The sequence below is a fragment of the Orcinus orca genome, chromosome 2, assembly GCF_937001465.1.
Source record: "Orcinus orca chromosome 2, mOrcOrc1.1, whole genome shotgun sequence".
NCBI classification, from domain to species: domain Eukaryota; kingdom Metazoa; phylum Chordata; class Mammalia; order Artiodactyla; family Delphinidae; genus Orcinus; species Orcinus orca.
In genome coordinates this window covers 7,356,547-8,509,979 of record NC_064560.1, presented here as the reverse complement: position 1 = coordinate 8,509,979, position 1,153,433 = coordinate 7,356,547, and the positions used below count along the sequence as shown (strand labels likewise).

At 44.4% G+C, this 1,153,433-nt stretch overlaps 4 protein-coding genes, 5 long non-coding RNA genes, 1 other non-coding gene and 1 pseudogene across 33 annotated transcripts; 5 read left to right on the top strand and 6 right to left on the bottom strand.

The window, feature by feature from the left end:
- The first annotated feature begins 7,158 nt into the window (after positions 1 to 7,158).
- On the top strand, positions 7,159 to 65,614 carry LOC117196118 (uncharacterized). Of its 2 annotated transcripts, XR_007475389.1 has the most exons (4): positions 7,159 to 8,693; positions 39,023 to 39,171; positions 57,166 to 57,248; positions 62,088 to 65,614. It is a non-coding gene; the product is annotated as an uncharacterized LOC117196118 (long non-coding RNA). The 2 variants fall into 2 exon arrangements; XR_007475388.1 differs by having other exon boundaries at positions 57,166 to 65,614.
- Positions 23,018 to 29,749, top strand: LOC125963424 (uncharacterized). The gene is made up of 3 exons (XR_007475390.1): positions 23,018 to 23,066; positions 25,680 to 25,737; positions 29,318 to 29,749. It is a non-coding gene; the product is annotated as an uncharacterized LOC125963424 (long non-coding RNA).
- An 11,335-nt stretch (positions 65,615 to 76,949) lies between the features above and the next one.
- BEND7 (BEN domain containing 7) lies at positions 76,950 to 153,867 on the bottom strand. Of its 8 annotated transcripts, none has more exons than XM_049705610.1 (9): positions 153,668 to 153,867; positions 151,439 to 151,522; positions 129,340 to 129,639; positions 126,471 to 126,593; positions 122,278 to 122,543; positions 111,603 to 111,828; positions 91,436 to 91,555; positions 82,815 to 82,868; positions 76,950 to 77,447 (listed from the first exon to the last, which is right to left on the bottom strand). In XM_049705610.1, exons 1-9 carry the CDS (start codon positions 153,726 to 153,728, stop codon positions 77,419 to 77,421), a joined length of 1,263 nt encoding a protein of 420 aa, XP_049561567.1. In that variant the 5' UTR covers positions 153,729 to 153,867; the 3' UTR covers positions 76,950 to 77,418. The 8 variants fall into 8 exon arrangements, with proteins under 8 accessions (XP_049561567.1, XP_049561568.1, XP_004278630.2 ...); XM_049705611.1 differs by lacking the exon at positions 76,950 to 77,447 and adding an exon at positions 78,982 to 81,123; XM_004278582.3 differs by lacking the exon at positions 76,950 to 77,447 and adding an exon at positions 78,982 to 79,304.
- On the bottom strand, positions 110,798 to 110,870 carry TRNAG-CCC (transfer RNA glycine (anticodon CCC)). The gene has a single exon. It is a non-coding gene; the product is annotated as a tRNA-Gly (tRNA).
- An 18,010-nt stretch (positions 153,868 to 171,877) lies between the features above and the next one.
- Positions 171,878 to 172,519, bottom strand: LOC101277217 (ADP-ribosylation factor-like protein 6-interacting protein 1; annotated as a pseudogene).
- A 27,706-nt stretch (positions 172,520 to 200,225) lies between these two features.
- Positions 200,226 to 252,856, top strand: PRPF18 (pre-mRNA processing factor 18). Of its 3 annotated transcripts, XM_033403431.2 has the most exons (11): positions 200,226 to 200,431; positions 214,689 to 214,766; positions 214,881 to 214,907; positions 217,457 to 217,561; positions 219,494 to 219,607; positions 226,694 to 226,840; positions 228,234 to 228,302; positions 229,698 to 229,838; positions 229,969 to 230,040; positions 232,241 to 232,396; positions 250,483 to 252,856. In XM_033403431.2, the coding sequence occupies exons 1-11, from the start codon at positions 200,366 to 200,368 to the stop codon at positions 250,561 to 250,563; spliced, it is 1,056 nt and encodes a 351-aa protein (XP_033259322.1). In that variant the 5' UTR covers positions 200,226 to 200,365; the 3' UTR covers positions 250,564 to 252,856. The 3 variants fall into 3 exon arrangements, with proteins under 3 accessions (XP_033259322.1, XP_033259323.1, XP_004278631.1); XM_004278583.3 differs by lacking the exon at positions 214,881 to 214,907 and having other exon boundaries at positions 200,228 to 200,431; XM_033403432.2 differs by lacking the exons at positions 214,689 to 214,766; positions 214,881 to 214,907 and having other exon boundaries at positions 250,483 to 251,084.
- Positions 252,857 to 265,219: 12,363 nt separating this feature from the next.
- Positions 265,220 to 903,824, bottom strand: FRMD4A (FERM domain containing 4A). 8 transcript variants are annotated; one of them, XM_049705588.1, is made up of 25 exons: positions 903,720 to 903,824; positions 886,833 to 886,957; positions 463,512 to 463,577; positions 410,967 to 411,061; positions 398,823 to 398,915; positions 387,188 to 387,272; positions 371,665 to 371,721; positions 370,747 to 370,769; positions 358,882 to 358,965; positions 354,049 to 354,114; positions 353,757 to 353,814; positions 349,010 to 349,096; positions 325,777 to 325,853; positions 320,589 to 320,727; positions 313,813 to 313,954; positions 298,520 to 298,653; positions 293,400 to 293,522; positions 289,327 to 289,555; positions 286,867 to 286,923; positions 285,268 to 285,505; positions 284,295 to 284,462; positions 281,577 to 282,445; positions 279,166 to 279,262; positions 276,803 to 276,874; positions 265,220 to 266,570 (listed from the first exon to the last, which is right to left on the bottom strand). In XM_049705588.1, the coding sequence occupies exons 1-24, from the start codon at positions 903,778 to 903,780 to the stop codon at positions 276,805 to 276,807; spliced, it is 3,243 nt and encodes a 1,080-aa protein (XP_049561545.1). In that variant the 5' UTR covers positions 903,781 to 903,824; the 3' UTR covers positions 265,220 to 266,570; positions 276,803 to 276,804. The 8 variants fall into 8 exon arrangements, with proteins under 8 accessions (XP_049561545.1, XP_033259317.1, XP_033259318.1 ...); XM_033403426.2 differs by lacking the exon at positions 276,803 to 276,874 and having other exon boundaries at positions 903,720 to 903,823; XM_033403427.2 differs by lacking the exons at positions 276,803 to 276,874; positions 903,720 to 903,824 and adding an exon at positions 887,389 to 887,694.
- LOC105748453 (uncharacterized) lies at positions 266,567 to 276,046 on the top strand. The gene is made up of 3 exons (XR_007475387.1): positions 266,567 to 268,537; positions 269,499 to 269,606; positions 272,822 to 276,046. It is a non-coding gene; the product is annotated as an uncharacterized LOC105748453 (long non-coding RNA).
- Positions 903,825 to 1,029,643: 125,819 nt separating the features above from the next.
- LOC117196120 (uncharacterized) lies at positions 1,029,644 to 1,040,339 on the bottom strand. Its single transcript, XR_004476182.2, has 2 exons — positions 1,031,813 to 1,040,339; positions 1,029,644 to 1,031,284 (listed from the first exon to the last, which is right to left on the bottom strand). It is a non-coding gene; the product is annotated as an uncharacterized LOC117196120 (long non-coding RNA).
- Positions 1,040,340 to 1,045,411: 5,072 nt separating this feature from the next.
- Positions 1,045,412 to 1,132,604, bottom strand: FAM107B (family with sequence similarity 107 member B). Of its 7 annotated transcripts, none has more exons than XM_049706554.1 (4): positions 1,132,426 to 1,132,604; positions 1,057,871 to 1,058,050; positions 1,049,377 to 1,049,527; positions 1,045,412 to 1,048,415 (listed from the first exon to the last, which is right to left on the bottom strand). In XM_049706554.1, the coding sequence occupies exons 2-4, from the start codon at positions 1,057,996 to 1,057,998 to the stop codon at positions 1,048,299 to 1,048,301; spliced, it is 396 nt and encodes a 131-aa protein (XP_049562511.1). In that variant the 5' UTR covers positions 1,057,999 to 1,058,050; positions 1,132,426 to 1,132,604; the 3' UTR covers positions 1,045,412 to 1,048,298. The 7 variants fall into 7 exon arrangements, with proteins under 7 accessions (XP_049562511.1, XP_049562507.1, XP_033259326.1 ...); XM_049706550.1 differs by having other exon boundaries at positions 1,057,871 to 1,058,054; positions 1,132,426 to 1,132,603; XM_033403435.2 differs by lacking the exon at positions 1,132,426 to 1,132,604 and adding an exon at positions 1,085,317 to 1,085,509 and having other exon boundaries at positions 1,057,871 to 1,058,054.
- Positions 1,085,977 to 1,091,142, top strand: LOC125963635 (uncharacterized). The gene is made up of 3 exons (XR_007475857.1): positions 1,085,977 to 1,086,085; positions 1,088,430 to 1,088,532; positions 1,091,018 to 1,091,142. It is a non-coding gene; the product is annotated as an uncharacterized LOC125963635 (long non-coding RNA).
- Positions 1,132,605 to 1,153,433: the final 20,829 nt, after the last annotated feature.

Sequence of the window (1,153,433 nt, the reverse complement as noted above, 5' to 3'; positions counted from 1 at the left end):
ACAGGTGCATAAAGCAAAGCAAAGGAGACTAAAGAGGTAGGAATGAGGAAGGGTAGCTGGTAGAACAAGGTCCTGGAAGGAGGGGAGAGGCGAGGCGTTCTGGCAGCTGGATGGAGACAGGAGAGGAAGCAGGTACGGATGCTCCGGTAGCTAAGTTTAGTGGGTGGATTGTACAGTGTTTGTTCTGCTTTCCTCATGGGCTGTCAGTTCCACGCAGGCAAGGACCATGGCTGTGGGTTCAACACAGTGACAACAGTTAACACTTCAAATCGCTTGCTGTGTGCACGCCAGGCAGGCTTCTGAGAGCGCGGCATAGACAAATTCACTTAATCTTCATAACAACCGGATGAAGTAGGTACCATTATTATCCATTTACAGGTGAGGAAATAGAGGCACAGAGACGGTGAGTAACTTGTCCAAAGTCACAGTGGCAGAAAGTGGAGGGCTTGGATTTGAACCGGGGCCATCTGTCTCCCAAGTCCACACTCAAAGATGCAGGCACTCACTAAGTAGTTGTCAAGTGACTGAGAACGCACTTGACATGCTCCGCCCGCAAATCGCAGGATGGTTTACCCTCCTGCAGCTACCTTCCCCCTCCCCCAAGTGGGGTGTTGTCCATCTGCACTGTCCTCTCACACAAATGAGGGCTGACCAGAAGGGTCACAGTCTGCTGGACCAGGGTTGAGGTCACACAGATGCTTGAGATATTATCCCTTACGCTCCACCTCGAGGCAGGGACTCCAAATGTTCGGTTCCATTAGGATGACACCTTCTGGACACCTTGCTCTCCCTTCTCCCTCCTTCTCAGCCCAGGCCAGACTAGGATCCACTAGGCCATCCGTTGCTCCCCAGCAGGGTACAGGAGTGTTCCTTCCACACCGCCCATCACCCCCTGCAGGCCTGGCTTTGCAGCCCTAGAACTGTCTGCTAGCAGGGCTTAAGGCCTGGGGGCGAGTGTCAGAACCCCGATGAAAGGTAGGTTTCTGTGGGGGGCGAAGGGGGGCAGAAATTCAGATCCAGAAGCAGGAGTCCCGGAGGTAATAAATTCAGAGGCTGGAAAGGAAAGATGGGGCCTTGGCAGCTCTCATGAGAAAGCAAAGTAGCGTCTGTGCCTGGAACCACTCACTGTCGACCCCCTCACAGGCAGCATCGTCCTGGTGGGCAGGTTCTAGAACGGAACAAGATCCCTAAGGCAGATTTTAGCTGCATCCTGATCTTTTGGGGGCATTCTCTGTTTTCCCCTAGGCCTCTATCTAGGCTTATTCTTTTTTTTTTTGTGCGCGAGTTTGTGGGCTTTCTCTAGTTGTGGTGATCGTGAGCTACTCTTTGTTGCCGTGCGCGAGCTTCTCATTGCAGTGGCTTCTTTTGTTGCAGAGCATGGGCTCTAAGCGCGCGGGCTTCAGTAGTTGTGTCACACAGGCTCAGTAGTTGTGGCGCACGGGCTCTAGAGCGCAGGCTTAGTAGTTGTGGCGCACGGGCTTAGTTGCTCCGCGGCACGTGGGATCTTCCCGGACCAGGGCTCAAACCTGGGACCCCTGAATTGGGAGGTGGGTTCTTAACCCGTGTCCTACCAAGGAAGTCCCTAGTAACTACACATCTTTCTAGATCAATCTAACTCTCTCAAGGGCTAAGGCTGCAGATCCCTGTCTATATAAGAGAAACTGGCTCTTTTTTCACACTATGAAATTTTCCAGTGATCCAAATCCCAGTAAAAATGGTAACAGCTTAAAGGCCAATCAATTTTTTTTTTCTTGAGTGACATAAACACGCTTTCTCCCTGTTTTTAAATGTCATTCCTCTTATTTCACCATTCTTTTTTTTTTAACATTTATTTGGCTGTGAAGGATCTTTGTTGCTGCATGCAGGATCTCTCTTTTTTTTTTAGTTGTGGCATATGGGATCTTTATTACCTCATGCACGATCTTTTTTTCTTTTTAGTTGCAGCGTGGCATCTTTAGTTGTGGCATGCAGGATCTAGTTCCCTGACCAGGGATCAAACCCAGCCCCCTGCATTGGGAGCGTGGAGCCCTAGCCACTGGACACCAGGGAAGTCCCTCATTCCATCATTCTTGCCTGAAAAGTCAGGTGAACAATAAGCCTTATCTTTGAGCAGCTATTAGTTTGCAGGCGCTGTGCTCAGTGTTGGGACTCTGTGAACAGGTCAAGATCCCAATCAATGAAAGAGAATTGCTGTAATACCAAGTGCTAAGTCAAGGTCTCAGCGATTTCTTTTTTCTTCTTTATTTTTTTTTTTTTGGAGAGGAAGGGCAGGGGGAGATCTATGAACCTTCTGAAATTACATGCAAAATTGTACCTACTTGTGCATTTCTGGGAAGAGAGTTCCTAGCTTTTATCAGCTCCCCGGAGGGGTCTGTGACCCCCCAAACTGAGTAATATGGTGGCAAGTGCTGGGGGAGAACAGAATCTGAATTGAGAGGAGCAATTGGAAATATAGGGAGTGCATTATTATTCCATTAGTTCATTAATGCTACAGTCATTACAATAATCATTTATTTTCTTCAGTGGTCTTTTACAATCTTTGGTAAAAACCATAGCTTTTTTGGCAAGAAAAAAAGGTCACAAGAAATTCGAGTCATGGTGTTTGAAGTGAATCGGTTATTTCAAAAGGAAGGAAGCTCGTTGGAGTAGACCCCATAGTTAAGAAGTCCCCTGCAGGCCCCCTGGAGGGTCTCCCCTCTCCCCACCAAGCCTGGGGCTCCCCCTGAGACCCACTTCCTGCAGCACCTCGCATGCATGGCTCTGAGTGTGATCGGCCGAGGAGGGTACTCTCCACTGAAATACAATTAACAATATGATGCTCTCCGAAATTCTGGCTCTGCACCACCCGAAATTTAGCCACATTCCACAAGATCCCACTATGCTGCGGTGTTGTCCCTGGTGAATCCCATTTTTCTTAAGCACAAAAGTGATTAATTTGGTGCTATAAAGTGAAGATTTCATTGTTTGCACCCCGAGAGTAGCAAAGGCCACAAAATTAATTAAGTTTTCCCTTTGTCTCTGATACATGAGCGATAATACGGAGGGAAGTAAAACCAGTTTATTTTCTTTAACTGCATTTTCACATTCCCTCTCTCTTCCTGTCTCCACTGATTAAAATGAGTGAGGTTTTGCACATAATTTCCAAAAATTCATAGATTACTGCCCCCCCCCGCCCCGCTCCCCCTAAGTCCTGAGACCTTGAGAGCCATCCACACCTGATTCATTTTCCAGTTTTTCCCTCCACCATTCCATTCCCTCTTCCATTAAGGAAAGCTGCTCTTGCCTTCTAGCCAGAGATCCTATCCCAGCCATTTCCAGCTTCCTGCCCTTCAGGGCTTGGTTCTGCAATATAATAAATGAAGGGTCTTGGTTACTTGGTTCGGGTGCATTTCTTCCCGCTTTTCTGAATTACATGTAATTGGCTCTCCCCTGCCCCCTAGTGTCTAAGTCATATTGTAATGAATGATGAGTGTTAGAAGCCCAATTCTCCCTAGTATTTGGTGGGGGAGGAGAAAAGAGAGGAAGAATGAGGAAGGGGAGAAGCAGAGAACACAGGTAGAGATGACATGTCTGTGCAGATATAAGATTCAGGCTTCCTGTCTATTTCCGGCTCTCACAATTGGTTAAACAAAAATTGGCTCCAGAACCAAGCCCTAAGTGGACCAGAGTTCACTGTTCTGCCAGCAGAGGAGCAGCTATTTATTCACATTCTTTGTTCCCCATACTTAATCCATGGCTGACTTCGCCCTTTGCTCCCCAATACACCATCTCCCTTAATTATCTCCTCTGCTGTGAGGCTGCTTGGGAAGAGAATTACAGATTGAGTTCATCCTACCCGAGGGTTCCTGTCCTTGTCTGGCACTCGCTCTGTGTTGCAACGTGTGAGGCTTGTGCTGGACACGGCTCAGAGGTGGACCCGGCCTCGGGGCCTCCAGACACGAAACTAGACATACAGGATACAAGTGAGGAATAATAAATAAATAACGGCAGAGGCAGAAATCGGTTTTAGTTTAAGTTTCTCAGGGCGCCCACATCTGGAATGCAGGGACCATGTCTGGTTTTGGATGTGGTTCAGGTTTGGCCCTCCTTGGCTTGAGTTTCTCTGAGCTGAGCCAGTCTACCTGGCTGCGGTGGTACTGTTTTCTTCAAAGAGAGTGAGCAGACATGTTTCCATTTCCATGCTTGGTGACCGGGTCCAAACAACACGTGAGTGGTTGTAGTGGATGAGCCTTAAGATCCTTTTCTACCTGGAGGTTCTGTGATTCATTTAAAATGGGTGTGCAACCCTGACAATTTGTTGGTGGTGATTTCCTCTGCTGGGTCTGGCTTCCTGTTGATTCTTCTTTACCGAATATTGCCAAATCCATTCATTATTTTCCTCCACCGGTTCTTCCTAAGTTCATATTTCAGTTGCCTGAATGACTTGCAATGGCCTCTGCTATGGACTGAATGTTTGTATCCCCCTAAAATTCATATGGTGCAGCCCTAACCCTCAATGTGATGGTATCAGGAGATGGGGACTTTGGGAGGTAATTAGGTTTAGATTCGGTCATGTGTGTGGGGCCCCTATGATGGGATTAGTCCCCTTATAAGAAGAGAAAGAGACCAGAGCCTTCCCGCTCTGTGATGTGAAGATATAGCAAGAAGGTGGCCATCTACAAGTAGGAAGAGGGTTCTCCCCAGATGCTGAATCTGCCAGTACTGTGATCTTGGACTTCCCAGCATCCAGAACTGAGAGAAATAGATATTTGTAGTTTAAGTCACCCAGTCTATTGTATTTTGTTATAGTATCCCAAACTAAGACAGTCCCCAAACTGATGTCTCTGCTTCCACACTGTGGTCCCAACCCTCATACACATTAAAATGCATGTTAAAATGCATAGATTTAATAAATTAATGCTTTCCCACACATACTCACACACAAAAAAATCAACACTTATCAAAGAAATTATAAGAGTTTCTCTTTATGTCCTCAGAACAAGAAGGTGCTCTTAAATAAGTTGCAAAAAGCATCAAGTAAAAAGAAAAAAAAATGATAAATTTGGCTGTATTGAAATTAACACTTATGTGGAATAAAAAAGATACTTACACCAAGAGGCAAGCCACAGACTGGGAGTAGATATTTGTAACTCATAATAACAAAGGAACACTTTCTAACGTATGTAAAGAACTCCTATGAATCAACAAGAAAAAACAAACCAATAGAAAAAGTGGTAAAGATATGAACAGGGAATTCAGAAAAGGGGACATTTGTGTTGCTAATAAATACGTGAAAAGATGTTCAACCTAACCAGAAATCAGGCGAATGCCGATGAAGGGCTTCCCTGGTGGTCCAGTGGTTAAGAATCCGCCTTCCAATTCAAGGGACATGGGTTCAATCCCTGTGGGGAACTAAGATCCCACATGCTATGGGGCAACTAAGCCCACGCACCACAACTACTGAGCTCAGGCACCTCGACTAGAGAGAGCCCACGTGCCGCAAACTACAGGGCCCACGCTCCCTGAAACCCGTGCGCCACAACTAGAGAGAGAAAACCTGTGCGCCACAACTAGAGAGAAGCCCAGGCTCTGCAACAAAGAGACTGCGTGCCACAACGAAAAATCCTGAGTGCCAAAACTAAGACACGACGCAGCCAAAAAAATAAAATAAATATTTTTAAAAAACTGCATGCGTAGCTTGGTTTCACTTAAAAAAAAAAAGGAATGCAAATGAAAATGTGACACCATTTTATATCCACCAGATTGGCAAAAATTAAAAGTCCAGTGAGACCAAACGTTGTCAGGAATGTGGGGAAATTGGGGTTGTCTTATGCTAATGGCAGGAATAGAAATTAGTAAAGCCATTTTGGGGATGGATTGAATGCTCTCTAGTAAAGATGGATATATCCTCTGATTCTTATTAATTCCTCTCCTAGGGGGATGTATGTACAAAGAAAGAGTCATATATCAGGATATTTGTAATAGCTGCAAGTTGGAAATAATTTAAATTTCCATCAAAAAGGAGGTGGGATAATAAAGGTTGCACAGTCCTATAATGGAACGCTATTATAGCAGTTACAATGATAGAACAAGTCAATGTATCCAGTTGAAGGACCGTGAAAACATGATGTTAAGGGAATTAGTGTTTGATGGGTATGGAGTTTTAATTCAGGAAGAGGAAAAAGTTCCAGAGATGGATGGGTTGGTGATATTTGCACAACAAAATGAATGTAGTTAATGCCATTGAACTGTATACTTAAAATGGTAAATTTTAAGTTATATCTATTTTACCACAATTTAAGGGGAAAAAAACCCCCATAATGAACAGAATTAGGCGCACCATGAAATGCATTGTATGATGTGCTCGTGACATTTAAAAATATTAAAGAATCATAACTAACTAAATAAAGCATTAAACATATTGAATATGTATATATATGATCAATTCATAAAGATGTGAAGGAATCACTGAATGCAAGATAGGCTTACCTGCTGGGAGGGAGAGGAGGAAAGTCTGAGATCGTAGCTGTGGTAGAACTCTATCTGTGACATTTTATTAAAAACAAAAAATCTAAGAAAACTCATTAAATGTTAAAACAAAATAGGTGTTACACCCATCTCGACATTGTTCCATCTGAAGACGGGGGCGGTCTCTCCGTCTGTGATCGGGCTTTTATGTGTCACGTGCTCTCTGGCCTTGCATCTGTTCAGGACCAGCTCTTAGCCTTATATTTCTGGAGGTCCTTTTATGTCTCAGGCACATTGCTAGGCGCTGGGAACTCCATGATGAACAGCACAGGCATGGGTGCTACTCTTAGCATTTTCCTCCCAGGGATGTTCTTGCACAACGGTTTTCAGAGAGAGGCCCCTGGATTAGCAGTATCAGCCTCGCCTCAGAACTTAGTGGAAATGCAACTTTGGGGGCACCACCCCAGACCTGTTAACTCAGGTGCTATGGGGGTGGGGCCCCATATGGGGTGCGGCCCCATATGGGGTGCTTTCACGAGCCCTCCAGGCGATGCTGGTGCACGCTCAAATTTGGAAATCATTGCTCTTATATAAAGAAGAGAATGCTATCTCCTTTGTACACCCCATCTGAGGTGGAGGTGGGCAGGGGGTGTCCCTCCAAAAGTTGCCCGTGTCCCAAAGTGTTCCAGAGGTGAAGAAAATGCCCTTTCATCACGGTCGCATACACCACCCCGGTTCTGGTGCCCGCTGCCCTGGGGCGCTTGGGACTCCCTCCCCTGTCCCCTCCCCACGCTCAGCCTTGGGGCTTGCCTGGTTTCCTAGTCAGACTCAGCCTCCACGGACCCTCCCTCGAAGCTGCTCACACCAGGTCCTCTGTCTACGTACGTCCAAACTCCTGGGGCTGACCGAGTTCAAGTCATTTTCCCAGAAGTACTACAGCGCCCAAGGGCAAGTTGGAAGCAGTTGGATACCTTGGTACCGGAGTGTCTGTGCTCCACGGGCCCACGGACACTCCATCCCAGCTCCTGCCTGGTCAAGATATCCGACTCCTCTCCTTAGTTTCACATTTAAGACCCTCAGTGACTTGACCCCATGTGCCTTTCTCTCTCTCCCTCCTGAAAGAAGACTCTGGAAAAAACAGCACTTTTCCTTTCTCATAGAAGATATTCACACTTTCCTGTCTCAGAGGCTTATATTTTCTTTTATTTTATTTGGATTTCTTCTGTCTGGAGTAGACTCTTTCCATAAATGACAACTCCACTCTCCCCACTTCAACCCCCATACGTGCTTACCATTTCAGAGCAGCCTCAAATGCCATTTCCTCCCTCTCTAGCTGAAGACGATTGCTTCTTCCTTTGTGCTCTCCTAGTCCAAGGCTTTATCGGCTTCTGTAACCTGCCATTTCTCTCTCCCGTTTCATTTTGTATTCCAGTGTTTTATGTATTTGTCTTATTAAGTCATGAACTTAACTTATTGTCTTATTCAGACATCTGAGTCGAGACGATTCCTTTAAAGGATGCTGAGCACACTTTCAAGCTCAGGTGATATCAATAAGGGTATTGTTCCAAAGTGTCTAAGACGTGGTCTTCTGTCCTCAAATTACTGGAGGACTAGAGGGGGAGCCAGATACCTTGTTTATGCAAGGCGACAGAGTTCAGGACAGGGTGATGTGTTTGCCTGGAGGAGAGAGACACTGATTCTGCCTGTGAAGGCGTTGGAAGCGGGATGGGTTGACGAAGTTCTGCCTGGAAGCTGTCAGAGTGAGGAGATCTCATTACAAGAAAGTGTAAGACGATGGGAGGCTGAAACAGGGCAAAGATGTCCTCTCCATTTTCGAGGAGAAGAGACAGAAAGGCATAGATGGCAAAGAAGAGGGGTAAGTACAGTTTCACAGAAACCAAGGGAAGAGTATGTTTCTGTAGGAATGGAGTTAGAATCAGCACCAAAAGTTAAGTAGAGAGATGCCTTTGATACAAGGTCATCCTTACTGCCAGACTTTTTCTGCGGTACACGGGCCTCTCACTGCTGTGGCCTCTCCCGTTGCAGAGCACAGGCTCCGGACGCGCAGGCTCAGCGGCCATGGCTCACGGGCCCAGCCACTCCGCGGCATGTGGGATCCTCGCGGACTGGGGCACGAACCCGTGTCCCCTGTATTGGCAGGCGGACTCTCAACCACTGCGCCACCAAGGAAGCCCTACTGCCAGACTTTGCAGGAACTACAGGAGGGACCTAACCTGAGAACAAAGGTAATTGCCTTGCAGGATCTCCCGTGGAAACTGAAGGCACCTCTTTGAATTTAAGGTTTGGTTGCTATTTGAACTTCATTATTTGCAGGGTTTAGAGTGGTGTTTTTTCAATCTACGGACTGTAGGTATATTTAAGATATACATTTTTCCCTTTAGAAAGAGTATAGTAATTAAGTTGAGAAGCGCTGAATTACAATTTTCCTCGCGGTGTGTTTTGCGCAGTCTCAGTCTGGCCAGTAGGAGGCAGCATAACCTCATGCTCTGAGTCAGGATCCTTGTTGCTGGAGTCGGCTCTGGCCCAGGGAAGGCGGCTTCCCTCCGTTCTGTGCTTCCGTTTCCTTCTTTACCTCCTGAAAAAGGTAGGAATTAACTAATAGCCAAACATTTTCAAAACGTTAAATGATCTGGGGGTGCTGGGTAGAAATCACAGCTGACTCCCAATCCCTCTCTGACTTGGCCCTGAAATCTGAAAAGCTCAAAGCTTTTCACAAGGGAGTCTTGTTCCTATTTCTGCAAACGGAAACTCTGGTATGTAAATTCACAAAAGACAAGGATGTCCAGTATGTAGATGTAAGTAAACTAAAATAAACATCACAGCAAACTTCCACCTGTAGGTATGAAAAAGTGGAAAAGCAAGGGTTTTTCTGGCCGTTTCCATTTCCATTTTGTTACTTTAATGCTCTAAAATTGTTTAAAACAATTATATTACTTTTGAATATATTAAAGCAGTTATTTGTCTATTGCAAACACTGTATATTACTATCTGAAAGAGCTGAAATATTAGGTCTGATGTATTATATTTGCAAGTCCCTCCACTTCCCAGAGGCAGCAAAGCATAGTGGAGACGCATACCAGCCCCTCCCTCCAGCTGTGTGACCTCAGAGAGGTGGTCCAACCTCTCTGATCTTCCCAGCACCTATGAAATTGGACAGGTCATAATAGTACCAACTGGGTAAGCTTGTTGGTGGACATGAAACAAGAGCCTGGCACATAGTGGACATTCAGTAGATATTTCAGGAAATTATTAGTGGCTGGATATTTGGTCCCTAATCTAGAATATGACGTGAGGCATTGGATTGGGTACCTTCCAAATATCAGGTTCTATGGGATATGGTGAAATGATAAAATGTACTTTCATTTTGGTTTTGTTAAAACCACCCTCAAGTTGAACACTTACAGAAAAGTTACTCTGCTGGTTTTTTTTTTTTTTTTTTTTTGCGGTACGCGGGCCTCTCACTGTTATGGCCTCTCCCATTGCGGAGCACAAGCTCCGGACGCGCAGGCTCAGCGGCCATGGCTCATGGGCCCAGCCGCTCCGCGGCATGTGGGATCCTCCCAGACCGAGGCACGAACCCGCGTTCCCTGCATTGGCAGGTGTACTCTCAACCACTGCGCCACCAGGGAAGCCCTACTCTGCCGCTCTTGACCGTGTTAAAGCGGTCAGGATCACGCGCTACATCCTCAAAAGGCCTCAACTGCTTTTTCTGTCCCCATAAATGAATTTCTTTGGGAGGTGCACTTCTGGGCTGAGCACTGCAGCTACTGTCATTCACTAAACAGGATTCCAAGCCACTCATGGGAATTAATGGACATGATTATGTTTGGGGGACCTGTGAAGGAGAATCAGTATATAACTAGAACAAGAGCCATGTGAAAAATGGTTGTGTGGTCATATGTGTTTGGAAACCCTGCATACTACAGTCTCCTCCTAGAGATTCACCATGGGCTGCCATGGATTAAAAGCTCCAGGCAGCTCTGTCCAATAGAAATGGCATATGAGCCGCAGGTGCAACTTAAAATTTTCTAGCAGCCACGTGAAAAAAGGAAAAAAGGAACAGATGAAATCGATTTTAATAATATATTTTATTGAACCCCATTTACCCAAAATAGTACCATTTCAACCTGTAACCAATATTTTAAAAGAATTTAAATTATCTCAGTCTTTGATAGATGACATGTATTTTAACACCTAGCGCACTTCTCAGTTGGGATTAGTCACGTCTCAGTTGGGATTAGTCACGTCTCAAGTGCTCTGGGACCACACGGAGCTAGCAGTTACGTTATAGTATGACTCAGGCTCAGAGAATCCGTGCTTGGAGGGAACCCCAATAGAACCTGAAAAGGCCCCAAGAAGTTACAGGGAAAATAATGGAAAAGAATAGAAGGCGCATTTAGGTTACCTTAAAAGCCAAGATCTTAGAAGAGAGACTGTCCAGAAAAGGCTTAAATGACAACAACTTAAGTTAGGGTTAAAAACTGACCAATCTCAGCATTTTTCTTAAAACCCCTGGCGGAGATGGGCAGAGGCACCTACGGTCCAGATGAGGAGGTGGTATGGTCTTGTGTTTACTGACCGCTCTGAATTCTCCTTTAATCTTGTGCTCCTCTGCTTCTGGGTGTCTATAGGTGGAGGCTGGACGGTGTTGCGTGATTTTTTAAACATCTTCAAATCACGTACGTTAGCAGCAGCCCCTTCTCAAACTCTTCAGCAAGAGGCAATTTTTGTTCCCCGTCTCATCCCACTTTTGTGCTCCCAACCTTTTCACTGTGTCTGCGAGCTTCACTCCCCATCCTGACTCCCCCGACTTCGTCTCATCTTTGGGCCAGCTCTCTTCCCCCAGACAGAAGAAGCCACAGACTTGAAATATTTGGTCCCCTCCTGACCTGTTGTGAAATACTTCCTCTCACGTGCCTCTTAAAAAAAAAAACGTTTTATGATCCCGCGTATTCATCCACGTGGTTCTTTATCAGTGCCGCATAATTGTACCATGAACCGCAGCCATAAGTTAAAGACCTTCTCTAAACTCTCAGTGATTGCCCTGGACCGTAGTGTAGGAGGCAAGATGGCAGAAGTTTAATCAGAGACTAGGAGTCTTTCAGGAGAACATCCAGCCTACCTCAGGACTCATCCAAAGGCTGCTTGCTTTTCCCTCCCAAGCTTTTCGCTTGATCCAAGGTCTGTTAACAATTTGAAAGTCAAATCCCCCTCTCGGGTTACGGAATGGGTATCTCCTTTTGTCGTGAAAGGGGGTGTGTAATTATTCCGTCCAGGTTCAGACACCTGATCCCAGCTGGTAGATCCCCCAAGGACACTCCTTCAGCACTAAGCTCCCAAGTTACCTTCTCAAGTGGGCAGTGCCACGAAACCAAAGCGGCCATCCGATTGCCCCTCCTGGAAGGCAGCAAACATCTGCTGGGCTCCAAGGACCGTGTTTTATGTAAACACACCCAGCTCACTCCATCATCTGGAGACGTGTGTGGAGAGACAGGCAGTTGAGCTGGGACCACATGCTTTCGATAATCTTTTGGCAAAGTGAGTGTTTCCCGAAGCCAGGATTTGTCATTATCCTTTCTCTTTCTTAGCTGTGAGAAAAATAGATACATTTTTTGTTGGTTGCACTTTTTGAAAGTGACTTGTCTGTTTTTTGGTGCCCGAAATGACTTCCCAGGCTATGAATGTCGATTTTGGTTACTTTCCCTCCCGTGGTTGAGGTTGCTTTCCTTCTACAGTGGGAGAGGAAAGATGGGCAGGAAAGATGACCTAAAATGACCAAGACAGATTGTAGTTTAGGGCAGAGGGCCCATTCCCCTGTCTGGGCCTGTCTACACCTCCAGCCTGGGCGCCTGCAACTTCCTGCTGCTTCACCCGTATCCTCCCAGCTAACGTTTGCTCTCAGGAGCTGATGAAGGTGATTTATACCTTAGCTTTAGGGTTTTTTTGTTGTTGTTATAATACATATATCATAAAATCCACTCCTTTTAAGTGGTTTGTTAGTATATTCCAACAGTGTACAACTATTACCGCTAATTCCAGAACATCTTCATCATCCCTAAAAGAAACTCTGTGTTGAACAGTCATTCCCCTCACCCCCAGCACCAAGCTACCTTCTGTCTCTAGAGATAGGCGTCTTCTGGACATTTCCTATGAAAGGAACCCTACAGTATGCGAGTTTTGTGTCTGGCTCCTTTCACTTAGAAGAACGTTTTCAAGGTTCGTCTATGGTGCAGCATGAATCAGTACTTCATTCCTTTTTATGGCTGAAGAATATTCTGTGTTCCTCCCTTGGTTTATCCGCTCCTCCGTGGATGGACATTTGTGTTGTTTCCACCTTGCGGCTAATACGAATAATACTGTCGTGAACATTCCTGTACAGGTTTTTGTGTGGATATAAATGTTTTCATTCCTCTCGGTTATATCCTTTGGAGTGGAATTGCTGGGTCGTGTGGGAACTATGGTTGACTTTTTGAGAGACTGCCCACTGTTCTCCAAGTTGGCTGCGCCGTTTCACACTCCACCAGCAATATCCGAGGGAGCCACTTGTCCACATCCGCAGCAATGCTGGTCACCGTCTGCCTTTACGCTCGTGGTCATAAGTGTGGATGTGAAGTCCTATCTCATTGTGGTTTTTTTTTTTTTTTTTTTTCCGTACGCGGGCCTCTCACTGTTGTGGCCTCTCCCGTTGCGGAGCACAGGCTCCGGACGCGCAGGCCCAGCGGCCATGGCTCACGGGCCCAGCCGCTCCGCGGCATGTGGGATCCTCCCGGACCGGGGCACGAACCCGTGTCCCCTGCATCGGCAGGTGGACTCTCAACCACCGCGCCACCAGGGAAGCCCTCTCATTGTGGTTTTGATTTGCATTCCCCTGATGACTAATGACGTTGAGCATCTTCTCATGTGTTTATTGGCCATTTGTCTGTCTTTGGAGAAATGTCTCTTCAACTCCTCTGCCCATTTTTCAATTGGGTTGTCTTTTCATTGTTGAGCTATAAGAGTTCTTTATGTATCCTGGATACTAGACCCTTACCAGGTATAAGAGTTGCAAATATTTTCTCCCATTTTGCGGATCATCGTTTTACTTTCTGGACAGCTTCCTTGAGAGCAAAAAAAATTTAATCTTCATGAAACCTGATGTATCTATTTTTTATTTGGTGCCTGTGTTTAGGATATTTTTATGCTACATCACCTCTTTGAGTGTACTTTTGTTTTAAATTTTAACTTTAGTTATAGAATGACCGTCTTTGCCTTTGGTTAAAATAACGTAAGCCTAAGGATCAAGTAGGCAAGAATTTTGAGGGGCAGGGAGATCACTCAAACTACCTGCGTGTTAGAAAGCTTAATATTGAGATAGGTAACTCAGTGTGTGTGTGTGTGTGTGTGTGTGTTTGTGTGTGTGCGCGCGCGTGCGCACGCACAGAACAGCATTGCTTGAGGGCCTGACAGATGACGCAGGACTGAAGTGAAAGTTGACTTACAGACTAGGATTGAAACTGAGCGTGAAAACACCACCTCTCACACGTGTGTGGTTCACCCCAATTCCAGTTCTTCTCAGGCCGAGCTGGAGATGATGCCTCAGGGTCTCCTGCCCCGCCGCCATTTATCATGTTATCCTTCTGCCTGTAATACTCACATCACCATCTTCATCCTCCCAGACCCGTCTCAAACGCAGCCCCTACAGAGGGGCACTGGAGCCTGGACCCTCGGTCAGACTGTGTTTACACTTTTTATTTGCACACTTATCATACTGTTTTGCCCGCTCCTGTGCTCACACCCTCCTTGAGAATCTCCAGTTGGAGGAGGCTGGGGTCTTCTTCCCCTCCGCATTTGGGGGGGGGGCGGGTATTGGGCCTTGAACACTGGGTTCTCGGTTAGCACTTGTGGCCTTGACCTGAACAACCTCTGCTGACTGGTTCTCAGAGCCACTTTATCTAACATAAACTTTTGTCGGGTATGCCTTTCATCTTCATAGTCTTCTAGTTATTATTATTTTTCTTTTTTGGCTGTGCCACGGCACTCGGGATCTCAGTTCCCTGACCTGGGATGGAACCTGTGCCCCCTGCAGTGGAAGCGCGGAGTCCTAACCACTGGACCGCCAGGGAAGTTCCTCTTCTAGTTATTTTAAAAACATGCACACAGAAAACCCTTTTAAGGCGTATGGCAAGAGTTTCAGATCATACACCACTTAGACCCATTAAAGAATTAATACAAAAATTAAAGTTCAAGATCAGGTGGGCTTCCCTGGTGGCACAGTGGTTAAGAAGCCACCTGCCAATGCAGGGGACACGGGTTCGAGCCCTGGTCTGGGAAGATCCCACATGCCGCGGAGCAACTAAGCCCGTGCGCCACAGCTACTGAAGCCCACGTGCTGCAACTACTGAAGCCCGCGCGCCTAGAGCCCGTGCTCCACAACAAGAGAAGCCACTGCAATGAGAAGCCGGCACACCACAATGAAGAGTAGCCCCTGCTCGCCGCAACTCGAGGAAGCCTGTGCACAGCAACGAAGACCCAACGCAGGCAAAAAAAAAAAAAAAAAAAAAAGATCAGTATCAGGTGAGTTCTTACTCCCTGTGTCTGCCTGTCTGTCTCTCTATATATATAATTTTACTTTTAATCAAAGTAAAATTCATATAATGTAAATTACCTACTTTACAGTGAACAATTCTGTGTCATTTAGTACATTCTCAATGTTATGCAAACGCCACCTCTACCTAATTTCAAAACATTTCCATCACTCCTCAAAGAAACCCCACTCCCAATCACTCCCCATTCCCTCCTCCACCAGCCCCTGGCAACCACCTGTCTGTGGGCCCTTTCGGTGGATTCCCCGATTCTGGACATTTCCTATAGATAGAATCATGCAATCAATGACCTTTTGTTTTTGTTTTTGTTTTTTTTTGCGGTACGCGGGCCTCTCACTGTTGTGGCCTCTCCCGTTGCGGAGCACAGGCTCCGGACGCGCAGGCTCAGCGGCCATGGCTCATGGGTCCAGCTGCTCCGCGGCATGTGGGATCCTCCCGGACCGGGGCACGAACCCTCATCCCCTGCATCGGCAGGCGGGCTCTCAACCACTGCGCCACCAGGGAAGCTCCCTAGCATAGTATTTTGAGGTTCACCCATGTTGCAGGTTGCCTCAGTACTTCATGCCTTTTCGTAGCTGAGTAATATTCCATTGTGTTGCCCTCCTAATTTTTTAAAACAAAGTTCAGATTAATTACCTATATCCATAAACGAGTAGACCAGCAGTCTCTCCCAGCCCCTCCCAGTGTTATGTGACCACAGCCTGATGGGCGGAATATTACACTAACAGGATTGGACCTCTTCATCACTGTGGTCAAAGCTGACTAATTAATCAGATAATGTAGGCATTCCAATTTAATTCCACTCAAATAACATCATGAAATTGGGGCACTAGGAAGGATTAGTGGCAGAAGAAAATAAATATGAGTGAAGCTTCTGAACAGACTTGATTCCGGCTGGAGGCATGTCCCACCCTGCTGGTCCACCAACCTGTCACCATCATCAAACTCACAGCCTGCATGCTCTTCCAGTGGGGAAAACACTCCCTGCCCTAGAGCTATTCGGACTCTGAAAAGCTATGATTCTGTAGGTCCTTACGTTGTTTCTGCCCCAAAGGGCTCACATTTCTTGATATTGGAATGTTTAGGGAGAAGAATTGGGAAGAATCAGGGGGACCATGAGCTCAGGAGCACCCCCTGGAGGCAATGAGGACAGGGTTTGAATTCCGTGGAACTCTCGCGGCTAAAGCAGGAGATGGTCACAAGAGCAAGCTTGTGGATGAACCACAGGGCACAGAGATCTGGGGCACGGGATGTGGGTTCTAACTATGGCTGCAAACGTTGAGCTTCCTTTCGGTCTCTCCTTGCTTCCGTGTCTTTCATTCTTCTGCTCGGGGATAGTGGGAGAAATCAGGGAGAAGAAACCAACGGGTCCCCACTATGAAAGTTAAGGAGCAGAATATACTTTGTTTTTCCAACAGTTTCAGTGGCGGCTACATGAATGAGCTGGAGAGGGAAGAACAGTGAGATTACAGCACTGCACAAGGTAACTGAATCGAGTCATTTGGAGATTGGATCAGAGAAGGAAAAGCATTCATCTCTCAAAGCTGCAGTGTATTCAACTGAAAAATGGGAATGCTAATCAGAAAGCACTGCTCTCTGTAAGGTGCCAGCAGAAAATGTCAGCACGGCTGCACTTATTGGAGGAACCATTGAAGGGTATCAGGAGGTCCCCCCCGCCAAATATGCCACTTTGGCATAAGGATTATTTTGAGCTGAAGGCAACTGAGAATCAACAGATGCAGGAAGAATTCTCTGGCCTCCCCTTATCTACCTACAGCTGGGCATAAATTTCCCTTGGTGACAAGAGTCCCTCTCTCCTGTACCCGGAGGAGGAGAACGGCTCATATCACCAGAGAAAGAGAATCAGCACCGAGATGAGTCTGCATAAACAGACTTTACTGAAATAACCCTTATCTTCCATTAGCTCTTCCATGTACATCCTAGTCACTTCCCCACAATTTATTGTGCCTTGAAGCCCAAACCCCCTTTCCTTTGTTAAAATGATATATAAGCCCCCGAGTCTAATCACCTCTTTGAGTTTTAGTTCTTCTCTTTTTAATAATTATTTATTTTAGCTTCGCTTGGTCTTAGTTGCGGCAGGCAGGCAGCATCTAGTTCCCTGACCAGGGATCGAACCCGGGCCCCCTGCATGGGGACTGCAGAGAAGTCCCGAGTTTTAGTTCTTTTCTATAAATCCCCATGCATGTAAAATATTATTAAAAATTGTATGCCTTTTCTCCAATTATTTTGTCTTTTGTTAGTGTAGTTTGCAGGCCCCCAGTGACAGAGTTTAAGAGGATAGAGGAAAGGTTTTTCCTCCCTGACACCATGTGTCCTGCAAGATGGGCAGATGACACAGAGGAGGGCCGCGGTTTTGCCGTTAGAGGTGAGGGGACTCCTCGCAATTTGATTCAATGCCTTGGCATCGTGGGATTCTGCCACAGCTATTTTTGTGGTGACTGTCCACCAGGATTGCTTGGTAAATACCTGTTGACCGACTGGCTGACGGTATGCTAACGGCAATTCGCAGAGAACGGCTGTCTTCTGATGAGTTTTAGTCCCAGACCCAGACTAGAAAAGCGATAGAAGCCGCCAGATGTTAAGGTGAGACTTGGGAGAAGAGACGAAAAACTGCTTTACTGAGAAGAGTCAGAGGCACGAAGTGATACTGAGTTTCTTGTTTTCCATGAGGAGAAAGGACTTAACACAAATCGTTGGCTGATTTGAGAGGAACTGATCACCCAGTCATTCAGAAAGGGCGTTTTGTCATCTGAACAACATTCCAAGGCAGGAATTTTGTTTAGAGAATTGAGAGTACAAAGTCTTTGACTGTAATCCCAGGAGACACATTGGTGAAATTTAGTTCCCTAGAATAAGTGGTGCTAAGCCTTCAGAGGAAGACAATACATGACACATCTTAAAAAGTATTTGGGGATTGATATGGGAGCCTGTGATTTAATTTTCCAGAGGCACAGCCCCAAGCAGGACAAGAAACAAATGCCTTTTACGCCTAGAACGAGAAATAACGTGGTTACAAAAGATGCTAGTCTGAGATGGCTAATAAGCCACGACCATGAAATATGCCAGGACAATGAAATGAAATACACAGCAATGAAATACCAAGTGAAATACTGGGCCGGATTGGGGAGTGGACAGAGGAATGTTGCACGTGGCAGAGAGATGATGGAATGATCCTTCCACCTTTGAGAGCAGAGCAAGGTTATATGATTATGAAGAACCCGGGCAGTAAACCTGCAAACACAGGTTGAAGGAGCCCTTGAACACAGGACTCCTGAAACTGACCAGCTCAGGTGTGCAGACTGCAGGGAACTCCTTCCACGACGAGGTGGTACCTGTGGGACTGATGGACGATTCAGTTTGCCCAGCATCAGAATAAAAGAGGTGGGTAGGGGAAGCACATCGAGGTAGCTCCCACAGTGGAGACCAGAGAGCAGAGAAAAAGGAAAAAAGATCACTGGGTTCTGAGTCCAGACATGAAAGGAAAAGTTAGGTCAACTAAAACAAAGGAGAGAACAGGGGAAACAAAAAATGCGGTATGGCCTGGCATTGTGGTCAAAAGCTAGAAACGACGGTGGAAACCAGTCCTTCTTATTCTCCATGGGCAAAAAGAATAAGCCAGGCCAAGGGCAGATAAAGGAATCCGAGGCTGACTGCCAAAGACCGGAGGTAAAAGACGCAAGCAAGAAGAGTTCAGAAGTTCAGGAAAATAAAAGAGGATTATCATTCAAGGGTTCTGTGAACCAGAGAAAAGGTGAAATGACAGGAAGCTCTGGGAGTGGCTGGGGGGGTGGGGACAGAGGGAGTGGGGGAGGGGAGAGGAGCAGTCACTTGGGTGAACTCCACCGTGTGTGGATGGGAGTCTAAGTGCACTGATGCAGGCGGGCCGGCTTTCTTCTCGCAGAGCACCTAATGGACCAAGTAAACCCCCCCCGAAAGACAGGACTAGATCTGATGGTGGAGGACTGATTCTGGGCTGGCTCCGTTTTTACATTCTTGGAGAGAAAATTCCTACTGCCTTGGCATTTCAATCTTTTAAAAAAGTTTAAGTTTTTCTATTTCGTTGTTTTAATTTAGTTATTTATTTTTGGCTGCATTGGGTCTTTGTTGCTGCATGCGGGCTTTCTCTAGTTGCGGCAAGCAGGGGCTACTCTTCGTTGAGGTGCGTGGGCTTCTCATTACAGTGGCTTCTCTTGTTGCAGAGCATGGGCTCAAGGCACACGGGCTCAGTAGTTGTGGCACTCGGGCTCAGTAGTTGTGGCTCGCGGGCTCAGTAGTTGTGGCACTCGGGCGCAGTAGTTGTGGCACGTGGGCTCAGTAGTTGTGGCCTTCAGGCTCAGTAGTTGTGGCTCGCGGGCTCTAGAGCGCAGGCTCAGTAGTTGTGGCGCACGGGCTTAGTTGCTCCATGGCATGTGTGATCTTCCTGGACCAGGGCTCGAACCCATGTCCCCTGCAATGGCAGGCAGATTCTTAACCACTGTGCAACCAGGGAAGCCCAAGTGTTTCTATTTTAAATAAAACCATGCCAGATTTGAAAAAGCACTCAGAGGGCTGCTTGTAACAAAGGAAGACAGAGGAGTGGGGCATCAGTGGGGATGTCCAGGGTTCCCCCTTTCCAGGGAATGGAGGATGATAGAAGATAATGAAACAGATGTAGAGGTAATAATTGCGGTGAGGGGCTTCCCTGGTGGCGCAGTGGTTGAGAGTCTGCCTGCCGATGCAGGGGACACAGGTTCGTGCCCTGGTCCGGGAAGATCCCACATGCCGCGGAGCGGCTAGGCTCGTGAGCCATGGCCGCTGAGCCTGCGTGTCCAGAGCCTGTGCTCCGCAATGGGAGAGGCCACAACAGTGAGAGGCCTGCGTACCGCAAAAAAAAAAAAAAAAAAGTGCAGTGAAGGCAGGATAAATTAGAGAACTAAAATACTGCCCAGAATAGGATACAAATCTACAGGAAAATATTGACAGCAAGGAAGAAAGAAATCTCTGTAAATGATGGAGATGAGAGAAAAAATGAAGACATACAAGAATAAAATCCAAAGGGGAAAGGCAAGACAGGTTCTGTTGAAAGCCGGAAGCATGAAGGATCATTGAGGGAAGTGAAGGGAGTCAAAATGTTGGTAAAAATTAGGATAAATAAAACTAATGGGGCTTCCCTGGTGGCGCAGTGGTTAAGAATCCACCTGCCAACGCAGGAGACACGGGTTCGAGCCCTGGTCTGGGAGGATCCCACATGCCGTGGAGCAGCTAAGCCCGTGCGCCACAACTACCAAGCCTGTGCTCTAGAGGCGGCGAGCCACAACTACTGAGCCCACGTGCCACAACTACTGAAGCCCGTGCGTCTAGAGCCCGTGCTCTGCAGCAAGAGAAGCCATTGCTATGAGAAGCCCGCGCACCACAACAAAGAGTAGCCCCCGCTCAGCGCAACTAGAGAAAGCCTGCGTGCAGCAACAAAGACCCAATGCAGACAAATATAAAAATAAATAAATTAAAAAAAAAAACTAATGAACAGAATTTTCAAAAGTTATAATTTTTTAAAATTTATTTTTTTCAAGTATAGTTGATTTACAATGTTGTATTAATTTCTGCTGTATAGCAAAGTGATTCAGTTATACATATATATTCTTTTTCATACTCTTTTCCATTATGTTTTATCACAGGATATTGAATAGAGTTCCCTGTGCTATACAGTAGGACCTTGTTGTCTATCCATTCTCTATGTAATAGTTTGCATCTGCTAACCCCAAACTCCCAATCCATCCCTCCACCGCACCCTCTCCCCCTTGGCGACCACAAGACTGTTCTCTATGTCTGTGAGTCTGTTTCTGTTTCGTAGATAAGTTCAGTTGTGTCATATTTTAGATTCTACATATAAGTGGTATCATATGGTATTTGTCTTTCTCTTTCTGACTTACTTCACTTAGTATGATAATCTTTAAGTCCATCCAAGCAAATGGCATCATTTCATTCTTTTTTATGGCTGAGTGATTGTCCGTTGTGTGTGTGTATATATACACCCCATCTTCTTTATCCATTCATCTGTAGATGGACATTTAGGTTGTTTCCATGTCCTGGCTATTGTGAATAGTGCTGCTATGAACATTGGGGTGCATGTATCTTTTCAAATGATGGTTTTCTCCGGATATACGCCCAGGAGTGAGATTGCTGGATCACATGGTAGCTCTATTTTTTATTTACTTGGCTGTGCCAGGTCTTAGTTGCAGCATGCAGGATCTTCATTGTGGCATGTGGGCTCTTTTAGTTGCAGCATTCGGGCTCTTGTTTGCAGCATGCATGTGGGATCTAGTTCTCCGACCAGGGATCGAACCCAAGCCCCCTGCATCGGGAGCACAGAGTCTTAACCACTGGACCACCATGGAAGTCCCTGGTAGCTCTAATTTTAGTTTTTTGAGGAACCTCCATAATGTTCTCCATAGTGGCTGCACCAATTTACATTCCCACCAGTGTAGGAGGGTCCCTTGAAAAGTTATAATTTTTAGTGTACTCAGACGTTTAGAAACTTTGTTAAAATGATGCAGATGGGACAGAATACTTAGATTTTTAAAGACCAAAATTAGAGCATAAAGAATGTGTTCTTGTTTGGCTAGACTGTTGGTTTAAAAAAATGATTTTCAATATATTTGGTCATAGGGTTTTGTGCACTCTTGGAAATTTGAAATGACTGCAAAAAGGGAATTCAAAAATCATTTTGTGAAAATGGTATATTTTCTCTATTTCTTCCTTTCAGTCTCTTTCTGTACACAAACTTGAATATTCTTTTTCCTAAACATTGGCAGACATCATGATACTTCAGTATGCATTTCCTGTTAGTAAGAACATACTCTTACCTGCCCACGAAAACTCTATCACACCAAAACTTTTTTTAAAATTCACACCTAAGAAAACAAATAATAATTCCATAATATCTAATAGGCAGTCATATTTAAATATCAGCAATGCCAACAATAATTAAGCTCTTGTTTTTTTGTTTTTCTAAAGAAGAATCCAATTAAGTTTCACCCATCGCGTTTGGTTGTTTTGTCTCTTGAGCATCTAATCTTTTTAGCCCAAACTCATCATTTCTGACAGGAGAAAAATACTGTTGAGATGAGGTGATTTGCCCAAGGCTGATGCACAGAGCATATGCTCCATTTCACTTAAGTAGGATTTTGTAGTAAGATAGCTTTAAATTTTAAAGTAATTTTAAAATGATGAGTATCAAAGATGTCATCATCATGCAGGAATTGCTTCTCCTCTCTTAGCAACACTGAACCTTCAGGACAAGTCACATATTGTCTTGGACATTTGCATTTGTTAGCTTAGTTAACATGTCACAAACCCCACGATGATGACTCAGAGACGCTGTCCTGTCACACAGCAGAAGCTCAGAGCTGTTGCCATTCTGAGCTGGGTCTGGAGGCTGGCAGAAGACCTGGACGGATCTGCTGAGCCTTAATACCACTTTTCTGCTCTGACTCTCCAGGGCAGCAACACATGCCGCCTCTGAGTATATTTCGAGACTGCAGTGGGCCCTCTGTACCCACGGGTTCCGCATTCGCGGATTCAACCAATCGCGGATTGAAAATACTCGGGGAAAAAATAAGAAAGTTCTGAAAAGCCAAACTTGAATTTGCTGGGCACTGACAACTATTTACATAAAATTTACATTGTGTTAAATATTATAAGTAATCCAGGGATGGTTTAAAGTATACAAAGGATTGTATGGTAGATTATAGGCAAATACTGTGCTATCATTTTATATCAGGGAGTTGAGCATCCTCGGATTTTGGTATCTGCGGAGGTCCTGGAACCAGTCTCCCGCTGATGCCGGGTGGGGGGGTGACTGTATATTTGTAAACTGTATGTAACTTTTCGATTGAAGTCATAAAAATAAATGGCGCCCTCTCCCCAGCGAATTGCCTGCCAGTATTCTCAATAGCGGGCGCTGGAGAGTCAATCAGATGCCTCTTTGGAGAAAGGAAAAGTGGCGAGCAAGGCAAGGTGAAATATTCAGCCTTTGATGCTTTGGCCAACACAAACTAATGGGGCTCCTAGGACTCATTTTGGCAGTAAAGGGTGACTGCAGAACACTTAGTAACAGTAAGAGGAAGAACAGGTGATACATGAATGTATCATACATGCTGCTAAATGAACCTGGATTGAAAGTAAGATTAATGAAAGTGGATCTTTCTCTTGCTGCTTCTGTTTTTTTTTTCTTGGTAAACTATATGAAGATGCCAAGGTAGATACCTTGGTTTATTTGCCTTTGATTTCCCTGGACTTCATGCATAGTTTGGAATATACATTGGTATTCAGATACTACATTAATTAAGCAAATATTTCCTGAATACATCTGTGTGCCGGGTGCTGTGCTGGTCCTGCCCCGAGATAAGAAACAGGCAATTTCCATCCTGCTTGGTAAGCTTGATGGACGATAGGGTAAGGGCTTAGTGTCGCAGGCTTGGGAGGGACAGGAGGCTTCCAGGAGGAGGTGCCACTTAAGTCGAGACTGAAGGTCGAGTAGTGATTCAAGTAGGCTGAACTGAATGGGTAAATTTTCTTTGAAGCAGCTTAAAGCCACAGGGAGCAGGAAACTATTAGCACAGATCTTTCTTGTTTGAAATGGCAACCAACTGGTGAGAGTGGTAGCCTGTGTGTAGGAAACCAAGGGACGGGGACAAGGACATATATACCCTTTTACACCTTTTATTTTTATTTATTTATTTTTAAAATTTATTTATTTTTGGCTGTGTTGGGTCTTCATTGCTGTGCGCGGACTTTCTCTAGTTGCGGCGAGCAGGGGCTACTCTGCATAGCGGTGCGCAGGTTTCTCATTGCAGTTGGTGGCTTCTCTTGTTGCGGAGCACGGGCTCTAGGCTCACGGGCTTCAGTAGTTGCAGCACGCAGGCTCAGTAGTTGTGGCTCGCGGGCTCTAGAGCGCATGCTCAGTAGTTGTGGCGCACGGGCTTAGTTTCTCCATGGCATGTGGGATCTTCCCGGACCAGGGCTCGAACCTGGGACCCCTGCATTGGCAGGTGGATTCTTAACCACTGCACCACCAGGAAAGTCCCTTACACCTTTTAAATTGTCTACTAATTTGTTTGAGTAATTAAAATGATTTTTTCATACTTCTTGGCACCCCTTTGAGAAAATTTTAAAAAGGAAAACAATGAATTTATGTTCTAGATGGAAGATCACTGCAGGGAACAGAACAGGGAAGGACATAAATGCATCCCCCTTCAATTGAGCAAAATTTGAGGATGCTGTAAACTTGACAGTGGTCTAAGGGAAGGGGCTGTGATTTCCAATGTGTGAGCGTGTTGTGGGCTTATCCAGCGTCCAAAGACAGGAGACCAGGATGGTGAAGCTGTTAAGAGGCAGGGAATGAATGTGAATGGGTTCATTAAAATCTTGGCAATTTTTTTTTAAAAAGGAAACCTCTAGAAACAGAAACAGGGAAACAATCTGGGAAAAGAAGAGAAAAGAAGACTATAGGAAATATGGCAAATGCATCCCCTAAGCAATTAATCCATTTCTTTTGATCCTTTGTTTTATATAATTGCTGCATTTCACAATGAGAAGCAGACAAAGGGCAGTTTTGATGAGGAATGTTTGTACAGGTGACGAAGCAAATACATTTACAAGAGGGTTAGTATTATCGTGCGAGAGTGTTCAGGTGCGAATTTATTTTATTTTACTTTTTTATTGAGGTATAATTGATTTACAATGTCAAGTTAGTTTCAGGTGTACAGCAAAGTGATTCAGTTATATACATATTCAATAATATATGTATGCTCTTTTTCAGATTCTTCTCCCTTGTCGTTATTACAAAATACTGAGTACAGTTCCCTGTGCTATACACACTTCTGCTATATACACTTGTTGGTTATCTATTTTATATATAATAGTGTGTATATGTTGATCCCAAACTCCTAATTTATCCCTCCCCGCCCTTTCCCCTTATGGTAACCATACGTTTGCTTTCTATGACTGTGGGTCTATTTCTGTTTTGTATATGAGTTCATTTGTATCATTTTTTTGAATTCCACATATAAGCGATATCATATTATATTTGTCTTTCTCTGGCTTACTTCACTTAGTATGATAATCTCTAGGTCCGTCCATGTTGCCGCAAATGGGAGATGTGAATTTTTTAATGGAGCGATTTGTTTTTACTTTTTGAAATTTGTGTTAGGGCAGCATGTTAAAGAAAATGTAAGTCTTCTAAACCCAGTGCAAACCACGAAGTTTGCGGGGAGGGTACACGTGTTGGGTCAGGAAGGCTGCATTTGAGTCCTGGCTCTGTCACTCACTAGCTCTGGAACTTTAGAGATATTATTCAGTTTCTCCACATTGCGTCTCTATCCGTGGTATCGAGGTATTAACCCATGTGAGAGGGTTGTTTTGAAGGTTGACGATGAAGTGGTGGCTCAGAACACCATCCTCATGTTATTTCCACTGGGCAGGATGGCCAGAGTCCTGGGAGACCACCCAGCTCCTGGGTGGGGAGGTGATTGCTCCATAGTTCTGGAAAAAAGACGTACGAAGTGCAGGCAACCCACTGATCAGCGAGAAATTCCTGATGGCTTACTGGGCTGTTCACTTTCTCTGCAGCCTCCCACAGGAAAAGAGTCGGACCTCCGTAATAGGAACCAGAGAGCCCCAGACCCAGGTAAGTCACAGTTCGTTGAAACAGAGCAGTGGAACAGTTAAGGGAGGAAAGAGGGAAAATCCTCAAGAGAAAAGCAGACATGTCAAGAGGCTTTTACGGATTTGGGGGAGAGGGAAATTGGCAAAGGACGTTTCTGTGTCTGTGGAGGAGGGGCAAAGCATATTCTAGGTCTAGGTGGGAGATGACAAAAAGCAGAGGAAACACAAAACTATCAAATGTCTGCGGTAATGTTTTCGAGCAACTAGAGCAAGACGTGGGTGAATGAGAGGTCAAAAAAGGATTGTATGAGCATATTTTTAAAAAAATACATACAAGAACGGGACTTCCCTGGAGGTCCAGTAGTTGAGACTTCACCTTCCAGTGAAGGGGGTGCGGGTTGGATCCCTGGTTGCGGGGCTAAGATCCCGCATGCCTCGTGGCCAAAAAACCAAAACATGAAACAGAAGCAAGGGCCTCCCTGGTGGCGCAGTGGTTAAGAATCCGCCTGCCAATGCACGGGACACGGGTTCAAGCCCTGGTCCGGGAAGATTCCCACATGCTGCGGAGCAACTAGGCCCGTGTGCCACAACTACTGAGCCTGTGCTCTGGAGGCCACGAACCGCAACTACTGAGCCCACGTGCCATAACTACTGAAGCCCACGCACCTAGAGCCCGAGCTCTACAACAAGAGAAGACACCACAATGAGAAGCCCGCGCACCGCAACAAAGAGTAGCCCCTGCTCACTGCAACTAGAGAAAGCCCGCACACAGCAACGAAGACCCAACACAGCCAAAAATAAATAAGTAAATAAAATTTATATTAAAAAAAAACAGAAGCAATATTGTAACAAATTCAGTAAAGGCTTTAAAAATAGTCCACATCAAAAAAAAATCTTAAAAAAATACATACAAGAACACAAAGTTGGATTTATATTGTTTCAATGCCTTCATCAAATAAGTGACAATAAATATATCTTTTAATGTTATACAAACAATTTACAGGTGCTCTACAATGGGTTTGGGCCCTGTTAGAAATATTTGGAGGGAACAGCCCAGGTAAAAATATTCACATGGAATTTGTACTTATATGTGTCTTGGAAGGGCCCTTAGCCCCTGTGGACCATCCCTGCTGGTTATTTGTACTGGCTCCTCCTACTGTCCTGTTGGACCTGATAATTCATATTTGCAAAACACTTTTGAAAAAAAATATCAATACATACAAGACAACTAGAGAAAATCACGTAAGGAAGTCACTTTCCGGGTCAAGGATCCGTAGGCGCTCCCCTTGTCTTGATGTTCAAGGCCTTCTATAACCTGGACCCAAACGTACTTGTCCAGTCTTGACGCCAACTACAATAAATAAATAAGTCATGTATCAAACCCTTGTTGACTTGCTGTCGGGGTCTGGGTACCGAAGGGAGGAAGCCCCCACTGCCCTGTCATCTCACAGGGAATGCCATCCTCTGCGGGTAAGCCAGGCTGCCTCCAGAAAAAAAGAGAGCTGCATCCTCCCTTCTGTTAAGAGGTGAGAAGAAAGAGAATAGCTCAGAGGAGCACAAGTGACGAAGGCATTCCAGAAACTGCTCCCCTGGTGAAGGACCTGGGATTCTTCCTGTTGCCTTGGAAGTTTCCTCAAGCTTCTTCCCCATCTAAGTCCTACCTTCCTTCTCTGGCCACTCAACACATCTGGCCAACAGCCCTCCCCTCAAGGAGTTTGTAAGCTGGTAGAAGAGATTAAACAAGGACTTAGTAACTATGACAGCGGCCAGCATGTGGCAGAAGGAGTGCAAAATGCTACTGGAGAGAGGAGGAGGGTGGAAGAGGAGGGAAAGAAGGTACTAGAATGACTTTGAGAAGGAGGTAACATCGGAGATGGAAAAGCATGGATAGAATGTGGAGAGGTGGTCAAGTTGAAGAAGCGTTGGTTGAGAACCTTGCACGGCTGGATTTGGTACTTTCTTGGGTGTTAGTTTTCAGGTGACAAACCCAGAGAGAGTGATTTGGGCCATCCCGTGAAGAGCCGTTATTGGCAGGCTGAGAAATGCGTACCTAACATAGTAGCCAGTAGGGATCCATTGGAGGTCTTTGAGCAGCAGAGGGACACAGAACCGCGTGATCTCCGGGCTCAAAGGAACTTAAAGGCCTTTGGTTCCATCCAAAGCTTGACATCTCTGACTGTCAAGTCTAGACTTGGCCACTAGATTCTCCTCGTTGTGAGGGTTTAATGAGATGACACTTGTAAAATGCTTAGCTCAGGGTTTGCCAGAGAGTAAAGCTCAATACATCTTGACTGCTGTTGTCAACATCACCATACATTGGGTTACAATTTAGGAATGTTTTCCTTAAGCCTTCTTCCACATTTGTCTTGTAAGACTTTGAAGACAGCTATCCCATTCCTATTTGAGCTTTTTCTTCTCTAGACCGAATATTCTTGGTTTCCTCCACCACTCCACATTCCTTTACCTGCCTGACTGTCTCCAGTTCTTATAAAATGTGTTACATAGGACTTCCCTGGTGGCTCTGTGGTTAAGAATCTGCCTGCCAATGCAGGGGACACGGGTTCAAGCCCTGGTCCGGGAAGATCCCACATGCCTCAGAGCAACTAAGCCCGCAAGCCACAACTACTGAGCCCATGTGACACAACTATTGAGCCTGCGCTCTGGAACCTGCAAGCCGCAACTACTGAAGCCCACGCACCTAGAGCCCTTGCTCCGCAACAAGAGAAGCCACAGCAATGAGAAGCCCGCTCACCGCAATGAAGAGTAGCCTCCGCTGGCCTCAACCAGAGAAAGCCCGCGCACAGCAACGAAGACCCAACACAGCCAAACAAACAAACAAACAAACAAATAAGTAAATGCGGTACATGGAACCCAGTTGTCTGATCACAACTGACCAGGGCAGACCCTTCCCTTCTCTCATTCTACGGAAGATGCCTGAAGTGGAAAAATAATTTAAGATTTTTTTGGGAGTCACACTCAATATAATACTGGCACTCATCACACTGAACTGATGAACATAGTACTGATTTCAACTCCTAAGCCATTCCCGAAGGCACTACTGCTAAGCTATAACCTTTTCTATTCTCTCCTTGTACTTGGTCCCTGCAAAAGACCTCAGATTGCTTTATGATTGTTTCCTCTTATTGTCAGGAAAAATTGTGAAAGGCCTTGAAACGGGCAAAAAGATTACTGAGTTTCCATTCAGTGGATTGCTGGGCATCATCGAGCAGATTCTTCTGGGTTGTCTGGCTTTACGGGGGTCTGTGTCTTTCATTGTTTTTCACAGAACTGTTTTGCAAATATACATTGTAGAAAACACATAGTAGTGATGCAAAAAATTCTTGTCCAGAAAGAGAAAAATGAATTTTGTCTGGTGGGCATGCAATTGATTTCCACCCCGTGAAAGAGGCTGCGAGTCTTGCATCGATTAGCAAATTTATTTCAACATTTCTGATTGCTTCTATACTTGTCCGTTCTTTGGATTCCCCTTGGAGCCAGTTGTAATGTTTTACTGCCTTCATGGTTAGTTAATGAGTTAATTAATGGACACATGTTCATTTTATATTAGTATGAGAACCCTTATTCTTAAAATTATTTTTCAGCACTGATTTTCTTATCCCTTCACAAATTGGAAAGGCATGAAAAGGGCAGAAATGAAGACTGATCAAGCAATAGAGACCTCATTTTAAATTGACATGGATTGCAATTGCCAAGATATGGAAGCAACCTAAGTGTCTATCAACAGATGAATGGATAAAGAAGATGTGGTACACACACACACACACACACACACACACACACACACACGATGGAATACTACTCAGCCATAAAAAGAATGAAATTCTGCTATTTGCTGCAATGTGGATGGTCATAGAAAATATTATCCATAGTGAAATGTCAGAGAAAGACAAATACTGTACGTTATTACTTATATGTGGAATCTAAAAAATAAAACAAACTAGTGAACATAACAAAAAAGAAACATTCACAGATATAGTGGTTACCGACTATGCAGACCGAAGCTATGGTTATCAGTGGGGACAGGGATGGAGGGGGTCACGATAGGTGTAGGGGATTAAGAGGTACAAACTACTATGTATAGAATAAATAAGCCACAAGGATATATTGTACAGCACAGGGAATATAGCCAATATTTTATAAGAACTGTAAATGGAGTGTAAGCTATAACATTTTTGAATCTCTGTGTTGTACACCTGAAACTGACATCATATTGTAAATCAACTATACCTCAATTTTTTTTAAATTATAAGTTTTTTAAAAAAGAAAAGAGATTGACATGGGTCTACCAACCCATATCTTTTGTTAAAGTTGTTCAACAAGTTATTAATCCACTGAACCATACCAACGTGCCTCTACTTACAAACAAGCTGTTCATAAGTCCATTTGTGCATAAATTCCACGTGATTAAGAGGGGTTAAAACTGCTGTCCCAGGACTTCCCTGGCGGTCCATTGGTTAAGACTTCACCTTCCAATGCAGGGGCTGCGGGTTCGATCCCTGGTCAGGGAGCTAAGATCCCACATGCCTCAGGGCCAAAAAACCAAAACATAGAACAGAAGCAATATTGTAACAAATTCAGTAAAGACTTAAAAAAACCCAAACAAACAGCTTCCTTTAAAAAACAAAAAAACTGCGGTCCCCAGGTGTATTCCCTCTAATGATGGATGCAGGTCTGACTTTGATAATTTTTAGATCAGTCATAGATTTCCTATTCCTTGCTCATTTACATTCGAATGGATACCCTTTGCCAAAATAGACCAGTTTTACCTGCACTAAAAGTCCTTAATGATCTTGTTGGAGAGTATTGAGTAGGAGAACTGTATTGCTTTGGAGAAGGGGAGTTCGGGGGTTGGTTAGTGGAAACAGAATGCGTTAAGTGAATGAAGTTAAGGTCTGTTACCAGCCTGCAGAAATAGTGCAGAAACAGCTAGGAGAACAAAGGTGGCTGCCATGATGACATTTTGGTCTCGAAGACAGTGAGACAGCCAAGATGCAGGTGGACAGAATGGAAGAGAGGCACTTCCTCATGCTAATGATATTAAAATGATAAGTAAACATGAATCTGGTCCTAAGGAAGCCCGTGTCTAGTGGATGCACCTTGGGAGAAGGACAGGAGGGTTTTGAGAGGATGCTCTTGAGCAGACAGAGGACGAGATCCTGGACAGGAAAGGACTGAGTTAGGAGAATGAGAGCTGGTGAAGAGGCCTGGGTGCTGGAGACCTTCTTGGGTATTACAGACTGGTATCCCGGTGTTGGTTCGGGTCTAAGGACATGATAAACCAGGATTATGGCTCCACAGTGCCTCGCCTTGGCCATCGCTACACTAAAGGTAAACTTAGAAGGAGCAGGATAAGTGAGGCAACAAATTGCAGTCACTTTGCAGGACATTGCTTAGCACTTACTGTATTCAGATTCACCACTCAGTGGAAGTGGCCATGCCCACTGCACCACAGTTGACGGTTGGTAGAGCCCCATCGTTGAGCTTTCACTCTGGACCAGCTCTGTTTGCATCGATGTGAGGTCTTCTGCTAAAATGCTTCTGGGTTATATCCACATCACTCAACCTTCTGTCCAAGGATGAGAGGCTTATTAAATGACTTGCTCAAGTCCTGACCCAGTATATTTAGTACTTTTTCTAATTTACTGGTTTAGCCATAGAAGGAAATTAATCTTAGACAACACCTTAGAAAGATTATGCCTTAGAAAGATTAATTTGTCATCAGTGTGTAGGCTGTATCAGGAGGGTGCATAGAGAGGTGAGCATGGAATTTGAAGGAGACCACGCTTGCCAGTCGTTGTACAGATGACAGTGATAGTTGACAGTGTAAGATGCTACAGAGAGGATGAGGTGAGTGAAGGCTTTCAGACAGAGCAGGTGGAAGGTCACTGACGGTCCTGGAATCAAGGTAGAAACCACATTACAGGAAGTTAAGGAAAGAGTGAGTGGGGGGGAGATATTTACAACAGGTGTAAACTTCTCTATCAATCAGATCGATATGAAGATGAGGGAAGAGACGAGATGGGTAGCATGAGTGGGAAGGAGGATTATTTGGGGGACTGGGTAGTTCGAGAACAGTCATAAAAAGAGAGGAAGGAATGAATGTATCTGGAAAAACTGAAGGTAAGAGTAGAGAGAGCAGATAACCATGGAGCAGAATCCTAGCGATGCTGGGAGGGGACATCATTAAGGTCACAAGTACAAGGAAGGAGGAACCAGGGGAAGGAAGGAGGATGTTTGCTCCTGAGAAGAGAAGAATAGGTGGAGAGTCAGGAAGACGTTGACGTAAAGCGAAGGTGTGTTGAAATAGGTCACTTCAGATGCTCTCAGATGTTTTAAGGCAAAGCAGATCTGAGGATGAGGAATAGAGGGAGCTGGAGAGTCCAGTAACCACCTGTTCAGATGCCTTAATTTTGCACTTGCTCCTTGATGCCCTCACGCCCTTGACCTTCCATTGCGTCCAGCCTGCTCAACCTTACCTCCTGGGCAACCCGATCACCTGTTCAAGTGTATCCGTGCGCACACCAGCAGCTGCATGAAGCTAAGGGGGAAAGCACATGAGCTGAGTGCACCTTTCAAAGGCCGTCAGCCCTGGCTGGAACAGTGACGTCATCCGTTCCCCAGAGCTGCTGCTCTGAAACTCCCCCGAGAGGAAGGAATGTGTAGGTGAGTCCATCGGGCTCTACTTTTCAGACCATAAGTATTTCAGATATTCTCTTTGGGGCTCTTGGTAATAGAATGGTTTTTAAAATTAACAAAACTAATGCTTTATAAACATAATTTATGTATATAGGTGTTTTAGAAAAAAAGATTAAAAGCTGATTTGTTTTTCTTTTTTTTGTTGTTGTTTTTTTAAAATTAATTTTATTGGAGTATAGTTGGTGTACAATGTTGTGTTAGTTTCTGCCATTCAGCAAAGTGAATCAGTTATACATATACATACATCAATTCTTTTTTAGATTCTTTTCCCATATAGGCCATTACAGAGTATTGATTAGAGTTCCCTGTGCTATACAGTAGGTCCTTATTAGTTATCTATTTTATATATCATAGTGTGTATATGTCAATCCCAATCTCCCAATTTATCTCTCCCCCTCTTTCCCCCCAGTAACCATGTTTGTTTTCTACATCTGTGAGTCCATTTCTGTTTTATAAATAAGTTCATTTGTACCATTTTTTTAGATTCTACATATAAGTGATATCATATGGTATTTGTCTTTCTCTTTCTGACGTACTTCACTTAGTATGACAATCTCTAGGTCCATGCATGTTGTTGCAAATGGCATTTTTTCGTTCCTTTTTATGGCTGAGTAACATTCCATTGTGTATATGTATCACATCTTTTTTTTTAATAAACATGGTTCTTTTTTTTTTTTTTTTTTTTTTTTTTTGCGGTACGCGGGCCTCTCACTGTTGTGGCCTCTCCCGTTGCGGAGCACAGGCTCCGGACGCGCAGGCTCAGCGGCCATGGCTCACCGGCCCAGCCACTCTGCGGCATGTGGGATCTTCCCGGACCGGGGCACGAACCCGTGTCCCCTGCATCGGCAGGCGGACCCTCAACCACTGCGCCACCAGGGAAGCCCCAGACATGGTTCTTTTTTTAAATCAATTAATTAATTTTGGCTCTGTTGGGTCTTAGTTGCAGGCATACAGGATCTTCCTTGAGGCATGAGGGATTTTTTCGTTGTGGCGCATGGGCTCTTCGTTGTGGCACTTGGGCTTCTCTCGTTGTGGCCTGCGGGCCTCTCTCTGGTTGTGGCATGTGGGTTTTCTCTTCTCTAGTTGAGGTGGGCTCAGTAGTTGTGGCGCACAGGCTTAGGTGCCCCGTGGCACATGGGATCTTAGTTCCCTGACCAGGGATCGAACTCACGTCCTCTGCATTAGAAGGCAGATTTTTTACCATTGGACCACGAGGGAAGTCCCATGTACCACATCTTCTTTATCCATTCATCTGTCGGTGGACACTTAGGTCGCTTCCATGTCCTGGCTATTGTAAATAGGGCTGCCGTGAACGTTGGGATGCACGTGTCTTTTCGACTGTTTCTCATTTAACAAATATTTATTGAGCACTGTCCTTGGTGCACAGGGATGCAGATTCCCTGCCTTCATGGGCTTCATGTTCTACTGAGGTAGTCAGGCAACAAGCAACAACCACAACAACAGTAATAGTAATAATAATATAACAGGACTCTGAACCAAATTAAGGCAGAGTAAGAGTATAGAGGGTGTTAGCGCAGGGACAGTGGTATCTCAGGATGCTAAGATTACAGATAATTTGCCTTTTTTCTTCGTGTTTTTCTCTATTTTCCAAATTGTTTACAATAAACATGCATTCCTTCTGTAATTAGAAAAAAATAAAAGCGATTTGGAGAAATGTTCTGTTAAGTGGCAGTGACAGATTATCAGCCTTCTGTTCACTTTCTCCCTTGCTCTTTTTTGACAAAGGTCTTTGTTGTTTACTGATCTTCTGTGTATGACTTGTGATTTTCCTGGGGAGAACAGGAAGAAAGAAAGGGCAGGTGGATTTACCGGCATTTCTTTATTTACCTCAGCCTGTAAGCAAAGTGCAAGAAACCAAACACTGATCAGGTCACTCTTGGGAGGAAGTGAGTTGGCAGAGCGCTAAATGCAGCCCTGGGCATCTGCCGTCCCACCTGGTTGCCCCTCCTCCTTGGTTCTGTGTCCATTGCTGCAGTTAAAGGGCACCGCGGCAACTGGCAGAAACCCACTACCTCCACCATGAGCCACAGGTCCCTGGGGACGATGGTTGAGTCCATAACTCTGGCTGTGACACCCCCGCCAGCAGAGCCTTTGTACCCACCCGGTGCCACCACGTGAAGGACATCCGCAGCCCCTGGCTTGGAGCTCAGGTGCCGGAGCCGGCTGCACCTGCCTGAGACTTGATTAGCCATTATCAAGTTCATGGAGCAAAGTCATGTAAGGGTGATAAATGGATAAGAAGCAGCTTGGGAATTCCGCAGAGAATCTTAGGGATTGAACCAACTGTAGGCTGGTGTTTTTAGAGAAAAACCACCAGGATATGCCTAGGAATCAAGATGCTGGTGTTAGGAGAGAGAGTGGAGAGATGCAGGGCTGGGTATGACCGTTCTGTAGGTGCTGTGAAGTTAATCCTATTATATCTCTAGGTGTCTCTTACTAGGATGTAGATGTCCTTGGGACACGCTGGTTTTTCCTGATCTTTTCGGATACTCTCCAGAACTTCATCTCCCCTCCTAGTGGTTTATCAAAAAGAAAGCTTTTCATTCCATAATTAGAGATAAGGATGAAAATGTAAGTTCTGTGCTCTCGGCGCCAAGCTTAAGAAGACCTGGTCCCAGCCCTCAAGGGAACAGCGTGATAAGAGGCCAGGCCGGGTGCTACAGGAGTGTAAAGAAGGGGCAAGAAGACGTGGGAGCAGTGAACACAGAATTTGGTCTCTAAATCCAGTCCCCCTTGGGTCACACAGCTCGAATTTTCATAAATCACACAATTCACATATGCATGAATTTTCAGGGTTGTTTTTGTAGAAATATTTTTCTTTGGGATGTCGTTAATTGAATCCATTCCACAGCTTATCTTTTCAGGAAAGGGGACCACGGTCTGACAGCCCGGGTCGCTCGAAGAATCCCAGTCTGATCTATCGCACGTTGGTTAAACTCAGTGGGCCCTTCAGGCCAGTTCATCAGCCCTTCTACCCAAACTGTAGGGTGCTTTGGTGTGGAACTTTAAAAGTCACGTGGATCAACTAAACTGAATCCATGTATCATGTGAGTGAACTATAATAATATAATAAGGTTTTACATCCGTGATTAGTCTCCTATTGCTGCTGTAACAAATTACCACAAACCTAGTGGCTTAAAGCAACACAATTTATTATTTTACTATTCTGGAGGCCAGAAGTCCCGTAAGGGTTTTAGAAGGCTGAAATCAAGATGTTGGAAGCGCCAGAGAGAATCTGTTTTCTTACCTTTTTCTGGAGGCTGCCATCATTCCTTGGCTCACGGCCCTACTCCTTTGTCTTCAAAGCACGTCACTCCAATCTCTGCTTACGTCCTTGCATCTCTTTTCTCTGACCTTGACCCTCTTGCCTCCCTCTTTATTTTTATTGTTGTAAAATATATATAACATAAAATTCGGCATTAACCCTTTTTTTAAGTGTACAATTCAGTGGCATTAATTACAACCACAATGTAGTACAACAGTCCCACTCTTTCCAAAACCCTTCCTCGCCCAAGCAGAAACCCTTTACATGTTAAGCAATAACTCCCCGTTCCCTCCTGCCGGCTGGAGTCCATTTGCTATTTCTACGAGTTGCCTATTCTACATATTTCATGTAAATGGAGTCATGCAGTGTTTATCCTTTTGTATTTGTTCTTCTCACTTAATGTAATGTTTTTGATATTCATCCATGTTGTAGGATATTTTAGAACTCCATTCCTTTTGTGGCTGAATAATATTGCATTGAATGCATACACCACATTTTGTTTATCTGTTCATCAGTTGAGGGACACTTGGCTTGTTTCCACTTTTTCCATGTTGTGAATAATGCTGCAATGAACATTGGAGTATGTTTAAGTTCCTGTTTTCACTTCTTTCAGTTGTATACCTAAGAGCAGAATTGTGGGATTATATGAAGATGCTACGTTTAGATTTGGAGGAGCTGCCAAACTGTTTTCCATGGTAACTGCACCATTTTACATTCCCACCAGCAATGTGCATGGGTTCCAATTTCTCCACATCTTCACCAACATTTGTTATTGTCTGTCTTTATGATTATAGTTATCTTCATGCATGTGAGGTGGTTTCTTGTTGTAGTTTTGATTTCTTTAATGACTAATGATGTTGAGCATCCTTTCATGTGCTCGTTGGCCAATTGTATATCTTCTTAGGAGAAATGTCTATTTAAATCTTTGGCCCATTTTTAGTTGGGCTGTTTGTCCTTTTGTCATTGAGTTGTAGGAGTTCTTTATGTATTCTGGATATTAATCCCTTATCAGACATACAATTTGCAGATATTTTCTCCCACCGTCGTTTCACTCTCTTGGTAGCATCCTTTGATGCCCAAAAGTTTTGCCTCCCTCTTATAAGGATCCTGTGATTACACCTAATAATCCAAGATAATCTCACTATCTCAAGATCCTTAATTTAATCACACCTGCAAAGTCTGTCCCTTTTGCCACGTAAGGTAATGTATTCACAGGGTCTGAGGCTAGGAGGTGGACATCTTTGGGGGAGCCAATATTCCGTCTACCACGATTCATTTCAAAATGTCTACAAAGTCAGAAATTGTGAATGTATTTGTGCAAAAAGATGTAAGCAAGCAACTGTGAAAGAAAGCAACCTGCCTCGTGTGCAGCTGTCATTTAGGGCTTCTGCCCTGAATCCCCCTTTCACCCTGTGCTGGGTTACTTAACTTCTCTGGGCTACTGAACTTCTCTGTTCATTCTTCAGATGAGACCAATTGTCCTTCCTCTTTTCCTCCTGTGGGTCTTAAGGGTGAGCGATGAGTAGACCCAGTTGGGGCTTTTTTGTCATCTGCATGAACAGAAGTCCTAAATATAGAAGTCACTTTAGGGAACATCAAGAAAACTGGAGCACAGTGAGTGCCTAAATGCAAGCCAACAAATAAGGTTTATGTTTGGATCTGTATCAGAAGGAAAAATAACAGACCTAAGAAGATTAATGAGACCATGTCTCGGAAAACCTTTGAGCTCTTTGGAGGAAAAGTGCTTTGTAAATGCAAGCATTTCTACACCCCTCCTCACCTTTTTTTCCCCACGAGCGGCTGCGGTGCTTTTTATTCCTCGTACCTATCACAGCAGCCTGTAATTATTGGAAGTAATAATTGTGCTTGTGTGGAAAGGTGGCAGAGGGCAAAGATACCTTGGTAAGAACATAGGACCAAATGCTGGATTAACATCAGGGGAGGGCCTGACCCACGAAGTCACAGAATCTGAAAAGACAGCTCTTTTCCTATGTTTCCAAAGCCTTCAAAATAAGTGTATGTACATTAGATAGAGTAATTTCACTAATAGGAATCTAGCCTAAAGAAATGCTCAGAAACACAGGCTGGGATATAAACCAAAGATGTTTGTCATCATTATTTGTAATTGAGAAAGACTGGAAACAACCTAAATGTTGCTTCCAACAGTTAGAAATAAGTAAATGACGTCATGAAACACCACGTAGTATTATGCAGCCGTTCAACACGTCGATGAATAATTTTTAACAATGTTAGGAAAGGAGTCTGATCAAGTGTAACAGAAAAAAGCAAGACTGATTTCAATATGAACTGTGTTCTCAGAAACGTAAGGTACTGATAGGTAGGAAAAAGGAAAACAGAAAACAAGGAATGCACTAGATGTTGCCACCTGTTATTTCTGCTTGGTGGAATTCTGGTTGTGAGTCCAGTGACCCAGGGAGGCTGGGTTCTTTTGCTTACTGGGTTGCCGTTTCCTGGGGATGAGGCTAACATGTTGGGTTGTTTTTTGATATTTGCGTTGCTTTGAGGAAGGATCAGAGAACTGAAGTATTAAAACAAAATTTAGGAGAAAACCATAGCTAACGAGTGCTGAGATTTACTGCTATAGGTGTTGTTTTTGTTAAAGGTGGTGAGAATGGAAATGAAGATAACAAAACATAGTTTCTCTGCCTCCTTGCTATAAATTTAGCTATTTCCGATAAGTTAAACAAAACATCTTTGATGGGCCTTGTGCTAACGCTGGATTCAGCAGAACCTCCTCGGTCATTTCCATACTGTATGGGCTGAATTGTGTCCCCCCCTCCTCCAAATTCATGTATTGAAGCCCTAACCCCCAAAATTTCAGAATGTGACTGTATTTGGAGATAGGGCCTTTAAAGAGGTAATTTAGGCAAAATTGGGAAATATGGATGGGCCCTAATCCAATACAACTGGTGTCCTTATAAGAAGAGGAGATTAGGACTCAGACACCTATAGATTGAATGTTTGTGTCCCCCCAAAATTCATATGCTAAATCCTAGCCCCCAGTGAGATGGTATTTGGAGGTGGGGTCTTTGGGGGTGATTAGGTCATGAGGGTGGAGCCCTCATGAATGGATTAGTGCCCTTATAAAAGAGACCCCAGAGAGCTCCATCACCCCTTCTACCATGTGAGGACACAAGGGAAATGGCTGTCTATGACCCAGGAAGTGGGCCGCATCAGACACCAAATCTATCCTCATCTTGATCTTGGACTTCCAGCCTCCAGAACTGTGAGCAATGCATTTCTGCTATATACAAACCACCTAGTTTGTGGTATTTTGTTACAGCCGCCCAAACAGACCAAGACAGACTCATACAGATGGAAGACAATGTGAGGACACAGAGAGAAGGCAGCTGTCTACAAGCCAAGGAGAGAGGCCTCTGCAGTAACTGACCCTGCCCACACCTTGAACTTGGACTTCCAGCCTCCAGAACTGTGAGAAAATACATTTCTATTGTTTAAGCCCCTCAGTCTGTGGTATATTGTTATGGCAGCTCTAGCAGACGAATACACATACATATATATTTAAATGTGTTTATGTCAAGTGTTGAGGATCCCAAACACCGCAAGACAGCAATAGTTATGGAGCAGTTAGCGTTAGGAAGATGGGTGTGTGCTGGGGTGGTGCGTGGAGATGAGTATGTGCTTAAAGCTTGTATTGGGTTGGCCAAAATTTCATCTTTAACATCTATGGAAAAACCCAAACAAACTTTTTGGCCAACCCAATATTTAGTAATGAAGGAAGGAGGTGCTGATTTTTTAAAAACTGGAACTTAAAATAAGTTGCCCTCCTCAAAGTTGGGACCAGAGAAAGGAACCCTGTTTCATTCTCTTTCTGTTGGTGTGAATGTCACTAGGGCAGGGCCCCCTAACCAGGAGGAGCCTTGGCCGTGCTCACCCAGAACATCTGACCCAGGTCGCATAGCTGAGGTCAGAGTCCTTCCCACCTCAGAAAGGGCCCTGAGGGGCATCCCTGGTGGTGCAGTGGTTAAGAACCCGCCTGCCAATGCAGGGGACACGGGTTTGAGCCCTGGTCCGGGAAGATCCCACAGGCTGCGGAGCGGCTGGGCCCGTGAGCCACAACTACTGAGCCTGCGCTCTAGAGCCTGCGAGCCACAGCTACTGACTAGAGCCCGTGTTCCGCAACGAGAAGCCACCGCAATGAGAAGCCCACACAATGGGAAGCCCACGCACCGCAACGAAGAGTAGCCCCCGCTCGCTGCAACTAGAGAAAGCCCAGGTACGGCAATGAAGACCCAACGCAGCCAAAAATAAACAAAAACAAGTAAATTTAAAAAGGGGGGTGCTGAGAGGTAGGAATACTTCAAAGGCAACGGCGATGGGTCAACTTAAATGCCACCCGGAAGGGAGGTTTAGGAAGCGGGCTGCCTGCTCACTGCTCTGGGGCCTGGGCCTCCCTGCATCTAAAGGATGCATTCAGATCTGGGGATTCTGCCTCGATCAATCTAAGGTCGCTCACCCTCTTCCAACCGCCCAGGACTTGAGCCAGAAGGACACTTTGCATCCTTGTTGTCTGGCCCTTCCTGCTCTCCGTCCACTTCAGTGACCCAGGCCTGCCCAGCGCCGACACTGGCCCCTGGGGTCCTGACAGTCTGGGATGTGTTTCTGAGTGAGGGAATCCCCACGAGTGGTTTGCACCTTCCCTCTGCCAGCCAGCTCTAACTTTGCTTCATAAATAAGAACTTCTGTATACCGTGGTCCAGTCACCGTGTTTCCCCAGCTGCAGGCCTGGAGTTTCCACGGCTTTGGTACTGCTTCTGCTTGAGAGGTTTAATTGACAACATAATGAAGCAACTTAAATACAGCCCAGTAACTGCCTCTCTCCAAAGCCAAGGAACTGCACATCTCCTCCCCAAGCCTACCTGTCCTGGGATTGGGGCCCTGACCTGGCCTCCTGGGCTGGCTGAGTCCACGCTGTATCCTCCTAAGGACCAGGAAAGGGGCCATGGGTGATCCTGGCCTTTTCACATGCAGCAGGAGACCCTCTGGTACGTGTTTCCTGGGCATATCTCTGGTCATAGAACAGTTTCCTCAGAGATGATACAGTGGTCATCCCTGGATGGTTTCTCTTCACTTCTGCAGTGCCAGGCTCCGTGCTGGGTGATGTTGGAATACGGTGAAAGGCCAGGACCTAGCTGCCTGTGGGCTGTAAATTCAGTCTTTCATTTTAAAAATTAGTGTTTTATTGTGAAACGTGTATTCTTATAGCATATGACATAATCTCTGTTGGCAGGTAGTACAGTATGTTAAAAAAAAAAAAAAAAAAAAAAACTTAGGCTCTGGAACCAGACCGCTTGAGTCTAAATCCTACCCCAGCCAGTTAGAAGCTGTGTGAGCTTAGGTTTGTTCCTTAACATCTCTGGTCACTAGTTTCCATGTTTGTAAAATGGGATAGATAATGTCAGACCTACCTCAAAGACTGTTGTGAAGGGTTATATGAGTTTTAAACAAGGAAAGCACTTAGATCAGTGCTGGGCATAGAGAAAGCATTCAGTAAATAATAATAAGTTCTTTTTTATTGTGGTAAAATGTACATAACATAAAATGTACTATCTTAATCATTTCTAAGTACACAGTTCAGTGGCACTAAGGGCATTCACATTGTGCAGCCGTCACCACCATCCACCTCCAGAACTCCTTCATCTTGCAAAACTGAAACTGCACCCATTAAGCAGTAACTCCCCATCTCCCTCTTCTCCCAGCCCCTGGTAACCACCATTCGTTCTATGAATTTGACTGTTCTAGGTTCCCCATATAATTGGAATCACACAGTATTGTCCTTTTGTGACTGGTTTCTTTTACTTAGCGTCATGACCTCAAGATTCATCCATGTTGTAGCCTGTGTCAGAATTTCCTTCCTTTTTAAGGCTGAATAATATCACTTCTACGTCTACACCACGTTCTGTTTATTCATTCGTCTATAAATGGACATATGAATTGTTTCCACGTTTCTGCTACTGTGAATAATGCTGCTGTGAACATGGGTGTACAAGTAGCTGTTGGGGTCCCTGCTGTCACTTCTTTTGGGTACATACCCAGAAGTGGAATTGCTGGATTCTATGGTAATTCTGTGCTTAATGGTTTTAGGACCAACCCTACTGTTTTTCACAACAGCTGCACCATCATTCTCATGGTTTTAAACACTATCTACAGGCTGATGAATTCCAGCTTTCTATCTATAACTTCATACTTTTCCTGAGCTGTAGGTAGACTACGCAATTGCCCACTTGGCCTTTCCAATTAGATGTCTCACAGGCATCTCGAGATTAAACACGTCCCAAATTGCACTTCTTACCCCACCCTACTCTTCCCCATTTTGGTAAGTGACACTAATTAAAAATCTGGCTGTTCAAAATGCAAACCTTTAAGCGGGACCAGCTACATAATTTGTCAGACCTGGTGCTAAATGAAGATGGGGGGGAAGCCAAATCCCCCTTCTTACAGTTCTGTGCCCCAGCCCCCAGTGGACCGGCCGCCGTGGGGGATCGCAGCCTCCGTGCTGGGATGTGCCCAGTACCTGGAACCATGGTGGCCGAGAGCCACCCTGAGGTCCCCGCCAACCCTGGGTGGGGACGGCTGTTGGCACTGACTACACCCCGATGAAGCTGGCCGTGAATCCTTCAATGAATCCTTTTTTAAAAAATATCTTTATTGGAGTATAATTGCTTTACAATGGTGTGTTAGTTTCTGCTTTGTAACAAAGTGAATCAGCTATACATATACATATATCCCCATATCCCCTCCCTCTTGTGTCTCCCTCCCTATCCCACCCCTCTAGGTGGACACAAAGCCCTGAGCTGATCTCCCTGTGCTATGCGGGTTGTTGTTTCTTAAAGGTAACTTGGTGATATTTTATTTATTTATTTTTATAAATTTCTTTATTTTATTTATTTATTTTTGGCTGCATTTGGTCTTCATTGCTGCACGCGGGCATTCTCTAGCTGAGGCGAGCAGGGGCTACTCTTCGTTGTAGTGTGCGGGCTTCTCATTGTGGTGGCTTCTCTTGTTGCGGAGCACAGGCTCTAGGCACGCGGGCTCAGTAGTTGGGGCACATGGGCTCAGCAGTTGTGGCTCGTGGGCTCTAGAGTGCAGGCTCAGTAGTTGGGGCTCACGGGCTTAGTTGCTCCGCAGCATGTGGGATCTACCCAGACCAGGGCTCGAACCCGTGTCCCCTGCATTGGCAGGAGGATTCTTAACCACTTTGCCACCAGGGAAGTTCCTGCCCTGTGCCACATCTTCTTTATCCATTCATCCGATGATGGACACTTAGGTTGCTTCCATGTCTTGGCTATTGTAAATAGAGCTGCAATGAACATTGTGGTACATGTCTCTTTCTGAATTATGGTTTTCTCAGGGTATATGCCCAGCAGTGGGATCACTGGATCATATGGTAACTTTATTTTTAGTTTTTTGAGGAACCTCCATACTGTTCTCCACAGTGGCTGTATCAATTTCCATTCCCACCAACAGTGCAAGAGGGTTCCCTTTTCTCCACACCCTCTCCAGGATTTATTGCTTGTAGATTTTTTTATGATGGCCGTTCTAACTGGTGTGAGGTGATACCTCACTTCAATGAATTCTTGATTCCTTTTTTCTCCTCACCCTCCAAGTTCACTTTATCAGCAAGAGCTATGAGTTCCACCTCTAAAATCAGTCTCAGCTCTTTACTTCTCTATCTCTCCTTCCATGATGAGCACCCAAGCCGCCATCCCCTCTCTCTACTATTAAAAATCACCCACCTGGTCTCCTTCACTCACCCTTGCCCCTTCTCCCACATTCCACACAAGAGCCAGAGTAACTGTTTCCAAAAATAAACGAGTCCGTGTTTACTGCCCGGTTTTAAAACATTCGTGGGCTCCTCTCCAAGGCGCACAAAGGCGGGTGGTTTCATAGCCCTGCCCTCTCTTCTTTTCTTCTCCGGGTGTGGTGTCCTGCTTTCTACACCATGAAGATGCCAAGCCTGTAATGGCCTAAGGGCAGGGTTTCTCCACCGGCGCCTCTGACATTTTGGATAATCCTTTGCATGGGGGTTTGTCCCCTGCGCTGTAGTTCAGCAGCATCCCTGACTGACCTCTAACCCCTAGATGCCAGTGGCACTGCCCCTCCACCACCTTGTGAGGACAGTATGTCCCCGGACATTAGCAAATGTTCCCCAGGGGCCACCCCCTCCCTATTCCTCAGAACCTTCCTTGGAGCCTCAGAGCCCTGGCTCTCCCCCTGGCTGGACTGTAGCCTCCACACACCTTCCTCCACCTTCACACTTGCAGCATCTTCTCGTCCTTCGGAGAGCAATTTAAATGTCACTTTCCCTGATCAACCAATACTGTACAGAGTAGTCTCTCACTCCCACTGTCTGTTTTAAATTGTTGTCTAAATACTCACCGGTCTCTGGTATCTCTTTTGTTTAATTATTTGTTGACTTTCTGTTCCCACCTCCAGCCCCTACCAGGATGCAGGCTCCTTGAGGGTGGTCATGTCCATCGTTTCATTGACACCTGGAATGGAACCTGGCACATAGTAGATGCTTAGTACATCTTTGCTGAAGGAACGAATTCACAACGCTTTGATTTTTTTTATTTTTTTAAATTGAAGCATAGTTGATTTACAATGTTGTGTTAGTTTCAGGTGTACAGCAAAATGATTCAGTTACACACACACACACACACACACACACACACACACACACATATATATATAAATATATATATACTTTTTCATGTCCTTTTCCATTATGGTTTATTACAGGATTCTGAATATAGTTCCCTGTGCTGTACAGTAGGACCTTATTGTTTACCTGTTTTATATATAGTAGTATATATTTGCTTATCCCAAACCCTGATTTATCCTCCCCCCGCTTTCCCCTTTGGTAACCATAAGTTTGTTTTCTATGTCTGTGAGTCTGTTTTTGTTTTGTAAGTAAGTTCATTTGTGTCATAGTTCAGATTCCACATATAAGTGATATCATATGATATTTGTCTTTCTCTGTCTGACTTACTTCACTTAGTGTGATCATCTCTAGGTCCATCTATGTTGCTGCAAATGGCATGATTTCATTCTTTTTATGGCTGAGTAATATTCCATTGCATATATGTACCACATCTTCTTTACCCATTCCTCTGTCGATGGACATTTAGGATGTTTCCATGACCTGGCTATTGTAAACAGTGCTGCTATGAACATTGGGGCGCATGTATCTTTTCGAATTAGAGTTTTGTCTGGGTATATGCCCAGGAGTGGGATAGCTGGATCGTATGGCAACTCTATTTTTAGTTTTTTAAGGAACCTCCATACTGTTCTCCATAGTGGCTGCGCCAATTTACATTCCCAACAACAGTGCAGGAGGGTTCCCTTTTCTCCACATTCTCTCCAGCATTTATTATTTTTAATGATGACTATTCTGACCAGTGTGAAGTGATACCTCATTGTAGTTTTGATTTGAGTTTCTCTAATACCTAGCAATATTGAGCATCTTTTCATGTGCCTATTGGGCATCTGTATGTCTTCTTTGGAGAAATGTCTACTTAGGTCTTCTGCCCATTTTTCGATTGTGTTGTTTGTTTTTTTCTTATTGACTTGTATGAGCTGTTTGTATATTTTGGAAATTAAACCCTCATGAATTCACAACACTTTGAAACCCGTGTTTGTTTCTGTGTACTTGTCAGGCCGTTTTCATTTCTTTCCAGTTCTTTCTCTTCTTTCCTTTTTATAGCCTCTACTTTCCCTTTAGGGTCCCCATTTCTGCTCTATTGTCTTTTTTTCCTTCTCTTCCTCTTAGCACAGGTGATAGTTCCCACATTAATCTGATTCAACATCTTTCATAACAGAAACACAGGCTAGTCAAACACGACACAGATAAATTCTCAGTGAAGTTGAACTAAGCAACAGGATCTCATGGTCAATGTCATTGGACTTCACATAGCAGGAGGGTCTCCCGGACACAGAAGATCCCAGGAGTTGCCTGGAACTAGAGAGGACAGCCCTGGGGGGAATCCCAGGGGCCGCTTGCTCAGTCTCTTGTCCTTCCTTCACTCTGAGTGTTGACTTCACTCTTCCCTCTTGTTACAGCCCAGATCCCTGTGCCTTTTGTTCATCTGGTGAGACATTATTGCCATCAATACTTCCATAGGCTTTATTGAAGAAACCAGGCAGATTGAGCTAACATGTCTTTATCCCAAACTCAAACAAACCACTGGGGAAAGGATTCCTTGGCTCAACTTGGGAACGAGACTGTTGAGTGTCTCCAATGTGCCAGGCACCTCTGGGTGATGAGGATACAGTGGACAACACAACAGACACAATTCTTTTTTTTAAAAAATTAATTAATTAATTTATTTATTTTTTGCTGCATGGGGTCTTCGTTGCTGCCTGCGGGCTTTCTCTAGTTGCAGCGAGCGGGGGATACTTTTCGTTGTGTTGTGCGGGCTTCTCATTGCGGTGGCTTCTCTTTGTTGCGGAACACGAGCTCTAGGCACGTGGGCTTCAGTAGTTGTGGCATGTGGGCTCAGTAGTTGTGGCTCGTAGTCTCTAGAGCACGGGCTCAGTAGTTGTGGCGCACGGGCTAGTTGCTCCGCGGCATGTGGGATCTTCCCAGATCAGGGTTCGAACCCGTGTCCCCTGCATTGACAGGTGGCTTCTTAACCACTGTGCCACCAGGGAAGTCCCAACAGACACAATTCTGATGTCATGGAACTAACATTCTCTGACACTGCACTTGCCATATGTTTATTACTAAATGCCTATCAAGAACCAGGCTCTAACCTTATACCAAGGATACAGTGGGTAAAACACACAAACATAACAGCATATGGTGATAGGTTAATTCATTTAGTCAATAGTCTGCATTTCTATATGAACCTACAGGAGGGGGGACTTGATTTGGTTTGAGAAACTGGGGAAATTTTTTTTTAATGTGATTTAAATGAACCTTATTTTTTTACAACAGTTCGAGATTTGCAGAGATATCGTGAATGTAGTTCAGAGAGTTCCCATCTATCCCAAACCCGTTTTCTCCCATTATGAACATCTTATATTACTGTAGCGCATTTGTCACCAGTAATGAGCCTATACTGATACATTATTATTAACAGAAGTCCATACTTTGTTCAGATTTCCTTAGTTTGTACCTGATGTTCTTTTTCGTTCTAGGATCCCACATTGTAATCATCATGTCTACTTAGGCTCCTCTTGGCTGTGACAGTGTCTTGGATTTTTATTGTTTTTGATGACCTTGACAGTTTTGAGGACAGCTAGTTAGGTATATTGTAGGTTGCACCTGTACTGGAGTTTTCCTCATAATTAGACTGGGGTTATGGCTTCTGGGAGGAAGACGACAGAGATAAAGCGCCGTTTCCATCATGTCATATCAAGGGTACATCCTGTCCACATGACATCACTGTTGATGTTGACCTTGACCTTTGGGCTGACATAGTTTGCATCAGGTTTCTCCAATGTGAAGGTCTTTCCCTCCCCCTTTACATACTGTAAAGCAGCTGCATTTTAGGGGGGAGGGTTGGTATGCTCCACCTCCTTGAAAATGTGTTTTGTTTTTCATGGCTTTACTGACGTACAGTTTACATGCCACAGAATTCATCCATTTTAAGTGAACAGTTTGACGCGTTTTACTAAATTGATATAGTTGTGCCTGAGGAAAATGGTCTTGGAGCTGACAGCCAAAGGATGAGGAGGATTTAAATAGGCCAAGACGGGGCTTCCCTGGTGGCGCAGTGGTTGGGAGTCCGCCTGCCGATGCAGGGGACACGGGTTCGTGCCCCGGTCCGGGAAGATCCCACGTGCCGCGGAGCGGCTGGGCCCGTGAGCCATGGCCGCTGAGCCTGCGCGGCCGGAGCCTGTGCTCCGCAACGGGAGAGGCTACAACAGTGAGAGGCCCGCGTACCGCAAAAAAAAACGCACAAAAACAATAAATAGGCCAAGGCAGGGAAGGACTGTTCTAAGCAGAGGTCACAGCATGCGCTAGCCCCTTAGGGGAGGAACCTGGGGGAGTCCTGAATCACCTAGGAAGCGTAGACTGTGTCACGCTCCTTCCCTGAAAATGCTTTGTAAATATTTTCCCCAGAACACTTAAAAGTCAACAGCATTTTATTGCCTGAGTTTGTAAATTCCAGTTCTGTGAAACACGTGTCTGTCTAGAACAACTCCATCCCTGTTGGTTTATCCAAGGTTTTACTGTAACGATGAGTAAATATTAGGATAGTAAAATTCAGAATGGTCCCTGTGCCTACTCTTAAATCTCCCAGTTGCTGGATACCTACTGACGTCTTAGGATCCACAACCAGAGACCAAGGCAAGTGGTATTTAAAATGTGCACAGGGTTACTGAGAAGCTGGGGTAACCAGTTATGAAGCCACGCGCCATAAGATGGGGAGGAAAGGAAGAGAAATATAGACTTGAAAACGTTAGTGGGATAAGGTGGATTTGGAGCACTCATGTTGGAAGGAAGGAAGATATACAGGGAAATGCAGAGATTATTAGGGATATGTTGAGACTGACCAGGCGCCCAATTTTCCTCCTCATTAGTTATGCATAGCTCCCATCGCCAGGGTTAGGGTCCTGCTGAGGCAGACCTTTCTCATTAATGACCCAGTGGAATAAAAGGTTCAGGGGAGCCCCCAGGTGTCCCCGGAGGGAGGGATTGGGTCTGCCCAGTGCTTAAGTTTGTTCTGCAGTTTAATACAACAGTGGCCTAAAAGCAGAGGAGCCCAGTTAGGGCCAAGCAGCAAAGTGCGCCAACGTTGAGAGGGTGGTGGGAAGAAACACTGACAACTGAAAAAATTAAAAGCAGAAAGTACTTGTCAGAGAATTCAGCCAAGTGAGGACAAAGGACAGCGCCCAAACATGAAAAGTTGGGTGTTTACAGGTGTACTTTGGAATGTTGCGAGTTTGGTTCCAGAACCCTGCAATAAAGCGAATATCAATAGATTGAGTTGCACACAGTTTTTGGTTTCCCAGTGTATGCAAAAGTTATGTTCACACTCTACTGTAGTCTGTTAAGTGTGCTATAGCATTGTGTCTAAAAAAATACTGTACGTACCTTAATGAAAAAACACTCTCTTGCTAAAAGTTACTAACCATCATCTGAGCCTTCAGCAAGCTGTGGTAGTAACATCACAGATCACGGATCACAGATCAGCATGACAAATATAATAATAATGAAAAAGTTTGAAATTTGCAAGAATCGCCAAAATGTGACTCAGAGACACAGAGCGAGCAAACGCTGTTGGGAAAATGGCAGCGATAGACTTGCTCGATGCAGGGTTGCCACAGACCTTCAGTTTGTAAAGAATGCAGTATCTGCAAAGCACAATGAAGTGAAGCACAATAAAAGGAGGTCTGCCTGTCCACAAACATCCAAAAGAAAAAGAATATTGAAGAAGGATTCATCGGCAAATGTTTGGTCATTAAAACCAGAAATCACTTTAGGCATTTCAAACAGAGAGGGATTTAATATAGGGAATTGAGTCATAAAACTGGTGGAAGGGCTGGGAGAGCAAAAAGGCAGAAGGTGGTATTACCCAGGGGTCAGAAATGCAGGGAGTTGGGGACACATTCCAGGCAGTTAATTCTGGATGATGAAAGCTGTTTATCACCCAGTGTTCTAAGAACAGCTCTGTAGCTTTTCTGATCTTTGTGCCTCCCTTAGGTATGGGTTAGATTATAATCCCAAGACTTAATTTTTTTTTCACATCTTTATTGGAGTATAATTGCTTTACAATGTTGTGTTAGTTTCTGCTGTACAGCAAAGTGAATCAGCTATACGTATACATATATCCTTATGTGCCCTCCCTCTTGAGCCTCCCTCCCACCCTCTCTTTCCCACCCCTCTAGGTGGTCACAAAGCATCGAGCTGATCTCCCTGTGCTATGCAGCAGCTTCCCACTAGCCATCCATTTTACATTTGGTAGTGGATATATGTCAGTGCTACTCTCTCACTTCGTCAAAGCTTCTCCTTGCCCCCTGTGTCCTCAAGCCCATTCTCTATGTCTGTGTCTTTATTCCTGCCCTGCCACTAGGTTCATCAGTACCATTTTTTTTAGATTCCATATATATGTGTTAGCATACGGTATTTGTTTTTCTCTTTCTGACTTTACTCTGTATGACAGACTCTAGGTCCATCCACCTCATTACAAATAACTCAATTTCATTCCTTTTTATGGCGGAGTAATATTCCATTGTATATATGTGCCACATCTTCTTTATCCATTCATCTGTCGATGGACATTTAGGTTGCTTCCATGTCCTGGCCGTTGTAAATACTGCTGCAGTGAACATTGTGGTACATGTATCTTTCTGAATTATGGTTTTCTCAGTGTATATGCCCAGTAGTGGGATTCCAAGGCTTAATTTTATGGCCTATATGACATGCAGAGCCCTGTAGGGGCTCAAGGCCACGGCAGTGATCTTGTAGTAATGGACAGACTGTGAAAGCTTGTCCATGGCGTCTTAAACTTTGGCGAGCAGGCCATTCATACGGCTGGGCTCCCTTGGTTTTGCCTTCCTCTGATTCAGCCCAGGGTTTGTTTGCTCTGCGTGATGGGCTGACATTTATGTAAATCAAGGGATGGTATGTGTGCCTTTTCCTCCTTAGTGTGTTCCAGGGGGAGGAGGGCATCTGTGCTCCAGGTGTGAGTTTGATGTACCTAATAGCCTGATCTTATGGCAGGGTTGGTGAACATTTTTGTGGACAGTCAGGGTTCCGTGAGTTTTTGAAGGAAGCAGTTTGGGAGGAGCTCAATGGTGACTTTGCAGAAAGATGGAGCGAGGGGGCTGTTTTGGTTTCTAGAACACTGTGATGGTCTCTCTCAGGGGCCGGCATACTGCGGCTCCTTCCTCAGGCTCCTCCTTCGTCCTCCCGCCACCCCGTGTTGTCCCTTCCTCCTTTGCTCTCTTGGGTCAGTCCTCCCTGCCTGTGGTAGGAACAGGGATCCCAGCCGTTCCCCAGCTGATCTTCTCATTGACAATAGCCCTGTTGACAGAGGCTGTGGTGCTAAGTGACAAGTCTTCCTGTTCTGAGGCCCCTGCTTGCTACTCTAGAGCAGGTTGATGGGTCAGTTTCCACAGACTGACACGTGTCTCTTCTTTGGTATTTACTCTTCACTTAAGTGGGAAGATTCTGTATCAAAAACCAAATGTTTCCACTGAATTCTATCCCTAAGAGCTTTCCAATCTCCCTAAAGTAGGGTCAAGTTCGCCAACCTAAGTTTGTCCTGAGCTTGGCTGGGTATCCCACTTGTTCTCCCCCCAGTAAGCACTGGGCTGTTCTAATCAAATTACTCAGTAGGACTCTGCCCCCAACCCCATCCTCTCTGTCGCCACATATAGCTCCCTCCTTCACACTCTGCCACTGATAAAAGCTGTCTCAGCAGGGAGGGTCTTACTACAATGGTCTCCCAGCATCTCCTAATCCCACCCTGCCCAGGGAAGGTGACATTCTGGGCAGCTTCTTAAGGAATATGATCAGAAAGGCTGCGATTACCTCTCCTGCATATGATCCCCAGGAATGCCCAGAGTCAAGAGTCCAGCCAAGCTGATCAAAGGGACACAATTTCTCCCATGCACTGTGATTGGCGGTTTGCAAAGCATTTACTTTTTTTTTTTTTTTTTTTTTTTTGCGGTATGCGGGCCTCTCACTGTTGTGGCCTCTCCTGTTGCGGAGCACAGTCTCCGGACGCGCAGGCTCAGCGGCCATGGCTCACGGGCCCAGCCGCTCGGCGGCATGTGGGATCCTCCCGGACCGGAGCACTAACCCGTGTCCCCTGCATCAGCAGGCGGACTCTCAACCACTGCGCCACCAGGGAAGCCCTCATTATAGTTTTGATTTGCATTTCTTGAATAATTAGCAATGTGGAGCATCTTTTCATGTGCCTGTTGGCCATGTGTATGTCTTCTTTGGAGAAATGTCTGTTTAGGAATTCTGCCCATTTTTTGATTGGGTTGTTTGTTTGTTTGTTGTTGAGTTGTATGAACTGTTTGTATATTTTGGATATTAAGCCCTTGTCAGTTGCATCATTTGCAAATATTTTCTCCCATTCCATAGGTTGTCTTTTTGTTTTGTTTATGGTTTGCTTTGCTGTACAAAAGCTTGTAAGTTTGAATAGGTCCCATTTGTTTATTTTTGTTTTTATATCTATGGCCTTGGGAGAGACTGACCTAAGAAAACACTGGTACAATTTATGTCAGATAATGTTTTGCCTATGTTCTCTTCTAAGAGTTTTATGGTGTCCTGTCCGCGGGCCTCTCACTGCTGTGGCCTCTCCTGTTGCGGAGCACAGGCTCCGGACGCGCAGGCTCAGCGGCCATGGCTCACGGGCCCAGCCGCTCCGTGGCATGTGGGATCTTCGCGGACCAGGGCACGAACCCGTGTCCCCTGCATCGGCAGGCGGACTCTCAACCACTGCGCCACCAGGGAAGCCCCTTTAAGCCATTTTGAGTTTATTTTTGTGCATGGTGTGAGGGGACTGTTCCAACTTTATTGATTTACATGCAGCTGTCCAGCTTCCCCAACACTACTTGCTGAAGTGACTGTGTTTTTTCCACTGTATATTCTTGCTGAAGGGCAAGCTTTAGCACAGCAGGGCCACACATCATCCTCCTGAATGCTCCTCACAGCATTAGGAGTGTTCAGAAACGTACACAATGGCCCAACATGGGGAGGATGGGGCGTGTGATTCAGGCTTCTCTCCTCTTTAGGGAGAACGGGCATTAGCAGGTGGGCTGTCTTGATGTCCAGGGCCTTGAAGAGAAGCCTCAACCTGAATGCTGACCCCTGAGCGGCAGGAGACAGGACTGGGGGGAGGAACCTTCCTGGGACCTTCAGGCCTTGAGAGGTTGGGGCAGTGCCTAGCCTAGCAGGGAACCACAGTTAGACTTGGAGAAAGAAGTGTGTGCCACGTGGTTGTGAGAGGACACACATACCCGTGAGATCCCCCCATGAGATGTCCCAGAAATGATGACAGAGGCTTTTGGGGTGGCCGGGGAGTCCTGCAATGGTAGACAGGGTCGGAGCTAGAGAACTACTTCATATAATTTTACTGTGTAATGTCTTGTTTGGGGTCTGTCCTGGGCCAACAAGCAGCGCTCCCACCCGCCTATTGAGTGAATGCCCAGAGGTGGAACGGCTTGAGGCCACCAATGAGAGAAGCAGCCACAGGTGGCCTCAGGGCTTGGAAAGCTCACCGTGTGAGCACCCGTGTGTGGCTTGGCTCACGAGAAGGGCATCCTCTCTGCTCAGTAAACCCCAGATTAAGGGCTGATCATCTAAGGTACGCGAGGCAAAGGCGGCAGGCAACCTTCATTAGGTTTCCCGGGCTAGGGCCATGCCTGGTTCACCTTTTTATTACCTTCTCACCTCTCATTGGTGCCTAATCTATGTTATCTGTAGACTCTGACTGAATCGGATGACAAGCCAGAGCTCCTTCTTGGCCACACTCTACCACCCTCTCTCATCCCTCATCTTTATCCCTCCAGAGTGCCCCCGGGGGAACTCTAGTAGGTCCCACCTAATGGATCCAGAGTGAGAGGAAGCCCAGAGAAGTGAGGGATATAGTTTGCATGGAGGCAAAAACAGAAGGAATGGAGGGAGTGTGCTCAGTGAATGCCAGGAAATGGGGGAGGTGGCTGGTCACCTAATTACCAGCTAGATTACAGCTCCCTCTGTCTCCCTGCGAATCCCCGTGGCTCCCTCTGTATCCCTGGCTGCGCACGTCTGCCCTGTGAACGGCACCACAGGGTCAAAGTAGCATGACTGAGGTCAGAAGGAGGAGGCAAAACATCCCATGAGCAGTGTCACCTCCAGGACCGACACTGGCAAGTCTCCTGAGCTCTGCATCTGGACGTGATATTAGGAGGCCAGCGAGGGCGTGGCGGGTAGCAGGAAGGTGAGGGCTTGCGGTGTTTACCATCCTTGTTTGAGCACAAGAAGATTCTGGAGGCTGGGCACTTTGAGGAGGTCTTCAGTGACCCAGAGGCAGCGCTCAGTCTCCAGAATGCGGCGTGACTCCTACATTTGGGGGTCTCTGTCCTCAGGCAGAGCTGGCTTCCCACAGAGCCCCGTGCTCAGAAGAGCCCTGCACGTGGCTAATGCTCTGCTGCTGCCATCTTATTTAATCACTTTTCTACCATGGCAAAGTATATATGTCCCAGTGTTGTACGATAATTAGAAATAAAACACACCCACACATTTCATAAAATTTGTCATTTTAAAGTATACTATTGGGACTTCCCTGGCAGTCCAGTGGTTAAGAATCCGCCTGCCAATGCAGGGGACATGGGTTCGAGCCCTGGTCAGGGAAGATCCCACATGCCACGGAGCAGCTAAGCCCATGCACCACAACTACTGAGCCTGCACTCTAGAGCCCACAAACCACAACTACTGAGCCTGTGTGCCACAACTACTGAAGCCCACATGCCTAGAGCCCGTGAGCCACAACTACTGAGCCCACGTGCCGCAACTACTGAAGCCCATGCGTTCTAGGGCCAGCATGCCATAACCACTGAGCCTGCGTGCTGCAACTACTGGAGCCTATGCGCCTAGAACCCGTGCTCCGCAACAAGAGAAGCCCCTGCGATGAGAAGCCCGCGCACTGCCACAGAGAGTAGCCCCGGCTCACTGCAACTAGAGAAAGCCCACGTGCAACAATGAAGACTGAGCACAGCCAAAACTAAATAAAATAAATAAATAAAAAATTTAAAAGTATACTATTGAGTGATATTAATTACAGTCACAGTTTAGTACAACCATCACCACTATCTATTTCCAAACCTTTTTCCTTACTCCAAATAGAACATCTAAACCCATTAAGCGATCACCCTCCCTTTCCCTCTCCCGTCAGCCCCTGATAACCTCGAAGGCATTTTCTGTCTCTATGAATGTGCCTGTTCTGGGTATTTCATGTAAGTGGAATCATACAATATTTATCCTTTTACGTTAAGATTATTTCTTGGGACTTCCCTGGTGGCGCAGTGGTTAAGAATCCGCCTGCCAGTGCAGGGGACACGGGTTCGAGCCCTGGTCTGGGAAGATCCCACGTGCCGCGGAGCAACTGAGCCCGTGCGCCACAACTACTGAGCCTGCGCTCTAGAGCCCGCGAGTCACAACTACTGAGCCCACATGCCACAACTACTGAAGCCCACGTGCCTAGAGCCCGCGTGCTCCGCAACAAGAGAAGCCACTGCAATGAGAAGCCTGTGCACCACAACGAAGAGCGGCCCCCGCTCACTGCATTTTCATTTTGCACTGGGCTCTGTAAGTTATGTTGCTGGTCCTGCCTTTCAGGGCTATTGTCAGATACTGAAGTCTAAGGCATACTTGAATCACCTCTCCCTTGGATGGTTTAGCATGTGTCACCCCTATTTAACCAGAAATTAGCCACCACACCTACCCTAGAGCCCACTTAGGTTTGCTGTACTCCTGTGGGCAAACATGGTTTTGACTTCTCTGTATATGTCACAGTGCAGAAGGAGAGTGGTTTACTCAAGGTCACTGGCTCAAGGAAAGCATCCATGTCCACAGAGCTTACTTACGTCTGCGTTAATGTGACCTGTACCACGCAGTCTTCACCAGCATGACTTGATTCCGCTGTCTTTACCAATGTGATTTGAGCATTGTGGAAACGCTTGCCCAGGAAGATAAAAGCTGCAAATAATTTTATTATTTTAGGAACTTCCCCCAAACCCACTTAAAACTGCTTAGCCTTTCAATAGATAACATCGAATGACTGTTAACACACCTTGCTGTTTCCACAATCCTGAACTATTACATCAGGAGACTTAACACAGTCCTTATGATTCCCACACTGAAAGACCCACCTTCGACCAGCTGAATATCCTGACTTCACCTGCCTGACTCAGAGACGCTGTCAAGACTGCCAGGTAGTGACCTCTCTTACTGCTGGGAGCTTTGCTTTATCAACAGGCTGTCTTGGTGGTATTTTATGGGAGCCTGTATTCAGTAAGCTACGATTTTACTTTCTGCACAGTGCAGTTGTTCCAACCCTATTTGATCCAATGTACACCCACCCATCCCTCTATTCACTGATTTATTCACTTATTCAACACATGTTTATTGAGTGCCTACTATATGTTAGGCACCCTTAGACACTAGCTCCATGATGACTGAGACAGATGTGGCCCTTGTTTTTGCAGAGCTCACCCTCTGCTTCATCCTTCTGTCATGTTCCTGCTGCTAGAGAAAGAGGAGATTAAGAGCCACTTTCAACTTGAATTTACTTAAAAATGGAGTTTTCTGCAGCAAACAAGTTCAGTACCTGAGGGCCTGCGAATTTAACCAGCAAAAAGACAGATTAACAGGAGAAAAAGAAGATGAATTTGATTAATATTTTACATGCACAGAGTTCACAGAAAAAAAGTGAAACTCAAAGAGGTAGACTCAATTTGGGCATTTATATCTCATCTTCTTCAACAAAGGAAAGGAGGTTTAAGCTTCTAGAGACGATACATTGTGGAGAAGTGACTAGGAAATATAAGGAGGAAACTAATGGAAGATAATGGTTTTCGTTTGTTTTGTTTTTAAAAAATTTTTGGACATCCCGAGGGGCTTGTGGGATCTTAGTTCCCTGACCACAGATTGAACCCATGACCCCTGCAGTGGAAGCGTGGAGCCCTAACCACTGGACCGTCAGGGAATTCTTGTGGGTTATTTGAATAAGGTCTGTTTCTGCAGATTCATCTCAGTGACAACTCTGTCTTGGTGATAAGAGTCTCTCTCCTCTTTCTAGTACAGGAGAGGGGGAAGCCTTCACCAAGGGAATTTTATGCCCTGCTTTTAGGCAGAAAAGGGGAGGAAGAACTCATCCTGTGTCTTGTTCATTCTCACTTGCCTTCAGTTTAAAATAATCCTTACGCCACAGTGGCATATTTGGGGATGGTACATCCTGGTCCCTTCAACTTGACCTTTAGAAGGCCAGGCACCAAGATGGTCTTAGGATGAGTTTGTCACTCCCAATGATTACCTACCTCGTCAGGCCTGTGTTTCCTTACCTCTAAGGTGAGTCTTGTGTCCTGGTGCCACCCTGTGCAGCCAGTGCAGGGACAGAGCCCAGGGCTGGGAAACCATAAGGTGGCCCGAGTCCCCCAGCACAGCCCTTTCAAACCCAGCTCCCAGTTGGTGAAATGACCCAGCGGCCCATCCCAGGGGAACCCCCAGAGGGATGTTTCCAGGATATGTGATCAGCCTGGTAAGGAAGGGGCCCTATTAGAAGGTATGACGGACCAAACCGGTTTGTAAAGCAGCCCCAGCCACTTGGGGGTGGGGAGTGGACTGTTATGTGTCTAGATGAACGCGAATCCGGACGCTCAAACCGTTCTCTCGATGTTTGGTTTGCTTTTAACTTGAGATGGGCTTTCACTTTTCTTCCCTTTTTATCTTTTCTGCAGCCGGTGCTCGAGATGCTCCAGCCCAGCCTGTTTATCTTGTGAGCTGCGGCAGCTCCGTCCCCGTGTGATTACATCTTTCCTCGGTAATGGGGTTTTGACTGGCCTTTTGTATAATGCCAAGCCACCATGGGACTGGAATATTCTCCCCTTATTTTTATCGGGCGCTTTTATTTCCTGAGCTGTTTTGTTAAGTGTGCCTGTTTCTGGTTTTGCTCCTGGTCAGGAAAGGGGCCCAGGATTCAGGGAGAAGATCAGATGCCCTGGTGTGTGAACTGGTCTTTCAAAGAACGAAGCAGGAGTTGATCACCTGCTGAAGCTCAGGGCCAATGCGGAGCTGCCTCCCAAGAGGCCAATCAATTTCAATTAAGGAGATTAAAAGCCCCGAGCGCAGGGAGGGCTGGTCACGGGCTTCTGAATGCCTTGCTTCTCCAGCAGCCTGAGAGCAGGCCATGGGCCCCAGAAGCGCTGGACGGTGTCCTATGGGCCAGTGTCAAGATGGCAGTGAGGGGTCAAATGCAAAAGGAGAAGCTGGCTGAAGGGGCTCGTGATTCTTCAGGGGCCCTAGTGGCATTTGGGGCAGGACGGACCTGTCAGTGTCCTCAGCCCCATCAAGTATCCAGTGTCCCTAGTCACTGAGCTGTCCCAACTCAACCCAGCCCAATCCCCACCCCCGCTTCCTGGTGGGACCACCCTGGGCTCCCGGCAGCTGCCTCTGATCTGCTGTGTAGGTGAAGGGCAGGCCTTCTGCGGCTTCCGGGTGGAGAGCTGGTTCTCCTCGTCTGGACCCTCCTTCTCCACTGGGCATCCCAGAGGCTCTGTGTCTGCTACCTTTCCGAGCTGCTCGGGCATCCTAGAGGCCACACCCCCGAGGGGTAAGGGCAGAGGCCAGAGTGGGACGTCTGGTGGAGGAGAGGGGCTTTGGCATCACACAGACCCAGGGCTGAGCCCGCCTCTGCCCCTTACTGGCTCTGCGTTGGCCCTGAGTCAGCACGTGACCAGCCTGTGCTTTTTTTTTAAAAAACCAGTGGACACCCCAGGGCATCCAATCTGTGCCCAGGCAACCAAGTGAGCCTCACTTTCCATGTTTATAAAAGGGAGCTCTCCACCCCGGGCTCACAGGAAGAACGGCCTGTACCTACAGTGTCTGATGTCCCCAAGCCCCCTCTGATTGTGGTGGCCCAGGGTAGACAGGGGACCGGAGGCAAAAATTACACTCAGCTCCCCAGACCTGGAGATTTTTGTTCAGAAGCCAATAAATCAACAGCATCGCGAGGATTCGATGCACGTGCTTTGTACGCTGTAAGCGCTAGGTAGGGGTCGAAGGGCGGGGGCGGGAGAACTGGGGCCGTGGGAAGAGAGTGCACAGGATGCAGGGGAGGAAGGAGGAAGGAACCTCCAGGAGGGGGAGCGGCCTGAGGCTGATGGGAACCACGGTGTCTGTTAGGCAGGAAAGAGAAGCCAGGTCCAGCTTCGCGGGCAGCAGCAACTACAGAGACAAGCACAGACTTTGCTGGGAAGCCCAGGAGGCTGAAGCCGCCGTCCCCCCGGCCCTCGGCGGTGAGGTTCCCTCGAAGGACTGGCTGTTCGTCCGGGGGGGTCTCTTCCTTCTATCGGCTGCTTACCCTTCTGGCTACTTTCCTATTAACAAGACAGCCTGGGGAAGGAAGGGGGTGGGGAGGGAGGCTCATTTCAGGCCATTTGGCTTCTTGTTTAATCTAAAGGACAGGATGGCCACTGTAGAAAGTGACCTTATCAAGAAGGATGGGGTCACAGAGCTCCAAACCCTTGTGGGGAGCCAGGTACAGGGCGGGTCACAGACTTACCCAAGGTCACCCTCGTTAACAGCAGGGCCAGTCTCCTGCTGTCCTGCTACACCCCCAGCCTCCCGGGCCTGCTTTCATCCCTGACCTACTTCTCCCAGGATAATTGAGAAATGAGTGATGGGAGCTGCAGGCTTCTGCTTGCTGTCGAGAGCTGGGTGGCTGTTCATAAACTTTTAAAGCATCTGGACCTTTCTCTAACACAACAACAAAAATCAGTCTCAGGCACGTTGCGTTATATAAAAATGGTCTTATTCTTGATACAAATTTATTTCACAAATGCAGAAAAGTGGAACGTACCATTTATACCGAAGAGGAGGAAATGATTGCTATAAGGAGATTTAAGGTTACTAAGAATGGGGTAGGAGAGTTTCCAAAAGGAATCCCACCTCGAGGTGGGACTGGCTTTGTGGGAGGGATGGGATTATGACCCCCAGCCCTTCCTTCCTGAGATGGAGACCTGAGGGATGGCACGAGGGCAGGTTGTGGCCCCCAAGTTAGGCAGTAGGAAGGGGATGGCGTGTGATGTGTCCTAGGACCTGCCTTCAAACCCAGCACCTTGTAGGGACAGATTTGTGTCCTGGGGAACTGGCTTTGTCATGTCATGTCATGGGAACCCTGCCAATTTTGTTAAGGACCCGAGGGAGGAAATGCTGCCAGTAAAGGAAGCACCAGACGGCAGGAGGCTCAGCCTCAGCAACAGGGCCTTGGGTTGTCAGTAGCAGAGCCAGAGTCTGTCCGTTCGGGTTGCTATAGCAAAATACCACAGACTGGGGGGCTTAAACAACACACATTTATTTCTCACACTTATGGAGGCTGGAAGTCTGAGATCAAGGTGCCAGCAGACTTGGTTCCTGGTAAGGCCTCTCCTCCTGGCTTGCAGACGGCCACCTTCTTGCTGTGTCCTCACAGGGCGGAGAGAGAACACTCTGGTGTCTCTTCCTCTTAAAAGGGCTCCAATTCCATCATGGGGGCCTCACCCTCATGACCTCATCTAAACCTAATTTCCGCCCAGAGGCCCCACCCCCTTATACCATCATACTGGGGGTCAGGGCTTCAACATGTGGATTTTGGGGGGGGACACAGACATTCAGCCCATAACACCTGGGCTCCATGCCTCCCCATCATCTCTTTGTCTCCCTATTCATTTATGCTGGCCTCTGAGCAGTGCTTCTCAAGGTGTCCATGGTAAGGAACCAGTTTTTTTTTTTTTTTCTTTTGGCCGCCCCCCTCAGTTTTCAGAATCCTACTTCCCCGACCAGGGATTGAACCAAGGGCCATGGCAGTGAAAGTGCCGAGTCCTAACCACTGGACCGCCAGGGAAGTCCCAAGGACCAGTTTCGTTATTTGCAATGAAGTATGATGTGTGCTGAGAAAAATGAGATGATTGTATGAAATACAAGCTCATTTTTTTTTTTATGATTGGGTTCCATGCCCTAGCATTGCTGTTGAATTGGCATGAATGCCCCTGAATGCTCCTGCTTGCTTTCTGTCTCCATCTCATTCTGGAGCAGGGACCGAACCTTTGAGGGCCTCCTGCTGCAGACCACCCTTTCAGTGGCGCTGTTTAGAGCTCCATAGAAAGTACGCCATCAGCCATGGAGAGGTGTTATCTGAAGCTTCCAGAGACAAACTGTCATGAGCCCCAGCTCAGCAAGGTCCTCACTGGGCCTTTTCACCTTTGTTATCTTGGGATGTGTGGGGTCTGTAAGGAGGATGGTAATCTGGTTGCCTCTCTCTCAATGGCATTCTGAGGTAGCAGAAGCACAGGCCTGAGTCAGAGAGCGGAAGGCAAATCTACCTCCCCCACTTGTGAGCTGTGTGAATTTGGGGTGAGTGATTAACTGGTATGTGCCTCAGTTTCTCCATCTAGCAAATGGAGGTGATGGTAGCTTCCCCTCAGGGAGCTTCCCCTCAGGGAGGTGAAGATTAAGTGAGACGTGCCTGAACTAGGCACGGTGCCCCATCCCTCTCTCTTCCTCCTTCCTCTGAAGAAGGGCCCCAGTGGAGAGGTAGGACTCTGCCCCAGGGGAGAGAGGCATGCACTTGACAAGAGCAAAGGGTCGTCTTTCACAAAAATCACAGGATGTCCAAAAAGAGGGTCTGAGTCAGCACAACTGGGAATCCAGACAGGAATGAAGATTTCCCTGGAGAAAATTTCCCCAGCAAGAGCACTGGAGCAAGAAAGGTCGGATGTCAGCTCAACCTCAGACCGGTTGACCAGATAGCTCAAATTTCAAATCCTGCATTCAGATTTTCTGGGGGATGATGCTCTGACCAGAGAGGAGACTGACCTCCGTGGTATCTAACATAAATACGACGCATGTGAGCACCAAACAGCTGGTATGTCTGTGGTTTCTGGGTTTCGCTCAGTAAGCCTCCAAAGCCCGATCTTGGGGCATTGAGATGAATGTCACGAGACCCGGGGCCTGACACTCATCAGCAGCAGAGTGGCAGCAGAGGGCCCTGTATTCGTTTGCTCAGGCTGCTGTAACGAAGTCCTGCAGACTAGGCCGCTTAAACAACAGAAATTTCTTGTCTCACATCTGGTGGCTAGAAATCTGAGATCAAGGTGTGGGCAGAGTTGGCTCCTGCTGAGGGCTGTGACAGAAGGGTCTGTTCCAGGCTTCTCTCCTTGGCCTGTGGTTGGCTGTCTTCCCCCTGTGTCTTCACGTCGTCTTCCCGCTGTACGTGTCTTGTGTCCCAATTTCCCCTTCTTATAAGGACACCAGTCACATTGGATTAGGGCCCGCCCTAGTCATGTCACTTTAAATTAATTACCTCCTTAAAGGCCCTATCTCCACCTACAGTCACATTCTGAGGTCCTGGGGGTGTATGGATTCAACGTATGAATTCTGGGGCCAATTCGGCCCGTTAGAGCCCTTGAACCAACTGGTCTCAATTTCACCAGCAGAGAGATAATGGGTGCGCCTGTGGTTTTCCAGATTTCTCCTGATTTTAAGCAGATTCAGGTTCAGCCCAGAATTGTGCATCAACCTGCCACATGCAGCTGAATGTGTGACTTAGGCCATGTCATCTTTCCAGGTTAAAATTTATTTATAAAGCACAGATAATGAAAATAACATCTATTTATCTCCCTAGGTGTTCTGAGCCTTAAGTTACAGATGCAGGGGTGATGCGTTACAAAACCAAACAAATCAGTCCTTAGGACAGGCGACTCAGGCAAATAAACCGTCACCACCGCAACAAAAGAAGCTTTCAAACCCACAAGACAAGACAAGATTGTAACGCCTTCCTAACAACATTGCTTTATTGACGCAAGGCAAGGAAAACGACATTAAATTCTATTGCTTCTCTTTGAGATCTAATAATATGCTTTATTCAGATCTTATTCACATCCCTCTTCTTCCACGGGTCTATCTCAGGAGCTGACATTGGCCAGTTACAAAACAGAATTGGTTCTGCTGTCATTGGAAGTCACAGAGGCGAACGTGTTTTCGAACACAAAATCTACCATGCTTTCTTTGGGAAATAAGGCACAGCTGGAAAAAAAAATCTCACTGCAAAACAAAATTGAAAGCATGGCTAACTTGAGATTTATTTGATTAGTCTTTCTCTGGGCTAATCAGTTTTAGAACCCATTCCTATTGGCACCAATGCGCCGATAAAATATCCAGCAGGAGAGAAGTATCACATCACTCAGAGAAACAAGGTTGTTCTTTTTTTTTTTTTTCCGGCGCCGGGGCCCCTCCAGAGCCGGCAGCCTCAGTGAGGCCGCCCTCCCCTCGGCCTCCGGGGCACTTCCGTGGCGGCGGAGGGAAGAGACCCCGAGCTGCGGGAGTTCCAGCTCTGCGGAAACGCGGGCTCCGTTCTGGGCGCAGGGGGTGGGACCCGCTTGTTCATTTTTTAAAAAAGCATTGAATCAATGTTTACACTGCTGAGTCAAGTTATTTATACATATGCTATAGGTTTTGCATCTCCAGAATATGTTTGCATTAAGAGTATGATAAATTGTACCTGACTTACTTGTGAAAAATCATCTTGAGAAAGGTTTCTTTTTCCCTGGGAAAATATGGAAATGACACATGGTGTGTACAGCCAGAAACACTCAGCAGAAGGAGAGGCGGGTTTTTAGCTGTCACAATGGATGGTTAAGAATTTCGGATTTGGGTCAGTGTCATTACGCTCAAGTCACTTCACCTCGAAACCTCATTCTTCATCTCCAGAATATGTTCCAAACTCAATGTTTTCTGTAACTATTCAATAGGATAATACGTGCACAGAGTTCGACATTAACCCTCCCAGAGGCCAATAAGAATCCAATAAATGCCAACTTCTCTATCATATTCTTACAGAAGAATGCTTGCCTGCTTTACCTTTCGTCTGTGGAAAAATCACAAAAAGGATTAAGTTTGTTGAAAAGAAAGGTGGGTCTTGGGCCCCCTTAGCACACGTTTTCTCCATCCTTTCTAAAAAGTGATGCTAACAAGCGAACAGGTGTTATAGGGAGAAGGTGGAGTAACCAGAACATTCCTACGTTGCTGGTGGGAATGTTAAAGAGTGTAGACCTTTTGGAAAACTCTTTGGTGGTGCCTCAAAAGTTAAACAGATATGGCCCAACAGTTCCACTCCTAGGTATATACTCAGGAGAATTGAAAACATGCATTCATACAAAAACTGGTTCATAAATGTTCACCGCAGGATTATTTGCCGTAGTGGAAAGGTGGAAATACACAGCTCAAGTGTCTAGCAACTAATGAATGGATAAACAACATATGGGACAGCCATGCCAGGGAATTTTATTTGGCAACAAGGGACAGTGAGGTACGGACACAAGCTACAACATGGATAAACCCTGAAAACATGATGCTGATGGAAAGAAACCAGTCGCAAAAGGCTACATACAGCATGATTTCATTCATACGGAACATGCAGAATAAACAGCTCTATAGAGACAGAAAGTAATTCGTGGTTGCCTAGGGCTGGGAGGGAGGGCAGGAATGGGGAGCGACCGCTAATGGACACAGGGTTTCTTTTTGGAAGGATGAAAATTTTCTGCAATTAGAGAGTGATGATGGTCATACAACTTTGTGAATATTCTCAGGACACTGAACTGTACCTTCTAAAATGGTAAATTTTATGCTTTATGAATTGTAACTGGAAAAAAAAATCAATGAATGCTTAATGTGGAAAATAAGAAAACAAGGAAACAAAAATTGTCATTGTAGCATCCAGAGATAAGCACTGCAAATGCTTTGATGTAGATCCTTCCAGACTGATGCAAATATATACATTTAAAAAATAAAATAAAATGGGATCATACCAAACATACTGTTGAGTGAAAGGTGTTTTTTTTTTTTTTGTATTACTGTTACTTTTCCCCTCGATATTAAGAAACTGCCTCTCTAAACATAGGCGGCATCCACCTCAGAGTCTTCTCAAATGTCTTGCCTTTCCACTTTCCTCGGCCAAGCCGTGCTTCTTCTCTTTCCAAAGCTCTTCTTAGGACTTTTCAAGCGAATCTATTCGCCTTGGATCACCAGAGTGCTTTCAGTTGCTTCCTGTCACAGCTTGACCTGTTACAAGCTATTTCATTCATATCCATGATTTCAGTGGAATTGTTCCCTAAACCCATATTTCTACCTTGACCTCTATTCCATACACTAGTCCTGCATCTCCAAATGCCTACTGGAAATTCCCACTTGAACATTCATCACTGACATTATCATAAGACTAAACTCGAACTCATTATATTTTTCAATGCCCCAGCCAGGCACAGCGGAAGATTTGAATTTTGAAGTGGACGTTCATGTCCACACTTGACCTTTCTCATTCAAGTCAAGCTTTTTAGAAGCCCTGGAAACCTACTCTGGCTAACTTAGAAAAGGTAGGTATGGAGGGAGATGGGGTAGCTCACACAATAGGCAGGGGGGAAGGCCGGGGAACCAGATTTGGAAAAAGGGCAGGAAAATGGCATTCCGGGGGCTGCACGGCAGTGACCACAGCCAGGTCGGCCCCCGAGCGAGGTCTGGGCCGGTGCCTGCTGCTGGTACAGGCATCCCTGCTGCTGCTGCCGGGCATGCTAATGGTCCCGCGTCACACTAGCAATTGCTCAGAGTGAAGAGAGCAGTCAGATATGGGACAGTGTAAAGAAAAACAAGTGCCTATCCACATAGTCTTGGTTTCCTTAAACCAAGAAAAATGGAGATCATTTTCCTAACTACCTCATGGGGTTGTAAGAAGGTCAGCTGGTATTTTGGAAGACACTTTGTAAACCACGAGCCCATCCACAAGTGTTTCTACTAAGAAGTGAGGTTTTCCTTCCAATCTCTGTTCTGTTCCTGACGGCGTACCTCTCCTCCCCCTCAGGGTTTCCATATCCCCTCATGGCCCCCATATCCCCTCACTGCCTCCTCTTGGCTGAAAAAAATGCACAACATGAGAATGGTGAGTTAAGTTTTATTTGGGGCAAAATGAGAACGATAGTCCGGGAGACGGGATTTCAGACAGCTCTGAGAAACCGCTCCAAAGAGCTGGGGGGGAAGGTCAGTATATATGTGATTTTGGTAAAGGGAGTACATGCAGTCAAGCACATTTTTTTTGTAGAAGGTTTCTGCTAGTCTCGTGAAGGTTACTGCTAGTCATGAGGTGCAGACGTCACCATGAAGGATTTTAGTGCTTTTCTAGATATGAGGAGATGCAAGAATTGGGCTCAGAAAATCTTCACCTGAAAATACCTATCTGAAGATCTGTTCTGCCAGTTTTCTCCAGAGCACAGAGTGCCTCATTTCTGATCTTCACCCTGAGCTCCCTTCAGGGGGTGTTGAAGGTCAGCAGCTGCAGTGGCTCGTAATTGAATCCTTGTAGAGGTAGATGGCAAGTACCAATTTGTAGGTGACACTCCAGATCCCCTCACGGGCCCCACGTCTAAGCCATGCTTATTATTCCTTCTTCTTCCCACCTGTCCCTTCCCATCATCATTGGCCCATAGCATTCAGCTGCAACAATGGAAACCGCTCATTCCCAAGCTTGATGATACATTGGACTCACCTGGGGCAGTATTTCTGCTTCAGAGGAGCTGTGAGATCTCCCAAGCCATATTCTCAACAAGCTACTGAGGAGATCACAGCGGGAGCAGACCCACCAACCCACCAACTGAAATCTACAAACTGAGTTTGTTACATGGAGCATTAGTCCTCTGAAAAAGGGTTCTATATTGAAATGTCTGTAAAACGTAGCCTCCAGAGATTCACAATTGAAGAGGTCCTGCAGGTGAGATACCTGTGAAACTGTCCAATCCAGAATGTCTAAGACCTATGAGCTTGTGAGAGCTTCAGAGGTGTCTCTTGTTATGCTAATGAGGTAACTTTTGGAAGCACCTGAGGATGGGGGGGGCTGGTTGCCACGCAGCCAACCCTGTGATTGGAGGGTTGCACCTTTGAGTCCCACCCCTTCACCCAGTGGAGAGGGGCTGATGGCCAATGATGCAATCACTTATGCCTACGTAAGGAAGCCTCCGTAAAAAATCAAAAGGATGGGGTTCTGAGAGCTTCTGGGTTGGTGAACACATGGAGCTGCTGCAACAGTGGTGCCTGGAGAGGACATGGAACCTCCCAGCCCCTTCCCACTGCCCTGTGCTGTGCATCTCTTCCGTCTGGCCGTTCCTGAGTTACAGCCTCTCGTAATAAACCGGTGATCCGGTAAGTAAAATGTTTCTCTGAGTTCTGTGAGCTGCTCTAGCAAAGTACTCAAACCTGAGAAGGTTGTAGCAACCTCTGATTTATAGCCAGTTGGTCAGAAGCATAGATGGTAACCTGGACTCGTGCCTGGAGTCTGAGTGGTAGTCACCTAGGACTGAGTCCCTCGCCTGTGGGATCTGATGCTGTCTGGGTAGGCACTGTGGGAACGGAGCTGAATTGTAGGACACCCAGCTGGTGTCCCGAGAATCGCTTGTTGGTGTGGGATCCCCTCCCCACATTGGATTTGGTACTAGAACTCATTCAGTCCCATAACATCTGTTAAAATTCTACCAAGAGAATATTCTGAGAAATACACTAACACTTTGGGGAAACCCTGGCCTATGGAATCAATTTGGAATTCCTTGCTCTGGTTTCCAAGGTTTGTGACCACCTGGCTGCAAGCTTCATTTCCTCCCGTGCCTCTATATATACAGTCAGCCAGGGGATTGGTTCCAGGACCCCCGTGGATACCCAAATCCTCAGATGCTCAAGTCCCCTATATAAAATGGCCTAGTATTTGCATATACCTCATCTAATACAATTAATACCTAATACAATGTAAATAGTTGCCAGGCATGGGGCAAATTCAAGTTTTGCTTTTTGGAACTTTCTGGAATTTTTTTTCCCCGAATATTTTCTACTGGTGGTTAGAGGAACTGCGTATCCAGAGCCCCTGGAGCTTGTCCTGCCTCTGCAGTTGTGCTGGGTTGATGTCCTGCCTCCTCAACTACCCCCTAAAAGCAGTTACCAGGTGCTAGGTACTTTTAGTCCCCTTTCCTGGTGCAGGGCCCTCTGAGGTAGGGGCCTGGTAAATAGCTGTCGGTTTGCTGAGTGTTTTGGGATTTGTGGGTTTGGTTTCTTCTCAGCTGGTGCTTCCCCACCTCCTGGACATCCTGTTTGTGCGGCTCGGGGTCACCCTGGAGGGCGGAGTGCCGGTCAGGGCTGCTGAGCGGCTGACATGACTGTCTAGGGCAACCATGGAAGGGACGGAGGGGAGGTCCGGGGGGAGGAACACAGCTGCCGAGAGGGTCTTGGGAGGGAGTGACCGGCTGAGTATGTGGCCCAAGGAGGTGAGAGTTCTGGGGTTAGTCCCTGCCCTCTAGGGGCCTCAATCCAGCAGCCAAAAAAGAGGGGGCTGGGTCTGAACTTTTCCCTACGCTTGTCCCGCCTCCACCAGTCACTGGGGAACTGGCACTTCCGGTTGCTTCTGTAGTGCCTTCCCGTTCTCTCCAATGAGAATGCAAGGGGCAGTGATGGTATCACAGGGAAAGCTTTGAATCTGCTCTGACGCACTAAGGGAGCGAATTCACATTGTTATCCGTAGTCACAAGTTACTGGTCATCCATTGTCGTGCTCTGAGGTTGGGGCCTTGCCATACTGCCCAGGTCTCCTAGGACTGTGGCTTCCAAACTTGCCTGTGCGTCTGGTTGGCCTGTAGGCCGTGTTCAAAGGCACCGGGCCTCACCCAGGAGCTGCGAGGTCAGCAGGTCCGGGGCGGGGCTGGAGGTTTTGCAGCTCTAACAAGTTCCCAGGTGATGCTGATGCTGCCGGTCTGGGGAATCACACTCTGAGAACAATTGATTTGGGGCATCACGCCCTTCCGGCTTCCCCAGCCCTGCCACCTGAAGCAAATGTCTCCCCACCGAAGTGAGGGGCTATCAGTGGCTTTCATTATGCTGGGGATAGTCTGACCTCCATTTCAGTCTGTCTCCTCTAATTCTTTGGTGGACGGATGGACAGTGGAGAGGGGGAGGAAATTAGGGATAAAAAGATAGCCGAGCTTAGTAAATGGTAGAGCCAGTATTTAAACCGTGGTCATTCTGATTACAAAACTCCCTCTGTTGACCACTTTGCTATGTGCTTTTGGAAACCTTTTAACAAAGAACCTGTTGTCAGGTTAAGACACTAGCTACTTCCCCGGCTCTTTCTGACAGTGTGTTGGGGATATTTCCAACGAGATGATTCAATTAAAACACTTAAAACAAGGCCTGACATAGAACAAACATCCAAGACATGTACGCAGACGTACGTCCTGTAGCACAGAGATTAGAAGCATGGGCTCTAGGTCAGAATGCCTGCGTTTGAATCCTGGCTCTGCCACTTATTAGCTCTTTGGGCAAGTTAGTTAAGCTCTCTGTAACCCAGTCTCCGCATCTGTAAAATGGGGAGGATAATAGTAGTACTTCCAGGCTTAGAACGGAGATCCACTGAATTCTTATCTGTAAAATACTTAGGACAGTGTTATCATTTCTGGTTCAATGCTTTTGTGCAAACTAAAGTATAAAGGGCATGGTAAAGGCAACTCAGACAGCCCTGGACTTTCAATGGGGTTATTCTGAACACTTTACTGAATGTCTAGATGAATGCGACCTGGAGTCACACTCCCTGGACTCAAGTCTTGGCTAAAAATGACTCCTTAGTGAACTGGAACAAACAGCCTCACGTTTTTCATCTGTTCAATTGGGATAACCGCAGTAGTTCCTTAACAGGATGGCTTTGTGGACTACATGAATTAAACTGGACTTTAAAGCATTAGAACAGTGCCTGGCCTGGACTCTGTGTCCAATACGTGTCGGCTGGTATTCACAGAGAGTGGGCAGTACCTGTGGGCCTGACAGCCTTCAATCTGTTTTCCAAAGCACGTCTCCAGTTAGGTCCCTGTCACCTTGCACAGAGGGATAAGCATGTGAGTGAAGACTGTCGTAGTCTTGCTGCCTGTGTCTCAGTTTCATTTGTTATAGGAACCCACCCGTTTGCTTTTTCTTAGGTAGCCATTCTCCCCAAATCCCAAAGGCCCTGGCGGAATTGTTTTTTGAACTGATGTGTCAAATGCACTTAGACCTCAGATGGGTTTCTTATCTTGCAACTAATACATTTTTTATAAATCATCAGCTCTGGTTTCCTTTCAAGCTGCAGAGAGGATATCCTTTTCCTGTTAAGCTGCAGAATGATTTTTCCCCCCTTCAAAGTAAAGCATTAACTTCCAGAGCCCTGTAAATCAGTTCAAATGTACATATTATTAGAGTAACAAGCTGAAGTTTTTGGAGCTTATATGATACTTTGGAAGCCTGTATTACAAGACCTTACATCGATATTTCAGGCATTCCTAACAGTATCCAAACAGTGTGCATGATGTACAAATACAAAGACCACTGAGCCTTTTCTTCCTTTACCTTTATTTTTTTCATTTTAGAAAATGATAAGTGTTCATTTTAGAAAACTTACACAAATAATTTTTTAAAATCACGTATTATTCTACCACCCAGAGCTAACAACTCTTAACAACTTCTATTCTTTTTTTCTGTGCATGTGTATAAATATTTCTTTACTGAATGTGATCAGGGCAATGGGTGATACATCGTCTGTAACTTTTTAAAGGTGTAGGAGGTTGTTGATGTAGGTATAGTTTTGGACATGCTGCAATTTGTCTGTAGTTACACACAATGACCATTAAACTAACTTTTTTTTTTTTTTTTTTTTTTTTTTTGCGGTATGCGGGCCTCTCACTGTGTGGCCTCTCCCTTTGTGGAGCACAGGCTCCGGACACACAGGCTCAGCGGCCATGGCTCACGGGCCCAGCCACTCCGCGGCATGTGGGATCTTCCCGGATGGGGACACAAACCCGTGTCCCCTGCATCGGCAGGAGGACTCTCAACCACTGCGCCACCAGGGAAGCCCCATTAAACTAACTTTATAAAAATAAATGAGTTTCTGAAATTAAAAAAGTATGATCAGAGGGGCCTGCGTGTCCGGAGCCTGTGCGCCGCAAAGGGAGAGGCCACAACAGTGAGAGGCCCGCGTACTGCAAAAAAAAAAAAAAAAAAAGTATGATCAGGCTGAACATGCTATTTAATAGCAAATATATTGTGAACATTTCTCCATGCTATAAACATTTTTTTACATTACTAAAATGTTTAAAAAATAATTTCTCTTTTTATTGCAAAAGCAACACATATTCATTACAGGAAAATTAATTGAGGTAAAAAACAGGAAGAAAAATTTGAAGTACCCATAATCTCACTATTCACACGTAGCCATCAATAGTTGGGTGCATGTCCTCTTAGACTTTTTTTTGAGTTCAATTATTAAAAAAACCAAAAGATCCTAAAGTACCTATTGTTCTGTGACCTGCCTTTTTCAATCAATTGACTGGTGATCTCTGTGTACACCACTGAAAATGGCTCTGCGGTATCCTTTTTTTTTTTATTTTCTTGAAGTATAGTTGTGTTAATTTCTGCTGTACAGCAAAGTGATTCAGTTATACACACACACATATATATATATGCATTCTTTTTCATATTCTTTCCATTATGGTTTATCACAGGATATTGAATATAGTTCCCTGTGCTCTACAGTACGACTTGTTGTTCATCCATTCTACGTATAATAGTTTGCATCTGCTAATCCCAAACTCCCAGTCCATCCCTTCCCCACCTCTCTCCCCCTTGGCAACCACAAGTCTGTTCTCTATGTCCGTGATTCTGTTTCTGATTTGTAAATAAGTTCATTTGTATCATATTTTAGATTTCACATATAAATGATATCATATGGTATTTGTCTTTCTCTTTTTGACTGACTTGGTATGGTAATCTCTAGGTCCATCCATGTTGCTGCAAATGGCATTATTTCATTCTTTTTTATGACTGAGTAGTATTCCATTGTATATATTACCACATCTTCTTTACCCATTCATCTGCCGATGGACGTTTAGGTTGTTTCCATGTCTTGGCTCTTGTGAATAGTGCTGCTATGAACATAGGAGTGCATGTATCTTTTTGAGTTATAGTGTTGTCTGGATATATGCCCAGGAGTGGGATTGCTGGATCATATGGCAACTCTTTTTAGTTTTTTGAGGAACCTCCATACTGTTCTCCATAGTGGCTGCACCAATTTACATTCCCATCAACAGTGTAGGAGGGTTCCCTTTTCTCCACACCTTCTCCAGCATTTGTTATTTGTAGATTTGTTAATGATGGCCATTCTGACTGGTGTGAGGTGGTACCTCATTGTAGTTTTGATTTGCATTTCTCTAATAATTAGTGATGTTGAGCAGCTTTTCATGTGCGTGTTGGCCAACTGTATGTCTTTGGAGAAATGTCTATTTAGGTCTTCTTCCCATTTTTCAGTTGGGTTGTTTTCTTGTTGTTGAGTTGTATTTTGCAAATTAAGCCCTCGTTTGTCACATCATCTGCAAATATTTTCTCCCATTTCGTAGGTTGTCTTTTCATTTTGTTTATGGTTCCTTTTGCTGTGCAAAAGCTTGCAAGTTTGATTAGGTCCCATTTGTTTATTTTCGCCTCTATTTCTACTGCCTTGGGAGACTGACCTAAGAAAACATTGGTACGATTTATGTCAGAGAATGTTTTGCCTGTGTTCTCTTCTAGGAGTTTTATGGTGTTGTATCTTATATTTAAGTCTTAATTCAGAAAATGGCTGTACAGTATTCTGATTTAAGGATGTATTACGGTTTAAACTATTGTTGACATGTAAATCATTTTAATTTTTAAAAATATTAAACAATGTGGTGATGAACACCCTGTAGCTTGATCTTTGGACAAATCTTTATTTCTTCCAGATAAATTCCTTCAAGTAAAGTTGCTGGGTCAAAAGGTTTAAACAAATTTAATATTTATTGGCAAACTGCCCTCAGAAATATTGTACCAGTTAACATGCCTATTAGTAGTAACTAACAGTTCCCTTCATCATAAAAAAACACTGGTGCTACCTTTCTTTCAATATTTTCCAACTGAATAACTGAAATTTTCTTACTACTGTTTTAATTTGCATTTCTTGGTTTAATTTTAGCATTTTAATGTTTATTGGACATTTGATTTATAAGAGTTGGATATATGATAGGTATCTTCTTTCTTAAAAGATTTATCCTGCAAATGTTTTTCTCATTTTGTCACTTGCTGTTTACCTTTGTAAAACTTTTGAAGTATGATTTAAAATTTTTAATTAATTTTTACTTGATCATTTCTTCCTATGGCATCACGTTTGAGAAATCCTTTCTCTCCTCAAGCTTATATAAATATTAATTACAAAATTTCTAGTATTTTTATATAATTTATATAATATATAAAATTTATATATTATATAATATAAAAATTTATATAATATATAATTTATATAATTTTATTATTTTCTAGCATTTTTATTATTTAAATCCTTGAAATATCTGGAATTAATTGTCACACAGAGAGTAAGGTAAGAGGGTCCAACTTAACTATAATTTCTTAACAGCTTTATTGAGCTATAATTCACATACTATAAAACTTGCCCTTTTAAATTATACAACTCAGTGGTTTTTAATATATTCAGAGTTGCACAGCCATCACCACTATCTGATTTTAGAACACAGTTGTCATTCCAAAGGGAAACCCTGCACCCATTAGCAGTCACTTCCCATTACCGCTCCCCATCCCGGCCCTGGGCAACCGCTAATTACTTTCTGTCTCTATGGACTTGCCTAATCTGGACGTTTCATATAAGTGGAATCATAGTACATGTGGCCTTTGTATCTAGTTTCTTTCACTTAGCATAATGTTCTCAAGGTTCATCCATGTTAGCATGTATCAGTACCTCATTTTCTTTAATTGCCGAATAATATTCCACTGCGTGGATATACCACATTTTGTTTATCCATTCATCAGTTGATGGGCACTCAAGTTTCCAACTTTTGGCTACTATGAATAAGGCTGCTCTGAACATTTGTGTACAAGTCTTTGTGAGCTCAGATGTTTTCAGTTCTCTTGAAGTTCCCCTCCACTCTTATTCCCCTTCCCATAGTCTTCATTATAGATTTAGGCTGGTGAGCCAGCTTTGACCACATGGATGAGGATTTCTCCCAGGGGTGGCAGAACCATAAGGTGGATGTAACTGGGTTTCCAGATGACCACATGGAGCAGAGCTGCCTACCACCGCCCTGGACCACCCACCCACTACTAGGCTGTTATGAGTTCTTCTACCGGAATGTGCAGTTGGTCCACCACTTCATTGAACCAATTTAGGATGCTCAAATTTCCTTTGTAAGATTGAGTTTTTGCTCCATATTCACATCCAGGGCCCTCCACGTTTTGAATCTGGGTGGCACCTTGGTGGAGAGTATGCACACCTGGAGTTCAGGAGAGCTTGTTTCCGATCAGCTCTTTTTTTTTTTTTTTTTTGCGGTACGCGGGCCTCTCACTGCTGTGGCCTCTCCCGTTGTGGAGCACAGGCTCCGGACGCGCAGGCTCAGCGGCCATGGCTCACGGGCCCAGCCGCTCCGTGGCACGTGGGATCTTCCCGGGCTGGGGCACGAACCCATGTCCCTTGCATCGGCAGGTGGACTCTCAACCCCTGCGCCGCCAGGGAAGCCCCAGCTCTTCTTTTTAACACACTCACAATCAGCTTCATTTTTGGAAGGCATTTTAAAGGAATTAGCTGAAGGAGCTTAGTTTCAAAGTTTAGGTTTAAAATGTCCTTCAATTTCTCAGCATTAACAGATAAAAATGGCAAAAAAGTAAAACGCAATTAAAAAGGCCCTTAAGTGTCAAGTCTATTTGGAACATCAGTGCGTGTAAAGCACCGTGTGCTGTGGGTTATCCCACACGGGAGCCATTTCTAGACTGGTCTTCGGCTTTTCCGTTAGGACTCTTGACATTTGTTTAATTTCACTGATAACAAAACGGAAATAAATAATAAACACATATATAATATATATATTTGAGGGGAAATGATCAATAGCGTGCTTTGAGAGGTCACAAAATGCAAAAGGAGTTGGTTTGTGTAAATTCAAAGCTTTGCTCTGAATCATTAGAGTTACCGGATTCTCATGGAATGCACCCAGTATCTCTCTGGCAGATTTATGGACACGGTTTCGCCAACATTTCTGAGGAGTGTCGACATAGGGACAAAGGAGGTCCACGTGATCTAAGGCTACGAGACACGGAAGAGGGAGAGGGTAATGTCTGTCCTAGTTCACCTCTGCTGGGGATGATGGGGAGTCGGGGCTCCTAAAAACATGTTTTCCCCAAGGAAACATCTTTAATCTTTAAGTGGCCTTAAAGATAAGATCCCTGACATCACGATGCTTAGATTCCAGAGAAAAACCAGATAGTAAACACATAAATAAGCAAAGAGGGGCTTCCCTGGTGGCGCAGTGGTTGAGAGTCCGCCTGCCGATGCAGGGGACACGGGTTCGTGCCCCGGTCCAGGAAGATCCCACATGCCGTGGAGCGGCTGGGCCTGTGAGCCATGGCCGCTGAGCCTGCGCGTCCGGAGCCTGTGCTCCGCAGCGGGAGAGGCCACAACAGTGAGAGGGCCCCGTACCGCAAAAAAAAAAAAAAAAAAAAAAGACAATTTCAGAGTGTGGTAAGTGACCCGAAGGGACGAAAAGACTGTGGCTTGATGGAGACTGAGGGCTACATGTGAGCTCTGTGATGATGCCGTTTAGTTCACACTTGAATTATGCGGAATGAATGGGGCTTCAAATCTTGATCGACTCTAGCTTGGGATAAAGCTACCCAGTTTCAGTTCCCTCCTGTCGTTCAGGAACTCAACAGGCCTTATGTTGCTGGTGTTTCCCCGGGGCTCACAGCTGTGCTCCTGGACCCGAGAACAGTACCAGGCAGACCCAGAATGTTCAGTGACCACTCGGTGAAGGAAGGGATGGAGGAGCCCGTGTGCACCTGAACTTGTCCGTCATCTTTCTCCAAGTCGCCCCTCCCCGCCGTCTTCCCAGTCTCGGGAGCGCCAATAACACCAGCACGATTCTCCAGCCAGAGACCTGGGTGTCGGCTTCCACATCTCCTCCCTCCTCCACCCCGAGCTAGTGCATCTCCAAGTCTTGTTGGTCCTCCTGTGCTTCAGCACGTGGGGCTTTGTCCTCTTGGGTCCTCTTCATTCATCTCTAGCTATTCCCTCGGCTTCTTAATGGGACTCCCTACTCTAGGCTGGGCCCCCTCCAGTTAACGTCCCAGACTTCAGCCAGACCGATCAAGAGAGCCTATGACTCTGATTGGACCTCTTACTCAGAATGCTTCAGCGGCCCCTACGCGCTCCCAGCTTCTCGGGATGGTCCATAAGGCCTGGCGTGGATAGCACCAGGCCGACAGACCTCCCCAGCGTCAGCCCTCGTCCCTTGCATCGCAACCCCGGCTGTGCTAAACCGACGCAGCATCTACCGACAGTGGGTGTTCAGTAGATGCTTGAGCTGGACTCGGGGTGCAGCTGGGAAATGAGTCAGCCGCCGTCCCCCTGTCACTTGGTTTTAAGGCTGGGCCTGTAGGAGGGGAAACAACTGAGGCAGGTGCGTGCGCTCTTATTCTACGAGAATGCAAATGGCGCCCCTTCTGCGGGTAAGACCGGGTCCCCTCCCACTGGATGAGAAAAGCCCTTCAGGGTGTTAGCCAGGCGACATACGAGGCACAGATCCTTGCCAGCGAGTGGAAGCAAGGGCATCCCGGGGGCCTGGGGCCAAATCATGTGATGTGGCAATAATGCAATAATACAAATAATTTCCCCACACCAAGGGCCGCACCAAGCCCTGGGGGGATTACAACAGGAGGGGCAGGCTGGTGCCAGGCCCCCAGCTTCCAAGGGCTGCGCGCGTGGAAGACTCTAGCTGGCAGTAGTTTAGATTTTCTCTCTTTGTAAGCAGTTCACCCTGTCACCTTCTCTCCTGCAGTCCGGCTGCTTTCTCACCCGCGACTACTGCACTCCTCCCAGCTGTAGACTGGCTCAGCGCCAATGCCTCCACAGAAGGAGGGCCCAAGACGCAGACCCCGAGCCAAAGCCCCGACAGAGCTGGCCGGCCAGCCCGGGGTGCCTTTGGAGGCAGGAGGGGGCAAGTCCCCACGAGGAGTAGCGCCCCCCTGTGCTCAGAGAGGAGAATAAAGCAATTAGGTTTGAACAGCCACTTTGCGTTAGAGAAGATTGATTTGTCCTTCTGATGTGTTGTTTCCATAGAAGCAGGGCTTAGCCTTTTAAGTGATGCTTATGAAGCTACCTAATTTAGTTAAAATTAGGCTTCAAGCATATCACTACTTCTCAAGTGTTACTGTGGGACCTGCCACTGATCTAACTTCCAGGCGGAGCCTGTGACTTAATGCATTCCAAGACACTCTTTCTGGTGGCAATCTGGTTCGTTTGTTTAATTTTTAAAATTAACTTCATACGGAGAGAAAACTTTCTGCATAAGATCACCAGAGTACTAATAAATACCTTTTAATTAATGGCTAGCATTGTCTCCACTTCATAAAGGCAGGAGGGCTGGCACACAGGCAGGAGACAGGCGCGTTCAATTAAAGTAATTTATTGTATTCTTCCAGAACAGACATAAAGGGCGTCTTGGAAATTGATATCACAGCACGTGTTATACACCATTTTCACAACTAGCCTTGTGTTGAATATTTTTTAAAGAACATAGTAATCTTAAAAAAAATCTAAATATTTACATATTAATAAAACATACATACAGAAGATTGAGACCTTATCCATAGGTATGGAATAATTTTTTTTTTGCTAAGAAAACCTATAAAAAGGATTTCTGAATAAAGTCTGAACAGTAGTCGCAGTTAAGTAAACACAGTTTTAATTTATAAAATATGATTTCACGGTTGCAGTTTTATGCTGTGTATTTCCAATCTGTGAATCCATTGCACATATCCGAGAGCCGAACAATCCCCACCCACCCCTCAAGTAGTGAAAAATTCGAGCTCTCGCCCAGGCTTGGCAGGAAGTGCTTTGAAGGTTCATGGTGTATATTTAACAGATTCCACAGCTGTAAGGTAAATGTTTCTACTTTTATTTGCAATGTATTCATCTTACTGTAACAGAGTTGAAAGGTCACTAATTAATCTTTTCAATTCCCTTGAGAAAGGCTTCCTTCTGAGAGGCAGAAGACAACTTTTACAACATATCTTGCAGAAAAACAAAAGCCTGGGTTCACAATGCTTCATTAGACTCCTTGACGAACAGAGAGGCTGGTGTCAGGGAAGGGGTTACTAACTGGCCTGAAATCGAAAAGGCTAGGTAAACCTGTGATGGAAACCATTGATCTGAACCTTCCTTGAGGCTCCGAAAAGAAGATAAAAGACACACGTGTATGAGATGTAGCTGTCTAGCAGGTGGATTGATTCCATAAGCCACGCCTAGACCAGCTTTGTCACATCACAGGAATGCCTCCTATGGTCTTGGGTTGATTAGCTGGTCTTTAGTGGGTACTGCCTCCCCCTAGAGCTCCCCTCCTAGCCCAGGGTTAGCTACCCCGAGTGACGTGATGGTACAGGTACCTGGGATGGGGTAGTCAGGAACTGAGGTTCCCAGCTTGGCTAGCCCATTGATGGCTTGTTGCCCGGCGCTGGGCATCCGTGATCCTCATTCCTCCTTAGCTGCCTCACCACAAACCGAGGGAGTGGGACTAACGGTAACTCTGAGCTCTTACACTCTCCGATTTGATAAAATAAGTGCCAGGGACGTGTGTTAAATGGTAGCACAGCGTTTCCCCTCCCCACGCCCCGGGGGTCTGGTGTTTCTACTGTCCAAAGTTCTTTCAAGCCAACTTTTGGCCTTTGGGTCAAGTGCCAAAACTTCACGGTAATTTGCTTTATACAATAAATGAAGTGTAAATGCAATGCCTCCAAATAAACAGGCATTTTGAATTCACCACCTTACTAGAGAAAGGAATCTGGAGGCAAATATCTCTGTGAAACAAATACCCACATGCCCAAAATATTTCTTTAAAATGAATCCACATTTTCACTTGTTGGTTTTATATAAAGCGGGGGGCAAGTGTACCAGAGCCATGTGAAGTATATAAGATCAAGTACATTTGTGGCCAGTTGCCACATGATGCCACAACCCTGGACCACTCAGCTAAAACCATCTGTTAAAATAGTTGTCAGGTGTCATGTGGATAGCTGGTTACTTTGAGCTTCTCACCTTTTAATTAGTTATTTTGTCACTGTGTTGACACAGCCTACGTGAAAGATTTTTCTTTCCTAAGAATTTACGTATCGTTTGCACTTATCAGTGACAAATGATTATTCTGGGGAGAAAATGATGCCACAAATGATTTCATCTAATAGATCAGAGCTGTCCTGTCTCCCAAAACAACTTTTCCATCTTCTAAGCTGTTGAAGATTCTAATTAAGTTTGGCCTTCAACACTGCTTCCTTGGTCCGGAAAGAGCCATTCTCCTCTATACTGCAACTAAGCAATTTACATTAAAATAAATACACTTCAAAACTCTATACCATATTCACACTGAAAAAGAAAAAAAAAAAAAACAGGGAAAATAAAACTGCTTCTTTTTCATGGACATTGAACCAACCCAGTGATATGCTGGACATTTAAAGGCTGAGAATTCAACTCTGAAGATGATTTTTAAAAATCTTAGACCAAATTGGGGGCTTGATTATCACACATTACAAAGAAAGAATATGAAAACTATTCAAACGTGACGGGTCAGCTTCACAGAACGCCCACACTTTGCAGTAACCTGAAATGCTAGTGGATCTTTGAGGAAATTCCAATGGAGGAGATGCGTGCGCTAAGAAGTGTCGCTAAAGGGAAGTCTAGGCAGTGAAAGCTGTCTCTGTGTCTTCCGTGTTTTCTCTCCTGGTGTCAAATATATGACCTACAACAGAGACAAGAAAGTGAAGGGGGGCCGCTTCTCTAAGGAAGGGTTGTACGCTTGTCTATGACATGGCCAGACGCAGGACCTCATTGGTAAGGTGTCTGTGTTTCACCTCTAAATCAGTATTTTTTAGCCAAGGCTTTAGGTGTGCCGAATGAGTAATTTTAGTCATTAGAAATCTGTAATGATGATTTTTACAGGAAAACCCATGAATGTGGGTTCCTATTAGAGTATGTTCATATCTATCATCCAGGAGTAGAAAATGGCTAAATAAAATACAATATGGCCTGTAAGATGGAATATAGTGCAGCTATTAAAATAATGTGTGTGGAGATTTGTAATAAAATGGGAAACGCTTGTTAGGTGGTAAAACCAAACAGAACAAAACTTTAGGAAACAAAATTGGATGGATTTGACCTCCATTATATAAATTAAAAAAATATAGAGAAAAGTCTGGGAAAAAACACCCAACAATAATGGTTGTCTCTGGGTGGTAAAAGTAATTTGCATTTTCTTCCTTACACTTTTCTGTATTAATTTCTAAAATGTGTGCAAAAGAAGGCCAATTTATGAGCAAAAAATGCTAAGCCTAGGTGCGCTCTGCACTGTTCTATTTCAAATCCAGAAGCCTCCTTTAAATTTCAGTACTGTTTTGATTTTATTCTCTGTACTCTTTCCCCCCCAAAATTGTTCCCTTATGGTGGTTTTTCTCCTTTATCAGAGCTCTGTCTCCACCCCTGGGCTGTAGTAGCCTCTGCCTCTGGTCTGAGGGTGGGATTTGTTCACCAGAACCTAACTCAGTGCTGACTCCTGGCATCGCTCAAAAACGCTTACTGACAGGGTCGAGGGAAAAGAAATTAAGAAAATATGTTTTTCCACTCGAAAAATCTGTATCCATTTTTGTTAAAGCTAGACAAACAGAAGTTTGCTTAAGTGTTAACGGACTGAGATAAATGTCATCTGACACCTGACTGTAACCGTGGCCTGGTCGGTTCTGGTTCATCGAAACACTTGGGGATTTATTCCCCCGTCCCACCCCTTCCCAACACGCATGAATTTGGGAGGAGAAAAAAGACCTTAATAAGGTAATAAAGGCACTGTTAAATCTTTAAAAAGGACCAACGGTTGCCAGCTCAGACAGACCAGATGAGGAAGGTCTGGCCAGTGAGTCTCCAATCCAGGGAAGAAGCTGCATGGACGAGAAAGGTGGAGCTCATCCCTCGGACGGTCTCATTAAGGAGACACGTAAAAGGGGGGAGGACTAAGTCGTGGTGCTGTGTTCAGAGAAGCCCCAGACTGGGCTTTTATGTGAGGGGCACTCCAGAGACATGCCAGTCTAATCAAGATTGTTTAATTCCATTACTGCAAAATTTGGGCACCAATCCGTGACGTCTCTTCCCATTTTCCAGGTGATAAGTGGTATTATTTATCATGCTGTTTAGTGATTTGTATCAAATATCTATCAGGAGTCTAGTGAAAAAAACTGCAGGAGGGGTCCTACTATTTTCCTCCTTAGGGCCTCATGGCCTTGGGTAGGGTCTTCTTGGGAAGAACCTGAGAGCTGAAGCTGCAGCGGACTTCAGGCTGACTTACGCCAGACACTCTAACTGTGAAGACGGGGTGACACTGAGATGGAATCCTAGAGGGATTAGGACATCCATCACCTCTTAGGATCTTTAGGAAACATGCAGAGAAGGTGTAAGAAAGCTACGCGGTGGACTGGCTGGGAGCTGAGAGGCCTGGGCTCCGGCCAGGCCACCAACCAGCTGTGAGACCTTGAGAAAGTCATTTAGTGTTTCTGGGCCTCAGGCTTTTTTACCTGTAAAATAAAAGGACTGGATAAAAAGAAGGGACGGGACTAGATGATCTCTAACACGCCTTCTTTCTCAGATTCCTGGAAATTCTTTTCACTTCCATGAGGTGGTTCTACCATCCTGTATGTCAATGTTCTCATCTGAAACATCTCTCTGCCTCCATCTTCAGACAGGAAAAGGCAAAGGTATTATTTCAAGGGAGTGGTTTTCCAATAATAATACTTCTTAAAAGCCCACTGTGTCAGATGGTGGCCAGGACGGGCAGTGCAAATGTCCTGGGGTCATGGGGGCTGATGGGGGAGGAACCCTGGAAAGTACAACTAGAACAGCAAGGTGTTCCTCCAGAGGGCCTCCCGAAAGGGCACAGTTTCCTCATTAGTAGCAATGCTTCATGCCTCTACCTGGAGTGGGTGGTCAGAACAAGGTTGATAGGAGTTGTCCTGATACTCAGAGGAGCACAGGTTGGGAAGGAACAATAGAGATCATGCATTTCAGTTCTCTTGGTTCATAAGTGTGGAAACATAGCCAAACAAGAACTCCCCTTTCTGTAATTTCTATAATGACTATATACAGTGAGAACGTGATAGAAGCCGGTTGCTCTTGCCCTCTGCAGTCATTTCATTATTTATCCATCGATCTGTTGCTTAGCTACTCAGTGACAGAGAAAGCACCGTATCATTTGCGTGTCCGAGTTTTCTGGCTGCTCTGAAGTTCGCTAACGTACATTTCTGCTATACCGTGAACTCAGGGTAAGTGCTGTCTGTGAACACGGGCCTCGCCGAGTTCCTACACAGACTCACGACTCCTCTCATCCTTGCTAGACCTAACTTAAAACTTACCACCCCAAATGGAGAGAAAACACTGAGTTGAGCTTTTTCATTTACAGGGTTTTTTTTTGCGGGGGGGGTGGGGGCGGTGTGTCTGGGTTTGGTTGTTAGAGAACCTTCAGGTATTTTGAGGGAAGTGAATAAAGAGTCTTGAGACCAACTGAGGGTTGGTCACATGGCTCACTGATCAGACACCTGTCCCTCGGGCTCTCGGGTGAGAACCGATGCAGAGGGAGGAGCCCGGGGTCGGAAGGATTACTTGAGAGTCAAATAAGAAGTTGGAATTAAGTCTATGGCTTAACCCTGCAGCAGGTGTGGCAGTGAGATGGTGTATTCAGCTGATCGGGTTACAGCGTGAGGAATGTGCCACCCAGGCTAGATGGATCGAGCACATTCAATCTGTCACTTAAAACACAGTATTCATCGGGTGCCCATTATAGGAAGCGCAATGACACTGCCTCGCAAAGGTTTTTGCGAGGGAGGTGAGTGAGGCCAGAGCGCATGTGAATTTCATCATAAAATGGATGATCCCTGATCTAAACAGAAATGTCATTTCATGTTAAAATATTTTTTTTAATGTCCCAGGGCTTGGGGAGGCAAAACGTTGTGACACTAAGTTCTTAGGACTTGCTGTTCTGAGGTTATCAGGCAGATGAAACAGAATGTGAAAAAACGGTAGCTTTTCATATTCAATGTGCAAAATCTCTCTGAATGCAGGGCATTGAGCTCCTCTGATTACTAGGGGTTGGGCCTCTTACAGAAGCAGTTTGCTCAAGCATCTGCCTCTCTGATGTTAAAAACATTTTCCATGCAAATATTCTCACGGGCTGTATTTTCCAGCAGGTGATGAAAAGGGAAATGTGTTTTACCTGTTGGGGGTAGAGAAACGCAGTCCAGCCGTTCATCACCGTCAGCTGCCTCTGCTGGTTACAAACATGAAACACAAATGTCATTAGTTTCAGGGAGCTCATTCATTCTGCCGAATAAGGTAATACAATTTAAAAGCTCCAGCGCACATGATAGTTTTCACCTTTCTTTTCCCTTCTCAGCTTCAGCCAGTTCACATTAGAGATTTTAGCACCATGATTTAAATATTTTTAAAATGATGATATAAAATCCATTTTCCTCTATTAACATTTTTTATATCTCAGGAAACTTATTCTATCAGTCATTGATGATTTCAGTTCATTTGCGCTTATTTATATAGGCTTAAGTATCCACCCAGAATCTGGCGTGAATTGTTTAAACAGGATCGTCGAAGGCATGGAGGTCAGGGAATTCCTATGGTAGAATTTTACTTGTCATCCTCAGAGCCATTCTAGTGGGGCAGGCTTAGGACAGCTTGGGAACGAACCTTTCTTTGGAGATGACTGGAAATTCAATCTGAAATCGGCATTAATTTAGTCATGAATAAAATCAGAAGGAGTAAGCATTTCTTCAAATGATTTGTCCCTTCTGTGCTTTAAAATGCAAAACTTTGCTCTTCTCTGATATATTTCAATCTCCTGAAGAGTTTTCCAAAGGTAGATCCTTCCGTCACAGAAAACCTTCCAGCAAGTACAAAAAAGAAGGTGCCCGTACGTTTCCTGATAAGTGTTGGGCTTGTCAGTTTCCCCAACGTGCTGTGGACAGGCCAGAACATTCCACGGCTGCTGGGATAATTCTGGCCCTGCTCCCTCTGTCCCAGGGCTGCCGCCCCCTGGGAAGTTTCCTGCACATGTGTCCGTGAGGCCAGTCAGGTGAGGGCTGCCCCGTGTAACACGTTGTAATGCTGAGTTGCTGGGAAGCAAACTAATGGTGTGTTCTTGTTTTGACTGCCATGGCTTTAAACGCAATCAGGGTTCAGAGATGGATGGAGACGTTCAGAGATTTCCCCTGGTTCACCCCTCCACCATCCTGCCCTCAGACTGCCCCACGACGGCCACGGTGAAAGACCCTCACCTGCTAAATCCACCACAAAAACACCGAGACAGAGTAGTCAAGACAAGTTTTGGCTGGAGAGAAGCAGCAGCCATGATCCAGCAATCCCACTCCTGGGCATACACCCTGAGAAAACCATAAAAGACACGTGCACCCCAATGTTCACTGCAGCACTATTTACAATGGCCAGGTCACGGAAGCAACCTAAATGCCCATTGACAGACGAATGGATAAAGAAGATGTGGCACATATATACAATGGAATATTACTCAGCCATAAAAGGGAATGAAATTGGGTTATTTGTAGAGACATGGATGGACCTAGAGACTGTCATACAGACTTACTGTCATACATACATACACTGACTTACAGTGAAGTAAGTCAGAAAGAGAAAAACAAATATCGCACATTAACGCATATAGGTGGGATCTAGAAAAATGGTACAGATGAACCGGTTTGCAAGGCAGAAATAGAGACACAGATGTAGAGAACAAATGGTACGAATTGGGAGATTGGGATTGACATATATACACTAGTATGCATAAAATAGATAACTAATTAGAACCTGCTGTATAAAAAAAATAAAATTCAAAAAACAGCAACCACTAAAAATTATGTTGTAGATGAATGTTTAATACTGCATAAAGCATTCCAGTCAAGTGATGGGATAAATGGTAAGGTTAGAATTCTATAAATAGGTTTATGGACAAAACACAGGACATACTAAAATGTTAAGTGTTTCTCTCTGGATGAAAAGCTTATGGGTATTTAAAATTTTGTTCTTTGAGTTTTTACATTTTTCTTATATATTTAAAAAATAACAAACATGTTATTTTTATATTTAGAAGATATTATTCTCTTCTGATTGGCTTAAGTGAACTTGAATAGGAAGATGAAGTACACCGTAGTTCTTTCATTGGGATTTATTTATTTATTTTCACTGTTCAAGGTTTATTTATTGTTTTAGTTGGTGTAACACTTAGATAGCTGGCTGCATTATTTCCGACGATTTTTCTTTTTTATATCACATGCCAGTGTACACTATTCTGATACATATAGTACATAAAATAAGATTCTTTAGAACAGTTATGCACGGGACATGCAATACTGGATTTATCATCAATCCCAGGATGTGATTCATTGGAGAAAAAAAAGCTGGACTAGGCATCTCGGCTAAAGGAACCAGAAGATTTAAAAGATTCTTCAGTAATAATAATAATAATAGCTATGATAGGCATCACCATTTACTGAATACCACCTCCTGAGCAGTTATTATATGCATTGTGTCAGCTGACCCTTGGCAACCCCTACAAGGCAGGTCTATCTTATGCCCATTTTAAGAAATGAGGCAACGGAGACAAACAGATGTTAAGACGTACCAAGGGTTTGACTCAGGTTAATGCCCGGGCTTGACCTCTTCGCTCGCTATGTATAGTCCAAATATAAATCACAGGCATCACTATAAGCTGCAATTGTAAAACTTCAAGTTTTAGTTCATTTGACACTTTAGTAACTTTCTCTACCTTCCATGAAAAGCAGCTTTTCATTTAGTGATGACAAAAATCAGTTCTGGGTGTAAGTCGATCTTCCCTTTGTAATTCAGCTCTCCTCACTTTAAAAAAAAACAGGCCTGTGCAATTATGTGCTTTACTAAGAACCAAACATACACAACCCCAAATCTGTAAAGGATTATGTATAAATGAGTAGCTGCCCGCTGCACAAACAGGGCCAAGTGTTGTGGATTAAGAACATGACTGTTAACTTAAATGTGATTCTAACATCTGTCTGTAACAACAAGCTCACAATCTTTCTTCTCTGGTGACGGGCAAGTTGTGAAATTCGGGAAAGATGAAGCAAGTCCAATAAAATTTTAATAGCAGTGACAGCTTTGCTCTTAGATCCAGCACAAATTTAAAAATTGCGATTTTTGCACTGAGGAAATGATCTAATGAAAATGATAAAAATGCACACCAGAAAAGGAATCATTTCAGTTATCGAAAAAAAATGCATTACATGTGGTGAGAGCCCCAAATGAATCTCTATTTGGATTCGCAGAACCACCTTTCAGACGTGTGACGGGCACTTCCTTTTTCTGGAGGCTTCGCCGGCTGCCTTTAGCAGCGAATTGATTACTTGCCCAGGTAGAGTCCGTACCTTATTCCAGGAAGTGAGCCAGATATGATGAATAAGACTGAAGCTGTGGAATATCCATGAGACGCCGTATTGTCATTTAGACCGAAAAGGAGACAAAAAAAGAGCAAGCAATAGCACTGTCCCCGGCCCCTCAGTTCTCATCCGCATGACGACAGTAACGCGTGCGGCTCCAGTTCCGGTTTGCTGGGATCCCACTTCTGTGCCGCTTGGGGAGAAAGAGGTGGGACAGGATTTGACACAATTGGGAGACGAAGCCTATTTGGCAGGTCACTGTGGGTGTGCTGTCATCTTGCTCCTGTGTGGTCTGTGTGTCAGGGTTAGCTTTGTCCTTCAGCCACCCTCCCCTTCTCAGACGCTGATGGAACCTGCTAGACAGGCTGGGGAAACCTGCCAAGGTGCCAACCACAACTCTCTAGGCAGAGAATCTAAACCCGGTGTCAGAGTGGAAGCATCCTCGATCAAATGAGAGGACGACTCCAGAACAGGGTACCCGATCATCTGAGCGGGTGAGATGCCCCACAGGAGGCGGGGGGGAGACTGCACCCCATTCTGGGTACCCGATCATCTGAGCGGGTGAGACGCTCCACAGGAGGCGGGGGGGGGACTGCACCCCATTCTGGGTACACGATCATCTGAGCGGGCGAGACGCTCCACAGGAGGCGGGGGGGAGACTGCACCCCATTCTGTACCCACAGGCACACAAATTACTGATCCAAACCCTGAGATGGTTAAGAAACGTGCTCACTGGCCAGTCTATTTGGGGGAAAGAGAGACAGGAACGTGGAGGAAGGTCCCCACTGTGTGCATGTGTATGCTGTGGGGAAGGGAGTGGAGACCAGAACTTATGATAATAACCGGTCTCAGCATCTGACCACAGAAAAAAAAAAAGGTGTGTTTATGTATAAAATACATACAGAAGGGGAACAACATTGCAACAGAACTTGCTCTTCTAGTCATGTGGCCTCTGGCAGCAGAGCTGCTCCTGTGTCTCTGAGAACAGTCTTCTCCAATATACTCAGTATACGCCCAACACTCCGCTCCCTACGTGTATGTCTTCCACCTTCAAAGGTGGCTCTTCAGGGCTTCCCTGGTGGCGCAGTGGTTGAGAGTCCACCTGCCGATGCAGGGGACATGGGTTCGTGCCCCGGTCTGGGACGATCCCACATGCCGCGGAGCGGCTGGGCCCGTGAGCCATGGCCACTGAGCCTGCGCATCCGTCCGGAGCCTGTGCTCCGCAACGGGAGAGGCCACAACAGTGAGAGGCCCGCGTACCGCAAAAAAAAAAAAAAAAAAGGTGACTCTTCAAATGGAAACTTTTCAGCTCCTTTAGAGACTGTTATTCACTCTCCTCAGCTAGAGGCACAGGTTCTGGGACACCAAGCCCTCTTCCTGCTTCCTCTGGGTTGTCTCCAAAGCTCCTCAATCAGTAACATCCGGATCCTGAATTTATGCCGTCCTTTTCCCTCAAGCTCCCAAGGAGCTCAGGACGGAGCTCCACGTCCTGCCGCCACCCCCTGTGTTGCAGGAAGAGGTCCTAGGTAGAGGAAGCAAGTGCAGATTTGCTAGAAGCTAGTGGTGCAGCTGGGGCCAAGGCGCGGGGACCACAGGGCAGCTGGTGGATGGATCCTGGCCACTCTGACCCTTTGCCTTTCCTTTGGACTGAGTATTACATTTCAGTCTCTTCACTATGACAAATCTTAGATCTCTCTGATACTGTATTTAGTGTCTTTGTTTTTTGGGTTTGACAACTTGGTCTGAATAGCAACAGGTAGGTACAAGTTCTCACATACTCAGAACCATCAGGGTTGCTAACGCAGAACCTAGGCAACATAAGACCAACTTAATACTTAACTAGCAAGGACACCGCTCAGCTTATACTTGAAAGTAAAGCTGAGGAGACACGCACCCAGCAGGACTCCAGTGCTTGCTTAATGAGGGGTTACTCACGGGTGCTGGAGCCTGAAATCTAAGTGCTTTCCCTGGAGCCTGAAATCTAAGGGGGCAGAGTCACAAAGGGGCCTTTGTGAGGTGTCTCCAGGCAGAGGCAGGGGACCTTTAGCCTAAGAAGAGTTAAGAGAGCCGCCAGCAGGAGGGTGATCTTCCCAGGTGTTTCTCAGTGAAGCCACCCAGAGTGAGGTCTGGGCGCCTTGACCCGAGACTCTGAACCTTTGGGGGAGCTGGGAGAAGAGGCGATCAGGAGTGAAGAGGCCTCAGAGGACGGGGACAGAGAAGTGAGAGAAAGGGCCTGAGGACGAAGGACGGGGCACCCAGGGATGGCCAGGCGAGTGGCGTACCCAGCACGTGGCCACCCCGCGGGTTCTGGGGATGGGGGATGAGGAAGCCTCTGAACCTCCAGTCAGAAACTGCTGGAATATTCTCCAGGATCTCACGTGACCGCGATGAACTGAGACCTTTTTGCTGTGGACAGCTGTCCCTTCATTCCCATTCGCTGGTCCATTCAACAGATATCCTGGCGTGTCCACACTGTGTCACACAGTGTTCTCAATGCTTAGGACAGAAACATGCAGCCTCTGCTCCTAAGGATCTCGGGGAGGAAACGGGTGTGTCCCTGTCACTATTCAGGTGGCAGAAGATCAAAGTGCCGAGGCCGCCTGTGAGATGCTGCGTGCTTCCAGGCGGAGGGGAAGCCTGGGTGTGGGAGGCCCGCCGACTTCAGACGGGGTGGGGCGGGGCAGGGTCTGGTGTGGCCCAGGGGCGCACCGGGCGATGGCAGGAGGTGAAGGACCGTGCGCGCTGTGCTGGGGGGTATGTAGAAGGGTTTTTATCTGGGCGGACAGGAAGCCAGAAGTATTTAATCTGGGGCGGGGCATGACCGGACCTCATTAGCAGAGGCTCAGGGAGTGGAGGCTCGGGTCCCAGGACGTGGCCGAGCCTGGAGCTGCACACTGGGGAGCCCCCGATGATGGGACAGAGCAAGTCACGTGGGAGGACGCACAACGGGAACGAGAAGAAGCACCAAAGATGGAAACCAGGACCCGGGTTTAGGAGACAGGCAGAGGAGAAAGAGGTGGGGAAGGAGACCCAAGGCACTGACAGGGAAATTGGAGGAGAAACAAGGAGAATGAAATCACAGAGCCTGGAGGAAGACAGTTTCAAGAAGGATGTGATTTGAAAGGGTAACAATCAATACGGAGGTCAACTCTGAGTGTTAATATAAACAAGTGAAATCTGATGATCCGGAGGAGTGAGGTCAGGGGCAAAATGCCCTGGATTCTAAAGTGAACTGGGTGGGGAGGCAGACTCAGGGAATGCAGGCCCTTTTGGAAGAAATCTGACCAACAGTGTCAGAGGAGAAAGGAACTTTGTTTGCTTTGTTTGCTTTGTTTTGGTTTTGGTTAGCAAAGGGAAGGAGGATAAGGTCGTGGGCATTTCTTGAGCATTATTACATGTCAGCTGTCTATCGGTGGCAATACTTACATTATCTAATTTTAACTCTGAAAACACCCGGAGGTATGTATCAGCCTCGTTATATAAATGGAGAAACCGAGGCTCAGAGAGGTTGAGTAATTAGTCCAGGTTCCCAGGAAATTGTAAATGGCAGATCAGAGCCAGGAAAGCAGACCTGTTCTCTCCACTGCACCACGCTGTGTTGATTTGCGATGATTTGGGGGTGCAGAAGACAGCAGTGAAAACTGGGAGACCCAGGGGGAGGATAAGCACATGATTTACTGCCCAAGACTGAAAGCCTTTGAGAGTGAAAGGGGCATCACTGATAATCATGCCGGGACAACAGGAGCAAAGCGGCTGCCCCAGCACAGCAGGCTGGCTGGTCCCCTGACCGAGGACACGACGTGTGGCTGCCTCAGTGACCTCCATGCCGCCAAGCATGGCTGCGCGCAAAGACATCTTCCGAGAGGTACACTAGCTTCACTGATAAAGACGTTCATGTACAACCCGCGTCTGGAGCCTCAGGACAGCTCTGAGGCAGGCTGTACGTCTATGTCCAGTTCGTGATGGGGACCCGAGATGAGAAGTATGGAGTGACTTGTCCAAGGTCCAGAGCTGGTGAAGAGCGGACGTGAGCCTTGGAAACCAGATCTACTGACTCTGATGCGACTTGTTACCTAATGCAATAATCCATTTGGTTACCAGTTAAAAATCTTAGTAGTCCATTGCTCTTTATAAAAAGAGCATCAGTTAAGTGTAAAAGAAGTCAAAAGGTTAAAAAAGGAGGGAGGGGAGATTTTTAATAAAAAAAAACCTCATCCAGTTATAGCTGGATAGGGTAGCGTCTTGCTAGCTACTTTTATAGAACTGTAAGGTTTTTCACCCTGAAAAACCACTCGGTCCCTCGGTGCTCTGCGTCTTGTTGAGTCAAGGCACTCCCAGCCTGAGCCCGGAGCTCTCCTCCCCGGGGCTGGTGGCTGGGCTCTTCCGCAGGCTTGGTCACGGTTACTCCTACTCACAGTGAAAGTTCAAGTAAGAGGCTGTGTTACAGACAGTCTCACAAGTTTGTACTGCTGTTCTATGGACCCCCAGAGTGCGACATTCAAGCATCTGAAACCTGTCTCCCAAACTCTCACACCACAGCCACAGAAGCACAGAAGGCTCTTAGCAGGCCAGGGGGCCTGAGGTTTGATCGGTTGTTTTTTGTTTTGTTTTTTAAAAATAATATCTAGAGGCTTGTGGCCTCCTAGGGGTGGTTATTCCTACATAATGGCAGAAAACTGACCTCAAAAGGATTCTTCATTGGTAAATTGTCCCACCGTCACTTTGGGGAGAACGAGATTTCAAATGACCATCTCTAAATAGTCATAATTCACCTGGTGTTCACCTTTCCTGGAAGAATGATCCCAGAACCACCAAGCCCAGATTGAAAGAAAAAAAAGAAAAAAGTAAATATCTGACTTAAAAATCTCTTTCTACTTTACATGGTGTTTCTGGTAAGATGATTATTGTGTGTGTGTGTGTGTGTGTGTGTGTGTGTGTGTGTGTTTTAATTTATAATTTATTTTATTCACTCAGTACAGTAAGAACACCTTTCCATGCAATTAAATATATTTCCACAGAATCTTCTTTTTTTTTAACCTTAAGCAACTAGTACTTTTTATGAGGTCATGGAGGTCCAAACAAATAAAAATCAATAGGCAGTAGAAACAAATCACAAAAGAGAGACCTCATTTCATACATAAGACCACCAGTGAGATTAGCAATCTTTTTCATTTGTACTATTTAAAGTAAATGGCCTGACGTAATTTTCACTGTTTAATCTTAAGGTGAATTTCAAAATCATTTGACTAAGATTTTAAGATACAAAACCAAAGCACATTATATAAAGCTTCTCCTTTAAAAGACAAAAGACAATGAAGTAGCTGAGAGCAAAGAACTGTACTTTGTATCATCTAAAAACTCGATAAAGCACTTCTGCAATTATTTTCTTGCAGCTGATTCATACCTGAGCCTCTTTTTAACCTTCTTCTGGCCAGTTTGATTTGATCCTGTAGAATCTGAACCCAGTCTCTTGGGCCAGGAAGTTTATCCACGTGATTAGCAGTGCAGTATTTTTCTGTGAAGACTGAAAGAAAATGTGAAATATTGTTAAATATTTTAACAAAGAAAATATGCAGATCTGAAAAAGGAATATAACCCCAAGAAGGAAAAAAAAAAAAAGAGTGTACTTCTAAAAGATGTCAGTTCTGCAGTGGATATTCTCAAAATCCATATGGCGTTCCTTTGGTGAAGATGGAGCTTGGCAGGGTCCATCCTACATACCATGTCCTGTGCTTCCAAATGAAACTGGTTACAGATATTAAGTAGTTCTACGGAAACTGCTCTTTCTAATGGCTCCACGTCCATGTGTATGTGTCTTACGGGCAGAGCAGAAAATGCTTCCTAGGGGTCCATTGGCCCCATGACAGAATTCTGCAAGTGTATCAACATATTTCACTTTTCTGCTAACTCAAAATCAAATGGAAAATTACGCAAAAAGATGATGGTCTCGTGGTGATTCCTGCTGAGTCGATCGGCACTCAAAATAGAGGCAGTGCAGTTGGGTGTTAGTGAAAGTTCCAATCCTACTTTGAGTCAACCTCTTGCATCTTGTACTAGCAGCTCCTAGGAAAGAGCTCCCTAATAAGCACAAAGGAAACTGGAGTCACGTGCTATGACAGTTATCTCAGTAAAGCCGCACAGCGTGTGATGGTGCACGCAGCGCTACGGTTGCCATTTCTACTTCACACATCGTTCCTGAGCACTTTTCAACCTGCTCCCCTCAAGGTCAAGGCCTGCTATGCGGTCACGTTGCACTGCCTCCTTGGTAGTTAAAACATTGATAATTTTAACATTTTGAAGGTTTCTTTTAAAAAGAAAGGACAGAGGAAAATGTTGACAGATTCAACTACACAAAGCTGTAACATTTCTATTGAATAAAAAATAAACATTTCATTTGAATGAGCAGAGCTAGCTGCACTAAATCTACCACGATAGGAAGAGCTCATCCCAAATGAAAGAGCAACTTCAAGCCTCCACCGATAAATGGAAAAAGTACACTTAGCAAAACATGTTCAAATAATTTGTAAGCCCCCAAGTTGCAAAACACTTTATACCTACTAAATTAGAAAAACAATTACGCTAATACTTAAGATGGATAACATTCTGTGAATTTGACGCATTCAAGTATGACTGTTGGCATAAATTGGCAAAACCCTTTTGGGAAATAAGATGGTTCTATATAATGAGACATGAAACTGTTCTTCCTTGGGACTGGTAATCCTATTCCTAGAAATGTATCCTAAGGAAATAGTAATATGGAAGAAGGGAAAAAAGTCATCAACAGTCATCCCCTGGTCTCTGTGGGGCATGGGCCCCAGGACCCCCATGGTACCAAAATCCACGGATGCTCGAGTTCCGTATATACAATGTGTATTATATGCATACAAACTATGCACATCCTCCTGTATACTTTGAATCATTTCTGGATGACTTATTATACCTAATACCACGTCGATGCTATGTCAGTAGGTGCCTGCACTTGGCAAATTGAAGTGTCGCTTTTGGGAACTTCCTGGAATTCTTTTTCAAATACTTTTGATTGGCAGCTGGTTATACCTACAGGTGTGGTATATCCACAGGTATACTACAGGTGTGGTATCCAGGCCTGTGGATCCGAGGGGCCTAGTGTACAAACATCAACAATCCAATTGTGCAGGAAGAGATGCAGGGCAGCAAGGGGCGGGTGGACGTGAGGGGGTGGGAGCACGGGATGCCTTTCAGGAATCGACACCATTGCGGGAATCGGGGCCAGCGCTAGTGAAGATGAAGGGGTGACGGGGAACAGATCAGGAACTAGCAGTGCTGGAGAATCCCATGACCCGGTGAATACAGGAGGAAGGTGTGTGAGGGGAGCTGCGAGATGCATCAGGTGTGGCTTGGAACACGTTGAGTTCGGGGTGTTTGCGGAGTCCTCACATGGGGACAGCTGGCGGGTATTTCAACATAGAAGCCTTTGGTTCAGGGAAGGGGTCCTGGAGGAAGATGCAGGTTCGAGGGGCACAAACATATATGTGGTCATTAAAACGACAAGAGAAAAATCAGTGACCAGGGAGAAGTTTTCGAGTGAACAGAGCACTGGCCAAGCACAGAGAGGACCCCCGGGTCTGAAGGGAGGTTGAGGCACGGGAGACCAGGAAGGAGCCGGAAGCGTGGTCTTATGCAGGCGCAAGTGGTGGGACCCACAGCCCCGAGTGCAGACGAAGGGCCAGGAAAGAGGTGAGGAAAGAGTCCCTGGAGGCCGTCGTCAAGGGCGTGGGGAGGGTGGCCACAGATGACAGTCTCCAAACGCCAGGCCTGGCGGTGGGCTTGGGGGGAGGAAGGATGGGGATGGGGGAGGCGGCCAGTGGGGATCCAGGGAGGATGGGGGGACAGTCTAAGGAACCATGTACCAGAGGAACTGGGGGAGGGTCGGCATTCGGGAGAGGGATGGGGGGTTACCCTCGACCGGGACCAGGAGGAAAGCTTCCTCCTCTGAACCCAGAGGAGGGGAAGACAGGGGTGGACTTAGAAGGGATCAAGGTGGGTCCTCATCGCTCCTGACGCCTCAATGAACTCAGTGGTGAAGGGCGTGGAGAATGCGGGAACGTCTGGAAGTGCCCAGAGGAGAACAGGAACAGGAAGGCAGCAGACGAGAGCGCAGGATGCCGAGTAGGAGCGGGGCTGCGTGCTTGTGGCGGCAGCGGCCATAGGGCGGGTGTTTTCTCCAGGGCACCTGGCAGCTCCTCGTCTGGGGTGGAGACACCCGATGGGAGGGCTGGTGTACGGTTAGGAGTTCGCCGGACAGGTTTGGCAGAAGGACAGGATATAAAGCATTGAAGGTGGTGGTGAAGATGCCCCCTGGGATGAAATTACAGCTTTCTTCACCCACCCTTCCTTTCCACCCATATCTGGGAAGCACGTGAAGCCAGAAAATGGCTTAGACTCGGGCAAATCTATGGAGACCAGGGAATGGATATATCAGTGGGGTTGGCAAGGAGATGCCGGGGAAAAGGGGCAACTGAGAATATAATGGTGGAGCGTCAAATGTTGGCAGCGAGCAGGACGTGTGGTCAACGGTGTGGGGTTGAAGTGTAGTGGAGATGAAAGCCAGTGAGGATGAGGTCTGGACACTCTAGCTAGGGGGTCACGGGATCTCTCATGTGGATGGTGAAGTTATCCAAGATGGCAGCAGGACCTGGGAGTGAGGGGAAGGAAGATGCAGAGGTGTGCTGATGGAAAGGCTCCATCCTAGCCCCAACTGAGAAGAGGAGGAGAGATAAGGAGGAGGGAGGGTTAAGGTCCAGGGAGAATATCAACCAGGCTGCCCAATCTACGATACATGGGGCACGCGAGTAAGCAGTCTCCACCTGGGAGAGATGCAGAGGGGACAGCATCCCCGGGGTAGGGGTGCTTCTGAATCTCCTGTACCAGATTATAGACAGGGGTCTTCGGGGGTCTTTATTTTCTCTCCCTAAAAGCACCTACTGCAGTGCCCTAGACTAAGAACGCCATAAACATTTGAAGAGTAAACATATTTTCTACTTTTGTTTCTAATGGAAGTAAATACAATAGCTCAGATATTTAGGCTAATTGGGGGAGAAAGGCCTATCTGAATTAGTAGGAAGTCTTAATAGCATATATTTAAAGAAACAAGGTTTTATTACATTCAAATGCCCACAGTGACACTTCTTAATCAGAGGGCTGCCAAAAAGTTCTTGAAATCGTGTTTTAACGAACAAAAGACAATATTTGTATTTGGCACCCTATTCGATTATAGGAAAATGTATACCACAGAAATGATTGAATACACCGTCTTAGCAGGTAAACCTCTCCCTCCTTCCTTGTAATGTTATTTATGTAATTAATTTCCATAGCAACCCCTCTCTTCTTAGATTGGGAAATGCATGCATTCAAATTAGCCCACATTAGGAAGCACAGATTCGAAATTAACAAAACAGATTTGAATTATGCCAACATCGAAGTGATTCCCGGCAACCACGTATGTCAACGACTAAGTCCAGGAGAAACAGAGGGAAGGTCTCCCACTGTGTAGGGGGCTTCCAAGCGGATCTTTCTCACCATTTTAAGCTCAAGTGTTCTGCCGCTCGTTCAAAAGGTGACAATTTCTGGTTATTGTTTTCTCCTTGCAGTGAAAAGTTATCTGGTTTCAATCATAAGAAGCCAGGGAAATCTCTGCCTCCTGGGTCTCCCTCTGCTTGCAAAGCATTGGGCTTTCCGAAAAATACCTCTACAAACAAATATTTCCATCGGGCATATTATTGACATTCTGGTTCATGGCTTACACTCAAACTTAAAAGAAAACTTTTAACTAGAATCTACCTACAGAGGACGAAATCCTATTCTTTCTGTTGCATGCGCAGATGAGTCCTGAGAACAGGGCCAAAGGACAGTCATTGTATTGATCTGAGAACACTCCATATGCTATGTGGATAGAGGTACCGGGTAAGCAGAACATATTTTTTGCTATGTGAATCTATAGCTAAAGGTCAAGCTATTATCCTGGTAATAGTTCCATTAGGAGTAATGATGTGAAAAGAGGTACTGCATTTATGAGCTGGGTTTCCTACTATGTTAATAGTGGGTCATTAAGAATCAGAGTAGAACAGTTTGCATTTACCCTTAGAATGCAGTAGGTCCTAAAAAGAAATTTCCCTCTCCTCCTGTTTTAATATATTAAGGGGAAGCAAGGGATAATTTTAAACACGTCCGAATAATCTGAACAAGTGGATTAAGGCCAACAATTAAACTAAATAAAAGAGTGGAAGCATCTACTCTGCTTACATACTTTGAGGTCCCAAGGCACAAAAGAGTATGTGAGGTCACCAGGGAAATGACAAATGTTCAGTTTGATCTGTACGTGAATAAGGACTTTTCTCAGATGCTTGCATTCATTCGAGCCATGCCCTTTAACTGTGTATCAATAATGAATAAGCTAGTGGTGGCTGAGTGGATCCTTCCCTGGGAACGTGGCATCTAATATAATCATCAGTGAACACGGCGGTGTGTAGCGTGTCTGAATGTGATGAGCTGGGAACAGAGCAGATCGGCTGCATTCCCCAAACAGCTGTCTGTTCACACGATAGTTCCTAGAGGACTCTTCATGAGGCTTTTTCTGGCTTTCTGCACTGAGAAAAGCAGGATATGGTACGGATGTTTAAAGAAAGCCACTGGATCACACAGACAATTTAAGAAGCAGGAGAAGACTTATAGAGTTTTAATTTCACTGTGAAATCCTCTAACTGGGTTAAAACTCCGGCCAGCTGTGAGAGCCCAGCTTCTGATTTGTTGACTCAGTGTTAACTTCTGGTCAGACAGACAAGCGGAAATCAAGACTTAACATCAAGCAGAACTGAAAGTGGGGTCCTCGTTAGATCTGCCAAACTGCCTGAGGCTGTGCGGGCCCGGGTCAAGGGTGAGAAAGGGAACCCGAGCGGACAAGGTTTCCCTTCGGGCTGTGCCCACCTCCTCCCATCAAGTGAGGATAAAAGCCAGTGCCCCTCCCACATTTCCCTCTTCCCTTCGACTCTTTCCAAGCTATGATTTGAAACCTCCCACGTGCTAAGTACCATCTATCTATCTCATTTAATCTTGGCAAGAACCCGGTGGCACAGGTATTGTGATCCCATTGGACAGATGACAAGCTCAAAGTTCGGGCAAGTTAAATGACCGGCCCGAGATGGCACAGCTAATAGGGATTATTTTCCACATAAATTAATTAAGTTTTAATTTAGCGTTGTATATGAGCACACAGATTCTGTAAAAGAATGATGACCGGATTCTCCATAGAGGCAAACTGACAGCTCAGATAATGCTTCCATGTGAGAGCTGTGAATGCTGCTCTACTTTGAACCACACGAAGCAGAAGTGTGGCAGCCAACGGGGGAGGGAGACCCAGGCAGGTCTGTGAGATCATGGTCCCCCCATATTAAGGGGCCCAGGTGGCCTTGGTATGGAAGGGAGAGGGACACGGACTCCGGTAGCTTGGGTGTATAGTGAGGGTGAAATAAGGACATCTGCAGAACAAAGACTGAAAGACTATGTCACACAGACCGGCATTCAAAGAATTACTAAAGGCTGTATGTACCTGAGGAAAAAGAAACCAAACGTGAAAGGAAAGATGGGGGTGGAGGGGAAGAAAGGGAGGGCATGACCTGTAGGATATTACGAATTACTGCGATGCCAAACTAATGAAAACGGTGTAGTACTGGCTCAGAGGCAGATAAAAGACCAAGTGTAAACATGGAAAAGGGGAGCTTAGCCTATGAAAGAGGTGGAATTACAATTCACGTTAAAAAAAAAAAAAGAAGTATGGTGTTAAAACGACTAACGACCCATAGAGAAAAACACATTCAATCGCTCCCTCACATTTTAGGCAAAAGTAAATTCCAGGTGGATAAAAGACCTGAATATGAAAGAGAAAACGTTAAAACTTTGTTGGAAAAAGAAAAAGAGAATGTCATTACATAATCAGGGCAGGGAGAATTTCTTTAAAAGGGCACAAGAAATGCACAAAGCATAAAGTAATCTATCTGACTGTTAAATCTAAACTTTGGTATGATAAAGGACTTCACCGGCAAAGTTTCTACAAGTCGGAAAGTGAGGAAAAATATTTTTAATACCTGTAACAGAGGAAAGAATGCATGTAAGTCAATAAGGAAACAAAAACCTAATGGGAAAATAGGAAAAGGATGGAAATTCACAGAGCAAAATAACCAAGTAGTCATAAATATGAAATGACGCTCAACCTTGTTAATTATCAGGGAACCCACCACTGAGGTGTCATTTGAGACCAATCAGACTGGCAAAGAGTAAAATTTGTTAACACCAGATGTTGGCAAGAATGAGGAAAGATGGGATTTCGTATCCATTGCTGGTGGATGTCTAAGTGACACTGTTGGCTTTAGAGAGCCATTGGGCAACACCTAGTGGTGCTGACGATGCTTCTACCCCGAGACTCAATTCCACTGCCCACTGCACGTCGTCCTCCACGGGAAATCGTGAGCAAGGAGAACCAACTAACTTCACTGTGTCTTAACAGAAGGCTGGGGAAAGAAAGTGCTTTATTTACACAGTGGTGAGCAGTTAAAACAAATGCGCTAGTTTTATAAGTGTGCTGATATGAGTAAACTTGAGAAACAAAGACACAGGCTTGCAAAAAGTAGAGCCTGAGGCCGTGTATAACATATAGACTCACAAATTCGCAAAACGGTAGTAAATGTGAGGTATGGATACACACTTACGCAGTAAAGTAAAAACAGCGTGAACAGGGAAGATTCACGGCAACTTCACGTTACGCTGCAGCAGCGGGGAGAAAGAGTCTGGTGAGGAACATTCTGATTCTTAAACTAAAGGAGCGGGGTGGTGGGGAGGGTATGAAGTAACATCTGTTTTCAATCTCAGTGGTAAGACGGAGAGAAAAGGAATCGCGGAAAATGTCTTCAACACATTCAAGATGAAGATGAATACCATTATTTCCACTTCTGACCTCAAGACTACTTACTGCTAAGGGGGACAAATGCTGTTCTTCAATCAGTCTATGAAGAAATCAGACAGTGTCTCCTAGGATGAGGGCATGGAAATGCCAATGCTGACTTGTCTCAAGCACACTCCTTACACACACTCTCTCAGGATGAGCACCAAAAGCTTTCCTTAAAAGAGAACCGGAAGACTCGGTGATCGGCCTGCTGGGAGGAACAGGTGAAGGCAAGAATCCATCACCCTGCAGGTCTCAGCTGAAATGCGACCTTCTCAGGCAAGGTCTCCCTGAGTTCGTTAACCAGTGGTTTTTAAATAATACCATCTAGTGATCGCCTAGACTATAAACTCAACAAGGGCAGAGATCACAGCTCTCTCGTTCATGGCTGGCACATAACAGGCAGCATAAATGTATGGTTTGTGGAAGAATAAATCTGAGAAACTCTTTCTCTGGTCTTTGACTTAACTTGAAAGAACTGAAGGAAGAGTTTCTTCAGTAAATAGCCATTGGTCTTGAAATACACGGAGTCCTGGAATTCATTTCAGGTTTGATTTAACAATAAGGCTTACAGTGGTTCGTCAATGAATGCACCTAAATATGAAGTCTCCAGATTAGAAGTAAAGATAAGGAGATACAGTCATGCAAACAATAATGTGTTTATTGATGAGATCGGAATATCCTACTGAACTGCATATGCAGGAGACTGCAAGGCGATCGGCTGTCCCAGCAGGGTGATAGCTACAGTAACAACCACCCAGTACTTCGTCCCTTGCTGCTGATCCTTGCACGGGGCTGTAACTTCCAGTTGGTTGTTGTAATGAAAAGCAATCTAGTTATCCATAAAACTGATTCCCAGTCGTATTTAATTATGAGAATTTGGACAAAATTCACTGACCCATAGTATTTCTGAACTGGAAGAGACTTGAAAAATTAGCCAAGCCACACTCTTTTATTTTCAAGAGAAGGTAGTGTTTCAAGACCTTACGTGGCAGGGTTGGGAGTAAACCTACGTCCCACGATGCTCCTTTCACTGTCTCCAAACTTGCTGGGACTTGGAGGTTTCAACAGTCTTGTGGAATCACAGTGATTCTCAAAGATTTGAGGCCAGAGTAGTCTGGAGGAAGAGAACAGTATTCTCTGTCTCCCTTTATTTAGTTTTTGCTACAATGGGGTCTCTGTCTAAGAGGAAGTGCCTTTAATGGTGTCTTACATTAAACAAAGTTAATTTTAATTTACTTTTATTTAAGAAAGCCCTCAGCAGACCTAGCCTGCAACACAACTAGTGGGAAGTACAACACTTTCCTTCGGCTTGCAGTGCTGTAACACGTTTGTTTCACGTGCTTGGTGTATTTTAAGGGGATGTATTATATCTGCTAAATATTAAGATCTGGTTGATAACGAACTTTGGTAAAATGGTATTTTACTCTTTACCCCTTTTTTTTAGCAAAGAGAACTATTTCAAGATCATAGATTTATAGAAATTCTACTTGGAAGGCATCTTGGAAATAGTATAACTCATTTATTTCATAGATCTGGAACTGAGAGCCTCAAGTGAAACAAAATTTAAAAGGTCGAGAATCCTCAGTTCAGACAGTTGGTCAGTGGCACAAAAGCCCGTGTCCGCCAAGTGCCCAAGCACAGCTTCATAGAATGCTTCTATGTTTATCTGTTCTTTATAGAAATGCATGAGGAGAAAGTGCTGAGTTTTTCTCTGAGTTCTTAAAGCTAGGGTTTCTTGGCACATGAACTTTCGAAGTCATTCCATGAGGTCCTGAGTTCGCCCACTAGCCAGTAACAGCCACAGGACCAGAATGAGTTATGACACATTTGGGAAGTTCGAGGACCATCTTATCCCTCACAACCACCTAAATTCAGAGATGGCCAAGGTGGGAAGAATAAGAATGATGAGCCGGGAGAGCGGTGGGGGTGATGCGGGCCTTGCCCATGGGGCTCAGGTCATCAGAGCAACACACTTGCCCCATCCCTGCCTGCATCTACCTGCGGCTGATGTCGCAGAGTGAACATTGGGGTGAAGATGCTGGGCATTAGGACAGGGCTGATGCCTCAGATTTTGTTTCCTGTTCTTTTTTAACAGTGACAACTCCCTTCTAATTGAGATCAGCTTGAAGGAAGTTTGGGGCTTATGTTGAGGCGGACAATTAAAAAGTTCTCAAACTTTTCCTTGATACTCTCTTTGAGGCATCAAGGATGCCTCCTTGATACTCTCTTTGAGGCCATCAGGATGGATGCTAGAAAAACACAGGGATGGATAAGTGTACAGATATAGCAAGGAGTCTTGAGATGGAAAAGACAGAAAATGGCACATTTAGCCTGCTTACGGATTCCATTTTGGGGTTTATTTAAAATCAAAATCCCACAAGAAACTTATTATACTTTACCTTTTGGAGATGATTACTCTCTGGCATGAATGAAAGTGCGAGAAACTACACTTCCTGTATTGCGTGTCGTGGAGACGGCTCTTTGACATTTAACAATAATCCACGCTTTCAGAGCCCCCGTGGAATACAAATTAGGTTTTATATTCAGGGTCGCCTTGATGGTTTTGACTGACACGATTTAGACCCTTCTTGAGTGCTCTGCACCACTTGATTTGTCTGTTGCTGTTTTTCTTCTATCTTCAAACTTATATTCTGCCTTCTCGAATTTCAGCTGCCCTCTTCCAACTGGTCATAGAGAAGTTGTGTGCTTATCCTGTTATTCATGCCTTGTATACATCCAATCGGGTGGAGTTGTGGTTTTTTTTTAAAAATACATTTATTTATGTAATTTATTCTTTTGGCTGCGTTGGGTCTTCGTTGCTACACACAGGTTTTCTCTGGTTGCGGCGAGCAGGGGCTACTCTTCCTTGCAGTGCGCGGGCTTCTCATTGCGGTGGCTTCTCTTGTTGCGGAGCATGGCCTCTAGGCGCGCGGGCTCAGTAGTTGTGGCTCACGGGCTCTAGAGCGCAGACTCGGTAGTTATGGCGCACTGGCTTAGCTGCTCCGTGGCATGTGGGATCTTCCCGGACCAGGGCTCGAACCCGTGTCCCCTCCATTGGTAGGCGGATTCTTAACCACTGCGCCACCAGGGAAGTCCTGGAGTTGCGTTTTGATTTTTAAGAAACCACCTTTTTCAGTGAGGATGAATTGACTGCCTGATTCCCTCCATCCCTCTTTCTTTCCTTCCTGCATTTATTGATCGTTAATTGTGTTTCACATGCCACGGAATATGCAAAGCAAATATTCCCCATGTAAGATTTGCTCCCTAGGAACTTACAGTCTTGTTGGAAAGATAAGATGTCTAAACACAAGTAGGATGACCATAGATCCTGATTTGCCCAGGATAGTTCACAATGTCTGTTTTCCTGGTGAAATGATTAACAGCACCATTTTCACTCTCAAAAGAGTCCCGGTTTGGGCAATAAATGATGCAGTCATCCTTCACATAAACCACGAGTAGCAAAGCGAAGGGTCAGGATGTATTGCTAAGCGGTCTAAAGGTAACATGTGCTATAGGAATTTAGAGAAAGGAGAAGTCAATGGAGGCTCGGGCATCAGGAGAAAAGTCTCATGGGAGAGATGATGAGACTTGGGCCGGACCAAGAATGAGCTGGATTTGTCTACGAAGAGAGGAAGAGCCTGCAGCCCTGGGGAACACAGCACAACTCAAAGTCCAAAATGAGTATGTGATGCTTGAGGAACAGTGTCAGTACTGGGCTGTGTCGCCGGGTAGAAGCCCAGGGAAATGTGGCTGGGAGGAGAGGAAAATCAGGTTACGGGAAGTCTGGGTAAGGCCAGGGTTTGCACTTGATTTCATGGGCAAAGAAGCGGTAGGAAAAATGTCATGAACTCTTGTCTTACAGAAGAAGAAATGAGGGTCAGGGAGGATATTTCAAGAGTGTTTCTGCCAAACTTCAGGGACAAGGTGATGGACAGCTTGACTAGGATGGTGTCAGAGAAGCCAGAGGCTGGTGAATGGGAGAGAAGGGACAAAAAGAACTGACGGGACCGGGTCGTGAAGTGGGATTAGTAGCAGAAGGAAAAAAAAAAAAAAAGGCATTGACGGTGATTCTGAACTTTCAAACTTGAAAAGTAGGAGAATGTTGATGCCTCTGTGAAAATTAATGTGTCTGCTACATCAATACCTATTTACATTTCTATCTCCCCTGACCTCTGTTCTCTACTTGTACCAGTTACTCCCCATACTAACACTTTCAGCTCACTGAGAACAGGGAGTGGATCCTACCCAGAGCCTGGTATACAACAGAGGCACTCAGTAAAGGAATGAATGAATGAATGAATGAATAGCTTGTATAAAAAAATGTGTCTGCTAGGGGGTGTTAGTGTTAGAAGCCCCAGGCCACCTTTCAGGTGATGCACGTGTGGGTAAGAAGGACCACCCCTGACTTTAGAAAGAGGCCAGGCCAGGCCCCCATGCCCGGTGGTTAGGCTGGATGTCCTGCGTGCCTTGATGCCTGCTGTCAACCGTCTCTCTTGCTCCTGGCTTGTGTCCACATTTCTACTTAGGATTTGCCTGCACTTAGTTGTAGATGGCTAAGCTGCCTCCACACGGGGGGAGATGAAGAGGTTGGGGGAGACATGTACATAACATAACCGACACTGGATGTGCTCTGTGATCAAAGGGACAGGGTGGATGCAGGAGCACCAGGGTTCTGAGAAATCCCAGGAGCTGATGATGGAGAAGTGTGAAAATCTAACCAAGAGCTGGAAGCACCAGAAAGAAGAACCTGGAAACACAGTCAGCGTAACAGAAGGCTTGACTCAAGGAGCAGTCGGTGAGAAAACCCGACTCATTCCAAAAGGCAGCGTCTCTCTCTTCTAAGGATGCTTTTAACCGGACAGATGCAGCCAGGCTTGCTCTTATACAAAGATGTCTTCAAGGCAGCCACAATAGATGACAGCTTTCAGTTCAATTTGAAATAAAGGTCTATGGATTTTGAGGCATTTTCTTAATGGAAGCTGACACAGATCCTTAGTTTTTTTTTGTGGGCTTACCATCAGTCCCTGGTACTACGGTGACAGCAACTATTCCACGATCATCTGCATAAACCCCTCTAGGGCAGCGATCCAAGCAAATGTCAACTCCCGAGTCTCTCAGATTTCTGCAGCATACCTTGTATGAGAGAGTCAATAACTCTTCGTGGAAATGAATTAAAATAATTGTCAGATCACTAGCACCAACGACAGGTCCAGGAGAAAAGCTACGAGGAATTATGCAATTTAACCAATTTTGGACTCATTATCCAATTCTGCTTCCCAGCAGTGGGAAAGAAAAGAGGAGAGATGGGGCATTACCTGAAGATGCTGGTGAGCGTTTCAGATTGGCCACACAATTCAGGGGTCTAAAGGAAAAAGAGATGGGCTACACAGAAAACACTGCCCCTTCCTTGGGACCTCTGACTTGCCTCTGCCAGAAAACTGTCATGATAAATAAACAGATCGGCAACGTCCACCAGGGGAAGGGTGTCCACAACATTGCAAAACACAGTCATGCTATAGGGGCCCTGCTTGTGCGACAGAAACTCATCTCTTTTGACAGGAGGCTGTTTATGTAATGAAATGCAGGCTGGGTGAGAATTCAGTCACCGGGACTTAGAACTGAGTCCCTGCGAGTTAATCCACAATGGGTTGCCATCCGTGGTGTGATGGGCTGAAGACAGATCAACAAAAGCCATTTCTTAACAAACGTCTCCATGTTTCCCTTTGCTCCTCATGCGGATAGAGTTGTCATTTTGAGGAAGGGGAGGTTCCTTTTCCGAGCTTACGGAAGACCAGTGACAAAGCAGGGACAGTCTTGCCACTCTCTCTGGCCCCAACCCGAAGGATTCTGGTTCATTAAGTCTGGGATGGAGCCGAGGCAGCTTTAAGAAGCACAGCCCCGGTTAAAAACCCCTGGGGCAAACTGTGTTTGAGTCCATTGCAATGGCATTTATATACATGAAGTTAAACGCTTAAAGGTGAACGGGTTGGTGAGGACTCAAGGCCCAACGCTTAGAATAGACTTTAAACAGTTCTGGAGGCGAAAGGCTTTCTTACTTACTTCACTGAAGCTGCATTGAAATTATTCTGTAAGTTAACCTCTTCCGTTCTCTTTGCATCTGGGACACTGCTCATCCTTCAAGGTCTGGTTCTGATGTCACCTGTTCCGTGAGCCCTTGTCTTACTGGGACTTCCAGCCTCTGTGCTTTCTCCCTCCGTGAATGATGGGCACTTGACGTTTATTCTGTTCTACCTCGGAGACGGTTCTAGGTCCTGGCTCACCGTGTACGTGTGTGTCACTCCGCTGGACTGCACGCTCCTGAAGGTCAGGGGCCACGCCTCACTAGTCTCCGTCACCCGTTCCTGCCTCACAGCGGGTGCGTGGTAAGCGCGAGTGTGGTTAACAGCAACGCCATGCCTGCTGATGATTTCTGCGTTTGTGAGGTCCATGAAAATACCGCCAACGTTTTGGTGCTCTCGTGACTTCTCCAGTCTCGGAAAAGCGGCAAAGACCAGTGGGTCTTTTGTATCGCACTGTTTGCTGCGGAAGTTGGCTGGCTCAGCGCTTCAAATACGCCGTCGGGGAGCCGGGCCGAGTGCTTGCCAAAAACGGAGATGACATTTTCTGTAGCGATGATAAAGCTTCACGGAAAAGTACGCATCTGTTTATTGCTCCACCTGCTAGACTCGCGCAGAAGTCTGGCGGTGCTGTTCGTCCACTTTGGTACACGAGGCAGTTAACCACTCAAGTCCTGGGAGGCACTGCGGGCTCGTCTGAAACCAGGGCCCTTGTGTAACAACACAACAGGGAAGAATCAGTTTAAGCCCCGGAGAGTCATCGGATGAGAGCCGCTGACACACGTTATCTTCTCATTTGCTCCAGGAGAGATGCAGGGCAGCCTACAGAAAAGGGGGTGCTCTTAGCAACAGAGGAAGGCGAACGTGTGCCGGAGGGCTGTGCAGCCAGTACAGATCGTGACCGATCGAACCGGCGGTTAGCATCGGAGCTGGGATGGCACTGCTCTTCCCAGGGCGGTCTGGAAACAGCCTGCCCCAGTCACCTGCAGGGGCCTGTTCAAAATCCAGATTCCTGGGATTACCCTACACCTACTGAATTAATCTCCGAGGATGGGACCCAGAAATCTGGGAATTTTGAACCAATGCCTCAGGTAATTCTGGTGCACACTGAAATATGAGACCAGCTATGGAAGGGGCTGAACACACAGGGCTCTGCGTATGGAATGACCGACATTCAACATCACCCACCTGTCACTGGACCTCCATAAAAAGAGGGAGAATGCAAACAACAACAACTAGGTAATAGTTACAGACAAGCTATGAATCTGATGTCATTAAACAGTCGTTATAGATTATTTTGTTGTCATATATTATGCAGGTCTATCCTGTTTTAAGCTGATCTGATGTGTAAAAATCTGAACAGATTAGTTAACAAATGAATATTCATTTTCCAAAAGGATTTCTTGAATGAAAGCATTTATCAACTGGTTCCAATGGCCAAACACTTCAACTAGAATTGAATTTACATACAACGCTGGAAGACTGCTTCACGCAGGGCAACCTGCACACGCTTTCTTTGTGGTCCTGTGCACCGGAAGAGTCTCTTTCCCTAGGGAAGCGATCACACTTCTATCTTTCCCTCTACTACGACGGGACTGATTCTCACTGTCTTCAAAGGAAGACCTGCCCTTGAAGCTAATAAATAAACTGGAGGACAGCTAAGCTTTACCTAGAAATTCATTCTGAATACAACACAACAACTGAGCGGTCATTTAAGATCATTAGTATGGCCACCTTCCCAGTGGAAGTTATAAGGAATCCAAAGTGCTAAATTTTAAGATAGAAATTTAAAGCTGAGACCCCTTTCTTTCTTTTCATATAGTCCTCGTAGAAGGTATGAAGTAATGGCTCTGGAGTGAGAGAGGCCTGGGGTTAAATCTTGGCGCTCCCACTTACTAGTTGTTTCCTTTAAGTTTACTTAATTTCTCATAGCCTCAGTTTCCTCTCCCATAAATGGAACTAAAATCATCAACATCGTAGGGGTATTCGAGTCCAAGCTGATGTTCTAGCCTTGTCCTTACAGGGAGTTCTCAGAACACACAGAAGTTACTATCAATAAATAAAAAATCAGATGTAGATTCCACTCCCAAACATATTAAAGTCTATTTGAGATCAGATAGAAAACAGCTATTCACTTTTTGGGAATAAATCCAAGGAAATGAGTGATGATATACAATAAAAATGGAAAATAAAGGAGTTCCAAAATGGCAAATATAGACCCTACGTGTCTCTAGAGTTGCTGGAATAGGAGGAGAGGTTTTGGTGGTCTGTTCAGCAGAGCCTAGGAAAGGGTGAGGTCACATGAAGTGTCAGAAGCATAGTCGAGTGTCTGGAGCACCACCACCCAAGGAGGGTTCCCGCCCAGGGTTGCTCTGATCCCCGCGGGCCATCCCGGCCGGTCAGCAGCACTGATGCTCCCCGACAGCAGCAGTGCAGTTTGTGCTACATGGAGTGAACGAAGGGCAGTAGAGTGGTTCTTGCACTCGATAAGGAGACGTCGTTTCCTTTGAATGCAAGAGGATTCAAAAACCTAGTGTAGTTTGATAGTAATAAAACTTTCTCCGTTAATCACTATGAAGCTGAATTAAAAACCATAACCCGGGTTCTAAAAATGGCTTTACTGCAGCTACACTTTCTGAAGAGCATTCAGAGGTGCAATGATTACGTCAATATCGGATAACTCTCACTAGGTCACCCTGTGTGGTCTCCTGGGCATAGGACACCAAGAACTAGGTGGTCTTTGGCAGGTAAAGCATAAAGGGAGGAGAGTACACCTGGGTCCTGACCTCCCTTCTGCATCCTGGCTGTAAAATCATTTCCAAATTAAATCTAGGATACTGAACTATCCTTAGCCCCAAAACCTAAGACTCCACTCAATAAGATCCTAAGTTGCTTCTTCCCAGAGTTAAATTCAAAGTGCTCAGGTGAAAGTTTCTAATTAAGGATCCTTTCATCATCAACACCTTGGGTCATACCTATAAATGAATTTTTAGTGAATTACCAATAAGTGGTACCTATCATAAAACAGATGAGGCTGAGAAAAGAAAAGCATGATCTCTACAAAGAGGCTTGTACATATTTTTCAAGATACTGTACTATGGGGACTATTGATTATAACTACGAAGAGATATGTTAACAATCCCACGATACACTCTGCTTTTTAAGTCCATTTCTGTTCCTGTTCGTGAGCATTTTACAGGTTTTCCTTGTTTCCCATTCTTGTCTTAACCAACTTCATCACTTTGTTTGAAACAAAATCCAGCCTCCACTGTTGTTTTTACTGAAGGTTTCATAAAATCAACCAGTCTATGTATATTCCTAGGTTGTAGAACTTTTCAAATTAATACAGTATTGGTGCACTGTCCCATAAAGGATGGAGGAAGAAACACTGAGTATTTAGTATTTGCAAAATCTTTTCAAAATATGTGGTAGACAGCAGTAGTAACATGAGTAGTCTTCTTGCCATTGTTATGTAGAAAGAAACAATTTTATCGCTTTGCCAGATTACTCAGATTCGAAAGACTTGGTTAGGGAAGTCAGTTTCTTTTTTTAACTCTAATAATAGCATGAAAAACTGAGTATAATAATTCAATAAGACCGTCAATTAGGAGTTGCTCAGACTTCCTGGGTCTCTCCCATGTATACATGGTATTAAATTTTGTGTGATTTTTCTCTTGTTAAAGAAAAGAAAAAAACCTTCAATGAATAGCTACTTCCAAAAATCGCTTTATAGTATAGTGTGTGGGTTAATAAACGTTTAGCGAGTCAAAGTACGGCATGAAAAGAAAAAAAATATTAGGGAATTAAGAGAATTGTATTCAAATTTATATTCAGTTTTGGTTTCCATTTTTTTTTTTTGTTTGTTTCATTGGCACTTTATTAAGTGGTAGAAATTTACAGCAAGATTTTGACATCAATCCTTCCAAATTAGGTGAGAGAAGACCTGCGGATGGATGTTTAGTACTAGGCCCATTATGTCAATAAATTAAGGGCAAAGTCAAGAGGAAAAATAAAAACCTATGTCCATTCACTCACCCAACGTGTATTTATGGAAACCTGGCTGTGTGTAGAGCTCTCAGTGAAGTGCAACAGGTAATAAAAAAGAGGAAGACAAAGCTTCTTCTCGAGGCGCTTGTAAGAAATTGTCAGAATAAATCAGGTAGGAACGTTGGCTGATCAGTATGAACAGGGTGTCTTCGTAAGAGAGACAAACCTGACGCCATATTCATACTCTGAATGAGGATTGTAGGAACGTACGTGGTACCCTCTGAAGCGTGGGATGATGGAGGCCTTTCAGCTGTCTATGCTTTTTTATGGTTTGGATTTTTTACAAGCATGTGTTATTTTTGTAATCAAGGAAAAAAAGTCAAAATTGAAATACTTCTATGAATCAACACGGCAGGTAAACAAGTGAAGATACAATATCTCTGGCCTTAGGTTGTTGGTGCCTTATGGGTGGATTTCTGTCTGTTTTAAAGTTATTTTGTTGTTCTAAAAGAATTTTTTAATGCCAGGTTTAATTCAACAATAAAAGAAGAGTATGAACAGTGTAAGTTCTTTGGTTTGAATAACCTGCTTTAGTATGCATTAGGGGCAGAAGAGCCCTCGTTGCCATTTTTATTTCTAGCTAAAGGGGAGGGCTGTGAAGATGATCAAGGGATGTTTGCTATTTCTGTGTCTCATATACTTTTTCAAACTACTGTACGACGTCCAGTCTAGATTGAAACTGGTAGCATAAAACCCGTATCAGTCTGCTTGTAATGATAGATTTCATTATCATCTATGATTAGGGTAACTCTTCTGTCATTAAGATGGAACACAGTCATTCATGATTCCCTAATTTCCAAACCCTTTCATACTGTTAATATACTGCCCTGGAAAAAAAGAAAATGAAAACAATCCCTGGCTACATTTCAGCATGTTTAAAAGCTTCAGCATGAAAAGCATCGGCAGCCTTGCCCTTCATGTTGCCAGAAATCCCAGCCACACATATTAAATCCAAATGGGACCCTTCTTCACTTCAGCAAGTCCTAGTTACATCATTGACTCTTTGTCAAATTCTGTAATCTTGTTTTTAGTGTCGCTTCAGGCTGAATCATTCTTTTCAGAAATGGCACAGATTGTGATATCTCTGTAGCTTACTTAATACAACTCAGCTGTCACTTTAAGTGAAAAAACTCTGTTGGAGGATGAGAAGTTTTCTGTTAATGAAGGCTCATGTCCTTCTGGCCGTGAACAAAGGCTGCCTGGTACTTGCTAACTCCATTTAAAAATCGTATTATTTTGCAAAGTTAATTGTGGGATTCCAAGTACCCTCTAAGTGCTGTTGAATTCGTTTACTCATTTTGCACGGTGGGGGGACCAGGGGTTGGGCGGCAGCGCTCTGTGTGTCAGTCCACAGCCAGACAACACGGCAACCCCGGGCGGGGAGAGACATCCCGAGCGGTGATTCTGGTGTAACTGAGGCCTGATCCGAAATTTCATTTTCATGGCAGTTGTATTTATATTTGCAAATTCATTTACATTCTTTCTGAAAGTCACATCTAAATACTTCTGTTACCTAAAATTACATTTATCAGAGTCCTAAGTAAGGGCATTTTATTTTATTTATTTATTTTTTTAAACATTTATTTATTTATTTTTGCTGTGTGCCGGGTCTTAGTTGCGGCATGCAGGATCTTTTTTTTTTTTAGTTGCATTATGTGGGATCTAGTTCCCTGACCAGGGATCGAACCTGGGCCCCCTGCGTTGGGAGCGCAGAGTCTTACCAACTGGACCACCAGGGAAGTCCCAAGGACATTTTTAAAGTAAGAAATAAATGAGAAGGAAAATTAAATTTAAAATATGCAGTACATCTAGGATGTGGACCTGGTTGTAAATGAGGACCTACACATACGTGCGCCTGCGTGGCTATCGTAACGCAGTGGGATTCAGACACGCCTTCACACGTGTTAATGGGGAGACCCAGGGACTTGTTTGCATGTAACTGGCACGACTCCATGTCACAAAACCAGAAGGAGCAGAGTAGGGTCTGGCTTCACATTGGGATCACTTCCATTTAAAGTATATTTAGAAGCAGTGACCTAGTAAAGCAACTTCTGAACTTTGGAGAGAACTCTTCTACCTTCTTTTCAAAAGAGCATCACAGCTTTATTCTTACTTACAACTAAAAATCTAAGTAGAAATCCTGTTTTGATGAAGTTCTTAGAAATGACTGAAAGGAAAAAGTACTTTCATTTTCAAAGTTAGTTAAGGAACAACTTTTCAGTTCTGCAGCACATCAGACTGGCTCTTAAATTCTGATTTTAACAAATTAACATCACCTTGAAATAGCAAATTCTAGTCGTATTTGGGGCGGAGAGTTAGGGAGCTCATACCCAAAAGCCAGGCCAGCGGGCAGATGGCCAGCGGCAAGTTAAATTCGCCTCTAGTTCATTTACTACACTTTAAGCTGCATCTTTATGGAATGAAGGCAAAGCTTAACAAAGACCCCGTAAAATGAAATGATGCAGACCAACCTTTTATTGCACCCACAATATTTTGGTCTAGTCCTTTCCGGTTGTCATTGAGTCCTCTTTTCCTCTTCCCATTGGGTAAGGAGTTAGCCAAAGTCTTGTCATCAAAAAATGCACACACCAGTTTTCTAAACAGAAGGCTTCCTGAGCGAGTGTAGTTTGACAGTATAGAGTCCAGCTGAGATTTAGGCATAAACACATCGAAGCCTTCAGCAAGTTGCACTTCTGGCTACCAAAAGAACATAAATATGTCATTAAAAGCAAGATTGGAAGCAACCAACTGTGGGCATACGTGCAACAAAAAAACATCACTAGCTCTTGCAATGGCCATATACTCTGCAAAGCACACAGCCTCGGCTTTGTGTGACAGTGTTTGCGACTTACAAAACCAATTACTAGTGACCGTTCACCAAATGAGATGCTCTAATTCCAATATCAAGTCTTGTCAAAAGCAGTGGAAAGGAGTACGCTGGAAAAGCATTCTCGGCCTTAGAGAAAGTTAAGAGAAAGCTGGATAATTCCCAAAGCATTTAACTCTAGAGCTACCCAGGGGACTTGACACTCTTGGGTGAAACGTCTTCATTTTGTAAAGGAGGGAACACAGGCCCAAAGAGATCACAACAAAAATGACTTAAAACTAATTTAGACGCACTCGGTGCCTTACTATTTACAGATCACTTTCTCCTGCGTTAAATAATTTGACCTTATTTGCCTAAGGACACAAACACGAGGCTACCCTCTAGGTCCCATGCTCTTGGCACTAGGCCAGCGGTTTTAAGCTGTGGAGCTTTTTTTTTTTTTTTTCCTCCAGTGAAAACTTAGGTCAACTAATACATCAACAACAATGCTGAGCAGGTGCCCTGATCCCTGCTTTTGGGAGGAAAATCTGAAGCCCTATCCCAGAGCACCAATGGAAAACCAGTGTGCCAATCACAGTGTTTCCCTGCTGGGGGTTTCCTGACTGGGATGCTGGATCAGAAGGCCGATAAGGGCCCTTTCGACTTGGACTCTACCACATAAGCTCAGACACTGATAATACATTCTCTATGTACATGCCATGGACGTTTACAACCCACCTTCCCATCTTTCAACCCAGCTCACACCATTTCCTTTTCAAAGCCTTTCCTAACTGTTTCTTTCCCGAGGAGGCGGTTATGCATGCTTTGTCACTGCTATTTATTGGACATACTTATATGACTGTGTTTACTAGACCGTATTATAATTATTGATTAGATCACGGCCCTTCCTGTTGCCTGGAACTCAGTCTTTGTTATCTCTAGGGCCTGGCACATTGTAGGCACTCAGTAAATTCTTGTTAAATAGATAAAAGTTCATCAGTCATTATCTAAACTACTAAGTCATTTACTGTTGATTGTAACACGACGACTTTAAAATAATAACTTTAAGGTGAAGAAGAGCAGTTGGTAAACTTTTGTTAGAAAAAAAGTCAGAAGGAATCTTCACTTAGGATGTATCATAAAAGCTTTTTCTTAGATACCATATTTAAAACTTTGCAAAGCTGATACTACTTTAGATTTTCTAAGTCATATTAGAAGTGTGAGGATTTGGGACTAGTTTTTCTCCTGGGGAGTAGGAATTATTTTTGTTTGTCCTGCGGTCAGAGTAAAGGGCTCAGAGAAGGGCTTAAATGAATCAGATGACGTGGGGACGACCCTCCCAAAGGGAATTCTCAACTGGATTTTCCAGAAAGTCATCTCACTTCTCCGCTCTACTTTGCCATTTGGCTTTTGGTCTCTGAATGCTTGGTAAATATCACTATGAACACAGTGCTGCCGGATGGTTTCCTGACTTTCGCACCTCAGTGCTGGTGAAGGTCTGCAGAGGCTGCAGTGCCCCCAACTCCTGGGACAGAAGCTGTACACTCGGCACTCAATGCACGTTGGCTGAATGATTCGATGTAGCAATGTTAGGATTGAGAGAATTCTACCATCAAAATCGAAGATGACGTCTCATTTATAATCAGAATTTGATTTTGCACATCCTATCGCTGACTTTAGACCTTTAATGGTAAATGAACTGATCACAGATTTTTGCTAAGCACTCCATTAACAACAACAAAAAAAAGGACCGCAGTCTACTTCATAGAAACAGCAACTCACAGCTATTTGAGGACCCGGGCTGGGGGGTACGGTAGCCCTTAAATTTGCAAGAGAGAAAAGGGAAAGATACCATACCATCTTCTCTCGTTCAGGTATCTCTGCTGGATTCTGGTACCCCCAAGCAGCTGTTTAAAATTCAGCCATCTTGTAGGACTTGGACCCGGTTTGAGAGACTCTGACCTAAACTAGCCACCAGGCAGAACTAGCCACTTCTTTCTTCACATATGCAGAGTATTTTCTACGAACTACGTTTCTGGCACTTTTCACACTGCATTTACTTAGTCGGGAGTTTGTGTTTCTCATCAGAATGTGTACTGTCTTTTGCATTCAGAGTGCCAAACACCCAACTAGCGCCTGATAGATTTTTCTCAGCATCAACAAAACACTATGTAAGAATTCATTCAAAATGACTAGTATTGATTTCGAGGTCTTTTATCCCCACATAAAGGAAGCATGTGTGGAGTCTGCCCTGCCCGGGTCCGGCACGCCAGTCTTCTCCCCGCAGGGCCCACGCTAGCTCAGGGAGCAGGCTACCTAGAGAACACTGCCCTGGCTCAATCAATCGATATTTACTCAGCATCCTCCGTGTGGAAGGAGTTTAAGGTCAGGCTCACTAGACGAGACACGTTCACAAACCCCCAGCATACAAAGTGGAGAACGATAAGTGCTACAAGAGGGGTACAGACCGTTAGGCAGCGTTTGGCTGGTGAAGGGGGAAGGGGTTTTGGTTAGGAGGCCAGGATAGCATTTTATCAGGGCCCTGGAGGTAGGATTTAGGAGAGAGATGCAGTCGCTCTTTCTGGCATCTGCTGCAACCCCTAAAACTAAGTCTCTGGAGGTCTCTGTGGAGCCGAGAGACTGCCTGTGGGGTCAGAGTAGCATTTTGATTTCTGAGATGCTCTCCCGATGCAGAAGCTGTCGATGCTTCGTGTTCCACTTTCTACTGCCAGACGGTTGTTGTTATTTTGGAGCGCTCCTTCCAGATCAAGGAACATGAACTGGCCCAGCTACGCGTCCCTTACAAAGGAGTCCGTTTTATTAGGTGGAGGCCAGCAGCAGAGGCCAAGGTGACTGGTCTCTGCCCCTCCCTGCTCCTCGCACGCTTTCTTTCATGCAAGTTTCTTAGCTGGTTGTCGGTGTGCACTAAGGGGCCACAACGCAATGAACCAATTCCTTTAAAAAAAAAAAAAAAAAAAAAAAAAAGAGGGGAGCTTTACGTCCTGAGATATGAAGAAAAGATACAAGGTTGATTAATCTCAAATTTTTACTCTGAAACCTTTTTATTTCTCCCACTTTAGAAATATAATGGCAGGTGGATTACAGCCGTGTAATGATCCACAACTTTGCACTTATATTTAAAAACAGGTTAAAACTCTTTAATTGTATGCTTGAATCTCTTCTTTTTGTTTACTGTCTAGTCGAAGCGAGATCTCTCTGCTTACTGACGATGGCTATGATAGAAACCACCACTATTCCAAATGAGTATCGTTTTAAAAGCTACACTTCCTTTGACAGAATTACTATTTGATACTCGAGTGAGGACAGACAGCTAATACACTAATTTACAGATTCTATTGATTACTGAAGTAATATGATCTTTAAATGATGACATCCAAAGTATGGGGCAGGATTTACGACAGTTGGAGTCACCATTTTAAGAGTTAAGAGTCTGAGTTCCCGCTATAAGTTTGGATTTCCATGTATGTCTTGCCGAGTTTCAGTACCTCAGCCACTTAGCACAGTTATGCACCAAATGTTGAATTTTCCTACCCAGTGGTGTTTCATCTTACACCCAGTGAAGTTCGGGAGGCAAAAACTGCATGTAGTCATGAGGACTCTTGAAAATGTTCTTGGACCCAGGCCTGTGGACACACTAACCATCTTGCTTCTCTCTGCATTTCAACTGTGGTCTCCCTTTGCTTAGAAGTAGTTGGGGTCAAGGTCTAGTTTGGCTGGGGGGATCCCATAACACCTGGTAGACTAAAAGATTTTCCCCTAAGTCTCTCTGAACATATCATGTGACTCCTCTATATAATCTAAAGAAAAAATGTAAAACTATATTAAGGCAATCATAACAAATTAATCACACAGGGAATATTTCTGATATTGGCTGTTTTATATAAGGTATTGTCAGTAGCAAATTACAGTAAGACACGTAAAAAGCTACATGTGGTCATTGGTTAAAAGAGTAAAAGGAAGTGCGTGAATGTTCATATTGGGCATTAGCCCCAGGTTTTTAATTGCAAACTGGTGAATTATACACAATAGTTCTTACACTTGACTTGCCACCTAGTCAAGTTTCAGACTGGCTCAAGACTGAAACCTACAAGGAAACTATGGATGAAAAGGCAGGATTTGGACTGAAAACACATAACAAAATTTTTAAGAATGTTTAAAAGCTATAAATTCAACCTTTCTGTTCATAGTATTATCATACACAATGATCCTTTTTTCTCACAGTATTTATTTAGCAGTGTACTAGATGTACTTCTACAAAAATGAGCTTTAGTTTATGAAATTAAAAAAACACACAGAACCCCTTCATAACTGATTGTATTTTGCTCGCAAATGCAATCTGCTTCTGTTTGAGAAAAACTGAAATTGTTCCCTATAACTCAGGTCTGCTCCAGGTAGATTTAGCAAGTATTACCATTACTGTTTATTAAATGCCACTCCAAGATCATGGCCAATAAGCTGGGCAGCCCCAAGAACCCACTGGATTGGAAGGCGGGCCTGCTCTCGTTGGTCCAGCTGGCACAGCTCAAAACAGCGTGGCCTGGGGACGTGGCAGAACCGAGAACCACTGCATCGAGGGGGCAGAGGCCCCATGGTGGGTGGACCCATTTTGTAAAAAGGCAAGTAAAAAATGCTCAGGCAAGAGTTCCATCCCAAAGTAGGCGTGATCTCTAGACTAGCACATACTGGACGTTGAATAGGATGATAATTACAGGAAGTCATTAAAGAGTCAATTCTGGATTTTTATTCGACAAAATTTTGGTAGAACTAAGAATTTCACAGGGGGGAGTTCCCTCGCGGTCCATGGTTAGGACGCGGTGCTTTCACTGCCGGGGCCCTGGGTTTGGTCCTGGTCGGGGAACTAAGATCCCGCAAGCCTCGTGGCATGGCCAAAAAAATAAATGAAAATTAATTAATTAACGAATTAATGAATTTTTAAAAAGACAATACAGTTTGGCTCCTTGAACACGCCTCCATGCACTTGCATAATGAGACACTGTCAAGTCATTCAGGGGTGTTTTCAGCACCGTCCTTTCTCAGGTGGCAAATTAATGGCTGAGGACTTGGGCTTGATTTATGCTCAAGCTATTTGAGCCAGAATGTTTAACACATGAGACTTCAGCCACTGCAGTCTAGCTGCTTGCATCACAACTCCAGTGAAACTGCTCCTCGGGGAAGATGTCCACCACTGAGGGCCAGTCCTTAACCCTCTGGGCAGAGGCCGGCTCCACCTTGACAGCCTGCTAGCCTTACGTCCTACTACCCTGTGATGACTGTTTATGTGTTTTCCTCATATGGTATACTTGAAGGGCGAGGACTCCTTCATTTCAGTAGCCCTGGAAAATGGCGCTACGATTAGCGTGTCTTCGCTACTTACTATAGCCCAAGCCCTAGGCTAACGCGCATTACGTGGGTTTTCTAATTTAATTCTCATCATCCTATGAAGCGGCCACTTTCCTGATCCCCAGTCTGCAGATGCAAAAACTAAGGTTTAGAGAGATTAGGTAACTTGTTTAAGGTTATCCGGCTAATAAGTGGTGAAGCAAGGATGTGAACCCAGGCAGTCTGCACTAGAACTTAAACTCTCAAGCATATGACTGCCTTAACTTCAGTGTGTCGATGAATAAATTAAAAAATCACTTGCTTGACTGATTTGCTTTACCAGGTCCCAGTGGATTACTTTATTTATTGGGCGAAGAAGAAATTAAGAAAACAGATTCTGAATTCAGGAGCTATTTATGTTGAAAGCACCAATGCATTTTAAATTATTTGTTTTAAGAATGACATAAACATTAACAAAATGATCTTAATTTGATGGGTATCCACAGCTGTATCTTCTGATAACTGCTGTGTTGCCTAGGATTACTGGAAAGTATTCATAGTAACGACACCAAACAGAAAAACACTTCCTATGTTTTTTAAAAAACATTTTGAAATATTTTAAAAAAAACTGATGTTAGTGTTTCACCGTGGCCAAAGAACAAGCCAAACGAGAAGCAACAACAAGGAAATAAACCTGAGCCACGTATATCTGCCCTGAAAACCCAATAAATCCAACCAGGTAGGGAGAAACAGTGACTGCAAAATATTCCCAACTGTCTGGTCTGAGTACTGGCAGAATCCTGGGTTGGGAACTCCTAAAGAAAGAATTAAATATTGTGTTTAAATATGAAATTTGGTTTGGGGTTTCTGCTTTTGCTTCTGTGTAGTTCAGGTTTCAATTTTATTTAATGTGCTAACTTAAAATGGGTCAAGTAATCCTGCCCCCAAAGAGGGGCAGGATTTCTGGCCACTCTCTTTTTAAAAACACTATTAGCTCCTGTGTATTTGTTCGTGTCTATGTACACATAAGTTTACTTAACAAACGTATATTTATCCCTATAAAGGTACTTAGCTAGGACTGCTAAGGTTTAAAAAAGACCCAGTATTTACTGAGTGCTTAAAACATACCAGGTACTATATTCTAAGTGCTTTACATAGGTGTCTTCATTTAACTCTTCCAGCCAGCCCCGTCGCTGAGGTTAGCACTGTCATCATTCCCATTTTATGGAGAGAAAACTGAGGGAGGCGAGGGTGGGTGCACTTGCTCGGGGTCACACAGCCGGGCTTGTAGCCTGGGCATCCTGACCTCAGAGGCTGCACCCTTAACCATGAAGGTCTCCCCCAGAGACTTCCAAGTAAACAGCACACACAGCCGTAGTCTAACCTTCCAGGTCTCCTTTGTGTCACAATCGTCTCATGAACAGTTAGTGAGCGGCGGTCACGTTCAAGAACAGGGCTAGAGCAGGGGCCCAAGTCTGGCACTCAGTGGGTGAGGGCACACTCAGCCCTGGTCTGGGAACCAGCTCCACCTTTCTGGCTTTGTGGGCTTGAGCAGGCTGCTTAAGCCCTTTATGCCACCGTCTCCTCATCTATAAATTGAGGATAATACTAGTACCTCAAAGAGTAAGGATGAAATTTGAAAAATTATTTGGCAGCGGATAGCACACAAACGCTACTGCTACTATTAATGCTATTATTATTATTATTTTAAAATGTATTCCCTGCCCTTGAGAAGCCAAGGGGGAAGGAGAGGAAATCACGTAAATAATTACAAACTGGTATAGCAAGTCCTATAAAGGATTGTTGAAATCATACTGGTGCTTTGGGCGGGGGGATGTGTGCACAGTGAGGAATAACAGGGAAAGAACAAGAAAATAGGAGTTAAATTGAGGAGAGCGTTCTGATTAACGCCAAGTCCTAGACCCAGAGTTTTAAAAGGTGATTTTGTATATTGTGCTTAACACAAACGGAGACGTTTGGCCATATGCTGAGTACCTTTTATGTGCCAGGCACCGCAGGAGGATTTCCCTATGTGCCCCAGGTCATTTAGTGCTGACAGCACTCCGAGGTGCTGGGCTGTAGCTGGTTTTGATTAGGGCTCCCTGTTTCTCTGCACTGAGCAGGGATACCCGTCAGGGGTCAGAGGGTTGGCAGTCCACCTGCAGTGATCTACAGCCCCTCACGTCTGTGCCTAGATACACAAATTTGTATTGGGGTGACTCTAAAAGTCACAGCATAAAAAAAGATAATGCATTGTGAACTTTAAACAATTTACAGTCATTTTTTTTTTTACATTTAAAAAACAATAAAGCACAGGTTTTATGTGTCCTTTTTTCATTGCTTCCCGCTCTCATCTTTCTCCTGTGCTCCAAACGTCTAATGACCTTTTGAGGACACTCGGCTTCTTTTTACTTCCCATCCAGCACTGAAGGCCTGCTTCTTCTCCGTCCTCCCTGTCTCAGTTAAGGAAATCAGTAGCATCTAGTAACCAACCTCGTTTTCCGGGATAGAAATGTGGGGCTTACTTCTCCTGAGCCACCAGGTCCTCTGTGTGGGCACCCCCGGGGGCCTCTCATTTCTCTGTCCCTGCAGGCTCACTGCTCACGTACAGATGCTCCCCATCTCTTGCCTGGCCGCCTGGAATTACCTTCTTCCTGCTCTCTTTGCCTCTAGTCTCTTTTCTATATTCATCAATCATCCACAGTGCTGTTCCGGATTCCATTCTAAACACAGGTATGATTATTCCTCTACTTGAAATCTGCAATGGCTCCCTAGTGCCCACAAGATAAAAAAGGCCCAAGGGCCTCGGCAGGACACATCAGGGCTTTCACTGTCTGACTCGATCCCATGTTTATATCATCATCTGCTATCAGTGCAGGCCACACAGCTGCTCTAACTACAATGGACCACACGCCCAGTCCTATAACTCTGGACTTAATCGTCCCAACACTGGGTACTTTTCAGAGCCCATCTTCAGATACACAATGCCCATCTTCTTATATATAATCCAGTTATATTACCTTTTCTCCAATTGATTTTATAGAATAATTCCTACAAGATTATGGTCTATTTTCTGTTTTCTCCTCTGGACTTGCACCAAAGTTTAAAAGGCTCACGGCTAAGAAATAATAGAAGACGAGAAGGGCACCTAGATTCAGATGCCTTAGCACTGATGGTCTCATCGCCTAAAGGGCCAGCCTCATTCATGCCATCAAGACTATCCGGGGACACAATTTCTGATGACGGGACTCACTGTGTGGTCCTCTAGGTGCAGTGACAATTTCCGTGGAATAGATGAATCAAAGGGCATATCAGTTGGGTGATGTAAAGATAATATCTATGTACGCTTTTGCTTTTCTTTAGAAGCATGTTATTCTCCAAAGACAGTCAGCACCTAACTGAGTTTACATGGACAATTCTGAACGTGCCTTATTAAATTTAATACCTCTTGTTAGCAAAAATCATCATGAATAAAAAGCAAATTATTTTTTGGTATTTAAATTACAATACTGGTATTCGTAAAGATAAGAAAAATTCTATTCTATTTCACTAATGTACATAAAGCCTTTAACAGACCTTTCTCAAGTTATCTCTGAAGTACATTTAGATCTTAAAAATTTTTTAAAAAGGAGCAAGTTCAGTTATTCGCATTAGATCGACTCACGCAGGAGACGATTTTCACAACTCAGATGACTGCTCCTGATACATTAATGCCTATCACAGAAAAGAAGGCCTAAAACATTCAAGAAAAATGTAAAAGTATTATGAAAACTGCTTCAGACTGAAGGTACTTTGTGTTGTGGAATCATTTACCTCTGCTTCCAAATGTGTGATCCATGTGGGCTTTGAAACCAGGGCCTCGGCTGCAGTAACAATGGGGTAGGATTAAATGAGCCAGCTGGTCCAGGGTAGAATGCTGTCGTCATTAATGATTTTTTAAAACTAAGTTTTTAGTCTAGAAGAACTTCTTAACAATTGTGTGTGTGTTCGTGGGTAAAGAAACAAATAAACGGGAACCCCTCACGCCAAGGATTGGATAAAAGGTCAAATGATTTTCTAGTCTAACCAAGTCACGAGATGATTCTTTTTGTTGCCTCCCGTTTATAAAGACCTGTGCTAGCAGACCGTCTGTCTGCAGCTTGAAAGGAACTGATTTAAAATAGCAATTTATTTCTTATTTAAAGTTGAAGAGGTGGGGCCAAACTCTCATCCTATATAGGCCTGTGAGAGTTCTCAGCGAGATTCTCATCCTATGCCATCTGGTAATGATAGCTCACCCATCCTTGTTTATTTTAGGAACTCTCCCAACGAGTTGGGGTTCACGGCATCCGTGTACTCAGATCAAGGTACTGCAAGGAGGGTACGCCGTGGCCGATAGAGCACATTACTGAAGAAGTTCATTTATGGCCGTGTGACTATAAAATGGTAAGTCAGACGAATGTCTCAGATGTCATTCAGCATCTTGGGCTGCGACGACCTTCTAGCGATGATATTTAAATAGAAAAACCTTTGCAGACTGTTAACCTATCATTACACAGACTCAGTGGCACGGCACTGCGACTTACTTAGCAGTGTGGCTTGCATCTATAAAACAGAAGTAGCACCACTGCTCTTTTTTTTATTATTAGTTTGCGTTTCTAGAAAGGTGTGACCTTACCTGTAGGGTTCTGTTCATTTATGCCCATCTACAAAGGATTCAATTATGTTCTTTTAGCTCACTGCGCTGAGGAAATTGAAAACGGCTGCTTCAAAGTTAAAAATGTTAACGAAATTAGTGAGCAGAACTTCATCATCCTTCTCCTTTCGGAGAGAATGCAAACATGTTTAAGGAAATAAGGCCTAAGATTTTCAGAAGAGAAAATCCTGGGCAAGGGAATTACTAAGAGTTTTCCTTTCCTCTTTCCCACGTGTATTCTGCAAGTTTCCCTGGTTTTCTTGGGCAGAACTAGTTAAGGGCAAAGTTACACATTAGCGTCAGCAGCCAGAAAACATCAACTTACATCAGAGGCTGGTGATTCGAGTACGATGCCAAATCCTAGGATGTGGTTCTCCCTGGGGGAGGTGTGCTCGGCCGAGGGGAGACTGGGATTCTCGGGGGCCGCCACCGCCTTCTTCTCGGCTTCTGACGCACTGGGCTTCTGTTTCACAGTGAGAGATTCCACAGTCTTCAGGGGCACTTTTTTCTTTTTATTTCTCTTGCGCGAGACGGCAGTTCGCTGGGAGCAGATAAGGGAAATTGGGGGTTGTTGTCTGTTCTGGGTTCCAACTGTGAACAACAAACAAAAACATGGTACAGGCACTTGTCTCTAACTCAGGAGTATGTACTTGCTTCATAAACTGAGGCTGAAGTGGGTTCACTCAAGGACGAAGCACGCTGAAATCAACCTCACGCTGGACCTGAAGATAACCAAATGCAGCCTTAAAGGTCTACAGGCAGAAAAACCCAAGAGAATACTCTGCTCCAAATGCTGGTGGGTAATCGACAGGAGGAAGGGATGATGAGCTCTGAAAAAACACTGAAGCATGACTTTACGCATCCCATGACACTCTTGTATAACTGAGAACTCCGGAAATTAAATTGCGGTGTGGACGTTCATGCTTTCTGGCAAGCCAGTCTCAGGAATATTCCAGTTGTCACTTGAGGTTAAACTGATCAGTAGCCAGCAACCTGCAGGTGCCAAAACTGACAAAGGCTGAGCAAGGACGGTCACTGGGGCAAAGCTGATCAAAAGCGTCATTCAGGAATGACCAGTAAGCATGTGGGCCAGGCCTGCTGGTCAACTTCAGGTCCAGTTACTCCGGCCTCACACACCAACTATCTCCACACACTGCTCTCCTGGGTTCCGACCAGGCTGCTCCTCTCTGCCTCAGTTTCATGTAGCTGAAAAAGAGGAAGGCTATAATTCTGTATGAGGAGAGCCAATCAGTAAGACCCAGAAACAGTCTGAGTTCCAAAGACGAAAAGCACCCAGCAAGAACTGGGTGCTGATGCTGCCTAGGTACTTAAGGGAACCAAGGATGCTAATTACAGTTCTCATTGGTGCCCTTCGAGAAGTAACGTTTATTAACCATTTAAAAATACTCTGGGGGCTTCCCTGGTGGCACAGTGGTTAGGAATCCACCTGCCAATGCAGGGGACACAGGTTCGAGCCCTGGTCTGGGAAGATCCCCCATGCCACGGAGCAACTAAGCCCGTGTGCTACAACCACTGAGCCTGCGCTCTAGAGCCCGCGAGCCACAACTACTGAAGCCCGAGTGCTGCAACTACTGAAGACCTCGAGCTGCAGGGCCTGCGTGCCGCAACTACTGAAGCCCGCGCACCTAGACCCCGTGCTCCGCAACAAGAGAAGCCACTGCAATGAGAGGCACGCGCACCGCAACGAAGAGTAGCCCCCGCTCACCGCAGCTAGAGAAAGCTCGCGCGCAGCAACGAAGACCCAACGCAGCCAAATACATAAATAAATAAATAAAAATACTCTGATGCAAAGTTTAGTAGGAAAATATGGCATTACTACTTAAATCTTCATGTGTTGATATGGTTTGATAAATACAACCACAGGACATAGCTGCTTTTTTTTTTTTTTTTTTTTACAGAAGTACACCTCTAAAAATAAGCCAAATGAAAATCTAAAGATCTTTACGTGCACACCATATGGATCCTTTCCTATCAGGTTGGAAATAAAGAATATCTGTAGTCTGAACTTGATATCTGCATCTCTAGGCTGGACAGAAATTTATAAATAAGTATTAGAAACAAACTTCTTGCACTGTAAAATGAGCAGAGAAGTTTCTGGACCGCCCATGCAGTAATTAGTCTAGCTCACCGGTTCTCGACCTCGGCTACATGTTAGAATCACCCTGGAGCTTTAAAAAAAAAAAAAAAAGCCAGTGCCTCAGCCTCACCCCAGATTAATTTGAATTGGAATTTCTAGGGGTGATGCCTGGGCATCAGGATTTTTTTAAAGCTCCTCAAGTGATCCTACTATGCAAGCCGGACAGGAACTTTTCTCTGTTTGGTCCAGATTTTCACCCGAGGCGGCTGGGTCTCCATCCCGAAAGTCAGATGGACAACCGAAGCAATTATCTACAGTCTAGGACTCCAGCCTCACTTTCCAAAATTAAAAGCAAAATGATTTAAGTTTAAAGAACACAGGTACTGTCTAAGTTTTTCTCCTCCTTCCGCAAGTCTGGACAGAGCAGCCGTAGTCTGTTGTATCCAGATCTTATCGCTTGATCTTAATCCTGGCTTTCTCCCTGAAGTAAAGGTGAAACTTTCTAAATAGAATTTAAATCTACGTTTTATAGGCAATAAACCTTAAGTAAATCTACGCACTCAACACAAATTCTTAAGTTTAAGGAAAGGAGAGTAATTTATTCAGTTTATCCTTTGGGTTCTCCTACAGCTTTGGAGTCGCTTACCACCCTAATCTGCAGAGGTTCAGAAAAGAAAACAGGGTGACATAGCGGCATTTACTTAATAGATCCTAAAAAGGCTTCAGTCAAGGATTTAAAGGGTTGCAATTTGTAGTTTGCCATTTCAGGAGTAAGGAGCTTAAGTAACAAAATAAATCATTACAGTTTCCTACGCACATTTTCTTAAGTGCTAACAAATTCTTCCATTGAGGAAAGAATCTGTACCGGATGAAGTAACCTTTCTTTCTGAGCTCCTCATTTAGCAGATGTTAGCCTTTACCAGGTTAATAAGAACACAGATTATCCTGGTGGAACAAGGTGAGTTAAATGCTTACTGGCCTGACCAAAATGCTTATTTTTTTTTCCCTTGGGATAAGACCAAATCCAGCACATAAAATTAGATGTCGCTTCTCAGAAAGCCTTTGGCCCATTTTACTTTCACGTGATCTTGGGTGACTGATACGTTTTAGTATGAAGCTTTTTACATCAAACCACATCATTGAATATTAAAATTTTACTAGAATTCACTAAACGGCACCAGGTACAGTTTCTGAACAGTGACCTTTCTGAATACCTTTACAGAGAAAAGGGGGTTAGGGATGATAGTCATAAAAGACAGTGCTATCTTCCTGCTCAAGGAGCAGCTTTTCCTGACAAGGGGGAGGGCTTAATAAAATGATTTGTTACTTTCTGTGCCTGTCACACAAATGTCCTTTTTTTCTCCCCTAATTGTGGAGACTAGAAAACACATCCACTACAATAAGGACCTAGACTTCTAGACCTCTATGAAATGCTACAGGTCTTCATAACAACGCTAACGAAATAGCTGAGGCTCGGATCATGCCTTACAGAGTTCATTTCCATTTACTATCTCATTCCATTTTCACAACAACCCTGTGAGTTAGATATTAATACTCCAGTTACAGATGAGAAATCTGAGGTTCAGAGAAGTTAAACAAGCTAGGACAGGAGAAACTGGGACTCTGACCCCAAACTGCAAGTTCACTGCTCTTCTGTTCTTCAACTTGTCCAACAGGGGCGAGAACAAAAAAAGCGTCATGTAAATAAAAAGACAAAACAGGAGGTGTCTCTGAGTTTCTCTGACCTGAATGTTAAGGAGAAAAGCCACAGGCAGGGCCCGAGGGCCAACGTTTCTTGTCAGCTGATGCTCTGGAATCTTCACCGGCGGAGCCCACGCTTCCTAAGGGCTCCTTCGTGCGCACAAAAATGCGTGGCTCCCCACCTGTCACACGGAGCCCAGTGCAGGGGGCGCGCGCGCGCGTGCGCGTGTGTGTGTGTGGAACTCGTGCAGGAGTGGGAGTGTGTGAGATGCATGCAGCCCCCAAACCGAGCCCCTCAGGAGGGAAGATGAGCCGTTCTCACCTCCTTCCCTGACGTGAACCTCCTTGTTGATTCCCATTAGGAAAATGAGCCCGAGCAGCTCTGCCCACTTTCGGGTATAATTGTTTCAAAGTTTAATTAGCTGACATTTGTGAAGTGTGGGGAGTCGGGGTGAAGTATCCGGAGCACATGTACCAGCCATAAAGCATTTGTTAGAGTTGCTAATGGGAAGATGGGTTGCAGAAAAAGTGGAGAAAATGGCTAATTGAAGAAGCATGTCATCCAGTATACTCCAGTAAAAATGTTTTTTAAAAAAACTAAAAAAAAAAAAAAAGATAGCAAGGAGGGAAGCAGAGAGTAATCAAAGCACCATGAACATCCTGACTGTCACGTATGCATTCAAAACCCGAGGCCTCCATCCGAGGCCTGATCTCCGTACCTGCCTGAATCTGCATCAGTTTCCGCATGGCCTTGAGCTCCTGGAGAATGGCCTGCAACGTCGACTGGCAGTTACAAGTACAGCAGTTTGATCCAACTGACGAATTCACCACTGGAAGTTCTCCTGAGCACGAAAGAAAAGAATGACGGACGCCAAGCAACAGCAAGATTATAAACAACCAAAAAAGAAGGAAGGGACCGTGACAGGCTTCTGAAGCCTGTGCAGTTAACTGTGAAGTCGTGCCTGAGGAACATGTACCCAGTAATTTGGACAGCCTAAATTTTGGGGTCTGACTTCGTCTAATTATCCAGGCTTCTCTACTGTCAGGTGCGTGCTGTGTCTCGGGTGGCAGAGCCTGCGTGAACGGACACACACAATTCACTGTCACAGCAGGCCTCCCTACTGACACCCCCGTTCATCTCAGATAACAATTCCAGAAAAATTCACTAGAAACACGCTCATGCTATTGCACAAAAAACTAGCTCTGAGAACAGTGTTACCAACAAAAACAAAAACAAAAACAAAACCTGGTAGTTGGATATGTCCTGAGGGTTCATATTGAGAATTAAATGTGTCTGTTTAAAAAATAGTTTTAGCATTAATCATGTTATTCCAAAAGTTAAGAACGGTCAACACATTAAACTTTCACTCTGGGTGTGGTATGTCTGGGATGGAGAAAGCGGGGGCAGGAGGGTCTGGGAGGATCCATTTGAACTTGAGGGTTTAGAGGGTGCTGGGGTGTTAGATTTTCTCCAGCTACATAAAGGAGATCCTTCTACATCTTTTTTCCGTTCCCATTTCTTTAATTGCACTTTAGTCTCTTTCCCACTGTTTAAATTTAGTATCTTTTCCTTCATGAAACTATCCTGTTTCCCTTACATGTAAACAAATATCTTCCTATTATCCCTGTAATAAAACGGGACATTTGGAAAAACACGCTTTCAGCGCAGTTCTCCCAGTCTCAGTATCCAACCCTGCTACCTTTACGTGGAGCAGGGTAAGAGACTGCTATCACTTCGGTTTTTCCACAGGTGGAAGAGGGAAGCTCTAAGGTTTTGGTCCAGTGATATCTTTTAGTATACGTTAAATGTAATTTACATCCTGCAATATGCATTATTTGTGGATATACTTAATCTTTGGAACAGCGTAATTATTTACATTCAGAGTTGTAGCACATTGAGATGTTACAACTTTAAAAGTGCAGATAATTCCAACGAGACGCCAAATGCATTCCTATCGAAACTATGCAAGCAATCAACACAAAAAGATCTATTTTTAAACGAATATGGGGGAATTCATGTTTTCAACTTTTACCGTTACTAATATTTTCCAAAGTAAATCCACTATCCTTGTTGTATCCTGGAAAACAGAACATTGTTCACCCGACGCTCATTGATGCGGGGCTTACTAACGTCATACATACCTAAGGCTATTTTAGTTCTCTCATCGTTTCTCCCATGGCAGTAGAGTTAGGAGGACGTTGTAGAATATTCCTAGTCACTATTCCAAGTCTATCTTTATCATTTTTAGAGGACAAAACCAACCCTTTTCAGCTTGTTATAAATCATTTTCTAATTTTAAAGAGAACTGCCCTTTTATTTTATGAAGGAGCCTTAAAAGAGCCATCTCCTTCTAACCTGGAAGCATGCCAGCATGTGAATCTGATATTGGCTTATGTAAAATTAAGAGAGAGAGAAGACACCCATACATCTTTTGGGGTCCCTCCCTGTCTCATCAGCAGTGGCTCAGAATGGCTCTTCATACCTCTGAACTGGTTCTTGCAAATTGTGTTTAAAAAGAAAAATAAAATCACAGTAGTTCTCTTTTTCTTGAAGGATGATGTATGGGAAAAAAAAAATCCTTAACTTTTCAAGGAAACTGAAAACGCATTCTTCCTTTCTTCTTGTTCTCTGTGTGAAAACTACAGTTCTGCACATCTGTACATAATTTATAGAACGAGTAACATCTCATGTCACTGGAGGGAAAATTAACGTGAATGGAGAAATCATCAAGTTTTTCCTTATGCTTTGAAAAAAAGTTTGCCATTTGATTTTTTTTTCTTAACAATTAGGAATTTAAAATAGATAACTAATAAGAACCTACTGTCTAGCACAGGGAACTCTACTCAATACTCTGTGGTGACCTATATGGGAAAAGAAACTAAAACAGAGGGGATATATATGTATGTGTATAGCTGATTCGCTTTGCTGTATACCTGAAACTAACACAACATTATAAATCACCTAGACTCCAATAAAAATTACTAAAAAAAAATTAGGAATTTAAATTAAGGAAATTTTACTTTAAAGGAATAATTTTCAACCTGAATGAAGCAGGTTGTAAAATATGGCTCAACAGGTTCAGTAGCTTGAATGTGAGGTTGAAGTGAAGGTGTCACCTGGGGGCGGGGTCATCAGTCCTGCCTTTATCTGACTCTTCCGATAATGAAGAAAGCACAAGCCTAGGCCAGGGGACGTATTAATACGCCACGTGACCAGGAAGCTTCTTTTAATGACAGAGCGGGAGGAGCTCTTTCTGCCCTAACTGTTCAGTCTTTTGTGACAATAGTATCGTTATCTCTGCAAATGATGGCTTTAAACCTCTTAAAGGGCTAAAATCTCTACCAAGAAACTATCCCTTCTAATGGAGAACCCCCAGGTTTTCCTGCATCTCAATTCTGGTTTTTGATGCTCTTCAACTTCTTCCCTTATGTCTTCCCGGTCTTTTAAGATAACTCAGCTAAGGCGGGTGGGTGATTAAGGGAGGGTTTAATATGTTGAACTCAAAGAACATGCTGAATATTTAGACCGAAAACACACGTTGGGGCAACGGCCCCGGAAGCGTTGTGGGCATCTGATGACAGCCATACCATTGGAGCTCCCGGCGGCGTGGGACTGGCTCTGGAAGGTTCTGGAGCGGGTACCATACTGCCCTGAGAACCGCCCGCTCTGGGCTGGTAGCTCGTTCCATGCACCCCGGGAAGACGGGTGCAGGCTCGGTAGGGCCTCCACAGGGTTCAAACGCGGAGGCCACATCGAATCCAGATCCTGGGGTTCTTCTTTCAACTTCTCCCCCTCCTTGCCCACACGCTGGTAGATCCTCCCAGCGCTGTCATTCAGTAATCTTCTCATTCCTGTAATTTGTTTTTTAATTTCCATGCTTTCGTCTCCTAATGGAAATGGGGCCAGAGATATCACTGTAAATTAGCGAAAGAAAAAATAATCCACCACCAAACCAAACCAAACCAAACCAAACCAAACCAAAACAAAGGCCACCCCTTCTTCCTTCTTTGGAAATGGGAATGATTACCGACTCCAGGTGCAAGCCTCTCTTTTAAGAATCTTCCTTCCTCAGAGGATTTTTTTTTCTTTTTTGAACCAAAGTATCTGTATTGCACTGAGGGTACTTAATAAATATTACTTAAACATGATTCAAATTATACAGCTATAAAATATTTTCTATAAATAATAACATTAGAGGATGCCTAGATGTATTAGGAGCTATTTCAAACATACTATCCTCTTAAATTGTCATCAGCCAGTATCTTTACAAAGATTAAGGGAAGTAGTTTTTTTTTTTTTCTCTCTAATCTGGGTGTTAAAATAAAAGTCTAATGCCAGGGTATGTATACACACTCATACAGTCACTCTACTAAATGCCTGCGATTTCAACTACAAGAAAAGGAAAAGGCCCACAGAAGTGTCTATTAGGAAAAACACAGCTCTTGCAGATAAATCTGGCACATTTAATACAATCACGTTTTAATGCACTCAGCATCACATTAGCCAGGTTTCTCTGTAGCACTAACTGCACAATGAATGTAGGTATTTTGTGTTGTCTAGTTAGATATTTAGCTAATCAATATATGAAGACATTACTGAATATAAGGCAACTTTTATATACTGTTTTCAAATAAGTATCTTCAATTTTTAAAATAATAAAAATATTAACTGTCCACCATCTAACATGAGCAAACACAGAAGGAACACAGGTTTCCAAATTTACAATTCTGCTCTCTGTGGGCATGTGCTTGAGAGGAGAAATATTTTAATTTGTAATAAAACTCTTTTCACTTCAAACACCTGCGACAATGACAATATAGAAACAATAAATCATGTTCCAGATTTTATGAGAATGAATGACCAAGCACAATTTAAGTCATGCAGAGTCAGCAGAATTTACGAGTTTCTCAAGATGTCTGGGGAACAGGGTGTGTCTGGAAGAGGTCCCAGAGGAATTCTGAAAGATCAATCTGTATGCCAGTGTGGTTGGTGTTAGTTTCAGCATCCAAAGCTAAACCTTCCTGGCTAGGTTAGCAGCGCAGTTTCGGCAAGAAGGAGCTTCCTGCCTGCAGGGTTTTTGTTCTTGGTCTTCTAGATCAAGGACGTTGCACATGCGTCCACCTGCAGCACGCTGATCTTAGCTGGCGCTGGCCGGTGGCTGCCACTGCCCTCCCTCCTGGATCCCTGGCGAGAGCTGCACCGGCCAAGCCAGATGAAGACAGGCGCACGGCCTGGCTCCTGGGTCACTGCCTGCTGCACATGAACCGTGACACATCACAGCAAAAGGGATGCTCTCTTTCCAAAGGCTCCACCTCTGCTGCGGGGACTGAATTCTATGATAAAGTGCTGTCTTGGGCGGGGAAAGAAGTCATGAGGATCCTGGAACTTTCTAAGAGCAAATCTGCTTTGTCATGACCTTAGTTTCACGGCCCTAGAAGTTGTAGCTCTGAAAATTACAAGACTGAAACTACAGTGTGAATTCTGCACACTTGGTCTTTTCACGTGGAAGTCCAGGTTCCTCGGTGGAGGAAGGAAGGCACAAGCATCAAGGGGGATCCTGGCTGTGGGCTGACGTTTAGAAACGCTTCTTCTAAAATCAAAACTAAAACCAAACCACAACAACAGTCAGGACCGAGGAGGAAGGAAACAGGGGTCTGTGAAGGAGGGCAGCGGAGCTGGCTGACGTCCTGAGAAGACAGCGCACGGTCTGTCTGACTGCGGGGCGTCCGAAAGCACGGAACGTAGCAAAGTGCAACAACTGCCCAAGTCAAGGAGAGGAAAGTTGAGAGATGTGGGAAAGGCTGGAAACGGGCTGGTTGCGGGGAGCTTCTTAGAGGACACACGCTGGGCGTCCCCAGGGGACAATGGGTAACTGAACTGTCCTTCCTTTAGCCAGAGAAGTCGGGAGCAGCCCTGACCATACCGCCTGGGGAAAGATCTCCTGGAACCGGATCACAGGCTGGCTGGCGATGATGCGCTCTGCAGAGAGGGGGAGAGTATCCTCGCACAAGCACATTTGGGAGGGATGGAGCAGAGGGCCGGGGGCCGGGGAGACTTGAAGACTGAAGGTGTGGACAACAGAAAAAGCTGAGCTGCCTGCACGCACTGGGATGGAATGGGTGCGGACTGCAGGCAAGCAGGGGCACCGCAGAGGCTCAGACCACGGACGCCGGTGTGTGGGTCAGGGGACAGGCCGGGGCTGGTGCTCCCCAGACCTGGACTCGCTTCCCAACTGCGCTGACCTGCTACTTGATACAAGACAAGCCACCTGCCTTTCTCTACTTCAGCTTCCTGAACCGTAAAATGAAGTCTGAACCAGACCTTGCTGGGCATAACCTAGGGAGACACAGGCCAGTCTAGGAGGGATGCAGGTTTTTCCGTTACCAAGATGTTCACAGGGCACCAAACGCCTCTAAAAGTCCTTCTCAGAAAAAGTGGGCTTGGGCTTCCCTGGTGGCGCAGTGGTTGAGAGTCCGCCTGCCGATGCAGGGGACACGGGTTCGTGCCCTGGTCCGGGAGGATCCCACATGCCGCAGAGCGGCTGGGCCCGTGAGCCATGGCCGCTGAGCCTGTGCGTCCGGAGCCTGTGCTCCGCAACGGGAGAGGCCACAGCAGTGAGAGGCCCGCGTACTGCAAAAAAAAAAAGAAAGAAAGAAAGAAAAAGTGGGCTTATTCTGACTGTCACAGTGAAGCCGAGTTCTCTGATTCCAAAACAAAAACAAAAAAGGGCAGGAAGTATTAAGAGATTGAGATTCGAAGCACTAGTTGACCTCTCTTTGTCTTTCCAGTTTTAAGGCAATGTCTTCTCCACGTATAAATGTCAGGAAAAGGAAGCTCTAAAGAAGCAGGATTCCCTAAATCAGCACTTTCCTGATTCCTTTCCAAACCTAACTATGCCTTCACTGATGTTTACCCGCAAGGGGCTGCATCTTTTTAGAAAAGACAAAACAGTAAGAAATCTTACTAACATGGGTCCATGCTATGTGGCTGCCTTATGGGTAAAACAGCCTTAAATGAAAAACGTTTTGAGCGCTTACTGACTAGACTCCTTTGGACAAGGTCTACAAAAGATAGTAGGCTGGATTCTACCCTTTGCTGAACCTCAAGACTCTACAAGATCACTTTCCTTTATGTAAAGAATTTATATAATACATACAGAGTCTTGCAACACACAAGTCACCATACAGGATCTCCTTTAACTTGGCCAGGAGAGAAAGATATACTACGCAGAACACGATTATTCATGGTTTGGGGTATTAAAGGAAAAAAAGACGGTAATGCCCAAACACAGAGTGAGCTGACGTACGTAAACATTGTGTGTCCGTTTCTATGTGCCTTCTTTTCACGAGGAGCAGTCACCATATCTTGGCCCTAAAAATTAACCGGTGTTGACATGCAGTAGGCATTCCATATACCTTTCTTAAGTAAATGAAAGAAATGTTCTATCAAAAGCAGAGTGAAGTCCAGTAGAATTAAATGTGATCCTAAGGTTATACACAAACAATATATTAATAGGATGGACTGAAAAAGTACCAGAAATAAATCATTCCATAAATATTTATCAAGCATCTCCTGGGCCCCAGAGATACAAAAATCGTCTTGTCCAAATTGAAAGGTACTCCCCCTCCAAACCTCTCAACATCTTCTACCCAAATCCCTTTATACTGGTTTGTTGTTCTAAGAAATGGTCCTGATTCTCCCCAGCCTGCTGGCCTTACGCCTCTTTTAACTCTGTGCCCCCGGAACTCCAGGTAGCAGATTGCCCCACGATCTGCAGATGCCTCTGCTTCCTTGCTAGAGATAAAAATCAGCTCTTCTCTGAGGTCCCTGCCTCCCTGCAGCCCCTCATGAAAATTATTCACCTCCCATTCCCTCAGGGCTGGGGACGGTGCCCCCCCCCCCCACCGCAAACATCACTCTTCTGGCCCCAGACAGAAGCTCACTGTTGTCTGAGTTGATGCCACAGCTGTATCACCTCCCACCCTTCTTCCTGAACAGCAGTCTGTGTGCCGGGAGTTTAAGGCTCATAAAGAGAAGTGGCAGGTGATGAAGTGGAAATGTACAGTGAGGTCATCCCAGTAAGGTACCAGGTTATGGAAGAAAAATTTTGCGCTGGAGATAACTGGGTAGTTATCTCTGGGTAGTTTAAAATTCATTACCTGTTTTAACATAAGGATGGTAAATAACCAGACCTTTCCTTTAGAAAGACAAATCTGGCAAAACTATGGTGAAAGTGGTGTGGGCAGGGGAAACCAGCCAGCGGGTTGTTGCTAAAGGCTATGTGAGTGACCGTGCCAGTCTGTACCAGTACTGGGGGATGGGACTGGAGAGATAAGATGGAAAGAGAGACATTTAAGAAGGTTCCCCAGAGAGACTTGGTGATTCACTGGATGTGGGGATGGGGGCGGGATGTGAAGGAGGATCAATTAAAGATAACTCCAAGGTTTCTAGTTTGGGGGACTGGATGGATGCTAACACCAGTCAGAGAATTAGAAGGGTGCAGCGAAGTGGCGATACAATGAGGCTAGTTTTGACAAAGGCAGCTTAGGTAATCGGCAGGCAGTTGGAAATGTACATGAAGCTGACGATGAAGCAATGCTCCTGAACTATTCCCGTAGTAGCAGCAGTGAATATTACTACTAGTGGTAGCTGGCCTTCTAGACTAAGTCAGCCCCTGGGGTTCACCAACAATTCAGGGGGTGGAAGGTCATTGTATTCGGAGATACCAGATTTCCTATTAATCTAACAACGACGCAGAGAGCTCAAAACCCTCATTTCAACATTAAAAGAGCTATCACCTCATTTGTGTCCAAGCTGGGGAAGTGAGGCCATCTATGCCTCCTGGACTCCCCGTCCCCGTGGCAGGCAGCGGTCACAGCGGTCAGGACCGCGTCATCTCCAGCTCCTCACGTGCCCTGACCCACCGTCAAGTCCATCCCCAGGGTGCCACTGGGTAACTCACCTCTACCAAAGGCCCAACAGGCACTTAAAGCACGGAGGGACAGTCACCACTGCATCCAGTATGGGTCGACTCCTACTATGGTATCATGTCCAGTTTTTGGTTTGTTTGTTGGTTGGTTGGTTTTTTGGGGCCTCGGGGCTTGTGGGATCTCAGTTCCCTGACCAGGGATTGAATCCGGGCCACGGCAGTGAAAGCCTGGAATCCTAACCACTAGGCCACCAGGGAACTCCCATCATGTCCAGGTTTTGCGCTCTTTTAAAGAGCCTGTTGAGAAACTTGAGGAGAGCGTGCAAGTCAACGAAAAAGATGAAAGGAACAAGGAAAGGTTAAAGAAGTCAGGTAGTTTCTCTGAGAGATAAATGGCTATTGAGTGACTTAATTATCTTCAAATACACTACGAGTTATTACTGACATTGTTCTTTTTGTTTTTGTTGTTTTTGTTTTTGTTTTTTTTTGCGGTACGCGGGCCTCTCACTGCCGTGGCCTCTCCCGCTGCGGAGCACAGGCTCCGGACGCGCAGGCTCAGCGGCCATGGCTCACGGGCCCAGCCGCTCCGCGGCATGTGGGATCCTCCCGGACCGGGGCACGAACCCGTGTCCCCTGCATCGGCAGGCGGACTCCCAACCACTGCGCCACCAGGGAAGCCCGACATTGTTCTTTATCCACGAGGAAAAAGTAGACTCAAATTGTAGCTTCCAGGGAGGAGGCTGGGCGACATTATGGTCTAAAGAGCTGACCCTTCCAGTTCTAGAAACAGAGGAGGGGCATCTCAGAAGATGTGCAGGAGTGACAGTAAGAACTCCTTCTGTTTGGGATGTTGAAGAAGTTCTGGAAACGGTGGTGATGGCTGCGTGTCACTGTGGATATACGTTTCAAAAAAAAAAAAGCTTTAAAACTCCTTGCATTTTCCAGGTAACGATATGTTAAATAGAAAAACGCTGAGTTTATCAGTGAGAAATACTAAGATGACCAGGATTTATACTGAACGCTGCAAATAACTCTTCTCAAACACGAGTAGAAGTTGGCATGGAGCCATGTTGCAGAAAAGGCTGAACTACAACCTGTCAAATGACAACAGTGAGAGAAACAGCAGGAAAGAGGAGGCAGGGTCCATCAGGCCCAGGCCACGGCTCTCTTCACCACATGGCTTGACAGGTGAGCCAAAGAGGCAGGCATCTGGGGCACACTCTGCGCTCTGAGCAGACCTGGGGTTGGCATCCTCACTCCAAACCCGTGTTGGCTTGCAGATGCCAGCAGGGTCACAACTGGCCGTCCCCAGGGACCACAGCCATGTTTACCAGGGACACGCAAGCCTGGGGTTCTAACTCGGCAAGAACGGTCTGAGAAGCCCTACAGAACAGAGCGGTGGTTACCAAGTGAGCCCTTCCCTCCCCAGCAATCTGAAGTGGAACCCCCCAAAATAAAGAGGAAGCGAGCTCTACTGAAGAGAACGTGCCGGAACCCGCAGTCCTGAAACAGCCTTTGGAGTCCATTCTAGGACACAACGGGGTCTAAACGCCACTGACAAAAGCTCTGAACAGGAGGCGTTAACCCGCCTGCGTGCTGCCACGTGCTGGAGGACCCTCCCTCCCGTTCAGCTGAAGTTTTAGGTGGAAAATAATTAAGCCGCTCAGCACGTACATGGCGTTTTCACTGAAAGGACAACGAGGTTCCTTTCAAATCTATTTAGATAATACCAGTTTCGTTCATCCATTCAATAAGCATTTACTGTACTACTACTAAATATGAGATACTGTGGGAGCAGAGAGAGAAAAAGAAAAAAAATACAAGATACGGTCTCTCCCCTGCAGGAGTTTACAGCCTAGCACGGGACCCAAATGGATGCACAATGATTCTAAGGACCCAGGGCCTCTCTCCTAACACGTGGGCAGGCGCACCAGGGCTGGAGGCCAGAGCTCTTTTTAATCAAGGCTGAGGAGGTGACGCCAGGACAGGTCCCAAGACAGAATGCCATGGGTCCAGGCTGGAAAACAGGCCTTCAAAGCAGAAAGGGCAAGAAGGGCTTAAGATGGGCAAGAAGGGCCAGGGGAGCAGAGAAATGCCAGGAAATGAATCAAAATGGACTGTCACACTGCTTCTCAAACGTGTCCCTCAAAGAACATCTACAGAGGAGAATAAACTTCTATGAGAAGAAGAGAGTGCGATGATACCACTATAGCTACCCAACCAGTTCAGAGAGTTTATCTACTTCCCTCTCCCCCAAGTGTTCTTATAACATGGAAAACTTTGATTTTACAGTAAATACAACATGGCCTCCCAATACAACGTTGCTTCATCAGACATGGACTGTAATTCCAGCCACATTAAGTGGGTAGGTCAGAAGCCACCACTTCAAGTAATGTTCAGGAATACTCAAGCCAAAGAGCTAAACTCCCAAATACACGGGAGAGGTCTTATAAGTCAATGAAGAAAAGGACACGTACTGACAATGGAAAATGGGCACAGGACGTGAACGTGCAATTCACACGAGAAATAAATAGTTCAAATCTCTTAAGGTCCCTAATTATTAATGTAATGGAAGTTAAATAATGTGAAATTCTTTATCTATTAATTTGGCAAAAACTATAGATTCATAAAGCCCATTTTGGGTGAAGGTGTAGGATTACGGTCCCCTCTCATAGGCTGTTGTTGGGGGATCTTTTTGGAGGGAATTCGGCAATTCCATTCACAGGCATTTATCCTACAGAAACGTTCAGACAAGTACCCATGACACAAGTACAAGGACATTCACAGTAGCATCATTTTGCTAGGGAGACACTGGGAACCACCCAGACATCAATCAGTGAGCGTTAGATAAGTGAATTATGGCATATCAGTACAATGAGATTACAGTATATCTTTACATGTCTGTAAAGAATGAAATGGACCTTTTATAGTCATTTGGAAGTAAGTGAAGGATAAACCAGAAACTCCACGACGTCTGAGACCATGATTACTTCCTCCACCACTGTATAATCAGGGCCTAACTCCTTGGCTCAAACTAGACACTCAACCTGTGTGGAACAGATGGAGATTTGGTTAAGCAAAACAAAAGTTACAAAACGTTATACAGGATGATTCAATTTTCCTTTTTATAACACACACACGTGTACTTTTTACACACACATGTTGTTAACAGTGGTTATCGGGACTTCTCTGGTGCCGCAGTGGATAATACTCTGCGCTTCCAATGCAGGGTTTGATCCCTGGTCAGGGAACTAAATCCCACATGCATGCCACAACTAAGAGTTCACATGCCACAACTAAGAAGCCTGTGTGCCGCAACTAAGGAGCTGGCGAGCCGCAACTAAAGGAGCCTGCCTACCGCTGCAACTAAGACCTGGTGCAACCAAAACAAAAAAAACAATGGTTATCGCTGGAGAGTGGGACTGGGACAGGATTTTTTACTTTATACCTTGTTTTCAACTTTATACGTTAAAACTTTCAAAGTGGTTTTGGAATGAATATGTATTACTTTTTTGTAAGAAAAAAATAATCTGGAAGAATTATGTACCATCTTCTCCCTGTGGGAATGTAAAGCTGGGTATAAGGCAACTGGTAGAGGCAGCTTTGGACATAAAAAAATCTTCTCTAAGTCACTCAGGAAAGATGAAGCTGGGCAGGAAGGGGAAGTAGGTGGCCAGAGACGGCAGCAAAAGAAGGTCAAGGAAGGAGGGGCCAGGGTGGGGCATATTTTGCAACCCCTGGGATATAGGCCTAAGATGACTTTCTTCTGGAGCTCATTACAAGCCATGTATTTTTTTTTAATTTAATTAATTAATTAATTAATTAATTTTTGGCTGTGTTGGGTCTTCGTTTCTGTGCGAGGGCTTTCTCTAGTTGCGACGAGCGGGGGCCACTCTCCATCGCGGTGCGCGGGCCTCTCACTGTCAGGGCCTCTCTTGTTGCGGAGCACAGGCTCCAGACGCGCAGGCTCAGTAGTGTGGCTCACGGGCCTAGTTGCTCCGCGGCATGTGGGACCTTCCCAGACCAGGGCTCGAACCCGTGTCCCCTGCATTGGCTGGCAGATTCTCAACCACTGAGCCACCAGGGAAGCCCAAGCACGTATTTTTTTAAAGGAATTTGGACGTACTCGGGGGAAAAGTGTTAAAGCTACCATTTATGGAGCACTTAGTATGCACCAGGCCCTCTGGCGAGCATGCTGCCTACACTTAGTCCTGATCACAAAGCTAAGAGGTTCGGATGTTATGAATACATCTTACCCAGGAGAAAACAGAGACTTTGAGTTTAGAAATTAGAGACCCACCACACTCCAAGGTCCAGGAGCCTCACTGCTCTATTAAGACGCTCGGGAAACGAACTAGCTGGATGGCAGGAAGGGCTCCATCCACAAAACAGTCCCTCTGCGTGGCATCCAGGAAGCTGTTGTGACCTGCGCTGGGCGCTGTTTGAAGTAGTCAGCACCTTAACCCCCTACTTATCTTAATACGCATGGTGGAAACAATGAAACCTTTGGACCAAGCTATGTTTATGGAGTCCAACTTAGTTGTACTGTTTCAAACTAAAAGAAGGCGGCTCAGACGTGTCCTATAAATTCAAAACATGGTTCATGTGAGTCCTGTTGGTTCTACAAAAGCCAAATATTTTAACTTGGAAAAAGGAGAAGAAGAATTTTTTTGTGTTCATGGTTCTGTGAAACATAAAGCAAAAGTCTTCGAAGGCTGACAGTACACACAGGAAAAATATAACAAGATTGTAGATCAAGGGCTGCTTCCATTTTCCCAGAGTAGCATAACCAAAATCTTGCCTTCATTCAATATGAGAGAAAATGTTCATAATTTACTGTCTGGAAAGAGACAATCCTTTTCAAAATAATCTGAAATCTTGACCCTCTGCTCTACTGTACAGAAAACTCAAAAAGAATGCTAGTACAGAAGTACACATCCCCCCTCCTGACTGAGATATTAATTCACATATTTACACCGTGGGTCAGTTAAGGATGAACAAGATTAAGGACTGGCGGTATTATATTTCTTCAGTCATTTAAAGTTTTAAAAATATTCCAACTTAAATACACATGCTGTCATACAGTTTCATCTTCAATGTAAATAATGTTAATGATGATGAAAACGGATCACATTCACAGCACCTTTCTCTTCCAAGAATCTCAAGAAACTCTGATGACTTTGGGCCCAAAGGCACCTGGAGGTTGGCAGTGGTCACCTTCCCTGCGTGAGGCCAAGGGGAAATCTCCAGGGGTGAGGCAACCACAACTTAAATCAGAGGCTTCCAAACTTTTTTGATTGTGACTCACAGCAAGAAAACCAAAGTTTCACAAATGTATCCTTCCTGCACGCAAGACACTCCGATATTTTCTATTTCTCTTCTTCTTCTTGTTCCTGTTGGTGACAATCTGCTAAATTGACTTGACCACGCACTTACAGGTCACGGCCACTGCCTTAAATGCCAAGTTTCCCCGGGGCCTTTCCGCACACTTCCTGGATCCCCCAGCCTCTCTCTGGTTCCAGCGACCATCTGTCTGCGGGAGCCCCGATCCCACTTCGGGGCTCCAGGCCACATATCCAGTTGCCCACTGGACGGCTCCACTTGCACATTTCAAGAGCAACCTTAACATCACATCCAAAAATGTATTTTATGATGACGATCCCCGAGCCTTAATAAATAGCACCAACCCGCTGTCCAAGCCAGAAACCTGGGCCTCATTTCCCATCCCTCCCCTCTCACAGCCAATTAATCACCGAGTCCTGCTTATTATAACTTCTAGATTGCTCTTCAGTCCTTCCACTCGCCTCCCATTACCACCTGATGGGGCTACGGCCAAAAGCCCTCAGCACTGCTCCCCGCCCAGCCACGTCCATCCTGAAGCCAGGGTGATCTTTCAGAAATGCAAACCGCATCACGTCGTGGCCTGCCTCGGTGGGATGCCGGCCACCTGGGGATGGGGCCCAGCGCTCGCGCTGGGGGGCTCGTCCAGCCTTGGCTACTGCCACGTCTCGCCTTGTTCTAGATGGCGGCTCTGGGGTCTGACACACAGTAGAATCACCTGGACAACTGTGACAAAATACCAGCGCCCAGGCCTCGCTTCAGGACAGTTAAATCCGAATCCCATTAGCGACTGTCCTGGACGGCCAGAGGGCTCCCTGCGTCACGGGGCCCTGTCATTTCCTGGCCGACTCACAGCCTCGGCCCCATCCCCATACTTACTCTTCAGGTCTTTCTCTGCTTAAATGTCCTCTTCTCAAGGGTCACATCCCTTAACTCCCCAGGTGAGGTCCCCTGGTTCTGTGTTCCTGTCACACCCTAGTGGGCTGTCAAATCTCCTAGCCTGGCACCAGGGGCTGCTCAATAAAGACCTACCAATGGATACAGGAATGGGTTAATTCTAGTATCAGCTATGCTGGGACGCTACTGTTGAGGAAAGCTGCGGAAAAAGAAACCCCAAAACACTACTGATGTACAAGGCGTCAACCAACATCTGTGACGGAAGTTCTCCCTGTTTCCGTGGGGCGTGGGGTTTGCAAGATGAGGCCACTTGGTGCCTAGAGTCAATCGTGTCTTTTAGGCAAGCTCTCCCAAGGGAACGCGTCTCATCCTCAGCGCCTTCCTAGTTTATCGAAGACGACAGACAGGGCACCGTTTCCCCCATTTCACAAAGGATAAGACTGAGTTACCCAAAATGACCAAAGGGAACCAGAGGAAGGTGGATTAGGTCTGGGCCCCTCACGGCTGCACTGCTCCGGCTATCAGGGCGGAGTTAAACAGCTCACAGGGCTCTCTGGAGCCCCCATTCCCACAGCAAGCGCTGTTCCACCGTATTTCACACGATGCTTATTAAGGTGCCCATTAAAGTCTTGCTGGTAATTGAAAAAATTATATACGTGTGAGGAGGGTGAGTTAATGTTCACAGAAGAACCTTTACTTTTGCACCTCCTGACTTCTTCCTTTCAAGATGTGCCTTAGGGCTTCCCTGGTGGCGCAGTGGTTGAGAGTCCGCCTGCCGATGCAGGGGACACGGGTTCATGCCCCGGTCCGGGAAGATCCCACATGCCGCGGAGCGGCTGGGCCCGTGAGCCATGGCCGCTGAGCCCGCGTGTCTGGAGCCTGTGCTCCGCAACGGGAGAGGCCACAACAGTGAGAGGCCCGCGTACCGCAAAAAAAAAAAAAAGATGTGCCTTAACCTTGCGTTTCTGTGGGGTTCTTTATACTTTATGTGTGGGTGTCAAGTCACGTTTGAGATATAATTCCTTTAGCCATACAAGCAACTTCGTAGGCTATTATGTTGCATCAACTTTTTCTATAAAAATAGATTGTTCAGGATATTATTCCTGGAACAGAAAAAAATTCTTGGAATTACGGAGTAACTTACATACCACTGTTCCAAGAACACATTACTTATTTTATCATGACAAAGTCAAGTTATTAATCTTCTGGCTTCCATTTCGACAATGAGAAATTCTGTGAGATGCACAGCAGACACCTGCATTACATTTCAGTTCAACTTTATATCATCCATAAACATCTCTGTTTTGGACACCTCGTCCAAACAAATGCTCACAGAATACTCTATGTAGCATTCCATTTTTTGAAACTATAAAAGTCCCTTGCTGTTAATTACAGAGACAAACGTCTCATCACACATTTGGTTACCAGATAGCATAATCAGTTTTCTCCATTAACCTTTCAGATATAAAATTTGATTTCCAAGTTAAAAAAAAAAAAAAATTGTAAAACCCTTGGAATTCAAATAACACAGTGTATATCTGTACACGCTCGGAAAAAAATACAACACCAAGAAAACCATTTAATGGATTCTTATTTACAAGGATACTGATTGTCTGGAATCTCGAAAGAAAATCTGTCTAAACTTCTTAATGGTTTTAAACTATATGATCAAATATGCCGGCAATAAGCTGTCCTTTGTGCGGAAAGGAGGCACAGTAACCTGACCTTGAATGGAATGTGCCCTTTGATCTCTCTCTTCTCGGGATGGTGATGCAGCTGAACTGGTCCATCACAGCCTCTGTCATTTGTTATCCCCCTTCATACGGGCATCTGAGAGAGAACGGCGAGGGAAGGGCATCCAGTCGATGGCAATGCAATAGTTTTTCTCCACTCAGAGCTGAAGGACCCCACACCCCTGGCCTGCTAAGGACCGCGCTCTGGCCCGCATGTGCTGGGGGCAGTCCTGATCATCACAATGACTGGGTGAGATGCTCCCGACCCGCCAGCATTCAGAGGGTGAGACCTAGACCTCCTTCCACGCACAGGACAGTCCTGCCCAAGAAAACCGTCTCGGCTCAACACACTGTCCCACTCGGATCAGCTAATAACTGGCGGCGAACTACGTTTTAACATGTCTTAACAGGGTCCTCATTCATTTATCCAAAATTAGCGATCGAGAGTCTACTTGGTGCCAGGTATCGTGTACTGGGAACACAGGAAGCTTGAAGTCTCGCCCTGCAGGAATTCAAGCTGAGACTCAAGGGGTCAACAGAGGATCTCATGGGCAAGGCAGTTAGTAGAGGTGGTTGTAGGCTGGGAGCAGCAGAGCAGATGCCAAGCCCACGGCATTGCAATATCCCAGGGGCACCTTCACACCGTGCAGCTTAAGCCTGCGAGGTCCTGGGGGCGGGGGCTGGGATACACACAAGGGCGTCCTATTCCCAAGTTAAACTTTAAAAGGGGGGCCTGGGGACTTCCCTGGCGGTCCAGTGGTTAAGACTCCTCACTTCCACTGCAGGGGGCGCAGGTTCGATCCCTGGTCCAGGAACTAAGATCCCACAAGTCGTGTGGCTCGGCCAAAAATAAAGAAAGAAAAGGGGGCCTGCTGTTAACCTAGTAAGAAAGGGGAAAAAAATGTGTAATGAAAAGTAACTGTTCCATTGTCAGTGTTGGTGTATGTTACTCCTGCCATGTGAGGTCCAGGTAGCTACTAAGGAGGATGTGTAGATTTTCACCTCGTGCAGCCAGGATGGGAGCTGGGAGGTAAAAGAGGTGAATGATAAAGCTTCAAGATGGCTGATCTCGCTACTTTATTTTTAATTTGAAATCGGGCTCTTGGCACACTCGCCAAGCATCCTTGGATGTTTGTGATGTGACCAGTGTGGTGCTGGGCGTTGGGGACACAGAGATGACCGTGAGGGAGTTTCCAACCCGGGAGGGCGAGACAGAAGTAAACTGGCAGTGCCTTTGCTTTGGTAGAGATGCTGTGGAAGGAGAGGGGAGGGGGAAATCAGAGAAGACTGCCTGGAGGAAGTCAACTTGGAGCCTTTAGGGATAAGACAGCCAAGCAAAGCGAAGGGAGCATGGTGCAGGTGCGGGGTTGCCAGCAGAGGAGGTGGTCCGTGCAGCCACCAAGGCGAAGAGGTAAAGAGGGGAAGTGAGGCCGCTGCAGGAATGGGAAGTGGTTTGGTGGGAAGGGCAGTGTCAGGAATAAGCTTGAGGCAGGCAGGTGGCAGCTCGTGCAGGGTCTTATCTGTCATCTGGGTCCTAATCTGAAAGCCACAGACAACCGGAGGTTCAGGCAAGGGGGCGACTCTCCAGGGGCCCTCCATGCGCCCCCTGCCTCAGTCACCATAGGTCCCGGCGTGCATCCTGCTACTGCACTAACATTCCTTCCCAGGTAGTGTTCTCTCCAAGAATCTGTTACTTTCAAGAATAACAGACTTGTTGCATAAACGTCCTAGATCTATTTTCAACTTTGAGATGCAAAACCCACTGTTCCGGAGTCTTTCTTTCACCTTATGGATGGCCGGGCTCTTTTCCTCCAAAAGGAAACATCCATATTCCCATGGGAACCAGGGAAGCTAAACTGTTAAGACACCTTCTTAGATTCTGTCCCTCATGAAGATTTCTCTGTTTCAGCGATGCGGTCGTGATCGTTACTGGAAAAGCCAACTCTCATAAGCCATCACACGTTTCACTTATACGGCGGTTGCTGACCCACACCGAGCTCTTATGAGAAACAGAAAGACAGGTGCGTGCAGTTGTGCGATGGGGTTGGGGCAGGGTTCCCAAACGGGCCATTCACCAAGGTCTGCTGCTACTTAATGCACGGATTTTCTTAAATCCAGGTAGGAAAACGTACTGCAGGTGGAGAACCAGACAATCAGTTCTAAACATGGGCTTACAAACAGGACAGGACAGTCTTCAGCCCCTTTATAAAGGTGTGCCAAAATCACAGCGGAGTTCGGAGCCAGCAGAACGTATGTTATTTTTCAGTTTGGGTTTGCAACATGCCGCTGCTTTCATATGCGAGCTCCTCTCCTTTTTGGACTTTTCTAGATTTGAAAAAAATATTATATTTCGAGTTGTCTCTTACCCATCAACAACAGAAATCCCCAATTTCTACGCTAGCTTAGTACATGACCAAAGCTTCTTCAGTTAAATGAGGCATATCTCTGGTTCGCTAACTGTCTCTAAAATCTCAAGACGGTAGTATATTTTATTTATTTATTTATTTATTTATTTTTGGCTGCGTTGGGTCTTTTTTGCTGTGCACGGGCTTTCTCTAGTTGCGTCGAGCGGGGGCTACTCTTTGCTGTGGTGCACGGGCTTCTCATTGCCGTGGCTTCTCTTGTTGCGGAGCACCAGCTCTAGGCGTGCGGGCTTCAGTAGTTGAGGCACGGGGGCTCAGTAGTTGTGGCTTGCAGGCTCTAGAGCGCAGGCTCAGTAGTTGCGGCGCACGGGCTTAGTTGCTCCTCGTCATGTGGGATCTTCCCGGACCAGGGATTGAACCCCTGTCCCCTGCATTGGCAGGCGGATTCTTAACCACTGCGCCACCAGGGAAGCCCACGGTAGAATATTTTAAAGCAAATCTTCAGAGTCCTACGCAACCGTATCCAGTATACTCATGCAATGAGATAACGCAGACTTGAGTACCGATAATTTGGGTACCTACTGTGATCAAACAAAATGCTGTGCTAAGTGGTCTAAAGGATTCAAGACAGAATCCAGGTCCCACTTGCTCTGTGATCCTCCAATGTACATGAGGAGAGATGGGGCAAAAACGACCACAATTCAACGTGGGAAGTGTTTGGGGTGACCTGGAGCACAGCAAAGGCACATACAAAAATGAGGAACTACTAGGCAGTCCATGGTAAGTGCTGTGGGAGAGCGGTGTTCCTGTTTAGTGCTGAGGTGTCCAAGAAGAAAGCATAACCTCTAAGTCAGAGGAGAAGGGAGAAGGGGGTAAAAATAAGAATACAGCATTTTCTAGTTTGAAAAAGTGTTTCACCGTATAGGACGTCCTGTGTGCTGTCAGGGCATCTGATGAGGGGCTCAGGACCACCACCAGTATTGCATTGTGGAAGATAAAGGAAACCCTCCAGAGTCTTGTCCGAGGTGTGCTGAACTGTTAACCTGAGATTCAAGCTGGGGTTTTCCGACCTTGGTGGATGTTAAACAAACCTTAGTTCCTCTCTTCCTAAATGGGTCCCGGGCTTCCCCGTGCCCAAGCCTCTGGCCGCCCCCTTTCCTTCTACCTGTGGTGGGGCCCCCTTTCTCACCTGGAAGTCCTACTTTGCTGGGGGTGGGCAATTGGGTTCCAGGGCGGTAAGTTACATCAAAGTCGAAGTTGGTGATGCAGTTTAGGGGCAGACTGTGGATACTCAAGACTCAGTTAAGGGATTTCACCTTGACCCTAGAATCCACGAGAAGGCACTTAAGTCTCTGAGCAGGGGAGAGAATAATGAATTACATACTAAGATCAGCTCGTGTGGGCAGAAGGGGACGGGGAGGACAGGCCGCTCTGGCTTAAGGAAAAGAGGACAGAACTAGATGTCAAAGCACCCGATTTAAAGCGGGGCCAGCTACTAATTCCTGTGTGACCTCAGGCAGGTCACTGTCATCTCTGAGCTCAGCTTCCCATTTGTCTAAGGGACATAACACCTACCTCATGGTGTGGTTATGATATGAACTCAGTGATTAATGGAAGTATGAGACAGGCCTAGCAGCAAATGCTCCAGAACTTCAGGCAATAAAGTAAGTGCTCTCCAAGGACAACTAAGTCTGCACCCACAGCTGCAGAAGCACAGGTACTTATGTGCACTTACACTGAAAGAAGCCATCAGTGTTTAGGTCTCCTCAAGAGGCTCTCAAATCGGACTTTGCTTGCTCTTGTTTTTGAAGCCATTTTTGGACCCACGGTAGAACCAGGTACACTTTCAGCGCCGCAGGAATTCTCGGAAACCATCTGGACGAGAGGCTGTTACACAGTGGTGAGGGCACCCTGACAGTTCTGCAGAGGCTGGCAGAGGAGGGCAGGACATGGGACAAGGTGCTCTGGGCTTCTTCCGCCTGCTCCTGGCTGCCCCACTCCCCTTCCACTTCTGTACATATTGGGGTCCCAGCCAGGAGTTCATTTGAACGAGCCTTTCCCGTGCTTAAGGGCATGGTTTTGGAGACAGACAGACCCTGGTTTGTATCCTGGTTCTGTCACTGAGTTGCTTTGTGAAATCCTCAAATTCCTCGTCTGTGAAGTGGAAATAATCATATCTTTTATGGGACAAATAATGGGGTAACAAAGTTCTTAGCATGGGGACTCCCGGGGAGGTCCAGTAGTTAGGACTTGGTGCTTTCACTGCCGCCGTGGTCCCAGGTTCAATCCCTGACCAGGGAACTAAGATCCCGCAAGCCGTGCAGTGCGGCCAAAAAAACCAAAGCTCTTAGCATGGTACCCGACACACAGCAAACTCGATGAATGACACCTACTCTTGTTGGCTGCATTTCCAACCCAAAGAGAATTTCGAGACTCTGGGGACCCTGGTAGAGGCCGCTGTCATCAAGAAAGCCATTGAAAAGAGATTCAAAGTATCAGAGACCTACACCCTGCTCGCTTGGCTTGGCAGCCGCACCCTGAGCTTCAGCTTCTGAAAGTTGTGTCACAGACTTTATATTAAAAAGAACAACTAGCTAGACCAGGGCCCGACGCGTATTTGGAGTGCAAGAAATATCTGAATGAATAAATGGACCAGACACCTGAAAAACAGACATGTTTCCTATTTATCTATTACAATAGTAAATCTAGAACAAAATCCAAATATAAAAGATTTGATGGAATGTTTGTATTATAGTTATGAAGAGTAAGTTCATTGTCGCATTAAAATACTTCCTAAAAGTGCCCTGCTGCCGGCTGAGGCCTCTCCGATGATCCCTGGGATTTGCCTGGCTCAACCAGGCGGAGGCAAAAGATCTTTGGATAGGAGACCTGGGTTTACTCCAGGTTCTGCTCCTTAGGAGCAAGTCACTTGAGCTTCAGTTTCTTCCTCTGGGGAATGGGAATAACAACACCGCCCAGGCTACCGCACGGGTCCACCGTAAAGTCGTGGGACGACAGATGCGCCCGCGCTGTCCAAACGACAAAGTGCACCTGGCCCTTAAAGTCCGATGACAGCGATGCTCGGCTCTCTACCGAGACTCACATCACCCCTCCCACCTGGAATCTTCTCCAACTCCCCTCTGCCTACCCAAATCCTCCCCTGGTTCGAGATCTCCCCCTTCCAGAGCTTTCCACCCGACCCTGACTGTGACCCTTCCCTCCCAGCTCTGCTTTTGCTCATCGCCCTGAAGGTTCACGTCTGCGATTTATCATGCACACACGCTGTGCGTGCTGTGGGGTGTTTCCAGCTCAGGGGGACCTGCGTGGGGTCCCGGCTGTGGCGCTTGTCCCTTGGGAGACCCGTGGCAGCCCACCTGACACCTCTCAGTCTCATCTACAAAACAGGGATGGCGATAACGCTCACAGATTTGCTCTGAGGAGTAAATGAGATCCTTCACGTCAAGTACTGGACTCAATGCCGGGCACAGAGCAAGCACTCAGACAACCGCAGCTGTTACGGGTGACCGAATTTCGCTCCTTCGCTGTGTCCTGAATTTGTCCTATCACCCCAACTGGATTTTAATCCTTGAGAGCAGGGTCCCTGTCCTATCCACTTCTTTGGTTTCCCCTGACCCCACTGCCACTCTAGAAAAGTGCTGAGTTCGTCATGTATTCTCAAAAAAACACCTGTTGAATTGATCAAAACGAATTAAGTTGTTTTTCTCCAAAATAGTGACCCCATCTTTATAGTGGCCCATCACGGCCAACCTGACAAAGCCAATGTCCGCAGGGTAAAGTAACCTCTTCGGATCCTGTTATCAAGTTAAAAATGTGTGAGGAACGCCCAAAGCGCTCAGGCAAGCCATTCACACCATTGAGCTATCCTACCTCGCTGGATGTGCTGCCTGAATCAACAGCCTGAAAATATTCTAGGAAACGGATTTGAGGTGGGAACCTCTGCCAGATTCTGGAGCGTTCTCTTCCCCTGACACATGAACTGTAATCTTATAGGCGCAGATAGTATCCAAGATGACACATATGTACGTGTGAACACAGAAAATCCCATACAGCATCCCGAGGGCCATGTGTGAGGAATGCGTTATAGGTGAAACAGTTCTGCTATTTTGCTAACAGACTCCCTTGGATGTCACGGACCTCACGCAGAATGCTACGCCATAATGAGTAATATTATGGGTAGACTCAAGCCATTTACGAAACAAACATGATTCACATTTGTGAATAAGAACTATTAGCTAAATAAAAGTCCACTTTATTACACTGTCAACAACAGAATTCTGATTCTCATATGCTATCAGTAACTATTCTCAATTACTCTAGATATCAGGTTTGTGTCATCGTTTGCTCTTCCACTTTTTTTCTTTTCCAAACTGACCTGAAGATCACAAAAGAGAAATGTTCTTTGGGAACCATATCACACTTTTCCCAGAATGAGCAGAAGACTGAGAATAACCCAGGCATTTTATGCTGGTCCATCTTTTGTCTCTTGATGTCAAAGGCCTCCCTGACCAACAACTGAGAAACTTATCCCAAGCCTGGCCTTTCACTGATGTTCTCTTATCTTCCTGGACTCGAGCTAGGAAAAACGAAGCCAGCCCTGCCCCGTGGAGAGTTTACCTTTTACCGAATTCCGAGCGCTAGCATCTTCCCGCTCTGCATCCTTCACTCTCTCGTACCCAGAATCCACCTACTGTATAGCGCCCTCACCATTTTTCAAGTAGGGAGCAGAAAGGGGGGAAAAGCCTGCTTTGTTGGAGATGAACGAAACCAAGGATGTGATGTTCTTTTTTATGATAAATGTACGTTTTTCTACCAATAGGCAAGTTCTTCATTTCAAATGGTTAGATCGGGTGGTGCTTTGATATATAGAATTTCCAACCGATCGAGTTTAGGGAACTGAAAATACAGGATTCTGAGTAAGCTGAAGGAACTGAAGAGAGTACAATCCAGGAATATCCTCCTGCTGGGTCTTAGCGTTTCGCTTGACTGTGAACGTTTTGGGTTCTAGACCTCTGAACAGTAAACAGGTGCTAAGAACAGTGCTGGCCTCAGTCATGCTCTCTGCCTGGATGGAAAGATTCGCGTGCCTCTGGTGCTCACTTGTGGAAGAAATGCCATTATTTCCCTCCTCTTTTACCTCTACTCATTATCTGTTTGACTCCTTGGTCCTTTGCAACCCACCCTTTCTCTTCCTCAAAGCAAAAGAGTGAGAACGCCCCACTGCCTGGCTTCCTCGTTGTTTTAATTGGCAGTACATTGGGTCTGAGCACACATCCTGCTTCCTTAAGAACCTATCAACTCTCCCCAGAGATACGGCCATTCTGGCCCTTGCTTTCAATGGCTCTTGCCAGGACAGTCTCCCGTGTTGTTTCCTCGTGTGCGGCACCTGGCTCTCACCCTGCCCCTGGGGCTCGAGGAGGTATTGGGGACGGGCAAGGTGAAGGCCAAGCGCCATGATGTACCCTCCACTCTAACCTCACGGGTACTTCATTCTTTGTGGCAAAATCCTAAATCGTTTAATTTTGGGCTCATGGTCTGCAAATAACAAACTGCACAGGCAAGGCCCCTCAGGTACAGTATGTGCACCAAAAACCACACTTGGAGAGAGGGGCATCATCTTGGGGGACCTACTTATCCATCACGCAGCTACTCTTGTTGGATGGCCTCCAAGATGCTGCTTGGCTCTGCCTGGCCCTGGGGTGAGCTGGGAAGGAGGGTGGGGAGAGCAAAGTGTGGCTCTTCTCTCTGACCACCGATGCTGGTGTGAAATGAAAACAAAGCCAGACAGATGAGAAGCGGCTCCGTGATCGCTAGTCCTATCAAGAGGTGGTTCGGCGGACAATCACACTTTTCTCTTCCTTCCGCTTTTTGGCTGGAGAGTTAATTTAATTTTGTCGTGGCAGGATTAGCAACCAGGCCACAGAGGTGAAGGGACATTATCGTCAGACAGCATATTAATCCTCTGTCCCACCCAAGGCAGAGGCAGAACCAAACAAATAGCAGCTTCTTGGAAATTGAATTTCTGTTACCCAGATGTCAAAGATGTAATACCCCAATTACACAAACTACTGCCGGTGAAGCATGCCAGTGAATATGCAATGTAAATGGGGCGAACGCAGAGCCACAGAACTGCACGGTCAGCACCTGGCTCTGGGTGTGAGTGATAATTAGCACTGTGTGTAGACACTAATAAACATTTATGTCTGAAATTACAACTTTTAGCAATGTTAATAAGGGATATATTGGCAATCCGTACAATAAAAGGTCTTGAAAAGAATGTCAGACATGAAGCAATGGCAGACATTTCCCATTCTGGCACAATCTTTTTTTTGTTTTTTTTTTCCTTCTCTCTAATTGCAAATGGCCATGCTGTCTTGCTGAGAAATTCATTGACATGAGAACCTACCTAAAAAAATGGGTTGTGTCTCTTTGGCCTTCCCATTAACATCGGTGCTGAATTCTGAGATCTTACAGACCTCATGGTGATAATCTGGGGTAAGAAGACAACGAAAAATTAGAATTCTAATGACCTACAAGATGTGAATCAGCAAGAAAGGCTAGCATCTCATTATATATAGTAGGTATAAGCTATACTTTAATTTATAAATATAATTTTCGAGAACTCAGTTAATCACAGAATTTGTAGTCATGGTCATCCCTACAACTTCGCTTACTCTGGAGAAGTACACAGACTTGACATTATTACTTTGACTTTAGAAAACGTTTCTGCTTGATCACACAGTTTTCGCAGGAAATTTGGCCCACGGATGCCAATTACATACGAGGCTTCTTTTCTTCCAAATGACAAGTATGTTTGCAAGGAATAGAAAGAAGCTTGCCCAATCAGAGGCCAGGGGAAGATGCCAAATTTATCTCTACAACCCATTTTCATGAGTAGATGAATAGTATGCTTTCGAGTTACCTGGTACTCTCAGTTTACCCAGAAAAACCCCAGGCTTTGAGCAGCTTACAGGCAAGCACACATGAAAAATACTGAGTTGTTATTTCAAGTATAGTATAATTTGGATAAGAAAGTGAGTCTTGCGTTCAGCTACTGCACTTTAATATGCAACCGTTTACGTTCTAAAAATGCACCTGCAGAGCAGAGAGAAAAATCAGACCCATAATTTTTTTTAAAAAAAGGAAAAAAACAAACTTGCTATGTCAGTCAAACTTTAAGACACAGTATTTTACAAGCTTCTCTATAGAGGCTACTGTGCTTTGGCAGTTGTCTGTTTCTAAAAAGTAGGATCGCTTAGGTAAGAAACTAGACTAGGTCCCTTGTTAACAGCGATTCCCTTTTTGGGGCCTTAGACCTCCCAGGACAAGGTCTACAAAACTCCTCTCACTTTTAAGATAAAGTAGTAGGTTTCCTGAGGTCATAAATAAGAAAGCAGCCTACATTCCAGAATGAATCAGATAGACCAACAGGCCAGTCAAATATGGAGGGACTTTTAAAGTACAAATGACTGAGCAATCAACACTGCTGGGGGAACAAAATGTACGTAGAGACAAGGAAAAGCCAAATATTTTGAATACGTAAAACTACTTCAGGCTTTTTTCATTAAACAGTATCCGAACTCAACAGGAGGAAACAGGAGTAGATCTCCAAAATGTCTATAATCAAACCATTTTCAGAGTAACCCAAAGCAGGCTTTACTGAATCTGCATCATAGTTAGCTCAGCTTAGCTGGAAATTGCAATCGCCCTCTAATTTTCATCAGCTTACATGGGACTTCTCCAGGTTGGTAACACAATCGCCTTGCTCTCTGCTCTGATGCCCATGCTAGATAAAACAACAGAGGACCAAAGTGGACAGGTTCTCTGGTTTGGTTCTGACTTCAAGCTGATTCAAAGGCGATACTTAAACAGGAGCATTCTAAACTCAATATTGGGACTTGTGACATGATGGGGAGAAAAAAGTCACCTGCCTCTAAGGTAACACAATGCATTTCGATTTTTTTTTTACATCTGCCCTTAAGTTCTCATCGTTTTTCGAAGTCACATCAGGAAAAACAGAGACTCTTAACGCTGGATTTTTTTTTTTTTTTAATAATACTTACCTGATGGATAAGTGATCTATTCCAAAACACCTTTCCAGGCCAAATAACGTACCCAGAAAAGACGCTGAATGTCAACAATTCTTATTTGGGCTTGGACACCTAATGAGCGTCTTTCTCCATCTTCCAAACGCCACCAGCACCCTTCTTCCTCCTCTTTGGGGGTTGGAAAACACACCGACCCCCAACCCACCACAAGCACTGGTCCGGGTTGGTGTTCGCACCGCCTGATGGAGAGGCGTCCTCCCCCACCCCGCCGCCGAGCCGCAGGAGTGGAATACCAAAGAAGGCTCTCCGCGCCCCAAGTGTCATTGTTTGCTAATTTCCTGATGTGCCCTCCGACTTGTTTACGCGGAATCACATCCTGCCTCCCCCCGGCACAACTTTCCTCGCCGCCCGGCTGCCGCAGCCCCCCCTCGGGAGGGGACCGGGGGGTCCCGGGAGCCCCGGCCCCGCGGGAGTTGGCTGCGCGGCCCGGGCGACGGGCAAGGGGCCGGGGGCTGTTTACGCGGCGCCAAGTCCTCGCTCCGCCGCCCGCACGCCCCCCGCCCGGCCCGGCCCGGCCAGCCGCTTACCTCGGCTCACCAGTTTGAAGCTCTGGGATTTCCTGCTCCGCTTCCTCTCCGAGAACTCCATGGTGCGGCGGGCAGGCGGGCGGGCAGGGCAGGGGCTGCGGCCGGGAGCGGCCAGCCGGCCGGGCGGAGGGACGGAGGGAGCGGCGGCCGAGGCGGCGGCGGCGGCGCTGGCTCTTGTCACCCGGCAGCGGGAGCGCGGGGACCTAGGTCCGTCTCTTGGATCCGCAGGGGGGAGGCACAGGCAAGGGAAAAACCACTCGAGCCCGCCGGGGGCTGCGGCCGGCGGGGCCCGGCGGGAGGCGCTCTCCCGGGAGAAGTTGCCCCCTCCTGGCCGCCGCTCAGCGCGCCCCCCGACCCCGGCTCATCCCCGCTGCCGGGCGAGAAGCCGCCGGAGCCGAACTTTCCGTTGGGGAGCGAGTAGTTGGGGGCGGGGAGGGCGGGCCGGGGCTGCCGGCGCCCTGGGCGCTCGCCGCGGGTCGGCCTGGGCGCAGCTCCGGACGCGGCGGCGGCGGCGGCAGCGGCAGCGGCAGCGGCGAGCGCGGCCCCGGGGACGCGGCGGGCGGGCTGAGGGCGGCGGCGGCGGCGGCGGCGGCGGGGTGCCAGCCGGGTCGGGGCGCTGACCGCCCCCGCGGGAGGAGGGGCGCCGGGAGGAGGAGGCGGCGCCGCCGGGACCCCGGGGCCACCTGCTGGCGGAGCGCGGCTGCCGCCATCCCCGGGGACCCGGGCCGCCGCCACCCACCGGCCTGGCCTCGAGGAGGAGCCGGAGGCCGCGGCGCGGCGCTTTCGGCCCGGCCGGCCGGCCCTCCGGTCCCCCCAGGACCGAGGGCCCTGCCCGGCGCGGGGGTCCGGACGCCGGCGCCGCGGGGGTCGGCGAGTCGGGGCGCGGCTGCCCGGGGGGCCCGGCTCCGGGCCCCGAGCTCGCCTGCGTCTCCTCGCCGCTCCCCGGGGCCGATCTCGTTCTCAACAGCCCTGGGTGTCGGGGACCCTCCTGGCCAGCCCACTCCTCGCCTTGGGATTCCGGGTGTGCGAGGGCCAGACTCACTGGTTTCAGGCAAGTTTTAGGGGGAAAAAAAAAATCAACCGAAACCCAAAAACTTACCCATCTGCGCTCTGCAAGGAAAAGAGATTTTAGAATTGACTGATGAGCCGAGTATGGAAAAGAGTGAGCTTCAGTTCTTTACCCCAATACGAGGAGGGTTGTAGGAAGATCGGGAGTTATGTTCAAGGAGAGAACTTGAAATGGGGGCTTTGGGGAGGGCGGAAGGGGTGAGCGGTGCGACGTCAGGGGGTGCCCGAGCGCTCTGCTGACTCTTAGGGAAGAAATGGCCAAGGCAGGTGCAGAGAGCTCTGCCTTCTGGTGTGACAATGCCAGAATAATTGGAGGAAACCGAAAGCTTGTATTAGTTTTATACAATATTCTTTTCTAGGGAGCTAAGAGCACACCATTGCTTTCTCACAACAACTTTATTGTGGGAATGGAAGAGAATTCTATACCACCTGGGACTGGCGGGACAGAAATGTGATCTGACAAGCTTAAGAGTACCGCCACCAAACTGATCATCTCTAGACCAGAACACAAAGAGAGTAAAGAGGTGGACAACCCATCCAGCACTGTGACAAGTTCAGGTGGCCTCAAAAGAGTAGAGAGGAATAAGGGGAAAGGGTATGTTGATAAGTGTGGTAACAGGTTCCACTGCGAGTCTCGTTCAAATGAGGAGACAGCAACCTGAGTAAACATATACACACCAGGAAATTAAATCAAGGAACAAGGTAACCCGGCAACGAGTGGAAGCAGAGCCTGGTATGCCTTCTGAGGTCTTATGTTAGGTGGCCTGTATGTGGCAAGTGGGGAGGCTGGTTATACCTGGCATGGAGGTGAGAGAGAGGACCATTCACCGAGTGCGCTAAAGCAAACCCTTAAATAAGAGGTTCTTTACTTTTTTGGTCACTGTCTCCTTGGAGATTATGTTCAGAGCTCAGGGCCTTTTCCAAGAAAATATGTGCAGGACAAAATTTTGTATAGATTTTTTGGAGTTCTAAAAGGTGGCAGAAGGGATTAACGTGATAACAAGGGTTGATCAACTACCCTATTTGGTTCTCTACCATTTTTCCCCCTCTTTCTTTAAAACCAAACACCTAAAGATGTTTTGAAGATTTCTAAAGAAACAAAGCATATGAGGCTGCTCCCTGGGCTGGGACCCTTTCTTTCTTTTTTTGTAATGCCTTTAAAAAGGTTATTCCAGGAATTCCCTGGTGGCACAGTGGTTAATAATCCACCTGTCAAGGCAGGGGACACGGGTTCGAGCCCTGGTCCGGGAAGATCCCACATGCCGTGGAGCAACTAAGCCCGTGTGCCACAGCTACTGAGCCCGCGCTCTAGAGCCCGCGAGCCACAACTACTGAGCCCGCGCACTACAGCTACTGAAGCCCGCGTGTCTAGATCCCGTGCTCCGCAACAAGAGAAGCCCCCGCAATGAGAAGCCCACGCACCGCAACGAGGAGTAGCCCCCGCTCACTGCAACTAGAGAAAGCTGGCACACAGCAACAAAGACCCAACGCAGCCAAAGATAAACAAATAAAATAAATAAAAACAAACAAACAAAAATGTTATTCCAGAAGCCACAAGGCTGAGCACTGTACTGATGGAGGAACATTTAGGATCGTTCATGCCTTGGAGCATACAATGAGATTTTTATTATGCTCAAGCTATGATAAAATCATTGAAGGTGACACACCAGGAAGCACATCCCTAGGGGGATATTAAAACTTAGCATTTTCAGTTCAAGTGGGAATATGAATTCCATTTGCTTAAGAAAATAATTTTGATACAGTTAAGAAAAAATGTTTCATTGTGATAATGTTTTAAAATAATGATCGTTCTCCTTGACTTTTTTCCACCCTCATGACCTCTTCCAAATCTAATTACCTCCCAAAGGCCCCACCTCTCAATACCATCACATTTGTGGGCTAGGGCTTCAACATAAGAGTTCGGGGACAGGGGACACAGTTCAGTTTGTAGCAGTATTGTTTTTGGTTAATTGAATATACTTTTTGTGTCGGGGTGTTCTGGATAGTCCTGTAGGAGACGTACTAAGGTCACGTCTCTGTTTCAGTAGTTCAAGTTTCCCCAAAGGTTTTAGAACCGCAGGTTTACATATTATTAAAGCTCAGGGAAAACTGGTCAAATATTCCATGACTTCAGGTAGGCCAAATATCTTATCATATGACCATTCTAAAACTCAGTTGAGTATAAGGATTAAATGTAGGTTTTAATCTCTGACCTAAGACAGGTAATTTGGCCAGAGAACATTTAAGCAATCTTAACCCTAATTTTTAATTTTTAAAACTCCATTTCTGAAAACTCTGTCCTGAGAGGAATAGCATTATGAAGATCTCCATCTTTATTCACAGCCCTGCTGTCCAACAGCAATACAATGCAAGCAATACATGGAATTTAAAGTTTTGTAGTAGCCACATTTTTAAAAAGTAAAAATAAACAGGTTAAATTTATTTGAATAATATATCTTATTTAACCCAGTATATTAGACATACTATCATTTTGACATGTAATCAATATAAACATATCAATGAGATAGTTTACATTCTTTTTCTGTGTACACTCTCTTGAAAAGGGTGTGTATTTTACACTTAGAGGACAAACCAATTCAGATTAGCCAAATTCAAGTGCTTGACAGCTACATACGGCCAGTGCTACCACATGAGGCGGCTCAGATGCAGAGGAATTATATGATTCCAACCATGCTGTGTACATAGATATGACTACACCTGGTTATTGTTTAACCCTCACAAAGAAGCAGATAAGCAGGATGGTATTAGGGCTCGAGCCTGTTTATAAATCTTTGACTGGAGTCTCTGGACTTGAAAATCCTGTAAGTAGATTCTGAATCCTTCAGGAAGATTTAATAAGTATTAACTTTTCATTTTATGATGATCGCCCTTCAGAAGGGTCATAGAATAAGAGGCGGCCCTCCTGGAGCCTCAGTTTATCAATTTGTTGCTGGCATAACTCAAGTTTCCACTTTCATTTACTTTATGAGTTTAGCGACTGTAACTTAAAAGACAGGAGGTAATATCTGTAAGAGATTACTTAAGTGAAAATGAGATCTTGGAATGTGTCACCCAAAATGTTACCTTATATTTATATGAGGCTTCTCTTATAGGAACTCAAGAATACTTACACATTATCTAATGCTCTTAATTGCTATAGGAGGTTGGTAGATATTAATATTCCAATTTTGCAAATGAGGACAATCAGTTTTCATAAGACCATTTTTTAGTGAAACTCGAATGCCATACCGGTTTCCTGACTCTTAAATGTGATACGTTAACCTTACTACCTTTCTGCCATTTCTTTAAGATAAAAATTTAATGTTCTTTTTTTATTAAGATCTAACTTATATACAGTAAAGAACATGCCTCTTAAGTGTACACCTCAATCAATTTCTTTTGCTTCCGTCTACATCCGTATAACTGCCCTCCCTCCAGGTTAAGATCTAGAACACTTCCAGCACACCGGTCAGCTCCTCTGTGGGAGCTGCTCCCCTCCCAGCAGATACCCCTTACAAGGACGCCGCAAGTCTAACCTCTATCACTAGAGCTTGGTTTCATGTGTTCTTGAACTTCATAAAAATGGCATCATACAGGGTTTCCCTGGTGGCGCAGTGGTTGGGAGTCCGCCTGCCGATGCAGGGGACACGGGTTCGTGCCTCGGTCCGCGAAGATCCCACATGCCGCGGAGCGGCTGGGCCCGTGAGCCGTGGCCGCTGAGCCTGCGCGTCTGGAGCCTGTGCTCCGCAATGGGAGAGGCCACAACAGTGAGAGGCCCGTGTACTGCAAAAAAAAAAAAAAAAAATGGCATCGTACAGTGTGTACCATCTTGTGTCAGGCTTCTTTTGTTCAACATTAGGTCTGCGAGGTTCACTTCTGTTGTTGGGTACAGTAGGAGTTCATTCTTTTTCTTTGCTCTATATTAGTTCATTATATAAACATACTGCAAAGTTTTATCCATTCTACTCTTGATGGATATTCTTGTACATTTCAGTTTGTGTCTTTTGGTGGATATAAGCACATGTTATCTTGTGTATATGTTCATGAGTGGAATTTCTGAATTATGTGTGTGTGTGTGTGTGTGTGTGTATGTATATGTTTGCCTTTAGTAGGTACTGTAAAATAGTTTTCCTAAGTAGTTGTACCAATTTGCACTCTCACCAGCAGTGTATGAGAGTGCTAGCTGTCCCTTATCTTCACCAACACTTGGTATTATCAGGGTGTAGTGGTATACCATTGTCTCATTGGTTTTTTTTTTTTTTTTTTTTTTGTGGTATGCGGGCCTCTCACTGTTGTGGCCTCTCCCGTTGCGGAGCACAGGCTCCGGACGTGCAGGTTCAGTGGCCATGGCTCACAGGCCCAGCCGCTCCACGGCATGTGGGATCTTCCCAGACCGGGGCACGAACCCGTGTCCCCTGCATCGGCAGGCGGATTCTCAACCACTGCGCCACCAGGGAAGCCAAGCCCTCTCATTGGGATTTTAACTTGCAGTGACATTAAGCACATTTTCATGTGCTTGTCGGTCGTTTGGATATCCTTTTCTGTGATGGGCCTGTTCAAGACTTTTGGCCGTTTAAAACTTTTTGAGTTGTTGGTCTTTTTCATTAATTTGAAGGAGTTCTTTCTAGATTCTGGATATAAATCCTTTGTAGAATATTTATATTACAAATGTCTTCTAATCTGTAGCTTGTATTTTCATTCTGAATGTTCTTAACATTCTGAAATTTAATGAAAGTAGGTTTACAGTTGACCCTTGAACAACTCAGGGGTTAGGGGCGCTGACCCTTGGCGCAGTCAAAAATCTGAATGTAACTTATAGTCTGCTTTCTGTATATGCAGTTCCTCCTTATCTGTGTTTCCTCTACATCAGAGGTTCTGCAACCGAGGATTTAACCAACTGCGGGTCATGCAGTACTGTAACACTTATTACTGGAAAAAATCCAAGTACAGTATAAGTGGAGCCGTGCTGTTAAAATCAGTGTTGCTCAAGGATCAACCGTATAGATCTTTTTATATCACATTAAGAAATTATTTTCTAGGGAATTCCCCCGTGGTCCAGTGGTAAGGACTCCATACTTTCACTGCTGAGGGTGTGGGTTCGATCCCAGGTTGGGGAACTAAGATCCTGCAAGCTGCGTGGCACGGCCAAAAAAAAAAAGGAAAAGAAAAAGAAATTATTTTCTATATGCATGCTTTTCTTTTAAACTTGAATTTGTCAATCTATTAGTTTCCTGAGGCTGCTGTAACAAATTACCACAAACTTGGTGGCTTAAAATTGTGGTAATTTGTTCTCTCACAGTTCTAGGGGCCGGAAGTCAGAAATCCATCCCACTGGGTCAAAATTCAGGTGGCAGCAGGGCTGTGCTCCCTCCAGAGGCTCTGGAGGGGAACTTTTCTTGGCCTCTTTCTGGAGGCTAAGCTTCTGGAGGCTGCAGGCATTCCTTCACTTGTGGCCGCATCCCTGCAGTCTCTGCCTCTGTCTTCATGACACCTTCTCTGTGTGTGTGAAGTCTCACTCTGCCTGTCTCTCTGTTTTTTAAATAAATTTATTTATTATTTTATTTTATTTTTGGCTGCGTTGGGTCTTCGTTGCTGCGCGTGGGCTTTCTCTAGTTGTGGTGATCGGGGGGCTACTCTTCGTTGTGGTTCGCGGGCTTCTCATTGCAGTGGCTTCTCTTGTTGCTAGAGCACAGGCTCTAGGTGCGCGGGGTTCAGTAGTTGCAGCACGCGGGCTCGGTAGTTGTGGCTCACGGGATCTAGAGTGCAGGCTCAGTAGCTGTGGTGCACGGGCTTAGTTGCTCCACGGCATGTGGGATCTTCCCGGACCAGGGCTCGAACCGTGTCCCCTGCATTGGCAGGTGGATTCTCAGCCACTGCGCCACCAGGGAAGCCCTCTGCCTGTCTCTTATAAGGACTCTTATGATGGCATTTAGAGCCGCCCTGATTCTCCAGAGTAATCTCTGTGCCTCAGGATCCTCAACCACATCTGCAAAGACCCTTTTTCCATATAAGGTCATACGCAGAGGCTCCAAGAATTAGGACGTGGGTCTTTTTGGTCTCCTTGTCAGATTGACTCCAGAGCAACTAAACTTCAAGACAAGACGGTGGTATTATAGACAAAGTTCTGGCTGGGAGTTGGGAGACCTTAGTACAACTACCCATGTAAATTTTTAATGTCTCCAGGCCTCAGTTTCTATATCTACAGGAATAATAACACATGGCTTATTCCCTCTACAAAGTTGTTTGGGTAAAATCCTGCGTGTGAAAGTGATGTGAAATATTGAAATCCACGGTCATGGTTTTAGTCTGGGCCGTACTTGAGGAGGTGCAGTTGAGCACCTTACTTCTGTATCACAATTCTCATCTTTGCCATTGAATGAAATTCCTAGGTAAGTAAATTCTTCCTGTGGCACTAGTGGTGCCCAGGCCATAGGGGAAGTTAACCTGGATTTTCTCCCAAATGTTTGAGACAACATAGCATTGAAGTTTGGAGTGTGTCCTCTGGTATCAGACCTCCTGGCTTTGAAGTCCAGCTTGATCGCTTCCTAGTGGCACCATCTTGGCCAGTTCGGGGTGTGATATAATACAGCATCCTCCCAGCTCTATATCGGGACAATTTAATGTGAAGAACTCCTAACCAGTAGAAGGAGCTTAGCTCCTAAACGGGATAAAAAGCATCCAAGGGGTACAGAGGTTGCAGCCACTGCGTCTTGGCTGAAGGAGAGGAGACAATAAAGGGACTTAGGATGAAGGGAGGGGCCCACTCCCACCTCCACCTCCATCCCCCTAAGCCACCCCCAACCCCAAGGCTGGGAGTCACTCCCTTTCCGAGAAGCTGTGGCTACCTCGTGAACACGTAGCCTGCTAGTGGGGAGAGACGTTCCCGAAGGTGGACCAGAGCTGGTCTGCAGAAACAGCTCCCAGTGAGGACACTGTGGCCCGAAGTGCAGCTGGACTCCTCCAAGCTAGCCACCGGGCTCCCACCTGAATACCTACTATGGAGGGTCTTCCTGGGGCTGTGGCCTTGCAGTGTCTCTCTGGCGCCCTCTGTTGACAGCCTCACATTCCGCCAGCCTCCCGCTCACAGAAGGGTGGGTTTGGAGCTGAGAGACAATACATTGATAACTGGCAGTTACTTATTGATACTAATCCTCTTAGAATGCCTTATGGTAAGAACTGAAAACTGGGGGTAAGAACTATACCCCCCCCCACAGAATTATTGTAAAAAGTAAATGAATTAAAGCATGTAAGTGCTCACGGGGACTTCCCTAGTGGTCCAGTAGGTAAGACTCCGTGCTCCCAAAGCAGGGGGCCTGGGTTTGATCCCTGGTCGGGGAACTAGATCCCGCATGCATGCCGCAACTAAGAGTCCACATGCTGCAACTAAGAATCCTCATGCCGCAACTAAGAAAATCCCGCATGCCACAGTGAAGATCCTGCATGCCGCAACTAAGACCCAGTGCAGCCAAAAAGAAAGCATGTAAGCGCTCAGGTAGGGGGCTAACACGGTGTAGGTCAGCTGTTCCAACTGGCTCTTATTTATTACCTCATCCCATGCCCATGTCATGAGCTGATATCAAGAGAAAAATGGGACACTGCCTCTGCCTTTATGAGCGTCATCTTTAGGACCTTCATTAGATGGTCAGATGTTAGATGCTTCCCAGGTATATTCTGAGGACTAATACTATCTCAAAGCCTACCTTTAGGAAATTAAAGAACTTTTTCCCATTCTATATTGGTTTGCAGGGGGAGGGTTAGCTCTTTTTAGCAGAGAAGTACGCATGGTATCTTTCTATTTGATTCCTTAACTAGAGAAATCAGTGCCAAATAAATGAATTTGTTCAACCAACATTTATTAACTTCTACTATGTCTCAGGCATGGCATAAGTGATAAATACTATGAAGAGTAATAAAACTGGGAACAAGAATGAACTTGATCCTTTTTCTCAAGTCCCACTACCTAAAAAGAAGTGTGTGTGTGTGTGTGTGTGTGTGTGTGTGTTTTGGTGCCAGTTCCATGTGTATCCTGTGATTCTGTATCAGTTGTGGAAACCAGAAACCCCAGGATCCCAGGAGAGCCTGTGCTGGGAATATTTTCATTTCCACCTAGAGATTTCGGTTAAATTTGAGTTAGGTTCTCATTTTTAAATCTTCCCTTCATATTATAAACATGTTCTCTTCTTCAGTCAACTCAGACTCATTGTACCAAGTTGCACAAATACTCAGAGGGCCGTAAAGTCCTCTCCTGATTGGCAATAGCATTAATTCTCTTCACTGCTAGATTGGTGGTGATTACGTCTGGTGAGTTGCTAAACAGTCTTTCTCACCTGTATGTCAACATCTCCTTAAATCTGAGTAGGTCCTCTGTGTTAAATTCACCTTTTAAAATTCTTCCTCTTTTAAATATTCATGGAAATGGCCAGTCTCCATCCTATGAAATAAAAGTAGAAGTTTTAGACTAATTTTCCATTCAATTCCCCCATTCCAAAGACCTCAGAAACAGGTCTGAAAATTATAGGAACCACAAATTTGAAAAGTGTTAGTTTGATATGTCTGAAATTAATGCTTTAATTTATTCACAGTATGTCTTCACACATCGCTGTTCTCTGTAATTTATACCATATACAGTCTACTCAAGTTAATGTGTGAAGCATGGTTAAATTATGCCTAAAAGGGAATATGAAAACTATCTACAATATGGTGACGGGGAAAGGGTCTAAGTAGGAGTAATGGGGCAAAAATGAAATGAGACAAATTGAAACAGAAATCTCAGAATAACTGTCAGGTATCAAAGATGTGCCTAACTGGAATAAGTTCTTCAGAAGAAGACTTTGGAACTTTTAGAGCAAGTCTACTGGAAATGGATTAGACAAAGTTCTAGAAAATATTTCCATAAAGAACACTTAATTGTACACGGGGCCCAATAACGTGGGCTATGTAATCTATTGGGCTTTCGTGTGTTTCACATCTTCGGTTTTCAGTCTTTAGTTAATTATGTCAAAGAAGGTTTGGGATAAAGATCAAATGAACAAATTCTATAGAAAGAGAGGCGTATTTTGTTAATACGATTTCTTATGTTCTTTTCCCCAATGTGTGTAACATGCTGACAGGACTTTCATTCATTTTCTGTTGGCTAATTTAATGCTGGTCAAAGTTTGGTAAAGCCACAGCCATACCTCCGGAGGCTGCAGTCTGTTCTCCACTCCCCTGGCAGAGTGGCTTCGGTCTTTTTCTGAAGGAGTCTGGGTGAGAACTGTGAAGGCAGAATGGTCTCTGTGATTCAGTCTTGTTTGGTTTTGGAGATTAATAATACAATGCTAATTACTGTTTGCAAATGTTAGCAATTTGGAGATTACACTCATTAATTCACTGAAACCCCTATCTATGCGCAAAGCACTTGCTTCTAGGTTTTAGGCCCTTAGGAAATACAGATCTGAGAGACTTCTCCTGCCTTCGGTGAGTTTACAGTTTGGGGCCGTCACTTCTAAAACGCTGAATGAAACATAGGAAATGGAATTCAGATGGTGAGTGATTGTGGATGGGGAGAGAGGACGTGCTGGAGGAGGCCTCCAGGTTGGCGAGTATGGGTTCATTTCCCTCTGTGATGCTTAATGGACTTGTTTTAGGCTTCTCCAGAGAAACAGAACCAATAGAAGAGCTATAGATATATAGATATACGAATACATATACATACTGTGAAAATTAATGAAGGGAACTTCACTGAAATGGAGTTGGGAGGCAGAACAGTGATCACACGCATACCGCTTGAGGTCAATACAGATGCCAATAGTAAGAGACCTACTTTGTATCTCCAGCACGAAGTGACACTACTTTAATACGGCCAGTAGGAGGAAGAAAAATTTTCTCTCTGTCTGGCAACAGCTCAGCCAATTAGAGACTGTTACAACTCAGCCAATGAAAAGCCACTATACTTCCAACTCCCAGTTTCCTCCAATGGACTCTTTGCTTGTAAGAGCCCCTCCCAACTCTCCCTTCTCCTCTATAAAAAGTTTCCTCTCCTGTGTTTTACCAGACTTGCAGGTGGTTCGCCATAGTTGCGTACCGTGAATGGCAACTCTTTGCTGCCCCAGTATAAACCCATTTTCCTGGTAAAATAATTGGCCGCTTTATTGTTTTCGGTTAACAGTAGACATTCAGATTATACAGATATACAGATATACAGACATACAGATAAAGAGATTTATGTGAGGAATTGGCACGTGTGATTACGAAGGCTGAGAAGTCCCATGAAATGCATCTGCAAGCTGGAGACCCAGGAAAGTTGGTGGTGTAATTCCAGTCTGAGTCTGAGGGCCTGAGAGCCATAGGAACTGATGGTGCAAATCCCAGTCCAAGGTCAGGAGAAGGTCAGTGTCCCGTCTCAAGCAGGCAGGTAGCAAGCAAAAGGGGCAAATTTCTCCGTCCTCTGCCTTTTTCTATTCAAGGTTCTACCGATGCCCTTAATGGATTGGATGATGCCCACCCACACTGGGGAGGGGGATCTACTCTACTGAGTCCACTGATTCAACTTCTAGTCTCATCCAGAAACACTCCCACAGATATACCCAGAAATAACGTTCAATCTGGGGACCCGATGCCCTAGTCAAGTTGACACATAAAATTAACCATCATGACTCTGAAGTCATATTTCAGCAGAATAGCATCCTTTCAAACGGAGCGCTGAACGTGCGAAGTCGTTTTTGGACTTCTTCGGAGGAGACATAAACAGCACTGTCATCTGTTACTGCCTGTGCCTTCACTCTGAAGCCTCTTCCTAGTTCCCTGATCTGTTCTCAGGGAAGCTCTGCTTTTGCTCAGGCTGAATCTTACCATTGACTCAAACTCACCTGGGAGCCCCCATCCTATTCAGGCAACAGGGGATAGTTGTACGAGCAGGAAGCTGCTTCGCACTCATTGCTTTCCATAGCTACTGCTGCCCCTAATCTTGTACGGGCTCTGTTGCATCCTTGCTGGGGGACCAAACAGGCTCATTTCACCTGTGAAATCCTTTGTAGTTAAAACCTTTTTTTTTCTTTTTTCTTTTTCTTTTTTTTTGCGGTACGCGGGCCTCTCACTGATGTGGCCTCTCCCGTTGCGGAGCACAGGCTCCAGACGCGCAGGCTCAGCGGCCATGGCTCACGGGCCCAGCCGCTCCGTGGCAATGTGGGATCTTCCTGGACCGGGGCACGGACCCGCATCCCCTGCATCGGCAGGTGGACTCTCAACCACTGCGCCACCAGGGAAGCCCTGTCGTTAAAAACCTTTGCTCAAGAATGCTTTGATGAGATCTGTATCTAGTGGAGGTAATGTAGCAATAGTTTTTAAAACAGCAAAGCAAAACAAATAAATTAGATATCTGCTATGAAACTTGGGTAATTTGGTGATTCTTCTGGTTTTATAATTTGATTATTAGTAATCAATAATCTATATAGATACATCATAAAATTCTAATAATTTTACTAATTTAACTGAAATAGTGTATAACTGTGTAAAAATATATTCCATAGTTGCTTCTAAAATAATGATTTAGCCCTATGAGCTGAGACTGCAGTAGTTTCATTTTCTGAAGAATTAGGGTGAAATGTCTTTTTTTTTCCTTCTTTTATGAGAATGATCAGGATTGAAGATAAGAAAGTGCGAATTAGCCAGATTAGACTGTATTTTATCACTCCAAATTTTCACTTTTCTACTCAATTGTATTAGTGTTTTTCAAGGAAAAACAAATCATGGGTTTTTTGAACACTTTGGCCGATGACTACCCTCAACCGTCTTTAAGTTTTCCGGGTCGGTGTAGTTCTATTTCATCGTAGCATCTTTGATCTGCCTCATGTCAGTTTGGCAATGTTGATTTCCTTCCGATTTTTAAACATTCCTATAAGCTCTTTGCTTTGAAATTCCTAGCTCCCTTTCCTGGAGCTGAGAAGAGACTTTGAGCTCATCTGTACTTGCTGACAAGTACATTTTCATGTGGCTACCACACCATATATTCGAAGGACCAGCTGACTTGGTCTCTGTCTGTAGGACACCAATAAAACATTTCCAGCTACTTAAGCATCTTAATGCTGCAGACTCCCTCTGTCTGATCTTGACGTTTTCAGAGACTGCTTTTTTGATATTTTGATGTTTCAGGTATGTTTTCTTGTGGGCAACTCAAGAGGCAGTGTATGCCTAGGAATTCCCACTTTGAAGCCTAAGGTTTTCACTCTTGGTTGGTTATCATAAATTAGGGTTACCAGAGCTAGGTAGCAGCAAACAATCAAACAGAAGCACCCAGTTAAATTTGAATTTCACATAAAGAATGAATAATTTCTTAGTATGCCCCCAATATTGACGGGATAGACTTATAGTTTATTTTTAAAATCATTCATTCTTTACGTGAAATTCACATTTAACTGGGTGGCCTATATTTTATTTGGCAACCCTATCATTAACAGGAATTTCCGTTCCGGCAGCTTCCCTACACTTTAATCTCCAGAACTTCACCCAGGGTTCAGAGGCCAGAGAGAAGGGGAGGGGATGGGGATGTAGGAGGGCTCTTGGGACTTTCTGGAGCTTTAAACACCATCTTAGGCCTAGAAAAGTGGTGCTGAGGTACCCGGAAAAGGAAGAGGTCCTCAGGAATGAGGTAGCCCCAGATGTGAGAAACCTCCTCGTAGGACTGCTTTACCCAGCCATTGAAATCAATACCAATTTAACCAGCTTCCAGCAGGACTGCAGCAATATTTATCAGTGAGTATGTTCCCTCAATTGTTCACCTGGGCGCTATAGCCGGGCCATGTTGTACCTGATGATGTCCTAACAGTATATCTGGTTAAGGTTGCCCATGATGCTGTGTAGTGAAACGTAATTCTGCCTGTAAGTTGTTGGTATGACAAGAGAAAAAAATACTTGAGGATTCACAGCCTCTCCCGCTTCTCACCTTGGCAAGGAGAATCCTGTCTTCACTGGCACTGTGTCTCTGGTCCCGGGTTGCCCTGCACCAGGTTCATGGGAGAGGGAGCTGCTGAGGACAGTTCCACCGATCTCAGAAAGTGACAAAAGGAGAAAGGAACAGGTTCAGAAGATGAGAGCGGTAATGCAGAAAAGGAAGAAGGCGATGTGTGTGTGTTTGTGTGTGTGTGTGTGTGTGTGTGTGTGTGTGTGTGTGGAAGGGGGGGATATGAGACAGAGGGGGAGAGGGGAGTTTGGAGGGGAAATGTAGAGAAAGAAGGGAGTCTGGAGGCACTGTTCCTGTGAAGATTTCAGAGAGGAGAAAGAAAGAAAGAGGATTTTCAAGAAATTTTGCTGGGGTTGGTAAGATCTGTCCCCTTTTGGCATTTTCTGAGACACTGTGGTTAATATTTATATTTATCTAATGACCTTTTGCTGTCACAGTGATGTTTCCTTGGGATGTGAATTATCCTCGGGTACACCTACATACAACCTAGCTTATGCTGTTCATACAAAGTGAAGAGGGGGAAAAGCGGGGCAGTAAGAATCCACCAAACTCTGATCAAACAGATGTTGCGCAGCAAAACTGTAAAACTAGTGCCTCGTCTGTTCCATCTTTATAAGATTCCCTGGGAGCACTAAAACAGTTATTCTCAACAGGAACATTAAAAAAATAAATTGACATCATCTTTTCATGTCTTCATGACACTGTGGATTTCCTCTTTACCTCCTTTCCTCCCTTTCCCCTCATATAGATAAATATATGTGTGACATGATGTGTGACCATGAGATAAACATTTTTGTCATGCAAAGTAGAACTTACACTCCAAATTAATGGAATTTTTTCCCCGAAGTTGTCGACGTGGATGTTGAAATCTTTGCATTTATGCATCATTGCGTTGCATTTGAACATTGCCTTGTTCAAAAACACTGGGGTCTCTGTTTTGGAATTACCTTCAGAGTTTACGTCAAATTATTTTGATTGTTCTCAGTAATGGAAAATCTTCATCCTTAAAGACGCATTTGACTTTTGGAAACAGCCAAAGACAATTTGGAACATACTGTGATGGGTAAAGTATGTAATCATAACAGGTAACACTTTTGGATAAAAACAAAGTAGCAACATTAATGAGACTTTTTGTATAGCTCCTCAACTGAAAATAATTATAAAAATAAGTCATTCTAAATGATTTTTGAGCAATGGATTGAGTTAAATGAAAGTATAGTCCCCCACAAAACTATTTTAAAATAACTGTTTGTTTGGGACTGTGTTTATTCATTTGTTTATTGACCCATTCATTCAAAATTCGTTCAATAAACATGCCTCGTGGACCTACCTAATCTTAGACGTTGGTTTTGAGAATACTAAGATAAAAAGACTCAGTTCTTGTTCTTAGAAACTTGTAATTCCATTGGAAAATTGATATATAAATGCACAGTTAGAGTATACATATCTGAAACCTTTGATGGGTTTTGGAATTAAGAATATTTCACATTTTTGTGAAGATGGGATTCCAGTGACTACGGCTGCGGAACAATTACCCCAAAACTTAGTGCCCTAAAGCAACAAAAATGTTTATTTTTCTCATATATCTGCATTTTGTGCAGGGCGTGGTGGTACCATCTTGTCTTTGTTCCATTCGGCCAACAGTTGGGGCACCTGAATGCCAAGGGCAGTCAACATCCAAAGGCATCACTCACTCACACATCTGCCAGTTGATGCTGGCTGGTGGTTGAGACCTTAGCTGGGGCTGTGGGCAAGTGGTCTTACCATGTGGCTGGGCTTCCTCATGATATGGTGGCTGGGTTCCAAGGGAAGAATTCTGAGAGAGAGGAGAACTGGCAGAAGGCATATCATCTCTAATGACTCTGCCTTGGAAGTCAATGGGTGTCATTCACTGCTTTTACTCATCAAGTCCATATTAATATTACTCTCATTTTCAAGGGGAGAGGAAATAGAACTCACCTCTTGATGAGTAGTGAAAGTTCTAGAACTTGTGGCACGAGAAATATTGCAGTAGCCATTTTTGGAATGGGCCTCAGGTATATATGCTACATGTTACATAGGAACGCCAGTAGGGTCTGAGGCTTCACTCTAATGAAACTCATTAATATTTCTGCAACAAAATTAGAATCCATTGAGGTTATAAATACAAATAGTTCAGTTTTTGCCATCCAATGAGTTACCAAAAAATATTTTCATTTTCATAGATTTTTCTGGATTTCAGACTTCCCAGTAAGTGACTTTTGATCTGTAATCTAACTGGTGCTGATGGAGGCTATAGGTATTCATGACAGACTGGGAAGAAAAGATTGCAGAAGGACTGTGGGGGAGGGTAGTGCTAAGAAATCTTCACACAAGAGGTAGCTGTAAAAGGAGTTAGTTAGGAAGGACCTTCCAAACCAAAGAACCAGTGTATGCAAAGGAATGGAAGTCTGAGAGAACATGGCGTGTGTGAAGAAAAGTAAAATTTTCAGAATAGCTGGAATATGTACATGAGAGTGTTAGGGGCCAAATCATGAAGAGTCTTGGATGCCATATTATAGAATTCGGACTTCATCTGGTAGAGACAGTGTGAGTCCGATTAAGGATTTTTTGTAACTTTTAATTTTATATTGGAGTATAGCTGGTTAACAATGTTGTGATCGTTTCAGGTGCACAGCAAAGCGACTCAACCATACACATACATGTATCCATTCTCCCCCAGACTCCCCTCCCATCCAGGCTGCCACATAACATTGAGCAGAGTCCCCTGTGCTATACAGTAGGTCCTTGCTTGTTATCCCGATTAAGGATTTTTTTGGGGGGGGTGGGGGGATTCCAGCTTTTTTATTTTTCCCCTTTTACACAAAACAAAGTAGAAGAAATAATACAGGATTAAAACTGCAAAAGTAGTTAATTGGTAGAGCACACATACACACAAAAATCCAGATAGGAAGACAAGTTTATTTACAGTGAGGAAACACATGTAAATCATGGTAGTTTGTATACGAAACATTAAAAAAGAAAAGCCAAACATGTGCTCCCTGGGTGCCACTGTTTACAGCAATATTGAAGGGGAGAAAACAGCACTTATCTAGGGACAGATATACCACAAGGTCCAGATTTTACAACATCCGTGCAATCAATTCACAAAACTGTATTATAGCTAGTTCATCAGTTTAAGAATTGTTCCCAAATATGTCACGCTTCCAGCCCTCAGAGGTTCATTCTTACAGATTTCAACCACTCCATCTATGGGGACAAAAAGCGGCCAGTGTTACCATAAAAGGAGAATCTTGAGGCTTACCTTTAAAGGCTTATTCTGGTCTTGAAAAACTAGTAGGATTTTCTACTGAACTAAACACGGGATGAGTTTTGTTCTTTATTGGCTGGTCTTGGAGGGAAGGCCATAGACATGACTCTTAACTTCTCATGTACTTTAGTTTCAGTTAGCTGAAAATCTGAAATTAAAAGTATGCTAAAAATCCTAAATACCATCTCGTGTAAGCCTGCTACTAAAAAGTCTTTAAGGATGTACTAAGTTCAAGTTTAAGTGCAAGGGAACAAGAGTTCTAAGCCTGTCAGATTCCCCATTTGGGAGGAAGGATCAATGTTTCCAACAAATTGCTAAATTCTGCACAAGGGAGAAGCCAACACATACTAGGCCATGGAATTAGGTTCATTTTATTCCACGAGGATTCTTCTCCCACGGTATCAAGACAGAATGAGGAGTGAATCTTAATCGGTCTCTTCATCAGAAGTGGTAAACTTGGTTTGTATATTCATGAAGCCAGACAGTTGTTTAAGCAGACTGTGGAAGCAGACAGTAGAACCAGCTTCCTGTAGTCACAGACCACTCTCTTGTATCCAGCTACAGCAAAGATCAACTTGAACGGTTATCCCAAGCCACTGTTAACTGTACTAAAGGATGACGTTCACCACTGTATTGTTTTAAAAATAAGAGTTCAGTTAACCCTGGGTGAGAAAAACCTAGACAGGTGGTGATGACGAATGAGTTGTGTCCATATAAGGCCAGCGGATGAGAGCACACCCATGAAGACGCTGGGCATACAGCCTTACTTGGCAAGTCGGAATTTCTACTGACTAAGGGCAGAATGAGGGACAGCAAAGAGCTACTTCTGTAACGTGTTAGTATCCAGACAGCATAACAGACACTGTCCCCAAGGACAACGTATACGCCGTTAATCACACTGGATAAAGCAGATGCATTATTCATTTTTCTTTTCTTTTTGTTTGAGAAGCTTGTTTATCTCTCTTTTGGCCATTCCACTGTCCTTCAAAATGATTCCATGTTGGTTTAGTCCAGGAAGCAAGAGGAAGAAAGTCACTATCAGGTGTGTGAGAAGGAGCTTGTGGACTTGCTGTCCCACCCAAGCAACCACAGCAAGAGAAATGATCATGGTCATAAAGTACATTTTAGGCTTTTCTTCCTTTAGCGTAAAGAGGCGTTTCCAGCAGCCCACAGCTCTGTGTCGTTTTTACTAGATTGCTGCAAATTTCATGGAATCTCTGCTGTTGCTCAGTGGTCCATTTATTCGAGCCAAAAATTCTAGGCGCTAGAATGGGAACAAGGTAGTCAGCCAAGCACAGAAACATAACAAAACAGGAAACACCTGACAGAACGGATGGATCTAGATAGTAGATAGTCAGAAACTCCAAAGAGACCACACCCATTATGGCAGGTGGAAACCAGGCCTTTTCCCATCGGAGGACTTTATCTGCCATCAGCATCGCTTCTCTCCATCCTTGCAGCTGCTCTTCCAGACTTGCAGTCCCCGCGGCCGGCAGGTTGGTGCTGCGATTATCTCCTTCCTCCATCGTTCCCAAGGTGCCCCCTCAGCGAGAGCAAGACACCCCCCAAACTGGCTTTCCTCAGAGCCACTTGCGACAACCCTAGTGAGAGCAGGATTTTTAAAAATATTTATTTAGGCTGCACCAGGTCTTAGTTGTGGCATGCGGACTTCTTAGTTGCGGCATGCAGGCTCTTAGTTGTGGCATGCAGACTCTTAGTTGTGGCATGCATGCGGGATCTAGTTCCCTGACCAGGGATCGAACCCCCGCCACCTGCATTGGGAGCGCAGAGTCTTACCCACTGGACCACCAGGGAAGTCCCTTGATTAAGGATTTTAAGCAGAAGAGGGATGTGATCATATTTGCCCCGAGGAATGATTATTTTGGTGACAGGTAGTAGATCAAGGGGGATGAGAATGGAATTCACTTAGGAAGCTCCTCAGCGGGCAGCTGGAATTGATGATCGCCTGAAATAAGAGCAAGGATGAACGGTTGCATTTAGCTGCCGTTTCTTTTTGTTCTATAGATCAGAGTAAATCGAGAAAAGCACAATGTGGAGATGGATATGAGATGTCAGACTGTCCCTTTTCTAATTCAATTTTTTGTCCAAGTACATATATCCTCTTTGTGATGTGAAATAGCATAAGGCATAGAATAAAAACCAATGTGCTCTGTACGACATCTCATTACCCCTGGTCTTGTTCTATCAAGGCTCCCATTTTCACTCCTGTAAATGGTTTCTTCTGGGATTTACCTCCATGATCTAAGTAATGTGTTACATCTGTTACAATTAACAGAAAAAAAAACAATTGAACATGACTTAAATAATAACATTTATTCTCACATAAAGGAAATTCAGATTGGACAAGCTTCACACAGATGCTGTCTGCCTGCATCTCAACTGGCTCCTCTCGTGATCATAAGATCGAGTCTTTGGTTCCAAGAGTCACATGGAAAAAAAATCCAGTGGAAAACGAAGAGAGACTGTTCTTACTGTGAGTCTTTGTTTTCTTTAGTTTATCAGCAAATAAATCTTTATCAGAAGCTCTCCAGCTCCCTTTGCCTCCTGCGCCGCTGATTTGGCACACGTGCTGGATTACCCGTTGTTGACTTGGCCTTGTCACCACCCCTTCTAAGGTCTCCTTTGCTCTGAAGAGGAGAAGGCAGGAGCGACATTTGCTAGAATCCCCTTGAGCGTACGGTTCCAGACTAGAGCATGTGGACAGGAGGCACCCTTGAGTCAGAGCGATGGAGAGGCCGTTATTCTCCGTCTGTTTTAGCCAGAACGGTGAGCGGATGTGATACTCGGAGAAACTTCAAGGTGAGTTTTGAGCGCTTCAAGTTGAGAAGGTCAGTTGTGATTTATCTGACCACCGCTCCCTTAGGCCTTTTTTCTGGGTAAACCACCAGTTCCCTGTATTAGAACCGTTTATATCTAGCCTGCAAAGAGTAGCTTCTAGTTTCCTGACTGAGAGATGACCCTTCCTAAACATATCATTGAAGCAGGGGAAATGAATTACAGCACTGGCATAGACAAATCAGGATTTGCCCCCAGAGTTACATGGGAGGAGGATGGACATTTTAATACAATTTCTGTTCTACTAACAAAGAAAACTGGGATGGGGAAGGGGGTGTGATTCCAGCATGGAGCAAAATAGTAATACTGGGAAATTCGGCTCCTGGTAGTGGGGGATTAGCTTGGTTGGTTTCCCACAGATGACAATGATAAAATCTGGGTGAAAATATTAAAAATGAACTCTCTGAAGACTAATTGTCCAAATTCAAGAAAAAGGAGAGGAAATATAGAAGAAAAATAAATAGATCCTCAGAGAGCTGTAGGACAATACCAAGCAGTCAAATCCACGTAACGAGAGTGCCAGATGGAGTAAAGAGAGAAGAGGGAAGAAAAAATATTTCAAGAAATCATGGCTGAAAACCTCCAACTTTAGAAACACTAACTTATGGATCCAAGGAGATCAGTGAACCACAAGCAGAAGAAATACAAAGAAAACTACACTAGACCCATGACACACTGCTGAAATCTGAAGAGAAAGGAGCCAGGAGAAAATAAAACCTATACATTACATAAAGAGAAACAATAACACAAATGATGGCAGACTTCTCATCGGAAACAATGGAGGCCAGAAGAACGTGATGCACACCCAGATTCCCTCAGTGAAAAACTTGTTGCCCCAGCTGCGAGGAGCGCTGTTAGCAGACAGCCTTCCGTTGTCAGCCTCTTTCAGGCTTTGCCTCAGCTGTAGAGAGCTGCCTCGCTCAAGGTCATGTCCCTTCCTGGAATGCCTACAGCCAGTGACTGATCAATGCAGGAGTATAAAGAACTGACCATCTTGGTGAAATACAAGACAATCCAAAGAGCCATCCCTGCTCCAGATCTCCCCCAGAGGGTCAGCTGAGGCTGTTATAGGGCGTGCATCACAGCCCAACTTTTCCTTTTCGCTACTCTTGCTTCCTTCCCCTTTGCAAGCTTTTGATACCAAGGAAACTCCTTAGTAAACAAACTGCTGGATAAGCTCCATTTCAGAGTCTGTCTCCCAGGGAGCCCAACCCTTGACAGCAATTGAATAATGTCCTTAAGTACTGAAATAAATAAAACTGTTAACCCAGAATTTTATGTGTAGCAAAGTTATCTTTCAAAAAACGAAGGCAAATAAGGATATTTTCAGATTGGGACTTCCCTGGCAGTCCAGTGATTAAGACTCTGAACTTCTAATGCAGGGGGAGTGGGTTCGATCCCTGGTTGGGGAACTAAGATCCCACGTGCCACGCGGTGCAGCAAAAAAAAAAAAAAAAAAAAAAGATATTTTCAGATAAAAGTTGAGACTATGTATCCCCAGCAGACTTGTATATCTAGTATTTCTTATAGCAGTACTAAAGGGAATTTTTCAGGTGGAAGGGGAATGACACCAGATGGTAACTTGGATTCAGTGGATGCAATAAAGAGCACAGGAAATGGTAAGTATTTGGGTAAATATAAGGGTATGTACATATTTTCTTTTGTTTTCTTAACTTCTTGAAAAGTCATATGACTGCGTACTGCAAATTATAACTGTGTTGTCTGCTACATTTTATGTAAAGTAGTACAATATAAACCCTAAGTAGATTGTGACAAGTTGAAGACGTATACTGAAATCTTTAGAGCAAGTACTAGAAATAATGTAAGCTATATGGCTAAAAAGCCATCAGAGAAGTCAAAGTAGAATACTATAAAATGTTCAGATAACCCAAAAGAGGGCAGGAAAAGAGGTACAGAGGAACAGAGAATGAATACGACAAATAGAAAACAAATAGCAGAAAGTATATTAATGATAGTGGGTATTATGTTTCTTATGGTCAGAAAAGGGAGTTTACAAATATAAAAGCAGGAAACTAGAATGAACCAGTAGTATTGGAATTCATGTGAATCAATGGCTTTCAATATACATAAGTAAACACATAAATATAGATGTAATATGTGTATGTATGTACATATATACCTGTATATATGTCCATGAATATATGTATATATGTGGATATATATATCCGTAGACACACGCACCCATATAATTTCTAGCTCTGATCACAGACAAGGCTCAAAAGCATCAACATCCTAATGGCAATGAGCACATATAAAGGCCTAAACTTGACTTCTGAAAAACATTCTCAACCAAAAGAATCAAGGCTTTTTGAATACATGAATGATCTGAGGACTGGGGTAGGGAATGTACAAGATGAGCCTGGAACATTTTGTGCCAGAAAATAAGTAAATCTCCAAAGAATGGTGGTGATCCGTCAAAGGACAGAGAATCCAGCTTGGATGGGCTCCCACTGGCAAAATCTGGGACAGTATGACATCAAAATAAATAATAGTAATGAATTAGAAGCCATTGAATAAAACAAGAATCCATAAATCCACATTTGAAATAAATAAATATGTGAATGAGTTGAAAGTTAGATGAGGAACAGATATTTACATAGTCTGAAATTACCTACTCATAAAGCACTTATTAATTACAAAGGGAAAAAGTAACTTTACAGTGGAGAAGCATGGCAGACATCATCTTAATCAGATGAGCAGAGATAGCATCTCTAGTAATGGGACAAATGGAAGTCAAAGCCACCTGACGGGATGCAATGAGAAAAACACACACAACATCACTTCTGCAATCCTCGTGTCAAGGATTCATTAGCTGAATCTAACTGAGGGACGTTCTACAGAATAACTATTCTGTAATCTTCAGAATTGTCAAGGTCACGAAAATCAAGGAAAGAGTGAGGAACTGTTCTAGACTGAAGGACACTCAAGAGATGTGACAAACAAATGCAATGTACGTATGTGAATGTTATTGGGACAATTGGTAAAATTTAAATGGGGTAAAAGGATTAAATAGTAGTAATGTAATAATGCAAACTTGCTGATTTTGTCGAAGGTGTTGTGATTAAGCGGGAAGATATCCTTTTCTGTAGAAAATACTGTTTGGGAGTAAAGAACATGATATTGGCAACTACTCTCAACTGGTTCAAGTGGGCTAATGTACTTTGTACTTTACCTGCAACTTTTCTTAAGTTTGAGATTGTTTCCAAAATAAATAAATACCCATTTCTGAAAATAAAATAAAACCTGTGAGATACCATTCTAATGGCTAAAATATATTTAAAAAAAATTGATGACGGAAAATGTTGAGAGGAGGGTGTGAAGCAACCAGAGCCCTCAGAAATTGCTGAGAGTAAAATGTAAAATTATAAAATCACTTTGGAAAAGGTTTGATCATTTCCCTCCTAGGTATATACCCAAGAGAAACGAAACTGTATATCCACTCAAAGACTTGGATGAGAATATTTGTGGCAGCTCTCTTCATAATAGCCCAACTCTGGAGAAAAAAAAATCTATCTGTAGGAAGATGTATTAAAAATTATGATATACAGTGTAATACTGCTCAGTAATCAAAAGGAATGTACTACTTGTACATGCAGCATTATGGGTGAATTTCACAGGCAGTATGCTGAGTGAACAAAGCTGGAATACATACGATTTGATTCCATTTATATGAGGTTTTAGAACAGACAAAACAGATCTATGGCGGAAAAAATCAGAACAGTCATGTAGAAGGGCAAAAGACCTAAAATATCCAAAGCAATCTTGAAAAAGAACAACACTGGAGGTGTTCCTCAATTGCCTGGTGATCATGGGCTGTCCTTTTGCATTTAAAAGTAAGGTATTTAACCGTATGACCCAGCAATCCAACTATTGGGCATATATCCTGAGAAAACCATAATTCAAAAAGACACATGCACCTCAGTGTTCACTGCAGTACTATTTACAATAGCCAGGGCATGGAAGCAACCTAAGTGTCCATTGACAGATGAACAGGGAACTAAAATCCCTCGTGCCACGTGGTGTGGCCAAAAAAAAAAGACAAAAAAAGACTAAAACGTGATACATGAAAGAAAAAATTGATAAGTTGGACTTCATTAAAATTTTTAAAACTTCTGCAAGGGACACTGTTCAGAGAAAGAAATGGCCACAAGTTGGAGAAAATCTTTGCAAAACACATATCTGTTAAAGGACTGATATTCGCAAGATATAAAGAACTTTTAAAACTCAACCATAAGAAAACAATTCAATTTGTTTTAATGGGAAAAAGATCTGAACAGACACCTCACCAAAGAAGATATACAAGTGGCAAATAATTATATGAAAAGGTGCTCAACATCATTCGTTATTAAGGAATCACAGATTAAAACAACAATAAAATATCACTACGTACCTATTAGAATGGCTAAAATCCAAAACACGGACACACCAGATGCTAGTGAGGGTGCAGAGCAACAGTAACTAATTCATTGTTGGTGAGAATACAGCCACTTTGGAAGACATTTTAGTAGTTTTTCTTATTTGTTTGTTTTTATAAACCCAAACATAATCTTACCATATGATCCAGCGGTCATGCTCCTTGGTATTTACCCGAATGAGTTGAAAACTTAATGTCCTTATGAAAACCTGCCCACAAATGTTTTCAGCAGCTTTATTCATAATTGTCAAAACCTGGAAGCTCTTCAGTCAGTGAATGGATAAACAGGCTGTGCTACATTCATACTATGGAATATTCAGTGATGAAAAGAAATGAGCTATTAAGCCAATGAAAAAACATAGAGGAAACTTAACTTCATATTGCTAAGTGAAAGGAGCCAATCAGAACAATGCACCCTGTATGATTTCAACAGTATGACATTGTGGAAAAGGCAAAATTATGGAAACAATAATAAGACCAGTGGTTTCCAGGGGTTAGGGGAGGGAGAGAGGGATGAATCGGTGAAGCCCAAGGGATTTTTAGGGCAGTGAAATTATTGTGTATGATAGTGTAATTGTGTATACACGTCATTATACATTTGTCAAAACCCGTAGAATGTACAACACAAAGGCTACCCAGAAGGTTAACTTTAGTTAATCATAATGTATCAATATAGGCTCATCGATTGTAACAAACGTGCCATACTAATGCAAGATGCTGAGAGTAAGGAAAGCTTGGTTGGAGGATTAACGGGGTACATGGGAACTCTGCACTGTCTGCTCATTTTTCTGTAGCCTAAAACCGCTCTTAAAGAATAAATTCTATTAATTTAAAAACTAAAGAAAAATAGAAGAAATTTAAAAAGTCAATTCCATGAGGAAAGCATTGTAGTGAAATGTCTTTATCTTGACCAGGGTGGTGTTTACACACGTGTATACATTAATCAAATCTCATTTAATTGTACACTTAAAATCTATACATTTAGCTGCATGTAAATTTTATCTCAAAAATAAAAAATCAACTCTGTATTATCATCTGTGCTTAATTTGGCTACAGTCAACTAAATATATGATGCAATACAGGAAAGTTTTAAGGAACCAGGACTCAGCTGTGAAAAAGTGTTGCTGACCTTGAAGAGTCCCCGCCGTGTTCTCGAGCTTCATGAGTAGGCGGAGAATGGCTCTCAAATGCGTTCCTTCGTATGGCTGGTCTTTCAGGTTGACTAACACGCAGAGGGAAGAATCCTAGTTCCAGGTTTCATTCCTCTAACGGTGGCTTTTTTTGATGCCGCGTTGTATCTTTCCTTTACGAGCTGGTCAGAAGGACAGTGCCATCACAGGTGTGAGCCCACATGTGAAAGAGATCTTGGTAGAGAAGCGTCGTTGGGAGCTCGTTCTTGAGGGAGTTGGGGGGACTGGACAGGCAGAGAGGTTTGAGATTCACAGCATCAGGGGTGGCCGCGAGTGAAAGCTAGTGAATGGGAAAGAGGCAGAGCTGACCTGACTCGAGTGAAGGCTTGTGTTCAGGCGCCACGAGGACTAAGTTCTTAAACATAAGAATGAGAAATTTGGGTTTGGTCACACCATCTAGGAAGAGGTGGGAGAAGGTACATTTGTCTTTATCTCTCTCCCAAGCCCAGGGGTTCAGCGACCCCGATTTGCTTCATGGCTGTGATGGTTATTTTTGTGTGTCAACTTGGCTAGGCTGCGGTACCCAGTTGTTTGGTCAAAAACCAGTTTAGATGTTGCTTTTTCAATATGACCAATCATTTAAATCAGTAGACTTTGAGTAATGCGGATTACCCTCCATAACGGGGTTTGAGGGTGGTCATCCAATCGGATGAAGGCCTTAAGAGAAAATGACTGAGGTTCCCCAAAGAGGGAGGAATTCTATCTCCAGGATTTCTTGGGACACAAGACTGCAGCATCACCTCTTCCCTGGGTCCAGCCTGCTGGCCCATGGCCCACCTGCAGAGTTTGGAGTTGCCGGTTCCCACAACTGCATGCGCCAATTCCTTAAAATAAATTTCTCTCTCTCTCTCTCCATATATATATATATATATATATATATATATATATATATATATAGCCTATTGGTTCTGTTTCTCTGGAGAACCCTGACTAATACAATGGCTAATAGTGCACTACCTGCTCCGAATTTCTCTTGCCTTCTTTCTGCCCTCAACCTAAATCAGCTTTCGGCTAATTCCTAATTTGTGGAGAAATAGATGATTTACACTAGAGTGTTGTTTATGTGAAACTGATAGGGCATTATATATCTTTTTAACCATATAATGTCTTCTAACCAAAGAGAAAAAGGAGTGCTGAGAGGCTGGTGGGCTGCTGCAGACATGTGCATTTTATTATACACACGTAGACGTGTGTTTTCCTTATTTTGTCTTTGGTGGAGGATCTTTCTGGATGTCAGTCTCTGCCACCTACAGATACTGGGTGCCCGCACCCACAGGCTAAGTCTTCACAGTCTCTGAGTCATAGGTTTTCTCTGTCTATGGGTAATTGATTAAGAACCGGGCCCACTAGTTCCGGGTGTCGTCTGCCGCTGTCAACCACACATCTAATGTAGTGACTCCCTGAAAACCTGATTGCTTACAAGCCTGCCTGCTGCTTGTAGGTACAGACCTTCCTGTTGCTCCCCACGAAATCCTAGGTTATGCTGCCGGGCTTCTGTCCTGCTCCTTGTTTGCACTCTAGTAATTGGTTATTCTGGAACTATGGCACAAACCTAGACGTACTGGGCTCTGATGCCCTGTCTAGCTTTTGCTGGCTTCTGCGCCCAGTGTGGGTGACACTGCTCCATCCACTGGATCAACTTCCTGTGGACTCTGATTTCCGGTCCATCCTGACCACGTGCATTACCACTGCTCAGTAAGCATTAAGGCTTGGCCCTTCCTTACCGGATGAGCCCTCCTGGGTGGATCCAACTTGAACTGGACCCAAGAATTTCTTGCTCCAGAGACACTGTGACACGCATCTTGGGACCCGACACTGTTCCTGGCTTGGTGTATTCTAAATCTAGTCCCACTGGCTCCAGTTTATTTCCTGGGTCCTGCTGATTAGCCATTGGGGCCCCAATCTACTTCCAATTTGGTCTGTAAAGGTTATAATAGAATAGTCAAATTAGACCACGTGGTGGAAGGCAGGCAGGGAAGGATATCTTAAGTAAGAGAGTGACATGATGAAAGTGGCATTTTAGGATGATTAATCTCTTAGTGTTATGCAGGGTAGATCAGAAGCTGGGGACACTGGCTAGCACATCAATTCATTAATGGAGCTGTGTGGTGCTTAAGATCTGGACTAGAGTGGTAGTAAATATAAAAAGTAATGAATCTAGGGCTTCCCTGGTGGTGCAGTGGTTGAGAGCCCCTCTGCTGATGCAGGGGACACGGGTTCGTGCCCCGGTCCGGGAAGATCCCACATGTCGCGGAGCGGCTGGGCCCATGAGCCATGGCCGCTGAGCCTGCGCGTCTGGAGCCTGTGCTCCGCAACGGGAGACGCCACAACAGTGAGAGGCCCGCGTACCGCAAAAAAAGAAGTAATGAATCTAAAATATTTTATGCAAATAAAATGCCATTTGCATAAAGATGTTCACTGCAGAATAATTTATAATAGCAAAAACTTGCAATGACCTAAATATCCAACAGCAGAGGAATGATTTAAATTAATTTTAGTTATAGCCCACTTAATGAAATATTATATAACTAGGTAAACTTATGAAGATTATTACTCTAGATGGAAAAGTGCATATGATATAATATTGTTTTAAGAAGATATGAAATAATATGCACAGAATTATTACAAGTCTATAAATATGCATATAAAATATGTATATAAATTGTATCAAATGGTAACAGTGATTGTGTAATAGAGTTGGAATTACATGTGATTTTATTTTCTCTATTTTCCAAATTTCTATAATATGGTTGTGTTTGTTTTAAAGGTACTGTAATTCTTCCTATTTAGACTCTTTCTTTGATTTAAATGATTCTTTTGATTAATTTATTGCTGTCCCGATGTTTCCTAGGCCCTAGAATGAGCCTTGAGTGAGTATAAACATAGCCATTTTGAGAGTGTCATCAATTCACCATCAGAAGCAGGTTTGGCCCTTGATAAAAAGAAATAAAAACAAACAAGCAACAACAGCGAAAACATCTTTTTCTAGGCAGCCCAGCAAAGACTCACTGAAAACCTCCACATTGGATTTAGATGGATTCTAGCATAGCTGGGCTCCAGTGCCTTTCTGGAACACCAGGTGCCCATAATTTGTACTCACTTTCCCTTCCCTTTTGGCTGTGATGGGAACTAATGTTGAAATCAACAAGCCCTGACCGTCATCTGACTGACGTGGCCTTCAGCTGTGCTTTATTGTCCCCCAGTACTGTCCTCTGCCTTGAGGCAGTGCTAACTTAGTTGGTAAGATCATGGACTTTGAAACAAGGCCAACCTGGGTTCAAGTTCTGGGTCCTCTGCTCAGAGCTATGTGACCGGGCGAGTCACTTGATCATGCCGTGTCTCTGTCTGCCCAGGTGGTGATGTTATTCACCTTATGGGATTGGAGGATGGTTGTAACAAGGCCAAGGAAGAGCTTCTGATAGAGCTGTCGCTTACTGTCACCAAGTTATGCTGAGGGTAGAGGACCCCCAAGTGGATCCTCTACCCCCCATTTGGGGGAGGACAGGGCAGGACTGTGCTCAAGGACCCTATGTCTTGTGATTTAGTCTGAAACATTGTCTGCATTAATGACTCTCCTGGGACAGTTTGGAACTCACCATCTTCAGCACCCAGATATTCTCATGCAGCTACAGGATTTATCGTGGACAACAATTTTCAGAGGAGCTTGGAAAGTGGCACTCTTTGTGCACCTTAATGACGGCAAAGATGAACAAGATAAGTGAGTAGTCCAGAAACAACGGCTCTCTGAACTCATGTCCCCTGAATACACCCTTTTGTGGTATTTATGGTTTTACTACCACCTCTTCCTGGTATCAGCCAGAACCTCTGTGAGCCCAGCTCCTGGTCAATTCTGTACAGGAGCTCAGACTGCTCAGAAACACCAGTAGGACTCCCTCAGCATTATAAGGGACACTACAATCCAAGGCCATGGTCAATAAGCAGCAGATAGCAAGGGGAATGATTCCGATGGGAGATCTCCTGGCTCTCCTTCCACCGTCCTCCCCGTCTGTACTTGCCGGGGAGTCTGTTACAAAGTTCGGAATTACAAAGTTCATAGCTCCGATTGCCTTCCGTTTTCAGTTCCCCCTGTACCTGCTAGTCCACACGTTTTAGCACCTGTCCTCTATTACACGCTCTAAAGACTCACCCCAGCAACCTTACCTGAGGCCCAGATAAATGATTAGTGAGGTTGATGTAGCCACAGCCTTCGAGACCTGTTCCAACGCTGGTCCCGTGGGAGGGGCACAGACTGAAGGATGGCCACGGGCTACTCACACACACCCAAGACAGCAGCTCCAACCTCCATCAAGAAAACCCAGATGGGCAGCTCTGGGCCTATCCTGCCTGGTAGGATGGACCTATTGGAGGAAATTAATCTGACCCTGTGTCCGTAAGCTGGCTAGCTACCCCTAGCACACGAGTCCAATCCTCACGAATGCCTGCGCTGATACATTGTGCACAGGCTGGGCCGATGAATGTTGATTTCATGATTGCACTCGGCTTCATGAACATATTTCTGATCCCTCTGGCTCTTGATCCCTTGCCCCTCCTCCTATTTATGGCTTTATACTTGTCCCTCCAATCTCATGCTTGATGCTGTCCTTTCAGCATGGACTTTCGATTTCTCTTCACAACAGTAACGTGCATTTACCCCTAAGATTACCTCTGCTTCCACCTCTCTGGGTCAGCACTTCTGCCTGGTTCAGCCCAGCCCCCATAATTCCTGGCATTACCTCCTTATTCCCCCTGTTGATAGGAATCACATATAAGAATAACGTATCTGTCTACCGTCTAAGGACTATAGCTTCATAGCAATTTTCACCTCTTATGCCACCAAGTCCCAATGTGGTAACACTGAGGAAGAAGGTCTATAACGAGCCGAGTGAGAAAGCATCTAAGGGCTATAAGACTGACAGGGTACAGCAGAAAGAGGTGTGGAGTGCTGTTCACACTCGAAGCTGTAAATAGTCCATTCATTAACTGGCTCACGGACTCTGATCTCTGCACTTCGTTACCTATGTTTCCTCTCTATCTGTCCCTGACTCTAACCTATCTCCTCTTGGCTGGATCCATGAACTTGCTGGCTATTCTTCTTGGCTTACCTCTTCCACTTGGCGTTTCAACAATGGCCCATACCCTCACCCACTGCTTGTCCCCCACCTTGCCTATCCAGTATGCATGAATGGGTGATCTGGTCTTCCCCACTGCTACCCTTTCTTTTGTTTCAAGGTCGAGCTCTCATGGAATGCCTCGCCAACACTGGCCAGAAGTGATGCTCCGGAACAGCCCAGCTCTGTCCCTCAGGCAACTAAGACTTTTGAATAGGGCTAATACCCCTTGTGGGGAACTTAGAAGAAAGGCGGTTAAGTGGTAGGGAGAGGGAATGAGGCAAAGAGTCAGCAGGAAGTGGAAAAGGGTGAAACTGTAAGGGAAGAACCATGGAGGGAGAGGAAGAATTGTAAAGCCATTCTGGTGATTTTGGGGTGGGGGGAAACATTTGGAAGAATGAGTATGAATGGTGAATGGAATTCTATGAAAACGAAATTAAGTGTGTGGATGTGAAAGCTGAAAATAGGAAAAGAAAATAGGTGTATTAGTCAGAGGGGAGGTGCAAGGCGGGGGTGAAAGCTGGGGAGATGGCATACAGGGCCATTCTACGGTGAAATTATAAGGTGGGCAACTAAAACAATTAGTGAAGTTCTGCCATTAAAGGGCACTGTCATAGTTCTTGTCTTCAAGAAAGGTATATTCTAAAAGTTGGCTTAAATACGTACACAAATATCTATACAGTAAGGTGGACTATTAACCTCAACAAGTATAAGTAAAGGGTGATGGGGATACAAAAAAAGGGTGATGGGGATGCCATGACAGTCAACACTCAGTGCTGTGCCTTGTGTGCAGGTCGTGCTCAACAAAACCATGTCAGGTGAGAAGTTGGCATCAGAAAGTGTATTGTTGCACGTGTGTGATTTTTAAATTGCGTCACTGACACTTAATTCACTACTAGTGATTCTCAACATTGGATCACATTAGAATCACCTGGGAAGCTTTTAGAATGACAAATGTCCAGACTCCGCACTCAGAGATTCTGATGTAACTGGTCTGGGATAAGGCCTGAGCATTAGTATTTTTCAAAAGCTCCCAGATGATTCTACTGAGCAGCCAGGGTTGAGAAACCTCTGGTCCAAAAGTATGTTTTTCCTTTTGAAAGGCTAAGGGTCTTAGAATCAAGGGGAGAAATGCAAATTTGGGAAGTAGGAAGTACAAATTATAGATCTAGCACTAGTGCCCATTAATAAATCTTGGATAATTTCCTTTCTTCAGTACAATAAAAAATGGTATATAAACTCAGAGTAACATATTAAGTTCTGTCTCTTAGCTCTCTTAGGAATTCTGAGACCTAAATTCATGAATTCTTCAGTAGGAAATTACTATATAAATATATTTATTGCTAAAAATCTTTATCAATCAAAAGAAAATAATTTCTAATTTTAAAAAATTGAGGTGTAATTGACATATATTAGTTTTGGAGTAGTATGTTATTTTTGATAACAAAACCTATTATGAGTAGGGTCTACTCATAATAATAAATTTGTGCATTTTCACATATAAAATTTCATTTGTTTCTTTTTTTAAAGCAGATTTATCACAATTTATTGTAAGTCTAGAAACTTTATATATATATATATATTTTTTTTTTTTTGGCTGCATTGGGTCTTCGTTGCTGCGTGTGGACTTTCTCTAGCTGTGGAGAGTGGAGGCTACCCTTCTCTGCTATGCACGGGCTTCTCATTGCGGTGGCTTCTTTTGTTGAGGAGCACGGGCTCTAAGCACGTGGGCTTCAGTAGTTGCAGCACGTGGGTTCAGTAGTTGCGGCACACCAGCTCTAGAGCACAGGCTCAGTAATTGTGGCACACGGGCTTAGTTGCTCTGCAGCATGTGGGATCTTCCTGGACCAGGGATCAAACCCGTGTCCCCTGCATTGGCAGGCAGATTCTTAACCACTGCACCACCAGGGAAGTTCAAAATTTCATTTGTTTCTCTCAAAAATCTGTGCCAGTGTAGTATTGTCTTCATTTTGCAAATGACTGTCTTACAATCACAGCTCCTTAAGTGACAAAGCCACTTTCTATTTCTCTTTTTTTCAGCCTTTTGTGTTTTTCTATATCATTGTTGGCATGCTAACAGCAGGGACATCCTGTGATGAGTCAATAGTATTGGTTTTAATATAAAGAGTAAAAACTCTGGCTGTATTTTCAACTAATTGCTTAACTGGCAGGATGATGGAACAGAAATAAAATATATTGAGGAGGGTAAGTTAGACTTATGAGGACCTGGCATTTGCTACAGGCAATTTCTAAGCAGATTAAAAAGACGTAAAGAACAGTAACAAAATACAATAAACTATTCAGCTCCTAGCATCATAACTGCTAAGTATGTTTGTTGAAAGAATGAGTGAATGAATGAATTGGATGTAGTTTTAAATATTTATGGAAATGACTATGATGATACATAAAATTATTGAATACTTACCATATGGCAGGCACTGTTTTTAGTCCTCACATATGTTTTTTTTTTTTTTTTTTTGCAGTACGCGGGCCTCTCACTGTTGTGGCCTCTCCCGTTGCGGAGCAACAGGCTCCGGACGCGCAGGCTCAGCGGCCATGGCTCACGGGCGCAGCCGCTCCGCGGCATCACATATGTTTTTTATATGTCTTTTTTCAAAATTAATTAATTTATTTATTTTTGGCTGCGTTGGGTCTTTGTTGCTGCGCGTGGGCTTTCTCTGGTTGCAGTGAGCGGGGACTATCCTTCGTTGCAGTGCTCGGGCTTCTCATTGCGGTGGCTTCTCTTGTTGCAGAGCACGGGCTCTAGGCGCACGGGCTTCAGTAGTTGTGGCACGTGGGCTCAGTAGTTGTGGCTTGCAGGCTCTAGAGCGCAGGCTCAGTAGTTGTGGCGCACGGGCTTAGTTGCTCTGTGTCATGTGGGGTCTTCCCAGACCAGGGCTCGAACCCGTGTCCCCTGCATTGGCAGGTGGATTCTTAACCACTGCACCACCAGGGAAGTCCCTTTATATGTCTTTTTAATCAATGTACTCATTCTTTTAGGTTGGTACTATTATTACCCCTCATTTTACAGTTGAAGAAACTGACGTTCAGAAAGATAAGTCATTATAGTGGAGAGGTCCTGTCCTCTAGTCCACTAGTAGCACTGTGGCCCGTTCCTTAGTCGCCTAATTTCATAGTGCAGTTGGCCAACCATGCTCTAACTCCAGCAAGCCAGGCCCAAACCCATCTATGTGTCTTCTCTGTGGCGCCATCTGCTGGAGATGGAGCCTGCTCTTGTTACCTTTCCCTAGCACTGTCTCTTCCAGCAATTTCTCTTACTGACTTCTTCTTTTTTTTTTTTTTTTTTTCCGGTACGCGGGCCTCTCGCTGTTGTGGCCTCTTCCCTTTGCGGAGCACAGCCTCCGGACCCGCAGGCTCAGTGGCCATGGCTCACGCGCCTAGCCGTTCCGCGGCACGTGGGATCTTCCCGGACCGGGGCACGAACCCGTGTCCCCTGCATCGGCAGGCGGACTCTCAACCACTGTGCCACCAGGGAAGCCCTCTTAGTGACTTCTTGCTACAGAGTCTGTTGGCACGACTTGCCAGGGTACCTCCTCAGCTTTAACCAGGGACAGGAATAGGTGGGGACAGGGCTGTTAATTTCAAACATAACAGGGAGACTCTGGCCCAGGGCAAGGGTTCCAGTCCTCTAGATTCAGATTTTGCTCCCATCTCTGCTGTCTTACCCCTGTAAGCCACAGCAATAGCCTGTGTATCCTCTGTCCAGCCATCCTGCAGTTTATTGACTCCGGGGATGCCGTCAGTTCTAAGGTGTACCATGTATCGCTAAGGAAAAGAAAAACATAGCCAATGACAATTGCATGATGTCATCAACTGAAAGATGCATCCCTGTGTCAGAGAAGTTAAAATGTGAAAAAAAAAAAGAGCATCTCAAGATGGATGAAATAGAGCATATAATTGTGTTTTGATAGATTTTTCTAACACTTGGGGGCTGTTCATGCCAGCTTTCTCATGATCATTGCTACTGCCAACTTGCAATGTTTTGTCCCTCCTTCTGGGTGCTATGAACTGTAGCAGCTGCGGTCACAAATGGTGCCCTCCCCCCAAAACTAGTGGAGTGTGTATATTTTGGGTGTGGTGGTTAGCACGAAGAAGAGAGTGGTAGGGGTGATAAGGAACGGATGCAGTTGGAGGACTATGGAATATATGAGATGATAGGAAGTTTAGGGAGTGTCTAGAAGTGTCTTTTTTTTTTTTTTGTAACCACTTCATGATATATTGAACCACTTCGTAATATAGAAATAGTTCCATTCCCTGCCCCCCCACAAAAGCTCCTTCCCGCCCCTTTGGAGTCAATTGCTAGCCCAACCTCTGCTTCTGGCAATCACTAATCTGCCTTCGATCACTATAGTTTTAATTTTTAAAGAATTCATAAAAATGGAATCGTACAGTATATGGTATTTTGTGTTTGGAATATTTCACTTAGCACAATGTTTTTGTGTGTGTGTGTGTGGTATGCGGGCCTCTCACTGTTGTGGCCTCTCCCGTTGTGGACCACAGGCTCCAGATGCGCAGGCTCAGCGGCCATGGCTCACGGGCCCAGCCACTCCACGGCATGTGGGATCTTCCCGGACCGGGGCACGAACCCGTGTCCCCTGCATCGGCAGGCGCATTCTCAACAACTGCGCCACCAGGGAAGCCCTAGCACAATGTTTTGAGACTTTTTCATGTTGTTGCATGTCTCAGCTGTTCATTCTTTTTTATTGCAGAATAGTTATTATTCCTTTGAAAAGGTTATACCACAATTTGTTTATTCATTTATTAGTTGATATACATTCAGGTTGTTTATCCAAGCCAATGGGGAACCATTCAATATGATATTAGCTGTAGGTTTTCTGTAAATGCTCTTTCCTAGTTTGTTGTCTTGGTGTGGATGTTGGATTTTGTCAAATGTTTTTTCTCTGTCAATTAAGGTAGCCATATGCCTTTTCTTCTTTAACCTAATATGGTAGATTGCATTCATTGATTTTTAGATGTTGAAGGATCCTTGCATTCCACTTTATTATGGTATATAATTCTTTTTATACATTGTTGGATTCAATTTGCTAAATATTTTGCTAAATATTAAGGAATTTTGTGTCTAAGTTCATAAGAGGTGTTGGTTAGTAGTTTTCTTTTTCTGTATTGTCTTTGTCTGGTTTTGGTATCAGGGGAACGTTGGCCTCATACAATAAGTTGGGAAGTCTTCCCTCCTTTTCCATTTTCTGGAAGCAATTGTCCAAAGGATGTGTTAATGCTATTTTAAATATTTGGTAATTTCTTCAATGACTCTATCAGGGCCTGGACAGTTCTGTTTCCATCCCACAAATTTTTATACCCTGCGTTTTCATTTTCATTCAGTTCAAAATACTTTCTAATTTCCCTTGTGATTTATTCTTTGATCCTATGGGTTATTTTTAAGTGTGTTGTTTAGTTTCCAATATTTGAGGATTTTTCTAGATATTTTTCTGTTATGGATTTGTAGCTTAGTTTATTTGTTTTCGGAGAATATACATTGTATGGTTTTAATTCTTTTAAATTTACTGGGACTTGTTTAATGTCCCAGAATGTGATCTGTCTTAGTGCATGTTCCAAATGCACTTTAAAACAGTGTGTGTGCATTCTGAAGTTTGGGTGGAGTGTTATATACATTTTAATTAAGTCAGGTTAGATGACAGTGATCTATCCTTATTGATCTTCTGTCTACTTATTCCACCAATTTGCTGATAGTGGTGTGTGGAAATCTCTACCTATAATTGTGACTTGCTTACTTCTCCTTTCAGTTCTAACAGTTTTTGCTTCATGTATTTTGACACTGTGTTATTAGGTCCATACACATTTAGGACTGTTATGTCTCTTGATACATTGACAACTTTATCATTTTGAAATATGCCTCTTTTTCCCTAGTAATATTCCTTATTCTGAAATTTACTTTCTTTGATATTAATATAGCTGCTCCCAATTTCTTTTTATTAATGGCTGCATGCATATATCATTTCCCATCCTTTTACTTTTAACTTATTTTTTTTTTAACTTAAAGTGGGATTCTTGTAGACATACACAGTTTTTTAAAAAATCTAGTGTGATAATCTCTGCTTTTCAATTATGCTATTTAGGCAATTTACATTTAATGCAATTATTAATTAAATAGTAAATTACCTTTCTTAAAAACATAGTTAATTTCTTTTAAGAGACTAAAAAGTAGAAAAAATCTTTTATATATTGTATACACGTTTAGCATTTCCACACTCTTCTTTTTCCTTTTGTATCATTTTTCTTCCAGCTGAAGAACTTTCTTTAACATTTCTTATAGTGCGGTTTGCTGATTTACTCTCTCAATTTTATTTGCAAAAAAAAAAAAAAGTCTCCTGGCTTGCATCATTTCTAATAGGAAGTCTGTAGTCAATCTTTTCTTTGTTCCTCTTTATATAATGACTTTTCTTCCATTTCTCTCTCCATTATGTTTGTTTTCCTCTACATTTTTGAGCATCTGGGGCATATTTATAATAGCTGGTTTAGAAACTTTCCTATTTCATCATCTCTGTCATTTCTAGGTTTATTTCTATTGATGGATATTCCTCTTGGTTGTGGATTATATCTACTGCATGCCTGAAAATTTTGTTTGCATTTCACGACACTGGATTTTTATATTGTTAGGTGCTGGATTTTGTTGTACTCCTTCAGAAATATTGGCCTTTGACCTGACACACAGTTCAGTTAGTTGGAATCTGATTGACCCTTTTGAGGCCGGCTCAAAAGGGTGAGTCAGAGCAGCCTGAAATCTAAGATCATTTAGATCATCACTACGTAGGTGATTCCTTTCTGAAGACTCTATTCTATGCCTCGTGTATGCCTATCCCTGTGTGAGTTCTGCACATAGTGTGGCTTCTGCTTTATGGTGGTTCTTCAGCAGCCTTGGGAGTTTCACCTAAACATATGCAGATTAGGATTCAGCCAATGATTTGAAGGACCCCCTCTGCAGATCTCTTGAGATCTCCCCCTCAATACGTCTCTTCTCCCTGGCATTCTGCCCTACAAATGTAGCTTCCTTAGACTCCCAGAACTCTTTTCCTCAAGTCAGTGAGACAACTGGGTTCTGCTTGCCTTTGTGCTGTATCCTGGAAACTACCTCCAGGTAGTAGCCCAGGGCTAGGGCTCACCTCATTGGTTTCCCAAAGTCTGATGGTGAGCTTTAGGAAAAGCATGTGTGGTGTTTGAACTGCAAGCTGAACTAGCTTCATTTTTTTTTTTTTTTTTTTTTGGTGGGATATTACTTTTACTTAAAAGAATAACCAATAGACAGAATATGGTTATTCAGACTTGGGCATTAGGAGATATTTTCTTGCAAAATAACAAAGTGAGCCTGCCACTTAAAGGAAGCAATTGACAATATTTGTTGCTAGTGATAAAATATGAGATTTCAGTAAAAACTAGCATTTTACAATTAGCAAATGGTATCTGGCACCATGAGCTTAATATACCCCCTATAATTAAAAGACTTTTAAAATTTTTTATTAAAGTGTAGTTGATTTACAATGTTGTGTTAATTTTTGCTGTACAGCAAAGTGACTCAGTTATACATATATGTATTCTTTTTCATATTCTTTTCCATTATGGTTTATCACAGGATATTGAATAGTATTCCCTGTGCTATACAGTAGGACCTTGTTGTTTATCCATCCTGTATATAATAGTTTGCATCTACTAATCCCAAACTCCCAATCCTTCCCCCAGCCCTTGGCAATCACAAGTCTGTTTCTATGTCTGTGAGTCTGTTTCTGTTTCATGGATACGTTCATTTGTGTCGTATTTTAGATTCCACATATAAGTGATATCATATTGTATTTGTCTTTCTTTTACTGACTTACCTCACTTAGTATGATAATCTCTAGATTATCTAGGTCCATCCATGGTGCTGCAAATAGCATTATTTCATTCTTTTTAATGGCTGAGTAGTATTCCATTGTGTGTGTGTGTATATATATAAATATATATATATATATCAATCTATGTCTGTGTCTATGTCTATATCTATACCACATCTTCTTTATCCATTCATCTGTGGATAGAAATTTAGGTTTTTTTCTATGTCTTGGCTATTGTGAATAGTGCCGCTATGAACACTGGGGCGCATGTATCTTTTTGAATTATAGTTTTGTCTGGATATATGCCCAGGAGTGGGATTGATGGGTCATATGGCAACTCTATTTTTAGTTTTTTGAGGAAGCTCCATTCTGTTCCATAGTGGCTGCACAAATTTACATTCCCACCAACAATAAAAGGCTTTTCTAAGGAGACGGAAGGGGTGATATTAATAAATGTGATTTTAAAAATATTATGTAATATAGTATGTCAATGTTTGGAAGACCTTCATAAATCAGTGAACTAATATTTTCCAAATGACCAATGCATGGTGTTACAAAATCATGCACAAGTAAAGATACATTTAAAGTTCAAGATATACCTGAAACTAACACAACATTGTAAATCAACTATACTCCAATAAAAATTTTTTTTTCAATAAAAATTTTTAAAAAATAACAAATAAAGTCCAAGACAGACTGATGGATTTTAATGTAACAGAGTAGGAAAAGTTTATCGATACGATTTCAGATTCCACACTGCAACTAACTTTTACAAAACTACCGTTTGTCGTGTTTGGATATAGTATCAAAGAAGAAAGCCCACAACTATCTGATTAAGATACTCGTATTTTCCAGCTCCATAGCTGTGTGAAGCTAGACTTTCTTCACATACTTTAAACTTTTTTTTTTTTTTTGGCCGCGCCGTGAGGTTTGTGGGATCTTAGTTCCCCGACTAAGGATCGAACCCGTGATCCCTGCAGTAGAAGTGCGGAATCCTAACCACTGGACCGCCAGGGAATTCCCCTTTTCAGATACTTTAAACAAAATAACATATTACAGCAGATTGAATGCAGAAGCAGATGTGAGAATCTGGATTTCTTTTATTTAGGCTAGACATTAAATAGATTTGCAATCGTGTAAATGAATACCACTCTTCTCCCTAAAGTTTTTGAAAACGTCATGTTTCCACAAAAATGTGTTATTTCTATTAAGTTGTAATGTGTTTGCTATTGTTATTTTAAAATGAATTAATAATTTAAGATACTTTGTTTTAATTTTTAGTATGATAAATATTGATGGTTATAATTCACATAAACAAAGCCTTTCTGAAATCTGTAAGAATTTTTATGAATAGAAAGGGGTTCTGAGCCCAGAAAGTTTGGGTTATCTGTTCTTTAAAGATTACGTGGATCTCAGCAGTGAAAACATCTGAATCTGGTGCCTTTTAAAATGGGAGATCTACAATCACCTTTTCTATCTTGCTGCAGTTATTGCTTATTTCAGTTTTCTACCTTTTGTTGAACAATTTTGGTAGCTTAAATTTCTGTTAGGAAATCATTCATATGTTTTGGGGTTTCAAATTTATTTCCATTGAGTTGCAGGTAGGATTTCTCATATTTCCTTAAATGCTTTTTTTTATCCTTGGTTATTTTTCCATTCTTATTCCTAACCTTGATTTTTTTTCTCCTGACTCACTCTTTTAATTAATTAATTATTTAAAAATTTTTAATCAATTTATTATTTATTTTAAAAAATTGAAGTATAATTGGTTTACAATAATATGTTAGTTTCAGGCATACAACATAGTGATTCAATATTTTTATATTTTTATAGATTATACTCCACTTAAAGTTATTATAACATATCAGCTATATTCCCTATGCTGTACAATATATCCCTGTAACTTTATTTTATACCTTTTAGTTTGTACCTCTTAATCCCCTTCCCCATCTTGCCCCTCCCTCTTTCCCTCTCCCCACTGGTTTTTTCTCTGTGTCTGTGAGTCTGTTCCTGTTTTGTTATATTCATTTGTTTGTTTTAGTTTTCAGATTCCACATATAAGTGAAAACATACAGTGTTTGTCTTTCTCTGTCTTATTTCATTCAGCACAATACCCTTTACGTCCATCCATGTTGTTGCAAATGGCGCTGGACTCACTCTTTATTCCATTCATTTTACATACCCCACTAATAAAACAGTATGAAAGCTTTGGGACAAAGAGAATGGAAGGGATGACCAGAGCAGACAAGAAATGTCAAGGAAGAAGGAAAGGGGACTGATGTGGTATATGGTCTGTCCCTCTCATCACTGGGAAAGTCCAAGAGAAAGAGATGTCAGTGGGGATTGTCCGCTGGTCTCTCAACCAGGGTCACTGCTGTTCACAAACGTACCAGGATCCAAGCTCTGCTTCTCAACTTTGAGCATCCTTAAATTCAGTTTCGCTAGTGTCACCAGCTCTGGAGTAACTAGCTAACGTTATTCACAGAAATGACTGATGTAAAAACTAGCATGCCGATTTAATAGTCTCCTAACAACTGAACCACAGGACCTGTGTCTACCGGTCAAAGCATTTCTTCTCTTTGCAGACGCGTGTTTGTGGTTTCCTAGAGACCGATCTTGGAGATGCATTTGTAAGGAAGTGAGGAAGGTAGGATTTGGCAGAGGGAGAAGCTGGACTGCAAGGAAGTGTCAACTGAGATCTGCTGTGGTCCTTGGGGGGCTGGGAGCTAAAATGACCCTTTAGAGTTGCCCTAAGTTGAGGCAATGGAGCTGGGCCTTGACATCTCCAGTCGGTCACTGGTGGTGGGCACCCCCTTGGGAGGGGCTGTAACCTTGGCTGAGGTAGGTCCCTGCGCCCTGGGTCTGTACCCGTGAGGGAGGCAGCTGTGTGTCCCCAGCTCCTGGCAGATGGGGGATGGGTGCCTTGGCCCTGAACAGAGTGTCTGTTCACTCTGTTCACAACAAACACGTTTGTTGTGAAATGCATCCTGGATTCAGAAACAGTAAAATGTGAAAAAAGTACACCTTAAAAAGGTAAATTCAGTAGTGTTTTTGGCATGGAGGTGGAAGCTAGACTCCTGGAAGACCAAAGTAGAGAACTGGAAATCCAGAGGCCGAGGCCTCTCCATTGTCTGTCAGTCATGATTCTTCTTGCAAACCTGTTTTACTTTTTGTCCTTGATATTCAAACTTTCTCTGCTGAATAGTTTAGCAAAGCCCACGTGGGAAGTGGGTAATGGCCAGTGCTGTGCTGGTAAATGTTTAAAAACTGGCCCCTGAAGGAAAAGAAGTAGGCACAGATATTCGTATAATTTTTACTGCTATAAAGGATATGGAGGACAATTTATAGGCAGTAATGAATGATACTGTACTCTTTATTGTAGATTCCATATAGCCAATTGATTCTCATAGAATGCTTTCATTGATTTTTTTAGAACTCTTGTGTTCCCAGCCAACCTATAGTAATAATTGATGAATGCGTCCAGCTTTGACATGAATCCTTACTTAAATTAATGAATAAAACAAAAGTGAAACAACAAAGATGCACGTCAGAACCTCACATGTTTGTCAGTGATGTAAGAGACTTTGTTGAATCACATAATAGTTTTCAAATCCTGGAAGAATATCTCCTCAGATCTTCGTCTTCTTTACTATGTAATGGCTATAGACACGATGCTTTAAATTTCATTTTTATCAGTGGTTCTCAAATGGGGAGAGATTTTGCCTGTCAGGGGACATTTGGCAGTGTCCAGAGACATTTTTGGTTGTCACAACTATAGAAGGGGTGTTACCAGCATCTACTGGGTAGGGTTAGCAACATTTCTCCTCCAGAAAAGAATTATCTGGCCCAAGGTTGAGAAACATTTATTAACATTTTTAACGTTTTCCCCATAACTTTTTAAAGCTTAGACAATCAACAAAACAATAAATCAAGTCCAGATTGGTAGCATTTGCCAATTTCTGTGGTGTAAATATTCCCATTATGGCTAATTTCAAGCTACCAACATGAGGTCCTCAACTGTGGCGTCAGGGAAAGACATGCAGTTATATATATTCAACGTTATATTATATTTCTACCACAACGGTGCAACAGTCATAACTAACTCCAAGAGCATAAATAATAGTAAGATGCAGTAATATAATTAGTAAGTAATAGATTCTGTGTATTTATTACCATTGTTTATAACATAATGTATTTAATTGTTAATAAACATTTAACTTTTAACCGTGGCTATGCTTAACAGCTGACTCCAAAATTCTTAAAAATAGAGCAGTGGGCTCTTGCAGGTCAGAATGGACTGGTCTGGCTCAAGCATGCCACTGGAACGGTTTCCACCACTCTCCAGGTCACACCTTCTGCACTTGCAAAGACTGACTCAATTCCAGTGTCAATTTTCTAGGGCACAGACTTTGGCCCGGATGAGGTCAGCTACCAGCCCACGGTGTGACCACACAAAAGCAGGCCTGTGAATATGGCTGGATCCAAATGGAGCCTGCATCTTCTATTTAGGAAATTTGTAGAAGCACCACTGTGAGTGGGCAGGCACCCTGAGAGGCCCCATAACAGTGCTGCAGACACTGACACAGCTTCCTGCCCCGTCCTGTTTATCAGGACTTCGTGCAAACCTACGTTCTGACTCATCTGCCCCCCGAGATTCCAAAATAATATATTAGATCAGTAGTTCTCAAAGTGTGGTCCCTGGATCCACAGCAAACGCCTCACTTGGGAACTTGTTCAAAAAGCAAATACTTGGGCTGCTCCACTGACCTTTTCTGGGGGATGGAGACCCCCAGACCGGGTTTCAAAAACTCCTCTGGGTTATTCAGAGGCATGTTGAAGACGGAGGGCTACTGTATGAGATTTAAAAAAAAATTTTTTTTTTTTGTTTGTTTTGGCCACGCTGCTTGGCTTGCAGGATCTTAGTTCCATGACCAGGGGTTGAACCCTGGCCCTGGCAGTGAAAGTGCCAAGTCCTAACCACTGGACCACCAGGGTACTCCCTATATGAGATTGTATGGCTTTCAAAAAAGAAGTTACATTCTATCCTTTAGGACAGCAACAAAACAAACCCAGATGGTCCTGAGTAAATTTGGTATTTCCTCCATTCTCCAGAAATGACAGATACTCTCTTAGGATGGGTTACTTCAACAGAAGAATAAGCTCATCAATCATATATATATATTGATTTTTACTATTTCTTCTTTTAATTCCTGTGAATACCTTAAATAGCCCCATACATGCTACTAAATTGTATTTATCTTTTATAATTTAACTTTTAGCTGGTAACGTCCTCAAGGGTAGGATGTATTTGGTTTAAGCCACAGAACTTAATATACCACAGAGCTCATAGAAGACATTTAAATATTGATTGAATAAGTATGAAGGTTAAAACAAATTCTCTTTTTTTTTTGTCTGATCCTTTGTTTTCCTTTACTGGCGCTATTTAAAATTTATCATACATAATTTCTAAAGTAGTAGTGCTGAAATTTTATAAAGAATTTCAATAATAATTAAATAAAACAGAAAATGACTGCTCTCTGGATTTTTTTTCCAGATTATGGAATTTGTATAATTATAGTATAAAGAAGAAGAATCACCAGGGTTTCCATTGACAGGTAACAATCTGATATTTGGATGTGTTTCCTTCCAATCATTTTTCTAGGTTTATATGCTTTTCTTACCAAATGGAGACTGTATGCTATTTTTCTAGTTTTGTTATCCTACTTTTTTATTAAACATTATGTCATGAGCATTCTCATATCACTGAATTTTTTTTGAACATATTATTCAATTGTACGTCTGAACTATGACTTACCTAACCATTCCCCCATTTACGACATTTGGATTGTTTCCAACATATCCCTTTTTACATAACTGTTGTGATGGAAGGGGTTGCATATTTGAAAAACGAATACGAGTCCTTAGAATCAGGATTGAGTGTTTCTAAGCTCACCTGGTCATCTTTTTTCCCCTTTTATATTGAAAAGCTTCCTTATCAGTTTTCTTGTTCAAGCACACAACTCTCCTATTCTTCCATTTCAGGCCCTTATCAGGATTTAAAGCACATGTTTACATAAACATCAAAATCAATGAACGTCTGAAATTTAAAAGGAGTCTTTTTACAGAAGTGACTATCTTCCCTGGTTTACATGAATTATATCTCCCATCCGGCCAGCTGTTCCTTCTTCTCTGTAAACTTCCATTACTGTTACAATCACCTGTGTCAACTCTTCAGGTTTTTGTGTCATAATTTCTAAACCCTAAATCAGGAAAAAGCTAATAAATTGTTATTTGCTTATTGAATTATAGGTGACTCAGGAAACAGAAATCCATGTAAGAATGTTACCATGTTTATTCGTTGAAGGAGTTTTTTTTTTTTCCAGTAAAAGCTTTCAAAAGCCCTAAAAATTAGCAAAGCATCTTAGCTCAAAGAGTGAATTAACTTCCTATGTTAATTTATTTCTGGCAAAAGTCAGATATCTTTCAGATGAAATATAACCCAACGCACATGTATACAATAAAAATACTTTGTAAATCGAAACAAACCTCTTTTATTTTGCTAAACCATGTCACCCATTAAGAACCGACTGAACTGAATAATATTTCTTTCCTTTTTGGGTAGGGAAAAGTAATGTGTCAAATATAGTTCAGTAATGACTGAACTAGAAATTTAAAAACAGCTTCAATGGCATAGAACCAAAAATAAATGCATTGTAAACAGTTTTTAGGTCTTTTTAAAGAATAAATTTATTTATTTATTTGTTTATTTTTGGCTGCGTTGGGTCTTAGCTGCTGCGCGCGGGCTTTCTCTAGCTGCTGGGAGGGGGAGAGGGGCTACTCTTCATTGCGGTGCGCGGGCTTCTCATTGTAGTGGCTTCTCTTGTTGCGGAGCACAGGCTCTAGGCCCGTGGGCTTCAGTAGTTGTGCCTCATGGGCTCTAGAGCACAGGCTCAATAGTTGTGGCACACAGGGTTTGTTGCTCTGCAGCATGTGTGATTTTCCCGGACCAGGGCTTGAACTGGTGTTCTCTGCACTTGCAGGCAGATTCTTAACCGCTGTGCCACCAGGGAAGCCCCAGTTTTTAGGTCTTTTAAAAATTAAAATCTCTGATATAATTTTTTCACCAATTTAATATTGCTTCTTGGGTTGGACTTAAAAAATGAAAATCTCTGATTACATCTCCAATCATCTCACTGAAAATCTTGATTGCTGAACACGTGACCAAAGAGATCATCTCAGTTTCCTGGAGTAAATGTTCAACTATCACCAAGATATGTAAGCAATCTAGAACTCAGGGAGGAGAGACAACTCTACTTCTGAAATGACTTAAATGGATGTAATTGCCTAAGTTTACTGGAAGTTTCACAGGCTAGCAATGAACACTATACTTTTGAGCTAGTATTATTGTCCAGGGTTTTCTCACTCCAGCACATTGATTTTGGCACGCAGGTAACTTCAGGAACTCCGACGTGGACTTCTCGTATAATAAGTAAAGATCTGGCATTAATGAACATAATTGAGGTGTTTTGCTAAGAAGCTTTCGCACCTGACCTAGCAGGTACAAGTAGGTATAATAACTTTTTTCTCCTTTTAAAATTGAAGTATAGTTGACATAGGTATATAACTTATTAAACAATGCAGCATCCATTTAGAAGACTCGTGTTTCAGCCCACGTTTGTTCACGTATCTACGGATGGGAAACTACAAGCGCGCTGCCGGAGGGCGCCGCCAGGGGCGCTAAGCCTCAGCGGCTTCGTCAACAACAGGCGTCCTGGGGCGCTCTTTCCTCTCGCTCACCTCAGCTTCCGCCGGAAGCGGCTCTGTCAGTTGTTGCCCTTCGGTATTTAGGCTCGCTATGTGTAGTGGGTTCTCGGCGGCTGGCTGGATGAAAAGGCTTGGTCCAGGTAGTCGGAGAGAGAAGAAAACTCGAGCTTCATCCTGGGCAGCGAGATGGACATTCTGAAATCGGAGATCCTCCGGAAGCGGCAGCTGGTGGAGGACAGGAACCTGTTGGTGGTGAGGATCCTTGGGGTCGTGGGGCGTTGGCGACGGAGGAGCTGAGCGTTTGCGTGGGGGAGGGGAGTCTGGGGGAGGGGAACGGTACTGAAAGGGTCCTTGCCGGATGGGGTTTAGCCAGAGCCCCGCCGCTACCCCGGAGCGGCTCCCTCTAGACCGCTGTGCCCTTGTCAGTCACTTGGGAGCCTTTGGGATGGAGGTGTGGGAATTGCAGGAAAACCCGAGATTTTGGCGATTTCCCCTACCCGCCGCCTCACCTGTCCCTTATCCCCGTTCCCATCTGCCGGTATTCTTCGGACGTGCCCCAGTTTTTCTGGCCGTTCACTTCTGTCGTTTTAGGAAGGGTTTGTGTTTTATGTATACTTCCTGTTTTGTCACACAGGATATTACAAAGATGTGGTTCAGGACCAAGACTTAATAAAGTTAATAATTTTACTACTTTATCAAGGAGATAGTTAAGTGAAACTGCCGCCCCTCCCCCATTAGTGCTGAGCATTGAAGAATCAGTGACAGCTGGTAGTTTAGTGCTATTGTCTTGATTCTTGTGAAGCATTGCTTTTCACCCTTCGTATAAATGGGAACAGAGTGAACAGGCAAATAATACCTTAGTACTGAAAATAGTTCTGACCTCACGGACCCTCTCAAAGAGTCTCAAGGACTCCAGGGATCTTGTGGACCACACTTTGAGAACAGTCTGACTTAGGTCTTTGGATGTCGTGTATGATTGATGTTTATGATGTAGTGCAAGTAAGTTGGGATTGTTAGCTTGGCAGATGGCAGCTTTCATAATCATTGAAACTTTAAAAACAATTAACAAAGTGGAGCTAATTAAATAGAATGTTATTTAGCAAATGCGCGGGAAGCTGGGGAGAGAGCTTGTCCATAGCTGTAACTTGATATTTTCATCTGTAACTCAGGGGCCTTTTTCTTTTGATGAGTGGTTTCGGAGTATTTGAAAAAGCTAATTTAGATGTTGAAATGCATAGTGGGTGTTAGAGCCAGGTGTTGAAATTTAAAGTGCTTTAGAGGGAGAATTGAATCACGAAGAGCTCAGCTCACTCTCAGGGCTTACAGTGCTGTTAGCATAATCAGGTTCTTTGTCATGGATATAGACCAGCCTTTAAAAATGATCAATTACAAAAACACTGATTCTACATAATTGTTCTTAATTTATCATCACATATAAACTGTTTTTCTGGGATGTCTTTCATTTTGTAATTTGATAGTAGATTTAATTACTCAGATAACCCTGGCCAGAAGGTAAGATTGATTTCCCAATTAATACCAGCAAAGGAAATACATGAAATGGGGATTAAAATACTGAAAGTCATAGTTCTGGTAATATTAATAGTAATCTGCAAAGCATTATGCAGAATGCTTCATATCTCATACCTCATATAATTTGTACAGCAGTCCCATAAAATTACTGCTACTCCCATTTATAGATGAGGAAATTGAAGCTAAAAGAAGTTAGATTGATTTACAGAATCGCACAGCTAGCAAGAGATAGAGTCTGAATTTGAATCCATCTCTCCCACTCTAAAGCTTGCTCTCTTCACCACTAGACAGGCTGTTTATTTATCTCCACCCTGTGAACATAGAACTAGTTTTGATAGGGTTGACCTAACGATTAAATTACTTAAAATTAAATTAACATGTGAAAAGCACCCTAGTATGCTTTCTCATTTGAGCTTTATAACAGCTCTGCTTGGTGCATAGGGCAGTTAGGATGCTCTTTCCACGGATGACGAAGCCATCTTTTTTTTCACTGCCCTAGCCACAGTAAGAAATAAATCTGTATTTTCATCAGATACATATGAAAAAAGTTTCATGCAACATTTCTTGTCTTAACTACATGTGATTCTATCATATGTTTCACTGTTTTAATCCATCCTGTTTCATTTTGAAAAACAATTCTGGTTGGGGGTCAGTGAGTCCTTTTCATTATCCTTTTCTGTAGCTGGGGAACACCTGTTTCTGTTGTATTGTTTTTCCAGAAGCGCCACCTCCTCTTTGGTCATTTGTAGTGATATCCCAGCTTTTTTTTTTTTTTTTAAGCTTTATTGAACTATAGTTGATTTGCAATGTAGTGTTTAATTTCTGCTGTGATTTCTACAGCAAAGTGATTCAGTTATACATATATATTCTTTTTCATTATGGTTTATCACAGGGTGTTGAATATAGTTCCCTGTGCTATACAGTAGGACCTTGTTGTTTATCCATCCTATCGATAGCATGGTGTCCCAGCTTTTTATTGTTAGTCTGAGAGTTGGATAGTAAACACTCAGCTTGTGAGAGCCCCTTTGTTAACCTCCTGTCACCTGTGCTAAGTGCTCTACGTGATGTAACTGCTTGGAGGTAAGTGTGGTGTCTGTATTGCTAGAATGCCAGCGCTTTGGCGCCCCGGTGTTGGTGAGTCTTCATTGAACTGCAAAGCCTCATTTATGTGGAAAGCCAGGCTACTGCAGGACTCAGTGGGGCTTAATTAGCAGTTTTATTAGTTGCAGTTTTGAGCATGGACTTTGTGTAGAATTTTAGCTTTGTTTTTTTCTCCAAAATTTTTTGAATATTTCCTATATTCAAGATACTACGCTGTGTGCCACAGAGGATTTTTTTTAAAAAGTAATGCTTGGTCCTTTTCTTTAAGGAACCTACTTTCAGTTTTACAGAGAAAAGAGAAGCCATCAGGCAAGAAATTCCTCACCTTTCCCCTGTTAAAGTGGATGAGATATTGGCTGTATGTTGGGTCAAACCTACCACTTACATGTTGGAGCCCAGCTCTCATCTTTTGTAGCATCATCAGAATCTGCATAGCACTTGTCTCCTTTCTTTCTGTGTCTTCAGTCTCTACTGGCTTATCTCCAGCAGCACTGAGACATACACATCTCTCCCATCTTTTTTTTTTTTTTTTTTTTTTAAAACACAGCTGTCCTTTTTCTTTACAGCCAAGCTTCTTCTTATTTCCTACTCACTCCTTAACCTGATTTCTACCTGACAGTTGCACTGAATCCATCCTAATCAGGGGCCGCAGTGATTTCCATGCTTTCTTAACCTCAGCAGCATTTGCACTCGGCTAGTCCACTTTCTTTTTTTTTTTTTTTTTTGCGGTACGCGGGCCTCTCACTGCTGTGGCCTCTCCCGTTGTGGAGCACAGGCTCTGGATGCGCAGGCTCAGCGGCCATGGCTCACAGGCCTAGCCGCTCCGCAGCATGTGGGATCTTCCCGAACCGGGGCATGAACCCGTGTCCTCTGCATCGGCAGGCGGACTCTCAACCACTGCGCCATCAGGGAAGCCCTGGTCCACTTTATTCAGTCTTCCCTTGACGTCTCTTACCCCACAGCGTCCTGTTTTTCCTTCTTCTCAGGCTGCTTATTCCTGATCTCCTTTACAGGCTTCTTCTTTTTTTGTTTTTTTATTGTTTAGTTTTTATCCCTTAAATGTTGGTTTTCCTTAAAGTTCAGGCCTAGGCTACTTTCTCTTCACACGGAAAATTCTCTTACATTAATTTCATATTCACCTCTAGATTTCAGTTGCCACCTGTAACGGGTTCTTAAGTGGAGCCTTTGGATGGACTTCAGAGTATCCATCAGTTCCTTGAAATATTATAAAAAATTTAGCATGTATGTATACATGTGACCCCTCTTCCCCTCCTCCTGTTGATGATATTATTAAAGGGATATTTGGGGCTTCCCTGGTGGCGCAGTGGTTAAGAATCCACTTGCCAGTGAAGGGGACACGGGTTCGAGCCCTGGTCCGGGAAGATCCTACATGCCACGGAGCAACTAAGCCCGTGTGCCGCAGCTACTGAGCCTGCGCTCTAGAGCCTGCACGCCACAACTACTGAGCCCACGCGCCACAACTACTGAAGCCCGCGTGCCTAGAGCCCGTGCTCCGCAACAAGAGAAGCCACTGCAGTGAGAAGCCCGCGCACCACAACGAGGAGTAGCCCCCTCTCACTGCAACTAGAGTAAGCTGGCACGCAGCAATGAAGACCCAACGCAGCCAAAAATAAATAAATAAATTTATAAAAAAAATAAAGCGATCTTTGACAAAAAGGTCAAGAACCAGTCATTTCTGGGCTGGTGAAAATCTCTGTGCCCATTTATCCCTACCACCAATCAGCTGTTCCAGTTCTAAACCTGTTTCATTTATTCAGGCCTTTGAACTTGCCTTTCTTCACCCTTGTTCCTTGCTTTGCTTGCACGGTCTTCTGTAATCCTCTCCAGTGCCTCTTTCTTTAGTAGTCATTTAGGAGCCTTTCATGTTTTTTTGGTATAGTCAGAAAACAGTGTGGTAGGGAGTTTGTCATGTTGATACCATGTTTTGACATCTGCAAAGAAGATTTATTTTCCTCAGCATTTCACTGTGAAAAAATTTAAATGTACCGAAAACTCAAAAGAATTATACAGTGAACACCCATATGCCTACCATCTAGATATTGCGATTAAACCTGCGATTAATATTTTAATATATTTGTTTTATCATGTAACTGTCCATCTCTCCATCATTGTATATCCATTCATCAATCCATCTAGCAATGCAGAAAGTACTTTTACCTCAGAATAGTAAAACAGGCAGAACATTTTAGGGTAGTGGAAGGCTGCTTCTCCACAATTTGACGAGAGGCACCCACAAGCTAAGTCATTACTGTTTCACATCTCACAGATGAACCATAAAAGGCTGGGAAACCACTTGAAATGGCCAGAGGTGAGGCGGCTCTTCTGGAACAGCAAATCCATAGACAAATGTTTTCCAGCTGCAGACAGGGTCATGAAGACAATGTACTGATCTTTATGCATTTCAGATTAATTTACAGACATTGATACACGTTACCCCTAAAATGTAATGTAACATAATTGCCAAAATATAATTTGGCGTGTATATCATTGACTAGTGTTCAGTGTTTGTTTATACTTTCTTTGGTGTGTCAGCAAAATTTTATGTATGAAGAAATACACAAATCATAAGTGTACCTACCATTCAGTGAATTGTGACAAATGCATATGCCTGTGTATCCCAGTCTGTATCAAGATACAGATACTACCCTCGTTCCACCTTCCAGTCAGCCCCTCCCCCAAGACTACACTGCTGTACTGATTTCTTTCCACGGTCCCTTGGTTTTGCCAGCCCTATAACTTCACGTAAATGGGATCATACTATGTACTTATATGACCCACTTTGTTTAATGAGAATAATGTTTTGAATTTTATTCATGTTGTTGCATGTATCAGTTGTTTACTCCTTTTATTGCTGAGAAGTATTCCGTTATACAAATAGACCCAGTTTGTTAATCTGTTCTTCTGATAATGGGCAGCTGGGCTGTTTCCAGGATTTAGCAATTATGAGTAAATCTGCTGTGGACCCTTTTGTGCAAGTCTCGTGTTTTCATTGCTCTTAGGAAAATGCTAGGGAGTGGAATTGCTATGTCATGGTGTACATTATGGGTTTAGTTTTATAGAAATCCACCAGACCTTTTTCCAAAGTGGTTGGACCGTGTCACACCTTCACTAGCAAAGTAAAAGGGTTCAGATCTTTACATTGTGTCAACAGTTTGTGTTGTCAGTCTTTAATTTCAGCCATTCTGGTGTATGTAATAAGCCAACTTACCAATTTTTCATGGTGATTGTTGACCGTATCCTATCTAGGCATATAAAATAGTATAACCTGTTGGAAAACAGTTTGGTAATGTCTTAAGAAGAAAACATAGGCCTGCTACGTGAACGAGCTATTCCACTCCTAGACATTTACGCAGGAGAGTAAGATATTCTTTTTTTAAATTAATTAATTATTGGCTGCTTTGGGTCTTCATTGCTGCACGCAGGCTTTCTCTAGTTGTGGCGAGCGGGGGCTACTCTTCGTTGCGGTGCTTGGGCTTCTCATTGCGGTGGCTTCTCGTTGTGGAGCACAGGCTCTAGGTGCGCGGGCTTCAGTATTTGTGGCACGCGGGCTTCAGTAGTTGTGGCTCGTGGGCTCTAGAGCGCAGGCTCAGTAGTTGTGGCTCATGGGCTCTAGAGTGCAGGCTCAGTAGTTGTGGCTCGCAGGCTCTAGAGCACAGGCTCAGTAGTTGTAACGCACAGGCTTAGTTTCTCCACGGTACGTGGGATCTTCCCGGACCAGGGATCGAACCCATATCTCCTGCATTGGCAGGCGGATTCTTAACCACTGCACCACCAGAGAAGCCCAAGATACTCTTATTATAAGAGCTAAAAGCTTTATGGTTTCATGTTTTATAAAAAACAGTTAAAATTTTTTTTGAATCAGTTTCTTTGTATGATGGGAGGTAGGGGTGTGGTTTATTGTTTTCCATGTGATTATCCATTTGTTCCAGCACCATTTATTGAAAATATTTTTCTTTTCCCTTTGGTTGCTTTTGGCATCATCAAAAATCAGTAATAGTTTAACTGTGGCTCCGTTCTGGGTGCTCTGCTCCCTTGTCCTAATCTGTTTGTTGATCCTTATGCGTGTGCCACACTGTCTCGATTGCTGTCGAATTCTGGTGAGTTGTAATGTCAGGCAGTGTAAATGCTACCACTATTTAATTTAATTTTATTTTTATTGAAGTATAGTTGCTGTACAATATTATGTAAGTTACAGGTATACAGTACAGTGATTCACAATTTTTGAAGGCTGTATTCCATTTATAGTTATTATAAAGTAATGGCTCTATTCCCTGTGTTGTACAATACATCCTTGTAGCTTATTTTATACCTAATAGTTTGTACCTCTTACTCCCCTCCCACTATATTGCCCTCCCCCTTCTCCTCTCTCCACTGGTAACCACTAGTTTGTTCTCTATTATATCTGTGAGTCTGTTTTTTTTTAAAATATTCACTAGTTTGTTGTACTTTTTAGATTCCACATACAAGTGATATCATACGGTAGTTGTCTTTGTCTGTTTCACTTAGCAAATGCCCTCCAAGTCCATCCATGTTGCTGCAAATGGCAAAATTTTATTCTTTTTTATGGCTGAGTAGTATTTCATTGTGTATATATACCACATCTTCTTTATCCATTCATTTGTTGATGGACACTTTGGTTGCTTCCATATTGTGCTATTTATTTTTTAAGCAGCTTTATTGAGGTATAATTGACACACAGGAAACCGCACATATTTAAAGTGTACAGTTCGGTGAGTTTTGCCATGTTTACACCTGGATGCTGTCACCACAGTGAAGAGAGTGCACATGTTCATCTCACCCCAGTGTTTCCTTGTGCCCCTTTGTGATCCTGCTTTCCTGCCCCACCTGTGCCCTACCCACCCTGTCCACAGGCTACCACCGGTCTGCCTTCTGTTACTTTACATTAGTTTGCATTTTGTAGAGTTTTATGTAAACAGGATTTTTCAGTATGTTCCTCTCTTACCTGCTTTCTTTCAATCAGCCTAATAATTTTTTTTTTTTTTTTTTTTTTTGCGGCACGCGGGCCTCTCACTGTTGTGGCCTCTCCCGTTGCGGAGCACAGGCTCCGGACGCGCAGGCTTAGCGGCCACGGCTCATGGACCCAGCCGCTCCGCGGCATGTGGGATCTTCCCGGACCGGGGCTCGAACCCGCGTGCCCTGCATCGGCAGGCGGACTCTCAACCACTGCACCACCAGGGAAGCCCCCAGCCTAATAATTTTGAGATTCATTTATGCATTTGTCTGTATCAAGACTGCATTATTTTTGTTACTGAGCAGTATTCCACCATTGTATGGATATACCTCAATTTGTTTATTCATTAGCCTGTTGATGAGCATTCAGATTATTTCCATTTTTTTGGCTATTATGATAAAGCTGCTGTGAACATTGGTGTACAGGTTTCTGTATGGACATATACTTTCATTCTCTTGAGTAAATGCCTAGGAGTGGAGTGGTTGGATCATACAGTAAGTGTCTGTTTAACTTTATTTTCTTAAAGACTTTGTAAGATTGGTGTTATTTCTTTCATACATTTTTACATAATTTTATATGTAATGATATAAATATATATGATTATGAAGTACATAGAATTCACCTGTGCAGGGGAGATTTTGGTATAGTTTTCTATTTTGGATGGCATCATTGAGAATACATACTGCCTAGCTAACAGGATCCCTTGACAGTTGACAGTTCTTTCACTTTGAAAATCATTGTGTCTCTTTAAATTGTGTTTGAGTGCCCAACCATTAGGTTTATTACCTCAGACTCTTTAAGGCTTATTTCCATTCTTCAACCAGAAACGGACCCTGCCATGTGGTTCGTGATCTCACACGTATTGCTCTGCTTTGGATGTCCAGGCTGTGTATTTGTTAGCTCTCCAGTGTCTTTTTGTAGAACTCTTGATGATGTTTGTGTTTCATTTATATAAACACTAAAAACCTTAATCTGATTGAAGGAATGATGATTCTAATTAATGAAATGGTGACAGTCATGTTGCCTGTGGTTTTTAAATTTTGACTCTCCCTTATTAGTGTGGGCCACCGTTTCTGGTGATGTGGTAGAAAGACTTGTACTCTTTAGACCCGCGAATCTCAGGTTTATAATCCAGACAGTACAGCTTGGACAATGTCCAAGAATAACATGTATGAAGCACCACACAGGAATTAGGTTCTGTCTTTAAAAGGAGAAGTGCTCTTTATCTATACCCTTTTCAACTCATTTCTAAAATCTGCAGGAGTGAGAGGCCCAAAGGAAAGGTCAGGTGCTTTAGGAGAGAGCCCAAATAAATGTACTGTCAGTTCACATGGTGTCTTAAAATCCTTACCAGCCACTTTCAGACTTGTGTTTGTAGAGTTCTGTTGTATATTCTGTCGTTAATTCAGCAAACTTAGAGTTCAGAATCTTTGAGTATAGCCAGAAAGGAAACTAAATTTGTGAAATGAGTAAACAAGTCCTAAAGTCTCATTGGGGCTCCATTACTAGAGAGCTCCTTAACTTTGGGCAAGTTCTCTACCCTGTCTGACTTACCTATAAAGGGGGGTGTATTATTAATGCTTACATCCTACAATTTCAATTCTGTCATAAATGTATCCACCATACTTTGTATTTCAAAGTATGTTTTCAGTGTGCTTTATAAAATAATGTTTTATAATTAGAAGTCACTGCTTAACTTGCTTTTCTTATATAAACTGCTCTTGTTTCTAAACAAAAGTGTGCAGAGTGACATCTGAAACATGGTAGGGAACCTTTTTTTTTTTTGCGGTACGTGGGCCTCTCACTGTTACGGCCTCTCCCGTTGCGGAGCACAGGCTCCGGATGCGCAGGCTCAGCGGCCATGGCTCACAGGCCCATCCGCTCCGCGGCATGTGGGATCTTCCTGGACCGGGGCACGAACCCATGTCCCCTGCATCGGCAGGTGGACTCTAAACCACTGCGCCACCAGGGAAACCCCACCCTTTTGTTTTTGACAACCTTTTGTTGCCCTGAAGTGAGGGGTCACATAGTGTGAAGCAAAATGTTTATATTTTTCTCACTAGGACTCTTTAAAATGAAAAGCAAATTAATTTTCAAAAATTAAATGTATTGTTAATAGGTAATGCATTCAAATGATTCAAAATTCAAAACATACTAAAGGGTGTACAATAAAAAGTTTCCTTTTTACCCATGTCCCTCAGCTGTACAGTTCACCTCCTCCAAAGCAGCTAACATTATCAATTTTGGGGTCTCCTAGAGTTATTTCATGCATATAAAAGCAAATGTGAAGAAGCAAATATCTTTTCTCCTTTTTGAATACAAACGGTAGCATACTAGATTCACTCTTCTGCACTTGCTTTTTTCATTTATAAAAATATAGAAACCACTTAATTAAAAAAAAAAACCCTCCTTTAACAGAAACCGAGGAAACCCTGAAATTGAAACAGTAAAGAACTATAGTAACCAATATGAAAGTTACTGGAAAACAGTAAATACTAAAACAATAATTAGGGCAAATAGTGCATTAATAAATTATTTATTTGTTCTAATGTTCTAATTGTTCTAAATGTTCTAATAAATTGGAAAATCAAAGTGAAATAAGTGACAAAAAAACAAGAAATAGAAAATCTGAACAAACCAGTAGGTAAGGAAGAACAAGAAAGTTGTCTGACAGCCAAGGGAAGAAAGCAATTGAAGAAGGAGGGAATTAGCAGTTGACTTGAAGATCCTTTAGTTTTGCACCTTGGAAGTTAGTTATGACCTCAGGGGATTTTTCAATGGAGCATTAAGAATGGACTCCCAGTTGTTGGGCAGCTGCAAAGAGAACTGGAGGTGAGGAAATGGAGACCGAATAGAGAAATGTTTTATTGTCCTGCTGTAATTGGTACTTAGCATGATACCCAGCACAGAGTAACGAATTTTTCCTTTAAGGTTGCAGAGTCTTGAACATATGTAAGTGATGATCATTTGTGCCAATAGAGAAGGAAAAGGTGAAGATGCAGAAAATAGATAACTGACTATGAGAAAGGCAGGAGAAATTGAGATCTGGAAGACAGCTGGAAGGGGTTGGCCTTAGACAGGGCGAGGGTTTCCTCTTCCATTCTGAGATGCAGAAGGGATTGGTGCTGGGAGGAATTCGGAGTTCTTGTTTGCTGGCTTCCCTTTTCTCTGTAGAGTGACTTAGTCATTTGCTGGAAATAAGGGGAGAAGTAAAGGGCTTAGAGGTTTGAGAGAATGGAGAATGAATAATGATCAGTGTAGACAATAGGAGAGAAAGATGGGTAAATACATCAGGATCAGTGGGCAGCATTGGGACGCAAGTGGTTTCCCAGCATTTAAGAGCTAGGTGCAGGCGTGGACAGTGCCAGCAAGTGGACTCCTGTAGGACAGAACACTTGTCGGTCTCAGGACCCCTTTACATTCTTAATTACTGATAGCTCCAGAGAGCTTTGTTTATGTAGAATGTATTTATTGATAATTACTCTATTAGAAATTAAAACTGGGATATTGAAAATGTATATTTATATTCTCTGTACAAGTACAGTAAAAAATCCATCATGTTAGCGTAAATAATACATTTTTACGAAAACTGTGTTTTCCAAAACAAATGAAATTTAGTGAGAAGAATGGCATGTTTTACATTTTGCAAATCTCTTTAATCTCTGGTATATAAGAAGACAGTTGAATTCTCCTGTTTCTTTTTTCAACCTGTTGCAATATGTTGTTTTTGTTCAAGTACGTGAAGAAAATTCATCCTGAAACAGAGGTAGTTGGAAAAGGGAGTATTTTAATAGCCTTTTCAGTAATTGTGGATGTTTTTCTTTGATACTACACCAAAACTGGGTAAGTGGTAAGTTTCTTAAAGATTAGCTAAGAGCTTAGATTCTGACACATATCAATAGACTTTTCGTGTACTAAAATCCATTGACCTGTTTTGCTCTAGATCTATTCTGATTTATCCTGGTCATAGATCTTTTGCCTGTGCATGATTTTGTGAACTCTTGCCTTTGTTAACATCATGAGTTTTTTCAACTTTGCTGAGTTATGCAGATCTTCTAAATGTTGATGTGTTTCATTAGACAATATTTAAAAAATTACATTTGTTAATGTCACCACTGATTTCATCAGAAAAGCCTTTAAGTATTGGGAAGCCATCCAGTTCACAGTGAGGGATACCACTTTTCTACCCTTCTGATTTTCGCTTGACAGGTGGAATTTTATCATAGGCAACAAATACTATCATTGTTTTCCTTTAGGTGACAGGTTTGCTTTGTTCAGTTTTGAGAAACTGTTTGCCAGATATGCAGGTCTGAATAATCAACCAGTTTGCTTTTCTTTGAGAGGACTGTCGTACGCCATTATATAGTGGAAGTGCTTCATATATTTCATTTCATTTCGTCATACCAAATATTAAAAGGCCATGTGGTCCAGGGATGAGATTTAGTAAAATTGTACTTTATCAAGATATTCTTAAGAGAAACTGGCTTTTTTATTTTCCTGCAAGTGCATGGTGGTGAAGAATACAATGACCACTGGTACATAAACTTAGCCTTCATTTATGCTAAGGTTCCAGTAGTTTTCGTCACCATTGCTTTTGTACCATCAGTGCAGGTCTGAGCACAGTGAAAAAGGGGTGGGCACATATATCTTAGTATTATTATGAAAATAAATTTTACCTAGTGGAACCTCTGAAAAGGTCTTAGGGACCCCCCAGAAGTCCACATTTTGAGAATTGATGTTCAAGGCGTAAGGTTTTGTTAGGTGTGTTCAATGGAATTGAGAGACGGTAGTAAAAGATACCATAGTTAAAGATTGGACCATGGTCTCTGGCCTGGAGAGTCCTTTTACTTTCTTCCTACGTATCAGCTCATTCTGAGAGGCCGCCAGTACGTTTGTCAACGCACTTATTTGAAATATGACCAGTACATGCTACATAGTCAAAAGGAACAATTTATGATGCTGAAATGAGTTTTGGGAGTGAAGAACTGTAACTTGAATACTAGATCAGCACAAAGGATTTAAGGACCAGTGTTCTTAATCCTGCTTCTGTTAACCCATGAGGCTCACTGAGTTCTGGGAAAGTCACCTGAACTTTCTAATTCTCAGGTTTCTCACCTCCACAGTGGGATTAGTATTATTTGCGCCCACATTTCTTAGAGTAGTTGTGATGTTCAGGTGATACCATCAGTTCTGTACGCCAGGTAACATCTTCATCTTTATACCTGTAAAGCTGTGCTTGGGGTACAGCAGAAAAGTCAGTAAATATTTATTGAGTTAATGAATGAACTTAAAAAAACTGTTATGAGCTGTTAGTTTTAAACATACACACCAATAGAGTTGTATAATGAATTCCTGTCTTTCCTCAACACACATAACTCTAGAAAATAAGACCATGTTTTTATAGAATTAAGATCACCACCAACAAAATTAAAATTGGGTCCTTAATACCATCAAATACTCCTCTCGCATTTGAATACCCCCAATTGAATTAAAATTAATACATATATATGTTTTTACAGTTGGTTTTTTCAGATCAAATCCACACAAAGTCCACTCATTACATTTGTTTATTATGACTCTTAGTTTCTTTTCATTGCAGACATTTTCCAGGTCCCCCACTTTTTTTTATGCATCAACTTGTTGGAGAAACTGGGACTAGTTTTGTAAAATGTGCTCGTGTTTGATTGCTTCCCAGTGGTGTTTTGAGCTTTTTCCTCTATTCCTTACATTTCTAGGAAGCTGGAAGTTAATTGTTTGATTAGATTCCGATTTAGATTTTTAGGGAGAACACTTCTAAGTGGTCTGCTGTGTACTTCCGATGTGTTTCACATAGGACGTACGTGGTATTGATGCCAAACTTGAGCAGTGGGTTCAAGTGCGGCAGCCTTATCTTTCCGTTGTTCATCATCACACTTTCTTGTCAGGGTTTTAGCATCCATTGATGATCACTGCCTGAGTGAGTGAGCTTTGGAACTGTGAGGTGCTAACTACATGTGTAGAGGTATTATTGAGGTACTGTTTCGGTAACTACTGGTAAAGTAGGGCAGTATCTTTATTTGAGCTAAGTTATCAATGATATAATATCTAAGAAGCAGATAGTAACAAGCCTACAAATTAGGGACTGTATTTTTTACATTATAATTGATGTAAAATGTTTCATTAGTTGAGGTGTTCAACATAGTGATTTGATAGTTTTATAGATTACAAAATGATCAGGGGACTGCATTTTTAACAGGATAATTTTATGCATAGCATGGAAAGAACTAACCGTTTTTTTTTCCACCTGCCACACTAGATTTAGAGTTTGTCTCTTAACAGCATGTCATATTAAAACAAATACCTTTGAACCATCTTTTTACTAAAGAGACTCTTCAAAACCATTCTGTCTCAATTATTATAAAAACTTGTTTAATACTAATACAGTTGATCATTACAGTAAGATTCCAGATGACAAAAAAGAATTTGGACACACCCTTGGAGCTCTCTTCGTAATGAGATTTAACATGTCAGCTGAAGCTACCATAATTTTGGTTTGGTTGGTTCTGTTAGGAGAAAATAATTAAAGTGTCTCATTTTACGTGGTTCGTAATGAATCCATTTGTAGAAATTGAATTCAGACACTGAGAAACTAAATAAAAACAATGTGAACATTTGGAAAATGTGGGTGGTTTCTTCTTTGTGCTGTTGGATATGTCCGTCAAACTGATGCTGCAAGAGAAATACCTCATGTTTAGAACAGGGGCTGAGCACAGGTGGTGTGTTCAGGAAATAAGTATAATCTCCGTGAACGAAAAAACTTTACAGTTCTTGAAAAACTTGCAAGGTTGTTGACCAAGGGACATGAAATTTTACCCAAAGACATTAACTTACTTCTTTCTTCAATAGGAAAATAAAAAATATTTCAAGCGTAGTGAACTTGCAAAAAAAGAAGAGGAAGCATATTTTGAAAGATGTGGCTACAAGGTATGAATGCCTGCTTTTATGTTAAATTGATGTTTCTGAGTTTAAATTTATACAGCTGTTGTTAAAGTGTCAAAACGATTGATCTCTGTTCAATTTATTAATGTTATACATTAGCCTATAAATGAGAAGCCATCTGGAGAGGTATGAGTTTTTGTTTTTCTTTCCTTTTTCTTTTTTTTTAATCTTGAATTCAGGAAAATACATGCATGACTTTTGGCTTGGAATGGTTTGGCTTTTTGTGGACAGCATGAAGTGGCTTGAGATCAAAGCTTGATTTTTTTTCTTTTTAATTAAGTCCTGGATCTGATACTGCCTCATTTTCATCACCATCACCACCACTCCTCTCCTCACCTCTCCCAATAAAAGTCCAGTTTTAAAGGATTCAAAAGATTTTATTCATTCAACAGCAGTGGCATTAGCAGTGGTATTTTCCCTGCTTTCTCCTGAATATTTTAAGCCATTGTTTTTACGTTTGCAATGTTAATAATCCCTTTTGGCCCTAAGTACCTCTGCCTGAGATACAGTGTCATTTTGTGTAATAAGGTATCACATTTCAAACACTGCTTAGTCTATTGGATAGAAAATGTGATCTTGAAATATTTGTTAGAAATAAATGAGTTATCTGGAAGACTTTGTATACTTTAGAAGCATGACTAAAATTATCTTTGAGATTACCGGTTAATAATATATTGGGGTTTTTATTGGGAGGGGTTAAAGGTAACGAGGTGAAGTTGTGTTTAAATTATTTTATAAGAAGGCTAAATCTAGTTGAATAATTTTTTAAACAAAGTTCAGAGGTTCTATTGAAATAATTTTGACAAATCATAAATTTGAAATCGACTTTTTGCTTGTGAAACATCAATATAAAATAATACTCTTGTGCACGTAATGGAGAAAGTTCTGGAAATTAATTTTATCTGGCAGAGCATTTCTAGAAAGAAGCATGAGGAATGCAAATGGTATGTATATGCGTTTGCTTTCTTTCGGTACTTTTGGGAGAGGGCAAGTGTTGAAAATGTATTTCTGATAGGTTTCTAAAATATGAAAGTTTATATTTTGATATTTTCCATAGGTACATTGATTTCATTTGCTTCTAGTTTAGGAAATTAAGATACGTTTTATGTAAATAACCATCGAATAGATAGATATTCAGAAAGAAGAATTCTCATCTTTTGTTTGCCCAGCATTATCTAAACTCACACTTGAACTAGAATAAGAATCACTTAACCATGCGTTTTAGTCTGCTGACTTGTTGCTTTCCCAGATCCCTGAATTTGATTGTTTTCAACTTTTTGATAAGGTAGGAAAATAATTTAAACAGTGACGATTTTGCTTTGTTTAGATTGCTTCCGTGATAATGGCAGTACTTTCTTGCTTATATAGAGGAAAGCAGTGAAGCAAAATCATTACTGTAAAGGTGCTGCTTGTAACCTTGAGTCCAGCTGACAGAATGTCTTAGATCTTTTCCTTAAAGTTATTCACTGCCATTCTATAATTGAAAATGCTTTTTATCCTGAGATTTTGGGAGCAATATCTGTTTTTATGCTTAAAAAGAAAGCACAGGGTTTTCGATATAAAGCCTTTTAATATTTCCTTCTTGGTAGTAATGAAAATACAGCATGTGTTTCTTTTATTCTTTTATAAAAACCAGTTACCGTTTTTTTTAAAGGCTTGATGCTAATTTGGTCTGTGAAAATATGAAAGTTTAGTTTTTTTACCTAAATTTTCTGTTACCACTGTTAACACTGATTAACATAATCTTTAATCTATAGAATCATAAATTATATCATTTTAACCATGTAGCCTTTCTTAACTGAATGTGAGTTTTTCCTTAATGTTGATCTTTTTTGTTTTTTGATCTTCTTTTGGCACCTTAGATTTGTCTTATGGTTCAGATGGAAAACCATGTTTCAGTATCTTTTTTACAGACCACACGGTGGGGCTTATAAATTGCTGAACTCAATTTTCGTAAACTGTGACTTGGGCAGCAGACTCAAGAAAATATATAAAGAAATTTTTTTCTCTGCAGGTTCATATGAGCAAGAATGTCCACTCTGTTCTTTCTGTACTATGAGTAGAGAGGTGCTGGTTTTCATTATTTTCCCACAAGATTCACAGCTCAGTTTGTGGGCAAGTTCTGTGTAGCATCGGAAAGTTTTCTGCATGTCCAGCAGTGATTCCTGTGCACTTGGAAAAACACCTTTCAAAAATCAGGAGAGGAAAATCAGGAGAGGAAAGAGCTGGAGCTTGAGGCTTCACAGGTTTTTGTTAGAGAGCAGTTCCTTTCTTTGGTCTTCATTTTAAACCCAGAGCAAGGATCAGATAACCCTGTAAGATGATTTTCTCAAAGAGGAGAAGCAAGCTGATTGTTCTAAGAAGAAAGTAAAAATCATGGAGTCTAGGGAGAAAATGAGTCTAAATTTCAGCCTTTTAAAGTTTTTGACTGTGGAAACCATTATACTTCTGTAGCAAGAATGCTGTCTCCTGGGTGCATGGTCTCTGCTTGGGTGTCCTGAGCTCTCACAAGCATGTACATCGATTATGAGCTCTTTGCTCAGAGGAACATTTAGAAAACCTTCAATATTTAAAACATGTTTAATTTCGGTGAATACCTAATGTATAGAATGATAAATGTTAAACCATGTTATATTTTAAAAGGAGAATTTCGTTTCTTTTGGCTATTAATGTAGATACAGCCAAAAGAGGAGGACGAGAAACCATTAACTTCATCGAATCCAGTATTAGAACTTGAACTGGCAGAAGAAAAATTACCCATGACTCTTTCTAGGCAAGAGGTAAGTTTTTATATGAATGTTTTGTGGGAAAAAAACTCCACAGCATTTGCATTTAGTTCTTTCCCATAACTTTTGTCATTATCTCCCGTATAAAATGACTTAACTGGCCAGCTGCACAGTATTCTAGTTCAATTTTCTTTATGAGGTTCTAAATTAATCTCTGCTTTTCTAGGTATGGTTGTCTAATATCTTATGTCTTAAGTTGTTTTTAAAGAATGTATCATTCTGAACTTTAAAAACTAAACACATTCTAAGTATAATTAAATGCATATATTCTAAATAATTATACTTGATAAGTTGTCTAAATTATTTAAAATAATATAAATTATGTATTAAAAGAAAGAGTTTTGTAACTTACTTCCTCTTAATACATCTTTCTAAGTCAAAATACAGAGATCTGTATGATCCTTTATGACTGCATAATTTCCCATAATATTTTAAAAACTACTTTATTATTTTTAAAATCAATTCTGTGCTAATGGTCGTTTAGGTTGCCTCAGCATTTCCCTATTTTAGATCATACTAAGATGAACACCCTCATACAGATGTCATTGCATGTGTAATAATATAGGATTACTTTGCTTTGGAAAATTTTCTAGAAACATGATTTCTGGAGTCTGTTCTAATGACTAAAGACTATATACATGTCTAAGGCTTTGGATACATATTACCAGAGAGCCCTGCAGACTTGTTATAGCAGTTCATACTCTGAGCTATAGTATTTGCCCATACCCTGGTCAATATCAACTATTATTTTCCTTCAGCAATAACACCAACAACAAAATTTTAAAGATATTCCTGTGAAAAAAGAATTCGGACTGTGCACAAGGTACACAACGAAATTAACTTTGAGCAAAAGGAAACTCTCAGAGGAAAGGAGGGCTGACTCCAGAAGCTGTGTGTGAAAATTAGATGAAGGACTTTTGAATACTTGGCCTGAAACGAAGAATATTTGAGATTTTTAAAAAGATCCATTGACCACAGTTCTAATTTTGAAAAAGCATTGAATATTCTCTGTCGTTTCATAAAGAAGAACTGAGATAATTAAGAGAGGTAGCTTTTCATTTATTTTGAGAAGCATAACATATCTGTCCAAAAATGGGATGGGCTGTTTCATGAAGAGGTGTGATTTTTGTCATTTGTCAGACAGGGACCAGACGAAGGTGTTTTTGAGGTCATTTCTGCATGGATTGGAGATAGCACTAGACGACCTCTTAAGTTTTTTTAATACCGAATTTCATTTAATCCAGTGGGAGCCCTGCTAGTGGTTTCTAAGTGTGATACTATTTATGTTCCCAGATAAAGTTCTTGGTATTTTTAAAATTATAACTTATTTTCTTAATTATAATTCTTGTTTGTCCTTTTTATGAAATACCACATGTATACAAAGAGTGTGTAAAACATGTGCGACATAGTGGATAATTACAAAACACACACTCGTGTAACGATGGCCGAAGTCAAGGAGGAGTATTATCAGGCCCTCAAAAGCCCTGCACGTCCCCCTCCCTCCAGTTGTAACTCACTTTCTCTTCTGAGGGACTAGTTTTTGGTTTTAATGTAGTACTGCAGTGCCGACTCATGGCTATCTATAGTCACTGACTTATCGCTGACTCCAGGCTTGGTTTTATTTTATTTTTTTCTCTTTATAAATGTTATCACTCCCTCCCATCGTAATGTTTTTCTTATGTATTCTACTACACAGATTGGTCCTTTCTGAAACACTCGCCAAATGACCTAAACCATTAGGGTTATTTAAGGTGTGACAATAATTCAGTATATCTGTTAGTGGAAACTAAAGAAAAAGAAATATAACTTACTTTCTGCATCTACTTTTCACTTACCAAAATAAGTGTTTGGTCTCCTAAAATAGGAATTACTATTACTAATGACATAGGGAATTACTATTGTTGTTTGATATATTTTTTTAAATAGGTTATCAGGAGATTAAGAGAAAGAGGAGAACCAATCAGACTCTTTGGAGAAACTGATTATGATGCTTTTCAACGTTTAAGAAAAATAGAGATCCTTACACCAGAAGTTAACAAGGTAAGAAGTCAGAACAAAGGTAGAAGAATGTCGTTGTACCATATAAATGAGAATAGTATGGACTTCGACAGAGTTCAACTAATTGCATTACTATAGAGAAAAAAGGAAAAATAAAGTTGCCAGATTACTGCTGCTGAATGTAAGTTTTCTTTTTTTTTAAATTTTGTGTGTGCGTGAGTTTATTTTTTTTTACTTATTATTTTTCAGTATTTATTTATTTATTTGTTTTTGGCCTCATCAGGTCTTACTTGCGGCACTCGAGATCTAGTTGTGGTGCGCGGGCTCAGTAGTTGCGTCGTGCGGGCTTAGTTGCCCGCGGCATGTGGGAATCTTAGTTCCCCTGCCAGGGATCAAACCTGTGTCCCCTGCATTGGAAGGTGGATTCTTAACTCCTGGACCACCAGGGAAGTCCCAAGTTTTCTTTAATTTTCTTTTAAAAAGCACACATCTTGGGTATGCAGTTTAGTGCATTTTGACAAATACATGCAAGTGTGTGGCCACTACCCTTATGAAGATATAGAGTATTTTCATCACACACACATGGAAGTTCCCCAGCACTCCTCCTTGGCCAGTCCCCGGGTTCTACTTCCTCCACTCCTGGGCAGCCACCTTGTTAAATTCTATCCCCACCAGTGAATTTAGAGGATGTGTGTCTGGCTTCTTTTGCTCAGTGTGATATTTTGTATATTTGTCCATGTTATTGTGGATGTTGGTAGTTTGTTCCTTTACATTGCTGATGATATTCAGCTGTATGAATATATCAGAATATGTTTCTAGCTTTGGGCTGTTATGAATAAAACTGCTGTGAACATTCTTACACAGATCTTTTTTGGATCTGTGTTATTCCTCTTGGGTAAATATGTTTTTATCTCTCTGGTAAATACTTAGAAGTGGAATTGCTGTATAGTAAGAGTAAATGTGTGTTCAGCTTTTTAGGAAATGCCAAATATTTCCAGTGTCTCATCAGTGTTTGTTATTGTTAGTCTTTTAAATTTTAACCATTTTCTTGTATTCTGGTAGTATCTCATTGTGGTTCTATTCACAGTTCCCTGATAACTAAAGATTATGAGCATCTTTTCATAGACTTATTGGCCATATCTTTCTCTATGCAGTGTGTCTTTTGTTCATGTTTCAGTTGGGTTGTTGGTCTTTTTATTTTTGAGTTGTAGGCGTTCTTTATGTGTATTCTGGATTCTTTGTCAGATATACAGATCATGTTTTGTGTCTGTTCTTTCCTAGTCTAGGCCTTAACTGTTCTCTTAATGGTGCCTTTTCATGGGCAGGACTTCCAAATTTTGATGAACTTCGCTTTATGGTTATTGCTTTTGGTGTTTTGCTTAAGAAATCTTTGCTTACCCTAAGGTCTTAAAGAGATGGTATTTTCTTCTAAAACTTTAATAATTTTAGCTTTACTTTTAGGACTCTAATCTTGTTTTATGGCTCAGCTTATGGTCTGTCTTGGCGAATATTCCATGGACTCTTGAAAAGAGTATGTTTTATGCTTTGGATAAATGTCAGTTACAGTGGTGGTGTTCAGATCTTCTGTGGCCTTATTAACTTGCTCTTTCAGTGAGAGACAGGTGTGGTTATCTGTGGCTGTGTAACAATCCACCCCAAAACTTACAGCTTAAAACAATTCATTATTATAAAATCTTTCTCAGTCATCTATGATGGTAACAAACCACCCTGAAACCTAGTAACCTAAGGTAATTTATCATTCTCCCTCACAGGTCTGTGGTTCGATTGGGCTAAGTAAGCTGGGCAGTTTTTTGCTTGGGGTCTTGGCATGTGATACAGTCAGGTGAGGGCTGTGGCTGAGGTCATCTGAAGGCTCCTTGGACTGGCCTTCTAACTTAGAATGCTGCCTTAAAGGTGCAGCTGCTTTGTAGCAGGTGTCAGCATTTCCTGCCTTTTTAAGGCTGAGTAATACTCCATTGTATATATGGACCCCATTTTGTTTATCCATTCACCCTCGATGGACATGTAGGTTGCTTCTACCTTTTGGCTATTGTGAATAATCCTGCTATGGACACAAGTATATAAATATCTGTTCGAGTCCCTGTTTTCACTTCTTTTGCATATATTCCCAGAAGTGGAATTGCTAGATCATACGGTGATTCTGTGTCTAACTTTTTTTTTTTTTTTTTTGCGGTACGCGGGCCTCCCACCTCTGTGGCCTCTCCTGCCGCGGAGCACAGGCTGCGGATGCGCAGGCCCAGTGGCCATGGCTTACGGGCCCAGCCGCTCCGCCACATGTGGGATCCTCCCGGACCAGGGCACAAACCTGTGTCCCCTGCATCGGCAGGCGGACTCTCAACCACTGCGCCACCAGGGAAAACCTAACTTTTTTTTTAAAGCATAATGAATTTAAAAATTTTTCTTCATTTATATTATTAATGTGCACATCAATTTGTTTTTCTTTATTTTCAGTCCTATCTGAACTTTCCTAACTTAAATTCTTGGAAAGAGTAAGTGGTTTTGTAATGCTTCATTTCACTGATATTTTTTCTCTTCTATCTCGAGTCATTTTCCTTATCAAAAGATAGTTTAAAATGGTAATGTGCTCCCTAACACCATACACAAAAATAAGCTCAAAATGGATTAAAGACCTAAATGTAAGGCCAGAAACTATCCAACTCTTAGAGGAAAACATAGGCAGAACACTCTATGACATAAATCACAGCAAGGTCCTTTTTGACCCACCTCCTAGAGAAATGGAAATAAAAACAAAAGTAAACAAATGGGACCTAATGAAACTTAAAAGCTTTTGCACAGCAAAGGAAACCACAAAGAAGACAAAAAGACAACCCTCAGAATGGGAGAAAATATTTGCAAATGAAGCAACTGACAAAGGATTAATCTCCAAAATTTACAAGCAGCTCATGCAGCTTAATAACAAAAAAACAAACAACCCAATCCAAAAATGGGCAGAAGACCTAAATAGACATTTCTCCAAAGAAGATATACAGAGTGCCAACAAACACATGAAAGAATGCTCAACATCACTAATCATTAGAGAAATGCAAATCAAAACGACAATGAGATATCATCTCACACCAGTCAGAATGGCCATCATCAAAAAATCTAGAAACAATAAATGCTGGAGAGGGTGTGGAGAAAAGGGAGCCCTCTTACACTGTTGGTGGGAATGTAAATTGATACAGCCACTGTGGAGAACAGTATGGAGGTTCCTTAAAAAGCTACAAATAGAACTACCATATGACCCAGCAATCCCACTACTGGGCATATACCCTGAGAAAACCATAATTCAAAAAGAGTCATGTACCAAAATGTTCATTGCAGCTCTATTTACAATAGCCCAGAGATGGAAACAACCTAAGTGTCCATCATCGGATGAATGGATAAAGAAGATGTGGCACATATATACAATGGAATATTACTCAGCCATAAAAAGAGACGAAATTGAGCTATTTGTAATGAGGTGGATAGACCTAGAGTCTGTCATACAGAGTGAAGTAAGTCAGAAAGAGAGAGACAAATACCGTATGCTAACACATATATATGGAATTTAAGAAAAAAAAAATATCATGAAAAACCTAGGGGTGAAACAGGAATAAAGACACAGACTTACTAGAGAATGGACTTGAGGCTATGGGGAGGGGGAAGGGTAAACAGTGACAAAGCGATAAAGAGGCATGGACATATATACACTACCAAACGTAAGGTAGATAGCTAGTGGGAAGCAGCCGCATAGCACAGGGAGATCAGCTCGGTGCTTTGTGACCGCCTGGAGGGGTGGGATAGGGAGGGTGGGAGGGAGGGAGACGCAAGCGGGAAGAGATATGGGAACATATGTGTATATATAACTGATTCATTTTGTTGTGAAGCTGAAACTAACATACCATTGTAAAGCAATTATACTCCAATAAAGATGTTTAAAAAAAAAAATGGTAATGTGAAATATTCAATTTTTGTTACCTGATTTAATTTTTCTACTGCTCATTTCATTACTTGAAAAATCTCCTAGCTTTTAATATTAATTTATTACAACCTGCTGTATTCTAATCTTATTCAAGCCTGTCCCAAATACTAGAGTTTCTTATGTACTTTTTAAAAACTGGGGTATAATTGACATATAACATTAATTTCAGGTGTACAGCATAATGATTTTATATGATCACCACAATAATCTAGTTAATATTCATCACCATACAGAGTTACAACAAAATTTTTTTTTCTTGTGATGAGGACTTTTTTTTAGAGATCTACTCTCTGAGTAACTTTGAAATATGCAATACAGTATTATTACCTTTAGTCACTATGCTGTACATTATATCCCTGTGATTTTATTTATTTTAGAAATAACTGGAGCAGTCTAAAAGTTCATAAATTTGAACACATTCTGAAGCTCTACATTTTTACTCCCCTCCCTCCACATTTTATTTTTCTGATACCACATTTTCCATCTTTTTGTCTTGTGTAGCCCTTAACTAATTGTTGTAGTTAGAGTTGTTTTTACTACTTTTGTCTTTTAATCTTCATACTAGCTTTATGAGTGATTAATTCACTACTTTTACTATATATTTACCTTTACCAGTGAGATACATACTTTCATATGTTTTCTTGTTATTAATTAGTGCCGTTTCTTGCCAGCTTAAAGAAGTCCCTTTAACATTTCTTATAAGGCTGGTTTAGTGATGATGAACTCCTTTAGCTTTTGCTTCTCTGGAAACTGTTGCTCCTTCAATTCTGAATGATAACTTTGCTGGGTAGAGTGTTCTTGGAAGTTTGTTCTTTTAGCACTTTGAATATATTGTGCCACTCCCTCCTGGTCTGCAAAGTTTCTGCTGAAAAAAATCTCCTGATAGTCTTATGGGGGAGCGGGGTTCCCTTGTACAAAACAAACTGTTTTTCTCTTGCTGCTTTTGAGATGCTCTCCTTCTTTAACTTTTTTTTTTTAATTGAAGTATAGTTGTTTTACAGTATTGTGTTAATTTCAGGTATAGAGCATAGTCATTCAGGTTTTTGCAGATTATATTCCATTATAGGTTATTACAAGATATTGGGTATAATTCCCTGTGCTATACAGTATATCCTTGTTGCTTATCTATTTTAAATATAATAGTTTGTATCTGTTACTCCCATACCCCTAATTTGTCCCTCTCTCCTTTCCTTCCCCCCTTGGTAATAACCACAAGTTTGTTTTCGATATCTGTCTGTTTCTGTTTTGCATATACTTTCATTTGTATTATTTTTTAGTTTCCACATATGGGTGACATCACACAGTATTTGTCTTTCTCTGACTTATTTCACTAAGCATAATACTCTCCAGGTCCATCCATGTTGTTGCAAATGGCAGAATTTCATTCTTTTTTTATGGCTGAGTAATATTCCAGTGTGTGTGTGCATGTGTGTGTGTGTGTGTGTGTGTGTGTCACATCTTCTTAATCCAGTCACCTGTTGGGCACTTGGGTTGCTTCCATGTCTTGGCTATCATAAATAGTGCTGCTGTGACCATTGGGGTGCATGTATCTTTTCGAATTTAGTATTTTCACTTTTTCTGGGTATATACCCAGGAGTGGGATTGCTGGATCATATGGTAGTTCTGTTTTTAGTTTAAGGAACCTGAATACTGTTTTCCATAGTGGCTCTCTCAATTTTCATTCCTACAAACAGTGTATGAGGGTTCCCTTTTCTCAACATCCTCTGCAACTTTTGTTTTGTAGACTTTTCAATGATGGCCATTCTGACAGGTGTGAGGTGATACCTCATTGTGGTTTTGATTTGCATTTCTCTAATAATTAGTGATGTGGAGCATCTTTTCATGTGTCTGTTAGCCATCTGCATGTCTTCTTTGGAGAAATGTCTGTTCAGGTCTTCTGACCATGTTTGGATTGGGTTGTTTTTTGATATTGAGTTGTATGAGCTGTTTGTATATTTTGGATATTAACCCCTTGTGGGTCACATCATTTATAAATATTTTCTCCCATTCAGTAGGTTGTCTTTTTGTGTTGATGGTTTCCTTGCTGTGCAAAAGCTTTCAAGTGTAATCACGTCCCATTTGTTTGGTTTTGCTTTTATTTCTTTTGCCTTAAAGACTGATTAAAGAGAGTATTGCTAAGATTTATGTCAAAGACTGCTCCGCCTGTGTTGTATTGTAGGAGTTGTCTTTAACTTTGGACATTATAATGTATCTTGGTGTGGGTATGTTTAACTTTTTCAGATATTGCCGTACCATTTTCCACAGCAGCTGTACCATTTCACATTTCCAGCAGTGCACTAGGGTCTGTTTCTCCATATCCTAGCCAAGTTGTTAGTTTCTGTTTTCTGTTGATAATATTCATCCTAATGGCTGTGAAGTGGCATCTCTCTGTGGTTTGATTTGCATTTCCTTAAGGACTAGTGATGTTGAGCACCTTTTCATTTATGTACTGGCCGTTTGTATGTCATCTGTTAAAGTCCTTTGCCCATTTTAAATCAGGTTGTTTTCTGTTTTGTTAGGTAACTCTAAGAGTTTTATAGTTTTAGCTCTTACATTTGGGTCTTTGATCCATTTTGAGTTAATTTTTGAATGTGGTATATGCCGAGGGTCTAGCTTTAAGGCTTCCAGTTTTACCAAGTGGTCACAAACTGGAAGTGAATAGAATGTGGAATTTGCTGGTTTGTTAGAAACATAGTGAAATCCTAGGATATGGTTGAGACCCTGGTTTTATACTGTTGACATTTCCAAATGTTTTGGGAGTTCAAAGTATCAGTAGTTGCAGTTGTTAGACATTTTCAGTGAACCAGGAGAATGGGTTGGGGACCAGTGGAGACCTGGTCACTTTCACTAGGGCCTCATTAGAAAATTACAGCATTAACGCCTATTCTTATTTGGATTTGTCACTCGTATGTTCTATTTTTCTGACCATCAGATTACCTATTGTATGTACATTCTTTTAAATTTAAATATGTTCATAAGAATTGACTTTGCATGGATGGTGGTGATAGCTGTATAATAAATTGAAATATTATTTGAGTTTCTTTGTGGAGAAAAAAGTGGATTATACTCATTATTAGAGAAAAAATCAGAAGTGAAACATCAGTGAAATTTCATACCAGATGTAACTTTTTACCTTTCCTCAGGGATTGAGGAATGATCTGAAGGCAGCTTTGGATAAGATTGATCAGCAGTACCTGAATGAAATTGTGGGTGGCCAAGAACCTGGAGAGGAAGACACCCAGAATGATTTGAAAGTTCATGAAGAAAACACCACAATTGAAGAGTTAGAGGTGACCCCTCTGCCACCTTCCCTGGTTCCCCGTCACGCCTTTCATTCCCTGCGGCAGATGGTTGGGCTCCTCAGACTCTTCAGTGTACAGCGTGCTGGCGTCTTTGGTCACTACAAAGGCCCTTCTTCTGTTTCGTGCCTTGTGTTTATTCACTCGCTTTTTCTCGTTTTCTATACGCATTCGCCTACTTCCTGCCTTCAAAAGTATTCATTCTGATGTGTTTGATGTGTATCCTTTGATTTGTTGATGGTCTTGTAGAACCAGTAGTGTTTTGTCGGCATGTGTTTTGGTATACACATAAATGATATTTTACTGTGAAATTCTTCATTCTGTTCACTTTTTTCCCACTTAGAACTATGTTAAGTTCCATCCTTGATACCTTAGGTACATCTAAACCTTTGATTTTAACTGTTAACGTAGCATTTCATACACTGTGGCATTCACTGCCTTTTACTTTTTGTTCGCCATAATGACAGACAGTGAGATTGCTCCCAGCTCCCTGTTACCACAGACAGCTTTGTGACAAACAGTCTTGCACATGACCCCTCTGGAGCAGAAGCAGGATTGCTTCTGATATATGTTTAACTTGTCTGAGTACTGCCAAATTGCTCTCTGTAATGGGTTTGCCAGTCTCCACCCTCCACCAGCAGTGTGTGAGTGTCTTGTATCCCTGCATCCCTGCCAACACCTGGCAGTATCTTGCTTTCTTATTTTTGCCAGTGTGTTGAATGTGGAGTGATATATGTAATCTTATTTAAAAGTTGTATTATCTAAATATCTAGCATGAGCAAAAATAATGACTTAGTTTAAAGTTCTTAATGGTTAATAAAACATAGTTATTTTTTCTGTCACCTTTTGTTCCTGGCTCTTAACCCACATTGCATGCTGTGAGTGAGACTGTAGTTAAGGAAGATGTCCTTTTAATTATACCTCGACCCCCTAAATTTTACTGCAATAATTGGTGTGAGCAACCAGTTCTGGACATTTTTTTCTTTTTTCCTTCGTTTCAAACAGCTTTGGAGATAGTCACATACTATACAATTTATCCATTTAATGTGTACAATTCAGTGGTTTTTAGTATATTCACAGGTTGCTACAACCATCATCACAATCTAAGTTTAGAGCATTTTGTTCCCCTAAAAATAAACCTTGTTCATGTTCATTAGCAGTCATTCCCTTTACTCCCTCTTTGAGTCATAAAAGATAACATGCTCTCTAAATTTAAATGGCCAATTGCCTTTTTTTTAAATCTATCTAGAAATTCCATCAGGGTTTTAAATCAAAATTGGACCATACGTATATGTAATAAAGAGCCATGCTTAGTCTGGTGTTGATAATGTATGTATTCCGCTGTTGCTCTTGACTAATGAACAGAAGCACTCTTTTTCTTCAGGCACTGGGAGAGTCTTTAGGAAAAGGTGATGATCATAAAGACATGGACATCATTACCAAATTCCTGAAGGTATGTACTTTTTGGCTAGGAAAGGAGGACATGTTTTCTTTAGTTAAGAACTGGTCTTACTTTCTGTTTTTTGGGTTTTTTTTTGGGGTTTTCATTTTTGAATTGTTTAAGAGTTACAGACTGGAAAGGGAAATCCTCACTAAACATTTCTGCACGTACGGTGTTTATGATATTGCTATGTGCTTGGATATAGAGGTTAAACAAAGAAAATGTATATTTACTTTCTTCATAGCACTTGTAAAGCTGACTTATTAATGTAAATACACCGAAAAGAATCATAGCAGTGGAATGAACAAGAAGTTCTAAGGATTAAAAATTTGTTTTTAAACACTCTGGGAAGGAGTGCAATAAGGAGAAGCTTTTCTGAGAGATGATGACACTAAGGAAGGGAAGGAGGTGGGAAGACGTTGACAGGGAAAAAGGCAAACACTCGAGCAGCCTTTCAGAGACTTGCGATTTAGCTCATTCATCCTTCCCGGAATTCCTCTTTCAGTGGTTTAGGTAGCGTATGTGCAAATCCCAGATTCCTTTTAACATTTATTCACACATTATTTGTGTTCAGAACAAGAGATGTAAATGCAAGAAATGCTTTTACTTGTGTTTACAGTTTAAATACAGCATAATTAGTCATCAAGATTCTCAATCTGTTGAGGATTTGGCATGGAATTAGCTAGGGCGTGGTGGGATCTAGCATGAACTAGAATTTCCTCTTTGAGTGACAGCCTCTCCCTATGTAGGACATGCATAGGTAACACCGCTAGGGGAGTATGGCTTCCTCAGCCCTCAGTGTTTACCTGCCTCTGGGAAGGATGCTCTTTGTGCAGTTTAACTCAGGGGTACCTGGGTAGTTTTCTGGGGCAGGGTGGGGGCTGGTCATAGTTTCTTTTATTTTCGTTCAGTTTTTTCCTTCCTTCTCCTTTGGTCAGGCACTTTAGAGGGAATTTTTAATTGAATTGTGGTCTCTACTGCAAAAGTAGAAAGTCCAAATACTACAACATCATCCCTGGAAGATTGATTAAATATCACAGCACATATGGCCTTATGGCTGATGAGTCTAGGTAGGTTGAATTTTGTGTAATAGAAATACAGGTAAAAGTTTATTTCTGTCAAGCAGTTGCTGGTGAAATTTGATAGCTCTTTCAGGGGAAATGGATCGCATCTGAGCTGGGAGAGGTGTAGAATAGGGAAGTCTGTGACTTGCCAAAGGTACTACATTAAAACATACGTGACGCAGTAAGCAGAGATAGTTCATTAGTTACATATTGGTTGATGTTTTAATCAGTCAAGACATTTACTCTAAGGATGAGTGTATACCATTTTGTGCATCAGAGAACTTTTAAGCTTACAGAACCACTGGGTGGCATTGTAGTCTAAATTTACCCTTTTTTCCCACAGTTTCTTCTTGGTGTTTGGGCTAAGGAGCTGAATGCCAGAGAGGATTATGTGAAGCGCAGCGTACAGGGTAAACTCAACAGTGCTACTCAGAAACAGACCGAGTCCTATCTCAGACCCCTTTTCAGAAAGCTACGGAAAAGGGTGAGGTTTCACGAAAAATGCTTTTGTTAACTGATTTTTAAAAAATAGAATATATAAAGTTAGAATAAATGCAGTCTGTAACTGCACACTGTAGCTTCCAAAATTTAGTTATGCTTTTTTTCTTTTCCAGAATCTTCCTGCTGATATTAAAGAATCCATAACAGATATCATTAAATTCATGTTGCAGAGGGAATATGTGAAGGTACATTACCATGCTGTGCATCAGAATTATGTTTATGAGCATACGTAGGTTGTGTACATAATATGTTCATCTCGTGTGGGAGTATTTTAATAGAAGATTTAAGAATAAATGTGAAATGAATTAGTAGTAAAAAAAACTTTCATTTTCTAATATATTAGCTTTATTGTTAGGCATGAATAATAAAGTTTAAGACTGCACTGTAATTTTTAGTCATTTTTAAGGAAGGTGTAAAGATTCTTCACAAACTGGATATAGGCAGCCGTTCATTTCATGAATGGGATTGAATTTCAAAGTTTTTAGATTGTTGATTATGGCTTGGAACAAGTTTTCCCGTAGAAGCAATGTTACGTAGATTAGTTTCCCAGGCCAGCTATAAAAACCTACTTAATCCATAATATAGCTGAACCATTGTACTGATGATACAGTGGAATTTAACTGCCCTTTATGCTGTTTTCTCTGAGAAAATGTTCTAAGTAAGGCTGCCAGAATTCCTCTCTCCCATTTCAGTACTGCAACAATAGCAAAGCCCAGGAGGGGAGACTTCCCCTGCTGCAGTGTCTTTATTCCTGAGTGGACTCTGGGACCAGGTGGCAGAGGACAGAGCTCTGGGGTCCATGTGCTTCCTGGGTAGAGTTTCGAAAGGAGGTGGAAGGCCATCAGTCCGTGTGGCGAACAAGAAGAGAAGGGCCTCTTGCACCACTAATGGGATTGGAAGTGCACCCCTGCTCGTGGGCCATCAGCCGAGTTTGAGGAGGGAGGCTTCCAGCGGCTGTGCCTCCCAAGAGAGGAGTGGAGGGTTCCGTGCAGCATCTCCAGTGACAGTTCCAGAGCCTCGATGGGGCTCTGCCAGAAAAGTGGGCATGCGTTGCTTATTCCTGTGCTCTGAGTGTCTGTCCTCAGAAGGGACTGTGGGTGATCCTGGGTGACTGGAGATCTCCTTGATGAGAGCCTCATGCTAATGGGCTAAAGTAGTGTTTTTAGTCCCTCTAGATGAGAGCCTGTTGGTTAGTCAGAGAAAGTGTTTCTGCTTTATAGCTATGAGTTTTATTTTTGGATAGTTTCTCTTGCCTGGAGCTTAGCAGGGATGATTGCATTGGGATGGATGGATAAGGTCACCATCAGTGCAGAAGGAACTCACAGCACTTGCCTGCTAGAGGCGATGCCTTCCCTCTTGATACTTTTCTCATTCTCGTATATGAGAAGCTGGTGAAAGTTTATTTTATATAAAGTACAGAAAGAACTAAAACTTAATATTAGGACACTCTTCTTTAGAAATTTGGGGAAACTGAATATTGGAAATTTTATCAGTTAATATACAGTATTAAACTTTACACACACGAGTATCAGGGATTTAAAAAAATGTGTATATGCGGTTTTAAAATTCAGTATATCAGTCTCATAGTTGTTTGATTTTTAAATGAAGATCTCTTTGAGGCCTGGCTGTGTAAGCCTCTCTGAAACCGTTGGGGTCTTTTAGAGTTTACTTGCTTTCTGTTTTGTCCCCCACCCCAGCCCAGGCAGCCAGGCTTGGTTTAGAAAAAGAGCCATTTTTCTTCATTGCTTTCTCTCTTCTCATTTTGTCGCTTTTAAGGTTCTTGGCAGGTGGGAGGTTTGGGGGGCCAAAGTGAAGTGATCTCATCCTTTAGCTATTTGGCTCGAGGGCCAGTATTTAATCTCTGTTTACACATCTGCTATGGACCCGATGTGATGGTCCCAGCACACAGAGCCCACACTGCTTTCAGAGGTCTGCACTGCTGTGCAGGGAGTAGTTGTAGTTTCAGGTTGGATTATGAAAAACTAGTTAGCCTCTGTCTTCTCTGTGACCACCTAGGGAGAAGACTAGGTCTAACGGAAACTCAGACTAGAGTTTTTGTCAGTGCATCAAATTACCTGCCTGGTAATTCCAGATCTGAAATGTATTAACTTCCAGTGCACCAAGGCTGCAAAGGAATGTTTTGTCTTTTTAATCCCTGGGTTAGCGTTGGTTTCTGTTTTTCCACAGACATATGTGGTCCTGGGTAAGCAGTCAGTCACCCCATATTTTAATTTCTTTTGTTTGGATAATGGGAATGATAATATTTTCAACACGCCCAAGAGATGGATGAAAATTTCATCACGAAGGGCTGTGAAATACTAAATGAAAATTTGGACCAGCAGACTATTTCTCCTTTCCTGATCTCTTCTTCAACTCTCTTTTTAGGCTAATGATGCTTATCTTCAGATGGCCATTGGAAATGCCCCTTGGCCCATTGGTGTCACTATGGTTGGCATCCATGCCAGAACCGGTAGGGAAAAGATTTTTTCCAAGCACGTTGCACATGTTTTAAATGATGAGACACAGCGGAAGTATATTCAGGTAAGCAGTTTGGAGGGAAAAGTGCTCTGGAGGTTAACATTCCCCGGTTCTCAAGCTAAGTTTTGAGAGGAGGAGAATTATAGTGATTGGGTATAGCATGATAGGATGCAAGTCCACTCCTTATGTAAATAGTACTTGTATTTAAGACACCTTCCACTGTACTATAAAATAGAAACCTTTTAGGTTTCATATATGATGTAAGACAGGGTGAAATGTTGTGCTTTAATTACCTGAGTAGTGAAATAAAACTATTGCTGTTCGCTTTGGGAGTTTACTAAAGAATGACGAATTTAGAGTATTTTGCAATAATTCACATTTTGTTACTTTCAAGGTAGATTAACATCTAGGCTAAAAAGGTATAAACGGTAAAAATTTAGCTAGTAAATATTTTTAAATAATTTGTAACAACACTTCGGTACACAGATTTAAAATATTTATAGTTTATTTTCTTAAAGTTATACATGCCTCACATAAACCTGGTTACACTGCTGTTGGGTGAATCTTTTCTTTTTAGTGGGAAAAAACCCTCAACTGTAATCTAGCTTTTGCCAAGGTGTCAAAAACCCCAGGTTGTGTCTGTATAATGACTTTTGCTGGATATTAACTCTAAAGCTTGAAGATGAAACTCTGAAAGTTTACTTAAAGTGTAAGATTCACTTAAAATGCCGAAAGTGCTTTCAGAATTTGTGCCAGACAACAGTCACTATCATGTTCATGGATTATCTTTTTATTTCATTTCAATTCCAAGTGCTAAAGGTTATTTTGTGTCATGCTTTGTACCTTATTCATATATATTAGCATTTTAAAATATGATTTCAACCTGACCCCCTAATGTGAACTGTAGAACTTATAGAGTTCAAATATACTTGTGGGAATTCAAAATATTTCCATTTTCTTTTTTTTGTTTTTTTTTGCGGTATGCGGGCCACACAGGCTCAGCGGCCATGGCTCACGGGCCCAGCCGCTCCGCGGCACATGGGATCCCCCCAGACTGGGGCATGAACCCGTGTCCCCTGCATCGGCAGGCGGACTCTCAACCACTGCGCCATCAGGGAAGCCCCTCCATTTTCTTAATAACCACCATTGACCATATCGAAGGCAAAAAGCTTTTAGTTGGGGAAAAAAGTGGTTTGGCTTTAACAATAGAAAACAGTTACCAGTGATTAAATTTATTAATTGTGTTCTGCTATACCATGGCCAAAGCTATAGTGTGTATAAGAGTTCATATAATTAGATAAATTGTCTTAAAGACAGCATCTTCTTTAGACAATGGTATGATTACCATCATTTTATAAACTGAGTTTTCTTTTTAAAAATATGCCTAGTATTTTAAAGACTTCTGGTTCATTTTGGAAGCTATACAGTGACCTATCCTCCCTCCATTGTTCTTCCTTTTTAACTCTTCTCTTCCCCTTAAAATGTTTTTCCCCCCTTTTCCCCAAGATGATTAGAGAAAATTGGCAAACATACTGTATCTGAACTTTAGGAAGGTGTTTGACCTAAATCCAATAATATTCTTGTGTACAGATGTAAATATGGTCAAATGATCAGGTGGACTCAGCTTGTTGAGTGAGAGAAGCCATGCATACTAAATAATGGATCCGTGTCTGTTTGGGTGCATGCTAGGGACATGCCATGGGGCACTTAGTGACCTCAGTACTGTCCTGTTCAACAATTTTAATGACCAATTTGGATGACTGTACTGAGAGGTATATGTATCAGATTTACAGACAGTAAGAAACAGAAGGAATAGGGTGTGTGTTCAGGTGGAGAAGAAATTTGCATTCCAGAAGTTCTTGACAGACTGAAGAAAAAAGCAGATTCTAAAAATATAATATTTAGCAATGATGACCATAAAGAAATTTGGAAGTCTAATAACTCAGTTAGACTTCTAACAAGTCAAGTTAGACTTGAGCGTACAGTTTGAGCACTGTATATGAGGAAGAATTAGGGAATTTAAGTACAATAACAGTAGTACAGTATGGCTACTGGAAAGCCTAATGATAGCTTATGCTACATTATTAGATGTAATAATTTAGTATAAGTTCCACAAGGCAAGAGCATAGTTCACTGTCATATCCGCAGAGTCTGGAATAGTACTCATGGTGGGTGCTCAGTAAATATTTGTCGAATGAATGAATACTCCAGAGGACGAGAGGTGCAAGTCTTGCTTTTTTTTCTTTCTAGTGCTTGAGAAAGGAGACTCTTGGTGGGGGTCTGGGTAACTATAGATAATGAGAGAACTTTCCAGTGGAAGAGGGATTAAACTTGTCCCATACAGTTAAGGACCAGGTAAGGTATAGGAATGAAGGCATATTTCTAATCAGTGTAAGGAAAGGATTCTTTCTTTTTTTAATCTTTTTGTTTTGAAACAATGAGAGACTGGTAAGAGGTTGCAAAAATAGTACAAAGAAGCTTTTTTTTTTTTTTTTGGCAGTACGCGGGCCTCTCACTGTTGGCGGCCTCTCCCGTTGCGGAGCACAGGCTCCGGACGCACAGGCTCAGTGGCCATGGCTCACGGGCCCAGCCGCTCCACGGCATGTGGGATCTTCCCAGACCGGGGCACAAACCCGTGTCCCCTGCATCGGCAGGCGGACTCTCAACCGCTGTGCCACCAGTGAAGCCCCAAAGAAGCTTTTTAACAGGCAGAATTGCCCCAAAATAGGAGTAGGGCTGCTTTAGAAGATATGGGGGAGATCCCTACCACTTGATATGTGCAAGCATCCAGTTAACTTGCCCTTTCTGGTCTGTTGATTTCTCTGGTACTTCTCTGCCATTTTCCCTAGAGGCCATCGCTTAAACCTGAGGTTGCAAACTCACATACCCAGGATAGTTGGGTAACAGGTGAGCTGAGTGTTAAGAAGCCTCTGACCCTCGGTCTCTCTTTTCTTTTCCTACTTTTCATGTAGCCACAGATGGAAGTAGTATTTTCATTTTCCTCTCAACTCTGTGATAAGAACGGTGGACAGTTGATTACCAATGTTGTGTTAGTTCAGCTGTACTCCAGTATAAAATAAAAACTTTAAAAAGTGGATAGCGCAAGCACAGTGTGAAGTGTCAGCTGAGTCTTAGCCTCCAGCGTTACGGGAGTCACTTCAGCTCATTGTTGCCTTGTAGGAGTATGGTTCTAGTGTTGTTCCATCTTCCTTTATTTTTTAGTGAGATACTAGAATCCTTAATTTTTTAAAAAAGCGTATGCTCCTGTTTTTAAAATATTGGCAATAACAGAAACAAAAAAATTAGCATTGTGTGAGGCCAAATAAAGTACCAGTTTTTGATCTGTCTTAAAATAAACCCATAGTACAGCTCAAGGCACAATGAAGCCACCCCCATGTTAGCGTTTTACGAAATTCTTGATTACAATTAACTGAGTGATTTCCTAAGCTGTCTTTCAAATCTTTCTCCTCTTATTTTGGTATTTGGGTGAGGTTGAGTTGAATTATTCCTACAAAGAGACAGTTTAAATATATTATTTGAAGTTTAAGTCAGGAAGTGACACACTTAAAGGATCAGGTAGTAAATATTTTAGGGTTTGGGCTTCATAGGTCTCTGCTACAGCTCTTCAACCCTGCAGTGAAAGCAGCCAGTGGCCGTGTTCCAGGAAAACTGCATTTATAAAAGGGGCGAGTGGCCCGTGGGCCGTAGTTTGCTGACCCCTGGTAAATGTATAAACCCAAACCTTTTCTACGTTAAGATATTTGCTGAGGAGGTAATAGTGAAAGTCATTTAATAGGGTAATTTTTCTTTTTCTTCTTTTAATTTTTTTAACATCTTTATTGGAGTATAATTGCTTTACAATGGTGTATTAGTTTCTGCTGTACAGCAAAGTGAATCAGCTATATGTATACATATATCCCCATATCTCCTTCCACTTGCGTCTCCCTCCCACCCTCCCTATCCCACCCTTCTAGGTGGTCACAAAGCACCAAGCTGATCTCACTGTGCTATGCGGCTGCTTCCCACTAGCTGTCTGTTTTACATTTGGTAGTGTATATATGTCCATGCCACTCTCTCACTTCTTCCCAGCTTACTCTTCCCCTCCCCGTGTCCTCAAGTCCATTCTCTACGTCTGTGTTTTTCTGTGTCTTTATTCCTTTCCTGCCCCTACATTCTTCAGAACCATTTTTTTTTTGATTCCAAATATATGTGTTAGCATACGGTATTTATTTTTCTCTTTCTGACTTACTTCACTCTGTATGACAGACTCTAGGTCCATCCACCTCACTACAAATAACTCAATTTTGTTTCTTTTTATGGCTGAGTAATATTCCATTGTATATATGTGCCACATCTTCTTTATCCATTCATCTGTCGATGGACACTTAGGTTGCTTCCATCTCCTGGCTATTGTAAATAGGGCTGCAGTGAACATTTTGGTACATGACTCTTTTTGAATTATGGTTTTCTCAGGGTATATGCCCAGTAGTAGGATAGCTGGGTCATTTGGTAGTTCTATTTTTAGTTTTTTAAGGAATCTCCATACTGTTCTCCATAGTGGCTGTATCAATTTACATTCCCACCAACAGTGCAAGAGGGTTCCCTTTTCTCCACACCCTCTCCAGCATTTATTGTTTGTAGATTTTTTGATGATGGCCATTCTGACCGGTGTGAGGTGATATCTCATTGTAGTTTTGGTTTCCATTTCTCTAATGATTAGTGATGTTTAGTATCCTTTCATGTGTTTGTTGGCAATCTGTATATCTTCTTTGGAGAAATGTCTATTTAGGTCTTCTGCCCATTTTTGGATTGAGTTGTTTGCTTTTTTGATATTGAGCTGCATGAGCTGCTTGTATATTTTGGAGATTAATCCTTTGTCAGTTGCTTCATTTGCAAATATTTTCTCCCGTCCTGAGGGTTGTCTTTTGGTCTTGTTTATAGTTTCCTTTGCTGTGCAAAAGCTTTTAAGTTTCATTAGGTCCCATTTGTTTTTATTTCCATTACTCTAGGAGGTGGGTCAAAAAGGATCTTGCTGTGGTTTATGTCATAGAGCATTCTGCATACGTTTTCCTCTAAGTTTTATAGTGTCTGGCCTTATGTTTAGGTCTTTAATCCATTTTGAGTTTATTTTTGTGTATGGTGTTAGGGAGTGTTGTAATTTCATTCTTTTACATGTAGCTGTCCAGTTTTCCCAGCACCACTTATTGAAGAGGCTGTCTTTTCTCCATTGTATATTCTTGCCTCCTTTATCAAAGATAAGGTGACCATATGTGTGTGGGTTTATCTTTGGGCTTTCTGTCCTGTTCCATTGATCTATATTTCTGTTTTTGTGCCAGTACCATACTTTCTTGATTACTGCAGCTTTGTAATATAGTCTGAAGTCCAGAAGCCTGATTCCTCCAGCTCCGTTTTTCTTTCTCAAGATTGCTTTGGCTATTCGGGGTCTTTTATGTTTCCATACAAATTTTGAAATTTTTTATTCTAGTTCTGTGAAAAATGCCAGTGATAGTTTGATAGGGATTGCACTGAATCTGTAGATTGCTTTGGGTAGTATAGTCATTTTCACAATGTTGATTCTTCCAATCCAGGAACATGGTATATCTCTCCATCTATTTGCATCATCTTTAATTTCTTTCATCAGTGTCTTATAGTTTTCTGCATACAGGTCTTTTGTCTCCTTAGGTAGGTTTATTCCTAGGTATTTTATTCTTTTTGTTGCAGTGGTAAATGGGAGTGTTTCCCTAACTTTTCTTTCAGATTTTTCATCATTAGTGTATAGGAATGCAGGAGATTTCTGTGCATTAATTTTGTATCATGCTACTTTACCAGATTCATTGATTAGCTCTAGTAGTTTTCTGGTAGCATCTTTAGGATTCTCTGTGTATAGTATCATGTCATCTGGAAACAGTGACAGTTTTACTTCTTCTTTTCCAGTTTGGATTCCTTTTATTTCTTTTTCTTCTCTGATTGCTGTGGCTAAAACTTCCAAAACTATGTTGAATAAAATTTTTCTTTTTAAATTGAGATATAATAAACCTTAGTAAACAGTGGAGCCTGTAAAGTGTACGAATCTTAATTGTACAGTTCAGTGATTCTTCATATATATGTGATATTTATCAAGACATAAAATGAGGTCTGGATCGTAGGAGATTTCAAGCAGCACCCCTGAAGTTTCCCTCATTCCTTTTCCCAGCCTAATTCCTCCTCCCATCAGAAATAACCATGGTTTTGACATGTGTCATTATTGGTTAATTTTGCCAGTTCTTGGACATCATTTAAATGAAACCTTGCAATATGTAATTATTTTCTTTTATGTAGAAATATTGGTGAGAAGTAACTGTTTTCTGAAATATGGTAAAAACAATTCAGCGGGCTCTTCACTGTAACATGATTTCATCTTTGGGTTTTATGCAAACCTCTATAGAATTTAAACTGTGAAGGTTGTTTGAAGTGTTCTCTTTCTCACAAAAATTAAACACACCACAGGGAGGGTTTGCTCACCATGTAGATCCAAGAGAAGTTGTATAGCTTATTGGTAGCCTCAAATCTAGGGCGAGATGGAAATTGTTGGTAGGAACTTCAAGGACTTTGGTCGGTCTGCCGATGCAGATGTAGCCTTTGGCCCAGATTTGGATAAAGCTTCTTCTGCACAGATTAAAGGCAGTTCTTGATTATTTAGAGTCTTTATAATTCAGTCATTTCAAGACATCTCTTGAAAAGGTTCATATCTTGGGTGTTCTTTACTTGTTGGTAAAGAAGAGCAGGAAGAAAAGCTGAAATGGACATCACGTGGTGATTTGCCCTCCAGATCCACTCCATCCTTCCTCACTGTGTTCTGTGCCCTGGAAACCTGGCTTTCATGAACAACATGGACAGGCTCTCTTGCCCTCTGACTTCTGAACGGGGCAGGCGATGAGAGGGACTGGAAGGCATTCTGTAGGTGGGAGAAGAACGAGTTTGGGGTATTTATTTCCCTGGCTTCCTCCCTGTAGAGTCACTACATCCTTCCACCCAAGGCCACAGCCGTCTCCATACTGTTAGTTACCCTCTCTGGGTTTCTGGTAACCAGTCTTCTCCCTTGCCCCCTTAGAAAACAGGCTAGCCACAGCTTTGCAGTGTTGTCAGCTCACGGGTCCCGGTCTTGCCCACGCCTTTGTAAAGTCCTTGGGACTGCTACCGTCAAATTACCCAGTTTGAGTATGCCCTTTGTTTCCTGTGGATACCCTCCCTGATTCCTATAGATTAGTCTGTCTGTGTGCTGTGTTACAACACAGGTTTCTTTGGGGATTAGAAGATTAAGGAGTAATATTCATTCCAAATAATTTTCCTCAAGCGTTCACTGTTCCAAAAGGCAAAATGTCCCATAATCTTCTCTGGCAAGTTGTGTTCAATGACCTTAAGTTTGTAAACTCCCTGGTTAAAAACATCATTCCAGCATCTTATGTCAGATATTTATATCTGCATTTCAGATTTCGGCATATTTCACCTGTACTAGAATTTGTCAAATTTAGTTGTTCATGGAACATTTGTAAATTTATAATATGTTGGTGAATTGCTGAAAATGGTATAACAGAAACATTACTGCAGTGAGTGATCACAACGTGATCCATGTGTTGTATGCACATGTCATGGTTAGCTGGTAAACACTCCCTATGCATCAGATTGTGTGTCACACATTTGTGGGTCAAGCGGCCTTATGCTACCTCCTGGCATTCTTGGCTCTGATAAACCATTTCTTAAAGGCAAGTTGTCTTGGTAACAAACTGTTTACCCATTTAATAACTTCCTGGCATATTAAAAGAAATTTTTAGAGAAAAATAGTGCTATCATTTCTCTTTCACATACATTACCTTTTAATATTACAGAACGCCATTGGGTAGAAGCACACTGTGGGGAATGCTGGTCTAAACTGTGCCATGTTGCTTTTTAGCTGGCAGCTAAATAGACGTTTAACTTGGGGTGTTAACTCTGTATTTCTCAACCACATGCTTAAAAAGAAAAGTCAAATCACCGTGCAGCGTGAAGGCCTTGTCAGGCAAATAAAATCTTCGCTCAGATCGGCCATTTGCCATACATTTTTACCTAACTTCGTTAAGTACGTGAGTGCTGTTTTCAAAATGGAATAATCACTTGTAATTTGTTCCTTTCTGTGAAGTGATGAACCTTTGAACTGGAAATAATGTTCTTTTATATATCAAACATTCAGACAAGTAAAAATTGAGAGCACCTCTCTATTTCTTACCATACACTCCAGAAGAAGATTTAGTCCCAAACTATTTTTTCTTTAATTTTCCACTAAGTCCTACAGATCCTGAATACTTTAATACATTTAATACTTGCACTGGGACTCTTCATTAGAAGCAGCATGAGATGGCCTTCATCTGCCATCATCCCAAGTAGCTAGATCCAGATCGGGTATTAAAAAGTCTAGAATGAGTAATTCAGATCAACTCAATGTTAATCATATACTTGTAAGAAAAGAATTCCTGTGGGCAGTTCTTAAAGGCTTGGCCTTTTTATGCATGGCTGTGAATGTTAGTTGCTATTGTAGAAATTAACTTTTCATCATTAAGTACACATTTTTTGAAAATCACATTTCGAGTCAAATATGTATTCCTTTAGTCTGAAGTTAGGATTAATTAGTAACTTAAATATCTCATGGTAATTCGTTCCTTTATTGGAACCTTGGCAGTTTGTTGATGGAATTTAAATAGCTGCATGGAAAATGTTCTCAACTTATCCCTGTTCTTCATGTTCCTAGGCTGCACCACTAAACGCATCTGTGCTTTCGTTTTCAAGACTTTGTTCTTACAGGGTACACTAGTGACAGGAACAGAAATAATTGATAAAATGTCTTCCGTATACTTCAGTAAGGAGATTACTTAAAAACAAAAAAAGTCTCCCTCAAGTGCTATTAACTAATGATAGTTTATAAAATAAAAGGCGAATCTAGCTAAAAGGGTATGATTGTAATTTGGTTTTTTTTTTTTTTTTTTGCGCGGGCCTCTCACTGTCGTGGCCTCTCTTGTTGTGGAGCACAGGCTCCAGACGCTCAGGCTCAGTAGTTGTGGCTCACGGGCCCAGTTGCTCCACAGCATGTGGGATCCTCCCAGACCAGGGCTCGAACCCGTGTCCTCCGCATTGGCAGGCAGATTCTCAACCGCTGTGCCACCAGGGAAGCCCTGGTTTGGTTTTAAAAAGCATTTGCTTTCTGCAATGATAAAAAATTGCTGTTTTTTTGAGTTGATGCAAGTTGATTGTTTTAATGGTTCATTGATTTATCTGGATATAAACAACTCTATTCAGGATTTGTATCCTATATCACATACTGTGATACACCAAACTGTATATGTAATTGATATTTTTATGCCTTATCTAGAATATGCTGTAATGCTTGCAATTAGGTTATTTAAAAATTGTGGTGAAATATATATGGCATAAATTTTACCATCTTAACCATTTAAAGAAAATCTTTATTCAGCTCTACCATCTTAACCATTTTTAAGTGTACAGTTCATCAGTTAAGACTTTTAAATGCAGAATGTTTTCCTAGAAACAGTATTGATTTAAAAAAAATCAGTTTTAGTTAAATATTGTATGGGGAGAAAGTCATTAAGGAGCCATTAATGAGGACTCTGTAGAATCTGGAAAGGCTCAGGACATGGGACTTTTAGGTACTTCTAAAAGACTGGACCAGGGACTTCCCTGGCAGTCCAGTAAGACTCCACCTTCCAATGCAGGGGGTGCAGATTTGATCCCTGGTTGGGGAGTTAAGATTCCACATGCCTCGTGGCCAAAAAATCCAAAACATAAAACAGAAGCAGTATTGTAACAAATTCAGTAAAGACTTTAAAAAATGGTCCACATCAAAAAAATCTTAAAAAAAAAAAAAGAAGACTGGACCATGGGATGGGACTGAAAATGAAGGAGTGGTTGAGAATTAAGATAAGTAGTCCAGAGATTCCTTCTACCCTGTGCAAGTGGGCCCTCCTGCCTTTCTCCCTTATAGCAGAAAACAGGTTAACTTTCTGAGGGATTTGTAGCCTCAGGCAGGGTGAGATGCCCTACTCAAAACAGGCAACTCAAGTGAGGGTCTGTGTGTTGACAGATGAGACCTCTGGTTCCTTTTCTCCACTGGTCCCTCTGATGCTGGCAGCCAGGCTGTTATCCCACCTCAGGAGACAGGAGGGTTCTTCTCTGTGAACTGACCCAAGAGAAAAGATGCGCAGTTACTAACAATTAGTATTCTGCTAATGAAAAAACTAACTTGCTGCCATATTGTCCTAAGATGAAGCTCCATTGATGAGCCCTGCCCATTCGGTGAGTTTCCTTTAGCTCCTTATTGCCTTACTCATAAATATGCATGTTCACCTAGGATCATCAGACATTCAGGGAAAGTTTCCAACATGAAAGACAGAGACCAAAAAACACATGGAAAAAAAGGAGTTGAGAGAAACTGAATTATAGCATAGGGAACAGAAAAAACCCCTTTGATTAAAAAATTAATATCCTTAGATAAGGTTGTAACTATGAAATAACAATAGCTACAAAAAAAGAATTAAAACAAGCTTTCAGAAGTTAAACATTATAGCAGAAATTTAAAAATTAGATAAAAGGGTTATAAGATAAAGTTGAGGAAATATCAGAACTATGAAAGATACGAGAACAAAAGAGTCAGTCTATAAGGTCTGCAACTATTCAAATTCCAGGAAAAAGAGAACAGAGAAATTGGAGGGTAGGAAATAAAGAATTAATGCAGGCCAGAGCTGAAAGGACATGCATTTCTAGAATGAAAAAAGAGCTCACTGAATTCATAGCAAATGAATAGGAAGGATCTCACATCAAGGCTCAATATAATCAAATATTGGAGGCCAAGGATAAAGAGATTTTCAGTGCTTCTGGAGAAAAGAAACAGGTCACTTATGAAGACTCAGGAATTAAAATGCCCTCATACTTCTCATTAATGGTTCTGGACGCTGGAAGACAGTGGAGCAATGCCTTTGTATTAGTAAGGGAAAAAGTCTCCAACTCAGAATTCTATTCCCACATGAACAGTCAAGTGTGAGTATAGGTTAAAGATATTTTCAGACAGGAAAAGTCTCAAAAGTGTGACCCATCTTGTGTCACATACCCATTCTCTAGAATCATTATTATTGTAGCTAACACTTATATGGTGTTTACTGTGTGCTCACTGCAGCAATTTAGCACATATATATTCTCTCTCTCTCTTCTCTCTCTCACATATGTAGTAAGAGGATGATACTATGATTTCTTTGTTTTACAAGTGGGGAAACAGGCATGGAAAAGTAATTTCCCAGGGTCCCACAGCTAGTAAATGGTGGAATTGGGATTTGAACTTGCATAGTCTTAACTCCACTGTTATATTGCTAATACTTGAGGATGTGCTCCACCAAAATGAGGGACGCAAACAAAGATCCAGCACAGGAGCAGGGCAAAAGGAATTCCCAGGTTGAAGGTGAAGGGATGCTCTAGGATTGTAGCAGTACAAAGAGGTCTGGAATTCAGTTGATCTAGATTGGAACAGATAAGACAGAGGGCTCCAGGAAAAAAATGGAACAGATGTACTACCTGATGTGTTTGGTCATATTGAGAGTAGTCTCACTGTTGGAGAATGAATTGATATCTACACAGAAAAGCAAAAAGATGGGGAAGAATACCTAAGAAAAAGGATATTGGCTCTGTTTTGGACAATATTTATGTAGACATGAGGTATATCCTAAACATCGTGCTCACTGAGGACTGTGACTTGGGGGAGGAGAGGGAGAGAAAGGCGCGTGTGTGCATAGGTGGGGCCAATGCACGTAGTGTAAGAGATGAAATCTTCACCTTTCATAGGAGGTAGAAAAATAAAAAGTGGAAAAAAATCAAGCACTGTCAGTGTGTAGTATCTAGAAATACGGCAGTAAATACCAGAAGAAACGCCTAAGAGATTTGGAGTGGTTGCCTTTGGGGTGATGGAATTAGGGATTGGAAAGGGTGAGGCAGGGGACTGCTATTATTTGATAGAAGAACTGTGTGATTTAAAAAATATATACAATAACATGCACACAAAACATGGGATTACCCTTGGCTTTTCTCTGTCTCAGCCCATGTCCTGTCAGCAAACCATGATTGTCCCATGTTCAGCTTACATCTGGGGTGATCCCTTCTTACCACCTGCACTGCCACCGTCTGGGTCTGGCCCCTGCCTGTCTTCTCTGGATGACTGCAGGGTCTCCTCTCTGTGCTTTTTTCCTTGCCCCTCTTCTGTTCAGTCTGTGTGGCACCCAGAGGGATCCAGTTAAAATACAAACCAGACTGTGATGCTCTCTTGCTCAGAGCCCTACAGTGGCTCCCTAGTTCAGGGAGAGCCAGAGCCCTTCCGGCCACTTCCCACATCCACACATGCCTCTTGCCTGCCTGACCTTCTCCATAGCACTTGCCACCATCCAACACATTAGATATTTACATATTCATTTTGTTTCTTGTCCGTTTTACATATTTTGTTTCTCGTCTGTCTTCCTTTATTAGCGTATATTCTCAATGAGGGTGAGGATTTTTTCTCTTTTTTTCCCCCTGCTCTATTCCCAGAGCCTAGAGCAGTGCTTGACACGTAGTAGGCACTGAATAAGGATTTATTAAATAAATGTATTGCTTTTATAAAAGTGAAAATTATATTTAAAAATACTACTTGTTTTTAAAAAGCTATTTGCAATAAGCTAAGCTAAGCAGCTCCTTGTCTTACTGGTTTAAGTATCCCCAGGCAATTTGAAACTAAAATCCTGAGGGACCTAACTGAAAAGTTTTGTCTCCATTTGGAAAATACTCATATGTTATCATCAGGTTATGCCCCTTTAAAACTCTGTGCTGGGTGCTGTCAGTCCTTATGGCAAAAATTTACTGTAACGTTCCATGGTAACTGTTTATGATGGAGACTGTTGAGTTTCACAACTGTTTGACAGCTAAGATTTCAGACAGGGTACTCTTTTTTTTTTTTTTGCGGTACGCGGGCCTCTCACTGCTGTGGCCTATCCTGTTGCAGAGCACAGGCTCTGGATGCACAGGCTCAGTGACCATGGCTCACGGGCCCAGCCGCTCCGCGGCATGTGGGATCTTCCCGGACCAGGGCACGAACCCGTGTCCCCTGCATCGGCAGGCGGACTCTCAACCACTGCACCACCAGGGAAGCCCCAGACAGGGTACTCTTAATATTCATTTTTTAAGCGTAGAATCTGTTCAGTGAGTGTAGATAAGCATCACAGATATCTTCAATAAGGCACAAACACCTAAAATTCTAATTCCTACAGTGTAAGGAAAATGACCCCCAGCGTCTTAGCATCTGTTTGCCTTTCATTGGCTCATAATAATTCTTGCTGTGTTTTGCTGCAGATTAAAGCTGTTTAGTCTTTCATTGGACTGTTCCCTTTCCTAGCTTTGCCTCTCTTCTCACCTCTTCCTTCAGGAGACTTAGGATCCTTTTAATGATATCACATACATGTCCATGGCTGCAGCTCCAGTTCTGTAGCCACAGGATTAGAATTCACAGCAGGAGAAGCTGGACTGTGAGAGGGAAGGGTCTTTGTCCTAAAGCAACACCCGATTAGGCGCAGCTAGCAGCAGCAGCGCCAGCAGAACGAGGAGCACAGCAGGCTCCCGGGCTTCCTTCGCACTTCCTGGCGAAAGTCTTCCTTCGTGGAGACCAGCTGAAGGATAACCTCCCTCCACACTCCCACTCCTTAAATAGCATAATATGGACAGTCTTTGAACCCACAAAGGACTTGACGTGAAATGTTTGAAAATCATGTTTCTCTGATGTTGACTCTCTTAGATTATAGCTCACTTCGTAGAAGTAATTTATATTTGTGTTATCTGCTTACTGTGGGACCAAAGAGCTTTGGCAGGCTTTTTACCTCATTGTTTTGTTTGTTTTTGGTGATTTTACTTAGCTTAAGTGTTGTTTGAATATGAAGGTAATTACAGAGTAAGAGTTCTAGATCTTTGGTGATGTTTTCGCTACCTGTTAACATTAGTATGTATTTTGAGGGAGTTTACCCTTCCTGCTCGGACTTCTAGATGCACTTTTCTGTCACTAGATTGTATAATTCCAGCAACATACTCTGCTTTTCCCACTGGGTCATGAAACTCTTTCTTCTTTTAAGACCACATGATATTTCATTGTATCATTTTTAGGAAAGAAAATGAATTTGGGGGGAATACTAGTTAAGTACCAGGTAATGTGCTATATATTTTTTCATATCTAATATAGACCTGAACATAGTCAACCTTTGGCCTCTGATGGCATTTCATTGTTCTTACTGTGTTAGGAACTGGGTCGTTTCAGTTTTTGTGAATGCAAGGTGAGAAACCTTAAAATGATTTGTGCCAAAAATTGCTTTGGAGATCATTAAAATTAAGTGCTGCTGTTACTGGTTGTCGTTTTTAATAACTTATCAATATTGCTATAGATGTCTAGATTTCAGTAAGACATCTGACAAAGTGTCTCCTTGTAAACAAGGACATTTGTAGGCTGGTAGATAAAAGAGTAAATAGGATTCAATGCTAGTTGTAAAACTTGCAGAATTGTTCTGGAGAGATCTATAGTGGCACATCGCAGGTTTCTGCCCTTGTCCCTGGCCTGTTTGTGAACTTGGATAATGACTTAGAGGCATGTTTGCTTGCTGGTGGATGAGAAAGCTAAGAAGAATAACTGAAAATAAAATGCCCACTAAAGATTTTAAAAGATCACAGACTGAAGGATGAGTTGAAAGGGACTGATTGAATCTTTCTTAATTGTGACAGTTCTTATCATCAGTTAAAAATATCCCTATGAAGTTATAGACTGGATGAGAACTGGCCAAATTGTAGACGAGATAGAAAGCACCTGAAATTTGTGACATCATGGGAATTTGCGTATTGCATTTGTCTATAAAGAACCGAAGGCCATGGTAACAGATGCCAAAGGTACAGAACGAAGGCGGTGTAGTAGTGCTAAGACTACATTTTGCAGAACTGGCCAGGTCGTGCTTGTGCTATTTTTTATGATTATAGTACAATTTTTTTATTGTGTAATATTTGGTACGTAAAAAAGAACACATGTGATATGTAAGTTATGAAGCAAAGAATAAGATAAATGTGTAAAGGCCTTAATCCCAGCTTAAGAACTAGAACTTTCTGAAGATCATAGAATCTGTATTTTCCTCCTGTACCCCAGAAGTAACCATTATCCACAATTTGTCATTTCCTTGCTTTTTCAAAAATAATCCCACCGTGTTATGTGTGTATTTCTTAGCAATATATTATTTTTAAGTTGTTTTTGAGTTGTATTAAAATGGTATAATAGTAGAAGAATCAATATTGTTAAAATGACCATACTACCCAAGGCAATCTACAGATTCAATGCAATCCCTATCAAACTACCAATGGCATTTTTCACGGAACTAGAACAACTAATCTTAAAATCTGTATGGAAACACACAAGACCCCAAATGGCCAAAACGATCTTGAGAAAGAACAGAGCTGGAGGAATTATGCTCCCTGACTTTCATCAGAACATTATGATACTGGCACAAAAACAGACACATAGATCAATGGAACAGGATAGAAAACCCAGAAATAAACCCATGGCTTATGGTCAATTAATTGAGGACAAAGGAAGCAAGAATATACAGTGCAGAAAAGACAGTCTCTTCAATAAGTGGTGCTGGGAAAACTGAACAGCTACATGTGAAAGAATGAAATTAGAACATTCTCTAACACCATATACAAGACTTAAATTCAAAATGGATTAAAGACCTAAGTGTAAGACCAAATACTGTAAAACTCCTAGCGGAAAACAGGCAAAACACTCTGACATAAATTGAAGCAATATTTTTTGAATCTGTCTTAGAGTAATGGAAACAAAACAAAAATAAACAAATGGGATCTAATTAAACTTATAAGCTTTTGTAGAGTAAAGGAAACCATTGTCAAAACTAAAAGACAACCTACTGAATGAGAGAGAATATTTGCAAATGATATGACTAATAAAGGATTCATACCCAACGTATATAAACAGCCCATTACAGCTCGACAAATAGCCCACTTAAAAAATGGGCAGGGCTTCCCTGGTGGCGCAGTGGTTGAGAGTCCGCCTGCCGATGCAGGGGACACGGGTTTGTGCCCCGGTCCGGGAAGATCCCACATGCCGCGGAGCGGCTAGGCCCGTGAGCCATGGCCGCTGAACCTGCACGTCTGGAGCCTGTGCTCCACAACGGGAGAGGCCACAACAGTGAGAGGCCCGCGTACCGCAAAAAAAAAAAAAAAGGCAGAAGAACTGAATTGGCATTTTTCCAAAGAGGAAATGCAGATGGCCAACAGGCACATGAAAATATGCTCAACGTGGCTAATCATCAGGGAAATGCAAATCAAAACAACAATGAGATACCACCTCACACCTGTCAGAATGGCCATCATTAAAAAGTCTACAGATAACATGCTGGCAGGGATGAGGAGAAAAGGGAACTGTTGTACACTGTTGGTGGGAATGTGAATTGGTGCAGCCTCTGTGGAGAGCATTAAGGAGGTGTCTTAAAAAACTAAAAATAGAACTACCATGTAACCCCGCAATTCTACTCCTGAGTATATATCCAGAAAACCCCCAAAACACTAATTTAAAAAGATACATGTACCCTAATGATCATAGCAGAACTATTTACAGTAGCCAAGACATGGAAACAGCCTAAGTGTCCATCAGTAGACGAATGGATAGAAGAGGTGGTCCATATACACAGTGGAGTACTGCTCAGCCATGAAGAGTGAAACTTTGCCCTTAGCAGCCGCAGGGACAGACTTTGTGGGCGTTATGCCCAAGTGACACAAGTCAGAGAGAGACAGTGACGTCATTGACATGTGAAGTCTAAAAGATGCAGCAGACTAGTGAACATAACAAAAAGAAGCAGACTCACAGACACAGGGAACAAACCAGTGGTTACCAGTTGGGAGGCGGGGGGAGAAAGGTAATATAGGGGAGGGGGAGGTACAAAGTGTTGGGTGTAAGACAGGCTCAGGGATGTACTGTACAACACGGGGAAGACAGCCAATATTTTGTAATAACTGTAAATGGAAAGTAACCTGTAAAAATTATATATAATAAAAAAAGTTTTAAATGGTGTAATACTGTATATAACATTTTGCCACTTGCTTTTTTTTTTTGGCTGCGTTGGGTCTTCGTTGCTGCCTGTGGGCTTTCTCTAGTTGCTGCGAGCGGGGGCAGCTCTTCGTTGGCCATGTGCGGGCTTCTCACTACGGTGGCTTCTCTTGTTGCAGAGCACAGGCTCTAGGTGCACGGGCTTCAGTAGTTGTGGCTCGTGGGCTCTAGAGCGCAGGTTCAGTAGTTGTGGTGCATGGGCTTAGTTGCTACGCGGCGTGTGGGATCTTCCTGGACCAGGGCTTGAACCCGTGTCCCCTGCATTGACGGGCGGATTCTTAACCACTGCACCACCAGGGAAGCCCCTTGCCACTTGCTTTTTACATTTAACGTTCTAAGATTCATGTATATCCATTGTTCTCAACCAGAGTTTCTCATCTGGACCGTAGAACACAGAAGATGATTTGAGTGCCCGTTTTCTCATTTCTCCCATTTCTCTCATTTCTCCCATTTCTCTCATTTCTCATTTCTCCCATTTCTCTCATTTCTCCCATTTCTCTCATTTCTCCCAAGGATGGGACACATGTAGCACCCTTTTAGGGTACATCAGAGAGGAGCTGTCTCATTACATATAATGGATGCTTTAGGCTAGCCAGCAGGGCTTAATTCTCTATTGGAACCTGGTGGAGAAAGGCTAAATTGTAGCTCTAGGTAATTCTTTTTTACTGATGTAGTATGTTCCATTTGTGAGCATAGTAAAGCTTATTCACATATTCTCCTATGATGGACATTTGGGTTGTTTCTGGTACTTTTGATGTTATTGTTTTTGTGAACAAGCTATGACCATCTTGTACCTTTCTCTGAGTGCACACGATTAAATCTTTCAGTGTACATCTGAGTGGTGTTGCAGGGGACTGCTGCATTTTAGCGGGGACGTTGGTAAACTGGAGTGAGTACAGAGGAGGGTGATCGAGAATAGTTTAACCATATCATAACCAACCATTATTTATTTTTATTTTCTTAGGGATTGAAGAGGTTAATGACCATTTGCCAGAAGCACTTTCCTACAGATCCATCGAAATGTGTGGAGTACAATGCACTATGAGATCTGTGTGCGGCCCGTGAATATCACAAGAAACTTAAGGAAGCCTGGCGTGGACTTGCGGAATTGCCAACAGCATGAGGGAGGCAGAAAAAGGAATTTGTGGTCTCTGAGTTCTGCCTAATGCAACTCTTGGTTTTAAGAACTGTGTTGGCTCTCATGTCCCATCTGACTGCCAAGTGATTTTTGTGTCTTGCTTTTATTTTAAATAGTCGAAAAATTAAGTTCTAAAGACTTTTCCCCATAATTTAAATGTGTAGACAATAGTCACAGGACAGGGTTTAAAATAACTTTTCCCTTCTAGACCTGAAAGTTGCAGTTAGAGGATTAAAAAGGAACATTTGAGGATGGACTTAATTATTTCTGTAAAATATGGTAATTTTCACGTTGCCTCTTATGAAGTGTTTATAGAAAAATATTTTTATATTTTTCAACAAAAACATGGAACCATTTAATGAAACTTGATAGTCCTTAAATGTTGCTGAACTTTTGCCATCTTGCAATAGATTTGAATGTAAATATTACTACTGTTACGTGTTATTTTTCTTGCATTTCAAAGCTTGCTTTTATCTTTTAAATTGTGTAAATTTTAGTATTGGTCATCTCTCGGGACAGATACAATTAACAGGAAATAGAAGTTTGGAACACAAAGTTTGGAACACAAAGATTTGAACCAACAGAAGTTCAAATTCAGTAACCCCAGTGCATCCAGGTTCAAGGTGGGGAAATGGATTGTCAAGCCAAGAACGGGGATGTTTTGCTGCCACTGGTTCTTCCTAGAATAGGACTGCCCGTGAGCGTCATCCTCCCGAGACGGGTGGTGGACGGCTGTCCCAGCTCCATCCCGCCCAGCAGAAGAGGAAGTTGCCAGGACCCTTGGCCGCTGCCCAAGACAGTAGGTCCTGGGTCCGATTTTGCACAAACGAGGACTTCTTTTGACTCTTGCACAGTGTCGCCCCCAGATAATTGCGACGAATCACTGCGCTTTAGAGGTTGCGAGGACTCAAGGGATAGAGGCAGGTGGGGAAATAGAAAGCTGCCTGAGCAGGTGGATTGGCACTGCCGGCTAGAGGGAGGAGTGGGCTCCAAAGTCAGCACTAACTCACCTCATACTGCAGCTCCCCACCTGTGCACGTAAGGGTGTGAGTATGTATGTACGACCGTGAGCACGTCGCTTCAGCCCTCTAAGCCTCAGCTTCCTTATCTGCAAAAGGTGGTGATACTTGTACGTACCTCATGGCATCACTGTTGTATTTACGTAAAAGAAAACGCTTAGCACGCTGCCTGGCAAGTAAGAGCTCAGTAAACAGCAGTTGTGGCCTTGTTGTTAGAGTGAAGACAAAGTAGCTTTCCCCAACCTGCCGTCAGGGTCATTGTGGGCTCACGTGACGAGAACAGTGGTGGTGGCAGCAGCGTGCTAGCAGCGTCGGCAGTGCTCGTAGGAGCATCTATGAAGCATTTACTGTGTCCAGGCTCTATAGCTGCTCACACTTTGAGCCAGTTCTGAGTTTAGAAGGATCGAGAATGTGGTGGGGCTGGAGTCAGCTGCGCGGGTGCAGGTGGGCTCACAGTCACTTCTCCTGGCCCCTCTTGGGAAGCCTCGAAAGCCAGTTCTGGCCACTTGTGGGGTCTGTGGCTGTGCCTGACTGATCGTGTCCGCCGGTCATGTGTGCGATGGTGGCGGAGGCCTGCTGTCCTGAATTGAATCAGGGTTCCTTGCCTACTTCAGAAACCGTTTCTTCTTATGAAATTACAACCGAAGAGAGCTTACCAGAGCAAATAAGAGACAGACGTTCATAAGATATGACAACAGTCCAGACTTCTCTTATGTAGTCTTGATGTATAGGACTTGTTTATAAATATTGTTGAACGAACACCCCCCCAGGTCACTTCTTTTTTAATTCCCAGTCAGCATGGCAGTCAGCTAATTTTGTGTTGTCTTCCCATTTGCTGTTAGTTAATATTCCACCACAAAGAAGAAACTGCGTCATGTGACACCAGTATCTTCTAAAACTGATCAGTGTGGATAGATGGTTGGAAAAAAGAGTTGTACTGTATTCTGCAGTGCTGTGAATGTCGGTCATTCTGGGCTTAGGTTGAAAGACGTAGATCTTGTGGAAAAGTCTTCCGTTTCCCTGAAGTGAAAGATCTTCAGAGGATTGCAGATATCATGGGGGTGTGTTAAAAAAATGACCTCTCGCAGTCTCCAAATCATGAAAATTTTAGTTCACCAGATGCTGCATATTTCTATTTTTTAGCTATTTCTAAAACAATAAAGGCCTGTCTTTTAAAATCAGTCACAGTCCTGAACTAAGTATATTTTTCCCTTTCTATCTCCCACCTGCTCAGACTCCTTTCCAAAGGAGTCGTGTCTTTCTGGATTCATATTTAGTGAAACACTGGTTTCCCCCCAGAAGTAAATACTGCTTTTCTTAGGAGTGTTCTTGCCAGCTACAAAGACCGAGCAGTATTTTTCAGCACCGCAGCACGGGGCTGCGGCAGTCTGGAGGTCACGGCTGTGATTCTAGCCTTTGGGGAAAACTAGGAAAAGAAGGCTGAGGCCAGAGACAATTGACACACAGCGGGGAGAGAGAAGGGATGGTCCTGGTCCTGTAGGAAGGAGGAGGAGTCCCGAGAGACCAGAGCCAGGAAGGCAGCTGCCACTAGCAGCAGCATTTAGGGTGCGCTGCGACTCTAAACTCTAAGGAAGAACTTGGAGGAATAGAAAATCGGGTTGATAGCGGTGTGACTTCTTAACGTTAAGTGTTTCCTTCTGGTGGTCTCCTGACCCAGTCTAGCCCTTTAGATTGTCCCGGGATTTGACACCAGTAAATACTCTAGCAATACAATTGTCTTTTTAGATGAAAGAGTGGTAGCTTTGAACTCGGGGGATTCCTATCACTGGCTCCTTTGCAGCCCTGCAATAACCCCCTTTAGTGCTTCTGGACCTAGAAGGGTAGTAGAGCTAAGTGGGGCAGATTCAGTGAAAGGGGAGCTCGGGTTGAGCTGCGGCCGTTTCCTTTGTGCAAATATCTCAAAGAGCATAACTTGGTGGGTCATGCCTCCCTCCTCCCGCCCTCGTGCGTGGAGCCCCTGGAAGAATGTCTGTCCCATAGAAATTCATGGTATGGAGTCACATTGGGAGGCTTCAGCTGAAAGCACCTTCTCATGGCAGGTGTATGTAAGAGTTGCCAGCTGTCGAGAGTCAGGAGCCAGCTCCAGTCCCCGGAGGGTCGCTGTGGGAACACCATCACGGCAACTGGTTTTCATCACACACTCTGCAGTTGGATTGGCTGAGTTTTAACTACGCAGTAGTCCTGGAATGGTTAACAGTAACCTTAAAATCTTTTGAAATTTAAAAATAAGTTCTGGTGGTGTGGACCAACTGGGGGAGTGCAGTGTGGGCGGCGGCAGCTGTGGTGTGCGCCGAGCCCATTCAGGATTCTGGGACCGCGCTCATTTAGAAAAAGTGTTTTTTACATTTACCAGAACAGTTTATCGTGAAAGCATTGGTTATTGTTTTTCCACGAACTCTTACGCAGCTTGTCCAGACTACTCCCTGTGTTGATGGTAATGGTTACTCTGTTTAACTAGGCCACTTCCTTTTGTTTAGTCTGTCCTCTCTGTCCTTAAGCGCCAGCTTTGAAATAATTGTCAGCCTTCTCACAGCATTCAAGGTGAACACACTGCTTTGACCACGGACGGCAGCTAAGAAGGTTTGAGCTGCTTCCTGAGCGTCGTTGGTGATCACACATGCAGTCACCGAGCTTTCTGCCACCACAGTCCAGTCACTGGCTCTCCTTGCCCTCTGCACGCCCAGATTTTACAGCTTGCCGAAACCAAATTGCCTTTGCTCTCCAACTGCCCTTCCCCTGAGGCTTAGGAGACACCATAAACCATGAGTGTTGTCGTCGGAGCCTGGTTTCGAGATTCTGCCATCCTGTGAAGTGGGAGGATTAAAGTTGTAGCTTTGAAACGTTTTGACCACAACTCACAGACAACAGTAACAAGTGTGTGGAGACCCAGTATTCCTTGCGTATATGCATATGTAACAGAAGCACTGACCATACCATGTGCGGTACGTTCTTATGTTTTCTTTTCTGTTGTGTTTCTTATTTAAAAAAAAAACATGCTGGTTGTGACCCTCTCAAGTGGCTCACAGCTCATTAATATGTTGTGACCAGCAGTTTGAAAACCACAGATTAAAAGGAGTTATCAGTTATGGAATGAAATGACCTGGTGGATAAATTCAGGGCAACAGGACTCTACTTCTTTTTTATTGTTTTAATACAAAGAGAGAGAACACTTAGCTCTCAAGGTTAATGTGAAATTTAGCAGATGATAAAACCTCAAGTACTTCAAATGTTAAATACTTTTGAAGTAATAATTCTTATTCAAATGGGGAGACTTGGCCATAGAAGAAGCACCAGGACAAGCCTCATACAATCCTTCTGTAAGAAATGTGGCAGTAAAGATGGGTACAGCCTTGGGCTGGCTGTACACTGTGTACAGCAAGAATACATAAGATACTGTAAAGTAAGTAAGAGGTTGTTTAAAAGCATGAGTTAAGGTTGGGGCAGAGATAGCAGGAGGCAGGTATTATTAACCAGTTACCCGTTGAAGGTTTGTTTAGCCCTTTGAAGACTACTTCCTGAGAGGGCTAGATTACATTTCCTTTATTGTAAATTTTTTTATTGAAATGTAACATATACAGAAAAGTGCATAAATCAGAAGAGTGCCATATCATAACTTTTTTCAAAGTGAACATCTCCCAAAGGAACTAGCATCCCAGTCAGGAAAGATAATGTTATTAATGCCCCAGAAATCTCTTCGTGCCTCATTCTAGTCAGAGCCACGGTCCTGATTTTCATCAGGACATTTTCATCACCCCAAAGAGAAACCTGGTACCCATTAGTAGCCATTCCCTGAATGAGTTAGTTGGCTTGTTTTGTTTTCTTTTTTTTTTGTTCTCTCTTCTTTTTGCGGTACGCGGGCCTGTCACTGTTGTGGCCTCTCCCGTTGCGGAGCACAAGCTCCGGACGTGCAGGCTCAGCGGCCATGGCTCACGGGCCCAGCCGCTCCGCGGCATGTGGGATCTTCCTGGACCGGGCCACAAACCCATGTCCCCTGCATCGGCAGGCGGACTCTCAACCACTGCGCCACCAGGGGAGCCCCTGTTTTCTTTTTGAATTTTATTTTATTTGTTTTTTATACAGCAGGTTCTTATTATCTATTTTATACATATTAGTGTATACATGTCAATCCCAATCCCCCAATTCATCCCACCACCACCACCCCGGCCTGCCCCGCCACTTTCCCCCCTTGGTGTCCATACGTTTGTTCTCTACATCTGTGTCTCAATTTCTGCCCTGCAAACCGGTTCATCTGTACCATTTTTCTAGGTTCCACATATATGCTTTAATATATGATATTTTTTTTTCTCTTTCTGTCTGACTTCACTCTGTATGACAGTCTCTAGGTCCATCCACGTCTCTACAAAGATCAATGGAACAGGATAGAAAGCCCAGAGATAAACCCATGCACCTATGGTCAACTAATCTATGACAAAGGAGGCAAGAATATACAATGGAGAAAAGACAGTCTCTTCAGTAAGTGGTGTTGGGAAAACTGGACAGCTACATGTAAAAGAATGAAATTAGAACATTCCCTAACACCATGCACAAAAATAAACTCAAAATGTATTAGACTGGACACTATAAAACTCCTAGAGGAAAACATAGGAAGAACACTCTTTGACATAAATCACAGCAAGATCTTTTTTGATCCATCTCCTAGAGAAATGGAAATAAAAACAAAAGTAAACAAATGGGACCTAATGAAACTTAAAAGCTTTTGCACAGCAAAGGAAACCGTAAACAAGACGCAAAGACAACCCTCAGAGTGGGAGAAAATATTTGCAAACGAAGCAACTGACAAAGGATTAATCTCCAAAATATATACAAGCAGCTCATGCAGCTCAATATCAAAAAAACAACCCAAGCAAAAAATGGGCAGAAGATCTAAATAGACATTTCTCCAAAGAAGACATACACATGGCCAAGAAGCATATGAAGAGCTGCTCGACATCACTAATTATTAGAGAAATGCAAATCAAAACTACCATGAGGTATCACCTCACAACAGTTAGAATGGGCATCATCAGAAAATCTACAAACAATGCTGGAAAGGGTGTGGAGAAAAGGGAACCCTCTTGCACTGTTGGTGGGAATGTAAATTGATACAGCCACTATGGAGAACAGTATAGAGGTTCCTTAAAAAACAAAAAATAGAACTACCATATGACCCAGCAATGCCACTCCTGGGCATATACCCAGAGAAAACCATAATTCAGAAAGACACATGCACTTCAGTGTTCACTGTAGCACTATTTACAATAGCCAGGTCATGGAAGCAACCTAAATGCCCATCGACGGACAAATGGAAAAAGAGGATGTGGTACGTAGATACAATAGTTCTTTATATAGTCTGGCTATGAGTCGTATGTTAGATATATGTATTACAAATACTCCCACCCTGTGGCTTGCCTTTATGCAGGGTTTTCTATGCATAGGGGAAATAATCTTGTAACTAGCTCAGGCATAACCTTTGTCAGCTATCTTTGCCAGATAGATTTTATAAAAAATCATGTGAATCTTAAATAACATAACCTTTTCATAGTGGCGTGCCTGAGTGTGGGATTTGAGAGAAGAGGAAGTCGTGTGAGTTTTTGTACTTTTGTCAAACTATAGTTTTATGAGATTACTGTTTCATTACGACTTGGTTTGTATTTTTCTTCTTTAGGTCTGCAAGTTTATGGGCCGTATATGTGTGGTGTGGACACTGCCAGCTGCTTACCCTGTTTTCATTCTCCTGTCCTTTGCCAACAGAGCCCTACTTTGTGCAGAGCTGCAGTGAGCACAGTAAAAGCTACTTGCTCTCCTGGGACCCTTTAAAGTTAGAGTTGGTTTTGTGATAGGTTCTGCCAATAAATATGGATAGAAGTCTTTTGGGTGGGACTTCCAGGAAACCTGTTGCTTTTCTAAAAAAGAAAAAAAAAAAAAGAGACGTAGTATAGACTTAGTTAACAAAAATGTTGCCCTTTCTTCTTTCCTAAAAAGTGGTCATGATGCTTCAGTGCTTTGCAGCCATCCTGCAGTCTTGATGGTGGGAGACCCATGCTAGAGATGGTGGAGTCAGTTCTTTAATGGCATCGTGGGCATCATTGTGCAAACCTTGAACCACTGTATTAGTCAGGGTTCTCCAGAGAAACAGACCTACAAGGAAATTGTATATATGGAATTGATTCCTTTGATTATGGAGGCTGAGAGGTCCCATGATCTGCTGTCTGCAAACAGGAGAGCCAGTGGTGTAAATTCCAGTCTGAAACCAAAGGCTGGAGATCCAGGAGAGCCTATGGGAAGTCCCACTTTGAGGGAGGGAGAGGACCAGCGTTCCAGCTCCACGTCAGGCAGAGAGAGCAGCTTCTCCCTTACCCCACCTCTTGTTCTGTTCAGGCCCTCGACAGATTGGATGAGGCCCGTCCACACTGGAGAGCAATCTTTTACTCAGTCCACCGATTCAGATGTTCATCTCCACAAACACCCTCACAGGTACACCCAGAGTAATGTTTAACCAGACATCTGGGCACCCGACTCGCAGTCAAGTTGACCCATAAAATTAACCATCACAGCTGCCTTCCTCTGGGCCTCACGTTCTGTGAGGACAGTATTGGGTAAGCTCCTGCCGTTGTGTTTCCATATACTCTGCAGAATTCAGTCCCTAAGCAATATACATGTTACTCAGATGTCTCAGCTTTCAGAACCATTGAGGCGTGTAGCAAGTGTGTCCCGGTGCCCTGAGGTCCCGTCTGCCCCAACGGGAGCAAGACCTGACTCTGCCACGTCCACGTCCTACTATGTATGATACACGTAAGTGTAACAGTGTTAACGGGAATGAGCTCTGGATATCGGCACCAGGTCATTTCAACTGCAGAAAAGCCATGAACCAAACGGACGTTAAAGGCAGTTCAGAGACAGCCAGGCTTCAGAGCAGACAGAGGTCTGGCCTGTGGTGGAGATTCTTGTCACTCCGTTGGACAGGCATCTAGCTCTTGTTCTCTCGTGTTGCTGCCAGATCTCCATTAGCCTTAGAAATGACTTTGAGAGGAATACACTCCCGAATACCTCTACGGATGAGAAAGGTGTTTGAGAAAATGCACGATTGTGCTTTCATTTGGGGGGAAAGTATCTTTTTTTCAAAATTAATTAATTTGTTTTTGGCTGCGTTGGGTCTTCGTTGCTGCGCGTGGGCTTTCTCTAGTTGTGGCGAGCGGGGGCGGCTTCTCGTTGTGGTGTGCGGGCTTCTCATTGCGGTGTCTTTTCGTTGCAGAGCACGGGTTCTAGGCACATGGGCTTCAGTAGTTGTGCACACGGGCTCAGTAGTTGTGGCTCGTGGGCTCTAGAGCGCAGGCTCAGTAGTTGTGGTGCACGGGCTTAGTTGCTCCGCGGCATGTGGGATCTTCCTGGACCAGGGCTGGAACCCGTGTCCCCTGCATCGGCAGGTGGATTCTTAACCACTGCGCCACCCGGGAAGTCCCGGGGGAAAGTATCTTGATATGCTTCTACCTGTTATCACCACGGTCCCTTCTAGAACAGTAACTCACATTATGCTAACGTGGGCTGAAAGGGTACATGTGTTTTTTGCAAAATTATAAAAAATTGTGCTTGCCTCTCCCGTGGCACCTGCCACACCCTGCTTCGGGATGAGACCCTGCTAACCACCTTTCTCCTTTGGTGACTGGCTTTCTGTTGGGTTCTACCGATGGTGGGCCACAAGGGAGATGGGAACCCCGAGGAGGGAAGAAGGGGCCTGTTCCTCGATGTTTGCTTCCTGTCCCTGACGGTGGTGGCCCAGCTGCGGGTCGCAGCCCAGCAGTGACAGTTCATTCCTGGAGGAGGTGGTCCTGGCCTGCAGGATTGCCACACTTTCATAGAACCAGCTTTGCCTCGAAAATTGCAGCGCCGTCAGCCCGGTGCCCCTTTCAGACATTTGTATCCCGGCTCCGTGAGGTCCTGCCAAGTCCCGAGGCACCGGTACCAGCTGCGCGGTGTCCACGCCTCAGAGGTTTGACTCCCAGCTCCGCTTCTAGGTTTTCAAAGTCCCTTCTCTGTTCCCCAGCCCTGAGGGTGCTGGCTGCTTCCCTTGGTTATCATCTCTGTCACCTCTTCAGTATCCTGTTAACAACCCTTGATATTCAACCCTTTGTTAAAATAACTGGCATGGTCTTGGCCTCCTGATTGAACAGGCAGCCGGATTTGCAGTTCCTGCGTGAGGGGGAATGAGGCCGGGTCCTCTCCCGGCACCCCCAGCTCAGATTGGCTTCCCACTGGCACGTGTGGCCTTTGCTCCTAGATCCTGGGATTCACCCCAAGCGTGGAGAACTAAGACGATGGAGAAACGGGTATCTCACCTCCTGTCCGGTCGTGCAGTCCTGTCTCCTTCATTCCCACTCTGCTCTTCCTCAGTCTCTTCAAGACCTTCTGTCCACTCAGTCTTCTGCTCTCTGCTACTGCATCGTCACCTTCTTGGCTTTGCTTTGCTGTGTAGTCCATCTAGATCCCATTGTCACCACTTCACTTAATCACCAGGACCGTCTACTCTCCTGCCCTGTTGCCCTCCGGCCACACTGCACTACACAGCCTGGGCCTGGCACGTTCCATCTGTCCCCTCCCGCGCCCACTAGCAGGTGCCACTGGAGGGAGTTCACATGCCAAGCATCGGGTGTCACCTGGGCCCCAAGTGATGCCTGGAGGGCGTTCTCCACCTCCTCTCCTCTCGGGGCTGTTCTCACCTGTGACTCTGCTCCAGCCCGACCCTGCCCTCCTTTCCTGTCTCACCTGGAGGATGGCCTCACCTGTCTTTTCTCACACTGGGTTGAGTATGGAGGCAAAGCTTCAGGTCTGTTTCCCACACTCACCACCTGTTCTTACCTTACTTGGAGGAGAAGGGGTTGCTCCTCCTGTCATGGGCTAGATCTTCCGCTGACCGACCTTGCTTACCCAATACTGTCCTCATGACACGTCTTCTAATGTGCCATGTTAATTTGCTTTCATTTTCCCCCGCCTCCTTCTACTCCCAGGAGGATATATATCTTCTAAGGGCAGGGATTTCACATCCATGTGGTTGACCATGAGATGAGAAAGAAAGTCATCATGGTTGATTCCGAGGGTTTTGGCCTGAGCCCTGGAAGATTGGAGTTGCCTCTAACTCAGCTGAGGAAGGTCATTAATGGAGCAGGTTTGGAGGGAACGTCAGAGATTCAGTCTGGATGTGTTAGCACATTAGACATCCATGTGGAGCTGTTGAGTGGGCTGGAGGATTGTACCAGTTTTAGAGCTGAGGTCAGGGTACTGGGAGAAACACAGGTGTCCTCAGCATAAGACACTTAGAACCATGGACAAGATGAGAGCTACAGGAAGTGACTGTGGATGGTAAAGAGGAGGCCTTGAACTGAGCTCTGGGGCACTCTGGCACCCAGACCTCGGGCAGATGAAGAAAACCCTCAAGGAGATTGGCAGGAGGAGCCCTGACTGTGATAAGGAGGAAAACCTGGAGGACACGCTGTCCTGGATTCCAGTGGCAAGAGTGTTTCCATGAAGGACGTGACAGGGACCAGCTGTGCCCATTGCTACTGGTAAGTCACATAGCACGCGAACAGAGGATTAACCATCGGATTTGGCCTTGTGGGGAGGCATCCTTGACCTTGACAAGAGAGGTTTTGGTAGAGTGGGAGGAATGGAAGCATGATTGGAGGGGGTTTGATAGAAAATGGATGAATGAGTGAAGAACAAAAGGAACCTACTCTTCTGTGGGGATAAAAATGTATGGACAGAAAAATGGGGTTTTCTGATTTAAAAAAAAAATCTTGGTGCAATTGCACACACGGGCCCTATCGGCTAACCTGCCCACTGTTTATACTCCTGAATTGCAGCCCAGGTCCTTCAGCTGTTACCTGAACAGATAGTGACTGTGCTGGGGGTGTGATTTTGTGCAAGGCAGAGAGGTTATACCACTGCACGTCCTTTCACCTTTTCTCTGCCATCTCTGACCAGGCAGCTCCTTGAATGAGAGATGAGTGAGGGATCCCATTTACACACTTGCTGACCTCTTATCCATGGGGCTCATTTTACTCTCTTCCTTCTATCTGTTTAATGCTGGTGACCTCATTTCCCCTTATGTCGTGGTCGTGTGCCTGTTTGTTTAGTCCACGAGAATGTAAGGTTTTGAGGACCTGGACCCATCACACAATATGGAGTGAATGACTGGCTTCAACAGTGGGCCCCTGCCTGCTTGCTAGCCCACATCAGGGGCTCTCTGATATTCCTCTTTTTAGAGAGAATTTTGTGTCTGAGCCTTTTTGAACTGGTATTCTGGGAGTAAGTAAGGAGAGGCCTGGCTGTTTCTAGTGCTTTCTACGGCAATCAGGTATTTACTGTGTTCCCTAATAACCAAAATAATGACTGTTTGGAATTGCCTTGTTGACACAACGTAAGGGGAGTGCTCGTGTGTGTGCGTGCGTGCGTGCGTGTGTGTGTGTGTGTGTGTGTGTGTGTGTGTGTGTATGGGTGGTGAAAGGTAGGAGGGAGTGGGAAAGAAACGGGAATGTCCCAGCGTCCTGTGGGCCAGCTGCTTTCACGTGATAGAGCTTAAAAGGATATAGATTTCTTTCCTGAGCGGCGACATATTTACATGGAAAAGGCTTAACAGAAGATCCTATTTGTTTGCAATCAGTGTTGATCACCTCGGTACAGAGGCCCTCGCTGCTTTGCCAAGGACAGGCTTAGGAAGTATAAGATGCTGTCCTGATGGGCCTGCTTCCAGATGTGCTTCAGGTTCTCAATGGCTTGTTTCCATTTTTGGCAGGGGTTAACCCACACTGGTGGCAAATGCTTCAGCAAGGCTTTCCATCCCGGGATGCTCTTGGCTGCCAGATTTCTAGTTTCATGCTAGTGAAGAGATGCAGTGTGGGTTAGGGGGCCAGGGATGTAGTTGCAGCAAAATCTCCGCTAAAGTAAGCCAGTCCCCGATTTGCCCATCAGTGTGGGCTTTTTGTACCTGCAGGCCCAGCGGGCTGTTGCTTTGGTGATAGGATTTAGAGGGTGGGTGACAAGAGTTTGAGCTGTGGTACGAACAGCAGTGGTAGTAAAGAGCCTGAGCTTCCTGCCTGTCTCCACAGTTGGCCCTTTTTGTCCTACACAGAACCAGGGACCACAGGGGACAGAGACTAAGGACAACGACCTCCAGAGCCCAGATGCCCTCGGTGTTTCTTCCACGTGGCACTGTCCTGTGGGAACAGTACCCAGCCTAGCACATACTGCACACAGGTAACTATTGGTCATGAGCAGTGATACAGATACTAAAATAGCATCCTAACAAGGGCTGACCTCTCATCTCAAATCCTTTTTGTAGTAGGAGGAATACGTAACAATATATTTGTATAATTAAAAAAGGAAACTAGAATAAGAGGGAATTAGCCTCTACTAAACAAACCAAGCTTGTCTACATGATGGAGTAAGCCACTGAGAATATCGTCTATATAGACTGACTTTAAAAAAGGAGCCCGATGGGGCACAGGCAACTGAATGAGAGATCCCTGGAGCATGCGTGTTTATCACTTAGAAACAAACAGAATGTCCAAGAGGCAACTGAGATCTTTTCATTTTGAAAATGCTTTAATAAGTGTTGACAACACTGTTTTGCAAAATGTAAAGGTACTATACAAATTCTTAATACAAAAAGAATAAATTAAAAGCAGATTTCTTTTTAATTCTGCAACTTTGTCTACAACATACATCTTTGTCATTGATTACAGTTGAACAGAATCCAGTAAAGTCATTTTACATGCTCTACAAATCAGTTTCAGGAGCAACCTAATCCTTTCTTCCCCATTATTAAACTAGAGTCCATTTTACACGACTTGTAATAAACTATTGACATTAATGTATATGTAAAACTTTACACCTAGTTAATTAAGCAGTAACTGGTCATCTGATAGCACCTGGATGGGGTTTGCTATAGGTAGAACTAAACTAATACCGAATGAAAACAACTTGGAATTTGAACGGTTTCAACACTCACCTGCATATGATCAAATTAAAAAAACCCACCTGTCTCACAACAAAGTCTGACGTAGGTGTTTTCACCAGCCTTCTGGCTAAACAGGCAGTTTCTTATACGTATCCAGACTCCTATAGGGGCTTTATATCAGACCAGGGGTTTCATATTTCATCTTAATTTGCTTTAAAGAAATAGGGGTATATAAGGAGCTTGCCAGTGCTTGTGTACAGTAATTATATCATTTCCCACCACACTGATCATTAACCACATCAGTCTCAAAGGACCAGCATTTTTATGTACATCCTGTAGGAACTGAACGCAGCTCAACAGTAAAACCTGTTTTACTCAATCTCCGTCTTTACTACCAGACCATCATACTGTTTGCCTGAACTGTAGTTCTGCCCCGCTATCCTGCCTCCTTTCCTTTCTGCCCCCCGAATCCCACACCCAAGTGTTTAGAAAGAATTTTCGTCTCTCAGTCTTTGTAACCCAACTGGGCTAAAAATTTATCCGACTGACTTCCGACTTGATTTCAAACTACTATCCCTGTTGTATCATCCGCAGTATGTAACCTTGTCACCTCATCTATTTCCCTTTTGACTTTTCCTCTGGGACAGAGTTCAGTTTGATTATTCATGCATCTTCTTTTGGGAGAAAGAATCTGGCCCAATATGGAATGTTTCCGAATGGGGAAAGAAAAACCTGCTGTTTGTAGCTCTGACCATCAAAATAAGAGCAACACCCCTCCCCGTGTCAATCCCCAGAATCATTTAATATCATCATAACCAATTTTATTTACCCTGCAGGGTTTACCCCTAAAGCGATCTGTGAATATTAATCCCTTCCGCAAGCTGATATCACCAACCCAGCCGTGCACAGAGCCAGGGAACCCCGGCCCTGAACCGTCCAGCCTGGCCCCAGCCTGCTGTGAGCCCCCAGAGGAACCCCACAGTGCTCTTCAAGCTGCAGCAGGGGGAGCACTGTGGGTATTTACTGATATTTCATTTTAACCAATGGTAAGTGTCCATTCTTACCCTCCGGGTCTGGTAGAGTCTATTGTTTATTCTTGGATTACATATACATAAAAAACAAAGCTTTTTCTTGTTACGCTAAAGCTAACTTCAACTCTGCTTGCCCACAAATCTACCCCACCCCAGCTCCTGTCTCTGGCTGTCCACTGCCTTTCCAGTAGGAAGTCATTACAAGTGAGAAAAGAAATTCCCCCCCCCCCGCCCCGCCACTTGCGCCAATAAGCACAGCATCCCACCTCTGTGGAGACCGTGTTTGTGCCATTTGAAATAACCCAACTACGAGTGTGCACTTGTTAGTATTATAAAAGTATTTTTGAGGCCTTTGAAGATTGATGGCTTTCCAGTTGTGTGTTAAGCATAGCTCAAAACACATGTAAACGTGCAGCTCCCACACACCTTTCTTCTCTCTTCCTTTTTTGGTCCCTGCAGACCATCGGGACACATCAAGGTAGCTGATGTCGTAGGCATATGGGCCCCCTGGGAGCTGATACATTTTTTCAACCCTGCTCTGCCTGCCAGCTAGCTAGTAGACATGTGAGTACAGTCTTCCTACCTAAGGGCATAGTTGGGTTCTTGCAAGAAGTGACACGTTGGTAACCGGGTGCCATTGGATCTGAACTCTTTGTCACACAAGTGCTAACAAACAGAAAATGGGCTACGACAGTTAAACACTTGAATGGATCGCAATGTGCTTTTTCCCTTGGCTTCCCATAAAAGATCAAATGAAACACCTTGTGAGAAAAAAACAGGATACACTTTTACTGGTTGTTTTAATGAGAGAGAACCACTTTTGGCAACCATCACCTTACGTTTCCTACAAATCCCCAAAGGAAAGCAGCTTTGTGTCTTGGGCTGAACCCCCCATGCAGGCTGGGGCTAAGCGGACACTCCGCTACTCCCCGTGGGTCTGTTCTCCTTGGGGTCCAGACTCATGGAGATCCAAGTCAGCAATGCCAGCCAGGGGTCCCCCGACGTGACCATCACATTGGGTTAGTTTTCAGGCTCTCGATGGAGAGGGAGGTGGAATGTTAAGGGAGAGGGGTGAGGGGCACACGTTACAGATGGTTGACTTTCACGTGTGGGATGCAGTAGCAGTTGAGGATTTAAAAGAGATTTCATTGCAGAAAGAACGTCTTCCTCTTGGCCCCTCTTAATTTTTTGTGTGTTTTTAGTTTTTAATTTTTTAAAATCTTTGGCAGCATAACTGACTGTGATCCGTGGATGCATCTCTGACGTGTCCAGCTTCTGTTTCTGTTCTTCCTGCTCCCGCAACAGTCACTCCTCCCAGGAAGTATTTCAGCTGTCCGCTGAATACTCCCACGGGGCATGGTCTTCACCGAGTGCTTGGTGGGCCTCCAGGTGGGCCCCAGCTTTCACAGTCTTTCTGGATCACCCTGTACTTAAGTCCCCTCTCCTGGTTTCCACCAATGCCACTAGTCCACAGGAGTCCAGGCCAGCCAGCTTCCCTGATGGTTCCTGGCCAGGGGGCTGTCACGGCAGGGGGGAGCCACCAAGGTGCCATTGAGGATTGGTGCCTGGCTCTCTGGGCAAGGGAGCCAGGGGACACACAGTGGGACCGGAACCTTCCAGAATGTCTCCCCAGTCAGGTTTTTGGAGGGTGAGGGGGACGCGGAGACAGGAGAAGAAAAGTGCTGAGGGCCGAAGCTGGTGCAGGTGACACTGCGTCTGGGTAAGGCAAATGAGAGGCAGTGAGGTGATCTCAGAATGGCGTTGAGGCGGCCAGATTGAGGCCGGCTGGCTCACACGAGGGTCCCGGGCTTGGCTTTTTCTTGCCCGTACCACTGGACATCAGCTAGTTCTGGATAGAGGGAGGGATCCAGGAAACAGCTATCATTGTAGCTCCTGCAGGGAGTCCAAGGGCGAGAGGAGACAGTTAGGGGGGAACGTCACTTGGCAGTCTGCGTTCAGAAGTACGTGTCCATAGGGGCCGATAATGATCACTCGTCTTCCCCGTTCATAAGGAACCAGGCCTGCGGCAGTGCTGAGCGCACAGCAGGCTCGCGCAGACTGGAGAACATTCACACCCAGGGGACCTAAGCCTTGTACGTGTGTGGAGGGAAACGGAGCTAACACTTAATGCAGTGGTCCTCGGGCTCGGCTGCATGTGGGACTCACCCGGGAACCCCCAAAACACCCACCGTGGAGATGCAGGTTTAATTGGTCTGGGCTGTGCTTGAGTGTCCGGAGCTTTCAGATCCCCCCACATGACTCTCCCATGCGGCCAAGGCCCAGAACCCCTCCGGCTGGAGGCCTCAGGATTCTTTGTTTTCTCAGAACACTTGCTTGCTTTGTCCTCCCTGAGATCCCAGGTGTAACCAGCGTCCACCAGATTTTTATTCTGTCCTGGAAGCACATGCGAAATGGCAGGTTTCCCTGTAGGGAAACTGAGGTGATATTTTGAATGGAGTCTTAGTGCTGTTTATTTGAAATAACATGTATTGTTGTGTGATTATCAAAAAAAGTATTGAAAGTATATAGAAAAGTGTATAGAAAAGACTTTGTAAAAAACAGACTTGCAGCTGTGCGTCACGACGCAGGTTGGGCACAGTCGTCCCTTGGTATCTGCAGGGAATTGGGTCCAAGAGCCCCCCCTGGATACCAAAGTCCGAGGATGAGCAAGTCCCTGATACAAACTGGTGCAGTACAGTTGGCCCTTCGTATCGGTGGGTTCCTCATCAGTGGATCGGAGGGCCAGCCGACTGTATTTGTTGGGAAAAACCTGAGTATAAGTGGACCTGTGCAGCTCCAATCTGTGTTGTTCAAGGGTCAGCTGTGGTCTTTGCATATCAAGAAGCAATCACATGGATATGCTGATGCCCATGATCGTTACTAGGCATCATTATTAGGGAAAACGGCCCCTCCCCACTGATCCTAAACTAGCTCTTTGAGGGCTAAAGATCACACTTTATCTCACTGAATCTAGGAATGGGCTGGAATTTGCCCAGGAGGTGCCCAGACGCTGGTTAATCAGCCATGCGGCCTGAGGAGATGGGGTCCTACCTTCCTCTCCCTGCCCTGCGGGCCGCACGCAGCCCGACATGGGCATGGCTGACCTCGGGGCCCTGTGCAGGAACAGCTGCAGAGAGGCCTGGATTACCACCTGTGCTCTTCCTTTGTTTTGAGCTTCTACTCCTAGTAACTTCTGAGTGTTCATTGGTGCTGATTCCTAAAGGGATGAAACCTGTAGGCCTTTAACCACAGCCTTCGGTTTTTGGAATAGCATTCCTGTGAGGGACACGGGTCTGTGCCTCTGAGTTAGTAGGTGTGGGTTTGTTCAAGCTGGGTTTTCAAGTTTGGCCTCCCCAGAGCACACGCCGTTTTGGGGGTAGAAATACCTATCTGGAAACAGCATCAGGACTTTCCATAAATGTCAGAAGATGATTTCCTCCCCTGCCGCTGATCTCCCCATGCCCTGTGCTACGGTTATGGCTGGGGACGGGTGGCAGGAAGAGACTCAAAGGAAAGCAGGTTTCAAGAGCGTCTTCAGGACAACCTCGTGAACCAGTTTATGACTGAGAATAAGCCATCATCGCCATTTTTCTGTTTGATTCGCTGATTTCTCTAGGAACAAGTGGATGAAGGCATTCTGGATTTCGTGAAGGTTTCTCATCTGGCTTTTAAAAAACCCATCAACGCTGGAAAACCCAAGGCCTCTGTGAGCATACCATGGCCTTTAAAGAGAGTCCTGTGCCTGGAACCCCTGAAATATATACTGGGGTTAATACACTTAAAGGTGGCTTCAGAAGCAAAGTAACATCGAGGCCCTAATTCCGGAACTGGCCCTGCCCGTCTGTCACTGTCTTCCGGTGGTAAGTAGCTGATTCCGTCCTACCCACCCTGCAAACTCTCTCTCCACCCTGATAAAACTGACCTGTGCCATCGTGCCTGAGGGATTGAGAGTCTTTTCGTGGCAAAAGGTGGTTGGACCCCACGGTGGACATACGCTGTTCATTGGGGGACAGTCCCTCCCTAACTCTGCGTCGTCCTGGTGGTGGTTTCCACCAGGGTGTCTGCCCTACCCTCACTGAGGGTGGCCAAGTGGCCCAGGGCGGGGCCAGTTAGAGTCCTCTAACCCGTCACTGGTCAGAGATGGGCAAATGCCCGAGCAAGGCCAAGCAGCTTTCACACTACAGGGCTGTCCACTTCCTCCCGAGGATGTGACCGCCAGGAACAGGAAGTAGAGGCAGAGATGGAGAGAGCACGCAAGCTCCGTGCTGCCCGCAGCCACGAGGCTGGTGCGACCATGCAAAACCCGCTAGTTTGTAAAAGAACAGTAGAATCCAAATCCTGTTTCTGGAAGCTGGACTCAATGAAGGTTACGTGCTCAGTGTGGAGAAGACACTTAAGGTTTTTCATTCACCTAAGCTCCAAAGAGCCTTGCTTTTCTTTTTTCCTTCTGGTAAGAATTATCTCCCTGAAGTTTGCGTTTCTAAGAGCTGGCCTAGGTAAGAGTTCCTGGAGGAGACCAGGTGGAATATTCACAACTCAAAAAGCACAGGAAAAGAATGGGAGTTCCTCCAAGAAGGACTTTACTTTCCTAAATCCAGTCTTTTACAATGTCTGCAAGCCTTTTGAGGTGAAGAAGGGATGTTTGGGGATTGATAAGAAAAAGGATAGGTAGGCTTTGAATTGCTTCTAGAGCTGCATTTCTGTTCTTGTAAGGACTAGGTTTGTAAGACAAGGACAGTTTCTAATTCCATAAGGAACTGGGTTGCAACTTGATGAATGAAGCCAACAAGATCTTTAAACTTGAACTTGTTTTTTGGACAGGGGTGGCAGCCATGGGATCCGAAGGCGACTTCTGATTTCAGGCTCCCTCCTTGTGGTTGGTCTGTCCGACTTGATTCAGGACTTGGGCAAGGACACATTGTCCTTCTGGTGAGTACCCTTTTGGTTTCTGAATTAGAATGCACTTGGTTCACATTCAAACGTGTAGTTTTCCTGAGAGCAAAACTAAAACAAAAATTGGAGGGCATGGGTCAAACACCTAACGAGAGACAACTGTCTCCAAAGCCCAAGGCTCCCGGGTAAGGATAGGGTGGTCACAGCCAAGCAAGGGTCACAACAGGTCACTGGCCACCTGCAGGAAAAGTCCATGTAATGAGACCCCTGGTCACGGGCAAAGCTGTCCACCAGGACAAAGAAGTATCCTGTGAAAGGTAAACTGTCAAACAAAACCCAAGTCCCAGCCCTAAGCTCACGCCTTAGGCTATAGAGAATATTTTCTTCATTCTAGGAAAAACTCCGCAAATGGGATCCCACTCATCTAAATGCTTTAAGGGTGCCCCCCACCCCGGCCTTAGGAACCACCCACAGCACTTCTGTGTTAAAAATTTTTTTGGTCTGTCTGCATACACAAGGACCAATCTTACTGAAGACAAACTAAAATGGCAATGGTCACCATGAGGAATGTTCCAGTTAGCCAAGATTGTTCACTTCAGAAGTGCACCTGAAAGCAAGGGCTCCCAAATCAAACAGGTGGAATGGGATACCTATTTTAATTGGCGTGAGGAAGCCTCCAGAAGGCTTCAAACTTCCCAAATAGCGTCACTGAAAGATTCATTGCAAAAGGATAATAAAACAAAGATACAAGAGATGCCCAAAATGAGACTGTAAGACTGATGTTAACTCCTACTCTCCCCTCTCTCCACCTTGCCTCATTATACTCTCCTCCGTCTGCACTGTCTCCCCACTTTGAAGAGACTGCGTGACTGTAAACAAGGTCATCAAGTTGGTGGCCTTACGAACACCCCCTATCTGCCCTCAAAGAAGGACCCCCATTTGGGCTCTCCCAGGGTTGATGGGACTCCATGGATTCTCCTGTAACTGCTACCAGTTATTCCCTTCAACAGCCAAGGGGAAACTAAAATTAATGGAAAACCTTGCCAAATTCTGGTAGATTAGTGGAGCTATACTCTCTAAACCCCAGTTGTTCCAGAGCCTGCAGATGGGATCCTGGTAAATCTGGCAGAAGCTGGAAGGGGTGAGAATTCTGACCAGAGTCAGCTCTCCTGAATCTCTGTTTGCAGTGCCCAGTTGAGAGAAAGGTAAAACGTTCATGTCCCTTCCTTTCCAAATCCAGACCCATTGGTTGATCTTTTCTCTCCCAGGGACAGCTGTTGCCTTCTTGTTTGTCTCATTTTGTGTCCTGAGAACTTGGCTCGGCGACCGTCAGGTTGGGCAGATATAACAGAAGTGTAAGTTGCACCTTACATTGGTGGCTTAGTGCCAGCCCTCAGGGGAACTAAGTCTTTCCTTCTTTTGGTCATCTTTGGGAGTGGCTCTGGAGCTTGGGAGAGTGGTGTCCTTTGCACCCTCATTGGGAATGCCTCTTGCATCCATGGGGTCTTTCAATAGGGCCAGGAATATTTACTGTTTGTCCCCCTGACAAGATATTTAAAAGGATTGTTTAAGTAGCTCTATGGTCAGAAGTTGGCCAAACTGCTGGACGCTGATATACAGAGCCCGTTAGGAACTTTTTAAAGGCTTTGTCCCCTAAGTCAAAATGAAGCTATGTACCCAGAGGGAAAGAAAAACATTCCAAAGACAAAGCTCTAAATCTAGAGCGTCGGAATCTCTTGAATTCCATCTTAGTTGAAGATCTTCTCTCTGATCTAAAGAAGCAAATAGAAGATAATGTAGTTGGATGGGCTACGATGTCATTCACGTTGCAACCCAATTCCCCGACTGTCCTTGTCTTACAGACCTAGTCTTTACAAGCACAGAGATGCAGCTCTAGAGGCAGTTCAAAGCTCACCTGTCCTTTCTGTCAATCCCCAGACATCCCTTCTTCATCTCAACAGGCTTGCAGACATTGTAAAATACCTGGATTTAAGAAAGGAAAGTCCTTCCTGGACGAAGTTCCATTTTTCTTCCTGTGCCTTTGAGTTGTGAATGTTCCACCTGGTCTCCTCCGAGAATTCTTACCTAGGCCGGCTCTTAGAAACACAAACTTCAGGCAGGTAATTCTCATCAGAAGGAAAAAAAGATGGGGAAGGCTATTTGGAGCTTAGGTGAATGAAAAACCTTAAGTAAGTGTCTTCTCCACAAATAGTAATGAAAAGCGTTAGCCATCTGAGCAGGTAACCCTACCTTACTCCAACTTCCAGAAACAGGATTTGGATAAAAGTGTTCTTCTATAAACTAGTAAGTTTTGCATTATTGTACCTGTCTCATAGGTAAAATTTTAAAACAAAAGCTTTACGATCTCTGCATCTGTCTGTATGTTTATCTATGTACATTGTATGTTTGTAATGTTTTTCTACCTCTGGTATTGCCAAAATTAGTTTGCAAAAGAGCATATTTAATTGGCTTAAAGCAAAATAAGCGATTATCAAATTAAGTATTCTAAAACTCTGAAATACAGAAACTTAACCCAAATGTTTTTCAAGTTCGCATGATCTAGGAAAAATGTTTAGTAAACAAAAGCTAACTTAAGTTTGTTGGTTTAATTAAAGTAGGTATGTTAAATATAGTGCATATGTACAACTTTTATTCTACCTGGGTTTATTAGTCAAATAAGTTCACGTTAATCTCTGTTACAAAATTTGTCACCAAGGAAGAGAACTTAAGATGTTGGCTAGCTGTTTAATGCCTCGAGAAATTTTCATGACTAATTTAAACAGAATTGTTAAGAACACATGAACAAATTTCTCACTGGGTAGAAGCTTTTTCCTGTTGATAAGCAACTGCCTCTTTTGTAGCAAAGAAATTACTTCAAAACGTCATCCCTATATGGGGCACCCCCATCATTTCTGCATAGTGACTGAGGAACTCATTTTACTGGCCAGGTGATCCGAGAACCCTGGAGAGTCCTTCTTAGGCTATACAGGCTGCATTCAGGACTCGGAGAAAAGACTAATGACATCATTAAAACCCAATTAGGAAAATTTCCTGAGACTTTGACCAAGGTGCTGTCACTGGTCTTTTTGCATCTAAGGTCCTTGCCTTTTGAAAAACCTAAGCTCACTCCCGAGGAAACAGTACCTGGCAGACCCATGCATCTGCTTCAGTCTCCATACTGTGACCCTCAAATTGCCCAACAGGACCTGTTAAAAAAATGGCTAGTCATCTATTCTCTATTCCTCCTACAGGTTAAAAAGCGTATTACAGCCTGACACTGACACCCCTCATGACCTACTTCCTGGAGAATACAGCCGCTGGAAAAGACCCCAACTAAAGGACTCCTGCTTCCCTCCTTGGAAAGGATCTTTTCTGGTACTGCTCGCCAGTTCCTGCACAGCTAAATTTGAAGGCATCCGGCCCACCTGAAAGGAGTAACAGGACCAGAATGAACCAGCAAAGCCACAGGTGATCTCACACTTAAGATCTCCCGGCACCAGAAGCAGACGACCTCGGACATAGATGGACAGCTATCCCAAGACAACGGGCCAGGCCTGTGTAACTTAACTTGATTTCCGCCACTGTTCTCTTTACTGTGGAAATCATGATAAGGGAAGTTAACCAGACTCCTCCACTTATCTGTTTTCTCTCCGGGTTGCCCGTGTCTTCCAGACAATTGCCAAGGGAGGTAACCTTTCAGACGCTGTATTTGTCATTTAAAACTCCGATCTGTCTGTAAGGTTGGAGACTCCCCGGTCCTTCCTGTAACCTGATTTTTCTTCTGTCATCCTTGGTGCCACCTTAAGCAACAGCTGAAGTCCCTTCGATGTCAGCTACAGTGTTAAACTTTTGCAGCCCGGTTTCCCAGTGCCTTATTTTTACCTTTCTCCGATCATAACTCTCCTTGCCCCGTCTGACAAATGCCTTGTAAACCGTAGTACATTTGTGCCCCCATGTTCTAAATCAGATGTCAGAGGATTTGTCTCTTACCTTCTGAGAGATGTTACACTGCTTAGGTTCATTGTTCAGTTACATGGGAAGCGTTGCCAACTAAGTGATGATAAATCTTCTTGGGTTATTTGTATGTTAATAACACTTAATTATTAATATAATTAAGTGTTCTAGAAATTGTGTGAAATTCCTAAAAATCTGATATGTCTTGGTATAATGTTATCAGTCATAATTCTGGTTATCTTAAAATATTGTCTGTCAATCACAGAAATAACCAAATTTCCTTGTCAATTCCATTATAATGAACTCTCATCAGATCTTTAGCACTGGGCATTTTTAAGTTCTTTTGTCACTGACAGTTATTGTTTTACTGTGACGCTTTTGCAAAAGTGAGATTCATGGCAAGGAACCTACCAAGAACTCTTGACCACCACATGGCTGCCACATCACAAGGGGCCAAACCTTGGGTACGTATTTCACACCTGATGAAGGCTCCACCTGCCTTCCGGTCCCGTGCAAAAAAGCTGCAGCCCTCAAACCAATCAAACCGACTAGGCACCATCGAGACAGACGGACTGCTTCCTCCCAACATGTCAGAGCAAGAGCGTGTCTGCCTTTCCATTCTGCCTTCCCTCTCTGACCATCCTTTTCCTAATTCTCACGCTGTGAAGGCTTTTATGATTCTTGCTGTCCATCTTTTTTGCTTTGCTCTGGCTTGGAAAGATAAGCCACTGTTCACATATCTAAGGCCGTTGCAAAGCGGGCTAAATCTAACCTCAAAGACTCTGAATTATCAAGATGCCAGTGATTACACTGTTCGGTCCATCACAGACTGCTCCCTGATTTCCAATGCCTCCGTTTCTCTGGACCAAACAGCCAGCCCACCTTTCTGTTGTGTCCCACTCCCTAACCCTGGGGATCTACTTCCTTGTCTCTGGTTAACACCCCGGGGAACCCTGCAACCAGGCTCTGTACAAAGAAAGGGACGCGAGGCAAGGGAAAGAGAATAAAACCACCTGTGCTGTCTACAGACCCTTCAGGTGTACTGGCCTCCACGGCTGTCACCTTTTGGGGCCCGAGCCACAGATGGAAACGGGAATTACCGGGAAGCATTCAGTGGTTCAAAATCTGCTTCCTTTGGTGCAGCCCTACTCCGCCGGCCAGGAGCTGATACAAATGAGGCCACGACCAGGAATCTCTCCTTACCTCTTGAAGGTTCCAGAATCTGCTGGTAAAGCAACAGCTGCCCAATGAAAATCCCTAGACTCTCTGGCCAGAGTTGTTCTTGAAAACAAGAGAAGCCTCTGGTTGATTATCCTTCAGCTGAACAAGGAGATGCCTGTGCTGTGCCCAGCACCGCCTGCTGCACCTGGATCAACACTGCTGGGGAAGGTGAGACTCAGCCACGTGAGACTACTGAACAAACCAGTCACTTTCTCAGGCCAACAAACCAGCCCACAGGATCTTTCTTTGGGGATTATTCTGCCTATAATACTACAGCAGTCGCCGTAGTGTGCTGTATTCTCGCAAAAGCTTTAAATGCAACTTTGCAGCCGCTAGCTACCAAGCAAATGATCTCCCTCAGAACAGAACATCCGAAAAGGAACGAAGAGAATGACCGACTGAAAGACCATGAACCCAGTGCCGTGACCTGTGAAGACCACACAGATTCAGCAAAAAAAACCCGGTAAGAACTCCAAAGCCATAGCTGGGAGTAGCGCTAATGCCTTAAACTTGGATCACTTCTCTTAATTAGGCTCAGAGTCTGATGAAAGGGGGTAATTGTTAAAAACAAGACAGCAGACCCAAAATGAAGTCGCTTAGGCTAGGTTCCATATCACCAAACCGAGACTTAACTTTATAGTTTCAGCTCCCCCAGAAAGGAATCTTTAACCAGTCAAATCGGGACTCGCCGGATCAGCACGTCTGCCCAACAGACCCCTGCCGTCCCCTAACGGAGAGCGACTGGGCTACAACCAACCCGCTTTTTCAGCTGGTGTAACTTCCTCGTTCCCGCTCCTTTCTGCCTGCATGTCTTCCGTTTTGTACAGCTCCTTTCTATCTGCCTGATTCATGAATCACTGAAATAAAGCCAGTAGGCTCTTTCAAATATACTCAGTCGAATTCTTTTAACACCATCTTCCTCTCAAAGGCTCAGCCCCTGTTTTCCGAATCCCCCATCTGCCAGCTCAGGGCACTTGCAGTAAAAATTGTTCCACGTCTCCCCCCTTTGGGTCAGGATCTTGTCCTACCCTACTTTTCAGGCTGAAGTCTCCCTCTTTCTCTACAGCAAAATGACACTCTGCTGTTCCCCAGACACCCCTGCTTGTTTCTGCATCTGTGCTGCTTTCGCCCTTGAACTGGCCTCCACCCTTCGAGACCCCCTCCTCGCACCCCAGGCCTTGGAAGGGATCCCTCTCCCTTTGGAAACCTTTTAGCATTTTGTTTAAAGTCTCAGGGTATTTAATACATAAGTGCTGCAAGAATCATTTTTTGATTGAATAAACTTACCACTTTTTTTTTTAGCCACTTCTGAATGGTATCTTTTTTAGTTAACCCTTGAAATGCTCTTAATTTCAATACCTTGTCTCCCCCTGAGGACAGGAACCAGACCAGGTGTTCGTGTTTTTATGCCCGCTGTAGCAGGGCTTTGCAAATTCCAGCGTGCATTTGATTCACCCAGGGACCCTGTTAAAATGCAGATTCGAATTCAGTATGTCCAGGAGTCTACCTCCTAACAGGCTCCTGGGTGATGAGGAGGATGCCGCTCGTCGGTGGATCACAGTTTGGAAAGCAGGGCCCTACGGCACTTGGGAGAGTGCACAGCCGTCACTCAAGAACACTGGGATGACATCGTGGGTGACCAGGTGGTTCTGGATGAGCTCAGTCTGCCCTTGGCGCCTTGAGATACAAACTGCATGCTGCTGTTCTTTTCAACCAACGTTGAGTACTGAAAGCACCCGTAAAAGCTTCTACCAGTATCTGCATGTACGAAGAGCCTGGGAAAGGCTAAAACATACTCTGTGGTCTTTTCTGGGCAGTAGCAGTGGGGATATCTAACACACACACACCTGATGTAAAAACATACATCTAAACATCGACTTCCACATGTATCTAGAAATAAGACATGAAAATAACGGCTTCCACACCACTCAGATGTTTCCTTCTGGAAATTATGATACATACGGCCAAAGGCAACACAGATGCAGCACATCTGAGACCACAGACTCATGAACAGTGAAGGGGGAAGGCTGTAAGAACGAAACATGCCCTTACGATACCTCTATTCATCAGTACTTTGGTGAGTTGGAGACTCAGACCCATCCATAATGGGCGAGTTTTCTGTTGCTTCTCTGAACAAAGGAAAGCAGAAGGAAGAGAAGAGAGGTCAGGTTAAAGAGAGGAGCTGACACAGACACGATGAGTAGCTTATTAATGCACTGGAAAGCCCAGCTGACTGCACCCAAGCGCTAGTGACACATAACACAGGCCGTGCACAGCCTTCAGCCCCCTCGCGGGCGTCACAGACCTCTTTAGTTTTGTTAGGAAGGCAGCCAGGCTTTGGCACTTTTGACCCATTTCTTATTATCACATCACAGAGAACAGGTATTGTTCGTTAATGATAATTCAACTCAATCTGATAAAAGAGTTTAAGGACCAGAATTCCTTTTTGTTTCAAATTGGTCTCGAATCCTCACTAGCTGTGTGTGATCAAACATGGGCATGTTCCCAGATCCACTCCAGGGCAAAGGCAGGTGAGGGGTGCTCATAAGTTCCAAAGCCTGCTGTCCGTCAAGTAACAGTCATGTACTGAGATCAGGTGAGACTGGGTGTGATCCAGAAAATTTGGAGGAGCCAGAAAGACAGCCTGAAATCGGAAGGTCCTTATCCGGGGTGACATGGGTTAGCCAGTGGAGGTACCATAGACAGAAGACCTGTCATTCTTTCTATGAATCTATCTATCTTCTTGAAACTCTTGGGCCCTAAGCCCTGCAGCAGCTACCTGACCACACGAGCTAGAGCTGGGGTGTGGATGGTACGTAAGGCAGTGTTAGAAGGGTGTGTAATAAGGACAGGGGTACCTGCTGCCCAACAGACCAGGCAGTGGGAGTGGACAGAGAACGCTGGCAGTTGGGACCGCAGGGTTTGTTAATTCAAGAGCGTAAGGGGCAGCGTGCTGTGGGTCGGTGATGGGTCATCAAACCTAAGTGCCTCAGCATCCCCTGGAGGGCGCTAACACACAGACCGCCGGGCGCCACCCCGAGTTTCTGATTCAGTGGGTCACGGATGGGCCCGACAAGTGCATTTGTAATAGGACCCCAGGTGACGCTTATGCTGCTGGTCTGGGGTACCACATTTTAAGAACCACTGGCTTGGTGGCAAAAGACGAGGCTTCGGGGTGGGCCCACGGAGTGCAGGGCTGAAATTCCAGCACCGTCCAGCTGTGCGACATTGGGAAGACACTGATTTTTCTCTGAGCCTCATCTATAAAACTAAAAAAATCTGGGCAGGATTGCAGTGAGGATTGCAGTGAGGATTATATGAGCTCAGATATGTTAGCAGAAGCTTCCAGCCTTTGAGTACACAGCAATCACTCAATAAATGCGAGCTCCCCTTTTGTCAAATACTAAGGCTGAATTAAAGCCTGGTTTAAAATCGCTAGAGATAAATCTGCAGCAACAAAACGTGTCTGCCGAGAACAGAGCCTGAAAGGAGGAGCCGGTTCGGGTCCTGTAGTTTCCCTCTGGTGTAACTCACAGCTGTCAGAGTTTCCCAGACATCCCCACGGATGCCCCAGCAAACGAGAAGCTGAATAAAGCTGGATAAAGGGACCTCTTATTCCTTTAGCCAATGGATAATGATAGAATGGAACATCCACTTAAAGTCCACGTCTTAGGAGCAATGGAAGAGGCAGGGATGGTGAGGGGAGCAGGAGGCAGGTCGCGTTTATCTGCCGGACTCTTCTGTACATGAAAACATCCTAAGTGCCCATGAGGTTTACTGTGCTATGTGGTGTTCTCTGCCTACATTTAAAGCTGAAAAAGGAGCCGAGTTTTGGTTTCCTCATTTACCGTGGGCCACCTCTTCAGGGTCTCAAGGTACCCGATGGTTCTGAACAAGGGCTTGGCCGGGACTGAGACAGAATCTGAGCCTTCTGCTTTTTCTTCCTTAAGAAGCATCCTGACACCAAGACAGTGGACACACTGCCAAGCATGCCGAGCAGCAGGCTGGGGCTCAGGCCGGGGGTGGGTGTGGGTGGGTTCCTGAATCTCTCCTTGGCTGGCCTGGGGTGATTGCAACCCAAGTCCAGTGCTGTCTGGAATTCTGGCCACAGAAGCACACTGGGCTCCCTCCACATTTTCAGGACCATCACCAACTTTGAAGGAGAGTAGAGAGAATTCACCCGAATAAAGGGACGGCGCCGGAAAGGAGGGGGTGGAAGGTAACAGCAGTGCCTGGGGCTTCTCCGGAGAGGAAGAAGTTCCCAGCACTGTACATCGTTCCCGGTTTCCCAGTACCTCACTCTCCTGCCGATAAACCCTGTCACTAGGATCTTACACCTGCTATGCTCTAACTGACGAAGAACGCGGAGGATCACTGCTAACCAGGAAGGGAGGGTCGGAGGTCTGAAGGGGGAACTCACCCGGTCCGCCAGGTTAGGATGTGGTGAGGGCTGCCGGGGGGCGTCGCTCCAACTTCACTGGACGGCGTTGAGCTTCTCTGGCTTTGAGGTAAGGCAGCTGCGTGTAGGTGGCGCGGAAGACACAGGTCAGACACGGGGCAGTAAAGGAGCTTCTTTCCAGAGATGCTGCCTGTGGCCCCGTGGCAGGGTCCCGTGGGAAAACGTCCACCCCTCTCCTCTCCCCACGTTTGGCCAATGACGTTTTCTCCCCCCAGCTGTGCAGCTCCATTCTGAGTCAAGCTCGCTTGGGGTCCTAGGTCCCCGCTTTGCCACTGGGAAGTGGCCACAGGGATGGCGACAGTCCCCACTGTCCTCGGAGGGGGGCCTGGGCTGGCCTAGCACAGGGAGGACCTGTTTCTCTGCACAGGGCGTTTCCAGATACGGCCCCAATGTTAAAACTGTTCTTTATTACGAACAGAGAACCTCCAGAAAGGTTCTCTGAGCTTGTGGTCTCTGCCGTTTTAGGCTTGTAATTTACCATGTCAGGACCCTTCAAATGGGGCAGGGCTTTTCAAAGCTCATCCAAACCCGACCACGTGGAGCTTATTGATGTGGGCAGGATTTGTTTAGTTGGGAAAACTCAGGAGGAAGTAGATCCTACTTAAATGCATCCCTCTGCTTCCTTGGGAATGCAATCTTTTTCATTAGGATGCTTAGTCTAAAATACGTTCCAAAAGATTTACCGAATCTCTTAAGGTAAAGCAGATCTACTAGACAAGTGCTACAGTTTCAACAGAACATAAATACTCCTGACCTGTCCAACCTCAGCTTCTCCTAATAGGGTTACAGGGGACCATGGTCTTTAAACGATATACATAATACATTCATTATTCTCAAAATCCTCCTAGGAAGTTGATGGCATAATTCACTGGGCTGATTTTACAGATGACAGAGGAATCTGGAGAAGGTTCTCGGACCTTGAAGTCCACGGTTCTCTCACGCTTGCGTGAACCATATTTATTCCTGTCTCTGCAACTTGACATTTGGCAATGACATAATAAACGAGTCACTGGAAGTCTGGGGAGAAGTTGCAGAAGCCCCGTGAGCTGGCACACCCGGGCAGCCGGCCGGTCCTTCCTTTTCGCCCTGTTCTCCCCAGGCCCCAAGAATCTCCTTCAGTCCCCCAAAGAGGAACCCGCCCCCCCGCCCCATTTTCTGTCTATAAGATCACTCTCTCTTCCCTGGATTTCTGCCCGCCCTTAACCTTCTTTCCAGTCGCAAGTCAAATCCTGACTTGGACTTCCTTCCATTTGCTGCTCTCATTTTATCCTGATACTTTAAAAATCATTTTTCATTATGTCTCAAAATCCTCTCCCACTTACTTTCCTACAGTCAGTGTGATGCAGTCTCTTTTTAATTGGCTTTTATCAGGCCGATTCATGATCGGGCAGCATCCCATCTACCAACTAGAAGGGCGCTCCGATCAAGTCTCCTCAGCGCACAATCTCCCCTCTTTGTGGGTGCTAAGATATATAAATGAGTTAGCGTCTGCTGGAGCCGAAAACCCCGCAGGGACGTGGAGACTGCTGGACACTTTTTTTTTTTTTAATCATCGTTATTCTTTCCTGGAGACGGAGTGGGAAGGGGATTAACTTAAGGGAGAGAACGGTTTCTTCCATGTTTCACTTGATTCGGTACTGCTTGACGCCCTGAGTACAAGGATATGCGGTAACCCTTCCTCTGATGAAAACTTTAAGATGTAACAACGGGGCATCAGAAGCACTTTACGAACATTACTTTGGTCAGAACATAACATCAGTGAAACGAGATCTCGAGGAGCAGTCTCGAGTTTTCCGGGAAGTCACCAGGGGAAGTCACAGGCAGAGCTCGCCACTTCATTCTGTAGCCGGTCTGCGCCACCTGGGGGAGACACTGGCCAAATCTCAGGGCTTCAAGTGTTCCTCTCCCCTGCAAGGGTACCGCTCAGGTCTCTAACCCACTGCTGCCTCTCACCTACTACTGTCGCCCCCTTCACCAGGGTAAAGGCGCACCTTTGACTGGATAAACCCTGAAAGACACGGACTTCACCCACTGCTTGGATCTCCGTCCTTACAAGGACAAGTGGCTGCGGGGATGGTCTGCACCCCTACTCAGGAAGCTGATATGGGAGACGGCTGTGCGCGCGGTCCGCTGGGCTGGGGCGGGGCTTAGGATGCGCTGCCCCGCCCCTTCCCAGGTCTTCCTCACGCGGCAAAACCTAGGCTCGAGTGGGAGGGGGGAGGAAGGAGGGGAAGGAAGGTCTCACACACCTGACAGCTAGGTTTCTAGAATTAACCATCTCTTCTTCCTGCCTGCTCTAAGAAAACCTTCAATCCCCACCAGTTCACCTCCATACCGACCAGGTGCGCGCCGAGCCGTCCGCCCCTCCTCACCTGACGTGGCCTTGCACATCTGGGGCATCCTGGTGACCCTGCTGTGCGCCACGAAGGTGCTCTGGGAGGAGGCGCTGTACTGGGAGCCGCCGTCCGAGGAGGCGGAGCTGGCGTGCGACAGGCGGCTGTGCTCCTTGTGCGAGGCGCTCGAGCGCTGGTACCACTGGCGCAGCTCGTCCGAGACGGCGGCGCGGCCCGCGCCCTTGTCGTGGGCGCCGCCGTCGCGGCCCAGCGACGGAGTCCGCAGGATCTGCGAGCGCGACGGCGTCAGGCGGCCCGCGTCGCCCTCGTCGCCGCCGCGCCAGCTCTCCCGGAACAGGCCGCCGGCCGTGTACGAGTTGGAGGTCTTGAACTGCGCCTTGACGCTGTAGTGGCCCTCCTGGTCGCTCTCCAGGCTGCGCACCACCACGGGCGTGGCGCCGCCCTCCACGTACATCGGGTACTCCTTGATGCGGTACTGCGAGCTGGGCTGGCTCTGGCTGTGCAGGTAGACGCCGTGGCCGTGGCCGCCGCCGCGCGCCGCCAGGTTGGGCATGCTGCCCGAGTTCGCCGCGCCCAGCGCGCCCGCCGCCCGTTGCCGCTGCCGCTGCCGCGCGCGCGCCTTGGACGGCGAGTCCTCGGCCAGCGTGGAGTAGTTGGCGTTCATCTGCGCCGGGTAGTAGTGCTCCGAGCTCGAGTGGCTGGTGCACGACGAGCAGTCGTCCATGGGGTCCGAGCCGTTGCTGCTGCGAGTCCGTGGCGTGTAGAAGTCGGGGCTCCCCGTGTCGTTCTCCGAGCCCAGGAGCTTGCCCTGGGACTCCAAGCTGGAGCTCCGGTGCCGAAAGTGCAGGGCGAGGCTGTGCAGCCGCGTGGGGCTGAGGTCCACCGACCTGCGGGGAGACCACGGCGCGCTGGGTCTGGGGGCGCCTGGGGGAGGGACTGGCGGCTCTGCGATGCTCCGATCGTCGGACTCGGAAAGAGCGCGAGGCCGCAAGGCCCAGAGCCTCCCGCAAACGCGCATCTAGGAGAGCGAGTCTAAGGGCGGGGACCCTGGGGATCCAGGTGCTTCCCATCCCTCCCAGGTGAAGACCAGCCGGGAGCGGATGCTGATCCCCGGAGGAGAGCCGGGCCTCCGCCGTGATTTGCGATTCCGAATGGGCGATGGGGACAAAGTGCCCACGTAAGGGCTTCTGAAAAAAGTATGCCAATAGCCAGGTGTTTTTTTTTTTCTTTTAAAGGTGGAAAGAGGTTCTATAGACACAGCGAACCAAGATCATCCCCGTTCTGGTATTATGTTAAGCCAGATGAAATGCCCATTTTTGTAGGTCAAGAAACAGCCCGGCAGAAGCAATCATGGTTCCACCCAGTACTGTTATGAGTACTGGACAGATTTCCATTTCCCCATGAACACTTGTCTAAAACGGAAGGTTGGTGGCACACGGAACCCTTAAAAATGACGGATGCAAATACTTACCACTCCACTCCTTTGTTTACAATCCATTCTGCTCACTGGAGCCACACGATAAATGTCCATCAGTATGGCAGCGGGCAGAGTACAAGGACTCCACAGAAATTCACCGTGGCTGGGTTGCCCAAGTACAGGAAGAGGCGATTCCCAGGGCTGTCACTCAGGGTAGACTGCGAAGTCCCCACTGTGTGGCCCTCCTTGACTCGGGCCTCAGTTTCCTCTCTGGTCCCACCCCGCTCCATCACTTTGTTCTGGCCACACCGGCCTCCTGGAACATGCTGAGTGCAGGCCTGTGTCTGGGGCCTTGACCCTGCTGTTCCCTGAATATCCTTAGAGCTTGCTACCCCCCTCCATCCGGGTCTCTGCTCAAATGTCACCCTATTAGATAAGCCTTCGCCGATGCTCTCCTTTAAATGGTCTCTCCCTTCACTCACTTGCCCTGTTCATTTTCCTTCTCAGTTCTTATCACCACTGACTTATTTCTTTACTGTGACTCTCTTCCTACTAAAACGTCAGTCTGATGAGGGCACGGCATGGTCTGTTTTGTCCACGGCTCTATGCCCAAGAATAGTACCTGGTACATATAGGCACTTGATAAATATCTGTTGCATGAATGAGTGAATGAGAGAATGAATGGACAAGAGACTCTTGCCTGGAGAGCTCAGTCGTACCCTACATAAATGGTTCACCACTTACAGAAGATCACACCATCTGTCCTTTGAGCTGCAGTCCCTACGGACTTTAAAGTTTTAGAGAACATGGAGTGATGGCTTTGGTTTTGCCTCTGTTTAGGAGAGGAAGGTGTGATTCACCGAAGCCTCACGTTTGCCTGTTCCTTTTGCTCTTGAATGAATTTACACCTTGGGGCGTTAAAGGAAGTCCAGGATACATGAGGACTGTCCAGTAAAGATCACCCCACCAGGGCGAGGTTGTTCTGGCCCTGGTGCTCTTCCCTGCTAACCTGGGGAGCCGTTCCGGCCTCCACTTCTGCGGCTTAGGAAAGCTCCTTCCATGCCCACTGTCTCCAGGGGATTATCCGTCCGACTCCCGGTACCCACTGGGCGTGGACAGTGGGATATAATGTGTCTCTTGGCTCCCACGGGCTTCCGGCTGCCAGCTCAGTTCTTGATTCTGCTTCGCTTAAAGAAGAACCTACCTCGCTGGTTCAGTCCTGACTCCAGCTCTCGGCTTATCTGGGCCAGCGTGGGTCCAACAATGCCAAAATTCTACAAAGGCAGGTGTGGTCTAGGGAGGGAGATGGGTGGACTCACCTCGTGGAATGCACGTAGTGGGGACTCCGGACTCGGAGGTCGGGTGTGGACGGCATGCTGCACTGCGAGTTCCAGGGCGGGAGGCTGCGGATGGGGCTGGTCTGCAGGGAGCTGCCTCCCCCTCCCGCTTCAGCGCAGCTCCCCGTGCTGGGGAAGCGCTTGTGGCTACTGCAAAGCAGAGGAGGCCACGCTGGTCACTGCCAGACAGAGCTGCACCTTCTCGCAGGTCGCTGACTATGTATGGCCTTGGGCCTTCAATCTCGGTGTCAGGAAGCTTGCCCGGGACTCCCCCAGAAGTGGGTGAGTCCTTTTCCCTGACGCCCAGAGCCATGTGCGATGAAGACCCTCACCAGCCTTCTCCGGGACAGGCAGTGTGACTGTTCTGCGAAGCCCCTCCCCTGAACCACAGTTTCTGTTTTCTAAGAGACAGATATTTACCTGTCTGGGTACCCACCGGGAGCTTTATAGGACGTAATGAAAGGAAAGGAGAAGAACAGAGCAGCAGTCCAAAAACGCCTTCGCAAACCCCTCTCTCCCACGTCAGCTGAGTAATGAGCTGCTGATACACAGCTAAGGTTACAGCTGTCCGGCTCCAGAATTCTCTTGGCTGATAATTCAGGATTCTGAGCCACTCTGGGATTCTTAACGAGTGGACTCTCTCATTTGCCACTTCGGAGTACTGCTGCCTAAGATTTCCTAATTCATTAATTCCCATGGAATCTAACGACATTCAAGCCAGCGGCCAACGCGTGGATTGGGAGCCCAGACCCCCGTTTCCCTGGGAAGGACGAATCTGCACCTCGAGCATGTCAGCAGCAGAGGGCGCTGTGGCGCAGCCCTGCTGAAAGGCAGCGCCAGGGAGGCGCACCCAGGGCGGTGGGGATCGGTGGCTTGCGGATGCTACTTAGGACAGCCCTGGGAGTCTGTCCAAGCGTGGACAGTGGCCTCGTGTGGCCTTCCCGGCCCAGCTCACCTGGAGTGACTGTGGGAGGAACGCTTCTTGACCTTCTCGTAAGGCTCATCTAATGAGGACTCGCTCCACATTTTGGGCTTTATGGGCGACTTGTCATAGTCGTTGCGGTGATAGTGCATCTGCCTGAGTCCCTCCAGGGACTGCGGAGGGGGCGGCCGGTTGTGCGACGGTGGCCGAGGAGGGAGCCCTTTGTGAGGGGACTGTAAGGGGGACAGTGTGCTGGTGACCTGAGAGTCTTCTGCACAAAGAGGAAAGAGAGGAAGTGAGCAAGGGTCATCCTTCCCGCCTACCCCAGCTCTGCCCAGACATCAGCTGTCAGCGGGCACGTGCTACAATTTCACTTTTTTACCCTCAGATCAGTAAGGAAAGAGCCCCTGGCAGGAGCAAGCCTGCGATGGGAGTTGGGGCCCACGTGAAGCAACAATGCCCCTTGGGAGGTCGGGGGTCTGACACACGGGGAGGAAACTGATCACAGGCGATGCATCGACCTCAGCTAATGACAATCTATACCTCCCCCGTTACAGAGGAGTCTCCCTCAAACGCTCCCGTTTCCTCCCCTGCAGAGACTGGAGTCCACAGAGGCCACAGGCTGGATCTCTGATATTCAAATCATGCCCCCTGCTCCCCTGCAGGCCTGTCCTTTCCTCCCACCAGTGTAATGAATTAAAATATGACAATCTGATGGCAAATAGCGGGGCCGAGACAACTGGGTAAATACCCCGCCAGCCGTTCCCCACATCAACGTCAGTGATTATTATCCTTGCAGTTATTATGATGGCTAGGAGCCACGCAGATCTTTCATGTTCTCTGTCTGAATCGCCACTCACACTGCCTGCCTGAGGTTTCCCTAAAGGGCAAAAAACGTAACTGCCACTCAATAGATCTCCACGTCATTAATGCCTTGACCTCCCCAGGTTGGGTTTAAATCCATGGGAACCTTCTCAGAGATGCTTCTGGGTTTGGAATCCCTTCTTCCCCGATGTGTGGTGGTGGTGATGGGCTGGGGGGAGGGGACGGGTCACGTCTGTTTTTGTAAGAATTTCCCAGGAAAAGATTCTGAGTTTTTAGAGGTCAATGGGAGATAAGGTTTTAGAGGTCAATGGGAGATAAGAAGACAGTTTCCTAGGCCTGAGCAGGTGTCTAAAGGGACATCTCCCCTTCACTTTCACTGTTTCTCGGGAAGGTGCGGAGGCGTGTTTGCTTCTGCCTACCCCCAGGCTCTGCTAGCAGGTTTCAATCTTTGTGACCCAAACCAATGGCCACCTCTTTCCTCCAGAAATTATAAATACTCCAAAGGAAACTACGCGTGGTGTTTAAATTGTCTGTTAAAATGTGGTTTTGGCCACTAAAAATGTAGAACACCATTCACGATCACCTTAAATCTTACCTCCGGGCCACAGGACATAATAAAATTCCAACAGACTGTGTTTCTGTAGCTCCCACCCTCTCTCAGCCAAACAGACGACCAGGGGGAAATGAAAGAATCACAGGGAACCCGGCACCGTGTTGGTCTGGCTCCTGGCTTTCCACTGGGCTGTCCCAGACTACACACAGCTTAATCCCAGTTCCGAGTTCTCAAGCAGGAAACAGACAACCTACCATCTTCTAGAACTAGGGCATCTGACAGGGAACTGTCTTCACTGGCAATATTTCCATCTGAGAAGACAAAAAGCAAAAGTCTATGAGGTGAGCACATCCCTTAGACAAAGCCCTATCTGTGAAAAGAGTGGGTTTCCCGCCATCCCATACCCTCCTCTCTCAGAAAAAATAACCATGAGACACAATCAAAATGCTGTTGGGCATTTCTTTTGACAGTCCTGTGGTGGGTCATGACTCACCCCCCATCCCTGACACTGCAATGTGCCCGGTCTTTGTTTCATTGGCGACAGCAACGCTCAGCAGTTTCATATCCAATATAAAGGCCACATGGCCTGGCCGAGCCACGTCATCGTCCCAGCCCATCTCAGGGCGTGTTCTGACTCAACCCGAGGAGGTGAACTGCCGTTTGTTCTACACGAGCGGAACTAGGGCGAGGAGCTTGGCTTGGCTCCTGTGGCAGTAAATGGCTTCTCAAAAAACTTCTTGAATCGTCAGCAGAGAAAACAAGCTTCTAAATAAATACAGCTTCTCTCTCCAAAGCCTATTCTCATAGACACTATGCAATTAACCATGAGAACACACCCAGATGGAGACACAAAGGGAATCCTCCCCCTGTAACAGCTGGGGAAACTGAGGGACGTCTAGGGAGGCGTGGTTTGTCTGAGGCTGCGCTGCTCTCCTGGCTAAGTCAGCAAAAGGTGCCGGGTCTTTAGATTCCAAGCTTAATGTTTTCTCTCTTCAAATAACAAACCAGGCTAAGGCGAGGAAGAACATGAATCACTCCTCCAATTGAAGTGGGCGCGTCGTGTGATGAAATGTTATTTCAAGGAGGCAGCAAAATGGGGAAGGTACATCCTTGAGCGGTTAAAAACGAACGGCTGCGGGCATAGATGGGACCAAGCTGGTCAGATAGTGATTTACAAACAGACTCTGCCGGCCATCCTCATCAAATGGCCGGCAAACCACGCTCTTTTGTGGTCGACCAGCAGGACCTCCGTCCCTCCGGTGCCCTTCCCAGGCTCTGTCAGCCTTGCTGACGTTTCCACAGGGCTGGGACCACCCCCCCCCCAAGTCCCTTCAAGGGGGCAGAAGGAGGTCCCAAGAGGCATTAGACAGAGGAGGGCTGGCTGAATGCAGCTCTGTTAGGGAAAGTGACAAAGTCTTGGCCAGTGACAAAGGGGCGAGGTGGGGAAGAATAGTTATTCCAAATTACCTAGAGCAGAAGGATTTTTTTTTATGATCCCTCTCACTTTTAACTAGGAATTCGCCTTATTCATATCGCTTGATGAACTGTGAACAATTAGGAGACACGACCTTGACTAGCATCTTGGAGTCACCAGTAAATCATCCCTCCCCCAGGATGCCCATTTTTAGGTTGCAGCAAAATATATCAATATATGTAACGGTGGTAAAATACACATAATGTACAATTGACCATTTTAGCCATTTTTACTGTACAGTTTGGTGGCATTAAGTACATTCACATCATTGTGCAGCCGTCACCTCCATCCACCTCCAGAACTTCTGTCATCTTCCCAAACTGAAACTCCGTCCCCATGAAGCAGTAACTCCCTGTTCCCCTCTCCCAGCACCCCCTGGTAACCTCTCTTCTACTTTCTGTCTTCCTGGAGCAAAAATATTTTAAATGTGTATAAACTATGAAAGAAGACTTGATATATATTTTAAAGAATTTGGTAAACAATAAGCTGTATTCAGGGAACTATATTAAATTATCCTGTAATAACCTATAAGCTTATAACCTATAAGCACCTGAAAAAGAATACATGTATCTATTCTCTTGGGAATCACTTTGCTGTACACCTGAAACTAACACAGCGTGATACAACACAACTATACTTCTATTAAAAGAAGAAGAATTTGCTGACTTAAAAAAAAAAAAAGGATCATAATAGTTGGAGAGACTTGACGGTTGGTGGTGATTTCTGGGGTATTTCCTACTCGTGTTCACTGAATATAATCCCCACCCACCCCTAAACCCTTCTGATCAGAGTTTGGGGCTCTAGACCACCAGAGGGGGGCAGTCCAGTCCTCCCTAGCTTAAGCATTGGGACAGGAGCCCCTGGAGACAGAGGAGGGCTGCGGGGATGCTGGCCTCAGGGTACCTGAGCCACCCACCTTTCCTTCCAGACCTGGGTAGGGTGACCAGGTCTCCGAGGACCTGGGAGCCTGGGCTGGCCCCGGACTCAGCTCCCGGTGAGGGTTGAGAGGAGCGTTCTCCCAAGAGGCCATCAAGAGGAACAATGATCATTTGATTTGTGTCATCCCTTCTTTCTAGTTTCATTTTATGGATGGAAAAATTAAGGCACAGGGTAGTTAAGCAGCTTGCAAGGTCGCTCAGGGGGCTGGGCTTTCGGTTCATGCCTTGGCCGAAGACCCAGTCCTCTGAGGGTCGGTGGAGGGAGGGCGGCACCCACAGTGGGGAGTGGGCTTGGCACTGACCTTCGATGATCAGCGAGGCCCGCTGGGTGGGTTTCTTCCCAGACTTGACGCGGTTCTCGTTGATTGCGCTTTCAATCTCCTGCAGCTTCTTCAGTGCATTCAGGTAAGAGGTCTTCCTCTGCTTCTTCAGTTTTTTGCTGACGTTAGGGTCACTGGCCAGGCGGCGGGCAGCCTCCGTAATCTGGGACTGAATGGCAAACTCCCGCTCCAAGCGTTCCAGCTCGGCCTCCTGTGAGAAGCAGACCACACGTAGGGGTATGCCGAGCGGGGTGACACCCGTCTTCCTGCCCCGCGCTAGGCCAGCAGCCTCCGTCCCTGGAGGCCAATCCGGCCCCGCCCCGTGGCGGCCCGCCCCTCCGGTCCGCGGCAGCCTGGACCCTGGACACGCCCACTTTTGAGACCCTCGGCCCCTGTTCCATCCTGGAGACACGCACCGTCCCTGAGAAGCGGGGAGCTTCCTTGTTGCAGGCCTGGGGGTCACTAGGGTTCATTTCCAAGGTCTCCAGCAAGGCTCTCAAAGACTCAGCCTTCCTGGAGATCCAGAGCCCACTGGGTTGGTGTTTCCTTCCCATTTGGGGCAGAGGGGGCAGCGCTATTTTCAGAGTGGCCTCTGTCGCGCTTTGCTGTGGGTTTGCTAACAGGGGGCTCCCATGGGTGCCCCCCTGCACACAGGCCCTCTGCCTCTCGCATTTTTTTTTTTTTTTTGCGGTACGCGGGCCTCTTACTGTTGTGGCCTCTCCCGTTGCGGAGCACAGGCTCCGGACGCGCAGGCTCAGCGGCCATGGCTCACGGGCCCAGCCGCTCCGCGGCACGTGGGAACCCCCGGACCAGGGCACGAACCCGTGTCCCCTGCATCGGCAGGCGGACTCTCAACCACTGAGCCACCAGGGAAGCCCTGCCTCTCGCATTTTCAGCCCTTCATGCTGGGCCTTGCCCGCACTCACTCACGCGGCCTCTGGAAGCTCTTTTCGCAAGCTCCGGCTGTCTGCTCACGCCTGCCTCTACGTAAAACTTCCACTGGTGACCAGCGGCCGCGCCCCAAGTATGGACGGCCGGTGGTGGAGCTGGGTCCCCTGCTCCTTGGACCACTCTTAGGCACTCCCTCCTCTCCTGTGTGCCTCCCTCCCTCCTCTACCCCTCACTTTGGCAGAAAGGAGCCCATGGATGAACGTTCCCTCAAAGGGAGTTTTGGACCCGGCAGAAATGCAGCTGCGGCTGCCAGAAGATGCCTGGTGGACCCAAAGGATGAAAGCAGGGCCAGCGTGTGGCTGTGGCTTCTCTGCGGCTCAGCTGGTGCCTTTTTCAAACGCCGACCAGCGAGGCCAGCGGAGCCCAACCACGCATCTTGCTCTGGGGGGATCCACGGTCTGGCTAAAGCCCGAAAGGAGCGGATTTAACCGCGGAGGAACAGATCACCAAGTTCGCTGGGGCCAAGAGACCTTCCGAATTACAGGCCGATACAACAGCCTCGCCTCTCAGCCCCACGTGCCAGGCTGGGTGCCTCCGTCCGGTACAAAACTCTGAGGTGGACTTCACCTCCTCTTGAGCACTGAAGGGAGGGGGCCTAGGGGTGAGAGGGGAGCATTAAAGGAACCATTATTAACATTAAGGGTCTAATAAACTCCCCAGTGCCCGCAAATGCCCGCTGCGTTTCTTCCCTGGAGAAGAGTGGCGAGGTGGACTCCTGCCCGGGGCCTTGAGACACACAAGTCACCAAGGACAAAGCCTCGCAGCTGCTCGCGGGCTGTCAGGGCAGCCCTGGCCCAAGACGCCGACCCGGGGTTCTGTGGGAGCCCAGGACACACGATTGCTACTTAAACCGAGCCAAGGACGAGGCTGGCAGCCCAGCTGCGCAGATGGCTGCCTGCCGTGTGAACAAGGACGTCAAGGGCATCCCGAGGAGAAAGGCATTTCCCAGCGGTGTCTGAGAGACAGGTGAGGAGACAGGGATGCAGTGGGATTCTCAGGGAGCGTAGGTCATCTTTTACTATAAAGTGTGAAGGAGGCGGAGGCACCACGAGTAGGTGTGATGGGACCTTGGGAAGAACACGGGGTGCAGGCGGGTGGCGCTCATACATGGGGGTTCTCCCCCGGATCCTTTAGTGCAGGTGTCTGCCCAGCACAAGAGGACTGGAAGCTTCCAGGCAATTTGGATGACAGCTGGGTTTGAAAAACACTCCACCAGATGGTTTCCTAAGTCCCACCAGCCTGCACCCCAGTTCTGACCCCGGTAAAGTCCCAGGCCCAGCCCCAGCCCAGCACGCCTTCTCCAACACCTCCTCATGTTTACTGAGCGTCCAGCAGGTGTCAGCGCCGAGTTGAATATTTTCCGACCACTGGCTCGCTTAATCCCAGCAACAGCCAAAGAAATGAGGGTTCCGAACTTCATTTTACAGAAGAGGAGAAAAGCGCCTCCAGAGCTGGGTGAAGCATTCTGGCGCGTCCAACAGAGCTCCCAGCACCCGGAGATGGGGACCTGCTATCACAGATCTCAGGAGACCGAGCCACCCCTTCCGCTGTCTCCAGGGCACATGTGTTCCCCTCTCAACGCAGCCGCATGCTCACCACCCACTGCACGTGTCATGTGAGAACATCGGTTCCTCTCACTTTATAAAAAGACTAAGTACGCACAGAATTCCTGTCTCCACTGGCTTCGATTCCTGCCCTTTTAAGCCCTCTGTTCGATGGCATTGTAATGAGTAACTGTATTCAGAATAAATTTGGAAAGACATTTCCTGGACGTGCCCCCAGGGCCTGAGGTGTGCCTGGCCTTGAATTTCTCTTGGTTTGAGACTGGATCACTTATTAACCAGCTGGAGACCCAAGGCTCCCCTGCCCCTAGATCTGAACTCTCCAGTCCCAGCCCCCACCGAGGTTTAGTCCAAAGAGGGTAAAGTGAGGGGTGCTTTGGGAAGGCGCAGCATCTTGCTCAGGCTTGGGCAGTGATTTTAGCAGCCCGGTGGGGTTAGGACCACCGAGGCCAGGCCCGACTGTCTTTCCCCAGCCAGCGGCATCTCTGCACCTGCTGGCGTGCCCTCAGTGTTCTTTCTTCTTTGGTCGTTTTCTGTCATAGATCAGACAGTACGCTTGGCTCTCAGTGACAAAGAGCTGGGAGAAGGACACGTGAGTGTTATGGACTCTTCTTCCATTAACTTTGCTGCTTGCGACAGGCCTGTCGACGTAGACACACAGCCGCCACAGAAATCAAAATGCTCACACATTAACGCAAGGTGGCCAATCCAACCAATGGGAGCCGCATACTGACCAAGCAGCGAACTTAAGGTAAACGGAGAGCAGCTCAGGAGGAGAGAGGAAATGGCATCCGGTAGAATGGAAACATCCTCATAGAACCCTGAAACATCCTCATAGAATCCCGAAACATCCTCATAGAATCCCGAAACATCCTCGTAGAACCCCGAAACATCCTCGCAGAACCCCGAAACATCCTCACAGAATCCCGAAACATCCTCACAGAACCCCGAAACATCCTCGTAGAACCCCGAAACATCCTCGTAGAACCCCGAAACATCCTCGCAGAACCCCGAAACATCCTCACAGAATCCCGAAACATCCTCACAGAACCCCGAAACATCCTCGTAGAACCCCGAAACATCCTCGTAGAACCCGAAAACATCCTCACAGAATCCCGAAACATCCTCACAGAATCCCGAAACATCCTCACAGAATCCCGAAACATCCTCGTAGAATCCCGAAACATCCTCGTAGAACCCCGAAACATCCTCGTAGGATCCCGAAACATCCTCACAGATTCCCGAAACATCCTCACAGAATCCCGAAACATCCTCGTAGAATCCCGAAACATCCTCACAGAATCCCGAAACATCCTCACAGAACCCCGAAACATCCTTGTAGAACCCCGAAACATCCTCGTAGAATCCCGAAACATCCTCGTAGAACCCCGAAACATCCTCGTAGGATGCCGAAACATCCTCATAGGATCCCGAAACATCCTCACAGAACCCCGAAACATCGTTATAGAATCCCGAGGCGCCCTCACAAACGGGAAAGTGAGGCGGGTGTTAGAGAAGCCAGCCACAGAGAGAAGCACGTACCTCTCCTTTGGGCAGGATTTTCTGCTCGTCCAGTTTGAAGGCTGTCCCGATTCTTCTTCGAACAATGGGTGGTTCCTCTCCTGGATCCAGGGGATACTCCACGGGCAGTTTTCCCGTCAGCTCCTGCGGAAGTGTGACAGCACGAGGGGACAAGGAGTCAGAGTGGGGTACACGACTGGCTTCTAGGACATACACACACACTGCAAAGCACAGATTCAATGCACAGATTCGAAACCATAATCTTACGCAATACAATTTCATTTCTCCAAAAACGTAGGAGAATATAGTCCTTCCTTTCCAGAACAGAGGCACTTGGAAAAGATTTTCCCCAAAGTAAATTCCTGTCGGGTAAATAAAATCGCTACTGATTTTCATCATAAAAACCCAAATTTCATTCACTTGTTAATTTCACACGTGTCTGGCATGTCTACCACGAACCTGTTGAGGCCACACAGCCAGTAAGAGCAGAGGCAACACGAGATCTCTGGTCTTTCCGGCTCCAAACTGTGCTTATTTCACTGCACCAAATATCTGAGTTTAAAATGGGTCTTTCAAATGAGTTTTCTTAGGAAGTGTGGTATCTATATGGCAAATTCCAGAAAAGGGCATTATAATATAATCTAGAAACTGAGAATGAGTAATAATTATTCTACTCTGGCCAGATGCTCAGGGAACAGGCTGAGTTGAAAAGACATTAAATGTGTACAAATACGAGTTTCAGTCGAAACAAAATATAATCCATATTACTGACAAGGCCACTTAAAAAAAATCTGCTGTATGTGCATTTGGGGCTCTGGAAATCTAACTGTTTTGAGTATAACGGCAGTGAATTTAGTTGACAGACCACCGTGGTGACGATGGTCCCGGGCAGTTGCTGAAAGGTCTGTGGGATGATTCAGCGTTAGAATTAGGCTTTATATGAGCAGCTTATGTCTGGGCTCAATAGAGATAAAATCTGAGTCAGCAGCTAATCCACGTGGTAGAGCCCAGGCGTCCAATGCAAGGAGTCACTTCCAGGGACCAGAAAACCCTGGGAGACCCACTGCCTGCCTCCAAGGGACCAGTGGCCCTTCCAGGCAGAGCTCAGCCCTGGTCTCTAGTCCCAAATCAACACAGATGTTGCACAAAGACCCAAGGCAGGCTCTTCTTGGGAACATCCATCGCCCATGCAGAAAGCAGCTTCTGTGCCGGGCAGCCTCGTAAGGGCAGGAAAGCCCTGATCATCGGATTCCACGGGCAGTCCGACCTTCTAACAGGAGGAGTGACATGGCTTCCCTGTGCCACTGCTGTGTGTACACATTGGCGTGTGTGTCTGTACACACTGGGGCATGTGTGTGTCGGGGGGGTACACCCGGCACGTACCAGCACACCCACTCGCTGCGATCCTGGGCCTCTTTCCTCCTGGGTTCAGGCCACTGGAAAAAGACCTCTTGGACTTTTTATTCCTCATTGTAAGCATTTCAGAGCATAGTGGCCAACTCTTTGAGTATGAAGTGCTCTGCAGTTTTCTTCCCTGTTTTTTTTCTTCTTTTTCTAAACGCGGTTCGAATGTCTCCCAAGTAGTTGTGTGTTTATTCTGCAACATTTTATTTGCTTCCCTAAAAGTCTGCCTATAAATAACATATTGAGGATTTTATACTACTAGGACTTTCTTTTTTACTTTGAAACTTATAAAAAGCAGGGGAAAGTTGTTAAAATGGCCATTGATTTATAACTCCAAAGAGCCTGTGGTTTTCTAACACAACATTGCAAATCAACTATAGTCTAATATAAAATAAAAATTTTTTTAAATCTATGAAAAATTTAAATGCTGTCTCTAAGTTTGTGAATTGAAGCTACTACAACGTAAAAGAAATCCTGAACAGCTGCATTAGTAATTACTGCAAATTGAGAATCTGTATTGTCCCAGCAAGAGTACCAGACCTCCCTAGAATAATGAAATAAAACTTTAAAGAAGAAGAAGAAGAAAAAAAAGTCTGTGGTTTTAAAACAAAATATCTTTTTCAAAAATGAAGCTACTGATTTTCCACCATCTGCTTGGAGGTATTTGAGTCCAGGCCTTGATTCTCCATATTTAATCTGACATCATGTGTAACGAGAGCCGCCTGGGGAAGGAGGAATTTAACACACTCTTGGGGAGGGCTCGGCCTGGTTCCCTTTCTCTTCTTATGTTGGTTATATTTTGCCAGACGCTCCCACAGCACCTCCTTCTGGCTGCCCCACACCCCAGGGGACAAAAAGTACTGCTGGATACCCTTAGCTGAGGGCGGGGTGTGTGACACAGAAAGAGCAGGACAGAGTCAGGACAGAAGTTCTCCTGTCCCCTAACCTCAGAGGAGTCAGGAGAATGTGGCCGGCTTCTCGTGAAGTTTCTTCTGCTGCTCAAGTTCTGTTTTCTGTGTCCAGGAGCTTTGTTTTCGTTATTTTGCTTTTATTTTTACGAGAGGCACAGAGACCTTCACTAGACGTGTTAACCTTGCCCGGACATGTTTCGCCAGTTTTCTGATGCTGAATCCCTGCTGTGTTTAGGGATGCTGCCTTTATTAAAAACACAACAAGGCTTGACAAATTATTAAATGCAGGCACCCACACCCATGTTTTCTCAATCCTTCCAGCGTATTCTTTACAAAAAGACTGCTGATATTAACAGTATCTCAGAGCACATCCCCCAGCCGGGACAACTGCTTCCCCAAGATTTGCAAAGGATTTGCGCTAATGTGGGTCTGCTTTGAGCGGCTCCGGTTTGAATCAATCCAGAGCATAATTAAGCCAAACCGAACTGTAATATGGTCTCATTCTGTGGCCCCTTGTTTCATCCTTCCTGGGGCAAGGCATTAGGACTGGGGGGAGGGGAGCAGGGCTCTTCAACTTAGTCTGGGAACCTCTTTCCGCTTCCCTTTCTGAACTGTTGACCAACGGAGCTCCTTGTAATGTTATATACAGAACACTCTCTCTCCTGAGGGCTCCCACCCCATGGTGTGTGTGTGCAAGCACATGCACACGTGTGTGCATACACACATACGCACAATAACGCGAGATGCATTACAAAATCAAGTCTTCAAACATGATAACAAGGAGTTGTGGAATAAGCAGAAGGTGGTGGAAACAGATGCTCAAATAAATAGAGACAGTGACCTGCCACAGTCTCTAAATCCCAATGAGACATGAGCCTTGTGTATATATACACTTGAGGAAGCATTGCTTTGCCTAAAATTAAAGGATTTTTTTAGATGACTAGGCTAGGATTTCATTTACAAATAGCTCATGTGGCCCAATATCCAAAAAACAAACGATCCAGTCAAAAAATGGGCAGAACACCTAAACAGACATTTCTCCAAAGAAGACATACAGATGGCCAAAAAGCACATGAAAAGACACTCAACATCGCAGAGAGAAATGCAAATCAGAACTACGAGAGGGACTTCCCTGGTGGTGCAGTGGTTAAGAATCTGCCTGCCAATACAGGGGACACGGGTTCGATCCCCGGTCTGGGACAATCCCACGTGCCGCGGAGCAACTAAGCCCGTGCACCACAGCTACTGAAGCCTGTGAGCTCTAGGGCCCGTGAGCCACAACTACTGAAGCCTGTGAGCCACAACTACTGAAGCCTGTGAGCTCTAGGGCCCATGAGCCACAACTACTGGGCCCACACGCCACAACTACTGAAGCCCACGCGCCTAGAGCCTGTGCTCCGCAACAAAAGAAACCACCGCAATGAGAAGCACGAGCACCGCAACGAAGAGTAGCCCCCGCTCGCTGCAACTAGAGAAAGCCCTCAAGCAGCAATGAAGACCCAAGACAGCCAAAAATAAATAAATAAATAAATAAATTTATATTAAAAAAAAAACTACAATGAGATATCGCCTCACACCAGTCAGGATGGCCATCATCAAAAAATCTACAAACAATAAATGCTGGAGAGGGTGTGAAGCATGTAATTCCTACTGTTGGTGGGAATGTAAATTGGTACAGCTGCTATGGAGAACAGTACTAAGGTTCCTTAAAAAAACAAAAATAGAATTACCATACAATCTAGCAATCCCACTCCTGGGCATATATCTGGAGAAAAACTTGGTTCAAAAGTATACATGCACCCCAATGTTCACTGCAGCATTATCTACAATAGCCAGGACACGGAAGCAACCTAAATGCCCACCAACAGATGAACGGATAAAGAAGATGTGGTACATATATACAATGGACTATTACTCAGCCATTAAAAAGCATGAAATAATGCCATTTGCAGCAACATGGATGGACCTGAAGATTATCGTACTAAGTGAAGTAAGTCAGGCAGAGAAAGACAAATACCATATATTGCTTATATGAGGACTCTAAAAAATATAATACAAATGAACTTATTTACAAAACAGAAACAGACTCACAGACTTAGAGAATGGACTTATGGTTACCGGGGGGAAAGGTTGGGGGGACGGATTGGAAGTTTGGATTGAAATATACACACTGCTATATTTAAACAGAAAAGCAAGAAGGACCTACTGTAAGAACAAAACAAACAAACAAACAACAGCTAAAGGAAAAAATGCATCAGCTACCAAAAAAAAAAAAAGTGAAACATTCACCAGATCATGAGTTTTGAAGGGGATTTTATATCAAGTGAAATCCTGACTTCCTTGTTGATCCCCAAAGGTACTCCTCACTATGATTTCCAGAGATAAATCTGAAATACACTCAAGAGAAACAAAAGCCACCACAAGGATAAACTCGGGCACAAGATCTTAGGAAGCTGGCAAAGCATTCCATCCAGCGTGGGAACTATCATATGAGGAAATGCTTTATAAACTACGGGGCACCATGCAAATGTTGCTGTTTACAATTGTTATTATGACGGTTATTACTACTTGTCATTTGGCCCCTAGGGGGGTCCCTTTTGGGATTCTGCCAGGACCCACTTTCACTGCCGTCAGAGTGTTTTCATTATGGTCCAAGACTCCCGTTTCTGACGGGGCTTATCCCGGGGGCTGGGGGTCGTCAACAGAAGAGGGCTGACTCCCCTCTTATGCCCTTTATGACGCCTACCCTTGCCTTTTATAAATACGTGAGGACAGACGAGGGCGCAGACAACACAGAGTCCCACAGGACGAACCAGTGATGCTTACGGCTTCTCGGAGGCAGAGTCTCTTCAGCTCTTCCAGCCGCTGGCGAAGCGTCTCCTCCAGAGCTTCCTGCCTGGATTTCAAGGCTGCCAGCATGTCTTTCTTGGCCGACTGCGAGCTATCTGATTCCTGAGAACCTGTCAATTAACAGTGGGGTTACTAGGCCAGCTGACGAGGGGACGCACATCTGGACCACAAAGGAACTGAACCGGAGCCCACGCTGTGACTGTGGGATTTACCCCAGGAATCAAGAGAGTGTGAAATAAAACAGGTGCTCCGAGCTCCGAGCGTGAGGAGCGGATTCTCAGCACTTGGGTAATTTACAGCTGGTCAGAAGGACAGGCGGGGAAATTTACACGCCTCTTCTTTGATTAGCTTAAGATATGTCACACACCCATTTTAATTTCACTAGCAAATTTTAATAGACTTTTTATACCATGAAGGGGAAAGTCAAGTTTAAGCCAGCCATTTTAATACAAAGTTTTAATCTTTTCTCTTTAAAAACGCTTATTTTTGCTTAGTACAAAGATAACGCATGTTTGTCATAAAAATTTTGAAAACGTAGACACGTATGAAAAGAACCCATAAGCTAGTCACCCAGAGATAACCACTGTCTTGCATTTTCTTTTAGCCCTTTTACCTAAGCACATATATTTTAAAAATAACATTACATTTGTATTGTAGTTTTTGAACTCGAGACTGTGTCATGAGCACATTCCCTCCTAATAAAAGTTATACATATTTTTATATGCAGCACAGAACTATCTGCTTGATGATTCAAATAGCAGACTGCTAGATAGGAAACCTTTGTGGAAGGCAAACTGTAAACCAAACAAAAGGAAAATACGCTGAAATGCCAACTGGAGAGATTTAGGGTAGACCAGAGAATCATTTCTGAGCTGCAATGTTTACATTCTGAAATAGGTTTCCTGCGGTGAAGCTATGATGCCTTTTCTACCTGGATGGCTAGACAAGGCGCCTTGGCTCCCTGAGAAAGGAAAAGCCGACTAGTGCTTGCTTGTCGTGTCCATGGAGAGCGGGAGTCTTAGAAATGGATGGGCGTTATTGGGTGTGCCTTCAAGGGCTCACATCACGCCATCTGCAACAGCATCAAACGACAGCGAATACTTAGGTATTCATCTAATGGAAGATGGACAAGATCTCTACAATGGAAAGTATAATGCTCGGCTGAGAAAAACGAAAGACCTCAAGCAAGACAGAGAGGTAGTCTGGTCATGGATTGGAAGCCAGACGTTGTCATGATGTCAATTCTTCAGGAACTAAATCAGAGAATCATTGCAATACCAGTAAAAATTCTAGCGGGATTTGTTGGAGGGAGGGGTAGGAACGGTATTTCCTTAGGAGACATTTCGGCACAATTCAGGGAATGAATGACAGATTTGACAATGATCCAGTCAGAATTCCCAGAGTCGACTGTTCTGTTTCTTCCAGTGGTTAAAGAAGGCATCTCAGAATCACAAGACTAGAAAGGACTTCTATGCTTTGGTATCAAAAACTCTGTGATGGGGACTTCCCTGGTGCTCCAGTGGTTAAGACTCCACCTTCCCAACGTAGGGGGCCGGGGTTCGATCCCTGGTCAGGGAACTAGATCCCGCATGCCACAACTAAAGAGCCCGCGTGCTGCAACAAAGATCCCCCAGGTGGCAACAGAGTTCCCGCATGCCACAACTAAGACCTGGTGCAGTCAAATAGATAATATAAAAAAAATACAACAAATCATCCCCATCAATATAAGATTTGACTCTTATTTAGGCTCTGAGCAGGAATCCCCATATTCCCTCAATTACCAGGCACCTAAGTTCTTATAACCCTAATCTTCAAGAATTCTCAGTGTTTACGTACAATACATTTTGACTCGTTCTAGCTTGAAATAGAGGATCTCCATCACTGTGGGAATGTACCATCTTTATGCCTCCACAGTAGCTAATAAATATTAGCTTGAATAAACGAATAAATGTTGTCAATCGTATGGGTGGATGCTATAATTAAGTTGTATCTCATCTCCGTAAAGAAATCTAGTACCTGTAGGTTGTTTCTTTATAGAGTCGACCTTCCAAACTTTTAATCATTTTTGTAGCGCTTTTCTGGGTTTCGTCCTGCTTCAATCATGTGTTTCCAAATTCAACAGCAAACTCAAACGAGAGCTTGACCCTCACGAAGCCTCCATTACCTCATGGTTCTCATACTAAATCCACATGGTGTCATACTCACGTGACACGTGGTTGGACATTATTGCAGGCTCCCCTTTTTGAAATGCTTCAGGTTATCTACCCCCATGTCAATTACCCTGAGCTTATTAGTCCTGAACTATCTCCAGTCCACATTCATCTAAGGTAACACAGCTAAATCATTCTGAATCTTAATCTTGTTCCCTGAGTCACAGTCACAGGTGAAGACGCAGGAAAATTTAACGAGCTACGCTCTATTATTCCATCATCTAAAGGATTAATAAGAAGGTAAAATAATACTGGAAGGAAGTCAGACTTTAGATTTGAAAAACAGACCTGGGGAAACTTGGGTCCAAGAAGATGAAAGGATTTCTAGCACCAATGAAAAATTCATTGTTTTCCTTCTCACCCCTGCCTAACCTCTCAACAGGAGATGGTGATTTATGAAGTCAAATCGAAGAATGAACTCTATTCAAGAATGGCAAAAATCACAACATTAAATTCTGGGTGGTAAAGCCCAGAATTTTTGGATGATCTGATCTCTAGTTATGGATTAGTTAAGCTTTGGTCTTGAGCTCATTAGCACTCCCTAAATTATGATTACTTATAATAATTAGCCTAAATACCAAACCCATATATAAGACAGAATGACGGCTCAAGAGGCCTTCTCCGTATCTGGCACCACTAATGCTGGCTGGCTCTGCTTCACACCTTTATTCCTTTGCGGTACGCGGGCCTCTCACTGTTGTGGCCTCTCCCGTTGCGGAGCACAGGCTCCGGACGCGCAGGCTCAGCGGCCATGGCTCACGGGCCCAGCTGCTCCGCGGCATGTGCTGTAAAGACTAATAGATCACGCACATTCGGCATTTAGCTCGTGCCTGGGACAGGTAAACCCTCCGTATCTAGGGTAGACTTAACTGGAGTGAGTGCGCACACCCACACGGGGACATACCGGCTAGAATTAGAAAGAGAGAAATGACTGAAATGACTTCCGCGCCATTACTCAAGGGGCCATTTGCCAAAGAAGAGAAGCTCTGTGCAACGCAGCTACCACTCGGGCTCCAAAGCTCATCTTTAGAAGGAGCGACAGAGGTCTAGGCACTGTTTTCAAATTTCGTTTCTTGAGCTCCTGAGTTTGCATTTATGCCTTTGGTGCGCCTGTGGATGAGGCTGGGACGGAGTCGAGGGGTTCGGCAGGTTCTGGGCCCCCCACTCCACCCTCAAGCTAGGGCAGCTCTGCCGTGGGGTTCTGGTCACAATGCATTTGAAAAAGAGGTTCCCGGTGCCTCTGTTTCTGTAAAGGAAATGCACCGTCTGGGCAAGCGTGCCGAGTTCTTAGAGCTGCTCTCTCTTGGAGCTTGTCGGATCTGAAGCCGTCGGGGTGTTACCTGCAACCAGGCCAACGTGGCAACCCTGGGGGGCGGCAGCTGAGTGCCCAGGGACAAGATGACATCACCAACAGCACAAAGCACTGACGGAAATGCAAGAGCATCAGAAGGAGGAGCCCCAGGTGCTCCGAGATGCTGATGTTCTCACCCTCTAGACGTCCCCTGAATGGCACGCGTGACATCTAAAAGGAAGGCCAGCCAGAGAGGCAGAGAGTCACTCTTCATCCTCTCAAGTGACAGAACAGAATGAATCCAGGGAGAAACGCCGTCAGAAGAGCCTCAGGGGCGCAGGGCAACGAGAGTCTTGCAAACTAAAGGTTTGTGAGCACATCTAAAATGATTCTAGACACAGAAATAATTTCCAGTCAGCACCTACACTTGATGAATGGTATAGAAGCTCTCAGTTACGATGATTTGTCCATTTCCGGTTACGTGAACACACACGTGCCTTTTCACAGGCAACCCCACTCCAAGGTTATACGTTTAGCCCCTTAGAAATTTACAAGATGGAAATCCACTATCTTTTAGAGGAGCAGTGAAGGATAAAAGACACCTGGATTTCCAACACGTCAGCTGTTAATTGGTGTCAGATCTCGGGTTGTTAACCTCTCAGAGCCACGATGTCCCCAACTAGAAAATGACCAATTAACTAACCCCCAAGATTCCTCCAAACTCGAAGAATCTAGTACTGAAATAAACAGCTTACTGAGGCTTACCCTCTCACCTCTAGCAGTCATCTTTGCAATTTTTACAAAAGGACCCTTACATACGCACCATCTTTCTCCTCTTTTCTTTCCCATCTCCGCCTCCAGAACAGATAAGCATCCCTCCAACTCTGGTCCTTCTCCCAGCTATGGCTATAGTTTGCTTCAAATCAAAAGGAAATGTCTAATTATCGACCGGCACCTAAAGGACTGACCTCTGCATCTTATCAACAGGCCAAAGCAAATTATCTGTAAACCTGAATACTAAGTAAGAGTTTAATCTGAGCTTTGTTCGGGATTAATGAAGTATGAAGAAGACGGATGGATGCTCTCTACCGGAGCCAGAAGAGTGAGATTTCAAAACGTAGAGAGTGACAGAGCAGTAGCCAAGCGCTAGTCAGAAAGGACTGTCCAAGCATAATCAACTGGTACACGAACCCAAGGAAAAACAGGAGTGATCTGAATGCTTCTGAAAGATCTAAGTAGCGAGTAAATACTTTGTTGTTGGTGGTGGTCAAACTTTCAAGTAGCACCAAGTTTGTAGGAAAGAGTGATGTGAATACACCTCGGGAAATGTCAACTGGTCTGGCAGCTTCCGGAGACAGAAGTCTACCATCTAGTAGTTTAGAGCTAACAAGTCAGGGCTTGTGTCCAGCTCTGTGCCATACTAGCTGTGAGGACTCGGCAATGTCACGTGACCGCTCTAAATCTTTTACCTCCCTTCTCATATGGGAATGAAAACAGGACTTCTGGGTTTCCCTGGTGGTTCAGTGGTTAAGAATCCACCTGCCAATGCAGGGGACACGGGTTCGAGCCCTGGTCCGGGAAGATCCCACATGCTGCGGAGCAACTAAGCCCGTGAGCCACAACTACTGAGCCCACGGGCTGCAACTACCGAAGCTCGCGCACCTAGAGCCCGTGCTCCGCAACAAAAGAAGCCACCGCAATGAGAAGCCCGCGCACCGCAACGAAGAGTAGCCCCCACTCGCCGCAACTAGAGAAAGCCCACGCGCAGCAACGAAGACCCAACGCAGCCAAAAATAAACAAATAAATAAACAAATTTAAAAAGCAGGACTTCTTCAAAAGTTGGGAGAATCAAATGAAATTGATTTGCACTAGCTTGCAAGATGCTTAGAACAGCACGTAATAGGCACTACATGAGTATTTGTGGTTATTCGTATTCAGGAGTGTCCCCTGGCCTTTGTTAGGAGCCGGCACCCCAATTCTGGGGAGCCTCATGATGTAAAAGAGGAAGAACAGTGAACAGGCAAGAGGCTGGAAGGCTGGGGGAAGGTGCACATGCAGGGAACTCGGGAGAAGAAGGGAAGGGAGGGGATTTTTACAGAGCTCCCGATAGGAGCTTCCCACACGTTCTACTTCATTTCATCCTCACGGAAACATTATCCCCATTTTCATAGAAGAGGTCATTGGGATGCTAGGAGGCACAACTGGGATTCCAACTTGGCGCTTTGGTCTGCTGCATCCCTAGAATGGAAGCACCATGAGGGCAGGAACTGGGTCTGGCTGTAATCAACACGGTTCGTGTGCCAGCCTACCTGCCTCTCCAGCCTAGACCCTTTCTGCGGGACCGCGCGGAGGAACACGTAGGCAGAAAGGAGGGGCCCACAGGTCCTTCAAATGCGCCAAGGAAGCCACAGAAGTCTCTGAAGCACCTTCTGTGTGCAAGGTGGGGCGGGGGAGACAGGGAACTGGACGTGGGTCCAGCCCTCAGAGAGCCTCGCGTCCGGCCGTGAAAAGCTGTCCAGTGGGAGGAAGGAGGACGTGAGCCGCACACTTGACGGGCAGAGGCGGCAGCTGCCGCATCCCAGGCCAATGAGGCAATGAACCTGCGGGGCTGATGAGATCTGAGGCTTAGTCGCCCTGTGGTCCAGTGCCGGGAGGGTCAGCATCAGATGAGCTCTCTGGAAAGCTTTTCATCCTGCTTACTGCTCAGTCAACATCTCTCTGAATGAGCCCTGATTGAACATGTCTTTTGCTTTTGGCTATCTGATGATCATTTTTCAATCCACATCCTTTAGAGAAATAGGTCACTCCTCAGCTGGCTGAGAGGAGGAGAAAAAGGTCTGACCCCAAAGAAGACAATTCCAATCCAAACACAGCCGGGAGTGTCTGATGCACTGAAGATCAGAAAGGCACTTTCAGGGGGTCTTTGGAAATCTCCCGAGTGAACTCCCGGATGCTAGGGATGTTGTTGGACGGAGATATTCCTGCCACCTCTGGAGAAACCGCCTCTTGGACTTTCTCGTGCTTCAGCTAGGGAACTCCAGGTGTCCCCGGGTGGGCAGCTGGTGCCCTGGGAAAGGATGCGTGGGGAGGGCCGGCCCACACAAACAGCAGCTCCCCTCCCAGCCAGCAGACATGGGGAAGGATGTCCTCATCGGGCTGAGACGGAGAATGTGCTCCAATCTTTCAAAAGACTCTGGGCTACCCTGCACCGGATATGAGAACGCATCCTCTTAAACAGAATATTGTTGGGAACCGGGGCTCATCTGTTTTTACACAGATGGAATTCTGATGACCAGCCCCGCTGATCTCAGGAGACAGAAGGGGTTCTTTCCTCTCTGAAAGCAGGGGAAATTTGAAACAAACAGTACCCCAAAGAAGAAAGAAATCTGTTGTCCTAAAAGTAAGGGAAGGAAATGACAATCTGTCTGTTTAGACTTTTATGAAAAAAAAAAAAAAAAAAAGAAAGTAGGCATATTCCCAGCAGATCTACAAAAGCTGTAAGGAAAAGTTTTGGCAGACACCCCAGGAATAAATACAAGGAAAAGGTCTGAACCCTTTATGATGAAGAGATATTTATTTGCCTTACAAATCCTCAATTATGAATTCCTTACAGAAAAGATGTCCTAAGAGAACACGGGAAATAAAGCCACCCGGCAGATTTCAGGATAACTGCGTGTGATCTCTGGAGAGCGTCTCAGGGAATGAAATGTGATTTTTTCACATGAAAAGTGCACGCCTGGAGAACTTTTCATTAGGGTCGGGTATTTTAAAAATAAAACAGTGCATGTACAAGAGCAGCGAAATGGGAGCAATTTGAAAATAAACACCATGTGGTGGCAGCGAAGAGTGTCTGGGACTCAGACAAAAAAAGAAAAGTGCTCAGTGGCGCTTTCACCAAAGGGTGAAGGGTACAAAGATAATTAAAGAGAGAAATGTTCGGGGTTGGGGGAGAGGGAGGGAGGGAGAGAAGTGAGCCAATGACTTAAAAAATTAGCAGCATCTGGTAAACTACCTAGTTGAAACTACTGTTATGAGTTAATTTATACGGTTTCCATTCCTTATATTGTGAAATAGGGGGGCTTATCCTTCTGGCTCCAAGATTCTGTGATTCGACTGTAATATTGAGAAGGCTGGTCTCCATAAATGGGAAGAGAGCAAAAGCTATGGGAGGGGATGGTGATATTTCTTTTTCAGTTCTTAAAATTCCATCAAAGTCGTTCACTTAGGTTACAGATTATCATTCTGCCCCGGTTTTCTTTAGCAGGCAAATATTCCTTTACACGGGAGGGTGTAACTATATCAGTATAAATGGTTTATTAGGGTTTTTTTTTTTTTTTTTTTACCCCCAGTGAGAGAGCAGAAAGGGACAACCGTGCTGTCTTCTCACAATTTTGACTCAGGCCTGTCCTGCTCAAGCCACGGCCAGAAACATCCATTCCACAGAAAGAGATTTCGCAGCCCTCACCAGTTACACAGTCCCGTATAAACACACCCTGGCAGAAGGCGAGCCCTCTGGCAGCGCTGCTGGCTAAGCCCATCTGCAGGGCACCGAGCCTGGGACCAACACTAACGGTCCCTGGAATGCTGGGCATCGTTAGACTTAAGAAGAGACAGGCAGTGGATAAAGGAACCTTTAAAAGGCTGGAGAGAAACAGAGGGAAGAGGTAGAAGGAGAGCCAAAAAGAAGGATGAAAACGGCACTCCCCTGGCGGTCCAGTGGTTAAGACTCCATGCCTCTAATGCAGGGGGCGTGGGTTCGATCCCTGCTTGGGGAACTAAGATCACACATGCTGGGCCGCAAAAAACTGACCAAGTTCCATCGACAGACGAATGGATAAAGAAGAAGTGGTACACATATACAATGGAATCTCACTCAGCCATAAAAAGGAACGGAATTGGGTCATTTGTAGAGACGTGGATGGATCCAGAGACTGTCATACAGAGTGAAGTAAGTCAGAAAGAGAAAAACAAATATCGTATATTAACTCATATTTGTGGGATCTAGAAAAATGGTACAGATGAACCGGTTTGCAGGGCAGAGGTGGAGACACAGATGTAGAGAACAAACGTATGGACACCAAGGGGGGAAAGTGGTGGTGGGGGTGGTGGGATGAATTGGGAGATTGGGATTGACATGTATACACTAATATGTATAAAACAGGTAACTAATGAGAAGCTGCTGTATAGCACAGGGAACTCCACTTTGCTGTACAGTAGAAACTAATACAACATTGTAAAACAACTATACCCCAGTTAAAAAAACATTGACATAAAGTAACTGCAAAACATAAAGGAAATAAATTGGAACTGTAGGAATAAAATCTATATTTAAAAAAAAAGAAAAAAAGGATGAAGATGAAAAGAAGAAGAAAAAAGCCCCCAAACATCATGGGATTGGTACCAACTTCAGGCCGTGTATTTTACGCTGAATACAGCCCTGACCATGAAGCTGGCAGACCCCTATCAGATCAGTACTCTGGAAGGGGAGACGGCAGACAGCTGGCACCCTCATTATTATGTTAGTTATTAATAAACTGCCCAACAATGGCAGGAAGTGCTGGCATTCAGAGAGGGCGAACGTGTGAAGAGTTGAGTCATGGACATGGATGGGTCCCAGGCAGAGCAGGCCCTACACTCAGTACAACATGTTTTTCTCCAGAGCGGAAAGGGTCAGACAGAGCTGGGGGATCCCAGCAGACTGCAGGGTTTTGTTATATTTCGTTTTTTTTAACCAAATATCCATCACCACATTCTTTGCAATCCTGCTCTTGACAATGAAGATGACTCAACTGCCGTATCATTAATCCCACAGCCCAATTCCTATTTATAGGCACGACATGCCATTTTGTTTCTGGAGACAGCGGGTGGCTTCTGGCCCTGTATTTCCACTCAAAAAGGCAGCGTCAGTCTCATTGTTCTATTCCTCTAAGAAAGGATGTGCAGTAACATTTTTTCGTTTGGGGGCAGTTAACGCACAACCCACATGGGCCTGCATAACACAGGGTGTCTTCTAAGCAAGTCTGTGCCGTTTTTCTTTAAATCGACTGAGAGCAGAAACACACCTCCCTGAGCCCCTACCCTCCTACTGAAACCAGAACTGTTCTGGGATGGCAAATTCCAGAAGCAATGCTGGGACAATCCTACACTTTTTCTCGCTTTCAGAGGAGCTATGGAAAGGCCATGTGTGTTCAGCATGCAGTTGTTTGGTTTTTTCTTTTGTCATTCCAGTTTTTTCCCTTTCCCATCTGTTGCTGAGATTTCAAGAAATGGGGGTAAGGAAGAGAGGAATAAACCCTTTAAAGTTCCCACAAAAAGGATTTCGGATGCTTTTTCTGAATTCTGAAAACATCACCATCACCAAATGTTTTGAATTCACAGTTGTCCTCTCAAACTCTATCTGAACCCTGGAAAATCTGGAGGTTCTCCTAGGGCATAGTGACTACAACGTCCCCTGCTTGTCACCACCCCGCCTCTCCCACCCCGCAGTGGTCAGGCAACAGGCTGGCTGGTTACCCAGAGGTGCAGAGCTTGTGAGGAGACCAAGATGGGGGCGGGGGTGGGGCTCTGCCGGCCTGGAACGGGGGCTGCGCCCTGAGCTGCCTCAACGTCCCTTCCTCCAGGGGATGCTCTGGGACAAGGGTCCTCACCTCCTTTCAAAGCCTGCCCGCCGGAGCCCCTTCACGAATGGATTTGGGACGTGGGTTCCATAACCTTCCTAGGGTCTGAATCTCATGCAGTGCAATTTTGGGAGGTGAGGGCTTGATCCCTTTTAATCTGACACAGCTTAGAAGGCTCAGCACCTCTAAGGGTCTCTAGTAGGACTACAGGTCTCCCACGGGACAGCCCCGGGTTACCGCCAAAGAACTCAGAGGGTCTTGGCCCCGAGCCTTAGTAAATCATTTCAACTCTGCAGACCTTTTCTTTTTGAGATGTTAGCCCCTGGCTCAGGTCATTAATAAGTGTGGACTTCTGACTTCTTTAATGATATCAATAACATTTCTTAATTTCTTTAGCATCTGAGACCTCAGATAGCTTTAAAATGACTGAAGTCCACTATTTCGTAATGATGTACCCTTTTTAAATAGGAAAATCACCTTCTGGAAATATTTTATCTCTGTTTTACTTCAATAAATAGTACGCAAACTCTTTGAGGAGAGAAGCTGTAACTTTTAAAATGCTACGCATAGCCCCTAGCAAAGTTCGGGAGCTAGAAAAAATGTTTATACGGTAGCAATATCACAGTGTGGTTACACGGCTCAGTTACGGCACAATTTGGGTACAGACAAGGGTGGAAGGATAAAGGAAAGATAATGAGGAAGGACGGCATTTGCAGGAGGGGCCTGATCTGACAAGATTAACCTTTGAAGGTCTGATACCATCATGACAAAAGCCATACAGTACAATTTGAGGGAAAATGTTAGTGGCAGGTTTATGAGCGATCTTGGCAAGGACCGAGATAGCACACACTCTGGGAATGTAGAAGGTTCTTAAAATGCAGCACATGCAGGATTCTTACTAGTATCCTTCAAAATTTAATTTTAACAATCGTGTATCATTGACATCAGTCGTGGTGATGATTTTTTAAAATCTGACACCACAAGTAGAGGCACCAAAAGTAAAAATAAGCAAATGGGACTACAGCAAACTAAAAAGCTTCTGCACAACAAAGGAAACCATCAACAAAAAGAAAAGGCAACCTACTGAATGGGAGAAGATATTCGCAAACCATATATCTGATAAAGGACCAATATCCAAAAAATATAAAGAACTTATACAACTCAACAACAAAAAACAAATCCAATTAAAAAACGGGCAGAGGATGTGAACATTTTCCCAAGAAGACATACAAATGGCCAACAGGTACATGAAAAGATACCCAACATCATTAATCATCAGGGAAAGGCAAATCAAAGCCACAATGGGAAATCACCTCACATCTGTTAGAATGGCCATCATCAAAAAGAACATAACAACTGTTGGCGAGGATGTGGAAAAAAGGGAACCCTCATACCCTGTTGGTGGGAATGCAAGTTGGTGCAGTCACTATGTCAAACAGTCTGGAGGTTCCTCAAAAAACTAATAATAGAGCTACCATATGACCCAGCAATTTCACTTCTGGGTATTTATCTGAAGAAATGAAACAGTAACTGGAAAAGATATCTGCACCCTCATGTTCACAGCAGCATTATTCACAATAGCCATGACATGGAAACAATCTAAGTGTCCACCAGTGGATGAATGCATAAAGAAACTGTAACTATAACACACACACAACGGAATATTATTCAGCCTTAACAAAAAGAATGAAATCTTGCCATTTGCGATATAAATGGACCCCAAGGGCATTATGCTAAGTGAAGTATATCAGAGAAAGACAAATACCATTTGATCTCACTGATACATAGACTCTAAAAACAAACGAACTAAAACCAAAAAACCCTGAGCTCATAGATAGAAAGAACAGACTGGCGGGTGTCAGAGACAAGGGGTGAGGGTGGGTGGAATAGGTAAAGCGAGTCAAAAGGTACAAATTTCCAGTCAGTAAATAAATGAGTCATGGGGAAATCATGTAAAAAATTAAAAAAATCGTGTATTGAACACCTACTGAGTGATAGGCACAGGGCTAGAGGTAGCAAAAAGAACTCTCAAGTGATGATCAGTTTCTCAAAATGCGTTCCAGGACTATTTATCAGACACCATCTTTTCTTAGCACGCGGCAGTAGGTGAAGGAGAGACAATAATTGATCCAATAAGATACTAGGTTATTTGTATCCTATTTCCTGAGTGCGAGGTAGACCACAGGGTCTGGAAAGTGTCATAAAAAGAGTGCTTAAGCCAAGGCCACCCCGAAAGAGCGACGCCCTCTCCTTCTGTGGGAGCCCATCACTAAGAGGCCTTCTCCACACGCGCTCAGGCAGGACGCACTGGAGGAGGAAAAGCATGGGTGGGAGGCTAGCCTAGATTTCCGTCTGGTGGGGGATGGGACACCGTCCCGTCCAGGTGGGACTGCGAGGCCTCAGGTGAAGGCATCTTCTCCTGCACATGAAAAGTCAGAGGGGGCAGCAATCACAGACCTGGTGGCAGTGATGGCCAGATCGACAGGTCCTAGAAGTTCCCCGAGTTGACTGATGGAACACTTCCTGTGCAAGGTCTCTCCTTCCACTGACCCGTGGCCTTTCCTAAGCCAGAGGGGGGGAGACCTCCCCACGGAGCCTCAGCAGTTAAGGACCATTCTTCAGCATCTAACTTGCAGGGCTGGGCTGAGTTCGAAATGCTCCCTGGCCTGGTCACGGCTCACACCTCTCCACCTCCTTCCCCATCTGCCCAGCTTTCCTCTTGCTTAGCTGAGCAGCAGAAGGTGGGCAGGCAAAAGGCTCAGGGTCTCGGTCCTAAGGATGGGGCCACCGCGGAAGTGGGGCAGGCAGGGGGCCTCGGCTACCTGCATCGATGCCCAAACAGCTTTGCCCGGGGTCCTCGTCACTAAGTTATCAGACATGAAAAAACTGCTCTAATATCCTGAGATAAAGACGCATATATCAGGTGTGGGAGTGGATTCAGCAGGAAAGTTTTCTTTTGATTCATCTCCTAGCCCACGGGATTGATTATTAATGTCAAGCTGTTGGCGGTAACAGAGAGGAATTGCTATCCAGTCTTGAAGATGCCTGGATCTCGGTATCTCAATTTCTTTCTTTTTTTTTTTTTTTTTTGGCCGTGCCGCCAAAAAAACTGGGGATCCCAGTTGCTGCACCAGGGATCGAACCCGTACTCCCTGCAGTGGAAGCGCAGAGTCTTAACCACTGGGCCGCCAGGGAAGTCCCTGGATCTCATTTCTGATGGTTGAATGATGTCAGCTCCACGTTAGATGCTTTGGGGATCCTGTTCACCACCTCCGCTCTACCTGCTATTACGTTTGTACCCTTGGCGGCTGCCAGAGACAAAGGGCCCGAGCAGATGGACCAGGACACAGGTGTAAAAGTGGGGAGACCGAGGTTCCTCGCAAGAAGAGTGGCTCTCAAAGTGTGGTCCCCAGACCAGCATCAACATCACCGGAGAGCTTGTCAGAATTTGCTAGAAATGCTAATTCCCAGGCTCACCCCAGACCTACAGATCAGATACTCCGGGGCCGGAGCCCAGCTATCTGCGTTTGAACGAACCCTCCAAGGGGTTCCGATGCACTTGGAGGGCAGGGAACCCCTGAGCTGGAAGAATCTATTCTCCTGGGTATAACATGCCATATTCAGAACGAACGTAGATTTCCAAGGGGATATGAAACCACGGCAGGGATGCACCGCTCACTGAGGCTGAAGGAAGAGGCGGGCTCATCTGTGGCTGGATGAGGAGGACAGTGGACAGATTAAATCCAGGCTCAGATCTGAGACTCTGGGCTTTAATGGGGGCTGGGATGTCTAGGGGACAATCACAGGGCTGACTCTGGCCCTGCCCTTCATCATTCTGCAGGCAATAGGACGTGGCTGGAATTCGGGGCAGGGGTCTTGGACTTTGTATGGCGTTCTCTTTACTACAGCACTGTCCACGGTCTTCACTGTAAGCCTCTAAGCCTCAGAAACAATGATTACTTGGCCCATTGTATCGATGGAAACTTTTTAAGGACCCAGGACAGCGAGAGGTTTACGGTGAACCTTAACGGTTACCTGGCAGAGGCAGAAACGACTTTGTGGAGCCTGAAACCTACAGAATTTTGGTGGCTCCATTTAAGAAAAAGAATGCAAAATGTATTACGTTCACAGGTTTTATAAAACGCCTGGCCCGTGCACACATGACCTGGGTCCTCCCAGGACCTTAGAAAGGCCTGTCCATCTTCACCCTCGCCCTTCAGGTCTGAAGGTCTTCCCTGGCTGTGACTGGACTCCACCAGCCCAGAAGCTAACTAGGCAGCTTTCGGCTTTCCCCCCCTCCTGTCTTTTTCCTTTATTTTATTTTGTTACCGTCTGCAGTCACCACGTGTACAGAGCTGACCCGAGAAGATGAGGTAGGGCAAAGACTTCCTGTTTTACTCTCTGGCTCAGAGGCAAGGAAATGTGTACTGGCTCCAAGAATAATCAGGCCTTGACCACGTGGCCTGGGGAGTGAACTGCGTTATACTTTTCTAACATTTCCAGACAATTTTTGCCTCCCTCTCGCTCCCTGCCCAACTCAAAACTGCCCCCCTTCCTGTCACTCCAGCCAATGGCATCCCTCCTCCTGAAGTCCAGCCCCATCTCAAACCTCGGGGCATTTCTGCCCCTCCCAACACCGCAAGACAAATGACTGGCCCAGGCCCCCCGCAGAAACAGACGGCAACCAGATCCCCTGAGCCTCCCTTTCAAAGCGCACTCTGCGACAGGTCTCTCCTTTTCAAACGATCAAGGGTGTTCTGTACTTTGGAAAGCCTCGAGAAGCCCCCCTGGGAACAGAATGTAGGTCACTCAGCAAGCACCGCGAGCCTGACCTTCAGCCCCTCCTCGCAGAACTCTCCTTGAGTGGCACACGGGCAGCCCGCGCCCGCCCTGCGTCCTTGGAGCCGGCATTCCTGCCGCTCAGCCACCAGCCCTGGGAAGGCTCTGGAGGCCGCTCGAAGGCACTTAGGTGGCCTTCCCACACCGGGAGGTTCTACTGCCGCTCCTCCCCCGCCCCTGCTTCCACGCGGTGATAGTCTCGGCCGTTTCCTCGGACCCCCGCTGGGCCGCAAACCTTGCTCAGGACGAGAGAGCCAGCGGCTCCGCCCTGCCCCCTCGGAGCGCCCCAGCCCCCGGGGGCCGCCACCCACCTGAGGACAGCAGGCTGCCACTGCTGCCGCTGATGATCTTGCCCTTGCTGCCCATGCTGGCCAGCTTCGACGTCTTCAGCGTCCCCGTCTCCGTCAGGTCGATGGCGATTTCGCTCAGGCTGCGGGCGGCATGGATCTTCGACTAGAAGGACCACCGGGTTGGGCAGGTTAGACGGGGGCCGCTCCCCTCCGGACAGCGATCGCTCGCTCGCCCGCCCGCCTGTCTTTCTGAGATCTAGCAAACGGCCTCACGGCCAGCCAACTGCCTCATTTTTCTGTCTGTGTCCCCAGGGCCCATCGCTCATCCCCTGAAGCTTCCCAGGTGGGAGCAGATAAGGCTCCAGAGGTGACACCGCGAGGAATTTTCGAAGCCTGTCATCCCACAGGCTGCATGTACAGGGCTTACAAGTGTGGACTTCCGAGTCAGCTAGGCCTCGGTGGAGTCCTGATTTGGGGAAGGACTTAACCTCACGAAGCCTCATGACTCGCAAGCATAACACAGGGAAAGCACCACCTACCGCTCAAGGTTTTGTTAGGGTCAAAAGAAGTAAGGCAAGTGAAGGCATCCCTCCACCCCCAGTTCCCTCCCCTCCCCTCCCCCCTGCCTCCTACATAGCTCTCAATGAATAGTAGCAATTTTACTTGCTACTGTGATTTTGTGCTTAAAAGGAGGAAAAAAATAACTTTCAGCTTTGTGAATGATTTAAAGGATGTCTGAAGCAAATTTATGAAGTTCCAGTAAATTCTAAGGTGGTTTAAACTCTTAAATGATTAGCCACGGAGCCACGAAAACTCAGAGGGTTGGGAAGCGATCACACTGTCAGCCTGCAAGCGTGGCGTGTAAGGGCTTCTGCAACAAATGCTCATCTGGACGCTCGGTGCCCACCAAGGGGGCACCTGACACGGTGCTTTGCTTCTATTTTGGTACCTAAACATAGGAGCCGAAGTCTTCAGATTACGGTTAAAAGTCCACTCCATTTATGCTACAAATTAACTGGCCCACTTTGTCGAACAGTAACAGCAAGTTAGAGCAATTAGAAAAGGACTCTGCATTCATGATTACGTTCCTAAAATCAACTGTTTGCAGTGAAGCTTTCTGCTCTAGTTCCCACCTTGGGAGGTAGAGGTGGGTTTGCGTGTGCCCTGCACGTGTTGGACTTTTTTTTTTTTTTTTCCGTTTTCAAGAAATCAATTTGTGACAATGCTTCAGGAAGTGGCTTCCGCTGCACTGCGGACTTTTGGAAAACAACTATAAATCCTAGTATAACCTGTACATGTGCTGATTTTTTTTTTTTTTTTTTTTTTTGCGGTACGCGGGCCTCTCACTGTTGTGGCCTCTCCCGTTGCGGAGCACAGGCTCCGGACGCGCAGGCTCAGCGGCCATGGCTCATGGGCCCAGCCGCTCTGCGGCATGTGGGATCTTCCCGGACCGGGGCACGAACCCGTGTCCCCTGAATCGGCAGGCGGACTCTCAACCACTGTGCCACCAGGGAAGCCCCATGTGCTGATCTTTCTGTGGCCACTGGTGATTAGGCAGGGGTGCACGCATGGAGCCAGCGGAGGGTCCCAACTGAGGTTTGGATGCGTGTTCACTGGTGTGAGACTAGGTCTGTCCACCACACAGGAGAAGCCACAGAGGACGGGCACGCAGCGGTCCAGCAGGGTCTGTCTGAACCCAGAGGCCTTGCCCTTCCTCTGGCCTCCGTGTTGATGCCAGAATTGGTGAAAGACCATGACTTCTGACCGCCAAGTACTTTCCTCACGTGAATGAGATGAGAGTCTGAGGGGCAGAGGAAATGCTGAGACTTTCTGCTTGTTTTGTTCACCGGGTCTGACCCATTTTCGTTCTCACCCTCTTCTATCTCACTGGTCCTTCCTTGCCTGATGTCTCCTCTCTGACCTCAACTTCTGTCCCTGCATTCAGAACTAGGCTGCCTTCCTGGGGTGAGGGCTTCCTTGCTCATAACACAATCCCAGCTGCCAGCGCCTCGCAGGGTTTTCTGGCTTGTAGCAGAAGGCAGGAGCGCCTCTGCTTCACTTCGACACAGCGTATCAGTTGCATCCACCTGGCTGAGTTTTATCCTCTGAGCAAAGCACAACCCATCGCTTCCTCTCTTTCAACACTGTTCTTCTACCAAGGCCCAGGCTCTACCAACAGAAGCCCACGCTTGCAGTTCTGCAAGAATAACTCATGAAGACACACACCACTGCAGCCTGGTGAAGGACCTGGGCTCTGAAATCAGAAAGATCTGGACTGAAATCTTGGCGCTTCCCAGAGAATCACAGTTTGACCTTGATTTTCAACCTCTCTGATACTGAGATCCCCGTTTGTCAAATGGAGCTGTTAAAACCCACACCACGGAGGTGTGATATCAGGACGAAATCAGATGCTAGACATCTAGGCCAGTGACACTGGAATAGGAATAGGGTATAAATCAGGGCCTGGCAGGAATTTGCTAGGTGAGGTTCAATGAATGACTCAACTGGAGATTTGGGGAGATCTCATTAATCTCAAGGAAGACCTGTCCCCACCCCACCTCCAGCCCCGCCCCACCAATCTCGGAGGCAGGAAACAAAATACAGAAAAAGGACAACAGACACACTTCCCAAGGGAGACTAGATTCTTAGAAGCTTTAGGAAATTACTGGCTTCTCTCTAGAATGGAAATATCACAGTGACTGAACAGACCAGGTGGGGAGAGAGCACTAAGAGATGAATTGATGGCGAGATTCTCTCCCTATAAAGTCTAGTCTTTGTGCCCAAGCAAAAGAGCCTCCAAAGTTTTGGATGTTTTGCTCTGAGGGTCTTGCTGTTCTAAGTATTATTATGGGTATTCCGTAAGCAAGGTTTAATTGGCCCTGACATGCTTTCACTTGGCTTTTGATCTAGATGGAATGAAGAATAGCAAACTGGATCAGGGAAAAAAAAAAAAAAAGATTAAGAAGAAGGAAAGATGTTTGGACTGGGGGCCAACTCAAGTTCTCAATCTGAATTCAGAGGAACAGTGACCCAACAATTTAAGCTTTCAAGTATTTTCCCCCGAACTCTGCAAGGTATTCCTTGGCTCTGGGGTACATACGTTGGCAGGATCTAGCTGACAACATTTCTGATCTTTGGGGTCAGCAGATATAATTTACCAAATGTGACTGATGCCAGCACAGCCTCTCATTCTGAATGAGCTGCCAGAAAGGGACCAATACCGCCTCTTTCCGCTGTCTTTGGTGATGGAGGGTGGGCGGGCAGGCGGGTGTGTGTGTGTGAGAGAGAGCAAGAGAGAGTGAGAGAGAGCGAGAGAGTGAGAGAGACAGAGAGAGAGCGAGAGAGAGCGAGAGACAGAGAGACAGGTTTTCTAAGTGATTTACACTAGGACCCTGAAAGAAGAAAATGACCAAGCGCCAGGGGAAGGGCACTAGGTTTCTCAGCTACCCACCCCCGCTGGCTCCAACCACTAGATTGCACTTGTTTCTGGGGTTCATGAGCACCCCTCGGGAGGCCTGGGCTTTGCTGAAGCACTTCAGAGAAAGGAATGGTTGACACGGCCTGATACAGTAGAGTGTGGAGCAATGGCCAGTATGCCAGCCAACACGGGCTGTTCAGAAATATTTGGAAACACTCCATTCCAGGCCTGCCAGCCATCACTCACCCTGAACCATCCTGCCCACTGGAGATGGGTCACATCACTGTTGTCTGAAGAACATTCCAGAAATGAAAGGTGTTGTAACACTACTCCTAAGGTGAATTTTATCATCTGATTTAATTGGGGGGAACTTGTAGAGAATTTAAACTTTACACACAGGTGTCGGCCAGGGAATGGTATGTTGCATTAGTAATGATAATAGTGAGAGATAGCACACATCTCCTAAAGCAACTTCACCAACACTGTGTCACTGGACTGATCAGTGATTCTGGTCAGGAATTTCCTTTGCTGTGCTCTAACTGTGAAAAGCAAGCAGGAGCAAGGAAAGACTTGCCTGGGGTCACAGAACCAGAAGGCAGAGTCCTTGGACCTCCCCATGGGGGAACCCATTCCTCACCAGTCACCGTAGGCTGAGCAACTGATTCCAATAAGAAATACATGGGCGGGCTTCCCTGGTGGCGCAGTGGTTGGGAATCTGCCTGCTAATGCAGGGGACACAGGTTCGAGCCCCGGTCTGGGAGGATCCCACATGCCGCGGAGCAACTAGGCCTGTGAGCCACAACTACTGAGCCTGTGCGTCCGGAGCCTGTGCTCCGCAACAAGAGAGGCCGCGATAGTCAGAGACCCCCGCTTGCCACAACTAGAGAAAGCCCTCGCACAGAAACGAAGACCCAACACAGCAAAAATAAATAAAAATAAATTATTAAACTCCTACCCCCAACATCTTCTTTAAAAAAAAAAAAAAAAGAAAAGAAATACATGGGCTCCGGGCACTGTGAGTATCCAGAGCTTATCTGGGGCAAATTCTCCTGCTCCTGGGGGTAGGGGCATGTCCTTCAGTCCCCCAGGGGTGGCTGAGCTGAAAGCTCCCTATTGCTGCGAGCATTTGGTCTGGTCTCTTGAGAGATACTTCTTGTTAATAAGTGATCTATGATAGTTACTTTTTGAGGTTTCCTTGTTACATCCATGGGTTGACCTGTAAGCCTGCTGAATAAGGCTTCTCCAGCTGCACAGGAAGACCATCTCTGAGAACAGGGTTGCGGAGCCCTAAGGATGGGCCTCCTGCCTCACCCCATAGATCCTCTAATGTGAAAAGCCAGCAGAGGGAGGAAGAGTTCTAACAGCGAATACACCACCCTTAGGCTGAGACAGCCTTTTTCTCTTCCCCATTCAAAATCAGTGTGTGTAGTGTCTGCCCGCAAGAGGAATTGGCAGTGGGGTTCAGGTGGGCTGTCAGACTCTCTACCCCTCGTCACGCACTGCCAAACGATACGGAGGACAGAATCAATGGTCTCAGGTTTTGACCTCCAACTCCTGCCACTGGAGGGCAAAACACTGACACCCACCCACTGTCTCAATCTAAAGCATGAGTCAAAAGGTTCTGGCCTCGTTTCTTTGGATCGAATCGGGCCTCAGGTTCCTGTGCCAATGCCCACCATCACCAGGAGTGATGCAGAATACTCTCATTATTCCTGGCAACAAAAATATTCCACCCTGTGCCCATCCACCCCCCAAAAATCACCAAACAGGGGGAAGGAAGAAGACTTAGGAGAAAAGAAAATGTGTTATAAAGGAGAACGTGACTCCTACATGGGAAAGGCCGTGACTGAAACTGAATCATGACTTGAGGGATCGTTTGCTTCCTGTCCTATTTTCTTACATCTTTCTCTTACCTCCCGCTCAATCCCAACTCTCTCCTCCCAATCCTCCCAAGCCAGGGAAGGAGCAACTCCACTCAGAAGGAATATAAGGCAAAACAGGAAGCCACAGGATCCAAAAGGGCACCAATCCAATAAGTCTTGGGCCCAGTAAGCCCAGGGTCCTGCCACTTCCTCCTCTCTCTAGGACGCACGGGATGGGAGAAAACCTCCCACAGGTGGTGGTACTGACTACACCGGGGGCCAAGGTCGATCTCCCTCTGCAGTTCTGTATTCCACTCCCCACCTGTCCCAAGCCAGCAGGAGCCTTAGAAAGATGCAGAGCCCATCTTGATACGGCTCTTCACCTGAGGGATAATGAATGGGCGTGGCTTGTGCGGGGAAGGCAAGGGAAGCACCGCAGACAAGGCTGGAGGAAGAGGGGGCGGAGGGTTGATATGAGCTGTGTGCGAACCAAGGAGACGTCATTTCCCCCCCCCACCACGGTGTGTGTGTGTGTGTGTGTGTGTGTGTGTGTGTGTGTGTGTGTGTGTGTGTGTGTGTGTGTGTGTGTGTGTGTGTGTGTGTGTGTGTGTGTGTGTGTGTGTGTGTGTGTGTGTGTGTGTGTGTGTGTGTGTGTGTGTGTGTGAACTGGGGCTGGGTCAAACCTCCCTTGGAGGATGACTGTTTACTATGGCCTGAGGCTCCAGGTCTACCTTAGGGAAACAGACTTGTTGCCTTTTTTTTTTATTATAATGTTTCCGGTTTTGCAATTTTAAGAAATGGAGTTGGCAGTTGGAAAAGCCTGGAGGGTTTTCACAGCAATTATCCTCAACCGGTAGGTGGTGTCTATTAGTTGCAAATGGTTCCTTTTTTTTTTTTTCCCCTCAAAAGGAAAACAGGGTTTCCCTGGTGGCGCAGTGGTTGAGAGTCCACCTGCTGATGTAGGGGACGCGGGTTCGTGCCCCGGTCTGGGAGGATCCCGCATGCCGCGGAGCGGCTGGGCCCATGAGCCATGACTGCTGAGCCTGCGCGTCCGGAGCCTGTGCTCCGCAACGGGAGGGGCCACAGCAGTGAGAGGCCTGCATACCACAAAAAAACAAAAACAAAAAAACCCAAAAAAACCCAATATGCCACTTTTTACACCCCCAGAAGGACTGCTTACTTCCAGGAGAGATTCCTGAGGTTCAAAAGCACGGGGGAATTCCTCAAAAGGCCCTACTTGGCTGCAGCAAACGGTCTGAGTGGCTCTGACCGTGGTTGACCAAGTTGCCAAGGACACGTTGTTCTCTTCAAGAGCTGACCTCAGGAGCTGCCTCCTATAGTCCTAAAAGGCCAGTCTCACCTGTGCACATCTCAGAGCAAGGGATGCAGGGCCTCTCCAGCCATCCAACTCCTAATCCCCCAGCTACGAGATCCAGACAAGGGCCCTCGTCTGCTCACAGCTCAGTGAAAGGTCTGGTCTTGTCATAGGCCCTCCCAGTCCCAGGAAAGGGACTTACCTTACTCTGCTTTCTGTCCAGATAGAACTGGTGTTGGCTAATGGCCATAGCCCAGATGGACTTGATCAGTGCCGGACACGCGTACCACGTGTGCACTGCGATGCCGCTGTGTCCAAACGTCCTCCTTGTCACTGAGGCCCTGGGAGAGCAAGAATCAGAAGGGTCAAACACGTTTACAACGAGGGCCTATGATACTCAGTCAACAGCTTTTACCGAAAACCCACTGGGTCCTAAGAGCTCCGGCATAAAGGTGACAGATGAGCATGCGTGCACGCACACACAAAACTGGCTGGCAAAGGCCATCTTTTCATTTTATTCTCTAAATAAACGTTGATTCTATCTAAGGTACAGAACGTGATGATCTGATGTACTGATACACATACACAGTGAAGTGATCACGGCAGTCAAACTAAAGAACATTTCCTCTCCTCACATAGGTACCACCGTGTGTGCATGTGTGTGTGTGTGTGTGTGTGTGTGTGTGTGATGCAAGCACCTGAAATCCACTCTTAGCCGATTTCCAGTATATAATACAGTGTTATTCACTACAGTCACCAGGCTGTACATTACATCTCTAGGCTTATTCATCCTATAGAACTACCACTTTGTGTACCCTTCGACCAGCATCTCTCTCCATTTCCCCTACTTCCGCGTCCCTGGGAACGACTGTTCTACTCTCTGCCTCTGTGACTCTTTTAGATTCCACCTGTAAGTAAGATCATGCAGTTCTTGTCTTTCTGTGTCTGCTTTATCTCACGTCATAATACCCTCCAGGTCCATCCATGTCGTTGTAAATGGCAGGATGTTGTTTTTTTAAGGCTGAATGATATTCCGTTGTGAATATACACAATTTCTTTATCTGTTCATCCATCAGTGGACACTTAGGTTGTTTCCATATCTTGGCTACCGTGAACCATGCTAATCTTTTAATTTACTGGCTCCTTAGGGTTCAGAATTTGGCCAAGCCTCTGCCTTGTCTGGAATAAGACAGGTCATTCTAGGTCACGGGACGGTCTTTTCTGATCTTCAGCTCCTGGCACTGGGCCAAGACAAACTTCACAGACAGGAAGAGCCTTTGACAATGTCCTTTATTAACCAGGCAAAGCTGCCTACGGTGGACGAGTAAATTCTCTTCTAACTGCCACAGCATCTAAGGCAATCAGAACTGCTTACATTACTCGCACGCAATCTTCCTCGCAAGTTGGTTATCAATTTCAAATATATTCAGAGGGCGGGTGGGGTATAAAGCATCAGGAGAGGAAAGGCAGAAAGAAATGAGCCCGGCCAATGCCGACCCACTACCCACGTCCACGTACACGTCTGTAGGAGATGTGGAGGACGTATGCACAGAGCAGAGAGGCAGTCAGACTTTAAACCGAAGGTGGGAAAGAATGGTCCCAACATAATTCATCACATTAACGGAATCAAGGGGAAAAAGAGTTATATGATTATGTTCTCAGTGAAGTATACTTTATAGGATGGGTACATGATTTTGCAAGTGAAATCTGAGAATGTGTTGCCATACATGTGTGTGCAGGTGCGTATGTGTGTAGGGCAAGGTGATGGGACAGTGGGGTGAGGTTGGGGGTATCTTATGTGCACATCAGAAGAACAATGTGTGTTCAAGATTGAGCTATTTGGATGAAACTTGGGGTAGTCAGGACTTGTGAATAATCATATTATTTTCATGGCAAGTTTTCCCTTGAAGGAGATTAGAAGCTGCTCCGATCACCTTCCCCCGGGGGCTCAAGATTTAACAGTACGTGTTCTCCAGACCCACTTCTAAGGAGGAATTCAAATCTGGTGGTTAGTTAATACTACCGATTCTAAGCAGAGTATTCTTCTTCCCTTTGGTTATAACTAAAGTTAAGAGAAAATGCCGGCTCACAAAGGAACACACAATTGAAAATAATGGAAAAGGAGCCGGCAAGAGAGTAAGGAGGAAACCCCCATGGTCTCTGCACGCGTAAAATGAAACTCATCTGAATACTCACTCTGGCCTCCATGGCAATGGCTGATCCTGGGAGTAAACTCATTTTTTTTTTCTCCCAGAAAAGGTGAATTGGAAAGGAAAAGTAACTTGAAATGTATTTCAGGGGCGGTAGTGAGAGCAGTGCCAGGCTAGGTGTATTTTTCAGGTAAGGCGGGGGAGGGGAGGGAAGAGGCTGGCTGGTCAGGGAGTTCCCAGGAGCACCTAAATCAGATGGTCTCAGAGTGTTTCTCCTGCCCGATTATGAATTTCTCTCTTCTCTACACTGTTTGCTTCAAGCTCTTCCCACCCCACCGCCTCCTTCTGCTTCGCCAAGCCCAGAGAACCGCAGAAACAACGCTGGGTATCCATTAGGACACCGGTCCAGGAGAGCAAATCTGGAAGCATCTTCTGGGACAGCCGAGCCATGCCCTGTCCTCGCAGTGTCCCAGGACGTCCATCTTCAGGACACGATTCTGCACCACACTTGCCATCCTGTAACGTTGCTCCTGGCTTCCTTCCTGGTTTGGGGGAGGGGATGACCCCTGAACCATCCCAACACAGTACAGTTGATTAGATGACTCTTCTGTGTTCAAATAAACAAGGCAACAGCAGCAGGACGCCATGTTTAACTGGAGCAGGGCCAGGAGGCCATAGAGGAGTGCTTACTGCAGCGCCAGGCGGGGCTCCAACCCCCCAGGAGACACGGGCTTGGCCACTAAACTAAGTAGCTGACCTGGAACAATCCCCTTTGCCTGCCCTGTTGAGCATTTGGAAAAGGTACCTTTAAAGGCATTGTCAACCTGGGTCTCCACCGCTGCCATCAAGGAAGCCACGTCTCTGGCCTCTCCTCGTCTCCCCTCTCCTCTCCCTGCGTGTCTCTAGGCTGACAGAGGACTGCCTTCCAGGGGACGTGCTCACGTCCTGTGCTCAGACTGCCTCTGGCGCCTGCACTTCTCTCTTAGGCCCACCTGCCCGACATCTGTAACCCCCTGAGGGCCCACCTTGAGCTTTACATCCTTAGCTAAGATTTCTCCTTCTCAAGAAGCCTCCCCAGACCAGCACCTATAGGCTGTGCTATCTGGTACTTGGCACCCGCTGTCTGTGTATAGCATGGCGGTAAGTCACATAAGCTCTGGAGCCAGACTCCCTGGGCTCATATCCTGTCTTTACCCCTTAACTGGCTTTTTGTAACCTGCAGCCGGTGACTCTGCTTCTTCTGTGCCTGTTTCCCAAGTAGAACAGGAATACTAGTACCTATTTTCTGGGGTTATAGCGAGGACCCAATGAGATAACTGTCCAAGTGTTTAGAACAGTGACTGTGCATAGTAAACAATAAACATCAAGTTCCTTCTTCTGTCGCTCCAATTGTGCTATAAGTTCTTTCAGGGCTTCCTTCTATACCCCAGGACACGTAACTGTGCCTGGACATAGGAGCTACTCAGCAAATGTGAGACTGACCACTTTCATTTAATAGGCTAAAAGCCCACATGATAGTAACATGAGGTTTGGACTCCTTCCAATATCCCTGGGTCTTGGGAAAGGGAAGGGAATTTAGAATTACATCACGAATAGGACAATAGACCCCGACACAGAAAGAACACGACGAGTACACACACACACACACACACACACACACACACACACCCGCCGCCCACTCACTCAAGGATGCGTCCAAGGTACCTCTGCATTAGCAGAATTCCCAACAGAGCACAGGCCCGGAGAGTTTGTCTCTAGTCCTACGCTCAGCCTCTTAGACCATCCAATCTCCAGTCTTTATTTTGTCAATCAGCTGCTTTCTGCATCTGACCCATTGTGGCAACATTCATTCTGGGACATTACTTTCAGCATCTCTTGCCCCCCTGCCTGGCCTGAAACAATGCATTCCTGCTCTGCAGAGACAGGGTCTCTGGATCCTGAGCCCCTTCATCACAGGACCCTGAAGAATGCTGCACAGGCTGTTATACTGCCAACGCTATCATCACCTGACCACGAGACACGAATCTCTAAGACGTTCTCCGCCTGCCTGCTGCACGGTAACCATGGGGTGTCGGGGGGAGTTCTCACCCTACACGGGAGTTCTGTTTCAAGCAGATTACGTGGCCAGGCAAACGGCACAGCAGTCCTCCTGGGTTATCACTGACCGCAGGAACGGACATCACCCCACAAGCCTCACCCTCTGATGGGGCAAAATCTTATTCTCACGCTGAGAGCTTTCTGGGAGGCACCTCAGCTTGTTTGAGCGCCCAGAAGCCATGTGTGTGAGGAACTGATGCCAACAACCCCTCTTTCCCGAACCAGGGCTGGGGTATGGACAGCACCCAACATCCACATCTACTCCTCCACAGGGCCTGATCTTTTCACTGTCTTCCCAGGGCTACCTTCTTGTTCTAAATCTGCTTTTGGACCTATTGAAAGCGATTTATTCTCGAGCATTAGGTCTGTTTTTAGGGAATTTTGCTGCCGCTTCTGGGCTGCCTGTAACTCTAGGACTAGCAGACAAAGGGAGGAAAAGCCACGGTACATGCTGCCCCGAGAACCTTCCACGCAGGGCTTGCTGCATTCCAAAATGGGACCCTATTGTTTGGCATTGGACTTGGAGAGCATTGACTTTGACATGAGAGCTCCCTGGGATACAATGTGAGGTGGAGAGGAAAAGACTTGTATTTCTTTCACATCTACCCACCACGGCGAACACCCTAAGATTACAGCTCACGGAATGAAACAACTTAGCACAACCCTTTCAGCTGTAGGTTCCTTCTGTGCTCACTCTTCAACCTGAAACGTTCTCAGAAGCTCTGACAAGCCATCCTTCAGGCTCTTCTCTGGCAAAAACTTTCTAGAAGGACTCAGACCACGGCTCACTTTAATTTGGTGATGGTTCTGAAGTGCTACAAATCTTTCCTAAAATGCCCTGGCTTGTAAGACAATTCCACACGTCCGAGCAAGTAATACGTGTAGCCAGATGAGATGACCGTGGAACTGCTAATTTCACACACACGCGCACACACACACACATACAAACCCACTGTATTTCCCAACACACAGAACCAAACAAAGCTCTACTGTCTTATTTGAACTCTATTCTCCCAATCAACCGCCCTCTTCCCCCCCCCCCCCCGCAAATGAACATGAACAGTGACAGCACAGAAACAGTAATGTAAGTAACATGCCGGCGAGGCCACACGCTCCCAGAAGAAAAGGGCTTGTCTAGCTTACCTGCGTGGGTCATGAACTTCCACAGAAAACTTCTTCTCTCTGAAATACAGGTTTTCCAACTGCCTCCATTGGAATATCTGGACAGAAAACAATGCAGTTGAAGTTCAGGAGTGGGCGGGTCACGGCTGTAGTCCTCCCTCTGCCGCTGAGCTTACAGCTCGCAGTTTCCTTATCAAAGCTCAAACAGTACAGTTGTTTGCACCTCCCATGCCTCTTGCTCGACACACACACACACGCACACGCGCACACACGCACACACACACGCTGCTCTTCAGTTCAAAACCCCAGCAATGTGGCTGTGGATTTTCCTGCAGGCTTCTCAACGGGAACAAAACAAGTTCTTTTCAAGTGGTTCCCCGGCTCTGCTTGGCCTTTGTTGAATTCTCCAAGACAGTTCCCAGCTCTGCAGACTTTTCCCTCCAAGGAGAGGGGGAGGTGGGGGGAGAGGAGGGCGGGCTGACGCAGGGAGGGAGCAGTAGCCATCTGCCTGCGGTGCTGAACCGAGCTTCCTGCCTCCAGTGCCGAACTGGGAAGGCGGTCACATTCCCAGCCTCCCCTCGGGACTCTACTTCCTGCCCATGGATGTGTAAGAGCCCAACTCGCCCTGGTGATCTGGGGCGGCTGGGGAAGCTTCCCCGAGAAGGGCGGGGGGCGGCTAGCACTCTATTTGGGGGCAGGCAACTCAAGATAATAATGTGAGCCCGTCAAGCCCGGCTTCTTTCTGCAGCACAAAGAATGCCAGGAGTCCTGGGGCCGGCAGGACGCGCTGCACCCCGGAGCTCGCTGCGCTCAGGGAGGCAGAGAGTGAAATGAAGGCAGTTCTGAACAGTGGGAGCTAAACAGAGTTCCTGGCACTGCCTGATGGGCCCCTCTGGCCCTGGTGGACATTCCTCCTGGGACGAGGGAGCCTGTTAACTAAGAGGTTTGGGAGTAATCAAGGCTGCAGCATTACTCTGGAAGGGGGTCCTTTCATTGGACGAAAAAGGAAGTTACTTAAACTCTCTGAGAAATGTCAAAAGAGGTTCAAGTTATGCCCGTAACATTCATATTTATATTTGATGCATATTGTAGTCCCTTCTGTAGACTGAGAATTTGAGTTTATTGAGCCCAAAGAAGGGTCAGAGTTTCATCCTGGGAGAGGCTGATTCCTCCCCTGATCCCCCCTTTCTTCACCCACTCAGTTAAGGCAAATGCTTTTTAGGGTCTCATCCTAGACCCGGCATCCTCTCAGCTGGGGCCCCTGACTCTCTCTGATCTGCTCACATTTTCTCCTTCAAGATGACAATTTCTGTGTCCCATCCATCCGGCCCTGCTCTACCCAGGACACGGCTCCTCGAGGCTTGGCCAGAGGACTTCACCCCTTTGTCAAACTGGGCTAGAATAAAAACTGTTTCTAGAATGGCTGCGTGCTTCTCACAACCTGCTCTGCAGAATTTTACAATTATTTTGTCTGACTAATAGGGAGGAGGACATGGTTTTTTTCTGATTCCAGAGCTACCTCTTTTGTTCCCAGCTCAGAGTACATTTTGATCTGAAGTCCAAGGAAAACTGTACTTCTTTTTCTCCTTTCAGGTCAGTTCCAAGGAAAGCAAGTCCTACATGAGCTCAGATAGCCTTGTGTCAGATCACAGATGAAATGCCACCTGTGTACTCGGTTACTTGAGTCCCAGGTCTGAGTCTTATGCCCTTATCTGATGCTCTGCTCTGCTAAATCCCTCAGTGAAATGTGAAAATTTCCTCTCTGACCCCCCCATTGTTAGATATATACAGATGGTTCACCTGAACTTAGCTACAGACACAAAAGCACCGGAACTCACAGCTCCTTAACTTATAACCTGGAAGTAGTACACAGAACAACGTGGCCAGACACATGCTCTGGACTCTGCATCCATTTGAATCCTGACTCCCCTATATCCAAACTGTGTGACCTTAGGCAAGTGACAGCATTTCCTTTAGCCTCAGTTTTCCCATCCGTAAAATGGCAATAATGCTCCTCTAAGGTAGAGGCAACAGATTCTGGGCACGGTACCTGTACAAAGTAAATGCTCAATGAACTCAGATCTCAGTGCAATTCCTAGTTGTTCTTACCTCTCCCAAATCCTGGCGAATAAAGGAGATTAACTCCAGAACAACTGAAATAATTCTTAAGTTTTTTTTTTGTTTTTTAAACTCAAGCCCTGTTGTCAGGGTTTAAGACAATAAAGGTTGATGATCTTCATCCTGGAAATCTTCAAGGAAGTGTACAGACTTAGTGCCCTGACCCCCACACCCCCTTTCCTCTGAAGAGAGGGCTGAGTGGTAGATGGCTCGTCCCTGAGCCAGACCCGCAGCCCCTGTGCTGCACCCACCTGCCCAGGTAAGGCAGAGCCCTGGCCAGGACCCGCTTCACAGGTGTGTGACCTGAGGGGCCCGTGCTCAGTTTTAACGTTCTGCTGTCTCCATCTTGAAATTCTCAATAAGACTGATCAACGGGCCCTGCATTTTCATTCTGTCCCGGTCCTGCAGATTATGTCACTGGTCCTGACCGGTGCTAATGCCATGGGCACTGTCCTGGGCTGGGCAGCACTTGGGGGAAGGTGCATCTGATGGGCAGATCTCCACAAGCTTTCTCTTTGTGGGTGTGCTTGTGAGCACCTCCCTTGGGCCTTGGGTTGGAAGCCCCACCCCCCCACCCCACCTGGTGAAAAACCCCAAAGCCCAACACTCAGGGGGTTGGTTCCCTGGCAACTCCTTCCTCTCCGACTTTTTGCAAAACAGAATACACGCCGGGGGTCTTCCCCGGAAATGCTCCCCCATGCTGCTGGTGTGGAGAGCCTCAAGTCTGCCAAGGGCCGAAACAAAACCATGTGGTCTCTGCTGCGGCCCTTCCACCTGCTGCCACCGCCCAGATCCCTGCTCTCGGCACTGAACCCTGACGGCCTGGCTCCTGGCATCTCCCCAGGAGGATGTACTGTCTGTAGACATTTCCAGCAGGGGGTAGAGCAGTGGCTTTGCCTCATGTTTGCTCTAGGCAGGGATTTTTTTTTTTTCAAATGAAATATTGGGAAGGGAGGGAGGGAAGGAAGGCAGTTTTCCAGGACAGGAAGGTCCCAGGAACCCAAAAGGAGGTGCTCATGAGGGAACAATGGCCTTGTCCTTTGCCCCCCCACTTAGGGGAGACAGGAGGTGCTGGGGAACCGGGGGAAGAAGGCAGCTGGACGCCCCCATGCACCAAGCTGGGCTGATGGTGGGCACAGGGACCCTACCTACCAAACCCTCCCCTCTGACGCTGACAAGCAGATATAGAGCAGACGCCTGACCGGGTCTCCCTTTATGAACAGGGTACACTGGGCTCCGATGTGCTGCTCTGGGGACGGCCCCTGATCATCTGTGTCACCTCGGGGGAGCCTCCCGGGCTCAGTACAGCCATCATAACCCGGCCACCAGCTAAAGACACCCCATAAAGACTCACCGGACACACAATGATGGTTACAACTGGGCTAGAGCCCTTAGGATTTTGCCTAATTTCTATGGCCAGTTCTGCCCAAGGAGGTACCTGAAAGCTTAAACACACGGTCTAGCAGTAATCAAAGGGTTTATTAATACCTATGAAAAAGGCCTTTCTCATGCACTTCATCTGGGCATCTTTAAAAAGCAGATGTCTCGGGCTTCCCTGGTGGCGCAGTGGTTGGGAGTCCGCCTGCCGATGGCAGGGGACACAGGTTCGTGCCCCGGTCCGGGAGGATCCCACATGCCGCGGAGCGGCTGGGCCCGTGAGCCACGGCCGCTGAGCCTGTGCGCTCGGAGCCTGTGCTCCGCAATGGGAGAGGCCACAGCAGTGAGAGGCCCGCATACCGCAAAAAAAAAAAAAAAAGATGTCTCTTCTTTGATCTTTTAGTATCCTCCCCCAAGAAGACCAAGTGGGAAATTTTCTTCTTGGGGAAAACGACGCCCAGAGAAATTAGAGGAAAATGCCTAAGGCCACACAGCAAGTCAGTGAAGGAACCAGAAATAGGAATCAAGGGCACCTGGCCCATTACTCTAACCTCTAACTATGCTCCTTTCCCTATAGGTCCCCCAGTTAGTGGGAACAGCTCTTACTCACTAAAGGATGGTTAACTTTATGAGTGGAATGATTTTTACAAACAAGCAGCAATGTGACTCGAAGTAGGAAGTACAAAGCCACATCTTTTCTGTCCTACACACCGGATTTTCTTTCCTTTACAGGCTGTAAACGATAATACGTATCACTCCTTTCTTGTCTTAGAGACCTGGGTTCTTCTGGTTTTCCATACAGAGATGCCTCAGTACCCGTAGCTTTCCATCAGGGACTGACAAACAACAAGAATCATGATTAAGAACAGCCTTAATAACTTGGCCTTGCCTGGAAAACAGAAACAGAGAGAAACCATCCAGAAGCGGTTTCGAGAGTGCGCCTGTCGCCATGGTTGGGACCATGGCTGGTCCTGGACGTGGATTCGTGGCTTCTAACCCAGATGTGTGATTCCCAAGCGATCACAGGCCCTCCACTTCCCCTTTCCGGGCCCCAATGTCATAACGTATAAAAGACGAGATGGGAGATATTTATCCATGGAAAGCAGACAAGACTGGCTAATAAATAGAGCCTTTGAGCCCTGAGTGCAGCAGGACGCACTAAAAACTTAATGCACTAAACTAAACTAAAACTAAAAACGCACTAAAAACTAAAACTTAATGAGCAGGGCCAGGTTACTGGATCCTATTAGCTGGTCTGCCAGATTCCCACATCCTGTGTACGCTGAAGGTCAGGGCCAAGGAGGACTCATGTCCTGTTCTTTCTGAGCGGGTGAGGGCACAGCGGGGACAGGCAGAGGGGCCTTGGATCCCTGACACTTCCTCCACAGCCAGTGTTTACTGGGTGCTAGCACAGCACGTGGGGCGATGGGTGAGCTCTCGGAGCGAGGCGGAAATAAAGGCTTGAGAGGAAGCCCGCTCTAGTGGCTCTGATTCTTGACCAGGACTTGGGGGAGCCTCGTCTTCCTCCTGTCTCTGAGGCTGAGTCACCAAGCCTCTTAATGACCCCTCTCTGAGTAACTTCCTGCTGCTTCTAGAGGGACCATTATACTGAATCCCGGCGGCCATCTGGCCAGTCCCCACCTCCCACAGGTAAAGCAAGCCCGGGGTGGGGGGCAGAGGTTAAATAAGTAGCTGGTGCCGGGCCCCCTCTTGGGACTTCTGTCCTGGGCTCTTTCTAACACACCAGGAGGACCCGACGATGAACAAGAACAGAGTTGTTTCGAGCCGATGTTTAAGGGATCACTTCTCCAAAGGCTCTTGGCTGTCTGCCTTCCAAACACCAGCAAGGAGTTCTCTCGTAAGAAGAATCGGACTCACAGCCAGGAATAACCTCCGAACTCAGGAAGAAACACACCAACTAAAAAAACCCACTTCCTGATTTCATTTCTGCTCTGTTCACCCTCTGGAAGTAGGGCTGTCACTCACTCATCTCCAGGTGGATTTATACAATTTGGCAAATAAAAATGAGCTGCCACACATCGTGAGGGATACAGGACAAAAGGAATCACTCAACCCCAACAGGGTGGACTTGAATTAAAATGGGAGCACGACACAGAAACCCCAAGCCTGCACGGTCAGAGAATTTTATCAGGTGTCCCCTGATGAGGCTTTACGGTCACGCAAGAACTAGTTCTAGGGAACAACAGAAGCGGCGCTGTTTTTAGTGGGTTAACAGCATATGTCAGAGGTTTTTATATCGGTTGCCTGGATATTCAATACATTTTACCTTATGCTCAAAAAAGAGAGAAACAAGGCCCTGGGGGTTTAGGTAACAACCAATCCCCATTCCCCTTCCAAATATTCAAGTTGTAACATATACTTTACATGTACCTATGCTAATAGGACAGAGGAAGGGCATGACGCCTCACATATGTTTATATGTGTAAGGCGCCTACAACCTAGTTGGGAGGATGCGACATACACAGAGCAGACTGTATCCATGATATAGGAACTAACTTCATGATGGAGTTTAAAACCATCTCTGGTTTCTGTATCAGGCTTTTAAAACTCCAGGGAGGCACCCCACCAGCTTATGAAGACAGGTCTCGTGCTTCTGTTTCAGAATCAATATTCATGACCATCGCTGAGAGTCTCCTGGGTTTCGGTTCATCGTTTTTGGGGATGAGAACCCTGACTTGGAAATCAGGAGGCCTCGGTGATAGTCCTGACTTTGTAAGTCGCTCTTTACCTTGGCTTCCTTTTCCGCAAAAGGAGGGGCATGTGTGTGGGCATTCCTGCATCCTAAGCACGGGTTGAAGGTCAGCATTGTAAATCCTTAGAATGCCACCCTGCTACTCTTTGGAATTTAAAAATAAAGTAAGCTTGTGTTAAACATTTCCTACTTATGGGAGACAGTACAGAATACCGTTGTCCCGCGGCATCCTCAGGAGCTTGGTTCCAGAACCTTCCTCGAATACTGAAATCTGAGGATGCGCAAGTCCCTTATATAAAATGGAGTGGTGTTTGCATATACCCCACACGCACCCTCCCGTACACTTAAATCATCCCTAGGTCACTTACAACACCAAACACAATGTAAATGCTATGTAAACAGTTGCTGGCACGCAGCAAATTCAAGTTTTGCTTTTTGGAACTTTCTGGAATTTAAAAATTATTTCTGAATATTTTCGATTTGCAGTTGGTTGAATCCACAGATGTGGAACCCGCAGATAAAGGAGCAGACTGTTCTCCTGACTAAAAGCATGGTTTTCCAAGTCACACTGTCTACCGCTTACTGGCTGTGTATCCTTGGCAATGAAATTCCTCTGTCTTTCTTTTGTCGTCTTCGCAATACAACTCCAAACAACACCAGTTTTACTTTCATAGGGCTGCTGTATTGATGAACTCATACATACGAAGTGCTTCAAGTGGAGCCCAGTATGTAGTTAGCACTCAAGTCAGCCATCATTCACACGCTACTCCACACGTAAAAGAGTTCGGTTTACTTTGAACACGTAGCCCGAAGTACAGGTTTGTGCTTTTTTTTTTTTTAAAGGTGGCTAATACGGTTCCATGGGCATTTTAAAAAATGGTTTTTGTTCCTTGGGTTTTTCACGATGCAAGTGTAAGCCTAATCGAGCTTCTTCATCCACTGGAGTTGGTGTTTGACGTATTCTCTTCGGATTCTTTGCTTCCAATCCTTATCCGGTCAATTCCTGGGTCCACCACACCTTTGACCAGAGTCAGTTTGGACCACTTTCCTGCTATGACGTTTATTGGCCACTCGCCTTGTGGGAACTTAGTGCCCTGACAAGGGATCAAACCAGTGCCCCCTGCGGTGGTAGCGCGGAGTCCTAACCACTGGACCGCCAGGGAATTTCCCCCGCTATGACTTTTAATCTCGCAACATTCACCCTGAGAGGAACGTACTCTCCTATGATACAGCTCAGCAGTGCACTGAACGGGCCAGACTGGGATCCAAAGCAGAGCCTCCAAGACAGGCAATCTACGTCCAAAGATTATTAGCTCACAAAGTGATCCTAACACTGTCCTCAGGACCTGCGTTGAAGGAGGGCTCCCTGGCTTCCATTTTCTTCCAAGAGGGCCACATAACCCAGCAAAGAAAACAATAGCTAATTTTTCTGCACAGCCAGACCTAATGGAATCAAGATGTTCTTCCGGCCGGCTGCCTACCCCTCAGTGTCAGACCACAGGAGCTCTCAATTGATTGGTTAACTCCGTGACAGATGCCCAGAGTGCTGGGCCCTGACCCTTTAATGGATGGCCTCTTTTTAACCCATCAAAAACCTTTTAGCTTCCTTTGGCTTCAGAGTCGTTACTAGGGGAAGACAGAGGGAAAGAAGACCACAGATATTTAACAGGCCTACGGAGAAAACAGGCCATTTTATTTGTCCCCAGTGGACGCAATTTCCTTTTAATTTTCTCCCTAGGGGGGTATCTCTCTCTATCATTTTCTTGTGTGTATTTTGGCTTTTCTTGGGGAAGGACCTGACCATAAAGCTTTGGCAAATGTAAAATCTTTCAAGAGAAGCTGAGAGTGCTTTTCCTTTCTTATCCTTGGCCTCCTGATGGAATTTCTTCCCTCCTCCGTGTGCCTCTGGGGGTTGGATGCGGGTTAGTATCCAAAGGGAGAAGCTGGCCCGGGATGCACGTTACCTGAGTTCAGCTTCGGTTTTTCTCGCAATGAGCATGGTGGCCCAGTTTGGTGTGGCTTCACTTCTCTGGGCTCCAGCCTTCCCTTAAAAAAAAAACTTCAAGGCTAATCACACCTGTGAAGACTTCAGTGACTGGGATGCTTCAGAGAAGGAATTAATCTGAGAAGCAGTTGGTCCGTCTCGGGTGGGGAATTATGATGGGCCATTCCACTTGCAATGGCAAAGATCTCTTCTTGGATTGCTCGAAGGGTTTTTGTTTTGACTACTTTGGAGGACTTTGGGGAAACCTGTATTTTTCTATATTTTTTTTTGGGGGGGGAGAGGAGTTGGCAGTTATCAGTTGTCTTACACCTGGTGGCCCCGCCCAGAGGTGCGGCATCACAGTGAGACCCTGATGGGGGCTGGCTGAATCCGTGAGAGATGGGGTCGAATGCGGAAGAATGGGTTGGCAATGAGCTCTACATAAATAAAGGTAAACAATCATAACGAAACCCCTGCTTAATCAAGCTTAAAAAAAAAAAGAAATGACAATACTCTTACACTGTGGTATCTGGGAAACAAAAGTTAAAAAAAAAATTAGTCAACTAGCAAGGGCTCTATGGGAATCATTATTTAAGAGCAGCTTGTGTGCCCTTTAAACTACCCAGTGCTTCAAGCGTTGGCTCATCCTCCTGGGGAGGGGAAGGTCTTGCAGATCCTGGTTGCTGTGGGTACCAGGAGAGGGGCAGACCACTGCTGCGGAGACAGCAGGTGTGAACGCCAGGCTCTCCTGGTTGGAAGTGCCTCGGGGGTGTGGAGGACGGAGAGGCACGGGGCCGGGGCCGGGGCCGGGAGGCTGGCTTTGCGAGCCATGCTGCTGCCGAGACCACGTGCGCTCTAGCCGGCTGCTCTGTGATGGTGCCGCAGCCGGCAGGGGCAGGGAGGCCGGTGTCAAGCCGCCATCTCTGCAGCTGGCACCCTGGTTGACTTCGGTCATCTCTCTCCCTCGGGTTCCTCTTACTAAGCAGTTCTGTATCTGCTCCACAGTTTAGCCTTCCCAGAAAGAAGAAACATGAGGGGATGTTTTCTTAGAGATAAGGACAGAAATTCTAGAATTTCTGTCTTCCCAGGAGGACTGCTCCTATTTCAAGCTCTGCCCTTGTTCCATTTTCCTAGAGGAATCCTGAAGTGGGCAGGTCACTGTGGGGAAGTGTGAATTGGGGGGAGAAGGGGTGGGGGCAGAGGAGGAACTGGATACTTCCCAGCAGCCTGCCCTAAACCACTTTCTTTTCATGACTGCTGTCCCCATCCCCCACCCCTCCGACTTAACAGCCCTAACCTGGGCTGCTTCTCCCAGAGATTCACGTACTACCCTCTGCCGAGCAATTCGCATCCTGCGTCACAAACGTCTTTTTTACTCAGTTATCTTTCCTACCTGACTCTAGGCTTGTTGAGGGTATTTTCCTGGCACCTAGCACAATGCCTGAGGCATATTAGACATTCAGTAATTGTTGAGTGAATAAGTGCATGAACGAAAAGCTCTTTGAGGTAGGTATTATGGAAACCAAAGTTCAGAGAGGTTAAGTTACTTTCTCCAAGTCACACAGATGATAAATGGTGGGAGATGGTATTTGAACCCCTAGGTGCTCAAAATTCAGGTAACTTCCATGCCATGAGGAACCACCGGCCCTTGAACCTGCACATCTTGTTAATACCTTTCTAAACTGCACGGGATATGGCCACAGGGAAGTGGCAGTGAGGGCCAGCCCAAGAGCTGCAACCCAGGAACCACAGCCCTTGCTTCTTCTGGTAGTTCTGTCTGAATTCAACTCTCCTCCAAAGTGAATGGGGGAAGTTACGGTCTCCAGGAGCTCAGGGGCTCGAGCTGGAATCCTAGTACAGACCTGGAGTGACTCTGCATGCCCATTCTGCTGAGAAACTGCCTCGACTGGCTTAGGGCTCTTTGACAGGCATGATCGGAGCAGGACCCTCCTGGTAGAGTCCCCCAGCCCTACCTGCAGGCGCTGGGAGTGAGAGCTTGACACCGTTCTGGCTGTGCTAGGGTTTAGTATTAAATAGGTTCACACTTCGGGAAGATCAGTTCAGCCCGGGTTTCCCCTCTGAATCATGCTCATTAAAAAAAAAAAAAAAAAATCTCACAGAGCTCCATCAGTATCATATGGCTCAGCAGAAACAAGCCGAGATTCCCTGAGACAAAGCAAAGGTTACTGGATGCAACAAGCAGGGTTTCTCAGCCTAACATTTCCTGCTTCTAAGTAAGAAAAGGCGTCCAGATGAACTAGAATAGTGCAATGGTCTGTGTCCTCCTGCAATTCATTTTCCACATATAGTTACTAGTAGCAATTTGGGTACTTCTGCTCCAAGAGACAGTCTAGATGGATTGGTAGGGAAATTTTATGCTTTTTTTCCCCCCAATCAACAAATCTAAGCCGTAAGAAGCTCTCATGCCTCCCTCCTCCCTCCCTTTCTTTACAGACGTCTGGCCTTTCACGTGGAGCTTTCTCCAACCTTCCTTATGGGAGCTACACTATCCCATCTCTGAGGCCACTACACACATATACAGGGAGATGACCTCAAAATTAGTGGGAGCTTCCAACAAGCGAGTAGGTATTCTGCTCTGCTGCTTTTGCTCATTTAACCAGTATTTATCATCCACCACGGGTCAGGCACTGTACCGCCAGCAGGCGTGCGCTAGAGAAGAAACAGAAGCCTCTGCACATTTTGGGGAGGGGACAGGGAGGCAAATAAGAGAACTGGACAGCGAGGAAGTCAGAGGGTAGCAGGTGCTGGGGAGGCTAAGACAGGGGCTGTCACTGTTTATCAAGCGGTCGGGGAGCCTTCACTGACGTGACAGCTGAGTGGATACCAGAAGGAAACTGGGGCAAAGCCGTACACTCACGTGAGGGAACACAAGAAGTGCAGAAACCCAAAGCACCATTTGTGTGTGTGTGCGCGCGTGTGTGTGCTTGCTATGTTAGTGCAGAAAACGCTGACGTTACCAGGGAATGATGGAATCTTATTTAACCTTAAAGAGGAATGAAGGTCTGATTCATGCCACAACATGGATGAACCTTGAATACATTATTCTAAATCGAAGAAGCCGAGCACAAAAGGCCACAAATTCTATGATTCCATTTATACGAAATGTCTGGAATAGGCAAGACCAGAGAGGAAAGTAGGTGCGTGGGGCTTGGGGAGAAATGGGGAGTAGTCAAGAGCTCCCTTGAGGCCTTTCCACTGTTTTGACTGGTAAAAATCCTTCTCTGCATTAACCATAAATCAGAAGATGCTTTGGTTAAAACTCAGTAAAACTAACTACTTAAAAGGAGCCAGCAGTCCAGGCTAAAGCCCCCTAACCCCAGGGCTGCCCCTTCTCCGTAAGCAGCCCCCCACTGCCCCTGGTCGCATGGTCCTCCTATAGACCTCTCCTCTCGGGTCCCCTGGGGTGGGCTCTGTGGGAGCCAACTGACCGCTTTGGGCTGTCATGGCCGAGGCACCTCTGGGAGGCGGGGGGTGTTCTCCACCACCACCATGTGAGCAACCTGGCCAGGGACCGGGTTTCAGATGGTTTTTGAACCCTCACAGCTCCAAGCATCAGCTCAATATGTATCAGTAAAGATATCTACATGTGCACGCCCGTGCATGGGCCATTCACTCAGCTGTGGTTCCTGACCCTTGTTACAGACAGGGCTGGGGGCTGGTTTATGGTCCGGGAGGCCTGGAGAGACGGGCATCTGGAGCTCCCCTGGCTCTTTGACCTCCTAATAAAAGGCCAGAACAGGGGCACCCATCACAAGGAGGCTGGGTCTGCTCTGGGTCCGCCCACGGACCACCCTCAGTGCCAGTGTACGCTTTCCAGGAAGGTTCTTAGGATTGGCGAGGAATCTTTCAAATCCCCATGAAGCATCAGAAACACCTGTTGCGAATGCCAGAAGGACCTGGGTGCCGGGATCTCTGGGGTTGCCCCAGTTCTTAACTCAGCACAGTTGGTCAGGAGTTATGCCATCAGTGGGTGATGCCACCACTGCAGAGCCAGAGCCACAGGATATGATAGTGACGTACTGGCTGAGACTTCACGGTGATCAATCTCATTAAAGTGAGTAGTGAGCAGACCACCCAGTAAGACAGGCAAGAACCAAACAAACAAAAGGGCCAAGAGCCCGTTTCACGGGTCACCACCCTGGTTCGAGAGGTCACCCTGTGCCCTGGTTTGCTTGGGGCAGCCTGGGTTTGCCTGACGCTGGGGTGTCATCATTAACCAGTGCCCTCTTCCATTCTCAAGTGTCCTGGTTTGGATATTAAAACCCTATGGTCACAAAAATAAATATAGTCTATGATTCCAGTTATATGAGATCCCTAGAGGAATCAAATCCATAGAGAGGGAAGTAGAATGCTGGTTGCCAGGCGCTAAGGCTGGGGAATCATTGTTTCACAGAGACAGCTTCAGTTTTGCACAAAGAAAACGTTCTGGAGATGGGTTGCACAACAGTGGGAATGTACCTAAGACTTAACCACTTACCAATGGTTCCAATGGTAAATTTTATGTTATGCATACTTTCACAATTAGACTTTTTTTTTTTTACATTTAAAAAGCATTACTGTTTACGTGACTCTGAAACCTCTCACCCTCCATTGGGGTATGAAGTGTTTAGGAAGGTGGAAACTGAGGGAGAATTTGAGAGGGAGAGAGGTGTGCTGTCAGCTCCCTGACCCAGAGTGGGGGACTTGGAGGATGCCTTCTGCTAATCTAGTGAGAAAAGGTTCACTAGGGTCGCCTGGAGAGCTTGACAGGTGTCTCCTGAAGTTAAGGGCCACCTAAGACTGCCCCTGGCTCCTGTTGACATCTAAGTCACAAGAAGTGGGCTGCTAGCTGCCCGCAGAGGAGCTGACGGGGAGAGAGAGGAAGTCCAGCTGGGAGAGGGGGCAGGATTTACCTTTAGACCAAGTTTGGAATTTTGGTTGTTATCAAGGACCGGACACGCATTTCTTAATAAAATTAACTTTGCTGCTTAAAGTGACTGCATGACTCCGTATTACCTGGGAGTGATCAGAGAAGTCATGGGCTGTCTGCGTTTCCATCTAGGGAAGAACGCTTTTAAAAGAACAGTGGGAGATGGAAGAAATGGGCCTTTTTGAGTCCCAGGTGATCGATGTTCTTGTTAACCTGGCCAAGTCTTTGGTTTTTAAGCCAGAGAAAACCCATCAACACTTAAGCTACTACTGGCCCAGGCTCACTGGAGTGGGCGAGGATACTGGAGGCGCCTCTACTCAGGACTGGGATCCAGCAACAGCGCTGGGTTTTGATTTGAATCTTCAGGTTGCACCCAGGGTCGATGGGGCGCCCCAAGGAGCGGGAGTCTGTTTCTGCGAGTTATTTAGAAGCTCGTCAGTCTCAAGGGGGGTGCTGGCCTGGCTGACTGGGTGTTTATTTGCATGTGATAAATACAGACTGTTGAGTTTGACCCCTACTCTCCCCCAGTCAACGTGGCTGTTCATATGGCCATCCTAGGGCTGTCCACACGAGGACGAGCCCCGGGACACCTCACACCCCACACAAGCGACAGAGGCCTCAGCTGGGGGGGCGGGGCTGGAAACTATTTTTGTTTTTTTTGTTTTTTTTTTTTGCGGTACGCGGGCCTCTCACTGCTGTGGCCTCTCCCGTTGTGGAGCACAGGCTCCGGACGCGCAGGCTCAGCGGCCATGGCTCATGGGCCCAGCCGCTCCACGGCATGTGGGATCCTCCCAGACCAGGGCACGAACCCGCGTCCTCTGCATCGGCAGGCGGACTCTCAACCACTGCGCCACCACGGAAGCCCCTGGAAACTATTTTTGGTTGTCTGCTCAGATCTAGCTGCCACTTTGGCTGACGCGAACAACAGTCAAAGACAGACAGGGATTTACCCACTTAGAAACTGGCATTTTCTCCCTCTACCATTTTCTTCTGGGAAAGTGTTGCTTTTCACTCTTCCTTTTAGGAAGGACTCCCTCCTGGCTTTACAATGAGCTTGCCCCTTGCTTCATTCCCCTCCCCTGTTTCTCCTTTCCTGCTTCTCTCAACCTCAAGATTCCCCAGCACCTGTATCATTGCCTTGTTGATGAGGAAACAGACCTAGCGATGCGACTCAGCTTGCAGACCTGGAGCTAAAACTGAGGGGTCTTGACCACCAGGCCAGATATCTTCCCACCAGATATAACAGTAGGAGGTGGGCGCAGGAAAAGAGCATCCAAAGGGTGATGCCGGTCTGGCGATTAACCCTTGCAAGCAGAGAACATTTGGGTGAATTCTTCAGAGTATAGTGTACCCCCTCTAAGAGCTACCTCCAAACATGTCAGCCCAGGAGAGAGCTGGACCTGCCTCTTAAAGGGAGAATTGCATTTCTCTCCTCTCGTACCTCCCCAGAGAAATGACTCTCACGTTATAGCTTCTAAGGATTATCCACCTGGATGGAGACATGCTTCTATTTTCTGCTCACAGGCATCATTTTCGAAAGGGCCAGTCTGACACCAGCACGAGTATTATGGAGACAGTTTCAACAAGGATACAAGCTGGTGTCCTTGGAGGGCTGGCTTACTCAGAACCCGGCTTGGAAACGGCCTCCAGAAGAACCTGTGGGAACCAAGGGACCCTGGGTTCCCAGATCCAGTGACCAAGGAAAAAAAATCAATCCTCTTAACAAAGGGATGCTGTTTGCTCTTTGTGGTGGTCCTGCCTCTTGTGTTCAGCATAAAAGAGACTGCAGCCATATTTGCTATGTCAAGGGCAACAGCGCTTTTATCTTGGGGAACAGGCAACTCTTTGAGATGTAAACATGTTCAAGATGAAGATAATTAGACTATTTCTCGTGTTTTAGAGTCTCCATTTCACAGACATAAAAACAGAGGCCCAGAGAGGCTAAATAAGTTGTTTATCACAACTCTGCACACCCTGGGAGTGAGTGAGTAGCCCTCAAATTCCTCCTTGGTTGAGATTTTGAGATTTGTTTTGGGCCTTTAAGTGGATATGGAGGCCACTGGCTGGTAAAACATCTTTTTTTAAAGGCTTAACTGTTACAAGAAGGAATTTGATTTTAACTCAGACTACACTATCTTAACAACAAAACAACAAAGTAGGATCACAAAGAAAGTTCCCGTTACCTGTGTGTGGAGCAGTGATCCTCAAACTCTGTAGCCTGTCTTCAAATCACCTCAAGGGCTTGTGAAAACACACATTGCCGAGTCCCGGCCTCTGAATTTCTGAGTCTGGACGTCTCGGGTGTGGACCTGGAGTTTGCAGATCTAACGTGCTCCCAGACCACGGAGCGGCTGCTGGTCCGAGGGCCACACTGGGGGGAACCACTGCAGGAAAAGCTACTGCATCGACCAGCCTCTCCTTCAGGACTGAAGGATTTACCTCTCTCAGGGAATTGCCCTCAGCTGTGGAGAGCTGGCTTGCCCAAGGTCACAGCCCCACGCCTGTGGCTCACCTGTATCTAATGATTGGTTGACGCTGGGCTAAGGCGATGGGTCTGATGCTTGACCGCCCATTGTTGCAGCTTCACAGCTTTCCCTAAGGTTGTATCACAGCTCAGCTTCTCCCTCTGCTCACTGCTGTTAATTCCAGACCACTTCCCAATACACTTCCTTGCGAGAATCCCTAACTGCTTCCCAGGGGATGCAACACTCGGAGTCCCTTAAAGTCACCTCCTTGGCAAGGCCACCCCTGACCATCCCCCTCTTCCTTACTGATTGGTTATCTTCGTAGAATTCAATACTCTGACACTCTACGTTATAGATTTACCTAATGCTATCGTTTGACCGTCTTTCCCACTAGACTCTAAGGTCTTTGAGGGCAGGGACCCGTCTCTTTTGTTCACTGTAACACCTGCAGGGCCTCAAGCAGGGCCTTGGCTTACAATAGGCAGTTGGTAATTCTCCTACGGGGTCCGTTTTATTGGAGAGGATTTCACATTCAACACCTCCTACTGGAGTTCTAAAGCCCTAGCTCAGCGCTTTCAGGGGGCTGCAATTCTTGGATGGGAGGAGACACTGGGATTCCTGTTCCAAAGAGAGAGAACTCAGCCTTGCCTAATACATGTGCTTTGAGAAGAGGATGTCTATTGTCTACTGATGCTTTGAGAAGAGCGTCTCAGTCTTCCTAGAATACAGCTGCTTTTTTCTTTCTTGGGGAGTTATTTTAAGATGGCAGACGCTGGCGACTCTCTCTGCCGCCCTCCCCTGCCCTGCACCCTAGCACCCCTCCAGCAGGCCTGCCCCTCAGCTTTGAGGCTGGTTCCCCTTGGTGACCCATGGCCAGGGCCTGTCACCCACAGGCATGGAACCCTTCCCGGTCCGCTCAGCGCTAAGTGAGGTCTGAAGGAGGCAACAGAGAAGCCCTTTGATCTGACGATGAAAAAGCAAAGGCTGCAAAATGCTAAAAGTAGTCCATGGAGCCCTTCCTCCTCGGAGAGCCCAGGGTGCGGTTTCCCAGGGGAATACAGATAACGGAATGAGGGAGGCACCCGCCCAGGGCCTGCCGAGGCAGAGGGCCCAGCAGCCCGAGGATGAGTCAAGTGCATCCAAACAGAAGCTGAAAAATAAGTTGGCAAAGCACTTAATGGCGTGCTTATCACGCTGAATAATTCAGCAGGCTGACTGCGCTGGGAGTCGGTTCACAGTTAATGGAGTATTTCCTGTAAATATTATTTTCTCTTCCTGTTTCATCATCTCATCCAGTTCAAAAATCTTTACTAATCTGGGGAGGTGACAGGAATGCATCAATTCTCTGAGCTAATGCCCCCAGTTCTGAAATACTCTTAGCTGCTCTGGGGAAAGGGGCGACCATCTACCCTGGTTCCTTCTCCTAATGTCTCAGAGGGGAGCCCTCTGTGCTCGTAATTGCCACCTAAGTGAACATAAAAGCGCTCCTAATTGCACATCAAATAAATAAGTAAATGCTGTCTGCTGAATACGTAACAAAGACCAGCACTGCCATCCTTCCCCCCCCCGGAGAGATTTCATTAAATATAGGCTGGCGAATGGGCTGCAGCTGTAAATGATGATTTACAGATATTCAATACACCTTCTAGGGAGGTTTCTTTGGAGTTACGTGTTTCACACCGTTCGTTCTTGAATGCGTACATTCTCTGACACAGCCTGCAGGACGGATCTTTATCCTAACTCTTCCCGGCACCCCATTCGGAAAGCGTTTTCTGTTGTAAATGATAATGTTTTCTCATGATTCGATGGCTGGTCTGGCCACAGGTCTGGAAAGTGCAAATTCCAGCAGGCGGACAGAGAAAGCAGCTCAGCTTGGCACTGCTGGGGGTTGAGTCTTGAGTGTGGGAGAGGCTAATCGCCCAAAGCCTTTGCTCCTGGTGCCACAAAGAAGAGGCAGATTGTCCCAGAGATCAGAGCTTTCGGACGTTCCCGGGCTCTGATCTAAGGAATGCAAGGCCCTCCTCTAAAAGAGGGAGCCCTTTGTGATCGATTACGTCCAGCTTTATCTATCTCTGCCCCACCTGATCCCGGTTCTGCAGGAGTTAATAAGCAACGCCTTTTCAGTACATATCATTTGATTTTCACTCAAATGTGCTCGGGGAAGAAGAAACACTCTTGCTTGTACTAACACAATGATCTGAGACCGATGGCGCAGCTGATCTGCGGCGTCCCCACGGACGGTCACTTTATGTAGCTGGCTTTTGCTCTGCTTTGATGCGTGGGTGTCTTTCCTTGGCCATAAATGCAACCTAAGACGAAGCTTGGGATTTACTTCAAGTTCCCACATGCTGGTCTGACAACGTTTCATGATTCCCTGAAGCCAACAGGACAGTTCCTGGTGGAATAAAGGACCTCTCACCTGCGAAGAGCTCCGTTCCTACACACGCAAACACACGCTAAAAGGGAATGTGATACCCAGGTGAAAACAGGGTAAGATCGTCTATGTAGCTGCAAGGTTTTTCTTTCTTCTTTTCACCACTGTGACCCTCTTTGCACGTTTCTCACCATTGTTAAACCCAGACAGTTAGACATGTAAATACTGCCATTCCTGTACTCTTGATACCTCACTCACAAACGGTGCCTAAAATTATCACCCCAGCGTCATGGGGAAGAAGAGAGGCATGTTTTGCAGTGTGATCAGTATTTTAGTAGGAACAAGAGAGCAGAAGTGGGGAGGCAGGCAGAGTGAGAGGGAAACCATCACTGGGTGAAGGAGGGAAATAGGAGGATTTAGTGAGAGTTGATAGGGGGATAGTTAATAACATAAAAATTCTGCAATCTGTCCTTGGATACTGTGTGGGATTCTGTCTGATCTTTTAAAAGAGCTCATCTACACAAGCAAGGGCCACTATCCTGGTGTATGTGCACGTACTGTATGTTTTAACTGTTTTTAGCCCTATGTGTGGGTGTTTTAGGGATTTGGGGGGCTATTCTTGCACACATCATTCCGAAATACTTCTGAAATAGGCCTTGAGCTTCTGAACATACACAAAAGCCAAAACACCCTCTTTGGGTGTCCACACGTGTCTCGCTGTTCCCGACACATGTGCCCTGAGAGCAAAGAAGCTGGTTTTTTTTCCTCTAACATCAGCAGCTTGCCTTTTTGGGCTGTGCTTCTGCAAGGCCAGGCATCGGTTTAGAAGATCCAGGTAGCAGATAGGGGTGCGTGATTGGGAGGGGCCTAGAATGTTCTCCCTACTCCATGGGTGAGGGACCCTGTGCTTTACTCCATCTCCCCCAAAGCCCCCAGGGCTTCAGAGTGAGGACTAAGCAATTTAGGGCAGACTCTGCCACCAGAGTGGCAAACTGCACCCCAACCGGGGAACTTGGAACAGCGACGGCGCCACCCATTTCTGGACAGTCGTCAGCGACCCACCCCTCCTTTTCTGGTGGTCCACGTGGAAGAACTTGAGTGCGTTCTCATAGGAGGCTGCTGAGCGCCGCTTGCTGTGTGCCTTATTTGCTGATGCTCTTGTAGCTGTGGAGGCCAGACAATACCTCCAGGTCCCCTGACGGCAAGGGAGCAGCTCACCCCGCCCCTGCCTCTACTTGAATGTTGGCTCTTAGCATGGTGGTACCATGTGACACAGCTGCTGTAACTGGGTCAGAGTGTCAGGGAGGCCTGTGCCTGGGCTGGAGGTGCAGCTGTTGCTACAAAAGGGCCTTCAGGTGCCCAGAACTGGGCGTCACTCCCAGTTTCCCGAGCATTGCCGGGGTTCCGGGTTCCAAGCTCTGCCTGGCCCCTTTTGCAAGGGTGTGGTGTCGCCTGGAGGGTCACCCATCACTCGGGGCCGGCCCGGACTTGAGCCCTGTGTCCAACTCCTAGAGTGCAGAGGCCCTGCCGGACACACCTGCTGCGCCTGGCTGACCCTCCCCGAGTCCGAGTTCGGAAAGGAGGCCCGCGGCGGTGTTTCTCAACTCTGGCCGCACATCGGAATCAGCTGGGAGGCTTTCTAAACGGTCAGCGGCCGGGTCAGAGATGGAGGAGGGTGGGACCAGGGGAGACTGGGGCATCTCTTCATCCTGACAGTTTCACGTGAGTTTCTGATTTTTAGCTGAAGACAGACTGCGGCACGCGTATGGGGATGTGCACCAGTGGTCACTACCACGTGCCTGCGTCTCTTTAGGTTCACAGGTCCGGAGCCAGGGAGCATGCCCCGTGCACTCAGGGACTCACAGGGGCCTTACACGAAACAGGGACGGCTTTTTATGAAGGTGACGACACTGGCAGAGCAGAAAGAACAGACGCCCTGCATCCTTCCCCCTGCAGCTGGGACCCTTTACCTACAGCTCAGATTAAGTCTTTAGGGCCCATGGCAGGTCTCAGCAGAGGTGGATACCCCTTGGGCTAATGAAACTTTGGGTCTCTTCCCCTCGTGGGTCCCTCCCCTCCCCTCCCTCCGTCCTTCCTTCCTTCCTTTATTCTGCGCCAGGCGGCTTGTGGGATCTTAGTACCCCGACCAGGGATTGAACCCCAGCCCTCGGCAGTGAAAGCTGTATGTCCTAACCACTGGACCACCAGGGAATTCCCGTCATAGGCTTTTCAAAAGCCCGTTCTTAATTTTATATGTAGATTGCACATTCATTTCCTAAAGACGGCTCCCCAAGTTACAGAAGGGTCAGGGTGTCCCGGTCCCAGCCCTGCCCTTCTGCCTCACAGGGAATGTCACGATGGGGAACTGAAATCCACTCACAGCTACTGTAATTTTTCCAGTGTGCCGAGTGCCTCTCCCGTTCCTCTCTCTGTTCAGTCTCTGGTTCAAAATTCTTGATACTGTCGAGCTCCAACTGAATACCCACTGCCTATTTGCCACCACTCCCTGGACGTCCCATCAGCCCAAAACTCGGCATGTCCTAAACTGAACTTCTCTCCCCTTCTCTTATATCCCAGGCTTTGGTCAATCAGGAAGTTGTTGTAGATTCTCCTGCTGCTCCAACTTCCACCCTGTCGCTTCCCGCCATTGTTCAGTCACATCACCTTCTAGACATCTCACTTCCAAGTCCCCTTCTCTATCCCCGGTACGGACAGCCACCCCCGAGCCATGCCACCAGCTCTGGCCTAATGTAATGATGTCCCGGTTTGCAAGTCTTGCCCCGTATCACTCCACTCATCCTCCGCCAGGTACCAGAACGATGTTTCTCTGACTACGAAGGTCTGATGTGGTCACGCCTCTGTCTCGAAGATGAAATCCTCATAGCAAACCCTGAGGATTCTGTTTGCTGGGGCCCCATCAGCCTGCTCTCTGGCTCCTCTCCCAGGACGTCCAGCCCCAGCGGTGCTGTGTGCTTCTCCATCACGCCACGCTGTTCTCCTTCACGGTGCCTGCGTGCACACCTGTGTGCACCCTCACCCCGTTAGTCCATCTGCAAAACCTCTGTCCACCTTTAACACTCAGCTCCTACTTTGCTGTCTGTGAAGACGTTTCTCCTTAAGCCCAGATGATGACCCTCTCCTTTAATTCACCACCAACCCTCACACAGGCCTCTCTTATCTGTAATATGCAATCACCACACCCCTGTCCCTGATACCCTGTGCAGGTCCTGAAGACCTGATGTGTGTCTTAATTATCTCAGCACCTGGTGGTCTGCCTTGCATATAACAGGTATGCAATAAACATTTTCGAATGAATGACTAATGACTCTGATGGCTTGGTTGTCTCTCAATTAGCAATAGACTTGAGAATCCCAACTACTTCCTTAGAGGTCACAGAAGCGTGCGTTATTTTAAAGAGCAACTCAGTTTGAATAGAGGCAATATCGGAATAAATGTGTTGACCTTTTAACATTTTTAATCCACTGACCTGCATAAATTCAACCAATGAGAGTCAATTCTCTTATTCAAAGGCTGATTATTCACATGTTGCACTTCCTACTTTTCCATATTTTGAAGTCCGTTTTGGAGACTGACAAGAATAGTTACCATTTATTAAGCCCTTGCGCTGTGTCACACCCTGCGTTTTGCATATATCACATACATCAAGCGCTACCTCATTACCTCTAAAATCTTCATTAGCACCTCAATTAGAGAAACAAAGCGAGCTTAAACATATTAATAAGTGAAACTGAACACATACCGATACGTGTAAGCACGTTTTTCAAAAACATTCAGAGGGAGAGAAGAATTCAACTGTGGGATTTTAATGAACTCCACTGTAGACCCCAATCGTCCAAGCTGGCCTTGGTCGCCACCAGTGTGGGCAACCAAGAGCTGGATACATTGTAACCAGGACTGGGTTAAATGATCCAGGAGTATCCTTGGCTCTTGCAGCAGAAAAAAATGGCCAAGCAAGTTGGAGAGGGGACAGTGGATGTAAGAAGGAAGGAAGGAGTCAAGAGAGAAGAAAAAGCACAGAAACTTACAAAGGTCATAAGGGAAAGAGGCAGAGAGGAAACAGAAAGAGAGCGTGGAAGAAGTACAGATCCAGTGACTGAGAAAAACAAAGAGGGAGAAAATAAGAACGCAGAGTCCGAATCACGTCCTACAGCAGGAAACTGGAGGGGTTTTGGAAACAGTCACGAAACAATGGTCCCCGAAACAGCCAGATTCCTACTGAACTGTCCCCAGGAAAGAATCCCTCCATCATATGCTCAAGATCTTTTCACAGAACTCAACTGAGTGACTGATCAACTGAGTGAAAATCCTCCTCAACACAGGGCCATTTTTTTTTCTATCAATTTACTAAAGAAACTGGCTGAAGGCAGATGTTAACTGGGTAGACTACAATAAGCTCGGATATGTAGTGTGGATTTCAATCCTGTTCGTGGATAAAGAAGCTTGGAAGGCATTATGCAATAACATAATGAACCTATATTGCTCTCTCCCTCCGAAAGCAAGTGTGGTTTTGATAAACTTTTAATATGTATTTCAGGGTCTGAACCACATACCGTCTCCCCATTTTTCTCTGCCGGAGGAGCTGAATGACAGCTCTCACCTCAGAGATATTTTTCCATTATAATTTTTCAATTTGTTCTGGTCTAAAAAATGTGTGGAAACGAAAACAGAGAAAATTCAAGCTCTGTGTCCTCTTCAAACATTCTGTTTTGGCTTCACTGTAAGTTTGCAGACTCCTTTCTGCTTCCCTTTCTTTTTTGGCAAATGACCTTATTTCTTCCAGATTTCTGATCGCTTCTAATATGCCAGAAAATATCTACTGGATTCGGCCTCTTTTGGGCCTATTCTTTTAGTTCCCCTCGTCCAAAAAACAAGAAACAGAAAAACAAAAACAAACCTTTGGGAAAACTCAGATTAGCCTTGGGATGCAAGAGACATGCTCCCCCATGTTCTCAAGCACACAGCACCCCAGGAAATGAAGGAACAGGACAGCCTCTCAAAGCCCTCTGGTCCATCTGCCCTGGGTGAGCTGATCTAGTCTTCTTACCTTAAATAATTTTAACAGCTTCCATTTCCTTAGTGATGGGGAAGAAAAATACTTCCCCAGGGAACACAGGCTGGATGACTGCGGAGGAGTTTGCATACACCCAAAATGAGCAGGAGACCGGGGGGCCCAGAGGCCCTGAGGCTGCACGGGGTAACATTTTTCGTCACTTCTCTGCCTGTGTCTCCCTCCACCTGAGTGCCATCCTCCCACAAAGGAGAGCACGCTTACCTTCCTGGGCTTGACTTTATCGTGGTAGTCATACTGAAAGATGCCTTTGTAGCTCAGTCCCAGCCACCACGGTATCCCCTGCTTGTCCTAGAACATCAAAAGGAGTACAGGTAAGCATGGGACCAGACAAGAGAGAAAGGAACCAAGAGATCTCCTGGTTCACCTGAAGACAAAGGGAAATGCAAATTCCTTGAAGTGGACGGAGCCCACCTCGCTGTGCCTTACCTTAATGGGTGTGCCCTGTCATCAAAGGATGCTTAGTAAAGTGACTTAGTAAGTGCCCTGGGTTGGGGACCCAGCTCTGCTCCTAACCAGCTGGGGTCCTTTCCCCGTTTCTGAGTAAGAAGCAGACGCCTTGTTCTTTGTTCTCCTTCTAAGACTTTAGGTTTTCAGAGCTGGGCCCCTCACCTACCAACAGGGAAAAATCTGAGAGATGCTGAACATTCTGACAGAACGACCTTCTGGGCCGAGAAACTGTCATCGACTGTCAGAGCTGGAAGGAACCATAGAGACTATGGAAGCTGACTCCTCTGAAAATTTTGTCTTAAAACATTTTATTTTTTTTTAGAGCACTTTTAGGTTCACAGCAAAATTGAGAGGAAGGTACAGGAGTTTCCCATGTACTCCCATCCCTACACATGTGTAGCCTCTCCTGTGAAGAACATCCTGCACCAGAGTGGTACCTGTGTTGCCAATGAGGAACCGACGCTCACCCGTCCTAACCACCCAAAGTCCATAGTTTACCTTAGGGTCCACTCTTGCTGGTGTATGTTCTATGCGTTTGGACAAACGTATAAGGGCACGTATCCATCACATACCTAGTGTCACACAGAGTATTTTCATGGCTCTAAAAACCCTCTGTGCTCTGCCTATACATCCCAGCTTCCGGCAACCGCTTTCGCCTTTTCCAGGATGTCACAGAGTTGGAATATCCAATACGCAGCCTTTCCAGATTGGCTTCTTTCACTTAGTAATACGCATTCAAGACTCCTCTAATTTTATTTTATTTTTAAATTTTGTAGCTCATACATGCGTATTTATTTGATTCCTACCAGAACAGTGGAAATGCTCTCAAAACTAGCTCGTTTTCTATATCACTGTTTTCCCCCTATTTGAATAAATTTATTTATTTTAAAAGTTTTATTGGAGTACAGTTGATTGACAATGTTGTGTTAGTTTTCGGGGTACAGCAAAGTGAATCAGTTATACATATACATATATCCACTTTTTTTTTTTGTAGCTTCTTTTCCCATATAGGCCGTTACAGAGGATTGAGCAGAGTTCCCTGTGCTATACAGCAGGTTCTTATTAAGGACTCCTCTAATTTAATAGACAAAGGAATCATGCAAAGGTTGCGTCCTGCTCTACTCAAGACCCTCCCCTTCCCCCCAGCAGGCCAATGGCAGTGCAGGGTAGGCAGGTGCTCATAAGGTGTGCGTCCTGTTCACCTCATGAAGACAGTGGCTATCTGGCAGGACTGGGGTAGCAAAATCGAAGCTTAGACACTCTGGGAACTGAATTAAAAACACCAACACCATCTTTATTCCTCTAACAGAGACCTCTGGCTCCCCAGATTGTAAGTTGTAAATCTACATTCAAGACTGTTAATTAGAAGCTCCCAAATGCTAGGCATTGACAGTGGGCATATCAGCCTTTCCCTGGATTTGTCCTAATTGCCACATGCGTGAATGATCTAACACACCCCATGGTGGATGTCTTGAAAACTCACAGTTGGCTTCAGCATTTTCAAATATATGTGGGGCAAGAGTTAGTTCAAGGTAAGCACCAAGGTAAAGGGCAGAAGAAACATTTTGAATTTTTAGGAAAGTTTCTGAATTTCTTTAAAGGTATAAAACCCCTGTCTCTGGAAAGCGCCCGGGTGACTGCAATGGTTTCAGAGAACAGGACAAGAGGAGAGATGAAGGCGACTGCAATTGCAGTTTGTCGAGGTAAGAGCTCTCATCACACCATGAGATGCGGCATTGTGAAATTTACAAGGCCACCAAACAGTGAGTCTCGATATAGTTAATTAGGCTCTTTCTCCAAATAGATAGGAGAGCAATCACTCATGTCTGGAGAATCCAAAAGCCAAACACACAGGCACACTTGGCACTTGGAAAATCACAAGGTCTGCTTCTGGCCTCTAACAAGCTGCAAAGGAGTCTATTTCTAAGGTTTGATTGGAAGGCAGAAAGCATGCATATCAGAGGTTGCCCTTCTGTCAAGTTTTAGGGCTGAGGAGGAAATGGAACGCAGGTTTAAGCAAGTAAAAGACCAGATGAGGTTTTATCTCAAAGCCTTCCCATCTGGCTGTCTCAAGCCATCTCAACAGTCTTCCAGCATCTAGAAAACTTCCGTGGGGTAGCTGGAGAAGCCAATTTCATAATCTCTGTTTTTTTTTTTTTTTTTTTTTTTTTGCGGTACGTGGGCCTCTCACTGTTGCGGCCTCTCCCGTTGCGGAGCACAGGCTCCGGACGCACAGGCTCAGCAGCCATGGCTCACGGGCGCAGCCGCTCCGCGGCATGCGGGATCTTCCCGGACAGGGGCACAAATCCGTGTCCCCTGCATCAGCAGGCGGACTCTCAACCACTGCGCCACCAGGGAAGCCCTCATAATCTCTACTTTAATTACGAGCGACGGAGGTGAGGTCAAGCTAAGAACAAACAGCCAATCAGAGAATGGAATGGAGTCGGGGATTCTCGCGTTCCTGGCTCCCATTCCCGAATGCAGACCCCTTTGCTAAACATCACCGTCGAATATCTCCACAACTCAGGGAAAGACTCGCAGTTTGATTTCTGTGACACGCCTCTTGTAATAATGTCAGGACTACTGCTGGACCCTTCTGTTTCCTTTTCGGTAGCAAGATGGCAGAATGGACACGGGCTCCAAACTCTCACTAGCAGTGTAAGAGTTGAACCCTGGCAGCCAGAAAGGGGGATTCTGAGCCTCTTTTCATGATCAATTCCATTTCCTTTTGGGGAGCTGACTGCCCTGTGGCTTCAGTGGCCACATCCCAGGGCAGAGCCAGCTGTACGGGGGGTAAGTCTTCTTAGAGGATCCATCCTTCTCATGTGGGACAGAAGATAACCCAGGAGGCCAGGTCACACTTCTCATGACAGACTATAGCTTAGGCTTAAGCAGGGCAGGGATGGCTGCGATGCTTCTAGGAGGTCTGTGCGTCATGCTGAAGAGGGATGAATAGCTTCCATTGGTGGGAAGCGTGCTGGAAGGACATCAGGAAGAACTGAACCACTGCAGGCTCTGAGAGATCTTGGGCTGAGCTGCTGGGTGGGACTGGAGTCCCCGTACATGCCTCATAACGGAGCTCCACAAATATCATTCTGCCACTTGTTCCTGTCACGGAAATGTGTACATCCAACTACTCAACTCAATTCTCAATAATGGTACTTGGTAAATATTTACTGGGTATCTACTAAGTGCCAGGCACTCCACTGGGTTCTGGGGAAATATAACAGAGTGCAACAGTCTTTGCCATCAAAAGGCTGCAGTTTAGAGGAAGATATGGGCCATTACGTTAAAATGCGTACCAAGGACGCGCAAAGTGCCGTGCAAACTGCCGTGGGCGACACAACAGTGAATGAAACACGTTGTTATGTTCTGGTCTAAAGGAATTAAAGATATAGTCGGGGGCTTCCCTGGTGGCACAGCGGTTAATAATCCGTCTGCCAATGCGGGGGACACGGGTTCGAGCCCTGGTCCGGGAAGATCCCACATGCCGCAGAGCAACTAAGCCCATGCGCCACAACTACTGAGCCCATGCGCCACAACTACTGAAGCCTGCGCGCCTAGAGCCCGTGCTCTGCAACAAGAGAAGCCACCGCAATGAGAAGCCCGCGCACCGCAACGAAGAGTAGCCCCCGCTCGCCGCAACTAGAGAAAGCCCGTGTGCAGCAATGAAGACCCAACGCAGCCAAAACTAAATAAATTAAAAATAAATAAATAAATAAAACTCCACCTGAAAATATTTTTTAAAAAAATATATATAGTTGGGTGGAAACACGGGGTAGGAAACTGGTGGAAGAGCATGGAATCTTGCGTTGGTTGGTGGGACTGCCTTGAGTTCAGAAGTGTTTTCTGCTCTTTTTGTCTGGACTTTGGGCAATGACTTTGATAAACTTCACATTGGGGTAAACGAAGGAAAGGAAGTTATCCTTTCTCAGGATAGAAAAGGGTGCATGAGGACATCATTACCTATTATTTCGAAGAGGAGATCCCAGTCTGGGGCATTATGGATAAAACGCAAGAGAATTTAGAAGGGGGCCTGTGTTAACATTGGACTTACTCCTTCTTTAAGAAGACAGAGCCTGTTGATTTGTCAGCCCCTATAGTCCCACTTCTCCTATTAAGTTGCCTACGTGGCATTTGACCACCAAGAAAAACACAGTTGATTCTGCTTAAAGTTTTTGTTCTTTGTGCTTAGATGGAATTTTCCTGAGAGGCTCTGCAGTCCCGATCTCCAGGATTCTTCTGAGAATGAAGAAGTAGGCATTTACCACACCCACTCCACAAAAAGGCAAGTGAGTTTTGCAGAGAACCCAAATCAAGTCTCACTACACTGCGGGGGGAGGGGGGGAAGTTCCATTGTCCCAACGCCCCCTAGCATGCGATCTTCCTGTCCAAGTCCTCCCCACTCCCCCAAAAATCTTCAGTAAGATTAAAAAGAAAAAAAAAATGAGAACTTTTTTTTAGGGCATGGTGGCAACTTTCACCAAATGAGTTCACTTACCTTCACTGCGTAATAGTGAACCCCGTAGGTTGGGAGAGACTCCACGATGCTCATGTAGCTGGGAAGACAACACAACACACACACCTGGTTATTCGGCAGAAGTGGAATCGTACACATATTGGTGTGTGTGTGCACGTGATAAAGTTCTCAGAGTCATCATTTACGTGAAAGATACATGGAACCACCTGCCCCCAGAGCTACGTCTCTCCCAGCAGAACTGAACAGCCCTGACATACACGATGTGAACACACACATACGGCCTCAGCAGCACTGTGGGTTGGGGGGCACTTACTTGACGATGGCTTGGCCTCTGGTCTGGCCGTTCAGTTTCTTGTAGTGCTCGATGACCCGGTCCTCGCTAGAACGAAAGGAAAGGAGTCTCTGTCTCAGTCCCCAGGGCGACGGCCCCGCTCCCCGCTCACGGAGAGATCTGTGAGCTCCAGCATCCTCATGAGAAACTCCAAGGAGCCAAGAGCTCCTGGAAAAATGATCTGTCCTGAAAGCAGCATGTCCGGACGCAGCCCAAGTGAGATGCCTAGGGCTAAGGATGTACCCAAAGCTTCTGCTTCCTCCTCAGAGGACTCGCATTCTCTTTGTCTTGGGCTTATCATCAGTAAAAGGAAAGCCCGGGCTTTGGGGGTTGGCTCCTCGTAAGAAACGAGACTGTGGGAGCAGAGGATGAAGTGGGGAGCGTGTGGGCCAGCAGGCAGGGACACGGGACAGGAGACAGGAAGAGGGCTACTGGCCGGAGGTGCGCGTGGACGCTCTGGCCGACCTCCCTCGGGTCCCTCTCCCCTTCCTCCGCTCTTGCATCCCGTCGGCACAGGGCCTCCGGGGTGGGGCGGGCAGGCGTGGACTCTGACAGGATGCCCACGGCCTCCCCACCCCGAGTTAGCAGGCAGGCTTGAGGGCGTCCAAGGAGGAGGGGAAAGTTCTGGAATCTGGGGCCGGTTAACACAGACCGTGAAGCAACAAAAGGCCCAGAGGTGCGCTGGCGAGATAAGGAGGAGGCAGAAATCAGAGGGGCACCCCGGTACCTTCTGAAACCTCAGTTCTAACACAGCAAGAGGCCAGCTCGCTCCTTGAGGGGCAATGCAGGCCACACCCTCCTGCGACGGGGCGGACGGCGGCAGGGGCCCCCTGGGAAGCGACCCTGAGCCCCGCGGCCTTTGGAAGCTCAGGAGCAACCTTGGGAATCACATCCCACCTGCTGAGGGGTCAAGGCCAAAGGCCTGGCCTCTGGGAACGGGCCGCATGGCCTTCCACCTCACACCTCGGCCTCACCTTCCTCCCCGCTGGCCCGTGGACTCCATGACAAGGAGGCGACCCCAGGGACGAACACTCGAGACCTCCTTGGTTGACCTTTACGAGCTATTATTCATTTAGTCCCCCGGAACTGATCGAAAGCCTTCTTTCACCCCCTCTTTCTTTGTCAGCGAGGCCACTTCTGGGGGAGGGTCACACATTCTATGTGTTCATCATCTAGTGCTTGGGGGTCATTTAGTTACCTTCTAGTTACTCTCCCAAGCTTCCGCGAATCTCCCTTCACTTGAGTATTCTGAAATCTGACGCACGTAAGGCCGGCCCCTCACAGGAAAGCGTCTTCTCTAATGCCCCGGATGGGGGACGGCTGCCTAGGAGGGGCCTTGGTCTAGTTGAGGGTCATGTCTATGGGGTCCGGGCACCTCTGTTCAGAAAGGGGCAGCCGCAGCTGTGTTTCTCCTTGGCTCCCACACACCACGGAAGTTCTATGCGGAGGGGGACAAAGCCCTCTCCTGACAGGATTCTCCAGAAGCGTCCTCTCTGGGGGCGACACCAGCCTCCCAGAGCATCAGAGTCGTGTCAGGCCATTTTGGGGTTACCCTTCCAGCTTCCTCCCCAGACAGCCACTGAATCAACAGCTGGGTTGCCACACGACATGGCACCTGGGGAGGTGGACTTCTAGGTCCGGGGTCCAGCCACGCAGCATAGCTACAGGCCTGCTTCCTTGGTACAGAGCTGCAAAGAGGGTCCCTGGCTCCCTGGGCTGAGGAGGGAAGACGGAACTTAACACAGGGCCGTGGCTGTGAACGTGCGCACGGCGCGGGGACGAACACCAGCCATGTCAGCGACACCTGCTGGCCGCTGCTCAGCTGTTCACAAACGGACTGGTCCGAGCCTGGGGGTCTCACCGTGCCTGACAGCTGTGGGGATCGGTCGCCCTGCCTCACCTGGTTTCTCCTGCTGTCTGAGACCCACCGCGAGGCCACAGTATCTTCCTTCTTCCTCGGCTTTTCCCACCTCTTCTGCCCCAGTGGAAACTCCATAGGCTGGCGTGTGACAAGAGCCGCCTGAGACCCACCCCAGCCCTAGCCCTGTTCCCGCCCCTCTCCAGGCTTTGACAGATGACTCACACGCACCAACTACGCCAGATGCTTGGGGCGGACTAGACGGGATTATCCTCAGAGACCCATGAGGCAGAGGAAACGGGAGCCCAAAACACATTTGGAGGACATGGCGTTCCATGAAGGAAAAAGGCAAATGACCGAGGCTGACCGCGCCCCAGGCATGGGATGGCTGGTCCATCTCTGCAGACAAGGAGCCCTGAAACAAGGCGATGGCCACAGGGCTCCCTGTCTCGGAGGAGCCGTCGGCCCGTGAGGGGAAGATGTCCCTTCACAGCTTGTATGGGCGGTACAAGTGGTCCCGCATTTGCAGTAGAGGCGCTCAAGAGAATCCAGGTCGGGGCCCTGATGCTGCCTTGTTCTGTGGCCCTGGGCACTTTGTGCCTCGGATGCCTCCCCGACAGAGAAATCACGTGGGGTGAGAAGTCCAAGCTTGTTGAACGCTTGGGGGAAATGAGCAGAAAGGATTATGATGTGATGACTCAGCATTATTATGCACCGTTCCCCTACTTCCTAATTGCACTCTGTGCCTTTTTATTTCCTCTCTTAATTACAGTCTGAATTTGGTTGATATGGTTAGTCCCATTTTAGAGATGGGAAATCGAGGCAGCAGAGAAGTCACATGAGCGTCCTGGCCTATCATGACCCCACAGTTCAGAGGCTTGGCTGGGATTCTAAAACCCACCGCTTTACTCACTAGGCTGTAATGCCTTCCCTGACTAGTGGTGGATGGGCTCCCAGTGGCTTCTTTTGGCCTGAAGGTTGTGCACTGCATCTGTGAATGTGTGTGTGTGTGTATATACTTTTTTTTTTAAGCAATGCATCATCAGAATGGTTCATGCTACTGGCTTGTTTGTGTATAAGCTGAGATGTAGAGCAGCTGAGGGTACCAGCTTCAAAACCATCCCTCCCTCGGTCCTGCCATCTTCCCAGTGCATTTAGACAGTGACATGGGCACCTCTGGGTCTAAATGAGGCCCGGGGAAAGCGCTGGCCTGGTCACAGAGAGAGAGGGCTGTTCTGACAGGACAGCTACGGATGTAGATGAGGATGAAGCTGTTCATGACGACAAAAGAGAAAGCATAAGCACGAAGGAAGGAGTTTCTGTGTTGGTGATAATGTTTGCATACAGAGCAGACTGTGGAGGTAACAGAACAAAATCCAGAGGGAGAAAGAGGAGAGGCAAGGAGGTGTTCATAGCTCTGAAATGAGCACAGGGTGTAAAAAACGTTTGGAAACAAACACGTGAGATAATTGAGGGAGGGATTAGGCTGAAAGCAACTCTGATTCCAGACAACCCAGCAACATTACAGCCCCCGCTGGCAACTACATTTCACAAGGTAAGATCTACCAGCTTCTCGAGTTACTTCCTTGCATCTCCCTCACCATTGGTTTCCTGAAAATGAACCGCTGGGAGGATAGAGAAGGTAAGGCCCAGGGAGCATAAGGAATTGGGGAGAGGGCAATTGGGTTCCACGAACAAGGCAACAGGAGTGCCATCTGGGGGTGTTCGTATGTGCACGCTGCCAGGTTGGAAGTCTGGAAATTGACACGTGCAAAGTCTTTGCACATTAAACCAATTTTGTTCTTTGGGGGCAAATTAGAAGGATCTAAAGCCACTATTTATGGACACCTGTGTAACCAAAAAAAAGAATGGCAACAAAACAGTTCAGAGAGATGAAACTGGGGATGCCAGCACACGGGTGGGAGCTCTCAGCCTCAGGGTTCAGCTCTTTTGTTTCCCGTCCAGCTGCCCCATCACCACTTGGTCTCTTGGCAAGAAATGATTTAGGTACTGGAGTTTCATCCTGCTAATGCCCTCTGCAGCAAGACGCACCCCATCCCAGCCAAAGGAATCCCTTAAAGCCACCCGGATGACTGAACAACTAGTCTGTCGACCGGAAAGGTGTCTGGACAGGATGAAATGTTAGTAAACTGGCAACTTCATAAAGCATATTACAGAAGTGCTTAAAAGTCATATGTTATAATTCAATAAGATTGACTTGTTCTGCGATTTTTGTTTTATCTTATTACTGTTTTTTAAATAAAAGCCGTCACAGTGCTTTTTGTCAAGGAGTCAGAAGGATGACTGGGGGAGTGGCATTTTGCTTTCAAGGGACAGTGGTCAGGGCTCGCTAGCCCAGCAGTATTTCAACACACTGCCCGGCAATGCAAACCCCGCTCCACTGTGACCCGAACCACAACCTGGGAACCGAAGTGCCCGATTCATTCAGAGTCAGTAATTCAGGGCCCGACAGATGAACTATGGTGTAATGTTACACGGAAGCTAAATCAGGAGATATTAAACATTGTGGGAAAGTAAAAGAATCAATCTCTCTCTTCTGCAAAGAAAAAAACCCCTGTCCTCCTCCCACACCTCAAAACCCCACACATCCTGTCATCAAATGACAAGGATTCCAAAGCGAAACTCTAGCAGCTCAGGAAAGACTCTGCAAGGAGGCAAACCATCTAGAGGGAAATTTTAGAAGGTTTTTTTGTTTTTTAAAGAAAGAAAATAGGGAAAAGAGGTCTCACACATTTCGTGTTATTTAAATAAATGCAGAAAACAGTTTCATGAAGACTCAAGCCACTCGATACAGTTTGCAGTCGCTGTCTGATTGGGGTCCAGGCGGACCCGTGGTGGCGGGGAGGGTGGACAGTTGCCAGGAGCCCCCGGTGTCCCTAGAAGGGGCTCCCTCCTGGAGGGGGCATGCTTGGGGCATGCAGGGAAAGGGGGCTTACCAGTAAGCCAGGGAGGGGTGCTCCTTCAGAGCCTGCGTGGGAAGTGCTGGTAGTTTCTTCAAGTCCGTCCTCACCACTTCATTGCTGGAAGACAGGGCAGACAGGGAGCATGGCAGAAACATGCTCAGCCTTGGAGAAAACCACAGCACCATGCGAGGCGACCCGGCGCAGCCTTGTCCTCAGACCCCACATCTGTTCCCCTTTAGTGAAAAGCGGTGCTTTCTTTGTACTTATTTACTTAGCAGAGATGCAAAAGAACACACAGCACGCAGAGCCCGGCGGCCTTTCCTTGTAGAGGGCAGGGCCGAGCAGAGCCATCTCAGATGCCTGTGGGTTCCTTTCAAGCCCTGCATGCCAAGGGGGCACCGATGAGTGTCCCCGGGCAGCAGGAATGTGGGCAGAAGGGTCACCAGTTTCCCCACGGGGGGACCTTAGGGAGGTCTTGAGGGCCCCACCGTGGGCTTTGAGAATGGACAGCTCGACTGTTTTTCTCCTTAAGCTGTTTCCCTCACTAACCCACAGGCCAGTTTTCTTTGCCTGGATTGAGCACATGCTAGAAACTGTTGTCCAAAATATGACAAATGCATAACATTTGCTTTTTAAAAAAATTGTTTTGATTGAAGTATAGTTGATTTACAATGTTGTGTTAGTTTCAGGTGTACAGCAAAATGATTCAGTTACATATATATATATTTTTTTCTTTTCCACATTCTTTTCCTTTATAGGTTATTGCAAAATATTGAGTAGAGTTCCTTGTGCTATACAGTAGGTCCTTGGTTATCTATTTCGTATATAGTAGTGTGTATCCGTTAATCCCCAGCTCCTAATTTATCCGCCCCCCTTTCCCCTTTGGTAACCATAACTTTTTCTTCTATGTCTGGGTCTATTTCTGTTTTGTATATAAGTTCATCTGTCATTTGCTTTTGACATGATCCAGAAACAACTCAGAAAGTGTTAAGTGGATTATCAGGCGCTAGGAGGAGGTCTTACACGTCCGGTCCCTGGACCAGAAATTCTTCCTTCCCTTCAGACTCGCATGATCCCAGGTCTGGGGGATACTTTAAATTCCCCTAATTTAACCAGGGGGCTTCAGAAGCTTGACGCCCCTGTGGGCGCTCAGCAGACCCGCACCCCTGCTGGGACAGGGACATCTGGGTGTTGGCCCCCAATGTCTACCTCCAGAGCCAGCCAGCAGAACCCACTTGGGATGTGTAAAGGTGTCTCCCTGTGCTGGTCCACCAGGGCACCTCACGGCCCTTGCTGTGAAGCCTGCATTTACACACAGTTCTAACCCAGGCTATGGGAGCAGCTTCCGTTCTGCTTATGCAAATCAAGGCAGATACTGACCACCGGGACCTTGGGCGGTAGCATCTAAAAAGCAACGAGACAGGAGCTCACAGGTCAATACAAAGGAAGGAGGGAACACCACAGTCACACGCCTTTCTGTGGGCCCCCGCCCAGCCTGAAACACTGTCTCCAGCTAGGATCCAGCAGCTACCCTTTGGATGCCCAGTGCCAGTGGGCAAAACCATTTCCATACTTCAAGTTCATGTACCTGGTGACCAAGAAACACATGGATGTGACCTTATAGCTGCTCCCAGAAAGGGGATTTTTCAAGTGGACTAAGAAACAGTGACAGTGAAGTTTGTGAATCTTGGCTTTGGACAACCAGCCAGAAGGAAAATCTCAACTTGTAACTGTTGAAATCAATAAATCTATTTTATTTTATTTTATTTTTGTGGTACGCGGGCCTCTCACTGCTGTGGCCTCTCCCGTTGCGGAGCACAGGCTCCGGACGTGCAGGCTCAGTGGCCATGGCTCACGGGCCCAGCCGCTCCGCGGCATGTGGGATCCTCCCGGACCGGGGCACGAACCCGTGTCCCCTGCATCGGCAGGCGGACTCCCAACCACTGCGCCACCAGGGAAGCCCGAAATCAATAAATCTAAGTCCTTGAATGGTTATCACGTAGGTGGCAAGGGTTTATTGATTAATTATCAATAAGTTGAATGTATTTATGGAGCCCCTGCTATAGGGAGACATAAAAAAAGGATAAGTCATAGTCCTCATTCAAAAGGTGCTCACAATTCAGTGCAGGGAGTGAGAGGTGCGAATTAAAAGAGAACTGACTACATGGGCAGTACTGGATCATGTCCATTCAAACAACAGACTAAAGTTTGGAGGAAAGGAAGGCCCCTGTGGGCTCTGTTGTGAAAGCAGACTTTGGGGCAGGGCCCACATGGAGAAAAGGACAGGAATCTTATTTTTCTTCTCAGTGGAATACAGTAGAGCATGGAGGCCAGGAACTGAAGAGATCAATTAGAACGGGTGGTATGGGAGGGTTAAGCAGACCAAATAAATGGCAGATGAGGCATAGGATTCTGAGGACCTTCCATGCCAGGCTGGTAGAGTTCAAGTTTAGCCAGGAGGCAGGGGTCAGCACTGGAGCTTTTCACACAGGTCACCTCCTTGTGTTTAGGAAAATTCAATTCCCAAGCAGAGTTTGGAATGTTTACTTGCATGTTATTAAGGCATAAAGGAATAGTCAGGGCCCCGAACACCCAAGAGCCTACAGTGATGAGTTTCTGGGTCTTATCTTCCCTGTTTATGAACTATAAGCTCCCTGAGAACAGGGATTTGTTTCACGGACTCATCGGTGCCTAGGGTGGCACCTTACAGGTTGAACATTTATCGAATGGAACTGTGAGAAAGACAATTAAGTTGAAGCACGAGTGTGGGTTTAACTCCCACTCATCACATCTAAAGTATATTTGGGGAAGGAAGGAACTAAAGGAGGAAGAGATTGTCTTACCCACTAAACACTCATTTGTTGGCAAACAAGCATCCCCGATGAGAGTCCCAGGTCTGACTTCCTGGCTGGAGATGCAGTGGCTTTTTTTTTAGCGCTCCCCCAGGGCCAGGTGACACAGACAAACACAACAAGAAATCACGAAGGCGTGAAGCCCGTCCAAATCCATTACATTCTGGAAGGGATCCAGGGCTCTTAAGCCGTCCCAAAGGACAACTATGTAGAAATGTCCTATTTGCCTTTCTGCTGTCTGTAAACATCTGTAATGACTTAGAGGGGGCCAGCCCTGTCAGATGATCTGGCCATACCCTGGCTGCAAATCACAACGCTGCCTTAATGGGAGACCTGGTCACTCTATCTCCAGAGACTTGGGAAGCTGAAACTGAAAGAATGTGCTAGAAGTTCCCAGCTTCCTCTCTCAAGATTTTCTACTTGGACGTTTCCCCCAGAGTCAGGACAAATGATAAATGCCAACTTATGAAATACCCTAAAACAGTTCCTTGTTCCAAACAGCGGTCAGTTTCCATTTCTAGCAAAAGAAAAAAGGTCTCTAGGAAAATCACTTGCTAAACTGAGAGTAAAACTGAAGTCTTCTTATTTTTAATATTAACCAGATTTTATTCACAACTTTTAGGTAGTGATTAATGCTGCCAGCAAAAACTTGGTCTCTCAATGACGCGTTAAGTCTTTGACTTGGGTTTTTTTTGCTTTGTTTTTTGTTTTTAAGATGATGGATCGTGGTTCTACTGTCTACCTTGCTCATAAAACATGGGAAGTTTGAATGATCTACTGTGGAAAACTAAGGTTTTGAGCAATATGCGTCAACGAGGGGATCCGTCACAAATAACAGCAAGAACAAATTTAACCAAGACACAATAGAGTGAAGAAAGCAAAGATGAAATTTGATAGGACGATTAGCAAAATCCACAAGGTGCTTGTTTTCCTTTAAAAAATGACAAAACGCTTTTTCAGAAGATTCCCTTTGGGTTAAATGAGATGTCCATAACTTGCAGGACAAACCTGGGGCAGACAGAACTGGTTTCGTGTGGAAGAATTCTTCCTGAAACCAGTGGTTTTGAGGTGTCCTGGTACTAAAACACTAGAGCACTAAAGCCAGAAAGTTACACTAGCGTCACAAAAAAGGACTAACACAAAACTCAGAGACAGTAACATCATGTTAGTATCCTACTAACTCCTCCGTATTTCATGAGTGTATCATGAAGGTCAAGTTCTCCAGAGAGAGGGATTTCGTAAGTTAAAGAGAGTATTACGGGTCCTCATTACCCGCAATTCCAAAAATCTGAAAATCTCTAAGATATAAAGCCTTCTCACCCACTTGGTGGTGAACCTAATGTTCGACCTTTCTCTCTCTCTTCCACTTGGTGTGAATATCCATATTCTGGTGCAGAAGCGTGAACAGACTGGATTCCAGGAGCTGCCTCAGACGCTGCCGTGGGTGTTATGGTATACTCCGCATTACCCATCTAAAACCCACAAAGTTCTGGGTTCAGAAACACTGGACCCTAAAGTTTCAGAGATGCATTGTGGATCTGTATTACTTTATTCAATGGTACAATACATCTAGAAAACTCTGAGACAGATGGATAAGGAGAGCTGTAGATTTTCTCTTCTTTGCTTATCTTAATAACCATGTAGGAAACAATTTCTCTCCTTCCCTTCCCTTCTTCTTCTTTTTTTTAACCAAGTTGAACTTCATGTGCTAGCAAAGAAAATGGGGACACTTGGCTATCTCCTCCCTACCACATACTCTCCTTCAGGGGTACAGGGAGGCTCACAGAACTGGTGGCTGAGGACGATGCTTGTGAGGGTTCTCTTGTAGTTGTGTGACCATTTGCAGACACCAGGGAAGCACCTGCGGGTCCCTCTGAGATTCTTCCAGCAGAGGATTCTGGATTCTGGGCATGTATCATGGATAAATATGCCACACTAATTTGCCACCTGTACAGAGGGGCAAAGTTACCAACATTCATGAATTATGTGCCTTTATTTCTGATGGTAATGGCTAATTTATCTAAGTAAAGATTTCTTTCTTGATTAGTGAGTTTGGTTTTCTAGGATGACAGAAAACATTTTTTGCGTTTCTAACATAGTTGTAAACTTGTAAAAATTCAAAACAAATTTTTTATAAGCCTACAATTTGAGACAATAATTCTACTCAAAAAGCTGTTTAATTTTCTATGTTATCCTTTTGAGTCAAAATCTTAATTCTGAAAAACTGACATAATGTCATGGCCATGAACCTTTTTGTTATTACCAAGGTCAACTCAAAATATGATATTGATATTAAAGAAATATTTAGCAAATGAGACAAGCTGTCATAATACAAAATTGCCTCCTTTACGGTATATCTAAACAATTCCCATAGGATTGGAAGAATATTCTCCTGCAAAATACCCTATCTGAATACTTTTCTATGCTTGGAAACTGTGAATTACACACTTGAAAAGCTCAGTAAAATGGACTTTTGTGCACAAAACAAAGCTTTCTGTAATAACATTTCCACTTGAACATTTTGTTTCAAAATTTCAGATTCTGTTCCTTTCAAAAGGTCTTGCTGGCATGAAAGATTCCAGCTGCTTCTCCCTCTAAGTCCTTTAGAAGTCATGGGAAAATATCACACACCCCATTCTCTCTCTCTCTCTCTCTCTCTTTTTTAAATAAAATAACATACAAGAATTATATAACTTTAAGTTCTTCCCACAAAAACTCTCCTTTGGGCTGCATGTATTTCAAGCTTAACAGATGACTTTTTTTCTAGTCATTTTCCAATAGGGAAATTTGCAAGTTTGGGTATTAAAGGTACTATTAGGTTATGTAAGTTGTATTCCAAATGTTGACTCTTCCAAACACAGCTGTCTGAGTATTTTTTTTTTTTTACTAATTATCTCAAAGTCTCAGCAAATTGATTTCTCTTAGTATATAACCCCATCAGCTGTTTTCTTTCAAGAGGCCAATTAAAACATTGTAGGAAAATATACCGCAAATGATCAAATGCTCTCATACTGCTTTAACACTGAGCTCGCTATGACTTGCAGTAGTAAAACGACTTAGGTGAGTGCAAAGTAATGATGTTAGTAGATTCATAATTGTGATTTTTTTTTTTTTTTTTTTTTGCGATACGCAGGCCTCTCACTGCTGTGGCCTCTCCTGTTGCGGAGCATAGGCTCCGGACGCACAGCCTCAGTGGCCATAGCTCATAGCGGGCCCAGCCGCTCCGCAGCATGTGGGATCTTCCCGGACCGGGGCACGAACCCGTGTCCCCTGCGTCGGCAGGCGGACTCTCAACCACTGTGCCACCAGGGAAGCCCAGAATTGTGATTTACAGACCACTGCCTGAGATTAATCAACTTTCAACGCTGTCTCTTAGCAGGGCAAGAAAATAATGTCATCTTTTTAAAGACAGTAATCTGTACAAATGTTTATGTTACCAAAAAAAGTCTTTTAGAAGAAAATCAGCCCTTTATCTTCTTTTCCTGTTGATCTTCTAAAATTCTTCCTTTAACCTATGACTGCCTAAAAGGCATCATCTAGTCTGACAAAAAAACAAAACAACAAAAGCCTACAAATAGGGAATTTTCAGATACCAGTAAACCAAGTTTCACTTGCAGTAATTCACAAATGCTCTTAAGAAAGGCAGACGAGATTTCATACAAAGAACAAAAAAATCAAGAGGGTACTTTTGTTTTTCCCACAGAAATTTCATTTTATCTTTCTGGCTTAGTGAACACATGGTTCCATGGTTTACAGAAGAGGAAATATTAAAAAGTCTTCACTTTTTTTTTTTTTTTGCTTCTAGCTGCTCTTCTAGAGACCTAAGACCAGGCAGTCCGAGGAAGCTGAAAGGAATTTTTCAGGACAAATAAATACTCCAACTCCTTTTCTAAAATGGAGGTAAAACTCAATTTCCCTGCTACTCATTTCTATTGATGGAGTAACGTGTTGCTCTATTTCTAAAGCATTATTATTATTATTATTGAGAAGCAGAATTGGAACCCTGTAGGTTGATAAATCAGGGTCACAGTAAGACCCTTACTGACCCTGGAACTCTGATAAGCAGATATTCTCCCACTGGCACCAGCCTTTAACTTTGTACGGACGTCACAGAAACTGACCCCTCTGTATTCAATCACAGCGTTGCTTTTTTGACGTTGGTTGCTGTGTTTCCTTGGAATAGACAACCTGCAGATGGAGGGCAGCCTCCCATCACCTCTAAAGCACATGATGAACTTTGCCTAACAGGTAAGCAAAATGTGACCCACAGAACTTTACATGGGATTTCCTTAATATCAGCCCTTTTCAGGTGCTGTTTGCTTACTGGTCCTTATAAGTCTTTTAATGATCAGCATCAATATATCTGGTTTTCTGGAACAAAGATATTTCCAGGTCCCAACAGACGGCCTGGGGTAACCAAGCTTTACCGGTCTGGTTTCAATAAATCCTGTTAGCAAAAAATTCTACAGAACAGATGTTTTTTTACTAGTCCCTGTTAATCTGCAGATGATTCTTTATATCAAAGGCAGTATGATTTGGGAATGTATTTATGTGTCTCAGCATAAACTATTTTTAATCAATTCACCGATTTGGTAAAATGTTGTTAAAATGATTATTTTCCCTCCTTTTTTTTTTTTTTGGTGGCCCCCTTTCAGAAAGGCTGACAGAAAGTAAAAAGTGAGGCTATTCTCAAAATCAGAGTATGAAGATTAGCCACTAAGGTTTTCAGTTAAGGTCCCCTTAGGGAAAAAAAGCAAAAAAATCAAATTCTTTAAATAATACCTTGCTCAGTGCAGTGTATTAATAAGTCTTCTATTACATTAAATTAGAATGTGACTATACAGTTTGAATGTCCTGTTCAGTTGACTAAATTAGGTGTTCCCTGAATTGACCTTTTTAAAGACAAGAGTATTATTTTTCTATGGTAACTGAATGTTTGAAAGAATTTTTTTTGACATCTTAATTGGAGTATAATTGCTCTACAATGTTGTGTTAGTTTCTGCCGTATAACAAAAGTGAATAAGCTATATGTATACATATATCCCCATATCTCCTCCCTCTTGCGTGTCCCTCCCACCCTCCTTCTCCCACCCCTCTAGGTGGACACAAAGCACCGAGCTGATCTCCCTGTGCTATGCAGCTGCTTCCCACTAGCTATCTATTTTACAAGGAATTTTTTTTTTAATAAGAAAAATCAGTGCTCGGCACTTAAACCACTGCAGAGTTTATGATGAATAAAGTATGTATAAAATCCTAGAAAATGTGTATTAGCTGACTAATGCTCAGGAGTGATTATCAAAGGAGAACTTTTTGTTTTTAGAACTGTTTTGACCCTTTTCAACCTAATATTTGCTTATATAGCTGCCATGATGAACAGTTCTTAGGCTATTCAATTGTTTTAAACAGAAATGCCAACTCCACTGATTTCCTCATTGTTGATGGACATTCATTTTTTTTTTACATACATATGTACCAGGAAATGAAATACGATCACTACATGCTTTGCTAAGGAAAACAATACAAGGGAAAAAATATTTTTAGATAAAACGATTTCCTCAACCTTTCACGATATCTTACAAATTTGTCTATGCTAGAATATGAACATGGGTGACATATATTTCTTCCTATCATGGACAATACTTCCTATCTATACCTCACTCATTTTCTTTCAGCAACACTGAACCCAAGATTTCATTGTCAAGCTCAGTAAGACAAGGAAGTGAACATTTCCATTCACTGGAAAGAAAAGGGGGTTACATGAGAATAATCCTTCAAGCTCAATAAGACAAGGAAGTGAACATTTCCATTCACTGGAAAGAAAAGGGGGTTACGTAAGAATAAGCCTTCAGGGGTCTGCTGAGCACAAAAGAGTCCAAAAGGAGAAACAGAACAGCTTGTGAGTTTCATGAGAAACAGCAGTTATGGCTCTGGGTTGACCTTCCATAGCTCTCGTTCTATTAAAGTAATATCAGCACTTTCGACTTCTCCCTTTTGTAAAAAGAACCCTTTTCCTCTTGTACATCAAGGAACTTGCTCCCCTAAGATGTAGATTTTTTTTGGCCCAACTGAGTGGCTTGCGGGATCTTAGTTCCCTGACCAGGGATTGAACCCGGGCCACAGCAGTGAAAGTGCTGAGTCCTAAGCACTGGACCGCCAGGGAATTCCCATAATATAGAGATTTTTAATACTCATTCCACATCAATGTAATCTGCATCTATTCACTGAAATGTAAACATACAGGATAATAGCATCCTGGGCAAAGTAGCTTTTTAGGAAGGCAGAAATTCAGGATCATCAGGCTATGAAAGAGTTACTTTGCCTTTTGTGTGCGACCATTAATTTCAAAGGTTATTTGATCCTCTAGGTTCTAGAAGATCTCAGAATTAAGCCCTGGACCACGTGCTATATGAAACGCTTCCCCGGTGCTCTAAGTTGACATCTCCTGTTACGAATGCTGCTCAGGAAAATGTACTGTGTTTACAGGGTGTGTGTATAAGTCAAAGCCATTCAGTTAAATACGATTAAGGTTATAGAGTCCGGCATTCATTAATAGAGCAAAAACAACTTTCTACAATACTAAACTATGAGGATGGGACATCTAAAATGCCTGATGTTTGGCCACCAAACCAAATGTTATGGGGATTTTCCCAGATGTGGATGGGACGAGGTAAAAATCCAGGATTACTTCTCTTGTTCCGAAACTCCGGGCCACTCAAGCATACGAACCGTGGGCTTGTACAGCGAACGGTGTTTATCAGGGAATCCCAACTTCTGTGACGTGAGTTTTACGCTGGGAGATAAACTGACCTTTTGGATAAGGTGTCTGACCTCTCCCCTCCCCTGACGGCTATTTCTCACCCCAGACGGCTGCTGTTATAAACAAACTGTGAGGGAACACTTTGACAAATGAAGCCAAACCAGGATCCTTTGTTTCTCTGCAGCCAACAAGCTGGGATTCCACGAGCTCCTGAGGGGGCCATGAGTTACTGGAGGCCAGGCCTGCCCTTCCTCCCCACTGACCATCCCTGTAGCCCCACGTTCCCAGGATCTGCGGGGCCAGATGTCGCTGTTCTCAGCTCACATTCCATCCTGTCAGGGGACTCTCAGAAATAAATAATATTTACAGCAGAGTTCAGAGCCCGTGAAAGAAGAGGCAGGGAAAAGTATCTTCAGAGTAAGTAGACCGGACAATGGAATCCACTGGATCTGTGGTTATTAATCCATTTTTTCATGGGACTTTAGAGCCTTTTGTAAATAGATATGAACCTGCACTTACCAAGAGCCTCAAGTCCAATACCAAATGAAAGGCATAAAAAACTAACAAAGAAAAAACAGAACAAAGTATAGTTTCTAGATCCCGAAAATGTTGCACTCAATCCATTCGGTCAACAGTTATTGGCCACCTACAAGGTCTCCTGCTAAGGCTATAAATAAACCTTCATCGCCCCCCCAGAAAAAGGACTACCTCTGTTTCATAGCAAGAACTTGGGAAACCTAAATAAAAGGGGCCTGGAGGTCTCCTTCTACAAATAATCAAACTGAGCTGAAGGGACTATATTTTAGGATCAGGGGTCAGCCCACTACAACCCACTGGCCAACCCTGCTTGTTTTTATGTGGCCTGTGAGCTAAGCATGGTTGGGAAAAAAATCTTAAGAAAAAAGTCTTAAACGGTTGGGGAAAAAAAAATCAAAAGAAGAAGATTATTTTGTGGTACATGAAAATGTATATGATATTCAAATTTCTGAATTTATAAATAAAGTTTTATTGGAACACCGACATACTCATTTGCTTACCTACTGTCTCTGGCTGCTTTTGCACTTAGAAAGGGAGGGGTGAGTAGTTGCAACAGAGACTGCATGGCCTGCAAAACCCAAGTATTTACTGTCTGGTTCTTTATAGAAAGTGTTTGCTGACCCTTGTTTTAGATTGTCAAAGAATTTTTTTGGTTTTGCTGAGATATCTGAGTGAGAAAATATACCTCTGCCTTTGCTAGAAAGCCTGAGAAATGCATGGCGAGCAGAGAGAAGGCAGCTAAGACCTGAAAAACCAGTCAGCATGAAGTTGAGAAGCTGGACAAGTAGAGGGAGACCACCAGGTGAAGTAGTTTAGGCGGCATCAGATCCCCCAAAGCAGGAGAAAACACCCAAGTTCCTTCACGGAGCAGAGGTATAACCTGCATTTCTCTTTCATACCAAGTTTGCTAATTTCCTAATGATGGGCCAGGATCCCATGCCCTGATGCTGTTCTTGTACATGTGGTTGAGTCTTCATATCTCTAGACCTTGATTCTAAAGAATGAGCTATACTGGACTTCCCTCAGGGGAGTTCAATAAAACAGAATCCCAGGAATGATGTCTGTCTTTGAGCAGACAGTCCTGTTGGTGGATGGCTACAACCCCTACTCTGTCTCCAGTAATGATCAGGAGAGACTGGCACTTCAGCCCTACTGGTCAACGGGCCACGCTTAATGAAATGAATGACGAGGTTGAAGTTTGTGGATCTATACAGGGTTATTAAAGCAGGGCACATTTTTCCCCGTGGTTAAGTCTGTTTATGTTCTCTCCCTAACAAAACATCTGGAAAAGGAAAGACAGTAGAAGTGGGATATTTATATTGTAACACTTTCATGAAAGACATCTTCCTGTGGGCTAGGATTTTGTACCTTCAGGGTTGGAACTAAAACAGAGGAAAAAAAAGATGTTTGCGTCCATGGGGTTCTCTCTATCACTATAGTTCATACCACAGTGATAATTCAAGGCTCCACGAAGACACCTGGGCGACCTGACACACCTCAATACAATGGCCATGTGTGACAGTGGGTTCTAACCTCAGCCTCTTAGTAACTTTCGTTTGGTGCAGAATATCCTCCTATTACTGGGCTTTCTCTGCCTGATGTATCTATTTCCGTTGACAAGTTGGGAACTGGATTTCAACATTAAGATATAATATTAATAAATTGCTCTCCTACGAAGAAAAGACAGAATAGTTTCTTTTAATAGAGATGCAACAGAATACATTTTTAAGCCAAAAACTCTCGTAAACTCACCTAGAAAAGTCTCCCTTTGCCTCCTGTAGAAGAAGAAAATTCAACATCAGTGACACATTCTGATCCCACGTTACAGATTTTAAAATACATTGTAATGAAGTCCTCTACTGAATCAGTCCGACTGACTGCTGTTTTGTCCTATCAGCTATAGTAATATAATTAAGGAAGGACACGTGTATTTACCACTTGAATATGAGACAATTAAACTTCAGAAAGTTATATACAAAGAAAGTGATTCATAAGGACAAAGGGAAAGTTTCCATTTCTAAGCCCTGATCTAACTTTTTCCAGTTTAAAGATTCTGAACCTGGATGTCTGTCTGGATAGCACTGTCTACGTGTCCATGTCTTGTGTTATTTGTTGTTTTATCTTGCATTGTGGGCTTTTGGAGGCAGGGACCATGGAATCTGTAATGCATTAGCATAATGCCTAGAACATAGTAGTTGCTCACTAAGTCCTGCTGAAGGAATAAATTAATGACATCATTTTAGCTCATCTTGCCAGTGTTTCTAATACTCAGTAGGCCTCTTTTTCACATAAGCTAAGGATCTTTTCCTTGTCTTTCATGACAGTGATTCTCCTGGCAATTAATTCCTGCTTTTTACTTGGCTTTCTCCAGTGACCTGAAGAAAAGGGGGTCACTGGATGGTCTCAGTTTCCCCCAATCTCAGGTTATACACACAATTTTCCTTTGCAGAGAAATACAGTCTTAACATTTTGGAGAAGGACAGAGAATAGAGAAGACTCTATTTGCTGCCATGGGTGTAGTTTCCCCAGTAGCTCTTTCCTGCTTGTGGCTAAAAATAACTAAGAAGTCAAAGAGCTAGTGGATATAGCAAGTGCCACGCATGGTAAGTCTTATTCCTCTTTCTTCTGTGTGTGGCCCTGGCATACAAAGGCGAGAGGGAGACGACTTACCTGTAAAATATACGAGGCTAATTCAAACACCACTTCACTGTCAACGTCAATCAGCTCCTGAAAGGAAAACCAAGGAAGATAAGTTTGGTCCTTTAATGATGGTTTCTTTATGATCTCTCCCCAAAGAGGATGGGTATTTCTTTTCTAAGGTGTTCCCTAAAATCTCAAGCACTCATAGAATATCTTCTCTGAATTACTCGGACCCGAATGCTCCCTGACATGCTTTTTACAGCTCTTAGAATGAATCCAGTGGTCCTGGGTCTACACAGTTGCCTCCAGGGCTTCATCTTTGTCTACATGAGAAATTAAGGGATGGGCCAGTCCCTGGCTTTTTACAAATCTGTCAACCTGATTAATCAGCAGAGTAAGGTTACTTGATAACCACATGCATTTTTCTTTCTAAACTCTACTTAGGAACCAGGAATAAGGCTTTACTGAAGAAAAGGTTACAGTGGGATTGTGACTCTCTTAAAATTAAATAAAATGAAAAATAGAATTCCCCAATTGCACCAGCCACATCTCTTTCATGTACTCAATACTTCGAGGCAGCTGTTGGCTACCATGATGTCAGAGCACATGCAGGGCGCTGCGCTCATTGTAGAAAGTTCTACTGGTCCGCACTGTTAGAGAGTCCAAGTTTAAAAATGCTCTGTTCCACAGACTGCCAACAAACACATGAAAGAATGCTCAACATCATTAATCATTAGAGAAATGCAAATCAAAACTACAATGAGATATCATCTCACACCTGTCAGAATGGCCATCATCAAAAAATCTAGAAACAATAAATGCTGGAGAGGGTGTGGAGAAAAGGGAACCCTCCTGCACTGTTGGTGGGAATGTATATTGGTACAGCCACACTGGAGAACAGTATGGAGGTTCCTTAAAAAACTACAAATAGAACTACCATATGACCCAGCAATCCCACTACTGGGCATATACCCTGAGAAAACCATAATTCAAAAAGAGTCATGTACCAAAATGTTCACTGCAGCTCTATTTACAATAGCCAGGACATGGAAGCAACCTAAGTGTCCATCAACAGATGAATGGATAAAGAAGATGTGGCACATATATACAATGGAATATTACTCATCCATGAAAAGAAACTAAACTGAGTTACTTGTAGTGAGGTGGATGGACCTAGAGTCTCTCATACAGAATGAAGTAAGTCAGAAAGAGAGAGACAAATACCGTATGCTAACACATATATACGGAATCTAAGACAAAAAAATGTCATGAAGAACCTAGGGGTAAGACAGGAATAAAGACACAGACCTACTAGAGAATGGACTTGAGGATATGGGGAGGGGGAAGGGTAAGCTGGGACAAAGTGAGAGAGTGGCATGGACATATATACACTACCAAACGTAAAATAGATAGCTAGTGGGAAGCAGCCGCATAGCACAGGGAGATCAAGATCAGCTCGGTGCTCTGTGACCACCTAGAGGGGTGGGATAGGGAGGGTGGGAGGGAGGGAGAAGCAAGAGGGAAGAGATATGGGAACATATGTATATGTATAACTGATTCACTTTGTTATAAAGCAGAAACTAACACACCATTGTAAAGCAATTATACTCCAATAGAGATGTTAAAAAGCAAAACAAAACAAAACTCTGTTCTCTAGTTCTTCCCCCAAATATTTAATCGTGATCTATGGACATGGTCTTAAAAGGACATAAGCCCCTCTTAGGTTTTTAAAAAAATCCTATGTATATATATTTCAAAATGTATATAGTCCATATCTCCTTGTATCTAACAGCTTGACTGAGGTATAATAGATACAGAAAGAAATTGCACACTTAGTATATATAATGTGTTACTTCAGACATATGCAAACACCTGTGATACCATCACCATGTTCAAGGTAATAAACATCCATCACCTCCCAAAGTTTCCTTGTGTCACTCTGTGTGTTCTTCTCGGGGGGAGGTAAGAACACTTAATGTGAGATCTACCCTCCTAACAAGATTTTAAGTGCACAACACTGTATTTGATATACAGTTCAGGTCTTAGAGACAAAGGAAAGCCTGGAGTCCACCAGCACGCAAGAATAATAACCAAATTAACTGACGTTGTACTTCTGTTATCAAGTACAAGTAGAAATGCCTACCTTCCTTTTCTCTCCTTAATACCCCTAGATCCTACAGTGAGGGACTGGAGCACAAAGAACTAGCGCTAGCACCGACTTAGACCTCAGCTAGCCCAGCCACCCGCTTTCATCGAGAACAGAAACCAAAAACCATCAAGGGACTCCCCCAGAGTCACAAGGCTTTAGTGGCTGTGATGGGGCTGGGAAGCACCCCCAAGTTCTTGTCCGGCATCTGACCTTCTGGAGGGCATGCTCTCCCCCAAATCAATCAGGTCACAGTCTCAGCTAACATGGTCTCAGGACCACAGGTAGCATCAAAGTTAGCTAAAACAAGGGTTACTTTTTTTTCGAAGTATAAACCAAACTCTGATTCACAGATTTTCTAATTATTTTTGTGTGCTCCAGAAGTGGCCCCCGTGATTCAAAACAATGCATTGAAGCAAGCCTGTGTATTTCAAGGGAAGGATATCCTGCAGGCTCTTTCGAGCTCAGGAATTTCAAATATGGATAATAATGTTTGCTACCGAACCACCTCGCAGCGTGGGCTAAGAGAACTAACGAGAGACATGGAAGGATGGGGGACAACAATTCTTTATGTTTAACCGGCTGAAGGAGCTTTACGGACACTGTAATTGATACAGACTGTTAGTGCTGGAGTGTGGAGGAATGCTTGGAATTGCAGTCCTGGGATTACCAGGTCCCATCAGAATGTAAATCATTTAACAGTGGACAAATGATTTAACAGAAACACCGTACAGGGTTTCCACAGTGGATCACTTCTACTCGCACTGTGTGCCCTTCCATTCCCACCAGCCGACTTCCTGAAAGTCGCTGGTGTGTACTTGTCAGCGTACTCCGTCAAACATTTACGCCGAGGTTGCAGGCAACGGTCAACGGTGGCTAATACTTAACATCCCAGGAGAGGCCAACTCAAAGCCAACCATGGGGAACAACCCTGTTAAGTGCGAACATTGTTTTTAGTTCATTACTTGACTCATCTGCTAAAGGGAAATATCTATATCTTTGGGAAAGAGGGCAGGAGTGGGGAAGGCGGAGGGCGGTCGTTTTCTATTTGATTTTATTTTGCACAGTCCGTTCTGCAGTTCCAGGAGAGGCTGTGAGACGCTAATCGCATGGCAGCATTAACTGTAATGTACGTACCATTATTCAGAATCAAGCTACCAAAGATGTCCATTTAAACATCGAACCTGATTTATACGAGTTCTCTCTCACCGACCATATGTGTCCTCAGGGTAAGTGGGAACTAGTGCCTCTAACTGGGGTGAATTTCCACTTTCTCTGACCTTGACCATCTCCCAGTGAAGATATTAAAAACACTGAGAGCCAGAACGTGACCGGTAAGAGGGAAAAGGATTGAAGAATGAGGTGGCCCAGACGTCCCCACTCTTGCAAAATGTGACGGGAAAGAGAGCTGCAGTATTCCTTCTCACCGTTTCCATTTAGTATTTATTGAGTTCAAGAATCATGGCATCATCTGTCCTCAGAGGAATCAGTACAGAGTCTAAATGGTGTTTATAAGACCCAATCTAGGAACGGGGATGGGGGTGGGGGAAGAGATGCTCCCTAATGGCGAACATGCTTTCCTACCTCGCAGCCGCTGCCTGATTCCCTGATGTCTCCTGTTTATAATACCTTCCCCCGTTTATACCTCGTCCTCCCAGGTGATTTTATCCCCTGCGATGGAACAGAGCTCTAGATTTCCTGCCCACACCACACACCTCCCGTTGTACCTCAAACCCTGAGAGCTGAGCCCCCGTGGGGAGAAGTGGACAGATGTTTCCAGGGATCCGCCTACCATATAACATTCCAACGATCACTGCACCTTTTTCTCATCTGGCTTCTCTCAAATGCAGAGGTGGCTCTGTTCAAGTGTTTCTGCTCAAGCAGAGCAAATAAACCGAACGATCACGAAGAGTTCCTGCAAAAATCCCACACTTTCCTGGGGCAATGGGTTTTCCCCTGACCGAGGGGGAAATGCAGAAAGATGGGGATCAGAAGGCCCTTCAAGGAAGATGTACGGGTGTTGCCCACCGGCATCACCCACAGGCTGGATGGGGGACACTCCTCTGTGCCCCCAGTGCCCTGAGAGCCATTTGAGGAGGGGTGTTGGCAGGGTTGTCTGCCGAGCTGGAGGCTTCCTTGGGAATCTAGGGTGGTCTGGTGGGCATGGAGTCATTTCCTCCTGAGACTCACTGGTAACAGGGGGATGCTGATGGGAGGGTCAGTGATGTCACGGAGGTCACGTGTCCTTTGGACATCTGTCTTACTTACTACTGAACCACGTGTGCCGCTTTCTTTTGCCACGCGGTATGGACAGACAAAACGTGACTCTCTGCAGGGTGTGCGTGTGTGTGTGTGTGTGTGTGTGTGTGTTCAGACAGGGCTGTGGAGGATGGCATTCTGCATTGTTCTACAAGTTGCCGAATGAGGAGGCCTGAGGTCATCTATCCGCAGCCTCACGGTTAACAATATGCTCAAAAAGATTTCCATTCTGAGGGTCTCTGAGTGTTCCAAAGAGAGAGCCCCATGAGAATCCCCAGTGACAGGTGTAAGGACGGTCTCCAAAAGTCCTGAGAGCTGGAGGAACTCGTCACGACCCCCTTGCTCCAAGGGCCCTGGTGGTGATATTCAGACTCAACGGAGAATCTTAATGAAAAGCCTTCCTCCTTGGTCAGAAATTCCAGCTTTCATGGAAGATTCGTGAGAGCTTTATAACAGAAAAGATGATGAGCAACCACATGGTAGGTTGAAAAGATTTCAATGAGAATGACCTTTGCCAAGTCCAAGCAGAACGACCTGCAGGGCTGCCCCATGGTTTTTCTGGTAAATCCTCACCCACTGTAACCATCTTTCTTTGTACCCGCAAAACGCCCGAAGAGGATGGTTTCTTGCCATCTCTTTGAGACTATTTCTACCCTGGGGCATTGAATAAATACATCCCTGGACCTCTTTGAGTTTCATCTTCCTTGTCAGTAGAATGGGGAGAACAATTTCTTTTCCAATTATTGTATTGAGTCTGGTGAGGCGGAAATGTAGAGGTGATTTGGAAACTCTGAGACTCACTACAAATATCGGGTCTGCATTATTTATTTTCACTTACTGGCATTTCTGAATCATCTGAACTCCACAATTTTGTCTGTTCTTCAGCATTTTTTTTAGCATTTATTGGAATCTTTTCTATTTTTTTTACATTTTATTTTATTTTTTAAAAAACTTCTTATTCGACTATAAGAATTTACAATGTTGTGTTAACTTCTGCTGTACAGAACAGTTATACATATACATATATCCACTCTTTTTTAGAGTCTTTTCCCATATAGCTCATTACAGAGTTTTGAATAGAGTTCCCTGTGCTATACAGGAGGTCCTTGTTGCTTATCTATTTTATATATAGTGGTGTGTATATGTCAATCCCAATCTCCCAATTTATCCCTCTCCCCTTTTCTCCCCCTGAGTAACCATTAAGTTTATTTTCTACGTATGCGACTTTATTTCTGTTTTGCAAATAAGTTCGTTTGTATCCTTATTTTAGATTCCACGGATAAGTGGTATCATATGGTATTCGTCTTTGTCCGACTTACTTCACTTAGTATGATCATCTCCAGGTCCATCCATGTTGCTGCACATGGCATTATTTCATTCTTTTTTATGGCTGAGTACTATTCCATTGTATACATGTACCACATCTTCTTTATCCATTCATCTGTTGATGGACATTTACGTTGCTTCCATGTCTTGGCTATTGTACATAGTGCTGTAATGAACATAGGGGTGCATGTGTCTTCTTTTTTTTGTTTTGGCTGCGTTGGGTCTTCGCTGCTGCACGCAGGCTCTCTCTAGTTGCGGCGAGCAGGGGCTACTCTTCGTTGCAGTGCACAGGCTTCTCACTGAGGTGGCTTCTCTTGTTGTGGAGCACGGGCTCTAGGCGCACAGGCTGTAGTAGTTGTGGCTCCGGGGCTCTAGAGCACAGGCTCAGTAGTTGTGGCTCACAGGCTTAGTTGCTCCGCAGCATGTGGGATCTTCCCAGAACAGGGCTTGAACCCGTGTCCCCAGCACTGGCAGGCGTATTCCTAACCACTGTGCCACCAGGGAAGTCCATGTATCTTTTTTTTTTTGTGGTACGCAGGCCTCTCACTGTTGTGGCCTCTCCCGTTGCAGAGCACAGGCTCCGGATGCGCAGGCTCAGCGGCCATGGCTCACGGGCCCAGCTGCTCCGCGGCATGTGGGATCTTCCCGGACCGGGGCACGAACCCGTGTCCCCCGCATTGGCAGGCGGACTCTCAACCACTGCGCCACCAGGGAAGCCCCCATGTATCTTTTTGAAAAAGAGTTTTCTCTGGATATATGCCCAGGAGTGGGATTGCTGGATCATATGGTAGTTCTACTTTTAGTTTTTTAAGGAACCTCCATACTGTTCTCTATAATGGCTGTTGGACTTGCTAGTAAGACTTATTTTTTAAGGAGGTGGGCAGCACTGTGTGTGTGTCTACATGTGTGTTTATCGGTCACCACGTATATCATCCCAGTGGGTCCTGACACCCACATTCAGCCTCGTTGAGCCCACGTGACGCCCTGTTTCACTGCACAACCTACAGTGGCTATGGGAAGGCGCCCCCAGGCCATCAGGGGCTGACGGGGGGGATAAGACTGATGTGATCTTGCACAATTCCTCTCTGAGCCCTCTGCCAGTTTCTCATCAGTCAAGTCCCTTCATGTTTGTCTGGGGCACTCTCTCACTCGGTGGCCCGGGTATTTCTCCCGCTGTCCACTGCATACAGTCCATTTCACGATCCTGAGGGATCTCTCCTGTAGAGGTCACGGGCACAGCCCAGATGATGGGTCTGCGTATGTTTATTTCTAGAGAGTTGAAGATGGAAGTCCCTCTCTGTCCTCCTTCCCTTCCTCTCTCTATCACGTGAGCACATACACCAAGCTGGCAACCCTCCATCTAAGAGATAATGACCAGGATTCTGTGAGTCTGAGACAAATGTTTATGTTGGTTCCTTTGTCCTGTGGGACTTGATTCTGGGCTTTTGTTTCTCTCATCTTCAGATGAGATATCCTCTGCTCATTAGCAAATCTCTTGGAAGATCTTGGATAAAGGTTGCTTATTTTAATTTCAGCAAGAGTGATGGTATTTAGACCAAAGTAGCAAACTTGGCCCAGGGATGACTGTTTGAACTTCAATCATATGTGATGCTCTTAGTTCAATGGGGACATCTAGGCACAGAAGGCTGGACCAGACCCCCCAGCGCACAGAAAGGAGGAATTTTAAGTTTGTTTTTCTGACATGATCTGCTCTCAGTGGGTACATGTAGGCTCCAAACTTGGTAATTTCCTAGGAAATATGCAAATCCTTTCTCCCTGGGATTGGAAACGAAGCCATTAAAAACAATTTACTGAGCATTGACTATGCGCCTTGTTTAGTGAGAGGTCAGTGGAAGGTGATCATCAAAATTCACTCAGAAAAATGCTGGTGCCAACTTCTCCTCCAAACCAGAAGACATACGTCTGTGCGTCTTCAGATGGTGGCCACGCGCCCTGCTTCTTTGGTTATCATTTCGGACAAGATAAATTCTGAGATCAAGCATTTAAATGTGATGGATGTATATAAGGAGTGGATGGTCAACCCCTTCCGTTCAAACGTGAGATTCATAACAGGGCAGCTAGTTATGTTGACCAGTCCCTCACTTCACCCAACTTAAATCATCTAAGGATCAAATTGCTCCTCTTAGGAACTGAATAGCAGTGGAAGGTCCTTCAGTGTAGGGGCCTCTTTTCTTTCATTCATTCATTTATGGCTGCATTGGGTCTTTGTGGCTGTGCGCGGGCTTTCTCTAGTTGCGGCGCTACTCTTCGTTGCAGTGCGCGGGCTTCTCATTGTGGTGGCTTCTCTTGTTGTGGAGCATGGGCTCTAGGCGCAGGGGCTTCAGTAGTTGTGGTGTGCGGGCTTAGTTGCTCTGCGGCATGTGGGATTGTCCCGGACCAGGGCTTGAACCCGTGTCCGCTGCATTGGCAGGTGGATTCCTAACCACTGAACCACCAGGGAAGTTCCGGGAGCCTCTTTTCTTATCTCTCGGAAGGTATGCCTCTGAAGATGACAGGAAGCTGGATTTCAGAATTCTATATTTCCCTTACAACTTTAAGATCTATCATCTAAGGGAATCCTTCTTTTTAAAAATTAAAAAAAACATTTTGACATTTTATGACCTAGCACATGTTGTCTGCAGAGCTTTTGAAAATTATTGTGGTGACTAATTTTGACAGCAAGCTCACTTTGCCAGTGGAGAACTCCGAGCAGGCAGGATTCAATCCTGAAGGTGGTGAAAGTGCTGAGATTAGAGTCCACGTCCACCCCAGCACTCCCTCTAGTGTAGCAAGTCCACTGCCCCCCACGGGGCTGACTGATGGGCCTTCTCCAGTTGACAGAGGAAGCCACATCCCAAGAGAGAGACGACCAGATGGAAAACTTGGCAGGAGAGCTCTGCTCTCCTGGGTCACTTCCTAGGAAGCACACATCATCCTAGGCTCACTTCCCATGGGAGTTTTCCTCGGAACTAAACACACATTTCTCAATGAGTTTCGTCCATCCCTTGGTCATAAGTTTCCTTTCCATCACCCCCTGTCCCCTGAATGAGTCGAAACACAACAGAAATGCTGGTGAAGGAAGTGGCCATGTCGGGTGTCGATGACCTCTTTTTTGTGGTACGTTGGGCCTCTCACCGCTGTGGCCTCTCCTGTTGCGGAGCACAGGCTCCAGATGCGCAGGCTCAGTGGCCATGGCTCACGGGCCCAGCCGCTCCGCGGCATGTGGAATCTTCCCAGACCAGGGCACGAACCCACGTCCCCCGCATAGGCAGGCGGACTCTCAACCACTGCGCCACCAGGGAAGTCCCGATGACCCCTTTTGACACGTCTTCCTGCTTCACTGAAAGGAGACGAGTAGAGCCCCGCTCGTTCCTGACCAGATTCTAACTTTCTGCATCTTGTACAGATTATGACTGTAATTTCCTGCTCTTTTGGTAGAAAATAGGGGGATTGTAAAGTAAGGAGAAGTGAGAGAGAAATCCACTGCAGTTCTGCTTTCTGTCTCCTGGTGAAGAGTGGAAAGTGAGAGCTGGCATTCGTGGTTTGGGGAAAATGACAAAACAAACGAACAGAGCAAAACACCTTTCCTCGCTTTTGTGCTGTTGAAGAGATCAGAGGTCTGCTCTCTGGAGAAGATGATGTGTAGGAAGCTAGGATGAAGCAGACCGAGAGCTCAGGGATTCAAAAGGGGGCCTACACCCTAATGGAGGTCACTCCGTCCCCAAGGCCCTGAAGCGGGAGGAGACATCCCAGGAGGGAAGTAAGACATTACATCCTCTGGAGACAATGAAGAGCCATGAGAAAAGACACGAAGCACTGATACTTAGGGTTCCCACTGAAAGAAACAGCTTGCCACTGGGACACTCCACAGGGACAGCCACAGAGGACCATCCCCACCTGGGCACTGGGAGCTTTTGAGTGCCTCACTCTTAAATATGGATGGAAAGCCTCCTACATGAAAGACAGAGACCAAAATAAATAAACAGAGAAAAAAAAAAGAACTGGAAAGAAACACAAAGGAAACAGAACGTGCATGATAATTAATATTGTTGGAGTGATAAGAGGATATTAGGCTCAAAGACAATAACAGGATTACATGTACATAAAGAAAAATCAGGGCTTCCCTGGTGGCGCAGTGGTTGGGAGTCCGCCTGCCGATGCAGGGGACACGGGTTCGTGCCCCGGTCTGGGAGGATCCCACATGCCGCGGAGCGGCTGGGCCCGTGAGCCATGGCCGCTGGGCCTGCGCGTCCGGAGCCTGTGCTCCGCAGCGGGAGAGGCCACAACGGTGAGAGGCCTGCGTACGGCAAAAAAAAAAAAAAAAAAGAAGGAAGTCTGGGAAATTCAAAACGTGATGGCAAAGGTTAAAAAATCAATAGGGGAGATTCAAGATAATATTGAGGAAATCTTCTAGAAAGTAGAACAAAATGACGAAGATGGAAAATAGGAGAGACCAGGTATCAAAGCAGGAGGCTGTGCCCGGCCTCAGATTAACAGGAGCTCCAGAAGGAGAGCACAGAGGAAACAGAGAGACGTCACTAAAGAAACAATACGAAAAACCTCCCAGAGCTGAAGAATACGAACGTCCAGACTAAAAGTGCTCGCTGAATACACACCACAGTGGGCTTACAAAGACCTACTTTAGGGCGTACCATCCTGCAACTTCAGATGAAGAGGAATAAAGAAGAAATCCTAAGAGATCCCGTGGGTGGTCATGGAGGTGGGGGGAGTCCACATACAGCGTATGGACTGCAGACTTCACCAGAGCAAGCAACTCTCGAAGACTCTGAGGCAGCACCTTTGATATTCCGAGAGAAGTCATTCTGTATTTCCACATCCAGTCAAACCATTAACCAGATATAAAAGTAGAGCAAAGGCTTTTGCAGATATGCAAGGACCCAAACATTTTGCTTCTCATATACGCTTTCTCTGGGTTACTGCAGGATGTTCTCCAGTGAAACAATGTTGTAAAACAAAACACAGGAAGACTCGGGATCCAGGAAGCAGAGCACCCAGTCCAGAGCTGGGGTGAAGGGAAGACGGGACAGGAAAGGGGCATCTTGGGCTGAGGGCTATGAATGAGGCCATGTCCAGACAGGAACAGAAGGACAGAGGACTCTAAAAGGGAGGTGCCTGGAAAAACAACAAAGGCAGCAGCAACAAAACCCAAGCTAAAGAGAGGAATGGATGAATTATCTGATGCAGATGCCAATTAACGTCGGTAGACATTTGGGAATCTGTAGCTTCTGGAAAAAAAAAATGATGGATACATAGAAACTAAAACAAGTAACAGCAAGGCAATTATTATTACCTTTAGGTAAAATAACTGGTTGTCTAAAAACGGAATCACAACCTTAGGATGCTACTTGGATTAGTCATAATAATGTCATGCTGATGGGTATGGCTTTGGCCCAGAACTGTGCTATCACCATACTGGGAAAATGGGAAAAGGAAAGTGTGGGTGGTTGCATAGGAGACCTCAATCCTCACCTACCTTACGAGGAATTCAGTACATCGAAGATGGATAAATCAAGGAATAACACCCTGTGCCCATTATTTACAAACAGAGAGAGGCAAATACCAGAAGAAACAGCTAAAATTGCTGCAGGAAGCGGCAGGAGTTGCGGGGGGGGGGGGGGCGGGAGGGGGGAGGGGGGCTCTTTCTCATAAACAGCCTCCTAGAGCCATGCGGCTTCTAAACCACAGCATATATTACTTAGATAAAAATAAATGTGAACGCGTTAAAAAAGCGAATGAAATAAGGACTTGGAGGAAGCAGGAATAAACAGCTTATGGTATCTGAACAACTTAGATTCTAGTACGCTGTAGGAATCGCTCCCCAAGACACAGGGAGGGCGCTGGGTCAGCTGGTATCAGCATCACCTACCAGTTACGTGTCTGGAACCACTCTCAGGTCCATCAAGGCCTCCAAAGCGCCAGAGGGCAGTGTGGGCAGCACGCAGAAAATCGCGGCCAAGGTGCGCTCAGCTCTGATTCCAAGTGAGCAATTCTATCTCAGCGGGAGCTAATAACGTGCCTGGTGGGGTGCTAACCACCTTCATGTCTATCTCGCTTAATCTCCCCAAGAAGGTGGTGGGTTGGGTCTTTTAATATCCTTGTTCAACCAAAGAAGAAAATTAAGCTTGGAGACGTCACAGAAGGTGTCCACATTTATTGCAGTCGCTAAGAGGCAGAGGTAGGAAGGGAACCCAAGTCTGTGAGCCACGGAGTCTAAACCCGTAATCACAGTCATTCTGCTCCCGGGCCTTCCGCCATCTTTACATATTTACCACTGCGCCAAGCCTGTTCCACCACTTCTGGTTCCTTGTCTTTCACTAAGTTACTAAATCTCTCCAGCATCGGTTTCCTCCCTCAGTAAAGCTGGTGATTCCATCCCACTCATGAGCCTCAAAAAATGTAAGACAAGTGAAAAAATTTGTATAGACTCTAAGTGTCAACTTATGCAGATGAAAACATTATTTTTGATGATGGGAAGGAGACGGGTGGCCTTGTGACGCGATTCTGTCCCCTACGTAACCTTCAGAAGAGCCAACTCGGACTCACTGACGCAAGTCACTAAGCTCCAGGACAGATGCTGAGAAGAGACAGCTGGGGTTCTAGAAGGGCACACACCACCCAGGTCAGCAGGCAGGCTGATGGCTGTGGGCACCTGGACCCTAAATGTGGCTGGCTCCGAATGCATCACCTCTTTAGTTCTGGGGATTTCTTTTTTACAATTTCCCATTCATCCCAGAGTCCTCTGTGATCATTATGTTCAGAAGCACTGAAATCTTCACCTTCAGCTCAGCATCTGTGACTAGACTGAACCGAACAACTCCGAGAGAAACCATGTCTGCTCCCTTAACCCAGGGGTCTGTATAAGCACAGTTTGGGGCAACTTTTTACTTGCTGGGGTTGAGGGCGATTTCATCCCAGTCAGCGACTTCCCAGGCATCTACTGCCCAAGTCTGCCCCCTGGTGGACAGTCCTCACTTTTCATTCCTGAATTCTTCCAAAGTGCTTTCACATGGATTAAACAAACACCATCAGAGACGCTTGCCACCTACGAGGTACGTAAGACTGGTATTATTATTTCCACTTTATAATGAGAAAATGAGGGTTTAGAGAGAGGAAGAAATTTGCAAGTCCCTGGAACTACATGCAGCGTCTTTGTTCTTCCATTCAGCAAAACCCCCAAATACTGTAGTCTGAGCGCTCTTGGGCTTGAGCCCAGGTTAAGTCTTGGTTCACCAGCTGTTACCAGGCGAGGTTCTTTCACAGAACTGAATCTGATCACTACCACGCCCTCCACGATTCTGAACATTTGCATTCAGTGGAGCTATTCTGTGCAGTGATGTGCTGAAGAGCTTCCAGAAGGAGAAGTGATGGCCGACAGACCGCTTCACCTGTGTGTGTGCTTTAATGTGTAGTCAGGTGTTGCAATCCCTCCAAACTAGGTTTAGTTAAACAGGAAAATACAGGCAGCGGGATCTCCTCTGAATACAGCCATTGACCATGTTACAACAGGTGTACTCGGCTTTGAAGTTCTCTAAGGAGAGTCTGCCCTCCAGGGCACAGTGCAGCCCAGCGGGTGAGATCTGTGATCTGGAATCAGGCTGCCAACTTCAGCCCTGACTGACTCTGCCATTCAGTGGATATGCAACCCCGGGTGAATCTCATAACCACCCTGTGCCTCATCTTTTTCACGGGGAAAACTAAGATAAAGAAGAGTCTTCATCTCAGAGATGGTGCAAAGATGCAGCCACACAACCTACAGAAGGCGCTCGGCACCAAGCCCACCACGGCGCCACGGGCGTTAAGTACCAGCGGTCCTTCTCCCTGGTCATTAATGAGCTGACCTAAGGCTGCACTCCTGAGACAGAAGGGGGCGTGTTGGAGGGCGGGTGCAGAGTGGGCGTTCACTTTAAATACATTCTGTTAGTTAGGATTCTCAACCCAGGGCGGGGAGCGGTATTCTGCAAGCCCCTCTCCCCCGGGACGGAGTGTGTGCTGGATTCTGTGGGCGTTTTGGGTTATCCAGTGAAAGGAAACACTACAAGCATATGGGGGAACTGGATGCAAGGGACTGTCCCACTCAATTAAGAACTGTCGCTTGAATAGACGTGTCCGTGAAGAAGATGTACAAATGGCCAGAGAGCAGACGAAAAGATGCTCAACGTCGCTAATCGTCAGGGAAAAGCAAACCCAAACCATAGTGAGATACCACCTAATACCACTAGGGTGGCTAGTATTTATTTGTTTGTTTTTTGGCTGCACGGTGCAACTCGCAGGATCCTAATTCCCCGACCAGGGATTGAACCAGTGCCCTCAGCAGGGAAAGCGCAGAGTCCTAACCGCTGGACTGCCAGGGAATTCCTAGCCTGGCTGTTATTAAAAAAAAAAACAACCCCAGAAAATAACAAGTGTGGGTAAGGATGTGCAGAATGGAATCTTCACACACTGTTGGTGGGAATATAAAATGGTGCAGTCGTTATGGAAAGCAGTATGGCAGCTCCTCAAAGAATGAAAAATAGAATTATGATCTGATCCAGCAATTCCATTTCTGGGTATTCACCCAAAACAACTGAAGGCAGGGACTTGAACAGGTATTTATAAACCCACGTTCACAGCAGCATTATTCACTACAGCCAAAAGGTGGAAGCTACGCAAGGGTCCATGGACTGGTGGGTGAATAAACAAAACGTAGTAACTGCATACAATGGAATATTAGCCATAAAAAGGAAGGAACTTCTGCTATCGGCTACAACATGGATGGACCTCGAGGACATTATGCTAAGTCAAATAAGCCAATCACAACAGGACAAATACTGCGTGATTCCACTCACATGAGGTACCCAGAGTAGTCAAGTTCATAAAGACAGAAAATAGAATGGAGGTTGCCAGGGGCTGGCGGTGGGGAGTTACTGTTTAAGGGGTACAGAGTTTCAGTTCTGTATGATGAAGAGTTCTGTGGATGGATGTGATGATGGCTGTAAAACAAGGTAAACGTACTTAACGCCACTGAACTGTACACTTACCAATGGAGACCATGGTAACTTTTATCACAGTAAAAAAACTGTCCCACCCCATAGAGAACAGACTTGTGGTTGCCAAGGGGGAGGGGGGTAGGGGAGGGGTGGAGTAAGAGCTTGGGATGAGCAGATGCAAATGAGTATCTATAGGATGGATAAACAACAAGGTCCTACTGTACAGCACAGGGAACTGTATTCAATATCCTGTGATACACCATCATGGAAGAGAATATGAAAAAGAATGTGTATATATATATATATATATATATATATATATATATATATATATATAACTGAATCACTTTGCTGTACAGCAAAAATTAACACATTGTAAATCAACTATACTTCAATAAAAAAAATAAAAAATTGTCTCACCCAAAGTGCCAAGAGCATCCTTTTGAGAGATACTTCCAGAACATCCCAAAATGATCAAATATACATGCATTTGGTTATAAGAGGTTCATTTATAATTGTGAGACCTAGTGCATTTGTCACATTGGTCTGGGTTTCCCTCTTTTGGCCACAGTTGCCAAGTTCAGGAGCACCCTAAAGTCAAGCTAAGGAACACCTCCAAGGAGCTAAAACACAGTGATGGGGTTGGAAGTCGTCACGTATGAACACCTGATAGCTTTAGCTCCACGGAGTTCTCATTTATTTATAGTCATTAATTTATAAATTACTTCTACTAATCAATAAAATTGCATTAGGGGCAGCAAGTTGGGATTCCCAGCTTCAAAGGAGACTTTCAGATTTCAACGGAAAACTCTGAACAGGAAGAGGAAGTTCTTACCTTGTAGATACAGGACTTGGCGTTCAGGAAGAAGAGCTCTATGGTGGCATTGTCCTTTAGGTATGAGATGCTCTCTATATAGAACCTGGAAGAGAAAAACTGCCAGTGAACTACAGAAGCATCGACCAATCAGGCAGAAAATCATGTGTTCTCCGAGTTACATGATTTGACTTGAGGATACGGACGCCCAATCCAACAGGAACAAAAGAAAACGGCATCATCTATTGCTTCCACGATTCCTTTTTGAGAGAAAACAGTGCTTTTCAAGTTCGTTTACCGTGGGTTAGGACCATCATGACTGACAGCCCTTCTCATAGCAAAGAGCCAGCCTGCCATCAACCTCTAAGAGTACACTTGAACTTGACCATTTACTTCCTTTTTCATTACCTGCTTTCCAATTTTTTATAATGTCATTTGTTTCCATTGCATTACTTTTTGTCCTCATCACTGTTGAGCTGGAGTTTTAAAAGATAATTTCTTCTGCTTAATCGAAAGAAGGGCCCTATTTCTCCTTGAGATGGTTACAACAGGTCTTCGTGACGACGGCAAGGTGGGGTTTGACGTCTGCACATCCAGAGAGCTGTGGCTGGCGTTCTTAAAGCCGTGATATTCATGCACATGAAGCCAAATGAGAATTGGATTTTTTATCCAGATGAAACTTATGGATTTTTGTCAAGACAACACATGCTGAAATTATTTAAGTTTAATTCAATGATCCTTTATACATCGACTCTGGAGTTTATTCAATTCCTGAATTAGGGAAGGCACTTGTACTTGTCTAAGGCTCAGCTGCACTGAGGGAGCTGTGATGAGAGGGGAGAAGGAAATGATTGGCACGCAGAGCCTTGGAGGGGAAGAGGTTCTGAGTGGGGTGGCAACACCTGGAGGGCACTGGGACCTGCCTCGTGGAAACTGGGGGCCCCAAGAGGGGGCAGGAGGTGAAATGAGAAGAAACAAGTGCTATGATCATCCAGAACAGCGTTAAGATGTGATGGAAAGAATCCTGGGGAGGAAGCCGAGAACCCAGTGATCTGGGCCCAGCGCTGTGTGATTCAGGGCAAGTCCCATAACCTTGCTGGGCTTCCGCTTGCCAGTCTGTAAAAGACAGCAGGACGTGGTCAGCAGTTCCCCACCTAAGAAGTCTGCTGCTTTCAAATACTGGAACCTAATTCAGATTAAAACAACAACGACGACAGCAAAACCAACACACCAACACTGTAAGGCAAACAAAATGTGTGTGTAGGCTTGGGCGAGCCCGTGGCCCCCCAGTTTGCAGCCTCTTGTCTACAGACTAAGTAAACAACATCTTTGACCATTTTACAGATGTGTGCAGAGGCTGTCGTGATGAATACAACACAGATTCATTTAAATTTGTAATTGAATCCAGAGTCATCTTCAGAGATTAGTAGATATTTTCAATCCACGGATACTAGTCTGACAATTACCATCATGGAGGGTCTACAAAATTTTTGGAAATTACGATATAGTCTTTATTCATGCAAAGCCTGGGAATGAGGTGGCTGGTTGATCTCTACCACCACCCCCTTCCCTACCAAAAAAAAAAAAAAAAGGAAAAAAAACAGGCACCTGCCTCCGGCTTTTGGAGCAAGTATTCTAGGTCATGGAGGTCTCCATAAAGGGCCTGAGTGGTCTCAGAGGAACTGTAAAGCTGTACTACCTTCACTCCCCTAGTAATGGAGACTTGAAATATAGACGCAAATTCTACGTCTCAAAGCAAAACACAGTTTTCCCTTGGTATCCACAGGGGATTGGTTCCAGGACCCACCTCTCCCCCAGGATATCAAAATCCTCAGATGCTCAAGCCCCTGATATAAAATGGTGCAGCAGGGCTTCCCTGGTGGCGCAGGGTTAAGAATCCACCTGCCGATGCAGGGGACACAGGTTCGAGCCCTGGTCCTGGAAGATCCCACATGCCATGGAGCAACTAAACTCGTGTGCCACAACTACTGAGCTTGCGCTCTAGAGCCCGCGAGCCACAACTACTGAGCCCACATGCTACAACTACTGAAGCCCGCAGGCCTAGAGCCTGTGCTCCGCAACAAGAGAAGCCACCGCAGTGAGAAGCCCGCGCACCGCAATGAAGAGTAGCCCGCGCACCGCAATGAAGAGTAGCCCCTGCTCGCCGCAACTAGAGAAAGCCCGCGCACAGCAACGAAGACCCAACGCAGCCAAAAATAAATAAATAAACTAAAACAAACAAACGAAATTTTAAAAAGTAAATAAAATGGTGCAGTACAGTCGGTACATATCCGTGGGTTTCACATCTGATCCGTGGATATGGAGAACCGACTGTAAGTTACATTTGATGTAATTAAAAAGCCTACATCCGTTGTAAACTTTCTGGCAAGGGGTAGTCAGAATAGCAAAACCAGAAGAAGGGAAGGAAGGCAGACAGATGCAAGGGAAGGGAAAGGAAGCAGAGGAGGGGAGGGGGAGAGGGTGACAGAGGCTCAGGACAGGGCTCCAGGTGGGTCAGAGCAAAGCCAGCTCAGCTGGGCGACCTGCAGGCGTGGCCTATTACAGATCAATCTTGCTCCTGTGCCTGTGTCCGAGCTATTCCTCTCACTTCCGGAGCCATCCTCCTGCACACCCCAGCTCACCCCTGCTCCCTTCAGACTCACTCAGCGTCACCACAAGTTTTCGCTGACTCTGCGGACGGTCCCCACAGCAGACCTCCTCTCCTGGGCTCCGGTGACGACCTCTGCTTACTGTGTGGCCCCATGGTGCCGTGATTTTCTGTTCCCTGAGATGCCTTCTTAGTAGGCTGCTAACTCCTTGAGGCCTGGGACCAAATCTCATTCATTTTTGCATGCCCAGCACTAATCCAGAGCCTGGCACCAACGCTTAAGGTTCTACGAATGAAAGATGCTTTCAACTGTTCTCCGCTCCACACACCGTTGGTGGGAGTTCTTAGTGGACAGTGAAATGGGCGATGAAGACAGTGCAGGAGGGAGAAAAAATAATAAATGATTTCCCAGCCCGTTTATGATTGGGGGTCTTATACTCCACACCCAGCCCCTGTCCCTCTGCCCCTTCTTTCACCGTGGACATGGAAAGCTGCCCACGCAGGGCTGCTGATGACTTTCAGTCCTAGAGCCAGAAGAACAGCAGAGGCTTCTAGAGTCTGCCAGTCAGCGACCTTGGCTCCGGAATAATAATTCTGAGTCGAAAGCTGTTGGGTCTGAAATAACTTCATTTTTTCAAAACAGTGCCGTACATCTTGATCCCATTTGCTTTAATTCTTGAGAATTAAGGAGCGAAGACATTCTGCCCCCCGGCCCCCCATTTTCTCCTCAACAGCATATGAAGAAAAAAAAGTAACACTTCCCTTTCCAACTCTCTAATAATGGAAAACTGAAATGAGATGGCAAATTCTATGCCTTTTGAGATAGTATTTGTTCCCTGGCTGCACAAGAGACAGGAAGGTGGAGGAAATAACAAGCATATTCTGAGATGGACGGGAAAAAAAATCACCTCCTTTTGAAAGAAACTGGAAAGCAGTTTCCTGTTAACCTTTAGCACCAAGAAACAGCCTGGGAAACCCTGTGAGTTCCAGGCCTGTCATATTATTGTTCTGTAACCCCGGAGATATATATATATATATATATTTTTTTTTTTTTGGCAGTACGCAGGCCTCTCACTGTTGCAGCCTCTCCCGCTGCGGAGCACAGGCTCCGGACGCGCAGGCTCTGCGGCCATGGCTCACGGGCCCAGCCGCTCCGCGGCATGTGGGATCTTCCCGGACCGGGGCTCGAACCCGCGTCCCCTCCATTGGCAGGCGGACTCTCAACCGCTGCGCCACCAGGGAAGCCCAACCCTGTATATTTAATTCATCCTGAACTTTCCTTCTGCGCTAGGAAGCTAGTGAGTCAAAAGTGCCCAGAGAAAAACAGACCTCAGCCATCTCAATCCCACACCGAGGCCCAGCGCGCTCTACCGGAGAACACACTTAGGGAAACGGGGAAGGTTGACGGTGTGTGTTCAAAGTCTTGACGCCAGTTCTGTTCCTTTGGATTTTCCTGAGAGCCTGGTCAAAGGTCCTCCTTTTGGGCAGTAGGTGGCGATGTTGCATTTGCTTACCTACCAGCGCAGAGGGCTTCCTCAAAGACAGGGTTCACAAAGAAAATTCCAGGTCTCTGGGTAAACCTAAGGAAATGAATGACGTCTCGTAGCTTCAGAGGGTCTGTGTGGACAATTCCAAGTCTGATTCTGTATTAACTATGCGTTTTGGATGCTTTGACGTCTGGGGCCTTGCTGACCCTGGAGGGACAGCCCCTCCCAGGCTTAGCCAATTCCTAAAGATGGTAAAGGGTTCACCCGTGAGCATACCTTTTGCAGGCAGACCAGCCAATCCAGCGCCTACATACACTTCCTCGCCTCCCCTATGGGGATTTCACATTCCAGGCTGCTATGCACCTGCCTTAATCATCCCAGGGCCAGCAACTGGATAACCTGGGACAGTTATAACGTGCCCCAAAGCCTGCTGAAATTATTCAAGCTAGCCAATCCTAAACCTGCTTACCCTGCCTCACCCATTCTTTCCTGCAGAAATCACAATAAACGCTGGTGCCCACAGGTCCCCAGCTCCCTCTGCCTCCTGGCCAAGCCTGGTGCTTCCCCATGTGGCCCTGCCTGGCATGGGGTACCCCCTCCTCTTGGGAACCGAGTAGCAATCTCTCTTTTCAATGGCAGTCATCTCCTGACCTGTTGGCCCCAAGTGCCTGAACACAAATAAAACCTCCAATTTAAAACAGGCTCTTCAGCATATTTAGTAGAACTGAATCTTTTTTTTATTGGCCACACCGCACAGCTTGTGGGATCTTAGTTACCTGAACAGGGATTGAACCCGGGCCCTGAGCAGTGAAAGCGTGAAACCCTAACCACTGGACTGCCAGGGAATTCCCAGTAGAACTGAATCTTAGGGCTTCTTCTTCTTTTTTTTAATATTTATTTATTTGGCTGTGCTGGGTCTTAGTTGTGGCATGAAGGACCTTTAGTTGAGGCATGTGGGATCTTTAGTTGTGGCACGTGGGATCTTTAGTTGTGGCATGCGGGTTCTCTGAGTTGCAGCATGTGGGCTCTTAGTTGTGGCATGTGGGATCTAGTTCCCTGACCAGGGATCGAACCTGGGTCCCCTGCATTGGGAGCACGGAATCTTAACCACTGGACCACCAGGGAAGTCCCTTAGGGCTTCTTTTTGAGTCAAAGGAAACGGTGCTCTAGGCCAAGGGCAAACCTGGCTCAGTACCGTGACTGATGCCACACCCAACCTGACCCAGGTGATGCTAACCTGAGGATATATTATCAGAAGGTCTAAGTGGGCATGAATATGTGCTATGCTCGTACATGTTTGAGCATGTTAAATATGAAGGCTCTGAAGCCTTGGGGAGTCTGGTCCCCTTTAATGTGTAGAAGTCTCAGGGGGCGGAGATTGAACACCATCCAGCAAGATGACGTCAGCTAGGTTTCCCCCCCTGGGCCCCCTCTCTCCTCCGCCCTCTCACATCCACCCCTTGGCACTTGGGAATCACTGACTATTTACATCAAGTGTTAATTAAATGGCCCAGTGATTTCATTTTGTAATGAACACAAATGTCACATTTGGAAGGTCTGCTTTTGGTAGCAAAAAGGAGCGATCGTAATGAGAAGGATAATTAACACTGCTGTGAGTTTCTGCGGCCAAATCTCTCTGATGTTGAGAATTTCAACAGCGCTGAAAATCCTAACTGGGACACCCAGTTGAGATCTAGCAAGTTCTGGTTAGCAGGCACCTCGTTTTAGATCCATGCCATCCCTGTTACCGTGAGTGACAGGAAACAGCGCTGGCTGTCTTAATGAGCGAGCAAAGACACCAACAGTCGGGTCACGAACTCAACTGCAAAATCCCCTCTCCCGGATTAAAGCTTCTGGGCATCTCCTCTCTCTTTTTTTTTCTTTTCTGTAGCTCACTTTTGTTTATTGTTTGTGAAACTCTAAGTTTGAGGAGACACATCTAATCTCTATTTATTTTCCTACAAACAGTGTCGATGACCAGAGCTCCGAGGACATGGATGGAGAATACACAACGAAAGGAACAGCCCAGACGTGGAGGAATCATCCTGAGCATACACTTGTATCTACAAAAAAAAAAAGGACAGAGGGGCTCCCTTGGGTGGGTGGGCATATTTTCCTTCTATGTTTTCTCGACCTATTTCTTAAGCTTGCCTGGTGGACACTACCAGAGGGTCGCTGTTCTCAGTGTCGGGAGCTTGCCTCTCAGCATTAAACAAGGGTCTCGTCGTTGACTTCGATCTTGGTCACACACTGATCGCTGGGCTGCTTGTAATGGATGTGTGTGAGGGGGCAGGAATGGGGGAGAGACGAGGCTGGGTGGTCATGCACAAGTCAGGTCACAAGGGACATGAGGAGGGCGGCCTTAGCATGCTAATGGAAAGCCAGGAACACCATGAGTGGGGGATCAGATAAGAATTCTAGAAAGGTGCTCAGTGCAACACATAGGATAGAATGGAAGGGGCCAAGACCAGAAGCAGAGATGAACAAGGAGATTTTCAGGACCAGGAGAGGCTTATGAAGGTCCTAATTATAGCCAGGGAGGGTGTGTATGGACAGTAAGGGATGGAGCTCTTAAAGACATGAAAACAAGAGGAATTCATGAATAAGAGGCCAGAGAAGGGAGCAGGTGGGAGACAGCAGATGACGTCAAAGGCGACTTTCAAGTTCCTGGCTTGAGGGGCTGCATGGGTGGTGGTGTCCATCGCAGAGATAAGGAGGTGTCAGGGAAAGAAGAGCGAGCTGGGGGCAGAAAGATGATGACATTATTTGATTCAGACAGGGGAGGGCAGAGAAGCGCCTGTGGAATTTGGTGCCCAGAGACCTCCAGTGACCATGGGGGTGATGGGACCAGAAGCTGGACCCCCAGAGACTGAGGGATCAATGGGACATGGGAAAGGGGGCAGCAAGTCCATCCTTCTGAACCTTTGCTGTGAACAGAAGGGGGAACAGGGGTGGTAGCTGTAGGAGGAGACAAGTCAGGGAGGGTAGTTTCTTTTCTGAGGGTGGGAGCATCATGGAGGGGCGTGGAGGGGAGGGGTCAGTGGAGAAGCAGCTTAAGATAGAGGAAAAGAGAGGGAAAACTAGAGGGAGTGAGCTCCCTGAGGTGGTGGGAGGGGCTGGAACTGGAGGGCAGGTGGACCCACCAGCCTCGGAAGATCGGATGAGGGAGGGGTGTGTGTGTGTGTGTGTTTGTGTGTGTGTGTGTGTGTGTGTGTGTGTGTGTGTGTGTAAGAGACAGAGACCCTGGAAGCTGGGGATGGTGCATGTTCACCTGTTCACTTTTATCTTCCTACCTCTTCAAATGGTACCTACAACGTAGCAAGTGCCGATGAATGTCCATGAATCAACAACCGAATCCATCGATAATGGTGAGTACGTAGCATGGCGTTCGCAAGTGAGAAAGCTGTTGACACCTCACAGTTGAAATGAGAGTGGCTTTTGGCTCTTAAGGCAGCAGTGACGCAGCTCAGGGTGACAAAAAGGGGCTGGTGGGACCGAGGCGTGTACTTTGTAGAAGAGGAGAGAGCACAGGGCAGGGCAGAACGCTTTCCCACTGGACGTCCCCCTTGTCAGGAGATGGCAAGTCTTTCTCAGGTGGGACTAACAGCACGCATCTCAGCTTCTGGAAAGCCTGCTTTGCCACTGAGGATGCCCCTTCCTCCACCAAGGTGCTTTCCAATAGGGTCGCCAAGCTTTGGGACTACAGGTTGCTTTGTCCCCCGCAGGGGGCGCTCTGTCATGGTGCTGAGTTGGGTAGCTCCAGAGGAGCAAGGTCAGGCCTGGGAGGGCTGCTCTCCACAACACCTCTTGCCCAGAGATGGGGGCATCTGTCCTTTGCAGATGGACGCTGCTGCTGCAGATGTGGCCAAGCGTGGAGCCAAGATGGGCCAAGGGCAGCGATCTCAACTCGGGTCCTCTGGCCCTACTGCACAGGCAGCAACGGCAGGCTCTCTGGTTACCAATTTTTGTGTTTTTTTTTTGCGGTACGCGGGCCTCTCACCGTTGTGGCCTCTCCCGTTGCGAAGCACAGGCTCCGGACGCGCAGGCTCAGCGGCCATGGCTCACGGGCCCAGACGCTCTGCGGCATGTGGGATCTTCCCGGACCGGGGCACGAACCCATGTCCCCTCATAGGCAGGTGGACTCTCAACCACTGCGCCTCCAGGGAAGCCCTGGTTAGCAATCTTGATGTCACTTTTCACTTGTGAAATGGAGGCTGCATGGTATAAGGGGTAGGGCCCCACCATTGGGGTCAGATCTGGCTGAACAGATACAATAACTTACCAGCCACACCTGGGGGCAGAATCTACCTAAACATCTTGGGCTCCCATCTCCTTATCTTGATTAGGAAAAATAATACCTGTTTCACGGATTGTTGTGAAGATAATTCATCCGTAATAATGGACAGTTCCCCCTCTTCTCTGACCTTTTTCCTTTTTCGGTAATTATTAAGACCCTGAGGCCACTGTGACCATGCCTGGTCATCTGACTGATGAGAATTGCAGGGACCAAGTCCCTTCGAGGGTAAATAACGGGTCAGCGAAGGCAGGTTCTTAGCCCTCCATCCTGTCATTCTGAGACTGTCCTGCAGCCAGCTTCACACCCTCCCAGGAGGAAATGCTCATTTCCTGGCTTAGAGAATGAAGCAAAATTCTGTGAGTTCCAATTCACGTTATTTAATATATTTGGGTCTTATTTTTCCTAATTGGTTGAATGGAAGCCATAATTCTGCCCTCATTCTCACAGATGTTTTGAATATGCATCGCAGTGAAAGAATATATAAATGCCAATTAACAAGCTATGCTGGGTGGTAGCCCAAACGCAGATCCCCGGTGACACAGGGTTAAGCCGTCCACTCCATGGATTCTTAAACCTTGGCTTAAGGCTGCTGACCTTTTCCATGGTCTCTTTTATCAGGTGGTTCCACTTTGCTTTTATTCTCCTATATAACTGTACACGTGTTATATAGATGTAACATATAGATGTTTAAAGGTAAGAAGAAAGGCAATGAGGGGCTGGAGAGGGGCTTCAGGGATGCATGGGTGATGGACAGCTGGGTTCTTGTTTAGAAAGGTCAGCGTGTACGCACAGGGAAAGAGCCCAGCTGGTCAGAAGCTCTTTTGGAGACTCCAGCATATTCCAGGGTCTGGGTCTTTTATGAAGATAATCTCCTACCACTCCGCTGTAGAAAATAGCCTATAGGCATCCTGAGAAAGGCACCGAATTATAAATTGGGAATTCTTCCCAGGTTGAAAACCAAGGTACAAGTGCGGAATTCACCCCTGTGGGAGAACCTGCTTCCTCTCTGGGAGAAGACAAATTATCCGTATTTTGATACCATGCTGTTCAGCCGGCTGCAAAGTGGGGACTCGGGAGAGCAGGGGTTCCGGGAACCGGGATCTTCCGTGGCCAGTGCCAGGGAGACACCCACGCCGGGAGGCGGTCATAAAAATTCAGGTGACAGAAGATGAGGGCCTGAGTTCATGTAATGAAGAGGAGGGGGCAGGGCAGAGAGAGATTTCATAAGTAGCAGCAGAGAATTAATGCCCGTAAGAATTTGAGGGACAGGAAAGGGGGACAGATTTTAGGATTTAAGCCTATATAACTGAATGGATAATGACGTCAGATTCGACGGTACCACACGTTTGGGGAGGTGGGGGGTGGCTGGGAAGATGATGAATTTGGCTTTGGACCTGTTGAGTTTGATGTACGCAGGTGGCCAAGAGGTCAATGGGAATAGAAACCTGGGGCTCTCCAGAAAGATCCGCTTGCAGGATGAGCTAGAGAAAGCTCTGCCTTGTATTTCTGTGAGATGTCCATCCCTAAATGTGAATTCGGAGAGTTTTTCCTAATGAGCATTTGGGGAGGTGCTTGCTTTGGCTAACTAGGAAAATGCATGTCCCTGGGTCTTCAGTCACCCCGTCCCCAGTTCTACTGTTAGGCTGGTTCTACCTTGGCAGTTCTCTGTGTATCTGGTTCCACGGAGAGACATTGGCTTGCAGTGATGTGGACCCATCTGCACGCAGAACCTCGGCCACAAACACTTCAACCCAGCAATCTCACAGCGTTCCAAGCTTTTCTCCAAGGCTCGTTCCCCAAACCCACACATAACTCAACTCATAACAGACACTTGAAGAAAAACAGCTAATATGCAACCAGCCCAGTGTTTTCTCTTCTTGGCTAACGTTCGCAAAAAGCATCACGGAGGAGGGGGGCCTGATCCATGGCAAGTGTAGGCACCCATCTCCCACTGCGGGTTAATGACCTGCTTAAATGCAACCGAGTCTCCCCTGATGCCGCCACCCCTCCCGGTGCCACTGTTCCTCTTTGCTGTATAGGATGACTTTTCCATTTATCTGAGAAAACGTAGTCGCCATTAAAGAGAAGATGACACTGAAATCGTGCCCATCAGGGATGGAAATGGCGACGATTAGCTCTGATATGTTTGCAGCTGTTAAATCAAAAAGGGATTAAATGCAAGTTTAAATGTACTCAGCCAGCTGAGATAATGACACATACTCCCGCCTGTGAAAGGGACCCTTTACCTCTGATTTTTGCCTTTCGCCGTATCAGGACGGCTACGCTTCAAACTGTATTCTTGGCTGTCCTTTTCAGGAGGAACTGAATTGTGAAGCATTGGTGTCCTGCTCTTGAATTTCTGTTCACATGTTTAAAAAGTGCTGGGTCTATGCATTGAGTGGAAGGGTTAGTGTCCAGTGGAAGGCTGAGACATTTGAACCCAAGTATGTCTGCAGCTGTGTAGACAGAAACAGCCTGGTGGCTCCACAGACTGGGCGCTCAGGGAGCCGCTAGACCTGGGGGCTCAGATTCTGGCTTTGCTACGCATGATTTGTACTTTGCCCTTGAACCCATGACATGATCCCCCTCTGGCTTCACACAACCTTTTGCAAACCCAAGTGGTCAGCCTGGTTGACTTCATAAGACTATTGCAAATATTAACTATAAGAATCATACAGTCACGAAATAAAACTTCTTACAGTACGTTAACGAACAGAAGATGACTATTGTTTCTGATATATTATTACACCATAGCCTCCCTTAGTGGGAAACGCGTTAATCTGTGATTTGCTGCTGGGTTTCAACTATTCCTACCTGGGATAAAACAGGCAAGTTTCAAGAGACCAAGCAGCACTTGTGACGGAAGGAAAGAACACGCAGACTTTTGCTACGTAGCTTCGAAGGCCACCAAAAGAAACCACGGATTTGTGTTATTCTCAGAGACTTAGTTTCCTTTGAGATATATGCCCTCCTTCCCCCGCAAAAAAGCAAAAAAAAAAAAGGGTTTTATTTTCATTCCACACAAGCATCCTATTGTCAGAGCACAAACACATGTGTCCACGCACACACGCCGACATGCCTTACACACTCACGCCCTGTGTTTACATCTGCTGGGAATGAAGCTATACCACAACCTCTATTCCTGGCAATGAACCAAGACAAACTTGACTTCCCTTTTCTTTGATCGCTCTACCCTCCCAGACTTTTCTGACAAAGGAGGGGGGAAAAAAAAAAAACGAAAGGATGGATACCCAATGTACATACCTGACACAAAAGTATAAAACCACTGGTCCCGACTTTTTGGGGAAGTCGTGTTCCAAGACTCTTCGATCTAGTTGAAGCCAGTTTAAGTGTCCCCTGAGGAAAAGAGAGACCAGTGGGTTAGGGCTTTGGGTTTTGCCGGAGTTTCTTGGGACAAAGGTATATGTGCTGCAAAACATGCGTGACCACAGATAAACGTGGCCCTCTGCCTCACTCTTAAGTGCTCAGTATTTGCAGAACCCAAGGGAATTATCGGGGGAATACTGCGTCAGTGGGAGGTACTGCATGATAGTCAAAGTCGGGGGTTTGAGACCCCCAGTCCATTTCCACAATGGCACTAAAGTGAAAAGGCAATCATACTCTCTTTCTTCTCCCGAATTCCCTAACCACCACACTCCTGACTGCCTTTTCTCCTGAAGGCCTCCAAACACACTATAGAAACATGTTAGCAATCTTCACAACATCTTGCTGGAAGCAGATGGGGTGCAAAGTGAATCAGAGACAGTTTCTTAAAAAATGAAATGTACACCGACCATACCACCCAGCCACTCCACTCCTAGGTATTTACCCAAGAGAAATGAAAGGTGTCCACGCAAAGACTTTTACACACAGATGTTCACTTTATTTGTAATAGCTCCAAACGTGAAACAACCCCAATTTTTACCAACGGGGGAATGGACCAATTATGATATAGTTATAGAATGGAATACTACCCAGTCATAAAAACAATCAGCTATTAATACACACAGCAACAAAGATGAATCTCAAAATAATTATGCTGAGTGAAAGAAGCCCCACAATAGAGAGTACAGACTGTATGAATCCGTTTATAGAAAACTTTAGAAAGTACAAACTCATCTGCAGTGACAGAAAGCAGACAGGTGGCTGCCTGGGGGTGGGTGATGGGGGGGAAACACAGGGAGGACGAGGAAACTTTTAGTTGTGATGGAGATGTTCATTATCTTGATGGCGGTGATGGTTTCATGGGTGTAGACGTATGTCAATACTTATGAAATTGTACACTTTGTGTAGTTTATTGCATGTCAACTTTACCTCATTAAAGCTGTTTAAAAGTGAACCACGGAAATATCTGATGACGTATAAACGGGGTCACTTCTGCATTTATTTCTCCCCTCCCTCTCTCCCTGCCTCCTTCCATAAACATTAATTGACCACCTTCTTCAAATAAGGGTCTGGAGATGTAGCAGTAAGTGAAATCAACACAGTCCCTATTCCCCTGATGCTTATATTCTTGTTAGGAGACAGACACTCAGCAACTATTTCCACAATTATGTAATTACTAATAGTATTAGGATGATGAGTTATGAGAACCTGTAAGAACCTGATCTAGTCCTGAGACCTGAGAAGTACTGCTTGGTGTTTGATTGAGATTTGAAGAATGACAAGAGGAAAGCAAAGAGGAAGGGGAAACCACTTTCCAAGTAGAGAGGCCAGCATGTGCAAACGCCCTGGGGTGGGAAGAAACCTTGGTGTCATGAGAGTAGAAAGGGATGAGGCTGGAGAGTGGTGACCAAGGCCTTGGAGTCAAGTTGAGGAGGTTGGTCTTTGAAGGGCAAGGCAGGACCACAGAACAAGTACGAGCAGAGGAATCTACCCTTGTCCTTCTCCTCTCCTCTCCTTCCCCAATCTCGGTCCATCATCCTGGAGGTCTCAGAGTCCTATAACCGCCTTGCCTTAGTAATGAGCTCATGCTGAACAGACACAACCGCACAACGCTTCCTCAGGGCCTGATGCTGAGCGACACTGATGTTTATAACATATAAACCTGTGTGAAAGGCTGGCACTTTCTAAACAAAAGCTGTGGCACCACTGTATTAAAACGTTTGCTCCTCGAAGCCTCCAAAAATGAAAGCTAGAGAACATTCTAGAGGCTTCCATCTCCATTCTGAGATGTCATTCAAACTGCACCTTTTGCACAAAAAAGCAAATCCCCTCTTCAATGAAGCCTACACCTGTGGCTCCAGGGTTGAGGATGAGAGCTGCTTTGGAAGAGTGTCCGCCTGAGGAACCTGGCCTCTTTCTCCTCCAAGAATTTTCACCTAGACAAAAATGTTTTCCTATTAACTTTATGTTTCATGCTTGGTGACTCTTCTCTGAGTACAGTAAGGGTAAGAAAAGAATGAAAAAAGAAGTCTTCTAAGCAAAACGACTGGGCCAACATCTTCCAGAAAGGCGGGATAAATTCTCGTCCTGAATGCTGACAGTGCCCCTCGGGGATCATGTTGTTTCAAACCTCTGCACCTTAGCTCATGCTGTACCCTCTGTCTAGAATGCCTTTCCTCTCCTTCACTGCACAGCGAAGTCTGGCCCATCCTTCAAGACCCAGCTCTCCTATGTCTCCTCCAGAAAACCTTCCCCGACACCCCTACCTCACACCACACACCACACCAGCCTGGGCTGTGGGTCCTCCTCTGGACTCACACGGCACCCATCCCAGGCACACCTCTGCTGTGGCACTTCCCCAAGTCTACGGGACTTATTCTGTGTACACACTTTTCCTCAACAGACTTTTTATATCTGGAAAACACAGAGAGATCTATCCTATAAGGTAACAGCATGTGCATTTTTGATTGATTGGAAGGTAAGACAAACAGACCTCATTATCGGGGAGTAATAAGCCATAGCCCCTCCTTTCCAGCCTCTGAAAATGTCCCAGATCTCCTAGGATTCTCTCTCTGTGCTCAGCCTCTTGCAAACACGCCATATGCACACTCACCCCAGGACTTTGATCATGCGGTTTCTCCTCATTGGAACAGTGTCTCCAGCCTCTTTATCTGAATGATAGCCATTGTTCAAGGCTGAATTCAAGCCTTACTTTTAGTGGAGTCTTCCTTGACTGCCTACGTCTGGGGTTTCTTTCAAACAACTCCAGAGCTTCTGGTTTGTGTCATCTGCAAGGCATTTAGCACTGCCTTGTGCAATTAGTTATTTAAAAAACATGACCTGTCTCTCCAACTAAGTTGTAAGTTTTCAACATAAAAAAAAAAAAAAAATCATCCCCAGATCTTAGCCCAGCACTTGGCAAATACTACGGACTCAAAAGTACTTGCTCGTTGATCGGATGACTACCTCCAAAAGCAGATGATTTGTGCCCTGATCTTAATTTATAAAAGTGACTGAGTGGCAACACAGAGAGGTCAATGCCACTGAAGGGAAAGTTTAATGTTCCTCACAGTTTCCTGGAAATGAGAAGCACCTACAGCATGCAGGGCCATGAGGAGAAGCACAGTGTTGGTCATAAGGCAGAAAGGAATATGGGGAAGACATAGGCCAGAGGCTTTTTTAGGGTTTTTGTGGAAAAGGCAGGGGGAACAGTTTAGGATTGGCTAGTTTGAACAATCCTGGCGGACCCTGAGGCATAAGAGCTGTCCCTGGTTCTCTGGTAACTGGCCAGGGGTGATTAAGGACAGGGAGAACGTGGGCTTGGGATGTGAGAGTTACAAAAAGAAGTGATTAAGGACAGGGAGAATGTGGGCTTGGGATGTGAGAGTTACAAAAAGAAGTGATTCAGAGTGTGGCCTCAGGGTCACGGGGGGGGGGATGGAAACAACTTTGGCTGTTAGTTTGGCCCTGTAATGAATGATGCCAAATAAATACAGAATATGCAAAAACTCGGAAGAGAAATCCATTCAATGACCATGCAGATTTAAATTTTCACCTTTTGCCTTGCAATAATTCTTGATAGAGGGTCTGGTGAGATAACCTCTTAAGGATCCTTTCAAGAGAGACAGACTAGCATGGTGCACAGTGGTTTTCCGCTGGTCCCAAACTCAAGGAATAAGGAGGAACCGAGAGATGGAATGCTTCACCTGTGCTCTCAAGATCAGTCAATGGGCCAGGCTTGAGAACTCCTCACCCCACCCCAAGGGCACAGCATTTCTGACCACTCAGACCACTGGGGGTTTGACTTGGCTTCTGGGGGCCATAATTCGCTTGGTGGAGAGCCTGAAAATGGGGACCTTTGGCTTGAAGAGACACAGACATGCACATCACTTGGATACCACTCTACTGGGTTTGCTCACTGCCCATCTTCTTCATCCACGTTGTCAGAGGACAAATAGGCACGTGGATCCCCCCTCCCTAGGTAATTTCATTCCCTACGCTAAACTTTTTAAAAGAACAGCACTCTAGGGATGAATTCCTTGGTCCCCAGCCATACATTAGTTTAGCACTGATCAGGCCATGAAACGACTAGAAAGTAAGAAAATGGTCAGAAAGAACAAGGAGGCCAGAACTTCCCCTAAACCGAATAGTTGGCCTTGGAAGAAAAATGAATTTCCTTCCCCCATGTCCCCTACTTGGATTCCTCAACCCCAGTTCTGTGTGGGATGGCATGGCACACACACACACACACACACGCACACACAGGCAGGGTTCCAATATCTGCGGGGAGGTGGGCTTCCTCCCGGGACCCTCAGGTGGAAGGAAGTCACTCCTTCCACTTTATGTGCCTGTACAAACATCTCTCCACTGAAGGTGCTACAAAGGGAAAGACTGAAGGACCAGTGATAACTGCCCAATATTGAGGCAAAAGCTAAGAGATGGATTAAAAACCCCAGTTCTGAGGCCACCCCTTTCCACTTGTTAAAATATTTTCTGCGGATTGCGTTGGGTTCAAAGTCACATTTCCTACACCCAACGGTATCAAGGATTCCTCACCGTCTGGGATTTTTTTCTTTCATATGTAACACCTCACATTCCTGACATCAGGTCTCTTCCTCAAACCTCTTTTCTTTCTTTTTTTTTCCTTTAAGCTAGGATGGGATGGGAAGCAAAGAGTAAAAGAAGCATTTTCTCTATACAGTTTAACTAAGAGATCCTCGATAGCTTGGATTTCATTATCTCACTGATTTTTCATTTGAGAATGCACATCGCTGCATTTGCCAATAACAAAGCAAAAAAAAAAAAAAAGTCCCAGCAGACCCTCAGGGTATTTTTGTTATTGCTTGACTGATAACTGTCTTTAAAGCTGAGCGAGATAACACCCCCCATTTGGTTTACGGTGGCAATAGGTCAAACTGTTAGGTCAGTAATAAATACGCAGTTGCTTCCAGGCAACAGAAATTGGATGCATTTATTTAACAGATTGCTTTTAGCTTCTAACATATAATACAAATAGATTTTTGGTCCAAGCATTGGCACCTTCAACAGAGATGGCCTTAAGGACAGCTTTCTTTGCAGAAAGTCACTGGAGGGTGGAGGTGTGTGATAAGTCTATCTGAACCCATCACTTTTTGGACCCCAGGGGAGAATGAGACTCTGTGCCTTGAGAGGTTTTTATTGTAGACAGCCGATTCGTATGGAATGAGCTTCCAAAGAAAGTTTAAGCAAGAGGATGAAATTCTTACAGATGTCACTGGATGGAGAGAGGGGTTGGGGAGTTCTTCAAAAGGAAGAAGATTTTGCTCTTCGGTGTCTGTGAATCAGAAGTACGTGTGCTCAGCAAGAACAGCTCAGGGATACTGATTTAGCTAGAATCCCTCAAATAATGGCTTTCAAGTATTGATACGTTGAGTGTATGAGTGAGAGAGAGAGAGCCTGCAAGAGTGATACACGCACACAGATAAAGGTAAGGAATGTACTGGAGAGCCCGGATGACTAAATCATGGGCTCTTTTGTCCATCTGAATTTATGTCTTTAATTTTTTATTATATGGAGGAATTGTTTGCTCCACTATGTCCTCTGAAGGCTATCCCCAATCTTCTTTTCTAGTACCTTCTACACTCTATCTTGATATTTACCTCCTAAACTAAAAATACAAGCTCTCCAAGGAGTCAAAGGCCAGCTACTTCTGTATCTCCAGGCGTAACAGTGGATGCTAAATAAACATTTGCTAAGAAGTGAATACACTGGCCTCAGATAAGCCCCACAGATCAATATTGCTGTTGGTGCCATGACTGCCCTCCACGTATAGACACCGCTCCTGCCTTAACTAAACAGTCTCCATATTCGATGAGAATTCGCCCCGTCCAGGATCCGAGTGCCCCCGTGCCACTCGCTTCGGAAAGGAAAAGGTCAGGAGAAAGCCAGGATCTCTAAGGCCCCCTCTGGTTGCCTCATTCTTTTTTATTTCTCTTAGCTGCACACAGGAAGAGTTCTGCTAAAGCCCCTTTCCAGTTACTGAACAGAAGTTTCTGTTGTTTTCCGCAGCATCCGAGGGTCTACGCAGGCTGCCTCCGAGGGGGTAACGAATGCTGAATGCTGCGTTCCCAGAAGCAGCTATTACAACCCAGGCACCGAGGTTGTAGCCATTGATTTTCTCCTTAGTCTCGTGGTACAGAGCATTTAATGAACGGAAATCCCAAACCTATTTCTAAATAAATGACATTCCCAGGGCTGCATCTTGTGGAGGTTTCTTCTGCAATTGGAAAATTGCTTTTCTACTTTTTTTTAAATTGTACATCAGCTGTGACTGGGAAATGCTCATCAACTAGACCCTTTTCAGATGTCTCAGTCAATGCCAGTCCTGGGATGCAGGACCCAAGGACACTGGAGGACAGAGGACTCTCCCCATTGTCCTGTCATTGGGTCTACGGATGTATTTCCAGCGTGTTGGGGGCATTTTGGACCTTAATTATCCAGATAAATCCCACTCCTTAAACAGTACCTATCCAATTAATTAAGAGACAGCATGTTGTTAAAAAAAGGAGAAAGCCTTAATTGGTTCTTAAACTTAGATTCTGTCTTCAGAGTATCCGTGAACCCTCTAAAACTTAAGCACTAATTATTTTGTGTGTAAACATTTGTGGAGGTGAGGGAATGTAACTGAAATTTCACAGGGGTCTGTGATTAAGTAAGAGGTTAAGAACTGCTCATTTTCTTAATTGGTATGTGAAAATACATTCTAGCTGTATGTGGCTTTGAAAATGTGCAATAATGGCTAACTGAGTTTCTTAACCTTTTCCCTCAACTTCCTAAGTACTTCTTAAAGTATTTTTACATGGATACTCATTTACAGCATTTGACAAACAATCCTTAACATTTACAAGAAGAGATTCAAATTTAAATATTTTACATAATCATGACCTCAGCTTGGGGTGTGTTTGACAACTTCTGCTGAAGAGTCTAAAAGTTGTTTAGTTATTGCTTTTGATGATGGGATTCTCTGTCAAAAAATTTTTTTTAATTTTAAAAATTAAAAACTTGGGTGTTACAGGTGTTTGTCTAGGTCTCAACTCCTTGAATTGCACACTTTAAATATGTGTAGCTTAGTATGTCAATTACACCTCAATATAGTTTTTTGTAAAGACACCAAAACAGAGGAAATAAAAATTATGACTGAGACTAGATCATATAACCAAGAATAGGGCTGTATGGATTTAAATTGTACAATCAGAACCATGAGTTCTGAAAAAAAAAAATCAACTTCGTGGTTGAAACAGCAGTGGAAATGTTTCGAAAATAACATGTAAAAATAACTTTCCTTAAATGATGGACACCAGTGTTTGATAAATGAAAATCTTGATTACTCTATTTGCACTCAAGGAAACATTAAATCTGAACTTCTGAGCTGGTTTGCAAACAGGTTTCCAGAGTCTGGAGTGGGGGAGGGTTTATAACTTTGCAGGTTCCTGGTGTGTGTCCTGATGGGTCCCAAACATTTAAAGTTCCAGTGAACTCAGCTTCTCTTCCTGCATCTGGAGGGAGGGAGCAGAGGTAATTTACACCAACATTACCCTTTCTCTAGAACAGGGGTTTTCAAACTTGGCTGCATTTGAGAATCATTTGGGGAGCTTTCAAAAATCTTAATGCTCAGGCCACACTCAGACCAATTAAATCAGAATTTCTGAGGGCAGGGCCCAGACACCAGCATTTTATAAGGTGTCCTAGGTGACTTCAATGCAGAGTCAAGGTTGAGGGTCATGTCTGTAGCAAAACGTTAATAATTATTTTAAGATCAAATTTATACTAGGCTCTTTACTTGGCCTCAGAATGTTTTAAAGACCACCAAAACGTCATTGTTTGCATGTATCGCCACAATTCAGATATTCACAGATAATCATCTACAGACACACCTCAGAGATATTGGGGGTTTGCTTCCAGACCACCGAGATAAAGTGAATGTTGCAATAAAGTGACTCACACTAAGTTTTTGGTCTCCTAGTGCACATAAAAGTTATGTTTACACTATACTGTAGTCTATTAAGTGTGCAATAGCATTATGTCTAAAAAAACAAAGGTACCTACCTTAATTAAATATACTTTACGGCTAAAAAGTGCTAACTATCATCTGAGCCTTCCGCAAGTTGTAATCTTTTTGCAAAAGTGACACCAAAGATCACTGATCACAGAAAACCATAACAAACACAGTAATAATGAAAAAGTTCGAAGTATTGTGAGAATTACCAAAACGTGACACAGAGACACGAAATGAGCAAATGATGTTAGAAAAATGACACCGACAGACTTGCTCGATGCAGGGTTGCCACAGACCTTCAATTTGTAAAATACACGGTATCTGTGAAGTACAATAAAGGAAAGCGTAATAAAATGAGGTCTGCCTGTATATCTCTTTTTATTTGTGCAGAATTATTAAAAATAAAAGGGGCTAAACGCACTTGAATCCAGGAATAGAAAAAGACATTCATGGGAAACTGATGAAATTTGAATCAAGTCTGTAGTTCAGGTATTAATATAGTATCAATGTTAATTTCTTCATTTTGATATCACATGGTGTGTAGAATATTAACATTGGGGAAGCTGGGTGAGGGGTATAGGAGAACTCTCTTTGTTCTGTAAATCTAATTATTTCAAAATAAAAAGTTTTAAAAATTGAATTAAGAAAGAGAAGGCGGAGCTAGTATTAATCCCACACAATTGTTGATTAACTAACAATAGGAAACATCTCTGCGCACTGAGTCTTGCATTGTGGCCTTGGACACACTATTAATGAACACAACTTAGGGGTGAGGACACCCGTACTTAGAGAATCTTCCAATTTTGTCTACATTCTCCTCTATATTTCTTTTCTCCAGGCCTGTCCAGATCCTACAAAATTGTCATCAACAGCAGTTCATATTGAAAGACTCACTGACCTATGACACATATGGCCTACGTGCCATATATTCTACTATTAGGAATGATAACACTGCTGGGAATACCTAACACTGGTGCAGTATTTTATAGTTTATAGCACTTTCTAAGTTAGTCTTGTTTTGATTTGCACTGGGAAAAAAGGCAAATGCATGGACTACACCATGGGTCGCAATAAAGGATGAAAGTTCCACGCATTTTATTATAAAATACGCAGTGTAGCACCCGCAGAAATCACACGCGCGCGTGCACACACACACAATACACATGCACAATTTGAAAACACAGTTATTAAATGATCTTGTGTTAGTGACTAGTGGTGCCCAGTGTGAGGGCTGGGGGGCGGGGCCACAGGGCAAGCCTAGTGGTTAATGCCCTGTGATCACCACCCTAGACCAAGCCTGCCCCCTGCACAGGCACCGTTCTGTGGTGACAGTTTTCATTCATTCCTTTCCCAGCAGGAAAAGGAGAAAAGGTCAGATGACCAAAGAGGCCAATAGCCAACGCCTCTGGCCCCAGGTGTTGTCAGCCCATGACTGACCACGTCCTGAGTCACCGCCACCGCCCTCTCCTCTTTGTTCTGTCTCCTTATCCTAGTCCCTTGGAGGCCCGGTTCCTGATTTCCTCGGGGTCCCTGACACTCACCATTTCCCGGTGAGTCAGGCCCATCTGCCACCTCTTTTCCAGGAACCGTCTGCCAGCTGCAAAGCCCTGTCCACTGATCTCGGCTGGCCGCCTGCCGCTCCTACACCCCCCAGAGGAACGCTCCCGCCCAGGCTCGGGGTGAAGAGGTTGGTGGTGGCCACTCTTCCCCTGGACGGTGCCAGAAGATGGTTCATAATCTCTTCATCACTGCCCCCCAGAGGGTCCTCCAGCTGCCAGTTCCACCAGGCCAGGGGGAAGGGACCCTTCCCTCCAGCCTGGACTCTCTCTCTCCGCCCTCCACCCCGGACACACACAAGCCTTCCCTGCCGGCCCAGGGAACCAGAAGCGCCAAGAAAGACCCGGAGCGGTCAGGCTCCATTCCATGGGACAGGCGGACGGGGCTGTGTGGTTTTCCTGCTTGCGTCTCTCCCGGGAGAAGAGCCACTTTCTCCCTGACGTTCACTTCCTTCTGGCTGGTACCATCAGGGCTGTGGTCTAAAGCCTTCAGCAAGCGTACTCCTTGCTCCTTGGCCCAGGACAACAAGCTCATTCTCTGACGCTTGTTTATTCAAAAGCGAAGTCTAGTTGGGACTCCTCTCGAGTTCACTGGCTCTTTCAGAAGAGGAAACGTGCTTGGGAAATGTGAACCGTGTGATGAATTGAAACTGTGGTTTCTTTCTAATTAGTGAAAACACATCTGAGTGGCAATCGGGGGAGTTTACAGTGATTCTCAGGAGAAAGGGTAGAAAACATCTGCCTTTGCGGAAGTAGTTGCTCTCGACGCATGTTTGTCTTAAAGCATGTCTTAAAATTACTCTGCCGGCTTCTTCCCATCCCAGCCCTCCAGTTCACAGACCCGGTTACTTGATCCCACCCACAGGCACAGAGAACCTTCTAGACCAGAAGCAACCACTCCTGCCTTCCTTCTGGCTCCGTTCCCTGAGGCTCCAGGGTCGGGGAGTAACCTGTTCCTTCCAGTTTTCTTTTTTTTTTTTTAATTTAATTCGTTTCTGGCTGTACCACATGGCATGCGGGATCTTAGTTCCCTGACCAGGGATCGAACCAGCGCCCCCTGCAGTGGAAGCGCGGAGTCTTAACCGCTGGACCGCCAAGGAAGTCGCCCTCCTGGCTTTCTTGAGGCAGGTGTGACTGCTCCCAACGCTGCTCCCCGATCACACCATCACCTGAAAGGTTGCTAATTTAGAGGGTGACCACCTGTCCAGTTTGCTCACGACAGTACTGATTTACACCCCCTTTTACTCACAGGGTCCCGATCTAGATCATAAATGCTACGGCCACCCTGTCCACGTGCAGCTCCCGGAGGGTCTTCACGCAGATACACCTGATCATCTCTCCTACTGACCAACGTGGATGCCCCTGTCCTTGCTCTGAGCCCATCCTGCCTTGATGGTTCCATCTGACTGATGGGGCATAGCCTCCCTGAGCTGTCCTGTCCAGCCGCTAACCGAAGCCTGATCTATTAGTATTGTAGGAAGTCACCTCTGTAACTCGAAGGATTTGGAGGAGTGTGTGTGCATGCGTGTGTATGTGTACACACAGAGGAAAGAAAATTGTGAGACATTTGCTTAGAACAGCTTTTTTTTTTTTTTTTGCGGTACGTGGGTCTCTCACTGTTGTGGCCTCTCCCGTTGAGGAGCACAGGCTCCGCACGTGCAGGCTCAGCGGCCATGGCTCACGGGCCCAGCCGCTCCACAGCATGTGGGATCTTCCCGGACCGGGGCACGAACCCGTGTCCCCTGCATCGGCAGGCGGACTCTCAACCACTGCGCCACCAGGGAAGCCCAGAACAGCTTATTTTTATCCAGGAATCTGTGCAGGTGTTCACTGCAGTCTTTTGCAAACAGTTTATTAAGAAGGAAATTGAAATTTTAGTAAAGATATTCCTTCCTTGTGTTGCAAAACACCGCTGTATAGAGCCAAACGGAAAGATCACTGAACGCAAATGTACTTCTCAACAGATGAACAATCTGAATTTTCGAATTTTATATTCTATTTCAGCGTTGACAGTGAAACTGCACAGATACTTTTCATTTTGAACTTATCATTGCATTGACTTCCTGTTATTGTTATTCCAACACTGGAGAGAAATGTTTCATTTCCAGAAGTTTTCATTTAACTCTAATAGAAAACAAACCCAGACAAATCCACTTTTTAAAAAATAAACATTTCGGTTCTGAACGCGTATTGGCTTGATTATAAGAACTGGTTTACCTCATAATTTCATAATATGAGCATCACTCTAATTATAACCTTTGGCCGTTCCAGGCATGATCACAAGGCCTTTGAAATTCAGATGATGAACTTGGACTGACCCTGAACCACAAGACCCAAGTGGCCCGCAGCTGCCTTCACCGTGGACAGCTGAGACGCTACGACTTCAGGTTCTGTATTTTCCCTTCAGGTTCTCCAAGCACATGGGGCACTTACGTCTCATCTGTGAAGGCGATTCCAAAGTATTCCTTCTCCTTCAGGTTGAAGTGAGATGCCACGAGGTCAAGCAGCTCCTTGGCCAAAAGCTTGGGCTGGAGGGAGAACAAAATGGAAAAAGGGTAAGTGATGAGAGATTACTTTTCCTAAAACATGCAATCTCAGGTTTACATAATTTTTTGGAAGGAATGTCCCAAAGCTCAAGAACATCCATACAAATGATTTTTATAAAACCCAAAGGAGTAGACAATGAGGACAGGGTCACCAATGGACTGAGACCTTCGGCCTTGTTTCCTGGTAGTTTGTTCTATCAACAAATGGTACTTGCTCACCAAGACAGCTGGCAAACCCCGTGGCTTCCTTCCCCACACAGGAGAACATTCTTCAGTGAACTGACAGGAAGATGTCTTATTAAAAATATATATGTACACGTACATATGTAGTAAATATATGTTATGATGTATATCAAATATATATTGTATAACACATGTTATATAATACTATATTAACACTATAATTAATATGTTGTAGAATATGATTATATATATATTTCACATGCACTTATATAGTATTTGCTACGTGCCAGGCCCTGTTCCAAGCACTTTACAAACACCAGCTTCTTTAACTCTCATCACAACCCTGTGAGATGGTTCTATTATTAACTCCATTGTATGGGGAGGAAACAGGTGCCCCAAAATTGATCATCTCTGTGTAAGTGTTGGGGCTGTGATTTGAGTCCTGGCTCCAGAGACTGCCCTCGACCACTCTCTATGCTCCCATAATTTATTTTATTTTTATTTTTATTTTTTTATGGTACGTGGGCCTCTCACTGCTGTGGCGTCTCCCGTTGCGGAGCACAGGCTCCGGACGCGCAGGCCCAGTGGCCATGGCTCACGGGCCCAGCCACTCCGCGGCATGTGGGATCCTCCCGGACCGGGGTACGAACCCGCGTCCCCTGCATCGGCAGGCGGACTCCCAACCACTGCACCACCAGGGAAGCCCTATGCTCCCATAATTTAAAATCCAAACAACAGAAGTACCTCCCTGCAAGAAATGTTAACATTAAGGCCAAAGGGCCTTGGGAATAGTATTTAAGAATAAACTGAAATTTTGCCTTTCCAAAGGAGAAGAGTTTTACCCAAGAATGTTTTTATCATGAACTCTTTCCTAAAAATTTCTGCCAATCCAAAGGAGTGTGCCAGAGCCTTAGATGTGAAATCACTGTGGCTGCTTGTATTGTCGATACATCAATCACTCTGGTCTATCACTGTTGAGATGACCACACACCACCAGGCTCAGAGGTCAGGGAGGAGGGAAAGGCTGATGATGGAGACACGGGGCCAAAAGGGAACAGTTATTTCTAAATTGCCTCCCGGTTCAGGTATTTGCGATGCACTGCCTTAACGGTGACTGTTCTGTTCCACGCATACTCCAAGCTCAGAGCAGAAACAGATTCGAGAAGAGAAAATGTGTGTGCGTGTACATGTATGTGCATTGATGCACATTAGGATACCCTTCCTGAGTATATTTCCTGTTCTGCTCGTTACTCTGTTGCTTTTCTCTATTAAGAAGGTGGATAAGACAATAAATCAAGAGTTATATGACTGTTTTAGAACTACCATATGATCCAGCAATTCCATTTCTGGGTATTTATACGAAAGAAATAAAAACACTAACTCGGGGGCTTCCCTGGTGGTGCGGTGGTCAAGAATCCGCCTGCCAATGCAGGGGACACGGGTTCAAGCCCTGGTCTGGGAAGATCCCACATGCTGCAAAGCAACTAAGCCTGTGTGCCACAACTACTGAGCCTGCGCTCTAGAGCCCACGAGCCACAACTACTGAGCCTGCGCTCTAGAGCCCACGAGCCACAACTACTGAGCCTGCGCTGTAGAACCCACGAGCCACAACTACTGAAGCCCGTGCGCCTAGAGCCTGTGCTCCGCAACAAGAGAAGCCACCGCAATGAGAAGCCCGCGCATGGCAACAAAGAGTAGCCCCCGCTCGCCGCAACTAGAGAAAAGCCCACGCAGAGCAACAAAGACCCAACGCAGCCAAAAATAAAAAACGAAAACAAACAAAAAAAACACTAACTTGAAAAGAAGTGCACCCCCATACTCACTGCAGCACTGTTTACAAAAGTCTAGACGTGGAAACAATCTACGTGTCCATCAATGGATGAACGGATAAAGAAGATGTGGTATACATACCCAATGGAATACTATTCCGCCATAAAAAAGAAGGAAATCTTATCATTCACAACAACATGGATAGACCTTGCGGGTACTTTGCTAAGTGATATAAGTCAGACAGAGAAAGACAAACACTGTGTGGTCTTACTTATATGTGGAATCTAAAAAATAAAATTAAAAAATACCTCATAGACACAGAGAACAAATTGGTGGTTGCCAGAGGAGGGGGTAGGGGTGGGTGAAACAGGTGAAGGTGGCAAAAAAAAAAAAAGAGAGAGAGAGTTACATCACAGTTTAGTTTCTTAATTCACTTTTTTTTGGTGCCACTATGGACTATACTGTGTCCCCTCCTCCCAAATTCACGTGTTGAAGCCCTAAGCTCCAATGTGATGGTATTTGGAGGGTGGGGCCTTTGAGAGGTAATTAGGGTTAGACGAGGTCATGTGGGCAGGCCCTCAGGATGGGATTAGTGTCCTTATAAGAAGAGATCCCAGCGAGCTTGCTTGCGTTTTCTCTCCACCAGGTGAGGACACAGTGAGAAGGCTGCCAACTACAAGTCAGGAAGAGAGCCCTCACAGAGCCCGACCAGGCTGGCACCCAGACCTCGAACTTTCAGCCTCCAGAACTGTGAGAAAATCAGTGTCTTCTCTTTTTTTTTGGTTGCACTGCACGGCACGTGGGATCTTAGTTCCCTGACCAGAGACTGAACCCATGCCCCCTGCAGTGGAGGCACGGAGTCCTAAACATTGGACAGCCAGGGAAGTCCCCCAAATCAGCGTCTTTTGTTTAAGCCCCCCAGTCTGTGGTATTTTGTAACGGCAGCCCAGGCAGACTAAGACGGGTGTACTTCCTTTTAATTCAACAAACATTTACTGTCTAATGTGTGTAGGGCACTAGCCAATCCTACAGGAGATACAAAAATGCACAGCACATAGTACTTGTCCATAGGACCTTCAACTTTCATCAGGGCATAGAGTAAGAGCTAGTGTTCATTTTAAAAAGCCAAAGCAGATGGTTCCCTCTTTGCTGCCTCATCCTGAGCTCCCAGGATGGCAGCCTCCGGGCCTCAATCACCATCAATTTACCAATGAAAACTGCCAGAAATGATGGGAGTGGGTTTGAAGCGAGGGCAGAGCTTCCCCCCCCAGAAGACATGATTAAATCAACAGGAAAATCCATCTTGATAAATCAATGTCATCTAATATTCTATACTCCCGTTCACACTAAAATGTGAAGAAGTGAAAAAGTAACCGTTAGGGAATTCAAGACTGTATGTAAGACCCTCCTTCATAAATAACACAGGGGAAGGCAGGGGAATAAATGTGGCACATCTCAGAGCATCACCGATAAATGACAAAGTATCAGTCCAAGGTGAGGGGGCTCTTGAAGCCTCAGACTGTTTGCCGTGGTCGTGTTGCTGACATCACCGCCGTCCCCATAAGGTACCCGGCTGCCCAGATACGAAGCATTTGATGTAGAGGTTGTGACCAAATGTAAGGTAACGTGGCTGATTTTTACACTGTGATGTACTGTAACTCATCCATCCAAATGTCTGCGTTCCCTTCACAGCAGTCACAGCGTTTCTATAATCTGCTGTTTCTTTAAACATTTTGATAATCTTTGGGGTTGCCTTCGAAGCTTGTATCACATGTATGGGAGCATCCTCACTAGTGCTAAGTCTTCTTGTGCTCAGAACGGGCTTGACTTCTCACAGGTCACGTGAAGTCAAGTCCGATGAATGGTGACAGAGGTGGTGGAGGTCAGGAGCACATTGGATCAAGCTGGTTTTATAAAATGAGGCATGATTATAAAGTCGATGAATGGTGACAGAGGTGGTGGAGGTCAGGAGCACATTGGATCAAGCTGGTTTTATAAAATGAGGCATGATTATAAAGTCGTTATTTGTGGGTTCTTAGGGGTGATGGTGAGGTTTCCAGCCTAAACTTGGAAACGACAGAATAAGATTTCCTTCTCTTTGAGAGTTAAACTTGAAAGACAACATCCCAATGGAATTGACCAGCGACACATAAATTGACCCAGGAAGAGAAAAGAATTACTGTTAGGGTCAGAATAATAGTACATCTATCACATGACTAAATATAGTAATTGTTCCATAGAAGGGGCCGGGTGAATGGCCGGTGGGTGTGGGGTGGCGGATGGAGGGGAGTCTGGGAAAAGGAAATGAGCTGGGGAAACAAATGCAGTCTTAGCCAATAGGCCTTAAATATTTGAGTCCCAGTGGTAAGGCTTCCTCTCTGGCAGACATGGAGGCATGACCTTAGCCAGTCATCTGAAACACTCATATTACCTTCTTCCAATCTCATACCTTCCAAAGAACTTACTGAGGTTATTATTGCCACGTCCTACATAAGCCACTGAGTAGCCTCCTATATGACTGCATTATCTTCCAAAATAAGAGACTGTCATTCCTCTGCCAGTGATGATGCTGAGATTTGGAGACATCAGGCGGGCTGTCGCACAGCAAAGCCAGGCTTCCAGATGAAGTCAGACTGGCCTCACAGGTCACATGTACTACCCTTCTGCCACCCCACCTCTACTGACTCTACTTCCTGGGTGAGAGGTCAAGGATCATGAGCCCTGAGGGCCCTATCTGGGTGAGGGTTATGTTGCTCACTTGAAACCAGAACACTGACATTTTATACATCAATACTGATTTATACATCAGGTACTTTGAACTTGGTTAATGTGAGTCTTCCCCCGAGGATGAACAATCGGGTTTCTGCACTGCAGAGCTAGGGGACTGGCTTGACATGTTGAAAAATTGACCAGAATAATGGATGTCACCTTAGGAGCCTTGTTGACACTGACTTTTGGCTTCTCCATGGTGACACATCCCTATGATTTAGTCTGTCACCACAATCCTTTTTACATTGGAATTTCTACAGTAAAAAACCAAATGTTCTTGGGGACGCATACACTGAACGCAGCTAAAAGGATCTGAGTGATAGCATCCCTCAAATAAACTTTATCATCTCAACCTAACTTCAAGGACAGGATCCATTTGGATGCATATCTTTGGTCAAAAAATAAAAAAAAGGTTAGTCCCATTACTTCATACAACAGTAATTATAGATCCTATGCACCACCCTCAATAAAGAAAAGCCCACATTAATTACCCACAATATATACATGGGGAAATAAAGGCATTGAAGGGGGAGGTAACAGATGCCAGAAGATGTTGAGGTTAGAACTCCTGAATATTAAGTCCCATTATAAGGTACACTCTTTCTTCCGCGGTCATGGTGGCTGGCAGTGCCCCAGCAAGTGGCTGCTCCATTAATGAGAGCGAGCTCTCCCATCCACCTGATGGACGCGTAGCATGAGTGAGAAATAAACCTCGTTGCTAAGTAACCTTGACATGGGTGGTTGTTTGTCATCACAGCATAACCTAATCTATCCTGATTGGTTCAGGCACCAAAACTTTAATTCCCTGTATGGTAGGTTTAAAACCATTTAAGGCATCAGCCTGTGATTTCCTGATCTTGCAAACTAAGACAATATCCCACGTTGACGCGATGGTGATTAATGAACTACATTTCTTAAACTCATTTGGTGAAGGTTGCTGGGTAGAAAGCTTTATGCTGTTATGTACTTTGAAGGCATGTTTACAGAATCTGCTGATTACAATTTGCCAATTACTTTGTTGTAAACATTTGTGGAGCTTTGCAGGATCGGGCTGGGAGTGAGGCCAGAAAGGCAGCCTGTAGCCCAGTCAAGTTCTACAGGACAAACCGGGCCGGGGCCTCAGTGCCAATGTGGGCAAGGCAAGCCCTGTGCGTCTTGGGTTAGAAACAGCCTGTGCTGGGTCATTGGTGCCACCCCGGCCCTCCGAGGTCAAGACATTTAAGACTGACTTTCTCTCAGCCTGTAATGAACTTTGTTCACTCAATAGCTTTTCTTTTTCTATCTCAGATTCTTTTTCCAATGTGCCCTTCTAAGCTTTTATTCCTCCTTATATCTGACAACTAGAATCTATAAACGTCTGACTCTACCACACAGATCTAAGTTCCCAAGGGTCCTGAACTGTTCCAGTGGGAAGCCATGCACATACCAGCATGTACAGGGTTCTGGAACGGGCCCCATCTACGCTGCCTTCCGAGGTGGGACATGATTGGATTGTAACGATCAAAAGAACACTTCACACGAATGTACGGTTGTACAGCGCTCTGGGCACATCCCTTCGCCGATGATCTTTCTAGTGAACTCGTGAGCTGTCCAGGCAGTCTGGGGAGAGCCACCTGCTGACCAGGTGGTACCCAAGCTCCTCTCCAGTTTCCCACAGAATACTTTTATTATCACTCACATATTCTACTTTCCACTTAATATAGATCCATCCCAGAGAGATGCTCTTGGACAAACTGTATAAGTTCTCAGAGCCTCAGCACCCCAGTGTTCTCCTCTATAAAGTGATGAACTAGATGGATGAATCGAACTCCTGCCTTAAATTTGATTCTTTATTCATTAAACTTATTATTAAATGTAGTTTCTTCCTTCTCTAAAACCTTCCCAACCTTCTCAAGGGTCTAGTCACTCATTCTAGAAAACTTTGCAACCATTCTGGATCCTCCCTGGATCTCTTAAATCTGTCAGTTAACACAGCCATCTTTCTTATATAATCTCTGGCAAGTCACTTGACCTCTCTGTACCTCAGTTTCCTCAGCTGCAAAATGGGGATGATGACCATGCTACATCACAGGGCTGCTATGAGGATTTAATGAATTAATATTGACCTGCATAAGGTGCTTAGAGCAAGCGTCTGGCACAAAGCGAATGTTCTATGTGTTCATTATTATTTCAGACCCTCATTATCTCACCTATGAATTATTATAATAATCTCCTAAATGGTATCAAGTTATATATGTCAGTCTGGTATTTAAGGCCACTCTTTTTTTTTTTATTTTGCGGTATGTGGGCCTCTCACTGTTGTGGCCTCTCCCGTTGCAGAGCACAGGCTCCGGACGCGCAGGCTCAGCGGCCATGGCTCACAGGCGCAGCTGCTCCGCGGCATGCGGGATCCTCCCGGACCGGGGCACGAACCTGCGTCCCCCGCATCGGCAGACGGACTCTCAACCACTGCGCCACCAGGGAAGCCCTAAGGCCACTCTTTGAATCTAGTTCCTATCCAACCTCACTTTTGCCCGATTCCCTCCAAAAGTACTCATTTCTCTCCAATCTATTTGTATCAGAGTGAAGAAAACACCAATCTCGTTTCTATTTCCAAAACTTTGCCCACAACATCCTCTCCCCCCATTTGAATTTTATCTTGCTCAAGGTCCACTTCTTCCAGGAAGCCGTCCCTGATCATCCTACCTCCAAACAGTCTCTTTCTCCTCTGAACTCCTATAGCATTTACCACAGGGACTTGGTTCACGCTTGGCATGCATGCTCTTGTGTTGTGATAAATTTATTTTAATTAAAACATTTTTACAAGTATGGTAAAACACACATAACATAAAATTGACCATCTTAAGCACTTTTCAGTATACAGTTCAATATTGTTAAGTATATTCACATTGTTGTGCAACCAATCTCTAGAATATTTCCTCTTGCAAAATAGAAACTCTGTACCCATTAAACAACAGCTCGCCATTCCCCTTCCCCCCAGCCCCTGGCAACCACCATTCTGCTTTTTTTCCCTATGAATTTGACTATTCCAGGTACCTCATCGAAGTGCAATTATACAGCGTTTGTCTTTTTGTGACTGGCTTATTTCATTTAGCATAACATCCTCACGGTTCACTCACATCGTAGCAGGCGTCAGAATTTCCCTCCTTTTTAGGGCTGAATAATATTCCACTGTGCGGATAAACCACATTTTGTTTATTTATTGATCCATCAACGGACACCTGGGTTGCTTTCCTGTTTGGGCTTCTGTGAATAATGCTGCTATGAACATGGTGAATTTTCTGTGACATGACTTGCTGTGTCCTGCAACGGGCTGAACGGTTGCCCCCAAAAAGTTCTGTCCACATCCTACATGCTGGAGCCTGTGAACATGACCTCTCATTACAAAAATGTGATTACGATCCTTGAGAGGAAAAGGGTCTCCTGCAGTATCCAGGTGGACCTCAAGTGCAATCACATGGGTCCTTCTAAGAGAGAGACTGAGGGAGTTTTGACAGAGACGGACACACACTAGAGGACCGTGTGAAGACAGAAGCAGAGATTGGAGCAATGAAGCTGCATGTCAGGGGAGGCTGGCAGCCACCAGAAACCAGAAGAGGCAAAGAATGGATTTTCCTCTCGAGCTTCCAGAGGAAGCTTGGCTCTGCTGACAGCTTGATTTTAACTTCTGCCTTCCAGAACTGTGAGAGAATATGTTTCTGTTATTTTAAGCCCCCAAGTTTGTGGTCATTTGTTACGGCAGCCTCAGGACACGAATACACGCCCTCAGGCAGAAGCCCCGCAGTGCCTAGCAGGTCCTAATAGCAGGAAACCCCAAATTTGCTGGTTGTTTGAGACATAAAATGGGATCTCAGCAGAAAGCCCTTTACTAGTACTTTATAATGCCATTGACTTTCTGGGCAAGGAAGCCACACACACAAGTCCAGGTGGAGCAGCCTTTGTATCAGAACTGACGCTGGGTCAGTCACTGGCAGCGTGGGCTTCAACTCAGCGACTTCTCCCCTCAAGCCCTTTTCTGTCATCCGCCACTCCCTTGGGGGCAGCTCACAGATTCAAAATCAATGGAATGGCCACTTCTGAATTAATTGCATTAAAAAAATTAAAACATCACACGGCTCCCATCTGTGCTCTGGGAGGAATCACGGCCGAAAGACTGACCCTCTCACCGCTCCCTCCTCCCCAAGGCGGATCTGGACGATTCGCTTCTGGCTGCAGTGCCCACAGTGACCGCCAGGCTGCCGGGGACAGCTCCGCAGCTGGGCCACACCCTCCCGCTCCGACGGCACCGCCAGCCCCATCCCAGGAAACGGTGATTCCCGGCCCCGGAGGAGTGGCCGCGTCAGTGGAGGTGGCAGGGAGTCCAGTGCTGAGAGTGGGGAAGAAAGCGTGGTCAGTGTGCCCTTTCTCTCCAACCTTTCTGAAAACCGAGAGAGAAGGAGAGAGGGGGGTGAAGACGGGCAGCTCGGAATCAACGATGCCTGAGCCTGCGGCCTCTTTGAAGCCCTGCCTGTTATTGTGTTTCCCAGAGCAGCTGGGAGCCTGGCTCCCGCCCTCCCTCCCCCCACCCCGCTTCCCCCTCCCCTCCCCCTCCCCCTGGGGGCTCAGCATTAAGCAGCCGAGCGCTCATTGGCTGTTCGTTCGTCCTGGGGAGGGGGCGCCGGTGATCGCGAGAAAGCGTGAGGTCATCGCGCACACAGACGCGAGTCTGGCCGAGCTCCCCCTCCCCGTCACCCCCTTGACGCGCCGGTTGATTAGCTGGGGAGGCTGGCTTCCTTCCTACCCCGTCTGAGCAGCCCCTGGGTTCCGTGGCTGGGGGCAAAGGGGGCACTGCTTCCTTTACATAGGGTTATTTGCTCTTCTGGGCTCCCAGGCGCCTGGGATAGGCAGGGGTGGGGGGCGTGTACAGCTCAGCGGGTCCTGCCAGAGGGAGCATCTCTCCAGCTGGGAGGTCCCCATCCAGTACGAACCCCAGCTCCTTAGTGGACAGAAGACGAATGCTTTACCTCCGGCTCAGGAGGGACCAGCAGCAGAGTATCTCAGCAAAGCTGGCTCCAGACACAGCCAGTACTAACGGTTTCCATTTACTGGGTGCAGCCTCTGTCCCAGCGCAGAACTGAGTCAATCCTTACCCAGCAGGCAGATGCCAGGACTACCCCCATTGGATACAGAAGGAGCCGAAGCACAGAGAAAGCAGTAACTTGCCAAAGGCACACAGCTAGTAACCCGCAGATTTAACTCAACAGTCAGGTGGGTATAAGTCACCCAGGGACGCTGGATTATATAAAGAGCCAGAGACTGGTTACCCAACCCACTTAACTGACAGGGCAGGAAACTAACGTTCAAGGGGTCGAGAAGCATGTCCACGGACAAGGGAGGTCACCTTAGTGACCAGCACGTGTGGGGATGGGACCCAAGCGCCTGACCAGTCCTTTGCTGGTCCACTTAAGTAGGTGGTTTCAGAAAAGGCTGCAACGATCTGAAACAGGAAGGAAAGAAAACCAAAGGGCATCAATCACATGTGGGTCCTGGCAGGCAAAAAGCATTCACTGCACACACCATGTTAAGGACCAGGTTTCCTGGCTCCTCCCCAGCTTCCCGTCCTGCTGCTGCTGCTGCCCCCCTGGCCCCAGCACCATCACATCCTACAGGCCTCCCCCTGCCAGGTTCTGGGCTCCATGCTTCACTTACTCGATCTTATTTCATCTTCAAAGCAAAGCAGCCCTGCAACGTTGTACCGATGAGGACACGGGGGCTTACAGCAGTTACTGTGCTCAAGGTCACAACCCCCCAAGCGCACAGGGCAGACGAGGGGCTTGAGTCTGGACTGACTCTAAAGCTTTGGTTTTAAATGCCGGGTACAGATCCAGCAAGTCGCAAACAGCACAGACAGGAGGGGTCTGAAGCTGTATTTTCGAAGCGCAATAGAATTCTGCCAGACAATATGTTCCCGGAGGGCAGGGATCAGGTTTGATCAATATCTATAGCCCAGCCCCCGAGCACAGTGCCCGACACACAGGTTTTTTTAATTGGTAGATGGTTCTAGACTGAAGGGTCATTGTTTGATTGTTACACCAGCCTAGCTGGAAAGCTGACCACGGGGAGGATGAAACCCACACGCCCTCTCAAGGCTGGTTGGAAGCACAGAGCTGCTAGGCAGAGATCGCGGTACCCCGTGGAGAAGGATGGGTCCAGATGCCATATACCCAGATGCAAAAGAGCCCCTGGGTTTCAATGGGGTCACATACCTCCAGGCACCCACGAAGGAAGCTGTGACATATACTTTGCGAAAGTTACTTGTACACCCAGGAAAAGATGTGTTGTGTCTGTATTCCTTTCAACAGACTCTGCCCTTTAACCCAGCATCAGGGACTAACCCTGCTTGTTTCCAAGTTGCTTGTCCCCACGCTTTATACCATTCCTATATATTATTCTCTATACGATACTAATGTATTCCCTTGTTCTCATCCTCTTATTTCCACATGGTTTCTTCCACATTTTGCTGAGATTCACCCTGGTCCCAGCATGGGGGAAAGTTGGGGTTGAAATCAGTCTGGGAAGCCAGCCTTTCTCATCCATGCATTTGAATGATACCCAATGGGAAGGCTTTGACAGGCGCACATAATTATTACTCCTCCAGAAATGCAAAGTGCTTCTGCCAGCTGGCTGGGGAGCCTGCTTTATTCAGGATCTGCTCCCCTTGGGACTCTGGGCAGGTGGGCAGGTGTTCATTAGGGAGCGCCTGCTGATTAACATAGTAACCCCCAGACTCCAGCCTGCTCGGGGCAATGTCACAAGAACTGCTCATCCAGGCTCCCCTCGGCGGCCTCTCTGCATTCATGAAATGATAACGGTTTCAGTGAGGCGAAAACACAAAAAGATGTGCAGTACTCAACTTGCCTTTACCAAGGTCAGGCTGACAAGTCTGCAGCCCCAATTCGGAGACACTGGAAGAAAATGGGGGATGCTAAGGTTCTTGGGATTCATCGTCCCCAGTCGTCGTGTTTACCCCTTCTATTATTTTTTTCTTTAACTCAAAGCCTGCCCTGCATTCTGGGTTATGACCCTATCTTGTTCTACAGTGAGTAGTAAATTACTATTTTGGATGTAAACCACCCGTACATTCACTGGGAGGTGAATCCTGGAGGAAGTTCCCCAGGATCAAACTGGCCAATTGGTCACCCTTCCAGTGTGACAAATGGAACCCAGACCAATTCCAACTTGAGGTCTTCACGACATTGCACACTGAAGTATTCCCTTTTCCTGATGTTCAGGGAAGAGTGAAGAAGGGCATCATTCCAGAGCACAGGACATCGGAGTTTTGAAATTAGCTCTGTGTGGTCCATTGGAAGCCACGGAGTCTTAGGCAAGGCTCAACCATTCCCATCAGTTGTGTAGTCAGCGGTAGCTAGGAGCTCTTAGGAGTTTCATTAGTAAAGGGATGATACGGCAATAGGGCAGAGAGGAAGCGTTAGGGTAGAGCCATTTTCCGGGACAGGTAGGCTGACTGCTACCTTTCATGTAATATACAGAAGGGTGGCACCTACAGTCCTTTGCCAAGGGCATGGCTGATGTTCAAAGAATGTGGCTTCCTCACCCACATACTGGAAATAGAAAGTGTGCCTTCTAGTACGAGGATGGGGAGAGTGGAGATTTGTGAGGGATTAAAAAAAATATATATATATATACAGCTGTGATTGATCCATCTATATATGCTGTGATGGAACTTAAAACGTAAGCACCCCTTTCATGCAATCGGGGCAGTGGATTTGTAGTCAGACCACAGGGCTTGGAAACCCAATTCTATTCCATGTATAAATAAAGCATTTATTTTCACTTAGAAACACTGGGACAATAACATCTACTTCATGAGTTGCTGTGAGGAGTCAATACATGATCATTTATAAAGTACCGGGTGCACGAAAGATGCTGAATAAAGGCAGATGCCCCTTTTCTCCTTCTGTCAGTAACTCCCCATACAAATGACTTATCCTCTCATCACTCTGACAAGGACCTGCTCTGATCGCAATCTAAATCCTCTTCTGAGTGAACTGTCATATCCTTTATCCCAGGAACCATGAATAAATCATCGCTAGGCAGTAAGGAGAACAGAAAGCAGACAACTTCCCTTGGAAGTGAACTTGTTTGGGTAGACATTCCCTAAATAGCACCCCGTCTCTGCTCCCAGTGTCTGCTCAGTGATGCTCGCCTCCATTCACTCGAGTGATTTACTTCCTCATATCGGTCCCTGCCTCCTGCTTCTTTAGGGTTAAAACGACGTTTACTGGCCAGAGGAGAAACAAGTCTCTCTCCTGCTCCAGGGATGTATGGAGACACGGCGCTGGCTTTCTGATGTTTGGAAGTTCCCCAAGTCTCCTCCCTGCGGACCCTTCCCCCATCACTCTTGCAAATTGTTGGCAGGTACATGCTAGAGAGAGTGCGCTCTGCCCGAAGATGATGTCATTTTCAATATAATTAAAAAGGCACTCTTGCCGGGGTGGGAGAGAGATGAGAAAGTGCACAGGCACTGGTGTCCCAGGAAATGAAGGAGGGGAGGTCAACTTTTGTCTGAGAAATATTTATTCCTGAAGAGCCATTTCACTGAAGTCAGACAACAAGGCAGAAAGCACTGCAGCCCCTCCCATGTGCCGCGCTAATTAAGTGGATGAGAACAGATGATGTGCCGCGGGGTCCAAAGAAAAACTGTGCGCTTGTGATACCCTCATTCTCAGATCGAAAATATTATTTTATTATTTGCCTACATTCACCCCCCCGCCCCTATTTCCAGATGGTTCGGAGGAGGCTTACAAAATTTTAAATGGTATGTAATAGGGGGATTAAAACACGAAATAAGACAGAGTCCATTGAAGAGGCTCAAACACATGAAATAAACGAGTTCCTGTTGCTGACTAGGTTACACTGTCTTTGTCCACCGACCCAAGACACAGGCTGAGTTAACACGCGCAGGCAAGCCTTTTCCTGGGAGTACATCCAAGAAGGAGTTTATCGTTTGGTTCCACACGTGAGGGACAGCAGAGAGCATGTCTTCAACATGGTCCCTGGGAAGGACAGAAATGCAGCTCCCACGAACCGTTTCGTAGTTTAGCCCCTATGCACCACCCTCTCCGCCTGGAGCAGGTTTTAAAGCTGTCTCCTGAAGCCCGTTGGGATATTCTGGGAGAGGCCTTATGTTAGATTTATTTACACAGGCGAATTTGGCCAGAAATTTTGGAGGCGCTATTTTATTAGGTTCTTAACACATGCTCACGTCAGCCATTGGGCAGCTTGGCACTGACGTCTTGTCTTGATTCTGAAGCCAAGCCACAGAAGAGACAGGCAGTCAGTCCCAATTCTGGTGAAGCGCACCGGCCTCCTTGCCGACTGTCAAGGCGAGAGGCGACATCCAAAACATCACGCTGGGAAAAAGCGAAGCCTGGTGAGCTGAGTCAAGTGCCCTCGGACCCGGGCGGGATGAAGTGGAGGTGCCGGTACAGGCGGCCAGGAGGTGGGGAATGGTCTGGATCTGCATCTCCCCTTGGGCAGGTCTGCAAGCCCACCCTGAGGAGACCCCCAAGCCAGGCGGGTGGGTGGGAGAGTGGGAGGGAGCTCCCGCCTGTGTCTGGGGGCCCTGTGCTTTTCCTTACTGCTGGGCTCTTCCGCTGCACATCTGTTCCTGTGGCCTCTGGGCCCCTTCCTTTCTCTGCTGCCCCCAACTACCTTTTTTGCTTTGGCTGCTAGGTGTGGCATGTGGGATCTTAGCTCCCCGACCAGGGATCCAACCTGTGCCCTCTGCAGTGAAAGAGTGGAGTCTTAACCACTGGACCCCCAGGGAAGTACGCCCAACTACCTTTTTTTTTTTTTTTTTGGCGGTACGCGGGCCTCTCACTGCTGTGGCCTCTCCCGTTGAGGAGCACAGGCTCCAGACGCGCAGGCTCAGCGGCCATGGCTCAGGGGCCCAGCCGCTCCGCGGCATGTGGGATCTTCTCGGACCGGGGTACGAACCCGTGTCTCCTGCATCGGCAGGCGGACTCTCAACCACTGCACCACCAGGGAAGCCCCCAACTACCTTTTTAATTCAAGACCCCGCACGTAGCCCCTCTGCGGAGAGAGCTGCCTTGACCTCACACCCTCTCTCCGGTTCCCACCCAGGCTGCCCCAGTAGCGCCACGTGAGTCACGCACACGGGGTCCATCAGCCTCCCCGAATGCTCTGGTCCCAGGACGTACGCATCTGTGCTCAGAGTTTATTCCTCTTCAAGAATGACCATGTCTGGAAAGCAGGTACAGCATCGCCTGTATCTTTGTTTCCACAGATCCTGACCCAGATGGTCAGTGTTCAATGATGGCCCGGGTTGATCAGTGAATGAGTGGATGGATGAATCCATCCATCAATCAGTGAATAGTGAGGGGGAGGAATGATCGGAGCAAGGGATGCCTTTATCCTGATAAACACCAGTGTTCCCCCTGCGTTCCGTTCCCAGGTCCAGGTCCTTCTCAGTCTTCACACGGGCCTTGAGTGAGCTCGTCTCTCCTCGTTCTAGGTCCCACCAGATTCAAGTGCCTTCCAAAGCCGGCAAGGACGTCTGTCTCAGGAGGCGTCAGGGAGCCATCCTCAGCTGCCGGGATCTCTGTACGTGTTCCGTGATGCTCTTCCAGAGGAGGGTCTGGCTGGGGGCTCACGTCTTCTCTCGGTGTGTTATCCTGTGAGCCCCAACTGAGGAAGTGGGGGGGGGCTGCCAGTGGGGATAAAGGAAAGCCAGGACAAAGGTGTGCATCCCAGGCTTTGCCCTTGTCACCTGCCTGTCTCTTCGAGTCAAAAACCATTTCATCAAAATAAATCCGGGGCCTGGCAGGGCCCTGTGCGACACTGAATTGTTAGACTTGCAGGGAGATGACTCACACGCAGCCAAAGACCCTCAGCGCCCCGCCCGAGCGTGGCTGGGGATGGCGTCAAGCGATGACTCATCTGGGGGCTTGACCTGGGGCCTTTGCAGACTCCCTTCACCCACTCTCTCTCTTAAGGCCCTCCATTTCCCTTTGTAGAGTCGGGTCAATACGCTTTACATTCTTAATAGCGTGTCAGTCTGGAGAGAGAAATCATCGCAGGCTGTGACCCTGTGGCAGTGGTGTCACTGGTTGCTAGGCAGGGTGTCCTTTGGGGAGGGAGCTGTCACTCCTGGTCCCCCTTTCCTCCACTTGTGCGACAAAGGGTCAGACTCTGGCCCAGGTCACAGGCACAAAAAGAGATTTTGTTCTGTGCTGCTGCCTTGCCAGGTCTCTCTGAAGGCTTCCTATCGAAGAAGACAAGGATTCAAGACGGCAGTAACATTACAATGAGCAGGGGAAAAAAATAATGAAAATAAGACGATTCCCTCGCAGAGCTTCGCCAAAGTCAGGGTGTAGTAGGAAGAGCCCTGGGCCAAGAGCAGAGACCCTTGTTCTTGTACTGACTCTCCTGGCCACGGGGTTCTTGGTTCTAGGTGCAGAGAAGTTGGGAGATGTAGCCAACTTCCTACCGCTCCGTTTCACCTATGCTCACCTCCGCAGAGCCAGCACGAGGCTCCACGTGAATGCAACCCCAGCACGGCCACTGAACCCTCCATAAGAGGCTAAAAGGAAAGTCTGACCCTCTACGTTCATGTTCAATGTCATCCAGAGAGAGAGAGAGCGTGTGTGTGTGTGTGTGTACAGCACACGTGTGCTCAGTATCGTAACTTCTGATTTTTAAAAATTACACCAGACCTAAGTCTTCCCACGAGACACTTCTCAGTTGGACAAAGAGGCAGAGAGAGAGAGGTGGGACCCCCACTTCCAGTCTCTGCTGCGTCTTCAGGCCGAAGTTTTCTGGTCCCCAAGTAGTGCTCCTCTGGATGAGGTCAACTTCACAGGCTGCCCTCTGGAGGCCTGGGCTTCTAACTGTGGCCTTAAGAACCCAGAATCATCGTCAGGAAACAGGAAGGCTTTGAAGTCAGAGACCTGGATTGGACCATGGCTCACAAACTGCTGTGGGGTCATGGCCAAGGAGCTTAATTTCTCAGAGAAATCAGTCTTTTTCTGTAAAATGGGTGTAATTCCACTGACCTTATGAATGTCCTGAAAATGAAATAAGAGAGTATGTGTAAAATGTAATTCAGTTTTTTTTTTTAATTTATTCTTATTTTATTTATTTTTGGCTGCATTGGGTCTTCGTTGCTGCACGCGGGCTTTCTCTAGTTGCGGTGAGCGGGGGCTACTCTTCGTTGTGGTGCGCGGGCTTCTCATTGCGGTGGCTTTTCTTGTTGCAGAGCACGGGCTCTAGGCTGCGGGCTTCAGTAGACACGCGGCCTCGGCAGTTGTGGTTCGTGGGCTCTAGAGCACAGGCTCCGTAGTTGTGGCTCGCGGGCTTAGTTGCTCCGCGGCATGTGGGATCTTCCCGGACCAGGGCTCGAACCCGTGTCCCCTGCATTGGCAGGCGGATTCTTAACCACTGCACCACCAGGGAAGCCCCTGTAATTCAGTTTTTGACGTATGATTATTACTTCATGCTCGTTAATTTCTTCCCCACTTTCTCTGCAACTCCCCCTCCAGGCCCACACCTCCATCAACATCCTGGTCTCATGTTGCCTTCCTTGGGGAGGACTTCCTGTGAGGCGTCATCCCTGGGGAACATCTGGCCTTCACTGGGGGCGGGGCTGAGTTACTCCGGGATGAGCCTCAATCCGGGTTGACTCATCCGTCCATCAGAACTCATCAAGCCCAACCCCTCAGGACCGTTTTAGCAGAGCCAGAGAAAGATCTCGTGGTACTTCATCTTCAGGGCTTTCACTTTCTTTGTCAGAGAGTGGAGGGAAAAATAAAACAGAGCAAAAGCAAAAACTAAACCCACTCTAATGCGTGTGAGGTGGGCTGTGGTGATACCTTAGATCAGGAGGACCAAGTTGCCCCATTTGGGTCCCTGGAGATGGAAACTAATGCTGCGTTTGCCGCGTACACTGACTACGGTCGGCCCTCTGTATCTGCAGGGGATCAGTTCCAGGACCCCCTGAGGAGACCGAAATCTGTGGATGCTCAAGTCCCTTAGTCGGTCCTACGGATCCGTGGGTTCCGCATCTGTGGAGTCAACAACCAGGATCATGTACTATATTTACAACCCGTGGTTGGTTGAATTGGCGGATGCAGAACCACGGATAGGGAGGGCCAACTGTACTGTCCTTTAGCATCTCTTACAAGATACATTCTAGGCTGACGTTTCGAACTGCTTGATGGAAGTGTCCTCCTGCTGAACCAACAGCAACAGTGAAATCAAGGGCTCTCCACTGTACTCTAAAAATGCATTCCTCCAAACGAGAGGTTCTAGAATGGGAAGCGGGAGGTCTGTGCGGAAATGTCAGCTGGGATGTTCTACGTTAGCAATAACCAGCCCTGGCGGCATGTAAGGACCACCTGGGAAGTCAAAGAAGCCACTGCCGCCTGGGTCCCACCCTAAAGAGGTGGGGCTTAATTGATCTGAGGGGGTGGGGAGGCCCAGGAATCATCGATTCTAACGTGCAGCTGGGACTGAGCTGCTCTGAAGGAAGCAGTAGTGTGTTGGGGGTGAGATTCTTTGTGATGTTATCAGAATTCCAACAACTTTTAGTTTATAGGCCGCCTTCCCATAGATGTTTCCCCTGGATGCCGTGCAGAATTTATGGAGCACCCATCGTGTGCTGGGCAGTGTGCAAGGTGTGAGCGTCCACGATGGGAAGCCACAGTCCCCGACCTGAAGGAGCTCACAGCGAAGCAGCCACAACTACACATCGTTCACCTGCCTCACGCCACGGGCTTCAGAGCCCTGATTCAGAAGCCATTCACCATCTACGGGGTCTCAGGCAAACTAAATGAACCTCTCATTAAAAAAACAGTATCTCATCCACATATTGTGGGGATCAGAAGCCTTAGAACAGGTAAAGCCTTAGAACGGTGCCTGGCATCTAGTCAGGTGTTCAGTAATATACACATCATTGCAGTTAATCTTCTCAACAACCTTATGAAGCAAGTATTATTGTTAACATTATCCCTACAGGAAAGGTCACACAGCTATTACGCGCCATAGCTGGGCTTCAAACTCAGGCGGTCTGACTCTAGACCCTCTGCATTGAACCATGAGACCGTAACTCCCCGCTTCTGATGCTGCTTGTGGGGAAGAAAGAATTAAACAAAACCCCCAAACCAACCCACTACATGTAACACAATATGAAAGGGTTATAAAAGAAGCAGGGCCTGGCATGACTCAATCAAACTTGGACGAATGGTAACACATCTGAAGGTGTGTGAGACCCACAGAGGATGGACCGTGAAGGAAGATAATAGATCTTTGGGCCTCGTCACAAAGTTGGGATTTGATTCTCCAGGCTAAGGGGGGTTATGTGATCAGATGTGACCATTACAGTCAGGAACTGAAGAAAAGGTAAAGCGCCCCCCCCCCCATCCCGTATGTCTGGAGAGACCAAGGCTAGACAGATCACCCCAGATCACAGAGCTAGCAAGGGGGAGAGTCCGCATTTAAACTGGGGGTGGACCGCCTGCTGAGTTGCCTTAAGCGCAGAGAGCTACCACTGCCTGTCCACGGGAAATGTTTAAACATCTCTACTTCCATTCGGAAGAGAAACTGTAACTTCATGCCCTTTAGGCTACCCTAAACGTCCCGGCATTCTGCCTGGGTGATCAGTAGGCTGGGTGGTATCCTACAGCCAAGGTCTCAACATGCAGCCGGGAGCAGAACATTCCAGAAACGCCAGAGGGCACCACCCTGAGCAGGTCTGTCCAGGAACCTTCTGTGCTTCCCGGAGGGACAGTGAGTGTGGGCGGAAGAGGCAAAAAAAGGGAGCAGCCTCTGACCCTAGCTGCAGGGACCTCCCCGCTTCTGGAAGCTTCTCCTGGCTACTCTCCTTTCCCGGGAATTGTTCAGTTGCAGGAGTGGCAGTGCTGTCATCTGTGTTTCCCATCTTTCTCCAGGGAGCACCCTCAGGGCAGCGGGCTAACTCTGGCCTCTTTCAGGGGGCAGGTCTAAGCAAAGATGGTCTGAACCCTCACCATGGGGTCTCAGAGCCTCTGAAGAACTCTCCCCTCCTCCCTTCCCCCTGAGTATCCAGTGGGTCAGAGAACGCTAAGCAGGGTTACTCTTTAATCCCATGTGTGCTTGGGAAAGCGTGCTGTACAGGTGGTGTTAAGCTCCTCTTTCTTTCTTTCTCCTAAAGAGGCTATGATGTGAAATTCTATGAGGAGAGAATTAGCAAAGACATTAAGAATTCCCTCACTGAGAAGGTTTTTCAAGGTCCTACTGTAGAGCACAGGGAACTATATTCAATATCTTGTGATAAACCATGAAGGAAAAGAATACGGAAAAGAATATATATATAACTAAGTCACTGTGTTGTACAGCAGAAATTAACAACATTGTAAATCAACTATACTTCAATCAAATTTCTTTTTTTAAAGAAGGTTTTGATCACCAACATGCTTTCCGAGAAGGTGGCAAGGTATCAAGGACAGGTTTTTTTTAAATTGTGGTAAAACATACATAATACAAGATTTGCCATCTTAACCATTTTTAAGTATATAGTTCCGTAGCATTGAGGACATTCGCTTTGTTATGCAACCGATCCCTAGAACTCTTTTCATTTTGCAAAACTGAAACTCTAGCCCCGTGAAACAAGGCATCAAGTATATTGTGAAGGCAAGGGTTATTTTCAAAATTGAGTGGGTATGGCCTCAAAAGAGGGAAGGAGAAGAAGTACATAAACTTACAGCCCTTTAACACCTTTAACACCTTTAATTCAGAATTCTATCATTTATCCCATTTCTATTGCCTGATCTTTCACTCCGGTGTTTCGTGAATACAACATATTAAAAATGTTAAGATACAAAGATAATAAACGTGAAAGTCTAGTTGTACAGAAAACACACTAATTCCCTAAGAATCCAACCCTAAGAGTATCTTTGTTTGTAGCCCCACCATAACTTTTCCAACAAGGGATACACACATTTCATACTGTTTAAACTGAATCTGAAAACTATGGAACTTTAAAATCATTCTATTTCAAAAGAGAAGTCCTGAAAGGAAACTCTTAGTGATTTGAGATGCTGCTCAGGTCCTCGTGGCCTGAACTGGGGTGTGTGTCCTCTATGTGTCACTCAAAGCAGCACACTCTGTTCTCCACGCATTACAGATGCCATTTACAGTTCATTTTTAATCAACACAGGACTGTGCAAAAGGTCTGCCTCTCAACTTATCTTTACCCGTTGCTTTTTTTAATATTTTTTTTAGTATTTATTTTATTTATTATTATTTATTTTTGGCTGCGTTGGGTCCTCATTGCTGTGCGCAGGCTTTCTCTTGTTGTGGTGAGCGGGGGCTACTCTTCATTGTGGTGCACGGCCTTCTCATTGCGGTGGCTTCTCTTGTTGCGGAGCACGGGCTCCAGGCGCACAGGCTTCAGTAGTTGTGGCGTGAGGGCTCAGTAGTTGTGGCGCAAGGGCCCAGTTGCTCTGTGGCATGTGGGATCTTCCTGGATCACGGCTCGAACCCGTGTCCCCTGCTTTGTCAGATGGATTCCCAACCACCGCGCCACCAGGGAAGCCCTACCCGTTTCTTTCTGAATAAATCACAACCGTGACATTGAACAGCAAGCCACAGGAACAGTCAAACTTAGAACCTCCACGGAGCCAGGACACAGCATGACACAGAACGGGAAGGGCACATGGCATGCTGGGAATTGGGCCAGGTTAGATACATCATTTGGATTAAGTTTGTTTACAAAGCTCTCGACCATAAGCAAAGCTATACGGCCTGTTCATGTACTGCACTCAACCATGAGGAAAGATGCCCATGACCCTAAGCTTGGGGCATGACCTTTTGCATTTGGACTGCAAATAATTGCCTTTGTGTGAAAGTCAGAGGCATAAGTAAGAGGGGCATGTCTGAAATGAAACTTTCATAACTCAACATTTTAAAAGTAACAGAACCCTGGCCATCTTTACTTGTTTTCGTTTCTTGTCTACACACTGGGAAGATGACAGGGAACTTTCTCAGGAGCTGAAGGCCTGATACACATCCTACCCCTCGCCACTGGTGCCCTCCTTCAGCATTTGTGGCAGGTTCAGTTCCTGTTGAAATGCCCCGTTCCTGAGACTCTTTCTGCCCAGTCTTCCTGCCTTGGAGCAGATGAAGAAGTGAAACCCTCCACCCATGCTGAGTGTGCCCTAGAAATTAGTGCGCCCAGTTTCCAGTCCCCACCAGCTTGCCAAGGCCAGGACAGCATCCTGTGTTGCACTCATGACCCAGAATACCCCAGCTTAGAGTCTGGGGTAAAGACGTGGAGAAGTAAAAAAAAAAAAAAAACTGCTTGCCTTTGCTTTTTACAGAACACTTAAAATTCCTTACGTGGTTTTCAGAGAGCCCAAGAGCATCGCGTGACGAGCTGATGGCCGGGCCACCCAGGGTCCACATTATGCAGTCTCATGACCAACAACAGCTTCATCAGGAAGGGACACTGAGTATCTGGGGGTCTCTGGTGGGCTCAGGAAAGATGCACTTGTTGGCTGTGCTTACAGACCTAGCTAGACTTTTTGATGGTTTTACAGATGCATGCACACACCAAAACGATCAAACTGTACACTTTAAATATATGCAGTTTGATGTATGTCAATTATGTCTCAATAAAGCTGTTAAAGATACTTAGAAACTTTTTTTCTTTTCAAAAGAAAGATGGCACATGATTCAAACAGTAAAAGGCATCCACAGTGAAAAGTATGTAAAAGCAAGTCCCTCCCCCCAGCGCCGGCCCCCAGGGAGTTTTTAGACAGATGCTCTGGTCACACACAGAAGTGGGTTCAGAAGCCAAGCCCGCAGTGGACACACATAACGAGGAAAGATGTTCTCTTCCCTGAGGACACGTAAGCTGGTCTGAAAAATACCAAGTATTGTGGGAGGAGAGCCAGTTCTCTTAAGAAACCAGTCTCTGGACACAAATTAGTTTAGTCTTCCCTAAAATATAACTCTGCCTGCACACATGAGCTCAATCCCCTGTCCTCTTCTCCAGGAGGAAAAAAAATGGGGAGGAATCAAACTCCTTACCCCCAAGCCTCCTCTGAGCTCCTCTAAGCATTAATGTTTGAATCGTCACAGACAACCAGGATTTGAAAGCCTGACATTAGAAAGCTTTTGAACAGATCGACGTCATCCATCAGGGCATATGGAAGACTAAATTGACGTGCCTGAAATTTCTCGTCCAGAGAATAGTCTTCAGGGTTACAAAGGACATCAATGGAAAAAGGAATGAGGCCCATGTGGGATCTTCCCGGACCGGGGCATGAACCCCTGTCCCCTGCATCAGCAGGCGGACTCCCAACCACTGAGCCACCAGGGAAGCCCCAAGTGGCTTTTTAAGCCAATAGGTCTAACATTTCTCCTCTTGACTATACAGATCTCACTCTTACCTCTGGAATTTTTCTCTGGTGAGTTTCTTCCTTAGTCCCATTTGGGCAAAGGGACACCCAATCAGATCCTTCCCTGTGAAGCCCATGTACATAGACAAGTGATCACCACACCACCATCTGCGCAAGATCAAAAAGTCCGGCTGCCAAAGGAGGGCCTGAGACAGACGTCATCACAGCAGACTAGAAAGAAATATACTTTTCTTTCCTTCTTTTAATTTTTACTTTATATTAGAGTATAGTTGATTTACAATACTGTGTTAGTTTCATGTATACAGCAAAGTGATTCAGTGATACATATATCTATTCTTTTTCAGATTCTTTTCTCATATAGGTTATTACAGAATATTGAGTAGAGTTCCCTGTGCTATACAGTAGTTGATTATCTATTTTACATGTAGTAGTGCGTATATGTTAATCCCAAACTCCTAATTTCTCCCTCCCCCAACCTTTCCCCTTTGGTAACCCTAAGTCTGTGAGTCTGTTTCTGTGTTTTTAAATAAGTTCATTTGTATCATTTTTTAGATTCTACACGTAAGGGATATCATATGACGTTGGTCTTCCTCTGTCTGACCTACTTCACTCAGTGCGATCATCTCTAGGTCCATCCGTACTGCTGCACATGTTTTTCTTTCCTTTTCAAAATACCTCCATTCAGCATGACAGCATACAGGATGGTTAAGAGAGGGCTCTGATATCAGGCAAACTGGGGTCTGAGCCCAGTTCCTTCACTCCTGGAGCTGTGCAAACTTCGGCAATTTATTCAAGTCTGTGACTTGTTTCCTCAACCGTAGGGTGGAGATAAGAACAGTTTCTCCCAGAGTTGTCATGAAAATCGGCCAAAACATACAAATATATTTAGAAGTGTGCATGGCATGTGAATATTCATGATTGTTATATATTTTTAGGTACTTTTTTATATACAGTTACATACTCTTTATATATCCTTATTATTTTTATTCACTGATTCAACAAATATCTAGAGAGCACCTACGATGGGCCTGGCATTACGTAGCTCAGCACGGAATTTTGTCTTTAAGGAATGGACATCATTCTTTCTCGGAAGAAACTCTTGGGACATTCATCCAACACTGTGGTGGCACCAGGTTCCTAAAGCACTCAAAACATTCTTGTCATCTTGTCATGATCTTGGTAGCTTTCCCGAGAAGGAAAAAGAGGTGGTACAGACATCAGTACTTTTTGTCAGGAAAATTGAGGCACAGAGAGGCTGAGTGGCTTGCTCAGAGCTGATCCACTGGGCCCCGGTGGGGTTGAGATGGGACACGTCTGGACGTGGAGTTTGATGTAGCACTTTGCAGAGTGTTGTGATGCAGACCCTGGTCCCTCTGGCCCTCACTAAGCTGGACCACCCAAAAGGAGTTTACGGTCTAAGATGGAGGGATTTTCATGGGGAGGGAGGCCTTGGAAGACTAGCTGACCAGGTGCCTTCACTGCAGGCTTCCTCAATGGTTTAAACAGGCAAATGTGCCCATATCTCAGATGGAAAGGTACTATGAGGCATTTCCCAAACTTCCTTGACACGGGACCCTCCCCTCACGGAGAACCTTCTGGGCTTCGTATTCCAGGGAGCACGTTTTGGGGAATGCTGGTTCAGAGAATGGTTTCCTTAGAAGGGTGACTTTTTGAGAAAACCATCCCAAATTAGAAATACAAGTTTAAACCAACCAAACTGCCTCCTTTCTCTCTCCCTGAATATGGTCACTAAGCTGGAAACTTCTCTCAAAGCACACTGGGCCGAGGCCAGCAAGGTTCAAGGGCCCCAACACTCAGGTTCTGGAGTCCCAGCTGGGCTCTGAATCACCGCTTCTCCCATGACACGGGCCAGGAAGTCAAGAATTCCAGCCAAGACTCCTGACCTTGTTCAATGAAACTGTTTAGAGCCTTCCATGGATCACAGAAAGTCGGCGGTGGGGAACATACAACTGTTACAAAGGATCAGAGGGTCATATTTTCAGCCACAGTCTGTTGGAACGAGCAGCTTTTGAGTTTTTATCCTCTTGGGCAATATGATTCTTCAAAGCTAATCTTGCCTCTGTGCTGGCATCATATAGATGCTCAGCCTGGGCTCCGACTCTGATGGTATAACCCTGCACTCACCGACAAGAAACTCAAAAGTGAGCTGCTTACGTGCCCTCCTGTTTCCTTCTCGTCAAAGCCCGATTCCACTCCTCTTCGGCAAGGTGACCGTCAATCCACGTGACTCCGCTTACACCCAACCCCTGGGCATCTTCCGTTCACTCCCTCCCTCTCTTCCTTCTGTTTCATGTTCTGACAACATGAGAACAGCCAGGAATCTGTCTCTGGCCTCCATGGTAACCTACCCAGTGAACACCTTTGAAGAGGGTGGAGAAGCAAAGCAGGCTTAACTCCCTCAGAAATCATCCCTCCTGTGAAAGACATGGCATAACTTTTCTTCTGTAGTCATTCCTCTATTCCAAACGTCATGGGAAAGAGACTCTGGATTCCCGTGCTCCATTTACGGTCTCCTTTCGGAAATTCATTTCTTCCTGACGCACTCCTTGGTTTAACGCATTGCTTACCCTCTGAATCGTTTTCTATGTATCTGACTGCACTGGCATGATATTCTTTAGATTGTAAGCTCCCGGGAGGTGGGGACATTGCCTAGTTCCCATTATTATCTGGTCTAAAAATACTGACCATGACCATGACATTGAAGAAAAGCCAGCTGATGAAGAATAAGATAAACACAATGACGGACATAACTTTAGGGCCTGGCTGGAAAAATAGCCATTTCTGAAGACATTTTCAGGAGGTCACCTCAAAATGGTAAAATATTTAGTCATCTAACTGAACAGAAGATGAAGGAAATTATATTTATGAGGAAATACTTTTTGAATGACCCTCCTTGGTAATCATCTCAGCGAATAGGATTCCTGCCATGAAATGCCCACTATGATGACTCTGAGGAACGCTGTAGAGGTTTTCATTGAGGTCCTGGTTCATTTGGCTTTAGGACACAATGAGCATTCTTCTCTCTTTTCTTTCTTCTTTAAGCTTTTTGAACACAGAGAACTTTAAAAAAAAATTCATTTTACTGAAGTATAGTTGATTTACACTGTTGTATTAATTTCCACAGTACAGAAAAGTGATTCAGTTATACATATACATGTGTATAACATATCTATAGTTTTCATATTCTTTTCCATTATGGTTTATCAAGGATACTGAATATAGTTCCGTGTGCTATACAGTAGGACCTTGTTGTGTATCCATTCTCTATGTAATAGTTAGCACCTACTAATCCCAAACCCCCAATCCATCCCTCCCTCACCACCCCCGCCCCTTGGCAACCACAAGTCTGTTCTCTATGTCTGTGAGTCTGTTTCTGTTTCACAGATAAGTTCATTTGTGTCTTATTTTAGATTCCACATATAAGTGACATCATACAGTATTTGCCTTTTTCTTTCTTACTTCGCTTAGAATGATAATCTCCAGGTTCATCCGTGTTGCTGCAAATGGCATTATTTCACTCCTTTTTATGGATGAGTAATATTCCAGGGCATACACAAACACACACACACACACACACACACACACACACACACACACACACCATCTTCTTTATCCATTCATCTGTCGATGGACACTGAGGTTGCTGAACACTGAGAATTTCAGATTAAGCCTCATGTACTTTTCCAGAATGCCCTGTGGTCATGTCAAAGATGGCTGCTTCAGTGGTCATCCAACCCAGACTCACATCACTGCTCAATGCACACAGTCACCTGGATCAGGAGAGGAAGGAGTCTTACCAGCTGACGCCCATGTTTCACGGTGACTGAGATGAGGAAGTAGTGGACACCTACCACCAGAGCGCTGACTTGGGTCTGAGTTGGCATGTGCTTACCCAGCTCTGACTCCCTCTGGAAAGCACTGAGTCTGAGGGCAACAGCGGCCTTCAGAGCCGGAACCGAGAGAAGCAGCCCCATGACACACCCACTCCCCAGGGGGGAGAAACCAGAGACTCCCCCCAGGGAGCATGCCAGGGCAACCCTATAACAATGATGGTGTGAGGCCCACGTTCCCTAGGACGCCAGTGGTGAGCAGCTCTGCACACCTTTCTGCCTCACAACCGCCCTTCGAAGGACGGATCGTCATCCGCTTTTATTTTCTTTTACTTACTTTCTTGAAAACAAAAAAAAGGCAGATTTAGATGCTAAGACTTAAAGTGGTCATTAGCTCAAGATTACTCTTATGGACTGAGCTGTGTCCCCCTGCCCCCCCACAAATGCATATGCTGAAGCCTTCACCTCCAGTGTGGCTGTGTTTGGAGATAGGGTCTTTAAAGAGGTAATTAAATTTGAGTGAGATCATAAGGGTGGGACCCTAATCCAATAGGACTGGTGACCTTTTAAGAACAGGGACACGCACCAGGGATGTGTGTACAGGAAAAGACCATGTGAGGACAGCAAGAAGGCGGCCATCTGCAAGCCAAGGAGAGAGACGTCAGGAGAAACGAAACCTGCCAACATCTTCATTTTGGACTTCCAGCCTCTAGAACTGTGAGAGAATTAATTTCTGTTGTTTAAGCTACCCAGTCTGTGGTACTTCATTATGGCAGCCCAAACTGACTGAGTCACACAGTTAAAAAGTGGTCTGGTGTCAAAGTTCATGCTTGGGCGCAGTAGAGAGTTCATGTACTAACTCTGGTCTTGTTTCAACAATCTCAGGCCAAGCCTTCAGATCTTGGATGCCTGCATCATTAGCTATTGTTGCACAATAAAGAATCTGATTGGCTTTTGTCCCTGGCTCCTGGGAGGGAGACTCTAAATCCTTGGGATTTCCCCAGTAAGGGAGTATCTTTGATATTCATGAGCCCCTTGGAATCATGAATCGCCATTCACCTGAGTTTGTGCTACTGAGAGGTCTTGGGTAGGGGCTGGTCACCAGAAAGACCAACCTTGTCATTAGAGGACTGGGCTGGTCACCAGCCCAACCTCCCAAACTCCAGGGAGGGGACAGGGGCTGGGGATTAGGTTCAGTCTCATGACCAACAATTCAATCATGCTTACGTAACTGTTGGTGGGAATGTAAATTGATTCAGCCACTACGGAAAACAGTATGGAGGTTCCAACAAAAAATAAAAATACAACTACCATATGATCCAGCAATCCCACTTCTGGGTGTATATACAAAGGAAATGAAAACAGGATCTCAGGAGATAACTGCACTCCCATGTTCACTTCAGTATTACAACAGCCAAGACGTGGAAACAATTTAAGTGTCTGCCAACAGATGAGTGGATAAAGATGTGATATTCAAACACACACACACACACACACACACACACACAAACATGATGGAATATTATTCAGCTGTAAAAAAAGAATGAGATCTTGCATTTGCAATGGCATGGATGGACCTTGAGGGTATTATGCTAAGTGAGATAAGCTAGACAGAGAAAGACAAATACTGCATAATCTCACTTACACATGGAATCTAAAAAAGCTGAACTCATAGAAATAGTAGAATAGTGGTTACCAGGCGCTGGGGGTGGAGGAATTGGGGAGATGTTATGTTTAAAGGTACAAACTGCAACTAGTAGATAAGTATTGGGCTGGCCAAAAAGTTCGTTCAGTTTTTTCGGTACGATGGCTCTAGTAGCACTTAGTTGTCTTTAACCTCATTCGAAACAGTTTTGTTAGACTGTACTGTGACAGCTGTCATATCAGCGTGCATTTAAAAAAACTTATCAAAATTGGTGAATCTTTGTGTAGCCATATTAATATTGCAGATGGAAGAAAAAAGCAACATTATCGGCATATTATGTTTTATTATTTCAAGAGAGGTAAAAATGCAACTGAAACACAAAAAAAGATTTGTGCAGTGTATGGAGAAGGTGCTGTGACTGATCGAACGTGTCAAAAGTGGTTTGTGAAGTTTCGGGCTGGAGTTTTCCCGCTGTACGATGCTCCATGGTCGGGTAGACCAGTCGAAGTTGATAGTGATCAAATTGAGACATTAATTGAGAACAATCAACGTTATACCACGCGGGAGACAGCCGACATACTCAACATATCCAAATCAAGCATGGAAAATCACTTGCACCAGCTGGTTATGTGAATCGCTTTGAGGTTTGGGTTCCACATAAGTTAATCAAAAAAAACCTTCTTGACCATATTTCTGCATGCGATTCTTTACTGAAATGTAATGAAAATGTTCTGTTTTTAAAACAAATTGTGATGGGCGATGAAGAGTGGATACTGTACAATAATGTGGAACAGAAGAGATCGTGGGGCAAGCGAAATGAATCACCACTAACCACACCAAAGGCCGGTCTTCAGCCAAAGGTGATGTTGTATATACGGTGGAATTGGAAGGGAGTCCTCTATTATGAGCTCCTTCCGGAAAATCAAATGATTAATTTCAACAAGTACTGCTCCCAATTAGACCAACTGAAAGCAGCACTTGACGAAAAGCGTCTGGAATTAGTCAACAGAAAACGCATAATCTTCCATCAGGACAATGCAAGACCACCTGTTTCTTTGATGACCAGGCAAAAACTCTTACAGCTTGGCTGGGAAGTTCTAATTTGTCCGCCGTATTCACCAGACATTGCAACTTCAGATTTCCATTTACTTTGGTCTTTACAAAATTCTCTTAACGGAAAAAATTTCAGTTCCCTGGAAGACTGTAGAAGGCACCTGGAACAGTTCTTTGCTCAAAAAGATAAAAGGTTTTGGGAAGATGGCATTATGAAGTTGCCCGAAAAATGGCAGAAGGTAGTGGAGCAAAAGGGTGAATACGTTGTTCAATAAAGTTCTTGGTGAAAATGAAAAATGTGTCTTTTATTTTTACTTAAAAACCGAAGAAGCTTTTTGGCCATCCCAATAAGTCCTGGAGATCTAATGCACAGCATAGAGATTACAGTCAACGATACTGTACTATAAACTTCAAAGTTGCTAAGAGACCAGATCGTTAATGGTACCCATATTGCAATACACAAATGTATCAAATCAACACACTGTACACCTTAAACTTAAACAATGTTATACGTTAATCATATCTCAATAAAAAATGAAGAACTATCAGGCCTCTGTAGTGAAACCCCAATAAAGCTCTGGACAGTGATGCTCGGTGGAGCTTCCTGCTAGGTGAACACGTGGTTGCCCCGAGAGAGTGATGCGTCCTGATTCCACAGGGAGAGGGCACAGAAATTCTGCATATGGGACCCCCCAGACCTCATCCCATGTGACTCTTCATTGGCGGCTCCTGATTTGTATCCCTTATAATAAAACTCCATAATCCTAAGTATCATGCTTTCCTGAGTTTCATGAGTCACGCTGGTGAATTGCTGAACCTCGGAGGTTGACGGGAAGCCCCACATTTACAGCCAGCTGGTCAGAAGTGCAGGGGGCCTGTGGACCCCCCGGGCTTGTGGCGGGTCTCTGAAGGGCGGGTGGTCTGGTTGGGGATGGGTGGAGTCTGCACTAACTCCCAGTGGTTGGTGCCAGAAACGCACTGCGCCGTTGCAGCCTCCTTCCTCCCATCCATCCACTCCCTCGCCATGTGACCCTGTGTTGCCTTGTGAATGTCACAACCTGAGGCTTGGTCAGTCACAGATCGGCTATTATTACGCAGCTGAGCGCTTGAAGGCAGAGGTGTTTAGAGGCTAAAGAACAACCAAGCTCAAGGTTGGTTGGATTTTAGGAATGAAAATGATTATCCAATAATGATTTAGTGAGCCTGTCCCCACTCCTATGTTCCTCTCTCTTTTTTGGTATATCTAGTCCCTACGTTTGGATTCATTGAAAAAGAATTTAGTTGCCCCTTGGTCACGATAATTAAATGAGGACAGAGGTCCTAAATTGAAGAATCGAGACGTTTTTGCTTTGAAAGCTATTCATTCATTCGTTCATTCGTTCAAGAGCGTGGAGTCAACTTTTGGACGAAAGCAACCACCATTTATGGGACACCCGTGACTAGGGTGCTTGGTTTCGTTCTTTCTTTCTTTTTAATTAATCAATTAATTTTTTTTGGCAGTGTCGTGTGGCATGCAAAATCCTAGTTCCCTGACCAGGGATCGAACCCGTGCCCCCTGCAGTGGGAGCACGGAGTCTTAACCACTGTAGTGCCAGGGAAGCCCCGGTTTCATTATCTCTAATTCTCATCACAATCCTGCAAAGTAGTTATTACAATTCCCATTTTAGCAACAAGAAAGCTGAGGTTCACACAGGTAAATGTTTCCCAAGCCCACACACCATCCACATGGGAAGAGGGAGTCAGGACTCAAACCGGGATCTGACTTTATCCAGAGTACAAGCTTTATCACATCAATGGCTCCTGGAGCCCTGGTCCAAATGCTTACATACATTAATCTTATCTCCCTTGTTTCATCACTGATCCTGGTCCATTTCACCAAGGGTCAGTGGTGAAACAAGGAAAATAAGATTAATGTATGTAAACGTTTCATAAAGTGAAATGCATCCTGCTTAAAAGACTGCTCTTTATTCTGCTTTTATATCCTTTTTGGTATGTTTTTCTTTTTTTATTAAATAAATGAATGTTAACGTAGTCAGCAATATTTTTTAATACCCTTACTTGGCAAAAAGAGAAAACATTCCAGCCCTACTTTCATCTTTATATTTTATAGTCCCTTAAATCCCAAAGTCTGGGAACCACAGCACCACACTGGCCCTAACTGTGAGCCCCAGAGGGAAGCTCCAGAAAGGTGTACAGATCTGGACTTTCCTCTACGTTAGATTCTTACTGCCTTAATATACAGTGTGCCGGGTGAGCACGCAGGCTCCAGAGGCTGGCTGCATGGAACCAGATTATGGCTCCATCACTGGACCCCACTCCCAGAGTCTCTGATTCAGTGCATCCCGAGTGGAGCTGGAGAGTCTGCATTTCTAGAATGCTGCCAAGTGATGCCAGTGCTGCCCATCGAGGACAACAGTTTGAGAAGCGCTGGTTTAAGCCCATCCCATCATTTCTAGTCCCTTTGTCAGGGACTGGTTCAGATACGGGAATGTGAACCAACTAAAGTCTGGGGTGGGTAGGGAAGTAGGGGACAGGGGAGGCTCTTCCTCCACGATAAAAGAGTTACAAGAGGAGAAGCTCCCTTCCTGCTTTGGACCGTGGCTGCGTGAAGACGTGGCACTTGGAGTTGCTGCAGCCGGCTCACGACCACTTGAGTCAGGGAGCCTGAGAACTTCTGGAGAAGGAACTGCACTTAATCTCATTGAGGGCAAAGTGAAGCGGAACAGAAAGATGATTGTTTCTGTTCTTATGAATACAATCTGGTGAGAGCGCTGCTTGTTGAACTCAGGGTTCCATGGAAGTGCTACGCCCTAAGATACATACACTGTGTGTGTGTGTGTGTGTGTGTGTGTGCACGCGTGTGTGACAAAGCCAACTGAACGGTGCAGGCATTTCGATATCACAGTATTCATTAGTTCATGTATCATTTTACTAACCTCCGAAAGGCGGGTGAGAAGGCAGTGATGTACCCACACCTCTCTGACTCTGTCACAGGTATGTTGTTAAATGAAATGGAGAACTGGGGCCATTTGGAGGATTATTAAAGTCCAACATACCTTTGTATGAGTCTACTGATACTCTTTCTGCTATTTTAAAAATCACTGGCTCTATTACAAAAGTAAGGAAAGCTAATAAAAGATTTTTATAATAGCGACATATGACTAGCTTTAATCTCGTAATGCATCCTGAGATCAACAGTTTAAAATGGAAGAATCATTGTAGTTAGACTGGGAATTTGGGATTGACATGTACACACTGCTGTATTTAAAACAGGTAACAAACAAGGACCTACTGTAGAGCACAGGGAATTCTGCTCGCTCCTCTGTAATAACCTAAATGGGAAAAGAATTTGAAAAAGAATAGATACATATTATATGTATAACTGAGTCACTCTGCTGTACACCTGAAACTAACATAATGTTGTTAATCAACTATACTCTAAGATAAAATAAAGATTAAAAAAAGAATCACTGTACTGACCCAAGCCACTGGTAAAGGACTCCGCGTGAGATTTTAAAATCTTCCCCCCAAGAAAAAGGTTGCGACCAGTTTTGAACTGGCAGCTAGGCGTTTCCGGAGCCAGGCAGTTCTCCTGGGAATGATCTCAGATGGCTGGGATTCCACCAGGCCTACTTCTGCACATGTTCTTCTGAGCCTTGCAGAGTCGCGAAGAACGCATTTGAATGCCCAAAAATGTCCATCCCACTCTGGGCTACAAAATCTGGCAAGCGCACCGCACTCTCCGGGAAGGATACAGCCCTCAGTGGGAAATAACAGTTAATGCGTGAACGTGTGGAAACTTGAGACTGTGAATCATGAGCTGGGAAACCAATCACTAACTCGTTCGTGAGGCGTAGTGTATGCCTTCGGTTTTTACACTCCCACATGTCACAGCCGTTTATATATAATTATGCTTCAAGATCATTTTAAATGTAAAGTATTATGGATAGGGACATTTATAAGACACCAGGCTGCAACCATCAAAATCATTTTTTTCCTATTTTATCCCCCAGAATGACGAGTGATGAGCATGCTTTGACATAATTGGAAGTCACAACTGAATTCACTCAGCTAGATGCTTGTCAGTACTCGGCATGGTTACATGTCCACTGATATCCTGCCTGTCCTCTACGACCTTGTCATATGAGCTGTATATGACATTGGAAGGATTAGAAGTGATAACCAGTGTTCATAAAAAGATCGGGGGACAATGTGCTGGGAAGCCTAAAAGGTTAAGCGATTAAGACATTTTTGATCAACACTCAACCCCATCACTTGTCAAATGAATTTGCACTGAACTCTAGAAATACTCCATAAAGCCTTGTACAGAGTCATAAGGAAGACCAATTACTTCCTAGGCATAATAACACCACAAATTACGTAGCATTTCCCCAAAGGCCGAGGTAGTTAACATTCCCATTTTACAGAAAGGTAGCAAAGCAAGTGGCTTGCCCGGGGTTACCATAGTTACTAAGTGGTCCAGCCTGGGCATCTGATGGCCCGTGATGTGCCAGGAAGTCTTCTGAGCATGTTGCATGTTCTAATTCATTGAATCCTAATCATAACTCTATGAGACGGGTTCTAGTATCAATTTACAGAGGAAATTATAGCAGGAGGACTGGAGGCAGTTATGATTCCCAGGTTACTATTAAGGAAACTGAAGCTTAAAGAGGCTGGACGATTGACCAACGTGATGGAGCTACTGACTGTTAAGCTGGTAACTTCAGCACCTTGACTGTTTTGAATTCCAGCCAGGTTTTGAAGCCAGGCCATCTGGCCCCAGAGCCCGTACGTTCAGTGTACTGGTGACAAGCGGCCCTTCCTCAGGGCCAGACGGCCTGATTTTGAATCAGATATCTACTCTTTCCCTGCTGTGCCACCCTGAATAAATTACTTAACTGCTCTGTGCCGAAATTTCCTCATCTGAACCATGGGAAGAATAATGGAGCTAATTATCATCTGATGATTCAGCTTATAGGAAACACTTAGAACAGTCTGGTACAGAAAGAAGTACTCAATTAGCTCATGTGATGATGAATCTCTAAGCTATAAAACTTCCCAAAGCATTTAAAAATTGGCTTACGCAATTAAACCTGAAGTCACATTGAACTGTTCAGGTACGTGTTCATTTGCATAAAGCAAAGGTCACTTATATTTTCCATCTGCTGGTTTCTATCTAGAATACTGATTTCCAAACCCCAAGGGGTCTGCGGAGACCCCCTCAGGGGAATCCTTATCAGGCGTAAGGAACAAGCCGGAGAGGTTCAGACTTCCTCCATTTGGATGATTTTGGACAAAGGATTTTGGAACGAAAAGCAGCTTGAGAACCATTGGTCTAAAAGACTAGACTCAGGTCACGTGGCTGCGCCTGTCTAACACTATACATACAACTGCTTGCGATGGTAAAGTTTAGGACCCCAGCTCTGCTGGCCTAAGGGTAGCACCTACGACACCACAGGGCACACCCAGTGGAAGAGGCAGTTTGGGGCAAAATGACACCCTTCATCTCTTTAATACACTGCTCTTGACAAAGTCAGGTTATGCAGGGAAGTAAGAGTCCGACAGAAGAATTCAAACAGGATGGACGACTGAAGGCTTCTGGGCAGAGATATGTGACAAAGCAGTAGTTCAGAAAGAATAACCTGGGTGTGATGTGCAGGACAAACTGGGATGGAATTACGGAGGTGAGCAAGGAGGCTACGACAGGACCAGAGCAAACAGAGGGTGACAAGGAGCATGCTGGCGATGGCAAATCCACAAGGGTGACGGCAGAACTGGAGAAGGAAGGTATTTCCTTAAGAGGGAAAAACGCAGCAAGACTTTAGGAAGGGAAAAGCGTTGAGGAATAAGGCAAAAAAGGAGGCTGGGTTCCTAAGCTTGGTTGCCTTGGAGAACGGTGGGCTCACCTTTAAAGCAGGTGCAAGGAAAAGATGACCTGGATTTCAAGAGGAGCGTGGAAGGTGCTGGGGCTGGTCTGTGGAGCTGGAGCTGCCACTTAGATGATCACGTCCACACAGAGCAGTGTTTCACTGCACATCAGTTTATTGCACTTTGCAGATATTCTGTTTTTGTTTTGTTTTGTTTTTTACAAACTGAAGGTCTGTGGCAACCCTGAATTGAGCAAGTCTATCAGACCCATTTTTCCAACAGTATTCGCTCACTTCATGTCTCCATGTCGCATTTTGGTAATTCTCATGATATTTCAAAATTTTTCATTATTCATTGTATTTATCTTTGACGTCACTCTTGTAACTGCAGATGTGGTGGAAACCCCAAGAGAACTAGAATTAGAAGTGGAGGCTGGGGGCTTCCCTAGTGGCGCAGTGGTTGAGAGTCCGCCTGCCGATGCAGGGGACATGGGTTCATGCCCCGGTCCGGGAAGATTCCACATGCCGCGGAGCGGCTGGGCCCGTGAGCCATGGCCGCTGAGCCTGCGCGTCCGGAGCCTGTGCTCCGCAACGGGAGAGGCCACAGCAGTGAGAGGCCCGCGTACCGCAAAAAAAGAAAAAAAAAAAGAAGTGGAGCCTGAAGATGTGACTGAATTGCTGCAATCTCGTGATAAAACTTTAATGGATGAGGAGGTGCTTCTTATGGATGAGCAAAGAAAGTGGTTTCTTAAGATGGAAGCTACTCCTGGTGAAGATGCCGTGAAGGTGGTCGAGATGACAATAAAGGATTTAGAATATGACGTAAGCCTAGTTGATAAAGCAGCGGCAGGGTTTGAGAAGACTGTCTCCAATTTTGAACGAAGTGCTACTGTGGGTGACATGCCATCAAACAGCATTGTATGCTCCAGAGAAACAGTTCGTGAAGGAAGAGTCAACTAACTGATGTGACAAGATTCACTGCTGTCTTATTTTAAGAAATGGCCACAGCTGCCCTGGTCTTCAGCTACCACCACCTTGATCAGTCAGCAAGACCTTTCCACCAGCAGAGATTATGACTTGTTGAAGGCTCAGGTGAGGGTTAGCATTTTTTAGCAATAAAGTATTTTTTATTGAAGTATAGTTGCTTTACAGTGTTGTATTTGCAGTAAAGTGTGTTTAAATGAAACTAGGTACATCATTTTTTTAGACAATGCTATTGTACACAATAGACTAGTGTAAATGTAATTTTTAAAATTGAAGTATAGCTGATTTATAATATTATATTAGCTTCAGGCGTACAACATAGTGATTCGATGTTTTTATAGAGGGGCTATCATCAAAAAGACAACAAATGATAAATGTTGGCGAGGGTGTGGAGAAGAGTGAACGCTGGTACCACTGCTGGTGGGAACGCCATTTGGTGCAGTCACTATGGAGAACAGTATAGAGGTTCCTCAAAAAACTAAAAATGGAGCTACCATAGGATCCAGCAGTCCCACTCCGGGGTATGTATCTGAAGAAAATGAAATCACTAAGTTGAAAAGATATATGCACCCCAGTGTTCATAGCAGCAGTATTTACAATTGCCAAGATAAGGGAAGCAACTCAAGTGACCATCAACAGATGAATGGATAAAAAAATCACGATACACACACACACACACACACACACACACACACACACACACACACAGGAATATTACTCAGCCATAAAAAAAGAATGAAATTCTGCCATTTGCAACAACATGGATGGACCTGGAGAGTATTATGCTTAGTGAAGTAAGTCAGACAGAGAAAGACAAATACCGTGCGATATCACTTACATGTGGAATCTAAAATATGATACAAATGAACTTATCTATGAAACAGAAACAGACTCACAGACATAGACAACAGACTTGTGGTTGTCAAGGGGGAGAGGGTGTGGTGGAGGGATGGAGTGAGAGTTTGGGGTTAGTAGATGTGAGCATTTATATAGAGAATGGATAGACAACAAGGTCCTACTGTACAGCACAGAGAACTATATTCAGTAACCTGTAATAAACCATAATGGAAAAGAATATATATCTATGCATAACTGAATCACTTTGCTGTACAGTAGAAATTAACACATTGTAAATCAACTATACTTCAATAAGATAAATTTTAAAAAAAGAAGTCACGACACACACACACACACACACACACACACACACACATACACACAAAGTAATATTACTCAGCCATAAAAAAGAATGAAAAAAGTTTTGCAACAACACGGATGGACCTGGAGGGTACTATGCCTAGTGCAGTAAGTCAGACAGAGAAAGACGAAACACTGTGCAACCTGCTTTCTTGCAGTCCCTGGAACGAAACCTGCAATATCTCCGCAGTCTGCCTGTACCTAGGAGGTGGCTGAGGTGTGAGATGGGGGCTTTGGAAAGACTTGGAAATCTTCTGTGTTGTTTGACAGCTAAATTGTTAGGTCTTTGCTGGGCAAGTGAGGAAACTGGACAGCAGAGAGATTCAAGGGCTCTGAGGCAGGGCCACAGCGGAGGAAGAGGCAGGGGAAAGCACAGAGCAGCTGAGATGTCCCCAGACCTCCGATTCCTTCTCCACCACCTCTGATACGGATCACACCGTGTTTCCCAGGAGAGGCGATCGCTTCCCCCATCTCCCTCCCTTCCGTCCATCTCTGGGCCAGATGGGACAAGTTGCAGCAAAGGCTGCCAGAATGCATAGCTCTGTCCCCCGAATCCTCCTGCACCCTCTCCTTATTATGGAGGACAGGGTGCCCTTGGTATCACTGCACAGAGAAAGGGGGGCTGTCGCAGTCACTGGGGAGCAAGTCGTGAGAACATGCAGCCCGTTTAGAATTAAGAACACCCACCCCTGGATGTGTAAAAAGTCGTACAGCCCGAATAATCATTTCTCACCTCTAGACGTGACCTCCTGCCCCAGAGGGAGGCACGCTGAGATCTGCATAGCGTAGGGAAAGATGAATAATAGAGATTCACCAAATGCGCAAGTACTTGAAACGAGCCATGTGCCAAAAGTCAACCTGTGAGTTAGCGGCGGAAAAACAAAACAACACCCAGATTTGTTAACACCCCGATTCCCGTGAAGCCACCCTTCCCAGGTGGCCAGCCCTCTCTCCATCTCCACACTCTCTTGGGGAGTGCGGTGAGGGTGAGGGCAGTGGGTACGCATGTGCGTGGGTTTTATAAACACAATTATTCACATTTTGCTGACCTGCACCGTGTGTTAAGCTCGTCTTTATCACTCGCCTTTCTCATCCCTCTTGAGCAGAGATGCTAAACCAGCAGCCCACAGTTCCCACCCGTCTCCCAAGGCTCCTTTCTGCCAACACTGCCTGGTGCTACCTTAGAGAGTTGGTGGAAACGAGTTTGTAAAGGGATCAAAGAAACAAATAACTCAGCAGTAACACACACACACAAAACAAAGCCGCAATGTCAACTTTCCAGAGGCTCGTTCCTGGGAGGGGAGGAGATGCACTGTCTTCCTCTCTTAGAAGTTCCTTTCTCGTCCTCCACACAATCCCATAAAGCTGTCCTTTCGGCATAACAAAGTCAGCCAAATATTGGCCGTTTCAATCGTTCCAAGCAGTACAAGGCTGGTTAAAATTAACATCAAGGGAGAACGGGGCACAGAAACGGAGGGGTGGGCATGGAAGGAGGGTAAGGTAGGGGAGGGGGGCAACGAAGGGGATACCGCTAGGCAACCAGAGCCTGGACCCCAACTGCCTGGGTGATGGCTTCCCCTCCTCGCCCTGTGGCCGGCTGAGCTGTCTGCTCCTGGAGCTGTGTGCGCGTGTATGTTGGGATGCGTGTCTGGGTGGGGTCCCTGGATGACTGCATCAATCTGCCGTATCCTGACCCTCCTCTGTCACAGCCCCGCCAGGAGACTGGGATTCTCCTTTGTTGTCGAGCACAGCAGAGTTCACCAACTTTTCCAGAAAGGTCCTTGATGCAGAAGGGAGGAGGTACAGGTCCCTCCCTCTTCTTGCCAAAGGCGGAAACTCGTGAGCTGCTTGTGGCTCCCAAGGGTGTACTTTAAGGACTATTTCTTGTTTCTCCAAGCCACTAAATGAGTTTTTGATTCCATGTAGAGTGACCGTTCTGTACCATTATGTTCGCCACCTCTAATCTATACTTTAACATCTATTTGCTTCACCATGTGCCTTTAAGATTACATATTACCAGCCACCCCCAGGGGCTGGAAAGACATCTGTCTGGCTCCTTTGGGGGAGTGCCCAGCTTTGCAGCGAGAAGCTTGACAAATGGTGACGGTGATCACGGTGACGTCTGAGGTCAGCCCAAAGCAGTGCTGCTTCACTCCCCCTCTGGCTCGTTTTATGAGGTGGGCTGGTGGCCTGGGAGGTCCCGGACAGAAGGTTCATCACAGCCCGGGCCCTCGGTCTGCTCCCAGCTTCTGCACAGGGCTTCCCACCACTGGCTGAGACTGTACCTCCTGGTGACTTCAGACCAGACAGGAGCAGATGGCCGAGGCAGCTCACGCTTCAGCAGATGGGCCAGCGGGTGGAGCAGACCACCCTTCTCGGTGGAGAAGATACAGAATCAACTCTGTATATTTCTTCTCTTGGCAAAGTGCGTTCTGGGGGAATTCCTGGCTTCCTTGGTAGAGAACAATCCTTTGTATTTTTACAGAAGAACGTGATAAACACGGAAGTAGCTGAGGATGGGGGGGTGAGCGTATCTGCCTGTGTATGTGGGTATGTGCGCACATGCAGAGAACCCAGAGCTGTTCACTTATTCCACGCAGCACTAACTGAGCTCCAGGTTTTCTAAAAAAGTCATATCCAGCTTGTATTTTTTAAGCCCATTATAGGTAAGAATATTTACTCTGCCTTCAGTGCTGCTTTATTCAGAGCTCATATTAACTTACTTAACCTTTAAGCCAGTATCACTAGCATCTTTGTCAGGCAGAGAAAAGTGATGACAAGGCAAGAATTATTTAATCTGCTGCTGCCTAAGTGTCTTCCACACCTGATACCCTCAGGCTTCAACACGATGCAGAAACTCTTCGTCATGTGTCAAATCTGTACATCTTCACTATATCGATTAGAAACTGAGTTCAAACAGACGAAATGACCCAGGGAAGCCTCGACCTGAGATGAGGTTTTAAGTCTTTAATTCCGGTAATTTATGAAGCTGGTGTTGGGGCCAACATGGCAGCCACATTATACACGAACTACCTCACATCTCAGATATTTATCGTATATACTTCTTACTTGTGCAGTGAAAGAGAACAGGTTGAAACATCAGAGGATCAATGTTCCAGCTGCATATACTACTCTGTGACCTTGAGCAAGTTAATCGACCTTTCTGAATTTCTGTTTCCTCACCTGAGTTAGCACAGTTAATGTGGAGATTAAATGAGATACGCTCCAGAGAAACTCTACTGTGAAGAACTGTAAAGTCCCAGCATTATTGTGGAGGACATCCAGTAGGAAATCTGGATAACCTTAAGTCTATTAGGGTCATAATTTTTTCTCTTACTTAAATGATCTACTCTTAATCCTTCAAAGATTGCTGAAAAACTGGAGAAATGGGGAGGAGTCAAGACGGTGGTGTGGGAAGACATGGAGTTCAGGTCTCCCTACAACTAGGGCACCTGCCAGACGCTGGTGGGGGACCTCGACACCCAAGGAGACGGAAGGAAGCCCCAAGCGAACCTGCAGGACATGGGGGGACTGAGCGGGGAGGAGAAGTGGAGGCCGGACAGGACCAGAGCCCCTGAGGGGTGGCTGAGAGGGGGGAGGGGTTCCCAAGCCTGGAGAGACCCTCAGGGGCTCAGATCAGGGGAGAGTGCGCCCAGCGTATCCCCACCCAATCGGCCGGGGAAGTCTGCCTGGCTCTCGGGCCAGGTCCTAGGCCCTCAGTGGTCCCCTCTGGGCTGCAGTGGTCCTGGGGGCATAGGCAGGAGGCCGGGGGAGAACAGGAGGGGCAGGTGGGAGGGGCCCTCCAGGAGAGGAGCAGAGGGCGTTTGCCCCACCCACTCAGGCCGGGGAAGACTGCTGGGCTCCCAGGCTGGGTGCCCTGCCCTCCAACCCTGCCCCCACAGGCCACATGGGACCTGGGGACATAGGAGGGAGGTGGGGGTTGGGGGGTGGAGGAGAGCAGGAGAGGCAGTTGGGAGGGGCCCTCCAGGACAGGAGGAGGGGGAGAGGAGTGGAGGGCCTTTCCTGCCGTCTGAGACCAGAGGCAGGAGGCAAGCCTGGGCCACTCTGGTCCATTGAGCCTAAGCTCCACCCTCCACACCCGCCCAGGGCCTTTTCCAGTCCTGTGGGTTGTAAGCATAGGCCCCACCCACCACCCCTGCTTAGGCCCCGCCCTCCACAGCCAAGGTCTTTTCCACCTTTGTTTTTTTAACTATTATGGTTCTGTTTTACCTTCCGGTTGTTGATTCTTATATTCTTTCTAACATATCTGTTAGTTTCCTAGTCTAATTTTATTTTCTACTTTGTTATTGTTCTCTTTTTTTTTTTCTTTTTTTTTTTTGCTGCCCTCTGTGGCTGGCGGGATCTTGTTTCACGAGCCAGGGGTCAGGCCAAAGCTCCTGCGGTGGGAGCTCTGAGTCCGAACCACTGGACTAACAGCGAACCTCAGACCCCAGGGAATATTCATCGGAGTGAGGTCTCCCGGAGGTCCTCATCTCGGCACCAAGACCTAGCTCTACCCAACAGCCTACAAACTCCAGTGTTGGAAGCCTCAGGCCAAACAACCAGTAAGACAGGAACACAATCCCACTCATCAAAAAAAAAAAAAAAAAAAAAGGAGACAGCAAAAAAATACGTCAGATGAAGGAGCAACGTAAAATCCTACAAGACCAAATAAATGAAGAGGAACTAGGCAATCTACCTGAAAAAGAATTTAGAGTAATGATAGTAAAGATGATCCAGAATCTCAGAAACAGAATGGAGGCGCGGATTGAGAAAATACAAGAAATGTTTAACAAAGATCTAGAACTAAAGAACAAACAAACAGAGATGAACAACAAAATAACTGAAATGAGAAATATACTAGAAGAATCAATAACAGAATAACTGAGGCAGAAGAACAAATAAGTGAGCTGGAAGACAAAATGGTGGAAATAACTACCGAGGAACAGAATACAGAAAAAAGAATGAAAAGAATTGAAGACAATCTCAGAGACGTCTGAGACAACACTAAACGTACCAACATCCGTATTATAGGGGTCCCAGAAGGAGAAGAGAAAAAGAAAGGGTCTGAGAAAATATTTGAAGAGATTATTAACTTCCCTAACATGGGAAAGGAGATAGTCACCCAAGTCCAGGAAAAACAGAGAGTCCCATACAGGGTAAACCCTAGGAGAAACACACGAAGACACATATTAATCAAACTAATAAAAATTAAATTCAAAGAAAAAATACTAAAAGCAGCAAGAGAAAAACAAAAAATAGGTAAAAAGGAATCCCCATAAGGTTATCAGCTGACTTTTCAGCAGAAACTCTGCAGACCAGAGGGAGCGGCAGGATATACTTAAAGTGATGAAAGAGAAAAACCTACAACCAACATTACTCTAGCCAGCAAGGATCTCACTCAGATTCAATGGAGAAATCAAAAGCTTTACAGACAAGCAAAAGCTAAGAGAATTCAGCACCACCAAACCAGCTTTACAGCAAATGCTAAAGACACTTCTTTAGGTGGGAAACACAAGAGAAGAAGAAGACCCACAAAAACAAACCAAAAACAATTAAGAAAATGGTAATAGGAACATACATAGCAATAATAACCTTGAATGTAAATGGATTAAATGCCCTAACCAAAAGACACAGCCTGGCTAAATGGATACAAAAACAAGACCCATATATATGCTGTCTACAAGAGACCCACTTCAGACCTAGGAACACATAGAGACTGAAAGTGAGGGGATGGAAAAAGATATTCCATGCAAATGGAAATCAAAAGAAAGCTGGAGTAGCAGCTTTAAAATAAAGACTGTTACAAGAGACAAGGAAGGACACTACATAATGATCAAGAGATCAATCCAAGAAGATATAATAATTATAAATGTTTACACATGCAACGTAGGAGCACCTCAATACATAAGGCAAATGCTAACAACCATGAAAGGGGAAATCAACAGTAACACAATAATATAGTAGGGGAATTTAACACGCCACTTACACCAATGGACAGATCATCCAAACAGAAAATAAATAAGGAAACACAAGCTTTAAATGACACAACAGACCAAATAGTTTTAATTGACATTTATAGAACATTCCACCCGAAAGTGGCAGAATGTATTTTCTTCTCAAGTGCACGTGGGACATTCTCCAGGACAGATCACATCTTGGGTCACAAATCAAGCCCTGGAAAATTTAAGAAAATTGAAATTGTATCAAGCATCTTTTCTGACCACAATGCTATGAGATTGGAAATCAATTAGAGGAAAAAACCTGTAAAAAACACAAATACATGGAGGCTAAACAGTGTGCTACTAAATAACCAAGAGATCACTGAAGAAATCAAAGAAGAAATAAAAAGTACACAGAAACAAATGACAATGAAAACACGATGACCCAAAATCTATGGGACGCAGCAAAAGCAGTTCTAAGAGGGAAGTTTATAGCAATTCAATCTCACCTCAAGAAACAAGAAATATCTCAAATAAACAATCTAACCCTATACCTAAAGCAACTAGAGAAAGAAGAATAAAGAAAACCCAAAATCAGTAGAAGGAAAGAAATCATAAAGATCAGAACAGATATAAATGAAATAGAAACAAAGAAAACCATAGCAAAGATCAATAAAGCTAAAAGCTGGTTCTTTGAGAAGATAAACAAAATTGATAAACCTTAGCCAGACTCATCAAGAAAAAAAGGGAGAGGACGCAAATCAATAAAATTAGAAATGAAAAAGGAGAAATCACAACTGACACCACAGAAATACAAAGGATTATAAGAGACTACTACAAACAACTATATGTCAATAAAATGGACAACCACGAAGAAATGGAAAAATTCTTGGATACGTACACTTTTCTAAGACTGAACCAGGAAGAATTAGAAAATATAAACAGACCTATCACAGGTAATGAAATTGAAACTGCAATTAAAAATCTTCCAACAAACAAAAGTCCAGGACCAGATGGCTTCACAGGCGAATACTATCAAACTTTAGTGAAGAGCTAACACCAATCCTTCTCAAACTCTTCCAAAAAACTGCAGAGGGAGAAACACTCCTAAATTCACTCTATGAAGTCACCATCACCCTGATACCAAAATCAGAAAAAGATATCACAAAAAAAGAAAATTATAGACCAATATCACTGATGAACATAGATGCAAAAATCCTGAACAAAAAATACTAGCAAACAGAATCCAACAGCACATTAAAAGGATCATACACCATGATCAAGTGGGATTTATCCCAGGGATGCAAGGATTCGTCAATATACGCAAATCAATCAATGTGATACACCACATTAACAAATTAAGGAATAAAAACCATATGATCATCTCTATAAGTGCAGAAAAAGCTTTCGACAAAATTCAACAATCATTTATGATAAAAACTCTCCAGAAAATGGGCATAAAGGGAAACTACCTCAACATAATAAAGGCCATATATGACAAACCCACAGCCAACATCATACTCAATGGTGAAAAACTGAAAGTATTTCCTCTAAGATCAGGAAAAAGATAAGGATGTCCACTCTTGCCACTCTTATTCAACAAAATTTTGGAAGTCCTAGCCATGGAAATCAGAGAAGGAAAAGAAATAAAGGAATACAAATTGGAAAAGAAGAAGTAAAAATTTCACTGTTTGCAGATGGCATTATACTATATATAGAAAATCCTAAAGATGCTACCAGAAAACTACTAGAACTAAACAATGAATTCGGTAAGGCTGCAGGATACAAAATTAATGCACAGAAATCTCTGGCATTCCTATATACTAACAACGAAAAATCAGAAAGAGAAATTAAGGAAACAATCCCACTTACCATCGCAACAAAAAGAATAAAATACCTAGGAATAAACCTACCAAAGGAGGCGAAAGACTTGTACTCAGAAAACTATAAAACACTGATCAAAGAAATCAAAGATGACATAAACAGATGGAGAAATATACCATGTTCTTGGATTGGAAGAATCAATATTGTGACAATGACTATACTACCCAAAGCAATCTACAGATTCAATGCAATTCCTATCAAACTACCAGTGGCATTCTTCACAGGATTAGAACAAAAAATATTACAATTTTTATGGAAACCCAAAAGACCCCGAATAGCTAAAGCAATCTTGAGAAAGAAAAATGGAGCTGGAGGAATCAGGCTCCCCAACTTCAAACTGCACTACAAAGCTACAGTAATCAAGACAGTAAGGTACTGGCACAAAAACAGAAATATCAATCAATGCAACGGGATAGAAAGCCCAGAGATAAACCCACACACATATGGGCACCTAATTTACAACAAAGGACGCAAGACCATACAATGGAGAAGAGACAGCCTCTTCAATAAGTGGTGCTGCGAAAACTGGAGAGCTACATGTAAAAGAATGAAATTAGAACACTCCCTAACACCATACACAAAAATAAACTAAAAATGGATTAAAGACCTAAATGTAAGACCAGACACTATAAAACTCTTAGAGGAAAACATAGGAAAACCAATCTTTGACATAAGCCACAGCAAGATCTTTTTTGACCCACCTCCTAGAGTAATGAAAATAAAAATAAAAATAAACAAATAGGACCTTAAAACCTGAACAAATGAAATTAAAAGCTTTTGCACAGCAAAGGAAACCATAAACAAGATGAAAAGACAACCCTCAGAATGGGGGAAAATATTTGCAAATGAAACAACGGACAAAGGATTAATCTCCAAAACATACAAACAGCTCATGGAACTCAATATCAAAAAAACAAATAATCCAATTAAAAAATAGGTGGAAGAGCTAAATAGAAATTTCACCAAAGAAGACATACAGATGGCCAAGAGGCACATGAAAAGATGCTCAACATCACTAATTATTAGAGAAATACAAATCACGACTACGATGAGGTATTACCTCACACCGGTCAGAACGGCCATTATCAAAAAATCTAGAAACAATAAATGTTGGAAAGGGTGTGGTGAAAAGGGAACCCTCCTGCACTGTTGGTGGGAATGTAAATTGATACAACCACTATGGAGAACAGTATGGAGGTTCCTTAAAAAACTAAAAATAGAACTACCATACGACCCAGCAATCCCACTACTGGGCATATACCCTGATAAAGCCATAATTCAAAAAGAGACATGTACCACAATGTTCACTGCAGCACTATTTACAATAGCCAGGACATGGAACCAACCTAAATGTCCATTGACAGATGAATGGATAAAGATGTGGCACATATATACAATGGAATATTACTCGCCATAAAAAGAAATGAAATTGAGTTATTTGTAGTGAGATGGATGGACCTAGAGTCTGTCATACAGAGTGAAGTAAGTCAGAAGGAAAAACAAATACCGTATGCTAATGCATATGTATGGAATCCTAAAAAAACAAAAATGGTACTGATGAACCTAATGTCAGGGCAGGAATAAAGAGGAAGACACAGAGAATGGACTTGAGGACATGGAGAGGGGAAATGGTTAACTGGAACGAAGTGAGAGAGTGGCATGGACATATATACACTACCAAATGTAAAACAGATAGCTAGTGGGAAGTAGCTGCACAGGGAGATCGGCTCGGTGCTTTGTGACCACCTAGAGGGGTGGGATAGGGAGGGTGGGAGGGAGACGCAAGAGGGATGGGATAGGGGGATATATGTATGCATATGGTTGATTCACTTTGTTGTACAACAGAAACTAACACAGTACTGTGAAGCAATTATACTCCAATGAAGATCTATTTAAAAAAAAAAAAGATCGCTGTCCAACAGAAATATCATGGGAGGCCAATAGGAAATTGTAACGTTTTTAGTAGCCAAATGAAACAAGGAACAAGAAATAGGTGAGATTAATTTTAATTATGTATTTTCTTTCACCTCACCCCAAATATTATCATTTCAACATGGAATCATCGATATAAAAATCATTAATAAGATATTTTCCTTTTATTTAAAAAAATATGAAGCTTCAAAATCTGGTGCATATTTCACACTCACAGCCCATCTTGACTGGGACTGGCCACATTTCAAGGGCTCCAATGTACTCTGCAGTGTAGCTTTAAATCTCTCCTGATGTTTCCGTCCCACTGGTTTTCTCAAGATTAGGGACACCATGTAACTGAGAACAATAGTTTAGCTACTCTCTTTAATTCTCTTGAAAAACACTGACTTGTTGAAGTTTGTTCCGTTTCTCAGAATCACAGGACACTTTGTTCCTCTATTTTAATGAAGTAGACAGTTATAAATGTGCTGCCAATGGCCACTTAGAGATGGGGTTAGAGAGACACGGTAATCCTAGGATCTGCCCCGCATCACAGCTCCCACTGTGGCAGAGTTGCGGGGATGGAGAGGACTCTGATTTGCTCTATCATCAAAGGGAAGAAATTCTGCCAACAGAGCATAATACCCACTCATCTAAAGTGCTGGGAAAGGGCTTTAAAAAACAGGTCTGTTTTTCTTGCACTGGCCTTTCTTCCTGGAGGACAGGATCTCATATAGTATCATAAGCCTCAAGAGACCCTAATAAGGAAGGACCACACCTCAGGCATTCCAATCTAGCGAAAATCTATTCTATTTTTAAAAAACCCAAGAGAAAGGGCCCAGAATCTTCCCATTTATGGCTTCCAGTTCTCCACCAACCGACCCTCACTGTCAGGAAATTCTTCTCCATCTTAATGCAATGACTCTTACTAAGGCTAAAGCACATTTCCCTTTCTTTGCTTCCAAAATGCTCCCTTAAACACGCATTCAGGTCAGAAAAAAAGTGAAGAAAGTCATTTTAAAGGAATAACTGTACGCAGAGCAGACGTGAAGAGTTCAGTTTAATACAAAACATGCATGACGCCCTCTTGTCTGGTTATGGAAGCGTCAAGAAGAGGTTGATTGAGAGACGTACATGATGGCGGCCTCTCTCATTTTGATGCGGGCTTTTTCGAGTACACTTCTAATTGGTTGAAACAGTTTTGGGCAACAGCGCAAATGCCACTGTCTCTGGGTTGGATGGGAGTGTGATGCAGCTGAACGAAGTCCAAACGGATGAGCAAAGCTGAAGGCTTGACTTGTTACCGAACGACATCTTTGTGTCGTAGCATCGTTCCAGCTGTCCTTAAGTGCAATTTAAGGACTTAGGGAGGTACATGGTAATGTCACGGTGTCAGGGACCTGCCTGTGGATTTAGGGATAAGCCTTTCAAATATTAAATTCCCGTACGTGCACTCCTGACCTTTGCTCTTTCCCCTGTACAGGTAATGTGGGATTTACTCAAGGTCAACAGGAATTAGGATGTGCAGATTCCACTACGTAATCTCAAACGGCTTTATAATAAGCCTTCGATGTTGGGATTATCGCCATTGTGCTCTGTAACCCAGAGAAGGGAAATGCTTCCATTCAGAGTGGCCAGGTCTGCACCGGTGCAGGAAATAATCTCTGTGGTTGTCTAGTTACAGTAGGTTCTTATTAGTTACCTATTTTATATATAGTAGTGTGTATATGTCAATCCCAATCTCCCAATTTATCCCTCCTCACCTCCCTTTCATCCTTGGTAACCATACATTTGTTTTCTACATCTGTAACTCTATTTCTGTTTCGTAAATAAGTTCATTTGTACCAGTTTTTTAGATTCCACATACAAGCAATGTCATATATTTGTCTTTCTCTGTCTGACTTACTTCACTCAGTGTGACAATCTCTAGGTCCATCCATGTCGCTGCAAATGGCATTATTTTGTTCTTTTTTATGGTCGAGTAGTATTCCATTGTATATATGCACCACATCTTTTTTTTATCCATTCCTCCATCGATGGACAATTAGGCTGCTTCCATGTTTTCTTTTTTTTTTTGGTTCTCTGCAGAGCAATTGGTTCTGTGGTCCTTTGGGGAGGTACTTCCACGGTTATCTTAGGATTTGCCCATTCTTTCATTCCACAAGGATCTATTTAGTGACCTATGTGCCAGGCACTGGGCTGAGTGCTGGGGACACACAGTGATCATGACACAGACCCAGCCCTCAAATTGTTGGTGGCTCTGGGAAACGCTGAGAAGTAAACAGGCAATGGCAGTGAGTTGTGATGAATTGTGACAGCAAGAGGGAAACCTCAGGGGGAAGGGTGACAGCTAATGTCACTGAGCAGGACCCCAGGGGCCTTCCCAGACAGACACCCCATGGCCTCCGCCTGCCTCTTGTTTATAGAAGAACTTTAGCCTCCTAGGCCTTCCCCAAGTTCCAAAGAGCAAATTTAATCAGAGAAGTGAGAAAATGCAAAAACAAAGGAAAACAGTCAAGTCAGAGAAAATAATAATCGTTTAGCCATTAAACAAAATCAAGGACTCAAGGGTCACAGATAATATTCTGAACCATATCCTTTGAGCTGTTTTGGAGGTACTAAGCCCCTCACCAGGTGGAAGAAGTTAAGTGTACGCTGACCACAGGCACACAGACCCCAGACTGGTTGGAACCAGAAGGTTGATGATGTTGACTCCCGATTACCTCTCCACCAACCAATCAGAAGAATGTCCATGAGCTGATCACACACCCCGCAACCCTCTTCCTCATCCTGTCTTTAAAAAGCGTTCCCTGAAAGCAGTTGGGAGTTCAGGCCTTGTGAATATTAGCTTCCCAAACTCCTTGCTTGGTGCCTGCAATAAATGCTGCACTTCCCTTCACCACAACTTGGTATCAGCAGTCAGCTTTACTGCATGCAGGATAGTAGACCCAAGTCTGGTTTGGTAACAGTAAGACCCAGACCTGGGAGGGGCAGGGGGGCCAGGGAAAGCCTTGGTGGGGAAAGTGTCTTCTAAGCTGTGAACTGAAAGTTTAACAGAAACCATCCAGGGACAGAGGTGAGGGTATGGGAAGCAGTGTTCTAGGAAGAGGGAATAACATTTGAAGCATGTTCTAAAAAGGGATGGGAAGAGTATAAACTTCTCTTGTTTAGCCTAATTCAACATTTTCTTGATGGTCAAGGGTTGAGGATGACCTTTCCAAAACTGCTGCACATCAGTAATTACATCTCTTTTCTGTGACTCGAGTCCACTTCAGATGCCCCCAATCATACTTTCCCAGGGCAGGCTGGCCGACGGACTGTCATTTCACTGCCACTTGAGGTCTTATTTCCTGTTTAAGAGAGCGGCTGCTTTCTAAGAGTTGGTATAAAAAAAGCAACTAAAACACACCAGACCGCTCACCTCTAAGCATCTGAAGATGCTTCTTAACAATTTAAAGCTCCAAATGCTTTGTTAGTTAGTGACGCTGCTAACTGAAGAGACCTTGCTCACTTTGCAGTCCTGTCCACTGCCCCACCCTCCAAATCCAAGCGGAAGTTTTAACTCTTAATATGAATGTGATCCTCTGAATCTAATCTAACAAGGACGTAATCCAAAATGTGAAAGAACCCTACACAGGTAGATAAATTAATCACAGCATTTACTTGTAATTGTGGAAAAATTGTAAAGAAACCTTCAATGGACCCAAACGGGTAAATGATTTGATACTAATGGAATATCCATTTCTGGAATTTATGCAGCTATGAACAAAGATGACAACTTACAGTAACTTGGAAAAGGCTGATGAAAGACATTAAGTGAAAAAAAAATACAGAGAATTAGTCACACATTATGATTACAACCATGTAAGAAATACAAAGATGAAAAAAAGCTGGAAAGAAATCTGCTAAAGTGAGAATAGTAGTCAAACTAGTATGTTATGGTTTTGAGCTTCTTCCCACGGTTTCTCTCTTCCCTACACTGCATTTGTAATACCTTTATAATTGAAATCTTATTAAAAGTATTCACTCTTTAAGTTGGCAGTCTGAACATTTTCAAATCCCAGCAGCAAGTACAAGTAAGAGATCTGAGTGTCTGGGCATCATTTCAACCTCCTGATGTACTGTAGCTCCTTCAGGGCAAAATATGAGGGAGGATGAGGGGCACTGCCCTGAGAATTTTTATAGACATTAGAGAATATCAAGCAAATCGAGTTAGAAAAGCTGGAAGCAAGCAACAGATTTAGAGTGAAGTTCTTTAAATCAAGTTTGGCAACGTCATTCTTTAGGGCTTTGAGGAAAACAATGATACATATTTTTTGAAGCTGAACAAAACCAGGGTCTATGATTCTAATTCCTGCTCTGACTTCTCTGCCACTGATATGTTCTTAGTTTGGGGATAAATGGATTGATTTCCTGTGTGTTAACTGACGTATAGATGGTCAACAGCGATGGCAGTGATGACCTATGGGAGGGGATCGGGGGTTACTGAGCCCTTAGAGGGAAGACAGAGCCAGGAGATTGTTTTTCTTTCTTCACATCTATGAAGGCGTAACTTGAAAACAACAAACTGTTTTCTATCCCCTCTGAGCCAGGAAGATGACAAAATCAGTCTTAATTGTAGCAAGAGTTCTCTAGGTTATATTATAGTTAACTCCTTCCATGTAGAAAGATTAGTTAATGGCAGTTGTGGAATTTCCTTTTCTAGAGGTTTGTAACAATAGGTTAGATCTACATCTGGCCTCGAATGCCTTAGGCGTGGCGCACAAAGACACAGAATGAGCAAAAATAGCACTCACACACACACACAGATACCACCGTGTGCCCCAGTCCTCACTCGCAGATTTTAACAGAGGTTTTAACACAGTTTATATTCTCACCCACCCTTCAGCTGAATCAAAGTCTGAACTGCATCAGTCACAGAAGAGACTTAGAAAGTTGGCCAAAAGTCATTTACCTGTACTAGGAGTTCCAGCTTCCGGTCATCAAGAAGATGTACTTGACATCGACGGCCTTCCGTCATCTAAGAAAAAAGACAAATGATGGTCACCAAGAGCCTAGCGGCCTTTCACAGGTTAGAGCGTCCCCAATGCTGATGTCACCAGGCACGTTCCTCTGGGCAAAGCTTCCCCTGGGAGTTGGAGCCATATGAGGCCAAGATGCGGCAGGATTGGGTCATTCATTCATTCAACAGTATTTATTGAGCATATTCTGTGTGCCAAGCACTATTCTGAGAGCTGGGTGTACAGCAGCACACAAGACTAGGTCCCTGCCCTCATGGAGCTTACATTCTAACGGGGGAGATGTAAAATAAACTAGCAAATGCGTATATACCATAATATCAGGTGGTGACAAGTGTTCTTCATTCTTGAGTCATTCTTCCATTCAATAATTTTATCACCGTGCATGAGGGACACAGTTCAGTATCTGGTCTCTGCACCTCTCGACTTATCCCCCTAACTGATCAAAGGGAGCAGACGACCACCCCGCTGCCAACTGCATTTGATTTCTGTGTTACTCATCCCCTCTCCTCATTTATGACTCTACTCCGTACAGAGCTTTCACTTATGTTACAGGAACCCTGGAGATAAGTGCTCACAGCTGAACTTGACCCCTGACCCTTGTACCTTTCACCACTAACATATCTGTGTAATAGGAAGAGCATCTTGGCAGGAACTGGAAGACCCGAGTCAAATCTTAGCCCCGCTGATTATTGGCTGCAGGACTTTGAACAAGCCTCTGTTCATCTCTGCACCCCAATCTCAGACACAAAAGCGAGTGGGCAGGCCCAATGCGGGTGCTGGTGAGTGTTTAACAGTTGGCTTTCTGGAAGGAGAGAGTTTTACTTTGTAGCATTTGCTGGAGCCCTGGTATCACCCTCAAAGGAAGTCCTCTAAAGAGCAAGCCTTCTGGTAGCTGTCACAGCTGGCCACCACTCTAACCAAAAGGTGTCTTGCCGCTCCAAGTATCTTCACCATCTCCGATTTCAAGCTACTGTCAGGACAACACTGAGTGTTTCTAACAGACAGATATAACACATGCCACCTGCAGACAGAATGCTGCTGGGAGAGGGCATGCCCCGTCCCCATACCTTCCCTACGCATCTCTTCTACCTGGCTGTTCCTGAGTTTTGTCCTTTTATAATAAACCAGTAATCTAGTAAGTTAAAAACAAAACAAAACAAAAACCGATACACACTACCTCAAGAGTGTAGATGCTAGCAAAGGACAGTAAAATAATTAGGAAGCGGATTGATTTATGTAGTTATTATAGTATTTATTACCCTTGCTTTTAATATAATTCATTTAACTGTAAGTTTATATAATTTAGTGTTAATAATGCCTATGTTTTACAAGCGGAGCACAAAATTCCTGAAAATATAACAACTGGTGCTCATGAGCTGCCCCGGTACAGCTGCCAGGACCAGAAGACCCAAGGACTCCTTTCGGTCCTTGGATTTTTATATGACTGTAGCCCCCACTGAAGCCACCTTCTTCCTCCCCAGCTACCAGCCACTTCATGCAGATCCAAAGGAAGGATGCACATGGGCTGATTCCGGCCCTGCCTCACGACGTGGGCATCAGAGTCCCTTCCTGGAAGCGCCTTCTCCAGGAAACACGCAGAAGGTGGCCTCTTCTCTTGTTGCCCAACCCCGCTCATTCCCTGACCATCGGCACGTGCAAAGCTGCTGTGTCCTCCTATGAGAGAATTCTTTCTCCTTCCCCTGAAGAAGGCAACGAAGCCATATTATTATTCATGCTTCCATCAAGTCATACTATCACTCACAGTGATTCATAAGAATATGATTCAGCTGTAAAAAAGAGGAAATCTTGCTAGTGGTGACAACATGGATGGACGTGGAGGGCATTATGCTCAGTGAAGTAAGTCAGACAGAAGAAGACAAATACTGTGTGATGTCACTTATATGTGGAATCTAAGACAAACGAAACCAAAAAACCATGAGCCCCTAGATACAGAGAACACGCTGGTGGTTGCCAAAGACAGGGGATGGACGTGGGGGGCGGGTGTGAATGGGGGAAGGCGGTCAAAAAGTACAAGCTTCCAGTTAAAATAAATAAGACTTGGGAATGTATCGTACAGCATGCTAACTACAATGAATAATACTGTGTCATATATTTGAGAGTTGCTAAGACAGCAGATATTAAAAGTTCTCATCACAAGAAAAAAATCTTGTAACATATATGGGGACAGATGTTAGCTAGACTTACTGTGGTGGTCATGTCACAATATATACGGATATAGAATCATTATGTTGCATGCCTTAATATAATCTTATAAGTCAACTATATCTCAATTTAAAAAAAGAAAACAACTTTTACAAAATAAATAAACTTTGCTGGAAAAAAAAATCCATTGGCTTCATCTCAATCATTCACCCCTCTAAGTTCAAAGAAAACTACTATAATTATAAATTACACAAAAATATATGCTTCCATACCAAAATGTATGAATTATTCTTTTAACAGAAAAGTGCACCCAGGGCTTCCGTCTGGGTGCACCCAGGCAGGCCGTCTGCCAATGCAGGCGACACGGGTTCGAGCCCTGGTCCAGGAAAATCCCACATGCCGCGGAGCAACTAAGCCCATGCGCCACAACTACTGAGCCTGCGCCCTAGAGCCCGCGAGCCACAACTACTGCAGCCCGCATGCCACAACTACTGAAGCCCGAGCGCCTAGACCCCATGCTCCGCAACAAGAGAAGCCCCCGCAATGAGAAGCCCGTGCACTGCAACGACGAGTAGTCCCCACTCACCGCAACTAAAGAAAGCCCACGCACAGCAACGAAGACCCAACGCAGCCAAAAAAAAAAAAGAAAGAAAAGGGTACCCAAAATGTTCAAGTTTCAATAGGGCAGCTGACAGCAACTGTACAAGTACTCTGGATAACATTTTAGATATTCAGCACTTGAGTTCTCATTAGGAAGAACTCAAGATCAACAGAGAGGGAGTTCTAGAAAGGAGAGTGCTACAACCATCTGGCATATTATTTTGGAATTCCTTCAAAAACATTTATTAAGAATTTGAGAAAATTCTCTGAAGGGTGGGGACAATTTTAAGGAAGTTTTAGAAAGCAATTCTGCTTGTCCTGTGCATATTTAAAGCACAAAGTTTTGAACTTCCTTTTACTGTCAAAGGTTAAGGGTATAAACATGTTCTTGAGTTACTTATTCACGTTCTAATAAGCTATATAAAAACCAAGGAAAATTGGTATCCAAGACATTACTGTATCAAATAAAGTTCTAATAACAGTCATAAAGAAGAGGTAGCCTATCATTTTCTCAAAATATTTCCAAGCATGCCAAGTGTGACGTGACCCCGAGTTCATACCCATACCTAAAAGTGTATCGTGAGAGTCTCATTTTCATCTGAAACATACAATTCCCATTCCCTTGATCTCACCTCATCTGCTCAGCAGTTTAAAGAAGTAGCTATGCATCCAGATGTTAAGATCTACCCAAGGAGCTTCCAATTCATTCTTCTCTTCAACAAAATCTCATTACTAAGCCCTGAGGAATTTATAAGCACACTCCCTAGTCTAATAGGAAATTTACAAGCTGCCTCCCTTTTGGAAGGCAAACCGTCCCCGAGAAAAGTCAGCACAGAGAAGTGAGTCTAAACCGAGACTCAGCTCTGAATCATCACGTCTTTGAAAGCACAACTTTCTTTTGACAGCACAGCTGTGGCTTTTTTTTTCTCAAAAGGGAGACCTGTCTATTGTTCTACACGGATGGGAGATCGGAGCAGCCTGTTCTCGTCATCAGTTCAGAAGAAGTTTGCCGTCCTGGGTGTGTACGGAGAAAGAGTGGTTGGACATCTGTAGCTCTGTCTGGCTTCCAGGGCACAGTGAAATTTTCTTTTGAATACGAACAATTGTAAACAAATATTCCTTTCCTTGTTCTTGTTTTCAGCTGCTCAGGCACAACTGAAGGGCTGGCATCATCCTCAAAGGAAATGCTTTTGGAGAACAAGGCTTCTTGCAGATGTCAGCTGGCTACCGCTCCAGCCATAAATCGACTTGTTACGATACAATTCCATACCAAGCAGAAGCCCGCCAAGTGCACTGTGACCCCAAAGGATACACAGAAAAGTGTTATTTTGAAAGTGAGGTGTCCACCCCATTTATCCAACTCTGCTGTTAAGACACACACCGAATCACGAAAACTACATTTAAACATGGAAATGCCTTTGTAACACGAGCTTAAGGGAACACAGTAGAATATGAGACGTGCACTATTAAAGGCAGCCAATAAAATTGTCATGAACATGTACGGGAACGAAGAGGCAAAAATAAGACAGTGGATGTGCTAGGTTAATAGGCTTATGGGTGGTCCCCTATCCCCACCCCTACCCAAATATGACTTCACGTCTTTTTTCTTTTTCAGTTAAAAAATGTAGAAAAGAAACTTAATCTAGAAAAATGAAGGACACTTTGAGGTCAGCCATAGGAAATGGAGCTTGAGAAGCTTCGTTCTCAGAAAATTCTTCTTAGATTGCCTACATTTTAACATATCAAATCAAATGAATTAATTTACAAATGAGAATTATGATTGTCACAGATGTTAGAAATCTCAAGACCGGAAGTCTCACACCTTCTCTCCCTGCAGGAGGAATTCATGGGAGACCGACTGAGACCAGAAAGGATTCAGGGAGCACAGGATCTGAAAGGCGGGGTGTTTGAGGGCCTCCATCTACCAGAGCCTAACATATTCCTGATGGCGGAAGGGGGTTCTGTCCAAGTATGACAGAGGAGTCCCCTCTGCAGGGCATCACCGAAAAACAAATAACTACCTAACTAGCAATGACAAACTCCCCCAAAGGGCGATTCTGAAGAGCTTTACATGGAGGGGTACAGGGTTCAGCATGTGAAAATATGTTTTATTAGGAATGTTTTCTCTTCAAATTCAAAACTAAGTAAACCCCATTCCAATATGCTTCTCGTTATCACCTTTTTCTCTACACATCACCCCCTCCTCTCTCTCCCTCTTTGAGTCACTTCTTGGATGTCCGCTCTCCCCTTTTTTTGCCCCTTGTCAAATGTGTTATCTACTATGGTATATACATGAAGAGGAAGTACTCTGAAGAAATAACCCTAGTTCCCCTGTTCATAACATTTTCAGAGAAAACTAATGCAATTGTGCAAATGACAACAGGGTAACAGATAATAAACTTAGAAAAACATACGACTTCAAACAATAAAAACTGAAGTACATTCAATTAACGCATGTTACCATAATATTTCCTGAGACTAATTTATACTGGAACTGTTATCATTAAGACACTGGGGGCTGAGGTGAGGGTAGGGAGGGAAGGAGAGCCAGGTTCCTAGTTACCACGTGCCTACTTGTTCATAGCTCTGCACAAGTTACCAAGCTGTGATTCAGATTCACTTTAGAGACAATACCTCATGGACAATAAAATAAGAAATATTAAAGACATTGGAATTGCACAAAACCAAGAATTCCCATTTCCAAAACACACTTTGGAGAGTTGTCAGTACTCCCCCAAACAACCCGAAATCTGACCCTTTAAAACGTTATCATCAAAGAGAAAATTCCGATTTCTGAAGTGTCCAAGCCAAGGCCCAAACCTAGAGACGTAAGTCTTAGAGCACGTCCTGTGAGCACGGTCCATGAAGCCACGGAGTGTCCCGAGGATGCCAGAAGTATGACAGCAGCACCTCACAATCCGCCCTCTGACCCAGGCCATTCTGTGGCTCGGAAGGAAATTCCAGAGACATGACTACAAGTTCCCAGGGAAACTCACTGCTGGGGCTTCTGCTGTTTGGGTCACCTCAATGTGTCACATCCCTCTCTCCACTTCAGTCTCCTCTGCAGATAAATGAGGACCCAAGGACTCACCTAAGTACCAGAAAGTCACAGGATACCAGAATCGCAGTAATTATGAAGCTGTCACATCCGGGAGACGAATAAATGCAACACATTCACAGTGGCCTCAAGAAAGTCAACCCCACAGTAAATGACTACACAGATAGAAAGGATTTCAGGCAAATTAAAAGTTGTTAAAAATATTCATCCATCTGCTGCTCACACCTAACCTGTACCACGGACATACCAGATATAATATAATAAGTTATTATAATGTATATTTCAAACATTATAATAAAAGTGCGTGAGGGTCAACAGGGAGGGGATATGGGGATATATGTATACATATAGCTGATTCACTTTGTTATACAGCAGAAACTAACACACCATTGTAAAGCAATTATACTCCAGTAAAGATGTTAAAAAAAAAAAGTGCATGAGGGGCCTCTGCTTATAACCTTTAAAAAAAGTTAAAGGTATACTGTCCATTTTTACTATGGTTTTTCCCTCTGTCTGATTTATCTCAAGCTTGTTACCTTTTTTTGGTCTCTAAGTGACATCATATTAAAATAAAGATCCTCATGGAAAGAAAGGAGATATCAAGAATTAGACAGCAGAAGTCTGATTCAGAGAGAATGACTTGGTCCCAGCTTTGCTCCACGACCTCTGGCAAGTTATTTCACCTCTGTCTTTATTATGAGTCTCCTGGGTTCAGAAGAAGGACACACACAGGCATATTCTTGAGGTTCTTGGCTGCCGAATACAGTCAGAACTGATAAAACCCAGATGAAAGTGATTAAATGCGTGGCCCTATTATAAACAAATTTACATGGCAATGGAACGTAATATAAGAACTGAAGGGACTTCCCTGGTGGCGCAGTAGATAAGACTCCGTGCTCCCAATGCAGGGGGCCCGGGTTTGATCCCAGGTTAGGGAACTAGATCCCACGTGCATGCCGCAACTAAGAGTTCGCATGCCACAACTAAGGAGCCCGTGAGCCACAACTAAGGAGCCCGCCTGCTGCAAATGAGACCTGGCACAAGCAAATAAATAACTAAATGAATAAATATTAAAAAAAAAAAAAGAATGGGAACAGCCTTGCATTCTTCAAAGCCTGACCCTCTGCAAGTGTGCACTTGATGAGGTCATGAGTGCAGCCAGTGTCTCACTGGAGGATCTTTGGAAAGCAGACTGTGGTGGCTGCTGCCCGGGTCTCTGCCTCCAGCGAAAGGAAACTGGGTTTTCTCTGGTGACACAAGAAGAGGAGTCGTAGTGTTGTGTGGGTACTAAGGGCTTGGGGACAGCAGAGGGCCGTGTGGGCAGGTGTGTCACAGGGAAGATCAAATCTGATTCCATATGGGATCTGTCTCTTTTTCTTTAAGCTTCGTATCCTATTGTTTTTCCTGAAAGTTAATCACTGAAGGAATGTTGCCTACAGCCTGCAGTGCACAGGATACCCCATTCTCAAGGCTCTAACCTTTAAAGGTATAACTTTTCCATTCATAAGAGATAAAAAGTTACAGAACAGAAAATAACACGTCTTTTTTTTCCAAATCCATTAATTGCATTATTTTTTGAATTTTATTTTATTTTTTTATATAGCAGGTTCTTATTAGTTATCTATTTTATATATATTAGTGTATACATGTCAATCCCAATCTCTCAGTTCATCCCACCACCCCCCTGTCCCCCGCCCCGCTTTCCCCCCTGGCGTCCATACGTTTGTTCTCTACATCTGTGTCTCTATTTCTGCCCTGCAAACCAGTTCATTTGTACCATTTTTCTAGGTTCCACATATATGCATTAATATACGATATTTGTTTTTCTCTTTCTGACTTACTTCACTCTGTATGACAGTCTCTAGATCCATCCACGTCTCTACAAATGACCCAATTTCGTTCTTTTTATGGCTGAGTAATATTCCATTGTATATATTACCACACCTTCTTTATCCATTCGTCTGTCGATGGGCATTTAGGTTGCTTCCATGCCCTGGCTATTGTAAATAGTGTTGCAATGAACATTGGGGTGCATGTGTCCTTTTGAATTATGGTTTTCTCTCGGTATATGCCCAGGAGTGGGATTGCTGGGTCATAATAACATTCGTCTTGTTGGAGGTTTATAGGAACACTGTGACCAGACCTATGGGGACAGCTGCAAGAATAAAGGATTCCGACAACAAGAAGTCTGCAACAACCAACCACACCCTTTCCCCTTTTAGTATAAAAGAAGCCTGAATTCTAACCTGGGCAAGCTGGTTCTCTGGGACACGAGTGCATCATCTTCTCGACCTGATGGCTTTCTGAATAAAGCCGCTATCCGTTGCCCCAACAACTCATCTCTTGACTTACTGGCCTGTCACGCAGCAAACAGCATGAGCTTGGACCCGGTAACAGGTGGACCGTTTTAGTCCCTGCCTCTGCCACCCTGCAGACCACTGCTGTGTGCGATCAAGCCACAAGTCCTACTGGACCATCATTTCAATCCTCTCCAGATGGGACTGCAGGGGAGAGGGTAAAAAAACATTAATAATTGGTCTCTGGGCCTAAAGTTGAGAAGAAAGGGATAGACTCAGATAGGTCGGAGGAGAGGACAGCCAGGGAGCTCCACTGATGGGCTCATGTGACCCCAGTGGAGAGGAACTCCTACCCAGAGCTCCTCTGTGGGATGTGGGGAAGAGGGGACTCTTTTCCCCTTCCAACAAGACACTGCAATCTGAGGACAAGCTATAGACATGGAGTCAGACAGGCGCGTCTCAGATACAGAAGGTCAAGGCCCAAGTGGGGAATTTCAGCCCAGGGCCAGAGTGTGACAGATGATGGCTCTCCCCCATCTGAGAGCCAACCCTCTGATTAAATGGTCAGGAGGAAAGGGACACTGCGAGAGCCACATGCAGGGGCCCTGGTTATGCACCACGGACACCACCTTGGCGACCACAGAGCAGTGAAGCCACTGCAGTTCCGTTAACGGAAGTTAACGGAAGTGCAGGTGAGGCCTCCAGCCCCTGGAAGGCAGCAGAGCTTTCTGAATTACATTCTGACCATCTGGACACTGAAAGAACGATAACCTGAGTGTCCTTTCTCCTGCCACCGCCAGAGCATCTTCCGAAGACAGGATCTTCTTGACCACCATTTTGAGTATATCAGCAAGATCTCCATCCATTATTCTACCCCAAATACACATATTAACCCAGATTCACCTCATTCACAGCACATCTACAGGCAAGCTTTGGCTTTCTACCCAGGCCTAGGGTCCCACAATACCTTGGTTCTGCAACCAGAAGAACTAAGGTCTCTGAAGATCCAAGGAGACTCCATGCTACCTGACGTTCCCTGATTGTTGTTCTTATTATTTGGAGAAGGATGGGCAAAGGGAATAGAGCTTTCTCATAGGTGAAGGGGAGTTCGGGGTTTCGACCAGCGAGGGAGTCTCAGGAAGCCCGGATAGAGCCCGGCTGGAAACAGAAGGTGGGAATGTCTAGCCAGCAGAATCCTGAGCAGATCTGGACGGAAGGCCTCAGGGAATAACGGCCCGAGGAGGAGATTCCTGACGTGGTTATAAAGCATCCCTCGTTGACTAGCACCGTGGCTACCATTGTGAGAGATGAGTATCTGAACGCTGGATAAGGAGCCCTCTGAGATCCGGCCTCACCTCACCACATCTGGTGTTTTCAAATACGCTCCTTCCCCAGGCTCCACCCCTGCAATTCCAAGACCAGCCCAAGTCCAGGACTCACCTGCCCTGGACTTATAAGTTCTGTTTCCCTGAGGGCCACCCTTACCTCAGGGCCTGGCCCATGCTGTCTCTTTTGCCTGGAAACACCTTCTCTTCCTTCATGTATACAAAGGACCATCCCTGCCTGCGGGCAACAGGCCACCACCAAGCCAGGGGCTGGAGACACAGCAGTGACCAAAGGAAGCACCATCTTGATTCTCAGAGGTCACTGGCTTGAGGGGAAGATGGACATGACTTTCACTCATTCTTGCAGACTCAGCTGTGCTGATACACATGCTTTCTCCTCCCCGTGGGGGGATTTTCCCACCCCTGGCCGGCAGCTACAATGCCAGGCCTGTAGCCTTTCCTCCTGTTGTCCCCAGGTCACTGCACCGGGGTTTACAGAGGATGGAAGGAGGGCTCTGGGGCCTGACCACCTGGGTTCGTGTCTTATCCCAGCTTCACTGGGGGCGAGCTGGGTGTAATCCCCCACAAGCACTTTGCCAATTTGTGCCTCACTCCCCAGTCTATGAAATGGAGACCATCATCGTGCCAACCTCGTGGAGCTGCTGAAAGGAATAACTAAGTTAACACACATAGAGTGTGCGTGGCACTGAGTAGGCTCAATATCACCTTTAGAAGTCTCTAGTCAAGGGGCTTCCCTGGTGGCTCAGTGGTTGAGAATCCACCTGCCAATGCAGGGGACACAGGTTCGAGTCCTGGTCCGGGAAGATCCCACATGCTGTGGAGCAACTAAGCCCATGCACCACAACTACTCAGCCTGCGCTCTAGAGCCTGCGAGCCACAACTACTGAACCTGCGTGCCGCAACTACTGAAGCCCGCACCTCCTAGAGCCAATGCGCCACAACTACTGAGCCCACCTGCTGCAACTACTGAAGCCCGCGTGCCTAGAGCCCGTGCTCCACAACAAGAGAAGCCACCGCAATGAGAAGCCTGTACACCGCAACAAAGAGTAGCCCCTGCTCGCCGCAACTAGAGAAAGCCCGCGCACAGCAATGGAGACCCAACACAGCCAAAAAAAAAAGAGTCTCTAGTCAGGGAAGGTGACGCTCCCCTGAGCAGCAGTGTCAGGAAGATGAGAGACTACGTGTCCTGCCCTGCAGGGTGGAACCCGGTTTTCATCAGCTGCTGCCACTCCCCCACCTCCACACCTGCAGGACGGCCTGGGTGAGGCTGCAGCTTTCGGCCACTCATGCCAGGCTGTCTGCCGCTGTGGCCGGATGGGAGAGGACAATGGCCTGGGCGGGCAACATCTGGGTGGCTGTCCCCAGCGCTGAGCAAGTACCAGGTCTTCACAGAGCAGAGTCCACGGGGCCGTGGCCCTAGGTAAAAGGCCTACTCCACCCAGACAGAGCACCTGGAGGTCCAGCCCTCCCCCAAACAGCCATGGCTGCCTGTCATCCCACGCCCCCTGCCAGCATCCACAGAGAGCTGATGGAAGGCACGCCGGAGCCGGACGAGGAACGGAGGTTTAGGGGTGTCAGCATCACGCGTAAGATGACAATGGTGCAGACCACAAGAACCGCCAGGCCACGTACACAGTCTGTTACTGGAGGAGGAGATGAAGGCCTCTTGCTGGCAGGGAGGCGTCGCCTGTTTCTCCTGGCAGATTCAGGGTGTTACTCTTACTGAAAACCGTTCACAACACAGGTGTCTGTGCAGAGATCCTTCAAGGCTGGCTGAGAAGGTATAAACTCTGAAGAAACAAAACATACAAAGAAGCAGCAAGAACCCTTCTAAACCATCCAACATCCCGCTGTTCTCCTTGAAGGGAGGAAAGAAGAAAGAAAATGACACCTGGGCTTTGGCACATGGAGCTCTGGCTTCAGTATCTCAGTGACAGGGTTTTGGTTGGAATGGAGATGCTTTTTCCAAAGGAAAAGGAAAAGTCCAAAAAAAAGATAAGGTTGACTCTGTGGATCGAAAAGAATATTTTTTGTATGAGATCGAAACTTTAACACATAAACTTTAAAGATAAAAATAGCATAATAAAAATAAAATTGAATGAGAAAGTGAAGACCGTGACATCCAAAGAACACAAAGTATCTGCACAGAGGATTCCCAAAGGTGACCAGATTGTAGTATAATATATACAACGTGTCGGGGGCATAGAGTACATTACACGTATTCTGTATCGACACATAGATGAGAAAGTGTCACAAGTTTAGAGGAACAGAGGTGGCACTGAAACTTGAGATTTTAAATAAGGAAAGACTAAGGACAATGAAAGAGCCTTTAAAGATACGTTCCAGGGCTTCCCTGGTGGCGCAGTGGTTGAGAGTCCGCCTGCCGATGCAGGGGACGTGGGTTCGTGCCCTGGTCCGGGAGGATCCCACGTGTCGCGGAGCGGCTGGGCCCGTGAACCATGGCCGCTGAGCCTGCGCGTCCGGAGCCTGTGCTCCGCAACGGGAGAAGGCACAACAGTGAGAGGCCCGCGTGCCGCAAAGAAAAAAAGCAAAAAACAAAAAAACAGAAAACGATACGTTCCAAGCAAGAAGAGCAAGGAAAGGAGTTTCCATTGTTTGGTGCTAATGGATTTTTGTTAAAAGATGAGCTGCTGGACCACTCAGTTTAATCTTCTCAACCAAGTAAGGGAAACAGTAGGACTAACGACTAAAAGAATATAAACTAACTGCACCTCTTTCCCTGGAAAAAATCTCAGGTGGTTCATACAGTTAAATATTAAAAATAGAAGGTTTATCAGGTCTTTCTAAGCATGAAAGCAATGGATGAGCCAAAAGGGAAAAATGTATAGATCTGATTACATTTTTAAATAATTTTACTCCATAAATCACCGTCAGCAAAAAGACAAAGCAAATGCAAAGGTGGGGGGAGGAGGAAAACAGCTATAATGAAGGGTTACTATGTTAAAGCTAAAATTCTTTAATTCGTAGATGACTACAAGTTAAGTAGAAGACTACTAACAGCCTACAGGAAATAAAACTAAGATGCAAATGGCTAAAAAGGTCATCTTCTTTGACAGTCATTTCTCCTCTAGAAAAGATCTATCCATCTTTCTAGCAATCCAGAGAGTAATCTAGTGACCGCCCCTCATGAAATAAGAGCAATGGGTTTAAAGGATTATACATAGTGTGTATTCATTCTGCAAATGTTTATGGTACATAGTTATGTGCCTAGCATTTTATTAGATAGATAATGATGAACACAATTTTGTTCCTATACTTAACAAGCTTCTATGTCCAACAGAAGAAATACCCAAGTTAACAGGAGATTACAGTGTAATCTGTGTGACCGTGGGGTGAGTATAAGATGCAATGAGGCAGAGGGTCGGGGAGACCCTCACTCATACCTGGAGGATGGGTGAGTGCTCAGGTGAGGAAGTGATATCTGAAGACAGGACATCCAGCAGAGACAAGCTGACGTAAGAAGAGCTGGATGGGAGAGAACGTGGCATGTTCTGGAAACATCAGTCAGGCAGTAGAGCTGGGGCACAGGGTGGTGGGTTGGTGTGGAGCAATGAGAAATACAGCTGGAGAACCCTACTTATGACAACGGGTAGAAGGAACAACGTATATCAGTGGTCTGAGGATGGCTAAATCGTTGATGAAATAGTTAAGTATCCACTGGACAACGTTTCCTAATCAATTTAATCCTAACTGGTGTAAAAATGAGGGGAACCTGGAAAGAGGGTTCTAATTGCAGGTGTTGAGGCTCACTGCCTTAGAAAACACACAAGCAGTTGGTAAATTATAAAGAGATACTAAACATAAGCCCTCAGTATCCATATTACCCCCCAGCGATTTGTAACCAGACACAGAAAGTGTGCTGACCAAATGTGTAGATGACAAGAGGCTTGTTTAGATTGTAGCTTCCACGTCTACAAGCTGGGGGTCATATTGTTTACGGTTCCAGGTCCTGTTCTTAGTTCACGTGTTAGAAGTACAGCATCGTGAATAATGAAATCAAGAGGTCTCCTACACTCTACTACGATTAAACTATTTCTAGAAATTTGTGTTTAATTCTGGGTACCATATTTTAGGTAGGACATGAAAGAAAGTGGGGCAAGATCAAAGAAGGGCAATCAGACTGGGTAAAGATATGGAAACCATGTCTTCTCAGGGCTGACGGAAAAGCTGCATGCTGGCTTCAGTGACAGGGACCCTGTAATCTATCCCCTATGCAAGACACCTTTGTGAGTGAAAAGGGAGGCTATCATGGATTCCACGGGGGCACTAGGTATAAACTGGACTGTCCTGGGAAGGCCTGGACGTGGGGACTTGCTAATTTGATGATCTAAGGCTAATGTGATGATTAGGTTTGATAACTGAATGAGAAGGGAGAACTTTGCTTTGGCGGGCAGAAATGGAATCAATGAGTAGAAGTTTCAAAAGACACATCAGATTTCAACAGAAGGGAGAACTTTCTAACAAGCACCACTGTTCAAGATGGAACAAGTTGCCCTCCCACCACTGCAAGTAATCAGGAAGGGCCAGAGACTGTCAGCCTGCGATGCTGTAGAAAGGTTTACTGGACTCTGGGGGAAGGTGGATGGACACATTCTAAGGTATGAGCCACGGATATACGTGCACACCTATAAACAAGAATTGCCCCCAGAATAGATTCATTCTAATAACTCACGTATTTACTTATAATGCTTCCTGCTACAGTATTACACGTACTTTGATGAAACAAATAGTTACCACATCCACTGACTGCTTCAGAAGACTTTAAGAAAATCACACTACAGATGGTAGGCACAAACATATTATTCTGCTTTTTCCCTTACCAATTTCCTTTGTATAAATGTGCAATCAAAAGTCCTCTATTTAGGGACTTCCCTGGTGGCGCAGTGGTTAAGAATCCGCCTGCCAATGCAGGGGACACGGGTTTGATCCCTGGTCCGGGAAGATCCCGCATGGCGCGAAGCAACTAAGCCCGTGTGCCACAACTACTGAGCCTGCATGCCACAACTACTGAAGCCTGTGTGCCTAGAGCCTGTGCTCCGCAACAAGAGAAGCCACTGCAATGAGAAGCCAATGAAGAGTAGCCCCCACTTGCCACAACTAGAGAAAGCCTGCGTGCAGCAACAAAGACTCAACACAGCCAAACGAATAAATAAATAAATTTATTTTTTAAAAAAGTTATCTATTTAAAAACACAATGCTCATTGCAGCACTATTTACAATAGCCAGGACATGGAAGCAATCTAAATGTCCATCAACAGAGGAATGGATAAAGAAGATGTGGTACATATATACAATGGAATATTACTCAGCCATAAAAAAATGAAATAATGCCATTTGCAGCAGCATGGATGGACCCAGAGATTGTCATACTGAGTGAAGTAAGTCAGAGAAAGACAAATATCATATGATATCACTTATATGTGGAATCTAAAAAAAGGGTACAAATGAACTTATCTACAAAACAGAAATAGAGTTACAGATGTAGAAAACAAACTTATGGTTGCCAGGGGGTAAAGGTGGGGGAGGGATGAATCGGAGATTGGGATTGACATATACACACTACTATACATAAAATAGATAACTAATAAGGACCTACTGGATAGCACAGGGAACTCTACTCAACACTCCGTAATGGCCTATATGGAAAAAGAATCTAAAAAAGAGTGGATATACGAATGTGTATAACTGATCCACTTTGCTGTACACCTGAAACTAACACAACACTGTAAATCAACTCTACTCCAATAAAAGTTAAAAGAAAAAACACACACACACGAAACTGCAATGCTGTGTGGGGTGGTTATGTTTCTGTAGTTGGTTTGCTCTTCATGTAATAGACAACCAAGAACCAAGGACATTTTCCTGGTAATATGAATCTGCCTGTTTTATTCCAGTGTCTGATTCAATCTGTCATTTTAAATTAATTTTTTGTTTTTGCTTATGTTGTGCTCAGTGGGATGAGAAAACACTATTTATAGCCATGGGTCTTATTAAGCAATAGGTTACCACATTTTTATTGTAAATTATTTTGTTGACCTTAAATTATATATATATATATGTGTGTGTGTGTGTGTGTGTGTGTGTATATATATATATATATATATATATATATATATGATTGAAATAGAATGACATGACTGTCATAAAGGCACTCAATAAATATTTGTACATGCATTAATAAATATGCATTCAAATAACATATATCCTTATATATCATTTCAAGGGTAATTCCAAACTACAGGTACTATAGAACTTGATTTGCATTTAGTGAGCTATGTTTTAATTTGCCTATTCTGTAGAAACATACCCTTAAACCCAGGCTCAGAAACACATGCATTCTTTGTGGTTTATATCATCTGTGTGATGACATGGCACATGAGCAGAATTATCAACAGTCTGCCATCAGTGATAGCTGGGGAGCCTTGCCACACAGATAAGAGAATTTGGGACTGGGCTGTCCCTCCCACAAACAACCCCCTTTGTGTATTATACAGTCAAACTCTCCACTACCCCAAGGGATGTGAGGGGCAGAAAAGAGAATTTTAGACATCCCCAAGCTCCTGGAGTTCCATCCTTGGGTCTTGGTGACTCTGAAGCAAGGTGGGACAGAACAGATGCCTAAGACGGTGGATTGGTCCCCAGGCCACCTGCTTTCACAGAACCTGCATGAGATACAAAGCGGCCACATGCCACTCGTGCCTGAGTCCAGGGGCCCAGGGCGCAGATGCCACATCTTCCAGGCTTGGAAGGAAGTGCTCCAGTCCAAGAGCTGATGATCCTTCTAAGACTCACGGTTAAATCAGATCGTGTTTCCAATGGCATCACAGCACAGCGGACCTGGGGCACATGGGTGCCCTTGATCTGGAAAGCCACAGCCCTGCAGGATGGTCCCAGCTCCAGGAGGTGGGAGCAAGCCCTTGACCCTCCCCAGCCCAAGGCCCCTAATAAAAAAGCTCTCCAGGGAGCGCTTGGGAACCTGGACTGCTTGCATTGAGGGAAATTTTCACAGCTACCTTAGACGTCGGCACAGGGCAGTCCGTCTGGGCTGGAGGCTGCCGCCTGGATGTTTACATAACCGAGTTCTCTGGAAAGGATTCGGCTGGAGTGTCGCTGGCAGGGACTGCTCACTCTTGCACGAGCTGTGCTGGCAGATCTCACCCTCCATTCATCTTTGAGGTTTCAACGCTGGCCGGCTGCCCGGGGCGCCACCGCAGAGGCTTCCTGAAGACCTGCTCCCAGGTCTCCTGCTTCTGCTGTGGCAGCGTCATGGACAGGACGGGACCCCTTGTTTCCCAGCACCATTTACAAATAGGGGTGGGGCATCAGACTAGGAAAGGAAGGGAAATGGGGGGGGGAGGGAGAGGATTCCAAAACCAAAGGAAGGCTCCCCCCCTCCTTTTCACCCCAGGATGCCTCTCGGTGGCAAGGCTGTCACTGGGTGTAACGCAGTGCTGTAACATGCAATGGCCACGGCAAACGGGAGATCTAAAAACATCCAGGGTGCATCTCACTGAGAGCAGTTACAGAAATAAAGACATGATCCTGGATCTGTTAGTCAAACCAAAAATTCTAATTGGACACAGAACAATTTCTCCAAGCTTTCGGCAGGAGGTAATTATTCTGTTGCCTACACAAAGGAAAAAAGGAGGAAACAGAGCCTACTGTTTGGGCTGTTTCCACACAAGAAGGAACGAGAGAAGTTTCTGCTTGTATCGGAACTGATTAAAAGATGGCAGGGTTCCTGATCTTTCCTCTTTCCTGATTTAACCAGGAACGCGGGTGTCAAATGGTTTACACATGTCATTCCAAAGCCTTTGGAACCGAACTTGAGTGTATTTTCAGCATACGCTGGAGAAAAGACCTGGAAATGAGTGTGTGATGAGATCACTTTTTAGGGAAAGGCAGAATCTTAAATATGAACAAATACATGAGGCAGGGATTTCATCTTATATCCTTCATAGTGTCCAGCGTGGAGCATGAAACACACAAAACTCTTGGGAAGTATGATTGATTGAAAATACGGAGTTACAATTCTTGACTGTGGTGACGGTTTCACAGGTGTGGATATATGTCAAAGCTCATCAAATGGTACACTTTAAACACGTGCTGCTCACTGTGTGTCAATGATACATCACTAAATCCATTTAAAATATGAGAGAGTCACTCTTTTCACGCATCAAAAAAGGGACAGACCATCAGGATGATCTGAAAGGTCCAATTTGTTTTTGTTGTTGCTGTTACTTTCCTGAATTTTATTATAGCCATGTCTGGTGTACACACACCATACACTTGGCACCTAAGGAATGTTCGTTGAGTGAATAAGTGACCGAAGAGTGCAATGTATGGAGACGTACATCTCAGCAGAGTTCTTCACACTTTGAGGAGAAATTACTTCATTTTCTATATCTTATATTTTTAAAATTTGAAGTGTGAATTGGATTTACGGTGTTTCTCAGATGTTGTCATATCCAGGACTGAGCCACAAAGTCTTTAAATATCAATTCTACCTGGCTAAGTCCCACTTCGTGTCTCTGCCTGGAATTTCTCCTTCCCCAGGCCTGTATATGACATATGTGAAGCTGCCCATTCAGCGTCTCCTTCTGGATAGCTGTTAAATATGTCAAACTCAAAGAGAATGACTGACCTACCTTCTTCTGCAAACCATCTCCACCCGCAGCTCTCACCTCTCAGCTAACAGCCATTCCAGCTCTGCATCACCACGTTCTGTCCTCTCACATCCCACTTCCAACTCACCAGAAAATCTCCAAGTATCCAGACCCTGGACCCTTTTCATCACCTTCACTTTATCACTTGCCCCATGCCTGCAATGGCCAGCCAAGTGGCACCCCTGCCCTTCCCTCTGCCTGTCTTGCAGTCTGGTCCCCACACAGCACCCAAACCATCCCTGTGCAGCCCAAGTGGGATCAGGGTGCCGCCCATGTCCACACTCTCCAGTAGTAAGTCCCATTTCCCCCAGTGCAGAAGCCTTCAAGGCCCCGCGTGATTCCTACCTTTATAACCCCTCACTCACTCTGCTGTTCCGCCCTCATCTCCTTGCTGTTCCCTACAGGTCACTCTTCTGCCCGGGGCCTGTGATGAGCTCCTTCCTCTGTCTGGAATGTTCCCCCCAGACACCCACATGACTCCCCTCTTCACTTCCTTCAAAGCTTTGCTCACAGATCACCTTTTCATAACGTCTCCTCCGACTTCTGAATTTAAAATAGCAACCTTGCCATACTTCCCAGCCTCTGCTTTATTTTTCTTACAGCCATTACAACCTTCTAGCACACTATATAATTTACTTATTTATTATGTGTCTTGCCTGCCTCTTCCTCGTAGAGTACAAGCTCCATGAGGGCAAGAAGTTTGGTTCGTTTTGTTTGCTGACACATTCCTGGGACAGAAGAGGCACATGAGTAAGTGCATGAGTCAGAATGACTGGCTGACTCACCAAGTGACTGAATGAAGGAATAAATGAAGGAACTGCACGCGCAGGCACGCTCTGCCATTCTGCCAGCTGGGGTGCAAGGCTCACCCTCGTATAAAGGATGCTAGCTGTGCTGCACCATCCTTGTTGTCTTACTGTTTACTCTTTGGCACAGACACGTGCAGACAGAGAAGGGCTGGCTGACAGACAGGTAAGGACACGGGCTCAAGCAGGAAAAAAAAAAACAAAACAGTTCCAGCTACATGCAAGCAGGGAAAGAAATGAGACACCACGATATGTGACAAATAATCACTCATTCATGTTTCTGAGCACCGACCAGGTGCCGAGCATAATATAAGGTGCTTCAGATCAGAAAACTAAGTGCACCCACTATGGAGAACAGTACGGAGCTTCAAAAAACTAAAAATAGAACTACTATATGATTCTGCAATCCCACTCCCGGGCATATATCCGGGGAAAACTCTAATTCGAAAAGATACGTGCACCTCGATGTTCATATTAGCACTATTTACAATAGCCAAGACATGGAAGCAACCCAAATGTCCAATGTTCATAGCAGCACTATTTACCATAGCTGACTCACCAACTGGAAGCAACCCAAATGTCCACTGACAGATGAATGGATAAAGAAGACGTGGTATATATATATAAAGTGGAATATTACTCAGCCACGAAAAGGAATGAAATAATGCCATTGGCAGCAACATGGATGGACCTAGAGATTATCATACTAAGTGAAGCAAGCCAGACAGAGAAAGACAAATACCTTACGATATCACTTCTATGTGGAATCTTAAAAAAAATGATACAAATGAACTTATTTACAAAATAGAAACAGACTCAAAGACAAAGAAAACAAACTTACCGTTACCAAAGGGGAAAGGGAAGGGGGGATAAATTAGGAGATTGGGATTAACAGATACAAACTAGTAAACATAAAAGAGATAAACAACAAGGTCTTACTTGTTGGGAACTATATTCAATATATATATTCAATATCTTATAATGACCTATCATGGAAAAGAATGAGAAAAAAAATGTGTATATGCATATATACATATCTGAATCGCTTTGCTGTACACCAGAAACTAATACAATATTGCAATCAACTATAATTAAATTAAAAAAATAAAGACATGCTCCTTCCCTTAGAAGCTACAGTGAGAGACATACACATTAACGGGTCATTCGAATTTGAGATCAAACTGGAACAGCAACCTGGTGAGATTCCTGTGGGAGAACAGAGGAGGATGACTCGCTCCACTTGGAGGGACAGGAGGAGGTAACTCTGCAGGCTGGAATTGAAGAACGAGCAGGGGTGCCGGCAGACAAGGGACAGGACGGGCCTCTTAATCTGAAGGGTGAGTATTTGCAAGAAGCTGACGTCCAGCAAAGGTCAAATGTGCATGGGGAAAGGCAAGAGTGTGTGGTGGTGTATGCACAACAGACTGAGTATCTGTGTCCCCCCCGCAGAATCCATATGCTAAATCCTAACTCCCAATATGATGGTATCAGGAGGTGGGATATTCGGGAGGTGATGAGGTCATGAGGGTGGAGCCCACATGAGTGGGATTAGTGCCCTTAGAAAAGGGGCTCCAGAGAGCTCCGTTGCCCCATCTCACTGTTTGGAGACACAGTGAGAAGGCACCATTCGTGAACCAGGAAGAGGGTCCTCAGAAGATACCAAATCTGCTGGTGTCTTGACTCCCCAGCCCCCGGAAGAGTGAGAGATAAACGTCTGTTATTTATAAGCCACCAAGTATTTTGTTACGGTTGCCTGAACAGACCAAGACAGTGTATGAAGGAGAGTGCGAGAGAAGAAGTTCAAGAAATAAGAAGCTACCAGGTTGTGGTGAGGCCTTTTATTCCATGTTAAGGGCTGTGGTCTCCAGGGGCGGCAAGGAGAGGTAGAGAGAGGGGATGCCTGTGTGTGTGCTTGCGGGTGCGCGCGCGCGCGCGCGCGCGTGTGTGTGTGTGCGGTAGGATGGTGGTAAAGGGGTAAGTGGTGATCATTTTACAATAACTCAGAAAAGAAAGAGGAAACCTTGAATCATGGCAGTGGCAGTCAGCACCTCACCCCAAAAGAACTTGGGAAGAAAACATAGTAATAAGACTTTGGAGAAATTGATGGTAAAAGGCCAGAAGAGTTTGATGCTAGTAATGTAGCAAAGAGGAAGAGGGAGGAGACACGGTGAGTCATTTATCACAGGACAATGATTTTTAAGCCTTAGGAGGAAGAGGAACAGGGTAATCAGAAAACCACAGGTGGAACTAGTAAAAACAAAGGGAAACTCAGCAAAGCACTGGCTGACCCTGGGCTACTAGCAGAATGAGGTTCCTTTGGGGACTTGTATTTACTGAACATTGATAACTAGCCAAACAAAGACTCAGCTGTTTCAAAGCCAGTCTGACTGGCAATCTCACCAGGGAGGGTCTGATGGGAAAGGGCAGGCAAATGCTGTGCTATTTCATCATCACCTTCTAGGCAACAGAGAAAGCTGCAGTAACACGAGCTTCCCCGCTCTCACCTTTCCACAAACAAGAAGCAAGGATGCTCACACATTAACTGTTTTCTATTTCCAATATACAACCCAAAGTCACAGTACAAAATTTATAGTTTTTAGATTTTTTTCAGTTTGGTTTTGTTCGTTCTTTAGGAGTGTGATCAGTCCTACCGGCAAGACAAAAAGAACTTAGTCCTTTAAAACAACCAAAGGACTGTGGTTTGGGATATTATCCTTGGATATTATTATCAAGATATATTTGAGTATCTTTCCAAGATATCTGTTTCTAAAGGGCACAAAATCTGCACTGATAAAGTTATAACCTTAGGAACAGGAGGGCAGGGAAACTAAACTGTCGTGCACGAGCGAAACCACATATTCCACAATAAAGATGGAACCACAAACAAATACCAGTTTACAATTTCTGCATAAAATGACAGACACACTCCACCCTGTCTAGGCAAACGAAGCCTATAAGCTGTCCCTGAAGATCCACCTAAAATATATCCTTGTTCTGGATGTGGCTATTATGTTCTATAAATACTTTGCTGTTTTTACATTTGTTTAGTGCTTTTATTCTGCTGCCCGTGTGTGTGCCTGTTTAATCCGTCTCCAGAAGATGGACCATCTCTCATTCTAATTTATTTAACACTTTGAAGGTTATTACGTGCTTAGATAATTTTTGATGAATATTCTGCAAATTGGCATGTTGATTTCTCCTACTGTGAGGAAACCCTCCCAGTATTTTCAGAGCGGTCAGATGGTGCGTGCAATTAATAAAACGCACACAAACATCTGGTACACTCAGGTTCTAGGCTTATTTCTTCCATTCACTCGGTGCGTTAAGTACTTGGGTGAAATATAAATAAGAAAATTGGAGGTGAAAATTTTTCTAATTGTTGACCATGAATGGAAAATAACCAAAAATTTTATATACTGATTGGATTGTTGCCTTTGTTGTTAAGAAATAGATGGCATAAACAGGCACATGAAAAGATGCTCCACAGCGCTGATTATGAGAGAAATGCAAATCAAAACTACAATGAGGGGACTTGCCTGGTGGTGCAGTGGTTAAGAATCCGCCTGCTAATGCAGGGGACACGGGTTAGAGCCCTGGTCCGGGAAAATCCCACATGCCGCGGAGCAACTAAGCCCGTGTGCCGCAACTACTGAGCCTGCGCTCTAGAGTCCGTGAGCCACAACTACTGAGCCCACGTGCCACAACTACTGAAGCCCGTGTGCCTAGAGCCCATGCTCTGCAACAAGAGAAGCCACTGCAATGAGAAGCCCGTGTACCGCAACGGAGAGTAGCTCCCGCTCGCCACAACTAGAGGAAGCCCACGCGCAGCAACAAAGACCCAACTCACCCAAAAATAAAATAAACAAAATAAATAAACTTATTAAAAAAAAAACCCAAAAACTACAATGAGATATCACCTCACGCCAGTCAGAATGGCCATTATAAAAAAATCTACAAACAATAAATGCTGGAGAGGGTGTGGAGAAAAGGGAACCCTCTTGCACTGCTGGTGGGAATGTAAATGGATACAGCCGCTGTGGAGAACAGTATGGAGGTTCCTTAAAAAACTACACATAGCACTACCATATGACCCAGCAATCCCACTCCTGGGCATATATCTGGAGAAAAACTTCATTCAAAAGTATACATGCACTCCAGTGTTCACTGCAGCACTATTTACAATAGGCAGGACATGGAAGCAACCTAAATGTCCACCGACAGATGAATGGATAAAGAAGATGTGGTGTGTGTGTGTGTGTGTGTGTGTGTGTGTATATATATATATATATATATACACACACACACACACACACAATGGAATATTACTCAGCTATAAAAAAGAATGAAATAATGCCATTTGCAGCAACATGGATGGACCTAGAGATTATCATACTAAGTGAAGTAAGTCAGACAAAGACAAATATTATATGCTATCACTGATGTGGAATCTAAAAAATAATACAAATAAATCTATTTATGAAACTGAAATGGCTCACAGATGTAGAAAACAAACTTATGGTTACCAAAGGGGAAAGGGAGGCGGGAGGGACAAATTAGGAATATGTAATTAACAAACTACGCTACATAAAATAGATAAGCAACAAGGATTTACTATATAATAAAGGGAATAATATTCAGTACCTTATAATAACCTATATTGGAAAATCATCTGAAAAAATACGTATATAACTGAATCACTTTGCTGTACACCTGAAACACAATATTTTAAATGAACTATACCTCACTTAAAAGAAAAAGGATGGCATAACCATTGACTGACATACCCTTGTTTCTACTGGAGGATTTTTTCAAAATAAAAGCCCTAAGAGCTTTCTGATCAATCCTGAAAACTGAAGAATTTCAGAAAGGTAGGGTGATAGAATCCATGAGTGCAAAGGCAAATCTGGTCATACTTCTTCTCTTCCTTCCCCTCCCCCAACCAATCCTCCCCAGTTTAATGTTCATGGGCTCACTCAAGACTCACGGACGCAGCAGGATGCCGCCCATTCTCGGTAAGCCTCCTCCATCCCAATAAGGAAAGGATCACTAGGGTGATGTCTTTACCTGCAGAATCCTTTCTGGAAGGCTCGTTGTTACAGAGTATCAGAGCTAATGTTTTTCGGGTTTTTTTCTTACGCTACTTTCTATTTATAAAATTCACTCCAGGATCGTAGGTAAGGAGGTGACATTATTTCAGCAATACCTCCACCTCCACGGCCAGTGGCCTTCTTACACCCCTTGTGTTTTAAACCTCCTGCAGTTAGTACTGTTGGGTCTTCCAGGGACATAAGCAAGCCAAGCACGGAGGGGAGAGTGCAAAGACAAAATTTCTGATTCTAGAAGAGGCTCCCTTATTTTTTTTGTGCTGGGTGCTTCATGGATATCATCTCATTGGCTCCACTGAATAAAACTTTTCTGATAAATAAGAAAACCGAGGCTCAGAGAGATTCAGTAATTTACCCAAGGCCTCACAGCCAGGAAGGGGCAGAGCCAGAAGTCCAAGCCCGGGGGACATGACACCACAGCCCTACCCGCTCTGTGCGCCAAACCACGTGGTCAGGGACTCTAGTCTTGGCCCTGCAACGGGGACCCCGGCGAGGTCCCTGAACGTCTGTGAGCATCTCCTCATTTGTAAAAATGATCTCTGTGCCCTCTTTTACTCCAAAAATTCCATCCGAGATGTCTAACTTGCTGGAGAATCCCCAAATTTCGTATGTGCGTGGTCCACAGCCTCTGCTCAACATTTAGTGTGACTGCAGCCCTTGATGCTTTGCTCTTATCCGTGGTCTCTGCTCTCCTGCCAAGACCTGCCGGCTACATCTGTGCTACTGGTCACTCTGTAGTTACTCTGTTACAAAACACTCAACCACCCCAATAAAAGGGGATTGAGAAGGCAGAACACTGCCCTGCATTGTGCTCCGCTCCCATCGTTCTTATCCTCACCACCCTCCCCTCTTTTCTGCTCTCTCTCTGAGCAACAGAGAAATAAGTATCCAATGCCTCTTGGGGGTAACCAGAGGCAGCAGAGAAATCGGTAAGCCCGCAGTGCACTACCCACTGTTTGTAGGTGTGTCGCCCAGCCCCAGGTGACTCCACACTATTAGGGTTTCCTAGTTTGGGTTTGTCCCAACTATACACTTTTTCACAGGCATGCGGGGAGAGCATAATCGTGCATTTTATGGGTATGAGTGGCACAGCCTGGCAATTCTCCGATTATTATTTCCATTTGTTGTCATGCATTATCAATCTACTTCCCCATTACGTGCCATGTTTTTCATGCATTCCTCGTACAGCAAGGACAAAGAAAGGCAAAAGCCCTGCAAAGAAGCCCGTATCACCAGAAGAACAGGCTAACTCTGATGGAAATTGTGGAGTTAGAGCCCAAGGTTGACAGGATAGCTTTTGGCTAATTCGGAGTGAAAACTATCGTCAAAAAGTTTGGTATTTGGCATGAGTACCAAGACGGGCAAGGTATTGCTAAAGGGGAATGAGGGGCCACACCACAGAACAGACTTACAAAAAAAGTTAGATACAGAAGGACCTAAGAGGACATTTTTCTTTAGACCACTGGGTTTTCCAGGTTTCTGAAGATGCTGAAATAGATCAGCATTGCGGTTGGTGTGAAGAGTCACTGGGTGATTTTTCTTATTCAGATAGGATCTATTGAGTGCCCACCATGAGCAGGGGGTAAAGGTAGTGAGCCTTCGGTGAACAGAAAGTGCGCAGTAACTACGGATCGGCAAATAATCACTAATACGATGGCGCGTGTGGAGGTAGTCAGAGTTTGGGGAGAAGGATGTAGGTGTGCAAATGTTCTTGACGACCCACAACTCACGTCTTCTTGTACTACATCAAGGAATGGCCAGAGCTTCAGTTTTAAAACAGAATACCAGAAACCACCGCATACGATGGAGATCAGGCTTTGTAACAAGTCGGCTCCTATCAGCTCCATCTCCGAACTGGCGTTAGAGATGCTCGATCATCTACAGAGGGGTTACCCATTCAGTTCAAACGGAACCTACAAGCCCATTTTTTTCTTGATTATTTGGTAGTCATAAGATCACTGAACTGAACCAGATCCCTTCAATCCCTTCCAACAATCATGGCCTTTATTCTGAGCAGTAATTTCCATCTTGAAGGAGAAAAGTGTTTCTCTTTTGCGGAAAAAAATACCTGATTTCTACTGATAAAGTTAGGAATTGAACACACGCCCTCCGCCCACAAACACACATACTGACTCAACAGCACCCAAAATAAGCATTAATACAACGCACTAAATGGTAGCAAGAGCTCTGATCATCTTCTGAGAAAGTAAGAGAGGCATAAGGATAGATACTTTTAGGATAATGCGGCTAATGGTAGAGCTGGTAGCCTCGAAAGTAAGGGTGTGTCTAAATTATTCCTTATAAGAGAGAGACATGCTGATCCCACAGGATAGGGGAAAGAGTGGCAGCTGATGGATTTAGGGAACCAAAAGGAAAGTGCTGTGGAGAGAATTTCTGATAAGCTGGATTTATGCTGATTCGGAAAACTTGCAAAAGAGAGTAGCAAAACCAGCAGGCTTTGTGTGCAGTGGTGACCCTGGAGCCCAGAGTTCCAAGAGCTATTGTACCAGCTCTTGAGATTAAATGTCCTGGAAAAAGCAAAAACAAAAATGGAAAATACGGCCAATACACTTCAGTCTGATTACGGCTAGAATAAACAGCATAAGATAAAATACTCAAATCTCATCCTTCCCCAACAGGTTCGTCTTTTAGTGGCCACTTTTTCCCAGATTCTTTAAGTCTTCGATTTTGCTTATGGTAGGAAAAGTTCAAGTATCTATGCATCTTACATAACTGATGGAATGATCCTTTCAGTTCCTTTTCTCCCATCAACTCCTACCTTTTAGGAGACATCCAATATCTACTTTTGTTCCTTTAACTACCTATTCAGAGAGCAATGGACGTCAAAGAATCAGAAATGGACGAGATGGAGAGAACAGATAACCAGTGTCCGGGGAGCTCAAGAGGAATGTAGTTTTTGAAATTTAGATCGAAGATCTTTATCGCATGGCTTCTCTCCCCATGAGGTCTCAGAGATCCTTTCTAATAGAGATGCTGGAAATTTTCACAATGAATAAACCCAAATAGAGAATTTCTGCCACAAAGGTTACTGACACATCAGCTGATATCCAAAAATAAATAAGATAAATAAATAAATAAATAAATAAAAGACAGGAATGAAAGCCATAGGTGAATCTAGACTTATACTTTCTGATACTGTGTAGAATGTGGTTTAAACTAACTTCAAAACCTATTTTAACTGTTAGCATGTCTTTCTCACTTTACCTAGTTTAAATGGAAATTCTCCAGAAGCTACACTGTTCCTTTTTTTTAAAAAAAGTACTGACATATGCAAAAATTTCTCAGAACAAAGCTTGAACTCTGAATGTGCCCCATCGTATTTTCAGTCATTCAGTGTGTCAGGCTAAATGCAACCCTTATAACTGATAAGTATACGACAAACGAATAAAACTCTAGGTCTTTTACTGATACACACACACTAGCATTAATAACGTGAGCACGAGTGGTATATTTATGCAGTAAAGTCAGTAATGATCTTCTTTGGAGGCAGTCACACTCAACCCCACATTTACTCAATATAAAGGTACCCTGACAGGTCCCCTCAATTTCCTGGACCTTTCATCTCATCACTGCCTCTCCCATCACAAATCGATCACACTTTCTCATCAGCTCATCGAGGCTGACTCAAGGACCCCTTTCTTTTACAACTCTGGCATTCTCACTAGTCCACAGAGCCTTTTGCCAAGTTCCAGAACACAAGCAAGGATTCATTCTTTTTGTTTTTTTTTTTGCCGCGCCGTGTAGCATGCAGGATCTTAGCGCCCCAACCAGGGATCGAACCCGTGCCCCCGGGGCAGTGAAGCAGGAAGTCTTAACCACTGGACGGCCAGGGAAGTCCCAAGGACTCATTCTCGGTTTATTCTTTGACCTCAGACTGTAACTGGGCCATTACAATAAGGCTGAGCACCACCCACATCTGGGAGGCAGATCTCATGGATTATGAAGTCAGTGACTCACTGAACCTCAAGGGGTTTCGGTTTCTCCCATGACAAGATAATGCTAATAGTACTTACCACCTGCTAGGCTGTCAGGGGACTTGGCAACAATGTCTACAAATTACAAAGAGGCCCTGCGCCATAAATAACAAGTCTCATTAATAAAATTAGTTCAAGTGCCAGAAAGAATATTACCAACAACAGTGGCAGATCACACTTGGTCAGAATAAAAGTGGGTGGAGGAATCAAAAAATGGGCAGAAGATCTAAATAGACATTTCTCCAAAGAAGACATACAGATGGCCAACAGGCACATGAAAAGATGCTCCACAACGCTAATTATTAAAGAAATGCAAATCAAAACTACAATGAGGTATCACCTCACACCGGTCAGAATGGCCATCGTCAGAGTCTACAAATAACAAATGCTGGAGAGGGTGTGGAGAAAAGGAACCCTCCTGCACTGTTCGTGGGAACGTAAACTGGTGCAGCCACTATAGAGAACAGTATGGAGGTTCCTTAAAAAACTAAAAATAGAGCTGCCATATGACCCAGCAATCCCCCTCCTGGGCATCTATCTGGAGAAAAACATGGTTCGAAAGGATACATGCACCCCAGTGTTCATTACAGCGCTGTTTACAATAGCCAGGACATGGAAGCAACCTAAATGTCCATTGACAGATGAATGGACAAAGAAGATGTGGTACATATATACAATGGAATATTACTCAGCTATTAAAAAGAATGAAATAATGCCATCTGCAGCCACATGGATGGACCTGGAGATTATCATACTAAGTGAAGTAAGTCAGACAGAGGAAAACAAATATCATATGATATCACTTATATGCAGAATCTAAAAAAAAAAAAAGATACAAGTGAACTTATTTACAAAACAGAAACAGACTCACAAACAGAGAAAACAAACTTATGGTTACCAAAGGGGAAAGGCGGGGAAGGAATAAATTAGGAGTTTGGGGTTAACAGATACACACTACTACGTATGAAATAGATAATCATCACAGACCTACTGTATAGCACAGGCAACTATATTCAATATCTTGTAATAACCTATAATGGAAAAGAATCTAAAAATGAATATATATATGTATACACACATATGTATTAATCACTTTTCTGTACACTAACATGACTGAAACTAACATGACATTGTAAATCAACTATATTTCAAGAAAAAAAAATTTTTAAGTGGGTGGAGGGATTTTCTGATCCTCATTTCAACTAACACTATTCCCTTTTAACACAAGAAGAGTTTAATGTTGTTGTTGTTGCTTTTTCTAAAAGGTTACTGCTACCCGCACAGTTCACATCAAGCATCACTTTTTTCCAAGTTATTTGGAGGCAACACTGTATTCACTAGCAGGACAATATAGTGTTGATTTCAAAGCAAGTCCAAATATTGCTTCCAATCAAATTCACTGCAGCTATTTAACCTCTGGGACCAAAGAGATTCAAGTCTATCTGCTGCGGGACCCTCCCATTCCTGGTGTACCTTAAATAAACCCAGATTTCATTCACAGCAGAAGGGACCCCTCAGCCAACAGAAGAGGCTCATCCTCTAACCCTCTGGGTTGCAAGAGATGAACACGTTGAGAATCAAAATCAGATTTCTGCTGATCTGAAGGTTTCGTCTTCCCACCATGTCCAAGTCAGACTCCAAAAGGGGGCCAAACGCTAGGAATGAACTTGAAGCAATTTAAAAACCAGAAACAAAACAATGAAAGGTGTCCTCCCATCCCCCCCCCACCCCCCATCAACCTCCCACTTTGTTGCACATTGGAAAAATGGCACACAGAGCTAAGTTCTACTAAGTGTAAGGAACAGATTTTGCATCCAACTCCTGAGACGCTTCCCCCAGGGTCAGCGGTGGCTTCCCTGGATGAAGTCATAAGTCTGCCCCTGGCTCTTGGACTGGTGCTTTCCCGAACATCACAGTCATGCTTTCAGAAAAGGACCAGACTTACAGTGCCGAGGTGCTAGGGGTATGTGAGAAGCTGTTGACAACCCACTCAGGTAAATGCAGATCAAATCAGCCTGACCAGGTGTCTCAATACAGCTGGGGCTACTCCAACACTGAATAATCCATCCCCACCGAAGAGCTCGGATTTAGAAACGTGGTTGGCTTAGGTGTTCTGAAAATCCCTTTCATCAGAGGCTGTGAGGATTCAAACTGAGAGAAGCCAGAACAGCGGTAACAACGTCTACTGGGATGTTCCATTCATAGGGGAGAAAGCCTCCTCCATCCACGGTGAGGTCTGGGGATCGCCCTTCTCAGCAAGCAGAGCTTCCGGGGGGACTGGCATGGCTGCACCATTCAGAATGAGTGTGTCTATTAAGAAGCCACCGCCAGACCTATTATTAGAACAGCCATCCCTTGGAAATTTCGCAGAATTTGCTTGAATCTACTGAGCAGTTACTCTCCTAACGAGGTACTGGAGAAAGGCACCGAGTTCCCGACTACACACGGGCAGCCCAGACGGCTTTCAAAGTACAGGACCGGTTCATCTTTTCTAAACGCAATATGCGCCCACGTTTGGGCAGTTGCCTGCAAGACAGAAACCCTGCGTTTGGGGGGTTCGTCCTGAAGGGGGTTCCCTCCTCTCCTCCTCCCGCGGTCTCCCTGCATTAAACTTGCTGCAGCCATTTGGAGTGTGAAAGAGCAATCCATTTTAGCAGTCCTAGGCAGCCGGCGATCTGCAGCCTGCCTCCTGAACCCACCCAAAGAACAGGACTTCCCTGTCACTTCCAGAAAAACGGTTAGAAAAAAAAGAACAAAATCACGCCCGGGTCTGCCCGCAGCAAGGTCCTTTCCTTTCTCCCCGGGTAGACCTAGCCAGTGTGAGGTCGAGATGCCAAAGAAAGTGGGTGTGGGGAGAGGGGGTAGCACGAGGGAGTAGAGTCTGTGCCGCACGTGGGGTGTGCACTGGAACAATGTCACATCTGCGGCATTAAATGCTCTACGTCCTCAGTAAAGCAGAAGTGTCATGTCCCTCTCACCGGCCCAGAAACGGACCCAGAAGTGCTGCAGAATCCACCGCCTGCCCGCAGTCGCGGCTGGGAAACAAAGACACATTACCTTTTATTCGTGGTGCTTCCCAGAGAGCCGAGGAACTTCAGGTTTGCAGCGGCGGATCCACCGAAACGGGCGTCCCATGCGCCCCGGGTGCGCAGGCCCGGGGCCTAGCCGGCGGCATCCGCGCCCGGCGCCTCCGCCTCCGCCGCGCGGCGCCCGCAGCCGCCCCGCCGGTCCCCGCGCGCCCCCGCCGCCGCCGCCCCACCGCCCCTGCGGGTCCCCAGTCAGCCCATCGCCCGCTCGCGCCGCTCACGCCGAGCCTGGCCGCGCGCCAGGGCGCACCGCCGCCGGCCCGCCCCTCGCCCGCGCGCGCCGAACACCGTGCCGCCGCGCCCGGCCCTCCGCATCGCGGTCGGCCCCGCGCGGCGCCCCCGGGCACGGCGAGCGCGCTCGGGGCCGCCGGCGGCCGGGGGCTAGGCCGGCTCCGGCGAGTCCCGCGCGGCCGAGCGCGCCGCCGCCACCCGCGCGCGCCACGGGGCACCCCCGAGAGCCGGCCTAGCCCCCGGACAACAATGAACGCGCCGGCCCGGCCCGGCCCCTGCGCAGCCCGCGAGCCCCCGGTTCCCGCTCCGCCGCACACGCAATCTGGACCAAGTTAGGTCCCGAATCAGCCGCCGAGCCGCAGAGGCTGCGCGGAGCCAGAGGCGTGCGCGAGAGGAGCGGGGAGTCGGAGCCCGAGGACCGCCCGCGCACCCGGCGCCGTCCCCGACAAACCCACCGAAACCCGCCGCGGGAGGCCCTCTCCCACCCTGGGAGCCGGAGGAAGAGGCTACCTTGGCTGAACTTGGCGGAAGGTGCAGCTCTTATCCCTCGATCTAGTCCAGTTTTCTTGCATTAATCTCCCCTCAACTCTTTGGAAATGGAAGTTCCTGTGAGATAACCCAGTCGTGGGGCTATTGTCAGGATTCGCAACAATTACTGCGGAGGGGAGACTCCCATTTCCAGAGCCTGGGGGAGGAAGACGGCCTGACACGTTCTCTTTCCAAAAAAGAGAAACACACTGGGAGACTATCCCGAGGAGAACAATAACTCAATTCACATTGTATGTCTAAATGTTTATTACTTCAGGAGCTCAATTTGCCTTAGACACTTCTTTTTCCTCCTTTTTCATGAATTGTCAAAACACGGGTGATGAAATAAAGGGAGAAGCAGGCGGGAGCAGCCGCTTAGCGAAGGTGGAAAAGCCAGCTTGTCTCAGAGGTAAAATCTTTCCCTAGAACTCACTCGTCACTTGAATCGCCAATATCCATCCACCCGTCCATCCACCCATCCACCCGTCCATCCACCCATCCATCCGTCCATCCACCCATCCGTCCATCCATCCATCCATCCTTCAAGGGAGGGACTGTTTCCCCTTTTACCGTAGTTTGAAGGAGACCCAGGTATACTGATACCATTATTTCCAGGACATTGGCAGGAGTGAAAACTTACAAACTTTATAATAAAAAGAAATCTCACACATCCTGTCTTCCAACTGATCTTTCCAGACACAGCCTGTGTGTTCTCTGATGATCTCTGGTGAACATTTTTGACAGTTCAAGAGGCCTCACAATCCACAGAAGGGAAACATCTAACTTTTCCTCCAAGTCAGTGTTGGAGGAAAAGATGAACGCCTGTGAGGACTACCCACCTTATTTCAGACGGTGGTGATCACATGCTCCTGGCTGGGGGACTTGATTATCTGAATCTGAGGAATGGGAAGCTGAATGGGAGGTTTCTGTATTTTTGAAGTCCTTGAGGATTGTTCTCATGCCAAGCCCGGTTCTTTCATGTTGCAATTGAAGCCCATCTCCTCGCGTTCTGAGGCCTTTACAGGGATTATTATTTCTTTGGAAGCAGATTATTTCCAGTGCTGCTTTGTTTTGACTGCAACACCCAACAGGTAGTGATCGAGGAAATGTTCAAACCTTTCTCTTCCGATAGTTTGCATCCTTAGAATAGTCTTTGGATTCCATCTACATCCACCTCCTGCCTTTCCACCTTGGCCGCTGGAATTCTCAATATGTCCTGAATCAAGCTGACCAACTGGTAAAGCCCCTTTCCAGGTTCCCTGTCTTACGAAACGGCATCCTTCCTCTCCCCACCGGGATAGAGAGATCTTTCATCTCCTTCCTTTGACTCATTCCTCACTGTCAAATTATCACCAAGCCTATCCTCATAAATAGATCTGGAAAGTTCCTTGGGAGCAGCCCCTTGTCTGACTTGTTCCGACAGTGCCTGGTGCCCATTGCTTAATCTTTGTTGCATGAGTAGGCCCTGTTCCTAGCCTCGGTCAGTGTACATCACCTTTCACCGCCATGTCTCTAGCAACCTCCTGACTGGACCCCAGTCTTGTCTCTCAAATGCATTCACCACACCACCTGGAGTCACTCTCCTGAAACTCACACCTGATCATAGGATTTCTTTGCTTAAACCCATTCAAGGTTTCCCTGGCTCTTAGGCATAAAGTCCTCGCTTCTTTAGATGGCTGGGATGTCCCGAGCATCAGGTCCTCCTTATCCATCCAGCCTTGTCTGCGGCCACCAGTCCCTTCAGCTCCATAACCCTATTCCAGGTCCCCTGTGTTCCTGGTTCTCACTGGTCCCCTTGTCCCCCAGCAGCCCATGACTGCAGAAGCCACTCGAATCATGTCACATCTCTGCTTACAACTATCCGGGCTTCTCACTGCTCCTGAAGCACCCTCCCCATCGTCATCACGTGTTATTCTCCGAGTCCCTCTCTATGCTTTGCCACCAGGCCACTTCTCTGCCCATGAATGACTCTTTCCTTCCCTTGGCTTTTGCGTGTCTTGTTTCTCCTGCCTGGAATGCTCACCGCCCGCCCTCGCCCCGCCCACTCTTTGTATAGCTGGCTCCTTGCCATCCTTCAGGTTTCAGCTCAAACCCTGCCTCCTAAGTAACCTTCCCTGATCAGCACGTGGGAAGTGACCTCCCCAGCTGCTCTTTGTATCATTAGCCTGTTTATTTCCTTCTTAACTATGATCGGTATTCACAGCTGCGTGTGAAAGTCACAGACTGATGTCAGACTTCCAGAGCCTGGCTCTTGCCTCAGCCACCTCCTCACTGTACAACCTTGGGCAAGTATCTTAACCTCTCTGCGCCTCAGTTTTCTCACCTATGAAATGGGGATCGTAATACTACCTACCTCATAGCGTTGTTATAAGGATTAAATGAATCAATATATGTGAAAAACTTAGAACAGGACCTGGCAATATAAGCGTATACATGTGAGGGCCTTTATGTGTTTTATTGTCACTCTGTCCCCATGGCCTGGGCTAGTCCCCGACACAGGCTCTCTTTACCCCCTAAGCCTTTTGTGTTTGGAGCCCAAACTGAGAATGGATACAAATTTAGGGAAGAAAAACTACATTTGAAGAATTTAAGTACTGAGAGAAATAGGCCATGGTAAAGCTTGATGAATGAGATAAAAATTCAAACTTAAATCATCTGGAAGTTAATGAAAATATGAAGGAAATATATTCTCTGTTTCACCAGCAGTGATCCTTGGAGTTCATGGATGACAAGCTTTGCCAGTCAGAATTCTGTAATGGTCTGTTTTCCGAAGAGGCCAATTCTACCACTGACAATTCAGGCAGTTTCTTGCAAAGACATAAAGAATCAAAGGCTCTTTGCAAAGTGTTGGACCATCGGTCAGCCCTAGCATGTAGTTGTGATGAAAGAATAGAGCATGTTTCCATTTTCAGCTCGAGTGTGATGCTTTTTGAAAAATCTAACTGAAAAAAGAAACGTGGAAGGCTGGTTTCTGGACATATGCCTTTGTGTTTTGCTTTTACTGCTGGAGAAGATTCAGAAAGAAGGAGACATACTTTTCCTTTGGTTCTTCCAGAGGGCAAGCAGGACTTTGAGACCTGATTACCTCGGGTTCTCACAAAGAGTTAGGGAGCTTTGTACTGAAAGGAGCTAAAGTCTCCAAGAGAGGAGAGGTGCTCTGAAGCTTGAAAAATGGGGAATGGAGAAAAGCATGGAGAGAGGCAGTAGCACCCCCGGAGGAAGGAAAGGGGGGCCACCTGCAATTGGAGAGACCCATCCTCCATGTCTACAGAGCGCCTCAAGAGGGCGCCGGTCATCTGCCGGGGCAGCCTGAGGACAATGGAGGAAGGTACCAAACGCCAAGAGGTGTGTCTTAGGCACAGCAAAGGATCTTGGGGTTCTGCCAGGAGGGATGGCGTCTTTGGCTTTAAAATGGACCTCAAGTTCTTGGGTACGTGAGCATCTCAGTGGCATCTATGCTGGATCAATGACAAGAGACCCTTTTCCTGTCATGACGTATTGATAGAATGTGAGTTGGTGGAGAGGAAAGAATGAGTGAATTTCTGCCACCTTGGTGAGTGAGGACATAGATTGAACTGGGTTTAGAGGAGTAAACTAATGTGACTGTTTTACACCCAAAGTTGCAGAGCAAAAATTAGACCCACTTCACTGATAGAAAGTATCTGGTTCTTAACTCTGGGGTCTGCAGTCACAGCTTTCCTAACAAGCTCGGGGCAGTACACGGAGCACTTAGGAGAAGATGCCTCAGCTTGGGTCTTAGCCAGAGAACCACTGCTGCTGGAGAAGGATGACCCACTCATTCCTTTGTGGATCTGCCCCGCTGAGGACAGACCCCAGCGTGGGCTGGATCTGAGTCTGGGCTACACAATCCTTTGCTAAGAACCAATAACATGGGACAGCCCTGGAATCCTGCTCTGAAGGCGCAGTGTGACCTTGAACAAGTCTCTTCATTTTTTGGTGCCCGTTTCTTCACCTTTCAAACTGGCCTGAGAATCATCTCTCTCTCTCTAGCCTTATGAAGATCATGGATTCAACACATATTAAATATTTTTAAAACCACACAACTGATGACAGTTGATAACTAACATTATTACGAGTACATATTCTGTGCCAGACACAGTGCTAAGAACTTTCCAAAACATTCATTGATCATCACAAGATTCCTATGAGGTGGAAGTTATTTTTTCTCTCTCTTCTATGGAGGAGGAACCTGGGGTCTAAAAAGGTGAAGTAACGAACTGAGGGGACTCTGTTCATCAGATTTGAACCCAGAGTCATCCTTTTGTGACCTGAGCTCTTATCTCGCAAGCTTGACTACCTCATACTAATACAAATGAAATATATTGGCAATCATAGTGAGCATGGCCACGCACTTACTTTATATATACTATTAATTACGGATTGAGCCACAGTTGGAGTTGGGTAGCATCTATAGGAGGTGATAGTATGTTGTACTGTTACATTCGTTTCTAAGCCGCACCAAACAGACATTGATTTACATTCCGTTCATATGTTTCCGGAAAATAATACTGTCATCTTTTCCTTCTACTTTCACCAGATGTTGAGGATAGAGTAAGACTCCTTTGGGGCAGGTTAAAGTCCTTGACTGGTTTTAAGTGAACCCTATTATATTTTTATACCCAATCCTTTTCTCTCCTCACTCCCAGGTCAATTAAAGGCCAATCCTGAGCCACTTCAATCAAAAAGAAAGAATTCCATCTCCTCTCCTGGCCAGAGAGCAAGCACTTAAGACCGCGGTCCCTGGGGTATACGAAGAAACCATCTAATAACTGTCTTTTAGTTCGTTATTTTTTTAAATAGCAATGTCATTTTTTAATAGCTATGTTTTATAATCTTGTTATGTTCTCATTACGTGAAATTGTTGCTTATTATTTTTTCCTGGTTGGGAATCCTGATTTAGACTGTCTCAACTCAGGGCAGTAAAAACCCAGGGCAAGTAAGTAATTGTGAAACACAAACAAGAATCAATCAAAACATCACAAGCTAATTAATGTCATTTGGAGCCCCTGGGAGCAGCTGTATTATGGTGAGTACCATACTATAAAATCGGTGTACGTTAGAAGTACACTCAAGGACACAGGTTAACACTTTCACCAAACCCTTTCTGTTTATTTGCCTTGAAATATATATTAACCGTAGTTAAGACTTACTTGGCACCTACCAGCTGCCAGATACTGCTTGTGCACTTTATATGCAATAACTCATTTAATCTTCTCAACAGCCCTGGGAGGTTGGTGCTATTATTAGCCCCATTTGGAAGGAAGGGAATACGTCAGGGAGAGGGTTTATAACCCACCTCAGGTCCTACAGATGAAAAGTAGGCAACAGCCAGTTATCAAACTTGGGCGGTCTGAGTTCCGAGTTGAGATTATTAACCCTCACTCAACTCACCGTCCATTGGTCCAGTATTTGGAGGTACTGCATCCCTTATTACCTAACACAGTGCCTATCAGCTGGGACTCAATACTCATTGTTTATTCGTGGGCCCATCACCTTGTTAGGAAAGGGAGTTAAAACAGAAATATTTGTGAAATTGAATAGAAAAAAAGTTTCAGCAAGCATTCCTTTTTCGGTTGGAACTTATAATAGAGAGAAGGCTTCTGTGCAGGTGACATCAATTACTCAATCTCTCAAGCAAGCAATAAGAATGTATTGGAACCATGAGCCAGTTTAGGAGGAAGGCCCCCAGGATTTAAGAGAACAGAGGCACCTGTACCCCAGGGAGAAAAGGCAAGTCAGTTTCCTGGAGTTGAGATGGGGCTGAAAACTGTCATCGAGTGATGACTTGTGATGTGATGACATTTTTCCTGCCACCAAATAAAGATCAACCCACCCCAAATCATAATGGCAAAGAATCTGCTATAACTCACCTTATAAATAAGGTGGGTTCAGTGAAGCAAGTTTCTAAGGTTCTGACTCAAATAGGCAGTTGGTTAGGCTGTTTGCTGAGATACGGATTGGATATGCAAGATTAGAACTCAGAAAGAGATAGCTGGGTGGAAAAGAAAAAGGTTGGCGACGCCTGTACATAGAGGGCACTTAAACCTATGGAAATTGACGAGGTTGTCCAGGAAAGATACTGTCGGGGGAAAAGAGGGCTCAGGACCTAGCTCTCAGGCAGACTTAAGCCAGCATCGGAATCACCTGGAAGCCTTGTCAAAATGGGGCTTCCCTGGTGGCGCAGTGGTTGAGAGTCCGCCTGCCGATGCAGGGGACGTGGGTTTGTGCCCCGGTCCGGGAAGATCCCACATGCCGCGGAGCGGCTGCGCGCGTGAGCCATGGCCGCTGAGCCTGCGCGTCCGGAGCCTGTGCTCCGCAACGGGAGAGGCCACAACAGCGAGAGGCCCGCGTACCGCAAAAAAACAAACAAACAAACAAAAACAGATCAATGGGTCTCACCTCCCCCAGGCCCCCCCGAGTTTCTGATTCATAAGTCTGGGCTGCGGTGCAAGAATCTGAATTTCTAATAAGTTCCTGGGATGCTGATGCTGCCGGTCTCCGAGCATCTCTATTCTGCCAGAGGTCTTCGCTCTGTTCCTGGCACCCTGGCCTCCCTGCCGTTGTCCAGACTCATCAGACTCTCTCTAGCCCAGGACCTTTGCACCTCCCTGTGCCTGGAATGCACCTCTCCAGCTATCAGCCCAATCAAGCCCAAACTTTTTTCAGGTCCCTGCTCAAATATCACCTTCTTAGAGAGATCCTTTCTGACCACCTTTTTTTTTCCAGTAGCAAGAAATGGTAGCAAGTTTTGTTTCTTTTTCATAGCTGTCACTCAATTCTTCAAATGCCAAATTCACTGTGATCTATGACCATTTTTTCTTTTTTTTTTTTTGCAGTACACGGGCCTCTCACTGTTGTGGCCTCTCCCATTGCGGAGCAGAGGCTCCGGACGCGCAGGCTCAGCGGCCATGGCTCACGGGCGCAGCCGCTCTGCGGCATGTGGGATCTTCCCGGACCGGGGCACGAACCCGTGTCCCCTGCATCGGCAGGCGGACTCTCAACCACTGCACCACCAGGGAAGCCCTATGACCATCTTTCTTAAAAAAGCAACTCCTCCCACTTGCCCTCCTGCTTCTGCCCCTCACCCTCATCCCTTCTCTGGTTTATTTTTCTCCGTTTCCCTTATCACCTTCTAACAGACTATACAACTTATTTGTTTGTATGTTTTGTTCATTACCTGTCTCGCCCAGGAGAGCAGGGATTTATGTCTGTTTTCTTTTTTGCTGACTCTCTTGAGCCTAGAATAGTCCCTGGCACATATTAGACGTTCAATGAGTATTCATTGAAGGATGAATTAAATGAAGGAATAAACAGTCTTGCCTGTGGAATTGTGGTTTTAAGAATTTAATTCTGATGGAAACCCTTCATAACTGGTTGCCTCCATATCAAAAATGAATATGACCATGTTGTTCCATTCTGACAAAAAAAAAAATCTCCTCTTCTACCCGGGATAAAGCCAAAAATCCTTGGATATTCTCCAGTAGGCACTGGTTGGGGCTGAGACATGGCAGGGAACAGACTCTGACGTGGTCCCCGTCCCCCTGTTGCCTACAACCTGGTTACAACCCTCTCCTGCTCTGAAATAGCCCATGCATCTCTCTACCCATTTGTAGCACTTTACTGTAACCATTTCTGCATTTGTCTATATGCCTCACTCAATTTCCTCCAAGGCAGGAATCGTGGTGGTGCTTTGTTTTTGCTTTGATTTTATTCGAAGTCCTCGAAGTTTGTTCATCTGCACACAGTATATTTAATGCTGCTTTATCACTTTCTCTTGGCCAAGCGTTATGATCACTACCCAATAAATTTTTAGAGTGAAATCCATTCAGCTAATAAAAAACAGGAGAAGCGTCTGGGATGGTAGGAAACAGCATTTGACCGGTGTTTATATGCAATTCCGTATAATTGTTTTAATAAAGGCGGCCTAAATTATAGTCAATCTGAAACTATCAATGAGCTCTGTCGCTCATAACTGAGCCGGGGCGAGTCGCGTGGTGCGTGCACCGCCAGTGGTGTGGAACCTTCTGCAGTGCGTTCTGCAGATTTCTAAAGGCGTTTGTGGAGGCCTGATAAAGACACTTAATAATCCCGCAGCTGTAATTTCTATCTTGAAATGGATGTTTTTCCATCTCTCCCCTCAGTCTCTACCTAGTAAACTCTAAATCGTTTTGGTGTTGGCTTTCAGAAACATAAGGTTCTTTCTTGGTATATATTCTTCTATTCATATTTTATATTCTTCTCTAATGGGGTCTTGGGAAGATCTTCACAGGTCTTTTCTTGGATTTCACCCTCTTTTTCACTGTCTCAAAAGTGCAAAATATAGCAAATAAACACTACCTGAATAGCTGATCCTAAGCAGAGGTGAGGATGCTTGAGGACTGTTTTGATCTTGAGTCCTCAGTAGAAGAGGGGATACAGCGGAGAGAAAGGAAAGTATCTTTAGAATCTTCAGAGGATGACTTCTGTGCTATTTGCAAAGAAAATTCCCTTGGAAATGGGTTCTAACCTAAACTGGGATAGGATGATGATGATAATGGCTAGTATTTATTGAGTGGCACCAGGCACATGACGTGAATCATGTTTAATTCCTGCAGCAACGCTGCAAGTAGGTATTATTAATTTCTATTTATAGATCCAGAAATTGAGACTCAGAAACATTAAGTAACTTGCCGAAAGTCCATACCCAGAAAGAGGCAGATTTGAATCCGAGTCTGTATTCAATTCCTCCAAAACTAGAGGACTGTATTTTTGACTAATTGTGTAACAGGTTATTTTAGTTTCTGTTCTGTGGAAAGTGGAAAGCATTCCAACAAAGGGTTTTAATGTAGTTTTTTTTTTTAAGCCTCCAAAATGCGAGGCTTAATTTTGAGCAAAAGCAGAAGTTGGTCAACCAAGGGCTCACAGCGAGAAGTCTCAGGATTGGTTTCTGGTGGAGTGGATGGATGGCAAGGGAGCTCCCGGAAGGGATGGAAAGCAGGGAACACCAAAGATGATAGGATCTAGGTGACGGGTTTGCCGATCCCTGCCCCGAGCTGCCTCTGGTCATCAAAATCATCCCCACCCAAGCAGCGCTCTGCAGACACCAGGAGGTAGTCCCCACCGGCAAGTCCAGTGACAGGACGTAGCTGACTCGGCGCTGCCCCGAGCTGGCTAACCCCGGCATAACCCCTGGTGTGTACTTTTGCCAACAGTTATCTGGCAGATGCTCTCTGCTCTCTGCTTTCTCTGTTAGCGCCTCTGATTCTGTTCCTCGTCCCTGTACAGCTTTGAACAGGTCAACCGAAGTCTTCAGGCAGGACCTTCCTTATCTGTCTACACAGCAGGCTGAAACCAGTATTAGGATGCACTTTCCTGACCCAAGACACTGAGAGACACAGCAAAGTGGTTAGGAGTGCAGGCTATGGCACTGGACTTCCTGGGTTTGAACCACAGGTCAGCCACTTACTAGTTGTTGTACTAGTCATACTAGCAATCTTAGGCTAAAGGGTTCTACACTTCTTTCAGCCTCGGTTTCCTGAGGGTTGCTATGAGGATCGCATTGCAAAACGGATAGTTTTGGGCACAGAACACATGCTTAATAAAACACATGCTATTAGTATTCTTATTTGCATTACCTGTGTCAACTAAGGGCATGAAATCTGGCAGCTTTTGTCCACGTACAATACCCCCTTGGCTGCTGTGTTAGATGTTGATATTTGGTTTAAGCCCTGTACCTAAGTGTTGTGAGCTTTAATGAGATGCCAGGTGACGTAATTCCTGTAAATAAATCATAGGAAATACCCTGATCCTAAAGAATAGTGTCCTGAATTCCATCCCTTTCTTCTGAGTGTCCCGCGTGCCCTGTCCTTGTAGGGAGCGTTCACCCTGATCATCTGCAATTAACTTAAAAGGGGATTCAGGTCCATTTAGGACGCCTACAACTTCATTCAGCCACTGAGGGCACATTGGAGAGAACTAGAAAATGAGCCTGACTTTTTAAAGTCTGTTCAATCTCCAGTTCAATGGGAAAACCAAGGTGGATCGCAGATTAGACAAAACTAAATGCCCTAACCCTTCATTCCTCGGACACTTACAGTGCCTGTCCAGCTGTGTCCGTAAGCATTGTTCATAGAAGCGCTCTGAGGCGCCTCTGCTGGACAGATGCGGAAATGGGCAATAAGGAGTTCGTGGCCTGCCCAAGGGCTCCCTGTGAATTTGTGGGACGTTCAGAATTAAAACAGGTAGCCTTTCCTGAGCACTGCTCACCAATACTGTCCCCTCCCAGTATGTATGCAGGGCAGTCACAAGACCAGATATGCACACACTCCTAAGTTCCTTACCACTGTAGTGAGTCCCTCATAATACAAAAGTACCTAAAATTCTTTTCTTGTTAAATTTTGATGGGCCTCTTTAAAAAATATTTTAAAAAATGAAACCTAAGCATTTAGAAAAGTACAGAAAATAGACTGCTGAATACCATTAAGACTGAACATTTTGCCTTATTTGCTCTAGACTTTATTTTAATTGAGATATAATTGACATATGACATTGTGTGTGTTTACAGAACACAAGGTGCTGATTTGGTACATATATACTTTACAGTTTGGCTCCTGCTGTAACACTGCTATCACATCACATAATTATTTCTTTTTTGTGCTGAGAATAACTAAGATCTAGTCTCTTAGCAACTTTGAAGTTTAGAGTACAGTGTTGTTGGCTGTAATCACTATGCCATGCATTAGCTCTCCGGGACTAATTCATACTCTAGTTGTGAGTCCGTACCCTTAAAACAAATCTCCCCAATTCTCCCATCCCCCAGTCCCTGGTAACCACTATTCTACTCTCTGTTTCTATTCCTATCAGCTCTTTTAGATTCCACGTATAAGGGATATTATATAGTATTTGTCTTTCTCTGTCTGACTTATCTCACTGACCATAATGTCCTCAAGGTCCATCCATGATGTTGCAAATGGTAGACTGTTTTTATTGAGAGAGAGAAACAGAGACAGAGAGACAAGAGACAGAAAGGGGGGGGGAGAGAGAGAGAGAGAGAGCGCGAGCTCTCGTCCTTTCTCCTTCCCTCCCCAGAGGCTGAGACTCTTCTAAAGTTTCTGAATATCATTCCCATATTCCCATGTTTGTTTTATCCTTTGACTACATACAAACATAGCCATAAGCATATACTATTATATATGCACACATATACGTACTGTAAATATATACTATTATGTGTGCTTTTAAACCTTACACAAATGCACCAGAACAGGTCTATCTTTTCACAATTCATTTTTCATTCAATAGAATGTTTTTGAGACTTGTCCGTGTTGACACATTTAGACCTCGTCCATCCATTTGAAACCACTGTGCAAATAGCCCACAGGTCATTTATCTTTCTCCTACTGAGGGATTAGTGACTTCTAAGTTTTCACAAATACAGTTGGCCACAGGGCCTTTGCTCTTACTCTTTCCCCTGCCTGCCATGCTTACTTCTCAGTTATTCCTTCATTCAAGAACATTCTTATAATGTCTACTTAATTTGCTTCCTTATTCCTTCAGGTTTTTACTCAATTGTCACTAGGATGGCCAGATAAAATGTAGGATGTTCAGTTAAATCTGAATTTCAGATAAACGATGAATAAACGTGTAGTGTAAGCATGTCCCAAATACTGTATGGGATAGGCTTATACTTAGAAAATTCACTGATGATCTGAAATTCAAATTTAGGGGGGTGTCTTGTATTTTTATTTGCTAAACTAGCAACCCCAATTGTCATGTGCTCAATGAGGCCATTCCTGTCATCCTCTTCAAGTTTTTAACCCCTTCCCAACACTTCCTATTCTTTTTCTCTGTTTTATTTCCCCTCATAACACTTATCACGAATTCACCTGCCATATATTTTCCTAATTTATTTTGCTTATTTTCTGTCATCCTTCCTAAGCTCTTTGAAGGCAAGATTTTTGTTTGTTGTGTCCCCTGCTATATCCATAATACCTGAAATAGTATGTGAGGCATAGTATGTGTTCAATAAATATTTGCTGAATGAAATAATGCAGAGACTATCTTTGTGTACGTCTCCTGAGTATATGTCTGAGAATTTCAGTAAGATAAACACTTGGAAATGGAATTGTTTTTTGTAGGATGTCTATCTTTACTAGCTATTTGTCATTGCTATTCAAAGTGGTTGAACTAATTTCCATTCCCATCAGCGATGTGTAGAAGTCCCCATTTCCCCACTATCTTCTCTTCCTTCCTTCCTTCTTTCTTTCCCTCCCTCCCTCCCTCTCTCCCTCTTTCTCTTTCCTTCCTTCCTTCCTTTCTTCTTTCTTTCCCTCCCTCCCTCTTTCCCTCTTTCTTTCTTTCTTTCCTTCCTTCCTTTCTTCTTTCTTTCCCTCCCTTTAGAAATACACTAATTTAAAATTTTTGTAGCAATAGTTGAAACCAGCATGAAAACATATGATACTCACTAGTGAATTACAATCAATGAATTCATAAAAAACAGTAACTGTTAATCGAAAAGGTTCCAGATGTTTTTCAGTGCTTATTTAAAATATGAGTTAATTACTACAGATGCATTCCTAAGCCACCGTACCTCTTGTGTAAGAAAACAAACAAACATTGCTCCAACCCATTACTGTTTCAGTGACACCGAAAAGGTCATTATACACATTTTGAAGAAAAGCCACCTTATTATTTTTTCAACTAAAAAGGAGGAAGTCTTATCTGAGAGCCATAAAATGAAAACCTCCACAAAAATTGCATGGAATGTTCTTTGGGATCAGATTCAGAATTTTCAGAAACTTGAAACCCATATCAAAAGAGGAAATGTGACACAGTCCTTTGTTACAGATATGGTCAATCTCTTTAATGTCCAAAAGAAGAACTTAAGTTATAAGTTTTAAAAGCTGTGTGTTGGGAGTTCCCTGGTGGTCCAGTGGTTAGGACTTGGTGCTTTCACTGCCAGGGACCAGGTTCAGTCCCTGCTCGGGGAACTCATATCTCGCAAGCCACACAGCATGGCCCAAAAGAAAAAAGAAAAGGCTGTGTGATCAAAGAATATAACGAAATGGCACATTTTAATGTGCTCTTAATACATTCTTGAACAGTCATAAAATAGGTTGTGATCTTTTGCAAAAATGGCCACAATCCCTCCCTGAATCTAGGCTCCTTATAATGATTGTGAAGGGATGTGTAGAGGTGAAGTCTGTTTTCCCTCCTCTTGAATTTGGACTGTGCTTCTGACTGGCCTTGGCCAGTAAAATGCAGAAGCAACAATGTGCCTGTTCAGAAATTAGCCCTCAAAAGGTCTTTCGTGCTTGTACTTGATCTCTGGGAACACTGCCTTCCTGTCCTAGGGACAAGCCTGGAAGACATGAGACCTAGTGGATCAAAGCTGAGTCAGCTGAGTTGGCCCAGATGAACTCCTAAAGAGGTGAGAGAGCTCAGCTGAGATCGGCGAAGCTGCCTGCTTGACTGGGCCACCGAGCACAGGTGCATGAGGAAGACCGGAAGAACTGCCCTGCTGAGCCCAGCCCAGACTGCTGACGTACACGATCACAGGCTGACTAAAGGCAGGTTGTTTGAAGCCGCTACATTTTGCAATGATTTGTGACACAGCAATGGTTACTGATGCACAGGCTCACTTGGTTCCTCACCCTACAGAAAGCAGAGCTGTTAATTTCTTCAGTTTCTTTCCTTTTGCTATATTTATGCTGATGAAATGGGTAAATATATCTTAATTTGCAAAGGGCTTGATGGCCAAATAACATAATTTTTTTTCAACAAGATCTGTGAATGTTGCATTAAGCATAACAGCTGCTGGAACCAGTAAACGATCACGTACCCAGCTTGGTACCCGTCTGTGACGGACACACAGCTGCGTCACACCATGCTGCCCTGCGTCTGCACCAGCAGTCACTGCGGCATTCACCAGGAACACTCGACTCTTAAGCCTCTGGGAGTTTCAAGGCAAAAATCTAGTAGTTTGAAAACTTGTCATTTTAAGGAAATTGTAAGAAAAGTGCCTCTGAAATTGGACTTTTTGAAAAATAGCATTCTAAGCATATCTTTTCCCTCAGCCAGAGGAAACGGCCAGCTGGAATTTTCAAACTCAGAGATGAATTGTTAGTTTTCTTCATGGAAAGCAAATAAAAACAGACAAACAAACAAATACCCCCCACCCCCCGCGACTACAACCTTTAAAGGGAATCCTTATACATCGCTGGTGGGAATGTGAGTTGGTGCAGCCACTGTGGAAAACAGTATGGAGGTGTCTCAAAAAACGAACAATAGAACTATCGTATGACCCAGCAATTCCTCGTTTGAGTGTATGTCCGCCAAAAAAAAAAACCACTCATTTGAAAAGATACATGTACCCCAATATTCATAGCAGCATTACTTACTGTTGCCAAGATACAGAAGCAACCTAAGTGTCAATCAACAGATGAATGGATACAGAAGATGTGGTACTCAGTCATAAAAAAGGACGAAATTTTGCCATTTGCAGCAACATGGATGGACTTGAAGGGCATCATGCTAAGTAAAATAAGTTAGACAGAGAAAGACAAATACTGCATGATATCACCTATTTGTGGAATCTAAAACTACAACAAACTAGTGAATATAACAAAAAAGAAGCAGACTCACAGATACAGAGAACAAACTAGTGGTTACCAGTGGTGGAGGGGGCAATATGAGGGTGGGGAAAGTTGGAGGCACGGACTACTGGGTGTAAGATGGGCTCAAGGATGTATTGTACAACACGGGGAATATAGCCAATATTTTGTAATAACTGTAAATGGAGCGTAACCTTTAAAAATTGTATAAAAAATTTAAAATTTTTTCAAAAATTTAAAAATCCAAACAAAGTTACTAATGTTGAAGAATAGCTCACAACGTTTTTTTCAAGGCTGACCTTTCACAGTTAAACAGTGGTAAGCAAAGCTATGAATATTTTTTCTGAAAATGGATGAGCACTTCCATAAAAAGAAGGTTCCGGAAATGAATGCAAGGAGTTGATGGGCAACAGTCTTATGTAACTCTAAGTTCGTTCATATTATGAAAACCCCTAAAGAAAAGCACCCTCAGTCATCTTACTTCACTGAAAGTCTGAGGTCCCTGAGGATTGAAAAGAGATTGGCTAACGGACCAGAGACCCTCCCCGTTCACCATATGCAAGAGGAAGCATTTCTGACATTTCCATCTGCAGAAGTCTAAAAATGCTCCACAGTTTGGTCGCATCCCTGGGAACCTCTAGCGATTATGCTGGTGGAGCATGAAAGCAGGGAGAGAAATGTGGCTCTTCCTACCGACATATTTATGGATGTCTGAGTCCTCAAAATACTGAAGCACCAAAACAGAGAAGAGAAACTCTCTGGACACGGAAACAGACATTTTTAGCTTTCTTCAGTTTTCTTGAACGCAGCTCCGTTTTCCAAAATGAATAGCAAAATCCAAATCCTTTCACTTTGGGGTTTCGCTTTATTTTTCCTCATAGTAACGAACTGACATTCAACAAAGGAACCTTTGATGTTATAAAAATAATGCAAAATTGACAAGGAATGTATGATAAACAACGAGACTAAGAAGAGGCAGCCTACCGAAACAGGTGTTGGTGAGGTTGGGGGGAGAAACTGGAACCCTCACACACTGCTGGTGGGAATGCAAAATGGTGCCGCTGTTTTGGAAAAGAGAAGTTCCTCAAAATTTTAGGAATATACCCAAGAGAAATGAAAACGTACATCAGAAAAACTTGTACATGAATTTTCATAGCAACGTTAGGCATAAGAGGCAAAAGTAGAAACAACCAAAGTGTCCATCAACTGATGAATGGATAAACAGAGTGTGGTGTACCCATACAATGGAGTATTAGTCAGCTACCAAAAGGAGTTACGTCCTGAAACAAGTTACAACACGGATAAACCTTGAACCCACTGTGCTAAGTGAAAGAGGTCAGTTACAAAAGACCATGCAGCGTCTGATTCCACTGACATGAACTACCTGAAATAGACAAGTCTATCTATAGAGAAAGTAAATTAGTGGTTGCCTAGGGTTGAGGGGGTGGGACAGTTGTGGCGTGTGTGGGGGGGTGATGGTTAAGGGGTGCAGGATTTCTTTCGGGGAATGAGGAAAATGTTCTAAAACTCATTGTCCGGGTGGTTGCATTACTCTGTGAATTTGTTGAAAATCACTGAATCGTACACTGTAATGGGTGAACCATGTGGTACGGGGATCATGAGCATTCTGCTTTCATTAGGGCCACTGTGCCCAGGCTCTGCAACATGTCTTTGCTCTTCTCTGCTGTTAGGGTCCTTGGTGCTGGAGGACCCTATAATCATAACAAGAATTCAGGAGACATTTAAGTAGAGCTCTAGATAAATCCTCTCCAGGACATGATCCCCATTCATTCATCTAACAAACATTTGTTGAGATCCTACAACAGGCCAGGTGCTATTTTTAGTCCTAAGGATATAGTTAGTGAACAAAAGAGACCCCCCACCCCCACCCCCAGAGTCCCTGTCCCCGCACTCATGAAGCTGGCATTCCTGCAGGAGAGCCAGGCAACAAACGGATAAGTAAATAAGTCCAAAGTCTGTAAGATGCGAACGGTCCGTGGCCGGGGAGGGAGGTAGATGCTGTGGAAGCCGATTGCAGGGAGAGCGGGCAGAGCCTCCAAAAGGCGACTGTCACGAGCGGGTGAAGAAGTCTGAAGGGAGATGAGGCTGTAGACCCAACACCTCTCCACCGCCTTGGGGCATCTTTGCATCCTGGGAAGGGGACGGCCATGGACAAGATGCAGGACCTATCGAGTGACTCAGCTGCGGCCCTTGCTGTGCCCAAAAAGGGGAAGGCGCCAGTGGACACCTCCATTTGTAAGGGCGTCAGGAGCTGGCGCTAAGCCCTAGCCTCGTTTCCGTTTCGCTAGGGCTGATCAGCAGAGTATACTTTAGTTTCAGTGGAACGTTTTACAAAGTTTCTCGTATGTACTTGAATTCTAGAATTGTAACGTGAGGTCTGGAAACATTCAAATAGGGGTATACTGGGGGGAGGGATAGATTGGGAGTTTGGGATTGACAAGTACACACTGCTATATTTAAAACAGATACCCAGCAAGGACCTACTGTACAGCAGAGGGAACTCTGCTCAATATTCTGTAATAACCTAAATGGGAAAGGAATTTGAACAAGAATACATATATGTATATGTGTATAACTCAATCACCTTGCTGTATACCTGAAACTAACAACATTGTTAACCAATTATGACCCAATATAAAATAAAAATTGAAAGCAAAATAAAATAAAAATGAAAACAAAACAAAACATATAGGGGTATATCCTTACCATGGGTAGGTTCATAGCTTATAAAATAACCATACACAAAGAATGTCAATTAATGAAATCATATAGTAGATACTAAGTAACTGTATTCAATATGCCTGTAATAAGTACTGACAGTAATACCATTATCAACAGTATGCCCAATTAATATTGTTGATTAATATCAATAATCAATGGCATTCAATATTATTAAGAAGAGTAATAGTTGTAGTCTAATAAGAGTTTCATTCGTCTCTGGTTGTGTAGCAGAGAGCCTTGTTCCTGGTTATGTACCGATAACTATTTTTAGTAATCCCTTGGCTGAAATTATGAAGAATTCTTATCAAATTTTCAAAATGACAAACACTTAAAAAAGAGAGATAAAAAGCAAGATTCAAAAAGGTCTGAGAAGAGAGAATGATGGAATTAACAGCGGGAATCGTGGGTTTAACCAAACTAGCTGCATAAACTTAGGATGAAAAACAGCAATTAATATTTTTAAAATCCTAATTTTATTGACAACATGCTTAATTAGGAACCTGGAGTGTCATGGGGTGGGCTCGAAATCTAGTGCAATATTAGTAGACAAAATAAATCACAGTGTTCTTGACAAGGGCGTTCACAGGACCAATTCAGAACATATGAGAATTACTGTGTGTAATTTCATGGGCTACATTTTAAGATGAATGCTTGCAAATTTAACTCTGTCAAGATGAGTGTAATTAAGGATGGGGAACTTTCAGGGCCAACTTCAGTGACTGAAGGGAACAGTGGTGTTTAGTCCCTGAAAGAACAGCTCTGGTGGAGGGAAGGTGGGAGCCAGCTACCTGGAGAGTTGATCTTGGGGAGATTCAGTGTGTTAAGTGCTGGTGCAAGACACTAGGACCCCTGCCGGGGTGGAGGGGGCTTTAAGAGTGCAGGCTTTACCGTGACTGTGTAATTCAGATGTGCTAACCAATGGGGTGGCTTCCCTGTGATACAGTGGGTGGGTGTCCCGTCACCAGGAGTGTCCCTGCAGAGGCCGGGCACCACCTGCGATCCTGCAGGGGTGGGAACCCCTCCCAGGGTGGGCAGATGGACTCCCGACCCTGAGGTTCTCCTGACTCTCAGAGTTGGGGAGCAAGTACCACCAACAAAGAGTTCCAGTTGACTGGTTGGCTCAGGCACTGTGGCTTCCCAACACTAGTAATTTGTATTTAGAGAACAAATGTAACATTGTCTGAATTTAAGCACCCCTGAAGCCTTGACTTTGAGAAGTAAACGCTATCTGGAATGGTGCTGACTGCAGGTCAATTAGAAATGCAAAATCTCTCCAAGATAGAAGCCTGCTTTTCATTTGTTGAGCCCCTCATCCTCCATGGCTGCCTGACCTGGCTTGGCTTGGAATCCTCTAGAAGGTTTCATCTTATCCCCTCTCCCCTGTGGACAATTTCAGGGAACCCCTCTCAGCTCTGTCATCTGAACCACACACTCCAATCTGCCTGGTCCCTGCTGTAGACTCTTTGCTCTGGTTTGGCTTTCTGCCTCCTCTCTTGGGTTTTCTGGATTGTTCCTCACTTCTTGGGGCTGCCTTCGTCCAGCTCCTGGACCTCACTGCTCCTCTGACTCCTTTGGCTGCTCTTGGGTTTCAGCCCTGTCTACCCCCTCTGGCTTTGGGGGTTCGTAGCCCAAGTCAAGGTCTTCATTGCCCTAGAGGGAAGGCCAACAGGTGTATAATTGGCACTCAGTAGCCCCACTATCATGCCATTTATTGACTCTCTACTTATGTGCCAGACACATAACAGTCTGTATTTCACTTAGTCCCTATTGTGACATTTCAGAGCAGGTGTTATGCCCACTTTACAGAAGAAGAACCTGAGGCTCAGAGGCTAACTTGCCCAAGGTTAGTCAGTGAGAAGTGGAACTGGAATTGAAACCTCTCCATCTGCTTCTCACATCTATATTTTTCTCTAGTTACGAGTCAGCACCTTACTAAAATGATGCCAGGTTTTCAGTAAACGTTTGTTGATTACTGCTTTTTTATTCATTCACTTGTTTTTAGGGGATGAAGAAAAACATTCTACTCATTTTCCAAAAAACAGGCCACGATCTTAGGATTTTACCTAAATAGGGGTTGAGCACATTTAAAATGAAAGCTCTGTGTATGACAAATTTGCTTTGAGATTTTATACTTGGATAATTCTAAATGGGAAAAGAATCATCTCTGAGGGTCTACTGAAGTTTTGGCTCTCAAAACTTAACTGAAATTATAAATGAAATTTGTAAAAATTCAGTATAGCAGGGATAAGTCATACTATCTGATAAAGACTCTCATCACCAAGAAGTGGCTTGAGTTTGATGAATAACAAGTCAGGCGATGGCCCAGATGACAAATGTGTGCAGCACCAGTGTGGCAGCTCCTAGCTAGGGCATAATTCAAGATTTATAAGTCCAGGGCTTCCCTGGTGGCGCAGTGGCTGAGAGTCCGCCTGCCGATGCAGGGGACACGGGTTCGTGCCCCGGTCCGGGAAGATCCCACATGCCGCGGAGCGGCTGGGCCCGTGAGCCATGGCCGCTGGGCCTGCGCGTCCGGAGCCTGTGCTCCGCAACGGGAGAGGCCACAACAGTGAGAGGCCCGCGCACCGCAAAAGCAAACAAACAAACAAAAAAGATTTATAAGTACAGGATGGATGAGGAGGGTTATGTCCAGATTGTTGGGAAATCCTTCAATTTTACCCAATTCCCCTCTTTTTTTGTATCTTAATACTGTGCAGATTTTTTTAAAAAATAATAAGCATGCACTGTACTTTTAATCCCCTTAGGGAAGAAAAGAAACCCCAAACCCAGAAACTGTAAATATCAAACTTATGTAAATATCAAACTTCATGAGTCAGCAACTCCGAGCAGAACACAGACACAGCATCACCGTCTTCCTTAATTCCCCTGTCGGCAGGAGCAACACAGACGGACACTGCGTATCACCAGGCAGAGGGGACAGGAGATCCGGGCCAGCACCAGGCGCCACTGCTCACTGTTTCATCAGCTTCTGACCCTCAGTTTTATCATCAATAAAATGGGGGATAAATCAAGAAAAACATGGGAGAGAGCACAGTAAACCCTAAAGCACTCTCTACGGAAAGTGGTTGCTGTTACTTTCGTCCACAGACTTTCCAGTGGGGAGAATTCACCTCATCTGCTATTAAAAATTTACAAAACAGAGTCACAGATGTAGAAAGCAGACTTGACGGTTACCAGGGGTAAGGGCAGGGGGATAAGTTGGGAGATTGGGACTGACATATACACGCTACTCTGTATAAAATAGATAACTAATAAGGACCTACTGTACAGCACAGGGAACTCTACTCAATTCTCTGTAATGGCCTATTGGGAAAAGAATCTGAAAAAGAATAGACGTACATACATATATGTATAACTGATTCACTTTGCTGTACACCGGAACCTAACACAACACTGTAAATCAACTCTACTCTAATAAAACTTTAAAAAATAATTTAAAAAGGAGATCCTTGATCTAAAATTGCCCACAACGCGTTCTCCCCCCCATTACTGATCTGTTTTTCTCCTTTGTGCTTATCACTTCCTAACATATGTTTGATGACTTGTCCATTGTCTGTTTCCCCATCTTTGATGATTTCCATGATGGCATGGTTTTCATCCATTTTGTTCTGTGTTGTATCTCAGAGCCTTGAACAGTACCTGACACCCACTAGGCTCAGTAAATTCTTGTTGAATGAATAAATGTCAAATGATATTTCTAGTCTCAGTGATCCCCTCCTAGCCCCCAGCTCTAAGACTGTGAATAAGCAGTCACAAACTCATCGATTTAGGAACACCGTTTTGGAAGGAGGTTTTGAAAGTGGTTTATTCATCTATTTATTCATTCACTTAGCTGATGTTTATTGAGTGTCTACTATGTGCAGTGCTCTGGGCTAGGTAATGAAGGAACCATGCCAAGTGTGAGGCATGAATGTCAATCAAGAATATTGCAAAACAAAGCAAAATGGACTTTGTAAAAAAAAAATTCAAATACATATTTAAATGACAAATGTCCCCCTAATCCCCAGGGTCCATTCTATTTGGTAACTTTACAGCTCATTTATAGATATCTTGCTTTTGGTGGCTTCTTTTTAGATTTAGGAGGTTTCTCATAATTTCCAAAGTGGCATCTGGTTGGATGCTGAGGGGGAGATACTGTACTCTTTGGTTTCTTCCACACTTGCTTTGAAAATGTTTGCAATTACTATAGATATGTGGGATTTTCTACACAAAAATATAGGTAGAATTTATTTTTATGATATTAGATATTGACTAACATTCTTTTCTATGTACACATAGGAATATATGACGTTCTTTAAAAACCTCTGCCTCTCTCACTCATTTTTTTTTTAAGATCCTTTGATGTGGACCATTTTTAAAGTCTTCATTGAATTTGTTACTATATTGCTTCTGTATTATGTTTTGGCTTTTTGGCCCCGAGGTATGCAGGATCTTAGCCCCCTGGCCAGGGATCAAACCCGCCCCCCGTGCAATGGAAGGTGAAGTCTTAACCACTGGACCGGCAGGGAAGTCCCCTCTTACTCGCTTTTCTTAATATATATATATATATATATTTTATAAATGTATTTATTTTATTTTTGGCTGAGTTGGGTCTTCGTTGCTGTGCATGGGCTTTCTCTAGTTGTGTCGAGCGGGGGCTACTCTTTGTTATGGTGTGCAGGCTTCTCATTGCAGTGGCTTCTTTTGCTGCGGAGCATGGGCTCTAGGCGCGCGGGCTTCAGTAGTTGTGGTGCGTGGGCTCAGTAGTTGTGGCTCACAGGCTCTAGAGCGTAGGCTCAGTAGTTGTGGAGCACGGGCTTAGTTGCTCCGCGGCATGTGGGTTCTTCCCGGACCAGGGCTCGAACATGTGTCCCCTGCACTGGCAGGCAGATTCTTAACCACTGCTCCACCAGGGAAGGCCCCTCCTCACTCATTTTTAATGCAAAAGTTAATACCTATTTTACGATAAAAAGGAAATAAAAATTTCCAAGCAAAGCAAAACTTGAACTTCAGTTCAGCTTACTGCCAACCTCCATTATGAAGGCTGTTGAAGTTTGACTTAACAGAAGCAGGAGAAAGTTTTGAGTGTTTGTTTGTTTTTAAATTAAAGTATAGCTGATTTACAATGTTGTGTTAGTTTCATGTGTACAGCAAAGTGATTCAGTTATACACATACACACACATATATATATATTTTTCAGATTCTTTTCCATTATAGGTTATTACAAGATATTGAGTATAGTTCTCTGTTCTATACAGTAGGTCCTTGTTGCTTATCTGTTGTATATATAGTAGTGTGTATCTGTTAATCCCAAACTCTTAATTTATCCCTCCCACCCCCCTTTCCCCTTTGGTAACCATAAGATTGTTTTCTGTGTCTGTGAGTCTATTTCTGTTTTGTAAATAAGTTCATTTGTATCATTTTTTAGATTCCACATACGAGTGATATCATAAGATATTTGTCTTTCTCTGCCTGACTTGCTTCACTTAGTATAATCTCTAGGTCCATCCTTGTTAGATGAGTGGGTTTACAAGATCACATTAATGAATAAGGTTGATGTGCCAAAAAAAAAAACCTTTTCCCTTAGTGGAAAAGGTTAAAAAGGAAATCCCTGTTCTAACGTGATGATTTTTAAATGAGCCAGTTGTCTGGTACTCTGTTTACACTGCAGTTGGGTATCGTTTTACTTAGGAAGTGGCTCATTCATCATTGTACCAATGGGTTAATAAGCAACTAGATGCCTGTATTTTCCAATTATGTGCCCCACTTTACTTCTGCACAGTAACAGTGTAAACAGTTTGAAAGGAAGCATGGAGAAGGAAAGAAAACTCAGAAAGAGCTAGAGACCTTCAGAAATATGTTGGTGGTATGCGTATCTCAAAGAATAACACATTATTGCTGGAGTTAAGAGTGTAGAAAATGCTTCCAATGACATATATACATATACAATCAAAAGTGCCAATAAATGCAGAAGTAGCAATTAAGTGGAAGAATACCTATTTCGAAATCCTAAGTAATTCTTTAAAACTTTGGATTGAAATTATGCCCCTACACGAACATCTGACCATCAAAGAGGTCCCTGATAACTCCAGAACCTCTCCCCCCATAGACCCAAATCTCTCCTATCAGAAAGGGAGCAGGGTTTGTAAATTGGTAAAGAGTTTACATCAATGGGAGAAAGCCTTCAAGTGTAAAGCAATTCCAGAGTCACAGCAAATCTTTCTGAAACCAGTTAGATGAAGAAAAATAACGTCAGGCATTTTAGCATTCCTCTAACACCTAGGCACTACTTTGGTGGAAGCAAAACTATGTAGCTACTGACACAATGTTACCCATTCCAGACAACACTGCAATACTGTTCTCAATGTCATGATGAGGTTCTTTAACTGAACACCTGCATCGCCTCCCTCACATCCCACCTGCCCTTACTTACATCTACCCAGTTATTTAGACCCAATTATTTAGTATATTGACCTAGTTTGTCCAGAATTCAGACTTTCAAGGTGATTTGTAGGAATTCTTTCTAGGATGTAAGAACCTACAGTACAATATACCCTTTGGTTGCATCCAAATTTGGACATACTATCAGAACTTGAATTTTAATACTGTGGATGTGTATTGGAAAACCACTGTATCTAAGAATATTTCCCTGACAGTACTAGGAAGTCAGAAATTAAACACTGGTTCTCCCATGGGAGCATTCTGTTTTAGGCAACTGCCCTTCACTATTATTTTACACATATTATGTTTATTAGGGCCTGAGAGCCAACTTTTATATTTAATGCATCATTTTCTTTTTCTTTTAAAAATTCTTCTGCAGCTCTTAGAATGGGATCAGTTCAGTACAGGTGCTTCAACAGCAGAATAATAACAAACATATAATAAATTCTTACTGTGGGCAGGCACCGTGCCAAGCACTCTATTTATCTTAATTCACGTAACCCTTGTAATCCCCATTTCACAGATAATGAAGAGTCACAGAGCTAGTGAGAGCCGAAATGAAATTCAAACTGTGGGGTTCCAGTGTCCTTACATCATTCCACATTGTTTCTCTAGCAAGCTTCGCCTCCTTATATGTTAAGAATTTAGAAATTTTGTATGGTGGATGCTATAGACTGAATTGTGTCCCCCATCAAATCCATATATTGGAGCTTTAACCCTCAGTGTGATGGTATTAGGAGGTGGGACTTTTGGGAGGTGATTAGGGCTGAATGAGGTCATGAGATTGGGATTAGTGTCCTTACAAGAAGAGGAAGAGACACCAGAGCTTCCTTTCTGCCATGTGAGGACACAGTGAGGAGGTGGCCGTCTGCAAGCCAGTAAGAGAGCCCTCTCCAGACAACAAGTCTGCTGGCACCTTGATCTTGGATTTCCCAGCCTCCAGAACCGTAAGAAATGAATGTCTGTTGTTTAATCCACCTCGTCTATGGTATATATATATATATATATATATATATATATATATATATATATATATATTTTTATAGCAGCCTGAACTAAGATACGGCAATTCATCTGTCCATCTGTCTATCCGCCTACCCCTGATGTTGACATACGCAGTGAAGAATAAAAAGTTAAGGAACTATGAAAGTAAGCAGATGGACAGTGATCTTTAAGATCAAAGTCAGTGCACGTATTATAACAGCAATTAAAGGCATTTAGAGAGCCAGAAAATTTGTTTGAGAATATGTGGCCCAACCCCTTTATTTTATAGAAGAAAGTGGAACCCAGAGAGGTTAAGTGACTTGTCAAAGTCACATAGAAGTTAGAACAAGGTTGTTTATTTTGAGGGATTTAGAGAAGATTGATTTCTATCTATAAGGTAAGTGGAGTCTACTCTAAAAATAAAAAGCTCTCATCCTCCTCCCAGCTTGACTCAGAGTAGTAGGTACAATTCTTGTTTTATTATTCTAATGACAAGATCACACTGCTTCTGGCTAGAAAAAGCCAAAATACGAGACACAATTAGAATCAGATGATGCCATTTAAAAATAATTTGGAAACCGACAAGTGCAGTGCTTTGTCATTTTTTCCCTCTCTCTCTAGGATATGGTCAGTAGAACTGAATCATTACAATGAAGCATGTCAACTATTTCTGCCATGCCTGTCTATTTATGACTTCTTCAGACTACAGTAATTGTCAGCAATAAATAGACTATATTCAAACAGCAGGCTTGATTTGCTATTCAGTATTATAACCAACTGTGAGGAGTTCATTCTTTAGTTAAATTATACTTGTAAGAACTGAGAAAATGGGATGAAAAAAAAATGCACTCCATCCATAATGATAACCCAGGGTCATCATGTATTTTCCTGAAAGAAATAACAAGGAACACACTTGGACACAGAAGAAATCATGTAGTAGAAGACTCTAGAGTGGGAGGTCTATGGGAGCTAGGCTTTCCAAGGGCAATTTTATATAAAAAAAGTCCATCTCTTTGAATTTTATAAACTTGCACACACGTTCCCTCGAAGGGGGTACTTAAGTAAATCAGGCCTCCCTGTTCGTCTCAGGGGATACTGTAGTGTACATGCACACGTACAGCTTTCTTCCGGTGTTTACAAAATCCGAGGCCAAGTTAAAAGGCCAAGGACGCAACACACCCAGCCACCAGACAGGTGTTCCTGAGTGTGGACTTTTCTGCTTCCAAACTACTGGCATCACAATTTCAGATTAAGGCTCTGCCGGCTGGGCTCTTATTCTGATGAAAGAAAAGATAACGCTGTTTCAGCTCACACGTCCACACACATACCCATATAGAGACCACTATACACGCAAATCCAAACCAGGTGAAAAGTACAGCATCATGTGTCCCATACAGAGCTTTTGTTCTGATCAGCAAATGGCTAACCTGCTTAGACCACAAGACGTCACCAACTTTTTTTTTTTTTTTAAAAGGCAGCTCTATCACATGGATACCTCATACTGAGTTCAAGGTCTGCTAAAAATCAGATTTTTCTTTCACCTGAACTTTCGTAACAAGGTCAGCCTTATCTATCGTATGCATAAGCAGTTGATTTTTAATATATTTCATCTCATTGGTTCAGATCCGTCCTTACAGACTGCTGAAGAATTCACTGATCCAAAGAAATTTTACTAAATCCCTACCTCGGAAGGTGACTAAGGCACCATCCTGTTTTCAAGGATGGCTCAGTGTTGAAGAGGAGAGAGAGGGCTAAACCTGCAAATCCCAGAACGTGATGACTGACGTGGGTGCGGGGTTAAGGGAATGTCCCCCGAGAGGATCTACCCATCAGGACAGGGGGCGCTGGGGCTAGGGGTACGGGGCCGAGACAGGCTGCTACTGAGCTGGGTTTTAAAAGTTAAGAAGAAATGTTTTAAGATCTTGATTCTATTATTTTCCCTATCTTGTACTGTTTGCAAGTCTCATGAACATGCTTTCTGTGCTGGCCAGTCAGGGGATGCTTAAACAAAGTGGACTTTAGAACCTGGCCTCCGGGAGCCTATTGTCCAAGCAGCAGTTGGAACAATTCTTTAAAATCATAAGCCAGAGCACATTCTGCCTCAGCTCAAATTCCTCCAATACCTCCCATCTAATTCAGAGTAAAACCTAAAGTGTATACCCCAGCCCAGAAAAGAAATCAACATTATTCGGAATACCTTTTCCCAACTCCCACTCATGTCTTCCCACTTTCCTTCTCTCTCCCTCCCTTTATTCCAGTCCCTGGACAAGCCATGCTCCCTCCTCCAGACCACTGCATTTACTGCTCCCTCTTCCTGGAACTCTCTTTCCCCAGATAGAGTCTCGTGGTTTATAAAGGACTTCTCTCAAAGGGAAGCCATACTGATCGTCCAATCTAAACCACATCCTTTCCCCTGCTACCCCGCTTTGTCCTCCTAGACTGCCTCACTTTTCTTGATGGCATTGCCCATCACTGGACACAGTACAGGTTTGTTTATTTTCTGCCTACCCTGTTCCACGCAAAGGGACTCCCATGACAGTGGGGTTGGGTGTGTTTTGGTCTCTGCTTTATGCCCAGTATTTAGAGGAGTATTTGGCATATCACAGCCATCTGTTGAAAGAAGGACTTCATAGAGAATCTGATTGGAGTGTTTCTTCATTGAATGTTGACTGCATGTCTGTCTGTGACACCACTGGAGAGACCCTGCAGTTACTTGGAGAGACCACTAGGATGGCTGGGACTGGTCACATCACTGGTCAGGATTTAGATTCAATCACTGTACCAAGGATGGGGCTTGAACTTGACCACTGGGCTGAGAGAGAGAGATGCAGACATCATATGAAGGAGTTCCTCTAATCGCAGTTTTTTAGTCAGCCGAAAGCACTTGCATGTTTATTTTTGTGTAAAAAATTCATCCTCGCAATGGACAGTGTGCTATATGACTCTTTTTGAATCATGGTTTTCTCAGGATATAGCACAGGGAGATCAGCTCGGTGCTTTGTGACCACCTAGAGGGGTGGCATAGGGAGGGTGGGAGGGAGACGCAAGAGGGAGGGGATATGGGGATACACGTATGCATATAGCTGATTCACTTTGTTATACAGCAGAAACTAACACATTGTAAAGCAATTATACTCCAATAAAGATGTTAAAAAAAAATTCAGCCTCGCTGATCTGATCACTTCCCACTTACAGCTCCTGTTTATTCAGACCATTTCCCGAAGAAAGTTAATTTTGGCAAGAGGGGGATGTCAATGCTTTTTAATCTCACCCTTTCTCTCTTCATTAAAACCCATTTTTAGTGTAACACTATGAAATTTTCCATTGTACTGTAAGGTGTTTGTTATTTGTTTTTTTTTGTTTGTCTGTCTGTTTTAGTATAAAGGGTTTTTATTTAGGTAATCTCACGTTACCAATCAGTAAATGTATTTGACTGATTGAATATGGTAAGTGGTAAAAATTTGCTGCTCAAGGAAATCAACTTTGCACTTCTTCCTTTTAGGCATCTGGTTCAAAAAAGAAATTCTTGGCTACAGAGATCTGAAGACCAGAGTGAAGAATATATTCAGCTTTGACCTGTTTCTGCTTTGGTGTATTGGGCATTAACTGAGAGCTATGTGAAGAAATGGAAGAGCAGAGAAAGCAAGCTGGGTATCTGGAAACATTTCCCAACCTGTGAATACATATCCCCAGAGAGCTGGTGAAAGCCTCCTTGTTGGAGTCATTTGCAGCCAGGCTGGTCTGAGATGTAGGGAATACTTGAGATGTAGGGAATAATCCTGCCTGGACCCCTTAAGGTGCAGGGGAAGGCAGGCTAAAGATGATCTAACAGGCTGTTCTCTTTTGGAGTGGGTATTGATTAAGGGCAAGGCAATACCCAAAGCAGCTCCTGTCTATAGTAAAAAACAACAGCAGTGCCCATGACCAGCCAGCAATTTAGAAGCCAAAGGTAAAGGTCAGAAACTTGGCTATTCATTTGCAGGCTTCTTAATGCCACCTCCTCCAAACACCAGCGTAAAGCACAATATTTCCTTTGTGGCCCCCAGTTGCTGTTGAAACAGTTTTGACTGGAGCAGTAAGAGAGGACGCTTCCTCACTCAGAGCTCCCTGAGTACGCTGATCTTCATGTGGCCTCCTCGATTTAGACAATTTCCTTACATAGACAAATAAGAAAAATGGGCTTGAGGTGAGAATGTAAAGGATACACAGAATAAAGGGAAGAAAGACATCCAGAGGCACCACTGAGCACCTGATACTTTCAGAACAGAGAAATAAATAGCCACTGCAGGGTCGCTCGGGAATTTCTATGTTTATTCCTACTTATCGAATCCCCCACCTTTCCAAAGAAGATAGCCTGGTTAAGTTCTTTCCAGTCCAAAGACTTCAAAATAAATCTCTATTTATGATTTCTATTTAGAATGAAGCCCAAGGTCATTCATTCATTCTTCTCTCCCCTAGCATGTAAAATCATCTATTTAGAAAGACCAATTCCATAATAATGGAAATGTTTCCTAGAACCTAAATGTCTTAGTCCGTTCAGGATGCTATATAACAAGTACCATGGACTGGGTAGCTTGTAAAAAACAGAAAGACCTTTCTCAGAGTTCTGGAGGCTGGAAGTCCCAGATCAGGGTGCCAGCATTGTTGGGAACTTGTGAGAAACTTCTGGGTTACAGGTTGCCAACTTCCCTCTGTGTTCTCACATGGTGGAATGGCTCGGGATCTCTCTGGGTTCCCTTTTATAAGGGCACTAATCCTATTCATGGGGGCTTCCCCCTCATGACCTAAGCACCTCTCAGAGGCCTCACTTCCTAACACCATCACATTGGGGGTTAGGTTTTGACATATGAATACTGAGGGAACAGAAACATTCAGACCATAGCACTAGACTTATCCTAAATTCATGTCTGCCCATGAATTTCTGCTTGAAGACTGATTTGTACAGCATCCTGAATCATACACAGGTATCCGATTTTTCTCACACCACTGAAGAAGTAAAAAATCTGAATTTCAGGGCTTCCCTGATGGCGCAGTGGTTGAGAGTCCGCCTGCCGATGCAGGGGACACGGGTTCGTGACCCGGTCTGGGAAGATCCCACATGCCGCGGAGCGGCTGGGCCCGTGAGCCATGGCCGCTGAGCCTGTGCGTCCGGAGCCTGTGCTCCGCAACGGGAGAGGCCACAACAGTGAGAGGCCCGCGTACCGCAAAAAAAAAAAAAAAAGCCAAGGAATACCCTCGGTAGCAGGAAAGGATCAGGAAAAGAGTCTAGTTATTTCCATTAGGCTGGCTCTTAAAAGTGAAGCTAACATGACCATGAATGCAAAGACTCTATAAATTCTGTGTATGTGGAGAGACGGTCAGCACAGAAGAGGTGCTGTAATTTCATAACAACATACGAAAAGTGAACACAATTTGATCTTTAAATTCTAAAGTAGTTGGCAGCATTAGAAGTCCAAGAAGTTTAAGTTTTTTGGAACATGTACATTAAGCTGGAGATCCTAAGAAGTGAAATTGATTTTTTTTCCTAGTATCATTTTGAGAGTCCATTTTCACAATTCAACTGAATTGCATTTGGGATTCAAAATGATCACTCAATGATCTATTTTAAAAAGTAGAAATTCAGCCAGAAGAAAAAGGATGGTTCTACTTAACACATCTTTAGCAAATTTCACAACTGACCCTGTTTTCCTCTTCTACTTAAAAAAAAAAAAATCCTGAACTGTGAATTTGAGTCAATGAAAATCCAACTATTTGCAAGTATTTGGATAGGCATTTGTGTCTTGGGTTGAGGCAAATGATCTAAGGCATTTTTTTGTTTAACCTGTGGAATTAAAAGATTAAGACTCTTTCTAGAAGACTAGCAGGTGGGTTTTTTACTTTAGTGGCTCCATTTCACTTCATTTTCTATTCAGTGATAAGTGGAGATTATATATTTTCTTTAATAGCCCATTGTGTGATTTCACACGAGCTCTGAGGCTGGCTGGAGGCTGCCCAGAGGATGTGTGGCAGTGTGGCGGGGCAAGGGATGGGAACTTCCGGGAATGGCCCATCACTGCTCAGTCCACCCCAGGGCTAGAGGACCAAGTGCGCACTCAGCCACTCAGAAGGCCCAGGGGGTGTAAATTACGGGGCACTTTCTCCAATTCCCTTCCCTCTTCCTTCCACCTTAACGGATATGTGTAACAGAATAACGCGAAGCAGGAGGCCTACTTGGAATAGTGTTATGTGGAGTTTTTATGTGGCCACGCCTCCAGTTCGCTCCAAATATGATTGAGCATTTGGTCGTGTATTAGAAATTGACCTGAAATTAACTGGACATGCTTGATATCCTTTTCTTCCTGTGCCAAGCCATCCCGTTAGCCTCACGTTTTATTTCCTAATTATGTGTAGGAGTGTTTGGCTTGCCCAGCAAGCTACACATTATTTGTGGGATGGCAGCCTGCGGCAATTTTTTATTTTTAAATTAAGTTACCGCTTGACGTACAAAATGTCAATTTTCCTCGTCCTATAGTAACGGTGACAGCTCCATGGTTCACAATTTGTCCAGCCCATTCCTTTCCATATGGAATAATTAGGAGGCAGTCTGGAAGACTTCCTTATATGTTCTCCAGGACGAAGTCTTGCTGAAGACCTTCCTGAGCGCCAGGTGCAGTCCCCTTGGCATCAAGCCTGCCCGTGTCTTGGGTTTCCTGTTCACAAGAGTGATGCACCTTTAAGGCTTCCAATGGTCAGATCTGGAGCAGGGAAGTGTTGTTGCTTCCAGAGGGAAAGCCAGTTTCTGGAGATGACAAACAAGGTCATCCATGGAAGGAGAACCCTGAACTGCAGGAACACACGGCACGTAGCCTAATTCTATCACCAGAATAAAAAGAGGGGAGGAGACAAGAGCTCCCGAAGCTGGAGGTCTAGTTTCTGATATTGTCCCAAATGGGAACTTATGCCCACTTTTTACAATCTTTGGTATTTAAATTCTCAGCCGGCAAAATGACAGTAAGGTGCAGTGGTAAAGAGGCAAGATCTGGGGTCAGCCTCTGGGGGTCTGGGTCTTGGCCGTGCTACTTCCCAGCTCTTTGACAGGGCGAATTAAATTAAACCTTCGGTTAGTGCCTCAGTTAGCTCATCTCTTAAATGGGGACCACAACTGCCTTATAAGGTTGTTGTGGAGATTAAATGAGATACTCTATGAAAATCACACAGACCAGAGCCTGGTACATAATCAGCATGCAATAAATATTAGCCAAAATGATTATAATAATTACTATTCTGGGCCAGGACAGAGTGTGAGAATTAACCTTTTTCTCCAAGAAAAAGACTTTGAATTTCCATCAAGAAGAGTTGCGTGTAATGATGTGGAATTTCAAACTTAGTCAGAAGGCAGAGATGATCTTACGGGGGCACAGAGCTATGCGTGGTGGGAGCACTTCTGGCTGAAATCCCAAGGGCTAACTTCACGGGGCAGATTCGACGCGGCCTCTGTCACTCATGGCAGGCTGCTGTGATCAAAGGCAGCTCTCTGGATATGGTGGCTTGTGCGGTTGGCTGAGAACCTTGTGCAGCTGAGAACCTCTAACAGAGAGGTGTTGAGTGAGCAGAGGGTAGTTCCTGCCACCACCCAACTTCCCCGCTGAGTGTTTGATAATGCTGGTCTCCGCTAGATAAGCCACAGGAGTTTCCTGTCCTGTGTGAGCCTTCCAAGGAATCAGGGAGGACGCCATCAGCTCCAGAGGCCAGTTGCGGCCCGTGGAGGCTGGTAAACAGCTTCTGGATAGTTTTGCAGGGAGGCACGGTTTGTTCCTATGGGGTACAAGAGGATTCTCTCTAATCAACTGTAAAATCCAGTCAGAAGCAGAGCCTCCCTGCTAGATAGTCCCCAAAGGGTGGGGGCGGGGGGGAAGAGACAGATAAAGGGATGTCAGCTTTAGGGAAAAATGTGGTCGGAGGGAGAGAACGCTTAATTATGGAACATCACAGGGCAGAGTTAAGAATAATAAGGTAAACGGGCCTTTTAATTACCATTGAATCCCAGAGCCTAGCATGTTTAGTCTTTGTCTAAATGATACTGGTCCTGGGAAGTCTTTCTAACATTTTAATCTTAGACCCAAAGCGTGATGCAGCTGTGTAGAAGTCAAGGGGGGAGAGAAGTTTTGAGATAATTCAGTCTTTCAATATGCGGCCAGGAAAGAGGAGACCCTGGAGAGCCTGGGCCGTTGCTCAAGGTCCCACAGCTAAACTGAAACCAAGGGAGGTCCAGGATGCAGGTCACTTGATGCCCCCACCAAGGCTCAGGCCACTGCACTCCCTCCTTCAGGGCTGGGATGGCTCCAGGCAGGGCTGACCAAATCCAGTCTCCGTCCAGCCTTGATGCATTTCTGCACCCCAGGACCTGCTGACTGATGAATCCCACCTCCCATTTCAGAGGTTTCACCGCGTTATTCCTCAGAAGGGACTTTCCTGACCCCCGTGTGCTGGCTGCTCGCCCCTCAACCCCCATCACCCCCAATCACCACGCATCTCCCACTCGAGCATAATTGTCTGTTTTTGAGAAAAAAAAAAAAGCAGTTACAAAGGAACGAAAGGATACAGAATTAAGAAACAATAAGGCAAACAGCCTCTTTTGCCCACAGAACTGTAGAGAAGCAGATCCTAACCAAAACATACGGTCCCCTCGGAAAACCTTTTCTCCTGGTTCTCCCACAACTAACTCTAAGTTTTGCAAAAGCTGTGACCAGTCACTCTCTTTCGCCTGTGGTGTCCCTCCCCTGGTACACAGAAGGTGCTCCACAAATGTTTGTTTAATGAAAATTGAATGAATGCATTAGTTTTAACTGATGACAAATCAACCATGTCCTTCCTATGTCTTTTCTTCTTTAAGCTAAACATCTCCATTTTTTTTTTTTCTGTTGCTCAAAAGACATGGTTTCCAGACTCTTCATCACCTGAAAACCTCTTCTAAGCAAACTACAGGTTCTCAAAGTTCTGTTTAGATGGTGACTCAGCAGAGGCTACACCGCACTCTGGATGGGGAGGGCTGGCCAGTCTGATTAATTTCTCGCACTCTCTGGTCCCATGATTCCGTGAATGAGGTTTAAGGTTGCATGGGCTCCCTTAACCGCTGGCAACACCCTTGGCTCATCTTGAACTTATACTCATTCAAGCCCATCGTGTATTTTCAGAAGGGACATTCTCAAAGAACTTTCAGTTTATCTGAAGAAATTACGAACACATATAAAATGATAGTGGATAACACATTGCAATATCTAGGCATGTGAATACTCAAGTAATTGATTTTATTCACTGTAATTAAAAGAACACTTCTGGGGCTTCCCTGGTGGTGCAGTGGTTGAAGATCTGCCTGCCAATGCAGGGGACACGGGTTCGAGCCCTGGTCTGGGAAGATCCCACGTGCCGCGGAGCAACTGGGCCCGTGAGCCACAACTACTGAGCCTGCGTGTCTGGAGCCTGTGCTCCGCAACAAGAGAGGCCGTGATAGAGAGAGGCCCGCACACCGCGATGAAGAGTGGCCCCCGCTTGCCGCAACTAGAGAAAGCCCTCGCACAGAAACGAAGACCCAACACGGTCCAAAATAAATAAATAAATAAAAATTAAAAAAATTTTTTAAAAAAAGAACACTTCTGCCTGCCTTTAGAAGAGTGAATGGTGTCTAAATTATATACAAGACAGAAGTTACACTCCAAACATGACAGGAAGGAATCAATACAGACAATAGCAGTAGGGGAACAGGATGTTTTAAAAGGTTGGATTTGTCTATGTTTAAAAGTTTCCCTTTCAGAAAAAAAAAAAGGTTCCTTTTCAGTTTTTCAAGGTAAGGAGAAGTTTCATTGTTTTTGTTGATGTTTTAGATGATCATGGCCAATGTGTGTTGCCTACCTCCCGCTTTTCTTTCCGGGGGTAACTCGGGGCAAAGAAAGAAAGGACCTGGCATCCCCAGGGACGCGGGCAACAGATGAGGGGGAGGCAGGTGGTGAGACAGACATGGATGAGAAACTCACTTCTGTGAACCATCAGGAGAGCTGAACTCTGGGAACAAAATATAGAAACATCACCCATGTAAGTGTGTGGGGAAATATAGCATCCCTGACAGCTCAATAACTGTTATGCAGAAAACAGCAAGAGCCGGCATCACCCAAGGTTGTAAAGTAACATCAAAACTGTTATGAATGAATATCTAAAAGGTGTGAGCCAAGAAAGCACTACAGGACTTGGCAAGCACCTGTATGCGGGGTTAATTAAATTTTCACACTTTGGAAAAAATATATGAGTTCTATGCCTAAAAAACATTGATGATGACAGCATCCGGGGTGGGGGAAAATATGGAAGGAGGTCTTGAAGAGAGCTAAAAGGAGTTCAGTTAGGGATGCATTAATCTGATTTCTTATATCCAAATCGAAGGACTGAGAGAACAAGGAACAGATCCTAGTAAGTAGACGATCCAGCCTCCGATTGTGCTGGTCAGCAGGACGGAGGGAGCTATTCGTTTCAACACGTGGACATCAGAATTTGGAGAAAAGTTGGAATCCTTCCCCCAACAAATATCTGGGGATCCACTTTATTCATTTAATTGCTGGAGAGACAGGCTTACTTTCAGAGCTGCAAAAACAGGGTTCTCAAAGTGTTCTTGCCATCCATTAAAAAGTCACAAATAGTAAATGCTGGAGAGGGTGTGGAGAAAAGGGAACCCTTCTACACTGCTGGTGGGAATGTAAATTGGTGCAGCCACTATGGAAAACAGTATGGAGATTCCTTAAAAAACTAAAACTAGAGCTACCATATGATCCTGCAATTCCACTCCTGGGCATATATCTGGAGAAACCCATAACGTTTGTTGCAGCACTATTTACAATAGCCAAGACGTGGAAGCAACCTAAATGTCTGTCGACAGATGAATGGATAAAGAAGATCTGGTATACGTATACAATGGAATACTACTCAGCCATAAAAAAGAATGACATAATGCCCTTTGCAGCAAAATGGATGGACCTAGAGATTATCATACTAAATGAAGTCAGACAAAGACAAATATCATATGATATAGCTTATATGTAGACTCTGAAAAAATGATACAAATGAACTTATTTCAAAACCAGGAACAGATTCACATACATAGAAAACAAACTGATGCTTACCAAAGGGGAAAGGGAGGGGAGGGATAAGTTAGGAGTTTGAGATTAACATGTTCACACTACTGCATATAAAATAGATAACCAACAAGGTCCTGCTGTATAGCACAGGGAACTATACTCAATATCTTGTGATAACCTTTAAGGGAAAAGAATATGAAAAAGACTATATATATATGTATATGTATATGACTGAATCACTTTGTTGTACACCTGAAATTAACACAACACTGTAAATCAACTATACTTCAATTAAAAAAATGCTTTTTAAAATTGGAGAAGTTGACTGTCCTTTCATATTCATTAACCAAAGCACAGAGGAAAACAAACTTTGCAGATAATCCCAGTTACATCTGGTTAGTAAATATTGATGCTTCCTCAGAGTATAAGCTTTGTCTCTACACATCTGCTGAAATAAAATGATCTGTCTCTTTTCTGTCAGTCACTTGCAGAATGTTTTTACACGTACAGCATTAGACTAGTACAGCATTAGACTAGGCTAAGTAGTATTTTGGCTTTCTTGCAGAGAAACTAAAAATGGACCACATGATAATTACCTTGTAAAAAATTCGAGGACTTCCCTGGTGGTCCAGTGGTTAAGAATCCGCCTGCCAATGAAGGGGACACGGGTTCGAGTCCTGGTCTGGGAAGAACCCACATGCCGCGGAGCAACTAAGCCCATGAGCCACAACTACTGAGCCTGTGCTCTAGAGCCTGTGAGCCACAACTGCTGAGCCCACGCGCCATAACTACTGAGCTCGCGCACCACAACTACTGAAGCCCACGCCCCTAAAGCCCGTGCTCTGCAACAAGAGAAGCCACCGCAGTGAGAAGCCCATGTACTGCAACAAAGTGGCCCACACCCGCTGCAACTAGAGAAAGCCTGCACGCAGCAACGAAGACTCAACGCAGCCAAAAAAATAATAATAGTAAATAACAAAAATAAATTAATTCTAAAAAAATTTTTTTAAATTCGATATCAAGTTATGACAAGAACTATGTAGATTTAAGACTAGAACAGCAGCCCTCATTCTGGAAATGATGCCCACGGATGGATGGTATTCCAGAAAGTCCCCGGATGATATGCGTGCAATGGGTTGTGAGAATATCTTTATATAAAGTGTGCCTATGTTTCAGGAAAAGGGTCAAAACAAGTGGATCATCTCTGGTATGAGTCGTTCAGAGGGGACGTGAAGCAAATACCATCGGTAGAGAACAGCCACTGGGAGTCCTGTCCTGAGAATCCCATGTGCTCGGGGCTACGCTGGGCTCTTTGCACTTTGTCACCCTGTTGCCATCTCGCACCAGACACGGTCCCTTAGGTTCCCTTCCTTCTTACAGACTGGAAATGGAGGCTTAGGAAGTCACACGAATTCCCTGAAGATACGCATCTTTTAAGTGGAAAAACGGACTTGATCACAGTCTGTCTGCCCCTCAAGTCCAAGTGCCCTGCACCAGCTTGTCCTGTCCAGGACGCCCCTCTCTCCTCTGCTCCCTTTGACCGTTCCCCCCACCCCCCAGCAAGATTTGCATAAATAAAGGAAGATGTGTTTGTACAAAAAGAGGTTCTATAGATTCTCCTTTTTCCAAGCCAGGGGGTCAGTCAGACATTGCAAACAAGATATAAGGAAATGGATATAATTCCTACCCTGACCTGCTGGTTCACAAATAACTGTAAGACAGACATGGACATCCAGGAAAGCTTCCTGGAGGGATCAGCATATGAGCTTAGGGGAAAGTCAAGAGCTTCAGCCTGTTTCAGGCTGGATAGTAGAGTCACAGTTTTAAATCACCAAGGGGTGGTGGAGAGGCAAGAACGGCCCAGGGCTAGAATCTGAGCACCCCACTGGGTTACTGGACCCAGTCTCTTACTGTGGGTGGGGTGAGAACGGCCCTTCATTGTCACTGAGGCGGAGAACCAAGGATGCCCAGGTTGCTTTGAGTCCTAAAGATCTACCAGTCTATGTTCGACTTTGATAAAAAAGAAAAACACATTCTGTTGTTACGCTTTCATCGCTCATGCCGTAGACTCATGTGTTAACTAAGCTTTTCCCCTTAAATAAATTGTTTTGACATTTCTTTGTGCTGCCTCTGATCCATTTAATAAATGCAGCTGAAGCCTCTTCTGCCAATGGCTAGACAGGCAGCGGCAGCGACCTTGGCTGGGCTAGCCCAGGGAGCCTTCGCTCCTCAGCAAGATGGAAAGCCTCCTGACAGCAAACGAGAGGTTGAAAAAGGCCTCCGGGGGTGACAGTTTTGCAATCCTTTTGGCGGGTAACCCCCTTTATCCCTGGAAAGCATGAAATGCTTGCCATCCCCAGAAGCTATGCCTCTTTGGAGAGAGGAAACAGGAGCTCTCATTTTGCTAATAGCAAAGCTCAGGTGAATTGTTAAGGGACTTCTGATGACAGAGGTGCTTCCAGCAAGATCTGGAATAATTGACCCCATGGAGAATGTACTTAGTGAAGCAGAAAGGGGAGGTGAAACAATAGTTAGCAGATAAACGGAAAGACAACTTGAGGTTTCTGTGCTGATAGCTAAGAACTCCTTCAACAGTGGAAGCCAAAATCCCTCCCACTGCAACCCAGTGACAAGCCTCTCAAAGCATCCTACGTACACTTCGGGCGCCGTTACTTTAAATGTGGACACTTCGGGCGGCGTTACTTTAAATGCGGTAGTGGAGAAGGACGGCTGTCTTTTTGCTTTAGCCCTACTTCAAATTGAGCAGCAAATTGTCAGGTTCTTTCACACGCTGCTATTTGTGAACTGCAGTAGTGATCTTCATTATCATTTGTGAGAGGCTACGCTGAGGCCCTTGGGGCATCGGTGCTCATAAATTAATATTTATGGTGAAGATTAATAAAATCTAAATAAAAGAACGGGGACTTAAAATTAAAATTTAAAAAGCTCTTCAATCTGTAAATCCATTTCCAGTGAAGGGGATGGAGGGGCAGTTGGTAACACGTGTGTTCCGAAACATTTACCAGCAGGCAAATCTCTTAATTGTAACCATTATATTCTGTTATGAATGATCCACTAATCTCTCCATTTCTTTCTCCACTGTTTCTCATTTAAGCATACTCTTGGTGTCTTTTTTTTTTTTTTTTGAATGCCTAGTTCTTCAGTTAAAGAAGGAAAAAACCTCTTGCAAAATAATCTGCTTTTCCTTTGTATTCTTGTATACTCAACATCTTTTCTGTTGCATATAAAAGAAAGTAAACAGGAGGTTTAAAAAAGGACTTTAAGGAAATTCTATTCTATTTATGTGCCCTGACCTAAACCATCCCCTACCTACTAGTCTTCTAATAGAATTTTTAAAGACCTTCAAAGAGTCCTGCTATCGGATATATGTCATAATTAATGACCCTCAATATGAGAAAGTTTTTCTGGTGTTCAGAATCACTCCTGTTGTGGTATTTTTTTTTTAATAAATTTATTTATTTTATTTATTTATTTTTGGCTGCACTGGGTGTTCGTTGCTGCGTGTGGGCTTTCTCTAGTTGTAGTGAGCGGGGTCTACTGTTAGTTGTGGTGTGTGGGCTTCTCACTGCAGTGGCTTCTCTTGTTGCAGAGCACGGGCTCTAGGCGTGTGGGCTTCGGTAGTTGTGGCTCGTGGGCTCTAGAGTGCAGGCTCAGTAGTTGTGGCACACGGGCTTAGTTGCTCCGCGGCATGTGGGATCTTCCCGGGCCAGGGCTCAAACCCGTGTCCCCTGCATTGGCAGGCGGATTCTTAACCACTGTGCCACCAGGGAAGCCCTGGAGACATTTTTGATTGCTACAGCTTGAGAGCTACTACTGACATCTGGTGGGTAGGGACCAGTGACGCTGCTGAAGACCTTAAAATGCACAGGACGGCACCTGCTACAGAGAATGGTTTGGACTGAAACGTCCACAGTGTCCGGGTTGGCAAATCCTGGATTTGGAGGAAGTGGGGCTACATGGGAAGGAGAGACCCCCTGAAACAGCTGCAGGAAATTCAACTCCGGTATTGACTGTGCAGTTTAAATGTTTCACAGTCTTGCGGGATTAATCAATGCAGAGTGAGATGAGAGACAGAAACCAGCCTGGAGATCATTTGAGGTTTTGAAAATTCTTACCCACATGACTTTCGTTATACTTTGGACCTAGTCCTTATTTTATTGTCGGATTACCAGCCCAATTTGCCTCTATTTTTCATCAGGTAAAAGTTACAGTTCATTATTTGGGAATTCTAATTTTTCAGGAAACATTTTGGCTCGGCCAGCTTCACTGTCAGCCTCTTGACATACTTCCCTGGCAGAACGTGTGGGATTTATCTGCAATAGAAACTTCTGGCTGGTTAGTCCCTGGCTCTGACCTTAGAAACTGCCACATTTGGTGGTGGGGGGTGGATTAGACTTTCCCAACATTAACAAGAGAACTTGAATGTTTTTGTCCCTCCAGAAAAATGTCTATGTGTCAAATGTCAACGATATAAAAGTATTCTTAACTTCATAGCAGGCGTGACTAAATATAGAATGGAACAAAACCTTCCAATGGGTTTCTGGAGCCAAGAACAATAACGATCTACCGTGCTGCAGAGTGAGTGTCTTGCCCGACAACTTCTAAATGTGTTACATGTCTTTTCAACAGGATGGCCACGAGGGGAGTCGGTACAGAGCCTACGTTAAAACAGATTTCCCTTCCTGGCAGCAAAAAGATTTTCCCATCTCATCACCAAGGTTGGAAAATAAGGTTCCATGTCCTAACAGGCCGTTGGAATACTTTGTAAAACTTCAGTGGGATCCACTCTTGTAAGGCTTACCAAGGTATTCACGTCCAATGCGTTGGCAAAGCAACAGTGCAGCTCTTTGATAGAAATAAATACCGGAAAACAACTCGATACTTGTTGAAGTCCTGTACCACAAGCCATGTGGTCCTATGGTTAGAAAGAGAGAACTATTACTGCCGCCCTTGTTTTGCTTGGTGAGCCTGAAGGAGTTAGGAGCAATATCCTTCCTTCCCTGTGGGTCTGACACTGTTTCAGGCAGAGCCGTGTCATCTGAGGTCAAGATCCTGGGTTGACTCGTCCCATGGGCAGCCCGTTTCTTTAAGGCCTGTGGCCAAAGCCAGCCCTGTATCCTTCCCTAGTGTCCACTTATGAGTATGAGACCGCTGTAGTTGGGAGGGGCAAGAACGTAGGATTACTCTTGGTCTACTTCCAAGAAAGGACATCCTTCAACGTTGTGTTGATTTCATATAAAAAAGTCAGGCGCGTTTACATTTCATAGGATGCCATATATGTAATTTCTTGTTCCATTAAAATAAAACTATGTCCTCGTGTCAAAATTAGATTTCTGCATCATGTCCATCTATTACCCTGGGAAGACTTCTCTTTCTCAATCTCGAGGTTATGAGTCTGGAGCAGAAAGGGCTCCATTTCTGCTTCTTCACACCCTGTTAATTCTCTTAACCTGGTGGATTCTGAAGGGATCGAGGAATGGGGGGTGATGTGGATAGTGTTGGGAAGAGAACACTGCCAGGGGAAGGGTCTGGTTGATGCCCTAGGAAAACAGCTACAAGATGGGGCTTATCCATTTTGCCTCGCCAGACAACCTGACCCTGTTGTCTTATCCACAGGCTAGTGGAAAGTTGCAGCCCAGCAGTGTCCTTAGGGCTGCTCAGTCCTACCCTCCAGTAAGCTGTAGGCCAGAGTTGTTAGTGTGTCAGTGATTACACCACCAGTCAGAGGCCAGGATAGGACCAGTTCTCTACGGTGCCACTGACAACAAAGTAAGAAAGTGGGATGGGTGGATTCTAGTGAACCCATGAGGAGGATGGAGAAAGACACCAAGAATTCAACATTCCAGTGTCCAAGGACCATGTGTTGAAAGAGTCCAGTTAAATTCAGTTCAAAGTGCCAGAGGACAAGAAAACGCATAGCCCTGCTTTCCCAAAACAGGGCACACTCATACTAAGGCTCAGAAAAACAAAGTGACATATACACACGACTACATATAAAATAGGTAAACAGCAAGGCCCTACTGTATAGCACAGGGAACAATACTCAATATCTTGTAATAATCTATAATGGAAAAGAATCTGAAAAAGAATATATGTATACACACACATATATGTAGATATGTAACTGGATCACTCTGCTATACACTTGAAATTAACACAACATTGTACATCAACTATACTTCAATAAAAAACAAGAAAAACAAAGTGAAACTAAACTGAACTAAATTAAAAGGTGAGGGAAGAATCTCAGGTGGTAGGTGACCTAGGGGAACTTTTCTGCTACCTAGAGGCTCAGGCTGGTAGAACTGGAGTTAGGATTTGTACTTGCGCTTTCAGAGAAGGCGGCCGCGACCTCATGAATGCCCCTGGAATGGAGAGAACCTCTCCTGCAATCTCAGTAGGATCAATCTTGCCCCGGTACAGAATCTCCCTGCTTCTGGGCGGTGCCCACAGGAGGAGAACCAAGTGGCAAAGGGTGATCCCAGAAGAGGCTTGAGGTCTCCTGGAGTGGTGACTCCAGCTTGCTCCCCAGGGGGTCCCTGAGGACACTAGACCCTGTTCCAAGCCTATTAGTAGAGACTGGAGGGATCACTGGACATGCAGGTTAGGGGCCAGCACACCCAGCTCGTACCCGTAACCCCTCGTTCAGGTGAGTTTGAGGGGCAGGCGCCAAAGGCAGGTGCCCAGCATCTCCAGGCCAGCGCAGCGACCTCCGTTCTGGGCGGTGGTACATTTTCACTGCAGTCTCTCTGGGATGGAGGAGTCCTAGCCTTTCTGAGGATGGTTACCTGCTCTGAAAACTGCTCTGTGACAGGGTAAATGACTCAGAAAGGTTCTGACTCAGCCACAAATGAAACCAGGGAAGGCTCATTAAAGGCACTAATGAGCTCTCCCTTTCACCGCCACCCCCCAGTGCTATCGTGCTATCTTGGCTTCTCCAATGCTGTCTCACTGCAATGCTGTGTCCCTGTGCCCTTCACAGGAGAGCGGACTTGCTGAGGCTGAACTCTGTGAACCCAGGATGCCTTCAAGTCTGAAAGTCACGTCCACCTTGAAGGCATCTGAAAGAGATCAGGGGCTCCCTGCAGGCTACCTAGGCTTCACCAGGGAAGGAGGGAGGATGGTTGAAGGCACACCTGGGTTTCCATGATTGGAACAGTGTACAGGACATTACAGCACTATAGACTGCACGTTTGTGCTCCCCTCCCCCCATTCATATCTTGAAACCTAATCCCAATGTGATGGTATTTGGAGGTGGGGCTTTTGGGTGGAGCCCTCGTGAATGGGATTAGTGCCCTCCTAAAAGAGACCCCAGAGAACTCCCTTGCCCCTTCCACCATGCGAGGACACAGCAAGAAGATGACCATCTATGAACCAGGAACGGGGGCTCACAAGACCCCGAATCTGCTTGCACCTTGATCTTGGACTTCCCAGACCGTGAGAAATAAATTTCTATTGTTATTAAGTCTCCAGTGTTTTGTTACAACAACCTGAAATGGCTAAGACATTCGGCTTGATTTTTTCTGACTGTGATGCTTAGAAAAAATGTGGATGAATTTTACAGAGGTCCCTCAATTTTCTGCAAAAACAGAAAAACTTCTTCCCATAGAAAATGAATGGGTTAAAAAAAAAAAGATGTAACTTTCGCTTTTATTTGCCTTGAGAGAAGCAGATATATTGTGGTTTCTGTCATAAAATGTCTGATCTTACACAGAGTTGGGGAGGGGGTATTTCGTGAATTATAAAACACTGTTAAGTCATCCTAAAACTATCGGTTATATATTTCATTTTGTGAATTTCTATGGCATTTGCAAAGAACTGAGCTTTTTCACATGGCAAAACGTCCAGCATGAGGACACAAAAGCCAACTCCAACTCTTGATCAAAACAGATAATGTGATGAAAAACAGACCTAAATCCCAAAGTAATGTTTTTGGTTGTAATCATAAAGCCAATAATTTTTATTCTTTTTAAAACATACCAAAGCCGAATAGCTATTATGCCTTTCCAAATACCTGATATGGCAGTAGGTTGATGTCTGTGGGTTAAACTGCTGTTGAAAGTCTGACTCAGAGGGGCCTGGAGCAGGGGTCCTGCTAAGTAAGGTGGGAAGGCAGGCAAACTCACATGGCCGTGAAAGGGATAAGGTCATGTATCACTGGGACATCAGGAAGAACTTTCTATGTTTCTTCCATGTTGAGGCAACAGAATGAAAGACTTGGAGAAACCAGGAGAGGCCATCTGTCTAGGACCCCCTTCCACAGCAGGTGAATATTGAAACCATCCGGGAGGTCTGCTTATTTCGTGAGGCTCTTTTATGAGCTGGGGAACCACACACCCATTAGCAGTGTGTGACAGAGCACACCACTCTTTGATCTGCTTAACCTTCAAGGTGTTTTCCCTGCCATTGGACAGAAAACTCCCCTCTTTATAAGTTCGTAGTGATTTTTGGAGACCAGTGCTGTCTCAGCTGCTGACTGTTCTGGAAGCTTCTTTTGTGACATGGGAAGGCTTGATAAATACCTCCTGGTGCTGTGACCTCTCTGCCTGTACCCACAGCAACATGAAGAGAGAGACCTTAGCCCTCCAATCAGGAACATGGAGTCTTTGCGAGAGCCAGGCTGCTGGGGACAGTCCTGTGGTGTGGCCCTCATTGAGGGAGGTGGAGCCACGTTTAGGTGATGTCGCCTGGCCAGGGATCAGCACTGACTCTACTGGAGCATCTCTGTTATTACAGTCCCTTCATGCCTCTCTACCAGCATCGGTGCTGTAAGAGTAACAGCTGCGAAATATACCTGAGCTGGAGGGAAGCTGGGCAAAGCCAAGCCCAGACCCAACAGGCAAGATGTAGAGTAAATACACAAGGGGATTAAAAAAAAAAAAAAGATGTTTCCTGGGTGTGGCAGATGAAAACTGCCAAGTCCATGTTTTAAATATTTTCTGATCAGTAAAATTGTAATCTGTTACCTTGGGATTGAGGTCTGTGTGGTTAGGTCCCTCCTAAATATGGGTCTGGCCGCTTGGTTTGGTCCTACAAGCTTCTTTTTTTTTTTTTTTAAAGCAATGGTGAATTTTTCATAAGTTCCTTTCTTTCCTTTCCCTCCTACAACAGACCTGGGAAAGGAACTTAAAACCAGAACGCTATCAAATCCTTTATGAAACATTTGGGGCTAATTACCCTCGCTGGAAGTCTCAGGATTTTTTTTTTTTCCTTTGCCTCTCTCTCTCCTTTTTTTTTTTCATTTTAATGGAACACAGTTCAAGTCTCATAAATGCTTAAATATGTAGTTGTAAAGTTTGAGATGTCTCATGGGCACCGCTGTCTGCAAATCTGCCAGGCAGGGCTCTGGGGAGGTTCAAATTCAAACCGGTTTCCGCCTCTGGAAGAGTACGTTATACAAACTGGGCTGGGAGAATTTTCATGCTCGATGTGACAAGTAGTTCAATAAAGCGTGCTCTATTATATATCCAGGGTCAGCCCTAGAAATCCTGCCACCTCCACAGTTAATCAGTGCAGGGGTCTATGCATTTAGCTGCTGCTTCTCTCTCCTTATCCCGTTATCAGCAGCAACTAAGTCCATTTTTTTGCTGACTTCTCCAGTCTGCGAGGAAGAAGCCAGACCAGGCCAGGTTAGATGCATCAGTTTTACGTTCCTTTGGCTGAAACCAGAGCCATAAATCAGAGCCCGAGCGTTATTCGCACATCCTTAGGTTTTGCCTTCCCCACTCTCAGAGCGATACACCAAGTGGTTTAGGGAGGTAAAAATAGCACTGCCCAGGTGTGGAATAATTTTGGGTCCCACAACGATGAGTTGGGATCCAAACGGGCAAAGGAAGGGATCCGATCTGCTTTTAACTCTGTTTGGTGGTAGCCCTAACCTGACCCAGCATGCCTGGCCATGAGGAGGCTGGGATAGCCAGTGAAATCAGAGGCACACGTGGATGCTTCCTGAAGCTCAGAGCTAGAAGAACAAACTCAGCTGGACTTTTCAGGCAAGTCCTTCCCTGAGCTCAAGGAACACGTTTGATGGGTTGAAGGTCTAAGGCTGGAACCAGGAAGCTGAGATGCGCTGGTTACCCAGAATCCCCTGCTCTACCTCTTCCTTCTCAGAAGCCAGCTGATGCCAGAGGTGTCTTAGGACAGGGGAAAATTTTTCTCATCTTTGCAAAGATTCCAGGTGCTCTGGTGTAACAGTCACTTGTCTGTTTCCCTCATTTCCCCAAAGTCACATAAATGTGTCTTTTATTCAGGGAATGCATTCCGTCTCCCCTGGGTCCCTCCACAGACTCTAGTGGCCGCTGACTCACTTTTTAATGGAACTTTACCATGGGAATAGAATCCAGTCTTTTTTCTCATCTTTTCTTTTACATCCTCCAACTTGCACTTCTTTACTTTTACTACCCTTCTCCTGGCTGAGCTATAAAGTGATCAGTTAAAAATCAGCATGTATCTTTTTAAAAAAAGATACAAATGAACTTATTTCCAAAACAGAAAGAAACTCACAGACATAGAAAACAAACATACGGTTACCAAAGGGGAAAGGGGGTTGGTAGGAGGGATACATTAGGAGGTTGGGACTAACATATGCACAATACTGTATATAAAATAGATAATAGATAACCAACAAGGACCTATTGTATAGCACAGGGAACTACACTCAGTATTTTGTAGTAACCTATAAGGGAAAAGAATCTAAAAAAGAATCACTGAATCACTGTGCTGTACACATGAAACGAACATGACATTGTAAATCAACTACACTTCAATTAGAAAAAAAACAGACAAAAAAAGAGAGATCATTTTGGTTTCTTTCCCCTCTCCCGCCCAGTATCAGCATGGACAGCCTATAATGATTATAGGAAAACAACCAGCAAAAGCCAAACTATGGGACAATAAAAAGATCGGGTTCTTTGGGTGGGGGTGGGGATGAATAGGCAGAGCATAGATTTAGGGCATTGAAAATACTCTTATGATATTATAATGATGGATACACATCATTACACGTTTGCCTAAACCCATAGCACGTATAACACCAGGAGTGAACCCTACGATGAACTATGCATTGGGGGTGATTCCAGTGTGTCAGTGCTAGTTGATCTTTGGCAAAAACTGCGCCGTTCTGGTGAATGATGACACCCAGGGTAAAGAAGTTGTTGACCCTGTTAAGGGGGGATTTGTGAGAGGAACTTTCGTCATGTTCTAAATGAGAGGTTTTCTGCTTGCAGTTTCTAGAATTTACTTTTTCTAGGTAGAGCTTTGCTTACTTACACAGCAAGGTAGTGTAATTAATTCACACATGAATTAATACATGACTTCAAGGGGACTTTTCTTTTTGTACTCACCACCCTGATTTGGGAAATACAGCATGGGTCCTAGCAGCTCATGTCCGGGGCCAGATTTCATCAAAAGGAACACAATGTAGACCAGAATCGATACTGCCAAGATTTTTCAAAAGCTTCAAACATACTTAAATTTTGTAAGACATTTTATGATTCACAAAGCAATTTCACAAACCAGTGATCTTCACTCAACTCTACTGGGTAGATTTTATAAATCCTTACTTTTGTAGACAAGGACACTGAGTTCCAGAGTGGGTGACAGTTAATAACTGCTACCACGCCCATAACTGAACCTACATGTGATACTGTGATTTATCAGAAATCTATATTTGGTCTTCAACCCTGTTCCTGGCACAGAGCTCCTAAAACCCTCGGATATCCTCAGTGATAAGGTGTCTTTTGCTATTCATAACAAGCCCCTTCAGCCACATCTGAGTTTATATTAATGGAGTGACTTTCGGAAAGCCCCTAAGGACGGGGGTGGGGGGGGTGGGGGGCTGGTTGCCAGGGGAAACCACTGTGTGATTAGAGGGTTGCGACCTCCAGGAAGGGGAAAGGGCCTGGAGGTTGAATCAATCACCAATGGCCAATGATTGAATCAACGATGCCTACTTATTGAAGCCTCCATAAAAATACCAGAGCACAGGGTTCAGACAGCTTCCGGGTTGGTAAACACGGGGAGGTGCCGGGAGCGTGGTGCCCACAGAGCGCATGGAAAGTTTTCCCGCCTTCCCACATACCTTGCCCTATGCATCTCTTCCACCTGGCTGTTCCTGAGTTATATCCTTTTATGACCAACTAGTTATCTAGCAAGTTAACTGCTTTCCTGAGTTCTGTAAGCCACTCTAGCAAATTAATAGAACTTGAGGAGGGTGGTGGGAACCTCTGACCTCCAGTAGGTCAATGCACAGGTGACAGCCCGCACTTGCGACTGGCATCTGAAAAGGGTTGAGGGGGAGTCCTGTGGGGCTGAACTCTTAACCTGTGGGATCTGATGCTATCTCCAGGTAGCTTCTCGATCTCAGAATTGCGTTAAATTGAGGGACATCCAGCTGGTCTCGCAGAATTGCCTGATGTGTGGAAAACCCACACTTCTGGAGTCAGGAGTGAAGCAGTCTCGCAGCAGAGTACTGAGAGTAGAGGGGCAACGTGAGTGTTTTCCCTTTATACTCGGTTTTCCAACTCCAAGCTGCACCCTACGCCACTGAGATTTCTCAGTGTCTTGTTTCAGAAGCGATGGGGGGGAGAACAGACATTCACATCTGTGTATCTTTCTCTTTGGAACGCACGAAATGAGATGCTAGTCATTTTCCATGTCATCAAGAGTCAATACTTCTTATGACGGATCACAGAATCTCAGAAAATGTTTCTTTAATTAGCAGTGTTACTGACTTCGCAACATGTAGCCGATTTCCCCAGGAAAGAGTCTCCTGGGTTAATGCAGTGTGACCTGATCCTATGTGAGGAATTCTCCTCCACCCACAGCTGGTTCTATGGAGATGAAAAACAGGCACACACCCTAAAATCCTGCCCCAGATGAGTGGCTCTGGGGGATGCTGAATCGCCAGCCAGGAGGACGCAACAAAAAGGGGGCACGCTTGCCTTAGCTGTTCTGGCTGAGTTTTACTGATGCTTCAGTGTGATGTTATTTCTGGCATCGTCTAGATTAGTGACTCAAAGACTGGTTTTAACTTGGGGAAGTCTGCATCTGAGCAGATTTCATTCTGTCTTCTCTTATCTCCTTCACTGAAATTCAACTAATTTAGTACTGTGCTGATCTAGTGGCAGAGACGCTAGAAAAATAAGTAAGATCTGACCTTCTCACTTGAGATGCCTCCTGTATGAGATGTGAGACATTCTGTAAACAATGCTGTTTGAAGGCATAATGGTATAACAATAATAAAGCAACCTAGGGATGCCGAAATTTAATATTTCATGGAGGAGTCTACCCTTCCATCCGACCTTTCTTCTGCTCTGTCCTTTGCTCACCGTACCCTAGCCATCCTGTCTTCTTTCTCTTCCTAGAACAGGTCAAGTTTGTTTCTGCCTCAGGACTTTTGCACTTGCCCTTCCCTCTGCCGTCTGTTCTTTGCTTGCCTGGTTCTTTTTCATCATTTGGGGCTCAGCTCAGATGCCAGGTCAGGAAGTCCTTCCTGATGACCTTATCCTGCTTATTTGTTTAGTTACCATCTTTCTCGCCCAATAGCATGTAAGCTTCCCATAGATATCCTTGAGAGTCAAGAAGAAACTATGCCGTGAACACGCAGCACTAAAAAAAGACTGAGATCCAAAGTGAGAGAATAAAACAAGCCTGAGAATTGATCTTTGGTTTATCCATTAGATGGAATGAGCAGCGAGAGAAACTGGCAATGCAAGCTGAGAAGGAAGAGGAGGATAGCACAGGGTGGAAGCCAAGGGTGCTGAGTGCCTCCAGGGAAAAGGGGATGAAAGCCACAGACACGTTAAGGAGGATGGGAACCTGGCATTGGATGCAACAGGTAGCCAGTGGTGATGTTTGCGAGAAACAGGACAGGAGGGGCAGAGGCCAAGATCACAAGGGCTTAAGAAGTGGTTGGCGAGGATGCAGGGACTCGAGGAACAGTGAGCGCCACCTGATGGCTGGCAGAGGAGGGAGGACAGAGATCGTGTGCTATCTTGGAATCGTAGCGGCTTGAGAGGATGTACTTCTGAGGTTAGGTGGGGAGATCTCAGTTTGAGTGTGAACCAGGAGGAAGCCAAACCAGTGTTCAGGAAACACTGAAGATGAAAGAAGCAGAGGAGAGTTTATAGAGGCGAGGTCCTTCTGAAAGGGGTGAGAGAAGAAGGAGAAAAAGAGTACAAACGAAGGGCTTCCGCCAGCCACGTTTGGGGGTGGGGAATGTCATCCTCATCCGTGGGAAAACATTAGGGATGGTCAGGTACTATGACCTAAAATTTTACAGACAAGTGATAGGTGAGAATAGCTGTTCTCTTTGCTTTTCCATGTTTTGGAGTTAAGATGTTCTTTAACATTTTCATCTTAAATTAGAAGCGGCTCACTTTAGAACCAATTAAATCTGGCTTAATTTAACATCTCTTAGACGAAGCAAGATTTTTTTCCCCCACAACGTATATAGTTACCCACCCCTCTTCTTATGCTGTTTGTTTTCTGATTTTTCAGGTAATACGTGCTCTCCGTAAAAAAAAAAAAAAAAAAAAAAAAGAATTGGAAAACACAGAAAAGTGGCAGGAAGTAAAAATGTATCTGTAATTCCGCTACCCAGAAATAACTGTTATATTACAGCATGGTGGCTTAAGAGCGTGAATTCCAGGAACATCTGCCATGGTTCAAATTTGGTTCTATTACTTCTTACAGAGGGACCCTCGCAAATTACATAAACTTTAAAGCTTTGGTGTCTTCATATGTAAAATGAAGATGGTGGGGGCTTCCCTGGCGGCACAGTGGTTGAGAATCTGCCTGCTAATGCAGGGGACACGGGTTCGAGCCCTGGTCTGGGAAGATCCCACATGCCGCGGAGCAACTAGGTCCATGAGCCACAACTACTGAGCCTGCGCGTCTGGAGCCTGTGCTCCGCAACAAGAGAGGCCGCGATACTGAGAGGCCCGCGCATCGTGAGGAAGAGTGGCCCCCGCTTGCCACAACTAGAGAAAGCCCTCGCACAGAAACAAAGACCCAACACAGCCCAAAATAAATAAATAAATTTTTTAAAAAAGAATATCCTTAAAAAAAAAAATGAAGATGATGGTAACAGCCACTGCCTAGCAGCACTGTGGTGAGGACTGAATTACATGAAGATAAAATTATGGCTGAGAACACATCGCCTCGTACCTGACATATGGGAAGTACGGATATCCCAATTTTGCGATAACAGCGTTTTTCACCTGACTTTTCCATAGAGATGTTCTCTTTGGGAAGTGGGAATTTCTGTGCCTGAAGAGTTGTATATCCTATTTTTGTTCCCACATAACATTACCTTGTGAACATTTTCCTATAACATGTGCAACATTTCCCTTTTTATTCTAAAGTGAGCTATGGCATGTTTCCTCAAAGAAATGAAAGAACTACGTATTGTCACTACCCTGGCAGGATCAACTATTTTTACCCTTTGTAAAACCTCAGAACTCAGCCTAGCATAATCAGACAAGAAGTTCACTTTGCAAAGAATCACCACAGGGCAGCTGCCCATCCTCATTCTTTCTTTACAAAAAACAAATCGGGAGCAAAAATGAATGACCTAGCGCTGTGCTAGGAGGTCGGCGCAGAAACAGACCCAGATGTGTGCAGTCTTCACTTCTCTACCAAGTCCTCACTGCTCTTCTCTGGGCTGGGCTATGTTTGTACAGAAATAAACAAAAGGAGCGACCTCTTTCTGATCAGTTTCCTACGGTGCCCAGTGGCTCTGGCTGTTCAGGTAATGGGAAGGCGACTCCAAGTGAGCATCGCGGTCCCTGCACCCTCAGAGCTTGCCCAGACACAGGTGTCACGGTCCCATGGCAGGACACCCCCATCCCCTCCTGCTGGCAGCCTGTGTGATTGGCTGGGGTCATCAGCCAAGCTCCTCCAAGGTCACACCTGGAGTATATCACAGACCCGCACACTGGGGTCAGAAACCCCACACCAAACCCTCCCAGAGTGCCCGTGTGAAATGCAGGGTCTCCACGCTATCTTGACTCTGTTGTTACCCTTTTAATTGGTGATATTTTAGGTCGCAGGTAGGCTAGAAATAATCAGCACATTGTCTTTAAAAGCAATTCGCATTTTCTCCTAATAAAGGACCTTGACTTTGATTCTTTTAGCCATCGACGTGACTTTCTTTCTTGGACTGGCTCCATTTTTCAAACGTCACAGGATCTTAGCAAAGCATACGTCATACTCAGTTGTGTAAGGCAGTCATTCTACCCAATTGGAATAATTCTGCTCCTAAATGCTATTTAATCATTCTTCTGACCCAAGCTCCTGAGGTGTGAACGCACGAAGAAGAATCTGGTGGCTGGTGAGGCTGAAATACCTCAGGGGTGGAGAAAGCTCTCTCTGGCTCCAGGCACCTCTGTTCCCAGATGAGTGGTACTATTAGCCCATGGGCTTTCATGTGGGGCTAGGAGCTAACCCTTGAAGTCTGGCATGACAATTCCTTCCTTAATTAAAAACACATTGTAAAAAACAAAAACAAAAACACATTGTAATAGCAGCGGTGTTGCCTGATGGCAGGCTTACTTGCCGACATGGACCCAGTGCCCTGCTGAGGTCTACTTTGTTTTAGAATTTCTAGTGTATTAAAGGCCCTCCAGAAAAACCGTGCTCCATACGTGGAGATACCCAGCCTTCCAGAAAGGCACAACTGGGGGAAAGGTGGGTATTGATTAGTAATCAGTGCTGGGAGAAGAACATAGTTCTTATATATAACACAGTTCGTCAAAAGTATATTTCTATGTTTTTCAGGCTCTCCCACTCTTGGTTTGAAATTGGTAATGCATGTGAAAATTGTCAAGGTGGTTTTTATTTTAAGCCTTTTCACACTTATCTCTATAGCTGCTGCAAAGGGCCTTCCTAGCAAAGCTAGACTTCCATGAGTGCTTTAGTGACAAATGACGGATTAATAACAGAATGACTACCCTTTACTGAGCATCTCGTGTGTGTATACAGTACGCTGAGTGCTTTAGGTAGGCTATCTTATCCTCAAAACAATCTTAACAAGAAACTGATTTGCACCCCCATTCTACAGAAGAGGAAACCGAAGCTCATCACAACTAAGGAGCCTGCCAAGTTCATGCAACAGGTAGATGGTGGACCTGTATTTGATGGAGACAGGTAATCTGGACCTGTATCAGTTTGACACCGAAGTCCCTGCTCATCTCAGATACGCCACGATGCTAATCTCAAATTACAAGTGGCTCTCCTATATTTACTGCAGCATTATTTACAATAGCTAAGACACGGAAACAAACTAAGTTTCTGTAGTGATGGATACATAGAGAACTTGTGGTGTAAATACACAACGGAATCTTATTCACCCATAAAAAGAAGGAAATCCAGCCATTTGTGGCAACGTGGGTGGACCTTGAGGGTGTCAGACAGAGAAAGACAAATAATGTATGATGTCTCTTATGTGTGGAACCTAAAAAACACAACAAAAACACCCCCACAAACTCATAGAAAAAGAGATCATATTTGTGGTTTCCAGAGCCAGGGCTGGGAGCTGGGAGGAACTGGATGCAGGCGGTCAAAAGGTACAAACTTCAGTTACAAGATAAATAATACTAGGGATGTAATTTAATGCACAGCGTGATGACTGTAGTTAACACTGCTGTATGGTGATGAAAGCTGTTAAAAGAGTAAACCCCAAGAGTTCTCATCACAAGGGAAAAAGAGTTTTTTTCTTTTTGGGAGGTATCTATTCAAGATGATGGATGTTCACGAAACTTACTGTGGTAATCACTTAACAATATGTGTAAGTCAAATCATTAGGCTATATGTCTTAAACTGCTATATGCCAGTTATATCTCAAGAAAACTGGAAAAAAAAACCTACTAGCTGAAAAACTAAGAAAATAATCGTGGCTGTATGGCTGTGTATTTTTCTCAGTGGCACAGAAAATGGATTGAGCGGTGAGTTTTAAGAGTCAAATGAATTGACGTGCATTCCTGAGCATCAATAATGATTTGGAGAACAGTACAGGGTTGGAGGAGAAAAACAAAACGAATGGACTCCTTCCGAGTCTTGGCCCTCAGCAAGCGCCTGGGAGGGGCAGAAGCAGGAGATCTGGAGCATTTTTGAAAACAGATTCACAACGAGTTCCGCATTCAGCTCTGAGCCTCCCTCCAGCCGCCACACCGGGTACTTCCTCAGTTCCTGAGAACTGAGTGTCTTGTCCAGAACATTCTTGTTAAACAACTGGCTAAGAAAGTCATGGAGAGCATCAGTAGGCCCTGAACCACAGGGTAACCCAAACGGTTGGTGAATAACAGGATCGGCGCTCTCTCCGGAGGTTGTTCTCTGCCTCTGTACAGATGCGGGTGGGAAGGGAAGTGTGTCTCGAAGGGTAAAGATTCAACGAATAGGCAGGTACTTCTGAGAGGCTCTACTGCCTGACTGTTGCTGTTTATTAATCTTTCCACTTCTCTTTGGCTTCTACTTTATCATAAGCAGAGTCTAAAGAAAAAGGAGGGAGTGTAAACCCTCCTTTGCTGGGGAGAGCACGGTGTCTCACATTCAGAATCTAGCTGGAAATTGGGAATCCTTGGTGCTATTTCTAGCTGTGATAGTAATTCATGGGGTTGAGCAAATCACTAGTTTTTTCCTGCTTTCAGTTCCCCCTTCCATTCAGTCCTGTTCTGGTCCTTGTATCTCTTTGGCCCCCAGCTCTCCCTCTCTCCCTCTGTACTATAAGCCCCACTTAGAAAGTGGATCATATATGGAAACTGTGAATACATCCGACGTTGTTTCTCTCACACCTTTTCCCATACTTGCAATGATTTTTCTACCTGGGAACCTTCCCTTCACCTATAGCCTTGCTAAATCCTGTCTGGTCTTTGTCTTCCTCCCTGAGTCCGGCTCTGAGCCCTGGTCCCTTCTTTCTCTGAAATCTAACAGGATTTGTTGTCTGAACTTCTCACTTGGCATCTATCGCCTACTGCCACACATCCCTAGTTATCTTTTTACTACTTACCTGACTGATTTACCTGGCTGCTTTGAAACTTGTAGCAAATACCTTAACCTAGCCTTTTGTTTTTCTCTCAGTATTAGCACACTGACTGGCACGGGACTGAGTCAATGTTTGTTGATTGAAATGTAAAACAGCAATGTTAACAACGGCAATGGCCACCTTTTATTGAATGCTTCCTGCCCACCAGATTGATGCTAAGAGCTTTATGTCAATATCTCACTCATGACGACACAATTTTGAGGTCTTATTTATCCCCATTTTACAGTGGAGGAAACTGCACCTCAGTAACGATCGCACAGCTATTACATGTTGGAACTGAGATTCAGCCCTAGAGCTACAGGGTTCCATCAGTGCCATGCTACCCTGCCCCAAGCAGGAACTATGTGATGACTGACTAAAACAACAATGAAACAAGGCAGGGACATTTCCACTTATGGTTAACGTGGCTGTAGACGGGTGACCGTGAAACTGAAACAGAAGCAAGGAGATAATGCAAGGATTCCATGAAAACAGCTTTGCAGTTAGCGGTTTCTCATATGGGACCTCCCCAGTGCCTTGTACTTCAAACTCTGAACTCTGAAGTCAAACTGACTGGGCTTGAATCTTGGCTCCACAGTTCACCAGCTGTTTGACCTTGGGTGAGTGACATTAAGCTCCTGGCGACTCAGTTTCCTCGGGTATAAACGTGGACAATCATGGAACCCTCTTATATTGTTGCCTTGAAGATTAAATATATACATGTGAAAGGCACATTTGTGGAGCCTTAAATAAATGTCAGCTATTATTATCAAGAATCTCTAGGACTTCCCTGGTGGCACAGTGGTTGAGAATCCACCTGCCAATGCAGGGGACACAGGTTCAATCCCTGGTCTGGGAAGATCCACATGCTGAGGAGCAACGAAGCCCGTGCACCACAACTACTGAGCCCATGTGCCGCAAATACTGAGCCCCGCATGCTGCAGCCCATGCTCCTAGAGGTCGTGCTCCACAATGAAAGTGTAGCCCTTGCTCGCCGCAACTAGAGAAAGTCCACACACAGCAACGAAGACCCAACGCAGCCAGGAAAAAAAAAAAAAGAACCTCTAACTTAGACCAAAGTAACAGAATCTAGGCTGAAAGGCACAAATGGTTGTGTATTTCACTAGATTTCAGGCAATGGGAAAGAGCTCTGTTTTTATCCTTCAATCCTGAACACAACAAGGAAACTGCCGGTAGGGAGTTTTAGAAGAGAGAGACAGGCCACCCAAGGACTGTATCTCAAGGATTACCACATATGCCAATGCCACGCTGACCTGAAACTCATCACTCAAATGGCTGTAGGAACCAAGAGTGGCAACAGGAGGGACCTCCTGGTGGTAGACGATTAATGCTGCAGTATGTGAATAGGGGTTTTCTACAATCACTAAACATCTGGCCTCTGATTGTTTCTTACGAACTGTGTGACCTTGAACTGGGTGACCTAACCTCCCTTTTCTTACCTATAAAGTGGGATAATCATTGTAGGATCATGGAGAAAATTAATGTATATGTAAAGCGCTTGGAACAGAACTCAACAAACACCTTCAATTTATTTTACTTTTATTGTTATCACCAGTCTAGACACATAGTTTCCTTGGGTGGTTGAGATGTAGCCTCAACAGAAGAGAAGAGATTACTCTTGACTAAGTTAACAAGATTCCCCAGCACTTCAAGTATTTCATTCTACTAAGTGGCTTAAATAAGGGAATTTTATTAGACAGCATGGGCTGGAATTCTCACAGTCTCTTCTCCGAAACCCCCTCCTTGGTAATCAGATAATGTCTATCCGCATTCTTCAAAAGCTGGGATTTTTTTTTTTTTTACGATTTGATCTCAATACCCTGCAGAGACCTTTTAGAGGAAGGCCAGGTTGTGACACACAGCTGAGCCAATTTTTTTGCAAGGGTTTAGCTACGGCTTCATGGGCACGGGAGGAAACGAAACATAACCTCAGGTGTTAAAGGAGGTCAAACCCGCCTCATGGGGGTCCTCCATGCCTGCCTCTGAGCATACAGTGAGGGCTGGCACTTGTGCCCTTCCGCTGCCAAGCCTGGATCACAGCCCTCAAACGAGGTGTCAGCTGCAATTTGGCGCCCAGGGCTGAAGAGCGACAAGCACATCCTCTTGCTCCAAAAATGCTGGGGGGCGGGGCGTGCCCTGTGCTCTGGGCTTGGCCAAGGGAGAAAGCAAACTGCAGGTTATCTGGCCCAGACCAGCAGACACTGTGCAAAAGCCTCAGTGGCCACCCTGAAACAGGGAAATCACAAACCAAATGCTCGCCCAGGGAAGCACCAACAAAGCTGCCTGGTGTGGGAGAGGCAGTCCCCACACTTGGATCCTGGCTCCACAGGGAGGAGAGAACAGAGGGCCCTTCAGATTTCTAGGAACCACCAATCTTGGGACTTTCATTCAGCACTAGGTCTCCAGAGGCCACCACTACCTAAGACACCAAAATTGCCTACTTAGATCTTGGGTCATAGCTTGTTTATTTCCTGACACAATTGCCGGTCAAAAGACTTCCTTAAATTTCCCCTAGAAACTTAAAGGACGCTCATGAAGAATACTCTTGTACAAATTTGGAAACTGAGTATTTTTTTCTTCTTTCAGAAGTTAAAGAATATTGTTTTATATCCCCATTCATTTCTCAGAGGAGAGGATACGAAAGGCTCTGGTACCTTTAAATTTGTTTTCATTTTGTAGCCAATGAATAAATTAATAATAATGGCTTAACATCTATTGTGCTGGTACTATTTATCAGGCCTGGTCTAAGTATTTTATATATAATGCCTCATTCAATCCTAAAGATGACCGTAAGTGGTAGAGTTATTTCTGTTTCCGGATAAGAAGATTTGGTCTGGGGACTGGGATTTTATACTGAATTCACTGACTCAGGGCACAAGCCCTAAACCCTTTGTGATAGGCAGACCAGCTGCCCATCCACCGGATCTTCCCAGCATCCCTAACGGTTGGGGGTTGGCCATGTGACCACCTTCTGGCCAATGGGATGTGAGTATAAGGGAAGAGTTCTATTTCTAGGTCTGACCTAGAAAAACTCTCAGGGGTGCTTCCCTTCCGTGTTCCTCTTTACTAAATAAATAGGTCACTGAGACCCTAGAGGAGGGATGAGTCACAAGTTGACCCTGAACGATCCTGGGGAAGGCCGTCTAGCAACCAGAACATGTTGGACTTATTATGAGTGAGAACTAAGAGAGAATTGCTGTTGTGATAAGTCACTGAGATTCCCAAGGTATCTACTGCAGAAGCCCAACTTACTTTAATTCATGCACCCTTTGAGAAAAATGAATCCACTGTCCACAGTTAAAACGTTATTGTTAGTGGACCCTTAGGGCAGAACTGCCACCTAGTTCTACAATGTAAGTTTTCTCTCAAAATACAGGGTGTGCAACCATAATAAAGAGATTCTCCTCCAACTTAGGAAGATGATAAAGAGACCCCAGGCCCTGCTTCCATCTTCCAAAGAAGGTTAGCATGACGTGAAAATAATCAGATTGCACAATCATCATTTATTAGGAACCCATCTGGTGTGGGGATGAGCTCATACCCTTGAGAATAAAGGAAATTTCCAGCTGAGGCTGGAGGGTGAGGCTTCCAGAACAGGCCAGCTGTTTTCAGAAGGTCCAGTGCTAGGTTAGGACAAGGCTCGTGAAGCGCGACCAGTGATGCTATGGACACCATTATTGTAAATGATATAAATCACGTTACACTTATTACATAAGGATGCATGATGGTTAGCCTAACAAATTCAGTCTAATTGTCTTCCTTTTTTCTGCAGCAGCTTTGGGCTGGTACATTGTGTTATTTCTGCCCATCCCCTTTGTCTAGTTAACCCTCACTTGTCTTTAAGATTTCTGCTCATCTATTGCCTTCTCAGGAAGCCTTCCCTGATGTCTCAGAACGAGTAAGTTCTCCTGTTAAACCCTCTTAGGCTATTGGGTACCTGGTCCTCAAAGCACTGACTTCCAGTTTTAATTTCCCGTGAGTTTGCATAATTATTATGTTAGCACTGTTGAGTGAATGACTGTCAGAACTCTACCAGTGGAACATAATCTCTATACAAATATGGAATCATGTTTGGTTTTGTTCACCATCCTATCTCTAGAACTCAGCACAATAGCTGGCACTTAGCAGGTGTTCTTTAATTATTTGTTAGATGAATGAACAAACACCTGAGTGAATGAATGAATGAATGAATCTTCGTTTAGTGAGGAAACTGAGGTAGAAATATGTCGTACCCCGATTTATTAGTATAGCTACAAAATATAATTTAGAATATTTGATTTCTGTAGCTACTGCTGCCCATCTTCTCCCAAATCACTCTGTAGAAAGAGATGCCTTAAAATCAGCTGACCCTTGCATAGGTGATCAGCACCCCAGAACAAATGTTGATAACATAGATGCAGAAGTCCTACCTGACAAGAGGCCAGCCACTAACTTCTCCGAGCCTTGAGGTGGTACTCTCATTTATAACCCCTCTCACTGGTGTCAAGAGTCAAAAATAACAGAATGCACTTGACAGTACTCTGCAAACTATAAAAAGATGCATGTATGTTTTTCTTGAAGTTAGAAAGTGTGAAAAATTGTCTCTCAATTGATGGGATTTTGAAAAGACACCACTTTGTGAAGAATAGGGCATTCTGAGGAGATTAGGCGAAGACTTGCCATTTAGTTAAATAATCATTTCTAGGCAATGGCAGAGAAATTAGATCCCCCAGTCTCCATCAGCCCCAGCCCAAAAGACCCCTAAACAAACATACAATTTAACCAAAAACCTGGCTACTCTCCTTCTGATGGGATTACTGTCTCCAAAGCCCCACCTGAGTAGAAGTTTAGAAGCCCTCACTATTCAGAGGTAGTGTGTGATACTGGTCAAAAGAAAAACTTCTGAGTTGACTTCCACGATGCTTTCATAGCAAATTAGCATACGTTGGGAGGGACTGGCCCGAAGTGAGTTGCTTGATGTAGTGACTGACAGCTAATTTTAAACCTTGAAAGTATTATTTTCTCACTGGAACCAAGGAAAGTGCTTTCAAGAAGGATGAAAACATACCCCATGTCAGACTCAAAACTATTTTCTGAACAAAGTAAAGACTGAGCTCCTGCTTTGTTTGTAAATATGTTGTTAGAAGATTCAAGAATGAGTTCTTCAAACTCAAGAGTTTTGAATGGTCCTATTGCAAAGACGTGATTCTTTGTCAACGTAAGAAAATGCTGTTGCAAACACAGGGTGTGTAACATTCAAGCACATCTGCAGAAACGCAAACACACCATCCTTCACTGACAGGCACCAACAGCCATAATGCGCGGCAGAAAAGGCTGAAGCAAACAAATGCACAAACGTGACAAAAGGTAGAAAGGAACGGGATAAATTTGCTAATTGTTCTTCTTGGTGCAAGTCTATTTTTTTTCCGCTATAACCATAACACATGTTACAGATCATCAGAGAAAAGGCTCAGCCCTGTACCATATGTGGGCACTAAATAATATGAAAAGCACAGCCCTTGGAAAACATACATTGCCGGAATGAAATGATGAAAGAGGAACAGCAAAAATAGCAAATTGAGCATCAAAGCCCAGCTTTGCACATGTGGGAATGTTTTTTGAAATCAGGCATCATCCATCGGTCCCAGGCTGGTTGTATTAGTTGCTTTAGAAGATGCAAATGAATCATTGCAAACCCAATCCCCTTTTAGAGGAATTGTTCATCATTAGGAGAATTTACCACTGATATCATTATAAGTCATCATGCAGACAGTTGATAAAGTTGCAGTTTCAAAATGATTCCTATTTCTAGAACCTCTCAGTTTCAGAAACACAATTCCTACTAAGAAGTAAATGCACGACTCATTCTCTGTGACTATAAACCCCATCCTGGGGTTACATCCTGGGGTTACAGCAACCTCCTCTGTTGGCTCACCTACTGTCGTTTTTTTGTTTTTGTTTTTGTTTTCTGGCAGCGTTTGTGGGAAATGCAGTACATACAGGTCAATGTAGGCCTGGTTCTGTGGCCACAGATAGTGTCAGAACATTGGGTCAGAACCACTCTATATAATTAAAAAAAGGACTCTTCCCAAATTCCTGACACTTGGTTGTCACTCTAGCCACTGGTCTGTATTTTCTTCTAGAAGAAGCAGTGATGGCTGGACCACGGATGATTTTTAAAACCATGTAAGAAACCACACTTCTCGGAAGAAGATGGGAACGTACACTGGGACATTTTCCCTCTCCTAGTTTCTTCCCTACACCTTGTATCTTAAAGTCAGGAAGAGCAGGTAAGTTTCCTCTTTGGGCTTTGTTCAGCAGGTTTCAGAAAGTAAAAAACAGAAAGAAAGTTGACAACTCTCATGAAGGGTACTGTTTCTACAAATAGACCAAAAATGAAAAAATTGAAAAAATGAATGACATCCAACTGAAAAAAGAAATAATCTAAAACAGGCTCCATATGCCTTACATATGTGGTCTCCATCTTTGGGGCCAGAAGCAATTCATGGCACAGCGATAATTCAGGTTACTGGTCTTATTTATCTTAGTTTTCCCATAGTTCATACTGGTGATAAGGGGTGGGGTGGTAGGATACAAAGGTAGATTCCTCATGATGCGAATGAAGCTTAAACTTCAGGGCCCGTCACTTCTTGGGGTCTTTTCCAGGTCTTTGGGATGATACCTAGTAATATGTGTACGTAGCCCTATTTGCATAAGGGAGCTATTTTAATTGCCGTCAGTTATGACTACTGTCTCTTTCTGCACTGACCTACCCTCTGTTAAGCTTCCCATCTTGATCACGTAGCACTGGAATGGCCACAGGTATTTTTTGGAATTGAGCTCAGGGAAAGTTGAGTTGGGATACGTGTAGTTTGGGTTTAGAGGGATATATATATATATGAAGTTCACAGTCATTTCCACCTATCTATGAACATATGGAAATGGATGATACCATTGAAGGAATGGTTTCCAGCCTTACTCCTCACCCTTAAGTGCTGACTTACCTTCTGTTGTCCATGAAGGTACAGGGCCCGGAGTCTTACCCAGATATTACTACATCTTACAGCACCTGGCTATGGAAGTGTGTGGCCTCCACATAGGAGAAATCAGGTTTATAATGCAAGGAGCCAATATGCAGCAGCATGGATGGACCTAGAGATTATCGTACGAAGTGAAGGAAGCCAGACAGAAAGACAAATATCATATTATATTGCTTATATATGGACTCTAAAAAATATGATACTAATGAACTTATTTACAAAACAGAAATAGACTCACAGACATAGAAAACAAATTTATGGTTACCAAAAGGGAAGGGGGGTAGGGATAAATTAGGAGTTTGGGATTGAAATATACACACTACTATACATAAAATAGGTAACCAATAAGGACCTACTGCATAGCACAGGGAACTCTACTCAGTATCTTGTAATAACCTATAACGGAAGAGAATATTAAAAAGAATATCTATTTGTATATATGTGTATAACTGAATCACTTTGCTGTACAACTGAAACGAACACAACATTGTAAATCAATTATATTTCAATAAAAAGTATGTATATATAAATGCAGGGAGCCAGAACCTAGTCTGCGGAAAAATCTTCCATTCAACAGACCAGCAAAATTATAAGTAGAGAGTTTGGTTCTCATAGCCCCCAGTCAAAAGTGAAAGTGTTGTCTCTGTCAGGAGTGTACATAATATAAAAAGGCAATTGTAAAAGCATCATGTAATTTTTTCTTTATCAAAGGAAACAGAACATAACTGAATTTTTCCAGAATTCCTTTGTTTAGAGCTCTCGTTTACTGTAGTTTTACTATAAACAGTATGTTTGATAATAGACCATGCATAGAAGAAACTTGAGAGAAGGATTTCCAAATTTGACAGTCCTACAAATGTGCCCAGTATTTCCAAAGACAAGTTGTGAATCTGAACAAGACCTTTCTCAACTAACAGTAATAAAAACACAGATTTTGATCAGCCATGTTAGAGGGAAGACCAACTTCTCCTTCTCTTCCCTCGCTACAGAAAATATTACAAAGTCATTGCCTCGTGAAGAACAGACGGAAGAGTAGGCAGCTGAAGTACGTAGGAAAAAATGTATACTAGAGATGTATTTGGCAGTTAATTAATAAATCTGTTACTGTTTTGGACTTCATGATGCTTATGGTATTTGTCACCTTTCTTCTGTTTGTAACATGTTGTGATTTTCCTTCCACACCTAAGTTTGTATAATTTTCTATTATTTTTCTTTTAAAACATCCTCACCCCCAATTATATAACATTCAGGCTCCATGATTAACCCTTGTGAGAAAGAAGTCCTGAGGAAGAGTCACTTCGGGAAGACAAAAGTCCCTGCAGAGAAGAGACCTGCGTTGCCTGACATGCTCCAGCAGAGCTACAGCCATTGTTTTGAGACTGGGATGGGGATCTGGAAATGAGGAAGGTTTCCCTCCAGAGCCACACTTGAGTCCTGCTCTAGAGAAAGCCACTGCTGCACTAAGGGTCAAATCATACCCTTTTCACAGTTTTGACCATGGGTGATCACGTTTATTCTTGTAATAATGAAAGCCACTAACACTTACTGAGTGCTTCTTATGTGCCAAGCCATGGGTTTCTTTTGAACTGAGTTAATCCTCATGATAACCTCGTCAAACCATTATTTGTGACCCTCATTCTTAGATGTCACATAATCCCTTTTGCCCTCTATTAGCGCTTCCTACTAATCTCATGAATCGCATGAAGTAAGTCAGAAAGAGAAAGACAAATACCGTACGCTAACACATACATATATGGAATCTAAAAAAAAAAAATGGTTCTGAAGAACCTAGGGACAGGACAGCAATAAAGACGCAGATGTAGAGAATGGACTTGAGGACACGGGGAAGGGGTAGGGTAAGCTGGGACCAAGTGAGAGAGTGGCATGGACATATATACACTACCAAATGTAAAACAGATAGCGAGTGGGAAGCAGCTGCATGGCACAGGGAGATCAGCTCGGTGCTTTGTGACCATCTAGAGGGGTGGGATAGGGAGGGTGGGAGGGAGATGCAAGAGGGAGGAGATATGGGGATATATGTATATGTATAGCCAATTCACTTTGTTATACAGCAGAAACTAACACAGCAATGTAAAGCAATTATACTCCAATAAAGATGTTAAAATATATATATATATATATATATATATATATATATATATATTTTTTTTTTTTAAAGTAGCCCCCACAGTGACTCAGACGTGGCCTCTTGGGGTTTTTGTAAGCATCTGCTTACTATCTGACAGTGGAATAAGCCTCCTTCAGCTCAGAGGCTCTCCAGCTGGACTGCACAATAGAATCACCTAGAAAGCTTTAGAAACATACATATGTAGGCACCAGATCAATTAAATCAGAATCCCTAGGAGTCAGACCTGGGCATGGGTTGCTTTAAAAGCTCCCCAATTGAATCAAAAGTCCAGCCAGGGACTGACAGCCATCACTTCAGCCAATGGAGAAACTGTAAACCATGAAAACATTGCTATGAAATAATAGAAAAAAATATATATGGTTCTCTGTCCCCCGTTTCTGGCACAGAGCTCCTCAAACTCTTATAATTTCCTAAGAGCACTAGGGGCATCTTTGGTTCTACTGTTTGGTCTTTGACTCTGGTTCCTGACACAGAGCTCCTAAATGCCTTAGAATTTCCTGGATGACAGGAATGTCTTTTGTTCTAATGAGGTGACTCTTGCTGGGCTCCTGGATGGCTTCAGAATGGGGACTGGTCACCAGAAAGATCAAGCCATGACTAGAAACTTGGAACTTTCAGCCCCACTCCCATCCTCTGGGAAGAGGAGAGGTGCTGGAGACTGAGTTAAAGACTGATCATGCCTATGCGATGGAGCTTCCACAAAAATCCCCAAAATACGGGGTTCAAAAAGCTTCTGGGTTGGTGAACATGTCCACGTGCTGGGATAATGGTGCCTGCCAATTCCATGGGGACGGAAGCCCCTGCACTCAGGACCTTCCCAGACCTTTGCCCTCCGAATCTCTTCATCTGGCTGTTCATCTGTATCCTTTCTCATCTCCTTTATCATGTAATAAACTGATAAATGTGTTTCCCTGAGTTCTGTGAGCTGTTCTAGCAAATGATCAAATCCAAGGAGGGGATCATGGGAACCTCCAATTTGTAGCCAAGTCGGCCAGAAGTTGTGGGTAAACTGAAGACTTGTGACTGGTGTCTGAAGTGTGGGGGAAGTCCTTAGCCTGAGCCCTTAACCTGAACTCGTGCTAACTCCAGGCAGTTAGTGTCGGAATTGCTTGGTGTGGAAAACCTACCCATCTGGCGTCAGAAGCACTGTGAGTATAAAGCAGAGTGAGAGTAAAGGAAAACAGAGGGTTTTTCCTTAGACAATTGCCTAAACGAAATACATAAAAACGGCCATTAATCACCTTACCACTAGTAAATAAAGGCACTTTGATGAACTTTTCCCAAGATAAAAAGCGGTAAGAATACAGTACATTAAAAAAAATAATAAAAAGCTAAAAATAGAACTACCATATGATCCAGCAATTCCAATCCTGGGTATATATTCAAAGAAAATGAAAACACTCTTGTGAATAGGTAATGCACCCCAATGTTCATAGCAGCACTGTTTACAGTAGCCAAGATTTAGAAGCAACTATCATCAAAAAAGAACACAAATAACGAACATTGGAGAAGATGTAGAGAAAAGGGAACCCTCGTACACTGCTGGTGGGAATGTAAATTGGTGCAGCCACTGTGGAAAACAATATGGAAGTTTCTCAAAAAACTAAAAATAGAATTACCATATGACCCGGCAATTCCACTCCTCGGTATATATCCAAAAAACAAAACGAAACAAAACACTAATTCAAAAAGATACGTGCACCCCAATGTTCATAGCAACATTATTTACAATTGCCAAGATATGGAAGCAACCTAAGTGTCCATCAACAGATGAATGGATAAAGAAGATGTGGTACGTATATACAATGGACTACTACTCAGACAAAAAAAGAATGAAATAATGCCATTTGCAACAATGTGGATGGACTTAAAGGGCATTATGCTAAGTGAAATAAGTCGGACAGGGAAAGGCCAATACTGCATGATCACTTATATGCAGAATCTAAAAAACACAACAAACTACTGAATATAACAAAAAAGAAGCAGACTCACAGATATAGAGAACAACCAAATGGTTACCAGTGGGGAGAAGGAAGGGGGGAGGGGCAATAGAGGGGTGGGGGAGTAACAGGTACAAACTATCAGGTATAAAGTAAGCTTCAAGGATGTATTGTACAACACAGGAAATATAGCCAATATTTTATAATAACTATAAATGGAATATAACCTTTAAAAATTATGAATCACTATATCACCTGTAATTTATATAATATTGTACAGCAACAATACTTCAATAAAACAACAATAACATTTCCCATTTGTATATACTTTAGTATTATATTTACAGCACACTTTCACAAATATGCCCTGATTTATCCCTTATACTGCTATGAAGCTATACTCTATAATTGAGAAAACAAAGGCTCTGAGAGAATAAAAGACTTTCTGAAAAGTCTTCCCTGAGCAAAATTAGTTTCTCCCTTGAAAACTCGATTTGTTTTCTTGACTCTTCCCCAGGAGGCTGTGAGCCTCCTGTGAGGATGGGCTGGTATTTTGTACGTGTCCCATTAAACCAACCCTGCTTGGTTGGTGTCTGAAGTGTGGGTGAAGTCCTTAACCTGAGCCCTTAACCTGAACTTGTGCTAACTCCAGGCACTTAGTGTCAGAATTGCTTGGTGTGGAAAACCTACCCATCTGGCAGGTAAAAGGTCTGGGAGCAGGTAAAGCTGCCCAGGAGACGGTAAGTCTCATCTGGGACTCCTTCAGTTCACCCAGGCCCAGTGCAGCTGCCTTTTGCTTTCAGCTTCCCTTCCTTCTCCAAGTCCCTTAGCCCGGCTCTGCAGACAGCTAAGTGGTCAACCTGGCCTCTTAGGTCAGTGAACTAGTTTAGACCTGTCATCCTGACTTTCCCCTCCACAAATGCTTTCCAGACCCCCCTGTGGGAATTCACTGCTGGCTGCAGACAGGCTGTGTGGGTCATAGGCATCTGCCCTCTGGCCACCCTGGCTTGTCTGACCAGCGCAGCTTGGCCAGAGACAACCATGGTCAAGCATGAGGTGTGATTAGCCTTTGAGTCCCAATTGCCTACCAAGGGCCAGGCACACAACTGTCATTCAGTAAGTGTCTGATGCAGCGAGTTGAGGTTGAAGCAGGAAGAAAATGTTTTCCAGGCCTGGTGTCCAATACAACAAACACTTGTAACACGAAGGGAGGTTCCTAAAAAAGTCCCCCTGAGGTGGGGCTAGGCCACCCTGCTCACTGGATTTCGAATCTTGATGTTTATGTAACTTGATGAAACATAAGAGAGGACAAATAGGAGATAAAAAGAAAGTGGGAGACAGATGTAAGAAGCCAGGACCCCCAAACTCATTCATAATCAGCAACAAATAAGACAGACTCATCTGGACTCAGGAATTACCCCCAAACACCAAGCTGTTGGAGAATTGACTCTAAAACCGAGGTTTCAAAAAAAAAAAAAAAAAAAAGGACCAACGAACCATGTTAGTTACTGCTTGAATCTCCCATCTGGGAGATTTTTTTCCAGAAGTCTTTCAGATTCACAATTCGTCATGGGAAATATTGTGTAGACTTTCCAGATTGTTGTCAAATTTGAGAAGACTTCTCTCAAGTTTCTTTTATATATGATCTATTACAGACATAGTTGCTGTTTACAGTAAAACCATGGGTATGAGCCCTTCAGACACAAGAATTCTGAAAAAAAAAAATAAAAACAACCCTTCCTGCAAGCCACTTGAAAAGTCTTCATCCCACCTGCCCGTGGGCAGAAGAAGGAATGGGGGCTCTGGGAGGACTCTGCCCCTCTGTAAAATCAACTCAGGGGCTCCTGGGTGTGTTTTCCAAGGAGCCATCCCTTCAATGCAAGTCTGGACATTCCATGAGGAGGGCTTGGGGGGAAGGGTGGCTACACGGTCCCGGGTTGTTTAGCCATTACGGTTCATTAAGGGATTCTACACCACCAAATGATGCCTAAAACTACAAAGGCCAGCCGTGCCTGCTTGCTTTAAAGCAGTTTTGGAAGCAAAGAGAGAGGACCCAAGCCACTCAAGTTAAATGAGCGAAATAAACTGCGTTATAAGAAAGCATCAATGAAGGAAGAGCTAGCGACACCTTCCTTCAAGAACCAGGCAGGGGCACAGCTACCCCTCTGCTCCTCTGCCTTCACCCCCCTCGGTAAGGCTGGGCTGTCAGGACTGAAACGCCCATGGCCGGCAGGGACCTGGCTTCATGCCACCAGTCTGGATGGGAAAGCAGACTCTCTTGTCTCTCCCTTTTTAAGAGCTCTGCATCCCCAGCCAACTGATTCAGAAGGGCCGCCCTCCTGCAGAAAACGTTCCCTCTTTCTCACATTTTGTGTGGGGATGTCTGACTAGGGGAACCACCAGAGGGGAGGGAGGTGAGGATGGGCCACACACACACACGCACACGCACACGCACACACTCTCTCTCTCTGAGAAAACAGCATCTCTTGTGAGAGGGGCATGAACTTGTGGAAAGGGCCTCCTCGTAGTTCGCTTGCGTGGAAATCACAGGGCTCTGCCAGTTACCAGCTGGGTAACTCTGAACAACTTACGTCCCTCCCTGACTTTCAATAACCTCATCTCCAAAAGGTGCCATAAATGCCTAGTTTATCAGGTTGTTTGGAAACTGAGTTCGATCCTGCCTACGACACGCCTCTCCCAGCGCCTGGCACCTAGGAGACGGCAGCTGAAGCGAACCCCTCCCTTTATTTACTGGACATACTACACAAGTGACAACAGCTGACGACCCTTCCCCACCATCCCCTATGGGTTTCTCATGCTGCAAAGAAACAGAAGAGGAGCATCGGGTCCCACCTGGTAGACAGCCCTGGAGATGCACCATGGTTTCAGCATCAGCTGCAGGACCCGCAGGTTCCCCCCTCGGCACGTCCTCAGCACCCGGCAAGTCAGGCCCCATACCAGCCGGTCCCAGCCACTCAGCAGGTCCTCGGAGCCCTGCGGCCCCGCAGCCATGCCAGCCCAGGCCCCGCCTCTGCCCCTCTGGTCCCAGGACCCACACGCAGGGCTGTGTTCTTTTCCTAACGCCAAGTTCAAATGTCACTGAGATGTCATCAGGCCGGGAAAATGCAACCCAAATAACTCTGCCTTCTCCTGGTCCTTCATCCTCACCCCCAGCTTCCCTCCCCACCACCCTCATTAATCTTCTGGGACTGTTTTCCTTCAAGGATGAGCAAACGGCTCTTAAATGCAAATGTTTTCTCGCTGCCTCTGTGAAGTCCCCAGGGACTAGGGAAAGATAAGCCTCCCCCACTGTGGACAGGCACTCGGTGGACCTCGGTGGACCCCCAGCCGACTGTCGGCGCAGATCAGAACAGAATTTAAAGAAGAACGTGAACCCAGAGTCATCACTGTGCGCTCCTGGTTCCGGGATTCCATCCAGGGTGAGAAACAAAGGGGATGGAGTTTCAGCCTCTCTGCCAACATTCCCAAGGCATTCCATCTAGGCTCTTAACTCTTTAAAACTTTGAGAACCGGAGTTTCTGCACCGCAAGCCCAAAGGCCAGTTTGGGTGGGGTTTTTGTTTTTTTTTAAATCAACACTGGGAAAAACTGCTATTTCTGTGGGCAATTTGTAAAAAGCCAGGCATTTACTTTGGGAACCTCCCAAGTTTAGGAAGAAAAGGGCAGTAAGAAAACTTATCTATTAGATGTGATATCCACATCTGCGAGTCTGGAGGGAAGCAGTTAAAGGGGGTAAAGGTAGCCTACATCCTTTTCCCCACGAAGGGTCATTGTCTATAAATGCTCTGTGAGTTTATCACGTATTAGATAAGCCCTGTGGCGACCTTAATCCAAGGAAGGAGCTCCAGTTAAACAAGGTACAGCTATTTGAGATGTCAATCAAGTTATTTTGAGTTTTGATTATTTTTGATTATTGTTATTATTATTTTATTTATTATGATTATTTTGATTATTTTAAACCATGTTTCAGAAGGGCATCTGCTTCCTAATTCAATAGCTTATAGACCAAAAGACGAGATGCCCAAGTCAGAAGAGGAGGGAAGAGGTAGGAGAAGATTCCATCATAACGCAACCTGTACAGTAAAGAGAAGGGCGTGTTTAAGTCTCAACATCATTTTGAGTGCATGGTAGTCACTGAGGCATATCTGCCTTCGGCACATTCTTTATATTGATTGATTGATTGATTATCTTGTCTCTTCAACTCAAACCTTTAATGTCGTCAGGAAACTAGGAGAACATAACTCACAGAACTCATAACTCACTACCTTCTAGAATGTCCTGACGTCAGACATAACGGTTTGAATTCGGCCCTACCACTTACTGCGTGAGGTCAGACAAATTAACTTCTCCGACTTAGTAGTTCTTTATCCATAGTGATGGAAATCATACCAACCTCACAGGGCTGTTGTGAGGGTTAAGTCAGGGGATATTCTTTTTTTCTTTTTTTAAAGATTATTTTGATGTGGACCATTTTTAAAGTCTTTATTGAATTTGTTACAATATCGCTTCTGCTTTATGTTTTGACTTTTTTTGGCCACGACGCATGTGGGATCTTAGCTCCCCGACCAGCGGTCGAACCCACACCCCCTCCATTGGAAGGCAAAGTCTTAACCACTGGACCGCCAGGGAAGTCCCTATCAGGGGATATTCTTAAAGTGGATAACGCAGGGTGTGGCATGTACACTAGTTTAATTTTTTGGAGCGTTTCCCATGATCAGGTAATTCTAGGATATTATCTATCACTGATAGTATAAAACTCTTGAGATCATTTCCAAATCTGTGTTTCTCTAAGTCACCTTCTTAGAATCCCTTCTTTTCCTTTTGCTGTGGATCCATGTATTCATTCATGTAATGAATATGTGAAGACCATTTTCATTTAAACTCTTCTTGGATGAGTTTTATCATTTTTCCCTGAGTCATGGCTCCAGGGTAAAACTGCATGATTTCATTCCTGTGTATTATTCCTTCATTTTCACACACCCCGTAATAAAAGGCAGCGGGGGTTACAAAGGAATCTTGTCTTTCTACAAAGACATCAGCAGAGATAGTTTTACTAAAGAAGAAAGAAAGAAAGAAAAAGAAAGAAAGGAAGAAAGGTGGGCTTCCCTGGTGGTGCAGCAGTTGAGAGTCTGCCTGCCGATGCAGGGGACACGGGTTCATGCCCCAGTCTGGGAAGATCCCACATGCCGCGGAGCGGCGGGGCCCGTGAGCCATGGCCGCTGAGCCTGCGTGTCCGGAGCCTGTGCTCCGCAACGGGAGAGGCCACAACGCTGAGAGGCCCGCGTACCAAAAAAAAAAAAAAAAAAAAAGAAAGAAAGGAAGAAAGGTAAATTAAAAAAACAAATAGTATATGGACAGTGATTGTTCCATTAACATTAGCTAACTGCCTTGGTATTTTCAAGAAAAAACAAAGGCAGGCTGTATCATAGTTAGCGTTGTCTATGTCCCCAAGCTCACACTCGCCATCCTCTGGGGATTTTGGCTGTGAACCAGGCTCTTATCCAGAGCATGTAATTATGGGATGGATAGGGATAATTTGAAAGCCACTGCTTTAATCTATGATTAAATAATGTGACTTTAAAACTTAAAAAAAAGTTAAATATATATTTAGCTTATGGTCTGGGAATCTCTGAAGTCTAAATGTGCCATCATAAAGCTTTTCTAAAACATGCCTGAATATAAACATATTAACTCCTGAGAAGAGCAAGACCTACTCAAACTGCCCTGAGGGCTTTACCGCACATGGGGACAGCCATGCCCTCTGCGGAGGCTGGCTCTGGAGCCTGCAGTCTGAGCCTGGTCGTGTCAACAGATGTCTTCGAGCCCGTGGAGGCACAGGTGACAAGGACGGGTCACGCCCAAGTGCATGTGGAGGATGCTCCCCAGTTTTGCTGGCCCCGTCTCTTCAGTCATGTCTGTTTCTGCCCTAGACCTTCGGTTACTAATTCAGACTTTCACAGGGCAGCTTCCCCGATGGCATCTGAGGCTATGCATGCAAACAGCACTGCTACCATTGACCGTGATGCCCTGTGCTTTTAAAGGGATTTATGATGCTCAAGCAATTAGATACAGATGTGTGTATCTCTGTGTGTCTGTGTGTGCATCTGTGTGTACATGTGTCTCTGTGTGTGCACCTTCAGGTTGCAGAGAAGGAAATCAGAGCGACCTGTCCAGGCCATTGAATATTGCGATGGTGTTGGGACATGATACCAGGGCTCACCAGGCCAACAAATGACCTGGATTTGTCTTACTGACTCCCAACTCCTTTAAATCATTTTCTTTATTCTTTCCTCAAAAATAATAGAAAATTGGGGTTTTCTAGGTGATTTACCATTTAGACAGTTGATCACTAAACCTAAGGAGTAATGAATCGGTGACCTGCTGGGTATCTATAGGGAGAGGAGCACCGTGAGATGCCCAGGAGACATCGTCCAGATCCACCCTGCATCTCCCCTGCTTTCAGGAACGTTTTTGCTAATGTTTGGGGTGAAGAGTCTAAGTGCTGAGTTAGTTGGCAGGACTGGGTCAGCTGCTGCCTGTTTGCCTACCGTTTGCCCTGGGTTGTGGGGGGGACATCACAGGGAGAACTGAAGTCCTGGTTCTGTGGTTCCACGTTTGGGAAGGGAACCGAGGCTGGGGGCTCTAACCCAGGTGCTAATCCTGGGGAGAGGCAAGCCTGGTGAATCCAGGAGTTCGTGCCCAGGTCAAAGGCAGGAGAGGTGGGTGGGGCCTCGCAGGGCACGGGGAGCGGGGGGAGGCTTGGCAGGACCCTACCTGGGCCCCCCTCTCTCAGCTGCTCTACCCTTGGTCCAGCTCCCTCCAGCTCCGTGCCTTTGGATTTTTCATCCCTGCTCCCAGACTTTCCTCACTGTTTTTGTAAAGACAGAGGAATTTTTAAAAAAGCAATAAATGCCTTTGGTTGACTCCAGGGATGTTTTCAGACATAATTACTGCTTTGAGAAGAACTTGGAAAAACTCTTAAGTTGGAAGTAATGCGTAGTGTCACTAAGAACAAAATTAGCAAATACACAAAGACAGGAAATGGCACACATGCGGAGAAGTCTATTTAGAGCAACGATAGAAATATGTTCAGAAAGGCAATCTAATTAACCCATCTTAATTATTCACTGATTATTTACTGACATCTATTTTAGAAAATGTCAGCCATAAGATTGACTGGAGAACTCCCATACTCTATGTCAGGTTAAATTCAGCTACTGGGAGGCATAAATAGCATTTTTTAAAAGATTCTCTTAGATGCGTTATGTCAGCAGTCCCCAAACTTTCTGGCACCAGGGACCAGTTTCGTGGAAGACAATTTTTCCACAGAAGGCGGGGGACGGTTCAGGCGGTAATGGGAGCAATGGGGAGCGATGGGGGGCGGCAGATGAAGCTTCGCCCCTCCATGGCCGCTCCACTCCTGCTGTGCGGCCCGGTTCCTAACAGGCTGCAGACCAGTAGTGGTCTGCGGCCCGGGGGTTGGGGACCCCTGTGTTATGTTATCCTTTGCTGATAGAACCTGAACGGAAAGGGCACTTTCTCCAACATCAAGGCCCGGTCCAGTTGAGACCCAATGCCAAGACGTTTCAGCCAGAATTAAGGCCTACTAGAAGCCACATCTGTTCTTTTGGAAGACCTAGAGGATAAACAGGCAACGTATTCCAAAGTGAGCCTGAGAAGCTGCCGGAAAACAAACGAATCCACAACAGTGAGCGGAAAAGCAGGGGTGTGCTCAGAAACACCTGTCAACCCTATCTTTAGCTTTTGTAGAAAGCAGATTTCTTTTGGGTTTTGTGTACAGTTAACATTTCTGAGTCACAGACCTTTCCAGCCTTAGCTACTAACTCACGTTTTAATTCTATATCCCCTCCCCGCCATGACTTCCAACACAGGATCAAACTTGGGTTGAAGTCTATTGCACATAGAGTTCTTTCCATCCACTGAATGCTTTTGTTATTCAATCTCCATGTGTAACCAAAAATGCCAGTTTGGGCAGAACTGGAAACTTTACTTGTTAAATGAAGGTGGCCCATCATTCTTTGTTAGTATTCTTTAATAAAGAACACATGATTGAGATATAATTTATATACCATACACTTTACTCATTTAGAGTATACAATTTAATGGATTTTAGTGTATTCACTGGGTTGTACAACCATGACCACGACCTCATTTTAGAACATTTTCATCACCCTAAATGAAACCACATACCTCTCAGCTACCCGTTTTTCTCCCTCCTTCCTCCAGCCACCTGCAAACACTAATTTACCTTCTGTCTCTATAGATTTGCCTATGCTGGACGTTTTACATAAATGTGATCTCTGTGCCTGGCTCTTCTTACAGAGCATAATGTTCTCAAGGTTCATTCATGTTGTAGCCTGTATCAGCACTTCATGTCTTTCTCTTACTGAATAAAATTCCATTGTGTAGAGATAACACATTTTGTTTAACCATTCATCCATTGGTGGGCATTTGGGTTGTTTATTCTTTGGGGCTATTAGGAATAATGCTGCTATGGACATTCATGTACAAGTTTTTGTGTGGAGGTATATTTTCCATCTCTCTTGGAGAGCTACCTAGAAGTGGCACTGCTGGATCACATGATATCTCCATGTTTAACCTTTTGAGGAATTGTCAAGCTGTCTTCCCAAGCTGCCGCACCATTTTACATTCCCACCAGCAGTGTCTGAGGATTTTAATTTCTCCATATCCTTGTCAACCTTGTTAGTGTCTGTCCTTTTGATTATAACCATCCTAGTGGTTATGAAGTGGTAGCGATCTTACTTTCCTGGTTGGGTTCTAAGATATGGCTTTGGGTAGAGTGGGGCATGAGCGGCCAGCAGGCAGTGCTGCCTTTTGAGGGCTGGCCTGCTGTCTTCCCTGACTTAGCCCCAAGCATGCAGATGGACTTTGGGGAAGCAGAGGCAGAAGGCACAGAAGAGCCCAGAATTTCCGCTCCCCCTCCTCTCCTTCTGACACCCTCACGCCCACCATCGGGATCAAAAGTCCAAACGCTTTTGCAAGTTCCCATTTGTCACTTTATAATCCCAGTGCCAGCTCTTTGGGAAAAGGATATTTAGAAATAGCACTTGTCTGGTGAAGTGAGTGGGAGACATGCAAAACCCAAACCCAAACAATCTCTTGAAATCCCGAGGCGTTTCAGAACTGCTCACTAGCTCACTGAAGCCCATATTTGGGTCTGGAAAACATCCCAGCTCCGACAAAGAGTCATCAGTGCGTCATCATTCCTCAACCTGGGATCCCAAAAGACCCGTTGATATAAATGCTGGGGAGCGCACTCTGATCATTTGGGGGTAGGAGAATAATTTTTAAAAAATGCTCGGCTGTGTACATAAAAATATTTTGGGTCCCTGGGAAAGTAGCAGAGAGGCAGGAGCTGCCCTCTGGCTTAAGCGCTCCAGAGCTGCACGCCAAGAGCTATGTTTAGAAATATTTCCCGCAAGTGCTACAAACCATTATACAAGGGATCCTAGGGCCATAAGAGTGATGTCATCCTATCAATTACCCTGGTTATGAAAGTCAGTTCTCATATACATGCCAGGCCCCAGTAGAAATAAAATCAGGGCTGCCTGAATCAAATCAGTCCAGACCCTGAAGAGAAAGTAAATCCCCCCCAGCTCTTCTCTTTCTTAATCTCCTGTTACTTGGTTTCCATGGGACTCAGTGGCCAAGGATGATTTTTGAGCATATATTTTGCAAGCCTGTGTTTATGCGATCATGGCCTTATATGAAAAAAAATAGATGCCTTGTTTTGTTTCGGGGTTGTGAGCACTTGGAAGGGCAACGGTCTGGGGCCTGTCGGGAGTGAAGTTGTAAAGGTGGGAGGAGGACCTGCCCTCCGTTGAGAACCATCTTTTTTTCCTTCTCATGGAGGGAGATTAAGATGAATTAACTGCTCAGAGGAGAGCTGTTGAGAGATAACTTTCCCTCCAAGTGGGAACCAAGATATTAGAAGACTTGTGTCTAGAAGCTGTGAAAAGGTTTAAGGATAACTCAGTGAAGAAGAAGTTAATGTTTCTCCTCCAGACATAAAGGAAGGCAAGTAGAATTGGTAAGAGGTGAATCAGGAGGGGAACACTTACTTTTTTTACCTATAGCTTAAATTCCTTTTAACCCTTGCCCCAACTGCGGGCCTGATGTTCTTACGTCTTCTGTTGTTCGTAACATATTAGAAGGTTTGAAGAAATTTGTTACTCATTTCTCTAAAATTCCTTCTAACGTAGCAAACCTACTTTTTTTTTTTTTTAAATCCTCAGCGTCTTGAGCTTAATAGAAATGTAATGACAAAGAATGAATGAAAATGTGTACTTTATAGAAAAGCATAGGCTTGTGGCTTTTCCTGCTGCTCTCGGGTGACATGTCTTCATAAAGTCTACCCTGGAATAGTTTAAGATCCGTAATAGGAGTTTCCGTTCTTCTTGCTTTGCTTTCTCAAAGAGCAGACATGCAGGATTAGCCCTACATCCCCTTTCTTACTTGGCTGTGAAGACATGACGCACTATGACAATGGCAATGCTGGAGGCTTGCTGGATGGGGATGGAATGGCCTTGCTAATGGACGTGTGGTCAATGCCACTTTTGTAGGTCAGATGCCATTTTGGTGAGATAATGACTTTGGGAAGCCATTCTCTAATGCTACCTTTTCCCCTTGCTTTCTTGGAATGCTTTTCCCAAGGGGAGGAAGCAAGTGGAGAAATAAAGGATGTCTGCCATCCGAAGAACCCAGCTGGGAGACTATCTCCTGACCATCACATTGGCCCACCCCAGAGCTCTTCACCCTTAGTACCACCAAGTCCAGAAGTCCTGCAGCTATGCCTGGTTCCACAGACTGTATTCCAACATGGTTGTGTCGATAAATCTGTTTTATTCTAGTCCATCACATTTTCGAGAGTTAATAAAATTCCTCTCATGAAACAATCTCCATAGTAATGACAGAAAACCCCAAAACACATAAAACAAAACCAAAAGCAACCATGCGTTCTTTAGTTGAGTTTGTCAAAGGGGACTGGAACAGTCCATGAACTGGACGTTTGTATTACAAATTCAAGGCGAACCAAGAAGCAAATCCTTTGATATATACAAAATTAGGCCTGTTTTAGGATAAGCTTGTTAATGTAGTGAGTTACCTAAACTACCACTGAAGAGTTTAATACTGTACATTCTCATGAAGATCTCTTATGGATAAAAATATTTGGAGTGCTGCTTTTTGGAACCATTTAAATTAGCCTGATTATGGGTAGCATGGTCTGTTCTGAATCATGGCTGACCAAGGATAATAGAGATAGCTTAGGATTTAGCAACAGAGGTGGAAAACCAAGAACTATATTGGGGTTGGAGATCTAGGCAAATTATGGCTAGGAAATCATGTCAGTGGTCACAGATATCCAGAGTCACCCAGAGTTTAAAGGTCAAGGTAAATCAGTGAACTCAAAGCGGGCAGTCAAAATATCTGTGAACAATGAATTTAGAGTTCAGGTCAACCAGAAGGCCGGAAACTAGGTGGGCTGAGAGCAAACAGACCAAAAGATATAAGGAAAGACAAGCCAGGGGTTCACGGCTGGATGCAAGGTTGGAGGGAAAGCATGGCTGGCTGAACCCTCCTCCATCTGCCTGTGCCAGGGAATTTCACATCCTTCCCTTTACAGCAGTGGTCAAGCTCCTAGAGGGGCCTAATGAACTGCAGGTAGAAGCAGCTGAGTTGGGACCTGCCAAAATACAAGTGCACAGACAAGGAGGAAGTAAGGCTCCAGCAGGTACCCGTATCAGCCATCTAAAGGTCCTCTCATTTAGATCTCTCCTATGTCTTCCCAATTTCTGACAGAGGCCAAGCGGCCCATGTAAGTGAAACATTTACTTAACCCAAGGCTCACTGTGTCTCCTAATTTGCAAGAGGTCCTTTCCCTCAATTGGCAACCCTAAAATTGCACAGGAAGGAGGGCCACGGAAACAGGAGATGGAAAGAAATGTAATGTCCTTTAATGATGCAAGTGGAAAAATGTAATTATACCCACCCAGGCCATGAAAGCATCTGAAAACCTATAAGGAAAACTAGCTGAGACTTTATTGTTTGATTTGTTACGAAAGGTAAAATGAATTCTTCCCTTTTTTCAAATGAAGTCTCTATGTGGCATAATTTGAGGTAAATTTCTGCGAGAGAGAAAGGAAATTGGATCAGGGGACTGGTTATTTCCCCCTTGATGCAGAAACAAAGGTGATGATTTAAGATTTGGCTGTAAGGAGACACTTAGGAGCTAAGTGCCTTCTGTTCCTGTCTCTTAATAAACCCAGGAAGACGCCCTCATTGTACCACAGCTGGGAGCAGGCTTCTTGTTAATTAAGCACGGGTAATGGGCAGGTCTGAGATCTCCTTCATGAGTTTGGCCTTGATTAAGTGGCCTGAGGCACTGTCTCGAGGGAATACTCTACCTTCTCCACCAAAACTCGGGCTGCATTTCAAAATGTGAAAAACAGAGCAGCCTATGTGGCAGGGATTTTATGAAACTGAATGTGTGTTCAGAGCCCAAGCCAGGATGACAACCCCTCCCGATTTCCTTTGTGAGGTGTGGAAGTATTTACCTGTTGGGTTTCATACCCTCCAACCCTGTGGGTTTCAGATGTTGATCTTTTTTAAAAAAAAACTGTGGTAAAATATACATAAACATAAAATTTACCATTTTGACCACTTTTAAGTATACATACAGCTCAATGGTATTAAGTACATTCACACTGTTGTGCAATCATCACCACCATCCATCTTTAGAATGCAAAACTGAAGTTCTGCGCCTATCGTACAATTCCCCCCAGCACCTGGCGACCACGATTCTACTTTCTGTCTCTCTGAATTTGCCTGTTCGAGGTACCTCATGCAAGCGGAATCACATAGTATTTGTTCTTTCGTGACTGGGCTTATTTCATTTAGCATAATGTTTTCAAGGTTCATCCATGTTGTAACCTATGTTAGAATTTGCTTCCTTTTTAAGGGTGAATAATGTTCCACTGCATGTGTATACCACATTTTGTTTACCCTTTCATCTGTTGATGGACACTTGGGTTGCTTCTACCTTGTGGCTTTTGTGAATAATGCTGCTATGACATGGAAGCAACGTAAATGTCCATTGACGGATGAATGGATAGAGAAGATGTGGTGTGTGTGTGTGTGCGCGCGCGCGCGTGTGTGTGTGTGTATATATATATACACACACACACACACACACGCGCGCGCACACACACACACAATGGAATACTACTCAGCCATAAAAAAGAATGAAATAATGCCATTTTCAGCAACATGGATAGATCTAGAGATTCTCATATTAAGTGAAGTAAGTCAAAGACAAACACCGTATGATATCTCTTATATGTGGAACCTAAAAAAGTGATACAAATGAACTTATTTTCAAAAGAGAAATTGACATAGAAAACAAAATTATAGTTACCAAAGGGGATAACAGGGGGCTGGGTGAGAGATAAATTAGGACTTTGGGATTAACATATACACACTACTATACATAAAATAGGCAAATAACAAGGACCTACTGTATAGCACAGGGAACTATACTCAATATCTTATAATAATCTATAATGGAAAAGAATCTGAAAAAGAATACATACACGTACATACATATATATACATATATATACACATATACACATATATACACATATACACACACACACACACACACACACACACACACACACATATATATATATATATATATGAAACCGAATCACTTTGCGGTACACTTGAAACTATTACAACATTGTAAATTAACTATACCTCAATAAAAAAATAAATAAAAAATAATGCTGCTGTGAACATGGGTGTACACATAGCTGAGTCTCTGTTTTCATTTCTTTTGGGTCTATAGCCAGAAATGGAATGCTGGATCTTCTGATGATTCTATGTTTAATTTTTGAAGGAACTGACATACCCCTAGATAGTAATCTTTTCCACTCACTGCTTCTGCTCTGTCCTGTTCCTGGGTTGCTCCTGAGACAGCCTGGGACCTTCCCTGCAGGCAGACACACAACTGCTGACCTCTAGGACTTGTTTATGTAAATGGGCTCTGCCCAGGTGGCCCTCAGGTGAACCTGTGCTACTTTGCATGCACCTGCCTCAGCTGCCCTGACCTTTACTACGTCTGTTTGATTTGCATTCTCATTCCCAGGCTGGAACCAGAGTCTGGCTCTGAAGCCCAGTGCAGGTGGCACCTGGCGTGGCCCTCACAGTTGCCTCCTCCTGGACCCTCAGCGTGAACCACTCTGCTCATCGTGACCCAAGGGACCTTAGCCATGAGGTGGGCTAGTTCCTCCACTGAAGGCCAAGGGCAAGAAAAGGAAGTTGGGAATGGGCGGTGCCCTCTGAGCAGATCGCACTGGCCTAGGGTATTTTAGCTTCAGGCTGATGCAGGCTGTGACCCCATTGAAATTACCCTGAACATAGGTTGGCTTCTGGTGGTGGGTTTGAGTTAGACTCAGCATCAGAATGTGGACAGATGCAGGAGACGGACTGGGATCCTTTCTGATCTGAAGTAGGGGCCCCAGCTAGAGCAGGGTTAGCAAGACGGCAGCCCCTCAGGCTCCAGCTTCCGAGGGAAAGCAGTTGCAGAGCCGGGTCACGGGCACAAGCCCACTGGTTTGGCTTGGGTTTAGGGGGTAACAACTCCAACCCGGGGACTTGAGGGTCCCGGGCACCACCTAAGCCATTGGGTACCAGGCTTCAGAGCCGGTAGATGCTTCCTGCGAGTGTGATTAGCCTCCTGGAACTTGGCCAGACTTGACCTGTGCTGATTTAGGAATGGGCTGTTGGCAGCTTTCACATTTGTACCTGGAAGGTCTAGCAAGGTGGGGTCTGACAACCACCAAGTGGCTCCAAATGAAACTCCCCCAGCCCCACTGTGGCCACCGTTCACAGGGACGCCACCACTGGCTTTGGACATCTCCCTTGCCTGGAATGTCAAGTCTGCAGGGCCTGCCTGGATCCTGCCCTATGGACTGCAGCCTCCCTCTCCCCAGGCATCAGCATTTCAGCCAAGTTAGCAACCCTCCCTTACCTGGTCCCTCCATGGACCACTGGTTGCCAACCCTAGCTGGCCCATTAGAGTCAGCCAGGAAGCTTTTATGAAATGCATTTACCTGGGCCCCATCCCTAGAGATTCTGACTTTATGAGTCTGGGGGAGGGAGTCGGTATTACTACTCTTAAAAAAAATACCCTAGTCATTCTAACGTACAGCCATAGAAAAGAACCATGGCCACAGACCAACACTGAGTTCCCTGCGTCTTGAAGATGAGTTCCTTTCACTCATAATATTACCTAAGAGCTCAGGTCAGTGTTCTCACGCTTTAGCTTGCATTAAAATATCTGGAGGATGTGTTCAAACACAGACCTCCAGGCTTCACCCCAGAGTTTTTGACTCAGTAGATCAGGTGTAGGGCCCCGGGGATTTGAATTGCTAACATGTTCCCAGGTGAGACTGAAACTCTAGCCCTGGGATTACACTTTCCGAGAGCCACTGATCGAGGCCCATGACACCCCTTGATTCTTGGATTTAGGGCGATGGGGAGAAATGGAAATGAGTCAGTCACAGTTTTTACTGTTTACAATTTCATTCTTGGACATTCTTTTCAGAAGAACTACCACTTACCTCTGAGTGTCATGGTAGGGGCTAGTAAACGAACTTTTCCCCATTTGGGGAATGGAAAATCAACACTTAAGGACCTTCCACCCAATGATTCCTTGCCCACCACTGCCCCCCCCACCGACCCCCCGAAATAATTCAGTAGTTAAAAGAAATATTTTGTTAAAAGGCATCCAAGTTTTCTTCCCACCACAAGGACCTGCTCGTTGACTTGAAAAGCCTGACTCTTAGTAATGCACGTTTATTTCTAAATTAAAACGGTTTCTCACTGATGTGATATTTCAGGACTTGAGTTCCCTAAAGGCAGCCAAACCGAGATCCTGAATCACTTACTCCTTTGTCTCTGTGGCCGGGAGGGCAGAACATTTCGGAGGTTACAATCTGCCCTCAACAACGGGCGTTTAGACTCTTGTTTTAGACATGAGTGACTCATCTCTGGGTCATTTTCATGTCTCTATCTCCCCTCTCCCCTCTCCCTTAACCATGAGGAAACTGCAGGCGAAACACTCTTCTTTATCTCAATGCACAAAGGCCACAAATGGTGCGGATCTGGAGACCTGACTTCCTGTTATTAAGGAGGACATCCTACAATTTCACGGAGCGGGATTTCCAAACAAAGCAGAAAGTCGAACGATTTCAGAGTTTGCTCCCCACCTACAATTAACTAGGTCACAGCTGTAAAGGAAGAGGGAAAAAACATTAAATCACTCCAAGGCAGGAGCACTTGATATCATCCGTGGCCGAGAAATAAACACTTCATTTTATTTTTTAAAAGGAAGAGCAATACATCTAACAGAAACATGTACATTTGAGATGTGACAGAAAGTGGAAAAAAAGAATCTGATCGGACAATAGGCCAGGGCTGGTGTCTCAGGCCTAATTATTTTATTTAATATTTGTACGAAAACTGAGAGGGAAATGGAAATGATCTCCTTCATATATATGAACCATGATCTGCCCTTAATCTGTGCAGAGGACTTCTTAGGATTATGCATAACCCATAAAGATTCCCATTTGGTCATGCAGGGGTTAAAGACTTTTGAAGCACCAGAATTGTTTCAGGTCTGTTGGACTTCCAAATTTGGCAAATGTAAAATTCTCATAGTGGACTCTCTGACCTTGATTGGACATCAAGGCGGGAGGGGCTATTTCCGAGTGGATTAGATATTTAAGAACCCACAGTATCCCAGGAAGGAATACTTTTCAGAAAGGAACATCTCAATGTGCTGTGTCCCTTTCTTTTGCTCTTACGACCCCCTGGCACCATGCGGATTTCACTGCTCATTGAGTGGGCAAGATCGGTGTGAATGTCACTAACCCACTGACCAAAGATAACTCCTTTCTTTCCTGCATCTCAATATGAGAAAATCTATTCCAAGAAGCCCGTCTAAAATACGGTTCCTCATTCACAGATACGGGTATTACACACACACACCAATTCATGGATGTGCTATGGAGTAAAACCTGTGAGAGACCCAGCTGAGGTGTCTACACAAAACCAAGGGCTTCCCTGATGACATAGTTGAGTCTCTTACACGTTACGTTTCAAAGCACTGTTTCACTTAGAAAATGACTCTATTCAAGAAGGTTCTTTTGTTGGGATTGATTTCTAGTGTAATTCCATCATCAGTAAATGGTATAATAGAAAAAAAAAAAAATGGGTTAGTGACATTCACACTGATCTTGACCAAACATTTGTATAAAATAGTCATGGTAAAGATGATAGATTGCTAGATGGATAGACAGACAGACACGGATTGACAGAGGACAGATAGATGACATGTGAAACAAAGATGGGGAAACAAATCTATGTCCACGTACATCAGTTAGGACACGAGGTACTGAAAATGTCCTCTGTAGACATGTTAGTGCATCCGCACTATTTGGGAGCCTATTAGAAATGCAGGCTCCCAGACCCTACCCCAGAGCTGCTGAATCAGAATCTGCCTTTGACAAGATCCCCAGATGATTCCTTTGTCCATTGATGTTGGAGCAGTGCTGCTTTAGAGCAGAACAGCCTAGAAGGGTGATCTTCTATAACTGGAAATCTTTGCCCAAATGAAACTGTGGGTGGAAACACAAATATCTTAGAAGCGGAACTCCTCTGGCTGAGTCAGGGGTGAGTTATCTAAGGCTTCTCGGCCCCCTAGTGGCACCTCCCACCTGCACCAGCAGTTACTTCTACTTCTTTGGGGGAAGCAAGGATGCCTAATGTTTGTATCCTAACACCTACTGTCCCAGAAGACACAGGCCAGCACTTCCTGAACAACATCTAAGCCCTGGCATGTTACGGATACTCAGGCAGTATTAGGTCACTGCTAACAAGTGATTCTGAAGCAAGATTACGTGCAGAAGCACCAAAGGACATAGGAAAAATCAAAGAGAGCAGGCTGATAGCACACTTAATATGCGAGAAAGACGAGGCAAAGAGAAACAAAAGTGGCCCTATAGTCAGAGCTACCAGACAAAATACAGGACACCCAGCTGAATTTGAATTTCAGATAAACAACGTGAGACAGACCTACCACTAAAGCACTATTTGTTTGCTGTTAATCTGAAACTCAAATGTAACTGCGCATCTGTATTCTCATTTGCTGAATCTAGCAACCCTCATTCCTTCCTCGAGGACACTCTTCTCTGAAGCTCGGGCCCTCCTTCCAGATTAGACCCCAATCAGATTCCCTCCGGAGAGGTCTCTGCCTGGATTCAAACCCCGGACCTGCCAGTGCTGGCGGTTGTGGGACCCTGGGCAAATGATTTCATCTCTCTCTGTTCTGTCTCCTTCCTCTGTAAAGTGGGGATGCACACGGAAGCCTGCCTCATGGGACTGTTTGGGGGTTAAAGGAGAAATTATCTGTAAGGCACAAAGTAGGAGCTCATTGAATAAATGTACATTGTTGTCTATCTGGTCAAGATCTCGTGGGTTTCAGCAACTGCCTTTCTGTCTGAATTGGCTCCTGGTTATTTTCTCGAAGACCTGAGATCAATCTGCAGAGGGAAGAGAGGGGAGAAGAGGACGTGGTGCCTGAAAAACCGCAGGAGGATGCTTTCCTCTCCTTTCTGAGGGGCCTGGCCTGGTGCGACCATCTAGTCCCTGCATTTCTGCCCCCTCTCTCCCTGGGGGCCGAGTTGGGGGACGTACTAGGGAAGGGGGGAAGAAAATGTGTCACTTGATATTTGCTCCTTGACCCCGGCTGACCCCGTTAATTGACTGCAGGATGGAAGGAAGTGCGCTCAGGAGACCTTCCTTTGCCAGAGCTTCTTGGCCGGATGTCTTAGCCATCAGGGAGCGATATCTTGCTTCCTTGACAGTCAGCTGAGCAGTGGGCATTCTGATAGCCCGGCAAGGTGGACAAGCCCCAGGACAGTGACATCTTATATTTCAAGGTCAGAAATTCTCAAAAAGCTGCTGAGTACCGGAGCCAGCATTTGGGATGTGTTACTTCTTCCTCTCGGAGTAAACCTGACCACTGAAGCCTCATCACCTCCCAGCTTTTGTTTTCATCTTTGTTCCCAGGAACGCCAAGATCAGAGACTAGATTCTGGTAATGAACTGTTCTTAAACATTAAACAAATAAAACAAGAAAGCCAAGGTATCGGGGGTGGGGTGGGGCGCAAGTCCCCCCACCACCCAAAGAGGAGACATTGGAGCCAGGTTTCACGGCGGATACTGAGCCAGCGTCCCTCATGGAAATCAAACAATTCTCCCGAAACTGCGATCTGAATGCTGCGGTTTCCCTGAAACTGTGTTCTGGGGTTTCCTCCTCTGCTTGGCACTGACCCAGCACCTGCAGCAGCAAAGCTTTCCCAGGAAGCTATTGTTATTTGTGCATCTGATCATTTACAGCAGAGCACGCTGACAGCAAAATTTAGAAAGGAAGAGAAAAAAGAAGCGGAGGGTGAAAAGGACAAAACGGAGGCTTCCAGCGTCCCGGTGGGAACTTAAAAGCAGAAACACCTCTCTTTTCGGCCCTCAGCACAAGTTAGGACTCTACAGAAGAACCATCCTCAGGCAGAGCTGCAGCCTGTATGGAAGGTGGGCGTCAGACACGGAGATTCAGAATGAGGATGTGCACCTCTGCTCCTCCCCTGGGGATACCGTCTAGAGTGTATTCTCTGATCTTCCCCAGAGCATCCCTCCAGCTGCCACCAAGGAGCTGCACTAAGTTGCTGAGTCCACACAGTACACAATGGAAGGGCTCTGTTTTTCAGGACCAGACATTCCAAACGAATTCATTTCCTTCTGGGAAAAAGCACTGCCTTGTTCGGAGCACGAAGTTCCCAGGGCTCGGCTTACCTGGCAGCATTTTGGACACACCTGTTGGGACCATTAGCCCTGCCAAGAGAAGGGAAGCAGGATGCTTTGTTCTACTTTTACTCCCAGTCGACTCTCTTCCCACTGTGTTGGTTTCCCTTACGGAATCTAACCCAAACAGAAGGGAAAGTTACAGGACTCCACGCTGCTTGGCAGGGAGCAAAATAAATGCACATAAATAGACAGCAGACCCTTTCACAACACGGTTTGGACTGTGTGGGCCCCCTTATATGTGGACTTTTTTCAGTAGTCATATTACAGTACTACACAACCTGCGGATGATGGAATCCACAGATGTGGAATCTTAGAGGCGGAGGAATTGTGAATAGAAAGGAACCGCAGATCTGGATGACTAACTATAAATTACACGTGGATTTTCCACTGTGCCAAGAATTGGCTCCCCTAACCCCTGGATTGTTCAAGAGTCAGCTGTATATATGGAATATAAGGGTAAACTAGGAAATTAAGGACACTGTGAGATAGAAAAAAAGAAAAGGACAAAAATGAGTTAAAAGGATGAGATAATGTGAAAAGGCAGCTAGAACAAGCAAGTTGGGCCCCAACTTTAGCTCTGAGTTTCCTGGCGGCAAAGGTAAAAAAGGTAATAGAGAGGACTCACATACGTCTTATTAGCTCCAAAAGGAACGAACAGGATGGACTTTATAGAAGGAATACTGAAAAGCACAAGGAACATTATTTCTGTCATTTTGAAAAAGGCTCAGAAGCATTTTTACCGACATTTCTTCTGTTGGCTTTCTAAGCAGGGTGGCACCTTACTCACTCTCTGCCTGTCCACAGCCCGGGCTGTGCCCAGACATTGCCCTCGGCTCTGTAAGCGGATCAGAGATTCCTCCAGACTCTTCCTCCTACCTTTGCTCTGAACCTACTTCTTCTCCTCTAATTTCTCTGGTCTCCATCGACCATGTCATTCCAGATTTCTCCAGCTGAAGCCAACCCTTTCGCACTCAGGACCCATTAACCTATCCATGGGGCTTGTTTTAGGGATTCCTGCCACCGGCAAACTCTCATTCCTTGCCTTGGTTTTATATTCTATAAATCCTGCCCACCCCACTCCATGGCCCGCCCAAGTCCTAGCTCTCTTGGCCCGAGTTCAGGCCCAGAATGGGGTGCTGCATGATTAAAGAGAAGGATATCAGCCTTCAATAAGGACGAGTTAAATCTTAACTCAATAAAAGAATCTCAGCCGGCAGCTGAGAACATATGGTCCAGGAATATTGATATTTGATTATTTAACTTCATAAGAATAAAGTAAAAAGGATTGGTAATGAATAGCTACCACATCCCTTGATCTGCCTCTCTTAGGTGTCAGATGTCCCTAGGAAGGCTTTGGTTAAGTGCTGGAGGGCAGGCATTTCACAGTGGCCTCCTCCAGCAAGAGGTAGAAATGAAGATATTCTGAGATTAAAACTAAAGAGATACATCTCTGCTGTGGGTCCAAGTGAGAGCTGCCACTCAGAAGGGATAGTTGAGAAGCATGCCTTGTATCGTCCCCCCATTGGAGCACCACTCTACCTTGACATCCTGGTAAGATCAAGAATTCCTGTGGGTCGAGCCAATGCTTTCATCAGCAAAGGAACTGTGAATCCATTCAAGCTCTTGCTCAAGGACTTGGCCGAGACCCCAGAATTCTCCTCCATCGAGCATGAAAGAGATGATTGAAAATGAAAAAATTTTTAGTTCCGTTGTTACCGGCCAAACACCTGGATCATAAAAGGACCTCATTTTGGCTCTTGTGCAATGTCTGGTTTGGGGTAAGACCACACACTGCTGGTCTGTAAATATGTGTTAGTAGCTAAGTAAACCTCGAGGTGATGGAGCAATTGCTTCATTGGATGAAACTGTTTGATACGGTCCACTTTGATACCGGAGAACATTTGCCAAAAGCAAAAGAATGTGCTGACACTTAGATGCCCTATCAGGTCACAGTTAGATCGTAGGTTCAGTAACTTCTTCAGTGCTGTTCCTCTTCCTGGGTAACAAGCCACGCACTCAGCAAACAGGATGCTGTCTTCCTATTCCCTATAGCTGGAGGACATGCATTCAATTTATTTCAATGTATTTTAAAATTTGCATTTGATCTATCAGAAGAGTTTTCTTTAAAATTCTGATTTAGCAGTAGGATTAGGATGCCAGCTGGAGGGCCTGAGGATCTACAACAAGATTCATTTTTGTATCGCGATGTCTCCCTTTTATGATATTCAAGACTGGGAAGAGAGAATACATAGATATTTGGGGTGGAACCGTGCTCATTTCATTGTAGAAGTTGAACACTGGCATCTTGTGGGCCAAATGTAGCCTGTAAACATGCTTTCTTTGGCATGCGGTGTTTTTCTTTAAGCTTGGATTTGTTGCCAGCATATAAAAATTGAGATATTTCATCTCTTTCTCACACACACATATATATATTTTCTTACTTATAAGAAAATTGCGTAAAGATGTCCCTTTGAAAAATCAGAAGATGCAGGAACACCAGTCCCAGTTTCCCCGTGGTGAAGCTGAGTAGTAGGTGTTCATTTGCTAAGATACGAGATCTCCAGTTTGCAAGGTACAGCTTTCCTTCCTGACCTCCATGTATTTGACCTGCTTGACTCCTGTAGTCATCTGAGTTATAATGCCTGTGTAGGGCCCGATTTTATAAGGATGACGAGCATGAATAGAGGCAGCCCAGGATTAAGATGAAGGATGAGGTCCTAAGGGTACCACAGGAGATGGATATTAACTCTTGAAAACAGCCAATTTCTGATGGGTGAGTCTCGGAAGGAGAAAGAAGAGTGTTGCCCTGCACAGGCCCTATTCTAAGACACGCGATATGTGTTTCTCTCATGCCACCTTAAGGCCATTTGACTGAAGGAAAAAGGAAGTCACAGAGTCCCGGAGAGACTTCATTTGCTGTTGGGCTCTTCAGAGGGAACCTCAAAACACACGTCCAGGGATTGTGCTAGAAATAAGGACTATTAAGATGATTAAGAACGGACTCTGGGGCTTCCCTGGTGGCGCAGTGGTTAAGAATCCGCCTGCCAATGCAGGGGACATGGGTTCGAGCCCTGGTCCGGGAAGATCCCACATGCCGCGGAGCAACTAAGCCCGTGTGCCACAACTACCGAGCCTGCACTCTAGAGCCTGTGAGCCACAACTACTGAGCCTGCATGCCACAACTACTGAAGCCCGCAAGCCACAACTACTGAAGCCCGCAAGCCACAACTACTGAAGCCCGCATGCCTAGAGCCTGTGCTCCGCAACAAGAGAAGCCACTGCAATGAGAAGCCCGCACACCACAACGAAGAGTAGCCCCCGCTCACCGCAACTAGAGAAAGCCCGTGTGCAGCAATAAAGACCCAACGCAGACAAAAATAAATACATAAAATAAACATAAAAAAAAAAAAGGACTCTGGCCAAGCCAAATGCTGCAGGATTTTGGTATTCACCACACCCCGCCCCCCTGCCCCCAGGTGATGGAATGGGATGGTGTGTGGCCTGGGGACCCTGGCTCCTGTTCCCTGGGAGAGGCCCTCAGGAGGAGGACAGAGCTGCCATCCGGGGGCCCTGGTGTGAGCATATCATTCTATGCTGCTGATTTCGAATCAACGAGTACCCCTTGTGTGTTTCCAGAGGAGTTTTTTCTTTCTGTTGTAGCCCCTCTCCCTAAATGCTCTGATGCTTGAAAACCCAAAGCTGGGACACAGCAGCATGGGGGGGGGTGTGTGTTCCCCTTCCTCATTCTTCCCTTAGGTTGACATTTTAACGAGAAGGATTGTAAAACCTGGCGCCCGCATTGCTGCCTACGTGGATGGACCTGGCTGTGCAACACGGCAGTGCAGGCGAGGAGATGAAGAGCTTTCTCGGGGCACTGGGCTCTGAGCTCGTCCATACCCAGACACACCTGATTCTGCTTGGAAAATGAAATAGCCTAATTCTCCAACATCAGCCTGGAATCGCGGGAGGGACTCACAACACGTCTGCTTTTAAAGCTTCCCTTTCACTAGTCCGAATTTGACGTTCCTAAAAGGAAGATGAAAGGGGGTGGGGAAGGGAGCTATGCAAGTGCTGACTGGGTGGATATTCTCAGTTGTCCCAGGTGGAAACCCTTTGATTGACGGGATTCACATAAAGGGCTATGTTCCCATTACTAAAGGCTGTTACCGTCCTTCAGCCCAACTGGCAGATAAGACCAAGATTTTCTTCTGTAAGAAACACCACGAAAACCCAGTGATTCAGAACCTGATGTCAAAGCCGTGATTTCTTGCAGTTCGATCCAAATCCATTTGCTTTTACAGACCAGGTCTAAACCCCAACATTCAGGGTTCAAATCAGGACCTGCTGGTTTCAGGCATTTCGTAGCTGGCTCAGCCCTAAATTATACTTTCTAAATCTATTCTGGGACTCGGGTGGGTTATGAAGCTCTGACACACAATAGCAGCAACCCATTTTTAAAATATTTTCAGAAGCGAAACAGAACAAAACAAAGCAAAAGAAAAGAGGTTTTCTTCAGAGAGATCTCAGGAAAGCTAAGGCGGAGCGGTGGGGTACTGGCTTTTGACGCAGGTGATCAACGTAAGATGTTGAAGTCTGTCTTTCATCTTCTCTCTTGCCTTTTTCTTTCCGCTGGACTAGCTCTAAGGGACTGATTGCAGTTTTATTTTTCTGACACAGTGGTTTAAGTTGAGGGGGGCTGTTTAAAACAGGAGCACTGAGTTTCTAGGATGCTGTAGGGAAGAAGATTTGCTACTGGCCTTGGTTGTCATAACTTTCACCCATTATTCCTTATCCTGGTGTCTACTTGCTCGTTCCAGGACTGACCTCAGGCTGAGTAAGAATCGTCCTGAGAGTTTCTTCCTTTTCCTGTCTCCATTATTTCCCCCTCCCTATGCTGTGCTCCTTTCTCTACCTCACTGGTGCCTTTTTTTTTTTTTCTTTTCTGGAAAGCTATACTTCCGGTACCATTCTCAAATTTTAGTCCATGTTATAACCCTCAGAGGTTCAGATTCAGTATGTTTGGGGAGAGACTCTGCATCTATGGGTTTAGAGAACACACGGGTGATTCTTCTTATTTTTTTAACGTCTTTACTGGAGTATAATTGCTTTACAATGGTGTGTTAGTTTCCGCTTTATGACAAAGTGATCCCGGGTGATTCTGACGCACACAGCTTGCACACAAGCTCTTTCATGACACAGCGATCAGATGATTTCTTAGTCCGTATCGCACTTGATTACCAGCAGCATTGGACAGTCCAACGTTCCCTTCTGAGAATTTCTCTTCAATTCTCTTTGCACCTCACTGGACGCACTTATTTGTCTTTCTTTGCTGGTTCCTCCTCCTGGAAATGATCTCTAAACTTGGGTCCAGCCCTGTGATATTTCTTTGTGCCACCAGCCAGGTAACATCACCTAGTCTTGTGGCTATTAACACTATCCTCCAAGGGTATACCAGAAAATGTTCAACCATTGACTCCCCAGAAAAAAAAAAGCCCTGATTTGTAATGTTTGCCAGTTTCCACGGTGTAAATTCTCCCATCACTGCGCATTTCAACCTGCCCACATGTGGTCACTGCATGTGGCGTTAGGAAGAGATGTACACGGTCAGCTCTTCAGAGCCTGGGATAAGTCAGCTCTGTCATCCCCCTGGTTACCGTCCACATTTATATCTCCAGTCCAGACTCTTGCCTAAACACCAAACGTGTTTTTAACATCCTCCGTTTGCATTTTTAACTATCATCTCAAGTTTAACACATCCAAGCAGAACCCCTCATCTCCCCGGCCCTGCTGTCATCACCCCAAGTGGGTCCCGCAGTGCTCCCCATCTCTGCAGTGCTCCCCATCTCAGCGGCAACTCCACTCTCCAGCTGCTCAGGATGGGGATTCCCCTTCTTGGTTCCTCTTTCCCTATCACCCAATCCATCAGCCAATCCTGTCAATTCTACACTGCAGACCAATCCAGGATCCATTCATTTCTCACCACCTCCAGAGTTAGCACTTCTCATCAGGATTCTTACACTCATGACCTAATGAGTCGCCTGCTTCCATGCCTCGTTGCCTATCAGCCTAGTAGCTGCAGGGACTCCTTTAAAACCTGTCAGCTGAGGTCATCCTTCTTTCCCCAAACCACTCATCTCCTTCTGTCCTGCTCAGAGTAAAACCCCGAAGTCCTCCTTATCATGGCCTGAGCAGCCCTCTGTCACACGGGCCCCTAACGCTTCCCTGTCCGCTGCTCCTCGCCGCTTACCCCCGGCCCGCCCCCCTTTACTCCTCAGATCCATCAGGTGTGCTCTTGCCTCACACCCGTGCATGTGAAGCGTCCTCTGCCCGGCGTGTTCTCCCCCCAGATGGCTGCACATGCCCTGCTCCCTTTTACTTCTTCAAGCCTCACCTCCGATACCACTTTAACAGAGAGCCACATCGTAGGAAATGCAGCCCACCCTCCTCTCCTCCCTCCTTCTCCTGCTGTGTATTTCCCTAAAGGCCTTAGCACCCAGTACAGTCATCCCTGGGTATCTGCGGGGGATTAGTTTCAAGACCCTCGCAGAGACCCAGGTCCACGGATGCTCAAGTCTCCTCTATAAAGTGGCACGGTACACAGTACTTCAACCTCCTGTATCTGCAGGTTCCACGCCAGCGTAAAAGGGAGGCCCACCGCAGCATGAAAGCAGAGATTCTGTTACAGCCCCTGGGCCTACAACACTGCCTGGCATGCAGTAGGTATTAAATAAAAATCTGTAGAATTAAAAAATAGAGTGCTGGGTCCTAGATATTAGATTCTCTGGGGTATTTATCTTCTGAGACTGATTTTTTTAAATTGAAGTTGAACCATGTTTTCTAGAAATGATTAATATACTTTTAAAAGCCTCATTGGCTTTCCTGATTAATGTTCCAATAGAGGGACGGGAAGAACCATTTGGAAGCAACCTATCCATGTGGAAATGTGACCTTGGCACGTTTGAGAAAACTCAGCAGGCAGTGGAGGAAAATGATCAGGGGCGTATTTATGGACTATCTTGAAATATACACACAGATTCTGACTGGGAAGGAAAACGGCTGCCCACATACTCAGAAGGGTTAATTGTGTAGAAGGTTTCAAGAAGTTTTTCTTTCTTTTTCCCACTCTTTTTTAGATTCTTTTCTCATATAGGTCATTACTGAGTATTGAGTAGAACAAGAAGTTTTTCATGAGCAAGTTCTCTACCAAGAAGACCTAGCATCCTAAACTGAGTCACTTTGTTAGAACTGATAGTGACACAAATATTTATCGGCATAAGAAATGCAGGCACTTCGCAACCCTATTCTTTGAGTGACAATTCTGTTTGAGTTTATGACCATAAAAACATTCTTTTCATTCATCTATTCGCATTCATTCAATAAATGTATAATCACGCTATATATGTGCTAGGCATGGCTCTAGGCTCTGGGACTTAGTAGAAAAACTGATCAAGTCCTTTGAAGCAGTTAGTAATTGAGTGACCAGGAAGGGAAAAGAAAAAAGAATGAAAAATCCACAGATGTGATTCATCCACTCCCAGATTAGAAAACATAGATCCCCCCGCATGGCAGAGTTTCTCCTGTACTGCTTCCTACACATAAGATGCTATCGTTCTCAGAGGCGCACTGATAAATCAGTACAAATAAAAGTGGATTGTTTTCAACTATGTGTTCAAAGAAACTCTTATATCACACAGGTGGATGGCATTCACTCTGCTAGAGCAATTTATAAGAGATCTGCTTTCAAAATACCTACAGAGAGGGTCCTGCGAATACAGGATTGATTTTATGAACGTGGCTGCAAGATGGTGGGTTGAAATACACCCGGAAGGGGCTTTGTCCCTGCTCCAGTGGAGAAGAACTTTGCTAGATTAGCTGGATTGGGTGTTTCTGATCTCAAATTATCTAAAAGGAAGTCCTGTATGGTACTAGCCACTATGACTTCAGAAGGCTGTGTTCAACTATCCGGAAAGTGACCTCAAAGTGTTGGACACTTCATAGGATGTCCCAGGTATATGAACACACTTTCAAAAGATGAAGTTTTTTTTTTCCTATTGAGAATGCCACTCTTGACTAAAAATCCAACACAACTGACTCCTTTATTTCCTTTTTATGTGAAGACACCAGAAAGCACAGGAATTAGCTAATTTCTTTAAGCTAGCATCTTGCCCAGACAATCCATCTTGGCAACAGTCTCCCCTTGGGGCAGTGGTTGTCAATGTGGCCACACAGTAGAATCAGTGGGCGCTTAACTACTGATGATGCCTGGGTCCCTTCTCCAGAGATGCTGACATTCATTGGTTTGGGGTACAGCTTGGGTGTTGGGATTTTTAAAGCTTCCCAGGTGCTTCCAGAGTGAAGCCAAGGTTGAGAAGCACTGCTGTAGGATGAGTGATGTCATCTGACCCAAGACATTAAAGAGAGTCCTAAGAAGGATGCAGGACCTGGGGATGAGTAGTCTAAAGAGGGAAGCCATCACCTAGTTTCATGCTGAGCTTGAGAGCTGTAGTTCGGGGCAGGATGGTGAGGTTCCTGGGAGTCTTGACCATTTCAAGAGAGATTTCCAGTCCTGCTTTCCCCACCAGCCTGAGGAATGAGAACCCTGGAGTGGTACCCAGTAGAGGGACAGCCTTTCCATTATGCCATCTCATTCTGGCCAGGATGAGAAGTCATTGGTTTAACTTGACATGAGCTGCTGTGAGAAATAAAATAAAGGTTGGTGCACCAATCTGGGGGTCACTTAAAATCACACGGGACTAATCAATGTGGAGAACACGGCCTTCAATGCAGCCCGTGAACCTGAGAATTGGAGTCCCTGATATAGTGCGTGTTCTTTCTCCTCCAGAGAGGTGTATATTTATAGAAAGGATAAAACCTATGCAGGATGAGGGGGTTGGATAATAATATGTGTGGATAAATACACTGATCTGTCTGAACCGTTTCTGGGCTGTCTGCTTTCCATGGTAATACACATCCACTAAAAGCCGTCTGCTGTATGTGTTTCTGGTAAAGTCTCACACTTCCCTGCATGAATACATCAGAATGTAAGCACCACACACTCCACGACAGAGACTCTGTTGTATTCTGAATTTCTAAGTTATGCAGCTTAGCAGCTGTGATAATGTAACGGTTTGCAAAATAATAGACAGGCCACACGTCAACCTGGAATAACACGTCAAATAATGAATAATGTGGGTGCAAAAAGGTTTAATTTACACTGTGTTAAAAATACTGCTCCAGAAATACCACACCAATTCAGTCTTTCCAGGACAAAAAAAAACCCAAACCAAACCAAAACAAAAACCCCTTTTACTTAGATATTTAAGTAACTGTGGTAAAAGAGAATGCTTTCTTATTTATTTTTTTCAAGAAAAGTGTCCAATTCCTATTACTCTGTGAAGAGACATATAATGAATCTGATTCGTTGTTCACATACACACATTGTTCCCCTTCAAGATATGTCTCAGATTTCAGAATAAACAGGAGAAAAGCATTTGTCTCCTCAGTCTGTATTAACATGTAAGTGTGGACACATTTTCCACCAGCAAAACTGGGGCTGGTGGTCATTTAACATAAGATGTGAGGCTGTTCCTGTTTATGTTTTCATTCTGATCCTCTTCCCAGATTTTCTCCCTGAGGGAAGTTTCTAGCAACTTTCAGATTTCAATCATTCTCTCATCTAACGAATGTTTCGCCCTCCTGCTAGGAACCAGGGGCCGAAATGTGTTCCCTGCCCTCAAGGAGCTTGTCATCATGGGTGTGGAGGAAACAGGCAGCAGGCAGATTCAATGCAGTGTCATTTGTGTTATTGTAAGGGAGATACAGAGAGCTTTGAGAGCCTGAAGGAAGGAAGAGCCGTTATTCATACTTGGGGAGGGGGTGGGTACCTGGAAAGGCTTCCGACAGGATGTTATCTTTAGGCAGAAGTGTGTGAATCGGAAGTCAAGGAGGCGGAGGGAGGATGCAGTGTGTGTCAAGCCTACAGAAGCACAAGCAAAGGCCCTGTGGCAAGGGACAGCATGGTAGTTTGGAGGAACTGCAGATGTGTTCAGTATGGCTGGAGTGTACGATACCTGGGGGAAAGGATGGGGAAAGACCAGCTGGAGAGGGTAGCAGCGTCCCGATTACGGAGGGCCTTATAATTATGTTTAGACATTTGTACTTATCTTGAGGCAGGGATTTTAAGTAGACAAGTGGAAGATGATGGAGGCCTGAACCAAGAAATGGGAAGGAGGAGTTAGACGTGATTAGATGGCGGACCCCAGGGAAAGAGAAGAGGCAGGGAAGAGGCCTGGGTTCTCACGTGGGTGCTTAGACGGCTGGTGGTGTGGAAGGAATTGGAGCAGGACTGTGGGTAAGATCATGAATTCCACCTTGAACATGCTGAATATGAGGGATTGAGAGCCTCAAGAGAAGAGAGACGTCCGGTCCACCCTGGGTCATCCGGACCCAGGATACGTGGGTCTGGATGACAGAGAGGATAAATCAGTGGGGAGGTGGGCATCCTTAATAAACACACACACTAAAACAGTGTGTGCTGGGCCACATACAGCTTGGCCCGCTTACTCCCAGGTTTTTGACCTATAACGGTAATCTCCAATGTGAAACAATTTCCTCATATTGTAGGGTCATAGAAACTTAATACAACATTCTCCCCATCGCTAAAGCAAAATCCCCCCTAAAAGGTCCACCTTTGCTCTCTCCTTAACTCATTTATATGTTATGTTCTTACATTCTTAGAATTTTCCCTGAAGTTCATTTTTACCTTACCAGCTCGAGAAGGAAAAGACCCTACTGAAGTACCTGGGCTTGAGTAAGTTTACTTACTTGGCACTGGTGTACAATGAATTTGAAACACTCTATTTTTTATGTCTTACATAAAATTGGGGGTTCAAGGGATGTTATCACCAGGAAATACTTCTGTCTTGGCTTTATTGGGTGAATATCCCTTAAAGGACATCTTTGGGTGACAGTAAGTGTGACTAAGAATGTATGTAAAAGGCTACTGGTTATTAAAAATACAAGCCAAGTGTTCCTCTACTCAAAGTCAAACTTCAAAAATATGCCTATCAAATGGAAATTGGTGCAGCCACTATGGAAAACAGTATGGAGGTTCCTCAGAAAATTAAAAATAGAACTACCATATGATCCAGCTATTCCACTCCTGGGCATTTATCTGGACAAAACTATAATTTGAAAAGATACGTGCACCCCTATGTTCATAGCACTATTTACAATAGTCAAGACATGGAAACAACTTAAATGTCCATCGACAGATGAATGGGTAAAGAAGATGTGGTACATATATACAATGGAATACTACTCAGCCATAAAAAAGAATGAAATAATGCCATTTGCAGGAACATGGATGGACCTGGAGATTATCACACTAAGTGAAGTAAGTCAGAAAAAGAAAGACAAATACCATATAATATCACTTATACGTGGAATCTAAAATATGACACAAATGAACCTATCTATGAAACAGAAACAGATACACAGACATAGAGGACAGACTTGTGGTTGCCAAGGGGTGGGGTGGGAGAGGGATGGATTGGGAGTTTGGGATTAGCAGACGCAAACTCTTATATAGAAAATGGATAAACAACAAGGTCCTACTGTATAGCACAGGGAACTATATTCAATACCCTGTGATAAACCATAATGGAAAAGAATATGGAAAAAATATCTATTTTTAATATAAAAAGTTATATATATAAAAATATATAACTGAGTCACTTTGCTGTACAGTAGAAATGAACACAGCACTGTAAATCAACTATACTTCAATAAAATAAATTTTAAAAATATGCCCGTCATTAATGATTACCTTCTCTCTGCACGCCATGTATCATGGTAGGGCCTTACACACATCACCTCTAAGCCTTAATAACCGTCCTCAAGGATAGACAGTGCAGATGAATAAACCAGGCTGAGAAAGCCCGAGTCACTGCCAAAGTCACACAACTAGTGGGCAGTGAGGCTCTTGTTTCCTGGGACAGTGTGGCTGCAAGCCCCACCCTTTCCACCCCACTTGGCTGCCTCCTGTTGCACCTGAATCACCTTCATTACTTATTCTGGAGCTGGATTAGAGCCCTATTGTATTGACTTATAACAGTTTCATTTATATAAACCTCAGATCTCCTTTCTCCAAACATGGCATCTTAGATTTCTTTTTCTGCCGTGCCTAGTATGGTGATGGGTTGGTTGATGGTTGTCTGTGAAAACATATGAACAAGAACCAGGCTTGGTCAACCAGCCTGAGTATGTTGTAATCAGGATTTGACGGCTGTCTAAGCAGCAGAGTTAGAAAGGTGCATTTCTGTTTTTTCTGCTCAACTTCCAGGCAGTTGGAAAACAGAAGCCATTGCTTAATCCTGGACACGTAAGGGCCCATGACTGTCAGTGTGCTAGGTCATGAGTTCTTCTCTTTGGTCGTCAGCATCTCTGCCTTTGGTAAGTTTCCTTTCCTGTGAAGTACTAGTGACAGGTTGGCTATAACCCATTTCTCAGGGCCAGGCTGCAATGTTGAAGCTCCCTCAGGGAGCAAAGGTGATGAAACAACTGGCTCAATGGCAGGGATGTAAGATACCAGGTCTCTAGTTTGAGGTCCTGCTCTGTCCTTGACTGTATGTCCCCGGACAGAAGATTAAACCTCCACATGCCTTGGTTTCCCTGTTCATACAGGACAAGGGTAATAATCCCCATTCTCTGTGCCTCATTAGCAGCTCACGATCGTAAAGGGAGGTAACAGATAAGAAAGTGCATTGGGGCGAAGGTGTTATAGAAATGCGAGGTCTTACCATCATTAAATATCACGAGACCATAGGAATCACTCGGATGTCTGGCGCACTCTAGGCTGCAGACGTAACTGAGAAAACTGTTGCTGCTTTTAATTCAGGGAGTCCTAAGAAAAGAACGCTGCTTCTCAGTGTCTGCCCTGAAAGCAGATGACATTTCTCACCTTTCCTGCCCCCCATTTTATATAAATAGATGACGCTGATTGTGAAAGTTGTCATAAAACCAGCGATGGCACAAAATATCCAATTGAAATCGACATGACGTCACATGTTCCAATTAGTCTCACTCTTCCCCATGGTGGAGGCTGAGAGGGTAGCCTCATAGGAACGCAAGGGGCCTCTTCTTGTGAGTGATGCTGTCTCAGCCCCACCACTTCACAGCTGGCAATGAAGATTAACAGGACATCTGATGCTCCAGCGATGGACGTGCTTCTCTTAAGGGCCTAGACGTTTTCAGATCAGACTCCTAAGACACTGGTGTGTGCCCAAGGACAGGACATAGGTCTGTGTCTTGAATGTGAGTATACACCAGCACATACAACAACAGACAGGTTCTGTATCTGACACTGTGCTCATATACTGTCAGTTCTTCTTAAACGAATAACGGAAATGGTACGTGAATACATCTGGATTTATGAAACATACATGATTCATGAAACAGCCATCTGGAGATTCTAATGGTTAAATAGGTTACTCTGGACTATTTGTGCAAATGTGCAGGGTAATTCTCTCCTTAGTTTTGTCACGTGGTGCAACTCCAGTACGGGCAACTCACATTTCCAAGGGAGTTTTTGTGAACCGAACGTATTATATAAACTTAGTTACCATACAGGAAAAAAAAAATTTCACCGGAACCTAAAATCACATTCAAGATAAGCTACATTTGTAAACATAATGATCAATTTGCAAATTTTGCTCTAACAGTTGGTCCTATACTGTAAAACTCTTGGTATAAAAGGGAGCACGCGTTAGCCCTGAATACATTTTAGCTGATGACCCTGACATGGAGCCCAAGAAATATGTCTCAGAAGAAAGACCTACACACGGCCAGAATAGGAAGAGAAGTTTCTTCCATTACTACTCAAATGGCAGAACAAAATGTAACTCATCAGACGTCAGGAGGTCAACCCCACCTGGAAACCTCGATAGTTTTAAAGCCCCTCGTGGTTTTAAAGCTTGACTCACGTTCTCCGTAAATTTAAAAATCACCGAGTAGTCAGTATACAAACCAGAAAGAGTCGCTTGAATTAAATGCCTTCCCCTTTATAAGACGCGGCAGGTCGCTCATCTATCACGACAGCAGGTTTGTGAGGCTCTCTGCCTTATTGATTTTAGATTACACCTTAACCTAAAATGTCTAAGCAGACATCCACAGCCCACAGAGGGATCCGCCACCATGCAAACAGGGGCTTTGGGGGTTTCTGAGACCCGCAAACCATTCCACCCCTGCGTGAGTACAGGCGCTGTCCCCACGTGAATGAGCCCAACGTCCTGAGGACGATCAGATTGGCATTAACTACCGTCATCCCCCAAACTACATTAGTCACTCCGGAGGAGGACAAATCCCTGTTATTGTTTTACAGCACCTTCTCTGCCAGGTGCTACCGTAAAGTAAGTATGTTTTCAGAAAATGAACAGAGAGCCACAATCCATAATGGTAAAAAACCCCAAATGACAGCAAGGTATTTGAAACAGTACAACCACAACTAAACAACAGAGGGGATTTTAATCAACCAGGTGCATCATTGAAACCCTCAAAGCGTCACAGCCCCTTGTCATCATCACCTCCTTTGCAGACACTGTTACTCAGCAGAGGAAAGGAAATTGGCAGCCCTGCTGCACCAGTGAATCTGTTTCACTAAACGGAGAGGAAAACAGGTTTTGCAGCCCGAAGCTTTTCTCAGCGAGCACTCTCATCGTCCATGCTCTTTCCAGAGGGCAGAGTCCCTACCCCAATCTTTTCTCTTATGTTTCATCTCTAACAGTCCCAACCCCCATGCACAGCCGACCAACATTTGTTTCAAATTTCTCATCATTATCTACAAAGAAAAAAAATTACATATGCCATAGTATTCTCCAGTCGCAGGAATTTGAATTTTTCAGGAAAACATGACTACCAGAAGGGATGCTATGTACGACGAAAAGAAACCTCTCCCTTTCTTTGGAGCAACTGCTCAGGGGAAGAACAAACAGCCCGCCACGTCGCTTACCCTCTCCACGCTGCGTCTTCTCAGAGATCCATAAGGAATTTTCAGTAAAAGTCTCTGGGATCTATTCGGAGCCACTGCAGCCTGAACCACCATGGTGTAGAGCCGTGGGTGAGTGTGTGTGTGTGTGTGTGTGTGTGTGTGTGTGTGTGCACGCGCGCGCGTGTTCCCAGCCAAGGGAGAGACGGAGGCGTCCTCAAAACTGGGAAACTCCTGGAGGTTTCCCAAATATCAAATAACTGAAAGAGTTTTTTTTCTTCCGACCGATGAGCCAAGATGTGGTGTGTCAGGAGGTGGGGGGATGGGGAAAGAAGAAAAAGAGCCCAAGTTCTGCAACTTCAGCGCGTCTCCCGCAGCGCAGCCCAGCTTCCTCCTGTCTGCCCCTGCCTGTCAGTCAGTCCCTCGGTGAGTCTGCACGTCGTAGGGGTGGGCAAATGACGCTTCTGGGGAGAGTGATCCAGAAATGTCAACTTTGCTTCTCGTGGCTGCAGACGGTAACCAGGTCAGTTGTCTAATCGAAGCCCTATCAGACGTATTATTCATTCCATCACGTGACTCCAAAGCCCCTTGGCCATACAGTAGGTCACATGCTCACCTTAAAAAGACTATTTGGAATATTACCATCTGGTGTAGAGATTAATGTGCAATCCTGCATTCTGATTTCACTCTCTTCTGGACACAGGAAAAATATTTGAAGGGCAGTGACATAACACAGTGGGGACTTGGTGGGGAAACGCTCTTCGCAGTCATAAATTATAAGTATGACCCTGAGCATCAGACAGGCATATTTTTTCCTTCCTGCTTTCCAACGGATAGAAAATAAATGTAGGCATACAGTTAATTATATATATGAATGGCGTCGACAAAGAGGAAGTGTGAGGGAAGAAAGGAGAAAATGTTTGTATCCCATGGTTCAGATGAATCAAATCAAATATACCAGACAGACTTGCATTTGGCATCTCCTCATTTAAATGTTTGTGTTACAGAGCATTGATTTTTATGTGTGCCAATAAACATGAAGAAATTATGTTTGATTTTACAAGGCTCTGAAAAGGACTGTCTATGCTCAGATTCACCCATCGCATTTGTCTATTCTTCTCTAATCAGATGGTATAATTCCACACTGGACAAGCTTCTCAGACTGCTGGTACACATGCTCTAAAAATTTAAGTGTCCTGTAAGGTTTTGTTTCCGATATATCGCTCACTTGTGCAACTGCTCCCATCTCTACTCCTCCCTAAATCTGCTTGTTTCTACAGCAGAGAAAATTACTCAAAAGAGAAAACAAGTAAGGGGCTTCCAGGGTTGGAGGTAGTTTAGTTTTTTTCTTTTTAACGTATTTCTGCCTCCGCTGCTTTGCTCTGTTCTGGGGTTTTATGAAAGGGATGCCATTTCCTTTGTAAAAAAATCCCATGCTTTTGGGTGTTTGCCTAATATCACTCTTATGCTTTGGGAACCAGCTTTTATTTATTCTCTACAGACCCGTTTATTGAAAACAACGGAAAAGAAAGTTCTGTTTATTCTAAGAGTCTGATGGGAAGTGGGCGTTGGGGGGGGGGGCAGAGGAAAAAAAGTGGAATTCTACACTGCTCGAAAATGAATCAGGAAAAAGACGCTTAGAAGCAGGGTGCTCCTTGCGGTGGGGTGGGAGGATGGAGACGTGGGTCTGGGCACCCAACTCAGACACACATTAAGAGGCAGTTAAAGAAAGCATCAAGTTGATGTGGGAAATTCCAAATATACAACAATCGGGCTTTGTTCGTAATGGGTTCCATATGTGCCGTTGAGAGTTGTGAAAGGGTGAGAGGGAAGGGGTGAGACAGGGGAAGATGGAAATTTCTCCAGCATGACCTGCAGAGTCTTTGGCGAGGTGGCTTAGGCTTGCAGACCCTGCTTCCTCTTTCTCACTTCCTTTCTGCACTGCCCCGTGGAAATACGTCTGGAATGCTACCCAATAGCTTGGCCAGATCGATAGACTCTCTTTCCTTTATAAAACCCCGTTCGATTCCATAATGGTTTTGAACAAAGGATAGGCACATTTTCTAAACCCTTATCTGTCCAAAGCTCTAGGATTCTGTTTGCAAGTGCAGTTCGAGAGGGGGCCGTGGGTCAGATCAACTGAGAAGTCACCGTCTCTTTCCTGACCCAGGCCAGGGCAAAGCCCCTGGGAGCTGGATTTATTTATATTTGACTAAATGCAACTTCCTGTTTCCCAGGGGTATTAATGAGTGTTTCGCTGAAGAGCTCAAGGCTTCGTGGCATAGTTCAGATCATAAGGGACACTTTGATGAACTAAGTGCAAATAAAACAAAAACATATGCCTTTGATTAAAGTTAAAATACATATAGAAGAGAATGTTAATGGAAACAAAAATAACCGTTGGCCAGACTCCCACACATTTGAGCCCCACTCATTCTACCCCCATTCCCTACCCTGGGGGTGTGGAGACCAGGATCATTTCTCATATCAGCACTGGCGCCTCCTCCCAGCTAATAGAGAGCCCTCCCCAGTCCCCATAGAGTAGGTGGACACCTCCTCAGAGAGGTTTGAAGGCTCTCAAAGTTCAGCTTGTGCAAAACAATCTTTCTGATGGTCTTGCTGTGGGTGTTTGAGATTTACACATTTTAAATTGATTATTGAGTCTAAACTATTTCCAGAAGACCACTGTTACACTGTTACAATACAAATATGTTTCTTGGGAGGGGACATGCACCCATACCTAAGCGGATATGACCACTTTAGGAGAGGCGAGGGTAACTTAGGCTTACTGAGTACCCAGCAGTTGCCAGGCAACATGGCGGAAGGTCACCGAGGGCTGACTCCATGGCGGAATTAGTTCCATTATCCATGTTTTACAAGTGATGAAACCGCGGCCCGGAGAGGGTTAGTAAGTTGACCAAGGTAGCACAGTTAGAACTGTCAGAGCTAAGACGAAAGCCAAAGTCAATCTGGGTGACCTCGGGGCCTGACTTGGTCCCTTGTACTCTCACCTGCCACTGAGGACTTTATCAGATGACAGCACTTTGGAAATTTAGAAAGGAGATGTGTCCATGGGGCCCATCAGGTAAATGGAAAGACCACTGTCTTTGAAAAAGAGAGAACTGCAATACAGGAAATGGCGTTATATTGAGCAGCTGCTAGAGCCTCCGGAACCGCCGCTTTGACGTCCCTGGAGCTAAGCCCTCGGAGTGGAGTGCGGCCAGTCCTCTCCACCCGTGGGTTCTGCAACCATAGATTCAACCATGGATAGAGGTTTTGATCCGTTGTTGGGGGAACCTGCAGACGTGGAACCTGCAGATACAGAGGGCCAACTATCAGGGACACGAGCATCCACAGGTGTTGGCATCGGCAGGGGTGCTGGAACCAAGCCCCTGGGGAGAGCAGCGAGGGAGTGTATTACTTAAAGAGAGAATGTTTTTACCAGGGTGGTGGATGACAGGGTTCCCTGTGCATCAAGGGAATAGCCTAATGGGCACGGGACAGGCCGGGAGGATGCTGCCGGGTCGGGGTGTCAATGAAGGCTGCTGGGAGGTGACGTGGGGAAGACGCACCTCTCTTCTCGAGTCCCTGAAGCTGCTGCTTCTGATGACTCTGGCAGGCCAGCACCCACTCAAGGCTGGTGGAGCTTTTTCTTTAAAGATTTTTTTTTTAACGTGGACCATTTTTAAAGTCTTCATTGAATTTGCTACAATATTGCTTCCGTTTTACGTTTCGGTTTTTTGGCCACGAGACACGCGGCATCTTAGCTCCCCAACCGGGGATCGAACCCACACCCCCTACATTGGAAGGCGAAGTCTTTAACCAATGGACCGCCAGGGAAGTCCCTGGTGAAGCTTTGTATTTGTTCGTTTTGAATATTTCCTTCCAGTCTCAGTGAAAGTGTTCACATTCGAACCCTGGAATGAAAATGCATAGGAGTCGATGGAGCCGTGCTTCAGGAAAATCAATGGTCTTCACACACCAAAGCAAGCTGTATCCAATCAAATGGTCAGGGATAGCAGGAGGGGAAAGAGGGGGCTGGGGATGATGGCCGGTCAGGGGCAAAGCCTCTGCTGACGCCAGTGCTGGTGGGAAGGAGAGGGAAGGTTCCACGGGGTGACGTGTGCACGGGTGCGAGCGCTGACCCCCATGTCGGACGGCTGACCGTGCTGGCGCCTGCTAGGCAGCCCTGCGGAAGGCGGGTGACCTCCTGGGAGGACGCTGGCAACAGAAATGGGGACCGGTCATCGCACCCTCCTGCCCAGAGTGAGCCTGGCCTACCAGAACCAAATGCTCATTCCAGCTGCTGGCCCAGGGCCCGCAGCGACCATCGGGGAGGCTAATCTTTTCGGCCCTTGGCGGGTCCACGTGGATGCCTGTCTCACCGCAGACTAACTCACCCGCACCAGTCAGCTCACTCGCACTGCTTGATTTTGTTCATTCGGCAGAACGTGAGAAGGGGTCAAAGGACACAGAGGTGTCGGCTGGGGGAGGTGACTGAGGGCACGCTGAAGGAGAGGGGGAGGGCTACCATAATGAAGCTCCAGGGTCAGAGGGCAGCCTGAGGTCCCTGTGAGCCTGGGGTCAGGGTCAAAGGGCAGAGAGCTGAGAAGTGTTGGGAGGCTGAGCTGAAGCGCCCTTCGGGAAAGAAGGACAGAATCAATCTGAAGAACGCCATCTCTGGCCTTTCTGTTCATTTTCACTCTTTCTCTGGTGAAAGGCGGAATATGGCTTATATTAGGGAAATGAAGACAACAGAAAGCGGACAGATGAGATGCTTCTCCTGAAGTCCATCTCGAGCCACTATTTCTTGTCAGTTAGGCAGGATGTGAAAGGGCTCTTTCTCGGTTTTATTGGCGGTTTCAAGGCAGCAGGGGCCAGCTTCGCCTACCCCTGCTCCAGGGCTTGCGAGGGAGGGTGTGAAGCCCTCAGGTGACCTCGCCCTGCAGGCTGTCCGGGCAGGGGGAAGAGGCAGAAGGGGGGGCCGCTGGCCCCTCACCTCAGGCCCGGGGAGAGGGGCTGTGAGGCGCCCGCGGGGAGGGATACGGGGAAAGGGACCCAGTGGAGCCGCCGCCGCCGGCAGCAAAGGGAGGGGAAGTTAAGTCCCATCCCATCCCATCCCATCGCCTTGGTTCATCCTAGGTGCTCAGTGTGCTGTGTGGAGGGCGGCTGACAGAGGCTGGGGGCGAAGACTTTACATGGCCAGCTGGGAGAGAGTAGAATATTGTGATCTATAATCAAAAATATACATTTGGTCTTAGCCTGCTTTCCCGGCACAGAGCTCTTAAAACCCTTGGAATTTCCTAACAGGTGCCTTTTGTTATGTTCACGGGTGACTTTTAGCAAGTCCCTAGGACACCTAAGGATGGGGCTTGGTTCAGAGGAACCAAGCCTGTGATTGGAGGGCTGGAACTTTCAGTCCTACCCCACTGACCTCTGGGGAGGGGAGAGGGGCTGGAGGTTGAATCAGTCTCCAGTGACTGATGATGTAATCAATGATGTAATCAATGATGTAATGAAGCCTCCCTAAGGATCCCAAGAGTCTGGGGGTTGGAGAGCTTCTGGGTTGGAGATTTGGGGGAGACTGGTGCACTCACACCTTGCTCTATGCTTCTCTTCCATCTGGCTGTTCCTGAGTTATATGCATTAATAATCAACTGGTAATTTAGTAACTAAAATGTTTCTGAGTTCTGGGAGTTACTCTAGCAAAGGAATCAAAGCCCCCAAAGGGGGTCTGATTTGTAGCCATCTGGTCAGAAGCTCAGGTGATGACCTGGACTTACAGCTGGCGTCTGAAGTCGGGGCAGGGAGGTCTTGTAGGACTGAGCCCTCAACCTGTGGGATCCAATGCCGTCTTTGGGTAGACAGTGTCAGAACTGAGCTGAACTGTAAGACAGCCGGCTGGTGCTGGAGAACCGTCGGTGTGGGGACCACTAACCCCCGACACACTGGTACTGGGGTCGAGGATGTTAAGAGGTATCACCTGTGCCCGGGAACCCCAGTGAGAAATCCCCAGCAGTGAGAAAGGGGTCAGGGCAGGGTCTTCAAGGAACCCACAGGAACCCTGCAAGGACAAGATTGGGTTTAAATACCTGCCAGTCCCAGAGAGAGACTTTCCTGCCCTGACCTCTCCTACCTTCCCCACACCCGGCATCACCCCACACCAGCCCTGAGCTGGAGCCTTGAATGACATTTGGAGTTTTTAACGACTGTCATGTAAAACGGATGAGAGAGTAAATAGGCAGAGATTGACCCAAACACACACGTGAAGACAACACATTCCTAACCAATTTGGAAAATTCCTCCAGCAGGAGGGAGGGAAGCTCTGTCTTTCTTCAACATTCCAGCACCATTTCCATTAGCTCCTAACTCGTCTAACCTGCGTGATTCATGTCACGTCTTATTAGAGTAAGCTGTGACTGAGGCTATGCAAACAGAAATACTGCTGACAGCCATAATTTTCTGTTTGAAAATGGCTGGAATTTAGGCCAAACACGAAACCCAATATCCCTAAGGACAGAACGTGGAGTCACCAGACCTCACGTGCCCAGGCCCCACGGGATTACTGACAGGTCCCCGTGCAGGACACTTTAGGTTTCTCTTGCTTGGAACTAAGGTTTGCACTGATGCTATGCACGGTTGGTATTATCCATCTTTGGACAGACGTTCCCTCCTGCTACAGCATTTGGAAGAAACAGTAGGTAGCACTGTAGGGAGCTTGGTAGGCAGATGAATTTTTCCTTCCCCATTTCTCCCTCTCTCTCTGTTTCAAGCTTCCTTTGCCTAGTTGGGCCCTGTCCTGGGCTTCACTGAACAGTTCTCCTCCATGACCAGCCTGGCAAAGAAAATAAATGAAGCTTAATCTGAATCCTTCAGTGTGACCCCCAGTTATCCTTGCTGGGAAAAGGTTTGGTGGATGAGGGTGAGTTTACTATTCTGGTTCTGAGATGATGCTGTCTGTGGTCTTGTATTCCATACCACGCTCCACACTGGCCTTGTCCTTGTCTAAACCAACGCTGTCATTTCTTTTCATTGCCTGGGCTGCACATCCTTCATTCAACAATTATTTGACTGAGTGTCTAATGACATAATGGCAACCCCCTTACCCAGCACATTCTATTACAGGCGCTCTTCTGAAGGTTTTTAAAAGTACGGGCATTCGTTTAATTCTCACAATACCTTATCAAATAGATAATCTTGTTTTCCCTGGATGAAGAAACCGAGGCAGGGAGCCTTGAAGTCACCTGTCCGAGGTCCCCTGTAAGCGGCCTCACAGTCCGTGAACTGTTACCCTCTCCTAGATAGCTACTGTGTATCAGGTGCTGGGCCAAGAACTGAGGACACAAGAGAACTTTTGCTTATTGGAAGACTTTTTTGTTCCTGAAACTCAGCTCCTCTCTGCGATGGGGAAGTGAAAGGACACTGGCCTTATACCTGAGTTGGCACCTGAAAGGTTACTGCACACCTGCCTACCCCACAGGAGGAAATGAAATCATGTTTGTGAAAGTTCTTTGTAAATCACACACACGTGCACACACACACACACACACACACACACACACACACAGAGTTTTCCTGTTAACTCTGTCACCACAACAGCCTTCCTGGATCTCACCATCTACCTCTCCCCCTCTTCATACATAGCCTGCTATGATGGCCATGTTTCATCCGTCTGAATTGCCTAAAGGTCATGCAGCTAGGCCCTGTTTTTTGGGGGGGGAGGGGTAAAGAGGTTTCTTCTCAGACCTTTGAAAACTCCCTCTTGAGGATGTTTCATTTGAGTAGAGAATTTAGCCCAGAATAAGACCCTCTATCCCCATCAACTCAAAAACACACATCCCATACAAAGGAAACCAGATCTCACCCTCTTCCAGGATAGGGAAGAAGATGTAGCCTGTGCTGATGGAAACCTTGTGTACTAACCAGGCATCCAAGAATCTCCTTCAATCTTTATGGCAATGATCAAGCCAAAGAGAATGTCAAGTGGAAAATATTAATGGCCTATGAGGTAGATCCGTCCATATTCTGTCTTAGCAAGCCTTGCTTCACGGACATCAAATAACAGGTTAATCGGCATGGTGGCAGGATTATTCAACTATTCACCCATGGAAAGAGGGAACAGGCAGACCTCCTGACGGCAAGCAGCTGATGGATCTTACTGCTCCTTAGGAAGGTTCTTCACATGTGGCCTGGGTATGATTTGCCCCCATCAGAGCTTCACTTGCCCTTCCCAGCATGAGGCTAAGTCAGGCAACCAATGGCTGCAGCCTGGGATGATGGCTCTTCTGCATGGTGGTAATGGCTTATCGCATGTGCTATTAGGAGTGATGTCGTGGCCAGGTCCTGAGGAATCAATAAGATTGCTGGGATGCCTGTGTGATTAAGCAGTAAAGAGCCTGACCTGTGTGGGGCTGGCAGTGTAGATTGGCTTTCGAGGCCATTTGCAAAGCCCTCTTTCATGTGCTATCGGTTGTGGATGGATTTTGATAACTAGCATTGATTTGCTATATTTATGAAGTGCTGTTTGCACTGGTTAAACTGTGTAATTGCACCTAGAATGGACAAATAAATAATGTCCTTATCTGTGGTATTGACTACCCAGGATTAGCTTAATATATATATGTAGTACACTTCCAAACAGTCAATGGATGTTGACTTTTGATTTTTTTTTTTTTTAGCTCTCAAATTTCAGTTAAGCATTGGGTGGTAAATGACCAACTCTTAAATCTGCTTCTAATTTCCATGCTTCCTTTTTCCAGGAGGAGAAATTTAACATGTAATTTTCTTCAATAGGAGAATGGTTCATCTCGGTTTAACTGATCCCTCTGATGCTGCAAAAAAGGGTGGTTTTCATTCTGGCCATCAGATTGCTTTCTTTCCTGTGCCCAGGAACATGTCATTTACAAGGGTAACTGCCCATTTGCCCAGGGGTCTATGGAATGAGCCACATGGTCTGTATTTTCCCAAGGAGAGGAAAGAAGGCATTGGAATCTGCTAGGAAGATGGGTGTCCAGGAGTCTCATATAGTAGGAATATGCCTTATCTTAAGTGTGCCCTAGAGGGGTCCCATAAGTCAAAATGCCAAAGGGTTTCCCAATATCAGATCATGGCCAAAATGGGCAAAATTCCTTCAATGGGCAAATCCTTAGATGTAAATTAGGATAGGTAAGGGATTCTGTTACTCTTTGCCTGGGGTACTCCATTCTATTTGAACTTTAAACCTCGGTAACATGAATACAGATAAGAAGACTACTGTGAAACTTGAATGAGGCAGTGGAATCACATGTGTAACAACGAGGACAGTCAGAAATGACAATGAGACCAGATTCTGACTTTCATACTACAGAAGAATGTATTTTACATCTTATTCTATTTGCAAGAGGGATTCATTAAAAGTTACGTTTTGAAAGGAAGTGATACTATCTTCCTGAATATTTTGAACTTGAGTGATAACGGATGAAGTGTAGAATGGAGAACCAAGGTGTATAGAGACAAGAAGAGCGGTTACAATGTCACTGCAATTGTCCAAACGAGTGATGATCAAGTCCAGAACTAGGATAGTGGTGAGAGGTTGAATACAAGATGTTGGCGAGTTATAAATGCTGGAAGGAAGAACAGTGTTCCTGTTTACTGAGGGACTAGAGGAAGGATGGTCCTATTTAGTTAAGATAAGTACACAGGAGAAGGGGGAGGTTTGGAGAGATGATAACGTGTAGCTCTGGATGGACAGAATTTCTGGTGCCTGAACATTTTGACCTGGAACTGAAGAAGGGAGTCAAGCCTGGACATGTAGGTCTGGATTTCAAGAGCAGACAAATAACCACTAGACACGTTATTAGTCAAGTGTGAGGGCAGACATTCAAGAACACAAAAATTTACTTCTCAGGCACCTTTTCTTAGGACCTTACTGGAAGACAATCTCCAGCAAAAGAAAGCTAAACCTACAAAGAGGGGAACATGAGTTCCAAGAAAAGGAGAGCAGATCACGGGACTGGTGCAAAGGGAGCTCCCAGAGTACTGGAAAAAAGGAGCCTCAAGAAGACAGTGGTACAAGAGACGTACAGAGCTAGTCCAGTTGGTGCGGGAGGATGGAGGGAGCCAGGAAGGATGCCTCAAAAAAAGAAAGAAAAAAGGAATAGGTTGAGGGTCTAATGAGTTTCCCAAATTGAGAGGAGAGACACAGCTCTACTGAAGATCGTAGAGAAAAATGCTTGATGGGTAGAACAGAATATTAAGTAAGCGAACATTGAAACAAGGCAACTGTTAATTCCTGGAAAAACATAAAGTTGGAAAATCCAGGATATACAATGATACTATACAACTGTCCTCAGCTGTAAACAATATCTTGGTAGTCACAATAAAACTGAATTTTGATTTAAACTGTGATATAGATATATTGAAAAGATAGTAGAGAAGAGATATGTGTGTGCCGGTAGGGATGTGGAGTACAATGGAAGTAAATTTTAAGCCTCATCTTTCAGGGTGGCAGCATAACATACCAAAAATTGAGTAATTAAGAAATCACAGTATAGGGACTTCCTTGGTGGTGTGATGGTTAAGAATCCACCTACCAATGCAGGGGACATGGGTTCAAGCTCTGGTCTGGGAAGGTCCCACATGCCTTGGAACGACTAAGCCCGTGCACCACAAGTACTGAGCCTGTACTCTAGAGTCTGCGCGCCACAACTACTGAGCCCATGTGCCGCAACTACTGAAGCCCGTGAGCCTAGAGCCCGTGCTCCGCAACAAGAGAAGCCACCGCAGTGAGAAGCCTGTGCGCAGAAACGAAGACCCAATGCAGCCAGAAATAAATAAATAAATTTATTAAAAAAAAAAAAAAGAAACCACAGTATAAACAGATGACTGAGAAATCTGAAGCAACAGTTGAAAGTCTATGACTGCCCCTGGGGAGGGACTCAAGAGATGGAAAGAAGGGAAGTGGAGGCTAGTGTTTTTCTTTGTAAGTTTTCTAGTACTCTTCAACTTTAAAATGTTGAAGTTTTATAAGTTTTTAGTTACTTTGTAAGTTTTCTTTGTAAGTTTTCTAGTACTCTTCAACTTTAAAGTTTTCTAGTACTCTTTATAAGTTTATAAGTTTTCTAGTACTTTATAATTTTCTTTATAAGTTTTCTAGTACTCTTCAACTTGAAAGTTTTCTAGTACTCTTTATAAGTTTTTGTTTTCTAGTACTTTATAAGTTTTCTAGTACTCTTCAACTTTAAAATGTTATGAAAATTGCCACATACACATATGATTTTGATAAAAACGAGAAATTGTAAAGAGAAGGAGCAATGTTCAAGGCAGTTTGAGCCAGATGAGGCCCTGGGAGCAATGGGTGGCAATCAGAAGGGCACCGACGGCCTTGAGAAGGTGTGCATGGAATGCAGAGAGCAGACACCAGGCTGTGGAAGGAGACCTGGGTTGCCTGGCCTCTTTCTGAATGGACAGATCTGAGTCCAGATACTGGGTTACTTAATCCAACAAGTAAAGGTTTCAGGAGACCTGCTTCGTTTCGTCTGGTTTCTTTTCCTTCAGTGTATGTTACAGGGCTCTCCGTCCACAGACCTGCTATTGAAATAGCTGCTGAACGCCTAGCCTTTAAACTATACCTCGGAAAGGAGCACCTTAAATCCTTTGAAAAAAGAAAAAAGATGAGGCTACACAGACAAAAGGAGAAAGACAAATACATCAGCAAGGGCACTGCCATCAGTTCTGGAACCAGTCCTGAAGGGTCATTCATGCTTTTGACTCATCACACCTTCTTTTTTTTTGTCTACGCCACGTGGCATGTGGAATCTTAGTTCCCTGACCAGGGATCAAAACGGTGCCCCCTGCAGTGGAAGCGCCGAGTCTTAACCCCTGGACCGCCAGGGAAGTCCCGATGTCACCTTTTGAGCTCTTTACTTCAGTGTGGTGTTGTGTGTGTTCGTGTGTGTGCACGAACACATGTACACACACGTGTGTGTGTTATTTTCTCTTGTGAACCCGGCAGCACCTCAGCTACAAGGGCCCCAGACTGGTGACAACTAATTACAAAACACCAGGCCTGATGTGTTCCTTTTATCTCATCTTGCAGAAGCCTTGCGTTCCCACGAAACCCCCAGCGGCCCTTCATAATCCTGGAAAGGAAGTGTCAATATGGAAACAGCTGTTCTTGAGATAGTGAGATGACAGTCTAATGAGCTATGGAGGAAACCCAAGGCTAATGGCACTCGAAAGCAAATATTCTTTCTAGACAATTAGACGCACGTGAGAATGCCTGTAGTCCCTAGGAAGGCGGAGAGGGGGGACACTGGGCTGTAGATGTCACGTCCCCTCATTCTTACATGGGTTTTTATCCTCCTAAGCCCTATGGGATGTCGAACACTCCCTGGCTCTCTTCTGGGAGGTGGAGACCCAGGTCCCCTTGCTAAATGGCCCCACCAGAAGAGCCCAGCTGGAGAGCAGAAGCCAAGCGCAGCCCGTGCCCAGTGCCCCTGCCGGCTGCTGCATGAGTTCAGGACCGGGTACCTCCTGCCACTTTGGAAGCAGGCGGGAGAAACGGCCACAGGCAGATCTGGTTGAGGCAGGGAGCCAGTGCTGTGCCTTGACAGAACCCAAATCCCTGATCATTCAAAGGGGAAGGTTAGGTGGTGAGAGTGAGAGAGAGCTTTAAGGGCGAAGAAATGGGAAATTACTTTTTATGGTTAGGGACTTAAAGCCAATCAATGCCTTTTCCAGGGGAAGCCATAGGGAAGAAGAAGACTAACTTGCCCAGTGCCTCCTCTGCATCAGGCATGGCCCTGGGCACTTGCTCTAAATGAACTCTCTAAACTTCACTGTGATCCTGTAACCTGGGTAGTATTACCTACACTTTATTGACAAGGAAATCAGAGCTCAGGAAGATTAAATGCCTGCCAACCTGGGGTTGAGACCTCAAGTCCGTGTGATGTTGAAACTCATTCTCAGTATTCTTTAGGGATGTGTATGTGGAGACACATCAGAGCATTCTGTTCTTAAGAAGAAGAAAATATTTCACCAGATCCTAAACAGTTGAGGTTGTATCAGAGTATAACCTACTTGGGGGAAGGGAAATGCCAACTCCAGCTCCCTTCTCCACCCATCCTGTCTCACCTAAAGGAGGGAAAATCCCTGAGAAGTACTGTAAAGTTCACAGTCCAAGGGCACAGGCTCCTAAAAGACTGAGACCTCATGTAGGAGTGTTGAATGCCCCATCGCTGGCCTCACCACCACGTTACTAAAAGCCTATTCCCCACAGGTCTCTTTACACAGTACATCATGTCCACCATGGAGTTACAAGGCATCCTCAGAGGCGAGAAACAGTTTGAAGAGACTGAACAAGCATCAGAGCCAGAGTCAGCTAGGGCAGGAATGTTGGAATTAAATCAGACCAGGAACTAACAAACAGACAAACAATAACAACCACAACAAAAACAGTGATTTTTATCCTAAGGGCCTTAATGGAAAAAGCTGACTATATAAAGGTACAGACAGATAACAAAAACAGAGAGATGGAAATTCTAAGAAAGAATCAAAAAGAAACTCTAGGGATCAAAAACACTGTGACAGCAATGAAGAACTGCCTTTGATGGTTTCAGCAGTAGACTGGACACTGCTGAGGAAAGAATCTCTGAGCTTGAGGATATGACAACAGAAACTCCTAAAACTGAAAATCAAAGAGAAAAAAGACTGGAAAAAAAAACCCCAAAACAGAATAGAATACCCAAGAACTGTGGGACAACTACAAAATGTGTAACATATGCATAATGGGAATAGGAGAAGAAAGAGAGGAAAAAACCCAGAAGCAACGTGTGAAGAAATAATGACTGAGAATTTCCCCCAATTCAGTGTCAGTCACAAAACCACAGATCTAGACAGCTCAGAGAATACCAAACCAGATAAATCCCCCCCCTTACCTAAAAAACCCCCAAACCAACCCCCCCACCACAAAACCACACACACAATCACACACCCCACAAGAAACCAAACTACACCTAGGCGTGTCAGAGTCAAACTTCAGAAGATCAAAGATAAATATCTTTTTTTTAAAAAAAATTATTTTTCATATTCTTTTCCGTTATGGTTTAATTATAGGATATTGAATATAGTTCCCTGTGCTCTACAGTAGGACCTTGCTGTTTATCCATCCTATATATAATAGTTTGCATCTGATAATCCCAAATTCCCAGTCCTTCCCTCTCCCACCCTCCCTCCCCCTTGGCAACCACAAATCTGTTCTCTATGTCTCCTGAGTCTGTTTCTGTTTCATAGATAAGTTCATTTGTGTCATATTTTAGATTCCACATATAAGTGATATCATATGATATTTGTTTTTCTGGTTTACTTCACTTATGATAATCTCTAGGTCCATCCATGTTGCTACAAATGGCATAATTTCATTCTTCTTTATGGCTGAGTAGTATTCCATTGTATATATGTACCACATCTTCTTTATCCATTCGTCTGTTAATGGACATTTAGGTTGCTTCCATGTCTTGGCTATTGTAAATAGTGATGGTATGAACATAGGGGTGCATGTATGATAAAGAAAAAAACTTGAGAGAAGCCAGAGGGTAGATGGATTCACTCATGAATTCTACCAAACATTTATAGAAGAAAGTACACCAATTCTCCACAATCTTTTCCAGAAGATGGAAGCAGAGAGAAGACTTCCTAAATCATTCTATGAAACCATCATTGCTCTAATAGCAAAACCAGACAAAGATATTGCTAGAAAAGAAAACTACAGACTGATATCTCTCATGAACATAAATATAAAAATACTCAACAAAGTATTACCAAATTGAATACAACAGGTATAAAAAGAATTATATACCATGCCCAAGTGGCATTTATCCCAGGTATACAAGGCTGTTTCAACATTCAAAAATTAACTAAAAACAACATTAACTAAATTAACTAAACTAAACAAAATTAACTAAAAACAACATTCTATTGTTGTTTCAACATTCAATTAACTAAAAAAAAAACAACATTCATCATATCAAAAAGCTAGAGAAGAAAAATCACATGATCATATCAGTATATGCAGAGAAGGATTTAGACAAAATCCAACACCCATTCATGATAAAAACTGTCAGTAAACTAGGACTAGAGGTAAACTTCCTTAACTTGATAAAGAATACCCTCAAAAACCTACAACTAACATCATACTTAGTGGTGAGAAACTTGAAGTTTTCCCAGTAAGACCAAGAACAAGCCAAGGTTGTCCTTCTCATCATTCCTTTCAACATCTTACTGAAAAAGTCCTGGCTAATACAGTAAGACAAGAAAAAGAAGTAAAAGTTATATAGATTTGGAAAGAAGAAATAAATCTATCTTTGTTCACAAATGACATGATTGTCCATGTAGAACATCTGAAAGAACAGACAAAAATACTCCTGGAACTAATAAGTGATTATAGGAAGGTTAAAAGATACAAAGTTAATATACAAAAGTCAATTGCTTTCCTATATACCAGCAATGGAAAAGTGGAATTTAAAATTAAAAATACATTACCATTTACATTAGCACCCCCCAAGATGAAAAATTTAGGTATAATTGTAACAAAATATGTACAAGATCTATATGAGTGAAATGAGAAAACTCTCATGAGAGGTAGCAAAGAAGAAATAAATAAATGGAGAAATATTCCATGTCCATGGATAGGAAGGCTCAATATTGTCAAAATGTCAGTTCTTCGCAACTTGATCTATATGTTTAATATAATCTCAATCAAAATCCCAGCAAGTTATTTTATGGATATCAACAAACTGATTGTGAAATTTATATGGAGAGGCAAAAGACCCAGATTAGTTGGTGGAAAAAAAACAGAGTCAGAGAGCTGACACTACCTAACTTCAAGACTTACTAGAAAATTACACTAATTAGGGCAGTATGGCATTGGTACAAGAATAGATAAATAGAACAATGTAACAGAATAGACAGCCCAGAAATGGACCTACATAAATAAAGCCAACTGTTCTTTGGTAAAGGAGCAAAGGTAATAGAATGGAGCAAAGGCAATCTTTTCAACAAGTGGCGTTGGAACAACTGGATATCCACATGCAAGAAAATGAATCTAGGCACAGACCTTATACTCTTCACAAAAATTAACTCAAGATGGATTACGGACTTAGATGTAAAACATGAAACTATAAAACTCCAAGAAGATAATATAGGAGAAAACCTAGGTGACCCTGGATATGGTAATACCTTTTTAGATATAACACCAAGGTAAGATCCATGAAAGAAAGAGTTGATAAGCTGGACTTCATTAAAGTGAAAAACTTCTGCTTTGCAAAACATAATATTAAGAGAATGAGAAGAAACTTCATAGACTGGGAAAAAATATTTGTAAAAGACATATCTGACAAATGACTGGTATCAAAATATACAAAGAACTCTTAAAACTCAACAATAAGAAAACAAACAGCCAGATTTAAGATGGACAAAGGGGACTTCCCTGGTGGCGCAGTGGTTAAGAATCCGTCGGCCGGTGCAGGGAACATGGGTTTGAGCCCTGGTCCGAGAGGATCCAACATGTCTTGAAGTAGCTAAGCCCATGCACCACAACTACCGAGACTGTGCTCTAGAGTCTGTGAGCCACAACTACTGAGCCCGCGTGCCATAACTACTGAAGCCCGTGCACCTAGAGCCCGTGCTCCGCAACAAGAGAAGCCACCGCAGTGAGAAGCCCTTGCACTGCAACAAAGAGCAGACCCCGCTCACCGCAACTAGAGAAAGCCTGTGCGCAGGAACGAAGACCCAACACAGCCAAAAATAAATACATGAATAAATAAGTAAATAAATTTATATATAAAAGAATGATGGGCAAAGGACCTGAGCAGACACCTCACCAAAGAAGATATACAGAAGTGTCAGCACAGCCATTTCTCACCGGGCACTCTGATCTGACATGCCACGTGTGAGGCCTCTGCATGAAGCACCCTGCGAACAAGTGAAACTAGACGAAGCACAAGGGAAAAGAAAAAGAAAAAAGCAAGCTGCAAACCCTCTGAAAACAATGCCTCTGCACCTCTAGCTCTCGAGGATGGAGGTTGGTGTCTCCAGTGGAGTCTCCTATTGCAGGGGGACCTTCAAGATGGAGGAGGAATAAGACGTGGAGATCACCTTCCTCCCCACAAATACGTCAAAAATACATCTACATGTAGAACTACTCCTACAGAACACCTGCTGAACGCTGGCAGAAGACCTCAGACCTCCCAAAAGGCAAGAAAATCCCCACGTACCTGGCTGTGACAGGGGGTTGGTGCTCCGGCCTGGTGTCAGGCCTGAGCCTCTGAGGTGGGAGAGCTGAGTTCAGGACATCGGGCTACCACAAACCTCCTGACCCCACATATTATCGAACAGCAAGAGCTCTCCCAGAGATCTCCGTCTCAATGCTGAGACTCAGTTCCACCCAACAGCCAGCAGGCTCCAGTGCTGGACGCCCCATGCCAAACAACTAGCAAGACAGGAACACAACCCCACCCATCAGCAGAGCGGCTGCCTAAAATCATAATAAAGTCAGAGACACCCTAAAACACACCACCGGATGCAGCCCTGCCCACCAGAAAGACAAGATCCAGCCTCATCCACCAGAACACCGACACCAGTCCCTTCCACCAGGAAGCCTACACAACCCACTGAACCAACCTTACCCACTGGGGGCAGACACCAAAAACAACAGGATCTGTGAACCTGCAGCCTGTGAAAAGGAGACCCCAAACACAGTAAGTTAAGCAAAATTAGAAGACAGAGAAACACACAGCAGATGAAGGAGCAAGGTAAAAACCCACCAGGCCAAACAAATGAAGAGGAAATAGGCAGTCTACTTGAAAAAGAATTCAGAGGAATGATGGTAAAGATGATCCAAAACCTTGGAAATAGAATGGAGAAAATACAAGAAATGTTTCACAAGGACCTAGAAGAACTAAAGAGCAAACAAACAATGATGAACAACATAATAGATGAAATTAAAAATTCTCTAGAAGGAATCAATAGCAGAATAACTGAGGCAGAAGAACAGATAAGTGAGTGGAAATAACTACCACAGAGCAGAATAAAGAGAAAAGAAGGAAAAGAATTGAGGACAGTCTCAGAGACCTCTGGGACAACATTAAATGCACCAACATTCGAATTATAGGGGTCCCAGAAGAGGAAGAGAAAAAGAAAGGGTCTGAGAAAATATTTGAAGAGATTATAGTGGAAAACTTCCCTAATATGGGAAAGGAAATAGTCAATCAAGTCCAGGAAGTGCAGACAGTCCAACACAGGATAAATCCAAGGAGAAACATGCCAAAACACATATTAATCAAACTATCAAAAATTAAATACAAAGGAAAAATATTAAAAGCAGCAAGGGAAAAGCAACAAATAAGATAGAAGGGAATCCCCATAAATTTAACAGCTCATCTTTCAGCAGAAACTCTGCAAGCCAGAAGGGAGTGGCAGGACATATTTAAAGTGATGAAAGGGAAAAACCTACAACAAAGATTACCAAGTAAGGATCTCATTCAGATTCGATGGAGAAATTAAAACCTTTACAGACAAGCAAAAGTTAAGAGAATTCAGCACCACCTAACCAGCTCTACAACAAATGCTAAAGGAACTTCTCTAGGCAGGAAACACAAGAGAAGGAAAAGACCTACAAAAACAAATACAAAACAATTAAGAAAATGGTAATAAGAACATACATATCGATAATTACTTTAAATGTAAATGGATTAAATGCTCCAACCAAAAGACAAAGACTGACAGAATGGATACAAAAACAAGACCCATATATATGCTGTCTACAAGAGACCCACTTCAGACCTAGGGACACATACAGACTGAAAGTGAGGGGATGGAAAAAGATATTCCATGCAAATGGAAATCAAAAGAAAGCTGGAGTAGCAATACTCATATCAGATAAAATGGAGTTGTTTTTTTTCTTAACATTTTTATTGGAGCATAATTGCTTTACAATAGTGTGTTAGTTTCTGCTTTATAACAAAGTGAATCAGTTATACATATACATATGTCCCCATATCTCTTCCCTCTTCTGTCTCCCTCCCTCCCACCCTCCATATCTCACCCTTCAAGCTGGTCACAAAGCACCGAGCTGATCTCCCTGTGTAAAATAGAGTTTGAAATAAAGACTATCATAAGAGACAAAGAAGGATAGTACATAATGATCAAGGGATCAATCCAAGAAGAGGATATAACAATTGTAAATATTTATACACCCAACATAGGAGCACCTCAATATATAAGTCAAATGCTAACAGTGGTTAAAGGGGAAATCGACAGTAACACAATAATAGTGGGGGACTTTAACACCCCAATTTCACAAATGGACAGATCATACAAAATGAAAATAAATAAGGAAACACAAGCTTTAAATGACACATTAAACAAGGTGGACTTAATCGATATTTATAGGACATTCTATCCAAAACAACAGAATACACATTCTTCTCAAGTGCTCATGGAACATTCTCCAGGATAGATCATATCTTGGGTCACAAATCAAGCCTTGGTAAATTTAAGAAAATTGAAATTGTATCAAGTATCTTTTCCGACCACAATGCTATGACACTAGATATCAATTACAGGAAAAGATCTGTAAAAAATACAAACACATGGAGGCTAAACAATACACTCCTTAACAACGAAGTGATCACTGAAGAAATCAAAGAGGAAATCAAAAAATACCTAGAAACAAATGACAATGGAGACACAACGACCCAAAATCTATGGGATGCAGCAAAAGCAGTTTTAAGAGGGAAGTTTACAGCAATACAATCCTACCTTAAGAAACAGGAAACATCTCGAATAAACAACCTAACCTTGCACCTAAAGCAATTAGAGAAAGAAGAACAAAAAAACCCCCAAAGTTAGCAGAAGGAAAGAAATCATAAAAATCAGATCAGAAATAAATGAAAAAGAAATGAAGGAAACAACAGCAAAGATCAATAAAACTAAAAGCTGGTTCTTTGAGAAGATAAACAAAATTGATAAACCATTAGCCAGACTCAGCAAGAAAAAAAGGGAGAAGACTCAAATCAATAGAATTAGAAATGAAAAAGGAGAAGTAACAACTGACACTGCAGAAATACAAAAGATCATGAGAGATTACTACAAGCAACTCTATGCCAATAAAATGGACAACCTGGAAGAAATGGACAAATTCTTAGAAATGCACAACCTGCCAAGACTGAATCAGGAAGAAATAGAAAATATGAACAGACCAATCACAAGCACTGAAATTGAAACTGTGATTAAAAATCTTCCAACAAACAAAAGCCCAGGACCAGATGGCTTCACAGGCGAATTCTATCAAACATTTAGAGAAGAGCTAACACCCATCCTTCTCAAACTCTTCCAAAATATAGCAGAGGGAGGAACACTCCCCAACTCATTCTACGAGGCCACCATCACCCTGATACCAAAACCAGACAAGGATGTCACAAAGAAAGAAAACTACAGGCCAGTATCACTGATGAACATAGATGCAAAAATCCTCAACAAAATACTAGCAAACAGAATCCAACAGCACATTAAACGGATCATACACCATGATCAAGTGGGGTTTATTCCAGGAATGCAAGGATTCTTCAATATACGCAAATCAATCAACGTGATACACGATATTAACAAATTAATATATAACAAAGGAGAAAAACCATATGATCATCTCAATAGATGCAGAGAAAGCTTTTGACAAAATTCAACAACCATTTATGAAAAAAACCCTGCAGAAAGTAGGCATAGAGGGAACTTTCCTCAACATAAAAAAGGCCATATATGACAAACCCACAGCCAACATTGTCCTCAATGGTGAAAAACTGAAAGCATTTCCACTAAGATCAGGAACAAGACAAGGTTGCCCACTCTCACCACTATTATTCAACATAGTTTTGGAAGTTTTAGCCACAGCAATCAGAGAAGAAAAGGAAATAAAAGGAATCCAAATCGGAAAAGAAGAAGTAAAGCTGTCACTATTTGCAGATGACATGATACTACACATAGAGAATCCTAAAGATGCTACCAGAAAACTACTAGAAGTCATCAATGAATTTGGTAAAGTAGCAGGATACAAAATTAATGCACAGAAATCTCTGGCATTCCTATACACTAAGGATGAAAAATCTGAAAGTGAAATCACGGAAACACTCCCATTTACCATTGCAACAAAAAGAATAAAATATCTAGGAATAAACCTACCTAAGGAGACAAAAGACCTGTATGCAGAAAATTATAAGACACTGATGAAAGAAATTAAAGGTGATACAAATAGATGGAGAGATATACCATGTTCTTGGATTGGAAGAATCAACATTGTGAAAATGACTCTACTACCCAAAGCAATCTACAGATTCAATGCAATCCCTATCAAACTACCACTGGCATTTTTCACAGAACTAGAACAAAAAATTTCACAATTTGTATGGAAACACAAAAGACCCCGAATAGGCAAAGCAATCTTGAGAACAAAAAACGGAGCTGGAGGAATCAGGCTTCCAGACTTCAGACTATACTACAAAGCTACAGTAATCAAGAAAGTATGGTACTGGCACAAAAACAGAAATATAGATCAATGGAACAGGATAGAAAGCCCAGAGATAAACCCACACACATATGGTCACCTTATCTTTGATAAAGGAGGCAGGAATGTACAGTGGAGAAAGGACAGCCTCTTCAGTAAGTGGTGCTGGGAAAACTGGACAGCTACATGTAAAAGTATGAGATTAGATCACTCCCTAACACCATACACAAAAATAAGCTCAAAATGGATTAAAGACCTAAATGTAAGGCCAGAAACTATCAAACTCATAGAGGAAAACATAGGCAGGACACTCTATGACATAAATCACAGCAAGGTCCTTTTTGACCCACCTCCTAGAGAAATGGAAATAAAAACAAAAAAAAATGGGACCTAATGAAACTTAAAAGCTTTTTGCGCAGCAAAGGAAACCATAAACAAGACCAAAAGACAACCCTCAGAATGGGAGAAAATATTTGCAAATGAAGCAACTGACAAAGGATTAATCTCCAAAATTTATAAGCAGCCCGTGCAGCTTAATAACAAAAAAACAAACAACCCAATCCAAAAATGGGCAGAAGACCTAAATAGACATTTATGCAAAGAAGATATACAGACTGTCAACAAACACATGAAAGAATGCTCAACATCACTAATCATTAGAGAAATGCAAATCAAAACTACAATGAGATATCATCTCACACCAGTCAGAATGGCCATCATCAAAAAATCTAGAAACAATAAATGCTGGAAAGGGTGTGGAGAAAAGGGAACCCTCTTACACTGTTGGTGGGAATGTAAATTGATACAGCCACTGTGGAGAACAGTATGGAGGTTCCTTAAAAAACTACAAATAGAACTACCATATGACCCAGCAATCCCACTACTGGGCATATACCCTGAGAAAACCATAATTCAAAAAGAGTCATGTACCAAAATGTTCATTGCAGCTCTATTTACAATAGCCCGGAGATGGAAACAACCTAAGTGTCCATCATCGGATGAATGGATAAAGAAGATGTGGCACATACATACAATGGAATATTACTCAGACATAAAAAGAAAGAAATTGAGATATTTGTAGTGAGGTGGATGGACCTAGAGTCTGTCATACAGAGTGAAGTAAGTCAGAAAGAGAGAGACAAATACCGTATGCTAACACATATATATGGAATTTAAGGAAAAAAATGTCATGAAGAACCTAGGGGTGAAACAGGAATAAAGACACAGACTTACTAGAGAATGGACTTGAGGATATGGGGAGGGGGAAGGGTAAACTGTGACAAAGCGAGAGAGAGGCATGGACATATATACATTACCAAACGTAAAGTAGATAGCTAGTGGGAAGCAGCCGCATAGCACAGGGAGATCAGCTCTGTGCTTTGTGACCGCCTGGAGGGGTGGGATAGCGAGGGTGAGAGGGAGGGAGACGCAAGCAGGAAGAGATATGGGAACATATGTATATATATAACTGATTCATTTTGTTGTGAAGCTGAAACTAACATACCATTGTAAAGCAATTATACTCCAATAAAGATGTTAAAATGAAAAAACATATATATAAGGCACATGGAGACGCAAGGAAAAAAGACACAATGTCAGGAGGCAAAGAGGGCAAGAAAAATAGACTCAGATATGACAAAGATGTTGGAGCTATCAGACAGAATATTTACAGTAACTTAAATGTTAAAGATTTTGGAGGAAAATGCACAGTCAGATGGATAATTTTGGGAGAGAGCTGGAAACTATGAGAATAAAATGAAAATGCTAGAAATAAAAAGCAAAATATATATATATATATATATATATATATACGCCAATCAATCAATGTGATACACCATATTAACAAACTGAAGGAGAAAAACCATATGATCATCTCAATAGATGCATAAAAAGCTATTGACAAACTTCAGCACTCATTTATGATAAAAACTCTCCAGAGAGTAGGAATAGAGGAAACTTACCTCAACAGAATAAAGGCCATATATGACAAACCCACAGCCAACATCATACTCAATGGTGAAAAACTGAAACCATTTCCACTAAGATCAGGAACAAGACAAGGTTGCCCACTCTCATCACTATTATTCAACGTAGTTTTGGAAGTTTTAGCCATGGCAATCAGAGAAGAAAAAGAAATAAAAGGAATCCAATTTGGAAAAGAAGAAGTAAAACTGACATTGTTTGCAGATGACATGATGCTATACATAGAGAATCCTAAAGATGCTACCAGAAAACTACTAGAGCTAATCAATGAATTTGGTAAAATAGCAGGATACAAAATTAATGCACAGAAATCTCTTGCGTTCCCATACACTAACGACAAAAAATCTGAAAGAGAAATTAAGGAAACACTCCCATTTACCACTGCAACAAAAAGAATAAAATACCTAGGAATAAACCTACCTAAGGAGACAAAAGTCCTGTATGAGGAAAACTAGAAGACACTGATGAAAGAAATTAAAGACGATACGAACAGAGGGAGAGATATGCTATGTATTTGGATTGGAAGAATCAACACTGTGAAAATGACTATACTACCCAAAGTAATCTACAGATTCAATGCAATCCCTACCAAACTACCAATGGTATTTTTCACAGAACTAGAACAAAAAATTTCACAATTTGTATGGAAACACAAAAGACCCCAAAGACCCAAAGTAATCTTGAGGAAAAAAAACAGAGCTGGAGGAATCAGGGTCCCTGACTTCAGACTATACTACAAAGCTACAGTAATCAAGAAAGTATGGTACTGGCACAAAAACAGAAATATTGATCAATGGAACAGGATAGAAAGCCCCGAGATAAACCCATGCACATATGGTCACCTTATCTTTGATGAAGGAGGCAAGAATATACAATGGAGAAAAGACAGCCTCTTCAATAAGTGGTGCTGGGAAAACTGGACAGCTACATGTAAAAGAATGAAATCAGAACACTTCCTAACACCATACACAAAAATAAACTCAAAATAGATTAGAGACCTATATGTAAGGCCAGACACTATCAAACTCTTAGAGGAAAACATAGGCAGAAAACTCTATGATATAAATCAGAGCAAGATCCTTTTTGACCCACCTCCTAGAGAAATGGAAATAAAAACAAAAATAAACAAATGGGACCTAATGAAACTTCAAAGCTTTTGCACAGCAAAGGAAACCATAAACAAGATGAAAAGACAACCCTCAGAATGGGCGAAAGTATTTGCAAATGAAGCATCTGACAAAGGATTAATCTCCAAATTATACAAGCAGCTCATGCAGCTCAATATCAAAAAAGCAAACAAACTAATCCAAAAATAGGCAGAAGACCTAAATAGACATTTCTCCAAAGAAGATACACAGATTGCCAACAAGCCCATGAAAGGATGCTCAACACCACTAATCATTAGAGAAATGCAAATCAAAACTACAGTGAGGTATCACCTCACACCAGTCAGAATGGCCATCATTAAAAAAATCTACGAACAATAATGCTGTAGAGGGTGTGGAGAAAAGGGAACCCTCTTGCACTGTTGGTGGGAATGTAAATTGATACAGCCACTGTGGAGAACAGTATGGAGGTTCCCTAAAAAACTAAAAATGGAACTACCATATGACCCAGCCATCCCACTACTGGGCATATACTCTGAGAAAACCATAACTCAAAAAGAGTCATGTACCACAATGTTCACTGCAGCACTATTTACAATAGCCAGGACATGGAAGCAACCTAAGTGTCCATCGACAGATGAATGGATAAAGAAGATGTGGCATATATATACAATGGAATATTACTCAGCCATAAAAAGAAATGAAATTGAGTTATTTGTAGTGAGGTGGATGGACCTAGAGTCTGTCATACAAAGTGAAGTAAGTCAGATAGAGAAAAACAAATACTGTATGCTAACACATATATATGGAATCTAAAAAAAAAAAAAATGGTTCTGATGAACCTATGGGCAGGACAGAATAAAGATACAGACATACAGAATGGACTTGAGGACACAGGGGCGGGGAAGTGTAAGCTGGGAGGAAGTGAGAGAGTAGCATTGACATATATACACTACCAAATGTAAAATAGATAGCTAGTGGGAAGAAGCTGCATAGCACAGAGAGATCAACTAAGTGATTTGTGACCACCTAGAGGGGTGGGATAGGGAGGGTTGGATAGAGACAGAAGAGGGAGGGGATATGGGGACAGATGTATACATATAGCTGATTCACTTTGTTATACAGCAGAAACTAACACAACATTGTAAAGCAATTATACTCCAATAAAGATGTTTAAAAAAAAAGAATATATGCAGTTGGCAAGTGAGCACATGAAAAGATGTTCAAAATCATACATCTTTAAAGAAATGCAAATTAAGACAATGATGAGATACCACTACATACCTATTAGAATGGCCAAAATCCAAAACATTGATAGCACCCAATGTTGGTGAGGATGTGAGGTAACAGGAGCTCTCATTCAATGGGAATGCAAAATGGTACAACAATTTTGGAAGGTAATTTGGCCGTGTCTTACAAAACTAAATATACTCTTACCATACAATCCAGCAGTCAACCTCCTTGGTATTTCCTCAAATGTATTGCAACTTATGTCCACACAAAAGCCTGCAGATGGATTTTTACAGAAGTTTATTCATAACTGCCAAAACTTGGAAGCAAACAAGTTGTTTTTCAGTAGGTGAATGAATAAATAAACTGCGGTACGTCCATACAATGGAATATTATTCGGCACTGAAAAGAAATGAGCTATCAAGCCGTGAAAAGAAATGGAGGAAACTTAAAATCATATCACTACGTGAAAGATGCCAATCTGAAAAGGATACATACTGTATGATTCCAACTATATGACACTCTGGCAAAGGCAAAACTATGGAGTCAGTAAAAAGATTAGTGGTTGCCAGGCGTTAGGGGAGAGTGATGGATAACAGATGGAGCACAGAGGATTTTTAGGGCAGTGAAACTCTCTCGTGTGAGACAGCGGTGGTGGATACATGTAATTATACATTTGTCCAAACACCAAGAATGAACCCTAATGTAAAATACTGACTTTTTGTGATAATGATGTGTGTACGTCCATCAGTTGTAACAAATGTACCACTCTTGTAAGGGATATCCACAGTGAGTGTGCGGGGATGGGGGGATATGGGAAATCTTCCTACTTTCTGCTCCATTTTGCTGTGAATCTAACACCTAGTCTAAAAGTATTTTGTATAAATTAAAAAAATAGTGTGGGGAGGTTGATCTGGAGACGATGATGGTAGGATGAATTGGAGGAGATTCGCTGGACGCAGGGGAATATTAGATGGTTAGTCCAAGTGAGAGGTAGTAAGGACCTAAACCGGTGCCGTGAAATTATGGGTTGTGTTTACCGAAAAGGATGGAGTGTATGACTGCAGTCCCCTCCAGCAGCCTCCAAACAAGATTATGGAGCTGGAAGTATTGGGGAAAGAGCACAGGGATGGGGGCAGTTAAGGAGAGAAGGGCAACGCATTAATGACTTTGTGGTATTTAAATAAAACAGCTTCTGGATTAATTTCCTCCCCTCCAAACCAAACTCACCCCAACCCTTCGGTGTGCCACAGACACCCCCCACCACGAGACCCCAGAGCCACTGCCACCCACCACCAGCCCCTACCACGGCAGGCAGAGGCTCTCAGCTATCAAAGAAATTCCCCATTCTGCTGTTCAGTCTCTATTTATACTTCAGGTAAAGGAAGGATGCCGGCCGTGGATCTCCCATCACTGGAAACCCAGAAGGACCCTCTCCATTCTTGACAGCTTTCTTTCTTAAGGCATAACTTCCCGAGCCTACAGTCAGAACGGCCGCGAGTCACTGAGATCCTGGTACCCAGCCCTGGAAAGGCTGATTCCCTCTGGGAATCCTGCCAGCATCATGTTGCCTCAATTTGAAGACAAATTATAAATTAATAAAGAAAAAAACCCCAGACTTTCACGTCTGCCAAAACACACCATTCCCCGAAAGGTTCCTGAAAGGGCCTCAGTGATGCATAGTATAGCAAGAGCCAACCGTCTAAAAGCCTTTTCCAGATTCAACAGGCAGACTAGCCTGTCCTCAAAGTGCTACCCCAGCTGCCTTTCCCAGGGCAGAGCCGGTGTTGTTCTTGGAAGGAGAACACCTCCCAGCTGGGTTACCACCTGAATGTTTCACACAGTCTGGAGTTCCCTAAGCTCCCGCCAAGAACACAAAACAGACAGACGTATCACGGACAGAAAACCTCCGGAGAAGCCTGAGAAAGATCGTGGTCGGCGCGGAGGTAGCAGTGCTGTTTGGGCTGCTATGAACGCCAGGGGTTTTCAAAGATTGTGTTTCTGAGCTCATCACAGGCACAGAAGTGTCCTTGTCAGCTGCCTTTTCTTTAAAAGAGAGTCACTGGAACAGCCTCACCCCATAAAATCAACTCCTGAGGAAGTCTTGGTAACCTAACACCTACGGAAGAGGCAGGGATCCAGGCGCTGGAGAGGGGAGTTCTCACTCTACCCTGTCTTCCGCCTTCTCCATTGGAAAAGCACAGACTTTTCAGTATACCCTCTCCCGTTTTTCAGGAGCGATGACTTCACTTTACAAATGAATCTGATTCTCCTAGGCAATGCCTTCTGAAACTGCTTTGGTCTCTTCTGGCAAATGTTTTCTATTTCTTCACCCCATTCATTCGACTTCTGCATGTTACTTGGTTTAAAAAGCTGCCTCTCTGCTATGTAATCTGTATAGACCAATCCGCACAGCTCAGGCACTTACGGTTTTCTCCCCCCAAAGGCCCACGAGGAAGAAATTAACAGCATGGTGAGCATTGGATGATTGTGGAAGAGAATCAGACTCAGTGATGGGGACAGGAAGACTCTGAGGGTGGCAGAAGAGGGTCTGCCTTTACTTACAAACACATCCATGAGCAGGTGTTCCAGCGTCACCTCAAAGTCCTCCAGTTTGGCAGCTAAAGTCATAACAAATGATCCGATGGGCGAGGAGGCCCCACTGACGGCCCAAACTTGCACACTCTTCCGCTCAGAACACGCGGAGACAAATTTAGTCACAAGGCAGAATCGCTGCTAATGGGAGGCGGAAACCCTCAAAAGAGAACAGAGCATTGCAGACTGTCCGGCTGGAGCTTCGTAGCCAGAAATATTAAAGGATTGAAAAAAAAAAAAAAAGAAGCTGTATTAAGGATGCTGTGGGACCAGACTGGGCACAAAGTGATGTCACCAGGTGAAGAATCCAGCTACTGCCTGGCTCTTGGTAACTTCACGGTCCGAGGTGCAGTAGGAAACACAGGGAAGCCCTGGCAGTGGGTGAAAGAGAGAGAGAAAGCAAGATGGGGTGAGTAGGGAGAGTGGGAAAAAATGGACTAAACCGTCTGACTGATATTTATAGGGCCACATGTTTTTGACTCCAGCCCATTTCTCAGTTCGTTTGTGACCTTTCATGAACGGCCAAACACACTGGAGCGTATTGTAGAATGGGGGCAGTGGGTCCTACAGAAGTTGGCTGTGACCAATGCTAGGGCAATTCACACAGACACGCCATCAATGGTTCTTTGTGAGACACCCATCAGACCTTGTTCTGTACACGATGACAGAAAAGCACATAGTCTTGTGAAAAACAAGGAAACGAAATTTTTCCTCAGAATATTATTAGCTCCTTAGACTCTCCCCCGTCCTGCGTCCTCCCCGCCCCCTCCTCTTCAAGAGTAGATAAACTTCAAGGAAAAAAATTGAATCTCTTGTGTCAACTCCTCAAGCTTCTGCCAGTGAAAGACAATCCAATCTTGCAAAGGCCATTTCTCCTTTTCTGCTTCTGAAGTTTGCTGCAGCGTCGTCTTCTTCTTCTTTTTTTAACTTAAAAGATTTTAATTGTGGTAAAATACACACAGCATGAAACTGACCATCTTCACTGGGGTGAAGTGTGTCGTTTGGAAGCGTTAAGTACATTCACGTTGTTGTGTAACCAACCTCCAGAACTCTCTTCATCTTGTAGAACTCAATCTCTATGCCCATTAAACAACTCCCCACCCCCCTGACCCCAGCCCCTAGCAACCACCATGCTGCTTTCTGTCTCTCTGGGTTTGACGATCCTTGATACCTCATATAAGAGGAATCATGCGATATTTGTCCTTTTGTGTCTGGCTTCTTTCATTTAGCATTATGCTTTCAAAGTCCATCTAGGTTGTAGCCTTTGTCAGAACATCCTTCCCTTTTAAGGCTGAAAGCTTACATCTTAAGAAAGACCACTACTTTGGACAAGTTTTCAGGCCTGAGTCAATCTCTCAGGAACGCTTGGTTGTCAAGCCTACAGTGGCCATCCTTCCTGTGAGTGTTCTAACAGAAACCGTCTTGGTCTACTAAGTGAGTTCTGTCCTGTTCCCTAAATAATTGCTGAACTGAATAATCCATGCAAATTCTAGCCTCTGACTCCAAACAGGCTATGACCACTTAACAGTCAATACTTATGCCAAAGAAGAAGGTGGCCCACACGGTACGGAGAAGGAAACAGAAATATGAAACCCTCTGGACTATAATAAAACTCCCCCCACCCCTTTTTGTCAGAGCTCTTTAAAGTGGGAACAGCTGATACTCTCCAATTTAGTATCTTGCCATGAATTTTCATTTTCCCAGAGGAGATGCAGACCCACTTCACTCGGCATATAATATTTAAACAAAGCAAGCATAAAATAAAGGACCAAGAAAAAAACCGATACAAAGCATCATATTATTCATAAGGCAGATTTGGAGCCTCTCAGAGTAGACAAGTCGGTCATAAATTGTATATAAATGTTCCTTGAATTATGGCTTCGATTCCATTTTCGAGCCTCTAATAGGGGAATTAGAGTGGGTTTCATGACAAGCATCTCTTGTTAGGCAGAGGCACCAGGGAGGGGGCGGCACTGTGGTGATGAATGGCTCCTATAGCCAAGAGTGTACAGAAAATATATTTGCCTGATGGGCAAACTCACATTCACAGACCTCCTTATTAGCTAATGTGTTTCCCATGTCTGCAGTGGAGGCGAGGACCAGAGCAAACGACGTCAGGCACCAAGACTCAGCACTAGCTGATGTCTTGCCACGTAGTTGCCGTCTTTTGTTAAAACTATAGCTGCCCTGAAGGAACTCAAAACGCCAGGTACCTTCTCTTACCAGGTAAGAGAGCGATGGGTAAACAATCGGCCATAACCAGGAGACTGCTGGAGAGGAGAGATGCATACACAGTTGCAATACTGTTCTGGTCTCCTGAGACGCTCAGAGAGCTTTCAAAATCAGGTTTTCTTGAGCCCCTTGCCTTAAGCATTCAGTTTGGACAAGGTATTTCAAAAATCTGGAATTTCAAAGAAGATATACTGGTGTATTTCATTAATCCTCTTCCTGGGATGGACAAGGGATTAGCCAATGCAGAACAGTTAATATTTTTCATTTAAGGCAGCCAGTCTCCCAGTCCCAGCAATGACTTTACACGGTTTTACAGTCAGTCCAAGGCACGGCTCCTCTTAGACTATAAACAGCAAAGCTCAGGACAGGAGACCGTGCATAATTGGGGCAGTGTGAGTAGTTACCATTCTTGAGCTAGAGCTCTCAGGAGGATGTATCAAGAACATCCTACTTTTTAGAAACAAAGTCACCTTAACAGTTTCCAAAGGGGAAACACTGCCCAGAAGAGAGCTAGTATGAAGAGAGAATGAGGAAATAGGTAGTGGATTGGATGCCACCCACAAGAGGCATTTGGTGTGAGTTCAGCTATTAGTGGGTGATATGAACCATGGGGAGAAAGTTGGGTACCCTGGAGGCAGCAGAACCACGCTAGTCCTAAGGCAGGGAAATTGCTGAAGATGGATCATGATAAGGCAAGCTCGCTGGCATCAGTGCTTATCAATATATGAGCATATGGTAAAGGACGGCTTGGGCAGATTGAACGCAGAAGTTTTTTTTAGTAAATATATTCTAATTGACAAACATTTTTGGTAACTGTGGAGACATTTTATTGATGCTTATATAAAATCTGAACATTCATTTGTTCATTCATTCACACATCCTTTTGACAAGTATTTACTTAGCAACTGGGCCAGATATTGGGATGAGTCCTATTGCTGCTAATCAGAAGGTCAAGACACGGCCCTTTCTTCAAGACTTACAGTCTAGGGAAGACTTGGCAAGAGGTGCTGGTGGAATTTTATACTTTTTATTGAGAATATGAAAGAAAAGCGTACTTCCTTATTGGGAAGCACTCACTCTGGGACTTAGGCGATGAGAGGGCTCATTGGTAAAAAAAAGAAAGGACATTACTCCCACCCCATGGGAAATGAATGAGAGTGAGTCAGGTATAGAGCATGCCTCCTGAGGATGGCATTTGCAGCAATAAGTGGCAAGGGCATGGCTGGGGGCACTGCTGGATCTTAGGGGTCTGAGCCCAGAGACCACTGGGTTTGAGAAGGTAGCAGCCAACATCTCAATATCGGCAGCACAGGATCCTGACACCATCGCACAGACATCACTTTGATGGTACACATCTCATTTAGAAAAAAAAAATACACTTCCAACTATTGATCAAAACTTAGTGGCCACCTAAGGAGGACCTGACACTCACCACCGTGCTGGAACTAAGGACAATTAATCAGCAACACACCTGATATGGTAGGCAATGGCTAGAGTTTGCTCTGCACATTCAAATAACCTTTGTGTGTATGTTTTTAAATTTCGAGTTTCATTCTGTTTCAACCTCATTGACCATTTCCTTCTCCCAAGTCCATGAAAAACCTCCTCCAGCAGCCTCGATATTTTGCTGATAGGATGCAGATGAAAGGGAAATCTTTGGAAGGCAGGGATTGGCTAGATTCCCTGTACGGACATGAAGCCAGTCTCCCTTCCATCCTCCCTAGGTAAGCTGTGGGCAAACCAGTCTTCTAGAGAGAACTATGTTATTCTGCAGCCCTGAAAACAAATCATCCACTTCTAGAGTGTGAACACTCTGCACAGGTGAGGTCCTCAGTTCAAAGAGATCATGGTTCAAGTCATATCAAACAATCTCTATTAAGTACGATGGTGTGCAAACCCAGTGCAGTAAGTAATTGAATATGCAAAGATGTTTTCCTGGAAAGTTCTCTCTGTTCACTCTACTGCAGTGAATTTCTACTCAACAAAACCCTTTGAAGGTCAACTACAAAGCAATGGATCAGACCACCGTGCAGGTGATCAGAACTGGTCACTAAGATAATCTAGTTAACCCTTTTAGTGCCTCGATTGGTGAATGTGAGCAGTGATTTGAAAGTGATGAAATATTTACTGAGATTTTTTTTTTAAAAAAAAGCAAAACCACTGGCTCTTATTTTGATCACTCAGTTATATCCCATAAGCCCAGTTTATAGTGCAAAAAACTCCCAATGATACATGTGAGAGCAACTGACGTCACTATCCTATTGATATACTTGTCTGTCAAGCTTCTGCTAGAAAGAGAGGATTTTTAAGGATATGCATGTTTAAGTAGAACAGGCTCTTTTGATGGTCCTACAGACAGTTGCCTGTCTGGGTCTAGTAATAAAGGCTCGCCTGTCTGCTTGAGCTGTCTCTCGGAGGACGAACACTCCAATAAAGATCTATTAAAAAAAAAAAAAAAGGTTTGCCTGTATAGAGCCCCTGGCAGGCTGGCACTGCCGTGGCTCCAGGCGGTGATATCTATTAGCAGACCATGCTCGCAGTGTCTGCCTAGTTCCTCCCATGTTTGTGTCACAGGGCTTACACAAGCAACCTTGTCTTCCCTACTCACCACGTCTTTTCGATTTTGACAGCCTCTCTGACAAGTACAAAGGCTCTATTCCTCCACATCTGTCCCCCACCCCGCGACACTCTGGCCTTGCCTCTCCCACCTGCATCCCCTGCCCACCCACAAGGGTGAATTTCAAGACTTTCAAAACTAACAGGCTGTGCAACTCGTGTCAGGCACATGCAGTGGTGCTCTGGGCTGATGACGGAGAGAACGCATAAATAACTCGTCTGATTTCTTTCAGTCGCGACACCTGTCACTTGCTCTACTATTTGGAGTAAAAGAGGCTTGTGGAGCTTCTGAGCTCACCCCTAGCAGGGTACCTTGGGAATTCACCAAGGATAATCACCCCAGCTCCCCCACCTGCACCTTCCAGGGCACCTTGATTTCTGGAGTTCAAATGCAGGCTGTGGAAGCACAGATCCTTACAAGATCCTCCCAAATATTTTACAGACACTTTTGATAACTCTTTCTCATCTGTTCAAGTGGCACAGGGGTTGAAGATTTCCATGCCTTCCAGGGTTGTTTTGAACATGAACCCGATAAAGCACTTTGAGCTAGTCTAAGATGAGATGCTGTGGGCATGTGAACTATGGGTTGGTTACTACTTGCTATGAACTGAATGTTTGTGTCCCCACCAAATTCATAATTAGAAGACCTAATCCCCAGTGTGATGGTATTTGGAGCTGGGGGCTCTGGGAAGTGACTAGGTCATGGTGGGGAGACCTTGTGAATGGGATTAGTGCCCTTAGAAAAGAAACCCAGAGAGCTCCCTTGCCCCTTCCTTCTGCCACGTGAGGTTACAGCTAGAAGATAGTCATCTACAAACCGGGAAGTAATAGGACTATGAACCAGGAAACAGGTTCTCATCAGACCCTGAATCTGCCGGCACCTTGACCTTGGACTTTCCAGCTTCCAAAACTGTGAGAAACAAATTTCTCTTGCTTAAAAGCCACCCGGTCCTAGGGTATTTTGTTATAGAGTCCAAACGGCTGTTACAGCTGTGGCAGGCTGGCCTCCTGTGAGTGTAGCTCTCTTAAGAGTTTACAATGAAGTATCACCTCACACTGGTCAGAATGGCCATTATTAAAAAGTCTACAAACAATAAACTCTGGAGAGGGTGTGGAGAAAAAGGAACCCTCCTACACTGTTGGTGGGAATATAAATTGATATGACCACTATGGAGAACAGTATGGAGGTTCCTTAAAAAACTAAAAATAGAGTAACCAGGTGATCCTGGGCATATATCCAGAGAAAACTCTAATTTGAAAAGATACATGCACCCCAATGTTCACTGCAGCACTATTTACAATAGCCAAGACATGGAAGCAACCTAAATATCCATTGACAAATGAATGGATAAAGAAGAAGTTGTGTATATATACAGTGGAATACTACTCAGCCATAAAAAAGGAGGAAATGATGCCACTTGCAGCAACAAGGATGGACCTAGAGATTATCACACTAAGTAAGCCAGACAGAGAAAGACAAATACCGTATGATGTCACTTATATGTGGGATCTAAAAAAAATACAAATGAACTTATACACAAAACAGAAATAGACCCACAGACATAGAAAACAAACTTATGGTTACCAAATGGGAAGGGGGGGAGGATAAATTAGGAATTTGGAATTAACATATATAAACTACTATACGTAAAACAGGTAATCAACAGGGACCTACTGTATAGCACAGGGAACTCTACTCAGTATTTTTAAATAACCTATAGGGAAAAGAATCTGAAAAAGAATAGATATATCTATATGTATAACTGAATCACATTGCTGTACACCTGAAACTAACACAACACTGTAAATCAACTATACTTGAACTAAAAAAAAAAAAAAAAAAAAAAAAGAGTTCACAGGTGGTCAGGTCAGCGTCCAGAGACTGACTCTTCGCTTTCTCCATCTTTCAGCCGGCAGAGCCCTGCGTTTTCCACACCTGACCGCCAGAACTTGGAAGAGCACTCTGGGTACAGCTGGCTGAAAAATGGCAATGGGAGGATGATTCTTAGCTCTTAAGGCTTATGAGACTGATATAATCCCATCACTGAGAAAAATGAAGCTTCCACAAGACAAATATTTTCATAAGAAGTACTCGGGGGTTGGGGGGAAAGGATGATCAGATCTTGGGCTTTGGGTGGGTCTCTACCCATAACTCACAGCCCTAATCAATAAATAATCTGAGTTCCTCATGCAGTTGACAAATCCCTGTTCAAGTTTAGCTCAAGTGCTAACCCCGAAGAGAGAAGGACGTGAAATGGCCTGAATTTATCTCACATTGGCAGCCTTGCTCCAGAGACCAGGCCCTTACATTTTCACTGAGGCCTGACCTAGAAGGGCTAATATCGCTTCTCCCCCTTTTTACAGAAGAACCTTTGGCTGAAGATGGAGAGTGAGTGATCTGAGAGCTTTATCCCATGGATGGCTTCACAACGGCCAGGATTTGCCATAACTAGGTTTTCATGAGGCTACCGGTGAGGTCTGTGCTCCCTCTCACCCTGCAAGGAGGCTGTTCTAGTACAGCTGAGGCACGATTGACACTGGGGTCCCCTCATCTGTGGCCTGAGGCTCACAGCCTCTTTGGGCTCAGTTTCTGCATGTGTCTAAATCCGGGCTGAGCCTAGACAAGGGATTCCAGACGGTGGGTATCACGGAACACTACAATCTGTACATCGAATTAAATATTGGGAGGACCAAGCAAGGGTTGCCAATATCTTATACGCTAAGTTGGGGCATTGAGAGTCCGCCTGCCGATGCAGGGGACACGGGTTCGTGCCCCGGTCTGGGAGGATCCCACATGCCGCGGAGCGGCTGGGCCTGTGAGTCATGGCCGCTGGGCCTGCGCGTCTGGAGCCTGTGCTCCCCAACGGGAGAGGCCACAACAGTGAGAGGCCCGCGTACCGCAAAAAAACAAAACAAAACAGATGGGTCCAGCTGTGTCTCATGAACATTCTGGTAATGGGCATAAACTAATGATTAGCAGCAAGATGTTAGACCCATGTACCCACTGAAGTCCACACTTAAAGGCAATTTAAGAGAATCTTTATTAATCGCTCCCTTGTGCATCTCTGTATTACCTACTCCAAAATGCACCTGTTAGGATGACTGGAAATTAAAACAACACTAAGCAAGAGCAAAGGGTAATTCGTTCTTTTGTAAAGTTTCCCTTTGCCCTTGAGAAGAGATATCAAAGCAATGAAAAGGTTAAATCTTGAAAGACTTTGGACCATGACACTTGATCAGATGCGGACTGTATAAAATTGATAACATTTGTCAACTACTCCATTTCAAATCTACCAGACTCAGAAGCTAATCTCATAAAGGATCAGCAGTGTAGGCAATAAAGGTCCTCAGAACTTCCCCTATGTGCCAAGATATACGAGAATGTCAACTCCTCTAGGTACAGCTATAGATTCCCCGGTGACTTTGTTGATCAAAGATTCGTGACCACTGACTTCCATCAGTAAAGTTGATCCTACTGCCTCACTGAATTTACGATGGGCCTCTATTTTCTACTGTTGCTCATCTCTGTTGAGGTTTCCACTTACTTTCAAGGTCGCCAGCTGTGTTTGGACAAAACGATAATAATATTGATCTTCACGACACCATTTCTTGAGCATTTTTCAAAGGGACAGTGTAGATACCAGTTATTTCATGGACATGTAAAAAAATCATTATAGATAGGCAGCCAACAAACTAAATAATTAATTTAATTAATTTAACTTAATTAAACGTATTAAATATTTACTGAGCTCGTTGTTTTCTATTGGATTTGCATTGAGGTTGTAGTGATTTTTTCATGTGCTGCAAGCACCAAGCTATTAATCCTGTGGCTGGAAATGCTTAGACTCATGAATGGTTAGAAGACTATTTTATAGAACATGACCTGTACTTAGACAACTTACTTGTATTGCTATTTAATAATATCCCTTTTTGCTCACAAAGGGGTAGATGTTATATATACTACGGGTGAGGCAGGTCTTTCACATCTAAGAATTTGTATTTCTAGTTTCTGAGTAAGATCTTATTGCTTGTTTACTTACTTATCTATCGATCGATCAAGCTATCCTCTCTTTCTTTTCTTCCATCCATCCATCCATCCATCCGTACATATATACATACATACATCTATCCATCATTTATCCATCATCAATCCATTTATTATCTATCGATTGATCTTTCCTTCTTTCTCCCATTCATCCATCCATCCATCATTTATCTATTATCTATCCATCCATTTTCTACCTTTCTTTCCTTCTCTCTCTCCCTTCCTTCCTCCTCCTTCCCTCCCTCTCTTCCTTCCTTCCTTCATTCCTCTTTCTCCCATCCATCCATCCATCCATCATTTATCTAACATCTATCTATCCATCCATTTATCTATCTATCTAACTTTCTATCTATCTACCTATCTATCTTCCATCTGATCTTAACCCTGTGCCAGGCATTGTTCTAACTGCCTTACAAATATGAACTTATCTAATCCTCACTATAGCCCTACGAGGTGGTTATCATTTTTCCACCCCCATTTTCCAGGCGGGAAAACTCAGGAACAGAGAGACACTTGCTAACAGTCACACAGCCAGTCCAATGGTGGAGTCAGAATATGAGCCCAAGCCTTCTGGCTCCAGGTTCACTGATGTAACCACTACACTGGGCTTGTGTGTGTTCAACATTCTAGTTTTGTGAACCATCACTTGTTCCCTGTCACGGAGGGAAAATCATTCTTCTGTTGGACGAAACAGAGAGTTCTTATGAGGAAGCAAAGCTGGTTAAAAAGTGTGTGGTGGTGGTGATGGTGGGGTTCATTGGAAAATGTCTGGTATTCATTTACAAGATAATCTTAATAGCATCTCCATTGTGTAATGGAGAGATTCAATAATGGTACTAAAGAAATTCAGTTGACATTAATGTTGGAGCAAAAAACACAGAGTGATGCAATTCTTAAAACTGGGAGGAGTGTAAGATTCATCTGAGACTGACTGTGTTTTGGAGATGAGAGAACAGGCCCCGGGGACTATGGCCTCATTTGGCCTGTCTGCTGGTGGCCATCTTGGACCCAGGGACCCGGATCCAGACGTAACATCTCCAGGTGCAGTGCTCTCATTTCCATCCTTTCTTAACAGAACTACGGACTCCTCAGAGGCCTTGGATCAGCTCAGGCATCTCCCTGACCTGCTCTGAAATGCATCCTTCACAGGCACTGAGGGCCTAAGGAGAGAGTTCTGGCCTGCAGTCATCACAGTAGTTCAGTGCTCACTCACACAGGTCTTCCTTTAAAGGAGACACTGATGGGAAGGTGGCTGGACCAGAAGAGGCGGGGGGTGAAGAGATGGAATGGCCAGGTGTCTGACCCACAAGCCTGCAGAAATATATTTCTTGGGGCCGTGAAGTAACATGTGCCAGGCCTTCAGAGTGGGATAGCTATTTTACTACCTCTTAATTAAAGGAATTATAGGACTCCCTTGTGAGAAAGCAAAATGACTTATCTGACCCTAATGCAGTTTTGGAAACAGCAACTAGGAGGGCTTTGAAAAAGTCATAAAGTATGTGGAGTTCCAGTCACTTCTTTTCGTTTTGTTTTTAGTTTTCATGCTGAAACAGGGCAATTGGAACCCTTCTGCTTTCTCCAAATAAAACAGAGCTCTTTCTGTCCTTTGAATTCTTCAGAGCTGCTTTTCAAGGAAGCTAACTTGGCTTCCTGGTGACGCTTTTCAAAAAAGCCTTTCTGATGATGTTCTCTGAAAAGCCTTGCTTTGCTGTGGTACTTCCAATAGTTCGACATTTTAGTTACAGATTAACTTTCTGTCATTGAAATTCTGACTAATTGAAATTATTTTCGTCTGTTTATAAATGAATTTGTTTTCTGCACCAAAAGGGAAACACATTATAATCTTCATACTTGAGTTATTTGATTTAACAAGATTTAAAGTTAGGAAACATTTGCAAATAAGTTTTACATCTAGGCATGTACCACCCCACAAAGTAAGTTTCCCATAAAAATAAGTTCCCCCCAAATAAGTGTCCACATAAGCACCAGAGGACACGCCCAGGGATTTTCATAGCAGCGTTATTCATGGAAGCTCCAAAATAAAAACAATCCGAATGCCCGTCAGAGGTATAACAGATAAATATGGAGTATGTTCCTACTGTGTGATCGTATAAGGGAATAAAACACAGCAATGAAAATTAAGACACAATCGAACTTTACAATCCCCGCTGCACTAAAGTGACTACAGTGATTAGGAACTGAGACACTTTTTTCTGCATAAAGCCTGGAGGCGAAAGCATATTGACGTCACAAGAGAGGCCACGATTTTCCTTTTCTATATTATCTCGTAGGAATCTTCAAAAATAGTATATAAGGACACACGGCAACATGCAAAACTGTTCTATAACTTTTTTGGAAAAACTCCTTTTTCCAGATCAGCTGAGTCCACGGGGCCTAATTTGACCACATTTTAAGAAAACAAAAGGCAGAATTGTAACTTCCCTGGCTGTCCAGTGGTTAGGACTCCGTGCTTCCACTGCCGTGGGCCTGGGTTCAATCCCTGGTCGGGGAACTAAGATCCCGCAAGCCACATGGTGTGGCCAGAAAACAGACAAAGGCAGAATTATTTTACTATTTGTTAATGCTAAGGTGGAGGTCATATTCAACTTTGCTGTTTCTTTCATGAGATTCCTGACTCCAGACTTTCTGGTTCGTGACTCAATAAAGGAAATCATTTGCTTACTCAGCGTGACGATCAGGCCTTTGGTGCTCACAGCTATCATGCTTTGATGGTCAGGCATTCAGTATCCCGCCAGGGTTTGCCATGCAGCAGCCCAAAGACTGGTTAAGGGAGTGATTTTCTGGCTGCTCTAATGAGGATAATCCAAACTGATTCAAATGTGGGGATGTAAAGTTCCCACCGAGTGGTAACTGCTTCTATTATTAAGCATGGTCGTCAGGGCTGGTCACTGGAGATTATCTGGAGAAGAGAGAGACTCATAAACCGTACAGTTCTGTCCTGAGACCGTGCAAACCAAATTCCTTCTGATTCGTCAGGAGATGCAGTGGTGGGCTTCCAGCTCCAATGTCGCTCTCAGGATACTGTGGAATGACCCTCTGTGAGGCAGAGTGATGTCCTCATCTGAACAGAATTGTCTGTGAGGCAGAGTGACGTCCTCATCTGAACAGAATTGTCTGTGAGGCAGAGTGACGTCCTCATCTGAACAGAATTGTCTGTGAGGCAGAGTGATGTCCTCATCTGAACAGAATTGTGATGGCTCTTGTGTTAAAATATTAATTGCATTAAACAGGTTTGTTGAGGAAAGAACAGGTTCTTCATGGTGGAAATATACCAATGCATACTGTTTTGTTTGAACTTCTTTATCCTTTGGAGTTTCGCTTTTATTGTTGTCCTTGCCTGGTGGAAAAGATGTGAAGAACATCTCCTTGGTTACTTGGGAGCAAAGGTTGCCCACTGATTCCGATGTGCTTTGGCTGTAGTAGACCAGCACCTCGCAGTGAAACCCCCGAACAATACCACAGTCTTGAAGCGCTGGGCTCCAGGCTGTGGCAAGAAAGTTCTTCAAATGCCCGTCTCCCAGGGTGTAGTCCACGGACACTCTCTGCTTCCTCCTCTCGTCCCCTGATGGGAATGTCTTCCCTTATGGAACTCTGTAGGAATTGGCCTTTGTGGAAATTTCTGGAGTGCCAGCTAAGTGTGCCTGTGAGAGGCAAAAGGTCCAGGCCTAGCACACTGTAGACCACACTGGAAAGTGGCCCAGAGCTTGATACCCCATCCATCCAGGACAAAGTGACAGGTTGTTCTCTGCAACCCAGGTCTGAGGTGGTGCTGCATTTGCAAAAGGCTGGGAGAGAAAGAAGAGAGCCTTAAAGCTAGAGTCACACCGGACCCACTGCCCAGGCCTGAGCTTGACCCTCTGATGGCTTTGCAGCATCTCCGTTTACAAACTGTCGATTCAATGTCGATTGTGTTTATAGGGATTCTTACCTTGTGACCCTTGTCTTCAAGAGGACTGAGCAACTTCAAAGACCACAGACAAAATTTGTGTAAATAAATACAGGTGCCCGATTCTAGGCAGAAGGGCAAAGGTTTTACCAGCTTATCAACCAGGCTCTCAAGATCCCAAACAGAAGAACATTATCAACAACAAAAGAAGACAAAAACAAACAAGGGAAAGAAAGAGGAAGGAAGGAAGAAAGGAAAGAAGAAAAAGAAGCCACTGGGTTCATTTCAGTTTTTCAAACCAGAGCAGTCAGTTTTATTCATTTCAGAGGCCGAAGGGTCAAGGCGGTTGATATAAACTCTCTCCAATCTTTCATTGATACAATCTCAAATGCTCAACAGCTGCTTCCTATCTCAGTTGACAGGAAGATAATTTAAATATTCCTGTTGGTTTCTCTCCTATCTGTGTTCTGAAAACCCAAATGAGAACCCCCTTGTACTAGTGCTGAATAATCCAGGAAGCAAAACTGACTGTAACATGAAAAGGGAAACTTTAGGATGAGAAGTACTTTCCATCCTAGAAATAGTCCCCTTTGAGGGATTTCCAAGTCCAAGAAGTGTGGGAGAATGTGACTCCTTGGGGTTTGAATACCAATGAGTAGCGAGGTACTGGCATGGAATAGAAAGAAGCCTTGCAGTTAGACAGGACAGAGAATCGTGGCTTTGCTGCTTCACCACCGTGGGGCCCGAGGTAGACTATTGAGGTCAAGTCTTGGCTTCCTTCCCCACCAAGGGGTAACGACAGTGTCCACCTCAGAGACAGGTTCTGACCACTCAGTGAACAAGGTATAAGGGGTTGAGCACACAGCCTAGCACACGGTCACTCAGTAAACATTAGACATTATTTCTGCTTTGTTAGTCAGTAAAATCCCAAGATAATGGGGAAGGGGGGTAGACTTCTTATGCGGAAGGAGGGAGAGGAGGAACGTGGGAATGGGGATGGGCCAGTAACCAAAGACCCTGGATAAGGCTGAAGAGTGAACCAGTCAACCAAGATATTACTAGGATGGACGCCAGTGCTCTGAAGTCCCATCCAGCTACAGAACCCAGAATGGTCCCCATGGATACTCACGCCAGAGCACACAACTTCTGGGCCTGGAATGGATCTGGATGGAGAAGCAGGAACTTTGGAAATTCTGGTCAGTGAGCTTTGAGAATGCCTGATTCACTTTGTTTTCCCCTTACGAGTATAATCCCTCATTTTGTATGACGGATTTTTGTAAGCTTCCCCACTATTACATAGGGCAGCATTTTACAGTAATAAAAACAATAGTGATTTTTGGAAACAGAATGGGCTCTCCCTGGTTGTTATTAAGACAAATCTATTTCTTTCCTTCTAGCCCTGGAGACTGCTACTCACTAACTGACCTCCAATTCCTAAAGTTTGCTCTTTAACGACAAACTAAAAGTTGGTCTTTAACAACAACATCTCTTATTGCAGAATGTGGAGAAACCCCCTTGTAGTTCAAAAAGGATGCATGAAATGACCATGGCCACTAGGATTTTGTGTTCAGGACCAACCGAGGGCTCATAGAGTCATGTGGAAAAAAGTTGAGAAGCCAGTCACTCTGGGAGATAAGTGTTGGATTTGTCCACTGCTGCATTCCTCACCTATGGATGTGCTGGTTTAATTTGTACCTGAGACCTTTCTCCTACCTTTTTTCAAATAAACAAGTTTACAAGGATTGTAAACAGAGCAATTAAGATCATTAGAATTACGAATGTGCATTGGGGACTTGGGGGGTGAGGAGATAATGGTCAATATAAATAGGGAATTCATGGTGAAGCAGACAGTTTCACACTAGACAGAGCCTTCAAAACAGGCTGAGAACAGGAAGTTGAAGAAAGATGCTGGTAAGCATTCCAGAACTTTAAGAACCAAAGGTAAACCATGGCCTTTTAAAACTGGAACCCAGGGACTTCCCTGGTAGTCCAGTGGTAAAGAATCCACCTTCCAATACAGGGGACGTGGGTTCGATCCCTGGTCAGGGAACGAAGATCCCACATGCTGTGGGGCAACTAAGCCTGCACGCCACAACTACTGAGCTTGCGTGCCTCAACTAGAGAGAGCCCGCGTGCTGCCAACTACAGATCACACGTGCTCTGGAAACTGAGCACCACAACTAGAGAGAAGCCCGAACACCACAACGAAGAGCCCGTGCACTGCAATGAAAGATCCCACGTACCACAACTAAGATCCAATGCAGCCAAAAATAAATAAAATAAATACATAAATAATAAATAAAATATTTAAAAAAACACAACCCCCCCCGGAATCCACCCCCATCTCCTTACCCCCTCCCGCCCCCAGTTTGGTTGTTGGCATATCAAGAAAGGGGTCAGCCAAACTGTGTCCTTCCCCTCCTCATAATTCACAGTAGTCTACAGTAAATCTCTTCTCTTAAATGTCCTTAGGGGCTATTGGATTTTATCTGTTTTTAAAATTTGGGCCTTTGGGGCTTCCCTGGCGGCGCAGTGGTTAAGAACCCGCCTGCCAATGCAGGGGACACGGGTTTGAGCCCTGGTCCAGGAAGATCCCACATGCTGCAGAGCAACTAAGCCCATGCGCCATAACTACTGAGCCTGCGCTCTAGAGCCCGCGAGCCACAACTACTGAAGCCCATACGCCCTAGAGCCCGTGCTCCGCGATGAAAGAAGCCACCGCAATGAGAGCCGGCACACCGCAACAAAGAGTAGCCCCCGCTCACCGCAACTAGAGAAAGCCTGCGCACAGCAACGAAGACCCAACACAGCCAAAAATAAATAAATAAAATAAATTTATTAAAAAAAAAAAAAGTTGGGCCTTACTCTGTAAAGATTTTTTTAAACATGAGGGAAAATCTTGCTTTTATGAATTGACCATGCTTTCACAGTTGCCCTCCCCAGCATGCTTACCACACATCCATCCAGCCCATCTTTTCATACCAAGAAGTATTCATTGAGCACCTATATGTGGAGGCAAAAAAGTCATTGTGTGAGTGTAGGCTCGGCTCCATCACTTACAACACACACACTGGTGTTAGGCAATTCTTTTAACGTCTCTTGGCCTCAGTTTTCCCACCTGTAAAATGGGGCTAATGGTATTTATCTCCCAGAGTTGTTGTGAAGATTGAGTTAATCCATGTAAAGCAGTCAGAACAGAGAGCAAAGTCACATTAGGCAGAAACAGGTCTCACTTACTGGCCTCTCCCTTGTGCCAGGAGCAGCTGTCCTGAGAGGTCTGTGTGAATCAACTCATTTAATTCCCACAAGATCCCTGTGAGGTGATTACTGTTACTATCCTCCCTTTTCTGGATGATGAAACAAAGGCTTAAGAGAAGTTAAGTGATGGCAGAGCATGGCTGATTGGCTGTGCCAAAGGAGGGTCACATCTCCATGAGTAATTCTGCTCCTGCACAAGTTAACACCTTTCAAAATGTGTGGATCTAGGGAATTCCCTTGCGGTTCAGTGGTTAGGACTCTGCACTCTCACTGCCGAAGGTGCGGGTTCAATCCCTGGTTGGGGAACTAAGATCCCGCAAGCTGCACAGCAGGGCCAAACAAAACAAAGAATGTGAGGCTCTTGGGGACGGCGTATGCAGGAAGCACCGTGTGCAGCCTGAAAATCTCATCAGTCGTAGGGCTCTGATATCGGCAGGGCCCAGCCTGCAGTTTTCCCCAGCTGGAAGTTGGGATGCTTTCCTTTCCGAGTCCCCATTTCCCTAGAACTTCACTTCAAATACACCTTTCCTGTGACTCTTAACTCTCTATTCTCACCCAACTCAGCCAACCCCTTTCTTCTAGGTTCCCTGAGTGCCTTAGTCTCTTTGGGCTCCTGTAACAAAAATACCATAGACTGGGTGGCTTATAAACAACAAAGGTTTATTTCTCACGGTTTCGGAGGGTGGAAGTCTGAGATCAGGTGCCAGCCTGACTGGGTTCTAAGGAAGACCCTCTTGCAAGTTACAGAGGCTGCCTTCTCCTTATATCTGCCCACAGCAGAGAGTAGAGAGGGCAAGAAAGCTCTTGGCTCCTGTTAGAGCACTAATCCCATCATGAGGGCCCCATCCTCATGACCTCATCAATCCCAATCACCTCCCAAGGCCACCCTTCCAATACCATCATACTGGGGGTGGGGTTTCAACGCAAGAATTTTGGGGACATAAGCATTCAGTCTGTAACTCTGAGCACTTGGTTTCAGTTGTTGATTTTTCACCCCTATAGCCTAGGAGTCACCCACCTTTGCCTTCTAGACAAGGTTACACTTTTTATACCCAGATTACTATGGTGCCAGCCCACCTCCATCAAAAGGACCCCTGCTATTTCTGAGCATTTTCTGAGGCCCTGTCTTCAGTATGTTCTGGAACAAACAGCTCTGGGTGCTTGGTTCTAGCCCTCCATCTATAGTTCTGTCCCTGCCACCTCCTCCATTGCTGGTGACCCTGGAGACATTGCCTCTCCTAGCCCAGACCCTGAGACTCCAATTCTGGTTTTGGGACTGGGGACACTGCTCTTTCTTTCTTCCCTGCACAACTCTGTCCTAAGCCTAATATCCCAAACCACGACTGAGACCAGGCTGCAACTTTTATAGGCCTTATTGAACATTCAACAAGAGTGCAAAGAAAAATGGAAATTGCCCTACAGGCACAGTCCCACCCTACCATCTGGTACACGGCCAGCATCCCACATAGAACCTGGACAGTGTCCAAGGAGTGAGCCCAGGCTACCCAGCATCACCCCATGCCCAGGTCTCTCCAGGCCTCAGTTTCAGAAAAACTGTCTTCTCGGATCCTAAGAGAGGGAGTATTTATTCCCAACCCCCATCTCAAATCCACTTCGCTGGGGCTTTGATTTTAGCCTCCATCTCAGGAAGATGGCTGGAGAGAGCACTGATTCACCCCAGAGAAAACCCCACCTGTAACCACCCAAGTGTTATCTGGTCCTTGTCCCCAGAAACTGAAACACAGTCACTTGGTTAATAAAGTAATTAATACTCTGTGTTCTTCCAAGGAAGATTCAAGGAGGTTAGGTTATCAGGTTCCTTTATAGGAGCATGCATTAATGGATCCGTTCCTCCCAGATGCCATGTTCGTCTCCATGTCTGTAATGATCTGTGTTCCCATGCGGACAGTAAGCTCCTCAGGAATAGCAAGTAAGGGTTGCATCTCCTTTCCTGACTTCCCTGTACCCTCCACCCCTACACTGTTCAAGCTACACACACACACACACACACACACACACACACACACACGCGCGCGCGCGCGCGCGCGCGCGCGCATACATACTCAAAACCTAAAAGCAGGGAACTGCGCACACAGCAGGCACTGAAGGATCCCCAGATTTGTTTTTCTCACAGAACTTCTGAAACAACTGAAGGATTGAAACGACTAAATTATGCCTGCCTTCATTTTAAAGATACTTGCTCTTTTCAGTTTTAACATACCAACCTCCTGAGCTTTTCTCAATTGAAAATAATTTTTTTTTTTAAAGATTTTTTTCCCCCAGTATTTCTTTAGGACCAGTCTCGGCCCCATTTGCCCCTTCTCCGTACCCGCCGTGGTGTGCGTGGCGTCACTGCTTTGCTATTGGCCACCTAACCTGCCACTCACGCATCCTCCATCCTATCCGAACCCCCAGCCCGGGGAAGGCCTTCCCCCACCATCTGCTGCGGTTCATTCACGTGCAAATACTAAGGCGTTTCAAATGCAGAGCTCCGCTCTCTGTTGCGTCTTTGTCTCTTCTAGTGAGAGAAAAGCAGTCGTGCGAGAGTTTTTGCTTTCTGCCCCTCATACCAATATATTCAAAAGAAAAAGAAAAAGTATTGCTTATGGGATATTTTGAAAAAAATCATTGTTGCCGACGTCTACCTTAGTGAGTTTTTCTATGGTTATATTTAGCCCTGCCAGGCCTGGCAGACCTTCTGCCACAAAACCTTGAAGCCTCAGTAAGTGGGCTGACATATTCTGGACTTCTTTGGGCTTGTCATATCTAAAAAGCAGCCGACAATAAGAATGCAAGAATTTTCAGCCAGGCTTGGGGAACGAGGCCTCAAAGAGCTTTGCAGTCAGTGGAAGTTTCGTCATGTAATATTGTCAATACAGACCCTAGACTCGGTTATTTATTTGCCTCTCCGTTGAGGCAACACAGGCAGAGAACACACTGGTACCTTACTTTTCAAATCCCAGTAAATAGAGCAACATTCTTAATTAGATGAAAGCAATAAGAGAGAGAAAATGTCTTATTCAGCACAATCTGAATATAGCATCTTCCTCACACATTACCTTTACTCTAGAGCTGGATTTATGAGAATATGTCATGTTGACAAATACAAGAAAATAATAAACATCAGGTTCTGTGGCTATTTTGCATTATTGCTTCAACTCAAGACATTTCAAAGAGAGGGAAACACAAATCCAGCAAGACAGAAGTCAATGTGGGCTCAGCCAGTTTTGAGACCAAAAGACCCCTTTCCCGTCTAGTGTGTTTGTTTATACTCTTGACACTCATTGGATGTATCACAGTCTCTAGAAACCAAACTTAGTTTGTCTGTGTTGGTGAACGTGATTAAAGAATAACAGTCAAACTCATACAGAAATAACAGTTTTGATCAGAGAAGCAATATCTAGTTGCCTACAAAGGAATCAATTAATTCACCTTCACTAAGGTCTTAAATAGAACCCACCATAGATGTGTGTCTATTTCTGGTTCCTTCAAGAGGTGAAACTGGAGAGAAATGATTAGAAAAACTCAGGCTTGGTTGAAGGAGATGGTGGTGGGCAGAGATTCCTCTTACCAAATATACCACATTCCCAAATGCCACCTTCCTTTCCTTCTTTCTGCCCTCAGAGATGAGAAAGCAGAGGAGATGTTGGCTATTTTCATAATGAATTTGTCCATCATGTTGAATTCACTGGTTTAGGGCCAATCTGAAGTTTAAACTTACATATCTTTTGCTTTTTTCAAGGACAAAATGTAGTTGGATATACGCAATTTGAAATGCATGCTTTCAAAATCTTCATTTCTCCTTCTAGAATCTTTCCTTCATTTGTCTTTTAGGTACATTGTCTAGTCTGGATCAGTAAGACTGGCAGAGGGTGGAAGAGTCTGAGAGAGAAGAAATATGAAAGGTATCTTTTTAACATCATGTTACTATTCAAATCCAGGTCTTTCCATTTACTATAGTGTGGTAGAAACTAGAGAAAAAATTAACTAAGTTTCACAAAAAGGATAAATACAGACATTCGCTGTTGACTGAGAACCTCATCTAGGTGAGCAGGGACTGGATTCTCACGGTCATTTCTCGACAGCTTATTTGACCGGAAGGGGGTCGGCTGGTGGGAACACTGTACACATCCCAGCATGGCGGTCTTTGAAGTCCCCATGAAGCCCTTTGGTGAAGGAACATGCCACAGAGAACCCTGCAATTGTAGGGTCTCCAGAGAGCAGACTGGCTGTTCATGTTTACACACACCCACCAGCTAAACCACAGATCCAAATGGGATATGAAGTACTGAGAGGCATTTCAGGCTGCCATAATCACATACAATATCTACCCTTGGTTTAGAAGGTGGGTGGAAGCAGGGAAAAAATGCTGTGGTCAAACTAAAAATGTTTCTTGTAGTCAAGGCAATAATGATGAATTGAGATATAACAGAGAATACAAAATGCAAAGCATACCTACTTTATCCAATAATTTTGGTTAAAAACAACTAAAAAAAAATCAAAAAGAAAAGAGCTTTTTGCAAATCTTATCAGGACTGAAAGAGGGAGCAAACCTGGTCCAAATCTAGTTATGTTTTGTGAACGTCACTGTGGAATCTAATGTTTGTGTGTAAATGAAACCAGGTGGCTAGTATTAGCTCCTGTCTCCTCTGGAGTCCCAGTGCTATTACCTTAAAACCAAGAATAATGTAAAAGCTAGAGGTGGGATTTCTTGGAAACTATCTGCTATGACTGAATTATGTGTCACATCCAGCCCAGACACTGTCCAGAGAGAGAAGAGAGGCGTCCCTTCCTGTAGCTCTGCCAGCCACCTCCCAACAGACTTCCCTTTCATCTTGTTAACCACATTCCCACTGCTGGACTGGAACTAATAGCTACAGTAAGGATGGTGTTGTCCTAGCCCAACGGGGTTGACCATTAGAACTGGGGGCGGGTTGGCTTTACCTGAGTGGTGGGTATTGAACAAAATCAGGGTAATATTCAGAGGAGGTATTGGTTACATGGGTGGTGGGTGGGCATACTATAGTGTCCACTAATCCACTCTGCTGGCACCCATTTTATTTCTCCAACTCCCTTGTTTTAATTCCCAGTGGTTTTGTCTCCAGGGACACAATGTGCTGATCCTACAGACATTGCATATTTCCTGTTTGTTTGGTTTTTTCCACATCTTTATTGGAGTAAAGATGCTTTACAATGTTGTGTTAGTTTCTGCTGTACAACAAAGTACAACAAAGTGAATCAGCTACATGTATACATATATCCCCATATCCCCTCCCTCCCACCCTCCCTATCCCATCCCTCTAGGTCGTCACAAAGCACCGAGTTGATCTCCTTGTGCTACGCAGCAGCTTCCCACTAGCCATCCATTTTACATTTGGTAGTGTGTATATGTCAATGCTACTTTCGCACTTTATCCCAGCTTCCCCCCCACCCCACCCCGTACCCTCAAGTCCATTCTCTACATCTGTGTCTTTATTCCTGCCCTGCCACTAGGTTCATCAGTACCACATTTTTAGATTCCATTTATATGTGTTAGCATATGGTAACTGTTTTCCTCTTTCTGACTTACTTCACTCAGATTCTAGGTCCATCCACCTCACTACAAATAACTCAATTCCATTTCTTTTTATGGCTGAGTAATATTCCATTGTATACACGTGCCACATCTTCTTTATCCATTCATCTGTTGATGGAAATTTAGGTTGCTTCCATGTCCTGGCTATTTTCCTGTTTTTTTGACAGTGTTTCTTATGTTAACTCTAATCATACAACTTACATCTTAGTGATTATTTATTGTACTTAATATGAGCCAGACACTATTTTAGGAGCTTTATACATAAGGAGAGAATGTAGTTATTTTGCAGACAAAAATATTTCTAGTCAAAGTAATGAATCTCAAATGATAAAAATAAATCAAAATTTCTAGCATCTTGGTACCCACTTCAGTCTTCTGGATGCCATGGTTACCTTGTGTCCATCTTTCCAGCCTGAATTACTCCTGGACATTAACAAAAGTCAGTCTCCAACTCTTCAAAGCAGAGGCAAGATCCATATGCTTCTTTTAATTTCAGCCCTGATTTGCCTCATCAAGATGAGCCAAATATTTGCTATGCCATTTACATTTAATATATTATTCTCTCAACTACACTATTAGGTTGGTTTTATTATCTCTGGAGATTTTAACATATATGGAAACAAAGGCTCAGAGAGTTCAAGTAACATACCCCACATTAAAGATAAAGCCAAAATTCTTTCTCCTTTTTTTCCTTTCCTCTTAAAAAAAAAATGTCTTATGTCACAAGCTTTAATTGCATGTCCTTAATTTAGTGATAAACTTGTTATTGTTCTGTTGAAACCCCACAAGGTTCAAACCATTGCTGGGCATGCAGTTATTTCTTAATAACTATCTGGCCATTATCCAATCAAACTAGGATGGATGGGGCATCATGGCTTTAAACCACACAATCGTGCACGTGGATTTAGCTAATGCCCATCTGATACGCGTTCTCCTCCTGATGCATTCTGAACTCCTTACAATTTCCTATCTGCCTCAGTAACATGAGAGTCAAAACAGGAGAATTAAGTCTACTTGCTATATACATCTCATTAAAAAATTGCCCCATGAGTTTTAAGTGCACTAAACCTTAAGGATCTGAAAATAGACATTTTACAGCTTCCCTGAGACTTCTGAGGCCAACTGAATGGTTCAAAACCTTAAGAGCAGCCGTACGTCTACCAGGGATTTGAAAAATCAAGTCATATTCTTCCTGCTACTTAGGTCAATACCATGAGTAAAGATTTTGCAATCAGGAGCGCACTAGCAATTTCTCTGGAAAGCGCCCAACAATGGAATGCCGCTTAATCCTGCCCCCCAGCTGGATGGGAGCTGCAGCCCAACAGTAGCCAAGTGTGTCCTCATAACATATGACTCAGAAGCATTCATAGAGCCGGAGATATTGAGGTCCTAAAAATAGTCTATTTTTATATTTGTGTTTTCCCTAACTACAGCCTCACAGAAAGAATGCATGTGTTCACAGTTTCACTTTTCCTTCCATAGTGCTTTTAAATAACACGTCGTTATGACCACTTCCAGCAGCCTCAGAAATATTCCTTGTTGTAAAAGGGCGCCATGTGAAAGTGACCATCCAAGTCGCTAATTCCTCCACCCTACATTGCCATGGCCACCAGTGGGGAAGGCTTCCCTTCAGCCTTTGGAAAACAATAAATGCTTATTCTCGGGAAATTATGATTTCTTCTGCATGAAATTTTAAGGGCACTTTGCTGGTGCCCGTTACCGTGGAGCTCCTGGTGAATTTCAGCGATCAGAATACTACGCTTATTTTGAACACTGAGGAAGTGACTGGTCATTCAAACAGCAACAGAGGCAATTTTAGCATGCAAGACTGCAGTGATAATAATACACTATAATAATGTTACCAAGCATTTATCGAATGACTTGTCATTTTTAAGCATGTTCCCAGGGCTTTCTAATTTGAATGGTAGAGTATTATAAATCCCTGTTGGTGGCTTATGGGATCTTTGTTCACACCCATCTCTGATATTTTATTCTGCCAGTAATGGGAGGAGACAGATGGAGAATGGGAGACTAGCCTCATTCAGTCCAACTCTGTTTTTCTAGTTCTTGTTTGCAGTAGCCTATGAGGGGAGGCCTTAATGCAACCTCTCCAAATTCCCACTGAAATACCTAAGTCACAGAAGATGCTAAGAACTCACTCCAGTATCCAACATTAAAACATCAAATCATCAAATCAGAATCCGGGAGAAATTTCTATTGGAAAAGCTGTTGGAACTAAAGTTAAATAAACAGTGGCCTAACATTGCTTAACTTGATGAAGCAAAGAAGCCCCGTCCCCACGAAAGAAGAGGAACACGGTTGGTCCCTTCTTTTTTGGATGCCTCACCTCCTGGCTCACAGACCCGGGGACTGAATAAAGCATGAAGAATGTCACAGTACCCTCTTCTCCATGGGATGGTTTAGAGGTGATCAGAGTCCTAGCCCCTAATTCTCCCTGCTAACATAGTCATACTGGGATAAGAATCCTGTGACTTCCAGGAAACAAAAGCAGTGGAAATGTGAAGTGGGGAGGAGTGGGTGGCATGCACACACACCCATATGTATATATGCAAATGTAGTCATCTCATCGGCAGGAATAGTAGCCGCAGGAGCAGGGCTGATTCTAGGGATCAAATATAAGAATGAGCAGAGCAAGACTTGCGCTGGGAAAGTTTCTTTCCACTCCAAATCTCTCTTCCATCCGGCGTTACTCCATCTGACATCCTACCACTAGAAGTTCATTTCAATAAATGAAGCCATGTGCTTTCTAGGGTCATCTTTCGCAGCCTAAGTATGCCCGAGCGGAGTCAGGTACGAAGTCACTGACGCCTTAGCAGGAATTGTGGGGAATGTTATAAAGTCAGCCTTTTGCAGCCCCAGGCCCCCGGGCTCGGCTGATGTCAATGAAAGAAACAGGATGCCATTTCCCTGATGACTCCACTAAGAGGTAATTATACCACATGCCTGAAGGAAACATTTGGGAGGCTGAACTGGCTGTGATCAAGAATGGATAATATAGACCAGATCCCCACTACTTATTTGTTTCCCTGTGATTTTATCATTCAAATGCGGTACAGAAAAATTCAAGCTCAATAAAGCTTTGATTAATTATAATCTAGTAAATGTCTCTATTACTGTATTTTGTTCATTATGTTTGTATGATATCACTTACGTATGTGTGAGTTTGAAGTTCTCACACATCTATTATCATACACTGCTGGGTAGCAGCTGAACTACCCACATATTAGGATGTTAGCTTTATTAGGGTTAATTGGAATTGCTTCCTGTTTTTTTTCCCCCCTAGGCTAAGTGAGATGAAGGAAGCTGTCTTATCTAACCAGTTTTCTCTTTCTCTTAAAAATATCCTGAATGATTTGCGGTTATTTTATTTTCTCATGTCCAAGGGCATCGCTTTTGTTCTTTCTGTAGTGTTGTTCTGTTTCCAATCACCCCCACCTCCCCCCATTCCCAATCCCCACTCCTGCCTCCAGGGTAGGGAGAGAGTGGATTTGCTGATTTACTTTTCAGTATTGTTGGGGAAATATCATTTGCCCTCTACGTTATATTCTCGGAGTGCTAGGTAGTTTGGCTAAGTCAATGTTGAACCTTAGATCATGTGAATTGTATTCCTCCCTCGGCCACTAATTCACATGGTGATAGACTGTAAGTTACTGAACTGCCATGCCTTGGTATGCACAGCTATAAAATTAAGATAAGATTGCAAAGACGACTGGCCATGGTATGATGAATTTAAATGACTGATCTCTATCCATATAACGGTTCTCTGCAGCACAAGTGCTTATCTTAGAGATGAATTTCCTGAAGTTCTTTGCAAAAGCTTGTGTGTATCTGCATATTTTCTTGGGAGAGGGTTCATGAGTTTCATCTGAGTCCAGCCTGTTTGTCCTGGAGCCTCCAGGACAGCTGTGCATAAACACTGGTCTGGGGACTCATGAAGAATTTTGTATTGGTCCATGACGAAATGTGAAAAATAAGAAAAATTGTAAGGGAGTTTCCATAAAGCCAGATGGATTCAACTTTAAAGACTGTACTTTATTTTAAAAGTGTACTGTGACCATCTAGAGGGGTGGGATAGGGAGGGTGGGAGGGAGACACAAGAGGGAGGAGATATGCGGATATATGTATATGTATAGCTGACTCACTTTGTTATACAGCAGAAACTAACACACCATTGTAAAGCAATTATACTCCAATAAAGATGTTAAAAAAATTGAAAAAAAAAGTGTATATTTTCCAATGTTTTGGTGTTTCACTTACTATTATGATGGTGTTAATGTAGGGTGGTCCCCACAGCTCTCTGCCCCAGTGGATTCCCAAGGCAAAATGTTAAGCTTAGGTTCAAAGAGATTTTTAGTATTTTCGTGGCTCATGAAACCAAATATTTGGGAACTACAGCTTTTATAGAAGATTCTCCTGGCCCTTAATGTTCCTTTCAAACATTTGCTGTCTGTCTTTGGCTATTTTGAGAGTAATATGAATCAAGGAGCATTGGGCTGCCTCTAGGGCTGGTCTAACACAAATCAACAGCCATCAGCCTTGAAGAACAAAAGGTCTTCACTGGGGGTGATCTTGCAGGGATGGCTCACACGGAGCATCACAGTGCATTTACCTTCCCTCCCCTCAAATCTCACAGTGACCAGAACTTAATGAAATTCTTGCTCCGCTTCTTTCCTTCTGTCCTCACACTGCCAACCACCTCCCTCCCTGTATCCTTCTGAGCACAGTGCCACACCCCATCCCGTGCTCTTTCCTGGGGAGACCCCTGTGGGGTGCAATCCAGCATCTACTCTACCCTCTTTCCCCCACCTCCTCCCCAAGCAGTCATCCTGGAAATCTGGATAAGATCCTTCATCTTGAAATGGAGTTACAGTTCAAAGAAGTGGGACTCATAAAGGACAACTACTGTACAGTAAATCAACTATACTTCCAAAAAAAAAAAAAAAAGACAATTATACACTACATTCCTCACCCTTACTCTTTTATTTTACTTGTTTTTTCCCCCAGTATCCTTCTTCTACCAACACTTTATTAGCAGTATAACAGGGCAGCCCACTGGAGAAGAATTGGATGAAAGTAAAACGGTCGAGGAGAGTAAAGCACTGAAAAGAGGCAGAAACAGGAAAAGTCAGTCTTCCATCTCAGCAAGAATGGACCTGATAATGCAACGCTGTCCATCTGGGGGCTTCAGAAGCACCAGACCACTCATCTGTCTCAGGGCTCTGGAGCTCCTTTGGACTGTTATCCATGTTTTAATGCTGTATCTTGGTTCATTCATTCATTCGACAACTATCTATTGAATGTCTGCTGTGTACTAGACAGTGCTGGTGCTGGGGATGCAACAGCAAACAGACGCAGACATGGTTTCTGCAAACATGGCGGCTCAGAACACCCTGATCAGCAGGATCCCGGAGGAGGTTATGTTTCAAGATCACTGAGTTGACAGAGTCATTGCCAAAGGTAGTTTCCTTAGTTTCTTAAAAGGAGATGCAAGGATTTCAGATCAAGATTGATGAATCGAATCAAAGAGAATCGAAAAGTTGCAAGATAAGATCCATACTGGTGAACCTTTATTCTCTAGGGAAAAGTAATTATTCTCTAGGGAAATAAAAGTAATTATTCTCTAGGGAAAAGTCATAAACTGAGGTCACTGATGTGCCAAGGCAAACACCCCTCACCAGGGAAAGAGCCCAGATCCCTGACCACTGGTACCCTCCTCATTTTCTTGAGTTGCCTTTCTGTTGCTCCTTATGGCCATTCCACCTGTGAGGGCATTTAGATCACACTTTCTCAGAAGCTTGTCAAGAGCAAACATAAATCCAAGGCTGATATAATCCCCGCCCCCCCAAATTCCATGCCACGTTCAGAAAGGCAACCAGTTCTCCAAGAGATTCAAAATTAAATCAGGCTGGCATCTTGACCTAGCTGGGGATGAAGTCTACTTAATGCAGATGACTTTTAAACGGAGTTCACGTCAACAACGGCCACTGCGTAAATCCTGATTTTTCAGCTTAAAGTTAAGCTTACCCTTCATACATCATGCCTCCGTTCCCAAAACACAAAAGAAACCTTTGGTTTGAAATGAATTACGTTTAAAAATGTAAAGAAAAAAATTTCTTTGGAAATGATCCTGAAATTTTCTTAATGTCTGAAAATACTTTATGTAAAGAATTAATTTAGGAGACAAAAAGACCTACTTTGGATTGGAAAACATTTTTAAACTAGGAGCGCAAGAGAAGGAGACAGTATAGGAAGAAAACTCAACTTCTGAATTATTATTGTCCCTAAACTCTGTTCTTAGGAGGTGAGTAGATCGGACTGGGGTGCTCTTGGTGGCTTAAGATATGGGTGGTAATGGGGCAGAGAAGATGACCAGACACATGTGCAGAAAGATATGTGCTTACCGGGCATCTTCTCCAAGGCAATCATTGAATGAAGGATACTGACTCACTGAGGACACCGGGTGATGGTGACAGTGCGGTGGACACTTGGATGAGTGGGCGCTGGCGGCTGGGGTAGAGGGAGAGTGAAAGAAAGAGGCGCTGGCAAAGTATTTCTTTCCCTGTAGTATCACAAGGCTGCTTCTCTTAATTTTGTGGTTTTGCCATAAAGCCCAAAGAACTGTGACCAATGTTTAATAAGCCTTCAATAAATGTTGACGTTTCTACCTGAAATTCCACCTATGCGACATTGATTCATGCTAACAACGTCCTCTTTAAAATAAAAATTCTCTTGGGAAGGTTCAAGTCAATTGACCATTCATCTTCCATGATGAGTGTTTAACGGGACTGCTTCTGGGTCTCTAGCTGAGGTCAGCTGCACAGTGAGAGTTCGATGACCAGGTGGTTAAGAAGAGGCAAGGCAATGTGGCGGCAAGGAGATGCCGGGGCTGAGTTCAGGCACAAGTAGGGTCTTGGGAAGTCACAAGTTTTTACTTCCCCAGGATAATGTCCTCAAAGTGCCAAGTGAAGGAGACACGAGGAAGAATAAGCCAAAAATAACAACTGTGGCTATGCAACTTTTGGGCCCAATGTAGGGTTCACATAACCCTCACTCTTCAAAGTTGTAAGCGTTCTTTGGCAATTGCAAAATCTAAAATATTTTAAATTCTGTGAGCTGGCTTCAACTGGTTTTCTAAAGCCTAGTGCTCGCCGAACCTCAGTGGTGTTACCCAATGAGCGGGCATCCACATTTGCTGTCCACAGCTGCGAAGCTCTAATTTTCAGCGAGATGCCCAGTAGGCGTCTGACTACATAGAAGCAGCACCACAAACCACTACCACCAAGGATCATTTATCAGTTATTTTGGGAAAGGGGAGGTTTTTTTTTTTTTAGAAGAGAGGAAACTATGCTAACAAGCCTTTTGTCTGTACACATTCCCCCCGGAGATCCCTATCTGTGCATCTCAGTTTGCTACATAGTTAGCCTTAAAGGAAAATGAGGTGAGATGGAGATATTTGAGTCATAAAAGTAATAAAACATGCTTCTGGAAAATAACTTTCTACTTTCCCTTAACCCCACACGCTTCCCAGTTATGTGGTTGGTTTCTTCAATGCAAGTCTTGGGAAATTATAGTTAGGGATACTGATTGCTAGAAAAATATATATATGCATTTATAATTTATATGAAGGGAAAGAGAGAGAAAGGGTCAAAAGAAAAAGGATGAAAGAAAAATAACTTAGTATTAGAAAAAGAGAAAAGGATCAAGGACAAGACTTACTCTATGAGGATAGAGTAAGTCTTACCTGCACCCATACCAGCTTTCCAGGCAAAACAGGGGGTCCCTGTCTCTTGGCTCAGATGTTAGTGCCAGGCAGTGTCTTCTACTTACATGCTGTCTCTGGGGATCTTGCTGATTGAGGTACTTCTTACAATTCCTTTAGTAGGTGGGGAGTGAGGGTGACGTGCATGCTGGGATGTTGGTGGAGCTGAGGGAAGGCTTGCGAGGAGATTGATGGGATGGGAAACTTGGAAGCATCTTTGTATGAAAGGAGGTGTTTTAGGTCATGAAGAACTAGATCCATTGGGTTGTCTGCAAGAAATGTTAACATTCCTCAAGTTCCCAGGTGATTCACTTAATTTGCCCATCATCTTTGGATGGTTGGTTTTGTGGTTGTGTGGTTGAAACTAAACGCATAGGACCTTGAATATACCCTCCAAAACCAAAACATGACTGGGATCTGTGGTCAGATACTACATGGCTGGTATCCATGGCGGGAAAGATCTCAGAGGATGGCTGATGAGGTTGGGGGTGTCTTAGCTTGCCCAAGGACTGCTATAGGGGGAGGGGATGGAGCGAGGGGAAGTTCAGGGGAAAGAGTCTGCTCTTTTCATGGGCAGTCACCTGTCACCCAAGTGGTCGGGTTGAAATTCCTGATAACTCAGGTATTGGAAGATTGGAAGTTGCCCTGCATGAATTGAGTCACCAAAATCTCCTTTTGTGTAGGTAGTACCATGGCACCAACAAAGTACTTAGGTGGCAATCAGAAGGGTAGTCAAGGTGAATTGTAAGGGTGCAGGTTATGGAATGGGGTCTCAGAAGTGCACAGAGCAAAATCGGAAGCAGTGGAAGGGGGAGGGAGGATGAACATCTCAAGGGTGCGTCAACGGCCCCTCAACCTGGGCTCTGTTCTCCACTCTTCCACTTGTCCAGAAGCTAAGGATGAGAGTCAGGCAGGGTAAATATTGATTTCAAGACCTGGGTCTTCAACAAGATGCATTATCAGCTGTTTCATGTCTGAAACGGATACACACAGTTGAGAAAAGCACCAGTGATCAAAGTCAGCAGTTGAGAAGACAATCACAGCTACTGTGAATGCTATGAACTGCTGTGCGAAAGCATTTCTGTGTCCAGGTACAACGCCCCTGGGGAGGAATGCATTTAGAGTTCATACCTCATGAACACATAGAAGAGGAAATGTCTCATCCAGGAGGGAGTTGGACTGACCTGCGGTCCATCTGCCTGCTTATGGTTATGCACAGCTGGAACGGAGGGACTCCACTGGAGGAGAGAAAGAGACTCACACAGGGGTAAGACGGGTTTTAAAGATGATAACACAGGTAAACACCTGCTAAGCATGCAGGACTGGGTAACAGGAGGCATAACTCCCATTTGAAAAAGAGCCTTCAGGTCTTGACTTCAGGGGACTTACTCTTAGATGGTTTAATCTACGTCCTTCAGAAGCTTATAACACAGCAAACACTACAGACATGGGGATTACCCAGGACTAGCTGACAGTCTACATATTCCATAGAGTATCGTCAAAGAAAAATGCCCTTAATAATTAAAGAAAAAAGGGGGCTTCCCTGGTGGCACAGTGGTTGAGAATCCGCCTGCCAATGCAGGGGACGTGGGTTTGATCCCTGGTCCAGGAAGATTCCACATGCCATGGAGCAGCTAAGCCCATGAGCCACAACTACTGAACCCGCGTGCCGCAACTACTGAAGCCCGCGCGCCTAGAGCCAATGCTCCACAATGAAAACCCACCACAGTGAGGAGCCCGCACACTGCAATGAAGAGTAGCCCCCACTCGCTGCAACTAGAGAAAGCCCGCGCGCAGCAGCGAAGACCCAACACAGCCAAAAATAAAATAAATAACTTTATTTTAAAAAATAATAAAAATAATTAAAGAAAAAAGCTACACTAGCTCAAGCCAACTTCTGGCCTGTAGAGCACTGTGAGGGAAAGGCTCTGCAAGATCGTCAGCAATGATTAGATCTGGCTTATTTTAAATTATACTCACATTTGCATACAAATAATCAATGACCTACATCTCTTAAAAAAATGTGTTTTTTTCTCTCTCCAGTAAGCACTTTATGTCCTGGTGAAATCCTGTTCATCTGATTACTTTACTATAACGGGAAAAGGAGAGGCAGGGCAAGGAGGAAATAACTCCTTGGAAACTAGTCAATCCAGGTACATAGTAAATACGTTCCCTCCCTTATCACATTCAATCATCAGAACAGCACTATGCATTACCGACCATTCATTCTATTTTCCACATCAAGGAACCAAGGTCTGAAGAGTTGATGTAGCTTTCTCAGGCACTAAGAACAGAGACAGAACTGGAACTCCCATCTACCTGCATCCAGCTCCATTGCTCCTTCCGGTAGACCATGTTGCTTCTCCAAACCAACAGTGGCAAAGTATACTTTAGCTTAAAATGAGCTTGTAATATACCGCCTACCTTTAATCACAGGAAGGTACAAATATTTGCTGGAAGAACTGACTTTAGCTGGATGGCTACCCAGTCTTGGGTCTGTCTGCCACTCCCGAGCCTCTGAAAAACCAGCCTCAGTGCTATGAGGCCAGCCCCCCATGCAGCCCTTTACCTATTCATCCACCCAGCATGGGTCGCACCCAGCAGCCCGCAGCTGTGTCACGAGGGCCTGTCTGTGAATTCCTACTGGTGTCTCTCGGGTTATCTGTGTGCTCACGAGGACTGGGGAGTTTGTGAGCATAGCAAGAGAACAGAGTGTGCTTGGGTTTACTTTGTCATTTCTAGGCCTGGGCTAAAACCATCACCTTAAGAAGCTAAAGTGTGTATAGTTATTAAATCTATTACTATTCATTTGGGGGTGGGGAAGGAACAAGATAGATACAATCCACTAATTTGCCTTTTCCTACACTTGTCTGGATCTCTTCCTAGTCATGAATTATTTAATTAACGTCTTCATATGTTCATTCCATGCATATTCCCCGAATGGGACAACTCGCCGTAGCATACGAGGCTGAATGAAGTGTCATTCTTGTCCTCGAGGAGCAGCAAGCAGGAGAGACAGAGGGGAGAGCAACAGAGGAAGAGATACAGGCGCTGAGAGAGGATGTATACGAGATGCAGCGCGTGGACACGAAGGAGAGGGCGTAGTCCAGAGGCTTGTGGAGAAGACAGCTCTTGGAGTTTTGCACTTCGATCCTCTTAACAGAGGGCCTGGGTCTAGGAGTACTTTCTAGCAGTTTCCCTCAGGGCCAGCTCAGTGTCGCTCAAACACTTAGAGAAGTGAGGAGACTCCAGGGATCCCAGGTTCTGCCACGGTACCTGGGTAGGTATCGCAAGGGACTAAAAATGCTGCTTGGGACTGAGGACCATGTACGAGACAAGAAATAGACGCTATAAGAACTGCCCTCTGGGCCCCTAATTGCTTTTGCACCAAAAGCTGTTCTCACTGGGATGGAAGATTTGGACCCGGTCACCGGGAATGCTTGCCCTTCCTTGCTGCCAGATGCCCGTGGAACCTCAGGGCTTTGGCTTTCTCATCCTCGAGTGAGAATAAGAAGAGGAATAACAATGCCTCCTCCATGATCTCTCAGGGCTGTTATGAGGCTCAAAGGGGATAATGCACAGGAGGATGCTTCGTAAGTGGGCCCTAAGCATTTGCAGTCACTGTCATTAGTACTGGCAAAATGTCAATTTCTGTATCCATTTCCAACCGAGTGGGAAGCCTTTTTGTTGCCCTTGTCTCAGGAGGTCACTCTTGTCAATTCTGAGATGCCCTTTACAACATGGAAGCTTGTCGGGAGTGATGCATTTGGAGTAACCGTCTCTTAAGGCTTAATAAATGCATTCATTTTTTTAGAAGCAAACACAAGGTGAAGCAGACCTGTTTGGACTGAGGTTTTATGTCTAACGCTAAGAGGGTTACATAATTAGATCAGAGATGGCGTCCCCTGGGACACTCAGGAGTAGACCCATTTTCATAGGCTCCACGTCCATCTCGAATATTCCTGGTGCCTGTGGCTAGGTGGTGTGTGTGCTACGTGGTGTGTGCACGTGCCAGCGCCCTCACCCACACGTGAGTAGGGCATGTGGTAGGGAAAGAAGAAGATGAGAAAGGGTCTTATGAAATGAACACAGTTGTGCCAAACATTACACGATGGTGAATCATTTCAGCCTCAGTCCACCTGACGATCACCCTGGCTTCAGGGATTAATGACCCTTGTCATTAGATTTCTGAGGCAGACAGCATCCCATTGCAAAGGACCATTCCCATGAATGAATAATCATAATAAACACAAATGTAATAAATACAAGCCAGAGGGTCATCTTCTATAGTCTACTTCGCTGGACGCTAAAGGAACAACAGCCCTGGTTGTAATATTCTCAGGTCCGTTCCTTTAGAATCCAAAGGGAAGGAAGGACCTGTAGGGTGTCTCTGGTTTGTCTGTGTCTCCTGGCAAGATTACCCTGAAACCAAACCTAACAGGGGTAAGAAGGACCTTGATACTCCTGTGAGGATGCACTCCAGGCTTTAAAACCCTGACGCTCAGGAAGGCTTCCTACTGTGTGTCAAATCTTACACGTGGGGCTTCTCTGGTGGCGCAGTGGTTGAGAGTCCGCCTGCAGATGCAGGGGACACGGGTTCGTACCCTGGTCCGGGAAGATCCCACATGCCGCAGAGCGGCTGGGCCCGTGAGCCATGGCCACTGAGCCTGCGCATCCGGAGCCTGTGCTCCTCAACGGGAGAGGCCACAGCAGTGAGAGGCCCGCGTACCGCCGAAATAATAATAATAATAATGTAAACAAAGTAAATGAGATAAAAACAATAAAAGTGTTTCCTAATATTTCCATTAATGAAAATGATGGTTTCTGATTCCATCTTTCTTTGACATCTAGCACTAATTTTGAGATAATCAAGTCTATAGAGCAATGGTGTTTAATGAAATAGGTGAAACCTACAGTGTTTTAGACAACAGATCACTGGCCAGAGAGTAACAGGCCGAGTAGATGATCCTATGTGTCCTGTAGTGCCTCGAACACCTTTGGCGCTCAGCAAGGCTGTGTGATTCTAGTGTTGGGTCGCTTGATTACTCCTCCCCCGCTCCGCCTGGAGTGTCCTATAGAGACGGACTTCCAAACATCCACTTCAGCTGCTGCTTCCCCACTTTGCTTCTTACCCAACAGCTGAAGGCTGTGATGATATTCTATACTTTCCTCCATATTTTCCCAGCGCGGACATGGGAACTGGGTCCTGTGCACGCATTAGTCTAGGAAGGGAGACCCCACCCACGATGTAAGCCCTCCAGCACCTTGGACTCTCAGTCACTGGATTCGTGGGGATCAATGAATTGACAAGCAGGGCATGTTCTTTGCTGGGGCCTCTCTTTCTTTGTGCCATGTGAGTGTCCAGGCTAAGATGAGACGGCGAGCCCCTCCTGGGCTGTGGATTGTTTCCCAGGACTTTGCTGAGCCAGAGGCCTTTGGATCCTGAGCACGGCTTGCAATTAGGAAAGGGACAATGGGAGCTAGTGATGCTAGCCCCTCACTTTGCCGATGAGGAAACTGCAGCCTGAGAGGAGACCCGGCATGCCAGAAAGAGGCTGAGTTGGGAGAAGAACCCTGGAGGCCAGCACCCAGTCGGGGTCTCGTTAAGGCTCATCTACTGCCTCCCCGATCACCCGCCAGGCTTGTGTCATCGGACTAAGACACTGATCTCAACGAGATGTATAAATGCGTCAAGTCAGAGAGAAAGGCACTCGGTCTGAAGTGGGGAGAGTGAAGCTGGGCGTCTAACCCAGCTCAGATGTTGGTGAGTAGTCGTCACCTCTGTAAGGGGAGACGGCAAGCATCGTCCTAACCAAATCACAGCTCTCGATACTCTTCTAGAGAGATGACTCATTTTGGAATAATAGCCCATAAATTAATAAGTACCATTAAGTTTATGGGCTTCTTCTAGTCAGAGTCCTTTCTAGCTATCAATTTAGTTTTTAATAAACTCCCCATGACTTGTAAAACCACAGCAGTCAATTTCTGGTCTGTGCTGAAGTGGCATTTCTGGTATCAGCTTCCTCCTGCACATGGGCAGTGAAGACGAAAGGGCCCAAAACAAAACAGAAACTAGGTGGAGAGACATTTGTCGGTTTACGTTAGGTGACCGGATGAAGGCCAGTGTGCCCGGCTGCCTCTCCCAGGGTCCGGGTGCCTGCACTGGGGGTCTTGTAAGCACCTCGCTGGATCGCTCAGATGGAAGAGGAGACAGGAAAACCACCTTCAACTGAGACTCTCTGAAGAAGAACTGGGTGGGAATCATGGCTGACCCAGCGGGTGACTTGTCATCTAAAATAGTACCAGCTGTGCATACCCTGTAGAGGTGATGGAGGATAAAGTAAGTGAAAGTTCAGTAGCAAGCTTTATGTCCTGGAAAATGTGAAAGTGCGATCATGTTGTAATAATAATATAATGATGATGATGATGATGATAAGTATCATATACTGAGTGTCTTCTACGACGTAAGGATCTATGTCAAGCACTAGACATTCATTATTGTTTTTGATGCCCACAGCACTCTTAGGAGGCAAGTATCACTCTCCTTGGGCTCAGAGTGGATGGGTAACTTGCAGGAGGTGACACAGCGAATTCCTCCTGTGAAAATTCAGCCCTCCAATCTGGTCATCTGGCTCTAGTCATGGTCTTGCACTGCCCTAGACCATTCAACATGTAGTCTTTACTAAGGTTTATCTGCCTTAATTCAAACCATACTCTTCAAAGATTTTCTACTCATTGTTAAAAACACAGACACCACCTAGGATGTTTTCATTAACATTACAGGCTTGGATTCTGCAAAAGAGGTGTCACCTGTGTTGCCAACCAATGCAAGAGGCTTCGCACAGGACTCAATCTTCCCTTCCCAAGAGTGACTAGAAGCCCCACAGATGTGCAGGGTGGGAGATAGGGGTGGATATTGGGGGTCCCGAAAACTACTTATCCAAGGAGAGCCTAGAACTCCTAATTGCATTTGGAACAGACCTCCCATGGGCTGATAAAGTTGGAGGAAACTGTAGAGTGCTTCGAGTCCAACATCCTTGTTCTGCAGGAGAGGGTTCTGCAGCTCATGGAGTTTGTGGTACTGTGTCCAAGGTCACCAGCTACTTGGTGACAGAACTTAGTTATTTTATTTATTTATTTATTTATTTTGCGGTACGCGGGCCTCTCACTGTTGCGGCCTCTCCCGTTGCGAAGCACAGGGTCCAGACATGCAGGCTCAGTGGGCATGGCTCACGGGCCCAGCTGCTCCGCGGCATGTGGGATCTTCCCGGACCGGGGCACGAACCCGTGTCCCCCGCATCGGCAGGCGGACTCTCAACCACTGTGCCACCAGGGAAGCCCTGGCTTAGTTATTTTAAGTCCTTGTGCTCCTTCCTCCATGTAATGCTATCTCTTGGGCTGAGTGGTACAACCAATGACCCACTGCTCTGGCATTTCCCTGCAACCAAGCTGTGGTGAGGTGGGGGCCAGGTGAAGAGGAGGCATCTGAAACTCAGGTGCGTCTGATTCGTGATTGGTCTTCATGGACACTGTCAACATGTAAAGGGAATGGCTTTGTAGCCCATAGCTGACTCTGCAGATCATCTCTTCCATGGCATTTTCAGACCTACCAATGACCATGATAAATAATCATTAAATTGGGTGGGCTTGATTGGGAATTATCTATAGTGCCCTGCAAAGGTCTGACAATGATCTAAGCAAATAGATTTTTCAAGAATGTTCACTCTTATACCCTCTGCACCAAGCACGTGTCATATACATGGCATCACTAATAAATATTTGTTGAACAAAACAGATGTTAATATCTCAATGTATTGAAACAGCAGCTGCCAGAGACTAGAAATCCAGTCCTTGTTCTGCGTCACACAGACGCCTCTAAGAGGTGAGGCGAAGTACCTTGTTCTGCGTCACACAGACGCATCTAAGAGGTGAGGCGAAGTACCTTGTTCTGCGTCACACAGACGCATCTAAGAGGTGAGGCGAAGTACCTTGTTCTGCGTCACACAGACGCATCTAAGAGGTGAGGCGAAGTGCCTTGTTCTGCGTCACACAGACGCATCTAAGAGGTGAGGCGAAGTGCCTTGTTCTGCGTCACACAGACCCATCTAAGAGGTGAGGCGAAATTTGAAGTTAGATCTGCCTGCCTGAAAAGCCTCTATCCCAACCACTTTCAACCTTCAGTTTTAAGGTGTGGTTCTCACACGTTAGTGGGCTGTGTATGTCTAAGAACCGGCTGGGGAACCGAATCCTGGAACCTCCCCTAGAGACTTGGATTCTGTAGGACACCTGGCCACAGCAGCATAGGTTATTTTGGTGCAGATGGACCACAGGCCCCACTTGGACAAATGCTGTTCCAAAGATCATTAATAACAGCTGACATTTACGAGCCCTTCCTCTGTCCCTGTAACAGTCATTTCGTCCTCTCGCCAATGCTGTGATATAGCTTCTATTATTATCATTGCATTCTAGAGATTAGGGGGGAAAACCCTGAAGCACAGAGAGGTTCGGTGACCAGCCCCGGTCACTAAGTTGGTCAGGTACGGAGCCAGAAGAGAAACCCACGTGTCGTGCTGCAGAGCCTCTGCTCTTAGCCATCAGCCTCTGCAAATGGAAGGGTGAAGAGGGAGGGTGGAGTGTAATGCACTGTTATTGTCTCCACTCGGTTTTGTCTGAGCGTAAAAGGAACCGGATCCTCAGGTGCTTCCAGGTGGAGGGAAGGCTGGCAAAGGTGACCCTATCAGGCATGGCTTCAGTCTGGGGACACACCTAAGGGCAGAGCTAAGCTGTGAACTGACAGAGGAATTGGACAGTGTCTCTAACCACCCTTCTAGTGCCCACCAATGGATAAGGAGACATTTAGAGTAGATTTTAGAGTAGATTCCTCTCTTAGCCACAGTTCCTTCATTTTGGGTAGCAAAGAAGGCAGCTAATGGCAAAAGACATAAATAAAACAGCAAAACTTGGTATGAGCATCCTACAAAGCTTATAACGACATCCATACTTTCGTTAGGCATCTCGTCCCCACCTTTGTCCCACTGAAACTCCAGGGAATGAAAACTTTGGTTGTTAAAGAAGCAGATGATCATATTTCTAAAGAAATATTTCCATGAGTCAAGCGCCCGAGCTAATAAAGACTCATTTATGAGAGGTTACACCCAGAGAAAAATAGCAAACAAGCCCATGTTTCAGTCCTCTTAGACTTGTAAGCAGTCAGTCCATAGGCAGTGTGCTCTGAAAGCAGCAACACTGTCCCATAAAATGTTTGTAGCCATGACTGCTGCTCATGTTGCCATGGGGAAAAGCAAAAAAGGCACATGCACAGAGGGTTTTTTAGGTGCTCTCTTGAACTAATCATAGTTTTTATTTTCTATATTTTATGATGCTTCGAAATCTTGGAGCCTTGTGGACTGGAGGACAGACTGCTTCTCCCAGGATTAATTGCTGTCCTATCCCCCGCCCCCACCTGCAGGGGATACGTTCCAAGGCCCCCAGTGGATGCTGCAAACTGCAGTTAGTACTGAACCTATATATACTATGTTTTTTCCTATACATACACACTTATGATAAAGTTTAACTTATAAATCAGACACAGTAAGAGATTAACAGCAATAACTAATAATAAAACAGGATAACTATAACAAGATACTGTAATAAAATTTATATGAATGTGGTCTGTTTCTCTCAACCTCTCTCAAAATATCTTATTGTACAATTTAACGCCTTTTCCATCTTAACTAAGCACTCCCCACCCACGGTGGCTGTAGCTTTCATCGTCTGAAGAACAGCAGCAAAACTAGCACGAACTTCTTTTTCCTTCTTCACAACTTCATGGATAGGACATTTGTTCTAACCTTAGATCCTAGCAACCTCAGCGTACAATTTTCCCCTGTCCTTATTGAGTCGAGAACTTTTACCTTTCCACTTAAAGGAAGCTCTCTGCAGCTCCTTTCTGGCGTATCTAAATGGCCAGCATCACTCAGTGCCTTAGGGCTGTTATTAAGTAAAATACGGGTGACTTGAGCACAAGCATTGTGACAACTGGACAGTCGATCTGATAACTGAGATGGCTACCAAGTGACTACGGGGTATGACTGGACGAAACGGCGACTCACGTCCTGGGCAGGACGGAGCAGGACAGCACAGGATTTCATCACGCTACTCAGAATGGCTCGAAACTTAAAACTTACAAATTATGTATCTCTGGAATTTTCCATTTAATATTTTTGGACCAAGGTTGACTGTAGGCAACTGAAACCATGGAAAGCAAAACCATGAATGGGGTAAGGGGTGGGGCTCCTGTAATTCCTAGAGGCAGCAAACACTTTGCCTGCCAACACACCTTGGTATGCAAACCAACCAATTCCGGGTCCATACCCCGACCTACCTCCTTTTGTCAGGCTCCTGCAGGGGACGGTATCCCCCTGCCCTAACTCACCCCAGGCCCAGATACAGGACAGCTAGAGACCACGTCTCTATCCCAGAGTCTGCCAACGTGAACCAAAGTATTCAGTTGTAAGCCTGCCCAGCTGCTCACCTATCCTCGCCCATTCTTTCCCCTGGAAAACCACAATAAAGGCTTTTACGCATGCCTTTCCCTTGCTCCTTCTGCCTCCCGACGACCCTGGTGCTTCCCCGTGTGACCCTGCGTGGCACGCCATGCCCCCTCCCCTTGGGGACTCTGAGTAACAATTTCTTTTCCATGGCAATTATCTCCTGCTCTGTTGGCCTTACCATACCTGAATAAAAACAAAATCTTAGGTCCATTTCGAAACACCTCCTTGCTACATGCCAGAATAAGTCCTCCTAATTTTTATTAAGGGAATCCCTCTTCCTTCCGTTTGTAAATCAGGAAGTTTTCCTCCCGTGCTCTGAAAGCCTCGCGAGGCAGGCTGCCCTGTGCCAGTGCAGGCCAGTGCCTGGGTACTGGAAGCGGCAGGAAGTGGCTCAATCCTAACTCCTATTTGCTGGGGGGTTATTCCCTCTAAGCCCCAGTTTTCTCATCTGTAAATGTTGATGTGAATCTCCACCCCCCCAGGGTTGTGGGTTTACACGAGATGGTGTCTATAAAGGACACAGCCCCTCGTGTGGGTTCCAGTAAGTACTAACCTAAGGGTAGCTTTCAGGCATTCTTATTTTCTCCAATCACCAGTCTTGGTACTGTGGCTTGACAACGCCTGGGTGAGGCTCTGACAGTTTGCAGGGAACATTCCCCCTTAACAAAAATTCTTTCTGCCACAGAGAGATTAAACAGGTCTCAGAATCTCATATCCAGAGAGCTTGCCTTTCAACTCAGTGCCCTTGGGGATGCCGGGCAAAGAGGCTGCCTGCCTCATACGTTGGGTACCGCGACACGCCAGTGAGAGCTCAGCCTGTGGAGCTCAGAGAGGAGGCCTGCGGGCTGCTGCAATCGTCCTAGCTATTCATACGTGCTCACTGTTCTGTTGAAACCTCCTCTCTGTGAAATGGGTGTAGTCACGATTTGGGGGATGGACCATCGCCTGGTCCCAAATGTGACTCATGACCTTGGAGGGCAGCGCATTAACTGCTCATCTCAGCGGCAGGAATCGTGCATTCATGTCACAGCTTTGAGTATCAGCACGCTTTTGGACGGCAGCAGGCATGCAGTGGATCACTTTGAGGAGCATTGCAACCAATTTTTCTCTTCTTATGCAAAATCCTCTGCCTTCAACTTTAATGGGATTGGCAGTAAGCCTTTTGTGCCTCTGTCTTTCAAGAACCCTCCAGCATATATATAAAGGCACGTGCTTCCACCTTAGATATATATTTCTGTAGTCAGTTGTGAGTGTAAAATAAATGGAAATGACATACATTTCTATTTATCGCCAAAGAAGTAAAACTAATTAGGTAGGCTGGGGAATGGGATATACTGATTAAATTTAATTACTATTTAACTAAGTCTAAACGAAAGTCTCAGTTTGGTTTCCACCATTCTGACAAAAAACCTTTCAAATGCACCAGCCTGCTTTTCTGCTTTAGTAGACTGAACACTTGATTAATCTTGGATAATTCAGCTTCTGACAGTGGCTCAAATTCACTAATATGAACACCAGGTCTGCCAATATAAAAGATTTGAACCCATGTTCATGTATTCTAAACAAAGGTTAGAAAGTACTTACGCTAAGAAATTCTCCATAATGTACTTTGTTATGCTTTACATCTTACCTTCTGTGAGTGAGATAGGTCTATTTCCCATCGATAGAATGTGGGAGAATCAAGTTTGATTAAAAAGTATTTTATCATAAACTCCCTCATCTCAGCTCAAAGGCTGTTTCCAACATTGATTTCATGGATTTACCATTTTTTTCAGGGTCATTTTTGGGGCAAAGTTTGTGGCCCTCCTTGACCAGAGTATAGTTTAATGTTGCCGAGAAAACCTACCCTGACGATGTTTCGTGTGTATGTCTGGAGATTTTATTTATACACTATATGTTTTCTTAGAATTATGGGTGACCACCACAGCGTAAAGAAACATGGAGCGGACCCATTCTTGTTCTTCTGTCTGACTCCAGGAGATCCCTAGCTCTGCCACCACCATGACCCAGCAACTGCCGGCTTGTCTGGGAAGAGGAGAAGCAAGGGTTGGGGGGCAGCGGTTGGAGGTGTCGGGAAAGGCCTGTAAGAGGAGTCCTCATTTATGAGGGAGCCAGTGGGGCTTTTTCAGCCAACTTCTGGTCACCGCCACTTCAAAGCCTCTTTCCTGCAATGTCCCCAGCGCTTGGAGTCCATTTACTTTCCCAGCTGATTTTACGAGTCACAAAGCCTACTCCTGACTTCACCTATGTTCCCACCAGCCCCTGGCGAGGGGTCCCTGGAAGTTGTTTCCACGGGGAGAGCACAGTGAATGGCGTGGCTGCCCTTGGCTTACTTCCCACCCATGATCCATTCTTTCCCTCCAGGGACCCGGCCAAGTAGCCCCTGCGTGCACGTATCAGCACGGTTCCCAGAGAGGATATGGGCTGGTCCAACTCTGAACTGTCACCTGTTACAGGGAAAACAAAGACCCGTTCCCCCACCTTTCACACAGCCCACTGGGAACAGGGCCAGCCCATTCTACGTTTTCAGGAAGTTTCCAAACATGCCCCTTTCAGTGGCTGCTTTTGCGGTGGTGTATCTCTTTAGGGTCTTGGCCTCAAAACACCTATTTGTTGTGAATTGTAAAACAGGATACCCTCTCAAGCTTTTAAAAAAAAAAGAAAGCTCTAGTTTTACTGGAAATTTTTCTTGTGGGAAAACCTCTCCCTGCCCCGTTGAGAGATGCCCTCACCCACGGTTTGGACTGATTGGAGGGGCCTGGCCTAGCACCACAGAGCAGAAGCTCACAGCCCAGATGTCGAGGTAATTTCCAGACCTTGTTTCGTTTCCTCCCTCCTCTTCGTGAGTTCATGGATTAAACCACATGAGCTGACCACCTGCTGATTGCTTTGTATAAACTGCACGGATTTTTCAGGCAACAAAAATAAATCTTGCCCTCTCCTAACAGAGCAGGAACGATATTCTCTAGGAGAGAGAGAGAGAGAGGAATAGTTGAAATGGCTCTAGAATGGCTGGTGGTCCTGTGACTGTGTAACCCAAACAGCCAGCATAAAATTGTAAAACTCTGCCGCAGGGGCAGATGGCTGCTGGGAGGATATTTATAGCAGGGACCTAGAAATAACTGTAAAGGAAAAGCTTTCTGAGTAACAGGAGTCGGGACTTCAAGGTAGCGTTCGGTTTAGAAGATATTCTTACTCTTCTCTGAAATCCTGGAGAGCTGTGCATTCCTCACCACACAGGAGAGAATATTTGGTACATTCACAGAGTGCACAAAAGTTAATCCTCTCATAGCTCTGTGCTGCCCAGATCTGACAGATGAGAACTGGAAACAGGAAGGGAAGTAGCGAGAGTACTACAAGCGTGAGTGGGGCATTTTGCACTGCGCGCTGGAGAGCTCCAGTGAGAGAGCCCAAAGACACTCTACAATCTGCACGATAGCGGTCATCATATCAGGAAGGGGCCACCTTGCAGGGACGCGCACTAGGCAGGGGCAGGATATGCAGAATCGGGCCAAGCAGACCAGCGTGCGGGCTCAAGTCAGGATGCATCGCCCCAGCCAGCCCCTCTGTGCTAAAGCCTTTATCAGTGGGCCAAGGAGGAGGGAACCAGACTGCAACGGGGCCTGGGTACTATTTGTAATTCTTTCTCTATTTCTAACTTAAAAAAAAATTTTTTTTGGCTATGCCACACGGCATATGGGATCTTAGTTCCCTGACTGGGGATCGAACCTGTTCCCCCTGCATTGGAAGCGTAGAGTCTTAACTGGACCACCAGGGAAGTCCCTCTAACTTTATGAACTGCATCAGGGGTACTTTGTTATCATGGGTTCAGGGCTTTGCAATACATCTTTTTGTCACTGGTATAAATTCTTGAGCTTCAGTTCTCGTTAAAGAGAAGCACCCAGATTAAGCACCCAAACCAACACTGAAGTCACCGCCCTTGAATCCTGACAGTGTATACCAGCAAACCACGAAATGACACCAAACCTCTTAGCACTATAAGGCATGCACGAGGCTGCAAGAAAGAATGTTCAGACTCCTAAAAGGGATTTCCTTGTATACTTAACTTCTTAAGTAAGTCATTTGATCTTTTAAAAATGCATTAAAAAGTAGTCAGGTGGTGTGTGTGTATATATACGTATATGTACACGGTAGACAAGGCAGCTCCACACAGCATTCAAAACAAACCAAAACAAAACACTCCCATGACTGCAAGAGAAAAGAGCTGCATGGCAAAGCTGCACCATGTGCGTAACGATTTCTTTTTTCTAAGAACTGACTGAACTGATTTCTCCAATCTTAGTTTCCCTATGAGTGTATCTTTCTATCATGCTTGCCTCATTCCAATGGGAGCACCAGAGAGGAGCTTGGCTTTACTTATTTGCTTTCCAGCTAGTACATCACTAAGATTTACTATGTGTATCCAGCTAGTACATCACTAAGATTTATTATGTGTATCGTTAAGTCCCCAGCTGGAATTGCCGGTGTTATTAACAACTCACGCTACTCACTTAGAAGATAATTAACAAATATCCCAAGCACAGCTTTTCTAGACGGTCCACTGTCATACTGTCATACAACTGTCCACTACATATCGAAACTTGGCCTCAGTCAACTTTGTCGCCTTAGCAAGGGATGGCTTATCTTCAGCCCAGTGCCCCCTCAGGATCTCCTGATGACCTGTGCGGTTAAACCCAAGGCCGGGGTGATCTTACACTCCTGACACATTCACCTCTCTTACAGCAAGTTAATCAGGCAGAATGTGAGTGGTCCAGGGCTTCACACCCCAAGCCAGGAAGGTTCCTCATGTCTGCTCTGTGCTGCACTTGCTGGTGCGGACGCCTGACCCAGGAAGACAGTGATTAGGTGACTACTCAGCTCTCCGGTTCCCTGCACGCTGATTAACCGTAGCCCCAACGTGCTGGAGGACAGTGACCGAAGGAGTTTTACCTGAGGCTGAGCAGGACTTTGATGGCCTCAGGCACAGCCAGCCATACCCCACTTTGCAGCAATAGGACCAGGGACACCGGGATCGACCACACTGGGATCGACCGTGGCCTAGCACAGGAACAGACCCTGCCACTGGCTTTGGGCAAAGGTGCCGAGGCAGAACGCAGATCTGGAGGGGGGTGTAAGCTCTCTGATGACAGGGACATGTCTGATTTCCACTGTATCTCCAGTATCCAGCTCGAAGCCCTGCACATAGTAACCCTCCATAGAGTTCATCAACAGCAAAGCTGGAGTTTTTCATGGTGATCTCGTGGGAGGGGGTCCAAGGGGAATCACGTGGCATCCAAACAGCTCCGTGGAGGACACTCTCAGGGATCCAGAAATTAGCAATATCCAGCGATCAGAGACACTGGAGCGGGGGATGGTCTGCATCAGACAGTGGGGTCCTGAGACCAGGCTCAGATGTAAGAGCCTCGGAAGGTGTCTGGCGAGAGCAAGGCAGGAATAGAGGGAGTGGACTGGTTACCAAGACCAGGGCAGAGACCTGGATGGAGAGAAGGATCTAGAAGTTGGGAGAAGCCTAGTCATGAGAGCTGGACTCTGAGATCAGGGTTACAGCAGCAACACGGCTGATTGCAATGATGCTGTTGGTCCAAGAATGTTTGGCTAGAAACAGAGCTTCCCGCCTCACTTCTGTTAAGTTCCCCAGGCCAGGGCCAGGGTAGGGCCGTGGGTAAAGACCAGGGGGTGCAAAGGCTGTGACACGACAGTGTCTGCACTCCTGATCCCAGTGAGGTCAACCTCTCCGGCCACAGGCAAGACTAAGTAGTTTATGGAAACTGCCTTTCTGGTTGATTTATAACTGTTTTCTTCCCCTCTTAACACAGTGCATTTAGGTTAAAAACCAGGCAGCATATCAATAAACTAATTGAGAGCATAGGCACTAAGATTTTAGTGTCCTTTCATAAACTTGAAGTTTTAGAGTCTTCCCAAGGCAGAGGCAATATAAGATTCCAGGCTTTCGCTGCTGCGAAAACTGTGAGCCTAAATCTAATAGGGTACAAGGGAGGTGATGGTTAGTGTAGAGAAATTAATCAAAGGACAGCACCACCTAAATCTTGCAAGGAATCGTGAGACTCTCCTGCCTTCTAAAGAAAGCACGCACACCTTCACACACACACACACACAAATGGAAGTTTTGACTGCATGAGGAGGACCTGCTTGTAATCACTGATTTCTGGAAAGGTAATACGTTTATAGGTGATGAATAAATGCTGTCAGTTTCAACAATATTAAGAATACAACCTGAACAGAAATTAGCAGAGAGCTAAGAGGAGGTCTGACAATGAATCTTGCATTTCATCATTTAGTAAAATACGAGGTGTTCCCTTAAAAGTGCAGGCTGGTCTCTATTTGTAATTGATGTCAGAGCCCACGGCTCATAGATATCCTAGACTGTTCAGCCGCACTTACCCTGGAAACCCTTTCAAAAGCAGCCTTCTTTCCCTCACTGTTCGCTGCCACCTAGTGAATTTACTTGGAAAAGAAACCAGAGCTGGAAAGGAAATGCTTTTTAAAAGGCAAACAGACCACCTAGAGAGGTGGGATAGGGAGGGTGGGAGGAAGGGAGACGCCAAGAGGGAAGAGATATGGGGATATATGTATAACTGATTCACTTTGTTGTACAGCAGAAACTAACATACCATTGTAAAGCAATTATACTCCAATACAGATGTTAAAAAAAAAAAAAAGTTGGGCTTCCCAGGTGGCGCAGTGGTTGAGAGTCTGCCTGCCGATGCAGGGGACACGGGTTCGTGCCCCGGTCCGGGAAGCTCCCACATGCCGCGGAGCGGCTGGGCCCGTGAGCCATGGCCGCTGAGCCTGCGCGTCCGGAGCCTGTGCTCCGAAGTGGGAGAGGCCACAACAGTGAGATGCCCGCGTACCACAGAAAAAAAAGAAAGAAAGAAAGAAAAAAAGCTGCCTTGGGGATCATGTGAACTCAAAATAAAGCTCAACTTATAGACAAAAAAAAAAAAGGCAAATAGCAGGTGCTCAGAGCGGGAAGGTAGAAGCTCTTGCCAAAAGGGCCATGGAGGAGATAATGAAATTCAAGCCACTGGAGCAGAGCACACAGACGAAGCCGCTGTCCGGTGGAGCCTTCTGGGAAGAGCAGGTTGAGGTCAGCAGTTCGTGACAGCATGGGGCTGCTGATCAGGACAGCCCGGCTGGACAGAATCAGTCTGTTCCTTTGCCCGCCCCTTGGTTGACCCCAAAGGCAGGGCCACATGTCGCATGGCCCAATATACAGATGTTAAGCGCTCGGTAGAGAAAAAAGGTGTTTAGAATGAAGCAGCTGGTGCCGAAGCTCCAGAGTCTGTGCATCGGAGGCATGAAAACTACGGTAACGGGACGATCACAGAAGTGAGGGAAATGTAATCGGAACGGAAATGCAATACTGTGCAGCTTTCCTAAGCCCCGGCTGCCTTTGCCAATCTCCCTGCAGCGTGAATTTAAAGGCTGCAACCTCCCAAATCCAGAGCAGGCCAGGGTAACTCTGCTGCTCACTTCCAGGGTCACCGGGCACCGAAAGCATGTTGCTCCTCCATCACTCCACACACAGAACTGCAGGGGGAGGTGGCCGCGGGGTACTGACTCTGTGAGCGCTGCTGTGCGGCTCGATCTTCTCCATCTGCTTCAGAATCCACCTTACCTCTCTCTCTACTGGGATCATGAGAGCCCTCAGCCCTGCCCAGATTCTCAGGCCTGCCCAGGTTCTGAGAACACGCTGGAGAAGTGGATTGCTCAGGTTCAGGTAAAGATACGTGTGCAAATAAGATGTGCAGTGGCTATTGCCATTGGAGTGTGTGTGTGTATGCACGCATGCGCACACACGTACATGGTAGTATAGGTGTGCGAGTGCATGCGCGTGCGTGTGTGTGTGTATATGCTATGTGAACACTAAGAAACTGACGACATCCAGTCTCTTATTGTACATTGTCTCTGAAGGGTGAGTTTTAATGACTCTGATCATTAAGGAAATGGTGAGGCCGTTTGGCTCAGAAACTAAAGAAAAAGAATCCACTGATTTTAATAATTAAATGAGACCAAAATGAAACTCTAAGATTTGTTTTTTTCACTCAAGAGGCCATGGACCATTCCACTCATGACATCTCTCCCCCAGGTATCCTCCAGAGTAACCAGTTCCATGTTAAAAGACTCTGTAACTGTGTGTGTTTCCTGCTAGCCATCACTTTCACACTCAGAACAGATTTGCCACGTTGCAAAAATGGTGATTTTATTATCGGTATTTTAGCACTGGGTCATTCACTGATTTGATGCTATTTGTATTGTAATTTACAGTTGTCAATTGAATTCGAATGCTTGCTCTACCCTTGGGGACCTGAGCTATTAATAGAGCAATGCATAAAGAGTCTAAGCATATCGCAGGGGATCACTCGGTTTGAATCATTTTACGTATGTACTTCTAAACGTCATCTCAGCTTTAGCACTGTGCAGCCAGTGCGCCAGTGCTGTTCACTGGATCCATTGCTCCAGAATCATTGTTCCTGTCTTACGTGGTGGATCAAATCCTTATACAATACGAAGGAACGAAACAAAGACCACATGTAAAGGTGTTAGCCCATATACGATGATGTGGCATATATGTAAGCACAGCTAACACGCTTTCCAAACAACGTCCAGCTTCTCCAGAGTTTAATTACACTGTGCTTCATCCAGAGGTTGGTGTCCCCACCCCAGGGCAAGTCCAAAGGGAACCAATGTGAGACTGACAGGGGACTCGCTCTCCAAGGGTCAATAAAACCAGTAGAACAACATGAAGATTTGAGGAGTAAAAATGAAAAACTAGAACACTCCAGTATGCTATGAATTTGGATTATCTGTGCCCAACTGAGAGAGGTTGTAAAAATAACCCTCACCATCCTGTTCTTGGGGAAAAAAATAGTGCCAAGCATTCTTAATTAGTACTTTCCCTGGCAACAATTTGGAGATTCTGTGATTCCCAAATCCCCCTAGAGATGGGGAGTTGACTTCACAGAAATGTAGGCAACTCTGCAAAAAAACGACTCCTTAACCCAACTTTGAAAATATATACGTTTTTAGTTATTAGATATTTCCCTCCTAATTTACAACAGATAATTCACAGAGACAAAGCAAATTTTAAGCAACTAATTTTGCCTGGGGTTCACTCTGCTTGGCCATGAAAAGAGTCAGGCCAACCTGGACTCTGCTGTCCAGGAGTTGGGGACCCAGGGGGGTCTGAGGCAAAAAGGCAATGAAAAAGAAACACGACGGCAACGCATAATTCCCCACCCATCCAATGGCGGGCGTTAACAAGACGGCTTGTTTAGATGGACTGCATTTTCTTCATTCACTAAAGAACAACAACAACAAATGTCTATTTGTGGAAGACACCATGCTACACACCACAGATTCTCAACCCTACTGGTCCGAAGGAAACATGAGAAATATAATTTTCGAAAAATTTAAATTGTTTAAATGAGATCATAATGAAATTTTAAAAATTCATTAATTCTGTTTCTCTGCAGACTTTTGTTCTCTGGTTGATAGGAAGGACTAAGGCAGTAAGGAATATTAATAATTATTATAATGATAATAAAGTAGCTATTATTTTTTGAGCACTAACCATGTGCTAGGCAACTGTATTATAATTGTTTTTGAGTGATTCATCTTTTGAGATCCTAATTTTCACAATACCCTTTAAAATAACATCACTGCAGTGGATTGAAAGCTTGTGTGTACTCAGAAAATTCATATGTTGAAATCCTAATCCCCAGTGTGATGGTAGTAGGAGGGAGGACATTTGGGAGGAGATTAGGTCATGAGGGTGGAGCCCTCATGAATGGGATTAGGGCCCTTATAAAAGGGACCCCAGAGAGTTCTCATGCCCTCTTTCTGCCATGTGAGGTTACAACGAGAAGCTGGCAGTCTGTAACCCAGAAGAGGGCTCTCACCGGAACCCAGTCATAATTGCACCTTGATCTTGAACTTCCAGCCTCCAGAACTGTGAGAAATAAATGTCTGATGTTTACATGCCCCACCCCAGTCTATGGTATTTTGTTATAGCAGCTGTAACTAAGTAAGACAAACATTTTCTCTGTCTTACAAAGGAGGAAGTTGACTGTCTAAGGTTAAACAATTAATATGTGACAGAACTGAGATTCAGACTTTGGACTACTGGGTTCCAGAGTCAGCATCCTTAATTGTTACACTTATGGTTAGATGATGTCTTAGATCTTTATTTAAATATATATATATACAATTTCTTTTCTATTCCCATTTTCCTAGCCTAGGAAGCTCTCAGTGGACTGTTGTCACAGTCTTCAAACTGGCCACCCTGACTCCTGTCTCTTCTCCAACAAATCCATCCCCATAAGTTGCCAATAGCGTTCATGTTCTTAAAGTGCAAGTCAGATGATTCTCTCCAATATCCAAAGCTCTCAGTGACTCCTTTCACTTGACTGGTAAAGAAAATACTTCTGAATATGGCACTTAAGGGCCCATGATCCAGCCTCACGTCCTTTTTATATGCCTCATAGTCACGCGAACCCCACTGTTCAGTGTTGAAAGGACCAAGACTTTTGTTCATGCTACGGCCCCAGTCTGGCTTGCCTTCTGGCGCGCAGTATGGCACAGTGGGCATGAATCTGAGCTTTGGGGTTGACTGGACTTCAGCTGGAATCCCAGCTCTGCCACCTACCAGCTGTGTGACCTTGGGCTGGTTGTGTGACTTTGCCAACCCTTATCTGTTCATCTGAAAACGTGCAGCGCTGAGAGCATCAAAGGGAAGAAGAGATACATTCCGCTTAGCATAGTGCCCAGCACACAGCATTCAGTAAATGGAAGCTAATTTTATCTGCCTCAGGAAATTCTGTGCCCTCTCTTCCATCTGTGTCTCAGCAATTTGGAGATTCTGTGATTCCCAAATCCCCCTAGAGATAGGGAGCTGACTTCACAGAAATGTAGGCAACTCTGCATACAGGGCACCCTGGGGGTGCCCAGGCATACAGGGCTCACTCTACGGAACTGACCTGCACACTCCGTCACTGTCACATTCAGGCCTGACTTTTGGCTTAAGCTCCAAACCCATAACTATGGTTCATCTTTCTCTTGGTCTTCCAGACGCATCTGGGAAAATAGTCATTCTAGTCTAAATTTCCAGGGCAGAGTTAGAAGAGAGACGGGAGGTGAAAGAGGGTAAACATCAGAAAGTTGCATAATAATTATAATCAAAATAGCTAATATTCATTGAACATGATAGATCAGACTCCGCTTTACATGATGTATGTATATTGGCTTATTAAATCTTAAAAGATTGGTACCACTTTTAGTTCCCCTCTTTATAGACGGGGATGTCAATGGTCAGAAAGATTAAATCAGTTTCAAGTGACAGAGCCTGATTTGAACCAAGGCAACCTGGCATTCGGGTAAGCAGCCTCCCCTGCTCCCCCCCTTCCACTGACCGACCCTCCCCTCAATTCCCTGTTCCTGACATTTATGCAAATTCTCAGGTGCAGCGCAGATCTCTGGTTTTTACCCCAAATGTGCCGCATTTTTCTGGCTCAGCCCGTCCTTGTTTTACAATCAGCCCAGCAAAGCCAGTTGCTCCATGTGGGGTGCCCTACGATTTATGTCATCTTCATTTCCACTCTCATTGTGATTCACCTGCACCTATGAATTTAAAATCACTTAACGCATGTGGTAAAAGAAGCATTTCCTTTCCTATCGCTTTTTTCTTTGAAGTAGCATCTGTGCTGGAGCTTCAAAGAATTCATTTGAAACATTCAGCTGCAGCCAGAGCTTGATATACTCAGACACTTGGGAACAACGCCTAGAAAAATGCCCTTATGCAAATATTTTAAAATTAGTCTATCATTCTCGGCAAGGATAGGTTAGGTTTGGGTGCTGGGATAACTAGTTAGGGAGGTTTTAGGACAATTTCTTTTCTTTTCTTTTCTTTTTTTTGATGTGGACCATTTTTAAAGTCTTTATTGAATTTGTTACAATATTGCTTCTGTTTTATGTTTTGGTTTTTTGGCCCCAGGCATGTGGGATCTTAGCTCCCTGACCAGGGATCAAACCTGCACCCCCTGCATTGGAAGGAGAAGTCTTAACCACTGGACTGCCAGGGAAGTCCCTAGGAAGAACAATTTCAAAAAGATTATTCCACCATAGATGTCTCCTTCCTAAAGATCTGAATAAATGAAACAGCTCAATCTTTCCATACACAGTTACGATCTAGGGCCTGGGACGTTTGATTCTCCATATTCACTGGGTCTCAGAATCAACCACACATTTGAATCAACCTGAGAAAAGTCAAATCTGTCTAAGATTGTTGAAGTTAAGATTATACTGGAAATATAGCATGTACATTTTTTTGACTGATGGGATTTTAGGTGGATTTCATTTTTTCCCTTACACTCCCTACACTTTCTAGGTTTTCAAATAATCGGAAAAAATAAACATTGAAGGGAAAATCAGTCATTTGCTCACTGTTACGGGAAACCTCTGAACTAGAAGTTTAGAGTGTTGGGTCTGGTTTAACTCGGCCCCTCCTAGCTGTGTAACTCTGTGAGCAAGTCTTTTGGCATCTCAGAACTCAGGTTTCTGCATCTTTGCGACGTGTGGGTTAGATGCTGCCATGATGTTTAGACTCTAGGCTCCAAACCCCAGAGGTCCCTGTAAGAGCCTCTGGCTTTCTCTTCCCCTCACCCATCCTTCTTTCCTGATGCCCATCCAGGTTTACCCCAAAACAGCTCTGCTTTATCCATTCAACGTTTTACGTGTTAAGAATCCCATACTGTTTCTACTTAAAAATATTTCACTTAAGACCAAAAAGTTTGATAAACCTCTGGGCTAGGTGATAGCTCAGTGAAGTTAGATAGCTTCTCACCCGTGATTTTGTAATCCTTTTGTCAATTCTATATCTCATGAAGATTACAGGATCACCCAGAACTTCCTGTACTACACTGGGGGCAATGAAACTAGTGGAACTGACTTGCAATCTATAGAGAGTTGACTTTGCTAAGACACTTCCCAGGCTGTTTTCTGACAAGAGTTACTTGTCGATATATAAAATAGATAACCAACAAGGACCTACTGTATAGCACAGGGACCTATACTCAATATTTTCTAATAACCTATAAGGGAAAAGAATCTGAAAAAGAATATATATATATATATATATATATATATATATATATACACACACACACATATATATATATATATATAAACAGAATCACTTTGCTATATACCTGAAACTAACACAACATTGTAAATTAACTCTACTTCACTTAAAAGTAAATAAATAAAATCAATGAAAAAAGACAAATCTATGATAAAAGGAAAAGTTACCTGTCATACAGATAGGCTTACGAATAGGTAAAAAAGACCTTTGTGATCTGCTGCTCAAAAGATCCTTTCTCAGATACCCATCATTGGCTGAAATTCCAATGGAATTCATTATACTTTATAACAATTTAGGTGTAAATTAGTTGTAACAGACTCTTTTGAGGCAAGAGAAGAGAGGAAAAAACTGACGCTGGGAATCAAAGTAGAAAGGAACGTCAGGTGAAGAACAAACACAACACAAGGAGACGAAGAGGAAACCAATATCCATTCTACCCCCTTCACGTCCTACTCGTATTTGGATCTGGTCTGTGTGGCCGCCATCTTTGTGCTTGAGAACTTCTGCCTTCCAGCGTTGAGCCTGGCCTCCATGCTAACACAACACAACACAACACAACACGTCTCTCTTCGTGAATAATGCCCACAAAGCACTCACGGAGCAAATCCCAGAACTACACTCTCTTCCTTCTCTTCCTCCCCCACCCCCTTCATTTCTGCATTTCCTGTCAAGGTCGTCGCATCTAATTTTGAGCATATCTCCCACCAGATGTTTAAGGACCATCATCTCTCAACCATTTCTAGAAACCAAGTGAGAAAATGAAGCTGCTTTCAGTGGATTTCAGGCCAACCTGTGGACTACCGCACTTTCAGGGCATAGAAGATGCAGATTTCCTCCCAGTTAAGCATATTCTGAGAAAACACAAGATGCAAAAGAGTTCAGAAGAAGCTACGGGAAGAGAATGCAGATGGGGTTGTCCAGTGACCGGAAGATTCTTTGATAACTGACAGTCCCTACAGTCCCACACCAGCAGTAAGGCTTCAGCAATATACATTCACAGCATGTAGCTTAACCTCTCTCAAGAGACAGACTGAATAATGCCCTGCTTATCTCTTATTCACCAAGCTTGTGATGACACAGGTGTGGCAGGGCAACCTGACCATGGATTATCAAGACCCAACTGAACCTCACATAATGCATAAGACATCAGCCCTCTGTATTACAATCCACAATTTTCAAAGCTTTGAAATGTAAGGGACTTTACATGGGAAAAGATCCTTCAGAGATTTCCCTCAGCTATATATATATATTGTCTCCTGTAAGTTTTCTACATTTTATATACAGCAAATATCTGAACTTCAAAAGCTTCCTCAATTAGATGGATTTGGCTCCTAGTACAACGTTATTGTTGTCTTGAGGAGAGAAAAAAAAGGTCTTGCAGAAATGTATGCTTGAAAAGAGCAGGACTTGGGTGTTCTCATTTGGCATGTAGCCCTTAAATAGATCTGACAGCTCAATTTTCCAATATGATATCCAGGAAATATGAAATTAGCTCCCAAATTATATCTGGTGCAGTGATTATATGCACGGGAGGTTTCACGCAGGGCAACTTGTCACAGCTACTTCCTGAAGCTTTTTTTTCTCTGAAATTCTAAACCCAGCCTATAAAAAATCAGGAGTGTTTAAAAAATAGTCGGGGGCTTCCCTGGTGGCGCAGTGGTTGAGAGTCCGCCTGCCGATGCAGGGGACACGGTTTGTGCCCCGGTCCGGGAAGATCCCACATGCCGCGGAGCGACTGGGCCCGTGAGCCATGGCCGCTGAGCCTGTGCGTCCCGAGGCTGTGCTCCGCAACGGGAGAGGCCACGACAGTAAGAGGGCCGCGTACCGCAAAAAAAAAAAAAAAAAAAAAAGTAACAGAGCCTGCGGTGTCAACCCTGACATGCTTTTCTATCCTCTGCTCCATGTAACAAAACATGCGTTTTAATCAGATCAGCAATGAGCCCACCTAAAAGGGTATACAAGTGCGTTCTCAGGCAGATGTGTTCTGTGACTATGCTTTGCCTAGGGGGACGTTAATAGCAGTCTCCTTAACCAGGAGGACAGAGCCTCTCCCCCTTCTGCCTCACTGCAGTCTGGAATACAGATGTGATGTTTTTCCCTCAAGCAGCCATTTGGGGGCATGAGGTGATATATTAAGGACAATGGAGCACAAAAACTCAAGAAGCCTGGGTCCCTGCTGACCACAGAGCCTCCACACCCGTCCTGGATTGACTACCTGTGGATGGTTTTGTTCATGAGAGAGCAATAAATATCCATCCTGTTTAGGCCACTGTTAGTAACCCTGGTAAGCCTTAGTTTTTAAAATTATAAATAGCTGAATGTAAACCTAATTGATATAATTAGCGTCTTTCAAATATCAGGTTTCAGTTAGTACATAATTGCTAAATGAAGGCAGAGCTCTGCAAGGGGGTGCCTTACTTTGCCCACTGCCAGAATTTTTATTGAAATGGTTAGTCGGAAGGTCACCCAGATCCACCCATCCATCTACCTATCTGTCTATCTATCTATCTATCTATCTATCTTCCTCCCTCCCTCCCTCCCTCCCCCGCCCCCTGACACCAAGTCTGTGCTGCAACAACACCCTGGCCTCTGCAGAAAGGTGAGGGAGGCATAAAGCCGAGAGACATTTCCTGCCCACTCTTGTCTCCATGGGCCAGTCCCAAGCCTCAGAGTGATGAGGCTGGAACGTGTAACACTGCCAGTGGTCAACCACTGCTGACCCGTGAAGCTGGCAATTTCATGTGCTTCAGCTCAATCCTACGGCTCCTACTGTCTGCTCTTCTCCTGTAAGGGAAAACCAAAAGCACCTCACATAATCCTCTCCAAACAGCAACCTTTGTTTTAGTTTTTGTTTTGTTTTTTTTTGCGGTACGCGGGCCTCTCACTGCTGTGGCCTCTCCCGTTGCGGAGCACAGGCTCCGGACGCGCAGGCTCAGCGGCCATGGCTCACGGGCCCAGCCGCTCCGCGGCATGTGGGATCTTCCCGGACCGGGGCACGAACCCGCGTCCCCTGCATCGGCAGGCGGACTCTCAACCACTGTGCCACCAGGGAAGCCCCCAAACAGAAACCTTTGAAAGGTTCCTACTTGCATGTGCTGTGGGGCAGGGTGAGAACTGTGTCTTTAGATGACATCTGAGGAGGGAAGATCCAGGACTCTCAGTGTTTCATGGACCAACTTCAGTTACACCAAACTCTTCCCCATCACAGGCAGGACTTCTGGGCACGGGGTGCCCTCCTGTCACTCTGGTGGACTCCTCCCCAAAGCCCCCGCCATCCTTACAATCTCAGCTTGAATGTCCCACTTACTTACAACTGGGTCCCTGGCACGGAGCCTGACCTGTAAGCAATGGGTTGTATTAAGAGCTAAATGTGTTTTCATGGTTTCCTCTTTTCTTTGGGCCTTAGAAAGTTTGTTTTTCAGCTTTGTTGAGATATAATTGACCTACAGCACTGTGTAAGTTTAAGGTGTACAGTGTGATGATTTGATATGCACATGCATTGTGAAATGTTTACTCCACTAAGGGTAGTTCATAACCCTTGACCTTGTATAATTACCATTTTGTAGTTGTTATGGAGAGAACATTGAATTCTATTCTCATAGCAACGTTCAAGTGTATAATACAGTATTGTTAACTATACTCACCACACTGTACATTAGATCCCTAGTACTTATTCATCTTATAACTGGAAGTTTGTACCCTTCGACCAACATCTCCCCATTTCTCCCACCCCTCATACCTGGCAACCACCAATCTACTCTGTTTCTACGAGTTTGACCTTCTTAGATTCCACATAGAAGTGAGATCACACAGTATTTGTCTTTCTCTGACTTATTTTACTTAGCAAAATACCCTGAAGGTCCATTCTTGTTGTTGAAAACAGAAGAATCTCCTTCTTTCTCATGCCTGAATAATATTCCATTATATATATATATATATATATATATATATATTTTTTTTTTTTTTTTTTTTTTTTTTGCGGTACACGGGCATCTCACCATTGTGGCCTCTCCTGTTGTGGAGCACAGGCTCCGGACATGCAGGCTCAGCGGCCATGGCTCACGGGCCCAGCCGCTCCGTGGCATGTGGGATCTTCCCGGACCAGGGCACGAACCCGTGTCCCCTGCATCGGCAGGTGGACTCTCAACCACTGCGCCACGAGGGAAGCCCCCATTATATTTATATATATATGTAATTGTCCATCCATCCAACCGTTGATGGACACTTAGGTTGTTTCATGTCATGGCTACTGTGATTAATGCTGCAATGAAAATGGGAGTGCAGATATCTATTCGAGATAGTGATTTCATCTTCTTAGGATATATACCCAGGAGTGGGATTGCTGGATTGTATGGTAGTTCTATTTTTAACTTTTGGAGGAATCTCCATACTTTTCCATAGTGGCTGCACCAATTTACATTCCCACCAAGTGCAAGGTACTTCAAGTTTCACAGCCTCCAGAAGAGTAGGCATTCATGATCAACACATGTGCTGGGAAAATGCTGGCTTAGTCAGAGCATCTCAGAAAAAGCCTTGGAGGCTGTAGCAATGAGTGAGATATTATACCCTGCACAAGCTGAGAAAGACTCATTCATTTATTCTCATCCAGTCAGCTCTCCAGTAGAGCATAAGGTCCAGTTTGGGTCACTGTGTTATGGAAGTTACAGAGAAATGGAAAGAACTACAAAGAGAGAACTTGACCAAAAAAATGGAAAATTAGTGTTAGAAGGAAAAGTAAACAGAATTATATATACTTTTTCTAAAGAAAGTAAAAGGAGGTGTCCCATTACTGTATTCAAGTCCACTTAATTTTGAACATATTCTACTGGTAGAAAACAAAACACATAATCAGATGTGTTTTCCTTTGTGTCTAAGCTGCCGGAAAAACTTGTAGCAAAATTCGTCAACAATGGGCATGAACTGCTCCATGTAGGTACCTAAAAGTCTTCACTATTTCTACATGTTACAAATGGTCTCTCCTCTATTCCTAAATGTTTCACCCCCGAAGTACTGAAAATCTTATCAAAAGTGGATATGGTTAAAAAAAAAGTTATGCACACACAAACACTGCTTTCAACTATGTAAGTATAAGAGGGATTGCATGAAAAGACTGCTAAGATCTTTCAGTTTAATTTAGAAGACCAAATAAAGACATTGGTTTGTAAAAAGAATGGAAAGAATTCATTTGAAAGAAAGAAAACACCCTCTCGCTCATGATCAAACATGGAAATGGGGTGCTGAAGACACCTGTGCCATTCTCATCTTTGAAAACAGGAATGTGAACAGTTTTATAAATTGTGAAGTGATCTGTAAGGCTTTCTTCTTTTTTATGATTTAAGAAGATGATGCAGAAATGCACATTCTAGATAACTGAGACGTGTATCTATTTTTTAAAAAAGACAAGACTGGAAGACCTTCCAGGGAAGGGGCCATCTAGCCACCTGAACTACCCTCAGTCAGACTTCTCCCTCATTTTGAGAAATAGCTGTGAATCCTTTTGTTATGCTGAAAATCAGTAAGAATTTTGTTTTGCCATTGTTGAAATGATTTTAATCTGCCAAACACACTTGTAAGAATTCTCTCATGAGCAGTTATCATTTTCTTTTTAATGGTCATTTAAATTTAAAAAAATTGTGATAAAATACACCCAACATAAAATGTGCCACCTTAACCATTTAAAAATGTACAGTTCAGTGGCAGGAAGTCCATTCACACTGTTGTGCAAACCATCTCCAGAACGCTTGTCATCTTGCAAAACGGAAACTCTGTAGCCATTAAACAACTCCCCGTGCCCCTCCCTCAGCCCCTGGCAACCACTACTCGGCTTTCTGTCTCTATGCATGTGACTATTCCAGGTACTCACAGAAGTGGAACATACAGTAATTGTCCTTTTGTGACTGGCTTATTTCACTCAGTGTAATGTCCTTCAAGTGCACAGGCCATGTCTGAACTCTTATTTACTCCTGCTTTGTAAAACCACAGGGCTCTATGCCTTGGGTTTCCCTGAGGCTTGGATCCATCAAGAATGCTGGGTTGGGGCTTCCCTGGTGGCGCAGGGGTTGAGAATCTGCCTGCTGCAGGGGACACGGGTTTGGGCCCTGGTCTGGGAGGATCCCACATGCCGCGGAGCAACCAGGCCCGTGAGCCACAACTACTGAGCCTGCGCGTCTGGAGCCTGTGCTCCACAGCAAGAGAGGCCGCGATAGTGAGAGGCCCGCGCACCGCGATGAAGAGTGGCCCCCGCTTGCCACAACTAGAGAAAGCCCTCGCACAGAAACGAAGACACAACACGGCAAAAATAAATAAATTAATAAACTCCTACCCCCAACATCTAAAAAAAAACAATGCTGGGTTAATACCAGAAGCTGTGATCAAGCTCATGGTTTTGTTGGATGGTTGTAAAGTGCACAGATGTCGAGTTCACGGATCACTCTCCCCTCCACAGCCCTCCCTTCAACAAAGGGTTGCATAGGCAGCATTGCTGTCTCTTGCCTGGAGGGATTTCTAAGCTTGAAATGCTACGGTTGGGAAAAGATCGCTACTGTGGGAAAGATCAGAGTATAGACATCATTAAGACTGAATTTTAATAAAATCAATCCATTCATTAATTGGTTCATCCATAGAAGAAACATGTATTGGGCATACCTAGCTCAGGCAAAGCATTATGTCAGGTACTGAAAAGAATAAGGCATGATCCTGTACTGAGAAACCTGAAATCTCCTTGAGAGATGAGATAAACACATGTGAAAAATGAATAGTATACGCTATAGTCTGAACGTTTGCTTCCCCCTAAAATCATATACTAAATCCTCACTCCCAAGTAGGGCTTCTGGGAGGTGATTAGCTTGCGGAGGGGGAGCCCTCTTGCATGGGTTAGTGCCCTTATAAAAGAGACCCCAGAGAGCTCCCTTGCCCCTCTCACCATGTGAGGACACAGCAAGAAGACGGCCGTCTATGAACCAGGAAGCAGGTCCTCACCAGACACCAAATCTGCCAGCACCTTGATCTTGGACTTCCAGCCTGCAGAACTGTGTGACATAAATGTCTGTTGTTCACAAGCCTACAGCCTATGGTCTTTCCTTACAGCAGCCAGAATAGACTAATACAGTGGACTGTAATAGCATAAGAGATTGTCACAGGATTCTATGACTAATTGACAAATTAATGACAGAGAATTAAGTGCTGTGTGCTCTGGGGAAGGAGGGTGTTTCACACACAGTTCTTCACCCACTGTAGGTGCTCAGTGATTACTGCAGGAGGGAAGGTAGCATTTGAAACGCAAAGAAACTTACAGCCTGGGGAAGTGTGAACAAATGCTTCGTGCTGGGAAAGTTCACGAATTATCTGAAACGTTAAGCAGAGTGGTTTGTCAGAAGGAAGCGGACCGGCCTGGAGGTACCTGAAGGTGAAGATCAGATATGAGAACGTGAGCCCCGCTGGGGAGGGCCTGCAGCAGCGGGTTGTGGTTTTGAATTTAACGCTCTGTGTAACTAGGAGCGATCTGGCCAGCAGGAGTAACATGATTAATGTGGCATTTTAGGAGGATTAATCTGGTATGTGCGATGGATCAGTGCAGAGAAGAGAGAGGAAGACAGAGCTGTGAAGAATGCTTTGCCAGGGTCTGGATGTGGCCAGCTCTGCATTTTCTCTCAATTGATTTCAAAAGAACGAGGCTCTGAAGAGCTCACAATAGCTCCCCTGGGACCTCCCCATCTGCACGCTTTAGGTCAGGATTATGGGAAGGTAATGATTAAACTTTATTTCTTCCAAATTCAAAAGGACATGCCATTCTATGCTTCCATCTCCATCCTCACTCAATGGGTATAATTATTATAATTAAGGAGACATACAAAGGGGCTATTAAATAGTGGCTGTTTAAGTGTGTGCTAATTGGGAAATACACACAAGAGGCCAGCTTGAACGACTTGGTGCGGGCAGGGGACAAGAGCTGGTGTGTCCTTAAAAGCTTTTTTAGTGACTCTACACTCTGCATTCTTTAAGGGAAAACCAGCTCAAAGAATGCTGTGAGATGATGGATTTTCATTTCATTTGTCATCACCGTTATTGGATAAAACGTTCCTCTGAAAAAAAAGGCAACTATAAATAACAAACCCATTTTCAGAAATCATTTGTTGTTCGTCTCTTCAATTATCCTCATCAAAGACTCATTAGTGAAGCTCTAATTAGAAATGTACGTATATGTGTATATATGTATGCATATGTTTTTCTCCTTCTTCAGGTTTCTATTATGGAGCAAACACTACGTTTCCTACTTGGATAGTCTGGAAATCAGACCTCTTGACCTCCAGGGTCAAGGGTCAAGAAGGTCTGTTCTTCTACAACTCACACTACCCCAACCCATCCTGTCTCCAAGGACACTGAGAGCTGATGTGTGCTGGCCAGACTCCAGTGCATGGACTGGGCTACGTCTCAGCGGCTGGCTCTTTCAAAGGCTTAACATGCTTGGGTATGGCTTGCTTTGGAATTTAGTCTCCCCCTCCACCCCCGAGGCTTCTCTGAAAGGTCACCCCTGCCCCTTGCCTTCTCTGTGCTCCAAAAAGATTTAGGGAGGGTGGCTTGGGCAAGCTCTCCCAGACTTGGGGAGATCTGTTCCCCATTCTCCCTCATTCTTTTCCTTGGGTTCTCCTCTCTGTGGGCAAGCTCTGGCCTGCCACCCACTGGGTCCTACCTTCTGAGACACAGGTTGGGCTCTGAGAGAGCATCATTTAAGACGGCTTTGCAACATAAATGTGTATCAACAGATGAACGGATAAAGAAGATGTGGTACATATATACAATGGAATACTACTCAGCCATCATAAAAGAATGAAATAATGCCATTTGCAACAAAAAGGATGGACCTAGAGATTATTATACTAAGTGAAGTAAGTCAGACAAAGACAAATATCATATGACATCGCTTATATGTGGAATCTAAACTATGATACAAATGAACTTATTTACGAAACAGAAATAGACTCACAGACATGGAGAAAAAACTTATGGTTACCATAGGTGAAAGTGGGGGGAGGGATAAATTAGGAGCTTGGGATTAACAGATCCCAATTAACAAACTACTATATATAAAATAGATAAGAAACAAGGACCTACTGCATAGCACAGGGAACTATACTCAATATCTTGTAATAGCCTATAATGGAAAAGAAACTGAAAAAGAATACATATATATATATATACAACTGAGTCACTTTGCTGTTCACCTGAAACTAACACAACATTGTAAATTAACTATACTTCAATTGAAAAAAAAAAAAAAAGGCTGCTTTGGTTCTTCTCCGCTCACAGTAGTCTGGCTTGAGTAAGACAGTCCTCTGAGGGCATTTGGAGCTCCACCGTGGTGCAGGAGACCACAGCCCAGCTAGCAGGGAGATATACCTTCACCGTTCTTGGTTCTCTGTGCATATGTTTTCTTAGAAATAGTCATCTGGAAGTGTGGTTGGGTAGATCTGAATGCTTCGGCCAAACACTGTCTTAACCTCACTCCACTGGCTTCTAACTTTCCAAACACAGCAACATCCTAGATACAACCTAACTTCACTTTTCAGAGCTTACTTCCCTAATAACACCCCTCACTTAAAATGTTGCCCAGGACCAGTGATGAGCAGAAATCCTCAGAACAGCCAACAGAAATAGCGCAAGTCTGTGTTCCAAAGTCAATGTCATTTACAGGATGGCTCTTCAAGCCCTCACTTGAAACAGATTTATTCTTATTTGTAGACACAATTCTAAAAAGCCCATTCTTGCTTCTTTAGTTCTCAAGCATTTATAGCCTGTAGTTTACGAGGGGCAGACCCACAAAGAGCAGAAAGAAAGGACCAATGGAAACCTGACGATGAAAGAGCAGTCAGAGGAATGGTTCCAGGAAGGGATGGTGGCCACGGAACCATCAGGTAACAGGAAGGATGGCCACACACTTCTTTTGGATCAACTAAAATGTTTGGAAAAATGTAAGACGTAAAAAGCATGAAGGGAAACCTGAGTATGGACAGTTAAGCCCCCTGAACCCCACAGATCCACTGGTAGTTAACTGAGCTTGCAAAACCCCCATTTAAGCTGCCAGGATTAGCACAAGGAGGTAAGCTTCAGGACCTGTGATGGCTATATGGATGCCTTAGAGCAAGTTCCAAATGGACTGATCAGAAGGTACGAAAGAACTGGAAGGAAAGTAAATGGGCTACTAGGAGTGGGTGCAGGGTGAGACAATAAACAATCACCTTCCTACCACCAACAGTGCTGAAGTGCTGAACTTACGCTCTCACCTACCTGGAAAACATCTTAGACCACTTTGTACATTCCAGGAATTGGGCTGTGTTCTAAGGGTACAGTAGGAGAACTCATCCCCGAGAAGCTTACACTATAGAGCAGCCCCATTGTGGAGATCCAGTGTGTCGTTTATACTTAGAACACCTCAGTTCTTACCAGGTACATTGCAGGTGTACAGTAACCACATGTGTGAGCGGCCACGGCATAGCCCAGTGCATGGAGGTCCAGGCATATCTGGTTATTCCTTGATCATTACATATGCAAAGGTCCCAACCCATCAGTGCTTGGGCTAATTGTAGCTTATCCCATAGTTCTCATGGAATCACAGATTACATAAGAAAAATCATAGATAATTACTCTTTCACCTAGACAGACGATTCCTAGTCTTACAGTCTTTCTACCACAGACTAAGGTATTGCTTATATGATTATACTCTCCTCTACCTCATGCATAGAAATGGATGGAAAACTCCATTTAACTCCCCTGAACCCCACCTCCTTCTCTATTAGCATCTCTGGCTGTATCTCTAAAACAAAACAAAACAAAACAAAAAAAAACCCTTGCCCATAATAGACACTTAATAAATATCTTTGAGTGAAAGATGAAGAAATATTTTGTAAATGTCATCCATGCTCATCGATTTCAAAGCACCGGGGAAAACAGCACCAATATTCAGAAACACTTCAGATCTCAGCGTGATAGTTGTTTTCCTCCCCAGGCTATCTCAGCTTTCCTGCATGTAAATGGAGGGCTTGGTTATGAAAATTCCATGCCCTGCCTCATTGCTCTGTCCTATTAGGAACCAGAGCTGACACAGGAAAACAGGAACATGTTTCACTCTGGAAACGTGTGTAGCATCTGTCGGGAAAACCCAAAAGCTGCCATGACAGCTTCATTTTTCACCTCGGATTCAGGTGAAGAATGCACACTGGTGGGTGGTTTTTGCATGTTTCTTCCTCTGTTACGATTAAATTGAACCCGTTGGAACTGGTGGGTTGAACAGACTTAAGTGTTAGGCCTCTTGTGTTTTCTAGCTCAGCTGAAAGAGGATATTGAGAATTACTGCAATACTTGCTTATCCTGGGATTTACTGAGCCCTGACATTGCAAATAAAGAAGCCCTGATGTACAAAGTGGCAGAAGGGGTGAAAGAGGGCTTCTGATTGCAGGATCTTGAAGCAGAAAGGAGCCCTGGGGGGCTAATCCTTGAACTCAGCTTCCTTACCATGCAAAACCCCCATTTACAGCAGGTTTTAAACAAGAAGTAAACAAGGGCCACCTCATAACATTTGCCCATCCCCCCTTCTCCCATAAATAAGAGAGAACTCAGACCAGCACCTGGCAAAATCTACAGTCACCCGCCATAAATTACTCCTTGTCTTTAGAAGACAGGAAATGGTTATCATCCAAGCAAGCCTAAGCATCTCGGGAAGATGGATGCAACTTCCTCTTACCATAGCTCTGACTTCATGCCAAAATTCACTCACGCTTCCTTTCTGGTTTTGGTGAAAAGCATGGCTCTGTGGCCACCAGGGGAATGCGCCTGGCAGACCTCCTAGAGCAGAGAGCAGAGCCCTCTGCTGTGCACTGAAATCCATCTCTGTGTTGGCCCTGAGGCATCGCCACCCAAGGGCTGCTCCCCACCTACGACCAAGTGCAGCAGAGACGCTAAGGCGGCCCATTCCTGGGAGACACTGGACTCATCTGTTGGCCAGTTTAGGCTCAAGTACTCCCCAGTGGCACAAGCACAGTGGTTTGGGATGCTTTCACCCAAACTGCTCCACCTGTCTTAGTCTGTTTGGGCTGCTATAAGAAACACCGCAGACTGGGTGGCTTATAAACAACAGAAATTTATGTCTCATGGTTTGGGCGGCTGAAAGTCAAAGATCAGGGTGCTGGCATGGTTGGTTGAGGGCCCTTTTCTGGGTCACAGATATTTTGCTATGTCTTCACGTGGCAGAAGGTACTGAGGGATCTCTCTGGAGCCTTTCTTACAAGGGCACTAACCCCATCCAGAAGGGCCCCACCCTCATGACTTAAGCACCTCCAAAGGCCCCACCTCCTAGTACCATTGTCTTTGGGGGTAAGGATTTCAACCTATGAATTTGGAGGGGACACAAACCTTCAGATCATAGCACTCCCTCTCCCCTTCACTCCAGGTCAGACTTGCATTGCCTTCTGAGGGCTCACCCAGCTTTTCCCAGCTCTTCCCCATTGCCTTTCATGTAGGCATTTCCCCTAATAAAATCTTTGCATGTGTAACCTTGATCTGGTGTCTGCTTCTTGCAAGGCCCAGATTCACACCAGCTCCTTTCCACTGACCCAGGAGAAGGCCTGAGTGCATCACAAGGCAGGGCGTGAACACGGCCTCACGGGTAGCAGTCACTCAAGTCATATTTGCTGAATGAGTAAATGAATGAATGAATGAACGAGAGTCCCTTACTAAGCTAAGGAGGTAGCCCTAACTATAAAGATGAACCTTCATTCATTGTGAAAGTGACAGTCAGCTGGCCTCCTTATCATTGGAGCCACTGCCCTCTAGCTCTAAGGAAGCAGGAGTCCTATTTTCTAGAAGCTGATGGGGAATTACTGTATTGCCAAGGGGGTCACAGTGGCTTTGGGTCTCTGAGACTCTGAGAATTCAGCAGCCTACTTCACTGATCCCTGTGTCCCTAGGCAGCAGGCAATGAACACTCTTTTCTTTCACCCAGTGGGGCCGGGAAGGAGGCTCCATGAAGAGGCCAGCGTGATCTACTGAAGTTAACGCCAAGCAAGGGAGGCCGGGTCCCTGGGAGAGGGAGGGTGGAGGGAGCTGGCTCCCGTCTCAATGTGAATAGCACCGCCTGGGCATCTACTGATGGAGCGGAGACCTTGACGCACTCCCAGAGCATCCTGGTGACTCATGGGAGCACATGCAGCATAACCTGGAAGCCTAGGATGGCTGCGGTGTATTTCCTTGGCTACAGAAGTGTGAGCCTGCTTAGAGCCTGGGGTGAGGTTGGATGCCCTAAATATTCAAGCAGTGAGTACAGCACCTGGGAAATGGTGATGTCCAGAGACACTGTGAAATTGCCAAAGAATGTCAACTTCAAACCTCTGGGCCAGTTTTATCAAACACCCAAGGCCCCATAATCTCTGGAGCCGGGGCCTTGGGATCAGAATTTTCACAAGCATCCCTGAAATTCTTGGCCCTAAATGTAGTCTATGTGGCCAATGTTAAAGACACAGCAACTGGAGATCTTGAGAGCGACAGAGTCCATTTTGGGCCTCAAACTGAAAAGGTAGGGACATTACAGATAGAAATTTAATTGAAACGGCCTCTATCACTAGCCAAACAGAAGCAAAACTCCCATGGCCTTCTTCCCCTGAAGACTCAGCGTGTCAGAGGTGACAAGCCCTTATTAGGTGGGGAGACAGACAGCAGATGTTTACAAGCAAAGACTCTGGGGAAGTGGCAGGAAGGATGGAGAGTGAACCCACAAATCAGTGTCTGAAAGTGTTACCCACCTGTTATAAATAATATTACGAGCCACCCAGCGTTGATGTATTTAACCCTCACTTCATCCCACAGGGGCACGACCCAGAAGCAGCCAGCAGTGAACCTCCTTCCTGTTCGGGGCATGCCCACCGGATAAGACTTGGTGGCCTAGAGACGATTTCCTGCCAAGGAAGCTGAAAATGTTTGGCGCTTACTCGTGCTCCCAGCCTCTCTGGAGGTAGGGTGTGGGCACGGGACCTGGGCGTATGCATTGGCCTTACACCTGGAGTCAGAGGCTGGTGTCAAGGAGTCCTGGGCACCAGGAGGCATCTCCAGTGGCAGCAGCCGTGGGAGAGCGTGTGGCCTCAGGCCAGCGGTGGCGGCAGCCATCCTAGTGAGGGTGTCTGGTGTCCAGGGGTGCGAGCTGCAGCATCCGGGCATGGCGTGGAGGTGATGGTGTCCTCAGGGGAGCCACTGGGTGAGCCATCTAACCCCGAATCCCAGCAATTCTCTGGCTCTCGTGGAAATTCTGTAACCTCCTGAGTGGTCTCCCTTTTAACCAATTTCCTTCCTTCATAATCAGCCAGATGTGTTTCTACAGCGAGGGACAAAGGTTCCCAGTTGACCCAGCAGTCTTTTGTTGGAGAAGGAATTGGTTTCCACCTGAGTGTGCAGCCCAGGAAGGTGGCCAGGAGCAGGGCTGAGGGATGCAGGGGTTGTCGCCTGCCAGCCGCCAGGGCAAACCAGGCGAGTGCCCAAGTTCAGAGGGGTGACAGACGTGGAGGATGACTCATTCTCACCCCTGCACACACCGGGGCTACAGGCTTCTGTGAACCGAGAGCTGCAAGAGAAGAATCTCTCAGGAGCATCCTTAGGAGAGGAAGAGAAGGCCAGGGGTGAGGAGCCTGCGTTCTGTGGGAGACAGCATGGCGGCGAGAGCAGAGCTCGGGGTCGCTGGGGTGCAACTGAACCTCAGGGAGCTTCCTCGCCTGTGCGTTTGCTGTGGAGCAGCTCCGAGGACCCCCGGTGGGAGGAGGTGGGATGGAGCAAGCATCCTCGACGTGCAGAAATGACGTTTCTCTGCCCAAGCAGTTCATCAGGAATAGAGGCTGGGAACCGAGGAAGAGAGGCTGATGGTGATGTTCGCTGTGATGTACTGGCAGCGTTTTTCAAGAAGATCAGGGAGCGATGGTGAGGCTACCCCAACGCTAAGCTTCAAATCAACCTGTCTCTTCTGCATTCGGCACGTCCCGTGATTAATGGGGGTCTAGAGTCCAACAAGTGAGAGGGGGTAACATCCTGTGGGCTGCTCTTTGTTCCGATTGAGTTATTAATCATTCCCTAATTATGACAGACAGAGCTTTGTATCCTGTCCCACAGACCTGCTGAAGGACATATTTGGGGCTGACAGTTTGGTGGAGATATGGTTTCTGGCTGTTCTGAAAACCCAGGACTACCCAAGACCAAGGGAACAGGTGAAATCTGCATGTCTCTCCTTCAGTAATGAGTTCCCCAGGGTGAGAGAGGTGACAGCTGTGCCAGGACGATAAAATATGGGGTAATTTAAAGCAGTTTGCACCTCCATTTTTGCAGAGTTATAAAGGGGCATTTTAGGGAGGAAGCTCATTCGTGCGTGTGTGTGTGTGTGTGTGTGTGTGTGTTTTCCAGGTGACTAGGCATGAGAGTGACATGCAAGTGTGTGGTCAGAACCTTTGGCATCTTTTCCTGCCAGCCTGGGCCAGACCGCAGGTACACCTTTTCCCACCTTCCAGGAGAAAGGCCACTCAGCCCTTCTGAATTGTCTTCCCCTAGATCCCTCATCCTTCCCCGAAACCATCATCCAGCCGACCAACATCTCAGTTTCCCAAACTTGAGCTCCTCCACGACTCCGCACAGGCTGCTTGCACTGCAGTCTTGGGTCTTCAGACTTCACTCTTTGCCTTGTTTATCTTTCCATATGTCTAAACTCAGTTCAGTGTCACTTCCTCCAGGAAGCCTTCCCTGATATCCCTGCCTGTGCCCATAGTCTCTGGGTTCCCAGAGCACTCCTGCTTACTCATGTCCACGGTCTCCAGTCACTGGGCTGCTCATCTTCCCCTTTGGATGCTTAGTTCTCGGCAAGAAGGAACGGTTCCATTCCCCTGTTATTCTAGGTCCCTCCATATACCAGACATTAACACATGTTTGTTGAATCAATACATGAGTGACTGGTGCATACATGAATTGTATTCATTATTCAGTACCATTCATGCATTTATTCATTCACTGAATGAATAAATGAACAGTTGAGAGCTAAAAGTTCCCTTTGAACTGGGGTGGGGACTGCTGGCTATTCACTAAAGCTTCTTCCTGAGCACACAGCCTGACCACGTTTTCCACCTTCCCTTACGCTTAGAGGTAGCCACGGAGTTCTAGCGGAAGTAATGGGCTTCACTTCCAGTTTACTGGGAGCAGAGCCCTCCCCTCTGATTAGATTCTACACAAATGAGAAATACTTATGGTAAATTCACGGAGACTTCGTTTACTTGCTACAGCAGCTACTGCTACCTTCACAGCACACAAGTATCCTAGGCAAGGACCACGTCTCCTGGCTGCTGTCCCTCCAGCTCCCCTCTCTTCCTTGTCTCCACAGCAGCAAGATCAGAGGGTGGTCTTGCGGGCGTGACCTCATCTGTTATAGGTCAGTGCCTCTCAACCTTTACCTTGCATATAAATCACCTGGGGATCTTGTTAAAACGCAGCTTCTGATTCAGGAGAATTGGGTGGAGCCCTGCAGTGCTAACTAGCCCCCGCAGCTGATGCGAACATGGCTTGTTCCCAGACCACGCTTGGAGGAGCAAGAATTTAAGCTACCATCACCTGTGAACTGGAGCGAAACCAGCTGCAGGTGTGAGTGGGCAGGGCCAGATGGCTGGGGGCCTTGATTCTGGGGTAAGGCCTGAGAATCTGCATTTCTAACAAGTTCTGAGTGATGTCTGTGCCGCGGTTCCGGGGACCAGACATCGAGAGCCACTAGCTTCACAGCTAACGGAGAGCATGTGGGACCCATTCCAGCTGGCTCTTCCCCCAGCCCTGCCACCCGCTAGCTGTGCAACCTGGAGCTAATCACTTAGCCTCCTGGTGCCTCAGTTTCCCCATCAGTTAAATGGAGACGAGGTTAGCCGTAGTACTGACCTTACAAGGTGGATGTCAGCGTTACGTTAACACAGAGAAAGCGTGTGCCTGGCACAGAACGGCTCTACTGCTACACGATTAAAGCCTGCGAGTGTGTGCATCGGAGGGCGAGAAAGCTGGGTTCTCATCTCGCTCGTCTACCTACCAACTCTGTCCCCAGGCAAATTACTTAACCTCTCTAAGCCTCGTTGTCTCCATTTGTTAAAGGGGAATCAAAGTACTTGCTTCACAGGGATGTAGTGAGGATTAAATGAGAAAGTGAACATAGAGCATTGCATGGCCCAAAAGGTAGCTGCTGCTGAAATTACTCACAAACCTGACTTCAGGCAGATCAAAGCTCTCATTGGCCCCGCCATGCCGAGGTGGGCCATCAGCTGGATCGACTCTGTGGTCACGTTCCCCATAGGCTGAGAGCCGGCAGCTTCACACCAGCGTGTTACCAGGGTGCCCCCCATTCCACCTCTGCTCCGGAAGTTCTCCTTCTTGCCAGCATCTTTGGGTCTCTGGCCTAACCTTCTAGCAACTGTCTCCAGTTCCATTTCTCTTACCAACTGGAAGGATAACTTTGTGAAAACGAAGGCAAAACGCACAGGACTGGAGGGCCCCCTGTCCTCTCCCTGCGTAAGAAAACCGGAAGGGTCAGGCTCCTCTCCAGGTCTAGGGCCACCCCACCGGGATCCCCCATCTTTCCTTCTGGCTGTGAAGGGACCCTGGGCCTATTTTCTTAATCACACTCCACATACAGCCTTTCTTCAACAGAAAAGCCTTCTGTCTCCTAGAAATCCCATTTCCCTCTCAGAACCTTCAAGACCTCTGATGTGCTTGGCTCCAGTCCTAGGAGAGAGGCTACTATGCTGTCTTGGAGTCGATGTTGAAGTGTGAACATCCACCATCGTTGTGACTCCTTTGAGTAGCTTGCTGTCCTCACCTCTGTGCCCAGTGGTCACTTGGATCTGAGTGGACTGGTCGTCTTCTTTGTGTAGGCAGCCCCCGAGTCTTTCAGACTGGGACTGGCCATGTTATTGGCAACTCCCTGTACAGCCACGTATTCTCCCCACGTCCCCTAGGAGAATGCAGAGGGTTCTGTATGATGCTATAGAAAGCGGGGCTTAGGGCAAGCATTCGACCAAAAGCTTACCCACCCACACCGGGATCCCCTGCAACTGGACAGCACTAGTCTCTGGGTTCGAAATAAGGGAAACTCTTGATGAGCAGATACTGTCAGCGCCCCGACTCCAAGGCCTCCTGACTCAAGCAGAGTGGTGTGGTCGAATCAGGCCAGACTCAGAAGACGTGAGAATCTGAGTTCCAGCTTTCCCGCCACCTCCTTTGGTGACTATAGACAGAATAATTTCAGTACCCAGGTACCAAACCCTTGCTCTGTACCAGGTATCATGATGGTTGCTTGATCTGGGGTTCTCACAATAGGTGCCCCCAGGCAGGTGTTATAATCCCCCATTTCACAGAGGAGAAAAATGAGGCTCTGGCAGAGGTAAGGAACTAACTAGGTAGTAAGTGATGGAGCCGGGATTTGAACCCAAGGGTGCCTGACCACCACACAGGACTCTATCCACTGCTGGGAGTGCACCTTTCCTGATACCATTTTTCTCACCTGTAAAAAGACAGGTTTGGATAGTGTGTAATTTCCTTTCACCTCTGGGTGAGTCCTTCCTTGGTGGCTACAGCAGGACCCATGAGCCTCTGAGTACAACTATAGACTGTATTTGGAGAAGGATAGAAAGGAGAGATTCTACTTTGTTTTGTAACATCAGTTTTTCAGAGCAGAGGATCATGAAGCCCTGTGTAGGGCTGTTTTCCAGCTTCCTTTTACAAATGAGGTTAAAGAAAGTAAAGTTAATGAAGCCACTCAGCTACGACCGAGAATGCAGCAGGAAGTCATCAAGTCCGGACTGTGGGACGGTTGCCATGACATTCCAAAGCAAGCACCGTGATCCGTGCCTGTGAATATGCCCTCCCTTGATTGATGGCAGGTTGCCTCTCTTTTCTTGTAAGCAAATGTGATAATAATATTAAGCAATTAGAAGTAATGTCCCCCAGATGCTTCTCCACTGCCTTTGAAATATTATTTCAGATCTGCCAAAATAATTGCAAACTTACTCATAAGAACAGGGAGGGGCCTGTACCTCTACCTTCCAAAGACAAAAGGGCGGCAAGCTTCCTTCCAGGACATTCAAAAACATGGCCACCCTGCCAACAGCCCCAGGCTGGCAAAGGTCCATGTGCACTTCGGAGAAGCTTGCAGGATGAACTCTTCAAAAACGCAACAGCTAAAGGCACAGTCAGGAGAGAGGGGAGATGATGAGGCGGGCGTTCTGTCAGCTCCAAGGTTAGAATGCAGCTCGTCCACCAAAGCGTGGCTGTGTGACCCTCGCAAAGCTACAGCCCAGCTCTATCAAGCAAATACTTATCTACCACGACTGTGGACAAAGCAATCATCTGCTGTGGGGAATGCGTCTCACACACACACACACACACACACACACACACACACACACACACACACACACGAGGGAATCATCTGCTGTGGGGAATGCAGACACACACACACACACACACACACACACACACACACACACACACACACACACACACACACACACACACACACGAGGGAGTGCACGTCTCCTGTTATCTCGAAGCTCTCAGGCTGGTCCAAGGAAGAAATGCAAACATTAGTAAATAAGTCTGATACAAGGAGAACTGTAATAAACAGGTCAACAGGGGGCCAGACACGGTACAACGGAAGCAAACCAGAGGAGGAGATGAATTAGGACTCACTTTAATTTACGGACCTGATTACGGAGCAGTGCACGAAAATCTGGCCTGGATGAGTCTTTTTTTATCCAGTATTTTCTATCCCAGTGATTGGAATCTCCATTCATCCACCTAGTGGTCCAAGCCAGAAAATGAGGGGTCTTTAAGACCACCTTCTCCCTCACTCCTTATGTCCCCAAATTTCACCAAGTTCTGTTCATTTTTACCTACTAAATTTCTCTCCATTTTTTTCCAACTCCACTAGCACTACCTTGGCCACAAAATGACCACCAGCATCAGCTGAGCCAACAGGCAGCCTCGTTTACCTCCAAAAATATGTCCTTTCCTTCAGTCTGGGCAGCTTAGGACATGGGTCACTCCTGGGCCTATAGCAGTTGCCAGAGAAATACCCCAGGGTGGCAGAATCAGCAGAATCTCCTCCTGGAATAGGGCACTGTGTGGCTATCAAAATAGAAGTGGGTTTCATAGGAAGGAGAAAGAGGAAAGTGCTTCTTGGGGAAGAAAGCAATAGTAATTTGCCTCAGGGGAAAGGCATTATGGAAGAATAAATCAAAATTAGTAATTTGCCATATTACATATTTATTGTAGTCCTTGGGTTCCCAGGTCCCAGGCAGAGCTATCATTTATTCACTTGACAAGTATTTGAGTGGCAGGCACTAGGAACCCGAGAGTGAACCAAAAATGCACAGAGTCCCTTCCCTCACTGAGCTTGGAGTCTAACAGGAAGGGCTGCCACTAATGACAGGGTCACATAACAAGAGAAAGTGCAGCCCTGCTTTGAGGAGGAGACCCACGTGCACTGCAGGAGCCCTGGAAGTGAAGGGACGGCGTGAGGGAGTCAGAAAGCCTGCCCTGGAGAGGCGGCAATTGAGCCGAGACTCGGGAGGTAAGTAGGCAGGGGGTGGAGAGAGCTCAGCCATTGGTGGAAGCTGACCCCCAGGCTGGAGCCAGAGGGGCGGGGACCAGCATGTTCTGGATGTCCCTGTTCAGCTGCTGCACTGACCAGCGATGGCTCTTGCCTGACCTCGGGACGTGTGCTCTGTGAGGTCATCCATTTCCCTTTGATTGGTTTGAGTTGGGGTCTGTTGCTTGCAACCCAAAGCACAGTAAGTGACGTTGATCCCTCTGCCCTGTGAGGCAGAGGGGAGGCCTCACCACACTCCGGGGAAGCTGAAGATGTAGCGGGTTTTAGAGCATCCCGACTAGAAGCCCTGTCATGCACGATCTAAGAGGATGGCTTCTGGAGCGAGACCGCCAAGATCCTGTCCTCTCTGTGCCACAATTTCCTCACCTGTGTAATGAGATGATGACAGTATCCGTCTCTGCCTCTAAGACCCTTCACAATTGGACCAGTTACCTACCTCTTCAGTCTTTTAACTCAGAACCCTCTCTCCTGTGTCCTCTGCTGTATCCCAAGTGGATCACTCATTACTCCCTCGACATGTTCACATTTATCTCTTCTATGTCATTGCTCAAGACATTTTCTCTCCCCAAAATAACTTTGGTCCACCTCCTACTGAAATCCAACCCATCCTCCAAACACCAATTCAAATTCCATCTCCAGAAAGCCTTCTTCAATGACCCCCGGCCATCTCACTTCCTCTGAGCTCACTTTTAAATGCTGGACCACTTTTCCTATCACTTCTTATCTTTTGCTTCTTGGAGAGTGACAGGCACATGTGATTCTTCCCTCTACTCGAATGTGACACTATTGAGGGCAAACACCATTTGCACAATCATTATATTCCAAGAATCCTAGGCACTCAAATCTCATGCAAATTTTGGTATGTTTTCCCTGTAAAAATAAAATAAATGTGCTGGTTGGTACCTGGCTTTGAATATGGTAGCTGAGCAAATCTAGGGTCTAAGGTTTTCTGCCTCCTGACTCAGTGTCCCATACATTACGCAGATGGGTGTCCTAGTTGTGTGATGAGAAGAAGCCTGTGATAACTTTGTAGACTGTAAAGCACTACAGGCATGCTGACTCCGATATTGCGGGTTTGGTTCCAGATCACTGCAATAAAGCGAGTCACACAACTTTTTGGCTTCCCAGTGCATATAAAAGTTATGTCTACACTCTACTGCGCAATAGCATCATGTCTAAAGAAACAATGTATGTACCTTAGTTAAAAAACCCTTTCTTGCTAAAAAATGTTAACCACCATCTGAGCCTTCAGTGAGTTGTAGTAGTGACATCAAAGATCACAGATCAACAGATACAATAATAATGAAAAAGTTTGAAATATTGCGAGAATTACCAAGATGTAACACAGAGACGCAAAGTGAGCAAATGCTCTTAGAAAAATGGTGCCGACAGACTTGCTCGATGCAGGGTTGCCTCAAACCTTTGATTTGTAAAAAAAAAAAAATGCAATAAAGCGAAGCACAATAAAGTGAGGTCTGCCTGTATATGCATATCAATTGCTACCATCATCCCCATCACCATCATCATCACCATCATTATCACCACCATCACCACCACCATCGTTGTCATCATCATCACCCAAAGTGCCCGGTACGTGAATGGAAGGTACACTGCTTATTTTCTAGCTGAGAAAATAAGCTTCCTTTGCAAGTTTGAATATCAACAGTACGGGCGTTATCACCCAAATAACATGCTTCCTGCCCCTACCTCCTCTTCAAAGCCCTGCTTTTCCTTATATGCATGGACCTTTCCATTGATAGCAGCCTCACCCCAATAGCCTTTAACCTTTCTCTCTTTTCCACCACTGTGAATGGGAGTGAAGCATCTTATTACAGTCTATCTAGTTAATAATTCAAGGAACCAAAGCACAGAGACATTTTTCCCTTTGATCATTTGACTTAAATCAGGAAAAGACCAAACAAAAACAGTTCCTCTAAGAGTCTCAGGGTTGCTAACTGATTAAAAATCACCCATAATTTATAAAAATACCATTACTACTCCGAGATATATGTGAACGGTAGAAGCAATTTGGAATCAGCAATTTAAAAACCAGCTCAAGGTTGCAGAGAGGGTCAATACCACAGTGGAATTAGCACTGACTTTAGGTAGCGCCCTGCTAGGAAAGAGAGTTCCCAGGCAGCCCACCTGCTGGGCAGGAGGCCAGCCCCTGGAAACAGAGGCATCCACCCGCAGACCACCAACCTGGGAGGAAGGGTCCCTTCTAAGCCATCTGCCAGTGGGGCCACGCATGCATTGCCCTAGGTAATTCGTCCTGTGTGCCACTGCTGAGCTGACTGGCTCCTTTTCCCTCATCTTTCAGGGTTGTTGGGAAATATCTGAAATACGAGACAGGAAGTCTTACTGTTGGGTGATATTAACAGGGTTTTCTTTTGTTTGTTTGCTTTTTGCAGTACGCAGGCCTGTCACTGCTGTGGCCTCTCCCATTGCGGAGCACAGGCTCTGGACGCGCAGGCTCAGCGGCCATGGCTCATGGGCCCAGCCGCTCCGCGGCATGTGGGATCTTCCCGGACTGGGGCACGAACCTGTGTCCCCTGCATCGGCAGGCGGACTCTCAACCACTGTGCCACCAGGGAAGCCCTTAACAGTTTTAATTAACATGAAGCAACAAGAAGTCAGTGGTTGACCTTTGAAGTTGTCAATCCTCTTTGCCCACACACTGCCAGATTTTCTATCTTGCGGGCACTTAGCTGAAGCTTTGGGTAGACGATCCTTCCAGCTCCTTCCATGTTGCAGCATGCCCCCTCTGTTCTCCTGGTTCCCCGGGGTTGTCCTCCTTGCCAGCCTCCATGGGCTGTGGTCCTACCGTTGGACTCAGGCTGTTTCCTTGCCTTGTGGACCCACCATGCTTCCTCCCCACCCAAGATTTCCTTTCCCGAGTCCCAGGCAACAGTCACAGATGGAGGGAGCACGCCTCCCTTTGCTGTCACGACACTTCTTTCCCCCCCACACACGCCCACATGTCTCCCATTCTTGTCTCTACTATATTCAGAGACCTTTGTCCTCCACCAAACTGGAAACCTTTGTCTGTTTCACTTGCCACTGTCAATGTTCTTACGTTTTCGCCTTAGGGTTTATTGCAATGTTTGATAACACTGCTAAGTGACACCTAACACAGGACTCATACTGTAGTTTCTCATTCACTTTTGAAAAACAATGTGATGATCACACACCTAAACATTTGTATATAAGCTACACCACTTAGGCATTAGCATTGCAACATACCTGCACGCATCCATCTGTAGACATGTGTACATTTACTGACACAGGAAATAAAGCTTTATATACTTATCTCAAAACTCCTAACACCAGCCTCCCAGGAGGCTTCGAAATTTATTTAGCCTGAGATTACGCCTCCGCATCTCCTAAACTGTCCAGCAGGACATCCCAGCTAGATCCCAGACTGGAGCTCAAGCTTCGGTCTGAGGTTAACGTGCCCAGGTGGAACCTAGCATCTTTGGTTTGTATGTCTGTTACCTGGAGAGGTACGGGTCTGTTGTTCTTTCGGAAAAGGTAAGCTGCACCAGACAGTGTTAAATTCTCGCATACTTTCTCCACAGCTCCCCTATAATTGGCCTGTTACACCACGAGCACCGAACTGCAGCGTTTGTAGTATGGAGTTGAACCACACAAATCCCCAAATTATACTTTTGCTAGAACAAAGGAAACAATGAATTGCAGAGTTCACAAATCTCTCCTCTAATTACGCCATACACGAAACACCAGGACTGGCAAAACCACGAGAGAGAGAGGAGGGTAAGGTGATGTGGAAGCGCTGAGGGACCCCGACAGTGGATAGGAGGCGGGAGGCGGGAGAAGGAAAGGGAAGCTTCTAGATGCTTAGTTAGTTCATCCGAGCTACTGCTCTCCTGCCACCCTGCTGTCTCTTCTATCTGGTGTCTGTCCTGGGACACCCTGCTTCAATACTCAGGCTTGATGGTGAAATCCAGTTAAGTGTGACCATCCTGGAGATTGTTGGACAAGACAAAGATCCAACCCACGAACAAAACAGAGTGACTTCGTTAAGTGTCTGTGGCTCAGCTGTGTGGCTCCTTCGGCTCCTGTATCAAATGCCTGAGGCTTTCATCTGAAACTTCTGACCCACTTGCCAGGCCATCACAAGAAATCTGGGCATAGACGAAAATACATTTTAAGATCTTGGCTCAGGAGAGACAGACACACAAGACACAGTGCCCCTAGATGGATGGGATCATTTTCTGCACGTTGCCGACCCAGGAAGCCCCGTTCTTCCTTTCCTGCAAGGACTGCACCACGCTGTCAGGGCTGGGAGCTGGGCTGCTGAAATCATGGACCTCTGTCCTGTTGCTGTGACCACTATAATTACCTCTTCACTCTTGATCAAAACACCCCACCTCTGTACTCCCATCCCAAGCCCCTGCTCTGCTGGCAGTCACCCTCTGACCTGCAGGCATACAGGCAATCTCCAATGTCTTATCCCTGACCAATGGGGCAGAAGACGTACACATACATGATCAGGCGGGAGTTCCCAGGGAGTCATGCTTGCCTATCTAAGTTGCCAACCAACCAGACGGAGAAATATTGAAGGAAAAGGAGAGGAGAGCATGTGTGCTGAGGATGGGGAGGTTGTCAAGGGCTCGCAGGAGCAGACGGCAGGAAGCTTTCACCTCCTAATGTCTTTGACTGTCACCAGCCACACTGAACCCTGCTTCCTACGAGCTACCCCATAGGCACCTGGGAGTTTGGGAGGTTCGCGGAACCTTCTGGAACGTGAAAGGAGGATGAAGACAGGGACAGCTGGTGCTATGGACTGAATGTCTGTGTCCTCCTCAAATTCCTGTGTTGAAGCCCTCATCCCCAATGTGATGGGATTTGGAGATGGGGCCTCTGGGAAATGGTTAGGGTTAGATTAGGTCATGAGGGGTCCCCATGATGGGAATAACATCCTTATAAAAAGAGGAAGAGACACAAAAGATCTCTGTCTCTGTCTCTTTTTCCCTGCATGCACACACCAAGGAAAGGCCACGTGAGGACATAGTAAGAAAGCAACCATGTGCAAACCCATAAGGGGACTGAACCTGCCCGCACCTCGATCTTGGACCTCCCAGCCTCCAGAACTGTGAGAAATAAATGTTTCTTGTTGAAGCCACTGGGTCTATGATAATGTGTGATAACAGCCCGAGTTGAGTAGGACAGCTGGGTCTTGAGTATTTTCCACCGTCCCCCCTTCCTCTCATTTAAAACCTTCCATTTGACGTTGGAGTTTTCTTTGCACACGGCAGGACCAGGACACACCATGGCCATCATGGGAAACCACCAGAGAGATGTGTCACCAGCCCAGTCCTGCCTCTGTGAGTCACATCATGGGTGGAGGGAAACGAGTCTTACTCTGACACAGGTGTGGTCTGGCCTCACTGTGACCTGCTGAACAGGGGTTGAGCCCCTATCATGGTTTTCAATAGATTCAACAACTGTATTTTCTTTTTTCTCTTTTTTTTTAAATTGAAGTATAGTTGATTTACAGTGTTTTAGGTGTACAGCAAAGTGATTCAGTTATATATATATATATATATATATATATATATATATATATAAAATATCCTTTTCCAGATTCTTATCCATAGAATAAGAATCCATCTATAGGTTACAGCAACAATATCAACAGAATAATCCATCTATAGGTTAGAGCAAGATATTGAATATAGTTCCCTGTGCTCTACAGTAGGTCCTTGACAGCAACTGTATTTTCTTGTACCATTAGAATTCTAAAGACACGGCAGCAGTCCCGATTATTTAATTTACGAACAGCTAGTCCTATTTTATCTTGCTGTGTCCTCATCAGCAAGATCAGAATAAGAAGGAGGGGAAATCTCAGCGAAATCTGAGTAAGTGAATTCTGACCAAACTTTCAAAGATTTGGTTCAAAAGTTTGGCTGTGGAAGGAACAAGTGATTTCAATCCAGCCTATGATGGAATCGATAGATGTCGAATTAGCAGGAAAGGATCATACCTTGCTAAGAGGTCTTAGGGACATGGCTATTTGGGGCCAAGCAAACCGCACTTTGTAAAAGCCTCTAGGCTTTAATGATAAAGATGGCATGTGAAGATTGAGTGAATAATCGAGTTTGATTTTAGGTGCTAAAGCAATGTTGGAGAATGTAAAAGTGAGGCGGGCATTTGGCCATATATTTTCAAAGCATTTGTGGGTCCCTCCTGCCCGGGCAGCACGATCTCTAGACGCTTGGCCGTCCCAACAGGCAACAGGACCATGGACCATGTAGGGAGAGTGTGGTAGCCATGGCTGGGGGACCGCCTGAGCCAGCAGGACCCCATCCAGCCGCTGCCGAGGCCCAGCTGGCAGATGTCCTGGTCCTTCTCCTGCTGGAGGAATAAGGACACAGCTCTTCTGGGGATCCACTCCCAAACATTCACTCCCTCCCGTGTGCTGCATCCCATGCAGAGAGGTGGGCACGCAATCCTTTCCTCCCCTGCTCAGCTAGGACCTTTCTTCCCTGCTTGCAGAATGGGAGTCGGCTTTAAATCATGCTTACTTACCACCCATATCTTGTGATGTTGTATTCTCTGAAAAAAGCCCATCATTTACTGGACAAAGGGCCTCCCTCTTTCTCCACCTCTAGTATTAAAAGTTAGTACCACATAAGGTAAATTGCAGATGGGAAAATAGTTTGTTAGGAGCACGTGGTGATGGGCAGAGAGAGGGGAAGACGAGGTGAGGTTTGAAGGACCTGTTTCTCTTTAGCATCTCATATGACCTGTGAGTCTTGGGACAGGCTGATTTCTTCTACTTGCTGTGACCACTAGCAAATTTAGAGCCACAGCGGTAATTTACCGTTTGATAATTTCTACAAGACTTCCAGTAAATGAAGACTAACAGCCTTCTGTTTCCTGTGACCATTTTTCCTTTGTATTTCTCTTTGTTACTTTTCTGCTATAAAGCATGTCTTTTGCAAGATGTCTTGAACTCTTTTTTGATTTCAATGAGCTTTGGAAAGCATACATAGATGGGTGGGTGGATGGATGAATGGAAGGACAATCAGAGAGATGGAAAGATGAATGAGGTGGAGAGACTGATGGAGACTAAGGTAACGGGGGAAAATATTCACTACCCGTCTGGCTGCTGACAAGGGAGATTTTAACAAAGAGAAGGATTACTGAGGACCCGGCTAAGTTTAGAAACACACGGTCACAAACCCTCTCATCAAGGCTCAGAATACAATGCCCTTGACAGTCCCATAGACGGGAAATCAAAGAGTTTTTGAGGCACTATTTTGTTTTAGGACTAGAGGCTGCACAGGTAACCTGCCCTTCTATTTCCATAGAAAAAAAGTAAGAAGGCAAGTGTTCAGTACAAGAGCAGTACTGAACTGAGGATTCAGCTTTCTGATTCACTTTTTCAAGTGCTCAGAGGTGCACGGTCAAGAGGTGAATTCTAAATGCTCAACCTATTGAGAACATACCCTGGGTCCTCCCTAAATTGGCTTCCCATCTTCATCAAGGGCAGCCCTGGTCCTTTCACTGCCCTTTCTAGCCAGGTTGCTCAAAGTTTTCTTATCATCTTGTTAACTAATCTCTAGGAAGCACAGGTTTTAAGTGTTCATAATTAGTTTTATGCATTCTGCAGACGTGTAAGAGCACTGCCAGGAAGCAATGTCAAATTGCAGTGACGTTCCCGTGCGTGCACCTATCTTATCCCCTCCCTAAAGGTGACATCCCCGTGATGTCATTCCCACCTTGATTCAGCACTTGCCGAGGATTCCAACTCAACAAGAGCCATGCTATTCATCAGGTGAAGCCTCCAGGGGTCTTGCTATTCTGACCTCCTGAAAGCCAGCACACACAGAGGAATTTTCCTTAGGTGGCTCCTATAAGGAGGGTCTCACGACTTCTGCTTTGTTTTTCTTCCACTGGAAGGGAACGAGTATAATTTGACCCTGAATTCATTAAAAATCATCTTCCTCTATAGGAATAATGCCCCTTCCCCAATGGAAAGAGGCACCGTGACTGTGAAACCAGATTTGCAGTCTATCTGCACGCACATCCGGCTATCTGAGCCGGGCTTTTAATTCTACCTGGGAACGTGTGTGTTTTGAAGCAACGACAAGTGACAAAAAGGTGTTGGGTTTGACTGAACGGAACCTTTGAGTTGGTTTGGCGTCTTTCTCTCTTTCTTCCTCTCCCACTGAAACTCCCACCCTTTGAATTTTCCCCTGCACCTCCAGAGCCATCAGCACACACTGATTTTGACGTTAAGAAGTTGTTTGCCTAATACGAGTGAAGTGATTGAAGTTGAGTGGAGATGAGTAGGGAGACGTGGTAAGAATTCGTGCCACGTAGCCCAGGAAAACCTGCTCTCACTGCATAGAAACACCTCCAAGATGTGGTCCCCAGCTCTCCCCGTCCCCCCCGCCCCCGTTCCTCGCCTACCCCTGATCATCTCTCTTCTCGTTAGCTGCTGACTGCTTATATATTTTCTCCACCTCTGAATATGAAAGAGTGTTCTGCTGCCCTCCTTTCTCTGTTCTCTAATTTTGTTTTCACCCTATCTGAACCTACTTCATTCCTGCCTCTTTTCCTTCTCTTATGGGATTATTTAAGCCCCAAGTCCTTTTGCCCTGGGGAGCATTTCGGGGCTGGGCACACCAAAATTTTTGAACAGAGCTGTTCTGCACTCACCCAGCCAGTCAGCAGGTGTGAGCAGCCTCTTCACAATATGAGTTATTGTTAGGTAGAAAAAGCACTTCAGCATCCCGGCAGGTAAGCCGAGAGACCAAAATGTGACCAACATACTCACTGAATAGGAATGGAAAGTGGGTCACTGAGTTTTCAACTAGCTCTGGATGCTAAAGGAATCAAGAATAAGCTTGTTTAAGAAACAGACTCATGGACATAGAGAACAGACTTGCGATTGACAAGGGGAAGGGGGTTGGGGGAGGGATGGATTGGGAGTTTGGGATTAACAGATGCGAACTATTATATATACAATGGATAAACAACAAGGTCCTCCTGTATAGCACAGAGAACTATATCCAGTACCCTATGATAAGCCATAATGGAAAATAATATTTTAAAAAAAGAAAGTATACATATGTGTAACTGAATCACTTTGCGGTACAGCAAAAATCAACAGAACATTGTAAATCAACTAGACTTCAATAAAAAAGCTATCAAGTATCAAGCAGAGGAATATATTTGGAATTGCTTTTAAAAACATCAGGCTGACTTCTGTATGAAGAAAAGATCTGGAGGAAATTGATGTGGTGAAGGTACAGTAAGATTATGGGTAAGAAATAATAGTCTGGACAAGATCAGCAGTTAAGATTACACATAGACACCTGTCAATCTCAACACATCCTCAAACGAATCCACTTCTTCTCTCCTAAATTATCTTTTCCTGTGTTTATCATCTTAGTGAAATGAAATGATTAACCAAAAAAAAAAAAAAAAAACACCAAAGAATAGGCTTGTTTATTCATTCACAAACTTTCTACACGCCTAGCCCAGTGTTCAGTGTTGGCAACACCAAGGTACCCAAGATGTTCCTTTGTTCTCCAGGATTTCACAACATGGTGGGCAGAACAAAGCAGCTGAAGCCAACAGTGTCTCGTGCAAAGGACTCTCTACAGCCTTGTAAGTGGCTCATCTTTCTCCGTAAGATAATGATCCAGTTCTGGTAATGCAGTAAATGTTTGATGACAGTGATAGCAAAATAAATAAATCCAACCTGCTTTATTATCTTCCTAATGCTGCTGGGACAAGGGACCACGAGTAGAAAGTCGGAGGCCTAGTAATTTTAACCTATTTACGAGCAGCCATGATATTCACCTAATACAACCTCTACTTGTTAAAATACTGAAACACAAAATGGCAAGTGACTGGCCAGCACACCCCCAAGGACAGAAGAGACTCAGCCACAAAGGGAGGATGTGGCAGCCTGTCCCAAACGGCATCTGTTCAAAGGTGCTAGCCTTGGTGGGCAGAGACAGGCACTGGTAAGAAGACACTCCAGAGAGAGGGAAGATTTCAAGGAGATGAAGATTGGACACGTTTTCTGAGCTTAGAGACAGTGACGATCTGATATTTTATCAGGAACCTGTACCCAGGAATAGGTAGACAAGGAGCCGTGACAAGTCCCCACTCAGAAGATGCAAGGGAAGGTATGAGCGTTTTTGAGCTCCCAGAATATGCCAGCCACCGCAGAAGCCGCTGCAGGAATTGCACTTAGATCTCACAGCAACTGTGAGGGAAGCGTTTTTATCACATTTTACAAGTAAGTAAAAGAGGTCCAGAGAGCAGGGCACCTAAGCCTCTTCACCATGGGACCTTGTACAACCTATTCAGCCTCATCGCTCATCACCTCCTGCCCATTCTCATGTCGGGGACTCATCCTGAAACACACAGAGCATCTACTCTCTGCTCTGCCTTTGCCCAGGTTGTGACCATTAATTTTAAGTGTCAGCTTGACTACTGGTCCACAGGGTACCCAGATATTTGGTCAAACGTTATTCTGGGTGTGACTGTGAGAGTGTTTTTGGATGAGATTAACATTTAAATGGGTACACCGAGTAAAGCAGATTGCCCTCCCCATGTGGCCGGGCCTCGTCCAATCAGTTGAAGGCCTGGATAGAACAAAGGGCTGACCCTGCCCCGAGTAAGAGGGAATTATTCCTGGTTGACTGCCTTCAAATTGGGACATCAGCTTTCCTCCTGCCTTCAGACTACAACTGAAACACTGGCTCTCTCTGAGTCTCACGCCTGCCGGTCTTTGGACTGGAGCTGTATGGCTCTCCAGTCTGAGCTCACTGGCACACCCTACAGATCTTGGGACTTGTCTTCCATAACCACATGAGCCAATTCCTCATAATACATCTCTTTACATATATATAAAGAGTGTGTGTGTGTGTGTGTGTTTGTGTGTGTATGTGCACACGTACACACACATCCTATTGGTTTTATTTCCCTGGAGAACCCTGACTAATACGGGAGCCGTTCCTCTTGCCCATAACGCCTTCCCCGACAACTCCATCTCCAGACCCTCCACCTACTGAAATCCTACTTCTCCTTAAAGTTCACCTTAGAGGTTACCATTCCTGTAACACCTCCCTTGAGGATCACCCCAGGCCTCCCCACTCCCCACCCCCAGACAGGATGAATTGCTTCCTCCCTCGATACTTTCACATCCAGGTTGGTTGCTTCCACTTTCTTCCCTCCAGTACTTCTCGCCACGTGGCCTTTCTGGTTTCGAGTTTGGGGTTTGAGTGTGTGTGTGTGTGATTTCCCAGCATTACCAGCTTCTTGTGTCTTTGGATCCTCTGATGCCTGGCACAGTGATGGAATATTCAGCAAAGGCTGGTCGACTGAAAGAGCTCGTTTCCCTTTAAACATCACAGAATGCACATTTGCTCTGATGGCTCAGCCGTCACAAAGGAAGGTTTATGAAAAAAACACAGTTGGGTGACTGTCTTTTATTAAGATCAATAATAGATATTATAAGGAATGGAAAAGGAGTTTTTTAAACAAAGGTGCTACTAACAGGAAAGATGTTTTTGTCAGAAAGTTCCAGCTTTCTCACCATTAATCCCTTCAGTATGCTTCCTCTCTGTCATGCCATAATGGTCATTCAAGACGAGGGCAACATTTATACACATGATCTGGTGACCTCCTCTAAACTGTTGAGCGTGGGTTTTCTAAGTAAAGGGTACTCTCTGCTATTAAGGGAAACTGTCAAGCAATTTAAGTAGAAGATACGACCTAGTAAAATGCTGACCCTTCAGAAGCTGTAATCTCATGGTGATTGCTTCTTCCAGTACAAATACTGTCAAAAACCCATCCCACACCCTAAGAGAATTAAGAGAAGCAGTAACACTGAGATGTGCACCCTTAACTGGAAACCTGGCTCTAGGACGTGGATTGGAAGAGTCTGCGTCCAATAAGCTCTCCAAAACCAGCACTGGTAGTCATGACTAGCGTCGGGGCTTTCCAACCTGGAAGAGCCTCTGAGCAATAATATAACCCAACACCCTCCCTTCCAGATGAGAGGAAATGAGAACAGGGTATGGAGAAGTGCTTAAAGCCAGAGAGTACTTTAACGGGTGGAATTAAAGCCTGAGCGTCCTAGACATCTGAGCTTGGATCTTCCTGCCATTTCTGGCTGCCAAAGTACATGCTGTTAGTGTAATAAAAATGGAACACAAGGTAGAGTGTCTGTACCCTTTTCACTAAGTGAGGACAAAGGGTGAGAGTGTGGAAGAGGTGGAGTAAAGTGTGAACACTGAAAAGATGTGGAAGTGTGGGTAACATGGTAGTGGAAGCGCGGACGCCTATAAGCTACTGGGGAGGATTTGAGGGTCCCCAATTCCTCCCCACCGGCTGGCTGATATTCAAAATTTCTTCCCTGGAAGTTCATTCATTTCACTTTAGGTTGTGTAAATGCAAATCAGCATTACTCCTGGGAGCGACAGCACTCGGTCACACGGTCACTAGTGCCTTCAGAGAACAAGGACAGAAACTCCCCTGGGAACTGGTTCTCAGGGTTGGGGAGAGGGGAGGAGGGAAAACAAGAGTCTAATAACTCAACAGAATTCTTTCTTATATCTCTTCCTCCTTTTTACTTAAAAAAAAATTCTTTTTATTTATTATTTTTTATTTTTGGTTGCATTGGGTCTTTGTTGCTGCGTGCGGGCTTTCTCTAGTTGCAGCGACTGGGGGCTACTCTTCGTTGCAGTGTGCGGGCTTCTCACTGCGGTGGCTTCTCTTGTTGCGGAGCACGGGCTCTAGGCACACGAGCTTCAGTATTTGTGGCGGGTGGGCTCAGTAGTTGTGGCTCGCGGGCTCTAGAGTGCAGGCTCAGTAGTTGTGGCACACGGGCTCAGTTGCTCCGCAGCATGTGGGATTTTCCCGGACCAGGGCTTGAACCCATGTCCCCTGCATTGGTGGGCGGGTTCTTAACCACTGCGCCACCAGGGAAGCCCTCCTTTTTACTTTTTAATCTCTGGTGTGTTAGGTGAAACTTTCAAATAGTAGAAATAATTATTTTTCGTCAGCATCACACACAATTTACATTGCCCAAACTGAAAAGCACAAAACTCTGAAGGGTTTGTGCTCTAAACCATCCCACTGGCAATAAACGTGTCTTTACAGCATTTTTCTATCTGCTATCGGCGGCTTTATCATGTTTGGTAATTGTCTCAGCACAATTCGCGTTACTCACAAGGGTATTATCATGCCAGGGTGCCATATGGGAATTTATTCTGATAGACGAAATGGCCACCTCTGAGCCTGAAAGACAGGGGACAACCTCTCAAGCCTTGGGTCGAGCAGGGAGTAGCTTTGGAATGAGAAAACCCCAACCTGTTTCATACCCTGCTTGGTTCTGGGGTTGGGTGATGAAGCCTGATGAATGGGACACTGCAGAGAAGGATGTGGGTTTAAGAGAAATTCTGGAGATGGCAATCATGGGGTTGAGGCAAAGACGTGGAAACCGAGACAGACTCTCCCCTTCACTAGTCAGGCTCCTCTAAATCCTCCAGGCCTTGACATTCAGTGTCCGTCCTTGTGTCCTTGTGGGGCCTGCATCACCCAACTGTAGCAAGAATCCTGTCAAGTTGGTTTAGAATACCCACCCTTGACATCTGATCATGTCAGTATCTGTTCAGATCCCTCAGGCGATGTCTGATCACCCAGGCCTTCCTTCAGCAAGAATCCTATCAAGTTGTTTTAGCCAGAATCATCCCTTACCCCTGAAGTCTCCTCTTAGTAATTTTCTATCCAGGGATCCCCCCTCTGCTCCTTGGCTATAAATCCCCACTTGTCCATGCTGTATTCAGAATGTGGCCCTATTCCATTTCCCCTAGGTCTCTTTTCCTCTATTGCAGTAGTTCCTGGTGAAAATCTGTTTTTACTGCTTTAACTACTGTCCAGCTTTAGCAAGACAAACTCTTAGAACTGAAAGGTGTTTTGAAACCATCTAATGTTGCTCCTTCGTTTTACTGAGGCCTGGAGAGATTGTCGGTGGTTGATGAGATGTAGGTGGCAAAGAAGAGAAAGGAATCCAAGGTCACTTCAAGGTTCATTTCTGGGGTGACCTGGAGAATAGTGTTACCGTGAACAGAAGTAAACTTACACTGAAACAGAAAGACAAAGCAAACACATACACACAAGGACAAGTGGAAGAAGCATAAACAGCACACATAAGGTGGGCGACAGCCACAGAGGAGAACTGCTAAGTGAGCAAGAAAGCCACAGGAAACTGGACTTGTAATCCTAATTCTACCACTGATTTACCGAGTGACTTTGGAAGAGTCACTTACTAAACCTCCCCCAGATCACACTCCTTCTCTTCCCCATATCGAGATAATATATACAATTAACCAACGCTCACCGATTTAAAAAATGAGTTCCTCACACAGGTCATTGAGACGCTCAGCATCTCATCCTATCTGTGTCCAGTTCTGAGGGCTGCTCTTAAGACATTTTTCCCCAGGTTCAGGAGGCGGGTTCCAGCAATCATAAGACCTACCTGCCCTGTGCTAGGCCCTGTGTTATACACACAAACAATTTAAACATTATGACAAGGCTTTTTCGCTGATTTTATTATTAGTTTAGTAATTATATCTTCAAAAATTATAGTTACTATTACTAGCTGAGGAAATTGAGTCACTGAGAGGTTAAGCATCATGTCCAGGGTCACAAAGCTAATGGCTGGCAGGATGGGGACTTGAACTTACATTGCCTGGGCCCAGAAGACAGGCTCTCAATCTCTCACTACGTTGCCTGAGAGACAGAAACTGATCCAAAAACAAAAAACTCCTAAAAAAACTGGAGTCGTGTTTGCCTTCCTTCGAAGTATGGAGCAGGCTCCCTGACAACGGTTTGGAAACATTTTCCTTTGGAAGAGGAACCAGCTTATTCTATACTCTGATAGGATAAAATAGGATCCCTGGATCTCGGCAGGCGAAGGTAGATTTCAGATAAACCTTAGAACATTTTCCTAACAATACAATCTGGAAATGAAATCATCATCTCAGAAGGCTTAGTGGTTAAGAGCTCTGCTGTCTGCCGGCCCTGTGGCCTTAAGCAAATGACTAAACACGTCTGCATCTCAACGTCCTCATCTCTGTAAAGGGGTTGGTAACAGGCCCCACCTCATAAAGCTAGTGTAAGGATTCAGTGAGTTCTACGTGGGGAACGCTGAAAAGCCGGCTCACGGAAAGTGCTCGATAAACGTTAGCGCTTCTCTTTGTCATCATTCCTCCACTATGTCGGATATGGCAGCTGGATGATCATGTGATGGAAATGATACAGGAAGGAAATGATTCCTACATAGTGTAGGAGGTAAGCAGGCCAGGCATTTCCTCTGAAGACCTGTGGGTCCAATAGTAGTACAATGTGATACGATTCAACACAACGGGACACAACGCAGTAGATAGCAAAGCAGTGTTTACCATTTTGAGCAGCTCCCTACTCATCTTCCAGCTATTGACTCTTATCATGGCCATTATCAGTGTATGATGAGGTAACTGAAACCTGCTGGCATCCTGAAAATCTAGGGATGAACTCTCCCCACCTGGCTGGTTTTTCACTTCGCAGAGCCCCTCCTGACACCATTTCTGACACACTATGGCACGGCATGAGATGTGATCTCATTCTCATCTCTTGGTGCACGTGTGCCAGACTTTCCCTGAGGTTCAATGTCAGTATCTAGCCACGTCTTCAACATCTTTGTCTCACCGAGAGCACCCACTTCCTGGGCACGAGGCAGGTTCCCAGTACAAATGAGTTGATTGATGGATTGAAAATAAATGTGCGGTTTTATATGTGATCAGTCGGGGCAAATGACAGCAATGCTTAATTATAGTAAATATCATCATCTATTTGCTTCATTTCCTCTTTAGGTTTGCAATTTTCTATTTTCATTTAATAAGCACATGTATACATATTTATTATGCTGCTTCAACTCCTTTTTAGACACTAAGTGTAAATTATAAATAAATAAACAAAATGCCAGACAGGCAGCTCACTGAGAGATGGGCTGGATTTTACAGATTTCAGAGCCCTAGGACACAGTAGCTTTTGGAAGAGATACAAATGTTCCTTTCCTCATGCCAACCTGCAGCTAATGAATGGCTTATGAGCCAAATCAGGTGAGAGTCTAAAGGACAGGTGGGGGTGAGAAGGTCCAGAGCCAGACCTGATGGGTGTCCATTATGTTCCTAATGGGAGTCAATTGGCTCTAGATGCTGGGGCCAAGCCACAAGTCCAGACCAGAGGTGCCATAGAGATTTGCTAAGGATGTAGGCTCTGGACCCACACTGCCTGGGTTCAAATCCTGGCTCCTTCACTTACTATGTGATCTTGGAACAATTACTTAATGTTTCTGTGCCTCAGTTTCCTTATCTGTAAAGGAGTAAATGGTTGAAATTCTTCCTATCTCAAGGTGTTTGAGGATCATTTAATTCCATTAATTTCTTAAGAACACTCTCAGTAATGTTGGCTGTCCTCATTCCCTTAAGAGGTACACCCTCTGCTAATAAGTACCACGCTATGCTACAGTGTTACCGAGGTCTTGGGGAAGACTCAGTCCTACCACACACTTGAAGAGTGAACATGCCCTATTTACCATTCTGGAGTCCATGAGATGTAGACAGATATGGAAAGGAAATAAAATGTTTTAACTGCCCTTTTTCCATTTTCAGGTTAATGAGCTCCAGGAAGTTTACATATCATGACTGTTTTATTCTTTTCATCCATTTTTCAACACACTTGACCAGAACTCACAGCCATGAGTTGACCATGTCCTCAACCAGGAACTCTCCTTTGCAAACAATGAATGAACAAAGACGTTCTCAAAGTGTTCTAAAATCCAGAGGAAACCCCTTCCTCTTTTAAAAGAAACAATGAAAAAAACCTTTCCCCCTGTTTCTTTGAGGAGCTGCAGAACCAGGAATGTTTAACGTTAAAATCTGGGGCAAGACCTCATCGTGTTAATGTATTTCTTAGATGATTAAAGGTTTATACTGAGATTTTACCTCCAACATACAGACCCAGATATATGCAAACGTCCACACACTAGTAATTATAAACGAGGTACAATACGTGTATACACATCACTGAAAATAAACCTAATTCTCACACCAAAGCACAGAAATGACAAAACATTGATGAGGGTGATTCTAAGAACCCATAAACATCATGATCAACTCAAGTTCTTAAAACTTACTGAGCTGTACTGTTTACAGTGAAGCTGTACTCTTTCCGGGTCCACTGCTTTCACAGAAAACACGTGTCATAGAAGCATTTCAATTGAAAAATAAATTACAGTACTCATCAGGCAACTGCTTCCCATAATATGCTTAATATTTCAATATTAATAGTATTAGAGGCTTAGACATATCTAGTGAATTTGATGTAAATGTCTTTTAAATATTCCCATCACCTTAAGATTTGGAAACATTGCTAAAGTATGGAAACAACCTGTATGTCCATCAGTGGATGACTGGATAAAGAAAATGTGTGTGTGTGCATGTGTGTGTGTATGTATGTATGTATACATACATACAATGGAATATGATTCAGCCATCAAAAAAGAAAGAAATCTTGCCACTTGTGACAACATGGATGGACCTCGAGGGCATTTATGCTAAGTGAAATAAGTCGGATAGAGAAAGACAAACACCATATATCTCACTTATATGTGGAATCTAACAAAACAAAATAAAAACAAACAAAAACTAAACTCAGAGATACAGAGAACGGATTGGTAGTTGACAGAGGTGGCGATGGGGCAGCAGGTAAATTGGGTGAAGGGGGTGCAAATGCACAAACTTCCAGTCATAAAATAAATAAGCCCGAGGTATGAAATGTACAGCATGGGGGAAGAAAAAGAAATGACAACATCCATCATGCAGCTGGATTCCTGCCATAATGTGCTTAATACTGTACTTCAGTATTAATTATATCGATATTAGAGGCACAGAAATATCCAGTGGGTTTGAAGTAAATGCCTTTTAAGTATCCCCCCATCACCTTAAACGTGTAGCCAGCTCCACTTCCCATCCTCAGGGAGGCTGGAGGACAGGGGGTTAACTCATAGGCTTCTTGTCCCCAAGTGGCATCCCCATCCCAGCCAGCGCTCTTTCACTTAGGATCTAGGTCGATGCTTTGGTCATAAAAGGAAGGAGATGAAGGAGCATGGGCATTTCATAAATTTCATACCTGGCCTCCATTGGTCAAAAGAAACCAACGCCTATGACTTGCTGGCAGGGAGTAAGTAGTATCAGCTTCATTCTCAGAGGATAATTAGATTGTTATTTTTATTTATGCTGGGACGCCAAAGTAGAGATGATGCTGTTATTTCACTTGTACATTGCTTAATTTTTTGCATATTAATGAGATTAGATTGCATTCTAGTCCAACCAATATACCCGTTTTGACTTCTCCCACCCTATACCCACCTCGACCTTATCAGCAGTTCCAGAAGATTTCACTAAAAATAGAGTATTTTCTTTAATGAATTAAAGACTGTGGGGCTCAGCCAATGATTTATTTTTTCCTTTCCCTGTGCATATTCGCCTTCATATTTCTCACTCCTCCTCTCCCGTTTTGGAGACCCTATCGCACTCCATCACACGTGGTTTCCTAGGAGACACGCTCACAGCCAGGAACCCCAAACTACACATTTCCATTTTCCTCCCCAGCTCCTCTCCCAGGAAGCTTTAGCTAATGAAACAAGGTGCAAATACATCAGTACTTTTAAAAATTACTCTATAAATTACTCCACCGATTTCATACTCATTCACAGAAAGACCTTGTAATTGCCAACTACAGGGTTTTTCTAAAGCAATCTCAGTTTATAATCACACCTTAGTGAGAGCCTAGGGATTTCAGGCGCTGGTCAGAGGCGAAGACCAAGGTTATTGAAACACCTTGACCTCCCAGTCAGAAGCCCCTTGAGGTGGTTCCGGTAGTTTATTTGCTGGCACATCCCCTGTGCCTGGGAGGGTTTCTGCCCTTTGTAGGAGGATGAATGTCTGATTAGAGGAAGAAAATCTTCTACAAGGAGAGCAGCCCATCCTCCCTGTAACCCTTTCTCCCTCCCTCCCTCCCTCCCACCTCCAGGGTATGCTTCTTAGAAATGCTGTAGGTTACTTTTGGAGATGTTTAATTAATTTCTTTTCTCCTTATATCTTTCTTTCCTTTGTTTTAGAAAGGCAGTAGACTCCTGTGCCTCTCACTTCAGGAAAGTTTCCACCCCAGCCCAAAGGAAGAAGTTGCTTGCAGGACACGTTCTACCCCAGTTTCTAGTTTCCTAAAACCCAGCTCGTTGAAAAGCTGTTGCCAAGATTTCCAGGGGGAGAAGAGAGAGAGAATGGGGCTCTAGGCAACACAAAGAGAAGGCAATGTAATGCATTCATGCCTTCTCTTAATACACCAAAATTTACCAAAAAATAAATAGATATGTAGCCAAACCAGATATATCCATGTGTTCCCATCAGAGAAGTCTAAAGAGTGTAACTCAGCCAGTGAAATGGAAATAAAAATATCTGGCCGGCATCTTGGTTGCACTGACCAAAGGGGATACCCGGGGACAAATGTCTTCCTTCTGGACGCCCTTTGTTGAGCATCTAGGACTTAAGAATGTAGAGAAGAGAGACTCCCCCAGCCTGCAATGCAGATAGAGGTCAGGTGGTTCCATGTTCTGTGACAGTGGAGATCTTTACCCCACTCTCTTGTGGAGCCCCAGGAAGAAGGCAAAATCCAAGGGGGAGATGGCAGCAAGGGGCTCCTGGGAACGCTGGACCCTGGGCACTAGGGTTCCAGACCTTGGCAAAGACTCCTGGGTCCCACGCAAGGCAAGGAAGCAGAGAGCTACCCAACTTGCGTCATGGAGACTGGATAGTGAGCAGTCAGTGGTGAGCGTGATGGACTGGAGGAAAGAGGTCTTCTTCCATTTTCCACACACCACGTAAAAAGAGTGATGAGAGTAATCCCTGCCCATCTAGAGGGGTGAAAACTCAGATTCAAATTAATTCAATTTGAGAAAATAAAGCAATGGACACTCTTGTGCACCTACGCCTTGTAGACAGGCTAAGATTCAAATATGTTACATATAGATGCTAAGTTTTATCTGTTGTCTCCTGAATGACTTTTTGGATAAAGCCAGAAGATAGAGATGGTATATACCAAACATGAGTGCTGAAACTCGCCTTCTGCACTCATGACAGGCATGATTAATCAATCACTCACTCTTTTCCCAACTGCACATGCTCAGATAGAGTCACAGGAACATCAACACGGGGACCCAGGCAGCCACAGCAACCAACGACAATGGTACAAAATAGGAATCCTATTTACCATTCCCAACATAGAGTGAGGCCATACCAATGTGTCAAAGGGGGTGTCACTCATAAAGGGTCATTCCCAGTGTCAGTTATCTGAGAGAAGAAGAGGTCGTCGTACAAAAAATACAACTCAACAGGCATGCCTTCATATGCCTGTTTCCCTCTTCCCTTGCACTGGGTCACAGGGAAGTGCATTCCCAGGCTCACTGGCTGTTGGCTTTGTCAATGGGAAGTGGTGAGGGAAGACTGGAGGGAGATGCCTTTCTCTCTGAGCTTCTAGGGCTGCCTCTCCTTGGCTGTGTCTCTCCCTCCATGAACCTGGCTCCTCCCAGGCAGCCTCCGCTGGGACCCTAACTCCTGACAGCTGGCTCAGCGTGGTGCACTCAGGTGACCTCGCTTCCTCCCTGTGTCCCTACAGCCTTATGGGCGAGACAGTGGCTTCCTGCTGTCCCTTCACCATCCCCTGCTCAGCTTCTCACCTCTTCCAACAGCTGGGTAAGCAATTCCCTGTCTTAAATGATCTGGGTTTGAAACACTTGACTGGACCCAACTGAAACAGGAAGTAACAGACAGGAAGTGGTCCCAGAGAGGTTGGGCAGGGAGGTTCTGTCTCTCTCTTGACCTCAAGCTCCAGGACATGGATTCTGAGAGCCTCCGGCAGCTTTGCAGGAACCGCAGGTGATGAAGAAGGAAGGCCTCCGCCAAAGAAGGGAACAAACAGGAGCCTCCCAAGGACTGCAGACGAGTGACTTAACTCCTCCCAACAGAGACGACAGAGTCACGGGGAAATGTTCCATCTGGGTCTCAGCTATACCAAGAGATTGGATTTCTCTTCAGAAATGTGTGAACCCCTTTCAAGGACAACCTACTCCCAGACTTCCGGGGCCGGCTTCACTTCTTTTTTAAATACTTTTACTTACTTAAATGTGTGCAACCATTAAAAAAAGATATCTCTTTATGCTTAGAGTTCTTACATAACTATAAGGTCAAATTTGTAAATTAAATACACACATATATGTGTAAAATCAATACAATTCAAATTAACATCGTTGATTTAAACTGATGATATTTTTTGGCTGAAACGAAATTGCTGCTCTCAGCATGAATATGTTTGACCCACACACGGTGGGTTCTTTCGAGTGTGGCACGCCGAGATTACCACGTGTGGTCTGAGAGGTCAATTCTCCTCTCATTCTTTTCCTGCTCAAACCTCTGCAAAACCTTTAATGATACAGGGTGATGCCCTTGGCCCTGCATGTGGCAGAACCACGTCATCTGTTACTAAGTAAATCTCTGCTCTTTCCTCATTAACCTGAAAGAAATATGGTGGATGGTACAATCGTGGGCCTGTGCTTGGGGCAGTCATCAGATGAGGCAGTCATCAGATAGTTCACAGTCCTCTCCTACTATTCGTGTTTTAAAGATTATTGGGTTGAAATGTAAAATAAAAATGCCCAGAGGCCCCCTGAGAAGAAGAACTGGCAGTGGTCTCTCTGAGGCCAGCCTAGTAGTCATGGCAATAAATACTGAGCAATTCCTCTGGAAAGCTGGGCCTCCAGAAAAAGGAAGAAAAGCTTGGAGGATTAGCTGCCATCTCTTTCCATGTGGAGATTCTCCTTCCTTGGACAGCCTTAAAGGAGGTGGGCTTGGCTTTACCATCAGTCTAGCAGGTTTCATTATAGTTTTATGAATTTTATGTAAAGAAAATTTCTTTTTCTACATGTGCTCTCTTATGTAAAGGACAGAGCAAAGGAGCACATATAAAAAACCCCAGTAAAATCAAGTCACCCCAGATCAGGGCATACTGGTTAATGCCATAAATACATATATACATACATTAGTGACATATATTAATGCCATATATATAATGCAATGCACAGTAGGGAGGGCACTGGGATATTGGGATGGTGACATTGAAAGTACATGCGAGTTGGAAGCAACTTAAATGTCCATCAACAGATGAATGGACAAAGAAGATGTGATACATATATACAATGGAATATTACTCAGCCATAAAAAAGAATGAGATAATGCCATTTGCAGCAACACGGATGGACCTAGAGATTATCATACTAAGTGAAGTAAGTCAGACAGAGAAAGACAAATACCATATGATATCACCTATATGTGGAATCTAAAAAGAAAAAGATATAAATGAACTTACTTACAAAATAGAAATAGATCCACAGACAGAGAAAAAAACCTTATAGTTACCAAAGGGAAAAGAGGAGGGGGAGGGATAAATTAGGAGGATGTGATTAACATATACACACTACTATACATAAAATAGATAACCAACAAAGACCTACTGTATAGCATAGGGAACTATACTCAATATTTTGTAATAACCTATAAGGGAAAAGAATATATTTTTATATATGTATAACCGAATCACTGTGCTGTACAGCTGACACAAACATGACACTGTAAATCAGCTATACTTCAATTTAAAAAATAAATAAATAAAAATTTTTAAAAAGGAGAGAATGTACATGTTAGAGTAGAATGACAGCAGATGGAGGTTTTGGAGGGAAGTAATAAAATATCTCTTACTTTCATCCTCAAGACATAATGCAACAAGTATAATAAATGTTGTGTATATAGACAGAAACATTTATGCTGTTTCTATTCTTGGCGTCATCCTTAATTGTACACAGATATGCCTAACAAAGAACACAGTGAAGAGACAGGTGTAATACAGGGAAATAAAATGTGTTTTGATGGTCACTGTCTTTGCAGAGCAGTTTAGTAAATGTTAGGATGTTCATACCTCCCAGCCCAGATATTCTCCTCCCGGTGTAGACACTGGGGAAACTTTCCCCTATGAGTTCAAGGAGACATATATAAGGATGGACAGGGCAATATTGTTTGCAATGATTAAAAAAAAGAAAGAAAATGGATATAGGACTTGTGGTAGGTTCATGCACTGCTGTTCTCTAGCAACCCCTTCAGGAGGGAAAATGAATGACCTACAGCACTACACATCCATGTTGGTGACGTGCACACACAAACTGTTGAGTGGAGAGAACAAGTCACAGAAGGTTCATTTACTTAGGCACAATTTCTGGAAAGCACTAAAATACACATACAGTATCACTGACCTTTTATTATAAACATTGGTAGTAAAAACATAAAAAGTTATAAAATGGACGTCATGTCTGGGAAGGTAAGGAGAGGGATAATGCCCTGTTAGCAATGTTTTATTTCTTAATCTGGGTGATGCACATGTAGTTATATAGGTCTACACTCTTTATGTGTTTTTGTATACCTGAAATAAGTCATGATAAATAAGGCATTTTAGCAAATCTGCCATCTTACATAAAACTCAACTCTGCTTGGAAAATACTTCAATGGAAGCCTTTGAAGCTTTCATAGACTCCTAGATGTTCCTGGACCACAGCTTGTACACCTGAGCACAAGCCTTGCCCGATGATCTCACTGGGTCCATCAAAGAGGCTCATTAGTCCATCAAGACTCACCCCGTGAAAACATTAGTCTGTAAGGCAAAAGGTAGTTTACAGCAATCTGGATACATGTTTTCTTAGAGCAAATGCACTCATGCCAAAGCAGCTGGTTGTGTTGCTGTGGTTGGTTCATTTGTTTAATAGAGGTGAAGCTCCTGGGAGCAGAACAAAGGAACGTGTGTATTTTCACGGACAAAACTCACCACCCCTTGGGAGCCCTGGGGTTCAGCTCTGAAAGCTGCAGTGAACTGACTCTAAAACCAAGTGGCAAAGCAACACCCCTGTTCTCCTCGAAGGAGGTCCCGTGTATCAGATCAACCTAATAAGACAGCATCCACAGTGTTTGCTCTGATGCTGTAGGAACTGACCTTACATGGAGAGCCTTTAAGTCTTCTCCATGGCTCCCGGTCTGTCTCTGTGCCCAAGTGGAGCCCAGGACCTACTGTAATCTGGCTCATCCTTTACTCTTCTTTCTGAGGAACGAGATCACCCGTATATCATACTCGTAACACCACCAACCACATCACAGATGTGGTATGGTGGAAGGAATGTGGGATCTGAGGCCAACTAAGGGGTCAGATCCTGGCTCTATCTCCGTCATGGTTGTGGGGTCTTGGGAAGGTTACTTGACTTTCTCAAGCCTCAGTTTTCTCAGCTTTAAAATGGGAATGAAAACACCTAATCATGTGCTAATCACAGTGGGTGGAACTCAGCAGATGGCATCGTTGGCGCCATTGTACTGGAGCGTGGCCAACACCAGCACTGACACAGCTCCTGCTGCAGCTGAGCCCCGTTATTCCTGCTGCGGTGGAGACACCCTGGCTTTTGCATCGGGCACCCACACATCTGAAGGTGAATGTGAGCCATCCAAGGAGCAGCACAGCACGCACAGGACATGAGGCAGATACCGAGTGAATGAAATGCTAATTCTGCATCTGGCCAAACTTACTACCCATGTGGGACAAGCCTGAGAGCTTAACCCTTAGATGGTGGTTTTGCCTTTTTCCACAGTGAGCTGTTGAACACCGTAGTGTGATGTGTACGGGGCAGGGGTGGGGTGGTGTATGGGTGCAATAGTGGAGACGTGGGAAAAGGAGACCTAACTCTGACCTCAGCTCATGAAAGGATTCATGGAAGAAGGGACACTTGAGTTATTTGGGGGAGACCTACAGAACTTTTAGGCAGACAAGGAGGAGAGCTGAATCTAGGCACGAGACTCAATGTGTGCAAAGGCACAGAGGACAGGGAAACCATGGATTTGGGTGAAGCGTCAGTAATGCTACAGTAGAACATCCCAGGAGGCAGTGGCAACAGAAGACACTGAACAGGTAGGGAGGGGCCTGATTATGAGACATGCTGAGATCTGAGACCTGGGACGTTTTGTTTCAGTGCTTGCACCTGGACAAACGTCTCCTTGAGCAACAAAGTACAAAGGAACTATAAGGGAGTAAAAATAACTGCATGCACCCACAGTTGGGGCAAATTATGGACAACAAGATACAAAAAGACCAAAAACCCAACTGCTACTTCTGAAGAGCTGGGAGCAAAAGCAGGGTACTGCGCACGCCCCCTGCACTCAACACCTCCAAAGCGGTGGGCAAAACACTTAAGCTACCCCTCTGACCAGACCCCTGGACACACCCCTACCTTCACCCCATGTGAGGAACAAGCTCGCCACCCCCCTCAGGGAGCGAGCAAGCGAGCAAGCGACCAAGGGAACCTGCTACTGGTTCTCACTCCCCCCTGCTGCAGCAGAGGCCCAATAAAGCCTTGCCTGAATTTCTTGTCTGGCCTCTTATCAATTTCTATTGATTAAGGAGGCCAAGGACCTTGGTCGGTAACAATTACCTGAATGTCACACTAGGGGGGATAATTTTCTTTGTAGGCGATGGGAGCAGCTAGAGAAGAATTCTGAGAAGAAAAATGACAAAATTGGGTTTGTGTTTAAGAACAGTGGCACTATCAGGAATAAATTGATGGAGAAGAAGGAGTGAGTCTTGGAGGCCAGAAGCCCAGCGAGGAGACTCTAGCAAGAATTCAGTCAAAAGATGGCCACTCGCACTACAACTGTGACCACGTGGATAAAGAGGAAGGAAAAGACACAAGATAGAGCGCAGAGATGAGACACCAAGACGTGGAAACGGATGGGATGAGAAGAGTCAGCGGGGAAGGAGAAGGTGTAAAGACCACGTCTTCGGCTGGAGCCTGGACAGAGGGGGCTTCCACTTAGTGAGATGGGGACACAGAAGGAGGAGAAGCTTGAAGGGTAATGATGAGTTTATGCTTTTATATTGTTAAAAATGTCTCCAGGATATCCAGCGGGTGATGAAAACAACAACAGAAACAAACAACTATTTGGATGTGTAGCCATGAACCCTGAGAGGGAGTTGGGGGCTGGGGGTAGGGATCCTGGAGGCCCCACAGAGTCAGCATCAGCAAGGCCAAGAACCTGGATTCCGTTGTTTGGGGACATGGTGGAGGAAATTGTCCCCCCAGCTGACACTACCTCTACACAGAGTGCCTTGGTGTCTGCAGTAACCAGCTACAGAAAATCCTTACAGGAATGCGATTAAACCAAAGGCAAAGACCTGAAACAACACTTGGAATGGCAAAAAAAAAAAAAAGAGAGAGAGAGAAACTCAAGATTAATGTTAAATTGACTGGGAGGAAAGTGTGGAAAACAACCCCGTGAACCATTTAGAACTGCTCTGTTCCCTGGTGTCCACATGTCCCCTCTGACCTGACCCCCGTCCCTCTTGCACAATGAGGGCACTGAGCTCATTCATTCTTTGTGTGTGGCCATTAGCCTTCACTGGAGAGGTCAAAGCACTCTGGGCATTCATCCCACCAAATATGTTTGTACCAGAGCTCCCGGGCTGTGTCAAAATCCCAATGACAAAGCAGCACTGGGGAGGGCCGACATTGTCAAAATAACCTGTTAGAATAGCAACTGCAATTTACCAGTATAGATCAATCCCAGCTGTAGCTGTACCAATAAATCAGTTAGAGATGCCATAGAACCTAGCACAGTGGCCACCAACCACGTGTGCCTATTGAGCCCTTGAAATGTGGCCAGTCTGGGTCAAGACATACTGTAAGCATTAAATGCACACCAGATTTTGAAGACAGTACAAAAAAAGAATGTAAAATATCTCACTCATAATGTTGATATTGATTACATGGGGAGAGGATAATATATTAGATATATTTTGCTAAATAAAAGACATCATTAAAATTACTTATAGCTGTGTGTGTGTGCGTTTTTTAATATGTCTACTAGAAACTTTAAAATTACACCTGTAGCTCAAATTATATTTCTATTGGCCAGCACCAAGTTAGAGAACTTGCATACCCTTCACTCCTTATCGTATACTACAGCATAACATAGGCACGTACTATGCTCTCATCCCTAATATTGAAAACAAAGTAACTGAGAGTAAATGTTAATATCCTTCCAATCTATCCATGATAGACATGCCCAAGAGCCCTACCCAAGAGCTAGCCATGATTTACTTAACCTGTAAAATAAATTAGAAGTTGTTTTATAGCCTTTAGGAAGATATCTAAATCCTACTCCATTTCTACCACGTACACTGGCATTGGAATCATTTTCAGAAGCATCAATTTTGAAAGTGAATGACAACAACACACACACACACACACACACACAATATGAATTTCCCACCAAACATCTGTAGAGACAGAAGAATAATAGAAAGTTCATGTATGAACTTAGGGCTATTCTAGTTCTCAAAACAAATTGTTTAAGTAAGGACTTTGGTCTTTATCAAATTTCATAGTATCCTACCTTGTGTTTTCTAAACTGGTTTCTCCAGCGCTAAATACAGTGTCTGACTTGGAAATCTTAAGGGAAATGACTACGTTTCAGCTTCGCCATTTAGAAAACACTTGGAGTTCACGCTCTTCACGTAAGACAAGGGAAACCTTCCAGGACTCAGTAGGATCCTCCCTGAGGCATCTTTATCCCTTTGAAGACACTTAGTTATTACCATTAACGAAATTCCCTTTGAATACCAACGTGGAGTTAATTTATCCAACTGCTATCATCCACTCGTATTAAAAAGCATCGCACTTAGTGAAAAGGAACGTGCCCTTTGGAAAGAGCATTTGCTCCTGCTTCCAGCTTCTAGAGTGTGTGCTCAGATGGTTTCCAAGGAAAGGGGTGGGGTTGCTTTGTCTGGCTTGTGGCCCTTTAACCCGTCCCCTTCTGACAGAAGGAAATGAGTCTACTCCCTGACACTCGATCCAAGCACGTATTCAATCCTTGCTGGATGGGCAGGTAAATGAGACAGAAGAACTGCCAGGTTCCTTTCTCCTGCTCAGCAGCTTTGCTGTGAAGAGAACCCTTCTCCTGCTGGCAATGTACCAAACAGATCTGACCAGAAAATTAACAGAATTACCACAAATAAATCAACTCCCTATTTTTTTTGTTATCAGAAATGCTCAAAAATCCTCATCTTACACCCTCCCTTCCCTCAATCATGTTAACATTTACCCGCCACACTCATATTCCAGTTTAATTATATGGCATGAGGTCAGGAGCTTGAGGGCCCTCATCTGTCTTCTTTTTCCCAAGTATTCAATACAAGTGGAGCTTGGCTTACCAGCCCCTGGGAGTGGCCACCTGCGGCCCTGTTATCTCATCTGATGAAGCCAGTGGCCCAGGCCTTTTCTCATTCCACAGGGCCATCCAGGCGGCCTCCTCTGTGACTTCATAAAATCTCCTGGGCCAACAAGAACTCTGTTGGTACACGATGAAAAAGGACCAAGCATGGTTTTGAAAGCCCAACAGTAGCCAGGCTGTTTCGCGGGCTGTTCCTGGCTCTTTCACCTACCTTCTGGGGCATGGAAGGTGGAACAAGCCTCGCGTCCTGCATTTGCCCAGGTCTGGTCTCCAAGCACCAAGCCCTCACTGTTGGGAAACAGGAGAGCTGTTCTGTCTGGGGAGACCCAGCAGATGCACCCCTCTGCCCATTCCCAGCTCTCTCCTCCCAGGGGGCTTGTGACCACTGCAGTAAAGATCACATACGATAATGCACGTTCAACTTTACAAGATCTAAAGATAGACTGTCCTTGTATGAAAGTGTCAGTGAAGAGATGACAAAAGCAAAACCTGGGGCAGAAAAGTGATTTTCTCGAGGTCCTGGAGAGGAAACCTTTCCGCTTAAGCTGAATCTACAGTCTTTTCTTCTGAACCATCTCCCTATCATAATTATTTTGTGTGAAAGGCCTGACGGTAATGAGAGCTGATTTACGCTCCAAAGTCACCTGCTTTATGCTGAGCTCTTGGAGCTGCACCTCAACAGGCAAGGCCCTGACTTGACAGGTGTCTTGCCGGTGGGAGGGGCTTCCCTTCTGTGTTTTAGCTCGAAGATTGATGGTCTGCCTTTCCTACTTGTACTCATGACTATGACCATTCATTCCAAACCCTTGTCACATGACTTGCATTTCTGTATATATTCATTTATATATTTGTTCACACACTGATACTAGTCATAGCTAACATTTATGATGGCATGCCAAGACCCTAAAGCAATTATCTTATTTACTTCTCACAACAATCTACGGTATTCGTCCCATCACTGTGTGCATTTTATGCATGAGAAAACTAGGCTCAGGAAATTACACGCTAGTCAGTGGCAGAGCTAGAGTTTGAACCACAAGTTTTACAGGAGCTCAAAGCAGTCCGCAGCCTGACGAGGAGAGGCTATGGTGACTCGTGCATCTCCTCTCATTAACCAGAAAAATTGTCCTGTGGTCCCCAACTTCCTCTCCACAATTCACAGATTCCTTGAAAGAGGTTGTTTGAAAAAAGAATAAAGTTGTTTCTTGCTTGTACCCAACTGAGTTGAGGGATTCAATAAATGCACTGCAGTAGCTCTTTGTAAAGGAATCTGATGCATGTCTCATAAACAAGCCTATTTCTGGTTTTATTGGCCTTATGATGAATACCACAGCATCATAAAAACAGGGCGTGTCTCAAAGTCTCCTCCTGGCTTCACAGGTAGGATCATCCTTACCTGTCTTAGAAGCCTCTAGATTAGAAACTGTATAAACCTTTCTCAGGAAAACATCTTGATGTCAAGAAACATTGCCTTGAATTTAATCTACAGCTGCCATGTTTCAGCTCCAGTAGTTTTCCTCTTATTCAAGTCTCCATTAAGATAAAGTATAGCCTGTCACCAGCTGGTGAATAATCTTGTATATATTTAATGTGTTTGAAAGTGATCGTCAAGTCCCCCCTTAGTCTTCCCAACTCAGACTACACCATTCTTTAGTCTGTACTGACTTCCAGTTCAGAGAGTTCTTTAACCGGGAGATTGCAATATTTTATCAGAATCTCTGCATCAAGCAGGTGGAGTCATTTCAGACACTCTCCTCCATGGAGTCCTGGCAAAGCCTCAAGCGGCCTTAGCACAATTCTAAGTGACTTGAAGGGTTTCCTATACTCTATGATAATTGGTCTAAAGAGCCAGAGAGCCTTTGTACTCGTTCGAGTCTTTCTTTTGCTCTCTGTATTGCCTGTAATTTTAGGATGTTCACATCTTACATCTGTATCTAATGTGCTTCCAAAAGTGCAGTGTGGTGGAGAAGGATTGTCCTTGAACTAACAGCAGCTGCTGCGTGAGGTACTTACCCTGGGTGCACAAGAGCCAGGCACAATTCTTGTGTTCATTTCAGTTGCTTACACTTTATCAGCTCAGCTTACATTTCTCCTCAGTATCCCTTTCATAAATGCCCTCATCCTTTCAGAATGACTGCCCTTAGATATCTACCTCATGCCACAGATCAGAAGTCGCTCCTTCAAAAAAAGTACTGAAGTGCAGTAAATGACACAATATCTTTGAGGCAGAAATTAGGGAATCAGACATAAATAGCACCTTCTCTGGGGAGTTAGCTAATTATAAATGGAGAGGAGATAACAAAGGCAAGAGTTATCACGGTATTCTAAAAACCCAAGTTAGCACACAGAAGGGTTACCAAGCTGTCAAACTAAACTTTTTAAGAGTTAACACTCCATCCTTTGTAGAGAAGTTCATTTCAATCCATTTACCGTGCAAGTGCTTGATAAAACATATCTGTGATGCTGGATATAAAAGATGGACCTCCCATGTCTCAATAAATGAAAACTAGAACTACCATATAATCCAGAAATTCCACTTCTGGGTATTTATCCGAAGGAAATGAAATCACTAACTCAAAAAGATATCTGCACCCCTTGTTCATTGCAGCCTTATTTACAAGGGCCAAGACATGGAAGCAACCAAAGTGTCTACCAGTGGGTAAATGGATGAAGAAATTGTTTTATATATATACGCACAGAAAATGAAATACTAACCAGCCATAAAAAAGAAGGAAATCCTGCCGTTTGTGACAGCACGGATGGAACCTGAGGGCATTATGCTAAGTGTGATAAGTTGGACAGAGAAAGATGAATGTTGTATGATCTCCCTCATATGTGGAATTAAAAAAAAAACTCACAGAAAAAGATCATATTTGTGGTCACCAGAGGCAGGGAATGGGGGAGGGAGGATTGCAGGAAGGTGGTCAAAAGGTACAAACTTCTGGTCATAAGATCACTAAGTACTAGGGATGTAACGCACAGCATAGTGAGAACAGTGAACATTGCTGGATGTTATATTTGAAAGTTGCTAAGAGTGTAAATCCTAAAAGTTTTCATCACAAAGAAAAACATTTTTTGCTGACTATATGAGGGGCTGGATGTTAAATAAACTTATTGTGATGATCATTTTGAAATACATACATATGTCAAGTCATTACGCTCCACACCTTAAATGTATACAGCGTCACGGTATGTCAGTTACATTTCAGTAAAACGGAAAGGAAACACCAAAAGATGGACCTTTAACCAAGCCATCTTCCTTTCCCTCCTTCCTCTCCCCTTCCCTCCCCTTTCTTTTCCTCTCTCCTCTCCTCTTGCGAATTTTGTAGCAGGCACTGGCAAGCCGGAATCACAAGAAGCTGAAAGTGAGAGGAATTTTTCTGCCAGATTCATTCACTGGAGGCAGTGCACAGAGGATTAACGAGAATTATGAAAACCGGGAGATTAAAAATCAAATTAAAAAGGACACTTTTAAAAAGTGCAGAAAGAAGATTAATTATAAAATTCTTCCCTTGACCCTTCTAGGAGAAATGACTCAATCGGTGCCCCTCTTTCTTCTTCTTCCCCCAGCCTCTGCAAACATCATTTGTTATGGTTGGAATTCTGAGGCCTGTGTTGTGGCCTGCCAGGAGGCCAGTCACAAGGATATCCATCAGCCTGGAGACGCTCTGAGATTGCATTATATATAAGAGGAAGAATAAGTAGTGTACTCAAGTGAATCCAGCCACAAGCCAAAAGCTGCCCTTAAGTGCCCGCATCACTGACGACACACTGACTGTGACGTGGGGAGGCCAGCTGCCACCCTGTCTGTTTCCAGGTATGTCAAGTGTGGCCACCACCCAGGAGGCACTCGTGCTCAGGTGCCCTCTTTGCAAATGCCTTAATTTGAACACTCGTGAACATTTTGCCCACCTCCTTTTGCCACTTCCAGTTCATCTCATGCATATTTATGTGCCAATTATGCAAATCCCAAGATAAAAATGCATTAAGCACCCATGATTTAGACTGGTTAAGTCTATTACACGGCATAATGAAATTAGTGCCTGATGTCCAATTTACCTCAACACTTGCTTTAAACTGTCAGTAAGTTATTAAGTAACCATAACACATCAAAATTTAGCGCTAGGAGGCTTTCTCAGTGCAACCCATCGTGATAATCTGAAACTTCCAGCTAAATCCTTATGAAAGGGGGAAAATATTCCAGAATAGGCTTAATGAGACACAACGTGGATCCAAGTTTAAGAACATCAACGCACTGCCGCTGATCTAAGTCTCTGGATATACCTTTAAAAATCACTGGGTGATTTCAACAACACAGACAGGGCAATTAAGGAACCAAAGCTGAGACCCATCAAAGGGATATCCTTTTGACTTCTACACAGTGAAGTCTTGTCCCCTAAGTCATGATGATACTGGAAGTTACCAAATTCAAATGTAATTTGTATCTTCAATATGGACCTATCGATTTCCAGAGTCAGAAAGAAAGAGACTTAAAAAGAATTCAAGGAGCAATTTCATCCACACACACAAATCTCATGAAACCTAAAAATTAGTGGGTTGGAGCAACAGTCGGTTTGCTACGTAGAGATTCTACGTTTGAACTCTAGCGGGAGTCTCCCCCCCACCCTCCGCCCACCGCCACCCAGCAGTTTCAATATTCGTTGTGTGATATAATGGTTAAGGAACAAGCCATGATGTGAATTAAACTGATAAACATAATATACGAGTAGTCTAACCCACTGACATCAGTTTCTCCCATTTTCATCAGCCCCCAGTGTGACTGACGCAGTGTTTAGGTTCTGACTCATTTGCATTGGGAACTCCCCTCCAAGTCTATGAGAGTTGTACTCGCATTAAGGTTTTGAGTGCAGATTCATAGCTCTGATGGGAGCCTGACCGTGCACAAGACCACGGTAGAGGGTCAGTGGCAGCAATTTCAAAAGCTGGCCAAACGAACAGATTTGCATGCCATCCTCTGAAGCAGTCACACCCCACCCAGTCAGTAAAGAGACACAGGAATCCAATGCCATTCTCTTTGCAGTGCTGGACAACACGGGAAACGATGTTTCCACAGCACCCTGGATTGAGGTACGCTGCCTGCAACCAGAACGATGTCAGCTATGTGCTCCAAGACAGCAAACGGGTCACAGAGGGGATCTTGCAGGAGATCAGCTGAGGCTGTGATTAGAAACTTTGGTAACCAACTCATTTGGGGCAATCCTTCTAATGAATGACTGTCAAATGACGGGGGAACACGACGGGGAAATGGGGAATTCTCCGGAAGGATGGGAGGCTTTCATGCTTAAGATTCTAGTTCTAACATCCTCTTAAAGCATTGTGGTCATGCTCATTAACTAGCAGGGGAAAAAAAATGTTCAATGACAAAAGAGTCCATTTGTGCTGGAATCACTAAATGGAGCATCAAAGAGATGAGGTAAATCAAAGCGTTAATCTTTCGGCTTCAACTCTGCTGTGTGGTTTTGGAGCCAACTTCCCTCTAATTTTTTGGAAAGGTAGTATTTCCAGCACGATTTAGAACTTTTGGCACACCTATTTAGAGTTATACGTGGATACACCAGACATCAAATCGACTCATCATCACCTGAGCTTTTAATGCCCCATCTTCAGGGCATTCCCTTTTTCAAGTGAAAAACTCCAGCTGGGAGAACAAGTTCCCAGACCCTCCGGGAGACCGGTGAGCTGTTTCCCACGGGCGTCTCTACATGTTACAGGACCGAGTTCTAGGCGGCAGGCTAGTCCAGTGCACTGGACTCTTCTCCGCGAGGCTGGCAGTTCTCTGAGAACACGCTGGCTTCCAGAATGCATTAACCTACTTTCCACTGAGAATTCCCTTGCCCTCTTGCTCTAGAGAAGAGGGGGAGGAAAGAGGATATTTCGAGTGGGAGCTGGGCACGCTCTCCTTTAAAACGTGTTACTTCTCCTGCTAAACAGCAATATAGAAATCGGTACTTCCTGCAATGAACAGCTCTGAGGGCTGCACAGCCTCCAAGGAAGAGTGACTGGAAATCCTGCTAAAATATGGCTGTCTAGTCACCGAGAGAAGAACTCATTTACTAAGATTCCCATCCATTGTCCACACTGACAGATGGTTTTCTCCCCCCTGCTTTCCCCTTCCCACTGATCAAGCTGCCTTTGAGGCGAGCCTATTCTTTGAGATCCAGTTGCATTCGCCAGCCTAGTTCTGAAACAAGACAAAAGCTCTGCGAGCCTCCCATTCACCGAGGCTTCGGGCACCTCAGCGGCCTTTTCTGTGCCTCCAAGCGCTATCAAAAGGAATTGAGATCCAGCCTCCTTACCTTCGTCCTCATCGGAGACAGGAGCCCTTCCATTTTGGCGGAATCCTCATGCCAGCTTCCCTCGCCCCCAAGTTACTCTCTCTGCTCGCAGCCCTTAAGCATCCCACACGAAAAGAGCCATGCCAGGAGTTTGCTGGTCACTCCCCTTTTCCCGGTGGTGGCAGGGAACTGCCACCCTGTCTAACTTGAATTCCCGGTGCCTGGGGGAAAGCACTGTTCCTGGAGAAGCCTGCCCCTCTCCTCACCCTCTTCCCTCGCTCTTTCTCTCTCTCCCGCACTCTCTCTCCCCTCCCTCTCTCTCCTCCCTCTCTCTTTCCATAATCTGCCTACAGCTCTCTGTGTACCAGCCTCACTTGACAAACGATTCCTGTCTGAGGTACTGCATTTGAGCCAGGAAAAGTGATCTGCACCAAAGCACAGGGGCAGCTCACCCAGGACAGGAGGCAAGGGGGGCTGAGCTGTGCCCGGGCAACCCCCGGCTCCACGGCCGCTCTCTCTAGAGCTGACAGCCCAAGGCACTGCTGGAGCTATTCATTCATTCATTCCTCTTTTAAGGAACGGACCCTGACAGCCTTGCATCCAGGTGCCACCATTACTCAGCTGGCTTTCTGGCTGGTGTGCAGAAAGCCGAAAAAGAAATCTCACCATTTGGATATTTCCAGGTTCCCATTTTTCAGCCCAGTGTTGACATAACATCTGGATAGTTAACTGGGTTTTCTCGCTGTTTGACCAGATGTGTACAGGCATATAGGCAAAGCCTCTTCTTAAGAAAAGTTTCAAAAGCAGATTTATGGACTCGGTTCCTGAACAGCTGAGCATGAAATATTACGTGTGTGTGTGTGTGTGTGTGTGTGTGTGTGTGTGTGTGGGGTCCAGGACTCCACATAAACCGGGATTGAGTGTTTCATTCAGCCTTGTTGGTCCCTTGTAAAAAGTAGACAGTGAAAAAATATTGCCAAGATTTGGGTCAGGGCACAATGAAATTGAAAAAGATGAGGTTTTCTGCAACTTTTTCATGCTTGAGAAATTCTCTGTGTGGAAATAATTCGAAATCTCGACATCATATATACACGTGACACACACAGACCGTATGTGACCTCATCAACGATATTTAAGGCTCATGCCCCCTGTCCCTTGGATGGAACTTGTCTCTCTATCTGCTGCTTTTATGCCTGACTCTTGATACATCTCCAAGATGGGGCGACCTGCATGCTGACCTCCAGATGGTGTCAGAGGTTGGTCGTCTCACCCAGCCTCTTCCTTCATTTGTGTTCTTCATCCTTGGTGAACCCATGTTTTCTCCTCCAGTTCATACACCTGTATTCTAAAGAACCCCAGGATCTACGCCAACTCTATCACCTCCTGATTCCTCTCCTTAGCTGATCCCCAGTCTTCTCCTCTTCACCTTTCCCTACTACATCTCAGGTGCACAACTGCACCCTCATTCTCATTCAACCAGGTACGTCCATCCTTTGGCCGGAGTCTTAGCATCCTGACAAAACTTCAACAACCCCAGCATACTAAGTGCAACACTCTGCTTTGATCTTTGCCATTTCTGGGGGACTTTGGACCTTGTTTCTCTAGTTATTAGCTTAACCATGACTTTTTCGTATTCAGTATACCAGTTTTGGGAGTCTCTTAATCTTTTATTTATTCAGTTATTCAGCAAAGAGTTGTAATATACCTACTACGGGCTGGGGTCTGTTCTAGTTTCAGGTGATACAGTGGAGAACAGTGTAGAGAAAGTCCTTGTCACCTCAGTTTTTACATCAACCTCTACCCATGTTCTTGTGTTTCTCTGTAAGATTGTAAATCTTACCATGAGATTCCCCTTCCACTACGACTCCACTCTCTTTGAGACCCTCCTGCTAGCAGGATACCCATTATTCACTTTCTGAGGCAACTAAAAACTGATTTGTTCCACAAGAATGCCATTCTTCCACCTCCATCTTTAATTATATTCCCTCTTCCCCAAACCCTTCCTTTATCCCATCAAGGGCTTTATTTTTTTGCAGGGGAGTGAGGGAGAAAATCACTCTTGTTTTTTCAAGATAGCAACGCTCATCTGCCCTACTTCCTAGCCCTGGACATTAAAACAGATTTGCTCTTCCACTCATTTTTTTTTTTTTTGCAGTACGCGGGCCTCTCACTGTTGTGGCCTCTCCCGTTGTGGAGCACAGGCTCCGGACGCGCAGGCTCAGTGGCCATGGCTCACGGGCCCAGCCGCTCCGCGGTAGGTGGGATCTTCCCGGACCAGGGCACAAACCCATGTCCCCCGCATCGGCAGGTGGACTCCCAACCACTGCGCCACCAGGGAAGCACTTCCACTCATTTTTGACACGTCACTCATTCCATTTAGTTTTCATCCTGTTTGATTCCTCAACCACCTGGACAAGGGACATCCATCGTGTACCTTTTACTTCCCACAACGCTTTTCTGAAGGATTCTGTTCTGGTCTTGGCCCCTTCCTAGTCGTGGAGCCCCTCTCACCAAGATGACCTATTTGAATCCCTTTTCTCAAGCTTTCTCCTTGACCTTTTTTTGTCTTTGGCACAACTGATAACCTCCTGCTTCTTGTTAATCTCTTTGACCCTAAATCTCCCAAAGGGTTAAAGTGGTAGAACAGAGCAGGACTATGTCAGGTTAGAAAAAAAAATTAGACTGATTATATGTTTGAGGCTAGTTGGTTTCTGACCAACTCCAAGCATAGTTTTTGGAACCAGAACAGCCTTTCTGAGCCAGAGGAAGAAGCTTGAGGAAGGAATTTGGAATCTCCTGTATCATCACAGCAAAGGAGGAAAGTGTAACATTTCTGGTCATTCACACTCCAGACCTCCAGCTCCTGGAGTCTGGGGTTGCTCACCATGTTCACAGTAGCCTTGAGGCAGGATACAGATGGACCCCTGGGGCAAATGGCTGGAGTGTGTGTCCTGTGGACCGATACTCCGAGACGAGAATAACAGGACAATTGAGAGAGGAGGCTGAGCTCTGCCCAGATAGAAGGTAAGAGACCACATATTCCTCATTCTCATATTCCCCGACTACACATGTGCAGAAAGGCTCCTTGGAGGTCAAAAGGGGAGTGATGCTAAGTGGCTAAGTCTACCCATAGGCCTCTTAGGTAGAATCCACCTTGGCTAAGAGAAGCGTGTGCACTCATGGGAAGATCCTGAGATATACCAAATACAAACTTTGAACCAAGCAAATCAAAATGATTGGCCAAAGGAAACCCAGAAGAAATGCCCCCTATTAAGTGATTCAAACTACCACGAGGGCGCGACTCTCTCTCTGAGCCCGCCCATGTGCCTGTCCACACATACTGTACTCTTTTTACTCCTAATGAATACTTCATTTGTTTCACTACTTTCCGTCTTGGTGGGAATTCTTTTTCCGCAAAGCCGTAGGGCCAGGGCCTTGTCACTGACCACTGGTCTAGTGGCTAGGATTTGGCGCTGTCACCACCACGACCCGACCTCAATCTCTGGCCGGGAACCAACACCGGCTTCAAGCCACCGCTGCAGACCGAGGCCACCCGAGATCAGGCTGAGAGGTCCCTGACTAACCTAAACCTTTGAACACTGATAGGACCTGGACCAAATTAGGATCCTGAGGTGATGCTGACAGTGATGGTAAAGATGGAAATGATGATGGCTCTCAACCACTTGTCTTGTACTAGGTTCTGGACCGAGCGACTTTCATGCATTAGCTCACACTACGCCCTCAGCTACCCTGTGAGGTAGGTCCTATGCTTATTGCAATTTTGCAGACGCTTTGGTTAAGTAATGTGCCTACACGATGGATCTCCATTTAGCTCAATGAGGCCACCGTTAGTAGGAACGTTGTTTCCTTCCCATCTCCTCTACCAACATAAGACATAAAAAGAGTTCACGGTCCATTCTTTATTAGCTACTGACTGCAAATTAGGCATTTGAAACCATACGATTTTAGGCTACTGGGTGAACTTTAGTACCTCATTCACTTATTTGTTCATGAAAACAATATTCATTGGCCATCCACCTCAAGCCAGTTACCGTGTAAGATACTCACCAAGCGCAAGTCTGGTGTTTATTAAAGAAAGCGAGTTACTTGTGAGATGGACCATACCAGCCAATTTACTGCCTGTCATTTCCAAGTCCTTTAAAGACTGACCAATCCATCTCTTATATCTAACTTTGTTAGATTTATTCGGGGGATGGGAAGGGGCGGGTAGTGGTGGGGGAGCTTTTAGGAAATATTCTAACCTGGGCAACAGATGTGCCACGTCAGTTGACAATAACGACCAGCTCATTAGTTCTCCTGACGCTCTTAAGGATGATGAGTGTGGCCAAAATATGCAAAAGTGGGAACCATCATTCACATTTCTCCCCCTAGATTTCCTTAGGTCGAGGCACTCTCCGCTTACAATTTCATGGTCTCAAAGAGACCCTTCCGCTTCAAAAAGGGCAGGAGTTACCATCTGGGATCAACGCAGCCTTGGAAGAAAAAGTCAATGGATATCAAATATACAGAAACCAGTAAAGTATCAATTAAGTTTGCATCACAGGGAAAGGGAGTCTTGGCTCAAGTCTGCCTCACGGAATTTCCACTGCGTGGTAGGGGCTTCTGACCTTGGAGGGAACATGCCTGCACCAAGGAACCTCTCTTAGCAAATACCTTTCTCCTTTTGGCCATCCTTCTTCCCCATTTTGACCTTAAAAAAAAAAGAAGAAAGAACTTCACAATAAACCTCTCTAGGCCAGGAGCACTTGGAAATGTCACAAAGGCCATTAGACAGGTCTCGGTCAAAGGCTCGGATTTCCCATCTCTCTTGCATTCATATGCCGACCCTTTCTTCCCCACATTTCTCCATTTTCAAGGTTAATTTCTTTAGGCCCCTTGTAGTCTCTGGGGACCACAGCCAGTTGCACATTTAAGGCTCATTATCCGAGGACGGTCTTGCCCAGCTTCATAAACAGTTTCGATTTGTTAAGATAAGAGGACTGTGACCTGACAACCATTAGGGTTTTCCCTCTGTGACCCATCACTCCTTACTTCTTATTGGGAAACCTCCTCATTAAGACTTAGGCTTTCGGGCGATAAAGCATAGAAAAGACCTTATTCTCGGATGGGTTCCAGATCTCTCGGGCAACACTCTGGGACTTACTTTAACTCATGCCATAAATTTCCCTCCCATATCTACTTTCCGCTGCCTCTGCCCTTGATCTTGGGCCACACGTATTTACTTTGCTTTATAATGTAAATATCAAAACATATCACAGAGAAAAATTCCACTTGCTACATGCTGAACCAAACGGCTCAATGAAAATTGTGAATTAACATCCAAATGCTTGAATTTATGTTTGTATCCAGTAAGGAGAAACATTCTGTAAGTTATCGCAATACAAAAATTATATACTGATTGACGTTCTTCCCAAGCGCTTTCACGCGCATCACCTTTTTAGAACCTCACGATAATCCCGCGTGGTGTGGCAGGTATTAATTTCCATTTCGAAAAGTTGGAGGGGCTAATAGGAAGAAAGTAACATTTACCGACTATACATTTTGTCCTGGCCTGAGCTGAGTACTTTTAAGTGCCATCTCATTTTGTCTTCAATGGTACATTATTATCCCCATTTAGCAGATGAGAGAATGGAGAATTAAGTATCGTGGTAGATTGCATCATTTAGCCTTAATTATTCATGCATGTTGTTATCCATGCCGTCTGCCACTCAGATTTTGCCATGCTCTCTCACTTCCTCTGGCTGTGGCTATGTGACTGCTTTGGGCTGGTGGGATGTTAACAAATGCGGTACAAATAGAAGATTGACAATGTCCATGGGAAGGGCATACCCCGTCTAGTCTGCTGATCCCAGGCAGTGTGTTTGTTAGGCAGCTAACGGATACAATAACTTATCCAAGATCACAGTTTCTAAACAGTAGAACCAGAACTAGACACAGGATTTCCAACTTCAAATTTTCCTACTCCACACAGTTCCAAAAACAAGTCATGTAGAGCGATGGACATGATGGTCATTCAAGTATTTTCCAGACCTCTGGATCAGTATCTGAGCTTCAAGACACACACTAGTGAGCTTGTGTTACTGAATAGCAAGCACAAGACTGACAACATTTCATTCTCAATGCTTTTTCTCCTCCACTATTTTCATTCTAAAATTGCAGAAGCCTGTGGGAAGGTGGGTGTTAGGCTGTAAGTCTTGGTTGATCAGTCGTCTCATCTTTACGATCTTTCAGATGCTCTGTCCCACTTTCTAAAGAACAGCAATTGCCAAAAGTTACCAGCAATCAGTACAGCAGTTAATTGGAATCTAGCCCTGGGAGACATCTTCCTTCAGCAGTTCTTGTCTTTCTGAAAAAGTGCCACATGGTGGGAAAAAGAAAACCGCTTTTGTTCATCCTCATGCAAACTGAAACTGGAAATGGGTTTCTACCTACCCCGTCTGTTTTACAAAAGGAAAAAGAACAGAATGACATTACTTTGCAAGGTGTTTGAAAAGACGTATTTACAGGGCTTCCCTGGTGGCGCAGTGGTTGAGAGTCCGCCTGCCGATGCAGAGGATGCGGGTTCGTGCCCCGGTCCGGGAGGATCCCACATGCCGCGGAGCGGCTGGGCCCGTGAGCCATGGCCACTGAGCCTGCGCATCCGGAGCCTATGCTCCGAAGCGGGAGAGGCCCCAACAGTGAGAGGCCCGCGTACCGCTAAAAAAAGAAGAAGAAAAAAAAAGAGGTATTTACATTTCTCTTTCTTTTCTTTAAGGTTGTTGGTTTAAGTGCTTTTGTCAAGAGGGAGGAAACCAACAGCCGCTGTGGCCTCAGAACATTACTCCTGTGCTGGCTTAGGAGGCCTCTGGGGGCACAGATAGGGAGAAGCTGAAGGAGGTTCTGCGCGCAAGGCACCGAGGAAGCTGCTGGCACTTGCTTTCCTTCTGATCCCCGAGGAGGGGGAAGCAGTTGGATGTTCCTTTACCCCTCTCCACTCTCCTCCCTGCAAAGAAGGCGTCTGTTAGCATTTTTAAGGCCTGTTTCTGTTGGGGTCCTTATTTCAATGCTCCAAATAAGTCATTGTGCTGAAGGATATTATGTAGGGGAAACACTTTTTCTTGATCTTTCTCTCAAAATGTTCAGGAAGGTCAGGCCTTAGACAAAGCACTTTCAAAAATCAAAACCTGGACATGGATGGGACAAAAATGACGGTGATGTGCAGAGATGGGAATCCTAGCAGTTTCTGCTTCGGAGACTTTTGAACCCTCGAGCTGTGTAAACAGAACAAGAACTTTTTTCTCTAATGTGCCCACCACACATTCTGGGGGTATGAAAGAGAGCCCCCATCTTCATCCTAAAAGCACCTCATGAATGACTGAGCTCATCTAAGCTGCACACCGAGATGCTGCATGGTTCTTTCAAGCCACATGTATGTGCTAAGAAATGTCTTAGTGCATTCAGCCTGCTATAATAGAAATACCATAGACAGGGTGGCATATAAACAACAGAAATTTACTTCTTACAGTTCTGGAAGCTGAGGAGGCCAAGATCAAAGTGCCACCAGGTTCACTGTCTGGTGAGGGCCCACTTCATAGTTCACAGACTGCTGTCTTTTCACTGTGTCCTCACATGGAGGAAGGGACAGGGCAGCTCTGTGGAGTCCCTTTTCTAAGGGCACTAACACCATTCATGGGGGCTCCACCCTCATGACCTAGTCACCTCCCAGAGGCCCCACCTCCTAATACCATCATGTTGGCAATTAGGTTTCAACATATGAATTTTGGGAGACACAAACATTCTGTTGATAGGAAGAACCTACTGTATGCTAAGCCCAGACAGAGGCTCTGCTCTGAGTTTACCAAAGTAATGAAGACTGGTCATGGCTCTTGAAGAATTCCAGGGATTGGAGATGATTATACTGAGGGAGAACTAGCAGAACGGGGTTGGACAATTAAAGTGGAACCAAAGGCGGGACAAGTACTGATTCACATGGCACTGTGGATGGAGGCTTCACAGAGGGGGCTATTTTCGTGGCTTCAAGGCCACTATGTGGGGCTTACAGTTGTCAAGATGGTGGGATGGGCACAGAGAAGGGTCAGACTGAAGAGAGGATTTCGGGCAGAAAGAATAACACGTGAAAATGAAATACAGAGGCAGAAAATAACATGATGCTTGAGGATAAAGGTAAGAACACCAAGGTGTGCAGAGTGCTGACAAGTGATCTCCAGGTTATATGATTTTCCCTAATTTAAAACTTAATTTACACCTCACAGTATTTGAAAAAATCTAGACACCACGCACAAATGAAATAATAGGCATAATTCACTTTATACCATCAGTGTTTTCTTGAAAATTTGCATATTAATTTACTTCACATTCTGCAGGAAATTCTTTTATTTCCTGAGTGCTGATTCTTTTAAGTTATTTAACACAAGTTGAAGTGTGCATACCTGCACACTACTTGATGGTCTCTTTAATTACCAGTAGTGAGATTACCTAATAATGGAATTATGCTGAGAACGTGACCTTTCAAACACCAAATGTGCCTCAATGTGCATTATTTTCATAGCTCTGAGGAGTTTTTCAAATCAATCCTGCAACTTAAATTTTTTTGGCCAGTTTTGACCTGAGGCACAAAGGAAAATAATTGCTTAATTCAATTTCTTACTGTGTCAAACTCATGGAATTAATGATAGATATTGATGGGCATCTTTTATCCCAAAACCTGGAAACACACTCTGGTTCACAAGCTGTATCTGAACCTTGAGATCTAACTATGTGCTTTAAAAGCAAAACTAGTGACTTTCTTTCATAAACAGAAAAAGAGGCACTAGTGCCTGAGGTCACAAAGCCATTGGCATTTTAATCAGACAAGAGGAGTATTTCTACCTCAATTCTAATAAAATGTGATTTTTCTGATTCAGAACCTCAGCCTGACCCCGAGAAACCAAACTCTGAATGTGAAGAGTACTGCCTTTAAACATAATGGTAATTAATCATAAGCATTGAGAGAAGTTATGATATGGAACACAGCGATAGAAAAATAGGTATTGTTTTAAAACTTTGCTATGATCATGGAATGACCACCTGGTCATGGTCTGGGGAAAGGGACTGGACCTTTTAAAACCAGATCATCAAAGTTCTTATACCTGAACTCATTTTCTGTATCTAACTTGTTGAATAATCTTGGTATTTACCTTGCTTCTCTTAGCCAACTTTCTATTCTATTAAATGGGAAAATTACTAGTTCTCAAGTGTTCCCAAACCTTCCTAAATAAATGGTATTTTCTTTCCAATTTACGTGAATTTATTTGCTCAACGAAGATTAAAGTTCCCTATGCAAGGCATCCTGCCCATCTCCCGAGGGGCATCCTGGCTATTTGCAGACGCACATGCCCAGGCTGGGCAAGACATAACTCCTTTTTCACCTCTCTATGAAATAAACCTCCTGAAGCTTTGTTTCAGTGGAGCCCAGATGTATGGCACATGGGCTATGTGTCAGAAATGAAAAGAGAGAAGTTTGGGGAATTAAGTGGTATTTCTTTTTTCTTTTTCTTTTTTTTTTTTTTTTATGGAAACACTGGATTTCCTTACAGTATCCTTAGGCGGGGATCGCCAAGATGCAACTCTGCGGGAACAATGGTGCATAAACAAACATGACCACTAACGTAGTTTAGGGTGTCTCCCTTTCATGTCTGAATATGTTTAGACACTTACACAACCAGAGAGCTTGGAATGAAAGAAAACAATGCCCAGGAGAAAGGAATGCTTTGAATCTGGGTCGCTAGGCCTTGATATCGCTTACCTTTTCTCTGTTAAACCAACCCAAGGCCATTGCACATCTTGATCTTCCTTTGCCAGAGTCTGTGTCTAGACAAATTTTTCCCAGATGTATAGCTCAGAAATAACCTTCCACCCCACTTTTCCTATTATGTATCTAATACGGCATAGCCCGAAGCCACTGCGGGGTCTAATCTGCACGTCTGTTTCAAGAAGCCCAGAGACACCATTTGCATAAGGCTCTTGCTTTCTGGGAGACCTGAGGAGAAGGATTTAGAGATGGATTCTTTTCATTTTTTTCATTTAGTCCAAACCATCCCCAGGACAGATATCTGTGACTTAACTTCAACAGCTGTAGGGTATTCTTGGGGACAGAGGTACCGCCCTAAGAGCAAGGAGAGGTACTGAAGGTCAGAACACAGCAGCAGAGGCAGACTCCAAAGCCCTGGTAAGTCCTGCCACGTGGTGCCACTTTCCTGATCTTCTTGGGGACTTAGGCTAAGTCCAAAAAACAAGAGAACTAGACCACTAGAATCACAATGACATATTATAGTAGGAAAAAGAAAACAGACACAATGCATGAAAAGGGACTGTACCCATGGTTACAAAGCTGTAGAGACAGCAGTTAGCATTGGAGATGGGGCTGGTCAGAGCAGCCATGGCACCCATGTTGTAGTATCTACAGGTGATGCTCTCAGTGGAAGAGGTGATAGGGTGGCCATGGTGGTGGCAGAGCAGGAACCAGAACTGAACCTGGGTATGAGTGGCAGCAGCCTCAAGAGCTGGTGGCCAAGGTGGAGAACCTCTAGCAGCTACAGGAGAGCAGTGGCAGCAGTAGCAGCCTCAGGGATGGGCACCTTCGGCAGTTCTAGAGGGACCTGATGGCGGCAGCAGTAGAGAAGGCTGGTAACAGCCAAAGCCACAGGGAAGAATAATCCACACTAGATCTAGAAGGTGTGGGGCTGAGCTGGGCTGGACCCAGCAGAAGCAGCAGTGGCCAGGTTCTGTAAAGAGTGGGAGAGAATGGTAACAGCAGTGGGGCAGAGATAGGCTTAGCAATGGCTCCAAATAAGAAAAGAAAACAAATACATAACAGCAGACAAGAGTGCAGTCAGAGCAGAATCATTATGGGTCAAATGTAAAGACAGGAGCAGGTCCAGAGGACCAGCTGCACAGAGCGCATGGTCAGTGGAGCAGTGCAGTAGGTAAGGGTATGAGCTGGGATCCACATAGCTGAGCAAAGGAAACATGATGGTCTGGGGACTCTGCTGCTCTGATATTCAATGTCACCCACATGTGATCCACAGGTATAGACAGTGCATCTTCTTCCCTCTTAATTATATTCATACCCTCCCGAGAGAGGAGAGGGTTATTCAGCCTCTGAGGCTGCAGCTGTTGGACTGACCTCCAGATTTCTGACCAGGGGATTCAGCAGGAGAGACTGTGGTTTTTGACTGCTCAAGGTGGCCCTGGGCATAGTTGTACCTTTCAAGAATAATTTATAATAAGAAACAGCTTCTAGTCTAGAACTATAGTGATGCTACTTCTCAAAGGCAGAATAAGCCTTACTCCATGATATAAAAGCTCAGTATATTAGAGTTGAATTTTATATCAACTAATCTATCCACTCACTTCACAGACAGGTAAACTGAGTCCCAGGGAGCTCGGTGAATTTCCTAAGATTACGTTGAGTCCTCAGCCCACCTAATTCAATGTTCTTTCTTCTCCAACACACTGTCTTCTAGATATGCCCTGCTGGTGGAATGCTGGTGGAATGACTTGGAAACTCTGCATGGACATTTGCTTTGACCTGTATCCAAGGCATTTCTCCACTGATCCTCCAATGTACAGAGGGAAACGGACAGCCAGGTCTTGTGGGAAGAATTGATAGGGAGGACACAGGTCTGTCACAGAGGAGGGACCCAATGAACAGCTGCTGAATGACATGTCCTGGGGTGTTAGAAATAGACTCAGAGAATTTGGTTTTTATTTGAGTCCATAATTTGCTAGGAGAAAAGAAAGCAATACAAAGAAAGATAACACAAAGAGAGACGGAACTAACAGAAATAGATGGTTCACATTCCCCTAGGGCACTGGCCAGAAAATAAAAGCTGGGTACCATTCTGCCCCCATTAATTAGGCAGAATTACAGGATGCCCAGGCAGAAGGTAGTTTCTAACGGTGGCCAATCCCTGCTACTCGCTAAAAAGAGGGGATACGATGGTCCATTAGGCTTATGGGCTGTGAGGCTGTGGCCTTCCCAGTTCCCCATGAGGAAGGTGAGGGGGTGCATCCCAGCAGACCCCACAGTGCAAATTCCCCATCTCTAATATCTTACAGGAAAGATATCTCCACCTACTTGGAGTCCCCTCAAATTTAATACATCCAAAACTCAACTCCAACCTTCTTTCTCCCAAATGAGCTCCCTCCCCAGACCTCCAAATGCTGTCACTGATGGTAGTAACTCTTCCAGTCAACCTTATACTCCTCCTTGCTCTCTACCTCTCCTCCTATGCCCAGGTCCCAAGACCTAATGCCTGGGCTGTTCCAGTGGCCTCCTGGTTGACTTCACCAGTGTGCGTTTCTTAAATCGTACAGTTGGGTACACAGCATATTCTCCACTAAAAAATGTACCACAGCTCCCCATTACATGACAGCGTAGTTCAGACTCCTTAACTTGGCTTCTAGGGTCACCTACCATCCTCTTTCCTGTTTACCTCCCCTCCTGCGAAATGCATTATTCAATCATTCCCACTTTCCCACTGCTATCCCCTTATCAAGAATCTCCCCCTTAATCAATGAGATAAAGCAGGCAAAGGGCCCTTTACTTGATCAGCACTCAGTAAATACTAGCCCTCTTCAAAGTCCACAGCCGCTCCTCTTCCTTCAGGGAGCTTTCCCTCAGCAAACCAGCTCCCCCCTTAGCTATACTGCCTATTTGACATTTAGCTTAGGCTACCTTTGTGGTTGTTATCTTTTAACCTTCAACTGCATTTTAACCCTCTCATAGCTCTTTGTATTTCTATCTCGAGACTATAGTGTCCTATAGAGAATAAGACCTTAATACCTTGCACTGCTGCTGCTGCTGTAGCATCACTACAAGTTATCCTTAGCTCCAGACACACTTACATCACTGGCTCACCTCTTCCCCCGCCATAGCAAAATTCCAGAAATGTAAGAATTTTAGATGGAGAAAGGAATAAGAAGAGGAAGGAGAACAAGTATTTATTGGTTACCTCCTGTACACAAGGTAACAGTCTTTGTTCTTGCATAAATGTCTTCTCATACAAAGGAAGAATGACAAAAAGGAGTGAACTGATCTGGGCAGGATAACAAATGTTGGTCACTGCTTAGGACTGGAGCCCATAAACTTCCGACTCCCACTGAAAAACAGCCAATATCAAGGTGAGTTTAGACGGATCTTAACTCAGCCAGATACTCATTAATGAGAATGATGGTGAAAGTGTTGGGAATGTACGTCAGCCTCAGTAAGAAATCCCTTATAAATTTAAGGAGAGCTCGGGAGAGATTTCTGTCTGTCTTCCTTATGCTTGCAAGCTTCATGGTGTTCTGACTCTAGCTTAAGCCAGGTAGCACCTTGACACCGCTCAAGCAGTTGAAACCTTGGGCAGTTGGGTTTCTCTTGACAATTACATCACTTTCTGAAACAACGTTTGACAAAACTTGTCTAAATGTTTTGCAGACATCACTCTGTAAGAAAAAGGCTTTGATCATCACCCCCCTTTCACAGATAGGAAAACTGAGGTACAGACCATTATAGTGTCCACTGTTTCATGACACACCAGTATGACTCTGTCCTAGGAGGCTACTCTGTTGCTCATCCTAGAGTGAAAATGGGAGACTTTTCATGGCTAATGACCACCACTCATATAGCTCATATATTGGTGGCAACTTCTAAGAAAATTGGACATCACAAGTGGAAGGGGTCATCTGCTTAAGGGAATTTTATCTAGATGGACACACAATTCATAAAACTACAATGTTGTTGACATAGAGCTGTGGTTCATCAAAGCAAAGGTTGACACCCAGTTTAAGTACCAGCTCTCATTAGAAAGATTGTCATGGGATGGCTCTAGTTTACAAGGCCTGGACCCAAACCTAATAAAGGTCCTTCATGATGGTTCTGTGGCACTAATTAGGAAATACAATCAACTGCTTTTCTGTTTCCCATGCAGCGCATCAGGCATCATGTGACTACTCAGAAGAACAAAAAGTAGCATCAGGCTGTTGCTATGGAGACCTAAGAACCATCTGAATTGCGGTGGCATCATAAAAGCAAAATTCCAATCATCAGTCTTTAACTATAGGGCTGTTGAAATCTATCTCATATTTTTAGAACGTGTGACATTTAACACAGTGATGAATATTTCCAGCTTCAGAATATATTCCCTGCTTTCATATCTAGATGGGAGTTTTCAATTCAACTGGCTGGGTTTTTGTTTTTTTTTTCGTCCTGGTAAACGCTTTACCTCCTCATGCACGATTGCAGCTCTTTATATACTTATTTCCTAGATGTCGCTTCATTCCTGCTTCCTATTTTCTCTTTATTCTATAATTAAAATGATTTTCTCACTGGCTGTGGATCTCCTCTTCACCAGGATATCCTTAGTTTTATGTTTCATATCCCTAGTTGAAACATCATCCAGGCCTCAATTCCCACTGGTCTTAACTGATCACACTTCAAGCCTTAGTTGCTAATAATCAACAGTTCTGAGTCCTGGTCAAAGGTGCATAACTGCTTCCCTGCTGATTCTTTACCTCTGAAGTTACCATCACCTTATCATCCAAGGTGATCCCAACTTACATTTCCAGGCTTTGTATGAAAATCTTTCTTTGGGATCTGGAATAATAGGTATGTCATTTCCACTTTTTTTCTCCATGAGAATTGCTAAAAGGATTTCGTTTAATACTACGCACCACCGTTCTGGAAATAAACACACACACACACACACACACACACACACACACACACACGCTGTTGACCTTATTTGAAAGATGTTGAAAGAGACTGATCAGCTGTTAAAAATAACAACTCTAATAACTTAGTTGGTGTAAAAGAAAAAAACGGGAAAATCTGAATACATAGGAAACACAAGTGCTGTTCAAAGAAAAGTGTTGAGGACACGGTTGTGTGACAAGGTCTCCTCCACATTCTTCTTCTTCATCCAGATCAGCCTCTTCGAACCTTCTGGTTTATGTAAATGATTTCTCCTTTGAACCTCTTTCCTTAAGAGAGTTTCAGGATCTCTTGGACTTATTTATTTTCTTCCCCTCTCTAAACCTCTCCAGAAAAGTGCCTTCTTGTTCTCTCCACAGTGTCAGACAGTAAACTCAAGCACACAGGTGGGTAAGGCACTACCAATGTGTGACTTTTATTTGTCTGTGAATTTCCAGGAACTGACATCTCTGCCTCTACATAACTGAATTTAAAAAATAATGAATTGGGCTTCCCTGGTGGCGCAGTGGTTGAGAGTCTGCCTGCCAATGCAGGGGACACGGGTTCGAGCCCTGGTCTGGGAAGATCCCACGTGCCACGGAGCAACTGGGCCCGTGAGCCACAAATACTGAGCTCTGTGCGTCTGGAGCCTGTGCTCCGCAGCAAGAGAGGCCGCGACAGTGAGAGGCCCGCGCACCGCGATGAAGAGTAGCCCCCGCTTGCCACAACCAGAGAAAGCCCTCGCACAGAAACGAAGACCCAACACAGCCAAAAATAAATAAATGAATAAATAAATTTTAAAAAATAAATAAATAAAAAATAATGAATTCCTTGAAGAAGTTTTTAATCACTCTTGAGTCAACGTTTTCTTCCAGAGGTCACCAGAATCTACCAGAGGATGATGTATTTATTTGCTATTACATCTCTAATCACCCACAGTGGGCTGCAGTGTCAGGGCTGTGTACACAGCAATGTGCACCAAATATATTTGCACAGAGAGTCATGCCACAAAAAAATAAAGAATAACAGCCTGTGTTTGCTGACTTCAACATCAAGGACTGCACTGTTATCCTTGTCAATATCTAGGTCAAGTTAAATACCCTGTTCAGAAATTCCACTCTGGGCCAACCATGGCTAATTTTGTTTTATGTTTGAATGAGATTTCTGGTAATCATGATCTGGTGAAGAACACTCTCTTACTTCAGATGACTTTTAAACACATTTTGATTGTCTGTACACCAATGAACTGTACCTTTACTCTACTTTGCTTTTTCCTGTTAGGTTGCCTCTTAATTAATCATCAATCCACCAGGAGTACTGCACCCAGAGATGTACCTTGCATTGAGAATTGTGCTGTGGAGGCAATGGGAGAGCCTTTGGTGACACTTGTACTTAACTGTTTCAGGTCTGAAGACCTTGTCTCATCAATTAGAAATGAAACATCTGTAAGGTGAAAACGTCATACTGCCTTGCTTTTTATTCCTACAGTGTCTTATCACACACCAAGTGTGCAATAAAAAAAAGTTGCCCAGTGAATGAAAAACCATAGGAATGAATACAGAACCAGATCCAGATGAATCTTCAAGGAACTTACAAATTTGGGGAGTAGAGAAGAGACCAGGAATCATTCATAATTAATAAAAGATGGTCTGTGAAGCCAGCAAGATGATACAGTAGAGACCAGAGTCCTGTAAGAATGCAGAGAGTGGAGAGGCAGTTAAAGAGGAGAATTAGGGTGGGGGGCAGGGAAAGAAGTCACCGCACTTGGGAGATGTGGTTTGGATTTTTCAAAACAGGCAGAATCTGGAGACACGGGGCGGAGACAGTACAGGGAAAGGCAAGAGTGGATAACCTCAAAGGGCAGCTCTACGCAGGGCAAGAATAACAGAAGACGAAGCCGGAACCGAGTGGTCTTTGCTGAGACACTATTACACGGGGGAACTGCTTGTCGGAAATTGCCACTTAGAACTCTCTGCTTCTAGTTTGCCTCTTCAGCAACAATTAAAGTGGTTCTTTAAACGTGAGTCTTTACAAAGGCCAAAAAGGTTCATAGGAAAAAACCAAATACCATGGAATAAACAAGAGACCTTGTTGTTAATCAGTTATCCCAAGCATAGCACATTAGCAATAAACTAAAAATTACATATGCATGTATAGATACTTATATGAGATGACCCTCTCCCATTATCCACAAAGGAACCATCACTCCCATTTCACTCGCCCATCCTCTCACTCAGCCATCCTCACACCATGTCCATCCCTGCCACATCCCCAAACCTCACAGTCTGCTGCTAGACTGACTCACGTCCACCTAGGTATGTGCTATATGCTGTAGGCTGCACCTTGGACCTATGATAGAGTTTGAGTCTCACATGAATATAAGGATTTTCTTTTTTTAAAAATTGAGGTGAAATTCACACAACATAAAATTAACCCTTTTAAAGTGAACAATTCAGTGGCATTTAGTACATTCACAATGTTGTACAACCACTACTTAGTTTCAAAATATTTTCATCACCTCAAAAGGAACAGGTAAATATTTTTAGCACCCCAGAAGGAAAAGGGGAATATTTTCATAACCTCAAAAATACGGTGAATATTTTCATCACCCCAAAAGGAAAGGGGTAGCCATTAAGCGGCTGCTGCCGATTCCTCCCTCTCCCCGGCCCCTGGCAACAACCGAACTGTGGTCTGTCGCTACAGGTTCACCTATTCTGGCTTCCATAAAGTGGAATCATACAGCATGTGGCCTTCTGTGTCTGGCGTCTTTCACTCAGAGTCTCTGAGGTTCATCTGTGTTGTAGCCTGGGTCAGGACCTTATTCCTTTTCATGACTGAATAACAGCCATCAGGTGACTTGTTTATGCAATCAGCAGTTGATGGGTAATTGAGTTGTTTCCACCTTCTGGCTATTGGGAATAATGCTGCTCTGAATGTGGGTGTGCATGTAATTTGTTTGAGTCCCCGCTTTCAATTCTTTGGGGTCTGTACCTGGGAGTAGAATTGCTGGGTCATATGATAATTCTGTATTTAACTATTTAAGGAAACATCAAATTGTTTTCCACAGCAGCTGCACCAACATCTGGATTTAAGCTGGAAAAGACTGAGAGCCCCATAAGATTGCATTTAGATGTCTAAAGCTGCTCTCTGCCCTCACCTATCCCCCAGCAGGTGAGTGGGTGTGTGCACTTCCTTACGGGAGAGACAAGCTTCACCTTCCCCAATAAAACAGGCACCTGTAGGCAGAGGGCATGACTAGGCAAAAGGAGAAAGAGAAAATGTTAAAAAACACACAGCAAAGCAAACCAAGAGCTTGAAGAATGACCTTCCCTCCATATCCAGAAATTATCCTAAGGAAGTCGTCTTAAGATGGCATAACTGTTTATACACACGGAACTCATTACAGAATTATTTCATAGTAAAACTTATATGTCCAGTCTGCAAGACAATTTAATTCTCTCAAGGTACATCCAATCATATTTTTAACCACATTTTATTTGTGAAAATATTCACAATAGAATACTAATTGGAGAAATAGTTAATCACAACTATACATTATGATGTCGAGTTATAAAAATGAATATATAATTATACATAAACCCATCAACATGCAGTCTGCATGCATGAAAAACAGAAGGAAATATGCCCAAATCTTTATAATGGGACCCCTGTGATTATTATTTTCATTTTTGTATTTATCTCCATTTTCCAAGTTTCCTACAATGAAGATTCTATAACTAAAACCGGCAGAAACAAACCACCAAGGAGATGCCAGAATATTCACTGTTTCTTCATTAATTCACCCACATATACATTCCTATAGTCACTCATCAACCACACACACCACGGCCTTTTTTCACACCACTGGGCTAGGCATTGAGGAGGTTCGTGGTTAAAAAAAAAACAAGGAGCATTCTTACCTTTGAGAACTTTTAATTTCTGAAATGCTAAGACAATGAAATTTATGAAATCTCACATTTCATGATCCCCCTCCTTCTTATCTACTTAGAATTTAAAAGCTTCCGTTTGCTCTGAAAAATGTTCTTCTTATTTATATTTCAAATGTCCTTTAAAAAAATGCCTCATCTGATTTCACAGAGACCATTAGATGAAAATTAGGCACCGCATCCTGGTTTTGGAGAGGAATGTCCCCTTTTTCACTTCAGGCTGGTCAAAGCATTAAGTAATTGTCTCTCTGCTTATTTTCCCTTCCTTCCTTAAAAATTAAATAGCAATTCTTATTCTCAGGGCAGGTTTAAATAGAACAATAAGAATTTTTAGTAGTAGTATATGTTATTTCTTTCTTCTATAGTGTCAAAAATAATTTACCGTGTTCCCCTGACAATCCGTTTTATGGAGTCTAGATGTCCTAATTTTTATTTTTGTTTGAATGGAAATGCCCAGAGGCATTCAGGATACTGCCTATCGCAATCCAGTAAGTTAGAAACGGAACAAGAACTAGAAACTGAACCTCTAAAATCTGGCTCAGGATTTCAGCACAATTTTAAAAGAAAACATACCTAGGAGAGAAGCATACCTGTGTGAGAGAGTAAATCTTTCTCACAAAAGTAAAATGTCTCCCCTGTGTTTCTCTGCATTAAAATTCAGTTGCCATCAGGAAATAGCAGAGACACACAGGGCTGCAGTTACAGGCTGAAAACTACCTGTAAAAATCATTTCCCTAAGGTTCCCCATTTACTCCATTCTCACCTCAGATAATAAATAAACTTGCTCAGCTTTGAGCATCAACTCTGACTCTTCTGGATGAGAGATCTCCAGGTGTCCCTGCTACAGGAAGAGTCAAGCTGGGTCCATTCAACTCCTTACATGATTGCCAGGCAAGGAGGTGGTAACACTTAGAAAAGACCCAAGTGAAACCAGCTCCTTTTCTGAGGGTATAAGCCATTAGGAAATTAATAGCTGCAAGTTGGATTAGGTCCATCAAAATCTTCAGCATACGTACAGCCCAGGAGAGGTTCACAGAGGAAGAAGGCTACTGTACACACCACCATACTTTCCTGTGCCCACACCGACCATACACGAACTAAGAAACTGAGTCAAGTTGTTCTGTACCACTTCACAACACTGAAATATTTCATGCGATATATTCAGAAACCAGTGATCATGTCTCTTTATTAGCTTGTTGTGAAAGATCAATAGAAATAGAGATGCAACAAAGACTTTTCTCAGGGAAGGCAAATCAGTTACAATGGCTAGGAATTGCAAAAACATATTCTGCCTCCCATCTTAAAACCTTTCCAGTATACAACTAACTGCTGAAAAATCACTGACAGGAAGACACTGGAACTCACCAAAAAAGATACCCCACATCCAAAGACAAAGGAGAAGCCACAATGAGATGGTAGGAGGGGTGCAATCACAATAAAATCAAATCCCATAACTGCTGGGTGCGTGACTCACAAACTGGAGAACACATACCACAGAAGTCCACCCACTGGAGTGAAGGTTCTGAGCCCCACGTCAGGCTTCTCAACCTGGGGGTCCGACAATGGGAGAAGGAATTCTTAGAGAATCAGACTTTGAAGGCTAGCGGGACTTGCTTGCAGGACTTCAACAGGACTGGAGGAAAGAGAGACTCCACTCTTGGAAGGCACACACAAAGTAGTGTGCACATCAGGACCCAGGGGAAGGAGCAGTGACCCCATAGGAGACTGAACCAGACCTACCTGCTAGTGTTGAAGGATCTCCTGCAGAGGCGGGGGGTGGCTGTGGCTCACCAAGGGGACAAGGACACTGGCAGCAGAAGTTCTGGGAAGTACTCCTTGGCGTGAGCCCCCCAGAGTCTACCATTTGCCCCACCAAAGAGCCAGGTAGGCTCCAGTGCTGGGTTGCCTCAGGCCAAACAACCAACAGGGAGGGAACCCAGCCCCACCCATCAACAGACAAGCATATTAAAGTTTTACGGAGCTCTGCCCACCAGAGCAACACCCAGTTCTACCCACCACCAGTCCCTCCCATCAGGAAGCTTGCACAAGCCTCTTAGATAGCCTCATCCACCAGAGGGCAGAGAGCAGAAGTAAGAAGAACTACAATTCTGCAGCCTGTGGAATGAAAACCACATTCACAGAAAGATAGACAAAATGAAAAGGCAGAGGGCTATGTACCAGATGAAGGAAAAAGATAAAACCCCAGAAAAACAACTAAATGGAGTGGAGATAGGCAAACTTCCAGAAAAAGAATTCAGAATGATGATAGTGAAGATGATCCAGGACCTTGGAAAAAGAACGGAGGCAAAGATCGAGAAGATGCAAGAAATGTTTAACAAAGACCTAGAAGAATTAAAGGACAAACACTTAGAAGAATTAAAGAACAAACACACAGAGATGAAGAATACAATAACTGAAATGAAAACTACACTAGAAGGAATCAATAGCAGAATAACTGAGGCAGAAGAACAGATAAGTGACCTGGAAGACATAATGGTGGAATTCACTGCCACAGAACAGAATAAAGAAAAAAAGAATGAAAAGAAATGAAGACAGCCTAGGAGACCTCTGGGACAACATTAAATGCAACAACATTCCCATTATAGGGGTCCCAGAAGGAGAAGAGAGAGAGAAAGGATGTGAGAAAATATTTGAAGAGATTATAGTCAAAAACTTCCCTAATGTGGCAAAGGAAATAGCTACCCAAGTCCAGGAAGCACAGAGCATCCCAGGCAGGATAAACCCAAGGAGAAACATGCCGAGACACACAATAATCAAACTGACAAAAATTAAAGACAAAGAAAAATTACTGAAAGCAACAAGGGGAAAATGACAAACAACATTCAAGGGAACTCCCATTAAGGTTAACAGCTGATTTCTCAGCAGAAATTCTACAAGCCAGAAGGTAGTGGTACAATATATTTAAAGTGATGAAAGGGAAGAACCTACAACCAAGATTACTCTACCTGGCAAGGATCTCATTCAGATTCGATGGAGAAATCAAAAACTTTACAGACAAGCAAAAGCTAAGAGAATTCAGCACCACCAAACCAGCTCTACAACAAATGCTAAAGAAACTTCTCTAAGTGGGAAACACAAGAGAAGAAAAGGAACTACAAAACAAACGTGTAACAATTAAGAAAATGGTAATAGGAACATACATGTCGATAATTACCTTAAACGTGAATGGATTAAATGCTCCAACCAAAAGACACAGGCTCGCTGAATGGATACAAAAACAAGACCCATATATATGCTGTCTCCAAGAGACCCACTTCAGACCTAGGGACACATACAGACTGAAAGTGAGGGGATGGAAAAGATATTCCATGCAAATGGAAATCAAAAGAAAGCTGGAGTAGCAATGTTCATATCAGATAAGATACACTTTAAAATAAAGAATGTTACAAGAGACAAGGAAGGACACTACATAATGATCAAGGGATCAATCCAAAAAGAAGATACAACAATTATAAATATATATGCACCCAACATAGGAGCACCTCAATACATAAGGCAACTGCTAACAGCTAGAAAAGAGGAAACTGACAGTAACACAATAATAGTGGGGGACTTTAACACCTCACTTACACCAATGGACAGATCATCCAAACAGAAAATTAATAAGGAAACACAAGTTTTAAATGACACAATAGACCAGATAGATTTAATCGATATTTATAGGACATTCCATCCCAAAACAGCAGATTACACTTTCTTCTCAAGTGCACATGGAATAGTCTCCAGCATAGAACATATCTTGGTTCACAAATCAAGACTCAGTAAATTTAAGAAAACTGAAATCAGATCAAGCATCTTTTCCAACCACAATGCTATGAGATTAGAAATCAATTACAGGGAAAAAAATGTAAAAAATCACAAACACATTGGAGGCTAAACAATACATTACTAAATAACCAAGAGATCACTGAAGAAATCAAAGAGGAAATCAAAAAATACCTAGAGAAAAATGACAATGAAAACACGATGACCCAAAACCTAATTCTAAGAGGGAAGTTTATAGCAATACAATCCTACCTCAAGAAACAAGAAAAATCAAATAAACAATCTAACCTTACACCTAAAGGAAGTAGAGAAAGAAGAACAAACAAAACCCCAAGTTAGCAGAAGGAAAGAAATCATAAAGATCAGAGCAGAAACAAATGAAATAGAAACAAAGAAAACAGCAGAGATCAATAAAACTAAAAGCTGGTTCTTTGAGAAGATTAAAAAAAAATTGATAAACCTTTAGCCAGACTCATCAAGAAAAAGAGGGAGAGGACTCAAATCAATAAAACTGGAAATGAAAAAGAGGTTACAATGGACACCACAGAAATACAAAGCATCCTAAGAGACTACTACAAGCAACTGTATGTCAATAAAATGGACAACCTAGAAGAAATGGACAAATTCTTACAAAGGTATAACCTTCCAAGACTGAACCAGGAAGATATAGAAAATATGAACAGACCAATCACAAGTAATGAAATTGAAATTGTGATTAATAATCTTCCAAGAAACCAAAGTCCAGGACCAGATGGCTTCACAGGTGAATTCTATCAAACATTTCGAGAAGAGCTAACACCCATCCTTCTCAAACTCTTCCAAAAAATTGCAGAGGAAAGAACACCCCCAAACTCATGCTATGAGACCACCATCGCCCTGATACCCAAACCAGACAGAGATACTACAAAAAAAGAAAATTGCAGACCAATATCACTGATGAATACAGATGCAAAAATCCTCAACAAAATACTAGCACACAGAATTCAACAACACATTAAAAGGATCATACACCATGGTCAAATGGGATTTATCCCAGGGATGCAAGGATTCTTCAATATATGCAAATCAATCTATGTGAGACACCATATTAACAAATTGAAGAATAAAAACCATATGATCATCTCAATAGATGCAGAAAAAGCTTTCGCAAAATTCAACACCCATTTATGATAAAAACTCTCCAGAAAGTGGGCATAGAGGGAAACTACCTCAACATAATAAAGGCTATATATGACAAACCCACAGCAAACATTGTTCTCAATGGTGAACAACTGAAAGCATTTCCTCTAAGATCAGGAACAAGACTAGAATGTCCACTCTCACCACTATTATTCAACATAGTTTTGGAAGTCCTAGCCATGGCGATCAGAGAAGAAAAAGAAATAAAAGGAATCCAAATCAGAAAAGAAGAAGTAAAACTGTCACTGTTTGCAGATGACATGATACTATACATAGAGAATCCTAAAGATGCCACCAGAAAACTACTAGAGCTAATCAATGAATTTGGTAAAGTTGCAGGATACAAAATTAATGCACAGAAATCTCTTGCATTCCTATACACTAACAATGAAAGATCAGAAAGAGAAATTAATCCCACTCATCACTGCAAGAAAAAGAATAAAATACCTAGGAATAAATCTACCTAAGGAGGTAAAAACCTGTACTCAGAAAACTGTAAGACACTGTTAAAAGAAATCAAAGATCACACAAACAGATGGAGAGATATACCATGTTCCTGGATTGGAAGAATCAATATTGTGAAGATGACTATACTACCCAAAGCAATCTACAGATACAATGCAATCCCTATCAGATTACCAGTGGCATCTTTTACAGAACTTGTACAAAAAATCTTAAAATTTGTATGGAGACACAAAAGACCCCGAATAGCCAAAGCAGTCTTTGAGGGAAGAAAACAGAGCTGGAGGGATCAGATTCTCTGACTTCAGACTATACTGCAAAGCTACATTAATCAAGACAGTATGGTACTGGCACAAAAACAGAAATATAGATCAATGGAACAGGATAGAAAGCCCAGAGATAAACCCACGCACCTATGGTCAACTAATCTATGACAAAGGAGGCAAGGATATACAGTGGAGAAAAGACAGTCTCTTCAATAAGTGGTGCTGGGAAAACTGGACAGCTACATGTAAAAGAATGAAATTAGAACACTCCCTAACATCATACACAAAAATAAATTCAAAATTTATTAGAGACCTAAATGTTAAAGACTGGAAACTATAAAACTCTTAGAGGAAAACATAGGAAGAACACTCTTTGACATAAATCACAGCAAGATCTTTTTTGACCCACCTCCTAGAGTAATGGAAATAAAAAATAAATAAACAAATGGGACCTAATGAAACTTAAAAGCTTTTGCACAGCTAAGGAAACTATAAACAAAACGAAAAGACAAACCTCAGAATGGGAGAAAATATTTGCAAACTAATCAACAGACAAAGGACTAATCTCCAAAATATATAAACAGCTCATGCAGCTCAATATTAAAAAAACAAACAACCCAATCCAAAAATGGGCAGAAGACCTAAATGGACATCTGTCCAAGAATACATATAGATGGCCAAGAGGCATATGAAAAGCTGCTCAAAATCATTAATTATTAGAGAAATGCAAGTGAAAACTACAATGAGGTATCACCTCACACCGGTTAGTATGGGCATCATCAGAAAATCTACAAACAACAAATGCTGGAGAGGGTGTGGAGAAAAGGGAACCCTCTTGCACTGCTGGTGGGAATGTAAATTGATACAGCCACTATGGAGAACAGTATGGAGGTTCCTTAAACAACTAAAAATAGAATTACCATATGACCCAGCAGTCACACTACTGGGCATACACCCAGAGAAAACTGTAAGTCAAAAAGACAAATGCACCCCAATGTTCATTGCAGCACTATTTACAATAGCCAGGTCATGGAAGCAACCTAAATGCCCACTGACAGACGAATGGATAAAGAGGATGTGGTATGTAGATACAATGGAATATTACTCAGCCATAAATAGGAACAAAATTGGGTCATTTGTAGAGACGTGGATGAATCTAGAGACTGTCATACAGCATGAGGTAAGTAAGAAAGAGAAGAACAAATATCGTATATTAACGCATATATGTGGAATCTAGAAAAATAGTGCAGATGAACCAGTTTGGAAGGCAGAAATAGAGACACAGATATAGAGAACAAATGTATGGACACCAAGGGGGGAAAGTGGCAGGGGGAATGAATTGGGAGATTGGGATTGACATGTATACACTAATATGTATAAATAGATAATAATAATGTGGTGTATAGAAAATAAATAAAATTAAATTAAAAAAAAAACTTTTCCAGTATAACTGCAAACGCACACATGCACATGCACACAAACACACATACACACCCCTGCACGTGTGCGGTCACAGGGGAACATGGCAGGAATCTCATGACTAGAAACCAGGGGTGTACCAGGGGTGTCTGGGGCTGAGTGGGACCAGAAATTAAGATCAATTCAACTGTGAGCTACTCAGAGTTGACCTACCCTACAAGGATGAATCCCAGCGTCTTTAACTAGGCTGACCTTCAGCCAGAGACACAGTAGCTCAACCTGTAAGAGTTCAGAGACGTTGTAAAACATTAAAATATCCCTATTATCAAATGGCTTTGGGGCACATGAAGAACATGAAAGCTTCAAATCAAAGGCTAAAATTCAATTTAAAATCAGAAGGCTCTACTTCTATACAAGAACAAACAGTCAAGCACAAAGTTAAATAATATTTCTACATACTTCACAGATATGGAGAGACACTGACTTCAGTGGGGTTGACTGGGGGGTGTGCATCACAGCAGAGTCTACAGGGTACTCAGGCTTATGTTTATTTGGTGTCTGATTAGAAATGCCTTTCTCAACGTAAACTGATGGCCCACAAACATCTCTCAATAAATGTTAACTATTATTGTGATTACCAATGCTAAATGTGATAACTCGAAATCAAATATAAAGTGATTCGTATATAAAGTGATTTGACCCCCACGTCTGTGTCCAGTCCTAGTTCTCTACATGGGGTGGGCAAAGCTTTTGTCATGGGGAAGGATGCTGTCAAAGGGAAGCCTAGGCCAGGCAGGAGAAGGCAGGTAACCCTGTCTAGGATGAACGGATGAGTTCCTAGCAGTTGGCCAGCCCAATCGCCATGAACTGGAAACCAACTAATCGGGAGAATCCTAGAATTGCTACTACTGTCCTCCAAGTCTCACCCAGTCACAATACCCAGAATTGTCCCTATGGATATTTAAGTTAGCTCAGAAAGCTGCCACCAGGTGGCGCCACAACAAGGCTGCGACCAAAAAGTCCAACCCAGACGCTCAACTGTTTAATTCATTAACCTCACCATTAAGGAACTTCGTATTTGATAGAACCAACATATTGGGGCCCCATTTATGGTATTATGGCTATTGTGTTATGATAACTTTTAAGAGTGAAGGAGACTCTATAATAATGTTGGAGCAAAAGACATAAACTGAAACTATTCAGGTCAAATAGGATATATAAGTCACCCTAGTTATGGCACGGTTTACACTTTATTATTACTACTACTACTACTACAACTGTCTTAGACCATAATATTGCTTTGAAGTTATTTGTGATACACACAAACATACATGTAAACTTCATGTGAAAATGCCAACTTCACGCTAATGCCTAAGTGTCTACAGCTTATTAACCCTAGAAAATGAGAACATTGCAGATGCAAGCTTGAGAAACAAATATCCCCAAACCATTCCCAAGAGACAGAAAAGTCCTACTTCTTCATTCCCAACCGTGTGTCACGCCAGCTCCACCTGTATCCCGCTATTTCTGATCCTGGGCTCTTTGGGGAGTCAGGAGTCTATAGGACAGACCAGGCCAATTTTGGTGGCTTCTCAACCCTCACTTTCATCCAGCAAAGTGCATCCTATTAGGAAATGTACCTGAACAGTCTCCTGGAATTGCTAGGTTTTCAAAGTATGTTCCCAAACATAAGAGTTGAGATGGTGACACAAGTGGAAGCAGGGGCTGCTAGGTTATTTAGAATCAGATTGGTACCCATGCTCCACGGAACACAGAGATGTGGTGGCACACTCAGCATCTACTGGCTGTCTTTCTTATTTTCCTTTTGCTTCATTTTCTTCACTTCTTTAATTTAAATGTTTATTGTAGCACCTATACATTTTTAAAATAAATTAAATACTCAGTTACTTGAATATTTGATATCATGTAGAAGATTTGATATCATGTAGAAGAAGACAACTGATACTATTTTCTCATTTTCCATCTCAAAATTGGGTAGAGATGGGCTGAGCCTAATTATTACACAGGTCATCTTCCTATAGTTAACAGAAAATGTTTTTGCAACGTCACACTCATGAGAGGGGGAATCCAATAAATAGCTGACCTAATACTATATTCTAGAAAATATCAAACGTATAGAACAGATAGTAACTCAACTACATTTACTCTTAGTTCCCTACAGTCCTGATCATTTGGTTTCTGAATCAGTAAATACTTTCCATGGACACATGGGCCTCACCTGTCTTGTTTGCATCTTGTCATCTGGCTCTGTGCCATCATCATTAGAAATCTTTGCAATTTCCCCTTTTTTTTCCATTTCTGCATGTATTGAGAGTAGACATAGATTGACAAATTCTTTTGTAGGAAATGGGAAAGATATGAGAGCAACTTAAGTGTCCGTCAATAGGTGAATGGATAAAGAAGATGTGGTCTATACATACAATGCAATATTACTCAGACACGAAAAAGGAAGGAAATCACACAACATGGATGGGCCTTGAGGGCATTATGCTAAGTGAAGTAAGTCAGACGGATACTATATGATCTCAAAAAACTACCAAACAAACAAAGGAGCTCGTAGATACAGAGAACACATTGGTGGCTGCTGGGGTCAGGGGTGGGGGGGTGGATGAAATGGGTGAAGGGGGTCAAAAGGTGGAAACTCAGTTATAAAATAAATGTCATGGGATGTAATGTGCAGCACGGTGACTACAGTTAATAAGGCTGTATTATATATTTGAAAGTTGCTAAGAAAGTAGATCTTAAAAGTCCTCATCACAAGGAAAAAAAATTTTGTAACAACGATGGATGGATGTTAGCTAGACTTATTATGGCGATCATTAAGAGTAGACACAAGTATCAAATTATTATGTTGTACACCTGAAACTCATATAAGGTTTATGTCAATTATACCTCAAAAAATAGATAAATTACCATTAAAAACAAAGTGGAGAGACGAGGCCTTCTGTAAGCGATGGGAAAGCTAGTTTTTTCTTTGGATGATCAATTTTCTTATTTCACCAGGTGCCTTTGGCATTGAAAAATGGCTGGAAAGAAGAAAGGGAAACTTGCTGAAAGATATCACTATATCCATCCATACATAATTATTGATTAGTATGATGAGGCTTTACGTGAGAGTGGAAACTCACAACAGACTGAGCTATCTCAAGTCGAGGTGGATTGCCAGAGTCAACGTCAATTCTTTTTCTCACAACTGTAAAATGAGTCGACTAGGACCCACTCCACCAAGGAACAAGAAAGATATGGCAACACTTGGGTCTATGACATTCCTTTCACCAAGACTCTTTATTCCATAGAGTTTATACTTTATGGAATAAAGTTGCATTTTGTTTATTTTTCTAAGTGGGCACATCATAGAAACTGTCATACTTGATCAGTGCCTTTGGAGAAATATGAAAGCATCACACTCCCATCTGTGCAGCGGGACTGAGCAGGGAGAAATCGGGAAGATTAGGCAGAGAGCTTTCACGCCGAGATCCCCCAGCTGTGTGAAAAACCACGCCTACTGAACACAAAACACCGAACCACAAAAATAACTCTGCAACCAGAAAGGAAAGAAAAGGAATAAATGCCCCCAGCAAAGCACACCTGGCAAGCAAACCCAACTTGGTTGCATTTCAAAAACTTCATTACCATTCTCTCCAAGCTCCAGTACATTCCTCTGCCTCAGCTGCTCTTTACGCAAGTTCTGCTGCCTCATTTTTCTTTATTGATTAAATGGTAATGAAACAGAGCAGGACCCTATGGTCCTTCCCCGCCATGTCCTCTGCCTGCCTTTCGTCTGTAGAAAAACTTTAGCCATAGAATAAGTTTAATCAGAGAAGTGAGAAAATGCAGAAGCAAAGAAGAGCAGTCAAACAGGGCAAAATAATAACAGTTTAGTCAGTTAGCAAAGTCAAGGACCTTTAGTTCCTCCTCAAGGGCTATAGCTAATATTCTGAGCCATATCCTGTGAGCTGTCTTATAGATACTGAAACCCTCACCAGGTGGAAGAAGTTAACTACATGATGAGCAGACTGTAACCATGACATAAGTTGCCACAATTCCGAGAGCTGGCCTCAAGGAAGTGGGGAAAAAAATGACCCTGGAACTGAAGACTAACTGTACTTAAAGCAATCAAGATGATGCTGATTAGACCACCCCATGACCAATTTCAAGATGATGGTCAGAGCTGACTGTGCTGTTTCTGCATGTAGCCCTCTCTCTCCGCCTACAAAAGCTTTTGCCCACGGAAGGTCAGTGGGGGAGTTGGCCTTTGTGAAACTGTGCACCTCAGATTGGGACCTGAACCCACGTGCGGGGACTCGAACTCGGTCAAAACCCATGGTCTTCCAACTGTGATCACACACCTGGTTTCAGGACTTAATGAAGCTCAGGTTCTTGATGTCCCATTGCAGAAAGAATTTGGTGAGAGACAAAGTGATAGGTAAGAAGTGCATTTATTTAGAGAGAAACACACTCCACAGACAGAGTGTGGGCCATATCAGAAGATGAGAAAAGCACCAGGGTATGGGGTTGTTAGTTTTTATTGGGGTGGGTAATTTCATAGGCTAATGAGTGAGAGGAGTATTCCAGCTATTCTGGGAAGGGGTGGAGATTTCCAGGAACTGGGCCATTGTCCACTTTTTGATCCTTTTGGTTGGCCTTGGGACTGTCATGGTACCTGTGGGTGTGTCATTTAGCTTGCTGTTGTGTTACAGTGAGCATATACTGAGGCTCAAGGTTTAGTGGAATTCGACTTGTCTGCCATCTTGGACCCATTTGGCTCTAATCAGTTTATGTCATGTCCTTGGGCTATGTCATTCTTTCAGAGGTTGTGTCCTGCCCCCTTCCCTCCTGTTTCACTTTGACAGGAGTCTGCCCTCCCCACCCCTGGTTGCTGGCCTCCAAAATAAAGCAAACTTTCCTTTCCACCAACCTCGCTTCTTTATTGGCTTTAGAGCTGCAAGCAGCCAGACCCCACTTTCGATAACAGTAACACTTTACTTCTTTGTATAAATCAAAAGTTTACCTAAACCAGGATTTGGGCTTTCCACATTGCTAGCCATAAACCTAAAAAGCTTTTTTATGGTTTGAAACCTCTGTGCTAGCCAATGTAGCAGCCAACAGCCACAGGGGACCATTTACTTTAAAATGAATTATAATAAAATACCATTACACATTCAATTGCTCAGTTGCACGGGCCACATTTCAAGTACCCAACCACACATGGCTAGTGGCTGCCATATTGGCCAGTGTAGACATAGGACCTTTCCATCTCTGCAGAAAGTTCTCCAGGCAATGGAAGGATTACAGAACTCAGCTTCCACTACGCAGCTGGTTTATATTGCTGTAAGCTTTCTGACACTCTGAGAACCTACCTTCCCTGTTGCTTGGTTGAGTTCCTGATATTACTACTAATGTGGACTCAGATGCCAGGAACTCCCCGGGGCCTAGGTGACTCAGGTTTAGAAACTGTTCATTCTTGTAGGCTATGAGGCCTCTGCTTTATTTGGGACTCAGAAGATGTCCTAATCTTTAAAGCAGCCTCCCAAGGTCATTGTCGATTTTGCGCGTCAGCTGGATCACGGGATGCCCAGATTAGTTCCAGGTGTGTCTGTGAGGGTGTTTCCCAATGAGATTAACGGTTGAATGGAGACTCAGTAAAGTGGATGACCCGCCCCCAAGTGAGTGGGCGCCATCCAGCCCATCGAGGGCTTCAACAGAGCACAAGTGGAGGAAGGAGGAATTCACCCCTTTAATCCTGAGCTGGGACAGATCTCATCTTCTCCTGCCCTTGGCCTGGGATTTACGCCATAGGCTCAACTGGTTCTCAGGCCTTTGGACTCAGACTGCATCATACTACTGCCTTTCCTGGTTCCCCAGCTTGTGGATGCCAGATGGTGGGACTGACACCGGGCAGGACCCTGTGGGGGCTCCTGGGCACAGAAGCCTTTCTGTCCCCAGTTTCTTGTTTGTAGGAAATAGGCTTCAGCTTCCAAGACCTTTTCCAAGTTCCAAGGAGCAGGTTCAAACAGTTGCTAATCAGGGAAGGGAGGGGATGCAGAGACAAGGGAGGAGCTGTCAAGAAACAATAGTGCAGCCTTGGGGCAGGGTCTTGGCTCCGCCTCAAGGGATACACATGACAATATCTTTGAACCCTTCAGGCAGAGCTAAAACAGCCCCAACAAATGGAAGATGTTAACTACTTGATGAAGCATTGTTTATTCCAGAGAGGTCACAGTCTGACAACCTCGAGAATCACAGAAGCTCCCCAGAAGACCACCTGAGGCCAGGTTAAAGGACTACAGTCCCAGCATACACCCTGATCCTTATCAGCAATCCGCCCTTGAACCACTGCTATAAATGCGGTTGGGACACACAGTTTTTGAAGGCACGAGCCTGCTGTGTCCCCCTTTGCCTGGCAAAGCAATAAAACTAGTCTTTTCTACTTCACCCCAAACTCTGTCTGTGAGATTCGATTCAGCACTGGTGCAAATAGGCCAAGTTTTCGACATGAGAACTTCTCAGCCTCCTTATCGTGTGAGCCGATTCCAATCACCCTTCTCATCACTGTAAGTATAGGATGCTGGGGATACTTCACTCAAGTCCATGAACTTCCTCAGCCCTGCCTGACCTTCCCAGATGATACGCACGCAGGCCTTTCACCCTGGAAAGGGCACAAGCACCAACTAGCGCCTAGCAGTTGGAGGGGGTCACACTTCCGCTCTTTGAAATGTTGAAATACAGCAAAGATCATGCCAAGGATAAACAGCATAAGGACAAACAGAGACTATTTGGGGGCAGCCAGGCCTCCAGCCTGTTTCCCTGGGGGACGGAAGGGTCTGGTCTGGTCTAGATTGTTAGGACTTTCTGTACACTTACTAAACAAGAACAATGACTGTCCCCAGAACTTGTCACTTCTTGAGGCTCTTATTTCTTCCTGAGATTTATGGTAGATTCTGCAGCGAGTGGGTTCAGACAGATAAAAGCTGGCTCTTGGCTGACCCACCCAGGGGCCAGGCCTCGAGTCAGGGACCCAGTCGGCCTCCCCATTTGATAGGCATCAGGTCCAGCCGCTGCTAATAGATAATAATTGGTTGGTTATTTTCAAAGCTAATTCAGAATAACCTAACAGACTCTCACATGACCACAGGGGCACACGAGGTTTTCAGAACCTTCTCGACACAAGAGCTCACATTTCTTCCGCCCATCCCAACCACACGCTGACTACCAGCCAGCACTTAAATTGGAACAAAAAGATGAAAAGACGGACCCACTACTTACAGTATTTTTAAAAAACTATTGCCGCTGTCTTTTCCACACTAGAGGCCTGTGCTTTGAATTTTAATACATATATTCATCTACTTTATGCTCTGTTGCTCCTTTTAATCTTAATTTCTTTTCTCTGTCTCCTATTTGTAGACCCAAATGTTCCATATTGAAAAGCTAGTTCAAAGGTCAACCTTTAAAAAGAGAAACAAAATATATTTTTGAAAAATTACATAAAACACTGGAGATGAGATCAACAGGCTCATGTTCCACTGATTGAAATGCAAAATAATACAAGATTTCTGGGAAGCAATTTCATCCAGCCCAATCAATGGCTTTAAAGTCATTCAAAACCTTTGACCTAATTAACACACCTCTACTTCTGGAGAGCTGGCTTAGAAAACTGGATAGTGCCACAAAGGTCTCTGCCCAGGGATGTTCATCACGGTATAATTTATGATGCTGAAAAGCCAGGGAGGGGAACTGAAATGTTTAAGAGATCCGTCTCCATTTCACAGACAAGGAAAGTGAGGTTCCTAGATATTTCTACAGCGCTGTGGTAGGAATCAGACCAAATTGTACATATTGTTTGTAAAGGGCCACTTACTATTTCTCTTCAATTTCCCTCCCCGCCTCTGCCATGCTAAGATCTTCAGGGGGCAAAAACTGTATTTTACTTATCTTGGGTCCCCCGAAGCTTTACCCGCTGTCCCCAAGAGAGCAAAGGACAAAGGAGTGTCTGGTGTGGGCCAGCCTGGGATAGAATGCATTTTGACATTCCTGAGACCACCAAGTATTTGGAGCTGGGATCTAACATTTAAGTGAGAATCACAAGAATGAGTCAAATTAAGTGACTTGGAAAACTGTCATACATTACAACACATTATAATCCAATTTCCTAATGGGAGTTGTAGACGGGCTGCCATAAGAGGTATTTCAATATAAAGTGCTTGAAAGCCCTGACTGTCTCAGAGATGCCTTAGCACGGGGAAACAGGCTGCTGGATTTTCTTCATCTCTCTTTAGTGGGAACCCGCGTGATACGACGAAGCAGATTCAAGCTCCGAAAGGATACCTAGGGTATGAACAGACATCCCCTCTTTGATGCTTTGAGACAATAAGTCATTGTTTGGGCTGAAGAAGTGCCCCAGGACAGCTCCAAGTTGGCGTCCTCTCCTAGTAGGAGAAAGGGGTGGCCCTCTCTGCTGTAACCCCCTCTGATGCCTTCCCTGTGGGACCCCCCACTAACAAGGCTGCTCAGCAGCGTCCACACCAGCATTCAGAGGCACTGAGGCCTTTGTATCAGCCGCCCTGGGAAGACAGTCTTTGGGAGAATAAGAGACGGCACATCATTACCCTTTGCCTCCAAAGATCGCCTGCTTCTAGTGAGAGGCGGAACAGCCCCAGCTGTCCCTCCAGCTTCACCTAATTGTCCCCACCCCCACCCCTGCCACCTTATCAGAGAAGACGGGGCTGGATCAGATGTCTGCCCTGAGCTCCTAGCATCCAGTGATCTTATTTCCTCCTTAATGGAAGATCTGCACTCCTGATACCGAAAATCATTTAGTCCCGGTGAAGCCAGCCACAAGCTCAGCCAGCTCTTCTCCTGTGGACACAGAACACCAGGCAAAGAAATGATCTATAACCTTAAAGCACATGAAGATGCCTTGAAAGCAGAGGAGGAGAGCAGGAGAACGACTCTTTGTGATTTTGTGATGGATGGCTCACGTCGGCACCATGGTGAGCTGTTTTTCAAGAAGGTATTTCAACATTTGAAGGCTGTAATTGTCTTTTTTTTTTTTTTTGGTATTGAAGTATAGTTGATTTACAATATTATATTAGTTTCAGGTGTACAGCACAGTGATTCAGTATTTTTACAGATTATACTCCATTAAAAGTTATTAGAAGAGAACAGCTTTAATTCCCTGTGCTGTACAATATATCCTTGTTGCTTATCTATTTTATACATAGTAATTTGTACTTCTTAATCCCATACCCCTAACTTGTCCCCCCGCCTGATAACCACTAGTTTGTTTTCTGTATCTATAAGCCTGTTCCTATTTTGCTATACACATTCGTTTGTATTATTGTTTAGATCTGCATATAAGTGATATGGATCAGAACGCTCGTGGTTCAAGTAGTGAATAGTTATTTCACACTTACTGCTGTGGACTGAATGTTTGTGTTCCCCCCAAGTTCATATGTTGAAACCTAATCCCCCATGTGATGGTACTTGGAGGTGGTGCTTTTGGGAGGTGATTAAGTCATAAGGGTGGGGCCTTCATGATGGGATTAGTGCCCTTATAAAGGGATCCCCTCAGAGCTCCATTCTCCCTTCAGCATGTCAGGATCCAGGGAGACAACAGTCATCTATGAACCAGACATTGAGTCTACTGACACCTTGATCTAGGACTTCCCAGCCTCCAAACTGTGAAAAGCAAATGTTTGTTATTTAAGCCACCCAGTCCATGGTATTTTTTGTTACAGCAGCTGGAATGGACTAAGACATGTAATGGACTAAGCAGCTGGAAGGGACTATAGACCAGATGCCCTGGTAATTGTTTTATAAGCATGATCTCACTTAATTTTCACAACAACCCTATGAGGTAGGTGCTATCATTATCTTTGAAGTGAGAGAGGTTAAGTAACTTACCCACTCAGACAGTAAGCAGTGGAGCCAGTGTTCAGGCCCTAGCCAAGCTTTTAGCACTTCCAAGGACCAGTCCTAAAGGGAGGTCCTGTTGATATGACCAGATCATCTCTCAGGGTTGCCCTGGGCTCAGGTGGTCGACTCAACCAGAAACACCCAAGGAACAGAAGAACCAGAGGTGGCATTTCAACATTTGAAGACTGTAGCTGTCTTGATGCCATTTGAATGAAGGACACAGTGTGTTACAGTTGCCAAGGGAGAGATGCTAGAAGAATTTTCGTCTTCTCTGCCTGTATAAATCCTGTCCTTTTTTAGACTGTCTTCCCCTCCGGTAGGTGGCCATTAGCATCTATGGGGGCACATACAGAGTTGTGCAGAGTCCAACCTGCACAACTCTACCTAGAGGCTCTGAACTTAGATCTTCAAAGCCCAACTCCAATCCCATGTGTGCTATGAAGGCTTCCTTAGTTGTCCTTGTGGAGATGAGGGGAGACAGTGATGGGACCCAAAGTTCTGGGCTGGGAGATGGCAGACGTTGCTCTAGCTGTGCTTCTGCCGAGTGTACACTGGAGTGACCCTAGACAAATCATTTGACTTTCCCGGACCTCAGTTTTATCTCTGGAAAATAAAGGAGTGGAACTAGACGAGTCTAAATGTCCTGCCAGCTCAAAAGCTCTATTAACCTGCCTCTTTCGAGCTCAAAATTTTTGTAACTTAGTACTTAATATACATTATCTTATACAGCATCATTATTTCCACACATATCTATTTCTATCATATTTCTCTAAAATTTGTGAGTTTCTTGTAGGCAGGGTCTCTCTAGATTCTCAATTGAAACAATGATTTTTGATGTTCAGAGTCCCACTGTCCACAGATAACCTTGTATCTGACATATTTCCCCTGTGTCTAGAACTCCACTGTCATCATGGACACAACCAAGTGAAGCATTCTGGGGAAAACAGAAAGGAAGGAAACCAGCTGTGATTTTTAAAAGTCTTCTTTGTATTGTGCGTAAATGTAAACAAATCATCTAAGTAACAGCCCCTTGCTAAGTTATACTCAAATATCATAATTTGCAAGGCAGAATCACACCAATAAAGCTAATAGGTATATAATAAAAAGCACATTATCCCAATTTTTTGCAGTTTATTATTGTGGCTGAATTAGAGCAAGCAATGATGAACCAGGTCACTTCATTAGATTAGATTTCAGATAAAAGAATGTGAGAATTTTCAAATGCCAACAGTTGGACTGTTGAAATGACACAATAGCAGCCAGCGAAGCAGGAAGAAGGTAGATGCCATCAGCTCCAGAAGCCTTTGTCTTGACTTTTATGGAAAAGCCAGGGAAAATAAATACATTCCAGGGGTTCAAAAGTTATTTTAAATTCCATCTGCATACTTAAGTGAAAAACAAGCCAGCCCCTCAAATAATTAAAGCCATCAGTATGAACTACTCAGGTTTGAAAGGGACCAATATTTCTTACTCATAAAAAATGTAATAGTATGTGCAATTTGTTTTTGTTTTTTGTTTTTGCCGTCTGCTACTTGAATTGCAAGGTATGGTTGAAAAGTTAATATAACACCGGAATATCATTAATAAGACTACTGAATGCTTTATCTTAGCCAAAGCATGAAAGCATGGCTTTCTTTTTTACTGTAACTTTTTTAACTTCAAAAACTGAAAGTAACAGGTGTGACTTTAGACTTTTTTTTCCCTCTTTTAGAGGAAAAGAGCATTAGTAAGTGGGAAGAAAAGCAAATTTAATAAAACCGAGTGTAATAACACAGTTCCCTATAGAATACTAGGTCAAGGTGTCCAGCTGTTTCTCCCACTCATGTTGAAAGCTTTTCTTAGAGGTTCTATTTAAAGAGCTTGGTGGAAAGCTTGAAAGAATAGTACAAACACATGAGTGAAAGTCTGTATTAACCAATCAGTCGGTAAATTCACCAAGTTTTGCCAAAGAGCAAGGAAAGCCTACTGTGAAATTCACCGTTTCCCACTATTTAAGAATTTAGTCATGGGAGTCTCAGTGGCTACTTTCCATGCCTCCTGGCTGCCTTGCATCCTTAGCTTGAAAGCCTTTACCATCCTGAGCAGGTCATTTCATTTTCTTCTTTTTAAAACTCTTTTTGCTAACATTGCATTACCCATTGGGAAAAGAAGTTCAACCTTCTTCTGACAGTGGTATCTAAGGCCACATTCTGCTGCTTTGGGACACGAACTCTGTTTAGGCTTAGGAAACCCACCAGCTTCGCATAAACTGTGGTTATTCCGAGTTCCCTCCAGAATTCTGAGATTTGCTGAACAAGTATTTACCCCATTGTTACCATTCATGATGAAATCGACTTCGAACATCATCAAACTCCATTTGATTTTCTCCCCTCTCTTCATAAACACCCCAACATTTTCAGGCTCCTTCTTGGTTTCTTTATCTTCTCGAGGTAAAATGACAGGAATCACACCCACCCCACATCCCAAGTAGGGATACGACCTGGTTTTGCTCGAAAGGAAAACAGACTTCTGGTTTTTCAAAAATACCTTTGGTCGTGGGAAAAGGATATTTCAAGTTCTTTAAAGAGTCTGTAAATTATCAGTCTTGTACCAACTACCAAATCACCAGCAAGCCTTCCTCCTTGGTGAGATGACAGATCCCACAGAAAAGGACCAATTCCCTAAACTCTGTGTATCCAGAACCTCCTTCTATATGTTCCCCCTTTTCCCATGTTCCTACCCTTTCTTTAGTTATTTCACATCCATTTCCTGAGTGTCAACTATGTGCCTGAAACATAATTGTCTGCCAAGGACACAGGAACATGCTCGGAACTCTTCCCCAAAATCTGTCCACAGGATTTCCTAAGTGTTACCTTCACTTCCTCACTTTTCTGTCATTACACCTGATGCACTCATCTTTTTGTTTAAACATTTTACTATACAGAATAAGTTTTCAAAATGAATATGCACCCTACCCTGTAGACAACGTAAAAGATGTCAAAGGGAATAATCCTAAGCATTGGTCCTTAGCGGACCCATGGTTCCCACTCTGGACCACCCAGCAGGGTTGACAGGTGGTGGCCTGCACAGGAGCACCTGGTCACATCTAGCTCTCTACGGTCTGGGCCCCCCCTCCTGGAACAGGGCTCTATCCATCTAGAGCCCTCCAAGAAGGCTCTATCCATCTAGGTCCTTCCAAGAAGGACCACCTATGGAAATTCTCACAAAGGTGCTTTTTAGGCTAGCAGGGTCTTCTCCAAAATTGTCATCATTTATCTCTACTCTCTCCTTTTCTTTTGCAGTCCATATCCAATCATTTCCCCAATTCCATGACAACTTAGTTGGTTTAAATTGGCGTGAAATAAAGTTGAAGATTTTCCTAAAGATTAGACATACAGATCTTCTTTCACCAAGCAGGCATAGCTGTCTAAATGCTCGTTAACTGACCCAAATCAGAACCCAAAACTTCTGAGTTACCATCCCTAGGGTTAAACTGCTGGGCTTCAGTCAAAATGACAAAGCACCACTTCCACCACCAACATCATCACCCTTTACATTTGTATAACACTTTAGAGTTTACAAAGTTCTTTTGTATATACTCTCGTGCCATCTCATGCAATTCACCTAAATTGTGGTAGGTCATAAGGCTGGATCAAGATGGATCTTAGCTATGGAGTTGCTCATGAAAGAAAGAAGAGGAGGAAAGGGAAGGGCCAGGAAAATAGGAGGTGAGAGGAAGCCAAAGAATAAGCAAGAGTAAGTCAGATAAGCAGGGCTCAGTCTGTGTGACCAAAAGAACTTGAAACAGAATAGTGAAGACAATCTCAAAAGCCCGTGTTCCTACTTTGCATTGTCTGAGCACTGGTGTGAGTTCTCTTTGCAACCGTGGGCATCTTGAGTCTCTGGATTCTTCAAGAACAGCCCGTCATCTCTGTGAGATGCTTTTGACGAGGACCCGGATGTCCTGGAACCTACATCAGGACCGACGTGTGCGAAACTGGCTAATCCACCACATTCCGCAAATATTTACCGAGCACCTACTGCACGTCAGCATATGCTAACCCCACCATGAATTTGCAACATGGATATTACTATTCTTATTTTTAGTGGGATATTACTGTTTCTATCCAATGAGGACACTGTGGCTCAGAAAAACATCTTTCTGAGATGACAGAATGAGGCAGTGACGGACCTGGGAGTCCATCAAGTCTCAGGTTACAAACTCTTGCTCTCTTGACTGAGTTGTGTTGTCGCGTGCGATCCTGTCTCCAATACCTACGTTTATTGCTTTGTTTTTCAAGAATGGAGGAGCAAACAGAGACAACTAAGCTGGATGGAATACCTTCAGACAGGGGTCCTGAGAGCTTCTGAGGGGCTGAGGGAAGGCAGGCCGGTGCTTGTGGATGTCCACGGTCCAGACTCAGTCCAGGAACAAAACCTGACTCTGGGGAGGAGGGAATCGGGTCTGGGTCAGGGCCTGGGTTTTTAAGATGAATCACATGAGTGTTTCCTGAAGCTCGGAAGGACCAGCCGTCAAGAGGGATAAAAGTATCTTCCCTTTATTTCAAGACAAGAAAGGAAAGTGGAGATTCCTAGGATGAATTTTACGTGATTTATTATGAATCTCATCACAGATACTATCTGCAGCAAGAGGCTGGTTTTTAAGCCACGCTGTCCACTGACCATGGTGACCGCCTGGCCCTGAATGTCCAGGATCTGCATTTTCCTCTGCTGTCAGAACTTAGGTTCTAGTGATTAACACTGGTTTACTCGTGTCCTTCAGGGGCCCAAACTGGCCAACATTGACCAACTGCAACTTATCATCTTCCTCCAAAGACACCCCCCAACACCAGGTCAATGTGAATTAACTCCATCAAATCAAGCCTCAAACGCCCCGTTTATACCACCTCATCCCAGAAAGCAATTGTAACTTTATTTGTATTATTTATAATGTTACTAATTTGTCATGCCATTCAAAAATAAACACGAATCCTTTCACCTCTGTTAACTGGACAGGGCAATTAGAAATCCTTCCTGGAAATCGAAAATCACAGTGCCCTGTGCCACACCCCACCCCATGCGCCAAAGGGGGGTCATCATGGCCCAACCCTACCTCCAGCCTTTCAGCCAATCATTGAATTTGTTTGGTGTGTGTGAGCTATATGGCCTGAAAGTCCTCTCATCACTGCTGTGCTCTCTGAAACCTCACCAGTTAGAGAAAATTCACTTGAACTGCCTGAAAGCATTCTGATTCTGCAGTAAGTGACTTTTAAGGCCATATAGACACTACCAAATGTAAAACAGATAGCTAGTGGGAAGCAGCCGCATAGCACAGGGAGATCAGCTCGGTGCTTTGTGACCACCTAGAGGGGTGGGATAGGGAGGGTGGGAGGGAGACGCAAGAGGGAGGGGATATGGGGATATATGCATATGTATAGCTGACTCACTTTGTTATAAAGCAGAAACGGACACACCATTGTAAAGCAATAATACTCCAATAAAGATGTTTAAAATAAATAAAGTGACTGAAATCAGTGAAGAAGGGAGTGTCAGAGCACAAGGTCCTCCCGCGTTGGACCAGCCGGATGACAGAGGTTCTGAGTGGGCTGCTTGGCAGCCTTGGCCTCAGGAAGCAGGCAGAGGGGTTGGAGGAGCTGCCTGGCGGGGGTGGAGAGGGTCTGCACCTCTGGGGCGGGGCACAGCTCATCGAGGCAGGTGTACGGGGCAGGAATCCTACCACGTTGACTGAGGAAAGAAGTCCTGAAGAATAAAGGGGATCATGCAGCCACTGGTGGCAAGATTTAGGCAAAGGGAAGCAAGGTGCTGATCAAGGATCCTGGGTGGGCAGAGCAGAGGCAGGGCTGGTCCAGCGCCGTGGGTGCTGCCCTACTGACCCGAGGGGCCTTAAACCCTCTTGACTAGGTGAGTACTAATGCCAGAGCTTGACTGAGGGCCTGGCCTACGCAGGTTGGGGCAAACTGCTGCATCTACAGGGGTGGAGGGCTTTCAGGAGGGACGCCAAGCAGGGAGTTTTGGCGACAGTGGAGGCCTCATATCAGAGTCTGGAGCAACATGGAAAAGGAGGCCTGGGGATGTGGTGAGATGCCCCAGAGAAGGTGCTGTGTGGGGCAGGTACCAAGGATGGGCTCTCTGACCCCAGTGTGCCGGGGCCAGCCCTGGATGGCGTGATCTGGAGAGCTGGATCACAGTACCTTCCTTTCTTCAAACCCAAATCAGTGTGCTGCAGCTCTCAGATCGTTACCTTGAAGATTAACGCAGCACTCTCCCTGAATCTGTATTTCTCAACTGGCAGAGTTTTCATGCCAATGATTTTGTTTCCAAACTCCCCCGTGTTACTGGTGGGACGCGGCTGACTATTGAGTAGTGAGGGCCTGGTATACTTTTCTAGAGAACAGGCTTAAAAAACGATGGTTGCTTCTCTGAAAGCTGGTTCATTACTTCTTGTGGGTTTTGCTGTCCCTGCCTTCCTAAGAGAGAAGGTGATTGTTCTCTTGCCCACAAGCACACACACATGCCGTATGTGTCCAATGTCTCAATTTTAGTTCAGCAGTGAAGTATGAAATTATTTTTAAATGATATATCTTTCGATATTCAAATGAGAATCAATCTGGCAAGGAAAATTACATGATGCAAATTATTCTTAGTGCATATAAATCAGCTGTGAAGTCATCTGAAACTCCTGTGTGTTTGGGTTCTTCACTGGCAGTGCAGAATACTTATCAGCAGACCTTAGGAATCCTCACTTAGCAAAAGTTCTCATTATTTAGAGAACATAGGTTTGCTTGGTGCTCCCTGGTCTGCAAAATACCTAGCCCAGCATGTGCCCACCATGGAGCATGAATAAAAGAGGTACATGAGGTTATCCAGTTGTTGAATAATCAGAACCATCCTTTGAGAGCAGAAGATATGAGAATCTGCTTTGAAGAGGGACAGAGATAGAGACACAGAAACTGAGCCATCTGTAACAGTGGATATTCTAAACCAGCAGATACTTAGAAATTGGAAGCTACTTCTTAAAATGACATTCAAAATATGATTCTCATCACGTGTGACCCCTTTCCATCCAACCTGTGCTGCTCCCACCCCTCCCCCACTCGCTGCAGAATTGGACCACAGCCTTGAATAGGCAAGTCCAGGAGATCACTGGAGTGAACGCATCTTGAGGAGAGAAACAGTATTTATTGTTTTCTTGCTGCTTTCAGGTGATGCTTCCCGCTAGTGGTGTCGCCATGGGGCCCTGAAATTAATAAACTAGTGAGAGCCACTGGTCTAGTGATTTTCACTTCCCCTGAGAGGAAGATCTCTATGGTCCACATTTCTTGGGGGATCAGGCACACCTGCTCAGCAAGGCCAGCATGACACCCTCACCCTTGCACCACCCTTTCTCCATCCATACCAGGGAGACACACTTCCTCCTCCTTCCTTCCCCAAACCTAGGCTGGGGGACACATCCATGCTTGTCTCTGGGAAGAGCTGCTCTCTGGAAGGTGTCAGACTCCGGTTTCGGTGGCTCCGATTATTTTCTTAGGGGTTCTTGGAGAAGTGTTGACAAGAGCCAGGCTAGCTGAAAAGATTTTCGGGAACTTCTCTCTAAAGCTGGTCGTTCGCAGCAAGGAGCTTTGCCCTGGGGGCTTTGTGCCGAGGTGACATTTACAGTGCATTGCTCTGCTTGGGGAAGAGGTCCTGCACATTTCACTCCCAGGACAGGGCTGCCCTGCTCCCTCTGATGGGAAAAACAAGCCCCTCTCTTTCAAATCCCTGCCCCCCCAAAGTGTGCAGAAAGCCAACTCCATAAAAATAGCTCCGTTTCTGAGGAGTGTCTTACGAATCAAGGTCTTTATTTCTCACGGCGGGGCACACACCTGCAGAGCTGCCTATTCTTATCCTTCTGCAACGTTGTGTGGCTCCTTTGGGACACCCGCCACTGTGTGACTGTCACTCGTGTACGTGCGGTCTCCCCATCAGATAGAGGCCCTTTGAGAGTGGAGCTGTGTTTACTTGTTTTTTCTTCCCTCACTTCTGCTCCTTAGACCAGGAGGAAAGATCTGGGGTTTAGTCAGTTAAAATGCTAGTTGACATATTTTAAGGGAAGCGTTCTTGACTGTGAAGGTGGCACCTTGACCACATTTTGAAATATTTTTCCTGCAAAGAACTTCAACATACCAGCAACTTGCAAGCAAGCCTACGTGGATAAAATCCCAACTGCCGGCTTCAGCCATTCAAGGGCCCGCCCCCGTCACTATCCAGAAGCAGCAAAAGATGAAAGAGGAAGCTTAAAAGAGACTCGTATTTATCTCCCGAGAGCATATGACTTTTGATGACAGGCATGTTAAGGGGGAAGAGACCTGATTAACTTAACTCCGCTGGCCTGCAGCTACAGGGAGAGAGGCTGGAAGTTTTATCAACTTTACTTGTAAGCCCAACTTGTCACTGATGGAGAGCAGCCCCACAGGAAACCATGCCTCACAGAGTAAACGGAAAAGGAAACTGTCCTGGAGTCTCAAAGGAATGAACCAGCAAACCTGAAATACATGTGCCCTGCTTTTTCCATTATGATCCCATGTCATCTGAATTATAAAAAGTTCTAAAAGCAAGAGTCTCCAGGGTAAGAGAGTCACCTGACTCCAGAGAGACCTGGCATTCATGTGAGAAATAGTGGGATGAGTGAAAGGTTGAGTATACACCAGGTGAGAGTAAGTTAACAGTACTTTACAAATGAACATCTTAAAAACTTTGCTGCGAAACACTGAGCCTGAAATAACCGTTACTAAAATCATTGCTTTAAAAATATTATATTTATACCTATTTAAGAAATTGGAGGACTTCCCTGATGGCACAGTGGTTAAGAATCCACCTGCCAATGCAGGGGACGTGGGTTCAAGCCCTGGTCTGGGAAGATCCCACATGCTGCGGAGCAACTAAGCCCGTGCGCCACAACTACTGAGCCTGTGCTCTAGAGCTCGCGGACCAAAACTACTGAGCCCACGTGCCTAGAGCCCGTGCTCTGCAACAAGAGAAGCCACCGTGATGAGAAGCCCGTGCACCGCAAGGAAGAGTAGCCCCTGCTCGCCGCAACTAGAGAAAGCCCACGCACAGCAATGAAGACCCAAAACGCAGCCATAAATAAATAAATTTTTTTTAAATAAAAGAAATTGGCATGAGAACTATAGTGAGACCTCATCCCCAATCCTGATCTCCAACCCCCATAGCCAAGAATGTGGAAATGAGAGAAATGAAACTTTAAAATCAGCACGTAATGGGTGAAAGCGGCGAGATACAGAATTATTTCAAAGAAAGTGACTGGTTCTTACGGCAGCAAGACAAGTGTTTAATCTGAGGGAGGATATTCATATTTCAAAGACAAACCACTTGTAATAAACTATAATGGAAAAGAATATATATTATGTATGAACTGAATCACTTTGCTGTACACCAGTACACCAGAAACTAACACAACATTGTAAATTAACTATACTTCAAAAAACAAAAAGACAAACCACGTCTTTGCTCCTATGGACTGGATCATCTATGGGAGCAAGGAACATCGTAGAGAGGGAGGCCTCTCTCCTTGGCTTTTAGAATAACTGTCTTTTCCCTGTGTGTCTTCCCGTGGTCTTTTCACCGTCTATGTCTGTGTCCCAATGTGCCTTTTTCAGAAGGACACTAGGGGTTAGGTTTTCAACATATAAATTTGGGAGGAGCACAGTTTAACCCGTGAGAACATCCTTAATTCCCTGGTCTCCCTCAGCCCACACATCAAAGCCCTTGTCCAGTCCACTGACTCCACCCCGAGGGTCTCTTTATCACAGTGACTGCCCTTTCTAGGTCTCTGTTATTTCCTTCCTGTGACCGCCCCCCCCCAGACCCTTCATCTACTCTTCACACCTCGACCCAGAGGACTCACTTGCTATTGCCTTTAAAGCACCTCACTGGGGCCCCCTTACCCTCGAAATGAGATCAGAAGTCCTCATCACAGCTCTGAAGACCTTTCAGGATGTGGGTCCGCATACTGAGCCACACTGCTCGACCACAACCCACCCAGGGCTGCACATCCAGCAAAGGTGACCTACTTCCACTTTTCTGAAGGGACCACGTTCTCCGACTTTTTTTTTCTTTTTTTTAAGGGATTAAAAATACTTTTTAATGTTGAAATTGAACAGTTTATAAAAGTGCAAAAAAACCATATATTTACAGTTTAACAAATCATCCAGATTAAGAAATAGGACACTGTTAGTACTTCAGAACCTTTTAGTGTATGTTCATTCATGATCACAGCCCCCTTCCTTCCTCCTAATAGTAACCACTATGTTGATGATTGGTTATTGTTTTTTTTTTTACAATTTTACTCCCTACCATAAGAGCAGTCATGCCATAATTATTCTTGTACAGGGGCCACGATCGCCTGTGCACACATTTCTATAGGATAAATAACTAGGAATGGCATTGCTGGGTCATAGCATATGAACATCTTTGCTTTTACTGAATATTGTCATGCTCTTTTCCAAACGGGTCTACTCATTTTCATGCCCAGTAGTGTATGCAAGTTTCTGTTGTTTCACATGGTTGACAACTCCATTTTTTGGTATGTCAGATTTTAGGTTTTTTTGGTGTTTTTTTTTGCCAACAATGCTTACAGTATTTTTCAGTCTTCATTTTCAGATGATGACTTTCCTTCACATTTCTCTGAGAAAATAGAACAATCGGAATAGACATGCCACAATTCCCATCACTACTTCTACCCGCCTACCTGCCTCTGTCATTGAACATGCTCTTCCCTCAGCCTGGAACACTGCTGCTAAGCTCTTCACCCTTGCAACTTCTACACATCCTTCAGTGCCCAGCTTGGGTATCACTTGCACCCAGGCTGTGAGAAGTGTCATCGTTTTGTATTTTCATGGTATCCCTTCTTTACTCATCATAAAATACTGAAATGGTCCACTTGGTCATCTACCTTCTCCACCAGAATTGTGAGCTTCACAACGGGTTGGACTGTATCTACTTGGCACTCAACCGCATCCCTAGCAGCCAGCAGTCGTTCCTGGCTCGTCCCAGGTGTTAAAGAGCATCGTTAGATATTTTTTGAAAATAATAACTTCATAACTAATTTTTCTAACAAAGCTTTCTGACCAGAAATCTTAACAAAATCAAATGTTAATCAATCTAGATTCAAAGTAGGTAACGATGTTGGAAGATCTACTATAGTTTTAGTTGCAAAATTCAAATCCTATTTGTATACTCACAGAAAGTACACATTGATAATACTTTCACAAATTGTCAGTGACCATGTCTCCCTTTGATTGGGATCATCAAATTATTGTTCAGGCATAATTTTAATAGCATTCCCATTCACTCTCACAAGTGCACAGATGTGGATGATTAATTATGCAGTCACCTACCCATACAACAGTTTACAAATGTCTCATTTTGTAGATGAAAATGGTATTTTCCTAACTCTCCTTTCTTAGGAGAAAGTAAATAGCTATGGTCCAAAAATACAGAATGAGGTTTGTTTGAGAGAGTGGGGTTTGGAAACAAGAGGGTGATAATAGCTGAAGTTTGTAAGATGCAGACTTTTGACATAAAGGAAACAAACAATAAATTTGAGTCAATATGTGACAGAGCTGACAGAGGATTCATATATCTGGAGTAATTGAGTTAAGCAAATTAGGGTCTGGATCAATACAAATCACTGATTTCTGTTTGGGTTTTTTTTAGTCACTGAGAAATACATCCAATTAATTTCTTACATTGAGAAAAATTATGATCAAGCCCTCACAGTTCAAAGGCATAAAGTGGGATGTGAAAGTCCATTTTCTAGAGCTCTTGCATCAGACTGCCCAAGACTGCCTTGTGATTTAGTTTCAAATGTTAAGTATTCCCACAGTATCAGCTGAACCACCGTGTGATACAAGCACAAGAATACACCCTACAGCTGGATATAGGCACTGCTGGGATTAACTATTCATGTATATTTTCCTTACCCTGTTCCCCTTCTCCATCACCAATACTAGAGAAGTGTTTTTGTGATAAAAGTGGACATTTTTAATGATGGGAGGGTGGAATGGATTCATATCCAGGATAAGATTCCTTTGTCATCGTTTGCCTAACATAGTTCGAAATTTAAAATCATATTCAGAAAAAGAGGTTTTCATAGAGGTAATAAGGTAAAGACTCGGGAACTTCCCTGGTGGCGCAGTGGATAAGACTCTGTGCTCCCAATGCAGGGGGCCCGGGTTCGAACCCTGGTCAGGGAACTAGATCCCACATGCATGCCGCAACTAAGAGTTCACATGCCAACTAAGGAGGAGCCCTGGAGCCACAACTAAGGAGCCCACCTGCCGCAACTAAGACCCGGCACAACCAAATAAATAAATATATATATATTTTTTTTTAAAAAGTGAAGACCCATTGCATAAGCATAGACACAAAATTAATTTAAAGCCAACTTGGTGACATGAGTAGACATGTTGCAGGGGCTTTTGTGCATGTCTACACCATCATTTAAACTTGTGCTACTCAATATATTGCACTGCTTTAAGTGCCATTTTTTAAGACTAAAATTAGGTATGGGAAAATGGCAACCACAGATACTTTGAAGCTTGTAAAATGTATTTGGAGATCCTGTTTTTCTCTTAAGGCCAATTACACAAGGCTGTCATAGTATATCACAAATACACAAACACACACGTATTTTTATTTCAAAAACCAAGCATTTTAATGTCAACAAGTTCTATACAAAACATAAAACTAAAATTCAGACTCCCCAGAGCTCCCACATTGAAACAGAGCTGAACGTTCATACCATCTAGCCAGCCTGTCCTCTCTACATGGGGTCATTTGGCCTCAGATCAAAACTTGAATTGTCCTATGAACTACAGAAGTTGAGTTCATGCCCTTTGGGAACTGGTGAAAAATCCAACTTGCTTCATTCCACCCCTGTCTACAGAGACGGGCTAATCTAACGGTCAGAGAACTTTTAAGTCTCAACTGCTCAGAGAGCTTCTTGTAAACACAATCACCGCCCATCTTTCTAATGACAGCACTGTGCACACATCCCTGAATGAAACACAACCAAAGGCGTGTACTTCTCCTTTGCAATCTAAAGAAGACTCATGACAGTTTCTCATTCCAGAGATGAGAAATGTGGGACCCTCTCCTTCCACCTACTTGATACCAGACTTACGGACACTTTTGTTCACTGTCACTGAGAAATGGTTAAGAGCTTGGAGTCTGGATACTGCAGACCTGGGTATAAAGCTCTGCCCTATCATGTCCAAGTTGTGGGAGCCTGAGCAAGTTCTTTAGCCACCCTAGGTCTCAGCTGCCTTGTTGGCAAAATAGGAAGAAAGATGGCATCTAAGTCACAACGTTATTGTGAGGATTACGAAGATGATGCAGACAAACCCGGCGTCTGGTAGGTGCTCAGTGAACACTAGCTGTTATTACTGTTGTTTGTTTTTGTTGTGGCTGCTTATTGCTACTCGTAAGAGTGATCCCTGGCACTCCTAAGCCTGCACGGTAATTTTTAGTTGGACAGAGTGGGAGAGTAGAAAAAAAAAATTCAGACTTTATGAAAATCAGACCGATCTATATTCCAACCCAGTTCTGACACATAATAGCTATGTGACCCTCTGCCATTTTCTTAACCCCTCTGAAACTCAGTTTCCTTATCTGTAAAATGGGGATAATACCTACCTCACAGGAGCACTGTGAATTAAAGGTAATGTATATAAAGGTAATTGGGACGATGAGAGTAAGTACTCATTAAATGGTCATTATTGATGTTATTAGTTCTTCAGCCTCCACCGAGGCATAAAAATATGTCCTCAAAACCATCTGATTTCATGGTGTCCCATCCCCCCACCCCACCACAAAACACAACCATTCTGGGCATTTTTGTGACCCTATTCAGTTCAGTGTAGAACGTAAGAGCTTTGCAAATTCACAAGAATAGAAACAGACTAAAAAAGAATAAAGACAGGCGAGCCGAAAGAAACCTGCTTGCTTTGCTTCCTTACAAAAGAACGGACTCCGCACAGGGAGCCAGGAGAGGCAGAAGCAGCCACAATTAAGCCACAGAGCCACGCAGTTGATTGCCTTTGGCAGTGCGGAGAACTGAAGTCAGGATCAGAATCCGTTTCAGGTTCAAATTCAACATTCAGCAGCTGGAAAGTTCTTTCTGAAAGCGAGTCTGAAATAAGAAGTCAATGTGCCATGGGGAGAAGGTTCTAAATAGGCAGTGTTTTGCCACTGTTGAGAATTCAAACATGTCTTCTTTGCTCTTGCGCCAAGACAAAGGGGGAGGAAAGAAATCCCAAGCACAGAAAGCTACTGTCTTCCCTCCCGAGACTAAGCCCAGAAGACTAGGTACTCTTACAGAGTTGTGGACCAGGCAAGCAGATAAATGAAAGGCATCCTTTTTGCCTCAACCCTTGACAGACATCTCTGAAGATAAGCGTCTAGCATTTTGATTACTTATTCACTAGGACTTCAGGGAATGGGGAAAAATCAGCACTGGTTGAATCAACTACTCCAACCCTATGTTACCATTGGTTTACATCAGTCCCTGGTGAGAAGTCCTTAAGTTCTGAAGCAGCCTCTCCCACTGATCTGTTTTCCCTTTGTGCGCACATAAAGTTCTTATCACTGGTCCTCTGGACCACCTCAGAGGGACCCCAGGGTTGATGTGAATTGGCCACGAGGGTATTTCTCATAGGCAGCAACCAGCCCATCTTACACAGGGATGTTCAGCCTTCTTGCCCCAGAATGGTGTCCCACGGGGCTGGGTTCAGGCGTTCTGAAGACGTGTTCAATGCCAGAGCAGGTCTTATGTGGCTCTGGGTTATGAATGTGGGCTGTGGACCACAATCAAAAGGGACCTGGTCTTGTTCTGGAAACAGAAGTCAATAATTATAGTGTGAGCTTGATGCCAAAGAGCAATTCTTCCTTATTAAGATGGCGGAAACTTTTAGCCATGAACAGCTGGGGAAATGTCTCTATGCTAGGCTTTCAGATCTTCTCATTTCTGATCAAATTCTGCAACCTTCACGGTCCCACATCTACTAACAGCCCTTTGGGGCTCTACGTTAGATCAATCACTTCTGTGACTCATGAAGGATTCATGGAGCGTTGCTCTAAACTTGCTCCACGCTCGGGCTTTAAAGCATTTATCTTTATCAATTGTACTTTTGCAGCTCTTGTTACTTGTCTTATTTGCTCCTGTATAGACACATGCAGAAGTGGAAGGTATAGCTCTCTTCCAGTTAGCAGTTAGTCCACCTGTAGTCACCTGCTCACAACAGTGATGTCTTCAATGGGCGGGCTTTCTGGGCAGCCTCAGCAGCCTTTTGGCAGCAATGCCATCTTCCCACACATACCCATACCCATAGTGCATTGCTAGAAGTGCTCTACTTCAGAGTTACTTCCTGTGCCACACTATAATACATCTTCCAGACTAGTGATGACAACCGTCCCTTTGCTGCTTCAATGGGTTTTTTTTAATGGGATGTTTGTTATGCCTGTTAACACATGTATTACAGAATCAGCCACTGCCATGTGTCCTATAGGGGAGCTTCTTTCCAACAACTCTCCAGCCAGCCCAAGACTGCTGTGCTGTTGTAGAGCTCACAGAAATGAAGAGAGAATCCCAGAGTGCAGAAGGGTAACTTCTGTGCTCGGGACTATTTGCTGGTTGTGCCGTCTACCAGGCAAAGGAAATAATTAGGATGACCTTGTAAGGACTGTATAGAATAGGCGCAGATCCTAACCCTCATACTGAATTATATTCACCTAGGACTCTGCTAAGAATCAGACGGAAAGTTCAGCCTTTGACAGTGAAGGATGTAACAACCCAGGGCAAAAGAGAGTGTATCTGAGTCTCAACAAACCCCGTAACAAGAATTCACTGGTCCAGGAAGAGGGCGAAACAGAAAGAACTCCATCAAGTCTCAGCCGTGACTGTTCCCCATAGAGTCTCTGAGTCTTTCTTTCACGTTCTTTAGGATTTCCTAAAAGGGATGCTCTTTTTGCCACACTTGCCTTCAATCCGATGGTAAAGAAGAGCAAAGTAAAACCCTTTCCCTTGGTCCCATTCCATTCTTCAGCCTTGTCCTGTTTATAGCTCTTTAGGGGGGCATCTTTTGTCGGGTAAAATACCCCATTCGTAGAATATGGTCTGGATTCCTCAGCAGCATTGGATGACAGCTCTTGGTTGTAATCCAAGAAAGCAGTTCTGCTGATTCAAGCAGAAGAGGCATCACTGGAAGGATGAAGAGAAGCACACTTGAACTGAGAGGGAGACTAGAGAACTAGAGTGAGAGAATGAAGAAGAGCCAGGGGTCTAGGTAGCAGAGGAGATAGCCGAGGTCCCCCACTGTCAGTCGGTTGGGACTGCTGGCCCCATACCACTGGGTGTTTGATGCTGCCACTAAAACTGGGAACCCCTCTAACACTCTGTAACTGCCCCTGCACTGGTGCATTGTCTCTGCACAGTCAGAGAACCAGGCTCAGAGAGCCAACTGCTTGGATTCCATCCTGGGCAGTGGGACCCTGTCCTACATATCGGGTGCGAGACGCCCTTAAACAGGCAGGGAGTTCAGATGGTGGCCAACCAATAAATAAACGAATGAACAACCCAAGAGGCAAACATTAAGAACAGGTGATATTTAACAAGGCTTCAAGGGAAATCCGCCTTCGTCTTGTGTGACCTTGGTCAAATGACTTAGGGGTTTGGGGTCTCAGTCTACTCATCTGTGAAGAACAGATAATAAAGCCTATACTTCAGGAATCACTGTGAGAATTAGAGATACTGTGCATACAGTGCCCACAAGAGATTGATTTATTTATATGTCAATGATTTATTCTTATTCAAACAGGAAAAATGACTTCTCCAAAGAAGATGGTGGTAAGAGAAGGGCCGACACCTAGCTGGCTCATTTACTGTCTCTGCAGGATGTAGAAGCAAAATTCCATAATCCGAAGACATAAAAATGTGGTCCATGCTATAAAAGGGAGGACCAGGAACAAGTTGGTCATCTGACTTCCAGTACTAGGCTGGAACCCGGGAATTCCAAGTGGAAGCAAAGCAACTAGGCAGTAGAGGGGTTTGGGGTAAAGGCAGAGAAGAGAAATTCCCCTGCCCCTGACTCCTGTGGTGGCTAGGGTATATTGATAGAGATGAAACAGAAGCAAGGTAGATGTGGAGTGTTTCCAAGACCTCTATTTCCAGGAGCAAATGCGGGAGGTGGGGGAATTGAGGGAGTACCATCAATGCTGGTCCTGGGGGGAGCTCTGGAATACAGGCTCTTATAGCAGCGTAAGTACTGTGTCTGGCTGGCTTGGCAACTACCCGCTCAGCACTGAGGTTACTGTGCCTGGGGACAGCTGGGCTCTTTCTTCCCTGGGGTTCTCCCGCTGAGCAGAACTGTCGAGGTGGGCAGAATGCCCCAGGAGAACCTGGCTAACTGCTGAACTCTGCAGTGCCTGGCTGAGCCTCCTTCTTTCACTAGCTACACTCCTTAGATGACTGCACCCAGCTCATGCTCTGAATGGCATGGGCAATTGGATGTTGCCCACATTTATTTCTCCATCCTAGACTTCCTGCAAGTGCTGGGCTCCAGCTCGGTGTCTAGTCACCGTTGCCATGTCTAACAGGTATCTTAAATCAATACAGAGACCTTGATTGGACACCCCCCTCATTCTTCTAAACCTACTCCTCTGCCTTGGTAAGAAAAATAAAGAATGACCACAGCAAATTACAAATCCCAAGCACTATCAAAATACTTGTACTGGGAGCCCACCATAAGGTGGTTTTGTTTTGTTATGTTTTCTGTGTTTTTAAATTTTCTTTTATAGGGGTAAGAACACTTCACATGAGACCTACCCTCCCTCATCACATGTTTAAGTGTATGTTATTGTAGACCACAGGCACAATATTACACAGCTGATCTCTGGAGCTTATTCATCTTACTTGACTGAAACTATGCTAGTAATTAGTAGCTCCCCATTTCTCCACCCTCTGACACCTGGCAACTACCATTCCACTATTAGATTCTACGAATTTGACTATTTTCAATACCCCATGTAAGTGGAATCATGCAATACTGTCTTTCCGTGACTGGTTTATTTCCCTCAGTAATGTCCTTGAAGTCCATGTTACTGCATATTGCAGAATTTCCTTCTTTCTTTAAGTGTCAGTGATATTCCACCGTACGAATATACCACACTCTCTTTATCCATTCATCTATCAATGGGCACTTAGGCTGTCTCCGCATCCTGGCCATTGTGAATGTGCTGCAGTGAACACAGGGGCTGCACTATGCCCCGTTTAGCCCTTGGAGCCCTTACAGCCTTTAGTGATATGAACTGATCATAATTTGACATCAACTGCATCAAACTCTCATCACGCCTTTCTATTCTTTGTTACTTAATTGGGCAGGAAAGATCAATAGCTATCATTGCACCATTAGTAGTAGTTTCATAGTTATTAGGTTAAGATGAGCTACAAACATGAAAGTCACAAGAAAACATACCTGTGTGTTAAATCACTACAGAGATTGACTACTAAACTGTAACTTCACTGAGCATGATTTGCTATAAAGAAAATCTGTAAAATGTGTGTAAAAAGATTTAGGCACTAAGTACAGAGCAGTAATATTTCTGACATTTAAATTTTAAGTTTTAAAAAGATGCATCTTATGTACAATGTGCTGAAATTTCCCAAGGAATTTGGGTGCATATATATATATATATAAATGATATGTCTATCTTTCATTTTCACATGCTTACTGTGCCTTCAGCACTCAGTAAATAAAAATATTCTTCCCACTAAATGAAATCAGATGGAGTGGGAACCTATTTTTTAAAGTTTACGACGTAGTATATTGATAAGGTGAGTGGTTGATGGTGTTTACTTTGTATATCAACAAGTTTTCAGTAGACAGTGTTTACGTAGATCAGATCTCCAAAGTGCAGCATTCAGGGCTTCCTTCACCTTCAGGAAAAGCTGGAACTCCTAATTCTGAACTTGAATAAAGCAACTCTAATGTCTACACATAAGTCAATGATTTGTTCTTCTACTGAAAAATATCCCACCCAATGGTTTGTCCTTTCTGGTATTTTAGTAACTACAGTAGTTGATTAGTAACAAGGTTAAGATGATTCAGACCAAGAATATTCGGTCGCCAAAATCTCAGCCATGGAGTGATTAAGAGAACACATCTGTGCTCATATTAGTCCTTTATCCCCCATTTTGGGCCTGCTGGGTAAGGTACTGATATGCTCCAGTGTTGAGGCGCTGTCGTCATGGGGCTGTAGGGGATGCAGACAAACCACAGGCAATGAAGGAAGGGCTCTGACTGGTCAAGTTCAGGTTGACACCAGGGCACAGAAGCACCTGTCAGAGACTTAGTGGAGGGGCAGTCAGAGCGGGCTTCCTGGAGGAAGTGACCTTTAAGCTGAGACCGGAAGGCAGAGAGGAGTGAGCCAGGCAAAGAGGGGGCTGCAGGGGAAGGGGAGGCGTGGTCAGGCAGAGGGAGGAGCCCGAGGGGATGGAACTTAACTAAGCACGGTCCTTGTTACCTTTTCTCTTCTCTCTCTTTCTCCTGTCCCCTTCTCACCTCCTAAAAATCAAGAGCTAACACTTGCTTTGTTCCCTTTGGTATTCTAAGCGCTTTCACGTATATGTATCTCCACCTCTGTGCCTACAACAACTCCATAAGTTACATACATACATCTTCATTAGCTTTGCTCCCTTTTCTTTTTCTCCAAATGAGGAGCCACAGGCCAGAGAGAGCAGCAAGTGACTTTTATAGGAGGCAGGAGTGAGCGCGTGAACTCACACCCAGAGCTCTGCCCTACATCCCACGCGCATCCCACGAGTGACGATCAGGAGCCCAAGTGGGGGGAGGTGACCGGATCTGAGCGCTCAGCCCTCCTCAATCCACCACTGGCCCTGGCTGGCCTCCCACACAGAGCTCTGTGGCGGGATTTCCAAGGCGGGCGGACAGAGGACCCTCTACATTTCTGCATGAATCCAGCAAAGGGAACCAGACTGCATGCAGGCAGCAAAGGCCCTCAGCTGTGCTCCAGCTCTGTGCATCTGGGCAGCACCTTGGTTAAGGGACAGCAAACCCACAAGGACACAGTCCACCGGGCTCCACAGAAGACAAACCCATTTAACAACACTGCAACTACTGAAGCCGCGTGCCTAGGGCCCGTGCTCCGCAACAAGAGAAGCCACCGCAATGAGAAGCCAGTGCACCGCCACAAAGAGTAGCCCCCGCTCACCGCAGCTAGAGAAAGTCCGTGTGCAGCAACGAAGACCCAGCGCAGCCGCAAATTTAAATAAATAAATTTAAAAAAAAAAAGCAACACATGGGGAAAAGTTTTCCTTTTGCCCTGTTGAATTCTGAATCCAAGTGGAATATTTTTTTTTAATTTCCAACATTTACCAAATGTGTACCTTTGAATTATTAAACTGGAATATTAAATATGGCCTTTGTCCTTCCTGATTAGAACAGCTTTATGTCACTTTTAGAGCTTCCTTATTAAGGGAAGCTTCCTTTGGGTTTCCCTGAATGCAGGATGTGCATAGTTTATGGGAGAGGAAATCCCGAGCATTAGCAGTGAGAGGGCAGCAAAGTGAGACAGAGGAAGGGAAGTCAGAAAAGGCTCATTATTGAGCTGATTACTGCCAGGACAAGGGGGAGGGGGCCCAGTTTCACTGGGAATCCCTAAGAAGCCTTGCAGAATGTCCCCCCAAACTGTCCCCTGAGGGACCAGAAGCTGGGGCATTTATCCACCAACTCCATCCCACCCCCCTCACCCCGCCATTGGTTGAGGATTGTCTCCAAGGGCATTAAACTTTCCTACTTCAGGATCTGGAGTCTTCTGGGAAAATCCTGGAAGGGGAGATAGACAGAAACCAAGGCTCTGTGGTCCGGGTGGGTCCCTGACCACATGTAAGTGCTGTCCCCTCAGCTGCACTGAAGCCAAATGGGACACGGTGATATGACATGGGCACACCAAGCACTGTCACAGTAAGCCAAGACTCCAGTGTGTGGGGTTTGGGGCAGAGCACATGTGCTAGGTCCCGGTGTCTTCTGTTTCTTAGGCTGACTCATTTAATCAGGGCAAGTCACAGATTTTGACCAACATTGTCTCTTCTGTTGAGAAACAGACAGAGACAGAGAGGAAGGAAAGAATCCCAGCCCTACTTACGTCACTTGGCTGCTGCTAGGGTCAAATAGGATAATGTGAGCAACTGTGAAGTTCAACACAAATGATATTCATTATGTTGACCACTTAAGATCCCTCTGGGAACCCGTTATTTACTCTGGGTCTGTGAGTGCCCACCACGGTGAGGCTGCTTAAAGCTATCAGCCAAGGACGTCCCTCTGACATCTTCCAGAGGTGGGCAGGTGTCACCTTGATCCTCATCTGCTTTCGGTAGCATCTGTTCCTACTCTACTCATGTCATTCCAGGATTCCGCCATAGGTCCATGCTACTGACAGGACGCTTCCAACCTGCAAGTGCCGCTACCCACGTTCAAACAACACTCACTGCTCCCTCTAGGAATCCTGTCTAAGAACAACTTTCTCAGCGATCTACGGCGAAAACAAGGCAACAACCACCCTAACATCTGTTGCAAGCTTACCACGTGCCAGGCACAATCCTAAGCGCCTGACATATTATGTGTCATCAAATCTTGTAGTTATATATTGTGTGTACGTAAGATGTATTTACTAACTGAAATTCATAGGAGAATCAGGAGCTTATCCAGATAAAATAACTTGCCCGATGTGGGTCATCAGCAAGTGTTGGTGACAGTAAATGGATCCAGACCTGATCTCAGAGCCAGAGTCCTGAGCCGTGACTTTCCAGAAATCAGATCATCACCCACTTTATTTCTTCCTTAGGGAAATAATAATGTCCTCTGACCCCTCACTTCTCCAAAGGACCTTTTAAATATCTATTTCATCCCCCCCTTCTTTTTTGAGCAAGATGCACTTCTTTTTTCCATTTATTTATTTCTACCCTTCCTGCCTGGTGACCTATAAAAGTGTCTTCTAAATGCAATTCTAATATTGAGAACATGGGAAGGCAGGTATGACATTTCACCCTGGAGCTACTGTCATTTTAATTATCTGGCACATTCATAGAAAAATGTCCTGGAGACGCTCGCTGCCTTTGTGGTAACAGAGCTGGATCATTTAAGAGTTGAAATCTCTGAAGCAGGGATGTCGTTTAGTTTGTATGACGCTCCAGGGATTAATAAATTTATGAACCGCTTTCATTTGCTCTAATTAAAAATAGCTTTTTAATTGGTTTTTAAAAGAAAGTCTTGTAGAGAATTGCTCCTTTAAAACCTGTAAAGGCAGGGCGGGGTCAGACAGGTTTCTACTGATTTACAATCTAACTACTCAAACCACAGGCACCTCAGCCCAGCTGCTGAGACTGCATAGATTGGCCACGTGGAAAGAGAATAGGAGAATAAAAAAGAAGAGACACCCCTCCAAGCCTTTGCTCAGCCCAAAGAGCAGTGTGATTTTTGGAAACAGACACTTGGGCTCTGCTTGTGTTGAGCTAATCTGTTCAATGAATGGTGGCGACATTTTCTGCTGCAATAGATGTAACCCCTTTAAAAGAGTAAATAGACTTCTGCATTAGGACCCTTCGCACCTCGGGAAGTGAATAACATCATGAGATATTTGGCGATCTGTAAATCAAATCATGTACTGATTGAGAGAATGCTTTCAACGTGTGCTCACTTGGTCAGTATATTGTAACACAGGGTACCACGTAGATTGGTACCAGAGTTGCCATCCCAATACTGATGGAGCAATGACATCTTCATCTTTACTCGTTCCATCTTCCCTTCCCTTCCCAGCCTCCCCAACAGAGCAGGATGGTCACACACTGAATTCAATGCTGTCAATCAACTGAAGCCCATGTTGGAAGTTTTAGTCAGAGATCACACAGGCAGGGATGCCATACCGGCTGCATGACAACTATTTCTGATTTCTCAGACCGTTCCCAAATGCCTCCCTTTCCCAGTGTGTGTGTGACATTTCTATCACGTGGCCCACTCAATATATGTGTCAGGCCCTTCCCAAAACAAGACCGCTGGTGTATGATGATAAACAGTGCCGTGACGTGCAGTGATTCCCACCCCTCCACATGCTGGCAAAGGTCGCCTAGCAACTGTTGTTAGGGGCAACACCAGCAATGTTTAGTTTAATTCAGTTCAACAGGACCACCTTGGTCTCCAGATGGAGGTTCAAGTTTGTGCTCTGGAGATTAGGACCCCCTCACAAATCCACTGCAGTTATAACCTGCCTTGTGCTTGCATGAGATTTAATCGTTATTACTACATTTGCCCACTTAACAAGATCAAAACGGTCATTCTGAGCATATCCCACTTTCCACCCAGGGAGTGGGAAAGGGTTAGTATCTGATTTTTATGAGGTAACAGCTTGGCCTCATTCCCTTCCCTGTTTAATATTCACAACGTTGACTTCAAAATGGTTTCCAAACTAGCAAGCCTGGTATGAATATAAAAAGTTTGGAAAAAGGAGAAACAAAGTCCTTTATTAAGCCCCTGCTGGGATGCCTTTTTCCTTAATGCACTTCAAAAAAAAAAAAATCCTGAAAAATTTTGCATTCAGATGCATGAACGGAACCACGGGGAAAAAAGTCTGTGTTTGTGGATTACACCACCCCCTACTGATTGATCCTCTTAATGGCTCAGCATTTTGCAAATGAAGAAGCAAGTCACCCCAGTTCTGTTGGCTATTAGTTCAGTCTACACAGGTTTCTGCTCGTTTAATGAGAAGAGAATATCTTCTACCAAAATGCAGTGCTTTCAAGGTATATAATAAAACAGTCCTATAAAATAGCCTGTGTGAAAAATAGCCTATAATGAAATAGCTAGCTAGCGTAAAATGTCATTTCATGTCACCATATTTAGAAAATAGCCCGTCAGTCCCCATTTAGAGAAAAAAAGAATGTATACTAAACAAGCTTGGCTCTGACCTGGGCTCTTTATATTAAACTACCCAATAGTGACTCAGCTGAAACCTTCTGAACCTGTTATTTGAAACAGCTACTAGAACCTTTTAGCTATTGTCAGCATTTTGAGGAGAACCTCAGACAAGCAGGTGAGGCTGATTATTCAACAGTAATTGATATTCCTATTTAGCATAAAATAGATTTCAATTATGAGTTTATTTTTAACTCTTGTTTTAAAAAAAAAAAGTCTTCCATAAAGAGCAGAATATGGAAATTACAAGGGTTTGAAGGACACCTGTGAGTTCACAAACTTGTGTTCAGAGTCTGTATAATTTACATTCAAATTAGTTATTAGCCAGCCTGGAATGTCACAGTGACTCTAATCCCCTTCTATAAAGTATTGGAGGGAATTGCTTTTTCCTTGTTAAAAAAAAAAAAGTCAATTGAGAATTATACATAGGTGGTGTCAGGAACGGAGATGACAAAAATAAAATAAGATAAAATAACAGAACTGTCCTCTGCACGTGCATCTCTGCCTGGAAGTAAAGGAAGATGGCTTCCCGAGGACTCCAGGAGCACGCTGGTAGGGATTTCCCGGCCATGTAGGAAGAACCAGGCCACAGCTCGGATATCTTCTGTTTTCCTAAGCTAGTATCACCGCCAACCTGCTTTTCTTGGAAAGCTAAGCACCCAGGTGGGAGGGGAGTGCTGTTTGCTCAGACAAAGCTGATGGAGAACAGCCAGGCTGCAGGAGTGAGTAGCAGAGAACTTGGGGCTGTTTTCTCTATATGGCTCCTCAAAGCATTTATTTGTACCTCTCCTCACAGGCTAAGCTCTCAAGCCTGGGAAACTAAAATCCTTTCAGGCTTGGGGACCTAAGTAGATATGGGGAAAGTCATCATTTCAAAGTAAAAGAGTGTAGATTATATTGAGAAAATGAGGACAGATTCTACTGATGGGATATTTATTACCATCCAGAGTCACAGAGAGAGGGGATGGAGAAGGATAACATCCACAGGTTTAGCTAGATTCCCCAAGTTTTGTTGTGTTTTGTATTTTGATACGGTAGCATGTAGTCAGATTATGTCTAGCACACCTAAAAGTCAGATGCTAACTAAACATCAAATGCACTCCTCAAATTAACTTTATTCCCACAAATCTCTAAGAGGCTGCATTTCTATAGGAGACTTTGTGAGTATTTCTTGCACATCGTTACTAAGAATATTGGAGAAATTCAGTGACAGATAGCCCATAGGTATAGCAAGTATAGTAACGGTAATAAAAAATGACAAAAGTCCAATGAAACATACAAAGGATAACTGCCCCGTTCACATGTTCTTTGTCAGGATTGAAAGTATAACCTACGCCTCTAGTACACGACCTCTGAGCAAAATTACAAAGTAAAGCAAGGATAAGGAGGCCATAAATGCCAGATGACGGCATGATAGACGGGATGCAGGAGGACCCGTCCTTTGTACCAGAATGTGAAACAAGCAATAACACTCCCAAGTTCTCCAAGGGGACGCCAACCAGGGGGTAAAGAGTGAAAGGCGCTCTGATGGTGGCAATGGAAAGTGGTGCAATCACTGTGGAAAACAACATGGCGGTTCCTCAAAAAATTAAAAATAGAATTACCATAAAATCCAGTACTTCCACTTCTGGGTATAGATCCCCCCCAAAACTGAAAGCAGGGCCTCAAACAGATGTTTGCACACACATGTTCACAGCAGCATTATTTACAACAGTCAGAGAGTGGAAGCAACCCAAGTGTCTACTGGCAGATGAACGGATAAACCACATGTGGTCTATACATATAATGGAATATTATTCAGCCTTGAAAAGGAAGGAAATCCGGACACATGATATAATACGGATGAAACTTGAAGGCACTGTGACTAAGTGAAATAAGCCAGTTACAAAGGGACAAATACTGTGTGATTCCATTTATGCGAGAGTAGTCAAATTCAGAGACAGAAGGTAGAACGGTGGTTGCCAGGAGATGGAGGGGGAATGGAGAGTTATTGTTTAGTGGGTGTGGAGTTTCCATTTGAGAAGATGAAAAAAGTTCTGGTGGTGATGCACAATACATGCACGATAATGTGAATGTATGCATGCCACTAAATACTTAAAACTGGTTAAAATGGTAAATTTTATATCATGTACATTTTACTACAGTTTTTCAAAAAGTAAAGGGGAGAAGTCAGTACTGGGCCGCAATGTAGCCACAGCCAGGTCAGTGCTGAAAAGCAGCGTGGCCCTCAGCTGTACGAGTCAAATAAAAATGACTCCCTCTGAGTCTCATTCTCTGCCCGAGACACACAAACACACACTGTCACTCACACACTCATAAAATCTTTTCAGCGTATGGTCAAAATGCCTTCTTTTTATAAGCGAACTACACAGCTCTACTGCGACAGCTCAGAGAATAACAATTGACTTCGGGATATTCACAGACTATTTTCCCCAAGGGTGAGGGGGTAAGAGGACGTGCAGCTAAATCTACTAGTCCACTATTTAATCAGGATTCATTAAGTCTTGCTGGAAAGAGAGCAAATGGAACAATGGTTTTCAGTAAAGGCAGGACCCATCATAAGAATGTTGGTACCACGCACTCAACACCTACTCTGTAGAGGAAGTGTCCTTACTGCTATTCACCTGCTCCTCCTGGTAGGTGCTGGAAGGTTTGCACACAGGGCCCCCTAGCGCTTAGGTGGAGCCACGAGACCGGGTCCAGCTAAGGAGCTCTGAGCAGCAACAGGCGTCACTCCCAAACTGAAGCATTTAATTGCTGGTACGAGATTCTCCAGAGATGGCTGGTGGCTGGCAGTGCTTGAGATGGTGGCTTTTCTATCAGAGTGAAGGGTCAGGTGTAGACACACTATACTAGACATAAATATCGGTAGTGATATACCACTAAGATTGCGGGTGAATTTTTACTGCAGTTTATTTAGCCTTGCCTATTTTTTGCAACAAAATGAAAAACACAACTGAGATACTGAACTGGGTACCTTACATATATACAAGTAGACCTTAGAGATATTGCAGGTTCAGTTCCAGACCACCTCAACCAAGTAAATAGTGCAACGAAGCACATCACGTGAGTTTTTTGTTTTCCCAGCAAACAGAAAAACTATGTTTACACTAGAGTGTAGTCTACTAAGTGTGCAATAACATTATGTTTTAAAAAAAAGTACATCCTTTAATTGAAAAATACTCTGTGGCTAAAAAATGCTAAGCATCATCTGAGTCTTCAGCAAGTTGTAGTAGTAACATCAAAGGTCAGTGATCACAGATCACCAGGACAAATATCATCAGAACGAAAATATCTGAAATATTGTGAGAATTACCATAAACGTGACATAGAGACACGGAGCGAGCAGACACTATTGGAAAAATGGCGCCGATAGATGTGCTCAATGTGAGGTTGCCACAAACCTTCAATTTGTAAAAAACGCAGTACCTGTTTAGCGCAGTAAAGCAACGTGCAATAAAACAAGGTGTGCCTGTAATCTGTGACCCTGTAAGGAGATATTATATACCCATTTTCCAGATGAAGCAGTTGAGGCCAAAACATCATACCCAGTAAGGTAGTCCTTACAGCTAAAACCCCAGGACCTGTTCGCTTTCCACTGTAATATAATATTCCCTTTAACATTCATGTCTAGTTTGACCATTAAAGACCACTATGAGTTATTACCCGTCACGTCTAAAGGGCTATGCTGTTTATCCTCAAGATAAAGCGATGGTTTCTTTGCCTCACTTGATTTGCCTCTAAATAAGCACCACCGTTCTGGGAGAACAGTCTTCTTTGGAAAGCAGAGCCCTTCGGTGCCCTTGGATCCCTTGAATATAGAATCTCCCACAAAAGGCTCAACCTCCTGCAGCCCAAGCTGTACAATGAGGTGACAACACCCTGATGTTCATTCTTCCGACGAGTCTGCTCACAGACACCGCATGGCAGAGTTCACCGGGTGTCCTGAGGAGCCTTTCTTAGGCTCTGAGGTCAGGATGAGTGGTGCTGGGGGAGGGGTATGGGCTGAGGAACTGGGGTGATCACTACAGGGAGGAGAGCGTGGTGCTGGAGTCCAGCCTCTGGTCCACGGGCCGGTGACCAGCTCTGAGGTATCGGCAGGTCGTCCTTCCTTTACTGTTTCCTCGTGAGATGGTGAAGAAATTAATACCTAACCAAGGGATGGACGTGTGGAGAAAATGAGCTCCTACTTATAAAACACCCAGGGAGTAAGTTAGAGAGGAACATATACAGTACATATACAGCATTAGAGGAGAGCAAAGTGCTCTCCAGAAGCTACTTGGGGCCTATCTGCATCCCCCTTAAATGCCTATGTTGAAACCATAACCTCAGAATGTGGCTCTATTTGGAGACTGGGTCTTTACAGAGGTAATTAAGTTAAATAAGGTCGTTAGGGGGAGCAGCAGTCCTATATGACCGGTGTCCTTCCAAGAAGAGGAAATTTGGACCCAGACACATGCAGAGGGAAGACCATGTGAAAACACCGGGAGAAGGCGGCCATCTACAAGCCAAGGAGAGAGGCCTCAGAAGAAACCAACCCTGCTGACACCTTGATCTTGGACTTCCAGCCTCCAGAACCACAAAAAAAACTTCTGTTGTGTAAGCCTCTTAGCCTGTGGTTCTTTGTTATGGCAGCTCTAGCCTCTCCTGGTTGCCAACTGCCAGGGCAACTCTGAAAACCTTCATTAGCTACTGATGCTGGACAATCAAAGCTGCTTTGCCACGAGGACATAGCAGCACGTCGTCCACAGAGAACCCCAACTCTCATAGGCCTTTGCTGTAATCATCCTGGAACTGACCCAAAGGAAGGCTTCAAGGGCTGCTGACCTACCCCTGCAAGGGACTCCCCCAGACCCACTCTCTACCCCCTAAACACCGACATGGTCCCAGGCTCAGGAGGAACCTTGCAGTTGGCCAGTACTTGGTTTCTGGTTGAACCACCAAAGTTTTCTCAGGTCTGATTAAAAATCTAGGTCTTTGATTTAGGAGGATTACAGAGAAATGAAGTCAAAGTCAATTTATCAAGAAGAAACATATCACAGCCAAACACAAGACCTAATGTTACTCTTATCAGGAAAGTACTTTTCAAATACACAGGCCTAAGGAGTGCTGCTTCAAAAACAGCTAAGAAAACACACACACACACACACACACACACACACACACACAGAGCCTTTATCCCACTGATAGAATGAGCTGTGAGAAATTAAGTTATTTTGACAAAACACCAGGTCCACTAGGCAGAAATGTTTAGCACCATTGCCAAAGGAAGGTATGGTGCCAAAAAGGAAGAGAGGGAGGTAAGGACTCTCCTCAAGGGAAACAGAGAAGGGAGAACACGTGGAGACAGTGAGAGACTAAAGATTTGTGGGAAAGGAAAGCTCATGTGTCCAGCAGCAGAAGGGGGTGAGGGTGACCAGTCCAGGGACATGGAAAGGGAGGAGGCTGTAGGCCCACAGGCAAAGCTGCATGGACTGAGTAGCCTTTACGGGTACGTGAAGCCCTAGACCATTTTTCTTCAAAGGAGGCTTTTCCAAATGATCAAAGGATGATGGCAGTTCTCCGCAGCTACGTGAGCAGCTCTTTCAGTGTGTAAACCAGCACGAGGTGGGGTGGGATAGAAACAGCGGGTCTCCTCTGGCCACACAGGGGGCCCAGTGACCCCAAGAGACTAGTGGGAGACCGGATGGCATCTCCAGAGGAACCCTGCCTTCTTCCCAGGGGAAGTTGGGTTTGCTACCTATGTGGCCAGAGACAGCCTCAGAAAGATGGTCAGTTATCTCCCCAGTGGTCCCACTGCTGAGCGCTTGCTCCTGGAGGCACAGGTTCAGGCCTCAGGCCCTGGGGTAAAGACATTACACAGTCCCCAAAACACGACAAATGAAAACGCAGCTGGAGCACATGTCAGGAAGAACACGATCATGCTAAAATTATTCCCACTTCCTTTTTCTGCTAACTAGCTAGCTTACCATGCAGGCAGCCCTCTCTGCCTCTCTCTCTGTTTCTCTGTCTCTTTGTCTCTCTCTGTGTGTCTCTGTCTCTTTATCCTTCTGTTTTCTCTATCTCTGTCTCTCTGTCTCTGTCTCTCTTTCTCTCTCTCTATCTCTCTCTTTGTCTCTCTATCTCTGTTTCTCTCACTCTCTGTCCGTCTCCCTCTCTCTGTCTCTGTACCTCTCTCTGTCTGTCTCTCTCTCTAGCCAGTGTTCTGAAGAGCGGCCCAAGGATCCGTATGTCACAGGCTGGCAGAGGAAGCTGGTATGAAGACACATCTATCCTCTTCCTTGCAAGTGGCTTGGGAACGAGCCTCACTGATGGAGGTTCAAATGAAGGGAAGGACAGGGGGTGGAGAGCTGCACGGAGCATGGGACCCGCACGGCACCATGAAGTCTCAACCGGGAACTAAAGCCCAGCCGCCACTCCACGCTTCTATGTGTTGTGAGGATATGAAATAGCTTGGTTGTAATTTGTAAAGTGCTTCCACGCGTTGTACAAGAGCCAGAAAGCTCAGCTGGGGCCCCACCCAAAACATTATTTCTAAGACTTAAAAAAAAAATTGCTTTTGGAAACAAGCCACCGTACATGGTCAAATCCCTTCCTAAGCCACGTGATAGAATAAGTAAGTTTGCCTCATGTTCCTCTGTCCTAGAGCCCTCCTGCCTCCCCCAGCCCCCATGGGTGCTCATCCAGAGTCAGCATCTGCCATCTGACGCCCCGTGACGAGAGCCAGAGTGAGTGGAGCATTTGCTGTGCACCAGGCAGAGGGCTGAGCATCTGATAAGCGTCACATTTTTATTCTCACACAACATCAGGAGTTTGATAACTAATACGTCTCCCCAAATATAAGGAGACCCATCTTACTCAGTGAGAAGATCCTTCCAACACCAATTTTTAAAAATTAATTAATTTATTTATTTTTGGCTGTGTTGGGTCTTCGTTGCTGCACGCAGGCTTTCTCTAGTGGTGGCGAGCGGCGGCTACTCTTTCTTGCGGTGCGTGGGCTTCTCATTGCGGTGGCTTCTCTTGTTGTGGAGCACAGGCTCTAGACACGTGGGCTCAGTAGTTGTGGCACGAGGGCTCTAGAGCGCAGGCTCAGTAGTTGCGGCACACGGGCTTAGTTGCTCCGCGGCATGTGGGATCTTCCCGGACCAGGGCTTGAACCTGGGACCCCTGCATTGGCAGGTGGATTCTGCACCACTGAGCCACCAGGGAAGCCCTAACACCAATTTTTTTTTCCCTAACACCAATTTTTTATCCAGTCAATTATATAAACTCTTAGGGCCATAGCTAAAGTAAATATGACTTACAAAATTTAATTTATTAATTTGGTTGCACATACATATTTATAACCACATACTATTTAAATTATATATTAATGGAGAAATATTGCCTTTTTCCAGTCTGACATATCATTACATAATTTTATTCATTGCATGTTCATTATCTCCAGAGTCAGTTTTTGAGTCAATTCATTTTTTCCAGGACACGTCATCTTCATTTCCATCTCAGTTGTTTGAGATACAGCACGCTGTCACTGGAAAGTTTATCCCAAGCCACGAATACCCACTAATACAACATCAGGACAGCTGTTCTATGTATTGAAACTATAGGTGTATACTTACGAGCACCACAGTGTAACCACTATTGCCTTTGAAGGGAATCTTCAGAAGGTCTGTTTACAATGGCATCCGATATTCGCAACTCATGAGGTCGGATTCCCAGAAATAATTGCTAAATCTGTGTTCAAGTCATTTGCCTCCCTTCTGTTGACTGATTCTGTCAAAAAACCTCTGTCAGCATATACCAAACAAGCACTGACTGAAGTTATTTCAGGCCAATGTATTTTCTTTAAACAATCCTTTTTTTTTTTCCAGTTAAAGTCAGTGAGACAGCATCCCAAAATTTGAGACACTTTACAAGGGTTTGAATTTTTGGACATGCCTTCTTTCCTAAGGGATGATTTTGGCAAAAGCCTTTGGACCTATGTTCTGATTTACATGAGATCGTTCACCCCCTTTTACCGATCAAAACTGAGGTTCAGAAGTTGAAGCAACTTTGCTAAAAGCTAGTGTTTGACTGCCGTTCAGCAGGGCCAAGTGCTGAACTGCCAACACCACTGCCCGTGCTCCCCCCGTGTGGCCCTTGACCTCATGTCCACTTTCTGCAGCCAATTCCCATTCTAGAGCTTCCCTGATGCTCTCAGAATCCAAGGTAATTCTCATTCCTTCCTCTGACCCAATAATATCACTAAGAGGAATTTATCAGAAGGAACCCATTAGAAATGTACATGATTATTCAGCCCAAGGATATTCATGATAGCATTATTTTAAGGGCAAAAACTTGGAAACAAACTAAGCATCCACAATGAGAGACGTGCTAAACTAACTATATACTCACATTGGAATGGTAAGCGGCCGTATTTAACATTCACGAAAGATTAAGTGGAAAAAATGAGAGGTGGTGTAATATGCTTCTAGCTCTACTATTATTATTATTTGGCCTCGCAGCTTGTGGGATCTTAGTTCCCCAACCAGGGACTGAACCCAGGCCCTCGGCAGTGAAAGCGTGGAATCCTAATCACTGGACCGCCAGGGAATTCTCTACCTTTATTATTTTTTAAAATAAAAGCCTATATATATAAAGACTAGGAAGAAGCACAACAGGTTAACTTAGTTAATATTGGGAGATGGAATTAAATGAGGTGGTTATTTTCTCATTTTTATTTTTGTTTCCCCCTTCCAAACAGTCATGCCTATCCCAAAAACATAACTCCAACAGTGAGAATTTGGGGGTCAAGAAAGAGGAAACAGGCCACGTGGAATGGCAGGAGACAGAACTGGGTGGAAATGATGTCTTGTTTTACAAACTGTTGCCTGGATTACTTTCACAGAGGTGCTGCCCTGCAAAAGGATTTTCCAATTAAGGGGAAAAGATTAAGGCTGTAATCCTGGGAAGTTATCGAGTTCAAAATCGGTTTGGTCTCCCCATTACAACTGCACAGGTATAATAGCCTGTCTTACAGAACCAACCAAGTGTGCAAAGCACATGGCATATGTCAGACGCTCTGCTACAGCCAAAAATCAGTCAAGCTCTCCTAGGGAAGAAGCTAGTGCTCTTTTAACCCAGTTCCTGGCCCAGGGTTTGTGCTAGGTGGGAAGTAACAGATTTGGCAAAAATGACACATTCTCTACCCTCAGGGAGTCCACTAATCCAGCATAGCCAGGCCGATGAAGACACGGATGCAATGAGCAGAAAGGGAATGGACAGTCTCTGGGGGAGGCCCCAAAGTCACAGCCGGTTACTTGCCGGTACTGGGAGGAATTTCCAGTACCCAGAGGGCTAATGGTACAGGATTGAAAAAGGTAATAGGAAGCCAAATTGTACTCACTGCCAGGACAAAGCAAGGTTATCTCTTAGTAAGTTACTATTCCATTCCCCTGCCATGTGGTTTCTAGCTACATTCAAAAACTGGCCTCTTTCAAGAGATCATTCTACCCAACGAGAATAAATACGAAAACGTGTACACAACTGATACATAAACTCTGTGGTAAGTGGCCCCCCTAAGACAGCCCCCAGTGATCCCCACCTCCTGGCATTTACTCCCTAGTGAAATGTGAAATCCCCTCTCTTTCTGAGTGAGATGATCTTCTTGATTGGTTTCTAATGAATAGAATATAGCATGGGATGTCACTTCTGAGATCCAATTATAAGAAGACTGTGGCTTCTGTCTTAGGCATTCTCTCTCTCTTTCTCTTTGCTAGCCCTGGGGGAATCCAGCTGCCTTGTCACAAGGCAGCTTCGTGGGAGGACCATGTGGTACAGGACCCAGGGCTCCTGACAACCAAATGAGTGAGCTTGGAAGCAAATCTACCAGGCAAGCCTTCAGATGAGAGCACATCCCCAGCCAACAGCTTCACTGCAACCTTTTGAGAGATCCTGGACCGGAGACACCCAGCTGAGCTGCACCCAGACTCCTAACCATCAGAAACTGTGAGATATTAAGTGTCTATTATTTCAAGCCACTAAGTTTGGGGGTAACGCATTGTACAGAAGCAGATAACTATCACAGATTCCAAATAGAAATTTCCAAAAAGGGGTTCCAGGTGGAATTAATGAGTGTTGAAATAAGAAGTCTACGTGATTCATTTGGCCCTTACGTGGATTCTGGATCCAGATTCCTGGGAGTTCATATCCTATGTCCTCCCTTTACTAGCATATAAATACAGGCAAATTATTTAACCCCACTGTCCCTTAATTTCCGGGTCTGAAAATGGGAATAACACCACCACCTGGCTCACAGGAGAAAGACTAAATGAGTATATATATATATATATAAAATATGTGCCAAAGAGTGTTATGCAAGTGCTTGTTATTATGACAATTAAAACATAGTACAAAATGAGACATCACTATCATACTTTGTGTTTTTAACTTAAAATTTGTATTTGCTTATACTTCATTTTGACAAAACTTCAGATTTACAAAAAAATTTCAAGAAGAGAAAGAAGAATGACCAGACACTCTTCTTCTAGATTTGTCAGATGGTAACATTTTTCTACTTGCTCTTCTCACATAACCACAGAAAATCATCAAAATCAAGAAATGAACTTTGATGCATTATTATCTAACCTACAAATATTATTGAGGTTTTTTTTTGTCATTTGTCCCAATAATGCCCTTTACAGCAAAAGAAAATCAAACATCACATGCTGCATTCAGATGTCATGTCTCTAAACCACAACAATTCTTGGCTCTTTTATTTGTCATTGTACTTTACGATATTGATATTTTTGAAGAATACAAGCTAGTTATTTGGGAGAGTATTCCTCACTTTGGGTTTGTCCAATGCTTCCTCATAATCAGATCCCAGTTATGCCTTTATGCAGGAATACTCTGAAAGTATCTGCCATGTATCTACACTGTAATGTTACTATTTTCTCTTTGCAACAAAAAGTAGCTTGTGGGGATATACTTGGAGACTATGTAAATACCCTTTTATTCCTCAAACTTTGACCCACTACGCTAAAACCAATTATCACTACGCTAGTTGGAAAATGGTGTTTTCCTAATTCCATAATTTATTTTGCATTTATTAATTGACATTCTACTTTAAGGAAGAGCTTTCCTTTATTTATTTATCTATTTATATCAGTGTAGACTCATGGATTCTTACTTTATTCAATAGGTTATAATCTTTTACTCTCCATAATTTGTATTAAAGCCAAATATAAATCTAAATAGTTCTGAATCAAATAGATTGCTTTGACAACATTTAAGGACCAGGAGTAGATATATTCATCTCTAAAAGACATGGGTATCTTTTCTTTTATTAGAGCAAAGATTTTGCTCATGCTAAGAATTTTATGTTGTCTTCATCCTTGCTCTGGTCAAGGTTAGTTCCACTGAAGACTAAGTAACTGAGTTGGTGTCATTATTAATCATTTCTACAGAGCATGACAGCATGACGCATTCAAGATAAATAGTAAGCATCTCTTCTAAGAATTTAAGAAAACTATCCTAACATTTCAACAACAGTTTGGCAAAGAATTCCAACACACTACGACCCACTCCAGTTCCTCCACCCGACCGGACAGAGCAGTTCTCAGGAAACAAGCAGGCTATGACCCAGGATAGGAAATGGCAGGGGACACTGTGCCAAAGTATGACCTCCAAAAGGAAATGTAGACGGGACCAAAGAAGAGCCCTGGTGGCACTGCTCACTGGGAATTGTACATTTTAATGCCCCACAATGTTGAGAATTTCAGAAAACAAAGCAGTGAAGGCAAGAGATAATCAGACGAGCAGAACAGCACCCACCTGACGTTGGGAATTTGGTTATGAGCTGAAGACACAAACCTGCCCCAAATTGCAGATCTGAGAAGGTGATTAGTCCGGACGCCAGAAAACAATCATGAAAGGGACCCAAAATAAATAAGTAAGCACAGTTCACAGTTTGGCTGCCAGAAGGAGAGAAGAGCAATTTTGAAAATGATAGAATTAATAAAGGTAGCTTAAGTGACCAGATAAAATATAAATATACCAAGACATTTACATTCCTATACACTAGCCGAAACTGGTTAAAAGATATAATAGGGAAAAGAAAGACTCCGTTTATGACAGAAAGCGATAAGTAGAAAAATCTAGGAATGATGCTAATAAGAAAGGTGTAATAGAAACCCATGTGATGAAAACTATAAAGCTTTAATGAAAGATATAAAAAACTTACATAAAAGAGGGCATAAACAGATACCTCTATGGTGTGACTAAAACTGAAAATGTGGCAGTCTTCCACAAAATTATGCATTGGTACAATGCTAGTTGAGTAGAAATTACAATGGATTTGAACAATTTTGACCAAGTTATTTGAAAGTTCATTTTGACAAATAAGCAGGAAAAAAAATGAAAGTAATAGCTTTTCCCTGATAACTGTTAAAGCCAATTATAAAGTTACAGTGATTATTAGAGTGTAGTACTGGTACAAATCTCAAAAACAGTAATAGAACAAAATGGTCATTAAATTGGTCTTAATGTATACGCTTATAAGAATTTAAAGGAAGCAGCAGAAAGGGCAAGAGATGAATTATCCCACAAATGGAAAATGGCTCTTTTAAAAAAGTATATGTAATCATATACAGACATTTATATAAAGTATCATGTATATATCTTTAGAATTTAAAACATTAAATAAATACTAGGCACTAGGCAGGAAAAAAGAAATTGGTTATTTTGGAGAAAAAAATAACCTTACAGTGTAACCATACTCCAAAATTTACTTCAAATTTTTAAAAGTTAAATCATTTAAGAAATTGGAATAAAACAGAGGTTAATATTTAAACTGATCTCAGGATGAGAAATGACTTTCGAAGCATAAAAGCAATGACCCAAATCAAAGAGTATAAGTCACATATATGGTTAATTGATTTCCAGCAAAGGTGCCCAAGTAATTTATACTGGGTTAAATTCATGTCCACCCAGAACCTCAGAACGTGAACTTAATCGGGAATAGGGTCTTTGCAGATGTAATTGGTTGAGTTCATATGGAGTAGGGTGGTCCTTACACCCAGTATGACTGGTGTCCTTATAGGAAGAGAAAGCAGAGACACACATATAGAGGAAAGATTGTCATGTGAAGACAGAAGCAGTAGTTGGAGTGGCTGTAAGCCTAGGAGTGCTAAGGATTGCCAACAACCACCAGAAGCTGGGAAGAGGCAAGGAAGGATTCACCCTTAGACTCTCTAGAGAGAGTGTGGTTCTACCAACACCTGATTTTGAACTTCTATCTTCCAGAACTAGAAGAAAATTAATTTCTGGATTTTAAGCCACCCCATTTGTAGTAATTTATGTCAGCCCTAGGTCACTAATAAAAAATTCAGTGGGAAAAGGAAATCTTTTCAACAAATGGCGCTGGAAATATTGAATAGCCATATGGAAAAATAAATAAACCTTGATCCTTACTTCACACTAGATACAAAAGTTGACTAAAACTGGATCACTTTCTACAATACATTTAGAATAAAACATAGGGGAAAATCTTAGTGACCTTGGGTTTGGAAAAGATTTCTAAAATAGGATACAAAAAGCAAAGACTATTAAAAAAAAAAAGAAATCAGGGCTTCCCTGGTGGCGCAGTGGTTGAGAATCTGCCTGCTAATGCAGGGGACACGGGTTTGAGCCCTGGTCTGGGAGGATCCCACATGCCGCGGAGCAACTAGGCCCGTGAGCCACAACTACTGAGCCTGTGCGTCTGGAGCCTGTGCTCCGCAACAAGAGAGGCCACGATAGTGAGAGGCCAGTGCACCGTGATGAAGAGTGGCCCCTGCTTGCCACAACTAGAGAAAGCCCTCGTACAGAAACGAAGACCCAACACAGAAAAAATAAATTAATTAATTTTTTAAAAAAGAAATCAATAAATTTGACTTCATCAAAATTTAACACTTATACATTTTTATTTATTTTTTTTGCGGTGCACGGGCCTCTCACTGTTGTGGCCTCTCCCGTTGCAGAGCACAGGCTCCGGACACGCAGGCTCAGCGACCATGGCCCACGGGCCCAGTCGCTCCGCGGCATGTGGGATCTTCCCGGACTGGGGCATGAACCCGTGTCCCCTGCATAGGCAGGCGGACTCTCAACCACTGTGCCACCAGGGAAGCCTTAAAACTTACACTCTTAAAAACATGTTACAAAATAGAAGGCAAGTCACATACTGGGAGAAAATATTTTCAAGGCATATATATGACAAAGGGGTTTTATCTAAAACATACATTGACTCTCAAAATTCAATAATAAGATAAATAAGAAATGGACAAATGATTTTAACAGACACTTCACCAAAGAAGCTATAAGAATGGCGATAGGGCTTCCCTGGTGGTGCAGTGGTTGAGAGTCCGCCTGCCGATGCTAGGGGAGGCGGGTTCATGCCCCGGTCCAGGAGGATCCCACATGCCGCAGAGTGGCTGGGCCTGTGAGCCATGGCCGCTGAGCCTGCATGTTCGGAGCCTGTGCTCCGCAACGGGAGAGGCCACAACAGTGAGAGGCCCGCATACCGCAAAAAAAAAAAAAAAAAAAAAGAATGGCGATATGCACATGAAAAGATGCTCAGCATCATTAGTTATTAGGAAAAAGCAAATTAAAACCACAAAAAGATACTATTACACACCACTAGAATTGCTCAAATTTAAAATGCTAAAGCAACTATCTCCCAATTTAAAAAAAGGATTAAAAAAAATGCTGACTATTCCGAGCGTTGGTAATGATATAGAGCAACTGGAACTTCCCTGCACTGCTGGTGGGAATGTGAAATGGTACAATCGCTTTGGAAAACAGCTGGTCAGTTTCTTAAAAAGGTAAGCCTACACCCAGCATGCGATCCAGTCATTTTGCACCTAAGTATTTATTGAGAGAAATGAAAGCATATGGCCACACAAAGACTCGATCAGGAATGTTCACAGCAGCTTTATCTGTAATATCCCCAAACAGAAAAGAACCCAAATGTCCATCAAGTGGTATAAAAGATAGATAAACTGTGGTTTAACCATACAATGAAATACCATTCAACAACAACAAAAAGGAAATATTGATACATGCAACAGCATGGATGAATTTCAAAATAATTACGGTAAGTGAAATAAGCCAGAAAGAAAGAGTACATATTGTATGATTCCATTTATATACAATTCTAGATCGTGCAGACTAACATACAGTGACACAAAGCAGATCAGTTGCTACTGAGGACAGCGGGGGGTCGGGGGAGGGATTACAAGGGGCGCAAGGAAACTTCTAGGAATGATGTATATGTTCATTACCTTGATTGTGGTGATGGTTTGATGACTGTATACATATGTCAAAGTTTATCAAAAATGTACACTTTAGGGCTTCCCTGGTGGCGCAGTGGTTGAGAGTCCGCCTGCTGATGCAGGGGACACGGGTTCGTGCCCCGGTCCGGGAAGATCCCACATGCCGTGGAGCGGCTGGGCCCGTGAGCCATGGCTGCTGAGCCTGCGCGTCCGGAACCTGTGCTCCGCAACGGGAGAGGCCACAACAGTGAGAGGCCCGCGTACCGAAAAAAAGAAGTACCGAAAAATGTACACTTTAAATATGTGCAGTGTATTATACATTAATCATACCTCAATAACCCTGTAACAAAAAGAATGGAATCATAAAAAATGTATGGGGAAATATTTATAACAATGACATGTCATGGTTAATGTACCAAACATACAATATGGCCTTAAAATTCAATAAGAACGCACAAACAAATTTTAAAAATAGTCAAAAAAAAAATTCACAACTAAAAATATATATTTTTCAATAATTATATTAACAAAAATATTATTTAAAACAATGCTTTGCCTCCCAGTTCTCATTGATAAAAGTGGCATTTCTTTTCAATTTTAATAATGAATGTGGCTTCGATGCAGTGAAATGGGCATTCACATTCCAGCAACGGTAACGCAACTGGAAAACGTTTCAGAGAAGCCATTTGCCAATATTAAAATCTTCGTATCTCTAGATGTTGCAATATGAAGTCATCTTAATTTTCTCCTCTATAATTTCCTCTTTTCACATTTTTAATAGTGACCATAAATTCTTTCATCCGAGAAAATATTCTTAAAAAGGAAAATCTTTGAATTAGCTTCATTTGGCAAATGTACAAGCACAAAGAGTTGGATGTATCTTGTAGGTCTCCTACCTATTGACTACGGGTTTCCCACAGTGGGGGAGGGGTAGCATGACACTGTCACCATGAAATCAGCTTCCGGAGGGCTCACTGGATGCACACCACAATGACCACAGTGTCTCATTAGCATCTCCCAATCACACATGGTTCCAGCTTATTCTCTCATATATGCCTCTACCTCTTCCTAACAATACTTAGAGGAAATTAATACTAGCTTCTCAAGAAAGAAAAAAATCTCTAAGGATCTCTAAGCCATTGATAAGGTCCAGAGATGGAGAAAAACAATCCATGCCTCGTCTGGTTGGCAGCTAACCCAGACTCACAGGGCAGGATATCACTGACATCATGAAGAAAGGGGAACAAAGTGGAATGCATGAAGTGACATGTCGTAGAGCCTCATCAGGTCATGGAAAGACCCAGACTGCAGCCCGCCATGATCCAACTTCCACCCATTGCCCTCTCTTCCTTCTATACCATGTGGATTCTCAGTTGCTTTCATAGTAATCTGAGTTTTAGATGGGGATCTGTTTATCCTCAAGTAAACCAATAAAGAAGTTTTAGTCCCCACAGTCCAAACCATCTAGCAGAGGGAAACTGTCCAGTCTGAAGATATGGAAACCAAACAGTGACTGTGTCAATGGGTCAAGCCCCAAACAGCTGCAACAACACAGAGAAAACATGAAAAGTCCTCTGGGGCTCAAGGTTCACATACTGATCCAATCAGAGGGTTACCAGTTGTCCCAAATACTCATTCAATCACAAGTAAAGAGTGTTTTCTTTCATGGCCTGACATCTTAATGACAGTGCCAAATCACTGTGAAGATTAGAACTGAAGCCAGAATGATCACCATTCAAGGCACATGCTGATCTTAACCATTTCAAATTGGCCACCGCTAGCTACCAGATGACAAGGGGCAGAACAGATGACACGTTCACAGCCAGGCTCACAACCTCTTTGTTCTTAAGAGAAACTCTGTCAGCAAAGATGAAACATGGATTTTGTCAGGACAAACTCTTTCCTTGATCATAAAAATGAATTAAAAATAAAACATGAATATGGGTGAAAACCTAGATATTTCCCCCAGTAACAAAGAAGATACGGTGCTATAAAGTTCAGGATTGCTAGATTCCAAGAAGAGCATTAGGGTCAATTTTGGTTCTGCCACTAACTTCTCTGAGTACGTCACTCACTTCTCTAAGTCAGTTTTCTCACTGGGAAAAGAAGTGTGTTGAAGTAGATGATCTCTAAAAGCTTTATGCCTAACCACTTGGAGGGAATTTTAATACAAGATGGTTATCTGGGCAGTGAACACATGAGACTGAGAGGCTGGAGTCTGGTCTTGCACCATCAACATGGTCCCTGGTCTCTTTGTTCCAGAAAGTGTCCAGTCTTTCCTTCCTCAGGGCAATATGCCTCATGAGTCAGTCTTGCAGGTAGAGGCTGCATGGATTCACGATTTAAGGGGGCATCAAATCATACTGGCTTAATATCGGGAATATTATCCCCCTTACGTTTGCTTTTACGCTTGTTTATGAATTCTTTACATGTGGTGGGCTAAATACATATTTGATGAATGAATAAATGAATGAAGAAACTAAATGTGAAGAATTCTCTGGACCACATTTTAATGTAGCTAGCCTGACTGCTCTCATCTACTTGGGCAGCAGCAGAAACCAATAAATGAAAGAACAGATATCAAAAAGAGGAGAAGAGAACTTTAGCAAGCGTTTCTATTAGATATATAGTAGTTACACAGTGAGCATTACAACTGCGTTATTAAATGAGCATAGTGACACATATGGGACAATGGACAGAGTCTTTAAGGATAATGAATAAGCCCATTCTGGGTTCTGGGGTTAAGACCACTGCCATATGAATCAGTTATTTGTGCTTCAGGATAGCAGCCCTTATTAACAGATAGCTTTGATGTGTAGCTGATGCTTCAAAGGTTTAGGAAACTCCTCCACCCCAATGCATCCCAGGAAACGTCTACATCAGTTTGAGATATGGGGAAAGATTCCTATTGCAACCGAGGAGTAAAGAAGGGATTTTGGTACCACTGGGCAAGGTTGGAAATAAAGGAGGGTCAGAGTATGATTAGGGTAACATGAGCTCTGTTCTCCAGCACTGTGGTGAACTGGTTAGGAGCTGGGATCCAGAAACAGATCACTGGTTTGAAACCTCACTCTGCCATTTCTTAGCTGGGTAACCCTGGGCAAGGTATGCTCTCTGGGCTTCAGCTTCAACATGTATAAAATGATTCCTAATAATTCCAACCTGACAGGGTTATTGAGAGGATTAAACGATATCACCATTACCTGGCGCATAAAAGAGTGCCTGGCATGTAGCAACAGTTCAATAAATGTTGGTTGTTCTTACGATCTGACCTCTTGGGTTGAGTGCGAGCCCATACGATTAGAAAAGGGAGAGCTACAAAAGATTTTCAGGACAGCCTTCATGGGATTCACGCGAGGAGCATGGGCCAGAAACTGACCGGAATACTTAAGAAAAATGTTATAAAATGGTAGGCACAGCAGCACCCAGAAAATAAAATGTTTCTGAGCAGGAAGCATCCGGTCTCCCTACATCTGCAGGGCAACTAACCAGGCTACAGCACTTGGGGAACTAGAGGCTCAGGACGCATCCAGAGATAACAGTCTTAGTAATAACAGTGTGCATTTACTGAGCACTTACCGCATGTCAGGCCTGATTTGAGTCATGTGGACTGACTTACCTTGACATGGACATTGCCTCCCCATGAAGGGCAGGGGCAGGGATGAGGCTGCTCCAAGCAGCTCTGGGGTCAACAATCTTGGGCATGTGGGAGGAGGGGGCACTGACAGGGGACCACGTGTAAAATGAGAGCACGTGGGGCATCTCTTCGGGGGACCTCAGGAACAACTGGGCAGTGTGATTGAGGGGAGCTGATTCTAGCTATGAATATAGTGAGAACTCATGCCTTCGTACTGTGAGTATCAGAAAGAAGGGACCTAGGTCTTCCCTGGTAGCACAGTGGTTAAGAACCCGCCTGCCAGTGCAGGGGACACGGGTTCGAGCCCTAGTCTGGGGAGATCCTGCACGCCTTGGAGCAAACTAAGCCTGTGCATCACAACTACTGAGCCTGCGCTCTAGAGACCTTGAGCCACAAGTACTGAAGCCCGCGCGTCCAGAGCCTGTGCTCTGCAACAAGAGAAGCCACTGCAATGAGAAGCCCCCACACCGCAACCAAGAGTAGCCTCCACTCGCCGCAACTAGAGAAAACCCGCGAGCGGCAACAAAGACCCAACATAGCCAAAAATAAATAAATAAATAAAAATAAAAATTAAATAAAAAAATAAAGAAGGGACCTGTACTTAGTGATCCAAGGCTGATGAGTGCCGTGCTCTTTGGATCACTCATCCAAGATGGTAAAAGAGTGAATTTACCTTCATGGCTGTGGCATTTGCCAATACATGGACCACATTCCATGTATCTAAGTGAACCTGGGGCCGAGTCATAACTGAATGAAGTCCTCACCCACATTTGACCCGTAACACCACTTCTGTATTCTGCTTGGCTGGTAGTTAATTGTTTTTATTTATTTAACAAATGTATATACAGCCTTAATGTCACAGGCCAGGTAGTTTTGAATGTTTTATGAATGTTGGCCTATTTGATCTTTATGAACAATCCTATGGGGTAGGTACTGTTCTAATCCCCATTTTACAGATGAGGAAAGTGAGGTGAAGAAGGTGAGTAAAGGTTAACTATAGGATTCAAACCCATGTGGCCTCACTTCCAAGTCGTCATTAGCTCTGCCACCAAGGAGTCCTACATCACAGGGATGGGGAGGGGGTATTTCTTTTTAAGTATTATTCTCCATGCAGTAGCTCCACTTTTAGAAGAAGGAAAATAAAAAGAAACAAAAGGCTCAAAGAGAGCAGACATCCCCAAGGCATCACAAAATGCCTGACGTTCTGCAGTCACTTTAGAACAAATCTTTTTCCAGTGATTTCTTTTTCTGAACATCAGAGTGGTGCCCAGAATGGATTTTGTTACAAAACTGGTTGTCACTATGTCCCTGTTATCTCGCCATCCAGGTGGTCATGAACTGAAAGGTGACCTCCTCACCAACAGCCCTAATGCCCAGCTCTTCCCTTGAAAGGACCCAAATCAAAGCTGCTTCTTCCACCATTGAAACAGCTGTCAGAGAAGCTGCTTTCCAACAGCTGCCTTTTCCAAACGCTTTCCCTTCCAAGGAGGATGCCATGGCAGTGCCGCCCTGCCCTATTTCAACCTGGTGCACGTCGGCCCCAGGGAGGGAGGCTTCAGGCACCGTGCGAGAAGACCTGGCTCTCGTCCCAGCTCTGACAATGGTGATTTGGTGGCCTTGGGTAAATCGTTTAACTTCTCTGTACCTTAGTCCCTTCTTCTATAGCCTGAAGGAGAGAGCTAGGAAGGATCTTTTTTCGACATTAATGTAGTTAATAAAGATCTTTTAAAATTACTAAGTTCTTGGGCTTCCCTGGTGGCGTAGAGGTTAAGAATCTGCCTGCCAATGCAAGGGACACGGGTTCGAGCCCTGGTCCGGGAAGATCCCACATGCCGCAGAGCAACTAAGCCCGTGAGCCACAACTACTGAGCCTGCGCTCTAGAGCCCATGAGCCACAACTACTGAGCCCACGATTCACAACTACTGAGCCCACGTGCCTAGAGCCCGTGCTCTGCAACAAGAGAAGCCACTGCAATGAGAAGCCCGCGAACCGCAATGAAGAGTAGCCACCGCTCACCGCAACTAGAGAAAGCCCATGCCCAGCAACAAAGACCCAACGCAGCCAAAAATAATAAATTAATTTTAAAAAATTACAAAGTTCTTTTGAATCCACTTGTGTCCAAAGCAAAGTAACTGAGAGACTCCACCCTAGGCACTGGTTCCAAGGGAGGTTGTTAACCAACCAGGGGCTGGTGGGAGGCAGCTATTCACAGTGTCACACACATACACACACACACCCTTCATCTCCCCCATCCCCCAATCTTGACTTCTCTGTCTCTCCACCTCTTTTTTCATTCCTCAACATACTCCTTCCACCTTACACTTCCAAAACTTGAAGAACAATCTTTGATTCACAGGTAGAAAGAGTCTTGGGGAAAACCCATCTTCTTGTGGCAAAGCCACAAAATGCAAACAGATGTCATATATCAGTCTGTGCTTTTCTGCAAATACCTACACGAAAACTGGGCTGAGAAATTGCTTCCCATCACCTACGTAGCCTGCTTATCTCCTCTCTTGGTCCCTAACACCAACTAGGGCAAGTTATCACCTCCTTTGAATCCTGGTTCTATAAAATGGGCTTAAAATACCCGCTTAAAATACAGCATGCGGTTGTCATGCGTGTCAGCGCCTGGCACCGTGCAAATTCTTGGTAATGATTATATGTACATATTCGTGATGATATCTTGTGTAATGAGGCTCATCCGGAAGGCCCTGGAATGCAAGTATACACAGTGCTGTTGGCATGGTGACAGTGGAGCAGGCAGAAAGGGGCAAGGGCTGAGTGTCTTTCCTCCCGAGGGCTGACTTGCCCTCGCCTCGTCCTGCAGACTCAGACCCTTGTCACAGCTGGTGATTCACAAACACACAAAAGGCTTCTGGGTGGTGAGCCGCAGAAGGCATTTAGAATGAGCCTCTTTCCCATCCCTGAGGGGGTTAGAGACGAACGATAATGCTCCAGTGACGGGGGTGGGGTGGGGGGGGCGGAGACAGAAAGCACATCACAAACCCCAGGCTGGTTGTCCTGGGGCCTCAGACCTCAGGTGTGTTAAGCACCCTGGCGAAGGGCATCCCCTCCTCAAGAACATTTTCTTTTACAAGTGAACTGAACAAGTCAGCATACTGAATAGCTCTCTAATTCCTCAGGGAACCCGGAGGGCAAAGCCAGCAAATCCAGTCCACGCTGTTCTCGTTCTGTCAGTCAGGGCTGGCAAAGGGGGTAAATAAACCGGTAGGGCATCCCCCTGGCCTGGATCCCTGCCCGATCCTCGCTCAGAAATTGCCTTTCAGGACAAATGGCCTGGAGGGGACTCATGCGCTATTTTCTGATGGCAGTGTTTAAGGAGACAGAGCCATAAAGTTTGAACCGACTTAATTCAAGAAAGCAGGACACTGATACCCCCTCTCAGGAGCTGGCACGACAGCCTGATAGCCCAGCACGGGGCCTTCCTCACCAGCTCCATCCGAGCGAAGCTCTTTTTGCTAGAGCTGAGGCCCTGGCTCAGAAACTGAGCCCATGGCCTTGCCTTCAGCTAATTCAGGAGGAGGTGAGGGCTGGCCACATACATCACTTGTAAAGCTGCTGAACAAGCCTGCTAATAAGAACTGCCAAAATGTTCCATTTCTTCCCTTGGTTTCATAAACTTTCTTTTTTTAAACAAATATTAATAGTGGATCCATTCCATGTGCTTTGGAATCTCAAAATATCCAGGTTGTTCCCTGTAAATCTCCTTCACAGGAAAGTCACCCCTGCCCACAGGTGACTGAGCTTCCTGAATCTGTCAGTGTATCATATGCCATGGGCCGCTGCCCCAGGAAGATGCTGTAGGGACTGTCACAGAGGTGGCAACGTCAGTGGTGGGGTCTTTAGATCCCAGACAAGGCCCCCTAAACTCCTTAGCAGTCTGGGGTTGGGGTGTGGGCAGAGCAGGGACAATGTTCAAGGAGGTCTTGGCATCATCAAAAGAGCTATAAGGCACTTAATTTCCATTGTGACTCCTGCCTGCCCTTGATCAGAGCTGTAGACTGAAGGTTCACGTCCCCACAAAATTCATGGGTTGAAACTTAACCTACAATATGATGGCAGTAGGAGGTGGGGCCTTTGGGAAGTGATTAGGTCATGAGGGTGAAACCTTCATGAATGGGATTAGTGCCCTTAGAAAAGAGACCACAGAGAGCTTCCTGGTCATTTCTGCCTTGTGAGGACTCAACGAGAAGACAGACATCTGTGAACCAGGAAACAGGCTTTCATCAGAGCACAAATGTGCCGGCACCTTGATCTTGGACTTCCCAGCCTCCAGACCGTGAGAAATAAACGTCTGCTGTTTATAAGCCACCCAGCCTCTGGTATTTTTTTATAGCAGTCTGAATGGACTAAGACAATAAGCAAGTCCCAAACCTAATTAAGACATTCCAGCAGACAGTTCAGTTGCCAGGAGAGGCGATCCAGAGAAGGCACGTGGGCGGAGAATGGAGCTGGGGCATAAGCAGTCAGCAGTACCCAAGGGAAGAGACTGGGCAGAGCAGCAGCAGGCTCTTCTTCCCTGCACAAGCGTCCCCACACTCCCCATAAAGAGCTGCAGCGTTAACTGCACATCTCCTTGCTAAAGATTCTCTCCCGGAGTGTCTACGAAAACTAATGAGTGCAATCATAGCACCACTCAAGACCTTTCCACCTGCCCAGCACTTCACGAGATGAGCTCATTAATCCACACAGCCCTCCCGTGAAGCTGGTAATTATGATTATGCCCAGTTCAGAGATGGAGTAACTGAGCAGAGATGAAGCTACTTCCCGGAGTCTCTAGGCACACTGCAGCCCTTCTCTCTCCATAAAGGAAAGCACAAGTGGGAGGGAGATGCAAGAGGGATATGGGGATACATGTATATGTATAGCTGATTCACTTTGTTATGAAGCAGAAACTACCACACCACTGTAAAGCAATTATACTCCAATAAAGATGTTAAAAAAAACAGCACAAGTCTCTGAGATGCATTTTCCTGTCTTTTCTTTTATCCCACCTTCCACTGATACAAGTATCCCTGAAGCAGGAGATAGATGGGCTCTAGGCTAGGCATTTACAACTAGCCTCCTGTTTACATTTCCTGAGGAAGGAGGCAGGTGGGCTCTAGGCTGGATATTTATTACAACCAGCCTCCTCTTTGCACTTCGAGATGGAAATAACCACAGGAACAGGGTAAACAGCTGGACTTTGCCTCCTGTGTATGCTTGAAGATAACAGTAATGGCAGGGACAGAGAGGGGCTAAACCCTGTTTGAGGAGAAGATCAAGAGGTCACCTATCTTCCATCCTTGGGTAAAGGGAGACATTGCACATGCGCAGAAAGGCTCCTTGGGGGTCAAAAAGGAGGGGGCACCACCCCATAGTATGTGATGTTAAGGCCGCCCTATAGGCCTCTGGGCTGGAATCCATCTTGGAAAAAAGTTGTGCACGCATATTGGGGAGGGTCCTAGGGCAGGTCACATGTGGAAAAAGAAACCAGATAATTGGCCAAAGGTAAACAAAGACCCAGAAGAACTGCCCCATAAAAATGACTTAACTGCCTCATTATTGAGCTCCTCCGCAACAGGGAGGACACCACACCTTTTTCTCCAGGTGTGCATCCCTGCCTTGCTTCGGTCTTAATAAACTGCTTCTTGGTGTGCTCTCCCACTTATGGAGCTGTGTCTCTAATAATGAACTTTGTACCTGTTTTTACAGTTTTTGTCTCCTTGAGAAATGCATTTTTCAGTGGGGGCAAGGGCCAGGGGCGTTTTGCTTCTAGTCTCTAGCCCCTGATAGACTAGCAGCTCAGATTCCTGGTTTTCATCCAGGCTACCCAGGTTCAATTCCTGGGCTGGGAACTAAGATCTCCCTTCAAGCCACTGCTCACGGCTGACTCTCCAAGATCATCCCGAAAGAGGGTAGAAAATATATGGGCTGGATCTCTGTGTCACGTAATGGCTGACTAATTCCCTTTTAAAGTAAGGAATTTATTATCATTACCCCCAAAGTTACTGTTTCATAGCTGAGGTATTGCCAGACTCTTGCTGATGACCGATTCATAATCAACAATGAATTATTAATTTAATCAACAGATATTTATTGAATGTCTTCCATATTTCAAATGCTATACCATGCCCTGTGCTCAGTGCTAACTTAGTTTAAAAAAAAATAATGTGGATGCCCCCTTTGTTGTAATATTACTTAGCCTGAATACAGGGAATTCCTATGGAATATTTAATTTAAATAACCCATTGTTCCATATTTTCCCTGCCCTCAACTTTTGCTTCCTCTAGATTTCATTGACATAGGAATGAACTAATCTCTTAATATTGTAATCCCTAAACACTATCCCAAGTATTGGAAAAGAAAAGACCCTTTTGCCCATTACTGGTTCTGAACTTTTCTCACAGCCCCTTGTGCTAACAGTTGGAGCAAAGAGATACCCCTCCCCTTGTTTCCCAAACCACAGCAGACATCTGTAGGAGGCATGATTCCTTGTGTCCAGCAGCAGGAAACTGCTGGTGAACCATGTGTGATTTTCTAGGGTGTTCACTTTTGTCAAAGGTTCAGGAGATAGAAGTTAAGAAAATTACCTGGTGAGTAATTTAAAATATTAATTTTCCGATCAAAGAAAATTAAGTTATGGAGTTAAGCTCCATATTATGGAGTTAAGCTCAAGCCCTAAAGAAACATCAAGCTCACAGCCCACCTCCAGCTGGCTCACTGCTATGAGATGCTGAGCATAGACAGCTGGAGGGGCACTGTGGGTCTAAACCATCATATCATGTCTCTGGCTAATCTGGGAGCAATAATGAGCCAGCACTAGAGGGAATCAGAAGGGTGCAGGGTTAGACTTAAAGGTCCAGGGATCAAAGGTGCCAACTTACACAGCCATCACTGCCCTGTGGCATCAAGCATGGATGCCAAGTTTACGGGTAGCAGAGATGGGATGGATATATGTCAAGGAGAAAACAGAGACGAATGAATGAAGGCAGTCAACCTACATATTTTGTGGGAGTTGGAGTGGCTGCTCCTGATGCTGTACCCTTTCTAATCAGCATGATGGTGCCCGTGAAAGCATGTGGTTAAGAACCCACCATCTGATCCCATGGGTCTGGGTTCCAATCGTGGCTCAACCACTTATTACTTTGATGAGACACAAACATCTCCAGGTCCTTGGTTTCTTCATTTCTGAAGAAGAGTAAGAGTGGCAGTGTTTCATGGGATGGTGGTGAGGATACAATGAAATAATCCATACAAAATACTTTGCGTGCCTGATCTATAATATTCCCCAAATAAATGTAAACTATTATGATTTCTAAATTTTAAAGTGTTACACAATTATAACAAAATATGTTAATGTTATTGTCCTTTTAAAAAATCTCTCATTCAATGCCCTTAGTTTAAGGTTATGCTTGATTAAAATGAAAAGATGGTATTTTCTCCTTGGTTATATCTGTAGGACCACAGCAATTTTTCTTTTTAACCTAAAAGTTTCCATAGGGATTTGGCAGATGTTTTTGGATGTATACAATATTCAGGAAAACCCATTACTTCTTTTTTTTTTTAACATCTTTATTGGAGTATAATCGCTTTACAATGGTGTGTTAGTTTCTGTTTTATAACAAAGTGAATCAGCTATACATATACATATATCCTCATATCCCCTCCCTCTTGTGTCTCCCTCCCACCCCTCTAGGTGGTCACAAAGCACGGAGCTGATCTCCCTGTGCTATGCAGCTGCTTCCCACTAGCTATTTTATATTTGGTAGTGTATATATGCCCATGCCACTCTCTCACTTTGTCCCAGCTTACCCTTCCCCCTCCCCGTGTCCTCAAGTCCATTCTCTACATCTTCATCTTATTCCTGTCCTGCACCTAGGTTTTTCAGAAACTTTTTTTTTTTTTTAGATTCCATATATATGTGTTAGCATACGGTATTTGTTTTTCTCTTTCTGACTTCATTCTGTATGACAGACTCTAGGTCCACCCACCTCACTACAAATAACTCAGTTTAGTTTCTTTTTATGGCGGAGTAATATTCCATTGTATATATGTACCACATCTTCTTTATCAATTCATCTGTCAATGGACACGTAAGTTGCTTCCATGTCCTGGCTATTGTAAATAGAGCTGCAATGAACATTGTGGTACATGACTCTTTTTTGAATTATGGTTTTCTCAGGGTATATGCCCAGTAGTGGGATTGCTGGGTCGTATGGTAGTTCTAGTTTTAGTTTTTCAGGGAACCTCCATACTGTTCTCCATAGTGGCTGTATCAATTTACATTCCCATCAACTTAGATGAAAAAATTTTAAGTAAATCATATAAACTTTAGAACAAGGACTCATATATTGATACATAAAATTATACAGCTAGAAACAACAGAATATAATTTTTTAAAGATTCAATGTATTCCGAGGGTAGAAAATCAAAACTGATTATTTCTATAGTGATTTCTAATAATCCTACCAGGATTAAAATGAAATGGCCCGTTAGGTACACGACAAGGATTTAGGAATGGTTCTAAGTGATGGGATGTAGTGATGGAACTCTAGGAAGTAGAGATATTTCATATCTGCGTATTAAAATCCCAAATCAGTGCCCTCCAGATAGGTTGGGACTGTGACTTCACATGTGTGTGCTGCTGGTTGCCAGAGCAACCAAGGAGAAAGAAGCAACAATTCATCATAAATCCCACCTGGTGCTGCGCCATCACCGCCCCCCCAACTCATGTGGAAGCAAAGACATCATCTCTACTTGCCCCCAAAACCACTACAACAATGGACTGTCAAAGTGTGCCATGTCTGTCTCTCCCTATTATTTCAACAGGATTTATTCAGTCTAAAAAAAAAGGTGAACATGATGAAAAATGGACCTTATAACATGTACTAATTGAGAAAGAATGATCTGGATGTGAAATGGGATAAGAGCAGCCATTATCTGGAAGAAGACTTGGAGAGGAGGTTGTGATGTACTTTGAAAATAAAGAAGTATGTAGAGTAGCTCAGCATCTTGCCCCCAAATCCCCTCTTGCCCCCAGCACAAGTCTTCAGACTTGGAAACAAAGAAGATAAACTTAAGATAGACAACATAAAAACTGCTGAGTCATGGTGACCAGTGAGCTGAATTGGCTGCAAGCTCCGAGCAGGTTTCTCAAGCTTGGTACTATTGACATTTGGGGCTGGTTAATTCTATGTACTTGGAGGCTCTCCTGTATACTGCAGGACATTTGGCAGACCCCTGGTCTCTACGGACTAGATGCCAGTAACCCCTTCTCCCTAGCTGTGACAGACAAAAATCTCTCCAGACGTTGCCAAATGTCCCCTAGTGGGTGGGTCTTGGGGGTATAAAATAGCCCCCGATTGAAAACTACTGCTTATCCCTTATCCCTCAAGGAGTTTCTCTCCAAATTTGAATAACTTTGGGGAGGTGCCTTAAGATTATTAATAATATTTTCTGGTAAAATGCCACTGAACCAATGAATTAAATGAGCCCATTTCTGCTTCATTTGATGCTTGAAACTCCCAGGGTGGGGTGTGTGTGCGTAAGGCTATGCAGAAAGCAGAAAGCAGAAAAAACTGTTTGAAAAATGTTCCCCCAGACATTAATGACATAAAGATAATACATTCATAAATAGAGAAAAAATGAGGAATGAGAAAAAATATATTTTCATACTTGAGAGTATACATTAGTTTAACTCCCTTTATTTTCTTTCTTATGAAGAGACTCCAAGAAATGTAATTGCAAATATAGTCAAAAGTTAATTATAGGGCTTCCCTGGTGGCACAGTGGTTGAGAGTCCACCTGCCAATGCAGGGGACACGGGTCCATGACCCGGTCCAGGAGGATCCCACATGCCGCGGAGCAGCTGGGCCCGTGAGCCATGGCCACTGAGCCTGCGTGTCCAGAGCCTGTGCTCCGCAACGGGAGAGGCCACAACAGTGAGAGGCCCGTGTACCGCGCAAAAAAAAAAAAAAAAGTTAATTATACCATTATAAATTATATCCTTTTACTACTCTCTGGAGGACACTAAGAACTTTAGGGTGAAGAGATGGGTATAAATGTTCATGCTGTAGTCCACACACAATTTAGATCACTGAGCTACCATTAAATATAATGAATTCCCACACTGTGTCATGGAAATAGTCAAGAACAAAGCTATTTTTTTCTTCAGAATTCCTAAGCAGCATTTAAGTTTCAGTGTTGCTAGCACTGTGTATTGACAAAACATGTTTTATTTGAGAGACGCAATGCCTGAGGCAGGCAGATACATGCAGAACAAAAGCACATAGAGAAAACATAATTGGCTCCAGTTCTACAAATCAAGTCTATGGCTGAAGAAAAGAAAGAAAGGTTAGAAAAGGTAAGAGATCAAGACCTTGGGATTTTTTAAATTATTATTTTATATATCACATGTTTCTTTCAGACAAATTAGGTCTGTGTGTACTGTACTTCTTGTGAACACATGTCTGGAGGTTTAAAAGAAGGAAGAGAAGAAACCAGGGAAAACACACATAGCTTAAAATTGTATCTTCATATATCATCTCATTACAGTATGGGAAGTGGGTGCTATTGACCCATTTTAAAGATGAGGAAACAAGAGGCCCGTTACGTAACTTGCCCAACGTCAAGCAATAGACATTATGGCTTTGTCAAATTTCAAGGCCCTCCTCTTACTCATAAGCCACTTGATATAGCCTCCCTGGCCAAAATATACATTTTTATTTCCTGAACAGATGACTGTTCATTTTCTTTCAGTGTCTGCAATTCAGCCAATTAAGAATTCATTTAAGTGAACAAATAACCTCTTTTAAAACTCTAAATACTCTAGGTTAAATGTTTATAAATCATGTACATGTTAGCATAAGTTAATAGAAGCAGATGAACACATTTTCAGAACTCAGATTTGAGTCCTGGCTCTTCGATCTACTAGCTGTGCATCCTGGCAAACACCACTTAGCTTTATTATGACATAAATAGATGTTTGTGACCTAGGCCCCATATACCTCATCACTGTAGGATTATTTTATAGGAAATGATGCATCCTAGATTCTAAACAACTGATTTACAAACATTAAAATGCAATCTAATTTAAAATAGAGGACACATATTTCAAGTGTCTAGCTCAGATTTAGCCATTTATTAGTGGGATAACCTGTGTGTAGGGGTGTGTGTGTGTGTGTGTGTGTGTGTGTGTGTGTGTGTGTGTGTGTGTGTGTATTTGTTTCAAGTATGAAACACAACTGTCAAATCATGGCACAGCTGTAGACACGAAACAAGTGATAACTTTTCAACAAATACATCATGTACCAAAAGGCACTTTCTTCCAATGCTATAGGTCACTTGTACTGACCACAATAATACACACGACAGAAAATTGAACATGAATTCTCTGTATAGATGTCTTCATCTAATCAATGAACACCTTGGACCCTCTTCATCCATAATCCTTCAGCCCTAGGTCTATTTATTTTCTGAAAATAGGCCTAAACACTGCAAATGCAATATACTGTAAGACTCCCTCAATTCATTTACTTTTTCATTCATCTTCATAAAAAAATATAGCAAATAAATTGCTGTAGTTCTTCATGTGCTACCTACCTGCCAACGGCTCCAACAAACTAGTGCAGATTAACTAGTATTTGGAGAAAGCCACTGAAGGTCTGAAATATCTGATGCATTATGAAATCGACACGATATCCCTGTGGAAATACAAAGCTTGGTGGCTCTTCATTTGCAATTCATGTGCATGCATGAGACAGTCAGAGACAATGCTTTGTCCAAGCTAAGCCAACAGCCAACAAAAGCAAGTCAGCATTCCCTGCCACGTCAAACCATCCAGAGAGCCAAGGCTAACTGTTCAGAGTTCCTACATATTTTGTGTTCATCCTCAATTTAAAAATGCTCCGAATCAACTAGCAATGGCATTAAAAAAAAAATAGTCTCACACTGGAAGCAACCATTGGGTAAGAGTTGTCCACTAAGCATATCCCTTGGGAAAAAAGCCAAGGACAGGCAGCCAGTGTCACAACTACTTGAGGTTTGGGTAAAGTAATTGGGAGTAAGAGAGGGGAAACCTGAGATACATTTCGATTTCTCTCTGTGTTTAGAGAGAAACCATCCTGAACCATAAAGTCATACTACAACAGCTCTGTGGATGCACTGGTTGGGCAAGGCCATGGGAAGGGGTGGTGACTGAAAAGAGTGCGGGACAGGTGGGTACTCTCACTAAATACCACACTGTTCATAAGCCCAACAAAGAAGAGGCTTGAAATGGCAACTACATCATAGCTTTTACAAGTGGCCTTAGAATCTGCCGTGGTGTCTGCTATTGATGCTGTAACAAACTACTCCAAATGTGGCAGCTGAAACAACCCAAATGTATTATCTTATATTTAGTGACATGAGTCTCACCGAGCTAAAATCAAGGTGTCAGCAGGGATGCATTCCTTTCTGAAGTCTCTAGGGGAGAATCTGTCTCCTTGCCTTTACCACTTTCTTGAGGCTGCCCACATTCCTTGGCTCGTGGTCCTTCTTGCATCTTCAAAGCCAGCAAAGAAGCATCTCTCTGACTTGCTCCCGTTGTCACATCTCTCTTTCTGACCCCAGCTGGGAAAAGTTCTCTGCTTCTGCAGACGCATGTGATTAGACTGGGTCCACCTGGATAAGCCAGGATAGTCTCCCTATCTCAAGGTCATTAACTTTATCTCATTTGCTAAATCCCTTCTGTCATGTAAGGTAACATATTCAGAGGTTCTGGGGATTAAGATGAGGACATCTTTTGGGAACTATTAACCTGGCTACTAAAATGGTCCATGATCTGAAGAATCCTTTACCCATTCATCCCTTTTAAAGGGAAATCCCTCCCACCCACTGCAGAAGCAATTTTGCCTGCAGCATACTGACATTAGAGAACCCATTAGTATTTTTGCTCATTTATAGAGCAAACTCTCAAAGTTCCTTCTGGCACATGCCATTATGACAACCGTTAGAATGTAGCTGTGCTCCAGCCAACATTGTTCTCAATGGTGAAAAACTGAAACCACTTCCACTAAGATCAGGAACAAGACAAGGTTGCCCACTCTCACCACTATTATTCAACATAGTTTTGGAAGTTTTAGCCACAGCAATCAGAGAAGAAAAAGAAATAAAAGGAATCCAAATCAGAAAACAAGAAGTAAAGCTGTCACTGTTTGCAGATGACATGATACTATACATAGAGAATCCTAAAGATGCTACCAGAAAACTACTGGAGCTAATCAACGAATTTGGTAAAGTAGCAGCATACAAAATTAATGCACAGAAACTTGTTGCATTCCTATACACTAATGATGAAAAATCTGAAAGAGAAATTAAGGAAACACTCCCATTTACCACTGCAACAAAAAGAATAAAATACCTAGGATTAAACCTACCTAAGGAGACAAAAGACACGTATGCAGAAAACTATAAGACACTGATGAAAGAAATCAAAGATGATACAAACAGATGGAGAGATAGACCCTGTTCTGGATTGGAAGAATCAACATTGTAAAAATGACTATACTACCCAAAGCAATCTACAAATTCAATGCAATCCCATCAAACTACCAATGGCATTTTCCACAGAACTAGAACAAAAAACTTCACAATTTGTGTGGAAACACAAAAGCCCCAAATAGCCAAAGCAATCTTGAGAAAGAAAAAGGGAGCTGGAGGAATCAGGGTCCCAGACTTGAGACTATACGATAAAGCTACAGTGATGAAGAAAGTATGGTACTGGCACAGAAACAGAAATACATATCAATGGAACAGGATAGAAAGCCCAGAGACAAACCCATGCACATATGGTCACCTTATCTTTGATGAAGGAGGCAAGAATATACAATGGAGAAAAGACAGCCTCTTCAAAGAGTGGTGCTGGGAAAACTGGACAGCTACATGTAAAAGAATGAAATTAAAACACTCCCTAAAACCATACACAAAGATAAACTCAAAATGGATTAAAGACCTAAATGTAAGGCCAGACACTATCAAACTCTTAGAGGAAAACATAGGCAGAACACTCTACAACATAAATCACAGCAAGATCCTTTTTGACCCACCTCCTAGAGAAATGGAAATAAAAACAAAAATAAACAAATGGGACCTAATGAAACTTCAAAGCTTTTGCACAGCAAAGGAAACCATAAACAGACAAAACGACAACCCTCAGAATGGGAGAAAATATTTGCAAATGAAGCAACTGACAAAGAATTAACCTCCAAAATTTACAAGCAGCTCGTGCAACTCAATATCAAAAAGACAAACAGCCCAATCCAAAAATGGGCAGAAAACCTAAATAGACATTTCTCCAGAGAAGATATACAGATTGCCAACAAACACATGAATGAATGTTCAACATCACTAATCATTAGAGAAATGCAAATCAAAACTACAATGAGGTATCACCACACACCAGTCAGAATGGCCATCACCAAAAAATCTACAAACATTAAATGCCTGGAGAGGGTGTGGATAAAAGGGAACCCTCTTGCACTGTTGGTGGGAATGTAAATTGATACAGTCACTATGGAGGAGAGTATAGAGCTTCCTTAAAAAACTAAAAATAGAGCTACCATATGACCCAGCAATCCCACTACTGGGCATATACCCTGAGAAAACCATAATTCAAAAAGAGTCATGTAGGGCTTCCCTGGTGGCACAGTGGTTAAGAATCTGCCTGCCAATGCAGGGGACATGGGTTCGAGCCCTGGTCCAGGAAGATCCCACATGCTGCAGAGCAACTAAGGCCATGCACTGCAACTACTGAGCCTGCGCTCTAGAGCCCATGAGCCACACCTACTGAAGCCTGCGTGCCACAACTACGGAAGCCCACGTGCCTAGAGCCCATGCTCCACAACAAGAGAAGCCACTGCAGTGAGGAGCCCGCACACTGCAATGAAGAGTAGCCCTTGCTCGCCACAACTAGAGAAGGCCCAGGCACAGCAACAAAAACCCAATGCAGCCCAAAATAATAAATAAATAAAATAAATTTATTAAAAAAATAAAGAGTCATGTACCACAATGTTCATTGCAGCTCTATTTACAATAGCCAGGACATGGAAGCAACCTAAGTGTCCATCGACAGATGAATGGATAAAGAAGATGTGGTACATACATACAATGGAATATTACTCCACCATAAAAAGAAACTAAACTGAGTTATTTGTAGTGAGGTGGATGGACCTAGAGTCTGTCATACAGAGTGAAGTAAGTCAGAAAGAGAAAAACAAATACTTTATGCTAACACATATATATGGAATCTAAAAAAACAAAAATGGTTCTGAAAAACCTAAGGGCAGGACAGGAATAAAGATGCAGACCTAGAGAATGGACTTGAGGATGCAGGGAGGGAGAAGGGTAAGCTGGGACAAAGTGAGAGAGCGGCATGGCCTTATGTATACTACCAAATGTAAAATAGATAGCTAGTGGGAAGCAGCCGCATAGCACAGGGAGATCAGCTCGGTGCTTTGTGACCACCTAGATGGGTGGGATAGGGAGGGTGGGAGGGAGACGTGAGAGGGAGGAGATATGGGGATATATGTTTATGCATAGCTGATTCACTTTGTTATAAAGCAGAAACTAACACACCATTGTAAAGCGATTATACTCCAATAAAGATGTTAAAAAAAAAAGAATATAGCTGTGCTCAGTTACAACCTTCTTGTTTACTCTTAAGAACATCTTACAATATTGGGTTCGGGATATCTTTGCATTAAATCGTTTTTTATTTAAATAATCAGCACCTGGTAAAAAAAAAATTTAAGCTAACTAAGAAGACAGTGAGGCATTTCCTCCCTCCCTCCCTCCCTCCCTTCTTTCCTTCCTCACTGTGTGGCTTGCAAGATCTCAGTTCCCCGACCAGGGATTGAATACAGGCCATGGCAGTGAAAGCCCAGAATCCTAACCACTAGGCTACCAGGGAACTCGTGAGAGAGGCATTTTCTTGATGTTCTGTGACTTAATCTACATTTCTTAAAACGTACTTTATAAGTGGTTAGCAGGGGTAAAATTAACCCACTGTGGCCTGGAATTGACCAATATCATGGCATTTCTATAATCTTTTCAGTGGAACTCTTATGGCTGTTACTTAATAATTAGCTTAATAAGTACATTTATAATTAACTTTTACATTAATTAATTAATCATGTATTATTTTGTTTGTTACTTTACCCAGTCACTTGTCATAAAAATCATAAAGAAACCTATCATACTGATCAGGTTAGGACAGGCTATCGTACAGGAACAAACAAATCCTGATTTTTATTTTTTTACTTGAGAGTTATGTTTTATTCCATGGACAAATCTGAGGACTTAAGCCCGGGACACAACGTCTCAGATAACTCTAGAGACTGACCCTAACAACTCTTGATACCTAAAAAAATCTGATAAAATAATATTTTTTGATTTTTGTTTTTCTCATGCAAAGCCCTATGCAGTTCAGGTAACCTACCCCCATCCTGTTGCTACGCCATCAGAAAAGCATGGTTTCCTACAGCCAAGTTGCTGTAGGCAGAAGTAAAGAGATGGAGAAGGTGTACCTACTCTTAACTGCCTCAGCTGAAAAGGGACAAGTATCACTTCCTCTCCCAGGCTATTGGCCAGAAATAGTCACATGATCCGACCTTGCTTTCAAAGGATGCTGGGAAATTGAGGGGAGCACATGGGACCTTTGCTCAGGGCTAACTGTCTTTGCCACTCCATCACCTTCATTCCTTTCACTGACTTCCTTTGCCTTCATATCGTGAAAGATGAACGGATGGAAGTAGACATAAAAGTGATCTGCAGCTAAGCTATCCAAGCCACCTTCTTCCTAACACCTCCACTGCTGTTCTGCCACGTTGCAGCTCTGGAATTTTCTGAGGGCAGGTTCATTTGCTCTAAGACAGTCTCTCAAGGTTTCCTAAAACAACTAAACTCCATTGAAGTCATGGCAATCTCAGTGACTGGCACTTTGAAGCCACCTCATTTGTCTTTCCATGAAGGATTTAGCTTTGGGATGGTTGATAATGTGGACTCACTCAAAGCTTACACCTTCAAAAGTGGCTGGAGGGCTTCCCTGGTGGCGCAGTGGTTGAGAGTCCACCTGCTGATGCAGGGGACACGGGTTCATGCCCCAGTCTGGGAGGATCCCACATGCCGCAGAGCGGCTGGGCCCATGAGCCATGGCCGCTGGGCCTGCATGTCCAGTGCCTGTGCTCTGCAGCGGGAGAGGCCACAGCAGTGACAGAACCGTGTACTGCAGGGGAAAAAAAAAAAAACTTTATAAAAAAAAAAAAGTGGCTTGAATGCCAACTTCTCAGTTATGTTTGACGTTAATATATTAATCAATTTAACTGGCAAATATTTTACTCAACTAGTCATCTCAGGCACTGAAACACCTTCCTATTATTTTTCTTTTTGTCCCAGGTTTCTTTTTTATTTATTCCTTTATACAGCAGGTTCTTATTAGTCATCCATTTAATACACATCAGTGTATACATGTCAATCCCAATCTCCCAATTCATCACACCACCACCTCCACCAGCTGCTGCTTTCCACCCTTGGTGTCCATATGTTTGTTCTCTACATCTGTGTCTCAATTTCTGCCCTGCAAACCAGTTCATTTGTACCATTTTTGTAGGTTCCACAAATATGCGTTAATATGCAGTATCTGTTTTTCTCTTTCTGACTTACTTCACGCTGTGAGAGTCACTAGATTCATCCACATACAAATGACCCAATTTCGTTCCTTTTTATGGCTGAGTAATATTCCATTGTATACATGTACTGCATCTTCTTTATCCTTTCGTCTGTCAATGGGCATTTAGGTTGCTTCCATGACCTGGCTATTGTAAATAGTTCTGCAATGAACATTGGGGTGCATATGTCTTTTTGAATTATGGTTTTCTCTGGGTATATGCCCAGTAGTGGGATTGCTGGGTCATATGGTAATTCTATTTTTTGTTTTTTAAGGAACCTCCATACTGTTCTCCATAGTGGCTGTATCAATTTCCATTCCCACCAACAGTGCAAGAGGGTTCCCTTTTCTCCACACCCTCTCCAGCATTTGTTGTTTGTAGATTTTCTGATAATGCCCATTCTAACTGGTGTGAGGTGATACCTCATGGTAGTTTTGATTTGCATTTCTCTAATAATTAGTGATGTTGAGCAGCTTTTCATGTGCTTCTTGGCCATCTGCATGTCTTCTCTGGAGAAGTGTCTATTTAGGTCTTCTGCCCATTTTTGGATTGGGTTGTTCTTTTAATATTGAGCTGCATGAGCTGTTTATATATTTTGGAGACTAATCCTTTGTCCATTGATTCATTTGCAAATATTTTCTCCCATTCTGAGTGTTGTCTTTTCACCTTGCTTGTAGTTTCCTTTGCTTTGCAAAAGCTTTTAAGTTTCATTAGGTACCATTTTTTTATTTTTGTTTTTACTTCCATTACTCTAGGAGGTGGATCAAAAAAGATCTTGTTGTGATTTAGGTCAAAAGAGTGTTTCTCCTATGTTTTCCTCTAAGAGTTTTATAGTGTCTGGTCTTACATTTAGGTGTCTAATCCATTTTGAGTTTATTTTTGTGTATGGTGTTAGGGAGTGTTCTAATTTTATTCTTTTACATGTAGCTAGCTGTCCAGTTTTTCCAGCACCACTAATTGAAGAGACTGTCTTTTCTCCATTGTATATCCTTGCCTCCTTTGTCATAGATTAGTTGACCATAGGTGCATGGGTTTATCTCTGGGCTTTCCATCCTGTTCCATTGATATATATTTCTGTTTTTGTGCCAGTACCATATTGTCTTGATTGCTGTAGCTTTGTAGTATAGTCTGAAGTCAGGGACTGTGATTCCTCCAGCTCCATTTTTTTCCCTCAAGACTTCCTTGGCTATTCGGGGTCTTTTGTGTCTCCATACAAATTTTAAGATTTTTTGTTCTAGTTCCGTAAAAAGTGCCATTGGTAATTTGACAGGGATTGCATTGAATCTTTAGATTGCTTTCGGTAGTATAGTCATTTTCACAATATTGATTCTTCCAATCCAAGAACATGGTATATCTCTCCATCTGTTGGCATCATCTTTAATTTCTTTCAAAGGGTCTTATAGTTTTCTGCATACAGGTCTTTTGTCTCCCTAGGTACGTTTATTCCTAGGTATTTTACTCTTTTTGTTGCAGTGGTAAATGGGAGTGTTTCCTTAATTTCTCTTTCAGATTTTTCATCATTAGTGTATAGGAATGCAAGAGATTTCTGTGCATTAAGTTTGTATCCTGAAACTTCACCAAATTCGTTGATTAGCTCTAGTCGTTTTCTGGTGGCGTCTTTAGGATTCTCTATGTATAGTATCGAGTCATCGAAAACAGTGAGAGTTTTACTTCTTCTTTTCCAATTTGTATTCCTTTTATTTCTTTTTCTTCTCTGATTGCCGTGGCTAGAACTTCCAAAACTATGTTGAATAATAGTGGCGAGAGTGGAACCCTTGTCTTGTTCCTGATCTTAGAGGAAATGCTTTCAATTTTTCACCACTGAGAATGATGTTTGCTGTGGGTTTGTCATATATGGCCTTTATTATGTTGAGGTACGTTCCCTCTATGCCAACTTTCTGGAGAGTTTTTATCATAAATGGGTGTTGAATTTTTCAAAAGCTTTTTCTGCATGTACTGAGATGATCATATGGTTTTTATTCTTCAATTTGTTAATATGGTGTATCACACTGATTGATTTGCGTATTGAAGGATCCTTGCATCCCTAAGATAAATCCCACTTGATCATGGTGTATGATCCTTTTAATGTGTTGTTGGATTCTGTTTGCTAGTATTTTGTTGAGGATTTTTGCATCTGTATTCATCAGTGATATTGGTCGGTAATTTTCTTTTTTTGTAGTAACTTTGTCTGGTTTTGGTATCAGGGTGATGGTGGCCTCATAGAATGAGTTTGGGAGTGTTCTTTCCTCTGCAAGTTTTTGGAAGAGTTTGAGAAGGATGGGTGTTAGCTCTTCTCTAAATGTTTGATAGAATTCACCTGTGAAGCCATCTGGTCCTGGACTTTTGTTTGTTGGAAGATTTTTAATCACAGTTTCAATTTCACTAATTGTGATTGGTCTGTTCATATTTTCTATATCTTCCTGGTTCACTCTTGGAAGGTTATACCTTTCTAAGAATTTGTCCATTTCTTCCAGGTTGTCCATTTTATTGGCATAGAGTTGCTTGTAGTAGTCTCTTAGGATGCTTTGTATTTCTGCGATGTCTGTTGTAACTTCTCCTTTTTCATTTCTAATTTTATTGATTTGAGTCTTCTCCCTCTTTTTCTTGATGAGTCTGGCTAATGTTTTATCAATTTGGTTTATCTTCTCAAAGAACCAGCTTTTAGTTTTATTGATCTCTGCTGTTTTCTTTGTTCCTATTTCATTTGTTTCTGCTCTGATCTTTATGATTTCTTTCCTTCTGCTAACTTGGGGTTTTGTTTGTTCTTCTTCCTCTAGTTCCTTTAGATGTAAGGTTAGATTGTTTATTTGCGATTTTTCTTGTTTCTTGAGGTAGGCTTTTATTGCTATAAACTTCCCTCTTAGATCGCTTTTGTTGCATCGCATAGGTTTTGGATCATCGTGTTTTCATTGTCATGTGTCTCTAGGTATTTTTTGACTTCCTCTTTGATTTCTTCAGTGATCTCTTGGTTATTTAGTAACGTATTGTTTAGCCCCCATGTGTTTGTGTTTTTTACGTTTTTTCCCTGTAATTGATTTCTAATCTCATAGCGTTGTGGTCAGAAAAGATGCTTGATCTGATTTCAATTTTCTTAAATTTACTGAAGTTTGATTTGTGACCCACGATGTGATCTATCCTGGAGAATGTTCTGTGTGCACTTGAAAAGAAAGTGTATTCTGTTGTTTTTGGATGGAATGTCCTATAAATATCAATTAAATCTACCTGGTCTATTGTGCACTTTTAAAGCTTGTGTTTACTTATTAATTTTCTGTTTGGATGATCTGTCCATTGGTGTAAGTGAGGTGTTAAAGTCTCCCACTATTTTTGTGTTACTGTCGATTTCCTCTTTTATAGCTGTTAGCAGTTGCCTTATATATTGAGGTGCTCCTATGTTGGGTGCATATATATATATGATTGTTGTATCTTCTTCTTGGATCGATCCCTTGATCATTATGTAGTGTCCTTCCTTGTCTCTTGTAACATTCTTTATTTTAAAGTCTACTTTATCTGATATGAGTATTGCTACTCCAGCTTTATTTTGATTTCCATTTGCATGGAGTATCTTTTTCCATCCCCTCACTTTCAGTCTGAATGTGTCCCTAGGTCTGAAGTGGGTCTCTTGTAGGCAGCATATATATGGGTCTTGTTTTTGTATCCATTCAGCGAGCCTGTGTCTTTTGGTTGGAGCATTTAATACATTCACGTTTAAGGTAATCATCAATATGTATGTTCCTATTACCATTTTCTTAATTGTTTTCGGTTTGTTCCTGTAGGCCCTTTTCTTCTCTTGTGTTTCCCACTTAGAGAAGTTCCTTTAGCAGTTGTTTTAAAGCTGGTTTGGTGGTGCTGAATTCTCTTAGCTTTTGCTTTTCTGTAAAGGTTTTGATTTCTCCATTGAATCTGACTGAGATCCTTGCTGGGTTGAGTAATCTTGGTTGTAGGTTCTTCCCTTTCATCACTTTAAGTACATCATGCCACTCCCTTCTGGTTGTAGAGTTTCTGCTGAGAAATCAGCTGTTAACTTTATGGGAGTTCCCTTGTATGTTATTTGTCATTTTTCCCTTGCTGCTTTCAATAATTTTACTTTGTCTTTAATTTTTGCCAATTTGATTACTATGTGTCTCAGCGTGTTCCTCCTTGAGTTTATCCTGTATGGGACTCTCTGTGCTTCCTGGATTTGGGTGGCTACTTCCTTTCCCATGTTAGGGAAGTTTTCAACTATAATCTCTTCAAATATTTTCTCCGGTCCTTTCTCTCTCTCTTCTCCTTCTAGGACCCCTATAATGCGAATGTTGTTGCATTTAATATTGTCCCAGAGGTCTCTTAGGCTGTCTTCATTTCTTTTCATTCTTTTTTCTTTATTCTGTTCCGTACCAGTGAATTCCACCATTCTGTCTTCCAGATCACTTATCCATTCTTCTGCCTCAGTTATTCTGTTATTGATTCCTTCTAGTGTATTTTTCATTTCAGTTATTGTGTTGTTCATCTCTTTGTTTTTTTATTTAATTCTTCTAGATATTTGTTAAACATTTCTTGCATCTTCTCGATCTTTGCCTCCACTTTTTTTCTGAGGTTCTGGATCATCTTCACTATCATTATTCTGAATTCTTTTTCTAGAAGGTTGCCTATCTCCACTTCATTTAGTTTTTTTTCCTGAGGTTTTATCTTGTTCCTTCATGTGTTACATAGCCCTCTGCCTTTTCATCTTGTCTATCTTTCTGTGAATGTGGTTTTTGTTCCACAGGCTGCAGGATTGTAGTTCTTCTTGCTTCTGCTGTCTGCCCTCTGGTGCGTGAGGGTATCTAAGAGGCTTGTGCAAGTTTCCTAATTCTATTATTTTTTTTTTTAAACACACCTCTCCTGGGGGCAAGGAAGTAACCAATTTTGCCACCATAGAGAGCTATGGTGATTTGAAGTTACACAGCCAGATGGAGAAATGCCAGTTAAGGATTCCCTGCTATAGCGACTTCCCTGGCGGTGCAGTTCTTAAGCATCTGTCAGTGTGGGGGACACAGGTTCGAGTCCTGGTCTGGGAAGACCCCATATGCTGCAGAGCAACTAAGCCCGTGCACCACATCCAGTGATCCCGTGCTCTAGAGCCCACGAGACACAGCTACTTAGCCCGTGTGCCACAAATACTGAAGCCTACGCACCTAGAGCCCATGCTCCGCAACAAGAGAAGCCACCTCGGTGAGAAGCCCTTACACCACAACGAGGAGTAGCCCCGCTCACCACAACTAGAGAAAGCCTGCGTGCAGCAATGAAGACCCAATGCAGCCAAAAATAAATAAATAAATAAATAAATTTAAAAAATAAGATTCCCTGTATTCACCTGATCTGTGTTCAAGTACTCAATTGTAGGTTCTTCCGTTTCATCACTTTCATCTTTATTTTAAAGTCTACTTTATCTCAAGTAGATTGTCAAGTACTCAATTGTCATTTCTTAGTCATAACACTGGCTCACAACAATATTCAAGAAAACTTATTTTGCAAATGAAATGTTGATATAAGTGATATTAAACCTATCAGCTCACAGAGATGGCAATTTTTTTTTTTTTTTGAGTGAATGAAATTAGCAATCTTCCCTGTTCACCTTTTCAAATTAAAACAAAGCTTAGGGAGTTCCATGGCAGTCCAGTGGTTAGGACTCGGCACTTTCACTGCCTTGGCCCGGGTTCAATCCCTGGTCGGGGAAATAAGGTCCCTCAAGCCATGAGGTGTGGCCAAAAAATAAAAATAAATAAAATAGGGCTTAGAGTCAAGGTAGAAGTGAATTGTAACCTTTTCATAGATCTTCCAGATCCAAACACTACACACAGATGTGGCAAGAGTCTTGGTGGGACCTAATCTCTACAGACCTTCAGCTTGGGGCTCTGGGTGGTCCGAGTTGACTCCAGGATTCTTATTTGAAGTAGGACTCCATGTCCTCTGGATGAATGCAGATGGGACTTTGGGTCCTTTGATTAAAATTTCTGGATATCAAGATTCAGTTTGGCAGCTGAATCCCAAACGGGTTCCTACCCCTCACCTTTGGTCTTGGCACTGGAATTTCAGTTTCCAGGTTGACATCCTTCTCTCCCTTAAGCTTTAGTCTTGATTTTCCTGTTTCCCACAGTCACTGGTAGGACACTTCCTGCTCTGGTCAACCCTTCAAAATCCAACTTCTGACTCCAGCTTCTGGCCAGTGCCAGGCAGTTCCACCTCCTCTCCATGAGGGGATGGTCTGATTTCCTGGGTGTCAGGCTCTCTGTCCCATCCTGGGCACATGGAGACTGTCAAGAAAACCTTGCATGCATCACTGACCTCCCAGACTTATGTTCATAGCACTGAGACTAACTGAACGACACTTAATGGTGATTGCCAAAGTCTCAACCTCTCCCAATAAGATTAAAGAAAATAAAACCCACCTAAGCTTTATAAGGTGAGTATTAAAAATGTACAATGTCTTATGGCATAGACAGACAAAATATCAGGAAGTGTGTACAGCAATACTGCCTTTCTTTTTAGCCAAAATATTCAAACACAAGTGGTATTTCCATCATCAGCCACCTGGTTAGTGGCCGTTTGAACATGCTGAACCTATTCAAAGATGTCAGGCAACCCAAAGAAGGGGAATATAGAAAGGAAACACAAAGAAAAATGTCCAAGAGCAGAGAATCAAGCCAATTTACACTTTCATATAATACTTAAGCTGTTTCTGTGTGTTTTGAAGTTTTGCCTTGTCTTATATACAACCAGACTGCCATTAGATGATAAAGGTGGTTAAATGCAAACATCTCTGTATTTAGGTAAAAACTGAAGCCTTTTCCATCAGGAGTCCATCCCTGGTCTTTAAAAACACAAAACATCAGAGTGCATCAGGAGACTGAGAATCTGGCCTTGGCCTGCCAGTGTTTGACATTGACCAAGTCAAATGACCTCTAAGGGATTTTTTTTTCCCAGCAGAAAACAGTATTTTATGTTAATCTGTAAGGACCTTTTTGGCTCTAAAATTCATGCCTCAGTGTCATGACCGTGAAACGCTGCCTAAAACACTGCCCTCTGAGTGCTCTGTGTGCTTCCGAGAGCAGAGTACAAGTTCAAAATTACCCAGCTTCACAATCTGGCCCAACGTGGCTCAACTTGAATACTTCCCCTAAGGAGGCTTCCCAAGACCCCCACAAAAAGTCACTTGGAGCAAACCTCACAACCTTCTTTTGCTTTCCTCCCCACCTCTTGGGAAACCCATTCATGGAGAGAGCTCCCTCCAGAATCCCTTATTGAGAAGGCCCCGGCTTCTGGCCTCTCAGCTCAGGAACTCCGTGTCCCCATTTTCAAGGTCCAACTTGCCACTTTGGCCCGCTACCTTTGGCTTCCATTCCTGCCCAGGGAAATTGGAAATTGTCTAAAATTGTGTGAGGAAAGCTGGCCCCTTATCACAGCCCCCCCGCCCCCACAGGCAGGAGGAAAATGCTAGAATCCTCACCTCACCAGAGCCACCCTAGCCAGAGGGTTTTCTTTGCTTTCCATTTATTTTGTGTTTCTCTGTGGTTTTAAGCCTTGCCTTTCATTCCAATGTGATCAGCGGTGTGTCTGCCTCCTCCGTGCTTCCCAGCCCATGTTTCTCACATTTGTGGGTGATGTCAAAGGCCCAGTGTCCCGCCATCCCCAGCCAGATGAGGTTCTCAGGAGAAGCCCTCACAGTCATTAGGGAGGAAGGTCTGAATCTACGTCTGAGCATGAGGAAGGATGGAGAAATCCGGTTTAGAGATGGAGAGAATCCTCTCAGCAAACAAGGAGGCAAGAAGCCCTTTCTACACGTTGTTACTATACTTTCCACTTGGTCTCTCTTTCCAGCCCCTCCTCCCCCTGTGTCAAGCTGCCTACTGAGGATGCTCTCTGTTGATCCATAAGCTCTTCGCCTGCCAGGGAAGGGGCTCCAGCCCAACACGACCCAGGGCTAGGGGAGCTCTGGCATTCGCTGACTTCTCAAGGTCATTTCCTCCCAATGGCCGGAGCTCTGAACCACGAACATTGCAGTTAAGTTCAACACCAAGGGAACACATCATGACGTGATAGGTTTTGAATGGCACCCAATTCCCCCAGCCCAGGTCCCTCAGCCAACATCTGACCTGCCCGCCAACTCAGCTCCCAGCAACAGGACCCTGGGTCCTGTCAATCACTTTTTCTGGTGTTCTAACGAAGGGACCTCTTTGACAGCCTGGAGCCCTAAATTTCAAATCAGTTAGGATGCTCTAAGAATTTGAAATTTTGGATCCCCTGAAAGGAAATCAACTCTGTTGGGTTCCTAGTTTCAGGATGTTCAGTCTAAGGGATAAAGATGAAAAGTGGTCCTTGCTTGAAACTCTGTTTGTAGGGACTTAACCAGTGAGGGCTATATTAACTTATTTCTAGATTTCCTCTCCAGTTTACCCCATTCCTCTAACTCACAAATCATTTCCAAATCAAGGTTTAATTTCTTCCCCACTCTACTGTCCCCAGCACCCAGGGGGTCTCCATCTTCCCCAGTGGGCTATGAGACTAAGGCTCGGAATATGGCTTTAAATCAATTAGTAATTTTTTTTCCAATACAGTTGACCCCAGAACACTGCAGGGGGTTAATCCACATATACAGTCAGCCCTCCATGTCCATGATTCCTCCACATCTGTGGATTGAACCATCTGCGAATCGTGTAGTTCTACAACATTTACTATTGAAAACTACCCACGTAAAAGTGAACCCAGTGCAGTTTAAACCCACTTTATTCAAGGGTCAGCTGGAAAACATTTATCTAAGGTCACCATATTCAACGTGAAAATTCAATCTCCCCACATTCATACAAGTCTGCATCTTAGCTGCTAAACAGCTTTGAACATGTTTATCCTTATAACCTTTCGTTGAAATAAGTAAGTAGGGCCAGACTCCATTTTCTTAGGAACGTAAATGAAGGCACAAAAAAGCGGCATACTTTGAGATGTTTCACATATGAGATGGGGGAAAGAATCCCGCCTGGCCCCAGGCCTGGAGTTTGATGGGGGTCATGCGTTTTCCAGGTGACCACGTGACTGTGTAGTCTGCAGCTCGACCGCGGAGCTCTGCACCTGGCCCAGTAAAGCCATCAATTTCATCCTGTCTGACAAATGTTACAAAGGAGACCTGTAGCAAGGACAGCGGGGGGCAATCTTTATTTTCTGCTATTTTGCATTTAGTTCTGTGTTCTCAGGATGAAATGCATGGATTTCTTTTCTCTCATTAATCTCAGCTGTGCTGTTGGAACTCTCCCCTTCGTCTCTGTACTTCGGTTTACTTGGTGCATCAGGTGGGGGAGACATGGGCATCTCGCAGGGTCCGAGCCATTTCAGGGTGTGCTGAGCACCTGGCCTGGGCCATCGATTGTCTGGCATTGATCTGTGGGTGTTTAGAAAGCATAAACCCAAAGCCACTATCAAAGTAAACTATTTCCTTGAGGAAGTGGGGTTTTTCAGCTTTTATAAACTCAGGTCAAGAATCTGAATTGACTGCTCATAACGTTCTTCACACTTCTTTCAAAATATACAAACAGCTCATACAGCTCAACATCAAAAAAACAAGCAACCCAATCAAAAACTGGGCAGAAGATCTAAATAGACTTTTCTCCAAAGAAGACATATGGATGGCCAAAAAGCACATGAAAAGATGCTCAACATCGCTAATTATTAGAGAAATGCAAATCAAAACTGCAATGAGGTATCACCTCACACCAGCCAGAATGGCCATCATCAAAAAGTCTACAAACAATAAATGCTGGAGAGGGTGTGGAGAAAAGGGAACCCTCCTACACTGTTGGTGAGAATGTAAATTGGTGCAGCCACTATGGGACACAGTATGGAAGTTCCTTAAAAAACTAAAAACAGAGTTACCTTATGATCCTGCAATCTCAGTCCTGGGCACATACCCAGAAAAAAATCACAATTCGAAAAGATACAGGCACCCCAATGTTCATAGCAGCATTATTTACAATAGCCAAGACATGGAAGCAACCTAAATGTCCATCGACAGATGAATGAATAAAGAAGATATGGTATATATATACAATGGAATACTACTCAGCCATAAAAAGAATGAAATAATGCCATCTGAAGCAACATGGATGGACCTAGAGATTATCATACAAAATGAAGTAAGCCAGACAAGGATAAGTATCTTATGATATTGCTTATATGAAAAGAAAGAAAGAGAGAAAGGAAGAAAGGAAGAAAGGAAGGAAAGAAGGAAGGAAGGAAGGAAGGAAGGAAGGAAGGAAGGAAGGAAGGAAGGGAAAGAAAGAAAGAAAGGAAGGAAGGAAGGAAAGGAAAGGAAAGGAAGGACACAAATGAACTTATTTCCAAAACAGAGAGAGACTCACAGACATAGAGAACAAACTTATGGTTACCAAAGGGGAAACAGGGGTAAGGGACAGGATAAATTAGGAGGTTGGGATTAACATATACATACTGCTATATATAAAATAAACAACCAACAAGGATCTACTATATAGCACAGGGAACTATACTCAACATTTTCTGATGGCCTTTGGGGGAAGAGAATCTGAAGTTCCCGAATGAACTTTTTGGCCAACCCCATATATATGACTGAATCACTGTGCTGTACACCTGAAACTAACATGATACTGTATATCAACTATACTTCAATTCCAAAAAAAGAAAGAGACAGTTACTCATCTAGTCAAACTGAATCTCCTTCATTGTGATTTAGAATCACAGAACCAGGCTGTTCTGAGTTTGGAATGGTAGATGGTAATGGTGGTGATGATGATAAGACGTGGGAGTTTACTAGATGCTAGAGTTTACGTGCATTATCTCCTTGATCCTCACGACCCTACGAGAAACAGAGTGTCCATTATCTCCCCCATTTTGAAGAAACTGAGGGTCAAAAATGAAGTCACTTGTTCAAGACGACACAATCTTCCAACCCAGGTCTGCCTGACTCAAGCCCACGTGAGGAACCACGACACATTCTTGCCATCCAGTGTGTGTCCCACACTTTACAGATGAGGAAACTGGAGCCCACAGAGGTGAACTGCCCAATATCACCATGTTAATTGGTGGTAGAGTGAGCAGACCACCCCGGGCTCCTGACAGCTCTTTACCTATCTTCAGTAGAATTTGACCCTCTGGGGACATAACTGGTCATTTATTTTTTAAGGACAACACTGCCTGGGATTGGGGAGTGCAATGTGGTGCTGGGACAAAGCAGAGGGGGAAGGGAGGGAGCTGTCTACGCTCCCTGTAGCCCAACCTGGTGGAAAAGCATCATGACGACTCCCCCTCCTGATGGGTTGGCTTTATTCCATCCTGACCTGGGCCATGCACATTATGAGATTGCTTACGTCTCAGACCTACCACGGTCAAGCCCACCATGTAAGTGACTTGTATGTATAAATAATATCATCTAAATTTACCCAAATCAATTTTTAAATTAAAAAAAAGAATCCTTTCCCAACAGCTCTAGATTTAGCTGTGAAAGTAAGTGGATCCATTCTCTCCTCCTTTCCTGCCAGACTGTGCTCCCAGGGAGGTGTTTCAAAAGATCTAGGCCCATGTATTAAGACTCTGGAAGGTGTGTGAATTGTGGAGAACTTGCAGGCCATTCTCGCGCCTCATTTGAGATCTACTGAGTTAGAAATTGCAAGTTTTGAACTCCTGCTGATAACCAAGTCCAAACTACTTTCTAAAATTTTATTTTTCTTACGGGCTGAATTGTGTTCCCTCAAATTCATATGTGGGAGTCCTCACTCCCAGGACTTCAGAATGTGATGGTATTTGGAGACACGGCCTTTAAAGAGGTAGGTAAGTTAAGATGAGGTCACTAGGATGGGCCCTATTCCAATACAACTGGTGACCTTTTAAGAAGAGGAGATTAGAACATAGACACACACAGAGGGATGACCATGTGAAGATGCCTGGGGAAGATGGCCACCTACAAGCAAAGGAGAGAGGCTTCAGAAGAAACCACCTCTGCTTGATCTTAGGCTTCTAGCCTCCAGGACTGTGAGACCATGAATTTCTGTTGTTTGAATATCACCCAGTCTGTGGTAAAATATACATAACATGAAATTTTCCATTTAAATCACTTCTAAGTCTACATCTCAGTGGCATTAAGGACATTCACAATGTCATACAACCATCGCCACCATCCATCCCCAGAACTTTCTCATCTTCCCCAGTGGAAACTCTGTACCCATTAAATGCGAACTCTCCATTTTAATCTACTCTTAACCGTGCCTGTTCTGAGCCATGATGACCTCTTCTGACTTGATTTTAACCCAGACATAGTAGACTCATACAGAGACATGTAGGAACAAGCTAGTCAATAAATTAAATATGTGTGAAGGCATTTATGAGGGGCTGGCAAGTGCCCTTTTTAAAGGTAGGGGCTTGCTCTAAACCGTGATCCCAAGAAGCTCATAGCTTGCTAAGTCAACTCTCTTGCTTACAGACAAGATAAACTAGCAACTGTGATTCATCTCTCCTTCCAGAAGGCTCAGAAGTCTCCAGGCAAACACTCTAATAAAATGAGTAATCACCTTTGCTTTAGCTGTGAGGAGGCAGCAACAGCTCAGCAGATTAAACAAAGGTAGGAGAGACGGGGAAACGAATGCATTCTAACACAGTTCTGTCACAGGCTTCCAAAGAGATACTCTTTAGTTACTCCCAATGCTAAATGGAGTTCAATGGAGCTAAAAGTGCAGGAAGCTTCCAGGAAAAAAAAAAAAAAAGCAGAAATAAACTATATAAAGGAACTGAGAATCAACAGAGCTCAGACTCCAGGTCATATATGAACTTTGTAACTGGAAAGATAGAGCTTTGATGAGAACCCGTCTGGAAAGAGATACGTACAAGTTTGCTCATCAATTATCAATCATTTAGCTGTGGTGAGAATTTGAAATCAGGGTCCTCCAAGCAAAAATTTATACACACAACCTCCTCCCTTCTCTCTCCTGCTCTCAGAGAGATCTTATCAGACAGGCTGGAAGGGGTCCTCCTTCCCTTCCCTTCCTTGGACCATTGGGTCAGGAAACATTGCTTACACCTAAGCTACAACCAGAAAAAGCAGTTGCTTGAGGTTTGCCCTAACACCAAAATGCATCCCTCCAGAAAGGATTGTGAAAGCCAAAGTCCAGATAGCACTGCCGCTGTACACTTAGAGTTGTGTCCTCAAAGGACATTACTGTCTCTTGTGAGCTCCAGGCAAGAGCAAGAAGCTCCAACTCACAAACAGGAAGGGATTATCAAACAGCAGCGTCTGCAGAGAGCAGTACTTGCTAAACGTCATTCACAAGCTCTCCTCCAACCATAATTCTCAGCTAAATCTCCCATCTTCAGATTCGGATTCCTAGCAGGAGCTGACTTTAATTTAGCAAGATTTCAGGGTTCGAATGGCTTTAAATCAGAATGACCACTGCCAAAATTTGCAATTGTTAAAGCAGCAGAGTTCGAATAGGCAATGGTCGAAAAGTTGATAACTGAAAAGAAATAAGGCTGGATATAAAATATTTAACACACCTAATTACAGACTTATATCATTGCTTTACCCTATATATTTCGATATCCATGGTAAAGATGAAAAGACTGAAAAAAAATAAAACCCTTAACCAACCAGATAGACTAAGAAATAAATTCAAGAATGGAAGATTTTTAGATTTCAGATTTGGCCCATGTATTGGCATTCAAAACTCTTGAATATTTATTTTCTCTTGGGTTCACATCCATTTACCCACTGTCTCATAATTACAAGAATTCCTTTGATTGTGTGTAGTGTTCACCTTCAACTATTTATTTGTAATACATGTTGTTTCGACAACTTTGCTTATCTCGTGAATAATCCTTGTAGGTCATGGAATCTGAGCTCTAATTTTAAAACACGCAAGTACATGTTTTGGAATCAGATAGAATAGTGATTAATTCTGGGCAAGTTTCTTAACCTCTGGAATAATAACTAAAAATAGTTATACTTCACTGAGCACCTATACTGGGCCAAGGGCTGAACACAGATCAACTCAGTTGATCCTTCGACAACCTTTAGATAAGTATGCTATTATTACTACCAGTTTGCCTGGTTGGAGGGGTTAAGTAAGTGGTTCATGGTCAAACAAAAACTAGTAAGTAAGGAGTTGTTATCTAAACCCAAACAGTCCAAATATACTATTATACTTCTCTGAGTCTTTGTTATCTCAACTGTTAAATATGAACAAAAATACTCAACTCATAGGATCGTTGTAAAAGTTAAATGAGGTTACATGGGTAACCAATACCACAGAGGTTGACGTAAAGTAGGTACTCATAAAATATCGGGTTGCTAATATTGTATACCTTCCTAAGGTGCCCCAAACTGTCACTATGCATATCACCACTGAATAAATTCTACTCACTTGAACTTAATGTACGTATGACAAATCACACTTTTAGATAGTGATGGTGGTAACCGAAATATACAGCAACAAAAAAAACAATTATAAAATACTGTTGCAGAGCTAAACACATTGGCAATAAAATATGTGTAGTGACGGCAAAACTTGTGCTGTGCTATACGCACTTCTGCAGTACTTATTCTAGATGTTTGTGTGGTGGTAATATATCTCCAGTCCTCATTCCTGCCTTCTCTTCCTAGAAAACTCCTATTCATCCTTCAAGGCCCTTCTCAAAAGTATCTTCCTCTGGGGAGCCTTCTCTTACATCCACAGCAGAAGGGAGCTGCCTTCTCCTCTGCACTACTATGGAGCTCCCCTAGATGGTACTCAAGAGTGAGGACTGCCCTTAGGAAATATTTGATACCCAGGTCCAACATGGGGCTTGAGATATGTAAGGTACACAGTAATTGTTTCTTTAATGAATACTTTGAATGTGCTGACTTAAAATTCCTAATAATCTGAATAGTTGAGGTACTATAAAGCAGGGTTTAATGTGTTTAAGTATTGCAAAGTCTAACGTTCATTTGACTTCTTACATTACAATGAGCGATGCCACTTCCCAGTAAGGCTACAGTGAAGGGTCAGACTTGGGGTGATGAGCAAAGCATACTATGGACCCCCGAAGCGAATCCCTCCAGCAGGACTCCCCCAGCTCACGTGCCTAATTTCCATATTTACGTTCTTGGGTCTGGGCCCAATTCTTGTCTTCACAAAGCCCATTGTAGGGTTCAATGTCCCACTGGGGCTACAACCTGTAGACTCCTGCAGCTACCAATATCCTAGACATGAGAAAAGACACGGGTGGAAAACACTAGTCTGAATACTGAGGTTCAACTGAAGGGAACATCGGAGGCTTCGAGATTGGTTCTCCCTTTAACTCAAAGGGAGTTTTACAAAATTCCACGTTAGACAGCACCCACCCCTGTAGCACATGGGATGTAGAATCCTAGCCGACATTGCTGTTCCCATCACTGCCTTGGTGTAGTGGAAAGAGGGCAGCTTCAGAGTGACTCTGGTCTGTCCCCTCACAGACACGCTTTCTGTGAGACGTAAGCAAGTTACTCAACTTATCTGACCACCTGTAAAATGGGATCATAATACATCTCGAGGCTGTTGTGAGGATTACAGAAAGTACTACATGTGATGCACCTACCATAGGACATGGCACTGAATATGCACAATAACTACCTGCTCCCTGGCTCTTCTCGTGAGCCCAACACCAGCTTCCCCTCAAAAGTAATGACTCTCTCGTCTCAAGGTTTAAGATCATGGATCAGTGCCAGCTGACTGGCAGTCAATAGATCAGAAGCTCCACTGGCCTCAAGGGCCAGTAAACTAATCAAATGGTGGTGATGATGTTCTGGTCTGAACAGCCTGGGTTGGGAAATACTAGTTTCCTACATATTTATTCAAGAACGCAAAATGGCGGATCTGTGCGAGAACTTTAAAGTTCCTAAAATATCACAGCCGTGGAACACAACATGTGGACCATTAGAATTCTCCTCATGCATGATGGTGCTAATTTAAAATCAGAAATTGCCCTTCCTATTTTGCTTTGCACAGCTTTGGCATTCTCAGCTAAGCCCCAGTTCCTCTTGGACTGAGCAAATGGATTTGTACTTGGCTGCCTGAGAAAAGGAATTGCAGATCCTCGCTAGATATTTCTTCGTTCTTTTAGAAACACAGTCAAAAAGAGAAAGACAGGATATGATAGCTTTGGAGTCTATTCTCACTCAACTAGCTCCTGTCTCTTAAATGAAAGCATGGGCGGGCCCAGACCCCTGTGCTCTTTAGCCATGTGGTCAAGTCTCCAGGCTGAACGAGCCTTGGCGGCTCAGCCTCTTGCCGTTGGAAGTTTTCTGCTCAAATTCCATTATTCATATTCATGCTGCTCTCTTAAGTAATGGCTTGAGGAAAAATGTGCCAGTAAAACTGAAATTGTTATGATGGGGAAAGAGCTACGAGAAGAGAAACATACCTCCCAGTTCCCCAGTGAGGCTGAGTCTCTAATAACCCCCCGCAGTCAAGCAGCTGTGTTTCCCAGCACAAGGCCAGGTGCACGCCTGCCTCGAAGGCAGAAGCCACTTTCATTGTTGCAAAGGGAAGGCACCGTCCTTCCCCAGCATGGGGAGGACGGAGAGCCCTCGATCTGCTCTGTACAAATGAAACCTAAACAAGTAACCCTTCAAAAAATCAGATTGGTTTGGAGGCTGGGAGGGGGTGGGAGGAGACCACGTCCACGTGGGGACGTTCGCCAAGGACTTTCTGGGACAGGAATGTAGTTGCCCGCACGGGAAGCAACAGAAACAGCACATTTCCGTTCTCACAAAGAGTGTGTTTCAAGCTGCTTTTGGGATTCCGTACTGTTAGGGTCAATCTTTAATAAAATTGCAAAGCAGGCAAAGTTTATCTTCTAGCTTCACCTACCAGTGTCCCAATTTCTCTTCCTGTCACCATCTTATTCTCTGATATGCCCCGTCTATGACACATTCACGCTCTCAAATGGCCATCAGGTCACTCCTGCTGCAGGGCAGGCATCAGAATCAGGATGCCCCACTTCTGAGCTTCTATAGAAAGTGTGTGTGTGTGTGTGTGTGTGTGTGTGTGTGTGTGTGTGTGTGTGTGTGTGTGTGTGTGTGTGTGTGTGTGTGTGTGTGTGTGTGTGTAGACAGAGATCCTGCTACACACAAAGCTTTCTTATGTATACTGCCCCAGCCTGCAAGGTCCTACAGGGAGAAGGCTCTATTTCCTTTCTTTTTATATCCCCTGACCTTAGTGTTGGTTTTCATACTTACTGAATACGTTTTTAAAGCAACTGAATAAATTGATTAAGATACCAGTAGTAACACCTTCAGTATCTTTCTCTCAGACATATAAACATTGTAAAAGAGATTACAAAGGATCAGAAGACCCTTAGGATCCAGGGAGTGAGATATCAGTCAGAGGGGGCAGGATACCTCACCAAACACCCTCTAAGGCTCAACAGTACTGGTAGATACCGACAACTCTTATAAATAAGACAGTTCCTATCATAAAGACATTTGTCCTTTTACCAGTGAAGAAACAAGGTGCCTCTTCACCAGTGCCCATATTCCTTTCTTGTTACACATCACCGCCCCCCCAATTAAAGAAGTATTCTCAACCTTCTTAAGGCTTTCCTCTCAGCCAGCTCTTGAGGTCTCTTTTGCCAAAAAACAGGCAAATGGAAAATAAACGGTAAATATCAGGTTTCAGAAAAATAGGATGTTAAGACAATAATTCCTTAATGTCAGAAATGACAAAACAACTCTTATCCAAGAACCTCAAAGTGCCTTACAAACTAACTACAGAATCGTCCCTGGACTCCTGTGGAGAAGCAGGGTGTTTATCCTCCATTTTCAAAGGAAACTGATGCTCTAGATAAAACATACAAGACCACCCTCCTTCAATGCCACAGTGCTGCTTCCTTCCGATAATTCAGGTATTTTTAATACGTGGTGATGGCTTACTTGGACTGAGCAAAGTTTAAATTCCCAGCATGAAATTGCATATTCCCTCTTGTATGCATATTCCCTCTTGTATGATAAATTGCAGTTTTCTGCGATTTTCTCCAAGGGAAAAATATGGGGATGAAAAGACACCAGCCCTGAGAAGAAAGACGTATGCCAACCACCCCCTCAGGAGCCTCTTCATCCTCACCATTATTTTTTTCAAGAGATGTGACTATGGCTAAAATATTTAAAGAGGTGGCTAAGAGCGGGGCATTCATCACAAAACTCATGGTCCAATTTCCCTAGAGCGAAGCAGGAGGATGCTTCATTCCTCCCAAAGAGAAATTGCAAAATCTTACTTTAAAGTAAGCCTCCAGGCCTCTTGGGATGCACCAGTGTAGTTTGCCTAGAGTTGAGGGGATGGGAGAAGGGGGGATCGATTTGCTCCAATTAAACTGCCATTTATCATACAAGAGGGAATATGCAATTTCATGCTGGGAATTTAAACTTTGCTCAGTCCAAGTAAGCCATCACCATGTATTAAAAATACCTGAATTATCGGAATGAAGCAGCACTGTGGCATTGAAGGAGGATGGCCTTGCATGTTTCCATCTTGTAGGATCCTGGGCAAGTTACTCCATTGCTTTTAAACTCAGTTTCCTCGTCTGTCAAATGGAAATAATGATAGCTACCTCACAGTGTCTTGGGTTCTAAAATGTGTGAGATATACGCAAAATGCCCAGCACAATGCCTGGCGCAGAGGAACTCAATAAAAGGTATCTATTACTCGCAGTGAAATTGGGTTTGGACTCCATTGTAGACAACTGACACTTTAGGAACGTGAGATTTATTCACAGCAAGTTGGGAAGAGAAATAAAGTGAAAAAACTGGATTGTGATCTTCTACTCTCAAACAGTACTTCCTGATGTTGGCACAGGGTGTGAGAAACAGGCCAACTGAACAGAACAGAATGCTCAGAAATATGCCCATGGGCAGAAATGCCCATGTATATATGGAGATTTTACTTATCACGGAAGAGCACGGGAGACGAGTGGGAAAAGGACAGACAATTCAGTGAAAAAAATTCGATTGCATATCTTCCTTCTTACCTACACAAACGTAAGTCCCGGTAGATTTTATTAAACTCCACAGGGAAAATGATAAAACTTTAGAAGAAGTAAAAGGTATCTTTATGACCTCCAGGTAGAATTTCTTAAACACACAAATGTGTAATCCACAGAGAAAAGATTCATAAGTTTGACTACATTAGAGTCAAGAATTTCTGCTCACGAAAAGCTATTATCTTAAGAAGAGTGAGAATATAAGCCACCAAATGTAGATATTACAACACTTACAACTGACAAAGGATAAGCATTATGAACTTATAACAAACTGCTAAAAATTAATAAGAAAAAGACAAACAGTTGATAGAAAAATGTGTGAAAGAACAGGAATTTTATAGAAGAGGAAACTCAAATGTCCAGGGAACAAAAGTGCCCTATTTCACAAACTGGGGCAATAACAAAAATCATTTCATGCTTAGAGTTAGATTATCATTTCACAGTATCAGGTTGGCAATGGTAAGTTTTCATGAAGATGTAGATAGGCCAGGTAATGCTTGCCCATGGCATTAGAGGTCAGAGGTTAAATTAGTGCAACTTTATTGAAAACATTTTGCATTACACATGTTGTGTTTACTCTAAGCCCCAGCAATTCCATTCTTTGGTATAAACCCTTGAGAAACTCTCGAGCGTGTGCACCAGGAAACACATTCAAGAATGTTCACGCAGGGCTTCCCTGGTGGCGCAGTGGTTGAGAGTCCGCCTGCCGATGCGGGGGACGCGGGTTCGTGCCCCGGTCCAGGAAGATCCCACATGCCGCGGGGCGGCTGGGCTCGTGAGCCATGGCCGCTGAGCCTGCGCGTCCGGAGCCTGTGCTCCGCAACGGGAGAGGCCACAACAGTGAGAGGCCCGCGTACTGCAAAAAAAAAAAAAAAAAAAGAATGTTCACGCAGCACTGCCATCCTAGCAAAAATCTAGAAACAATCCAGATGCTCATCAACAGTCTAATGAATAAATAAATGATGGCATATTCATAATTAAACATTATATCCGCGTGAAGGAATCTCAAAGATGCTGTCAAGTTAAAGAAGAAATCCAGAGAAGAATACATACAGGATAACTTCATCTCTATAACATTCAAAAACAGGCAAAAATAAATGTATTGTTTGGGGATAGTGACACAGTGCAACCACCGAGAAAAGCAATGGAACAATTAACGTAAAATGCAGGTTGGTACCTCCACATGGGGTGCGAGAGGGTGCAGAAGGGAGGGGACCCAGGACTTCTAAGTGCTGTTGGTATTCTGTTACCCATTCAGACTGAATTATACACTGATGTGTATTTCATTCTGCTTCTTTAGAATGGACATACATTTTTATATATTCTTTCGTATGTATGACCTATCTCCTATATTTTAATTTAAAAACAGGCAATCTTTGCTTTAACCCATCCGTGATGCTGAAAGTCAGGACCTTGAGGACCAGAAGTTCAAATGGCGTGGACTAATAAAAAAGGGACAAGTACAAGTATTAGGTGTCCTCCAGATAAAATAATAAGGCCTTGCCTGTGGCTCTGCAGTAAATGCAGTATTCCTGCCAAGTACCGCAATCTGCAGCTCAGTGACCCTTGATAGAGGCATGATGACCACGGTCCCTTCAACCATAGTGAAACCTGGCCCCAAATTCAGGCAGATTCAAATGGACAAACCAGTGAAATGGAGGCCTTTAGTATCTTTCCAAAAAAAGCCTAATAAAGGCATAAAGGTTTTTTCTCTACCACAGTGAGCACATCCTGCATCGCGTTAACCTACTGACACTATTTGTAATGGCAAAGAAAGGTCACCGAAGCCTAAATCTGCTTGGCACGATTCCCCACCACACTCTTCTAAAAAACACAGGCTTGATAAAATATCAGCTCCCATCTTATTTCCAAGAAGGCCACGCAAAGGTTACGATGGGCTCAGGTGTGCTGAGCTCGGCTATTATTCTGTCCCTCATTTGCATAGCATCTGCCCTCTGCATCACTCAGCACATCTACTTCAGGGTCTCACATTAATTCTCTATCTACCCTAGCAGCATGGGGATGGGGTAAACCGGGGTCTCCACTTTTTGCAAATGGGGAAACTAGAGTCAGACAAAGACAAAGCATTTTTAGTACTGGCAGACCTTGTTTTACTGCGCTTTGCAGGTACTGCAATTTTTACAAATTGTGTACATTTGCTGCAACCCTGCATCAAGCAAGTCTACAGACGCCATTTGCTCACTTCGCGTCTCTGAGTCACATTTTGATAATTCTCGTAATATTTCAAACTTTTTCATTATGATTATACCTGTTAGGGTGATCTGTAATCAGAGATCTTTGATGTTACTGTTACTACTCCCTGAAGGCTCAGATGATGGTGAGCATTTTCTAGCAATAACGTATTTTTAAATTAAGGTACATACTTTGTTTTAGACTTAATGCTAGTGCACACTTAATAGACTACAGTACAGTGTAAACATAACTTTTACATGTACTGGGAAACAAACAAAATTCCTGAGACTTGTTTTATTGCGATATTCACTTTATTGCGGTGGTTCGGAACCAAACACTAGTATCTCCAAGGTCTGCCTATAATGAGATTAATTCTCTCCCTCCTTAAAGTAGTGATTCCGAGGAGGGTCGGCCTCTATAAACTTGGGCTTTGGGACAAGTTTACATGGAGCGGAAGAGATGATGAGAGCCCCACATCAACATGATGTGACCCTTCCAGGTCACCTGAAGGGCTGAGCCCATTGAGATGGCTTTAGGCCACATCTCCCTAGACTAGATGCCCTCGTCTACTCTAGGATTTACCACAGCTGCCAAAACACTAACTTCCACCAAAGATCTAATTCACTGGGAAGCTCTAATTTGCTAAAAAGTCAAGTGATTCAGAAACCATACAAGAGGAAAATAAAGACTAACTTCATTTCTGTCTTGCTTTTCGAGGTACAAAGAATAAGCCCATTGTAGCTTCTCTGACCCCATATATTTCTTGAACTTTCTAGGTCAGTTTCTGCTGCCTCAGTCTCTCCATTCTTCCCAGTTCCAGACGAAGGAATCTGCTGCACCCAGATCACATTTTGTGGGAGGCCCATCAGGGTCATATGTCAAAGGCACTGTCTAAATTCTGGGCTACCCCTTGTCCAATGTGCCTGGGTGACAGGAGATGGGGAGGGGGTACAGCATATAAAATAAGGCTGCGTCAGGGGCTATGGATGGACAGCCTTCCCTTACAAGAAGTCTGGGAGGGGGGGGGGGGCAGGAAATACAGAAATTTTAGTTTAATACGCATTTTAAAGAATAAAATTTACTGCTTAATGTCAAAACCTTCTGCAAATACTAAAATTACATAAATCCAATAGCATAAGCTTTTAAAAAGCTCTATTATCTCAAAAATAGTTTCAAAAAATAGGATGCAGCAGCCTAAACCTGTCTGAAATAAACATAATGAAAAAACAATCCTTTTGGAAATGGTGAGGCATGATACAGTTCTCTTTGCCTAAGCACTTCGCTAAGAAAATTTCTTCCCAATGACTGTTTCTATCTTTTTAATTACTTAACAAGAAGTGTCTTTATGGCTATAAGATAAAATGCAAAAGTGAGTCACCTGGCATGACAGGGCAACTACTGTAGTCATAACTCACAGCCTGCTCCCACCAGAAGAAAAATGAAGCCAAGGACCCGGTGATGTACACAAAGTCATAAACACTTGCTGGGTGAGGATATTTTCTGTGAAGACCTTCGGCCAAAGCAATAAAATTCTGGCCTGACCCGACAAGGCTACTCACAGGCAGGAACACGCAGACTGAAAACTAGGGGCTGGTGCTCAAGAGAAAGAACCGATCTTACTTAGTCTCCTGCTCCAAGATGTGGGTGCAGCATGTCCTTTGACCTGCGACAGGAACTCTCTGCTTCCCCGCATCCTGTCTGCCATCTTCTCAGAAAGGCCTTCCTGCCCTTGCCTTGTCAGGCTTAGGCCATCCAGAAGCCACTTTTCTGCTCCCCAAGCATTTGTTATCAACCTCCAGCTGCCCTCAGGTATCAGCAAGATCCATCTCCCTACCTCACCTGTAACATTCAGAGGATCGCAGACATACCAGCCAAATGGGTTAGTAGCTCTAGCTGCTCATTAACATAAAATGCTAATGTGGAGACCACATGAGAAGAAGAGAGACCAAATGCCTAATGCCAAACAGCTTTGTCTTCATGACTGTCCCAGAGAGGAATAGCAAGGGAGAAGAAGGCTAATGCAACTTTGTCTTCCCAATTATCTGCCTATCCTAAAAGTAATGGTGGAAATACGTACCCCTTCCTTATTTCTGTGCCACGGGCAGACGTAATTGGTCAACCACAGAGCTCTCTGTCTCTCTCTCTCTCTCTGAGCCTGAATACTCCATAGTTCTTCTTATCACAGAGCTGCAGGCATCCTGGAACAACTGAACAGAAATATCCCACAAGAGGAAACCTAGTTGTCATCTCCCCCTTAACTCCACCAGCTACAGTTCCGCCAGATCCAGAGAACCCCAGCTCTCCACAGGCTCTTTTCAGATGCTATTTTTCTAAATTTTCTTCCTTAGAAAAGAGGACATAAAGAAGACTATGCAAATCATTCAGACTTCCATTTTAAGAAATCATACTCAGAGCAAGAGTGAAGAATGTAGTGAAGGATACACCACTCCTAAGGTGCATGCGTGTCAAGCTGTTATAGACCACCAGGGGAGAAGGATCACCTTACCATAGGCTTGAACAAGCTCCACCACCTGTACCTTCCACCCTTATTCCTACAGCTCCAATCATATCACTGCGTCCAGCAGGGCAGGATTACAGCCCAGGAGGGAGGCTGACCAGTAGTGGATGAATGATGACACGAAGTAGAAGTATTTGTGTTGGGCTCTTGAGATCTAAAACGCTGAGATCTTAATGTCAATTCTGCTACAAACTAGTAACGGATGTTATCTCTCTGGTTTCCTCATCTCTCAAATGCGAGAGAGAGAAACTGCATCAGGAGCTAGTATGCACCAAGGGCCAAGCCCAACCCAATGCCTGCTTTTATAAATAAAGTTTTATTAAAACACAGGCACAGTCACTCATTCACGTATTAGCTAAGACTGCTGTCACGCCACCAAGACAGAATAGAGTTGCTGCAACAGTAAACTTATGTCCCACAAAGACCTAAATATTTTAGGCTCTGTGGGACACAATATTTCTGTTTGGTCCATTTTTATGGTTTCTATTTTTTTTTTTTTTTTTTACTAAAGTTCTCATTTTATTTCATGCTTTGATTTCCTGATTTTGTTTGTTTGCCATCTGTGTTTTCTTACCTTCAGGTAGTAGAGGATAGGAGCAGGTGGGTTAAGAGAAGGAAGGCTAACCCCTGCGCTATATCATAACTGCCAAGCTCAAATGCCTACATGAATCAGACAAGGAACATAAATTGGGGAAGTACACCAGGTTTAAGGACATTATTGGAACCACTCATAAACTGGGGATCAACTATTCTCTGATTGGCTGTATTTGTGTTATTTGTGGGCGTGAGGACATTCGCATGAGGCTGGGAAGCAAGCTGGGACCATACTGGGAAAGGCTACAACTGCCCGACTGAACAAGGGGAAGCCTGGGGTGTTTGGATGATAAGGGGGTGTGCCGAGATCAGTTTTAGGAGGGAATTATCTAAGGTATTGGGGAAAAGGGGCATATTCTCTGTAGGATGACCTACTGTTCCCATTTGCCCAGTCTCCGGGGTGGTAGGACTTTCAGTGCTTAAACTGGGATAGTCTTGGGACACCAGACATTTGTTCAGCCTTGTAGAAACAAGGACATCTGTCCAGAAGCGATTTCTGTAGTCCAGACACAAGGTGACAAAACTCCTAAGCTAAGGAACCTGTAATCCATTCTGTTCTGATAGACAACTTCCCGCCAAAGTTTCCATGGAAAGGAATCGCCTCCTCTTCTCTGCTTATGCCTTCCTCCAGGTGCATTCTAACCATGACCTTTTAGCAGCAGAACCTTACCCTGAAGGACTACACTGATTTGTAGGCATATGGCTGGCCAGTGGAGAAGCTAATGGGTAGTGAGCCGTGGGGAGGAGGGAGGGCAAGCTGACAGCTGCTAATAATAATAAAGGCCCCTATGAAGAAGTTCTTGTTATGGCCCAGAACTTCACTTGGTATTTATAAGAATCCAGTCAATATAAGTATTATTTTCACCCCATTTTTCAAGCGAGGTGGCTGAAGAGGTTGAGTATTGCCTCGTGTCACACAGCTATTAAGTGTGAGAGCCAGAATTTAAGGTGAGAGTCGCCCTAACCTCCACTCCTGCAGGTCACCCCCTCATCTGTCCTTGCGGGGTCCTGGCCATAAGCACCAATGTCCACCTCCCGAGAACGGCACGAGCTGCTTTAGACAAGACACATCAACGGCCAGAAAAGAGCCAATAGCCTGAAGGGAATTCGGAGGAGAGTCACGTGTATAATTAAGGTATGAGAAGGACTGATCTGTCAGGAAAGACTGGAAGAATTCAGTATGTGTGGTTTGGCTAAGCTGAGGCCAAGGGGGGAGGAGGCTGTGGGTGCGGAGGAGAAAGAAAGCAAAGCCACCACAGAATGGGTGGACTTTCTGCTCAGGACAGCACAAGGAAGCATGGCCGAGAGGAAGGCAAGAAAGTGGAAGCACACAGGGAAGGTTCTAGAAGGATCTCCCAAGGAACAAACTGTGCCCCAGAATTCAAAAAGGAACCTAGCTAGATACCCACCCTGTGTGATGTAATCCAGAAAGATCTACTTGACAAGGTTGGTGAATGTATAAAAGCTCTGGTTTCCCTCTTTCCAAGTGGGATGCATTTCTTTAGCAAAGCACAAAATTCAAGGTCCTTCCATGTCTCTCCAGCCTTTGGATCATCCCCAAGTCTCTCATTTGTGACACTGAACTGCTGAATTCTACCCCAGAGTCAATTCTCAATTACACAAAAGACAACAGGCTTGGAGACGTGGAGGATTAACCCAAGTACCACCGTGCCAGTCCCTGAGTCAAGCGCTATATAAACATTGTCTTTCATTCACCTGTCCAAGATCACATAAGTGGTTAGCCTGTCTCCAAGTATTTTTTTTTTTAAATTCCAGGCCCTGATCTCTACTTATTTGTTTCTCAGGTAATTTTATGAGTCCAGCACTGTGCTAAAATCTGGGCCTGTGTGGGTGACCGAGGCGGGCTCAGTCCCTGCCCTCACAAGATGCATAATCCAATAAGGGAAACAGAGATTCATGTGATACTTACTGAAATCACTGATGTAAGATGGGGTGAAATATTATGAAGGAAAAGAATGTGGTGTGTATGAGGCCACAAAAGGACAGCCCTGAGGTAAAAGAAAAGCTTCCCTAAAGAAAGGGCAGTAAGACTGAGGCCTTAGGGAGGAGGTGAGGGGGCTGTGTACTGAAGAATTTTTACCCAAAGAGGTCTCACCTTTGCCTCAGATACTGGGAGGTGATCTCTGGGCCCTCAGAACATGATGCTTGATAGGAGTGTCTTAGTTTGCCTGGGGGCTTTGGTCACTGGACAGTCTAACAGTATGATTTATGATGGGGGCTTTGGACCACATTGCATTAATTCTACCTCTGGAAGGCTTGGAGACTGAATGTCAGCCATGTGGGAGGTATACGATTGAACCTCAGTGAAAATTCTGGACACCAAAGGCTTGGGTGAGCTTTCCTGGTTGGCAATACTCCGCGCAGGTTGCCAAACGTCTATACCAGGAAAGTAACGTGCGCCCCAACTCCACAGAAAGCACAATGGAATATTATCCAACAATCCCACTTCTGAGTACATATCCAAAGGAAGTGAAATCAGGTTCCCATAGAGATATCTGCATCTCCATGTTCACTGCAGCATTATTCACAATGGCCAAGACAGTGGAGGCAACCTAAGTGTCCATCAATGGATGAATGGATAAAAAAGATGTGGTATATGTATACATACAATGGAATATTATTCGGCCATGAGAAAGAAGGAAATCCTACCATTTGTGACAACTTGGAAGAATCTCGAGGGCACTATGCTATGTGAAGTAAGTCAGCCAGAGAACGACAAATACTATACGGGATCACTTACACGTGAAATCATAAAAGAGCTGAACTCAGAAACAGAGAGTAGATGGGTGGTTACAAGGGTTTGGGAGGTGGGTGGAAATGGGGAGATACTGATCAAAGGGTATAAGTTTCCAGTTATAAGATTAACAAGTTCTGGAGATCTAATGTTCAGCATGGTGACTATAGCTAATAATGTTGTATTATATACTTGAATGTTACTGAGAGCGCAGATGTTGAATTTACCACCACACACATACAAAGTGTAATTATGTGACAGGATGGAAGTGTTAACTAATGCTATGTTGGTAATAATTTGCAACTTATATACATGTATCAAAGCAACACACTGTACACTTTGAACTTACACAATGTTATATATCTATTATATCTCATTAAAGCTGGAATGGAAGCTCCACATCTAATAACTTTCCTGGACTCTGCCCTTAGTGCTTCCTCCCTTGGCTGGTTTTAATCTGAATCCTTTCACTGTAATAAGCCATAACTGTAAATATAACAGCTTTCAGTGAGTTCTGTGAGTCCTTCTAGAGAATTATCGAAACTAAAGGTGGTTTGGGGAACCCCTCAAACTTGGAATTGGTGGAATGGAATGGTCTCCTGTGGGAACTGTTCCCATCTCAGGTGCTAAAAGAGGAAAAGTCTCCTGGGCAGAGGGCAGGACATTTTACTTTCAGCACTGGGCCAATTTGCTCTTAATAGCAAAATAGTTTTTTGTATAAATCCCCAAGCCTCACTCTTTTACTCAATTGACTGAATATTGGCTGTTACAAAAAAACACTCAGTGCCTAGTGAATGCTGCTGGGGTTTTTGGTTTTTTGGTTTTTTTTACATTATCTTCTTTCAAGACCTATGAATACAACTACACACTATGTGTAGTGCTTATTTTCCTATAAGAAAACATGTTTTCCAATGTAATGGCAGGCTTTAGAAATGCTAAATTTATAATGAATCAGAAAAGATCTACAGAGAGTAAAATTGGTAATGAGATTCAAGAACGGGGAATTGAGCCTGTGCTTTTAAAAAGGCAAAGGGAGATTGCCTGGAGAAGAAACAGGTAGACCCTGAATGACTGGGTACAGGTTGAAGGAACTCAGCGAGTCATGACTGCAGGGCATCAACTGACCCAAGGAAGCCAGTTAGAAAAGGCTTGAGAGAGGAGAATAATTCCCAGGGGAGTTTTCCAAATGGATGTGGGAAAAAGAACTGAGAAACTGTGGCCTGCCAGTCCAGGTGGCTATGGAACAGACCTCACTGAAGTGGGAAAGCTTTGATTTTTACATAGTGCGTCAGATGGTCTTTCTTCCAAAGTCCCTTCCTGCCTTTTTCATCCCCTTTAGTCCGCTCTTTACATGCTGGTTTTCTCCAGAATTCTTCTTTCTTCCAACTTGCCTGAAGCCAGTTCTAGGGCAACGATAAATTCTGACCACCAGAGGCTGAACTGGCTGGCCTGCGGGTGGGGGTAAGGGGCAACTTGTAAGTGCTAAAAAATCAAACTCGTATGTTATGCAGAGTCAAGCTGAATTCAGCGAGTGAGCTTCACAGTGCAATCTGCCCTGCATGGATTGCATTCTGCCTTGAACTGACACAATGTAAGTTCGATCTGCCCTGCCCTCCTGTATTCACGGAGGCCTTCTCACTTTGCATTAAGAACTTTATTCAAAAATAGCAGAATGGTGAAGCACGTGAGCTTTGGAGTCAGACTCCAGATTCCAACTCTGCCATGGACCAGCTGTGTGACCTTGAGCAAGTTACTGACCTTCTCTGTGCTTTCAATGCATAATGGTGATAATAATAGGGCCTGCCTTACAGGGGTTTTGTGAGGCTTAAATTAGTTAACACATATGAACTTCTTAGAACAGTGCTTGGCACATAATAATTGTTCAGTAAATGACTGAACAATTATTACGCTCTATCCCAAGGCAACGCAATTAGAATTTCAGAGTATTGGCAATTTTTAAAAAGCTTATCCATAATCATATCCATGATTTTAATGTACATCCAGGGTGAGAAACGTTGCTCTGGAGTTTATCTAACTGCTTCTCCAATATTAATGTGCAAAGGATACTGGGGCTTCTTGTCAAAATGCAGATTGTGATTCCGTAGGTCAGGGTGAGACCCCAGATTCTGCATTTCTAACAAGTCCCCTGGTGACGCTAATGCTGCTCGTTGGTGGACTGTGGACACTAGGGCCTGGCAGCACACACATTATTTGGAGAAGAGCCCCAAGTGGGTGCTTGGTAACTGCAACTTGGCTACTAGGTCCTTGGGCTGGGAAGTGTGCATCTATCCAGGACCCACTGGACAGAAGGAGAAAGCACTGAAATCCATCGAGCTCTTCTCCAGATGGTCAGGACTCTCGGGCAGGTCTGAGGTTGCACACGTGGGCAGTCAGTGAACTCAGCTGTGCTGAGCTGGGGAGTGGAGACAAGGGCTGACACAGGCAGCATCTGCAGCCAGAAGGAAGGGATCTAAGACTTAAAAGTAAAAAGAAGTAGAAGAACAAAGTTGCAGGAGCAGATTTTTTTTTCTTTCCTCATTCCCTCTCCCCGACCTCTGACCCCCATCATTCTACTTTCTCTGTGCAACTTAACTACTCTCGATACACATAATCATTCTACACGATTCTATATGTAGAATCATACAACATCTGCCCCTTTGTGACTGGCTTATTTCCTTTAGCGTAATGTCTCCAAGTTTCATCCATGTTGTAGCGTGTGTCTGAATGTGCTTCATTTTTAAAGTGGAATAATATTCCATTCTACAGATATACCACATTGTTTATCCATTATTCTGTCAATGGACACGAGTTGCTTCCACCTTTTGGCTATTACAGATAAGCTGCTATGAACATAGGTGAACGAATAACTCCTTGAGACCTTGCTTTCAATTCTTCTGGGTATATGTTTAGAAACAGAATTGCCGGATCATATGGTAATTCTATTTTCAATTTTTTGAGGAGCTGCCATACTATTTTCCACAGCAGCTGCAGCATTTTGCACTCCCATCAACAGTGCACAAAGGTTCCAATTCCTCCACATTCTCACCAATGCTTGTTATTTTCTGGGTTTCTTTCTTTCTTTCTTGATAGTAGCCACCTTAATGTATATGAGGTCATATCTCATTGTGGTTTGGATTTGCATTTCCCTATTGATCAGTGATGTTGAGAGCAATAGGTTTAATAAAAATAGATCCTCTCACTCTCAGCATTTATAGATAGCATCTCATTATTTACTACTCATGGGTGGCAGTCTTAGTTTACAGTTAGATGGAAGACTGCTTGAATCATGTCGATTCCAGCTAAGCCAGAGTGGCTGTTCTGTCCACTGACACTATGGTGGGCACTCCCCATGCCCCCTCAGATCCCTTCCTCAATCACTGCTTAAAAACTCTGCCTGAGGACTTTTTGCCTGGCAGTGGGAGAATCCTCTTTCATCTCAGAGCATATGGGAAGCGCCAAATCAGAAGTGATGGAGAATGAATGGCCCCAGAGCAGTCTGCAGCAAGTGGCAGATGGAGGGCTGGTGGATAAACACCCCCGCTGCCTCTCCCCTGTGCCGGGGTAAGTCTGAGGCATCTCTCCACTTCTCCAAGAGTTTCCGGATTGAGTGACTCATGCCCACAGCGGAAACTAGTTTGATGATGCCTCCTATTCTGGTTTCCTTTCTTTCCCTGACCCACATCCCTACTTCCCTACAAGCATTTCCTTGGATCACATCCTAAATAAACAACCTGTGCTCAAATCCTGGCCTCAGGGGAACCCAGATCAATACGGATGATATTATCCTTCTTTCAGCCACCAACACTTGTTAAGAGCATATACCTGTTCTTGGTTGGTGTGATAAAAGTTAGGGAAAGATTTTTACGTCTGTGAAAATGCTCAAGAGACTCTGTGTTTTGTCTTTAACCTTTCTGCCAGGTTCTATTATTCACATTTTCCCCAGATATGCATGTGCCTCAAGGAGAGTCATATGTCCTATAAACTCACCTCAAATTATAAAATACTTCAAAATAGCATACTGCACATGGGAAATTGCTGAAAAAAAGCATTTTAAGTAATATGGTTTGTACCTTTTCCCATTAAAAATACTTGAGTCTCCAGCACAGTATAACATGTATTAGAACCCACAAACATGTCAATCCAAGGAAACATCTTCATAGAGTTTAATGCTAGTAATAAGATAATACAGCTCATAATCGTGGCAATCTTGTGTACCAGATGTTTTCTCTATTGGTTCCCCTTGGTGGTTAGCTGCGCCTTCACAAATATCTGGTTCATAACCATTATACCGAGCGTGAGATCACAGAAAGCAACTGTTGTATGAAAAACATAATTTTTTTTTCCTGAAGGGAATTATATACACGTTTCAAGTAGGAGAGTGAAAATTAAAATGAGCCAAGTTCAAAACGGAAATGAGGGGAAGGAGTTGAGAAATATCCTCTCCCAACACTGAGAGGTCATCAGTACCATCCTGGTGGGAAAGTAAACGTTTACCCAAGAGAGGCCAGGAGACTGCTCTAAGTTGCAGCCAAAATAGTAGCTAGTTAATACTGAGAATGTAGTGAACAGCTGAACAAACTGAGATGCCATTAGAAAGATCCAATGTTCCATTTCAAGGTTATGGATGTCATAACAGCAGGCAGCAGTAATACCCAAGCAATTCTGAATTTCAGCATGTGGATAGAGAGGTACAGAGACTCCCCACCAGACATCTGCTCATTTTCTCCATGGAAAAGAATTAAGGGAGTCGGTTCTGATATTTTGATGTAGGTCCATAATGCCCCTCTGAGGGAGATGCATATGCTACAAAAAATAAGAAGAAGGAATGTAGATGTAACCGCTTAGTAAATATTCAGTGAAGCGTCCTGTTTAAGGTGCAGTGGTTAAAATTTTTATTTTAAATTTCTCCAGCTCTTGAAAAGGGTAAAATGGCTTGTCCATCATTCAAAAGCTATGACTTTATACATCTGAAACTTTGGTGGGGGGCATGGTGAGGAGGGGGACGGGGGGACCAGGGACAATATCTGATAACATTTAGCAAAATCAAGAGCCTATAAAAATTTGTTTTTAGCCTCCAAAAAGACTCTACTCCCGTGATTAGTATAGGAGCCAGGGAAATGCAAGAGCTGAAAAGCAGCAGTGTTGATAAAAGTCAAATACTTCTGCTATCTTAGGGATCTAGTCACACTTATCAGCCATGAATACTGTTTATCAATTCTCTTTGATTCTCAGTTTCTGACTTCCGATACTTCTCTTTGATAACACATTTGCGTTTGTGTTTGCCACTAGAAACAAAACACACATTAATAAAGCTATTAACTTAAAGCCAAGGATGAATCCGAGACAATTAGAAGGGAAAAGCAACACCCCAGAAAGGGCTAGGCTTTGCATGAAGCTATGTCAACCAGTTTTAATGGACTGAATGCTTGTGTTCCTCCAAATTTTATATGTTGAAGCCTTAACCCCCGATGTGACAATATTTGGAAATAGGGCCTTTATGGAAGTAATCAAGGTGAAATGGGGTCATAATGGCAGGGCCCTAATCCGAGGGGATTGGTGTACTTATAAGAGGAGGAGACACTAAGAACTCTCTTGCTCCCTTTGGCGTGGGAGGACCCAGTGAGAAGGCTGCCAATGAAGCCGTATACAAGGCCCTGTGTACCTGTCCTTTGAAGTAAAAGGCTTTTGCTTTAGTCTCCCAGGCCTCTCTTGAGTCTCAAAAGGCTGACTCAAGAGTTAATGATTAGGGATGTGAAGATGTAGAAACAAAGAATAGCTGTTGGGCTGGAGAACTGGTAACAGTTTAGACTATAATTCTGCCACAGCACAGAATCACCAAACTCCCATTTCCCTGAAAGATAGAGATAAAGGCCTGACACACATTCCTAAGTTGTTTTTACAGGAAGGAGACCTCCACCAGATGAAAACTGCTGACTGCAAGAACACAGACCCTAGACTACTTGAAACTTCACCTTGATGCCAACCAATCTGAGAACTGTGCATGAGCTGATCCTGCACCCTACAGCCCTCCCTCACGCTGCCTTTAAAACCCCTTCTCTGAAAGCCATCGGGGAGTTCGGATCTTTGGAGCACGAGCTGCCTGTTTGTTCTCCTTGCTTGGTGCCCTGCAATAAACGCTGTACCTTCCTTCACCATAACCCGGTGTCAGTAGACTGGCTTTACTGCATGTGGGCGAGCAGACCCAAGTTTGGTTTGGTAACACCATCCACAAGCTCAGAAGAGAGCTTACACCAGAAATCCAACTGGACAGCACCTTGATCCTGAATGCCTGGCCTCCAGAACTGTGAGAAATACATGTCTGTTGTTTAAGCCACCCAGTCTGTGGTATTTTGTTATGACAGCCCAATATACTGACTAATACATATATCAATACTAATCAAGGAGAATGTCCCCAACTGATAAATCACTCTCCCCAAAAATGAGTCATGAAAAGAAAAAGAACATGATCACATGACACGTTCTACTTGGTCTGGTTTGAGGTTGCCAGTAGTGACATTTACACAATGCTTTTAAAAGATTATCTTGAAATGCAAAGGCTAAACCTGTTTCTTCTCCTTTTAATTCCACATCTTCCAGAGCCAGAACTACTAACCTACCCACTGTCCCTCCTGTTGAGGGTGAGAAAACACCTCTCTCACCAGCTACACTGTTCAGGTAACTGCAGAAGAAAACCAAAAGGGAAGAAACAAAAGTATGCCCTGCCCAGAGAGACATCTTTTGTGACAGGGATCATCAACTCCACTGAGGTTCTTTCAGAAACGAGGAGAAAACAGGGGGAAGATTCCATGGACAATTTTTGTTTAGCAACATTTATTTGCCTTCCCAAACTCCAGAGAAGAAAAGGAATTAGTCTTAACAGAGCTTTAAGTTTAAACATACTCTCTGGGTGAGAAAGACATATTTGCCTTCATCTTAGAACCGACTCTAGTCCTGGTTCCTAGTCTTTACTGGGGTCCTGATTCCCAGTTTCTCACTTCCTTTCTCCACAGGATTCATCACAAGGCATGTATTGAAAAGTCAGTGGCAAAACCTTTGTGTTGGAAAGTATCTAAGATACATCAGTTTCTCCTTACCCAATCGAAAGCCTTTGACACAAAAAAACAAACAAAAAGAAACTGATTTTCAGTGCTCTGAAGCTCAGTCTTTCAAACAAAGGAGACCTTGCTCAATGAAATTTCACTTTCTAATCATTTAGCCACAGTTAAATGTAGTCATTTTTGAAGAGCATTTCAGAGTCTACTGATGGACAAACTGTACTATTGATTGGTACCAACTGTAAACTCTAAGTTTCTCATCCAAATGCTTTTAATTGGTCTTAAGTGACACTCTTTTAAATGACTTTGGGAAGAGAAGAGGGAGAAACATGCCAAGGATAACTCACACAAAGAAAATTTACACGCTGTCTTTGCTTCCCTTTCTTTGGCATAGATACTGACTACCAATTTTTTTTTTCCCCTTGAGGAAAGTAGTGAGAATGTGAACAGCAGTCTGGATTTTTCTTGTTCTGTTACCATAATTAGAAAAGTCGGATAAAATTATGCAGGAGCAGATTGAGGGAGAAATATAGCTCGGCTTTCGTATGAAATAGCTACCTCTTTTATAAATTCAAAGGTTTTTCTCTCCCTGCAAATATCTTTCATCTCTGAGTAGTTACTGTGCCTCTTTTAAGTCTGTTTTCAGGTTGAAAGATAAGCACGCTCTTTAAAAAGGTTCAAGCACTGATGGGAAGCATGTTCATGACCATCGCTGCCATTGTTATGAAATACCACCTTGATAGACTGGTGTCTTCCCCGCAGAGACAGGCAAAAAACCACCACCCCACAATTACACGGTACTGACAAAATCAGGTTGGGATTGAAGGAACCAGACAAATCATTTTCACAAAAACTGAAAATGCAACCTATCAAATCACCCTTTGATTAATCATCTTATAAGACATCATCTATAAGTCAGCTAATATTGGGAAGACCTGTGAAAATTCAATGAGCAGATGCCAACTTTTTTAATGTATCTGAAGAGCTATTCAAGGATTCAGTGGTATTTCCTCTTTGACATTTTCCTTTCCTTCCATCCCCTTCTTCCTTGGTGGGGAAAATGCTTTATGCAAGCCTGCACTGAAACCACAGTCAGTTCACAGATAAACATTTAGGGAGCAGAGAAGTTCTCAACGTGTGCTTCTCGGGCCACCTGAAACAGAATCATCTGGAGTGCTTTTTAAAAACCACTCATTCATGGAGCCATGCCAGAAGTAGAGAATTAGTCTTGGAGGTTGTGGCTCTGGAACTTGAATTTGGAACAAACTTCCAAGGTGGTTCTTGGGTTATCTAAAGTTCTGAGAACCTCCAAGGTGGCCCAAGGTCTACTGTCACTAGGGATTGGCTGAGTGGGCATTTCAGACTCCAACCACTCTGGTCCTTGTTCCTGACTCCCTGTCCAACTGGGGGGATACCACTCAGGCTACCCATGTCCTCCAGAACTCCTGTGACCATTCCCAATTCATCTGCTCACCACCACGGCCCCTCCCCGTGAACACATCCCCACCCGTCCCTGCTCACAAATCTGTAGTGGATCCTCATTACCTAATTCAAAAGAAACTCCTCAGCCTCAAATTCAGAGCTTGAAAGAAGATCCCTTTCTGGCCTGATTCCCTAGCCCTCCCTTGCCTGCGCCCCCATCCTCCATTTGTGTAACCCCCCAGAACGACTGGTTACTCTTCCAGTGCATCAGTGGCAGGGTGCACCACTGTTTCGCGTGCTTTCCTTTGTTCTTGCTCATTTCTTCTGGGCACCTGCTCTCCCAGACCCTCTTCTTCAACTTTACAAGCTGAATTCCAATGTGTCCTCAAGGGCCGCCACCTCGGATGTCCCCCTGACCCCTAGCCACCTGGGATCTTTTCTTCCTTGAATCTCTGCAGCATTTTGTTGATACCTCTCCTGCATTCTCACCTTATTGGGCCTGTTTCTTTCTCTATGCACACAATGTATAGCTCCTTCAAGCTCTCTTGGTCAGCTTTTACTGCCCTCTAGCATCTAGCATGGGGTTTGAACACAGCAGACCAGCAGTAAATACTTACTGGGCTATTGAACAGACTCGCCCCTCACCTGCATGTGGCACCAAGGCCAGTGGCTTCTGGCTTTGCTCTTCCTCTGAGTTCCACCCGCACTGTCCATCTCCCACCCCTGCACCACCAGCTCAGCCCCTTTTTAGCTGAATGCCTGGAACACTGCCCAGCTTCCATCTTCTTCTCCCACCACTGGTCCCCGTCTTTAATCTTTTCTTGAACATCAGGTCCTGGAAAACAGCTCTCTCATTCTCTAAAGGCTGTTGGACAAATTTAGATAAATTCACCAAGTGCTGGAACAAAGAAGGATGGCATTTATATGTGGGACACTAAGAAGGGTCCACTTCAGATTCAAGTGGCTGAGTGTGAGGGCCCAGACCACCAGCCACTTTGTTTCTCGGGGACCATTCTGCACACACTACACATCTTTCTCCCAAAGGCTCCTTCCAGTGGATCACACTCAGTTTCTATTATTTCCTATATATTCCTACCAACAAGCATGGCCTTTTGTTACGACATCCCACCTCTTCCACCCAAACCCAGACCTCATTCAGTTCCACTGGCTCATGGCAACCACACCCTGCTCCCCATTTCTTTGGGGAGAGCTTTTCCATTTCCCCTCCAACCCCTCAAAACCAAACCAACACCCATCTGTCTCATAGAATCCCTGATGGCCCCCACGCAAAGCAGCCTCTTCCTTCTTTGCATTGCTAAGTATGAATAGTTAAATTACACATTATAGCACTTAGATACTACTTTGTATTTGGCCTTTAATCATTTACATTTTATATGTCGATTTCTCAACCCAGACTGTAAGATCACTGAAGGTAGGGACCTTATAACTTTTCTTGAATGGCACTCCTCAGTGTTTAATTACTGGGACCCTATATATGTTAATGGATTAAATCCCAATCCAAGATATGTGCTTACTAAACTGTGTAAGAAAGCTCCATTGTGCTTTCTGTTAAAATTAATTTAATATGTGAAAAATGCAATAAACCATTTTCTCAGTGAAAAAAGAAGAGAGAGGAGCAATCTGAGGAAGAGATGAAATTTGAGTATAATACTTGGGATATAAAATTAAAAGGCCATTTGCCTTTGAGATGGAACAGATGTGTAATTGATATTCACTGCTCATTTGCCACTTGAATTTTATAGACATTTAATGCAGTAATTGTTTATACAGTAAGATTCTAAATACCCTTTGGAGAATAGCCCACTTTTCCTGTAGTCCCTGTATTCTGTACCAACAGATAGGAATGGATTCTTTTTTTTTGGCTTCGCAAGGGCTTTCTCTAGTTGTGGCGAGCAGGAGCTCTCTTTGTTGCGGTGTGCGGGCTTCTCACTGTGGTGGCTTCTCTTGCTGCAGAGCACAGGCTCTAGGCACACAGGCTTCAGTAGTTGCAGCATGCAGGCTCAGTAGTTGTGGAAAGTGGGCCCTAGAGCATGCAGGCTTCAGCAGTTGCGGTGTGTGGACTCAGCAGTTGTGGCATGAGGGCTCTAGGGCAAATGGGCTTCAGTAGTTGTGGCGTGCAGTCTCAGTAGTTGTGGCTTGTGGGCTCTAGAGCGCAGGCTCAGTAGTTGCGGCGCATGGGCTTTCATGCTCCGCGGCACGTGGGATCTTCCCAGACCAGGGATCAAACCCGTGTCCCCTGCATTGGCAGGTGGATTCTTAACCACTGCGCCACCAGGGAAGTCCCAGGAATGGGTTCTTATAAACCTAGAGCTTTGAACGTGTAATTTTAAAAACCAAATTTGCATGGTGCCTTTTTGAAGACAGCAATATGACCATATCCATAAATATTTTGAATGATATACCCTTGATTCAGCATTCCCCATCTAGGAATTTGTCCCACAGCATATTCAAGCCATCTGCAAAGATGGATGCACGTGAATCTTCACTGTAGGGTTGTTTGTAATTATAGAATATTGAAAATAGCCTAATGTACATCAGTAATGGATTGTTTAAATAAATTATGAGTCATTTATACAATAGAATATTACCAATATATATTCTTTAAAAAGAATGAGGTAGCACTATAGGGACTGACAAGGAAAGATGTTGCATATGTATAGACAATTTCTGGAAGGATACACAATAATCTAAAGGATTAAGGAACTAGGATGGGAGGTTATATGTATTTTTTTCCAGAGGGTAAAAAATATATATATACAACAGCTACATATATCATGTAAAGGTATTTGTATTTTTAAAAACTAGCCAAAAACTTTAATTTGCAAAAAATGGTATTAGTAGTCAAAAGGATTTGGATCTAAGATTCAAATGGCTAAATATCTACCAAGAGTGTCAAAAATCATATTGTCTGTTTGTCTACATAATCATAATTAAAATTATAATATTTATTAAAAAGACAATCTTTCTTCCCTCCTCCCTTCCCATCCCTGGATTCTATTTTGTAACTGTCATCCCTCAAATTTGGATGGTGGCCTGAATAGTGTTTCAAAGGCTGTTGTCAGCAATGACAACAGACATGAAATAGGTTTAGCTTTTGTACTAACAGCTCTTTCACATAAGCCATTGTCATAGAATGATGGTTATACTTTAAATATTTTGATGGTCCCCTAAAAACATCATTTACCAAATAAAACACTCACCTAGTCTGTTCTATTTGCAGACCTATCTAGGTCCATGCTTATCTATGGCAGATCCTTTTGGTTCCCTACAAAACAGCCATTACCCTGAACCTTCATCTCTACTGGAAGAGCCTAGAAAAGTCAGTGATTCTCTTTCCCAGCCTCCCTTACAGCTGGAGCAGTCTTGCATGCTGTTCAAGGTTCTTTGTTGCAGACAACAAAATCCACTCTAATTAGTGTAAGCAGACAGGAAATTATTACAGGGTATTAGGTAGTTTAAGAATATATGGGGGCTTCCCTGGTGGCACAGTGGTTGAGAGTCCGCCTGCCGATGCGGGGCACACGGGTCCGGGAGGATCCCACATGCCACGGAGCGCCTAGGCCCGTGAGCCATGGCCGCTGAGCCTGCGCGTCCGGAGCCTGTGCTCCTCAACGGGAGAGACCACAACAGTGAGAGGCCCGCATACTGCAAAAAAAAAAAAAAAAAAAAAAAAAGAATATATGGGAAAACCAGATGATCAAGGTCATTCACCACCGAGCCAAGAGTAATGCCAAAGCACACCTCCAGACCCCAGAGTGTCACTCAGCCACCACCTCTGACATCAGAGACTGGACACCAGCACCTCCACAACGGCTGGTCCCAAAGAACCTAACACTCTGCCATCTTGCAAGAAAATCTACAACAGCCAGTTCTACTCATTCACTTTGCTTCTCCAAGTCTGGTGCCAGAGAGCTAGCTTGGTGGAAGCCAGATCACATGCAGAACCCCAGCTGCAAGGGAGGCTGGGAAATGCATGTTTCAGATCCCCAGCCAATAGGTTAAGAGGGCATTCTAGGGAAGGGCTATGAGAGAGGGCCGAGTGAACCAATCTGCAACATGTCACATAAATGACTCTGTTCTGACCAAGGAAAATAAGGGGAGATTTGGGGAGAGATCTTCCTCCTTGATAGAAATTAAGAGACACAGGGAGAGCTCTCTTTTTTTCCTCTTCCTTTTGCTTTTGGACACAGGAGTGAGGGACGTGATGGTTGGAGCTGCAGCCATCTTGGAACTGTGAGGGCAAGCATTGCCAACATTCCCCCCAAAGCCCTTACACCTTTAACCTTGCAGTCTCTCTGAGCCTCTCTCCTTGAGTCTATAACAGTGCTTGTGATTTCCCCGTCTCTGAAACACCTCCCTTGTTTCCTCCCACTCCTCAGGCTACCATCTCTTCTCCCCACCTCCTATTTCCTCTTCATTCATCTGTAAACTGGCTTCTGATTTTACCACATTCATGAAGCATCTCACCATAAGGTCACCACTGCCATCGTGATTGGCAAATCCAATGTTTCAGTGTTTATTTTCCTTAGTCTCTGCTGCACTTTACAATCTTGATCATCACACCTTGGTCTTTTTTGGAACCCTCCAGTCTCTGGTCATCCAAGACAGTATATGCTCTTGGACCTCCTTCCACCTCCCTGACTTTCTTTCTTTGCCTCTTTTATGGGCTTTCCTTCCACTCCCTACCCTTTCAGTGCCTCACCCAGGGCTCACAGCTCCACCCAGTCTATACCCCCCCGGGTGGTTTGTGTTGTTCTAACCATCCCCTGAATACTGATGACTCTGAATATACACGTCTTAACCAGAACTCTTCCCCAACTTCACACACAGAACATCTGACCAGAGCTAAACACCTCCCCTAGAATGTTTCACTGGCTCCTGAAATGAACCTGTCCAAAAAGAAGGTATCATGAGTCCTTTAAAATCGGTTTCTCCCTGTGATCTCCACCCGCCCCCTCACCCAACATAAAGACCTGAGGTCGTCCTTGACTCTTCCCTCTGCCTCGCATATCCAAGCAAGAGCTAATCAACTGCGATTTCACCTCATCATGTCTTTCTCGTGGTCCTACAGCAGTTTGCCACACTCCCTTAGCAGAGGGATCTATACAAATGCAGATGGGATGATTTCATTCTCTTGCCTAAAAGTTTTCAAGCGTCTTCCATTCTCTATAAGTCATTACCCAAGCTCCTCAGCAGAGTATGGTCCTTCCTTACCTCTCGAGCCTCACCCTTGGCCTCTCCCTGCCTTGGACATTTGTGCCAGTGATTCTGAACTCCTTGACTTCTCTGAAAGGTATCATGCAACTGTAAGATTCTTTACTTTCCCCAATTCTTTTTCACTTTGCTTGAAACCCTTAGTCTATTTCATTTCATGGTCTGTATCTTCAAGCTCAGGTACTGCCTCTCCCTAGATGCCTTTACTCACTCAAAAAATGTCTACTGAGCACTTACTATGTGCCAGGCACTGAGCTAAGAGCTAAAGAATCAAAAGTGAATGAGACATAGGTCCTGCTCTCAAAAAACTTACAGTCCACATACCGACCTCCCTCTTCTTCCAGCTTTTTCCCTGGTGGGTTCAGTGTCCTTTTCTGTGCTCCAGTCACAGATACTGTTGGTTGTCTCTGCAGCAACCACACCCACCTTCTTCCCTCCCTTTTATGTGAGACAGGGGAAACTGACCCCATTCCCAGCTGCAGCAGTAAATACTGATACATCCGAGCCGAGCAGGGTGACTCCGTGCCTCTGGGCTAGTGGCCGGTTCAGAATCCCAGGCTTAAGGCAATTGGTGCTTGACGTTCCCCTGGGGAGGGCGGATGGTCCGAGCAGGCACTCTCAAAAAGAAAGGAAGAATTTATCGTTCCTATTTTGAGGAGAGATGTTTCCTCCCTCCACCTGGGCTTGAACAGGTGCTGCCGGCAGCCACCTTGTGACCATGTGAGGGAAGCCAGACTGTAGGCAGAGCCCACAGACCAGAGCAGAGCTAAGAGATCAAAGTGGGTGCGAGTGGGTGGGACCAGAGCCTGGCAATGGCTTTACCTTTGGACTTGATATATGAACTAAAGAAGTTTCCGTTTTAAAGCTACTTGGAGCAGGCATTTAGTTTATTTATTAACAGGAGTCATGACGAACCACCCACCTCTGTCTCCCACGGCAGTGGCTCACGAGTCCATTCCTCTCCTCCATCCCCACTGGCCCGGCATTAGTCCAGCTAACTTGTCAACAGAATGATCTCCGTGTCTTCTTGCCTCCCTCCCCTCAGGTCACTCCTCCTTTCTATCCATTCTCCGTACTACTTCCTGAGTGATAGCTCTGCATCTCAGCTCTGAGCACATCATCCCCTGCTTAAAATCATTAATGACTTGACGTTAGTAAGCTTCAAGTTCAAACTCCTTACCACTTGTTCAGAAAACAGTCTGTGTGTGCCCCTAGCCAGGATTTTGGCCTCACCTCTGCCATTCCCTCTTGCTTTTCCCATACCCAAATGTCACATGGTTGCTGAAACATACAACTTTTTCACTTGTATCTGTGTCTACTCTTCCCTATACCTGGAACTCCCCACCTCCCAACCCTGATCCTTCAAAACTCACCTGAAACATCAGCGCCCTTTGGAGGTTGCTGCTCTATGCTCCTGTGTTCTACAGATGTTGACGATTTCTTTGGCATAACGTTAACTCGCTGTGTTGGAATTCTTTGTTTTTTGACCTTTCCAATGGAAATGCTAAACTTCTTGAGAGCAGGGACCAGATTAATAAATCTATTCCCATATCCTAGTGCTTTACCACAATGTATGTCTGAGTGCTACCCCCATAAATGTTTTTTTTAAAGAAAAGAGAAGGGAAGAAGGGTAAGGGAGGAGGGAGAAGGGAAGAGGAGGGAAGGGAAGTTTCCACTTTTCCTGCCCTTGGCGCTTCATGCCTTCGGAGTGTGTATTAAAGGGCTGCCTGGCTCAGTAATCGTGGGGAATGGAGAGGAAACAAATAGTTGTTGACATGGGTAATGTTCATGTCCCCGATTGTAGCAGCATATGGTAGTGGTTGTAATGGCCCAACATAAAGCATTCCTCGACAATATTAATGAGCAGCTAGGTTAATGACCGAAGACTAAGCCTCAGGCCATGAACACATCCTCCCTGTCATTAATCCCTGGGAAATGACCTCCGTGTTCAGCCGTGTTCATTACAGCTCAATTTTGCTCACGTACCTCAAGAGGGAAAAAAAAAGCATTTCAGTCCTAACACCAAGCTATGTCCCATCTTTTACCCTGACACATGGGCAATAAAGACATGAAACAAATCAGGAGTCCAAATACCAAGCATGGAAAGGAAGCAACACTATTGCTTTATTAGCTCCCAATCATCAGGGGGAACTAAACCCGGGAACCTTAGAGGTCACAGATCTGGCAGGTCACGCCATTCTTCATGACTCATACATTCTCTGGACATTCTCTGAAGGTATAACATAGAAGCACTAAACACATGATATTTGGAGTTTGGATGAAAACCTGAAAACTCTAATGCAACTCTTTGCTAATATGGAAAAAATAAATAAAAATTGGCTTCTTCAGATATCAACCTACCATTCCATCAATGAATATTTATGGAATGCTTCCACTGAGCAAAGTCCCATAGACAAGTTGTGAGTAATTCAACAAGTAAAAGACCCTCAAGGACCATGAAATTAGGTTACAAAGAATGAATACATACTGTGGTGGTTTTATACACATCTTCAAATATGTTGACGTGTTTGCATCGAGAGGTGAGGGCTAATCCTCTCCCTTTGAGTCCAGCCTCAGTGACTTGTTGGAGACCAGAAGCAAGTCTGCGTGACTGCTGAGGCCGGGTCACCAAAGGTCATACAGCTCTGCCTTGTTAGCGCAGATACTCGGTTTGGGGCCCTAAGCCATCACGGAAGCAGTGTAATACCTTGAGGCAGCCATGCTGTGAGAAAGCCCAAGCCATAGGGAGAGGCCCTGGAGAAGCACTGTGGTCAACAGAACCAGCTGTGGTCCAGCTGACAGCACACCACCACCTCGGCATGTGAGTGGAGACACCTCCAGGAGATGCCAGTGTCCAGCTGTCCAGTGAGCCCAGATTCTGACCCTACCCAGCTGAGGCTCCAGACACTGTAGAGCAGAGACAACCATTCCCACTGTCACCTGCTGGAACTCCTGACCCACAGAATTAGTGAGCACAATAAAACAGTTGTGTTAAGTCACGAAGTGTGGGACAGCTGCTATGCAGTAGTACTACCTGGAACGCACACACACACACACAGGATAGATAACTCCAGCTGCTTTGTGAAGTTCAGTAATAGTTTCCTTATGTACACTCCTAGCTCAGCCGTGCACTACAGCAATCTGTAACCAACGTCTAGCAAAAGAGCTCCGCGGCTGCTCCAGCGAGGCCATGCGGTGCATTTAACGTAAGGAAAATTAATTCCACAGTCAAGGTGACATTGATCTGGTCCAAATGTGGCCTTGTGTACCAAGCTACTGTGAACTCTTTCTAACCACAGCTGTTGGAATTCCCCTTTCGCAGGCTTGGCCTCCTGTTCTTTTCTCCCTATGATCTTTCTTCAGGATTCCTGAGTTTCTGGACTAACTTCCGGTTCTGGCTCTCCAAATCTAATCATGGACCTAAAGGGACCAGCATCTCAACTGCCCATCAAACATCTCTTCTAGGAAATCCTGTTATTACCTCAGCCCCTTCCACTCAGGATCCTACGTGAATGGCAGCCCATTCTCCTTCAAATTGTATTTCCCACCCCGAAGTTGTTCCTGTCTGTCACCACTCTCTGCAGCTCCAATAGCCAACTTGCTGCAGTCCTGACTGATTCCTCCCTGTGCACGGTCCCCTGTTGTCAATCCGTCATATCCTTCTGACGCTTCTGCCTTCAGAACGCTCCTTGAATTCATCCACTTTGATCCTCGCTCACAGCCACCACTACGCTGCCTCTTCACCTCCCACCCGAAAGTGTGCAAGTGACTCTGACCTGGTGTTCTCCCTTCCGTCCCCCCAGTGCAGCCTGCATGCCACCTCCACCGACACACCCACTAAGTCAGTCCTCACTCAAGACAAGCTCCCCTTCAGTGCCCCTGGCTCCCCTCCAGGTGCTCACAGAAGCATCTGCAGCCTCCTCCTTCATCTGGTCGCGGCTTGCTCCGCCAGCTTTCCTCCTCCAGATCCTGCCCTTCATTTAGCCCCATACGCTCCCGACCAATCCCTCCTTCACAGCCCCGCCTCTGCCCTCGTCCCCTCTCTACGCTCAGCTGTTCATAATCATTTCCTCCTGAATCTCCGTTATCACTTTGTTCCTTTGGCTGGGAAAACACTTCCTCTCTTCCCTCTCCCATCAAAAATAAACACACCCCAATCCCACTCCTGGGTATTTATCCAAAGGAAATGAAACCAGGATATCATAGAGATATCTGCACCCCCATGTTCACAGCAGCACTATTTACAATAGCCAAGACATGGAAACAACCTAAGTGCCCATCAACAGATGAATGGAGAAAGAAGATGTGGAATATATATACAGTGGAATATTAGTTAGTCATAAAAAAGAAGGAAAGCCTGCCACTTGCAACAACATGGATGGACCTTGAAGGCATTGTGCTAAGTGAGATAAGCCAGACAGAGAAAGACATACTGTGTTATCTCACTGATATATGGAATCTAAAAGAGCAAAACTCACAGAAACAGAGAGTAGAATGGTCGTTACCAGGGGCTGGGGAGTGAGGGAAAAGGGGAGATGTTGGTTGAAGGGTACAAACTTCCGGTTAGGAGATAAATAAATTCCAGGGATCTAATGTACAGCATGGTGAATATAGTTAATAAGGTATTACACACTTGAAAGTAGCTAGGGAGTAGATTTTAGATATTCTCACCACAAAATAAAAAAAAAAGAGTTGGTAATTATATGACATGATGGAGGTGTTAGCAAATGCTATGGTGGTAATCATTTTTCAATATATAACTGTATCAAATCAACATGTTGTACAGTTTAAACTTACACAGTGTTATGTATCAATTATATCTCAATAAAACTGGGGGAAATGCACCCTTTGAAATGGGTTGATGTCCTTTTATCCTGCAGACTGTCTTAGCTAGGTCTCTAAGCCTCCCTCCCATCCCCCCTGCCCGCACAACCACCACCACTCCTCTGAACTCCTTCCTGCACATTGTTGGTACCACACCCATTAATGCAGGGCCATTTCCTTTCATGCAGTGGTACCTCGACATTGTCTGCAATTCTATTTCTCTCATGAGATTGAAGCTCTGGGTAAGGGCCATGTGCTGGACTTACCTCAAATTCCTCCCAGAGCCTGGTCCAGTGCAAAAGCTTGGAAATGCTCAAGCCAGACCTCAATCTACCCAATCTACTGAGTGCAGTGCCAGGAGCTGAGGCTTGCTAAACTCCTTCCGGTCCTACAGCATTTTCCCTGGTTAGAAAGCCCAGGCCATAGGTCTCCTTCTTACCAATCACCCTTCAGCCTGAATGCCACCTCCTCAGAGGAGGCCTCCTTGGTCCCCCACGCTAAAGCTAGAGGACTGTGTCCCCACTATTGTCTTAAATTCCTGACAGGGCACTTATGACTCTTGGATATTTCTACTAATATTCAATCTCTGCCCCAGAGAACGTGAGCTCAAGCACAGCAGAAGCCTCATCCAGCTTGTTCCCTGTTGCATCCTTTACATTAAAACAGTGTCCAGAAGATAGTAGACACTCAGTAAATATCTGCTGAATGAATGGACGGCACATACTCTCTATTTTTGATGTGCTCACATTTTATTAAGGAAAGTAGATATAAAAGTCAAATATCATAAACCAGTGTTACCAATAAGTGAGACAGACAAAAATATATGCATGAAATATACATGAATGAATGAAATAAAGGAGGAACTTAAAGAATGATAATCCAGATAGTGGAAAGAGCACATCCAATAGTGCATGGGCTTGAGCCGTCACGGCATTTGTGAGGGGTGAGGGGTAGGAATCGTACAAGCGCTAGAATAGGAATTTTCAGGGCTGGTGGAGGGAACAGTGGGACATGAGGCCAGGCAGGCGGGCAGAGGCCAGAGCTAGAAGCGATATATGTTATATTAAAAAGCTTGAGCCTTATTCCATGTGTAATCAGGTGTAACCAGAGGATCTTAGGTCTAGAAAGTAGACCTTCCTTTTATAACTATCACTCTGGAAAATGTACAGAAGACACACGTAGAAGGAAGAAGACCAGGCAGGTGGCTCTTCATGTAGCCCAGGTGCGTGAGATTATAGACTTGAATGATGGCAGAGGCAGGGGTCGGGGAGGAGGCGCCAGATGAGGGAGAAGAGGAGGAAGCAGAAGCACCAGGACCCGGTGATAACTGGTCAAGGCGGATGAGGGAGAAGAAATAGTCGAAGGTGAATTCTGGGATGACAGGGAAAATGATGTTTTCACCAATGACGCTAAGACATGCAGACTAATGAGGAGAACGTTAAGACCTCTTTGGGGTGTGCTGAGTCTGAGGTACGTGTGGGATAAGCAGGAGGATAAATAGATAAGCATTTAGATTGGTCGTCACCAGGAGCTTGGGGCAAGCCTGAGCCACACACATAATCAGAGAGTGGAGAATGTAAGACGAAAGTTAAAATCACGGGTGTGCGTGACGTTGTTTGGGGACAGGAAGTGCATCTACCGCTCAGGAAAATTAGGTCTCCAGGTCCAGAAGGTGAGACTAAGATTTCAATATCCAAGGTTATAGAGAGCACTCATCACTGAGATGCAGGTTAATGTTACCTTGACATTGGAATTGTGTCTCACTCAGTATGTACCACATGGTCTTAGTGGAGCATGTTTCCAGGACCTTTGATTACGACCAGACTACATATCATATGGCCCAATTTCCTATTTTGGCAGAGAATTCAATGAGAAACTGCTACCTGCACCAGGAGTATACGCTCTCCACGCCGCTATTAAACTTTGCAAAGCAGCCACACAGTTAATTTTTAGCAGAGATGCACTAATAGCTGCCTAGTCAAGTGTACCAGGCCTGGATGGCGTGCATTTTGCATTTGCCAGAGAGAACATATTGCAGCCCATATTTTAGTCATCTCCCCTCAGAGGGTAAGGAAATTTTGTTAGCTATTCAAGACAGGAATGCAAATTTAAATGTGCTCACGACTGGAATGGTTCACCTGACTCTCGGAGCATCTGTTTTTCTAAAACCATTGGCTGATTGTCCAAAAGTGGTCACTGATCGTCCAGAGACTGGGTTGCAGAAAGAGAGAACTGGGCAACGTTTTCTTTTAGGTTGACTCTGGTTCATACAGGAAACCCAATGAGATGAGTTCAGAGGGATGGTCGTTTCATATCATTTTAAGAGAAAGCAAGCAACTGTTAATACAGTTGGCCCTCCAGATCCATGGATTCTGCATCTGCAAATTCAACCAACCACAGATCAAAAATACTCGGAAAAAGAATTCCAGAAAGTTCCAAAAAGTGGAGCTTAAATTAGCTGTGTGCTGAGCACTCTGCTGAATCCGTGCATATGAAGTGATGTGTAGGCACATCCTGCTGTAGCCTCCAGCTTCTCAGGTCCTCAGTCATCCACAGCACTGCTGGCTGAACCATGTTTAACCTCCTGTCTTATTTGTTCATTGCTTGTGCTGCGTGCACCCTTTCTTTCTGTGAAAAGATGGCTCCTACAAAGCAATTAAGTGGTCAAAGCCATCCCTCAAAGGCTAAGAGAGAGCATGAAGGGCTATTTCTTGATAGGAAAGTTAAAATCATAGATCTTTTGAAAAGTGTCGTGTCACTTGCCAAAGGGCCAGAGTCAGTGAGTTCAAATCCAACATTCAAGCAATAAACCAGGAAGAATCTGAAGTTCATGGAAGAGTTTGTGCTCCTCCAACAACAAACGGGGTCTCTCTGGTTAGTGACAAAGTGCTTACAAAACTGAGAAAGCATTAAGTGGGTGGCTAGAGGACATGTCACAGAAGCATATCCCTGTTGATGGCAAAATTATGTGTGAAGATGCACTTAGCTTGTATGAGCACTACTGTGAGAGGGTCGAGAAGAGGAAGAAGTTTAGACTCAGTGAGAGATGGCCATCTAGCTATGCATAGTGCTACAGCCTCAAGAACTTAAAGATCACGGGAGAATCCACATCGCCTGATTCCAAGGCAGCATCAGAGCTCCCAGAAGAGCTCAAGAAACTCACAGAAGAAAGGCTACCTTCCAGAGCAAGCCTTCAGCTGTGATGATGCGGGCTTGTTCTGGAGGAAGATGCCCAGTCATATCTACATCCCTGAGTGCCAGTGCCAAGCAAGCCCTGGGGCTCCAAGCCTGGAAAGATCTTCTTACTCTGGTGCCGTGTGATGACACAGCAGGTCACATGAGCAAATGAACAAACAATCCCCAGGCTCTTAAGAACAAAAATGAAAACTTCCCGCCCTTGTTCTGGCACCACAACAAGAAGGCTTGGGTAATGGCCATCTTGTTCTTGGAATGATTCCACCAGCGCTTCATTCCTGAAGTGAAGAAATACCTTGGAAAGAAGGAGCTGCCATTCACGGTCCTCCTTGTAACTGACAATGCTCCCAGCCACCTCCAATCTCTCTACTTTGCCGCCAAGGATGTGGAAGTGACGTTCCCATCTCCTACACTATATCACTGCTGCAGCCCCGTGATCAAGGCATCATCGAGTGCACAAAGGTGACTTACACCCCCTCACCTTCAGGAGGATCTGTGCTGCCCTCGATGCCAACCTGACAGCAGCATCATGGATTGGTGGCAGCACTTCACAATTACAGAGGCTGTGGATGCCATCAAGTGGAGACGCTCAATGCACGTTAGAAGCCTTTATGGACTGAGGTAGTCAGTGATTTCAGGAGCTTCCCTGCTCTTGATAAAAAAGTCAGGAACACCTTGAATGCTGCAAGGGAAATTGGTGGGAAAGAACTCTCCGACATGATTGAAGATGATGTTGCGGAACGTGTAGAAAAGCATAGAGAAACCCTTACCAACGCTGAAATTCTCTGCAGATGATAATGAAGATGATGGTGATGCAGAAAATTATAGGAGGCAGAGCCATCAATTTGGACACTTGAAAATCTTGAAGCAGGCTTTCAACATGCACAGATGTTAAAGGTTATGATTCTTGAGCACGATCCTTCCATGGAAGGAGGCTTCTGTGCCACCAGAGGGATAACAAAATGCCTACAACCACCACAAGATGCGTTTGCTGATGCAAAGAAAAAGAACCAGCTTCCTGTAACAATGCTTCTAACTAAAGCATCTGCGACCTAGAAGCCTCAACCTTCGACGCTCGAAGATCCTGAGCCCTCAACCTCCACAGATCCTGATGCTACATCACTGAGCTCCTCCAAAGCATCAGTTTCTACAGTCGGAACCCAGTTCTTCCTACATATTGACAGATGATCCTTCTGACGTCCTGTGAGAAGGTTCAAGTTAGCCTGATGTCTCACCACTTACCTAGAGCCCACATGCCTTGTCACCTCATCACATCCACACTGTTAGGCGTCATACAGCAACCATCACCATCATCACATGAGGGTCACCAAGAGAGAAAAACCAGGGTTTTGGGGTATGTGTGTGTGTGTGTGTGTGTGTGTGTGTGTGTGTGTGTGTGTGTGTGTGTGTGTGTGTGTGTGTGTATGTGTGTGAGAGAGAGAGAGGGAGAGAGAGAATAAATTTATATTTTCTATTTAAATTTAATTTTTCTATTTATAATTATATTTTCTATTTGTACTTGTATTTTAAATATTCTGTGTTTTATTCTATGTATTTCTCTTTCAGGTCATTAAATGAAAGCAGTCCCTAATAATATTACATTGTTGCTGACATGTATAAGTAGTTAGGCCTATGATGGTTGTGCCTGTACTGAACCTGTACAGACTTTATTCTTGTCATTATTCCCTAAACGATACAGTATAACAACTCTTTACATAGCATTTACATTGTATTAGGTATTACAAGTAATCTAGGGATGATTTAAAGTGTATGGGAGGATGTGTGTAGGTTATATTAAAATACTATGCCATTTTATATGAGGAACTTGAGGACTTTGGTATCCACGGGGGTCCTGGAACCAACCTCCCAGGGATACCGAGGTACGATTGTACTTACTATGAATTGGCTTTGGTCCAGGAAGAGTGCTAAGTACTTTACAGGCACATCTCATTGAATTATTCCAAATCTTATGTAGTAGCTATTATTATCCCACTTTAGAGATGGGAGGACTAGTTCAACCTAACATAAACTATTTAGACAATTGGGCTTTCCCATTTATCTTTATTTTGAGGGAAACTGAACCTATGGTTTAGGGTTCACTGATGCTTTACCTTCCTGACTAGTTCTGTAGGAGCCCCATAATGGTGAACTAGGTGCAATGACCACCGTGAGGGACCTCTATTGTTTTCGCCTTGCTATATCCCTTCCCCTCTTCTGGAGGTCCTCTTCCTTTTGGAACCTGCCCTTCCCATTCCATGTGATTCAGATGGAGTTATCAGCCAATTGACCCACCTCCTTCCTCACCTCAAGTCCAGAAACAAAAGCCAACCAGCTTAGTCAAAGAACCCACCCCTGGACCCAGTGATTTGCCTGGGACAAGGCTATTATCCAACAGGGCCAAACAGATGGTAAGAAAGGAACTTGTAAGCAAAGTCTTGCTCATTTATGTGGGTTCATTAACTCTAAGGACAAGTAACCCCAGAGCTGCTGGGGGAAGAATCTGTCAGAGCCTGAAGTTGACAGAGAGCAAACTAGAATCAAGACACAGGGAGAGGCAGAGAAACAGGGTCTTGATGCAGTCACTCAAAGTCCTCAATCCAGCTTTTTCTGAAGCTGTGTCATTTCTTGGAATTCCCAGTTACATCGATCAATACCTTTCTCTCTTCACTAACGCTAGCTTGAGTAGGTCTCTGCCTCAATCAGAGAGACAGATTTGACATAAAATGAAATAAAAATATATTTAGCAAAAAAAAAATGATCTAAGAGAGGTGATGTGACTGTCATGGATTTCAAATTTCACCCTCTGAGACGGATAAATTTATACATTAAACACTAATGACAAAAACTGTTGATATCAAGATTTCAGATTTACCCATAGAAAATTGCACCTGAGAAACTAGATAATTGCGTGTAAGAAGGATTTTAGCTACTGCCTTAGTTGTAACAATGACATGAGATTTCCCAGAGACTTCTGAATAATTATTCTACTTTAACTAAACCAGAAAGATAAATGATATTAAGAATCAGTCACCCCTGTAGACCAGAACGTCCAGGGTCCCTGTCCCAAGCCCCATGTTTAGATGGTCCCACACCGTGTACAGTATTTTAGATGGCTACACTCTGCAATATTCTCTGAATTTCCATAAAGGTTGTCAATATCACATTTTCAAACTTATGAGTTAGCCATCATGGAAACCTGGGTAATATCTCAATTTCACCTTGGGCAAGTCATTTAACTTCTCTGAGTCTCAGCTTCATTATATAAAAGAAAGAGTGCCTGTCCCACTCGGCTTGCAGTGGACATCTGGAAAGACAACAGATGCAAAAGCACTTTGAAAAAACATAAGGATTATTATTCTTAACTCAAGAGCAAGATTCCTCAAGACAGAACTGAATTTTATTCTATGCCCTTTGCCAATGGGGATCTGGAGAAAAATCTGTGGTCTTATCAGAAATTCTGAATAGAGATCTGTCACTTGTCGAATTTAGATGAAAATTGGGTTATAGTAATAGAACGAGAACCTTGGTCACACCCCAGCCTGCCCTTCTGACCATGTAACCCTGTGTTACCTACAGCCACTCTATCTAAACCAGATGACTTTTCCATCTCGCAAACACAATCTAGACTTTGTTGTAATTCAATCACTCTCCTCACCTCAAATCTGCTCTCTTAACACATCCATTCCTCAACATATTGCCTAGCTTTGCCAGTTCCTCCATTCTAACAATCAGTGCACACCAGGACTTCTGAACTCAGCACACCCCAGGGCTCGCCTGGTGATGGTATGCACTGTATTATTACAGTTCTTCTGTGATTCTCTGAAGCTGTTCTGTGAATTCCTAACAGTCTCCACGTGTCTCTATCTTGTTTCTCCAATTAGACCGTAGGTCCACTAAAGCCAGTGACCCCCTTATATTCTTCTTGTACAGAGTAGATACTCAGCAAATATTTGTGGATAATTAAAAAGGAAAGTGTCCAAATGAGGAAAGTGGCTGATGATAGAAGAATCTATAATGAAATGAAATGAAATGAGAGAGAGAAAGTTACAGGACAGCAGGTTATCAACTGGAATCTATTCAAAACAGATCAAGGAGTGACTCTATTAGAGAAAATCCCAGAAATATGGAACCAATTTTTCTTGGAATAGAAAGAACCTTCAGGATAGTCTAATTCACACCCTTCATTCACTGTGAATAACCACCTACTAATTTCTCTGACTTATGAGTTAGCGTTTTTACATGTTAATTTTCCTATTGTAAAACATGACTCTTGGCAATTTCCTAGAAACAGAGTCCAAAGAATGGGACCTTGAAAACATGGCAAGTCTCTTATGGATATAAAAATACTTCATTTGGCTAGAGTCAAACCACATGTCTTGAGCCATACTTGTGGTATCAATTTTTGATTTTACATTTTTGCATGGAAAAGAATAATGATAACCAAGAAGACAGGGTTACCCACCTAGAAACATGGAAAATGCAGAAGGGCTCTGAGGTAAGGCCCCCCCTGAGGGCCTGATCCAAAGTGTTAGAAGATCCTAGTAGCCAAGTTCTCAAGCTGTGATATAGTATCAGAGGCTTGAGAGTCTGAGGACCCCACTTTTGAGACTTTGCATCATCAAATTCTGATGTGTGACCACTGACAGTTTCCCTAATTCTGATTATCAATTTTTTTGTCTTAAAAATAGGATTGTTGAAGGGATTAAGTGAGATAATGTATATAAAGAAATTTTGTTTGTACATAAGCATAATGTGCATTATTACCTAGCCAGCTAACTTACATTTAAAACCATTTTAATCAGCGTCTGAGCTTTCAGAATCTAAGAGGCAAAATGTCATAATACCACCTTGGTATGCCCTTGGTTATGAACCTCTATCCTGTCACTAAGAAGTAATCAACGAATCCCTGGCTCTAGTACTTTCCAGTCCTTGCAGTGTCCCCCAAACTCACATGACTTCAGAAAATGACAGACAGCCAAGAGCTCCCTGCTCTACCATTAGTCACGTCAGGCTGAAGGCTCCCAACAGTGTGGTGAACACAGCATTATCTTTTCTTGCTTCCCAAGGCTTCTGCAAAGATGGGCTTTTCCACACCACGGGAGGCTGTCTCCACCGCCGGCGCTCATCCTCTCCGAGACCACACTTCTTTGGTTGTTTGAGGGGCTCCATGTTACATGGATGCTCAGAGCCCCCATGGCAGCTCCCCACTGAAAGCATCAGTGAAATCCCCCCACCATAAAGAGTCAGAGCATGCTCACAACCCAGGACCCCTCCCAGATGCCCCAAACCAGCACCAGGCTGCAAAGGCACCTTAGGTATTTCTCAAAAGTCACCTGCTCTTGTTCAATAGTACAAATGAAGCTCCTGTGGGGTAGGACTCTTGATAGCACAGTGGGAATGAACCCTAATGATCACCCATTCCAGCAAATACGATGAAACATACTTGCCTTGGCACAAAAGCCTCATGGTTGGAAACACATTTCCAAAAGCACCACTGTTCATGTGCTAAGGATGCAAATAAGACACAATGCCGAATACAGCATTAGGAGCTCTGTTCTAGATATCATCCCTAGAGGTCTCAAATCATGCTTAACAGAGCTGAAGAGGACTCTAGTGATGAGTATGACCCCCTCAGTTAGCAAATGGCTAAGGAACAGAGGATGTGACATACCCAGGATCCCCCAGTGAGTGGCAGAGCTGGGAACAGAACACAGGGCTCTCCAACTCTGGACTCTGCTGCCATTTCCACAACCAAGTAAACATCTTCTGCCCTGAACCATTTAGAGTCTACACCGAATATAACCTCTGGCTGTCTCCTTATTCAAAAGCAAGGGACATGGCTGTATCCCCCTGCCTGGCCTTCCCTGCAGCCCAATGACTCCGTGGCACAGAACCAGAATTGCAATCAGGCACACTGATACTGACCTTCCCCGAAACTGGGTATTTTTTCGGGCTCCCGCTCTTGGTCTTACACCATGCTGCTTCCCTCAGTCAGTGAGCGCTCCATAAATACTGAGAACTGATTGGCTGATTGATTAGCTAATAAATAATGAGATTTACAGCTTCCTTCCTGAACTCACAGCCAAAGCAACTCTGTTAAATGGCCTCTTTTCCTCCTTTCTTTCCTCCTGGACTTGCTTATAAATTTTGAGACTCATCATGTAGTTGGTCAGGGACGCAATTACTTTAAGTTTCACCCTTTAAAAATGAAAAAAGCAATGAAGTCCGTAGCAGAAAATTCCCGCAAACCACATGTGAACCAGAAAACAGGCATTGACCCCAATTACACACAATGCTCCAGGGTTCTCTAATCTAATGGTCCATCACAGTGTCAAGAGCTATTTCCCCCTGCTTCCGACCAAGACGTGCACACGATCCTTTAATCCGGGCAGGAGGTGAGCACTGGGGAGAGATCTGAGGGCAGAGGCTGCTGACAAACAGAGGATAAAGTCTGGGCTGCAGAGACCTCCAGGGTGGCAACCATAATATTTGGGAGCCCCAGGAACAGTAGAACCTGGGTGTGTATGTGGCTGGAGCAACTGGACCAGGATGTTGAGCTGCTTGGGCACCGAGGATGTATCCTTAGGGATCCCAGTAAAACAGACACAAGTCCAAGTGCTCAGAAGCACGGGGGAGAATTCAGAGCAGAAATCTGGAGGCAAGCAGGCCATTTTTCAGGAACATGTTTCTTCTCTGCCTTAGCGTAACGCAAGATTTATTTCTGTATTATTAAACAGTATTAGATAATACACACGTGCATACCTGCATGTGAGTGTACACATCTCTTTTTTCACACATAACCCAGACTCCCAGTTTCCTGGGAGTCCCCTGGTCCTCACAGTTATTGCCACTTCCGTGCCTGCTACAGTCACCAATACTCCTACCATCCACTTATGTGGCCACAGGCAGACAATGGAGGCTAAAGCATTACCAGACAACGAATTCATGAGGGACGGAAGATGTATAAAGGGTAATTTCCCCAGAAAACAAATTTCATTCTTTCCCATCCTTCTCTCCCAGTGACATCGGAAGTCAGCAGAGACCTGTGAGATCTCAATCATTTCAAATACCTCTGTGGCCGAAACCACACCCGGGGTAACACAGAACCAAGGTATCTGTCTCTTAGCTTGACCTGGCTCACCATGCAGGAGACGGGATCCCAGCTGGCTTCTCTTCCCAGCGAACTTAATAAACTCCCCAGGTCTCAAAAAGCAGCATCTCCCCTTCTTAGTGGGAAAACAGATCAACAGACACAGCAGAAGTACTTATGCTTTGTGTGTAAGATCTCCTGGGTCACTGTGACACCCATTCACACACCAAGCTGCCTCCGCCAGCATCTCTGAGGGCATGTGGGCTACTCGGTGGGGATGAGGGTGTAGCAACAGGACAGCAAAAGCAAACCTTGAACCTAGGGTCAAGCAAAAGGTCGACTGGGTTCAAACAAGGTGATGCCACTGACCTTGTTTGCTTAAATATACTAAGAGAGGAGGCCTTCTTAACATGAGGGAAACCACAGAGCAGCTCAAAGTAGGTCAGTGATCCACACAAGGTCTGCCAGGGTCTCCCCAGCAATGGTGGTTGGGAGATAAGCGTTCTCCAGCTCTGCAGCCCAAGTGCCACAAAAGGCCACAGCCAACCCCCTGGGCTGCTTCTGCGGGGAAATCTAAGCAGACACATGGGTACCCAGAAAGAAGAGCCTATTCCATCGCCCTGTGGGCAGAAAAATTCCACAGTTGCCACAGAAGATGTAAACAAACATGATTACCCCGATTTAGATACAAAGAGGCGCGGGTGGGGCAGGGGGGGAAGGATGCAGAGAGCCAGGGGGAGGCGTTGGTGGGAATCTATTTCCAGGGGCTCTCAGCACCTGTTTGCCAGCACATCTCTCAAAATAGCATTAAGCAACAAGTTTCTAAAACGGCGAATCTAACGCTTCTTTTCCCTGGGAATGCTTTGTCATGGCTGAGACTCTTACCCCAGAAATCATCTCAGAAGAGCATGTGGGATAAAGCAGAGCGAGTCTGAACGCGCCTGCAGCCACTGAAGCAGCAGCAGCAGCAGACCACGGTGTGCGGGGTGTGGGCTCCACCTCGCAAGCACTCACCATCAGCAGGCTGAGCGCGGAGTCTGGCACCAGCTGCACTGCCATGGTCTCCGATTCCCACGCACAAGCCTCCTGCACAGTCAGTCTGCCTGGGCCCTGGGTGACTGCAGAGCGTCCACAGGAACCTGCAGCAAAACAGCCAGAAATCCAGACTCAGGGTGCAAAGGGCTCGGGATGCGGAGCGGCCGCATCTCACAGGGGCTGGCAGGGGAGGTCAGGGGGATGTTGGCAAGAAGGGGTGGGAATGGTGCTTAGGGAGAGAGAAATAAAAAAGGAAAAAGAGGAAGCTGCAGGTTATTTAAAGGTGAGCCCTGCCTAGCTTCCCTAAGCTGTACAAGCACAGAAGCCCCACGAAACACAAACATAAAAGCTTAGAACACAGGATGCTTAACTGATACCTTAGCCTAGGCAGCAACTCTTCTTTTAACTGACAATTAAAACAAATCATTTCCTATTGGAGATAAATCAATCAGCCCGAATAACACCCCACCCACGCCCCGCGTTCTCTGCCTCTCTCAGCAATTCTGCTGCATAAACACGCTGGATATCAACCTACCGCTCGCAATCTGGTCAGTATCTTCTTTCCTGCAGAAAGGTGTGTTCCTCTTGCAAAATCAAGTATCTGGGAGCAAGAGAGTGGAGCCTGACCACGAGCATCAGGCAGTCACTGGAGATCCGCAGATGCCCTCATCATTACCGAGCAGGAACTCAGTTATGAACTGACCCCTTCCACCATCCCCAAATCTACTTTTCCTCCCTAAGTAAAAGGGCAAGCCGAGTTCCCCGTGGGGCTAACATACTTCCAAGGACCATGTAATTACACTGCCTGTTCTGTGAGCATTCTGATCTCCCTGCCTGCACCACATGTACACAGCAGACAGACACCCTCTACCTCTCTCTCCCTCCCTCCCTCCCGCCCGGCTCCCTCCCTTCCCTTCCCTCCCATCTCTCCACCAGGCTGCCTGTTAGGAATTTTGAAGGAGACTCTCTAGCTTAGGGAGGCATGGGAGGCTAATTTGTAGCAAGGGACACTGCTTAAGACAAGCAAAAAAGGAAATTAGCTTTGAAAATCATATCATGCAGCATTTTCCTGGGAAGATGTCAAAGGAAAAAAAAAAAGGAAGTCTGCCCAGTCTTGTTATATAATGAGTGGCTCCAAAGGCTTCCCAGAGTCAAAGATTTAAGAAAATTAAAGCATCTTTTTTTATGAGCACTGCCAAGCTTATATCTTATTATGGAGTCCACTTTTTCAACTAAAAATAGCAATTACTAATACTTCTGGTAACAGTTTCTCATGTCCTTTTCTGATTTCTCCCTTTACTCACCTGCTGTAATGACTCCATAAACTCCTCAGGATTAACTACACAGTATGAAGTATAGGAACATGGAAAACAATTTTCTAAATAAAAACTGGGGGTAAGAAATTAATAACTTTTAAAAGTTCCTACGGATGGATATAGCTGTTACCCCTATATAATTTATACTTTTAAAAGCAATTTATTTGATCATCACAGTGCTTGGCATAAAGTAAGTGCTCAAAAATATTGAGTGAATGAAAAGTTTCTTCTCTCATTGTTTATCCTATGGTGGCCCAATGGGTCAAAACTCCCTTCCATGTTGTTGGATTGGACTTTAATGCCCTTGACCTCAGGAACTTCTGATAATCACTCCCCACTGTCAGGTGCTTGGAAATTCACAGCATGATCTGAGTCACGTGAGTGTGGCTTTGCACCAAGCTGTCAGAACATTCTAGATTTGCTGGTGGGTTTCATAAAAAAATTCAAAATTAACCATAATAATAGTAATGATTTAAGGAACGTATCTACAGGGTTATCTTAACCTCGCGGATAGGTTGCTAAGTGTATTCAACTGATCTTTGCTGAGTGCCTACTGTGTGCTGTGTTCTATGATAGGCTTTGTAGAAGGTGCAAAACTCAGTCACAATCTCTCCCCTCAAGGCGCTTTCTATCTGGCAGATGTGATGATACCCAAGAATCATTTATGGTACAAGACATTATGTGATAAATGCTATAACGTGACCTAAAAACCGTTCAGGCAGCACAGAGCAGAGAGAGTTTACTTTCAGCTTTAAGAATGTCTTCGTTTTTGAGCTGGAATTTAAGGAATAAACAGAACCTCTTTTTTATGACTCCTCGTTTATGATTCCACATGGACTAAGTGTTTGGAAAATACAGAAAGCATAATGAAAAAGTGAATATCGGTGCTGTTGCAACTGGAGGATGTGGGCAGAGGGAGGGTGTACCCCGAAGAGGGCCCAGCCCAAGAAGCTCCGGATGTCGAGAAGCCTAAAACACACTAGGGTGAGAGATTCCATGTCAGCTGCCAATGCTGGACCTTGGCACACCTGCCTTCCTCTCTCTGTACTTTGTTTGCAAAGCCTCACCCTGAATCTTTGCCCCAGAAGAAAGAATCTAGAGAACAGAGCCTGTAGCAGATCGCACACATGAAGACATCATTGGGAGGTGTCATCTCAGAGCAGCAAGAGTGAAGGAGATGGGAGGGGATGAGAGTGGGTACCAGGTGGTACCTACGCAGCTGGTCACAGTATAGATGCTCGGTGGTGAGGAAGGGTGTCCAGACAGGCAAGGAACTTTATTCCCTGGGATAGGACATCAAAGAGAGGAAGTGGGGGGGGGGGTCACCTGCCTGCTCCTGCCCATCAGCTGACTCTGGTTGGCCAAAGGGACTCCACAGGTCATGAGCTCCCTTACATTTCAGAGTTACCCGACCAGCTCCTCCAGGTAGCTGTGAACAGAAGGGCATGGCATCTGAGCCCAGAAACAGAGGGACACCCTCAGCCTTTGTGGGTCAGTCAGATGGGACACGGGCACTGGAACTGCTGAAGGTCCTTCCTCAGTGCATGTGATGGAAGCTGGCCCACAGCCTGGCCCACACCCTGAAGGAGGCTGGGATGGCCGGCAGTGCTAGAAGGAGGGAAGGGACAGTGACAGCAGCTGGGCTCCCCACTGAGCACACAGCTAAATCCCGGAGGCCATGGCTGGACCAAGCAAGGCTGGGAGGTACATAAACTGAGTGTGGTGGAAGTGTGTGTGTTTACAAAACTTTCAATGTCAAAAGTTATATCCTCCATGCAATATTTCCTAATTTTTCCATTTGGGCATTCAAATTTGCTTTGTCTGTACAACTTTTAAGATACTGTTTTTTATGACAGTCATTCACTTTCTTTTATTATCCTCCTACTAGGAGGATATCCTACTAGGATAACCAGATGTCAGAACTAGGTACCATTCCTCTCTGTGAAATCCTATAGCTCTGACCATCAAGCTCAGAGCAGTAGGTGCTCAATAATATTCAACTGGGCACCAATGGAAGATGCTGACATGTTAAATACAAGAAGAAAGGGCCAAAGACAACACCCGGGAAGGGTTGGGGAGAATGTGGGGAGTTTGTGAGGAAAAGTAGCAGTCTGACAGAGGAGGAGGGAGAGAATCCCAGAAGTCCAGTGACAATGGTCCCTCAACAAAGATGCCCAGAGCTCTTAGTAGCGCTATAGACCTAGAAATCAAAGTGGAAGGATTGTGGGGCAATCTGTAAGGAAGAGGAGTCAATTAGTGTAAAACAGACACTTAACAAACAAACAGACAAACAAACAAATAGTGAGATATGAGCTATCTAGGTCTTTTCAAAACCTTATCTAAGAGCAATCAAGATCACAGAACTAGGACGTGTGGAGAACAGTAATCCTGTCCTCTAAGTAACTAAGTCCCATCCTTGGCTAATGTTACATACCACGAAAGCTACATAATTCCTTTCCGTGTAGCTCCTCCTAAAAGCTCCTCAGTTGAAGGACAGTTCAATGTCACACCAATGAAAAGCTGTTGCGAAAAAAATAGCCAATAACAACCTCTTCTGTATTTAGTATGAAACTGCTGGGTAGACTCTGATGTTTGGGTCACTCACTGCTGCCTGTAAAAATTGCCCCATGTGAGAAATTTCTCTTGGAATTTAGTACAAGGAAAATGTCTGTGCCTCCTGAGTCAGCCTGTGTGACCCATGGCTTTAGCCTCAGAATCCCTGCTGTGCCATTTTACTCTTGGAAATCAGAAAGCTATCCTGTCATTTGCTCTGTGACCCCAGTGGGTAGCAGGAGACTGAGGTGAAAATCAAATCAAATATTATTATACCTTAGGTTAAGCAGCACACAGTAGGCATTCAATAACTGTTAGCTCCTCTTACGACTCCTTTACATTCGGATAATGAAAATAATGGGACTAATCACAGTTGGCACATTTGGCTGCCAGAATATGCAAAGCCTCATTTTACTCTCAATTAGAGCGGATATTATCATAGTTGACATTACCACTTCCTTGGTTTTTCTCAGCCTTGTTTTTCCTTTTCATTCATAATGTATTACTCTCATTTAGTAGGCTTTTCTTTGTCAGGAAGCCATCTGAAATTCTTTTTTGGAATCAATCATTCTTTCATGTATAAAATGCTCTCAAATAAATTTGGCACACGGTGGAATATTTTGCAGCTACCAAAAGGGCAATTATGAAAACTATTTAGAAATAGGGAAACTGTCTGTCTGAGATATAATGTTTATATGACCATAAAATGATACATATAGTCTAATTGAACCATGTAAATAGTTGTATTTTAAGAGGATATGAATGAACTTCTGCTTTCAGCCAAGATGGAGTAACAGGCAACAAGTTTACTGTCCCACCCAAAACAAACAAAAAAACGGACAAACTATATGAACCAATGCTTTTCAAGATACTGGGCGCAGGACAACAAAGGACAATGATCTACAATACACCTTCTAATTGTCCCAAATTATTGAATTAAGAGTGTTTCCAGGCCACAGAACAGAGAGGGGATCCCAAGTGGAATCAAGCAGATTCCCCAAATTTAGGAGACCAAGCTGAGAGTCAGGGGACACCAGGATGGATAGAGTTCACAGGGCAGAGTACCAGAGATGAGAAAGGTACAGAGAGAGAGAAGTTCAGAGATCTATAGAAGGGTCCCTTTGAGTATTCAGTTGAATACTGACCACTGAGAGGAAACTCAGAAACTGGGGAAGGAACCACCTAAAAGGATTAGAAAGATTGGTGACCAGTGCTCACACAGGGCCAGTACCTGTTCACACATCCAGCCAGGAAAGCCTCATAATTCATGGTGCATTAGGTAGGACACTCAGAAAGTTCTTGCCTCAGTAGTGACGAATAATTGGCCATAGATTGATCACTCCCCTGAGTCTGCCTAACAAATCGGAACAGCAAGACATGAAAGCAGCAAACTACTTCCAAGTAAGTTAACTGTGTTCCAAAACAAAGCTAAAGAGCATTTATAGAAATACAAAAATATTCAGCACCCAAAAAGGTAAAATTTACCATGTCTGGCATCTACTAAAAGTTACCAGGTATGGAAAGAAGCAGTAAAATATGACCATTTAATAACAGACAAATCAATCAAAATCATCCAGAACTAACACAGGTGTTAGAGTTAGCAGAAAAGAACATGAAAAGAGTTATTATAATTTTATTAAGTATGTTCAAAAAGTTAAGTAGAGACATGGAAGATATAAAAAAGAACCAATTTGAACTTTCAGAGATTAAAAACTATTCTAATTGAAAGGCAGAAATTAAAAAAAATTTTTTAAACAAAACAGAATGAGCATCTGTGCGTTGTGGGGTACCTTCAAGCAGCCTAATGTGCGTGTAATTTGTATCCCCGAAGAAAGGGAGACACAGAAAATATATTTGAAGAAATAACAGCCAGAACTTCCCCATATTACATGCTGAACAAACCCTAAGAATAAGAAGAAAACTACACCAAGGCACATCATAATCAAATTGCACAATATCAGTGATAAGGAAACTATTTTGAAAGCTACCAGAGGGAAACAATCATATATTACACACAAAAGAACAAATGTAAAGGTAACATTAGATTTCTTATCAGAAATACTGATAACATAAGCGAGAAGACAGTGGAGCAACATCCTTTAAAAAATTTAAAGGAAAAACCATCATTCAATGATTCTTTAATCCAACAAAAGTAACTTAAAAAAACAAAAGCAAAATATAGACTTTTTCTGAAATACAAAGTAAATAAAAGGCAAACAGATTGGAAAGAAAGAAGTAAAACTACCGACCCCCTCCCAAAAAAAATTCAGGCCCAGATGGCTTCACTGATTATAGCAAATATTTAAGGAAGAAACAACAATTCTACATAAATTTTTTGAGAACATGGAAGAGGAGGAAATATTTCTGAACTCATTTTATAAGGCCTGCATTACCCTGATATCAAAATCAGACAAAGACAATATAAGAAAGGAAAACTAAAAATTAATTATCCCTCATGAACAAGGATGCAAACATTCTAAACAAAATTATAGAAAATAGAACTTAACAATATATTAAAAAGATAGTACATTATGACCAGCCAAGGCTTATCCCAAGAATACAAAGTTGATTTAACATTCTGAAAGCAACCAGTATAATTCATCATAATAAAAAACTAAAAAAGAAAAACCATAAAATCAGCTCAACAGACGTATAAAAAAGCAATTGACAAAATTCAAAATCTATTCCTGATTTTTTTAAAAATTCAGGAATAGAAGGGAACTTTCTCAACCTGACATAAAGCATCTACAACAAATTACAGCTATTATCATATTTAGTGAGAATGACCAAATGCTTTCCCCCTAAGATCAAAAACAGGGCAGGGTTGTCTACTCTCTGGACTTCTCTTCAACATCAAACTAGAGATACCAGACAGCGCAATAAGACCAGAAAAGGAAACAAAACATCTTCCGTTTGGAAAAGAAAAAATAAAATGATCTTTAGTCACAAACAACTTGATCACTCATGTAGAAAATCCTATGGAATTTACACACACACACACACACACACAAAACCTACTAGAATTAATAAGCTAGTTTAGCAAAGTTGAAGGATACAAGATATATTCAAAAATCAATTGTATTTCTAACACCAACTATGAACAATAGGAAATTTAAATTAAAAATAGAATTTATAATTGCATCAGACAACGTGACATACTTAGGGATAAATCTGACAAAGATGTGAAATGTCTTTACATTGAAAACTATAAAACATTGCTGAAAGTAATTAAAGACAATAAATGGAGAGATATACTGGCCTCATGGATCGGAAAATTTAATGTATAGTGACAGAAAGCAGATCACTAGTTGCCTGGGGAATAGGGATGGGGTGGGAAGGAGTGGATGCCTAACAAGGGGTAGGCAGGAGGGAGGGATTACCATGGGGCAGGAGGAACTTTGGGGGGTGATGAGTATGTCATTATCTTCATTAGGGTGGTGGCTTCATGGATGTAGAAATGTGTCAGAACTTTTCAAACTGTGTACTTCAAATATCTGCAGGAGTTTATTGCATGTTAATTTTACTTCAATAAAGTTGTTTTTTAAGGAATGTGATGATATGATAATTACCCCCAGAATTAAGTTAGTTCTGTTAGAATGGTATGATTGATTTTTTTCCTGTTTAAAACTTTTCGAATTGTCCTTACGTTATATTTTCAATACGTAAAATAATGATGTTTTTAGAAATCATTTAATACCTAAATAAGAGGGAAGGCACAGATTGAGGAGCTAGTAGGATCAAGAGAAGACAATGCTGTTTGTTTGTGGCTATGAAAAGCAGAAGAGCCCCGGCTGTGTCTTAAGGCACATAAAAAGAAGCCAGCAAGACGAAAAGACAAAGGGTGCTATAAATCCCAAAGGAATCAAGGGAGAATGGATCCCAGACAGAGGGGTTACTTTTCACCGGAAAGAGGGCTGCGTCTTCCCATGAGATGAAGAGAAAGGTGGAAATGCACAGAAATGCTGAGAAAATGTGAAGGAAGAGTGGAAACAGATATTTTAATCTGCTAAGGAGGGCTTGAAGCACCTTCACTCCATGGTCTTGATCTCAGTAGACAGTCCTCATGTTTCTGCTTCACCAGGATAAAATGCCCTGGGAGACGCTGGTCCCTGGATGGTTCACACGTCCTCTGTCCCCACCCCGCCCCCCATGCCAGGCCCCTCACTCAGAGCTGTTGCCTAACATGAATGCACAGGGTTCCAGAGTGGATGACCACCCACTACAAGGCCTACATGAAGGCATGCTTCTCTTGGACACTCTCTGTAATGTTTTTCAGAGACCCCGGCCCAGAACCTACCCTGTCCTGCTGTAGCCCAGATCCAGGCTCAAACACCAGGTCTCTACCTGCTCCTCTGAAGCACAACTGCGGATGGTAGCCCCACCTCTGGCCTCCCTGGGCCATCCAGGGGGGTTACAAATGCCTCTCACCAGCAAACACAGTCCTTCTTAGCTCTCAACCAGAGCAAGGAGCCCAGTGGCATCCAATATTGTGCCAAGAGGTACGCACAGCCTTCATCTGCCACATCCTTGCTGGGCTGGCTGGATCCACATGGCTGGCTCTGCCTTTGTCCTCTGCCCAGCATTCCAGTTCCACAAGAGACTCCAACTCTGTCCCCAACCCTAGGTCGTGTATCTTCCATGCAGCACAGAGGCCTGGGTCAACTCCCCCAGCCCCACCTACTCCAGGACTCCCCTCCCCAAGGGTCCACAGAATGAAGGTGCCGACAGTCTTGGTGTTTTTGCCACCCCAGTTCCAAAATGCAATGAGCAATACTGCTTAAGGAAGACAAAGCATAGGAAATGGGCAACTCAATACATTTCTTGTAACACCCAAATACCTCCCATTAATGCATTGCTATATGTAGATGTTCACGTTAATTCTTTAATGCTGATTTTTTAAAACGTTACACAAATTACATCCCAAGTTCTTTCATCTAGTCTCAACTACCTTTCTTGATAACATCTCTCACCTTTAACCACAGGTAAACATTCTGTGATATGTGGATCATGATCAAAATTTTGTCTTTTGCTATTTCTCCCTATAATCCTTATCTGATAATTATTTTTCTAATTCCCCACCTTAAGCTCATAATAAACAGCCTTGCATCGGATTATTAAACTACAGGTTACTTCACTATTCTCAAGTGTTGAACAGTTATTTGGTTTCTAGTTATTGCTGTAACTATCCCAGGTAATACCACTATAATTCACCTTTGTACAGATAACATTTGTTTTCCTTTAGATTATCTTCATACAAAAGCTTTCATACAAAAGGTGCCTAAAATATTGCCCTGTTGAAGAACTGAATCAATTTATAGTGTCATCTCTACTGCACGCAGCACCTTCAGGATTCATCAGCACTTCCTCTGATGTTGACTTATTTAATAGGTGTGTAATTTACTCTAGAACTAGTTTAATTTCTATTTACCTTCTTATAAATGAGGTTAAGAAGTTTTTCTTTTGTGTGACTTATTTGCTTACACAATATTTGTAAATAGATGTAGACATATATGCTTGTCTGTGGGAGATTTGGTGGTAGTCTTAGAGATTTTATAAGCTCTTTATATATTTTATCTATTGAATTTCTATCTGCTGCATAAATATATTTGTAAGACATCAGAAACCCTAAAGAACATTTAACAACACTGCCCATGTGACACCTGGACTTCCTGCAAGAACTTAAAAATATTTTCTTTATTTTGCTGCTATTTTATCTTTGTTTTATTTTAATTGTATGGATGTTTGAATTTTATTTTAAAACCTTTGCCCATTTTTTCTTCATAACTTCTCTAATCATCTAAAATGGTTTCTGTCTTTGCTTAAATAAACCCTTTGCATATGACTTAATTTCCTATTTTAATTCTTTCAGGTGAATTTGTTTTCTGCCACATTGAAATCAAATTATTCTAGAAGCATGCATAAAATAATTATGCTCTGTATACTTCTATTATACTCACTTGCCATAGATTATCTTTTCATACATACTAAAAAATATTTATGCAAGCCCTATTTTATTTCAACGGTCTATATTTTTCCTTCTAATCCAGGGCTACACTGGCTCAGTTGTTTTTTAAACAGTCTATTCCACAATTATCAGTTCTTCATTAACACTTTCATATTTTTGTCTGTCTTTCCAAGTGGACTACAGAACCAATTATTTTGAATTCTTTAACAAAACACCAGTGACATCACTGGTATTTCAACTGAAGTTGTCTTAAAACTACAAATTAAACAGAAAATAACTGTCGCTTCCATTCGATCTTCTTATCCAGAAAAAGGACATATTTTTCTATGTATTCAGTCCTTTTTTTCACCATGAAAATTTCGTAGATTTTTTGATATGTGTTATATACCGTCATACAAGTGTAATATAATCCAATTTTGTGGGTATCATAAATTGGAAGCCTTTTCTTATTATATTTTTTAGCTGGATAATAAAGGCATTTGAGTATAGGACTTATTCGTGTGATCCTATCTTTTGACCAGCAGTTTTTCTCCACTGTTCTATTATCTCTAATAGCTTTGCTTGATTACTTTAGCTCTTGTAAGTATATAATCATAGTTTTCTAATGGACTTCCTTTTTTAAATTTTTTAATTTTTCTTATTATTTTTTATTTTTTTGCAGTACGCGGGCCTCTCACTGTTGTGGCCTCTCCCGTTGTGGAGCACAGGCTCCGGACGTGCAGGCTCAGCGGCCATGGCTCATGGGCCCAGCCGCTCCGCGGCATGCGGGATCTTCCCGAACCGGGACACGAACCCGTGTCCCCTGCATCGGCAGGCGGACTCTCAACCACTGCACCACCAGGGAAGCCCTGGACTTCCTTTTAAAGCTCATTTCTGTTTTGTACGTTATTATGTGGACAAGAAAATAGAAATCTCTATAAAATAGTCACTGTGAGAGCCACTCCATCCTGCCTACTGCCAATGCTGAGAAGAAACTCACATCCACCTTTATCGGTCAGCAAAACCTGCTGACTCTACCTTAAAAACCCCTCCAGAATCCCACTCCTTCCTACCATTTCCACTCCTCCGCGTCAGCAACCCGGCTCTCTCACGGGCATTATTGCAATGGCCTCCTTAGCACAATCCAAAAGAGAAGCTAGAATAATTTTTGTGCACTTAAGTCAGATATTGTCATATTTCTGCTCAAAAATCTTCCAAAGTGCTGAAAGTTCCCTGCAAAGCCCCAAATGATCTACCTCCTCTCTCTCTGCAACTTAATGAGGAACTCTGTTCCTCATTAGCTTCTTTCCAGCTACGGAGACTCCACTATTGCTTGAACATATCAGATATGTTCCTGCCTCAGAGCCTTTGCACCTGCTACTGTGGATGCCTGGAAAGTTCTTCCCCGGGTATGGGGATAGCTCTTCCTGTTACCTCCTCCAGGAGTTTGCTCAAGTGCTAGATTCTCAGTGATGGCTCTCCTGACTCCCCTGTTTTAAATTACATCCTCTTCCCCTGGGCTTCCTAAGCCTTCCCTGCTTTATTTTTTTCCACTGCACTTTTCACCATGTGACATTGCAAACATGTATTTATTTCTCATCTCCCTACCTATCTCCCTCCCATATACCCCTAAACTAAAATGTAAGCTTTAGAGAGCAAGCCTGTTTTGCTCTTTACTGTATCCTGAGCATTAGAAAGTAGGTGCTCAGTACATAATTGTATTGAATTGTACTGCAGTGGATGAAATTGTTTTGTAGCAGGTTGAGGGTGAATAACTCTGAATATATGTAAATTCAGCATGATTTTTACCTATGATATTAAGTAGAACTTCTTATCATGTTAAAGAACAATATTTTGTTCCTTCTTTTCATAGGTTTGAGAACTGGTGCTCAATTTTATTAAACATCTCATCAGGCAGGTGTAATTTTATATACTGTGTCATCCTACAGAGTGTTAATGTATTTCACTAAACATGTCTCCCTTAAATGGTCAAATAAAATTAATCTCCAGGGATATTCCTAAAAGTACTAGAAATATTGCTCAACTGGGCATTTTGCCTTCTCATGGATACAGACCAATAGCTGATCCACTAGACAGCAAAAAAGAGGAAATTCTAATGATTTGGCCAGCAAGAAACTAAGCAAGATGAAGTGAAAATGCTTCACTGACATATTTCAAATTGACCCCTGTGAATATGTCTTCTTTGTTTGTGTATATAATATTGATTAATGACTGTATCTGGGTTAGTTGACGGGAGTTCCAGTTATCAACAACTACTTTTATGCAGACAATGTTTCATAGTCATATTACATAGCCCACGAGTTGTAATTTCTTTTAATCTCCTTAATGACCTAACTCATTCACCAACGTCTAGCCGTTTCCCTAATCCTTACTGTTTCCTACAAATAAAAGGCCCACAGGTAAGAAGAAGTAAAAGATAGGTTTTAAGTCTAACATATCTATCTGTGATACCAGCACAGAGAAGTATTCAAACATTTTAATGAATAAATTACAATTAACCTTTGTCTTTTGATAGTAAAAAGTCTGGTGTTTACTACAGTAGAGGATTCAGAATACTTAAAAGCAATTTTTGTGTTTTATTCATACTTGCAAATATTTAAACATCAAATGAAATTTTAACTTTATCAGAAATCCAACTGTTTGGTCAATTCTAGGTAGTTTTGATTCATTCCATGCAATCCATGCAATCTCTTGCATATCCATGCAATCTCTCACTGCCCAAAATTAACATTATGGGTGTAATTTCTTCCAGTTAAAAGCTATGTCCTAACAGGTGGCACATGAAGAAATTTCTTCATCATCTCTTAAATATGCAGTGGGAATCTGCCTATTAAAAGAGTGTTCTACCTGACAAACACTACACCTCAGCCAGGTGATCAAGGTCAATGTCAACAGTGATGAGCTATGCTGATCGTATGTACCCTTGACACGATGTGATGAGAGTGGTAGATTATTTCTACTTACATCTTTCTCCCCAGAACCCCTAACTCCAGTCTGCCCATGAGAAAAGCACCAAACAAACCCTAATTGAGGGACATTTTACAAGATACTGAACCAGTGTGCCTTAAAAATGTTAAAGTCATCAAAAATAAGAAAAGTCTAAAAAAACTGTCAGAGCCACGGGGACCCTAAGGAGACATGGCAACTAAGTAAAATGTGCTATCCTGGACGGAGCCTAAAACAGAAAAGGGACATTTGGTAAAAACTAAGAAAATCTGAATGACGTATGGACTTTATCTTATTATTGATATTATAATTATATATCAATATTGATTCATTAATTTTGGCAAATGTACCATACATATACATTATAAGACTTTAATAATAGAATAAACTGTGTGTGGACTATAAAAGAGAATTCTCTGTGCTATCTTCTCAATTTTTCTACAAATATAACTCTGGTCTAAAATTTTTTTAAGTTTATTTAAAAAAACAGAACTGTGAACATGGCTGAAATTTGGCCAAAAATATTAATTATTATGTGATTTATTTTCATAATTGATGATCAGAAAAAGTTCCAAAGCTATATGTGAAAATTCAAGATAAGTGGTAATATGGATTCAGGTATACTCTTCCTATACTTTTATGATGATGTCAAAGTAATTTTGGCTTGAATTAGCTAGATGATTGTCTTAATATTCCCTGATGCTTATATTTGTGAAAGTAGCCTATCTTTACAAAAATCCAAACAAATAAGGTAGCAAGACTGCTTCTAATTGACAAATGGAATGTTAGATAAAGAACAGATATGGATAGATCCCACTTTGTAAAAGTTGAGTGCTATGATAAAAATTTTTTCAAAACTAATAATCTCTTTGTAAAGTATACTACCAGTGGATTCTTCAAATCTTGATTTTTGTGCACTATATTTGTTTAAAGGAATGCATACTTCTACAAACAGCAAACTGTGCTATCCAGTTGTGTCAAACCAAAGATCACCCTAGAACACAGGCGTCAGCCAGCCAAGCAACGACCACAAAGATCAGAGAGTTTCAGCCCTAACTGTACAACTGAAATCAGAGCATCAGGCAGAAGGAAAAATTCCTGCAACTGGACAATAAATGATCAATTCATTGTCATCCCATAGGAACTAACAGGATTGGGCCCTATCAGGTCAACAAGTTGAAGACATACAACTCACAACTTGAAAGTCATCATTCTTTACTCCTCACCCTGAGCTACTGTCAAGATGGAAAAGTCAAGCAAAGAGCTGGGAGCAAAGAAAATTTGGGGTTTATAAATTCAGCATTGCTGTGAAGTTGAGTAGACAAACCCCTGCATGATGTACCTTTCAGGGTTGACTTCCAACTTTTCCCTCACAGGAGACTGGAGACCAAACACTCCCTAGCGTTGTGTTTTAATACGAGAGAGAGAGCAAAGGGGTTTGGGAATGAATCTCAGGAATTATTTCCAAAGGTGTAGCTTCTATGACCATGAGCAAATCCACCACTAACATGCTATTTTTTAAAAATGGTTTTATACTTCAAATATTTACTAATGTAAAAAAGAGAACAATATTAGCATTTCATAGGAATGTACTAAGTATTTCTAATCACCTTCTCAGGAAGAAGTCTACTTAAGAATACTAAAGATATTAAAGGATAAAGTAGTTAAATTCACCATATGCAATGTAGGAAAGTTTTCCATTCCAGAGTATTTTTAAAAACAAAATTATACAAGTCATGTAATATAGAAACCAGAAGGAAATTAACCTAAAAATATAAATAATGTAGGAGAGAAAATGCAATGTCTCTGCTAAATATTATTACACTATCTTATGAAATAGCTGACATTAACTACTTTATTTCCATGTTTATCACTTGTTCTTTCATCACATTAATTCCTGTCTTAGTAATGATTTCTCCCAGGGCTGCATATGGGCAGGGCCAGCATTAACATGTAATTTAAATATTGTTTCTACTTTAGAATGAAACCAGATGCTGGCAGCCAGCACCTCATTCTTTCTCTTCGTTGCTAACAGGAGGGACCTAGGAGCCCCTGAGCTGGGCCCAACACAAGAACAAAAGACAGTTCAGGCTAGAATGAGAAAGCCATAGAGATATGTTCATTCCTTACTTTTGCTAGAATAAGAGCTAAAAAAGAATTAATTACACAATGTACAGAGGTAAGCCTCCCTCCCCTTCTGAGGTTTCCCAAATGGAAACAGAAATACAACCTAATTAGTCCCTGAAAAAAAATGCCTAGAATGTTCAACATAAAATAATTAATACCAAATGCCCAAAAAGTCAATAAGTAGATGGTAATTTCAGACTCCTCCAGCCACATATTGTGAAATGGTCTCAACCATGCAGTTATGTTAAATATTAATGCTCCTATGCACCACGTGTTCACACAGAATGAGAGAATATATATATAAATGTTCGGGAAGTCTACCTTAATTACTAGAGTTTTGTCCATTTCATCTGTAGCTGCTGCTGGGACTAGGTGTTGATTATGTGGCTGGAATGTGATTAAGACAAAGACTAATTATACGTAACATCTATCCGCCTCTCTCATTTTACATCAAAGTGACCAGGCAGGTCTCCTGATGTCCCAGTTATCTGCTCATTAGGGCCCTATAATGCCATTCCCAGGCTGGCACAATTTCTAAAAGAGTTTTGTAAGGAAGATTAGCCCTTCTTTTAGAACCTGCAAAAGGGCAGCACTGCCAAGTCCCCAAAATCCATTGCGAGGAGTTCATTTACATACTGGGTCACAGGACTGCTTCTTCCCAGGAGCACTAGGGCCCCTCTGCGTGGGAAGAGAACCTAAGAGCTCTGGGCAAAGGCATCTGCCAGTCAGGTGGTGTACTGGCTCTCTGCCCAGGACAAATCCCTTGTTACGACCTTGAATGGAAGGCAGGCATCAGTACTGCTGAGTCATCAATCTTGGCCGGTAGTGTGGAAACTCAGGCAGCATCCTTTTTGCTGCTGCACAACCAGTGCTGTACTTCAGACTCCTTCCTATCCAAACCTAACTCCTTAACACAAGTATAAAAAGAAACACTGGCCTGAAGGTCTACAGCCCGAAGGACCAGAACAAGTGATGGCCTGGTAGACTTTGGGCAATGAGCTTATCAGAAATGTAATATAATTGATGTTTCCTTTCTGATTCACCCCTTTTTGTTGGCATGGATTCCTATAGAGACAGGGAAATTCTAGGGGCATATACAGTGGGCAGGAGGTGAAAGTCATTGGAGTATCTGTAAAGCGGTTGGGACCAATGAGATGAAATGAAATCAATCTGGGATGCTGTTAACTTTCCCGGGCCCTTAGGTAGTCAGTGCATTGACATCTTATTGAATAAAATGGGGACAAGTCTAAGAGGCGGGGCAGCAAGAGTGCACTCAGACAGAATTCAAAAAGGTTCTAAAAGGAAGGAGCGGGGACCTGGAACAAGAGGGAGGCATTAGAGCAAACTCCAACTCAACAAGTCAGACTGCCTGCTGACACCTCTACTTCTGGACTCAGAGGCTCAAAATACATAGTGAGAGTCCATAGAAATCCACCTGGAAGGCCAGCTTTCAAATGTCAGGGGATGTGTTCCTAGCGAGTTCGAATTCCATTAGTGATTTTGTAGACAGAGCCAATCCTAAGCAAAATCTGCTTGAGTCTGTGTCCCCAGTGCTCTAGTGACTCTCTGGTCCTGGGACTCCATTGTTCTCCAAGTCCCCACGCAGGCTTAAGGACCATCAGCTTCAGGACCCCTGAACACCTCTTTCCATGGGAACCCCTCACTCCTCCCTCAAGCTCCCTCCTTCACCACTGTGTTTATATCCTCTTGGAGCACATTTCCTGTTTTACCACATATCATGCCTAGGGAGCCCACCAACCTATATATCCTTTGGCAGAACCAAGTCTTCAGCCCCTTTATGTTCTTCTGCAGTTCCCTGAAGATGGTGATGCTCAATGAAAGTTTGCAAAATTTATTTAAATCATGAAAATATGGCCAACATATCATACAAACGAATTGTCTCTAATAGAATTCCAATCTGTGTGACACCTGAGTATAGTAAAGAAAAACTTTTTGTACCTAGAAGTCTTTTCTTGTGGGACTCATCAGCTTCTGCAGACATGCGTAAACTTGTAAGCATTCTTTGAAGGGTACTTGAGGGACGTAAACCACCAAGGAACTGAAATCACTCTTTGCTCCCTGGAACATAAAATATAAACAATAAAGAATTTTCTCTTTTACATTGAAATTTGACATTTTATGATTCATAATCGTAAATCACAGTGCAGTATTCTTTGTCTTCTCCCAACAGTAACTTGAATTTTTCAGTAATTCATAAAAATTTTCATCTTCCAGACTACCAAAATTATTACTAATTGTTTATTTTTAGATAGTTAACTTTTTTAGACAATAAGCCCTTGTAGATCAACTTTGCCTACCATTATTTTTGTAAGAGATCTTTATTGGAGTATAATTGCTTCACAATACCGTGTTAGTTTCTATTGCACAACAAAGTGAATCAGCCATATGCATACACACGTCCCCATAACCCCTCCCTCTTGAGTCTCCCTCCAAACTTCGCTATCCCACCCTTCTAGGTCATTGCAAAGCACTGAGCTTATCTCCCTGTGATATGCTGCTGCTTCCCACCAGCCAACTATTTTACATTCGGTAGTGTATATATGTCGATGCTACTCTCACTTCGCCCCAGCTTTGCCCTCCCAACCCATGTCATCAAGTCCATTCTCTATGTCTACCTCTTTGTTCCTGCCCTGAAACTAGGTTCATCAGTACCTCTTTTTTTTTTTTGATTCCATATATATGCATTAGCATATGGTATTTGTTTTTCTCTTTCTGACTTACTTCAGTCTGTATGACAGACTCTAAGTCCAACCACCTCACTACAAATAACTCAATTTCGTTTCTTTTCATGGCTGAGTAGTATTCCATTGTATCTACATACCACATCTTCTGTATCCATTTGTCTGTCAATGGGCATTTAGGTTGTTTCCATGGCCTGGCTATTGTAAATAGTGATGCAATGAACATTGTGGTGTATGTCTCTTTTTGATTTATGGTTCTCTCAGGGTATATCCCAGGAGTGGGACTGCTGGGTCATATGGTAGTTCTATTTTTAGTTTTTTAAGGAACCTCCATACTGTTTTCCATAGTGGTTGTATCAATTTACATTCCCACCAACAGTGTAGGAGGGTTCCCTTTTCATCACACCCTTTCCAGCATTTATTGTTTCTAGCTTTTTTGATGATGGCCATTCTGACTGGTATGAGGTGATACCTCATCATAGTTTTGATTTGCATTTCTCTAATCATTAGTGATGTTGAGCATCTTTTCATGTGCCTGTTGGCCATCTGTATGTCTTCCTTGGTGAAATGTCTGTTTAGGTCTTCTGCCCATTTTTGAACTGGATTGTTTGTTTTTTTGATATTGAGTACCATGAGCTTTTTGTATATTTTGGAGATTAATCCTTTGTCCGTTGTTTCATTTGCAAATATTTTCTCCCATTCTGAGGGTTGTCTTTTTGTCTTGTTTATGGTTTCTTTTGCTGTGCAAAAGCTTTTAAGTTTAATTAAGTCCCATTTGTTTATTTTTGCTCTTATTTCCATTTCTCTAGGAGGTGGGTCAAAAAAGATCTTGCTGTGGTTTATGTCAAAGAGTGTTTTTCCTCTAAAAGTTTTATAGTGTTTGGTCTTACATTTAAGTCTTTAATCCATTTGGAGTTTATTTTTGTGTATGGTGTTAGGGAGTGTTCTAATTTCATTCTTTTATATGTAGCTGTTCAGTTTTCCCAGCACCACCTATTGAAGAGGCTGTCTCTTCTCCACTGTATGTTCTTGCCTCCTCTGTCATAAATTAGCTGCCCATATGTGCGTGGGTTTACCTCTGGGTATTCTATCCTGTACCATTGATCTATATTTCTGTTTTTGTGCCAGTACCATATTGTCTTGATTACTGTAGCTTTGTAGTATAATCTTAAGTCAGGAAGCCTGATTCCTCCAACTCCGTTTTTCTTTCTCAAGATTGCTTTGGCTATTCGGGGTCTTTTGTGTTTCCATACGAATTGTAAGATTTTTTGTTCTAATTCTGTGAAGACTGCCACTGTTAGTTTGATAGGGATTGCAGTGAACCTGTAGATTGCTTTGGGTAGTATAGTCATTGTCACAATATTGATTCTTCTAATCCAATAACATGGTATATTTCTCCATCTGTTTATGTCATATTTGATTTCTTTCATCAGTGTTGTATACTTCTCTGAGTACAAGTCTTCTGCCTCCTCAGGCAGGTTTATTCCTAGATATTTTATTCTTTTTGTTGCAGTGGTAAATGGGAGTGTTTCCTTAATTTCTCTTTCTGATTTTTCATTGTTCGTGTATAGGAAAGCAAGAGATTTCTGTGCATTAACTTTGTATCCTGCAACCTTACCAAATTCACTGATTAGTTCTAGTAGCTTTCTGGTGGCATCTTCAGGATTTTCTATATATAGTATCATGTCATCGGCAAATAGTGACAGTTTTACTTCTTCTTTTCCAATTGGTATTCTTTTTATTTCTTTTTCTTCTCTGACTGCTGTGGCTAGGACTTCCCAAACTATGCTGAATAAGAGTAGTGAGAGTGGATATACTTGTCTTGTTCCTAATCCTAGTGGAAATGCTTTCAGTTTTTCACCACTGAGTATGATGCTTGTAGTGGCTTTGTCATATATGGCCTTTATTATGTTGAGGTAGTTTCCTTCTATGCCCATTTTCTGGAGAGTTTTTATCACAAATGGGTGTTGAATTTTGTCAAAGGCTTTTTCTGCATCTATTGAGATGATCATATGGTTTTTATTCCTTAATTTGTTCATGTGGTGTATCACATTGACTGATTTGCATATATTGAAGAATCCTTGCATCCCTGGGATAAATCCCACTTGATCATGGTGTATGATCCTTTTAATGTGCTGTTGGATTCTGTTTGCTAGTATTTTGTTCAGGATTTTTGCATCTATACTCATCAGTGATATTAGTCCATAATTTTCTTTTCTTGTGATATCTTTTTCTGGTTTTGCTATCACGGTGATGGTGGCTTTGTAGAATGAATATGGAAGTGTTTCTCCCACTGCAATTTTTTGGAAGAGTTTGAGAATGATCAGTGTTAGCTGTTCTCTAAATGTTTGATAGAATTCACCTGTGAAGCCATCTGGTCCTGGACTTCTGTTGGAAGATTTTTAATTACAGTTTCAATTTCATTATTTGTGATAGGTCTGTTTATATTTTCTAATTCTTCCTGGTTCAGTCTTGAAAAATTGTCCCTTTCCAAGAATTTGTCCATTTCTTCATGGTTGTCCATTTTATTGGCATACAGTTGTTTGTAGTCTCTTATAATCCTTTGTATTTCTGCAGTGTCAGTTGTGATTTCTTGTTTTTCATTTCTAATTTTATTGATTTGTATCCTCTCCCTTTTTTTATTGATGAGTCTGGCTAAGGGTTTATCAATTTTGTTTATCTTCTCAAAGAACCAGCTTTTAGTTTTATTGATCTTTGCTACTGTTTTCTTCATTTCTATTTATTTCTGCCCTGATCTTTATGATTTCTATCCTTCTACTGGATAAAACTTTGGGTTTTCTTTGTTCTTCTTTCTTTAGTTGTTTTAAGTACAGGGTTAGATTGTTTATTTGAGATGTTTCTTGTTTCTTGAGGTGAGATTGAATTGCTATCAACTTCCCTCATCGAACTGCTTTTGCTGCGTCTCATAGGTTTTGGGTCTTCGTGTTTTCACTGTCATTTGTTTCTATGTATTTTTAAATTTCTTCTTTGATTTCTTCAGTTATCTCTTGGTTATTTAGTAACACACTGTTTAGCCTCCATGTATTTGTGGTTTTTACAGTTTTTTTCCTGTAATTGATTTCCAATCTCACAGTACTGTAGTCAGAAAAGATGCTTGATATGATTTCAGTTTTCTTAAAGTTTCCAAGGCTTGATTTGTGATCCAAGATGTGATCTATCCTGGAGAATGTTCTGTGTACACTTGAGAAGAAGGTGTATTCTGCCACTTTTGGGTGGAATGTTCTATAAATATCAGTTAGATCTATCTGATATATTGTGTCATTTAAAGCTTGTGTTTCCTTATTTATTTTCTGTTTGGATGATCTGTCCATGGTGTAAGTGGGGTGTTAAAGTCCCCTACTATTATCGTGTTACTGTTGATGTCTCCTTTCATGGTGGTTAGCATTTGCCTTATGTATTGAGGTGCTCCTGTGTTGTGTGCATAAACATTTATAACTGTTATACCTTCTTCTTGGATTGATCCTTTGATCATTATGTATGTCCCTCCTTTTCTCTTGTAACATTCTTTATTTTAAAGTCTATTTTATCTGATATGAGTATTGCTACTCCAGCTTTCTCTTGATTTCCATTTGCATGGAATATCTTTTTCCATCCCTTCACTTTCAGTCCATATATGTCCCTAGATCTGAAGTGGGTCTCTTGTAGACAGCATATATTTGGGTCTTGTTTTTGTATCCATTCAGCCAGTGTGTGTCTTTTGGTTGGGGCATTTAATCCATTTACATTCAAGGTTATTATCGTTATGTATGTTCCTATTACCATTTTCTTAATTGTTTTGGGTTTGTTTTTGTGGGTCTTTTTCTTCTCCTGTGTTTCCTGCCTCGAGAAGTTTCTTTAGCATTTGTTGTAGAGCTGGTTTGGTGCTGAATTCTCTCAGCTTTTGTTTGTCTGAAAAGCTTTTGAGTTCTCCATCAAATCTGAATGAGATCCTTGCTGGGTAGAGTAACCTTGGTTGCAGGTTTTTCCCCTTTCATCACTTTAAGTATGTCCTGCCACTGCCTTCTGGCTGCAGAGTTTCTGCTGAAAAATCAGCTGATAACCTCATGGGGATTCCTTTGTATGTTATTTTTTGTTTTTCCATTGCTGCTTTTAATATTTTTTCTTTGAATTTAATTTTTGTTAGTTTGATTAATATGTGTCTTGATGTGTTTCTCCTAGGGTTTATCCTGTATGGGACTCCCTGTGCTTCCTGGACTTGGGTGACTATTTCCTTTCCCTGTTAGGGAAGTTTTCAACTATAATCTGTTCAAATATTTTCTCAGACCCTTTCTTTTTCTCTTCTTCTTCTGGAACCCCTATAATTTGAACGTCGGTGTGTTTAGGGTTGTCCCAGAGGTCTCTGAGATTGTCCTCAATTCTTTTCATTCTTTTTTCTTTATTCTGCTCCTTGGCAGTTATTTCCACCATTCTGTCTTCCAGCTCACCTATTCGTTCTTCTGCCTCCATTATTCTGTTATTGATTCCTTCTAGTGTATTTTCCATTTCAGTTATTGTGCTGTTCATCTCTGTTTGTGTGTTCTTTAGTTCCTCCAGATCTTTGTTAAAAATTTCTTGTATTTTCTCAATCCGCGCTTCCATTCTATTTCCAAGATTCTGGATCATCTTTACTATCATTACTTTGAATTCTTTTTCAGGTAGATTGCCTACTTCCTCTTCATTTATTTGGTCTTGTAGGTTTTTACCTTGCTCCTTCCCCTGTGACATATTTTTTTGACATCTTATTTTTTTTTTTTATAAGTGGGATTGAGTTCCTGTTTTACTGGTTGTTTAGCCTGAGGTTTCTGACACTGCAGTTTGTAGGCTATTGGGTAGAGCTTGGTCTTGGTGCTGAGATGAGGAACTCTGTGAGACCTCACTTCCATGAATATTCCCTGGGGTCTGAGGTTCTCTGTTAGTCCAGTGGTTCAGACTTGGAGCTCCCACCACAGGAGCCTCCGCCTGACCCCGGGCTCATGAATCAAGATCCCGCAAGCCGCGTGGGGTGGCAAAGAAAAAAAAAGAAAACAAAGTAAAAAATAAAATTAGACTAGGAAACTAACAGATATGTTAGAAAGAATGTAAAGATAAAAATATAGATGAATCAACAACTGGAAGGTACATCAGTACCACAATAGTAAGAGGAGGAGGGAAAAGAAAGAAAAAAAAAGGAAAGCCTTGGCTGTGGAGGGTGGGACCTAAGCAAGGGTGAGGTTTGGGCAGTGGGTGGGGCCAATCCTCAGGACCCACAGGGCTGGAAAAGGCCCTGGGGGGCTCTGGGGGATGGGGCTTAGGCTCAAGGTACAGAATGGGCCCAGACGTGCCCCCCATCCCTGGTCTCAGAGGGCAGGGGACCTCACCTGGGAGCCCAGCAGGCTTCCTGGGCTCGAGTGGGCGAGGCTAACGCCCTCTGTTCCTCTCCTGCTCCTCCCGCAGGGTCCCCTGCCTGCCTCTCCTGATCTCCCCAGCCTCCCCTATGCCCTCAAGGACCCATGCGGCCTAAAGGGGGGTTTGGAGGGCGGGGGAACTGGCTTGGGAGCTCAGCAGGCTCCCTGGCCCACGTGGGCCAGGGGATCGCCCTCCACTCCTCTCCTGCTCTTCCCAGAGTGTCCCTCCCACCTGCCTCTCCTGATCACCCCAGCCTCAGGGGCACCAATCTTGTCTGGCCTCCACTTCTCCTCCCCCCTCAGTCCCCCTACATCCTACTGGTTCACTCTGGGGTTCCTCTCCTCTCCCTGGGGGTCAGAGTCCCCCACCAGCAGCCGGCAGGCACCCTAGCTATTGGGAGACGCTAACTCTGCATCTTCCCACACCGCCATCTTGACTCCGCCCCTACTTTATTACCTTTAGCATTGTGCCCTTTTGTACTCTCATGACTCCCATGTCAGTACACAGTCCTAATCTGTTACCATTAAGTTATTATAGATGGTTTAAATTCATTTTCTTCAAGAAGCAAATTAGAGAAAATTATTTCTATTTGTCTGAACTTCAATAAATGCAAATTGACATATGCAAGCCAAAGAAGAGTTTTTCCCCCATTTGCTTCTTCTGCTTTATATATAAATGGGTTCTTGTTCATAATTAAGTTTTTTTGCTTTTTTTTAATTTTTGTTTTTGCTTTTTGCGGTACGCCAGCCTCTCACTGCCGTGGCCTCTCCTGTTGCAGAGCACAGGCTCTGGATGCGCAGGCTCAGTGGCCATGGCTCACAGGCCCAGCTGCTCCACGGCATGTGGGATCCTCCCGGACCGGGGCACGAACCCGCGTCCTCTGCATCGGCAGGCAGACTCTCAACCACTGCGCCACCAGGGAAGCCCCATAATTAAGTTTTAATACACGAACAAAGTCTCTGCTTATATAAGCACAGAGATGATGGATGGATGGGTAGAGAGATAGATATAAATACATACAAGCATAAGAGAGTGAACATGTATTTGAATTTATATTATATGTTCATATTATATAAAGGCAAAATTCCAATCAATTTTGGAAATTTTCTTACAGGTGGTGAGATATGACTTAGACATGGAAAAGAATGGAAGGACAAAAGGTTTACCAGAGGGAGATTACCCACCAAAGATATAGGCTTACAGGAAGGGTTGTGGAGGGAAGAGTGATGAGCCTTGATGCATGAGTGAGTGATGACAAAGGGATACAGTGAGGGAAGTCAGGGCCAAACAGTGAGTTTTAGTCTTAATTATGTTGACTAAGATCATTAAAGGTCAGTGCCAGTGAATCAGTAGGGATTCATTTATTGTAGGTATTATTTCATTCATTTTTCCAGCAGTTTCAGAAGAGATACTGTTTATATATAATGGCATATATTCAATTATGGATAAATATAATTTACTTGCAAACACAGAAATCCCTTATAGTTTAGTAGTAAATTATACTCATGACAATTATATTTGAGGAGAGAGAAAGAGAGAAGATCCCCCAGATACTCACATTGTAGGTTTAGATTCATTCTGTCAAAAGATATAGAAAGTAATATTACAGGATAAGCTATTTGAGAAGTGAACTTTTTTTTTTGTATTGTTTTGTTTTGGTTTTGTACTGAAGTTTTCTCACAACAAAATAATGTATTTTCCCAGCACTCCACCATTTAAGAAGATAGTACAAGGCCTTTGAACTCTAGAAATCAAAACTTATCTTGCCTGGGAGGAGTTACATTTTATTTTTAAAATTGTGGGCTACCAAGGTAAGAGAGGTCACTTGTCCAAAAGGGGAGAGTACTGAGGACTGGAAGAGAGGGAACTGGCCCAACCCAGTCTTGACTCCTCAGGAATGAACGAGGCGAACAGGACGTGCAGGGACAGTTCTTTGTACAAGTGGTAGGGACATGCCCTCTGTCCCCAGGCAGCTCCTTGGAGACAGAATGACAGGCTGGACACCAAGCCTGCAGCTTTACAAGCTGTGACAAGGGTCCCTTCTGGCCAAGCCTGTGGTTGGGAGAAGACCTTAGCAAAGAGCTCTCTGCAGCTCTCCCAGTGCAGCTGGGAGATCAGGGACCAGGGCAGCAAAGGTACCAATGTAGCAGGCATTGCCATGGCAACAATTATGTAGCTATAAGGATGCTGTGGTTGTAAGCAAAAAAAGCAATGGCAGTGATTAAAAAGGGCGTCTCACAGAACCAAAGAGAAAACTGAAAACCGAGGTCTCCAAAAGGACAGAAATCAGGGAAGTTCAGGGTATCAAGGTAACCAGTGATGTCCACTCTCCTCGGGGTTCCACTGTTGGGGTGATTTGGTTTCAACTATTTTCTGTCCAGGTATCAAGTACTCAGCTTCAATTCAAACTTTCAAAATCACACTCAATTCAACATTGAGGGTGACTGGCTTGGTGGGGTGGCTGCCTTGCCCCCTTGGCCAAGGAAGGGCAGGGCACTTCACTCACAATCCCCCCAGGCAGTATGATACAACTAAGGGGGAGTGATTTCCCAAATGAACACGAGAGGCTGTTTGCTAAAACAAAGAACAAACCGGCAAAAACACAGGTGTCTGCTACAGAAAGGGGCCCCTGGAGCTAAGGAAAAGCCCCTTCTAATTTCTCCCACAGCCACATAAGAGCCAGGATACTTTCTCACCCAGTGTCATACAGGGGTGCTTCCTAGAGATTCATATTCACTTGTGATCTATGACAATAATGGCATCTTGAGCCATTTTTATCTCAGTTTAGAAAAATAAAGCAATGAGACATTTCTTGTGCCCAAGCGTAGTGGGGGGGAATTCATTCTAGTACGTTCCAGCATAGTTGTTGGTGATTTTCTACTTATTTTTCCACTTCCACTTTGTACCCTTCATTGAACCCCAGGAGGCTGACCTATGTAGGCTGTATGTGAGCCCCTTGCCCTGTGGTTTCTGGCTGGGTTGGCTCAATGAGGGGAAGAGGTTGGGGGGCAGGAAGAATTTGAGGTTAGGGTGTTTTCCCCCAGCCCCTCCCTGCTGGGTGCCACGGGGTGGCTGCTTCTCTGAACTGAAGGTCACAGCTCCAGCCAGGCAGCCTCACCTTACAATCCCTCTCCCCAGAGCTCGCAGCACTGCTCCCTCCTCTGGCCCCTTCATCTCACCAAAAGATGCTTAACAGTTCCTTGTTGGGACCCCTATATCACTCGCCTCCACTTTATAAAAATCGCTTTAATTAACTCACCAGTTAGAGGAGTCCATCTGTTTCCTGCCTGGACCCTGCCTGATACACATAGTAAAAATGAATTCAAGTCGAGGAATCAAGGAAGCGAGAGCCAGCCCGACTCAACCAATCACGTCCTGTTGTCAAGTACAAGAGCCAGCCTCTCCTCTGCCCAAGATTAAAAATGATCTGAGCAGCTGCAGCAGCAAGTTTATGTCTGTCAAAGAGCTCAGGAAAGACCAGAGGGCAGCTTTCAGTGCAGCCTGCTTTTCAGGAGAATGTGGAGCCAACCGTCACGGGAGCCCATGAAAAGCCCCGCTCTTTACCTCCCACCCAAGCAATACAAGTGCAATCAGCTCAACTGTCATTCTCACACTTGAAGAAGGGACAAGATGGCGCCTGGGTCTGGGCACCATGGCAACGTCACACCCTTCCTCACCAGATCACACAGGTGCCATTGCCAGAGCCCATCCACACGCCATTGGCTGCTGTGGGCTGTGCCAGGGCAATCTCGGAAGGCTTGTGCCCCGGTTGCCATAGTGGAAGAGAGTGGCTAGACCACACACATTACATATGTGTGAGTGCGCACTGGTGCCAGTTAGCAGCATGTGTTGTTGATCCTATTTCAAAAGCGCCCGACAGTCAGCTGCACCAGGGGAGAGAAGGCTGCGCTGCCGATCAGAGGTAGACTAAGAGGCAGGATGCCACGCGGTGCTGTCGTTGGACAGAGCTGCAGCCTGTCCCAGGAATAGAACTGTGAGAACAAAGTGATAGCAAAGGGAGGAGGGGCTTAGAGGTTTCGAGAATCACCTTCTGCCTCAAACATGTTAGAAAGGCAGACTAACCAACTGTCTGGTGGTTTTTCCTATGGACTGGGAAATAGATGCTGTGAATTGTCAGAGCTTTTGAAACCGGTGCTAATGTTACCTTCATGAAGGAAAGGGCAGGAAAGAGTTAAATCTCAAAACCCAAGATGACTAGGGGTCAAGGAGTGAGACATAGGTAGAACTGAACAGTATGCCAAAAGAAGACACTATGGAGAAGTTCAGAGATGGGGAAGAGCCTCTAAACTGACCTGGAGGACTTTCTCTTCCTGACACAAGCCAAGCAGTAAAGAAACACCCTTCCACCTCGTGTTCAGTGCTGCGAGCTGGCTCACTCAACACCCATTCCTGAGACTCAAATGTCAAAAACTATATTTCTCAGACTCTCCTGCATCCAAGCAAAGGGGGCTTGGACTTCAAGATATCTTTTGGGGGAGGGGGGAGGGAGACACAATTCAACCACAGCAGTCTTCTTTTTCCTTTGGAAAGGAGGATTGAAGTTCACTCCAGATTCTTGCTGTGGTGATGGCTGTGTAGTTTGGTGGTTGCTGAGTTAATCGAAAAATATTTCAACTTTCACTCAATAGAATGTGTCTAGCCTTCTCAATTTATCCTTTTGTTGCCTTTGAAACATCTCAGAGCTTCAATAACCACCATGGTATACAAGAACTCTATAATGCAAACTAAAAACACACTACATAGAGAAAATAAAGAAAAAGCAAATGAATCAAGGGATATGCTATGTACATGGACTGTAGGATGTGATATTATAATTAAATGTTCTCCTAATGTATGAGTTTAATGCAATCCCAATCGAAATGCCAGAATTTTTTTTTTAAGAAATTGACAAACTGATCCTAAAATTCATAAGGAAATACAAAAGGCCAGAAAAAGCAAAGGCAGATAGCTGGCAAAACATTATTTCTGGGTGTGTCTGTAAGGGTGTTTTTAGAAGAGATGAGCATTTGAATTGGTGGACTGAGGAAAGACCACCCTCCCCAGCATGCCTGGGTGGGCTTCATCCAATCTACTGAGTGTTCGAATAGAACAAAAAGGTGAAGGAAGGGCAAATTCACTGATTCTCTCTCTCTCTCTCTCCCTTTCTTTTCTTGAGGTGGGACATCTATCTTCTCCTGCCCTCGGACATCAGAGCTCCTGATTCTCAGGCTTTCAGACTCGCACTGAATTATGCCACTGGCTTTCCTGGATCTCCAGCTTACAGATGGCAGATCATGGAAACTCTCAACCTTCATAATCATATGAGACAACTCCTATAATAAATCTCCTCCTATAGATCTGTATCTGTATATCCATACATCTCTCTCTCTACCTATCTATCTATCTATGGGGAGGGAACAGGGGGGAGAGAGAGATACAGATACACACTATTGGTTCTGTTAGGTGAGGTCCTTTAATAGGACACATTCCCCAGGTTGTAGGATTGTAGATGGGCAAGTCCTGAAGCTGGGGTAGGTACCTATTAGTATGGGTCCGTAAAAGGTTGCGAGTTAGTTCTAAGGCTTGGAGGTAAGAGCCCAGAGGAGGAGGTTTCACGGTAGAAAAGGGAATAAGAAGAGTATATGAGTTCAAAGGGACTGAGGTATGAGGGGCCTTCAGAGCAGCCTGGAGTCGGAAAAGGGCATAGGGAAGGAGCTCTAGCCAGCTCTGAGTTCAAAGGCAAACGTGGTGAGTTGTCTTTTTGAGAGAAGAGTGAGCCTTTTCCATTTTACCTGCAATTGCGGATGTCAGGCTGTATGTAGTTTGTATTTAACATCGAAAGCTTGAGACACCTGCTGGGGAATTTGAGAGGTGAAAGCTGGGTGGTATTTTTGTCTCAAGACCCCCAGGGCGATCCCTCTTCATTCATGGGTGTACAGTAAGAGGGGCTTATCTAAGTTTGGGAGGGCCAGGGCAGGGGCAGAGGTGAGGGCTGTCAGGAGTGAGGTAAAGGCTGACTGGGGAGAGGAGTTCCATTCCAGGGGCTCGTCTTTGGGTCCTCAGAGGGCCACATACAGAGGTTTTGCTGTAAGGTCATAGTGGGGGTCCAGATGCAAAAGGAACCAGTGAGGCCCAGCAAGGCCCTTAATTCCTTTTTGTTATGGGGCGGAAGGAGAACGGCTATAAGCTCTTTGTGCTGAGTAGTGATTGTTCACTGTCCTGGGGACAAGACAAATCCTAGACATTTGGCTGTGACCTGATTAATCTGTGCTTTGGAAGGAGAGACTCAGTAGCCTCGTAGAGCCAAGTCGGTGAGGGGGGCTATGGTTTGGGGAAGGGAGGCTTTGTGGTCCGGGCTGCCGGGAGGAGGTCATCAGCCTATTGAATAAGAGTGCTGCCCGGAAGTGACAGGGTGGATAAATCAGAGGCTAGGGCTTGACCCAAGAGGTGCGGGCTATCCCTAAATCGCTGGGGGAGGGAGGTCCTGGTGAGATGTTGAGAGTGCTGCGTGTCAGGGTCCATCCACGTAAGAGCAAATATGCCTTGAGAACCTCGGGAGAGAAGGATAGTGAGGAAAGCATCTTTTAGATCGAGGACTATAAAGACCTGGGTGCTAGGAGGAATTGAACTGAGGATGGTAGAGGCATTTGGGATTACAGGGTGGCTAGGGACCAGAGCCTCATTAGTTATGCGCACGTCCTGTACTAGACACTAGGGGCCATCTGCCTTCTTAACAGGAAGAATAGTGGGGCTTCCCTGGTGGCGCAGTTGTTAAAAATCCACCTGCCAATGCAGGGGACGTGGATTCGAGCTCTGGTCCGGGAAGATCCCACATGCTGCAGAGCAACTAAGCCCGTGCGCCACAACTACTGAGCCCACGCGCCACAACTACTGAAGCCTGCGTGCCACAAACACTGAAGCCTGCATGCCTAGAGCCCGTGCTCCGCAACAAGAGAAGCCACTGCAATGAGAAGCCCATGCCCTGCAACAAAGAGTAGTCCCCGCTCGCCACAACTAGAGAAAGTCCGCTCACAGCAACGAAGACCCAATGCAGCCATAATTAATTAATTAATTGATTGATTGATTGAGGGCCCCAGGGAGTTTTCATTTATGTGGATTTTATCTATTTATATTTTCCATAAGAGAACTTAAAACTGAGATTTTTTAAATAGCCACTTATTAATTTATTTAAAATAATAACATTTCCATCACCCAAATGACTCTGTTTTTCAATCCAAAAACATAATAAACATTCCTGGGTTGTTGCAAAGACTCACTAGGAAATTCGTGTGAAATGCCTTCTACTTAGCCACGCCAGCTATTGCTATTATTATACCCATCCGTCGTGTAGATGAGGAGATAGGGTAGAGAGGTTAAACAATTTGCCCAGGGTCACAATGATAGAAAGTGACAGGCAGGCTTTGAACCCAAGTCTTAACCACAAGGCACATTAGGTGTTTTCAGCCCCTGCTCTTTTTCTGTATCATCAGGTGCAAATATGAAGTCAAGAGAAAGTAGCCAAGTAGGATGCGATTTAGAGAGCACCCTTGTGGAACGGAGATTGCTAGCACCTCCCGTAATGTTAAGAGAACATGACAAATACACTATTGTTACATTTTAAGATCCACGCCCCCACACACACAAAGGCTACAATTACACTTAAATATTTACACTTAAATCTTAGCGTGCTAAACTGCAAAAGATCTTAGACATGGTAGTAACACCACACTACAGAGACCCTTGGGAACTGCCGTATACATCAGAGTCACCCACGCATGGCTTCCAAATGAGATGCTTAAAAACAGTTATGCATCCTTTCTACTTTCCTGCTTCTCCTTCAACACCCAGTACCTTTCCCCTGGGGCTACCAAGAGCCTAGCAGAGCCCGCAGAGGCCACAGCAGGGCCAGTGTGGGTCTCGCACGCGGGTAGCACAACACATGGGAATCCCTATCCTTTCCATGGCAACAAAGGGTGGCCTCTCACACCCATGGTCTGTCCCCCCAGTCCCCAGGCTCCTTCTCACCCTCTCTCCTGGTTCCCCTCCCATCTCCCTGGCCTTTCGTGGACACTCACAGAGTTTTAACTTTGTATCTTCGGACCCCAAGTCTCTATCTGCTGCCTCAACCTCCCCACGAGCTTTGGACACACACACCCAACAGACATTTTTCCCCTGGCTGTCCCACTCGACCCTGGCTGTGCCCAGAACAGGTCTCTCACAAACCCCTCAGTTACGTGTGAGACATTTACCTCTTCCATTCCTTTCAAACCATTCCAGACGCATGAGACCATCTTCTAGCTCAGGACGCCTTCCCGCCCATGCACGAGCACGGTAGTCTCCTCACTCCCCAGCCCCACCCCGCCTCCGATCATTTCTTTATTTAATGAATTCCTTGTGGGTTCCCACTATATGCCAGGTACAAGGCTCAGTGGAAAAGGGCTTACAATCTTGTCCACGTTCAATTCGCCATCCATGTTGCAAGTGGCACTGGGTGTGCAAGCTGTGCAAAGTCAACTTATACACTGGTTTCCTCTTTTGTAAAATGGAGGACAGTAATTCCTAACTCTTAAGGTCAGGAATTCCAGAATTAAGTCTGTAAAGCACTTAGCATATTCTATAAATATAGCACATAGTAAGTACTCATTAAATAGCTCTTATCATCATTACTAATGGCCCCTTAAAACCCTTAAACAACATGTCGTCACCAACAGAAAGTATTCTAAGCTGCCGAGCATGGCACTCAAGATTCCCCCCTCGTGTCTTCAGCCTTGTCACCTCATTCTACGTCTGCCATTAATTCAAGCCCCACCCAACTGTGTGGCTCTATAAACCACTCGCTCTTCCTGGAGTCCTCATCTCACCTTTTCCTTTCATGTTCCTCTTCCAGGAAGCCTTTCCCCATGCCCTAGGTGCTCTTCCTGTGTGACATGGACCCTGTACACACAGGTCCAGCTGCAACGCGGTGAAAAGATGAATGCACAGCCCACCTAGACTGTCCAGTTGGTAAAGAGGTACTGTTGTATGACCACCAAGTAGCCCCGCCTGACCCTCCTGAGGTCCCTCTCCCCACACGGCCTCCTCAGCTGGAGTGGGGCTGGACAGTGGCAAGGGAGATGACCAGCCTGATGACAACGATGGCATCCTGCTAGGGGCCCCTATGGCCCCTGAGGAGGTAGCCATCCACTGGCATCCAGGGCTCCATCAGCATCACCTTCCCCTGTCCGACCTGGGAACGGGAGCTTCCTCAGGATACCTGACAGGCTGATACACATTTGGACCCCCATGCCCCCATCCATGGCTGCCCATGTTGCGCTCTCCGATCACTTAGCGTGTCACACTGAAGTTGCCTGCTTGCCCTCCGCCTGTAACCACAGGTGAGGCCAGGAGAAGGAAACGTTAATTCACCTTCACAGCCTGGCACCAAGCCCAGATGGGTGCGTCGGCAGCCGTGGTCGAAACGCACAGTTATCTGCAAATTAGCCAAGCTCTCGTCCTCAATTCCGGTAAGGCGTTGGCTGCAGAGAGCCCAGAGGCAGATGAGGGACTGGGACGCTCAGCTGTGAGCTTCTCCCACGTCCCCTTCTGAAGCCACAAGACACATCCAGCAGGGCTGACAGCTGCTTCCAGTCAACTGAGCCTTCAAGAGGGGCCACACCTGCAGCCAGCCCGCTGCCCCGAAGAGGCCGAGCACATCCCAGACCCTAAAGAGCAAAAGCCGCCGCCCTCTGGGACCGAGCAGCCTCTATCCCATCCAACTTAAATAACACTGCCTCCAGGCTCGCCGGCACTCCAGTTTAATAGCTCAGCCTACCATCTTAGGCATAGATGGAGCGATCTGCCGCTTTCAACTTAGCTTCCGATGCTCACCATTAAGTCATCAAATCTTTCCCTGCCAAAACTCATGTACCTTGATGCTGGAAGATTCCTTGTTTGATTATCTCCGGTAAACAGTTGATTTTCCCCAAAGCCGGCAGTCAGCCAATGACCTGCCCTCCGGCCTAGGGGATCAGCTGCTCTATCTCCTCACTCATGATGCTATTCGGAGCGCCCTGTCACCTGCCGAGGCCCCTATTCCCCTGCCAGGTCTGATGCCGGCAACAGGTGACCGTCAGTGGAACACTGGGGGCGAGTGTTACAGACAAGTTGTCTGCTATTCTCCCAGGTTCTGCTGTAGCACAGCAGAGGGCAAAGGGCTTTGGGGCCAGGCCGACCAGAGTTCAAATGCCAGCCCCACTGTGTATCATCTGTGTGACCTCGGGCAAGTTACTTATCCTCTCTGAATTCCAGTTTCTGCTTCTACAGAAACGGGGCTAACCATCCTCATCCCTGGTGTGAGGATTACATGAGATAACATATGTATAAAGTGCCTGGCACTTAAGAGGCTTTAGATAAATGCTAGTTCCCTTGCCATCCCTTCCCCTCAGCTAGAATGGTATTAACTGGTATCACTAACACTGTATTTTGTGAACCTCTAAGAAAGTTAGAGCTGGAAGAAAACTTACTTGAGGGACTCTGGTGCAAGCTGCTTCGCTTACAAACGACGATGAGGCCGAGGTGAACCCCCTCCAAAAACATGGAAGAATATACGGCTGTGCCCCCCTCCCCCTCCCTCTGGACCACACAGTGCCCTAGCACCCCAGTAGAGCTGGAAACCCTTCCCATCCACCAGAGAGAGATTCTGCTTGGGGCCTCAGCACTGGCACACATGGTTGCATAGGCCATGCACTGCACAATTAACAGAGTGCATTCATAACAAAAAAATGAAGTGGTACCCCCTGGGATTTTGAAACATGGATCCCTGGACTTGGCTACTAGGACAGCAGGAAGGTCTTGTAGAATGCTTATGTCTCTATGGTGCTCTTGGGCCCTGGAGCCAAGCTGTTAACACACTCAAGCTACCTTGCTAGAGCATCAGAGGCAATGCGGAAAGAGGCCCCAGCACCCAGCCATCCAAGGTGGGCCTGTGACAGACCAGCCCGCCCCTAGCTGGCCCTCCAGCTGACCACAGACACATGAGTGAGCCCAGATGAGACCAGAACTGTCCAGCTAAGGCCAGCCCAAGTTGCCAACCTACAAAATGATGAGCTACATAAATGATTATTATTTCAAGTCAGTAAGTTTTAAGGTAGTTTGTTATGCAGCAAAAGCTGATACAGGTGCACGCTAGACTTGGCAAAGGATTCTTGAAAAGAAAGAGAAAGAAACTAGAGAGCCTATAATCTAGTTGAGAAGAAAGACTTTTGCCTATAAAGAAACCCAGTGAGTTACAGCTAAGAGCCAAATGAGAGACAAGTTCTCAGGGAGGAGGAAACTTTAACCCTCCTTGAGAAACATCACTTCATCATCCCAGCAGACACTTGTCATGTGTTCCGCGGGGCCAGGCGCTACGTCATGCATGCTCCATGTATGGTACTCTCCTATCTCTGCATCTCCTATGGCAGGGCTGGGTTGCTGTCCGCACTTGCAGATGAGGTTAGGGAACTTGCCCAAATCTACACAGGTAGAAAGTGGCCGAGCCACAATTTGAATCCAGGCAGTCTCTCTGCAGAACACAGCCTGCATCAGAGAGTCTTCCTAAATTCACAGGCAATATATGCAAAATCCAACATGCAAATTCTAGGGCCATCTTGTGCCCTGCCTGTCAGCTGTGAGATACATCCCCATAGGAGCAGCCCTGTAATTCCACATTGAATACTTTATACTCACCTCATTCTTCCTGCGTATGAGAGCAGATGCCCGAAGGAATAATTTTTCCCATTTATTGCACAAGTTTTGGGGGTGGCAGGTAAGAAGAGGCACAGAATGGGAGCTCAGTGTCTGGTGGTGATGACTGGGGGGAAAGGACGTCCCTCCCCTCCTGTGAGGCTTCTGTCATCCAGGGGAGCCAGATGGAAAGAGGAAGATGGGAACATAAATGCAAGAGGGAAGAGGCAAGCACTAGGATGCCTACATGTTAGCATTTAGATTAAAATGGACAAGGAAATAATGCCAGACTCTTTCCTTTATAAATCTCTGAACTAACAGAACTCTTTTCATGCGTATTAACTTTAATCTGTGAACATGAGTAGATCTGGATTCTACTTTGTCCATGTTCTGCAGAAAGGACAATTTCACCTCTTTGTACCTATAAATAGAAAGGGTGAATCTAATTTACTCATATAACTCTTGGGAGTTTTGGGTATGTTGATGAGACTGTTTGAAATGTGCTTGAAGAGTCTCAAGAATGGGAGACCCTAAATGTACTAGCAGGTAGTATATATCGGGCAGTCAGAAGCACCGGGCACTGTGCTAGTTGCTCCTCCTGCATTTTATCAGTTGATCCTCTTAAGGCTATGAAGGAAGGATTATCTGTTTCCTCATTTTAAAGAGGAGGAAATTGGGATTTATTGAGAACAAATAATTTATCTGAAGCCACACAGCTGGTAGGTGACAGAGGCAGGATTTGAATGCCGGCAAGTCAGTGTCACAGCCCACCCTTTCAGCCACTCTGCAACACTGACTTAACTTAAACATGCGACATCAAGCCAGAAGGACATGGGTTTTCAATGATTCAAAAAACACACGCTGAACGGGTAGAAAGAATAAAGAGATGTTCACTCAAAGACATTGTGCAGACCAAAAATATTCGCAGGCTAAACTCAGGGTTCCTAGCTTGAGATAAAGCTATTAAAGGGAAGTTGGATACATTGGAAACATAATCCTAAACTACTGAGGAATACATGCAGTAGGAATTTAAAACCCAGGTTAATTAGTATTGGATTTAGCTACAAGTAAAAGAAAACTTTTATAGTGGCTTAAACTAGGTCACAAGTTTATTTCTCTCTTATATAAATGTAGGTACTTAAGTCTCAGTGCTCTACTCATCTCTACAAGTGTCTTCCATTGGGGCCAAAATGGCTGCTGTAGCTCTAGGCATCACATCTGCATTCCAGGAGGAAGGGGAAAAGGAAAAAAGGCACACTCCTTCCCTTGAAAGGCACTTCCTGGAAGTTGCACATATCACTTCCATTTACATCCCATTGGCCAGGACTTAGTCACATGGCCATACCCATTCGCAAAGGAGGCTGGGTAATGTAGTCTCAATTCCAAGAGCTCACATGCCAACCACAAATGGCAGATTGGATAAAGGGAGGAAGGGTGTTGGTAGTAAAACAAGCACCATCTCTCACAGGATGACAAATAAGGACCTTTAAGATTAGGTCACTTCTCTCCTGCCTTTGACCTCCCATCAATCCCCTGTCAACACACACCCCCTCCATTTCAGCTGTGTTGAACTACCTGCATTTCCCAAGCACACCAAACCTCCATACTCAGTCCTCTTCTCTCTGCTGGGCTGAGCCTCTCCGTTTCTCTTTCCAGCTCCATCCCCTGTGGGAGCTCTATGACCCTCTCCTTCCCCTCCCAGCACCACTGCATCCTGTCCTTTCCTCTCACCTGGCTCTCAGTGCAATGTGTTATCACCAGCTGTTTACTCACCTGCCCCCTCCACTAGGCTGCAAGTACCTCCAGGCAGGTCCTGGGTCTTAGTCCCTCCCCCTGGAGCCCCCTCTCAACCCCTGCCTTTCACTGGCTGGTGTTCAAAAATTACATGATTATCAAAACTCTTTGCACTTCCCTGCACCACTGTCAGAAGTCAAGCGACGAGGCACTGGGGCCTGGACGTAGTCGGGTGTGTCTGTCTTTATTCTAAAAAAAAATTGCAGGGAAAAAACATTTGAGTGACTCTAATAAAGAAATACACTGAGGGGACTTCCCTGGCGGTCCAGTGGTTAAGACTCCACGCTCCCACTGCAGGAAGCACATGTTCGATCCCTGGTCGGGAAACTAAGATCCCACATGCCGCATGGCGAGGCCAAAAAAAAAAAAAGAAAAATACACTGAAGGCTCCTGCATCACGTCTTCATCCACTTCATTCCTCTTGCCCTGAAGGAATAATTTCCATCAATTTCTTTTCCTTTCCAGTGTTTCTTTATGATATGTAAGCAAATATAAATATATGTTACTTTCCTCCATTTCTTATGCAGAAGTTAATGCTGTTTGGCTTCTTTCTCTCGTCCACTGAATCACATATCTAGAAACCTTACCATGTTGATAAAAAGAGCACATCCTGGTCCCTCTTTATATGGCATAGGGTCCCACTGTGAAGGTGTGGCATTGTTTTTTTAACGAGTTTTCTCTTTGTGCTTACAAACAATGCTGAGATGTTATTTCATATACAGGGCAGTGAACTTACAAATTCCAAAAGTGGGAATTCTGCATGAAGAGGCCAATGTATTTGCCATTTTGTACCTATTATGGCATGGCATTCCTAAACTTAAAACAAAACCTAAAAAAGCCAAGTCTGAAGAAGGGTATCTTTTGCACATTGAAAAACAAAATCATCTTTTCAAAATAACTAATAATAAAAATTTTAAAAGAGCAACAAAGAATCATCTTTTCTAAGGAAATAGACCATGAAAATAGGGCAAATGATCTCAGTAACACTGGAATGTTTTGTCACGTTCACAGTGAACCAGGGGAAGCACTAGGTGTGAAAAATCACTCTGGCTTAGCTCTTTTTACAGACACAGTGCATCTGAACCCAGTGATTTTCTTGGCATTTAGAGAAAGGCCATTTCTGTCGGGGGTTTGTGCTACTACAAAGCTTTTGATGGAGCTGTAGACAAATGACAAATGCCCTGCACTGGAGGCACTCTCCTGGAAGCAAGCAGTGTGGCCGCACACGCCACTCTGGGAGCTTTGAAAACATCGCAGCACATCAAACTGCCCGGCCATCTGTGGTTTCCTGTCCACGGGTAGGGAGAGGCAGGAGCTGCCTTTCTGGATAGCAAACGTGCCAGGGCCAGGCCGTGACCATATCCATCTGCATCCGTCTAACAGATGCCCTTCCAAGAACTCAGGATTCCTGCCTCCTGTCTGAATAAACACAGAAGTCAGAGCTCAAACATGCCCCGCCCCCCAACAAAAGCTGGTCTTCAGGGAGATTATACACTTAGCAGCATGTCCAAGGTCACAGAGACCAGACCTGAACAGGCGTAGAGGACGAGGAAGACGTGAGGAGTGTCGGTGCCTTCAGCCCCGCCACCAACGAGCCTTCAACCATCCTGCTTGCGCAGGAGGTGATGAGGTGCCCCGCGCCCCAGCACAATTTGCGGCTGGGCCAGGACACGCGTGACAGTGGGGACACACGGTCCAAACCCTGGGGCCTGGGACAGCAGGGCGAGTGGACGCCCCCTCCAGTGGGCTTATCAGTGATTCTGGAGTCACGTGTGTCTGCCAGGGGGATTTGGGGCAGACTCCACAACAGACCAAGTTATGGAGAAAGTAGCTCTTGTCTTCAAGGTTCCTGAATCACCCCTGGTACAGACCTCCCTTTGCAGGGTCCCCACTGTCATCTCCCACCTGGGCTGTGGCCAGAGCCTCCCAGCTGACCTACGGTTTACGCTTCCATCTATCCTGAACGCGGTGGCCAGAGTGATACTTTTGCTGTAAGCGTGACCATGCAGCTCCCCAGCTTAAAAGCCTGCAATGGTGCCCACTGCTTTCAGAGCAGAGGGCTGTGCGTGAGCTGCTGCCCTCCAGCCTCTAACCACTTCCCCTCCACTCTCCCCACCTCCTCCACTCCAGCCGCTGGGCCTCCTTGCTGCTCCTCGATCACCGTCAGAATCCTACCTTCCGACTTCTGCCCTTGCTGTTCCTTCTACCTGGAATACCTCCCAGCCCCCACAGCTGCATAACCTCCCTCCTTCCTGGTGGCCTTTCCTGACCATCCTACTTAAAAGGGCATCATTAATCCCCCTCCCTCTGGAATACCTTGCCACGCTCTGCTTTATCCTCCTTCAAAGTACTTACCACCAACTACATACACAATTCATTCTACTCATTTATTTCTTCATTATTTCCCCCTGCCCCATGCTAGAATATAAGCTCTGTGAGACTGAGGGCTTCAATCTGTTTTGTTTACCATTATATCCCCACATCTAAACAGTGCCTGACACACAGTACTCCCTCAAATATTTGTCAGGTGAATAAATACAGGAAAGAGGAGATGCATTCCCCCTAAGTGACCTCGTCTCCCTGGGCACAGAAGAAAAGAAGATTGTCTAGAAACTGCCCCCTCCCTGCCCAGCACTTTTAGAAATGACCGTGATGAGATATCACCTCACACTGGTCAGAATGGCCATCATCAAAAAGACCACAAACAACAAGTGCTGGAGAGGGTGTGGAGAAAAGGGAACCCTCCTGCACTGTCAGTGGGAATGGAAATTACTGCAGCAACTATAGACAACAGTATGGACCTTCCTCAGAAAACTTAAAATGGATCCGGCAACTCCACTCCTGGGTATACATAAAAAAAGAAAAAAACAAAAATGGTAATTCAAAAAGATACATGCACCCCAGTGTCCACAGGAGCATTATTTACAATAGCAAAAATATGGAAGCAACCTAAGGGTCCATCAACAGATGAATGGATGAAGAAGATGATACACACCCACACCCACACCCACACCCACACACACACACACACACACACACACACTGGAATACTACTCAGCCATAAAAAAGGATACAGATTTGCAACAACGTGGATGGACCTGGAGGGTATTATGCTTAGTGAAATAAGTTTGATGGAGAAAGACAAATACTGTAATATGTGATCACATATACAGAATCAAACAAATGAATGAATATAACAAAACAGAAACAGACTCACAGATATAGAGAACAAACTAGTGGTTACCAGCGGGGAGAGGGAAGAGAGGAGGGGCAAGATAGGGGTGGGGGATTAAGAGGTACTAACTACTATGTATAAAATAAATAAGCTACAAGGATAGTGTATAATTCAGGCATTATAGCTAATATATTATAATAACTTTAAATGGAGTATAATCTACAAAAATATTGAATCACTATTCTGTACACCTGGAACTAATAGTGTAAGGCAACTATACTTCAACATAAACACATTAAGGAATTGATTTGCTGGTCTTTAACAGAAAGGGTGTTTCATGCCACGGTGAGGGGGCTCATTTTGGGCAGAGAGCGTCCCCTGATGTCCAGGGCCCACCTACATCATCTGCTCCCAGCCAGCCTCGGGGAGTAACGGCATGAAAGCGTTCTCAGCGGTCTCCGCCAGGCCAGCACAGACAGCATGGGGCCCCGTGAGGTGTAGCAGTTACGGAGATGAACCATGAGCCGGAGATGGGCTCGGATCCCTCGGACTGGGCATCCTGAGGCGCGTCGGCCAAGAGTGACCTGAGCACCTGGCCACCACCGCTCGAGGGCTGTGACCTTCCTGAACAAAGAGCAGAGGACACTGTTCCTCTTCCACCAAAGCCATCCTGTTCTAGTGAGTTTGTATTGGACATCAAGGCCAAAGGACAGTCACATTCAAATATTTCATTCCTATAGGGACCTAATGGCTGATACTTTAATTTTATCACAAGATAAAAAAAAGATATATATAATGAAATATATTTTAAAATTTTATATAAAATATATTTACATATATATTTATATACACACAAAGATATGTGTGTGTATATATTTTACATATATATATGTAGAGAGAGAGAGAGAGTCCACGCACACACACATATAGATAACTGTTTTTATTTTGCGTCTTTGAGGCTGATCCCTGTATGGTCTTTCTAGAAAGTAGAAGGCCATAAGGTAATAAACTCTCTCTCTAGCCCTAGGTACATTTTCTCTTCGGGGCTTGTAGGTTGTAGGAAAGGGGAGAAGATGACAACGGCTGTTAACATGACTGGGAAGCCCGTAAGATGACGTGGGTAAAGGAAGTACCAACAAGCAGTTTTCAGGGTCCCCGGCTAGAGTAGGAAGAACGCAAGGCTGGGGGTCCAAAGCCCTCCACTCCAGTCCTTCTTCCTCCCACGGTGGCCCTGAGACCCGGGGAGGTCACACCCTCTGTGCTCTCGTTTCTTCTCAAAACTTCTATGTCTCATCAAGGCCAAAGCACCCTGTACGCCAAGGTAGTCAGGAACATGGAAAGAGGCCACTGCAAGAAGGCAGTTACGTGAGCTCTGAGTCAGATCTGGACTGGTTTGTTTTTGGCTGCGTTGGGTCTTCGTTGCTGCATGCGGGCTTCCTCTAGTTGCAGCGAGTGGGGGATACTCTCAGTTGTGGTGCACGGGCTTCTCACTGCAGTGGCTTCTCCTGTTGCAGAGCACAGGCTCTAGACGTGTGGGCTTCAATAGTTGTGGTTTGCAGGCTCTAGAGCGCAGGCTCAGTAGTTGTGATGCACGGGCTTAGTTGCTCCACAGCATGGGGGATCTTCCCAGACCAGGGCTCGAACCCATGTCCCCTGCACTGGCAGGTGGATTCTTAACCACTGCACCACCAGAGAAGTCCCCTGGACTGTTTTGTTTTGGAGGAACATGTGGCAGTGAGTCTCTGGAACCCATTCTGAAGTCAGATTTTGCTGTTTCTGCTCTGACACTTGTTTAAAGAAAGGATGGATTTGAGGATAAAAGCCTGCAGCTGTTTCCTGACAATATAGACAACTAGCCATCCTCAGCTCTTACCATGATCACTGTTACTTAACTGTTTATATCAACCTGATCTGGGGCCCAGGGAGACTGGAGGGCCCTTATTAAGTTGAGATGTAATAAAAGTTCTCAGTTCAGCCATCTCCTGCTATCTTAAAACACTGGTGCCATGGCTCAAGTGTGTTAATAAGTCAAGGTCACCAGCTGCCCCGGGTTGTTCATCCACTGCTCTCAGTTCTGCAGACCTGTCGGGTCAGCAGCATTTGATGTGCCTCCTTCCAGAAGTCTCTCCTTCTCACCTGTTTGGGTGCTGTCTGCCCCAGATTTCCCTTCTACCTGAGCTGCTGCTCCTCCGCCATTTCCTTGGCTGGAACCTCCTCTCCCAGCCTCTACGTGTGAGCTTGTCCTGTCTTACAGTCTGGATGAAACCATCTATAGATGGGTGACTCTCAAATCTCCATCCCACACCTGGCTTCTGGGCAATGGACTCAGAGCTCAGCTCTGCCTTCTAGATGTCTCCATCTGGATGGCCAAGGAGTATCTCAGACACAGGTGTGCAGCATGGCATATTGGCCTTACCTGGATGCTTTATGGTAGTAAATGATGCCCATTCTCCACCCAAAGAGCTCGAGTCCAACTGCAGAGGTGTTTCTGGATCCCTCTTTCCCTCAAACCACACACTGGATCACACGCCAAGCCCATCAACTTTGCCTCAAGAATATCTCCCAGCCTCGCCCTATGCTCCCCGTGTTTACAGCTACTGAAAGCCGCTGCGGCCTCCCAGCTGGGCTGCCTGCTTTCACCCCTACCCTTCTCCACTTCCTCCTCCCTTCAGTGGTGGGGCGACGTTCCCGCAGTGCAAACCAGTCTCTCCTCCACTTAACCCCTTCTGCAGCCTCCAGCTGCTCTGAGAACAAAGCGAACATTCGTGACCACATTAAGGGCTCTGGGATCTGCAGCCCACCTGCTCATGGCCCCCACCCCCAGTTTATCCTCCCCTTCTGCTCTGCTCCAGCACAAGCCCATCCTCTACCCAGGCTCTCTGGATTTCCAGTGTCCCCCATCTGGCCACCACTTGTTATCCACCAGCTGACTGCAGCTCACCCTCCGGCCTCAGCCTCGCCTGCCCTGACCAACCTGTCTTACACACTCCATCATGTTGCCATGTTAACGTAACGGAGCAGGGCCCTACAGGACTTTCTCAGGACAGACCACGCCTCCCAACCACGTCCTCCCCCTGCCTCTTGTCTGAAAGAAAACTTCAGCCAAAGAACGAATTTAAGCAGAGAAATGAGAAAATGCAAAGGAAAACCGTCCAACAAGACAAAACGATAAGAGTTTAGCCGTTAAACAAAGTCAAGGACCTGTAGTTCCTCCTCAAGGGCTGCGGATAATATTCTGAGCCATATCCTTCGAGCTAGTTTGTAGATCCTGAAACGCTGACCAGGTGGAAGAAGCTCACTACACGATGAGCAGACTGCAGCTGAGACAAAGGCTGCCACAGTTCCAAGAACTGCCCTCAGGGAAATGGGAACAAACCGACCCCGGAACTGAAGACTAACTCTACTTAAAATGATCAAGATGACGCTGGTGAGACCACCGATGACCAGTATCAAGACGACGGTCAGGGCTGCCTGCGCTGCTCTGCACGGACGCCCCTCCCCACATACCCTTGAAACTCCCCTTTAAAAGCTCTTGCTCCCGGGTCCACAAGGGGGAGTTGGTTCTTTGGGACATGAGTCTGCCTTCTCCCCAGCATTGCCGGTTCCTCAATAAAGCTATCTTTCCTTTCCTTTTACCCAACTCTTGTCTCTCAGTATCGGATTCTTGAGCCACGAGCACCCCAACCTGAGTTCAGTCACAGGAATTCCCTCTCTTCATTGCACTGAACCACCATCTGATTACCTTGCTTGTTTGTTACTTGTTAATTGCCTGCCTCCCCCACCAAGCTCAGCTCTATCAGAAGGGGTCTTGCTTCCTTCATTTACTAGGCTCTATCCCCGGCACCTAGTACAGTTCCTGGCACATAGTAGGTCCTCAGTTAATACTTGTTGGATCAGCGATGTCACCTTAAAAGAAGCCAGGTCTTCCTTTGTTCTTCATCCTCACTCTATATCACGGGCATTTCTTCCAGCAAATTCCTCTAATATCTCATCAACTGATGCTTCTTACTCATGTGGTGAAAATAAATGCGACAGCTTACTCTTGAACGTACATTATAATAGAGCTGTTAGCAGTTATTAATTACATACCACTGAACACCCCTCATGGCCCCAGGCAGCATAAGGGAGAGCATCAGTCACACCCTGAGGGGCACAGCCACTTTGCAGGTGAAGTAGAAATGTGAAATGAGGGTGAAATAACCCACCCAGTCCACCTACCAAGTCATAGGCACAAGCCCCCAAAAAACAGAAAGCAACCCTAAAATGGTCTCTCCCGTGTGCCTGAACCAGCTGTGACCTGGGTAGTGGTGAGTGTCTTCTAGGGGCTCCCTAGGGTCGTGGCATTTGCTCCCAAACTTTACAGAGCTTGGGTCTCTTCCTCCACTCGGCTCTTGTCCTCAGTGAGACCCTGGTTACCTCACAAGATTCTCTAGTGGTCGCTCCCAGCCACCCTCCAGGCTTCCTTGGGATGTGATTTTCTGCTCCCCTTCAATCCTCCCACAGCTGCCTCAGTTCGGGCTCTCCCAGGGGATGGACTGTCCACATCGCCTCCAAACCCTCCTAACTGGCCTCCCTGCCTCTGGTATTTCATCTGCATGCATCCGGATGTCCTTCCTAAAGGGCAAATGGGACGCCCTCACTCACCTCTGTTTACACGCATTGAGTGAAGTACCGTGCATATGAAAGGGGGACCAGAGACATCCCGTCTTCAAGGAGGGCAGCTCAGGGAGTCTTAATGGCTTCCCCACAATTGCCGGCTCTTCAGCCACGCAAACACTTCCGCCAGCAGCTCCTGCCCATTTATCCAGCCTGGTTGCCAGCCAATTTCCCACTTGAATCTCCCACCCCAGGCACATGGGCCATTTGCACTTTCTGTTCCCTCCCACACTGCCCCCTTTTTATCCATAAAGCCTCAGCCCAAACTTCATCTCCTAATTGTACCGACTGTTTAATCCAGACTAAGCTCCCTTCCTTTTCTGATGTCTAGTTATTCCTGGGTATCATGTTACTAAAGTTCTTTTCCCGTTGCTTTCGTTGTGCATTTTATTTAAATCATTTATTTTCTCTCCGTCTCTCCTACTGGGTTATGCTCCTTGAGGACAAGTCTACATGCAATTCACCTTCTACCTATAAGCCTTGCACGGTGCCTGGCAGTAAGCAATCAACATTGTATCCAGGAAATAAGCGGCTGCTCTGCGAAATGACTCAGAGCTGGTTTCCTTGCTCTGCCGCCCAGCTGGAGCTCTTCAATTACCTAAAGCATGTGCCCGAGAGAGGTCCCGGCTCCCGCCCACCGTGGGTAACCCCGTCGCTCAAGCCATCTCCTTCCAGTTCGCTTCTCCTAAGTCTGTCTTCAAGGTACAGGACACCGGCCCCTCGTTCTGGGCGCACCGATTCTAAAGCAGGTGAATCTTGTTAATGTAATGTTACTGTAACGCGGAGAAAAGCCCCTGCATTTTAAATAAACCAGGCTGCACCTGCGTTTGCACCCTCACGGCATGAACTTTCTATGTGGATGACCCCCCGGGAGCCTCCCTTCCTTGCATCTCCTGGGCTCTCTTGAGCCCCTGCAGCTGGGCTCTGGTGCCACCATCCCGGGGAGTCGCTTTACCTTTGAAAGTTGTTTGGCTAAAGTTTTCCACCATCAGCCACCAGGCCAGGATTTGGAAGGAAAAGGGAAAGACAGGGTAGAACTGCTTTGCATAAGAGAGCACCGCTTTTTTGGGGATATTGTGTTGAGCAGAACAGTGGAAGCCTCAGAACAGGAGAGAAGAGGAAAGCTCGGAGACGCAGAAACCCAAGGAGAGCAGAGAAGCCTAAGAAAAGGGGTAGTAGGCAAGACTTGCCAGTGGACAATTTCCTTGAGGCAGGAAACGATTTCTAAGACAGTCATCTTGGTAGTGCAATCTGGCAGCGTCATTTCATGGTCCCGTAATCCCACACCATGACCCCTAACACACAGACACGCATCAGCAGCCAATGTGAGTGGAACTTATGGGATGGAGAGACACAGGACCACAGCAGGGCGATCCTGGTTGGCAAGAAAATACAGGAGCCCCAGGAACAAGGGCAAGGAGCGGCAAAGCCAGCTCCCTTCTGAGAATCTGGGAAAAACCACTTTTGTTAATGAGCAAAAAGACATAGCCATTAGAAACCTTATTCTCTAAAATTATAAGCTTCCAGAAACTTTCCTGTTCGAAACCATTTCCATAAGAATGGAACCCCTCTCTCCTACCTGGGAGATCCCAGCCATCTTGGACGCAGACGAAGAAGCCCGGATTTCCAACCCAGGTGCAGAGCCTCAAATAAGGGGCTTTGGATACAACCGACCACGTTTCTCTTAACCCTGTCATTTCCAAGGAAACTTGAGTCTGCCCCTTAGCCCAGGCTGATGTTAATTCCTTTACACACAGCTCTACTTTGCTTCAAACCCATCACATTGATTTATTTGAATTTGAGCTAAATCCCACCATCTCCCCCAGTCCTGTGATAACCTCATCACCTCCTTTGTGTGATGAGACACCCTGTTTCCCCCGGAATGCTCTCCTCTGTTGTAACAAGTCAATAAGCCTCACAGCAGATTACACGTTTATCCCTGGAGATCTCCGCTTTATTTCAGACATTCCAAGGAAAGTGATCCCTGAAAAGACTCTTGTGGAAGGTGAGGAATTCCATCAGTACCAGAGAAAGGAAAGGATGGCTCCAAAAGATGTAAGACTTAGGGTTCTCTGGGTTTTATATATATGTACATAATAAAGAAATGTAGCATAGTAGGGAATAACTTGGATTTTTGAAGTCAAACAGTCCTGGGTGAAATTCTAGTTCCAGTAAGTTCTGCTTACTAGCTGGGTGTTACTCAACCAGTCTAAGTTTTTGTGATCTTTATTCTGGGCTGTTGGGAGGATTTGATGTGATAATGCATGAGAAAGGCTTATTACAGTGACTGTCATATATTAACTGCTCAATAATGTTAACCACCCCTATGTGCAAACTAGGAATGAACAGGAATAGGAAATGGAAAGAATCACAAAAAAATAAAAACACCAGCTCTGCTGAGGCGGTAGGATCTGGGTGATTTCCCTTTATATTTATATTGTTTTCCTTTCATTGTTCCCTTTTCCTTTCCTCCTGGGTGCTCAGCTAGACAGACCACAGGCGTGCTCCTCGTGCAGATTTCCCCGGCTCAGTTAATTACTGGCAACTGTTATTCCAGTTGCCAAAGAACCTGGAGTCATCCTGGATCCTCCCTCTCCCACCTCCCAACTAAATGAGTAAATCCTGTTGGCTCTTCCTTCAAAACCCCACCACTCGTCATCACCTTCACCTCTGCAACCTGATCCCCTCAACCATTAAGACTTGTCCCGGTTACAGGAATAAAGACTTAGACATAGAGAATGGACCTGAGGACACGGGGAGGGGGAAGGGGAAGCTGGGACGAAGTGAGAGAGTGGCATGGACATATATACACTACCAAATGTAAAATAGATAGCTAGTGGGAAACAGCTGCATAGCACAGGGAGATCAGCTCGGTGCTTTGTGACCACCTAGAGGGGTGGGGTGGGGTGGGGTGGGGTAGGGAGGGTGGGAGGGAGATGCAAGAGGGAGGGGATATGGGGATATATGTATATGCATAGCTGATTCACTTTGTTATAAAGCAGAAACTAACACAACCTTGTAAAGCAATTATACTCCAATACAGGTGTTAAAAAAAAAAAAAAGACTTGTCTTGGTTACTGAATCTGCATCCTAACTGGTCTTTCCGCTGCCCCTGCCCATAACTCCCCTACAGTGCACGTTCCACTGACGGCCAGGAAGAGCCTTTTAACATGTAAATCCCACTGTACCCTTCCTCTGCTCAAAACCCTCCGATGATGATGATGCGCCCAGTTCACCGAATCTTTAGAGGAGTTTACAAGGTCCTATGCAAGCTGGTCCTGGCTCTCTCTCTGACTTTTCCTCTTACCCTCTCCTCTTTTACGTGGTTCTGCACCAGCCACCCTAGCTTCTTGGCTACTCCCTGAAATGCCAAGGGTGCTCTCGCCTCAGGGCCTTTGCACATGCTGTTCCCTCTGCTTAGCACACTTTTCTTCTGGATTTCCATGTGGCTCACTCCCTCACTTCCTCAACATCTATGCCCAAATGCCACCTTCTCAGAGACGCCTCCTGACCACTGTGTGCATGTGTGTGCCCGTATGCGCACACGCGTGCACACACACATAAAGGGCAAATGCTTCCATTCCCACCTCACCCTGTCTCCCACACTCTACCCTGTTTACCCACAGCAGCTATTGCCATTGGACGTACAACCTACTGACCTTTCTATTTGTTTATTTCGTATCCCTGCCACTTGATCGGGTACTTATTTTGTTGTGTTCACTGCTGTATCTCCAGCATGTAGAACAAAGGTATCATAAATTGGATGTTCGATTAATATTTTTTTAATGAATTGTCTGAATGAGATCGAAGGTTTTCATGGGTGTTAATAAATGTTCATGTACTCCTGAGCGATAGACACAATAGCATTATTCCTTTTCATCACGGGAAACAAACAGCAGAAAAGAGTGAGTGATTTTCTCCCAGCCGTATCAGGGCCTGGGGCTTTCTACTTACAGTGTCTGCACAGAAAAACAGTGGGCTTCGAAGAATCCCCAGAGGTCATGGGCTGGCATGTCTGTACACACACACGCGCACACACACACACGCGCGCGCACATACGCGCGCGCACACACACACGCACGCGCGCACACACACACACACACACACACACACACACACACACACACACACACACACACACACACACACACACACACACACACACACACACACACACCTGCATACTGTAGGGCAGAAGGAAACCTCCCCAGAGGAGGCAGCAGCCTATCTCCAGGCCGTGGTAAACAGCAGCTGCAATCACGGCAATTTGAAGACTCCAAATCGGCTGCTCTACGACCCCACAAAGCCAGGCTTAGTGTGTTCACGTGAGGCTCTCAAAGAGGGGGCTCAGATCGGCGGCAGCAAGCAAGCCCTGGGAACTTGTGGGGAAAGCATATTCTTGAGCCGACCCCAGACCTACTGAGTCAGAAGGCTGGGGAGATTGGGCCCGGCATTCTGTAGCTGAACAGGCCCTCCAGGTGATTCTAATGCACTCAAGCTTGAGGACCACTGCCTTAGTGGGTAAACAAGAACATACGGGAAGAACAAAGTATGAAAAACTGGTGGAACTGCCAAGTGCTCTGTTAAGTCTAATATCGAGCTCTGACGTGAATGTATTGGGCTGTATAAAACCAGCAACCTCAGGGGTGAGGGGAACTGGTTCCCAGGACAGCAGAAACCCGATCACTTCCCCATCACTGATCTCTTACTCAGATTCTGCTGTTCCCGTTGGGCTGCTGTGAGGTGAATTAGCAACGTCACCAGCTCCCCGAGGAACAGGTGTCTCTGCCATAATCGCAGCAACCAAGATCAGGGCCTGTACTAACTGGGTTTCCCTTTAGTTAAGAACTAGGGGAAGGGATAAATTAGGAGTCTGGGATTAACACATGCACACTACTATATATAAAACAGATAAACAAGGACCTATAATATAGTGCAGGGAACTATATTCAATATCTTGTAATAATCTATAATGGAAAATGATCTGAAAAAGAGTATATATGGCATCTATGTTTTATATGTATAACATATATGGCATATATGTTATATGTAGCATGTGTTATATATAACACATATGTTTAATATATAACACATGTTTTACATATAACGTGTGTTTTATATATAACATATACGACGTGTATGTTGTCTATAAAACATATAAATATATGTTACATATATAACACATATATATAACATATATATATATATATATATATGTATGTAACTGAATCACTTTGCTGTATATCTGAAACATTGTAAATCAACTATACTTGAATTAAAAAAAAAACCTGCAGGACTAAACAGGCCTTGGAGAGTGAATCACCTTTCACAGGCTCAGAGCTGTCTGTGCCTGCCCCCCACACCTCAGCCCCAGTTTATGGAAAATATGGGACACTACGGGAGCAGCATAGACATACAGGACATTGCTGAAGTTTGTGGAAGGAAAAACAGAACCCAAGCCTTCTGCCCTAAATAATATTACACTACATTTTTAGCTCATAGTGAACAAAGACTCTTGTGGTTAGTGATGTCATCTGTATCCACCCACAATGCTTCTGGACTCAGCAAGCAGAGTTGCTGGAGAATACCACACAATCCCTCAGAAAAAGGCACAGGTTCTTCCTAAAATGTCACTCCCTGCTTGAGTGCCACGACGCCTTTCCTCAGCACTGTGAATAAAATCCTAACCCCATCAACAGCAACGACAAAAACCAAACAACCCAATTTAAAAATGGGCATAGAATTTAAATAGACATTTCTCCAAAGAAGATTTACAAATGGCCAATAAGCACATGAAAAGAGGCTCAATATCACTAATCGTTAGGGGGATGCAAATCAAAACCATAGTGAGATACCACTTCACACCCATTACTGTGGTTATTATTTAAAAAAAAATTATGAGTGTTGGGGAGAATGTAGAGAAAATGGACCCTTTATACATTGCTGCTGGGAATGTAAAATGGTGCAGCCATGGCAGAAAACATTATGGCGGTTCCTCAAAGTTAAATATAGATTTACCATATTAGCTGGCAATTCTTCTTCTCGGTATGTACCCTAAAGAACTGAAAGCAGGGACTCAAACAGATATCTGTACACCAGGGTTCAAAGCAGCATCACTCACAATAGCTGAAAGGTGGAAACAAACCAAAAGTCCATTGATGGAAAATGAATGGATAAACAAAATGTGCTGGGAAAAACTGGACAGCTACATGTAAAAGAATGAAATTAGAACACTACCTAACACCATACACAAAATAAACTCCAAATGGATTAAAGACTTAAATGTAAGACCAGACACTATAAAACCCTTAGAGGAAAACATAGGAAGAACACTCTTTGACATAAACCACAGCAAGATCTTTTTTGACCCACCTCCTAGAGAAATGGAAATAAAAACAAAAATAAAACAAATGGGACTTAATTAAACTTAAAAGCTTTTGCACAGCAAAGGAAACCATAAACAAGACAAAAAGACAACCCTCAGAATGGGAGAAAATATTTGCAAATGAAACAACAGACAAAGCATTAATCTCAAATATACAAAAAGCTCATGGAGCTCAATATCAAAAAAACAAACAAACCAGTTCAAAAATGGGCAGAAGACCTAAATAGACATTTCAGCAAGGAAGACATACAAATGGTCAAGAAGCACATGAAAACATGCTCAACATCACTAATTATTAGAGAAATGCAAATCAAAACTACGATGGGATATCACCTCATGCCAGTCAGAATGGCCATTACCAAAAAAGTTAGAAACAATAAATGCTGGAGAGGATGTGGTGAAAAGGGAACCCTCCTGCACTGTTGATGGGAATGTAAGTTGATACAACCACTATGGAAAACAGTATGGAGGTTCCTTAAAAAACTAAAAATAGAACTACCATATGACCCAGCAATCCCACCACTGGGCATATACCCTGAGAAAATCATAATTCAAAAAGATTCATGTACCACAATGTTCACTGCAGCACTATTTACAATAGTCAGGACATGGAATCAACCTAAATGTCCATCGACAGATGAATAGATAAAGAAGAAGTGGCACATATATACAAAGGACTATTACTCAGCCATAAAAGGAAATGAAATTGAGTTATTTGTCGTGAGGTGGATGGACCTAGAGTCTGTCATACAGAGTGAAGAAAGAAAGAGAAAAACAAATACCATATGCTAACACATACATATGGAATCTAAAAAAAAACAGGTACCAATGAACCTAGTTGCAGGGCAGGAATAAAGATGCAGACATAGAAAATGGACTTGAGGACATGGGCAGGGTGAAAGGTAAGCTGGGGTGAAGTGAGAGAGTGGCACAGACATATATCCACTACCAAATGTAAAACAGATAGCTAGTGGGAAGCAGCAGCATAGCACCGGGAGATCAGCTCGGTCCTTTGCGATGACCTAGAGGGGTGGGATAGGGAGGGTGGGAGGGAGGCTCAAGAGGGAGGGGATATGGGGACATGTGTATGCATATGGCTGTTTCGCTTTGTTGTGCAACAGAAACTAACCCAGTATTGGGAAGCAATTATACTCCAATAAAGATCTATTTTAAAAAAATATGCTATATGCGTGCCATGGAATATTATTTAGTCTTTAAAAAAAAGAATGAAATTCTGATATGTGCTACAACATGGATGAACCCTGAAGACATTAGGCTAGGTACAATAAGCCAGACACAAAAGGACAAATACTGTATGACTGCTCTTTACACACGGTGCCTAAAGTAGTCAAATTCATAGAGACAGAGAGTAAACTAGTGTTTGCCAAAGGCTGGGGGGAGGGGGAATTGGGTACAGAGTATCAGTTGGGGATGATGAAAAAGTTCTGGAAATGGTGAGTGGTGATGGTTGCAGAACAATGTGAATGTACTGAATGCCACTGAACTATATACTTACAAATGGTTAAAATGGTAAATCTGACGTTATGTGTATTTGACCACAACAAAAATAATTCAAACCCCAAACCCCTCTCCTAATCAGACCCCTACCCATTTCTTCACCACTCTCTCAATTTGCTCCAGCCCCACTCACCATGCTTCAGCCACCCTATTCTTATTTCAGTTCCTCAAATGTGCCAAGCTCTTTCTTGCCTCAGAGACTTGTGTGTATCTTTTCCTCTGTCAAGAATATTCTTCCCTCTTTTCTCTGCAGGGATAAATCCTTTGAATCTATGGCAGAAACTAGCTAGATGGTCACCAACCTGTTTCCCCTTCCTCCTGGGAACACAGCTGTACCTTACTTCCCAGCCTCCCTTGCAGTCATATATGTCAAGTGATGGTGAACAAAAATAACATGCATCACTCACAGGCTTGCTACCCTCTGCTGAAAAAACCATGATGCAGAAGAGCATGGTGACTGTGAAATTTACATATTGAATACTGAGGAGCCACAGCATGGAAGGGGCCAGGCTCCCTGAATCACTGCCTGGAAAAGAGCCACCTGCTGATGAGGAATATTCATTTTGGATTTCATGTGAGTGAGAAAAAAACTTGTCTTTGAGCCATTATATATTTTGGGGTGTCCCAATTATGCTTATAAAACACTAGTCTCACTCTAACACAAATCTAAGATCGGGGGGCTTCCCTGGTGTCGCAGTGGTTGAGAGTCTGCCTGCCGATGCAGGGGACACGGGTTTGTGCCCCAGTCCGGGAAGATCCCACATGCCACGGAGTGGCTGGGCCCGTGAGCCATGGCCGCTGAGCCTGCGCGTCCGGAGCCTGTGCTCCGCAACGGGAGAGGCCGCAACAGTGAGAGGCCTGCGTACCGCAAAAAAAAAAAAAAAAAAAAAAAAAATCTCAGATCGGGGTGTTCTCCCTCCCACCAATGTCAAAAAGCTTTCCCCCATTCCCTCATTCACTGTGTCACCATGCTTTTTCTTATCCCCTTTTCATAGTTTGTAACTTATTTATTCATTTTAACATATTGATTTTGGTATGTCTCTCCCACGAGATAGTAACCTTCTCTGATTTGCAAACCATGTGTCTAGGTTGTCTCTATATTTCCCAGTGCCTAATACAAGCTTAATAAACACATCCTGCATGAATGAGCAAAGGTCTAAATTTCGGCCTAGGTATCAGTGGCATCTGTCCATTCTGTTAGACTGTCCTCCACACTCATGATTTTACAGAACGTGTCTTCATCCATCCTCTCCTTGATGGTCTCAGAGCTTTCTGAAACTTCCACACAGTTATGTCGAGCCCTTTAACACAGGGTCTTCTAATGCTGCAACTGATGCTGTGACAGCCTCGGTCCCCCACAGAAGGAGTTTCTCCAGGGTGTGTCTGCATTCCTAGTCTCTAGAATATAGCACGCAGTCAAGTAAATTGAATGAGCAAGTGACTCTGTCAAGAGAAAGATATGACACTGATCCTATCCCAAGCCAGAGGCAGAGAGCAGGATACACCATTTGCAAAGTCTGGCGTGTTCCTGTCTAGACAAGTGTCATGAGTCACCACCCCCCGGGGCTGGAGTAGGATCTGCAAAGAGCCAGGACCAGGGAGGAAGGGGGTGCGAGCTCAGAGCCCACAGTCCTCAGCTCGCCACGAACCCTCGGCAGGTCAATTTACCTCAAGTGGACTCAAATCTCTTACCTATAAAATAGGGATTTGGGCTAAACAATAGTGACAGACTTCTAATTTTTAAATGGCATTACAGTCATCCCCTGGTATCTGCAGGGGATTGGCTCCAGGACCCCCATGGATACCAAACTCAATGCATGCTCAAGTCTCATATAAAATGGTGTGTACAGTTTGCACTCCGCACCTGCGGGTTTCACGTCTGCAGATCTGATCCTTGCTTGGTTGAATCTGCTGAGGCGAAACCCTGGGATACAGCGGGCTGACTGTATATAAACCCAGGCAGCCCAAGAGGAAATGGAGAACAGTACTATCCCTCCGCTGATTCAGAAACCACTAACCACACATGACAACGGAGTGCTTGAAATGTGACTGGTCCCGATTGAAATGTGCTATCAATATGAAAGGCACACTGGATTTCAAAGACTTAGTACAAAAAAATGTAAATATCAGTAATTTTATATTGATTACATGTAGAAATGATAATATTTTAGATAAAGTTAAATATACTATTAAAATTAACTTTATCCATTTCTTTTTTACTTTCTTTAATGTGGTTACCAGTAATGTAAAAATTAACACAGAGCATTGTGTGACATCATCAGTACTGTAATCCAGCTATGTAACCAAACTACAATGCATAAATCATTGCTTCTAAATCCTCTTCTGAGTTCTCCAAATTCATTGTCAAATAAATCCAAAAATGGTTCCCTAAAGTGGAATTCTCTGTAATGAAACTTCATTATAAATGTGTGCCCACGTAGACATGCAATTTTGTTTTGTAACCAGTTTGCTTTAGCTTGAAACTATTAGTAAGAAAGAAAGCAGATGCAGCAATGAAAAACTCTAAGGCTGAAGCGCTCTTAACAGAGACAATGGAAGACACAGAAGAAAGGGTATGTTTTCTAGACATGGGGTGGCCCTGTGTGCTCCCCTAAGCCACAGATGTAATATCTGTGTTAGTGGCAAAGCAAAAAGAATATCTTTTCTTTGTTTCACTCATTTTGAAAATGACCAAAGTGTGCGCTGAGCTGGTGTCAGGGTTGGAAGAATTACAGAAAGGAGAAACAGTGATGAGAAGTGTGGGTGAGCATCAGTGTCCGTAGGAGAAATGAGGCATTTGAGGGAAGCAGAGAGGGAGCAGGAAGAGAAACCAGGGGAGTGATTATGGAGTTAGTTGGTAGGTTCGGTAAAATCGGCATCACCTGGGAACTTGATGGAAATTCAGCTTCTTGGGCTCATCCCAAGTGGTCAAAACAGGGACCTCATCTCCTATCCAGGACTTTTCATGGAGTCTTGGGAAAACAGTCATCCAGGCCTGGGGTTTCCAAGGAGCCGATCTCAGAGATTTTCGTGGCATATCCCCTAGCCAGTTACTGTCACACATTCTCTTTTATTGATCCATCAGCCCCTCCCCCCTCCCCCCATAGGGCAGCTGGAATTACCTAAAGGGACGGCAGAGAACGGTACCTCTGCTGGCTGCCTGGAGTCTTAACTGTCAGCAAAGTCTTTCCTACCTTTCTACCTATTCCACTCCCTTCCCAGGGGCTTCACCCCCATCATAGAAAAGACTATGTGCAGGGCTACAAATCTAGCACTTTCCAAATGAGTTGCTCAGACTCTGTAAAAATGATGTTAGAAAACAATCTATTTTTGGATGTTTTGTAGTTTCATGGTCTCAGTAATCAAGCACCACAGGGAACAGGGATAGAGAAAAATACCCAAGCAAATTCATTTTTAATAGCGACAAGCGTTGTTTTATCTCAATCAGGCCCTGAACAGAAGTGGAATCTAAACATAATGCAAATGGAGAAGTAACAACTTTGGAGCCAGAAAAGTCGCTTTCTCTGGGAAGCCCTCATCTCATTCGGCCCCTAGTTCTGATAGCTTTCCCTTCACGCGTCTTCACAACACTTTCCACAATGGAAATCACAGAGCGTGGGTATACTTTCTTGTTTAATATAGGTCTCTTCCACTGAGCTGTAAGCTCCTTGGGAACAAAAGCCCTGGCTATATTTTCAGTTCTGTATCCCCAGGTGCTTGGTTCATATTGGACACTCAGTAAATACCTGCTAAAGGAAATAAACATCCAAGAAGTGCTTTATGATTGTGAAATAACCGCAAGACTTAGTGCTCCAACTTCTTCTGGAAAGAAAGCCAGGTCTGTAGAATTGTGGCCAAGCATGGCGGAGAGGAGAGGGAAAGGGTCAGGGCTCGGAGAGCTTTGGCCTCATTTTATCCACAGCAGACGTGGGTCAAAAAGCCTGAATGGGAATCAGGACCAAAACCCCACCTGGCATCAAAGGAGAGGGAAGTGATTCTGGGAAAGGATGCCTCGGGATGTACTTGACTCATAACCAAAAAAGGAGATAAGAGGAAAACTCTAGAAGTTGAATTAAAAAAAAAAAATTATGGGGAAATTTCTCAAGGGCGAATTAAGGATGAAATTCCTCCCTGAAGTAGGTCTAAGTTGGGTGAAGTCACAGCTGAGTCTCTAAGTGTTTATTTGATCTTACTTTCCACAGCCCAGTGGAGAGCCCCTGCCCATCACTTTTCAGTCTACGCAGTATTGTGATCTGAAGGCCACTTACCTCGCTTGCCAGTGGCCCCTGTTGACACCCCACTGTTAATCTGTAGGAGTCCCCATGCTGAGGACACACCAGTCGCGCATGGTGACTCCTACCACTAATCAACTGTGAATCTAGTCCACGTCTACCAGAACCTTCTCACCTGAAGACACCAGAGGAGGGGGCCTAAGAAGACACATATCAGGAAGCACCCGGCAAACAGTTTATCTCTTTTCTCCTCACAGCAACCATCCCAATTGTTCAGCTGGGGACATTACTAGGCCACTTCTCTTGTCCTAAATAAATAAATAAGCTTTGCAGAAATGAACAGATGGAGGAAAATTTCAAAGCAGCATGTGGGTGTTACAGGCTTAGATCCCATCAACAGATAACAGGATTTATAACAGCCGCTCCCACACACAGCTTTGGAAATTTTAAACTTGTGTGTCATAGATCGGACTCACCCTCCCTCAAATTATCTGCACTGAGTTCAGAGACATGAGGTCCTTTCATTTGGGTCAAAACCTCTTTCTCAAAGCTAAAGGGTCCACACTGCCACCCAAGGAGTATGTTAGGGCAGACTTAGAGAATGAACTTATGATTACCAGGGGAGAAGGGTTGGGGGGGAAGGGACAGTTAGGGAGTTTGGGATTGATATGTACACACTGCTGTATTTAAAAGAGATAACCAACAAGGACCTACTGTAGAGCACAGGGAACTCTGCTCAATATTATGTAACAACCTGAATGGGAAAAGAATTTGAAAAAGAATAGATACATGTATATGTATAACTGAATCCCTTTGCTGTACACCTGAAACTAACACAACATTGTTAATCAACTATACGCCAATATAAAATAAAAAGTTAAAAAAAAAAGTGTGTCAGGGGCAGCAGGAGTGGGAAAGGCGACCACAGGAGGGCCGCGCTGGGTGTGATCATTTATATTGCCTCTTAATTCTCTCTTTTTCTTTCAGGGGCCTTGTACAATTTCTGGAGAAGCAGTGTGTTGATGGTGGCAAACCTGAACCCTAACCTTGACTCAAGGAAAAGCAGATGACAAGTTTGGATGCTCTCAGTAACCCAAAGCACACGGCCACCTTGTTTCAACAAAACAAGAGAACCTAGATCCAGGTTAATGTCCAAAGAGTCAGAGGCCCCACCTGGCACTCTAGCAAAGGTATTGGCACAGTTAAGAAACCACAGAGTGAGCAAAACGAAATGATCATTCTGGGACAGCCAGGATAGGATGCTCAGAGCCACTCAGCAGTAGATGGAGGAGACCCCAAGAATCCTTGGCTGGGCTGGGAAGAGGGAGCCATTGACTAGAAGCCATTGTTAATGAGACAAACACTTACTCGATTCTCCCCTTTGGACTGATAGTGGAGTAGAAACCCGAATTACCCTAATCATTAGCACTAGGCTAGAAAAGAAGGCTCTTGATTAATTCATTGACTATCCTGAAACTCAGAATACTCAGGGATTCTCATAACGGCCATGACTCAACGTTGAAGGAAACCTTTAGGGTTACTTCTAGCCCCTGACCTGGGCACAGGCCTCATAGTTTCATGCATGGCCCATTGAATCACTGCCTCCAGAAATGCAGAGACAAGTGAAACAGCTTTACGGCCAACTCAGCCACTAGAGCACAGTAACAGGGACTCAGGGTACCAGGCACATCTTAAAACCCAGTAAAAATAGCGTCCATGCTACATACACACTGATATATAAATGCTTCCATCCTATTTCAGCTTCAACTTCCTCAAAGAAACCTTCCCTGACTTCCCCGACCTTTAGGTCTCCCTGTTAAATGTTCCCGTAGCCCAATTGTCCTTTACAGCATTTCACCTACCTATAATCATACATTTAATTAGTTGTCATTATATGCTTAATGTCTGTCTTTCCTGCTAGACTGTGAGCTCTGTGACAGTTGAAAACATGCCTATTTTTCTTGCTGTTTTATCCCTAGAGCTGAAAAAGTATATGTTGCCTAACTCTGGACTAATGGTCAAGAATAGTGCAGGCATTATTTATTAAATAAAAGAACTGAATGAATAAATGAATAGAATCAATTAATCAACAGCATTTCATGACAGAGGAGAGGTTATGAGATTCTTTCAAATAGGAGAGCGCTTAGTGTAAAGAGATATGATACACACCCCTGGTCATATACCATGAGGTCCCAAAAACGTAAGCAGAACTTGGTTGGACTGGATGGGGTCAATGACCTTGAAAAAGTCCAACAAGAAGCCTCAGGTGAAGGTAATGAGCCCAAAAACTCAACTTCAATGGTTGTCAAATGCATATTTCTCCAGTTTAGTAGAGTTCAGCAGCTCAAAATAAGCAAAAAGTGTCTTGATATAATTGGTTTGCTGAACTGGATACCTTGGGAGAATGAAGGTATCACTTCTAACAATGATCACTTGTGGGTTTAAGAAGCCTACTGGGTATTATTCAAGAATTCAGAATGTGCAGTGCAGTGTGTAAATGGCATTGAGCTCTAAGGACACACGAATCCTGGAAGGAACCTTCACTCACTTCACCCCAACACACATACACACTATTTACAGGCTATTTTGATGCTAAAAGTCTGGAACATGGTTGCCCTGAACATGTTAGGTGATTGTAATGAGTGCCCTATATTCATTACATAACCTTGACTTTCTACTTGAATTTAGGTAAAATCAGAGTCCTAGTTGGATGCAGATGGACAACTGACCCATCCACACACATTAATCTCATTGAGTTCAGTGAGGCTCTGGTGTCTGATTTAAGAGGGAGTATTTGAATTTTCTCAGTCCCCCACGTCTGCTCAATGGCAGACATAGAACCAGGTATCAGGGTCTAGGGCTCTGATGGCTGAGTGCATCCTGGAAGTATAGGACTCTCATGCAGGCTTAAGAACAGGGTTTGAAAGGCCTCACTTTAGCCCTTATAACTCTCCGGGGTTCTATTGTCCTATTTCTTAGAGGATAGATCCCAAGAAAGACTAGACCTCTCCCTATCTTGGGGAGGGGGGTGAGCTATGAAATAATGAGAATTTATGGTTTTGGACATAAACAAAATCTTGTTTTACTTGTAATGCTGACTCTAAAGGAAGAAATTCTGGATTCTGAAATATTTTTCTGAACAGAGAAACTTACCTAGTTTATATTATTATGGCCAGTAAAATCATAGACAGAAATTTAGTTATTAGGGAGTAAATTCAGTTTCCCATAACATGGTTGATAAGTTTAAGGGAATATACAGTTTTAACAACTACTTTTAAACAAACATTGAAGTTAACAGAGACCAATGATTATAGGTTCCAATCTTGGGTGATAATTATCCAAAAATAATCTCTAAAGGAGAGGCCAGATCTCATCCAAAGGATTCTATGGCCTTCATTAATCAAAAGTTAGGAAGAATCACCTTTGTATCTACAAGAGTCAGAGCATGTAGAAATTTAAAAGATGAGGTTCCTTCCTTGGGCTGAGGGTCATTGGTCCATTGTATTTTATGAACCACCAAGTACAAGCCTGCCTAACTTAATCTTTCTCATCTTGCTGAGTTACAGAATTGTTCAGCCCTGCGTTTGGAATTCTTGAACTAGTTTTATCAGCAAAGTTTATTCTATTTCAAGGTTTGACCCCATCAAAACCACCATAACCTTATTTCTTTCAGTTTTAACCAAGACTGCAAAAATGTAATTTTAGGCTTACCATAGTTTATTCTCACAGGCTAGTTTTAATTTAATTTGGGGAAATAAAAGAGACATGATAATATTTACAACCCAAGGGCTATAGAACAGTCCATACCTGTTATTTTAAATATAAATGTAACGTATTTTCCACTAATCAGCCCTCATAGCATGACCTTGTGGGAAAGCCCTTGTCCTACTTCCAATATGACATCAGGAGAGCCAAGGAAGGGGACTAAGCTTCCAGCAGTGGTCTATGAAATGCTGTGTTGGGTGGGGGTCAGGGGAAGTAGAGAGAGGGAGAATCTATTAAAAAGTATCAGGCTGTGTTTTACACTCAGAAAAAAATTATATAAGACAAAGCCCCTGGACCCTAAGTAACACTCTGCTGTATTTTAAGCTATCGGCTGGATTGCCCCCTGTCTCCCTCTAGGAGAGCAGAATGCTAACCATGCCTTCTTTCTCACTGTCACTGTCATCCAAGACACCCTGATATTCCATCACTCTCTTCCTCAATGGTGCCAAGCCTAGGAAAATACAGGAAGGTAGCCTCACTCCCTCTACCCTCTCTTACCTGTGGCCCCTCTCCTGATTCCTCACCCCACTCAGATTTCCATTGTCCTCCCTCTCCATCCTGCACCCTTCCAACAAAATCTAATCTCAGCAAATGATCTGATAAACACATGCACATTTAAGTAGACAGGTCTGAAAACAGATGAATTGGCCACCCCTCCCAGGAGAACTTGCTCTTCAATAAAAGGACAGGTTTAAGTCAAAAGAATGATTCTCTGATGGTCTCCAATTCCAGGACTCATTGACTTGGTGGCCATGAATGGATATCCTGGTGACCTTGACATGACATTTCAGGAGACCCCCATACTCTTCTACCTTCTTGTTGACTTGTCCAGCACCCCTTTCCCCCAGCACCCCAACTCACAAGTTTAGTATTTATCTCAGCTTCGAAATTCCCTTTAAGATGCAGAACGCTCCAAGTTCTGGCATCATCTAAGAACAACAGGGAATGAAGGTCAGCTTCAAAAGTATCCTGGATTCTAATCACAGCACGATCTGTCCCAGAACTGCTGGCATCAACAGCACAGGCTTGGGGAAATTGTGACTATAAAAAGAAAAGTGTCCAAGAGCTCGTAAAATCTGATCGTCGTTTTAAAGGCCAGGGGCCAAAGGAATTAAGGAATCACCTGAGCACCTCGATCTCTTTCAATAGGACAGTGATAAAAATGGCTGCTCCTGACCAGAGCAGCGTGGCTTAAACCTGCCCCATCTGCTGGGCATTCCAGCCTAATCACAAGCGGGTCAGCCACTGGCAGGCCACCACCAAGCCCAAGCAGTGACGTGCCAGGGCCCACAGCTGCACAGCTGATAAGGTCTCACCAGCGGCTGGCCAGCTACCTCCCCTGCTCTGACCGTGCAGGCAGCAGGCTGAGTGGACCTGGCAGGGCTGGCCATCCAGCTGTGTCTGATGTCACTGATGTAGATGGACCTTACCTTTCTTTCTCCCCTACCCATTAAGTCTGGGCTTCAAAAGCAACGGAAGATGCAAATCCAAACAATGCAGAAACTAGGGAATGAAGCAGCATTTCCTACACAACCCCAATACTGCACCCTCCTGCAGGACAGTCCAGAAGGAACTTGGACTTGAAACATCCTACAGGGACCCTGTTAAACTTCTGGTTCATTTGTATGAAAACACATAACTGACTGGGAATTTGGGGTTGGTAAATACAAACTATTACATTTAGAATGGATAAACAACAAGGTCCTACTGTAGAGCACAGGAAACTATATCCAGTCTCCTGGGATAAACCATAATAGAAAAGAATATTTTAAAAAGAATGTATAACAACAACAACAAAAAACACGTAACTGAAACTTCCTTTCTCTAGATAAGGTATGTAAATAGAGGTTGCTCTGTTTGTAGCACCTGGCAGCACGCAAAAAACGGGCAAAAAAAAAAAAATCAGTAATGAAACACACAATTTCCTTTTAAAATTTTTAAGCAGACCATCTCTGTGGATGTATTCTGGCCACAACTGCACTTAAGCAGCCACTGTGTTCTGAGCCACGTAGGAAACAGAAGCAGCCCCTCACCCCTGGATGTCACTTATTTTGCGATGATTCAAGGGGGCTTTCTGAATAAAGCGTTAGTTATGCATTGAGCCCCTAGCATGTGCAGGCACGTTACCGGAGCAGCACGTTCTCGTGGGCTACCTCACCTGATCTCAGGAGGCTCGTGATGAAGCTGGGAGAGACCAGGGTACATCTCACAACCACTGAGTAAACAACAAAATCACAGAGTCAGTAACTTATGAAACTAGGTTTGTACTCAGGTTTTCTTACTCTTTCTTGCAGATGACCGCCATGCCAAGTTGGCTCCCGCAAGAATTCTTCAATCTAGGCGGGAGGAAAAGAAATACAAAAAAATAACTAATGCAAAGGATTCTATAAACTATGCCTCATGAACAGTACAGTTAACAAAAGCCAAAAGAAGTCAGAAGAAAAAAAAAAAGCTGATGGAGGCCTGAAATAGTGAGGGAAGAATTCACAAAGGATACAGGACAGGAGTTGGGGCTGAAATGTGTAGGACAAGTACAGCTGGAGAGAAGAAGTAGGGGATCTGGTCCACAAGAGTGTAATCAGAGTGGTTTCTAGGTTCCTTTCTCTGTGACACTTCCTTTCTCTCTGTAAGGTATGTAATGAGAAGCTGCTCTGTTTATACTTCCTGGCACCAGGCAAATGAGTGAAAGAAAATCAGCAATAAAGCACACTGCAACAGGGGAAAGGTATAATATCTATAGAAACATTCTAACCCGTTGAAAGTCTCATTATTCTTCTCTGGAAACGCCATCATTCTATGACTTATGAAACACGATCGGGGAGAGAGGGGACTGGAAGTGTGAACAACACCTACACCTTTCCCAGTGAAGTCTAGCCCAGGTGACGTGGCTGTGAGCTAAGGTGGAAGTGGTGGAAAAGGAGGGATGGTGGCAGGTGTACTGAGAAGAAACAGTCATCAAGTTTGGGAATGGATGGTCCGTGTGAGTCAGGATGATTGATATTAACGGAGACCCTGCTCTGCCACTGATCATCTGTGTGACTCTGGATAAATCAGTTCCGTTCCAGGAAAAGCTTTTCCCAGCCATCAATAATCCTTGGGGATTCACACAGTTTCCTTATGCTGCTAAACTTCCATTTAGCTACATCTCTTCACCCCTAACACCTTCACCCAGCTTATGTGCTTCCCTTTCACCAAAGTGAAGCTGATGGAGAATTCATGAAATGTGAAGTTATCTCGTTTGAAATGAGAAAATGTAAGTCCTTGTTAATCACTGTTTAACACCCCATATTCAGGCACTATTTGCTGCACTTCGTCATCTAATCAATCGCTACCTTTCTCTCCCCATCAATGAGAGCCTCCTGGTCTTCTTCCCCCCAACTCCATGGCCGATTACCTGAGCTCCTCTCCTCTCTTTGACTTAATTCTTTTACACCCAGTCCCTCTTGCCCATTTACCCACCAAACCCTCATCCTTGCATCACTGGTCTCAGCCCCTTCTCGGCTCCTGAACTCAAATGGGGAAAGCCCACGATAAGGAAGGTTGAACAGCGCGTCTGCAGAGTCATGGTCTACACCTGGAAAGGGTCCTCAGCTTTGGCCATGGGTCTTTTACTCTTGGCCAGTTTCCTTTCCCCTCAGTGTCAATTCCAGATGACAGCCCTGTCCACTAATAAACATCTACTCCCATCGTCCTCTTGATACTTTCCATTTGGCCCCTGTCATGCATCCTCTCCCAGTTCTGTCCTCCAGCTCTCTTTCTCTCATCCTCGGGTTCCTCCGTCCACATTGCCCTCAAAAGTATGTGTTTTGTCCTCAACTTTCTACCTATGTCTTTGAATGACCTCATCTACTCCCTTGTTTTAAATACCACGTAGATGCTTCACTGGGTTGAACAGTGTGCCCCCAAATTCACATCCTTCCTGGAACCTCAGAATGTGAGCTTATTTGAACATAGCATCTTTGCAGATTTAATTAGTAAAGATAAGGTCACAGTGAGCAGGGTGGCCCCTAAATGCAATATGACTGGTGTCCTTATAAAAGAAGACGGAGCACAGAGACAGGCAGAAGGGAGAAGTCCGTGTAAAGATGGAGGCAGAGGTCGGAGGGATGAGTCTACAAGCCGAGGGATGCCAAGGATTGCCAGCAACCGCCAGAAGCTATCACAGAAGCAGGGACCAGCTTCTCCCTGGAACTTCCGGTAGGAACCAACCCAGCTGACTCCTTGATTGGGGGCTTCTGCCTCCAGAACTGTGAGAGAACAAATTTCAGTGGTTGTAAGTCACTGTGGTTTGTGACCTCTTGGTGGTTTGTGGTCCTTTGTTGAGCAGCTCTAGGAAGCTGATACGGATGCTGGTAACTCTCAAATCCCTATCACCAGCTTAGCCCTCTCCCCAAGCCCCAAACTGGTGTCTCCACCCGGTTCCTCTACCTGGATGTCCTACATGTGGACACCCACAGCAGAAATCAGGCTCTCCTCTTCAAAATCTGCTTCCCTATGCCCCTCACTCATTTGGTACCATCGCTGTTCTCCCAGTCATCCAATCTGGGGTTCTGGAGGGCAATTTTTCTCTCTCCTGTACTCTCACAGTATTCATTAACTAAATTCAGGCTTTTATCATGTCTTGAGTGAGTTTCTGCAAACTCCTCCTTAAATGGTCTCCTGTCCCCATTCCTTCCCTCTCCCTCAGATCTCGTCTACATAGCCGAGAGCATCCTCCACAGAGCAAATCTGACTCTACAATGCTTATAATTCTGAAGACCTCTCAAGGATACCCTGCAGGACAAGAGCTGTGCTCTATACTTAGCACAGAGAGGCTCTCCATCATCTGCCTACAGCTATAGACTCATCAAGCACGCCCACCTCCCTCTCTGCGACATAAGAAGCCTGTATTAGCTTCAGGTCTTTACATTGGTTGACATGCCCCAGTGCCCTTGCTCATGCAGTCAGTTCCCTGTGCCTGCTAAGCCTCTGCCCTCTTCCTACCCTCTCCACCATGGACACACTTTGTGTCAGATTTGAGTGACTGTCACCTCCCTCAGTAAACCTGAATTGACACACCACTCAGCCCCTCTCTTTCCTGTACCACACTCCACACGGGGCTGCAGGCTTCCTCTCTGCACTCAAAATACTTTGAGAATGCTCAAGCTTTGGATTCACTATATTGTTTTATAATTTAAAAATTTTTCCCTGTCTGTTCCTCCCCACACTATTGGCTCCATAAGGATAGAAACAGTGTCTTTTTCTTCGTTCTTTCTCTGGTATGTAGCACACAGTAGTGCCAGGGGCAGAGTAGGTGCTCAATCCATATTTGTTGAATGAATGAATGAATTGAATGAATGAATGAATGAGGGCCCACCTTATTTACAGTCAAAATTCATGTTTCATTTTGATCAGTTGAATGATGTCTTTCCAGTCAGATTTCTCTCTTTCTACCATTTCCACCTCTCTAAGTACTAGAGACCATGGTGGGTTAGTACAACGTTCAACCAAAGCCAAGTCTATGGGTTTAATTCCTTCTAGTTTAATTCCTCCTAATTCCTTTAATACCCAGGCCTCACCCCAACAATAGCTAGATGAGGTGAGTGGTGGCCCCCCAAAATGTATGGCCATGTTCTGCAACTGTGAATGTGAACATGGCCCTATTTGCAGATAAGGTAAGGATCTCACAATGAGATCAGGGATGAAATGAGATCCTGGGTTACCCAGGTAGGTCCTAAGTCCAACGATGCATGTCCTTATAAGATGACAGACACATGGAGAAGAGAAGGCGGCCATGTGAAGACACAGGCAGAGACTGGAGTGCTGCAGGCATGCGCCAAGGATTTCTGGGAACCTCCTGAAGCTGGAAACGATGAGGAAGGGTCCTCCCCCAAAGCCTTCAGAGGGAGCCCGGCCCGGCCGAGCCCTTGACTTTGGACTTCCGGCCTCCAGAGCTATGTGAGAATAATGTCTATGGTTTTAACCCACCAACCTTTCAGTAGCTCCTTACAGCAGCCCCAGGAGACTGATGCACAGGGCATCTCAGGTCCTTCCACAAGGGGACACGAGAGGACCAGGCTACAGAGGACACACTCGGGGGCCTGAGCATCCCCACTGCTAGAGAAACAGTTCAGAGAAAATGTCGAGTCAATAATAAAAGTAACTGTAAATCAACTATACTCCAATCTATATGTGTCTATGAGACAGCTAGTGATTTTATGCCCATTTTACAGACAAGCAAATGGAGCTCCAAATGGTTCACGCACTTGCCCAGGCTCTCACAGAAAGGAGCAGCGGGGCACGCTTGGCCACGTCTTCGCATAGAGAGAAGTAAAATGCAGAGAAGAGAACATTTGCTTTGAGTTGGAGGGATCGGTTCTCAACTCAGATGTCCCTGGGAGGCTTCCCGGCCCCTCTGAGCTAGATGGAAGTTTTGGCCGGTCTCCCCAACTCTGACATTCTGGGGTCTCCTGAATCTGTTCTCGTTCTGAAATGTTATGATTGGCAAACCAGGTTCTTCCCATTAACAGTGATTTGCTTTTACATTTGCACAGTGCCTTCCTGCCAGAATCCGGACACCTGGTCTGCTCTGTCACTCAGTCAGGGAGAATAAGCAGAAACACAAGAGAATCAGCACATTCCCCAAGCCATACGGAGGGGAGGGGAGCGATGCACCTCGTATTTTAAAATGTCCTTCTCCTCCTGCAGCCAGGCCTCACTGACAAAGCAGGCCCCAGGGCTGCCAGGAAGCCAAGCTGCCTCTCCTTCTTATATTTAAATTTAATTTAACCATAGCATTACCTTGCGTGTCAATGGTGCAGGACAAATTGATGGATTCTAGTTTAACTATTTAGCTGTGCCAGTGGTAATATGTTCAATCATGCATTAAATTAAAAATGACACTTGGAAATACATATGTCCTGAACCTCAGTTCTGTGCACCAAATAGGAGATTTAAAATGCTGTCTGGTGGAAGATTCCCAGTGAAGAAGCATGAATCTTACTACCGTAGGCTGCATGGCACACACTCGCAAGGCTCCGTTTAAAAGGCTCCCTGACAGTAGGAGCGTGGCTACCTGGCTGGCTGAAGGGGCCATTTCCTTTCCACCGGAGGAAACCCAACTGCTGCCAAAGCTAAGAGGTCGGCCCTGCCCCCACCTCCTCAGACCCACCTTGACTCCCAGGCACTCACAGCTCACGTGTCGCCTGCTCTGGCTATCCTATCCTCCCAATACTGCAGTCCTACCCTTCACAGAGACATTCCCGAACTCATCCACAAACATAAACAACTAGAAAATAATAGCAGTTACCACTTATTAAGCCCCTGCTGTGTGCTACCCACTTTGCACTTCTTATAATATGTCGTTCAACAGCCCTATGAACTCATTATTATCCCATTCTGGCATATACAGAAGTTGATGTTCAGAGAGGTTAGTACACTTTTCAAGGTCACACAGTGGTTCATGGCAAAGCCAGAATTCCAAGCCAGCCCTGTCTAATTCCAATGCCCATGCACTTAACTATTGGCAGCACTGCTACTTAAACCATCCCTCCGGAAATGCCCAGTTAAGTCAGCTTCTATTCACCTTCATTCCCAGCCGTGCACCCAAATGAACCTAGGGCACGTTCTAGGCAAGAACTGCAGAGAAAAGAGCATTTGCTTGGGATTCCCCCCACTCATCTTGCTGTGCCTTTTCCTGCCAGGGGCAGGCAAGTCCTATACCCCTAGAACTATGGACCCTTTATGGGCAAGGATCAGAGTTATTTATCTCATTTACGCCAATGCTTAGCTATGTGCCCAGTCTAGAGCAGGCGCACACGGCCATTGTGGGGCTACACTGAACTGGGTGCTGGGGCAAAGAAAAGAGAGAAGTAGGGGCACCACCAAGGAAAATAGCAGAGGGTGAACAGAGGATCAGCCCATCAGAGGAACACAATCACCAGAAAGGCAATGGTGAGGGAGAAAAAGCACATCATTTTCCCTTTCAGACTAATAGAAAGGCATTTCCCCTAAGGGGCAATGGTACTGTTACCATAAAGATGGCGGCCTTCAAATTCTTTCCTCTTCCCAAAATTTAAGTTCAAATCATTTTGAACTTAAATCTGAATCACAAGAGGAAAAATCACAAGAGGAAAATCACAAGAGGAAAACCAGCAGATTTTCTCAGTGTAAGTACAAACTTGAATAAGCAAGTAAGCAAAAGAGAGTGCAGAGAAAAAAGATAAAGACAAATGATCCTTGAACTACTCAACTCTCTCTTCCTGTTTCTCCCCACGGACCCACACTACTGTCGCAATGGCAAGATACAAATAAACCTTACTGTTTCATAAAAATTTCAACCACATAACCCAATTAAGTCCACTGAAACAATTTCATCTTCTAGGAAATGAACACAGATCCAGTCTCAGATACTTTTGTGTTCACACGACTCTGCTTCTGTGCATTTGTCTCCTATTTTCTATGCGCGACCACACTCCCATCTCCTAATGATAGGCTGGCAACTTCTATTCCAAACAGAAGCCGTACAGCCGCCCAGTTCTGCATTTATTTAGCACAGATCCTACTGAGAAATGTCCATTAGCAGGAGCTTTACTATGACCTAACCTTGAGAGTTCTGGGTTGAGTTGGCATTGGCTGTGAGCGGGCAGCCACAGAACGGGGCTGACGTTAACCTGATTTCAGCAGTTGGCTTCCGAGTGTGCTTGCATCTGCTGTCTTAATGGACTGTAAGGGCTGCCAGGTTGTCTTCCAGAAGCTGCCGTCAAGGTCGAAGCACGCAGGCAGGCAGCCCAGGGGGAGCCTGGATGCTCGGCAGACACCCTTGGTCAGTGGTCCCAGGCTGTCAGGCAGGTTTACCTGGAAGCCTTCGGCTTCTTTATTTTCCCTTTAATCTAAATAAAAGGAACTACTAAACACGTGCCGAGTTTGTTCATTCTGAACAAAACTAAACATTTTCTTTTTTTTAATTGAAGCATAGTTGATTTACAGTGTTGTGTTAATTTCTGCTGCACAGCAGTGACTCAGTTGTACACATATTATATTCTTTGTTAATATCCTTTTCTATTATGGTTTATCACAAGATACTGAATATAGTTCTCTGTGCTATACATTAGGACCTCGTTCCTTATCCATTACAAATGTAATAGTTTGCATCTACCAACCCCAAACTCCCAGTCCATCCATCCCTCTCCCTCCCCCCTCCCCCTTGGCAACCACAAGTCTGTTCTCTATGTCTGTAGTTCTGTTTCTGTTTCATAGATAAGTTCATCTGTGCCATATTTTAGATTCCACATATAAGTGATATTATAAGATATTTGTCTTTTTCTGACTTACTTCACTTAGTATGATAATCTCTAGTTGCATCCATGTTGCTGCAAATGGCATTATTTGTTCTTTTTTATGGCTGAGGAGTATTGCATTGTCTATATGTACCACATCTTCTTTATCCATTCATCTATTGATGGACATTTAGGTTGTTTCCATGTCTTGGCTATTGTGAACAGTGCTGCTATGAACATAGGGGTGCGTGTATCTTTTTGAATTATAGTTTTGTCCAGGTATATTCCCAGGAGTGGGACTGCTGGATCATATGGTAATTCTATTTTTAGCAAAACTGAACATTTTCATCAGCCTCATTTACTGGGGATCATTTTATCATCTTATCCTTCGTGGGAAGGCAGGCTTTTCTACATATGGAATTCCCCATTACAGAGGTCAGGCAAAGCACACTCACCATAAACAGGGGTTCTGTCCAATCAAACTGAAACTGCACAGCCTTGGCCTCTTAAAGAAAAGTTGCAGTTACTGTTAACTTTAAAAAACAATAGTCATTATTTGTTGGATATTAATTGTATTCTAGTCTTTATGGTAAACACTGTAAGTAGCCCTATTATTGTCCCCATAGTACAGATGAGAAAATTGAGGCAAGCAGAAGCCATGGAACTTGGCCAGGGTTACATAGCTAGGAATGGAGGAACAGGGCTGGAATTCATATCCAAGTCATTTGATTCCATGGTCCATTCTTGCTGGTTCCCGTAAGGGGAACAAGTTCTGTCAGGAACCAAATAAAGTGATGGAGGGTCTGGAGAGCTAGGTGCTATTCTGAATCACATTTTCTGCCCCACTGACTTCCATCTTTTTTCAACATTAGAATCCCTTTGTGCTTTTCAAAACAAGGTCATGACAATCACTATACTCTTAATACACACTGAATGAAGCAAAAGCTACTACAAATTTAATAATGTTTATAAACAAGTTTGTATCTTATTTCTTACAGTAAAGTCGGTGAACATTACATATGTGTGTAAGTCATTATTATCGAGTTAGCGTACAATGCTTAGGGCACATAGGGACCCTTGGAACCCTTGAACTAATTGAGAAAGCCATAGCCAGCATTGATTTCAGCTCTTTGTCTCATGGATGCCCAAATATAGATGGTGTAAGGATGGGTAAGCATCCTGGCTTAAAAAGAACAACAAACAACGATAACAAATGAAACACATTTAAAGGTTTAAATAAAGGGGTAATTTAAGGGGACACTGAATTTACTGTCAATGTTCTCTTCTTAGAATAAGGCACAAAGTCAGCCTGCAAAAGGATTAACAATTCTGGGCTTGGAGAGAACATTTCCCGTTGAGAGTTTCCAAAGCATTTAAAAGAAGAAGAAGAAGAACCCTGTGACTGAAATGAACAGTTTCCCTCACCAGTTCAAAAGGCCCAGGAATGCCTGTTGTTATGAGGGTTAAATAAGACAACATACATTGGAACCAGCGGGCTTCTGTCCTCCAACGTGGATCTAGTTAGGGTGGCGCTGGTCTCCTGTCCCTCGGATCTAACAGTCCTTATATGGCCCTGACCCTCACTACACCATGGTGGATCAGGGTCCCAGTCAAAGAAGAATGGCCCAGATGGGAATTAACATCCTCATTTCTCTCTCAGACGTTTAAGGAAGGTCAGAAAAACCCCTGCAGCTCTTGCTGGGCTCTTCTCTCCTTTAGACTTCTCTGCCTCCTCCACCCCCAGGGCTCGCTCACTCTTCTGCCCTCTAACCTCATCCCCCAAACCACCCATTTCTGGTCCTATCTTTGCCTCCCACACCTGTTGATGCTCCATTCACATCACCTAACTCCCTCCACCCCTGGGAAATTGTCTTTTCCCAGAATCTGTGCATGTGGCTTTTGTCCTTTTTTACTTCAGAAGAAGCGGGGTTGGAGGAGAAGCTGAGGCAAAGGGGACCGACAGGAGCCGTGAACTCTTTCACATTAACAACTTTTATAGTGTCTCGTAGAATTAAAACACAAGATTCTTTATTTTCTCAAGTATTACCTTGGTATATACAGTTTTAAAATTTCCCAGGAGTTTAAATACATTTTATATGCTCCATAAATTGTGATATGAGCCTCTGGATGGCATGGGAAACACTATAATATTTTTCCTGGCCGTCAAAGTCATAATTAGCACCACTGCCAACAGAGTACATTTTATACCCCTCTCTGGATTTTTTTCTTCATTCTAACTCTTATTTATATTTGAACACTCATTTGACCATGAACTCCTTTTTCTTCTTAACTTAACCGAAAACATATTTTCCACTCTTGACACAGTCATGCTGAATTCTAAAGTGTCAGCCTATTTCTGTGGATTATTATAAAATTAGAATATTATTAAATATACTTACACCTCAAGGAACAAGCTTGAAGACTACAAATATCATACGAAGTTTAGATTTGTTCATTATAAAGGTTAATTGACCAGGGAAATGATGACAACGGTCAGTCCTAGGTGTGTTTCAATAGCCTCAAAAAAGAAGAAATTACATTTCAATAAAAATCAATACCGTACCGCTATTTTTTGTTGTTGTTGTTTTTGGCCGCACCATGAGGCTTTTAAGATCTCAGTTCCCGGACCAGGGGTTGAACCTGGGTCCCCAGCAGTGAAAGCACCGAGTCCTAACCACTGGACCGCCAGGGCATTCCCACACCCTACCACGAATTTTTTTTTTTTCTTTGCGGTACGTGGGCCTCTCACTGTTGTGGCCTCTCCCGTTGTGGAGCACAGGCTCCGGACGCGCAGGCTCAGCAGCCATGGCTCACGGGCCCAGCCGCTCCGTGGCATGTGGGATCCTCCCGGACCGGGGCACGAACCCGCGTCCCCTGCAGCGGCAGGCGGACTCTCAACCACTGCGCCACCAGGGAAGCCCCCTACCACGATTTTTAAATTACAAAATTAGATGGAAGAAATGTCTGGACCCGGATTCTCTTGAGCCCAGACCCTTTCACTGAGCTTCTTGATCCCTCTTATTTCTGCATGTCCTTGACTTCTACCCTCACACCATCCCTATGAATGCCTCTCACCTGCTTGCCCTTCACCCTGTCTATGGCCACCTGACCTCCAGTGGGTGATGGTCTCTTTTCTACCTGCCCCTTTAGTCTTGTCCTCTCAAATGACCCCTCTGCCGCTCATTTGTTATTATGAGAATTAAGCTGAATTGAACACTAAATGCCAAAATACAAACACAGGCTACATTTTCAACTAAAACTCTGCTTAAAACACCAAAGACTCGGGCTTCCCTGGTGGCGCAGTGGTTGAGAGTCCACCTGCCGATGCAGGGGACACGGGTTTGTGCCCCGGTCCGGGAGGATCCCACATGCCGCAGAGCAGCTGGGCCCGTGAACCATGGCCACTGAGCCTGCGCGTCGGGAGCCTGTGCTCCGCAACGCGAGAGGCCGCAACAGTGAGACACCCGCGTACCGCAAAAAAAAAAAAAAAAACCACCAAAGACTTAAGTGGAAATGCTCCCATGCAGAAAATCCATTCCTCTGAGGACCAGGATAGGAAGCAAGAAAGTTACTGCTTTGAGTTGAGATGAAGACAAAGAGAGACTGAGCCAAGTTGAAGAACACGTCCGCCATTGCCAGAATTCCCGGTGTCGGCCAAGAGGATGAAGAACAAACAATGAAGGATATGAAGTCTCGGGCCCTGGTTGTGTTCTAGCTTTGTCCTAGGTTTGTTGTGTCATATTATAGGCAGCAGTTTATCTCTGGCTGAAAGAGATCATCTTTAAGTACCAATACCTTTATTATTCTCATTTTCTTTCCTACCATTTGGCCAAAACTGGTACCATCCTCCCACCTTCCATTGAGCCACCCTCAGCAGGGAGATCATTGGAAGTAACTAGAAATCTGGATAGCTCCTTACTAGCAAGAGAAATTAGCCAAAGCGGAATCACACGGCTCACACGGTTGCTAGTCTGCGTCAGAGAAACACAGATGTCCTTGGAAATAAAACCATAAAGAACAACAACCAATGATTTTTTTCTGAGTCATGGGATTATGGACAATTAAAAAAAATATTCTTGTTTGTTTCGATTTTTAAATTTTACTGGACCATAGTAAGAAAATTGTGGATAATTTTATGATAGCTTATATGCTATCTAAATTTGGGGGAAGATAGATGTTTGTGATTGTTTTCAGCGATGTTCTATTCTAAACTATATGTTATTTGATGTGAATTAATAACTTCATTGTTAAATCTATTGGCAGGTGAACTGCTACTGGCTTCTGAGTCTCCCTCAGACATCCTTTACCGGGGAATTCCGAGACACAATCAGTTTTTATCAAGAGCGTATGGAGTGATGTTCCCTTTGCTACAATTAAAGGTCTGTGTTCTCCAAGCCCCACTGACAGCAACGATTCCCTCTGTTCAGTAATGGTTTTTTTGCTTCCTTGCCCTTGGTCTTGCCATGGAGAGAAGGTGAGAAAAGACTGTGAGAACATTCCTGCCCTCCCCAGCAGATACGGCCAGCAGAGAACTCTTCTTCTTTTTTTTTTTTTTTTAATAAATTTATTTATTTATTTTTGGTTGCAATAGGCCTTCATCGCTGCACGTGGGCTTTCTCTAGTTGCAGTGAGCAGAGGCTACTCTTCGTTGTGGTGCATGGGCTTCTCCACGTGGGTGGTGGCTTCTCCTGTTGCGGAGCACAGGCTCTAGGTGCATGGGCTTCAGTAGTTGCGGCAGATGGGCTCAGCAGTTGTGGCCCGTGGGCTTAGTTGCTCCATGGCATGTGGGATCTTCCGAGACCAGGGCTCGAACCTGTGTCTTGGGTTCTTAACCACTGCACCACCAGGGAAGTCTAAGAACTCTTCTTTAAAACTTCTAAAGCTCTGTAGGAACGTAAGGTGTACGGTAGTGGTTTCGGTTTTCCTGTCTGAGTCCTGGCAACTTCAGAAGTACCCTGTGGAGTACCCTTGGGGAATGACCAGCTCACTAAATGTGACAGCCCCATGTCACTCTAGTGGCAGAAGCAACACAAATGCCCAGTTACAGCTGTGATGTGTATCACTCCACATTCCAAAATCCAAAGCTACCACTCCAAACTAATCCCAGAATAGCCTGGAGTCTAGCAAAATAAATGGTACAGTTAAGTGTCTGTGGGAAGTTACTTTCTATGCGACTGTCAGCTTACCTTGTGTGGGCTTCCTTTGACTTAATTATTTGATTTATGAATGGTCAATGTTATTGACCATCCAGCTGCCCATAAACCCTTCCCCTTAACAAAACGGTGACCTATTAGCCCACTAGTTCAATAAACAGGCATTGAAGGGGAACAGTATCGGTGGAGGCAACCAACACAGGCAGCCAGACACTGCTGGCTCCGTGAGCGATCTCCCAAAGAGGGCAAGGATCTCACTTTGAATCTACAGATGCTTTGCTTGATTTTGCATAAAGAAATTATTGCGTGACTGAACTCTTCGTTCCTCTAAAGAGCAGTGAATATTTGAATGCTTTAAGAACACTGCTGTACATGTTACCAAGTAGATAAACACATATGTCAAGAGAGCATATACATCGTATGGACTATTCAACATCCCGGCCTTTGGCCAAATATTATAAAAGAATTATTTCACTCATGTGGTGCTGGATTTGCTGCTCCTACACATTAAAGCGCGGTAAGCTCAGAACACACCGGGAAGGAAGCCGTTTGTGGTACCATGACATTCAGTCCACATTAAGGAAGCTACAGGTTCCTTAAAATGATAATCCCAGCCCGAGAACAAGGTCTGAAGGCCTGTGTATCTGCACTCCCCTTGAACATTTACTGGATCTCACATCCTACGAAAGGATTTAACTCTGGGCCGTCCTCATAATGAAACGCTCCCCTACTCTGGTCTGTTTCTGCATCCCCCATCCTTTCCACTATAATCCAACTGTAACCCAGGAGTTCCCATTTTAAATGCATACAACAAAGATCAGAGTCTAATAACTTGTCTCTTGCTGTCTGCTAACAGACTGTGAGTTCAGTCTTGCAATAGAAGAGCACATTAAAAATTCTCAGTCTCTGACGTTCCTCGCTGGAAGTGACGCTCGACACTGGCTTACAAACCCCGCGACAGCATGCAAACAAAAACCCGGTTCTGCCTCACTCAGCCTGTGGTCCTGCAAAAAGCCCGGGCAGACAGCACAGTGAGAGCATTCCGTGGCTCTGTACTCACCACCCAGGTAGGTGAGTCCCTGCTCTGTTCTTTCCTTTCCTCAGACCTCTCACGCAAGCCCGAGTCTGTGTGGGTACCTAGGTGGGCTGGACAGAGGCTGGGGGTAGGGCCAGCCCTTGGTGAACAGATCCTAGATGGCCAAGGCCAGGAGAGCTCCAACCATTTGGCCCCATGCTAGGGCAGAATTAACATGAAATGTTACAGCCGCCTGATAAAACGTGGTAACCTGGAAGCCAGGGAGACACACAGGAGAACTAAGAACTGAGATTTTTTTTTCATTTTGTTGAATATTTACAAAGTAATTTTATTACTTATAAGACATTGTTTGTGAATTGATTCAATATACTTGGGTCAATAATCTTCACTGTTTTGCCGGAATTATCATTTAAACACATAAATAATTTGCGCCTCAATTTGGTTTTCATGGTATGGCATAGTTGTTATTTAGGAAAAAAACCAAGGAGGAAAAAAAGTGCAATGTGTGCTCCCTATAATATAAAACTTATGTAACAGGAAGAGGAGGAAAAGGGCATCATATATGCATGTGGGCGGTGACAGCATTTATGTAATTTCTGTGTTGTCATAAGAAATAAAGTTTCTTAAAATTGCTTAGAAAGTGGCATTTTTACATTTAGCTATGCAGCACTTCAATTTACTAAAACTTAAATGGAATATTGCTCATTCTACTATTGAGTGGAAAAGATCAAAGAAAACAAAGCAAACCCATATCAGGAATTGATTTTATAACTTTTAATAACTTCTTTTATACCATCCAGAATATATGTAGGTCATACACATCCTACATATACAGAACTGTCAACGCTGTAAGATGGTCTTCAAATTTTAAATAAGGCTTGCAACAGACCCCTTTGGCTTCCCAGGGGGTCCATTCATTTTATGACACCTTGTCAGATATTTTAATTAATCATGGACTTTATAAGTAATGAAGGCTGTGATTACATGTATACTTCAGTTATGATTCATTGAGCTCTACACACAGATCTAGGAAGAAATAATCCTGCAAATGTTGAGTTCAAGAGATGTCATACACTTTAATCAATCAGGAGACAGAAACTCATCAAAGATAACCAATAAAAGTCATTCAACCTAGAGACAGAAACTCATGGAGGGATACTAAAACCAGCAGGGGAAAGCTTAATGAGAAGCAGGATATTTACATGTCTCACAGTATCTCCCTACAAATCTCTTAGACACTACAAAGGGCGCAATAGTACCTTTACAAGGAAGACACCTGGGAAATGCTATGCTTACCAAGTGAGCAAAGTCACCATCACCAAAATTAAAACAAACAGACCTGTGCCTCCTGATACGATGCACCAAGAAGGACACAGTGCTTCCATGTTATTCCTGCCAAATGCAGAACCCAAATCTAGTTACGAGGAAATAGCAGACAAGTCAAATAGAAAGCCATTCCACAAAATAAATGGCCTCTACTTTTCAAAAATGTCAAGATCAAGAACATAAAGGCAGGCTGAGAAACTAGATTAAAGGAAAACAAGCTAGAACAAAGGTAATCTGTGATCTTGGATCATCAGATTAAAAATGATCAGAAAACCCACAGACATAGAAAACAAACTTATGGTTACCAAAGGGGGAAGGGGAGAGAGTTAAATTAGGAGTTTGGTGTTAACATATACACATTACTATACATAAAATAGATAACCAACAGGGACCTACTGTATAGCACAGGGAACTATACTCAGTATTTTGTAATAACCTATAAGGGAAAAGAATCTGAAAAAAATAAATATATATGTATGTATAACTGAATCACTTTGCTGCATGCCTGAAACTAATACAACACTGTAAGTCAATTATACTTCAATTTAAAAAAAATGATCAGAAAAGAAATGGCTAGAAAGGACATTATTGTCATCTATGAAAAAACTAAATACGGACTGTAGACTTAATAACAGCATTTTATTAATGGTAAATGTCTTGATTTTGATCATGATAGTATGATTTTATAACAGAATATTTATATTTTAAGGAAATGCATGACAAAGTATTTAAAAGGGGATGATGCCTCCAACTTTCATATAATTCAGAAAAAAAATGTGTGTATGTGTGTACAAAGAAAGAGAGGAGGATAAAAGGTAAATAATTGGTGATTCTGGGTAAAGGGTATTCAGGAGTTTCCTGCACTATTCTTGGAAGTTTTCTGTAAGTTTTAAATGGTATTCAAATAGTATCAAGGGAAAAAAATCACAGTTGGAAAAAAATTCATCCATAAAATATTTGTGTCACAGTGTGTCAGCTGGGTAGAATTTTGAAATTTCTCTAGCCTGTTCTAACTCCTTTAGAGGACACTATGCATTATTTTGAAGCAAATTTTCACAATGTTATGGGCAGAGTCATGTAAGTGGCCACCATTAGCCTTGTCAGCACAGGGTAACACTTGAAGGGTACTTCCCTTGGAGGCTCTGATGTGGACAGACCCAAGGGGACAAGATGAACTAAAAGCTTAGTGGGAGAGAAGGACCATGTTCCAGAAATGATAAGACATCCAATGTTTTGTTATTCAAATTATGTGTCCTATTTTACTACATTTGGAAAATTCCCTCAAAACAGTAATGCAACATATTTTTACAACATGAACCCCTGAGCTGCCATCACATCATAATCTGTAAAAATATAGCTTGAAGCAAGATAATTCTGCAGTAGGATTTAAATTGTTTTCAGATGCAAAGAGGGAGATAATGTGCTTTTCCAAAGACCAAAAAGGAGCAAAGCTAGAATCCTCATCTTCAGTTTCATCCATTCACTTATCCAATGGGCACTGTACAATCGCCTACTGGGTACTCGGTAGACAAAGGCTCTTGAAACTCTATTTCCTATTACCTGGCACTGGCAATGCATTTACTGGGTCTCTAACAGGCATGTCAGAGTCACACAACCAGACCTTAGTCCTGATTCCCACACTGCCCTCCCAACCCCCTCCTCGCCCTGTCCTTCCCATCTCAGAAAACAGTAATGTCGTTTTCCTAATTGCTCACACCCCAACTGCTCACACCCCAAACCTTAGAGACCATCCTGTGTCCTCTCTTGGTCTCACATCCAGTACCTCAGCCAAGAGCAAATTCCATCTGTTCTACCTTCAACATAGATCCCAAATCTAACCACCTCATACCTCCTCCACTTCTACCTCTCAGAACCAAGCACCAGCAAATCTCACCTGGATAATCAAAATAGCATCTACCTGTTCTTCCAGCTTTTGCCCTGCCCATTACATTCTGCACTCATGCAGAGGATAGAATGACCTTGTTTGAAAAGGAAGGTCAGTGCCTTAGTCTGCTCAGGCTGCCATAACAAAGTACAAGTGTCTGGGGGGCTTAAACACAGATATTTATTTCTTCACAGTTTTGGAGGCCAGAACTCCAAGATCAAGGTGTGGGCAGGGTTGGCTCCTCCTGAAGCTTCTCTCCTTGGCCTGTGGGTGGCTGTCTTCTTCCTGTGTCTTCACATCGTCTTCCCTCTGCGCATGTCTGTGTCCTAATTCCCTCCTGTTATAAGGGCACCGGTCCTATTAGATTAGGGTCCACCCATATGACCCAATTTTACCTAAATTTGGTCTTAAAGGCCCCATCTCCAAATACAGTCACATTCTGAGGTACTGGGGGTTTGGACTTCAACTTGTGAATTTCAGGGGGACACATTTCAGCCCATAAGAGCCAGAGCACACACTCCTCTTGAAGCCTTCAGTGGCTCCCCTTAACACTCAGCATAAAAACCAAAGTTCCTAGAGAGACTTACAAGCCCTATAGGATCTGATCCCAAGACCGCTCTGATCTTATATCCCATTATTCTGCCACTTGCTCACTCCACTCCCATCCCCCTGGCCTCCTTGCTGTTGCTACAACATGCAAAGCACATGCCATCTCAAGGTCTCTGCACAACTGCTCCTTCTGCCTGAGTGTCTCTTTCCCCAGACATCCACATGGTCTTTAGCTCATTTTCTTCAAGTCTCTGTACAAATGTCACCTTATCAAGGTGAAGCCTCCCCAACCACTCTGCATATAACAGCAAACAACCCCCAGTAAACCCTACCCCTTCCCTGATGTATGGTTTTCCATAGCCCTCACCACCATCTGACATTATTTACATTTTTATAGCCACATTATTTACATTTATCTTTCATCTCTTTCCCCCCACTCAATTGCAAGTTTCTTAAGGCACCATTTCTGTCCAGTTTGTTGACCATTGTATGTACCCCCAGCACTTAGAACACTGCACGGCTCAGAGGAGGCACTGGTGAATATTTGTTGGGATTAAATAAATTAACTTATTTTACTGGCTTGCACTAGGCTCTGGGAGAAATATAAAAATTACCAGCACATTCCTGCTTTCAAGTACAAAAGTTTGTAATCTTGAGTGTTGGGAAATCACTTATTAGTTCCCATGTTTGATGGTTTGTTTTTTATGAGAAAAAAAAAAGAGGGATAACCCAATTTGTTGCATTTGTATATTACTTTTTAGATTACATCTAGCTTGTGGTCAACTCAAAAATAAATTAATCAATACCATGAAAAATAAAAGATGGAAGAGCAAAGTTCTCCTTAGTTTTGCAAAGTGACTAAAGAGTACTTTCTAGCCAATTCATTTCCTTGAGACATCTAACAATTTGCATGACAGCATGTACTTCTTTATTATAAAGTTTGTGAGGCCTAGAGAAGACATTTTAAAAATAATTATGCTTGGTGAATGGTGTAATTGTCCCTTTCTATAGAACTAAATCTGCCACAGAACATATCACTGTTCTAAGGGTATTTTTAGGTTTCCTTTTATAGACTATAAATATATACAACTCAAATGGCATCCACCTACTCTTGTTAATTCTGCCTGGATAATTCCTATTTACACCATTGGTTCCAAAGTTTAATCTCCCTAAAGAGATCTCCATGAGTCCAGAGAGAACTGTCTGAAAGACCCTAATAGGTTGTATCACTTCATTTAATGGTATTTAGTGACAGCAAAGGCTGAAAATCTGAAGTGGAAAGGAAAGCCTTAATTCTACTCCTAATTTTCATGATTAAGCTCTGACATTTGATTAGCTCCTTTTACTCGGGACTCTTGCTGTCTTCCACCATCCTATACTCAGCTGCTGGGAAGGCGCTGGGTGGTAATGAACTGAACTCCTGGGCTGACAGAGGCCATTCTCCCAGCCACGCACTCTACATGCAGCTAAAGAAACCCATGCATGGTTCTCCCAACATCTATTTCAAGTCCCCAAGCCGTTGCCCAGGATGTTTCCACTACATGGGAGTCTCTCACTTGCCTATCTGCCTAGCTAACTCCTGGTCATTTTTCCTGATCCAGATTAAGTTATCACCTCCAAAGTTATCCTTTTGACTCCCTCAGACAGTGAGTTACTCCCTTCCTGGGGCTCCTATGGCATTCAGCTCACACCTGAATGCCAGCATTAATCATCCTATTAGTCAGATTAGGCTAGGTTATGTTACAGTAACAATCAACTCCCCAAATCTTAATTATTTGTAAACAAAGGCTTATTGCTCTTTCAAGCAAAATCTGCTCAGGTAATGGTGACCCTCCAGGACACTTGTCTTCCATGCAGACTCAGAGATCCCAGATAACAGTGATTCTTATACCTGTACCAACAAGAGCATGGGGTCTATTCATTCAGAATAACTGAAGAGGAAAACACTTGTCCAGAAGTGAAGTTCCATCCACAGCGCATTGGCCAGAAATGGTCACTACGGTCCTGCCTAACTGCAAATATGCACTCAGGAGAAAAGCTTAAGGTATGGATGAACATAACAAGTGAATTCTGATGCAGTCTATCTAGTCAAGGTAAATATCTCCAACGACAGAGTGCGAGCATCTTAACTGGAGGTAGGAATCATAATTATCCATCTCACTCCTGTAGCCCCAGTTCTGAAAACGGTGCGTGTACCCTAAAAGGTACCCAATAAATACTGAATGAATGAATGAATCATTTAGACTCATTGAGATCAACTGCCTGGAACTGAGAAAAAGCTCAGCCTCTCTAAAAGTACATGGTCACCCAATATCAGAAAGAAAGCAAGTTTGGCTGGGAAAATGAAGGAGAGAAAATGGCTGTTTAGGAAGCATTGGTATTGGCTATAGCACTTCATAAATACCTGTTGATCGAGCAAATGGATGGATGGATGCATGCATGCATGCATGGATGGATGGATGGATGGATGGATGGATGGATGGATGGATGGATGAATGGATGGATAGGTGGATGGATGGATAGATAGGTAGGTGGATGGATGGATGGATGGATGGATGGATGGATGGATGGATGGATGGATGGATGGGTATAAGGGTGGATGAATAGTTGGGCAGAATACTTTCCCATCCCTGTTGCCAATAATCCTACTCTTGTTCAAATCGTCCTCATCATCACCAAAGTTATTATAATTGCCACTATAATGAACATTATTGTCTACAGCCTTGTTTTTCCCCTCTCAACATGTTCTCTACACTGATGTTAGAGTCATCCTTCTAAAACTCAGATTAAATCCTGACATCACCTTATTTCCTTTAAAAAATATCAATTATTCCATCATTTAAAAAAGAGAAAAACAGCCATAGTCCTTCATGTGATATTCAAGATCCTTTGCAATTTGATTGGAACTTATGCCTCTACCATCCTCCACCTGCCTCTACCTACCCTTGTTCCCCCACACAGACCCAATTAGCTGTGCCCACAAAGCTTAGACTATTTGCTATATTCTGAAAAGGATGTGCATCTTCTCGTCTCTGATCCTCTGCTCATGTTTTCCTTTTCCTCCCTATCACAAGATGTCTTAAGTCAACTGGTATTTCCTCTGGGAAGCCTCCCCAGATCACCTTCAGACAGAATTCATCACTCCCTTCTGCATTCTCCCATTATATCTAATCAATTCTTCTTTAAAATACTGCACTTAGGATAATATGCTTTGTATTTGGATTTAAAACAGTAGAGACGGAAAAAGGACACTCTAGTTGTATATGTGTACCTATTAGACTGTGTTTTCTTGAAAGCAAGGATCACACTTGACTGTCCTGATTAGGATAGTGCACTGCACGTCGTAAGCACCCAATCACTCATTGTTTCATTAAACAAAAGCTATTGTGTCTAACCTGGCCTGGCAATGAACAAGACGATTAACATTTGCAGAAATGAATTAAAAGCCAAGTAGAGTTCTCTTCTCCCTGAGCCCTTTGTCATTTTCACATAGTACACAATGTCATGTGATGCCTACATCATTAATAAAGCCAATTTCATAATTAAATGAAACTTCATTATCTTGTCCAGATGCATATAGCACTTTTGATGTATATTCTTCAAAAGAGAAAAACAGAGACCCTCACTGTGAACTACTTCCCTGATAATATCTCATATTCACTTGTCAGCAGATTAGATTGCCACTCTCTGAGTTTTATGGAAGTTTTTATTGGTCAACCTGACCTTTTGGATATGGACTTACATTGGTTACAAGATGCAGAAGCTGGGCTCCCCATCGTTGGTGCGCATTTATTGCTACATGCATCCCCATTACTCACGACGAAATGTTCGTGGTGTTTTTAAGATGATCCTTAATCTTTTCAATGGCCACATAAATTGTTCTTGTGCACATCGGGCTTTCATTTTATTTCTTTTTAAGGCATCGATAGAGCAAAATGTGAATGCTTTCAAACAGCTTCTGTTTTCTTCACAGTGGAGACTTTGGGTGTGGAAATGCACCCTGCATTTCTTCCCTATGGATTTAATAGCCGAGAACCAGCTCTGCATGCTAAGCCATCCTTCTCCCTTCAGAAAGGGCCCCAGAAGTCCCATTAAAGTTAATGGGGACAATTATGTCCACAAACCAAAGGGAAAATAAACCCCTTCATTTGTAAATTAGCCCAATTCCAGGAGATTTTCTATGTCAAACCAAGAAAGGATAACATGAAAACAGGTCAATCATGACTCCCTCTATTAACTGTCTGAAATAAACGTTCATCTGGGCAGCCTCCCATTCGCTCCAAGAAAAAAAAGAGAGACAGCAAACTCTCAACAGCTCCTTGGAACATTAGTCTGTGAATTCCTCCACTATTTCCTTCCCAAGCCTTTTTGGTAAATGATAAATAGCAAGTCTGTTGATCACTTTCAGAGATCCCGTACAGCTTTATGCATCAACTCCCACTTTCCAGAAGCCATTTACCATGGAGACAAATGAGTTTGTCTTCAGCTGTGCTCATTGTTTTCTTCAGAAAGAATGGAAGTAGACATCTCTTTTTCTTTTCATATAACAAAAAACTGAAAATGTGTTTTTCTACTTTCTAAAAACATCTAAATTCAGTGCTAACAGAGCTGACTGTCTATGATAGGGCTGAGATATCCAGGAACACCTGCCCAGAATAGTACCTGTAATTAATAGTTACCTTTGGAGTAAAGAAGATATACAGATTGCCAACAAACACATGAAAGGATGCTCAACATCACTAATCATTAGAGAAATGCAAATCAAAACTACAATGAGGTATCACCTCACACCAGTCAGAAAGGCCATCATCAAAAAATCTAGAAACAATAAATGCTGGAGAGGGTGTGGAGAAAAGGGAACCCTCTTGCACTGTTGGTGGGAATGTAAATTGGTACAGCCACTATGGAGAACAGTATGGAGGTTCCTTAAAAAACTACAAATAGAACTACCATACGACCCAGCAATCCCACTACTGGGCATATACCCCGAGAAAACCATAATTCAAAAAGAGTCATGTACCACAATGTTCATTGCAGCTCTATTTACAATAGCCAGGACATGGAAGCAACCTAAGTGTCCAATGACAGATGAATGGATAAAGAAGATGTGGCACATATATACCATGGAATATTACTCAGCCATAAAATGAAACGAAATTGAGTTATTTGTAGTGAGGTGGATGGACCTAGCGTCTGTCACACAGAGTGAAGTAAGTCAGAAAGAGAAAAAAAAATACCATATGCTAACACATATATATGGAATCTAAAAAAAAAAAAGGTTCTGAAGAACCTAGGGGCAGGACAGGAATAAAGACGCAGACATAGAGAATGGACTTGAGGACACAGGGAGGGGGAAGTGTAAGCTGGAACAAAGTGAGAGAGTGGCATGGACATATATACACTACCAAATGTAAATAGATAGCTAGTGGGAAGCAGCCTTATAGCACAGGGAGATCAGCTCGGTGCTTTGTGACCACCTAGAGGGGTGGGATAGGGAGGGTGGGAGGAGATATGGGGATATATGTATATGTAGAGCTGATTCACTTTGTTATACAGCAGAAACTAACACACCATTGTAAGGCAATTACACTCCAATAAAGATGTTAAAAAAATAAAAATAAAAACCACCTAACAATAAAAAAAAAAGGAACATGATCAATCCAATGTACTTCCCTGTTAATAATAAATTAACAAGAATATTAAAAAAAATAGTTACATTTGGAGTGTCTTCCTTTCTGGAGAAATGCACTCAGTAAGAATCCAGTCATCATTTAATATGGGGACTGCAGGCACACTTCTGATGTAACAGTCAAGATTCACCTGCCCATTTTGTCCTTACAGTAAAACTAATATATTTCAAAAAATAAAATGACGTGTGGAGATTTATTTCCACATACAGCCAGGTGCTCTCCATGCAGTGTTCCCCTGGGACGTTCCATCTACCTCTTCCTACCATCAGCCTGGTCCCTCTCCTTCTTCACCACAGTGACTCAGGGCAGAACCCACAACAAGATCACATGCTTTATCCCATCTGGGCACTTTGCCTTCACTAGGATGTACTGCCCCTTGTTGATAACGGTGCTACGGCTACAGCTGCTTGGTCCTGACAGCCAGAGTTCCCAATAGGTTATGTAAGAAACAGTTGCATCCTGATGTTGACATAGTCGTTCTGTGTTCAAAGGCAAACCTGTTCCACTTCCCAATAAAGTGTATTAAAGGTTCAAACCCAATATTAAATCTACAAAGGATAATACAAGTTCGTATATGTAATACATTCCATAAAGATACACCATTAGAACAAAATTAAGGAGAAAAAGACTTTCAAAATAGAGTAAGACTGATCCTAGCACCACCTATAATACTGAGAAATGGTTTTGACTCATCACTGAGACTCCAGTGCCTGTGCAAACTCATTATAGAGTGGTCATTAAATATTTATTAAAATTAATGAACAGCAAATAAATTATGGAACATTGCTGGTTTAAAACTTTAATTCATTTTAGATAAGAAATTTAATGCTTCAATGACGTTGGCAGTCAGACAGCAGTTACCTTTGCAGGGATGAAGTATATACTGGAAAGGCATATCTCGTGGGATGTTGGGGGTATTGATCTCGGTGGTGGTTACATGGAGATATGTGTGTATGTAAAATATATACATATATGTGTAAATATGTACATATATGTAAAATATGTGTAATATGTACATATACATAAAAATATTTTTATATATTACAAATTTATCCAGATGAACACTTAAGATCAGTGTTACACTTTACTGTATCTATGATAGCCTCAATTTTTTAAAAAAGATAGATAACTATAGAATGAAGTTTCTGATCTATAGAAAATCTGTTTTGTTCTCCACTCAGAAGGCCCTTTCTCTACCTTTGTTTTTGGGGGATTCTTTATTCCTGAGCCTGTTTGTCTGTGATTTGATTCGTATTTACATATTCCTCCTATTTCACACTAGCTCCTGCTTAAATAATTTATAATTCCTAGATAACTGCTTGACTTTGTTTTATGTTTCTGGGGGAAAAAAAACAGAAATTGAAGGTTCAAAATAAAAACCTAAAAGAACTTAAGTACATAAATTTTCAAACCCATTTAGACAAACTACAATACGATTTTTAAAATATAATATAAAGTTGCTCATTAGCCCAGTGTTTTTTGGACTCTTAAGACATCTAATGGAGGAAGCACCAAAAATAATGTGGAAGCAATCTCCCCAGTTTGCAATATTGTTGGGTCCTCTTTCCACGCAACTTTCTACTCTACCTAAAGAGCATCTAACCACCTCACACCAGAGTCACCAAGGGAGTGTGCTCTTAGGGAAAGAGACCCCGTTAGCCATGTGACCTTTGAACTGGTCACTCAGCCCCTTCATTAGGCTTCAACTTCCTCTCTAAAAACAAGACACTATGATTAGGTCCAAGGTCACTGTCAATTCCATCTTTCTATATTTCAATGAAATATAAGTTTTATTTTATGAGCAGCACTTCTGAAGTCTCCAACTTGATTTAAGAGAATAACTACAGAAATAGATTTTTTTCTTTAACTTTTCATCTACATAAAAATGGTTTTGCTTTCATTTCCCAATTCAACGATGGAAGTGACTATTGTCTCATATGATGAACATTCAACAAATATTAGAAGCAAAGAACTTTGTTTTTTACATCGTGCCATATTGAGTATACCTGTTTTTGTTTTGTTTTGTTTTGTTTTTTGCGCTACGCGGGCCTCTCACTGTTGTGGCCTCTCCCATTGCGGAGCACAGGCTCCGGACGCGCAGGCTCAGCGGCCATGGCTCACGGGCCCAGCCGCTCCACGGCATGTGGGATCCTCCCAGACCGGGGCACAAACCCGTGTCCCCTGCATCGGCAGGCGGACTCTCAACCACTGCGCCACCAGGGAAGCCCGAGTATACCTCATTTGCTCTCAATAAATATTAATTAATGGCTTTGATACTAATAAAACTAATATCGCCAATACCCCAGAGTTAAGGCACCACCACAAAGTAAAGTTGGCTCATCTTCTTTTTACGAGTCTGCACCATCCCCAAAATTTTCTTAGAGTTTATGATAAGACAACCCTTGACATTATAAGTTAAGCATTAATATTTTGACCAAGCTGGGTGAAAACTAGGAAAAACTAGACTGCATCTCAGCTTTGAACTTGCTCTATGATCATAAAGGTCCAGAAATGAATGCAGCATATTGGGGTAGGCTTCTCTGCACTAATCTGCTAGCAGGATTAGTGTAGTTCCTTTAGAGGAATAATGAACTCAAGATATCATCTTAACCTAAAGCTGGAATTTCCTGATATTGATTAAGTGTCACCATGAACTACATGGACTTGTGTTGCTGTACCAAAGATATCCATTATTTATTCCCCATCAACAGTCCCTTCTTAAGGAATCTGCCTCACCCACAGCTCAGAAGGGACAACTATCCACTACAAATGCAGGGATTGGGGGAGGCAGAACCTGCTCTCAACTGGGCTGTCACTCCTCCCAGGCAGGAATCTGGAACTGAGAAACAGACTCTGAATCAGGCAGATGGTGTTGGAGCTGAAGGTTCATGTATAGTTAGATCCACATGGCAGGCAAAAGCCAGATACTGGGCAAATTTATCATCTTTGGCCATTTGAACTGCTATAACAGAATATCATAGACTGGGTGGTTTATAAACTGGGTCATTTCTCACAGTTCTGAAGGCTGGGAAATCCAAGATCAAGGTGCTGGCAGATTTGGTGTCTGGGAGGGCCCACCTCCTGGTTCACAGATGGCTGTCTTCTTGCTGTGTCCTCACATGGCAGAAGGGACAAGGGAACTTTCTCCAGCCACTTTTATAAGGGTACTAATCCTATTCATGAGGGCTCCACCCTCATGACCTAATCACCTCTCAAAAGCCTCACCTCCTAATCCCATCACACTGGGGGTTAGGTTTTCAACATATGAATTTTGTGGGAACACATCTGATCTACTGCAGTGATGGAGAGCAGAAACTAGGAGGTGAGTAAGAAAGCAGGTTAGCCAAGTAGGGAATATAGGAAAATGCAGAGGGAAGAAGATATGGGTGGATCCAGGAAGAGTGGTACAGAAACAACTGACACCTTGCAGCTTCCTAGTTCCTGTGATACACAGCTTCTGGCCATTGGGTTTTAAAAGAATACCTGTGGTCACAGCCAATCCCATCCTTAGATCTGTCATTGTAAAAGTGATGAATAGAAGAATTTGCAGCCTCATGGTTACACACACACACACATTCACACAACTAGTACATACAGCTGGTACAGAATTGAATTAGCTAGAAAAACGAGACTCAGTTGGTATTAGGAAAGAACAGAGCTGCTCAAGGTAGAGGACAGGAGAGGACAAACACTCAAGGACAAACTGCTTTGGGGAGAAGTTGTAGATATGTTGAGAGAATAAAATAAGATTGAAGGCAGGTGGGATACTGAATGAGATACTGGGAATGATTTTACAAAGTTTTGCTATTAGTTCAAATGGAATTCTCCTCTGCAACTCTTCAAGTTGTTTTTGTAAAGGTTTTACTTTCCCAGGCTTTCTGAGGAAAGAGACTAACATGAGACCCTGTTCTGAGACTGGACAGAGGGAGGCCCAGTTTTACTTGGGTTCTGGCAAACCCCAGACTCTTTCACAGATTGGGGTTTCTCAACAGAACTCTAATAACATTTTTAATGGAACAATTCTTTATTGTTCAAGACTATCCTTCAGACTGCAGGATGTTTAGCATCCCTGGCCCCTGGGTACTGAATGACAGAGCACCTCTCCGGTCACTGTGACAACTAAAAACACCCTCCACTATTTCCAAATGCCCCCAGGGTGGAGGAGAATGTTGCCCATGGTTGAACCACTGATGTAGATATTGCTAAACTGGTTTCCATTCATTGCAATGAGACAATTCCTGATGAAGACAGTGGCTAATAAATAAGAAGAGCAGAATTATTTGTATTTCTTCCCGAAGCATTCAACTCAATGATACGCAGTATCTCAGAAAGCAAACATGATGCTGTTGGCGCCATCACTGTGAGGACTGAATAAGAAGCATAAGATATTACGCTCCTAGTCCTGCACAAAATCCTGAAAGTGGGTAATGACAACAAAAATCAACAGGCACATAGTAGGGTTGGCCTTTGATGAAGGGCACATGACAGACACTCAGAAGAAAACTGGACCTCAGCCTGAAGACGAGGGCTAGGAGAAGATGTTATGAAAGTTCATGACCTCAGAAAGACAAAAATGAGGGTGAACACACTTTTATATCACATCCTGTAATATCAAAGCTAAGAGCATAGTTGAAAGCTAATATTTTGATCACTCACTGTGCTAGGGTCTAGTTAGAAGATGCTATATAGTCCCTGGACAAATAAAAGCAAGTACTGCTTTGTAGCATGAAGTCCTTAAAAACAGTGGTTCAGATAAAAACATATTTTAAAATCAAGATTTGTGCCTTTGTTCTTCCCTCTACTTCCTAGGGTGTTCTTCTCCCAGGTAATCACAGGGGTGATTATCAAGGATCATCTTCAAGGCTGTGTGAAGACACTGGCTTCTCAGTGAGGCTGACCAGCTGATTGAAAACAGTGACCTTGGCTGTGCACTGATCACGGTCTGGGTCTCGATCAAGTTGGTCACGTAGGAGGATCCTGAACGCACATCCTCCCACAGACGCACGGAATCCACAGCTCCCTACCAACAATTTCCTCTGAAAAACCCCCAGAAGTGACTCCTACACCTCAGGCAAACGAGACCAAAAACCCACTTGGATGCAGGTAGGAGGGGCTGAGATACAACTGCACCCTAAACCCCACACCTGGTGCAGACCCACAACTGGGAGGGAACTCAAAACCCTGAGCTTCTCCCTGAGGAGCAAAGGGTTTGAACCCCATACCAGGCACCCCAACTCCTAAGACCTGCATCTGAAAGATAAGCTCCCAAAACACCTATCATTGAAAGCCAGTGGGGCTCCTCTCCGCAAGACCCACCAAGCTACAGCAAACTGAGAAATGGTTCTTAAAGCGTAACACGCACTGACTCACCTGCTCCAGGGTCCAGCTGAGAGGTGCCCAGAATTGCTGTGAAACAGGCTGATTTACTTATCTTCAAGCATCTGCCTGAGGGGCCTGCTGAGGAGCTCCCTGCAGGCACCATCCTTGCACTGTCCCCCTGCTTCACGGCAGCTCACCACCTCCTCCTGGAAAGCAACTTGTACTTTCCTCTGGGGCCCCGATTTTTGTGGCTGCCGCCCACTGGACACCTCCAGATCACCTGGCTCTGGGGGCCACTGGGGCTTACACCCGTGGTCCCTCCACACTGTATATATTTGCATACTTTAAAAGCTGCTGCCTGAGGGTGTGGCTTCCGATCAGCCTGAATCTGGGTTCTGACTCAGATCCTCCCTGGACAGGTCTTGCCACACCCTTAACCACTGGGAACCACTGAGAATAACATAGGCCGCCTGGACAAGCACGAAGTTCTGAGACACGACCAAGAGCCAGGGCAGCTCTGAACAATAAGGTTCATCTCCTCCGCAAGGCCACTCCTTCCAGACTGGGGAGGTGCCTTGTTTAATGCAAAGAAGCCAACACAGAGGGTCAAGGAAAGTGAAGAAACAGGGGAATGTGTCCCAAACGAAAGAGCAAGACAAAACCTCGAAACTGACCTTCATGAAATCATCACTGCTTGTCCTCCTCTCTCATCCGTTCTTCTCCACAGCTTTTATTACCATTTACGATCCTATTTGTTCACTCATGTATTTGTCTGTCCCCTCGCTAGAACGTACACTCCATGAGGGCCAGGACTTCCGTTCTGTCTTTTCACTCAGTGCCTACAAGAGGGATTGAGAATGGTAAGCACTTAATAAATAGTTATTGAATGAATGATGGATTAAAGAATAATTCAGACAGGTAAATATATAATAAATACATAGCAAGTAATTAAAGAAGGTTAATGATGTTTAGGGTAGCACTTTAATTCTTGGAGGTTGACAACATGGAAAACAGACATCATTCCACCAAATCATTCCATCGTTGTATGTCCCAGGCTGGACCTGCCCCCGGGGAAAGGCCCTCAGCCCCACCTCCACACACGTCAAGGTGGTGTTCATTACCACAGTGCTGCCCCTACCTGGTGGTTTCTGGCAGCACGAGGAAGGAAGGGCCCTCCCGCATTCCTTCCTTCAAGCCTTGTTTCCTGAGTGTCGACTATGTTCTCGGTCCTGCTTGGCACTGTTCTCTAGAGGCACAATAGTGAACAAGACAGACCCAGGCCCTGCCCTCCCTATGTTTTCAGTTTGGTCACAAAAATGAGAAGACAGCCTTGCAGAGGAGGCTTACAAGGGAGGCTTGTGTGGAGAATCTGGGAAAGCAGAACGGAGAAAACAAGAGAATTATCTGGCCCAGAGAGGTGAAAAAGTCAGGGAGCTCTCCCTCTAACTGAAGTTAAATCATCCTCTCTGTTCCTTGTTTTTCGCTCCTTTTTACCTTAACCATGGTAAAATACCCATAACATAAAGTTTCCCATTTTAATGATTTTTCGGTGTACAGGTCATGTACGCTTAGCAGCATGAGGTCCATTCACATTGCTGGGCAGCCATCACTCTCCCTCTCCAGGACTTTTGCCATCTTCTCAAATGTCCCCCTGTCCCCATTAAACAACATCTTTCCGTTCCCTGCCCTAAATTCTGGGTCTCTGTTGCACTGTCTCCTGAAATGCAACCCCCCATGATCATATTTTAGGGACAAAGGTCACACTTAGATGATGTGAAATTTATTTTAATAAAACCAATAAGAATGTAGGGGGGAAATCCAGTTGAGCTCCTGACAGTCCTGTGATTCTGTTCTGAATTTTAAAACTTCCTTTTTGGGGGGAAAAAAATGAAAAGGCTAATAATGGAGATCCAGTCAAAAGATTGTGAAAGAACTCTTATCCCCACGGCCATATCAATTACATGACAATGTACGTGTGTTGCTTCAGACACCACGGCAAATGTCTCTGTATAAAATATAAAATAAACTGTTTCAGACAAGAATGGAAATGTATCAGTAAAAAATAATTTGGGCTCTGTTGGAAAATAAAATACATTCCCAAAGCCTCAATCCCTTCTTGACTGTACTTTCCTATAAATAATTAAGAATTCAAGTAATTATGTTTCATTATTAACTGTAACGTTTTCCAAAACTACTATATGCAGGTCTGGAGACCGCACTTGACCTACTTATAGTGGTCTGCAACAGAGGGAGATTTTTTCTTTTTTGAGGATATCTTTTTTTAATTGGGATGAGGGCAAGAGGGGATTAAGGTAGGTGGCAAATCATACCCTTCATTTTTAGTGAGGAGCCATGGCTTCTAGAAATGTCCACCATTCATTCCTAATAGTCATTCAACAAACTTTTCTTGAGAACCCACATATGCCAGGCACTATTCTGAACTCCTGGAACACATCAGTAATCAAAACAGACAAATATCCCTGTTTTCCTGGAGCTCCCTTTCTGGAGGAAATTTTAAAATATGATTTTAGATACTCCTCGATTACTTGATCTATTTCTGTTTATCAGAAAATTTTGCAATAGTGTTGAGGACTGGAGAAGAGTATTGAAAATTTTTCTGGTGTACACTTAGAAATCATCACTAAAAAATCTATCTGTGCTTCCACTTACTGTATTCACTCAAGTCTTATATTCATACCAGAAATACATACTGAGAGATTTTTTTCAGCGGCAAGAGACTCTGCTAAGAAGTATGAGGGGATATAAACACGTGTGAAACATACCTGTAAACTTATTCTTGGATGTGTTGCACCCACACCATGGTTTCAAAGGAAAATTATCAAACTATCATTACTATGTTACAATAGCTGGGCAATGTCATGCTATCTATGGCACCTGAGTTAAACAGCACAGAGGGTTTTCTTTTTTTTAATTTATTTTATTGACGTATAGCTGCTTTACAATGTTGTGTTAATTTCTGCTGTACAGCAAAGCGGTTCAGTTATACATACATATATATGTATACATATACATATATACTATGTGTATATATATATATATATATATATATATATTCTTTTTCATATTCTTTTCCATTACGGTTTATTACAGGGTATTGAATATAGTCCCCTGTGCTATACAGTAGGACCTTGTTTAAATAGCATAGAGTTTGACTCTACCTTTGGTAAATAAAAGTCCCCTGTGGGTCAGGTAGGTACACCATGGGAACCACAGTGAGAAGCAAAGAGCAATTGGTAGTCTGGGTGGCACAGAGGGCCCTTTAAGCCTGATCCCAGGAATCACAGTACTAGCAGGATGAAGACCCACCCACGGTCACCAAAACTCCAGGGGCAGGAATGGAACGATTACTGCCTGTCATCTTATATCAGAGACTGTAAACCATTCTCTCTGTTTAGGTGCACCACTGAGGACTAGGCTTTGTGACAGAAGGCAGTCTTGAAGGAGGGGACTTGGTTCATCTTTTCTAATTTTTATTTTATATTGGAAGATAGTTGAAATGCAATGCTGTGTTAGTTTCAGGTGTACTACAAAGTGAATCGGTTGTACGTATACATATATCTACTCTTTTTAAAATTCTTTTCCCATTTAGGTTATTACAGAATATTGAGTAGAGTTCCCTGCGCTATACAGGAGGTCCTTGTTGGTTATCTATTTTAAATATAGTAGTGTGTATATGTCAATCCCAAACTCCCAATTTATCCCTCCCCCCACCACCTTTCCCCTTTGGTAACCATAAGTTTGTTTTCTAAGTCTCTGGTTCATCTTGGTTTACCCAAAGCACAAGTCAGTGAGGGCTCCAAAGAGCTGCCGTGTTTGTGCAGAAAATGACAAGAGTTTGTGCTGGAGAAGACAGCAGTGGAGCATGAAGTCAGATACCCTGGTTAACTGCAAACACTTGGCCACATTTTGAGTTCCAACCTGCATTCTACACCTTCTTGTTTTCAAATATTTGGAACAGTCCTCAAACTTCTATTTTTAATTTTAGCAAAAAGAAGCCTAGAAAACTTCTATGAGCTTCTGACATTTTTCTAGACCTCAAAAGGCCTTTAAGAATATTTTGGTGAGTCAGACAAAAATGATTCAGAAACATATGGATTGCATTTACTTGGATAGATCAGAATTTAACACAAAGTAGGTTAAAATACTTGGCTACATCCTGTGCTCTGGGGTAGCCAAATGTTTGGGAAAAGTGTGGCAACATGAACACCACCAGGCTGCCTCCTACACTGCCCTGTTTTCATTTGCATCTCTCTCTTTTTATTTTTTCCTCTCAGGCTGCCAGGAACGCATACTAGGCTTCAGGGACAGCTTAAGGAATAATAGCCTGCAGCTAGAGAGACCCCCACTACCATTTTCCAGGAAGAATCTGGATTCCCCAGAGATGCTACGTTCAACAAATATGAACAAACACAGCAAAAACCCACACTGTGTCCTCAGCCACATCGAGGCAGTCTTCTTTAGTATTTCATACTTCATCCAATTCCAGCTTTCTGCTTGTCTGAGAAACAGACCAGAGCAGTGGCCACAGGACCAGCTCTATAATTTGAAGAGCTCAGTGCAAAATGAGGATGCGGGCCCCTTGCCCAGGAAGTATTAAGAGTGTCAAGATGGCAAAAATGGCATTAAAAAAAGCATCAAGAGAGTATGGCCCATAAAGCCAGCCCTGCGTGGCAATGCCCTGAGGCATTTCCTCCCTTCACATTTCTTATTGTAAAGAAAAACAAGATGATGGCAGAATAATCCGTGTGAACTCAGATTAGTTAGGAAATGAGATAATGATTTAAGGATCGGGATTTCCCAAGCACTGTTAACTAAAACCAAGGACAGGATCAGAGATCAACAAAAATTTCAAATGGCATCACAGCAAGAGTGAAAAGGCTGACTTTAGACTGAACCAGCAAAGTTTCAAAGAACAAAGAAGAGTTCAGAGATTGCAGGAGAGGGGTGAGGCAATGGTTCTTGCGGCCTCTGTGCTGTCTCCTCCAGGGGCTCTGATGCAGCTGTTGATGCAGAGAACAGAATTCTCTCTGAAACTAATGGCACCATTTTATACCACCACCAAGGAAGGTGTTGTTATACCAAGGATTTATTTATTTATTTATTTATTTAATTTAGTCTAATTGAAGTATAGTTGATTTACAATGTTGTGTTAGTTACTGCTGTAGAGCAAAGTTTTACATATATATATACTTTTTTATATTCTTTTCCATTATGGTTTATCATAGGATATTGAATATAGTTCTCTGTGCTATACAGTATGTTTACCCATTCTATTAATGTATATAAAAGCTTACATCTGCTCACCCCAACCTCCCACTCCATCCCTCCCTCAGCCCCCTCCCCCTTGACAACCATAAGTCTGTTCTCTATGTCTGTAGTTCTGTTTCTGTTGCATAGATAAGTTCATTTGTGTCATGCTTTAGATTCCACATATAAGTTATACCATATGGTATTTGTCTTTCTCTCTTTGACTCACTTCACTTAGTATGATAATCTCTAGCTGCATCCATGTTGCTGCAAGTGGCATTATTTCATTTTTTTATGGCATTGCATATATATGTACCACATCTTCTTTATCCATTCATCTGTCGATGGACATTTGGTTGTTTCCATGTCTTGGCTATTGTGAATAGTGCTGCTATGATCACAGGGGTGCAAGTATTGTTTAGAATTTTAGTTTTGTCTGGATATATGGCCAGCAGTGGGATTGCTGGATCATATGGTAGTTCTATTTTCAGTTTTCTGAGGAACCTCCATACTGTTTTCCATAGTGCCTGCACCAACTTACATTCCCACCAACCCTGTAGGAGGGCTTCCTGTTTCTCCCCAGCCTCTCCAGCATTTGTTATATGTCGACTTTTTAATGATGGCCGTTCTGACTGGTATGAGGTGGTACCTCACTGTAGTTTTGATTTGCATTTCTCTAATAATTAGCAATGTTGAGCATCTTTTCATGTGCCTGGTGGCCATCTGTATGTCTTCTTACACCAAGGAAGATTTTAGAGGAATGTGGAATAGCTCCAGGAGATTTCCTATGTGCTTTTGCAATCTGTAATTTTACCATCTGCCTTATTCAGTGTGGCCTAATAAAGATTTCCACCTCTTCTTTCACAGTTTCCAGAGAGGAATAAATATGCTAAGTAACGACTTGGGCACAGAAGTCCTCTTTCCACAAGCCTGTTAAAGATTAGGCTTCAAGAATCATAGTACCTAAACGTAGGCGTTGCCCATAGCATTTCTTTAAAAAATACTCTGTATGGGGCACACGTTTATGTATTTATTTTCGAAAGAAATATCTTTTTTTCCCCTGTGGATAAAATTCTGAGCAGGTGAGGCACAAAATTAAAATCCCTTGGTTATTTCAATCTTTCCTTTTATGAGGAGCCCATTATATCTTTTCTAATTCCTGTGTAAGATTTGTTCATATTATATTACAAAGAGCATTTTATAAGTTCAGTAGTTTTCAGTTTCTCATTAGTCTTTTTTGTTTGTTTGCCTATGGTGTCTATTAAGACTTGCTTTTAGAAAAACGAGACAAGACAGAGTCCGTTTTACAGAGTCCATAAAGGCACACAGTTCTCTCTCATTTTTAAAATAGAGTTGATTCTATTTTTTTAGTGAATCAGCACAAGGTCTGTTATTAAGTATTCCATTGTATCATGTGTTTTATTTTTTTTGCTGGTAGAATTTTATAATAGTTTACTTCTTCTTTAAAAAAATTTTTATGGACTTCCCTGGTGGTCCAGTGGTAAAGAATCCGCCTTGCAATGCAGGGGACACGGGTTCAATCACTGGTCGGGGAACTAAGATCCCACATGCCGCGGGGCAACTAAGCCCACGCGCCATGACTACTGAGCCCACGCACTCTGGAGCCCACTCGCCACAACTAGAGGGAGAAAACCCGCACGCCACAACTAGAGAGAAGCCCATGTGCCACAACGAAGAGCCTACATGCCACAACAAAGACCCAACGCAGCCAAAAATAAAAATAAAACAATTTTTTAAATTAAAAAAAGATTTTAGTGTTTTATCTTATTTGTGAAGATGGATGAATCTGTTTCTATGTGCATATCAAAAAAGTATGAAAAAATAAGAAACCAGTGCTTCATATACTGCAGATAAAAAATGTTAATTCGATAAGCACTCTAAAAAACATTCAATATGCCAAAGACTTGGCTTTACATGAAATATCAGTTTAATTCCATTCAGCAAAAGTGGATAAAGCATCTACAAGGCATCTTTAGCAAGCTGGGTACTGCAGATGTAAAGATGAATTGAACTTGACCCTGGCATTGTACAAATTTGCTATGTGTAAGCAACTGCAGGCAGTAAAAGATCCAAACACTGCAGGCTGAATGATGGACTTGAAAGAAAGAAGCCTGTCGTGGCACAGTGGATCAGATGACGTCATAACCTTTCATTTCAAATCTATGGCATTTCAAACACAGCAGAGCGTTGTCTAAAAATACGAAGGCTTAATTCCCTTCACAGGCTCCATGTGGGAACACTTCCTAGCAGACTGGAAAGTATTTCAAATGACATAATCTACACTTGTCCGATTGAGTGAGCAAAGGCCATCCAAGGACACATTTATTTTCTTCGACTTTCTTCTCCAGAGATTTTTTGATTCCATGCAAATTTTCAAGATTTGGTAGTTGATGACTGATCTCAGAGCAACAGCGATCAATCAGGCAAGTCTGGCTGCAGGCACCGTGGACACATTCTACTTAGACTGAAGTCATCCTATGAATCCCTCTAAGTCAGACGCGGTTAGAGCCATGTCTGGGATATCTACGAATTTCCACAAAGGAAACATTAAGTTGGAAGTAAAAGTTCTTATTTCTTCTTATTTCTAAGTAAAAGATTCTTCTTTCTTCATATTTGAATAAATTTAGGTGATATAAATGAAAGAGACTTTCTTCATGACCATGCGATTTATTGTGTTTGAAGGTGTGTTTGCGAGGTTGGAGATGTGTGGGTGTTTTCACTTGTGGGTCTGTGTATGTGTGTACCTGTGTCTTTGGGAAGGAAGGAGAAAAGTTAGGGTGAGGGAGTGCAGCATGCAGGGACCTACAGAAGCAAAGGTGAAGAGGTGGGACTGTCTAAAGGAAGTCAAGCTGCAGACTGCTTGCTGCAGGTCCACTCCTTCATGCTGGAGGCATCCTTTCATTGGCCCTGTCATCTGCATGCCCAGCAGAGCAGCTGCAGGGTGGACACTAGACTGGGCAGGCTTGAGTGGAGTAAACGGAGTAGACAGCATATGACTTGCTGTCTTTGTCAGCCCTGGGCAACCATAACAAAGACCACAGCCTGTGTGGCTTAAAAACAGACCTTTATTTCTCACAGCTGGAGGCTGGGAAATCCAAGATCAAGGTACTAGCAGATTCAGTTCTTGGTGAGGGCTCCTTCGCGGGCTTGTGGGCAGCTACCACATCCTCACGTGGCCTTTCCTCAATGCTAACCCATCAGGGGGTCCCACCCTCATGACTTCATCTCACCCTAATCACCTCCCAAAGGTGCCACCTCCAAATACCGTCACATCTGGAGGTTAGGGCTCTGACCTATGGATTCTGGGGGACACAAACCTCCAGCCCCTAACACTTGGCTTCTTCCTACCACTGTATTTTTCCACCATTCTCAGGCTCCTGGAGCTTTCTCATTATCTAGACTTAACCTGGAAATCAGCCTCACTCTTCCACAAAGCGCTAGCCTTCACCTGACCATTTCTAAGACAGTTTCAGTTACTAGAAAGAGAAACCAGCATGAGCTAGCTTAATCCAAAAATGCTTACAATTTTGTCAATTATACCTCAATAAAGTGGAAAAGGTCATTGACAACTATTAAAATAAATAAATAAAAGTAAGCATCCTTATTTTTTAAAGAAAAGCAGGGAGAGGGAATATAAGACTACAGTGAAGTCTCGTGGAACAGGAATGCATTCAATCATTCATTCATGCATTCAAAAACTATGTATTGAGTAACTAGCATGTGCCAAGTTCAGTGGTAGATTCTGGGAACTCAGCAGTGAAAGAGACAGGCGTCTGCCCTGCTTATACCCTGGTAGAGAGACAGACGTGAACCAAGTAATCACACAGATACATGTATCATTATAAATTGTGCTGAGTGCTCCAAGGAAAAGGTATAGGGTGTTTCAGAAAGTTTAACAAGAGGGCCTGACTTAGAAGAGGTTTGGGAAAGAATTTGCTGAGGAATACACGGCTTCCCATGTACTTAGTAGATAGTAGATAAATTCTACTAAGTAGATAATTAGTAGAATTCTACTAATTATCTACTTAGTAGATAAATTCTACTAAGTGCTAAAAGAAGAAATTATACCAGATCAACCCACACACTTAACAGAAAACAGAAGAAGAGAGAGCACTTCTCAACTAATTTACGAGGTCAGCATTACCATGATCCCAAAATTATATAAAACTTTCCTCCCAAATATAACTAGATACTCTCATGAATATATGTGGTAGGCAGAATAACGTCCCCCTACCAAATATGTCCATGTCCTAACCCCCAGAACCTTGAATGTTACCTCACATGGGAAAAAGGATTTTGCAGATGTGATTAAATGAAGGATCTTGAGATGCGAGATTATCCCAGATTATCCAGTTGGCCCGATGCAGTCACAATTGTCCTTATAAGAGGGATGCAGGCAGGAGAAGTCAGAATTAGAGAACATGGTGATGTGATGACAGAAGCAGAGATCAGAGTGATGCTTTGAAGATGGAGGAAGGGACCACAAGAAGCTGAAAAAAATCAAGGAAGTGGGTTCTCCCTTCAGAGGCTCCGAAAGGAACCAGCCCCGCCAACACACTGACTTTACCCCAGTGAAATGGCTTTTGGACTTCTGACCTCCAGAACTGTAAGAAGATACATTTGTGTTTTAAGCCATGAAATGTATGGTGACTTGTTACAGCTGGAACAGGAAACTAACACAACATAGTTGCAAGAATCCTTAACAAAATTTTAGCAAACAAAATCCATCAGTATATAAGGATAATACATCATGAACAGGTGAGATACATTCCAGGAATTCAAGACTGGTAATCAACGTAACGAGTTTAAAAGGAAAAGCCATATGATCACCTCAAAGTAACGCAGAACAAGCATTGGACAAAATTCAACACCTATTCATGATTAAAAAGAAACTTTCTGCCAATTGTGACTAGAAGAAAATGCCTTGCATCTACTAAAAATCCTCAGCTAGCATCATACACAGTTATGAAAGAAGGAATACGTTCATTTAGGAATAAAGCAAGCATGTCCATCCTCACCACTTCTATTCAATATTGTGCCTAGCCAGTATAATAAGGCAAGGAAAAAAGGGACTGAGTTGGGAAAAAAGAAAGAAAACTGATTTTTTTCACAAATGCATGATCTACTTCTAAAGAATACACCAAAAACCTACTAGAACTCATAAGGGAATTTATAAGGTTGCAAAATACAAGATCAACAACAAAAATCAATTCCATTTCTCTTTATATACAACAAACAGTTGGGAAGTGAAATACACTGAAAACTGAAAAACTCTGTTGAGAAAAATTAAAGAAAATCCAAGTAATGAAGAGATATGCTATTTCATAGATGGGAAGACTGAATAAATTTGGCCCTCTGTATCCATGGGTTCTACATCTGTGGATTCAACAAACTGCAGATCAAAAATATTTGAAAAATTAAAATTCCAGAAAGTTCCAAAAAGCAAAGTTTGAATTTGCTGGGCACTGGCAACTATTTACATAATATTTATATTGATTAGATGATATAAATAATCTAGAGATGATGTGGTATATATACCACAATGAAACACTACTCAGCCATAAAAAAGAATGAAATTGTGCCATTTGCAGCAACATGGATGCACCTAGAGATTATCATACTATGTGAAGTAAGTCAGAAAGAGAGAGACAAATACCATATGATATCACTTATATTTGGAATCTGAAATCTGATACAAATGAACTTATCTACAAAACAGAAACAGATTCACAGACACAGAGAACAGACTTGTGGTTGCCAAGGGGAGGGGGAGGGGAGGGATGGATTGGGAGTTGGGGATTAGCAGATGCAAACTATTATGTACAGAATGGATGAACAACAAGGTGCTACTGTATAGCCCAGGGAACTATATCCAATATCCTATGATAAATCATAATGGAACAGAATATAAAATGAATGTATATGTATGTATAACTGAGTCACTTTGCTGTACAGCAGAAATTAACACAAAGTTGTAAATCAACTATACTTCAATTTTAGAAAAGATTTTAAAAATTAACCAATATAGTCACATATCCTAATAGATGTTTCTAAGAATGCATCTGTGAAACACGGAACACCAAAAAGTCACAGAAGAAGAAAAACAGCAGGATACTATTCATTAATGGTCAAAAACACAAAAACGAAGCCATCTAGTCTAAAGATTTATACTTACGTAGTAAAACTATAATAAAAAGCGAGGGAAGGATGAGCACAAAAATCGAATAGCATTTAGCCCTGGGGGCTAAAGGCGAGAAATACGATCATAAAATCCTTGTAGTTTCTTACACTGGAGGATGAGTATGTGCTCATCACTTATCCTTCATACCTTAACCACAGACACATGATATCAATCTTTTCTTATATCTGAACATCATAATAATTTTTAAATTAGCAAGCAAATATATTCTTTAAAATGGAGGAAATAAATCTCCACGGAACTCAGATTCATCAAAAAAGTTTCGCTTCTGTACAGAACATACCCTTAGAACACTGTGTTACAAAGTGCTGTGAGGCTTGGGGCTAAATTTTCTGTGGACCACTTTTAATTTCTCATGGTCTCAACCTTTGCTTGAGGGCTACTGGTTGCAGTCAGTAGAAAAGCCCACTATATCCCCTGGTTAACAATTTCTTTTAATCAAAGTATACATTTTACATCTTTTTGTAAGAGTGGACACTGTTTGGTTGTCCCTTTGGGTTAGAAAAGCAGTTTATTTCTCAGTGGTAAACAGATGTGTCAGCCATGTCAACAGCGTGGACCACTCAAGTGCCCATGTGGAAAGGAAGAAGGGACAGGGAGATTGCTGTAATATTTATTTGATCATCCTGTTTAATTATTCATACGTTGAAGACCCAAATCCATACAGACTTTTTAAAATAATGTGATTGTGCTATAGAAAAAATATGTCTTTGCAGCCGACCCTGTCATTACAGAGAAGCCAATCATTTAGAGGTGCTCTGCACCCTTCCTTCTTTCTTCCAGAAAATGCAATCCTTGTTTTGTCCATTGTGACTACAACCGTGAGAGAGAGGAAATGTAAATCTAATGACATATTGTATATAAAATTATTTTGAAAACATAAAGGGATAGCTATGGAAGCTATTACCGGTTATTATGATCCCTTCCTAATTCCCCAGATAAGTGAGGCAGAAACAAGGGAAGTGAAATTAGGAGTTTGGGAGTAACATACACACTACTATCTATGAAATAGATAACCAACAAGGACTTACTGTGTAGCACAGGCAACTCAATATTTTGTAATAATCTATTAGGGAAAAGGATCTGAAGAATATATATATATAAAACTGAATCACTGTGCTGTGCACCTGAAACTAACACATCGTAAATCGACTACACTTCAATTTAAAGAAAATAAGTAAGTAAAATTTAAAAAAAGAAACAAGGTGAGTTGCCATGATTAGACTTTGCCTCAGGGTTAGAAAACTGCAAGCCTCCTTCCAAATCTGAAGGTAAGCAGAATAATGGGTTTTCGATCTTAAAAACAAAACGTAAAACTCTTTGCACAACAAAGTCTTGCAAATTGTTAACAAATAAAACGGAAGTTGAATGATTCTGGCTGGAACCGAGGATCTGGGGACAGTCAGCCCAGCCCCGTCCCTGACAAGGGGGTACTGGGCACCACCCCTGAAGCCCTGGCAACCCAGACACTTCTCCTGACCCTGAAGGCAGCTGAGAGGGAGGGGGAGAGGTAAGCGGGGGCTCTCCTATATCAGTCTGGACCCCAAATGGTACGGTGTTTTGTGGGTCCCAAACACGCAGTCACTTTCTCCAAGGCCAGAGGCTGAGTCAGGGGAGAGTCCGGGGGTTCTGACCACCTAGAACAGTGCCTGGCGCATGGCAGGCTCTCAGTGACCATCCACCACCAATAAACAAACGAGCGAATGAGTGAGTGCTGAAGAAGCAGTGGTGCTGACCCACTCCCCGAATTGACACCTGAGCCCTAGCCCCTCTCAGAGCCAATCCTCCCGTTAAAATGAAGGAAGGGACATCAGAGCACCACGCCCTCTGTGTCCTTTCGTGCGGTGGGGCGGAAGCAGGTGTCCTCCCACTTCTGGATGCTTTCCTCTGAGGATGCTGGATGTGCTCATTTTCTTGCACTGCCCTGTGGCCAACCGCTTGCTCCCACGTCGTGAGTTTTGAGTGGTGGCTCCAGAGCCACAGAAAGAAGGGGGTCTGGTGCTGCTGGCCCACGACCCGCAGCGGGCTGCTGGGGATGAACGAAGCTCCCCCTTCCCTACAAGTGGAATAGGACAGCGAGGCTGGGCACGGGGGCAGGGACGCGTGGCAGGAGCTGGCTTTAAAGCCACCACTACTGACAAAGAAATGCAGTCATGACCTGGGCAGGAGAGAGGATGCCGCAGAGAGAGGAGTGGTGGGGAGAGCAGAGGGAGGATGAGAAGCAGGAGGGCACCTGTCTGGTTTGGATCAGGCTGAAGGCACCATCTGGGCGGCGGTTCAAACCCTGAGATAGGAAAGGATTTTGACGTCTTTTAAGTCGGTTCCAGCCTCAGAAGCTGCCTCACTGGGGAAGTTCACCTCTCTCTTCTGCCTTTAAATTCCCCACTCGTGCTGGTTGCCTTCCCTGCTCAATTTACGACACCCCACCTCCAATACAGACACATATGCAAACATATACACAAGACAGACATATAACACACAACAAACATACATGTATAAACACACAGTGCATACAAACACAACAAACGTACACATACACACATATGCAAACACAGACACATAACACAAACACACATGATAAACACACCTGTTTACTTACTTATTTTCTTCAAATTGAAGTATAGTCGATTTACATTGTGTTAGTTTCAGGTGCACAGCACAGTGATTCATTTCTATATACATGTATTCTTCAGATCCTTTTCCCTAATAGATTATTACAAAATATTGAGTTGCCTGTGCTACACAGTAAGCCCTTGTTGGTTATCTATTTCATAGATAGTAGTGTGTATGTTACTCCCAAACTCCTAAGTTCACTTCCCTTGTTTCTGCCTCACTTATCTGGGGAATCAGGAAGCAATCATAATAGCCGGTAATAGCTTCCATAGCTATCCCTTTATGTTTTCAAAATAATTTTATATACGATATGTCATTAGATTTACGTATACCTGTATGTGCATGTTTATGTATGTATGTGTGTATATGCATTTCTGTGTATGTGTGTGCACGCAGGCATGAGTGTCTATGCATGCTTGTGTAGTGTATGTGCACTTGTGTGTTTGTGCGTGTGTTTTGTGTGTGTGTCTCTGTGTGTCTGTGTGTGAATGTGTCTCTGTGTTTATACATGTATGATATCATCTGAAGGAAGAATCCTGCTATAAAAATTGTTGGAAAGCCAGTGATATATTTTATCCCTTGTCTTATATGAGGAGAGGCAGGACAAACAGGATCTGGCTCTGTAAGCAAATCCAGTCATTGGGAGCAGTTTTCTAGAGGGTTCTGCAGCCAGTGGGAAAAGGGCAGGGTCTTGGGAGGCAGGGAAGGGAACACCAATGCCCCGCTGACCATCACAGTTCTAAAGGGAACACAGGCCCAAAGAAGCTGCCCCAGACCCACAGTGGGTTAGTGGCAACTGAGCTAGGACAGGCAGGCAGACCTCTGGTCATCAGCCCAGTGTGGCTCCTGCTATCCAGAGCAACTTTCTGTGTCATGAAGTGAAAAGAAGTGAAATTAAAATCAAGGCACTGAGCTCCCCTGACCAGGCTCTGCCACAGCCTCTACTGATGACCTTGGACAAGGCATGTGCTTTGGAAATCCATCATGCAAGAAATGCCACAGCCTGCCGGAGAGGGTGTGGAGAAAAGGGAACCCTCTTGCACTGCTGGTGGGAATGGAAATTAATACAGCCACTGTGGAGAACAGTATGGAGGTTCCTTAAAACACTAAAAATAGAATTACCATATGACCCAGCAATCCCACTCCTGGGCATATACCCTAAGAAAACCATAATTCAAAAAGACACATGCACCCCAATGTTCATTGCAGCACTATTTACAATAGCCAGGTCATGGAAGCAACCTAAATGCCCATCAACAGACGAATGGATAAAGAAGATGTGGTACATATCTACAATGGAATATTACTCAGCCATAAAAAGGAACGAAATTGGGTCATTTGTAGAGACGTGGATGAATCTAGAGACTGTCATACAGAGTGAAGTAAGTCAGAAAGAGAAAAACAAATGTATATTAACGCACATATGTGGAACCTAGAAAAATGGTACAGATGAACTGGTTTGCAAGGCAGAAATTGAGACACAGATGTAGAGAACAAACATATGGACACAAGGGGAGAAAGTGGCAGTGGGGTGGTGGTGTGGTGAATTGGGAGATTTGGATTGACATGTATACACTAATGTGTATTAAATGGATAACTAATAAGAACCTGCTGTATAAAAAAATAAATAAAATTTTTTTAAAAATGCAAGGGTGCATAAAGCTTACATGAAGTACCCATGATTTCATCGTCTCCCCAAAACAGCTCTACTTCTTTGTGTATACATCCTTTCAGATTTTTCTTCTATTCATGTGAATTTATGCCTTGTTTTTTCCCCTACAAAAAAGGGATTATATAGCACATGTTTAGTAAAAAAAAAAAAAGAAAAAGAAAGAAATAAAGAAATGCCACAGCCTCTGCCTGGGCCGCGCTGGGAGAGACAAGGAACAGTGATGAGGGCTGGACCCTGGAACGCCAGGCATCCCGGGAAGCCCTCCAGCCACCGAGTCTCTCTTTGCCAATGAGGACTAGAGAGGTAAGCAGAAGGGAATGAAATCGTGGGCACAGGGCTTTTAAAATCGGAGTGCACCCTGATGCAGGCGAACATCTGGAACTACTCCGTCTGACGGCTCCCATTCATATTGAAATGCTCTTTGGAAGCCTCCTGGGAAAGGAGCAAGAGAGCACAGATCCCATTGCTTTTCTGAAGGGCACCAGTCACGTGGCCACGGCCGCATTCAGGACTCAGGGAGACTCGAGGGAGAAGCTGCCAGACTACAGCCAGGAGACGGGCACCAGGAGGGACAGCACTGGAGGGTGGGCTCCAGACCTGCGAGGACCAGCAGTTCCTGCTGCAGGGTCGGAGAGCTGCACGTTTCTGCAAGGGCTTCTTCGTCCTAACGTAACAGAATAACTCTCCCCTTTTGGAAACAGAGCTGAAGGAGAAAGAGAAGTGAAAGGATTTACCCACAAAGACGAGCTGGGATGAGCTGGCATGAAGCAGAAGTGTGGGGAAATTAGTGAGTAGCTGACGCGTGTGACCTCAGAGTACAGAGTGGCCCAATACACCCAATTAAACACGGGGAGAGAACACTTAGCCATCAGCTGGCCTCGGCCTGGGAATATGGCCCAGAATAATCTCCCCGTCTTTGGATTGAAGTTGTTGGCAGGCATGCCCAGGGCAGGGTGGGCAGGGTCTGAGGGATGGAGAGAGGAAGGTGTTTCCCCACAGAGCGATTCTCCCTCTGTTCCTGAGTTTCCTTCCAGCTCAGGCAGGGATGGAGCACATCTATGTTTGAGAGGCATCTCCTGGGTTGATTCCCTCTCCAAGGGGGACTGTTATGGACTGAATGGTTGTGTCCCCTCAAATTCATATGTTGAAGCTTTAACCCACAACATGATGGTGTTATGGAAACAAGGCCTTCGGGAGAAAACAGGTTTAGATGAGGTCATGAGGGTGGGGCCCCCATGACGGGATGAGTGCCCTTATCTGAAGAAGAAGAGGCAAAAGAGATTTCTCTCTCTGTCTCCTCACGCACAAAGAAGAGGCGACACGAGCTCACAGCAAGATGGCAACCGTCTACAAGCTGAGAATCGGGCCCTTGCCGAGAACCAAATCTGCTGGCATGTGATCTTGGACTTCCAGCCTCCAGAACCGTGAGAAATAAATGGTAAGTGTCCATTGTTTAAGCCCCGCAGTGTATGGATTTTGTGGTAGCAGCCCAAGCTGACTAACACAGGGACCTCTCTGCCATCTGGACTCCCAGGACTGTTTTGACAAGGCTCAGTCTAATAGAGCCATTCAAAAAATACACCCCAAGCTTTTAAATCCACAGATGTTTAAGAAAACCTTCCTTTAAGCATTGCACCTTCAGCCCTTGCACCACGAGGGGCACAAGGTGGGCACGAGACAAATGTTTGTTGAATGAATGCTGAATGCAATACAGAGGCATCTAATGTCACCAGTCCTCCTAAGATATGGTACATGAGGGTATTTATGGTCGTTAGTTCCAAAACTGGATCCCAAATGAGTGGAAGAATCAAATAATAAGGTCACTGTCCATTTGATAACTGCCACCGTGACCCCAAATTGGACACCTTCTTAGAATTCTATGTGTGTTCCATGGCAATACATGGCACCTCAAGAGAGAAGGAAGCCAGGCAGCCCTGCCTCACCTGGGTCGGGAAGGTAAGGTACCTGACGGACCCCTGCCATGAAAATTACATTTAAATCTTCACTGTGTAGTTAGTTCAGAGCCAATTATTTCTCTGTCCAGAAGCACAAATGCATTCTTCGAAACCCTACAGAGGAAAAGCATTCATAATGTGCCCTTTCATTTCCAACAAAAGATAATTTGCACATGCTCTTTCCAAGGGAGCACGTCATTTAAACTAAAATAAGCTTCATTTAAAAAAAAAAAAAGGAAAATGAAAGAAAGAAAATTAATGAGACATGCAGAAGAAAAACATCACCAGCAAACGTCCCCATATGCCAGAATGATCATATCCATGGGAACTAGCTCAGAGTATCATCATTGTATTCCCCTCACAGATCACTATTTAAAATTTAGAAGACTTAATAAAAATCCCTCATCAAACGATCGTGAGCACTCACCACAGCCTGAGTTTCCATCCACATTTGTGAGTCTCAGATTGAAAACGAACCTGTAAGGCAACAGGAGCTGTGTTGGTTTATTTATGGCCCAGGTCTTTTTAATAGAATGGATTATTTCCTTGGCATGATTATGATCTGCTGCCTTTGGGGCCACATTTATTCGGTCTGCATAGCCTGATGATGAAAGAGAACTGCCTCCAGAATGTATTTCCTTCCTATCCCAATATCCAAAATGTTAAAAGAAAATTGCTGGCTTTGTGGGTGTAAAGAGTTGGCCCGAAGTGAAAAATGAATTTGTGATATCAAAATGCAGCTTTCACAAACTATGCAACTAAAGAAAAATGCCATCCTAACTCCATATTGCCAAAGAAGGAACAGATAAGAATCAGCAAATTATTCTCCATGATATGGCAGGCTTCATCCAATCAACGGAAGGCCTTAAGGGCAAAGACCTGCTTTTCTTCTTTTCATTCCCATTGACAACCTGATATTTCATCCAGCACAAGTGAGACAAGAAGTCACACTGCACCCTCCCCAGAATCGCGGGCAGTCCTGGTCTCTAGGGCCGTAACACTTGTAAACTTTGTGAAGCCCTGGCTGAGATCTCACCAGTGTGGTTTTCTGAGGAGTGTGCTGAGCTGCCCTCAGAGATGAAAAGCCACAAGCAGACCTGCGCTCACATCCTTCCTTCCCTGAGAACATGCTGTTTCCTGACCATCTGAAGGTCAGGCTTGCCTGATGGGCATGGAGGGAAATAAAGCAGTGGTATTTTGAGGAGTTGAAACGCATCAGAACTGAGATCAGCTGGGGTGATGACTGGCTTTCAGAATGGGAGCTGTGGTTTTGGCCTCACACTTTCTGCTTTTTGTTAGCCAGGGCTGTTACCTGGTATTCTTGCCTAAATAAATGTGAGGCTGGAAAAGGACTGAGCCCTACAAGAAATTTCGCACACGACTTAAAGCAGAGCTGACAGACGCAGAAGCACCAACACAGCGCCATCAAGCATGGTATCTCACTAGGTTTCATCTTAAGGCAGAAAAAAACCCTTGAAATTCAAGGTATAAGTTGATAAATTATTTCCGGCAGACAATGCAATGGATTTCGCGTCTTGGTGCTGGAGTAATGACGGTGCCGTTGGCTTGTCTGTGGCGTCCTCCCCAGGTGCCGCTCCTGGACTCAAGAGGAGGTAGAAGGACCCATCTGCAGCAGGCACTCCCAGCTCTTCCCCTGGCCATGATGGGAGACAAGACAGCTAACAAGATAGAGAAGAGTTACTGGGTCAAGAGCTGGGCGAGGAGAGATGAGCTGGTACTGAGGACTGCTTTCCCCTAGAAGTGCCTGGCAACTTCTACGGCCATAGCTGAGAGACCGAATACTGCTTTTGACCAAGAAAAAGGTTTATGGTCCAGACTCCGACCAGGAAAAAGTTCCAGAGAATGCCCGCCCTTTCTTCAGATTAAGACTTTACAGAGCTGTGGCCTAGGAGAGGGGTGATCAGGAGGTATACAGGTCCTCCTACACCTCTGAATGATCTCAGTCCCTCAAACTGTATCAAGGAAATCTCAAATGGTTAGTGCCGCCCAAGCTACTGGCAAAGGAAAAGAAAATCATTCTTGAATGCAAATCAAAACTACAATGAGGGCTTCCCTGGTGGCGCAGTGGTTAAGAGTCCGCCTGCCGATGCAGGGGACACGGGTTCGTGCCCCGGTCCGAGAAGATCCCACATGCTGCGGAGCGGCTGGGCCCGTGAGCCATGGCCGCTGAGCCTGCGCGTCCGGAGCCTGTGCTCCGTAACGGGAGAGGCCACAACAGTGAGAGGCCCACGTACCGCAAAAAAAAAAAAAAAAATGGCCATCATTAAAAATTCTACAAATAACAAATGCTGGAGAGGGTGTAGAGAAAAGGGAACCCTCCTACACTGTTGGCTTGAATGTAAATTGGTGCAGCCACTATGGAGAGCAGTATGGAGGTTCCCAAAAACACTAAAAATACAACTACCATATGATCCTGCAATCCCACTCCTGGGCATATATCCGGAGAAAACTATAATTCAAAAAGATACATGCACCCCTATGTTCATTGCAGCACTATTCACAATAGCCAAGACATGGAAACAACCTAGATATTCCATCAACAGATAAATGGATGAAGAAGATATGGTACATATATAAAATGGAATACTACTCAGCCATAAAAAAACAATGGAGTAACGCCATTTGCAGCACCATGGATGCAACAAGAGATTATCATACTAAGTGAAGTAAGTCAGAGAAAGACAAATACCATATGATATCACTTATATATGGAACCTAAAATATGACACAAATGAACTTATCTATGAAACAGAAATTCACAGGCATAGAGAACAGACTTGTGGCTGCCAAAGTGGAGGGAGGGTGGGGAAGGGATGGATTGGGAGTTTGGGATTAGCAGATGCAGACTATTACATAGAATGGATAAACAACAAGGTCCTACATAGGGAAATATATTCAATATCCTGTGATAAACCATAATGGAAAAGAATATGAAAAAGAATGTATATATTTATATATATATATATGTATAACTGAATCACTTTGCTGTACAGTAGAAATTAACACGACATGATAAATCAATTAGACGTCAATAAAATAAATTTTTTCTTGGTCTAATATCATTTCTACAAGTAATTCTGTAAATTCAAAATCAAAAATAACCTTGTACATGAAGTATATAAGGTCACATGAATGAAACTGAGCAGAAATAGGAGAGAAACAGACCTACAGGATTCTAGATATTGTATTTATCAGACACGGACTTTATGATAAAAATTTTCAGGGAGATAAACAACAAGATTGAGAATTTCAGCAAAGAGGGTGAAACTATTTGAAATGAGAAAAGGAACAAATTAAAATTCTAGAACTGAAAAAATATAAAAAATGAAATAAATAACTTGAAGGATGGGTTTAACAGCAGATTAGATAGGTAAAGGAAGACTTGATGAATAAAATATAGCTAAGAATAAAAGATCCAAAACGAACCACAGAAGAAGTAGGATAGAAAACGTAGAAAAGAAGGTAGAAAACATAAAGGGTGCTGGGTGACGGTCTGACACAGTGTAACTGGAGCCACAGAATGAGACTGGAAAGAAAATGGAGAGAAGAAATCTTTGATTAAATACTGCCCAAAATGAATAAAAGATATCAAGCCATAAAGTCAAGCCCTACAAATTCCAAACAGGATTCGCAAGAAGAAATCCTCACCTGGGCACATATTAGTAAAACTAATACTTAAAAAAAAAGAAAGACAAATTTAAATCTTAAAATCTGCCCCAAAACAGACAACTTATCTTTAAAGAAGCAATTGTTTTCAGACTGACTGATAGAAGAAAATGGAAGACAAGAAACAAGGGAATGAAATAACTGCCAACTATATCCAGTGACAGTATCCATCAAGAATTAAGCTGAGGGCTTCCCTGGTGGCGCAGTGGTTGAGAGTCCGCCTGCCGATGCCGGGGACGCGGGTTCGTGCCCCAGTCCGGGAAGATCCCATGTGCCGCGGAGCGGCTGGGCCCGTGAGCCATGGCCGCTGAGCCTGCGCGTCCGGAGGCTGTGCTCTGCAACGGGAGAGGCCACAACGGTGAGAGGCCCGCATACCGCAAAAAAAAAAGAATTAAGCTGAGATAAAGGTATTTTCAAGCAAACAAAAGCAGAGAATTTATCACCAGCAGACTTACCCTGAAAGAAATACTTAAGGGAGTTCTTCAGACAGCAGAAAAATTATCCCACATAAAGTCATAGTCGTAGGAAGAATCATTGTGCACTGAAAAGGGTAAATATGTGAGTAAATATGAATGCTTTGACAATTTAAAAGGAAAAAAATATGTTTTGTATACAACAAGGATGGCATATGAATTTAGGAAAGTGTTATAAGGACCTTGTTTTATTCAAAAAGAGCTAAAAGTACCAACAATTAACTAGGCTTTGAAAAGTCAAGGATTATGTGGTAAAACTTAAGATAACCACCAAAATGACAATAAAAAGAATTGTAAAAGTTTAAAAACCACAAAGAATGTCAGCTTTCAAGCTCACAGCAGGATGTCTTCTAAGCATCTTCCCTAAGGAATTTATCTGAAACTCAAGCAAAGATCAATGTACAAACTTGTTCATTGCAGTGACATTGGTGCCAAACACTGGAATCAAATGTTCAGCTATAAGAGAATCTTTATCTGTGATGAACTGTTCTACAGCCATCTAAAATGAAGCCCTCTGTAACAAAAAAGAAACAAACTCACGGAGATAGAGAACAGACTAGTGGTTACCAGTGGGGAGAGGGAAGGGGGGAGGGAGGAGGGGCAAGAGAAGGGTAGCAGATTAAGAGGTACAAACTACTATGTATAAAATAAATAAGCCACAAGGATATATTGTACAACACAGGGAAATATAGCCAATGTTTTATAATAACTATAAATGTTTAAAACTTTAAACACAATTTAAAAATTGTGACTCACTATGCTGTACACCTGAAACTTATATAATATTGTACATCAATTAATCCTCAATAAAAACACAATAATGATAAAATAATAATAAAATGATGCCCTCAAATAATATTTAATGGCACTGAGGAAATGCTATGGAAGTAATATCAAGTGAAGAGAGCAGAAATAAATATTGTCAGTAGAGCATGACCAAATTTAGTTTTTAGAGTACACAGGCACAGAGAAGACACTATAAAAAGATAAAAAGAAACCAACAAGGACCTACTGTAGAGCACAGGGAACTATACTCAATATTTTTTAATAACCTGTAATGGAAAAGAATCTGCAAAAGAATATATGTATATCTATAACTGAATCACTCTGCTGTACACCTGAAACTAACACGACATTGTAAATCAACTACACTTCAATAAAATAGCAAAAAATAAAAAAATTTAAAAATAAACAAACAAACAGAATATAACTTTCATCCCTGGGGGTGGAATTGCAAGTGATTCTTACTTTCTTATTTTTGCGGATTTTCTACTGTAAGTGTATATTGGTTTTTTTTTTTTTTTTTTTGAGTTCTTAAGCAATAAACTGATTGTTTTCCTTTAAAAATAAAAGGAGTTAAGATACCTCTTCCTCTTAGGCAAAAGGGAACTAAGGGTATGTGAAAATAATATAGACTTCTCTCATTCCTTTTTTAAATTATTTTGAATAGGGGTATCCAATATCAACTATAGCTTTTCAACCAAAGTAGCTCTAGTTACTGTTTAACTAGTCAATTTAGCGCGTTCATTCACTCAAAGTCTCAAACATCCTTTTCCTTATACTATTTTACCTCTTGTACTATAAGTGAACCCAGAAAAAAAATGATAGTTACTTATTGGCATATTGGGATTCTGGGTACTTCTTTTCTGAAATCCCTGTTATTGCTATTATAACATGGTTCATGTGATTTTTTTTTATCTAGGCTTGGTTTAGCCAGTTCCATGGTAACCTCTGGAAAGGTGAAGTGCAGACTTCCCTGAGCACCCATCAATCATCCTCACGGAGCAAGATCTTGGAAGTGGAAGCATGACTCGCTGGGATCAGCCATCTGTGACCTGGACTCGGGTCCTTCATGGCTCGTGAAAACCAATGGTATGACATGACGTCATCCTGGATGGAGACAGTGAGTGCGTGCTGACACCCCGGAACGCTGCCCAGACCTGAGAAGGAAACAGGCATCGGTCTGCCCAGGTGCTAATGTCTTCTGCATTTTCAATCTCTGCTTCAAGTTCATTTCCAGGAAGGATCACTGAAGATTGTAAGAAAGATACTTTGGCATGGCTTGGAGTCTTTTAACTTCCTGTACTTTTTTTTCTCAACTTCCCTACCCATATATTTTTTAGAAAGACTACTTCCTGAAGTTAGATATGTTAAAAATATTGATTAAAAAGCAATGTACTGCAGCAACATGGATGCAACTAGAGATTATCATACTAAGTGAAGTAAGTCAGAAAGAGAAAGACAAACACCAAATATCACTTATTTGTAGAATCTAAACATGACACAAATGAAAGTATCTATGAAACTGAAACAGAATCATGGACATAGAGAACAGACTTGTGGTTGCCAAGGGGGAGGAGGGTGGGGGAGGGATGGAGTGGGAGTTTGGGGTTAGCAGATGTAAACTATTACATTTGTAATGGATAAACAACAAGGTCCTACTGTATAGCACAGGGAACTATATAAAATATCCTATGATAAACCATATTTAAAAAAAGAATGTATGTATATGTAGGTATAACTGAATCGCTTTGCTGTACAGCAGTAATTAACACAACATTGTAAATCAATTGTACTTCAGTTAAAGAGCAATATAAATCAGAATATGTCAAGGAGGCATTCCGTCCTCACATTTCCCCAGAACTGCCTGCAGAGACATTATATCTGTGGTCTTTCCCAGCGGCTTTCCTAGGACACAGACAGCACTTGTAACACAGCCAGCTGGAGACAGAACAGCATTGGTGGGTTCAGCTGACTACTGGACAGATCAAGCAACACAGCCAAGGTCAAGGTCTCACACAAATCATTAACACGGCCTGGGAGCCAGCCAGGAGAAGTGCCCCAGTGCCCCAGTTTCCAGCCAGCCAATATCATTTCTCCACCTTCCAAGAAGGGGGCTCATGGGTAACCATGAAAACCTTTGCAAAAGGACTACAAATATTTCACTCAAAGAAAATGTAACTCAGGTCCCAGCTGGAGCTTCAGCTGGGACTTATGTTTGTTGAACTTGTCTGGATAACTGCTGGGACAGACTCACTATTTGCACGGGGAGCTGGGCATCTCCTGGGAGAGAATTCATTCTGGCGGGGAGAAGGAACCAGGCACGGAGAGCAGGGATGGAAGCACACAAGGTTCTTAGGTGGGTCTTGGGGAAAGAGAAGGCTGCCAGTAAAATTAGATAGGCTGTTTCTTCAAAATATTTGTAAAGCTCCCTGGTGTAAGCATTACAGATTGCACACACACATGCACAACACACGCAACAGAGTAACAAAGGAAGAGCTCTGGGTTTCTCCCCCTCTTGCATAGACCATCACAGAGCTTTGGCACCCAGAAACTTTGGCCCCTGTGAACTAGGGGTGGCGTTCAGAGAAATAGGTGATGGTATCAGTGAAAAAAGTCCATAAAGTCCAGCAAAAACAGTGGGACATCCAATGTGCCCAGGAGGATGCTGCATGCCCACGTCAGAAACAGTACCCCAAGGAGCAGATTTATTTAAGGGCAAGTGAGGCGTCCCCCAGGGAGCTCCTGAGACGCATGGCAAGAACTTCACACTGAGATGGAGGTCAGTGGGGAGCAGAGAGCCAAGGGGACATCGGTAGGAGACAATAAAATGTGAGTTATAACTCATAATGTGACCCCATTAGACACACCGCCTGGCAAGGCCCAGGGAAGTGCAAGCGATGAGAATGTATCTGGGGCTGTAATTATCAGCCCATTTATTTTCACTGGTGACAGGGACAGAAGCACAGTAATTGGGAGAGAGTTGTGCAGAGACTCAGACAAATTGTGTTCCACTCTATTCCATGTTTTATCAAGAACGCTTACAACCAGATGAACTCTGGAACAGACTACGGCTCGTTACTTTTGACACGTTGTGCCAGAAAGCACGTATCGCCAAGTGATTCATCACCATTTATACCCAGATAATAAATCTTTATTTTCCAAAAGCTATTCTTTGGATTCAGGGAAGACCCTAGTGTTTATTCTTGTTCGTTGGCAGGACAAAGAAAAGCCTCTTGACACCCTTCCCTATGGATTTTATTGCTTCTCCGGGAAACATTTTACACACTTTCTTGTGACTTGTTCTCCATCCAACTAAAAAAATACTGTAATCATGTTAAGGATTTTTCATAAGTCAGTTTTCAAATACCTTTGGGGTGACTGTGTCGGCCTGACCCCCTGCTAAACCGTAGTTCATTGATTCACCTTTTATATAGAGTTACATACTGTGCCTAAACCTAAAATAAACCCTCTGAACTTGCTAGGGAAGCGGAATGACTACTTTAAATTTTTTATTTTTTAAAGAAATTATTTTAAACCCATAAATTATCATAAGCCCATAAAGGGAACTTTTGTTTATCACTTACCAGCTACCAAGCCCTTTACAGAAATGTAATAAGCTTCACTTAATCCCCCTGAAAAGCTTGCCAAATGGTCATTGTTAAAGCATCAGGACTCTTACCTCTATAGCTGGAGACTTTTGGGGACCTGGGGTAATTTAAAGATTGAAACCAATCTGGCCTCAAATGTTCCAGGGAAAATTCTGTTGATGTAATGACAGCTGGACATCATGGAAACCACACTGTGGATATTTATGTTCATAGGGACATTCCGACCAAGACTTGTCCATGTAAAGCAAACCCCACTCTCATTTCATAATGCCCTCATGGTTTAAGACTGACCCCAACACAGTCCCATAACCTATGTACAAGACCAGGGAGAACACAACCAGGGAAAATCAGAGATACATGAGCTTCTTCTAGAACCTTAACTCTTAACTCGAAAACATTGGTCGTAGAAGATTCTATTTCCTCTTTGAGGGCTCCTGCATCTTAACACATTCAGACAGACATTTGGCTTGGGGGACTCTTCTTTACATACAGATCAGAAGAAGAACCAAAACCATAGAGATCCCTCATGTCATTCAGAGGAAACGTGAAGGCAAAATATTTAAAGACAAAAATGCTTCGCATGTTATTATAAGAGGTGTCTGTTTTCAAAACAAGAAAATGCAGGGCTCCAGACAGCAACAGGGAACAAATATTAAGGAAAGCAGCTCTGCCCCAGACTTGTTCCCCCGACTGAAGGGATAAAGAACAAAAATATTCCAATTTAGATAGCGATTCCCCCAATTCAGATGTGATACCCCAATTCACATGGCCTCAGGAGCTGCACTAATTCTACTTTAAAGGGAAGAATGACCAGAGAGGTTAAGTAATTTGTTCTAGATCACACAGCAACTAATGGGGAAGCCAGGTCTGATCAGGCTCATAATCTGTGCTTATCTCCCATGGAGTTCATGGCTACACATGACCCAGTGCTTGGCTATGAAAAACTGGAGCTCAACAGATGCTGTAATTGCCCTCAATCTCCTTAGTACCTAAGACTTTAGGAGTGCAACTTCTTTTTTTTTTTTTAAACATCTTTATTAGAGTATAATTGCTTTACAATGTTGTGTTTCTGCTATATAACAAAGTGAATCAGCTATATGTATACATATATCCCCACATCCCCTCCCTCTTGCATCTCCCTCCCACCCTCCCTATCCCACCCCTCTAGGTGGTCACAAAGCACCGAGCTGATCTCCCTGTGCTATGCGGCTGCTTCCCACTAGCTATCTATTTTACATTTGGTGGCGTATATATGTCCATGCCTCTCTCTCACTTCGTCCCAGCTTACCCTTCCCCTCCATCCACCTCACTACAAATAACTCAGTTTCGTTTCTTCTTATGGCTGAGTAATATTCCATTGTATATACGTGCCACATCTTTATCCATTCATCTGTCATTGGACACTTAGGTTGCTTCCATGTCCTGGCTATTGTAAATAGTGCTGCAATGAACATTCTGGTACAAGATTCTTTTTGAATCATGGTTTTCTCAGGGTATATGCCCAGTAGTGGGATAACTGGGTCATATGGTAGTTCTATTTTTAGTTTTTTAAGGAACCTCCACACTGTTCTCCACAGTGGCTATATCAATTTACATTCCCACCAACAGTGCAAGAGGGTTCCCTTTTCTCCACACCCTCTCCAGCATTTATTGTTTGTAGACTTTTTGATGATGGCCATTCTGATTGGTGTGAGGCGATACCTCATTGTAGTTTTGATTTGCATTTCTCTAATGATTAGTGATGTTGAGCATCCTTTCAATAAGTTGTGCTGGGAAAACTGGACAGCAACATGTAAAAGAATGAAATTAGAACACTCCCTAACATCATACACAAAAATAAACTCAAAATGGATTAAAGACCTAAATGTAAGGCCAGACACGATCAAACTCTCAGAGGAAAACACAGGCAGAACACTCTATGACATACATCACAGCAAGATCCTTTTTGACCCACCTCCTAGAGAAATGGAAATAAAACCAAAAATAAACAAATGGGACCTAATGAAGCTTAAAAGCTTTTGCACAGCAAAGGAAACCATAAACAAGACAAAAAGACAACCCTCAGAATGGGAGAAAATATTCTGAAGCAACAGACAAAGGATTAATCTCTAAAACATACAAGCAGCTCATGCAGCTCAATATCAAAAAAACAAACAACCCAATCCAAAAATGGGCAGAAGATCTAAACAGACATTTCTCCAAAGAAGATGTACAGATTGCCAACAAACACATGAAAGGATGCTCAACATCACTAATCATTAGAGAAATGCAAATAAAAACTACAATGTGGGGACTTCCCTGGTGGCACAGTGGTTAAGAATCTGCCTGCCAATGCAGGGAACACGGTTCGATCCCTGGTCCAGGAAGATCCCACATGCTGCGGAGCAACTAAGCCCGTGCGCCACAACTACTGAACCTGTGCTCTACAGTCTGCGAGCCACAACTACTGAGCCCGCACACCTAGAGCCCATGCTCCACAAGAGGAACCACGACAATGAGAAGCCCATGCACCGCAACGAAGAGTAGCCCCAGCTCGCTGCAACTAGAGAAAGCCCGTGTGCAGCACGAAGACCCAACACAGCCAAAAATAAATAAATTTATATATAAAAAAAAAATACAATGAGGTATCACCTCACACTAGTCAGAATGGCCATCATCAAAAAATCTACAAACAATAAATGCTGGAGAGTGTGTCGAGAAAAGGGAACCCTCTTGCACTGTTGGTAGGAATGTAAATTGATACAGCCACTATGGAGCACAGTATGGAGGTTCCTTAAAAAACAAAAATTAGAACTACTATATGACCCAGCAATCCCACTACTGGGCATACACCCTGAGAATACCATAATTAAAGGAGTCATGTACCACAATGTTCATTGCAGAACTATTTACAATAGCCAGGACATGGAAGCAACCTAAGTGTCCATTGACAGATGTGGCACGTATATACAAAGGAATATTACTCAGCCATAAAAAGAAATGAAATTGAGTTATTTGTAGTGAGGTGGATGGACCTAGAGTTTGTCATACAGAGTGAAGTAAGTCAAAAAGAGAAAAACAAATACCATATGCTAACACGTACATATGGAATTTAAAAAAAAAAAAGAAAAGAAAAAATGGTTCTGAAGAACCTAGGGGTAGGACAGGAATAAAGACGCAGACGTAGAGACTGGACTTGAGGACATGGGGAGGGGGAAGGGTGGGCTGGGAGGAAGTAAGAGAGCGGCATGGACATATATACACTACCAAATGTAATATAGATAGCTAGTGGGAAGCAGCCGCATAGCACAGGGAGATCAGCTCGGTGTTTTGTGACCACCTAGAGGGGTGGGATAGGGAGGGTGGGAGGGAGACGCAAGAGGGAGGGGATGTGGGGATATATGTATACATATAGCTGATTCACTTTGTCATACAGCAGACACTGACATAACATTATGAAGCAATTATACTCCAATAAAGATGTTAAAAAATAATAATAACAATAATTCCCTTCTCCCCATTGCTATGACCACTGCCCTAGTTGAGATTCATGCTCATCTGGACTTTCCCAAGAATCTCCCGACAGATTTCCCTGCTCCAAAGCCACCCCTTCAAATCCCTCGATTCAACCCCCAGAGCAATAGGTATAAAAAAAGCAAAACTAACAGCCTCTATCCCTTCTGAAAGCCCTTCTTTGGCTCCCGAGTCCTGGGACAGCCCTCGCTGCTCCCCAGGCCCCTCTCGGCCCCCTTGAGTCTCAGAACCTCACACCTGCACCTCTAACCCCAGAACCCCAACTGCTATGACCTCCTGTGTATCCACCACTCCGCCTCAGTGAGCGCTCTGCCTTGTGCCAGCAAGTTCTTCCCTATGTCTTTGCCAGGCTAACCCCACACACAGATCCCCATAGATCTGGAACTTCCCCCCATTCCCTTCCTGTCCTCCAAAGCATTTTACTAATCTTGAGACTCTGTTTATGGGTCTTGGACCCTGAGCTTCCCAAAGACAGAAACCATCCATGCATCCCTGGTCCCCAGCACTGTGCCTGGCTTGAGACAGTTGTTCTCGAGACGCTGGCAGAACTGACTGAAGGAGATAGAGCAGCACCAAGAAATCAGGGCGCCCAGAGCCAGTCACAGGAGTGAGACTCACAGGCTGCGCTGAGAATCATCAGGGTGAGGCTGGGAAAGGCCAGTAGGCAGTGGAGAACTGGACGGTAGAGCCTGGAGAAGAAAGGGTGCAATCAACACAGCAAGAGGCCATGAGAAAGATGGGGACCCCCAGGCTTAGTTCCCCAACCAGGGATCGAACCCATGCCCCCTACGTTGAGAGCTCGGACCTTAACCACTGGACCGCCAGAGAAGCCCCAGGACTTATTCACCCTGGAACATGCTTATAAGCAAGACTTCATACCCTTCCACCCACACCTCCCCACTTCTCCTTCCCCCACAGCCCCTGTAACGGCCATTCTCCTCTCTGCTTCTAGGATGTGAACTCTTAGATTCCTAAATCAGTGCTTCCCAAGCTCTCACCTGTGACGGACCCACAGTTTCTAACTGCTGCCCATTGCAGGCTGGTGCGACAAGGCAATAAAATAAATTACTGAAAAATGAAATAAACCAAATTCATATAAAAACAAACCCACATTTTAAAATATTAGATTCAATAGACTTAAACGACTCTGTACAATTGCAGTAAAAGTTTTTGAACTCAATCTTTTAGCTCATCCAGGACTAGTAACAAATACTGGCAGGATCCCACACTCTGGTACCACTGCTCTAAATTCTCTATTCCCCTGTCCTGGTCACCTTGGTGTCGATGTTGCTTTAAGGACACCGGTGCATGTGTTAGTCTGTTCCAGATGCTATAACAGAATACTATAGACTGAGTGCTTTATAAACAACAGAAAGTTATTTCTCACAGTTCTGGAGACTGGATGTGCAAGATCAAGGTGCCAGCAGATTCAGTGTTTGGTGAGGGCCCTCTTCCAGGTTCATAGCTATCTTCTCACTGTCCTCACATAAGGGCACTAATCCCATTCATGGGGGCTCCACCCTCATGACCTAATCACCTCCCAAAGGCCCCACCTCCCAACACCATCACCTTGGGGGTTAGGTTTCTACATACGAACTGGGGAGGGACACAAACATTCAGTCTGTAGCAGTGCATGCTCCTCATTGTGACCCTTCTCTCAGAGCCAGGAAATCCTGATGGTGAGGAGAGCATTCCCAGAGGAAGAGAGATGGAGGAGGAGACACATGAGAGAGGAACCACCATGACCTTACGATTCTGTATCGCAGAACGTCTTGTAATTAGAAAGCACCACATACAAATGCATCCTCCTTCCAGCTCTGCGTGTCAGGCCCATGTTCTCACCTGCGGTACCCAGCCTCCAAAGTGGGGCCCCAATGCTACTAACCTCCCAATACTCACACATTGGTTCAACTATTCCCATGTTGAATTGGGGGTGGCCTTGGGGGGCCCACTGAGTGAAGAAGGATTGACAGCGATGACTTCTGAGGATGGGCTGTAAAAGGCCTTGTGGCTTCTTCTGCCTAAGTTTCTGAGATCTCTGACTCAGCAGGTATGTAAGAAGTCAGGCTACTCTGAAGCGGCCAATGCTCGAGAGGGCACATGGGGAGAGAGACAATGGAGAGAGAGGGAGAGATGTCGGAGGAGGGGGCAGGGGACCAGTTTCTCCAGCTCCCAGCCACTTTATCATCCCTGCTGAGGTCCCAGATGTGGAGCAGAGATGAGTCATCTCTGCTGACCTCTGTACAAATTGTAGATTCGTGACTGTTATAGGCTGAATTGTGTCCCCTCAAAGCCTCACTTCCTCAGAATATGACTGTGTTTAGAGAAGAGGCTTTTAAAGGGGTAATTAAGTTAAAATGAGGTCATTAGGATGGGCCCTAATCCAATCTGGCTGGTATCCTTATAAGAAGAGGAAATGAGGACAGAGACACACACAGAGGGAAGACCATGTGAAGACACAGGGAGAAGACAGCATCTATCAATACATGCCAAGGAGAGGCCTCAGAAAAAAACCAACCCTGCTCACACCTTGACCTTGAACTTCCAGCCTCCAGAACTGGGAGACAATAAATTTCTGTTGATTAAGCCTCCAGTCTGTGGTACTTTGTTACAGCAGCCCTAGCAAACCAATAAAATGATGATAAATGGACATCATTGTTTAAAGCCACTAAATCTGGGGGTAATTTACGACATGGCAATTGATAACCAGAATACCCCCAATCTCCCAGAAATACGTATTTTTAAATTACTGGCACAATAGAGGCTCTACACCTTCCAAAGAAATGCATCTCATATAGAAAAGTGATTGCACTGTTTTGCAACATTCTTCTTACTGAAGCTTAATTATTGTGTGGCTGTGATCCCACTGAGGGGAGAATTGGGGGGATTTTCCGGGCACCTGCAGAACAAACACACAATGCAGCTCAGAAGCAAGGGAAGCTGTGAGGGAGAACCCTGCCTTGAGATTCCAGCCTTCCAGGCTGCAGGAAAATGGAGACGTTAACTGCCAGCCTATAAAAACACAATGAAGATGAGGTCCTCAATGTGCTACCATCTATAAGCATCATGACAACTGTAGAATTAGGTGAAACCAATGTGCTTTCCGGCCTCCCAGCTGGAAAGGGGAAGGCTAAAGGTTAACTGGATTCCATTTTGGAATCTGTGCACCTCATAGGATATTGTACATGTTCATAACCAAACAAGGGACAAGAAGCTGGGAAAATTCAGCTCATCCTGGGTCCAAGGTGGCCTCTCCCTAAATTAACCAGAATGCCACTGTCAGGTTTTGAGCTTTTCTCCCCCAGCGTTTCAAGCCATTAGCAAGTCACAGGTGTTCTGCTCATTGATTTGGAAATCTCAGAGGCCTCTGAGTTGTGTCTCTTTGTGGGAAAAATAAAAGCAGTCAGGAGTCAGCAAAGGCATCTCCTGCGTTATTTCACTACTGTAGGTGGGCCCAGAGTTGCCGATAACATGTGAAACCCATTAACTTCGTCCCCATTTGTGGCCGGGTCACAGCCAGCTAAGAGGCTCTGCCAAAACCCCAAGCAGAGCTCCAGGGTGGCAAAGGAACATGTCTATAATCTGATGTGGGCTTTTGAAACCGAGGCATCAGAAATATCCATAGCATCCCACCCCAACTCTTTGTTCTTTGGCTCTTCACACACCCAGCAAATGGAGTTTGGCGTTATGGTTCCAAAACCCACTTGGAGACTCTCAGCACAGGCCCCAGATGTGCTGATCTCATCTCTTGGTGTAATCCATTTAGAAACTAGGCAAAAATCACTTTGCAGCAAGTCACGGCACCAGTGATGTATGCAGAATTGCGCTGATAACTTGTATAACTTTTTTTACAGCTTCCAAACAGGTCCCAACACTATCAGAAGAAAGCCTGCCTTGACCAAACATTTGCTGGTTCAAATTTCCTTTGCTGCACACATTTTTTTGCCAAGTCCAAAGCCACTGGATTTGGCAAAAATCCTCAAGGACTGAGCCACTGGATGTAGGAAAAGCAATTTTTGGTTACATTACTCATGGGATACTCCCTGGTCCTGAGTTGGAAAGGCTCTAGATCAGGGAGCACCGAACATGGAACCAGAAGACCAAGGAACGAAGGACGGCAACCTTGAGATCACCCAGTACCACTCATATCTGGGCAACCAGTGTCGCTGCCCTGGGCCCTGAGCTGAGCCCCTGACACGGACTGAGGCGTTCACAGAGCCGAGGGGTTCTCCTCCCTCAATAACCAGGGCTCATGGCCCCACTTCTGGACCCCAGAATCCCACCGTCAAGTTGCCCAGAGCCCCCTTCTAGGCCCATCACCAGCCTCTTCCCCATTTTTATGCTCTATAGGGTGGCCCATGCCGCCTACTGTGCATCCCTGGGACATAAAATGTCCAGGGGCCAGTGCCCACAGGGGACAGAGTTGGAGGCCCCTTGTGGACCAGATAGAGAAGGGGTCAGCCTTTCCTGCAACCTGCAATGTTGCCGTTGGGAGTTCGTAACAGATCAGTTCTGAAAAAGTTACATTTGCTTTAGCAACAAGGAGGCCAGGCTTCTTCACTACTCCTTCAGCACCATGGCCCAGAGCTGAACCTTTATTATCTTATTTCCTTGAAAGTCATCTTTCTAGTCTGTATTTTCTAACATAAGTTAAAATGTGTTTCTCATCTCAAAAGCATGCTCCTCAGTTGATTTCTTTTCTTATGAGTAATTGACCCTTGGGGGAAAGAGCATACCTACCGAGGTTCTCCTCTCTGGCACCTGCTGGCTGCATGTGAATTATGAAGGTGCTTCACGGCTGATAGGAGCCCTGACCCAGGTAAGGCACAGCCGGAGCTACAAGACCCTGGTAACCCTTGAGTTTATTCCCACACCCACCATGCCTGAGAAAGTTAATTCCTATCCGGGGACCCACGAACTGGAGGCCACCCCAGTGGGCCGGCCCACATCACAAATCTAAACCCAAGTCAGCCTGCACTTATGGAAACACCTGTCGAGGAAACATTAACACACACCAATCACAATGTTCCGGCTCAGCTTTAGCGAGCTCCCCTTACTGTAGGAAGCAGGACCTACAATAGGCTAGCCAAGCACCCCCTGTTTCCATGGTGCCCCTTCTAACACACTATAAAAGTGGTTTCTGCCCAAAATCCCTCGGGAGGAGGGCTCCACTGCTCCGAAGGCCCTGTACTCCCCAATCCAGGGATTGTCTTCCCTTGAATAAAGGACATCAAACTCACTACTAAACTGTTTTGGTTTTGTCATTTGACAGTTTGGGTGACAAGATGTGTCCCGAAGACAGCTGCTGAAGATCCTGGGGTGGCTCCTAGATGAAGGGGAAGTACCCACCGAGCCTTCCTGCTTCTCCAGCTCGTAGGCTGCTTGCTGTGATCTCCGCTAAGCCTCTCTCGGATGGAGCTCTGTTTATTTTGCATTCTGAGCTCTTCGAGTTGGGAAAATTGAGGTGTGAGAGACTGTAGTCTTTTCCAGGTGAGACTTAGTGGGCTACAACATCTGGGTGTATGACCGACCTCACCTACAAAGTAAGTACCTCTAGAAGGTCCTGACAGGTCCCAGGAACTGTGCACAGACAGCCAGGACCAGTGAGTCTGGTTGAATTAGGGAGGATTATATCAACAAGGGAAAAAAATGGATACTCCTCAAGCTGAGAAAGCAAGATGCAGCCACTGGGGAACTTACAAAGCCTCAATGTACAGCATAAACCACTGGGGGACTTGGGGAAATAAATTAAGCCGAGAAATTCGAACTTTTCTGACCAACAGCATATCGAGATCTAAGTAGGCACAAGTCAGGCTATTAAAGGCCATTAGGGCATCAGCCATAACACAGACACCTTCTCATGAAAGGAATTATAGATCTGTTGCTAATGGGAGTCTTGGAAGCCAAATCCAAAAAATCAGCGGGCACGAGCTGAGCACGTAAAAGCTCTAAAAGCCCTGGCCGTGTTCGGACAAGTTGATCATCGAACAGGGGAGATTGACACTAGGTCACCTGCCAATCTCAAGGAAACTTCCCTGCAACAAGGCACACTTTAAAACACCATAAGATCCCGACCTGGCAGCACATCCCTCCTGGGTATTCATTTGGCTCCAAGAGACCCAAGGCTTAGCTAGAGAAACAAGATCCTCAAGTTTCAAAGAAGTGAGCACATCACCTGTCCGCACAGCTGCTCACTGTGTGTCTAAGAACTGTGGTCCCGGAGGCATTTTCGTAGATAGCCACAAAAATGGCAAAATCTTACTCATACAACCTAGAATTACAATGGCCATTATGGGGGACATTGCAATTAGACAAAATTGTTCATTCAAGAAGTGCATATGAAAGTAAGCGTTCCCAACCTACTGGATGAGAGAAAATATCTGCAAGTCATAGATCTGATAAGGGGTTAATATCCAAAATATATAAAGAACTCATACAATGCAATAGCAAAAAAAACCCAAACAATCTGAGTTAAAAATAGGCAAAGGATCTGAATAGACATTTTTCAAAGAAGGCATACAAATGGCCAACAGGTACATGAACAGGTGCTCAACACCATTAACCATCAGGGAAACTCAAATCAAAACCACAATGAGTAATCACTTCACACCTGTTAGAATGGCTATTATCCAAAAGACAAGAAATAACAAGTGCTGCAGGGATGTGGAGAAAAAGGAACTTTTGTGCAATATTGGTGGGAATGTAAATTAGTGCAACCACTTCGGAAAACAGGATAGAAGTTACTCAAAAAATAAGACTACCATATGATCCAGTAATTCCACTTCTGAGTACTTATCTGAAGAAAATGAAAACACTAGTTTGAAAGGAGTTTCACAATATATACAGATCTTGAATCATTATGCTGTACATATGAAAGTAATCCAATGTTATACGTCGATTATACCTCAATAACAAAGTTGTTTAAAGGGTTTGTATATTCAGGTACTGGCTGTCTTGTAGCAGCAACAAAGGCTTTCTGGCCCTGCTGGTCTGAGTGGGTTGCAGTCGAAATACTGCTTACTTTTTGTTTCCTACTTTGTAGGTTAACCCATTTCATTATAGCTCCTTAAAATTTCCTTCCTTCCATTTTTCAAACAAAGATGAGAGATAAAATATTCCGTGAGACTTCTGCTTTGTATCCCCTTTTTTCTCTTTATGTTTGCTTGGGTGAATTTGTGAATTTCTCTTCTATTGTGGCACTGAAGACAGCCAACTAAGGAACCAAGACCTCCACACCCTAACCTATGAGCCCAGCTAGAGACCCAAGTGATTCCAACATCAACAAGAAGCAGAGACTTGGAGTGGTGCTGAAACCTTAAGTTTTTTTTATTGAAGTAGACTTGATTTACAATTTTGTGTTCGTTTCTGCTGTACAGTAAACTGACTCCATTATACATATATATTCCTTTTTTTTTATATATTCTTTTCCTTTATGGTTTATCATAGGATACTGAATACAGTTCCCTGTGCTATACAGTAGGACCTCGTTGTTTATCCATCCAATATATACTAGCTTACATCTGCTCACCCCAAACTCCCACTCCATCCCTCCCTCAGACCCCTCCCCCTGGGCAACCACCAGTCTGTTCGCTATGTTGGTGAGTCTGTTTCTGTTTCTCTAATACCTTAAATTTTATTTATTTATTTTTGTGTGTGTGTGGTACGCGGGCCTCTCACTGTTGCGGCCTCTCCCGTTGCGGAGCACAGGCTCCAGACGCGCAGGCTCAGCGGCCATGGCTCACGGGCTCAGCCGCTCCGCGACATGCGGGATCTTCCTGGACCGGGGCACGAACCCGTGTCCCCTGCATCGGCAGGCGAACTCTCAACCACTGCGCCACCAGGGAAGCCCGATACCTTAAATGTTGATCGATACTCTCAGTTGTACAAAAGGGGGTAACTGACAAGGCTAATTTGTATATTGGGACTCACTAAATGGAGGCCACCCCAGCGGTCTGGCCCACATCACAAATCTAAACCCAAGTCAGCCTGCACTTACAGAAGCACCTGTTGAGTAAACCTAACACACACCAATCACAATCATCCCAACTCAGCTTTGGCGAGCTCCCCTTACCCTAGAAAACAGGACCCTGCTGGCCTTAAAAGGAACTCCTTGGCCTCCTAGCAAGCAGGCCCTGTTTCCATTTGCCTCTTCTAACCCTCTATAAAACCCGTTGGGAAGAGGGCTCCACTGCTTGGGAGGCACTGTACTCCCCCAATCCATGGACTGTTTCCCTCAAATAAAGGCCATGAAACTGCCTACTACACCTTTTAAGTTTTGTTATTTGACACGCCCCTATGAGGGACAGGGGGACCCCGGTCCTTGCTTATATTTCACAGTGTTATTTCAGTGAAAAACTAGCAACCGAACCCAGACTGCTTCCCAGATGGGGTTGAGATAGAAAGATTTGAATAAAGGCACATGGCTAATTCAAGAGCCAGATATAAATAGAATAAAATTAAACTGGGGCTAGGATTTGGGGGGAGGAAACAGCATTTTTCTTGTGGCTCTCCCAGCACCTCAGCAATGCAGGACTGATATATAAGGTCTAATTCGTGATGCCACAAAGAATTCACTGGTTCAAATTTCCTTTGCTCCTCACTTTTTGTTCCAAGTAAGAAGCCACTGAGGCTGGCAAGGATACTGGGCAGAGCCAGTAGCGCCTACGGAGAGAGGGACCTCTAGTGTTGGGCTACTTTTCTACCACACAGCAACATGATCCATTCACCTATGTATTTATCTACGGTTATTACAATACTGTTTCTGCGAAAACCTCGATTTGAATGTTTAAAGTATTTGTCTTTCACCTCGAGGATAACTTTAAGAGAATGGCAAAATATAAGCTGTAACATACAATATTAAGGGAAGCCCTAACTAACCGAAAAATATTTATTAGGGGCCCATTAAATCTTCAGGCCTGGGATAGGTACTAACAGTAATTTCAAGAATTCTAGATTAAAAACATTCCCAGCTCCCCCTTCCTCCATCTCCGCCACGGGTGGTGTCCCAGGCAGCGTCTCCAGCATCATGCAGCCTCCTAGAATCAGATGCTTTTACATTCTCCTCACTATGCCGTGTGGATGAAAGGCTCTTGGTGCTGCAGCCAGGAGTTAGTGCTGTGCCTCTGAGGTGGGAGAGCCAACTTCAGGACACTGGTCCACAAGAGACCTCCCAGCTGCACATGATATCCAACAGCGAAAATCTCCCAGAGATCTCCATCTCAACACCAGCACCCAGCTTCACTCAACGACCAGCAAGCTACAGTGCTGGACATCCTATGCCAAACAACTAGCAAGACAGGAACACAACCCCACTCATTACCAGAGAGGCTGACTAAAATCATAATAAGTCAACAGACACCCCAAAACACACCACCAGACATAGACCTGCCCACCAGAAAGACAAGATCCAGCCTCATCCACCAGAACACAGCCACTAGTCCCCTCCACCAGGAAGCCTACACAACCCACTGAACCAACCTTAGCTACTGGGGACAGACACCAAAAACAACAGGAATTACAAACCTGCAGCCTGCAAAAAGGAGACCCCAAACACAGTAAGATAAGCAAAATGAGAAGACAGAAAAACACACAGCAGATGAAGGAGCAAGATAAAAACCCACCAGACCTAACAAATGAAGAGGAAATAGGCAGTCTACCTGAAAAAGAATTCAGAATAATGATAGTAAAGATGATCCAAAATCTTGGAAATAGAATAGACAAAATGCAAGAAACATTTAACAAGGACCTAGAAGAACTAAAGATGAAACAAACAATGATGAACAACACAACAAATGAAATGAAAAATACTCTAGATGGGATCAATAGCAGAATAACTGAGGCAGAAGAACGGATAAGTGACCTGGAAGATAAAATAGTGGAAATAACTAATGCAGAGCAGAATAAAGAAAAAGGAATGAAAAGAACTGAGGACAGTCTCAAAGACCTCTGGGACAACATTAAACGCACCAACGTTTGAATTATAGGGGTTCCAGAAGAAGAAGAGAAAAAGAAAGGGACTGAGAAAATATTTGAAGAGATTAGAGTTGAAAACTTCCCTAATATGGGAAAGGAAATAGTTAATCAAGTCCAGGAAGCACAGAGAGTCCCATACAGGATAAATCCAAGGAGAAATACGCCAAGACACATATTAATCAAACTGTCAAAAATTAAATACAAAGAAAACATATTAAAAGCAGCAAGGGAAAAACAACAAAAAACACACAAGGGAATCCCCATAAGGTTAACAGCTGATCTTTCAGCAGAAACTCTGCAAGCCAGAAGGGAGTGGCAGGACATATTGAAAGTGATGAAGGAGAAAAACCTGCAACCAAGATTACCCTACCCAGCAAGGATCTCATTCAGATTTGATGGAGAAATTAAAACCTTTACAGACAAGCAAAAGCTGAGAGAGTTCAGCACCACCAAACCAGCTCTACAACAACTGCTAAAGGAACTTCTCTAGGCAAGAAACACAAGAGAAGATAAAGACCTACAATAACGAACCCAAAACAATTAAGAAAATGGGAATAGGAACATACGTATCGATAACTACCTTAAACGTAAATGGACTAAATGCTCCCACCAAAAGACACAGATTGGCTGAATGGATACAAAAACAAGACGCATATATTTGCTCTCTACAAGAGACCCACTTCAGACCTAGAGACACATACAGACTGAAAGTAAGGGGATGGAAAAAGATATTTCATGCAAATGGAAACCAAAAGAAAGCTGGAGTAGCAATTCTCATATCAGACAAAATAGACTTTAAAATAAAGACTATTACAAGAGACAAAGAAGGACACTACATAATGATCAAGGGATCGATCCAAGAAGAAGATATAACAATTGTAAATATTTGCACCCAACATAGGAGCACCTCAATACATAAGGCAAATACTAACAGCCATAAAAGGGGAAATCGACAGTAACACATTCATAGTAGGGGACTTTAACACCCCACTTTCACCCATGGACAGATCATCCAAAATGAAAATAAATAAGGAAACCCAAGCTTTAAATGATACATTAAACAAGATGGACTTAATTGATATTTATAGGACATTCCATCCAAAAACAACAGAATACACATTTTTCTCTAGTGCTCATGGAATATTCTCCAGGATAGATCATATCTTGGGTCACAAATCAAGCCTTGGTAAATTTAAGAAAATTGAAATTGTATCAAGTATCTTTTCTGACCACAACGCTATGAGACTAGATATCAATTACAGGAAAAGATCTGTAAAAAATACAAACACATGGAGGCTAAACAATACACTACTTAATAACGAAGTGATCACTGAAGAAATCAAAGAGGAAATCAAAAAATACCTAGAAACAAATGACAATGGAGACACGATGACCCAAAATCTATGGGAGGCAGCAAAAGCAGTTCTAAGAGGGAAGTTTATAGCAATATAATCCTACCTTAAGAAACAGGAAACATCTCGAATAAACAACCTAACCTTGCACCTAAAGCAATTAGAGAAAGAAGAACAAAAAAACCCCAAAGTTAGCAGAAGGAAAGAAATCATAAAGAGCAGAGCAGAAATAAATGAAAAAGAAATGAAGGAAACAATAGCAAAGATCAATAAAACTAAAAGCTGGTTCTTTGAGAAGATAAACAAAATTGATAAACCATTAGCCAGACTCAGCAAGAAAAAAAGGGAGAAGACTCAAATCAATAGAATTAGAAATGAAAAAGGAGAAGTAACAACTGACACTGCAAAAATACAAAAGATCATGAGAGATTACTACATGCAACTCTATGCCAATAAAATGGACAACGGAAGAAATGGACAAATTCTTAGAAAGGCACAACCTGCCAAGACTGAATCAGGAAGAAATAGAAAATATGAACAGACCAATCACAAGCACTGGAATTGAAACTGTGATTAAAAATCTTCCAACAAACAAAAGCCCAGGACCAGATGGCTTCACAGGCGAATTCCATCAAACATTTAGAGAAGAGCTAGCACCTATCCTTCTCAAACTCTTCCAAAATATAGCAGAGGGAGGAACACTCCCAAACTCATTCTACGAGGCCACCATCACCCTGATACCAAAACCAGACAAGGATGTCACAAAGAAAGAAAACTACAGGCCAATATCACTGATGAACATAGATGCAAAACTCCTCAACAAAATACTAGCAAACAGAATCCAACAGCACATTAAAAGGATCATACACCATGATAAAGTGGGGTTTATTCCAGGAATGCAAGGATTCTTCAATATACGCAAATCAATCAACTGATACATCATATTAACAAACTGAAGGAGAAAAGCCATATGATCATCTCAATAGATGCAGAGAAAGCTTTTGACAAAATTCAACACCCATTTGTGATAAAAACCCTGCAGAAAGTAGGCATAGAGGGAACTTTCCTCAACATAATAAAGGCCATATATGACAAACCCACAGCCAACATCGTCCTCAATGGTGAAAAACTGAAAGCATTTCCACTAAGATCAGGAACAAGACAAGGTTGCCCACTCTCACCACTCTTATTCAACATAGTTTTGGAAGTTTCAGCCACAGCAATCAGAGAAGAAAAGGAAATAAAAGGAATCTAAATCGGAAAAGAAGAAGTAAAGCTGTCACTATTTGCAGATGACATGATACTATACATAGAGAATCCTAAAGATGCTACCAGAAAACTACTAGAGGTCATCAATGAATTTGGTAAAGTAGCAGGATACAAAATTAATGCACAGAAATCTCTGGCATTCCTATACACTAAGGATGAAAAATCTGAAAGTGAAATCAAGAAAACACTTCCATTTACCACTGCAACAAAAAGAATAAAATATCTAGGAATAAACCTACCTAAGGAGACAAAAGACCTGTATGCAGAAAATTATAAGACACCGATGAAAGAAATTAAAGATGATACAAATAGATGGAGAGATATACCATGTTCTTAGATTGGAAGAATCAACATTGTGAAAATGACTCTACTACCCAAAGCAATCTACAGATTCAGTGCAATCCCTATCAAACTACCACTGGCATTTTTCACAGAACTAGAACAAAAAATTTCACAATTTGTATGGAAACACAAAAGACCCCGAATAGCCAAAGCAATCTTGAGAATGAAAAACGGAGCTGGAGGAATCAGGCTTCCTGACTTCAGACTATACTACAAAGCTACAGTAATCAAGACAGTATGGTACTGGCACAAAAACAGAAATATAGATCAATGGAACAGGATAGAAAGCCCAGAGATAAACCCACGCACATATGGTCACCTTATCTTTGATAAAGGAGGCAGGAATGTACAGTGGAGAAAGGACAGCCTCTTGAATAAGTGGTGCTGGGAAAACTGGACAGCTACATGTAAAAGTATGAGATTAGATCACTCCCTAACACCATACACAAAAATAAGCTCAAAATGGATTAAAGACCTTAATGTAAGGCCAGAAACTATCAAACTCTTAGAGGAAAACACAGGCAGGACACTCTATGACATAAATCACAGCAAGGTCCTTTTTGACCCACCTCCTAGAGAAATGGAAATTAAAAACAATAATAAACAAATGGGACCTAATGAAACTTCAAAGCTTTTGCACAGCAAAGGAAACCATAAACAAGACCAAAAGACAGCCCTCAAATGGGAGAAAATATTTGCAAATGAAGCAACTGACAAAGGATTAATCTCAAAAATTTATAAGCAGCTCATGCAGCTTAATAACAAAAACAAACAACCCAATCCAAAAGTGGGCAGAAGACCTAAATAGACATTTCTCCAAAGAAGATATACAGACTGCCAACAAACACATGAAAGAATGCTCAACATCACTAATCATTAGAGAAATGCAAATCAAAACTACAATGAGATATCATCTCACACCAGTCACAATGGCCATCATCAAAAAATCTAGAAACAATAAATGCTGGAGAGGGTGTGGAGAAAAGGGAACCCTCTTACACTGTTGGTGGGAATGTGAATTGATACAGCCACTGTGGAGAACAGTATGGAGGTTCCTTAAAAAACTACAAATAGAACTACGATATGACCCAGCAATGCCACTACTGGGCATATACCCTGAGAAAACCATAATTCAAAAAGAATCATGTACCAAAATGTTCATTGCAGCTCTATTTACAATAGCCCAGAGATGGAAACCACCTAAGTGTCCATCATCGGAAGAATGGATAAAGAAGATGTGGCACATATATACAATGGAATATTACTCAGCCATAAAAAGAAACGAAATGAGCTATTTGTAATGAGGTGGATAGACCTAGAGTCTGTCATACAGAGTGAAGTAAGTCAGAAAGAGAGAGACAAATACCGTATGCTAACACATATATATGGAATTTAAGAAAAAAAAATGTCATGAAGAACCTAGGGGTAAAACAGGAATAAAGACACAGACTTACTAGAGAATGGACTTGAGGATATGGGGAGGGGTAAGGGTAAACTGTGACAAAGCGAGAGAGAGGCATGGACATATATATATACTACCAAACGTAAGGTAGATAGCTAGTGGGAAGTAGCCGCATAGCACAGGGAGATCAGCTTGGTGCTTTGTGACCGCCTGGAGGGGTGGGATAGGGAGGGTGGGAGGGAGGGAGACGCAAGCGGGAAGAGATATGGGAACATATGTATATATATAACTGATTCATTTTGTTGTGAAGCTGAAACTAACACACCATTGTAAAGCAATTATACTCCAATTAAAAAAAAAAGAATTCTATAATATGAAAAGGTGACTAAAATACCAGTAATAAATAAGTCCCGAGTGACAGTGAGGATATTAAGTGTATATCTTCCATTTATATACACAACATTTATGGAATAAATCCCATGTTCCAGGCACATGACTAGGCACCAAACTACAAAGATGAAAGATACAGTCCCTGTCCTCAGGGACTTAAAGATAATCAAGGGAAGCAGACACACTATAACTGGGACTGAACAATATTTGAAAATGGAGAACTTCTAGGTAGGACTTCAAAGAAGGATAGGAGTTCGACAGGGAGGGGACATACTCCAGACCAAGGATCTGGGGCTGGAAAGCAGGGGGCATGCCCAGGTCTTGCTGAAGTTAGGTTTCCTACAGGGCATGATGGGAAGGATTGTATCCTATGACAATCAATGAGATCGACTGTCATTCATCGATTCATTTAACTAACTGGCGGAGCACCTTCCACTATCAGGCCCTGGGTCCTGCACAGAGGCCACCAAGACAAGGTCTGAACCCCTCAGAAACTCACAGTCCAGTGGGGGAAGGAGGCAGGTAAACAACCACCCACTACCCCATGGCATACGCGCAACCAGAGAGCTATCTATGCCCAGGGTCCAGCACACTGGAGGGGGTGACCAGCTGGATTTATGCCCAGGATTCACAGAGACCGATTCGGGTTGAGTCTTAAGGATGAGTAGCGGCGCCCAAACTGACAAGAGGAGGAAAAGAGGGAAGCCTAGCATCTGCAAGCACTACTACAAATGGTTCCATCTGATCAGAATCCAGGGAGAGTCCGATACATAATCATAATTCATAATCCCCCCCATGGAATTATGGGGGGACCAAGGCAGGCTGCCCTCAGGGGCCTCAATGAGGAGATTATAGAGGCCTTTTCTCAGGATTCTGGAGGAGGGGGCAGGAAGTAACACGTTAAGATGTTCACTTTTTAAATAGTAACTGGAGGTTACACAGAAGATGGACTGGAGGGGCACCACAGTCCAGCTGGTATTGATGGCAATTACACACTCTTGAGGGATTCTTTTTTTTTTAATAGATCTTTATTGGAGTATAATCGCTTCACAATACCGTGTTAGTTTCTGTTGTACAACAGAGTGAATCAGCCATATGCATACATGTGTCCCCATATCCCCTCCCTCTTAAGCCTCCCTCCCACCCTCCCTAACCCAGCCCTCTAGGTGGTCACACAGCACTGAGCTGATCTCCCTGTGCCATGTGGCTGCTTCCCACCAGCCAACTATTTTACATTCTGTAGTGTATATATGTCGATGCTACTCTCACTTCGCCCCAGATTTGCCCTCCCACCCCATTTCATGAAGTCCATTCTCTATGTCTACCTCTTTATTCCTGCCCTGCAACTAGGTTCATCAGGACCTTTTTTTTTTTTTTTAGATTCCATACATATGTGTTAGCATACGGTATTTGTTTTTCTCTTTCTGACTTACTTCACTCTGTATGACAGACTCTAGGTCCATCCACCTCACTACAAATAACTGTTTCATTCCTTTTTATGGCTGAGTAATATTCCATTGTATATATGTGCCACGTCTTCTTTATCCATTCATCTGTCCATGGACATGTAGGTTGCTTCCACGTCCTGGAATTGATTTTGGGGAATTCGACTGGCCAGAGAAGATCTGGAGTTAGTTTTGTCTTGGCTGAAATTTCTTCCCGTTTTTCTCTAGAATTAATGATAACAGTAGTAATTGTGCAACGGCAATTGTTCACTGTGCATTTAGAATATGCGTGGCCAGGTACTAAGAAGCCATATGAGAGAGGCTCCCCATCTCACAGATGGAGAAACTGAGGCTCCCAGAAGCTAGGTAATTAGCCGAAGTTCATTCAATACCAATTCGGGGATCTTGGATTTTTCAGATTCCCAAGCCCGTATTTTTAACGCTATGCCTTCTTCATGTTTTTACCATGAATCAAGCCCCCTTGTTGATGACCTACTCTCTTGTTAGAATTTATGCAGTTGTGTTATTTGCCTGAGATATTGCCCCTGGACCCGGGGGGTAGGATTCAAGGGATATTTCTTTTGCCAACACGTTAAGTGAAGTCTGAAAAGTTTCCTGGGATAATGGCAGAATGTTACCTGTCTGAATATGATGAGCATGAACCAGAACATAAGGCACCTTTAAGGCTGAACTGGAGGCAAAACTTGTATTGGGGATTCTTCTCATCCCACCTGATATATCCCATCACTTAACATCACATCTGGGTTTGGTGCCACAGGGGGCAGTAAACCAAGAGGGAATTATGGAACGTTCCAAAGAGAGAAGGGATCTTCCTGCAACAGAGCTTTCACCAAAACGTTCCCTTTGAGCCAGTCTGAATCCACATCCACATTCTGCTCCCTTGGGTGTCATGAGGTCAGTCAAACACCCTGAGAGTCGTTCTGGGGGCAAGGGCAGATTCTGGCTTCCTGACAGTAACTCAAGGCCCTGAATTACTAATTTAAAAAGGAGGAATTCTGGGAGCAGCAATCAGGATGCTCATTCCATCTGTCACCAGCTTCACTTTACAACTGGATAACATCCGTGCCCTGAAATGCTGCTTCCAGAGCTTATGGTGTCCAAAGCAATTTTGGCAACATCAAAGCACTTCCGTTGACTTCTGTATTACGATCTCCAGAATTCAGTGGAAAAGTGAGAACCGATTTCTTGCCCTATTAATAACTGTTTTGGATAGAAGACCTTAAACCGACATCAGAGAGCAAATTCTACCACCATGATATTCTATTGCTTCCCAACAAAAACAATTTTGTTTTTCCCCCTCGTCTCTGCCTCCTCTGTTCCCTCCTTCCTTCCTGGTAACTTTTACTTTTCCTGGCTCATGTGTCTCTCCTGGAGGACGTTTAGTACCAGTAGCACCTGAACTTTGCTAACGAGATGACTAACCCTTGTCTATGCCCAAACGTTGTTTCGGAAGGTCAGCCCTCAGTGTGAGGTAAACTCAGTCCTCCTCAGAACCTTCTGACCCACTCTAACCCCTCTTGGTACTTAAATTCTACATCTAGCAATGAGTTTCCACCTTGAACAATTAGTCTCCACTTGAATAGGCAGCTGGAGGTGATCAAAGCACGACGTAAATCATTGTTTACTGTTGTAAAGCTCCTTTCAACCAGCTTACCATTAATCACACTACAAAATAATAGAAAGGTGGGGAGTGACTGCTGGTATCAATAAAACGATGTCAGCTGAGGACAGAAGCAACCAGACACAGCCACTGGGAACTGCTGAACTGCCTTATTATTTCTGAAGGATTGTCCAGCCTGGCAGATCGGAGTTACGTGCTCTCAAGCCAAAGGTTATACTCAGAGGGACACCCCAGCCGCCAAGACGACAGGCAGCAGGTTTAGACCTCTGACATGGTTACATCTCCAGGCTCTGTACCTCAATATCACAGAGGCGGATTTGTTAACCAGAATGTCAATATATTACCATGCAATTAAATGCAAGATATATATATATATATTTTTTTTTTATCTAGGAGCAAAAAAACCTCTGAAACTATAAAGTTAGTTGTATTGTGAATCTGACATTACAGAAAAACCGCGAGGACTGTGGTTCAGCTACCCCAGCTGGACTAGCCACCCTTCTCCACTGTCACACATCCTCACGTTCACAAATATGGACAGATGTTCCTGTGTGCCACTGTTCTATAAATACATAATACAATGTCAAGGAGTGATACGTGCTAAAAAAAAAAAAAACAAAGCAAGGAAAGAAGAGAGGGTGGGGAGGGTGGGAGGGAGGGAGATGCAGGAGGGAGGAGATATGGGGATATATGTATATGTATAACTGATTCACTTTGTTATAAAGCAGAAACTAACACACCATGGTAAAGCAATTATACTCCAATAAAGATGTAAAAATAAAAAAAAATTTTTTTAAAAGAAGAGAGGGTAGGGCTTCCCTGGTGGCGCAGTGGTTGGGAGTCTGCCTGCCGATTCAGGGGACGCGGGTTCGTGCCCTGGTCCGGGGGGATCCCACGTGCCGCGGAGCGGCTGGGCCCGTGGGCCATGGCCGCTGAGCCTGCGCGTCCGGAGCCTGTGCTCCGCGACGGGAGAGGCCACAGCAGTGAGAGGCCCGCGAACCGCAAAAAAAAAAAATAAAAGAATAAGAGAGGGTGAAGGTACCTCGAGGAGGGGACATCAGAGCAGAAAACTGAGTGAAGATGGATAAACTACATGAGCATCTGGGGGAAGGGCCAGCACAGCAGTGGGGAGAATACAAAGGCCCTGGGGGAAATGTGCTTGCTGTGCTCATAAGGACGGGCTTTGTTTCTTAGCAAACATATTGTAACTGACTCGGTACACCCACATGAGTGTCTCACCCTCAAAGTAAGCAGAGCTAAGCTTATTATAACAAGGTATCCTTTTGGAATTGCAACTTGCATCTTCAGATTGTCATTTACATCCCCTGCCTCTCAAACCTCCACGGAACTAACCAAAGCACAAAAAAATTAGCCAAGAAAAGAGTGCTGGGAAATAGCAAAGTGAAAAGCTGGAAACTTTGTGGACAGTGTGATGCAGATGGGGCAGGATGGACAGCTAAATGGATCAGGGCTGATTGGCCTGTGACTCAGCACCTGCAAAGGGAGACATGGCTGCACTTCCCCCGCAGAGTCTGGCAAAAATTCTCGAGCTCAGAGCTGCCTTAGACAAGAATGTCCCAAAGCGATGCATAACAAGGGATAAAGACAAAAACCACCATAACTGCATGGGGGCTGGTCCGCTCCCTCAGCCTCACACAGCGGGGACTACTCACCAGGTCACGGGAGGATGTGCCTGACTGTCTCCTCATGTCGATGGGGGGGACCAGAGAGCAAGAGAATGTGGATCAGGGTAACCGGCGTGTGCCCCAGCTTCAAGAAGAGAGAGAGGTCACTGATAATGGCTTTGCTTTCTGGGTTAACTCCTGCCCGATTCCCACCAGTAGAAACACCCAGAAGATCTCACAAGCAGATGGGTGGCTGGGATGGGATGAACCAGGATTTGCAAACTCCCTTCTCTACTGCCCCCAAGCTCCCTTAGGAGAAGGAGGCCTGCCACCGGAGCATCCCCTGCCAGCACCCACCTCGCTGGAGGGAGCCCTAAGGGAAGTCCCCTGTCGTCCCCTTCTCCCCCCTGCCCATACCCAGCATCAGCCTGTCCCTTAACAGGGAGGTTTGTGCTTCACCTGGTAGGTGAAGATATTATGCTTGCCCATTCCATTTACATTTTCTATTTATATTATCTCAATGTTTTTTCTTTTCCTTTCCTATCATATACTAGGTTCATTAAATTTTCTTTGTCCTTTTCTACACTCTTTGAAGCTCTACATTCTATTTCTAGTCTACCAGAGTTTTGCTTCCATTTTTAGCTAACTCAATTGAACCACATTTTCTAGCAACATCAATAATTAAATAGTATTTTAACCTCCCTCTCCTCCAAGTCAAACAAGATGATATGTTGACAACTTCCTATATGCCCTCTTCTTAACGACCCATTGCCCTTAAGCTTTGTTGAAATAACGTTGAATTTTAGTTCCAAGATTATAATTATTATCGTGAGTGCTTTTTTTTTTTACTTCTAATAGACTTTATTTTTTTAGAGCACTTTTAGGTTCACTTTCCGTACTTTTGAGCAGAAAGTAGAGTTCCCATATATCCTTTGCTCCCACCTCCATGCACACACAGCCTCTCCCACTATAAAACCCCGCACCAGAGCAGTACATTTGATACAGTCAATGAACCTGACACATCATTATCATCCCAAATCATAGTTTACATTAAGGTTCACTCTTGGTGTTGGTGTTGTACATTTCTGTGGGTTTTCACAAACATATAATGACATGTATCACCATTGTAACGTCACACAGCGTAGTCTCACTGCCTTAAAAATCCTCTGGGCTCCCGCTATTCATCCCCCTCTTCCCCAATCCCTGCAGCCACTGATCCTTTCCTGTCTCCATAGTTTTGTCTTTTCCAGGATGTCACACAGTTAGAATTATACAGTATGTAGCTTTTTTCATATTGGCTTCCTTCACTTAGTAATATGCATCTAAGCTTCCTCCATGTCGTTCTTTTTTTTTAGTGCTAAATAATATTCCATTGTCTGGATGTACCACAGTTTATTCTCCATTCACCTACTGAAGGGCATCTTGGTTACCTCCAAGTTTGGGCAATTGTAAATAAAGCTGCCATAAACATCCATGTGCAGGTTTTCCTGAGGATGTGTGGACATAAAATTTCAATTCATTTGGATAAATACCAAGGAGTGCAATTGCTAGATTGCATGGTAAGATTATGTTTAGTTTTGTAAGAAGCTGCTGACCTTCCAAAGCGGCCGCACCGTTTTGCATTCCCACCAGCGACGGACGAGAGTTTCTTCTGCTCCACGTGATCATCAGCACGTGGGATCCTCAGTATCTGGCATTTCTGCCATTCTAATGGTGTATGATGGTATCTAGCTGTTGTTTTAATTTGCAGTTCTCTAGGGACATACACTGTTTAGTTTTTTAAATCCTTTAAAAATGTGTTTGCCTTAGTCTGTTGGGTCTGCTGTAACAAGATGCCACAGACTGGGTGGCAAGAGAGATAAACAACAGAAATTTATTTCTCACAGTTCTGGAAGCTGAAAGTCCAAGATCAGGGAGCCAGCATGAGCAGATGAAGGCCCTCTTCTGGGTCACGGACTTCTTTTATCCTCACATGGCAGAAGAAGCTAGGGAGCTCTGTGGGGTCTCTTTTATTAGCACACTAATCCCATTCATGAGGGCTCCACCCTCATGACCTAATCACCCCCAAAGACCCCACCTCCTAATACCATCACCTTGGGGGTTAGGATTCCATCATATGAATTTGAGGGGAACACAAACATTCAGACCATAACAGTATTAAACCTCATGACTACATTAACAGCAATTATTTAAATGTAACTTTAAGTGCTAATGTTTCATCACTCACTATAGCGTTCCTTTCCCTTTTCTGAGTTCATTCACTTAATCCACAAATATTGACCTGCAGGGAGATCGAACAGCCACAAGCTCACAGTCTTGTCTTCCTGGAACGTACATCCCCCAGCGAGAGCTTTAAGTTATTTTGTATTTGGCTGGAGTATGCCCTTAAGTCTTTATTTTTTTAGTCATTCTTCTCCAAACACTCTTCCCCTGAAAGGAAGCATGGCTTTTCCTTGACCTCCTCCAGGTCTTGGCTCCAATGTCACCTTCTCAGCAAGCACTTCCAAATCCATGCCATTTACAATGGCACCTTCCTGTGTTATTCTCCTGCACAACACTTCTTACACTCAAAGCATCACATTTCATCGAAGGCAGCAAGAATTTTAAGACACACCATTAGGTAGTGTGTCACTAAATGAGAAGACTTGCCAGCCAAGTCAAGGCCTTAATTTTAGGCCACACTGCTCAGGTTTCTTTGTGTAATTCAGAAGTTTTAAGTGGTGTCTTCAGCCTCTGGTCAAAACCCTTGGCATGTGATAGGCAATCCATTTGCAAGTACAGCTCGCTAATAAAACATGATATGGTTACATCTACTTCGAGGTATCTTCCTTTCTTAAGGTGTCAAAACACTGCTGGTTGTCTATAAGAAAATACGGAATTGCAGTCATTCTTCCAAGAATGAATATTTGCTTCTTGGTTCCCGTGACTTTTTGCGTACATAACTTTTTGTTTCAATGCCGAATCACCATAGAATCTTTCTAAAGACATTTTAAGTAGCAAATAAAATCCTATGCATAGAGTACCAACAATGTGCATGACCAGATTGAAGTAGCAACAATATTACGAACAGCTGTTATCAAACGCAAGTCCATATGCCCCACGAACGGGGAGGCCAAACAATACCAAACTGTCAGAGTTTGGAGCAGAGCAAGGTTTAATGCAGGGCCATGCAAGGAGACAAGTGGCTCATGCGTTAAAAACCCCCAACTCCCCGAAAGCTTGCAGCAAAGCCCTTTTATAGGAAAGGTGAGGGAAGGGTGTGGTGAGTTGTTGCTAACTTCTTGGTTTCAGAGCCTTTGTTCTTGAGGTCAGGTCACGGTCAGGTCACGATGTTCCTGTAAACCTCCACCGAAACAAATGTTATTCTCCGTTCTGACAAGAAAGGGCAAGGTCCCACGGCTCAACTTTCCCCCTCCGAGGTCCAGGTCCTGGCTAAGAGGAGAGGGTCTCAGTCGGGCCGGGGACCCTGCCCCGGAGCACTCGTCCAGCACCCTGTCTAGGTCTTCCCTCCAGTGCCCAGGCCGGCTGAAGAGGCAGCTCTCAGCTGGCGGCACCCTCAGGGCCAGGGCCCCAGACCCTGCGCAGCCATTATCGCTGAGGAAGGAGCCGGCTGGCCCTCAAGCTTTTCATTTAAACTGGAGAGAATCGTTTGTATAGGAGCCATAGAAATCCGTGTTGTAGCAAATACCAATCAGGTTAATCCCCAGCTCACGACAATTGTCCTTCTTTGAGAAGCGCCCCAAACACAGAGGTGAACCTGAGGTCATGACGTGTAACGTCCCTGAAACTTAACCCTGACGCCTGGCCACCCCCTAGGGGTAGACAACTGATCTAAGCTGGACCAATTTCTGAAACGTGAATGGAGAGACTGAAGCTGGTTGAAGCTGTTACCTTACTGGCAGTGTCCATATACTCCAGCTGCTGAGGCCTCCGTGGACCGCGGCCCGTGGAGACCGCCGCCGCCGCCGCTGCCGCCGCCATCAGGTCGCAGAGGTGGGGCTGAGGGAGAGGCTCGCTGCTGCTTCAAGGCCTGGGGGCGGCCGTGGCGAGGGCTCTGGAGCTCTGCGGGACAGCCCCCAGCCTGTCCCCGGGTGCCCCAGCTCACCCGCCGGCCCGAGGCGGTAAGGCCTGGAGGGCCCCGGGGAGAAGGCTGCTGACCCGCCTCTCCCCGTGCTCTCCGCCACGAGGACCACGGCCGCCAGGCGGGCCTTTGGCGGGGCGGGACCTCCGACCGCCGCACTCTGGGTCTCGCGAGAGCAACTGCGCCCCGGCCCCACCCCTATTACACAGCTGTGGTCAGGTTTGCCCATTCACGGGGCGAGGACAAATGCTTAGAGGCAGCTTACTGGCCAACAGCAACTGTAAGATGCCCGTGATTGTAGATAGAAGGAAGGCCTCCCAACTTCAGAGCAGCTCATGGGCAACTCTGTACTTCCCCAAATCAACAAAATATGGTAATTTAGTTGCATTGTCTGTTTACATGCACCCTCTGCCAGTCTGCAAGCTGTGTGAAAATGGGGAATTTGTCTGTCTACTGATATACCGTGGATGCCTAGAAGAGAACCTGGCCAACAGGACGCATTCAAATATTTGCTGAGGAAATGCGTAAATGAAGCAGGATTTGACGCTATGTCTGCTTACCTAGAAAACCATGAATTCCCCCAGCCGACACTCCAGAGCCTTTCACTCGAGCTTGGAACGCACTTTCATGGTCGTGTTCATTCTGTGTGTTCCTGCCCCTCTGGGGGCTAGAAGCCTCTTTTCTGGTAAAAAGGGGAACAGTTGACTGGCACATGTCATCCAGAAGATGAGTGTTGATGTTCTAGACTGTGGTGGGGTTTTAATCAAATGCTTGTAGAATCAAGTGTGAAAATTCAGCCACAATGCTCTTGTTATAAATCAAAAGAAGAGCATGAGAAGGAAAGAGAGAGAGAGAGAGAGGGAGGGAGGGAGGGAGGGAGGGAGAGAGAGAGAGAGAGAGAGAGGGAAAGAGAGAAAGAAAGAGAGAGAGAAAGGAAGGAAAGAAAGAGAAAGGAAGGACAGAAAGGGAAGGAAGGAAGAACCAAAGAAAGGGAAAGAAAGGAAGGAAAGAAAAAAGGAAGGAAGGAAAGAAAGGGAAGGAAGGAAGAACCAAAGAAAGGGAAAGAAAGGAAGGAAAGAAAGAAAAGGCAGGAAGGAAGAAAGAAGGGAAGGAAGGAAGAAAGAAGGGAGGGAAGAAAGAAAGAAGGGAAGGGAGGGAGGGAGGGAGGAAGCAGAGACCATCTCCTATACACTCTAGGAAGTTTACTCACTGATGCTCTTGGCTCCTGGTCTGATGGGAGGGGGAGCACAGGAATTGATTCCTGGTCACTTTGATGTTTGAGGGGCCAGGGAGCTTCTCGGGCAACCCGAGAAGAGCGACAACCCTGAGCAGGCCCTTGTTCTGTGCTTCTAAGGAAGGCATCTGTGCTTGACCTCCAGACCTGTGTGCCTGCACTGCAGGCAGACCAGTTTCAGAATCCCTCAGCTTCATATACAGCCTAACAAACAGAAAAACTATTTCTCACTAACTACACATTGGCTTAAATTCCTACTCTTATGGTTCTGTATCACAGAAATTTATGGCTGGGAAACATGATGAGTGACCTCTGTGGACAGATGCTTCTTTTCTTTTATTCTCAGGACATAGGAATTGGCTTTGACAACCATCAAGGAAGGGATCCAAGGCTTTGCAGCCTAATAGTACAGGATATCTCTTTAAATTACCTTGATAGGCCGTCTAAGCTCCTCCGTTATGTTTACATTTCGTTTGATAATCTCATTTTACGGGAAAAGATATGTGATGTGCTATTCTACACGAATTAGCACAACTTAACTTTTCATTTCAGATATGAAATGAAATACAAACAGAGTCTTGAGTCTTTAAGATCTTAATACCAGAAGCTCAGCCTCAGGTTACTGATGACTTTAGTGATTGGTGCAGTAGAAAACTGTGACTGCTTTTCCATTCAAAATTCAGAGAATAACAAGCTGGGGGGAAAGTCTCTTGATACAGGGATCCTGAAAGTGTGGTCAGGGAAGAGTACTAATCAAAGCCTGGATGCTGGACCCAACGTTCACCTCATTCATTCATTCATTCACTGTGATTCAGTGAGTGCCCAGCAGCAGCTCCAGGCACCACACCAGGCACTGGGGCTACAGAGTAACACGGGGCATGGCCAGTGTCTGGAGGGAAAGAGCTGATAAAGTCGTCGTTAGAATGAATTCAAATTTTACTTACTCAGTATTTATTCCTTCCCTTACATGGTGCTCTTTTCAAAGAAACACATCCATCCTGTTCAAATAATGGTAAAAACCCTTTATATCAATAGAAGAAACTGCTTGAATTAAGACCCTGCTGCGTGGATTTTACCTCCCCAAACTGTACGCTGAAGGCCCTCCTTCCACATTTCTAGTAGGAGCATCCCAAAGTGCCTCTTCCTCCAAGAACAGGGGAGAGTCCAGGTTTTTCAAGGGCCTCGCGCTCCAGTGCCCCCATAGCCCTCGTCGGCAGACAAATCTCTGCATCATTTAAAGCAGACATGAAAATAGAGCTTAGGGCCAAAAGAAATTACAAAGCAAAAGTGAAGGATAATTTATTATGCATGAGCTCTCCTCCCCTTAAAACCTCCCTTTGTTCCGTTTTTATAGGGATCTGGTTTTTAAAGAGAATTCCAAATGAAATTTCCTACAAACAGATGCTTGTACTCACTCAGCTTGCCGATAAGGGGCCAGGAAAAGGAGATGAAGATGAGGCCTCGGGGTCTGGGGTTTGCACTGACAAACGTGGTAAGGCCGATACACATTTGACAGATTTATTACAATGGTGGCCAGTGCTATTGATTTAAACAACTAACAGGTAAAGCAAATCTCATCTAAATTCCTTTGCTGCAATGTGAACGCACCCTAATTATCTCACCTTTGTCCCTCGGAACAGTCAAGTTGTATTCACTCCAATGCATATTGGCAGTTGCTAGAACCCACGGGAAGGGCTGGTTGATAGACAAGATATTATTGCAGGGCAGCGGGAGGCTGCTCGGAGATGAAATTAGAGATCCTCTCTTTCAAGACCTTCATATTGTGAAAGCCCCTGGTTTCCTGCTTCTTCCCAGACATGCTGGTGTCCACTTCCTAGATGACCAGGGCTTTTTTACAACACCAATCATTAGGTTTAATTCAAATGTTGCCATTGAAAAAATGGATTGTGAGATATTTCATACTGTATAAGAGTATATAAAACATGTCTGTGTTGTAAATAATTATAAAGCAAATACTCATGCAACCGTGATCCAGGTTAATTCGAAAAGATACATGCACCCCAATGTACATAGCAGCACTGTTTACGATAGCCAAGACATGGAAGCAACCTAAATGTCCATTACAAGATGAATGGGTAAAGAAGACATGGTATATATACACACAGTGGAATATTATTGACCTATAAAAAAGAATGAAATCATGCCATTTGCAGCAACATAGATGGACCCAGAGATTATCATACTAAGCGAAGTAAACCAAAGATAAGTATCATATGATATCACTTATACATGGAATCTAAAACAAAGATACAAATGAACTTATTTACAAAACAGAAATAGACCCACAGGCATAGAAAACAAACTTATGGTTACCAAAGGGTAAAGTGGGAGGGGGGAGGGATAAATGAGGAGTATGGGATTAACATACACACACTAGAGTATATAAAATGGATAACCAACAAGGACCTACCGCATAGCACAGGTGACTGTACTCAATACTTTGTAATAACCTGTAAGGGAAAAGAATCTGAAAAAGAATATATATATTCTGACACGTTGACTTTGGCCTTGTGAGAGTTAAGCAGGGAACCCAGTCAAGCCCATCTGACTTCTGGCCTATACAACTGTGTACTAATAAGTGTGTGATATTTTAAGCTGCTACATTTGTAGTGATTTTTGTTACACAGCATTAGAAAACTAATGCAATGTCCATACAGATGTTTTCCAAAGTGCGGCAGCAATATTTATTCCCACCCCCAGTAGTTCTAATTGTTCCACATTCTTTCCAACACATGAAATTGTCAGTTGTTTAAAAACTTTAAATCTGGTGTGAATGTACTGGTATTACACTATGGCTTTAATTTGCATTTCTATAATTACTAATGAGGCTGACCAGCCTTCACACTTTCTTTGGCCATTGAGTTTTCCTTCTTTTGTGCAATATTTGTCGACATCTTATAACCCAATTTTCTATTGGGTTCTTTGTCTTATTAACTGATAAGTTTTCTCTATATATTCTGGATGTGAGTCCTTTGTCAATTATTATTTTGCTAATATCTTTCTTACAATTTTTGTCTTAAGAAATGTTTCATTATTCCAAAGTCCTCAAAATATTCTTTTATAAATGCTTTATACCTTTGCTTTCATATTTAGGTCCTTTAATCCACCTGGAATTAATTTTTTTGTATGGTGTGATGTAGAATCCATTTTTTCCCCATCTGGATAAATCATCATTTCAGTAACATTTATTAAAATGTCAGTTCTCCCCTCACAGATTTGCAATGTCAGCTGTGTTGTATACCCAACGATAATATCTGTGTAGATCTGGTTTTTGGACCACATTCTGTTCCATTGTTTAGTTTTTTCTTTCTACATCTATACCACACAATCTTAATTATTAGAGTATTATACTATGCCTTGATATCTGGTAGGGCTAAGCTTCCTAGACTGATCCTTTTTCCTTGGCTATGATTTTTCTCCCTTTATATGATAATTTAGAAAATTAATTAATGTTTGTAGTCAAACTAGCCTTGCATTCCTGGAATAAACAAAATTGGTTATGATGTATTATCCTTTTAATATGTTGCTGGATTTAGTTTGCCAATATATTGTATAGAATTTTTGCATCGATGATCATAAGTGTTATTGGCCAGTAATTTTCCTGTTTCCTACTTGTCCTTTTTTTATTATCAAGATTTTGGAAACCTCATAAATTGAGTTGGAGAGTGTTTGCTTTTTTGCTGTGCTCAGGAATAGTTTGTGTAAAATTGAGTTAGTTAAAAATTTAACTATCTGATAGAACTTGCCTTTGAGGCTATCTATGCCTGGACTTTTAAGATTTCTTTGATCACTATTTAATTTTTTTAAGCATATTATATTATTTAAGAAAAGTTTGGTTTTTTTAATGTTATATTTTTCTCCCTGATTCCAAATTATTTCATATAAAGCAATTTTCAATAGCAGCCACAAAAAGTGTTAAGCTTGCTAGTTTTTGAGTCTGGAACTATTATTCAGGAAGATCAGACAGATCCACCCAGAAATGAGAGAACGTGACAACCTGAGAAAGGGGAAGACAATCTTACTTACAGAACAGGGACGTAGTTTCTAATGTCACAGACTATGTAAATCTCAGCTTGTCACTCCAAAGAAAAAGATATTCCAGGTTTCATGTACTTAACTCATCTTCTAAAAAGAGAAAATTGGCCGCCACAGGGAGCCGTCCTTTTGAACTTACCTCTGACAACACGCTGTGCTCCTTTCTTCTTCCCTCCACTTATTAGATTTTTAATTGCAAGGGCAATTTCCATACATATTTCTCTGCAATGTCCACAATTTTCTGATAATTTAGGCCAGCTCCAATTTATAGGCAAGGAAACTGCTTTTCCAAAATCAATTAAATGACTCCAAGAAATGCGGCTTCAGAGCCAAGATCTAAGAACCCTAGGATTGGAAGAGACCTCAGAAATTATTTGGGGAGCTCCCTTTTTGCACTGAGAAGTTTAAGAAGGTACAGCCAGCGAGGGGCAGAGGCCCAGACAGAACCAAGTGCCTGATCCTAGGCCAGGGTCCCATCCATTACCTGGTGAGATTTTCCCCCAATTGGAGCCACTGCACTGAAGCTACTTAAAGTTCTGTCAGGAGGGTCAAGCTCGCCTTGGTGCAAGGTCTGCGCAGGGATAGTTTCAAGTCTCTTTCTCAGTAACGCAAACACTTTCCGGTGTAGTGACCCCCGGTTCAAATGGCAGAAGCAATCCTGAATTGTAATAGAAAGTGGCCTAAACTCAAAACCAAGACACGCTCAGGCACAAATGAACATTTCATATTCCATATCGGTTTCCATTTTATAAAGAAATGTTAAAAGCCTCTGCTGACTTCCGTTTCTCTGGTGTTTTACAGTGTATGGGGCACTTTCTCCCGTGCTGTTCATTTACTGCAATTCAGCAAAACTGTGTTTAGTTCAGGCCGCCGCAGACGTTGATGAGATCCTTGTAATGTGTCGAGGCAAACGAGTACAAGCTCCATCGTGCGTGACAGAGCCTGACCCAGGTAGGGACCCTTCTAGGGCTGGGGGGAGCCAAGCAGGGCCATGGATGTGAGGGGCAGCCTGGTGGTCAGGATTTTTGAGCTGAACCACGAGTAACTGGTGAGATTTCACCAGATGGCCAGTACACCGGATGTGGGGAGAGCAGAGTTGCAGAAGCAGGAAGCTAGGTGGCAGCGTGACACAGAGGCTAAGGGCACAGGCTTTGCCATCACGGGAACCTGGGTCTGAGCTCCAGGGACCTCTGTTTACTAGCTGTGTAGCCTCAGATGAGTTCCTTGGCTTCTCTCCGCCTCAGTTTCCCCACAGATAAGCAGAGGGTGATGATAGGACGTAGCTCTTGGGTTGTGGTGAAGATTAACAGATAAAGCACTTAGCAGAACACCTGACACCTGGCAAAATTCACCTGCTATGGGTTCAAAACACTGGAAGTAGCCCGATGGAGCGGCCAGGATGGAGAGACTTCCAGGAGAGAGAAACGGGACTCTATTATATTGACAAGGGAGACAGTTTCTGAGCAAGGCGGTGATGTTCAGAGTTGTGTGTCAGGAAAGAATTTTAGTATTAGGAAAGGAAAAAGATTGGAAGCAAAGAATGGAGGAAGAGAGTCTGCGTGAGAAATGGTTCCACGGTTTGTTCATTTTGTGTGTGAATCTATTTCCTCCCTGGAACACCGGCTCCCGGAGGGCAGCCCTGCACCCTCCTTACTCAAGGGGGGTCCCGGGCTGGTACTCAGCAGACTCCACCCCGGATTGGCCGGATGAATGAATGAACGGGTGAAATTGGGCTTCTCACACTCAGTTGTGGACGGGAAAAGTCCAGTTAGCCCATTTTATGGATAAGAAACACAGCACATCCGGAGGCTCAGGGACTCGTCCACTGCCCCACAGGGAGAGGCAGCTCTGGGACCAGAAGAGAGGACTGTTTACTCTGTGTGCAGGAGGCCAGCATAACAAATGGACGTGTTTGATTTACATTAGTTCACCTAAGATCAAGAACAGAAGATGAATATTCTGAAAAAGAATTCTAAGGCCTACAGAGGAAATAATAATAAAAATAATAGTAGATTCATTAATTAATTCCAATTCTAATTAAAATTTTAAAGTTCTCCTCCTGATGCACACTAGATGGCAGCATCTCGCACCACTTTGAGGGCAGTAACAATGGCAACCGGCCCCCTCCTGGAAGGGTATCTTTAGATACTGCGCCCTAAGCTAGGGCCTGATTTTTATTATTTTATTTAAGCCTCATGACCACTTAATTCTGCAGATTAAAACAGCCTAGCAGAAAGGATCAAATCCAGAAACCTGAGGTCACCAACCTTCCTCTTGCAAAGAGGTTTCTCGTGGCTGCCTTGCCTCATCACTGAAGATGCTCCGCAGGGAAGCCTTGCTTCCTAGAAGCCTCTGAATCAGGGTCCTTCCGTGGTGAGAAGGGGTAGCAGGGACAGAGGAGTCCCTGGGCCTTCGAATGGGCCGGCGACCCCTCCCACGCGCCTCCCTTCCTGGCCCCCCGATGTCTGCTGAGCTGGGCCAGCCCTGGGCACCCTGGAGACAGCCCACGCCTGCCAGTGCCCACGCTGCCTCTTTCCAGGCCCCATCTTTCAATGGCAAATATTTATTGAGCACCTATTATGCACCAGCAATATGCCCCAAACACAAACCCCCAAGCCCTGTACGCCTTTGCCCCAGCGCCATCCATCACGACCGCCCTCCTTCTCCCAGATCCTCGGGGTTCCTGCTCAGCTTCCGCAAGCCCCCCTGCTCAGGCCCGGCCTGTCTCCTTTCTTCCCCAGCCCAAAGGGACCGTCCTGGCTGTTCCCAGTGCTTGGGGGTGCATCAAGGTGTCTGTGCCAGGCAGCAGAGGGTAACTGTTCTCTCTCCCCAGGTGACGGCACGTTGGAACTTTCATGGAGGTAAACTGTGGTCAGGATTTTAAAGATTAATGCTATAGGCTTTTGGAAGAGGAATTCGGGAGAGGTAGGTGTTGTGGCTTTAAGTCACACCATGAGGCAGAGGGTCTCGTACCAGGATTGCCCGGGCACTGGGCGTTCGTTCTGTGAGCAGCACGGTCCTGAAGCCATTCCGGCCCACACAGGCCTCTGCTGACAGAGCCCGCACGGGCTCATAAATACAAGCTGGAGACAACAGACACAAAGAACAGGGCAGCAACCATAACAGCCGCTAATGTTTATTACGGGCTTCACATGTGTCGACTCCTGTAACTCATGCAACAACTCAGTGAGGCAGATATGTTCATTATGCCCATTTTTCAGAGGAGGAAACTGAGGCCAGAGAACTTGTTTTCCCAGGACTGCAAAGCTAGAAAAGTGGTGGGGCTGAGATTTGAACAAGAACCTGGGCTCCTAACCGCACTCTGCTGCCCACTCGAGTTTCCCCAAAATGCCAAAGCGACATCCAATGTGAATTTCATCTCTCACATACACACGCACATGCATGCTCACACCTTCTACTGAAGGCAGAGATCTCCAAATACCTCCTGGTTCGTGCTGTCAGCCAGTAAGAATGAGTCCAACGGTTAGTTTCAAGCTGGGGAAAGGAAGCACGGAGGCCCGGGAATTGGCCAATGGCTTTGGATCACTGCGTTTTGCTCCTACAGAAACGTGTGTGTGAGCCTACAGGTGTGTCTCTATGGTGACACAGACAAGACCGTGGTACTTTCTTGTGACACCTGGATTTGACCTTCCCTCATACTCTCTTAGAAAACCATAAATTGCTCTTCTGCGGCTCCTACAACATTTTCTGTATCCACGTCTGTCAAGGTCAACATATGGGAGGTTCCTCTCATGTTGGGGACACTTGTTTACTCGAAGGGCCTCGAAGGGGCATAAGCTTCAGAATGGGGACTGTACCCTACTCACGTTCAGCCTTCATGCCGGCTAGCATACAGCAGACGCTCAATAAATGACTCCTTGTGAGAGGAGAGGGTGGACTCAGGAAACAAGGGGTCTCCTCTCCATTCCTGGGCTGGCCGCCCCTCCACTTCACCGCTCCCTCCCTGGGCTCCCCCTGGGTCCCCATGCCCATCCTCCATCATAGAACAGGAAGGTGCAACACTGGATACCCAGAGCCAAAAGCCACCACGGGTCAAATAAGACAAGAGGAAAAGGACGCAGCACTGCAGAAAAAGCCAGCACAGCTTGGATCGATACCATGTGGGCCGGATTCCCTGAGATCTTGTGTACGAAGCAGGCCATTCGGGAAAATACGGTAAAGAAAGTCATCACCTCCAACACCGCAAGGGGATTCATGAGAGCCTCAAAGTTGCAGGTTTGCAGAAAAGAACTCACCTGGCTGGATAATGTTTGATCAGCCTTAAAATGTCTTTTCTGTTTCACTATGTGAGAAGGGGTGGGGGTGTAGTTAATGAGTTGTGTTGAGAATGAGGGAGGAGGGGACTTATCTCTAAGATGAATAGCTTATCAGTACGAGTAAATAAACAGCCTACATTTGGAATCCTCCAAGTCTTGGATTATGGGTTAAATGTGGAAGAGAAAGAGCAATTACATGCGTTCAATCTTGTTCTACTCAGACTTGGCGCGATCTTTCTGTCTTTCTAGTAGTTTCTAATTGGCTAGATTTGTCGGTGCAAATTGACCTGTGGATTCACCCTCACTGCCTGGTCTCCTGCTTCTTTGGGGGCCTTCATAGCACACACCACAGTTGTCACATTCTGTTTGTGTGATTCTTTGAATAATATTTGGCACCTTATTAGATTTTAAGCCCCAAAACAACAGGGACTGAACATGATTTTGTAGCCCCGTCACTGAGCACTGTGATAAAAACGGACAAACAGCCTGGAGAGGAACTGTGTGCTTCCCCGGAGTGCCATTCATTCCTGTGTGCCCACTCCAGGCACGTGGGAACAGCCTGCCACTTGCTTGGTATTAATCATGTCACCGCAAACTGCACAGTTCTTCAGGGTTCACGCTAGGAAGCAAAATATACTCACCCATAGCCTAACCTTAAGTACCTCAGGAAGTCCTTTGGAAATAATGTCAGACGTTACCTGGCAACCCTACAAGCTGTTGTGCGTGGCGGGCCTGTGAGTTTACTTGCTGTGCTCTCCTCGCCGCACTCCACTCTCCTATTACTGATATTCATAAAAACCTGGGTTTTCAAACTGTCCAGTCTTATTCTTGGAAGAGTCTGTGAAGCAAAAAGGAAGATCAAGGATCAATAAGATGCGCATTTCATTTAAAACATCATTTGAACTGTTCCTTTCTACTGCTTCCCTTCAGAGAACATTTATGAGAGCATCTATGTAGCAGTAAACCCACATGATTTAGTGTATTTCTTTTCTTAATTTGCTCCTATAGGTCTTATCTTCTCAGCATTCTTGTGGCAGTTCATTTAATTTAATGCTTGTTATTATTTGTTACATCCTAAGCAATGTCTTATCTCTGAACAAGATTATAAACACCCCAAGGGCTGGAACCAGCTTCTAGCAAGATATCTTGTAAATATCTTCGGTTAAGTACTTTCAGTTGACTGAGCTGGCATCTTTGAGAAACACTGAAATCACTAAGGAAGGAAAGAGAAATGGGGACAAACAGCTCATCAAATTAAAGCCAATTCACAAGTTTTGACCAGAAAATTGCCTTCGCTCATTTGAGTTTACACAGTGAATTTTCTCCTCATGAAGGCCCTAGGTTGGCTACCAGCCCTAAAGAGGTTATCCATGAACCCGACTCTGGTTCTCAGTTCACTGTGTAAGATTTTGCCCCCCTGGCTTGCAGTAGATGTTTTGGTCATGTTGCCCCCTCTTCGCTGGTACCTGGTTGACACAGGTGTGATGGTTTCCTGAAACCTCTTGAATGAGTAAGTAACTGTGGGCAAATGACCAAGGTGGTACCCATGTGATCACACCTCCCACTTCAACAGTGAAGTCAGGACAATTGACGCTGCACCCTACATTCTCTGACGTAAATTCTATTCTAAGCCAGCCTCCATCCCAGTGCCTATTGGCCCTTTGTAAAAGGCCAGCATTTCTCCAGTTCTTGGCTAGCTCCTCTTTTGGCTAGCCAAAATCTTTTTTTTTTTTTCTTTTTTTGGCTAGCTTAAATCATTTTAAAAAATTTTACTTATTTATTTTTATTGAAGTATAGTTGATGTACAATATTGTGTTAGTTTCAGATGCACAGCAAAGTGATTCAGTTACACGTATATATGTATATATCTATATCTTTTTTCTATACTTTTCCATTATAGTTTATTGCAAGATACTGAATATAGTTCCCTGTGCTAAATAATAGATCCTTGTTGTTTATCTATTTTATATATGATACTGTGCATCTGTTACTCCCATGTCTCAATTTATCCCTCTCCCCTTCTTCTTTTGTAATCAGAAGTTTGTTTTCTACATCTGTGAGACTGTTTCTGTTTTGTATATAGATTCATTTGTACTAATTTTTAGATTCTACGTGTTAAGTGTTATATAATATTTGTCTTTCTCTGTCTGACTTACTTCACTTAGTATGAAAATATCTAGGTCCATCCATGTTGCTGTAAATGGCATGATTTCATTCTTTTTTTATGGCTGAGTCTAAGCTTTAATGGTAACCCTCCTTCATCCAGAAGAAACAGAAAGAGAAATAAAATATTCTTAGTAATAGGATGAAGGCTTCACCTGGAAGCAAGGGAGAAGGTAGACAGAAGTTTCACTATCATCCAAGACAGAATACATCCCAAGAAGACTGTGACAGGCCAACCTAAAGCTCCCCCAAGGCACTGTGTGCACAGGGTATCAGTAATTCATTACCAAGCTGCATGTCCCCACCTTTCCAGTCCCCTTGACCTCAGCCAACAAAAACAACAGTAGGAAAAACCAATATTGTAGCCACACTACCTTAAATTCCAGTAGCAGAGGAAACATTTAAAGGGCAGAGTTGTTTTCATGGTGAAGTCTACAACTGGATCTCGTACAAGGAGCCCCGCCTTAGGTCTCTGGTTCATCACTGGGGGGGCCGACAAAGAACTGATATGTTCCTCACTGCCATTCTGGAGCCCTTGCTTCTCTTTATTCCTTCCCTGGCTCCTCTTTTCCTTTGATTCTGCTTCAATTACAGGTCTGTGTGCTTAAAATAATTGGATTCTTGACAGTTTCTTAAAACGGATTCACTTTTACTTTGCTTTTTGGAAATGCTGAAATCATTCTGTTGTAATTTTTCACCATACATGCGCTCAACACATAAATAATTATGACATGAATATCATTTCATTTTTAAGAGACGATTTTGTATGAAGCACACATTTTTTCTTTCCAAGCTTTTTCTTTGCTTCTTATGCCCTTTTAAACACCGGTAGGTCAAGAACACATTTTAATTGTGTAAAATTATTAAAAATATAAAAATACACAAATTAAACTAGGAATCCCCCCTTTATTTCTGACCCCAATTCCTTTCCCTTCTCCAGAAGTGACCACTGTTTACATGATAGGTAAACGTCCCGTCTTATCCATAAGCATTTATATAGATGTATGGATACACTTTTAATTTTTTCATGTAAATGGGATTATATTACATGTGTTGTCCTGTAGCTTGCTTTTTTATATAATAGTATAGCTTCAAAGTCTTATTTCTGTAAAATAAAATACCTTATTATTTTAGAAGATATGCATTATAGCCCATAATAAGGAATACAGATGTATTATACTCAATCTAGTAAACTACTAAAATATAGTTGGGTTGAGAAATTATGAGAAATGCTGCAATATCTTTGAACAACAATCTTCGTGCAGATAAATACTTCTGAAGGCCAAATTCCTGGAAATCTAATTGTGCATTCAAAGGATATGTACATTTTTAAAAGCTTGACTGAGGTATAACTCACATCCCATAAAAGTTACCCATTTTAAGGTATTAGTAGATTTATGTTTATATGATTACTAGTATATTTAAAGAGTTGTATGACTATAACCACAATTATACTTTAAATCATTTCTATCATCCCCCAAAAGAAACCTCATGCCCATTTGCACTCATTCACCATACCCACCCCCAGCCCTAGGCAACCACTATTCCGCTTTCTGTCCCTATAGTTCTATCTACTCTGGACATTGCATATGGATGTAACCGTACACTATGTGTCTTTTGTGTCTGCCTCTTTTCATTTAGCATAATGTTTCTGACGTTTGTTCATACTGAAGCATGTATAAGTACTATGTTCCTTTTCATGGCTGAATAATATTCCATTGCAATGGACATACCATATTTTGCTTATCCATTCACCAGCTGATAGACAATTGGGTTTGTTGGTTCACACTGGAAACTATAGCACAGAAGAGTAATCATCAGCAGTGGTCACACATAATAACCAAGTGGAAAAGGAGGTATGAGCATAGAAATAACAAATTTAGAAGAACACAACAGTATGTTCAAGAAAATACAGAACCAAATGTCTCAGAGAATTCACTTGATGATTCTTAGTAGAAAAAATTCCCAGTATGATCCTACTAATTATATAAGGTATCGATAAGGCATACCAGACTCTGGTTGGCATTACCATCTTGCTGGGAAATCTAAGGTCAAGTGGGAAGATGTTCCACAACATCCCCAATTGATAATCAGACTGCATTTTCTCACCTGGGAAAAAAAAGTAGAAATTATAATTGTGAGACTGTGAGGCTAGCTCATAAAGATTTTATTTACCCTAAAACCTTAGAATAAAACACTTCATTTTTCATTATACTAGTAAATGTAAGCCTGGAAGTAGTATTCTAATACTTCTTTTAGCTGTACTGTAGCATTTTAAGTCTTACCAAACATATTAATTGACCTCTGTCTTCTTTCAAGTCTATGACTACTATTGTAGGGAACATACAGTGGTCCAATGAAATGGACTGACAGCCTCAAAACTGTCACCTTGGAAAATTGCCTTGTTATTCCACTTTTCAAATTATTTTTGGAGCCCACCTTCTTCATTGGTCTTTGGAGTTCATGGTATAAACCCTAGACATAGCAAATCTTCACTGCTCTGAGTAGATTTAATTTTTCAAAAGACTCCAAAGACATTAGGAGTTGGGTGACTAAGCTCAGTAGTAATTTGGGGGTGGAAAATAAGGACAAAGTATAGAAACTTCACTCTCCAAGCTATTTCTACCAACAGTATAATGCAGTCATGTGTACAGCTTCCCAAAGTGACTTCTTTGAGGATGAAGTTAATTTAGCTGAATAAGCAAAATAATTTCATGGTCATACTTATGACATGTCATGTGTGCTCACAAGCACTAAAAAACGGCCCTTCCCAAAATATATCTCCCACTGTCCTACCAAGCTACCTAAAATTCAGAATACTTTGATCTGTAGAACGGATGGCTGTTGCTAAAATACCATATATTCTAAGCAAGGTGTAGCATAATACCTTAGCATGAATTTGCTTGACAGAATAAATCATCAGCCTTGACTGACACAAGGCAAGAGGACATAACTGATTTGGGGGGAAGGCCATCAGAGGGAAAGCCTCGAACCACCTTCTAATCCTTGAATCGAACACAGCACCCACTCCCCTCCAATTCCACACAACCGTCTGAAACACATCAGCCAAACACAGATGCATGGTCCAAGCGTGTGGTGATTTTTATTAAGAATAACTTTGGTTCTAAGAATTCCACCCTCAATTCTGTAATACTTTCCATTAAAAACAATTATACAAGAGCAAATACAAAAAATATTAAATTATGAAAACAAATCCATTAAGGCTCCCTTTATATATATTATATACACTCAAACAAGTCAGAATTTTTCAGAGTAGAAGAATAAAGTCAACTGTGATAGCTTAGAAAGCAACGCTACTCGGAGACTAGAAAACACGGAGCTATTTTAAGAAAACCGCAGAGTGGAAAAACGGAGCCATTTTTCTCAAAAATTGGCTCAAAGCACAAAACTGCTTGGATGTTCATGAGTCCTAGGGGTTTGGACTGTACAGTATGAAAGTGTGGAGGGAGAATGACGCCTTTTTAAACTCAGGCTTATAAGCTGAGCTGACCTGGCATTTCAAAGAGCTTTTCTATCTGGACATTCCACTGTCTAGTGAGGAGACATTGCTTGACACTATTTACAAGTCTTCTTTTGGCCAAACCTTGGACTGCTAACCACTAATAATTTTGCAGATTTGTGAGTGAGACTGGGAGGGAAACGCTCTTGGAATTTATTTTTTCCCAGTGAAGAATGCATTCTAGGTAAATTCTAGGAACAGAATTGGTCTTTCTAAAGGAGCCTGTTAGGGCCCTTGAGAATTTTAGCAAGTGGCAGAATTGCTTCAAGGATACAGAATCTAAAGATCTTACATATCCGGTTGGATTCAAGGCTATGAGCTACTCCTGAATCTTCATTTTACAAATTGCATCACTAGTCCACATGCACAGGGGCAGAACTGTAGTCAACGTACAATCGGAAACGTACTTTCAAGATGATCGGTTAATGCTCTTTCCTCTCTGAAAAGGAAGAAGGATGGAAAAAAGGAGTTACCATTCCATCCTTCAAAAGTAAATTATGATAGAGCAACATTGTACCTTAAGCACCTCATATTTTATTCAACTAATACTTGCTGATGAGAGAAATAATCCATTTCAGGTGTAATCAACATGTTCTATGACTAGCAGTATATTATCTATGCATTTACTTTTGTCTGTCCACATCAGGGGTGAACAGGAGCCTAATCACCAACCATGAAAACTACAGAATTCCCACAGAAAGCTACTTTCTACTTAGGCTTGTTAAGGATTCAAAAGCTCGGGATCCAGCTTTCTATGACTCTTGAAAGAAATTATAAGAAGAGCCTTCGGGGCTTCCCTGGTGGCGTAGTGGTTGAGAGTCCGCCTGCCGATGCAGGGGACGCAGGTTCGTGCCCCGGTCCGGGAAGATCCCACATGCCGCGGAGCGGCTGGGCCCGTGAGCCATGGCCGCTGAGCCTGCACGTCCGGAGCCTGTGCTCCACAACGGGAGAGGCCACAACAGTGAGAGGCCCGCGTACCGCAAAAAAAAAAAAAAAAAAAAAAAAAAGAAGAGCCTTCAATGTAGGAATTACCGGCTGAACCGTTTCTACAAAGAACATACTGAATCCACACAAATTCTTCCAGACCACCCCAAGCAGAACGTCCCCCTGCCCATCCCGGCAATAGAAAAGGGATTTTGCGTTAAGAATCTGGCTGTAGTTGGTAACGCAGGGCTCACATGTGGAGTACAGCATGCCAGCTGGAGAGCACCAACTGAGCAGCCTCCCCTTCCCCTCAGCTGTTCCTGAGAGATCAACAGTAGTCACAACATCATCCTTACGAATGCATCACCATCACAAAGGTAGTGGTGAACTAGCCTTTCTTCACAAGAAAAAAGGGCAAAGAGCTAGGTGACCATTAATCAGAAAATTTCAAAGGTTGGCTTCAAATAATATTAAAAATGTATAAATGCTATATATCTTCCAAATGGGCCTCCTTGAGACCAATCTACATTTGATTCACATTAAAATACCCAGAGAACTCTTCCTTCACAGCTCCACATGGGAGCTTTCCCCATACTGCTCTCAGGAGAAAACAAAAGATTTGGACCCTCTACTTTTGACATGGAGGTTGGGTTATACGGACTAGTTTTTATTCCTCGAAGGAGTGGGAGATTATTTCACATAAAAGGCGTGGCTGAGCAAGAAACTTAACAACAAAATAAAACAAAACCAACCCCCTAACAGTTATCAAAGCAAGACATGGATTTATATGATGGACCTTCCCTGAAGTAGAAGGTCACCGTGAAGCATCAGGGAACCAACAGGAACGGAAATAAGATCAAGACAGACGTTTACGTAGTCTTGTTTATGTATCTCTTTGTTCCCATATTTTTAAAGTTCCTCACTCTATTTCTGAATCTTAATGCCGACAAAGGTAAGAACTGTGTTCAACATGAATATTAACATTCTCTGGTGTTAAGCCTAACGTGGGTGAAAGTGTAAATAGACAAGAAAACAGAATTTACAAACAGTGGGTATAACAGATCAAACGCATTTCTGCGCGATCTAAATTACTGAATGGGTAACTAAAGGAAGAACGAAACACATTTTCTTTACACTTGAAAAGAAAAAAGGCTCCGTGCCCCACTAAACTTGGCTTGAAAGAAAAACCAAGTAGTGCAACTCTCAGGAATTTATGCCAGTGTCCTCTTCCTTTTTTTCTTGTTGTTGTTATTTTTTAAGTCTTTGAACACACAGGTCCATTATCCCAACTTAAGTGCTGGGCAACGTCCTTCATGTGGCGAATAGGAACTGCAACAGTCACAGGTGTAACCGATCCAACCCGTATGGTAGGAAAACCAAAACCAAACTCTTTTCAAAGTAACAGTTCTCTGCTGGCTGGGATTCTCTCCAGGGGCTTTGGCCCTGAGGTTAAGTACTGGGGAGGCCCCTGCACACACTTTTTGTGTGCGCTGGGCTGGTGCGCGGTCTCTGCAGCCTGGACCTACGACTCCTGGGCTTGTGCCACTTCTTGGCCTGTTCTTCTGAGATTGCCTTTAACCTTCACAAACTCTGGGGCATTTTCTTGCTCTTCGCGCAATTTCTGCTTCTCAAGTTCAAGCTAAACAGAATTCAGAAACAGGAAAATTATTTACAAATGGACAGGATTTCCAAAAACACTGTTCCTCTTTCCAAAGTCCCTAACAACTCCATTTCCCAACGGAAGGAAGTTTCTCCTGGTCTCCGCTTTAAATATATTTGTATCTTTACATACGTGGCTGGATCTAGGTGCTGGGGTAAGAATTCTGCACAGGAGCAGCAGCTGACTGGTTGTTGCTGAAATACCGAGGGATGACGAGAGCCTAAAGATTAAGGCTAAGACTTAAAACAGGACCCGAGGGCAACACGCACTTGCTCCACAGTCTTAAGTGAAGCTGAACTTCACTCAAGTGCTTGAGCTCCCAGCACTGGGCTGTGCATTCTGTGATATTCCCTGGTTTTGGCTTTGCCTCCTGAATCCCTTCTAGGTCCTCAACAGAATCCTTCCCTTTATCTTGAGTGTATTTTAGTCCATCTGCAGACACCTGTCTCAGCTTTTCCTTTCATGGTATAAAAACATTTACATCCGACGTGTCTGGGAAATTCTGCTTGTTCCAGCACCCTTTATTTCTCAGGACAAGGTAAGTCAGAGAAAGACAAGTACTGTATGATCTCTCTCACATGTGAAATCTAAAAACAGTGAAATCGTAAAAGCAGAGGGTAAAATGGTGACTAGCTAGGGGAGTGCGAAAGATGCTATTTAAGGGTACGTACTCGCAACTAGCAGAGAAGTAAGTCCTGGAGACCTAATACACAGTACGGGGATTATCGACAACAAAACGATTATAAACGTGAAAGTTGCTGAGAGACTAGAACTTAACTGTCCACACCAGCTAGAAGAAATGATAATTATATGATGCGACAGAGCTGTGAGTTAGCACTACGATGGCAATCATATTGCGATACAAATGTACCAAATCAATACATTGTGCCCCTTAATCAACAACAACCGAAAAAACACCTTTCACCCCAATCACCCCTACCTGCTCCAACTTCTGCTGCCGTTTTAATAGTTCTATTTCCAAGTCAGATTTCTTCTTTTGTGCCTCCTCTTCCTTCTGCTTTATTACTTGATCCCGTTTTCTCTTTTCCATCACTTTCTGCAGCTCTGGCTTATTCTGAGGGGCAAGTCCCCTGCAAAAAAGCATTAACAAATCACTTTGCTGTACACCTGAAATGAATGCAGCACTGTAAATCAACTATACTTCAAAAAAAATTTTTTAATTAAAACTAGTAAAAATAATTTTTTTAATTAAAAAAATATTTAAAGCATTAACAACATTTAAAAGTTTTAATCTAGTGGATGCATCTTTCATGAATAGAAATTTTAGGCGTCAACCACAGAAGAGGGGTCTCGTGACTTAGCGTGACTGTGATGCCTACCACCAGCTAACGGTCGACACTGGGAGCCTCAGAAATCCATGAGCATGAAAGGAAGCGCAAGAGCACCTTCCAACAGTAAGCAAAACCCATCGCTCGATAAAATCATCCTGAGCGCCTACCGTATGCCCGACGCTAGGTCATGCAAGGGAGGTTAGTGCAGGAGGTTTGGGTGGGGAAGGTGGGGAACAGCATGCTCATTCGCTGGGTGGGACGGTCACCCACCATGGAGAGGAAGATGTTGAAGCTTCCCAGGCTCGAGCCCCTGACCCCAAGTACTAAATGCAGCCTCGAGAGAAGCTAGCACAGACACTTCAACAACCAAATGGCCCAGAAACCTCTTCCAACCCTTCACGTTTCGGACTTGGGAGAGGATTCTTGCGCATCTAGAAGGCACGTCCAAGGTTCCATCGTGGCTGGGGGCGTGGCCCTGGAGAACCTGGATCCTGAATCCCAGCCCAGTGCTCTGGAACCATTTCAACTGCTGACAACACACGGAAGTCAGGCTTCAGGGGACCTCGACACTGGGGAGAGATCAATCAGGCTGCCATCTCTTCAAATGGGGCGAAACAAAACCCAAACTCGGGCCATTCCCTAGCAACCCTCATCTGAAATGTCTCAAGCAGGTCAGGAGAAGGACGACGTTCACTGGCATTTTCGCAGGTGGGATTTCTGTCTATGTTAAAGGTCAGCTGGGACTTGCCTGGTCTCCATGTCCTCGGCTAATTCCTCAGGATTTCTCTAGTCCGGGCTCCCCCTCTTCACCATCCTCTCTCTCTTGAGCCAGTCTCCACTAGCCCCTGAGTCATCTCAACTCATTATTAACTTTGACAATAAAAAAGAAACCAAAAAAGAAACAAACAAACAAAACAAACAAACAAACACAAAGGGCTTCCCTGGTGGCACAGTGGTTGAGAGTCCGCCTGCCGATGCAGGGGACACGGGTTCGTGCCCTGGTCCGGGAAGATCTCACATGCTGCAGAGCGGCTGGGTCCGTGAGCCATGGCCGCTGCGCCTGCGCGTCCGGAGCCTGTGCTCCGCAACGGGAGAGGCCACAACAGTGAGAGGCCCGCGTACCGCAAAAAAAGAAAAAAAAGAAAGAAAGAAACAAGCCACAGAACAGGAAGAACGCTATCAGTGCCAAGCAGCCCAGGGGGTGAGTGACATTGCCATCACACGTGTCCACACATGCACACGTGGCCTCAACCAGCACCGGTGCTTTTCTGGGCTGCGGGAAACCGGTGCTGCTGAAGCAGCCTCAGACCACCGAGGTGGCCTGTGCGCCTCCCCACACGCCTGCTGACCTTGCTGATGACACCTGGGAGTCTGTAGCTCAGGCCGGTCGACCTCCGTGGCTCTTCTCCACTCTACTTCAATCAGCTAATGCGACTAATCAACTAGGAGTCATGTGAGTTGCCGTTAACTGAAAGAATTTCCTTTTGAAACGTGCCCTGGCTCTAAGAATCTCAACACCACCCTTGCCTCAATCTCTTTCAAGTTCACCCTATCACATCTGTAAAATAATCCTCGGTGTCACACTTCCACATCTATCTAGTGGTGATTTTTTAAAATGCCAGCATCTCTCCTCTCTACCTCTTTTTAAGATCATAATAAATGATTTTGCAAAGTTGCTGTTTACACAGTAACCGTCAGTGGATTCCATCACTGAAGATAAAGGACACAGAATTAAAATAACATATATGTCTTCCCTTTCCCAATTTTCATTAGCAGAACTTTCGGTTTTAAAAAAACAGAAAGCGGGGTTTTCCTGGTGGCCCAGTGGCTAAGAATCCGCCTGCCAATGCAGGGGACACGGGTTCGAGCCCTGGTCCGGGAATATCCCACATGCCGCGGAGCAACTAAGCCCGTGTGCCACAACTACTGAGCCTGTGCTCTAGAGCCTGCAAGCCACAACTACTGAAGCCCGCGAGCCACAACTATTAAGCCTGCGTGCCACAACTACTGAGCCTGCGCTGTACAGCCTGTGAGCCACAACTACTGAGCCCACGTGCCACAGCTACTGAAGCCCGCGTGCCTAGAGCCCATGCTCCGCAACAAGAGAAGCCACTGCGATGAGAAGCCCGTGCTCCGCAACGGAGAGGGGCCCCCGCTCGCCACAACTAGAGAAAGCCCTCGCGCAGCAATGAAGACCCAATGCAGCCATAAATAAATAGATTAAAAAAAAAAAAACAGAAAGAAATATTAAGCTCAGCCATATTTCCAGTGAAATAAAAGAGACGGGTTATTTTTGCAATTTACAACTTATTTCACAGTTATTAAGATTGTATGAGGAGGACAGAAGTATAGACAGACTACTCTGGAAATTAAGTCTTACTCAGTGTAATAAGAAAAGTTGCTTATGGTACTTCACTCCAATAGACTTAAGTGTCATTGAGCACCGGAAAATGTTTGTAAATAATCTGAGTAAAGACCCACGCAGTTGCATGACTATTAAAAAGTCTCAGGATGACAGCACAGACAGAGTTAAGGGATTTAAATTTTAGGATTAAGAATTTAGCTACCTGCATAATTTAAATTTCAAACTATAATTCACTGGTGAAATTAACTTCAACCGTTATTAAGTGCTTCTGGCTTATGCAAAAGCTGTTGAACAAACTCTGATGTATGACGCGTTAAGCTGGCATTCTATCACAACACGTGAATGGGTTTAACTAATATATGGTATGCGTTTTCTGTTCAAAGATTTTACACAGTGGTGCAGTAAGATAAAATATTTAGTAACACAAAACTCAGGAAAATGGTGCTTATATGATAAATGTCCTACACTTATAATAGTCAAGAAGTCATACAAATTTAGTTAATATTTTATCAAGCAGCTCACTTAACTTTCTATGCTGAATGGAAAAAGTCAAGCACTGCCTATGTGATTCTCTGAGTCTAAAACTAGATCAGGCTGCAGAGATAGCAAGACAGAAATAAGCTCCAAATTTCATAAAAATTACAGTATCAGTCTCTGCATGACAACGTTGATTCTCTTTAATCAATTCAGTTAACAAGAACTTTCAATCCCTTTATGACTGACAACTGCTTACGACCTGGGGGCTTGGTACCACCCAAGACCAACAGTTATTCCCGAACTGCTTCTCGTGACTATCACAGCGGACCAAGCCGATTTTTAAAATTAATATGTGCTCTTTGAAAAAAAAAAAAAAAGAGAGAGGTTAGGTGTTATATACATACATGCAAGATAAAAAGTGAAAGCAGGGCTTCCCTTGTGGCGCAGTGGTTGAGAGTCCGCCTGCCGATGCAGGGGACATGGGTTCGTGCCCTGGTCCGGGAGGATCCCACATGCCGCGGAGCGGCTGGACCCGCGAGCCACGGCCGCTGGGCCTGCTCGTCCAGAGCCTGTGCTCCGCAACGGGAGAGGCCACAACAGTGAGAGGCTCACATACCGCAAAAAAAAAGGGAAAGCACACTTAGACTCTCCCTGTTAGACATCTACGGGGTGCACCACTTGCACTGTAATCTAGGTGAATGGTGGCCCGGAAAATTGTACACGGTAGAGGCCCTGCACCCATTCCTGCACCCACAGATCACTCACTATTTAGAGTGTGCCCCACACTCTCTAGACCCTTATCGGAGTACAGAAGTGCCCAAATTTCGCCATGTCCATAATGCGAGACATTTAGGTTGTTTCCAATTGTTCCCCATTGAACGCAATGAGGCGGGGAGCTTCCTTGTCCGTTTATATCTCTCCTATCCAAGCATCTCTGCTGTCTACATTCACAGAAGCAGAATTGCTGGCTAAGCGTCTGCACATTTTGGATTTGGATGTGGACCGTGAAACTGCTTTCCAAATAGGCCGCAACAATTTGTACTCCCACCACCACTGATGAAGACGTACAGACGATGTTTAAAGGTCCGTTTCACACTTCATATAAACCACTGAACACATTCAGGGGCCGACTGGACCGGTCTATGTTCATGCCACTCCGCCTCCACACCGGCCACACTTGAACCCGTAAAAGGGAGAACGCCTCCAGAGCCAGGTCAGCACGGAGGCAGGGGCAGGACTGGCGCCAACTCTAACACGACACGCTCCCTCCCCTGCCCACCCAGCCACACACCTCCTGGCCTAATATTTTTCTGTAGCGGGGAGGGGAAGGGTTGCCTTTGACTTTCAGGCCCTTGATCTTGAATCTTGGAATCTCCTGGTTTGGCCTGCCCTGCTCCACGTTTATGACTGAGCCATTTCAACCGGCGTGGATTCAAATGTAAATATTTCGACCTCAACTTCCCATATTTTTTTTCCACGTTGCACGGCAACAAGCATTTACTGAGGATCTACCTATTTGTCTAACAAAGAACACCAACTGAAGAGTGACCAAAAACACAGGGACCTAGAAACTGTCGACTGAAATGCACAAGCCAAAGAGCCACTGGCAGGGATGTAGAGTAGTCGGGCATTCTCTGTTTGCCCCAGAAGTACTCTTTTTAGGGAAGACAGATTCTCTCTAAATTATATTGGAAATATTCTCATTTTTTAAGACCTCTTGAACACTGATCTTTCAACTACCAAAAATAATGCCTCTTGCAATCTGCCTTGTTATAGGAACAAAGAATCCGAGAACCTGACACAGGGTCTTAATCGTCAGACTTGGTGGTAAACTGTGACCAGATCAAATTTTAAAGACTTTTAACCTGAAACTTAACTGGGTCCGAAAGACAGCAAATAGAGGAGCAGAATGAGATACTTGAAAGAGTGCAAGATACGGCGTTAGAATACCTATGAGGATATGCTCTCCTAAGCAAGGCAACTCTTTGGACTGCGACAGGTCTTCGAGTGAAACTGTGGCCACGCAGAGCAAAAGCTCCACAGAGCCTGTTTCGTGTACATCTCAGTTCTCTCTCCCTCTCCTACCCCTACCCCTTCTTCTCATTTATATGGTTATTAAATTTGATTCATCGCTGTCTTTAATTTAAACTGCCTGTAATTCTATGTTGATTTCTACCCTTTTTTTATTCCAATAAAACTATCATGTGAAATTGAAAAGACTCTTCAGCCAATGACTCTTGAGTTTCCTCTCACTCACATGTCGAATGAGAACAACCCCAAGACAACACACACTGGGTTGCTGGAAAGATCACTGGATAAAACATGGGAAGGCCCTTTACAAACCGCAGACAAGTAAACAGAGGTTCATTATGGTACAAACCGGTAAGCAACTATGACTATCCTTGAACCAAATATATATATATTATTGATGTGATACTTTCTATTATTTGGCCCTAAAACAGAAATAAAAACCCCACAGTCTCTAAAAAGCATGCGTGATAGAAGATGAATAAAAGAGAAGAAACTGCTTGAGAAGTTTTCACTCTAAAACCAGTTGTATTCCTAATACGAGGATCCTACCAAACTAAGATTTTACCTTGAAAAAACCGGAAGGCATAGGATAAGATATATTCGTTTGATTTTGAAACCTCCCTTTAATTTTCGTTTTTTTTTTTTTTTTTAATGTACTTCTACAACCAGACCAGAACTTTTCAGAGAAAAAGGGGAAAAAGCAACAGGAAATTTCAGATGTTGCTACATAGTAAGGGGGAAGATGGATGGGACTAAATGAGCACTTCTTATATGCCAGGTGTTTTAACAGGTATTTAAACATGCTCTCATTTACTTTCATTTTTTTATAAGAAAGATATTTTTATCCCCTACTTTAGAGATGAAGAAACAGATCTCAGGAAGGAAGACCCTATCCAGGATCATAAAAGGTAGGTCAAGTTCAATGGCAAACCAGGATTCATACCATTTCTCCCTGACCTCAAGGCCCAGGTCCTCTCTATACCACGGTGCTCGAGTGAACACGAGCATTCTCCAAAATTAGCTGAGCTGGGCCTGGCTAAGGAGTCAGCTGTGCAAACAAGGAAAAGAAAGAACAGGCGACAGAAAGGCAAACAGGAACGAGGTCCATTTTCACAGAATGTGCCTACTCCAGGAAATTTGGAAACAGATTCAGTTGCACAAACTGAATGTAATGTTTTACACAGACAGACCCAGGCTACTAACTACATTTCTGCAGAATAGCCTATAGCCTCTAATTCAAAGAACAACTATTCCACCAACTTTGCTTTACCGTTGTCTCTATTCTGACGTGGAGCCTTTTCATAGATAAAATAGAAAAAACAAAAACCCAACAACAGTTTGAACTAGAATGTTCCTTAGAGATTAACTAAGTCTCCTACTCCTATCTGACAGGCAAGGGGACTGAGATCCAAGAGGTAAAGACAATCAGAAAATTATTTGGTTTAGGAAACCATTCGGCTACCCTCTTTTAGAGGATATTAAACTTTCCATCTTCCCACCAACATGCAGACATGGTTTCCCAGGAAGGACGGCCTCCAAATTCTCTGGTCTGTTTAGGAACGTATACAGTCTTGTTTTGCTATGGGCGTGATGATACCAAATCCTTGGGGGTTTTGTTGTTTTTATGCGACAAAGACAGGTAGAAGCTAAGGACTTATTCAAAAGGGATCAAACTCACATTCTACTGATTAAGCGTTATTCAGACAGCACGCTAGTGTGCTGGGGACAGAAAGTAAGTCACATTCCCACATCTGGAGGGAGAAATGTAGTTACAAAGAGTTCCTGGGACAGAAGATATGAGTTCTGGAAGAGGTACACTCCGACGGAGAACTGCCATAAAAATGCCCCCTCATCCCTTTTTAAAATGTTTCATTTTTATTTTTAATTAGGCCCTTCTTCCAAAACGTTACCCCAATGCTGAGCTTGGTCTGCACATCTTTCAGTGCAGTGGGCAGTAGCTACCTTTTCACCAAGGCTTAGCAAAGAGGGAGCAGATGAGTGGTCCACAGTTCCACAACTCAGATCAGCACAGTTTTACTATGAAGACCTGAAAACAGTTCTAAACGAAGCTTAACAGATCTTCTAGTAACCTTGTGTCCTAATAAATAAAGCAACTTTTCATCCTCAGCTCTCCCAGTCCAGTAGCCCTGCCCCTAATCACTTAAAACGCAGAGTACCAGCCATAAAAAAGAATGAAATAGCGCCATTTGCTGCAAAACGGATGGACCTCGAGATTATCATACGAACCAAAATCAGAAAAAGAAAGACAAATACCATATGATATCATTCATATGTGTAACCTAAATTACAACACAAACGAACTTATCTATGAAACAGACTCACAGACAGAAAGAGGACTTGCGGTTGCCAAGGCGGGTGGGTAAGGGAAGGATGGATGGGGAGTTTGGGATGAGCAGATTCAAATCATTATATACAGAATGCATGAACAACGAGGTCCTACTGTATAGCACAGAGAACTATATTCAGTATCCTGTGATAAACCATGATGGAAAAGAATATGAAGAAGAATATAAATATGTATAACTGAATCGCTTTGCTGTACAGCAGAAATTAACACAACACTGTAAATCAGCTAGACTTCAATAAAATAAACTCTCAAAATTAAAAGAAGCAGAGTATACCGAACCCAATGCCCTAAATTACGTATGACACAGATGGAACTAAAAATGGTTTACAGAGAAGACTGAAGGTAAATGTTTTGCTCCTCTCCAAAAAACAATTAATAACAATAAAAATGATAGTAATCATTTAAAATGCTCCCTAAAAACAAACAAATGAAAACACAAGAAAGGGGGTCCTTATCTACTGTTAAGTCTGATGTGGTTCTAGAGACTTCTCCCTGCCACTCTACAGATGCTGAAGTGGGTGGTATCTGTTCTCACATTTCCCCAGATATATGGGAAAAATTCAGAATTTTTACAAATCTAAGCAATAATGTATTCCTCTTCGACGCAGGACACCCTCTTTTATCCTTAATCCAGCCCCTTCTGTACAAATTCTAAAATACGCATCCACTTGAGAAGGGGACCCAGGACCACAGAACTCCGAGAGACCCTGGGGCCGGCAGCTGAGCCTGCAGACGGCTTTACATCATGGGTGCCCTGACTCAAGGATGCGAAAGGAATAGGAAGTGTTAAATATGGTCAAGAAACAAACAACTCTTCAAAGCCTTTGTAAACGTAACTAAACTTAAATCTAGTTACCTTAAAAGTCCCCTAAGGAAAACTCCGCTCAAGAAAGCATCTTACCTTTTTTGATTCATAAGAAGTTCTCTGTGAAGGTCTTGATGGTTCCGGGATGTTTTGACAGGATTGACTAGTTTCTGAGGCCTAATTAGTTCAGGATTGTCATCGTCTATATAGTCTGGCTCAGCCATGATGTTTCTCGGGATGAGATACGTGTCCTTCAGGTCAGAATCCTCCAGCGGGCTGTCTGAAACAGAAAGATGAAATTCACTGTGGTCTCTGCTCAGACGTCTACACAGAGGCCGAGGCCCAGGACAGCCGGGCTGGCCCAGCAGCTGACACCGCATCCGCCACGGGGCCCCTTCACCACTTCACTGAAAACTCTGAAGCTCTGTCAAAGAGATAGGGGCAGGGCTTCCCTGGTGGCGCAGTGGTTGAGAGTCCGCCTGCCGATGCAGGGGACACGGGTTCGTGCCCCAGTCCAGGAAGATCCCACATGCCGCAGAGCGGCTGGGCCCGTGAGCCATAGCCGCTGGGCCTGCGCGTCCAGAGCCTGTGCTCCGCAAGGGGAGAGGCCACAACAGTGAGAGGCCCGCGTACCGCAAAAATAAATAAATAAATAACTCGTCCAGGTTAATTTTACCAGTAGTGTAAATCTCAAACTTAAAAAAAAAAGAAAGAAAGAAAGAAAAGGAACACCCTCCGATCTTAAAACCCATGTTCTGTATAACAAATTATGATGCTATTTTTTATTTTATTTTATTTTTTGCGGTACGCGGGCCTCTCACTGCTGCGGCCTCTCCCGTTGCGGAGCACAGGCTCCGGACGCGCAGGCTCAGGGCCATGGCTCACCGGCGCAGCCGCTCTGCGGCATGTGGGATCTTCCTGGACCGGGGCACGAACCCGTGTCCCCTGCATCAGCAGGCGGACTCAACCACTGTGCCACCAGGGAAGCCCCTATGATGCTATTTTTATAGAAAAATCTTTTGTTCTGTACGTCTGTGTCTCTATTTCTGCTTTGGAAATAAGGTCATCTATAGCATTTTTTATAAAATAGACGATTGATGGGAACATACTGCAAAGCACAGGGAATTCTACTTAATGCACTGTGGTAACCCTAAATGGGAGGGAAGTCCAAAAGGGAGGGAATATCTGTATATGTATGGTTGATTCATTTTGCTGCACAGTGGAGGCTAACGGAACATTGTAAAGCAACCATATTCCAATAAAATTAGTTAAAAAAAAACAAACAGGGCTCCCCTGGTGGCGCAGTGGTTGAGAGTCCGCCTGCCGATGCAGGGGACACGGGTTCGTGCCCCGGTCCGGGAAGATCCCACATGCCGCGGAGCCGCTGGGCCCGTGAGCCATGGCCGCTGAGCCTGCGCGTCCGGAGCCTGTGCTCCGCAACGGGAGAGGCCACGACAGTGAGAGGCCCGCGTACCGCAAAAAAAAAAAAAAAAAAACAGAAAAAAAAAGAAAAATCTTTTGAAAATCAACGTGAAAATAAAGAGGACAAAAGCCCAAAGAATAAATAAGTCAACTAAAACAGAAAACTTGTAGCTGCCTCATTTGTTTATATATTTTAGGTATAAACACATGATTAAGGCTCAAAATTAATGAGCAATAATATATATATCTAACAAATTACACCAAACATTCTTTAAATGCTACCTGCACTGACCTTTTAAAAACAAGCATGCCTGCAGCCCTCCCCCAAATGGAAACTCACAAACCTCGACAGTGGTAGGTTAGTGACCCCATCCCAGCAGCCTGACCGTGAACGCACCCCGAGGAGAATGTGCTCCTTGGTGGAGACTGGAGAGGCACCAAACACACTTGTAGGCAGTCTTGATTTTGTTGAAAAGCCAAGAGCAGTTTCATCCTAGTTAATCAGTAGACAAGAAGGCCCATATGCTTCCATAAAAGGACTGGTTTCTCTGCCCTAAACTCCGGGACATCAAATGCAAACAGATTCCTGCCCTCCTGAGGTCAAGGTGTCAGCAGGGGTGGGGAGAAGAGTATTCCAGACACCAGAATGAGACAGGAGTCAGGAGCACGCCTGATGGGTCTGAGGGAGGACAGACACCAGCGAGGGTGGGGATGGAGAGGGACCAGTGGGGACGCAGGGGTGGGGTGAAGGTGATACGATGCGGGAACTTGAAGGCCAGTGTCAGGGCTCTGGCCTTTGCCCTGAGTGACAGCCGGGAGCCATGCAGGGCTCTGGGCAGGGAAGTGACGAGCTCTAACTCATGAGTCCAGACAATGACTCTAGCTGCTGAGTGTGGGACAGACCAAGGCGGCCAAGGAAAGACGCCGCCGGGAGGTGTCAGGGGACCCAGACGGTCTGGACCAGACAGATGCCGTTTCATCCCAGGCCTCAGGACTCCCCTAAAGGACTGCACACGAGGTATGAGACACAGAAGGGCCGAGGATGTCTCGAAGGGGCCTGGCCTGAGCAACAGGACAGAGCGGTCGTGGTGGAGGCCGTGCGGACAGCAGATGGGAGTGAGGTCAGCAGCTCCCTTTAGGACGTGTTGGGTGGGAGACATCGCTGGACGCCTGAGTGGTGACGCGGTAACTGGGCAGCGGCTGGAGGGGATCTGCCGTAACTGAAGCCCCCAAACATCTTCCTTCTTCTTTCTCCCTGGTTTGCCCTTCTTCTAAGTGGGGACGGGAAAGGGAGTCCCGGCCTGAGTCAGGCGTGTAGACCTCAAGCGTGACTGCAAACCAGGCTAAGGGAGACCTTGTGGCCCCCGTTCAGTGGACCACACTGGGGTCTGGGAAAGGTCACTTACGAGAAGGAGGGTGAGCTGGCTGGGAGCCACACTGTGTGTTCCTGAGCACCCCTGGCAGTGGTGGTGGCCGGAGAACAATCTGGGGTCTGGTTCCTTTTCAGCAACTTTCCACCCTGGAGCCACGACATGGCAATAAGCATCTAACTGACCTCCTTGTTCGACTTTCTCCCCTCTGCCAACTACCTTCCCCATGGCTCCCAAGGCTGGGAAACACAGCTCTGATCGTCAGGGAACCCTCCCAGCTCACAGATCCTGTCCTCGACGAAAGGAAAATGAACACTCACTGCTCCCCGTGTGTTCACGAGTCCCTGCCTTCCCCACCAGTATCCTGTGCTTGCAACGTGCCCTCTGGCACGGCCGCTGATCTGCTCCCTACCCAACCCTGGACCACAAAGCCAAATCTCACTCACACCTTCAGGTCCAGACGCATGTCAGATCTTCCACGAAGCCCCCCGCCCAACTCCCCAGGTGCAATTCTCTGACCTCTAGACAACTATGGGGTTCTCTTTGCCCCCTTTTCCTAGTACTCGCCAACCTCCACCTTGTGTTGCAGCAGAATGTACATAAATCATATATCATCTCTTCACGGCAAAGACCGCATCTGGTTTACGTTCATATTCCTCAGACCCCTTGGACTGAATCAATGAACAGTCAGTCCTTAAATGAAGGAACAGAGCCCACGAATAACTAGCAGGACAGGGAAGCCCTGGGCTGTTTGGAGTCCAGAGCAGCAAGTAAAGCCTGAAAGGGCTCCGAGCAGCGAGCATCCACAGCCCGAAAGGGAGGAGGAGACAGAAGTACGTCTGGGAGTAAAAGCACTTTGTAACTGGATGTTATTATTGCTACGAAACATTCTTCCAGAAAGTAACATGAAGACACTCTTGTCATATACACGCCCCTGGCCCAGTAACTGATTCATAAAGTAATTTTTTTTTTTAACTGTCAAGTCAATGAAGGAAAATGAAGGTCAGCTCAGTACAGGAGAAGCAAACCTGGCTTGAGATCTTGGACAAAGCTTAAGATGTCTACCCCTCGGTTCTCCCACCTTCTAAAATGAGTGTTGTTGTAAGAACAGGCTGAAGGGGCTTCCCTGGTGGCGCAGTGGCTAAGAATCCGCCTGCCAATGCAGGGGACACAGGTTCAAGCCGTGGTCCAGGAAGATCCCCCATGCTGCGGAGCAACTAAGCCCGTGTGCCACAACTACTGAGCCCATGAGCCACAACTACTGAAGCCCGCACGCCTAGAGCCCGTGCTCCGCAACGAGAAGCCACCGCAATGAGAAACCCTCACACCGCAACGAAGAGTAGCCACCACTCGCCGCAACTAGAGAAAGCCCGCGCACGACAACAAAGACCTAACGCAGCCCAAAAAACATATAAATAAAAATAACACTTAGAGTTCCGGCAGAGAGCACAGTGAGAAGCGGATCGCGGCCTTCTAGCCCGGGGCCCTCCAGGCCCTCCGGCCTCTGGTCGGCAGGTGAACTGGGGGGCCCCCGGGACAAGCTCAGGCTGTGTCTTACCGAGCCCCAGAGCCCTCGCCGCAGCCGCCCACTGGCAGGGCCAGAGCCTGGAAGCAGCAACGAACTGCTCCCCCACCCCCACCTCCGCGACCTAATGGCGGCGGCCCCTCGGAGCCCAGATCCCGCCCACCGCCGGGTCTCTTGACCCCACGCTGCAGGGGTTAGGCGAAGCCTCCAGCAGGCCACTGAGGACGTGGCGTCTTTGGGCGTCGGGCGTGGCAGGGCGAGAAGAATGGCGGCCACTGGAACGCTGCGGAGGGCCGTTAGAGCCTCGAGGGCCCGGGAAGGGGGCTCTACGTGGACGCCAGCTCAGCCACCCTTAGGCCTTGGAGCCCGCGCGGATCCGGGACCTGAGGTGACCTCTCTGCCCCAGTTGGACGAGACCTCACCTCGTCCGGACAACGACGGACAAAGGCCTTAACGGGCCCGGAAGGTGAGCGGAGCCCCGGTCGACGACGGGTGGAACGTTAGCGGGTCATCGGGCGGTTGGTCGTCGTTCTACCAAGACCTCGATGTTGGAAGATAGAAATGGTAGAATAATGTAGCACACGCGGCCAATAGGAAGTGCCCGCCACCCTTTGGGAGGATTTACTGGCCGTTTATAGAAGGCCTGTGTATATAATATGAAAAAGCTGCTCTCAACTTTCCCCCCAACCTTTCGAAAGAAAACTTTTCGCTACATATAGGCCTTCTAGATGTGAAGAGGTTGCCGACGTATGATAGAGTTAAAGTCACATGTCTTGTAAATGCCCATTTGTTTCTTTAAAAAAACCGTAGAAAAGAAATGTCTTCTGGAAATGACTTTTCGAAATGGAGTTGTTTGACCACCTCTAGAGGCGACATCAGGAGCCACAGAGGTCCACGTTTGTTCAGTGGGTTAGAGGACATGGAATGGAAGACGTTGAGGAGGAAGAAAAGAAGGTTCTGTGCCAGACTGGTCACAGAAGACATTTGCGTATTAGAACCATTGTTTTGTGTGTGCATTTTGTGTAGTTGACAATAAGTACTTTTTTGATATATCTAGTCTTTCTAGATCTTCTAAAGTGCCTGATATTTGTTCAAAGTAGAGGTAGTAAAAAGACATTTTGTAAATATCTTTTTGTTAAAATTCGTATGAAATGTTGTTTGGGTGGGAGGGGTGGCCAAACCACCTTTTTGAACAGTACGCAGTATGCACTGTGTTTGTGCACTGGTGCAAGGTCGCGGGGAGGAGAAGGAAGTGCAAACAGCTCTGTGCCAGTGTGTTTATAGTGAGGCAAGATTAACCGTTGTCTTTTTTATGTTCCCGCATTTTGTTTCACTTTGCTGTGTATATAGTGTATATAATGGACAAATGAGTCCTAATTTACAACATCTAGTCTTTCTAGATGTTAAAGAGGTTGCCAGTGTATGACAAAAATAGAGTTAGTAAATAATACATTTTGTACATTTTGTGTTAAAATTTCTAGGAAAGATTGTCTTCTGAAAATTTGAGCGTGATAGCCCTCTGGGTTGGTGGAGGGGAGAGAGAGAGAAGGGGGTTGGTCTTAGAATGGCTAGAATGCTGGTATTTTGAAGACAGTTTCAGATTATAACTGTTACATGTGTGCAGTTCATTCAGTACTGCTCTGTATATAGTGGACAAATTAAGTCCTTATTTGAAACATCTAGTCCATCTAGATGTTTAGAAGTGCCCAACGTATGTTAAATGTAGATGTAGTAAAATATCACTTTGTAAATAACTTTTTGCTAAAATTCACAGGAAGTACTGTCTTTGGGAATGTTAAATGTTAAACCACCTCTCTGAGCAGTATACTATTGTCTATACTTGTTCAGTGGTTTGGAGGAGGGAGGGAAAGAATTGCAAAAGGTAATATGCTAGTGTGTTCATACCTGGACATTTTCAGACAAAACCATTTTTTGTATGTTCATTTTGTTTTGCTGTGTATATAGTGTATATAATGGACAAATTGAGTCCTAGTTTTGCAACATCTAGTCTCTAGATGTTAAAGGGGTTGCCAGTGTATGACAAAGTAGTAAAATTAGCACATTTTGTATACTTTATTGAAATTCATAGGAAAGCTTGTCCTCTGTAAATGACTTTTGGATATGAATTTGTTCAACCACCTCTAAGCATTACATATGCATGTACTTGTCCACTGGATTGGTGGTGGAGAGAAGGAAGTGAGGGAGGAAATGGTTCAGGCCAAAATGGTCATATTTAGAAGATACCTCAGATTATAACCATTGTTACACGTGTGCAATTTTATTTAACAGTGCTGTGTACATAGTGGACAAGTAAGTTCTTATACGAAATATCTATTCTTTCTAGATGTTTAGAAGTGCTTGATGTATTTAAAAGTAGTTTTAGTAGAATAATGCTTCTTGTAAATAGCTTTTAAAAACTGATGGGAAATACTGTCTTTGGAAATGGAATTGTTAAACCTCCTCTCTGAACAGTATACTCTGTGCTTGTTCATTGGGTTTAGGGAGGTGGGAGGGAAGATTGCAAAAGATGTTTTGCTAGCAGGTACTAGAACATTTCAACTTATCCATTGCTCTATATGTTACATGCATTTTGTTTAACTTTACTGTATATATTTTGTATATACTGGACCAATGGGTCCCAATTTTATAATATCTAGTCTCTAGATATTAAAGAGGTTGCCAATGTATGACAAAAGTAGAGTTAGTAAACTAACACATTTTGTACAAAAAAAAAAAAAATAACACTTAAAAAAAAAGAAAACAGGCTATAATGTGGATATAAGTATTCGGTATAATCTCTGGCATGTCTATGATGCCAGATTCAATAAATGGAAACTATTATTAGTCAAACTATGTGACTAACAACATTCCATGTTTTATTCAGAGGTCTGGGAAACCCTGTATATACAAAGCTCTACCTCTCAAGGCCTTTAAAGCATAAGAGTTCTCCGAAAACATACGAGTTCAACTAGGTGACCCACAGGCACTGAAACGAAGGCACAAACATTTTCCCTCTCCTTTCTCTCCAGTTTGCCCTTCTTCTCAACCAGCGTGGGGAAGGGGCCACGAAGCCCCCTTCACGTTCTCGCCGGTAACATTCAGTGGTTCTAAGACCCACTCAGGCTACAAACATTAAGAACCTTCTGCAAAGTGTAAAAAGTCTATCACACACACATGGAGTTCTGAATGGCTCAGGCTACAGTTTAGGGTGTGTATCAAGGAAACAAGGCTGCTAGTGAGGATCTCTGATGCTGTTCTGAAGTGGAGGGCATTCACTGAAAGATTTTAAGCCATTGAATAACAACACAGATTTGCATTTTAGACATATACTAATGCTATGCACTGAAAAATGCAACCTGATGAAAATTCTGCCTTTAATTCCTGAGAATCAAGAAACGGAAATCATCACTAAACTCTACTATCCCAGAGAGTAAGGAAATCCCATCCTTACAGATGCCTTCTGAGTCCTTGCTTTTGCATTTTTTCGCTCTTTCAAAGGTTAACTCTGGGCCCAAGCCTCTGCCTGTCCTGGGTATTTTGTGTTGATTGCTTTCCAGAGGCGAATAACCATCCCCACAGAAAAATTCCACAGCTCGACTAATAAAACAAACATTTCACTGCATCTGAGTTTCCCATCAGTCTATTCCTGGCTCTAGTAGTTCATTTACATATTGTTACATCACAAAGATATATTTTTTTTGTATTTTGGCCGCAGGGCTTATGGGATCTTAGTTCCCTGACCAGGGATTGAACCCGGGCCCTCAACAGTGACAGCGCAGAGTCTTAACCACTGGACCACCAGGAATTCCCACAAAGATAAAATTTAAAACCTAATCCTTTGAGATGAAAAATCAGAATTTACAGATTATGCTAAATTCCATGTTTCCCTTAATATTTAAAATCTAATTCTACCTAGAAGCGCTAATAAATGAATCCTTTAGAAAACAATACTGGGACTTCCCTGGTGGCACGGTGGCTGAGACTCCAAGCTCCCAATGCAGGGGTCCCGGGTTTGATCCCTCATCAGGGAACTAGATCTCACATGCATGCCACAACTAAGAGTTCGCATGCCACAACTAAGGAGACTGCGTGCCGCAACTAAGACCCGGTGCAACCAAATAAATAAATAAACAAATAAATATTTTTTTAAACAATGAAAAAAATAAAAAGGAAGAAGACAATACCTGAAGCCTGTCGGTGCATGCAGGTTACAGCTGTACTAGAACCAAGCGAAGCTAAACCATTAAACATCTGAACTGCTGCGACTTCTTCTGGAAAGTGCAAAGTAATTCCAAGGCAGTTTTTAAGAGCATTTGTTTCCCAGGCTGTCTCTAAGAGATTCTAGCAACCCTCTCACGATACCCTGAAAAACCCAAGTCATTTAAGATCGCAGGCCAGCCAAGTCCAGGCCTGGGTCAACCTGGAAGGGGAACGGCTGTCTCTGGACCCACGGGAATCTCCTGCAATAGCCACTGTTCCCAGAAGGGAGGCTGGCTGGCTGTGAGGAGAAAGGCCTTGAGAGACCAGAGAGTGAGTTAAAATGGGAATTTCTCCCAAACAGCCCAGGGCTCCACTGACAAACTCCTAAGCCTGAGGTAAACCTAAGGATTCAGTCTCGTTGCCAGGAGACAGTGGCAGCATCTGGTACCCAAAGGCATCAGACAAGTGCCCAGATGACCTCTGTGGCCACAAACCTAATAAACTAAGGCTGACAAATGACACCAAACCGCAGCCATCCACAAGAGCTCATAAATGTGATTTTTCCAACTCTACCCGGCCCACTGCTGCTAGAACTTCAGACCCGCAATAAACTGGCCACAAAGATGCTGCTGTACGCATGCCAAACACTGATGCGCTTGGGAAAATACCAAACTAGTATTCTCATCGGTTTTTGCATCCCCCAAAAATGTATTTTTACAAAAAAAATAAGGCACATATTTTATATTTAGAAGATGGGAAAGAAGTCAAGAAAAACCTCGGGAAGACAGAACGCGTGCCAAGGTTAAAGATAAGCTGGTCAGGGTGAGGCAGGACCAACCAGTAGGTGGCGATAGCTCCGCAAATCACGAGGCGTCCATTTCCAGGATGACACCCACACCTCACCCTGAAAAAGCAGCAGAGAGATGCCACAAAAGGAATCCATTGTGGAGTCACTGTGCATCTTCCCTCGATGCTGTCCACAAGCTTCTCCCCATCATTTCAGCCTCATGACGGCCCAATGAGGCAGGAGGTTTTATTCTCCATGAAGTCTCCAAATTCCCTATAGGCTCAGACAGCTTCAAGGCCACAGGCTCCAGGTCACACCAACTGGGTCTAAATTCCAGTTCTCTCATTTACTGTAAGTGTGACTTTGGGCCAAGCTTTCTCACCAGTTTAAAAAGAAGAAGAAGAGGTAGAAGAAGTGGAAGAGGAAGAAGCAGCGGCAGCAAGGGAAAGATTATCTTATAGGGTTATGAAGAATAAATGAGAAAGGCACACCCAATGCAGGGCCTGGAATAGTAAGCGTCCAGTAAATGTCACCTGCGATGAGTGCTGTCATCGGCAACAAATAGCGACTAGTAAAAATAACCCTGTTACTGCTGCCCCAGGTTACACAGCTACGAAAGGGCAGGACCAGGATTTGAACTAGAGTCTGTCTGATTCCACGGGTATGCCCGCAAGCATCCCACTCTTCTGGGCCGTGATAATGGTGGGGCAGGGGGAGGCAGGAGAGGAGACAACAGGTTTCGCTTTAACAGGATGACTTTCTCTCTCAGAAAGCTTTTAGAAGCTTTATAACATCATAGCTTTATAACCCCAACCAGAAAACATCTTGCAGAAAGTCACATTACTGTGGGGAAAGGTTGCGAGAGGGACACAGTTTCTTTAAAACATATGAATGTTTTTATAAGGATGCTCAGAGTAGCGATATTCATAACAGCCCCAAACTGGAGGCAACCCAAATGTCCATTAACCGTCGGATGGAGAAGTAGATGGTGGTGTGAGGATATAATGGAAGAATACACAGCAATGAGAACGACGACAGCAGCAGGACCGAACCTCACAAATACAACGTCAGCAAAAGAAGCCAGACACACAGGAGTCCCTCCTGGATCATTCCACGGATCTGCTGTTCAAAACAGGCAAACCCAGCCTCTGGTGTCAGATGTCAGGATAACGGTTACCTTGGGAGCAGAGAGGCAGTGGGTGGGGAGAAAGGGGGCTTCTGGGGTGCCGGTAAGGTTCTGTTTTCCGATACAGGTTCTGGTTACACAGGCACATTCACTATGAAAATTCACCCATCAGTTCACTTTTGGGGCTCATGCCCTGCTCTGTATGCATATTATCCCTCAATAAATACAGTACATATTAAATAGCTATTAAACTTACAATCTAGGGATCATTCAGTTGCTGCTATATTATTACAGTTTTGTTATTTCATCCATTTGAAACCCTGTTCAGTCCATGAGAAGTAATACCACCAGGTTTGAAGACCACCCATCCTGGATTAGAAGCCTGGTTATGCCACTTACCAGTTATGTGATTTTGTACAAATGACTTAACCTGTGTCTTGATTTCCTCACCTGTAAATCAGGGCTCGTACACCCACGTTTGCAGAACTGTCCCAAGCATTAAAAAAAACTTAAGGAAAACATTCACCATACGTCGTACCAGCCCATGTGGCAGATGTTCAATAAACCGGACAGTTAAGTAGTTCCAACAAATTAACTCATTAATCTAACCCTCCATGAATCAATGTCCTATCACAGTGAAAAATGGATGACCACGCACTACAAGTATACTATTTTAGACCAAGTTTAATGGTGAACCCCATCTTGGCCTCTGCTCATTTTTCCAATTTGGACTTAGATGGGAGAGAGAGAGAGAGAGTCAGGGAGGGACGAAGTGGAGGGGAGAAAACAAAATCCCTGACGGCACAGCCAAAGCACAGAGAGGAGCCCGCAGCCCAAGGCTGGGATGCCGTGAAAACCCTGACCAGTTCCCAGTCTCTGGGCTTCAGTCTTCTTATCTTTACAGCTGACTGGCTATGTCGCCCTGATTTCTCAGTAATCTGTTGTAAATGACTACGCTGCGTACAGAGCTATCATACAAACGTGAGGGATCTATAAAAACATAAGTTAGTCCAATATAAAGAGTCTAACTGTTCAAACATCAAGTCACTCTTATTAGTGGTCACGATTTACTTAACCTCCCATGGCCCGCGTGGAATCTGAACTCACGACCCAATGGCAGACAACTCTACAAAAAAAACAAAACAGAAAACAGGCCAGATCTCTTTAGAGGCATGTTTTGCACAATGTTCAGTCAAACCCTGTGGGAAAGGGGTGGGGAGAGAAGCAATGGGTGGAAGACAGACAGCAAAAGTGTCCCCCCAAAGCACAGTACTTTACACTTCTGCACTGCACTGCACTGGTACTATAAGTAAAGTGTATTGCTCCTGCACGTTTCTAATCAAGTTTCTACACCATTAACAGTGCATTTTTCAATATAATCTAACACAAAATTACTCAAACACATACAAGGGGTAACCTGAAAGTAAATGCCCGGAATGTCAGGACCTCAGAGAACACTTATACCTAAGTTGGGCGCCCAAGATCCTGCCGGTGCCTGATCAGAAGAAGGTGATGCTGACAGTCAGCAGATGCAAGTATCAGTTGCTTTCCATGGAAACCAGCAAATTAACCCTGTGACTGAATTCCTTCTGCCTTCTAGCTCCCCAAAGTCTAATGCTTTGCTAAAAAAATTTTAAAAAGAAAGCAAAAAAAACAAGGAGTTTGCTATGTTGCCTAATGAGGTCATGCTCAAAGCCTAAGTAAAAGTTAAAAGCAAAAGCAGTTCTTGAATAATCTGGTTTTACTAGAAAGGTGGATATTCAAGCTACCTTGGAAAACTGGGAAGACAAACTATACAGAGAAAATAAAAACAAAAACCACTCTGGGGGTGTGAGAAAAAAAAAGTCTCTATGGCTTCCCTGGTGGTCCAGCGGTTAAGACTTCGTGCTTCCACTGCAGGGGGCGCAGGTTTGATCGCTGGTCAGGGAAGTTCCGCGAGCCGCGCGGTGCAGGCAAAAAAAAGAAGAAAAGTCTCTAGGTAGAACAAAACTAATATAAAACGGATAAAAATTCCCTGAGCCGCTTGGTGGAGGGAGGAAGGGAAAATGGTGAAAGAGGTGAATAAAATCCTTCAAGGGCTCTCAGCCAGCGATGACATCCCTCAGTCCTGGCAGGCAGCTGATCCAGGTGATGTTTCACTCCGATAACTAAACAAGTCCCAGAATTTCAGATGAGACACGGATTCTCTACATTCCCTCCCTCTGCCTCCAGAGAAGATTCTAGAATTCCCTGGTAGACAACAGCACTAACTCTGCAAGCAGTGAGCACGCCTGAAGGAAGGAGAAGGGCCAGCCGGCGGGGGCCTCACCGGCGGGGGGACCCCAGCAGAGCTGCAGCAGGGCCACCACCTCCGCACGGGGAACGGCAGGGCCTGCTGTGTCGCTCACGTTCCCGCAGGACAACAGCACAGGGCGGCTTCTCATCTGAGCAGATGCACTCGGGCTTCTCCCCAAGGAAACACCTGGGCCTGAGTACGAATCGACAGGGATTTCAACCTGGAAGGACCTTAGCAAACCTCCTGCTTCCCAACTGCTACCTGGGGGGCAGATGTTCTTTCAGATCCAAGGTCCTGTGCTCTGGCCCCCAGGCCTGTCCACAGGGGCTGTCTGTGACCTGTAAGGCACTAGGGACAAAAAGCCACCACTGGATGCCTAGCAGAAAGAGAGCGCAGAAAACCTCCCAGTCCACGAATATGGGGTGCTCCTGGCTTCCTGGGGTACATTCTCCCCAGCCTCTCCCTGGAATTCAAAGCTGCTGTCCATCTCCTTCTTGACCTGAAAGCCAGCCCCTTGGACAACCCTCTCTCCTGGGCCTCCCTGCACCGGAGGCCCAGGTGCCCTCTTCCAGCCTGATCTCTTGGCGCCAAGAGTTCTCAGGATCAGGCCCAGCCTAGACCCTTCTCTGGGTCCCCAACGCCCTCAGCCCTCCCTCTCTGTGAGCCATTTCTCAGTGGGATGCTTCCCTCTCCTGAATCTCCCCACGGCCACTCCCCCAGGCCATCTCCCTCTTGTCTGCAGTGCTGAGAACAATTTCACGCGGTACTCCCTTCCCGTGTGAACTTGACACTTACAAGTCATGCATCTCCAAGTGGTCCCCCTTGAAGGACCGATGTGCGTCCCTTCAGAAAGGAAAAGACCCCCGACTGACTTAAGTCATCCCCCCACCTGGAGCACAACGCCTCGCACTTATGCCATCCAAAGCGGAATTAGCCCCACTGTAAGCAGCTGACGAAGAAGAACCAGCAGGAAGCTGGGGCCACCGCCGCCCTGTGCCTACGGCTGAGCTCCAGGGGCCAGCGGTACATCTGGCTTTACTCCCTCCTGCGTTCCCAGCACTGGGCTGCGCGCCACCCCGTGGGCACCCGACAGAACTGCACCGAATAAAGGGGGCAGATGCTGAAGCAACAGAGAATCCAAACGAAGGAGCTCATCCCGGGAAGCTTTTCCTGATTCCTCTTGCAGTTTCCCTCCTTTCTGTCCCAACAGGACGCCGTTAACACTTCTCTAAGGATGCTCATGGCTGCCTGTATGAAAACTACAAGTTTGCTTATCCCTCACATTAAAGTTCCAAAGGAAAGGCCTGACTCTTCCTCATTTCTTATCCCCAGAAACACCACTATGAGCCTTCCGCGTACTGTTGAACTCAATTTGACCTGTTGACAAGTGAGGTGCAGAGCTCAGGCTTACAGAAGGCGCCAGAAACACGGGAGGGGGAGAGAGGGCACCTCATGCTTTGAACAGACTCTGTCCTCACTTGATCTTCAAAAAGCACAGAATGAGTGAGAGACAAAAGTTCCTGGTTCTCCTGATACAGATCAGTCCAGGGAACCACATGCCCATTTTTCTAGCCCAGCAGATGATGCTCCCTCTTGCTCAAGATGACTCCCCGAAACCCTCACTCAAAGTCCATAACGTGAATTGCTGCGTACGAGCTAGGAGTCTTTTGCCCCAGAAAGATAACTCAGATTGTTGTCTGCTGGGAAATAAATCTGAGTGCGCTGGCTTGCATAAATATTCCCGTGAAGTAATTAGCACTTCATTAACATGCGGCCCATCAATCTGCACAAACCTCTAAGCAACTGAAATGCTGTCCAATTAACAGATTTTTTAAATAATTGATTACCTTAAACTCATTAGCCTTAAAATTGCCATAGGCTGATAAATTACACTTATCAAATAACATTTGATAGATGACCATTAAGTGGTTCAGAGTCTCTCTCTCTCTCCTAGGTGAAGCAGCGTGATGAGATCTGAAGTTCAGGGATCCTTGATTCTATCCGTTGAAGAGTGTTCTGTGGTCTAACAGTGTCACCCAGTGGCAGAAGTCTCACAGTTGTGTTCAGAGCAGCTGTTGCTTTTTAAAAGAAGTATTTGTCACATGTGTTTCTTTACTAAAAGGAAAAGAAGAAAACTATTTTGGGGGAATTGCTCTAAGAAAACTAGTGTGTGTAAATTCTAGAAAACACGGCACTGGCATAAGACAGCTCCCCTACGTCCAAGGTTACTTTGAAGCCTTTGGGGACCATACAGACGTGTGCAGACATGACAAGAGACACAAGGGAAGTTCCTGTGACTCAGGGACGGTGCAGGCTTGACATGAAATCAATTCAGTGTCCCAGGGCTGAGCAATAGGGTCACCCCCTGCTGTCTGCTTTCTCGTCCACCATTCGGCCACTTCAATTCTCAAAACCCTGGCTCTCCCAGAACAAGGAGAAAAAAACCAGCCAATTCTGTTCCAAGGTTGACTATCTGATTTTAGAAGCTTATGAGGTGACGCTTAATTGAAAATAATAAATTATTTAACTTCCTTATCGGTACAAAGAGAAGGCTGGACCAGATAACCCTTGAGATCCCTTCCTGGTTCTAACATTCTGATAATACAGAAGAGTTCGGCTGGTCTGTCACTCCCCACAGCACAGGGGCTTCTGACCCAAGGCTGTGGAACTCTGGCCCCACCATCAGGGCCAGACAGACCACAGAGGTGCCCCAGTACGTTCCACGCACACCCCACCTCGGTCTCCACTCCTCTCGTTCCTGTCCCCAGTGCATCACATCTACGCTGAGCAGGCTTTCTGCTCGTGACTGCTGCACTTCCCCAGATGCAGCCACCCTCCCTCGAGTCCCTCTAGAAGAGTCTCAGCCACTTGGTCCAGGGCTAGAGCTGCCCACATAGGATGGGGTGCAGACTAGACTTTATTAAACCAAAACTCCCAATCCAGGGGGCTCCCAATACTCTAGTCAAGAATCACACATACACCATATACGATCAATAAAAACAAAGCATTGTTTATTCCTCTTTGCATAAAATCACCTACAGCAATTAGATATTACACTATAATTAAATTAATTCAAGTCTGACTCCTGAAACTACCCTGAAATCAAGCCACAATTCAGCCCTCTTTAGGATTGGTTCAAGATGGCGGAGTAGAAGGACGTGCTCTCACTCCCTCTTGTGACAGCACCGGAATCACAACTAACTGCTGAACAATCATCGACAGGAAGACGCTGGAACTCACCAGAAAAGATACCCCACATCCAAAGACAAAGGAGAAGCCACGATGAGACGGTAGGAGGGGCGCAATCACAATAAAATCGAATCCCATAACCACTGGGTGGGTGACTCACAGACTGGAGAACACTTATACCACAGAAGTCCACCCACTGGAGTGAAGGTTCTGAGCCCCACGTGAGGCTTCCCAACCTGGGGGTCCAGCAACCAGAGGAGGAATTCCTAGAGAACCAGACTTTGAAGGCTAGTGGGATTTGATTGCAGGACTTCGACAGGACTGGGGGAAACAAAGACTCCACTCGTGCAGGGCACACACAAAGTAGTGTGCGCATCAGGACCCAGGGGAAGGAGCAGTGACCCCAGGGGAGACTGAACCAGACCTACCTGCTAGTGTTGGAGGGTCTCCTGCAGAGGCAGGGGATGGCTGTGGCTCACCGTGGGGACAAGGATACTGGCAGCAGAAGTTCTGGGAAGTACTCCTTGGCGTGAGCCCTCCCAGAGTCTGTCATTGGCCCCACCAAAGAGCCCAGGTAGGCTCCAGCGTTGGGTTACCTCAGGCAAAACAACCAACAGGGAGGGAACCCAGCCCCGCCCATCAACGGTCAAATGGATCAAAGTTTTACTGAGCTCTGCCCATCAGAGCAACAGTCAGCTCTACCCACCACCAGTCCCTCCCATCAAGCCTCTTACATAGCCTCATCCACCAGAGGGCAGAGAGCAGAAGTAAGAAGAACTACAATCCTACAGCCTGTGGAACAAAAACCACATTCGCAGAAAGATAGACAGAATGAAAAGGCAGAGGGCTATGTACCAGATGAAGGAAAAAGATAAAACCCCACAAAAACAACTAAATGAAGTGGAGATAGGCAACTTTCCAGAAAAAGAATTCAGAATAATGATACTGAAGATGATCCAGGACCTTGGAAAAAGAATGGAGGCAAAGATCGAGAAGATGCAAGAAATGTTTAATAAAGACCTAGAAGAATTAAAGAACAAACACCTAGAAGAATTAAAGAACAAACACACAGAGATGAACAATACAATAAATGAGATGAAAAATACACTACAAGCAATCAATAATGGAATAACTGAGGCAGAAGAACAGATAATTGACCTGGAAGACAGAACGGTGGAATTCACTGCAAGAGAACAGAATAAACAAAAAGGAATGAAAAGAAATGACAGACCTCTGGGATAACAGTACATGCACCAACACTCAGATTATAGGGGTCCCAGAAGGAGAAGAGAGAGACAAAGGACCTGACAAAATATTTGAAGAGATTACAGTCAAAAACTTCCCTGACACGGGAAAGGAAATAGCCACCCAAATACAGGAAGTGCAGAGAGTCCTAGGCAGGATAAACCCAAGGAGAAACATGCTGACACACACAGTAATCAAACTGACAAAAATTAAAGACAAAGAAAAATTATTAAAAGGAAAAAACAACAAATAACATACAAGGGAACTCCCATAAGGTAAACAGCTGATTTCTCAACAGAAACTCTACAGGCCAGAAGGGAGTGGCACAATATATTCAAAGGGATGAAAGGGAAGAACCTACAACCAGGATTACTCTACCCAGCAAGGATCTCACTCAGATTTGACGGAGAAATCAAAAGCTTTACAGACAAGCAAAAGCTAAGAGAATTCAGCACCACCAAACCAGCTCTACAACAAATGCTAAAGGAAATTCTCTAAGTGGGAAACACAAGAGAAGAAAAGGACCTACAAAAACAATTAAGAAAATGGTAATAGGAACATACATATCAATAATTACCTTAAATATGAATGGATTAAATGCTCCAACCAAAAGACACAGGCTCGCTGAACGGATACAAAAACAAGACCCATATATATGCTGTCTACAAGAGACCCACTTCAGACCTAGGGACACATTCAGACTGAAAGTGAGGGGATGGAAAAAGATATTCCATGCAAATGGAAATCAAAAGAAAGCTGGAGTAGCAATACTCATATCAGATAAAATAGGCTTTAAAATAAAGACTATTACAAGAGACAAGGAAGGATGCTACATAATGATCAAGGAATCAATCCAAGAAGCAGATATAACAATTATAAATATACATGCACCCAACACAGGAGCACCTCAATACATAAGGCAAATGCCAACAGCTATAAAAGAGGAAGTCGGCAGTAACACAGTAACAGTGGGGGACTTTAACACCAATGGACACATCATCCAGACAGGACATTAATAAGGAAACACAAGCTTTAAATGACACAATAGACCAGACAGATTTAATTGATATTTATAGGACATTCCATCCAAAAACAGCAAATTACACTTTCTTCTCAAATGCACATGGAAAATTCTCCAGGATAGATCATATCTTGGGTCACAAATCAAGCCTCAGTAAATTTAAGAAAACTGAAATCATATTAAGCATCTTTTCCAACCACAATGCTATGATATTAGAAATCAATTACAGGGGAAAAAAACGTAAAAAACACAAACACATGGGAGCTAAACAATACGTTACTAAATATCCAAAAGATCACTGAAGAAATCAAAGAGTAAATCAAAAAATACCTGGAGACAAATGACAATGAAAACACAACAATCCAAAACCTATGGGATACAGCAAAAGCAGTTCTAAGAGGGAAGTTTACAGCAATAAAATCCTATCTCAAGAAACAAAAAAAATCTCAAATAAACAATCTAACCTTACACCTAAAGGACCTAGAGAAAGAAGAACAAACAAAACCCAAAGTTAGCAGAAGGAAAGAAATCATAAAGAGCAGAGCAGAAATAAATGAAACAGAAACAAAACAATAGCAAAGATCAGTAAAACTAAAAGCTGGTTCTTTGGGAGATAAACAAAATTGATAAACCATTAGCCAGCCTCATCACGAAAAAAAGGGAGAAGACTCAACTCAGTAAAATTAGAAATGAAAAAGGAGAAGTTACAATAGACACCGCAGAAATACAAAGCATCATAAGAGACTACTACAAGCAACTCTATGCCAATAAAATGGACAACCTGGAAGAAATGGACAAATTCTTAGAAAGGTATAACCTTCCAAGACTGAACCATGATGAAACAGAAAATACGAACAGACCAATCACAAGTAATGAAATTGAAAATGTGATTAAAAATCTTCCAACAAACAAAAGTCCAGGACCAGATGGCTTCACAGGCGAATTCTAGCAAACATTTAGAAAAGAGCTAACACCCATCCTTCTCAAACTCTTCCAAAAAATTACAGAGGAAAGAACACTCCCAAACTCATTCTATGAGGCCACCATCACCCGGATACCAAAACCAGACAAAGATACTACAAAAAATAAAATTACAGAACAACATCACTGATGAATATAGATGCAAAAATCCTCAGCAAAATACCAGCACACAGAATCCAACAACACATTAAAAGGATCATACATCATGATCAAGTGGGATTTATCCCAGGGATGCAAAGATTCTCCAATATATGCAAATCAATCAATGTGATACACCATATTAACAAACTGAAGAATAAAAACCATATGATCATCTCAATAGATGCAGAAAAAGCTTTTGACAAAATTCAACATCCATTTATGATAAAAACCCTCCAGAAAGTGGGGACAGAGGGAACCTCCCTCAACATAATAAAGGCCATATACGACAAAACCACAGCAAACATCATTCTCAATGGTGAAAGGTGAAAGCATTTCCTCCAAGGTCAGGAACAAGACAAGGATGTCCACTCTCACCAGTCTTATTCAACATAGTTTTGGAAGTCCTAGTCATGGCAATCAGAGAAGAAAAAGAAATAAAAGGAATTCAAATTGGAAAAGAAGAAGTAAAACTGTTGCTGTTTGCAGATGACATGATACTATACATGGAGAATCCTAAAGATGCCACCAGAAAACTACTAGAGCTAATCAATGAATTTGGTAAAGCTGCAGGATACAAAATAAAGCACAGAAGTCTCTTGCATTCCTATACAATAACGACAAAAGATCAGAAAGAGAGATTAAGGCAACAATCCCATTCACCACTGCAACAAAAAGAATAAAATACCTAGGAGTAAACCTACCTAAGGAGGTAAAAGACCTGTATGCAGAAAACTATAAGACACTGATGAAAGAAATCAAAGATGACACAAATAGATGGAGAGATATACCATGTTCTTGGATTGGAAGAATCAATACTGTGAAAATGACTACACTACCCAAAGCAATCTACAGATTTAATGCAACCCCTATCAAATGACCAACAGCATATTTTACGGAACCAGAACAAAAAATCTTAAAATTTGTACAGAGACACAAAAGCCTGAATAGCCAAAGCAATCTTGAAGGAAAAAAAACAGAGCTGGAGGGGCTTCCCTGGTGGCTCAGTGGCTGAGAGTCCGCCTGCCAATGCAGGGGACATGGGTTCATGCCCTGGTCCGGAAAAATCCCACATGCCGCGGAGCGGCTGGGCCCATGAGCCATGGCCACTGAGCCTGTGCGTCCGGAGCCTGTGCTCCACAACGGGAGAGGCCACAAAAGTGAGAGGCCCATGTACCACAAAAAAAAAAAAAAAAAAAAAAAAAAAACGGAGCTGGAGGAATCAGACTCCCTGACTTCAGAGTATACTAAAAAGCTACAGTAATCAAGACAATATGGTACTAGCACAAAAAGAGAAATATAGATCAATGGTACAGAGATAAACCCACACACCTATGGTCAACTAATCTATGATAAAGGAGGCAAGGATATACAATGGAGAAAAGACAGTCTCTTCAATAAGTGGTGCTGGGAAAACTGGACAGCTACATTTAAATGAAAGAAATTAGAACACTCCCTAACACCATACACAAAAATAATCTCAAAATGGATTAAAGACCTAAGTGTAAGACCCGACACTATAAAACTCTTAGAGGAAAACATAGGAAGAACACTCTTTGACATAAATCACAACAAGATCTTTTTGACCCACCTCCTAGAGTAATGGAAATAAAAACAAAAATAAACAAATGGGACCTAGTGAAACGTAAAAGCTTTTGCACAGCAGAGGAAACTATAAACAAGATGAAAAGACAACCCTCAGAATGGGAGAAAACATTTGCAAACGAATCAACGGACAAAGGATTAATCTCCAAAATATATAAATAGCTCATGCAGCTCAATATTAAAAAAACAAACAACTCAATCAAAAAATGGGCAAAAGACCTAAGTAGACATTTCTCCAAAGAAGACATACAGATGGCCAAAAGGCACATGAAAAGTTGCTCAACATCACTTATTATTAGAGAAATGCAAATCAAAACTACAATGAGGTATCACCTCACACCGGTCAGAATGGCCGTCATCTGAAAATCTACAAACAACAAACGCTGGAGAGGGTGTGGAGAAAAGGGAACCCTCTTGCACTGTTGGTGGGAATGTAAACTGATACAGCCACTATGGAGGACAGTATGGAGGTTCCTTAAAAAAATAAAAATAGAATTACCATATGACCCAGCAATCCCACTACTGGGCATATACCCAGAGAAAACCACAATTCAAAAAGAGTCATGTACCACAATGTTCACTGCAGCACTATTTACAATAGCCAGGTCATGGAATCAAACTAAATGCCCATCAACAGACGAATGGATAAAGAAGATGTGGTACATATATACAATGGAATATTACTCAGCCATAAAAAGGAACGAAACTGGGTCATTTGTAGAGATGTGGATGGACCTAGAGACTGTCATACAGAGTGAAGTAAGTCAGAAAGAGAAAAACAAATATCATATATTAATGCACATATGTGGAATCTAGAAAAATGGTACAGATGAACCCATTTGCAAGGCAGAAATAGAGACAGAGACGTGGAGAACAAAAATATGGGCACCAAGGGGGGAACGTGGTGGTGGTGGTGTGATGAATTGGGAGATTGGGATTGACGTATATACACTAATATGTATAAAATAGATAATAAGAATGTGTCATATAAAAAGTAAATTAAATTTTAAAAAATTCAGCCCTCTTGCTTCTCCTCTAGTTTTTCTTGACATGTCTTTGTCTGCTCTATAAATCCATCTTCTTCCTGCCAACTCCCACCAAAGTCCAAATACACAGGAGCTTCAGAGAGTCAATGACAGTTCTTTCTCATTGCCTTACGTTCAGAAAATCACTGTCTACTCTCATAGACTACTCGTAAGAAGATATATTTTTGCCACTTCCGGTCTGAAGAATGTGTGGGCTGTGTGTGACAAAAGGCTTGAACACGTACATACCCATGAATCTGGTAATTCCCCTTGCAGAAATTACTCCAAGGAGGTAATCAGACAAGGACACAAAACATATAAGAATATGTGTAAGAATATTTTATGTATGATTTATGATAGTGGAAAAGGAAAGAAACAACTTAAATGTCTAATAATGCAATACAGTGCAGCTTTAATAAAATCATATTGTTAGAATAAATAATGAAAGGGGAAATATTCACGATGTATCAAATGAGAGAAAAACTTCAGGTTCCAAAACAGTATGTCCTTTATTTTCTAGTCTGTGCGTTTGCATGAACAAAAGCTATTCAGAGTGTCACCCAATGACCAGCAGTATCCGCATCGCCAGGGAGCTTGTTCAGTGCAAATGCCCTAGCTGAAAGGCACTGGATCAGAATCGCTGGGGCAGGGCACAGAGATCTGTTTTTTTGTTTACTGTGTGCCACACCACCTCTGAGGTAGATACTAAAATTTGCCCCATTGTGCAGATGGGGAAATTGAGGCCCAGAGAGACTAGGTAACTTAGCCAAGGCTGCAAAGCCAGTAAGTGGCAGCTCGCACAGCTAGCTCCAGAGTCCGCACTCCACACCCCTCTGCTCTAGGGTCTCTCTAGGATAAATCTTATATTTGGACGTGTGCTCTGTGCTGCTTCCCCGAAATCAACAGCATGATGCATCCCACCCATCCTTGTGTCTTCTTCCTAGTGTTTCAGCACTTCTGTTACAAAGTTATTGATGGCGGAAAGAGGCGTTGCCACTATCGCTGGTACCACCATTGACAAACCTCGTGGAGAAGACCTGCCTGAAGTCTTTAAAAAGATGGTTTGATTTAAGTGCACATTAAATAACAGCCCACATTAGCAGAAACCTTAATGTCCTTAAGTGACAGCATGGAGCGTGATACGGGTTTAACACGGAAGGCCTTCCTATCACCAGCTAGAGTGGGGCTGTCACTGGCGATTCCATAAACACCCTTGACAAACCACCCGGCCTATCATCTTTGAAATTATGCAACTTTTGATCGATTTCTTTTACTTTTTTGTCTTCTGCCTTCAAAATTTGCATGTAACGTAATACTTTGATTTTTATATGATGCTATTTTATATTCACAAAATTCAAGTTTGCAAACAAACGCCACCAGCCTTTATCCCCAAACTGCAAATTTCTGAATAAAGGAGCCTACCTTGGCACATTTACTGTATGTGATTTTCTAAGGAGGAAACACCTCAGTCATTCATTTCAGGAGACTACAAAGGGGATGGATGGACTGGGAAGATGGTGGGTTTAGGCCTGGTCCCTCCTGAGAGGAAGGAAACCACACAGACCAGAAAAAAACTTCCTGCTGGACCAGCTTTCAAAGCCCTCAAATATTCCTGTCTTCAAGAGCGGAATAATAATTTCATAAAATGCATGACCTGGTCCAGCTGGGCACCCAAACAAATATTTTCAAAAGCGGAGACTATCTTCAAAAGGACTCAATTTAGAAAGAGCAGAGACCATCTGCTCAACTTCCCCAGCACCACACATGAGGAAACTGAGGCCCAGAGAGACTGAAGCTTGGCTACGTTCACACAGAAAGTGGCCACGCCTGGACTGAAACCCGTGTCTGCCTCTGGCCCTCACTTGGCTGGACTACACCGCCTCTCTCACTTCTGACTCCTATACAGAATTTTCTAAATTGATTTTCTACATTTCCTACTCATTTTGCGGGGGGAGGTGTTTTTGATACTAACATCACCATTAACATTACCATCAATAACGGGATGGCATCTTTGAAGATGATAATATGTTTCAGTTATAAGTAGCCACACTTCCATCTGCTTCTATATCCTGCCAAATTCCAGAAAACTACAAAGTCACTGTGATGATTAAAAAAAAAAAATGCCTCTTAGCGTAGGAGAAAACGACTCATTTGCCTTTTTTTTTTTAACCTGATATTGACACTGAGTAACCATACCATTAAAAACCAGTGACTGCTCAGACACAGTGACTTAAGGCACCCTCTTTAGACTCTCCATCTTATCCTTCTCCTATTAAAACCTACCCTTCCTCAAGCATCAATAAACTACTGGATCAAATCAAATAAACTACTGGAAAAGTGAAAATCAGCCCTACTGACAACAGGAGAAGTAAGGACAGGCCTTACTGACAACCGACCCCAATATGCCATCAGGACATAAAGAAAGCTCAGCATAGGACCCAGACGCTGACCTCCACAAAAATGAATGGCCATCCTCCTTTCTCACTAACCTGTGACTGCTAATTCTTTACTAAGTGACAACTCTAACCCCACTTTAATGTCCAGCCTCCTATATAAAAATTGTTAAGATACCCAATCACTGAACTGTGCCTGCTTCCCGACCACATCCAGCCCGGGTCTGGCCCCGTTTCTCTAACCCCATCTTCAAAGCACCCAGCATAAGCAGAGACTCAACTCTGCCTTTCCCAGAGAATCCCAGCACTCTTCCAGGCTACACTCGCCCCGCTGCAGAAGCTAAATGAACCGAACCTCTCTACAGTGACACGTGCATTGCTGGAGGTTGCTGGCTGGTGGGATTCCACACTCGTTTGTCTTACTAAGTTACTAGTAACATTAGAGTAGAAAGAACCTCAAATAAAAGGTCCACAAACCTAAATCCTGACTTATCACTTCTCTAGGTCTGTTTCCTTGCTGGTAAAATGACAGCCAGTTATCCTATATTTTACAACTTTTCATCTCAAATACGCTGTATTTCAGCCATATTGCGGGTCAAAGAGGTTTATTTCCATTGAAGAAGGTGCTCTGACTTCCAGTCACTCAACTTAACTTTTTCACTTTTGAAATACAGCACAGTTAGAGTTTGTCTGGAAAACTTTTTTCACTCTTAAAGAGATCTTCATGCAAGAAACAATGGTTACAATTATGTGTTTTTCTGAATGGTTCATTAACATGTTTCCTAATTACACGAATATAAGTTGACTCATTTGATTTCTGCTTCCACCGTGAAAAATTAGTGTGAGGATTGGGGCACATCTCCGTCTGGGTCTTTGGAGGATCAACTGGCGCTAACTAAACCTCAGAGAGCAGCTATGGGCACAGCCCAGGTCCTTTTAATTAAAGTCTGTTTTCCCACCTACCCCTCTTCTGGTTACCCCGTGGGCTTTCTGTGAACAACAAACAGCCAGTCTTGTTATGAGGACACCAAAACCAAGAAAGGATTATTAAGCCCACTGTTGTCAGCAAGGCCAGAACCATGAGTGTCCCTCCTCTGTATGAGCCTCGGGTCAGGCCCTAAAGATCTAGGGAGGAGTGAGACATGGTCCCTGCCATCCAGGGCTCACAGCTAGTGGAGAAGACAGGCCCACAATCACTAGTGTGATACATACACTTTGAGGGTGGGAAGGCCGGGGAGGTCTCTGGGAGAAGTTCTTCCTAAGACTGTACCTCCTTCCAGCTCCAAAAGGAGGAAGGTTCTCCCCTTGTGACTCCATCAATGAGGATGCTCTGGGCCACATGCAACAACACCTGCCTCTAAGGAGCTGCAACCACAGGGGCTCGTTTTTACCTCTCGTAAGAATGTGGTGTCAGGCTGTGCAAGGCTGCTTCAGAGCTCAGTGGTGTCATGGGGGCTCTGGGGTCTTCTCATTGCTCTGCTCAGCAGTCCCAGCACCTCCAGGAGGAAGGGCAGACTGGCAAAGCCCCCCCACACTGGGTCTCTTTATCTTGGAGGGAAGCCACTCCCAGAAGCCCCCGGGGGGCCTTCTGACACCTCATTGGCTAGAGCTACATCGTGTCATCACCATAGCAACAAAGGACGCTGGGAAAATGGGGACGTGGCATTCCAGCACTGAAGAGGGGACAGCAGTGGCTGTTAGGTAGACAACCAACCCTGCCACACACAGACGGTTATGGGGGGAATGTGTCCCCCAATATTCATACGTTGAAGCCCCACCCCCCAATGTGACAGTAAGTGGAGGTGGGGCCTTTGTGAGGTGATTAGGAGTAGAGGAGGGCATGGGGGGGGCCCATGATGGGACCAGAGTCCTTATAGGAGGACGAGACACCAGAGCTGGCATCTCCCCCTACCCCTGCCATGTAAGGACATGGTAAGAAGGCTGCTGTCTGTAAGCCAAGAAGAGAGTCCTCCCCAGGAATCCAATCAGCCAGCACCCTGATCTTGGACGTCCAGCCTCCAGAACTGTGAGAACTAAATATCTGTTGCTTAGCCCACTCAGCCTATGGTATTTTGTTATGGCAGCCCGAGCTGACTAGGACACAAATCCAATTCAACTCTCTTCAAAGGCACTCCAGCCTCCGGACAAGGGGCTCATCAGGCCCCCCCGGGTAAGGTCAGCAGCAACTCTGCACCTCAGCTCCAAAGCTGAAAGGGACACTAGAGCAACAACCATTTCTTAGAAGTGTTCAGTCCTCACAGCATCTGTAATAATGCTGCAGTAAGCAACAAAGACGGGGGACCTTTTACTGGGAGCCCTTTCAGCCTTTAGCTTTGCCTTCTGCACAAAACCTCCCTTTCTAAACTACCGGGATTTTGGCAAAAGTTCAAACGTAAACACATTTGTAGCGGGCGCTGGCCCTGGAACGAGGGAGTAAACTGCGCTGACTCTTCACTTTCTCTGCTTGAACTCCACGCATTAATTCAACTCCCTCAGGAGGCCTGTCATGCTAGGACGCCAGGCCTTACCGTTTTCCCACAGGCTTTCCTTCAGCCCCAGGAAAACAAAAACAAGGCACCCCCAGCCCCGTGGGGCTGTCTACGCACCCTAAACGGTTATTTCAGTCACCCCCATCTCACAGGCCCACCCAGCCCGGAAACTGGATACAATCTCCCTTGGGCCTCCACTGGAGCCCTTTCTCTACATGCAGTTAATAGGCAGCGGAAAACCTCCCAAAATAAGAATTGGGAAAAACTGACAGCAACCTACTTGGCAAACAAGGAACACAGAAAAACAAAAGCCTAAAAAGACGGAGCCTGCATTTAAACCAGCAGACACCAGGGGCCATGATGTCTGAAAAGCATAACAGCCTTTCTTCTTGCTGGAATGGAAGGGGGCTCACTGTTCATTAGAAAATAGTCAAGATTTCAAAAATTTATCTATTCCTAGAATAAACAGAGGCCTTAGATAATCACTTACTTGAGTAATGAGCAACAGATACACCAATCACGTTCCAGATCCTATAGAAGTTGAGTGATATTATTCATCTTCATTCCAACAAGATGTTTTAAGGGTGTTTATGTTCAAACATAAATTGTTTTAAGTACAACTTATGACGATTGCAAGACTCTCCTATTTACTTGGTAGCTTCCATCCTCAAGGAAATTCTCTCTTAAAATAAAGCCTTAGCCATCACCCCTTCCTCCCCACATCCAAGTATGTAGAACTCAAACCACTTACCACTGTGTCTACAGCCCCCAGGTCCTCAGCCAACAGGGATTAGGACGTGTGCCCTGAGTACCAACACATCCTCCACCAGGCTACTCACTCTGGCATCGCAATCAAATCTGCTGCTAACCTGTTATACTAGTTGTTTTACATGCTTTCCCCAAGTATTGACACAACTGCAGAAACAGTACTGATTAAGTAAAAGAACAGGACAGGCTGGTAACTAGTAAACGCTCTGCCCGAACCCAGTTCCACAGGAAATGGAGAACTCTGCTTCTCTCTCCTTCTGAAGTTACCCAAGTTTGAAATGTTTTCATTTCTTTTGTTGCAACAGGACTCCTTACTCAAGAACTTGGCATCCAGAAACTTCCCATCAGCTTCTGACTACTCTCACAGCTCCTGTCCAAAAGTTCAGAACTTTAACTGTGTCTGTTTTAAACTCCACACGTAATAGAAGCTACTGGTTAATTAAATGAAAAGGGCAAGGACAAATGACATATCAACACATCCATAATGAAAATTTGCCCTCTACTTACAACCAGTTATAAAGGAAATCATCAGTCGCTTCCGGAAGAACAGTTATAAAATAATTTAACAAGAAACTACAGATGTATCATGACATCTAACTACTTCCCTTATGCCTTAAAAAAACAAAACAAACAAAAAAAGAATCTGAAAAGCTTAAGATAGGATAGTTTTACCTACTTCAATGAAGTATTCAAAAGTAAAATGCAGCCAAAGGCCATGAAAAATAAGATGCTTCTTTTAAAAAGTTTTCAAGGTAATTCAATGAACAAAAAGCTCTACCCTTTAGTTTGTAATCTTACAAATGTCAAACTGAGTAAGAACCCAAGTATTTAAGAGTCCAATTTAAGATTTTTAAATTCAGTCTACAGTACAAAATCTACAAACACAACAGTACATGTGATGTGATAATTAGGAAGGACCCTATCAACTTTACTTTCGTAATTTCATCCATGAAGCTTCAGAGCTGAAGTCACAAACATTTTCTTTCTTTCTTTCTTTTTTTTAACAGGTTTTGTGTGTGTGTGTGTGTGTGCGCACGTGCACGTGTGTGTTTTGACTGTGTTGGGTCTTCATTGCTGCACGCGGGCTTTCTCTAGTTGCAGCGAGCGGGGGCTACTCTTCGTTGCGATGCGCAGGCTTCTCATCGCGGTGGCTTCTCTTGTTGAAGAGCACAGGCTTCAGTAGTTGTGGCGCATGGGCTCAGTAGTTGTGGCTCGCGGGCTCTAGAGCACAGGCTCAGTAGTTGTGGAGCATGGGCTTAGTTGCTCCGTGGCATGTGGGGTCTTCCCGGACCAGGGCTCGAACCCGTGTCCCCTGCATTAGCAGGCGGATGCTTAACCACTGTGCCACCAGGGAAGTCGCAACCTTATTTTCCATTTATAAATATATATTAGCTCTGGGGGAAAAAAATCTGAGTTACCACTGAGTGTTCCTAAATTTCATTCTGTGAGCCATGTAGGAAAATCAATGTTAAGGACTCAGTGGAACTTCCCTTCTATATAACATTTAAACTTGCTCTAAAGCTGATAAACTTTCTAAAATACCTCAGATCGATGGCTTTCAAACTTGTCTGTCTGTAATCCTCTTTATACACAGGGACCCAATAACACACCACACTAAAATTAGCTGAAGTAAAAGTTTCCAGAAGCAATACTAGCCTTATGCTATATACACCCTGATATTTTTCAGTTTCTTTTTTTTGTAATGCTTCTTGTGACCCACTAATGGATGCAGCTGGGAAAATCCTGTCCTAATTCTTTTACTTAAACTTGCCACCATCACCTGGCAGCACTCCGGGTACCAGGGAAAGCACCTGAAAACTTCCAACAGAAACATAAACTGGACGAGCAGCCAACTGTCATCATCCCTTCCAAATGGGAAGCACTTAAAACCATGACCTTTTAAAAGTTTATTTGAGCTTCTATTACTGATACTAAAAAGTCATCATCTTCTCCTCTGTCTAATATTTAAAATATCCTTATTCCAACTGTTAAAGAATAACCTCAAATCCTCCTAGCTATATGTGAATGAGTAAAGAAATACAAATTAAAGATTACTTAGAGAATGATATTTGTTCATAGTTCAGTAACAAGCCTTTTTCCCTGTGATGATGAACATGGGGAACAGAGATCACCGAGGCAGTATTTTCTCCCCTTCTTAAAGTGTTCTTCTAAAAGCAGTTTCAAAAGTTTCTCTATCCATAAATAAAATGATACCCATAGTACATCAATATTTAAAGCTAACTGTAATGGCATTTGCTTCTGAGTTAAAAACTACAGTGTAGGGCTTCCCTGGTGGCGCAGTGGTTGAGAGTCCGCCTGCCGATGCAGGGGACACGGGTTCGTGCCCTGGTCCGGGAAGATCCCACATGCCGCGGAGCGGCTGGGCCCGCGAGCCATGGCCGCTGAGCCTGCGCGTCCGGAGCCTGTGCTCCGCAACGGGAGAGGCCACAGCAGTGAGAGGCCCGTGTACCACACACACACAAAAAAAACTAGAGTGTAACTCAGATTCTTAATACCAAAACAATAATTCTAGTTGCATATTTTTTAAGAAGCAGGACAAAATTCCACACACTTAACTGGAGTTAACAATAGGTAAGAGGAAGTTCTCCAGTCCCAGGTACCTGCAACCCAACCGTCAAAGGTCATTTATACCCGCATGTGGGAAACATGCGGAAAATGGTAAGGGAGACAACTAAGAATTGATGCATTTTTCTTCCTGTTGAAAAGAGACATGGCGACAGTAATGGTGGTTATGAAACAGTAGAAAGAGCTAAGCTTTCGAGTCTGAGAAAGTCAGAGCCCGCTCTGCCACGTGTTAGCTGGATGACCTTGGTTCAACAAGAAAAATATTAAAATAATTATTCAGTAAATATCAGCTGTGGGCTGGGCACGGTCCTAAATGTCCACATCCATCACCTCATTGAATTTTCACAACACTGGAGGTAGAGAGGGCCAGAGGGGCTAAGGCACTTATCCAAAGTTGTACAATTAGTCATGGGAAGGCCAGAGTTCAAACATAAGCTGTAACTCATTTCAAAATCTTTGTTGGGCGTTTGCCTTCTGAGCTCCGCGGTGTTCCTTATCTTTCCCTCTCAGGGTTGCTGTCTGGATTAATGACTGACTGTTAATAAGGACTCATCACCCCCTCCCCCCAGCCAGTATCTCAGCGGCCATGAGCACAGGTTACCAAATTTCTCAGGTAAGCGGGCTTCACCTGTTCAAAGTCAGAAACTTCTTATCTTTCGTTCAGAGTCAGAAAACTTATCTTTTTTCCTTCTACCCTCTCACTGCTCCACCCTTCAAACACACCTCCCACACAAATACCTATTACTAACCTTAGGAAATATGTCCAATTTCATCAGCACTGCATATAACACCCACCTCCCATGAGTCTATTTACTAAGGGAAGGGAGGTGGGTGTCCCAGGTTTGTAAGGCAGGGCAAAGTTATCAGACTTCATTCAAAGCCAAGACAATGACAGGCAGAGAGCCACAAAGGCTGGGACTCAGATGGGGCAGCAGGAGTGCCCTAGAACAATCACTAGGGTTAAACTGTATTTACCCTACGAGGTCTTGACCAGGGACAGAATAAAGGCAGGAGAGCGACTGAGCCAGTTGTGGCTTGAGGAATCGGAGGGGCAGGGCCTCAAATATGCCAGGAATTCTGCTGAGGGCAATAAACCACCTCACAGTGGAGGGCAGGATTGCATTAAATCGGTTTTTGAAAGAGGAAGTACCAGGACCAAGTAGTTAATAAGTGTCGACAGAATTTTTCAAAATAGGATTACATTTCTCCCTTGCTTTCCTGTCTACATTAGTTGGCAAATGCTACCCCCTCCACTTCCCTATCCCAAAAAGTGGGTAAACAGAAGCACTGACAGGCTGTTCCATGGAAAGAACCAAAGCACACCGACCAAATTAATTTAACCAAGTTGATGAAAGACATGTCGATAATACACCATCACCTAATCACTGAATCGGGCCTTTTTTTTAAAACAGCAAATAGAGATGAGCTGTGTGAGTATGTGCCCTCAAGGTGTAACAAGTCAGCTATATATGTTAGACTTAAATTGTTAGTTGTCATAGCAACAGTGGACAGTAACGCCTGCTCAGATTGGTATTTAGCAGTTTAGTTCTTTGTTTTACACTATACATCTATCACTAATTATATAAACTACTTTCCAAGTATTAAGAAATAACTGGTTTGGCAAACCAAAGCAGAATACAACCCATGAAGCTGACTTGGATAAAAGCACCCGTAAGTCTAAAGGACATACATTGAATTTATGAATGTTCAGAAAACAGGACATTGTTGCTATATAGCTATTTAATAATCTGAAGAGATACAGCGTCTTTTTACCCTTAGGAAAAAAATTAATTATGAAACTACCAGATTAAATAATATCATCTAACAAAAGGAGATTCACTGATACATCCATTATTTTAATTAAGTACTGATGACATTATGAATTTAGAATCATTAAATGTCACTGCCACTGACATTCTAATTTTTTTTTTAATTTTTATTGGAGTGTAGCTGATTTAGAATGTTGTGTAACTTCTGCTATACAACATAATGGTTCAGTTATACATATACATATACCCACTCTTTTTTAGATTCTTTTCCCATCTAGGTCACTACCGAGTATGGAGTCGAGTTCCCTGTGCTATACAGTATTCATATTAGTTATCTATTTTATATATAGTAGTGTGTATGCCCACCGACATTCTAATTTAAAGCCTGCTTATAAAACAAAGATACAAAGTATCCTAGACTAACATTTTTATTTGTCTTTAATCTAGTTTCATTTTGCCTCATTCTCATTTTTAAAAATAAGTTCTGCTTCTACCTCACAAGCAAGAAACACATTTTGTTTTCTCTTAAAATGGTTCACTGCAGATTTAAAAAGATTCAACTCACTGGCTTGGAATAATCGGACATTATTTATTTCCTCATTACAACTGTTACTAACCATTTTCTTTACAATTAATCTAAACAACGTGTTTTGTCAAAAGGCACAGGTCCCAGCACCAAAAATGCCAGGTCCCAGTCCCAGCTCAGCCACCGACAGGCTCTGTGCTTTCAGCAAAAGATCCTGCCCCGTGGGGTCAGTTTCCTCACCTGTGGGCCCCAGACCAGGAGACCAGAGGTTCTCACTAATCAGGGCAGTCTGATCTAAACTTGCAGACTTTCTTGCACACAAACACACACGCACACGCGCGCGCACACACACACACACACACACACTGCACCAGGCAACAAAGTCAGGCTCCAACAGAGACAGGCCTTTCGAAGCCACACACACTACCCCATCCCTCCCAAAAAGGGAAACGTGAGAAATCTGCTTTTTGCCCATCTGCAACTATAACACAAAATAATAGGGTGACTCCTCGGAAGATCCATGACCAGAAGAAATCCCGATTATAGCCTGTTTCTGAAATGCAGCCCCTCACTGCCTGTGTGTTGGGACTTTCCATACTTGGAGGCAAACCAGTAAGACAGCATAGCACTCCTCTCTCAGCGCTCCACATAAAAACGAGCACTGTTGGATTAATAACGACTGCTTTAAAGAGGCCTTCCAAAGGGTCCTTCTCTGTCATCCGAAACAACTGATTTCATCATCTGTAATTGGCTATCAGAAATTTACATTAAAGCAGCCCATGTTACTCTTCCCAAAAGCACAGAAGATCTACAAGTGCTGATCGCGGAGTTTCTGGATTGTTCCCGGCTTGGCCTGGATGCTGTGACTGAAAACGGAAATACATCGGTCAGCACTCAGCTTGCCAGCCATCGGCCAGGTCGCAGTGTTCTCATCGGTCACAGCCCAGACGAATGACAGCTCTGCTCTTGACACCACAAAGCGGTGCCAACCTCTGGCTAGAACAGCCACCTCCGGTGCTCCTCTTGCCGGGAGCCTGTAGGATGTGATCAGGGCCACCAGCCTGGCCTCACAGTGCAGCTGCAACGTAATTTCAGGTTGAAAACCCAGAAGGTCTCGTTGTCATTCCTGCTCCTCAAATATATCCAGATACCAACATTGCCATGGCTAAAAACGCTCTCCTCATGTTTTCTTCATTATCAAATAGAAAAATGTTACAGCAGGAAGCTTGCACTAAGAATTGATCTTCCGCCCGTGGGATTGTCTTAAAATGTAATTTAGGTCAGGTCACTCCCCAGAAGCTTCTCTAAGTCCCTGACCATGGCCGTCACTCCCTACCTGACCTGATCCGGGCCTATTTCTCACACCTCGTCCCCTGCATCTCTCCGTCTCTCCCCGCAGCCTTGCTCCCCGCCCTCCAGTCCTGGCAGCCTCCCTTCATTTTTTTTTTTTTTTTTTTTGCGGTACGCGGGCCTCTCACTGCTGTGGCCTCTCCCGTTGCGGAGCACAGGCTCCGGACGCGCAGGCTCAGCGGCCATGGCTCACGGGCCCAGCCGCTCCGCGGCATGTGGGATCTTCCCGGGCCGGGACACGAACCCGCGTCCCCTGCATCGGCAGGCGGACTCTCAACCACTGCGCCACCAGGGAAGCCCTCGCTTCATTTTTTACCTAGTCTGTGCTCACGCCAGTACCTGCTCCAACCCATCCCTTCCCATCCCAAATCTCTCCATACTACTGGCTCACCCTTGAATCTCCACTCAAACATCACCTGCCCAGATCACCCCACCTAACTTGGGTCCTTCCACCATCAGTCTGTCCTAAGTTCACATCCCAACCCTTTCACAGCCTTGGGAACTGTTCATTTTACTGCTGGGAACATGTTTTTTGATCATCTTCCCTCTAGATATGAAGCTACCTGAGCGTCGGGGCCACTGCTCTCTGGGCACCACTGTATCTCCAGGGCTTACAATTACTAAATGTTTGATTATCACTTGCTAAAGCAATTCAGTGTCTCAGTAAATTTTGCAGGGTTAGAAAAGATGCAGCCCATGAACATTTTTCTTTGTCCTAAGTTGGTCACGGACCAATAAGAAAAGTATTCATTGTCTTGGGCAAAGTTAATTTCTACTCTTTCTATTTCTCCCCACTGAATATCCACCCTGTGGGTCTATGCACTCCTGCAATCTCCTGATTTAAATGGGAGTTTTAGAACACTGAAATCTGTAATAGAAACGCTGTTATCAATGACAGTCTGGTTCCCAGGTAATCCTTAGAAATATGAGTCCTCCTTCTTGTTAAAATTTATTCAGTGCTTACTATGTTCCAGGCACTGTTTTTGGTTTTTTGGGGTTTTGGCCGTGCTGCCCGGCATGCGGGATCCTCGTTCCCTGACCAGGGATCGAACCCATGCCCCCAGCAGTGGAAGTGCGGAATCCCAACCACTCGACCGCCAGGGAAGTCCCAGGCACCATCTTGAACACTGCGTCTTTCACGTCATTTGCCTTCCGAGACAGTCCTATGATGGAGGGATTACTGTCCTTATTGAAAGAGGAGAAGCTGAAGCCCAGGGATGTTAACAACTGGTGCAAGGTCGTACAGCTGTAAGAGCCTCATCAGTCCAGTGGGTCTGCCACCAGCGTCTGGGCTCTTTACTGCTGTGTGATGGTGTTTTTATCTCCTGCGAGAGAAGTCCTCTACTAGCAGGAAACAGAAATGAGGCAGAGCCACCCCTTCCTGTTTTGGAGTCAGGCAAATCATTTTTTTAAAAAAATTTTTAGAGAAAAAGACTAAATTCCTCTTCGGACCCATGCTCCCTCAGTCCAGGTAATTCCCTCTGGGTCTCCCCAGTGCATCACGCGTCCCTCACCTCCCCCATCAATGCATCTTTATGCTTTGCAATTCACCACAGGGTCCCCAACTGCTCTCCTCCCCTGCGTGCTTAGCAGAAGCACATGCACATGCACTCACAAACAACTTTCCAAATTCCTATTTACTTCACCCTGCGGTGTAAAAGGTAAATAACTACTGAACCTTCCTAGCGATGCCAAAATGCATAACATATAAAAGGTTACTGATTCACAAAGTATCGTCTGAATTATTACACAGCCAGAAAATGACCAAACTTGGATGGACATTTCAAGAACTTTCCAGGAAGATAACTAAACAGGTCAACGGGCAGTGCTCACCTGGTCCCGGTTTTCCCAACCGCTTTCCTTCCTGCGATTCTGAACTCAGACTAAGCTGCTGGCGATCGCAGAGAGGACTGGAAATCCGGGGGGTGGACGGGGAGTTGAGCAGGGAGATTCTAAATCTAGTGGCTGGAGCTGGAAACCACCTACACTTTGCTGCTAAATTTTAAGAAACACTTCAACACCTTTATAATATGTTCTGCCAGGTATAATAAAAATGTGCCCAAAGAGCTTGAGTTCTTATGAGCTGCCAGGAGCCAAACGTGGGGAAAAAAAGTCCAAAACAGCAGATGAAGATGTAGGGGGAAGAGAAACAACTAGCGAGTTAGGTGGGTCCATCTCAGCAAAGTAACACCCTCCCCCCTCCCCTACCCCCGGGCAAAAAGGATAAGCTGCTTTTGTTTATTTACATGTGGACAAACTGGCTTAAGTTAACTTCCATTTTCCTTCAAACACTACAGCTGTGGTTTCCAATTCTCCCCTGCACACCAGAATCATCTGTGAAACTTCAAAAAAAAAAAAAGGTGTGTCCAGCTCCAGTAGAGAAGCACTAAAGGAGCACCCATCGTGATCAGCCACACCTCCAACGGGGTCTGGGCCATAACACAGCCAGGGAAAGAGCAAGGCTGGTCAGGACAGCAAGAGCCACTGCTCCATCTCCAAGAGCCTCCTCTCCCTCCATCTCCAAGACCAAGCAGCTGCACCACCCATCCATGCGTCCATCCATGCATCCATCCATTTATCCAACCATCCATCCATCCATCCATCCATGCATCCATCCATTTATCCATCCATCCGTCCATCCATCCGTCCATCCATGCGTCCATCCATGCGTCCATCCATTTATCCATCCATCCGTCCATCCACCCGTCCATCCATGCGTCCATCCATCCATCCATCCATCCATCCATCCACCTATCCATCCATCCATCCATGCATCTATCCATCCATCCATCCATCCACCCACCTTCACTGAGCACCTCTTGTGCCAGCACTGAGTACCAGGACACATGGCGAATAACACTGGCGGCCCTGCCCTCCAGGAATTCCATTCTAGGGGAAACCACACCAGGGAAATTGAAGTTACCCTTTTCTTCAAAAAAAAAAAAAAAGCAACTAAAAAGGTTCCCACGAGCAATTTCAATCAGTCTCACTGAACTGAAGTCCTTTCAGCCCACAGCTTCTCATTCGGTCATCAGAAAAGTGTTGTGTTGTGTTGTGCTGCAAGAACTGGTAAATGCTTTCTATAAATGTGAAGAAAATTGTGTTAAACTCCAACATCCTCCTTCCCAAGCTGAAACATTCTAGTTCATTCAATGTTCACACCATCTCCAGGTTTCCAAATCCACAGCCCCAGCCTGCACAGTCTCACTTCAACCAGCAGGGCAGGACTATTTCACACCCGGCTTCACTCAGTGGCTTGAGATCCAGACAATCAAACACTATTAATTAGCTCAGGGCCCCTATGTTCCCCACATCCTCGGAACAGGTAAGCGGAGTGTTCCAAAAAGTCTGTCCCATCAGCATTTCCTAGTTTTTCTTTTATTTTTTTTCATTTGGAACAAACGCCCATCACAGGCTTAGGGAATATAAAAGAAGTACAAGAATCCCTTTTAAGAGTATTTAGTCTTTTTGTAAAAACTAAATCAACACAAGTAACATGAGTATCACATAACACTACATCTTGATTCAGAACAAAATTGTGGCGGGTAGGCAAAACAGATTAGTCAGAGTGCGAAACAGCACTGACCAGGCAGGGGATTCTTAAGGAGTAGGAAGGGCCCATCGATGGGAGAGACAATGGAGACACCAGCCCGACTGAAACACGGGGACTGAAGGGGTGAGGGACAGGAGATTCGGCCGAACCAGTAAGAGGGGCAGGTAACCCAGGGCTCGGAAACCAGATGTGGTTCCCCTGTGACATGGTCAGTGAGACAGAGGTGTGGCAGGTCCCCAAGAAGGAGAAGGCATGACAGAAACTGTTTTAGGTACCCGTATAAAACAGCTGCCATTGGGCTTCCCTGGTGGTGCAGTGGTTAAGAATCCGCCTGCCAATGCAGGGGACACGGGTTCGAGCCCTGGTCTGGGAGGATCCCACATGCCGCGGAGCAACTAAGCCCGCGAGCCACAACTACTGAGCCCGCGTGCCACAACTACTGAGCCCGTGAGCCACAACTACTGAGCCTGCGTTCTAGAGCCCGCGAGCCACAACTACTGAGCCCGTGTGCTCCAACTACTGAAGCCCACGTGCCTAGAGCCCGTGCTCCGCAACAAGAGAAGCCACCGCAATGAGAAGCCCGCGCACCACAACGAAGAGTAGCCCCCACTCACCGCAACCAGACAAAGCTCGGGCGCAGCAACAAAGACCCAACACAGCCCAAAATAAATAAAATAAAATAAAATAATTTAAAAAAACAAAACAGCTGCCATCAATTCTGATGGAGCCTCCGATAAATGTCTGACGCGCCAAGTTATTTTCAACAAGAACTTTAATCCAGGTTTTTCATACCATTTCCATGCCTATCATCAAAACAAAATCACATTCCAGTATGCCAAAGTCCCAGTATTTACAAATGAGAAATTCAAAACAGCTTCCCATCAACCTCCCTGGGCTCTTCATGCCCCATTTTCTCCACCTACTGGGCCTGTGATGATTCTAGAAGCCACTGACAAACATGAGCGAAAAGAAGCAACTACCTGGCCGTCCCACTGGGATTTTGTTCTAAACATCTGACCAGCAACTGTGCGTCAGGCACGGTGCCTGGTGGGGTCTGAGGCAAGCCACACACAACAAGCCTTTCACTTTCAAAAAGCTACTCCTGCCCTTTTGGAGAAGATATGACTCCTGGAAAGCAAATGCCTATTGTTTACAGCAGCCCACAGAGGGAATCCAGGGAGTCCAATCTTCCAATAATTCACCAAGTATTTATTCCACATCTATTAAGTGCTGGCACTGTTCTAAACAGTGTGCAATTAGCAGGAAAGGAATCAAAGCTCCTGCCCTCATGAAGCCTATCTTCTGTATCACGGCAAGTTCTTCAGGTTATGTTCCACAGGCTCCCGCAGTTTATGATCATGGTAATGCAATAATAATGACGCTTCTCGTGTCTTACTTAGAATCTGTGATACCTTCCAAGCCCGGTCTATTACATAAAAGACGATGACAGACCCAGGAAATAATTAAAGTCCAAGAGTGGTTTCCATTATAAAAGGAAGAAACCACTAGGTATTATTTGGAGTATATTTCTTAGCCTCCAAAATGCTCAACTCATAAAATCTGACTAAAATTAAATTAGAATATTTCCAAATATAATGATGAATGCTTTAAGGGTGCCCCCAAGTAGAATATTCTCAATTGTTTTAAGAAGAGGATAGAATGGTCTTTTAATGTAAAACAGTATTAGGACGAACAATTAAGTAGTTACCCATCACAGTTTATACTTCAAAGTGAGCTGTGCCTTAGTAAACAGTTTTGGGAGAGACTGCGAACGTTAACAGTCACTAACGTATTAACTAAAGCCACAGAACTGAATGTTCAGCTGGAAATATCAAAGTAACAATGTTCATATCTTTAAAATGATTAGTAGAGGATGCAAAACTGCTAATTTCCTGCTTTTTGGGTGCTTTGTAGCCATCTTAGTAATCACTTAATCATATCATAAGGAACATGAACAAAGACCAACAGGATGGAATCCTCCACTTTCAGGAAAATAGACCATCAGCAGATTTGGATTCCTGTCCACAGACAAAGGACAAAAGCCTTAAAGTAGCAATACGTTAGGACAATACCACATCAGCTACATAACAGTGAACAAACATGCTTCCTAAATCCAGGGGTAAAAGCAGGGAGCTCATCCCCAGATGTGAGATGCCCTTTGCATCTCTGGGTAGACACTTCAACTTCCAGCCATAAAACTGTAAAGAGAGGAACTTCCCTGGCGGTCCAGTAGTTAAGACTTCACCTTCCAATGCAGAGGGTGCGGGTTCGATCCCTGGTCGGGATCTAAGATCCCACATGCCTTGTGGCCAAAAAACCAAAACATAAAACAGAAGCAATAATGTAACAAATTCAATAAAGACTTTAAAAAAAATTGTCCACATCAAAAAAAATCTTTGAAACAAAAATTGCAAAGAGAAATACTCAACACACCACTGACAAAAGGACTCAGAAGCAATAACTGAGAGGTTAATTGCATGTTAATTTCCAGGAACATTTCTCAGCTATGCAAGGAGCTCTACTATCACTGTAGGACAATATCCTCCTGCATTTTTCTTACATAAGAATCAGTGCTTGAGCTTCCCTGGTGGCGCAGTGGTTGGGAATCCTCCTGCCAATGCAGGGGACATGGGTTCGAGCCCTGGTCCGGGAAGATCCCACATGCCGTTGAGCAACTGGGCCCGTGTGTCACAACTACTGAGCCTGCGGCTCTAGAGCCCACGAGCCACAACTACTGAGCCCTCGTGGAGCGGCTACTGAGGCCTGTGTGCTTAGAGCCCATGCTCCGCAACAGGAGAGCCCACCGCAATAAGAAGCCCATGCACGGCAACGAAGAGTAGCCCCTGCTCACCGCAACTAGAGAAAGCCCGCTTGCTGCAACTAGAGAAAGCCCTCACAGCAACGAAGACCCAACACAGCCAAAAATAAATAAATTAATAAGTTAAAAAAAAAAAAAAAGAATCAGTGCTTGCCTGGGGTGTAGCAGAAATGAGTAAAAGCAAATTGTGCCCCTGCTATAAAGTTCCACAAGCAACACTTTGCTTGAATAAGTCTTGAATAAAGTTTCTCTAATAAATCAATTAATTGTTATTCAAATAAAGAGGAAAAGTTCTGAGGTTGAAAACAGGCGTAGAAACGTTACACTAATCTGTTAAACAAACAAAAACCTGAAGGGGGAAAAGGGATTTTTGTTACCACTCCAACTATAAAAACTGGGGTTTTCATGTACAAGGTGACCTGTTGACGAGGGAAAAGGTTTAACAGACATACTTATTTCGCTATTAAAACAAACAAAAAAAACTCTCCCTGCCCCTGCCGGTTTTAGAAGCAATGTGATCATAGAAAATTTGGAAATCAGAAAAGTATACAGAAAATAAAATAGCATCCACGAATGCATCACTAAACATATCCATATTTTGATATATTTTCCTTTCAGTTAATACAAATACGCATCTCTTTTCTTTTTTTTTTTTTTTTTTTTTTTTTTTTGCGGTATGCGGGCCTCTCACTGTTGTGGCCTCTCCCGTTGCGGAGCACAGGCTCCGGACGCGCAGGCTCAGCGGCCATGGCTCACGGGCCCAACCGCTCCTTGGCATGTGGGATCTTCCCGGACCGGGGCACGAACCCGTGTCCCCTGCATCGGCAGGCGGACTCCCAACCACTGCGCCACCAGGGAAGCCCTCTTTTCTTTTTTTTTTAGCAAAATGAGGGTCATATTAAGTAGACAATTTATGACATTTGCAAGCATTTCATCTGTGATAAAATACTTTTAAAATATGGTTGCATAATATGCCATTATACAGGTGTATTATAACTGACTCAGCTACACTCCTGTCCTATTCAAAATGAAAGATAATTTAATGAATTTTAATGTAACAGACTGAGAAAAGATCACTGTTGCGGTTTCAGAATCCACACTGTACCATCCGTAATTCTCTGAAAAAGTTATTTCAGTACTCCCACCTTTACCAGTTATGTATCTGTGTAAGATTGGATTTTCTATGTATACTTCAACCAAAACAACCTATCAACACACTGAATGCAGAAGCAGTTATGAGAACCCAGTTATTTTCTATTAAAGCTGGTTATGAAATAGATTTGCAAAAATGTAAAACAATGCCGCCAGTGTCATTAATTTTTTTAATTTTGAAAAATAGTTATTTCCATTTAAAAACTTATTTTAAAAATGTGCACAAATGTAAAATAACGTTCATCTCACTATTTTTTTCTGTTTTGGAAACGTTACCTTCCAATAAGAATGGTCTTCTGCTAATACGTAATGGGCTTACTGTTATTTTTGCCATTTTTAAGCGAATTTTCTAAACTTTCTCTGTTTTAATTCCTAACACGGTAAATAATCAATAGATATTACAATGGACAGAGGTCTTTGAGGGTCTTCAAATACTCTTTAACAGTATAAACAGAGGGTCCTGATATCAAAAACTTTGAGAGCCACTAGGCTGCAGAATAAAGGGTCTCTTTAACAAATAAGTGTATCTATTATTTTGTTTGCTTGTAACAGACTTCTGCTTAAAGAGACTTCTCCAAGACCTTTGATAGATGAGCAGTGTCTTTGCTGAATGGAATCCGTCCTCTTCTAGCCCATGTTTAGTCTCTAAATAATTAGGCCCCCAAATACTGAAATGTATTTCGACATTCTATTACCAAACACTATTTAAAGCAGATATTGCAAGGAAAACAGGATCCCGGAAAATCAGAGATGTAGATCTCTGACAACAACTACCTCTGCACTTGTTGGTTAAAAAAACAAAAATAAAAATATGTCAAAACATCTGGAGTAAGAGCAGAGTGACTCAGATGATGGTACCTGATACCTACTTATCTTCACAGTTACCATGTTTTTACTTCCTGCTACCAAATGACATAAGCAATTCTTTGAATTCTGCAGACCCAATGACACAGGCTCCCTCCCAACCACCAGGCCCAGAACTCCATGGAAATAAGAAAACACCCACGTAGTGCCTGTTACAACTTTACTTTCTAATCAACAACAATCCAATCAAAAGGTCCCAAACTATTGTAACATTATAGGTATTCCTAGCATCTCTAGAACAGGAATTCTCCTATACAGTTGTCCTGTTTTTCCAAAACGTATGGTTTCTACAAAGGAACAAAACAGTCGTGCTTTTTTAAAACTCAGGTTGAAAATAAAAAACTCTTTCAATAAAATATTACATATTTATTGGGACTTCCCTGGCAGTCCAGTGGTTAAGGCTCCACGCTTCCACCGCAGGGAGCACAGGTTCGATCCCTCAATCCCTGGTCGGGGAACTAAGACCCCACATGCCCCGAGGTGTGGCCAATAAGTTAATTAATTTTAAAATAACGTATTTATTGAGGGTGTAGCAGGTGCCCGGCTTCCCAATACTGAGGATAAAGCAGTGAACAAAACTGCGTCCCTGCTCTCAGGAGGTTCCTATTCTAAGCGGGGAAGCAGACCCTTAACTGAGGAAGAGCAGTGAAGTATGCTGGGTTTGAACAAACAAGCCCAGGAGGCCTGGAGAACAAGAAGATCGCTGGGATGAAATAGAGCCCCAGGGCAAGCTCTTCACAGCCATGTGGAGGCACAGACCTTAAATACAAGGAAGATCAATCAGAAGAGAGAGGGGGCTCAAGACAGGAACACAGCAAAACCAGAAATCCAAACTCACCCGGGGAGACCGTGGAGCCATTGGCCAAAATGGATGACGCTGAAGAGAAACGAGCTTGATCAGAGAAAACAGGGAGATCGCCTTTAGACACACTGCATTTAGATGCCCATAAAGCATACGAGTGAATAAAGGAAGCTTGGACGTGAGTGCCCGAGCTTGGGAGTCAGATACAGGCTGGTTACGTAGATCTGGGAGCCCCACATCCACAAGCAACTGAGGCCAAGGAAACTCACAGGGTGACAAAGGTGCCTCCAAATCCTCAAATATAAAGGGAAGGATAAAGAGGAGGAGCCTGCAAAGGAGACTGAAGGGGAAGATCCAGAAAGAGAAGGGAAGCCAGGAGGGCGCAAGGTCTCAAAAGCTCAGGGACATGAAAATGTTTCAGAAAGCGAGATGCTCTCAGCAGTGGCAAGTGGACAAGCAAAACTGCTGAGAGGGGGCTTCCCTGGTGGCGCAGTGGTTGAGAGTCCGCCTGCCGATGCAGGGGACGCAGGTTCGTGCCCCGGTCCGGGGGGATCCCACATGCCACGGAGCGGCTGGGCCCGTGAGCCATGGCCGCTGAGCCTGCGCGTCCGGAGCCTGTGCTCCGCGACGGGAGAGGCCCCAGCAGTGAGAGGCCCGCGTACCGCAAAAAAAAAAACTGCTGAGAGGCCAAGTAAGAAAGCACACAGGCAAGTGCCTTCTAGATTTAGCAACAGGGAGGCTGGCCTCACGGGTGTGGACCTTTGCATCCCTGTGCTCAGATGAGCCCCCCACCTGGTTTAACGCTTTGCTGCTGCCATCTTGAAATTCTTAATAATTTTTGAACAAGGAGCCTCCCACTGTCATTCTGCACGGAGCCCTGCACATCATGTAGCCAATTCTGCCTCTGAGATTAGTGTCAGTAAAGTGGTGGAGATTAAAAAAAAAAAAAAAGAATACAGTGGTTTAAGGAGTGAATGGAAATAAGCAAATTGAGAGACAGACAGCCAGACTAAGGTGGTCCCCATGATCCTCATCTCCCATTGTTCCCCCTAGTTTAATCCCCTCCCTCTGAGTGTGGGCAGAACCTGCGACTCAGTTCTAACCAACAGAATTAGACCAAGGTGATGGGATATCACTCCCGTAATTCCATCCTGCTGGATTTGCTCGCTCACACTCTCCCCCTCTCTCCCTCTCTCTCCCCCTCTCCCTCCCTCGCCATCTGTGAGGACCTAAGGTGCCATGAATTAAGTGAAATCCCTTGTGTCATGGAACAGCAATGACCTCTAGGAACCAAGGGTGACCTAGGTCCCACAGCTGCAAGGAAAGGCGTTCTGTCAACAACCTCAGTGAGCTCAGAAGAAGATTCTTCTCCAACTGAGCCTCTGATGAGACCACAGCCCCAGTGCCCACGTGGACTGCAGCCTGGTGAGACCCTGAAGTACAGGCTAGTATAAGCTGTGCCTGGACTCCTGACCCACAGAAACTGTGAGATAAGAACTGTGTGTCGTGTATGATGCTCTGTCAGGCAGCAGTAGATCACTCCTACAGGCCAGAAAGTAGAATATCCTCTCAAAACGCTTAATCAAAGAGGAGGAGAGAGAAAGTGACAGCTGAAAGAGGAGGGCACCAGGCAAGGCGTGGGTTTCACAGTGTTTGTTCCGTTTTGTTTTTGCTTTAAGATGGGAGAGACCTGAGCATTCATAAATCCTCAAGAGAAAGAAACAGCAGGACAGAGATGGAAACAGGGAGGGGATGGCTGTGGAGAAACTGATCTTTAGAAAGTGAGGGAGATGGACACCTCTTACACTGTGAACAGAAAGATGAGAAAAGGATCCAGGAGCAAGCAGGTTTGCAGAGGGGCAGTGGGAAAAGGAGCAAAGGGCCTTCACACAACTGCCTTACTAGCCGTGGAAAGAACACCTGCTGAGAGTGGGGAACCAGCAGGCGGGACAGGGCTGACGATGAAACTGGAGATTTAAGAACTGTTGAGAGAATTGAAAATAGTCACGCGGGACAGTGAGAGGGTTGATGAAGAAATCAGTTGGTTTCCAGGCAGTGTTGAAGTTGACGACCAGACTCTATCGCCGCATCTGTGTGACTTTCTCTGACAAGAACCTCGCGGTCCAGTGGCAGGTGCAGAGACCACGGGCTGCCCAACCCTCCAGGGTTGGGATGTGCCAGGACGGCAGATAGGAGGGGATTCAGTGGATTGATAAGCACCTTGGTGAAATGCTGGCCCGGGAATTAGAAAAGCAGAGGCAGGGCATGATGGACACGCCGGGTGAAAGCAGGGGCCACGGGCTGCAAACGAACCTGGAAAGACAAAAGTCTGAAGATACTAGGGACAGTCTGTCAGGTGAACTGGAAGGATAGAAGGTTCTGGCCATCAAGGGGGACCTCTGAATTCCAGATAAGGAGCTGTTCCCGGGATTAACAACATCTGGAACAGTGACTCTTTCAGGGCGGCCCACGCATCCCAGTTTGAGCATCCAAGTCTCGTGTCCTGGGAAAGGCCCCAGTCCCAGGCAAACCAGCATGGTTTTAAAACGGAAAGCCCCCCCCCATCGAAGAAAGCCCCACCCCCAAGTCCTGGGCAAACCGGGACTGCTGGTCACCCAGCTTTGGCTGCATTGAAATCACCCAGGCAGCTCTCACAACTACTCCAGGTGGAGCAGAAGATCGTCACCCAGGTGCCAAAATGCTCAACAAATGAGGAGACACAAACAGTACGCGACAGCACTGAGGATCAGAGACAGAACATGACTGAAGTCAGCCTCGAGAGAGCAGTGCACAGAAGAGGAAGGATCTGAGAGCCAGGAGGAGCGGGGGCCCCATCCCGAGATGTGGGAGAAGCAGCTGGGTTCCATCTGGATTCGAACCAGGAAGTGAAGGAAAGACTTCAGGGGAGAAGCTGGCTGACCACGGAGCAAGAGTCACAGCACCGTGGAAAAGTCTGGAAGGCTAAGGAAGCACAGAGCAGTCCTCGGAGGAAAGTTCCAGGAGTTCCGAGGCTAGGGGATCCCACCGAGGTAGCTGCAGGGAGGAAGGCATTGGGGTGGGTACCACCCACCGTGTGGTTCACGGGATGGATGGCTGGTGACACACTAAATGGCAACTGCAGGGGAGCTGCTGTCCCACAATGTGTGTGCCACAGAAGCACGTGTGTATTTTAACACACTGACATTCGGATATGGTATAAACATAGAGATTTATCCTGAAGAAGAGAGATTAGGGATTGTCAAAGCTCTACAGTGAGTTCCTCTGGTCCTTGCCTAAAAAGTCCTTTCCTCTCAGGACTCAATTCCCAGATATCTGTTTCACAAATAATCAACTTTGTTCTGATATTCAAACCCTCACCCAACCCTGAGAGTCTCCTTAAACCTCTCACATTTCACTAGTTACGTGTGTTATCTGAATCCAGAAGATCTTCGTGGATTTACTGATATCACTGCCAATAACTAACACAGAAACAGAGTACAGACATACATTTCTGGACAATAAAATGCTAAAGTTTTCACATCACCATAGAAGAAGGGGAGGGTCTACATGTGTTGTGTCGTGGTGAGTTGCGTCTTCTGTCGTGTGTGTATGTGCGCATGTGTGCGTGCACGCATGCGTGCGTGTTACGATTAGGCTATCTGGAGATTGAAGTCTTATGGAAGATAGAAAAATTCAACCGTAAAACAGCAAAAAGGTTTTAGTATTATTTGGAAAAAAAATATGCAAAAAAAGGTCCTCGACTCAAGAATGACTCAAGTACTTCTGTTCAGTCTAGCCTTGCCCTCAAGTTTTGGGGAAGACAGAGATAAGCCAGGCCTGGGGGTACAGGGTCCCAACCAAACAAAAAAGTAGAGTAAGCTCACAGGTCACCAGGAGATATGATGGCTACTCAACACTTAGTCCCTGGGAGGGACATCAAGGGCCGTTGCCTCCTCTCTCACACGGCCCACAAGCTCCCCACCTTCCCCGTCAATTCCAGGCTGGGCTTCCTGAAAGAAGTAGGGCTGGCCAGCCTCACAGGTGTGCTTTTGCCGTTTCCCGGGATCCAGGGACGTGACAGACAGAGAGCCTTGGCTCCACCCCCGACCACGCAGGCTGGGAGAGCCGGAGGCCCAGCAACCCGAACACAGATAGTGGAGCAGAAATCCCCACCAACTAAGCCCATTTTCCTCTCATTTCTAAACCACTTTCCTTAGTTTCAGAAACAGAATTCTTCTGCAAAGGAAAGCTTTCAAAAGCGAAGCCATTATTCCTTAAGATGGCATGTATCACTGCTTTTGAAAATTTTATTTTTATATAAATATGAATGTGCACAAGGTAGGTAGGAGCCCTACGTTAGCAAGAGTAGCCCATACTTTTTTTTTCCTCAAACGAAAAGGCACTGCAAATGCACCCAGCAAAAAAAAAAAAAGGTGTGTGTGTGTGATCTGTTTGTCTCTATCAACATTACCTTGTCACCAAATATTTGTGCACACCTAGGGCAGGCAGGAGTGTGAAGCAGTAGTAGCAACTCAAGTCAAAGCTACTGTGGAAATTATGACACCACAATCAAGGAGAGCATTTAAATCCCTTTGGTCATTAGACAGGTATGAACAGAGACTGAAAATACTGTTTCCATAATGGACACCCGAGAAAGCATCTTTCCTAAACCCCACCAAGGAATAAGCAGCAAATTAAAACCAAGGCCTCTCAGAGTGTTTTGTTGCTGTTTTCACAAGCTTGTGTTTTTTAATACCCACAACCACCAGGGAGAAAGTGGAGATGATGAGCAAAACGACTGCAAAGCAAGTGCTATCTTGCTAAAATGAAGCATTCCAAAATACACATCGGTAATTTTCATTGGAGAGTCACACTGTACCAGAAGTGGAGATCTTCAAAGAAAAAGCACAGTTTAGTCATCAGGAGCCCAGACACTGAATGGAGCCTGGATAAAAGAAGGGAGACAAAACCTACTCAACATCAAAAGATAGTTTTAAAAGGTGAGCCAAGGGCAACTCATCCAGAGTTTGACAGAGACGGCTGGGCACTGGAAGAAATCGTCAGGGGGAAAAAAAGGTAGTTTATGACTGCAAGGCAGACAGCCTCTTACAGAACTCTCTCCCTGGCAAAGACACGACATCCAAAACCATAACAAGATGTGACTTTTTATTTAGTCTTGTTTAGATCTGCTGTTTTGTTAAATCCACAAGCTCAAGTTCACACATTTGAAAGACTAGATTCTTCAGTGGCCCAGGGGAAGATCTCAAGGTTTATTCTGACCTCAGATAAACACGTATTTATGCTTTCATCATCAACATCCAACATTTTAAAAATTATCCTTTAGTAAGATAAACTTTGCCCGGAAAATCACCCCACACTTGTCACCTACTCAAGGCAGAAGCAACCAAACGTCATGGAGAATGAACACTGATCTCTTTGGATGTGTGCAGGCTCCTTGTTCAAGGCAACAAATAAAAAGATCACAGTAAGAACGCGCCTCCCAACAGCAGGACTTTTATCTAGCAATAAAGAAAAGCACCCAGAACAAGGATTTACCACCACTGCCCCTCACCCCGCCAAGAAGCTCTCTTACTGGAAATCAAAACAGAGTTAAAGTTCAAAGGGAGATGTTGTAGCAACTTCGGAAAGCAAGAAAGTTTGCATCAGCTCTGTGTGCAACTGTATGACCTCATCGGGCACAGAAAGGACAGCAAACAATGAAAAACAAACTGTTCCAACCCTGGTACCAGTTACCGACCTTCCAGATGGAACACGCTGTCTCTGCCAGCACGTGTGCAGAAAAGATCAGCAGAGCTTGCTTGCAAGCAAGTACCCTCTATACAAGCTAAGTGAAATCTATCAACGAAAGCAAACATTTCCCCCTAAGAATCGGCTCCCTCATTAAGTGGTGTGATCACACACACACACACACACACACGCATGCCCCAAACACACTGGGATCTCCCCAGGTCTGCATGTGCACCATCCCCAGCCCGACATTCGCACACCTCGATCACTCTCCATTCACCTTTCCAACTACTGACAAATCCCCTCCCCAACGAGCGGAGGTGGAGTTCTAACATTGCCTGTAACCCCACAAGGCACATCCCATCCAGGCTTTTGAGACAATGCAAATCTGCGCTCCCAAGGATCGTAATTCATGATGAGACGGTCCACTCATAAAATATGCTCTGATGCTTCTATTTGGGGGGAAGCGTTTAATACAGTGAGAAAAATGGCATCAGTGGAAGAAAGGCCTTGAGCGCTAGTCCCAATTCTGTCCAAATACCTGAGTGACCTCTGGGCTGAAGGGTCTGCCCCTCTAAACCAAGGAGGGTTTAGATTGTTGGTACGAAATTAGTAGGAAATATCAAATCTAGAGCTAGGCAAAGAGTGAAAGGATAACCGCGGAGGCGTGAATGAGACGTAATATTCAGTGAACTGACTTCAGCTCTGGTCCACAGTCCATGCCAGCTTCTGCCTCAAGCCCGTCACACGGGAGCTGCAGGCTCTCCCGGTGACGCAGCCCTGTCTCATTCAGTGCCCTGCGGGGTGTACGGCGGGGGGAGGGGGGGAAGCACCCCAGGAATACAGGAGAAAGAGGTTCCACGGAAAACCCTGAAAACTGTTTACAAACAATGCTCTCTGGCTATTGGGTTCACTTGAATTCCTTCCAAGTGTATCACTGTGGACATGTGACACTTAAAACAAACAACCACGCCCCATGAGTTCACCTATTCTTCCTGCTCATTCTTTCCTAGTCCACCCCACCCACAACATGGGAAACACTGCAGACCTCTCTATGTGAGAAGTGGCATGAGACCCGGGAGATACCAACGTGTTCCACTCTACTCTGCCTGTAAAAAATGTAAAAAATCAGGGCTTCCCTGGTGGCGCAGTGGTTGAGAGTCCGCCTGCCGATGCGGGGGACACGTGTTCGTGCCCTGGTCCGTGAGGATCCCACATGCCGCGGAGCGGCTGGGCCCGTGAGCCATGGCCGCTGAGCCTGTGCGTCCGGAGCCTGTGCTCCGCAATGGGAGAGGCCACAGCAGTGAGAGGCCCACGTACCGCAAAAAAAAAAAAAAAGTAAAAAATCAATAGGACTTAGTACAACACACACACACTCATACACACACACACTTCACAAAACAGTACTGATCCCTAATATAGGCAAACATTTCCTACTGTATTTTATGTTGTAAAACGCTGATTGTGACCCACAGTATAAAAAACAGAGTTAAATCCATCAACAGATGAATGTGTAAACAAAATGTATCTGATACCTACAATGGAATACTATTTAGCCTTAAAAAGGACTGAAATTCGGACACATGCTACAACATGGATGAACCATGGATGAAGACCTTATGTTAAGTGAAATAAATCAAGCCACAAGAAAACAAATACTGTGTGATTCCACTTATATGAAAAACCTAGAGTAGTCATTTTCACAGGGATAGAAAGCAGAATGGTGGGTGCAGGGGCTGGGGGAGGGGAGAAGAGGGAGTTAGCGTTTAATGGGTACAGTTTCCATTTGGGAAGATGAAAAAGTTCTGCAGATGGATGATAGTGCTGGTTACACAACAACGTGAATGTGCTGAATGCCTAAGATGGTAAATTTTATGTTATATATATTTTATCACAGTTAAAAGCAAAAATTAAAAACAAAAAAACCTGAGTTAGAAAGCAGTCAACAACTGAGAAATTCCCCTAGAAGATGAAGGCTTTCTATACTATGTAATCCTGGGGAAATCAGCACAATTGGGAAGAAATCTGTAATCTGTAGCATTAGTGTGAGATAACAGAAAATATATATATTGGTCCCTGCCCCCAGTTCTAGGCAGAGAACTCCTAAAGAAGAGCAACTGGGGGCGTCTCTTCTAATATTTGGTCTTTGATCCTGTCCCTTACACAGAGCTCCTGAAACCCTTGTAAATGCCTAAATGATAAGAGCACTGAGAGCATCCTTCGTTCTAATGAGGTGACTCTGGACCGGCTCCCGGATGGGGGCTGCTCACCAGAAAGACCACACCGTGATTCGAAGCTTGGAATTTTGAGCCTCACTCCCCACTCCTCTGGTGAAGGGAGAGGGGCTGGAAATAGAGTTACTTATTGATCACGCCTATGTGAGGAAGCCTCCACAAAAATCCCCAGAGTGGGCTTCCCTGGTGGCGCAGTGGTTGGGAGTCCGCCTGCCAATGCAGCGGACGCGGGTTCGTGCCCCGGTCCGGGAAGATCCCACATGCCGTGGAGCGGCTGGGCCCATGAGCCATGGCCGCTGAGCCTGCACGTCCGGAGCCTGTGCTCTGCAACTGGAGAGGCCACAGCAGTGAGAGGCCCGCATACCGCAAAAAAAAAAAAAAAAAAAAAATCCCCAGAGTATGGGGTTCAGAGTGCCTCCGGGTTGGTGAACATGTCCATATACTGGGAGGGTGACACACCCCAAATCCATGGGGACAGAAACTCCTGTGCTCGGGGACCTTCCCAGATCTTGTCCTCTGTATCTCTTCATCTGGCTGTTCATCTATATCCTTAACCATACCCTTTAAAAAAAACTGGTAAATGTGTTTCCCTGAGTTCTGTGAGCTGTTCTAGCAAATAACTGAATCGGAGGCGGACGAGGTCATGGGGACCTCCAATTTGTAGCCGAGTCAGACAGAAGTTGTGGGTAACCTGGGGACCTACAACTTGAGATGGGCATGTGAAGAGGGGAGGGGGCGGTCTCCTGGGACCAACTTCCAGGTAGATAGTAACAGCATAGAGTAAATTGCAGGACACCCAGCTGGTGCCCCAGACAATTGCTTGGGGGCGGAAAACCCCCAAACATCTGGTGCCAGAAGGTGTTCAGCACGGCAGCTGCGCCAGGGTCAAGCAGAAACAGAGGAGAGAAGACTGGGCATTTTTTTCCTAAAACAATTAGAATCCTAACAGTGTGTTCAACTTACACTACTGAACCTTAGTTTTTTCCAGCTATAAAACAGAAATAAGGATGTTTATTACAATATGAAAGAGAGTTGTAATGCTCAAAAAAAATACGTGTTGATAAAAAGGTTGAAACACTATGAAAATTTAGTTAAATAGAGGAGAAATGATCAGAACACTGAATGGAGAAAGGGTATTTGAGTAGATTAAATCTTCCCAAAGTATTTTGGGATCAGTAATGTGTCGCCTCTATTAAAAATAAGGAAACTGAAGAAATTTAAACACCATTTTCAAGCAGTAAGTCAAAAATGAAAATAATCAGGCAAGGCTTCTTTTGATCAAACAATTGTTTCTTTTTAAAAAACCCCTTTCATTTCAAAGGTACGCTGATTAATATCACGGTGTTTGCCCTGGCTTTTTAAGTTGAGATCTGAGGAGTTCAGCCCTCAAGAAGGTAGGAGGGGCCTTATTCCTTCACCTTAATCTCAGATCCAGTTTCCCTAACTGTCCTTTAAACTTAGATCTATAAACCTATACTTATACCGTGACAACACACGTCCACAGTGGGAACTCCGGTTAAGTAGGCCCAAAGTTTTTACCACAAATATGAATAAACGTATCTACTTATAATCCAGTTTTCTATTCACATACAGCTCCAGTATGAAAGTCTTTTTTTTCTCCAAGTAAACCTTGTCCAGCAATAAACATTTCTGGGGCTGCAGCAGGCTGGGAAATAGAACGAGTTAAACCAAGCTTCAGTAAAGGTTCTATGACTAATACCACCTAAGGATGGTCCTTTTCCCAGTGCTTCCCAACCGAACTCAGTCCTCAAGCTGACACCTATTTTTATGTATAAAAAGCGCATCGTGGGCCCCGAGTCTCAGGCCCAGAGCAAGTGCATGGAAGTACCAAGCGTTCTTCCAATCAGGAAAGTTCAAAAAGCAAAGTGGTACCAACTTTACTTTAAACAGAATGAGCAACTACTTTGACATACTTGTTAACTCAAAGTATGGGCTCAGCCTCCCTAACTAGATGTAAGCTCCTCGAGGGTAAATATCCTGCATCCTCACCTATATGCCCAGGCCGCTGGGTCTTACATTAGGAGTTTACCGAACATCAGGTGAATTAACACATTCCACCAACTCAATCCATTTTTCATCTTTCTTCACTTTGCCAAACCTCTTTGAGTAATTTTCTCAATGCTAGTGAAGGAAAATCTAGAATAAACAAGATCCTTCTCTATCACAGATACAATTTCCTTTGGAGATTCTGAAATAAGACCACCATCTTATAAATATGACCAGTCTTCACTGGGAGAAAAAAAAGTCCATCTCAGACTTGACAAGAGATGGGATCTCGCCAACTGTTCACTTTTCATCCTTGCTCTAAGTACAGCATCCTTCATTCAGGATCTGTTCCCCATAGAAAGCAACTAGGGGCCACTGACAAGGCAAGAAGAGAACACAAACTCCACCTCAGTCACCAGAAGAAGTATTTACTTAGGAATTCCTGTTGAGTAAAAGAAAAACAAGACTATTTTGGAAGAGACTAAAATGAGGGAGAAAGAGGCAGAAGAGAAATATGTACATCTTGCCCGACAAAGCATTGCTGATATCAAACACTGTATACAGGTGGAATCAAATGTAAGCATGCAGTGATTTAATTCATCTGCGACTGAGCACTATCTTAAGCGCCTTTTCCATGCAGACTCTCCACAAAGTACAGAATATTTTCATTTCAATGCACGCTAAAAATGAGAGCCTTGTTCACAAATTTCATTTTAAGACTTTCCCAAAATCATAACACAGAAAAATACCACACTCACTTTCTATTAATTTCTGTCTCTCAGAAAAACCTCCTGTTCCAAACACCTGGAAAAGACCTACTCATCGTATGACACGTTAAACTTAAGTCAGTAAATGAACTGATCCTCTAAGGGGAAAGATATTTCCTTAATTGCTTATGAAATAGGTACCAATTTGACACACCAATTATGAAAAATAATTTATTAGAATATAAGCTTCTCGAAAGTAGGTTCAGCTAGTCAAGCATCGCTTGTAAACATTCACAGCAATTAGGGTAAATCTTTGAACACAGGAAGGTGCCTAAGTTACTGAACGAAAACACTCGAATCCTCCGGAAACAGCAACGCCTAAGAAATTGTATTTTAATATGCAGATGTGAGTTATCTGATCTCCCTACAACAGTGCATATTTATTTTAAAGCCTTCAATTGCAAAGTAACCAAAATCTCGCGACTGGAATAAACCAGATAAAACCAGTGAGAAGGTCACCTCAAAATTGTACTCTGACTATTTACAAGTTCCTACTTCCCTATCCGGCTGGAAAGTACCCTAAAATGGCTTCCTTGGGTTTATCAACCAAAGAAATGGAAATTCTACCGAAGCAAATAAAGAAATTTCTGTCAGTTGCATTACCCAAGCAAAAACACACAAGGCAACAGAATTTCAAAGGCAAGTGGGCTATTCAATACCTCTCATTAGGAGATGAGGGGAGATAAAACTGCTGTGTCATCCTCTAGCTCTTTCCAAAGAATATTCAGGCTGCCTGGAAACAAGTCATACAGGCAACTAGATAAACAGAATTTAAACATTAAGGCCACACTACAGAAGAAACAGCCAAAGTGGGATACACCAGGGCTAATACAATTTCCAGATCTGAGTGTTAAAGGTGGTTTTGAGCTTCCTAGTGGCCAGAACCCCCCCCAAAAAAGTTATATACTTCTCATAGGAAAAAAAGTGGCATTTCACCTTCCTTCCCAAGAGAAAGAAAAAAATATCATGGCATTAACAATAGTCTCAAAGAAGTTCCCCACTTGGACTTTATATAAAGAACAAGGGGCAACACTGTGGCTAATATCCTATACTCATTTACCCACAAATAAAAGTGCATTGAACACATGGCTATTTTCTATTAAAAACAAAAAAAACACGTTAAAGGCCAAAGGCATAGGATTATGCCTGGCCTTGAATTCACCGGCCTTACATTCATCTTAATTCACTGAAAGGTGATGCTAACCTGACCCTCACATCTAGCCTCCCAAGATCCTGACGTCATGCCCAGATGGAACCTAAAATAAAGTATTCTGCAGAATGTTCTTCCCAAGTATTTCCCTCTGCCGGCATATTGAGAACACAGAAGATTCGGTTACCCTCGGTGATTAAAACCTAACGACCTCTTGGGTGGGCTTCCCTGGTAGCGCAGTGGTTAAGAATCCGCCTGCCAATGCAGGGGACACAGGTTCGATCCCTGGTCCAGGAAGATCCCACATGCTGCGGAGCAACTAAGCCCGCGAGCCACAACTACTGAGCCCGCGAGCCACAACTACTGAAGTCCACACACCTAGAGCCCGTGCTCCGCAACAAGAGAAGCCCACGAGCAGCAATGAAGACCCAACGCAGCCAAAAATAAATAAATTAAATAAATTTTTTTAAAAAACCTAACGACCTCTTACCCTGTGCTGCTTTGGAGGTAGGAGAGACCACCCCACCTACCGAAAGGGCACCTGGGGGTCCAGCAAAGGCCCGCCTGTGAGAACAAAGCAGTGTCTCGGTGCCGGAAACCCTGGTTTCGTGGACTTTCTATTCTGGTGATGGGGCGAGGGCAGGGGGAAGACGGGCGAGAAACGGGTGAACAGACAAGGTGTCTGCAAGCACCTGGGGGAAGAGGACACGTGAGCAGGGTAAGAGCGTCAGGGGGCTGATTCTGTAAAGGGTGACGAGGAAAAACAGAAAAGAGGCCAGTGTGGCTGGAGCGCACGGAAGAGGAAAGTGGCTGGAAACTAGGTCTGCGAGGTGACAGGGCACGGCCAGCTCCTGACACACTCTCTCACTTGTCGCAGCAGCTGATTTAGGTCTCAGAGTTCCACGCCACCAAACGCTGTGGGAATCAACTGGCCTGAAAGATGCTGAAAGAAGTCCCCCGCCCAGCCTGATAAAACCATTGGGAGGTCCCAGGGGACGTGTGACTTGGGCTCCTCTGCAGGGGTCCACCCCTGCAGGTTCTAAAATCAAAGCCACTACGGTAAGGAGGCACACTTAAGGGTGTTGAGGAAGATGGTTTTAAAATTCCATGCGATGTTTGCTGAGGTTGACCATTTCAGCTCGGGCATTCTGTTGACGCAGTCCTGGTGACAGCAGATAAGACTCCAGGTACATTAAAATAAAACCCGGTCTCCAACCAGAGAGCATATTACCAGCATCCTGTTTGCTGCAAGTTATCCAAGGGATCCGGGTTTTCTGGGCCACTCCCAATTTCAAATATTCTTCCTTGTCAACCCCAGAAATGCACGCACAAGTTCTCAAACAATTCGCTCTGATCATGATTAAAGAATAGACGGTGACCATACCCCTAGGAGATGGATAACAGTTCCAAACACAGCACCGGAGTACTGAGGTTTATGTTATTATCAATACCCACATTTTTCAACACTGAACTGAGTGCTGCCTTATATGCAGGCACTCTGCTGCTGCACTAGCTGCATTCCTGTAAAACTCTACGAAGTGTGTACTATTATTATCCCCATTTCACTGATAAAGCTAGTAAACTGCAGGCCCAGAAGGTGGAACCAAGCAGCGTGATTCAGAGCCCACCAATTCACACTGCTTCTCTATTTAAAGAAACTGCACAGAGAAAAATACACATTAGACGGAAGTTACCCAGGCAGAGCAGGGAGGACATTTCCTTTTCCACTTAGCTAATAACACAGTCTGGGTCTTATTTAAGATCCAGGACTCTTTGGGGAAATGTATGCAACCCAGAACCAAAAAGACTACAGGAAAAGTATCTGCTATTCATTAACCGCAAGTGACATGAAATGCAGAAGCATGGTATGGACCACAGAACTCTGAAAACACGATGCAAGTGCACTTTCCTGGGCAAGCAACCGCCCACCCACCCACTGCCTTTTCCATTTTAATATCCTTTCATCGAGGGGAGGTCACACGCTGGTGGCACAGCTCTCTGTTTGTTCTAGTCTTTAAAAAAGGGGTCGCGGGATTCACTTTGTTATAAAGCAGAAACTGACACACCATTGTAAAGCAATTCTACTCTAATAAAGATGTTAAAAAAAAAAAAGGCGGGGGTCACGGAAGTCGTGGCCTGACACGGCACCCCACCCAAATTGTAAAGACAGAGTGGGTGGGGTGCAGGAAGAAGACAGGGTCCCACCCAACCAACCTGCACATTTACTTGCCAACATCCTGCCAGCAAGGATGGGGAGAAGCTCACAGTGGAAGTAATTCACCAACAGAAACAAAGGAAAGGAAAACACACAGACACACAAGATCGTCCACCCGCCAGAAGGGTCTTCTGTATTTCGACACGGCTGGGACCCTCTGCAGTGTATCACAAGGCCAATTCTTCTTGAGCTCCAGGGCCTGGGGATACAGTACAGGACAACACTTTCCCCTAAAAGGATCTGTTGTGTTGTTGTTGGCGGTGGTGGCGTGTGCGTGTCTGTGTGTGTGTTTCAAGGCAAGTCCTTAAAAAGGATGGTTTTGAGCTCAGGAAATGTGGGAAGAAAAAGATACAAAAACAGAAGTAAACCATGCTGTTAAAAGGAACTTCGAGGTGCTCCTGCACATCTCAGATGCTGACCCACACTGAGTCTGAAACAAAGCCTGACTGCAGACGCCCAACCCTCCTCAGGTGCTGTACGAACTTTATGAAGCTGGCCCAGCACCATTCAACAGACAGCCACGCTCAGGGTCTGAAGCCAGCATCCATGCCCGACCCTGCACAGCAGCAGTGACTTAGGAAGAAGCCCTGACGCTGGGTAGGACGAGATTAGGATGACAAGGTCCTGCCCTCGGAGTTTCCAATCAGAGATGGAAAAGCGCAGTCCGCAAGCAAGTGACCACAGAGAAATCCAAAGGTACAGAAGTACCTCCCACAGGGGCGAAGTGCAGCCGAGGCCTGCTCTCTCAGCCCAGGGCACGCAAGCCCTCGGAGTCCTTCCCCCCATCTCATCACAAACAAAGCCATCAAACTATCTGACTGGCTAATCCTGTGCAACGGTGGTATCACTGAGCCCGTCAACTCTCTTTCTGGGGAATGAAGCTCTTACCGGAAGGCACAGAGAATCCAGGCCAAAGGGAACCAGAAATACCTGGGGTGTGTTAGCAACAGCCTCATGACGGCACCCTGAGCCCTGCTTACCCCACCCTACCTACCTCCCCTGTCCCACGCCCCAATACCCAGACCCTCAAACAAGACGTTCAAAACCCTTCTCATCAGGATGACCATTAAAGAAGGCAAAGCATCCTACTCTTCCTCCTTTCTTCACCAACCCCTGACACCAAGGTGTTACTCAGGTGGGGCTACTGCACCCCAGGGAGCCCCAGGGAGACAGCAGGGTCTCCTGAGGAGCTCCCGGCAAACAGGTGCAATTAGAGATGCCTGCCGGTGCAGCTAGATGCTGTTTACGGCATTAGCGGACCACTGCCAAAACAGACCATCATCGAAGACAAACCAGGAGAGAAAAGAACGTGGAAAAACGTAATGCAGAATGTTCTTCAGAGTTCAATTAAGGAGCAAAGAGGTGGTAGCCAAGCTCCCTCAGTGAGGCAGGTAAATACGCCTCGGGCTCACCATAGAACCTCATGTCAGACCAACTTCTGATCGGGACTTTTTTCATGCACACAGCAAATACTTACCTGCAACTGAGGACATGTACGAAGGGTGACTACATGATCTATCAACCAGACCAGGTCACTCTGGGTGTGGGTGAGGCTCTACTAATAGTTACACTGGACGAAGAAGACACGTGCGTACCAAGCTCCTCCGCCAACAAACCAGGAGGGACCAGGTGGCTGCTCTCCTGCCAGGCACCGTTGACCCTGGGTCCCACCGTTTACCCTGGCTGCTCTCCTGCCATGCACCGTTGACCCTGGGTCCCACCGTTGACCCTGGCTGCTCTCCTGCCATGCACCGTTGACCCTGGGTCCCGCTTGCCTGGGGGTGTAGGGCCCTCACTCAGCAATCACTTCCTGCATTTACAGGAGCCCGTGAACCGACAAATGAACAGGTGAGAGCCTTCATTCAGCATCCTTGTGGACTCCTGGCTATTGGTGACCTACTGACCTGATTCTCTCCTCCGTGGCTCAGATGCCTGACCCACAGCTTCACTCTCACTTCTGTCACATCCTCCCTACTTCACTTCCATCCTGGGCCACTGAAAACCTTCCTCCTCTACAGAACTTGTCTTTGTTTCTAAGAACCCTGCCTGCCTATAGGTCCTAAACCTCTGTTCACCCCAGCCCACTGCTATGGGCTGAGTCAAGCACCCAAGCTGACTCACAGCCACATCCACACCCTTGAGCCCAGTGGTCCCTCGTCCACTCTCCAATTAGGCTCCAGAGCTCCAGCTTTGGCCATTCATCCCCAGCTTCCTAACCCATCTCTCTATCTACCTCTGCTTATACAACGGGCTCAGCGCTTCAGGTGTAGAAGGCCTGAACGCCTTCAGGACGGTATGGGTGAAGCAGACAGTCACTCCAAACCTGGGGCAACCTCGAATTGAGTCCTAATGGAATTGAATCATTTTGTTCTATCGGGTGGGTGAAAATAATCAGGTAGGACATCACATCCAGACACGAGTGTAAGCAGAGCAGACACAGGGAGGACACTAACATTAGTCAACACCTGCGTGCAGACACCGGCCAGGTGACTTACCTGCCTAATACTCACATTGTAGAGATGAGAAAATCTGGGCTCACAGAGGTCTACCAGACATAAGGTTCATGCTCTTTCTAGCATGCCAATGTCAGAACCAGCCAATGACAACAAACACTTGAAAGAAGACTTACAGGGAACGGTGATGTGCGAAGCTCTCCTCCAAAATCGTGGAAAGAATGCATACATTGATTCTTTAATTTAGAGAAATATAGTCTCATGTATTTGTTTACAGAGAAAGACGTCATGTATTTATTCACACACAGGAAGTAGCTTAGCCCTAAAACTCAAAACGGGCACAACAGACAACATCAGCAAAGAGAGTTCTCAGACATTTCAATAAACACCTCGGCTTCTGCTTATGGTATAAATAACTATTTTTAACGTTTAACGTTTTTAAGAGTTTGTATTAGAACGGACAAGAACTAAGAACACACACATCAAGAAAAAGTTTTTTAGGACGACAGAACTACCTGAGGTTTTTCTTTAAAACATTATTTTTTTTCTGCAATAAAATCATCGCCCACATGCCAGGATGCCGGTAACGAGGACGTTTTCTCTTTCGTTTTTGCTTTTGTTCTTTTGTGGCGGCAAGTGCCGGTCCATGGGGGTAGGTGAGGGTAGGCAAGGCAGGTCAGAGCAAAGGAAGCCTCGTGCTGAATTAGCAGTCAAGGGAAGAGAGTTCTGGTCCTAGATCTGCACTAAGGAGACTTGTAAGATGCTGGTGTCCTCAGCTTCCCTGAGCACCAGTTGCCCATACAGAGCTCCAGGTTTTGGAAGGCCTCGTCCCCCTTCCAAGCCTACAGCTTACTGAGAATGCTCCAGCACGGGCTGATTATTAAAGTGACACACTTCAGAGAAACGGCAGGGTGTGTATTTAAAAAGGACTATGAAATGAGTCATCTGTGAGTAAAACATAATTTATCTCCGTTTAAAAAGTCATGTTAACCTACATGGCGGTGGTAGAGAGAACATCTACCGTCTTACCATTATTCTGAAGAGGCTATAAATAGGCAGTATTTGAAATGAATCAGCTCCACCATCCACCGAGAAGCCCATGCATGCAGCATCTTCCAGACCATACCTGCAGGCAGCTTTGTTTCGAGCGCAAATGGAGAGGGGAAAAAAGCAGCGTTGGTAGCACCCATCATTACAGATTCAGCTGCATGTCTGACACAGGAAGCTCATGAAGAACTGCAATTTAAAAGGATTTAAAATAAACAAATAAAAACTTCTACCTGGGCACCTATTCGGAGAGCTGCCAAGCCAACTGTTTTTGTTTTATCACAAACTGTTTAAAGTCACCCCTGGACCAGGGTACAAACCACATCCAAGTAGAGATTTCCCTGGATGTTACCAGGGTCTCCGCACTTCCCCGCTCCGTTATGTACTCAGGTGACACAGTTCATGCAGTTGAAATGCCCCCTCTCTGGCACCCACACCGGGCTCTGTGTGGGCAGCATGGGCGGAAACACGGTGAGAGCCATGCAGGCTTCAAAACGAGAGCGTACCGCTCAACACCAACACCCTCTCCCAGTTCCAGAGGCTACTTCTCACCACCTCTGCTCCCCACCCACCACCCTTCACACCCTTGCTCCTAAAAGTAGACCTGTTCCTGCCAAGATCTCTGCCATAGGACTGTCCGTAACGTGATTGAAGGAGGAAGGTTAGAGAGAGGAGGGAGTGAAGAGGCGGCAAGAGATGCGCAGGCTCTCGCGGAAGGAACTTTTGCTCTCCAGACCTGCTGCAAGGAAATATCTTGGTGATGTTTTCAAGTACTTAAAGGATAAGTGGTGATCTTCTTTTTTTAAAGAATGATCAAAGGAATTTTTTTAAGTTCCAAAAGCTCTTTTTTTTTTTTTTTTTTTTCCTGGTACGGAGGCCTCTCACTGTTGTGGCCTCTCCCGCTGCGGAGCACAGGCTCCGGACGCGTAGGCTCTGCGGCCATGGCTCACGGGCTCAGCCGCTCCGCGGCATGTGGAATCTTCCCGGACCGGGGCACGAACCCGCGTCCCCTGCATCAGCAGGTGGACTCTCAACCACTGCACCACCAGGGAAGCCCCAAAAGCTCTTTTAAATGCTAAGAATTCAAGCAAAGTTACTTATTGTTTCAACCTTTATTATAGCTAGTGCATCACTTTCCGTTGACTATATTTACAATATATTAGAGCTGGTGGGTTTAATATAGATCTTTAGAGTAAATGGAAAGCCATGGAAAGGCAAAGTTTATGGGCCATTAGGAATAATTCCTTTCATAAGAATAATCAAGTTAGGGCTTCCCTGGTGGCGCAGTGGTTGAGAGTCCGCCTGCCGATGCAGGGGACACGGGTTCGTGCCCCGGTCCGGGAAGATCCCACATGCCGCGGAGCGGCTGGGTCCGTGAGCCATGGCCGCTGAGCCTGCGCGTCCGGAGCCTGTGCTCCGCAACGGGAGAGGCCACAACGGTGAAAGGCCAGCGTACCACAAAAAAAAAAAAGAAGAATAAAGTTAGAATAATAATAATAATATTGATAATAAGAGGACGAGGAGGAGAAAGAGAGGAAGGAAAGAAGAAATGGCGAACGTAGAAGACAGTACCATAGGGTGGATAAACCACATTTTCTGTAGTGAATAGAGTCGTCCCTCAGTATTGGCAGGGAACTGGTTCCAGGATCCCTGTGGATACCGAAACCCATGGATGCACAAGTTCCTTACATAAAGTATTTGCATATAACGTAAGCACATCCTCCCATACGCTTTAGATCAACTCTGGATTACTTATAATACCTAATACAATGTAAATACTATGTAAATTGTTGTACATACAATGTAGATGTTATGTAAATAATTACCAGGGCATGGCAAATTCAAGTTTTGCCTTTTGGAACTTTCCAGAAATTTTTTTTTTTTAATCAGAAGTTGGTTGAAACCACGGATGCAGAACCCATGGGTATGGAGGGCCAACGTAGCTGAGTTCTGTGTTATCTAGGGTAAATTACAGAGAGTCTCTAGGCCTCAGGGTGCTCCTCAGTAAAATACAGTCAATTAAAGTCCTACACCATGGGATAAGGATCACAGAAACGACGCATGTAAAGCATTTAGCACGTGCTTAAGAAACACCCACGTGTCAGTGATTGTTATTCTGGGATGAGTTTTAGTTCCAACTCAACCAGTAACGAGCTGTGTGGTCTTGGGCAAGCTAGTTGACACGTCTGAGCGGTGGTTTATTCACCAAAAGAAATAAGGAGTCTAGATTAGATGATCCCTTGATCTCTAAGGCTTCCCCAAGCTCAAACCCTCTGTGACAATGCAGGGTAGTTTCTAATTTCAAATTCTTTTAGGTTTCTAGTTGTCACACCTTTATGATTTACTGGTCATAGCCACGATTTATTTGATACCAAGGGTCTAGTCAAGGCACAACTCCTAATCATGAGACTGTGCCTGTGGGGATCCTAGAACCGCTTTATGAAGACTGTTTGCACACTGTGGTTTCCAGGAACATGTGCTGGCAAAAGGCAGGCTTGCCTGTAACAGGAGGAATCGATATATTTCCATCCCAGGGGCCTTCAAATGTTGCGACTGTCCCCAAATCAGATTGCTACTGTAACATGTCCCAGTGGCCCCTGGCAGCCGATGGAGCACACACAAATTAAATTCATTTACTACGACCCCCCCCCCACCCTCCAACCCCACCCCCGCCTATAAAAGAAACTCCCAATTACTTCCTGCTGGACACACTGCAATAATCCATCCTTTCTGATCTTAACAATGAAGTTGAAAGCTGCCAGCAGAGGTCCATTTCTCTTCCATCTAGGCAGAACGGAAACTCAGCTATTTCAGATTTATCATCCACCTCCTATATTTTTAAACTCATCAGTGACTTACTTCTTTTATAAGGAAAGATGAGGCATACGTGTCCTTACGTGTCAGGAAATTTTAAATGATTATTGAAGAACATAATCTATCATGGTCTGCACCATCACTTGGCATTCTCACCCATAAACCCATGTCATAATCTCTTAATTTAGGTGATGGCCAAGCACCCAAGTTAGCAAATACGGACAGAATTTAACATTGCTGCTAAACAAGACTTACAATAAAATCAACCTGGCACAGTAACATTCATAAAAGGTGGTGCAAATAGCAATTAGCTCTAATGAAGTATTGAGTATTGGAAGTATTTGCTATGCTTGGATAAAGCCAAACCAATCATTGCTTCTCTGTTAATTCTTTAGCTGTCCCTAAGCAGACACCCTGGCCAGTTTAAATCTCATCTCACACTCACTAACAGGCTCATTAAGAGAGGAGAATCAACAACCTCTAATGAAATGATCAATTCAGGCAACAGTCCTCAATGAAAGCTAACGGACCCTCCGAGAAAGGTTGATGAGGAAATTCACAATGAAAGGATCAAACTCCCAGCACATGGACCCAACGATCAACCTCAATATCACTACAAGGGAGACAACCAGACACCGTCCTGAGACGATGGGACACGAAGTGTACAACACGGCCAACAAACTAATCTTGCCCCCCTAAACCTGAACGTGAATCTATGAAAAATAATAAACAGAAACCTCATTTAAAATGGAATCAGGAAGCCAGAAGGGGGAGTTTTCATGCCCTACCACTCTATGTCAACTGCAGACCCCAAGTAAAAGAGATACCTCTGCATCTCCAACAGAAAGAAGGTTATTACTTTACCACTCAGCAGGAGGAAAGAAGGGTTTCTCTGCCTGGCAACAGCCCAGCCAATGAGAGGCTGTCACAAGTCAGCCAATGAAAAGCCACTATACTTTGAATTCCCAGTTTCCTCCAATGGACTCTTTGTTTATAACAGTCCCGGCCAAATCCTTCTCCTCTAGAAAAGATTGTTCCTCTTCTCTGTTCTCTGGACTTACCTGTGGGTCGCCATAAGTTTTAGGTCCCAAATTGCGATTCTTTGCTGTTCTCAAACAAAGCCATTTTGCTGGGAAAATAACTGGTTGTTTTACATCAACAAATCTAATAAAGCTTTCGTTCTAACTTTCAGGTTACAGAAATACAGAGGTTGGTGGAACACGTTTAAGGAGAAAACTCTCACCAAATCCAGAATGCGGGACCGTCTGCAAGACAACGGACTAGCTTCTTCCACAAAGCAGTAACTTAGGGAGAACAGGATGGAGCATATCAAATGCAATGTGTGAGCTTTGTTCAGACCCTGGTGTGAGAAACCAACTATCAAAAGACATTTTTAAGCTAATGAGGGGTGAAATCAATGCAGGGAAGATGGGGAGTCCTACATATTCCGGGGCTGCCCCACCCCTTGCCTTCTGATGGTCTGGAACTGCAATTCAGCCACTCTCCAATTGAAAGGGCGGGGCCCGTGAGCAGAAACTGAGCCATGGATGGCTGGGCCACATCCAGCTCTGCACAGGAAGGGGAAACTCTCAGTAAGAAGATGCAGGAGATCCTCGTTGGTAGAAAAAGAGGCAGTACCTGGGGCAATCTAGAGAGGAAATGTACAGGTTCTTGAGCACAATTATAGCCAACAGGATTCTAGCAGCCTTGGGCTTCACAGGAAACCCATTCATGTAAACAGCGTAAAATCCATGCTCTGAACAGAGAAGTTAACATTTGAAGCAAGCAGGGTACCTATGAAATGGGAGAGAAGGAAGCAAGATGAACACCCAAGTGTACAGACAGAAAGGTATGAAGTGTTTAAAAATCTTCTCAAAACGTTCAGATATTTGTGATGCACAAAGAACTCCTCTGCAATGGGGAGCACAAAATCCTCCAATATGGACTATACATGAATTGGAAAAACTACTGTTTAAATGCAGGATTGTTACATAGAAGGGAAAATTGTATTAGCATCTAATATAATGACATAAAACACTTTGAAAAATACATGATGCCTAATTCCACCCATTAATAACAAGGTAACAGCCTTGGGAAACTTCATACCAAAAAAATGGTACTTCTGATAAACGTAATATTTAAGACCAACTCAAAAACACAAGCTCTGCCTAATGACATAATTCTGTGTTTGGAATTTGGTGCCACGCTCACACCATACCTAAGGAAGCTCCTTCACTAAAGGATCACTTTAAGACATCATCCTTTCCATGTGATGATGCCCAAACTAAAACGCAGTCATTAATATCCTCCTTAAAGCTACAGTTTTAGATTTACCTGCTAAGTGCCTTATTCCAACTGGGATTCCAAGCCCTTTCTGAGGCTAAGAAGTCAAAAGTTTTATCAAGGGCTTCCCTGGTGGCGCAGTGGTTGAGAGTCCGCCTGCCGATGCAGGGGACACGGGTTTGTGCCCCGGTCCGGGAGGATCCCACATGCCGCGAAACGGCTGGGCCCGTGATCCATGGCCGCTGAGCCTGCGCGTCCAGAGCCTGTGCTCCGCAACGGGAGAGGCCACAACAGTGAGAGGCCCGCGTACCGCAAAAAAAGTTTTATCAACAGGGTTAAGGGAATGTGGAGTCTTGAGTCTTGGCCGAGGCAAAGTTCTGCAGAGAGGAGGCCCAAATTTGATCCCGGCTCTTAGAACCTGGGGCAAGCTCCTTCATCTCTCTACGCTTACTTTCCTCATTTGTAAAACACTAACACTAATGGTACCTCCCACACAGAACTTCTTGGAAGACCACAGAAGATAATGAATGAAACCACACCTGGCATAATCGGAAATGCTCAGGAAATGCTAGCCATCATTATGTTTCATCATCTGAAGGCCCATCTCCCTGGAAATCATTCTCATCAGCACAGAGTACCTCTTTCTGGCCAAGGCAAAAAATGTTCCTTAAGAGCAGACACAGTGTGTCACAATGAATGGACCTCAGAAACACTCTGTTAAATGAACAAAACTGGACACAAAAGGCCACATATTGTATGATTCTCTGTGTAGGAAATTTCTAGAAAAGGCATAACCTTAGACACAGAAGATCAGTGTCTGCCTGAAACTGGGGATGGAAAGAGGAATTGACTACAGAGTCTAAAACTGGACTGGGGTGATGGTGCTCAACAGTACAAACTGACTAAAAATCATGGAACTGTATGCTTGTAATGGGTGAATTGCACGGTATATAACTGATACCTCAATAAAGCTGTACTGAGGGAAAAAAAGATGTGCTTTCAAAGTGCTTGCACAAGTCCTTTCTCACCAATCTATTCTGACAGCAAACTCACATATTCTGCAGAGCACAGCCAAACAGCTGAGGACGCTAGGCTCGGGCCAGGACCAGACCTGGATCCTAATCCTGACCCGGCTTAGTCCTACAGCAAACTTGTTACTTCTCTAATCCTCAGTTTCCACATCTGTGAAATGGCAACCCTAACAGTATTCATGTCAGAGCTGTTGGAGCACATCTATAATCCTCCCCCAAGTTTCCCAGATCAATAAACGGTGCCCCCTTCACCCAGGGGTTGAGGCTAAACACAGAGGTATCACTCATGACTTCTCTCCTTTCCCATATCTGCCCCAATCCATGACCAAGTCCTGAGGGTTCCATCCTCAGAATATTTCAGGTATCCATCCACCCACTTCTCACCAGCTCCACCCCAGTCCTCGGGGACTCACAAAAGCCTCCCACGGGTCCGCCTGCCTCCACTCTGGCCTCTGCAGTTATGGCTGCAGGCGGGTATTTACACACACAAGGCTGATCTCCACCATCTCCTGCTCAGGACCCTCCCCTGGTCTCCTCCAGCCCGCAGGCCCCACCTGACGAGCACCTCTGGCCCCTGGGCCGTTATCCGCCCTTGCCTCTGCACAGACGGACGGGGGTGAGGCTCACCCCTTCCCTCATTCAGAGCTCAAGTTCTCCTCAGAGGGGCCTCACCCTATTAAAAACCCCACCTCTGCCCCTGCCGGACTCCAACCCCTCCACCTCATTTCCTTCACAGCAGTGACGCTGCCTGGAATCACATCATCTACGCTCTCCTTTACACTCTGTCTTCCCACTAGAAGACAAGCTCCACGCAAGCAGGATTTTGACACTGTCCTACCCACGTGCCCCAGAGTCCGGCACAGGGTCTGGCATAGAGAAAAACACGTTAAATACTTGCTGAAGGAATAAAGAACTCTCACAAAGCACTCAGCACAACACCTGCCACACAGGAAGTGCCCAAGAACTGTTAGTTGGTAATAATAAAAATATTTATTATAATTACAGTTCACAGATCAGAATATGGAAGCCCTACGAGGTTACCTGCCTAAGCCAGGTTGCACTCTTAGTCTGACAGTCTAGTACACGTCCACGGTGCCACGTTCCACGAGCACAGAATAACTGATGCTCCCTGCCCGCCCCCAGCAGGAACGCGAAGGACACTGTGGCCAGTCCCCCTGACCATCCTGTGCCCTGCCTCCTCTCACCTGGCAAGAGTCACCTGATCCTAGAAGGGGTGGCTGGCACGCTATTGAACCCTATGGCAGTCCCAGGAACGACAACTGATGGTCCCAAGCGTTCCACCAGGTAAAACGAAGGCAGGCTTCCAACTCACCCTAAGACCACTCTAAGAGGTAGGCAAAGGTGATTATCTGCATTTCATAAATGAGAAAGTAGAGAAAGAGAAATAAACGACCTGCTCGAAAACCACATGCATACTAATTAATGGTGACCCTGGGCCCAGGATTCTGAACATTTTAGAACACTAGGCCTCCCTCTTTCCAACACACTACACTACTCTGGGCATCCGTGAAAAAAGGAAAGGAAGACAAAGAACCCTGACCACAGCTTTATCTGTTTTATTTTATTAATTTACTTTTTTTTTTTTTTTTTCGGTACGCAGGCCTCTCACTGCTGTGGCCTCTCCCGTTGCGGAGCACAGGCTCCGGATGCGCAGGCTCAGCGGCCATGGCTCACGGGCCCAACTGCTCCACGGCACGTGGGGTCCTCCCAGACCAGGGCACGAACCCGTGTCCCCTGCATCGGCAGGCGGACTCCCAACCACTGCGCCACCAGGGAAGCCCCTATTTATTTACTTTTTAAATTTATTTATTTATTTATTTTTTGGTTGCATTAGGTCTTCGTTGCTACATGCGGGCTTTCTCTAGTTGCGGCGAGCAGGGGGCTACTCTTCGCTGCAGTGCATGGACTTCTCATTGCAGTGGCTTCTCTTGTTGCAGAGCATGGGCTCTAGGCACGCAGGCTTCAGTAGTTGCAGCACGTGGGCTCAGTATTTGTGACTCTCGGGCTCTAGAGGGCAGGCTCAGTAGTTGTGACATGTGGGCTCAGTAGTTGTGGCACACGGGCTTAGTTGCTCCATGGCACGTGGGATCTTCCCGGACCAGGGCTCGAACCCGTGTGCCCTGCACTGGCAGGCGGATTCTTAACCACCACACCACCAGGGAAGTCCCGCTTTATCTATTTTAAATGACATTAAGTTGTAAGGGAAAAGAACATTCTAAAGAAAGTCCTTCTATATATACATATTCACAATGACACTCTTAACCTCCTCCAGCACAGGGGAATTTTCGTACCTCTCCATTAGACATCCCGAAACAACTTCTGATTATTTATACAGCGGGAGTTTGTAAGAGCACTGCATGGTTTTGTAAACTCATGAGCATGGATCAGGCCCAGATGCCTCAAAAACCTGGATAAAACGTGAGTTTTAATCTGAACGCTCACAGAGTGCGCTCTGTGTTACATATATACTAATAACGACACAGAAAAGCTGACACCACAGGATCACGGCCTCTCTCCCAGACACTTGGTTACGTCGCTTTATGAAGGGTGCCAGAACCTGTGTCCAAGAATAGAATGAAACATGCCATTTCGGATAGCAAAGCCAGGTTCTCTAAAACCCTCCTGAAGGCGTGAAGGCATCCTGAAAGGTCAGATAAGGAGAGAAGGGAGAAGCCCCTCGTCCTCTGCCACCCCGCACCAGTGTCCCTCATCGGCATCTTGGCATCGTCACCGTTACCAAAAATCTGTGGGCGACAAAGCAAAAGCCTAAACGCCTCTGGCCGGCCACGCTCAGGGACCATGTGTTTGGGGCTTCAGGCCCTCGGAGGTAGATCTTACAAAGTTCATCTCACAAACAAGAGCACTAAAGCCCCCGGGGGCTCTGTGACTTGTGGGGGTCACAAAGCCGGGGCCTGGTACTAACTCAGACACACCTGGTTTCAAAGCTCCAAACTGTATGGCACATTCGTTAACACGCCCCGTTCCCCAACCCCACCTCTTCCGCCCAGGGCTGGCACTGAACAGGGCCATAGAGGCTCCACTATCACACACTTGGCATTGACAACAGAAAGGAGAACAGAGAACGAGGCGAGAAAAATCCTCCAGACAACGCGCACCTACCACCCACCAGGATGCGGACAGCTGGTCTACCTGCACTTTTTCTATCTTCTGCCTAGGCTCTGCAATTCCCCATTTAAGATTTCTCCGTGTAACAACTGCTAAGGATTTATAATTCAGTAGCATGACCAGGAATAGCACTGAGGACAGCCCAGAATCACATTGTTTCATGGCTCTAAGGGTGGAGGGAGCTTTTCTTCACACCACAAAACTCTAAGACTATGCGGTGGGTAGGGAAAATTACTGTCACCAAAGTACGCGTCCCTCCCACCTCTCCCCAGGCACACACAACACAGACCACAGCTACTGCTTTACAACCGCTCTGACCAGCTGCTTGGCCTTAAATGAGATCCTTGGAAGGATGGAACTGCTAAAGAGTCCACCTTGTGTTAAAGCAGCAGTCCTTCCTTTTTCTACATTGCTCTCCATTTTCCTTCCTACAGTTCACCTGAGTCTGGAAAACATTCTTAAATAAGTCTTCCCACGATTTCCCCACAGCCCCCTCTTACCTTTTCATTTGTAACAGAACCTGGGGTGGGAGCGCCATGTCCCCACCACAGCTGGCTTCCCAGGGCCACCGGCTGGCAGGTTTACCTTCAGCAAGAACACGCAAACAAGACTACAATTTCCCAGTCCCTCCTCAATTCTGCCCTAGAAAGCGTCCCAACCCCTCAGCCGAATTCTAAACACAACCGAACAGTCCTCCAAATCTCCTCCGCCAAGCCCCTACACCTTGCTCTTAAACTGATCAGCCCTGGGCAAATCACACTCAGTGCCCTCCACGTCTCTTGCCCTACCCTTCACGCCTCTCCCCCTACCCTTCACCTTAGAGTCAGAAACCCAGTCCCGCAGCCTTAGGTGGGATTTCCATCATTCTTGCTGAGATGCCTTAATTCACAAAGTGCTACCTTCCCTTCACAGCTCTTAATATCACGGTCATCAGACAATGTCTGTGTAACTCATACAATTCTTTAAATATCTTCCTCGCCTGCCCTGCCATGTGGACAGGGACCCCCTGGGACTTGTCAACTGCGGTATGCCCGATGCAAGGGCAGTGCGGGCACACGGGAAGCAATAAGGAAATGTCTGTTCAATGAAGGAATGAATAGAAAACAAAGCTTCCCCCAGCAGCCTCAAAAATAACCACTCGACGATTTACCAGGACTAAGTGGCAGCTGGCCAATCACTTTCTTTCTTTTACTGATGGGGTCTAGGAATCAGCAGCATCAGATGCGATGGAAAGCATCGACTCCTTTTCAGCGGAGCTCCCTAGGTACTGAGTGTAAGGAAAAGTTTAACGTTCAGACGGATGGGGCCCAGCACCTCTTGCACAAGAAGGAAAAGGGGAGAAACTGGTCTGCTTCACAAAGGAAAAGCAAAACAAGGCTAAGCTTAAACAAGGAAATTACACAAAAAAAAACGCAGGGAAGTCTCATCATCAGGTCATCCCAGCACTAAGTGGCCCGGGGCTGCGCACACGGACTCCTTAGCTGCACAGAGCTTTCCCTACATGACATGAGCCCAACGTGAGATGCAAAAACGGGTCAGTGCTCACAGCTACTTTCTCCAGACTTAAAGAAGGCTGACAAGTCAATATCTCAAGATATCCGGGGACTTCTAAAAATGCCTAAAATCTAGACCTCACCCAACCAAACATCCTGGCCCCTTTTCTCCAAACATTTGCACAGAGAATTCTGGAGGGAAGGGGCAGATGGGGCATTAAGAATATGAAGTTATATTACTTACCTACTATGTCCCCTCTTTCCATGCCTTAACCACTCCCCCCAAAAAATCTTTAAAAGTCTTTTCCACCTTTACATGTGGCATGAAATAGCTAGTGGGAAGCAGCCGCATAGCACAGGGAGATCAGCTCGGTGCTTTGTGACCACCTAGAGGGGTGGGATAGGGAAGGTGGGAGGGAGACGCAAGAGGGAGGGGATATGGGGATATATGTATGCATATAGCTGATTCACTCTGTGATACAGCAGAAACTAACACACCATTGTAAAGCAATTATACTCAAATAAAGATGTTAAAAAAAAAAAAGTAATAGGAAGGAAGCGAGAGAGGGAGGGAGGGAGGGAGGGTGGACAGCATCCATCCTACCACTTACAGTTCAGGACCCGGATCTCTCAGAGCACTTCTCTCAAGCACAAACCAAGTCTGCTTCTAAACATCCCATGAATGGAATCTCCAGGCAACAGGGACAGGTGTCTGGCCATCACAAAGAGCCATACGAGTCTGTAACCCTGGACCACTCCCAAACTTTTCTCTCCACCCTGCGAGGCAGCAGAACTTTTAAGAGCAAAACAGCTCAACTCTAACCTCACGTCCAGCTTGGCTGTGCTGCTCAGACTGTTCAAGGTCATAGCAGGGTTGAAAAATGAGATTGAGAGATTCTGATGGCCCCTATTTTAGTTTCTTTTGACTTATGGTTGGATAGAGGTGCCATTATTACAGCAGATTACACACTTTACACACTCACAGGTCACTGCCGTTGACCCTCCATATCCACAGGGTATTGGTTCCAGGACCCCCGAGGATACCTAAATCCGCAGATGCTCAAGTCCCTGATATAAAATGGTGCAGTAAAATGAATACAGTCGGCCCTCTGTGTCCGTGGGTTTGGCACCTGCAGATTCGATCCTTGGTTGTTTGAATGTGGGGATGTGAAACTTGGGGATACGGAGGGCTGACTGTACTGCACCATAACCCGTCCAAGCACACTCACAGATTAAGGAGCCCCACGTTAGAAACAGGAACAAAGATTGCACCTGACAGTACCTAACCACAACTTCCTCCTTGTAAATTCTTCTGATTTCAAAAAGTATTGCATCATCCTAGTGATCAATCTAGTACTTCTAACAGTTGTCTCCAAAACCTCTTTTTAACTTTGCATATTGGAGAAATTATATGTCGGAACATTTTACAAGTGGAAAATAAAAGTATGTAATGACAAAAGCATTCAGTGGCTAAATCTGGGGTGGAACAATGTGTTTTTTGTTTTTGTTTTTTCACAGAACACAGGCACGTGGCGCAAGGTCTGTTAGAAGCAAGCAAGTCACCAGCTACAAAACCATGGCTATTCCTTGTTCTACAAAGAGTTCCTTTCCATCACATATTTCTCATGGATCTCAGAACACAATTTTATTTTTTTGAATATGTTAAAAGCCAAAAGGTTTACTTTTATTAAAAAAAAAAGCCAATCTGAAACTACTCCTGAAATCCAAAGAATATAGTACATTAAACGCTTCTATCTGTCCGTTCTTCCCTATTAAGTGGAACTTGCATTGTTTTTTCTCTTTCTTCCCTCCCCCTTCTGTATAGGTGGTTATCTGCAAGGCTATGAGGAAATACATTTCAAACGACTTGTTGGCAAAACACTGCTGTAGACTACGGTTATTAGAGATTGTGTTTTAGACTGATGAGAGTGGTAAAGATTAATAATCAGTAACTCCCTGATTTATTCATTCACACACATGCATTTCCACACCATGGCTGCCAAGCCATAAATGAAGCAAAGATGCCTTTATCCTCCGGGTATGTTTGGGTGGTTTGGTACATGAGTGACTTTTTTTTCCCCTCTATTTCTTTTCAATTTTTTAATAAATATATATAATTTTATACTTAAAAGTTTTAAACTGGAAAAGACTAGCACTAAGAAATCTTCTCTAGACAGGCCCTCCAGATACTATTTCAACTTAAAGCAACTTGGACAGCTAAAATCTCCAAAGTGATGGAGAGGGCACATGGCCGGCGGAGAAACTAAGTACCTGTTAGCAAGAAATCCTCAAGTTAAAAATATAAAGTCTAACAGGCCGCATTCCGGTTTTCTGTATTTATGTTGAATATCAAACTCATTTTCATTAAATAACTTTGCTCTACTGTCATTAAGTCAAGTCTTTTCACGGAAGGAAACGTATGCTATCTTGCTGCAGAGAAAAAGATACCGCATTTATCCTCTGCGGGATTCCGCTTCGCATTTCAGAGGGACTGTTACCATCCCCTACACAGCAAGTCAAAACTTGGCCAGACGCATCCACGCCATCCCCGAGGGACCTGAAGATGCTTGAGGAGAAGTTAAGAGAACCAAAATTTTAGGACTCCTTGGGGGCAGACGCCACCCAACATACTGGGTTCACTGGAGTAGCGGGAGCGGAGAAGAGGCAAAAATAGAAAAGTTACTTGCAGACTGTTTGGAAACAGTGCCCCGGTCACCTTTAAACCAGCGGCGCAAAGCCCCCACGGCCCCTCCTCTGTTTGCCCAGGAGGAGGAGGCTCCGCGGCGCCCGGGGCTGCAGGGGGCGAGCCGGGCGCCCAGGGCTCGGCATCTGGCCGCGCGTGGCGCACCCGGTGGGCAGCGCATCCCCGCTCCAGGCAGGGTCTCTCCATTTGCAGGGCCGAGGAAGCAACAATAAGCCGAGCGGAGCGGCCGCTCAGGCTCGCCTCCCTCGCGGCGCCCACCCCCCCATCCCCTGCACTCCCGAGCCTCGGGTACCCCCGCGCGCGACTCCTGCCACGCCCCGACCCCGCACCCCGGGCTCGTCCCCGGCACGGCGCGGGGTGGCCCGGGCTCCCCTCACGCCCACCGCCCGGCGCGCCGTCCTCCAGCGCACGCAGGGACCCCCGCCCAGCGCCGGCCACGGGGAGGGGAAGCCCGGCGGCCCTTCCCGCCCGGGGTACCCTCGCGTCAGGGGTCGGAGCCGGGCGGCCGACCGGCCGGCCGCGCAGTGGCCCCGGCGGGCACCCCGCCTCCCCCGCGCTCCCAGTCTTTGTGTGCAAAGTAAGTGCGGTAGGCGAACCCACCTCGGCGCGCGCACAAAGGCGCGCGGCTCCCTCCGCGGCGCTCGCTCCGGGCGGCCGCGGCGGCGCCCAGCGGCCCGGCGGCTCAGGGCGGCCGGGAGGCGGCGCGGGCGGCGGCTCCGACTGCGGCTCCGACGGCAGCGGCGGCGGCGGCACGGCCAGTCCGGCGCAGAGAAGCTCTTTCACACCCCGCGGCCCCGCGCGTCCGAATTAAGCGGGCAGGCTGGGCGGAGCTAGGCTGCTGAGGCCACGCCCCGGACACGCCCCGTCGCGCTGGCTGCAGCTCGGCGCTCCGGACCGCGGCCCGCGGGGACTGCGCCGGGAAAAAGTCTGTCAGTTTGATACCTGGAGGTTTTCGTTCTGTGGTTTTAGTTTGGTTGGCTTCGGAATCTCTCAAAGCAGAGGGAATATTGGAAGAAAAAAACTGAGTGTCACCGGATGAGAGAGAGAGAAATGGGAAATTAAAGGTGACAGGCGCCCGTTTGCGAGGCCCACAATCAAAGATCTCTCTCTGTGTCTGTCTGTCTGTCTGTCTGTCTGTCTCTCTCTCTCTCTCTCACACACACACACACACACACACACACACACACACACACGACCGCAAGTATTCGGGACTGGTTGGTTGGTGGGTGTCTGGCCTCCATCGCCACTCCACTCCTGTGACATTCAGAGAGACTGTCCCCATTGAAATTCTGACAACACGTCACCGAAGAAAACTCAGAGGGACACGGAATCAGATGTACTGTCCAGCCAGAGCCTGAAACCCAGTGACCTGGGAATTTGCTCAGACTCCTCCCCCTCGCCCTCGCTCTTCAAAGGGTAATTGGAGATTTAAACTTATGCGAAGGGGGTTTCCTGGTGGCGCAGTGGTTGAGAGTCCGCCTGCCGATGCGGGGAACGCGGGTTCGTGCCCCGGTCCGCGAAGACCCTACATGCCGCGGAGCACATGGGCCCGTGGGCCATGGCCGCTGAGCCTGCGCGTTCGGAGCTTGTGCTCCGCGACGGGAGAGGCCGCAACAGTGAGAGGCCCGCGTACCGCGCAAAAAAAAAAAAAACTTGCGCGAAGGAGAAAAGGGTTTGTTTTTTTCCCTCTCGGATTTTCGTTTTTCTCAGCTCCCTTACAGCAAATCGCTTCTCTGCCCAACCCCGAGACTCTTAGATTACAATCTACGTGAATCACAGCAGGTAAAAAAATGGGAGATATGTTTCAGAGTAACAAACAATAAAGACAGCAGGTAATGGATTTTAGAGCAAAAGCTTTTGAATTTTCTTGGCAACAGATAAATAAGGGCTTATTTACTGGGAAGCTTTTCTGACTGAAACAGCTTGGGTCACAATCACACAGAAAAGTCATATCAATTATGGATTTTGGTAAACCAATTACTTACTCCAAAAATGTTGGAAAGTCACAGTACTTCAAGAGCCTGGTCATCCCTAGGCCTTGAAGCCCACTGAGGGGTGGGGTCACCTGCCAGAGGATTTAGCGAGATGGGCTCCTTCCCAGCCCAAGAAATTGAACTGTGTGAACTTTATCCACGGTGTTTCCCGCAAGTCTTACTTCCCTCCCATTCTTGGGTTATGTTGGTTCTGTTCTTCACAATGGATACACCAGTCACTAAACCAGAACCTGGGATCCAGCCTAGATTTTGCCCTCACTCCCCACAGGGGAGACAATTCCAAGTCCTGCACGTTCTGTGTGACGGCTTGATAGCCCTTCCAGTCCCCATCCCACTGGCTCTGCCCCAGCTGGCCTTTGGGGTCTGTCAACACACTGTGGCGGTAGCCCCCCAGCTGTCCCCAGACCCCAATCTCACATATGCTTTTCCTCCAAACTGCTTCCCCAGTGAACATTCCACTTGCACATCTGCTCTCAAAACCCTTTAAGGGATGCCCACTCCCTACCACATGACCAAGTTCAAGCTCCTTCGTACGGTACCCTGTAGAGCAGCATACATCTTGATATCACCTTGACGACTTCCCTAGGCTCTTGCTGTATCCCCCAAACAAACACCCATGGTGCCACTCAGCCAGAGTGTTGTATTTGCTAAACGGCCCTGTTTTGTGACTATGAGGACTGGATGAAAGAATCTGTCACCTGTTAGGCTTTTCTATGCCTCCCCTCTACCCAGCACACCTCCATACCCCCCCTACCCCCAAGAGCTTCTCTCCTGTCTGAGATCCAAGTTGCTCTGAGAAGACTTGCTGACCTGCCCAAACTGAATGGACCTTTTCTGCCCTTCCCATACCTAGCACAGCCTTATAACTAGTGCACTGTATTATAAATATGTGCTCTTGGGGCTTCCCTGGTGGCGCAGTGGTTGAGAGTCCGCCTGCCAATGCAAGGGACATGGGTTCGTGCCCCAGTCCAGGAGGATCCCACGGGCTGCGGAGCGGCTGGGACCGTGAGCCATGGCCACTGAGCCTGCGCGTCCGGAGCCTGTGCTCCGCAACGGGAGAAGCCACAACAGCGAGAGGCCCACATACCGCAAAAAAAAAAAAAAAAAAAAAAAAAAAAAGTGCTCTCCTTGAGCAGAGTTTATACTTGATAGATACACATATCTTTACATCCTCCTGCCTAACCCAGTATCTGGCAAATAAGAAATGTTAGGGACTGAATTTTGTCTTCCCCAAATTCATGTGTTGAAACCCTAATCCCCAATGTGACTGTATTTGGAGATGGGGCCTTTAGGGAGGTAATTAAGGTTAAATGAGGTCATGAGGTTGGGGACCTAATCCAGTAGGACTGGTGACCTCATAAGAAGAGGAAGAGATACCAGAGATCTGTCTCTCTGTGCACACAAGGAGGCCATGTGAGGACACAGCTAGAAGGTAGTCATCTGCAAGCCAGGAAAAGGCCTCACCAGAAACCAACACTGCTGACACCTTGATCTTGGACTTCCATCCTCCAAAACTGTGAGAAGATAAATGACTGTTGTTTAAGCCACTGTTATGGCAGCTCAGCAGACTAATACAAGAAGCATGCATTAGATTCTAGACTCTTAACACTAGAAAAGCATGGACCCACTAGTGAGCCTATAATGTACCCCCCCCTCAAAGCAGCCTGGACAAAATACTATGATGCCAGGGCAGTGGACAGAGTGTCTAGACGTGATAAGTGACCACACAGCCTTTTCCCTGCCCTGGTGAGAAACAGCTTATTCCATAGACTGAGGTATTAATGCCCAAGGATCTCAGCCTTGGCCTTACCTTTGTATCAGGAACCATTATTTCTTTTAAACCAAAAACAAAAAAGTACGTCAAATATTTACTTTGAACTTCTTGAATCAAAGCTTTATTAAAAGACAGGATGCCAACACCCATTCATTAACTCTACTGTTTGGGGCTCGTATTTCACATTCCTGAGAATCTTAGGGGGATTTTAATCCAGGCAGGATCAAGTATCCAATTTGGCTTGGGGCCCCTGGAGTCACTGTGGGTGGACTCTGGAAATAAGAACTTAAAGATTATGGACCAGAGTGATATTTATACTTGTATCCACAGCCTCTATCAACAGTGCCTGGACCACAGTAGAGGCATGATAGATGTTTGTCCAATAAATAAGCCTGGATTTTCAGGGCACAGCTAGACCTCCCAGGAGTATGTCAGGTGACACCTAACTCTCAGCCTGAATCTGATGTCCTGTAGATTCCATATTCTGGATGTGGACAGAATCCCAGGAAGGTCAGGTGAGCCCGTGGTACCTCCTTGGGTTTCTACTATTGGGCTGACACACTTCACCAGGTATATAGAGGCCCTTTGCTCACTTTCTCCACATACAAAACAAAGAAAATGCTCCCCTGAGTGGCTTTTGAGTCCTTTAACCAATCACTGGTGATAGATTCTCTAATCGTACTTTACGGCAAAACATACATAATAATTTTCCACCTTATAACACTCACCCGCAAGACCACCCATACACTCAACTTTAACCTCATCCTCTTGCTTTGACATAGGGGGCCTTTTAAATTCATTCCTAAGGAAAAGTGAGGAAAGCAGAGATGAACTTGTGGGGACATAAAGTGGAACAAAGCAAATCAACTTGGAATGAGATATGTTGTCCTTTATCTCCCACTTGGTCATTTTCCTTATACACAATCTTGAAAGAGTTGCTTTATGCCTGAACCATCATCCTGCAGAACTCCAAACGGATGAGAAAGGCTTAACATTGCCCTAGAGGAGGGAAATTTATTTTTATATGTATACTGTTCTGTATCTTAAATTTTGCACTGTGTTAGTGACCATTTGAATAATCCACTCAAAAAGACAATTTGAATAATCCATTCAAAAAGAAATAAAATCTTAATTTTCAATTCCTATTTTTAAAGTCATGTTCTTTAATATCTGTATCAGCTATCTATTAATGCCTAACACATCACATCAAAACATAGTGGCTTAACATAAGAATGAATGATTTGCTCACAGTGCTGTGGGTTGGCAATTTGAATGAGGCTCAGCTGGGATACCTTGTTTTTGCTCTGCTTTCTGTTCTGTTTGGCTCTACCATGCGTTTGGCTGTCACTGGGAGGTTGGCTAGGGAACAGCTTGTCCTGAGTGACCTCAAAGTCCAGATGTTGACAGGAGCTGTCTGCTTGGGTCCCTCAGGTGCAGGCTCACGGTGACTTCCTCCCAGGGCAGCTGGTCCAAGAGGGCGAAAGAGGAAGCCATCAGGCCTCTCGAGGTCTAACCTCAAGGTCATCCTGCTACATTCTGTCATTCGAAAATATCACAAACCTAGCCCAAATCCAAGGTTTGGGGGCTCCACCCGTTGATGGTAAAGCGGTGGTCATATTTCAAAGGGACCTGAGTACAAGGATGCTATGTATGATTGGAGGAGTTGTTGTAGCCATCTTTGCAAATAATCTTCCCCTGCATCAGAGTTAAGAACTCCAGCATGGAGGGTAGCTGTGACAGGTGATAGCAGTCGTCTCAAGGGAAATCCTGATTATAAACCAGCCAAAACCTTTTGCAATTAAACATAAAACCCACAACAGATTCAATAAATTGCTACTGGTCTCACGTCCTGAACTGAGAGATTAAAGTATGTATGTGGTTTCTGCTTTTTTGCTTCTGGTTTCATATAAGAATGAGAGGCGGGGAGGAAAGGACAAAGGCTTTAGGACGCTAAAGAAGCTAAGGCTGACCAGGTTCTAAATCAGTGTATTAGTTATCTGTTGCTGCATAACTAATTACCACAGAATTAGCCCACATATATTAGCTCATCACAGCTTTAGTCAGGCATGGCCTGGATGGATTCTCGACCCAAGGTCCCACAAAGCAGAAATCAAGATGTTGGCAGGACTCATGGCTCACTTCATCTGGAGCTCAAGGTCCTGTTGGCAGAATTCAGTTCCTTGTGGTTGTAGGACTGAGGTTCCCATCTTCCTTTGGCTGAACTGGGAGGCACTCTCAGCTCTTAAAAGCTGCCCACATACCTTACTAAGGAGGCCTTTTCCATCATCTAGTGAGCAAGCACCCATCAAATCCTTTGGTGCTTCTAATCTCTGCCCCCCTTCATCTCCACCCACATCCATCTCTGCCTCTAGACTCAGGTTTAGAGTGCTCATGTGATTAGGTCAGGCCCACCCAGATCATCTCCCAATCTTAAGGTCAACTGATTTGAGACCTTCCTTTGAGTTGCAAAATCCCTTCCCAGCAGTACCTAGATTGGTGTATAACTGAGTAACTGGGAGAAGGTGTGTGTATACCAGGGGACAGAATTCTGCCCATACAATCCAGAATATAAATAGATGGACTGATAGGCAGATGGACAGATGTTCTTTAGTATAAAACTTACAGATGTGAGGGTGGGCAGAAGATGGAGGCCTTGGGGAGGTATCACATACAAGCTCCTCAGCTACTTAGGTAAACCAGAAGAAGCCAGGCCTAAGAAGGAATCCCAGTTAGGTTAATAAGCTAGCTCCCACACAGCTCAAGGGGTCGTAAGTCTTCATTAAACTGTGATGACCTGACTACTGAAAAACTAGGAAAAGAAAACAAAGTTAAGAATACGGCACACTAATTTTATCACTTAAACAGCATAATAATATGCACATAAGTGTTTCCTTGATTTTGCTTAACTGCTTTGCACCATTGTTGCATCACACTAATGCAATATTCTATAACCATGAAGATAATGCTTTTCAATGAAGAGACTTATAGAACTCATTTGTGGAAGTGTTTTGTGAAAAGATGTATGGCTTGCCAAGCAAATACAGCGTATATGTACCTTTTAAAATTAGTAGTACTTAGAAAGGATCAAAATGACAGACTCAAATCAAAAAGCATGCGCTATAAGCAAGATCATGAGCTGTTATTTTATTTATTTATTTATTTATTTATTATTATTTTTTTTTGCGGTACGCGGGCCTCTCACTGTTGTGGCCTCTCCCGTTGCGGAGCACAGGCTCCGGACGCGCAGGCTCAGCGGCCATGGCTCACGGGCCCAGCCGCTCCGCGGCATGTGGGATCTTCCCGGTCCGGGGCACGAACCCGTAGTCCCCTGCATCGGCAGGCGGACTCTCAACCACTGCGCCACCAGGGAAGCCCCATGAGCTGTTATTTTAAAATAGCCTCTTTGCATGAGCATTTGTGAGCGCAGGAATGGAATCACTTCATTAAATATGCTAATGGTACCACTAAGAAAAATGAACACTCTCCCCTTTAATAGTTAGTTATCTGCTACAAAGCATTTGGCAAACTCCACAACAGAGCCGTGCTTCATAGTGTAACTGAACACTATGCCATTTCTAGACAGTTTAAAATTCAGGAGAGTTGTCATTTCAAAACCTTTAATATATGAGTTGCCTCAAATGTTTGATTTCCTTTTTCACAAAACACTTGCTCTTTGTTATTCATAATTTTAAAATCAAAGGGACTCTATAATATAATGGTGATTAATATCTGCAACTAAATATCACCTAAGAGTCAAAAGAAACAGCTGTTAGTCACATAAACAACTAGGGCATGATGCAAAGATCTGAGTTTTACGTCTTTTTCTTTACATAAATCCAAAACCAGAAAAAGAGGATTTCCTGACTGTCTTCCTGTACATTAAAACTAAAATCTCTAAAAGCAAAGGGAGGGGAAAAAACACTCAGATGCTCATCCTGTCAAAAATATTAAGATGTCTTAATAGTAAATATTAATGAGTAAACAATCTCTGCACGTAAGCATAATAAAGATAATTCCTATATGCTTCCTGATTCGAATAACTAGCACAGAAAACAAGTGGCCAATTCACTGAGAACACTCTACATTTTGCTTCAACTTCTTTTTCTTCTTGCTCTACATTCCAGATACAGTTCTAGCAGGAAGTATCCCTTAAAATGCTTGAATTGGTAATAACTAGTTGAATGCCATTTATATATACTTACCTGCCTTTTAAGCAATGCAATAAAGTAAGTCCATGGAATTATAGAAAAAAGACTAGGCTAGGGCAGAAGGGATCTAAATCTTGGCTCTGCTACCAACTAGCTTTGTGACTTTGGACAAGATATTTAACTCACTGCAGGCTATTTCCTCTGGACTTATTGGTTAATGATTTTATTGCAACATAAATCTAGATAAATGCATGTTCCATGTAAAAATTACAGCACTATTACGCACACACACACATGTATATATACATGTATATAGAGAGAGGTGTGTGTATACATATATGCTATATCTAAAAATTTCAGCATTAATGGTTTTTCTGCTGCTGTCCCATCTTGGCTGCAAAGGGAGGACTGCTCAGTCCACTCTGGGCTTGCACCTAAAGTCCAAAATGCAGTTAATGTTAAATCTTGCCAGAGAAAGCTTGCTTATTAACCCTGCCTAGAGAATTGCCATACGTTTGAAGTGCTAATGATTCCTGTGCTTTAAAAGATGCTCTTCGAGCAATAACATTCTTTTATGTGTTCCACCAAATGCTACCTAATATTAACTGTAGCTGGATAATGTTAAATTAATAAGGAGCTAAACTTGATAAGGAAAGAGAGAAAGAATGACTGACAAAAGGGCAGAGTCCTTCGGGGGTAGCTGAAGGCTCGTTTCTGGAGATGTTTGGTAATCCTCCCCAGGCGTTTCTCAGTCACCGAAACAACCTGCCTTGGTTCTTATTCCAACTTGACCTGACGACTGCCCTTCTGCAAGTCAACAGCTGAGACACATTGCAAGAAACTCTACTTTGACATGCACCTGCTTTTCCCAGATCGTTCCTCTCAACAACTGCTTCAGCCATCTGCTCTCATCTACATGAGTGCATAAACAACTACTTAAAAGGATAAATGAGAGAAATACAAAGGTAGAATGAAACTTTTTCTTTAAAAGACCAATAAAATGGACAAAACTTTGTCCAAAATGATGAGAGACAGAAAGAGAGACAAAGTCAAAATAATATTAGGAATGAAAATGGAGGCATAACTATTGATACTCGAAGATACTCAAAAGAGAATACAGAAACACTAGGGACAGCTTTATCTGAAAATTTAAGTGAAATGGAAAAATTCCCAGAAAAATTCAACTTGCCACAACCAACTCAGAATGAAATAGGAAACTGGGAGAGTCCCACATGCTACTGATGAATGGGATCAGCAATTAAGATTTTCTTGCAGAATAGGAGGAGCCCAGTACTATGGAAACTGATTTTCAGAATGATTAATGATATTCATGGCTCAGAGATATGCTTAATCTTTCTGAGAGACAGCTTATCAACGTGACCAATTAAAAGCAGAACTTCCCTGTTTACTCACAACTTCCCTACTCACCACCCCCCCTTATCAAGAGGACCCCTGACACTATCAGTCCTACCACTTTAGGTAATCTTCATTTCCTCTCGGGCCCTACGTCCACTTGGGTCACAAAACCAATCCATTGCTTTCACTATATTCCTCTCATATCCACACGTTCCTCTCCATCTCTAGCAAATTCTGCCTGGACCACAGATACTTAATCCTCATTGAATGGACATCTATGGACTACTCTCCTCCCATATGCCCCACATAGCAAACACTATCGCCCAAGCCATGGCACCAGCAGGCCCCACCCAATATAACAAGTTATGTAAGCCTTCCTCCCTCAGACCCAGGCCTCTGGTTTTTCCTTGATTAAAATTCCAAGTTACTTCTTTCTTTAGGAAATTGTTTTCTTAAAAATAGAACTACCGTATGATCCAGCAATCCCTCTTCTGGGTGTACACACAAAGGAAATGAAATCAGTACTTTGAAGAGATACAATATCTGCACCCCCGGGTTCACTGCAGAATTATTCACAGTTGCCAAGATTGTGTATCAAGAAAACAGCCTAAATGTCTGTCCATGAGTAAAGAAATTGTGATGTGTATATACAATGGAATATTACTCAGCCTTAAAAAGAAAAAGAGGGACTTCCCTGGCAGTCCAGTGGTTAAGACTCCACGCTCCCACTGCTGGGGGCACGGGTTACATCTCTGGTCGGAGAACTAAGATCCCACATGCCGCATGTCGCGGCCAAAAAAACCCCAAAACAATACAAAACAAAACCTGCCATTTGCAACAATGTGGATGAACCTGGAGGACATTATGAAAATATGGGGCTTCCCTGGTGGTGCAGTGGTTGAGAGTCCGCCTGCCGATGCAGGGGACACGGGTTCGTGCCCCGGTCTGGGAAGATCTCACATGCCGCAGAGCGGCTGGGCCTGTGAGCCATGGCCGCTGAGCCTGTGCATCCAGAGCCTGTGCTCCGCGAGGGGAGAGGCCACAGCAGTGAGAGGTCCACGTACCGCAAAAAAAAAATAAAATAAAATAAAATAAAATAAAATAAAATAAAATAAAATAAAATAAAATAAAATAAGTCAGACACAGAAAGAACAGAACTGCATGATCGCACTTATATGTGGAATATAAAAGAGTCAAATACACAGAAGCAGAGAACAGAATGGCCATTACTAGGGGCAAGAAGGCAGGGGAAATGGAGAAATGCTGGTCAAAGGGTACTAAGTTGCAGTTATGTAGGAAGAATAAGCCTACAGGTATAATATACAGCATGGTGACTATAGTTAATAATATTGTATTGTGTACTGGAAATTTCCTAAGAGAATAGATTTCAAGTGCTCTCATCACACACACACACACACACACACACACACACACACAGACAAAATGGTAACTATGTGAGATTATGTTAATTAGCTTGACTGTAGTAATCATTTCACTATGTATGTGTGTATCAAATCAGCATGTTACATACTGTAAATATATACAGTTTTTGTTTTTCAAATGGCTTTCTTTTCCCTCAAACAGTTGTCATAAGGAGCCAACGTTAATGAATTCAGCTGAGCTGAAAATTAAGAAAATATATAGAGGCAGGGGAAGTTTACTTTTATAGAAGAATGCATTTTCTCATGAATTATAGTTACTGATCAGAGTTATTACTTTCAAAGAAGAACTGTACACATCTTCAGAAATAGTATTTAGCTTCTTATGGTTTTAGAAAGACCTGGGTCTTAAATATTATTGGTTATGAACAGCTCTCAAAACATATGTCTAGACAACTTTTTCCTAATTAGCTATGTTCTTTGTATGATTAGGATGAAAATAAGTAAGCCAAGTCCTGAACAACTCTGAATATTTCTTCTTTCATGAAATTTTTCTGATCTATTGTACTACTTTGGATAATAAATTTAATTCAATTCCTGACTTTTCTTATCTTCTCAAAATAGAACTGAATTACCAAATAAAACCTTTTTTTTTGTAATCTACAAAGTGACATGTGGATTTAGCATTAATATGTTCTTTTATTGTCATTTATTTTTGAGCAAGTTGTAACTCCCAACAATGGGAAAAAAATCAAATTTTTTCACATTATGGAAGTTATAAAATAATATAATAAAAAATGCCTGGAGAACAGTTCCATGCCCTGTGTAAGACAAAGAAGGCTTGCTTTGCCTACCAGAGGACCGAATACTACAGTGATCAGGTCCCCAGACCAAATGATGGGAGTTTGTGTCCTATATCCCCTGCTTAGCAGCTGAGTAACCTTGGCCAAATTATTCATCTTCTCTAAGGCTCAGTTTTTCCCATCAGTAAAATGGGGATTTATTCACTTAACAATATTTCTCAAGTACGTTCTTTGTTCCAGGCTCTGTTCTATTCTAGTTCCTGAGAATACAACAGTGAACACAACAGAGAAAAATCCCTGCCTTTATCCGATGCATACTCTAGACCAAGGAGTCAAACAGGAAAGAGAAGAGAAGAGAAGAGAAGAGAAGAACAATAGAAAGGCATATAGTATGTTTGATAGCATTCGTTACGGCTATGCTATAGAAAAAAAGTTAAGCTGGATAGGTAACTAATAAGGACCTACAGTATAGCACAGGAAACTCTACTCATTACTCTGTAATGACCTATATGGGAAAAGAATCTAAAAAGGAGTGGATATATGTATATGTATAACAGATTCACTTTGCTATACACCTGAAACTAACAGAACATTGTAAATCCACTCTACCCCAATAAAAATAAAAAATAAATAAAATAAAATAAATTAAGCTGGGAAGGAGATAGAAAGTGGTGGTGGCAATGTGCAATTTTAAATAGGGTGGCAAGAGAAGGTTTCTCCGAGAAAGTGGCATTTGAGCAAACACCTGAAGGCTATGAACGTGTTCCTTGTGCAGGCAAAGTTTTGTAGGTAGCTGGAAGAACAGTGCAGAGGCCATGAGGCTGACACACTCGGTAAATTCAAGGAACAGCAGGAAGGTGGCAAAGCCGAAGGGCAGGGTCCATGAGAGATGATGAATAATGAGGTCAGAGCATGGAAGGCCCTGTCAGCTGCTGAAGGGCATCTGGCTTTCACTCCGAATGCGCTGGGAAGCCACGGCAGGGTTTTGAGCAGAGGAGAGACCTGTTTGATGTACATTTTCAAGGGATCACCCAGTTGCCGGGGTGAAGATAGACTCAGGGGACCAAAGGTGGAAGCAGAAAGAACAACTTGGAAGGCTGTGCATTCATCTGGGAGAGAGAATGTGGTGGTTGGAATCAGAGCAATGAGAAACGGTCACATGATGGTATTGTGAAGGTAGAACCAGCTGGATTTGCTGATGGATTATGAGACGGTGAATGGGAGGGAGGAAAAAAAGAGTCAAGGGTGACTCCAAAGTTTGGGGCCTGAGGACTTGGGAAGGATGGCGTTTCCTTTTTCTGAGAAGGGGGTGCCTATGAGAGGAACCGCCCTAGGTGAGAATATCAGAAGTTCAGCTTTGGGTACATTGAGTCTGAGACGCCCTCAGTGATCCAAGTGAAAAGATCAAGTAAGTAGAGCTGACCCTGGAACCACATGGGTTTGGACTGCACAGGCCCACTTATACCGGGATTTTTTCCCTAAATGCACACTATAGTCCTGGCTGCCTGAATCTGCCCATGAGGAGCTGTGGATATGGAGGGCCGACTGCCAATTATACTCGGATTTTCGACTCCAAGAAGGGTCTGTGCCCCTAAAACCCACGTTGTGCAAGGGTCATCTGTACTTGGATACGGGTTTAGACTTAAGAGGAGAGGTCCAGGCTGTGGCTATACATTTAGGAGTCATCTGTGGGTGTATGACACTGAAAGCCAGAAGACTACATATATCACCAAGAAAATGACTTAGGTCTGCACCCTGGACCACCTGGCATTTAAAGATCAGGGAGGTAATTGGAAAGTAGTAAAAGAGACTGAGAATGCACAGCCAGTGACAGGGAATGAAAACCAAGAGATTAGCGTTCTGGAGGCCAGCCGAGACCAGTGTTTCAAGAAGGCTAGAGTGGTCAGCTATCTCAAACACTGCTGGAGCCCAGCAAGATGGGGGTTGAGAACTGACCATTGGATTTACACACTCCATGTCACTGGTGGAGCAACAGGCGTGGAGACCTGGATGGGGCAGCTCAAGAAAGAATGGGAGGCAATATTCACTGCAGCACTATTTACAGTAGCCAAGTCATGGAAGCGACCTAAGTGTCCATCGACAGAGGAATGGATAAAGAAGATGTGGCACATATATGCAATGGAATATGACTCAGCCCTAAAAAAGAAGGAAATTTTGCCATTTGCAGCAACATGGATGGACCTAGAGATTCTCATACTAAGTGAAGTAAGCCAGACAGAGAAAAACAAATATTGGATGACATCACTTATATGTGAAATCTAAAAAATACTACAAATGAATCTATTTACCAAACAGAAACAGACTCACAGACATAGAAAACAAACTTATGGTTACCGAAGGGGAAAGGGGGCAATAAATTAGGAGCTTGGGGTTAACAGATACACACTACTAGATATAAAATAGGTAAGCAACAAGGATTTACTGTATAACACAGGGAATATATTCAATATGTTGAAATTACCTAGAATGGAATATAATGTAAATATATATATATATATATATATATCTGAATCACTTTGTTCTATACCTGAAACTAACACAATATTATAAATCAACTAAATTTCAATTTAAAAAAAAAAGAAAGAAAGAATGGGAGGGGAGGAACTGGAGGAAGCTGGTATAGGCAGCTTTTTCTAGGGAGGTAGGTGGAGGGAAATATAGAGATTCTATTTATTGTTTGTTTTGTTTTTAAATTGGAAGGAATTGATGGCATGTTGAGGCCTGGGTGTAATTCTTGTTACTTTCTTTGTAAGCTGATGGGAATGATCCCGTATGGAGAGAATTAATGATTATCCTTATTGGTCTTTTGAATATTAAACCCTGACCTCGCTAAAGGGGAGATTCTGCTCAGGCAGTTTCCCTCCCGTTGGCGTGAACACACTTGCCCCCCACCTCTGAACACTGTTCATGCTGTCCCCTGGGGCAGGAATGCCATTCCTCCCTCTTTTAACAGATCCAAATTCTACCTATGCATTACGTTTCAGCTCAAGCCCTACTTTCCCCACAAGGCAGTCTCTAACTTTTGTAATCTGGATTCATTGCTTCTTTTATTTTCCTTATAACACCCAGTATTTTTCAAACACTCATTAAGTGTCCTTGTGTGCAAAGGAATGAACTAGATTTGGGACAACAACACATTAACTAAAAAGCACGGAGACTTCCCTGGTGGCGCAGTGGTTAAGATCCGCCTGCCAACGCAGGGGACACGGGCTCGAGCCCTGGTCCGGGAAGATCCCACATGCTGTGGAGCAACTAAGCCCTGTGCGCCACAACTACTGAGCCTGCGCTCTAGAGCCCGCGAGCCACAACTACTGAGCCCACGTGCCACAACTACTGAAGCCCGCGTGCCTAGAGCCCGTGCTCCGCAACAAGAGAAGCCATCGCAATGAGAAGCCCGCGCACCGCAATGAAGAGTAGCCCCCTCTTGCCACAACCAGAGAAAGCCCATGTGCAGCAACGAAGACCCAATGCAGCCAAAAATAAATAAATAAATATAAGCAAGTTATCTACCCTCTAGAAGGCAACAAACTTGTTATCTGTCACATATTATGATTTTTTTGTACGTATCTTTTTTTTTCCCCTAATTACCTTGAAAATCTTGAAGGCAGACAGGAATCGATATTTCATCCTGTTGGTGTTTTTAGCACAGTGAGAGAGCCATGAGAGAAACTAGACAGATATTGGTTGAATTATATTAAAAATCAGTATGATGGAATTATTTAAAGGATCATTATATTACTTCCCAATTATAGAAATAATCACCCAAAACTCTGCTTATCAGTTTATTCCTTCAAACATTTTTATAGCAATTATTTTAAATCCTTCCAAAAGATGTTAGATATTTCCCTGCTGTGTCATAGAAAGGTTCTCAGAGACGTTATTTCAAAAATGATTCTGATCTCCTTGTGGCAGGCAGAGCTGAGTCTTTATTGGGAATTTTGATAAAGGCGCATTGCCCATTTGCAGGAATGGCTGTTTTTAAGACTCAGTTTTCTGTATAGGAAAAGTATCTGATTAGCAGTTCTATGGAGCAACTGGAAACTTGTGCTTCAAAATAGATGGAAGCAAATGCAAAGACAAGGGACATTGTTTAACTGAGATCTCCACAATTCTCAATGCTCTCCCGATGACACAGAGTCAGCCCAGGGGACTACTAATGAGGTAGAAACATGAATATGCATGAGCTTGAATCACGCCCAGAGGCTGATAAAGGGTATTGTCCTTCGCCTGGGTCCGCCTGGTATAAAAAAGTGGAGGCACTTGGGGAGTATACCGTTGGCAAGTTTGTGGCAGATTTTCTCCTAGGCTTCTGAGAACACAAGACTTGATTGAATAAGAACAGCAACCCTGTAGCAGATGCAAACTGGTATATGTAGAATGGATGAACAGCAAGGTCCTCCCGTATAGCAGGGGGAACTATATTCAATCTTCTGTGATAAAACATAATGGAAACGTATATCGAAAAGACTGTGTATATATGCATACCTGAGTCACTTTGCTGTACAGCAGTCATTAACACGGCATTGTCATTCAATTATACTTCAATAAAAAATAGATTAAAAAAAGATACACTTGAATCCCTTATAATAGTCAGTTAAAGAGAGAGTAGCAAAAGCACAAAAATAAAGTAAGAATCAGAAGTGCAGGGGAGCAGATAAGAGGAGAAGGAAGGGGAGAGGGAACGGTAAGAGGGAGAGGGGCCGGGAAGGACTTACGGGGGATAGAAGTGGGGTGGGAGAGGAGAAGAGGAAATAAAGAGGCTGGAAAGGACAGGAAATTAGCAGGGAGAAAGACACAGGATATTTTAAGATTTTTTTTTTTTGAAAGTCATGCCTTGGTTTTCACCGTGAATTCAAGGCTCAGGAAACAAACCTTCCTGTTGAGGCAGGTGTGAGATTCTTGCTGGGCACCTTCTAAGTGGTTGTTGTGTGTTAAGAGGATCTACAAAGAGAAGGGGGAGGGGGTGCATCTGAGGACTGGGGCCTTTTCCCTGGGGAAGACAGATGTCTCTTAAACTTGAAACGGCCAAGTGAGAGAGAGCCCTGGTCTGGCTCAAGAAGGAGTCAAGCCATGCAGGAGACACAGTCTAAAAAACAAAAGTGGCACGCATCGAATACGATTTAACATAAACTTGTACATTCTGTCATTGGAACTTCATACAAGTATCCTTGAAAAGTTGCTTTACACCGCTTTGCTTTTATGAAAGACTTACATTAGTACCTGTTTTCGCTAACCAAGAGAAATCCTCCGAAGCAGATTTTTGCTTTTATGAAAAAAAGGCAAAACGCCAAAATAGTGTTCAGCGGCTGTTTCGCAACAGGTTGTTACAAAGGCGGTGAGCATCCAGGCCAGGAGAGGGGCCCCGCCATCTCCTTCCCTGGGAACCGCATTCAGCATCTCAGCATCAAGTCTCTATAGCTTTGAACTATGTCTGTAAGCATCTCTGCTTTAACTCAATTAATTTTGTGCAACCATTAGCAAGATGGATAAGGTATAATTCCTTCTTCACTTTACACCATTTCAGCTTACGAAAGGTTTCATAGGCTCTGCTTTCGGAGAGTGGGGAAATGGCAGACCTCGTTTCATTGGACTTCATGTGCTTTTCTTCCTTTCTCTCTTTCTTTCTTTCTTTTTTTTTTTACAAATTGAAGGTTTGTGTCAACCCTGCATTGAGCAAGTCCATCGGTGCCATTCTTCCAACAGCATTTGCTGACTTTGTGTTTCTGTGTCACATTTTAGAATTCTCACAATATGTTCAACTATCTTATTATGATTATATTTGTTAATGATGGTCTGTGATCAGTGACCTTTGATGACTTGCTGAAGGCTCAGATGATGGTTAGCATTTTTTAGCAATAACGTATTTTTTTTAATTAAGGAATGCACATTGTTTTTTTAGACATAATGCTATTGCACACTTAATAGACTACAGGAGAACATAAACAGAACGTTTACATGCACTGGGAAACCAAAAAATTCGTGTGACTCACCTTATTGTGACTTTCACTTTATTGCTGTGGTCTGAAAGAGAACCTGCAATATTTCTGAGGTGTACCTGTATCATAATTTCACAATCGATGGCTTCTTTGAATTGAGGAAACATAGAAGTAAGTGTCTATGTTTGAGTTCAGACAACAATTGAACGATAAGTTCAGACCCAAGACCAATGAATAGCAAGAGTAATCGGCCTGGTAGGAAAGGCAGAGCACAGCCCATCTCAGGAAGGGCTGTTGGGAGACTAGAAATAACGGGTAGTGAACATTCAGGTAGAAGTCAAAGAAATAGCCCCAGGCTCACACAAGGGCCTGGCTGGAGCCTTGTTACTGCTCAACATTTAGATTTTCTAAATCTCAGGTTGTCTTGAGGATTGCTCCTATAATTATCAGAGGGCCATTCCCCAAAAGTACAAACCTTGACTCTTGGAGATTTCCTTTCCTGATTCCCAGCCAGGGGAAGCTATACTGACCTTCACTAATTCCAGTTAATCCTAATATGTCCAACAATCTCTGTTAGAAACTTTAATTCCTCAAATCTGAATAGTTCATACGCAGACTGCCTACAGTGAGAGCTCACAGAATCTTGGGACTTATTTTTGTAAGTACGTTTGATTTTCAAACTGCAGTATGTAAGAATTTTTGTGAAAGTTTTCTCGAGGTATAATTTACACACGGTAAAATTTACTCTTTTTAATGTACAGCTCTATGAATTTTGACAAATATATATGGTTGTATAACCACCACCACAATTACAATAGAGAATATTTTCATCACCTGAAAAGGTTGTTTCAGGCCCCTTTGTGATCAATACTCTCCTCCCACCTTTAGTCCCTGCAGTTACGCCTCTGATTTTTGCCTCATAGTTTTTGCCTTTTCTGGAATGTTGGGTCAATGGTATTATACAGTTTGCAGTCTTTCCTGTATGGCTTCTTTCATTTAACATGAAGTTTTGAGATTCATCCGTGTTCTTGGATGTAATAGTAGTTTGGTTCTTTTATTGCCAAGTGGTATTCCACTGTATGGACGTACCACAATTTATCCATTTATAGTTGAAAGTTTCCATCATTTCCATTGTTGGGTGACTATGAATAAAGCTGCTGTAAACATTTTGTACAGGTCTTTGTGAAGACATATGTTTTCATTTCTCTTAAGTAAATGCCTAGGAGTAGGATCGTTGGGTTTTATGGTGTCATGAGTTGAATTGTGTCCCCCCAAAAAGATATGTTAAAGTCCTAACCCCCAGTACCCCAGAACATGATCTTATTTGGAAATAAATCATTGCAGATGTAATTAATTAAGATGAAGTCCTACTGGAGTAGGGTGGGCCCTTAATCTAATTGGTATCCTTATGAGGGGACAACTTGATTTCACACTTCTAGCCACCAGAAGTGTAAGATGATAGATATCTGTTGTTTTAAGCCACCTTGTTTGTGATACTTTATACAACAATCTTAGAAAATAATACACATGGGAAGTGTATATTTTGCCAGATAGGAGCTGCCAGACCATTTTCCACACTGCCTGTGTTTACATTCCCATCAGTGATGCATGAGAGGTCCGGTTGTTCTACCACCTGTCAGCACTTGGTGTCGTCCTGTTTTTTATTTTACCCCTTCTAATATGTATGTAGTGATATCTCTTTGTGGTTTTAATTTTCATTTCCCTAATGGTTTATGATGTTGATCATCTTTTCATGTGCTTACTTGCCATCCATATATCTTCTCTAGTGAAATATCTGTTTAGGTCTTTTATCCAGCTGTTATTGGTTGTGTGTTTTCTTAGTGACTGAGTCTTAAGCACTCTTTTACCTGTTATCAGGTGTATGTTTTGCGGGTGTTTTATCCCTTCCTGTGAATTCTCTTTTTATTTTCTTAACAGTGTCTTTTGAAGAAGAAAAAACTAAATTTAATGATGTCTTACTTATCCATTTTTTCTTTTATGGTTTGTGTTTTTGTGTCATAGTTAAAAAAACCTTTGCCCAAACCAAGGTCAAAAATATTTTCTCTTATGTTTTCTTCTAGAAGTTTTATAGATTTTTGCTTTTACATTTTGATCTATTATCTATTTCAGTTAATATTTCTATTAATTTTTGCATAGGATGCTAGGTAAGGGTGAGTTTCACTTTTTTTTTTTTTGTACATTGATGTACAATTGCTCCAGTCCCATTTGTTAAAAAGACCATTTTTTATATATCGAATTACCTTGGTAGCTTCATTGGAAATCAACTGACTATATAAATGTGAGTATATTTTTGGACTTTCCATTCTGTTGCATGTATCTCTAGATCTCTCCTTTTGTCACTACCACACAGCATTATTTTTCTTGCTTTAAAATAAGTATTAAAATCAAGTAGTGTGAGTCATCCAACTTTGGTTTTCTTCAAAGTTACTTTGGTTACGCTAGGTCCTTTGTTTTTCCATATACACCTTAGAATCAACATGTCAATTTTTTTTCAAAAATCTTCCTGGAATTTTAATTGAGATGATGTTAAATCTGTAGCTTGATTTGGGGAGAACTGACATCTTAATATTTCAGCTTCTAATCTATAAACATGGTATATCTTTCCATTTAGTTAGGGCTTTTTAGATTTCTCCCATTACTGTTTTGTACTTTTCAGCATACAGACCTTGCACATATTTTGTTAAAGTTATCCCTACATAGTTCATGGTTTTGATGCTATTCTAAATGATACATTTTTAAAATGTCAACTTCTAATTATTTATTGTTACTATATAGAAATACTATTGATTTGCATATATTGACCTTGTACCCTATGAACTTGATAAACTCTCATACTACTTCTAGGAGTTTTTTGGCGTTGTTTTTTTGAGATTCCTTTGGGATTCTTAATGTAGATAATCATTCATTTGCAATAAAAAGTTTTATTTTTTAGAGTCTCTGTTTTTCATATTTGATAATCCTTTCAGGGGACTACAGGGGAAGTGGCATGCCTGCAGCAAATGAGAAGAATGACATTCAGTTCCATATTTATATGTTTGCAAAGCACCCATTAAACTGCTGCTTATACTGAATGAATTCATTAAAAAACTTTTCTCTTAAACTGTGCCTGTGTCATTTGTGTTCCTTGATTGACTCCTACTGCGGACTCTTTGGTTCTAAGCCCTTAAGTGTTCAAACTATACAATTTACTTTGGATGAAATATTTCCTCTTGCAGGCCACTTTTTAAAATTTATACGAAATGGAACATTTTGTGGCTAGACATAAGCCAAATGCCACAGGGCAAGGGAATATTAAAGCAAGATATTTGATTAAAGAGTTAAGACCAAGGAATTAAAGAATGTAAGGGATGGGGGAAGAAAAGATAATTCTTAGCTTAGGCTGCAAGTCTATTAAAGGAAACAGGATACATGGCCTTGAGAACTCCCCTAGACTCCCAGAGTAGATGCATATGTTGATTTGAGGTTAGGGAAGAGAGAAAGGAGAATAAACAAGATTTATAATGGAAGGATTCAGATTCTTTGAGGCTGTCCCAGTTGATGTGGGGTGGCACCAGCCAAGTTCCACAGCTTCCTTGTTAGCTGCTGGAAACAGAATACAGCACGTGGAAGGCAAAAAGGAAAGGGGGCAAAAATTCTGCAAGGCGAAAAGATATAAAAATATCTTGCGGTTAAGAGACGATATGTCCAGACAGCACACACTAACAATAAAATCTATTCATGTTACTCTGTGACTCCCAGGTACTTGATCTTTAAGCTCTTTACAGAACACATCTAAATCCAGAGAAACAACTCCCTTATACCAACAAAGTTTTTCCATAATCTTTCCATAAAGTGATACACCTGGTTTTTATTTTTTTAATCTTGGTTATTCCATCAACACCTTTAATGAAATCTGTTTTTCAACCTTCAATTCATAAGCATTCATGCATCCACACTGGGGCCAGGCAGTGTTTCAAGACCTAAGAATCTGGAAATTAAAAATGAGTTCATTGCTCTCAGCAAGCTCACAGCCCAGTGAAGGAGACAGACAACTAAGCAAATAGTTACGATGTAATAAGATGCTGTGATAGACGAACAGCTGGGAGCCAGGATGCGGGAGGCTTCACCCAGGCTGGAGAGGAAAGCCAGAGAAAGCTTCCTGGAGGAGACTGCACCCAAGATGTCTGATAAAGGACT

Coding starts and splice junctions, on each gene's coding strand:
- BEND7 (XM_033403422.2), bottom strand. CDS start 153,728: ATGGAGTTCTCGGAGAGGAAGCGGAGCAGGAAATCCCAGAGCTTCAAA. Junction 151,523..153,667: donor CTTCAAACTGGTGAGCCGAG/GTAAGCGGCTGG, acceptor TTCTTACCCCAG/ATTATCACCATGAGGTCTGT. Junction 91,556..111,602: donor TATTGTGGGTGCAATAAAAG/GTTGGTCTGCAT, acceptor ATTTTCTTTCAG/TCTTCACAGAAAAATACTGC.
- PRPF18 (XM_033403431.2), top strand. CDS start 200,366: ATGGACATTCTGAAATCGGAGATCCTCCGGAAGCGGCAGCTGGTGGAG. Junction 200,432..214,688: donor AGGACAGGAACCTGTTGGTG/GTGAGGATCCTT, acceptor TTTCTTCAATAG/GAAAATAAAAAATATTTCAA. Junction 217,562..219,493: donor TGACTCTTTCTAGGCAAGAG/GTAAGTTTTTAT, acceptor TTTTTTAAATAG/GTTATCAGGAGATTAAGAGA.
- FRMD4A (XM_033403426.2), bottom strand. CDS start 903,780: ATGCTTACAAGTTTACGCATGTCTGCAGAAGCTGATGAGTCCCACAAG. Junction 354,115..358,881: donor CACCCCTCCCTGGCTTACTG/GTAAGCCCCCTT, acceptor CTTTCGTTCTAG/CGAGGACCGGGTCATCGAGC. Junction 266,571..279,165: donor ATCCTAACCTGGCGGACCGG/GTGAGTTCCCCC, acceptor GACTCCCTGCAG/GAGCTACAATGATAGCTGTT.
- FAM107B (XM_049706554.1), bottom strand. CDS start 1,057,998: ATGGCTGAGCCAGACTATATAGACGATGACAATCCTGAACTAATTAGG. Junction 1,049,528..1,057,870: donor CTTCTTATGAATCAAAAAAG/GTAAGATGCTTT, acceptor GCTTTTTTGCAG/GGGACTTGCCCCTCAGAATA. Junction 1,048,416..1,049,376: donor GGCAGCAGAAGTTGGAGCAG/GTAGGGGTGATT, acceptor AATTCTGTTTAG/CTTGAACTTGAGAAGCAGAA.